The 987321-nt window shown below is 39.8% G+C and overlaps 1 protein-coding gene, 4 long non-coding RNA genes and 1 other non-coding gene across 18 annotated transcripts; 2 read left to right on the forward strand and 4 right to left on the reverse strand.

Annotated features, from left to right (window-relative positions):
* Positions 1 to 12740: 12740 nt before the first annotated feature.
* Positions 12741 to 17259, reverse strand: LOC140699781 (uncharacterized). The gene is made up of 3 exons (XR_012078019.1): positions 17158 to 17259; positions 13316 to 13597; positions 12741 to 13021 (listed from the first exon to the last, which is right to left on the reverse strand). It is a non-coding gene; the product is annotated as an uncharacterized lncRNA (long non-coding RNA).
* A 16499-nt stretch (positions 17260 to 33758) lies between these two features.
* NRG3 (neuregulin 3) lies at positions 33759 to 974289 on the reverse strand. 13 transcript variants are annotated; one of them, XM_072971203.1, is made up of 12 exons: positions 973323 to 974289; positions 554683 to 554812; positions 252141 to 252214; positions 144751 to 144777; positions 74929 to 75031; positions 68325 to 68451; positions 55478 to 55605; positions 50912 to 51085; positions 45003 to 45074; positions 44511 to 44760; positions 36124 to 36175; positions 33759 to 33897 (listed from the first exon to the last, which is right to left on the reverse strand). In XM_072971203.1, the coding sequence occupies exons 1-11, from the start codon at positions 974161 to 974163 to the stop codon at positions 36158 to 36160; spliced, it is 1944 nt and encodes a 647-aa protein (XP_072827304.1). In that variant the 5' UTR covers positions 974164 to 974289; the 3' UTR covers positions 33759 to 33897; positions 36124 to 36157. The 13 variants fall into 13 exon arrangements, with proteins under 13 accessions (XP_072827304.1, XP_072827295.1, XP_072827294.1 ...); XM_072971194.1 differs by lacking the exons at positions 33759 to 33897; positions 36124 to 36175 and adding an exon at positions 42754 to 43745 and having other exon boundaries at positions 44364 to 44760; positions 144751 to 144774; XM_072971193.1 differs by lacking the exons at positions 33759 to 33897; positions 36124 to 36175 and adding an exon at positions 42754 to 43745 and having other exon boundaries at positions 44364 to 44760; positions 50912 to 51082.
* LOC140699782 (uncharacterized) lies at positions 179029 to 180353 on the forward strand. Its single transcript, XR_012078020.1, has 2 exons — positions 179029 to 179286; positions 180138 to 180353. It is a non-coding gene; the product is annotated as an uncharacterized lncRNA (long non-coding RNA).
* On the forward strand, positions 676658 to 676732 carry TRNAA-GGC (transfer RNA alanine (anticodon GGC)). The gene has a single exon. It is a non-coding gene; the product is annotated as a tRNA-Ala (tRNA).
* On the reverse strand, positions 799532 to 860627 carry LOC140699295 (uncharacterized). The gene is made up of 4 exons (XR_012077343.1): positions 860408 to 860627; positions 859424 to 859561; positions 806140 to 806261; positions 799532 to 800112 (listed from the first exon to the last, which is right to left on the reverse strand). It is a non-coding gene; the product is annotated as an uncharacterized lncRNA (long non-coding RNA).
* LOC140699296 (uncharacterized) lies at positions 861485 to 874525 on the reverse strand. Its single transcript, XR_012077344.1, has 4 exons — positions 874437 to 874525; positions 863282 to 863331; positions 862723 to 862812; positions 861485 to 861782 (listed from the first exon to the last, which is right to left on the reverse strand). It is a non-coding gene; the product is annotated as an uncharacterized lncRNA (long non-coding RNA).
* Positions 974290 to 987321: the final 13032 nt, after the last annotated feature.

Raw genomic sequence — 987321 nt, forward strand, 5'->3', positions numbered from 1 at the left:
TTCAAATCCTGACTCTGCCGGTTATCAGCTCTGCCACCTTAGAGGAATTGCATACCCACCGGGTCCCTCAGTTTCCTCAACTGTAAATTCCATACATTGATAATACCTATCGCATAGGGTCTTGTAGAATTTGAATGGGTTAATACTGTGGACATATAACACTGCCTAGAGTCACGATGCAATAAACTTGTTGGTCACTCATATTATGGGCAAAGCCTGAAAATTTGAATCTTTTGCACATACAGCCCAAGCCTGTTACCAAACTTGAGAGGATTTTCCTTGGAATGCAAAACAATAATTTAAAAAATCAAATACATTAAAAACAACTATGAATAATAAGGATAAGCTATAAAAAATAGCCAGGTATGTCCATCGTTAGGAGATAGTAAGGGCAAAGTTAGATCAAATGATAAGATACTGAGAGTCTTAATAGAATTATAACCCTGGACCGTTCAGTAAGGATGCATTAAAATATTAGTCATACCAACTACGCTGGATTTAAGGCTTGATGCATGTTAGATGCTCCAGTAGGCTTTCAACCAGCAGACACCAACACAGTGAGGTAGGTGATCTGTTACTCTCTTGTCTTACAGGTGAGGGCACTGAAGAAAACAGGGGTGTTGCAAAACTTGTTAGTATCTGGGTCCTAACAAAGGCAAGAAAATATTACAAGTATGAAATAGTAAATGTCAATCATACATTAGACACTGTATTTTTTATATATTTTATTAAATGTTTGAAAAGTTATACAAATAAAACTCGACACCTCGTGAATCAGGCTGGGCCCAGAGTTTCAGTCCAGGAGCCAGTAAAGGCTTGTGGAACAGTATCAAGCTTCGTGCAGTTTTCTTTACGAGGCCTGTGAGCAGACCCACAGAGGAAAGTGGTCTTACTGAGTCTAAGCGATTACTGCTCACCACACGACAGGCCAGTAAATTGAGAGACAAGCTGCTGGGGGGAGGAATAGCAGCCTTGTTCAGAAAGCCAGCAGACCTGGAAGATGGCGGACTAACTTCCTGAAGGACCATCTTAGCTCGGGGTAGCATTGAGGCTTCTTTCGCGCTACGGGCAAAGGGGAAGAGGAGGGAAGGGAGTTTAAGATTAAAGGGTGAAGAGGGAGCACTGACTTCTTGGAGCCACCTGGCCTTCAAGGGAAGCGTAACATTTGTTTTTTCTCCTTCTGCTTGTTCACATAGGCTGGGTCCCAAGGCTGTGGAAAAAATTCAGGTTGTTCTATTTTCACTTTACCACTCTGATCTGTGCTTATTTGCAAGGTTCCTAGGCTGAAAGCAAACTTGTTACAAGAAGTAATAGCCGTAACTAACCCAGGGGTGGGATGGGAACTTAGTGAGTGATTCGGGCACAAGCAGCGTTTCTCTAGCGCTCCCCTCGTGACGTGCGTGGCTAAAGTAATAGAATTTATGGGCTAGGGAATGAGGTGGGCAGCTTCAACATGGTGTTACTTCTGTCCTTCCTCTGTTACAATAGTATAGAGGACACCTTAAGCCCCTCTTTCCCCGTTCCCCTCCTCCAGCTCATCTTTCTCCATCACACCCCACCCCACCCACCGCCACCTCCACACCATCTCCCATTGCCTCTCTTTTTCTCCCTGCCAGGACTGTGCTCCCCACATCCTCCACGTCTGGGAGACACACCTGATACCCCGATCTGATAGCATCTCTTGATATAATTAGCAACCCCTCCTTTCCTGTTTCCCCAAATTTCAACCACTAAGCTTTTTCATCAACACCAATTTCTTTTCATCACATACGTATTTAAATTCTCTCCCTCACTCTTTTTTGCATACAAACTTTAAACATATTTCAATGTCAGTGTATAATCATCTCTCACATAATATTTCAATGCCATAGTAATCTTCCATTATGTGAATATTTACTGTTGCCTCTAACCAGTTTTCAGTTGTTGAAAAATTTGGTGGTTTCAAATTTTTCACGACTACAAACAACTGTAAAACAAACAGCCTTGCAGTTAATTATATTAAAAGTTTGACCATATGCTTAATTATTTCCTTAGGATAAATTTCTAGTAATTGAATTTTTGGTTCATTGTTTATACATATTGTTAAGGCTTTTGATACACATAATCAAATTACCCTGCAGATAGTTTACACACATTAAAATTCACTCCAGCAGCGACTGGTGATACTAAAAAAGTATTTCATTGTGGTTTTAGTTTGCATTTCATGGTGAGGTGTGAACTTGTTTAATAACTTTACTTTTCCCCAAAATGTGGCCAGTTGTCTTCATAGCATTTGTTGATTTAACCAGTTGAAATTGAAACTATAACCACCCAGCATGGTACGCACACATATAAATACACCCAAAACACATTTCCTGCGCATTAAATAGACACATGTATTTGTGCATATTTCAGACCACTGACTGAACTCTTAGAGAATCAGAGAGTTTTTCCTAGAAACTGGTATTTACCTCATCAGTGTTTTTAAGTGTGTTTCCAAGCCTATGGGTGGTTCGTATAATAAATTTAGAGGCTCAGGAGAAGCATTTTCTCAGCCACCATAAAATAGAACAGAGGCAAAATATATGTGTATGTGTCTGTGTTTTCTTAGGAGCATGTAAAATGTGTTTCATATTGTGGGCTGAGGTTAAAAAAGTTAGAATGCCATTAATATATATACAATTTGAAAAAAATATATATATATATACAATTTGCAGAATTGGTAATGCATGTGGTGAGCCTTGTGTAATACTTGGCATACAATATGCACTCAGTACATATTTTTATAAGTATTATGATCATCACACACATATGTAACTGTGTTTATACCATAATCAGGAAAATGTAAGGCTTTTTAAATGACAGTGTGCCTTCGGATATTAATATAATAAACCTCTGCCAAGGACCTTCTGCCCTGTCTGCTCCTTCCAACAGGTGATCCCTCCTGAACTTAGAGCTTTACCACTACTCTGAAAAAGCTAGTTTCTATTTGCAGAGCTCTGCTTTACACTAACTAGGGTCTGTGAGGCTAAGCTGTTCATTCCAAAAGGAGCAACTGATCATAAATTGAAGCTGGCAGGTCTCTTTCGTACCATTGACTCTCCAGAGGGGACGTAACTATTCACAAAAGCCGAAGGAGAATCCTCAGTTCAGTCCAAGGCTTTGACCGTGTTCCTGGGAGGACGTTCTTAGCTTAAAGAGAGATACAAGAGCAGGTGTCTCCGTACATTCCTCACGACATTTGAATATATTATATGAAATGATAAATATTCCATATGCTTAAGTGAATTATTCTCAGATCTCAACTTATTTTCCTCGTGAATACTGCTCTTTAAAAATACCCTTTCTTAATCGATTTAGAAGGACTATTGTGAGCATTTTGCCCTTGAAAAGGATATGGCTTCCTATTAATATTCCTAATTTAGATTTAAATGAGACCATTCATTTTTCAATGATTTCACGCTAATAATCCTTTTTTTAAAAAAATCTAGGAATAGGCTTAAAACACATTAATTCTGCAGTCATAGCAGAAGCTTGAGCATCCATCAGATGATAAATGGATTATAAAACTTATGCTCATTAATCAAAGGCCCGTGGCATGACCGAAGCAGTAGTGATGGGCACATTGAGAAGCACTGGGAGAATGGCTCCCTGTTCCAATCCAGACCATCATCTTAACCAGAAGTGTGCTGCCCTGTGCGCCGGAGAATATACCTTAGAAAGCCCTGCGTGATCAGACCGCTCTGTACATCTGTCCGATTCTGGCATTTTACTCTCCTGTAATTCTGTTCTCATTCCTCTCTATGATGCTGAGTTTCTCAAATGTTTCTCTTTCTATCCTGTCTCTGGACCCTAACCTCTGGCTTCCTCTACGCCCAGGTCCACGTCTCTGTAGATGTGGAACACGTACCACCAGTGCTTTACGAAATCATCTTAGACAGATGCTCAAACATCTTTTTTTTTTTCCCAATTTTATTTTTTATTGAAGTGTAGTTGATTTACAACGTTAGTTTCAGGTGTACAGCAAAGCAATTCAGTTATACGGGTACATATATTTTTTAAGATTCTTTTCCATTGTATGTTATTACAGGAAATTGAATATAATTCCCTGTGCTCTACAGTAGGTCCTTGTTGCTTATCTATTTTATATATAGTAGTGTGTATCTGTTAATCCCAGACTCCTGATTTATCCCTCCCCTGCCCTTTCACCTTTGGTAACTATAGTTTGTTTTCTATGTCCATGAGTCTATTCTTGGTCAAACAGATCTTTGAATATCATTGTATCATTGTATAAGAAAAGTTATTTATCTTCTGACTAGATCACTTGGATGAAGAAGTCTCAGCCCCATACTAAGAGAATTGATTTGTTTGTTTGCTTAACACTGAGATTGCTGATACACCTTTTTACTGGGAGAGGCTCAGAAGTTTCTGCAGGAGGCAGTAATTAGCTAAGATTTACTTATATGCTTTGGGTCAATGTACTTACTTTCAGAGTTATCTTCTGCTTATACCACATGATTTTGATTTTTTTTTTAGCTTATACTACATGACTTTGATTTTCTTCTTATGGAAATGCTGTAAACATGTCTTTTAAAATAATTTTAAAGTTTAAAATGAATTGATCAAAAATATGTATCCAGTGAATGTTATTGGACTTACGTAAATATGACAAAAGTCATGAGGTTGGCATACAAGTAAAGTTTTGGAGATCCTGACATAGACTATTCTTCCCCACACTGTTTCTGTACCTTCAGTTCTCATTTGAAATATCACTTTTGTCAGAAAGACATCTTTGAGTCTCTCTAAAATCTGGTTTCATTAATTATTTTTTTCCTTAATTCCCTCTACTCACCTATCAAATGATGTATTCCTTTTTATAAAGTTGCCAATGTATTTGCCTTTGTCCCCTGTGTCACATTCTGTAAAGGCAGATGTCATTCAAAATGTCACGTGATAAATATTTGTTGAGTCAGTTGGTGTAGAACTTGAATGAACAAACACTTGGGCTCTTAAAAGAGTGGAATTATCATGATTAGTTCTCTAAAGTGTGGACTTGGGTTGTCGCCCTTTTGTTTTATTCAAGACTTGGCTTTTCCTTTTGAAAAATAAAATTCTTATCCTACTATTAATCACAAGGTAAAGGGGTTGTAACTCCAGACTCTCTCGACAATGGGCATAATAGGAGCAGGTTAATACCAGACTTGACTCACCCCTGGAAGGGGGTTCCCAACAGCCCATCAGCCTGAGAGGCCCCAGACCCCAGGTTTGGTGGAGCTGAGTCACAGAAAGCTTGCCATGCTGAGCATGTGGTTGGGACTGAGACAGAAAAATAACCACCCTGTTGACAGTTAGTCTCAGGGTGTCTGCAGTTGTTGGTGATTATCTAGTTGACAATCCAGGCAGGTTAGATGTCCATGAAAAGGAGCCTAATCCAGTGTGAATGTGATTGTGAACAGAAACTTGTAAACCGGGGCTTGGAATAGAAATGAATGGCAGGAACTTAAGATATCCCTAATTTACAAGGGAGTCTGATGGATGCTGAGAGAGTCAATGAGCATTGGCAGTTGCCTTCACAGAATATCTGTTATTGGAGAGATGACAACTTATCAGTTAGTCAGTAATTGAGAATTTGATTAGCCAATCAATAATTTACTACCTTAACTGTCTGTAAAATATTTCACTGTGAGATCTTAAATGGATTTTGAAATTACTCATGTTAATTAAATTTCTTTCTTAGGCTGTGCCTGTGAAATCATAATATTCTTTTATTACAGTGGGCTAAGAGCTATTTAAAGAGAAAGGCCACTGCACAAAGAAAAAAATGTGTTACATATTGTGTGCTTAATTTATGTAACATTGCACTATATAAATCAAATTGTTATTACATTTTGTGGCATAACATATCTCTTAATGAAGAAACAAATTATCCCCACAAACATGTTTTTTTTAATTCTCTGGGTATTTGAAGTTTGAAAAAGTTAGGGCATGGTTCTAACAAGCCTAATTTGTCACCCATGGTAACCACTGTATTATATGAACATACGAACATACTGAGTGTGCATTTCCTAAGACATTCATGGACACATTATCTAATCACAGGTATTAAAATAACACTTATCTCAAAAATAAAAACAGAATGGAGCAAGCATGCAAATGACATATAATCTCATATGATTTTAGAGATAGGCAGAGAAGGTTGTATTTTTTCATTCATTCAGTAAATATTGATCAGCATGTGTGTCATGCACTGTGCTGTATCATCACTGCCTCCTGGGAAGTTTCGTTCATTAATTTGTTTTTAATATGTTTTACTGGTGAGATTCAATTTTTTTTAAGCATTTTGGAAAATATGGGTTCTCAGGAGGTCACTGTGATGGACGGCTAGCTGCGCCTCTTCTCCTGGATTTCATTTCCCGTCCTCCCTTGCAGTTAGGTGTGGCCAAGTCACGGAGATCTGGACAGTGGAGGGTGAGTGACAGCGATTGTGCCTGGCCCGTGAAAACTTCCCGCTTGTGCTCCGTTGTGTTCTTTCCCCGCTACCAAGTGGAGGGAGATGATGAAAAGTCCTGGGAGATGAAGGGTACTGGATCTCTTAGCTGTGGAGAAATGGAAAGCATCTCCCCAACAAGAGGACCCTACCACCTTTGAAATATGGAGGAAGAGGCGACCTGATGGGCTCTCATCATTACACCTTTCGGAGCAGCTTAGACCTCCCTGTTTATCATCATCACACAGACTCAGACATAGATGCATGATTTGGACACTTAGTTTCTCCACTTACGCTTCTGTCACCGTGGACAGTTGTGTCATTTCTCTAGCCTAACTCACCTCATCAGAATATGAGGCTAACAATAGTAGCCGCCAGATACGGTTGTTGGAAGATGAAAGGGGTTGATGTGTGTACAGGGATTGAGTAAGTCCCTGGCAAATAGATAAAGAAGTTTGACTATTTTTAATCATTATTGCTCTGAGGATCCTTGAGAATCTGAGAAGAAAGCTAACGGGGACTCATGATGTTACCGGATGAGAAATGGAAGCTCCCATACTCTTGGGCTGGTTGGCTGGAGGAGGTGGGACCTTTAAGAGAGGTGTGGATCAGGAACGTGTACTCTGGGGACAAAGTTGACAGTCATACCAACCTCCTCACCAGATGCCAGAAAATTGTCTCTTCACTGAGAACCCCTGGATTTGAAAGATTGCCTGATATGATTATAAACCTTTCCGTGGGAAATAAACTCTCAACAGTACCTGGAGAGACACGGGCTGTTCTGAAGGAGGTAACACAAAGAGCAGCTGACATAAAAATGGGAGGGGTGGGGCAGAGCTCAAGAAGCAGAAGGGCAGCTGGCCTCACAGCAGAGAAGCCACACAGAGAAAACGTATGAAACCTGAAATCCCTGAGGGAAGGAAGAGAATTTGGAATCTTCAGGAGTTGCAGGAATCCAGAAGATGCGCTGTCAACAACCCATGGTTTGGCCCTCTGCCCTATCGGAGTAAAGGAACTGGAGATACAGCTGAGGAGGGGACCAACACACGTGAGCATTATTATAATACCCACTTTAACCATCAGAGAATTGTGCCTTCATGGAAGTGTGTCTAATATTATCCACTGTTGCCATGACAGGTATAATTATAAGGAAGGGGAACATTTAGCATCCACCATGAGAAAAATAGTAGACTGTCTTATCATAATTACATACATTTATTTAACACTTACTTCCTCAAAAGTAACCTTAGGTGCATAGGATGTAAATGTTCTCATTGTGCTTTGATTTGTTAATTTTTATATAAGAAAGCAAAGAACTTGAAGAAATTTTCTGTTAACCGCTTTGACAGCATTTATCTGAGTCATCCTGGTTCTGGGAAATCAAATGAAAGTTTTCTATTTCTCATTTTAATTTGACTGAAACCATACTAAGTGGTTCTGATGAATATCTGTCTGACTGTTTAGATCTTGCTATGATGGGTTTTCTTCGTAAGAACTGGGAATTTCCACAGATCCATGTTAGACCAGTGAGAAGTGGTGAGAAACTCTTGGATGGAAGAGAGGGGCTTCAGAGTCAGTGTTTTTTGTTTGATTTTTAATTTTGGGGGTGGGGCAGTAACTAGGTTTTTATTTGTTTATAATGGAGGTACTGGGGATTGAATCCAGGACCTCGTGCATGCTTTGCAGCATGCTCAGGACCACTGAGCTATACGCTCCCCTCCTGGGACTCAGTGTTTAGCTCTGCACTGACACATGTGGTTCAGGGTATTGCCTCACACACTGGCTTCAAAGTGCTCATTTTCAATGTCAGGGGAGCAGTGGATATGTTACTTTTTTATCCAAAAGCATTTTCCTCCTTTTGAAGTGCCGCTCTTCATTCATCTGATGGGGATCTCGGTCACATGAGATGAACATTTGACCTGCACGCAGCACATCAGAATCAGCCCTGGGGTTTTGTTTAAGCCGTTAGGATGAGGTCCTCCTTCTCTTCTAAGACATGTAGTAGTAATGACCGTATAAGGTCTGAGATGCTCCTGGAAATCTCTGCCTGAAGGTGAGTTCACCGCGGAGGCAAGCGGAGTCAAAAGTTGAATAAAGTGCCTCCGTGAAGCAGCCTGGCCTCCTGGAGCCAGCTGTTCTTGTATCTAAGTCATCTGCCAACCTTTTGGTTACATCAGGGGTTCTCAGACTGGCCCCTGAAGCACGAGCAGCTGCAGCAGTCCCTGGGAACGTGGCAGAAATGCAAATTCTCAGGCTCCAACCGGAAACCCATTGAATCAGACCCCCTGGAGCTTCAGCCCAGCAATGGGTATTTGACTAAGTCCTTCCTCTAGGGGATTCGGGTGCCTGCTAATGTTTGAGCACCCCTGCTGATGTGAATTCCTGTGCTTCATTTGCTCATTTACTCTTATGTATAACCAAAAACTATGTACTGATTACAGACAGGCTGTTCCTGATTTAACATGCTCTCCATTCATTCATCATCATTCATTCACTCTTTCATTCACCAGAATTGACTAAGCTCTTGGCACTTACAGTAGATCTCTAGATGCTGAGAATAAGAAATGAACGCAAAGTTTTCTAACTTTAAAGAACGTGCAGCATAAAATGTAGCTAGGAATAATGAATGCTTAAGCTGCCAGTCTTCAGCCCCCATGATGGTCACTTTTAAATAAAGGACTATGATAATCTTTCCCAATAAAGTACTTCAGCTCGGCAATACCAACCTAACAGGACGGGCTACAGATAATACATGAGCCGTCTCTGGGATTGAGAGAAAAATGAACAGTGTTTTATTTACTTTTAATACAGCATATAAATTATATTTTGATATAAAGTGGTTTGTGTCCCAGATATAAGGGATCTTTTCACTTTGAGTCAATCACTTTTGGTTAATCTTCTTGGAACAATACACTTTATATTATATAATTGTTAAATATATATTCACTATAGGACCATTATGTATGTTGTCATATATCATAAATATATACATTGCATATACGTATATTTACATGCACGTATTTTATTTACTTAAGTAACTTTTGGATGTGTTTCATATAGAATAAAATACCAGTTTTACAGATGTGGATATGATAAACCAAAGAGAATGCTTCTTTGCACCTGTGTCCTCTGCAGCCTCACTGCATTGCAGGTTACCAATGGCTATGCGATAGGATAAAAATTCTAATATAAATGCACTTAGAAGTACCAGAATGAGCATATAGATGGTCGGGACTTGTATTTCAGGTTAAGAAGACAGCCCATTGGGTACTTTTCAATGGGGGACATGGGTGGGACATAATGGATATAAAACATGATCCAACTGTATTTGGAAATGACCATTCTGGCGTAAATAGATTGAAAGACACCAGCGTCAAGGAGAGCAGTGTAGTGCCTCCAGCTGCTAGCTGAAGGAATAAACACGTAGTCAAATAAATGGATGAGTGAGTGAATAAAGGATGAAAGTGCTGTCTGCTTTTTGTTAGACTTTTTTGGGTGGAGGGGCTGGGGAATGAGCAGTTAGAGCTTTAATTTTTTTTTAATTGAGTTATAGTCAGTTTACAATGTTGTGTCAATTTCTGGTGTGCTAGAGCTTTAATTTTTAGGCCCATTAGCTTTACATTCTCTGTTCAGTGGACAGGATCAAGGTGGTGTCTTTGGAAGGTACTTTTGATTCGGTGGTTCTTGCAAAACCAGGATGAAGTCAAGGGTGATGAAGCAAGGACTCACCAATAGAGTAGTTAATGAAATCTCTTAGTTTCCTTCGTGATTTTCTAACCCAACTTCTCAGAACTTAAAGACAAGAGGAAAGGGGGGGGGGAGAGAAAGGAAGGAAGGACAGAAAGGGAGGCAGGGAGAGTAGGGGAGCTAGAGAGAGGAAGGAAGGAAGGAAGGAAGGAAAGAAAGAATGTAGGAAAGAAGGAAGGAAATTCCTGTCCAGGAACAAGGCTGTTTTCTAAGTCTTAGGTACCCAAGGAAGAATGGAAGGCAATGTAACATAGAAGCATTGGTATTATTAAAGAGGATGTTAAACAAGGGTCAATTACAAAGTGAAACTGGCATGCGGTTCCTCTGGAAACAATATGACATAGCATTGGTGGGATAATCTTATCTCAGATTGCTGGTCAACCTTTGGGCGTTCTGTGTGATCCTTGAGAGTTCTACCTCAGAATCATGTATCTCTTTTTTTGGTGTACTGACTCTGCTACAGAAAATACAAACAGAATTGGGGAGAAAAACATGGAGATAAAAAAGTCCATTAACAGTCATCTGATTTTTTTTTGTGACCTTGGATTTAGCAATAGTTTCTTGAATATGATACCAAAAGCATAATTTTTAAATAAGTAAATTGGAGATCACCAAAATGAAAAATGTTTGTGCATTAAAGAACATTGTCAAGGAAGCAGAGGGAAAAAAAAACCCACAGAATGGTAGAAAATAGATGCAAATCATATATCTGATAAGGTTTTAGCATCCAGAATATTAAAAATTCTAATTCAATAACAAAAAGACAGATAAACCAATAGAAACAAAAGGGCAAAGCGCGAATATCCACAAAGTGGGTATTTCTCCAAAGAATATATACAAATGGTCAAAAAGCACAGGAAAAGATGGTAATATCATTAGTCATTAGGGAAACGCAAATGAAAACCATGATGAGATGCTACTTCAAACCCACTAGGATGGCTATCATAACAGTTTTTAAAGTATTTAATAATAAGTGTTGGCCAGGACGTGGGGTAATTGGAAACCTCCTGAATTGCTGGCGGGAATGTAAAATGGTCCAGCTATTTAGAAAACAGTTTAGCAATTCCTACAAAAAGTTAAACATAGAATTATCGTATGACAGCAGTTCCACTCTTAAGTATTTACCTTCAAAATGGAAAAAAAAGAAAAAGAGGAGGTTTAAATGAAAACTTGTACACTGATGTTCACAGCAGGACCATTAACTAAAACTCAAAGGCTCAAAGGTAGAAACAACCCAAATGTCTGTCAGCTATATGAGTGAATATTCAAAATGCAGTATATTCAGACACTGAAATTATGTGACCATGAAAAGAAATGAAGTCCTCGTAAATGCAACAGCGTGGATAGACCTTGACGGCGTTATGCTAAGTGGACACAAAAGGCCACATCTTGTAGAATTCCACTTATATGAAATATCCAGAACAGACGAAACTGGAGAGACAGAAGTCAGGTTAGTGGTTGCCAGGGGTTACAGAGAGGCAGTAAGGGAGAGTGCTTAACGGGTACCAGGCTTGCTTTTGGGGTGACTAAAATGTTCTGGGACTAGACAGTGGTGATATTTGCATTCACACTGTTGAATGTACTAAATGTCACTAAATTGTACACTTTAAACGGTACACTTTTGGCATGTGTATTTTAACACACGTACACACACGAGATGTCCAGAGTAGGGAACAGAGCTTTATCCTTTGCACAGAGTAAATAAAATAATTGCCTGATGCCTCAGATCCCCATGAGAGGATGCAATGAGAGCCGCATGTCAGCTGAGCACACAGAGGGATTTGCATCGCAGGAGAAGAATTCCAAAGTTTAAAAACTCGGAGTGTGTATACCGAGCTGCTGGCATACCCGCCATTCGCCCCTCCTGAGATCAGGAGAGAAACTTTATCTTTTAAACTAGATGTAAACAGATCCTCTCTTGGGGAGGAGAGGAAGGTCTGTACCCCAGAGTGTAAGCAGTTGTGTCAAGGGAGAGAAAAAAAAAAAAAAGGCATCTGTAGACTCTGTAACCCTTAGAATGGAAGCGACATAGCTCCAAAGAAAAAGAGACAAGTGTCTCTGAGTTTATCCGCCTTAGGATGTGAGCAAATGGCTATTGGCCAGGAGAGATATGCTCTATGTCTATGTCTATATCCTGTGGATTTCCAGTATTCGCAGGGTCTGGACCACGCAGGGACACAGAGAAAACCAGTAAGAAGAGGATCGTCTTTCAGTGTTTTGTTTTGTTATTTAATCTATCTAATCTGAAGCATCATCTTGGTTTCTTTCTCACTGTGCGTCCCTCTTTTCTGTTTGAATACTTCCAAGGAATGCATCACCTTCTAGAGCCACTTACTTTATCTTTGAAATCAGTTTATCTTTAGACTGGTCTGTGCAGGGTTTTAGTTATAGACAGGTCATGGAAAGAACAGAGTCTATTACATACACAATATAGATAAATAATAGTATTTAATATAGAGATGAATAGTATTTAATTACTTCTAGTGTATAATATGTAGACAAAGAGTATTTAGTAGCCTGTGGGAATGAGTGCTGTAATATGACATTGAGTTAATTCCTAATGCTACGCATGCTTTTACATTGCTTCCTTGTTTCATTTCACCATGAATCTATGATTTAATGGACTGTAATAGTTAATTTTCTTCAAACTTTCATTTCCATGCTCCAAAGGTAACGCAAAGTCTTAACCAGTTGTGCTTTGAAGTCTGGCCAGTATATGTTTGGCTTTGAAAAGTCTGGCCCACAATGTAAGTTTTGCTGAGTTCTGACTTAATTAACCAGTTTTCAACTGTAAAGAGTGAAGAGTACCTAAAAGATAAAAACAACAAAGAAATAAAAGGATTTAGTAAGCAGACCGCTTGGATCGGAAGAATTTTTCATAATACAGTCACTTCTCTCTAATGCTCCATTAAAACGGAGTGACGTCTGCCTAAAAAGTTGAGATTAGGATTACAGGGCAGATGTGTAGAATTCAGAACTAGGACTCCAGACTGAAGATGATTTACAGAACCCTTGCTTGCCTCTATGCTACCTCCCTTACCCTAGAGGGGGAAATAGAAATGATTACGAGCCCGCTGAGCCAGAAGTGGGGACACCCGGTACCTTGGCACGGGCAGACACCTTGAATGATGGTGCTGCCTCTGCCTGAACCCCGTTTGTTCCATTCCAATCTTAGGCTTCTTCAACACGGGGAAGAGAGCGCGCTCTTTCCAGGATGCGAAACAACAAAGTACCATTAATTCAGCTCCAGATCCTGACCCAGGTGCTTCTCTTCTTTAAGTGAGTGGCCTGCCGTATCAATGGGATGGGAAAGGAGCAGAGATGGTCAGGAACGGAGCAGAGCTTGCGCCCGACATGACAGCAAACCAGTTAGAATGATTTAGCCTAGAGAGAAGAAGGTGATAAGGGCTTTGATTGAAATGTACAAAATCGTGGTATGCATAATAAGAACAGCTTCCACCCTCCGCTCTCTGGCCTGCAATCACAGAGTGATACAGTCTAGCCACTGTGACAGCAAAGTCATTTACTAGCTAGGTCATTTACTAGCTCTCCTCCTAATGTTAACCTTTTCCCTCTCTATAGGCATGAGAAATGACAGTAAATGTTCTCGTGATCTTCAGAATAAGAATGGACACGTGCAGTGGGAGGCAGAGTGGGACTGTTTTTATTTTCACTTATTATTTATTTATTTATTTATGTTTTGTGGGACTGTTTTTAGAGGGAGAAGATAACATATTAACTGAATACCTATTATATGATCAGTGGCCCAGGTTAAAGACTATATGATCATTTGGGGATTGAACCATTCTCCTTTGGTAAGTGAGGTACAGTCCATCTGGAAAGATTAAGAGGTAAACTGGTTTAGGATCTTATGTAAACAGGGCAAATGTTATGCCTCTAAATCCACCTCTGTCATGTGCCGGAATTCCTGAGGAAGGTATGCAGACTGCTTCAGGACCGAGAGACAATTGCCAAGGCTCTAGAATTAACATGTACTTACCCTCCACCCACACACACTCACAGCATTTTCGGAAGTTATCCTGTAAGCACTCTTGATTAAGTGAAAAGGGCCAGTCAAATATCAGCAGCATGGACACTAAATAAGATGCTGAGGTGGTGTAAATAGTGGCTAAACAGATGAACAGGAGTCAGCCAGCCTGGGTTCAATTCTTTTACTTCTGTTTCCTCATCTGTGGCATAATCATGCACACCTCAAAAGTTCGTTGCAAGGCTCCACACAAGATTGCACAGGAAGCTCTAAGCACAAGTATTACAAACACTGTCTATTCTTATGACAATTTAGAGATGAGGAGACAGTTAAGTAAGATGCTCAAGGTAATAGAACACTGATTAGAAAAACCCAAATACATATTTAGCTTTATTCTCCTGAAATATTCATGTATCATAGGTGATAACCCTAGGATCTATGATGACAGGGACAGTGAAATTACAGATCCAAAAATGAAAAACGTATTCAACAGATAGCTATTAAGTTTCCAATTTACAGATCAGAAGACAAAGTCTGAGTGGGATTGCAAACTGTCCCAGGGGAAATAGGAAATACATGGTGAAGGTCGGTCTTCTGCCACCCGGATCCAACATGAAGAGTTTTATTCTAAGTGCCCGAAAGCGAGCAGAGATTTTTGTATTAATGATCCCAGTATTTCCATTTGAACAAAAATATATTAATGTTCTTATAGTGAAGTCTATATGAGGTAGAGTCAGTTCATACATTAGATCATCAAAAATAAATAAGTGAACAAATATGAAGTTTAAATAGAATATTAGTCTAGAAGGAAATATTGTTTTGAATAAACTTTTAAAAGTTCCCATATTACAGAGATTGAATATCTTCTCTGTGTCAGGAACTGTGTGAGGCTCATGGGATATTCATACACTAATAAGATGTTTCATGCAATAAGATACCCCAACCTCTGCTTATTTCTCCGCCTCCCTGTTGCTGTTAGCACAGGTTATGAATGTGGGACTTTTCATAAAAATTCTCAAAATATCAATTCCAATGCAATAACTTTTAAAATGTAGTAGAGCGAACTGAAATTGCATAGGAATTTCAACCAAAATTTTCTACAGGTTATATGCCACTTTGAAGTTCCAAACTTTCAATTAAAATAGGCATTAAAAAGATGCCTGTTCCAACCAGTGGACACCAAGATGGAAGAAACTTTGACGGCCACTGAGTTCAGAGACCCTGCTGACAACGGGCTGCAGAAAGAATTCCTGTGGAAATGAAAAGAGCTCTGGATCTTATATAGATATGTATGTGTGTGTGTGGATTTGAATTCAACTTTGAACAGTTAACCAATTGACATTGGCTAATATAGTTAAACTCGAATTATTCACCTGCAAAATGGGCTAATTATACCTCGCTTTGCAGTCATTGCGTGGATGAAAAAAGAAAAGTGCCCAGGATAACAGATCGGTATTTTTTCCGCTCTCCTGACATAGATTGCTTTTCTCATGGCTACCTCTTCTCTTCCTATATATTTCGGCTTTAAAGCAACCCCTTAAAGCCTTAGAGAGAAAGGTAGTCCTATGAGTAATGTTTGTTTTATCCAACCTAAATGTCACTGAAAAAAAGAGTCATACTGAGTCCAAATTGGTTGTTTTATAAATAGCTGTTCCACTAGAAAAAAGGTTATAGAGAGCTTCCATATCAGTCAATATAATTAACTTATGGTCTCCATGTGTGGAACTGTGTCTCAAGAGGAGGTCAAAGCCTGTAATCTCGTTAGTCCCTTTCCCAGGGGGAGAGTCCTAGGGGAAGGAAGGAAAGACAGGCGACGCAGCCTGATATCCTTGACAGCACAATGTCCAGACCTGTGAGCAGACAGACTAATCGTATTTGCCAGGAAAGTGGTTCTTGTCTGTTGACTAAAGATGTCTCTTTAAAGGATTGCTTGTGATAGAAGAAAAGGAGGCAGAAGAGGAGTGAAAAAAGAGGAAGAGGAAGGAAAAGAATCAGCATTTATGGATTTATGAGGCGTGCCTCTATGGTTGATATTACCAAAGACAGGGTATTAAACAGGGGTGATTCACAGACTACATTCTTTCTACTCCTGTGTCTGACTTGGAGACCGCTTCTGCTCTGGGCCAGTACATGTGTGTAGAGCTCACGGGGAAAAAAAAAAAAGATCTGAGGAGTTGCCTTGATTTCCTAGACCTTGATCTGTTTCTTCTGAGCCTCTCAATTGTCTGAATTTTTGAAGGCACAAATGAAGCTTTTGATGGGGTAAGATGTCTCACTCTTAAATCTTGTTCGACAACTGGATGCTTTGTGTCACTTCACCATCTACGACCCTCTTCTACCAAAGCACATTCCAGCTAGAGGTTTCCATGTGAAATATTGACTCTGGCCAAAGAGATACTTAAGAAAGAAAGAAAGAAAGAAAGAAGGAAAGAAGGAAAGAAGGAAAGAAGGAAAGAAGGAAAGAAAGAAAGAAAGAAAGAAAGAAAGAAAGAAAGAAAGAAAGAAAGAAAGAAAGAAAGAAAGAAAGAAAGAAAGAAAGGAAAGAAAGGAAGGAAGGAAGGAAGGAAGGAAGAAAGGAAGAAAGGAAAAAGGACAACAACAGTAAAACACCTCTCTGGGTAAGAATTCCAAAAACATTTTGCTTTCCTAACAAAATGAGATCTACTACTTGGAAAGTATCTTTGCCTCTTGCCTTTTCCTCTTCCTGGAATGTGGATATGATCCCTATAGAAGCAGATGTTGTTTTGTAACCATAAGGACAGAAGAAAAATTAATAAAGTCCAAGGGTTTAAAATAAGCAGCAGGCTTGATATGTAGACACTACTGGAAAAACGTCACCAGCCACAAAGCTCTCGACTTAATATTTAAGACAAGCAAATCTCTGTTTATTTAAGTGACTGTAGCCATTTTCTGTTACTTGCAACCAGCAGAAAGGCGTTTTTAAATTACAGAGTACCTCTTGAAATGACTGGAATCATCTCAGTTAATTTTCTGGAAGGTCAAATAAGTCTCCAAGTGTTATAGACACAAACCCTCAATAAATCCGTGTGATTATTAGGAATCTGCAAGACAATCCAGATGTCTGTAGTAAAAGACGTACCCACATATGAAGCCGCGATCTCTTTAACTATGCATTTCAAACATCTTCATCCACTGAATAGCTTCTTAATCTACACAATCCCCTATGCATGAAACCTGTACCGTGTATCCCCTGTTCCGTATCAGTGTTGAGTTTCTGTGAGCTTTCCCGACAGGAAGGGGAAATCTCTCAGAGAGAGCTCTTATCAACTCTTGATGCTCACATTAATCATACTTCACAGGATGAGCCTGTCTTTCTAATTTAAAATTAACTTTTTTCCACAACCGCTTGAAAATCCCCGATTTCATCAGGTAACTGTTTTTTCTCTTTTTTTTCTCCCTTATTACCCCACTTCATTTCATTCAGAGGATTTGGAGGCAGAAAAACTGAATCTGATTCAGTGGTGATTTGACATGTTCTTTTATCTCTTGTGCTGTATTTACCTACATCTAAAATAGTGGACAGGATTCCTATCCCCCTGTTTGGTTGGTTTTTTTTTTTAATTAATAGAACCTATTTACAGAGTATCTTTTTCTTTTTTGTACTGGTGGAGATAAATGCAAAGTTGGTGACCAAACTCATGAATTTTGAACTGTGATTAGTGCTTTAACTTTTCCATCGCTTGCTCAAATGAAAAACGGGGAAAGGCTAAAGATCAGAGAAGCCTAGGTTGAACTTCATTGATTTCTAGGTAACTGAATCAAAAGGGAAACCTAAAGGACATCTCCAAACGACTTCATCATCACCTCCTTAGAGGTGCGGAAGTCACATTGTCCTTGGTCGTAGGCAGCACTTATGTGGAAATGAGAGAAGCTCAAGAAGCGAGAACAACTTTGCTTTATGCCTGAATGTACTGATCCGAGGATCTCTGTGTGGGGACCTCCATCACACGTGGCCATTGAAACTTCAGATGAGACCGCAGTTGTGTAATCATAGAGGTGGACTCAGGGGCTCTTACCTGGGGGTGATGATCACACACTGGGTGTATTCACATGCACTCAGAAATGCAATCTCACCACATAAGGGGATAGATTATAAAGAGCACTGTATACAGGGAGCCTATTCTCTAAAAGGCACTGAAAATGTTTTCTTGTTTTTTGAACACCTAGATTTATGGAAGGTTCAGGTGAGAAGAGATACTTGAAGTCATAACTTCAAAGCTCTTCATTTTACAGACGAAAAATAAAGAGTCCAATGAGGGGAAGTAATAACATGATCACAGCACTTACTGGTCAGCAGGAGAACCTCGGCATCCTAACTGCCAGCTCTCTACTGATTTCACTTTATTTTCTTATTGTGGTGTCACAATATTTTCCCTTTATAGGTGAGTGTTAAAACCGTGAATACATGCTATAGGCAAGAATGGGCCATCTATGCTTTTGGAGCAAATAAATAATGTTACAAATAGCATTACCTCTATGAGGTGACTTTGCTGGAAAGACAGAGAGTAAAGGACTTGAACTTTTTTAGATTATAAATGGAATATCATGTCTTTCAGTTGTAAGCTCCGAGGAATACAACTACTCACAGAGTGACGCCCTACTCACTCTTTTTGTGTTTTCTCGTGGTTTAGATTTCACTTTGATTTTCTGAGTCTGTCCCAGCTTACCTGCAGGGACATCAGTCCGCCTGATTGATCTGGGCACCAATCCTCATCTAGCCTTTTAGTCTTCACTCAGCATTTCTAGGCCTCTGGATGATCTCAATGATAAATTTCCAGAACCACCTAGAAATAATTAGCCCCACTCGACAGAACAGGAGCCCACTCTAGGTGGACCATATTCACAAAAATACATGAAGCTCACAACTCACCTAGATCAACCTCTAATTCATCAACATACATTAGACATTATAATTTGATCTATACCCTTCCCACAACTTGGACCTCCACTAGGGTACCCATTACTGATCTCTAGCCTAATTCTCTTCTCTCGTAAGTGTCGCTGAAGTCATACCATGGTCCACACACTCTAGGATGCCAAGTACTGATGATATGGTGTGGAATTTTGCAGCATCATAATAGCTTTATGATTCTTCCAAGTAAACTAATTTGTGCCAGTGGGTGGGAGGTAATTCCAACAACAATGAGTATCTCAGTCACGTTCTGTCCAGGTAGCAGCGTTGCATCACGTTTTACCTGTTCTTATGAAGGACTCCTGACGACAGCATGGGCTCTATTGCAACGATTGGTAGTTATTTCCCTCATATCTGGTTTTCTCTTGTTCCCTAAGATGAGGGCCCTGATTTATTAAAGACAGCAATGTGCCCACCTGAAAGATTACATCTTCTGGCCCCCACTGCATGTGGGCATACGCCACTGAGATATAAGAGCATACAGGGTGGTTCTGACTACAGAGATGCTCCTTGGATGATAGTAGACACGCATGATACATACATACACAAGGAAACCTCCAGAAGGCAAACACGCGGGATACAGGGACAATCAATTACACAGTTTATCCCAAGAGAGCAGAGTACCGGGCCACACTTTGGGCAAGCCCACGCAGTGTCTGCACAGTCCCCCATCAGGCTGTGATTAGTGGATGGCCCCTGACTAAGAAAGTTTCCCAATCTCTCTTTTTCTGAGGGCATTTTAAATATGGTAACTTCAGGCATCAGCCCCCTGTCATTGTATACTGGGTGCCCTGGGCAGAGATAATTCTGTCTTAACTTATAGGTCACTAGATCAAAAGACACCCTGTCTGGAACTAACAAAGAGGATTGCATAGATATTGATCAGAAATGTTGAGATTGTCTACATATGGAAGAAAGATTTTCATGAAGACACAGATCATGGCAAAGATTTCCATTAGTTACAATATGCATTACTTCCTGTTACCTTGTTAATTGAACTCTGATCGCTGACCACCTCAAACTTATCTGTCTTTACCAGGGCTGCCTCAAATTAGCCAATTTTTCATATGGAGGAGAAATGAAAGCCACTTTTAACTTTCTTTTCCGTTACTAGTAACTGCAGTTGTTTTCTTAGTGATATTAACCCTCTGTCTGGTGTTGTTTTAATGTAGAGCAAGTTCCTGTATTCAGTCATCCTCATAAGTCCATAAAATTAACAACCTAATGATCATAATTTCTGTGCATTTTCTCGTTTAACTTTAAGGTTTAACATTCAGGCATATATTTGTTCCTACCTTGATGAACATTGCCACAAAAATATTAATTAATCTGTTAAGTAATTAATCTATTAGTAAAGATGTGGATTTGCATATACTTAAAATAGAGAATGGACCAATAGATTTGACTGGTACAATGTTTTGCACATAACAATGACTCAGATTTTGATTTCATCCTCTGAAGAGCAGAGACTATCAAGTCAAGTCACTGATGTAATACAACTCTAGATCTTCATGTGATTTTTTTTTGTTTTTTAGTTTTGCTTTAGATCAAGTTAAAACTTTCATCATATAGAGAAGATGGCAAATTAATAAAACAGAAGATAATTATCAGTGATGGAGTACATGTCAGGTGCTAAATGCTCTTACTGTGTTAATACATCCTTATGTCTTAGATATTCTTTTCCTCACTAAATAGATTATTATACTGAGACTGTGAGGTCAGATCCCTTCTAAATTTCTACACACCTCACAATTTTGAAGCCTGACTGAGAAAACAATTTTATCTGATTTAAATTCTGTGTTCCTTCTCCTGCTTCAGATTTATTTTAGAGGAGATGGATTGCAACATATTGCTAAGACGAATGTTAGGCAATTTTGGAGAGGGGGCTGAGACCAAGAACTAGACCCCCCCACCCTGACATGGGGCAAGGACTGGGAGAACAGCTGCTGATGCTGCGAGGAAGGTGATGTTATCAGGCAGAGCCAAATACATGGGAGGTGCTACTGGAGGAAACCTAGCATGGTGGGCAAAGTTCTAAGGTGACCACCATGATCTTCACCCTCTGGCGTTATCCCCCAGATAACCCCCCTCCCCTGGAGTCTGGGCAGAACCTGTTACTGACTTCTAGCCAATAGAATATGGCAAGGATGATGGGATGCCACTAGGTTCAATTACATAGCATAGGTGAGGGGATGTCACTTCTATGATTATGCTGAATTACAGAAGACTGTCTTCTCAAACCGGAGCAAGAGACTCTCCTTCTTGCCTTGAAGAACTCACCTGCTGTGCTCTGAACTGCCTATGGAGAGGGCCATGAGACAGGCAAACATAGGTAGCTTCTAAGATCTGAAGGCCCTCATGCTATAGCCACAAGTAAATGAATTCTGCCTACAACCTCTGTGACCTTGGAAGGAGATATTTTTCCTGGTCAAGCCTTCAGGTGAGAACACAGCCCAGCTTACACCTTGATTGCAGCCTTGTAAAATCTGGAGCAGGACATCTAGCTACTTCATGCCCAGACTCCAGACCCAAGGAACCTGTGAGATAATAAACGTGGATTGACTGACTCCGCTAAGCTCGTGGCATCTTATTACATAGCAATGGGAAACTAATATAACGAGTGAAGCCATTGGCATCAGGGAGGCTCAGTTCCAGGGAAACGTGGTAGATGTAACCAGGAAGATGGTACCAGACAGAACTTTCCTCCTGGAAGGACGAGGGTGCTAGAAAGTATATAAATAAATGACCCAAGAACAATGTAGGGCTTGAGTTTTGTGCACAAGGACACAATACATGAGTTTGGATTAAGAGTAAAGCAGTTCCCTAAATCAGCTAAACATGTATTTGTTCATTCATTCAGAAATATTTACTGACGACAAAGCTGATAAGAGGAAAAATGAAGTAAATATGAAGGAATTACCCAGAATGAGGCAGAGAAAGAAAATAGAAAATAATGAAGAAAGGTGAAAATAAACTTCTTCCTCCAAACTCATGATTCAGAAACCGGGGTGGGAGGGTAGCAGTCTGCGTTTCACAAGCTCTCTGCGGGCTTCTGAGGTGCAGTAGCGTCTGGGAACCACCGATGAAGACTAAGGGAGGTCAAAGATGACATTTTGACTTTGAAAAGAGATAGGCTATTAAAAAACATGTCTTCATTTTACCATTTTCTTATTTTCTTGCAATAATAAAAATAAGAAAATAATGGATGTTCATTAAGTATATCATAGAAAATACAAGCATAACTAAAATTTTATGTTAAGAGTTGTTATGGACCAAATGTTTGTGTCCCTCCAAAATTTACAGGGCGAGGCCCTAATGTGATGGTATTTGGAGGTGGACCTTTGGGAGGTAATTAGGCCATGAGAGTAGCACCCTCATTATCGGATTAATGTCCTTATAAGACAGGGAGGAGAGCCCTTTCTCCAATTTCTGAGGATAAAACGAAAGGATAGCCATCCGTAAACCAGGAAGAGAGCCCTCACCAAAACCCCAACCTTGCTGCACTCTGAGCTTGGACTTCCCGCCTCTAGAACTATGAGAAATAAATGTTCATTGTTTGAATCACCAAGTCCATGGCGTTCTATTGTAGTAGTCGAAATTGACTAAGATAGAAGTAAAATAAATCACAAGGGAGGCAGTATGGGGAAATATTGAAATTTTTTCCTCTGCTTTAATGTCACATGGTCATAAAATAATTATAAAGCGACTGTTTTTCTTTTTATCTGCACAGAGTAAGGGGCATTTCATTTTATGATAAGTCTTTCTGTTTTAAAATATTGGGACCTGAAAATTTTCTTCTACGGCTTTTTATTTGACATTACAGTTAAAAAGCCGTATATTCTTTGACATATGCCAGAGTAACAATGGATTGAAAGCTTCCCAAACTGCAGGCATAATTAATGAATCCAACTGATACAATATGCAAAGTCAAAAGAGTAGTTTCTTCCTTCACACGTGCCCGTCCAACAAAATGTCAAATTCACTTTGTTTCAGTACTTGCTTAATATCAAAGATTGTAAGCATATGCCCTCTCAAGTAGCTTTTGAGTGCTGATTTTTACTTTTTTCAGAAGTTGAATACTTTTCACATTTTAAAGATAATCCGTTTGGCAAATACATTAAAATCCTGACATCGAGAAGCAAATACAGCAATAAAATTCATCAAATGTTAGAAAGTAAAAACTAGAAAAAAAATTTGCATCATCCAGTCCACAAAACTACTTTTATAAAATTCATATAATGTGAAAAATCTGAAGACCTGCATTTGGAGTTCTTTCTGTAGTAATGGTAGTTTAAATGTCAGAAACCTTGCTCTTCCTAAGTATTGCTTCATTCTGGAAAGCAAATATTTTATAGTTTCCTTACTATAGACTCCCTTTGAGAAAATAAAACTCTGAAATAGTTTTGTGATGCTGTGGACTGAATTGTATTCCTCCCCCAAGTTCGTATATTGACGGCTTCACCCCCACTCAGTATGGCTATATTTGGGGAAAGGACGTTTCAGGAGGCAGTAACAGTGGAGTGATGTCATGAGGATGGAGCCCTCATTCTATAGGTCTGCTGTCCTCATAAGAAGAAGAAGACATACCAGGGTTCACTCTCTTTCTGAAAACACGGAGTAAAGGCCAGGGAAGGACATAGCGAGAAGATGCCACCTACAGGTCCGGGAGCGAGGTCTCATGAGAAACAAACCCCTCGAACTCCTTGATCTTGGACTTACGTGTGGTAGTTTGTTATGGTAGCCCACGCCAAATAATACACATGGTCGGTCATTAGTGTATCTAAAATGATGCCTGGTACAACGAAGGTGCTAAAGAGATCATCGTAGAATAAAGGAATAATTGTAGAGAGTTTTCAACACTCAGTAGGACCATAGATGTCTCAACTCAAGGACATACCTATCATCTATAGAAACCCATCCATAAACATCTAATAAACACTATTTTATGCTGTTTTTGTAAACTGAGCATGCTTGGTTTTTCTAAGTGTGTAACTAGGGTTATAGAGCTATGAGAGTAAGTCCTTATAGTGCGAACTGTCTTGCATTCAAAGTATAAGTTAAAACAAGGGTGAAAAAAATCTCCCTTGACATGCATTGGGCTCTACACTCAGGGTCTCAGTGCAACGTTGTTCGAAGTACTGGAGCAGATAATTGATCTCTGCGGACAAACCCCTGTGTTGCCTGTGGGAACATAGGAACCGAACAACAAAGTGAATTATTATCCATTTAATGTCCTGGTTTTTATACCAGCAGGAATGTCGGTGACTTCCTCTCAGAGCCCATTAGGGCAGAACTAGATCTCGGGAACTGAACTGAAAGGAAGGTAGGAAATGTGTGGGAGCACCTGGATAGTAGTTGAACAGTAAATATATCTGCCACATAATCAATCTTAGGTTCCAAGTTTTTAGTGACTGTTTATTGAAGCTTTTCAGGGACCACATATTTCATCAATTAGCGTTTGCTCAGGAAAATATTTCAGGGATTCAGGACAAAAAATTAGGTACTTACAGTACATTTTTAAGGGGTGATGTTGTGAAGGTCAGAAAAAATCTTTGGGATTAACAGATAGAAATTACTATATATAAAATAGATAAACAACAGGTACCTACTATATAGCACAGGGAACTAGACTCAGTTTCTCATAATGAGCCATAATGGAAAAGAAACTGAAAAAATATACATGTATGTATGTATATACATAACTGAATCGCTTTGCCGTACACCTGAAACTAACATTGTAAATCGACTGCACTTCAAGAAAAAAAAAGGAAAAAGAAAAAAAATGCTGATCTCAAGGAAGCAAGAAGTTGTAGGAATCTGCAGGTATATCAGCTCCTGGAGTTCTAGAGCAGGCGATTGCCTGGGAGATTATGAGAAGCCGCCGCAAAGCCTCGGATGTGCAGACTGCCCAAATCCCACATCCGGCATGGTGTTACAGGGGTAATAAGGATTCTGCCTCTCTTCCTACTTTCAGAACTCATCGTGGTAACTCTCACTAGTGAGATGGAAACTGCAGAATTTACTGGCAATAAATTTAGGGAAATGTACTTTTCAGACTTTCGTAACAGTGCCTGAAACACACATAAGAGGACAGAGACAAGTGGAGGACATGCCTGGTTGTGAAATAGAAAACACATTTGTGCACACATGCAGGCACCTGTAACTGACTCTGTAACTGCCTGTGGGGCCATTTTGGCTTTTGCTCCCAGGGAGTTCAGAAATTTCCCTTCTTTATTTCTCAGTCTTGTCTCTCATGTTCTATGCGTATTGATAAAATCTACTGTACTTGGATGAGTAAACGAATTTGTAGTATTCAATTTCTTTCATATCTTAAGTGCTATGACTGCCATATTACATCCTTGTCTTTGTCAATATTTAAAATTCTCATCTGTGAAATGCGAAGATTCGATTTCGGTTCCAGTTTCACGATGAGTCTGCATTTACAAACTTCAGTATAAGGTAAAGAAAATTACTCCCATGTCAAGGCAAGTCCCGATGCCCATATCTCTGAAGTAAACGGTATAAAAACATAAATGGGAAATTAAATGCCCAACAAAATACTCAAAACATTTGAATTCAGCTTATATTACCCTTATTCTGAAGTTGCATTTGACTGTAGATTTCTACAACCCTATTTCTTATGGCCCCTGAATTTAAGATTTCATATCGGCAGACAAATAACAGCTACAATTTATTGCTATTTTTTATACATGAAACTAAAGTATCTTCCAAGCTTCTTAATGTGCAGGGCCATGTAAACAAGGTTATGTTTTAAGCACATTGACGTTGTGCTCAAGTAACGGTAGGTTCAAGGCAGTTCGTTGAGTCAGCCCACAGATGGTAAGTGTGATTAGCTCACACGAAACCAGGGCAAAGGCTCGCAGTTCCCTAAAAGTGCTGGTTTATCCTACGTCTGCACATCTGGGTGTACTGCTTCCCGAGTCTCAAAGGTGGTTCTTCCCCCTTGAATGAAGAGTGAATTCCTAAAAGTCCTTCAAAACTCAGAGATAAAGTCAGGAACCCCGCGGTCCCCACCTGCCCTCCACAGTTAAACCTCACGCCGCACCTCTCGTGGTTTGTGGAGCGTTGTGCTTACTGTTCTGTCACTTGTCTATTTCACTAGATGATGGTAGAATTGAAGTTGTGCATTCAAATACTTTGCTTATGAATTTTTCATCCAGTCACTGATGTAACAATTTAACACATGCTTATTGAACACGAATTACAGCGCAGAAAACGGAGAGCCTGGCTGTCCCATGATGAAGCTGGAGAAATAGACAGAAGTCTAATCGTGAAGGACCTTGTAGGTCCTGTCAAGGATGTGGGGTGCTTTTCCTCATCCAAAGTACAGTGAAAGGCACTGTGAAAGGACAGAACTATGAAACCATTGTTCGCTTTCTTGTACAACTTGAGTTCACAACATGAGGCTCAGCATGCCTTCTGAGCCCTGGGGGTTGGAGGGTGTGACTATCCAGCGACAACAATCATCATTATCACTACATCATCACCTAGGCAGCAGTATGAAAGAGGAAGTACTTGTGAAAGAGAAACGCTTGGGTGTTTGAAGTGACCTACCTTCTTGGTGAATAGAATGTGTGTAAACACTGAAGGAGTGAGCTCTTTAATGATATAGGAAACACAGTTGAGGGTGAGGACCCTGGGTTCAGTTTTCAATGCATTGATCCCTATGCCTCTCTGATTTCACCTCAATGTGTCTCTTTTGTTCCACTTCTTAATAGTAAGGCTAGGTTTTCGTGTTTGTTTTTGTTTTGTTTCTGGGATGTCCTGTCTTACATATGTTTTGTCTTTGTCCTTTGATTTTTTTTAATGTTTTATTTTGAAATAATTATATATTTGTAAAAGACCTGAATATAGAGAGACTTCTCATATTCTCTCCCCTTAGTTCCCCTGATATTAACATCTTCTATGTGAACATCTGGTACGTTTATCAAAATTAACATGTGCACAAAACTATTAACTAAATTACAAATTTTATTCAGATTTCTCCAGTTTTTTTACTCATGTGTTTTTAGTTCCAAAATCCAACCCAGAACACTTTGTGTCTTAATTTTCTAGGATTACCATAATGAAGTACCGTAGACTGAGTGACTTGAACAGCAGAAATCTGTTTTCTCACAGTTCTGGGGGCTAGGAGTCCAAGATTCAGGAGTCAACAGGGTTGACTGCATCTCTGGCTTCACTCCTTGACTTGTGGATGGACGTCTTCTCCCTCTGTCTCCACACAGTCTTTCCTCTGTGTTTATCTGTGTCATGATCTCTTCTCAGAAGGGCTCCAGTTCTCTTTTATTAGGTCCCATCTTAATGGCTTCATTCAATCTTAATTACCTCTTTAAAGATTCTGTCACCAAAACCAGTCACATTCTGAGGTACTAGGGGTTAGGATGTCAACATATGAATTTTGTGGGGACACAGTTCAACCCAAAGCACTATGTTTCATTTCATCAGTACAATTCCTTAGTCTCATCTAATGTGTGTCATTTTCTCAGTCTTTTTTTTTTTCCTTGAAACTTTTGAAGGCCACTGACCAAAATATATACTGTCTACAGACTCTCCTACATTTATGTGTGTTTGAGCTTTTCCCATAATCAGACTGGGGCTAATGGTGTCTGGAAGGACTATTACAGAGGTCTCAATTTGCCTGAGACTGAGGGATTTCTTGGGACGTGGGACTTTGATTCTAAAACTGAGACCATCATGGGCAAACTTACAGTCTGAGGGTTGCAGCGAGCAATTACAACACAGAGTAGAATGTAAATTTGCATTTAATTTCAGAGATCCTTGTTCTAAAAATGTATTAGCCATTTGCTGTACAGCAATGTTCTCAAGGGACTAAGAACCTTCTTTGATTCCCTTTCCCTTCACATACGGAGTCCCCTCTCCTGGTGTCCCACTTGCTCTGTCTCCTGGTTTTTCTCCCTCTGTCCCTCTCCCTCTCAAGTCTTCTCATATTTTCCTTCCTTTCTTTATGAAACTCTTCTCTTCCCTCCTAGGGTATCCCTTCAGAACTTAAAATTTTTGTTTCTGTAGTTTGCAGAAAAAGGTACCCCTCTCCTGTAAATGTTACTTTTTACACTCAAAAGAGAATATGTGGGCAAACTAAGACAGTTGATTGCAAAATGTATTGACTTGCCTTAAGAAAATATTAGAGATTTCCATGTTTGCATATGAATAAAGGGAGCTAAAGAAACACATCTATTGAGGAAGATTAAAGAGAAAAGAAGAGAGAGAATTACAGAAAGACAGGGAAAGAGTCATTCATATATAAAGCCCACTGCTATTTGTATATGTGTGTGTATGTTTTTCTATGGATATATTTGTACATGTATCTCCCTATATGTGTGTAGATATATTTAGAAGCAGGGAGAGGTAGAGAGAATGGTCTTAGTTTCCATCCTCACTTTGACACTTACATATATAATCTTTGGCAAGTCTTGAATTCGTTTTGAGCCTTGGTTTCCTTATCTGTATAGTGGGTACAATAACATGTTCTTTATAGGACTGTAATAAATATTTGGTATATGTATATATTAGCTATTAATTATATAGCACACATAAAGTATAAGAATTTTTTATAATATGTACTTTTTTTATTTTTAAAATACTTTGCTAAAAAGAAATACCGAAACCATCCCACATTGTCCCTTCCCAAGGTGAACGAAGAGTTCATCCACAGTAATTCTTCAGTGCTTTCCTCCCCTTGTTTGGATTATACATGAAATCTGCCATGGGTCTAATCTATGAAATCATGAGAAAGGTCCAGGCTTTGGTCATCTGAAATTACCCTTCCTTCCTGTTATGTGATTTCACATAGGATGTCATGTCAGATCCAGGAGTTCTCATAGCACTGACCCTCAACAAAGCATTCCCAGTGACCTTATTTGATGCACTGGACACCCCGGCTAGGAGCTGAACCCTCACAGACATCCGAGCAGCTCTCATCAGACTGAGATCCTGACTCAGGCGGGGTGCTCTGTGGCAGCCAAGGTACTCCGCTGCCTCTGTGGCTCCCACAAATTCCCACCCTCTTTCCGGTTTCAGAGAGCCTTTTCTCAAGTGCATCCCCGCCCTGTCCGCCAGCAAAGCTCTCAACTGTGGCCCACCCTCCCCTGGAAAGTCAACCTGATCTCTTCAGGGGCCAGATTTCTGAAAATTCTACTCAAGTGAAAAAGGAAGTCTGGAACTCAAAGACGAAATGCCCAATGTTCTCTTAACAGGTGGCTTCCACTTGCTATGAACACATATTTTGCTGATGGGTTTACAACAGCGCCCCCCAAAGTGACACAGATTAACTAGTTTATGAATAATTTACCCTCTACTTTTACTACTGTTATCAAGTAGGTATTTAATAAAATTTTAGTAGCTCTTTCTTCCCAATTCTTGCCCATAAAGGATATCTGGAACCATTCCTGTCTCCTCTGAGAGCTGACTAATGAGAAGCTACTTAAGAAAGAAAAAAATGCTCCTTACATATCCACTAATGTAAACAAGCTTTTAGTCACCTTAATGGTCCTGATGGCAGTAATTAATGCAGCCACTTAAGGTGTGACTTTGGTTACAAGACTTATCAATTCCTTTCAGATGCTCCACTCCTCCTAACATGGTATCCGAACAATTCTCCCGTTCGTTCGAGTATTCATCTCATTGTAAATAGTCACTGAATACTGGCTTCTTAACACTGTTAGTTCTCAGGTAGTTGAGATGCCATCAGAATTGGGATTTACGACAGGGATTCTACGGACAGGCTCTAGAAAATTCATCCCATCTCTACTCTGATCTGACTCCTGACTTCTCTTCAGAGAGTCACTTACCTGTTTGTCTGCAGCCTCATTGGCCTCCTTTCTCTTCCCTGAACTGCTGGAGCGCTCTCTTATCTATGAGACTTTATGTACGTAATCCTCCCCGGCCCTGAGCACTGCCCCCACTGCAGCTCACAGGACCGAAGCGTGTGTGGGATTAAATATGGCCTCCCAAGGGAGGCCCTTCATAACCATCTTCATAAGTGGGTGCCAGTCACCTCTGCTCTGTGCCATCATGGCTGATTCATATCCTTCATGACACTTGTCAACACACACATCTGTTTATTCCTTTTGTTGTCTCAGAAACTTAATATAGGCAGTGAAGATTGGGACCATTTCTGCTTTATTAACCAATGAATTACCAAATTGTTGAATGAATAAATGTCGGTCACAATTTAAAAGAGCACCATATAATGTTGGTAAAGCATCAATTGTTTAAAACAATAAGGGAAGGATCTTAAGTTTTGCTCCTCAATATTACTTTTATTACTCAGATCACAACAGTCAGCTGTCTTACATAGATTACCATCATTTTGGATTTATCCTGGCGCAGAAGCCAACCATGCATTCTAGCTCCAGGGTGTATGGGATTAAAAACACAATTTGAGCTGAAAATGAAAACCAACTAATTCCAATCTAAAAATTGATCTCCAGCATCTGAAAGAGCAAAAATATGTAATACTCACTGAGTAATTCTCTGAAATTAAAAATTTGAAAACAACATTTTAAAACGTATATAGTCTGGCATAGATATGGATGGTGCAATTCTGCTGTCAAACATATTATAATGATTTCAGAGAATGAAAAATTACTATTGAATTCCCCTAAGGTCATAAATGATTGAACTTTAGATTTTTAGTGTTGGAAGGAACTTTAAGATAAAGCATGAGAAATCCCACTGGAAATGGAAAATACTAAACAAGTCATCATTTTCCCCCCAATCTTTGTGTAAATGTCTTCATACAGCCCTGGTCCAGCCAACCGTCGTCCCTCACCTGTGTTACTCCATCAGCACCTCATCATGTTCTCTTTCATCCACTCTCACCACCCTGAAGCTGTTTTCTACACAGAAGCCAGAGTCATCTTTTTAAAGAAAGGCTGAACAGATCCTTCCTCTTTTTTAAGACTCCCTAATGAAACCTCATTGCACTTAAATTAAAACCAGAACTCCATGCCACGTCTTAGCAGACCCTATATGACCTGGCTTTTGCTAGCCTGTTCTCCAGGACCATCTCCTTGAGCTCATCCCAGCTAACTCTGTTGCAGACCCTCCTCCTCCTTTGCTGTTCCTTTGACCCGCGTTGTCCTTGCCCAGGTCTTTGACTGGGTGACTCCTTTTCAGTACTCAGTCCTGTTTGGACACATATGGTGGTTTTTCCAACTGCCTTCTCTAAAACAGCTCCCTCCCCTCCTTTCCCACTCAGCTACTCCCTGTTTCCTTAGGTTTGTCCAACACAAGCTGAAATTAGATTGTTAAATTGCTTCGTTGTTTTCTGTCTCCCGCACAGAACTCTAGCCCAAGGAAGGTAAGGGACCTGGTCCGTTTTGTCTGCCACTGTGTCGTCTGCTCTTAGAACTTGCTCTCGCACAGAGTAAACACTCGGTAGATGCTTAAGGAAGGGAGGGAGGGAAAGGAGGAAGAAAATACATGAGTATGTTTACATAGCATGGATGCATGTTTGGAGAATTTTCTCACCCACTGTGTCCACCCAATCTCTCTGCATAGGAAGTCACCACAGTTTTTAATGGAGAAGTGAACGGGCTCACAGGGTGAGGCACACAGACAACGCTGTGCTTAGCTGTACAATATTCTTTCTTTCATATCACATGAGCTCTGGTACTTGATGACTGACTCCCTCTCTGCCTCCTCTGTAATCAGACATCACGTTTTCAAAGGACATACATGCTTCACCTTTGCTTCGGGGAGCAGTAATTATTAATGCCATTTTATTGATGACAAATAGAATCCTGCACACCAGCTCCATGTCACATAAGGATTTTAAGGGATTTTTTTTGAGCCACCCCAAATCCATTCTGAGCTACTAGGATGTTGAAAGCTCATCGCGCTCTTTCCTTGCCAGAGGCCAGCAGTTTTCATGGATGGTTTGAGGCTGGGAGCTCTCTGTCAAGTATTAAATAAAGGAACAATATGCATCAGCTGCCTGAGTTGGAAAGTGACAGACAAGAAGGTTGCCATTTGCCCCTGGGTGTCAGGGAAATGAGAGAGAAATTGTTACAGCAACTTGGTGCTGTTGAGCAAATATGTCTAATCTCTGGAAAATAGGATGCCTCGGGGGAGACTATAATAATATTGTCCTGGTTTTTTAGCCTCCTCCACAGCAAACACTCAATTGCGATGCAGAGGAGTAGAACAGAAGCCCCAGTTAATCAAACCAAAGAGGCCTGCCAAAAACTAAAAGGCAAATCCCTTCAAAGAAAACACCATAAAACAATGTACTAATTAGGATTGTACGGATAGGAAGCAAAGCCATTACTTTTTACGAAATATTGGAATGGGTTCCATAAATTAGACTGTTGAAAATTATTTTTAACATCTTCTGAATATAAAAGTAAAACACATCCACCATAAAAAAAATAGAACATGTTGAAAATTGTATAAAATGCTCATCTTACCACACAGAAATAACCCCTGTTAATATTTTAGTATTTCCTTCCGATAGCTTATAGCGAGAACATTTTCTAAGGCAATCAATATTCTCCCAAAGCCTAGTATTTAAGAATTCAATACTGTATAATAATTCAATATTGTATCATAATTTAATTAAGCATTTCTCTGCAACTGCATTTTTGGGGTTATCTTTTGCTTGCTTTTATTAGGTTTGTTTTACTCATATATGTAATACATACTTACAGGGAAAAGATAGGAAGGAACAGATGGCATATAAATGTATTATTTATGTTATAAAATTCTACTTCAATTTTACCCTATATTCCAACTCACTGTCATACTGGGAAGAATATCTAAGAATATTTCAACTTTACAGGATTTGATAGAATTTCATCATTATGTAAAATAATCATGATTTGTTTAGCCATTTGACTTCATTTTATTTTTTCCTCTTATAAGTAAAGTTGTAGTAAATATTCTTATACATAAATCCTCATGTAATTTTCTGTACATAACTTCTTCTATGAAGCACTTCAGCCAGGAAAGATAGTGTCATATACAGACTGCCATTCCTTCTGTCTTTGATAAGACACTTGTTATTCAGAGGAGTATAAATATTCTTGTTTGCTTTTTTTAACATTTAACGTTTTTTTCCACTTGTTATTTTGTTTTCTAAGTTTTGAAACGAATAATGTATCCTAGGGAAAAAGACTAGGCAATTAGATGGCTTCATGAGGTTTTAACCCCAATCCTGTTGCGCCCTATTTTTACCTTGGTGGTCTTCCTGTTTACTAATTCTGACAGAATTCAGCTCTGCCTTATTTTTTTAACAATGTTTTTCTTGACTTTCTTCCTTATGTAAGGTGTTTCCTCCTTTACTGACTCTCAGCCACCACCCTTAGTCTTTTACATCATTTATGAGTGAAAATTTTCTTACCATTTTGAGATAAGAGCTGATCATTTCTAAGATGCCATGTCAGAGCAGATCTCATGTTGAAAAAGAGTCATGACCTCTATCTATTAAAAGCTATCTGTAGGCCTTTGTTTACCCCTGCACATTGCTTCACGATGCTCCTGCTGAGAAATGTTATGGTCTCTCTGCCTTGACCATGCAGCGGTTCCTCTAGGACACGTGTCTGCCAAATAATGGTGGGTGTGTGGGAGAGACTGAATGAGTCTTCTTTAGTTCTTCTATTAACCATGTGCACCTTAACCTAAGCCCCTTCTGGCTTTGGCCAGAACTGGGTTTAGGGGCGGGAGATGGAGGCACCCAAACTGGGACTTGTCTTATCTTGCATGTTGAATGGCATAAAAGACCTGGTAGGCAAAAATAAATTCATTAATTAAAAATCTATCTATATACACACACTTAAATTTATAATGGCATGTCAGCAGTGTGGTGCCTTGAAGTGAATGGACAGGAAAGTGTGGCCACACACGAACTCTTGCTCTGTTGAAGCAGGTGACCTGAGGATCAGCATTTTGTACCCATTCTTCACTTGATGAGAAGAGTGGGTGTAGCCATGGCCATGAGGATGGTCCTTCTGGCCTCCTTCCTGGCACTACAGCCTGTCATATTTGGGATAAGAAATAGCGATTTTGCTAAATGTCTGATCACTGCACATTGTGAGTGAGAATTTCAGATAACCCACAAAATTGGGTTCGTTCTATTCTCTGTTCTCATTTCCAGCACTGGTTATATCTCATCTGTGGGTTTGGTGAACTAGAGTCAGGATCATCCGCACTTAGCCTTAGAGAGTCTGCCCTGCCTTGGACACTGAACTATGATTATCCGAAATTCCCCAAGGAAGGTAATGATAGAGATTAGGAAACAAAGGGTAAGTCTTCAAGGACTCTGGTTTAAAATCCAGCCCCTTAAAATCTGTTATCTGCGACACCTCTGGCAAGTTTCTTAACTTCTCTGTGCCTTGGTTTCCTCATCTTTCAAAATGGGGCTCCTACTCTGATACCTCCTTCACAGGGTGGCTGTGAAAACTAAGTGAGTTAATGTATGTAAAGTACCGCCCAGTGCTGGGCGCATCCTCACTTCTTTATAATGGTTTGCTTTTATTTGATGTCACTCCTCCGGGGTACAAAGCTGTTGGCAGTTTTTAAATCACCATCTTCTCTAAGTCAGTTTTTTGCATGTCGACTGGGAGATGTGAATGTAGTCAGCTGTACAGAGCGTTCTCTTAGGGCTTATGTCCTTTTATCCAGCTGTCTACATTAGCAAACTATTATGGTTTTGATGGTCAAAATCCATCCAGGAAGTTGCTCCAAAAGACAAAATTAATCCTGTGAGAGAATCCAATATCTGTGTCTATCTATGCACAGAAATATGCGAATGCCAGAAAACATTAATGCACAGATGCATGCGTATAATATTGCAACACTGAAATGAGTCAAAGGTAAGTAAATATTTAAAACTCAAATAATATATGATAAATATTTAAAGAGCCCTTTGAAAATATGAATGTGTTTCATCCATATAATGGCTTGTGTAACCATTAAAAATGTTATGTGTAAAAATACTTTACTGAGGAAATTATATTAGAGTCCATATGTGAAGTTAATAAAGCAGGACAAAATGCTTTGAATAGTAGATGACTCCAACTTAAAATGACATATGGCATGTATATATTTATTCAATTAAAATATGGGAAGGAAATATATTCAACTATTAATAGTAGTTACCTCCTGGTAGTGATTTTTAATTTTCCTTTTAATATAGTCTATGTATAAACATGTGACTTTTTAAATTAGGCATTAAAATTAAGCTTCACTAAAATGATGCCTTTCTGATCAGATCTAAACCGATGACATTTTAACTACAAAGTGATACTGATATGCAAAATAAAAAAACCCACAAAATTCAAGTGATGTTAAAACTGTATATATTAGCCGCTCCCAGAAGTCAATTGAGTAATGTCTAAAACAAGTTTTCAAAGTGGCCATACTAACAGGTAGAACAATGGAGACAGTAAAAAGATCAGTGGTTGCTGGGGAGTTGGGGAGGAGGGAGGAATGACTAGGCAGAGAACAGAGGGGTTTCAGGGCAGTGGGAATACTCTGTATGATACCATGATGGGAAAGCCATGTCATTACACATTTGTTAAAACCCATAGAATGTACAGTAATGAGAGTGAACCATGATATCTGCTATGGAGGTTGGGTGATTATGATGTGTCTGTGTAAGTTCTTCAGTTGTAACAAATGTACCACTCTGGTGGGGGTGTTGATAATGGGGGAGACTATGTGTGGAGGCAAGTGGTATATGGGAAATCTTTGTACCTTCTTCTCCATTTTGCTGTGAACGTAAAACTACTCTTAGAAAAAAAGAAGAAAAAAACAGCAAGAAAAGTCATACTCATTGACCCAGCCATACAATCTCTTGTAACATGTAACCAAGAAATTATTTTAAAAAATTATTCTTAACCAATAAAGTTCACAGATCTCCTTACTAATCTTATAAAGTTTTTAGTGATAGACCTCCTCCCCCTACCAAAAAATGCACATACTAATCTACATACAAGCATTACTTACAATTCTGAGTGTGTACAGACCCTGTGATACTTGTTCATGGATATACAGCTTCCTTCCAAAAGAAAGAAAAAAAGAATAATGTGTATTTTACTATTAATTGTGAAATTACTTACAGAAGTGAATGAATCAAAGCAATTTAAATGCCAAATACTAAGAGAATGTCTAACTAAGTCATAAAATAAGAACAAATTGGAATTTATGTAACCTTTAAATTAAATGTTTACGAAGAATGTATTACCATGGTGAGGTATGATATACCATTTTTTTAAGTTATAATAAAACATAGTAGGAAAATAACTGAAATATGCATATATATGGGAGATGAAAAGAGAATACATAAAGATACTCCTTATTATAGTCTTGGCACAGTTGAATTCATGACTGCTTATTTTCTTATTTTTCACACTTTCAGTAACATTATATTTAAAAAGCAAAGCAAAAAAATTCATTACTTCAGTGTTTCCATCATTGCTCACGGCATCAGGTGCCTGGCTCCTTTTCACTGTAATGTTTATTCATTTTGCTTAGCTGAAATGGATAAAATCTGCAGGACAAATTCCCTTTTCTAATGGAAAGAATGTCCCCATTTCTCAAATTCTGTGCCATACAGTACTGTCAGCTTTATTTAGATCCAGGGAAGACGGCAACTCCTCATAACTATGTCAGGCATCTTAATTATTAAAATACATTTGCATCCGCCTCCATATTTGATTCAGTAGCTTCCTCTATGTTCAGCTTTAAATATGGGAGCATCCAGTGACAGGTGTCAATGAGGAAAAAAGGATGGGTTAATAGGTAATATTTTTATAATTCTGCTTGTTTTGTTCCATCCTATTTTTCCAGACTTTTCATAAACTTTGCATCAAATTAGAAGAAATGGCAAAGTAGAGATTTTAGTATTAATGCCAAGTAGAAATTCTAAAACATTAAATATCATTATGGAAAGAAGAGTGCAGTTTATGGAGAAAAATAATGAAAAAAAAACCTTATTATCCAAACCACTTGCCTAATATTTCTCCACATTATTTTAGCCTTAGATTAGATTCATACTCAGTATTTTATGTGAATCCTGTAAAAATATTGTCTCTTAAAAATGGAAAATATTGTTGTAAAAAACCGTAATTAGAGGGTTGAAAAGTTTGTTAACAATATTAGGAAAATTCAAGGGCCCTGGGGTAGGTCTGTACATGAGAAGATACCAGTTGAAGTCATGAACTTTAATATCACATTTGAAATGTTCCTAGCTTACCCCTCCACTAATACACCTCAAAAGAACAAAGCTATTTTTCTCTCCAAAATCACATTGATCTCTCATTTTAGCTGAAAATTCTCTGTGTAATGAAAGAGAAGTGAGACAAGAGGACCCTGCAGTGAGACTCCAGCCTAAGGGAGTCAGAGTGTCCCGCTGCATCAAGGCTATTGAAAAGGGACAGCAGGGAGGGGGTGGGCAAGGATCCCCCCACAGATGAAAACTTAGGTGAAGTCCAGATGACTATTAAATTGACTATTAAATTCACGTTTTAATTTTTAACAAGCACTATGATCTGTCTCCCCAAAAACAAAGTGCAGACATAATGGAACTAAACTTTACCAGGATGTCAAGAGACAGACAGCTAAGTATTAATTTCCATAGACTTCACATCCCACAGAGTAGTGGACATCACACTGCAACGATTTCTTGGAAGAAGTAGATACATATACGCTTCTTGAAAGATTATTATCACAGGCACGAAAGATTGGTTTTGAGTAAATTTATTTTAAATGACAACTAAAAATAGTCTGCTGATCATTTTGCATGTATTCTTTTCTGTGTGAGTTACATGCTATAAAATACGGTCATTGGTCAAATATATTCATTATTAAGAAGAAAAGAATTCATTTTTATTTAGAGTTAATGTGTACAATTGCATACCTGAAAAAATAAGAAAGAGCCAAGTAATGTCCCTCTAATTACCTTTAAAATATGTACATTGGCCACTGGAAAATATGTAGTGATTTTAAGTTGAGTTTTCCATTCTCCCATTTGTTTCCATTTGAACAAATGTATCTATCCTCCAGACTTTTATCAATAAAGGCAAAATTCAAGAGCAGGCTGTATAGAACAAACCTTAAAAGATAATCATTATATATTCTTGCCGCATTCATTTCCTAGGAAAAACATATCTGAATCCAAGTTCTTCGTGTCATAAGAGTTTGGAGTGTCACACGCTTGGGTGATCTGTAAAGGAAACATCTAAAGAGGAGGAGTCCAACATTGAGTTTTAACACATCATGTGCACTGTGCTCTGTGTGTGTGTGTGTGAGAGAGAGACAGAGAGAGATAGACAGAGACACAGGGACAGCGACAGAGAGAGAGAGAGAGATAAAGCCCTTACATTTAAATTTATTTCAGAAAGAAAAGTTATCAATGTAAAGTATTAACAAGGCTGTGTGAGTGGCTCACCAGACCTCTAAATACATCAAAAACAAGTGAAAAATGTGGATTTTTCCCCTCCTGTTTCAATTTTGCAAACAACTACATGGAATCCTTATAACATTAAAAACTAACACAATTTAAAGGGATGTCCTGTTTTTGATCGAAGTATTTCAACATTCTGTATTGCTTTATTGAAGACTAAGGAATTCAGACTCTGAGAGCTCAATAAAGATGAATTATGTGGAGAAGAATTCATGCTAGTCAGGATGCTCCTGGAAGAGCAAATAGACACTGATTTGTCAGAAAGAGCAATTACAACCAAAATTAAATAAGTGAACGCTGCATATTTTTTTTTTTGCCTATTGTGCCCCCCAGACAGGATTGTTTTCAACTATAATATAAAAGTGTCTTCAGAGAATTTATTCCCTATTAATTAAAAAATTATGTTAAGAAGTTTGAGATGCAAATAATTAAAAATATTAAAATTATTAAATTTAAAAATTAAAATTTAAAATTAAAAAAAATTATTAAAATGAAAAAATATGAAATGCAAATTAATAAAACTATCAGCCAATAGCCTGTGTGTCCAAGAAGCGTGTGTCATGGCTTCTGTGGGAGGAGAACATGTTCCAGGTCTCACACCTTCTCAGCAGGACCTTTTGCTCTGGCTTCGGTAAAGGTTCACAAATTGTGGTTTCTTTAAAAAAAAAAAAAAATCTACGGCAAATTCTGACCCAAAAAAATCTGGGGCAAAGTTTGATGCTCAAGCTTTGAAATTGGGTATTGCTTTGGCCATCCCTTCTTTATTACCTGTCCTAGGTAAATTGACTTTAAAAACAATTACAAACGAGATCCTGTCTATTTCTCCACGGAAATTAAATGGAATGCTGTCAATGTAAGTCTTACTCATAGATTGATATACAGATTCTAATAGTTTTTGTGTCTTAACAGCCATTAACTTTCCGAAGGTTTATGTTACTGGATGACAAATAACCAGGTAAAGTCTGAGTTAGAATGACTGGATAACATTCCATCCAGCTTGGAAGGGAAATCAAAGATGAACCAGATGGGGTCATGGAGCTACTAGTACTTAGACATAAATTAGACGCTTTCACAAAGACGACTTCCAATGTAAAGGTGTCCGACAATAAGAACTTGTTTGCTATCACACAGTTCTTTCATAGGCAACAATACACGTGCAGTCAATACAGGTATTTGTGACAAAAAAAGTTTGATCAGAGTGCCGGAAGCCTGGTACTTCTAGGTCTGGTGTTTTAACACTGTCACTGGGTATCCAGCACTAACCTATAGCTTCCTCACCACCACTCTGCCTTCACCACGGCTCCTCGCCAGAGTTCTGTGGGCACGAGACGCCAAAGACACCTGTTTAGGCACCTTTGGGAGAAGTTAGGATTAAATTTGTAAAAAACATACTTGAGATTATTATTATACACTATAGGGACAGTTATCCTATATGCCCATCGTTTCATCTTCATTTCTAAGAGAGAATCTAGCAGAGGTTTTTACTCCAGGGTCTTTTGAATTTTCCAACCCGAGGAGATTTCGGCTTACCTAAGAAAGAGAAAGGACTAGAAAAATGCCTGTATTAGCGAAACATCGCCAAGTTGGCTGATTTCTAAATGATTTTATTTCATTGGCATTCCATGAGGCAATCACTTTAATATTTCTCAAGGGAAGGAAAAAAATAAAGCTACCAAAACAAACACCTAAATGTAATATACATATGTATTTTATATATACATATATGCTTATATATGTATATGTATATGTGTGTGCATGTGTGTGTGTGTAGTCACAGTAGGAAACAGATATTCTAAGAGAACAATGTTGATATTAAGGATTGAATGAATTTCTTCCTTTACCCTCACTATTTCTTTAAAAGGGAAAGAAAGAATGAAAGAGGAAGAGATAAAGTTTATTTGAAGGCCTCATTTCCCATGACATACTGGGAGGCATTTAAAATTGAGAACAGCCCAGAAGTATTGTGCTGGTCTTTCCTGGATGAAGACTGAATTCCTGCAGACTAAAAAGTACAAACATAGTGTAGACATGCTATCATTGAATACACTGTACTGAATCTATACAATTGAATAATAATAAAAAAGTATTCTTTATATATAAAATGTTACCTGGATACCAAAAGAGCAAATAAAAACCCCACCCTCCTGCGGTGTTCCTAGGTGTACTGTATACTCATTTGGGAAATGTTTCACAGCACTTGTCTCAGGGCAATGTTTTCTGGTTTATGGGGCTGGAATCGAAGGAATCACCACCCCCACCTCGCCTGGGGAGTCGAGGTTTTCTATAGCACCATACTGCAGGATACGTGTGAGTGACTGCTGCGTACATCAGCCATATTCTGGTGGAGACCTGGTATTGAAAGCCTTAGCCACGGTCCCCAGGGGCCCCGCCCAAACTGTAGCTGTCATTCAAGCCAGAAGCCAGCGGTCATTCTCTTGAAAGCTGCTTGGCCCTTCTGTTCTCTTTTTGACAGGTCTGATATGGTATTATGATCAAAACAGATTAATTGTGAAGTCCTAAAAATAGCACTGTTTCTCCTCCAGAGGACCTTGCTATTTATTACTACTTGGAAATAATGTAAATCATAGGAGATTTGATCCATCAATAAATATTTAGTCCTTAACCCATTGCAAGGTAGATATTGGACAAGAGTGGAAAACACTGAGCACTTGGTGAACATAGGAAGATCAGGAAGAACATTTAGATGCCAGCTCTCCAATAGAATTTCCACTATTTCTCATTAGCATAAAATTGTTCATCTATTTTGAACAACAGCATTCTATATCAGTCACTGGCAAATTAGCATAACATACACTTTACAAAAAAAGACATCAGAAAATGATTGAGTGAAAAATAACGGATGACATTCATTCTCCGGTAAACAATGAATATGCAACTTACTTAATTACAAATCTCCAAATGTCTATTTACCTAATAATGACAGGGCAAATGAAGCAAAATCAAAAGTGTCTTGTAGAAATAACCACTTCTCTGTAGGCACATGAGCTTGAAGGACAAGGTACCGATGGCTCCAGGTGATGGCCACGTTAGATCAACTTTGAAAGCCTTGATGCTCTCAGCACTTGTCAGCTGGTGCCCAAAGAGGTGCTTTTTGAGTGTGGACCCTTTTCACAGGAGAGCTCCATATACTCCAAAAGGAGACAAATGATCACTGAAAATGACTGTTAATATTTGTTCTTTACGGAGGATTTCTATCAATCAATTTGGATGTAACTGGATTGTTAAACCTAAGGAGTATGATGTCCATGCTCTTTGGAATTCACAAGGCTGGTTATAATCACATAATATACGGCTCTACTGTACAAACATAGGGGTTGGATCAGGACTTAAGTCTGACTGACAAACTTTGATCTTCTCAGAGTAAATGATATATTAAAATAACTGCCGTGAGTCACAGAATATACAACCTCCTTGCTAGGTGGCTTCTGTGTGAATCCATTACATACGCACCAGGTAACATTTTCGTGAAAAACCCAAGACAGAGTTGACTTCAACAGACTTGTGAGGACTTCCAGTGAATGATAAATGTGATGAATATCAAGATAGTAACATTAAATATGCAACTTACAGGGTTTTTATATACCTGCTAATTAAGGGGTTCTTTCTAAAACTTTCCCAAAGATAGAATATTTTTAAATGAGAATTTAGATAATCAAGACATTAAAAATTTATAATAACCCCTCAAGAATCTAACAGTATTAACCTCTATATTCGAAACAACAGAACTATAATGAAACAGCTAATGCATACCACAAGCCTTTTGTTAAATATTAAGTGCATGTCTACCAAAACGTTTTCAACATTTGAGACTCTGAGTTTCCACTAAAGTGCTGATCAGAACACAATGTTCTCTCTTTCTCTGTACGACATTATGTCTATTATCAAAGAATGTTCTCAAAGAGCAATTTACAATGGATTTTAAACAGAAACAACGTGACTTCACATAAGAATTGTATATATTCAATATTTGATTCAGAAACAGTTCCATTCCGTTTCACTGGACTGCGACTCTTCCGCAAGGAAATTTTAATCAAGGTTTTCCCAAACTTCAGTAAAAGAAATCTTTTACATACTTTCAAATACTGTGCCTTTTTATTTAAAACAGTGTAAACATAACAACGCAACACCACCAATAATTGGAAAAAGACTGGTTATGGGAACACTAATTTCCTTGAATGCCCCATGAAAATAATAAGGGTAAATAAAACAGACAAACCTTTAGGAGAAGTTTCAGTTCACCTTAGCAGTGGTAAAAATATTGCTTTATTCCAAATGAACATACAACACAATTTACTGTTCTTTTGGGGGCTCCCTGTGAACTGAATAGTCTGGGCTTTGTGATTTCAACAATTTATTCTTTCCGTGTTAACCACAGAAGCCAGTGTCTTGGTCCACACATAGCAGACTTGCTACAAAATCAGTAAGAATGAGGATGATGAGAAAGCAAAGGGTAGCTCTCAATTTGATCCCTGGCCTGTGTAAATAATTTAAGGAGTACGCATGATTCAAATTAAGCACACATCCCCAGCTCGCCTTGTGATACTGATATCATTAATGAGCCAAGAATTAGTTGTTCCTCTCAAAAAAGTTCACATCAGAAAATGGTCTAGACATTGTCAACAGGTTTATAGGACCCCCGCCATGCAAGTGATCTTGATTTACTAACCGAACTTTATACTTTATGGAAAAATTGAAAGTGAACAGATCTAAGAGGGAAATTTGCCTTTTTTTCCTTAATCTTAGATTCCCTGATGTTTCAGAACAAATTTAAGCAAGCTTAATATGCACACACGTGCACACACATACACACAAGGAACACACGTGCATACGGCATACCAGTGCTCCAGGGAGCAGTCCCATACAGGTGTGTACACACACACACACACACACAGAGGCACACACATACACACTAAGAAATGCTCTTTCGGAGCCCTAAATGATCTCAAAGGAAAACATTTCTATTAGCATGATTTTTGTGACACGACATTGTGATGTTTTTGTCTCTTTTTCTGTAATAATTTTATACCTCCCTCCGAGATCCTGCGCCTTCAAATTTCAGAGGAAGCTGGCCTGTAAGAGTAGCTAAGATTGCCTCGTGACTCCCTCTGTCTCCTGTCCCTTTCCTTTCAGTCTTTGTGCCTTTCTGCGAAAAGTAAGTACAAAACACAACGTTTGTCGACATGACATAACCTGTGATGAGGCTGTCGAATGAACAGAAATTTAGGGGTTGGGCTTGGCAAGCTAAATGGCCAGGGCCTCCTGCTCACTGGTGCATCTGCCCTCGGGGTACAGCTCGTCTCTTTGAAACCGGGAGCCCACCAGTGCTTTTTTACGAGGACACTGGCGCTGTGGGGCTGAGGGTCTGAACTGCCCACGTCTACCGAGAGCCAAAGAGGACGGTGTTGGGACTAACCAAAATGGTATTCAGAATTCTACCCCAAAGCTTTAGTTGTAAGCTTTATCCCTCCTGAAACGCTTCTTTCCCTTTAAAAAAATATTTTGTTAAAAAACACTATGATATGAGGGCGATAGACTATTTGGTTTCTTCTAAGTAGATGCTCTTAAATTAATGCATATAAATAATCTGTATTTAATCTCCTCTCTTTCCTGTTGAGCAAAGCATAGAATGCACAGGTTCCTACACGTCAAGTCACTTGGTCAACGCAGGGTCTCTCTGTATTTCATTTCTTAAGACAAATTGTGCCTCTCGTTCTGATTTGGCCGTGGGACTCAGGGGGAGAAAGGCTGTGTTTTCACTCACACTGTCCTCGGTTTCTACGCTGGCCAGTTCGTAGTCTTCTGACCGCCTGGCATCAGTCAGAATTCGGATCTGCTCCTGGACAGTTTCGAGCAAGATTTTCACCTCTTGTTGTTCTGCTATAAGACAATCGCTGACTGGAATACTCACGTTGACAATATCAGCAGAGTAGGAGTTTTTGCACCATTTGATGCTTTTGACTTCAGAAATCCCTGGCATTTGCATGCAGGTTTCCTCTAGACCCACTGAAGGGATGATGGGCACAGAACTGGCCCTTGGGGATGAATATCCCATCAGGTCCTTTTGCTCCAAGCTATTAAAATAGGAGTTTGTCTCTCTTGAAGGCAGTTGCATATTTATTGATGCATTTTGTGGGGCTGTTAAACCACTGGATGAATACCTGGAAAAGAAACCCGGCGTTACACACTCTGCTCTCTGCGCGCTTCTCTGGAGCAATACTCAGTCAACAAAGCCCTTTCCACATGCACCATCTCACTGAATTCTCACAGCAACCCCATGAGACGGATACTATGTTCCCAGTTAAACAGAGAGGTAAACTGAAGCTCAGATAGGTGAAGTGACTTGCCCAAGGTCACACAGAAAGTAAGTGACAGACTGAGACTCAAACCCAGATCTTCTTACTTTAAGTCCACGGATCTTTCAACACACCACAGCTGTATAGGCAGGTGGGGTGTAGTCCTCCTGACCTCTATCCTAGAATACAAAGTAAATGGGGATTGAGCAGGTAAGTGTGGCCTTTCCGTCGTGACAAACAGGAAACCCATAAGGCATCACTCCACTCCATCCACCTGACCACCCTCTCAGCCCTGCTTCAGTCCAGGAGACTCCTTGTGGCCACCCTGGGCGGAGGCCATCGGGAAGCCCAATATTAAGCATCCAGGTACTACAGTTCTGAGTCCCTCTGCTTTAGACTCACTCTAGGGGGACCGAACCCAGTTTCCTATGGCCCTGTGCTCTGTAGGTGCTGCCTCACTGCTGGTTTGCTGAGCCTAAAAACATGAGAATGAGACGCATGCACTTCCTCCATCTGCCCAAGGACGAACAGGAAGTGAGCTCCACAGGGCCTCTACCAACCCAGTAACTCTCCTCACGTGGTTTCTGGAGCCAAGTGAGGTAGTTCATGGGTGTGTGGTGATGGCTTGTCGTGAATGCCAGCGTGTCATTCCAAGTCGTCTGAATAGGCCAGAACCTGGCTGGCCCCATCCTTGCCTGCCCAGACCTAGTGGATTTTCCACTACCTTCCTGGCACTTTCAAGGGATATCGGGCAGGGATATCATAGATTCACAGAAATGTAGTCTGGGGACTTGAACAATAATATTTATTCTGTTTCTCAGTAATATTTCCTTACTTTTAACCTTACATGTTAAAATTTAAGCATAATCTAAACATACTCCCCCTCTGTATCATAAATCTCATTCCCTGTGTCTTACATTATAATGTAAATAAAATTCACGTTTATACATGAAAAGAATAATTGCAATGACGTGTGTTGCATACTGAATAAAAGCGTTTGTTGTAAATGCATGATGGGAGCAATTTAGAGGTCTGTCTTTCCGCCAGACAGTGAGAAAAGATGAGAAAACAAATGGAGGTGTCTTTGTAGCACCACCCTCTCTTACTGTGCCTAGGACAGAGCTGGTGATCAATAAATTGTGATGGAACAGACCCATGACTACATGAACAGATCTTCAGGGTAAACACTCCCTTTATATCCCAGTTCACATAATAACAAGAGCTAACAACATTTGCATTGAGCTTTCAAAAAGCACTTTAACCTCTAATGACCTCATTGATTTAAAAAAAAAAAAACACTGTGTGGTTTTTTTTTATTATTATCACCACATGATGGATGAATGAACTGGACTAAGGGGTACCCAAATGACTTGTCCCGAATTATACCCTTGGTAAGCAGCAGAGGAAGAAGTTAAACCCACGTTGTCTTATTTTAATTGTTACTATCAAAGCCAGGAATGAGTGGGCATCTCAAGGTGCATCTCAGCCTTTCGGGAGGATGTATCATCTTCACTTGTGCAAATTGTGTAGCCACGTACAAGGGAATTCCCTTGGGGACCTTACTCCCTTCTCTGTAGTGCTGTATGACTGAAAATCTGAGCCTGAAGGTTCTGATCACGGAATCCATTTCAACAAGAAGGAAGGGGGCACATTTCAGGCTTTTGTGTTCTTAGCACCATTCTGCCAGCACCATTCATGTGCATGGAGATATAGAATGTCTGCTATCAGAGTCACCAGTGGCACAGAGCCAAGAAATAGAATGAGGATAAGATCGTGTTTCACATGGATGCCATCAAAGTGTACAAGTGGGTAGACTCTAACAGGTTGAAATGTCATGGGGATAGGTGTCAATTCTTAATACCTGGATCTAAACATTATTTGTAAAAAAATGTTGAATAAAGATATAAATATCTTAGAGGATTTAGTCAGCTGAAGCTTCAACAAGTCAACAATGTCATGAGTGACAAGTAATCAAAGGCAATTGACGCCAAACTTGGAGCAGTCTTCTGATACGTCTAAGTGCTGAATGAGGGACTCAGATGAGAAAGAAGCATTGCAGTGGACTTGTGTGCCACGTCACGAGCCAGGCATGGGTCCCATGCTGGCAATGACTGAAATCTAAAAGGCCGCCACACCATGAAGATGCTCTTTCAACAACGAGAAGTCTCCAAAAATGTGATTTTGCTTTGGATCAGCATGATTTCAAATCCCGGTGCCATTACATGCTCTGGAATCTTAAACACACAGCAGCCCCACCTTAATCTCCTCATCCATTAAACCCATCAGGTAGTAATACCGACCTGACCTGTGGGGGCTGCTCTGGGGACAAACTGAAATAACGCCTCAGAGGGACACTGGTGGTCCTTCCTTCCTTCCTAGAGTTGCCGTGAGTGTCTGAGCACTGGTCTTTGAGAAGAAGGTGACACTACTCTCCAGAAGTTTACGTGAGAGCTAAATTTCTAGATGTGATTCTAGATTAGAAGAGACTCAGAGTTCTGCATCCCTTCAGAGCCAGCTACTCTTTCACACATTTGATTCATGGGCTTGTCACTCATTGGCTGTAAAATACCAGTTCGGACCATTGGACCATCCTTCCTCCGATCCCTCAACAAAGTATCCACAAGTGCATTTCCTCTGTCACTCTGTGAGTCAAAGCATCCTTTTAAAGATGAAAGATGTCAGCAGTCATTTGGTTTGAGTCCCAGGAATTCAGGGGTCAGGTGAAGAAATCTGTGTTTCCCCAGGGGACTCCACTCCAAGACCAGTTCCTGGTATGAATGGCATTAGAATGAACTGATTAAATGGAAGGAACCCACCCTGCTATCTTTAGTGTGCTCTTCTATAAACTTCCTGAAGATAGCTGAATGTAAGTTGGTGAAGTTGCTATTTAAGTGAGGTAGACAGTCAGTATATTTCAGATCCCTTCTACTTTACAGGTAGCGATCTAACTTTTGTGATCCCATCTCTTTCTGTCTAGCATATGAATCCGTTTGTTCGATTTGCCTGACATAACGCAGTTCAAAGCTCTGTGAGCCAACACCATGGTTGTCACCAGTCCACTGATCAGGGGGAAAGCTCTTGAAGAAGCTCCTTTCCACCTGACCCCTTCCTCAGGCTTCGCTGAGTCAGGCGCTGGGTTCAAGCTGGGCTGAAGCTAGTGCCAAGGAGAGACATCACATATACTTGGAGTCTAACCAGCAGACAACACCCACATGCTTGAGAAACAAGCAACAGCTGACTGATGGCTCTTGCAGATTCATCCACTCCCCATCCAGGCGAGGGCCAGCTTTGAAGAGGGACTTTTTAGCTGTGAAATTCTATTACTAATCCCATTTCCAGTCTGGAGAGACAGTCAGTCCCCCAGGAGTGGAAAATAGCTGTTCTGGAGGACTGACGAGGAGATTGCTCTCTGAGATTCACTGTGCTGAGCACGCAGGGACTTAGCCTTCGAGTCCCCACTTATCAACATCGGGTGCGTATCACGCACAGGAAAAGGCGCGTGGCCAGCCAACTGGAGAGAGTGTTCCAAACCCAGTGATGATTGAACCAAAACACCACCACCACCATGCAGACAGTAAGTGTAAGTCTCCCAGGAGTTCAAAAACAAAGCAGTGCCTGAACATGCAATGGGAATCTCCGAGCCCCTGAAGATTCCTATAGGTACAGCTCAAGACTGTGCCTGGAGCAGGCTCAGAGCATCCTTACACTGGTACCTATGTAACCATGGCCGTAAGTGTCCGACAGACAGAGAGACAGCGTGGGCAGGGTTCTCTCCCCACTCACAAAATTTCTGAACTTGATATCACCTAACTCATTCTCACTCTAACATTCACCCCGGTGGGGGGGGGGAAATATATATATATATATATACACACACACACACACACACCCCTAAGTAATGGACATTATTAGTGACTTAAAAAGAAAGTAATTATGAAACATGATTCATTATAGGCTAAATACGAGCCTCCTTTTCCAGATAAGGCAAAGAGAAATGCAAACTGCTTCCTGACTTGCGTTAGACATTTAGGACAACTGAGCTGTTATACAGAATGTGCAAATCTCACCCCAGATCTGAACCAAATATATTTTACAGTCCATTTGGAATTGCTTCAAAATTACAAAACCCAGACACGGGCTATTTATTTCTTATCTTCTAGTCTTCCTCTTCCTACAGGAATCTGTTACTGAGTTTGTTAGACATACATATGTCTTGCTCAGAAGAAAAGCAAAGGTAAAAAGTCTGGGACGGACTTCAGACCTGCTTTGGCTTTCCGTGGGCTACAGACAGGATGGACAAATCACCCAGACCAAAGCAGAATAGAAGTCTGGCCTGGCTCATTCAGAGAGACAAAAACTAGATGCAACAAGAACCTGGCTTGAGTGAGAGGATGGGTTTCTGTAATAAACCTTGATTGCACTGCTCTTGAAGTCAATAATAATACCATTATAATCCCTATATCGGGTACCAGCTCTTGACACATAGGATTTCTTTTTAATCTGCCCAACAGCCCTCAGGAAAGCTGATGCAATACTGTTCAATTTATAGACAAGCAACCTTCAGCTCAGATGATAAAACTTTCTCAAATTCATATAAGGAGCAAGGGGCAAAGGGGAGATTTGAACTTTGGTCAGTTTCAGTAAAGGCTGCCATGTTTGGTCGAGCAGTTTCTGTCAGTTAGGTGAGTGGTGGTGGACATTCATTCTACAATCCACTCCCCATGCCCTGAGCCCTGCGAGGGTCTGTGTCCACTCAGAGGAAGGGACACTTTTTGCACCGCAAGGATGAGCAGCGGCCACGGAGTCCAAAGCCCATCTCTCCATCCCTGCCTCGTGAATGAAGCTGGAGATCTGAGTTCAGCTAGTTGGGCTTTGACAATATGCTGTCAACGCTGACTGAGACACGTTCAAGAATGCTCGATGGAGCAGATGCGATGTTTTGTTACAAGTTACTGTTTCTGGTGTTGTCCACAATAGTGATTAGAGAATTAAGTACTTTTTTCGAAACATAAGGGTGAAGGAGCACGTTAGTCCTCCTAAGATAGCTCTGGGGTTTTTTTTAATGAAAGAAACGTTTCTAGTAATTTTAGCAACTGTATAATAACATAGTGTCTAGATATCTATACACTTAACTTTCTTCCTAGTGTTATATTTACTTCCCAGCTAATATTTCCCTAATATCTTTTCCCACTGTATCTATTCTTTAAAGTTAGTTTTTTTTTCTTTTCCTTAATATACTATAGGGTAGTTAGGTGTGCCTAATACATAGACAGGGACAAAGTCGATGAGGGAAGCATCTATTGTGCAGGAAATTCACTGATCAGGATACCATGTTAAAAGTTCAGCATGTGATTAGACTGTGATTTTCTGTTCATACCTTCCTCTGTTCAGATAACAAGACAGAATTAGCAATAAGGATACGGATAGAAGAGAGTCCTCACGAGAAAGGGCCAATTCTAGTTGGCTAACCTTTGATTTTTTTTTTTTTTAACCTTCAATATCTTGTAATAACCTTTAATGAAAAAGAATATGGAAAGGAATATACGTACATATATGCATGACTGGGACATTATGCTGTACCCAGAAACTGACACACTGTAACTGACTGTATCAATGTAATTGATATAATATTAATAATTAATAATATTAATAATAATATGCCCCAATTTTTAAAAGTTGAAGTATAATCAGTAACTGTTGTTTTTCTACCAGACCCTGGCTTTCGCTTTTTATTATCAGGAAAGCTGCCTGTAGATTATTTTCTGTTAACTACAAATGGAAGTCATGAGCGTCATAATTCCTGACTTATCTTGTGGCTTCTTATGAACAAATAAAGACTCTAGTCAGTTAAAAAATGATAATAAAGTTAGTTTAGCTTTTGTGAAACAAAGATGGAAGCAAGCATAAATAGCCAATTAAGGATGAAATTATGAATAAAACCCCAAGGAACATAACTCAGCTTAAAGCTCTAGCATCCATGACGCCCTCCCTAAATTTCATTGCTTTTAAGACCTACCCTTGGCAAGGTATCGTATCCTGGTCTGGGATCCTTGATTCTTCAAGCTGCTGATACGCTGGTCCCACAATTCCACCCAGCCTACTTCGGGGCGACGGGGGTGTCCTTCTGAAGGCATTTCTGTGGAGCATACCACTGCGTTGCCCTGGACTGCAGCAAGAGGAGAGACTCCTGCTGGGGGGAGGAAAGCCAACAAACAATGGTCAGAGCAATAAGCTCGCACGTGGCTGCTCAAAATTTTCAAACACTGCATTTGCCGCACCCGCCACCCGCCCCTCCAACCAAGATCCTCGAAGTTCTAGGTCAGGCTCCGTCCATGCCTGTAAGATATCTGCTAGGGGGCATCAAAAGTTGCTGACTGCATTTTCTCTTTGGAGAGACTGAGAAAAAGAGAAGGTCCAATTCTTGTGTTTCTGGCTTCCCAGTTTGGAGCACAATGGACTTAAAATAATGGCCGCTTTGCAGCCGAAGATAAGAGGTGCGCTTTAGGAACTCTCCAGCTCCCGATTCCCAGCCTCCCTTGTTATCCAAGCTATGGTAGTGTCTCCCTAATAGAAATGAAAACAGCCTTGTTATTAAACACTGACAAGAACGAAACACAAGAAGCCCTGAAGGGATGTACAGGGGAAAATTCACTTTTGTTCGTGGTAGAATAAACAAACCTTATTTGAGGTGCCATTCTCTCCTTAATACATATGCTACTTTTCCAGTTCACCATCGCAAAAGTTTCCGAAATCCTGAGACCCTAAATGATTTTTCTTTTGAGGTTCTTTTTAGTAAACATCTGATCATATTATTTCACTTGACTCATACCTCCAAATACCCAAATACGTTATCAGATGCCATCAAAGGGCAAAAGGCATAAACGGGATGCACCTTAGGTCAGATCCCTACTTAGGGCATGTTCAACAAAGAACTAGACTCTTTACAGAAATCGGATGCTGATTTGACACATTTCCTACCCCATGTCCATGCTTCTCTCCACCCCACTGAACTCACATGCGGGGTGGAGTACCTAGCACATTCACATGGAGTACCACGTGAACGGTAAGGAGGACTTTGTTCCTGTGTGGACATGCCATGAGATGCCAATAAGCAAACTCAGAAATTTTATGTTGCATTCTCACTTAGCTCTGAAAATATCAATAAAACCATATGAAGAGTAAAATCATTTCAAAATTTCAATAAATTATCAAAGGAACCAGTTCCCCAAATGAATCTTACCCATATTACTATAACATTTGGCATTCTGTAACTTTTCCTTCACCAATATTACTATTGTTTCCACTTAATGAATACAAAACAAAGTATCTCAAATGCCGTATAAGGTCGTAATCCGAGAATCTGACATTTGAGTGCTGGCAGCCACCTTCCTGGTTTGGCAAGGTGACTCAGGCTTGATATTCCTCAAGCCTAGCATTAACTTCCCGAGTGTCTGCAAACTCCACATCATGCCTGGCAACATTATTACAACTTCATTCTTCATCATAACATTTCTAATGTGTTGAGTCCTAAAATGCCTAAAGACAAGGGACCTCTAGTTAGGTCACTAAGCCAACAAATTTAAGGAGCTCTATCATGGCTCATTGGCTTTCCTCCCTTCCAGCTTCTGTCTTTACCAACCAGGGGCAACTGTGGAGTCCTCGGGGTACTCAGGCTTGGATGCTAGAATTAGCTGCATCAGAGTGTGTATCTCAGGTCTGTATGTTACCAGCAGCATGATGCTTGTATCAGTCAGAGCCCTGGAGGAAAACAGACAGCACCCTAAACTGCTTCATTTGGGAAGATTTTGATATTTACAAAAGTGTCTTCAGTGCTTGAGGAAAAAAAAAAATACAGGATGCTACTGTACCTCAGGGCTGGTAACAGTGGGAAGCTGCTACCACCCCTGTGACTGAAGGGACCAGGGGAAGGAGCAGTTACCTGAATGAACAGAGAAGTGGGCTGTAAGAAGAGGACTGCCTGGCAGGTGCTGTGGCCCCGGGAAGAGGGATCTAGCCGAGGCAATCACGCAAGGAGGGAGGGGGCGGCCATGCTAGGACCTCACTGTCTCCCGCCCTTCCATCGCTTGCCTGTGCCTCACAATGAACCAACAGAAGCCCAAGGACAAAGGAGCCTGCTGCCCCCTTGGTGCACAGGGCAAGGCAGGAAAGAGTAAATACAGCCAAGACGTGGGTGGAAGGGATGCAAGATAAAGGCATTAGCATCACGCTTAGGTGTTTTCATAGGATTGCTATAGTGGTTAAAGGAGATAAAGTATGTTAAGTGTCTAACAGGGAGCCTGGCACATAGTAGGTGCTCAACACAATAAGTTCCTGATTCTTCTGCCACAGCTGACCACTCAGACTCATACTAATCACTGAAAACCCTGGACTTATTTCACTTTCAAAAACCTACCTATCTGCTGTCTATAAATGAGTTACGTTGCCAAAATATAATGCAATAAGTGGGACGTGACATAATAGATTTCTTCTTAAAAAAGGAAGGTTTTTTTTTTGGACTAAACATGAGAAATAATGGCTTGGAGTTAATGGCTTTGTTTCATAAATGAATTATCCAAATTAGTCATCTTTGTAGTGCACAAAAAGCAATTAATTATTCATAGCGAGCCCAAACAACCAAGCCTACCGGGATTTCCCAGTGACCCATCTTAAAGAGCAGTTCTGTGCCTATTGATCAGTCAGCTCTTCGAGCTTTCTCACCCAGTGGCATTCAGGAAGTTATGGGGCAGGATGTATAAGTCAGTAACCAGGTTATCAATCACGGAAACGTTTAAGTCTCCTGCATGTTCTACAAAACAAAAGCTATGATATATGAACTATAATTTACAGAGTTCTAAAAGCACTTTATAAATCAACCCTTGCCCATCAGGACCCAATGTATGGCAACAAATACTGCAATGTCACTGAACCAAACAAAAAAGGAGGCCTCTTGGAGACGTCCTTTATTTAATCTGTGAGCGATTCCTAGAAACCCAGAGCAGAAGCCAAATTTAGGAGGAAGAACTTCAATAGACAAAAGTAGAGGTCGGATATTTGCACCTCAAATACATTAGAAGCTGTAATTCTGTATTATATCCACTTTAAAACATGTGTGGCATAATATACTACTAAATAGTATCCTTAATTATTTTACTTGGCCAGATGGAATACCACTTTTATATGTGTTATAATCAGCAGAGGAAAATACTGTTTTGGAAAAAAAAAATCCATCTTCCAAAAGGCTGATAATTTTGAACTTATTTTTTATAAATTTAAGAACCTCCATTAGGTCCAATGAACTGAAATGCTCTTTTCACAGGGAAATATTTGTAAATGTCTCAGTTGATATAAACCAAAAATTGGAGTTCATAACAAAACTAATTATCCACTAGCCAAACATATTGTATCCTGTGTCGAAAATATTTAAACCGTTTTTTTTTTTTTTTGTCTTAAACTGAGCAAACCCTTGGCATCTCAGTCTCTACTCTTGTAGAGTAAGAATGGGCATCACCATCAAGTACTGAGGATTAGTATCCAGAGTGATGGAAAACCTCATAGTGAATGTGGCCAGCATCAAGAAAATCTTTCCTGGGGACTCACTGAGAGGTGCGGGAGAAAGTAGTTTCTTTGAATAATGCGTACTTCCGTCACAGTGGTTTTCAAAATGTTGCCTAGATATAGGAAAACCCAGGGTCAACAACATTTATCTTTCATTGAGGGGAACAACTGCTATTTTTTACCTTTTCCATTTAAAAAATTTTTAATATTCTCTCATAATTAAGAATTTTTAAAATACTGTCCTCTTTATGAAGGAAAGGAAGCTTACATCTTTGGATAACTGCCACCAAGACTGAGGACAGACTTTTGGATGCACAGAAATATAATGCCTGTTCTAGCAAGTCACACTTTGGCACTTTTGAGCACAGGCTTTCCAGCTTTGGAATTTCAGATTCCTTATGTATAAAATGCAACATGTGATCAGAAGCCCCAGAGAACTTGCTCAGCCTCAGAATGCCATGAAATTTATAACTTTTATGAGATTTCTTTATTTGTGGCTTTCTCCCCCAAAGAGTCCATTTTTATGGTTTGCTCGTTAAAAAAATTTAAAAGTGCCACTCCACTGATGATGGAAGATCTTATAAACCCGAGGAGAAGATCTGCCAGGCTCTGTCCCTCCCGGAAAGTTTTCCTTGTGTGAGAACCCTGTTGGAAGGCCTGGAGAGTGTCACGTCAACTGCCTCGGGAAGAATTAGCCATTAAATTTGCAGATGGTGATAAAGCAAACTAGGAAAAATCATGTTTTCAATTGTTTTTCAGAATGCTATTGTTTCATTCACCGGTCTGTGTCTGCAGCCTTGATGGGTGATGTTAATAGTTCCTTTAGGCTTCTTACAGGGGCATTGCTGCCTGCTGGTATCTTGGGTTCACCTGCTGTGAGCCGCTTGAGCTTCCTCTCCAAGAGGGACTACAGGAGGAACAGGAACAACCATCTCTCCTGAATAATGCTGCCACTCCTTGGCACGTGTCGTCTGGTGTCACACATAGTGTCAATGCGCCCATGCCCACCATGATTAGCTACCTGTACCTGTGGTGTCTGACAGTCTGGCTTCCTCTGTCGGGAGAAGGGACCTCTGGGAATGACTGGGGGCCGGTAAAACTTGATTCCATCATTTTCTCCAGTGCCATCACAGGATGCCTTTCCGCCTTTGAATACTGTGGAAATCACATGCACAGAGTTGAGCTGGAGGATACGTTATGAGAGGAGGGCCTCTGACACTACAGCTGGGTATCAAAAAGTTACTAGAACTTACCAGCACCTTTTCCACTGGACACCTGATCAGGAGAATGATAAAGATATCATTTTTATCCCATTTCTCACACGCTGAGTATGCTCTCCCCTTTGCCCCCCAAACTCTTTGTGATCAGATAAGGTCCATTCAACAGGGTTCTTCACTTTAGAATCCTACGTTGATCTTTTCATTTCAGTCTTTACCTATGGCATGCTATGCCTGACAGCCAAAATCATGAGTTTTTTTTTTTAACTGAAGTATAGTTGATATATAATATCATATAAGTTAACACAAATATTTTTTATTCAATGCTTATTTTACCAAAAAAAAAAAAAAGGAAGAATTAGTAGCTAGTCAACTAACAATAGGGATTCAATAAATGAACTTCACATTGTCAGAATTATGGAAGACTTCAACTTAGAGTATCTGCCCACCACTCTCCACTGTTCCCCTCTTTCAGCCTGTTACCAGGTGATTACCATGTCGCAGAAGAGAAGCGTGTGAACAATTTATTCCTCATAGTTATTAACCCTTGGTTTCTCCATTGACCATGAGACAACACGAAGCACAGGAGCCCAAAGAAAACCATACAGTGATGACATATTAAGAAAACTTTGCCCCAAGGGAACTGGCACCTGGCAACTCAATCAGGCAGCATTTGTCAAGTTTAACACGCCCTGGACACTTGTCACTCAATCAAGCAGCAAGGGGTAGGAGGTTTCGCTTCGAGAATCTCCAATAAAGACTATGCCAAGAAATGACATTTTTTGAATGCTAACCAAACCAGAGAGATTTTGAAGTCTGGCTATTTCACGTGCAACACATGAACAAGAATGTCACAGAAAAATAAAGACAGATATGCAGAATACATATGAGATGGTGTATAACTGCACTCATTAATAAGGAGATGAGGATCAGAATAGAGAAAATTAAATTCTAAGAGTATTTAATAGAGGCAAAGATTCAAGAGACAGAGTGGGTGCTAATTTGTTGGGGTACCAATTGGCACTATGTTCCAAAATGTTAAATATACATACTCTTTGCTCCAGAATACTATTTCTAGGGATTTCCATCATTAAGTGTAAAACTTCACACTGACATGATCACCAGAGTATGTCACTCGTATCATTTCTAATAACAAAGCAGAAAACAAACATAAAAGAGAAGCACTTGGAAACAATAGAAATGACCACAAATGAATATTTACAGCCATTGAAATCAAGGTATGAAAAAGTATGCATAATATGAATCCCCTTGTGCAAATAAGGAAAATGCAGTAAATAGATTTATATATATATATAAGTGTGTGTATGTGTGTATCTGCAAATATATTTAGCTTTGTGTGTGTATATATGTATAGATTTTGTGTGTAATTTACATGTAAATAGGTATATTTTCTTGTTTGCATGTGTGTGTGTGTGTGTTTCCTGTGCAACCACACAGGATGCAGATGAAAAAAAGAGTAAAGTATTAACTAGATGTTATCCTTGGGGAAAAAGTGTATAGTGGGTATGCGCTTTGGAGGGTAGGAAAATCGTCAAGGTTATGTAACCTTTAAGTTCAAAATCTCTAACTCAATGTTTTCTTTTTAAGTATTTTCAAAATGAACCACATAGTGTTAGTAATGACCGCATTTTTTAATCAGAATAAGAATTCTACAAAATGGACTTAATAGAAGCTATTAAGACTTCTTACAACATAGAGTGAACTGACATGGAACAAGAGGAAGATATGGAGGTAACTGGGGAAAGGCAGTTGTTCTTAACAACCCCAAATTACAAGATCCAAAAGATGATGGAAATAACCATGGGTACCTCTTTGTTGAGTAGTTAATGTTGTTTACCACAAACCATCCATGGAAAAAGTGAATTGAATCAATATGGGGTTGAAATGTAACAAACATCCTGAATTTCTGTCTGACTTCCAGGTTCTATAAAAGACCTACTAGGGTCCCCCCTTCCCAACTTCTAATAAACTGCTTTTGAAGACAGACTCGCGTGGCTGGAATGCTCAGCTATAGACACAGGTGAGACGAGAGACAGCTGTGGCAAACTGGAGGGGGTTATTCCGCTCTGCTCCTGCAGAGGGCGCGCGGTGGGCAACATCAGCCCAGGGTCTCCAGAGCACCCAGATTTCCTAGAGAAATCGCTGAATCATTAAAAAAAAAAAAATCAACATCCCATTCATTTTTCTAAAACAATGTATGTCCAAAAGCCTACTGATTTGGACTGTTTTGGACTGTTAGTTCAGAGTCTCTGCTTTGAATGAGACTTTTGATCATGAGAGCTAAAGGGCCTTGTTCAAAATCTGCGATAAAAATCTTGAACAGAATCAGCCTCTTACTTGTTCTGCTTATTCGCAGCCTTCATAGTAGACACTGTGCTCTACATCTCTTCTTCCAAACACTTAGATTACTGTTATACAGTTGCTTTCAATGGTGCTATTTTGGTCCATTAACACAAATCTGTTTCCAAAATTTATTATTTTGGATCTTTCTCCTTCCTCTCATAGCCTTGCTGAGAACTGTTTTCATTTCAGTGGCTGCATTGAACCTGAGATGCCGGTTTAAATTGCTGGTATCCCTATCCAGGGTTGGTTGACATATGGGAACACTAAAAAACTCAATAATTTGGCAACCCTTCAAACCAATACACCATACATGATGCCGCAAATGAATTTAGAGAGAGATTTCAGTTTTCAGTTCCGACAAATAAAGAGCTTAGAGATGGTCACTCCTGTCCTTATAATAAGAAAAAAGCTGAACACACTGAAAATCAACGACTATTCGTATATCCATCAGATGATTGAGGCTGTAGGGCAAAAGCAGGACTCAAGTCTGGAGAGACATATGAATGCAGAGAATCATAGTCAAGATCAGCTCACAGGAGGATCTGCCAGAAACATAAAGTGGTAGGAACACTTACGTGGTCATTTTAATAAGTTTTGGAATCTGTGTGTGAACTAGAGGGAAGGTAAAGGTATCTGAGGACTGCAGTCTAAGGGAGCGTTCTCACACTTTCATGAGTTTAACCTCCAGGACCACGGCAGATTCTCACAACAAAGAAAAAGAAAAAAAAATCATCTTGTGTCTCCGGTAAGAGAAGGAGGAAATGACCATGTTGAAATGCATGCAGAGTTTTCTTCATGACAACAATCTACTTTTCAGTGAAAATAGACTTTCCCAGAGCCTGAGCTCACCTGAGGGAAGAGCTCCGCCCTGGCTCCACCTTCCTGTAGCCTTCCTGTCTCATGTAAGAAGGGAAGACAGTGAAGCAACGTTTGTGACGGTCACAGCCCAGGAAGATAGGCCCACAGAGGGAGTGGAACCTCGTCATGTAGATGAGCTCCCCTCCACCACTCCTTCACGTCACATCCACAGGGTTCCACCATAATAATAGTAGATTATAGCTGAAAAGTTGTTAAGACACAGACTCTACTCGAAGGAGGTCAAGGAGTGGGGAGGGTACAGCTCAGCGGTAGAGCACCTGCTTAGCATGCACGAGGTCCTGGGTTCAATCCCCAGTACCTCCATTTAAAAAAAAAAAAAAAAGAAAGGACTAATTAGGGAAACCCAAAGATACAAATAGAGATTGAAAAAAAAAAAAAGAGAAACGAGAAGATTTTAAAGCCCTTGGCATCTACATCTACAGCAAACATTAAACAAAACCTTAGAATAAAGATCTATTTACCTCATAATTACCTAATATATTGTGTCCAACTGCTAACAAAATATACTAAAAGACCAAAAAAAAGTCTTAAGAGATTAAGTAAGTGCCAGAACCTGACTCAGATACAATAGAAATGAGGTAATTAGGTTTTTATTTATTTATCTGTTTATTTATTTTAATGGAGGTACTGGGGATTGAATCCAGGACCTTGTGCACGCTAAGCATGCACTTTACCACTGAGCTATATCCTCTCCCCGGCCCCACTGTCCTGTAAGAAATTTTAAGAGACATTCTTCAGGGAGAAACACTTGACCAGTACTAAAAACTATCAGGGTCATTAAAATAAGGAAAATCTGACAAAGTGTCACAAACCAAGGAGACATGCCCACTAAATGTAACGTTTCCAGCATGGGACCTTGGAACAGAAGAAGCAAGTCAGTGAAAACTAAGGACATCTGAATAAACCAGATTTGCATTAATAACAAGGCATCGATATGAGTTCATTCATTGTAACAACATTTATGCAGTTCGGTCCCTGGGGCGAGTTGAGGTCAGCACAATTTTATCTTATCCATCTGATAAAATCCCCGGTGAAGTTCAAGTGCTCAGACCAGCAGCGTGTCTGGCCCTCCCCACTGACGTTTCCATATGATACTACAAAGTATGCTGGCTGATTTCACGTTCTTCCCCTGCATTCACTCGGATCTTGACTTTCTGTGTTTGTACATGTTTAGGTAAAAACCTCATCTGGTGTAATGTGCAAAATGTCATTTTAATCGTGAATAAGGAGACGGCACAGACTATTCACTGGTCCTTTCAGCAAGAGCTCAGCCAATTTCCTTTCAAACACCCACACAGACTCTGGTCAATTCTGTTATTCACGGGAAAGCGCTCATCCCGTGTGGCTTCCCTGAAGGCCCTCCTTGGACAGGTGCTCTTTGGCGCTGAGGACATCCACTGCTGTCTTGCACCATCCCCTGCCTTGCTCCTCGCACACTGAGTGCTGCCCTGAAATCAGTAGACCTGTCAGATGAAGCAGGCGCGTGCTGGAAGTAGAGCAAGGTGTGCTGTTTCCAGTTCTGCCCCCTACACGCAGCGGGAGTCCAGAGGTTAAATGAAAAGCCGTGTCTGTGTTGGAAAGCAGTGCTGACAGCTGATAATCACCTGGTCTGGAACCCCAGGCAATAAAAACAGGAGGGAGGTTTAATTTTAAATGGTTTTAAAGTTTTAGAGGTCTCGTCCCCGTGTTGATCTCAGCTCACCTGTGTCTGGGTCAAAGAGTTCTTTATTTCAGGTCTGACTTAAGAGCCCAGGAGATGGTGAGACCGAGTAGTCAGGACGTGTTCTAGGGCGAGATTTCATCCAGATCTCTTACACAAATAATTAAAAACAACTTGACCGGTGTTGCTGTTTTGAGAATGTTTGCACCCTGTACCAGAGCAGGAAGAACTGTAACAATTGTCCGTCAAACTTTAACACGTTTCCATTGAAGAGAAATAATAGAGTGAGACACCCTTTCCAGACACCCATCACAGCAAGCATTCCTCACCCCCCCCCACGCCCCACCCCTCACCTCAGCCGGGTGCCCCTTGCAGCCAGTGGTAACTAAACGCAGGTTACTCCCTTTTCTCAGAGAGCTCTGAGCTATTCCTACTGTCAGGTTATCTCCCACACCTGCCTTCTAAAAGCTGTAACGGCAATGACCACTATTTTGGTGGCATTCTTTGATCAATATCTGTCACCTACAGGGCTCAGTGAGCTCCTTGAAAGTAGGAACACTGTCACTTTTGCTCACCATGATATCCCTGGTCCATACTAGATATTTAATATACATCCTTGAATAAAAAGATGACCGTATGAACCTATAGGGAATCTTTAAATCGGAATTTGGTATTTAAAGCAAGAGATCAGGTTTTAGACTAGAACTATTCCAAATTAGCTTTGATTCATGCTACAAAGGAATGTCCCCCATCTGATCAACCTCTGTCAAAGTACTTCACGAATTTCAACTCACTCTCAAGGCTCAGTGTAAACGTCACCTACTTCTGGGCGGCCTTCTTGGATTCGCCCAGCCGAGTTTAGATGCCCTTCTCCATGATCCGAGAGCACTTTGACTTAATGCATCTACAGTATGAAAAAAAGTTTTTTGCGCTAACATGTTTTTCTCTACCACTAGGCCTGGGATCTCCCCAAAGTCAGGATCCATCGCTTCTCTTTGTATTTTTTAAGCTCATCATGCAGTGTCCAACATAGAAAAAGTGTTCAAGAAGCATCACAGAATAAATGAATGCCTCTCTCTACCAATTATCAAGGCTGCGTTAGTCATTAAATTCTTACTATTCGCCTCTAGCATTCAAGTATTATCTTCCGAGTCTTTCTCATTGAATGTTTCTCTCCCAAACCTATCTTTCCTAAGATGGTTGTTGAAAAAAACTGTGGGAAAGAGTGTATGATTTTATTGCTTTACTTTTCACGTATGTGTATTTTCTCTTGATTCTAAGAGAGAAGAAGAGATCATCTCTCTTTTGATGACTTCTGTTTCCGATGATCCCTGAACTGGGTGCTGAGAAGTTTCTCTCCTTTGACTGGTCTGAAGGGAATAACTCTAGCCCCAACTCTCTCTCTCTCTCACCCAGGGCACAGGAAATGAGGTCAGTCCTAAACGCTTCACTTACAAATGATAGTAAGGGGCTAGATGCTTCTAAGACACTGCCAGGTCTAGTTCTGCAGGCTTGGTGTCAAGTGTTTCCAGAGTGTCATGTTGCTTCACTGGACTGGGTGGTTCACATCTTGTTAAATGACTGTAAAGTGAAACCTTTCCCCATGAATGTTTAATGAACTTAAGGGAATGCCAGACACAGACAATTCATTTGTTAAACATTGCAATTTGCTAAGAATTTCAAAGTAGTTAACCTGGGCTCCAAGATAAAAATAAAGACGAATTTGCCTGCTAAGGTAAGCAGAGGAGGACATTTTCCCTCCCTGGGATCATAGTGCACCTGGGTGACCTGTCTCCCTCCAGGTAGCAGAAATCCTATGTGCAGTGGGAAGGTTGGTGATAGAACTCCTGTGGCAGGTCTTCAGAATTTCCTAGTGGACACATTTTGCCTCTTGACCTTGGCCTCTGGACCTCCTCACCACTCTTGACATGTGGGAAGGGTCCTTTCCCGATGTAGGGGGCTCTCCCATGCATCCTAGGGTATTTACCAGCTCCCTCAACTCACAGGTGCCTGTGCACTTCCTACCCAAAGTGTTTCCAGACTTTGCCAAATGTTCCCTGGGGCAACACTGCCCCCTGTTGCAAACCACTGTGTTACAGGGATGTGGGCTTAGCCTAGCTGTCTGACAGAGGTTAACTTTCTCAATCTTTAAGCCCTATTTCCCTCTTCTGTACATCAGGGGTGTAATTAAGTCGTTGTTGTTAGGACTAAATAAGGCTGTGTATTTCTAGTATTTAGCAAGATTCTCCGTATGTACCTAGTACATGGTATTTGCTATTATTATTACTATCACTGTTTTATTGATCATTTTTGGCTATTATCATTGACATTGGTATTTAACCCTCACAGCTCTTGTCAGGAGGAGAAAAAAATACAGACCTACAAAAGAAAAAAAAATGCTTTTGCATATTTTCTTTAATGTATTTGCATTTTAATAGGCGTGCGGACATTTCCTGGCCACACAACAAATGACCACGTTCCATAAGACTACGTGTGCTACCTGGCCTCCAACCGCTCAGATGTCCTGTATGCATCTTATATAGCTTAAGCACAGCATTGTAGGAAAGCAAATGTTCTTAAACATTTCAGTTTCTTTTTTAAGGATTATCGATGTATATTGTCTATAACTATTTTCTCCCATAACGTGTGACGTGAAAAATTGCAGTCAAATTCTTCTTTGATGCTTATAATAAAATTACGAGTGAGGGTATCAACACGTAATTCACCAAAGCGGAAACTGAACTAGAAATATACAGAGATCCTCTTACCCTCTCTGATAGTGAAATGTCATTAAAGAAGACAATCTTCTCCTATTAAATTAGCCAAAGAAATGCTGACAAAGGGATAACGAGGCTGGCAGTGACCCACATTGCTTTCTAGCACTGAAACTGGTATGTGCCTTTGGGAAAGCAATGTGTTCATCGTAGCCTAGTCTTGTTAAAGGGGTCTGTTCAAGGAGTCCCTTGAGCCCCGCCGGCAACGCGTAGGATGCTACAGCTGGCGTGCAGATGTCTCCTCAATGCACCCTGCACTTTCTTCAGGATCCTTAAATGCCTTCCTCTCATATCCATTCTCTGCCTGAACCCCCCATTTCTGTGTAGCCCTTCAGAATGTCGATCCCTTGAAATGCGTTTTCCTAGCTGACCACCACCCCACAACTCAGAGACAAAATGTCCTATACTCTCTTCATCCAAAAATGGGATGAATAGAAAAAGACACTGTCCCACATCCTCTCTTTGGCCCTGGGGGAGTGGTCCAGTTCAGCCTCCGCGGTCCTGTGCCAACATACAAAATGTTGGGGAGGGGTGGGCTGAGGAGGGAAGAGGGAGAGAAAAAGAAAAGAAAATCAGAGGTAAACAAAGGTCTTTCAAGTGTTGCAGCCCCTACAGGTAATCGTTTCTTTCTTGCTGTCCAAATTCTAATAATTCCAATCAAATGAAGGGTGGGGGAAACCCATGAGTAAAGAGTTTATTTTAATACTGGTTTTAATAATTAAACAATAGGAAAGAACATTCATAGCTACTAGGAAGGAAGGAGGAAACTGTGAAGTGGCCTCTTTGTGGACCACTATGCCGTCTCCCAAATGAGTATGTGGAGATCGTAAAGCAAAGAAAGTGCTATTGGTCCTACAGTCGCCAGAAAGGAATACCAAACCGTGCGTGTGTTCTGGCTGCAACCCTGCTACATGCGTTAGCGGCTGACAAAGACTCTCTTCTTGAGCAAACTTCAGACAGGCTCCTCTGAGCCCTTTAATCGACGAGGCCTCAATTTCTGACCTTTAAAAACTGCAGATTCTCTGCCCAAATGATTTCATCCACTCACCCCCCCACACTAAAAGACTTGAGGAAACTCTATCATAGTTCTAACAGCTCAAGGCTGTAGGTTGACCCCTGTCCCTCTTAAAGCACCTGCCAAACACCAAAAAGGAAACCCAAAAAACTCAAAAGAATTTACCGTTTGTTTTAGCCAATGCCCGGGGATAAGCCCCAGACCTCTCTTTCTTAGAACACTTAATAAAAAGAGTTTAGGATTCTAAATCTTCCTTTGTCCCTTTGAGATGCGTGCGCATCTCCTACAACTGGGGAGTGTCTCTGTCCAGGACCTGAAAGCCATTTCTCTGGACCATAATGATTAGGGAGGAGGGGGCCTCCGTCTCCCAGTCTCCAGAGAAGGACAGGATGCGAAGTTCAGTAATGACCAGTTAACAGACACCGTTGGCCTTATGGCAGTTACACTGACCAACTCTGTGCAATTTTTCACTTCCCTGACTCTGTCAAGCTTCTACTGTTTCTCCTCCCCATTCCCTCAGTCTCCCTTTAAAACACCCAAGTCACCTCTGTATGAATGGAAATTGTGTTCCTTTCACACTGGATGGCTCTTCTGTAATGCAGCGTATGTCACTGATTAAAAATCTGTCCTTACTGCTTCTGCTGGAGCTTGGCTTTGTGTGTTTGACAGGTCCAGCTGCTAAGAAACTGAAGCCCTCCATCACTGCATTTGCGTTAGGGTGGTGCTGAGACAGGAGGGAAGAGGGCCTGGCACAGCCACTCAAGTAATGACAGCAGTTTAACACCAAAATGGTGGAAGATTCACCAAAATGGTGGAAGAGTCACCTCCTAGTTGGCCTTAAGGATTAAGAGGTTTAACTTCTAGTAGACCTTGAGCTTTATTATGTGCTCATTGTAACAGCGTGATAAATAACATGCCCGCAGGCGCCATGACAGCCTCAAGGCTAACCGCAAAAGGCCAAAGAATGGGCGGAGGCCCAGTCCCTGGGAACCCCAGCCCCTGCCCCAGGGCAGTCGGATTGATCCCACCTGTAGGCGTGTGAAGCTGCTGAGCCCATAAAAAGAGACAGCACCACGCCTAGTGGCCCTTTGCATTCTCTCTCCCCTTTGGAGACGGCCCGCACTCTGGCTGTGGAGTGTGTACCTACATTTACTTTTACCTAAGGACCCAATTCCCACACCTCTTTCCTTGCCTTTCTCTTGCCTTACAAACTATGCAGTATGTATCTCTCTAAATAAGTCTACCTTTACTCAGCGGTGGCTCGCACTTGAATTCTCTCCTGCGCAAAGCCAAGGACCCACACCTGGCGGGGCACGTCCCAGGGGCTCAGCGGAGGCCTGGGACTCGGCCCCCCTCACGCCCCACATCCACTTTCCTGCCTCAGTGGGATAATATTTATTAGAAATCATTAGCAAAAGCATTCCCTCTGTTTCAGAACAGAGCAATCCCTACGCACAGTTGTGATTACAAGTTTTAACGAAACTTTGTGGGGCAGCATTGCCGGTTTATGAATTCTGCCTTAAACATCTAAGTACATCCGTTTTGCACAGCGTAACGGTGACTTTTGAGGTAATGATTTCCTAGGCTCACAAATGATGTGTAAATTCCCAGCACTTTACACACTTGGAGGGCTGTGACTGTGTCCTGGGTGACTGTGTATTACACTCAAATACCAGGTTTATACTGTGGCCTTTGCTCTTTCGCTTCCTGCCTCAGGGTCCTGTGTAGGGGCAGAGAGAGCTGCTCCCCTGACAGGGCTCTTCCAGTTTGTCCCGTGGGGCCCTGCAGGGTACAAATCCCTTTCGTGTCCCTCGTTTGTTTCTCGTTTGTAGGAAATAGGCTTGATTCAGCCTCCTCGGTGTTCCCTGAGTTCCAAAGGGCAGATTCAAATAGTTGCTAATCAGGGAAGGGAGGGAATGCAGAAACAAGACAGACAGAGTGGAGAAACAATAGCGCAGCCCTGGGGCAGGGTCCTGGTTCCTCTTCTAGGAATATGAACAACAATCCCGCTGAGTTCTTCCCTGCAGGAACGTCGGCCCCCACCCAGGTGCAGGATGGCAACTGCAGGCTGAGCACGAGATTCCAGGAACACCGCCCCGTTACCTCACCACCGACCAATCAGAAGACAGTCTGCACACAGTGGAGGATAATGAGGACTCTGACCCCCTCCCCAGATGATGCTCCCTTTAAAACTTTCACGGTGGAGCAGAATCATCGGAGTTACACTCGTCTCAGATGGAGTATTGGCTTTTGAACGCCGAGCAGTCAAACCTGAGTTGGGTAACTTTTGCTTGTCTTTAATTTAGTGTTTTGCAATATATCTCATGTTGGGCCAACTGATGTCCTTCAGAGTCCGGACGCCCCCCATTTCCGGGCTCTCAGATGTCTGCCTGGGATCTCTCAACACACAGAGTGCCTTCTTTACTAGTACATTTGTTACGGAAACGACAGGCCAGTCAAGAAACAAGCACCACTCGGAGGGTTGGAGTACTCAGATGTATTACGCCGGCGGGCTCAGGGGGCTTCTGCTCCGAAGCTCTGAGCACCTCCAAGACGTGCGCATGAGGTTTTATAGGGTAAAGTACAAGCTTGGGGTATTCGGCCAATAGGCATGGAACAGCTTTAGCAGCATTATCATCACAAAAGTGGAGGTGGGGAGGCAGCAAACCAACATTTCAAAGCCAGATACGTATCTTTGAAAATCCAGTTGGCTAGCAAAAAACATGAACAGCAAACCAACACTAATTAACCTAGATTTACAAGTTAGTCTAGCAGAACTCAGATCAGTATTCCAATACTTAGATTTGTGAGTTACTTTGTTAGACCAGCCCAGCTTTTCCTTCACACATTCTTTCCCCTAACAAACTGGTAGCCCCAGGTAACGCCTACATTATCACAGCCAAAGCCCACCGCCCTTCATGGACCCTAAACCTCTTACCTCACCTACAGAGACTTTCGCACAAGCAGATCAGGCACCCTGTGACCCGGCCTTATAAAAGATCCCAGCCTCCGGCCCCTGGGGCTCTCACAGGCACCCCTCGTTGTGTGCCATGCAGTTGTCTATGACAGCCTTCCCTATTAACTCCTATTTCTATTAGACTTAACCGCTGGTCCATTCTTTTACCAACCCGCGGGTCACTGGCTCACCGATCGGCTGCCCCTTTGTGTCACACAACATTTCAGAAATTATTAAAACGACTTAAGAAAGAATGTAGGATTCAAAGAGTTTGCCTTGAACTTCAAGTTCTGGCATCTGTTTAAGGCCTGGTGTTAGGAAGTACCTCCTCTTGGACCAAACTCTCACTTCCCACCTTTCTGAACTTGGCATCTCTCACACCCCCTACCTCAGAGCTGCCCCAACATAGCATGTGTTCTTAGGATTCCATGGCTTTATTCTTTGTTTGTTCTAGTTTCTTCTTGTCCTTTGCTCTCTGCCGACCTGATGAACTTCTCATATTCTTCAAAATCCAATTCAAGCCTGGATTTTTTTTTTTTTTTTTTTTTTTTTTGCTGCCTCCACTTCTGTCCCCATCATCTCCCTTCAGTCTCTTCTCCCCTCTCTGTTACAATACCAACCATCTCATCCCACAAGCCTCCTCTGGGTGTCTGTATTTCTCACTTACATAAGTTTCCAAAGCGTAGGGAACATGGCATCCCCAGAGCCCAGCACAATTTCTGACACAAGTAAGGATTTAATAAGTGATTACAGATCAAAGAACTGAAGCTCTTTTCGCTTCCAGAGTTTAATTTATATTACAGGTTATAATCAAGAGGTGAGATTTAGTTTTTCTCTCTTTTATCTAGTATGCGTGTGCACACAGGAAAATGCAAGATGATTTCAAGAAAGATCTACGAAGCACTGAAAAAAAAAAAAACTGATGGGTCTGATCACAGGCTCCCCATCCCCTCTGGACCAGGAGCACCGAGATGGGCTGTGGGAAGGGATGTACAGACATGCCACTTACGTTTTGCAGCTGGACATGATTCTTCACCAAGTTCTCTGACTTTGCCAAAGTGCTGGACGCTTTGAGACTGTAGCTTTTAGCATGATGTGGCTCTTTCAGCTGCTCTTGAATTTGTTTCGCTTGTTTCCTGTAGGTTTAAACAAATCCATGGATAAATAGTTACATAAATTTTTTCTAGTCATTTTTTGAGGTGCATTCATTCTCAAGATCTGTATCTGTCATTTGCTAAAGTTAGATAAACTCAGTTAACCAAGAATCCTTCCCTCGTTTCCAACTCCACCGAGAAATACTGGCATCATCCGTTATCGTCCGGGGATGCACACCCAGTGGCGCTCCCAGGACAGGCACACGTGCAACACATGGTCCAGGCCCTACTGAACGCAAGCGGTTTCTTCCCCCTTGTGCTCAACTGCAAAGAATCAGAAATGCTCTGAAGTGACCAGCGGAAAAAATCTGAAGCTGGGACCTCGCAGTTACATATAACATACCTGTAAAGTTACATTTATATTTGTCCAATTCAAATTTGTGTAGCTTGCATATATACCATTTCATGTGTATATCTCTTGTTTTATAATAGTGAAATAGTTCATTTATTGTCATCATCAGCCCCGAATGTAGATTTTTACAACTTTTGTAAGTAAGAAACTTAGTTAACTCTTAAAGAGCACCTACTATATGCCAAGCATCATTTGAAGTATTTCACGTGTATCAACTCACTTATTCTTCACAGTAATTCTGTGTGATGAGGCATTAATCCTATGCCCATTTAATAGATGAAAGAAACCGAGGCACAGCGAAGTTAAAGGATTTGCCCAAAGTCACATAGCTAGTAAATGGTAGAGTGGGATTTGAACCTAGGAAGTCTGGCTGAGCACTCTGCACTTTGAGCCACCACCCACGACTGTCAAACCACTTGCCCACGTCATGCAGCTTGGCACTGGGAAGGCTGAGACAATTTTTAGTTTTTGGACTCCAAGTACTCCTGCCTGTCAACTGACTGTTGTTTTGAACTATTCTGTGGCTATCCCAGAAAGATCTGACACGTTAACTGTGTTATCAGCTGTTCTCTCAAGCACTTTATAGCAATTATCCATCAGCAGAAGACACAATACCCATAAAACCAGCTTTGCAGAATCCTCCTCCCCTAGACTTCGCCTCTTCCTCGGGTTCGTGTCAAGGAGGGTGTCTTGAGTGGAGGTTGTGCACATCTCTGGCAGCAAGCTTTCCCAGGCAGACAGCACTCTGTAGAGCCTGGGCTCTGGGATCAGAGTAACTGAGATTTGAATTCCAGAGCTGCCACCCATCAGCTTTGTTTTTGATTTCCACAATCAAAATGACTGATTCCCAAAGCTTCCCTGAGCCTCCGTTTCCTCGTCCGTCAGTGGAGTTTGTAAAAGCTATCTCCCACAAACACTGTGGCAATGAAGAGCGAGAACACACAAAGTGTTCATCTGTTCCACTCCTCACCACTTAGCAAGCTTAGTTGCATGGGCAGATGCTACAGAGGAATTAGAACCTTGGCTCAAAGATGAAAGAAGGGATCTTGTTAATTGCCTCTCTCACGAGCTGGTCGCAGCATTTGCTACAGGATTTGGAGGCTTTGAGCATCCTTATCTCTTTGGAATTTACACCACCAGTGTGATGTAGCTCTGTTTCTTTTATCTTTTCAATTATTTGGGGGGCTTTTATCTCCAGCACTCTTTGTTGCTTTCATGCAGTTGTAATAATCTATCTTCTTCCTAACAGCTAATCTGTAGCCTATTGTTGGAAACAAATCCATCATTTCAGCAGTTTAAGACGCACATTTAGCCACAAAATCCTATCAGGGATTCACTGATGACGCAAAGGAGAGATGAGGAAGTAAATCATCATGAAGCAGTTAAAGGGGGCTTGGCGCAGAGTAAGCATCTGGTTACTTTCCCAAGAGTTAGATAGTAGAAATACTAATGATCTTTTCAGCAATTCCATCATTCAGTGTCTGGGAAATGTAAACTTACAAAGGAATTTTCCTCATAAAAATGTCTGACTGCATTTCCTAAATCCTTTTTCTTTAAACATCTTTTTTTTTTTAAAAAAATACCCTATTTATTGCTGTATTATTTAACTATTTTATTTTGGCAGGGTGGAGGAGGTAACCAGGCTTGTTGACTTTTAGAGGAGGTACTGGGGATTGAACCCAGGACCTCATGCATGCTAAGCATGTGCTCTGCCACCTAAGCTATACGCTGCCCTCCTCCCTAAATCCTCTTTGTAATTTGCTTTCCTTTCCTCGCGTCCCACTCCAGTCCTAACTCATTAATATTTCTGAATATTAATGAGAAGCCTGCCTCCTTCTCTATCACCCCTCTCCTTCCCAAGCACACACATTTTTGGCTCTTTCCTCCTTTCCCCAGCAAATGACAACAAGGGAAACGAGAAATGTCCAGCTGCAATACCACGAGCTCTCTCCTGAGAGCAGTTGCTCTGGGGAAGACAAGGTACGGGCACTGCTCACTGGAACCCCTAATAGCCTATCAATGTTGCTGTGGAAATTCTGTAGTTCTTTGAGTTTTATTTCGCTACAGCCCAACTCAGCAGGAAGAAATGAGATGTAAATGGCAGAAGATCAGGCATCACCAGTCTACTGGGAGATGTCATTTGTCTCGTCGCAGGTTGGGTTCCTGGAACTGGAGGTAGCATGAGTGATTTTTATCAGAGACGGCCCTTTGGATTAACACCAATGGAAATGAAAGGAAGGAAGCAGGACTGGGCAGAAGGAGGCGCTGGAATGGGGTGCAGTCTCAGTGAAGACCTCAGCAAATCCCATGGGGAACTCTGAAACGAGCACGGCCTTCACCCCAAGTTGGGGCAAAGGTCTAGACCTTCAGAGCCTCACACTGACCTGCCATTGGATGCGGGGCATCTCAGGTCAGAGCCTGGGCTGGAGAAAGTCAACTCTTATCTCTACTCTATTCTAGTAACTGGGGGACTAAGACCTTCACAGCGAAGAGAATCATGGCATCATATCAGAACACCCATTGCCTGCCCCTAAGAGCCCTTCTTCATGATCTAAGATCCTGACTTCAGAGGGTGCTAACCTACAGTCAGGGCACTTTGTTATCACATCTGCCTTTTTACTGGTAGTACCAATGCTCCCTTCTCCTCCTGTATTTCTCCCAGTTGTGATCATTATTTGTCCCCGCTTCTGCTCCTGGAACATCTTGTCTCCTATTCCAGTTCCGTTTTTAGAGTTGAATCACGTCTTGCATTTCCAAAGCCCACTGAGGACTCCCACTGCCAGTCTTCCACGTCCCAGCCCCTGTGAGTTAAAAGTAAAAGGAAAACCTGGAAGAATTTATAGTTGCCACGCGAGCCATTTCAGCCTGATCTGAAAGGCTCAATCTGTAATTCTATTAACCACTTACGGGAATACTGGGCTTCTTGGGACCGATGGAAAGAGACTTTCTTTCACTGTTCCCTTTTAAGTGGTTGGGGTCCAATGAACTCGATCAGAAAGTCCTCTCAATTCCAGAAAGTGTTCCTCACTTCTACCTCTTCATGTTACCCACATTCAAACGTTCATGGGCTAACAATTCACTGTAATATTCCACTGGCTGAGGCCCTGCCATCCCAAGGGTGACAAATGAATGGAGGAAGGACCAGAGTGGCCAAATCTGAAGGGTTATGGGAAGTAAACCATAAATAACCAAGAATGTGAGCTTTGGGGTAAGTCCTGACTCTCTCTGGGCACTGTGCATTCTAGTATGTTGGATGGAAGTTCCAGTGAATGTATTTGGAAACCAATGACAGGTCCTAGAACCCTAGAAGACTTGGGACTTCCAAGATGAGGCCAAAAAAATTATACACATAGAACAGTCCTATAGTACGTGAGAAAGTAAAGAAAGGTCAAGGTAGAGTCTATTCGGTTGTCCCCAAGGTTTGGGGAGCTGAATTAGAATTCCAGGAGTGAAGGCAAAAAAAAACCCCCCAAAAACCAAAAAAAAAAACCCTTGTGCCAGGGTGTTATAAAAATGTACATTGCTTTCAGCTATATAAATTAGATGCCAGGTGTGGGGTGTGGCTCTTCTCTCAGGCAAAGAAAAATGAAGGCTGACCATGCTTGGAAGTTACAAGAAGGAAATATGCTCTAGGTCTCTGATGAGGAATACGACTCCAGTTGGAAAAGGCTTTAAATTTTATTATTACTGTATTATTTTTACACTAACTTATTTATTTTTAAATAAAAGTGTGTCCCGGCTGGGCAGGCAGAAAGACAGCAGCACCCCGATCCGCTCACTTCCATTGGCTCGGTCCTCTGAGTCTCCCAGGACGAATCTAGGGTCGCACAGTGTTTCTGTGAGAACCCCTGCCAGCTGGCGGAGCCCCAGGAGGACACACTGATGGCTGAGCCCGCTTGCCGTCCACACAGGGAGGGACTGACAGCTCTGAGGATGGACGTCCTCCTGCTCTCCAGCTGTTCTCTGTTCTCGTGACGGCCACAATCCGTCTTTCGTTTAAATGTGGTACAACTGCCAATTACCCTCCAAAAATAAGTGATGGACTACTTCTCCACAGTAATTTGCTTATTGTTAAGTATGCAATCTCTCTCCCCCTGACACAGCACTTTCCAGGAGCCCCTTCTAACACCCTGCTGAGTGTGACGACCCCTGCGTGTTCCAGGGGACAGGCTTCACTTTGCTGTCACCCAGCCTGTGAGTTCTGGTGTGGAAAACCGTAGGTGTTAACAATAACAAGCCCTCACTGAGTGCTTACTCACTGAAACAGTATGCTGTGCCCTTTACAGTATTTTCCGGCTAATCCTTACATTCTGTAAGGTAGATATTATTGGGGGCCAGATTTTAGCTATATTTTACCAAAAAGGAAACGGAAGCTAAGGGACTAGATGTAATTTGCCTAATAGTGCAGAATAAGCAGGTGGCAGACTGCAGATCTGAGCACAGGTATGGCTGATGCTTGTGAAACCCTGACCACCATGTCATGCAGCCTGGCTGAGAGCATAAAGAGCTACGGTCTGCGGTGGGAACCGACGCTCCCCAGTCACCCGAGCACTCACCGTCCAGCAGCGGGACTGTGTGAGCCAATATGGTAGCATGGTCCAGAGCACGCGATTTAAAGACCCATCTGCAAGTTCCTAGTTTGTAGCTTTGACAAATTAACGTTTTAAAATTAAATTCGGACATTATCTGAAAATTGAGCAATACGGATCATTCCAGTTGTTACGAGGGTTGGGATATAAGATATGAGAAGCCCAACATCCCTGATACAGAGTTAAGTGCTCAGAGATTGAACACTAACACCTGTCACGGCCAAGAGCTGCCTAGGAGACATGACAAGGAAATGCGATGTGGTTTCCTGGCTGGAGCCTTGGAACAAAAACAAATGCACATTAGGTAAAAACCAAGGAAATCTGAAAGCATGAACTGTCGTTAGTAACACTGTATCAACATGGTTCCACTGGTTGTCATAAAAGCAACATCCTAGTATGACATGAATCGTAGGGGAAACTGAGTCTGGGGAGCATTGGATGTGTCTGTACTATTTTCACAGCAATTCTGAGAACCTAAAGCTCTTCTGAAATAGTTTACTAAAAAATAATAGTCACTAATTCTGGATTCATACCTGATTTCTATTATTTTTTAAAATTCTAAGCATTGTTCTTTTAAAAGATTGACATAAACAACATGCAGACAGGTATCATGGACTATATCTGGAAATTGATCCATTTTTAGAAGAGCAAATGGGTAGGAAAAAATACAGGTCCAATGAAAAGCAATTATGTGTTGGCTTGGATTTCAGACAAGCTGTAGGAAAAGAATCTATGCCAGCTTCTTAATGCCTGCACACCTTACAAGAAACCAAGGAATTTAATATTTTCATCTGCATTTCTTAAGTGCAAGATTATGTCATTTACATAAATAAAGTACTACGAAATATATTTAGAGTAAATATATGTATATACACATACATACTTATATACATATATATGTATATTTTTTATTCTACTCTATTAGCCAAAAAAAAAGCACCTTTACCTGCAGAAGCTTTAGTTTCTTGGCAAGGTAAGCACAGAGCATATTCGAGATGTGCATACCAAAGTGGATTTTATAGTATTCATAGTTCATATTTGGCTACAACTTTTATGGGTATCAGGTGAAAAACATGATAAGAGGAAAAGTGTGTGTGTGTGTGTGTGTGTGTGTGTGTGTGTTTTCATAAAAAGCTAGATACTAGTTGATAATGTTCAGGTCTACAGCAGGGACTTCTCTGTTCAGAAGAGTTAACCCCTGAGTGACAGGCAGACGCTGAGCCTTTAATTCCTGGAGGCAATCAAAATGTGCAAAGGACTTAGAGTGTTGATGAGCACAGAGAGGAATGATTAGTATGTGTATCAAAGATAAACCACACACACACAAACACACACATGCACGTACACGCTAACACACACTCACCACAGGCTACAAAAGATTCTAAGTCATTTATGGATGTTTGATGGACCCATTTGTACAAGATCCCTCTGCCTGGAGCTCAGACTGAGAACGTAAAGAAAGACAAAGGTGCTTCTTCTGAGAAGTAACCTTTTAACACTAGAGAGAAATGGTCTTACTTGCTTTTGAAGTAGAACGCTGCACAGAACATGCCCACGATGACAATTCCAAAGATGATACATGAAATTGACAGCACCTGCCTTTGATACACTTCTTCACTCTCTGTGAATTTGAAAAAGAGAATTAGAAGGGATGGTTAGCAGGGCACAGCAGAGATCATCTCCATCCTCGTACTTTGAGCTGGTAGGAAGCATTTCAAACCAAAGTTTTTTGTTCCTGTCGTGAATAGGAAAACATGAGGAAGTTATTTGATTCAATTTCTTTGCAATGGTCTGTAGGATAGCTGTTTTTTTTTTTTTTTGTATATGCATGGTTAAATCAGAGCTCGTACACAGATATCACAGTTAAGAATCTGATTATCAAAAGATGGATCATGACTTTAGGACATACTAGGGACACACATTTTCAAAATTATGGTGGGGCCCAAAACAATCTGCTTTCAGAACTGTTCTATGCCAGTGATGACTTTCAACTGACATCATGTAAAACTTACATCACTGTATTTTCTGATTTGGTCCTTGGCTGTCAGTCTCCCATTCATCCCACCCACTACTATGACTGACATCCCCAATGAAAGAGAACTTCAATGTACATGTGAATATTTATTCACCCATTCCGTGAGTTCCTCAATACCAATGATCTGGCACAGTTATCTCAACCAAGGTCATATCTTATAGCTTCTTATTACAAAAAAAAAAAGAATTCAAAGCAAGCACTTCACTTTTCAGGTATTATCATGTACACTTCTAGCTCATTTTCTCAAATATGTCTACTGAGACAGTTCTTCCATCTCAAGACCTCTATCCTTATAGATCTCAGAGCTTTCTTTCTGTTAATTATCCTTCTCTTGTCTTCATTTCTCTCTTTATGCAGCACAGAGAACAGACACTATGGTCCATGGTTACAGTCATTCATTTTCTTGCAAATATCCTTAACTCCTATATCCCTTCCCCCTTCCCTATTATCCATTTGGCAAAATAACTGTATGTATCCAAGAACTGCCTTCTCCATATATCTACCTTGAGCAGCTCAGAATTGTGAAAGAAGATTACACAAATGGGAAGATGGACATCAGTAAAGGCTGAAGTCACATTGCTTAACAAGACGTCCAATAGTGACTAACAATCTCATCAGCCTGCTCCCCTATTTTCCTGTTGATTATTCATACCTTCTTGACTACTCAGTCTCATTACTTACCCTCTACTTCCTCACTCTCAGATTTTCCATATATGTTATAAAGAAAAGAAAGCCAGTATAGAAGAAATCATCTCTATTTATAACACAAAATATACAAAATTAACTGTATCTGTATCTTTTCCTTTTTGTTTCACTCTTACTAACAGTACAGTAGTTCTCAAACTTTAGTGTGCACTGGAGTCACTTTGAGGGCTACTGAGGGAGCAATTATCACCTACTTTCTCTCCTAGAGTTATTGATTTGGTTGCTATAAGGTGGGAACAGAACATTTGCATTTTTTAAAAGTTCCCAGGTGATTCTGATACTGCTGGTTTCTGAAACATCCTTGGAAAACCATTGACTAAAGAATCCTCAGACCACAGATCAACTATGAAAATTAACCTGGGGGAGGTTTGGTTTTCTTTGTTCGTGCTAACTATGGTATCCATTTAGGACCTTCTAAGCCAAAATCTTTATTTCAAAGAACATTTTCAGGTGTTTCTCATGCACACTGAAGGTAAAGAACGGGTCCGTTAGAGAAAGTGCTATCTTCTACCAAAGACGAATTTTTTGGGATACCACTGTCTTCTACCTTCTTGGGGTCTTCTCATCACTGAAAACTGATAGGAAGGGAAAAACATTCCAATTCATTATATGATGCCAGCATTTCCTTTATATCAAAACCAGACAAAGACATAAAAAGAAAATAAATTACAGACATATATCTCTCATTAGCATAGATGCAAATATTCATAACAAATTTTTAGGAAATCAAATCCAACAAGATGTTAAAAATAATACATCATGGCCGACTGGGTTTATACAAGGAATGCAAGGTTGGTTTAATATTTTAAAATTGATCAAAGTCAAGAAAAATTATTTAATTATCAGATTAGTGGGAAAAACTACTTAACAAGATCTAATATTCATTCCTAATTAAAACTCTCAGAAACTAAGACCAAAAGGAAACTTCCTCATCCTGACAAAGAGTATATAACAAAATTATACCTAATTGCAAAACATCACTTTTCTCCTGATACCGGGAATAAAGCAAGAATGTACGCTCTCACCACTTCTACTCAACATTGTACTACTGGTATATACAGTCAATGCAATAAGGCAAAAATAGGTATTAAGGCCATTCGAAGTTTGGGGGAAGAAGAAGAAAAGTCATCTTTGTTCTCAGACAACATAATCATCTCTGCAGAAAATCTAAGGGTCTCTACAAAGGACTAGAATAATTAATAAGCAAGCTTGGAAGATGTGAGGTTGCAGGATAGATAATACAAAAATTAAATGAGTGTCTATTTAATTCCAACAAATAATCAGAAATTGTAATAAAAGTATCATTTACAATACCATCAAAATATATAAAGTATGTAGCAATAAATTTGACAAAAGATACACAAGACCTGTGCACTGAAAATGGCCAAACTTTACTGAGAGAATTTAAAGAAGACCTAGGTAAATAGATACATCATATTTATGGGTTAAAGACTGAGTATTATTAAGACATCAATTCTCCTCAAGTTAAAAGAGATTGAGTGCAGTTCTATTGAAATCGCAGGAGGCATTTGGTTGTTGTTGTTGTATAGAAATAAACAAGCTGATTCTAAATGACTTATATGGCAATATAAAAGATCTAGATAAGTCAAAATAACTTTTTTGGTAGCCAAGAGAACAAAGTTGAAGGACTCAAAACTACTTTATTCCAAGACTTATTATAAAGCTCTAGTAATCAAGCCAACATGGTACTGAACTATTTATAAACAGATAAATCAATGGAATAGACGATAAATTTCAGAAACACATGCAAACATATGTGGCCAATTGATTTTTGAAAAAGATTCCAAGGCAGTTCAATGAGGAAAAGATCTTCTCAAAAACTGACGTTGTAACAACAGTAGAGCCGTAGCCACGAAAAAGAAACCTCAACTCTGACTTCATATCTTACTCAAATATAAACTCAAAGGATAATAGACATTAATGGAGAATTTAAAATTACAAAACTTTTCAAGAAAATACAGGAGAAAATCTTAACAATCATAAGTTTGACAAAGATTCCTTAACTACAACACAAAAGATAGGAACTATAACGTATTTTAAGTCAACAAAATGGACTTCACCAAAATTAGCAACGTTTTGCTCTTCAAAAGACACCACTATGAAAATGAAAAGGCAAGACACGCTTTGGGAAAAAATCTGCAAATATATAGCAAAAGTAGACTTGTATCTATAATATGTGAGGATCTCTTACTACTCAATAATAAAATGACAATTCACCAATTTAAAAATGGGCAAAAATTTTGAACGAACACTTCCCCAAAGATACATAAATGGCAAACAGGTATGTGGAAAAATACCCAACATCATTAGTCATTATGGAATTGAAAATTAAACTATAATGAGATAAATGGCATTCCTACTAGATTAGCTAAAATTGAAGGCTAACCATACCAAGGGTATGGAGCAATCTGAACTCTCACGTACTTCTGGTAGAAATATAAAATGGTATAACCACTTAAAAAATAGTTTCATAGAAAGTAAGGATACACCTACATTATGAGGCAGGCATTCCATTCCTAAGTATTTAGTCAAGACTATTAAAATTTATCTTCATTATGTATGTAAATATTCATTGCAGCTTTGTGATAGCAAAAAGCTGGAAAGAATCCAAATGCCCATATTTGACAGGTGAACAGATAAACAAACTGTGGTATATTCATACAATGGAATATGAATCAACAATAAAAAGAATTGAACTACTGATATAAGCAACAAAACACATAAATCTCAGAGTAATTATGCTGAGAGCATTAAGTCAGATTAAAAAAACAGGGCACATGTGTTATTCCAGTTATAAGAAATTCTGGAAAATGGAAACTAATCTATAGTAACAGAAAGCTTGTTGGTAGATACCTGGGGTCAAGAGTAGGGAGGGGCAGAGGAATGAGACTTTGGGGACTTACAGATGTGTTCATTGTCTCAAATATGATGAGGTGTTCATGGGTGAATATTTATGTCAAAATGCATCAAATGAAAAGTTTCAGAATAAGTGTTTTATTTTATATCAAGTATAGTTGTAAATATATTAATCCTGGGGAACAAAGGATTATAGGTAATATATAAAGAATATACATAATATAAAAGATACTCGCCCAATATGACACCATCCACTCACACTAACTACTCTTTTTCTCCACCACAAGCTTCCTTGGTGCCAGGGACCATGTTTTTGTTGATTTATTCATTTGGGTTACCGCTGTTTCTCCAGCATCTAGCGCAGTGCTTCTCCAGCATCTAGCGCAGTGCTTCTCATGAAACTGACACCATAAGATTGTGATCCCGGAATAAATAGCTATTTCTGCCTTTATAGATCTCCTGCTTTAAGCTGTGTGTGATACATCAACTCACTCAGGGTGCTCTTAAGGTTTAATATTCTCTGTTATTCACACCGCGTCCTCCCAGGGTTCACACAAGTCCTCCTTTCTGGGGTTGACCACCTGCCACAACCCCACGCATTCCTGAACTTGACATCAGCTCCTTTCATGGGGTTTTTCCCATTCAGATCTGGCCTCCTCCTTTGACTTTGTACTCACCACGTTCTTTTCAGCAGCAAAGAGTCATGAAGAAAATGGTGGGGCCGTTTGTCCCCAGGCCTCAGAAGATACTATAGCGTGATCTACCAACAGGTAGATGATCTCATTGTTCATCTTCTTTTCCACACCGTCTGTGGGCCAGGCCCTTGCTTTCTGGGTGATTTTCAGGGGGGCTGTTCAGGCCCCAGAAAGATGCTTGCTCTGTGTGTTGGATTTGTCTATTGTTGCGAACACTCCATGCTCGCCCTGGTGTACAACCTGGCTTTCTGTTCTGGCCAAGTCCCACCCGATGCTGATGCCAGTCCACAGCTGGAAAACCAGGGGGGGAGAGTTGGCTCATGGACGCAGAATTCCCTACACCATGACTTTGTGGAGTGCTTCTAAAATGTCCCAGAAGCTTCCAGGGCCAGCTGAAATGAGTCTATGACTTGTGATGTTCCTGTACCAGCCAGGTCAATTGCATACATCACCTTTAATTGGGCAAATGGGTATGAGACACAACAGAGCCGAATGAAAACTTATACATACAGAGCCTGATTCTTAGGATCTATTTCCTTCCTTCCTTCCTTCCTCCCTTCCTTCCTTTCCTTTCCTGAGATCATGCATTATATCCTGTCTTTAAAGACAATCACACATTTTAAAGTTTTTCCTGCAGCAGTATACTGGGAAACAATGTTTTAGAAGAACCATCCCTTCCTCTCTCCCCTCTTTGTCTTTATTTCCATTTTCAATGTCTTTATTCAGACTGGGGCATCCAAAGACAGAAAGTAAACCTAAGAGAAATATCACATTATCCATATTTTTGAATAAATGAAAAGGGGCATTCATGTGGCCCTGGCAAATCTTGGCTGACATTTTAAATTTGGAAAGATTCAAATTAAAGAGATTAAAAAAAATGTGTCACTGAGCCTTTGCTTGGGCATATTACCATCTTAAAGAATGCCATCCTTTCCACCTCTGCATTTGTAAGCTCATCAAATCTTCCAGTTGAACTTGGAAACAAGTAAATAGTTGTACCAACGATAAAGAATTCCGTTTCACTTCATTTCTATAAGCTGGTGACTATAATGGAAGAAGCATGACTTCCATATAATAATCTAACCCACCCTGCTTCTGCCAATGAAAAGAATTATGAAAATTGTGGATAACGATACCCATTAAAACAAACAAACAAACAAAAGACTATATCCACATAAAATCTGCATGGTGTTTTGTTCTTATGTGAAGCTCGTCAAACATAGCCTGGGGAAATGCACAAAATCCATTCTGAGTTTAAATCAAGAGTGAAATTAAAACTCCAAAGACTGTGAGTGACTTTACAGACCCAGGTGTCGTTGCCGTGATTGTCTCTCAGTGCCTTCGGTTCATCGAGTGCTGGGTGAGAACCAGCATGGTGAGGTGCAGAAAGCAAGGGGTGGGGAGTCTGGTTGTTCTGGATATGATTTTAACTTCAGCCACCTTTAATATGAATAACCACAGATATACTACTTTACCTTTATAAATTTCAATTTTCTATCTAAATAAAGGCAATGATATGAAATGCGGACTGTAATAAATGTTACGAGGAGGTATCTAATCCTACAAAAGACTATAACATGGAAAGTTGACCAATTCATAGAGACCAGAGATCAGAGATTTCAAGTATAAGGTAAGCAAGAGGAACAGGGATGGGGAGAGTGATCTGGAAAGAGAAGACAACTTGTGCAAAGGCCCCGTGGTAGGAGACAAAATGGCATATCCAGAGACCTGGAAGTTATGTGCCCTACCACAGGGCCTTTGCACAAGTTGTTTTCTATTCTTTAGCAGCTTAGCAGAGCAACACAGAGACAATGGGAATATGGTACACAGTGAACATGTCTTTACAATAGCAGGAAGGTATTGAAGGACTTGAAGGAAGAGGAGTGTGATATGATAATATTTATATTTATTTTTTCTGCAGTATGCAGAAAAAGATGAGAAGGGAGAAAGCAAATGCAGAGCCCTGTTAGAAGGCTATTATACCAGCTTAGACATGATAATAGTAATGACTATGGCGGGTGGTAAAGTAAACAGAAGGGAAAAGTAGGTTGAAAATACTGAAGAGCTTAGATGATGATGCTCTTACTTAAGCTGGAGTACACTGGAGGGGGGTCCGACGTGGAAGGGAAGATACCAACCTCAGTTTTGGACTGGATGAGTTTTTAAAAGCCTATGAGATACCCAAGTAGAGATGTAGGGTAGGCATTTAAATATGTATAGATCTAAGCTAAGAGGAGGTGACAGGGTTGTGGATGTAAATATTTAGAGATTATGCATATACTGAAAGTGGGCTGATAAGAGCCCCAGGAGAGGACAGAGAGTAATAAGAGAAGAATGCCTAAGACAGAGCCTTGAGAGACTCCAACATTTGGTGGAAGGGTAGACGAGGATCTTGCAGAGGAGATAAAGAGGTGAAGTAAAATAAAGCACTTTAATTTAGTGACGTCGAGGTCACTGGGAACCCTGTATGACCTCTTTGATGGAGTCATGAAGCTGGCCCCCATCACTCCCTTGGGCCCCTGTTCATGTATCTCCCATGTACTGCAAGGCAAACAAACGAAAAACTGGCCTTCAAAATACTCTGCTTCTCTAATGGAAAACTCAGCTCACCCACAGGCAGTCAGTGACTGGCTGCCTCTGGACCTCTCTGCCTGTGTCCTGAGATCTGTATTGAAGGAATTTATTTTTATGTCATTTTCTTTACTCACAGTTCCCAGTGCTTTTTTTTCTTGTTAACTGAATTTTTCAACTGGTAGTTCTGAATTTCCTACCCAGATGTTTTAGCGGATGAAGTGCAAGCCATCCTCCTTGGGGATGGCTCCGCCTTTCACAGTCTTCCCGACATGGACTCTTGGAGAAGAAAAGCATGCTCCTTGTCCCCAGAGACCCAGAATCCTTGGAAGACCTGTGAGTACCACACTGTTTGCTAAGCTGGACAGCTCACAGTGTGAGTCATAGTGTGCAAAGCTGCCTAAGGAGGACGCCTTTGGAAACTCCAACCGTCTTTAGAATTCTAATTCTCTCTGTGAAAACTTGTTAAACTCTACTACATTCGCTATCTTGATTGTGGTGGTGGTTTCATTGGTGTATATGCATCTATAAGAATTCATCAAATTGTAAAAAAAAAAAAAGATGCCAAAGGAAAATCAGAGTTGCAGTTCTTATACCATTTCCTGCTGGATATGTCTGCATGAAGGACGGAAGTGTGGGTGACCGTACCCCTGTACATGTGAGGGAATTGGAAATGTTCTTAAAGGCAGCTCCCCATCGCCTCCAAAGACGGAATCCTGGGATCCTACCTCCGTCCTGGGAATCTTTCCTTCGTACCATCAGTTTTAATTGAGTAGATAAGACACAAAACTGAAGCATGATTTCCCTAAATGTTCTGGCGTCCAAGTAATGTGAACCTTAAACACGGATACACACACACGCTCACGTGCGCACACATACACCTTAAGTCACAAGAGTGAAAGCTTTTCTGCCTGAGTCACCTCATATTCAACATATACAAATCAGACCCTATATGATGCCATCATTAGGTGTCAAATGAAAGCATGATTTCTCTGATAGCTCATCATAAAAGTCAAGCTAATAACATCACCAGGGCTCCTTTTATCCAACTTTCATCATCAGAGGTAGAGGTCCTGCGGCTAAAAACCTACGCAGAGAAGCAAAAGTCACTGTCAGACAACAAATTCACTAACGACCCCACCGTTCAGGAAATTAGTCTTCATTCCAGTATTCCTCCCTGCCTAATTCTAGCATTTATTCCTATTCATCAAGTCAACCTCATAATCCGGGTAGGTCAGTCTCTCTCTGATGGTAAGCCTGTGAATTTTTTTGTCGTCATTTTAACTGGATTAAGTTTAAGTCGATTTATTGCAGTTTTAATCATTCTTGGAACAAGAGCGCTTCCTCCCAATTTTGTTCTTAAACATCAACAAAAGCTGGGGATGGATTAAAATATTAGGAGCTTCCAAGGAACTGCAAATGAGCCGTGATCAGCAAAGAGAATGAAAGGAGAGTAATTTAGAATGTTAGAAACTGGCATTCACACTTTTTAACTTGAAGGCAAAAATGAACAAGAGTCAAATGGCCTGATTACTGCATTGTTAAGGAAAAAAAAATTCATTAAGGTAAAAGAGGTCCTGAAGGCAAAAGAACTGGGTCCTCACCTTGAGATCAATGAGATTAAACACACACTGGGAGGGAGGGGCAATGAAAGAGCCTGTAGTAGGAAGATCAAATGAGCAAGCGAGACCTGAGCCTTTCTGTAAGAACCCAAGAATGCTGCTTGGCTGGGGGTTGCGGGAGGGGGTCCAGCCCATCCATCTGAGTGCAGAGGAGCTGAGATGGTCAGGAGGTACTGAAACAGTGCCGTATCTTTAAGATGGTGTTATTTCTACCTGGAAGCCCCTTCCTCTTCCCTACCTGCAGAACTACCATTGTTATGGGTTGATTTGTATCCCCTCAAAGATGCTGAAGGTCTGATCACCACGCCTATAAATACAGTCTTCCCTGGATATAGGGAATAACCCTATATCCAGGTCATTAAGGTGGACCCTAGTTATTAAGGTGGACCCTAGTCCAAGATTTCTGTGTCCTTATGAAAAAGAGAAATTTGTATTTAGAGACAGACACGCACACACAGGAAGAATGCCAAGTGAAGATGGAGGCAGAGTTTGGGGTGATACATCCACAACTCAAGGAAGGCTAAAGATGGCCAGGAAACCACCAGAAGCCAGGAAGGAGGCAGGAACAGATGCTTCCTCACAGTCTTCAGAAGGAACCAGCCCTGCCCACACCTGGATCTCGTACTTCTAGGCTCCAGAACTGGGAGACAATACATTTCTGATGTTTAACCACCAGTTTGTGGTATTTTGTTATAGGCAGTCCTAAAAAATCAATATAGCCACTAATCTATAAATACCATCAGAATAAATACTATACAGAACAAACACTATCAGATCTGAAAAATTCTTCTCAAGACCTCTCTTGCATCCATTTTGCAGCTTTCCATAACTGTGTTGTCTTGTGCCAAAGATGCACATATCTCTTTCCCCAAAGCCCAGACCGAGAGCCCCTCAAAGGCAAGAGCATCTTCATTCCTGGACCCTTGTATCTGGCTTGTGTTTCCTCTGCACAAGGAAAGGTATTCAGTTGGCCTTTGTTGAACGCCACAGCTTCTGGGTTGGATGCCTAATGACATTTTACTGCTTGGGCCCTCTGCCTGGGGTGGGGTGGGGTAATAAAAAGAGGCGACATTTTCTTAGAGGGGGGGTCCTTTTACCCCGGGGATTCATTCCGTTGCTCTTTGCAGTCTGCTGTGAAAGGGCATCATTTGAATTACTTTGAAACAATAAAATAATTACTTCATTGTAAAATGTTGACACTCAAAATTATATTTTATCTTATTTCCATACAAAGTGCTTTTAGATATGCATTAAATATAAAGTTTGATATTTAAGGGGAAACAGTTTAAATTCATAAACACATTTATTCTCAACCTGTAATTTCCTTTTCTTCCCCCACGCTCCCTACCAAATATGAACCTTCTCTGTAATAATTCCTTATCTCTCTCCCTCCTTTCCCAAACAGTATAGCTCTGGCTCGCTATAGATAAGTGAATGCTATAAAATACACTTGGAAAAAAATAAAAAGCCCTGAGTCTTCTCATTGGTATGTCTACAATACAATGGCTTTCTAAATGCTATTCCTGCCACAAATAAATTATAAGTAAAAAGCAAATTGAATGAAAATAAATCTATTGGTTAGTATCAATTTTAAGGTAAAACCAGCCTTTGGCTTCTGACTTCACTATTAAAAGGTCTGAGAACTCCATTTTTCCTGAAGCTGTAATAACTGTCCCCCAATCCATACCCTTAACTCCAAGTTCTGTCACTTAGGATTCATCGTTCATTGGCAAAGTCACATTCTAAGAGCAAGACATGCAACTTGAAATGATAAAATGCTGTTTTCTTGGCAATGGGGGAGAATCTGATTTAGCGGTTTATAGGAACCGTCTAATGTTTGAGCTGTTTTGATGGAGTGAGAAATTTAATCCACTAAATCCATTTCGACCTGGCTTCACAGAAGAGCACTCAGGCCCAGAGCAACACCCAGCCCTTCCCAGACTGCTGTGCTGGATCTCCACCTCCTTCTGCCCAGTGAGATGTAAGTTAAAGGAATCTAACTCCTTTTGCTTTACATATTAGGGGTGACCTAACATGATCTACAAGCATCACCTACAAAGTCAGCCATCTGCACAGCTGCTCAGGTCCATGCACACTATTTGCACTTCTCAGGCCCACGTTGTAAGCATCCCATCAGGGGCAGTCCAGAGTCAAGCTGAGGACCAGACAGCAAAGCAGAGGCTTCTGGATTTCTAGGCAGTGGTTCTCTCCTCTGATTGTACATTAGAAATACCTGGGAAGCTTTTCGAACACACCTACAGCTGAGCCCCACCCACTCCAGGACAGGAGATCTGAATTTCCAAAACTGTGACTCTAGATTTGTATTTGTTCAAATCCGCCCAAGGCAGCGAAGACACAGTAAAAGAAGTGAAAAAAAACCAAACCAAACCAAACCAAATCAAAACAAAACAAAACCCCCCCAAAACGAACAAACAAACAAAAACAGAACAAAAAGGCAAAATTAACTTTAGTTATAAATTTTATTTCACCAAACATAGTGAAAATAATATCATTTCAACTTAGAATCTCCATAAAACTATTAATAAAATATTTTAATCTTTTTGGGTTCCAAGTCTTTGAAATCTAGTGTGTATTTCATATACATATATAGCTTATCCAATTTCAGGCTAGCCACCTTTCACATATTTCTATGTAGATTGCCATGGGTGGGAAGAAAATCTCTTTAAATATTAAACACATATAATCTGGAACAGAGATCCCTAAAGTGTATTGTACACACCCCAAGGGGCATGCTAGCTGATCACAGAATTTCAGTAATTGAGCACTTAAGTTATTACTTGTATTTATTTGACGATATTCCCTTAAAATTCTTAATTTCTATTTTTGTATATGTTATAATACGTGTAAAAATGTGTTTAGTGGCCACCATATTGAACAGTGTCTAACAAGAAGTTAAGACAACAACAGAGATTTGTTTCCAGGCTCCCTCCTTGACCATTTATGTGAATTTGGGCAATTTTACTGCAGCAGTCTCTGACTCAGTTTTTAACGTGAAAAAGTGACAATGATCATCATACCTCGCTCGCTGGATTACTGGATAAGGAAATGAAATGCTTTGTATAATGCATTTCCTGAGGACAGTATCCGGTTCACCGAAAGTGTTTATAAAATTTAAACAGTAGTTTCAATTGTTATTGTCGTTGTGATGATTGCAAGGAAGATCTATAAAGAAAGCTGGATTTGAGAAGTAGCATTTAAACCATTTGAAAACAAATAATTTCCAAGTCCTCATGAGAAAACAGAAAAGAAATAATTAAAACAGGCATTGTAGTCAAGCTCATTGGTTTCAGGTATAAAGATACACTGAAGGTCCTTGAATTAAGATAATAATAACGATAATGTGTATGCATGCTCCTCTACCAACATCGGTGCTAATACTATTCCACTGAACTCATTCTAAAGATGACTTGCGAAAAATTTATTGTAACCAGAGATACGTGCAAACCAGAGCAGAAATAAAATAGCAAGGCACTTTAGTGCCCCTGCCCCTTCACGGCCTGCTTTGGTCACCCATCATTACCAGTTGGCTTCCTCTATGTGCTCGTTTTTTCCTATTCCCTTAGAAATTTAGCTTGCTCATGCCCTTGGCTGGCCACCTCTCTTACACCATTTAAGAATGTGCTTTCACCTTCTGACCCTGTTGCTAAGTGACCTAGTCTTTTATTTTTGCAAAATTCAAATTCCTGTCTATTAAAATAAATTCATATCAAAATGTCACATGTAGGTAAAAATGCATAATTCATAAATTAACAGCATGAGACAATTCTACAAAATGAACGTGCATAGGTAATCAACACCCAGATCAAGAAATGAAACATGGTGGAGACATACCCAAGAAGGAGCTCATATACCTCCTTCTCATCACTAATCACCTTCTCTACAATATACCCACTAACCTGACTTCTAACACCAAAGATTAGTTGTGCCTGTGTTTGAAGTTTATATAAATAGAATCATATTGTATGCTTTTTTTTGGTCTAGCTTTTTTTCTTCCTCAGTGTTATGTTAGTGAGATTTAATCACGTATGTTTTATTTATTATTTCACTTCCTCCTTAAAATTTACACGAAAGTTAAAATCAAAGGCATTTTTGCATGTCAGTGTTTCTGCAGGTCTGTCTTGCCCTTTTAAGTGGCTGCATAGTATTCTCTATTATGGTGAAGTCATAGGGACATTTACATTCTTCTCAATTCTGCACTATTACAATCAGCCGTGTGTAGCCATCATAACTACGCTTCAAATGAAATATTGATCAACTGTATGGTGTGTAGAAAGGATCACAAGAAGTAACAGAAAGTCAGATAAAAGAAATGAAAGAAATGGAATGCCCGTGGATTCACTAGGGGATCTAGGGAGGGTGTTGTCCTTCCTCATTCTGATTCTTGGGGGTCTCTTGGCCTGACAGCTCTCCAACTCTCAATCCAATGTAAGTCTTGTCAATATGCCCACTTCACAAAAAAAGCTGGCCAGCTTTTGCAAGCAAAGGAGAGGTTTAACTGATAAACATATTGCTTTATCCAGTGGCAGCATATACCCCCAAGTGTCCTTGGTTCACAAATATGAATGGGAAATCCTGAGTCAACCAACTCTATGAAGCAAAATTACATAAAGTTCCCAGAGTGGACTATGAAGTGCTAACAGAAATAATGTGAGTAAGTCTCCAGGATGGACCTTAAAAGTACCCCTAAAAAACAAGCAAACGAAACACTGACCTGTTTTACAGACCCATGGTGATTTCCAGCATTTAATATTGGAAATTGTGGTGCACTAAAAAGCTCATTAAGCACTAATGTCAGAAAGACTTGGGTCAAGTAATCCTTCTGTCATTACAAAATGTGACTTTTGGGTCACATGTCTTTTCTCTAGACAAAGGGCAGCAGGGGGTAATTATCGATACACAATAATCTTAATGATGTAGTTATCCATTTCCTTCCTTCTCAGATAAGTTAAAGGAAACAAATTGTCATCCAGCAGAGAAAGAAATGTGTTTCCTACTCTGTAATGATACTAACGGGAGCTTGGTGACAAGTGTATCTCAGCAGGGAGTAAGTACAGGCTGCAAGAAGATGACAGGGTTCATACCAAGAGGGAAGAACAGAAATGGTTCGATGGAGGCAGAAGCAATAGAGGATACTTGTCATTTTAAGAATTCGTAAAAGCAAAGAGTCCTGGAAGATATATCCAGAAGCAAGATAAACCACACCCGATCCATAAGGGAAGTGATTCACCACGCATTTGGTTATAGATGAACTGAATAGTATTTTAAGATCTCTGGAGAATTTTCCAGTCTCTGTAGTGCTTATGCATATAATCACCAATAAAAATATGTGGAGTATTTAAGTTTCCTCCCTGTCCCACCCATATCGTAGCAATAATCTTTCTTGTCTTGTAAGAGCAGTTGGATCCAGATAGCTGCAAAGGCTGCTGCCTGGCCCACATGCCCATTCATGTGGAGAGAAAAATGAATCTCTTTTGGCAGCATAGGCTGTAATAACCCTGTCTTTTACTTTCTATCTCTGTTGCTTTGAGAGCTAGGCTTTGGCTGACCCTGAAGGAAGACAGCCCCTCCCAGAATAAACCAGTTCCTAGAGATAGTAAGTAACCAGCTTCTGAGTGTACTTTTCAAATACAAACCAGCCAATTCGGAGCTAACACTCCCAACACCAGCTTGTCAGGCTCTCACATGCTGGGCTACTGTCCATCTGCCCTAGTCACCCCAGGGTCAGGTGCCAGACAACTAAGGACAGTCTTCATGCTCCACAGCCTGCTGAAATTATCCCAACTCGCCAGTTCTAAGTCTGCTCCCTGTGGAGACTACAATTAGGGTTCTTGCCCACAGTTCCTTCTTCTCCTATGCCTATGGTGTGGCCCCTCTGCCCGGGATCAGTAAGTAACAAACTATCTTTTCAATGGTAGCTGTTTCATGCTCTGTTGGCCTGTTTCTCAAATTTTCTATTAATACACTATATTTTGGAACACAGGTTATTCAAATGAATATTTTTTAAAAATCATGTGTCAATGCTAAGAAATAGTAAATACTTTTGAAAATACTGAAAGTTTGCTTTTGTAAAGTGAAAAAGAGCTGCTTAGATCACTAAGGGAGTGACCACTAACCAATGGAACCAATTCTGAACAGGATTAAATTTTAAGATTAGCAGAAAGTTACCATTTATGTTTGTTAAAAGTCTCTCCTGCATCCCATTTCAGACACTGCTCTAGAGTTATACTTTGGCTGCAAAGATAAATAAGGTAGAATGCCAGAAATCCTATATCTAGCTGGTAAGATGGGCATGTAAAAATAGATATGAAACATTGTTTTACGTGTTTTAAGAGCCATAAGCAGAGTGATGTCAGCAAGTTGGGCAGTCCATACTACTGAAGATACAGTGCAATCCCTATCAAAATTCCAATGGCATTTTTTTACAGAACTAGAAAAACAATTCTAAAATTCATCTGAACCATAAAAGACATTGGGTAGCCAAAGAAATCCTGAAAGAACAAAGCTGAAGGCATCATACTTCCTGATTTCAAACTATAGTACAAAACTATAGTGATCAAAACAGCATGGTGTTGCATGAAAACAGACGCATAGACTGATGAAACAGAATCAAAACCTTCAAAATAAACCCTTGTACATGTGGTCATACGTGACAAGGGAGCCAAGAATACTAATGGGAAAAGGATAGCCTCTTCAATAAATGGTATTGGGAAAACTGTGTAATTTTATGAAGACAAATGGAAATGGACCTTTATCTTAAACCACTCACAAAAATTAACTTGAAATGGATTATAAACTTGGAACATAAGACCTGAAACCACAAAACTCCTAGAATAAAATATAGGATAAAAGCTCCCTGACATAATTCTTGCTAATGGATTTTTTTAGTATGACACCAAAAACACAAGTAACAAAAACAAAAATAAATAACTGGGATGACATCAAACTAAAAAGAGTCTGCACGGAAAAACAAAACAAAACAAAAAATAGTCAAAAGGCAGCATATGAAATGGGAAAAGTTACTTGCAAATCATGTACCTTACAAAGAGTTAATATCCGAAAAATGTAAAGAACACATACAACTCAATAGCAAGACATCAAATATATATAAATATCTTATTAAAGTTAGGCAGAGAAACTGAATAGACATTTTTCCAAAGACTTACAGATGGCCAACAGACACATGAAAAGGTGTTCAACATCACTAATTACCAGGGAAATATGCAAATCAAAACCACAGTGAGATATCACTTCACATCTGTTAGAACAGTTGTTATCAAAAAGACAACAATAATAATTGTTGGCCAAGATGTGGAGAAAAGGGACCCTTGCTCCTGTTAGTGGGAATGTAAATTGGAGCAGCCACTATGGAAAACAGCAGAGGTTCCTGAAAAGTTAAAAATAGAACTACTATATGATCAGCAATCCCACTTCTGTGTATGTACCCAAAAGAAATAATAACCTCGAAGAGATATCTGTCCTCCTACTCGCATTTTCACTGCAGCATTATTCACAATAGCTAAGATATAGAAACAACCTAAGTGTCTATCAATGGATCAGTAGAGAAAGAAAGTGAGACATATGATGGAATATTATTCAGCAATGAGAAAGAAGGAAATCCTACCGTTTGTGACAACATGAATGGATCTTGAGGACATTTCACTAAGTGAGATAAGCTGGAGAAAGGCAATACTGTATCCCACTTGTATGGAGAATGTAAAAAAGCCAAATTCATAGAAATGGAGAATACAGTGGTGATTCCTAGAGGCTGAGGAGAGGGAGATATGGCAAAGTTGATCAAAGGGTTCAATCTTCCACTTAGAAAATGAGTAAGTTCTGAGGATCTAATGCAAGCATGATGACTACAGTTCACAATACTGTATTATATACTTGAAGTTGCTAATCATCGAACCTTACATGTTCTGACCAAAAGAAAAAAAAAGGTAATTATCTGAGGTGATGGAGGCGTTACCTAATTCTACTGTAGTAATCTTTTTGCAACCTATAAAAGTATCAAATCATCTTGTTGTACACCTTGAACTTATACAATGTTTTATATCAATTATATCTTAATTGATATAATTAAAAAATATTTTCCATATTCTGAAGTTAAAAAAAGAGAAAGGAGTACAAATCAATTCATAATGAGATATAGCTCTGCATCCATTAGAATGGCTACAACTAGTAAGATAAACAATAAACGAGTGTTGGCAAGCACGTGGAGAATTTGGAACCTCCATACATTGCTGCTTGGAATGCAAAATGGTCTGGCCATTTTGGAAAACAGCATGGCAATTCCTCAAGCAGTTCAACATCAAGTTACCATACGACCCAGCAATTTCACCCCTAGGCATCTATGTAAGAGGAAGGAAAACATGTCCATACAAAACCTTCTACATGAATGTTCATAGCTGTATTATTCATAATAGTCAAAAAGTGATACACAACTCAAATGTCCATCAACTGATGAATGGAGAAGGATAATGTAGTGTGTTTCCGTGCCATGAAAAATTATTTGACAGTGAAATAGAATGAAGACTTGAAACATGTCACAATAGGGATGAACCTTGAAATATCATGCTAGCTGAAAGAAGACTGGCACAAAGACCACATGTTATATGATTCCATTTATATGAAATGTCCAGAATAAGCAAATCTATATAGACAAGGGGCTAGGTTCGGGGAGCCGCTCGTGACGGAGGGCTGCCGAGCACAAAACTTGGGCGTAAAACCCCAAAGTGCAGGGCGCCAGGCTCTGAGATTGAGGCTGCCGAGCACAAAGGTTGGGCCTAAACTCCCACAGTGCGGGGCGCCCGGCTCAAAGGTCAATTGAGTCAGAACAATCTCTGTCCCGCCACACCTTTTACTAAAGAATGCACCAGATGCGCCTATGCCTGAGGAAATACCCTTGAGCTACTAAGTCACAAAGGACCTTCAGAGGGAGAGATACAATCGGCACACAAATCAGTAATCTTTTTAGAGAACAATCACCTGAGCTAAATATACACGAGTCACGATGTTAGCCTAGAGGAACAATGTCTTAGCTTATCATCTTGGTTCCAGGAACTCTTAATCTTAGTTTTACAAGAACTGTAAACAATAATGATGTCTGTAACAATATACAAGTTAATGGTTTTAGTACACGCCTTAAAACAATACCTTTGCCTACAGGCAGGAATGTATGAGCTAATGGGTTAAAATCATATAAATTGACTGCAAGAAATAAACTCGTCGTCCACTCTTGACCTAGCGTCTTGCGGGCTAGAGTGAGACCCTCTCAACCCCAACTTGTCTTGTCTTGCTGTCTCTTTGTTACGTCTTTCCTTTTCTCAGTCCTGCAGCACAGATTTCTGGACCTGATCGATTGTCGGCTGGCTCCGACAGCTAGGTGGTCTGGAGAAAGGGGAGTGAGTACGAATGGGTACAGAGTGATAGGAATGTTCTAAAATGTACTGAGGTGATGGTTGTACAAACTTGTACACATACTAAAAAGCACTGGCTTTTATGGTATGTGAACTATATCTCAATAAATCTGTTATTCAAACAAAAGATCTACGAGCAAAGTAAAACATGAATGTGATGGGGTAGGAAAGAGAGAATAACCTGCCTGGGTATGAGACTGGGTTCGTGACAAAGAAGGCTCCAGAGAAAACGTTAGGAACAGTTGCCCAAGTGATTGTGCAAAGGAGGGACGACACACTTCTTTCTTCTTGTGACGATCACCTGAGGCAATGTAAGAAACCTAGGGTGTGCACTGCCTGGTAGACGCTTCCTCCCAAAAACTAGACATCGCTTCAGTCCCACTGTCTGTAGGAGTTTGCTGTGGCATGAGGTTCCCAAGCACCGGGCAGACGTGCTTAGACAGCTCCCTGGACAACAGTGCCATGAAGGTTCTCACTCTGCTCAGCTTTCGAGGAGCTCCAGATCTGAGAAAATGTCCTTCCATATTTGACTTAGCCAAGGTGGTTTTCCCATTTCAATCATGAACCACTTAGTATTCCTTGGAAAGAAGAGGAGAGAGAGAGAGAGAGAGAGAGAGGGAGAGAGAGAGAGAGACGAAGGAAGGAAGAGTGGAGAGAAAGGAAAGACCAAAGAAAAAGATGAAAAGGAACAGCCAGGAAGGGAGGAGGTAAGACTGGAAGGAAGGAGAAGGGGTAGAGAAGAGGAGGAAGAAACCATCATTCAGTGTCCATCCTTCTTCTTCTTGGGTCACCTTCTTCCTTGGAGATCACAGTATCTCTGGCTCAATGACCTTCTTTCCCTTGAGAACTGGGAGTCGCAGAGTTGCAAGGGGACTATGAAATGTGGTGTGGAGGGGTGAAGTCAGAATTGCAAAACAAGCAGGCTGTCCTACTAAATCATTAATTCCCAAAAGCATCTACAGAGGGGAAAACATGGTACTGGCCACAGAATGAAAATGATGGGAAAGAGAGGTAGGTGAAGGAATAAAGAGAAGGAGATGGAATCTGAAATGCTGCTGCAGGGCATGTGGGGACGTTCTTGTAGTCTTTCCTATGGACAGAATGGGAGTTTTGATTACAAACAGATTGAGGCAAATGTCCAGCTCTGATCCTGTGTAGGCAGGATAAAATGGGAGAACCTTGATCTTCATTTTGGAGATGAGGAAACTGAGGTTAATGTAACAACTTAACAGTAACAGACCTCATCCCCAAACACGCACCCTCACTTCAGATAGTTATGCATCCTTTGCATTTTCCTGGATCTCCCCTTTCCCCACTCATGAGGAAGCCAAAAGGGAAACCACACCTCCTTCCTCTGGTACCCAGAGGCCAACTGACTGAACAAGACTCGTGCAAACTAAAACCAAGCAAAAGCAGAAACATCAACCACAGAAGTATTTTATTAAAAAAAAAAAAAAGTAACATGTAGTCTAGGCTCACAAGGAGCTCAAAATCAAAGAGAAGAGACAACATACGTTTGAAAATGCAATAAAAGAAGTTTTGGAAGCAAAATGGAAGCTAGGATGAAAGCGAGGAGATAGATAGGAACTTCTGTTTCTTAATGTTTAATGACCCTGTGGCATGCTCTCTGAGGAACACATAATTAGAACACATAATAGCTTCTTTCTTTCTGCCCATGTTTGACGGTCCGGAGATCTCTAGGGAACTTCCCAAGGTTACACAGTTAGAAGGTGAGAGGTAGAACCAAGAAACCAACCCAATTGTGTGTGGCTCCAAAGTTCAAGCATGTCTTGCTTCATTATCTGCCTCATTAACATTTATTTAACTAAAGCCTTAAAGTCCTTAAATGGTAAGCATCTCAAAAATGTTTTATAAAATAAAGGATGGATGAATATGTAAGAGAAAATCACCAAGATTCCTATTCCTGCTGATGGAATGGGTGCGGGATATAATGGAACCTAGAAGATCAGGCAAGACTCCGAGATTTTTTAAGACTGAATTCAAACTGGATGGGATTGTCATTCCAGGAGGAGAGAGAACAAAGCAGTTGGTGGAGGGGATGTGAGTTCTCCACCCTCCCCCACCTCTGGGGAACTGTAACTTTTGTGCCTTCTGCCTGGGATGTTCTCTGCCTCTCTCAATTGCATCCCTCAAGCTAGAAGCGCATCATTTAGATCTAAGGTTTCCAGGGGGAGGAAGCTTTCCCTTATCTCCCACCCCATGACTCCCATGGTGAGGTTCCCATTTTATGTGCTCCTGAAGAACTCAATGGAATAATCTCCTTTGTATCACTTATCACACTGTGTTGCAGCCATTTGATTGGTTATTTATCTTCACTTTAATCTGCAGGTTCCTTGGAGCTTTGCTGACTGTTTTGTTCTCATTCTGTTCCTGTTTTGTTCCGTGTTGCTCCAGAAAATATAGAAAAACAACCTAATGTGAATGCACTCAGCTTGGACTCTGAACTGGCACATCCAGTAGACTGCCAGGACATCTGAGAAACTAGGACCCTGTGTTCTTGCACCTGTGGACAACATATACAGTCGAGGGAGGGACCCAGAAAAGGCAGATCACCCCTCCTGTCGCTGGGTTTGTTCAGATCCAAACACATACTCCTGTGTCTTTAGACTGAGGTCACCCTGGAATTCTCAATATTCCTGAATTTTAGCCTTAGAGGGATGATTCTGTCTATAATTTCCTGTTAATTAAACACTCCTTCTTGAACTTTACTAACATGGCTAACCATGGTCGGTGTGTCATGACATAGCATAGTCCTATGTAACAAATACAGCCAGAAACCCTGCAAGGAAATTGCTATAAAAGGGAAAATTGTGGAAGACAAAAAACCAAAAAAACCCTGGCATGCGGGTTCTAACAATAGTGCTGAAGGAATGTAAGGACACTCTCTTCTTTTCTCTCTCCCTCGATGTCCCCTGCTGCTCCCTCACATTATAACCTTCAGAAAAAAGTTCACACAGTGGCATTCCTGGATGAAATCAGCAATTATGAAAAATCTAAAACTACGGGGAAGCTCATACCCCCAAGAAAGAGATGCGCAGAAATTCTGGCTCTCCCGTTGCGTCTACGGGTCGAGACAGCTCGGGCGGGAGGTCCACGTGAGCTGAAATATGCCAAAATCTCCCTGTCCTGTCATACCCAGCAAAGGTTCATTTCTGTTGGAATCAAACATCACATTGATCACTTATGACAGATCGAAAGCCTACAGTAACCAAGGAGGAAAGACAAACTTGTAAAAGAACGATTGTTGGAAGACTTAGAATAAGTACCTCATAGTTGGAATAAAATTCATCTGGTAAACAAGCCCATAGGCACTGTTCGCAGACCTACCATCTGGGAAGAGAAATCTCATACCTGGGGACTGCTTTACAATTTGGTTTTTGAAAGGTAAAACAGTACTAGTATCCCCCAGGACATAGAAATGACAGCCAGGTTTTGGATAGAATGACTCAAAAAAAGAAAAAAAAAAACCCACAAAAACAAAACGACTTCATTTCAGAAGACAACAACAGAGTTAAGACAGTTGTCAACAGTAGAACGTATATTTCCGACCACCTCCCCCCTCCACCACTGTCATCGGAGCATCTCACGGGGTTGGCGGGAGAGGAAATTATCATTTTGATTTTCAGCAAAATGTCTGTGCCTAAGCAGAAATGCATGCTTTGTGTGACAGAAGTGCCACTCTCATCATTTCTAGCAGAAAACATTCCATTTTAGAATGCTAGAAATTTCCCCCCAATGCATTTGTTGGTGCTTCGGAGGCCTCCATTCTCTTTTAAAGTAATTCATGTTTTGTCTCCACTTAAGAGACCTTGAGTGGCTTCCCAGCAGCGGAACCCCCACGCGATACTGTGGGAGTAAGTCATCCTTGGCATTAGTGAGCTCTGCAGCAGGGCAACGAGGAGGGACAGAAGTGCAGAGCAAGTGTGGGGCGTGGGGGGATGTGAACACGGCACAAGTGCCCTCGTGCTGGGAAAAACCAGGGATCAGCAAGCACAGTCCACGGGCCGAGCGCAGCCAGATGGCCTGTTTTTGTAAATGACACTTTACCAGGGCAGAACCACATCATTTGCTTAAGTATTGTCCGTGGCTGCTTTTGTACATCAAGGCAGAGCTATACACAAAACCCAACTATTTACTACTTGGCCCTTTATAGGAACAATTTGCTAATCCTTGGGGTAGATAAAAAGAAATTCAATGGATAAATTACTTCGTCAGGAGAGGTACAAAAAAATTTAAAGAATGGCTCAAATTAATATTGTAAGATACTAAAAAAAAAAAAAACTAAAACAGCTCCTTAAATTGTCAGAAGAATAATTTGAGTTCCTTTACTGTGCTGGGTAAACATGGAGCATGCTGGCCTATGGAAGCTGCCTCCCTCTGCACTGGCCAGCAAAGGCCAGCGTGGCTTCTGTCCCTAGCGCCTGGGGACTCAGCTTTTAAGGCAAGAGCCTTGAGGTTCAGCGGGGAGCCCTGAGCAGATGTAGATGGAGGGTGGGGTTCTGGGAGCTGTGCAGGTACAAAGGTTCTCCTTAAGTGGTGAGGGTGCTGATGAGCTGGGTCCCCCACAAGGGTCTCCCCCAGAAAACTAAAGTGGAGGCCAGAAGGAGAGGTCAGTTAGAAAAGGGGGCAAAATAGGGAAGACAAATTAAATGAGGGCACAGAGAGACAAAGGGCAGTTGAGGCATGTTAAATGGGTACCAATTCAAAGGGGGATCCACCTAGAATTCTTCACAAGTCATGAGAGGAGCAATGTCTTCTGACTGGTGGAGCCATAATTTAACAGGATCCCAGCCTCTGAGAAAGGCCAGGCCTCCAGGTCAAAATCCTTCTTAATTTTCATTTTGTTTCCCTTACTTTTCCCTATTGCATTAATCAGCGTTCCCAGGACTTTTGTTTTGTCCACTTGTTTGTTTCAATGAAAAGTGCTTAAGATGCAGAGATTGAAATGGGAACAAGTTTCTGCCAGGAAATCATCACTGGACCTGACAAACTGTATGGAAGGCAAGGGGGCTCACTCTAAAAAATACGAAAGAAAGCAGAGAACTTCAGGGGTGCGATGCTTCGTGGGCACACAAGCAACTCTCACTTTTAACAAGCTTTTATTCCTATGGTCACCAGCACGTTCCCCGAGGTAGCTGGGGCCCGTGCAGCCCAGCTGTAAAGCTGGTCTGTGCACGTTATCACAAGATCGCCGGGAAATTTCGACTGGCCTTTCCTGAAGTTCACTGATTCTTTTCTTGATTGTGTGAAGTCTGCTGATGCGGCTTTCAAAGGCACTCTTCGATTCTGTTAGTGTTTTTATTTTCCAGTCTTTCCTTTTGATTCCTTCTTAGAATTCCCTCTCTCTGCCTGTACGACCTGTTTTTGCATGTTGTCTACTTTTGTCAGTTAGAGGCCTGAACGTTTTAATCATCGCGACTTTAAATTCCCTGTCAGGTGATTCCGACACTGTGTCACATCTGAGTCTGGTTCTAATGCTTGCTTTGTCTCTTGAGACAGTGGGGGTTTTTTTTTTTTCCTCCTTTTGGCATGTCTTATAATGTTTCTGAAAGCTAGGCATATTGTTAACATAAATTAGGAAACAGAAAGAGGTACCAAGATGGGGGAGTAGAGAGACTCACAGCGCGCCCTCTCCCACAAATACAACAAGAATTACGTCTACAAACCCACTGAATCACACAGAACACCGACTGAGCTCTGGCAGAGTGTCTCTTGTTTCAAAATACACGAGGATTCTCACAAAACCTGATAAACAAGTTTATACTGTACAGCACAGGGAACCACATTCGGTATCTCGTAGTAGCTTAACGGTGAAAAAGAATATGAAAACGGATATATGTATATTCATGTACGGCTAAAGCATTGTGCTGTACACCAGAAACTGACACAACTTTGTAAACAGACCATGCTTCAATTAAAACATTTTTTCAATTTAAAAAATAAAATAAAATGAATTAGGAAATACATAAACAGGCCTCCAGGGTGAGGATTTGTGTTAACCTGGCTAGGAATTGAGCTTTGTTTAATGTTTCCTTTATCTACAGGTGCCAGAGGATTCCAACGTCTCCACTGTCCTTTTTGGCTCCTCTCTTGATTATGGGTTTCCCTAAGCACATCTTGTCAACGGAATCCTTACCTTTCGGCGCTTTCAGCTGTAAGCCACAGGCATTCTCCTGGGGCCCTGTTTGCGAGGCAGTAAAGTGTAGAGTAAGAGACGTGTTCTCATCAAGTGATTAAATTTCAGTCTTTTAATGGGCCTGTATCTCTGTGACCATCACAAGAATTCTTTGTGTACAGATGCTTCCTTTCTCCCTCCTCACCCCGCTCCACTGTCCAGGCCAGACAAGCCAGAACAGGCTGGAGACAGAACTCAGCTAAAGCTTCTCCCCCTGGAGAGTGGGCCTGGGTTATGAAGACGGCGCTGAGTATAACCCCACAGTGATTACTTCTCTCCTTGCTCAAGCCGTGAGGAGATCTTTCTTGGATCTTCACCAGAAGAACCCGGTAAGGTTTCCAGAAGCCCAAGAAATTGTGCAGGGCCTCCGTAAGACTGCAGCTCCCAGGAGTTTCTCATTCTCATGTTAAGCCACACTCAGCCTCCAGCAACTGGTCAATTTTACAGTCTAAGCTATCCTCCCGGCGGTAGCTCTAGCGTCTCCTGTCCCGGGTAAGCACATCTCAGCCGGGGTTCTCTGGATTTACGGGTCTCTCCAGTTCTCTGTGTGGTAGTCAGCCCTGCAAACTCAGCTGGCTAGTGAATCCAAGGAAAATCACTGAGTGGCCGCCTGTCCAGTTTTCACGTATTATAAGGACAAGAGTGACAACGGCTAAGCTCTTTGCATGCTGAATCTGAAACTAGAAACTTCCCTATTTGCGTTTTCAAAGATGGTCCTACCCTCCATTCAGACCCATCTCTGGCACTGGTACCTATCCGCATATGTTTTTTTTTTTTCATTCTAATATCTCAAGACAGCAACTGCAGAAATTTGTGTTTGCATTCTGTTAACCTTAGAATTCCCCAGAAGTTAAGTTCATTTCCAACTGAGCAAACATCAAGAGACTCTCAACTAGCCGAAGTGTAGTCATATGTGCTAGAACGGGTCTTCATACACATTATGATATCCTGCACCTGATTTCAAAGTTGCAGACACTTCAGCACAAGTTGCAGACATTCAGAAAGAGATGCATCAGTCATGAAATATCCTGACGGTGCCTTTTTCTTTCCTATGTAGGAAGATTTCATAATGGCTTGTGCTTCCAGATATTTTTTTTCCCCCTAAAGATCATTCGAAAAATATATTTTAAAGTTGAGAGAGGCAGAGACATGATTTTTTTTTTTTCATATTACAGGGGCATCTCAATGACCGTGCCTGGGGAGATTAGTCTTTATCACGCCCACGTTTCCAATACGTATGTTCTTTGTTCCCTAAACACTATGTCATCGTTTGCTTATTTCACTTTGACGTCACTCAGTGCAAACATTCAGAAGAACATTAACAGGCAGCCAGCGGACTAGGTTAGATGGACTTGCTCTCCCGGAACCGGCCTTAGCTGATCGCCAGTCTCAGGATCAGCTGCAATCCGGCACGGGTAAGTATGATGTTAAGTGTGTATCACCTGAAGGCCAGTGGTAGGTTGTCACGTCAGTTAGATAGCTTTCCTGTTCTAAATGTCGATGCTACTTTAAGCCAATGGAGATGCCTTTTTCATTTCTCTCTCCTGTACAGGAAGAGACACACACACATACGTACACTCTATGAGGCTTGTCCACCAGCGAAAAAGCTTACGTGGGCCCAGTTGAGTGGCTGAATGACTTCATGCCTGCCTGGACACAGTGACTTCAGAGACTGAGGACAGACAGGGTTGCTGGATAAAATACAGGATGTCCAGTTAAATTTGAATTACGAATAAACACTGAATATCTTTTAGTGTTAGTGTGCTAAATCTGGGTGCCCACCTCTCCTTTAAAACAATTCCAGGGGCTAGTAGTTTCTTTAAGAATTCACCTTTCCTTGCTGTATCAAAAGATCAAATTACAATAATACCTTCATGGGAAGGAATCTCAGGAGTCAGAAAGCAATACCTGACGGATTACAGGGCTTCTTCTGAGGGCCACGAAGCCAGGGGGGTAGGTCTCTGTCGCAGTGGAAACTAGGCTTAGAGCCCTCTCCCAGAGCAGGTCACAAGGTTCACATCCGTTTATCAGCTTGCTTCATGAGTTGGCAGAATGTATCCGTCTTGCTATTGGCTGATTCTGGGTAGCGTTTTAGACATTCGGAAATAAAGATTCTCTTACTGAGAACTGACTATGAGCCACATGCTTAGCACTTAAATGACAGGGTTCCAATCAATTCTCACAGCAACCCAGTAGATGTGTATCCCTCTCCCCTTTTCCACCAGTGAAGCAAAGCTTTAGATCAGCCAAGGAAAGGCGCACAGTTACACGGCTCCGAGGCTGGAACGTTCCAGTTCACTTCCTTTCCAGAGTTCAGTCCTGTACCATCACTGACACACAGAGACCAAGGCCGGGGCTGTCAGTCAGAGCCCCCCTGTGGGTGAGGAGCCACCCGGGCAGGGAAGCCAGGCCCCATGAAGGCATCTGGAAAGAAAACGATAGCTCAGAAATCTCAGCGCCCCAGGTCTCACCAGCAATAGTCAGTTGTTAGGACCTCAGCGCTGTTGCCCAAGGCAAGTTCACGTGCCCTCCGCACTGTGAGGCCAAACAAACTCAAACGTCGGCGTTTGGAGCAGAGACAGGTTTATCGCAGGGCCAAGCAAGGAGGATGGGGTGGCTCATGACTAAGAAAACCCTGGACTCCCAGAAGGGTTCCATCAAAGCCTATTTAAAGTCCAGGTGAGGGAGTGGGGGTCACAGGGTACACGATCAGCTCGTGCACAATTCTCTGATTGATGCTGCGGGAACAGGGCGGTCAACAATATCAACCCCTGTGCACCAGAAGGGCTGGGGGCTTTGCGCTCTCATCACTAAGCAGTTAATTTCCTCTCTTTGAGGGTGATTGTAAGTGTCTGAAAAACTCAGAAAATATACATGAGATACTTCAGAGAGGAGCTACAGCAGAGGGTATGGGGGAGGTGCACAACCCTGGAAGGCCCCACAGGGTCTGGCTGGGTGACAACACCATTCCGCATGTGAAAGATCTCCAGAGTGTCCGGAATATCCATTCAGCAGAAAATAATTTACTTCCCCAGCAATCCTCATGTGTCAGGCACTGTCATAGATGGTGTTTATATGATATTTCACTTAACCTTCAAAAATAACCTTGTGGTTTGCAAATTTGTTGCACGCTTTACATGAACACAAGGCTCAGAAAGATCGAAACACTTGCTGACAGTCTTCTGGTGAGGAGGGTACTGAACTGGGATTCAAATTCAGGGCTGTGCTCTTTCCACATGCACCTCACCGCTCCTATGAATGTTTGCCACCCATAACATATGGAAATGAAAAGTTAAATATTTATGAAACTTGCTCTTGAGTGTGTAATCTTGCTAAGTTAAGTAGCTCAGCCATTTATTTTTAAATCTGTCACTGGTGATTAGAGTATATTTCAGGGAGGAAAAAATGTCAACTTTCAGTTTCTTAGTTTGCTGTATAATGCTTTAAAAAAAAACTCGAGGGGAAATATATGTATATATTCCTTAATTTCAACCCAATACAAAAGTGCTAAGCTGATCTCATGTCGAGGCTAAGACTCCAGGCTTCGTTGACAGCTACTCCAGAGTTATCAGCAGGGGATTGGTTTCGTGAAATTCAATCTGAGACAATATCAATTTTTGAATTTTGTTTAGAGAATTTTAGAGTTCAACTCCAACGCAGACTTCACCAATTGGGTTATTTGGGAAGTTAATCTGGGATATCCAAGATGCTGTGAAACATACCAGAAATATGGCCCGGCCATGACCCTAAGCACCATGAGAAAAGGTGAGGTTCCAAGACTGTCAGAGAAACTGGAGGTGAGGGAAAGGAGCAGGTGCCAGCATGAGCACAGTTAGATGGACCAGTGATACAGATGCACCACCTCACCTGCTGGGGATTAAACAGGCAATCAGCTATCCATCCATGATGCAGACCAGGCTCTGCACAGGGGTGGGAAAGTGTCTCCCCAATGAGAGCCTAGCCAGGGTGACTTTCCCTCTTGACACTGCCACTTCTATTTGATTTCTGTGCCTTCCTTGTGAAGCATTCTTCATAGCCACCTGTTTTGGTCAAGATGTCACACTCACAGTGGAGTTACTATGACCTCAGCCTGAGTTAGGAAATGATAGCTCTGTGAGCCGGTTCAGCCACTCTGGTACTATATTATGGAATCAGGAACTGCACAGTAATTATTTCACTTCTCCTTCAGTGGGCTAACATTAAGCCCACATTTAATTTTCTCCCACCTTATCAAATTCCTTACTGACAAAGTCCTTTAAAGCTCAATTAATTCACCAATATGATTACAGTCCCTGAAGAACATATATGAATCACTGCTCCATAGAAATGGAGGCTCTCCGTGCTCTAACTGTCAGAATGGATCCTTGAACTGGAGAAGTTCCAACTACAATTCAAAGGGAAGAATTTACAGCGGTGCAGTTCATCTTCTTGTTTTTGGTTTAATAGTCATTTTAAAAGATGTCACTGCTAAGATCCTTGCACTGTTCAGTCATGTTTACTAGGCACCTGTTTACTCGTATCTCTGAGTGGAGGAGAATCTTTCCTGACTACTAAGGTGGCTGACTTGAGGTAAGATCTGAGGGACATTGCCACAGTGCTGCACAGAAATTCTCATTTTTGTTCCATTAAAAGAAACGAGAATTTAAAAAATAAATTATAACAGAACTACTCAAATATTAAGGATGTTCTTTCATCCATTTTAAAGTCTTATAGAATTGGAACCGAGCCTGACTATATATTCTTCTGCTTCTTTATCTCTCTTTAAAAAAGGCGAGGTGGCACCAGATTTGTTTCTAAACTAGAAACAAATTTTTTCAGAGGATCTGCAATTTTGTGACTGCTTTTTACTAAAAATTTCTTTATTTCAGTACAATGACAGGTGTTTGTTGAATATACAAGATCACAGAAATTAAAAATATGAGAAAAACTGGAAATCCATTTATATATCCCCCAATATATTTTTATGATTAAAATGATCATCCTTCCATTTTAGGTTCAGTCAGTATCATTTAAGGTGTAGAAACAGCCTAAAAGGGTCTCTGTGAATTAACTGCCTAAAAATACTCAGATTTTCATATAGCATATTTACATATAGGTTTATCAGATTCGCCAAAATTCAACCAGGGAAATTTTGCAACTATTTTTTTTTCTCTGAAGTGCAGGAAAATTCACTCAACTGTATTACCATCCCAGGGATTATTAAATGCATGACATTATTTAAATCTTAAGAGAATATGCAAATATAACATCATTGTGTATTTGTTAAAAAGATAAAATTTGATTTAAAAAATTATTTTATTCATTTCAAATATGAAGTTTTGTGGATGGCATTTCACTTACTCATTGTCAAATTATTCATAATTTTTATCAGTTTATATTTGGTTATCAAAAACATGCCTATAGACCTTCCAGTTTCCTCTCTGGTATGTAAAGAACTTGGAAGGCATTACTCCCATCCTCACAACAAGAAAAAAGCTGGGCAAAATAAAAATGAACAACTCTTTTCAGAGCTGCCAGAGAATTGAGGTCGTAAGGCAAATTGTAGAGATAGGTGAATACAGAGAGCCACTGCTTACTAGGATCAAAAGCCACCTGCTGGAACCAGAAATGAGAAAGAACACTGAAATAGTAATTGACGTTGCTAGGGACTGAGTGTGGAGTCACCTGAGAGAGAAAAACTCCTGGGGGTACAGCCCTAGAGGGACCCCCCCAATAATTTTTGAGGATATATTCCGGGAGACCCTCCAGGTTTTCAAGGTGAAATTGTAGAAAAACCCTTTCATGTATCTGACAGAGGTAGAGGAAAAGTTACCATTTAAAATATTCCCAAGTTATCCTTAACCAAGAAGAACCCGCAGAGAAAACTATTATAACAGAGCCTTACAGACATAAGAAATAACTAACTCTAGTTCCCTCTAGCCTTCAGCCTGGAAAAAGGGAATTATCCAGTTATCGACCCCTCTCACATTCCTGTCTCACCAGATTTAGAACCAGATTTAGATATGACAGAGATTTTTGAATTATCAGGTCAGGAATTTAAATGGATTAATACGTTACAGGAATCTAATGAAAGAGTTGACAACATGCAAAAACAGATGGGTAATGTAGGCAGAAAAATGGAAACTCTAAGATAAAGAATCAAAAGGAAGTGTTGAAAAAAAAACAACCCACTGAAATAAAAATGAAAAAATGCCTTTGATGGACTTAACAGTTGGCTTGTTCAAGGACAGAATCAATAAGCCTGAAAATTGTCCATAGAAACTTTACCAACTGAAAAGCAAAGAGAAAAAGAATTTTAAAAATAGACTCTCCGAGAACTGGGGAGCAATTACCAAGGTGTAACACATACAATGATAATACCAGAAATAAAATGAACAAAGGAAGGTACAAAAAAATATTTGAAGTAATAATGACTGCGAATTTTCCAAAATTAACGAATGACACAAAGTCACAGATCCAGGAAGCTCAGAGAACATCATGCAAGAAAAAAATACAAAAAAATCTACATTACTTATATTCAATGTACACAAAATCAAAGACAAAGAGAAAGTCTTACAAGAAGTCTTGAGGGAGGGGAAACATTTTGCCTGTGGAAGGACAAGGAGAAGCATTGTAACCTTTTTCTCCCGAGAAACCATGAAAGTAAGAGGAGAATGGAGTACATATTTAAAATGTTGAAGAAAAACAAAACAAAACCCATCACCAAATAAGAATTCTGTATCCAGTGAAATTATTTCTCCCAAATGAAGTTGAAATACTTTCTCAAAGAAATACTAAGAGATTTTATTACCAGTAGGAGTGCCTTGCAAAAAAGGTTGGAAGTTATTCAGGAATAAGAACCTACAGAAAGAAAGGAAAGGGAGCACTCCAGAGAAAGAATAAAAGAAGATAAAATACATGTTTTTCTTATTCTTAATTGAACTAATGGATAGCTGCTCAAAAAATAGTAGCAACAATGTATTAAGTGATTATAGATGCCCGTAAGTAAACTGAGGAACAGCAATATTAGAAGGGACTGGAAGAGGAGTTGAGAATAGTTTAAGTTACCTGTAGTATTCACGAAGCAGTGAAATGTTACAGTTAACCCTTGAACAACACGAGGGTTAATCCACATGCAATTCATAGCTGGCTCTCCGTATCCACAGTTCCTCTGCATCTGTGGATTCAACCCACCACGGACTGTGTAGTACAGTTGCATTTACCACTGAAAAATGTCACCTTATGAGTGGACCTGGCAGTTCCCATCCTTGTTGTTTAAGGGCATAAAAAGATCTTAATTGTCCTTGGTCGCTGTCACCATAGCAAAAGTGCACCCATCTGTGTTGACCTCTCTTATCCATCCTAAATGGAAAATTCAACAGGCAAATCCACCCTCCTCTCCAAAGCATGATGATCACTGCTGTAAAAGGATTCACGTCTGCTGCCATGAATAGAAATTTTAAAGTCAGTCCATCTGCCCAGGAAAGGTTGAGACTCTGGCTGGTTGTCTTCCTCTTTCCCTCTGATAGAACAGCAAGGAAATCCAGCACTGGAGTGGCCATGGCATTGCAAAGACACTCACCAGTAAGCCTGCTGTTAACATTGTTCTTCTGAATGCCTATGTGGAAAGCTACCAGAGGCCATGATGTCAAAGTCAAGAACTCATTTCTGGGCACGAGAGACTGTCTCCAGTAGGCAACAATTGTGACAGGAACGACATGGAGATCTGTTCACCTGGTAGAGGGCTAGTGTGGCGTTGACAAACTAGCTGAAATGTCACGATACCCTGGCCATCTGATGCAGGAGGCAGGGTGTGAGCCTCGGTTTCCCGAGACTCAGTCAGGTGTGGGATCCAAGCAGGCCACTGGGCACACTGGGGACCCTGCTGGCATGGTGGAGGCGATTGTCCCTCAAGGCACAGCGCACCATGCTGCCTCTGTTGGCTCCATGACTCCCCTGACTGCCACGGTTCCTGTCCCTGAAAACAATCTGAGTATTCTGGGAGAGCATCCAAACACAACCCTCTTATCTCCTTGGGAACAGAGAGCGTCTAGGCTTGGAGCTGAGCTCCTTGGCCTGACAGGAGCCGCTGCGGCAGCCCAGCACGACCCAAAGCTTATCTCTGCACGGTGCACTCACCTGGCTTCCCTCCGTCTTTTTCTCCTTCCCCTGGAAAGGGAGGCAGGCAGAAAGGTTTGCAGGTAAACAGTAAGGGACCACTGAGAGTGATCTCACTTTAGCACACTGATTACCATTTTATTTCAGGGTTGAGCAGTAATTACTACTAATGAACAACACGATAATTTGCAGCCATAAATCACCAGTTCCTTGGCTTTGCCATTTAACACAGTGAATTAGAGCTTTGCGTGCCCGGAACTTGGCAGGTTTCTGTGTCTCTTCCTTTCAGGTCAAGGTGTGCTGCAATATACAGGGGACCCAGGGGGATTTCTTATTCAGGGAAAACATTCTGGATTCCTTGATACGAATCATGGGCAGGAAGACACCCTTGTGGACTTAACTGCCGGTGGCTTGGTCTTCACTGAGACCTCGTCCTGCACCATCTGGCAACTCCCGAGTGAGTTGTTAACAGCTTATACATCCCGGGCCAAATTAAGGCAGCCTTCTTACTTCTGCCTCTGGCCTTGCAAGGGAACGTGAATTGGATTTCCAGAGAAATATACAGACACCTGAAAATTTCTTGTGTGATTCTGTAGCAGAGTTGAGGAGAGAGACAGGTAACTCTGTTATTAAGAAGCTACTCAAACCCGGGTTCTACGTAGTCGCTTTACAACTACAATGCCTCTCTGAAGGGAGCTCTTCTCATGAGTCCATGGAAGATGAGAAATCTAGCTCCAGGAAGGGCTTTGGCTCAACAAAAGCACACGTCTAATAAATGTCAGATGTCAGGCTAAGAGTCAAAGCTGTAAGTATAACATTGCCTGCATTGTTTGATCAACACATTTTAAAACGGTTTCATAGTTTCTCAAATTTCCTCCGCACGTTAGACTCCCCACCCTCCAAAGCAAGGGCTATCATTCCCGTTGTATTTATAATCAGTTCCTGTGCATACATACAATCAGTGCTTAAACAGCATTTGTGGAACTAAACAGAAAACTTCCTGAATTGAAAAAAAAATTGTCTATAAATGCCTCACATCATATTATAGGTTGTGTTTTGTATAATACACATGACATATATTTCTTATTCAATAGTAGCTACAAAGGTTCCACAGACCCACTTTGTATTAAAATACAGACTTGGTTTAAGCAATAGAGCCATTTAAATAATTCATGATAAATTAATACCACTTTTATTCCATTAAGGCTTTTTCACTGCCTCCAGACAGACAACATCAACGTCATATATCCTGATTAATAAAAGATTTATCCTGATGTGAGCTGACTTCAGAAGGAGGAAACTACAATAGAATCTATGATCCTCAAAGGCGTTAAAAGTGGGATTTAATTAAACGTTCTAGAGTATTAAGAAATCAGAATGCAGCTCCAACTCCACAAAACATGAATTTTACATGAGGAAATCTTCCCAAGTCGTTGTGGTCAATGTAATATAAATACAGCCAGGTACTACTTCAAATTTTCAAAGAGATCCTCTGAAGGATTTACCCCCCAGCAGGCTGGCCCCCCAAGCAGACGACAGAGGAGCTCTGTGGTGCTGGACCTGCGAAGGGTGAACGGCGCCCCCGGGAGAACTCCGCGCTGCTCTCAGAAACGAGATCTAGAACGTTATCCCGGTTCTCGCGATAACTGAGAACAATGGAAGCGTTAGCCCAGATGACTTTGTATTGATCGCAGTTTACAGTTTTCTGTGTAGAGTGATGTTAGGACTCACCCATTTGCGTTATTTTCACCTCTATGACAGTTACTAATTAAGACATAATAAAGTCAATCTTTATTTCCCCACTTTTTTTTTGGCATGTGTATAATCACCATCATGTCTTCCAAAGGTTCTAGGAAAGAACACAGCACAAGAGGCAATAATTTCCCCAACTGATTTCTGCAGGCTTCTTTCTGAGGTCCTCTGATACACGGTGATTTTATATGCCTCACTCTTGCTAGAAGCGAGCCATTTAAGGATAAGGAAAAGCTTGGGCTTTATTCGATTACTGCATTTCCTTGTGTACAAAAATGTTAGAAAGCACATCAGATGAATGCTAATCATGCTCTCTAAGTAACAAAACCATGTTTTCTACTGAATGTGTTTTACTTAAAATTTCATGATTTCTTGGGGGTCTCAAAATTCTGGTTGGTAGTACAGAAACAAGCAGAATTTGGGACATATTTATTCTCCAAATGTTTAAAATCCTGATGCTACACTTACATCAAAATGTTCAGCTATTTTCAAATACATTAACATTTTGGATAAAGATGATCGAACAAAGGCCTAACACAAATCATATTCCTCAAAACCCATAGAACTTAGTATTTTAATAAAAGCTAGACCTTCACTGGCAGCAACAGAACAAAGAACAGGGCATAGTCTTATGCTGGAAGATTTTTTTAAAGTATCGCCACCAAGGAAAGAAATATAGATTATGGTATGATGTGTGTCACGCTTCAAACCCCATGTCCTTGCCTGAGAGTTAGGACTGATGAAAAAAGAAATAAAATCCTGAGAGGTTTTACTAGTTGCCTGACTCGATTTTTGAAGAGAACATCTTAGGAAATGCTCTCCTGAATAAAAGTCATGATGTCCTACCAGAGGGGCTCAACAGATAGCAAATGACCAGAGCAATACACTGAGTTAGAGGAATAGGGTGTAGCCCATGGGAGTAGGACTGGGTGATGCAAGCCATCTTTGAGAATTCTGATAAGGTTTTGGCCAAGAGAGTCCAGCCTTGACCCCCAACACGGACTACAAGAGACCACAGTTAAGCCATCCTTCTTCCCTCCATTCCATGGCCCTCAGGCTATCGGAACATGGATACAAGAAAATCAGCTGCATTTAGATGCAGCTCAGGGAAAATATAGAAACATTATTGATATCTTGGATATCCTCAGTGCATCTGGACAGACAGAAGTTTCAGACGGAGCTGCCCTTTAAATATGCAAATGAAAAGAAATAACTTGACAGCTGCTATAACAGAATGCTTGTGTTCCCCTCAAATTCATATGTTGAAATCCTAATCCCCAGTGGAATTTTAGTAGGTGGGACCTTTGGAAAGTGATTAGGTCATGAGGGTAGAGCCCTCAGGAATGGGGTTAGAGCCCTTATAAATGCAGGTCCAGAGAACTCCTTGTGCCTTCCACCCCATCAGGATACAGAGAGAAGACAGCCAGCTGTGAATCAGGAAGTGGGCTCCCACCAGATACCAAATCTGCTGGCACCTTGATCTTGGACTCCCTAGCCTCCACAACTGTGAGAAGTAAATTGCTTTTTAAGTCCTCCAGTCTACGGTATACGTGCTACAGCAGCTCAGATGGACTAAGACAACACCTCTTCAAATTCTACAGAGAAAGGAGAAAAAAAAAGAAAGGAAAGAGGGAGTGGCAGAAGATAGGAAATGAAAATTCATGAAGCAGGCAAAGCGAGAACCAATTCTGAAAGAAAGTAAAACAAAAAGAAGTAAACTTTCCCCAAGATATCTCCATTACGGAAGAACTGAAGAATAATAATTCAATAAAAACATACGACACTTGAAATAATGAAATAAAACAATACCTTCTTGTCTCTGGTGGCATTCCAAAGTTTGACGAGACTACTATTAAAGAGAATTCATGAGGAACTGCATTAGCCGTATCAATTGTAAAGTCTGATAGAAAAGTATTTTCCATGGAACAAGCTCAAGTGTGTCATTATAGATTTAAAAATCGTACACGCAGAAGCTTCACATTAGCTAAGGAATTAATGTCATCCTAATACTCCATATTTTATCATGACATCATAATTATATCATATAAAGATCATATAAAGAATGGAGCTGCAGAGCTTCATTCATAGTGCCTCAGGTAGCCTCCCTGAACACCTCACAAATATTATTTTCTATGTTGATATGAAAACATGACTGAGGAATACTGTTTCAATGTAGTTTCCTGCTTCTAAAATATCACTTTGATGCTTTTTGCATGAACTGTCTTCCCCCGCCTGCTCCCTTTTCTCTATGTTTAAATGCTACTTATCCTCTGCCCCAGTTCAGGGAGGGTAGGTGTCTTCTGTGTTGAATGACTGATGAACACCCACAACATGGTAAAGAGGAGCTGCGGTTACCATGCCACCATCTGTTCTACCATATCTGGAGCTTTAGAAATTCTACCTTGCGTGTTGAAAAGACCGTAGTAGACACAAGCCAACCACGTCAAACGACAAACTGGAGTGGGATGGATGGAGAGGCAGGATACGTGCAGAAACCACAGCTGACACATTTATAGGTACAGACGTCACTCCTTTTGTCTGAAATCTTGCTTGTCTTTATAACATGCATAGATACACACATATATAATATTCTACATGTAATAATGCAGGATAAAACAGAATTCATCTTTTGTAAACAATTGATCATATACATGAGATATAAAATGTATATTGGCTCACAGAAAAAAATGTTACTAGAAATGGCCTCACAGGTGTCTTTCAGATGCTTCTGTCTGTCTATATATTCACCTACCCAACTATGCATTTAGCTACATTAACAAATATGAGGACTTACAATAAAATGGAAAAGCTAATATAATGGGGTCTACTTTAAAACAAATTAAGGGCCAGCTTTACGACAATATCTCTAAATAAAAGTTATCATTTTTAAGACATGGTGATTTACTAAACTGACTATGAAATCACAAGTCTTCCAAACAGGAGGTAACTGAGTAACTTAATCTTGGATAATGTAAACGACAGCCAAGTTCCCTCAGATTGATAAACGACTTCCATGTAGAATTTCAGCCATCTGCTGCTCTGTTTCACCTTATCCCACTGTATCCTGTTCACTGCGGATGCTTAAGAAATTTTCACCTGTTCTATGGGTTCCATTCTGCTGCTAGTTAACTATCAGCTACTCGGAATCATAAACGGTCCATTATTTGTCTTGAATAACACGCCAAAAGCTTGCTGGGAGTGGAGGTGAGAGGTTCGTCATAGAGAGAGCAGGACTGGCATTTCTGAGAATGAGGGGGCCTCTGGGCACTTGTGTAGGAAGGATTCCAGGATCTTTTGTGAATTGTTCTTTTGGCTTCCATCCTTCTAGCCTTCCATCCTCCCATATCCTGGCCGTATTCTCCAGTATTCTGAGATCTAACAGAGTTGGATCAGTGGCCAATAAAAGGCACACACACACCCCCCCACAAAAGCTAGTGTTATATTCAGTTATGCTTTCCCAGCTCCATTCCAAAAAAATAAGATGAAGTGAGTCCCTGCTCTGAAAACCTGAACTGATTGCATGGTGTATGGCTGTCAGTAGTCACAGTGTGATAGTGAACTCATCTCTCATATATACACACACACACACACACACACACACACACACACATATGCACCACACAGTTTTTCAAAGCCTTTACAGAGGCATGTTAAACACAAAGAATTCAAATTTCCTGTAATTTTAAATATTTAAAACCTGTGTGAAAGATAAAGAATATAGCCCAATAAATGGGCTCTACTTTGTTGAGATTATAAATGACCTTTGACATATCAAAACACTCCAAAGTAAGCACCCACTGTGGAAGAGAATAAAAAAAAAATATTCATTTTAAATAAATTCAAAGAGACTTCATAATGAATGCTCACAGATAGTTTTACAGTAGTATTTATTGTTTGAAACATTTGTATTAACTAATTCCCATAAAATCTTGGAAAAACCTGTATTTTCTTCATTAGATTGATTTGGTGAATATAGAACTTTTAGTTTCCAACCTAAGGTCTGATTTTACGTTACCCTGGTCAGCAATACCAATTCACTAGCAATAAAAGCAAAACAAAGACAAAATCCGGGGGGAGGGAAACTTCAAACTAATCCAGTCATCAAAATGCTTGTAATCTCATAGAGTCGTATCATAATAAGGGCATTAGCCCTAAGGTTATGAGTAGATTTTCAGCCCTACCACTTATTATCTGAGTGGCTTTCCCAAATCACATAATGTCTCTGGGTCTCATTTTCTTCATTTGCAAAGTGGAAGATAATTATGCCAACCCTACAAGACCGTTGTGATTTAAAAATTAGGTCATGCACATAAAAAACTTACAAGTATCTGACACAACAGTATAAACTGACTATGCTTCATAAAAAATATATATATATATATATATATATACTCCCTCCCCCAAAAAAACCTTATGAGAATCTGATAGAGTACACATGCTATTTTTGACATGCTCAATAAAGATTGTTATTAATATTTAGCTAGGAATTAAGGCTTTCCTTCTCCCCATACCGACATCACATCATTTAGTTAAAGGAAGTCCATGTTTGCTTTCAAAGCGATTACAGCAAGAATTCTAAGATTAATAATCTTTAAGACATTTATAATACTTAACTTACCATAATGGCATGTTAAAGTGGGTAACATTTTAGAAAAAGTTGTCAGCTATAAAGTGTGCATGCATTTAATAACAGTAGTGCTGCTATTTTAATGAGTAGAAATTGCACTATAGATGTAATCGAGGTGCTTTTCATGTTTGCTATTAGCTTGAATTTCCTCTATCCTTCCTGTAACTTCAGGAATTTCTTCAACCCTAGGCCGTCCTTAACAGCAGTGACTTGTCTGTTAGGATTTGAGGGTAGCTCTGATTTATGCACTTCCTCTGATAAAAAAAAAATGTTTTTGTATGTACTTTGAAACATACAAAAATTTCTCTTAAAAAGACAACTCCCCAGACATTTTCCTCTATGCCTTTAAATAGTATTGTCAATGACCGAGTCTATCTTTTAGCATACAAGCATCATGCTAGTTTCTGAACGGTTACATATGGCTGTAAGAGTGACAATTTTGTTCTTGAATATTCTCCCACGCTCTCTCTGAATGTATTTTGACAAAACTATTGATGCTAAGATAAGCAGAGGTAGGAAAAAGGTAAAACCAAGGGAAAAATATCACCCGCATGTCTACAACGAAAGGAAAACCACTGTTTGTACGTTGATGTGTTTTCTTTGAAGTCCCTCTCCCTGGTCGTGTTTTTTGTTTTTGTTTTCATGGTTGTGTTCATATTGTAAGTACAATTTTTATCTGCATGATTTTCCCTAAATTATAAGAGCCGTGTTCCTTTGGACTCCGTGTTCTTTAAACCGAGAGCAAGAAGAGGCCCAGAGCAGGTGTCATGAGAATAGTAACTCATTCAGGGTGACCATTCAGAGTTTCTAGGCAGAAATTAAAGGAGAACTTTTAAGCGTCCCTTATGTGTGAGAGAATTGCTCTCGTAATGACTTTGACTGTAGGAACCTGTGATCTTGAAGGGACCTTAGAAGTAAATTTACGCAAGTCTCTCATTTCACACAAGAAGTAAAGACCAGGACAATGAGATCACCTGCCAATAATTCCCCACGTCTAACTTGTGACACCTGGAGAAACGCTCACAGCCTATGACCCTTAGTCAGGGCTCCATCCATTCATGCCCAAGGCTAAGGTTTGAGAATTCCAAGACAAGAGAGCAAACGAAGGTCCCAATCCCAGAGCCTGCCCCCTTTCTCTTCTCACCTTTATTCCTTCTCAACAAGAGTATGTATACATGTGTATGGACCATCAGTCTGCACATCCAAGCTCATTCCAAATTTCAGGGCTAGAGGTACGCATAATGGTACATTGACTGCTCTCAAGAGCCCATGGACCGAGAGACCTGAACAAGCCCCAGGAGCATCACAGGGCCATCCGAATAGGGAATTCTGGATCCCTGGCTCCTGGAGGGTGGTCTTGAAAGGGAGACATGAGGTCTGTTCTTCCCATCCTCTTGGCTCCATGTTTTACTTGGAATCTAAGAGTAGGATTTGAAAATTAATCCCAGAAGCACTGGGAGGGAATGCAGAAGTGAGAAAGGGAAAAGAAGAAACCAGCAGAGGGTGGGTTCCTAAGCCCTTGACTGCTGTGGACATGCAGGGCTGAACCCCAGCACAGACTCTCTAAGAGGCTGTGTGGACTGCATCTCAGGGTTGTCCCTCTGCAAGACAGGAAAGCGAGATGACACCAACTGTCATCTCTCATTGGTTCAGGGTCGTTCTTGGGGCTTTAACTACCTTAAGCTTTTGGCATCCCCCTGAGAAGGTTAAGCAAGTCTGCTATCCAAACTAAGAAGCCCCAAAATGTAGCGCCAGGGAAGGGGCTCTGGATGCGGGGCTGTAAGGCGTCTAGGGGTCTCCAACTTTACAGTAAGTGCTAAGCGATCATACTTCACACTATTTCATTACAGTATCATTGCGTGCGAAACATTTCTACCCTTACCTTATCCACTGACATCTTAATTACTTAAAAGCACCAGTTATTCAAGAAATCAAGTCATCGGAAACAAGATCTCAGTCTGCTTCTGTGACTTGCCAGTGAAATTCCAGATGGCTCTTTTGTGCAGCGCTGTGAATTCAGTCATGGAGACTTTTAACTGGGCATTTAACCTCGTATGCCGTTTAGCATTTACATTTACTTGTATCAAAAATTATTCGGTTCTCTCAAGTATTAGATGATGGTTTAAGATCATCTGATTGTTTCTCGAAAGCTATTTAACTCAAGTCTAATTTAAAATTCTGAAGCGAAGATTCAGAACTTCTAAATGCTGCTTCTTCCATAAGCACTTAACACATTCATACAAGTATACATTGACTCACATTTTAAAAAATTCTATTTTGCTGCATCTCAATCAAGTCCTTTTTCAGAGATGTAAACAGCACATTGTGATGGTAAAAAGCTGCCCAAGCTGGTGATCTTTGCATTTGCCCTTCACCAAAGCACATTTCATCTCACATGAGCAGATGGATGGAAACAGACCAAACTGAAGTCAGTGAAGGACCAGTGTGATTTCAGCTGATGACTGACTCCTGCTAATCATGAGTGTGGGACCTGGTGCCAAGAAGAATAAAGACTCCAGGTTTCTCTCAAAAGCAATTCCATTTGCTACTCCAAGGCAGGGACTCCATCCCTGCTCCCAGCAGGGATGGTTTCTTAACCGTAATGAATTTCATTCCTGCCACAATCCATGGGGAAGAAAGAGGCAACCTTCCATACTGATTACTACCCATAGAGTTTGTTGTAAAAACATGACATTAAATCTAGTTTGAGGTTGTCAGCAGACTTACAAACTTCATTTAGAGGTAGTCATTTTGATTTTTTGACAAGCAGCTGTTTTCAGTAACGTATTTTAAATACATCAAAGTTCACGTGTATTTCTACGTAGGAAATCAAAACATCATTCCTCTCATTAAAATCTACTCTTAGATGTCCTACAACTGTAAACAGGCATTTCATGGGAAATAAGATGCACAGTTGCAGACCCACTCACAACCCAGCTCCACAGCTACGTCCTTCTTTGCCAGATGGAGGAAAGGGTCTACAAATCCCTGACTCCTCTTGCCTCAGGCTGTCTCCTAAAGAGCTCTGAAATCACACTGGCTTGGAACCCGGTTCCACCAAACAGGTGCTTCACACTCTCTGAGGCTCAGTTTTCTTGTTTGTAAAATGGGGATGGTAGGACCTCACAAGGGGTTGGTTGTGAACATTAAATGGTAGAATGTCAGCAAGATGCCTGGTCAAGCAACTGACATGTTGAAGAGGTTCCATAAATACCAGCCTCGTTCCTTTCTTACCTTGTGTCACATAAACTGGACTTGCAAAGTCCCATACTGCGTCCTGTGCAAACAGCTCCATTTCTCAAGCCTTGCTTAAGCTCCAGCTCTTTACAGCCTGCTACTAACTTTCAAGCTTGGAAAAGTAATACCGATGGGGCATGAGAGAACTTTGACGTATCAGTCCCTGTGCTGAGCACTTCAAAGGCATTATTGAAAGCAGCTCTTTTGCCCATTTCTGTCCCCCTTTGCCCTTAAAAGTACCTAATTACAGGAATGTAATCACTAAGCAATTGACACTAACTCCTGACTTATGCTCTCCTGAATGCACACCATCCCTTGCCTAAACTGTTGACTCTTTTTCTAGATAAAAAGAAGTAAGAATGAAGAATTAAGCTTTTAAAGGATGATTAGCTCTCTACCCCTAATACTCCACCTTAGCAGTTCTACAGGCAGATCACAGAGGCAAGATAACATCTGGAGAGTCAGGTAGTCTGCACCCAATGGACGATGATGCAGACCCCAACCTCCTGCCTCGATGATTCACTCAGATTCTCTCTTCCCCACTGTTTTTCCCTTTACAAACTGTCATGGCTGAGCAGAAACTTCAGAGATGGCCTTTAGACACAAGTCCACTGTTTCCCCAGTTTGCCAGCTTTTCTGATTAAAGCACATTTCCTTCCTACTGACATAGTGACATTTGCCTCTCCGATGATTGGCTTTTTTTTTTTTTTGAAGACAATGTGAAAAATATGTCATTTTCAGTGTTGGCCTGAATTCATCCAATTTGACAGAGGCTTATGAGTAACATTGTTTGCAAAGTCTCAGAACTACAGAGAAGGGTAAGATGATTTCTGTTGTCATGGATTCACAATTTAACCCTGCACAGACAGAATTAACATATTGGTTTGGCCTAATTAAGGAAGGTTAATAAAAGAACATTACTCTCTCCTGTCTTCCTCCTCCCTTCTAGAGCTGTTGGGAACTTAACTTAAGGGGTAGTTAAGATCAAACATTTAATAACTCATATTATCCAGTGATTGGCTTTTGAGCAGTAAGCAGCCAAACCTGAGTTCAGTAACATTATCACGTTTAATCCTCCGAACAGCCCTATGGTATGGTGGAATAATTATCTATATTTACAGATAAGGAATTGGAATTCATGCTGCCAGCAAATAACAGAGCTGAGGTTCAAACCTTGGCTGTCACTCACCTTCTTCTCTAAACTGTCATACAGTTTTAAATTTTTGTCATTCATTTGCAAAATAAAATTTTACAGTGCTGAATTGCCTTTCATAGTTTTATCTCAAACTGTCTTAAGCTATTATTAAAAATCCCTTATTTAACTTTCCATGTTTATGCCATCTTACCATTAAGCTTATCAGGAATAAAGAAAGTATCTGCCTGTCCTCCTTCCCTCATTTGACAAAGGTATATTGGATGCCCACAGGGTATAAGGAAACAGTGCTTAGAACTGGCAGTCCGGAAGAAAATGATACAGCTCCCTGCCCTCAAAAGTTCATGGTCAGGTGAGAACATATCCACACATTAATAACAAGACCATGCAGATAATACAATATATCAGGACACAGTAGAGCCCGAGAGGAAGTTGTACCAGTCACGGGAAGGGATTCTTGGAAATTTTTTTCAGAGGAGGCAATGGATGAACTGAATCTTGAAGGAAAATAAAAATTACAGAAAAAGAGGTGAGAGGTGGCAGAGAACTTAAAGAGTTCTAAGTAGAACATAAAGGGAAAAAAATTCCAAAGGGGAATCATGACATATTAATCTTAGAGTCAAAATCAAATATTGCTAAACACAAAGATAACTAGAGATGTTGACACAAATAGGTATATATATATATTTAGCAGCTTTGAGTTTATCCTTGTAGAACTTTTTTCCCCATTTAGCTAAAAGGAATTGTGCAATATCTGGCACAATTTTGCCTCATTTTAATGTGCTTTTTTTTAAAAGTTATTTACAATTTTTATTGTAAAATGTGTTTTTATGTGAAGATATATAATAGATAAGCATATAGTTAATAGAATACGTAAAATTAACAAGTGCATTGCCCACCTTAAGAAATTTAACATCATCAGTCTCTTATTGGATACTGTCAGCTCCTGCCTGATCACACCGCCTTACCTTCCCTACAGAGATAACTGCTTTCTTGAAACTTATAAATCATAAGCCATGCCTATTTCAAATATTATTTTTCTTTGAAGCTAGTCCATGATGATTCATGTTTTTTGCAATTTTTCATTTTGGTTGCTGTACGATATTCTACTGAATGAGCGATTACACCAAAATCCATTTATCCATTCTATTAATTATAGCCATTTGGATTTTTTGACTGCTGTAAACAATACCATGAATATTCATGTACATTTCCTAAAGCACAAGTGCAAGGGTATTTTTATGGTATATGAGTTGGAATGTAATTACTCTGCCAGCAGTGAATGGAATTTCCTGTTGTTCCAAATCTAGCCAACACCAAATTGTACCCAAATTTCTATTCTATTCTAGTCTAGTCTAGTCCAGTTGAGTCAATTCAAGTTGACTGGAGCCTAGTAAAGTCTAGTCTATTCTGTCTTGCCTATCAGTTGGTTGTGAAATATCTCATTATGACTTTAAGCTGCATTTCTTAAACAAGAAATGATGCCGAACGTCTTTTCATATACTTATAGGCCATGCATGTTTTCTCTTCCTATCAATGCTCATTTTTCTCCTGGACTTTTTGCTGTTTTTGTATTGATCTCTAGAATACTAATCTGATATTTGTCATATGTCGTGAAAATGTCTTGTCTTAGTTTGCAACTTGTGTTTTTACTCTTACGTAAAAACATAATCTCATAAGACATAAGGTCTTAATTTCAATACAGTAATTTTTACTAGGCTCTCACTTAGTGGACAGAATTTTTATGTCCCACTTAACAATTTCTTACTCTAGGAACATAAAATTTTTTGTTTCTATGTTGCCTTTTAAAATTTCTGTAGGTTTGTTTTTCCTATTTAAGTATTCAATCCAAATATGAACTTATTTAGGGGTATGGAAAAGAATATCCAATTTAAATATTTTTCCATAAAAATTTCCAATTGTCTAATTATATTTTTCATAGCCCGTCCTTTGTCAACTGGTCCACAGTAGCATCTTGTCAGGATTCGAGTTTCCATATATATTAGAGTCAGCACTGATGTTTTTCCTTTGCTCCCTTGATCTATTTGTCTACCTATGTACTGATACGCTGTTGTACCTTCCGCAGCTTTATGTTAGCTCTTGAGACCCAGGAAGGTAAACGCCCTACCTTGTTCTTCTCCAAGGATGCTATGCCTATTTTTGTGTCGCTTGTCATTTCTCTCCTCAAAAAAAAAAAAGAAAAAAAAAAAAGCTGCATCTGTGCATCTTTTTACATCTTCTGTTAGGTTTATTGGTAGCATTTCATTTGCTTTTAGAGTAAATATCTGTTTCGTAAATTACATAAAAGTGTAATTGATTTTTAATGCTGATGTTTTAGACAAATAATTTTATTAAATTCTTTGTTAATTCTAATAATCATATGCAGATTCTTTTGGGTAATAGTATCATTGTCAACTAATGATAATTTTTTATCTTTCCTTGCCATTCATTTTGCTTGTTTTACTACACTGAAAATAAATTAACAATACAGTATTGAACAAGAATGGAAGTCATATGCACCTTGTCTTGTTTCTGACGCCTAAGGGACATCCTGCATGACTTATGAATTCTTCAGTGCCCTCTATCAAAGGAGAAAGTTTCATTTTTAGTTGCAAAGTGTCATGGTATATACTAGGCTTTTAAATTTTTTTGCTACTCTCAAAATCATCATTTTTTCCCTCCTTTATGCTTCTAATATGGTGCATTATACTAGGACATTTGCTACTATTAAAGCAAACTTACATTTCAGGAATAAACAAAAATTGGTCAAGTGATAGGACTTTTTGTATTCTTTGCTGGATGTAGGTTGTTCTTTCTTTACTTGGATTGTCTTTGTCAGGTTTTGGCTTTTAGGTTATGCCAGCCATGTAACATGAATTTTGAAGTATTTTCTCTTTTCAATTCTCTGGAAGAGGCTGAGTAAATTGAAATCACCTGTTACTGGTACAGTGCGAAGAACTTATTTCCAAAGTCAACCGAGCATGGAATTTTTTTTCTTTAGGATAAGTTTTAATAACCAACTTTTGGCTCTTCCAATCCTCTCTTTTGTGTAGTAATTTTTAAATTTAATTGATTTCTTCCATCCTTTATTGGTTACTTTTATTTTTTAAGATTTATTATGGCTTATTTTTTCTAGCTTCTCGTGGTGAAAAGTTTTGCTCAATACACAGCACCTCTGGATTTCTAACATAAGAGAGGTCAATATATTTACCTCTCGGCATGGCATTAGCTTTATCCTACACATTTTGATGTGAAGTACTTTTATTTTCTTCCTTGATCTAAAATTAGTTATGTGTGTGTTATAGTTCCTAATTATGAGAGGCATAAGTCATTTCTTTTTGTTACTTATTTTTACCTTTTTCGCACTGTGGATAGAAACTATAGTATGGGTAATATTAAATCTTGAAATTTGTTGAGAGTAGCCTCATGGGCTAGAATGCTGCCATTTTTATAAATGTTAGGTATGTTTTTGGAAAGAAGACGTGTTCTCCACGTGTTCAGAATAGTCATCATTATAGGCTCATTAAGTCAAGTTTGTTAATTGTACTCTTTATATTGTATATAAGCTTTCAGAGTTTCTGTTTCTTTGATCTAAGAAACAAAGGAGGTATGTTAAGATCTCTTTTTATGGTGTAAATATTTAAATTTGTCTTGCATACTATCAATATTACACATATATAGACATGCGCATATACACATTTTTACCTTTATGCATTTTGAGGCTGTATTATGATGTACATAAATTACAATTTTATACCTCCCTAGTTAAGTGAACATTGTATTATTAACTAGTCATAATCCTATCTCTAGTAAACTTTCTTCAAATTTTACATTATCTGATGTTAATAACACTTCATCATTAATATTCTAGTTAATATTTGCCTCATGTGTACATGTGTGCTTCCATTAACTATGATTATTTATATTTTTAAAATTTCTTTGTAACATTTTAGTGTGTTTTCTATTTGACTCTCTTTTGCTTTTTCTATTGATGTCTTTCTTTTGCTATTTCTCTTTCCTTTTTTATTCCTTCATTACTTTATTCTGGCAGGACTGAGAAATTTTTGTTTTTAGACCTAAAAAAGTCTATAATTAATTAATATCTCTCAATTTATTCAGAGTAAAATAAGGCCCAAAATACAATCATAAAATGAATAAGTGAAAAAAAGTCCTTAAAAATAGAATACATCCAGCAATATTCAAAAAAGATAATATATCACAACTAAGTTGCAAAACTGGTCTAACACTTGAAAACTAATCAGTTTAACTGATCACATTAATAAACTAAAGAATAATCATATAATGAGATCAATAGATTCAGAAAAAAAGCCTGGTTAAATTTGATACAAATTTATAATTAATAAACCTCTGCAAGCTAGAAGTGGAAAGGAATTTTCTTATTGTGATAGCAGATGGCGATAAAGCCATAAACAGACATAATTAATGGTAAAACATCAAAAGCTTCAACTCTGAGGTTGAGAATAAGGAAATGAAACTTAGTGTAACAATTTTTAATCAGTATTGTACAGGAAGGTTTAGCCAATATAGAAAGACAAGAAGAAGAAAAAAATTTACATTTTAAGGATTAAAAAATTATAGTATTCAGGTGATATGATTTCATAGACAATCCAAAATATCAATGGATAAATTATTAGAAAAAAATGATAGCAACATTGTGAGATATAAAGTCAATATATAAAAATCAATCAAATTTCTCTATAGCAACAAGAAAGAAAAATTTTAAAAATTGGTATTATTTATAATAGCATCAAAAATTTAAATATCAAGGAATAAATCTAACAAAGATGTGCAAAATCTCTGGGCAGAAATTTATAAGACATTATTGAGAAAAAGTTTAAAGAATATCTAAACAAATGAAAGGCTATTCTGTGATCATGAATCAGAAGATTTAATATTTAAATACATGAAAGTACTTTCCAAGCTGATCTGTAGATTTAGTGTAATTTCAATGGAAGTCAAAACAAATTAATTTTTTTCCTTTTTACAAGTTTGATTAGTTGATTGTACAATGTATATGGAAATACAAATAGCCAAAGATAACGAGGACACCCTGGAAGTATAAGTTGGACTTACCTGATCTATCAGAAATATAGACTTACTATAAAGCTACAAGTTACACCTTATATAAAGAATTACTCTAAATTCTTCACCAATACGTTATCGACATGTCAAATAAACATAAAAATGTGCTCAGACTTTCATTTGGGAAAGACAAACGAAGTACTACAACACATAAAGTAGAATGCCAAAATATTAAAACTAGGGACCATTTCAGATGTGAGAGAGAATACAGAGTAACAGACATTCTTACACAATTTAATTGAAATGTAAATTGGCCCAACCTCTTTGGGAAAATAAATTACCAAAAAAGAAACAAAATCACTACGACAAAAGAAGTTTGTGTTATCTATTAAATATGGAGATAAGCACACTCTATTGCCCAAGAATATTAAATAGAAATGAACATACATTTATACAAAGATGCTTACTGAAATATGCAAGGCAGAATTATTTATAATATTCTAAAGTTAGAAAAAAAACCAAAGCCCAATGAACAGTGGAATGGATAAATAATTACATATTCATACAATGAATACATACTCATACAATGAATACATATTCACATATGTAAATTAACATACAATTAATCAGGTTAAATTAAACTATAGTGTTCAGGTGGTAAAATGATAAACACAAGCAAGAAAATGGATACTATAATGGGATATTGATTGATTTTGTTTTGTTTTACTTTTTGAGAAGAAATGCTGTGTGATTTGGAAGGGCAAGGGATTGACTGGCTTCTAAAACAACCAGCAATATTTTTTTTCCCTTGCATTGGCTGGTTATATGGGCTTGCGCTTTATGATACATGTTTAAACTTCACATTTATGTTTTAGACACTTTATATGTTCACAATTAAAAAAAACATTTTTTTTCCTTACACACAGAAGCACTAAAGTTGTTTGGAAAAAAAACCAAAACTGCCTAGGGGGAAGATGGTGTATATTCCCTATATTTTCTATAAAGTTTCCATAGCAACCCAAGTAGCATTTGAATAGAGTCTATTAAATTCACTTAGAGTATTGGCTTTTCGGGCTGGCTGTCATCAGCCTCAAAATAGAAGTCGTTCAGACTGACACAGTGATGTCACAAGCTATCTTTATCAAAACAGAAGATCTATAGACCAGCAACAACTCCTCTCAGGCTGAATTAATTGAAGATGTTGAGAGCAGAGTGCTTCTCATCAGCAGGACTCTTAAGAAAAGCTCCTACAGAGATCCCTTCGGAGGAACTGTTGAGCCATCGCAAAGCACCCACCAACAACCACTGCTACGTTATGGTTAACTCCACCTTGTTGGAGGTAGTGATTTTGCAACCTCCCCACTCTCCTTTTTTCCTACTTTTCATTCATTTGTTTATTTCTGCCAGAAGCATGGTAGCACTAAGTTAGCTGATAGACTTTAAGTTTATGTTGAGGATTCTGTAAATTCGAATTGGCCCCTTATACCTAGAGCATTCTCATTTTGGAACTCCCATGTGTTCTATACAAATAATTTACCACCAGGTGACACTGACTACGTGTTTTAGTATTCCATCTGCTGAACCAACCTCTGTGTATGAGTATCTAAAAACCATCTCAAAATGACTACACCAATATTTTACCTTCCCTCTTCAAACGTCCTCCTCTCAAGGTCTTATCCGTTCTGATAAGTGGCACCAGCTTTCCATTGACTAAGTCTAAAACTCTGGAATTATCCTTGATTTCTCTTTCTAAAACCCATTTTGTGATTTATCAACCAATCCAGTACGTCTCTCCCTTCACTGCAGACCCAGAATCTGACTTCAGTTCCCCTACTCCCCTGCTGAAATCGTCATGCAGTTCACCATCATGCAACCACTGGGCCCTCAGAATAGCCTCCTAGTTGGTCTGTCTGCTTTCCCACTTGACAATTCCTAGATCTTCTTAAAAAAAATTAAGCCATAAGACCAATTTGGTGCTCAAAACTCCAAGGTTTCTCATTTCATTCATTATCAGCAAAGACCTACCTGTTCTGAGTCTCTATAATTTCTCTGACCTCATATCCCATGACTGTTCCCCTTGCTTCCTCTGCTGCAGATACACAGATCTTTTGTTCTCGAATTTGGGCTTTCCTCTGCCTGGAAAATTCCCCAGAAATCCATATAACTTGCTTCTTCATTTCAATCTTTAATGTTACTTTCTCAGTGAGGCTTTCCCTGCTACTCTGTTCAGAAAATCACCTCCATGTTCTGACACTCCCTACCCTCGTCTCCACTATTTTTTTCCCCTTAGGACTCATTAGAGTCCTACATGCTTATTTGTCTTTGTCTATCTGTCTCCATTACTAAAATATTAGCTCCACAAAGGCAGGGATCTTTGTCTGTTTCAATCATTCTGCACCCCAATGCCTAGTCAATGACTGACATTTAGTTTGTTGCCCAGACATTTCTGTTAAATAAATAAATAAACATTTCCCCAAATGTATCATCCTGAGCCCTCACGCTCCAAGAGTTAACAACTGTTCCTTGTAAAAGGATTTTTTTGTGATCTAAAAAGTTTGAGGACTTTAAAAATTCCATTTCACCCTTGGGATGTCACAAAGAATGTTTTCATATTAATGGACATGAGAATTTACCTAATTTAAAAGCAAATGTTTAATTTCTTTCTTAACACAGCACCTCCTCAGCATATTTGATTGGGGGATTCTCCTTTGTACATATGTAGCCATTTATTTACTTTTGAATTTTATATCATATAAATGTGTGCCTCTGTGTGAGTGTGCATGAACGTGTATATAAAATACCATTTAATGTCTCTAGAGAACACACCTTAGGAACTTCTATATTAGAATAAAGAATTGGATTTGTCTCCAAATTCGATTTTATTGAACCAGTTTATGCCTCTTCATAATTCCTAATCATCTGGCTCCATTTAGCCAAGGAAAATAGCACAAAAAGAGAGCTCTTACAGTCTTCGTTCACTGTACAATGATGCCATGATGTGTTAGTATTTCTTAAAAAATGGTCTGAAGATTTATCATTGCAAATTAAATTGTAACTTCAATAAATGTATATAAAAGTGTTCAAAATACCTCAATAATGCAAACTGCCCTTGTAAAAATAACTGAAGTGCCAGCCAGGTGAACTGAGTTTGCCTTCTGCCCCTAGCATAGATTATTTGGATATAAATTGTAATTATTTTGATTAGGTCCTGCGTATATTCAGCAAAGACAAGGCTATTTATTGAACCCCCTATATGCTCAGTTTTTTACATAGTCCAGCTCCTTATTTGTGAAATGGTGACAGTATTTGCATCAAAGATTAACTGAGACAGATTCTGCAGTCCCTGGCGTGGTGCCTCGCACATTGCAGTTGCTGGGAAAATACTAGACCCTTTACCTTCCCTTAATTGTCTGTTTCAATACAGTAAATTTGTCTTCACAAAATGAGCTATAAATATAAACCACACAGAATACGTTCAGATGAATATACCTGTGATTTATACGTGTCACGCTTTCACGCACATTTTTCTAATTACCTTAGAGCAAATTACAAAACAAAGCCCTTAGTTGAAGCTCAATTATGAATGCGGATTCTAACAATTTGCTCTATACAGCAGGAATTGGAAAACTTAATTCAGAGCCAAGTTCTGTCTAATTTTCCATGAACGCTTTCAACCGTACTTTTTGTTTAGTTTAGTTTTGTTTTGTTTTTCAACATGAACGAATTTTAAACATCATCTAGGTAAAAACAGAATAACACTTTCAGTGGAATAGCAGGTGATGCTAGGGTATGTAAAGGCATTAAAAGTTACCTACGGAAATCTAGTCTTCCAACATGTCGTAAGAACCTGCTACATCCTCATCCCTGAGTCGGACACAGGAGACACACAGACAAATGCAGCACAGACTCTCCATGAAAACAGCAATGCAATACGAACATCTTTGAGTAGGAACAACTGACTCTTTGCTGAACCATATCTTCAGCTGGTCAAAACAACGGACGCGAAGACATTTTCCAGGGACTGAATTTCCAAGAAATTTCAGAAGGGTAGAAACTGCTTCTGTACTAAAGCATTTTGGTGAATTAGAATGGTTTTACAGAGGTGTTATCAAACCTCAAGGCTGATTGTACAGAGTCCTCATTGAAGAAGGAAGACAGCTATCTAGCTATCTAGATGTAAATACCACTGGATTAAGAGAATGGAAAATCTGAATTGGCAGCCATGGAAAGATAAAAGCAATAAGGATGGAATTATGAGACTGCTCCTAGTACCAGGGAGTCAATAAATGCTTGCTGTTGAGTCTCAGCTTTGTCTCCAGCTACTGGAGTACAAGCAAGTCTTTTAACATCACTGGGCATCAGATCATAACAAAAGAGGAATTTGGACTTCAGACTCAAATGCCCCAAAGATCCCTTTGACCCACGATATTGTAACCCATCACAGAAATATTCTAAATACACTGATGATGCTGACAACACTGAACCTCAAAGCTCCTGAGTGTGTTGGTCCCACTATTGCTTCAATTCAGTAAGTCAGTTTGAAAAGATAATGTGATGTATTTAAAATGGTTTTCATTGCATTGAAAAAAACTCCAAACATATTGATCCAACTTAAACTTTAAAAAAAAGTTCAGTATTGTCAAAAGTATCACTTATATGTGGAATCTAAAAAAAAAATGATACAAATGAACTTATTTACAAGCCAGAAGTAGACTCACAGACATAGAAAAGAAATTATGATTACTAAAGGGGAAAGTAAGTGGGATGGGATAAATTAGGAGTTTGGGATTAACATATACACACTACTATATATAAAATAGATGAATAACAAAGACCTACTGTATAGCACAGAGAACTATATTCAATATGTTTTAATAACCTGTAATGTAAGATATCTGAAAAAGAATATGTATGTATATGTATAATTGAATCACATTGCTGTACACCTGAAACTAACACAATGTTGTAAATCAACTATACTTCAATTAAAAAAAAGTGCACACCTGTTCCTATAACAGGTCTTTCAGACTTATATATGTGAAAAGTGTTGCTGGTGAGAGTTGAGCTCTGAGAAAAAAAAATAAAGACTTATAAAAAAAAGATAAATGAGAAAGGAAATTGAGGGCATATGAAAAGAAGACAGATGATGATAGGAGAAAAAAATAATCCACTCTTTTATGAAACAATGTTGAAACCAAGGAAATGAAATCATCTTTATTTCATGAAAAAAATATCTGATAGAAAAATGCAAAAGAATAAAAAAGCTTTTATGGCATTTTCAATAATAGATGTTCATACATATGAGTTAGCATCTGTGTGTCACAGAATCTCAGACCAAACCAGATCTTAAACACCTTCAAAATTTAAAAGGGGTCCATTTCCAAGTGACAGCCAGTCAAATTTCCCCCAAGGATATTCTATAATTCCTGATTTCTTCAAAGTCTGGGTGTTAACAGTGATCATATTGCAATTGGCTTCCAATATCTATTTCGTTTAAAAAATATTTTGAAGTTCAGTATTGACCAATTATATAGTTCATATTTCATGCTATCACTTCATCTCAGTTTTACATAAATAGACGTTGTACAAACTATAGTAACTTAATAAACTGGCAGAAACTGCAATGTGTTTATAACATATTCAATAAATAGTAGTATTCATATGGTAACTTGACAGCAATATCAGACTCAGGATATTGAGTATAATAATGCAATCTCCCCCTGCACATTGTAGCCCTCAGAGGAAACTAGCTTTTCCAAGGATAAATCCTTTAATGCTCATAGTTCAGCTGGTAGAAAGTCATGCCTTTGCAACCTTTGTCATAATTCTGTTTGAAAACCCAGTGATTTCTTGGTAGTAAAACCTATACATGGCCACACGTAGGGAAGACAAAACTTTATTAAAAGTAACAGGTAAGAGTGGGGAGGGATATAACTCAATGGTAGAGCATGCGCTTAGCACGCAGGAGGACCTGGGTTCAATCCCCAGTGCCTCCGTTAAAAAATAATTTAAAAAACATAACAAAGTTATAGGTAAGAGATTATTCTTCTTGGATAGAAGACAGACTTTACCAAATCGAAGACGTTTTTTCTACCATAACATCAAGCCAAAGAAAGAAAACTTTGAAATCTGCAATTGTAGTTCTGAGATTGTGATCCCATTTTTACAGCTAACTGCAAACCTTGCAGAACACTCACACCTGTCTCAGTATGTCCTCACTTATCAGTGTGTGTAGCTAAAAAACAGAAGGATTGAAGGGGTCCAAGTATTACAAGGTACAATCAATACACACACACAAAATCTACATATTTTCTACCTACTGGGCAGAAAAAAAATGGGTTAAAACAAATGTGACAAATGACAGAAGTAAGTGTAAAGTCTTACATTTCGAAAGTAAATCTATTACATGAATAGAGGCTGGTAAAAGGCAGCCCTAGCCTAGTTCCCTAAAAGTGACACAAAGAGACTTCTGCTGACTAAAAACTGCATTGGAGAACTGCAGCTTTATAACACTGATGCCCTTTTTTTTTAATTTCAAGGAAATTTTGAATGATAGATATAGAATACTAGGCGTAAACCCATTACGTTTATATCTCTTATACGAATAGAATATAAAGCCAAAACAAATTACAAGATAAATCTAAACAAAATTTCCACACCAGTAAAACTCAGCTTAACAACATTAAAAAAAAAACAGGCTTGCACACTATAATCGCTTGCACACTATAATCTCTACCATGCAAAATGTGTGTATATATATATATATATATATATACACACAATGTGTGTGTGTGCGTGTGTGTATATATATATATAGAAATATATAGATATAGGAAAGTGGTTGGGAAAAAAAACTATAGCAAACTGCTTAAAGAAATGCCCCCTAGATGGAGATAAAACTAGCAAATGATATTATAAATTGAATGAGTAAAATTTCAGTGTGCAAAGAATGAAAGAGAAGATAAATTAAGATACTTTGGAGCATTTACTGCACATGGACTAAGTGTATGACATGCACTTCCTCATATAAATTTCAAAATACCGTGGGAAATTAGACTTCTGAAGAGATTCTTACAAGCCATAGTTTTTCCAGGAAAAGTGAGCAGGAAAGAAAGAATTGCAAATAATACCAGAACAAGCACTTTTGACCCTTGAACACCCGGAAGTTAGAGAGGTGCTGACCCATCACACAACAGAAAATAACTTATAGTTGGCCTTCCACATACATGGTTCACCTGCATCCAAGGTTCCTCCACATCCAGAGCTCCTCTGTATGCGGAGATTCAACCCATCAGGGCTCCCGCAGTCTTTAGCACTTACTAGTGAAAAAAATCGGTCTAAGTGGACCCTCGCAGTTCAAACCCATGTTGTTCAAGGTCGACTGTGTTGTTCAGGAGATAAGACTTAGGGAGAGGCCACGATAATTGTCGTGAGGTATCACATGGAATGTTACGCTAAGGAACAGTTTAGAGAGCAGAACAGAGGTTGATGGAGAAACCACTTTGGACCATTCCAAGAGTTGCTGGAATATATACAGTTATTATCTCTCTTTATACAAGAAAACTGCGGCCTAGGGAAGTTAATGTACCCAAAGTCACAACACTAGTAAGTAACAGAACGAAGGCGAGTCCCAGGAACCTGCGACTTGACGGCACCATGCTTCCCCTCAGTATGAAGAACTGACCAGCTAAAAGGGACAGGGTCAACCAGCTGACCTCCGAGGCCTCTTCCTAATTTATGGTTAATAATAAAACACCACTTGTTTGTAGAATAAATATTTGCCTGGCCAATTGCTGCAAAATATAAACATATTATGCTTGATGTTAATTAGAAAAAAAAGGTCTTCTTATAACCATATAATTTCCAAGAATATTGCTTTCGAATAAGACAAAAAAAACCAAAAAACCAAAAAAAACAACCCACATGTCTTCTTATATAACACATCCCAAATAAATCAACCTATCATTCAACTAGTTTTTAAGGTGCATCTTCTAGGTTCTGGAGCATCATAAAATTATAAAAGTAAGCATGACTGTAGGGGAAGGGCATGTCTGTTTTCTTCCAAATGCATCATCTTGTTTTAGTCTAACCACGCTGCTGTGAGATAGGTGTCAGTACTCCATTTTATAGGTGAATAACTCAGTCTTATTGACCCAAACTTGTCCACCCACATAGAGCTGGTCATTGGCAGCTGACCTGATTCTTGGTTTGTCAGATATTTAAACTTGAACTTTGCCCAGGGTCCTACCTCGTTGGTAGCAAGTGTTCCTCACTCCAAGGGCAGTATTGAGAAGCTGACATATAATGATGTGTGACACAGATCTTGGGAGCAGGTGGAATTTCTGCACAGACCGGCCAAAGGCTCTGGAAATGCGAAACTTGAGCTGATGCTGTAAGGGGATGATATTGGCCCTTGTGGATCTCACAATATTTACGGGAAAGGGAGACATAAACCACAGTGGCGCCCTGTCTACTGGGGTTTCAGTGTAACGCACAAGCACACTGAGGATGCGGATCTACACATGAGGATGCGTGGAGGATGGGCAGTGGGCCTTAGTTCCACGGCACAGAGAAAGAAATCACATCCAAAGAAAACAGAAAGACTGGGGTGTGTTCAGGGAAGCCAGTGTGAGTTTGAACGGTTGAGAATGGCATGAGCAGAGGAGATGAGGTTGAGAGGTGGCGAGTCAAGATGAGCATAAGATGCCCTGGCATTTGGTATGCTCTGGCATCCCAGGCTTCAAGAAGCTCCCATGGTGCAATCTGACAAAAAGATCAGGGAACAAGGTAAGTTTTCCTTAGACAACAGGGCTTCCACGATCCTGGCGATAACAGCACATACACAAACTCCTAGTCTCTCTATGCAGAAGATTAGTACTTTTCCTGGGCTGGGAGAGGCAGAAGGCTTGCTCCCATGTGGGGCTTAGGAGAGATGGAGGGCCACATCTGGGGTAGCTGCTGCCCGTGTCAACTGTATCTCCTCAGCAATGTCCTCAGAAGTCAACCAAGGAACCACGGAAGGGCAGGCTTAAGGAAATTGCTGGAGAGAACTGCCAAAGCAAACAGCTGGTACACGCTCTATTTTTGAGGGTTTATGAACACACACTCTCAGAGACACAGACAAGCAGATCGTAAACAAACAGGGCAAACACAACACAACGCATTAGGGAATGCAGACAAGGAGGAGAAAATTGAAGTGCCTAATATATGCCAAAAAATGTGTTCATCGTGTATTACATCATCCATCTTCATATTAATGAACCTTGAAGAAGAGATTTGTCTGCACACATGCAGATGGATAGATGGGTAGACAGAGATAGCCCATGTCCCACAGCATATAGAAGATGAAGTCAAAATTGGATGCTCTCTGCATGGCTTCGGAGCATCTATATTCTTTCCATCACACTGCTTGAATTTCATAGCATGTCTTTTTCTTAACACTATAGAAAAGTGGAATCATTGAACCACTACTGTGATTCCATGGTACAATTCCAGAAAACAGATACCTGAATTTTTTCTGATAGGAACAAAAAGCCCCTTATTCTCATAAAAAAAACATGTTTGTGATTGAAGTTAGCAGCCTGAATGTAATGGGGAAATGAATGGGTGGTGAACAGATAAAGACGCAGCTGGCATTGTTTCATTAATATTGCCTTGAACTGCATCTTTTCGTAAGTTAAATGCTACTCTCTTTCTCAAAAGCTGATTAAGTTATCATGTTACCATTTGTTTTCTAAAGGGTCTACATTTGAAGTGTTTAGCTGTTTCACTCATAGCAACAACATGGCTTTAAAATACTTCATCAATTTCTCTGACAGCAGGACCCGCCATGCACAGAACCAGTGAGTCCACAGGTTACATTTGCCATGTTAAACAATGATAGCTGCCCAAGGATGATTTGGAAGCAGCTTAGTATTATTTTTGCCTAATTCTCACCATGTAACAAGCAGAGTTATCCCTGGAGACACACACAGCACTCTTCCTCCAATTTCCCCTGCCATCTCCCCCATTAATTCTGCTTATCTTTCTGCACTCCTCATAACAACTTTAATTCCACCTTCATGGGGAGTGAAGTGTGAGACCGAAATGGGTCGGTAGGGGGCCACGCCTCACCAGGATCACAGCCCCAAAATTAGGGTTGTCAGATAAAATACTCAAAACCGAGCTGATGTGACTTTTATGCAAGCAACAGATGTTTTTATAGAGACGTGTCCCATGAAATTCATCAAACATATCTACACTAAACAGTTATTTGTTGTGTATATGAAATTTGAATTTAAGTGGGTGTCCTGCATTTTGTTTGCTAAGTCTGGCAACCCAATTGCAATGAACTTGCTATAGCTGAGGGCCTAGCTGAGGATACACACACCCTCAGCTCAGTACTCATGGAGCCCAGCACAGAGGAAGAGCACATGTTGTCTTCTATAACGCTGGTGGGCAGGGACCAAGGGAAGAGTTTGGGCTTGGCAGACATTTGATCTGGATTATAATTCACCTTTACTATTTATCACTTGGGCATATTGCCTTTACTTCCATCCACCTTGCTTCTCCATGTGTGCAGAGAGAAAAAAATGTCCTGGCCAGGCTTTTTAAGACTAACTTCCTTCATCCTCCCTCTCTGTCTTTGGTTTTCATGAATGGCAGCCTCACTGATGCACTAGTCCAGACATGGATGGATTCCTTGAATACAAACCAAGTAGCTCCTCAAAACTGGTATCTGCACAGGATACTAAAATGAATATAAGATCAATTTTTTTTTCCCCAGACCAAAAAGCCAGCCACTCAGATTGTGGTGACATTCTACATCACACGTGTCAGGTTCCTGATGACTCTGAGACATAAAGTGACGTAACTCATGTGAAATCGCCTACCATGCCCCAAAGTCATAATAGGCAGCAAAAGTTAATTCCCTTCCTTCTATTTTCATAAATGATTGTGAGCTTTATCAATACAAGGAGTTTAGAATCCATATAGTTTCAGCTGTTCTGCCTTCTGCATTAAGACTCATCCAAAGAAATAAAGTGAATGAAATCCCCTGAGAAGAATGAATGGGACACCCAACGGCTCAGCTTCACTGGACAAGTAACATTTACTTGATTTCCCTCACCTGTGTCTGATCCTGTCGGAAATATTAATAAAGGGGTGCAGCCATCCTGCATAACCAGGTTGAAGATATAAAGACATTTCTTTAGAACCAAATTCTAAAATGGGATGTCCAGACTTCATGGACATTGCTCTTCTGAGAGAACTGATCCTGAAACTTAGCTGGCATTCCCTGGAATGCCCTGGAGAACGGCTCCCATTCTACAAGATAATAATAAAAAAGTTCACTTTCCCCTTTCAAGAAGTATCAGAGTGATGGGAACAACCTACAGCGAAATCTCAGATAGAATTTGGGCCAGAAATCCACATCTCGGAAGTCACTTCCAGAAGGAGCAGTAGTTACAATAGCTCATTTGACTGAGAATTTAATACATGCCAAGCTTCGTGCTAAGCACGTTATATGCGTTATGTATTTTGATCTTTCCGACAATCCATGTGAGACTGATAATGCCATCATTCCACTTACACAGATTGGGAACTCCAAGATTAGAGGTGATAACTCTCTTGCCCTAGGTTATACATTTACAAAATGGTGGGGCTAGAAATTAAATCAAGTCTGCCTGCCCCTTTATGTCAAAATGTCTCACCCTGTAGACAGAGACCTCCTACCTCAAATGTTAAAAACTAAGAGCCTAGGGTCCATCCCAGAACGACTTAATCAGATATCTAAGGCTGAAAACAGGAATTGACATTTGTAACATGCCTCCCAGTGCCTGGGATGAAAGTTAATGTTGAAAGTTCTTGAATTCTATTGTTCTGACTACCTAGGTTATTCCATTATTCTCAGTTTCTCCAAGTGCGATGATGACACTACCAGAAAGCACAGAGCTGAGTGGTAACAACCAATTCCTGAGCTATTCTATGGCCAGTCAGGAGCTCTAGGACACTGGCCCCCTTCTAGGGCTGCACAGAACACCTGAATGAGCTGAAAGCCACACCTTTGAGAAGTCCTTGTATGTCACCCATCACTTAAACATGGGACATCTCCAGAAAGAATGCTGGTGACCGAGAGTTACTTATTTAGAACTAAACCACAGGACCTTGGATTTCATTGCTATTTTTACTTATCCCTTTTCTTTTTTAATCACTCAAGCAAATGAAGAATTCAAAGAAACAGCCAACATTTAAATTCGTGAATTTAACAAATATTTATTAAGCTCTTATAATTATGCTAAACATTAGGCTGGAGATGCAACAATAAGTTGCATCTCACAGAACTTACTTTCTAGTGGGGAGACTGATAAGGACAAGTGAATAAATCAATTAGACAGCAATGGATTCTATGCAAGAAACAAAAGAAATTAATATGAATGAGTTAGGAAATGCATAAAATAAAGTGGTCAGGGAAAGTCTCTTAGGAAGTATATTTGAAGTGAAGCCTTTCTGATGAATAGGAACCAAGCATGTCAGATGAGTAGGGTATCTAATACTGAAACAATGGCCAGTGCAAAGGTCCTGAGGTAGACAGAGGAATGAGGAGAAGACTGATGTGGCAGAAATACCATGAACTAGGAGGAGAGTGGTAGGAAGTGCAGTCAGGGAGGGAGGCAGTGCCAGGTCACGGAGGGCTTGGCAGGGCAACTTATAGCTGTATTTCATTCTGAATCCATTAGAAAGTTTCATGCAGAGGAATGACACAATTTGATTTACATTTCAAATAAAGTGTTATATATAATTTAAAGTCAAATGCAATTTTCCTTTGCAGATAAGAAAACAATATTTCCAGACACATTTGCCTCCTCCTGGTCCTGTTTATTCTAACCTCTTCATTATGATGTTTCCTCCTCTGCCCACAGAAATCCTCCCCTCCCTTCAAAGAGCACTATGGCCACGACTCTGCTCACTGCATGTCGTCCCCACGGCTCCCCCAGGTGTTCTGCCTTTGCCTCTTCATCTGTATAACCTTAACAGTGTTGTTCAAAGAGCAAACATTTGGTGAATATTTGAAGTAAAATCCCGAGCTTGGCCCATTAGCTGGGATTTTGCATGCAATGCCTTCAGGCAACCTCTACCCACAGCTACTGACAGAATAAGCTGTTTAAAGGAAATCTGATCACTCCCCTGCTTGAAACCTCTGAAGGCTTTCTTGCACAACAAGATAGAATTATACTTCTTTCCAGGGGCATCATAAGGTCGTCATAATCTGCTCTGACCTGATTGACCGACCACATCACTTACCACCCAGCCTTTCATGTTATTACTTTCTCCAATTACCCGGGACTTTTTGGCATTTCCTAGATCCGTTGTGCTCTTTCATCTTTTATTTTTACCAGTGTTCTTCCTTTTTCTTTCCCTCTTGTTTCCTACTGCCATCTCCCCACTGCAGGAACACTTTTTCTTCTTCCATGTAAAGATGTCCCCAACTGTTCTAATGAGACATGGGTGCTCCCTCCTCTCTGTTCCTTTCTCCCAGGATTTAGCAGAGTACAGTCCCTAAGACCCTAGTCCTATGAAACGTACTCTTCTGGAAAAATAATTCAGAAAATGTTGCCTACTATAATCTTCTCTTTGAGGTTTATGAACAGAGGGAAGCATACCAAAGGCTTTGTGAAATCGTGCAACAGAGGTACAGAACCTCGTATTTCCCACGTGTATGTGGACTCAAACTCTGTTTATGCGTGTGAATACAAACCACATATTAACATCTTGCAAATGACTGAGAAACCCCATCTTGCTTTTTGTAAAAGAGAAAATAAAAGAAACACCCAAACTTCAAGCTCGGGATTTTACCTTTTGGCACTGAGCTGCAAACACTGGTTTGCCAGTCTGTTGCACACACTGAATCGTGAACTTGTTGAGAGTCTGTTGTCCTTGCCTTTGTGTTGCTGTGTCTGGCACGGGGCTTGACCTTCTGAAGGGGCTCCACACATTCTGACTGGCTGAGCCATTAAGAGCCTATGAAGTGACTCTCCGTTTCTTGAGAAGAAGCAGTATTGCCTTCACTTTGTTGCATCTTTAGATATTCCAACCAACATCCGTTTTTTCCCTCCTATTGCACAGCTTCATCCTGGCTCCTCAAACAATGGCCATGGGGAATTGGACATCAAGGTCTATTTGTTATTTAACCTCTTTGGGATTTACTTTCCAATGACAATCTGAACGTCTTTGTTGCTCTCTTTTTCACATTCTTCTTTTTGCTAGTGCATTTCAGAAGATCTTTGGAAGCTACTCTCAACTAATGCACATTTTAGATAATTGACATATCAATGTAATTAACTTGATACTGGTAAAGATCTCAAATTCTGTTGACAATCCACAAAACCAGTCCTTTCTGTTAGATCTTAATTCAATCTGATAAAGTATAATCACCCTTCATAGAAAAAGTCGCACACACTGAATCGTGAACTTGTTGAGAGGCTGATGTCCTTCATAAAAAAGTTCAATAATTTTATAAGCGTCTAATTTATGTCTTTTTTCATTCCCTTAATAAAAATATTTCCATAGAAGCAGCCAGAAGCTCCACTCATGGATGACTTAATTCTCCATATCACATTTTATTGCCCCAAATCCACCTACCATTAAATTGATATAACCCATGTTTCACCATATTACAAAAGAAGTTGATGAGAATGTACGCAAGGTTTTGCTAAGGCTAGATATTCATTACCTACACAGAAGCTCCCAATTTAGACATTTAGCAGTTTAATGAAAATAACTGTAATATTAACGTAGCAAAAATATAGTGGTCCTATGTCAGCTTTCAGTGAACAATCCAGCTTTTTCTAACAGTTCACAACAAATACATTTCTCAGTGTCTACCTACAAAACTTCATTAACCAATTCTGGAATCCAGTCTACAAATGTATTTATAGAAATGTCAATTTTCCTCCTTTACATAAATCATAATTAATACAGCTGCATATTTTCCACCTCTTGCTTATTCCTCAAAGAAGGTCACTGAAATCTTTTACTCCTGCCTGAAAATTCTGTCAGAATTTAGTTTATTTGACTGAGTAGTCATGACTTTGTTTAGAGATTTTTACTTCTAACCACTGGAGGTACCAGTATCTGCTAATGTCCAATGTTAGATTAATCATATATGTAAAACCAAACACTATCCTTATACTTGTGGCTAAGGAGCCTTGGGAAAAACCAAACAAATCAAGATATCTCTTCATTAAAATAAAAGAGGAGAAAGTAAGAAAGAAAAGAAAGAAGGATGGGAGAGAGGGAAGGAGGGAAGGAAGAAGACTTAGAGATGCATGCGATAGAGAGAGCTAAATTATTAACTCTTGTACTGAGACTTATAAAAATTCATAGTGTAAAGAGAGGGAGTGGTCACATTGCTAAAGAGAAAAATAAGTGAGAAAACAAGATTACTGAAGAGTTCTTTAAGCAGCATTTTGGGAAATCATTGTGGAGATAGTTGACTCACTGCACCATCTGGCGCAGATCTCTCATCATAAGAGATGGATGTGTAAGGGTGTTATACCCCAATGGCATTCAACAGTAGAGGCACCCAACTAATGGTACCCAACAGTCTATAATCACCAAGAAACCTTCAAATGCAACACAATATCTATAGATTATTCTACATAAGAGGCTAAAATTACCAGTCAATGTGAGCCTTTTGGTACACATGGCAGTTAAAATTCTGAATGTAAAGCTATAGACTGGCATCTGGTTCATTTTAATATTTTTTAAAGCTTGGATAATGTGAGTTACCATCTAAGATTCTTAGGACCTCATGGTAGTTGGAAAAACATTACTTTTAAACCTTGGGACTAGATACAGAATTGCATTGCCACTTGAAACATTGCCAGATTGCCAGAGTACCATCTCCGTGGGTAATCATGAAGCCTCCACTGTCTTAGGTGCTCAGCAGCTGATTCCGCAGTAGAATCCAGCAGGTCTGGAGGAAGACAGACTTTGGTCCAAATCCAGTATTCGCCACTCCCTTGCTATTTGGAGGAGATAATTCATCTACTTAGACCTCAGTTCTGTCATTTGTAAGATAAGGATATAAACAGTTCCTACCTTATGCATTTTTTTGAGAGTTCAATGAAATAATATAGATTTGGTGGCGTATGTTAAGCATTAAATCATGTTAACTTATATTACTCTGACACATCTGATTTTTTATGTGGTTTAATATAAGAAAAACTAAACAAATACTCTTTTGAATTCATCTCCCTACAGAAACACACATACAAAGACATTTATTCATAAATTGCCATTTTATTTTATAAGAAAACACAATATATTCAAGTGAATAAAATATTTCTGTTCCAAATAAGTCTAATTCAGAGATTTCAGCCTAGAGAAGGGAGATCCTCACTTCCATAACCCTAATGCCATTTCACAAATCAGGGCATACACAACTCATTTGATTGACATATTGACATATGTTAGATTTAATTCATTCAGAATAAGCAGTGTAGCATTATGGAAAGTATCCTTACTTCATATCAACCAAACAGAATTAGAATCTGGTCATTTCTCATGAGATTATCTTCAGGGCTTACTAAAGTATTCTAAAACTATCTTTTTCCATGAGGAGATGAAAAGGTACTAAATATATGGTAAAGTTTAAATTATGAACTTTCTCAGTTCTGAATCTATACACATATTTTAGACCATAGATATTTCTAAGCCTTTTCTTCAAGAAAAAATATTTTTCTTTCTTCCCTTTCTCACTTCAAATTATAAAGGTTATTTTAAATATCTTTTTAAGATTTTAGTTAAAAATCTGACTTTTCCCAAGTTTTATAAAACTTGGGATTATATATGTTATATATCTTTTAATTTAAAAAAATTATACCAGATTTTACTCAGATTACATATATTATGCTATCTGAAACAGAACATCAAATCACAAACAAGACATCTAACTGACAGAGTTCATTTTATTTTTCCAGATGAGAATGAAAGAAATTTGCCTAAAATATCTCTTACACAGTCTTCAGTTCTCCCTGTGGTTTGCTAATATGTTTGCAAATGGCACTGCACCTGCTTTTACACAAACATCTTTCATACCTAAAGCATCAAATGCATCAGGGCATTGTCAAGAGACATAGCTGTGTAACAAATAGCTCAAGTGGATATAACGAGATATGCTCCATGATTGAGCACTTGACATAGTAGCGAGATGTTTCTCAGATGAGAAATCCCTCTTCATGATCAATGCACCTTCCAAACTTGGCCAGTCTGACATGCCCTTTGGCCATCTGTCTTGTCTGGTTGATTGGTTGATCTGGATTTCTCACACAACTCAATGAGTACTTGAGCTTACAAAGAAGTTTGTCTCTTCCATCGCCTGATTTAGCCACACTGTGAGGGGAAGTTTGAACACCTGACCTTAAAAAAATCTCAATTTTTCCTCATGTGTACATGAATGAGTAGGTTCAATTACAAATTCAAAAAATATTTTTTCATTATTGTTTTAGTATCAACTCTTTTATTTTAATTTTTTTCACAAACACAATTTTGTATTGTCATTCAACTTCAAATGTCAGTTAGCTGTATTTTTCAACTGGTATTGTATTTCAGAGCAGCATTTGTTGTTGAAATTTCCATTGGTCCAATCCAGTAGCATCATTAGGAAAAAATTCATGAATATACTTAAGGAAAAATCCATTTGAATGCTGGCAGTTTTATGGACATTAGGTTTGGCATGGTTTATTTATAGAATAATTATTCTTTAAAATTAATAAATCAACTCAGAAAAGCTTTTTGGTTAAGTGTCTTTACTGAAGTTGATGTCCTCTCTTCAGTTCTAAAGTAGTGACACTAGGGAGCTCAGAGACCTAGATAAAGAGACTGAAATAACAAGGCTCACACTAATGCGGAAGCAACGGGGGGCTAGTTTAGATTTGGACACGGGGTACAGTTTATCCACTTTGGCTGATACTCAGCTTAAATTTCTCCATCCCTGGGAAGATGTCTCTGAATTTCCCAAGCCCGTTTAGTGGTTTTTATTTTTAATTATTTCTTCTTTCATTGTATTTTGCCTACACTATTTTAATAGCACTTATTATGTCACCTCAGTTATGTGTAGCTTTCTCTATTTTTAGTTTCAGAGCCTTTGGCCATTAAAGGGATGTAGATTATATACCTACATATTCAATATTTTATACATTCAGCATATGTAAATATGGTAAATGTATGTTGATTAAACAATAGTAGGATTCTTGAAGCATATGATTTGGAATTCTCTGTTACAACTAAGAATTTGTTCAACTTTATGAGATTTTCAGGTTTTGGTCAATAGGAGTGCACATAGACATGGCCATTGGGAGTGCAAAGACTTGCGGGAAAGACACATGTGCTTCAGATCATCACCTCGTGATCTATATTCCGACTTGAGGGAGGATGAAGTTAACATTGCTCAAAACAAGAACGAAGAGATTTGAGAAGAAAGGTATTCTGAAATTCATTCAGATGGAACTAGCACTGATTACTTACAGGCACCCTAATAAACCACAATTAAATTTGTAGAAATTATGCCTGCATTTCTGCTTCCCAGCTTAATTTATACCTAGAGATGTCATATTATTGGGACAATATCATCGTCTATGGAACAAATTTTACTCATGTGGATTCTAAAATTACAAGTTAAATCTGAAAATATTTATTCCCAAATCAACAAACCGAACATATTCAGTTAAAGCAACCTGTGGAGGTAAACAGTGTCTAGAATTAGTGAGGTCAGTGATGGTTAATTTATTGTCTATAAACCTATTCACCATTCCAAATAATCCTTTAATCCTTCATTATTTCCCCTTATCGACATGCACACTAAGTAACCCCTTAACTTTGAGTTGTTGCCCAGCCTCTTCCCTGCAAGGCAATCTCTACTGCTGAAGCCAGACATTCACACAGTGAGAATTCATTTCCTGTGAGGCTTTCAGCTCTGATTTGACTCCAGCTTTTAAAAGACTCATCGTAACTTCAGTTAGTCTTGAGATTCATATAAATGAAGTACGCAATAACCTCTTACCTTTTCCCCTACCAGTAACTAATTATTTTAAATGTTTTAAAACAGACCTCTTCATAACGTATCTTGGTGTTATAGCAAATCATCATACTATAAGGTATCAGTGTCACCGAAAGTCCTCAGAGAAGAAGCCCCATAAGATGGTGACTTGTCCATTTCTTGACCTCTGGTGTAGCAATTTTAGTTTCTGGCTACACTCATGTGCTGTTTGAGGCGACTTCAGTGCCACCCACCACCGCACAGTGTTTCTTACATCTACAGTCATTCTACTACCTAACTTCTGGGGCCTCTGTTCTCTGAGCTTGCAATCACCACAGTTCAGTGGAGCAAATTTCTCTATTGACAAAGAGAAGTACCCTCTATCCTCAAATGACTGTTGATGCTCCAGTGTCCATGATGTTAATCTCCACCATCGTCAGGAAATGAGGAAAGTACAAACCACATATCCTTCTCAACAACTGACACTCTATTGCATGACCATGCTAATAATTTTCTGTAATCCCTGGCCCATGTGACTACCACGTCCCCTTCATGCGAACAGCTTGTCTGAGCATCCCCATAGTGACTACTCACTGATTCCATTCCGACAGCCATCCTTTCTTCACTTCCTTCCACATCTACCTTATATTCTACAGTGTGTCATTTCAATATGATCCTGAAATTCATTGCCCTTATGAGATTTCATCACCTCTATCTAGCAAAACCCCAAATCTGCAGGAATTGAGCTGTCTGTCTTTTTCTATGACCTAAAACCCAGGTACTAGAGCCCTCATGTATAATATCACACAATAGGAAGATCAATTTTAATATAAATATGCAATCACTAATGTCTAATTAACCCTCAAAAGTTCCAGCGATATGACTCCCAACTTGACACCGTCTCTCAGATACATCAAAAGCACCCAGAACTTGAAAGTTCCCAACCTAATCTGGAAACCATCTCCCATAAATCTGTTACTCTTCCAGTCTTCTTTTTCAGAAAATGAGCCCACGCTTTATATAAACATCAAAATTCTAAACTCTGGAGTCATCCTTCATAAGCTCCCTTTTTTGAACTTCAACATCAATTCCTCTCAAATATTTGTTGATATCACGTCCTAAATATCTTACCAACTTTTTCCACATCTTTCTTCCACTATCTCACTACTCCAAGCTAGTACTGTCTTGCCTGGGATAGGTATTAAGGAACTTGCAATTTTATATTTATCAGCTTTATCACCTGATTATCACCTGTGAACTTACTAGACTCTAAGCGCCACTGAACCAGGTTTTTGTCCATTTTTACCTACTATTTTATCTCTAGCATTTTGCCTTTTTTTTTTCTTAGAGTAAATAATTGATAAATACGTTCTGAATGAATAGGTGAATGAATAAATGAATACAAACAAATTTGTAAATATTATCACAGTAAACATATACCTGTATAAAGCAAAGTATTCATATCTATATCATATAAGAGAAAAATCTAAAGTTCAACAAAAGCCAATCAAAAAGAAACTATAAATTTAGATTCAAATTTGGATCTCAAGTTCATTCACTTTAACTCTTGAGCATCTTTCCATTTTAGCAACATGATGCCTAGCAACACTCTGGAATCTCCCCCCACCCCCCCATTTTACAATAATATAGACTCAGAAAAATGTCTGATTCTTCATGTAATTATCTATGAGTATAGAAAATAATTAGTGTGAAAGGAATTCTAATCCTTTTAATAAAACACCATTCACTCCAAAACGTTCAAAATAAATATTATAATTTTGTAAATGGAAATACTTATAGAACCCATATTGCAAAATTAAGATTGATACCAAAATGCATCCAAAGCCGTCATCATGCAGAAGGAAAAAAATTACAGCAGAAAGTAACAAAAACTGACATTTTTAAACCATCACCACTATTTTCCATCATTTATTGAGTGTGTGCCATCTTGCAGACATTGTGCTAAGCAATTCATGTGTGCAGTAAAATAGGAATTATTATTATCCCTATTTAAAGATAAGAAGATTGAGAATTAGAGCGAATAAGCAAAGCCAGGAGCTGCACTTAACATTAAATTGCCTTCCCAGTAAGCAGTTAAGTGTTTCCTTTTGAGTCATTACTTAGTGAAAAAATCAACAAAAACATTTTTTTACTACTATTAGCATCTGATAGTGAGACATTTCAATTATAATCAGATGGGGAAGGAAACACTATGTACATGATCAAACTTGGTTTTTTCCAGATATTTAAGGAGCAAATTGTATAGTCTTACCCATGAATTCAATCCCCAAGTGGTCTGCTACACCGAAGTCAGCATGTAAGAAAGGGAAACAGAAGAAGAGAGAAAGATTAGAAAAAATTCCACACAGAAATCAATGCTTACAAGATTGGCCTTTCAAGGCAAAAAAAAAAAAAAAAAAGAATCGTGTCTCAATTGTAACACCACATTTGCTTGCAAAAGATAATTTATCATTTGCCCACAATTAGGGGTGCTGTCAACACTGACTGGTATTTCCCAATAGCTTGGAATTATATTGCCAAGTATGCTAAGTATAAATGTAGCCCAAAAAGTAGGAAAGAAAGAAAAGAAAGGAAGGAAGGAAGGAAAGAAAGAGAGAGAGAAAGAAACAAACAAAGAGAGAAAGAAAGAAAGAGAAAGAAAGAGAGAGAGAGAGAAAGGAGGAAAGAGAGAAAGGAGGAAAGAAAGAAAAAAGAAAGAAAAAACCAACTATTCACGCAAAGAATATCTGGTACTAAACTTATTTTCAGAATGCATGATATACTATGTAGAATAATTACTTGTTCAACACAAGCTTATCTGAACCTCTACGTAGGTAATAATACGCAGGTAAAAAGAACTGCATGACAGGTCTTAACCAGGCACTCCTCCCCTTGACAAAAAAAAAAAGAAATGATTTTGGATTTTTTTCCCCTTTATTTTTTTAGGTGAGAAAATCATGCTTCAGTGAGACTAAAAATCTTACATGAGGCAGATCCAGGGCACAAATCCAGTCTATCTGACCCTTCAGTCCTACGACTGTTAAACTTGGTGGTGCTTCCTAGCAAAAGCAAAAGACAGATGTGCTCGTGTCTGTTCGCTGTTCCTGTGGCCAGCAGACCATTTTGACCAGCAAATGTCTGTCTGTGATGAGTGGAGGGAAAAACTGGGCCCTGCGATGTCCAGGCATTCAACCTGAGTTGCTTACTTCAGTGGTGCTTTCTTTTAATCCTTGTTATTCACTTACATCACTTTTAAAATTCGTTGCATTATTCAATGGTGGTTTCTGTTGTAGTAATGTTTCTTAAATGAGGATTAAAAGAAAAAAGAAAGTTTAAGTACAATTGTCGGTTTCCAGGACAAATTTCTGGACTTCCTCTTAAGAGTTCTCTATTTAGCAAGGATTTTCTTTTTAAAAAAAAAATACGTTTAGTTATCTTGAACATTTCAATGCCTTTCTTATTTGTAAATGACTCATTTTTAAATTTTATTCTATTCTATTCTATATACCATATATATATATATATATATATATAGCATAAAATCTGTTATTTTAATAATTTTAAGTGTGCAATTCAGTGGTATTAATTACATTCACAATGCTCTCTAACCATGACCCAGATATTTCCAAGGCTTTGCCATCACGCCTAAGAGAAAGCTTACCCACTAAGCGCTAATTTCCCATTATCCCCTCCCACCCAGGCTCTGGTAACCTCTAATCTATTTTATGTATCTATGAATCTGCCTGTAAATAGTTTATTTTTAAGTGACTAGGACCTATTTTAATTGAGAAATTTCTCTTATATAAAAAAGACAGTAACAACATTTTTAAAAAGTTGATGCCTTTCTTTCTTTTCATGGCATTTCTTTGACTGCTTAATATACAGTATGACAGATATCTAACACTTTCACGACAAGCAGGATTTTTGTTCTCAAGTAATTCAGAAGTCAGTGGGAGCCCACAGCAGAAAAAGCCCTGGAAACCCTTTGCGATAGTGCTGTAATGGAAAAGCAGGCAATGTGCATCGGATGGAGTGGCCAAGGACCTGTTAGCTTGCTCTTGGGAGGAAAAGAATGTGCTTTGGGAAAGAATGGAAACTTGATTGTAGAAAAGTAGGAAAGACAATGTTTGCCTTCCTGCGTGAATAAAAAGCTCCATGATTGTGTGCACGTAGGACACTGGAGAGAGATTAGCATTGTGGTATTTTAAAGCAGGGATGGGGGTGAGATTACCTTATCATGAGACTAAAGGAAGAACAATAACAACAAAAAAAAAAGACTGCGAATAAAAAAAGACTCTTGCATGCAGCCAGAACAGTCATTTGCCCTAGCCTCAGTGAACAAGACTTTCTAGTAGAGCTGCGATGGCTCAGAAATGGTTGGCTCTGCACAGTCTTTTTTGCTGCCAAGTATAACCCATGGTCACTCTTCATTCTTCCCACAGCCTTGGCTGGTCCACCTCTATGTGACAACGGAGAATTGGGCTCTGTGAGTCTGCAGGTTGCACCAAGAAATGAGTGGCACGCTTGATAAACTTGAGAGCAATCTGATTACTCTAAACCACGATGAATTCACAACCAGCACAAGAAACAGAAATCCGAATCTGAAAATTATTCAAACACCGAAAGGTGTGAAGTACACATCTTAAGAAAAAGGAAACCTGTCTACTCAACGCAGCAGAAGAGTTACATCTGATTATATGAGTTGTAATTCTCAGAAATACTATCAAGCAAGGTGGCATTCATAGTCTTAGATTTTGTAGGGAAATTATTTAATTTTTATAAAAACGTTCACGAAAACTGATAGCACTGAAACATACAAATAAAATGTCAGATCTTATTCAAATTTCCCTTTCTCTCTCTCTCCCCCCTCTCACCACACACACACGTTTCCATTCTTTTATTAAAATACTAAACACTGTGATCATTATTGCAGGTTTAAAGATACTGATAAGCTTTGTTAACAGACAAAAGGATCAGTGAAAATCCACGAAGAGCATGACACAAAGGCAATTAATTTTGTCAACTGAGTCACACACAGAATGTAAACCACAAGATTTCTCATAACCCTTCCCCAGCTGTTTCTTAAAGCAAACAGCTTTCCTGCAGATACTCAGGCCTGCGTGAAAACATCAAGAGAAATGTAGTGAGAATGAATCAATTCATGATTTACTTATTCATTCACTCAACAAACCTGGTGCCAAGAACTGCGCAGATACTGGGGTAAAAGAGGAGGCGCGTAGCTTAAGCCAAAGCAGTTTGCTTTTCCGTATGGCATGTATTCGAGTGTACACTCCCCACCTCTTTCACAGTTAGATTTACTTTAATCACAGTTCTTTTGGAATATTGCACCGTTTGATGATACAGCAGTGGCTAAGCTGTCCTGAGCGCTTGCGAGATGCCAGGAACTGCTTTAAGCGTTAACTCGTAGAAAATTACGAGCTCAGATTGGAATCATCCTCATTTGACAGGTGAGGACCAGAGGCACAGACAGGTGGACAACCTCTCCCACAACCCCATCGTTGGTAAGTGGTGGAAACCAACTGAGTCTCGCGGCTTGACTAAGCAGTCCCCAGTCATGCTCAAGAGTTTACTTGTGCCCTCCCGATGAAGAAAAAACTAATTCTTACAAGATCATCGGGTAATGAGACGTTCAGGGGGGAGTTACTTAATCCACGTGCGAGAACAAATTGTTTTCAAGTGTCCTCAGGCACTGCAGAAGCACCACTGATTTCCTTGCTCACCCTGAGCTGACTGATGAAGTCCCCAATATAAGCGAGGCAGAGCGGGGTACCTTCTCTCCAAGGAGCCAAACTGGCAAATTATGAATATCTTTTCATTGGTTCCTAGGGAGATTTCTTCATAACGAGCCTGGCTTAATTGAAGTCATTGGCTTGTACATACCACGAGGGATATACGGAGTTGTGTCTGAATGTGTACCAGACATTGAACCAAATAACCTTCAAATGCCAGCAGCTCTCCTGCAGACCTGCCTGAAACATGCTTAAGATTTTAGTGACTGGGGAGACAAACTTGATATTCCAGAAAGTCAAAGACTCCAGGAGATTCAAGGCCCACATCATGTTTTCAAATTGTCCATGATTCCTCGTATTTATATGCTGACATACAATTAGGGGCTACCGAGAGCTCCCTCAATCTGGGCAGAATGAGAAAGAGTAAGCAAAAAAAAAAAAAAAAAAAAAAAATCCTTGACTGGATTGCAGGCTCAGGGCGAGATGAGACACATCGCTGTCCAGCCTGTGATGAGGAACCCGTGCGATGCGGCTCCAGGACGATGCAGCGTGAATGTGGGTTTCAGTGCTGCTCCTATATTAAAAGTAACTGAGCCAGGCAATTGTATCAGGACTAGTCCCTAATGGGATGATTTATACCCTTGTTCCATGGGATGTGGAGAAACCTGTTACATGAAAATATTGTTCTGTGCTCTAAAAAGTTAAAAATATTGGCTTCGAGTTGAACAGGCTTCTCCTCCACAAAAATTCCTGAAGGACTTCATAAATGCGCCAAGACTCTCCTGTGGGGGATCTGGAGGCAGTCTTTTCCAACTTGATGTAACCGATCACCTTGTCATGAAGCATCCCGTGGAAGCAGTGATCTATGGCACCCGCCCTGGGAAATACATGTCAGGTAAGTGTGGAGGACACTAGTCATTCAGCCCTAAAATATGTCTGTTACAAATGGTTTATCTTAATAACTGAACTGAGTTCCGTCTCTCTGTAGATTCCATCCTCAGATCCTTGTCAGATGACTCTTCAGTGGTGACACCAGAGATGAGGTCCATCTCAACTAAGAGGACTCAGCTGGATTTATGAAGATGGTCAGTTGGGTCCTGAATGTTTGCTGGCCCCTAACCCCTGAGCTTATCATTCTCTAGTCGTTTCTGGAATCACTGTAAATGATGCATTGTCTCGGGCTTCAACAGTGGGTCCTGATATTCTGCTTGATCCCAGATAAGATCATGGACAAGGTGATGAGATGTCACACATCAAGATATTGTCACGTGCGTCTCACTGCATTATAACAAGACAGGCAAACTCGGAAAGGCTAAGGTAGAGTCAAAGCTTTCCGATTAGGAGGGCAAGGGCTGAGGGTGGGCCTGGCGGCGATGGCTGCAGGAAGCTGCTTCCAGGAGCAGCACATGGGCTCCACAGAGTATGTATCTTTCCAAAAAATTAGGGGGTTATAGGGTGGGGGAATACGGCTCCCCACAGGCTACCAGAGCATCTATCTGTGCATTAGAAGGACACGGCACTTGGCTGTCACTTAAATGTGACAACAGGGAACAGACAACAGCCAGACCCAAATCTCTCAGGCTTTCAGTCTGTCTGCAAGAGTGGCAGGAAAGGCCCTTTCTGAGCGCTGCGTGCAGCTCTATCACATTGCCCTAAAAGGAGAGGGATGTTAGCATCTGATCCTTTTCCCAGCTACTTAGTGCAAGAGTTTGGACACGAATGCAGGTTAGAGTCTAAAGTCCATGCTGCCTCCATTAAATTATGCTACCTTGTTAAACATACAATTTTATTTTTATCAGCACATGCATATTTGATCTTAAAATTTATACTTCTTCTTGAATAAAATTTGGACAGTCAAAAATCACATTAGTAAAAAGAAAATGATAGGTTTCTTTGTGCTTGTTTAAAAGAAATTACTGTTAAATTTTTATTCTAGTTCTTTCTAGTCCTCTCTCTGTTCACGCAAAATAAATTGGAAGTCAACTTTACCCCAAATCACCTTGCATCATGTGCCTAAGTCAGAGGACTCCCGTGGCCATTCTAGCTCTCTAATCCCAATTTCCCTCTTTCCTCTCTCACATGAGAACTGACAGCTTCTTCTACTGCTGAGAGTAAGCCCCGACTTAATTACTGTGCCCAGCCTCACAACAGACAGGTCATCAATCATGAAGAAACAAAATCGCTTTTCCAGGAAAGCACATAGCCCCATTCTCCCTTCCACGGGCCTCGTACTGACACATGACCTCTTAATTTTTCTTCTGAAAAGCTCTCTTACTGACTTCTGGTGAACAGCGACACCTCTATTTCACATTCTCCTCTCATCCTCTAAAGAAAGATACCCATTTGTATCAAAGGAGGAGAAGCAAGCTGGCATGAAGATTGTCCATAGGTTCATGCAATGCAAACTCAAGATGGGCATCTGGTTCCATAACATTAAATACCAAACTCAGAGTTACACTGAGGTTTGATGAGTGACTATTTGTTTCGGCTGCTCCTCATCGATGACTGTTGCCTAAATAGCTTGTAGAATTTCCCAATGAAAACATCTTGGAGCATTAGATTTAACTCTGATTTCATGCTCACTGTTGAAGAATTGAATAGAATTACTATTGCATAGAACAATTCCTCATTCAAAAATGCTGCTTTTTTGGTTCTATCATTAATGATAGTACAGTTGTACCAGTGGAGGCACTAGGGGTTCCTGCTCCTGAAACTCTCCAGCTTTTCTTATATTTTATCAACCTTCTCAGCTTCCCATGTTTTCTCAACGGGCACATCTCCACGCATTATTTCCTATAACTTTAAAAATCAGCCTGTAAAGTAGCTGAAGCCCATCTAGCAGCTGAAGAAAACAAGCCTCTGCGAGAAACTAAAAGCCATGTTTATAGATTCCTACATTCGGAGGATGGAAAAATGTCTTCAGTCCCAGGAGTGAAGTGTCATTTCTGTTGCTCACTGATATATCCCTCCAGACTATTAAAGTCTGACTTTTCATTGATGCTCAATAAATATTTATTGGATGAATGAAATGCCATCAAAGTCAGCCCCTTTGCTCACCATATGTGATATTTTGAATTCCTTTGGGGGCATATCTGGATGTTTTGATACTGAAAAAACAATACCCATAAATGTTTCTAGAATTATCCCCCTCAAATTTAAGTACTACATTTAATTACTTCTTAACATGAGTCTACAATTCTGGAGTCAAAAAAAAAAAGTCACCAGATTAGTATCTGAATGTGTCCAAATTATGCATCTCTTTGTCGCATTATTTTTGTATATAATTCAAGATTCACTTGAATAAATGGTCAATGATCAGGAAAAATATTAAATTTTCCATAGCAGTTAAAATATTATTACATATGCTCTTTAAGGATTTACTCCTTAATAATGTCAGATCATTTAAGGAGTCTTTGAAAGAGTTGTTCTGTAAACTTCTATGGGTTGTAACTTTTCAACTTCAATCCATTTTTGTATCAATGAAGACACACAGAAGAGATTAAGGTTAGGAGATGTGAGGATTTTAACAAAATAGAAGAAAGTCTAGTCAAAAAGGAAAGGAAAGAAAGAAGTATATGGCAGTCAGCATTATATGTATTTGCAGTTGGTATGCTAACTAATTAAAGCCTTTGTTAAATTGATTTACTACTATGCTTTTAATCATAATCCTAAATTCAAAATTGCAGTATCTTCATGATGAACACTAATTTAGAAAACGACGGACACATTTTAAGAAACACTGCTCTGAATTACACTCCCCTAAGCAAAGAGCAGAGACAACTAACTCCCATTTCCCAACCGACGACAGCTTTGGTAACACGGAGATCCCAAAGAGGTATCTTCAGCATCCCATCTGCCAAAGACAGAGAGACCAGACAGAACCAGTAACCAAGGGATGTGGATGAGGGAGAAGAGCCTTGGTCCTGGACCAACCACCCAAGGTATTTATCTGGAACGTACAAATGCACTGATGAAATGGAGCTGGCAAAAAGCCTCATGCATGATGAAGGAAGAAAAGAGCCAGTCCATGCCAAGAAAGCAGCAAAGATTCCAACTAGGAGGTAGGTAAGGTCATAACCAGGAAGAGGTAGTTTAAGGTTAGGACTTAGGAAAATGGATAGCTGGAGAGAAAGGGAAATTTATGATGGGCTTGGGTAAGTGTTTCAGAGCCAAGACCGAAAACAAGTGTGTGTAAGTGATGCTGGATGCCGTCAAGAAACGGCGTGGGACCAGACAAGACATTCTTGACACTTTTGTTCATTCCTTTTTGTCACCACTCCTTAGGGGAGGCCCATAATTTGTGATAGGCAGTTGTGGCCTCTGAATGACTGGTCTGTCCGTTGTTGATGCCTCTGACTTTGTTTGTTATATTTTGTTTTAGGCAAAAGTATTCATTTGCATGGAAAACTATTTGCATTACAAATAGTTCTTCAAATGCAGAAGGTAGCTGGCAATTTAAAGGTTTTCTCGAGAAAATCATTTAAAATACAAAAAAGAAATCACCCCTTTTCTCCAAACTCTCTAAACATTCTGCTCTGCCAGCACTTCCCCAAATAGGCCCATATCCACACATCTTGTGCTTTTATTCCAGCCATTACATTAGCCTTGAATGTCTTTCTTGATGGACTTCCAAGTTCCCTAGTCCTCATCCTACAAACTCATTCTTTCAAGGCTCAGTTCCCCCAAAGGCCATCTCTGAATGCCTGAAATGACCTGCTCCATTTTTCTATGAATGAAAACAGGATCTGTATTTAGGAGTAGCATTATTATGCACTGAATTATAACTCGCAGAGATACATCTATTTCATAACTAATTAGATAAAGTAGGACATTCTCCCTGTCCAGTCTTCACTTCCCTTTCTGCCTTTCAAATAGCAGATGACAAATAAATATTTGCTAAATCTTTTTTATAATCCCACCACTTTTCTCATTGATGATATATGGTCTATATGGTCGTGAGTTTTTTTTTAAGTAAATTGTATTTATAAACTATAATGTTTTCTCTCAGGCTGTCTTTGCCTCCTAGCCTTCCAGATTTTCCAGACATTTCCAACAGGTTTCCATTAAAACACACACACACACAAAGATGCACACACATACACACAAACTCTATATTTGTAGTTACATCGTTTATTCCTCACTGAATTGCGAATCACCTGCAGGGAATAAAAAAAAAAAAAAGAAAGACAGACAGAGGTAAAGTCTTTTTCTGTTCTACCACCTCAGTGACCTCAGGCATTCATACAAGTGACTACTTCCATAAGAAGTTCTTATTTTAATGTCTTTAAAAGCAGCAGCGCAGCAGCACTGGAAGCCACTAGGGTTGCAGAGAAAAGCCTCGACAAGGTTTTCATCTCTAGCCGTCCATGGCAGCCACGTTCACTGCTGCGCTCACCCACTGCCTCTGTTTGACAGACAAACTCAGCTCCACCCGCGGAATGAGAGAAAGGGCTTCAACACAACATGCTCTTTAGAGCCCCCGATCTTTGGAAGAACTGCTTCCTCTTGCTCATCTTTTCAGACCAGGTGCAGACAATTCTCCGAGAGGTGTTCTTTCCAGTAACACCTTGCCCTTTTCAATTCTATCTTGTGGTCATTTGTCAGGCCATCCCACCTCCTTCCTGACGACGTGCCCTATACATCAGGGAGTAAGTGTGCAAAGGATTTCTGTTGACTGAATCCACACATGGGTGGATAATGAGTATCTGAATAAACCGATCAATCTATTTGTTTAAATGCATATAGTCATAGTGCCTAATATTTGGTACTGTGCTCTGAAACCAACACATAAAATCAGGCAGCAGGGAAGAAAATGTGGCAACTCTTTGGTCTCTCTTGTTAATTACATGTCTTCGCTTCGTTCTGACAAGTTAACATGTTCCAATATTGGGGAACATCTTCACTTAATATTTAATGCTGTATTTTTTTTTTTTAAGAAAAAGCACTGGCCTGGGGATAGTTTCACAGCTCATGATCCTTATGCTGGATATTTCTATTACCAAGTTTTAAAGTCACATCAATTTGGACTTATAAAGCCCTGAACACCTGGGAATACGTGATAATGAGCACAGCAGACGACACACTTGGGCTCACTAATGGATTAATTTATTACTTTTGCAGACTTAAAATGTAGCAATAGGATGAAACTTTTCCCCCTAAATGCATAATCAGCTGAGGGTGTTATTTGTTCATTTAAATGCAAAGAACAATTCTTCTTTTGCTACCTGCTTCCTAAATCTACTAAGTAGTTAATAACATAAGCACTAATGTAAGCTTCCTTTATTTAATAGAAATAAGGAAATGGAAATTAAGCTGGTAGAGCCTTCTCCCAATAATGGCTTGCCCCAGAGTAGCTGCATTATTCTTTGTAGTGTAAAAAAACCAGAGAAAGCATCTTTGGTAAAAAAAAAAATGGAGGAAATTATTATCTAATTTTGTCCATAATTAGCTGGGAACTCAGTGCAATCCAGGTACTTTGAGTTCGGACCCTCATCTTCCCACTACCCGCTTCTATAGCCTTGATAACTTTCTCTGTAAGTTTCTTTGATATTTGAATAAAAGTAATCACACTGCTGGGTATTCAGTTAGTGATTAGAAAACCTCTTCAAAATGCTGTGCAGATGTCAAAGGCTGAGTACAGGTGAATTTTGAGAGTTCTAATTTTACATCACTTAGACATTAACAAGGCAAATGAATAGCATCTACACTATTATTCCTCGAAACTACCATCTACAAATGACATACTTGAGACTCTATACGATGTCCTGCTCACTCATCCTCACGGAATCCTTTCTAGGAATAATACGTTACAGACGAGGAAACTGAGGTTCTGAGAAGTGCACTAATTTGCTCATTTTATTTAAAGCATGCGGCTGTCACCCACAGAAGGTTTTCTACCTTGCCTAGCATGCCACGTAAATCAAACGTTAGTGTTCCGGCCCCAGCCTGCTTCTCCAGCCCTACCTCCACATTCCCTCCGTCTCCAATTCCAAAGCTTCACCTTGCTCATGCACCGCCTGGTGAATGTCATCCATTCATGAACTTCATTTATTCATAACAATGCACTTCAAATAAAACCAGCTCTGGAATGCACATCTTCATCCACATAATGTCTCCAATAGAAATAGTCCTTCACAGAATCTTTGTTATTCATGTACTCTAAGTTTTATCACGCTCTAACTGTTGTAGTTCAATGTTTACTTGCTCATCTTCCCCCAAATGACTATAAGCAACTTAACAAAAAAGCCTTGTTTCATGTGTCTTTATATTATCGATTCCAGGACAGTTTCTGGCACAGAGAGAGCATTTGACTAAATAAAGAAAAACTAAATAGCTATATTGATTTTTCAAGTTTTACTCAATGTGATGGTAGTTCCTTCTATCCTGTGTCCCTTCCTCCATTGCTTCCAGGGAGGGAGGTCTCAGCAATTAAAAAAAAAAGTTTTTGAGTTGAAAAATCTTAAGCCTAGAAGGAATTGAATTATAAAATGCTAGATTTGATGGTATAAAAAGCCAGACTCCCACTCGCTGATTAGTATGTTAAAGATTTTCCAGGGGAAGGGAAGGAATGGAGGAAAGCCAAATGGCCAGGGAGGTGACCTTCAGAAAGAAGCATGCATACTGTATGCAGACCCTACCGTGAACTTCTTACCATTCCCACTGCTACAACTAGAGGAAGTGAAACAGGTTCCCAAGCAGGGCTGCCTTGAGCTTGCTAAGTACAGTCCCTGGAAGCAACAAGACCACAGAGCACCCCATGCCCACTGCTCTCCCAACCTCGGCTTTACAGGAAAGGATGGAATGCGTAGCGGGTCCAGAGGGATGGCCTTCAGATATGTTAGGGTGGGAAGCAGCAAGGCAGGCCAATTTATTCGCCATGCACCTGAGGGGCACAATCACTGAGGGCCTGATCTAAATGAGCGAGGAGCTTGGGAAGACTACAGGATGCAGCGATGATCACTGTGGACTAGAAACAAGACAACAACTAGGATGTCTTGGCAGATGCCAGCATGGATAAGCAAGGACACAGAGGATTCACCCAACCTACAACCTCTTCCAGCTGCACCAATGCCTGGGAGCTGGATGAACTGTGCCTCTTTCCAGAACTTTCCTGCTATCTTCAGGGAACAGAAGTCAAGGATGCACTGTGACTACACATTTCTCTGACTCGCTCAAATGGAACTTGAAATAGAAAATAAGGAAATTTAAATAAATAAATTTAAATAACAAAATTAAAATAAGGAAATAGAAAATAAGGAATTTTAAATGTAAATAAATAGAAAATAAGGAAATTTAAATAACAAATTAAGATAATAATATAGTTTACATTTCTTGAGGGCTTAATCTAAGCAGTCACACCTCTACACATATTTCATGTCTTAATTCATTTAAAACCTACGGCAATTTTATGAAGTAGGTGCTACTTTTATTCCCATGTGTGAGATGAAACTGAGGCACACAGAGGTAAACTAGTTCCCTCCACTTGTGACCAACAGTTCTGGGAGTCACATCCAGGTTTCAAGTATTTACTCTTTGAACCTACTACACAAACGGCCTCTTACACACATCTACTCCGTATTTTGTAGACTGGGATTTGTTACTGGTACAAAATTAAGAGGGCTGATTAATTACCTTATATTGCAAACTTAGATACAGTTACACTGAACTCAATCTTTCCAAAGTTATCCTTAAATTTTACTTTAATTTTTTTCTATTTTAAATTGGCATTTCTTGCTCTTGCAAAAAAAATGGAATATAAAATAAGGTAATTTGATGACTAAACAAAATATCTAAGCAGCGAGGTGCAAAGAAATTTTTAACAAATTTTGTAGGGTTTCACGCTATTTAAGCACTTACTCTTGAATGGTTCTTGCTCTGGGGATTTGCTGTTATTAAACCAGACATTTTTACTCAGTTGATGGCAAATCAGCTTGAATTTTTGTTTTAAATAATTTTCCTTTTCTTTATGTTACTGGATGGATGTAAATCCTAGATAAAGGGTTCAAAGCCATAGGAGATTTAAATAATGACATCCTCCCCCCTTATTCAAACTGATCCTTCTCTGGGGAAAATGAAATTCATCTGCTCATTGCAGGGACTAAAGCATGACAAGAGCTCACTAGGGTCCAGAAATGTCATTCAAAGATACGAGTAAGAGGAATAACTTGTGGGATGGCTGATGACCCACTGCCCTGGATGGCTTCATGACTGCAGCAAGCCAAATTCTCCTGGACATGACTCCATCTCTTTGTTCTGGTACTAACATTCAATTCCCCCTCCCTGACTGTTTCTCCTAAGCAGAAGCTTCCTGCAGCATCCTTACTGGTCTCTGTTTCTCTGACAAGCTTTCCTTTGGATTTGTGATTCTTCACCTGATGCTTCACTTGCTCTTGTCCTCCACCATCTTTCTGCCTCAAGCCAGCTGCATCTCTCACCTGAAAAGTCTTACCTCCCTGTCGCCCCCTCCCTGATCTCCCTGCTTCCAACTCTGCCCCCACCTACTGTCTCTTCCCACGCAGCAGCCAGGGAGATCCTTTTAAATTTTAAGTCAGAGCACATTATTCCTTTGCTCAAAAAACTACGCCCCATGGCTTTCTATGTCACTCAGACTAGAAATCAAAGTTTTCATGAAAATGAAAAATGGACCTATACTATCTGTTCCTCCATTAATTCTCTGACTGTACAACTGTCATTCTCTCTCTCCTTTATTCTAATTGAACCATCCTGACCTCAGAGCAGCTCTCTAACCCAGAGCACTCTGTTTTTTTTTTCCAGGAGCGATAGACTGGCTGTTCCTTCTGCCCTTAATGCTTTTCCTCCAGATATTAGCACAACTCAGCCCCAACCTCCTTCCTCTTCTACTGGCATTTTATCAGCATGTCTTACCTCCTCACCCTACTTTTCTTTACTCCTTAGAATTTACTACCATTTGAAGTATTATCACACCTTCATTAATTTTCTATTTCCCTCCCTGCTCCAGACTAGACGGTAAAGTTCCCAGAGGGAGAGGCTTCACTTGTGTATTAGTTAATAGGGCTGCCGAAACAAAGTATCACCAACTGGGTGGTTTAAACAACAGAAATGTATTGGCTCACAATTCTGGAGACCAGAAGTCTGGGATCAAGGTGTCAGAAGGGTTGCTTCCTTCTCAGGGCTGTGAAGGAGAGTGTTCCATGCTTCCCTGTTAGCTTCCGGTGGTTTTCTGGCAGTCTTTGGCATTCCTTAGCCAAAGATGCATCACCTGGACTCTTGTCTTCATCTTCACGTGATGTTCTCTCTCTGTGGATGTCTGTGTCCAAATCTCCCCTTTTTATAAGGACATTAGTCATATGCCCACCCTAATGACCTCCTTTTAATTTCATTCCCTTTCTGCAGACTCCGTCTCCAAATTAGGTCACATTCTGAGGTGTGGGCTGTTAGGACTTCAATGTGTGAATCTTGGGGACACAATTCAACCCATAGCAATCTGATTACTGTTCTATTCATTGTATCTATAATGTTTAGAAAAATGGCTGGTACAAAATAGGTGGTCAACAAATATTTTTTGAATGAATGAATGAAATTCATTACCTTGAAACTCCAGTCAAGAGTCAATTTATCTATTAATATTTTCCCAGCTCTGTGTGCCACTGCAATCAAATGAACTCAATTCTAGTAGGCACTTCTCTTTTTAATTGCTATTTTCTTTACTCTTTATATATATTTCTTACATCCATATAAAATCACACTTTAATTATTTATTTAAACCTTTAGCAAATATTGGCTAAATGTGTACTCTGTAACATGTTCTATGAAGCCTTGTGTGGCTATAGGAAAAATTAAAAAAACTAAAAAAAAAAAACCCACTAAATACAAGCTGTTATGCCATATTATATGCATTTCTTCCAGTAAGTATTTATTGTTTCATCATCTTTATATTGTATATGTATTTGTATGTAGACACACATACCACCATGGCATTATTCTTATAATCTTTAATTCCTGCTGGTTAGGCTGCTTTTTCAAGGAGAGGATCTTCTACCCCTGAATTTTTAGCAGTCCTTCACGAATTAATGTTAAACAGACTCCCTCTTCCAATTCTGCTTGATACTGAAGAATAATTGTCATTCAAAAATCCTTCAAAGTGAGCTGTGTTTGTTCAATACAAATACATTTTAATAGATCTTTGGAAGACACTGGCATCATCTGCTGTTATAATTCCTGAAATTGCAGAATGCTGAAACTGAATATTTTCTTAGCATGGGGGGGCTGGATTATCTTCTCCTTCAGGGATGCTTCAAGTCTCTTTTCTTTGAACCTTGTGCCAAGTTTGCCTGTAATCTCTTTCTTGTAACCACGATCTATTGGTTAGAAAAAGTCTCATGAATATTCTGCTCAACAGAGATGCTCATTCAAATCTTAGTGCGTTCTGCTGCATAACTAAAAAGGTGATTTTCAATTCTCTAAGTTGTTCTGAATCTACGATCCCACCCAGGAACCAAGATGAAACTGTTAGGAGGGAATTCATCTCCCTAGTGGGTAATGATAAAGTATAGAATAACTAGAGTGTTCTCAACTGCGGACTATTGAACACCTATATTAGAATCAGCCAAAGTGCATGCTAAAAATGCAAATTCTGTAAGCTGCATTTTAAATAAACTCTCAGGGTTATTCTTCTGCACTTTAAGTTTGAGATCTATTAAATCCTCCGTGTGTGTGTGTGTGTGTGTGTGTGTGTGTGTGTGTGCATGTTCTGATGGTAACTTAAAGGTTAGATTGCATTAATATTCCTTCTCAGTACTTATTGTGGTTGACTCTCACGGAAACATTCAAGGTGGATAAAACAGAATACCTGCCATCTTCTGTCTTTCTTATTTCAAGTGTTTCTTTTTTTTTCTTTGGCTAAAATATTTACACACATCCATGTCAATTTTTCTCTCTTGCATATTTCAAAGACCTGAGACAAAAGTTACAATTCCTTATTCTTGTCTTGCTTCTTCCTCTTCCAAGTTTATCCATTCCCCCCCAATTCCTGTCCTTCTGTCAAATATTTATTGGGTTTTTTTTTCTTAATATCATGGCTCTCTTTTTGCCTGCCCAGGCATGTTTTAATCCCCCTTGTGCCTTACAGGTGTAAGCATGTTATTGACATTTTTCTTCCAGCATCATACCTTGTTTTGTGGATCAGCAATCCCTCATTTTCAATCATAATATATATGGGAGAAAGGAAACCATTTGGCCTCATCAGGAAGACTTGTATTGAGTTGGAAAATCCCAACGGACTATTGTCAGGATCTGTGGCAGCAAGAGCAATGATGTAGCTCCATCAATTTAATCTTACTCCCAGATATCAAAAGAAAGAAGATAGTTAATAAGTATTGATTACCCATTAAGCAAGCTCTGCATTAAGCCCTGCCACTGGTATATATACACAACTCAAAAAAAGTCTGCAACACTTGAAGCTCTTTAAATTTCTAGCCTATGTTTTGGAAATTTGATAAATGGAAGTGACGGAATCTGTTATTTTAACACTGCCTTAAGGAACCCCTCTTTGTTCTTTTGGGGGAAACAGTTCTTTTATTTTGCAGAAAGTATCTCAATTGGCCTTTTAATTCTCCTAACATAAATACACATCTTTATTTGAAATTGGGATTGCAGAGGACTTTTGGGTCCTAGAAGATAAACTATTTGTACTATTATGCAAAAGCTTTGGAAGTTATAGACAGAATCACATCTCTAGAGATTGTTTCTCATCTAGAGATGAGAACATGGAATCTCAATGAGGTTAAGCAAATTGCCTAAGATCGTATAACCAGCAAATAATAGTGTGAACAGGAACTCAAGTGACTCCAGATACGTACTGCATCTTTCAGAGGTGTTAAATTACTTTATCGAGGGCAAGGTCAGAACTCAAACCCAGTCTTTCGTCTCCAGAGAGAGCCCTTTTGCCAGCACGGAACCCTGACTCCCAAGAACTTCTTTACACCTGCGTGAATACGCTGTGTAGCAGTATTGTATCCACAGAGCCGAGATGCAGAGTTCATCATTGCGTATAATGAGATTTAATTAGAAAGAGACACGTAAGGAAATGTTTTTGAAGCAAACAAACGAGGTACATAAAAAGAGCCACCCACCAGAACGTATTAGCTAGCTAGCTTGCTTTTATAATTTCTGCCACTGTCAGTGAATTATTTTACTTCACTAGTATGTAAAAAAAGCACCTAAAGTCCCAGTCATTTATGGTCTTGCTGGCTTTTATTAATTTATCTGTATCCTGTGTATATTTCTCTACAGATGTCTTCAACTGTGACAAAATGTACATGGGAAGTTTCCGTTGTAATTATGTAATTGTATGTGTCTCAAATGCTTTTTTTTGTCTTATGTATTTTACTGTGTATATTTAGCTGCTATGCAGATGGATTTATATTGGTCTATGGCTGGTTGTTATCTTGATAAATTGTGCTTTTATCGTTACTTAATGTCCCTCTTTATCCTGATTCATCCCATTAACTTTACCTGGCACCTTGCCTCTCATTAATACAGAGACTCTGTTCTCACTTTATGCTTTCTGGCTTTTTTTTTTTTTTAATATATTTGAACAGCATCTCTCCCCATCCCTTTATTTTCTACCTTCAGTTATCATTAAAATGTGTTTCTTTTAAAAAGCACATAGCTATGCTTTGTCTTCTCACCCAATATCTATCCTTTAATGGGAGAATTCGGTTATTCAAATATATTTTAATTACTAATATGTTAAAGCTGAAACCTTTAGAATTTCTTACATTTACTATTCATTTTATATTAAGATTTTCTGTTTTTGTGTGCAGCCATTATGGAAAACATTATGGAGATTCCTCAAAAAACTAAAAATAGACTTACCATATGACCCATCATCCCACTCCTGGGCATACATTTGGAGGGAACTCTAATTGGAAAAGATACATGCATCCCAGTATTCATAGCAGCACTATGTACAATAGCCAAGACATAGAAGCAACTAAATGTCCATTGAAAGATGACTGGATAAAAAAACTGTAATATATTTATGCAATAGAATACTATTCAGCTATAAGAAAGAATAAAATAATGCCATTTGCAGCAACATGGTTGGACCTGGAGATCATCATTCTAAGTGAAGTAAGCCAGAAAGAGAAAGAAAAATATCATATGAGATTGCTCACATGTGGAATCTAAAAAAAGAAAAAAAAGAGGACACTAATGAACTCATCTACAAAACAGAAACAGACTCACAGACATAGTAAACAATCTTATGGTTACCATGGGAAACGGGGTGGGAAGGGATAAATTTTTGGTTATTACTTTGACAAATATGTTTCAGAGTCTTCTATTCTAGATGCTTGGGATCTATCAATGAACAGAGCAGGAAAAAAATCTCTATGGCGCAAATACAGGGGTTTTTGCTCATTCAAACCATCTCATTTTCCTCTTGGTCACACAGAAAGACTAAATTTCCCAGCCAGCCTTACAGTTAAGTGGAACCATATTGCTGAGTTCTACTCAGTGTAAGAAAAGGGATATATTCTAGTTTCTGGCCTGTTTGAAACAATTCTCTGACAGACCTGAAGGGAGAAACTGCTAGATGGGTTCTGAGATCCTAAATGTGTTCCTGATCTGCTCTGGGACCCTGTGGAGGCCAGCACTCTTCCCCATCCCAGCCAAGAAGCAGTATTTAACCATGATGAGAGAAACAAGGGTTTTCTGTGTGAAGCAGTCAATACTTTGAGTTTGTTACATGTGATAGTTTGTTATATGTGGTAAGTATCCACTTGAATAGGCTATAGTACCCAGTTATTTAATCCAACAGTAATCTAGGTGTTGCTATGAATGTGTCTTGTAGATGTGGTTAACATCTATAATCAGTTGACTTTAAGTAAAGACTATTATCCTCAATAAGGTGTATGGGCTTCCTCCCACAATTGGTTGAAGGCCTTAAGAGCAAAAACTGAGATTTCCTACAGAAGTAAAAGTTCTTTCTCAAGACTGTAGCATCAGTTTCTGCCTGAATTTCCCATCTGCCAGCCTACCCTACAGATTTCAGACATGCCAGCCCCTACAGTAACACGAGCCAGTTCCCTAAAATAAATCTCAAAAAAAAAGTATATATATATAGAGTAGAAATGATTAATTATATAAAAAAGCTACATATATGTATGCAATTATATTAATTATATAGAAACAGAAGAAACAGACAAACAGAACCAGTAGGAGATACATACATCCTCCTATTATTTCTACATATTTAGTCATCTTCAAATCTCACTTTTCAAGCTGCTGGAGACAGTGGCTCTAATACAGGGTGCTAAGCTCCTGAGTGGAATAATATATATTCTGTTTCTTTGTATATCTAGTGGTTCTGTTTCTCTGTAGAACCCTGGCTGATACAGATTTTGGTACCAGGAATGGGGTGTTAGTGTCTTAGGGCAGCGGTCACAAGTTAATATAAACTGGGTGGCTTAAAAGCATAGAGATTTATTTTTTCTCAGTTCTAGAGACTAGAAGTCCAAAATCAAGGTACTGACAGGACAATGCTCCCTCCAGAGGCTCCAGGAGAGACAGCTTCCTTGCCTTTCCTAGTTTCTGTTGCCAGCAATCTTTGGTGTCCCTTAGCTTATGGCTGCATAACTCTAATATGTGTCTCTTGTGTCACATGGACCTCTTGTCTGTGTCTCCTTTGTCTCTCCTTACGGGGTCACCAGCCATTGGACCTAGGCTCCATCCTAATCCTGTATGACTGCATCTTAATCTGATTACCTCCGCAAAGACCCTGTTTCTAAACAAGGTCACATTCACAGCCACCAGAGCTTCAACATGTCTCTTGGAGGGACACGACTCAACCCATAACCACAGAGCAAGTAGCATAACCTGATTAACTCAGACACAGACACCAGGCCGAAGTGATAAGCACTAATTTCAGGCTTGCTCCTATGTACTTAAGGGATCTTCACCCCTCATCATTTTCAGCTGGCTGGAGGCACAGGGTCCAAGAGAGGACACTTCAGGTGGGTGGGAAGGCATAAACGGGATTTCAAAATTGTAGAATAGATAAACAAGATTATACTGTATAGCACAGGGAAATATACGCAAGATCTTATGGTAGCTCACAAGAAAAAAATGTGACAATGAATATATATATGTTCAGGTAAAACTGAAAAATTGTGCTCTACACTGGAATTTGACACAACATTGTAAGATGAATATAAACCAATAAAAAATGTTAAAAAAAAAAAAAGGAAAGGAAAGAAAAGAAAAGAAAAAGATCAGAGAGTCCTTAATGGCACAAGAGAAAAATAAACCCTCGTGGTGTTAATCCTCTGAGGTTTGGGAGTTGTTTCCTTATAGCAGTTAGAATGTCCTCTTTAAGAACTCTGGCTTTGTGCCTTTCACATTCTAAAAGGGCAAAATAAAGAGTAAACAAAAGAAGAGAGTAAATCCTGTACCTTGCTTTGTCAAATCTAAAACACTCCTGATTGCAAATGATGCTGTAACTTAAGCCCCCAATTAAATGACCTGTTATAGATGGGAAGAAACAGTCACAGTTTAGAGATGCTTAAGTATATACTTAAAACCATGTGTGTGTGTAAACGTGTGTGTTAGAGCGAATGAACTGAATGTATATTACAATGTGATAAATACAAGGGGAAACAAAATAGGGAAAGAGGGATCAGGATGGCATGTGGTGTGGGGAGGGGTTATAACCTTAATATGCCTTGGAAGTGCCTCAGTGAAAGATAACCTTCTGAGCATGACTGGAAGGAAGGGAGGCAGGGAGACAGCTAGGCGGGCATCTGAGGGGAAACCTGGCCTTGGTCTTTTTTTTTCCCTGCCAGTTTCCTACAGTTACTTATTTGGTCCTATAGAGAAAAATTTGCCAACCTTGTTGGCACAAGTACTGTACTTCAGTTAGTAAATTTGTTTTTCATCAAGTTATGAGTAAACAATTCTGAAACTCTTTATGTACATATTAGAATTAAACAAATAAGGAAGTAAGTTGCAGGTAATGAAAGCTGTGTATTACATTGTTGGAGAAATAAGAATAAAGATGGGGGGTGGGGGGGTAGGCTAGAATGAATCCTAGGACCTTGGACTGGAATTGGAGAAATCGGTATGAACTCAAGACCTTTAATATATAAATATAGATAGGTATAAATAAGCAGAAAGTGGTGCTTAAAAGGTTGTTCACTTAATTTTTAAAATGTTTATTACTGAGTTGTAGGATTTGGAGTGCAATTTACTTCTTGTCTTTATACATATATACACAAATATACATTTCCATATACATATAATTTTACATATATTTGATTAAATTTCTTAATATCTATATGGCATTTTATAAAAGCAGTAAAGACATTTAAAATGTTAAACCTGTAATTTAACGTGGGAAGGTGACTTATACGACAATTTTGGAAAAGAAAAGCAATGATATCTATATTTTTAACACACACATACAGTAGGAAAAAAAAGACTGAAAAAAAATGCCTATTTCTTCCTCATCTCTGGGTGATGGGATGTAGATAATCTTTTTATGCTTGTCTTTATTTTTCAGGTTGTATACAACGAATGCATATTGAGATTAGAAAGCAGAAAGTGCTATGAAAATCTTCAGTCTGCATTTATCTTGGGGACTAATTGCAGTAGAAGTTTAACATATGACATCAAACTTCTCATCTATGGTAAAATGTCAGTGTATTAAAAACTCTATTTTCCTGACCTAACGAGTATTGTTACTGGTTGCACATTAAAATGTCTTCTTATTCCTATTCTAAGAAAAAAGGTAATCTTCTCAGACATCATGCTATAGATTTGACTAATTACAACTCAGACTTCACATATCTGTTAACATAAATCCTGATACAACTTTCACTCTGGATGAGCTCAGTGATTAGGCAGAATATGTAGAACATAAAGGGAAATCTTATTTTTGCCAAAACAGATTAAACGCGTTCAGTGCCAGGGTCTTAATGAAGTAAATATCCATAAATGTTTTATTCTATATACTTTAGTATTTTTTTCTTTTTAAAAAAATCTGTATGAAAAATTAATGATCGGATACACAGTAATACATTTTACATCTCACTTTTCCACTTTACACCAACTTCTCTACACTGGTAGAGCATGAATCTGTCATTATGAAATAAACGGAAGCTCCCTAACTCTCATTTCAATATAAAGAGATGGACAGCTATTGTCACACACTATGAGTTCTTGTAAAATGCCCACTTTGAACATCATCATGAATGCTGCCAATTCTCTTCTTTCTGGCTCTGTAGAACTTCCCTGAGGAAACACACAATTACTAGGTATATAATTTAATCTACTTGGACATTCCTGTGTATGTGAAATCTAGTCAGTCTCTGTCATCGTCTGGCTCCGTGAAGAGCAGAGTGAAGGAGAGAGACATCAGATCTCCATGGCTCTGTGATGCTGGGCAAAGTGCTTCATCATTCAGAGCCACGGCGTTCATCCAGGTCTTCTGACTCCAGGTTGGCACCCCCCCTTTTTTTTTTCAAATCTCCTCATTCCATTTCCTTAGATACCATTTGATGCTTAATAATCTTCTATACTCATTCAAAGCCTGCATTTTTAATAAGGAAGTTTAAAAAAAATGGAAGACAACCAACATTGCCATGGAGGATGTCATCCTGCAGTGTGCTGAGTCTTTTCAGAGACAATCCGAGTGTGTAAAATGTATAATCACCACTGCCTGGGAGCGCGGCTAGGGACTGAGCTGTTTGCTGAATATCTTTGCACAATCTTACATTGAGACAGTATTTCTGTTCTAATACAAGAGAGTGTATGAAATGTGGTTTCTAACTCTGACTGCCAAAGGTAGCCCCCAGGAAATCAGATGAAAATGACGCTGATGATGGCGAATCCACGTTTCAGAACAAGATGGATACCTGAAAAAAAGTGGCGGCCTCTTTCTTTCTCCCACTGAAAATCTTTCTTAGTAACATATCAGACTATTTTTTTAAATCCTTAATATCTCTTGAAACAAAGAAGGAACAGAATTGAAGGTGGAAATTGTAGCTCCAAACAACCAGAGGAGAGTTTCAAAACACGGGAGCGGTCCCAATGGTGTTTTTCACATGAGCAGTCTGATGCCGGCAGGGCCCAAGACAAAACAACATCACCAACAACGGGAGTGCTCTGTAGTAAAGTGGGACAGCTAGGAGGAGCTGAATGCCCAGCATCGCCTAACCGGCCCACCCACCCCCTCTGCTTGGCATTAGATAACAAGTGAGCTTCTTTTCAGGTAGAAGACGTGGGAGAGGGCATCTGGCCAGAGGAGCATGGCAGCACCTCGCGTGGCTGGGATATTCAGGAGTGAGGGCCACATACACTCAGAAGACTAGGCTGTTCATGACATTTCCTTGGCTCTCCTAACTTGTGCTTTTTTTTTTTTTTAAGTTCAGTGCCCTGCTTGTGCTTTTCATCAGATGCCAAACGATGCGTCACTGTCTTTATTTGCAATTCACTGTTACTCTACCTGTGACATTCACCAAGAGTGGTGGCCTGGGGTGGGGTGGGGGGCAGTTGTCTTCATGGGAGTACCCCTTGGGACCAAAGCCCGAGAAACGAAAAGGCCAATGATGCTCACCGGCAAACAACTTAGTAATTTAACTTCTTCCAGCTACAAAACTAAATTGCTATGTGTTCCAGGGCAAGGGCTAAAGACAGATGAAGAAATCATTGGCTCAGGTTTTAGGAACAGGCAGAGCTGAGACCAGCAAAGGAGGCACAGCCTGCGCGCCCAGGGCTCCCCTTCACGACAGCATAGCTCTCGCTCTGTGCAAGAGCAAATATACAAGGCTGTAATTGTACCTGATGATCTGGGCATGGTACACCCAGGGCGACAGAACTACCGATTTGTACTCGCTGATCTATGCTTTTTTTTTTCCCCCAAAGAGGCACAGTATATCACACAAAGGAACAGACGAAGTAATTGGCTTTATTATTTTTCACAACCTGGCTTCACCTCCGTTCTCCAGTGTGAAGTGGATTGAAGGACAGGAATATTAAACCAGTCGATTTTTTTTCTCTTGCCAGCCCTTAATCTTCACAAAATACAAATCACATCTCAGCTTATCACTCCTCCCAAATAACTTAACTTGGAGAAAAGGGAACAGCTGAGAGATCAATAAAAGGAACGTCCTGAAAAATCTTCCAACGTGTATGCCACGGCATGTCGTGTTTTAAGAACCCCCGGAGGGGGGCGGTGATGGCCGGGCTCGGCAGGTTCGCTGCAGTGATGCCTCAGCCGTGGGACTGGCGCTGATGGGAGGCTCTCCAGGAGGGCAGGTGGAAAACGGGTTCCAGCAAGTAGAGTGTTATCAGACAACTGGTGGGGGGCCAGGCAAGCAGTTGACCTCAGAGAAGCCCAAACAGGCGGGCAGATGGAATACAGCTAGAAGCAGCAATGTTTAGAGAGCCAGGCAGGCGGGCAATGCGAGTAGCATCTGTCAGTAGATGACAGCACCCTACTGGGGTACTGGGTCTGGGTCAGGATTAAGACTCCAACCCTTTGTAGGGTCAACAGGAACACAACAGCACCTCATGACTGAGTAGAATGCAACCTAGATGTGCTGAAGTTCCATATTAAAAAGAGAGAGAGAATAGCTAGGAATGACTAGAAGACATGGATGGAGGGTCTAGCAGGTGCCTATAAATTATTAGGTATTCCATACATTTTAGTATTCTTCCTGACTCCCTTACCTCAGTATTAGCACGCTAGATTCAAGGCCAAGCAAGATTTTAGAATGAAGAGCATCTCCTTCCTAATGTGGCATCCCTCATGTCCAAGCAATCCAGCTACCTGAGAGTTATTTTATTATTATTAATGGAGGTGCTAGGAATTGAACCCAGGACCTTGGGCATGCTAAGCACATGCTCTACCACTGAGCTATACCAACCCCCCAAAACCAGAGAGTTCTAATGAAATACAACCACAGGGGGTTCAGCGGAAAGAGCCTGGACAAGCAGGCCTGGGGAAGTGGAAAATGGTCTCCTTGGATTTGTGAGGTTATAAGGTTGTAAGGCCATGTAATGCGGACTTTGATGTGACCTCTGTGTATCTACAGGCTAAGGAGACCTGTGATCTTCAACACCCGCACACACACACAGAGTTACATACGTACATTTTTGTTTCTGTCTTGTCTCCACATCACGCCTTCAACCCTTTCTCGCATCATTAAATATATTTTTCAAATGCATAATTTTATCATGATAGAATAATATTCCATCATATGGCTACACATTTATTTATACAAACAATCCCCTCTCCTTGTATATTTTTGAAAGAGTTGCCGTAATAAATAACTGTGCAATGTTATTACACCCTTGCATATAAATCTTTGACCACATTTCCATTTCCCAGCCTGGGGATTACTGAATCATAAATACGGACTCCTTTAATATTGCCATATATTAACATGGCTTTATATTGCCCATTTGTTTTCCCAAAAAGTTATGCCACTAGGTACTCCTGCCACTGACAGCATCTAGAAGACAGTAAATTTCAGTTGGGTTTAAGGGAAACAGGATGCTTGGGCTGGTCGGCAATGAGGAGGAGGAGGGATATTTAGGCAGAAAGGATTTCAGCCATGAGTTTGAGACCTTGGCCCAAGATCCCAGCTGAGACGTTGCTAAGCGAGTCTCCATCTCCACAGACTAGCTCCTCCCAGGTTAGGCTGAGGGAGATTCAGAGCATCTGCATTTTGGGCAGGGACATTTCATAGCAGAATTTCATTTTTTAAAACTTTCCTAATGGTAGCAAGCAGAATTGAAACATTTCTACATAACGTTCCTTATAAAACTCTCCAGCACCTGCAATACTAATGTATTCTGCAGGGAGAGAACAGGGTCTATCAGGCAACACCGAGGAGGCAAGCATTCTTGGACATCAGATGGGAAATAAAACAATTTGGATGCACACAGGTGAAAATAGGTCCTCTCTATAAAGAAAACCACGGCTTTAGCGATCTCAGGGAGGTAAGGAGTATAGAGGACACATGAGGATTCTGAAGAGCAATGCTGATGCCAGTCCTGGTTACACCCCCTTCCATCTGCATGACCTTGGGCAAATCATTCTCTTGGAGACACAGGCTTCTCTTCATCAAATAATCTCTTAATAGGGTTACGTATGCATGCTAAAAAAAACCCTATATATTCTGTAAGATGCTATATGCATGAAGATGTCACTCATTATTATTTCTAATTAAATAACTATCTGGATATTGATCTGGATAGGCGGTTCACTTCAGGCAGAGGTGGATTCTGTTTTGTCATGTTTTCCTTATAAGCTGTGAATGAGAAGCCTTGAATACAGATCTCCCTCCTATCCGTTAAGCAGCCTTCTTGCTTGCCAGCACCGTTGTTGGACCCCTCGGCTCAGGGCTGCTTAGGGAGACCAGTCTCGGTCAGTTAAGACGCACTGCTTGAGTCTAGTCTCTTGATGGCCTCAGCGATCCTGGGAAGGACCAGTTCACCTCAGTGGCCAGGCTAACTAAGCACATGAGTAAAGTTAGCGACCTCCAAAGCTCCCACGGATGGGGCAGGGACATAAAGGTAAGTCTTGAGCTAGATGTAAGACAGAAAAAAATGAGCAGTGAGTTCTATGGCTAACACGGATGCATGCAAGTTCTACCTGCTTTGCAAACACTGTTCCAGTCAAATAGAATATCTCAGCAGGCAGAGTCAGCCCAGGGACCTGGCCATTGGCAATTTCTGCCAGGGATCTGAATGCAACTGTGGATTTGCTCTGTTACAGTCTTTTTTTCCAGACTCTTCCTGTCCCTTAATTTGAACCACACCACAGCTTTAGGGACCCAGTCTTCACATGACAGTTTGCTTAAGTGGGTCCCTTCACCTCTGTTTAAGGAATTACTTTAATTTTTGTAGCAACACAAACTAGAAGTACAAGCACATTTCAAAACAGAGTACAGCATCAAATGAGGCTTTGCAATTATAAAAGAACCTCATGTACGTTATCATCTTTTTGGATCATCATAACTCCTGTAGATGGAAGATGTTATATTTATAGGTGTGGAAACTACATTGAATAAAAAAAAAACACTATCTGTCTAACACGTGGCTTGTAACTCAGAACTTCTGACTCCAAATTTTCTACTACTTCTAAACTATCCTGTTGTCAATTGTCTATGCATCTTGAAATGCAGTTCATAAATAAGTTTAGATTTCTTCTGTGGCTTCCACTAAAGGTAAATATTGAGCTACAGCCCTAGAAGAGAAAATATTTTCTTAATTATTTTGGTTAAAGTTCAATAATCCTAGACTTAGTGGTTTTCTCCATTGTTTTGGACAGCTCTGGTTCTATTCGATGTTAATGGAAATTATAGGAGCAATGGGTTGCAGACAAAGAAGTTTAAGAAATCTGAGGGTTGATACAAACTTAGACAGTTTCTCACTATAGGACGATTCTGAGTTTCCAATGTTTTAATGTGAGGTATGACTCTCAAAATAAAAGAAGTTCTCATTTCTGTCTCATTTACAGCTCAAAAACAAATCATGGAATAAAACTGGGGAACATACCATGTTAACATTAATGCCACGTTCGCTTTGATCAAAGATCACCATCAGCTAATATGAAATGGAGCTGTCTGATGTGAAATGCAAGCACATTTGTGGGTTTGTGGATTTGAGACTTGGTTTAGGGGCCACCTGCTCTCACTGGTCCGCCAGTGATTTACCAGAGAGGAATCCCTAGTTGGCTGGGCACAGTGATCACTCCTTTCCTAGAACCTTGGCACAACCTCATCGACAAACCAACCAAAATGCAGATAATTTATTAACTTGTAAGTAGTCTGCTCTGGCAAAGTTATTAATTATAGTCTGTGTTGGCTGTAATTATGCAACCAAAGAACAACTTATGGACCTTGAGATATTAGTCTTTAGGTTACTCCCAGAGTCCAAAATATAATCAAAACCAAGTCCTCTCATCTGTCCACTGACCTGTCTTCCGGCAGTTGTTTCTCAACTTCTCAAACTATGGCTCAAATACCTCTAATGGTTCCCCTAGTCCTTACCAAGTCAACACCAGGTATTTTAGTGTGGCTTTAAGGCTCACCTTCATTTAACTTCAATTTCCCTGCTCAGCTACATAGTTTGCTGTGCCTCAAAATATCTCATCAGTCAGGCTGGTCTTACTGCGAAGCATCTTTAATGCTTTGATTTATGTTCCATCCCCAGCTTAGGATCCACTGTCTTCTCTCTAATCATATAAATCCCCAATTAAACTCATTTCTTACAGAAAACCATCTCTGACTATTCCAGACCTAGTATGGTGGCCAAGTAACCGGTGACCCAAAGAAGTTCAATTATTTGTCCAAGGTCAGAGACCAGACCCATGGCAAAGGCAGGGAGGGAAGCCAGGAATGCACAGCTCCAAAGTCCAGCTCTTTTCTTCTGCACTGTGTTTCTATCAGGTCCATCTTGTAAAAAGCCACTAGCGTTACAGTCAGGGAAAACTAGGTAAGACTTTCCAGACAATGCAGGGCATCAAAGAATTGCACATCAAAGGCAAGAAAAAAATTGAATCTCAAATCCAATTATCAGAGAAATCATGAGCACATGCTTAAAACCTAAAACTGTATAGCACACACCCTCAAACTTAAAAAAGAAAACCTTATAAAATTCACTAAAACAAATCTAATTTTCCCGATAAAACTATACCTCAAAGGCAAATTTTCATCTAGGGGTAACTGTTAATCAAATGTATCCCTTGCCGTGTTTTGCAGTGTCAGTGCCTTTCACTTTGCATCAAATGCTCAGCGTAGCAGCTGCAGGAGTGTCACCTGAACAGACAGGGAAGAACCGGGGTTATGTTGGTGTCTGATTTAATTTTATTCCTTTGCCAGTTAAATTTTGCATCCATTTTTCCTTTAGATAACTGCTCACAATCTTATTTTGTGGCCTCATACAAGCTTTCATGATTTGTAAAATTCACATTTCACTCAAGTGAGAAATCTCACCTGTGATTTAAAAAAAATGAGTAATGGCAAAATTCAAACTAGTATCTGTGAATATGAGAATATTCACATTCTTCTAATTGCCAAAATTATGGTAACCTTCTGTTTACTCTAGATCCTGAAAGCTAGATTTAAAAAATAAAATGAAATCTCTGTATCCACTCTAAGAACAGAGGTTAAAAGAGCATCCAGGAAGGCGGGTGAGGTCTGGACAATTTACCAGCCATGCAGCCTAGGACGTGTGACTTAATCTCTCTGGCCTGTCTCCTAATCCATTAAAAAATAATAATAAAAAATGGACTCAGAAAGGACCTACCATCTCAAGCTTCCTACTGCATTCTTCTCTCAGCCTATGATAGGCAGAGGCAGGAGTAAACAATGTCAGAAAATACTAATGCTTTTGTATCTCTCATTTGCTTTTGGATTTCTGGATGATAATGAACCTCGAACAATCCTAGTGGGATTTTTTTCATAATCAACAATATTTTATAAAAGCTTCCTTCTCTACTGTCATGCTTGCTCTGATGAAGGTTTGGCTAGGCTGGTCCCCCTCATGGCTGAACCAATGACCCTGGCCAACTGTGGTTGGTCTAGGAGCAACTTATGCAGAAAATAGCCAGTCTTCTCCTTATCAAGGGAGGACAGAATTCCAGGGGAGCTGTTTGGAAACCCTCCTTCACAGGGAGGCAGAGAGGTGTCTGATAGGACAGAATCCAAAACACCCTTTAAAAAAAATCCATGTGAAAAATCTTAGAAAGCTTAAAGAAAACACAGGACAATATTAACAGTAATTGTCATTGCACAGTGACACTGTTGGGAATATATTAAGTTTATAATGATATATTTAAATTCAGTGAAACAAAGGGGCTCCCATAAAATTATTTTTAATAGAAAAAAGTATGAACTACCTTATTTTTTATTTATTTTGTTTAAATTGAGTCCGGGAGATATTTTGCTGTTTGAACCAATGATATCTCTACTTCAAGTGAATTAACTATTGTTCTGGGTTTCAGGGCAAGGTCAAACTGGTTTATGAAAGCTATTTTGAGACTTTGTTTTGAAATCTTTCAAAGCATCAAAAATAGAATTATCACGGATAAGGACCATTAGTTACCATTAAAATTTAAAATCCACACTCTGCTTCAGAACAACGACTTCCTTTCATTTCTGCAATCACTAAAGTACCTCACATAATCTCTTCCTTGGGCTATTCCTCCAGATGGAGCTGAAGGATGGAGGGTAACCTGCTGCTCAAGCAGTGCTTGGAAATACGCCTTGCTAGGAGTTGCTCGGGGCCAGGTCCTTACTCAGTATGAGAAAGACTTGCCTCTGACTCCCAGGGCTTTACCGTCTGCAAAGGAGTGAGAGCTGAGGCATATTCATCTTTGTGTTGTTTTGTTGCTTTCTAAAACCTAGATGATGCTGCAACTTAATGGAAAGAGCTACAAGACCCTTTTCTCCTCTGCCCCGACTCACAAAGATCTTACAGAAACTCACACCCATTTCAACAGCCTAAAGTCACACTGGAAAACACTCAAGCAACTTATGGCAAGAACTAAGTCCCACGGCTGGGAGTGCTCAGGTTTGGATCCTAGAACAAGGTCTCGTTGCTAATTCACCTACAGCTTAGGTCCAATTACCACCCTCCTCTGAGACTCAGTTTCCTTTTAATGTTAAGTGAGAACCGAAGTTAGCTGATTACAGTATGCTTCATCTCAAACTGTCTATGAGTCCCTAACGCTCGAACAAAGCTTGGAATAGCTAATCAAACTTTAATTTCGATATATAAATGCAAAAATATTTCATTCCAGTAAAACTGTTGACCAAATCTTGTCCTCTCTTGCCCTTCTCCCTTCAGACTTTCTGAGCATAAAGCTTACTCCACGACTCAACACAATAAGCTAAAATATCTCCAAAGTGACAATCAGGCTGCAAACATCAAGACCATATAATGTATGCTAAATATACTAATTGGGTTTTCTTTATAAATAAATAAGCAGAAATCGACTCCATATTGCCTATTAGCATATAAGATATAGGAAGTAAGCAATTTTACAGCCTGGATCAAACATAATTGTATTTATTTTTCATATAATAGGCTCATCTTTATAACATTGAATTACATGTTACATAATAACAATTGCTATGGAATATGCATTTATCTTTCTCCGGCTGCAATACATAAATAAACAGATATGTAACTTGATCCAGTGACACGATTTGACTATTAACTTGCCTGTGCTGTGATCTCTGTGACTGCAAACTTCCTTCTACAGAATAGTGTAGACTTCAGAGCAAAGTGGGTGGCACAGACTGAACGTTTGTACCCCCCTAATTTACATACATTAAATTCTAACAACTAACTGTACTGGCATTAGGAGATGGGGCCCTGGGAGGTGATTCGGACACGAGGGTAGTGCCCTCCTAAAGGGGATGTCTTATAAGAGACATTAGAAAACTCCTTCTGTCATATGAGGACACCAAGAAAAGAAGGCTGTCTTTGACCCAGGGAGCAAGCTTTCATCAGACACGTTATCCTCTGGTGCCTTGATCTTGGACTTCCCAGCCTCTAGAACCATGAGAAATAAACTTCCCCACGTCTATGGTATTTTTTGTTATAACAATCTGAATGGACTAAGACAGTAGGGAAGGGAGAGGTCTTCCCTTGCCAGTCCATTAAGGAGCTCCTAGTCCACAGGCCTGTCTCCCCTTGGGAGGGACGCCCACCCTCAGAAATCTACCAGAGACGGCTGTGCTCATAGTTTCTGCAATGCCCCCAATCATCATATTTTATTTGCATATTCATGACTCAACTATCTGAATCCTGGCAAGCAAACTTGAGGTTTGTAGGAGATTTACGGGGGAGTGCACTTGGGAACTTGGGACCGATACCTGTAAGGGTTCGCACAAACAGAACTGGGTAGAGGCAGAAATAACCTCAAAATGGATTACAGATCTAAATGTAAAAAAAAAAAACACCCAAAAAAACTATAAAACTCTTAGAAAAAACATAAGAGCACATCTTCATGAGAGTAAATCTTGGGTTTGGCCATGGTTCTCATATACGACACCAAAAGCGTAAGGAAAAAAATTTTTTTAAGATCAAAATTTAAAATGTTCGCCCTTCAAACACATCATCAAGGGAGTGAAGAGACAAGTCACAGAATAGGAGAAAATATTTTTAAATTGTGTATCTGATAAGGGGTTTGTATACAGAATACATAAAGAACTCTTACAATTCAACAATAAACGAGTCCAATTAAAAGTATACAAAATATTTAAACAGACATTTCTCCATAGGATATACAGAAATGGAGATATACAGGAAGCACATGAAAAAAAAGCCTCAATATCTTTAGTTATTAGGGAAACCAAAACCAAAACCACAGCAGGACACTACTTCACACTTACTAGGATAGCTAGAATCAAAAAGACAGATAATAATAGCAAGTGCTGATGAAGATATGGAAAGCTGGAACCATCATACATCGCTGGTGAGAATGTAAAATGATGCAGCTCCTTGGAAAACATTGTAACAGTACCTCCAAGTGTCAAACATACAGCATATAACCCAGCAATTCCACTCCTGAGCCTACACGGGAGAGAATTGGAAACAAGCGTGCACACAAAAACTTGCACATGAATGCTCAAAGCAGCCATACGATTTATGACCGCCAAAAGTAAGAAACAATTCAAATATCCATCAACTGATAAGAAAGATAAAACATGGTACATTCATACAAGGAAAAATACTACCTGGCAATAAAAAAAAAATGGCACTACACATACAGTGTGGATGAAATTTGAAAACATTATGCTGAGAGAAAGAAGCCAGACACAAAAGGCCACGTATTGTAGAATTCATATATATTGAGTGCCCAGAATGGGCAAATCTATAGAGACAAGGAGTAGATTAGTGGTTGCCAGGGCCGGGGGGTAGGGGTGCACAGGGGGGCAACTGCTAAGGGGATGAGTTTGTTTTGTTTTGTTTTTTAAGGAGGGTGATGAAAATATTCTGGAATTAGATGGCGGTGAAAAACTGCATGACTCCGAATACGCTAAAAACCGTCACATTTTACATTTTAGAGGGGTGTATCATATGACATATTAATTACATGCCAATAAACAAATAAAACCAACTGAGCAGGAGGAGCGATTTAACTACAATGCAGTTGTCACCAAGACCCCCACCAAGCCCTGGGGCTGCTCTGAAGAGAGAATTGTTCCAAGGTGAGGGCCGGGGGCTGGGCCCCTGTGTCCATCGGCTGCAGGATGCTGGCTGACCGCTGTGGCAGTTCTCCTCGGCCAAAGGCAATTCTTAGAGACAGATTCAGCTGCCAGGCATCTGTGGACAAGCCTCCCAGTAGCTGGGAGAATGAGCCCCTCCGTCCTGGAGGGGGACGTGACGGTGCCCACGCTGCGCACGCAGCCTCCATCTCCCTCACTACTCTCTCTGCTCTGTTATCCCCAGAACCAAATCTGATGAAGTCACCGTAATACTCGAGGGTCTCGATAAACGTGTTAAATGAGCGTGTGATGCTTCTCTGGTTTGCTCCCACTTCAGAAGCCATATCCTGGGCCTGAAAACCTAACCCAGCTATATTCTGAGAGTTTCTCTAAGCAACAGGGACCTCAGCCTTACTCTCAAGGAGGTTTGGCTGTGCGGATGCTGACTTTTTCATTTCAGTGCTTTCACATCCCCAAACCTACCCATCCTCCAGGTGCCAGAGAAACACCATGTGCTCTCACCCTTTTGTCCGCAGCTGGGATTAACCTCCAGAGGGTTTTGCTATTCATGGCTCTCAGAGGATCAAAATAAATTGGAGTGACAGTTTATTATGTAAATACAAGCATTAGGAGAGTGGGCATAAAAACAAATATTCAGAGGCTCTCTACGGCAAAGGGAGGAAAAGCCAAAGGGAAATGAACAATATGAGGCTCGCACTATGCACCACACATACTGGGCATTGAAGCTGCCCAACCAACCTGTCAGCCCGGTTACTGAGTTGAGAGCACTGAGGATCTGGGAGCTTAAATGGTTTGTTCAACTTCACGTGGCTATTATGAAGCCCAAGGGCTTAGAACAAGGCAAAGAGGCTTTAGCAGCCACTGAGGTTAGGCTGCGATTTGCTGAGAAACAGGTTCCAAGAAGGGACTGCGGTCTAGTTGTAGTTGTCGGGCTTCCCTGTGACCCAGAGCCCTAATCAGGCTCTCCTGACCCCAGGTCAGGTTAGTCAGGGGACAGCTGCTGGGAATGACCTGCACAAACCCAGGCTGGGCGTGGTGAAGAGATGTGCAGAACACTAGCCTACTCACCACCCCGCAGGCTGGACTCCACGTGAGACCTCTGCTCACATCACCAGAGCACACGCCTCTCATTTCTAGGGCCAGATAGCCTGTACTCCACCCAAAACTGCCGCCACGGGTCACCTCCCCAATCTCACCTGCAGTCAGCCTACACATCAATGGTGCAGGGCAAGTTCTGACCCCACCGATCCTCTGAGGAGTCAAGATGAGCAGGGATCGGAGCACACTGTGGTACTAGAAAACATGAGGAATTTTGTAGCTGATCTAGGATGTTGACCCACTGTCTTCCCGCCTCCATCTCCCATGTGCTGCTGCTCAAGGAGCTGCTGACAGCCAGGTCCAACTGGTCCGCTCATCAGCTCTTGCCTTCCCTGTTCCTCAGCCCACCCCGCTTTGGACATGCTCGGCTCCCAGGAACTGCTCTGTGTCCTGGGTCTGTTTGGATTTAGATTGTTGGACTATGTTCAAGTTCTACCGTATCCTGGAAATAGAAGTTGGGGCGCTGAAGTGTGGTCCCTTATCATTCCCAGCACTGGTGTTCCTCCTGGACCCTTTTCTGAGCATGCCCCGATGGCTTTCCATTCTAAATTCAGACCATCTTAGTCTCCACGAGGCAGAGATGTTTCTACTCATTCTATGATTTCTCAGGGAACCCAGAAAGCCTTTAGATTTGGTCCTGCAGGTCTCCACTGACGCGTGTGTCTGCAGGGGTACCAAAGCCACAACCGTGTTTCTGGAATTCAAGTCTGCTTTTCACAAGCCTATTTGGTGAGAGCGGGAAAAAACAACACTCAGTCTTTTCACCAAGTTTCAGAAAATTCTGATCCATTGTTTGGATCAAAAAGGGAAGCAGAGGAACCTAGTGACTTAAGGAAGCTAAATGACTTTCCTAGTTCTCTGCAGATGTTAAATGCGCTGTTGCAGTTCTAACCTGGGATTCTCAGGCTCCCAGATTTCCAATCGGCAGGGCTAGATTTCTAAACCAACCTACTGAGAATCACCAGGAGTGCTTTCTAAGTATGCAGATTTCCAGGATCATTCCTCAAAACAGGTTCAGCGAGTCTTGGAGGGGGTCCAGGAATCCACAATGTCTTTTCCACATTAAGTGTGGGAACCACACCAAGATGCTGTCCCTTTCCTTACAGTTCAGGAATCGTCTCTAAATCTTAAAGCAGAGGCAAGATAATGCTGGGAGCAGCGTGCAGGATGACTTGGAGAAATGAGGGATCAGCAGCACCTTCAGATAATCTTTCTAGCGTGCAGCTGAGAGGAAATCAGGCCTTGCACTTAAGGGAAGTTGGTACGGCAGGGAAGGGGAAAGGTGGAGGGACATACAGTAGGGCAGATGGATGCCATGATGGGACAGACAGGGTAACTAGTCCATGTCTCCTTTGCTCAGGTGAGTTCTGGGACCATCAGGGCTGTGATGGTGCTTGGGATAAAATTAGGCCGTGACACACAAAAAAATGGAAAAGGAATCGGAAACAAGTGCTTTGCTTAAAGAAGCTAGTAGAACTGAAGTCATTTTAAAGATTTTCTCAGTCTCTGAAGGTATTAAAAATGTGTTTCTATTCTTAATGTGTTTTCTATGCATCAAAAAACTGTTTTTGATTTTGTAGCTGCAGAGAGCCGAAGCAAAACAGTAACACAAAGCCAAATTGAAGCAAGGGAAGACTCCTCTTATTTTATCATCTTGGTCTATTCTCTAATGAGAAACCACAGAACAAGATTAAAAGAAAGGTCACCTTTTATTTAGGATAAAGAAATGTATGCTGATACTTGATGTCCTGAACTACTTAATAAAATGAACTCAAATCTGGAACCATCAACATTCAGACATAGCTTGTTTCTTATAATGAGTAGAGAGCAGGCAATAGATGGTGAAGAACACTTAACTGGTAGTATTTCTTCTATACTGGGTATTATTCATATAATTCAAATGCTTTAAAGAACTTTGACTTCAGTGAAGAAGCAATTTTAATTGATTAGGGAAAAATTCAAGGGTATCAGTAAACTAAACCTGAACTTATTTGTATAGCTTGCTAGAGAACCTCTGAAGACAGTAATTTCAGGTCTCAGACTCTGTAGGAAGCAGATGGTATAATATATGAGACATTTAAGTTATAAAATGTGCAGGGAGACAAACATGACACATTTTTAACTCGAAGGGCAAAAGCCCCATTGCAACTATGAAGAGAAAGGGAAGTAGAAAAAATAGCTAAGGTTTATCAAGAATCTAATATATGCCAGACAGTGTGATGCATTTTATCTCATCTCGTCCTCATAGCAATGGCGAGAGACAGATACTCACCGATGGGGCAAATAAGCCTTAAATTTTGTAACTTGTCCATACCACAAAGTAGTAGCTGATAAATCAAGATTCTAAGACATTCGTCTGATGTTAAGTGACATCAGCTCTTCAAACAGAACCATTCCACTCTTCTCCCTGCTGTTCAGAACTCTCCTCAATGTCAGTTGTTAGCTCTGGCCCTCACCTCCATACTCTCAAAGCCACCTTCTAACTAGACTGAAGTCCTGAGTGCGTTCCTGGAATCGTCCCACATTTATCCATTGAATTCCTCCAACTTTTAAAGTTCGGTTCTATACATCCTTCCCTAAAACGTCCTCCCAGGGTGCTGCTGCCTTCACCAAGTGCCCCCTCCCCTTCATCCCTGGTCCGCCCTTTTCACTAATGACCTCATTTGCCAATTACAGTACATTCGCCAATGACCTCAGCCCAGGAATTCACTTACTATGCTAGTTTCTGTTTTCTAAATCTTGCCGTTGCTGGAGATGCTATGTGACAACAAACTCTGACATAGCTTTTTCCTTCCTAAAAAACTCAGTCCAGGACCCAGAGGGAAATATTTTCCATTGTTAGCACTAACAACAATAATTACAATCACTCATTCAGGATTTATAAGATGCTTCCATCTCTGTTGTCTCATCGATTTTAATACATCACTTCATTAAATACTCGTAAGAACCGTGGGTAAATATTACCAGAGTTCAATGTAAGTATTATAATGTAATATAATAGATATTATTTCCTTCTAGTACTCATATAGAAACAAAGAATTAGAGAGGTTATAAGAGAATAAGGTCACACTGTTGGGAAATTGTGCCTGTCTTTAGTGCCTCACTTAATGTTGACACTCACTATATGTTTGATGAATGAGTAAATGAACAAACTAGAATTCAAACGAGGCCTTTTAACTCCAAACTTTCTCCCACACCATTCAGAATGATTTACTTGACAGGGTATGTTTATTTATGTTTTCTTCCTAAAGTGTTATTCCAGCATGGTTTACACCGCTCTGGCTTGGCAACGTCTCACGTAGTAAGTTCCAATGAATACTAAACTCATTCGCTGAGTCAGAGAGAGAAAACAGTATCTACCCTAATTTTAATAGGACTAAATCCTCCATTAATGATAGTCAAAAGTTAATGGCAACTTCAAACAAGCCTGAGCTTGAAAATTTGGCAGTCCTAATCTGGCAGTCCTAAGAGTGATCCTAATTACAAAAGATTTCTTAATTATGTCTTTTTTTTAATGTTTCATAAGGGCATTATCATGATTACTTAGGATAGGAAAAAAATCATAGAAATATATTCACTTTCTTCAAAGTAAATCAATGACTTGTGGTTAGAACAGTTCAATAATGGCTTCTGTCCGAAGCAAAAACTGAATTTCAAGTTAAATTTGTATGGAAAATCAAATGTGTTTCATGTTTAGAGCACTGGGAGGGGGCCTGTTTTTGTAGAGGAGGTGGGGTCTGGACAAGGCAGGATGGGGTGAGGAAGGCTGGAGGAGAGTGGGAGTCATTCTACAGTTTCCCCTTCATTAGAATCAGAGGCATTCAGGTGGATTTATCCAGCCCGGAAACTTACATATAACAATGGCTAGACGATATTAATTTGAAGTTTTATGCCGAGACTGTAATTAAGGACTCCCTATAAAATACAGCATATATGTATAAAGATCCTTAAAAATAACAAGAAAGACGTAAATCAAGAGTCGTGTGTTAGATCTGATCTCGTTGTCCAGACCTTTCTTGGGAAGGAACTAGTAAAGAGCCATGACCCATGAGTCTAGTAGAAGATGACCGGGGCCATCGCGTCCGGATGGCTGGCACACTGAATCTCTAGCATAACATGCTGGCTTTCCTCCTTAGCAAGAACAGCTCTACTTTGAATTTCCAGTGTAACATCCCAGCTCTCCTCTTTAGCAAGAACAGCTCCATTTACCCAGTGTTATGGGACATACATCTTCATGCTTCCTGGAGACAAGTTCAGAGTTCTGTTTTAACTGAATCAAACATGTGCCACTTTGAGCACAACAGTCCAGGGATAGAGGTAATAAAAGAAAAAAGTCCACAGAAAGGACAAAAAGAATGAATAAGACAAGTGACAGAACATAGAGCACAGTGTGCTGAGAGAGGAGGTAAGGTTTATAGAGAATGAACACTGACATTTTTCCTAGTAAAGACCCTTACTTAGTCCTAGTGGGGTTTTAGACCAAGTTCAGACACCATTTGACTTTCAGCAAATTATGAAATATTGTGGGGCTTCTGTTATACCAGCTACTGAATGGGAATTGTTGCTATTGAAATGCGTATCCTAGGACAGATCCAGCGAGTGGAGAAGAGGCCGAAGGTGGTTCAGCGAGCAAGACGTTTCAAAGATCTCCATGCTCCAGGGGGAACAAGGACTTGGAAAGCTATTAGCGGAATTGCTGAACCAAAGGGATGGAGACAGAAGCACAAAATAAGATCTGAAGCTGGGGCATCCCCTTCATCAGCATGGAAAAGGGAAGAACAGTCCCTATTTGAAAACAAAACTTGAAACAATTCCTTCTACTCCACAGAGAAGTACATTTTCATTCAGGAAAACACTGTGTTACTTTCCACGAAAATACCTAGACAGTCGGCCTTACAAAACGAACACTCTCAGGACTGGTCTGCGAGGGCAAGAACTGCAGCAAAGAGATGACAGTTATCCACATGTTACAGGTAGAAGCATTTTAAGATTTCTAGGGCAAAGGGAATGGAGTGCAGATACTCAGGACATCAGAAGAGGGAAGAAAAGGGTTCTAGCTTCATGACAACAGGCAAGGAGCCCAAGGAAAAAGATCAGAGAAATTTCTGATGAGGTTAGGTAGTGGACCCTGCAAAACATTAAGAAGAAAAGTGCCAAATCTTTCAATATAAGTCTTGTTATAGTAAGCTGTTATGAAAACACCACATCCATCACCCCCCAACCTTTGCTATTCCTTTGGCAAATGGGGAGGAAATCAAAGAAAAGAGTAGGGAGCAACTGAACCAAAGAGTAGGGAACAGTCATTCAAGATAAGATGCAGGGGAGATCCTGAGTTCAACTGGATTAGGAAATAAAGCAAGAAGCACTGGGCATCTTATTAAAATTCTGGGGAAGGCAGGATACATTTCTTCAGGATGTCATGGCAACTACAAAAATTCAAAGGATGATTTGACTGAAGCCACTAGTTCATTTGCATGGCTTTTGTAAGACTCTTAATTAAACTAGGAGACGAGGGATGACCACAACATACCATCTTAGAGCAATGGTCACAAAGCACTTACCTTGAAGTAGATCAGTATGGTAGGGCTGGACTTTTATTCCAACATTTATTAGCTATGTGGATTTTCTGTGCCTTACTGCTTCTCTGTAAAATGGGAAAAGGCCTAGACCCCATACAGCAGAACCTGCGAGGGTTCACAGAAGTCACACGTGTGAAGTGCCCAGCAGACGACCAACCACATTAGCGCTGCTAAGTATTCACTGTGACCTAATCGGGCTTATTGCTAAGAATGAAGTGAAGTGATATACATGAAACTGCATTGTAAAGTTTCAGGAAATATACATGAGCTATTGTTGGTTATTACAATACAGAAATTAAAAAAAAATAAAAAAAATAAAATTTCTAAATTTTTGGTCCTAAAACTCAGAAAAATAATTCTCTCCTAGGATTTTACAGGGTGAGGTGCTTCCTCATGGGTTGGAAGCAGCTCTAAGTCCATCTGCTTCAGAAACATCCTGGCAGGACTAGAGAACTCTAAAATATTTAGCATAAGGATCAATAAAATTCCCCCGGCTCCCCAGCCCTCCTGACTAGAAGTGTTTTTGGAGAAGCCCAGACGGGCCCTGGGTTTTAGAATGTGCAATACCATGTACTAATAATGGTAGTAATTAATATTATTTATAAAATTAATCTTAGACAGATCTCTAAGTACTTTTCCAGCTCTACTCTTTAATATATTGTCATTTCATTTATTATTCTATTTAGTATGATTATAACTCATAGTATTCTATGAATTAGTATGTTTGCCCAAATTAACCCAATGATGTAAACAAATCATGGCCAATGAAGACATACTTGTAAAGCTATATATTGATGTCATTGAAAACCACTTGGTTATGAGTGCCTGAAATGAAATACTTTCATCTGCTACAGTTCAGTTACACCACAAATTGCATCAAAGGAGATCCAGATAAGCCTGTACAGACACCAATGAGCAATGATTTGTGATGAAATGAAGAGCATTCCTAGGAGTCAACAGTGCCACCTGCACAAAACACCCGTCACTTCCAGGCAGCAGCCCTGCCACTCCATGTATCTGGGAATGGGGAGTCACCCACCAAGCCAGCTATCACTTCTCATTTCCCTCTCAAGTTCCACGTCATGCCCCAAACACGGCTTTGAGCCCCATCATCCAAAATTGCTTCTGAAAATTAAATTTGGTTTAGAAATGACTGCCCCAATATAAAATCTCTAAATTGGCTTTGCTGGTGATTTCTACAGTTCCCTCTAATAAATTTCTCAACATGATCAGATCCAGGAGGCAAGACAATGGATTTCAATGAGATTATGCCACAAAAGACAACAGATTTAATTGCTAACAAATACTTTCAGAGCATACACCAGAGAAAACAGATGACGGTGTGCAAAAGTGAACAACGGTCTTTGCCCTCAAGATGATCAGGCTGTGGAGGAAAGGTCTCGGAAGAAAGTAACCATAAGACAATAGCACAAAGTACAATGATAACACAAAAGAGGTACGGATAACCTGTTTTGTGTTTTTATTTACTAACCTCTGTAATTTGACAAAACAGTCCAAAAAAGTACACATTTCAGATATGGGAGTTCATTCTGTGGTCTGCCTTTTGTGATGTGAGCGTAGGTTGGAGTAACGGGTCCTTGCTGATAAATATCTTGAGTCTTAGCAAGACCGAAAACGTGTTTTTGTTGCTATTACATTTAAGGACAACACACCAAGTTGTAAAACCTTGTTTTACATTTGATTTTTCTAATGGGTTTATAGATGTTTCTTTATTGCTTTCTGGTTTTGACTACTGCAGAAGAGAAATATGAATCTAGTCTGTTTTTTTTCTGAAAATGAACTCATTTGTATGTGGCAGCATTAAGCTCCTTATTTTTGCTTTGAGGTTTAAAAATCTTATCAGGGAATGTCTATGTGCTGGTTTCTGCTTAGCAGTTTTACCTGTGTGTGGTAAATCATGCCTTCCTTCAAGGGTCTTTATAGTTCTGGAAGACGTTCTTAGGTTAATAATTACTGATTTCAATTCATTCACCTCTTCCTGGGTCAGCTTTTGCAACATTTCCACGTTCTGAGTCACGTCATTCATGTACTCTTATGTTACCTTTATTTTCTGAGACGTCACTTCTGCATCCTGAGAATGTTTTTAAATCCCTCTTTTGGTCTTCTGATTTGAGTTCTAGCCATGTTGATTTTGCTTTTTTTCCTTATACATTAAAGATCTTGCTTTTATTTTGTGCACATTTTACTACAGCTTTAAGCACTATCAATTATTTTTCATCTAATCTAGGATTAAAAGAAAAAAATCTTAACCCTAATATTTTATTTTATTCCATATAAAAATGTATTTCAAAGTAGATTTCATTCTGCAATCAAGCATCCTCATTGTCTAGTTTGTTCCAACGATTTGTCTTTTAAAAAAACTTATCTTTAAATTGAGGTTGATAATATTCAGTATTTTTATCAGAAGTCTATGTTCCTTGCTTTTCAAGGTTCATGTACTAGGTTTGAGCTTGTAAGACATGCAAAATCTTAGACCCCACCAATCAAACCTATTGAATCAGAATCTATTTTTCAACAAATCTCCAGATCATGCATGTATATATTAACGTTTGGGGAAAAAAAAAAACTAGTCTAGACAAGCTATGTGCATGCTTGTTGGCAGTCACCTAAATCAGCTGTGGTATCAGAGTAGATACCAGCACCACAGCCAGGTGGCAGTTTTTTAAGATTCTGCCTCTAAGATGTGGAATGGGGGAAACATGCTTACCAAACTCTCATGTGACCAAAACTGCATCGTCTCCAGCCCACAAGTTGTTTTACATGTTTATTTAATCATCATCATGGTTTCTTCTCTAAAGCATGGCTTTAAACAGACAAGGCTCACGAAGTCTGAGCATTTCGAATCCAGTCCAGTGGAGGACTGTGGGGGACGCAGCTCTGAAGCAGCGGAGGGAGGGAGACTTGCCTCCGTCTAGGCAGGTGTTGAGATGCAGGCCAATTAAGATTCACAGTTTTGTTTTCTCTAAAAAGGTTCAGTTAATTTAGAGGCCGTTGCTTTTACTGCCAGTGCATAATAACGATGATGCATGGCTTAGCCAGGTAAGTGCAGGAAAACTGGGATGTTCCCAATGGCTCCTGCTCCTTGTCTTCTTCAATCTTAAGTTGCTTTATAAATGTTGTAACGAGATCTAAGCCATCTCACCAGAATTCTGCCATTGTAGGAAAAGTGAAAATGTGTTAAAATTCCAAAAACATTAGCTCTATAAAAGCCTCTCTTTAAAAAATAAAATATGCTGATGACATGTTACTATATATAGAAAACCCTAAAAGGTCCACACAAAAGCTACTAGAGCTGATTGAAGAATTCAGCAAGGTAGCAGGTTACAAGATTAACGTTCAAAAATCAGTTACATTTCTTTACACTAACGATAAATCAACAGAAAAAGAAAGCAAAGAAACAATCCCCTTTAAAATAGCACCCAAAGTAATAAAACATCTGGGAATAAATCTAACCAAGGAGGTGAAAGAATTATACACAGAAAACTATAAACCATTGATGAAGGAAATTAAAGAAGACTTTAAAAAATGGAAAGATATTCCATGCTTTTGGATTGGAAGAATCAATATTGTTAAAATGGTCACATTGCCCAAGGCAATCTACAGATTTAATGCAATCCCTATCCAATTACCCAGGACATATTTCACAGAACTAGAACAAATCATAATAAAATTTATATGGGACCATCAAAGACCTAGAATTGCCAAAGCATTACTGAAGAGAAAGAAAGAGGCTGGAGGAATAACTCTCCCAGACTTCAGACAATACTATAGAGCTACAGTCATCAAGACAGCATGGTATTGGTACCAAAACAGACATATAGACCAATGGAACAGAATAGAGAGCCCAGAAATGAACCCACAAACTTTTGGTCAACTCATCTTCGACAAAGGAGGCAAGAATATACAATGGAATAAAGACAGTCTCTTCAGCAAATGGTGTTGGGAAAACTGGACAGCAGCATGTAAAACAATGAAGCTAGAACACTCCCTTACACCATATACAAAAATCAACTCAAAATGGATCAAAGACTTAAACATAAGACAAGATACAATAAACCTCTTAGAGGAAAACGTAGGCAAAACATTATCTGACATACATTTCAAAAATTTTCTCCTAGAAGAAATAAAAGCAAGAATAAACAAATGGGACCTAATGAAACTTACAAGCTTCTGCACAGCAAAGGAAACCAGAAGTAAAACAAGAAGAAAACCTACGGAATGGGAGAAAATTTTTGCAAGTGAAGCCGACAAAGGCTTGATCTCCAGAATATATAAGCAGCTCATATGACTCAATAAGAAAAAAATAAACAACCCAATCCAAAAATGGGCAGAAAACCTAAAGAAGCAATTCTCCAAGGAAGACATACAAATGATCAAAAAGCACATGAAAAAATGCTCAATATCACTAATTATCAGAGAAATGCAAACCAAAACTACAATGAGGAATCACCTCACACCAGTCAGAATGGCCGTCATTCAAAAATCCACAAATGACAAATGCTGGAGAGGCTGTGGAGAAAGGGGAACCCTCCTTCACTGCTGGTGGGAATGCAGTTTGGTGCAGCCACTATGGAAAACAGTGTGGAGATTCCTCAAAAGACTAGGAATAGACTTACCATATGACCCAGGAATCTCACTCCTGGGCTTGTATCCAGAAGGAAATCTACTTCAGGATGACACCTGCACCCCAATGTTCATAGCAGCACTATTTACAATAGCCAAGACATGGAAACATCCTAAATGTCCATCAACAGGTGACTGGATAAAGAAGAGGTGGTATATTTATACAATGGAATACTACTCAGCCATAAAAACCGACAACATAATGCCATTTGCAGCAACATGGATGCTCCTAGAGAATGTCATTCTAAGTGAAGTAAGCCAGAAAGAGAAAGAAAAATACCATATGAGATTGCTCATATGTGGAATCTAAAAAACAAAAACAAAGACAAACAAAAACAAAGCATAAATACAGGACAGAAGTAGACTCACAGACAGAGAATACAGACTTGTGGTTACCAGGGGGGTCAAGGGTGGGAAGGGATAGACTGGGATTTCAAAATTGTAGACTAGATAAACAAGATTACACTGTATAGCACAGGGAAATATACACAAAATGTTATGATAACTCACAGAGAGAAAAATGTGACAGTGAGTGTGTATATGTCCATGAATGACTGAAAAATTGTGCTGAACACTGGAATTTGACACAACATTGTAAAATGATTATAAATCAATAAAAAATGTTAAAAAATAAAATAAAATAAAATAAAAGAGTACATTTCACTGGCCTAAAATTAATTTCTGCCCATTTGTGTATTCAATGACTATTTAACAGACACTGGCATAGAATGTGGCGATAGGGCAGTAACAAATGGATGGAGCTCTTCCCTCATAGAGTTTATAATCCAGTGGAAATACACAGACACAATAAAAATAACCACACCAAGATGGCCATAAGTCATAAGGAACTAGAGATTGCCAGGTATTTGTATGTGTCGATGCTCAGTAGAAAGGGCACTCAAAGGAGCCATCATTCAAAGAGTGAATTTCAGCAGAGATTTGAAGGATGTGAGGAGAGGAGACTTGCAAATGTTTTAAGAAAAATCACTGCAAGCAGAGGACACTCAAGGACACCACTCTGTAGGAGGGCAGTAAAATATTTCATTTTAAAAATTCATCAAAGAAAACTAAAGGCCAGAATGTTGATTATGCCCACTAAAATCAGATACCAAGGTCCTATTGTTTGTGGTTCCGAAATATCGTTTGTGTCTCCCTGTCTACCCTCCTGCCATTGTCCTAATTCGGACCCTCAGCATCTCTTGTTGGGACCATCGCATTAGCTTCATTTCTGGTTCTTTGTCTTAAGTCACATATTAACCAAGCAACTATCCTCAAGCAAAAATGGACACATGCAACATCTCTGCCCCAAGTTCTTTAAAAATGTCCATGTGCAGAAAAACAGCACTGGAGATACACCACACTCTCATTCACAAAAGTCAGTTCCAAATGGATTTGATGCTTAAACCTAAAAAGCATGAAACTTCTCAAAGAAAATAGAGCAGACTAGATCCATGACCCCAGGGTTCCTTGTCTTAAAACAAGACACAAAATACACAAAGAATAAAGACAGAGTCTGACAACTCTAACTACAGTACAATTACAAACTTATGTTTATCAAAAGCAATCAATAAAAGCCGCAAACTGGGAAAATAATTTGCAATACATGTTATTGACAAAAGAATAAGTATCCAGAATATGAAAAAGCCACCTTATAAATCGATAAGAACTTAAAAAGCTTGAGTGGGCTTTTCACAAAAGAAGAGGTATAAAAGTAAATACATTATAGGAGGAAAAAAAAAAACCCTGCCTAGTAATTGGATTATTGAAATGCCATTTACATCCCATTAGATTAGCCCAGACTTTTTTTTTTTTTTTAAAGTACTTAATGACAAGGTCATGGAAAATAGATTGCAAGGATGGCGCTGTAAATCAGTGAAATCAATTTGGAAAACTATTTAGCATTATCTTTTAAAATTAAATATGAACATTTAGTGCAACCCAGAAATAGCCTCCTAGATACAGTCAATACCGTAGAGGAACTTTTTGCACGGGTACGTGATGAGACGTAGATAACAATTTTATAGCAACACTGGCAATAGAAGCAAAGAGGTAGAAGAAACACATGGTCATCATAAGGCTAAAACAGAAAGGAATCGGGAAAGTAAATTCTCTACAGTTCCATTCATCAACAGAGATGAATCTCACAAATATAAGATTGAATTTTTAAAAGTCACCAAGATATGTTGCTCAGGATTATACTATTTTAATGCGTTTCTGAAACAGGGCATTGCTAGTTAACGAAGTTGAAGTCTCAGTTATGTAAGAGGGGTGCGTTCTGGACACCTGCTGTAGTCACTGCATCTGTACCCTTAAAAATAGGTTAAGAAGGTAAATCTCATGTTAAGTGTTCTTAGCACAGTAAAAGGTAATAAATGAATAAACAAACCATATTGGTGGAGACACATATACATATACAAATTTAAGAACATTATTTATCCCTTGAATGGTGTTTAGATCTCAGAGGGGCACAAAGGGAACCTCAATTGTGTTACTAATGTTCTGATTTGTTAAATTTGCTTTTTGTTATATTTTACATTATGTATATAATTTGTGTTCTTTGAATACACGATATATTTTATAGTTTAAAAAAAGGAGGAGTGAGTGTTAGAAACAGCGAATCTCGGGTTCAAGTCCCAGATGTTCTACTTTGTGTCATATACCGTGAGATTCCCCATTTCCCTCCCTCAAATGTAAAACTGAAATAGAGGATTAGAGACGATGTGTACAATCACTAGAACAATGCTTGGCAGATGGCACGTACTGAATAAATATTGAGTATTATGGGTGAAGGTTCTTCCATGACTCCTCATGGCCAGTTCCCTTCTTTGCATGATGTATGTGTTGTCTTGAACTGGCCTCAGCCAGCCTGTCCAGCCTCATGTCCCATTACTGCCTCTTCTCATGGCTGCTCTGAACAAATGCCATCATTCCATATTTCTTCGCCGCCAGTTTTAAGCCCATTTATCTGCCATTATCCCCCAAATCTCAAGACAAATCACACCTCTGCTGGGAAGCAGACATCACTGTAGACTGACTATCGTGTGGTAATTTACTGCTTGTATGTCTCCCTCACCATGGTATTGTCAACTACATGAGGACATGGATCTATTTTTCTCCATCTTTGTATCACAAGAAAAGCAACATGCAAAAAAAAAAAAAAGCAATCAATAAATATCTATTAATGGATAAAGACATAATTTTGAGATAACCTTAGTTTTCTAAATTTTGGGTTGCATTTGAAAATAATTAAGCATGTATAATTTTATGAATCATGAGCAGATGAAGGTTTTGTGGCAGAAAAACTAATGAAGAAGTATTTCTAAAAATAGAAAATATAGTTTAATTGTAAATATTTTCTTATTCTAAGGCTATATAAAAACATCCATAATAATCTATGAAAGAACATACACATCTATACCATCCTAAAAATATTATACAATTGAAACAAACAAAATATATATTTAATTATATAATGTCATGGTGGCCACTGGGGGGAAAAAAGTAAATTCATAATGACAAAATGGATTTACATCAATCTGGAAATTTCTTTTCTGGGATATTTAGTAATATGACTCAAAGGTAGTCTTGTATCATTCAGATTTAAGTTTGTGATATCCATTATAAATAGAAAGTATAATTTATAAGGTAGAACAACTAAAACAAAAAGAGAAACTCTAAGATATTTATTCAAAATAATGTCTTGATATTTATTGTGGGTTTTTTCTTCTCTTTTTTACTACAGATGCACAAATAATCATGCTCAAGGGGCATATATAAGAGCAATCACTCAAGATTCATGAAAAAATGCATTAGAAATATGTGCAGAATGTATGTATTAACCCATAAATGTTCTTTCTTCACAGTACAACCAGGGAAACACCAGATTCATTGCCACCTTATAGGAAAGGGATTCAATCTGCTGGAAAAAAATTATAATAGTTGTTAGGAGACGAAGAAGAAAAGGAATTGTCTGCGAGAGAAATAAAGAAAAAGAATTTGAATAGCACCATGAGATCCCAGACTGTTCCTACAAAAATTAGATGTGTTTTGTGGTGAAATTAAAAAAAAAAAAAACAGATTTGTTTAAAGTATGTCACATTTGTCTTTGCAGTTACAGAGAAGAAGAAATAGAAGTTAAAAAAAAGAAAAACAACAGCTTACTTCAGAGGCATGTTGTAGACACCAGTACTTCTCAGTCGTTAACATGTATAGGATTCAAAAGGGACTCTTGTTAAAGTAAAGATTCTGATGCAGTTTGGTCTGGGGTGGTACCCGAGAGTCTGCATCTCTAACAAGTTCCTGGGTGATGCTGATGTTGCCAGCCTGGACCACACTTTAAATTCCAAAGGCAGAGGAAAGTACATTATGGTCCCACGTTGTAGTCCCACAGTCCTACATTGCAGCCCCATTGCAGTCCCAGCTCTGCTGCATGTAATTACGTCGCCTGGATGCATGGCAGCCTCTGAGCCTTAGTTAGGCAGATATGGATAATAATACTTCGCTCATCCTGCTATTGTGAGGTGTTAAGATGATGTTAGTAAATCTCCAGGAACAAAGCAGGTTTCCAACGACTGTCAGTTCCCTTTACTGAGTGCCTCAAAAACCATTTGTTCAAACTGATGTTACAGAAAATGCAATTATTATATCTCAAGGGTAATGAAAATAAATAGGTCAGAATGTCACCTAAATAAGTCAAAAAGTAGATGTCGTTTTCATTTTTATAACATTTATCTTTTTATGTACTTTGACAGATGTCTCATTTATAAGCCGAACATGATGAGAAGGAGAGAAGTTGTTGGAAAGGTATTGCAAATATTTGGACAAGAAAAGAGGCTAAAACACATTTCGGGATGGTGACTTCCTCCCGTGGCATTTTCGTCTGACAACCAATTAGGGCCTTGGCGGCAAACAGTGTTCTGAAGAGCTGTAATTCCATCAAATTAAAGCAGGGAAGAGTTGAAGTAAAATGGGAGCTTGGGTCTCTTAAAGGTATGTGGAAAACGAGTAGAAACGTTTCAAAAACAAAATGATTAGCATCAGCCAAATAGGAACTGAAAATGTTATAAAAAAAATAGTGACTTGGAGGTTACCTCCATGGTGCATTAAACTTTTCTACAAGAGACTATCAGAAACACTTAGGATCAACTAAAGAGAAAGATGAGACTTGTCTAGTTTTGTGTCCTGGTTCCAGAAACCCCACCAGACTGCCATCTGCATCACTCGTGTCTAGGTTTCTGGTTCCCATTCCTTAATTGTTCTCTTTTCTCCTCCTGTTCGGCTAGTCTGAATTTATGTACCAATGACAAATGACAACTCAAAAAGGTATCCCAGAAATGTGAAACAACATGTTAAAATAAATATCTTTTCTAGAAAGGAGCACTGGGGAAAGTCTCTAATTATCAGCTTTGATTTAAGTAGGGTTTCTCTTGGCTGCATTTCTTAGTAGCAATTGTTGGGCCCTGAGAAGAAACCCCATTCACTGCCCACTACCTTGTCTATTCTCTGCTAATATGTGATGCGGGAATGAGTTCAGGATTTTTCTCTCTCTAGCATGAATTTTTACAGAAACAGCAGGAACTTAATAAAGATACAATTATCTAACTCAATCCTGCAAATAAAAGAAGTAGAAAGTAATGGTGTCATCCACATATTCAGACAACCTGGCATAACTCCAGACCTTGACTGTCATCACCATAGTTGAAAAATACTTGAAAGTCATGTTTATAAAAGAAGGTGGGAAGGAGAGCTCCTAAGGGCCTCCAACCTCTTTGAGCCTCATGCCTGCTTTAAGGCCACATCTGATGTCTTCCTGGGATGCCACCTGCCTTCCAAAGAATGTAACGGGACCCACCCACTCTCTCTGTGAAGCAAAATAAATAGTTCTCTAGCAATAGAACAGAATGAAGTTCTATTTTTAAAAAACATGTTTTTAAGAAGTCACCAAAGAAGCTGTTATTAAGACTACACAAAATCTCCCTAGAGCCACATTTCCCCCTCCCTCTCACTGGATATTCCAGGACAAATTTGAGCATAAAAATCTTTAGCAATAGCAGGAACATACTAAAACATTTTGATCTCAACTCAGAGGTCCTTGGAGCAGGCCTGTGTCCACTTGCCTGTGGTCCCACTGAATTCAGAGTCTTTAGTCTGAAAGGGAGCTTAAAGATGACAGGGCAGCTTCTGTCATTTTGCAGAGGAAGAACAGGAGGCTCAGAGAGCTTAACCAATTTTCCCAAGTCGTCATAAACTCATCAGATGCATCTCCATGGAGACCATGCGCTGGTTCAAGCCCACACCAACTTTTTTGTGCTCTAACCTGGTGCTTTTAAACTGGTGTGTCTACTTCTGTTCCCCAGACACCTCTCTACCTTCCAACAGATTTCACATCAGTGTCTGAAAGACCTACATAATCCAGCAATAGGAAATCTCTCCTTTAAGCCAATTTGCTTTTTACTGATCATCTTCCAAATATATTTGCTTTCAGTCCACTCCTAGGACAGGCAGGTGCAGGTGGAAGTTACTCCTTCTGCTACCACTTCCCCTGGGTTCTCCAAGTTGCTGGTCTTTCTCACGTTCGCATCTTAGCCTGCATTTCACTGCGCATAGGAGCCTTCGTTGCCACCCCCTTTCTTATCCCCTTCCACATTTTCTTGTTATCTTATCCATCGCACTATTGAATCTCAGTTACATTTTATCTGCCACCTATTAGTTTATCGCTTTTTCTCCACTAGAATGAAAATAACAACATTAGGACAAGGGTCTTGTCTTTTTTATTCTCCAAGGGCTCAGCTATCAGTGCTTAGCTTAGAACTCTGCAGTGGATCCTAATTCTCCACAAAACCTTATAGATGGGTGCTATTATATCCACCATCAATACCATCACTAATGTCATCTCTGCTGCCTATGGAAGAAGACAAAATGTTTGAACAAGATACTGTTAATGACTCCAAGATATAATAGCGGGCCATTAAGGGCTGCAAATGACCTTCCTCAATAAGTCTAACCACTTCAGTAAGTACACTGATTTTGGACTATCATGTTGGTAAACACAGGTTATCATATAAGTTGGGAATTAACCTCATGCCTGATACTGGATGGCTAACTGGTAGAGAATAGATGAGGTCCAAGCCTTCTTCGATAGGAAAACATATCTGAATAGTAAATTTATTATCATTCACTTGTTACTTGCACTTACAAATTCATGTGCTTCGTTAACATTAAAAGTAAGTTAATGTAAACACTAATTTGAGTTTTCACATAACTCAGAAGTGATCTTCTAAAGCCAAAGTTTAAAGGGAAAAAAGCAAACAACATTGATTATTTGTTTGGAAAGAAATGTATTTGCATACTAAGATGTTGACACAAGCATCCTGAAAAGATATCATTGCAAAGGAAATTTTATTGACATGATCTGCCCCAAAGTCTTTTTTTTTCACCCAATCATTAAAGTAGCTGTTTGTTGAAAGGTAAGAGATGTCACTAAAAATAATTAACCTGTCAAACGTACAAAGGTATAGCTTTTAAACAAAGGAGAAGCCATATCAGATGAAAATCTATCTAGAGAACCTCTGCTTTAGGGGATATGCTAAGTTGTGCCATTTGGACCAACTCCTTCACTGAAAATATTAGAATAAGTTATTAGTATGAAATTAAGTGGAATAAATTTTTTAAATCTTCTTAGAAGCGTTGTAGAGTGGAGATGACAACAAGGATTTATCATGCCAATATCTAGGTAAATAAGATTACATAAAGCGGTAAACAGAACACGGAAGTTACTTTTTTTGCCCTAATAAATTTCACCTATCACAGCAAATTTGATCTTTGGCTTAGATGGCCAGGGCCCAGCCAAGTTTAGGAGTGTAAGTGCAGTTTCTCTAGAAGGAAGCTAGACCTGAAAATAGCCACAAATTTGAGATACAGATTAAGCGGAAAAATAAAACTATCACTTCCCACCCCAAGGAAATAGATAGAAAATCTAGTGGTGCTGATTAGCAAAGAGGGAAATAAAAGTCCCTGTGAAGTTCGTAACCTCAAATCCTTTCCTTGTCTATATGTAGTTCAAATTCACCTGAGTGGTCCAAGGGATCTCAAGACATGCATTTAAGGACTTCCAGGCACCTAGGACTCCCAGGCACCCCAGACACTTTCTTAGGCATTAAGAATGCAAATAAAAAATTTTTTTTTAAAAAGCACTTTCTTTCTTGAGTCCTCAACTTAAGTCACAGGAGTAATTTCCAAGGAAGATCCCCAGCATTACAAAATAAAAAGCAGTGAGATACACAAGAAAACAAATCTCCATGAACAAGAACCAACAGTGAAAAAATAGAGTTTTCTATATCAGACAAGGTTTTTAATGAAGCTCACTATGTTTTAAGACAAAGAAAAAGTCAAGCTAGATACTATCTGTGTGTAGCATGGCATGGTAAAATATGACCTGGTAGTTTTGGAAGAAAAAAAAAGATAATTGCTTGAGTTAAAAAAAAAATCAAGATTTAAAAATTGGATGGAATTAACATCAGATTAGAAATAGCTTAAGACACATAGTAAACTGGAAATAAATAATAGGACTTACCCAGAATGCAGCAGATATCAAATAACATGGAAAAAAATGGAGGGAAAAGTAATTAAGAGACACAGAAGAAAGAGAAGCTCTAACATTCATACAAATTTTCCAAAAAAGAAGAAAAAGGGAATAAAATAGAGGTAACACTGGAGGACGTGTTGGATGAGAAATTCCAGGGAGGATGAAATATGCACAGATTCAAGAAGTCAAAGAACTCCAAGTAGAAAGTAAAGAAATGTGTGCACGGTTTATTACAGTGAAACTCTAGAACTTCAAAAACAAAAACAAAAAATTAAAATCCCTTAAAAACATCATTGATTACCTGCAAAGGAATAGCAGACTAAGAGCAACCATGGAAGTCATAAGAAAGTAGAATAATATCTTCGTTGTGCTAAAGAGAAAAGATACCTGGCTAGAATTTTATATCCGATGGAATTACCTTCTAAGTGTGAGGCAAATAAAGACATTTCAAGACAGACAAAGAGAAGAGAGAGATGGTCACCAGCAAAACTTCCCTAAAAAATCATAATCATTGCATTTCACTTAAAAATAAAGTTAAAATTAAAATACATAACAAAAATATGTCAGGAAATTGCACTCACTAAAAGAATATAAAGTAATAATGTAAAATTTATAAACTACCAGAAGAATCAAAATGCAATAGAATCAAGAATCTAAGAAGCTTTGCCTCTAGCCATGTTAAATTACCGGGGACTAAACTCCCCTTCCTGCTGTATACAACTAGAAAACAAATGTTTTCAGACCTCGGAAATCCGGCAGTGTAGAACTGTGCTCACTGACAGTGGAGACATGAGGGGAGTTTAATGAGGCGAGCCCTCTGATTGTCCTGGCTTTTCACCTGGAGGTGCTTTCTGGACCACAGCTGGGGTATCTCATGCGACACACACTGAATTGGGGAGACAGAAAAGTTCGGGAAGCTGAAGCAGCCCCAAACCATGGCTTCCTGTTGGCTTCCGGTCTGCTTTCTGTCCTTGTGAGTGTCAACTTGGCAGAGGCAGCTCCTCCCCATCGCAGTAGTTAAATATAGTGTTTCTGCACTCTTCTCACTCAGAGATACGGCTCCAGCTGGCCAGGGCCCCTCCTGCCAGCTCAGGGACATCAGAACTAACGGAGCAGCACCCCCGCCTCAGGAGCCTGAGTTTCAGCATTTGGGCCTCTTCCTCTACATTAATAAATATTAATCATGGCAATCTCTCCCTTTGTTTCCCCAGTTATACAGGGAAATATACATAGGGCAGCTGCTTCCTACAGTTGCTACCTCTGTGATCATTCAAGGTTCTTGGTTGTTTGTTTTGTCTTTCTAGACATAATTACCAGTTGGATGTAGTTAACATCTACTTAACACATCTTTATATCAAATTATTCTTAGAAAAACTGGTCGATCTCTGTCGCTTCATTGGGCCTGACTGGTACAACCAGCACAACAAGAAAATTCAGTTTAAGGTGGACTAAAGATCTAAATATGAAAGGCAAAAATGTAAAAGTTTTGGAAGTGAAAGAGTATATTTTCAGAAATTCAAGGTTGCAGTGGATCGCTTATACACGACACAAAAAAACATAAACTAAAAAAAAAAAAAGAAAAAAAAAGGAAAATATAGGTCAAATTTACATTCAAGTCCATAATTAACTTGTATTCACCAAAAGCATCAGAAACCAAATAAAAGTACAAATCATAGTATATTCCCGACATACACATACACACAGACTCACACAGACCAAATATTTTGAATGCATAAAGAAGTATTATTAATCAAAAAGAAAAAGCCTGGCAACCAAAGAGAAAACTGGGCTAAAGACTGGAAGAAGTAATCATAAAAAGGCAGGGGTAGGGAGGGTGGGGCGATCCAGATGGCCACAACACAGACGAAAATACAAACAAGACAAGATGCATTTAATATACAGCAAAGTGGCAAAATTGGAAAGTCCATAATACCACCTGTTGTGAAGGACACAAAGCAACTGAAATGCCAATTGCTGTGACCACTTTGCCCTTTGGTGGAAATTGTGGCATTGCCTAGCACGTCTGGGCATGCACGTCCCCCTTCAATTCAGCCAGTCCATTTCTAGTTATAGACTCAAGAGAAACACCACATGTGCGGCAGGTCTGGTTTTCCTCCCCTTCATTTCAAGTTCTTGGTTTTAACATGCAATAGCAGAAAATGACTCTCTCTTTCCTGTGCCTGTGGAGCCCAGGCGTGCAAGTGCTGTGTAAATTATTGAAAATAAGAGTCTGAAACCTCTGTAAATATACAGAAAATCAATGGACGATTCATTAAAGCACAGTATCCAAGGTAATCATAATTTATTTTCTACAGCATTCTGAGTAACAGGAAACTTTTCAATAATCTTTGCTGTGCTTAACATAATAATGCCATTAATTAGTTTCCTTGAGAGATTTCCTGGGCATTTGATAAACTATTTCTTTTCCACACTCCTGGGAAAGACGTCATCTCATGCATTGAAATTGCAATCAATGCAGGCGACTCTATGGAAAGTGACTGTCTTCTCCACTTGATGTGCTTCAATTATTTCATGTTCTTAATCCATTTATGTCCTCGGCAAAGAGCGAGACCCAAGGAGGGAGGGGACATCTCAGGCAAGTTCTTGGCCAGATGGGTCAGAGGGGATTTTAGCATAAACACAGCAGTGAAAATGAACACCAGACACAGCAGATGCTATATCCCAATTTGCAAATTAAGTCTGTTAGTAAATGGCTGACCTTGGAAATGCCGAATGCTCTCGGTCATAAAGCTGCTTAAATGGAAGAAGTGTTGCTCAAAGGAAGTCTTCTCGTGACTTAGTTCAAAAACATCTTTCAAGGGCCTGATATGTGAAATGTAAGATAATATGCAGTTATACATTTCATTTTTTATTGATTTAGACAGTCCTTATTCTATTAAGTTGAGAGTCCTAATAGTAACACTGGATGCTATGAGACCATAATAAAATAAATATAACAGTAACTCTTTCACTCTAAAATGGGAGGGGAAGAATTGCATTCTGATATATATTGATGTGACTGGAGGTAATTTTCAAACAATCCAATGATACTAAGAATGATAATAAACCATGATATTAATATTTATCGGCTAATCCTCAGGTCCTGGGGCTAAATGCAACACAGATGTTTTCTCATAGAATCCTCACAGCAGCCTTATAGAGGGAGGTGAAATATTTTAATTTTGATAGGTGAAGAAACTGAAGTCAAGAAAAGCTAAGCTACTTATAAAACTTTACATTGACGGCTGGGGAACAAGAATTCAAACCCAGGCCTGCCTGCCTCCAACAGGCGCTGCCTGTTCTCCTGTGTACCTTCAGCCTCCTACATTTTTTGAGTGTCTACTGTCTGCCAAGGTCGCATCAGATGCTGGGAACTGGGTCTGAAATTGTCTTGCGGTGCTCTATTATCATCAAGAATAAAACATAGAGAAAAAAGTTATGAAAGAAAAGGATAGTTGCTAAACTTAAGTATGTGCAACATGCCAAAGCAGCACAGTGAAGAAAAAAAGTGCGTTTTTTTTTTGGGAAGGAGATGAACCAGGGACAGTTCACAGAGGAGGAGAAATCTGAACTGCACCTGGAAGGATGAGTAGGAGTCTGCCAAGCTGAGAAGAGGGAAGGATACTAAAAAGAAAAACAAAAATAAAGATCAAAGATTGGTAGATACAAAAATAACCCATTTATTTGACGAACGGTTAGCATTTTTGCTTTAGTACCTTCACGTTTAAAGGGAAGGGTGTTGACATTACTATATATAAAATTGATAAAAAAAAAAAAGACTTGACGGTATATAGCACAGGGCTTTATATTCAATTTTGTGTAATAACATATAATGGAAAAGAATCTAAAAAATATATACGTACATATATGTATACATGAGTCACTTTGCTGTACACCTGAAACTAACATTGTAAATCACCTGCACTTCAATAAAACACAAAACTAACTAAAAAAAAAGGGGAAAGGTATTGAAAAATCTCAGTGAGGAGAACATATGTCTTGAAAGGAAGGTCTGCTAATATCTGTTAATCAAATATATCATCTTTATAGGGTATGGCCTCATTAACTAAACACCATCATTTCTAAGTCACTGGGATGCTCTCTAAGTGTGACCCTGCGGCATCCTTGTCACCTGGGGCCTTCAAAATTCAGAACTTTCGGCCTTGACCCAGACCTACTGAAACTGAAGCTTCATGTCCAAAAGGTCACCAGGGGATGTGTGTGCACATTACCCTTGAAGGGCACTGTCTAGATCAAAACAGCAAGTTCTAAGGGACGCTGATGTAAAGTTATATGACAGATGTCAATCTACCTGGGGTACTCTAACCCCCAATAAGGCAGTCCCCTTCCGATAGCAATTAGATATCTGATTGATATCTAATCAGACTAAAGGTAGGTCAGAGTTCCCTTGGTGACTCCTATGGTCAGGGAAGACAAATTTGAGAACATGTATCTTCCTAGAAAACTCATAGGCCACACTGAAATACCAGGGATCTGGAAATAGTGTCAGGTTGGACTGCCCACAACCCCAAGCCTAGCAAAAGATAGTCACTTGGCAACAAGATGGTATCTGGAAGAAAATGGACTGAGAAGAGTCATTCACATTTATTAAGGCTCTGTGCTGGGGTGAATACTTCACATATGCTTTCTCAATTTAGCCTCACTTTAAAAGAGAGGAATCTGAGACTTGGAGAGAATCAATAATTGTCCCCGGTGTGATGACAGCAGTAATAGTGATAGTAATTTTTTAGCTAGCATTTACTGTGCACTTATTATGTTCAAAATACTGGGCTAAATATTTTCGTTCCGTTATCTCGTCTAATGCTCACCACAACCCTGTGAAAAGATATGACTGCCTCTACTTTATAGCTTAAGAAAGGGAAGAATAGACAGTTTAAATGTCTTGCTCAAAGTCACACAACTAATAACTATTTATGCTTGAAGATTGGTGTATTTGACCCAAAAGCCCACACTCTCTCATCAGCACCGTAGTAACTCCAAAATCCATCCTTTGTTCATCTGCAAGTCTTTTTTAAATGGCATCAAAGAGATTCTCAATTATCTCTTAAATTTTCAAAGGAAGAAAAGAAAGAAAGAAGGAAGGAAGGAAAGAAAGAGAGAAAGAAAGAAAAATTTTTAAGGTGAATAATTATAAAGAGCAAGATTTCTAAGATTTACAAATGATATGATTGAACCAATGTTTGGTAAAAATGTGCCCTTTAGCAAGGACAAAGTAAGCACACTTTTGCTGCTGCAGTTGTCTTCACTGATTTATCAGGAGATGGATGGCTAATTGGATTTCCCTACCTATTCTGTCATGTCGAGTCTGACACAAGTGCGTGCAGAAATATTTACATGCAATTTACAAGACAGTAACCATGCATTTCCAAAACAAACTTCTCAACCAACCCTGGCATCCATATATCAACTTCTCTAATCCTCCAGTTACAATATAACAAAATCAATGGATGTGTCTGCACTCATCCAACACAGGTACCTTTCCTGCAGGGTAGAATGACTTAGAGGAAGTGAAAGGGTCTGCTTCTTCACAGAGCTCTCTTTGAATCCCAGATTCTCCACCTAAGAGTCACATGGCCTCAGACAAGTTCTTTAATGCTCTCTAAGTTATGATTTCCCCCACCTTTGTCTTCCTTCAGAGGATTGTTGTGAGAATTCAGCACAATCACTAAAACCTGGTGGATAACATTGCTTCGTGGATGGTCCTTCTCTTCCACGTTAACCCTGGCGTTTCACATAGTCAGGATTTGAAAGGTACATGTTTCCACCTTGAAATCAATGTATCTGAGCAAACATCATAAATTGACAAGGACAGGCAAGGCTCTGAGCAGTTACCATCATCTCTAGTTTTTTAGTTTTAGCCCATTAAATCTGAGTTTACCAATTTGATCACCTTGAATGGCACATTTGTTTGCACTGCAGTCAGAGCATGCAGAGAAGCCTCAGGCTGATTTATAAAGTATGAGCTGCATATGTTCAAACTCTTCTGTGCATCCATTTTCTGCTGCTGCACACCCTGACCCTGGCATGACTTTCAGACATTTACATTTATCTGAGATGCTACTCGCTTGTGGCAGCACATGGGAGCTTCCCCTCTCTCAGTCTCAACTGATCTCTATTCTCTCCCCTTTCCTAAGGCCTAATTAAATATTCTTTAAATATATCTGATATTAATGAAGTGTTAAAGGGAATTTGATTTTAAAAATTCATGATAAGTACAAGTAACTGCGAGTGGATTCTACCATTCTTTTACCCAGATCATTGTTATTTTTAACAGTCTGATAGCAAATCAAATCTAAATCTAATGGTGGAATTTTCCTAATTTGGGGTAAGAGATGCTTTCCTCATAGTCCTAAAATAAAAACTGGGTCAGTGCAGCTTACATATAAGAGATTTTGGTAATTTAAAGGAACTGGGAGAAAGAAGAGCACGTGATAGCGATGAATCATGTTGAGTGTTAAACTGAATGTGTCTATTGGAACAGATAATCTGAATTTACCATCACATCCCACGGACGTTATGTGGAGAAAACAAATGCCACAGGAACATGTGAGCATATCCATCCTCCAGAATAGTTCTTTCCCTGGAAATTCTGTGCACTCTTCAAACAGTGTCTTAAAAGATAAGCCATGTTTGTCCCAGGTAAACAGGCTTTTCACCAGCAATATATCTGTCATATTTGACTGGGCTGCCATTCAGGAGACCGGCAAAAGGCAGCTGAAAAATTACAATTTTCCATTTGCACAATGTCTAAAATTATGAACTCTGTGGACAACTTGAGGCCAGTAATTCATTGTGCAGCGCTTGGCAATCTGTTAATGGCCCTCATTCCACCTGGAATGTGTCAGCTCATTTTTTGAAGACAAAAAGGCAAAAAAAAAAAACCCCTACAGTTCTCTAACACTATCTTGCCAAAGCGTAAGGAACCTGAAAGAGTCACCACTTCAACTGAACGTTTTCACATATACTTCAATCTTATACTCTTAATTTCCAATGTGTACTGATCCCAACACCACAGATCTGTTTCTCTAAATTCCTGAAATCAAATATGGTGGCTGGACTACATTAAATGCTCTAAAATACATACTCTGGACAGTTGCCACATCTCTAATCAAGCACACTAGCTTCTACCTAATAGGAATATTCCAGCACACAGCATTCCAGGACTTGGTTTCCTGAAATATTTTTGTTATATTGATTTTAATTCACGATTTCTCCCTGTGAACAAAATGGCTATTTACCCTAATATCTTTGCCTTTCCCTGGCTCAAATCTTTCCCAGTTTCCCCAAATCTCTTCCCCTGTAAGCACAGTCACAAGATCTCTCATAGACACTGCCCCTCATTCCCCTGTGTCCCAGCTGCCCACACCACATCAAGACTAAGAAGCTGGGCTCTGTGCTCCATGTCACTCTTAACTCAGATAAGAACTCAATCTGGGAGACCCCTAATCACGCTTACAAATCTCTTTGATTGGCATTTCAGTCCTTTTGATCACCTTAGATTGTACTCTTAGTTTTGGTATGTCTTACTTGATGCTTTGTGATCTCGTTGTTAATCTCTTATAATTTCAAAATATTTTGACTCGGAAAATAAGACTTTCAGCAATGTTTATGCCACAAGAATCATTTTTGTCATGATTAACAGCAAGAGTGTTAATGTTTATCGAGCACTTGCTAAATGCAAGGCAATGACCTCGAGATGGGACATCCTGCCTCCTTCTCCACAAACTAGAGTGCAGCGACTTACCCAATATTGGAATTTGGTAATTGCTAAATGAATTAATGATACTCATTATTGGAATGCTTAACAGTGAAGCCGAGTCAATGTTAGTGATCAAGTAGGCTTCCATTTTCTGCCAACAGATAAAAGTTAGTTGATAACAATTTACCTAGGGTTCGTTCACTTCTTAAAACCAAAAGTCACAAGGGAGTCTCAGAAGAATTCTAACCAAATGTAAGATGTTTTTCCCCCAGGAAAGTAAATACAAAGAAACCCAGCAGAGGACCAGAAAAATTTTACTAGCGTTAGCTTGGTTCTCAAATAACTGTTGAGTACAGTTTTCTAGTTGTCAATAATGGGCTATAACACAGATATTCAGTGCAACGGTGGGGACAGAGAATCATATCCAAGGACAAGAGATCGGGGCAGCAGGACAGGATGCCGAAGGGGAAGCCAAGAGAATGAAAGGCAAGAAGCTCTAGGAAGCCACTGAGGTCAAAGGTCAAATACGAACCGATATCAGAAATCCATTTCAGACCTCTTCTCTGCTATGTCTGGGGCCACGAAGTCTGAGCATGTATCACAGCAGGGCCTCGCATCCCTGTCCTTGGGCATCAGTGTCTGCATGGAGCCAGGACCACGGCAAGAGATAAGGTCAAAGGCGCTCCTAGAAACCACTTTTCTGGTTGAACTATGGCCAGGAAATAAGAATACTGGTATTGCAGGGAGTGATCTTGAAGCAGCCAGCCAAAACAGCCCTCTTAGCTGGGAGTCCTGCGCGGAGACACTGCCTGCTACAGTTCTCATCTGGCCTCTGGGAGTAGCAGAAACCCCAAAGGCAACCAGTATACCACAAGCCTGGGGCAGGAATTCCCCTTTAGTACTGTCAGGCAGGGCTCCCTGGCCTTTGCTTGAATGTCTCAGAATACTATCTCCCATGTGGCACTCCAGCTTTTAGAAAGATTTCCTTTGCATTAGGCCCCAAATCTCTTTACCTCTCTTACTTTCTAGACCTCAGGGCTTTCAATATATCCTCAAGGACTAGGCCCCTGCCCCTTTTGTTAGATCTTTGATGCTGATTAACCCTGGCATTAGCACCTGCCTACTCTCTGGCATTCAGCAAGTTCTCAATGAATGATTGGCAGACTGCCCAACTAAATGTTTCCTGGGTGATCAGTGTCTCTGTTATTTAATTTCACTATCAGAATGATGACTGGCCTCAAATTACACCCAACCCTTTGGGTCTCCCCCCGTCACTTGCATGGCCTCTGTGTTACCTCCTACTCTGTGTTCTGACTGATCCCAGGCCAGCCAAGCCCTTCTCTATATCCTCAGGGGCACCGGGTTAAAATGTAGGAATGGGAAATGTAATTATGAGTGAAGTTGGGTACCAGATTATAAAAGACCTTAAATTCCACAGTTACAAACTTGACCAACCTGTGCAAGCCAATGATTCTACAATGCCACTTGCCGATGAGACAGAATGAAGTCAGAGAAGGCAAGTGAGTTACTGCAAGAGCCCACTTCTGAGAGGGGGAGGGAGCCGAGCAGTGGTGGTGGAGAGGGGAAGGAGGCAACAGACTTGAGAAAAACTTTGGAAGCAAAAATGAGCAGACAAGGACATTTGATTAAATGTCAAGAGTGAGAAAGAGAGCAGGACATATGCTTTCAGAGCTCTGAATCTGAGGGACTGAGAGGAAAGAAATACCATTTTTCAAGGTATAGAATTTTAGATGAGGTACAGGTTTAAGCACTACATAGATAACTTCAGACATGGTCCACCTGAGATGCCAGTGAGGCCCCCAAAAGGCAGCTGGTTCGTCACGGGGAGATCAGCTAGGAAAAGACTGGCATATTTGGAATGCAGGCACATTCACGTTGATTTAAACTTAAGAAGTTGCTGCAGCCACTGAGTAGAGTGAACTGAAAGGAGTGGGCAAGAGAGAGCCACGAAAAAATGTCCCTCTTCTGTGACAGCGATGAAGAAAAGTCCCTGAATCAGAGCAGAAAGAAGCTGCTGGAGGACAACAGGGAGGGCTGGCATCTACTGGAGGCCAGTGGAGCAGGGTTCCAGATCAACAGTGTTAGACGCAACAGAACAAAAAACAAAAAACAAACAAACAAACAAAAAGAACAGAAAAAACGACCGATAAAAATGCTTATTTTCTTTTGTAATTTGTTTTCCTGTTTTGATCTTAATTTTCCTAATCGCCTCAATTCAGAGTCCCCCTAACTGTAGCACGTGCTGTTCTTCCACAGCCTCTTTAATTTATTTAAACTATTTTAAAAAATACATGTATTAGGTTCAGTTTTCTGTTATGTGGGGAGCATCTTCCTGGCATCTTTTCACTGCCTGGACCATTCTGCTTGTATTGTCTTTTCCCAATAATAACTCACGGTAATGCTGTACTGAAACTGAGCATGATTAATTCTCCTCTTCTTCTGGTTCCCCCTCCCTTTTTCTCTCCTCTCTCCTCTCTTCCTTCTTTGGAGTTTCTCTGTACTTCTAGGAAGACTGATGGGTCAGGACAGTTTCCCTAACATTATGGCTCTAGAGCTCCCTCTCCTGTCATTTTTGCAAAGTATTGACAACAAAAAAATGACCTCCCACTTACTGATAAGGTAGCGTTTGTTCTTTTTCCCTGTTTTCTTTTAAAACCACTTCCCCCTTCGCTTCTATTGTGGCTATTTTGATAAATTTGGGCTTTCTTCCAGTCACTTATCATCACTGTGGGTCTTTGCCCCGGAGGGAAGCTATGTTTGATTAGCTTGGAGAATCCAGGGGCCCAGACCGCCCACCGCAGCCCTTTCAGACTTGCCTGCGGGACACGTGGTCTCATCCACAAAATGCTTAGGTTGCTGCTCCACGGTGGACCCAGCAGACTTCAGTGGGAGCTGTTTGGCAACCTGGGGGTACGGCTGGGCTTCGAAGATCTTATTTTAATATTAAGTTCATGAAGATTTATGCAGTGTATGCCATGATTTGTGTTTGTTTTAATAATAAAATAATGTTTTCAATGTCTTAATATTGAGTAAAATCCATACTACAGGAGAAAGGGCCATATATCACGACTTTCTATGAGCCTGAAAGTACACATATAACCCCCTTGGACCAGCTCTTACGTCTGTCATGTAAGTTTCATACAGTTGTGTGGATACAGGCCAGACTGCAGTGGGCAGTATCGTGCATCCTGCTTTTAAGGATACACATTGCTAAACATGAATCCTTTGGTAAAGAAAAGGATAGAGATGACACTTCAAAGAGAAACAGAATTGAGGGAAAAAAGGAATTTTTTTTAATGACAGAAACCTTAATATACGTATTTGAAACATGAGAAAGATTTGAGAGAAGTAAGATTAAAAAGGCAAATGTTGATTAAAGAATATAATCCAAAAGAATAAAATCCAAGATCATTAAGAAAGGCTTTTTATAAAAGGATTGGAACACACACACACACACACACACAGAATACCTCCTCTTCTGTGATACCAAATTATCACCAAACTTGGCTTGAAAATCTCCAGTAATGGAGAGCCAGTTATTCCAGATAGGACTCACTTACAGAGAGGATCCTTGTTTTATTAATTGGAGGACTTTTTATTTCCTGCATTTTTGAAGGTGAGTTTTAATTCCTCTTTCTCAGTGCCAGCCATAGAGAAGACATTAATTTCTGTCGACACGATGGTTTGCCTGTAGAAATGCGAGCTTTTGGTGGGGGAAAAGGTAGAGGTTAGTTTCCTTTTGTCCAGCACCAATGACGCATCTGGGTAAGAGGCCAGTATTCCACAGGTGGGATATATGCACTAGAGGAAGAAAGTATACAGGATGTAAAAGTTGATGGAAGGAGTGAGTGATAAGGCAGATTGGTGCTAAGCTGAGCTGAGCTCTGCTGATCCACTGCAGTAAAACAGGATATTATTCTGCCAATGTGTGTCTCTGAGCCCAAGATCCGTTTCGTGACAGCTGGAAGCCTAAGCGTGAGGGCAACATGGTTGGTTCTACCCAAGAGCCAACTGGTCTGCAGCCAAGTCCTGCTCTTAGGAATATGGCAGCAGGGCAGTGCCGACAATTAGTATTCTTTCTTCTGTTTATTAAGCACTGTATTCAGGCACAAAAGGCTTAGCCCTTAGGGAGTAAACAAATGAGCAACTAGGCTTTTATTAAACCAAAAATCGCATGGCTCCGCTGAATAAGCACCAATTTACACTTACTAAGGAGAAAACATTTCAAGCCAAGCTATACATTTCGGTTACATGAAAATTCTACTTGATTGATTAACACCAAGACTTTGGAAAATATTGAGATTCCATGTCGTACCTGTCTCGATGATGTGAGTTTTGTATTCCAAAAATAACACTGATCCTAAGAGATGGCTGGTGGGGAAGAGTGGAGATTTAATCATGGGTTTATGGAGTTCGATTTTTTTTCCCACCAAAAGAAAAAAAATGATGGATAACACTCTGAAGAAGACGGCACTGAATTTTTTATTTGAGGTATCTTCCTATTCTACAAACATACGTAGAGCAGTGAGACACAAAAGTGAAAAACAGAAAACTGGAAAGATAGTTGAGCTACAATCAAGAAACCAACTACATGAAGTAGAAATACAGAGTGATGTTTAAAGCCGAAGTTGTACTCAAGGCAGAGAGTGGTAGCTGAGAGTTAAGCTATTACAGGTAAAAAAGGTACAGAAAGAGAAGGTGGTATACTGTATCCTACTGTAACGTCAAACGCTCATTGACCCTCTGAGGGGAAGAATCTGCTTTATTGTGCTGTTGATGTTGGACTTGGCCTTGTGATTGGCTCAAGCCAATGAAATATGAGCAAAAGTGATGTAACTCCTTGTGGAAGATTTAGGAATCAGTGAGTGGTTTCTGCATGCCTTCTTGATTACGAAAGAGAAAAACCCCATCTTCCTGGGTCTCAGAATGATGACACTGAATCACAGCCAAGCACTCACAGCAGACATTAAGAATGAGTGAGACATCAAACTTCGTTGTTGTTTTTCATGCCATGGAGGTAATGGGGTCACTGGTCATTGCAATATAACCAACCTTATTCTGACTAATTCCTGGATCTGAGAAGGCTTAATGTTTAAACCTACCTTATTGGGACTAACGTCTGGACCTCAGAAGGATGATGATGGGGCAGAAAAGGGTTGTCCCTAAACACTTTCCAGAATTCTAGTTCCTGGATAGCTGCAGGCTTAGGAAGATGGCAGCCAGAGACTCACAATGAGACACCGGAACAAGATGCCTCGCGAGCGGATCTGTCATATCCCTAACACTACCTCAGCACAGACGTGTCCAATCACACCGCAGTGACTTTTTATGGACTGTGGACCAGGAAATCTTAGGCAGGAAAAAGTGAGCATAAACAGAAAAAATGTGAGAATGAAACAAAACAATATTCTACTGAAAATTGAGCCAGCAAATCCAAATCCCAAAATTCATGTTGAAGTCTAATGCTAAAATTACAACATCACATCCAACACAGAAGACAAACTGACTCCAGCAGATGGAATGACAAAATTTCCAAGAGCTATGTTTCAGGAAAAAAAGTTTTTTTTTATTAATAAAGTTCATTTTTCAAAAAAATCAAAGGATTATGAAACAAAAACAAAGAGAAGTGAAAACTTTGATTTTACAGGTAGAATTTAAAAAGAATTAATTAAATATACAGAAAAAATTTTCAATTATTATATATATATATATATATATATATATATATATAAAAATTAGTCATAGTATGAGAGAGGTAAGTGAATTGGAAGTCAGTGTTTAAAATTTCACTTAGAATGCAATAGTAAGGCCAAGGCCCAAAATATTTTAAATCATAACGTAGATGAAGAACAGATTAAAGACTCCAAATTGCAGCAAAATAAATTCTAGAAGTTTGAAACAAAAGGAAAGATAGAGAAGCAATGGTTGAAGGAATAACAGGCGAACAATTTTCAAAATTAAGAAAGATACAAATCAAATGTACAATGCCCTTTGAGTATCTAACAGGACAATGAGAGAGACAGTCACATCAAGATGTGTTTTACTAAAACTCTGGAAAGCTTTAAAGTCTATTGGAGAGAATTATTCCCAGAATGGTGGCATAAGGACCTCCGAAAATCCAATCCTCCATAAAATCTATGAAAACAGTTGTGAAAATTATAAAAATAAATTTTTCAGAACTCTGGAAATTAACCAAAGGCTTGTAACAATCCAAGGAGTATTTATTTAATAAAAAAGTCTGAATCTTGGTAAGAACGGTAAGCTTTATATCATTTTAACTAGCTCTATTTTCATCACTCTCTCCTTATTTCTGTGGGAGCCTTAAAAACGAACAATCTAGCAACTATGGAAGCTGTGAAAAACAGAAGCCTACCAGCCACTAGAAGGAGTGCAAAGGGTTCGGAGAGTCCTAAAGCGGAGAATTATTTCCCTTGTCCCGTACATAAGCTTTATCTTTATGTGATCTGACTCGGAGCCTGCTCAGTGTGGAAAGCCCTAACCCTAGGGAGTTTGTCAAATCAATCAGCAGAAATTGTTTAACCTTGATTGCTGTTCCTGAGGCAGCAACACAAGGTGGGGTAAAGAGGCTGGTCGAAAAAATTGAAAAAGAAAATGTGGGGAATAAGATGTACATAGTTGGGTTGAACAATCTCTAGCATATTCCTGGGGATTTAGGGGATTCCTGGGGATTTATGCTGGGTACATGTGTAGGGCTGAGAACAAGGAAAGATCTAAGAAGGCCCTAATCTCTCATCTCTGGGTGATACTGAGTCCTTGCAAAGCAAGAAATGAAGGCAAGTGCAGGGCTGTAAACTGCCGAAGCACTGAAGGCTTGCCCCCAACACACATACATACAGGAGTCTGGCAAAGGAAGGAAGACATTAGTTCAAGATTTTGTTTTAATTCTGTAAAAATTAGCTATTAAGTTAATGGAGAAGGGACTTCAGTGGTTGCACATGATAAATAATTCAGACTTTAAAGAATTATTCCAGGTAAGTCACCAAATAAACAAAAAATAGCAATAAGCAGCAGTAACTAAAATACTTTTGCAGGTGGAGGTGAATCTGATTTCTAGAGCTGCTACCTTATGTTATTTAAAATGTGCAGTTTTCACCAAATATTTATAAGATACACGAAAAAGCAAGAAAATATGGCCCATTAAAATAAAAAAGCCAAATGTCAACAGAAATCTCCCTGAGGGAGCTCAGATATTGGACTTAAAAAATTGTCAGTCAGGTATCGTACAGATGTTCAAAGAACTACGGGAAGCTATAACTAAAGAAATAAGGAATAATGTCTCACAAAATAGAGACTGTCAATAATGATGTAGACATTATAGAAAAGGTTGAAATAGAAAATATGCCACTGAAAGGTGCAACAACTGAAAGGATTTTCAGTAGGAAGAAGATTTCAGCAGGCAGAATTAAAAAAATAAAACAGGAAACTTGAAGCTAAATCAATTGAGACTATCTAGTTTGAGGAATAGAATACCTCATACCATAACGCATACTAACATGTGCATAATGAACATCCCGAAAGAAAAAACAAAGCAAAAGCTAAGTTTGAAGAAATAACAACAACAACAAAAATCCCCAAATTCACTGAAAAACATTAATTTACACATTGAATAAACTTACTGAATTCCAAGGAGGATAAACTCAAAGAGACTGTATTCTGGATACATTATTATCAAACTGTCAAAAGATAAAGACAAAGAAAGATTCTAGAAAACATCAAGAAAATAATGAGTCATCACATCGAAGATATCCTCAATAAGACTATAAGCAGACACCTCATCTGAAACCATCAAGGACAGGATGCAGCAAGATGATATACTCAAAATACTGAAGGAAAAAAAGACAGTCAACCAGAAGTCTATATTTTGCAGAAGTGTTCTTCAAAACCAAGGAAGAAATTAAGACATTTCTACACGAAAGAAAGAGAAAGAGGCAGTGTGAGAATTTGTCACAAGCAGAGCTGCCCTACAAGAAATGCTAGAAAAAAGTACTTAAGGCTGAAATCAAAGAACATCAGATAGTATCTCAAATCTACATGAAGAAATGAAGAGCAACAAGAAAGATAAATACATAGATAATTGTTAAATATAGTATAGATTTTTGTTACTCTTTTATTCTAATTTAAAAGACAAATAAAGTAATAAATATATACTTTATTGATGAGATTATGATGCATCAAGAAGTAGCTTGTATGATAGTCACACAAAGGGGGAGGAGAAAATGGAGCTACATATGAGCAAAATTTTGGTATATTATTGAAATTGAGTTGTCATTATTACAAACTAGATTGTTTTAATTAAAGAAGTTTATTGTAACATGCAGACTAAGAAAATAAACATTTTAAACATAGTTATGAGAAAACGGAATTAAAACGATACCCTAAACATACTTATTTAAAATAAAAGGCTGTGATGGGGGTGAGGGTAGGTAGGGTGCAGGCTGAGCATGCAAGAGGTGCTTGGTTTAAGTCCCAGTACCTCCATTTGAATTTAAAAAAAAGAAAAAGAAGGCTGTGATGGAAGACTAGAAAACACAAAAAAGACAATACATGAAAATAAATAATAGAGAGGCAGAATTAATTCTGCATTTTCAGTAATTACATTAAATGTATATGAGTTAAACATTTTGATTGAAGGACAGATATTAGTAGAATGGATTTTTAAAAAATGATGCAAGTCTATGTCATCTACAGGAAACACACTTTAGATTAAATGAATCAAACAGATTAAAAGTAAAAAGGGTAGAAAAAACTACTATGAAAACAACAACTAAAATAGAGTTTGAGTGATTATACTAATATCAGACAAAACCAGCCTTCAATAATGTGAAAAAAGATACACAGAATTAGAGAAAATATTTGCAAATCATATAATTAATAAGGGATTTGTACACAGAATAGATAAATAACTCTTACAATCCAACAATAAAAAAGCAAACAACTCAAATTAACAAATGGGCAGAGGATTTGAATAGACATTTCCCTGTATAAGATATATGAATGGCCATGAAACAAACAAAAAGATGCTCAAAATCATTACACATGAAAATGCACATCAAAACCACAGTAAGGTACCACTCTTTGTACTAAAAATAAAATAAAATTAAAAAGATGATAAAAAGTGTTGGCGAAGATGTGGAGAAATCTGAGCCTCATGTATTGCTGGTGGAAATGTAAAATATTGGGGCTGCTTTAGAAAATTCTTTGCAGGTATTCAAGATATTAAACATGGAGTTACCATATCATCCAGAAATTCTACTAGTATATATACAAAAGAAGTAAAAAATATGCACACATAAAAACTTGTACATGAATGGTCATGGCCACGTTATTTCATAAAAGCCTAAATTTGAAAACAACCCAAATATTTATTGATTGATGACATAAATAACAATATTTGTTACATCCATACAATGGGATATCACTTTGTAATAAGAAGAATGACACATGGGTGAATCTTAAATACATCATGCTAAATTCAGAAAGCTAGTATATTGTATGATTTCATGTATATAATATGTCCAGAATAGGCAAGTCCATAGAAACAGAAAGTTGTCAGGGGAAGAGAAAAGAATATTGGGAGCGACTTCTAATAGACAAGGGAATTCATATTTTTGGGTGATGGAAATATTCTAAAATGAGATAGTGGCGATGGGTTTCACGACTCTGTGTATATACTGAAAACAAGTGAATTGGACAGACTGAACTTACATACCATGTGTACATCATGGTATGTAAATTTTATCTCATTAAGGCTGTTATAAAAACATCATGGAGAAAATATAATTTTCTAAAAAAGGGGATAAAAATAGAATGATAGTGGAGTATTTCTTAGTCATGTTAAATTCTTGAACATAGTGGAACATATTTTTAAAGCACTAATTGAAAATAACTGTCATCCTAGAACTGCATACAAAACTATCCATCTAGATAACATAGAGACATTTTAAAGATTTTCAAAGACCGTAAGTTTACCAAATTTGAACTTTCACCAAAAAGTGCCTTTCAATAAGAGAAGAAAAAATGAACCTATGATGCTAGGATTTCAGCAAGGATGGTGGGTACAAAACTGACTTTAAAAAATCCTATATACCCAAAACAGTCTACTGGAAATGAATGCCATTCACAATAGCAACAATGTCACTCTGATGTAGTAGGAATTAAATTAAAAGATACACAAGGTTGTTGTAGAGAAAACAGAAAATAGACACAAATAGAGATTTATATATAAAAAAAAGAACCTAATGATGTAATAGATTCATGAGTGAGCAGACTCAATTTTGTGAAGATAAAAATGCCCCTTAAACTTATTAATAATTCCAATGAAAATTCCAGTAAGCTTTTTCATAAAACTTGACAAATGTATCAAAAAATGTGCATTGGAAGAGCAAAGATCAACATAAGTAATGCTGGTGGAGAAACCTGATATTAAGATACCTGATAAATCTCTAAGCATGATCACAATAGAAGTAAAATAAAATATAGCCCCAAAACAGAACAGATAGCTCACAAGTGGACACCCCTATATAGAACAGTGATTCACAATAAAGGTGGCAATAAGTAAAGCTTGAAAAAATATAGAATGACACCCTTGACTGTTAATCACCTAAAAAATCCACGTGAGAATAATAACCATGGGGAAAAAGCATCATGATTTTCTTGATAAAGGAAACAGCAGAATATAATAAGGAGCAGAAGCTTCAGATACAACCACCATTTTTGATTCTTTTAAATAATCCTTCGGAAGTAAATACGGTAAAATACTAACATGTGATAAACTTAGGTGGTGGGTGCACATGCGTGCTTCCAGTGAGTACAATGAGGCTCCTAAAGTCACTGGTTCAAACTAGGACCTTAACACAGATTATCTTTTCCTTTCTCTTTTCAAATGACAGAAACCTTATTCCCTTTTGGTAAGACAGTGTCACGGACGCTCCAGGAATTTCTAAGCTTTATATAGTTCTACTTGCTGACAGCGGTAACATAAGATCAACCGGAAACTTCGTCTAGTGATGACTTCAGTTTCTCTTACTCTCAAACAAGGAAGCAACAACAATGCTGGCGTCTCTCATTTTAACCAAGATGAAAACGGCAACAAACAGACACACAAAGCGTATAAAGCACAATCACTCTCGTTTGAGCGCCTTTCTAAACTCCTTTCACAGGAAATAGTCTTAAAACTCTTAAAAGGAGGTTTCCACCCTCCTTCTCTAGTTGTACGACTTAATCCCTGGCTGCATGGCATTAAGAACAAGGCCACTTTCCTTCAGCCTAGCTTTGTCATGCCTGGAGTGACCCTTGACAAGAAAACAGCGACACACCTAGTGGTTCTCCCCAGCACTGTAGCCTGTAAAATTGGGGCTCAGAATTCAAAGCAACCAGTGATGTGGAACGGTCTTGCCATTTGTATTTGAGTGTTGACATTCAGATATATTGATACTCATTCTTCATTTCTACACACGGAAAAGAGAGCAGTAACGAACAGGGCCGGGCTGTACCGTGTGGACTCCAGGGAGCTGCAAAATGCCAATTCCTCAGGACTGCAGGAGCAGCCTCAGCTTGGATTTGAGGCACAGATGGATAACGTCCATGGGGACAGAGGAACCTGTTCAGGCTCGTTTTAGGAGAAAAAAACCAAACCAAAATGAAACAGGTAGCATATCTATTATATTTGCCTGGCTCCCTGAAGTAACTTTCTACTGCCTGAAATGCCCTTCTTACATCCTAGGAAATTCCTACTCCTTTTTCCAAGGTACAGCTCCTACACAGACTACTTCCTGTTTGCCCTGACAGTATAATTACTCTATTCTTTATGCATTCTAGCATGGGATACTCACCTAGAGTCCTTGCAAATGGACTGCTCAAGAAGCACTTGGTTAGGTAATAAGGAGACAGTTGTGAAGGGCAATTTTCCCCCTACAAGTGGTGAGGGACACACTGCAGTAGGGCATAGCACATGCTGTGATGAAAGAAACAAAGGAGGGTGCAGAATTAATACGCATCACACAGTTTTGAGGGTGAGGGATAGTTGCGGACTGAGTCCTAGAATGAAAATAGAACAGTAAGAAGTAAATACAGTTCCAGGTTTGCAGATATTAACTAATATATATACGTATATATAATAGATAAGCAACAAGTTCATTCTGTATAGCACAGTATCTTATAGTAACTTATGGCAAAAAAGAATATGAAAACAAATATATGTATGTTCATGTACGACTGAAGCATTATGCTGTACACCAGAAGTTGACACAGCATTGTGAACTGACTATACTTCCATAAAAATATATATACACATTTAAAAAAAGAAGTAAATATACAAAAAAAAAAGTGTGCACGTGTGTGTGTGTTTAGAACAGATGGTGGAGGAACTGGGTGTTTCAAGCAAAGGAAGCAGAATGACCATAGTTTCAAAGATGGGGAAAGCATGGCATATCTAAAAATTCAAAAGCAATTCTGAATGGCTGGCTTGAGTTCAAGAAGACAGACCAGGAGGGCTGAAGCTAGCAAAGCAGGCAGGGTGAAGGTAAGGGCAGTACTTGAAAACCTCTGTAATGACATTTGCCGGGTTTCTTTCTTTTCTTTTTCTTTTTCTTTTCTTTTCTTTTTTTGGTAAGGCTGGGGGTCCTAATGCATCCATTCCTCTTTTCTTTAAGTAACAGAAACCTAACTTTTCTTTCCTTAAAATCTATGTGTCTCAGGAAAGACCGACTCTAACACACTCTCCAAAGAAGGGGAGTAAAAGGAAACCCTCTCTGACTTGGCCACAAACTCAGAGTTAACGTTTGGACAAAGTGCTCCAATCAGAATGAAATTCAGGGCTTTTAGACTTTTATCTTGGTGTTTGTGGGGATCGGGGAGGATATAAGCATATTGTCCGTGCCTTTGGGCATGAACCTGAATGTGCCCAAGAAAAACTGGCAACCACCTTACAAACACCATGAGAGAGCCAATCAGAAGCAAATTCAAGCGACTGGTTCTGGCCATGTGGTTGGAGCTTCGAATGGAGCCTTGCCCAATGACTCTGAACTTCGCAGTTATAAAAGCCAAAATACCAGCTTTATTGATTCTTGTTTGACTTTTGTTTTATGTTGCATGCTGTACAGAGTCCTAATTGATAAAGACCAAATAGGGGCACTGATTTCACCCAAAAGGAATGGGAATTAACTAAGGAATTTTAAGTGGAGTGTAACAAGAAAATTGCTTTAGAAGGATAGCCAGGACTTCTGGTGTGGATAAGATGGCATAGACTTATAATTTGTTATTCCTCTCCGCTAAGTACAACTGTAAACCCTGAAAATAACACAATGGGCTACCACAGGAGGACTCAGAAAGGTGGAAAGAGGAAGGCAGACTGTCTAGGGACAACAGGACTAGAGGACGAACACTGTGCCCCAACATCTTCCAGTTCGCTCCCTGTTCCCCATGACAGCGAACGATCCAGACCTGGCATCCCCTGTTTTCCAAACCAGAGGAGAAAACAGCTCAGGCAGAGCCCTTCTTTCCCTGGTTGAACCTGAGTCCTGCAAAAAAAAGAGGCCAAGGGAGGTACTCTCTGTCCCTGGGGGTTGGAGTCCCTCCCCTGTCTCTTCCTTCCAGGGACAATGGGCACCCAGGCAGCCCTGAAGCTCAGTTCAGGCAGGGATGAAGCAAGAGCCCGTAGACAGAGGCCAGGCAAAAAGCTCTCCCAAAGCCTAGAGAAGAAGGAGGTCTAGTCTGGGGAAGCAATGACTGTCTCACAGATGGCACCAGCAGGACCAGCAGAAGACCTGGTGGCATCAGGCAAACTAAGCAGATGAAAATAGCATCTCAAAGGCTCTGAAAATTAAGTTGTCATTAGAACCGTAGCTCAACAAAGTGGGTCAGTATCTGCAGGCTGCAAGTCATAAGAGTGACTACTAAAATAGAAAATTGATTAAGAATTCAGAGTCTTTCAACATAATAGCCAAAATATCCAGGTTAATTATAACTAAAAAGCACTTCTCGTATTAAGAAGCAAGGAAATCACACAGTTTGAATGAAAAAAAAAAAAAGACATTCAGATGACACAGATGTAGAGTCATTTGACAAGGATTTTAAGTAGCCGTTGTAAAAATTGCTTCAATGAGCCACTACAGAATCAATTCGAAATCAGATAATCTCATTAACAAATAGAAATACAAAGATAATCAAATTAAAATGATGGAACTGAAAAATGCAATAACCAAAATTTTGAAAAAGTCCCTGGAGAAGCTTGATAGCATAATGAACACAATGTAAGAATGTATCCGTTAATTGGAAGACAAAACAATATCCTTTTCTATGGCATAGAGGTTGTCAGCAAGACTAGAGGGGTTGGTCAGGATATTGTAGTAACAATCTAGTGAGACAGGATGGTGGTCTGAAATGAGGTGGTGGCCATGCAGAAAGAATTAGATTTTTGAGGTGGTTTGGATGGAGTATAAATAAAACTTCGCGATTTACTTGGACACAGGTGTAAGAAAGAGAGAAACTGAAGGGAATCCCAAACTGGCTGAGGCAACAGAGTGAAGGCTGGCGTAAAAGACAGGGAAAACAGAATAGGTTTGGGAGGGAAAAAAAAAATCATGAGTGTGGTTTTGGATATTTTTCATTTTTGGTGCTACTGAGCTGGATAGTATGCTATGTCGGCCACTTATAACATAGTCATTAATGATCTCTCAATTGAATCAGGGCAACCTAGCTGAGCACCTGGCATTTAGGAAGTATTAGTAAGTTCTGAAAATGATGGAATGAATAAAGGAATAAATTAATGTTCCTCTAAGCTCTAAGAACATTTCCCCCCCCCCAGCACAGATGAGCTTAGGCAGACAAGTTCCCACGACTGCCACGTTTCTAAAGATTAGCTAGCATGCTGGGGTATCAAGAGTCCTCTGGCAAATGAGATTGACCAGTTAATGGGGATGTTTTTGTATATCCCAAAATGGAACTCAAGCTCAGCCATTATAACATCTATCATTTAAATCCAGACACTACAGGCCATAGAATAAGATGTTGGCCTTATTTTTCACTTCTTTTAATTTTTTAACATGAGAAAGAATACTTCATACACATGAGCAAATTAACTCATTGGAGAAATTTCATCAACTACACATCATATCTTATGTCATATTATTTCTGTTTTCTCCAAGATTAGGAACTTGTTTGAGAAGAAGAATATTGAAACTTTGAGAAAAGTGTACCAGATTTTGGAGTGTTAATCCATCTGGCACCCCTTCCTCCATCCTAATTCACTTCAGTTAGATGTATCGAGACCCTTGCATGACCTTCCATTGCTATCCAGGAGCCAAGGATAAATCTTTGGATCATCCATTCAGGACAGTTTTCTGTACAAATCAGCAGGTTTTTGGTCCTTCTGCTAGATCGAGCTATCAGGGAGTCCATGCCAGTGTCTCACCTGATACCTTTAGGAGGCAGCCACCTAGGTCTTTTGCCCCTCATCCCTCCCACTGGGGAGACCCAGACGCCATTTCCCTAGAGGTCTTGAGTATTCTGTTCCTTCACTACAGCATCCAAAGGCGAGTTCTAATTTCCATTCCAGCTAGCCGCAGGAAGGACCAAGCGTTTCCTGTTAGCCCTTATCTCAAGACTGGTATTGATCTCAGCCTATATTCCCGCTGTATCTACTGTGCCCTTCAGCGATTAGCCTACTGGTGTCCATCCTGACAATGCTTGTCTGGAATACGTTCTAACTGCTAAAACACATCCCTCGTGTTTGTTTCTTTCCACCTCTGGTCTGAGGGCTTTTCAATCTTCCCTTGGCACTTTCTGTTTTAAAAATGTCCCTCTGCTCATCTGGCAAAGGACCCTAAGCCACCTCCTAAAAGAGACATATTGTAACACAAACCAGGGGTCCCGTTTGTATTGATCATTTTAAAAGATCATCATCATGCTAGGCCCTTACAGAAAATGTGTCCTAGGAACAGAGCCTAGAAGAAAAAATATGATTTTGTCCACATTAGGGTTTTGCAAAGAGCGGTCACCCCTAGGAATAGTGTTTTGTAAACTATGCTCAGATTCTTGACACACCCACCCATTTTTCTAAAGTACTTGAGCAGAAAGGAAGAAATGAAAAGTTCTGAAAGGCTTCTCTAAATCATTATAATCATTAAAATTTAAAACTTTCACATTTAAAATTTAATGTGGTTAAAATACCATACATATTCATGCTACTATTTGATTATCCTATTAAAAAAGAATGTAAATAAAACAAATGAGTATAACAGAATGACTCATTCTCATTCTATTCATTAAAGAACCAAAGAACATGGCTGCTTTATATAGATTTATACCCTATTCCAGGTGCAAAATATTTCAATTTTTTAAAATCTTAATGTTGCTAAATTACAATCTCAAGATTAAAGCTTCACAGAAATGAAGGCTGGGTCTGCATCAGGTTATAAATTAGCTATTTTATAATATCCAGCAAAGATTCATCAAAGGAATCTTACAGTTCTCCAGCACTGCATTGTTTACATGTGTATGAGTGCATTTACAAAAAATAATACATTTAGTTATATTCATGTAATTTAGAGAGCATTATATCAAGCCACACTTTTAAATGAGGAGAAAAGAGAGACAAGTTTTTTGACTTAATATTTAATAGTAATTTTCACACTTTGACTTTACGGAGCTGGGTCTTAAAATTCAGTCTTCTAATTCGAGTCTACTGCTCTATACCTCACTGTGACGAGTAAGTGTATGTCAAAATCAAAAATCCAACTCCGATGTATCCTAAATAAGTAACACTGTGGTAAGAACTGTTTTACCTTTAAATTGTATTTAAGGGAAAAAGTTCCAAAATATCTTTCCGTATGGCAATAATTTTTGTAGTTTTCCCAAATTCAGAAAATTAGATGAAATGACTTTAAAATCGACAGTGGCTATGGTTTGAATATTTATGTGTTCTCCACAAAATTCATAGTTTTGAAATCTTAATTCCTAAGGCGATGGTTTTAGGAAGTGGACCCTTTGGGAGGTTTTAAATCACGAAGGTGGAGTCTTCAAGAGTGGGAATTGTTTTATAAAAGAGCCCTTCCACTTTGCCAGGACAAAATAAGAAGTCTGCAACCAGGAAGAGGGCCCTCATTTAACCGTGCTAACACCCTCATCTCAAACTTCTAGTCTCCAGAACTGTGCGAAATAAATTTCTGTTGTTTACAAGCTACCCCATCTGCAGTGTTTTGTTATAGCAGCCCAAAGGGACTAAGAAAACAGTCACAGTTCAGTCCCGAATTCATTAGACTATACATTTGAAATTCAAGCCAAATGATTAAAGCTTTTTCAAGTATCCTTTTTCTCAGGTTATCAGTTAAGACTGGTGGGAAGTATCGAAGCCGGAATTTAGAATATATCAGAGAGCTCAGTTTCTACACCAGTGTTTGAGGTTTTCCAGGGTGAGAGCAGAATGAAAGATCATGCAAACTTTTAGAATCATCTCAAAAAAAAAAAAAACCCACCAACTCGACCATGTTTGTTAATGATCATCTTATCTCACAAGCTATTTCCATTTTTCTCTCTGTGTTAAAATACTCTGAATAATCTAGACACAATTTGGAACATTTCATCTTCAGTCCTCAAAACCTGACAAAGGTGATGATAAAAGATTCCCGTCATTTTTGATGGCTGAAATTGTCAATTTTATTAGTGGTTGCTTCTTTCAGCATAGGATCTTAAATACATATAAAGGCAACAGCAATACACATGTTTTATTTTGTTCCATGGTCAAACTGCTTGAGAGTTAAGTTCAAATTTGGGTGCAAACTTGAACTTCAGCAGTATAGGTACTCAACAGCAAATGCTATTTCTGATCATACAACATGGATCTTCTGTCCAAAGCTTGTGTCTTTGCTTCACATGCTTTAAGAATCTGGAAAAGCTCTTTTAATCACATGAAAGAGATACAATAAAATCCCACTTAAAACAAAGTAGAATATTTTATATCATTAAAATAGTCAATGGCATTCATTGTTATTAATGACAGAATCGTTTTTAGTAAACGTGTTGTCTGCATAAATTCAGAGACTGATGCTAGGCACTATGGGTGAAAGTAAAGAATATTTGACCTGGATGCTCAAGGAGATGGGAAGATCTCCAGTTACTTGGTGTTAGGTGAGTTATTTAAGATGGAGTTATAAATCTCCAGGATAATTTCTGCTTAGAGATGAGGGATTGACCATGTGCATACATTTTCTTTTCCTCTTGGGATCTAATGAAAATACAAGCATAAGAACCAACAACAAACGAGAGACTGGTAAAGAATTGTCAAGGCATAAGAAATTGCTATGAATTCTGGAAGGCAGCAAGTGCATGGAAGAGCAGTAACTCTTGCCCTCGGATGCAGGAAACGTCAGTGTAGGACGCAATTGAGAAGTGACTCAGTGTTTCCAGTAAAACTACAGAGAGACTTGAGACTGAAAAAGTGCCCAGCACACAGGGAGTGTGAGGAGGACCTGTGAATAAACACATGATGATGGAGAGAAACGGGGAAATACCATGTATGCCATTGGGAACATTCTCTAACCTGGTCCCCTACTCCTGACTCAGATGAGTCAGCAGCTAGGCCTCTGACCCTTAGACAGGCGACTGGAAGGCAATTCTGTGGAGAAATTGTGACTCCAATGACGTTCTGACCTTTAAGGGACCCCAGAATGACACCAGCTCAAGCCAAACATCCTAAAATGGAGAGCCCAGGTCAACCAGGAGTACACACTTACACAGAGCCCCAAATGAGCTTCTCATGCTTTGCTTTCAAGTGTAAACAGAGGATCACAGAGAGAGAGAGAGGATTCACAGAATCACAGAGGGGATTATAGGAAATAAGGAAATATCAAATTACCTGTAAAGAGATAAAAAAAATTATCTTTGTTCATTTAATGTGGTAAGATTCTTGGGGAAAGGAAAAAACTGGTGGACCCAAAAGAGCTCTTGGAGATGAAAATGGTGCTTAAAATAAAAAAGAATGAAGAGTAGGAAGGTAAAGAAATCTCTCAATAAATAAGGAAAATTGAGAAATACCTGGGAAAAGATGAAAGAAAACAGTGAGATCTAGAAAATCAACCCTCAGGAAATCCAATCACCAACAAAGAAAATTTTAGGAATGAGTGAACAGAAAACAAAAAACTGGGGAGATGGAAATTACCCAGAAAATAATAGCATATGTTTCCCAGAGCAGATAGATCTCAAACTCTAAATTAAAAGGGCCCATCAAAAGAACTTCAAAAAATAACTCAGTAGCATGAGCACAGAATAAGGACATATTCAGACACACTAGTGATTCTCAAGAAATGTACACTCTTTCTTTAGTCGAAGAAGGGAAAACAAAATTTTAAACAGGAAGACCAAAAAAAAAAAAAATCAGAAAGCAACATCTGCAACTTAAGATGATGACAGTAACTATAAGTCCCAGGAGAATAGCTGGGCGGCAGACTGAGAGGGGAACTGGGCAGGAGGGTGCTGGAGGCAGAGGGCTCCGGGGGAAAAGTGAAAATGATTGGCCACTAGGGAAGCCGGGGATGTGGGGATTAAGAGAGCTGTAAGCTACTCCAGAAAACCCCAAAGGTCTACAGAAAGTAAATACTCTACTTGGCTTTGAAGGAGACAATATATTAGCACAATAAGATTATTCTTCTCCATCAAGTAGCAGCCTTTAACATACACCCAGGAATAGGGTAAGGAAGGTAAGCTTATGACTACAGGACATTTTAGTGTTAAAATACATGGCATAAATGGGAAGACAGAAGAGCAGAGGAGGAGAGATTTCCCACTCCAAGGCATATATCAAGAAGGAACCTTAATTCAAAAAGGTACATGCAGCACCCCAATGTTCATAGCAGCACTATTTACAATAGACAAGATGTGGAAACAACCTAAATGTCCATCGACAGATGACTGGATAAAGAAGTTGTGGTATATTTGTACAATGGAATAGTACTCAGCCATAAAAATAATAAAATAATGTCATTTACAGCAACATGGATGGAACTGGAGAGAGAAATAAGCCAGAAAGAGAAAGAAAAATACCTTATGTTATCACTTATGTGTGGAATCTAAAAAACAAACAAACTTATTTAAAAACAGAACCAGACTCACAGACGTAGAAAACAAACTTATGGTTACCAAGGGGGAAAGGGGGTAGGACGGGATAAAATGGGGGTTCAAGATTTGCAGATACTAACTAATACATATAAAATAAACAACAAGTTTATACTGTATAGCACAGGGAACTATGTTCAATATCTTGTAGTAACTTATGGTGAAAAAGAATGTGAAAAAGAATGTATGTATGTTCATGTATGACTGAAGCATTATGCTGTACACCAGAAATTGACACAGCATTGTAAACTGACTGTATACTTCAATAAACATATATATATATATATATATATATAACAAGTATAAAAAAGATATTCAACTTGAGTTTAGAGTTTGTATTAAGCTTATAGTAGAATGAAAACAAAATGTTAGTCTGAATTACTTCAAAAAAAATAAACTGTAGGAAACTGGCTGTAACTTGTGAATAACCTAGAAATTATTATTCATAAGTGGATAATAAACAGACACATTTTTTAAAAAAAGGATAAGGCTGCTACTATCCTCATTTAATAAAGTGAGGAGTAAAACATGGTCTGAATGATCAACACATTTATTAATATTAATATGTACTTATATGTATCCATATATTTTTCCTTTTTCTGAGCTTTATTTAGGTAAAGTTGAAGACTAAATGTTTAAAGTGTACAACTTGCTATTTTGATATACTGTGAAATAATCACCATAATCAAGTTAATTAGCATATCCATCATTTCACATGGTTACCAATTTTTGTGATTGTATGTGTGATGAAAACACTTAAGATGATTAGGTTCTGGAGATCTAATGTATAGCAAGGTGACTATGGTTCATACCGTATTTTATACTTGAGATTTGCTAAGAGGGTCATATTAAATATTCTCACATGTTTTTCTTTAATTCATGAAGGTTATCGGTGAATTACTTGATACAGAAGACTTATTCTCAGAATAAGAAGTAATCGTTTCCTAAGAGCTGAACCACAAGAGAACTATATCCCCTCCCTCAACTCCACTGCCAAGATCACGTTACTGGTCTGGGATAAGGGAAAGAACGTCGCACCAGAACATTTAGACCTGTATTTAAATCAGCTACTACCCTTCCAACCAACCTCAAGCAAATTATAAAAATCCATCCTCATCCTCTTTAAACTAAACTACTTCTAAAGTTATGTTCCATTCCATATAAGCAAATCTGGAAGAAAGTGTATAATGTGTTGTTTCTCTAAATCTTTAACTAGTTGTTGTCATTTTGCTAATGTTTAGCCTGACCTTTACAAACTTCAGTATTCGCATTAAAAGTCAGCATCACAATAAAAAATGAGAAGGTCCACCAAAGAGTAAAAGGAAAACCTGGCAACAAAGATTTTTTTTCCTGCTGTGAAAAGTAGTTGTTGCCTGTTGTTTACTTTTGTACATTCACAATGCAAAAAAATTTTTAAAGCAAATTCTGGTTCATTGCCTATCAAGAAAATATCAACAAATGTATCAAAATAACTACTTTCAGCAATACTCCAAAGCCTTCATCACATTTTGCATTCAGAAGTAATTTCACTGGAACCATGGGCTCATATATCAAAAGAGCATTTAAAAGGAGATTTTTGTTCAAAGAAATAGGCACATCAAAGCAATTGAATAGGAAGTAATCATGTCTAACTTCTACAAAGCAATATTATCCTTTCCAAAATGAAAACCTTGAACACACAAAAGCTGAGTTGAAATCAAATCTGATATTAAATTTCATTACTTAGAGAAGACTTGCTATGTTGAGTAAGAGCTGACATTTCAAAATAATTCATAAAATCATGTTCAGATAGATGATATTTATTCATTTTGCAAACTAAAATTCAGTCTCCAAACCTTGCTCCACGTTACAAGAAAGTAAACTTCTATATGTGTATCATATTGTTAGCATTTCACCTCAAGATGTGTACTAAGCTCCTTCAGTATAATTTTCCTCCAAAGGGAAGCTGGCATTAAGGACAGAAGAATAAAATCAATTAATTAATTGATAGTCTGATGGGTTTTTTTGTTAACTTTACTGTCTTTTCCTTTCTAAAGTGCTATATTTGGTATTTGTTATTTCTCCCAGTAAAGAGTGATCATTTACAGAATGGTGGTTCATTTCAATTTCTGAGTAATTAGTATCCTTTAGTTTATCATCTTCCTCACTCGAGGTTGAACAACTTGTCTTATTTCATTTTCCATATATTTCTTTATAATCTTTTCCATTATAATTCCAACATTTGCATCATACTGAAATATGAATCCTTTACACCCAGATTATACTTTTAAATTATTTAGGTCACTTATATATTAATTTTTTGTTTTATCGTATGTAAAGCTTTCATCCCTTGAGATTTATTTTGTGAATATGGTGAGAAAAATTATCTAATTTTATTGTTTTGTTTGCACATGGATAGACAGCCCAATATTAAATCATGCATTCTTTTCTCACTAACTTACAGTATCATTTTTATCTTCTAATTTTCATATAGGTTTTGTTCTGGAAGAAGGGAAGAGAGTAATGATTCGTTTTCAAATTTATTAACTATTTCCTGACTTTTCTTATGTGTTTATTAGTTTAGTTTAGTTTTGTTTCTATTGAAATATAATTGACCTACAACACTATGTTAGGTCCAGATGCACACCACAGTGATTGATATTTCTGTGTATTACAAAATGATCATCACAGTAAGTTGTTACCATCTGTCACCATACAAAGTTATAACAATATTACTGACTTTCTTCCCCATGCTTTACATTTCATCCCCATGACTCATTTATTTTGTAATTGGAAGTTTGTGCCTCAATTTCTCTCATCTATTTTACTCATTCCTCCTTTCCCCTCCCCTCTGTCAACCACAAGTTTGTTCTCTGTATCTGAGTCTGTTTTTGTTTTGCTAGGTTTGTTCATTTGTTTTGTCTTTAAGATTTTAAATATAGGAAATCATACGGTATTTGTCTTCTCTGTCTGACTTATTTCACATAGTATGATACCCTCTAGGTCCATCATGTTGTCACAAATGGCAAGATTGCATTCTTTTTTATGGGCGAGTAATATTCCATTATATAAATAAATAAATACACACACACACACACACACACACACACACACACGCATGCACATGTGCATATATTCCACATCTTTACCCATTTATCTATGGATCATCGTTACCCATTTATCTATGGATGGACACTTAGGTTGCTTCTATTTCTTAACAATTATAAACAATGTTGCAATGAACATATAAGGGTGCATATATGTTTTCAAATTAGTATTTTTGTTTTCCTCAGAAAAATACCCAGAAGTAGAATTGCTGGATCTTATTGTAGCTCTATCTTCATTTTTTTGAGGAACCTCCATACTGTTTTCCATAGTAGGTATACCAATTTACATTCCTACCAACAATGCATGAGGGTTGCCTTTTTTCAACATCCTCACCAACACTTATTATATGCTGTCTTTTTGATAATAGCCATTTGTTGCTTTTCTCTTGCTAATTTTAATATTTTCTCTTCATCCTTAATTTTTGTCCGTTTGATCACTATGTGCCTTGGTGTGTTCCTCTTTGGGTTGATTCTGTGTGGTACTCTCTGCACTTCCTGGACTTGGGTGACTGCTTTCTTTCCCAAATTGGGGGAGTTTTTGATCATTATCTCTCCAAAAATTTTCTCAGGTCCTTTCTCTCTCTCTCTTCTTTCTGGGACTCCTATAATATGAATATTAGAGCGCTTCACATTGTCCGAGGGTTCCTTTAAACTCCTCATTTCCTTTCATTCTTTTTTCTGTTTTCTGTTCTGCAGTAGTGATTTCCACTAATCTGTCTTCTACCTCAGTGATCCATTCTTCTGCTTCATTTAGTCTATTCTTGGTTCCTTCTAGTGTATTATTCATTTCAGTGATTTTTATTCTTCAACTCTGTCTGAGTGTTTATATTTTCCAACTCTTTGCTATAAACTTCGCTCTGTGCATCTATACTTCTCTTAAGTTCTCTGAACATCTTCGCCATCATTACTTTAAACTCTATCTCAGATAAATTATCTATCTCCTCATCACATATTTCTTCTTCTGGGATTTTATCTTGTGCCTTGGCCTGGGAGATATTCCTCTGCCGCCTCATATTGTCTATCTTTCTATTTGTATTTTTAGGTAGGTTAGTTACATTTCTTGATCTTGGAGAGGTGGCCCTCTGTGGGAGACATCCTACGTGTCCCAGCAGTATGCTTCTCTCTTGTCACTCAAGGGCTAGCGTCCAGCTGGTCCTAATGTAGAGTCTGGCCTGTGTTTGTGGATTCCTTCCATAGGCTTTGGAATTGTTGTTTTCTTATTTCTGGTATCCGCCCCCTAGTGGATGAGGCTGGACTAGAGGCTTATGCAGGTTTCCGGGCAGGAGAAGCCAGTGTCTGCCCACTGCTGGGGGGAGCTTGGCCTTGACCTCTGGTGGGTACAAGCAATATTCTGTGATATGAGTGCTCTAGCACTTGATGGACTTTCCAAAGGTCTTGGTAAAGCACATTCATTCATGCTGTTGGTTAACAAGTTACTGTGGCTTGACAGGGGGTAGTAGAGTTGGTCTCTCACTGACACTCAACAGGACTTTTTTTATATTTACTGAATTAAATGGGTCAGCCCTTTGCCAAAACCAATCTCACCTGCTTATTATTTTATACATTTCTCTCTGTTTACAGAGTATGTGAAATACAGCTTTTTACTAGTCTTCCAAGCTGAGATGGAAGTGCCTCTGTTGCTCTGTTCTTTGCCACAGCACAGTGAATTCGGGAGGCAGTAAAGTGGACAGTTACTGATAGCTGACCTGGGTCTGCCTCAATGAGAAGGCGAGGGAGAGCCATCAGCCTCTGTTCAAAGCCTGAAATCTGGAGAATTTTTTTCTAGATTCTTAATGACGATAGAGAGGGGAAGTTGAGCCTTATCACACCTTGCAGTGGGTTGTCATACATTTATTCATATTTTTTATAGTTCCTTACTGAAAGGGAGAATTTGTATTCACTGAAGTATATCTCTTCTCTGCTTCTTTCCTCTTATACTTCATGACTCAGAGAAACTCTTCTATATATGCTGATCTGGTCATTTATAATTTGGAAAACTGTTTGACTTTGGGTTTTAATTCTTAAAACTCTCTTAAAAGTCTTGTTTTCAGACCAGATGTTCTGTAAACTTCCTCATCCGAAAGTGTCACCCAAGGCTACGCCTGACATTGAGCATTACAGACACTCGGAAAAACACAGATTCTGGAAGTTACTGGAGCATTAAGGTCAACCTCAAGTAAGACAATAAAAGCAAAACCAGGCTTGTAACCTTCAACAATCTCCCTTCCACCTCGGCTGTAGTAAATCAAAACTGCTTTGTCTCAACACGGGGATGACAAACCATTTGAGGTGAAATAATTTCAACTCACGTGGGACATTTTGTCCAAGTTGGCTGCACTGGTACTATCAGCAGAAAGAGGGACTGAGAACAAACTGTTTTGGAGAGATTCCAAGCTCCAGAGATAAAGATACTGACTAATATCATTTAAGCTGAAATCCCCGAATAAAATTACTTTGAAATTAAAACTCAATAGGAGCTAAATTTAATCGAGGCCAATTTGTTAAGAAATAAAATATATGCATTCCATTCAACTGACAATTCTACCTTTGTTCAGTGAATACTTACTGAGCCTTCCTCTATTCTCCTCCTCAGTTCTTCAAAGGCATCGAAACTCTTCCTGTGTGAGGACCTTGAACAAAACCATCTCTGTCACCCCACTCCTACCCTTGCTTCCAAATGCATCTTGCTAGGACACACTGCACATCTTTCCACTCTGCTCAAGCTTTACCTCCTTGGCAAGCCCACCACATCCTTACACATACTCTCTGCCTTCCTTCCTGTTACTACCGGGGATACATTCCTGCTTTCATCAAAGGGCAAAAGGGCACCAAATTCCATCCCTCTTGCCTTCTCAAGACCTTCACTTATGCAATTATTTTCTCTCTCTATATATTATTATTTTAATAAAGAAGCATGTTTTTCTTTAAAAATCATATGTATGTAATTTTATATATACGTATATATAAAATGTCTTACAGTCACATCCTCTGTCAACTACCACCTCACTTCTTGGTCCTATTCAGAGCTACATGTGTTATAATGAATTTCTGTAATGGCTGTGTTCCACTTCCTCATCTCATACTTCTCTCAACCAATTTCAACTGGCCTTACTCTCCCCATCAACCCTAAGACACTGCTCCTGTCAAGGTCATAAGTGCCTTCCGTGTTTCCAAATCTCATTTTCAAGTCTCTTTTCGTATTTTACTTCATGTCTTGGTGTTATTGAAGATAGTTGATCACCTTCTCTTCTTTTTGGCTTCCATGAGCCCAAATCATCCTGGAGTTCCTCACACCCCCATTGTGGTTTCACCTCAATCTATACCTTTGGCTTTTCTACTTTATTGTGTTTCACAAAGTCAGGGAATCCTGGGAGCTCCTTTTAATTTTTGTAATTGTTGTTATTACTATTATTATTATTATTATTACGCCTTTAAACTCTTCCTAGGGGATCACATCTTTCCCCTGATTTCAATCACTACCTAAATAATGATGATTCACAAATCTGTAAGCCCAGCCCTGATCTCTCTCTAGAATTCGAGCCTCCACACAAAGAGGCATCTCAAACCTACTTGCTAAAGCAGAATTATTGATTCTCCTCACTCTCCAGCTAAACCTGCTCAAGGTGTTATAGCTTCAGGATTGCAAATAGCATCTATCCTGTAGTCTAAGCTCAACTGGACGTTATTTCTGATTTCTGTTTCCCCCTTGTTCCCCACATCTTTTCCAATGTTTAGTTCTCTTGACTTTAGTTCCAAAAACACACTTCCCTCCACATCTGTTAATAACACTCTAGTTTAAAGCACTGAAATTCCTTGTCTTCCAACAGATCTCCACAATTCTGTCCCTGCCTCTCCCTCCTATATTTATCACACAGAATCCAAAGAGATCTTTTAAAACTGTAAGTGACTCGCATCGCTCTGGCTTTAAACACCTCCAAAGGCTTCACAACACAATTTGAATAAAAAACTCACCTTACATTAAAAATACCCACATGGTCTGCCTACACAGTATTGCTCATCTTCCCCGTCTAAAGCAGAGTCCTCAACTTCAGCACCATTGACACTTGGGGCCAAATAACTCTTTGTTGTGGGGTGTTGTCCTGCACATTGCAGGGTGCCTCTAGCTACGCAATGCTGAGCAACTTCCTCCCAAGTAGGGACAACCAAAAATGTCTCCAGATATTGTCAGATGTCGCCTAGGGGGGCAAAACTGCTTCCGGATGAGAAGCACTCATCTAAAATGATCGTAAGTGCAGAATTAGCCAGACAGTCCTGCATGCTGACTGCCTAGTTATTGGTACTCATAGCGTCTACTTTCACTCTTAAAGGGGTCCTGATTAGGAGCACAACTAATGGCCTCCTTAGTCTTCACGCTTCGTTTCAACATTCTGGTTGTTTGTCTGAGTAGGTTTTGTTTTGTTTTGAACACGTCAGATTTATCGCAGGCTTGGGGTCTTCATCTAAGATGTTTCCTTTTCCTAGAATGCACTTCCTTCAAAGGGTTTTTCTCTCTTGTTATTCAGATCTTAGTTTAAATGATATTCCTTTTCTGATCAAGCTCAAAATAAAATAGTAATCTAATCATTCTCTACTAAATTACCATCTCACTACCCGATAAGCTTTCTTTTTTATTTATTTATTGCTGCATTTATTTTGAATATTACTCTCATCAAACACATGGACAAAAACAGACGCTTTGCCTCCCCGCTTAGAATGGCTGTTGGTCCACAACCTTCCCCACAACTAGGTTCCGTTTCTGTGTTTTGTATCATTATTGCATTCTGGATGTTGACTTCATGGCCCTTTTCGCAAATATTAATTAACTACTTATTAGTGTAATTATTTATTCTTATAAGATCCATGCAGATAGGATCCATATCTTTCCTTCTCAACTCCGAGAGAGAGACTTTGTAGTCCTTTGTAAAATGCACTGCTTATATATTTTCTATGTGGACCATCAAATAAAGCAGTGAATCACAATTAGTGCCTAGGTCTACGGTGTGTAGGTGGGACATGATGAGAAAGCACATGATCTCATGGCAATGCTCAGCGTGAATTTTTCGAGATAAGCACATATTTATCCTCGAGAAGAATTTTATATACATTATTCTGTAAAATTCCAGTCATATGTGTGGTTGCCTTCATTTCCCAAATGATTTTATAAACATTCTAAGTCTTGGCTTCATCAATAATTACTAATGATGAAAACAGTGTGTCCTTACTCAGTTCCTTGTACTGAATTCCCCTTGCATATTTAATATAATGGTTTTCCATTCTCTGATATTACATGAGAAGTAGGGAAGAAGCTCAAGTTGGATTTGGACAGGCAACGACTAACACACTAGCCTCATGGAGAGGCTGGCTCCCCTCAGTGGCTTCTACTGACCGGTAAGTGGGCCCAGAAGCATCACACAGTACAATCAGCATCACACTTGCTTCTGAGCGACCCATTTCCACTCACCATCAGTTATTTTTCTCTCAGGTTTACTAAAACTAAGCTATACTATACGACACTAATGATAAAAGACAGTTGGCAGACACTGTAAATACAGGTTCTGAAACATGAAAATTTACATCTTAAAGAGAAAAGATGCAAAGACCAAAAGAAGGATTGTATTAGGTGGGGAGGAGTGTGGGAGAAAGGGTTTGGTATTCTAGGACAAGAGGAAAACCAGGAAAGGGTTTTCCTGCCATTTGAAGATGTCGGTACAGGCATACCTTGTTTTATTTCCCTTCACTTGATTGTGCTTAGGAGATACCGTGTTTTATTAAAAATTGAAGGTTTGTAGAAACCCTGTGTTGAGAAGGGCTATTGACATCATTCTTTCAACAGTATTTGCTAACTTCATGTTTCTATATCACATTTTGGTAATTCTCCCAATATTTGAAACTTTTTCATCATTATATATTTATGATGATCTATGATCAGTGATCTTAGATGTTACTACCACGACTCACTGAGGCTAGAAGATGGTTAGCATTATTCATCAATGATTTATTTTTAAATTAAGATATGGAGATTATTTTGTTTTTAGAGATAAGGCACACTTAACTAGACTACAGTAGAAAGGAGTGTAAACATTTTATATGCACTGGGAAGCCAAAACATTCATACGACTTGCTTGATCATGATATTCGTTTTATTGTGGTGGTCTGGAACCAAACTTACACTGTCTTTGAAGTATGGCTGTATAAAGTTATTTATGATTAAGACAAAATAAAATTAACCAGTGTGTGGAGGATGCCCATGTTTTCTATCAAGGAGAAGGAACTTTTGCAGAAAAGGCTAACTAGACATCGGAGAACAGCTGTTGAGGTGCAGAATGATGGATAAGAGAGCATTTAAGTACAAATGAGTTTTAGGGTCCCAGGCTGATTGGATTATATCCCAGCTCCTGAGAAAACTTTGAACTGAGATCTGACTTAACATCTGCTTTCTCAGAGGATTCCCTGCAAGACTGAAAACAACCAATATATTTTCACTTTTAGACAAGAAAGGAGTATACAGTAAGTCCCTGGACTATAAATCAGAGAGCATGCTAAGCACAGCAAAGTGCAAAGACACATTTACGAAACAGTACTAACAAGTGGAAGATGCTGGCATCACTGAGGGGCAACCTGGGTTTATAAAGAACAATCAAAGTCAAGTTCACTTACTTCCTTCTTTGATTGTAATACGAAACTGGAAGAGCAGAGAAACATGAAATAGATGGGACACCTAGACTCACCAGCAGATCCTTAAGGACAAGAAGAAATATATATATATCAAATTGTGTTCTGTGAAATAAAACTTGTGGTTGTTTGCATTAGAGTAAGTGGTTCATTAACAGTAGAAAGGTTTTCTCCATCTTTGCAGATATTTCTCTTTCCTAATCTGCCCTAAATTTCTTTTGGTTGAGGTAGTTTTCTCTTTTCTTTGAGGAATGTCCCCCTGTGGAAGCCAAGAATGTCAGAGACATCCCTTCCCTACGCCTCACATGGCCGGGAGTGAAGCTTAGTGTCTAAATAAACCTCACTTAAAACCATGACTCAGCATGTCACCTGCAAAATGGCAATAATAATATCAATCTCAGAGGCTTTTGGGGCAGAGAGACTGGGATGAAATGAAATGAAATGAAGTGTAGAAAAATAAGAAATATTAGGTGTCCAGTAAATGGGAGATCCCATCCCAGGCGGACCGTTTTGAGAGGAATATACAAACTGTTATGAGATTATGGAAGGGCACAAATAACTCCATCAATGTCAGGTGAAGTTATGACTACAAAAATAGTATAATAAAATCTACTTGTCTGGGACAAAAGAGGCTGGGTACATTTGACTACATAGCTGCTTCTGGGCACCACGCCAACTGGGGCACATGAAAAAGAGAGTGGCTTTCATATTCTCCTTTGCTGTTAATGCCCTGAAGATTGCCTGGAATCATGCTTGTTAGGAACGGAATAGGAAGAATCAAGTTACCCAAGAGATAGTCATGAGATATATCCTTCTGCCCCTGATCACTTTCCCAGGTAAGAGCAACCCGGAGTTCCTCCTCGAGATATCATTCGGTTCTACTCTGTCAGCACAAAGAATCTGCCAGTTTCAGCATTCCTTGTTGTGCTGAATCAAGCTGGATGTCGAACAGTTCAATTCCAAGATTATGAACAGCATAGTAGTCTGGAGTTGTGCAGTTGCTGGTGTGTTTCTTCAGTTCATGCTCATTACATAAAGTTATGAGTATCACTAATTTCTGGTATGATAATACAGACCAACAATGAGTCACCCCAATAATATAAATTTTTATGCTAAAGTAATATGTATTTTCTTTAGAAAACAAAGCATCCTAAAAAGGGCAAAGACGGAGGGATGCTATAAAGCAAATAACTCTGTCAATTCATGAGATTAGTCTCTGGACTGCAAGGTTGTTGCCAATTTACTGGAGTTAAGGTAAGTCCTTTGGAAATATCGGCACGTCTTCCTGGGACAAGACAGGAACTTGGGATGCCACTTTCAGAAGCAATCTTTTCCTCTCTCCCTATCTCCCTTATTTATTTTAATCTTTAACTTTGTACCTGGCTTCTTCTGTTTCATTATCTCATGGCCTGTTGTGACTACCATTCAATGTAACAATTAGCCCCTAAGTCTATGTTACTAATAGGTCATGGGCAGGGAATGAGTTAAAAAAATTCAAGTAGTCAAAAGATTTCGGGGGATGGATTTGGGTAGCTGAAAGAGAACCTGTCTTCCCCTATGTATTTTAATATATGTAGTAAAACCACAATAATTAAGATTACACTGAGGCACAAATAGATCAACAGAACAAAATTGGAAGATCAGAAATAGAACCGAATAAATATTTGATATTTAGTTATGCCTTTTATGTTTTATTTATTTATAAGTATACGATATTTAATATATAAATGCCATTTAATTCATGGATAGATATGCCATTAATAACCATACTACTAATTAAATCATCTTGGAGATTTGTGTCATCTTCTAGGAAAATAGAAACCTGTATCTTTTTCAAAATTTAAGCACAAAATAATAAAACTATCAAATTTAAATGGAAAAGTTATTGAATAAAATCAGGGTGAGAAAGATCTTTTCGAAGTATTGCACAAGAGCCAGCAGCCACAAAAGAAAATAACTGATTCATTCTAACATAGGAAGGAAGGGAGGGAGAAAGGAAGGGCTTCCTGCTTGGAACGAACTACTATAATCAAAGACGAAACGCAAATGTCAAAAGAAAAATAAACTATTTGAACTTGTATCACTGTAGCACTATAAAAGGCCTAAATTCCTTTATACATAAACAGCTCCCACCAACCATTAAGAAAATGACCAATTAACTGAATAGGAAACTTACCAAGGAGTATTAAGAGAGCTCACAGGAAAGGAAATACAAATAGCTCTTAAACATAGGAAAAGGTGCTCCATTTCACTCATCATAAAAGGAATTAAATTAAAAACCACACGAATAGCACACTTCTCTTCTAAATTTGAACAAAGACAGACTAGTTTGATGAAACAATACGTTATGTTGAAGAGACAGGAAAAACAGAAGGTTTGGAGAAAGTTTAAGGATTTTAAATGGATGCTACCCTGGGAATGACAATGAGGACAACCCCCAAATCTACAAAGGTACATATACTTGACGCACATGTATCCCACGTACTGTTTAAAACAGCATATTGTAAATAACAAACAACCTCAATGCCAATTCACAGATGAGACGTTAATTACATCATACTATGTTACATGCAATGAACGTAAAAAGAAACAGACTAGGCAATTGTAAGAAGAGTCAGAATGTTCTACGGGTGTCGAAATAAAATGATCTTAAAGATCCACTGCTAAGTGGGAAAGCAAGGTATGGAACAGTGTATACTGTCAGCTGTTACTTATATAAAAAAGAGGGAGTTTTTTTTGTTCATTTTGCTTTAGCAATAAATAACTTATATATATATATATATAAATACATTATTTATTTTCATTTATAAATATAACTCCAAAGATGTATAAGAAACCAAAAGCATTGATTGCCTGTGAGTAAAGAACTCGGTGAATGAGGAAGAGGGTAGAAGAGGTTTATTGCAAAATCTTTTTATGCTGTTTGGTATTGAACCCTGTGAATGCATTACTATCCTAAAATTAAATTAAGCTAAAAATAGTAGTTTGAAAATAAAACGTTGTGCTATATTAATTATCCATAACCTTTAGCAAAGTCACAGGCATTTAGCTGCTACTATATAACTTTCAAAGTGGATGGACTAAAATATATATTTAAAAATGAGAACTAAAAAAACATGTTACCCTGGACAAGTTTCTATTTCACTCATTCAACCAAAATACACTTGAATATCTGATATGATGGAAGCCTATTAGGTACTTGGGAAATCGCGGTAACCAAACGCAATACAGTCCCTGTTCTCCTGTGGAAACTGCTTTTGATTTTTCAACAAGCTGCTGATGGTTTCATTAAGTTTATTCATTCAGTTTTTGTGTTGAAACACAAAAAAATGCATAAACTAAGGAAAGCTCACATAAAGATTCAGGAAATAGTCGGAGGATTTTATTTGGAACTATAGTGAAATACATTCAAAGAACAAAAGCCTTTTACAAAATGTGTTCTGTATTGGATCACGCTCGCTCTCTCAATTTACACCTTCTTTTTCTACAATAAATCTCCGTAGTGTACTTCATCTAGGTATTGCCTTCTTAGTCTTGTTTGTATTGTTCAAAAATAAATGGAGATAGTATAAATATTTAATCTTGTACTTGTCAGAGTTAAATACAGAACATACACAATGTATGTGAATGTACCCGGCAAAGTTTCTTACATGAACTAGAATAGGTCCTTAATAAATGTTATTTGTATCTGAATCGGCTTATGTTATAGAAATGTTTGTTTGAGTTTTAAATTCCTCATTGTTCATTCTTAATTAAAGGACAGCATTCACAGATTACCCATGAAACACTCCTATTGGGTCTGGAAAGTGTTCCTGGACCACTGACATGGGTTATTTCAATATTTGGAAATTTCCTGCAGGTATAATCACAGAGCATTGCTGTGAAGACAAGAAATCAGGAAACACTGAAAAGTTGATAATCTCCTCATGGTTTAAAACACTGTGGGAATCAAGTGTTTATTTGCCAGATCAATTCCATACTAATTTTCCCATAGAACTTTCTTAAAAGGACTGAAGTTTTCAAGATTCCAAAGAGAACAGAAACAAGGGAAGTATCATCCAGTGTAACTGAAGAGTGAAAATCTATTTACAGGGAGACACTGAAAAACTAAGGGAGCCAGAAATTTAGAAGGTCCAGCGCTTGTTCTCAAAAGTTCATCCTCACATAAAACGAATCATCAAAAATTCATTTAACTGCTCACAATTTTATCAAGTGTCTGTTGTGTTTCAGGAACTAGACTATGCACCACCTTGCACTGTATTGCATGATACAACCATTCTATTCCACACTGTACTAATTATGCATCCACTTTTTTACCTATTTTTAGTTGAATTTTTAAAATCACACCACTAGCCATGATGGAGAATGCCCTGCCCTTAACTCTTCATGGAAAAAATCAATCAATCAATCAACCAAAGGACAGATAATCTATATAGATAAATAAACAGATGAGTAAAAAGGCTCTTATTGCAACAACTACTTTAACACCACCTTCTCTGTATTACTCTGTCTTTGAAATATCAGTCCCTTGGCTTAAAAATAAAAACGCATTTTATTGGTCCCTAACAGAAAGCACTTGAAAAGCTAAAGTGTAGAATCAGCAGATTGGAATTTACATTCTTGGAAACTGAGTGATTTTGATGGCTTAATTAATTTCTCTGCATCTCAGTTTCCTCAACTATAGGAGGACCATGAGTAATGGTGGGTAGTCAATGAGGAAGCAGAGATAAAGGCCTAGACAAAGTCTGTTACAAAGTTAAGTCCTCATTCCATGAAAACATCTGTTGGAATTAGAAATATGACCTTCGTATTAAGAGAAAACCCATGACCCAGTGTCTCTGATTACTGCCAACAATGTGGTCGATTTTTATACTTCTCTGTGCTCGCCTTTATAATCTACATTATGAGAGGCTATTTACAATTTGTGTGTCCAATTTTTTTAAAACTATATAAAAAAAGAAAGAGTGATGGTAGTACCACGTTAGACATGAGGTTGGTAATAGCTCAAATCATTCCATTTCATGTCAGTTATACAAGAGTGAAATTGCTCTGTCATGCTCTCTTAAAATAGCTCTCTCAAGGAGAGGCTGTGGAGAAAACGGAACCCTCCTTCACTGCTGGTGGGAATGCAGTTTGGTGCAGCCACTGTGGAAAACAGTGTGGAGATTCCTCAAAGGACTAGGAATAGACTTACCATATGACCCAGGAAGCCCAGTCCTGGGTGTGTATCCAGAAGGAACCCTACTTCAAGATGACACCTGCACCCCAATGTTCATAGCAGCACTATTTACAATAGCCAAGACATGGAAACAGCCTAAAAGTCCATCAATGGATGACTGGATAAAGAAGAGGTGGTATATTTATACAATGGAATACTACTCAGCCATAAAAATAGACAACTTAACGCCATTTGCAGCAACATGGATGCTCCTGGAGAATGTCATTCTAAGTGAAGTAAGCCAGAAAGAGAAAGAAAAATACCATATGAGATCGCTCATATGTGGAATCTAAAAAAAAACCAAAAAACACACAAAGCATAAATACAAAACAGAAATAGGCTCACAGACAAAGAATATAAACTTGTGGTTGCCAAAGGGGCAGAGGGTGGGAAGAGATAGACGGGATTTCAAAATTGTAGAATAGATAAACAATTTTATACTGTATAGCACAGGGAAATATATACAAGATCTTACAGTAGCTCACAGAGAAAAAAATGTGACAATGAATATATATATGTTCATGTATAACTGAAAAATTGTGCTCTACACTGGAATTTGACACAACATTGTAAAATGAGTATAAATCAATAAAAAATGTTAAAAAAAATAGCTCTCTCAAGGAAAGGAGGGTGGTGGGGGTGCAGCTTGGCACAGCACTGGTCATCTCTCAGCATCAGTCTCCTATAAACCACCTTCCAAAGAAACAATTCTGCTACTTGTTCTGCTATTTGTGCTACTGTGCACAGCTTCTGTGCACAGAATGTACAGAAGTAGATGCATTTAGGAAAGTTTTATTAACACAGGTGAAAATCGTTGCTTTCTTTCCCCTGTATTTTGTAGAAGGCATTGATAACTCTCTTGTTATTGTGTTATTAGATGTAATTGAAATTTACCCAAAATAGAGTATGAGGAGGAAGCACAAACAGCTACGAGCAAGGTAATCTCAGATGCCCTGTATACCCTTGAGTAAAGGCCAATGTAGTCTCGGGTTACTGTTTCTTAGCTTTTAATCTTCAGGTGCTTTTCGCAAAATTCTCCAACACCTTTCTTTCAATTCTTCCTTATACTCACTCACAGCGTACCATCTGGAAACTTTCAAATAAAAAAGGCCACTGGAATACTTACTAAAGGTTATCCCCTCATAGAGTTTCAATGAAAATGACAATAAATTATGGATATTTGAAGGAAGCTACAATAATGTATAAATCTGTGGTGTGGAGGTGCCATCCTTGTGCATGAGTAACAAGCCAACGACAAATAGAGAAATAAACTGCAAAATATTGTGTATATAAAATTAAACTGTACTGAAGAGTGAACAGAATCAGGATACCACAACTTATCTGAGTAGTAAGAATCCTATTAAGAGCCTCAAATCAGACAGGGTGGGGGAAGAGCAGCGGAGGGGGTGGAACCTCGGCAGCCATTCTGAGCTGAGGAATGGGGGAACGGGTAGCCCCGGTGCTTCTCAACTCCCCGCCCACACCCACCGCGGGTGCAGGTGCCCTGCAGGCAGAGAGGAGAGCACGGGTAGGATTTCCTGTTCAGGGAGTCAGGTGCGAGCCGAGTGGAAAGCAGCAAACTTGAAGCAGCAAACTCTTGATTATCACGGAGAACATACAGCATCACCGCAGGTCATGCTCACTCACCTCGTGGTGGGACTCCCTCACCTGCCTGGCTTTGAGGCTGCCCTGTCCTGCCAGGGGCTGAAGTGGCAACCGGAAAATAAAACTAGATAAAACCAGATTGGGTTCTCCCTCCTTCATCCCGGCCCACAATTATGTGCAGGGACCCATGCACAATGTCAGAAGACGCCTGAAATTCCAATACAGCAGAGAGTCTGAAAAGTCACGCAGAAAGATAATGATGCTCAAAGAAGGGGACCAACATGAGGAATCGTAATGATTATAACTCTGTAGGGAAGACTTACTGTCGGCATTTGAACTGTTTCTTCATTTTTCATATTTAGACTTCAAGACCCATGGGGTCCAAATTCCAGCCCTACCATTTACACAAAGAGTATCCTTAAGCAAACAATTTTATTTCTATTTGCCTCAATTTCTTCATCATTAAAATGAGATGCTTTATTGTACTTTCTTCACAGGACTGTATGAAGATGATCTGTAAAATGCTTAGAACAGTGCTAGGCACACAGGAAGCATCAAAATGGGTTTTTTTTTAAATTGTCATTCTTTAAACAATTACTATGTTAATAAATGTGTATTGTAGAAAATTAAGAAAATACAGAAAATACTGACAAGAAAAATTATGTGTAATCTTGCCACATTTTGCAACGCATGGCCTTTAAATTATTTTAAAATCACACATATTAAGTGTGAACATATAAATTTGGGTGACCATGTCGTCCTGCTTCACATTTTTTGGGGGGTTACTGTAATTATTCATATCTCTGCCTTTCACTCTCTAAGTATCCAGGGTTAGACGGTAAGTTATGTGGTCATCCTGTCCCCACTATATACACTGTTTTGAATCCTCCATTTTTAAAACATCACACACGGGCTGTTTTTCAAAACATTAGATGTTGTTCTTAAATAGTACGTGTAACAAGTTCTACACCGAACATGGCTGAACCATGTTTATTTAATCAAACCACTATTTTTTCTAAAAACAAGAAAAATATATGGAAATAACATTACCTAATATAAAATGTATTATAAATTTCTTATGATATCTCTATCTGTAGGTGGAAAGTCCACAAATAGCACTAAATATGAGTAATTATGGAACATATGATTTTTATATCAACGAAGAAACATCAGATTATTCAATATATTCTATTAGAATTATTCAACTCTTTTTTAAAAAAAATATTGTTCCTAATTTCAAACTATATACCATAACTATGCACGTATATATGATAATTCATAATAAATTAGATACACAATAAAAATTTTAATAGCTAAATTAGTAAAATATGTATTTCACTTTATGAAGAAGCCAAAGTATTAACACATTGAACTATTTTTTTAAATAACTGATAGATTTAATTACATAAAAGACAAAACTTCTTTATGCTTCAAAAAACACCATAAATTATAATAGATTAAGAGCAAACTGGAAAAATCACAACATATATGATAGTGCATAGTTTGTCATCCTCAAAATAACAAACTCCTTTGAAAGACAAAAATCACAAGATTTGAAAGTGAGCAAAAGAAAAGCATTAAAAATTCACAAAAGTAGAAATAAAATCAATCAATACCCAAATGAAAAAATACTCAATTTTGCTGGTAATCAAGAAATTTTATTTTAAGTATTGGCGAGATAAAATTTTCCCTATGAGATTAGCAACTAAAAATACTATTCCATTCTAGTGAAAGAAAAAGTAAAATCAACCCGTACGCTGTGCTCATGGAAATGTTAATTAATATAACTCTTCTGGAGGCAAAGTTATCATAGTGTCTTCAAAGTTTAGAGATTTATCCCTAAGGAATAAGCTGTACTTCAAGCTAGAGACGTACGCGTAATTCTTGTCAATCACTGTCATCGTGAAAAATTGGAAACACACTAAATGATCTAGCACAGATGCTTGGTAAAATAATTTATATTATGTGTCTATAATGTTATGCTCTTTAAAACAGTAGTTCAGCAGCATATAAGATTACAAAATGCTGTGGAAAAAGAGCCACGGTCTATTAAGTGGAGAAAAAAAGAGAAGGTTATAAAATATGTATACAATGATCATAACTTTGTAATGAGAACGAGTATGTTATGTAACAAGATGTTAGCATTTAGTTCTTCAAATCTTAGATTTAATTAAGGTGTCAACATCATGGATAATAGATAATGGAGTGGGAGACAAATCAGAATTTATAAGGGAAATAGATCATCTAGCACCATTCCGTAAAACTTGGATCTACCTCTTTGACTCTGAAAATACAAACTGGGCAGGAGAAGAAGCCATCTTGGTCCTAGAAGTCTGGTGACAAAGGTATCTGAACGGCGTGTTCTCCAGGCCGTGTTAGGACAACAGGTGGACTAGCAGGTCCTGTGGACCAGATGTGGGCTGCACACAAGAGAGGCTGGCCAGCGTCTGTCCTAAGACCAGCTCAAGAGGCCCCTGAGCAGACGAGAGGACAGCTCATCATCATCCCCAGGTGGACTGGGCCCCCAACAAGCCAGGGTTAATTTAGGGGAAGTATTCATTAACAGCCTGGGGAGACAGAGCACAGCAGGGCAGCTGTGGGAGGCAAAGACAGCGCCTCTCTGGCCCCCTAAGCTCTGCTTTCAATACAGTGGTTGATCCTGAATACATAATATATTCCACATAAAAATTTTAGAACAGTTAGAATGCTCTGACCTAAAATGATTATCAGTGGTTATCTCTGAGTGGTGTGATCATGAGCGATTTTTTCTTGCTTGTAAATATATTTGTCTATCTAGTGTTCCAGAAATGGTGTGTGTTTGCATATTTAATTGGAAGAAGTTAGGTGTTTGGCACAGGTTAAATGGATAAAAGATATTAGCAACTGATTGTTTTTAAAACACCATAGATCTGACAGAATTGATGGACTTTACAAGATTCATAGAGGCATTATCAAAATCTGATCATTCTGTTACTCCTCTTCCAAGGCCAGAAAAATGGTAATAAGAGTGGCAGAGTTTACATATTAGTCCATTCTGCTAACAATGTTTTTACAGCTAATGAAAAGGCAGAGTAATGTAGGAAACTTAAGTATTCGGAGCAAATTTCTGTGTGGAAGACACTCCCTCTTATCAGTAAGGATTAATGGACCAAGAGTAAGTGGTGATCAGTTTATGCTTTGTGCCCTCAAGAATCTTCTGTTTCTCCGTCTTATTTATTAACAGAAAAATTTCCCACCTGGAAACATGTAGCACACCTCGGTAGAGAGTCCTTCACACTCTAGTCTGAATGATACTTGTAAAGATGAGCAGTGTGCAGCCTGAGCAACAGTACACAGCCACAGTGCCTCATGTGAAGAGCTCACTGCAAAGCTCCTTCCTAGATAAGCCTTTCCAGAGCAACCCAGATCTCTCCAATTTATGTGAATTTTATTGTTCCTATTTTTATGACTGTTCCTTAAACTGTCTTGTCTTTTATGTGTGTTCTTATTTGTATTTGTTTGTACATTTTTTTCTTGCCTCTATGCAACTGGAGATATTTGAGGTCAGGTAACAGTCTCATGCAGTAACACCATGTAGTTATAAAGGCAATAATAACTGTCAATTTTTTTTAAAAAACAACAATAATGATAATAAGAGATAATAATTATTGAGCTTTCATGATGTGCCAAGCACAAAGTGCTGTGAATGGGTTATTTTATTTAATCCTAATGATAGCTGTATGCATTAGCGACAATTAACAGTTTACTTTATAAAGAAGAAGACCAGAACCCAGCAAGGTTAAGCAATTTGTCCCATGTCAAATTATTAGTAAGATTTTGAATGGATGAGTGAATGAAAAAAAAAAAACAAAAACATTTTTATGTCTTGCAAACAGCACACTCTTTGGAGCCTATAATTCCATTTAAGTAAATGCAGTTTAGTAGACTATGAGCTTATTGATGGCAGGATCCTTAATTATTGCTGTTTGAACCCACAGCATGGTGTACGTCATATGTGCTTAATTACTTAGGGCACAAATGAGTGAATGAATAAAAAGATAGATTATTTCAGCTGTGCATGTGACCCCACTTCTGAATGTTTTGCAGGGACAGCCTGCTCTGTACTGAGGGTGGTTTTCTTCTTTTGCCGGGTGACGAGGGTACCTGGGGAATTCTCCTACAGATAAAGAAACCGAGACTCAATTATACAGTGACTCCCCCAAGGCCACACTGCTAAGAGCAAGTGGTCACAGGATTAGAACCCAGATCTTCTAACTCCTAATTCAGAGCACCTTTTGTTACACGAATAGCCGACACACTTAACACATTTCTGTATACTACGTGAAATCAGGAAAGGCAAGTGGGCAGAGCATGGGTCTCTGAGAAATTCCCCGTTCATACTCTTTAAGGAAAGCTTCTGCATCTGCTCAGTCAACTCCTGGGCTTCCACGACCTGCACTGATTCTTGGAGGCTCTCCCCAGTTTCCGTCTCTCTCTCACGGTGCCATGAATGGCATGGGGCACCACTTTGCCCTGAGCTGACTCATTTGGGCCCTGGGTAAGTGATGGCCCAGCTAGTCGGCTTCCTGGTACCCAGGAAGGAGACCGATCACGCTCAGACCTGACGAGTTAGGTGTCCCTGCAAACTGTTCGGAAGTGGGATCTGTGGACTGGTTCACTGCCTGGTGTTCCCTCTGCGGCTCCAACCACATGTCACGGCAAATTTATTTTCTGGATTCACGAAGTGATTATTCCTGAAAGCTGGGGGTACACAAGCCTGGTTTGGAGTGATGGAAAGTCTAAAATCCCATATCACCTTTTCACGCTAGCCTTCCCCTGAACCACGTCCAGACATATTCCTGGCATCTTACAGGGCACTCTGAGAGCAAAGCCTGGTTTCTAGGATCCAAATAAACCGAAGTGTGAATGTGAGACAGTACGCTGAAAGTAACCAGGTGAAGCCCACGATGGAGTCACTCACGTTACGCCTCACATCAACAAACCCAAACCTACCTGAGTTTCTGTGCTCAGCTCTCCCAGAAATGAAAGGCTTAGGTTAACCAATCAGCTTGCCTGCTCAGCACAAGTTACCTGACTTTCCTTTGCTTCATATGAGTAGTGTGACGCTGCTTTAACCAATCAGCGAACACTCAGTATAACCTCCTTGTTCTTGTTCTCTTTGGCCTGAAAGAACCTTTCACCTTGTGCAGCTCTTCAGAGCTCCTTTCTATCTGCTGGATGGGATGCTGGCTGATTCATGAATTGCTGAACAGAAGTCTGCGAGGTCAGTAAACTGTCTGTGGAAAACTTTCTCTTAATGGTTTATACAGACTGGAACTAGAAGTTATCTTCCATCCTCCCACAGTGGAGGCTAAATGACTGAGAGTTTAAGCTGTACAAGCCCCACGCCAAACTCAGGCTTGCAGGTTTGTCACTTGTCCCCATCCCTGGGGATACTGGATGTTAGAGGCTGCTGTGGAGAGGAAGGCACAGTGAGGACCAGAAGTGAGGGGGGAAGAGGACCCTCACTGCAGAAGGGCATCCTCTCCACCCCGCGTTGTTCTTTGATTCTGCTCTGAATCCCTTCTCTGGAGCTGCTTTCTGTCTTCCACTGGCCAGTGATGAGACCAGATCTTGGTGATAACTCAGGTTGGCAGGTGCACCTAAGTTGGGAGACCCAGGACAGTATCTGTCGATACTTCGGCCCATTCACTGTTCTTCAGTTCCACTGAGCTCTGCTTCAAGGCTAGAGATGGTACACGGCCTGGGTGGGTACAGAAGATAAGAGAAAACAGGACAGGAGTCTATGGGAGACCCTGTGTTTGTGAGGAAAACGGACTGATTCCAAAGGAATTACATTAGAATTTATCAAAAAGATTGCGTGGCTTCCTGGGAGTTGACTGTAGCTGTCTCTGTGCTGGCAGCAGCAGGAGGCAGGGCGCAGGAATGCTGGCTCCTCTACAGAAGGTCACGTCCTCTCGGTCTTGACCAGTCTGTTCCTCTCACCCTCTTCCTTCTGAATCCCTGCTTCCTATTCATCCTGGTGATCAGAATGTGTCTTCCGTACATCAAGTCCACATGAGGCTTTGAGTAACCTGAACACGTGTTGTATTTTTTCGAAAACTGACATCAAGCCATTGCACAAGCTTGATTCCCATGTGTATTCAGGTCTTCCCGAGTGAAGTCAATTACAGGTTCTTGGTCAGTTTTTGAAATAACAGGTCTGAGGACCCAGCCTGGGGCCACAGTAAAGACACTAGTCCTACCAGCCTTTGAGCCTCTCACAGTGACATTCTGGCTTTTCCCTAAATGCATGTAATTTGAGGTTTTATTATTATCATTAGTTTAAATTAACTGACAAAGGTGCACATTTCTGATCAACTCTGCATGACCCAGGGGAGAATAAAACCGCAGAGCCTTCTATCCCCCATTCCTTGGGATTTCACGAAATACAGCATGCATTCGGGAAACGGGGAGAGAGGGAAGGCAGAAGGGAGAGAGAGAAGGAAAGAGAGGGAGGAGGGAAAGCAGGGGGAGCGTGTTGGCAGGAAGCTTATTTCCAGAGCAGAGAGTCATTCCAAGATATCATGAGCAGCAAATTAAACGATCCTTCAGCAAGAATTTTGACAAGGAAATTTCATTAGGGGTTTAAATCTCTACGGAAGCTCAAGTGGCTGCATTAAGATATGAAACTTGTGCAAATGTTGCTCCTTGGAATAATGTGTGCTGCAGGTCATTGAGTTCCTGTCAGCGAAATTTGGAGTGATAAATGTCATATTGAAAATAACCAGAGGAGGGAGGGGCCGAGGGAAGGAAGGGAAGAGCCCTGCTTTGGGGAGCTCAGGCCCTGGAGTCATTTGGATTGGAAGTTAGACTCCAGCATTAGCTAGCTGTGTGACCTTGAGCAAGTTTATGTCACATCTCTGAGGCCTGGATCTCCTCATCTATAAAATGCGGGCAACTGCTGGTCACTCAGCTAGACGATGATTGTGAGGGTATAAAGAGAAAACCCAAACCACAGGAAACTCTAAACGCATATTAGTACGATTATGATGGTGAGCGAAGGAAGTGAACCGATGTTTACCTGGCACTGACCTCTTGTCCATCTTGGTGATTGGTACCCATGGGTGTTAATATTACTGGCATTATTCAGGTGCAAAGTCTGCGGTTCAGGAGCCTCATATGTCTGCCAAGGTCACAGAGGAGTAAATATTTCCACCAGAATCACGCCCATGCTTTGGCGTCTACATGATTTTTCCCCTCATTGGCCTTGGGGGCCTCAGAACCTAAATCCTGCTTACACATCTTTGTACTAACAGAAGCTGATCAGTTAGATGGCCCTTGGTGGGTCCTCAGAAAACACCTGGGGAATGAATTAATGATTGCATAAGTAAATGGATGTATGTGTGGATGAATGGGGGATAAATGCTTTTCCCACTTAAACTGTGACTCAGGGACTCATCCATACGTTTCTCAATTTTTTTTTTAATTTCAAGGCCTTCTGGAATTTTGATTCATACAATGATTTGTCATTTTACAGAAAACAGGAGAAAAAGGAAAAAAATCCATAACCTCAAAACTTCAAGTCAACTTTTAGCATTTTAGTGCATGTTTATTTCCCACCTTTGGACCAAAGGATGTTCTTATTGTAGCCTTAAATGAAAATAACTTTCTATCTTGCTGTTTCACGTCAGAGGACTATTTCCTACAGCTATGATTATAATGAGAATTTACTAGAACGTGATAAGTATGCCATACGATGTTTCATTTAAACATAATCTCACGGTTTTTCATAATAAATATTGTTGCACTAGAAATTTTGATGGATGTTAAGACCAAGGTTTTCAGGGTTAGTGATTCTGATCACAGATTATTTTTCTTTGAGGAGCACACAGTCCTTATAGCAGGACTTGCCCTCAAATTTTGCAGTGATGGACTACTATATTCAGTCGAATGGCAAAGGTTGATTAGGTTGTATGAAGAGAGATTATTTTACCCATTTTGTACCATATGCAAGCTCTGCTCCAGGACCCCATACTGTATAGCTATTCCACAGCTACACGTGAAAGGAAAATGGAAGGAAGAAGGGAGGAAGAAAGGAAAAAAGGAAGGAAGGAAGAAATGAACAAATGAATGAATGAAAAAAGGAAGGGAGGAGAGAACTGGGGGAGGGTGGGAGGGAAGCATTAAAAAAAAGAAAATAATAAAAAGAGAGACAGAGGGACAATAAAAAGGAAGGAAAGAGAAGGACGAGAAAGAAAAGAAAAAAAAAGAAGGAAACTAAGTAAATCAAAGTGAATAAAAAGAAAAAGAAAAAGGAGAAAGAGAGAAATCAGCAAACCATTCTTCTACATAAGTTTCTAATATTCTAAATACATGTCCGTAGCTGCTAGAGCAGGCAGATAGCTAGATATGAGCAGAGAAAGGGGGACACAGACCAAAAGGCAGGAATTGGGCAGAAAGGAGGGGCACAGGCCAAATGCGGGAAACCACACATCATGTAAGCACCAGGGGTCCCTGCGCAGAGAAAGAAAAGCAGGAACCTTTGGGCTGATAAGGGATCACGCCTTTTGGGGTGATGAGTGGCCTGAAGAGGAACAAAGAAAGGTGAGAAAAGGCAGGAATTTCCAGTGTCCGAACGTAACCTTTTGCTCATTATGCCCTCATTTCAATAAAATTAGCCTTGCAGATCAGAAGTACCCATCATACATGGAAGCCATGACACTTCTGATCCAGACTAAATAAGGACAAAAATCCCTCCTCCCTTGGGGAAGGTGGAGCTGGGATGATAATCAGGGAATATGACCCCAATGAATATTCCGCTCATTCATTTTTACACACTGTATAACTAACTTGCCAAAGAAACTCAGGGCAGCCGCTCACCTGAGCCTGCCCACTCTCCCCTTGAGTGTACTATACATCCTTTAATAAATCCTCACTTTACTTTTTCTTAGCCACTGCGTCTTGTCTCTGAATTCTTTCTGGGACGGGACAAGAACCTGGGACAGCGGTTGCATCTACCAGCCACATAGCCACAGCCACACATTTTAGACACCAGCATAGCCAGTGGCCAAAATCACAAGATAAAAGAGACACAACACACTACAGTAACTGCCCCCTCTAGGGGTAAGTCCCAGTGACCAGTGCCTCACATTTCAGAGAACAGAGATCGTCCGTGTCTAGCTTGGCGGCTGGTTTTTAGGCAACCATCGCTTTTCTCAAGGAGGAAGAGCTAAATTTGCCAAGAAAAGAGTAGTTAATGCTGTGTGGTGGTTTGCCTTTCCAAGCTAAAACACAAGCAATTAAATCAAACACAAATTTTCCTTTTTTAAAAATGTCACATTTACTTAAAGAAATGTACCTAGAAATTCAGGGGGAAAATAAAACTAGGCATTTTGAAAAGATGTCGAAAGATGGCTCAACATGTTCATTACGCAGCTACACACACACTCACAGACAGGGCAACCTCTGGCTGTCATGAATACATGGTATTTTGCTCAGGTTTACATTTTGCATGTTTGGTACTCAGAAAACCGTGACAGTGCGTTTCTGATTTGGAAATGCCTGCCATTATTTTCACTGGACTAAACTGCTGATTCAATAAAAGTCCCCTCTCCTCAGTGGCGATTTGATCATAGCATCATTGAAAGAACGGATTATTTACAGATAAAGCAAAAATTTCACGTTTGACCAGAATTGAGCATACCGGTATAGAATATTACTTTGTTTTCCATATAGAGACAGAACCTAATGAGTGGCAATATTTCCTCATGGCAAATTGTCTTCTTCCATGAACAGAAAAAAATTTTGTCACTGGTACGGTAATCGCTGATACGCGAATAGTGTTGCTAAATGTGCGGTTTTCACAGTTTGTCTGAAAACGTTTTATGTAATTTTATATGCGTATTTCCTTACTTCAGTAAGGAAAAGTTGAATAAGTTTAATATTTTCACAAATTACCAACCAGAGGGTAAGAAGCAATAATGACACTGTAGTTTCCATAATGCTCTTTTTGGATAAACGATAAACTTTTCCGTGTCTATATCCTTGCTTTCATAACGGAGGGGTAGTGGCGGGAGACTGAAAAGTGAAGGGAGCAGGATTTCCTGGAGTTCCCAGTGGAAGGTAGTGGCGGAAATGAATCTGGACACCAGGCGCCATCACTGGAGATGACCTAGACCTCCACAGACAGGGTTCTCAGCAAACTTTGCACATGAGCATCTGTCCCCAGCTCCCACCCTTGGCAGCATTCAGAGACACAAAACTGAGATACAGCTGTCAGGGAGTCAGCGACTGTGGCTCGGAGTTTGCTACTGCGTTAGAGAGAGAAGAAAAATGCTTGACCTACTTGGATCCGATAAGATGGAATCAGTTTTCGGCAGAAATTGATCACAACGGACTCCTTGGTAGCCTTCTTTGCACCTGAGGAAAGGGGATAAACGACAAACATACGCATGTGGTTGTGAAAGATTCAAGGCTTCAACAAGCAACAAAATAGTCACCAATTACATCAACAGGACAACAGTACATTCATGCTTCTGCATTTCTTGGTTCAGTCTAACACTGACAGTTCGATTTTAGAGTCTGCATCTGTGCAAGAAAATAGCACCACTTTGCTTTTACAGTTTCATATGTAATATCTAAGGAGCAAATTGAATAGCAATTGAAGATGCCCCTCACAGCAATCTGAATTAACGGTTACCCTCATATTATAATTCTGGACTATTCTTTATGCAACCCACTGGCCTCTAAAAGGCTGCAAATGCCCTTTCAGAAGCATCATATTGCGAGGCTTATATTTCTAATAAAACTTGTTTTCTAATATAATGGATCAAATATTATCAGTAGATTCGGGCTATTGTTTATTTCCTTCACGTTTTATTAGTTTGTTCATTTGCTACTTTAACTGGGTGTTGTGGTTGTTGTTAACTTAGCTGCTGGGCCAGAAGTAACAGCATTTATTTCGGATCTGGCAAGATTTGAAAGGCATCTATCCCTATGTGCAAGGTCTCAATGCATTCTCTCTAAATTCACATTTTTTTTTTGCTCTCCCCATTTTTCTCTTTTCTATTCAGCCAACAGGTGCAAAGCGCAGGCCTTTCTGCGAGGCGTTGTACAAGGCAACTTTCCTGGGGCCGGCACAATTGGGAGGCGGGGAATTTGCCTGGAAGCCCCTGCAATGAGACCCAGTCCGCGGTCTTCGCCCAGCTCTCTCAGTCAGGGCAGCTTGGCCGCCTCGGACAGCATCAGCTCATCAGCTGGGAGTTCAAGGGACACCTACAGCTGAGGCCCCACACGCTTGCCTGGGAACAGCCTCTGTAAGGGGTGGTGGTGGCATTTAGTGTGTCTGCTGGAAGCTTAATCTGTCACGCTCGAGCTAAGCAGGGAAGCATCTATTGTTGCTTGTGGGATGAATCTGTCCTACTTACCGAGGAGGAAATTGTGCTGCTGGCATAAAAATCAGATTTAAAAACAAAAAAAAACAATCCGCTAGTTGTTAGAAATCTATGAAATCGACAAAGGAATTCAAAAAGACCATTCTGTCGGAGATGGGAGCTGTGGCGTCTTTCCTTAGAGCATGCTTTGTTTTCTGAGGATAATAAACTCTTAGATAAGGTCTATTGCAACAATGAAAGGCACCCAGGTAATTTCTCTCCCTTTCATTGTGAGCCAAATTGGAATTCAGGTAATAGGGCAGGCTCTCGTTAGCACCTTTTAAGCCTGGCACTCTGGAGCATATCTGGCAATTTTCCTCATAGACTGAGAAGAATGACTTCTGATATATGGGCACCCCAAATACCCAACAGGCTGTTGAGAGAATTTGTTTAAGCAGCCACATATTTTCATAATTTTTTTTTTAAATTCATTTATCGCACTTGAAATAAAGCAGGCATGTCACCGGTTCCATAATGGTACAAAGTCAGACAGTGCTTAAGACGGAAGCGCACTTGTGATGAAGCAATAAATCCTTGTTCTCTGAAAGCTGTCCTAATGTTGTTAGCTTGCCTTCATTCAGAACAACCTGAACCACAGTGTTTTGTTAGTTTTCATTCTCCCGTAACGATGTTGGGAGCTGGGTGTGTGCTATGGCACACGTTCACCTCTGAGGCTTTTATTTTCCAACCTGTGGGGGAGATTTTAAGCACACATCACTCTTTGTATCTTCATTTAATATGAAGATGGTATCCAAGGGAGATAACTGCTTTGAAAGGGAAGTGTTTTTGTTTTTGTTTTTTTAATTTTGTTTCGCTTTCTGAGGGGTTTTCATCACTTAAATGCATTATTCCGTTTGTGTGTGGAAAAGAAAAGAAGGAGAGATGTCTGAAATGTCTCTAGTCTTAAACTGATTTTCCGTGACTTGGAGCCCACTCTGAAGTGTTCAGGCCTCCTGGGGTACCAGGAAAATTGCACAGCAAGTGCCTCCATTCTGCCTTCGTACCTGTGTGCTGCAGATAATAAAGTGTGATGATGTTGGAGAAGGATTCCCCATTTCCAGCGAGGAAACCCGCCCAGGGCTACGTGACGGAATGGGCAGCACGACCCGCTCCTCGGTTCAGGTGGCGGTGTCTCTGCTAATTGACGCTGGGTTTTAAGAATGGCACATTAAAATTTCCGTTTAAAAAACCACACACGTCACCTCAGTAAGTTCAAACCCACCCAAATGTGAAGACAGAATGTGGCCAGCAGGTAAAGCCAATGAGATGGGTTGACTTCATGACGCTGCTAAAGACAGTAAAGAAAAAAAAGTCCCAGCATGCACTTCTATGGGCTGGATGGAGTTTGGCAGACTTTCTGACAGTGGGATAAGCCGCGCATCTTTTGGGAAATATCACTGCATGTTTGTTTTGGTTTTGGTTAGTTTGGGGGGCATTTTGAGACTGCTTTTGCTTGGTTTTTTAAGATTTTAAAATTTTAAAGATTTAAAATTCAGAATTTAAGATTTCAAAATTTGAAAAAAAGTTATGAACATATGTGGCTGCTTAAACAAATTCTCTTTGAGCTCATTTTTGAAAGATACAGATACAAGAAAAAGAGAATTCATATAATAGTTCTGTTTGTTCACTTTAATAAAGCATGACAGAATTAATAAAACTTTAGAAGTACATGTGTAGTCTTTAATGGTATGTCCATGGGTTAAAAAAAAGCATAAATCCTGCCTTGAACAGGTTAATATTCCATTCTTTTTCTACTCTTTATTGCTTTCAGAGCTCCTCTGAATTCGTCCACTGTCTTGTCTCAGTTTCTTTATTACCGAGAAGCCGTACATCACAGCAGTTTTATTAAAAATGTCATCGGTCCCTCCCTGGTGGTTTTATAGGTAAGTTTTGATTCTTCAACTAGGGGGTCAAAGAGCAGGGAGCAGGCTTAGAATTGGAAATACAACCAAGGTGAGTGAAGTTGTATTAAAAAAAAAAACAAAAATAGGAGAAGGGTTATCAGCAGTAGGGCAAGCACAAAGCAAACTCAGTCTGCAAGAGCTAAGAAATTTTATTTTGAAAAAAAAAATTAGTCTTCAATTCTCTGTATTCATCTACTCCGAGGGGAAGGCGTTGTCACTTCAGAAATCGGTAAATTCTTAATCATGTTGTTTGCTTTGTTTCCAAATGTGAAAGGCGGTGGGGAAGGAGGAGTTGAGGAGACAATGCCCGAAGCAGGGCAGGGCAGGAGGGGGCCGAGGCGAGGACTGTGGCGGGCAACCCTGAGTAACGGAGGTGGGACCCTGGCAGTGAAGAGGGGAGCAGAGGAACTGGAGACGCTGAGCCCAGGTGAAGTGTCAGGCAAGTGTCTCTCTTCTGGTGAGGCTCAGGGCCAAATCACAACCCGGGTCACTCCCTTTCTGCAGGGCCAGGGCCAGCTGTACAGTTTCAACTGCAGACCTCCCTCCCTCCCTCTCCTCCTTACGACCTTCCACCTTGGCCTTCACCACCCCCCTCCCTTGTTCAGCTGCACCTAAAATAACAAGGCATCCCTTCCATTCATTTTCTTCCCCTTCAATACTATCCTTGAAGAAAAGCCCCAATTTAGTGAAAGTTTTAAAAGGCAATCCTTGGGCAAAAGAGAATTTTGGCAAAGATGAGAAAACACAAAATGCATGATTGTCGGCTCAAAGCTAATACTGGATTTGTCTAGTGTGTTGAAGCATAAGGAGTGAACCTAGCACTCAGCCTGGATGGGGAGGACCCCAAGGAAGAAACTTTTTAAATGGTGGGCTCCTTTGCTGATGTTTCCATGGAAACACGCATGCTTTGGCCAGCTAAGAGTGACTGCCGTGGCCGCTAGCCCACACCACTAACTTCAGACCACTCATTTCCTCTCTTACAAATACTCATATGCCAGTTTATTTCTTTGAGCTCATTTTCTGAATAAATAGCAACTAAATTAGAGGTAATCATATTAATGACTTAGAGTGAAAAACGGAAGAACGCTCACTTCTGACCAACAGCCTCCCTACGTTCCCAGATTGTTCCTCCAATTCCCCCTCTTCCCCCTGCTAGGAGAGCACAGCAAAGCAAAACAAAGCAAACTAAAAAAACGCACAACAGACTAAAGTTGGCAACATAGTTCTGGAAGACAGAAGAAAAATTAGAGCCAGAGTTAGACATTTGGGAGTTGCATTTGAAGAGATAGAAGCTGAAGCTTGGAGGAGGAGAAATTAGATCACCTAGTGGAGAGCATACTTGGTTTTGAGGACCACGGAACATTGTTCTTCTGGAACAATCAAAAACCATCCCACTGGAGGAGCCTGTACTACCCATCCTCTTAGTTGTCATCCGTTGATTCCCAGGTCACTGACTCATTAATGGAAGGTGCGATCATTGCTTCACGTCCCTCTTCTCCATTCCTACTCTGTCTTCATTGTCACCATCTCCATTATCCACATGGATGGCCCACCTGACACCTGGTGTCTTACCACATGTCTTCCACGTCTATATCATCATGATTAACTGTGCTGAGTATATAACCTCCTTCTCCTCTTGTGTCCGCACGGGTGTACTTTTGGCAAGGCTTTTAACATCCCTGTTCCCCAGTTTCAACCCAAATAAAATGGAAATGGTACTGGGAAGGAGAAAAAAAAAAACAAGCAAGCATGGATGGTTGATATTATATCCATGCATGTTGGCCATTTTTGTGCCACAGGACCCTCTACCTAGCATGTTTGCAGAGATGTACTTTACATAATTGATGGAGAGAAATGTATGAAAGGATAGAAGAATGTTTAAATGTTTGCTTCAGTCCCTGTGTAGGGTCTGGTCTCTGCATACATTTTAGAGAAAGCATACATGCTTCCTTCTTGGAACTAGACTTTAGACATCAAATTTAAAGTAGCAGAAGTCAATTAACTTCACAAGAGAAATGGTGGCAACTCTGTATGGTTTGTTTCCTGACTGTGTCAACTTTTATTCATAGACAAAAAATGGCAATGAGTCTTTGATGTTACAGGAAAGGAGACACTTTGTCAGTGATACACAAGTCTGCCAATTTTTAAGGGGCCTATTAAAGGGTGATTTGATCAAAGAACAACCCTGCCAGGTATCCGTCTTTATCTCCTGCCAATTCTCCTCAGCCTCGGTGTCAGTCCTTGGTTGGGGAAAATGGGAAAATCATCAGGCACTTAACTACGTTTTAGAAGCAGGGTGGTTTGGAGCACAGCCTAGTTTTAAATCCCAGGTAGGTTTGTACCAGCAGCATAGCCTTCCTCTGCTTTCTTTCCTTCATCTGTAAGATGGAGATAATAATAGTAGCTCCCCCTGAGAGTTATTATTAGGAAAAAAATGGTATAAAACCTATTGTTCATGGTAAGCACTCAATAAATGTTAGTTGTTTTTTTTTTTTTAATATTCTTTGACTTTGGAATCCTCATCCCCGCTTTTCAAGTGAAGAAATGGTGGTTCAGAAAGGTTAAGGATCTTATTCCAAAATTACACAGCCAGTTAAGTATTTGAATTAGCTACGAACTCAGCTGGGGTTGACTTGCTTGATCTGCATCAAGATCAAGTCCTTGCTTGATCCATGGCATTCTTCTGGAATTCTTCTGGAATTTTTCTGACATTCTTCATGGAAATTCAGTACAGACTTCAATCACCATTCACCCAAGTACCCTCCCCAAGATGAGTATTTAAAACTATGGTCCAAATATCATGAACTGAAGCCATGATTCAGAGTAAGAATTAAAGACCTAGATTTATAAGTTATCATCCAATCTCAAAATGTTCTTAAGCAAATCACGTCACCGAGACTGGTCACTGATTTAAAGGCAAACTTCCTGAGCTTTCCGTTAATTTAAAAGGTAATCACCAACTATGAATAAGGATTGGAAGGTCCTTTAGGAGCACAATTAAAGAACGATAATGACATTTCTTGATTCCAGATCGTCCTCAGTGGGAAAAAAAAAATCGAAGCAAAACAAACAAAAACACAGAGGATACAGTTTCAGCAAGGTGAGTAACTTGCCCCTCATTGAAGAGATGGGCAGTACTGGAACCAGAATCCCAAACCATGTCTCTATCTGAAAGCAAATGTGTGCTGGATGGGCCAGAAACTTCTCTAAGCCTCTGCAGCTTAGTGTTATTGTCTTAAAAACTGTCAATGATGTTAGAACAAATTCCCTTCCCTACCACTCACTGCTGAAACTGAGATCCAGGTTCTGGTAGGGAGAATATGTGACAGTGATTAAATTGTTAGCTTTCTTTAGCTGAATATAGAATTTAATTAAGTGGCCTTATTTAAAAGGAGCACTAATTAAGACAGCAAGATCTTTAAGTTAACCAATTGGCATTAAATGTACCCATAGCCTGGCTATAGGTTCAATCTTTCTAAAATCCTTTGACCATAAAAGGAAGAATTTGGAATTGGATTACTATTTAATTTTTTTCTTGGGTGGAAGGAGGTAGTTAGGTTTATTTATTTATTTGTTTTGACGGAGGTCCTGGGGATTGAACCCAGGACCTTGTGCATGTTAAGCGCTCGCTCTACCACTGAGCTATACCCTCTTCCTGACTGGATTACTTTAAGTTGTGTAGTAACAGCTGCCTTTAAACTCACGAAGGTTCTCCAGTGTGTTATCAATAGCTTTCAAATATATCACAAATTCCATGGCTGAGGCAACTGTTCCTTATAATGTCACTCATCTTACAACTATGATTATTCTCCCTAATGAAGTTATATCTGTAATTTTCAGAAAACGTAAAGTTTTTTTTTTTTCAATCTCTCTTTAGCAAAGTTCGAATTCAAAAGTAGATGGAGGCCAGTTACTTCATCATGAGACTGGTATGATTTCAGAAGTGAATTTGAAAGCATCTGTCCAGATTCAGGAGGCATGCCGCATTCTGTTAATATTTGAGCCCTAAATACAAAAAGGGAAAGAATGATTTCAAGTCTGAGATGTTTAAAAAGAAGTAACAAGTGTGTGTTTACTCAGATGTAAGTTCTTCTCAACCACGGGCAGAATACTAGGGACCTGTGTCTGGCACTCACTCATACACTTTATTGGGCAATTTTAGTAACAGGGAGACAAGGATCTATTTATGTCACCATTTTATTCCCATCTATTGTACATTTACTTTTTGGCTAAGGAGTTCTCATGTCAGTTTGAATAAATGTTTTGGCCTTTATAGAAATTTCTGCCCCTATTTGGTCAAGAGCGTCACTTCAGCCTTACTACCTCATTAACAAAATTAAAACACGTCACATGGCGTGAAGGTACTACACAGCTTGGAGTAAATAGCAGTATTATCCAGAGCAGCAAGATGGGCAGAAAAAGCCATTTTATCTAATTTAGCTTTGATTTTTATTGCATCTAAAAGGAAAAAAAAAGAAGAATCTCTTTTTAGGCTAAGAAGGTAAATTAAGAAGTAATCTATTGGGCCTCTTGAGGGAAGACTTCCCAAATTCAGTATCACCTTAGAGGTAGTAAAATAATAATTGCCTTTATAAAGAACAAAAAGGTTAGGGGGGAACAATGACAAGTGGAGGATAGATGGGATTTTGCTTCATCCATTCAAATGGAGAAATGCTCTGTTATTAATTTCCTAGTATACACAAAATCTATCATGACAAATGTGACATTCTAGTTTTCAAGGGAGGCAGATGGTTATGGCGGAAAAAGCACGTCCTATGGATGGAGGATGACCCCATAATTCTGCCACTTAGAAGTGTGACAGAAGTCTGTGACTAACCACTCTGAGGTGTCCGTTGCTCATGTCTTAAGTGGGATCACCAAGTCCTGATTTAAAGTGTGCTGTGCACACACACAGACACATGGACACAGGCACACACTGCCCCGTTCCAAATAAATATGGAGATTTTAGGCAGACAATTTAGGTTCTAACATTAAAGTCACAGGAGAGTCATGCTCTCTGCCCCTACTTCCATAGTTAATTGGAAGTTCCCATGACTGTCTTTGATAATTTCCCAGCCAACAATGGCCCAGGATTTACTGTCACATCTACTCCCTATGATTCCTCTTTCTTAGTTTCACTTAAGATGGCACCAAGGTTGAGAAATTTAGCCAATCACAGACTTTCTCTGATGCTTTAACGTTCAACCATTAGCAGATTACTTCACTTCTCTCTCTCTGCTTGCTTAGAATTAGAAGAGTCATGAACTCACATCGAGACTGCTCGATGGAAGAAAAGTAACGACCACCCTCATCAGCTCAGAATCTAGCAAGAAATACACACCTGAGCCAGAATAAAACATTCTTAACCTACCCAATGAGGTGGCTTGGGCGGCCATAATGAAGTATAATAGACGGGGTGGCTTAAACCACAGAAAAGCATTTTCTCACAGTTCTGAAGCATAGAGATTCAAGATCAAGGTGTCAGCAAGGTCTGTGTCTGCTGAGGGCTCCCTTGGGCAGATGGCTGCCTTCTCGCTGTTACCTCACATAGTGGAGAGAGAGAGAGACTGATCTGGATTCCCCAATCCTATCAGAATGGGACCCACCCATATGGTCACATGTAACCTCAATTACCTCCTGAAGACCCTATCTCCAGATGCAGTCACACTGGAGGTTAATGCATGAACTCACGAGTTCTCCAGAGACACAATTCAGTCCACAATGGTTACCCAGCTGGGTAATTTATGTCTATAGAATAGCGAAGACCTGAATTTGGATTCTCCTGTGTTTAGAGTTTCCAGATAAAATACAGAACACCCAGTGGTATCTGAATTTCAAATAAACAACATTTTTTTTTTGCATCAGTGTGTCCCACATGTAATATCTGGGACATACTTATACTAAAATGTATAAATTATTTACCTGACATTTCAATTTAACTGGATGCCCTGTATTTCATTCTCTAGATCTGGCAATCGTGTTTCTATGAGAGTAAAAGCATCCGAACAGTCAGAGAAGTACGAACCATCCTCAGGTACACCTAGATTAAAGGTAATATATAATATCTTTGCCATCACGCTCTCCTGTTCTGTTAAATTTAGCCATCCCTTGTTTTAAGGATAAAGAGCCTGGGCACATTATATTTATTTCTGTCAACTATACAAGGGGTATAATGAGCTCACAGAGTCCAGAGGACGAGAATATGAATTCAATAGCCAGCTCTTCAATGGACAGAACACTGAAAGGCTACTTCCAGAATGTGGGGACGATCAAATGAAGTAATGTTGTTTATAAACATTAGGTGCAGATTTGTGACTTGATTTTGCGGATCTCTAGCTACGACTTTGCATGAATTCTGAATAAACTGTAAGAGCATCCTGGCCAGCAGCCCAAGCAAGACCAAAGAAAGAAAGAGAGCCCAGACTTCCTCCTTCATTAGGCAACTCATATGCTGTTGAATTTGAAAAGCAGGAAACGCAGATGTGCAACGTAGAGCAACGATAAGCTAAAATCAAAGACAAAACATAAGAAGAGACTCCTCTGGAGGACTGTGGTGTCCTTTCTGAAATTCACTGCTCTCAGAAAAAGACGGTGAGAGACTATGATATCGAAAAGGGATCAAAGAGGTCAGCCGTGTGGCTTGCTCAGGTGGTGTGGGAGATTCCCTGAAGCAAAGTGGTACACAGCTTGATGAGGAAGAGAGAAAAGAAAAGAAATCTGAGAGATAAATCTTAGTTTAAAGGCATCTTTATGATTGGCATTATAAAGGAGAGAGGGAGCTCATTAGCAAAGGAACTGATAAAACCACTCACAGCATGCTTCAAAAAGAAGTGGTAATAATTATTGCCTCTCTAAGAAAGGGGGCAAAATACCCACACAATGTCATTCACAAATCCGTTTGCAGACATCACAGAGCAGGCTGCAAAAAGTCCCATAGCTTTCAGATTTAATTAAGTGAAGAGAGCAAAAAAAAAAAAAAAAAAAAGACAGTTCACATGCCTGGATCATAGAAAATTCTACATGAAACATGATTTTTTAAAAGCCATTTTAGAAACCCCTAGAGTTTGCTGAACTCTCACTCAACAGCCTAATTTTCTCTGTTTCTTCCAGGATATTGTACAATCCACTAACAGGGTGCAGCATTTCTGCCAGCTGAAGGAAGTGGGCAGCTTTGATCAGAATTCACAATAATATATCTCCCTTGTGTGATAAATGATTTACTGCTGAGGATAAATGGATATAATCTTTCATTATGCATGACATTCATCAGCAACAAGGAAGCTTTGGGCTGAATGGAAAGTGATTTCATATTAAAAGCCTCCTGCAACTCAGACTGCGACGAAAGTGAGGCCTTGCCTTGAAAAAATAAATGGCACAGGCTTGTAAGTTTAAGCGGATGCTCAGTCAGATGTAATCATTACCGTAAATTGGAAAATCTGTTAGGAGGAAACCGGGGAAATATATGGCTAGATCAATCTCAATTTTGCACAAAAAGCCCCATTTTTAAACCATACTATCCTACTTACTGAAATGTGTCATTAAGTCCCAACTTTGAAAGCTGAAAGTAGTGATAGAACCAGGTGAGGGGAGAGAGCAGAGGTGGGGTGTTGTGTAAGTGACTGAAATCCCTGTCATTATAGAAAGTTATGCACAATGCACCATAACTAAAGTAGATAAATCAAAAAACAGAGGCTCCACGTGTTATTTAGAGATACGAAGTTAACAACCACGAAAATGCCCAACGAAAATGGTTCAGTAAGCATGTCTGTGTGTTTGGGGAGGGGATATGTGTTGGGGAAATGGGAGGTAGAGCACCGGTTCAGAAGGGCAAGACAAAGGTTGTGGCTTTTCATTGTAAGCACATTAATGTTTTTCACTTATTAAAATGTACACATTTAGATGATAAAGAAGTTTAAGTACCACAAATCATTTAATTTTAAAAATGACTCAGGTTTTTTGCTTCCTTGACTCTGTGACTCAGTTAATAATATCACATCTTCATTTGATTTTCAGTAATAAGAATTCCCCGATACTGTCGTATATCTCAGAAACAAACAAGATATAACATGAAAGACAATGTGAAGGGATGAGAAGGCAAGCCACAGACTGGGAGAAATATTTGTAGAAAGACACATCTGATAAATGAGTGTTATCCAAATCACACAAAGAACTCTTAATATTCAATAATAAGAAAATAAACAACCCAATTTAAAACAGAAACAACAGGTCATAGATCTTAACAGACAGTTCACCAAAGAAGATATACAGATGGCAGTTAATCATATGAAAAGATGCTCCACACTGTATATCATCAGAGAAATGCAAATTAAAGCCACAGTGAGACACCATTACACACCTGTTAGAATGACGGAAATCCAGAACACTGACAACACCAAATGCTGAAGAGGATGTGGAGCAACAGGAACTCTCATTCATCACTGGTGGGAACGCAAAAATGGTGCAGCCACTTTGGGAGATAGTTTGGCAGTTTCTTACAAAACTAAACAAATTCTTACCATGTGATCCAGCAATCACATTCCTTGGTGTTTACCCAAAGGAGCTGAAAACTTATGCCCACCCAACGACCTGCACACAGATGTTTATAGCAGCTTTAGTCATAATTGCCACAACTTGGAAGTAACCAAGATGTCCTCTGGTAGGTGAATAGATATATAAACTGTGGTACATCCAGACAATGATGTATTATTTCATGCTAAAAGAGAAATGAACTATTAAGCCATGAAAACACACAGAGGAACCTTAAATTCATATTACTAAGTGAAATAATTCAATCTGAAAAGGCTACATATTGTATGATTCTAACTATATAACACTATGGAAAAGGCAAAAACTTTACAGACTGTAAAGAGATTGGTAGTTGCCAGGGATCAAGGGTAGTAAGAGATCAGGCACACAGAGCACAAAGGATTTTTAGGGCAGTGAAAATACTCTGCATGATACCATAATGATGGACATACGTCATTATACATTTGTCCAAACCCATAGAATGAGCAACACCAAGAGTGAACCCTAATGTCAACTATGGACTCTGTATGATTATGATGCATCAATGTAGGTTCATCAACGTACCCCTCTGGTGGCAGACGTTGTCAGTGGAGGAGGCTATGCATGTGTGGGGCAGGGAGTATACAGGAAATATCTGTACCTTACCCGCATGTCACTAGCTTGGACAAGATCGGACAGCGAAACATGTTCTAAACCTGAATGTCGTATGGAAACTAGGGAAATCACACAAAAGCATGGGTAAGGATGGGTCGGCTAGAGAAGGCATGTGAAGGAGTATTCCTTCTAAGGGTGAGGCAAGTTAAGATTCTTGACCTTTCATTAAAACAAAGGAAAATGCAACCTGGTCCAGGTGAGTTGGCAAAAATTAAGTAACTCTCCATGGACAGCACATTCAAAATAGAGCCCAAAGGAATATTATTTAACTGGAGTCTTTGGTAAATTGAAACAGAAACTCAGTAGGTCAGTAGTGACTTGAAATCAATAAATATGATGATTATTTTCTAAAAAAAAAAAGAAGAAAGAAAGAAAGAGAGATTCAGTTCTCATAGGTGATATATTTGATATTCCTGTATGTATTTTACTTAGGAATAAATCAAGGAGAAAGGGCTCTCAGAAAGTGCACCTCCATCTCCGAGTGTAATAGATGAGCAATCTAGGCTCCCTGAAGACGTTCTCTACTCAAAGCAGGGTGCTGGGAGATTTACAAAGGTTAGACAAAGTAATCTTCATGAAACTGACAAAAAAGGAGATGGGGTTAACACTGTTTTATAGATGGGAAGATTGAGGTTTCAGAGAAATTAACTTCTATGTCCCAGGACACATGGAAAGCATGTGTTAGAACTTGGAACTGGACTTCAAGTTAAACCAACATTAAAGATGTTTATTGCTCTACCCTGTACTGTTTGACGGTTCAACTAGTGTTATATATACATTTAAAGTGCTCCATTTCATTAACTATCTTTCAAGGAAGGCAGGGCCTATCATTTTATACTTACTGTGCAGATAAAGATAAAAGTGAACTAAGAGTTTAATGATTTGCCCACAGTTACAGAAATGGTATAATTTAATTAATTTGAAAAAGCCTAAAAGAAAAAAATACCATGATATTTAATATGGCTTTAGACTCAATAAATATGTTATCACATTTTACCCTCTCACTTCACATGTTTAATCAAAATTAAATATATTGAGAAAAGAAAGAGTTGGTATATCTGAAAACAGAAACCTCTTTACATATTTGAAATGAGGAAATAAAATTTAGACAACTGACTGACCAAATGAAGAAAGGGTAAGAAACTAAATAAAGGACAATAAGGTCACATAAGGAACTGGCAATAGCCTGAAATCACTCTCCCCTCCGAGCTGGAGGGACAAAAGGATCAATCTGAGTCCAGGAAACTGGGATAAATCCAGTTGGTCTATCACACGGAAGCTAGAAACCTAAATGAATCTAGCTGCTGCTGGAAATAAACTAAGAAACAGAGAAAACAGAAAGCAGATAGAAAGAGAGAAACAGAGTCCTGCCTTCCAATTTAGTGCTTCCTCTTGGCCAACTTCACTCAGAAGCTGTTGGTCAAGACAGCCTGGGAAATGTGGTTTTGAGAGAAAAGAGGACAAAAGGGCGGGGTATGGATGTAAATCAACAGGTAGCTGATCAGTAGGGCTGGTTATACATGGTACATACTCCATACAGCTCACTGTAAGCTACCTGCCTATGTACCCATATCTTATAGCACAAACGCCCATGCACATTTTTAGAACACCAGCAGAAGTCCCTTGTCCCTAATCATTCTAGACAAGAGATCCTACTAAACTTGTAAAAACTGTACTAGTCGTAAGCCTTTGCATCCGTCTTCATTCAGAATCTTTACTATTCCTTCCAATCCATACGCACCTCTACCACCAACACTCGCGGACACCTAACTGCATGTGCACAGGGACAAGCCCTCACATTCACACCTTGCCCAGAGCATCTTGGGGGAAGCAATTTACCCCTCTGAGCACTCATTTCTTCCTCTGCCAACAGGGCTAATCGCCCTGGCCTGGTGCACAGAAAAGAACCGTGCCTACTAATTTACTTAAAGCTCATAAACTCTTTTGAAGATGAAAAGCTCTAGTTTTCTCATTCTGTTCCTTAGCTTCAAACTAAAAAGCTACATTATATAAAGGTTTCTGGGGGATTTATTACCAGACCTCCATCTGAAAAAAGTTGCACCACAATTAGAACTTTAATGACCTACTCTCAAACTTCCCAAGGCTACAACATAATTAGTTCATTTCATAATTAGTACTTAAAAAAATCATTTGTCAGAAGTAAATAAGAAGTGACTGGGGCCCCTGGAAGTAATCTACATTATTTGATGGAGAAAAGGGAGAAGTCATATTTATCAAGTACCTACAATTTTCCAGATTCTGTGCCAGACACTTTACATAACTACCTATGTATTCCACCCAGTACTGTTACGTTAGCATTGTTTTGTTTGTGGTTTGTAAAGGTGAAAAATAGAAGTTTGGGATGATTAAGTAAATTTGTCGCAAAGCTAGTCAGGTTTGAAGGCGTGATTTGCGTCCACGGCCAGTGACTCTTTGTGGTGGAACGCTGGAAAGCTTGTTAATTACTCTTCCTGTGCCCACAGCTGTCAACCCAGATATTAGAACCTTTAGTGTCAGGCGTAACTTTCGCTGTGAACAGGAAGTAGACACTGAACAATAAAGGAGAAATCATCAGAATCGAGAAGATTGTCCTGTTCCTGCTATAAAGAAACCACACCTAGGATAGGTTTACTTGTAGGTAGCACCCTTTAACAGGGACGTTGAAGATGAATTATTTAGAAGAACACGTAGATGAATGGCAGCAGTGGAGACAGCTCCTTTCGAGGGCAAGAGAGTGTGGTGTCGTCATCACATAGCTGATGGCTAGCCTGGGGCACTGGGTTTGGTCTTCTTTGGGGAGACTTTGATGGGGAGAACGACCGACTACTGGTGAGTGGCAGTGGAAGGGACTGCGATATTGGCTCACTACCAGCAGACGCTTTTTTTAAACAAATCTTTACAGAATCAGAATATTACTGCAGAAGCCTGAGAACCACTTGGCTGAAAAATTCAGTATTCCTGTATACTCAAATTACTCAAGATCTGCTCTGTTTGGGATTATGTAAGCGTTTTCTCTTATGCATAATTCAATATTTTTCTACAAACCAATGATACTGGATGAGTACACTGAAGAAGCAGATGATGCTAAAACATTTGATTATAGAGTATTCCATCTTTAACAATCACGAGAGCTGTTCTATAAGAGAAGCTATTTACATAATACAAGCTCATGGTTTAGGAAGAAGCATCAGATGGACCCAACTGTTTCTAGATGCAAAACTTAACTGAATTTCAATACACCTCTATATTTTAAGGTATTATTTTTTCCCTCTATTCTTGACTAGGATTTGGTCTTGAGTTTAGCACGTATTAACCAACAAAAGAAGTAATAAAAGACTAGTTCTAATTTTAAAAATATATGATTCCATATTCATAAACTATGATTTGAATACTCGTAAGGCATAAATATCCATAAATCGTCATTTTCATAAAATTATGATTAAGTAGAAACCATACTCAATAAAAATATTTTAAAAATATTTTCTTTAAAATTTCATAATTTTGAGCATCTATATTCTACTGAGCAAAACATTTAAATTTCCTATTATAGAATAAGTTATACTGCAGACCAGTCTGCTAGTTGCTCTCTGTGGATCCTTTAAATTATGTGCAAACACCTTTTCTAATCAGTGGTAATCAGTTTCCACCCTAATTTGCTTCTTAGGATGTTATTAGACTTGGAATAGATAAATAGTGTTTGAATCTCTAGATCCTGTAATTTCCTCTTGATGGCTTTCTTCAATAATTTTAAGTGCCTTTTGTGAAATGAATTAGCTTCAATTTCATTTGGATAAAGAAAAGTTCATTTTATCAGGTGCCCTTGAAGCTGACTTCAATTTTAGTTATTCTCAGCAGAAGCCTTTGGGGCCTCTATGCCTCTGCCTCTCTTAGGGGACTTCTACAGGGTGACCAGTCACCCAGAAATGGGTGTGTTCTGAGTCTCAGAACCAGTGCTTTTGTGAAGAAGGCTAAAAGTGACCTCTCTCTGTGAGGTTCTCATCTGCTTTAACAAATTACAGTTCTGAGATACATGGAGATAGATGTGTGTGTGTGAGAGAGAGACAGAGTGAGTGCACGCATGCATGCATGCTTGGGTGTAGGTGCAAACTTCTTTCCTGTGGAAGTGTATGTCGGTATACAATTATGTGTGTGTATTTATGACTGTTTTTCCATGGTGGTGTGGTTGGGGGGGAAGGTGCTGAGGCTGGAAGCAGGGAACCCAGACTGAGGTGACTGCAGTGGACCAGGCAGAACACGAGGCTGCATCATCACAGCTCCCCATCCACACTGGGAGCCAGACACAAGCAGATTCTTTCCCATCAGCTCTTTTTTTTGTTTTGTTTTTTTAAGTATGTATGTCACTTTATTTCAGTGTTATACAATTATGAGAAGATAGTATTTCCTCTTCAAATATATACATGCCTAATACTGCCTCCATTTACAAATTTACTTTTATGCTAAATATCAAAAATATTCTCTACTCACCATGAGTTGTTTCACCTGCAGTTGTTTCTATCTCATGATTCTGCCAGTTAATCAGATTCTTGTATTATTTCTACAGAACTGCATTTATACCGTAACAACCTCAAGTTCACTTTTTGTTCATTTAGGTCTTAACCTTCCAGTGATGTTGTCTCTCCTTTACGTCAAAGACTTGACATAATTCTTTAAATATAATAAGCATAACTAATATTAACTGAACATTTGGAATGTCAGTGACAATGAAACAGGAATCTTATACATAATATCTTTAAGCTTCTGTCCTGTGATGTTTCCATTTCAATTTTCATTCATTTGTTGAAGAAACTGAGGCTCAAATGTCTATACACGTATATGGAAGTAGCAGCCAAAAACAGCAAAGACACAATGCACCACTGTGAAAAACAATGGCACTTTCTGTCACTGTAATACTCAGGCAGAGGTGCGATGACAGCTTGTCAGGGATGCCACAGGAAGGAGACGAGATTCACACTCACGTCTTTAACCTCCTAAGATCGTCCTCTTTTCCCTAAATTCTACTCAAAACATGTAGTCTCACTATTTAGAAGCTAAAGAGTGGTGATGTTGGTTGGGGGAGGGGGTGGTGGGTTACAGAATAAGTTTCTCCATTCTATTTATTATTCAGACAATAAAAAGATAAGCACTTGCAGTGAAAGGGTTAAATCTGACTGTTCGTTTTGATGTTTAAGAATACACAGTCAGAAATACTATGAAATACAGTTCATAGATGTTCATAATCGAGAAAAGGGGACTTTTCTCAGCAGCATGTCAGCGAGCCACTGATTTGATGGGTTGGGAAAAGAATCATTTAAACGTACTTAAGAGAGAGTAATTTAAATAAGAACTCTCTCTCTCTCTCTCTCTCTCTCTCTCTCTCTATATATATATATATATATATATTGCTTATTAAAAATCTCTTCTCTGATATACCACAATGTTACTCCTATTAGACTATTTACAATAAACATTAATTCTTGTTTATACTGGGATTTTCTTATCTTGGGTGAAACCCTGATCTTTTAATTCGTTCCTGATCCATTCCATATCCAGAGGGAATCAAGGCCCATCTTAGCTAAACTGAAAAAGGCAAGGCACATTTTATATAAGATAAATAGTTGGTGTCAATCAGAAGGAAAAAATGTTTTGGGCTTTTTAGGAAGAACAAATGCAAAGAAAAATAATGACTAAAGAAGCAGGAGGCCTGGTAACTTCCACAATACGCTTTTCTTTGTCCCTGAAACAGAGCTGGTTCTGCAAATGCTTGCAGCGGGCATCTTAGTGTGGGGAGGAAAGTTCACTTTGCCAGAGGAGCATTCCATTTCCATTTTCAGGGGAAAAAAAGTGCGAGTTGAAATGACTGCTGTTTTTCAGAGGGAAGAATAAAGAGGCAGAATACTAAACAAATCTAAACCACTGAAAACCTTACTGTGGCTGCATTCACTTTAAGTTGGTTTTGTGGCAGCCCCAGCTTTAACACTAGCCAGTCTTGAAATACAGTTTACTTATTTTGTCCCTAGTGGTCCCCAGTCCTCTAATAACCCTTCATAAGAAAACACCAGGCCCCCAGTACAGGCTCCAAAAATTCTCTGCTTTAATATTCTTTCGGACCCCCTCAGCCCTTTTCATGTGTCACGTGAGGACCAGTGTGGTTTCTTTACATAAGCTTCCTCATTCGGGAGAAACCCTCATAGTCAGAGATGCTGCCCCCTTGAATGGGTCCAAAATCCTTTCCGGTTGCACAGGGAAGAGCTCCGGCAGCATCCATGCCCCGTCCCTCCTCCGACAGCCCTTATCCAAAGGCAAGAAAGGCTCAGGCTCTTCTGGGCACGGTGTGTAGATCCGACTGCTTCTCCCCACCACCACCGCTAAGCTCCATCTCTTCCCCGGATTCCTGAAACAGCCCCTGTCCTGGCCTCTATGCTTTTGTCCCAGCATGAAGATCAGCTCAGCCTTTTAAAATATGTCACATTATCTTACTCCTCAGAGCAACTCCACAAGTCATGAATGAAAGACAGAGTTCTCTGAATGATGAATGAGGTCCTCCTCTAAACTTATTTAAATTTTTTTTCATTTAAAAAAATCATTCTTAATTTCCTTTATCAATGTTTTATAGTTCTCAGTGTAGAAGTCTTTTTTTAAATATATTTTTATTGATGTACACAACCAGTGTACAATGTTGTGTCAATTGCTGGTGTACAGCACAGTGCTTCAGTACACAATACATACATACGTTCGTTCTCATCTTCTTCTTCACCACAGGTTACTACAAGATATTGAATATGGTTCCCTGTGCTCTACAGTATGAACTTGTTGTTTATCTATTTTATATGTGTTAGTTAGTACCTGCAAATCTCGAACCCCCCATTTATCCCTTCTCACCCCTTAGCTTGTTTGTGATAATTCTTCCCAGACCATGTCACTCTGGCCACAACAGCCTCCTTGAAGATTGTCAAACACATTGGGAACATTTTCAACCTCCCTCTGCCCGGGATGCTCTTGCCCACATCTCCATGACAAACTCCCTCAGGTCCTCAAGACTTGGTTCAGATGGCGCCTCCACAGTGAGCCCTCACCTGACCACTGGACCCTGCCTCCCACCCCTAGCCCCTAGCCTTTCCACACCTCCACCTAGGTTCTCAAAGTGTACTCTTCTGACCTGCGGTGACATCATCTCCTGAGAACTTGTCGTGCAACACAAATTCTCTGCACCCAGCCCAGATTTACTGATTCAGAAACTCTGGGGGTGGGGAATAGCAATCTGTGTTTTCACAAGCCCTCTCAGTGTTTCTGATGTATCCTAAGGTCCGAGATTCACTGTCCTCTAATAACAATGATACTTAATGGGAAAATGTTAGTAGCTTTCCCTTTCAGTTTACACATAACAAGGATGCCTGGCTCAACACTTCAATTAAACAGTTTCTTGGTGGTTTTATCCAGCAAAATGTAAACAGAAAAGTAAATACAGTTTAATGAACTATACCAATTTATTATTTTTCCAAGACGTTATAATCTTAATTAAAAATCTAACTCTTAAAATTAATAATGAATTTCATTAATCTCACTTGACAGAGCACAATATATAAAATCCTTACTTTTTATATCCTGTGATCAAATATTTAGAAAAAGACATCCCACTCAAAGAGGCAACTAAAACTATAAATGCCACAGAATAAACCTAACCAATGGTGCGTAAGATCCTTTTAGAGAAAATTATAAAATTTCATGAAGGATCTAAAAAATTATTTCTCTACATAGAGAAGTATGAAAGTATGTCATTTGCCTTAATGGAAAAAGCAACATTGTAAAACAGCAATTCTCTCAAATTTATCTAAAATTAAATACAGTTTCCCATGTCTGTGTGTTTATGTGTATGACTCAACAATTAAATAGAACACTAAAGTGTGCAAGTAGGAAGTTAGTAAATAAAATTTTGAAGACACATAGGTGAGGGGGGTTGCCGTACAAGATATAAAGACTAGTAATAAAGACAGTATGAAATTTGCCTTGTGATAAATTTAGACCAATGGTCAAGAATAACAGAGACTAGAAGCAGACCTACATATACTTAGACATATGTACGATACTTAAATAAAAATGGAGGAAGTCAGAGGGGAGAGGAAAAAAAATCATACAGAAAGGGTTGGAGAGCCACTGATCATACATATGAAAGAAAAATAGATTATGGTCTCACTATACATACATACACACACACAGACAGATAAATCCAGATGCATTACATTTTTACATTTTTAAATATGAAACAAATGTTTAAATATTTAGAAGAAAATACAGCAGAAAGATACCTTTATGCACATGGGCTAGGGAATAATTTATTGACTAAGACACACAAGAAACAATCATCATAATTAAAAATAAATACACTTGATGCCTTAATACAAAAATGAAAGACATTTCTGCACCATTAAAAATCACCAAAACACAGTTTCAAAAGAAAGGCTAAGGTAACAGGAAAATCATTGCAAAGCAGATGACCACAAGTTTTACTCTCACGAGCGTGTAAGTAACTTTTTAAAATCAGTAGGAAATGAAAAAATGCAAACATGTTAAAAGGATTTTAACATGTAAACAACAAAGAAAGAAACCTAAATGACACCCCCTCCCAAAACAAAACATAAAAACAACAATGGAACAAAAACATTTTACAGGATATTCTCTAAAAATTGGAGAAATGAAAATTTAAAAAAGATGTCATTTTACACTCAACATAGGTGCAAAAATGAATTCTAAGTCATGGTGTATTATGGGGAATAGTGTGCAAACCAGGGCAACAATTTTGCAGAACAACACAAAATCACATTAAATGTGAATGCTTCCTTTGACCCAGCAGTTTCGTCTCTCGCCTTGCTAAACGCCCACAAAGGAATTCTCACACTTGTGCAGAAGATATGTGCAAAAATGGTAATGGTAGCATTTATTTTAATTGTGCAAATCAGAAGCAGCCAAAATGGGCATAAAAAGGATATGTGTAAATAAACATAGATTGTTCAAAAATATAATGGAATATAAGCCTACGGTAAGTGACCCTACTTGTAGGTCAAGATGCACCAGAGTTCTTACTCTAGACATCCCTCTGCTTGAAATAATTATTTACACTCTTTAAAATATAAAAAGAAAAATCAAAAAGCAGCTTCTGGTCTGAATACCAGAAAAGGAACAGAAATCCACAGCATGAATGGTTCTGTAACCGTGGACTTGCCAGGTCTGGGAGTCTGGGCTTCAGCTCCTATAGGAAGAAAAGGGCTAAAAATGATGTCATGTCACAGGAGAACAGAGAGTCAGGCTCCCTGTTTGATATGAGGGGGCCAGGGTACGTGGCTTGCCCCCTCCAAAGAAAGTAGCTTAAAAAACTGCTGCTGAAAAAAAAAAAAAAAAAAAAAAGCCTGGGATTGTAACTCCAGGACAGCACCATCACACAGAACACTCTGCGATAATGGAAAAGACTGTCCATTAAGGTTCTCTTTGGACACAAATGACTAGTGCTATTGGGAGGCAGCATTTTAAATACTACTTAATTTAGTTGATTGGAAATTAAATTTAAATAGCCACAAGTGGCTAGTGGCTACCTGTTGGACCTGCGCTAAGTAACCAAAAGGCCTGGGGAGAAGAAAGAACGTAGGCATGGAATTCATGAGCTGAAGACAGACTTCTGCTGGTCTGGGGACTCAATCTGCTTCTCCCAAGTATCACAACATTACACAGCCCAGTTCTGGGTTGCCTGAACCCAGGGGGTCTGAGAGGCAACTGACAACAGCATTACAGAGATGAATGGGCATCAAGGAAAGTCAGCAGGGAGAGGAGAGGAAGAAGGCAGGAAGGCAGGAAAGAAAGAAAGAAAGAAAGGAACCACACACAATCCTCTCATTAAAATGAGACCCAAAGGAAATACTGAAAACCTACAAAGAAACGGAATCCTATAAAAGACAGTCAGTAAAATTCACTCCAGAAAAATTTAATTTTATGGAACTAACAAATGTTTTGAAAGATGCTGAAATGTTCAATGAGATAAATTAAATATCAACTCAAATTAAAATCAAGATAGCATGAAAGAAAATCACCCTCCTCGCCCCCCCCCCAAATAAAACTAAAACTCTTGTCTTAGGAAAAAGAATTAATTAGACAGCATAGGGAAAATATAATATAATATAAATATGCTATCATATAAATTAGAAAATTCATTCAATGGCTAAATGTTAACTGGATACAATTAAAACACAAATGAGTGAATTGAAAGACGGTTGTGGGAAACTCATCCCAAAAGAAACCCAGACGGATAAAGACAAATCATACAAAATACGTAGGACAGATGGGGAGACTGTGGCATATGCTCAAAAGCAATCCCACAAAAAAAAGAATAGAGGAAAAGCAATCTTTGAAAAATAGTATCTGAGGATTATCAGAATTGAAAAAAAGGAATTCTCTAATCCAAAAAAAAAAAACCACAAAAAAACCACACACACACACACACACACACACACACACACACAAAGTACCAAAATAGATACTTTCTAAAATAAAATAAATCAATCCAGAGCTAGATAGATTTTGGTAAAACTGAAGAAGATCAAGGGCTCGGAGAAATGTCTCAAACCAGGCAGAGCTTGTATTAAGAAAACAATTCACAGAATGTGAAATCCTAAATTTATCATAATGACTACCCTGAGAAAGGAATGAAACGTAAGGGCCATTTTTCAAAACGCTCTCCACTGTTTGCTGTTTCACCTCACAAGAAAAGCCTGCATTTAACTTGCAAATAATTACATGATGAAACTGAGTGGTGGGTGCAAAGATGTTCATTATGACTTTTAAAATAGGTTGTATCTTTCAGCATTTCAAATGTATACTTCTTTTTGATTGGGTTTTCAGAATAAAACATTCAGAATTAAATGAACTGGATATGTACATATATTTAAATAGTTAGATTTATAAAGCATGATGTTGTATGGAAAAAAATATATAAAGAAAGTAAGTTTGTATGGTGCCTGTCAGCTGAGCGCCAGCCCAGCAAAGGGGCAAAAATGTAAATACTTGTCCGGGATGAAGACTCAGAAGGAAGGAAAGTGGTTTACACAGTGAAGGAAGAAAATGTTCAACAGGATTTAGCTTTGGCTATCTTTTTTTTTTAATATAATAAGTTCCGAAGCAAATGTTATTGATGTTTATAAAGAATTACTCCATTCTGGAGACATAACCAAGAAGGGCATGGAAACATTATATAAAATGTTTTCAAATCAAAAAATGCAAATTAGGCAATCACCTTACAAGCTGTTCAAATTTCACATATCCTTCTCAAGACTCTAACGCATTATTTTGGGGAGGCAGCTTTCTGTTGCTCTGACCAGCCACTGGCAGCATTTAACATTGCTCCTCTAATAAGGTGTTGTAGCTGAAGAGATTGTCTCAAATGCTTAAGATACGCCTACTTGAGAATGTTGAGATCAACAGCTGCACACTGAGCAAAAAAGCATACAAAAGGACATCCAGATGGCCAATAGCACATGAAAATATGCTCAATATTGCTGATTATCAAATCAACACTACAATGAGGTATCACCTCACACCAGTAAGAATGGCCATCATTCAAAAATCCACAAATAATAAATGCTGGAGAGGGTATGGAGAAAAAGGAACCTCCCCTATGCTGTTGGTGGGAATGTAAATTGGTGCAGCCACTATGGAGGCTCCTTAAAAAATAAAAATAGAGTTACCATGTGGTCCAGCAATCCCACTTCTGAGCATATATCTGGAGGAAACTCTAATTTGAAAAGATATATGTATCCCAATGTTCCTAGCAGCACTATTTACAATAGCCAAGACACAGAATGTTCATCCCAGTCTAAACATCCATCACCAGATGAATGGATAAAGAAGAACAATGGAATACTACTCAGTCATAATAAACAATGAAATAATGCCATTTGACCAAGGATGGGCCTAGAGATTATTATATTAAGCAAAGTGAATCAGGCAGAAAAAAACAAATATCATATGACACATATGGAATCTAAAAAAAATTGATACAAATGAACTTACTTACAAACCAGAAATAGACTGACAGACATAGAAAACAAACTATGGTTACCAAAGGGAAAAGAGTCGGAGGGGAGGAATAAATTAGGAGTTTGGGATTAACATATGCCCACTACTATTTATAAAGCAGATAAACAACAAAGACCTACTGTATAGCACAGGGAACTATATTCAATACCTTGTAATAACCTATAATGGAAAAGAATCTGAAAAATAATATATATGTGTAAATATAACTGAATCACTTGGCTGTGTATGTGAAACTAACACAATTTTGTAAATCAACTACACTTCAAAAAAATGAAAAAAAATTTCTAATTTTGGGAAAAAAAAAAAAGGATATGAAGGCAGTGGGCCATTGCCGAGGGTGGGGGTGCTGGGATTGAGGGCCAGGCTGTCCCTGTGACTCCATATTCACATGTGGAACTCAACAATAATCCCAAATTCTAAATATGAACCTGGCCCCCCAGATCATTATCAACGTCAGAGGATAAACATTTGACTTAATCGCTTTCAGTTTGCATAATAAGATTCAAGTGTTTTAATACATGGTTGGATTTCAGGGTTGCCCTCAGCTGGTCCCTGAAAAAGTCAGGAGCAAAACTTGACACAGGCTCTGTATACACGGTGCTTTGGGTGTCCGCTGGCAGACTAATTCCAGGAAAGGGGAGTGGGAATTTCACAGGCAAGCCTGGGACTCTGCTCTACAAACGCCAAAAGAAGAAATTCTTCCACCCGGGATGGGTCACTTGAATAGATTTTCTCACTGAGCAGAGCTGCCTTTTCTTTTGTTCCCCTTTCTTGTAGACAATAGAGATCAAGGTTATCTCCACATTTGCTTTGTTCTACCTCAGATAACAAGTCAACACGGTAAGCCCCCCTCAGCAGCATTGATTCATTCCTTTCCAGAGGAGAGTTAGAGGAGGTTTTCATCTTGGGAGAAAATGCTTATAGAGCTTGCAGCTTGGAACAGAGGAGGGAACGGACGTGTTCGTAACGGGGAAGAATACAGACCAGCTGAACTCAATGCGCCTGTTCACTGAGATAACAGACGGTCTCATGTTTGAACTTGTGTATCAGTACTTCCCTCAGGGACTTGCTAAAACAGACTGCTGGGCACTCCAGAGAGCGTCCGATCCAGACCCTTGCTGCTCAGAGCCTCGGCATTGCTTGGAATGAAATGCAGACTCTTGGCCGCTAACCCAGATCTTCTAATCAGGCTTTGCATTTGAACAAGTTCCCCAGGTGACTCCGATGCAGGGAGAGGTTTCAGAAGCACAGTCCCAAAGGGCGTGTCACGTATTTATCGATTATGAAATTCAAATATCACAGAACCTGCCTCCCCCTTCACTACAGTTTTCTATATGTGAATTTCTCCAACAAACTAATTCAACCTGCATTTGATTTTCAGGATTTTCTGTCCAAGGATTGCCACTTCTACTTATTTGTGAGCACTATTATCAATTATTCTTCTTTTTGTCATTCAGGGATTTGGGTGGGATGGGGCAAGAGAGACGCCTTCTTGATGTAATATTCTGAGCATGTTATCTTATAAAGAAAAATGTGAGCAACTATGTATTTGAATTATGAGTCAAGTCAGGCCTCAAATATCTATATTTAAAAATACTTAGATGAATGATCTTTCACAAATGAACAAGTTAAGTTAGTAAATACCACCGAGAATAATTATAAAGTAACATTGGCAAAACCTTGGAAGATGAGAGAGCTTCCAAGAGACTGGAGGTGGCCACATACTCTTATTTTAAAGAAATGAAGACAGACTTGCATCAATTAAACCAGGAGGGCTCTCACATATAACTATAAATAATTATGACACAGTTCTCTCCTGGATTGGATTAATAGGACAAGCCAAACTAATATAACTTCCTCTTTTGGTAACATCATTAGAGGAGCAAACTTGAAGAAGGACATACAGAGTGCATCTTGATTTTTGGCAGAAAGCAGGATGCCCTTGAGGGCAAGACAGCAAGATGTGATACAGCCTGGACTGACAGACTTATAGGCAGAATAGTCATCAACTGTCCATCCTATGAGCTAATACCAAGTTGGACAGAAAAGCCTCAAGCAGCATGCTGCAGGCTTTGCCCTTGTGTTTGTCCTTCACCACTTTTATATTAGTGATTGGGATAAACACCTGGATGGGGTGTGTGTGTGTGTGAGGAAGAGCTAACATGATGGATGATGCCCTACTCAACTTTCAAATATATTCTCAGCAACAGAGTCTGAAGAGAAGGATCAAAGGATAGAAGTTGAAATTCCACAGGGATGATTTTCGCAATACCACACGAAATTGAGTAACTCAGTTATGCAAAGGTAGGTCAGAGGATTCTCTGGAGGGGGTAGAAATTTTGTATCAATAAAGTCTTGGGGTTCAGTTAGTGGCACATGACATATAAATCATGGAACACTTAAAATGATTTTTTAAAGACAACTTGGTTAGTATTAAGATATATGCTTCCCTGAATGATAATAGTAAGTGAATAAAGTCATTGTGAGTTGACTATCAGGCTGTTTGAGGCCTAAACAGAAATCTGCTCTTCAGGGCCACAGTGAAGGTCCCTCACAGTCCTGATTCCCTTACGATGACGCAGTGATAACTGTATTTTTCACCAGAACGATTAGGCATTGTTCACAGAGCATCCTTGCTTATGCAGCTGGGCTGATTGCCTCAGCCTGGAAACTTATGAATTTTGTAAGCAACATACCACAGCAAATCTCTTGATATGAAATAAACAACAAAAACCCTCTAGAAGTGCACACTGAACACGTCGAATCTGACCCATAAAAGGGTGCTTGTCACGTGGTACTTCCTTAATTATTATCCAAGACTCACAGGACTCAAAACGCTTGTTTACCAATGTGTGCAGTTAGTGGTGATGTGGTTCCTCCAGTGAATAAAGGGTTGAGATAAACTGTCTTTCTTCCTAGGAGTGATTTATAGAACACTAGTTCCTTGAGTTCTATTAATAATACCCAACCGAGTTAGGGTCAATGAGTATAAATTTGAAAAAACAAACAAAAAATACTGGGTCAAACAGAATTAAACAGCTTTCTTGAATTGCAAAATTTCTCAGAGTCTTTAATCTGTCAATGTATATTGTAAATTTCTAAGGAGAAATACAAAATGCCTTATTTCTCCCTTCTCACATAACCACGAAATTCCCCCTTAACAATATCTTGCGCAACTAATTTATTATAAAAAACACTTCAGAAAATACTTAACTAGAAATTTTCTAGGCTCCCTTTTATGCTGTTTCTCTATATAGTATCTTTCTACTCATTCAGATGCCTGTAGACAAATAAGCGAACAATGGAGGAAAGAGCAAATTACAACGAAAATTCACCAAGTCTGAGTCAGTGGCAGAAACGGAGTGGAATCTGAACATATCATTACGATACATATACCACTGTTCTTAATATTATGTCAGTTATTATGATTTCAGAATTTGGGTACATTCTAAACATGTTTACCACACATGTCTACATCTGATACAAAGTTTTTATCTCTCATTGTTTATCCACAAGATTCACTCCTGCAAAGATCCCCAGCTTAGTGTATCTTGATCCTTAAAGGGGTTATCACAGGGATTCATGCATTCTATTAGTGTTTAAGTCAGAGATGAGAAAGCAAAGCATATGTGCTGCCTGGAAGTCGCTGCTTTGGGATACTTTTAATACCTCATTCTATGCTGGAACTCTCAGGATCCATGTGATTCTGGGACGGGATCAGTTCTCACCCAATTCTCACTATACCTGCTTCATCGCACCCCCACCACCCCCATCATGACTCATCGTCCTGTCAAGTTCTTGGTTTTCAATCCCATGGTGGGGAGTGGGGTGGGGAAGGGGTGGTGCAATATTCCTAAAATAAATACTTCTATATGCACTTGGTATTAGTGGTTTGGTGGAAAGTACTATATTCAAGGGAACTGTAAAATTCCTTGGATCTTATTGTTGCCCTCAATTCCAAAATTAGTTCCTCTGGATTTTGAAATTATAGAGGGGAAACTTTCAAATAATTTGTTGCCAGAGACTGTTTTCAAATACTTTTTTTCTTCCACATTTTCAGCCAGTTGATTGTCTCCATCTGACCTGGTTTCATGAAGACAGTGCAACAGTCAGCACGTGAACAGAGGGACTGTGGGAAGCCATGGGGCATTTACCACATGACACATCACAACCTGGCAACTGCAGCACAGCACTGTTTTCTGTCTTAGAGCTCATTTCTTTCCCCTCTCTCCCCTCGGAGCCAGAATCAGTCTCACCTAGAGTAACTTAGGCTGTGAGCATAGCCAACAACCATGCTGGCCAAGAAGTCAGAGGACTCAGGTTCAAATCCTAGCTCCAACACTAATGGTTTTGTGAGATTAGCCAAGTACCTGAGCCTCAGTTTGCTATGTTTCTAAATGAAGACAATAACACATCCCAGCAGGTTGGACTTCTGTATGATTAAAAGAATGAGAATGCTCTGCATTTCACAGACACTCAGAATGTGTAGCTAGTATGAATCTTGTGTTGTTCTCTGCCGTATTTTTCAAGCTTTGTACCTGCAAATTAAGATGAAATGAGTGGAACTAACTATTGTGCAATAATGTTTTATTTAAAGCACTTAAAAGTGTATAAAGTGCTGTGTAAATATAAGCAAATAACATTAACACTGCTACTATTATTACCAAAACATTGTCCGACAAAACATGGCCTTCTTTTCCTTATGTGAATTGCATGCTTTTGAAATTTTTCATCATCCATAGTTGATTGAAACGTTTTAAGAACATTCAATTGTGCTTATAATTGGTTTTCCTTGTTTGATCACAGGGCTCTAGTCATATGTTCCTGAACTAATATTGATGCTCCTGGTCTTTTGATTGCTTCTGACCTATGAGTATAGTAGCCAGACTCTTGGGAGCTCAAATACAACCATGTAATTCCGATCAAGTTGAAGGCAGGAGTGTGACAGATCTGTGCTGTAAATTTAGGTTAAAGTGTAAGCTAAAAGAGAAATGAATCTGAATAATTATTTTATAATCATCAACCATAGTAGCTTGCAAAGGACTGACTATGCTTATGGATAAGGAGATGTAGGAAGAATCTATCAGGGAAGAGGAATTTTGCAAGTCACCAATGGTACAAAATTGTCATTAAATGACTAACAGCCTGCTTTCTAGTGGTCACTGTCTATCGCAATGATTAAAATGCATTCAACTGTCACTACTTTATTTCTTTTATATTTTAGAGTTTATAAAATGCTTTTATCTTCAATATAGTATTTATCATAATATGTGGTTTTTCCTGCATTGTCCCTTTATATTTGCACTATATTTAATCAACTCTTTACAAAACCTCCCATTTTTATTACTCCCATTTTTTAAACATTTTTTATTGATTTATAATCATTTTACAATGTTGTGTCAAATTCCAGTGTTCAGCACAATTTTTCAGTCATTCATGGACATATACACACTCATTGTCACATTTTTTTCTCTGTGCATTATCATAACATTTTGTGTATATTTCCCTGTGCTATATAGTGTAATCTTGTTTATCTAGTCTACAATTTTGAAATCCCAGTCTATCCCTTCCCACCCTCCACCCCCCTGGCAACCACAAGTCTGTATTCTCTGTCTCTGAGTCTATTTCTGTCCTGTATTTACGCTTTGTTTTTGTTTGTTTGTTTGTTTTTTAGATTCCACATATGAGCGATCTCATATGGTATTTTTCTTTCTCTTTCTGGCTTACTTCACTTAGAATGACATTCTCCAGGAACATCCATGTTGCTGCAAATGGCATTATGTTGTCAGTTTTTATGGCTGAGTAGTATTCCATTGTGTAAATATACCACCTCTTCTTTATCCAGTCACCTGTTGATGGACATTTAGGATGTTTCCATGTCTTGGCTATTGTAAATAGTGCTGCTATGAACATTGGGGTGCAGGTGTCATCCTGAAGTAGGGTTCCTTCTGGATACAAGCCCAGGACCGGGATTCCTGGGTCATATGGTAAGTCTATTCCTAGTCTTTTGAGGAATCTCCACACTGTTTTCCATAGTGGCTGCACCAAACTGCATTCCCACCAGCAGTGTAGGAGGGTTCCCCTTTCTCCACAGCCTCTCCAGGATTTGTCATTTGTGGATTTTTGAATGATGGCCATTCTGACTGGTATGAGGTGACACCTCATTGTAGTTTTGATTTGCATTTCTCTGATTATTACTCCCATTTTTTAAATAAGAAGGTTAAGGCTCAGGAGGCAATGTGATCCAAAGCTCACAATTTTGGGACTACAATTCCTTTTCCATAAGAAGGGCTGGAGCTAATGTGTTCTTCAGTGCCTGAGAATCACTGATTCTACAGAGAGATTTTCTCAATCAATTGATTTTTGCCTGTTTGCCAAGTATTTCCTTATTCATTCTGTTGCACTCCCTGTATCCTTCCCAGACAGGTTAAAACTACATTTCAGGACACAGGATGTAGAAACAAACAGAAGATAATGTTGAAAAAAAAGAACAAATGCTCTGCCTGCTTATGGCTTATAAAGAAACTTTTATGACAACACAGATGGTTTATAAAAAAGGAATGATTCTCAAGCCCAGCTGACACTATACTAATTAGATGATCAGAAGGCACCCACCAAAAGCAATCTGATCGTAATACCAACATTTATAAAACATCATGTTTGCCTCCACTTCCCAACAGCCTCTGTCAAAACCTAGCTGCAGCTCTTTTCTTCAAGTTGAAATTCTTTGTTCTTAAAATAAAGAACTGTGCCCTCTCTCCACCTCAGACTATCTGAGACATCCTCCCCTATGGGGAAAAAATAGAAATTCTTGGCTCATCAAAGTGATGCATTAATAATCTTGGCAACAGCTCAGTTTGGTATAGGTACTTTCCAAACTTCCACATCAGACTCTTTTCATTATATCTCAGTCTCCCGGAGTGACAAGTCTTATGTGATTTTCAAGCTGGTTTTCTCGGGTAGAAACTTCCAATGTGTTTCTCAGCCTACAATATAACCTAGATGAATCAATTTCCAGTGTGTGATCTAACTTGGGACTTTGATCAAAATGATTTTCACTTGCAATATCTGTCAAGTGCTGAAAGCAGGTTCACCTCAGCTACAGCCAGCTGGTACTCCACAGGCCAGATACCACGTCCCTGATTGTACTTGTCCTGCTGGATTTCTTCTCCATGATGGACAAAGCATGACGGAGTCATCACGTTCACCATGCATACCCTTCTGTCTCCTATACTGTCCTTTTGAATCTGAATTGGTGCATAGAACAAGACATACATTCTTAATGTATTTCTTAGAAACCACGCCATGTACTTCAAATACACACCACACCACCCATGGGCGCACACACACACACATCGTACAAATATGCATAAATGTTTAAAAAGTTAGCAAATATTTATTTGTATAGTATTTTGTGCTGGGGAAGAATATATGCACATCGCCTTCTTCCTGGGGCCACGGGGACAAGGGAGAAGGCATGTATAAAGCATTAAATACAAAAGACAATATAAGTGAACAGAGAAGCTCCCTCTACTTCAGGGAGTGGGGCATTGGCTCTGGACCATTAGACATGGATGCAAGTCCCTAGCTAAGTATTGGATACAAAACAAATTTCCAAGTGAAAAAGGGTTAGGAGGGAGGGACAGTGTCTTAATTCTATCTTGACAACGAAGCAAGGATGTTGCTACAAACTTAGGTGAAAGTAGGGGGCTAAAGATGATCTCTGGCTGCAGCTGGATTGAGGAGAACCTCAAAACAACTTGAGCAAGAAGAAGGTCCCTGAGGGTTACAATTAATACTTCATTTCTTGATTATACTGCCTGCCTACCTGTTTCCTTCCCCCGTTCCTTCCGAAAGCGTTAAGTGAGTGCACAACAGGGACTTGCCTGGGCTTAGACCCTCAATCATTTCAAGTTCAAGACATGTTTATCTTAATGACATTTCAGGATCTCAGCATGAAGCTTTCTCTGTCGCCCTGGTGCAGATACCCATAGCACAGCCATATTCCAGGCAACCTGATTTGCCCTTGACAAGCCCTCTTTCTCTTGGTAAGACAAGATGTTTATAAGGGTTGTATGGTCAAAATTTCGTGTGAGCCACCCATAGACAGAAATATCTACGAGACCGACATTTATTATTTTTTTTAGAATTTAAGTATTGTGCAATGGAGCTGTGATATAGTGGGGAAAGTACAGATCTTCTATCAAATGGGTTTGAGGAATACTGTGGAATTTGGAGCAGTATTTGAGTACTATTATAAGCAATACTAACAGCTGACACATTGTATCCTTACTATGAATTTGTTTCTCACAATCTTCCTATGACTTAGATATTTTATTTATTTATTTGTTTGTTTGTTTCCTGTTTTGCTCATGAAGACACTGAGACTTTGAGAGGTTTAGATTTGCTTGGGAACGGAACAAGAATGAGGTGGGATACCAGAAACTGACACATTGTAACTGACTATACTTCAATAATTTTTTAAAAAATGCTTAACACCAGGAAAAAAACAAAAAAGAATGAAGTGGAGCCAGGGCTTTAACCTGAGTCTATCTGATGCCCAAACTCATTTTTTTTAAATCACTACACTATGTCTCCACAAAAATAACATACATAATAGAATTTATGTAGATAAGTGAAAATGCTATTTCCTCCTACATTGGTACACTTAAAATATATATATATTTTTTGCAATTGTGAGTTGATTTTTTCTAATGGCATTATTTACAGTTTCCGAATTTTTTAAGGCATATGTTACAGAGTATACTTTTCCCCTATTAGATTCTGATGTGATACACATATCATCTTGGGTATCCTTAAGCACCCTTCTCACGTTAATCAGTCTTCCAATAAATAGCATCAAGTTACTTTTCTGTTTTCCATGATCAAGCCAGCAATTCATGTTTGTGGAGCTGGCTTTATCCTGGTGTTGTACAAATGGTGCATAAGGCAAAGTTTCCAAAGGGGGAAAAAAAGAAGAAGAAAAAAAAGGAAAAAGTTCAGCGGTGCTTTGAATCTGCATATTTTGCGGTTCTCCTTATTTACATGCTACGTTATAAGTGGGAAGTGGGAATAATACAGGAGGTTACTTGACAGTATTAAAAATAATAGCTACTGAAGTAGAGCTGAAAAATTGGTTATTCTTGATTAATCTGGCTGCTCACAATGTCAGATGGATTTTCCGGCCAGTCCTCTGCCTTTCACAAGGCAGGGCAGGCAGACTTCACTTCCAACCCGCTCAGCGCCAGGCTGCCTCAGCCTCACAAAATTGCACATTGATCCAAAACGGCAGATACTGTTCCCCGGAAACGCAGGCCAATTACAGAGCGACACATTCCTAATGAGTTTCTGAAATCGGATCTGAGGTCCCCTTTCTCTCTCTGTCCCCTCCCCAACAACCACCAAAGGTCCTCTTTTTCTACTTTGCACCTCCTTCCCCATTTTTATGCCGCCAAACCAATTCAAGACTCAGTAAAGACACGTTGAAAACAACATTTCCCTTGCTGTTGGCGTTCCCGTAAATGATGCAGTTTGTTGGTAATATGACATTTTATTCATCCAGTGTTCGAATAGTTGGGACAATATCGTAACATAAAACTGGGTGTGGTGTCTTTCTATACCCCCTCAGTTCTGGTAGTGAAAAATTAATTCTCAGGGGTCACAACAAGATGGCTAGCTGCCCGGGTTTTCCAGATGAGAATGGGATCATCTTGGGAACACATCTCTGTAAATTTTTATAAGACTTTTCTCTAGTCTGACAGCCTCTCCCACTCTGGTTCCCTACAGCAGTCTTTGGTTTGGTTTTCTGGACTTCCCTAACACTGTCTCCTACTGGATCATCCAACAATTTCAATCGTATTAAAACTGCATTAGGGTTGCCATTTCATGTCAACTGAATCTGAGAAAAAGAAGTTGCCTATTGTCAATATCTACCCTTAAAAATGAGAGTTACACGAGATTCAAAATATGAATAGTTTATTTGCTCATGGAGTCCACTTTTACTGAGTATTTACCACGAATCAGCACCTGATAACTGGACCATAGCCTTTGACGTTTTCAGCTCCGAAGAGGGAAAGCCACGTGAAGAAACAAGTAGAATGAGGTGTGCTGATGGGAAGCACCTAAGTTATGTAAGGAGACAGGGAAGGGAAGTTCATCGTAGATTAATCACGGGTCATGACCGTCAAGTAATCCATTTAATTTGCAGTGTGTCAGCAATCACACTGGACCAAGTGCATGCTATCGATTTTAACTGGAAATGGTAAAATTCACTGAGACAAAGCCAAGTCTCTCTGCTTGTGAGTTTTCTCTTTCCCTAGACAAAGTTGGACACATTCCTCTGAACACTCTCTCAAAGCTCCAGGCCATTTGCTTGGCTCCTGGCATTGTTTTCCCCCTTGATTGAAAGTCCCATAGGGTGGCCGGTATCTGGCCCTCTCCTGGCTGCCAGCACTTCACATTGTGCCTGTTGCTAAGAGTCTTAGAAAATGCTGATCAAATATTAGAAAAGGCATTTTTTTTTTTTTTAGTTTGAGCATGGCTAGCCCTAGGGAATTTGGGAATCAGTAAAAGAGGAATTTTTTTTCCCCCAAATGACTTTTCCCCATGCTCTTCATCCCTTCTAGGTTTGTTCCCAGCCCTCATCCTGTTTCCCAATTCATGTTGAATAATTTCCTTTTAAGCATAACTCATTTGAAGTAATTATGAATTACAAAGTCAAATGATATAACCATCTGAGGCATATATATTTTAAATGCATACAGGTACATTCTTATTATGAATTTATCAATGACTCCTCTCTGCACAATGGAGAAATTTTGCCACTGTGATGGTTTCTGGGCAAAAATACTTTGAGTCAAGAAGTCCAGCTATACAAAGTAGAGCACAGCCTGATCGTACTTCTTGGGAGCCCTATCCCTGTTAAAAAAATAATAATAATCATGCATGGAAATTCAGGAAAGATAGCTTTAACACTGGTGTATCTTTTTTAGGAAAGAAAAGTGATTCTCCGCTCTGTCTGAGAAAGCCTGCCCTCTGGAGAGGCAAGTAATGGATATGGTGTCAGCACACGAGGCAGGAGTTGATGATATAATGCAAACATACAACTGTCAAGGTGATTTAGTACATAGTTTCTCATCGTGGACCACAGATGGAGGTGCTGACTCAAAAAGGCTCTGGAGGAAGCTCGCAGGTAAAGGCTTAAAGGGAGACCTTCCCCTACAAATGTCGCATAATGCAGCACTTCAAAATGACATAAGTGGAGCCGTCGTTTCTTACATAAGACAAATGACAGCCACGTGATCCAGGAAGGGTCAGAAAACATTCACTTTGGGGAATTTAAGAAAATGTTTATTAAAAATTTTATCTATTTAATAAGGTATCTTTATCTTCCTCACTATAAAGACAAGCAACATCATATTAAAAAAATTTGAAAAATGACAAATAATAGAAAGAAAAATGGGAAAATTTATTCTCTAGAATTATTATTCAAGCCTATAGAAATTTTCTTCTAGCCTTTTATCTAGTAACAGATTTAAAAAATATATTTTGGAAATTATACGTATTATATATATACATATATGTGGGTGTATGTATACATGATACATGCTGTTTCCATACTAAGATTTTGAATCACTGCCTTATTATATTTAGGCTTTCCACAAATATTGTTCCTCTGTGCTATTTCAATTTTTTGGCCTTATATATCATGCTGAAATTTATATTTGAGTGCATTTTTTTCCTCCTTTCTTTATTTATTATTTTCTTAAACTATCAGAAATAAAATTACTCAACAGTTAAAAATTAGATGAGATACTAAATAATTGTGAATTATGAGGTCAGATTATAGAACCATCTTGAATATATATTTAAGACATATACATACATATTCTTATGTGTGTATGTATATTATAAACTAATATAAACTCCATGCAGGAAATTTGGAGAATACAGAAAGTATATGTAAGAAATAAAGTCATTTACACTTCTACCACTGAAGTATAATCCATGATAATATTTTGGTGTATATCCAGTGTACATATATGTTTTGTTTAGTGGGAATTAAAGTATATATACATTTGTATAACTTGTGTTTCCTAAATATTATAAAATGGTCCTATTTCATGAAGTTATTATTTGAGATGACAGTGCTTAATGGTTGCTTTAAAATCTTATTTCTGTGCCATGTATTTTCTGTATATGTCCCTATTTGGAATAATTTTGGGTTTTTTGGTCAGATTTTCAATATGTTAAATTAAGATTCTATGAACCTTCTTGGAGATATTTATCTTTATTTATAGTTTTGAGCATAACTACTTAAGTTTACAAAAATGAATTTATTCAGAGAATGTGTACATTTTAAGAAAATATGAATCTTTAAAATAAAACATGGCAACAAGAAAAATTAACTTTTAGTAAGCAGTTACTATCTGCCAGGATTATGAGAAATTCTTTACCTATATTCCTTTATTTACTCCTCGCCATAACCATATAACATTGGGATTATCTCCATTTTATAGTAAGAAAACTGAAATACAGAGTGATTTGATAACTTACTGATGATCACACAGCCGGTAAAAGATGGAGCCAAGTTGTGAACCAGGGCAGGCTGGCTCCCATCCCAACCCTCTTCAGGTAGGAATAATTATGGGATATTTAAAATAGGAATATTCCAATCCAGTGGAGTTGGAAAATTGGCAATATACAATGACTCCTTTGCCCTTTTTTCTAAAACACATAAAATTATCCTCAACAATCATTCATTAAAGACTTTTCCTTTTTTTTTTTTTTGAGTCTGTACATTTGGTTAAATATAGAATTTCCAATTGTAAATTTGATCATACTAGACACTATCCCTTTGGCTTAAAAACATGGACCACATTATTTACATTAGGGACAGTGAAAAAAAAAAAAACTACCCTAGCAGGATTTTGTATGTGGAGTACTAAGGAGGGAAAAAAAATGACGAAGTAGAATGTGATTAATTAGAAATTAGTAAGAAAGATCAAATAGGTTGATGATTAATTATGAAAAACTAGGACTCACAGGTGTTGGCTGAGACGACATTTTCCTTAGTGATGTCAGAGCAGTAAATGGCTTTGCTGACTAGATACTATTTCCCACTGAGACAGGATGGAAGAGGACAGGGCACAGCCACTCAAGGAATGACAGCAATTTAACACCAAAATGGTGGAAGATTCAACTCCCAGTTGGCCTTGAGGATTAAGCTGGTGGGAGGTTTGACTTCTAGTAGAACTTGAACTTCATTATATGCTCATCCATGCCCGCAGGCGCCAGGATAGCCCCAAGGCTAACCGCAAAAGGCCAAAGAATGGGCGGTGGCCCAGTTCCTGGGAATCCCAGCCCCTTCCCCAGGGCAGTTGGAATTGTCCCACCTGTAGGCGTGTGAAGCTACTGAGCCCATAAAATCTGGCAACACCATGCCTAGCGGCACTTTTCCGCTCCCTCCTCTTTGGAGACGGCCCGCACTCTGTCTATGGAGTGTGTACCTACTTTTACTTTAACCCGAGCACCCAATTCCCACAACTCTTTCCTTGCCTTTCTCTTGCCTTACACTCTATGCAGTGTGCATCTCTCTAAATAAATCTGCCTTTACTCAACTGTGGCTCACTCTTGAATTCTTTCCCGTGTGAAGCCAAGGACCCACACCTGGTGGTGCACGACCCACGGGCTCAACCGAGACCTGGGACTCGGCCCTCCTCACGCCCCACATCCGCTTTCCTGCATCGCCACCACATGTCCTTGCCCTCTGGTGACCAGCTTCCATGACCATGAGTATGGGAACTGTCTCGGTACAATACGGTGAGGGAACCAACTCTGCCTCACAGTCTCACAAAGTACTATGTATATATTTCCTCCTCGGTTCTACACAGCTGGGTATAACTTTTAAAATGCTAAACTAGGTCTGGTACTGGGTCTTCTTTCTGGTCCTAGGTTTGTTTTTTTTTAACCAAGAGATGCTAGACAAGCCATACACATTCTCTACAGTCCAGTTTTCTCATCTTTAAAAACAGAAGTAACCATTGTCACACTTATCCTTCCTTATCAGGATACGTGCATGTGGTTCAGGAAATGAAATGTACTGGATACATCTTATTTTAGGGGAGGCATCACAGAGCATGGGAAAGCGTGTAGGTGCAATAATGTGTCTAGACTGGAATCCCTGCTCCATCAGATGACTGCGTACCGTTGCAACTTAATTGATACCTCTGGACTTCGGATCCTCTTCAATAGAAGAGCATTGTAATACTTCTTATACAGGTTTGTGTGAGAATTAAATAGGACAGTGTATGTCCTGGGCCTGGAGCAGTGCTTGATCCTGATTATGAGAGCCTCGTAAGTGCTTTTATTAAGATGTTTCATATTTTAATATAAGTACTAAAGAGAGAAGAAAAAAATGAGGATATTGTCCTCCACACACACACACAGAAGAACTTCATGAGATTCTATTCTGTTTCCTTTTACATTTCTTGCCTGCTCTTACTATCCTAAAAAGGAGTCTTGGTCCCCTATAACTCTAGGCAGAGCCTGAATTTACAGTGAGATCTAACAGGTTGTCAGCAGCCAAGATTTAGAACTGAGACTCACCGCAAGTGTGTATTTAAGGGAGAAGGAGATGCTAGGATTTTTTGCGGGGGAGGGGGGGTGGTAATTAGGTCTACTTATTTATTTATTTTAAAATAGGAGTTAGTGGGACTTGAACCCAGAACCTCATGCATACCAAGCCTGGACTCTACTGCTTGAGCTATACCGTCCCCACTAAGGTGATGTTTACTTTTAGAACACAAGAACAGTATTTCAGTGAAGATAATTTCATCAGGTAAGAGGATCACAGCCAAGAGCCCATCGACTGAATTACTAATGACTAACCTTTCAATAGGCCTCCTGTGGTTAAGGGATTGTCCTAGGTGAGCACCTCAGGACAGGAGGAAGCCAGGGTACATTTGCATAGCTTTTAAAAGCCTGTACATTCCTTGAGGGCTGTTTAAAAACCAGCTTCTTTTTTTGTTTGTTTTTAAAGTTGATCATGCTTATTGTTTGCAGAAATTCAAGTGAATAATAAGCCAGTTTCAGGTAAAGGGAGGGAGAGCAGAAATAGGGAGGGGATGGAGGAAGGGGCGGGGAGAGAAGAAACGGGACACCCTGGAAGAGAGGGAGTGGGCAGGGACAGTGAGGGAGGCACCGGCACTGAGAGACTGTAACCGGGTTTTAAGAGATGAGCTCTATTTTCACATCATTTTTCAAGTAACTAAAGAAATAAGTAGAGAACATACAATAAAAATGGCAGATAATAAAATACTGAAGGTCAAGTCAGAAACTGGTGTTTCAGAGGTTTCAGAGGTTGAAAACTTTTTGGGCGGTACAATGAGACCAGAGACCAGAAGATCTGCTGTATAAACCTGGTGAGCTGGAATGCTGTCAGTCTCATTCTAGCCCAGATTCTGTACGTTTTCTGTTTTCATATATCGATGAAAGCTTTGTTCTGTTTATATTATGACAGAATAAGTAGAATTGTGACTTCTGCTATATAATATACAATGATGCTTCCTCTTGTATTGTTGATAGTAACACATTTGCAAAGTAGAACCAATACCCTCTCTGTCTGCATGCCAAAACATGCTGTCGATTTTCGAGGCTTATGTCTTTAGGGGAGCAGTTGGGGAGGCCATCCTCACCCATCCAGGTGGAGAGAATAGATGCCAATGGCTTTTGGAGTTAAGATTCCCTAATGTTGCTGTGAAATTAAAATTTTTTTTAAAAATGGCCAATACTCTCCAACACAATAGCTACTTTATGTGCAGAACGGAGTGATGGAAATAAAGTCAACTGAAGGGGCAAAATCCTGCCATGTGGACTCATCCCTGCTTGTGGTAAGAAGTTATCAGGAAAATGCTTGGTCTTTATGAAGAAGTTTCAAGGAAGGGCAAACTTTGGGCTTCAGACTTTCATCCTGGTTTTCCCCAGTTGGCAATATATCATAGGAAAATGTTGGCAAGCAAGAATGAAGAAATGTTAAATAAAACGTACAAAGGCTACTATAGTCTTGAAATCTCTAGTAGAGATAAATAGCTTTCACCCATATCTGATTTTCTTTTTTTTCTCCACTCATTGTATTTCCCTTTTCCCTTCCAATTAAGTCAGACCATAGTTCTAGCCAATGAAATGTGACTGGAAGTGACACGTGTCATTTCAGCTTGAAGCAATGAAAACCTGTCTAGACGCTCCAATATTCTCCTCTTGCAAAATCTGACCTGGAGTGTCACTCACCCACATCAGAATTTTAAGCATAACTTAAATGCTAATTGTGTTAGGCTGGTAGGACTGTGGGGGCTTTTTTTGTTCCTAAGCATAACCTACTCTGACTACTACAGGTGCTCAACTGAGGCTTTGATTATAATTCCTGAGCACCTGGTGGACTGTCATAGTCATCACTAATAGTAGTCCTAACCATACTTGAGTTTCCTCATTCTAAATGGGATCAGACTTACAGGCATTAACTGATTGATGGAAACCAGTCTAACTTTATTCTGCCACACTGTGTAGAGTGCAGGAGAATAACCCCTTGTTTTGCCAGATTGCAACTGTCGTTATGAACATACATTACATACTCAGTATAGCAACAGCCACATTCTAGTTCTCCCTTAGATATCATTTGCAATTACTTGATGATTTTAAGGTGGATCTTTTTCCTTCCAAAGTATCAAGCTGTAAATGTTAGAATGAATCAAATGAACGTGGCAACATTTGACCAGTTTTGATTAATAATTTTAGAAGGTGCCCCCTGATGTTTCTTTATTTTCAAAAATAAAGCGCTTAACGTTATCAAAGCAGGTTGGATTCCTTCCTAACAATTATAAACATTCTCTCTGCTGAAGGGAGAATGGAGAGGGTTTTAAAAGATTGGGGATTCAGACACACAAATTAGAATGTTGTATTTCAGGGGCTTTTTCTCTCTATCTGTAGAAAATTACATTGGTGCTTTTAAAATATGCTTAAACAACTTCAAAGTCTATCAGCAGCAGAAATCAATCTATAATATCCAACAACAAAAAGTGTATGGAAATTATATCTAAAATTATTGAGCCTATGTTTTCATTTCTCACCACAAAAGACTTATAGATTAGTTCTAGGTGAATGCCATTCTAAATCACTTGATTTATAAACCTGCTACTTAATAAAATTCTAATTTATATGCAGAGATTTGTTTATTTCTTGGGAAATAAATATTATTGTGATTCAGGAAACTGTATTAGCTCCTTAATTGGAAGTGTTCAGTAAATCCTTTCTAAGTGAATGACCAAGAAGCACAGGAGTGATTTTCTATAAATAATTTTGGCCCTAAGGATCTTCCAAAGTATTTGTTAACCAACCAAACCTTAAAGGCTGATTTAAAAAAAAATCTCCAGGAGAAAACATTAATTAAACAATAACCAGTCTGATTTATACCGACAACACCCAGGATTTCATAGTGTAGAAAATTGCTGTGATTCTCTAGTCAAAGCACTTGGACAGATATTGACTGAGCACCCACTATCTGCCAGGCACCATGAGAAATGTTAAGGGGAACATGAATGAATAAAAACTTCACTGAGCTCAGGTCTAAGTGGCAAGTTTGACGTGTAAGTACATAAATATAGTGTGCTACAGTAAAAGCTATAATACAGGTGTGCTCCAGGATCCTGGATCACATGGGGGGAGTGAACAATGATCCCTGGGGAAAGATGCAGACAGTGAGCTCTATTTTTTCTGTATCTTAAATATCGCGTAGGCGCCCATAAGTGCACTCAAGATATGGAAGATAGAGGCGAAGGCACAGGTAGTGATGTGGGGACTAAGTATATGCATGGTGAGTTCAGTGATTTACATGCTGTTGGGCGTGGCTGAAATAGAAGGTGTGTGGTTGGAGATGAATGATTGAAGATTAGTTTAGAAAAATCACTTGTGCTGGACCCTATTGAGTTGAAAATGGCAGGAGTAATAAATAACATGAAATTCAGCTGAAGGCACTGAAGACTCACGGAAAAATCCAGAGTAAAATAAAATTAAAAATACAAGAAAGATCACATTTGGAAAGGGAACCGTCTGTGGGAAGGCCAGTGAGATGAGTTTGAGTTAAAGGTGTGGAGTTTAGTTTATTCTAATGTCCATCTTTTTCTCTCACCTCTGCCCATGATATTACTCTCTTAATCCACTGGTGCACCCTCCACCCCACACACATCCACACACATTCACACACATCCACAGCACCCAACTGGATTCCTGCCTTCTTATGTTTGCTCTCAAAACTCCCCTTGCCTGCAGCACTCCTCAGTCTTTCCAAACCATGATCACTCTGCAAGATTTAGTCCAAATTCTATTTCTGTCCAAAGAGGGAACCCCCCCCCCACACACAGGAAGAACAGATTTATATTATGAAAGAACCATTTTATACTTCAAAAAATTGAATCTGATCATCTTGAAGCATAGAGAAGAGCTAAGTCAGAATTACTAAACGATTTGATGTATTCCTGATGGTCGAGGAAACAAAGATGACATAAAGAATAATTACAAGCAGGAACAGTGCCACGGAAGTGTTAATTGGGCATCTAGGAGCAGCCGCAAGGCTCTCCCTGTCTTGTAGAGAAAAATATAAAAGCTGACAGTCAAATGGCTGCCTGCTGAGTAAAAGCATAGAGCTTGGTAAGACTCGATGTGAACCAGGGCAAAGTACATTTTGAAGCCCATTAAGCCTCAGGAAGACTATAAATAAGACAGTCTTAAGATGAATCCAAAGTGGTTAATGAGGCCAAATGTCTCGATTGACCTAAGATGGCAGCTCCAGAGGGCATGATGGCTCACTTACTGAGAACGGAAGCTTGTCAGCGGGAATACTAAATTGATTCTACCTGTGTTTCTTTAGCATGAAGCCATCAGGACCCAAGTGCTTGGTTCTCTGGGAATCTAAGAATATGTCTCATGCTCCATCACCCATTCTTCACTGACACTTACATCTCCCAGCCAGGTTCATTTACTGTTCTCTTAGGGATCAAAATATTTACCCCTTTCATATACTCAGGACATACATGCATTGATCAGAGTTTAGGGGTTTTGCCAAACCAAGCTGAAAGGGCATCTTATTGTAAGGAAAAATCAATAAAGAGAAAATACATCAAAATGAAAAGCTATTAGGATTCAAATACAGGCATTTGACTGAGCTGACTGCATTGAGTCAAATGTACATATTACTAACCTCTCGTGTATGAATAATAAGAGTTAAAGGTTTTGGAAATTTCTCATGCGCTAAAGCTAGATGCTATACATTTTTAATTCTCTATTATTTAATTTTCACATGATCCTATGTGGTAGTCACCATCATTAATTGTCCCATGTTACACATAGCTGGATATAGTAGTAGTGTCTGTCTCAAAAGACTGTCATGAAGGGTAGGAGAAACAGGAGTCCACCTTGTCCAGCCATGCCTAACACAAAGTTAGTGTTGAGAAATACGAGTTGTTACTACAGTTGTGAGTGTTTCTATTTTCCAGGCATAGTGGCAGAGGTGCCTGCCTTCAGAACTCTCCTGGTTTGGAAGGGAACACAGACATGCACAGGGACACGTGCAAGCACATGTGGACACTGAGAGCCACGTGCAACTCAAGGCAGCATCACCAAGGAGGGCTGTCAGCCGAGGGGAGCAAAGTAAGACATTTGTTAAATACTTTGAATAATACCCGCTAGATAGCAGTGCCATCGTGAACGTGAGCTAGGGCCAGAGAGAGAGAGAAGACCATCTGATCTCACTTACATGTCAAATCAAGAAAAAAAGAAAAGAAAAAGGAATAAGGATACAAATGAACTAATTTACAAAACAGAGACAGATTCACAGACATAAGAAAACAAACTTATAGTTACTAAAGGGAAAAAGTGGGGGCTGGAGGGATATATTGGGAGCTTGGGATTTGCAGATATAAGCTACTATACATAAAATAGATAAACAACAAGGTCCTACTGTACAGCACAGGGAACTATAGTCAATGCCTTGTAATAGCCTATAATGAAAAAGAATAGGAAAAGGAATATATATATATACATATATATATATATATACACACATACATATATACACACACACATACACACAAAACTGAATCACTCTGTACACCAGAAATCAACACAACATTGTAAATCGACTATACTTAAACAAATTGAAAAAAAAATCAGGCCATGGGAGAAGAACAGCAATATATATATATATGTATGTATTTGAGCTAGAGTGGTATAAAAGGTCTGAGAGGAGAGGATCAAGGAAGACTTCCTGAGCAGTTGTTGAGCTAGTATCTGGTCAAGGGTGGCCAGATGATGAGATGAGGAAGGGCGATGAGCAGAAGAAACTACATGTACATGGTCCCCTTGAAAGGAGCAAGGCTCTCCGTTGACCTGGACTCAGCTGCAGGGCAGGAGAGGTCTGCAGGTGCCTAAGAATCCTGTACACCATGGAAAGGAGATCGAATGCAACTAGAGGACATGGAGAAAAGTCAGGCAAGGTTTTTAAGCAGGAGAAGTAGCAGAAATATTCTTGTGGAGCGGGTACTGGAGGAAGAGTATTCAGAGTCAAGAAGTAGAGAGCTGACCTGTATGGGGAATAGTGACTAGCCAGCAAGGTCATTTTTTTCCCCTTGTCCCTTTTGGCATCTCTGTCCTCCTGAGTTCCTGAGACCGTCTTCAAGCTTCCACACCACGAGGACCTGTTTCCTTTGCATTAAGCAGAACCGAGTGTGAACTCAACAGGAAACATTTGAGGCCATTTCCTTTCAGTCACTCCTTTCCCTCTATCCTACTGCAGTGTACTTTCTATAATTTATTCCTCCCGGGGTGCACTTACACAGAGCATCTGCTTCATCATTATTTTATTATTTCTTCTTGCTTTAAAGTTGCATGAGCCACTGAGCAGCAGAGATGATGAATAGGGAAAACAGGTGGGCTCTTGCTAGACGAGAATGGGGTTAGGGTTTGGGGGGCTTCCACTGACTCAGTCATCTATAGTCTTAGCCACTCATCTTTCATATTCCTTTGCTCATTTATCTTTCAATATTCAAAATTAAGGCCTTCTCATTTCTTTGATGGCTTCACTTCCCCTACTCACATTCATTTTTCCAAACCCACTGCCATCAAGTCACCCCTCTGCTGAAAAGTCCTGCAAATGTTCTGAAAAGTCTAACTCAAGGCCCTTAAGAATCTGCCCCAATTCTATTTCCTTGATACCTCCTACAATTCCAATTTAGTCAAATTGTTTCTGGAACAATTTACTGTAACTTTGCCACACTTTTTTTTTTTTTCTCATGCCCCCTCCTTCCTCTTTCTAAGGCAAGGCACAGATTTGACTTCACCTCCTTTATGGAACATCTCCTGTCCTCTTAAGTTCTTCTAGAACTTGTATCAAGACCACAGTGTCTTTCTCCATTAATTACTTCGAAGGAGTACTTGGAATATAGTCAAGACTTTTACTAACCTTTTCTTTGGCTTAGAGGGGCATCGTATATAATGGGAGTTAATTATCAAAGTGAGGAAAAGAAAAGCAGTAATACTGACCAAAATTTACTGTTTCCTCTGCTCCATTAATGATAATTAATTATTGGCTTACTTCTAGAGCTCAACTTGAAATTTGGTTTTTGATGGTAATGAAAGAGAGGTTTCTATTTAAAGATAGATCCCCTGAAGCATCAGCTAGCTTCATAGATACTTGCCTCTTGGTTCAGTTTTAAACATTTTTCAAAAATAAGGGATGGTGTAAAAAGACATGTTAAATTGACTTAGTTTGGAATCATGCAACCATCACTTTTGGGAGAAATGAAAATGCGAATTTCATCCATTGTGATGCAATAAAGGCTTCTAATTTATTTGCCTTTTTTTCCAAGAGAATGATTACATTACCCATTATCCCTGAGGGAATGGGCTGCTTCTTCAATTCTTCCGCTTTAATCTCTGTATCTGTACTTATTAAAATACATCCTTGTGTCTAAATGTAATAGGATTACCCAGCTTTGGGGAGCTAATGTTACTTTATTGCTTGGTGAGCTCTCTAGCCCAGTACTTAAAACAATGAACACAGGGGCATTCTGAATGTATACATAGAAGCAATTTTGCAGGAAGCATCCTGCTTGCAAAGATGTGAACTCAATTCAACAGTATGCAGACAAATTGTACCTTGGGGCTCTTGCCCATAAGTAGCATTTTCCTCAGTACCAATTCGCCTGCGCCTAGTGTAAGAAAAAGTAAAGAAAAATAAGGCAAGCAGGGAAGTTGGTATTCTGGCTCAATCCCCTTAACAGTCTTGCACTAAAAAAAATTATACCCCATTCTTTTCTGAGAGCTTAACAATCAAACAACCACAAAAACATAATTACTATGAAAAGTACATATGAGAACACATATTTCAGTAGAAGGGGCTGGGAAACTTAAACCAAACTTAAACCAGTGTTTTTAATCACTAGAAGGGTATGTAAAGGCTAAGTTGGATCAGTTACTTAGCGTTCTTTTATCTGTGGAACTTTGCTAAAAATCTCAATTAAGCCTCCTTAGCCATTTCTTTAATATTCATTTAAAGACACTGATTTACTTTGCATCTGTAGAAACATAATAATAATAAAAATAACAAAAACAAAAAACCTTAAAAACAAAATAATAAATCTAGTAATGGCAGTGTATGAAAATGACATTTTTAATTGAATGTTATAGGAGACTTTTTAATTCCTTATTAATTTAATTCCTCTATTTCATGAAGCTGTTATATACAAAGTGCGTTAGTGGGCATTGTGATCGAGGTGAAGAAAAGAGAAGGGGGAAGGGAAGAATGGAGGAAGGGAGGGAGGGAGAAAAAGAGAATTAAAACATGGTCGGTACCTTTACAGAGCTAACTATTTGGGAGTGGGAGTACCTTGAACATCTGTCAAATTCTGCCCACAGTATGTTTTACAAAGATTTATAGTTCTCATCCTAAATAAAGAACCTGAAATTAGAAATTACAGTTTATGTGTATAGATTATACTATGTATATAGTTTCTATAGGTATATAGTGATTTTTGCAAGATTTTTTCAATCAGCAAGTTGATACCCAAGAAGCAGCCTTAGATCTATGTCAAAAGATTGACAAGTAAATTTATATGTTTAAAATTAACATGAAACATTTAAGAGAGGTATGAATTTTCAGAGGCTTTTTTCTTTTTTTTCCTGTTTAATCTACTTCAAAAAAGAGACAATCATCAACCAGTGGGCAGTCCTCATCCATAAAGCGGGCATCTCTGCTAAATTGTACAAGATCACTGAACTAGAATATGCAAGAGCTAGTAATTTACCTGAAATCAGGCTGATTCTAAACTTCAAGACTTCCTATCACTAGATAAATTTAAAAACATCTTCTTTCTTCTCTTTCTTTCCTTCTTTCTCTTTCTCTTTCTCTCTGTCTTTCTCTTTCTTTCTTTCTTTCCTTCTTTCCTTCCTTCCTTCTTTCCTTCCTTCCTTCTTTCCTTCCTTCCTTCCTTTTCATCCATCCATCTTTCTCTATTTAAGTGAATATTATCTGATGTTCACAAACACACTGGAAGCTCCAGAAAGCAGGAAGTGACCGTGGGTCTGTGACAAGGACTGTGAGGACAGAGTCACGCTCAGTTTGGGATCCAGGTGTAGCTGACCAACCATAAATTATGGTGAGACGACATGATGCTTCAAAGAGAAGGGTGCTTCAAAGCTTTTGCTTCCCTCCTCCTACTGTAGTCATCTCTATAATCCTTTCATTCCCCAAATTTGCTTCCAAATGTACATCTCTCATCACTCTGGAGGGCTGTCAGCATCTCTGAAATCCCCATTCTCTTTCCCAGTGCTCTACACAGCAAGGAGCCGCCGAGGACTGAGGTCCTGCCCCAGCCCGTGCTGGGAACTGGGACAAGAGAAATAAAGGGGATTAGGATCCTGTTCTGAGGAGGTTAAGAAGCACTGGTGTATTACAGGAGATGCAAACAATGGGGGAGAGTTCTTCTCCGGAAGACAGTGGATTGTAAATCACCAAATATTTCTTTTGTGCCGGCTATGGGCCAGGAGGTTTTCTAGGCACTGCATCAGCCATGGAGGAGAAGATCTACCCAAGATTCATTCAGATTATATTAGTGGTTAACTCAGATCACTTTATGAACATATCATTAAACAGCAAGGAAACCAAAAGAGTAACCCCTTCATTTTTAGACTATGTCAATTTTACTGACAAATGTTAAGCATGCCATGTGTTGACTTATAAAATGATTTCGATAGATAATATTCACCGAGACTCACTTTTAGCACACTAGGCATTTCACACTGGGGACATCACACACACAGTATCACAATCTTATGAGGTAGGCACTATTATATTCCCTAGTTTACAAAGGAGGAAACTCGAGTCTCAGAGAGTCTAGTATATTGCCTGGCATCAGTCTGTTGTTTCATCAATAAGCGGCAGTGATAGGTTTCACACCAGGCAACTTAGCTCCAAACACCACACTCTCAATCACGGCCCTGTTGTGCTTGCTCAAAAGGCAGTTTTGTGCCCATGCTCTCTCTCATCGTAAGTAATGATTTCCCGACTATGTTTCAACATGTTAGTCTTCATTCAAATATAAATCTGGTAATATCTCACTTAAAGCCTGGGCTGCAAAGCTGTAGAGAATACAGCATGAACAATTTGGAAAGAAATACACTTGCCCCATGGCCAGGACTTTAAACTCTCGCCCAGAACAGCTCAAAGCTTCAACCCCAGCAGCGACCATGGTCACATGGCTAACACCCCTGGGTAAGGAGTATTCAGGCAGGGATTGGACAGTAACTGAAAGTGAGGCTGCTTGTAATTGTCGGCATAATACAGAGCTTTCAAGTTTAATTCTACTGACAATGCATCATGACACGAGGACATTTTTTACGTGTTTCTACTAAAAGAAATGGCTTAAGTAAAGCTTCGCCATATACATGGTTGTATTGAGCTATGTGGAGGACTCAGAGCAGTCATCAACTTTGTCAGCTCAAACCATGATACACGGCAATTCATAAACACTGGACACCACTGAGTATCTCAGTCTTAACTAAATAAACCCAGAGACTAAAGACTCAAATTATGACAAAGGAAGAAATAGCAATCTCCAAAGGAGCTGAGGTTTCAGAGGAGATCTTTGCTTTCCTTAGAATATCTTGTTTTAGCATTTTATAAGGAGCACACATCCCTGTATCTCTTAATACATAATGCATAAATAAAATTTTAATTTTTAAAAGATTCGATCTATTCATTGCATCATCAAATATTGATTGGCTATCCAGTATGTCAGGTAATCTGCCAGTCATAATTCAGCACTGGATAAGGTTTAAAAGGCTGACATAATTGATGTCCCTTATAGTCAAGAGAGGAGCAGAGAGGGGTACTTCAGATCCATCCCCCGGCACCAGTCTTCCTGGGTTAAAATTCCAGCCTTCAAAGTTATTAGGTGTGTGGCTTTGCCCAAGATACTTCTCTTCCAATTTCCTCCTCTAAAATATGATAGCAATATTTGCACCTACTTTGTAAAATGTTAGTGTAAAGTACAGGATGTTGGCATATATAAGGACCTTAAACTAGCCCTGTTTGGTACATGGTAAGTTCCATATAAGTTTTGGAACATGGGTAATACTTTCCATTAGCTCTTTTTCTACTTGGACAAACCAGGGCACTGAGAATCATGTAGGTGAAATACACAGCTAAAATGATTTTGAAACTGAAAGTTATCACATAAACAAAAAATAATGTTTTAAGTGGATAAAGGTACAGCCTCTGGACACAGGCTGCCTGGGTAGAATTCAGCTTTGCCACTTCCTATCACTGTAACTTTCAGTAAATTCACTTTTCCTTCTGTATCTCAATTTCATTACCTACAATCAAAAGATAGTATTTATCTCAATGGGTTTATGTGATGAGTGGAGCATGTGACCTGTGCAGTTATACGTGGTCCTGTGCTTTGAAGGGCCCTAAGCTTGGCTTAATGCTCTGATATCATTAAATTTATAAAATAATTTTTGAACAAGGGCTTTGCACTTTTATTCTGTAGTGAGCCTCATAAATTATGTAGCCAGTCATGGCCAATACTAAATAATGTTGATAGTATTAAACACGATACACCACCTGCTATGAAATGTCATTTTCATGAGGAATACGCGAGTTTTTTGACAGGCTTTGATTACAAAGCTCTTGCCCATGACAACATATCTGTCCAGAGCAAGATGGCGTGTGAAAGTGAGGGCGGGTCCTAGGAAGAAACAGTCTAACACTCACTGAGCATCTTCTATGTATAAAGCAGCAAGCACAACAGTCATCTCCTCCAATCCTTGCCATGTTCCTGCAAACTGAGGACCATCATCCTACTTTTGTAGGTGATGCAATTAAAGCTCAAGGAGTTCCATGTAACCCAGCCAGAATCACAAAAGCACGCATGTCAGGATTTACAGCCGGGTCACTCTGCTACAATTTCTGTATCTCCCTTTCTGTCCATCTTGCATAGTGAGTAAATGAATGGCATGTTTGTAAGCCTCTCATTTTATAATATATACAAACCATCATATGACTTTAAGAAGCAAAAGGAAAATGCTTTCAAAAGCAACTGGTTAAGAACCAGGAATGGCCCGATGTCCAGGAAAACACGTGATGGAGCTGTGTTCTGAAACAACATCTTCATCCCTTCCACAGCCTTCCGAGAAAAGGGACTTCGGAAGGTGCAACAGGCACTGGAGCCTGTGGTCCCAGAGGACATGCTAATGCCACGTGCATCACAAAACAAGAGTCATCTCTCAGACCAGAAGGCTGGGAGGCTGGGTGCTGCCGCTGTTGTTCTGTGACTCTAAGCAATGCTCAGCTCCATGAAAAGACATTCAGGGAGGAAAGCAGTAAGAGGAAGAAAGTGGGAGGAAAGGCAAGAGAAAGAAACAGAAGTCCATGCTCATGTCTCTTCACTTCCACGTGGAAAGTCTTACTGCACGTAAAGGTGTAGGTCACAGAAAGTGCAAAGCCAGACACTGACTCTGAAGGAAACAAAACACAAAAACACAAAACTGAACAAAACTCTCATGCAAGCTCAAATGAAAATGATCATGTAGAAATAAAGGAAAGATTTTTTTTCAAAAAAAAAAAAAGATTAAAAGAGACGTCAGCTAGAGACCTTCCTGAGCACAAACACTGCACAAATTGGAAGAGTTGGGAGATCTAAGAAAACAAAGAAGCCTGATCGAAGCTCCTCTGCCCCAGGATGACGCAGAGGCCAACCAGTGTATTAACTCTCCCTAAAAGCAGCTCCAAACTACAAAAGAAACACTGTTCAAAGACAAAAATCAAAATTCAGGGGCTTATGCTAGAGAACAACAAATGGAAATGGCAAAGAAAAGGATTTTTATCCCCTTCTGTGATCCAGGGACATGGCTGCGAGGGGTCCTCAGATGCCCGTCACCTTTAGAGCAACAAGGAATGCAAACATCCTTAGCAGGAAGGGAAACCAGGCTGGTCGTCTATCAGGCAGTCCAAATGGGTGCTTCAGTTTTCCATCAAAGCAGTACTTTGAATGCTGCAATTATTCATCCTCTAAATTGACTCATTCAATTTTGTTATTGCAATAATTTTTAAAATGCCCATAGACTGTCTAAAGAATTTTTTGCTATTGCTTTTAAGCAAAATAAAGATATGTAGATGCATCCTATTGAAAGATAATATACCTCCGTAATTCTTATGTTTCTTCTCTGAAAGTCTTGCCAACTCAGCTGGATGTGGAGTTCCAGAAGCTTTCATGGGAATGAAATTCAGAGTTTTACCACCCAGTTAGACTTGCCCAGGTATGTAGGCACATCAGATGAACCTGCCTGCCTGTTTACAAGGGACGTACGGTACATCACTAACAGAGTACAGACTCCCCATGGGAAGAACTGGACTTTGTCTGAGGTATCTGAGATTTTCCATTAAACACAAAATCAGCAAGATTATACCACATAGCACAGGGAAATACACACGAGATCTTGTGGTAGCTCACAGTGAAAGATAATGTGACAATGTGTATATATATATATATATATATGTTCATGTATAACTGAAAAATTATCCTCTACACTGGAATTTGACACAACATTGTAAAATGACTATAACTCAATAAAATTTTTTTTTAAAAAAAGCCCCAAATCGGCGCCTTCGATGAATATATTTCCCTCAGAACTGGCACTCTAAAGGCTGGCGGATGTCGGGAGACTGCTTGATGAACCAGCCTCTTAGTGGGTCTACATGAGTGGTAGAGAATGAGGACCATTCGTTGCTAAGGTCATGAAATTAAACCGCTTATTGAAAGCCTAGAGATGGTGATGTTTAAGACATACTTAGGTGTCATTGGAAAGGCAAGTATAACTCTCCAGGAGAACTAACAAGGAAGCAACAGACTAGAAAGAGAGGCCACAGGGACCAAGAAGAGGTTTGAATTCCAAGCTAAGGATTCTGAACATTATCCCAGACAACCGAGAGCCACTGAAATTCCCCTAAGCTGGAAAGTGGCAAAATGAAAAAAAAAAAAAAGACACAGTGTGGAAGTTCGATGCAGCATTACGCAGGAGGAGACTGAGGGGCAAGAACGCAGATTAGATGACGTTTTGTGGTTAATTCTGCACTCTAACATCTCTTGTCTCTCTGTTTTCCTGGCATGCAGATCTGCCACCATTCCAACCTGAGTGAACCCAACTACTTTCTTTCCCCGATTTGCAGCAGAGTCCCAGCTTACACATGCTTTCATTCTCAAACACTTCCCAGTTTGGACAGTCAGTCATCTGGCTGCCCTGATGGCCGCCAGGCGCTATGGAGCCGACTTCTACTTCCACTGATCAAACCATTCTACTGCACTTCCCTTTCACTGTTCCAGTCCCAAGGCTCAGTTTTGAGTCGTAGGCTCTCTCTCTTCTGACTCTGTATTCTTTCTCCCTGAGCAGTGGCATTCACGCCTCTGGCCGAAATTGTCACCAACTTGAAAGAGACTCGTGTGTTCCTGTTTTCAGTGAAGGCCTCTCCTTTGGGCCCCAGACCTAACTCTCTTGTTGGTATCTTCACAGAGACACCCAAAGTCACCTCAAACTCGACCCGTCTGAAAGCCAGAGGAGGATTCATGGTGGATGCTGCCTCCCCAGTTCCCGTCCCCCCAGCCCTCGCACTGTCCCCAGCGTGCCCCATCTCAGTGGGTCTCACCATCACTCACCCAGTTCCTACAGCAGAAACCCAGGAGTCTACCTTAACCCTTCGCTTTCCCTCACTCTCATCTCAGAAATCTCTGCCACTTCCAATCCCAAATATCTTCTTCCTGAAGCTCCTCACCTGACCAGGGGCTACTTCAAGTTCTCAGTGCTTCAGAGACAGTGTCTTGAACTTCCTGACTATGCCATTTCCCCATATTTTACAAATGCGTAGAATCCAGTTTTATCAGCAATATGCAAATGTGTAGCGTGGGGGAAAGGGCAGAAAGGACGTCACTACCCGGAGATCCAGGCTGAGGCCTCAGAGGTAGGCCTGAGCTAGGAATGCAAGTCTACAAGTACCACCAGTATTAGAGATGTGCTAGGAGAGGATCTACTAAAAGAAACAATAATTCAGGTCTGAAATCTGGGGAAGATACCCACTCAGATGTGGGACAGACAGAGAGAGAGAGGAGATTACAGGTAAGCAAAAAAGAAAAAGTCACACTTATTTGATTAAACTCATCAAAACTTTACCTATGATAAATAGGGCCAGGACCAGAGCTCAGATCTGTGCAGCCCGAACTACAATCCCTGAACCCCGTACAACAGAGCCCGCAGGGGACAGGACTCACTCAGCCCCTGCTCTTTGCACCGTCGGTGGTCTTCAGAGTACCAAAAATGACAAATTGATGTCAGGCCAAAAGCTGTCGAGGCAATCTGCTGCTGAATTAGCGGTCAAGGCAGCTCCCGAAAAAGACCTAATCTCTATTTTAATAAGAACCGGCTAGAATGCTCTGGCTTTTCGGGCCACGTTAAAATGCCACAACCAATGGGATCAACAGCACCCAGGGAAGGGACCCAGCCGGATGTTCGTTTTTCTATGACCACGGGGCTTACTGAGAGTGCAGTAACTGAGAGGGAGGGGCCGAGGTCCCACGGTGCAGATGTCGGAGGCGGCGCTGCACTGAAGCGAGATAGGTTTGCAAGGTGTTGATGAGGGCCTCAGGGCATGGGGTCCAGGGACTGGCAGGAAGCTGGTCTGACACACTGACAAGGGGGGCTGCGGCCCCAGACCCATTATCACACTCACTCTCCATCTAAGAAGGAAACTCGGAACTTGGGCGTGATCCCCCTGGAGGTGGATTGACCGTGCAGAGAAGGAAGCTTCAGGGCCCATCTCTGGCCTGATCCCCTGAGAAGGCTGGGAGTTGATGAGAAATACAGAGTGTTCTAGGTGGAGAGGAGAAGCCAGCTTGCCATCTGGAAACCTTCCAGATAAAGCACTGTTAATACATTTCTTAAACAGAGTGCAAAAAGATCTCCAAATCTCCAGTAACTTCTTGTGAATTCTCTTTATGATGAAAAGTGTATATTCTTTTCTTAAAGGGAGCCACAGAATCATGTAAGTTTAGGATCCACAGGGGAAAAATCCCTGTTTTGTGAGTCCTGGAGCTTATGACCCTAAGTTTCTCTTCAGTATCACATTAAATGTGCTCTTTAAATCTGTATCTAGACTAATAAGCTGAGGGAGAAAGATCGTGACTAAAGCCACTTAGTGGCAGTGGAGGGTCTTTCTATAGGTTTCAAGAAAAAGTAGGTATTTTGTCCCCAAACCTTTTCAACTAGGCTTGGACATTTGGGTACAGAAAAATGACATAGACCCAGACAGCAAGCATTACTGAGCTAAGAAATAATTACAAGTATTATTCGATCTCTAACAATTCGCTATGCAATCTGGGGAAAGTGAGTCTGTGTGTGTGCATGCCCACTTCTGTGGTGTGTACTCATGTTTCTCCTGTGTGTCTGTATTTCTGTGTGTCTGTCTGTACTCTGTGTACTGAAGTGGGGACTGAGAAGCATATTTATTGATTTGTGAAGGAAAGGCAGAGACAGAGAGACTTAAACAGAGATGTGAAAACCCCAGGTAAAGAGACAGAGAGAGAGAAATGGTGAATAATGAGAAATAAGAGTAAGAGGAAATGATGGATGGTTGGAGGATGGATGGAGGATGGATGGATCGGTGGATGGAGAGTGGATGGAGGATGGATGGATGAATGGATGGATGGATGGATGGATAGGTGGATGGAAGGATGGATGAATGGATGGATGGATGGATGGATGCAGGATGGATGGATAGGTGGATGGATGGATGGATGGATGGATGGATGAGTGGTTGGATGGATACACAGGTGGATGGATGGATGAATGGATGGATGGATGCAGGATGGATGGATAGGTGGATGGATGGATGAATGAATGGATGGATGGATGAATGGATGGATGGATGGATGAATGGTTGGATGGATGCAGGATGGATGGATAGGTGGATGGATGGATGAATGAATGGATGGATGGATGAATGGATGGATGAATGGATGGATGGATGGATAGGTGGATGGATGGATGAATGGATGAATGGATGGATGGATGGATGAATGGTTGGATGGATGCGGGATGGATGGATGCAGGATGGATGGATAGGTGGATGGATCGATGGATGGATGAATGGATGGATGGATGAATGAATGGATGGATGGATGAGGGAGGGAAGAAGGCAAGGAGGACAAGTAATTCAGATTTTTCTAATCACCAGAAGCAAGGTTATCTTGACATTTTTAGGAAATAAATATATTCATTAAAAATAAATCTTGTGATTCTGACAAAATGACCCACAGGAAAATAATCTTTAATTGGAAAAGTCTCCTCTTATCACCTGTGCTCCAAAAAGTGAAGGAAACATTTAAAAAAGCAAGAAGCCATATGTTACAACCCTTTCCTCCTCATTTCACATTTTTGATAAATGTGTCTCATACGGACCATTTCTGCCAACGGCAAACTTTCTTTATGCTTTGGAATTTGCCTTCTAGCAGTTCCATAAAATCTCAGCACTGCAAACTGTCAGGGAGTTCTGGAGCTCAGAAGGAAATAAACCATAATTGGTAAGGAGTTCGGGTGTCAACATCAAACTGGAGAACCAGGAAAATAAAGTATCAAAAGTTCACTCTTTGTTCAGCTCAAGAAAATGATGATCGTTAGAAAATTGTACATTGCCCCCAAAACAAGTAACACTTAGTTCTGGACTTGTCTCCAAATATCTTGACTTCATAATAACTTTGAGTTATTATTCCTGATTATTATTATTGTTATTGTCACAGTCATAAATGGCTGACTAGACCAAGTTATTTACCTTCATTTTTGGTTCATACTGAATCCCCGTAATTGCTCCTTCATATTTACATGCTGGGCTTTCAATTTGCAGCATTACATATTTTGATCAACAAGAGACCCTGCTGATTCTGGCAGCACCACTATCTGGCATTGTCATGGCAATGACCGATGCTGCTGCTGGTGCTGATGGAAGATAAAGAAGAGACATGGGAGCTCTGACCTATTTCTTGAGCGTCTGACTTAACAAGACGGGAAATAGCAAAGCTCAGGCTTAGACTCATGTCCTCTGGGTTCTGTGTCCCTCACCAGTAGCATGATGCTAAACTTCCACCGGATCAGAGTCTGTCTATGATGGAAAGGTAGACACGGATCTCAAATTCACATTCCCTGGTCTCCACTTATCAGGCCATCATTTTGGTTCACTCACCCTGAGGCCACCAGTGCCTCTGAGATCACCTGGCATGGGAAAGACACTCAGTACGCGTCTTCTGAATGAATTATTCAGTGGGTAGGAAGGCTTCTGATGGAGGCTTAGCACGTTACCAACCTCCATACAGAGCATAGGAGGTTGGTCTTAAATATCAACTCAGATATCTCCTCTTTGCTCTAGCTACTCCTCATAGAAGATACACCAAGATATTAAGATTATAATGCTTGAAATTTAAAAACTGGGGCAAATTTGGCTATGTACCTATCATGAAAATGTCCTATCTCGTGAGATGCAGTCTTGTGACTCGTAGGAGAAAATGCAGACTTGATTTATCCAGGCCAAATTCTCCCTTCTCTTGACAACTCACTGATTGCAAAATACCTAAACATGTCAGAAATCAAAGGATCTGAGAGTGTAAAATAGAACCAAACAAGGAAACACATTAGCCACAGCCAGGACCATTTAAGAATAGTTATTCTTGTCTCCTTCAAGTACCAAGGAGGCCAAATATATTAGAAACAATTTTGAGTTTCCAGACAAGCAAGCTGTTCTCAGCCATTCTGCAAAAGCTTAGTCACTTCCTTAGAGTGGTCTGCAAATGGGCAAATCTTAAAAGGAAGAAAGGAAGGAAGGAAGGAAAGAAGGAAAGAGGTTGGATTTTCCATTTCCTTAATTTTTAATGAAGAACTCACCGCAGTGATGAGCAAAACCCTAAAGTATAAATTTAGGTCCCATACTAATTTTATATTCCTATTTCCAGTGCCTAACAAGGATCTACAGTTAGTAGGTGCTCCATCAAAATTTGTGGAACGTCATGTCACCAGTTTTGTCTATAAAACTTCTTGCCCTTGTGGATGTGTGCGTGTGCGCATGTGCACATCTGTACACATACATGCTAAATTATCTGGGATGTTACAACTGCTATGCCTCTTGAGAGTCATTCCTGAGTGAGGACTTGTGAGTGGAAGCATGGAGCTGGCCAGTGATGCTCAGTCCTGTCTTCCTGAGGTCAGAGTGATGGGGGGGAAGAAAGTGCATCTGTTTCTCTGATGCCCTTTGCCAGGAGTGGGACCTGACACTGCCTGGCCCTTGGAGATTTACTTTCTCCTCCTCTCTCATGTCTCCACCTTCTTTTCTTCTTCTCCTTTTGAGATTCTCTCAGTCCTGTGAGTTAGACAAAAACAAGCCTTGCCTTCCGGCTAGTGGTGCTTAGAATGAAAGCATTTTGAGCCCCGTGCAAAAGAGCTACTTAGAGCCTGTGGACGCTGTGGGCTGAGCCCTCCACTGTGGGGAAAAGCTAAGTCACAGCTGGAAAGCAGCTTTGGCTTCAGATCCTCAGCCCTGCCCCTTCTGGAGAGGACACTGCTCTTCCTGTCAGCCCTGGATCTGAGCCATTAAAGCACCACTTCTGGGCAGTGTTTATACTCAAACTTGATACTGCCCGGGGGCTACTGAGTGTTTTTGAAGAAAGACAAAAATCTGTGTGCCACGTAGGGAGGAGCTGGCCAGGAGGGCCATCTCTCAAGCCTGCCAGCTTCCTTTGGGCCTCAGGCTATGCTTGGACCACTCCAGAGTTCACAGGACTGTGGTCCCTCATTTCCATGTCAGTGCTGGAACCCAAGGTGAGGACACTGGACAGAGAGGCAGGGACACTCTGCTGTAGACTCAAGGCAGAAGCACAGGATTCTCTTTTCACTTAAATTTGGTGCCGCTGAACCTCCTCGCAGTGAAAAAGATGTCTGTTTAGAATCACTGTGGCATAAAAGTTTTTATATGATTTGCAAGTGTCTCCTTAAAGCATACCTTTATTACATGCCAAGTATGTGTTAAGCCAATCCACCAAATATTTATTAGCATATCCAAGCAAAAGTAAGAACGCATACATGGCTACAGCGCTGAGAATACGTGCATAATTTGCCTCTGGAAAAGCCAGCTGAGTACATGGAAGCCACTGGTGGGTTCTCATGGGGGACAGTGAAAGGCAAAAGCCTGAGGTCCACGTCAGATATGCAGTTTGAAAAGAACGCTAGCTCCAGAGGAGGAAACATGAAAAGGATTAAACATATGGCAATGCCAGATTGGAAATGCTTCAGCATTTGTCCACAAAATTATAACTGGTAACTGTGACTACTAGTGTGCTGGAACCAAAGATGAAAGGAAATGGATGGATCTGACAGATCAGAAGTCAGCTTTTTAAAACGGTAAGTAGGGGTGAGAGCAGTGTCAAAGAGGAGGCCACTGCTAGCCTGCGATGTGAGTCCTGGAAAATAACCAGGTTAAGTGGGATCAGTGGGATTTCAGCTGTCAGCCAGTTGGACTTAACGTGCCGTGGAGACTCTTGCGGGAAGAAGTTATGAAAGTTTAGAGTTCACAGGAGAGTGTGAGCTCTAGACAAAGATTTGGAAGTCTTATGCCCATGGATGGTAAAAGGATGTTGCCAAGAAAGAGAGTAAGTTCAAAGTGATGATAGAAAAGGACCCGAGAGAGCACATGGGGGAACTCAACATTTTATGGCTGGGAAGCAGCAGCTGAATTTGCAAAGGTGACTGCAGAGATGTAGCCAGGGAATAGGAGGAATGCGAATGGTGTGCAATATGCCAGGGATGCCCAGAGGAAGAGAAAGCAATCGCAGAGAGGGTGGATTCAACAAGACATTGTTGAGATTTCAAGTGAGACGAGGGTGCAGAAATGTTCTTCACACTCTGATGAGGAGATGCACTGACGCTGTCATGCTGATGGGACAAGAGTCGTAGCAGGATAAGGAAGTGAAAACATTAGGACTGTGGGTCTTGTATACAAAAGGAGGGATCAAGAGACTAGAGATGCTTATCAAGTTAATAAAAGCAGACGGAGGCAGCTGACATTCAATGCCCATCAGGAGGAGATGAGGATTTCTGAGAGCAGAGCAACTGAATTAGCACAGAGGTGACAATTCTGTCTGAGGCATGACCATGGCAGGGGGTGGATATGACGGAGTGACAGAAGAAATGACTGGCGATGAGGCTGTCAAGGCCATGCTGTAGAACTGGAGTGAGGCCAACACCGTAATAAACGATGAGGTATGAAAAATTCTCTGGATGACAACAGTTGCGTTAGGATTACTTGTGTCATAATGTGTCTCAAAGAATAATATTCTGTTCTTCAAGAACTGAAGGAGTAAATGCTATCGGAAGGGCCGTGGGTAATCAGCAGGACCCCAAGCCCGATTTCAGACCACGGTGGGGGCAGAGGGAGTAACAGAAAAATCAGCTTTCCTCAGAGAAAGTGTGTCAACTGCGGGCAGGCAGGCTTCAGGGAGCAGGCTGGGTTGGGGAGCAGGAGGAGGGGGTGGGAGAAAACACTCAGAAATGGCTGATTATGGGAATAGAAGAATATCTGTTAAATACAGTGGCACAGTTCCAGATTGCACAGTTCATCACAGTGGCTGATTTCTTTGTGAGAAAGGAAAGGAAGTGGAAGTCAGGACTGACAGAAGGAAAGAGGCGAAGCAGCGCCTGGAGCATCCTGCAGTAAGAAATGAAAAGAGAAAGCTGGTTTCTTAGTCCAGGGATCTCTTCAACTCAGGGCTCCCCTGACGGTGGGTCTGACCCTCTTAATGACACAGGCCTGTGCCACCACGCAGTGACAGGAGGTACGTGTTGTGGGCCTGGGGTGACTGACCTCTGAGACTGTTGCTGGTACATGTCAATCATGCACCGTATTGAGAAGCAGAGAAAATGATGGACAGATGGTATCATATGGTATGAGTTCCTGGGCCTCCTAAAGACTTTCCATCCATAAACCCCAACTTCATTACCATGGACCACCTTATTAGGACTGGACCCCAAGCTGCTTAACTTTGTTGCTAATATGCTGACTTTAAATAGCTCCAGCCTAGTGGGCTTGGATAACATTCCCAGCAATAATTAATCTGGGTGAAACCAATCCTCCTTTCTATTAATTAAGAAGTGCCTTTTCCCCAATAATTGAAAGAAAATCTTCATTAGCAAATTGTTACTAATCCAACACTGATGAAAAAGCAAGTTTGGAGAGTGTATCTCAAATGTTTCACTGGTAGAATTGAAAAAATGGTATCTAGTACTAAAGGGGACCGATAGACACTGTGAAAGTACATGAAGGAGAGAGGGTGGTGCAGAGAATAATGACAAAGACTTCATGGTGTTATTTAGAGCACACGCTAGTTCAAAGACTGAAGCAGCTACAGTGCAACTGTCATCAGTGGTGGTCATAAAAAAACTCATTTAGAAGCATGGGGTTAAGAGCATAAGAGAGAAGGAGATTTGAGCACATGCAAATATCCAACCGTAAACCCGATGGCTTTCCCAGCTCCCCCCACATGCAAAGCATCCCCAGGGAGCGGGCATGTCATGCATTGGCACAAGGCTGACCAACTTGATAATTCAAGCTTTCAGTGAAACCTCATATGCAACTGAGGTCAGCGACTTAGCAGGTCAGTAGCCTTGGATGTGTTTCCTAGCCCTGGGAATACTTAGCACTGACTTTTCAAAGCCCAGGTGGGATGTGAGTCTGGAAGGCTTGCTACAAACATACTCATCGCTGGTGGCCAACCCGGAGCATGGGATAGAGCAACTGCAGCTTCAAGCATCTTCACGCAGACCCCATGTTTCTAATGCTCACGGTGACCGCCCCCCACCTTGGCAAGAACAGATCTCCCTAAAAGCTGCAAACCCTTGACAAGTTGCTAACATCCTTGAAGCTCTCAATGAGCTCAAGGTTTTTGTGAGTTCTCAAAAAAGCCAGTTAGATACCCTCTAACTCTTCCCTACTCCTTGTTCACAGTGGCCAACCAGATTAGCACTCATCCAATTCCTCTTCATCTTTTGTCAGCTCCCTTCATGACGTGGGGTTCAGTTGTGTGCTCATGGGGCTATTTTCAGGAAAAGATACCCCAGACAGGATATAGTTCTCCACATCCCCTTTCCACACAGCCCTCCTCATGTCCACAACTCTGCACACGCTGGCATTTTTAGTGCCTCCATCCAAACATTTCAATTCTAGCTCGCTCATGTAATTCAACCCCTCTTAACCCCAGTGGCAGATGAGTCCAAAAAAACCTCAGCCCCTCAGCCCCCTGCTGAGGCTCAAGCTCTGACCTTGGTGGTTCATGTACTTGCTGAGTTTCTTCAGGGAAAACTGTCACCGTTCTCTGCCTCAGTGATCATCTTGGTTCAGTTCATCATCTCTTTGAAACTCAGAGTTTAATTAGGGTGCTTATTCCTATCTGGTCAGAGATTGTTACTTGTCCATTCAACATCCTTGTCCCCTCTTATATGGTTAGAGAACATGATTTTTTATGTGATTGCAGCTAAGAAAAGATTAAGAAGTCACGAAATGGGGCTTCAAGAAGCTCTTTTCATCCTATCTCATCCTTTCATTATTTCTACCTGGGATGCAGTTATAAGAGCTGGAGCTCTAATAGCTATCTTGTGACCTTGAGGATGAAAGCCATGTGCTAGGGAGAGCAACACATAAAGTTAAAAGAAGCCTGAGACCCGACTGACTTTACGGAGCCTTCATATTTGCCTTGGGTTCTTACCAAGGATCCTATGTGAGAAAGAATTACAATTCTATCCTGTCTAATCATCTTTGGTCAAGTCATGAGATCTAAATGACATGCTCCTTCACAGTGATGGGATGAGGGTTCAGGTGAGCATGTATGTGAAAATGCAAAGGCAGTGGCCGGGATGCTGGCCCTCTGCACATGTCAGCTTCTTTGTCCCACAGCGTCAGCCTGGCTCTTCTGAAACATCACGTGGCCATTTGAGCCATGCTGACTCTGTCCCTGGCCACTGGGAGTTGAAGCTGATTCCTTGACTGGTTTTGAGACAAACTGCCTGGATAATTTCAAGGATTGGCTTTGTGTCTACGCATCTTTTAGAGGAAGGCTACCCCAGGCCTTCTATTAATTACAAACACAACCTGTGAAGTGGCTCATGTGTATTCATGATTTTTTTTTTAAAGTCTTTTAGAGCCTTGCTGGTGGCTTTGAAAGTTTTCTAAAGCAGAGTGTGTGATTATGTCTGATGGACAAACAACCTGCAGCCTACAGGGCACTCATCGCCAACTCCCACTCCCCTTCATGTGTTCCTTTGCATTCACACATCAAAGTCACTTCAAAAACATAACAAAAGAAATGGAAGGGAAGGAAGGAGACAGCCATGACAGCGCACAATGCACGTCTATTATTTTAGAAACAGGGCTATGTAGGTAGGGCAAACGTGACATCACATTGCCAGCAACATCAGTCACATTGGGCCAAGTGCTCCCTTTCCTAGCTTTGAAGAGTCTGTTTAAATAAGGATGTTGGGAGAAGGAGGTGCTTGTGCTCCAAATCCTCCATAAAACAGCCCCTCAGCAGACAGGAAACCTAGCTCCAGCTGCTGACGGGGCATCTGTATATGGGTGTTGGTTTAAAGGCATCTCGTGTTCATGACCCCAGGGTCTTTGTTTAACGCTCTTATTTGGATTATCTGTTCTTGCTTCCTACTGCAGACATTTGATTAGATACTGTGAGTTTTGTTTTGGATGGCAATGAATTTGTTTTCATACCCTCTCAACAGGCCACTATGATTCCCACAGACCTGCACACGTAAATGCACCCACACACAGTCCTAGCTCTGGTTAGAGAGTGGTTAGAATCATCGACCCCTTGCCCAACGCCACACACACACACACACACACACACACACACACACACACACGAAATCAGCTGTGTAAGTTCTTGAGGCCTCCTTCCTATAATTCCTATAGGTCTAAACAGAATTGGCAATTGAATGAAATGCAACAGTTTTTAAGTGAGCTGCTATTACTGCTTGTCAGTGAACACCCTGAGGTTCTCCACATAAATCAGCCACAGTCCCTGTTCTGAAGATGCTCGGAGTCCAATGAAGGCAAAACACCTGGGAAGACCGCAGCCCTGGGGAGCCACTCCCTTTACTAAGGCGGTGTGTTTTAAATGCTAGGTCAGGACCTGGCCTAAAATGCTGCTTCCTTTTCTTTTCAGCACTGAAAGGTTGAGCAATTTACATACTCTGTGATTCTCGGCTTTCCGGTTTGCAAAAAAAATTGCTAATCATGAAGATTAAATAAGAACACACACATGTATTTATCAGAAATGGATGTTGGATTTTGTCAAATAACTTTTCTTCATTCATCCTTTGATGTGGCTGTATTTTTAATGTCTTTTTTAGTTAGTGGATGTAACAAATTATGATTTTCAAATGTTCAACCAACTTTTCATCACTGTGGTAAATACCATTTAGTAGGAGGCAATATCATTTTTATATACAAGAAGCTTGGATTAAATTTTCTAAATTTTTTAAAAAGGATTTCCGCGTTTATGTTCATGGGAAATATTGGTCCGTGATTTCCTTTTCCTATAAAGTCTTAGTCTGGCTTTTGTATCAGGGTAATGCTGTCTCCATAGGATTGGTCAGAAAATGTTGCTTTCTTTTAAATATTCTGAAAGAGTTTGTATAGAATCAGCATTTTTTTCATTAAATGTTCAGTAGAATTCAATATGAACCATAGCCTGGAATGTTTGTTTGTTTTTTGGTTTGTTTTTATTTTTTGTAAGAGAATTACATATTCAATTACTTTATAGATATCGGAATATTCATGTTATCTGTGTTTTTCATGAATGAATTTGGTAATTTGTATTTTTCAAATATTTGTCCTTTTCATCTACATTGCCAAATTCCTTGGCATAAAGTTGTTCAAAAAATATTTCTTATTATCCTTTAATCACCTATAGCAATGTGTAGTATTTTCATATCTTTCATTTCTGATCTTGATAATTTGTTTTATTTTCTCTTTACAATCAGATCAGTTTTATTGATCTAAGAATAGCTTTTGCTTTCCTAGACTTTCTTTGTTTTTCTGTTTTTTCTCACTAAGTCCCACTCTGAACCTTATTATTTCCTTTCTTCTATTAATTTGCCTTTGATTTGCTCTTCTTTTTCCAGGTTTTTTTTTTTTAAGGATACAGGCTAAAGTCATTGATTTAAGATGTTTCTTCTCTTCTAATATAGCCATTTAGTGTTTTAAATGTCTAACTACTGTTTTAGGTACATCCCGCACATTTTGATACATTCCATTTTTGTCTTTATTAAGTACACAACACTCCCAATTTCTTTTTTAAGTTCTTCTTTAACACATGTACTACAAAAGACAATGTAATTTAGTTTCCAAATATTTAGAGATTTTCCAGAGACTCTTCTGTTATTGATTTATACTTTAATTCTATTGTGGTCAGAGCACATACTTTGTATGACTTAGATTATTTTAAATATATTGAAGCTTTTTTTTATAGCCCTAAAAATAGTCTACTTGATAACATACTCTGTGTGCACTTGAAGAGAATGTGAATTCTGCCGTTGCTAGGTGGAGTGTTTTATTAATAATTAGGTTAAGTCAAATGACAATGCAATTCAAATCTTCCATATCCTCACTGATTTTCTCTGTACTTGTTCCATAAATTTTTGAGATATGGTACCAAAATCCCTGACTTAATTGTGAATGTGTCTGTTTCACCTTGCAGTCCTATCAATTTTTGCTTCATGTATTTTAAAGCTCAGTCATTAGGTGCATAAATATTTACGATAGTCTGCCCTTTTAATGAGTTGACCCCTTTATCATCATGAAATTATCTTCTTATCCTTGGTAATAAGCTTTGATCTGCAATTTAGTCTGTTGAATATTAATACAGTCACTCCTGCTTTCTTTGGATCAGCATGTTATATCTTTTGTTTCATCTTTTTACTTCTAACCTTTTTGTGTCTTTACATTTGAATTGTATTTCTTATCTACTGTATATTGTTGGCTTTTGTATCCCTATACAATTTGATGATTTTTAAATTTAGGGCAGTAACTTAGAACATTTACATTTAACGAGGTTAAAGGCACAGTTTGGTTTAAATCATAATACGCTATCATAATATGCTATTTTCTATTTGTCTCATCTGGGAACTAGATATTTGATGCATAACGTGGCAGAGAAAGATGGGGGATTGTGTTAAATGTTTGTCATCCTCCTTCTCCTCCCCCATGACTGCTAAGGCAGGGGGGGGGGAATCATCTTTTCCTTACCCAGCAGGCTCGCAGGTCCTGGCTGGACAGACACCAGTGAGGGCTGAGCTGTGATGGCAGAGGACAACTCCTGGGCAGATGGCCCATGCAAGTTGTTGGAAGGAAAAGACAACAAGGGTGAAACATGGATTATGGGTTAATAGGGATTTGGAAATGGGGAAAAGAGGAGTGGGTTTTTAGGAAAAGAGATGGAGAAAAAAAGTTATCTTATTAAGTTTATTGTGTTCTGTTTGATATGATTTCCCTTTCTTAGGACATTTCAAGAAAACCTGAAGTGGGTATCTATATAATTTGTTAACACTTTTCTACTTCAGATTTGATTTTCTTCTGGATAAAACCATATTAAAAGTTGTTCACAGGAGTTACCATGGAGGGGAGGGGGTGGGAACCAAAAAATCACAAAGTTCTTACAGCTAGGTGATACATATTACACAATTTCCTTTTAGTATAATTTTCAATTTTCTTTATCTTTTAGTAATGTGTTTATCTATTTTGATTTTATGTTTTTTTTAACTTCAATCATGTTTTCAGCTGAGATGTAGTACGTGAACTTGTTTAAAAGTTGACAATTGTACCTGTCTTCTACAGTAGACTCTCTCTCTCTTCAGAGGCAAATGGCATTAGTAATTTCCTCAATATCCTTCAAGAAATGTCTTTTATACTTTGGGCTGAACTTTATGAAACTGCCATTTTTGTGAGTCAAATGTCAGTAATTTCACAGAGTTTAACTTAGTACAAGGGTCTATATACATCTTCTTACAAATGAAGAGAGAATTTTCTAAAGATATTCTGACATTTTGTATGTCTATCCATGTATCTTTGACATAATTCCAAATCACTATATATAGATTTACATCATATTTTTCTAACACTTGTTGAGCACTCTTCTTTATGGACATATGATAATTTAATGTGTTCCTGGTTGATGGACTTTTAGATTGCTTTCTAATTTTTGTTATTTCAATGTTGTAATGAGCATCATTGCTAAAAGCTTATGAGTACATATACAGGATAAATTCCTAGAAGTAAAATTGCTGGGTCAATTTTTTTTTTAGCTTTTACCAAATATCACTCAAAGATTTCACTCCCTCCCCCAGGGTGGATGAAGGCACTGTATTTCCGCATCCTTCCAGTCCTGTAAATGACCTTTGTTAACTGGATGAAGGAAAACTCACATCTAATTGTTTCAATGTTCAATTCCTTGAAAAAAGTATGTCCACTGGTCATTAGTGTTTGCATGTTTATGTGTTTCCTGTTTTGTACACTGTTTTGGTCCCGCTAGGGTGTAGCTCTTTTGATTTTTCATTTCAAACATATCTTTATGAATTAAGAAAACTAGTACTTATCTTATTTGTTGCCAAGATATTTACCCTAGTTTGCCAGGTTTCTTAATGCTATTTTAATATTGGAGAACATGAAACTTGATTTTATCTTTTTTTTTTTTTTGCCTCTTTCCCTTAGAAATATCTCCTTCAGTAAGAAAATATAAAACTACTGCAATTTTGTCTTAAAGTCCTTCCATGGTGCTTTGTTTTAAAACATGATTTAAATGCTTGATTCATGTGAAATATATTCTGGTATATAAGAAATCAGGCAGTATATAAGTCTGAACCTAAATAACTATACTTTATTGACTACATTTTATATAATAGTTGCAACAAACAAAGCTTTCTTAGTGAAATAAATTCCATACTGCCCACTTCGACAATAATCTGTTTTCAATCAACAGGTAGTTGTTTATACTATTTAGATAATTCAGAGATGGTCCCAGTGACATGTTGTTGGTGGTAAATACATAAAAATACTTTTTTTCCGTCTATAGCTGAAGATTTGGCCACCCAAGGAAGGTCTTCTAATGCAGAGGAGTTATTTCCCACTGTGTTTGTCTGTAACCTACCATTTATTACATTGCTTTGCACATTTTCCCTCACTACCTCCTTGACAGACTATAAACTCCTTGGGAAAATAACCACATTTTATTTACCTGAGTATCAACAGAAAAAGTCACACACTGCAATCAATCAATCAATGTATAATAAAAGAATTGATAAAAATTTCCAACAGACACATTGAACAGTATTTGTTCACTTATTTATTGGGCTCTGCCCACTTTCAGAAGAAATCTTAGATGACCATCTAATAATAAATTTTCTTTATACCATAAGCACATCTGTCTGTCTGGAGCGACTTTGTTTCTAAGGTTGCACCTTGCCTGCTGTTGGGACGGAACAACTGGTATTTGTGAATTCCTTTTAGCCCAGGGTTCAGCCAGCACCATATTCTTGCTTGTTTTATTAGAAAATGACACCAAGCTATATTGAGAAGCCCGCACACTACACAGTCATTGAGCATACGGACCCTATTTTAAAATGATTTGCATGGAGTCTTAACTACCTGCCAGAAAGCCTGCAATAAGAGATAAAATGCTCGAGAATAATAAAATGCATTTTTAAATCCTCTCACTCAATGCAGCTCCTCCAGCTTTTCTCTTAAGAGGAAAGGGAGTCATGTCCAGCCTGTCCCCATGATGTACTGTCACGTAAAATCACATCCCGTGAAATCCAGGGAAAAAGTGATATTTGCAGTTCTATTTCACAAGCCCTAAAAACTACACAAATAATGTAGTCCTCTTGCCTAACTGTTCAGTGCAGGTTGCTCTCCAGCTGTAAATTTTGGCTGCCCTAGGGTGTCTCTGAAAGATAAAAGTCCACAGTAGCACCTAATTGCTGGCACTGCATCCTCCTACCGTAGAAGTGTGTGTGTGTGTGTGTTGTATTTTTAAGGGCAGGAAATCTTGGTTTTCTTGTTTTCGTGATTGTGTGGTGTGGCTCCAAGAAAGCCTATCTATCCAAACAGAGTGGGGTCCTCACTGTTAGGACACGGTTCATTATCACCTTATATATTCTTTGTAGTGATCCCAAAACTTTTCCTCTCCCCTGTCACTTTCCTCTTCCAGTCCCAACATCTTCAATCTTGGTAGGATTATGGTGACCCTTTTTAATTTAATTAGTTCACTATTATTATTTTTCACCTGCACAGTCCATATGAGAATGGAATCTTCTTTCAATTACCTGTCTTATTAAGGTAACACCTTCCCATCGCTGGGGTCTTACAAGAAAAAATGTCTCCCCTACAGAATCAAGCCCTTCCATTTTCTATGGTTCATTTTGTTATTCAAATGCAAAATCTCCAGCTCCTAGAATCTGCACTTTGGTGAGCTAGCCATAGAATTTGTCTGCAATCACATCTGCAGAGTGTTGGCCAGATTCTGGACCTCTTCTCTCACTGGCATCTTCACTCTTGATTGAGCCCTCCACTAAAGTTTACAAAGATGTCAGCATCATCTCTAACATACCTTTCTTCGATCCTGCTGGCTTCTCCACTGAGCACCATCTCACCCCACTGCTCTCTGTCTGTGAATACACGACTTCCCTTTCTCTCCACCTACTGATTCTGTGTAATACGCTGAAGTCTCCTTCAGCCCCCTCATTTGTTCCTGAAAATCTTGACAGTCACCAGTACCTTTCTGCCAAGATCTTTTAAACATCCTAGTTTTAATTCTATCATACCGGGGTGATAACTAACTATCAGTAGTTGAGGTTTTGGTAAGTCTCAAACCATGCTAAAAAGCTCTACATGACTGCTGTTTCTGCTATTTGGCATTAATATGTTTTCATCTTCTTCCCATGCCTTTTATGCCCTCCAAATACCCCTAATGTTCCCAGCCTGAATCAGCTCTTTAAGATATACATGCCTGCCAGAGATATATTTGGGGTGCTGTATCTATTGCTGTATAACTACCCCAAACAAAGCAGTTTAAAACAATACATATTTATTAGCTTACAGACTTTCTGAGAGTAAGAAATCTAGAAGCAGCTTATCTGGGTGGTTCTGGCTCAGAGTCTATTGCAGGTCTGTTGTCAACAGGGCTACAGTCATCATCTGAAGGTTTGACTGGGACTAGAGCAGGTTTCTCAACCTTAGAACTGTTGATATTGGGGCTGGATAATCCCTTGTTGCTTGGTGGGTGTGGGTGGTTCTGCTGCATTATAAGATGTTTAGCAGCATCTATGGCTTCTGCTCACTAGATGCCAACAGTACCTCTACGCCCAACTGTGACAACCAAAACATGACCAGGCATTGGTAAGTCCCCTAGGAAGCAAAGCCACCCCTCATTGAAAACTACTGGGCCAGAAGCTCTGCTTCTAAGATGGTGCACAACAGCTTGTCGGCTGAAAGTCTCAGCCTCTTGTTGGCTCAGGTCAAGAAGACCTCTGCTCCTTGCCACGTGGGCTCCTCCATGGAGATGCTTGAGTGTTCTAGCTTTCCCTGGGGTGAATCATCCAAGAGAGAGCATGGAGGAAGCTGTCTTTTATGACCTAGTTTTGCAAGTCACACCCCTTCACTTCTAGAACATTGTGTTTTTTAGAAGTTAGTCATTAAATCAAGCCCAACCTCGAGGGAAGAGGAATTAAGCTCCATTTCTTGAAGGGAGATGTATCAAGGGATTTATGTGCAACGTGGCTGATTATCAGAGAAATGCAAATCAAAACTACAATGAGGGATTCACCATTCACTCACACCGTTCAGAATGGCCATCCTCAAAAAGTCTACAAATAATAAATGCTGGAGAGGGTAGAGATAAAAGAACCCTCTTACACTATTGGTGGGAATGTAAATTGGTGCAGCCATTATGGAGAAGACTATGGAGTTTCCTTAAAAAAACTAAAAACAGACTTACCACATGATCCAGCAATCCCACTCCTGGGCATATATCCAGAGGGAACTTTAATTCAAAAAGACACCTGCACCCCAATGTTCATCATAGCAGCACTATTCACAATAGCCAAGACATGGAAGCCACCTAAATGTCCATCGATAGATGACTGGATAAAGAAGCTGTGGTATATATAAACAATGGAATATCACTCAGCCATAAAGATGAGTTTCTGAAGATTTTTTTTTAAGCACCACAAGGCCCTCATAATATAAAATGTTCATGAACTTATCCTAAAATACCTAGTTTATCTCTCCCAGTCAATGTGTTACTCTTCCTTTTGTGTGTGTGATAGCTTTTATTTTGTCTACACTATGTGTCTTTATTTTGATATGTTTTTTTCTGTCCCCCTGTTATGAAATCTGCTACTCTCTGTTTAATCTGGAGATCTCCAAAGTCCTTTTCACGCAGACATTCAGTTGTTTCCAAGCCCATCTTCCTGTTCCAGACTTCCATAGCCCCTCTCCTAAACTCTCACCACCCTCACTTTATACTCTGTCTGTGTTGCCTTCTGGTAGACAATCTAAATCACAGAAGAAAATGAAATAAGGGCACTAGAGACGGTTGGCCTCATTTCCTTTCTCTTCCTCTTCCTTGTCTCCCTGGCCTCCTGTTATCTTCTGCCTTTCTCAACTACCAGACTAATTATATTCTTCTATCAGTTAGAGACATTTGTACGCAAACTTGAGCAAAAGCTTCTCTGGTTAGAAGTGGTAAAATGTCTGAAAGAGTTTTTTTCCCAGTGTGTGGACTTGAAATACCCGCATCAGAATCACTCGTTGCAATGTAGAAATTCAGGCTCTATCTGGACGGTCTGACCCTCTCAGCTATCTGGAGGTGGGGTGTCCACATCTGCTCCTTGTATAAAAGCTAAGTGGTCACTGAATCTGTTTTTCCTTTTTATAACAATCTCAAATAAACAACTGTACGATCATGGAGAGGTTTATCTGGAATTCTCAGAGGGAAAATCTACATCAGACTTTGCCTCTGAAAATGACTCGACCAGTTAATGACTGTTACATAAACTAAGGAGGATGCAGAGACCAGCAATTAACCTTCTGAACCCGACTTACAGTGTCCAGGATACTCAGAGTCAGAATCACTGGGGATGTGCCCAGCTATGAATCACTGTCTCACCAAAATTTGGACGTCGCTCTTTTACTTTCTTTTTTATTCGCTGGTGAGACAGAGATGAACCCTTCATGCTGATGTAGGAGAGGTCAAACAAGCAACATTAGGTGTTTTGCTGTTGTTGTTTTCAGTGAAATGCTATAAATTAAGAGGCAGCACATTAAGTACTGGAATGTTTTAAAGCAAATAATAGCTCTTCGGGAGTAGCTGGCAGCTCCAAGTATAGCCCAGGGTCAGTGTCCTAGTTAATGAACAGCAGCCTAAGCCAACGCCTAAGTCAAGATTGTTAAAGCAAGTACAAAATTCTAAGGGTGGGAAGTGCACCGCACAGTCTGAAAGGAGCACACACACACACACACAGACGCACACACACAGAGACACACATCATGAAGTTGGAGAAGTTTGGCATCTGGGGAAACTGGTCACACAACTTTTTTTTAAATTTTCTTGTCGAACTCCAAGTAATCTCAGGGTACGACCTGGCCCCGTGCTTATCTGGCTCAGCTGACTGAACCAGGTTAACTTTCTGGGAATTCTTGGATTTAGCCGAGCCTTTGAGAAGCTTACAGGGATGCAATCTGCTTCAGAGATGTTCTTTAACTGCAAATGTCCACCACTACCTCCATGAGGTCACCTAGGGGTTAGTCTAAAAAAGTATTTCTACTGAGAATTGCAAAATACATCTCAGCACATAACCAGTCTGTCCAACCCCCTGTACTATGAGGCTTGACCAAACTTTAGCATGACTTCTGCAGCTTCAGGTTGTGTCCCTGGGATGACCTGAGCCCCTCTTAACATGCCTGAGAAAGCTCAATGCTGCCAGGAGAATTTATAGTCTGTTCTAGCCAAAATGTGGGAGTAGGCTGATATGCCTCTGAATCCCGACTTAGAGCAGTTATTTGAGAAAGATTTGATTATAGAGACCTTCCTTGACTTAACGTTTACATCCTGTTAAGTCCATCATAAATTGAAAATATCATAAATCAAAAATGAATTTAATACAACTTTACTCACTGAACATCATAGCTTAGCCCCGCCTAGCTTAAACATGCTCAGAACACTTACTTACATTAGCTCACAGTTGTGCAAAATCATCTAACACAAAGCCTATTTTATAATACAGTACTGAATATCATGTGTAATTTGTTGAATGTTGTACCGAAATTAAAAACAAAACAAAACCAAAAAAAAGAAAGAAGAAAGGAAGGGGAGGGGAGGGGAGGGGAGGGGAAGGGAGGGAAGGGAAGGGAAGGGAAGGGAAGGGAAGGGAGGAAGAAAGGAAGGAAGAAAGGAAGCCCAGAATGGTTGTATGGGTACAGAATGGTTGCAAACATTTCAAATGTTTACCCTGTGAGTGTGTGTCTGCCTGGGAGTTGTGGCTTGCTGCCTCTGCCCAGCATCACAAGCGAGTATCCTATTGCATATTGCCAGCCCAGGAAAAACCAAAATTTAAAATCTGGAGTAAGGTTTCCCTTGAATACATAGCACTTTCACACCATCTTAAAGTCAAGGAATTGTAAGTCAAAACACTGTGAATCAGGGACCATCTGTAAGTCTCTTCTCTGCCCTTTGAGCTGTAAATCTCTACCAACTAAACTGTCTTCTCAAAGACTTGGGAGCCATCTCTCTCTTTGAAATGCAAACATTCAAGGAGTAGCTCTCTCTCCTTAATTTTTGGGGAAGGTCTGGGCCTATCTTTGGTGGACAGCTTACTTTAACTTGCACCACTGTTTCCTCTCTTAAAGACAGAAAGTTTGTTCTTTTCCAGTTAAATGCAATTAGCGTGTCCAGATGGCCTAGTCCCATGGACCAGTCCACCCGCTGCTTATTGCCCTTCAGCGCCTTTCCTTCAGAATACCCTAGCCTTTAAAAAGTTTCCTGCTTTTTCTGGTGAAGTTGAGCTCAGTTTCCAACGGGCCCTCCAGTATTGCAGTAGTTACAACCGAATAAAATCTGTCCTGACGGCCTTTAACCAGTGCCCATCTTTGTTTATCTTTGACAGTATGACTCCCTCTAATGGAAAGTTGAGTCACATCTGTCTTATGCTTGCAGGTCAGGGGCCATGTCATGATGTACTTCTAGAAAGAAGATGAATACACGCCGCATGTGAACAGTGAAGGTGCTGCCCTTCACGTGAGCTCTGTATTCCTACAGATGGGATGCAGTGAAGGTTGAGAACTCCCCGCTCTCCATTCTCTTTTGTTCCTAGAAGTGAGAAAATGACTAAGGGCACACGACCACCCTACTCTTCCAAGGTAAGACCCATGCCAAGATGACACATCTTTCCTCATTATTCCCGTAGACTTGTTGGTGATTCCGTTGTCTTCTGGCCTCCATAAAACCCTAGTCCCATTCATTTCTTTGAGGTGTTCCTCAAAGGGCACAGAAGAGTCAGTTGTAAGGCCTTCAGGTAGCTGGGATGGGAGGAGGAGAGGAACATCCATCCCAACCCCAGACAGCATTTCCTGGTTGGTTCCCCCCCCCCCCATTCTTCATTATGGACAATTGCTTTCATCTCAGTTGTATGTAAAAGTGCCATTATGAACACTGTTTTAATATTCTCCCAGCCTCCTTCCAATCAAACTGCTGATCATAAGTCCTGATTTTATAGAAAGTCTGGAGCCAGCATTGAAAATATGTTTAGGCTATATTTTGTTGCAAGATGACAGCTTTTATCTCCAGGGGCTACAGCTGGGGGAGAGGGAGTTGCTCCATGAGGCAGGAAACTTATCACAGAAGAAAGGGATTGGAGAAATGGAAGAGATTTTGAGGCAGGGCTCAACACTAAAGTCTTATTTGCCTTTTTTTTTTTTTTAATGCCTTCAACCATGAAGGACTGCAAACTTCTTTTGCAGCCTTAGTAGAAGACTCAAGGAGAGGACTGTAAAAAACATTAGCATGCAAAAAAAGTCTATATGTACATATTCTGTAAATCTTGCTTTGCCCTGAATTTGTGCACTGGCAATCAGAAATAGAAATAGCACAAGCAATAGAAATATATTTGTTCAGCTGACGATGGCTGAGGCAGAAAGAATTTACACACTGAAGAATAACTTTGGAGTAATTACAGATGAATAATTTCTGAAAGGAACTGGAACACTGACGGCAGCCAGGGCTGTAAAAATAGATGAGAAGGATGAGAGGACCATATAGGTAGGATGTTCAGGCAAATGATGGTTCTGATTGGGCCAGGGCAGTGACGCTGACCAGCTACTTCCGGAATGAAGAATTCACTGATCTGCTTCAAACAGTGTTTTGATCTGGTGCTCAGATGGAATGATGCCACACCTTGCAGAACGTGTTGGAAGAGGAACTGTGATGTGAGAGACCTTGGGTGAATTAAAGCCTTCAATTATAAGTGAAAAGATTTTCAATTATTGTTCAAATATTGGTAAAACTAAAGAGATGAGATCTATCTAGGAGTGTTTGGAATTGGATACTTTTAATTTAATCGTTTTGTTATGGCACCTCTGACTCATCAAAATACTAGGGAGAAAAAAGGAAAATATGAAAACACATGGCAGAAAAATGGAAGTCAGGTAATCTTTGTTATAAACTCAACAGGCTCTCCTAAAATTTTAAATTTGATTTTTTTTAATGTTTTATTTATTTATTTTGGTTGTGGGTGTTTTTGAGGAGGAGGCAATTAGGTTAATTTACTTATTTTAATAGAGGTGCTGGGGATTGAACCCAGGACCTCCTGCATGCTAGGCATGCACTCTACCATTGAGCTATACCCTCCTCTCCTTAAATTAAATTATTTTGGATTGAGAGGAAGACATACAGTTTCACGTCATCTAACAGAGCCCATCTGGAAAAAAAAAAAAAGGTGAAGTGTGGATAGATAAACTTGGTTGGTTGAAGTCATTCCTTCATTCTTGTTTAGGTCCAATCAGGGAAAAAAATTGTGTTTCAATGGAATATGATGCTTTTTTTTTTTTAAGCACATTTTTCTATGATACCTGATTCTGATTCTCGGGGATTTATTTAACAACTCTGTAAATCGCAGATAACTAATGACAATGCAAAATAATTCTTGTCTGTAGGCATGCCCATTCTGTCCTGTCTGGTAGAAGCTCCTTTTATTTTCCTCCCCTACTGTGCGAGAAACTAGCTTTGTCTCTACTTTCACCTTTAATATTCCTAATTATAAATATGTTCTTTGGTTCTTCTTTGAATTGGTTGTAAGGTCTCACTAGTTTCCTCATTAATAAGTTAAATAAAACCTTTAACATGCTGAGAGTCATGATTTTACCTTCTTTTACAAATTACATCTAACAGCTCAAAACCTAACTTAACATTTTTTAATGGGAAAAAAAGAGGCATGGGCTCTCAAGATTAAAAGAAAATAAGTAGAGATATGAACAGTGGCTTGAAGGCAGGAAAGTTTCTAGCTATACGTGATTTAGGAAATAAACACCTTAGAAACCTGATAACTATGCATATAGGAAGAGAAGCCAAAAAGGAACACGTCATCATTCCTAAGTGTGAATCCTGGAAAGGATCAGAAATGGAAGGAATCCATGTACCCTCTGAAGGTGAAGTGGAGCTGAAAGCATGGTGGCCTAAAGCTTGTAAACGGAGAATTAGAAAGCCCTATCCCCAGCCTGAAGGAAAGCTCTTCTGTTAGCTTCTGAGGAGCTGGCATCCAAGCACATAAGGCAGAAGACTGGAAGATTTATTTTGTAGAAATTGATCAGCCAAAGAGAAAAGATCTATTGCTGCCGGAGATCCCCAACTGACCCTGTATCCAGAGTATCCAATCAGCTTTTTTAATGCTTTTAAATATCAATAGTTAATTAAGGATCAGACATTTGAGAAATTCTCCAGTGAAACAGAGAGAGAGAGAGAACACAAGGAATTTAAAAAAACACAGGGGCTAAATCAGGGAGCCAACTGACAAGTAAGTGGAACCCAAGATTAGGTCAGGGACATATGGGAGAATGGAAACATACACAGTATTCTTGAATGTAACAACAGAGTCATTTCATCATAATGAAAAAAGGATAGCTTATTTATAATATTCAGAGTTTAGAAAACGGATAGCTTTGGGGGAAAATGCAACAAATTGGCACACAAACATTCTAAACGGATTCAAGTCTTGTCCAAGGTGACACAGCTTATAGGTCTTAGATCTCATGAGCCACGTTAAAGAGCATTTATAAATTATTTTTCATGTCACGGGATACTGTGGCAATTATATCTTCAAAGATTATTTTGTTATAAGGAAGAATAGTCAAGATCTGCACATATTTTTAAATATTTTTACATAAATTTTAAAAATATACAAAATTAGACAAAAGAGTATAATAAATCCTATCATCCATTTCAATAATGATTCACTTGTGACCAATTTGATCTCTCATCTTCTGCTCTCCAACTATTTTAAGTTAACCTCATACCATTTTGTCAACACATAGTTTTAGAATCTGCCTGTACATGACAAACATCCTTTTACATATATATACACATATATGAATACATATATCTATACAAACATCATAATCTCATGTAAAATTATTAATATTTTCCTAAATAGTCAAACATTCAGTTAGTGTTCACATTTCTAAGTGCCTCACAAATGTTAAATACAGTTTATACAGGGTTTTTTTTTTTTTGCTTTGAATTAGCCTTGAAATAAAGTCTCCTCATTGCAGCTGATTGAGATTTCTCTTAGGTTTCTTTTACCCCATAGATTTCTCTTTTATCCTGTTTCCCTTTAGTGAAACCGAACTTCTCTTCTCCACACAGATTTTCCCACAGTCTTATTTTTGCTAGTTTCAGCCACAGTGTTACCTAACATATTCCTCCATTTTCTGTATTTTCTGTAACTTAGTAGTTGGATCTAGAGATTTAATCAGAACCAGCTTGTATTTCATCTTGACCAATTCATAGGTCACGTACATTCCTCCATCATGACGTACAGGGTACTTGGCTGTCTCTCATTTGATTTCAGCAGCTGTTAATAACCGATGCCCAGGTCTGTTAATCCATTTGGATTTGCAAAACAGTGATATTTTATTAGTTCTTTCTCACTTGCCAGACAGAATTCTTAAAAGGAAAAATCTTCCTCAGTATGCTGTTTGATTACCCATTGATGGAGGATATACAAGAAAAAAACAAGATAAAAGCTTTGTCCTCTCTATTAACTAGTTCTTTTAAATAATGAGTTGGTTCACAAGCATCCTGCAACAGTAAACAATACATTTTGCTTTCTTTTGTATTATTGTGAATCCATGATTTTTAACAGGTTTGATTTGTTTTGATTGATTACGGTTTATTAACTTAATGCTCAAGTTGTCCAACATTCAGCCAGCTGAATTCTGACTCTGCTGGGGCTTTGGCTTGGAGTACTCTGAAGGGGTCCTTGTGGTTTCCTGCTTTCCTTACTAGAATGTTCCAGGCTCATCTTGTACAGCTGGGGTATGCTGAGACATCAGACCTAGAAATTAGTGACTTGTCCTAGAAACCCCGTTTTGTTTTGCTATTTGTTTTTTTAGTGGAAAAAAAAAAAGGCTGTAAGCAATGTGGGAAAGTTGTTCTACTTAATGTATTTAAGAGAATATGACATATAAGACATTATATAACATAACACTTCAACTTTCTGAAAAAAATACACACACACACACACAGAGTTCATAGATACGAGCCTGGAAGGCCAAATAAAAAATTCCAAAATGTTAACATAGATTTCCTCTGAGAGTTTAATGATTAACAATGCTTTTTGTTTTCATATTAATAGCTACCTATATTTTACAGTAAGCGTATGTTACTTCAAGGAAAGAAAAGTAGACTGAAAAATAAGAAGAGTTCAGATTTTGTAGGAAGGATTTCGTATTGTGGCAAATAAAATTACTGTAACAATTCCCGTTAAATCATGCAAGCTGTCCTTGAGAGAAGAGCAAACATGAATTAGTTGCTATTTGCAAGGCACTTTAAAAATAATAGGTCTGTGTGGCATTATTCCATTTAGTTTATGACATATTAATAATGCATTTTATTTATCTGGCATTTGAAATAGAGCTTAATGAATTAATAAACATAATATCCAATCATGTTCAATGAAGACCTTTCAAATGACTCATCCAAATGATTCTGCTATAATTTTATAATAATAATTATATTTATCACTTTTATTGCATTTGTTCCTTGAAAGTGTTTTGCAAATACCTAGTTTGTTAATACTCAATACATCCATCTTAAAATAAAGTGGATAAAAGGTATCCTTGCTCTATTTCTACTAATAGTCCAGTCTAGGCAAAAGATGACCTGAAACACCTGTGCTTGCCCAGCTCCTCGAGAAAAGTCCCTACTGTGTGATTCTGGATTTGAGTTCCATTAAAACAAGACTAAGGAGACAATTCTAAGAAATGTTACCATGGTGTCCAGTGTTTAACTTCTTTACAAATGAGGCCAAGTGGCCTAAGAGGCTTCAGTTCTAATGTTTCAGCAATCACAAGGGTTTCGCTGATGAGATAAAACAACCTGGGCTCTTTCAGTCATTGCTCTAAAATCCTTAGAGCTGAGAAATGTTTTAGAAACAAGAGAGGGAGCTTTGATTCAAATGGCAACATAAGGACAGCTTCTCTAGTTTTCCATGGGAGTGTTAAGAAGTCCAGAACTGCTGGCAGCTTTAAGCAGTTTCACCAAAAATGGAGACAGACGTATCCCCAGCTCTTCCAGCTAAATATCTCACCGGCTTTCTAGGTTGCAACTGGCCAAGTATTACGGTGACTGCCCTCACAATCACCAACCTGCTCTTTAGAGGTAAATGGCATAAAGAGACACTGAGCAGTGTATTTAATTTGCTCTTTTCATATGAAGACGACAGAATTCAAGGGAATGATTCCAGGTAAAAGATTTTATTTTGATGGGCTTATCAAGGTAATGGTTACATGATAAAGCTGGTTTGTTTTGTTTTGTTTTTTAATCTGATTTCAGGAATCCCTTTGAGTGTGCATTTTGGATATTCAGATCTCAGGTGTCTGGCAAGAAGTCACTCACAGTAATGGATAAAATCCAATCCTTGCCATGATGTGGGAACACCAGCTGGGGCATTAGTCACAATTCATTTCAGCCTCCAGGTCAGAGCCGGCAAACGCAAGCCTGTGTTAATAATAATGACCTTAAGTAGTGAGCATTTTAAAGATTCCCAAAGTATTTCCAAGGACACGGTGCAAGACAGTGTTTTACTTTTCATGAGAGTACTTAGCATTCAAAACAGAACCAAGTTCCAATATTAAGTCCATCTAACTGTTTCCCCCTTCGAGTAATTCCAAGTCTCCAATCTAGATGCAATGTCCATTGCATAATCAATTTCACCTTTGAACATGGTGTGGAAATAGGCGTGTTGCCACCGTTAACCTCCGATGAAGAAATTGCACCAGCAGCGTCTGTAGCAAGTGCATGTCCTTCAAGAAGAGCACTTACAATGTGGTGCATGCACTTAGTTCCGCATTGCCTCTTCCCCCCACTTCTTTAGTCTCGTTGCAAATATTAAAACAACTCTAAACTTACAGGAGAGTTGCCAGTACGGTACAAAGAATGATTTTTTTCCTGAAAATTTTGAGGGGAAGTTGCTGACGTGATGCTCCAGCATCCTCAAGTACATTACTGTGTATTTACAGACAAGGATGTTTATGAACATGGCCATGATACAACCAGAAAAATCAGCAAATGAACTTTGCTACGTTGTTGTCATTCTAATCCTCAGACGTTAGTCATTGTTTTTGCATTAATGTCCTTCGAAACGAAAAGAACTGAGTCAGTTACGTATTGGACTTAGCTGTCACACCTTTCTCGTTTTCTTCAGTCTGGGGCATGTCTCCAATTTTTCCTTAAGCTGCATGACTTTGATTGCTTTTGAACATTTCAGACCAGTTAGTTTGTGCAACATCTCTCAATATGAATTTCCTGATGTTCTGTCATGATTAGACTCAGCTTATACATTACAGAGGGACATCATATCCTGGTCCTCTGATTACGTGAACCATTTTGACTTGTCCCAATTGCTAATGATGTTCACATTGATTACTTGATTAAAACGGCATATGACAGGCTTCTCCACTGTAAATTGACTCCTTCCTTTTGTGATTAACCAGTGTTATGTGAAAAGGATCTCTGAAACCATGTAAATAGCCTGCTCCTCATCAAATATTTATATGTCAGTTATTTATAGCAGAATGGATTCATTTGCTCCTCTTTCATTCAATGAGCTGTTATCTATTACTATCATTATTTGTTATAATGTTCAATTTGCCCCAAATTTAGCCAAATTTGGGAGCTGATTTAACAATGTTTGTGTGTCTTTTTAATATACCCCATCGTTCTTTGAGAAGCTCCCTGCTTTCCTGTTTAAAAAGATATTCCAAGGTTTTCCTGTACTTTTCTGTCTCCAGTCCTACCCAGAATCAGCCATTTCTCCAGGCACTAGACCTTCTCTTGGAGGAGACTGGTTTTTAGAAGCTAAGATCTGGAGTGTCACTGCTCCTAGGCTCTCTCAGTTGACAGAACTGAAAATGTACCCACACACCCCCCCACACATGTGAAGACACGCACACCCACTTATACCATATATTTCTGTATCTCTCTCTATATATTGAAAATCATGAGTCCAGACCAAAAGCTCCCATTCCAATCCCACATCATATAGTTCACCCTACTTTTCTCCTTTCTCTTATCGGCAACTACCTTCCCCTGCCATCACCCTTGTTATATTTACTAACTGACCAATCTCCCTGTATATAATCAGTCTTCCATTGTTGCCCCCAGCTCCTTCCTGATGAAGATTCCCTCACCCTGCTTGAACTTTGACTCTCTGTGCCCAGCCACCCTCCATGTGGATACCTCCCCACCACCTTGGGCTCTGACACCCTATACTAGAAATGTCTCTTCCCGCTGCACAGGCTCTTTCTTCCCAAGTGTGCTCCAAAACCCAACCTTAGCCCACGGCAGTGCCCCCTCCCCCAGCCATCCTGGACATGGCCACATACTTTGTCCTGCTCCACCTTATGGCTTCAGGACAGAATTGTTTGAAAAAGGAAAGAAGAGAAATGTCTAGTTTTGTTTTTTCATACTCATACCTGTATGCTACAAGTGATACTAAGCAGGTCTAGTCCGTTGTTTCAAGGCAAGTTTTTATTCCTGGTGTTTGTGTGACATACGTGTACGGAACAACTCAGAGACTCTGAAGAAGGGTAACGCTCAGCCAAGAAGGGATATCTTCCCCACCAAACCCAGACCGTGAATCTTGCTCCAGCACAAAAGAAGCCTATTCTCTTTGAGTTTTTTACATGCCTCCAGCAGAACATTTCTTAGACAGGACCAGGCTCCTTCTCGGGGAATGGCCAACACCCCGACAACTCCAGCAAGCGCATGCATTTCTACTGAAGCCAAAAATAACAAAAGTAGCTAAAGCAGACAAAAGCTCTTGAGTTTTGGGTCACTGCAGCTTTAGAAATGGAGTCAAGTTGGATTCTTTTATTGATGAGAAGAGAAAACCTTTCAAATAGGAGTATGGGTTCTGACACAGAGGAAAAGTAAGATAGAACAAAACCAGGGGACAAAGGAGAAGACAAGGGACAAATGAACACCACAATCAGAGGCTCTAAAGAGGCTGAGGTTTGATGTGCAGTCCCAGCCTCCCTAAGAGTCATGTCTCTGAGTTGCTTGGGGTTTGTGGCATATGAAGCCATGTGAGTTCAGGGCTTTTCAAGTGATCTTATGATGACCTTCACACATTTCAAAGATACAATTCTGTCTTCCAATCTGGTCAAGAAGAAAATTCTAGACCAGTTCAAACCAACCCATACACCCAGTAGCCCACGTGAGCAGAACACGACTGACCCCAGCCTCTTCCCTCATCCCAGCCTACAATACAGAAAGCTGCCTCTGACCACTTCTCTAGTCTCCTAGCCTCTACGATTTATACCAATGTACCATTATGAAATGTAACGCTCCAATCTACCCTCATCTGCTCTGCACATTGAAGACAAGTGACTAATTAAAGATGTGTTGAGTAACAAATGTGAAATTTATACTGTTCTCATTTAGTGGTTCCCTAACACTTTCTCCAAAGTGCTCTGCACTGATCAGTGCCCGACCTTTCTTTTTAGAACAAAATATCAGGCTGATTTTTGCCATTCCTGAGTCTATTATTCTGAATAAGAGATTTTTCATGTGTTGGGGGGAAACTTTGAGTCTCTTCTGGGTCCATTTCATGAGGTCTCTAAAACTACTGAGGAAGTCTGTTTTATTTGAACTTTTTATATGCGGTCTGGGAAATACCGACCACTGTAAACTCCTCTTATGAAGTCACAGTGCGTGTTGGTACACTGACAAGTCCAAATGGCTCCTCTCCCAGCCTTGGCAGTAGCCTCCATTTTCCTAATAACATCTGTGGAAAGAATGGTCCATGAACATTTTGGGTGAGCTGGTTAAGAGTCCTACACTTTTGCAAACACCAGCATGCTGACATGTTCCTGATGCTTGGATATCTGAATGTTTCTGTTTCCAGATTTCTAGGCCATACTTCAAATCTTTGCTGGACCTCACTGATGCTACTTATTTCTATAAAATGCATCTGTCCCTGCTCTTCTCACTCACCAGGTGATGGTTAATGGTGCTACATTTGTTTGCTTTTTCACCCTCCCAATTGTATTAGAATATTTGGCTTCTGCGTTGGGCTCCTGCACTGAGCCACTGATTCATGACTGTCATACAAATTGACCTACAGAATAAAGTGGCCTTTCAATTCTGCTACTTCCAGACACTGTTTCTTACTAAGAGCTTATCCCTACCCTTCTTTGCCAATAGAAACTTGGTTGTGTTTATGATGATACTCGGCCCAGTTTAGATATGATTAATGATTGGTTTTAAAAAATCATGGACATTCTACTCTTCTATACCCCTTTGCCACTAAGTATGTTTATGTGACATCTTTTCAGTAAATGCACTGCTAAGAAGTCTTTTGTAAAATTTCTAGAAAACAGTTTTCTCCTAATAAGAAGAAACCCCCTTTATGCAGACCTCTTTCTTTCTTCTTTAAACATGATTATATAAAGATGTGATGCTTGGAGCCACAGTAGCTATCCTGTGACCATGAGTTGACAAGCTGGTGGATGGTAGAGTGAAAAGACAGAACATGTCTGAGAACTTGAGGAGATTAATGAGCCATTGCATTCAAGATGAAATCACCTATATTCAGATGTCTTAGCTACAGTTTTTTTTTTTGATATTGCAGCCCGAAGTATTCCTAACAGGTATCAGTTTCCACTCCAGCCACTGTCACAGCAGCTTGCAGAGAGTAACAGCTGAATTAATCGTATTAAATGTATCCAGTCATAATCACCAAGAAAAAGATCAAATAAAATAAATATTAACAATGTAAGTGGATAAGAGCAGATGACCTGCATGAGCATGATTCAAAAGCATGTTTGGGTACCTAAAATGTGATGCCCACTCTGCTAATTGCTAGATGTAAAGGAAAATAACACAATCCTGCACAGGCTCTCTCTTCTGAGATGCTCAGCACCTGACAGAAAGGAACACATTGGAGGGTGAGATAGCCATATGATATGAGTTGCTGCAAAGGAAATTTTTGCCAGGGAAAAACTCAGAGAAGGTCATAAAGATGTGATATTTGAGCTGATCCTTGAAACATGAGTCTTTTCCATAGGAACAACTGTGATATTAAGGAGTAGAAACTGAAAAGAACACTCCAGGTAGAGGAAAGCACACGGAGGCATAAAATGACTCATCCAGGAAAAACAGATACCTTAAAGAAAGTCTCTGGATGTCTTATCTTACTAAACGGGTGAAGCATATCTCCAGCTCCCTGAAACAGTAGCTGCAGGACATATTGTATGCTCAGAGGCCATTTTTCATCAAGGGACATCCATCTGGTTTTTAAGTTGATGCTTCATTGTGCACATTACTAGCATATGGGAGGAAACACACTGAAATATTTAGAGATAAAGGGTCATTGATGGATTGAAAAAAAATTATATATTGATCCAACTGATTGATGGATAGATTGCAAATGATAAGTCAGTGAGGTAAAATGCTATCAATAGCTAAGTCTAGGTAAGAGTATATGCATGGTCTTTGAACTGCTTTTATTCTTTGCACCTTTTCAGTGAAGTATTCCCAAAGCAAAAGTAGAAAATGACAATGACAGCAAGACAAAAACAAAACCAGAAACCCTGAACACTGTCAGTGCTGCATAGAGCTATCCTGTCTCATGAGAATATGAAATCTAAAAGGAGACCCTGAGCCAAGGTGGAACTGAGTGTTGATGGTCAGCTGTATCATCCATAACTCAAGAACAAGCTGAAGGCGTCTAGTGATGCCTCCAGTCCAGCGGGATTAAATGCTGAAGGGAAGTTAGATTCCCTCAGTTTGTGCAAATTCCATCATTGTGGAGATCGTGGAGAATTTATGCACAAAAAGTTTATGCCTGGGGTGAACACACTGGGCTGGAGGTGGAACCCTGAACTAGAACCAAGAGTTCTTGTGTGCTCATACAAGTGAAATGTTGGGCATGGCAGAGGCAGCAGCCCAGAATCTCCCAGGAAACCTCAAGAGCCAGCTGGACCATATTTAGAAGAAATCGAAATCTTCAGCAGGAGAGTCTCCTGCATCTATGGAGTTTGAATTGGTGCCTGTCACACAGATTAATGACATTTCTTAGCAAACACTGCAGCAGAGACATTCCTGGTTCCCCTCTCACTGGGGAGTTGGGAGGATTAATCAGCAGCTTTCTGCAAAGTGCTGTATGTTTGTTCTCTTTCTCAGGAGACAGATTAATGAACTAAGTTCCAGAACTTATCCTGAAGGGAAGGTTATCGTAACTACCAAAATCCTGCCTTAGAGAGGTGCTAAAAAGCCATGCACTGTATTTGCTTATCTGAATGCAATTGGAAAAACTCATTGTCACATTATACATCAAAACCTTGATTATAGCCACATCCAACAATTCCATTATTAGTAGTATAAATTAAGGAATTTTTTAAAAAAGCTTTGTGAACAAAAATGTAGTTTTTTTTTTCAATAGTAAATAATGGAAGCAAACCTCACTGTCCAACAACAGGAAGATGGGAGAATACACTAATGAATATCTATTTAAGGAATAATATATTAAATTAAAAATTTAAAGTTTATATTATAAAATTGTACTTTAAAGGGTTTATAATAACCAAGATAAATATTTTGGAATCATATGAAAATTAAACATAAAACTAGCCATTGAAATTATTTTTAACTAAAAATTCTTGCTTTAACAATAAATAGTGAGGGGGGGGGTAGGGCGGGGGAGGCGAATAGCCCAAGTATGAACAGTTCTCTGTTTGGATGACAGGGCTATAAATGACATATCCTGTTTCTACTTGTCTTTCTGATCCAAATATCTTAACGAGTTACCCTGACTATTTTTATTAAGGAAAGAAAACCAGGGCAATGTGAAAAACTGTCCATTTGGTCTCACACTGCCCACACAGTCTGGCTATGCCATCCTACGTTGAAAAAGTTTTCATATTGCTATTATTTCTTAAAACGTCCCTTTTATTTGCTTTTCTCTGACTTTTTACTTTCTGGCCCCTCCCATTTTCTTCATATTTCTTCTTTTTTAAAATTGAAGTATAGTCAGTTACAATGTGTCAGTTTCTAGTGTACAACACAATGTCCCCGTCACGCATATACACACATATATCTGTCTTCATATTTATTCTTACTCCTAATTAATTTGGGATTTGGTTTGATTATTACCAGCTGTCTCCCTGCCATTTCTTGCTGGTGAAGAGGGTGATCTGCGGGTTCCCTTTGGCATCACTTCCCCAGAACTATACAAAAGCATGTCCCCCACTGGGACATGTGCTTCAATATTTTTCACCCCATTTCTCTTCCCTGACCAAGAGGGAAAATTAGGTGGAAACTCCCTGGGAGACAAAGCCATTCTTGAGAAAACCGTTTTACCCTGTTTTCTGCCTGCATTGTCCAGACTCTCTTTGAGGAGTCCCTCAGTTTTAAATGTGATTAGTCACAGACACATCTCTACTTCTCCCAGATTTTTAAGTCCTGAAATATAATGGAATGAATCATGGTCCAGAGGAACTTTGAAAATCCACTTTTAGTTCAATTTCCTAATCTGAATGGGGGTGCTCTTTGTAACATCCTCACCCAAGGATTGCTCAACTGGTTTTTAACCAACTCCAGAGTGCATCCAGGGTGGGAAGCCCGTTACCTCATGAGGATGACCATTGGGGGCACCTTACTTGGAAAGTTCTGCTGTAGAGCAAAAGACTTCTCTGCCTATATCTTCTGCTCACTGGTGAATGTTTCACTGACGAAGTTACACACTTGAAACAGTTTCTTTCTCACTGAACAGATTGGTGTCTATTTTTTTTTAAGACTGTAACCATTCCTATAGGTGAAGAAATTCTCTCTAAAAGGTAACATTAAAATGAGAACGTTACTCAGTTTATTGTTACATTTCTATCTCCAGTTTCCTAAAATCTGGACCAAGGAAACGTATTCAATTCATTGTCATCATGGAAATCCTTAATAGGCTATAGGGAGAAATAGTAGATATTTTCATTTTTCATAAAGTTTTCATAAAGTTCAAATGTTGGAAGTAATTCCATAGGTTTATTGTCCTTTTGAGTCCCCATCTGACATTCCCAGGAAAAGACAGTGCGGTATAAATTAATCCCACGGGCACCCCTCCCTAACGTAAGTCTGAGTGCTAAATGCTTCCTCTGTCAGTATTTCTATTCTTCCCGACTATAAAACACGGATCTTATTATCCTCACGGAACATTTGAGGAAGTAAATTTCAGACAGGCTAAGGAGCTAAATCTCATGGGAAGGCAGCAGCAGGGCCAGGGTCCAAGCTCAGTATTGAGTGTTCTAAAAATCCCTGTGCTCTTTCCAGTATGCTCCGTGACCATGATATAGTCTTCATATCCAGCCAAATATATCTTTCTGTTGTTTCTCCTGCACACAGTAAGTCTAATCTTTATTTCATAAAGGAGCTGTTCAAGTCACTGAATTATAATGGTAAGTAATATCCCCAAAGATTCATTTGTACTCTCACTGACTTAACTGACCCCTGAAATGACAGAGCTTCCAGCCTCTTCTCTGCACTGGCTAATCACTTCTGAGTGCTGCCCAGAGGGTGCCCAGAACCCAACAAGATGTTAGACATGAGTTTGAAGCTGTGTATATGTGGAACCAATATTTTTCCTGCAATAAAGTCAACATCCAAACTTAGCTCAGGGCAGTGGCAACACCAGAGGGGTGGATGAGAAGCAACAAACAGGCGCCCCATCCTGTTTGGGCTAAGCTTATCCTTAGATAACCTAGATGCGAGTGTTGAGTCATGGTTTCAATGATGGACAAAATTTCCAGAGAGTCCTGGAGGAAGGAATGAGTATGAGCATTCATTTCGCACTTGTATTAGAATCATTTCAAGACCAGGACACAGTCTGTAAACTTTGTGAATGTTCTGGTAAAGAAACTTAAAAAAGATCCTTTCAGTATATAACAATTTGAGTATGTGATAAAGTTTGTCATTTTGATTCCAAGAAATTGCATGCCATCTTTCTTCAAACTGTGTGTTTTCCCCCAATGTATTACTTTTTTATTCTTTTATTTTTTTCCTAGAGCAAAAATCAGCCAATGTGATTTTTTTCCCCTGTTCTTCCTTTCACGTTGCTGACTGCATGCAGTCAAGATGCTAATTACAACCACCTAATTTAAATGCCAAGTTTGCCCTGAAATAGATTCCCAGTAATTTTGCAAAATTACTACTGAACATCAAGGATGCAAAAGATATGCTCAAATAACCGGTATTTTGCTTAAAGTGATTTAGATGGAGAACTCCGGCATTTTTAGCTTCCATGCCCAGCAAACTGCATTGAGAGTGTGCAGGAGGGTAACCACGGTTGGAAGTGCACTGATGGAGGCAACCCTCGGCTTTAATGGCAGAGTCTGGAAAACCTACTGGGGCTCCTCATTTTAATTTTTGGCATCTTTCCATAACCAGCCAGAACTTTGGTCAGGAGCAAATATAAGCACTGCAGAGTTATTAAAATCACAGTGAATAGCAGTATGATTAAAGAGTAGCTTAAACCAATCTATGAATGGTGTTCTGTTTTCCGCAAGGTAGCTGATAATACAAATCAAGGTCTGGGAAGGACCAGGACTGAGCAATATGAGGATATGCCAGACAGCTGGGAGAGCTGACATCAACCAGGTAGCTTTAAGTCTAACAGAGAACTTCCCAGTATTGGCAGAAACTGGCAGAAAAGATGTCTCAATGAATGGGAATGAGCAGGTCTCTGCTCTTGACTGTCATAACTCAAGAACTGCTAGATGTCAAGTCAACTGGATGATGTGAAATGCAATATTCTGGGAATAAATAGATTTAGAAGTTATTCTGTGGGGGGGGGGTGAGGTGGAGAGGTACCTCGAGTACTGGATGGAAGGAAGGGTCAGACTAAATTATTTCTAGTGTCCTTTATAGCTCTTTTAATCTATGATTTTTAAAGTCCATGCACTTTACTCAAGTGAATTCACTTTTAAAGTCCAAAGAAATCGTTTTTTAAATGACTTATGTGAGAGGGGATATTTCTTTATTTCTGCCTTTTTGCACACTCTCCCTGACAGTGATGGAGGCTGAGGTGACTGCAGAAGTACAGACAATTAATCAGTTTCAGGACGCTCTTCACGGTCAGTATGGAAGGCTCTCCTGGGCTCCAGCCTTTCCCAGGGCACACACAGATTTCTGTCATTCCCAGGGTCCATACAGTTGGTAGATTATACCCAGAGGTGTGTTTTAGTCCTTTTTCTTTTTCATGACTTCGTAGCTTGCATAGCCTCAAAAAGAAACCTGCTGGAGTCCATCAAAGATATCTAATCAACTCACAAATATCGATTCATCACGCACAGCTTGCAAGGATCTCCTTTTCACAGCATGATTCCACTCAGTGATGACGAGTCTGCGTGAACTGGTGACGATGAGGGGCCCCGAATGCAGGGCCCACCAGCCTCGGTGATGCCAATGCCCCATCTACACAGATCATCACAGACTCAGCTCTACCACCAAGACGGCATATTAGAGCCCTGTGAATGGCAGAACACAGAGTCCAATCCAGTTAGCTTTGCGATGGTGTTTATCACCTATCGGGAAGCCCATAACTTCCAATGCATGTTTGACAGCCTATACTTTCTCTTTCTTATCTCGTGGGCCCAAACAGAACACAATAAGGAAACTGGAAATGCACATGTGCACCGTCCACTTTTGCGTCAGAGTTGCTGTTACGGGGAGGACACATTTCACCACTGACACACACTGAGACCCTATTAACCAACATTCAGTACGCGTCCCTCTTTAATTTGAAAATGTTTTTGACATGCTGCACATCTGCCACCAACTCAGATAAGACAGGAGAGATGGTTGGATCAGTGGTGCATGAAATCTAATTGAATAGCTCAGAACTCTTCCATTTACTTCTGCTCTGCTTTGCAAAGACCAGACAGATAGACAACAAGGATGAAGGATGAAATACTCAGTCTCTGCAGTGCCCAAGCAAAACTGGGCCCTGTGTTAAAAAGAATCAGCTCATACTAAACGCGTGCTTCCCAGGATGCGAGGCCATGTTTTATAAAAATTAGTTTTAGACAGTGATCTTTTCTGCATTTCTATCTATGAAGGGCAGATCAGTTAGACTCTCGCATAAATTAACTTGGAAATAGAACAGTTATTTGTGTATTTAATTGAACCCTGGATGACAAAAGCATTGTTTGTTGTTACAAATGGTTATTAGAGATTTGGTATGAATTTTTTTTTAACTAAAAGGAGTATGAGAAATAGAAAAGTACACAGGCTAGGTTCCCGTATCATACAAGCCTCTTTCCATCACTTACTAGCAATGATAGGGGAAGTTGGCCTGGGAGGGTCACAGGCCCCTTATCCATACATCGGCACGTTAACACTTTTAACATGGGGTTTCTGGAGGATCAGAGGAGACCAAGACTGGGAAGCTCATGATCCAGGGTGTGCTGCAGGCACCCACAGATGCATTAGCATCAATTCTGCTCTGTCTAGACTGGGAAAGATCTCTAAGTTCCTTTGAAGCTCACTGATCGAGCAACTCCTTGATACGTATTCAGGCTCAAAAACGCTTTATCAAATGTGTATATTTTACATATTGCTCTTCCTTGAATGTAATGGGGGGGTGGTTTTGAGGTTCCCAAGTACTAAGTCAGACTAATATTCTATGAATTTATTAAGCAGCATATCATATTTATTGCTTATAAAAACTAAAAGAAAAGTCAAGCTGGTATATTATGGTTATTTGTTAATTAACCTTGTATTAAACACTTTACATATATAAAAAACCCTACATATATATGTATTTAACAGTAGAAATAATAGCAAATACAGACTTATAATTCCCTAGAATGAAAAGTCGTTAAAAACACTAAATTTTGAAAAATTGATTCAAACATTTTCATTGATAAATATTTTATTTTGTAATTTGTGTTCTCAGCTGCATAAGGCAGAGTTTAAAGTTAGTAGGCATTCCAGAGGTAGGGAGCTATTTCCCTGTGACTTAATTGCTCATGATTAAATATGGGCCTCACTAGGTTTTGCCACGAGGGAGGAATGAGATCTGAGAACGGTTAAGGAAAGAAAAAAGAGAAAGCGAGGGGAAATTTGGTAGTAATTGGGATGAGATAGAGGAAAAGAGAGTTTCTGTCTCAAATATTAAATCTTGCGGCTTCAAACATGAGCTGCATAGCAATTCGAGAAAACAGAAAATGTATGAGAGCAGGTGTTTTTTCTTGTTTTTAATAAAACCCAGAGTTGACTTTTTCCAAAGTCAGACTATATAAAGAAATAATATACATATTAAGTGCTGGAGGAATTGTCCCTGTGTTGTCTCATTTAAATGTTACAATAATGTTGTAAAGATGTGTCAATTACCCAGATACCCACTTAATATCAAAAAAGATGAAGCATGAAGTTGTTAACTAAAGTTATGAAGGTAGTAATAAATACCAGGTCTCTCTGTCTCAAAGCCTGTGATCGCCCAGTGCCTTCTATGGGAGTCCTGATGGGAGTGGTTAGGAGAGACCAGGTAGTGTGAAAATTCTGATGCGGCTGCAGGAAGCCTTCTGGGGTTCCTTCCCTGTCATCCTTGTCTCTGAAAAAAGATCACATGACTATGGGGGAGCCAAATGCAATAGTCCAGGCAGGGCCACAGTAATGAGTTGTTCTGGCTGGAGCTGGGACTTCTGTCCTTATGCACACGACAAAGCTGTGTCCCTAAATTACTGGGCAGATCATACGCTCAAAAATAGTTTTCATAATTATTGCCAAAGCCCATGGCCTATTTTAGAAGGCAAAGGGTTTACCCTGCAAATACCTGCCTCTTGCGCTTTCCTTCCTGTTTCGTAAGAGGGGGTGGGCCTTTCTGACTCGCTGTGACTGTGCTGTGATTTGGCTGAGAACTCCCGGAAGGCTGGATGGACCAAGGTCTGTTTATTGAGCCCTGTGTCTGTCCTCGAGGCCTCACACAGTGCCTGGCGCAAGGAAGATGCAAAAATGTGTGGGAAGGATGGATGAACAAGAAAGAAGTACAATTCTGAACAATCCCAGGGACCAGGAGGAGAACAAATCTGACTGAGAATCTACCCTGAAGTAGGGAAACGGACCAGGCAGATTCTGGAGTTGTCTAGGCAAACCCCCAAGGGCAGTCACACACAGAAGCACAGGCCTTTTATGAAATGCTGGGAAAGGAGCCTGGGGCTGAGGGACCAGTTTGGGCATTTCAGTGTGATCAACAGAGCTACAGAATGCTTAAGCCCTACCCTGAAAGCTTACAAGGAGGAATCCCCAAAACAAAAACCTTCCACATACTTCTTTATCTGCTGAAGGAGTATAAAGAAAAGAACAGAATATCTAGAACCCAGTTCATGTTATCACGATGCTAATTGGGACTCTGGGTGAACTGAGGTCTCAGTCAAATATGATGAGGAATTCCAAAGCCTTGGCAGAGATTATGGAATAAAAATATCATACAAGCTTGATTTTTCATTTTAGGTTTGAATCATCAAGAAAAGGGGGTGGAGATAATAGAATGAACATGGAATTTGTTTTGAGTAAACGATTTTTTTTATCAACTCCATTGTTACATTCTCTCTGTATCTTTCCCCCAAATCCAAAGACATGAATACCCTCCCCACCAGACCATGTTGTGATTTTCAGAAGGAATCAATTTCTTGTCTCAAGAAAGACAATTTACTTCCAAGTCAGAAGAGAAAGAACCATCATTGTATTGAAATGCTATTGCCTTTATGACAGATAGCAAAGCTAACTTCTCAGGTCCTTACTAGCTTTTTAAATGTGAAATTATACTTCAGCAAAAGGAAATGCCAGAGACAACATGTACATAGATCTGTCTCCGTACAGGGTACGCTCTGGAAGGATGTTAAGCGTGTTCAGCTGTCTCTCAGCCACAGCCATTCTTTGGCCATCTGCTGACCCAGATGGGAAAAGGAACTAGAAAGTCTGTGTTCCCTCCCACATCTTACAGTGACATGTGGACCGAGGTAGGAAGAATGGAGCCTGGCAAACTCTGGTTAAGGCTTGGGTTCTACTGCACCTTCCCTGGGTACAGGATCTGAGAAAACAAGACAGACATATGGATATACTGGGAGTTAACAGACTTGAATCAGTCTTTGGCTGCAGTGCCTCTGAAGGATACAGATGTTGGTGTCAGACACGCCTGAGCTTTCAACCTTACCACACTATCTAGTAGCTGTTTGACGCTGGAAATTTACCAAGCTTCAGTCCCATCATCTCTGAAAGTTGCTAAAGGTGGCTTCCTCTTAGGTTTTCCATGAAGATTAAATGAGATTTTTTACTACTTCACCCCAGTCTAAGCTGTTTCAAATTAATTGGATCAATTTGATTTTTTTAGTCAGTGAGAAAGTGTTAATGGCTTTTAGTGGGATCTCTGTCTTTTGGGAATATAACCAACCCTGTGCAATCTCAGTTAATACTAATAGTAGACATATACTATTTTATCTCTGTCAGCCACTCCGCTATATCATATGCATCCAATCATTTACTCCTCACTCCACGCAGTGTTACTATCCTTATTTTAAAAAGAAAAATTGAGGCTCAGGGAAATCATATCCCAAAACAGAGCTAGTCAGTTGTCAGAGCTGGAGTTTTCCCCAGGTCTGTTTGTCAACAAGGCTCCTGTATTAAGTTCTGTTGGGGGAAGACGAGACAGTCCCACAGACCCATTCCTCATCACCATCCGCGAGGTAAACTTCCAGCAGGTCTGACTTTACCCTGATCGATACGTCTTTAACTAGAGTGAAAGGGGAAGCACAAAGAGGCAATCATTTAAGTTCCCCAGTTCTTCAAGATCCCAACTCTCCTAATTTACAGGTGGGATAATAAAATCTTAAATGGAATTGTCATCTCAACACTGGGGCAACTAGTTCTCAGTGACACTGCGCAATTTAATTAAGCTTAGGTGCTCTAAAATCAAATTAAGAATCTCCACCTCACTGAGATGTTACGAATATTAAATAATAACATCTATGTAATGTCCTTGACATTGCTGATTGCAATGAGCATGTAAGGGACGAGTATTAACCTGCAGGCAACAGAGCAGTCAAAGGCCCTTGCAGAAGAGAATGAGGACTGGCATTTCCCTCTTGTAAAGCAGTGGTGAGCAGGATGACTTGCCGACTGTATTTGTTCTCCAGGCCTGCCACAGCAAACTACCGCAGGTTGGCTGGCTTAAACAACAGGAATTTATTTTCTCCCAGTCCTGGGGGCCGGAAGTCCAAGGTCAAGGTCTTCGCAGGTACGGTTTCTTCCAAGGCCGGTCTCCTCTGCCTGTTGCTGGGGTCTTATTCCAGAAACCCCATATGGTCTTCCTTCTGCACGTGTCTGTGTCTCAGTCTTTTCTTCTTATAATGACACCAGTTACACTGTTTTGGGGTCCACTTTAATGACTTCATTTTAACTTACTTGCCCCTTTAAGGACCCTGTCTCCAAATACAGTCACATTCTGAGGTCCTGGGGGTTAGGATCTCACCATATGAATTCAGGGGGTTCATCCAAGGAAGGGAGGAGACAAATTCGTAAGCTTTCGAGCACATGGAAGTCTGGCAGGTGGAGGAGTTTCACATTTTCTTCAGGCATTTTTGCCTTTTTAGAAGTTTGGGGGAGCTCCACTTTACATGCACAAATACCAGTCCCTGGTACTTGGGTAGCATCCATGGTCTCTCGGGACACGGAGCGGAAGCAATCTTGTTGCAGAACCTCTGTTTCAGAGTCTTGGTTCTTTGCTGAGCCACATACCTTTCTTGTTCTCCAGCTCGCCTGGGTTTCCCAGGCTCCACCCACTTCATCCCCTTTCAAGGAGCAGCTGGGAGTTAATGTGCTTCTGCCCCTTAAAACTCACATAATGACCCAGGACTTCCAAATCTCTGGAGCAGACATTTAAAAAATGTCCTCCTCCACATTTGTTTTTTCCTAAATATTAAACTGCCACTTCCTCTAACTTACATTGGTGGAGTTCCTACATTTTAGCCCTATAGTAAAATCCAAATGGAAATGATATCAGTAACTCTTTGGCCCAACATTGTAGATTAAAGTAAAAATCTGTGTCTCTTTAATGTTAACACCCAAAACTTCACTTAATCTTTGATCTGAACTAGAATTTTTTTGAACATTTTTTTCTAGTTATAAATGATTACCATTATTATTGTAGAAAATTAGAATACAGAGCATGCATTTAGAAATATTAAAAAAATAATAAAATAAAAATCATTCCTATTCTCTCTTCCCAGAGAGAAACACTTAAAATTATACACTATTCCAGAAAGATTTCAAACACGTACAGGGAAATTGTTACGCCATTAAGGGGTGCAAAATTGGCATTGTACCATTTAATATCATGCTTTGTAAATTCAATCTTATAATAATATAATTATAGCACTAAAATTCACCCAAACTGTGAATTTAATGAATAATTACCATTTCATGATATAAAAAGTTAAAAATAAAAAATATTAAAAAAAAACTATGAAAAAAAAGTTTCACTTATTTCACCATTTCTCTGAAGTCTGGCATTGAAAGTGTTCATATATTTGGGGTATTTTTGCATATTTTTTTCCATTGTGGGTGACATGCTCAGTCTTTTTGCTCATTCTTCTGTTATGTTTGGTGACAACACGTACATTCAAGCTGAGGAATGCATGCATTCATATCCTTAATGAAATATCACAGATTTTGTTCTAAAATGTTTCACTGGTTTCCTCAGTCAGGATAAGCAGTGTGAAACAGGTTCAAGGTGATGTAGGCATATTCCTTCCTAAAGCAATTAATAGAGACTATCTATCCGGCCATCACGAAGCAAGGCTACCAGTGCATTCATCTTGGCGTGGTCAACACTTGACTATTTCTTAACACACTGACTCAACTTTATGCATAAAGGACCTCTTTCTCCACCCCTCCCCTTGTCTGATCAGTCTCCCTGCCACAGCCCCTACACACACACTCACACACATGCAGTCTGGTTGGGCTGACTGTCATTTGGGCGACGTCTGGCACCACAGCTCCGGATGGCTGGCTGGAGATGATGACAAAGAGGCAAGCTTGCTGCCAAAGTCAAAGACAAATGTCACTCTGGTAATAAAACTCAATTATAGTCAAATTAATCACAGTAATGTTGTGGCCTGTTAGAGAAAATGGAGCAATTTGGAGGAAATCTGTCTGAAACATTGGGAGAGCCATAGACCACAGAAGTGCCAGCAGCCCCAACGGGCAGAAAAAAACAGATCACAGGTGGGCTTCTTGGCCAGGACACAGATCCTGTTGGAGGCATGAGAACTATTCTTCCCTCCCGCAACGATATTTTATTTTAGTTGACTATTTTATTAGAAGCAGTGAATGGTTGGAATTAAGCAACCTCACAGCACATTAGACACATTTGCCTGGTGGAGACATGAGCCCTAGCTCCTCGCATCCACAAATCCCCCAAACACAGCTGAGGACCCGAGGAAACACGCTGCGCAGAGGAAGAAGCTGATTTCCATGTCAATCAGCCTGCGGCTTAGGCGACGCCCCCGGACTTAGGAAACTCTCTCCCAGTGCCTCGTCTTGGCCTCCAGCCAAGCAGTACAGGGCGCTCACTTTGACATAGTTTCTTACAAGAAATCTCATTTCTCTTAGCAATTTGTGGTTCTCTTTTCAGACTTCATAGGCAGGTTCCATAGAGAGAGCAATCAAGAGGAGACTACACTACTGGGCATGATTTTACTAACTCCACGGGCAGACGTTTATGTCCCAGCCTTGCAGGCTCCCCGGAGGTCATGAGCCTCTTCTCTCCTCATGCGCTTGCTGGGGTCAGACTCTTCTCTCCTCTGGGCTTCATCCTCCTCCGTGACTGTCGGATGTCTCTGCGCACGTGTGTGTGTGTGTGTGTGTGTTTGCACGTGTGTGCACGTGTGTGTGCAGGCAGAGCATCGCCCCCTAAGCTCGCACAGGCACAGCCTCAGCCCATTACTGCCCTGGCAGAGGATGCCCCTCCACCAGGGCGCTCAGGAAAAACAGCGGGTTTCCAATCCCCCACTGCATATTCACAGAAATATGTTTTACATTCAATTTTATAACCCAAACCATTTACTTAGCCTCTCAGGGTTTCAATCTTTTCATATACAAAGTGAAAACAATTCATACCTTGTAAGACTCCAGCAGGGATTAAGAAAGATAACCTATGATACAAGTGAACTTATTTACAAAACAGAAACAGATGCACAGACACAGAAAACAAACTTACGGTTACCAAAGGGGAAACAGGAGAGGACGGATAAATTAGGAGTCTGGGATTAGCAAATACAAACTACTATACATAAAGTAGTTAAACAACAAGATGCTACTATAGCACAGGGAACTATATTCAATACCTTGTAATAACCTACAATGAAAAAGAAAATGAAAAATAATATATATATGTATGACTGAATCACTATGCTGCACACCAGAAACCAACATAACATTGTAAATCAACCATACTTCAATTAAAAAAATACAATTGTGATACACTGCAAGAAAAAAAGGAAGAAAGAAAGATAACGTATATATATGCCTTAAAGAGGGTTTGGGCCAGCAATGGAATTGGAAGAAAATCAGCATTCTTCCCTCCCAACTGATGAAAAAAGGGAGAGACATAAGACTACAGGAAACAGGAAACATTCAAGAAAAATACAAGCGATTGATGTCAGACATGGTATGCTAGGATATGGTTTGTAATGAATACATTATGAAAGTGATGCAAGAGAAAATGGAGAACACGCATGTAGAGTGGTAGAATGATTGATCAGGGAGGACTTCATGCAGGAGGAGGCACTTTGAACTGGACATGGGGAGGTTTTAGCACAAGGAGGTGAAGATAAGAACATTTAGTCTGAGACTTGATTTTAGGTAAGTTCCCTCATCTGTGGATGGCTGCGGTTAAGAAGGCAGGGAAAAGTGCTCACACCATTACCTCTGGATACAAGCAGCATTCAGCTTGCCTACACCATGAGCATATGGGTTTAAAAAAGGTTGGGCAAATGTAGGGAAAAAAACTTTGCACACAAGTGGATAATAGTAAAAATAAAAAACAAAAACAAAAACAAGTAACATTTCTTTTTGAATGAGTGAAATGTTTGGTACCCGTTCCTCAGTGTTTATACCCAAGGTCTTATCTCCTTTAGTGTGAAACAAGGGGTAAAACAATGAGTGCATCTAATTACATCCACGTGATAAAACAATAACATAATCAATATCCTGGACAGCAGGAGTAGGTTGTTTTAATTTTGGACACCAAGTGGCTTGTTTCAAGTTACTATGGTAATAATAGATGCTGGGAGATTATAGCAGATTTTTTAAAATGTGTTGAAGAGCATTGCCTTGGAGAAGTTATTCACTGCGTATTTGCACATGGGCACTTATGTCTGTGTGTGCACCTCTGTATGTACGTGCGATGTGACTGCATGGAGCATACATGTGCCCTGTTTAAAAGCAACAATCGTTGAGGCTAAGTACACTACTATCTAAAAATAACATCCAAAGCACATCCTTGGTATTCTCACAAGAATAGTTAGTAGAGAGGAAAGCTCAGGGAATCAGCATCAAGGAATTATTTCTGGTTTGCTTGTCTGTCTATTTAATGGTACATCTCACCAGTCTCCCTTTCCCTTTCTCATTTCCCTCTTCAAAGACTACATGGCTAACTTCTATCAGATTCTCCCCACACCCAGATTTTTGCTATCTCTTCCTGCAGTTGTGATAATAAGATGAGCTCTTAATGCTTGAAATTTATTAAGCAGATTCAGAAGTGAGGAATCCTGCCTGTCACAGAAGCACCACTTCTGATGGTATCTACTAAGGTCTTATGGCATGATGTTTTATACTAAAATAATTTTAAATATGCCTAGATAAAGTTTTAGTAAGCCACTTATTTATTTTTATGCGCTCCATTTGGGGATGTTAACTAAATATGTAAATAAACACTATAAGAAAGTGTTTATAGAAATAGGTCTACTTGAAAGGTGTAAAATAAAAAGGACAATATTGAAAACACTGTATACTGTGAATCGCCTATAGGTGAAGTAATTAAGAAGGAATGCACAATTAACCACAAGGAAACATATAAAGATACAAAAATGAAATTAGTTTGAGGATGTATTCTTGAGTGGAGTCCTTGCTTCTGTAGTGGGAGACTCCAGATATATTCATGGCCAGACAACTTCCATTATTTCTTTTCCTATAATCAGGTCATATATCAGCAAATTCTCTAGGATACTTTTCTAAATTCACAAATTAGGTCTAGACCGATTGAATAGCTCTCCGTAGCTACAGTAATGAACAATAAATTAATCAATTAGGGCTTTTATGTGATGGGTAATTAACGAGAGCTTTAAGAAGGGACCAGAATATTTAAACATCATCTTCAAACCAATGACATCTGGACTCACAGATTTCCAAATCCAGCTCAGCCAAAACAGGTGTAGAGAATAATAATAGATCCCTAATAATGGGTACCACCTGTTTATTGATAAACATTGCCGAGACTACACAGCAGTGATTTTCAAAGTGTGACAGTCCCCAGGTAGGTAGCGTTAAGATCACCTATGACTTGTTAAAAATATAAAACATCAGGACCCACCCACACTTACGGAATCAGAAACTCTGGGAGTGGGTGGGTGGGGGTCTAACAATCTGAGTTTTATGTAAAAAGCCTTCTAAGAGATTTGGATGCAGACTGAATTTTGAGAATCACTACTGTTAGGTAATGGGATAAAGGGCAACAGTGGGAAATGTGCAGTCTTATAGCAGGTGGGATAATGGTTAAGACTATGAGCTCTGAACATACACTGGATTCAAATCTTGCTTCCATCACAAATTTCTGAACTTCATGCAAGTTACTTATCTTTCCTCAATTTCAGTTTCCTTTCCTGTTTAAAAAAAAATCATAATAAAGCATTAACTGCACATAGTTAATGCTCAGTAAGTACTGATTATTTTATTAATGATTTTTCTAAGCCACAAAATTAGAGCTGGCAAATGCTTATTAAATTCAATTTGACTTTTTAAAAATCAATTTATTCACATTTTCCAATTTGTAAAAATTAATTCCGGCTATTGGCATAAAGCTCTAATATTTATACTTCTGTGCCCACAATTTGTGAAATAAACAAGATTAAAATGAGCAGCACACAAATATACCAAAGTCACTGGAAAACGCTGTTCTACACATCTGCACTAAGAGGAAGATTGTCAAACTTGGTTCCTGTGATGAAACCTGAGTGTTCCACAGTGACCCAAGGTGGTCTGCTGTTACACTAAAATAAGGGTGTCCCGTCTATATTTTTAAATGATTGAACATTCAAATATAACTAAACAAATGAACAATTCAACTTATTGATATGAGCTCCTAAAATATTATACGCATTATAGAAAGAAGTATATGCATATCATATAGAAATATTTCCTATAATATACGTATGTTTCTGACTATTTCACAAAATATATCCTGGAATGCAGTCTCTCAAAGACTGAGAAGTACTATTCTTAAACAGTATTCCTCTCTAATTGGATGCAAAAATGTTCTTGTCTCTAATCTACTAAGCAACAACAATGTCAACACCATGGATGCTAAATCTTACTTTTCAAATTACTGAACCCCAACTCTGTGATCTAAATAGCTATAGAAAGGTTTTGAGAACCTAGAATCACACTGACTTTAGAAAACAAACTCATCTTACATTCTAAGATATATTAGTAACGCTTCATGCTTCATGGCCACAAAACATCTCCTGCAGCACCCAGCATTGGTAAGCAGTACCTTTGGAGTCAGAAACATATTTTAGAACATTAGTACATATTTTCAGTGTCAAACTCTCCAGCCAAGACACATAGGCATATCAGCACCGTGTACAGTATTTCAAATGTACATTACAAAACTACGACAGTGTAAAAATCTTACAGCCCACCTAAGAGCAAAGTTCTTAAGGGACTTGGGAAATGCCAATAATTCATAAATAAAAGGGTGTATCTCACTGAGCATCAGATCTTTTTCAAAAGAAAGAAAAAGACGTTTTAAACTTCTGTGCACTGGACAATTTTCAGTAATACCAATTTTAAGAATTTTGAGAAATCTGTGCCATTATTTGTCCTGGTAAATTCATGCCACATCTTTTTTCTCACTAATCAAAAATATCTGTATATTACTATAATAGAGCCCATTAACAGTAATTGCTTCTATTGGGGGAGTCTAGATTGAGAAGTAAATTTACTCTTTATTTAATATCATTTTTCTTTTTTCTGTATATATATATATATATATATATTTTTTAACATGGTCCCACACTATCTTTTAAGTGAGAAATGAAAAAGAAGAGAGGAGAAAGAAGGGGAGAGAGGAAGAAATAAGAATGAACAAAAGAATGAAAGAAAAAAGGAAAGGAAGGGAGGAAGAAAGAAAATGTTAACAATTTTAAAAGAAGACAAATCCACTCCAGATGAAAACTCATTGAAAACAGATAAAGCTTTTTGACAAATGGTTGCTTAATAAGATATAAAATATCTTTAAACACCATTAGCCAGTCATATAATTAATGTGCATTCATCATTTATTCTGGGGAATGACAGAGTAAAACAGACATTATTGTCTAAGACTGATAGGAATTTAAAGTAGGAGATTCTTTCTGGGTAGCAATTTGACAATAAATATTCCTAATCGATAAAATATTTTGGTCCTAGTATTTCCCCTGCATAAGGGTGTATGTTTAAAACATTATTAAGTTGTACACAAATAAATATAATTATTTCAAAACTATAGATTTGGTTAATATATCTGTCCTTCCTCACGATGGACTACAACACAGTCATTAAAAACCATACCGTGTTTAGACCACAGCAAAACTTCTCAGTCCTTTTCTTGTCAAGATGTATACCCTGAACGACATTCAGGTAAGTCACGCATGGCTCCCAGAACAAGAGCTGTGTGAGTCCCTTCCCTCCCTCTCAAGAAAGCAAAAAGGAATATAAATGAGTAAGAGTGACTTTGTACCGCCAACCTTGAATCTGATAGAATTTTTAAGACGGTAAATCATTCTGAATTTATGTACTTTATGTATTATGGGTAGGAAATTAGACAGCACTCCTCACTCCTGACCAAAATATACCAGTGTGCTTGGGACAAAGGCCGATGATGAGGATTAAACAGATTACTTCAGAAACATGTAAAGATGCCACCCACATTGTTTAGCGAAGAAGTCAGTTACAAGGCATTCTGTTCTCGTTTTTCAGGAATTAGATGCTAATGCATGCATTTAATACAACAAAATCGAGGGACAGTAAAACGTGTTAATAGGCAGAATACTCCCCAAATACCTATTCCCTGGAACCTGTGAATGTTACCTTATGTGACATGAGGGAAATTTGGAGACAGAATTCATGGATTTTAAAGTAGAGAGATTACCCAAGTTGGCCCAACCAAGTCACTTACAAGTCTAATCACTTAACAGCAAGGAACTTTCTCACACTAGAGGCAGAAGCGATGGAGCAGCAGAAGTCAGAGTGGCTGAAGCCTGAGAAGGATCTGAAGCATCATTACTGGTTTGAAGACGCAGGGGGCAACACAGTAAGAAACACTGGAACATTACGGGGCTGACAGAGGCTCCAGCAGGCAGCCAGCAGGGATGCAGGGATCCAGGGACCTCAGCCCTACGGCCACAAAGGACCTGAATCTGCAACCACTTCAGAAAACCTGGAAGCAGCTTCTCCCCCAGAGCCTCTCAGTAAGAGCCCAGTCCAGAAGACACCTTGGTTCCAGCCTTGTGAGCTTCTAAGCAGAAGAGCCAGCCAAGGCCACCCAGATTTCTGACCTAAAGAACTACTAGATAATAATACATTGGTTTTATTTTAAGCTGCTGTTTGTGGTAATTTGTCACGGCATTAATAGAAAACTAATATTGTAGGTATGTTAGGGTTGTGAGATAAAGTTAATTTTAGTTTCTTCTGTAACCTCTTGACTTCTTCTAAATCCACAAAGAGAAGAAAAATAATTAAATTTTAACTTTGTTAACCCACATTGGCTTTCCATTGAGATAAGGTTTAGCGCATTTATGGAAATTCCATGACCAGATCGACTGCGATTGTCAGCACGTGAGTTTTTCAAATAAAGTTTCTGCAGTTTGCTCTTCTCTCTCTGAAAATACAATCCATTGACATAATACAACCCTTCGATGTTTAAGTCAAAGTAGTTTTGTAATTTTCCCCATTGATTTGTCACCATTATTCTGGCACAGAAAATAACACTTTTGCAGTTATAAAGGAGAAAAAGATAAACATTTCTTTCTGAATATATTGTGATCCTGAGTGACAGACGGTGCCAAGGATGCCCCTCAGATTTGCCTAGGAGAGTGAGTTATAGCACTCGGTACTGTGATGTCACACAGCAAATCAGTGCCAATCAAAGTCCGGGCCAGGGACTGGCACACTCCGAAAGGTACTGACTTCTTCCATGGGCAGAGTCCCATTCTTTTCCCATTTAATACAATTACAAAGGAAAAGCCAAGGAATTCATGAATCTCATTAGAGAGGCTTTTGAATGGGTCACGTTGATTCCTCAAACCTTATTTCCTGGCATATACCTTCAGAGTTGGTTTCTTTTTCCAATGTTGTTAATTTGCAAATAGCACAGGGTAACATCTTAGGACAAAAGAGATAATAAGATCCTGCCGTTTAAAAAAAAAAAAAGGAGGGAGACACTGTAATAGAGTAACATTTTTTTCTTATTAATTAAAATCAAGGGGACCAACAGGGTTGGAAACCTTAGGCTGTAATTGATGAATTGCTCAAGGTTCAGTGTGGACAAATCTGAGAACTACAGATATCAGGGAGACCCAGTCCTGGGGGTTCCACACTCCTGTCAGATCCTTACCAGGGAGTTCCTGCCAGCTTCCTATAGTGAAGACTGGAGAAAAATTTCTTGCTGCTTCTAGCAACTGAGAGAAGAAGATTAATCATTTCGAAATGTGCCTGGAGCATCCTGTTCTTAATAAGACCTGTTCTCAAGAGAAACTATTTTGCTGGAGCCTAACTGATCTTGGGGAAGGAAAATGCCCAACTCCAACCCAATTTAACCTTCTATGTGGGGTAAAGGAACTGAGGATTACTTGTGAAGTTCATAGTTCAGAGGCGCAGGTTCATTGAAAGACTGAGATCCAATAACAGGATTATAGACTTCTTCCCCTCTCCCCACACTTATTACCACATCAATGGGGGTAAATCTTGTACAACAGGGGAGACAACTCAGGGACACCTGAGGAAGCTGTAGCCTCAGACACCTGCAGTGACGGCAAGCAGTACAGTCATCTGAAAGAGGACTTGGATTCGTTGTAAATCTATACTGCAAACGCAAAGGCAACCACTTAAAAAGTCAAAAAAGGAAGTTTAATTGACAAACTAAAAGAGGAGGAAAAAATGAAATCATTTATGAGCACTAATACTCCTCAATTAAAACCTTCAGAGAAGGTAGAAAAAGAGTGGAAGAATAAAAATTTAAAAAAAAGAGAGAAAGAGTAAGGAATAGAAAATAGTAAAAATTTGGTAGATATTAATCCAACTGTATCAATAGTCACCTCATTTCCCCCAGCTTTGTTGAAGTATAATTGACAAATAAAAATTATATATATATGTGTGTGTGTGTGTGTACTTGAGGTGTACAATGTGATATCTTGATATAAGCATACATTATGAAATGGTGATCACAATTAAGCTAATTAATGTATCCATAAGTTCACATACTTATCTTATTTGTGCCTGCAGTGAGAACACTTGAAATCTAGTTTCTTAGCATGTTTCAAGTATACAATACAGTATTATTGCCTATGGTCACCATGCTGTGCATTAGATGTCCAGAACTTATTCACTCTGCATAACCCAAACTTTGTAGTCTTTGACCAACTTTCCCCATTTCCCTCTCTCTGCAGCCTCTGGCAACCATCATTTCACTCTCTGCTCCTATTAGCTAGACTTTTTCAGATTCCATACAATATATAAGTGAGATCATACAGTATTTGTCTTCCTGTTCCTGGTTTATTTACTTAGCATAGTGTCTTCCAGTTTCACTTGTGTCATTGCAACTCAAAATAGATTAAAGGTTTCAATGAAAAACCCAAAACTGTGTAACTACTAGAAGAAAACAAAGGGAAAAGTCTTCTTCACATTGGTCTGGGCAATGATTTTTTGGTTATGACCCCCAAAACATAGGCAACAACAGTAAAAAATAGACAAGTAGGATTGTATCAAACCCAAAAGAGTCTGCATAGCAAAGGAAACATTCAACAGAGTGAAGAGATAACCTATGGAATGGGAAAAAGTATTTGAAAATCATAAATATGATAAAGGATTAATACCCCAAACATATAAGGAACACAACTCAGTCACCAAAAAACAAATTACTTGGTTGAAAAAATTGGCCAGGGCCTGAATAGACATTTCTCAAGACATTCAAATGGTCAATGGGTGTATGAAAAAAATGGTCAGTGTCACTAATCACCAGGGAAACGCAAATCAAAGCCACAACGAGATATCACTTCACACCCGTTAGGGTGATTACTACCAAAAGAGACAAAAGATAAATGTTGGCAAGGTATGTTTCTTTGTCAGTGATTAGTTGATTTAATTTTTATGGGCCTAATTTTGAGCTATCCAGTCTATTTCATTGGTCTATTGCTTATTCTTTCTCCAATACCATACTGTTGTGATTACTACAGATTTACAGTAAGTCTTGAAGTCAGGCAGTGCCAGGATGATCCAACAATCACACTCCTCGGTACTTACCCAAATGTGTTAGAAACTATGTCCACGGAAGCCCACACATGGATGTTTGTAGCAGCTATATTTATACTTGTCAAAATGTGGAAGCAACCAAGATATTCTTCAATAGGTGAATGAATGAACAAACTCTGGTACATCCATAAAATGGAATATTATACAGTGAAAAAAAGAAATGGGCTATCAAGGCATGAAAGACATAGAAAACACTTAAATGTATATTATTACTTGAAAGAAGCCTATCTAAAAAAGGCTACATACTGTATGAGTCCAACCATATGACATTCTGGAAAATACAAAACTATAGTAAAAAGATCAGTAGCTGCCAAGTGTCCGGGGGAGGGACAGTGGGAACAAGTGGAGCACAGGGGATGTTCAGGGCCGTGAAACCATTCTGTATGATTGGATACACACAATTTGGCATTTGTCCAAACCCATAGACTGTTCAACACAAAGAATAAATTCTAATATGAGCTGTGGACATTAGTTAATAATAATGTTTTAATAAGGGCTCATAAATTGTAACAAATATACTACACTAATGCAAGATAAGAGAAAGTGCTAGGTGGTGCGGGTAGGTATCGTAACTTTCTGTACTTCCAGCTCAGTTTTTCCATAAACCTAAATCTATTCAAAAAATAAAGTGTATGAATAGATGGAAAGATAAATAGAGATGTGTCCTTTCTTCTCCAATATACCATTTATATGAGATCCAGTTCCAGGTGTACACAGAAACTTAGCAACTCTTCTGTCTTCATTCTGTACCCAGTTAATTTTATCCAATTATTATATGCAAATTAATTCTAAATAGAAAAACAGTTATTTCTAATAAAGTTCAGGTGACTAATAAAAACGTGTTATCTAAAATTAATGTCACCCTACACCCTTTTCCAGAAACAAATTTCATTACAGCATCAACTGCTTTCTCTTAAGTCCAGGCTTGAAGCTATAGGAAATGTGGATTTCTGGCTGGAATACAATTAAAGTTTACTACATATTGCCTCACAGTTATTTGCCATTCCATATAGAAAGTTTAAGTGATACTGAAAGATGCCCAGTTTGGATACACTTGCCTTTGTGATTTATACAAATTAGGAAATCTTTCCAGAACATAAAGGAAACAACTTTACCCATGATACAAAAGGATTTGAATAAAAAAGAATGACAAACTATTTTTATTTGGGTCAGCAAGGGAAATATTACTTATTCTGGACTCTTGTCCCTGATGACACATCACACTAGCCCACAAAGTGGGCTGATTCCCATTAAGCTTCCTAGAATTCCTGTACCAGTTCTCTTCCTTTGTTCCACTTATCATAGCCAAGATATACTAACACTGAAATATAGAAAGGGGAGAGCTGTTACATTTGCCCTGAAATTAATAGCATTCTCCTGTGACGTGATCAGAAATGTACCATATTCACTGATCCTTAGTCAGTCTTATCCAAGTATGGGATATAGAACATAATAGCAAGGATGAAGGTACAAAATCATTACTATACATCTCATTGCAAACTCAGCAGGCCAGAAAAGACGACATATTAGAGGGCAAATTTCAGAGAATGGATAGCAGACAGTGACTAGAAATTTAATCCTTGGTTAAGAGCAAAATGCCTAGAGAAAGAACTGCAGACGCTTAAATCAGGTACCATCTCTTATACTTTTTAAAACGCATCCCTTACAGTAGGAAGGTCAGCTAAAAGGGACTGAGACAAGGAAGAAATGAGTACCCTGTAGATTTAACATATATAATCAAATGTCCGATGCTCCTAGTAATGTAGTCAAATTGGATTCCAATAGATCGCCAATAGAGGTAAATTGGTACAACTTTCATAAAACAGTCTGACTAAATGCATTCAGAGAATGACAAGATTGATGCCATTTGATTTTTGTACTCCTACTTCTGAAAGAAAACTCTAACCAAATAATAATGCCAACATGAAAGAGTTCTATGCCTGAAAGTGTTAATTTTAGCATTTTGTGATAGCCACAAATTATAAAACTAATTATTTTCAAAATGATGACTATCAGAGTAGTAACTATTATATCTATGGACAAACTCAGAAAAGTATCGGTGACATAGTGTTAACTGAAGAAAACAGGATACTGATTTATTTATAAATTCAAAATGCTATAACTATAAAATAAAATATATTCACATAAGAAGACTTTAAGAATATAGTAAAACAATTCAATTGTTTTAAATATGGCAAGTGAATTGTAATTAAATGCCAAAGGCATTTAACAATAGAATATGCCTGGGTTTGCGCTGGGAATAAAGGAAACACGTGATCCCCACGTTAACAACTTCAAGGAATTTATACAAGATGCTTTGCAACCGATTCGATCATGCAAATATTAAGATGGTGTTCGTCAGAGGATACTTGCACATCTTTTCCCCCAAAGAACAGTAAATTAAGAAGGAATCAACAGAATTTACATATACTACTTGCATAGTTCTGAGCTGTTGAAGGAGTTGATGGGGATTCTGTTTGAACCAGCAGAGAATCCCTTTGTCACCACAGATCAATGGCTTTGGAAGCAGCTGCTGAAGGAGGTCTATGAGCATAGGCATCCGTACCAATTGGATGTTGGCAGATAAAGGGCCTCCCTCCTGACAAGCCAGCAGGGCTTAATCTAACACTGGGACAGGGTACCAGGAAAGCGACACTACCCTGGTGGGTAAAGAGAGAGGATGCTTTACCCAACTGTAAATTAGGTCTGAGAAACTGGTTTCTACCCCCAAAGATTTTTGGTTTTGTTTTTGTTTTTTAAGCCCTTGGAGGGGAAAAAAGGAGTGGAATTCCCATATGACACGCACAGTTCCAGTTTCCATCAAGCGACTAGACTACTGAACTGTTCCTGGGAGCATCCGTGGAGCAGGTACCTAGTTACTGTCTGACATGGGGCTTCTGACGGAATCCAAATGGACAGGCAGACTCGAGCATATACCCTTTGGATAAAATATCAGCCTGGATTCACCTTCCACCTTCCAACAAGAGTCAACAGAAATATTCTAATGTGGGGAACGTGAAAAGATTGTACTATATACAATTGTGTAGTAATTAGAACACTTCAAAGGGCTTGAGCATTTTTTTTTTGGTAAAAATTTGAAAAGTCTAATCTGCTCTAGAATTTGATATTTATAGCCTTTATAACTAAATTACAAACTCAAAACCACAATTTATTGAGTCAATGTATTTACAAGGATCCACGAACTTTCTATCCTAAAAGATAAGGGAATTGCTATACTTTCAATTTTCCCTGTCTTTTTCTTTCTCTTTCTCAACTGCACCCATCTGATTTTTCGCCCAAAGTTTTCTTGGGGAAAAATATAACTATAGAGAAGTATTAAAAAAAACCTTGCACAGTGTATACCTATAGACCACCTGGATTCTATGATTCATACATTATACATACATATATATCCCTTATCCATCTAAAACTTTTTTATTTTTAATGAATTTCAAAGTAAGTTGCCAATGTCAGTATATTTTACTCTTGCACACCCAGCATGAATATAATTAACTATAATTTAATATATACTTATATTTTAATGTAAAATTTAGCATACAGTAAACTACACATATCTTACATGTACCCTAAATTCTATTTTGGTATATTTTGTTTCTTTATAAATTTTCTAGGACTTAACTTTATGCTCATGTGGGATAATTTTCTCTCTCACTTGACAAAGTGTGATCCTTCACTATTAATGAAGAGAAAAATCTATTTGCTTACATTTTATCCTTTTTTCCTCTCAGCATCTTCATATCCTGATTTATGTTCGTTTTACTATTAGTTTGACATTATCGTGGTTTATTTTTGCTTCCAGTAACTATGGCTCTTACATTCATTTAGCTTCAGTCCTTCATTTAAAAGAAATCAACAGTATCATTCTTTAGATCATTGCTTTCCCTTTCATCTCTTGTTTGGCTTGATTATGTTTTTTGTATTCCTAATTCTGCAAATGTATGTCTACTGTCTTTGTACTTGATGTACTTTATACTCTGTGTGCACTGTTTGCTCTCAGAGATGACAACTGCATCACGCATCCTCTCTCTTCAAAACTCCAGCTGCTCCCAATCTCCTCCCTGCTGATGACCTTGTTGTAGCCATCACTGAGTCAGATGAGGATGAGCTCATCTTCCCACCACCCGCTCCACCAGCGGGCATGCTTCTGTCCCTGCAGACTTTACTTTTCAGCATACTAAATGAAAGAGTATGTGTGCGTCTTCTGAAGCCCCAAATTCCCTTTTGTTCTTCCACATGTTACATGGATGTATATATGGCCCCATCTCCTTCTCTAGCCATTACTCTACTTCTCAATTATCCTCAGAAAAATTCCTCAACTAATTTGAATTAATCACCTGCTGTACTTACTGCCCTTTGGTTTTCTTCTTACTGCTTCCCATTGGACTTTCAAGCTCACCACTCCACTATAATAGCTCTTATTAAAGCTACCAAAGACAGCATTTGCCAAAACAAATGGCCATCTATCTGTTTTCATCTTTTTTTTTTCTTTGCAGCACTTGATATAGGTGACTACTCCATCCATCTGTCAATCCACCTGTCCATCCAGCCACCCATCCATGTGAAACCATCTTCTCTTATTTGCTTCTATGACACTGCATTTGCCTGGCTCTCTTTCTATTTCATTGGCCATTTCATACCTTCTCTGGTTCCATGGCAGGCATTCTCTTCTCAACTAACCTTCTGAATGTCATGTACCCGAGAGATAGGAACTATTTAAGGAACCAAAAGATTTAGAGGAAACTTTACTTCCTTAGGCACAATCTGGGAACATATATTTTCCTTCTCCCATTTGTGGCTTATCTTTTTTCTTTCCCTATGAACCGTCCTCCGTGAAGAAAAGAATCAGGCACAATTCCGTGAAACTGCTTTCCATTAAACCTAGTTTGATTGCTCACCTGTAGACATTTACATTTATATTATCCCAAGATAACTGCATAGATTTATCTTCCCAAAAGAGAACTGGGATGTCTGCTAGCTGTCTTAGTCCAAGGACCGTTTTTAAAATAAGTTCTTTAATTTTAAGTAAAATTTCAAAAAAAAAATAGACACTGTCAAGTCACTCAGATCTGTCCATAACAATGATGAATTTAAATAATTCCCAGTCTTAATGACTCAGACCCCTGTAGTAACACAGCATGGCTCTTGGAGATTCATGTGCAAGAGTAGAAAGATCACAAATCACACTTCATCAAGATACATGCATTATAAAGTGAATTGTAAGGTCACCGTCATAGATTAAAGCAAGTCATTTTCAAGAGCACAAGACAGATTAAAAGCAAAAGGAGCAGTTTAGTAGCAAAGCACATGAAATAGATGACTAAAGTTATATTTTATAAACAAAACTGCCCCCACTGCTAACTCACCCAGGAACCCAGATGTTTATTTATATAATTTGCAATAATATAAATATGTAGATATTTTATAGATAAATTATGGCTATCCACTATCACTGTAAACACAGTATGTCAAGAGCAGAAATAATTCTTTTCTCTCCAATCTAGCACCCAGCACCACCATTTCCACAGTTGGCAATAGGTAACGATATAATTCCAGTCTCTCTCCACTCCCACCCACCGCTGGAAGTATTTCAGTTATTTTTGCCTTCTCCATCTTCCCCTATAGCCAAGCATTCTTCAAGTTCTTCTGCTTATTGCTGTGAAGTTTCTCTTAGACTTGATACCACTATTGCTTGTTTTTGTTTGGTTTGCCTCTTGCTGTCTGTCTCGTTCATTTGTTGGTACCTCTTCTTCTGTCCACACCTTAAACAGAGGCCTTCCCTGGTGTCGGGGCAGAACATTTTCTTTGTTCACTGTTTATTGTCTCTCCAGATGAGTTCATTCTTCCATATAGTTCTCAAAAATCATTGGCTCTTAAAATGATATCAGTAGAGACGATTATATATTCTGTGGATAGCTCCCTTCAACATGACTCAACATGAGCCCAATGGAACACATTATCTTCCCCACCAAACCTGTTCTTCTCTTAGTGACATGGATGGAACCAATATCCACCCAGTGGCCTCCCCAACAGACATCGGTATGTTGACTTTTCCTTTTTCATCACCCACATCTAATCAATAATGAAGCTATACTGATTCCATGGGATACCTAGCTCATACACCCAGCCTATCCTTTATTCTCTGTCAGCATTTTATCTCGCTGAGCAGCCCGCTCACTTGGAGGCTGCCTTTTATTTTTTCATTCTGACACTACCAGAGATTAAAGGTCAAGAGAAGAAGTTGGGTAAGCTGGGGATAGTGGGGGAACATGTCCTTGGAAGTAATTGCCAAGAGATTTTCCAAGCTGACTGATTTCTTCTGTAGGAACTTCCCTAACTTCTTTGGAGGTATTCTAGCTGAACCCTTTCTGCCCATTCTTTCATGATATGGAAATTTCTTCATCTGCAGCTGCTGCTTCTAATCTCCCCCAAACTTCTCCCTCTGGCATTCATTTCTTGGCATTTTACTTCTGGAATTCCCTTTGTTTTGCAACCTCTTTCTGGAGTAGGATTCCTTTTAAAATGCTCCTGAGCTGATCAGCCTACCCTGACTCTTATTTCTGTTATGATATTTGAATTCTCAACCTATCATCAGAATTGACCAGATACAGTGACTTTTCTACTTGGAATCAGCCCTGTATCCTGGGGTCAGGGTTTGTTTAGCTTTCTCAGGGGTGAGTCAGACAAAATTTCCTATGGCCCCTAACCACAGAGGACAAAAATCAGCCACGGACATTCAGAAAGTGGTCCTATTGAAACCCCTCTTTATGGTCTTAGGACAAAAGATAGGCAACCATTTCTTCCATAGCACAGCTTGCCTATCTATCTATCTATCTATCTATCTATCTATCTATCTATCTATCTATCTATCTATCTTACTTCATAAACCCCCTTTAAAAAGCTAATTCACATTCTCTTTAAATAATTGAAATGCATAAGGGTTTTAAGAGCCATGGGAAGGTTTTCCACAATCTCATCTATAAGTTTGCATTTGTTCTAACATGACTTGGAAATTGTTATCTACTATAAACTTAAATTTATCTTCTGCTCACACTAGCTTCATGTATATTGCCAAACCCTCCCTCCCCAAACCTCTCTAGACTTTTCTCACCTCTCCCTCACACACGCTTACATACTTCCAATTGTTTCTTCAGGGCTGCTGAAGATTCGGGTAAGATCCTTTTCATCTCTTTAAGATTCTGAACTCAATGCTGGAAATCAGTTTTGTTACAACCTATATGGTAGGGATGGGGAAGGAGAGAAAATCGTGCACAGAAACAAAGCCGAAAGTGTTGAAAGATGATGCTGTACCGATGTTAAAGAGCCATGGGAGGGAAGAATGCCTGGAGGTGTATAACACAAATTCAGTGGCAAGTAAAGGCACTAGAAAGCCTTCCTGAGGAATCAGAGGCAAATAATCGAAGGCAGCAAAAGGGACAGGGAGACAAAGGGATTTGAAATCACTGAATATATTTGTATTTTTACTTGTGCACTCTTTTCCCTTGGAGTGCTGCCACTGACTTCTCAGAGTAAGACGCACAGTCCGATTTGCACTGCAATAAACTGATCTGTGTTCTCTGATTGTCTTATATCCCTCAGTGAGGATATGTGTTTATGGGGAGAGATGGGAAGGAAGATATGTGGGCTGGATTTCTTTTAATAGATTAAAATCAAACCCTTAAAATCTTTTGCTTTGCTCCGTGTGAACTGCAGTTAAGTAAGCTGTCCAATTCATATCCTCCCCAGGGACGACTGAATGAATTGTCCCAGGGCTTCAATTTTTCATCCATCCAAGACTCCTCCTGACCAAAATGAGTCCAGTCATCAGGAAGCAGTCAAACCTTCCCCTCCCACCCCAAGGGACATAGAGCAACTACTCCACAGACACTGAAACACTCTACCTCACCTAAATCTTCATTCTTCTGCGTATTACCAACATTCTAAGATTAATCTTAAGTCTCCTTAATGCCTTGCTCCCATGCACCACACTCAATTCTAGTATGTGTTTTATTGTCACCTCAAGGGCAAAAAGTGTGACATTTCTGGACAAGGATCCTGTTCGATACCCTTCAATGCAAGACTGAGCAGACAACCACATAGAACCAGACTGCTGTTATTGTTGCTAGTAATCATGTGTTCCTAGAACTGAGACTCCGCCTAAGAAACAGTTTGAACAATTTATTCAGTATACGGTAGTGTTGTTGAGGATGAAGATGAGTCTGATTATATACCCATATTTCCAAAGACCACTTTTTCTTCCATGTTTTAAAAAGACTGAGCCAATCTTTCATGCACAAAGGCTCCAGTATATGTTCCTCACTTACATAATTTTAACTTGAAACTGCCTTACCACTGTTATCGAAAGAAAGAAAACAATTGTACCAAATGTGCATACATCTGTGCACATCACAGCTGCAAAGGCGGGCAGGGCAACATCAAGATCCAGAGCTCAGTTCTGGAGCCAGGTGTCCTGGGTTGACATTCCAGCACCAATGAAGTCACAAACTATAGAACCCACAATATTACCTTTGCTTCCTCGTCTATCAAATGAGATTAAATGCCATATAGCTCAGAGCGATATGGCAGTTAAACTAACACATTTGAAGAGATCATCAGAGTAGTTATACGTTATCTATTTTTGTAGTTGTAAGTCATAAACAATAGTATTGTGTATGAGAAATATAAAAAATAGCCATCAACAATAGAAATGTTTGAATATTTTTACTAGCTAGAGCTAATACATCAGCTGACTTTTTAATGAGAATTATTTAAAAAAAAGAATTATTTTTAAAAATGTGGGGCATAGGTAGTTAGGTCTGTTCGTTTGTTTATTTACTTATTGTAATGGAGACACTGGGATTGAACCCAGGACCTCGTGCCTGCTAGGCGTGCGCTCCACCACTAAGCTATACCTTCCCCCCATAGCTAAAATTTTAACGGTAACCTTTTTTTTTGGATGAATCCTCGTACTTGTACGCTAGTAACTGTAAGACGTGTTATGGAAACAATACTTTTCTCTACTGAGGAACACAAGGAACCTACTATTATGACACTACTTAGACTGTTCATAGTCTAATATTAAAACTAGCTTGGCTAGACATGGGCCACCCTGAATTTATGCAGAGATGGTGCTATCGTCTGACTTCACTTACATGCAGAAAGTTGATAAAGCACAGGCTCACATCTTACAATCTTACAAATCTTACAAATCCAAATTCACCTGAAGGAACCGTGTATCTCCTTTGTATCCTCAGTATATATTATGGCTATTATTCTGGCAATCCATCACTTTGGGTTCCTCAGTTGGAAAATCCGTTTGCCAAGAGTCATTTTTCCATCCAGCTGCGATTCTTTAAAGCCTCAGAAAACAACGTGAGCATAAATCAAAGGTGTACTGAGTCTGACATAAAACAAAAACCGGTTCTGGACTGAAAATCATCTATTCAGAGAAAACGGCTTTTCAAAAATCTTGAAAAATATAATTTTAAAAATCCAGTATGACTTGGAAACAAAAAGGTTTACAACTTTCAGAGCAGCATTAGCAGCAGCAGACACTTGGAGAGTTATGTAGTCCCATTCTAGTCCTATTTATTAAAACAAATATATGTATTATAAAATACTCAGTATATAATTCTGTATAATAGTTGGTGCCATCCAGTGATATACAGATTAATAAAAAACAAAAACAGAGGCTCTCTCTTGGAAGTATCAATCCATCTATTTTTTCAAATCATGGATAGTGAATAATAATAGTGATCATAATGGACTACGTTAAATGCTTTATATAAATCATCTCATTTTAATCTTAAATCAAGCCTGCCAGGTAGATATCATTTCTCACATTTTACAGATGGAAATTGAGCCCAGGAAGTGTGACCAGAGTAACCTGAGTCCAGTTGTGACTCTTAATGAAGTATTTCCACCACAGCATGTTTCTCTTTACAAAGAAAGGGAGCTACTATTATTAAATGCAAACACTGACTGTGACATTTCTACTATCTTAAGTGACGCATCTGATGTCATAAGCTCAGGTTATAAGCAATAAGGGGTTTGTCAGAATCAAGAGAAGACTCATCACATGACTGGCCAACAGGGATCTGTTCAATACGGTGAATAGAAGGCTTTTGGTCCACGCCCCCCTGGGCAACAGACTTTCACAGACCCTTCAGCGGAGTGCTTTCCTCATCGTGGTCTCGGGTCACCACTCTTCTACTCTATGTGACCAGTGTGATCTCTGTCACAACAGCAGAATCTTGAGTTTACAGACTGTGCAAATGACTCGGAGAGAAGAGACAGACTCGAAAGAAAACTAGGAGATGTGAGGGAATAAAAAAAGGAAGAAGGAACAGTAGAAAATTGAAATTTGATTTTGCCACTTTCTGTGTATACATCAGTCTGCCCCACTGATCCATGAGCTCTTCAAATGCCTAGAAGATATTAAGCAAGTATTTAAGTCTGAGCCAATGCTATTTGATCTTAGCATTGGATGGAAAGGATGATTTGGAGTACAGCTCGGAGCACATATTTATGCTTAAACCCTCCTCTTTTTGCCAACCTTCCTGCCAACATTTATACACTCAAATGGGTACCTAGGCAAAGGGTCTTCAGTAAAAAAACAGCAATGCAAATTCAAAGACCTGTTTCCTCCAACCTCCAAAAGCTCAGCTGAACATGGTGAAGGTTTTGCATAACTAGCTGCATGAGGCTCATCTTGTCATTGACACGGGGCATCACAGTCTTGCCCAGGTCACTGTCAGCAGTGGAAGTGGTCTTGTGGAAATGAGCAGTGTGAGTGGCTGCCTCTGCTAGGTTTTGGTACCACTGCTTCCAGTTAGGATATTGACAGTGTCACAGGGAATACCAGTCCATCAAAAATTCATTTCCTCCTCTTCCTGGGGACAGGGAAAACAATACTTCCTCGCCCGCCTAGCAATTTGGTTTGCTATGTGAGTAACTTCTAGTCAATAAAAAGTGGGAAGACACCATCCACACTATTTCCAGGCTGGACCCTGGAAAACACCCCATGTTTTCCAGCTCAGCCAATATTCACTTTTCGTTTCCTCCGGCTGTGCTGGTGATCCTCACAGACCTTAAAAATCTTATGTTAAAGATGGCAAAGCTGCCATTATCCAGAATCCCTAAATAATTGTGTTAACAAGAGTCTCTATTTTTCAGTCTCTTGGTTTACCTGGAATCTTTCTGAATTTTTATGAAGAAACAATCTTACATATAATTAAGCCATTACATAGATGGGTATATTAATTCCTGCAGCTTTGTCTCCCCTTATTTTTTTTTAACATTTTTATTGAGTTATAGTCATTTTACAATGTTGCGTCAAATTCCAGCGTAGAGCACAATTTTTCAGTTATACATGAACATACATATATTCATTGTCACATTTTTTTTCACTTGTGAGCTACCACAAGATCTTGTATATATTTCCCTGTGCTATACAGTATAATCTTGTTTATCTATTCTGCATATGCCTGTCAGTATCTACAAATTTTGAACTCCCAGTCTGTCCTTTTCCACCCTCCGCCCCCCTGGTAACCACAAGTTTGTGTTCTATGTCTATGAGTCTGTTTCTGATTTGTATTTATGTTCTATTTTTTTTTTTTTTTTAGATTCCACATATGAGCGATCTCATACGGTATTTTTCTCTCTCTTTCTGGTTTACTTCACTTAGAATGACATTCTCCAGGAGCATCCATGTTGCTGCAAATGGCGTTATGTTGTGGGTTTTTATGGCTGAATAGTATTCCATTGTATAAATATGCCACTTCTTCTTTATCCAGTCATCTGTTGATGGACATTTAGGCTGTTTCCATGTCCTGGCTATTGTAAATAGTGCTGCTATGAACACTGGGATGCAGGTGTCATCCTGAAGTAGGGTTCCTTCTGGATATATGCCAGGAGTGGGATTCCTGGGTCATACGGTAAGCCTATTCCTAGTCTTTTGAGGAATCTCCATACTGTTTTCCACAGTGGCTGCACTAAACTGCATTCCTACCAGAAGTGTGGGAGGGTTCCCTTTCCTCCACAGCCTCTCCAGCATTTGTCATTTGTGGTTTGTCTACCCTTATTAACTCACATGGTGACCACAGAAGATCAGAGCATAAAAGGAAGGAAATGGCATACAGTCCATAGTGGCAAATGGTATATAGTCACAAAGTGCAATGGACAAATCCTTTAATGCTTCCCAGAAATGCTTGGTTGGTATTGGAGGAAGACTAGAATTCTCTGTACAATGGGATCAAAGCTAGAGAAACATTGCTTTTGACTATTTTATCACTGTATTTTTATCTACAGCTTCCTAGGATCCGTAAGATATGAGCAATTGAATGAAATGACTAATGTAAAGAATGTTCCTGCTTCTAATACCTCACAAATGCCTTCATAGCAACATTCAAAATCCCCAGGAAATGGCAGAGTGTACTGGAAAACTGTCAGAAAATTTCTGAAAAAGCTGTGTTTTATTGAAGACTGTATGACCTTGGAAAAGTTACTTAACCTCTGTAAGCCTCGGTTTCATCATGAGGCTAAGAATACTGACCTCGCAGTGTTGGTGCAAGGGTCTAAGAAGATGATACAACCAAGGACAATCAATATGACTAAGACTTTGACAGAGTTAAAAGAAAAAAATAAATAAAAAGTAATTCCTGAAGGACACAATGAAGTATTTGAATTGCTCAGGATGTGACTTTGGATGGAATTGAGTTTACTGATTTCAGACTTTACTAACTTTTTGGTTGTTACCATAGTTTAGATCCTATTAAAATTATTAATGTTTATCATGGGCTCTGGGATCCAACTCTGACCACAATTTAAAGTATTTTGCACCATTCTGTCCGTCTGACTTATGAAAATGGCAGTGCAGGAAGCCTGTCCTCCACAAAGTGCTGTAACTCGGAGCTGCTGTGTATTGAGCTGAGTGAGCCTCGCTCCTCCACTTTAGGCTGAACAGGCTGGAGCTCGTGCCCTGGCCAGCTCAGCTGTCAAGACTCAGTGGAAACCCACCATCCAGCCTACAATTCCGGCAGAGCCTGAGAATCCCTTTCCTACCACTGCAGGGTTCTAGGATGTGGTCCTCAAGGCTGCAAGGTCATGTGTCTCAGGTGAACCCCAGGCATCCTCTAGCCCCCACCCATGCTATGTGGCTGTGGTCCAGAAGCCACTTTTATCTTGATGCCTTGATTCCTTTTTTTTTTTTAGGTTATCCAGTTCTTATAGCTGACTTACAATCTTGTGTGAGTTTCTGGTATATAGTACAGTGATTCAGATATACACATATATTTATATATGTATTCTTTTTCATATTCTTTTTCATTATAGGTTATTTCAAGATATTGAATATAGTTTCCTGTGCTGTACAATAGGACTTTGTTGTTTACCTATTTTATATATTATAATTTGAATCTGCTAATCCCAAACTCCTAATTTATCCCTCCCTCTACCCTTTCCCCTTTGGTAACCAAGTTTGTTTTCTATGTCTGTGAGTCTCTTTCTGTTTTGGAAGTAAAATCACCTATCATGGGCTGTGTCTCTGCCCTGAACCTCATTCTGGCAGACTAAAGCCTGGCAGGGTTCTTGGCCCTGGTATGGCCCCTACAGGTGTGGGATCCTTCTTCCTTTGACACTGACTCTCCTAACCCCTTGTCAATTCATCCGAACTGCGAGGTCCAAGTGGAACATCAGCCTGGCCCCTACCTGGCGCTGAGCATCAACAGTGCCAGAGTCCCAGCTGCCTCAGTTTTCATGCCAGCTGACAGCCAGCTGGTGCTCTGCTCCGGTCCAGACTGAGCACACTCGCATCATAATCCCTTGTTAACAGAGCTTTGAAGTGTGTATACAAACCACCCGGACAGATTGTTAAACTAACTCAGTAGGACTAGGGTGAGAACTGGCAGTCTACTTTTCTAACACGCTCTCAGTGGATGCCAGCACTGTAGGACCATGGACCACGGACCACATTTTGAGTAGCCAGCAATTCTCTTACTTCCCTCTTCAGTATCCATCAGGCTGCAGGATTAGTCCCTAAGCCTCACCTGGCGCCCTCTGAGCTTCCTCCAATGACTCACTCACTGTCATACAGCTTAAGTTCCAGCACATCTCATAAGAAGTTACACTCAAACACTGATGCACTCAGGTGTAGAAACAGGAACTCTTTCTACACACACGACCATTCAAGGGTCATAATTCATACTTACAAGATCCTTGATGACCTCTCTTAAGTTTTCCTAGAGCTAAAAATTAAATACCTCACCTATTTAGTATTCCTCCCATGGAGGCCAGGTTTCCCTCGCAGACCAGCCTGGACATCAATAGTTGGCATTCATTTGGATGGGAGACCCAGTAACACTCCTTGCAAAAGCTTCAGTTCTCATTACAGTATTGAAAAACAGCCTCCCATGTCACTAGCAATTAACACAGGTGGAAGGTTGGAATTATAAGCAAGAAAACAACCATTTTTCAGTGACTGTTCTGCAACTACATCTGGGTACAAACTGTTATGCTCTCTAAACATTTCTGGAAATAAGCCATTTCAGCGGCTGCAGAACAGAAATTTGATACTGATTATGTATTATGTTATAGTTAAAGAGAAAAACAGATTTTTTTTAAGTTAGCTCATCAGAATTGCCAATTACCCTAGTCAATGGGAAACTGCAAGCCTACAACATATGAAACAGTGAATCCTGTGGCAGTGGCAGTGGCAGGGCTGAAGGTGATCTTGTCTCAGCTACCTGGCCAACTGTGTTTCCAGGCTTTTGGAGCTGATATTACCTTCCATCTAAAGGGAGGAAAAATCAAAGCCCTTTGTCCACCTATTTAATGCGTTTTTATTTTTTCAGACTCAGAGGGGTGTCTTTGGCAGAAGCCTCTCATAGCAAGTTATATAAATATCTAAATCAAGTAGAATTGGCCCTCATTACCCGTCCTTTAGCAATGTGTTCTCACACCTGGAATGCTCCCCACCTGATATTTCAATACGTTCATTATGAGAATCATTACTGTAGAAATTCCCCTTCAGTAGCGACTCCATTGGCCTGAATGAACATCTGGCTGAGAACGCAGCTGGCGATGCCTCAATTCCTAATTGGGTGACGCACTTTCGATCCGTTAGTGCCGTGTCCTCAGGGTTTGGGTATGTATTTTGTTTTTCCCAAGCATCCTAACAAAGAGGTGTATCTGACCTCATAGTTCACGAATGTCATGTTGGGTCGGACTTTGTTCACCGTTTCTTATCCAAATTTTGGAAACTCACATATGGTTTCCAGACCCAGATTGACATGAAAGGCAGCAGTTTTCCAAGCGGTATGTGGGAGAGACGAGGGTGCTGGGTGCTGAGGAAAGCACGGGGGTGAGGCACACTGGAGGTGGGCCCCCTTTACAATACGAAGGCTGGAAATACCAAGTTGCAACGAGCAGAACCAAACATGCATCCAATTCCTGGCCAATACTGGTGACAAAAATAACTAAATATGAGGGAGCTTGAATGAGGAAATGGTTTTGGGGCGATCAGGCTGCCTCCGTGGAAATGGCTCCTTAATGATGTTAGAAAGTTTGGAAGGATGCGGCCATGGAGCTGGTTGATAGATACTTAGCACTGAGAGGTCTTGGGGAGACCTGTCTTTACTTGTACCTGTCTCCCAAAAGTCTAACCTAGTAGTCTCTCGATTCAAACAAAACTAACTCAGTTATCAAAATTGCACTGAACTGTCAAATGCATATAAACGTATATACATTAATTGTGAAAATATATAAAGACTTTGTAAAACAAAGCAAAACAAAAACCCCACATATATCAAAATGGAAATATTTTTAAACCTCTGAGTACCATCACAGGGACTATATAAACTTTCACGTCGCAGTTGATCTGCGCCTATACATTGTTTTAAATATGTATTGCTGGCTGCTTCCAAGTATCAGAACCTCTGGTTAGATAATGTCACTCCAATTCGTAGTATTTTCACTGTCTCTAGACAGATGGGTAGATGTGAGCCAGACCAATGGTTCCTGGTTCACGTCTACTCATCTGTTGCATCAATGGCTCTGGAACTGAAAGGAACACTACATACTCCCTTAGTCTAGACAGGGCGGGGCTGGATAGCACTGGATGTGGCTGGACCTGCATCTTGGCCACTCCAAGAAAGCACCTGCCCCAGACGAATTTCTAAGAGCTAGAGATAGGCTAATGCAGCAGTTCCCCAAATTGTTGGTCCTAAAAACCCTTTATGCTCTTAAAACTTATTGAGGCCTCCAAAAAGTTTTTGCTTAAGCCAGTCATGTCTATTAATAATTACTATCTTCAAAAATTAACATTTCGAAAATTTGAAATACAGTTGACCCCTGAACAACATGGATTTGGACTGAGTGGGTCCACTTATATGTGCATTTTTTTCCCCCAAGAAATACATACTACAGCACTACACATGTGGAACTGTGGATACAGAGGGCCACTGTAAAGTTATGCATGGATTTTCCACTGCACAGTCAACCCGTCTAACACTCACGTTGTTCAAGGCTCAACTGTATTTATTTGTTAATTCCATAAAATAGCAATTTAACCCATTATATGTTAACATAAGTAATATATACTTTTATAAAAATACATTTTCCAAAAACAAAACTAAATCAGTGAGAAGACTGGCATTGTTTTACAATTTAATGAATATCCTTAATGCCTGTTTTAATAGGAGGCACTTGGATTCCCAGATCTGTTTCTACAGTCAACTTTTGCAATGTCACAGACCATGTAGTCCCTGAAAACACAACTGTGCACTGGAAACACAGTGAGAATGAAGACAAATGACATCTAAGTATTACTATGAAATCAGTTTGACCTTATGAACTCTCTGAAATGGTCTTGGAGACCCAAGAGGTCCCTGGGTCACATTTTGAGAACCACTGGCCTAATGCATAGATTTCAGTATCACTTAAAGAACATTAACACCAAAACACAAAAATATAATTCACAATTGTCCCATTGATTCCCTAATTAAAGATCTTTTTTTCTGTTCTATCACATTCAAAATCATTAACAATTATTAACAATACAGTTAAAATTCAAAAGCCAGGGCTTTTGAATGATGACAAAAGTTAAAACAGATATGGGTTATACAGATATGATGGAATGCTACTAACATTTTTTACTTTTATTTCCAAAGCAAGCATAGAAAAACAAAATTAAGACAATGAATAGGAACTAGTTAATTCAACATCTTAAGAGATACATTTAATAAACACGTAACATGTCAAACACTGTTCTAAGCAGTATTTTTCACATTTACTCATCATAACAACCCACTTAGATTATCCCTATTTTATAACTGAGGAGACTAAATCACAGAGCAGATAAGTATTTGCCCCTAATTCCATGATAACTGGTAAAGACAGCATTTCAGCTCCAGCATTCTGGCCCCAGTCTCTGGGTAACCAATAGACCACGTTGTCCAACCCTGTGGTTATCACTGACTATCAATGCGGTTGCCTTCCAGGACCATTTTCTGGGGAGCTGCTCTTCAAATTGATGCAAACTTTGTTGTTTGTTGGAGCATCAAGCAGCCAATGCGCCCCCTCCATATTTTTTTCTAAGAATAATAAAAATATTTTCAAGTACTTTCCTTGGTTTTGAAGTTACTTTTCTTTGCACTCATGATCTACAGGTCAATATGTTCTTTAAAAACAAGAAATAGTCTTCTATAACCATGTGACAAGTTCCCTGATCTCTGTGTCTTAATGGTACAAACTTCTGGTTATAAAAGAAATAAGTTACGGGGATATATACTGCACAGCATAGTGACTACAGTTAATAATCCTGTACTGCATGTTTGAAAGTTGCTTCCCTGTTTTAGATACTTTAGTAAATCATTTCACTAGTTCTGAATTAACTATTTAAAGCACTGTTTTTCAAGTCCTCTTACTGCAATAGTTTGGATATGTTATGCCAATATCAGTAAGAGTAATACTAATATTACACCTATTATGATATGCCAATATTAATACTGTAATGTTAAATTGATAGAGCAGTTTAAAAAGTACTTTGGTTTATATCATGAACTGATACTGAGGCCCTAATGATAATCCGGGAAAATGAAACATACTCAGTACCCTATGAAAGCTAGAATTTGCAAAGTATAAGCTTAGGCTTTTCAAAGTATGGCTTTTATCATCAACTCAGAGTTTGAGGCCTAATTTAGACATGATCTTTATTGCCTAGAAAGGAATTTGGTCTCACTTTCCTGGCTAAAGGTAAAAAGGCAGTCACCAGATTTAAAGTGGGTAAGAGGAAGCATGGGCAAAAGGGAGATAAAAACGGCTTATTGTGTGTTTATCAAGAATCAGCCATTGTGTCTGGCTAGAGTCACATGACTTACAAGTGACTCAATGCTGGGCTCCAACCTCGGATTACTTCCTGCTGAGCCTGAATAGGGTACCAGCATCCCCTACATATTCCTCCAGCAACTATCTAGAGTTGGCTGCTGAGATCAAAACTGTTTTTCTCTTATCCTTGCTCGACTTTTTACATGTTTTATTGTATCTAATCACCATTATAGTCCTGTGGGGTAAACGGTTTTCATCCTCATTTTATTCATACGTAGAACATGCTCTTTAAGGCCAACTAGCTTGTCCAAGTTCACATGGCTATAACATCCAGGGAAGATTGAAACCTTGGTCTATTTGTCACTGAACGTTTGATTCCAACCTACCAGACCAGCTACATGATTAGTGAGGCCCACTGCAAAAATGGAAACATGCGGCTCTTGTTCAAAAATTATTAAGGACAGGAAAACAGTGACAGCAGAGCATTAAACCTAGTGCGAGGCCATTCTGAGCGTGAGGCCCGGTGTAGTGAATGAGTAGCATGGCGGTGAACCCAAAATAACCCCGCTCAGGAGTCACATGTTGGGGAAGAATGTTTCATTTCTTACAGGACACAGAGATTTTTTATAGAAATAACAAGCATGCCGTCTGAACCCAAACTGTAAGGCACTGGCTGACAAGCAGTTATGAGAATCATGGGACCTAATGCTTGAGATTCAAACAAATCCAGTCATGCACGGACACAGAATTAATGAGAACAAGGAATGAACTGTCGGCTTCTTTCCTCTCTTGCTGACACCCTACTCATCACCGTTAATCTTCAATGGTGAAAGCTGGTGTGCCCTCCTGGAGTGAAGTATTGATGGCACTGGCAGGGAAAATGCATTTGGGACTTAGATTGTTACTGAATCAGGATCCTTTTTTAATAGAGCAAGTCCTAAAGGAAAATGTTTTCATATCACTTTACTATTGACTGTTTTGTGGAACTGAAAAGGACAGATAACTTAGGCACTGACTTTTGATGAACAGCGATGTGCTTTTTCTTCTCAACCTACTTCTCCTCTCCCCAGTTTCCAGAATTTGGAGAATACATGCTTTTTAAACCCAAATTCCCATCAAACTCATTGAAACATTTCTTTCCCCAAACTGCCTAAGTTCAGAATTTGGTATGCGGTTCGTATTTCAATCCCTTATCTGTCAACTGATTTGCTGAACTCTCAGTCTGCGGGGCTAGATTTAATGGCTTCTTATCTGTCCTAGAGGAGAAAATGACTTGCCAGGTTAAAAAAAAATATGCTCAAATATTTGAATTCCCAACCTGGAAATAAATTTTTACTTTAATGTTAATTTAAAAGAGGGAGCTTCCTTCCCCTATGGGATTAAATAAATTTTTAAATGTAAAAGCACTGTGAGCTTGATGCTATATAAATGTAAGCTATTTTATCATAAATATACCTAAGATAGGAAAGAATATGCAACCATATATATAAATGTAGTTATTTCTCTTCAGCATCCCCTTATGGTCCAGATGCAGATACATACTGTAACTACTTTTAAAAACAGCACTATCTTTGATGAAGTTGTTAGAAACCTGGCCAAGTATTTCCCCCCAAAACATACGATTTTTAAACTGAGCAGGTGTCTGAAGACTATGTAACTGGGAGAACTTTAAGAATAATGCAAGAATGGAGTTATGCCTTTTGACATAAGCAGCCAAACAGAGGAGAGTGTACCTGTAGCCATATGCTTACTTAGCTCCCACAGCCTTGGGAAAGCAAGAAGTTACATGTGATACACTTGTCCCCTCCTGCAGCTGCTGTAATGTCGCTCTGTGTCCAGAACTTCCATTTGATTTCCCCATTTTTCTTCTGCTATGGAATCTGAATTATGAAGCCCCTCCATTTATGACCTCAAGTACTTTCACATACTCAAACCCATCTTGCTCATACTAGCCCAAGGAACTAAGACTGGGAAAGAAAAATTTTTGCTGACAAAATGGACAAACCCACCCAAACGAATGCCTTGGATAGTAAGTACCTAGAAATGAGGATATGGCAAAAAGACCTTTAAACATAGGTATTTGGTAGGCTTTTCAATTTGGAAATGTTGATTTGAAACTATAAATATCAATAAATGAAGTAGCAAATAAAAAGAATTTATGTTCTAGAAAAACTGGACCTCCACATGAAAAAAAAAATGAATCCGTATGCTGACCTTACACTTTTCATACAAATTAGGTCAAAGTATATCACATACCTAATATAAAGCATAAAACTATAAAACTTCAAGAAGATAACATAGAAGAAAATCTCAATGACCTTGTGCTTGGCAATGAACTTTTATATAACATACCAAAAGTACAATCCATGAAAGAAAAATGTGATTAATGGGGCTATCAATTTAGATTCAACTCAATTAAAATGTAAAACTTCAACTCCATGAAAGATACTGCTAAAGGAAAGAAAAGGCAAGCCACAGACTGGAGGGAAAATTGTAAAAGACACAGCTATCTGAAAAAGACCTTGAATCCAAAATATACAAACAGCCCTTAAAATTCAACAATGAGAAAACAATTAAAAAGTGGGAAAAGATCTAAACAGACACTTCACCAAAGAAGACTGGCAGATGGCAAATAAGGATGTGAAAAAATGTCAAACATCATAAGCCATTAGGGAAGTACAAATTAAAACAATGAGATACTACTACACACCTATTTGAATGGACAAAATCCCAATCACTGACAACATCAAATGCTGGCTATCAAGTGGAGCCACAGGAACTCTCATTCACTGATGGTGGAAATGCAAAAGGGTGCAGCCACTTTGGGAGACAGTTTGGCAATGTCTTACAGAGCTAAACATATTTTTTACCATATGATCCAGCACTCATGCTCTTAGGTGTTAACCCAAATGAGATGAAAACTGACATTCACCCAATAACCTGTACATGAATTGTTTCAGCTGTCTTCGCAGCTGTCAAAACTAGGAAGTATCCAAGACGTTCTTTAACAGATGAATTAAAAATAATAAATAAGCAACAATAAACGATAGGGGAGCAAAATATGCCACCCCAAAATGTTTTTTTCTTGGTATAAGGATTAATTTAGACTGACTAGTTTTAAGAAGCCGATGACTCAGGAAGTTATTCTTCTTACATCTCCCTTAACGGCCCAAAATAATTTAGATCAAAGGGCCTATTCCCAGAATGGAGTGATTCCCTAGAGATAGCTGCAAAAAATATGGGCTAGGTGAGGCGGGGGAGGCGGGGGAGCCTGGCGGGCCTCGAGATTAGTCTCCTCTGTGTCCACTGTCTTCAGGACCCAGTAAACACTTTTTACTGAACGTTTGCTTTTCCACTTCTGTGTGAATTGCCTTCTTCCCCTTTGACATTCCAAACCACTATCCCTGACACCCTTTTTTATTCGTCAGCTGGAGATTAGATTTAAGGCGAGGCTTCAATCATTTTGGCAAGTAACTCCGTTCTCCTGGGTCTCTCCCATGCATACAGGCTGTTAAACTTTTGTTTGATTTTCTCATGTCAATCTCCCATGGGAATTTCATTCTTAGACCAGCCAGAAGAATTTCAAAGAGTAGAGGAAAATTTATTCCTCCCTCACAAAACAGAGTGCACTACATCCTTATAATTGGATATTATTTAGTGATAAAAAGCAATGAGCTACCACGCCATAAGGCATGGAGGAGTTTTAGATGCATAAGTGAAAGAAGCAAGGCTGAAAAGGCTACATATGTATGGTATTTTAGAAAAGGCAAAATTACAGAGAGAACAAAAAGGACCAGTGGTTACCAAGAGCTGGGGAAAGGGGAAGGATGAATAGGTAGAACACAGGAGATTTTTTAGGGCAATAAAACTATTCTGAAACCATGCTGTATGATACTATAATGGTGGATATACAACATTATGCATTTTTCAAAGCCCATATAACTGTACAACACAAAGAGTGAACCCTAATGTAAACTATGGACTTTGGTTAATAATGATATGTCAATATTGGTTCATTCTTTGTAACAAATACTAGTAATAGGGGAAATTGTGTGTGTGTCCTGGGGGTAGACTATATGGAAACTATGTAATTTCTGCTCAATTTTTCTACAACCCTAAAACTTCTAAAAATGAAGTTTATTAATTCTAAAAAGTGGGAATCTATTTAGCATGCTTAAAAGTAAATATGACACCTATAGTCTATCTCTGATCTTAGCCTCATTTTCAGAGACAGCTTAACCCAGTATTTTGACTATTAATATGAAGTCAAGACAAATATGATTTTTTCCAGAATTATTATTATTCTAACCATATCCACTAATACAGAATGAACAGAGGCAGAAACTCAAAAAGACACTTATGTTGTTAAACTTAGTTTTGAAGTTGAAGTTGAAGATGAGTCAGCTGAGGTTGCCCGGGTAGTGATCAAAAAACATCCTACAAGTAAAGCTTAGAACTAGGACTCTGGGAAGAAAAGGCTCCTAACAGATGCTTTCTCTCCGTGAGGTAAAGTCCCAGTCTTTCCTAGACCCATGAAAGATGATGACGAGGAAAATCATTGTCACTAGAACATGGGGAAGAAGTAATAATTTAATACTTAAGGACCAAGCCCATGCTAAGAATTTGATCCACATTTTGCAGAACACAGGCACAGATATGTTCACACTCACAGGTGTGCATGCACACAAAACCCACGCGCTCTTGCACACAGACACACAAATACAAATGTGAAAGCCTGGCAGGTTTACTGAGCCCTTAGTTGAGAGAATCAAATCTGTGCGCCCAAATTTTAAACGAGGAATCAATGGAACGAGGGGCAGGAAAGATGAGGCGAGACTGTCAGTTACAGAATCTCCAGGACTTAACTGAATTATGTATGGTCAGATTCAATTCAACCATACTGCCATCTGCATTTTACCTTTACTCAAGGTAAGTACTTTTCTCCATGGCATGCTAATTTGAACGGGGTGTTTTTCACTCCAATAGAAAAAACAAGTCTTCTAGTATACAGTCTCCTTAATCTACAGATTAGTAATTACTCTCCTGTTGGCACTGGTTGTTATTTTTAAGGATGATTTTAATTAGAAATTCTAATTAACTGCACACCACAATCACCCTTTTTGCCTCTTCATGAAATTACTCCTCATAAAGCAGAGTAAATGGAAACCAAGTTACAATCAAAGTAAAACTGCAGATTAACATATAAGCATTGCAAATCTCGAAACATCCATCAGAATTCGGAGGTTGCCTAAGCAAGCATGGTCCTTTATGTGCTCGTGATGTCGCTGGGGTCACATTTAAAGAATGACTTTATTATTTCAGTCACTGGATTAAATGGAATAAGTTAATCTGAACAAAGATAGAGTTACCTTTTTGTTGACCTTAGAAAAATTTCTTAAGATTTCCCAGGTGTGGGTATCTCATTTGCAAACAGAGAATGCTAACTGTACCTCCCTCACTGGAATCTCATAAGGTAAATGAAGTAAGAGACACAGTTTAGTGCACTGCTGTTGCGTTGGGCACCATGTATGCTGGCTACTGTCATTAGATAAGTGTAGCGGTTAGAAGTCAGGCTTTAAAATGAGATAGACTGGGTTTGTGTTCTGATTCTGTCTCATCTTGGGCTTTTTAAATTCTTAGGATCTCCATTTGCTCATTCATTTGTAGAATGAATACTATCTTTACCTTATATTATTATTGTAAAAATTAAATTGAATGATAAGTGTACATTTCCAATGGCCTGAAAATGGGTTGGCAAACTATGGACTATGGGACAATTCTGGCTCATTGCCTGTTTTGTTCCCTCCTATCTTCTTCTTTTTTTGTATATATATATATATATATATATATTTATTGAAGTATAATCAGTTTACAATGCTGTGTCAGTTTCTGGTGTGCAGCATAATGCTTCAGTCATACATGAACATACATATATTTGTTTCCATATTCTTTTTCATCCTAAGTTACTACAAGATATTGAATGTAGATCCCTGTGCTATATGGTATGTATTTGTTTATTTATTTTATATATATTAGTTAGTATCTGCAAATCTCGAATTCCCAATTTATCCCTCCCCCTCCCCTCTCCCCCTGGTAACCATAAGTTTGTTTTCTATGTCTGTGAGTGTTTTGTGTTGTAAATAAGTTAATATGCCTTTTTTTTAGATTCCACATATAAGTGATATCATATGGTATTTTTCTTTCTCTTTCTGGCTCATTGCCTGTTTTTTAAATAAAGTTTTATTGTAACTGAACAACACCCATCTGTTTACTTACGATGAGTTGTCGCAACAAACACCATATGGTCTGTAACGCCTAAGACCATTACTATCTGGTCTTTTACAGAAAACACTTGCTGACTCCTGGAATAAAATGTCAATTAGAGTAACATGTAATATTTACTTATTTCTAAATCAATAACCAAGACGTTGTACAGTTTATACTTCTATTTTTTATACTGCATATACAAAAAATATGCTTGCATGAATCAATCAAATCTTTAATGAAGGACTATTGCAGCCCCGATCACCATTCCTGTAATAAATGTTTGTGCACTGATCCCTCACTGACCCTTGTCTGTTTTGGTAGTAGCTTTGGTTCTATCTCTTTATGAGAATATGTGTAAAGTATTATGGTTGCCATGAAAATAGAGCTTGTCACTAGAGTTTGCTGTGATCAATTTACTGCAACTGTTTTTAAAAAGCTTGGCAAATAAATTTTGTAATAAAACTACCTAATTTAATAAAACCATGAGAGAAAAGGCCCAAATAAAAAATAGTAGAGGAAAACAAAGTATAACTATGGTAAAGGCTCAGGTGAAAACTAACATTATCAGGGACTGCATATTTATCTTTTACTGTTGGGAACAATGGTACTTAAAGATGAGGTTTACGTGTCAAAGGGAAAGGATCCAAGGTCTTCCTTCTTCTACCCCGTTAACACTTAGATGGACAGCAACACCTTGAATATCCAGGAAAACCCTTAAGAAAGGCTCTTGAGAGGGAATACTTTCTATTTTCCAGTGTTCCCCAAGTTCAAAATTATAGAAAGCTTGTTTTTAAACTATCCTAACAAGTCCTAACAAGTCTCCTAAATATGAGGACGCTGCAGATATGATAAAGCTTGTCTTCACAAACAACTAATATCTAAGTATTAATATTACATGCAACTTTACTTTTGCTTCCATAGACTTTTTCTAAATTTTTCTGATGGACGTATTTGACTGTATAACCCTTAGATTAGCTTGTAATTTGTAATGACTTCTATGTCATTGGTTCTTATTCCTATGCGTGTACCAAGTTTTTGAATACAACTTCAGTTTGATTGAACACAATTTAACTACAATACATATTGAGGACTCCTACTGGACCCTAGAGGTAGAGGGCTGGGATAGAAAGCTTTCAACTGGTGCCCACCCTCAGGTAACCTAATGCAGAATTAGAACAAAGGACCTACCACTTTGAAACAAAGGGTGCTATTAGAGTCTAGCCATAGGAATAAAAACAGGTGATCTTGGTATAAGAATGATGTATTGCATTTGAAACTTGATGGTGATTCAGAGAAGAGTTCACCAAGAATGTAGCATTTAATCAGACTCTTGAATAATTGCAACCAGTAAAGTGGAAATCGGAAGGATAAAATAAGAGACATTTGGAAAGTCATTAAACAAAGCACAGAGCTAGGAAATACAAGGCACTCAGCCCATTGAACCAAAGATGCCAGCATGACTTGAGAAATGATTTCTCATTGGAGGGAAGGGGACTAAGAGTGAATCCAAGAGCAATGGCTCCAGCCTTCTGCTAAAATTAGTCATGAGTATGTGCTGAGAGACATTTGTTTGTTTATTAAGACACTTACTATGTTCCAATGTACTGGTGATACAAGTTTACAAGATAAAAATCTCAGGAAATTTGTCACATTCCAGAGGCTTAGAATTTGCATCAATGACAATATAGAAATGAGGACATAAGATGGCGGACTAAATACAAAAGACAGTTATCTCCCACACCAATTTCTTCAAATTAACATGGGAAACATCCAACTATGTTGTTTTTGAGAGCTCAATTTAATGCTTTTCCCTCTTTCTATATTTCCTAAGCTGTAGTCACTTGCATATTTTAACCTATATTTTCCTTTTCTTGGGGGCTTTTGACAGTAAGAAACTAAAAGTACCCAAGTAAGTGGTTCTGCTTGCCTTCTGCAAACACCCAAACCCCTTGTAAAGATTAAAGTACATGTCTAAGAGGTAAGAGCAGTGGGAATGATGTTTTTGAGGCACCAAAGAAGGAAATGATCAGTGGAACAGTAATAGAAGAAAAGCACTTGGGGTAGGAGAGAACCTTGTGAAGATCCTCAGTAAACAGCTGAATCTCCCATCTCGAGTTCAGGAGAAGTATCGAAATGAGAAATACAAACGTGGTAGCTGTACATTCACAGGAGAAAGGAGCGTGAAAAGGAGGAGCCCAAGAGCTGACTCCCTGGGGACTGGGACGTTTACAACATAGGAAGAGAAAAGTAATCCAGCAAAGAAGACTGAAGAAGAGTCCACGAAAACCAAGAAAATACAGCACTGGACAAGAACGTTCCTGAAAGCTGACTCATGGCTTCTCCTCTCCTGCTATACCTTCCCCAGACTCACACCGTTGGTTCAAATAATAATAATACTTTCCCTGAAGAGTGCAGCTGTCCACTAAGCATCACGTGTCTCTCTTCACACCACAACGATGGGCTCTTAGAGCAATTTTCAATAATCTTCACTTTAGTCAAAAGAACACAGAGGCTCAGAAAATCCATTCATTTACTCCACAAACATTAATTGAGAGTCACCTTTGCATGAAGAATTGTTCTAGGCTCTTGGCATACGTGGAACTTACACCCAACAGGAAAGGGGTGCATTGTCCAAAAATCATGGACCTCAAAACTGAGAGAACACAAAGGAAGACACAATTCTCCCGACTTCAAAAACTCCCTGTTATTTCAGTTAACCTGCTTTGCCGTTTTGATTTTGGCCCCATAGAGGGTGCTCACCTGAAGTTTTTATGGTGCAAACGCATAAAGCAACTGCTGAAGGAAAAATGCCATCAGAACAATTCTTCTACTTCAGAGATCTGATCATATCACTCTCGCTTAAAATTCTTCAAATGGCTCTCGGCTGCCTACAGAGTAGCATCTACTACATGGCACTTCTGGAGTTGGCACCTGACCACATGCACACTCTTCACATTTGTTCATTCTCACTGGGGCACCCTATCCTCTCAAGAAGCCATTTAATACTTGCTACCCTCCCCAATCTTCCAAGCCTGCCAGAGCTCAGAATCTTGATCCGTGCTTTGCCCTCTGATTGGAATGCCTACCCTTCCTCTCTTGTCAACTTCACAAGTGCACGAGCATCTTTCGAGTTTCACCACAAATGCCGCCTTCTCTCCCACACGCTCCAGCCCCTTCTCCCAGGGAGCCCTGTGTAATCCAAATCTCAGCAGTGCTTCCTTCCACTGTGTCTGGCATGAACGTCCCACGTGTGATAACCACGGAGCATCATAGGGCTGTGTTGTCTGTCCATTTTATCCTTTAGTGTTTGAGCTCCATAAAGTAAGGATGTTTACCTCTGGGTCCTTGTAACCTCTTCATCTCTTAAGCTCTACACAGTATGTGACAAATGGTAGGCCAAGAAAAGTATGTGCTGCATAAGCAGTTGAATCTGGAAATGGATATGTGAAATAATACAAAAGAGCGATCTACTATGGTGAGAGACGTAAACTGAGAAGAGGTTCCAAGTTAAATCCTCTCGAAATATTTAAAATGGTATTTTCTAAGTGAATTGCTGTGGAAAAATTCTAGCACAAGTGCCAAACGACATCTTCTCTGGGAATCTGAGATGAGGGAAAAGTTTTAGGAAAATTATTTAGATTGATTAACAAATCTATCTAAATTAGACTTTCAAAAATTAAAACCAGCAACATCTCAAAATTAAGCCAAGACTCCACTTGGAATAAAAGAATACTAGGTCCTTGGAGAGGCTGGTTTTAAAAGCACTGTGTCATCTTTGCCCCAATCTTGGGTCTCTAACAAAGGGGATGCAGTAGATTTAGGTAGCACACACAATTCTACTTTTCACTCAAGATTCATCGGTATATATCAAGATCAAAGATAAAGACAATTGCACGCCACATATTCACAGGTGCTTCCATCACCTGTGTCTGTCTGTTGTCCAGCTTCCTCGTCACAATCCCACGCCGTATTCCTTAATGCATCCGTGAATGGCAGCTGCCTGTCTGATAGGATCCTTCCTTCCCGCCTCCCACTCTGCTTGGGCAAGCTGCACCTTGGCATCAAATTGAATGCCAGATAAGCAGAATTCTTACATGTGCAATTAAGAGCCACTGGAATGGAGATAACAGCATCCCTTGGTTAGCTGAATAATTCATGGCAAAATGTTCTCTCTTTATTCATAGCTCCTCACACTGTTGACTTGTTAAGCAGCTAGCACTCACACTGAAGTGCTGGTTGCAGCTGAGACATTTCTTAAGCAACTCTTCTGATCAGGTATTTCACATTTTTTACGTGACCTTTAACCAGAATCTCTGGGCAAAATGAAAGAGAGAGAAAAATGAGGACAAAAATAAACAAACAAAAAAATAAGTAAAGAAGGCTAAGGAAACAGGGCAAACACAGATTCTGGTTTCCTTTTAAATGAGTGCTTTAAGCTCAAAGCACAGGCAACATCTCCCCGTGTTTAAACTGTTCATTTCTGATTGTTCATCCCTTGGTCACCTGTTCTTAATGCCGTGATCACAGTTTTACAACACTATGCTTCGTCTGAAGGTCAAGGGTAGGGGAAGAAATAAACGATGCTGAGTTCAAGGGAGGTAGAGATACATACTATTACTGCAGATAGCACACAAACATCACAATGAAAGATGAGTAGGGGCATTTACTTCTTTTTGGAGTCCAAAACTGAATTGCCTTTAAGTACCTCCAAAACCAAACCACCAACCTTGGAGAATATTATAATCCTTTCAAGAAAAGGGCTGCCTTCAATTTTAGGTGCACAATTCTAAAATATCAAGAACTTCCTGCCAGCAGAATTAACAATTTAATAAGGATGGGTTCAGTGTGTGAGAATACGGGAAGGAGTGAAAAAAATGCTGAGGGTATCAGTTCAAATAAAAGTGGAGAATCTCTGTAATATTAAAAATATATATATATATATATGATTAGGATCCATTTCTATAAAAGGAGAAAGAATTTTTAAAATCTTTAGTTTTAGAAGTTTTTCCTAGAAGGATGGGGATTAAAATAGTTTAATATCAGGGTTTTTTGTTATTTCTACAGAAAACATGACAGCAATATGTATGTACTTAGTAAGAAAATATTTAAACAGAACAAAGATAGCTACAAAGTGAGAAGGAATAAGTTATTCCTCCTTTACTTAACACCTCCACTTCTTCCCTTGACAGGTGGTCATTTTCAACGTATTTTTATAATGTATCCTTCAAGAAACACTGTTTCACATGCATTTTTACATAAATATGTAAATGCTCTTTTATTACTTACACAAAATAATCACAAGTTACTGACCGTGGGCGTCTCCTGTATTCCTATTTCTCAGTGATTTCTACGTGAACTCATACTTCCCATTACAATCATTTCAGTCGTTTGATCTTCTGTATGCTGGTTATTGACTGAGTCTGTATGACTTATCTACCCACATCTCTATTAATGCTTATTGAGAATTTTGCCAACATGTTTTATTTGATAACTCAGAGAGTGATAAAACAAAAATTCCTACAGAAGTATCTTGATGTGGCTTTTGAAAGCACATCTGCTGGGTAAATTCATAACCACAGAATGACTGGTACCAAGCCATTTGTACTTTTATATATTGACAGATATTTTTAAAGTATTCTTCAAAATTCTATACTAACTTGTAGTGTGAAGAAGGATGTAGAGTAGTAATATTTCTCAAAAACCTAAATAAAACATTTGTTTCCAACCCAAGGAGATGAGAAATCTCATGTGGTTTTGACTTGTATTTCTTTACTTATGAGTGAGATAAAACATTTTTTTCCTCTAGGATTATTTATTAATTATATTACTTTTTCTGTTTAATCCTTTGCCTAGTTTCTTGGCCTATTTGTATATTTTCTACTGAACAGTATAAATTCTAACAAGTTAAGGGAATTATCCCTTACATTAAATGTTTGCTAATTAAATAATAGTTTGGGGAAGGCTTTCTTAATAGAATTTGAAACCTGGAAGCCATAAAGAAAAGATTAATAGATTTGAGGAGATACATATACATGTATATGGCAACAATTATAATAGCCTGAGTCAAAGACCAAAGACAAGCTACATATAAAAAATTCAACACATAATGAGAAGATAAATCCAGACCCATCTAACTATCCATCCAAACACACATACACACATATACGTAGTTTTTATAAACCACTAAGAAGATAAAGCAATTTTAAAGTCTTTACTCTGTGCAAGGCAAGATGTCACACAACTTTCAAAAATTAATCATATTTCATCTTGACACTATTAATTATTATTTTTTTATTGTCCTTCCCTGACAGCCTAAATGATAAAGAGTTGATCAGCTATTATTATTTCTTAAGTTTTGTTATTTGAAATACATACTTTTCCTTAAATGAGAGCCTTGTCTGAAAATAATATTTAAAATGAATCAATGGATTATTGCTCTGGGTAGGGATAGGGATGGAGAGTTCCTCTTCAGTTTAAATCTTGGCAGTGGCACCTGAATGCGCTCAGATCCACAGAGTTCTTGGAATCAGTTTGAAAACCACCAAGCTGGAAAGTAATGAGCCAACTAGATCTTTATATAAAAGTGTAGACTAGCCGCTGGTAGAGTCAGAAGGTGGGGAAGTAGTAATGCTAACTGTATCCAAACAAAATACATGAACTAAAGTGCCAGTAAAAGTGGATGGCGATTTGTGTGGCTACATCAAATATCAGATAAGAGGGATGAACTTTTTGCAATTGATGCGGAGTACAGACTGATGAACTACGACCTATTTACTAGTCACATGACCTTGAGAAAGTCACTTAATCGAGTTTAGCCTTCATGTTCTCACTGCATAGTGTAAAGACTGAGTGACATTTAAAAATACTGAAAGGGAGGAACACAGTACTTGGTACACGTGAAACTACAAATAAAGAAAAAATTTGCATTACTTGTTGTGAACACAGAAAAAGGGAAATTGATGACTGAAAATATTTTGAATGTTCTAAAATTCTCAAGACATATATGAAGACTGAGACATACGAAGAAATGTTGGTCACTAAGAGAGAACTTGTCCCAGGGAGAGAAAGATGACAATAAAGAGCAGATATGAGCAGGCGGGAGGGTATAGCTCAGTTGTAGAGTGCATGCTTAGCATACACAAGGTCATGGGTTTGATCCTCAGTCCCTCCATTAAACTAATAATAATGATGATGATGATGATGATGATGATAATAGTAATAATAATATCTAATTATCTCCTGCCAAAACAAAATAAATTTTTTTTAAAAGGCAGATACGAGCAGATCACTCAAATTCCTGAAGGGCATGTTAAGTAACTTAACCCTAATCTGGAAGCAATGGGAACTGTTCTAAGTAAGCGTGTTAAGACTTACAGTTTAAAAGATGTGGTACAGGTAACAAATTGAGAAGGGACAGAAACCCGAGTCAGTGAAGTATGTCTGTGGAACCAATGAGACACAGAAGGCTTTCCGCTAGAATGCTGTTAATGGGGATAGTTACAGAAGGGTTTGTAGTATTTCAGTACTTGTTGATACTGTGGATGAGGAAGGCAACACAGATTTTGATGTTTAAAACTAAGTAGATGGTGGTATCTTCTGCTGAAAAAAAAAGTTCCAGAAAATAGCAAAGTTTATGAGGGCAAATGTGAATTAAGAGCATGGTTTTGGCAATGCTATGCTTGAGATATGTTGGCAAATCCAAGTGGAGATATCAAGTAGGCAGCTGAATTTAAGGATGTATCATGATATTTGTGAGTTATCTGTATATAGATGAACATTTATGTTATGAGTAAGAAATAATTCATCTAGCAAAAGTATATATAAAAAATGTGAAACAATAAGAGAGGGAGATGTAATGGTGGCTAAAGCCAGGCTTTGAGAAACTCCAAAATATAATAATAATAAAAAAAGGAGAGGTAGGCAGAAAACCAGGAGTATCAAATGTCATGAGACTCAAAGGCTTACAAAAAAGGTTTGTGAAGAGAAAAGGGTGGCAGGCAGAATTAAATACTGCTAAAGAATCAATCAATGGAAGACTTAAAATCAGAGTCCTGCTTTTGTATATCATATTGAGGACAATTTATACAAACTGCTTTCACATACTATGACCTCACATTTGTCCTCCTTTCCCAATAATATTCTAAGAAAAAAAAAGACCAAGCAGTTATAATTATCTTTATTTTGCAGACGTGGAAACTGAGGTTCCAACTGATGAAGCAACTTGCTCAAGGTAATATTTCTAATTAGTAACTAGGCAGCAACTAAATTTCAGAATTTCTTATCCCTGGTCTAATGTTCATTTTGATATAGTGACTGTCTCCTCAATTAATTAAACACTACTTATTGAACTGCTTTGAGTAAGATGCTCTTAAGAGGAGCTACACAGATGAATCAAGCATGAATCCTGCCTTCAGTGAGTTTTCAGGATACAATGGGACATAATCCTGTAATGTAATGTTGGAACTCATAGTGTTATCAAGGTTAACGGACTATAATTGTGACAGTTCACAGTGCGGATGGAAATTGAGAACATTTGAACAATTTCTCAATTTGAGAAACTGAACATTTGAAGAATGTTGGGTAGAATTGTGAGAAGGTGTATGGCATGTGAAAACTACGTAAAGGCATTTCAGTTGAAGTAATAGTAGAGACAAAGTTATAGAAAGAAGCATTGATCGATAGGAAAAGTAAATAAGTCAGCTTGGATTGACCAGAGGTAACGTGAAGAGATATAGTAGAAGATATAAAGAAAAACATAGTTAGGATTTACATCATGAAGTGTGTTAATGATAATAAGGAGTTATGGTATTATAAGGAAGGCAGAGCACATGCAATAAAATAATTTGAACAGAGAAATGGAATAAGAATATTCTTTAATAGTAACTAGAATAATTAACAATGTGCTAGATTATGTGTATATACATTACCATAGCCAACTGATATACTAACCCACCTCTTCTGAGCACACAAACAGACAGTACGTCTCCACCCTCCTGAAGATGGGTAGGGTCATGTAACCTGCTCTGGCCATTAAGCCACGTGCAGAAGCAATAGGTACCACCACCAGGGATAAGTTATTTAGAGCTGATGGAAAAATCTCCAGGCTCTCTTCCCCAGCCAAGTCCATCCTTCTGAGAATCTCTGGAGAGTCAACTGGAACTGTTCACAGACTTTACGCAGGTGAGAAATAACCTATTATTTTGTTAACATCTCGAGATTCAGGTTTATTTGCTACTGCAGGATCACCTAACCTAGGCTGGCGTACGGTGTGTTTAGTGTTTTCAATGAGTTAACTAAACTAAAGCTGATGTTCAGCTGGTAGGGAGCTTATACTAATATTAAAATATTGAACTGCTCCTCTACCATTGATGATTAACCATTGTCCAAACCCAATGCAACCTCCTCTATGCTTTTGCCTCCCTGGTCCATTCTCAGAACCTCCCATCCTGCCAGAACCTCCCATGACCCAGAAATTCAATTTTCTTAGCTGGTATATCAAATGTACACCTATAGCCTGAATCTGTTCTAATTCACTTGTGCCATGGTGCACTAGTTGTAAATTATTTCCATTATCACCCTGCTTTTAAGTCTGTGAGGTCTTGCTACCTCCCATTTAATGGATAATAAAACTAAGGATAAAGGTTAAGAAAATTATCCAAGGTTGTAGGTTGTCTCACTCCAGAGCTTGTATGCTTCACTCTAATGGTCTACTGCCTCCAGCTTTAAGTGGATGATCTTGGGAGCGGCACAAGAACAGATGCGAGAGGAAGGTTAACAACCATGAGTTTGTTAATTAGTTCAAAGGTGAAACAGGAGGTCCTTGATTAAGGAACAGGAAACTATTTGGAATCGCAAAGAACAGCAACACGTAAAGAAACATTTGGAAGCAGTATCGACAGGATTTAGGATTATCAATAAAGGGGAAAGGTGGTAAGTTCCCAGAGATGGCCAGGAGGGGTAGAAATCTGCATAGAAGAATGATTTTCCTACATTCGTCTCAACATATTATTTCCCTATCTCCTCCTGAACTATTAGAGCTCGCTTTGAGCAAGCAAGGCAAGATGTCCACTGTAACTACTTGTCTACACAGAGAAGAATTACAAGAGAAGCATCTTGCTGCTGATACACATCTGGGAACGCATGTCTGTGTGACAAAACGTGTGTTTTATATCAACCCAGACACTAAAGTTTAACTGTCTTTAGTGCAGAATTTTCCAATTTAAGCACCCTTATTGTGGGCACTGGTTAGGTATTCGTTAGGTAAATTTCATAAGCCACCATTATTAATCATTGGAACTGCTGACCCCAGATTTAGGTCTGCCCTTTGGTCCAAGCATTACATTTGATCCTCCCGTGGTCAAGAGGATGCTCTGTGTTCCCTTTGTCACAGGAAGACATTACTTCCAAGTCTTGCTTATAGGTAGGATGGGACCCTAACGATCAACCCTGGGAAACAGGAATGTGATGGCAAGCGATGTCTCATTTCCAGTAGGAGGTAGGAAGGACTAGTGAGCCTCCTCCATCTCCCTCTGCTTTGCAAAGGTGACCTGGAGGAGTTAGAGATGCAACAGCGTGGATCCTTCAGGAACTGCCTGGAGGATATTTGGCTTAAATGTGGTCTCCAGACCTGCAGCAACTCTACGTGAACAAGAAATAAACTGCCTCGCTGTTCGGCCACGAAAACGCTGGAATTTATTTGCTATCACAGCGGGTCAACACACGATCACGAGTGATTATCTTACATGGACCTAAACAACCTGCTGCTAACAATGTATTATGTTTTCAGGCGGCTTTTTTCTCCTCTACTTTGGAAAGTTCTTCATTTCTTGATTTAATATCTACCATTTAAGTTAATGCATCAGTCTTAGAGCTCTGGTGCAGTCAAAATACCACATCGTAATAAAGACAAAAAACTACAACATTCACTACCTGGTCTTTGCTTTTAAAACCTAAGTTGATCAGAGTATTTGAGGATAGAAACATCAGTCATTTCAAGTATTTTTTCTTCCTTTTTCACCCTCTACATGGGTAATTTATAACTTTGTAAACTAAATTACATGTTTGACACTTCCTCAAACCATTAGTTTCAGATTCTATAGCCAGATCTATTTTTTTTTCTTTTAATCAGAAATTTTCAAAATGTAGAGCATAAGCCGCCCCCTTCTCAGCCATTGCAACACCTAACCAACCATTCATATGCTATTCCGTGCTCCCCTGTAAACACACCATTCTTCTCCCTTTCTGAGAACTTACCACGTTGCATATATTACATACGTGTATGTCCCAAACAGAACAGTTAGCATTTAAACAACTCAAAACACAAAATACTATCCATTGAATGGTTAACAAACAAAAACCCAAACCAAACAAAAAAGCCCAAAGAAAACAGGCTCACGATCTTTTTCTAGGATCACAAACCAAGTCATGAGCATAAAAATAACGGTTACAGTTTATTAGGCGCTTATTAAGGACCGGGCACCATAAAAAGTAGTGTTTCATGTATTCTTTAGTCATAACAGCAACACTAACCTCATTTTATGGAAGGGAAAACGTCATCTGTTAAGGACCTTGCAGAATGTACTCTAGCTAATAAGTAGCAGAACAGGAGGAATTTCAACCCCGGTCCTGCTCTCAAGCCTGTGCTTTGAAAACTTACATCATAGTATCTCTCAGTAGAAGCTTGGCTTTTCCGGTTGCTTCTCTTTGCCCTGGATCTGGTCTGCCTTAATATTATAACAGAGCTCCCTACTTTCTCAGTCCTGGGAAACCCGAGTCCTGCGTCAGGAGCTAAGGGCACTGTCACCGTGGCTGGAGTCGAATCACCTGCAGGGAGCCAGGCCTAGGGTCTCCGGATTGAGGGAAGACACGTGCCCCCAGGTCTCCAGTCTACCATGCCTGAGACGACCACTACCCACCGAAGAAACAAACTCGGACAGGAAAAAGCGACAGGCTGATAGCTGTCTGCTACACTGTTTGCAGTGGAGCAACGGACATTGACTTCCGTGCCAGCATTCATCTTTCTGGGTGGGAGGTCACATGGTGACTGCGTAGCTCTGTGAGTTCTGTGGTCCACGCCTTCAGAAAACACAGCCTGGGAACAGATGCTGGGATAGTACTGCTCCCATAAAGATCAGGTGTGTTTTGTTTCTCTGTTTGTTTGTTTGTCTGTTTGTTCCTGGTGAGGAGTGGAGGACAGAGGCCAAGGCTCTTAACCACAGTTCCTAGGAGCTACGACCTGGCCCCCCAGGATGAACATCCTGACGAAGCCGCTTGCAGCTTGGCTCCCGTGAATGACTAATGCAGTTCAGAGGCTGAATCTGCTGGAACTGGAACAAAGGAAGTAATCTGCTGGCTGTCAACAGTCAAGTGAGAACCAATATTAGCCTTCCATGTACTTAGGGTAACACGCCTAGAAGACGAAAGATAAAAGGAAAGAGGAACAATGATTCTCTGTATTAAAGATCTGGCCACCTGTCCTGCTAATCTGATATTTCACCCACGACTTCACGCTCAGGACTTCCCCGTAATTTATGGTTTCCCATATGCTCATACTTTCCCATGTTGTTCCCACTCTTCCTAATGCCTCCTCTGTCTGGAACACCTGTCCACTTCTAACCCATCGGCTTTCTGTGAACCGTCTCCTAGTGACCCATTGGCTTACTGTGGACTCTTCTGGAACCTTGCTCCCAGCAGTGTTCCCTGTGTCCTCTCATCACATTGCATCAGTCACCTTAGCATATAGAGTGGGAGTTGCTCTTCTCTGCCTTTCCAGGATCTCACTAGAAGCTGGCACCAAGGAGGCACTCAACACGAGTCGAGAATGAAAGTAAGAAGGCACAAATGAAGAAAGTAGCTTTTGTCTTGCATTCCTCTATTCCTCTCAGGAAGATGGGGAGCGCTCGGAGGATGGCATCTCATGACAAAGAAACCATCCCTCCATGTTCCTCCTTTAGCAGTAACAGCTCTGGGGTGTCAGGATGTGCTCTGACACACTCAGCACAGGGGGATCCTACTGTGGAAAGCCGGCACTCATGTGTCGAGAGCCATTGGTAATCTTAAGAGCAACAAGCCGGAAGGAGTCAGAAGCTAAGAAGTTCCATTTCTGAATGTTCAAGACAGAAAGGCAGGCGGGACATCCGGTGAGAGAGTTTAGCAGCAGACTTGTCACTTGGCTGAAATTCCCCAGTGTTATTCTGGGACATCTTGAGCTTCAGAGGTTAGTTCTAGTTCATTCACTTTCAAAGTTCTCAATTTTAGAGCATTTGCCCGTTACAAGACTTTAACCCTCTCCCAACTGCAGATCAAAGAGCATAAACTCTATTCTATTAGTAGAGCTAACAGATGGTACAAGGATCAACGTAAGTGGAAAAATCCCGTCTCCCACCTTGTGTGATTCCTTTTTCTTATGAATGCCCTTGGGAAATGATGCATCAGAATGTCCAATCAAAGCAGAAATTCTGAAGCAAAATTTGAATTCTAATAGACTATAAAATGGAAGTTTTAATCAATTCAGGAGAAGCTCCATCCAAAGAAATATGGAAAATGAATCAACAGACAACATAATTATGCAAAATAATATTCACTGAAAGCCTCAGCTCAAGTGTTCACAAACACTTTTTCCTTCCTCCAAATGAATTTCTGATTGAAAAGATGAGACATCATCAATCAGTTGTTTATCCAAACAATGTGTGCCCGTGGAAAAGTGGTTAGTGAACTTTTATTCGTTACTCAAACTTTTTTAACTGCTACCGAAATGCCTGAGAAAATCAAATAAAATAAAATAACGGGTTTCTTTAAAAGTAACCTTTTTTTAATTATTTGTTTAGAGTTTCTAGAAGCAGGGGTACATTTTAATTTATTTATTATTGAAATATATGTCTAAAAAGTTTAGTAACATTACCATATTGTTTGATTTCTATTCAAAATGTCACCTTAATTAAGATACTCAAATCAGTAACACTTCGGTTATTAAATATACTTAAAATATTGAAATTGTCAAAATATTAACAGGACGATATAGCAAACAGAATTTTAGCACAATTCAAAAACTAGAAAAAAGACTCAGACAACTGATTGATATCGGAGTTAGAAATAGTGCTATCATACAAACTATTAAATATAATAAAAATCACCTAGATAATGATCCTTGTTGTAAAAAATTAGGCTCTTCACTAATTCAATCACATTGTATTTTCATTTATGAGAATACATATCATTTTAGTTAAGAATTCCCAGAGGAATCATGAGGGGAAAATAGGTCAACTGCATTCCATTAGTAAGCAAATATATATTTATTCCAGCTTTTTTCTCTCCTACATATGTGGATAAAAATGTAAAATGACTAGGAAGTACAATAATTTCTACTTAGTAAGTTTTCAATGAGGATGCAGTTCTTCCTGCTTAGTAAACCCAGAGATGCCTTCTTCCTGAACACACAGGAAGCCTGAGAGGAGTTATGAGAAGGCTGAAACACGCAGTGATATGTGGCCATGTGACGAAGATCTGACCACTGAACTGTGACTGGAATTGAAGGGTGCCATTTTGATGCTGAGGGAGTGAAGGGCCAGAGTGTCCTCTCCACACACTCTGTCCCTCATCCTTGTAGCTGGAGGTGAAAGAATCAAGAGGACAGAGTCACAGGATGAAAGGAGTGAATCCCCCCACCCAGGAGACGGATGGGAGTGGGAAGGGGGGTTTATTATGTTAAGCCATGGAATTGGTGGTTTATTTGTTATAGCAGCTAGTGACAGTTACCCTGACTAACAGAACGACTTTTAGAAGTAGATGTTATCTGCATATGACAGGGAGTCCGACTGTGTTTCAGAAAATGTAACAGCACATCTTACTTTCTTTATCCCTGTGAATACCATTTCATTCATCTTTTTTATAAGGAAAACTGAAATTACAACAATTAGAGGGCAGCATTTACAGCAGGCAAGACAGATACCTTTTAGCAAATATGCTTAACAGCAAAGCAAAACAAAACTAAAATTGAACAGTCCACATCAGTGGGTCACAGAACAGATCTTGAGTTCTGCCAGCCAGCTATGCTCTTATTTCTCTCCCCTATGAAGTCTGTAGGGGAAAAATCCCTGTGTCTCTTTAGCAAGCTCATGTTCACATGTCTCTAACATTAGGCAAACAGAAACAATGACAAGGATGAAAATGGTGATCACCATGATGATTGATCATACTGACCAATTCACTGAGTGTCCACTTACTGTGTACTAAGCACTTTACACGTATTTTTCATTTTATACTTTTAGATACCTCATGTGAAAACAAAGTTAGCATCCTCATTTTGAAGATGTGGAAACTGAGGCATAAAGTCATAAAGCTAATGAATGTAGAAAGGCTGTTCTAATTCCAAGACTTGTGCCCTTAACCACCACTTTAAGAGAAAACAATTAGATAATTTAAGTAAGTCAGTCTCATGAAGCAATTCTGTGCTTTATGTAATTCTGTGCCCTACCCCCACTGCCTTCATATGAAAGTCCAAATGGCATATATGTGTGTGAGAGAGACTGCGGTGGGGTTTGGGATTGGCTCATATAGCAAGACAAAAGAATTTGGCTTGGATCTAGCATGACACTTGAACTTCAAGTGCTGGGATGCATATTAGCAATGGCCTCTACCAAGGGCAGCACGGTTGTGAGGGAATCAAGAAAGAATAATTGTCCTCTTGTTTGCCTCTGGGTTTGGCCTACCTTTTGTTTCACTCTTAGCCCTACTTCATGCAGTCCTTAATCACATATCAGATCATGACCATCCGTGATTTCCAAATTACAGGTGTCCTTTTTTTTTTTAGTCTCCTGATGAAAGAGATTATGAATATAGCAATACATTTGAAAGAATAGAAGAATGACATACTGGAAATTCTAAAGCATGAAAATTACCAATGGGAAAGCAAAAAATATGAATGGCTAGTTACTATAGAAGATGCTGGCAAAATGATAGAAGATTCCACTCCTTTCTGTCCCAACAGGCACAAGGGCAAGATACATTTCTTGTGCCAGGTCTACGGTTCTTTTAAATAGCTTATAATTACAAAGATAATTAAAATTTTATAGACTCTAGGAAGAGACGGATACCACATCAATTCATTTTATAGAGCAGGAATGAAATGAACAATCCAAATAAAGACAGTATAAAGAAAGAAAATTATGGAGCAGGCATATTGATTTATTTAGAAATAGATGTATGCCTACACAGAGGCAGTCATCTTCAATAAAATCCTACCAGAGAGAATCCAATAATGATTTAGTAGGTAATATATGAGGGGCATAGAGGACTCAGATCACTGAAAAATTAAAGGAGAAAAGTCATACAAACATTTCAATACATGAAAAAATATTTACTAAAATGAAGTAGCCGTTTCTTACTTTAAAATAAAATTGTAGTGGCAGAGGAAATACTCTTTAAAACGAAGGCCATCTCTCACACAAACACTTGCGCACACACACAACTTTTTCAAAGCAAAATGTCACAACCTGAATAAGAAGGAGATGCTCACAGGTATTGTTATCATGTGAATTAAGATAAAAACATTTTTAATACATCCAGATAAAAATCAGAACAAAAATAAAACTGTATTTTTGCCAAATATATACTAATAAATCTGGGTTAAAACAAGGTATCAAATTTTAAAAATAATTAATTAATAGAAAAAGTAGTTAAGGTGGCTGGATATAACATAGATTTGCAAAATGAATAAATTCTGTCTATACTAGCAATAGCCAGGTATAAGTGGAAATGGGAAACACTTTGTACTCAAAAGTAACGAAACTATAACCGATTTAGGAATTAATTTAATGAGAATAGTTAGCACTTCCAAGGAGGACATTATTAAATCTTATTAAAAGACATAAGATAAGGTCTGTACTTAAGTAACGGGTATCTGATTCTTAGATGCAAAGACAACAGAATAAAAATAACAAAAATTACCCACCTGAAAATTAATTCATTTCTTAATATATAACTTCAAATAGAATATTAACTTTTTGAACTGGATAAATGAGTTAACAGTTCACATGTAAGAATAAATTATAAGGTATGATATATTAATACTTTTATTTCTATTTATTCCTCAAAACAAAAATGATAGTAAAGTTATTATAGATAGTAAAAAATATGAATCCATGAAGATAAAGATTAAATAGGAAAGATGATTATAATGAACAAAAGATGTCAACAAAATTTCAAAAGTCCATGGAAGACAGATGACTTTCAGACCCCATATCATGCCATAGATCAAAACACACTGTAGATGGATTAAGGCTTACATTTAAAAAAATACTATAATACATTTTTTTTTTCTGATAGAAATGTCTATCTCTGTCCTCGAAGCCCAGCTCAGTGCCGTGTAGGATAACACTGGAGAAAGCATATACACGGAGATAGATAAATCTGTAGAATTTTTTAAAAAATAATAATAAGACTGGGAAAAGGAAACATGGCCTTCAAATTATTTTGTGAAGCAATAGCCTGAGAAATAGGAAGGATCCAGAAAAGTAAGACGTAATTCAAGACTAGAGAGTGTTTTAAATAGGAGAAAGTCATCAAATGTGTCAAATGAAGCTGAGAGGTTAGACGATGAAGACAAATACAGGGCAATTGAATTTAGTGACCTCGACAAGAGCAGCTTTATGCAGCGGTTTGGATGAAATCCCAATTGCAAGAGTTGAAGGATGAGGAGAGGAGGTTAGTGACAGAATATATAAATGACTTCTTTAAGAAGAATTGGTGGAGGAAAAACAACAGGCAGAAGAAATGGGGTGGTAGCTGGAGAAGGATGAGAAGCAAATGAGTTTTTTCCCTTCTTTTTTTAAGAATGAGCAATTCTCAACTATGTTTATGAAATGTTATCAGTGACTATTTGAGAAAGTCGGATTTATGTTTTGGCAAAAAGAGGGGGCAATCAAATGACTGAATCCTTAAGAAAGCATGCAGCAAAAATCTGGAGAAGGAAGGGCTTGGCCATCGGTAGGAGGCAGGACAACGAATTAATTTAAACAGAAGGGCGATAAAGAGAAAACAGATGTTGAGGAAGTATATTTTTAGGTTTGCTGTTGAGAGAATAGGGAGTTTCCATCTGAAGTCTTCCATTTTCTCAATGAATTATAAAGCAAGTTCAACAACAAAGTGAGAAAGCCGAGGAAAGCCAGTGGCTGTTAAGGGAAAAGAGGATTTATGAATTAGTTATTTCGGGGAGTATGAGAACAAGCTTATTAGATAATTGTGGTAAGACTATTAGACAAGGTTGACTCATTTTGCATGTAAAGTAAAGCTAATCTGGTTTAAGAGGTTTTTGTTTTTTTTTTTTTTCCCCAGCAGTGCTCTGCCCCTTGAGTGTGAAAAACATAAACTGGACAGTTGGGTTCAATAGCGATGGAAAATCTGACACTCTAGAGCTAAAAAGGAAAGCAGTTTGTGTTTGAAAAGATATGATTATGGTGGTGGATATATTAGGATGTAACTAAGATAAACAAGATTAAAAATGGGAAGTGGGGTCTTGGTTCCAGTGCGAAATAGTGGTAGCAACAGGATGGAGAACTTCCCATGTCTCCTCTAAAGATGGACTGGCCATATCTCAATCAGCTTGTCAGATACCAAATATTTGGTGATAAGACAACGGAGTTTTTCAGGGAAGAGAACCAATATGGTGAGGGAATGAGGGAAGGCAGAACACTTGGGAGGCCAGATCACTGCTGGGAGGCAAATATAAAATACAACAGCATGCAGCAGATGGACAGTCTGCGTAAGAAGACAACTGAACTTGTATTCACACTATCCTTTAACCTTCCTTTTTGACATAAAGATACACATATCATGCATGTCTCAGCATGTCAATAAACACAGGTCTCCAGCATTGCTTTTAAGGGTTGCATAATATCCAACTATATGTATTAAATTCATCCTCTATGGGTAGATATTTTGTCTGATTCCACACTGGTAAATTACAACTAGAATTGTGAGGACCTCCCTTGTACATCCATATTGAAAGATAGTCTCATGCAACATTTCTGGGTGTGTCTGAGTTTCCTCAGCAGTCCTCGGATTATTCCTTTGTTATGACCATGAGAGCCTCTGAAGAAAGGAAACATGAAGGAAATGCCACAGCTTTCAGGAGAGGCTGTTCCAAGAGTGACAATGGGAACAGGGCCTCTGCACTCTTGCAGTTTAAGATTCTATCCCAATTATATACCGTGAGGTCATCACAGATGCTCCAGAGTCGCTAGTTTGATTTTTATAAGACTAATTTTCATTCCCAGGACAATTCCACTTAAAATGTACTGTGGAATCAAGAAGTTCCTCTACTTCGCAATTTTAATTCACCTTTATTTGTAAACTTATTTCCACACTCTGGGAAGTGTAGCTTTTTGATGCATATTTGGTGTACACCCTCTTTTCCAGCGCCCTGTGTAAAAGTGTGCTAACGTTTAACAGCTGATCCCAGGTCCGGGGGATTTTGAAATGCAGCCGACGTCGCTACTGGAGGCAATTAAGTCTGTAGATTTGCATTAAATTGAAATATCAAAACTGTCTTATGAGCTGTTGCTTTTTTTAGAGGTCTAATTAAATCCTGTAGATAAACAAACAGAAAATGTCTAGGCAGGTGTACATATATTTAAAGATCATGAGGTGAGGGGGAGGTAGATGTGCCTTTTCTGAATGTTAGAACTGGATGACTGTGAAAGAAACATCTATTACTTCAAATAAGTAACAAGAAATGTTATTTTTAGTAACAACACCCCACTCCCATTCAGACTTCTATGAGTCATTCTCTAAGGTGTAAAGGAGTCGCTCCGAGAATTAGAGAATGACCGAGGTATTCCCAGCCTGAGTTCCCAGCATACAGAATAAGCTTCCATGGATTCCTTGACATTCCACTATCTAGGCAGTTCTGGGCAGAACACTGAAGACTGTGTGCTTTTCCTTCCAACCTCACCAAAAATACCTCCAAAAATGCTGTCAACATTCCCATCTTAAATAACAGGTAACTGCAGAATTCAGCATTTAGTATTTCTCTCCAGCCAACACTTCTGGATATAAAGAAGGTCATGACTCAGGGGTCCACTATGAGTATAGACGTACTGTATGGTTAAAGGGCAGATGGAGAAGCTTCTGCACGATGGGAGAAAAGAGAAAAGTAGACATATGTGTGCTTTTCAAAATATATGTACCATCTTATTGGAAAGTATAAAGTGGCAGTGGTCGTGGGGGGAGGGTCTCACTAATTAGACAACCCACAACTATTTCTGTAGAAAAAGGGAGAAAATGATGCAACTTTGTAGGAAGTGCAATCATTAAGTCTATCATCCTCAAGGGGAAAATGAGGCATTGAGATACGATGGCAGCAAGTGGATGCTAAGCTGTGCAGAATCCCGTTTGTCTCTATTTTAGAAAGACTCCTGATTTGGCTTTTAGAGTTGCAACATTCTTGAAGTACTGTTGCTTTTTTGCAAAAGTGACCACTGTTCTCATCCCCAAAATGTAGATTCCCACCGTTTGCTTTCCTAAAACAGATTCACTATCTGGAAGTGGGGTCTGCGACATTCCGGGCACACGGAGGGAGGTCCACAGTCTCCCTTCCACTGCAGTGATCACACCTTGGAAAGGACAGATGGGCTTCAAAAGGCATCAGGCCCAAGGCTAGCATTTGGGCTTTGTCCCTTATGAAGCACAGGGACAATTCTGAATTAGTCACTTAATTTTTCTAAGTGTCAATTTCCTTGGTAAGATGGGGATAAAGTGAGATTTGCAAACTCACATAAATGTTTTGCTAAATGAGACAATGTCTAAACAACTAATTAGTAAACTTCTACCATAATGAATGCAGCCAAATGCTTAAATAATAAGATAACCTAGATTTTTATGGCAGTTTTATTGCTTCTAGCTGAAGGAACTTGGGCGAATTACTTAAAACTTTTTATGCCTCAGCTTTTTCATCTGTGAAAGGATACTTGAGATCATTATGTTGGATAACACATACAAAGCATTACACTCAAAACAGTCAGCAGTCAGTAAGCACCAGTCAACATTTTTTTCAATAAAAGATATCAGCCTCAAAGACGGGACAATTTTATCTTCTACAAGGTTAATACTTGCAATGGATTAAAATCCATCAAATCCATGAGTTCATAGCGCCATATTTTTTGTTTTTTGGGGTTTTTTTTTTTTTAGTAATCATCTTTACAGAATGATAGGGAAAAGGAGGTGGGAAGGGATAAATTGGGAGTTCGAGATGTGAAGATACTAACATATAAAATAAACAACAAGTTCATACTGTATAGCACAGGAACTATATTCAATATCTTGTAGTAACTTACAGTGAAAAAGAATATGAAAATAAATATATGTATGTTCATGCATGACTGAAGCATTACGCTGTACGTCAGAAACTGACAACACTGTAAACTAACTACACTTCAATATATATATATATACATATATATATATATATATATATATATATACATATATATATATATATATATATATATATATACACACACACACAAAAGAATGATAGGGGAAAATCGGTAATCTTGAAAACTAGTAAAGAAAAGTTATTAAACTTTTATCCTGTCATTCCCTTTATAAACTGTATCCTGGATAACCAAATAGAAGATGAATCAAGGATCTCGTTATTGAATTATTTCAACTAATAAGTAAAGAAATATAGAATTTGGATATTACCATTTTGAACTCTCAGTTACTCAATGGACATTGGCATTCAGCATCAATGGCTGCTAACATCCAAGAAGAACAAAACCAGTCTTTTTGCACCTCTTGAAAAAAAAACCCAACTGCAACTAGAGTCTCACTGAAGAGGTAAGAGGCTGAGCCAAATTCAGACGCTACAATCATAAATTCCACACTCTGAGAAATTGTGCAGGTCAGATGATCCAGGTCTCTCAACAAATAAATTTTATTTAGAAAAAGGATAAGGGCAAAAGAACCTGTAAATTAATTTTTTAAAATTATATAACCAATCAGGAAAAACCAGCAGGCTAAACAATCGTGTCTGGGAATGCACACTTAAATGATAAAACGAGAAGAGTACCAAAGAAGCAATGACACTGAAAGTCAGCATAGTTTGTTGGAGGAGAGTGATGAGTGTCTGGGATGAGGCATAAGGGACCAGGCTTCTGGGGTGGCTGGCATGGCTATTTCTTAAGAGGGTATTTGCCCTGAAACAATTAATTAGTCTACAACTTTGTTTGGGGTGGCTGCCTGTATCTGCTCTTTAACAAATAAATTACAACATTTTTAAATGAAAACAAACACAAAAACCTTGGTACTTTTAGTATCATCGTCTAATCCAATATACAACCAACTCAGGGAAAATCACAAAGAAAATTCTGCTTTCAACAACTATTACTAGTAGGATAACCTAATCTCACTTCGTATTACCACAGTCAGTGCTGTCTCCTTGAAATATTACAGACTTTTTTTTTTCCTGCTATAACAAAGGATTAGAGAAAGATTATGCAAGGTACTTCTTATCCACAAAAGTCAGATTTTTTTTTTACAAAAATACAGAATGCATGTAACAAATGCTAGAAAAAGTATCTGAGAAAGCAGATTTATTCCCGCATTTTTATTTCCATTACCTAAAATGGCATTTTAAATCCTTTCTATTTCTCTCTTTAGTAAGCATTCCAAGGCATCTCCATTTATCTCTATATACTAACTACTTTGCAAATACTGTATTTTAATCTCATGGGAGTCATTGCTTGTGGTCAGTTCAATTTGTGATTTAAACAATATGTAATGATATATTCTGTTTTGTGTTGTCTAAGGCAAATAATGTATCATGGGATATTTAATGAATCTTTAAAGAAAACAGCCTCCAGGGATTTTCAATAGCAACAAAAAGAATGTTTAAAAATGCAAGTTTTTTTTTTTTTATTTGAGGTACATCCCAGACTTGAGTTGAAACAAAGTTCTGATGCTAATAAGTCCTTGGTGGGGGATGCACTTCCTCTGTATTTCTATAGCATATGAGCGAAATGATTGTAACTAGGTCCTGGATTTTCTGGAGCAGAATGCTAGAATCCTGCAATGTTAATCCCGCCAAGTGTCTCCAAGATAACGCTGGTCCAATTGCTAGCTAATGGAGGTGATACTGACATAGGTATTATAGGGGGCTGACCCCTAACTGATGCTTCCAAACTTTAGGTCTGGCATAATTCCATGTTTTTTACATTTGCATTTCAGTTAATTTACATGAGTGCCCAAGGAAGTAAATATCGTTACAGCTGAGGACCTAAAACACAAAGGGAGCCTGCAGTGACAGAATTAAGTTAGAGAAGTGCAGCTGGGATTCAACACCAGGCAGCCACTTCCTTATAACCCATACTCTTTCCATTCCCTTTTGTCACTATCTTGTTTTCTTAGCAAAGCCCCTGGGTGGGTGCAAAGGAAAGAAATAGACCCAAGAAGGAAATGGGAATACCAGAGAGTTGAATCTCAATCAGAGGAGACAAGGAGCTGGCCAGAAGTAGCACAAAAGTGAAAGTTACTGGCCTCTGGTAGAGACAATTCAGACTCCTATTTTGAGGACCACTCTGGCTTCAGATGCCCTCTCATCGTCAGGTTGAAATATTCTGGAAATGAGTCTTCACCAGAGTTAAGATACTCAGGCAAATTATGCAGGGAAATAAACAAATACTAAATCGTCAGTAAAGTTGATTGTTTTATTTCTTGCTCCAGCCTTTCTAAAAAGACAAATAAAACATTTTTAAAGCTTTCTTTGTGCCAGGTGCTATGCTAGGTGCCCATACTATAAATGGAATTAGACACAGTCCCAGCCCAAAGGTGACTCACAGTCCACTGGAGGATTTCAGCACAGATCATTGCATTCTGGTTTGTCTTTGAGGAAATTTCTTTTGCTGAATGAAACTGTGTTTTGGAGCTTCCAGAAACACAATCCCTATTCTCCTCTTATTTGTTCCACACCTGCCTTCTTCCCTGGACCCTGTCTCTTCTAACCTATATTCTCTATGTTTCCCACTGAACTATCCAGGGGAAAAAAAAAAAAAAAAAAAAGGGCAGAAAATGCTGAGTCATCAACATTGAGAATTTCATTACATTGGAAAATGTCAAGCTTCTTTATTACTGGCACCCAGGCATCAACCCCATTGACCATTTGTAATTCCACTGATGTCATAAATGCTCCTGAGCCAGAAAACTAATTGTCCGACATTGATATGAAAGCAGGGGAGCATGTGGAATCCCCTTCTGGACTCTTTGAATAATTTTGCAGAATTAGGGAATTTGTTTGTATAATTTCTCCAGGGACACGCTCAATTATTCTGCATCAGCTTTGTAACAAATGGTTATAATGGCTATTTTAGAGTTTTATGTAACAGAAGCCCAGGCAGAGGAACAGGTGCAAAGGGGATTAAATTAAAAATCGTTCTCTTTAGAAAATCAGTCTTGCCTGTATTTCCTGTATGAGACTAACTGTTGTGTCTGGCTCCCTGCCCTCTGCATTCCTCACCTCCCTGTGTGAACCCAGGAGGACTTGAAACCATTTGGTATCTCACCTACTGTACACCAGAACCAGCTCTTTCTTCAACTCTGTAAGTATGGGCAAGAGGGACTTTAAGTAGTTTAAGGACGACACTGAGATTCACTAATACATTTCTTGCTGATCTTCTCTTAAACTCTCTCTTTCCTCGGTCTAATAAAAAAATAATACCATAAACACCCGTCATATGCCAAGCACTATACTGCGTGTTCTACATATACCACAGCATCTAATCTTCAAAGAACTAGAGAGCTGTTATTAACCCATTTCACAGATGATGAGGTTAAGTGGCTTACTCAGTCATACAACTAGTAAATGCTAGATGAAAATCTGAGCCCAGGAATGTCCAACCAACCCTCCCTGCACCCCCTCTGCCCCCTCCCCCCTCAAAAAAGAAAAAAAAAACTTCTTCAGGCTCTTCTGACACCAGAATATTTGCCCTCATTAGTCAAGGATGCTTCCCCTGGTGTGGCTAGAAGTCTGTAATAATCTTACAATAATCTCTTTTATTTAGGCCTGTTAAGATGTCCAAAAATTGATATAATTATTTGCTCCCGTGATAGAAAGTGAGAACTTGGTAAATTTTGCTAGACAGATAAATTTAACCTTAAATATACTCTATCGATCTATCAATCGATCTATTGATTGATCTAGATCCCAAATTATGAATCTTACAGCGTATGGTCTCATTACCATCTTCCAGAAGCCCCTCAGTGATTAGAAACCTCAGGCAGGACACATTCTCTGTCCTCCAGGCTCTAGATTATTCTCTGATCCTTTTCCCTGACCCATGCTCTTCACATCACAGGCCAACTCCTCTTTCCTTTTCCATTTACAGTTGCTCTTCCTACTTAATCAAACAGTCCAGTCTTTGAGTCTGAATTCCTAACTATTCACTCAAAGTGCTAATCCATTAATTTCTCAGTTTTAGCTCCTCTTGTTTCTATATTTACGTAACATAGCAAGAAATTCTCACTGCTCTGCGCAATAGTGACTCCGGCTCCTTATCCATCTTGATGGTACTAAATACGCATCCCCACTTTGGAGCTGAGGAAGACCTGGGGTCCACTTTGGACTTGGGTAGAGAAAAGCCAGCAAATATAGTCTACTGGCTTCTCTGGAAAGCTGGAAAAAATACATATATATACATACATGCATATATATATATATATATGAGTGTATATTGTATGTATATTTCTATACAGGAGCTCTAGAAGATCTTTATCTGAACATAATTGATATTTGGCCACTTAAAATAAACATGCAAAATAAGCAGCAAAATTTCATTTAAGGATAAAGAAAAATTAGAAGAATGACATTATGTAGGCAAATGTGTGTTTTCCCCTACATTTAATACAATCTAGGTTTTAATTGCCTCAAGCATGAATTCTACGAAGGAGCAAAGTATGGATCAAGTTCTAACATTTTTGGTGTACATTTTTCCTTACAAATTTTATGATTGCATGGTGTGTCATCTTCACTTCACATTGGCTTTGTTTAGCCTGATCTTAGAGAATCCATAACTCAAAGAAAGAAACAAAAAAACAATTAGTAGTCCCACAAGGTGCCACAGGGTTTGCTTAATCTTTCAGCATTTTTTTTGCAGTGCCAGAACTGTCCTTATCACTACTGTTTTCCCGCCCTGCCTTTCTTCCTCCCTCTCTCTCCCTTTCCCTTTTCCAATACTTGATTGTCAATAGTTTTGCATGTGATCTGACTAGTTTTCCAATATTAGTATCAAAAACCCATGAGATATTTTTGCAAGATCTGCAATTCCGTCTTGTGGCTGATTCACCTTGCATTTATACCGTATTGTACAATGGGACTACTGCACATCAGTTAGAGATGATTCACATGAACACAACGTATGAGTGGAAAAGTTACGTAGAGACAGATAATTGAGTGGCAGGTGGTTATAAAAGCATTAATAGATTACTGAATACTTCCATGTTATAAAGACTCACTACCATACATACGTTCCTAACGTTGGTAACTTGTGTAATGAGAAGCCCGTATATAACGTCACACCGTTAGAGTATAAATACTATTCTCTCTCACCGTCTTCACTCAATATGTGTCACAGACATTTTTTCCATATAATACAGAGAGGGCAGGCAAGGATCAGAGGTAAAGCAACATGGACAAATTCACATCGCTTGATGACAGAGCCAGACAGAGGCACCCCCGCTTTGTCCAGGCTTAGTTTAGTTTAGTTTTGTATTAGTAAGCCCATCTTTCACTTTCAATTTTTTAAAAATTTGAGTCAGTTAAAAAAATAAACTATCTTGGAATTTTTATATAAATTTCTTATTCCCCACCACTGCAATTGTTAATCAAGAATTGGTAGACAAAGAAATTTGGTGCAGTTCAAATTGTATGAGCAATTCTGTAGTTAGAAAGCAATTGCTAGGAAAGGAGTTTGGTCATAACACAAGCTTTAAAACCTATTCTCTTAAAACAAGGTTTCTTTACTTTCAAAAGGAGCACCACAGCATGTGTGATTCCACCTGCAATGTGGCTGTTCAAAACCCGTTACAGAGGAATGGGACTTAAAAGTTAATGTTACATTTTATACTCAAGGGAAAAACTCATCCATTTTGTTGCTAGAAAAGATAGCACTACCTAGAGGGTGCATGGGGATTTAAAAAATGCTTTTGGCAAAATTACTCCTAAAATTTGAAAGGGAGATTTACAACATCATTACTTATTATGATTACAGCAATAATTTATGGTATCATCTGACATCACTCATATGTGGAATCTAAAAAAGAGAAAAAAGAAAAAAAGAGGACACTAATGAACTCATCTGCAAAAGAGAAACAGATTCACACAATAAACAATCTTATGGTTGCTGGGGAAAGAGGGTGGGAAGGGATAAATTTGGGAGAGATTTGCAAATGTTAACCACTATATCTAAAAACAGATTTTAAAAAAACTGTTTCTTCTGTATAGCACAGGGAACTATATTCAATATTTTGTAATAACCTTTAATGAAAAAGAATATGAAAACAAATATATGTATGTATATGCATGACTGGGACATTGCGCTGTACACCAGAAACAGATTGTAACTGTACTTCAATAAAAAATAAAAATAAAATAAAACTCACATCAAAAAGCCCAAAAATGCTTAAGTGCATATATTATGAGAGGCAAATAGAACATTGTGAAAAATTATACTTAAAGGAGGTTAACAATTAAAAATCAAACGCCTTCCCCCAGCTACCCCAAAACAAAAGGAGCCCAGTTGCCAGAATCCCAAAGGAAAAGCTCTTACATGACTTTATTGTTCCCACCCACATGTAGAATTCACAGGCATGATGAGCTCTTTTTTATACTGAGCCCTAGAGATGTGTGCAACGGGATAAATTTCAAGTGGAAGTTCAATATTGAAGCTGCTGTATTTCCTAGTCTATTATTCCTGCAACATAGTCCCAAGTTGCTCTAGGTACAGGGGAATCTAACGCAATTGCTCAAAATGGAAGGGAGCAGATATAAAAGTAATTTTGAAGCCTCTGGTTTTATTATATAGTTATGCAAATTTTGCCTTTTACTTCATATTACATATATAAGCCTTAATACTGAAATGAAGTACCACGTAGGGGTTTTAAATAATAAGTGTTATTGAGCTCAGCTCTCTGTAACTGCGAGCTGGTCTTAACTGCTCTGGGGCACACTCCCATGGCTGGGGGGTCGGCTCCCTGTCAGTTCATCTAGGATGTCAACGACTGGGATGTCAAATTTGAGCACACTGGTCCCACTCCACATCTCTCATTCTCCTCCTGGAACCAGGTGCTCACCTGGGCACTTTCTTCTTATTTAGAGAAGAGAAAGAACACGTCAGAGCAAGTGAGTATCAGGAGATCATGGATGGATCCACCCATGAGGAAGCATTTATTCCTTTGCCCTAGTTTACACCCTAATTATAAAGACAAGTCATACCTGAATAAAAAGCATCACTATATTATGTCACTATGGCATGCTTACAGGTGTAAAACATTGTCAGTTCATCATCTCATGTGTTCTTTAAACCACTTAGTGCAACTATGGGCCAGGTGGTTGCACGCATTTTAGGGAAAGAGAAACTGGGTCTTTGAAAGGCTTGAGTCGTCACGAGGGAAAAAAAAATCTGATAAAATATAGATGACAAGTGTCATTTTTGAATGACCAACATTAGTCTCTTTCCACAGACATGTCTATGACTCCTGGGACAATTGCTCAGAAGTCACTGTTCAGTTCTCACATCTTCAGCACTGCAAAGAGTGTCTTACTCCTTGGCTGAAGTTGATCCCCTTGAGCTAGGTGAAGTCATCGTGATTTATCAGTAAGAACGCCAGGCTGCGAGAGACACTCAGTTCTGCACTCTGACATACAGAAGCTAAACAATTCAATGAACAAGTCCTCCAAACCTTCAGAGCCTCGTCTTGCTAACCTGTAATATGCAGATGCAAACATTTGCATCTTGGAAACGATACACATTTAAATACTGTAATATGGATGAAAATACTCATCACAGTGCCTGCAGCATAGCGGGACCTGGATTTTATCTCCTCTAACTCCCAGGCAACACCTCCACGAGCCCATAAATGCCAACATAACGATAAATCTGAGTCCAAGAGGAATGCTTGTGATTTTAATTTTTTAAAGGAGGATAGATAAAAAGATTGAGTAATGGATGAATAGAGCTGTTACTTTTTTTTTTTCATTTTGAAATGCTCCCATACTTGCAAGAAAGTTGCAAAAATAGTGCCAAAAGCCCCTATTTTTAAAATCTGAGCATTTTGAGAATAATATATTATATGATGTCCCATCACCCTAAATACTTTGATGCATTTTCTTTCAAAATGATATCCAAAGTAGGAAATCAGTATTGATACATTACTACTATGTAACCATCAGACTCTATTCAAGTTTTACCAATTGTCCCGATAAAGAGCTTTACAGTAAAGGGATCCAAATCAGAGTCATGCACTGCATTTTGTTGTCATGTTCCATGAGTCTCCTTCAATCTGTAAAACCTTGACGCCTTCAAAGATTGTCCACTGGTTATGTAACGGTATGTCTCTCAATCTGGGTTTGTCTAATGTTTCCTCAAGATTATATACATTTTTTGTAACTTTGGCAAGACTGTCACAAAAGTGATGTGGGTTTTTTTTTGTATTGTTTTATACTATGAAATATTACTTGATTTTGATTTGTTCCATTACCGATGATGTTAACTTTCAACACTTGATTAAGGTCATATTTGCCAAGCTTTCCCACAGTAAAGTCAGTTACTTCTGACTCCTTGTCATTCATAAATATTTTCTGGGGAGTTACTTTGAAATGATGTAAATATCTGATTCTTCCTCAACATTTGACTTGTTCACTAATTAAAATATATCAGTTTGGATTCAAGATGTTTCTTTTTATTCACTGGGTGGCAGTCGTAGAATTTGCCAGCAGGAACCTCAGTAAATTGACTCTTCTTTATCGTGCCCCTATCTTCTTCCTTTCTTTTTGGCAAAACAAAATGTTCCAACACACCTTGAACTTTCCCTGTCCCACACCAGTCACCAGCTATTTCTCCAAAAAGCCTAGTTCCTTTTAGGTAGGAATGGCATTTAGCAACCAAAGACTGGATGGATACTTAGAAACCAAGTTTTTCTCATTGGTTTTGGGGGCACTGTTGCTCCCAAGACCTCTTGGTAGACAGAGCTAGGCAATATAGATTCGTATATACTTGCACATTTATGTCTAAATGTATATCTACCCACATGTACATCCATTTTTACTTCCATATTTCTACCTAAATATCTGTATTAGTTTTCTGGGATTTTCCATAGCACAATAACACAGACTGAGTGGCTTAAACAATGGAAATTTATTTTCTCACAGTTCTGGAAGTTAGGCGTCCAAGTTCAAGGTGTTGGCAGGTTTGGTTTCTCCTGAGTCCTTCCTCCTGGCTTGCGGATGGCTTTTCCTCTGTGCATGTGCACCCCTGGTCTCTCTTCCTGTGCCCAAATTTCCTCTTATAAAGACACCAGTCAGACTGAATTAAAGTCCACCCATATGACTGTCATAGGGAAGAAGAAACCTGACTCCATACTGGATCTGTTTCTTTTACCTTAACCTTCATATTCTATCGCTTTTGCGACAAGTTGAGAATGTTGCCTGGGCTGAAGTACACAGGACAGCCCGTTCTCAAGCTCTGACCTTTAAAGGTGTAACACTTTCCCGTTCATATAGAGATGAAAAGCTTCAGAACAGAGAAGAACGTTTGTCTTGTTGCAGGTTAATAGGAACATCATGACCTGACCTATGTGGACGGCAGCAAGAACACAGGATTCTGACACCAAGAAGTTTGCAACAACCAACTGCACTCCCTCCCCTTTCAATTTAAAAGAAGCCTGAACTCTAACTTAGGTAAGACAGTTCTTCGGGACAATAATCCACCATCTTCTCGGTCTGCTGGCTTCCCAAATAAAGTTGCTATTCCTTGCCCCAACAACTTGTCTCTAAATTTACTGACATGTCATGCGGCGAGCAGTATGAGCTTGGACTTGGTAACATGACCTTTCGTAACCTTAGTTACCCTCTCCAGGCCCTTTCTCCAAATACAGTTGCTCTCTGAGGTACCAGGAGTTAGTCTTCAACATACGAATTTGGAGGAGACACCACTCATTCTGTAACACAATCTATCAGCTGAATTATGAATTTATACCACACCGGTACCATCAATTGCAAGACAAAACCACAAGGCTTATGTTACTTTATTTTTTTCTCTTCCATATATTGTAAAAGTTTTCTCCAGTAGTAAGAAATCTGATTCCAGTTATACTGGATATGTTTAAATATTGGATTAATCCTCCCAGTATATAATCGATCTCCTGCCTCATGATGCTAACAGCGAGCCCCCTCCACCCCCTGGGCTTCCCTGGGCAGCTGTCCCACTTACTCATCCAGACCCACACTTCAGGCTGTGTTCTACTGTCTTCCCATCACCGAGTGTGTGTACACACACACGCACGAGCACACACACGGACACACACAATACGTCAAATGTTTGACCCTGACAAATGTCTGCTGGACTGAGTCACTCCCAAAGGAGGGAGTTACAAGTGGGGAGGAAGGTAGAAAGCAAAAGGGTAAAGGAGGGAGGCGTGCACTGGAAGTGCAGTCTAGTTCTACAAGTAGATTAAAACCACTTTTCCCCTCAGTCTTCCTTATTTCCTATGTTAATATGGATAACCAACTAGGAGTTATTGACTAGAAGGATTAGGAATTACAGCAGGGATACGGACGTTATCAAGCCAAAAGTTACTGCGTGGAAACAACAATAAACTTCTCCGCTCCCGACTTCAAAATAAGGAAAATAAATTCATCTACTCAGAGCTAAAGTGTGAAATGAAAACAAAATAAATGAGAAGAGATATTTCCAAAGTCAATCTACAAAGGCCGGCTGGCTGCCTGACCTTTTCAAAAGTAGTTGATGGTCTTAATACGGAAAGGAAGATGAGCAATCAGAATGGGAGCTGGTTAACAAATGACCTTCGATTCAAATTCAGTAACAGTTACAGAGGCGTTTGTTTGCAGACCTCATTGAAGTACTATCCTCAGAGGTATGGGTGTCCTAACTTATGCGTACAAGTGCCTGGCCCGGTAGAAGGGGAAAAGGATGTATCTGGACATCATTAGCTGATGTCCCTACATGAGCCATCAATCAGACTTTTTAAGTCCATGTTTACAACATTAGGAATAGAGTTTTACTTTTATATAAACACCATTATTTGAAGAAGAAAACATATGATTATCATTGAAGATACACTTTCTATAAATCTAAAAATGTATTTTAGAATAATATTTAAATACTCACAGGCCTATGCAGAACAGATAAACAAGATTATAGTGTATAGCCCAGGGAAATATATACAAGATCTTGCAGTCGCTCACAGCGAAAAAAAATGTGATGAATATATGTATGTTCATGTATAACTGAAAAATTGTGCTCTACACTGGAATTTGACACAACATTGTAAAATGACTATAACTCAATAAAAAATGTTAAAAAAACAAAACAAACAAAAAACAAAATAAAATATAATCTGTAAAGAGCTGAAAAGTGTTTATTTTCCTACTTTGGGGCTATGTAATACTTCTATGTAATTTAAAATATATTTTGCCCAATAGTAGTCCAGAAGCCTCCTATCACACCTTTGGGATTCAAATTATTATTTATAATCCAACTCATTTTTATTAAACTCTATTAAAGGAACAAGGCAAGGCATGATACGAAGACAGGTAGTCAGGTAATTAAGAAAAGGGGTCCCAATTTACAATATAATAAAAAACAAAGTTGCAGAAGTTACTCACTTCTTTCAAGCTTCTAACTCGTCTATATAAAGGCTTGGCCATACTTACTGGTTTGTTTTTATTAGTGTTGCTGTGTAGAGCATCTTTATGTGTGCCCTGTCTATTCCGTGAAAAAAGTAGACCTCATTTCAGTGTCACAATTTGCAACTGGATATCTATGGACCTAAGAAAATTCTGCAAAGGGCAATAATGATAGTAATTTCAACAGTAACAATGGTGCCGTATATTGAACTGCCATGCATGTGGTTTGCAGATCACTTCTGGGTTCTGCATATCACTTAATTTTTACTAAAATCCTATGAAGTGATATTATGGAATGGACATTTATGTACCTTAAAAACTCGTATGTTGAGACCCTAACCCACAGTCTGATGGTAACAGGCCATGAGGATGGAGCCCCCATGAATAGGATTAGTGTTGTTTTAAAAGAGACCTCAGAGAGATCTCTTTCCACCTTTCCACCATGTGAGGACATCGGAAGAAGAGGACCATCTAAGGAAGCGGGTTCTCACCAGATGCTAAACCTGCCAGCATACTGATACTGATGTCCCACCCCCAGAATTGTGAGCAATCAATTTCTAATGTTTATAAAACACCCAGTCCATGGAATTTTTCTTATAGCAGCCAGAATGCACTAAGATAGATGGAGATTGCACGCATTCTACAAACGAGTAACCAGAGGTGCCGAGACGGTTTTCACAAGATTACAGTGCCAATCAGTGTAAGCTGATGCCTAGGTCTTCTGCTTCCAGGTTCAGAGGGCTTGCTTCTCTGTGACAACTGTCTTTTCTTTCTTTCTTTCTTTCTTTTTTTTTTTGGTCAGAGTATCTTTAATAATTCTTTAAAAATGAAACTTTAATCATTCTTCATTCTTTATAAATTCTCTAATAAGTACATTTGATAATTTAATAAAATACATGTATAATAAACTAGGTAAAAATTCTCATGGTAACTAAGGGCCCTTGGGGCCCAAATAATGTCCTGGATACTTTGGTGATGACCTCTGACTAATCAGCAAACCAGGCTAGACCTTGATGGACACTCAATGAATTACATAAATCAGGGTCTCCAGATTACAAAGTTTATACTCCAAGGACAGGGTGAACTATTCCATCCCAATTTCATAGCAGGAAATTGAGTAACGAGTCCATCACCTCTGGATGTAGGTAAGAGTAAAACTGGGTCCTCAACCAGATCGGCCAAATTGAAACTCTTGGAAAATAGCAAAGGGCAAAACAAAATTCACCATAACCTCCCAGGCACAAGTCAAAGCCATCCTCTGCTGCCGTCTCCCCAAACATATGTTCTTAAGTATAAAAATAAAAAGAAAAATGTGCTGTTTGGAGAATAAAGAAATCTCAATCCCTAACTCTATATGAGTGAAGCAAATTTATTTCTCATGAGAAAGAGAGCTCTAGTCTAAGTTAGCCTTGTCTAACGGAAAACAATTTCATCCCTGCCTTGTTTGTTTGTTTGTTTGTATTTTTCCCCCGTCCCCTGGCTAGTTCTAGTGAGTTGCCTTCCAGCTGCAATTTTTCATACTTCTGGTACTTTTCTCACGGGCAATTTTCTGTCCTCAAGTAGCCAACAAGTCATTTTGTTTGTCTTCTTGAATCCATCAAATCCTCAGTAGACCCACACTTCATGAAAACAGTGTTACAAAAATCTGCTGGAGTGGTATGTCTACTTTGTGAGAATCACAGAAAGGCTGATCAATTATTAGCTTGCGATTGATTGCTTAGCAAAATAAGCTCACAGAAGACGTGGAGACAGACCATACAGAGTGGCTAAAGCAAGCTGAGCCCGGGATCAACATTTACAGAGAAAGCACAATGCCATTTGTCCCATAGTTCAGATCAGCGGATTTCAAAGACAATTTAAGTCCAAACTGTACTTGCTAGTAATTCAAAAGTGCTTGAGCTGTGAATGTCAGTTTACAAAAAACAGATTTAAAAACAGATCTGCACGTTGGATTCTTGTAAGTTGTATTTGGGTTAAGCGCGGAGAGGTAGAATTCATTATCTAAAGGAAAACGTGCAGGTGCCTTGCAAAGCAATATATTAATCTTTCAGTACACATAATTACACCCAAATTATGTTTAGACATTTCAGTATTTTTCTATGGTGCCGAGCTCTATTTAAAGATCCAACTCCCTATAGATTTTTCTTTCTGGAATCTATCTTCCAGATGTAGCCTCTCACCAGGGCTCTCTCCATCCCTAATCGATATGACTGAATGTAAAACAATTCTAGTCCTTCCTTTACATTCCTCTCCCAACATTAGCAGTTTTTCCCTAACCGCAGTCATGGTGTCCAGTTTTAGTTGGGGAACTCAGAAATTCCACAGCCCTCCAATAAAAACCCCATACTCCATAAAATGCAAACTCTGATTTACATTCACTTACCAAAAATCCTTTAAAAGTTTCCTTCCATTCAGGGTGAAAGGTCCTTGGGAGCACTCTAGTCCCATGAGATGCTCCCTTAAAGAAAGCATTCAGTGCTAAAACCGGTAACACTGCATACAAGGATGTTGGAAGCCCTGGCAAGCTTGGCTAGAAAAAACAGAAGCAAGAACAAAGGCGAAACCTATCCTTTAAACCTTTATCACCAAGCATTGCCTATGCTCGTTTGACCACAGAACCATGATATTTTTTATTTCTACAACAAGGACGATTTATACCGTCTAGAACTAACGTTGTGACTTTGAGAAGAACACACTTTCCATGTGGAAAATACACAATTGGAAGCTGCTATCATGGTCCACAGCGCCCTCCAGGATGTGAACCGCTGTCTCCCCAGCCTCATCCACTAACGCCAAGTATATTGCACTAAATACAACTATGTTGTTGTACAACTCAGTTCCTTTTATTGACAGTCCCGTGTCTGGGAACGGCTGGAAGAACTTAAACACCACCTCATCCAGCACGTGTTCCCTAACTGGCCTCCCCTTTTCCTAGAACAGTTACTAATTCTGCCATCTGCATGACAGCCACACCTAGCACCGTGTTGAAACAGCATTTAGCACATGGTGATAAACTTATTTTTTGGAGATACATATTTTTATAGAGTGTGTGTACATAATTTTCTTCCAAAGATTGTTCTTTGAGAACAAGGGCCATATCTGATATTCCTAACTTTTGCAAAAGGCCTGGGACCTCCTGAACACACCGTGAAGCCATGGATGGTTTTTAATTTAATGACTTAATGAGGGAAGAAGCACTAGGAATTTGTTAATTAAGATTGAATGCAGAAGTGAAAACATAAGTTATTTCTTTAACTGTATTGTTTGTTGAGATTGTATGTGCTCCTGTGTGTGTACGTGAGTGTGTACACAGACCACTGTGCCATTATAATCATAGCTAGGGTGACTCCATGACTTAATATGCAAATTAAGGTATTTTTGAGTGTGATAGTGTGCCAAAAATAATGAAATTATATACTTTGTAATAATTACTTATCAACTAACAAATTGGTTTACTACGTTGGTATATATAAAATATTTCTATTCAAATAATTTGTTCAAGAGTAAAATTCTTTATAAAATATAAAAATAAGATATCTTCTCTTGTTATTTTATTTAGATTTTCAAAGTAACATCAAGATAATCATTCTTAGTACATACCCATATAAATTATTCAAATCTGTTTATAACTGTTTTCAAAACATGTCACTGGTATACTGAAGAACGTATCTTTAAAAAGATGTTATTATTCGTTAATTACCTTTTAGCACATATAGATTGCATTTTATGGATAATTGATTCCAAATTGCTGATACTTTCAATGCTCTTCTACAGACTTCACCATAATAACTTTAATTAAGAAAATACTTTCATTGAAGGCACTAGAGTAATTTCAGAGCCAATTCTTTTATGTACAGATTATTCTCAACTCTATTTTCCTTTTCATAATAAATGTTTCAGTCCAAATATTTTCACTAGTACATTTTTTTTTTGCTTCAATTTACAGTGCCTTTTTTGGTTAATTATTTTTAGAAGACATGATTAAACAAAAAAAATTGTGTCTTTTTTATCATTACTTTAGCTATTTCACTAAACTAAGATACAAAACTTTAAGCCTTCTTAAACTCATGCCATTATAGTATATATTATATAGTCATCCAATTAAAAACAAAATTCCATCAATTTTTTTACCTGACATCATGGTATTTCTAAAAACAAAAAAAAAACCTTATAAAATTCAATCCTATCTACCCTTTGGATTCTTGTTTAATTCTTTCAGTTTTTCCCTTGCTTTTGCAAGGATGCACATTCTTTTTTTGTCAACTGCAAGTGATTTTTTTCTTTTGTAGAAAACCCTTTAGGAGACATGTTTATTAAAGAAAGTACTGTATGATTGCAGGAGACTTAGGTTGATTTACAAAATATTTCTTTAAGAACTCAGTATTTGTAACAATGATTAATGATGAATATTGCAGAGACAGATCAAGATCATCAGGCTAAAATATATATTTGATAATAACCATTAGCTTTGTCTCCAAAGTTACTTTTATTAAACATAGTTGTAAATTTTGACTATAGCTTCTCTTTCTGTTAGTAGATTATTGAATATTATTTGGACCCAATTATGAATGATGTGCATATAACAGTCTATTTCTGCTTCATAGATTCCATAATTTAATAAGAACATGGCTTTACTATGATACAAGCCTCCTTTCAAAATTTCTATGTGTATTACCAGTGTCAAAAGAAACAAGTCATTTCGCTTCATTGTTCAATGTTGAACTTCACTAAACTGAATTTTTTATAGCTTTCAAATTACTATGAGATGATTTACCATGATTGAAAGGAATTTCCAAAACTTTTAGCTTGATTCCATGAATTGGATGAAATTCCATTTATTGGCTATAACTGACTTGCTCTTTAAAGCATCTGATAGAAAACTGTATCTTTCATCTGCTTGCAAATCATCTCTGTTGATAAAGCCAAGACACGTACAACTACTCTGGTTTCACGTTTTTTGTACATGCATAATAATACTTGCAATAGAAAATGAGAAAATTAATTTAGAATAACAATCATTTGACATAAAGAGTCATGCTTCAGAGCTAACCATGTTCATTTGGCGTCTTCCAAGCACAGTCTCAAAATAATTAGTCACTTTTCAAGTAGATACTGATGTTTCTTTAGCAGATTTGAATCTTCTGGCTTTTGTGCTGTCAGTGATATTACTACAACCCCAAAGGGGGATGAAAAACACAGACCAACATTCTGTACAAATTATATGTTTATCATTAACTTTTTTAGCAACTGGAATTTCCTTAAGCATGAACTTTTGGGCAATTGCTGCTACAGAGGCTAAAAAAGAACTACCAAACAATACACTAAATAAATAATTACAGGTTTATTCTGTGCAATAAATAACAAAACCACCATGCCAACAGCATTCATGCCATGTTTCATATATTCAACAAATGGAATGCTATCACTCCTATCTATTTCACAAACTCCTAAGCAATCATTTCCCGTTTCACTCTGAACCCTCTCATATTTATGACCTGCGCAGATGTAGCGCACCTCACAGAACTGCCTAATACTCCAAGTGTCCAGTGGGAGTAACTCCACCCAGTACTTCTCCCACAGACACCCGAAGCCAGACGAGTTAGCTGTCCCTGGCCACTGGTGTCCAGGAAGACTCTGTTATACCACCAAGCACCCTGCACTGTGCATCTTTATAAAGTAGGAGGTAGCTATGTTCCATTGGGAAAGACATTCACATTGCTATCTGGCACTATTAACATTTCTTTAAAAGTTAAAAAACCCAGAGCAAATTTGAAACCAAACGGGATGCCAAAAAGAAGGTAATCCAGGTCTTTCTTGGCTCATGTGGGACGTGTAGTCCCCCACCACAAAGAGGGGATATTTAAATCAAATGTGTATGGATGAAGGTAAGTGATGGTCCCTCTGCAGTTTCCTGGAATGGGCAAGACTTTCTTTTATACCTCCTGGAAAAAGCCAATCTTCTTTTCAAACTAAGTAACAATTGCATGGCTCAGAAATGTTGGAAAAATGAGAATGTATTTTCATTCGGCACTTGGTTTGAAGGCCACAAACAATCAGGCAACCACTGAAAGGTTCTTAGGAGCATGCTCATCTCCAAGAGCACAGAGAAAGATGCAGGCTTTTAACTAGCAATGGTCTCTGATGGTCTGTGAGCCGGCAATCCGGAGGTCATTCTCCTGGAAGTATAGAGGAGGACTTAGAAGCCAGAAACAAGATGCAATCTATGGATTAGGGACCCCCCTATTCACAATTCCTAATTATTCAGTGCAGTCTCTGCTCAGATACTAACCATGATGCGAGAACCCTATCTTATTCTATTTACAAATCATTCCAATCATTAGAAGTAAAAACATGTTTAAATTCTTTTGGTAATAGACCTGATCAAGACTTCCACCCCCTGCCACCATCTGGACCTTGCAGAAATGTGGAAACCTCCCCTCAGTGTGGCAGGCCTCTATATATTTAGTCACCACATCACAAGCCTTTTCTTCTCACACTTAAACTTGCATCTGTCTATACCGACCGAATATGCACTCATTTTTAAAACAAGCTGTTGTTGAGGACTTTGATCCCTAGCTCTAGGTCTGCTGTCCTAAAGATGGCAGTTTGGCTGCTGCCCCCAACAGGGAGACATTTTTGTTGTCACAACTGGGAAGAGGTGTGTACCATAGGCATGTATAGGTGGTAGAGACCAGAGATGCTGCTTGACATCGTCCAGTGTACGGGACAGCTCCCTTCCCTACACACACACACGCAACAATGTGAGCCAACAAGCCTGGAAGGAAGACAAAATGTCTCTTACAGAGAAAGATCTATTGCTTTGTTCGGAAAAACAGCTTCTAGGGCCTTTTGGGTCATATAAAGCTCATGCCTTTTGGTACAGAATTGAGAAATACAATTTAGCAATAAAAAGTACAGGCTGCCACCCACAGGATAGAAGAAATTTTTGCAAATCATATATCTGATAAGGGGCTTACATATATTATGTTCTATGTAGACACACACACACACACACACACACACACACAAAAAAAACTACTCAATAATAAAAAGATAAATAACCCAAGTATTGACAAAAGCAAAGGATCTGAATGGACATTTCTCAAAAATATATAGAAATGGCCAATGAGCATACGAAAAGATGACCATCATTAGTTATTAGGGAAACACAAATCACAATCATCATCACAAAAAGGGTCAATAAAAAGTACTGGAAAGGATGTGAAGACACTGGAACCCTCATGCCCTGCTGACGGGAACGTCCAGTGGTGCAGCCGTTTTGGAAAACAGCCCGGCTGTACCTCACACTGTTAAACACATATGATCCTTACCGTATGATCCTGCAGTTCCATGCCTAGGAACATACTCAAGAGAAATGAAAGCATATGTCCCCACAAAAACCTGTACACAAACGTTCACAGTAGCATTATTTACAGCAGCCAAAAAGTGAAAATAATTCAAACGTCTGTCAAGTGATGAACTGATAACTACAACGTAGTACATAAGGCAACAGGATTCCACAATGAAACAAAGAAAGTACTCACCCAAGTTATAACATAAGTGGACCTTGAAAATATTACGCTAAATGAAAGACCCTAGTCACAAAGATGCACATATTATATGATTCAACTGATGTGAAAGGTCCAAAATGGGCAAATCTGTAGAGAAAGAAAATAGAGTAGTGTTCTCCTAGGTCTGGAGATAATGGGAAGGATTGGGAGGAAGCAGTTAAGGGGTTCACGGTTTCTTTTTATTATTTTATTTTATTTTATTTTATTTTATTTTATTTTATTTTATTTTATTTTTTAGGGTTTCTTTCTGAAGTAATGAAGTGTCCTAAAATTGATAACTTATGTGCAAATCTGTAAATACACTTAAATCTGTTGAACTGTACATTTTAAATTTAAAAGGTAAATCTAATGGCATGCTAATCGTATCTCAATAAAATTGTTAAAAAGGGAAGACACCCTGTTAAATTTTAAATTCAGATAAGGAGTGAATAATTTTTCACCTACTTTGTAAGTGTATCTCATGCTAAAATCATATACAAAACTCACTTGCTGTTTATTGGAAATTGAAATTTAGTAAGAGTCTTGCATGTTAGCTGGGAATCCTAAATACAATAGGTAATACAGGTTAAGAGACAAAAAATTTAAAAAGTCTTCATAATCAGGTCAGAAAATTTTGGAGTTTATACCCTGAAACCAAAAGATTAGAACATGGAAAGAAGGTGGGGGGAACTTATTAAATAAAGAAGAGGTTTCTTGTATTTAATGGTAGTCTAAAGTAATTCACAATTTTTCAATACTTGGAAATGTCTAATGCGTATTGGGACTAACGTTGTCCAACATTCAGTTGCCATTTGCCTGTGTTACAATCACTTTCCTTTACCCAGTAAGATTCTGTGACAGTGTGTTGCACACAACAGCCTTGGGTTATGGCACTTGAGGCAATGAAGGAATCATCGGGGTGGGAGAATTTCGTTTGAAAGGGCGGTCAATCCAATAAGCCTGTGGCAGAGCCCAGAACCCAAATTCAGAGGCAAGTTGTAGGCAGAGACAGGCTGAGATGTGAGAAGCTGAGTGAGGTGAGAGAAAAGGGTTTGAGAAAAATCATCCTTTCACCCTCTCAGCAAAATTCTAGATAAAAAGATTCCTGAAGATTTTTGTTTGGTTGGTTTTCTTTCTTTTTTTTCCTTTTCTTTCTTTCTTTCTCCCTTTCCTTTTCCTTTCTCTTTTTTCTTTTAAGGAGAGAGAGAACTACAGAGACTTTTATTTCCTGAAATAGTGACATGTGTCATTTTACTGGGTAAAATTGGAGCCCCAGGACCGGGAGACTAGAGGATATGAACTCATTTGGATCAGAACACTAGAAAGGTTTTTAATGACCATTTATTTCCATGTAATAGCTTTGGCCAATGCATCTCATAGTGGATGAGAACAGAAAGCATTTTATTCTGCATACTCAACGTTTAAAGAAATCCTACTAGATACGAAGTCCGTAACTGGCTTTGGGAGATTTAGACGTGAATTAGGTAATCCACCTTCTCAAAGACCTTACAGACTAGTCCAGAAGATAGAATCGAAGAAACTCTCAAAACACAGTGAAAATAATTTACCATCATATTTATTTAAATGACTATTGTCTTAATTGAGGCCCTCATCATCTTCCTTCCAGACTTTCTATGGCCTCCCCTTAGTTCTAACTATCAATCTTTTGAAAACATAATTTTGCCAATGGCTTCACTTTGTTTAAAATTCTTCACTGACTGCACGTGGTCAACTGGATAAAGTTCTAATGCTTCACCACAGCCAGCTAATCCTTCCCCAGTTTGGTTCCACTCTACCTCTCCAGCCTCAACTCTTGGCTTTCTTCCCCACCTATCGCATGCACAAGGGCTTCTGCAATGTCAAACCAGTAACAAGGTTATTTAAAGCTATATAGTCCCTCTGACAAAGGGGATTGTGTTAAGCAAGGCTTTTTTTGCTCTGCAGAGCGTCTGGATGGGTTTAAGTACGTAAAAGAGGGCCCAGAAGAGAAATGGGCAGGACACCCGGTGCTAAGGACCCACGGAATGAAGCTGCTGTGGGATATTCCTCGTGGAGGGGTGAGCAAAGAAATGGAAAGAACAGTAAGGCTTTAAACAAAGGTGATAGCATTTATATTGTTACCATGTAAATTCTTCCTTTTGCTTCCACACCATTACCCGCCACATTGCTAAACCTTTAACACAATCTGCTACATTCAAGTGGCTTTTGGGGTTGTGGGAACTGGGGAAAGGTCAGGTTTCACTTCTGAATCAGTGCAATGAGGGACAGAGAAAGCGCTCACAGGGTGGCCTGGCAACTCGAATTTAGAGGAAGCTAAAGTTTGGAAGCAGAAGTGACCTTGATACTACAAACCTTCCTAAGAACCCTGCGGACACGTGGGAGTGCTTTGGACAATGAAGGAACACAGGCTGGGGAACGCGAGTCTATTTTATCAGGTCTGAAGGTGCAGAGGGACCTGGTGCACAAACTATGCCCAGTATACCCATAAACACTTTTACAGGGCCTCAAGTTAGTACCGCATTGTTCAGTAGGATTCCTATGAAAGTCACTGAGATCACATTGTAGCTGTACATGCCAGGAGCGAACATCTGGGGAAAAGCCGTAGGATTACGCTGATTCACAGGGGAGCCCACATAATATCATTTCCCCTTGACCTCTATTGAGCTGGCTTCATTATCAAATCTCCCGGTGTTATGGGAGGCATTAATTTCTGAACTGTTCAGGCTGGTGTGTGGATTTTCAGCATCAGGTGTCATCTATTATACCTCACAATGGGATTTTCTGAACGTGAGTCTCCTGATAAAATCAAGGATCAATCCAACAAATGGGAAATTGCCCATTCAGACCAGCCTTCCATCTCCCTCTCTCTGCAGAGCCTAATGGCTCTGTCACCAGTTGTCCTTGAAGATAAAACCCTACCAGGGTTAATTTGAGCTGTGTAAATTTTTTCATATATCATAGTAAAAATACAACCTTGACAGGTTTAAAAAAAAAAGTACTCCTATTTGCAAGTCTAAATAACTTCTTTAAAGGGAAAGTTAACAATGTTTATCATTTCAAACATTCACAAGTGAATAATATACGTGTGGGAGGGAAATAGTTCTTTCTAATGAAAATGCTACTTTGCCAGGTTGTGATTTCCTCATTAGTCACTTGATTGAAAGCTCTATGATGGCAGGGATCTCACCTGGTCTGTTGACTGGCACAGCCCCAGACAGACACACGGTAGAAAAACAGCATTTGCCAAATGAATGATTAAGCAAAGGATGTTAACATCAAAGTCACTCTGTTGGTCTTTCCTTTGTCACATGGAAACAATTTAACACTTCAAAGAACATGACCACAAAATCCAAAGATATCATTAAAAGCCATATTAGCTAGTGTTTATTCTTTCCTAGGTATATTTTTAGGTCTATGATCTCATTTCTTTTACTCCATTCATTTTACATATGAATAAAATTTAAGAAACGCATCCCAAGTCAAAGGCAAGTGGAAGAGTTTGAACGTGAATCTATGTATTTCTTATCCCAGAGCCACACTGAATTAACCTCTGTCCAAAGTGCCTCTCCATATATTTATATACAGATCTATCCCATGGGATGGAGTCCCTGGGAAATGAGATAGAAGTTGTCACCATGTAGTGAACGTCTTGATTAAGTCGGCTTCACACTTTTTTCTTTTCATTGCTCTGTATGGAACTTGTATAAAGTTCTGCATAAGAGGAGATAATTTGTTATGAGCCAACTTTATGAAATAGGTCAATGTGTGTCCTAGAATAATTGCCTCAAATTTGTTTTTCTAGCCATTACTTCTCAGTTTAAAACTGGCTTTATTCTTACCCCCTCCACACTCCTCCACTCACACACACTGATGAGGAATGAAGATTAGTGGTGCTTGAGAACACATAACCAAATCTTGCTTAAGAAGGTTTCTTGTTAACATTATGGACACTCACTTGTGCTACTGTATAGAAAAGATTGTGCATATTCCTGGACTACATCTAGCAGTGGTGATGACAGCAAATTTAGTTTAGGGATTACTGGATACTTAAGTAAGGCAACATCCTTTGGACAATGTTCAAACTGAACACTTACATTCAGTAAATCAAATGAATCATCATGATTACTTTCCTTAAATGACAGAGTAAAAGCGACAAGCTCATCTAACGCACACACATTTCCCCCTTATTTTTACATTTCACTCCCAACAATGACTCCCATGAAAAAATTCAAATGCAAAGAGAGTGTGTGTGGAAGCTGTTAGAATCTCATTAGGCCAGATGGCATCTATAAAAAGAAGAAATTTCCAAGGAGACCTAAGGAAAATAACTGGACAAAAATCACTCCAATGTTCTGTTGAAAGAATCTGTCAGATAGGAAGAATGTGAGGGTTCTGGGTTAGAACCAAAGGTTTTTCTCCCAAGTTAATTAGTATGGACTTCATTTGCATAGGCAGCATTGTAGATATCATGAGATTGTCAAGGAATTTACAAATTCATTTTAAAAAAAAGATGAAGAGTATTGCTTGAAATATGCATTATTGACATTTTTATTCTCATTTACATTTTTGCCTGTTTATAAGATTAGGCTCCAGAGATGAAGACCTTCTAATTTTTAGCATTTTTGACATTCTAATATTTAGCATTTAGTGGGTGGTGTTTGTGAAATATATCTTTCCTCTGAAATATCACTGTCCTCTTGGTCACTTGCAAAAAAGCATTTGAAAAGAACTTTTACTTCCCGATTATTTGAAAAATTCTAAAAATAGAAAGTGAAATTTGGACATGACCCTTATAATTTCTCAACCCCAAAAAAGTAAAGGAGTAAAGAATCACCTTGGTATAAAGGCAAATAAATTTGACTGACAAAGAAAAAGGGCATTGCTGGTTGAGGAGAATCTTTCATTGAAGACCATGAATGATACAAGAGGCATTGTTATGTGGGTTATTTTGTTATGCTTTTTTCGTTGTTGTTGTTGTTAAGTTGAGGTTTTACATTTTCATTCATTCTAATCTACCCATAAGGTCGTTATGTGTTCTTTGCATGTGTGGATAATAGATGTATTTTGAAATGCCTCCAATTTAGTTTATCACACTTAGCATATTGGAAGGTTGGGTTTCTCTGCCATCACTCCCCCCGCCATCGGTGCCTGGTCATGCATGAGGCTAGCCTTGGGAAGAAGCAAGGATGGAAAAGCCAGAGAGCTGCTCATTGTGACCTAAATGTATTGTGCTAAGTCCTGGACAGATGGGAAGAAAAGTAGAACAATATTAAAGTTATTCTGTTCTGGATTTTGCAAGGAAAAAAAGAAATGAGGGAGAGTGAGAGTCATGGACAAAACCCATTGCCTCCTTTCTTCTTATTCTACCTCCACACACACACACAGACACACACACACACACACACACACACACACACACACACACACACACACACACGATATTCAAAACATTTAACCGCTGGCATCAACCATTCAAACTGGACGCAAGCTCACAATGACTGGGTATTCATTTCTTATGCGTGTTGCTGTTGTTTGCTATATTTCGTCATTTATATTTTCTTTAGTTAAATTGCTTATTTTTCCCTTTGAAGTTAGACGCAACTGGAAACATAAACTTTACGCTTATGTTTATGGAAAATACAAATAACATCCCATGAAGATACCACTAAAACCCAACCAGACTGGTGAAAATAAAAATGTTTGACAATACCACTTATTGCCATATGTTAGCACATGTGAAACAATGGTTAACACTCATACCATGTTAGCCACAGTGTAAATTTGTATAATTACTTCGAAGACAATTCAGCATCAGCTAAGAAAAATACAGATACCCATTTCCTAGGATCCAGTGATCCTACTCAGTTTTCCCGTGCAAAAAAGAATAGCAACAGTAAAGCTAGGAACAATGCAAATACACACTAGTATAAATTAATACTTTGTGGCCTTTCCATAAAATGGAACACTATAAAATAGTGATAATGAAGAGATGCAACTGTTGGCATTGATACGAATGAAGTTCAAAACAAGCTATGTTGAATTAAAAAGACAAGGTCACAGAGGAATACGTAACAATTCCATTTAAAAGAAAGTAAAAAATAGGAAAAATTATACCATGAATGTACACATACGATGAAGCAAAAGGGAGAAGTAAGGGAAAAAGAAAAATCTATCAAAAATTCAGGCTGGAGGCAGTAAGTGGGGAATGCAATGAGGGAGGGCTGTCCGAGAATTGCAACTGACTGGGAGCGCCCTTTTGCAGTAGACTTTGGATATTTGGTAATTTTGTTACTTTCCTACAAAATATGCATATACGCCATATATTCATTTGAATGTTCCATCAATTTCATAATAAGCTCAGATATAAAAAACAAAGAACAGTAGTTAACTTCAGCCTTGCATACACATCCCAGCATCTACCTTATTATTTTCACTTTTATTTCATAGACATGTTACCAGAAGATTATCTTAGATATTCATTGGAGAATGGAGGCACACCAATCTAGGGAAGAGATTCTTTTTCTGATCTTAAAAATGAAACAACTGGGGAGATTTGGTTAACTGGTACAAGCTTGGAGTTAGAAGATGAAAAAGTCCTGGAGATCTTATGCACAGCCGAGTGAGTCTAGTCAACAATAAGGTATTATATATACACTTTCAAGTTGCTGAGAGACTAAGATCTTAAATGTTCTCACCAGAAAAAAAAAAAAAAAGATAATCATCTGATGTGATAGAGGTGCTAGCTAAAGCTACGTTGGTGATCATAGCCATTTGTAAATGTGTCAAATCAACCCACTGTACACCTTAAGCTTACACAATGTTATGTATTAATTATATTTCAATTTAAAGAAAAGAAACAATAAATGGCAACAAGAAGAATACAGTTCCTGAAGTCAGTCCCATTTGAAATTTGAATGTGGCTGCTGTAACTCCTAACAGTAGCCCAACTAAGAGTTGATAGAAATCTAATTTTGTTTCCTAAGCTGGGGGCTGAGTTAGACATGAGAAAACCTTGGGTGTCTGATAGAACCCTGGTGGCTTTGCTCATCAAGCTCCTCCCCCCACGTTGTTTACGACGGGGCAGAACAAGGACAGCTGAGCCCATGGGAACGATTTGTTCTGTCCTTTCTTTCCACTACACTGGTGTTTATGAACACAGCCCCTGGCTCGTTCCTGCTTCTCACTGACAGTATTATTTCCTGCATCTTTGAGGAGCAATAAAACGTCCAGTGTCTGTGCTATTTGGGCTCCACCCCTCCCCACCACATCTTTGTTGGACTTGTTCACCAGCCCCGTGACTTCTTCAACTGGACCCTCTTTCCTCAAGAAATTCCCAGCAGGGATGACGTGTAAGGAATGGCATCTTTCAAAGGGCATCATGCAGAGGGTACGCAGGCCAGGGTAAGAAAACAGGTCATTGATTTTAGGTGACAAGCTAGGATGAATATGAGCCGCCACAGACAAGTGTGCAAAAGTTAGGGATGCGAGGCAATCGGTCTTACCCTCTGGGGTTTGTTTTTGTTGTTGATTTTGCTTGTTTTGTTTTCTTTCTTTCCAATAAGAGGTAGAAGAGCTTTGACTATTTTATGCTTCCAGATGATCTGTATAGCAGAAAAATGTTTTACCTTGTGCTCCAAATTTTAGGTCAACCTTCTTCTGGCCATAAGAGAACAAAGTATCCAGTGTTATATTTTGGCAGCAGAGTTTTGGTTTTGCAACAGGCTAATTGGCAGAGGATGCTGGGAAAGAAAAGTCTTTGGAATAAGTGAATATCAGGAAACTTACAGCTACTTATATGCCTTCACTCATGTAATGAATGATTATTTCTTTTCCAGGTGTCCCAGCCCTGTTTGATGCGTCAGGCTTTCAAGGGGGAACAAGTCAGTCAAGGTCCCTTCTGTCAATCACGGCGCTTCATATCTGGCGTTAGCAACTGAAATTACCTGCTAAGCAGAGGCAGAAGGGGCAAAGCCTGGCTCACACCATGAAAAGGCACAGGCCATAAGGAGTGGAAGCCCTATCAAAACATCCTGGGTAAATCAGGGGCTCTGTCTCTGCGTTAGGTTTTCTCCATCTTCTCTTTACCTAGATTTATCCTCTGTTCTTTCCTGCCCTATTCTGTGTGCAGGAGGCTGACCTTAATGGGATGCATTACCCTGAGTTTCCTTCTACCCCGACTTTGGTTGCATCTGGCAAATGGGAGGCAGCAGAGCGATAGGAGGATCAGAGGACAGGCAGACAAAACAGAGGAGAAGAGGATGGCCTGGGTCTACATTATCTTCTACCTTCTCTTCTATGACTCCCGTTCTCAACTGGACCCCAGGTATCACTTTTTGCCTCTTGCCCCTTCCACCTACAGACATCACATTTCTTTTTGTTGCTGATTTTTGAAGTCTACCTACACTTGGGTAAATCACTAAATAATCCCCATGGAAAAGCCTCTCCAAAAGTCCCATTTGCAAGAACCATCTGTTTCCTGGCCAGACCTGACTGAAACCACCATTGAGGGAACATGCAGTGCAGGGTCTTCTAGCTAAATGCCTAAGCAGAGATAGACCGTGCTTCACCAACAGGGCCCTGCGTCAATGAAAGCCCACAGGCACTGGCTCTCAGCATCACACTTGTGAGACTCTGCAGTGTATTAAACGTACCCGGGTTGACATCCACTAGATGCATACTGGAGAAAATGATGCAACTAGTCTGATGCCCTCTGGGAGCTGACTGTCTGGGGATAGAGGGGGACACAGACTCAACTGGAGGACCATATGATGAGGGATGTAAAAGGGGTCTGTGCAGGGAATAATGGAAGCAAGGGATTAACCCTGCTGAGAGGGGGAAGGGCTTGGGGTAAAGGAATAATCAACTGGACATGGTCTACAGAAGCTGAGATTTGAAGAAGAAGAGTTCACTGCCTAAGAAGGAGCAGCTGGATTGGGGTGGATGCTTAGTGGGCAGGGCAGGGAGGGCAGTGAAGGAAGAATGAGCCACGTCTGCAAGGTAACGAGGGCAAGGAGGCCTGGGGAAAATGGGGCCTGTGGGAGGAAACGTACAGTAGAGGACAGCCAGGTCAGAGGAGAGTGTAAGGATGTGAGATGAGGAATTACAGAGCCTGACAGTGAAGCCTTCTATAGGCCATGGGGAGGATCTTTATTCTGTTGGCTCTGTAAATACATGTAACAATTTTTCAAGAGAGAATTAATTAAATAATCCAATGCACATTTTAAGAAATGTAAGTCAGCGGCATAGCCTGAAGGACCAGTTAGCATCCTGGTATCTTTCCTCTCCCCTAGTACCTCTCCTGGGCTGTAGGCCTTATCAGCTTCAAGGATAATACTTAGCTGTTATGCACCATGAGGGCTTACTGATTATCCATGTCCAGCCTCTACTGTAATTAGTTGTGGCATCTGTTCTGACTGCCTTGTGTCCATGTCTTACCCTTGAAAAGAATGTTGCAATATGGCTCCTTTTCCAGGACAAAATGATGGTGAGCTGGGATCACTGAAGGGGGCCTCTTACAACTCATAACAGAAAATACAGACCTACTTTTAGCATCACGACCATGTGAAAATACTCTAAGAAGCCATCACTCTTCACAACTGAAAGGTCTGATTTTCTTGTCATTTATTGCTTAGTGGAGTAGAAGGTGATAAGGAGAGGGGGAACTAGTTAGGAGACAAAGGCAGGGAAGGAGTTTGGGGGGATAAAGATAATGAGTTTGAGTTTAGAAGTGTTGGCCTGGAGCTACTGATGGAAAATTCTGGTAGGGTAACTAGAAAACCTGTGGGCTCAGAACTCAAGAGAGAGGAGAGGACTGAGCTCTATCCTTAGAGGTCGCTGGAAACAAGGCAGAGAGTTCCATGTGTTAAGTGTATTACTAGAGAAAAAAAAAAAAAAACGAATGCTTCCTTATTTCAATCTGCATTTCACATGGAAACTCTTCATTTGACAGGTGGCCCAAGGATAACCAGGGGTTCATCATTGCAGTGACCACTGCTTTGGTTTGCCTCCAGGTCATGCTTAGCATTCCAGCATTCTATCCGGTCCAGCATTTCACCTACACAAAAGCATCCAATTTGAACAGTACAATCTATGGTTTGAATTTTCGTGGGTAGAAAATTTAATGAGGGAGTGGTCAAGAGCACTAAATACAGGTCTGTGCAACCATCCCAGTTTACCAAGCTCTGAGCAGCCCGTACTTCTGGTCTACCTAAGAAGTACTCCTTGAGGTGAATCTCAAACATACTCCCTTTGGATTCATTTTCAATGATTTGTAATTATTACCTTGGACACTGATTGGCTCTTTGGAGTAATCCAACCTATTTAAATTTCTGGTACTTCAATGCTGTTTTCAGAGTATTAATTTTACTATAGCTGTTTTTAGGTGATGATGTTTTAACGTCCATCACTACATGTCCTTTTAGCTTTCACTTGTAAGTTGAGGTCCTTCATAGCTTTGGTGACAACAGAATAAAATTAATTTGATCAGGGGAGAGTTATATATCTGTCATATCTAATATATGCTAACTCCCCATAATTAATGGCCAATCTGAGACTCTGATCTTCGCGCCACATATGAAAACAATGCACCTACGCTAGGTTTACAGCTTATAACGTGTTAACATTTTAATTGACTGTATTTGAATGAATAGTACATTCCCACAGGTTTTAGGGAAATACTGATTTCTTGTGGGAAAATACTCAAACAACTAAATGCACATGAAAACCCCACAGGAACCCAATTTAAACCTTAGAACATTTAATTACAAAGCCTCCTGTTTAATTGGTTTCCAAAATAACATTGCTGAGAAAATATTTCATTAGAGAAAGGCTACTGGATAGGCGAAGGATGATACTTTGACAATGTCTTCTTTTAAAAATGCGTTATCACAATCTGAGTTGGCCTTATGAGACCTTATATTTTATTCGTTTCTGTTAGCAGGTGGTTGGAGGAAAGCACTCAAAGAAACTGCCACTTCTATATGTGTCTTCCTTTCTTTCATAATAGAGTTATTTTCTGCACAGAGGAAAAACGAGTATGTATCTGGAACACATAAGGAACACCTCAGAAGCCCAGTCCCAAATATTGCACCTGCAGTCACCGCTTGCTCTAGGCTGGCCTGGTGGTCATCTGGAGGCTCACAAGTGCCCAGGACAGGGACCTCGCTAGGCAAGCCAGTGCCTCCCTGCCCCCGCTGGTTTAGCAGAGTGAGGCGTGGCCCCTACAGAACCATCCCAGCTTCAGGCTTTGCTGTGCTCTTCTCACTAACTAGGCGTGGGCATCTCCCACCTGCTCCCTCCAAAACTGGAGGCTGCACCGGCACCAATCTTTTTTGACAGGGGATCTGTTACTCTTTTTCTCCTTCTCAGAATGAGGTTTTAATTTCCAAAGCCTCCCGCTCACGGCCAAGTCTGTCCACAGTCTCCCTTTCCCACAGCCGGACTCCCCCTTTATTGTGCTGCTCTGCATTAAGCCGTGCCCAGATCCCACCAACTCCCTCTCTGTGCTGTTCCCCCCGCCACAGGAGGAGCGCATCCCTACGACTCAGTTAGCTCTGCCAGCCTCAGAAGGGTGGTCCAAACTTAGTCCCTGTCCCCGCCCCTCAGCTCCCAGGGCCCAGCACAGCTTGAGCTCATTATACAAGGTTTTACGACAGCCACCTTTTTCCCTTTGATTCTCTTTTTTCCTTAATAGGCTTGGGACGGCATTGTTCTGAACACAATTTCCACCTCCCGATTACATTCTGACATGAACAGTGGTCTTCACGGTATCTCTCACCTGTACTGCTGTGTGTAACTCCACTGATAATCTCACAAAGGCAGTAAAATTGGTCAAGAGATGCTGGGTGGAAGCCCTGAGGCACGATCGCAGCTTGAATCAAGAAAATTACTTCGTCGGGAGCAGATGTTATTCAACCAGGTAAACCATTACAAGGAATGTGGGCTTTATCTAAGAGTTTATGTCTGTGCTTGTTTATTCTGGCTGCGTTGCCTGGTTTGCAGAGTCACATACACAGAATTGTTACCGATCATTTCCTCAGATCTGTCCCCCAAACATGAAAACTCCATGAAATTGGGCGGCAATTCCAGAGTTGATTTGTTTAGAAGACACATCATTGATTGATATCATGGATGAAAATAGAAAGACAGGAGACAGAGGAAGGAAGGGAGGGAGTGAAGGAGGAAGAAGAAGGAGGGGAAGGAAAGAAAGGAAGAGACTAAATTCCAATCAGATAGAGAAAAGACCATGCAGCAATATTTCTGTTTCTCTGAAAAAGACGGGGTCACTCCTCTGCAATGCAGCAATCAATGACTGTGTCAGTTAAGGTTTTGTGATTTCAGACAACAAAACCTACTCTCGCAGATCTAAGTGAATAAAGGAACTTGTTGGAAAGAACTGCTTGGAAAGCATAAAAGGAAAAAAAAAATCAAAATCTCATTTGATTTCAAAAAGAGAAATCAAGGCAGCGCTGGGATGTACGTTGTAAACTTTCTTGTGACAGGTTTATCCAAATAAATGAACTCCAACCATTAAATATCTTTGTGGTATTCTTCTGAAGAATAGAATTGCAAAGTGAGAGTGTAGCTTCGTCCTGGCTTGGGTTGCCTACACACATCTTGGCCACAGAAAGTAGGGCATCTCGATGCCCAGTGCCTCCAAGGATGCTCCAAAGTGAGAGTGGGAAAGGAATCCTGGATCAGCAAGATCAAAAGGTGCCCTTTACCGTTACCATGCCTTGTGCCAGCATCGTGCCATGCTTCGGACTTTGCATTGCAGCATCCCATGCAATTATCTAATCTTATCCTTCCATCAGCCAGTAGGCAGTAGCATCCTGCCATTACTAAGGAAAAGGAGGACCGGGGAGACTGACTTGCACAAAGTTAACATTTCGTGAGTGGTAGAGTCCAGACTGGATCTCGGCATGGCTTCTGCCTTCATCTAACACCATCACTTGCCTGAAAATTCCCATTTCCCAATTTGAGAGGAAAATAGAACCCAATGTTTTTGTTTGTTTGTTTTCTCTATTTGAGGCCGACGTGAGGTTAGTATGTACATTACAGCAATGCCGATTGTTTAAATATTGAAATACTTCCCATTCTGTTGGTAAATAGCCACAGGCTCTCTGGATGCCACATGGCCACCATTCTGGGCATTCTGGCCCTTTCTGTAGGTCCTGAGACCTCCCCCTTATCCAGCCACTAAAGAGTTCATGCCTGGCTCATCGGGGGGCTGCTAGGATTCTACAGCTGTATTATGGCTGGCATCCCCTCTGATTAGTTGCTATCAGTTTCATACAAAATACTTTGAATTTCACCTCCGTTTCTATTTAACTCTTGGGGAAGAAGATAGTAGGACTTTCAATAATGGGATCCACATCAGATTCCAAAACTACCTGTGCAATATTTATAATAAAAACAGTTAGGTCATTACTTTCACTATGGCCTTAAAGGAAAAAAAAAAACTAATAAAAGCAATTTACCTCTGGGCCCACAGAGATAGTGCTTCAGTAAATTTTCCATTTCAGTGCCCTTTCTTACTTAGCATTCTTCCTAATTTATTAGAAACATTAATCTCGTGGGAGTGTGTGTCCATGCCATAGTTTAAAAAAAAACAGGAAGAAGAAGAAGGCGAAGAAGTGTGATGTATGGTGGGGTAGATTTATCCTGTCCTCATTCACGGGGATCCAGGAGGGTCTAGAAGAGCCACTCACCAAGAAGACCATAAATCAGAGGCAAGAATCTCCCCAGAGGACTCCAAGATCCTGCACTTTGTTATCTTCCCAAACGTGAGGGTGCTTCCTTTGTATTCTGGCTCCACTTTTCCATGTTATAATACATTCATCTAAATGCAGACTTTGTTATCCTGCTTAACATCATCAGTCTATCAGACAAACACCTGTGGGGAAATACAAATTAACCTATCTCTGTACATCAGTGGGACGCACCCAGCTTGCCACAATTATCAATTTTGTCCTCAGGGTCACCTTTTCTTTATCTTTCATACATTAAGAATACTGTTTAGAATTGCATCATTATGCCTTGCTGTCCACAGTGCGGGCCTCTCATTAACAGGACAATGTTGGCTACACCACAGCATGAACGCTCCTCCATAAACTCAAGAAAAAAAATGTCACGCTGAGGGAAGGTACCATTTACAGATGTGCTGGTATCCGTGTGATACATCCCAGTGCGTGCCACCTCTCTATCTGGAAGGTTCTGGGATGGCTCTTCTGAGAGCGCAAGGACAGTGGGGCTGATAAGCCGGAGCGGAACTCAGTGAGAGGTCATTTGACTGTTCATTCATTCAGAGAGGTGGAAATGAGTCTTTTTTGAAAAGTGAACCAAGCAAATCCACAGATAAGAGCGTACACTAGTATTACGTTAAAGGACTAACTAACGTACAGAACTAACATTAAGAAGAACCAGCCTGGATTCTGTATTCTATAAACAGTATTTCAGTCCATATTTATAGCAAATTGGGAAGTAAGGATGACTTTTTCTCCATCGAACAGATGAGGTTCAGAGATTACATTATACATGCCTGTTGGCCATGCTGTCTGGTTCCTCTAAACTATGTCCCGCTACATTAATTCAAAACCAAGATGTGTCTGACAATGTACGAAAGCTTGACCACATGCCAGTGAATGTATTCCTCTCATCAGCAGTCCATCTGAAGAGAGAACACAGACCAAGGCTGAATAAACCCTGAAAGTTGAGATCTCCAGGTTTAAGTACTGGTTTGGCACAATATCTTTCCTGCAGCCCTCAAACTAGGGTTAGGTACCCTTACTGGCCAGTTCTAGCACATCCCACAGTCTTCTGCCATATACTCCATGCTGTGAAAAGTATTTGTCTGGAAATTGCTTTCCAAATAGACTGAGGGTTCCAGGAAAGTTTCTGCCACAATGTTTTGTTTGCCGAAGTCCTCACACTTAGTCTAGTGCACGACACTTAACAAAATACTGAATGAGTCGTCAACTCCCAAGTCAGTGCGGGGCAGAGGGAAACTGACAACCTGACACAAATACTTTGACCTAGTAGATGTGCTTCCAACAATACAGGTGGCTGCATCAGATGTCATAGCTCCACAGAACTGGTTTCTTCTTCTCACACTCTTGGCTCTGAATTCAAGTTACACAAGGAACCACCAATTTTTTTTTTTGGAACATTACATATATTACATATATGATGGAACATTACTCAGCCATAAAAAGAATGGAATACTGCCATTTGCAGCAACATGGATGGATCTTAATATTATATGAGTAAAATAAGTCCAACAGAGAAAGAAACATTATATGGTATCGCTTACAAGCGGAATCTAAAAATATGATACAAATGAACTTATTTACTAAACAGAAACAGACTCACAGACATAGAAAATAAACTTATGCTTCCCAAAGGGGGAAATGGGAGAGGAATAAATTAGGAGTTTGGTATTAACAGGTACACAGCACTGTATTTAAAATATATTTAAAAAAACAAGGATTTGCTGTATAGCACAAGAAACTATTTTCAATATTTTATAATAACCTATAATGGAAAAGAGTCTGAAGAAAATGTATGTATAAATAAATCACTTTGCTGTATACCTGAAACTAACACAAACTAACACCATATATCAACTATACTTCAATTTTTAAAAAGGTAGCTGACTAGGGATTTAAAATCAGGTTTTCTGACTTTGATTCTAGTGTTCCTGACAAAACACAGAACTATAATTACTTTTTACTATAACATTTTCATTGAGATATCATAAAGAACAAATATTTATTACAAAAATCAATTGATTTTCAGTGAACCCATCTTTCTTTACATGCTTAGCACCAGAGGGTATAAAAAGAAGGAAAGTACTTTGTCCCTGCAATAAAAAGCCTTTTACAATTTAGCTGAAGGACAACAGAAATGCCGAGAGAACCTGAAAAGTTGTGCTGTTAAACTGATTTCTTTTCACGGGTCTAGATTATCAGGGCAAGCAAAGGACACTGCTGACCTAAAGAGGTTCATGTAGTTCTGCCAGCCAGGTACCAACACTTAGTACATAAGAAACAGGATGCCAGAACATGGTAAGCCTACAGTTGAGCCTTTTAGGTAACTGACAAAACGGGGAAAATAAAATTGAGGAAAGCAAATCAATGTTATGTCAGCTCCAGCCAAGCTATTTTTGGACATGTCCTTTTTCTCCTCTGCCTATGACTTAAGATATTGGATCTCCCCAGATTTCATTCATTTATTTCTTCACTCAGTCCTTCAGTAACCATTTACTGATTATGCACCAGGCACTTTGGGATGTTGTGAACACAGCAGTGAAGACAAAAGACACAGCCCCTGTCCTCATCCAGCTTATAGTCTGATGGAGAGAGAGAGACAATCCACAAATAAATAATCCAATGTGCTTAATAAAAGGTAATACTAACTATGGAGTAACATAAAGCAAGAAATAAGGCCAGGGAGCCCCATTTTGGTAGATGGGGACTTGATATTTTTCAAAATGTGATCAAAACAAAAGCCTGGTGAAAAACTCAACATTTGAGCAAAGATCTGAAGAAGAAAACAGAGCAAGAGATGCTGTTTTCTAGGAAAGTAATATTCTAAGTAGAGGAAAGAGCCACTGCAAAGACTCTGGGGCAAGACTGCCCCTGGCTTGCTGGAGGGGAAAGCAAGGCAGATGATGCTCTGGGATGGAAGAGGCAGGGACTGTGAGAGGAGAGAAAGCACATGGGGTAGAAGCCAGTAGGTCACAAAGGACCTGAAGTACCTTGAAAGGACACTGGCTTTTGACTTTAGTAAAGTGGGCATCCCCTGAGATTTTCTGAGCAGGGGAGTAAAGTGATCTAGCTTACATTTTGCCTTGTTGCTGTGCTGGCAATGTACTAAAATAGGGCAAAAGTAGAAACAGCAAGGCCATAGCAGGAGGTAAAAGCAGAGTCCAGACAAGAGGCCATGGTTCTGTCCAAAGGTCTACCTCTTTCTCCCCCTCGGCTGTGCCTCAATGGTCCCATCCACTCCTCCTGGGTCCTCCACACATCACCCCACGTTCTGATCACTTCCAAATCTGTCTCCAATTTGGATCCCTCTCAATAGCTCCATATATTTTACAACAGCCTAGAACCAAGCCACTCTTTCTGGATAACCGATAGCTACCCCGAATCACAACATGTTGATGGGGAACTTATTAACTTCTTACCTTAAATAATTCAGAATGATTTGTTTCTTACCTTAGTTAAGAATATTGCACACCCAACTGGCTACTTCTAAATCTACATCATACTCTATTCTTACCCCTCAACAGAGAACCATCTGCCACTTCTATAGCTTCAAATCTGTTACCGTCTTATTATCCCTATTACCACTGCCCCAGTTTAGAACATCTCCATATTTTTCCAGAGGTCAAATATAAGGTTGTTACCAACTGCTCATAGATAGGATGGGTCCACTTAAATACACAGTTACGAAAGCTCAGCCTAGGCCCACAAAAGACCCAGTTATTCCTACCCAGGGTAGCATACTAATCATTTGGAACAGACACGTGCTTTCTCTACTGTTTCCTCTTTATTGCCAAGGGACACATACTCTGAAGACCCACTGGAAGGATTCTAGCAGATCAGATGCAAATTAGAAACCGCTATCTTCTGCTTATGTGAACAGTGCCCTGTAGTAGATCAAGGACACCAATTGAAACGGTTGAAATTATGCAAGCTGGAAAAGCGTACTTAACCATAGGCAGGGAAAGTTAATATGGAGAGAAATGGATGGATTCAATGCGTTTTAAAGCGATAGGTTCAGGTGGGTTTGCCAACCGTACATTATGGGGAAACTGAGCAAGAAAGAGGATGAATGATGAATTCTAGTTTTTAGTCTTTTATAAGGTTGTTATGGCTCAGTGGAATTTCCAGATCCTGCAACTCACTGGGGTCAAAACCCAGGAAATCTGCCCTCCAAGAAAACCAGGGAGTTTTTTGTTAAGACTTCAGAGTACCGGTCATTCTGAGCATCAGGTGGAGACTTTAGGACCCACTTGTTGACCTTCTTCCAAGTTCTAACTCATGGCCCTCCTTCCCCAGCGAGTCCCCATTGCTCTGACAGCTGCCTCTTTCTCTCATCCTTCTCCAGCGCTTCCAGCCTGGACTGACTCCTTACTCCTAATTTATATGTAGTTTTTGAGGTCATTTGTTTCAGCCTTATCATGTAGGGTTCTTGACATAGAGAGCTTTAAGCAAGTCATCTTCTGTCCTTTGTTTTATTCATTCTCGACAAGAACCCTTTGTTAGATGACCACCAGTTCCCAGCTGGGAAAGCTGTGGCCTGTACATCACAGAGTGAGAACTCACCTGCAGGTTTGTCAGATATCAAAAACCTGTGTGTGGGTCCCACACAGAATCTTAAAGGTAAAATAAGTTGAATTAAACTATCATGGGTGAATTTATTATTCATAAATGCCCAATAATTATTTCAAATATGTGCCATCCATTCACAAACTTATCACCTTATATAACTTCCTGGAATGGAAGGAAACAGAAGAAACAGAGATCTTTTCTATTCTCCTATTTCTTGTTTGGAGAACACTGGAGACAACGTTTACATTTAAGCAAGTGATGCTTCTAACAAAGAAATCAAATCATATTCTTTCTAAAAATAATCTGTAAAATGATAAGCCCTAAATAGCAAGGCAAGGTCAAGAACATGTGAAGAAATGAAGGAGCAGATTGCTAATTATCATTTTTATTATCTTCTAGGAAAGAAAAGGTTTGTCTGTAATTGCTTTGGTAGGCAGTCATAGCAAATGAACCTGAGAAATGCAATACTCCTTCTCCAGAATTGTTCATCGTCTCAATTTCCCCTTTGAAAGTATTAGCCAAGCCTCTTTTTAACTGTTTGTAAAAACAAAATCAAACTGAGTTACGGCTCGGCATTGTAGGGAGTTCATACCGTTGGCTCTTTGCCTCAGATGGTATGGGATTTGCCCAAGAAGAGAATCATTTTTTTCCAGCTGAGCTCAATGCTCTTGCTGTATGTACTGTGCTGAGAATATATTCATCTATTACTTCATTTAATCACCACTGGGTCAGGCCCTTCTCCCTCTCAGGGAGTCACTGTCTTTCCCTTGAGAACCACTACTGCCTACTGGCATTTCTACTTGCAGGGAGGCAAAATTTGCCGTACCAAAATGTGTCCCCTTGGCATGGGAAAGCAGCAGAAGACTCCGGATTTTTTTCCTTTTCACCTCCCCCTTAACTGCCTAAAAGTATTTAGATAGAGGGTCTAATCCAGGAAAGAAAAGTGTCACCAGAGACATCTTTAGTATAAAATGAACTAGATGTGGTTGTTAGGGGGGAATCTAACAAAATCTGGTAAAATTCCTCTTTGTGTCCCACTGGTCCTGTACGGCCCAGCAAACATGTGTTAACCACAAGTCTTTGCTCTTTTTTCATCTTTCTGTGAGGTGCCTTCCTTCCCTTTGAAGACCCAGACTCTTCCTCCTTCTTCTCAGTCCAGAGAAATAAATCTACCTCATTTTGATTGGCTGTCTTTGGAACTTCTCATGCTTATGTGGATTCCCCACATGTATATACTTAAATTTTTTTTTCCTGTTACTCTGTCTTATGTTATTTTAATTAGTCTACCAGCCAAAAGAACTTAGAGGGCTAGAACTGAGAACTGCTAAGAACTAGAGGACTGAGACCTAAGAGCTACTTCTATCCCCTCCCAAACACATTTCAAGTGGGCTTCCTTCCCCCCCGTTGCTCACTGTGTTCCCACTGCTGCCGGGCAACGGGGTGCTTTCATCATTCTTGCTGGTGCCAGGGAGCCTCATCAGGAGCCTTCAAGTTCCCCAAACTAAGTGGTAGACCAAGAAACGAACCACCCTCATCTTACAGTATAACATTCTGTGAACCTCTTCAACCTTAATGTCTTACAGGGTTTTACCGAAAGTTGTTCTTTAAGTTTTTGTTCGCATATACTTTTTCTCGAGGAGCCACATAAAGACTCAACGGACACCTCGGCTGAGACAACTGTGAGTGACAGGCAACAAGCAAATCTCTAAACTACTCCTCTGCATTGAGAGCAAACGCTTGATCCTGAGCCAAACCTCGGTGAGTGCCTCTCTCCCAGGAACATCTTTTTTGTCTCAGCCATTTGTCAATCCACGTTTAAGTGCCTCCCAGCGATAAGAGAATCACTGAATTTCAAAGGTGAAGGGCACTTTTCAAGTTCTGGAATTCACACACCCACCAATGGTAAACCCCCAGCACCATATATCGCTCCCAGGTGATCATTTGGTTTCTGATGGAGACACACTGTGACGGTCACACAACAGTGTTTGTTTTGAGCTAAAACAGGCCTCCTCTAACTTTCACATACTGTTCCTGCCCATGAGTTCAAACCAAAGGTGCCGTGAAAGATGTTATCTGTTTTGTTCTTCTTCTCAAGTTCCATTAGTGCTGCACAACCAAAAAGAAAAATCAACACGAACTGAGAAAAAGAATCACTCATTTATTTCATCCTCAGTAACAGAATTTTAAAAACTCATTCTGCTCAAATGTATGTACTACATCAAAATGTAATCAGGGAGAAATATTAAGCTCTTATAAAAGACTGTTATTTTGACTTTGTTGGTATTCATACATTGGATGTGATACTCATTCAACTGAATTAGGGGATAACTAGTCATTTCACTTAGAGTCACTGTGATTGGTCCCAATTTGCTAACTGGTCCTATAATTGAGACAGCAACTGTTAGCTAGAGCCTGAGAAAAAAATATCAAACTTAATGTAACAGAATCTTTCACAATCTCAGATTTTATATGTGAAAATCAATGCATCCCATTTGGTATGCTATGTGGCAGCTGGTACGAAAAAGCTTTAAAAACAAAAAGCAACAAAGACAGAAAAAAAAAAAAAGATTCAAACCATTGGAGTCTCTAATTCTGCTTTCGGGAATCTATCCTAAGAAGATAATTTGAAACAGAGAAACAGTTTATGTACAAAATATTCATTGCAGTGTATGTTTAATGGAGAAAATTTGGAATTAACCTAAATAGCCAATCATTGTAGGGAAAGGTAAGTAAATTTTGTTACTTGGTGTTTGGTATTTAATGTAAATATCTGCAAAACAAGTTATTTACAATGAGGTTATGTTCACATGGGGATATGGAAATAGAATAAAACAGGATAAAAATACATGGAGGATATGCTCTTAACTATGTGAAATAAATATCAGAAAGATAATAAAGACAGAAGAAAATAAATGCTGGTGCCGATTGCTGGGAATATGGGCAACAGTTCTGCAATTCTTTTCTTTTCTTTTCAAAATAAATACAATGAAGTTTCAAATGGAAAGGGAAGGATACCTTACATAAAGAAAAGCTGACTCTTTCAGAAACAGAATATCATTTCACATCCAAAGCAGCCGTGCAGATTACAGTGGTGCTATTACCGGGTTTATGAAATATGGATGCTGACCTTGTACTTGCCATGTACTGACATTGGGTGGTGTTTACTGGAAGCCAATTACTTTTTCTCTCCCCTTTCATTCTTCTCCAAATTTTATCACTAGCTACCCCTCTGTAAGCCTAAAATTGCTTGAATGAATCAATCTCCCTCTTAAAGTAACATCTTCTTTTGTCTCAGAATAATTCTGAATATAATACAAAAATTATAGGCATAATGTTAATGTCAACATTTTGTCCATGAGGGCATCTGGTCGGGGAGACCACATCTGAGTGTGTATCTAAGCAGCGTTCAGCTGCTTAATGAAATTCAATAAATACAAATTCCCTAATGAAGAAGGAAAATAAAACCTTAGCAATTGTCTTCTGGAGCCTTCAAAATAGCCCTGCATTCTTTAGGGAAGAACTCACTGAGATGCTTTTATTCTCACATCCCTCCAAGGGGAAGGGCAGAACCCAAGCACTTTGCATCTTCTCCTAGGAGCCGAAACAGAGAAAGGTAAACACAGCTGGCCAGAGGTGGTCAGAGCTTAAGGGCCCCCACTCACTTGGGGCTCCGTGGAAGATCCCTTATGTTTTGAATTTATCTTTTAAAGGCTCTTCAAATTGTGTACAATGGATGTCCCACACAATTTTGATCAACTCATGGACATGGCAAACTTTCCCAGATTACAATCAAGGGCACTTGGAGAGTAACACAGGTCTCTGTCTCTTCTGATACTGCCTTTGGAAATGAGACCTAGTTGGACATATGGAAGGAGGAAGACACGGGAGAGGAGGGCAGGAGAGAAACAGAGGGGACAAGGGGTGTGAGACAGAAAGGGATCATGTATGACAGAATGCTCTTTGTTGATCCTTAAGAGCTAAGATGAAAATCAAGTCTTGGTCTTTCCCCAACAAGAAAAACCTAGTTCTTATGATGTGTTGTGACCCCCAGGGAATCAATTCAGGGTCCATAGGAGGAGTGGCCTTAGGTCTAGAATTGTTCGAAACTCAGATTAAGAAAGAGCAGGGGTTAGCCTATCTCTGTGTCTGAGATGCTAAATAATGGCCAGTTCTTGGTTGCCAAGATCTCAGATGAATATGTTATTTTTGAAGCCCTTGGAAAACCATTCATAAAAATTCCATTTCAGAACATGGTGGGGGAACTTAGAGTTTAATAGCAGTCATCACAGAGACACTGATTATGAAAAGACAGTTTGACCAGCTAGTTCAATTCTTTCATTTACAGATGGAAATAGAGCCTAGAAAGGAGAAGTGGTGCCTGAGGTGATGGATTTAGTGGCAAAGTGGGGATACCGAAGCTTTTTCCATATAACTCATCTTTGCATATAGGATGATACCTTTTTTGTTTTTTTAGAAAAATCAGTTTTCTGATAAGTTAAGGGGAAAAAAAAGACCCTTAGTGTTAATATCTCATTCTCTGACACCCATGCACACATAAAAACACAGTGGAAGAAAATTATATTTTATCACATGCCCTATTATTTCAAAGTCCCATAATACAAGTTTTGGAAAGAGAGACTATATGAATTTTCTTCCTTCTGTGTGTCTTTGCTCTCATTTCGCTACTTGTAAATTGTGCAGAGAAGAGGTTGAAGTCAGAAGAAGATATAAAACGAATTCTCTGCTTAGAAATAACTTAATTTTAGGTGCTTTCTCATATCCCCACAGAGGTACGTGGAGACGCATTGAGCGTTTTATCCCAAGACTACACTTGAGCTCAAGGAATGCTGAAGTCACAGCAGTCCCACGCCCGGGGGTGACACCAAACTAACCCACAAAGGCTTTTTAGTGGGGAAAGAGTTACTCCAGTCTGAAACTGAATAAGAAATTCAATTTACTTTTACGTGGATGGATCCTGGGATTAACTGCACAAAAGGGATCAGTCGTGTCTGTGGGAATGGCAAGTTGGACCCTGGTGCTTAACTTCTGGGAGATCACTGACCTTGTTGATAAATTGCAATGGACACTGTCCTCAAAATGTTCTTCTGTAAATGCTCACTAATGGTGTCTGTGTAAAACTTCAGAGTCTTACTGGACTAAATCAAAGGGCACAGGCTCACAGTTCATCTGACCAACATGACAGAACATGAACTTGTATATTCATCTTCCATCTGTGGGCCTCAGTTTCATTATTTACAAACTCTGTCATGATTGGGCTTGCTAATATCTAAGGCTATTTCTAGACGCTTTCAGCCTCTATTAGGTTTCTATCCAATCTGTCCTGAAGAAATAAATTTATGTAACTACTCCAAGCCTAATGGGAAATTCAAGCTTAAGGTTTCTCAGAGGTTCACGATGACATTAGTAATTATGTTGATGATTTTTAAAAAATCACCACTGAGTGTTACCTAATTTTCATTTAAATGGAAGAAAGAATTATTCTGACAAGACAGGAAATATTTCTGAGATAGTTACCTAGTTCACTTTGGTTCTGCATGAGATTGAAGCCATTTAGCAGAAAATTAAATTAAAGTTTGCCAAGAAATTAAGATAAAATGTGAGGATCACCATGTAACGCCATTTGTCATTCTGGAAAGAATGGATGATCCATGTCAACCTTCAAACTCAGCTCCACGAGCAACTGGAAATTATCGAGAGTTTAAAAAGTGATGGACAAATGGAGTTTGCTATGGGTAAATGCCCGTCAATTCAAAGAGTGAAAGGACAACTGACTGTGACAGATAGATTCGTCGTCCATGAAGATCACATTAGTGAAATCCAGTGTTCAAAGAATCCTAGAAGGGTGAGACTCTGCTGTCACAGCCGAAGATTAATCTCAGGCCAATTACAGTAAACTTGAAGAAAATGCTTCAGAATGATTTTAATTCTTTCTGATACCTCAATGATTTAAAATTCTCTGTATTTTTGCAACTCAAGCAAAGAGAGTATAGATAGGCATCTGATGACATTCAAGGGAAAGAAGACGGCTCCTGAGTTTGCAGAAGCAAAGCCAAAGGCCATTCTTCCATTTATTTACAAGCCAGAAGGCACACAAGCAAAAGGTGATTCAGAGCCTTGACTGGAGTTGGTAACAGACCAGCCCCATGAAAAGGCAGCAAAGATCAATACCATTGAATTACCTGGTGATGTATATGCAGCCTGAAATACATTTGCATAAAACCATGACTAATACACAGGGAATGAGAGTCTAGTTAGATAGCTGAGATTGTGAGTATCTGAAAATGATAGGGAAAAGTGATTGCACCCTTAAACACTTCAGAGAACAACCCTAAATTTCTGCAAATATAACATGGGTACAAAAGGTCTGCTACGTACTTCCTTTCATTCGTATGTTCAACAAGAATTTTTAGAAACTACTATGTCTCAGGCACTATTCTAGGAGCTAGGAACACACCAGAGGAAAAAGGATCGAATCTCTGACATTACATTTTAGTGGAGAAGGTCATGCAATAAACAATCATCACGCTGAATAAGTAAGTTATCTAATGTTGGAAAGTACTACATGCTATGAATTTTTTTTTTTAATTAAGACAGGTCAGGAGCACTAGGCAGGGGGCAGGTTAAGTTGCAGCGTTAACAGACTGCTCAGGGTAGGAATCACTGAGAGTGTAAAACATAAGCGAGGACTTGAAAGAGATGAGGTAGTTAGTAATGCTGACATCTGAGGAAAGACTAATCTGACCAGAGGGAACTTCTAGAGCCCACAGTTGGAGTGCAATCGTGTGAGTGGAGCAGAGAAAGCCACAGGACAGAAGGAGAGAGGAGATAAGACGTAGACCATTGTAATAAACACTCCAACTTCTTCTCTGGATGAAAACGGTGAGCTGGATTTTATGCATAAGAATAATTATGATCTGACTTACGTTTTGGTCACTCTGGCTGCCATATTGAAAACAGACTATAGATGAACAAAGTTAGAAGCAGGAAAGCCTGTAAACATTTGTTTTTATTTATTATAAAAATAATCCAGACAAGAAATGCTAGTGGCTTAGGTAAGCATAACAGGGGTAGCAATGATGAGAAATGGGCAGATTTTGAGATGGGAAAGGTAGCTGGTGAGGCAGGTTTTGAGAAGAGGAATTGAGTACTGAAAGTGCTGAGTTTGAAGTATCTATTAGAAATCCAAACAGAGATATAAGGCACTTGTAGACTTTGGAAAGAGGGTCTGGGCTGAAGTTGTCAGTCTGGAGGCTGTCAAAATTGAAGTGGTACTTAAAGCCATGACACTGGAATAAATGCACCAGTCATGAGAATAGAGAGACAGACAGGCAGACAAGAGCATCGATGTGCTCCCATCCTTGGAGCTTGGAGAGAAGTAAGAATGAGTGACCAGTGAGGTGGGATCTAATTTTAGAAAGTTTATACTCAACAGGGCATGATGACCTTGCTGATAGATTACTGAGGACTAGAAAATGACCACTGTCCTGAGGGTCAGGGTCACCTCTGTGTGAGCTGAAAGGCAAATTGGAGAAAATTATGAGTCTGGAAGTAGGGGAATTGGCTGCCTGAGTACAGACACATCTTTGAAGAGTCTTGCAGCAAAGAGGAGCAAAGAAGGAGGGTGGTGGCTGGTGGGAAAGTTTGGTAAAGCGATGATTTTCTTTTCATGAGAATTAGTAACATGTTAATATGGAGGTGGAAATGATCTGCTAGGAAGAGTTTGAAATCAGAACTGGCTGTAAAACGGGGTTCTGTCACTTAATTGTTTTATGACCTCAGGCAAGTTACTCAGCTTCTCTGTACCTATCTTACCAAAAATGAGGCTGCATTTCCTTTAGGTAGCAATTTCCGGGGAGACAGCAATGATTGTGGAAAGACTCAGAAAGTTAAAAAAATTGATATTCCGGGTCTCTTACTTAGAAGCTGTAGGACCTTGGTAAAAATCTTCTTTTTGGATCCTTAGCATCTTCATCTGGAAATGGGATAATGGTTGTGCCACCGGGATTTAGTAAGAATTGAATAAACCTGTGCAAATGAATTGCCTGGAATAGCATCCGGCGCATTTCAGGTTCACAATAAATGTGATTTGCTTTCATTGCTTGCTTTATTGTGTCTCAGACGCACATCCAAATTCTCCGCATGGACATTTGCGTGGTCAACTTTAACCGTGCTCTTTACTTGATGACTCTGGTCTTCAGTCCATTTGTAAGAGCTGAGCTTGAGGCTCTCCTGGCACTATATATTCGGCTTAGATGGCTGCCTTTACTTCTAACGGTGACATTGCTCTTTGCCCTCTGCCCATCTTCCCATGACTCAGGCTCTGATTCCATGAGCTTCCAGCCACACAGGTCCTGCCCTACTGAGTTTGCTGCCAAAGCCAATGCCAGGCACAGGGAAGTAATTCAGAAAGCTGCCAACAGAAATGCCAAGCAGTCCTAAATTAAAGTTACACGAAATGTTCCCTGGTATAAATGTTTAGACCATTTTCTTAGAGATATGTCATATAAATACACCACGTGGGAATACATGGAGAAGTGTGGTAACAAATTAGAGTTGTTAGAGCACCTGTTTCTGACGCAACTAGATCTGTATTCAAATCCAATCTGAATCACAGGAGTTGCTAAACTTGGGCAAACTAATGAGCTTTCCTAAACCTCAGTTGTCTCATCTGTAGATGGGGTTTAAAACTTACCCCAGGTGATCTGTGTGAGTGAAAACTGAGATAATTTAAGCAAAAGCTCTTAGCAGAGCACCTGATGGGAGTAAATAATAGTAATGTTTATTATTGAGTAAACCCATCTATGTATTACTCGGACACGGAAGAGTTCTACACTGAAAATTCACAATTCAAGACAAGGATGATGGCATGAGGTTTTAATCCAAACATTTTTCTAAATCCCTGAGATGCTGTAGTATGAAGTTCTTCATGAAAAAAAAAAAAAAGGAAGAAATACAGAATATGGCACCAGACTCATTTATTCCCAACGTCATGTGTATTTGCCTGCCCAAGACAAACAGCTGATCACGTCATCCCCGGTGTTGGCCTCACAACCCTCAGAGTTGTCGTGTGCGTCCCACAGTGGGGGCAGCCCTCCCTTTGAAGGACAGTTTTACTTCACTTCCATGAGATACTTTTTTTGGAAAGAAATCCCTCAATAGTTATTGCATCTATTCAAACTAAAGTTAGAACTACCATTTTATACACACCATCATTTAAGGCAAAAAAATAATAATAATTCTACATGAGCTATGTGATAAAAAGAGTAAGGGATTTCCCCAATGTTTTCTAGGTTTAATGAAAAGCAATTCCTTTTGTACTTAAATATTATTTGGAGTTTGGGAGGTCTCATTCTAAGCTCAGCCCTACCACTAATTCGCGTAGCTGTTAGCAAGGTACAAGCCCTCGCTAGGTCTCTATGTCCACATTTGGAAATATCAGCATTTCTGCTGGACGACAGTTGTAAAGATGGAGTAAGACCGATGTGTGTCACGTCTGGCATGTATCAAGTGTTCGAGAATCGGAAGTTTTTCCACAGTATGATGTTTGCTTTCTTGCCCCTCGATAACTTCTAAGTAATCCTTATCTACCTTGGGCTCAAATTATCAAATGGCCAACCTCATCCTGCACAAAAAAATAAGAATAGGCTCATAATTATGCCCCCGATTCTCCTCACATTACATTTAAATGAATTCACACCATTTTAATTAAATTTTTTCATTGTCACTAGACTTGAAATAGATTCGATTCACACAGAGCACAATAGTTAGGACTTCATTAGCATACTTGAAAGTCTTGAGAATGAGCTGCTGAACAAATACTGTATTCTTGTGATAGTCCTTAATTACTGTGCACATCCAGGGGGCTGCCATCCACATACTGACCACAATATATAATATACTAAAACGTCATTCTGGGCTCCACAAATTGGACTTTGAAATTCAGGGTGTAAGATTTTCATGAGACACCCAGAGCAATGTGATAGGCAATGGTATTGCTTTGGCTCAATATTTTATCTGTTTCTCTTTTGTACAACTAACACAAGGAGATAAAGTGAATGCCTTTCCTTTCTGTAATAAATGGTTTATAAAAATTATAGTCTTGTCCATTTTCAAATAATCACACCTGGGTATGAAGCCTAAATAAAGATTTACATGAACAGTCAAATGAGCAATGGTCTTCTGAGATGCTTCACTTGGATTCTGAGGTCTGAAATGTATTCACCACAGTCCTATTTTTCAGCATGTATAAATCTCTCTCCGCAGGGTGGCTAAGTTGATCCAGCTGGCGCGCAGAACATGGGTTTGTGACGTCAGAGGCTTGCCTTCACATGCCAGCCCTACTCATTAGGAGCTGTCTGACTTTGGGAGTGTTACTTCAGGTCTCTGATCCTCCACTTATTTATCCATAAGAAGACCATCATGGTAGCATCACCCATGTTAACTTTGAGAATTGAAATACATAAACAAATGATGGAAGGCACGTAATAGATGCACACACTCCATCCAAAGTGGCCATAAATTAGTGACTGGAAACTAAATCCACAAATCCACTTTCTGAGGAGTTCACTTTAAAAACACTTGCATATTTACAGGAAGATAAAACTCCTGGCTTTTTCTCTGACTTACAAAATTATTTTTTTAAAAAAGCACTCAGGCTACGTGAATAAATGGGAAGAAAACAGAAGACAAAACAAACCAATGCCTCCCAGAATTAGTCCCACTACATCACTTTATGCTCATTTACCTTTCACTTGGGGTATCTTGCCCTCCCTCAGTTGCAGAATATTCCTTGTGAGACTTTCGGATGACTGTTACATTTTCAAGAAAGCCTAGATGCCCCCGTTTCTGATTAGATCACACTTCAAGAATCCTACTCCTCTGTGTTTATGTGCTTACCATACTAAGTGGCCTAATATCCCGAATTAGTCCAATTAATATTCAAAAGCACATGCTCTCTTGGCACCTGATGCTAAAAGCTATTGACATCCTGTTTCTTGAATTATTCAGATGTACATCGTTATCAATTTGTATAAGGGTGTTCTATAAATTATAAACAGGCAATTCATGTAAGATATGTTCTTTTTTTGTGTTTATCTAAAAATCAGCTCATCTGTGGGTTCAGTTAAGGTGTCAGAGGCCTGCGAGGCCATTCGGACAGAGCAGGGTTATACGGGAGGCTGTGGAGTTGAGTTCTTCCAGGCAACGCACCGGGGTCTTAAGGAACAAGCACGACAGTACCATTCAAGGGACACCCTGCCTATGCTTGCTGGAGGCAAGATGAACTGTGGAAGATGCTTTGACCACGTTATCTCATTTGTACTGCAGCACATCCTTTCAGCAGAATCATTCCCATTTTCTCCATGTGTAAACTGACGTCATTCCCGTTCTTCAGATGACTAAGGCTAAATGAGGTTGAGGTCGCTAGCAGAATTCTGGGGAAAACTGGCAGAGTCACGTACATCACGCCTGGATACAAAACCTCCTCAGAGAGCGCAGAGTCTGGGAGTCCCAAATCCGGCTCCTCTAACTCCAGCCTAGCCCAGGCCAACACTGTGGTTCTACCAGGAACGCAGCTTTCACGAGAGTTTCATAATAAACTCAGGCCTGGGGTGAGGAAATTTCACAAGGAAACCACTGACAAATGAGGCCCTGGATGCTCGAGAGCAGGGACTGTTGTGACTGGAAGCAAGGAAAATTGCATCAAGGGAAAATTGGGAGTCAGCGTATGGCAGTAACACCAAAGGTGAATACTTTAAGGGCTACGGATGCAAGAATTCAAACATTAATAACAGTAACTATAATAATAATAAATAGGTACAAGTTTTAAACTCACAGTAACAGTAATTACAACAAAAGTTAATGGTTATTAAGTGTTGATGTGTGTGTGCTAAACACCAGGCCAAATTCTTTGCATATATCACCATATTTCATCGTCCAAACAACCCTGAGACAGAGCTATTCTAATGCTCATTTTACACATAACAAAACTAATGCTCGGTGAAGTTGAACAACTGAGCCAAGGGCACGAAGCCAAAGGGTGGTGGTGCCTGGAGTCAGCAAGGCCTTAGATTGACTCTGAAATTCAATTTTTACCCACTAGGCTACACGGCTTGCTTTTGAAAGTCAGGAAGGGAAAACAGGCAGGTGAACCATTCACTGAATATCCAAACGGTACCCAAGATCCAAAGTGTCAATCCAGGTGGAAATGGACAAGCATGGGACCCTGTTCCAAATAACCGTAAAAGCCATTATAAATGACTAAGCCAGATGCTCACAGATTCAAATACAATAAAAAGAAAAAAAAAAAAAACTTCACTAGACTCTAGAAATTAGAATTGTAAAGTATAATTACATTTCCAGATGGTCTTCACATATGAAAAGCAAGTTAAAATCTAATGCATATCGTTTTTTTTTTTTTTTATTTTCTTAGAAATACTTACGGGAGTTAGAAGGTCCTCTCTCTAAATTCCGGAGCACTGTTTGTGCCTTAACACTAAGAGGTAAACCAAACACAGTGCACACAACACTCACATCCACCAGGCTGTTCAGGGGCTGGGTAGCAAGAGATGATTTGCCACAAACTGACCTTGAGCAATTTGGGCTGTTCACACATCACAACCCAAGATTCTAGGGAATGTCCATGAGGAACAAAGAAGGAAAGCTCTTTTAAAAAGGGAATGGGGCCTGAGTTTTTGTAAAAAGCTGCAGCTGCATTGTAATTGTCTGGGAAACCATCTACATTAAAAAAGGAAGCATCTACTTCCAGTAGCCTCTGTGCTCCATCATCACCATTATCTTTAACAATACCTTCAAAGATTCTCATTTAAGGGGCAGAGATGGTTGGCTCCACTTTGCAGAAGTCCATGGAGTTTGAGACAAGTAACCAATAAGCTGCCTCAAGTGCTCGGAGTCAGAAGTCACTGCATTCTTTCTGGGGCAGAGCGAAGAGCTGCCCTGCGCCTGGGAGACCCACTCACTACTGTCCTGCCTGCTACACTCCGACTCAGCTCATCGTGAATGTTCATCCTAATACTCCCGGTGCCTCATTATGTACCGCCATCCCCCACTTGCTCTCTACCTTCCCCAACGATGACATCTTCAGGAAGATTAACAAAACCTGTTGCCTAGGAAGAAGGTACTAGCCCCGTGCTCTCCAAACTCTAGTGAGCATATGCGTCACCAAGAGTGCTGGTCAAAACACAGCGGGCTGGACCCTGTCCCCAGAGGCTCTGCTTCAGCAGATCTGGGAGGGGACCAGGAATGTGCATTTCTACCAAGCTCTCTGGTGCCATAGGGACTGCCCGTCTGAGGACCACACTTTGTATAACTCTGACCAAGACCATTTCTCTGCATCTCTTGTCTCCCAGGTCCCTCTGCTGGAAGGTTAGTACCAGGATTAGAAACCCAGGACTTCAAAATCTTGGTGCTGTAACCACCAAATCCTCACAATTTCAGCTAAATGTTAATAGATGGGGCAGAGGAGGAAAGGAATAGCACCTTCTTTAAACACCAGAACAAAGCAGAAACTATGAACATACACAGGAGATTCAGAATTGCTCTAGGATCAGTCCTGGTATCAACTTATTCAGGAATAAGAACCTCAGCCCAGGATGCGGTGGCTGGGCTCAGGGTGGCTACCTTCCTACTAACCGGGATGACTACTTCTAAAGGCTCAGTGACAATTAAAAGCAACACCTTAAGAAATACATAATCATATAATTATATTTGCCCAATCCTTCTGCAGAATTCTGTATGTGGATTCTTTGTCAACAGGGGACTTCTGATTCTTTCCACACTAACTCTAAATATTTTCTTTTTTTTTTTTTTTTTACTTTAAAAATAGAGAGGAAACCACTGCCTTGAAGGGAGGCCTAAATTTTATTTATTCATCTTTGGTTGTGTTTTTGAGTTCTTCCCTTGGGAGCCATGCCATCGAAGACGTCAGGGAGAAAAGGATAGAAACACAACAGCAAACTGACTGCCAAGCATGGAAATTGTGATGCCCATCTCGCAAACAACAGAACACAGCAACCAATGAGGGAAGGTGCCAATATTAATTAATTAGCTCCTGATAGAGGAACAATCAATACTGAATAACTAATGTTTTAGGGCACTTGCATTCATCTACGGTAATCTATGGATAAAATAAAACTTCAGCTCTCTAGGCCAAAAGGATAACAAAGGTTAGCACACAGTAGTTTGGGAAGTGAACGTTTTCCATCATTTAAGTCTGCATTATCTTGTAAAATAAGGCGATCATTCATTTAACCAAACAGCACTCAGGAGTTCATAGAGAATATTTTAAGTCTGTGATGCATTTTGCTCATCACAGCATCCCAGGGAGGTCACATTATGTACCCGTTAAAAGCACAGTTAAATTACTCACCAAAAAAAAAAAAAAAAAAAAAAAAAACAAACCCAGTGGCAGTAAGGAGAAGAAACGTTCAGAAGCACAATATTAGGGAATAAAATTGATAGAATTGAATGTGAAAGATGAAAAAGAGAGGAAAAAAATCTATTTTAGGGTTAAGTCAGGAGACTGTCTAAGACAAAAATATAATTGATGGTAGTAAACACAGGAGGGGTGGCTCCTTTGGGGGGAGAAAGTACACAGACTTGCATGAAGCGCTAAGACTAATAAAAATAATAAAAGTTAGCATTTATTGGCAACTCACTATGTGTTAAACACTGTGATCATGCTTCATTTTCAGAAAGGATTGAGTCTTCACAACCGCCTGATGAGGCAGAGTACTGTTTATCAGGAAGAGTGGTAAGTTTGTAGTATTGAAACAGAGGATCAATCCTAGTCTTTTGGACAACAGAGTCCAAGTTCATAATCACCAAACTCCATCAATCCCCATAAGCACACAGTATATTAAAAGACATAAAAGAGGAAGAGGAACATGAGATCAAGGAAGTTGTGTCTTGGAGAAAGAGAAGAGTGAAGAGAACACGTGGCTTCTATTCACTGAGATCCTGGGTTCGACAGCCCAGAGCTGACATCGACAGAAAGAGACTAGAAATAAGAAGGGGAGGCCAGGTGCCAAGGCATGACTACACGGTTTACGGACGGCCGCAGGATTCCCCCTAAATAGCACAGAAGCAGGCAGGCTGCACTGTGCTGAAACTGGCGGTGGGCACTATGGGGACAGAAGGGCAGATGCATCAAGCTTTGCTCATCTGAAATGGGAGCATCATTATGATTGCTCAGAACAGGGTGTTACAGTCTACTCTCGTGACAGCTTTGACTTAAGCCTTAACCAGCATTGAATCATTGGTTTGGGCATACAAATGGCAGAACCTTGGGAGCTTTGGCCTGGCTGCTGAGGGGCTACTCTCAGAGAGGGTGAAAGGCGTGTTTAAAGAGCCTCACCTCAGCTCTGGAAGCCCCTGCAGCTGAATGTTCCTTCCTTTAATCAACTCACATGGTTTGTCACCCAAGTCTTGCTTCAATTAAAAGATTTTCTTACTTTCTCATATTGGCTACTGTTTTGCAACTTTCCATAAATGCTGGATTTTTCTTACATGAGAGGTCAACTTGCTAATGAGACAACTACAGTGCCAAAAATGGCCCCCAACACACACACACACACACGTGCGTGCGCACACACACACGTTACACAGACCTGGTAAGACAGGGAGCTCTGCCAACTACATTGGCATAACTTCGTATATTACTTAAGTTCTCAAATTCTCTATTTCCTTATTTTAAAGTGGAGGCTATACTGGTTACTTCATGGTGTTGTTAAAGGAATAAATAATAAAGTTGTACAAAGTGCCTGGCAGAGAAGTGAAGGACGCTTAGCCACACTACCCATCCTCTTCTCTTCTTTCCCTGATTAATGTGTAAATGTTATAAAATGTGTCCACAAATACTGATTCTTTATCAGCTTGATACTGGTTTCCTGAAAGCTTAAGCAAAGCTGTACCCCTAACTATAATGTCATATTTCCACTCTAGAGTTGTAGTTTATAATTTGCAAGCTACTTTTGGCTACAAAGGATGATACTTACGAATAGAATCATTAAACCCACGATTATTTTTAAATGTCTCAGAAAAAAATACTTTCTATTTCCATCCTATTTAAGAAAAGATCTGAGGAATTAACATGCAAAATGAATATGACTAAACATAGCAATCATTTTTGACCCTTAGTTGCTTTTTCCTCCCTAATCCAAGGATGTAGGTATGGGAGTCACATGATCAGAAGCAGAAACTGAAGACCTAGGACCACAAGAGATCAGCAGGGAGGGAGTGCAGGGAGAGAATGTGAAGTTTGGTAGGCAACAGGGGCTCAGACATTGTACATATTATAAGTTTACACTACAAATGTCACCACCACCAAAATAACTAATGGCTTAAGAAAATGTCTTTGGACTTGGCGATTAAGGCCACTGAAGTCTTAGAGCAGTTTCAATGGGTTGAGAGGGGTCAAAGACTTAAATTTGGTAAAAGTTAGTGACACTAACTAGTTGTGATTTTAAAGTCGGGAAGCATGAGGAACGGAAGGCATAAGGTGGGAACCAGACCTCTCGGCCGACTCTTAGAAGAGACTTTCATGGCAAGGGAGAAACAGACTTATACATTTGGAAATTTACCCTTGATTTAAACCAAGGAAAAGACCTCAGTGGGGAAAGAAGAAAACAAGATAAAACCTGGATGGTGGGAGAGTGGACGGGATGGAAGGCAATGATGGAAGGTTAAGCTCTCGTGAGGATGCTAGACAGGTCTTCCTCCAACGACGGGCGACTGTCTTATTGTCTTACTGACCGCAAGCATTCATGATCATCTCATTCCATGGGAGCTGTGCACGTTCCCCAGGGCTGACTACGTGAGTCAGTTTGGCCCACGATACGCGCGCAGCTGTGAAGCACACTCTATCTAAGCAGCTTTCTGAGCTAACAGCTTTGACTCAGTCTTCTCTGCCCCCGTGGCAGGAAAGTCAGCGTGTCCCATTACAGCAGTTGCTTCAAGAGTAAGAAGACACGTGGACCAGAGCTGAGCTGAGCTGAGCAGACCTCGCAGAGCAGACAGGGAACAAACAGATCTGGGTAGAAGCCAGCGTGCAATATAAATGAGAAAAAAAATGATAAGCCACTGTGATCTGAGGAGCAATTTATTAGCAAACAAAACTGACCAACACTCCAGCACAAAGACAGATACTTAGAAAGAAATCCAGGAGGTCCTGTCCCCTTTCCCCCTTCCCCTCAGCACAAATAAAATTTTCCAGTTTCCATGCGCAACAGATTATTTTCTTTAGGATATTAAGGTCAACATATAGAAATGCCTTTCACTTTAAATTTCTTTATTGAGATATGATTAAAATAAGACTTACCTGTTGAAAGTGTACAGTTCAATAGTTTTTAGTATATTTAACGAGTGGTACAACAATCACCATTATCCAACTTTAGAATATTTTTATCATCCCCCAAAGGAAACTTACGTTCAAAAACGGCCACTTGGAAACCTGCTTCCTAGTCCTAGGCAACCTCTAATCCACTAATCTATTTTTTGTCTCTGTGTATTTGCCTGTTCTTGACCTTTCATATGAATGGAATCATACAATAGGTGGTTTTTTGTGTCTGGCTTCTTCCATTTCTTCTAATAGATGAACCTCAAAAACATTAGGCATTTCTGTTTAGGACAAGACAGAAACACTTTTTTTGAATGGCAGGCTCTTTTTCATTATATGTCAAGCATACACACACACACACACACACACATATACTTATAGATATTTAAGAAATATAAATATACAGTTAAATATGTATTTAACTGGAGCCAGAGGTAGCATTGGTCCCATATTTCAGACAAAGAAACTGAGGCCCAGTGATTTAATTCAATCCCCAAAGTTGTATAGCTTTTAAGTGCTAGCACCAGTATTGAAAATCAAGTCAGTTTGACCCCAACTTCCCTGCTTTTTTTCTCTATCACTTTACCTCATATTGATTTCAAAAGACGATGTCTCTAAAAGTGTCAGTTATCTAAGGATATTAAATTGGATAGTGGATATCCTTCAACTTTATGCCATAAGCCTTTCTACGCTGTCTTGCACTGAAAAAGAAACACAAGAGAAGAGCACTGTGCTTTCGAACGAGGCAAGGCAATTTAAAAAGCAGATAAAAAGTCGAAAGTAATAACAAAAGGAGCCTGTCTGGATATTGAAACGTAATCCACTTCGCCCAATCAATTATCCCTTACATAAAAGAATACTAAAAAAGATTAGAAGGTTCTTGTCTATTGTTTTTAATTATTTCCAAGTTTACGCTGGTATGACACATAAAAAGACATAATAGGATAAGTCTAAAGAACCTCAAACTAATTTGCAGAAACACAAGCCAGCACTGGGTCTGATCTCAAATGGCTGGAGCAGCCCCGTGATTGCAGAACACCTAAAATCTCACCCAGTTAACAGAGGTCACTGTGTCCTATTAAAGGGCTTAGTGTACACGGTAGTACAGAGTATTTAGAATTTATGTCATTACTTTCAGATTAATTACGCATTTCAAAAATGTATTCTTCAAATCCCAAAGGAGATTTGATTGGGGATTTCTGCAATTAATTTTAACCAATTCAGAATAGTTCTTTATCACCCTGTACATCACTGAGTTCTTTAGACTCAACACAGTTTCAAATGCCCCAGAGTCTTTGTAAACTCCACGAGAGTTCTTGGTTCCCACTGCTAACTAGCAATTCAATTAAATCGATTCAACTTTCTCAGACCTTTCTGAATCATTCCACGCACTCTTTTCCTGTCTCCCCCTCTTAATTTTGGCCTTGCTCCTCTCTGCTCCCTAACAGTTCCCCTGCCTCGGCTTTCACTAACTTATTTCATATTTGTGTGGCCAAACTGTCTGACCAGAGCAATTTCTATTCTTCTCTCTTGCCTACTAAAAATGTTCAGGTTCCACAATGTCCTATAAATACCGCAGTTGGAAGGTCAGTCCTTTAAAACGCGACCTAAAAATGCCTCATGCTCTATATTGTACTCAGCTAATTTTCTCTCTGGCACCAGTGGTCAAGGGCTTGGACACAAGTTTTTGCCCTGAAATACTCATTCTGTAGACAAGGTATCCATGGAAAAAAGGGGGGAAATGATACAATCTAGCTAATGGGGCTCCATGCTCATATATGTTAAATCCTTAGTGCCATATGTTGGCATTATTATTATTAAAATTGTGCAGTTCAATAAAACTGTTCCTTATCTTAATGCCTTGATGATTTTTTTTTTCCAAGAACCCACTGTGTCCCATCTCTGTCCTTGAGACCCTGTTTGACATTTCCACCCTTGATTCCTTATATGGATTTAGTGTTCCCATGCCTCAGGCCACAACCATGGTTCATGGTTTCCCTCCTACACTCCTGGTGTGCTCAGAGCATCCTTTCCATCAGTGTCATGGGTCTCCATAGGAAAGCCCCACACAGGGGCCCTTTTTATTACTTCTACGGACCTTTATGAACATCTCCATGAACTTGGCTAGCACTGGCCCACGATGCTCACCTGTGTGGCTTTACATTCAGATTCTACTGTCCACTCTGGCCAAGGGGTGCCACCAGACTTGTCATCCATCCTCTCCAACAGAGCAAGACTGAACGAACTAACTTACCCATTTCTAAGGGCTCATCTCAAAGAACGGTGTAAGGTAAGGGTTTAACTTCATCCTTTTGCATGTGAATAACCAGTTTTCCCAGTATCACTGTTGAAATGACTGTCCATTCCTCACTGAATGGTCTTAGCAACTTTGTTGAAAATCATTTAATCATACATGTGAGAATGTCGGGAGGATTCTGATTACTCATTCAGTCTTCTGAGTAGTTTTATGTTTATTGAGAATGTTTTTATCTTCACTATTCATTGTTGGAAGGTTGTGACTTTCTAGGAACTCTTCCATTTCATCTAGTTCATCCAATTTGTAGATGTGTAACTGTTCAGAGTATTCTCATATATTCCTTGCCTTTCTATAAAATTGGTGGTAATATCCATTCTCTAATTGCTAAATTTAGTTATTTGAGCCTTCTTTTTTCTAAGTCAATCTAGTTAAAGATTTTACAATTTCGGTCTTTTCAAAGACCCAATTTCTTTTTCTATCACTTTTCTATTCTCTATTTTGTTTATTTATTTTAATCTTTATTATCCACTTCCTTCTGTTACTTTTCTCTTGATGTTCTCAAGATTCTCTTCAAGTCTTTGACTTTTGACAGTTTGATTACAATCTACCTCAGTTTGGATCTCTTTGGATTTATCACATTTGAAGTTCACTGAGCTTCTTATATCTGTATATCCATTTCTTTCCTCAAATTGTGAAGTTTTCAGCCATTATTTCTTATATAAGCTTTCTGACTCCTTTTTCTCTCTTTCCTTCTGGAAGGCCCATGATACATACATTAATCTTCTCAGTGGTGTTACTTAAGTCTCTTAGATTCTGTTCATTTGCCCATTCTTTTTTCTCCCGCTCCTCAGACTTGACCGTTTAAAATGATTTGTCATCAACGTTGGTGATTCTTTTTCCTGCCTGTGTGAGTCTGATATTGAACCCTTCTATTCAATTTTTCAATTCAGTTATTGTATTTTCACCTTCGTGATTTCTACTTGGTTCTTTCTAATAGTTTATGTCTCTTTGTTGATATCCTCATTTTGTCCACATATAATTTTCCTGATTTTAGTTCTTTGTCCACATCTTGCTGTAGCTCTTTGAGCATATTTATGACAGGTGATTTAAGGTCTTTAGTCAGTAAACACTAGACCCGTGTTTCTTTGGGGGCTGTTTCTGGGAGTTATTTTGTCCCTCTTAATGTGTCATGCATTCCTGTTTATCTACATGTCTCATAATGTTTTCCTGAAAATCAGGTACTTGAAAAAATAGTTACCTTTCCTAGTCTTTGCAGACCGGCTCTGTGCAGGGGAAGACATTCACTCATCAGCCTGATAGAAAAGCTTAAGTTCTTCTCTGGCCTTTTCTGGCTCTCCATATCCTTTGGCCTGCGTGTGTGTGTTTTTACAATTCCTCCAGATACACAACTATTTTCAAATGCCATACTTTCCTTAAAGACTCTCACCCTCTGCTGCTTCTTGGGGTTTTAGCCGTCTGCTATGTTCTTCAATCAGTAATTTCTTGTTCAGGAGTCTGCATGTCTGTAACTCCACTGAAATTTTCATGAGCCATGCCTGCTGCTTCCCATGGCTTCCTCTTTCCTGAGAACCAAGCTGCCTTTTTTTTTTGAACTATCTCAACTTCAGTGTAGGTGACACAGAGACCAATCCCTCAGGCAGTCCACAGGCAGATCACAATGCTGCAAATTCAGACCTCTCTGCTCTCTCTAGTTCACAGAAGGGAACTGGGGACTAACCCACCATTTTATCCAAACTGTGCTCTGCTGCACTGTGCTGAGAAGAGGGTGGGCAAGTTGGGTAACCCGGCCACAGAATTTCCTACCATTTCAAATGTGGCTTCTTCTTGGCTGGGTGTTCACGTGGTTGCTGCAGATCTTTGACTGAGTCCCAGGGCTCCTGTACAGTTTTTTAGTTAGTTTAGTTGTTGCTGTTTTTAATTCCATGGAGGAATCTTGTTGATGCCATTCAACCTCTTGATTCTTAAAGTTTTAATTTTGCTTAGCTTTATTTTTGTGGGAGAGGTAACTAGGTTTATTTATTTATTTTTAGAGGAGGTACTGGGGATTGAACCCAGGACCTTGTGCATGCTAAGCATGTGCTCTACCACTGAGCTATAACCCACCCCCTACCTCTTGATTGTTGTATACTGAAAAATACTTTTTTTTCCCCACCCTTACCACATCTAATGCATCCTTCCATGATACTGGCTACATTTTTGTCTTATAATTCACTTATCTTCTATTTTTCATATTACTCTTGTCACCCTCTAAACTCAAGAGCACAGAAAATGTCCTTCCTTCATACAACACATAGGTCAGTGCCTGGCTCTGAATACGCACTCGATTTCAGCTTGGTAAATTGAGCACTAGAGAAGAGCAAGCCTACGTGTGCAGACATCACATCATCCAGCACCGTGAGTATCACTGCCATCTTCCCCGGCTGTATGAGCGCAGCATCGCTCTAGGATGTGCGTCAGCAGTTGGGTATGTGCACAGAAGGCCCACACCGATTTTGCTGAAATTCTGTAGTTGGTATATTGTTCTGCTAGCAACTGTTTTTGGAAACTGCAGCAGGCACCGTGCACCGGCTCAGAAGGAAGATGAGCAGCAAGTCTCTCCAATGCCTGCGACCACACCCCTTCCCTCAGGGAAAAGCGGGTGTTTACTCAGAGAGAGAGGGAAGGCAGCTTTGCTCCTGTTGTTGATCTGGCTTACTCCAGAGATTCTAGAAGCAGCTCTAGCATTTTCAAGAATAAGGGGCAAAAAAATAAAAAACAGAAACAAACAAAAAAATCGCTAAGTATATGAGTCTCTCAAAGGCGCGTTTAAAGTAAAAGACTGTTGGATGCTAATTAATTCCTGTTATCTGAGATGATGGGGGGAGAAGGAAGAGAAGGGGAAAGCAAGCTTGGCTTCCATTACCACTCACAGGAGTCCTTCTGAAGGAAGACGTTCAATGTCTCCCCTGAGGTGTCTGTTGTCCTCCTAAATGAATCGGTCAAGTAGAAACGCACATTATTTGGACATGGTTATCCAAAGGGGAATTGCCATAAAGTCGAGATGTCTGATAGCCCATTAGAAAATATCGTATTAAGTAGCCTCTATCAGAAGGCAGTGTTTTTAAGGGAGAAGGCTTACCGAGAGTTAATATAAATTTTCTAAATCTCTCTCTTTCCAAAAACACAAACAACTGAACTGCTAATTCTCACTTATATACTTTGAATCTGTTTTTGGTTGTTTTTTTTTTTTTTGCAGAAAGTGAATCTCCCATCATTAAACCACTGTATTTTAAAAGTCTCCTGTGTTGTATATCCATCTTGTTAAGTACACATCTGTATGTGACAGGCACGTATCCAAAATAAATGTATTTTGAATAGCATGTTTTCAAAGTCCCAGGTTTCAGTTCCCAATTATCTATTTGATCTTTCTAATACTTAGCAGTTCTTTTTTCGTAGGTGGCAAAAACATATGAAGGATTTGGCCAAGGTTAATTTAAAGACATAAAGTACTATGATTACACAGAAGTGAGAGACTGTATTTTCTCTACTGTATATATATGCATTTATATATATAAAACTTCAAATATGATTTTATTTCCACCATTCACTCTTGTTAAGTAACTTACTCTACTTGGCACCTACACAGCCCCCCACATAGCAAATGCTTGGTAGTTATTTGCTAAATGAATCTACTATAACTTGGCTCCAAACTCTAAAAACCATGCAAAGCTCAATTATTAATAAAATCCTTTCAGTTTTAATTTTCCCTGAAGTTATGTTAGCAACTTTTCTTTGGGGAAGATTAGAATTATTGGTTATATATATATATATATACCCACACATATAATATGTATATACACATATACACACACATATATGACATTAGAGAAGTTAGCGTTCGAATTGGACCAGAGGAATAACATTAGGAAACACTTTCAGAATGTTCCATGCTCTCTCAATAGTTCTTGTGGTGTAGCCGGTCAGCAAACAGGTAGAGGACTTTTTAGCAAAGCTGAGCAGAGGGGCAGAAGGAAGAAAGTCGGAGTTCTGGTTCACAAAGGAGCCCGGGGCCTCTGGCAGCTCCTGAGCAGAGCGGCTTGGGGACTGGGGCAGAAGAAAGACAGCGGCAGACCCGGGGCCCTGGAAGACTGGGAACTGTGTGGGCAGCAAGCAGCCTTGGGAATGGGGCGGCCGGGCGATCCACACAGAGGCTCCTGATGCGCTGGGCAGGGCAGGAGGAGCCATGGGAGCAGCCTGGGACCTCTCACCTCGGCTAAGTCCTGGGAGGGCTGGCTGCAGAAGCTAAGGGGAGCCGCGGTGGCCACTGGGCCGACGGAGGAAGGTAGAATGTGAGCATGGCTACAGGACATGTGACATAGGGTTGCTGCCCCACCCAGCTGGGTCCTAGCACTGTTTGCACCTCCAGGAGATGATGAGTTTTCTTTGTAAAGTATGGTGCTCACAGGCCTCTGATAAAGTCTATCCTGTTGATGCAAAAGCCTTCTCGCCTTAACAAAGTACTGCTGAACCCTCCATTACGTCTGTGTCTGTCATGACCGCTATTAACTACTCATTCTCTTTTACTGAATAGATGTCATATGTTCTGCGAATCCTGTCTCATATTATTCTTTTAACATATTCTGGAGAGAGGAGAAAACTGAAGAGTCAAGGCGTTCAGCCACTTGTCTGAAGTTACCCAGGCCGTTAGTAGTGAAGCGAGAACCTTAACTCACGTCTAGCTGGCTCCAAGTCTTCAACGATTTCTACCAAGCTCCCTGGCTTTCCATTGGGCTATATCTTTACTGAAAAGATTAATAATTAATTAATTCTAAAAACATAAACAAAAAAAAAAAGTTTTTAGACGCGACCTCAGAAACCCGCGGGACTTCTTTCAGGCTGTGCCTTGTCGCAGCGTGGAATTCAAGGCTTGCATCACAGAAGCCGGCTACAAAGAAGCCAGAGGGAAGGTTCTCACCCAACAGCAGAATGCACACAGAAACCCCTTTTTCAACAGTCCGAAAGGGCAGAACCAGTTTTGTACAATGGACTAAACAGGATGGGATGAAAGCAATTAGTTTGCCATCTCACTGACTTCCTTAGTATGTGCATTCAAAGTAAACAGTCTTATGTTTAAGAGGGGAAGGGGGTGGGAAGGGATAAATTTGGGAGTTTGAGATTTGCAAATGTTAGCCACAATATATAAAAATAGACTTTTTTAAAAAGTTTCTTGTGTATAGCACAGGGAACTATATTCAATATCTTGTAATGACTTTTAATGAAAAAGAATATGATAACAAATATATGTATGTATATGCATGACTGGGACATTCTGTTGTACACTAGAATCTGACACACTGTACTTGTCTGTACTTCAATTAAAAAAAAAAGAAAAAGACCAAAACATGGAAACAGCCTAAATGTCCATCAACAGGTGACTGGATAAAGAAGATGTGGTATATTTATACAATGGAATACTACTCAGCCATAAAAACCAACAACATAATGCCATTTGCAGCAACATGGATGCTCCTAGAGAATGTCATTCTAAGTGAAGTAAGCCAGAAAGAGAAAGAAAAATACCATATGAGATCGCTCATATGTGGAATCTAAAAACCAAACAAACAAACAAAAACAAAGCATAAATACAGGACAGAAATAGACTCATGGACAGAGAATACAGACTTGTGGTTACCAGGGGGGTAGAGGGTGGGAAGGGATAGACTGGGATTTCAAAATTGTAGAATAGATAAACAAGATTACACTGTATAGCACAGGGAAATATACACAAAATGTTATGATAAATCACAGAGAAAAAAATGTGACAATGAGTGTGTATATGTCCATGAATGACTGAAAAATTGTGCTGAACACTGGAATTTGACACAACATTGTAAAATGATTATAAATCAATAAAAAATGTTAAAAAAGAAAAAGAAAAGAAAACTAGTAAGTTACAAAAAAAAAGTTCTAGTCATGGGGGAGGGTATAGGTCAGTGCTTAACAAGGACAAGATCCTGGGTTCAATCCCCAGTACCTCCATTAAAACAAACAAACAAACAAACAAATAAATAAATAAAAATTACCCTTCCCTCACAATAAATTAATTAATTAAAAAAAAAAAGCCAAAGATACAGAGGGCAAATGATCGCTTCTGGTTCTGTTTTGACCATAACCAAGAAAGTAACTAGGAAATTATAACAATACTGATTACACACAGCCTTTTCCACTTTCTAAGCCGCACCACTGCATCTTGTAGGTACACAGCTTGAATGCATGTGCCTCCAGACACACATGAGCACATGCCCCCATGCCAGCGCTGGCCATGCTTCTGGCACGCTCAGGAAGCTTCAACAAGACCTGCTGCCTGGAGGAGGCAGCCAGGCTCCTAAGGATTCAGAGACCACAATCTCCACACTTGCAACCAGCCCATGACACGTTGTGCACACTCACTCCTACTCTGACCATCATGACCTAGAAATGATCACGCCCTGAAGTTTATGTCCCTATCAGTTTGGTTATCCAGGTTCCTCACAGACAGTGTCCCATATTCCCCGCAGAAGAGACAGCATTTGCCTCTTGAAATGCTACTCATCGTTCAAGGTCTGTTTTAGATGCTTCTGAATCTGAAACTCTGGGTCCTTCTTAGCCACACTCTGTGGACCTGGGCTTCTTGACCTCAGAGCACATGGGCTCTTTGTGTCTGATAATTGCTGTATTTCTGGTACTTAGTGCGTGGTACACACAGGTGCTCAACAAATGTGCACAGCAGAGAAAGAAGGGAAAAAGGGAAGGAAAAACCCTGGGAAAAAGGCAGGCAGGAAGGTCTCCTTTCACCTAAGTACTGATTGCGAAAAGCAAAATGAATAAGAACTCAAGAGGGCGAGTGGATGACTAGTTGCTTTACGAACATTTAAGAATAGGTGAGGTGAGTTGCAGATGTGCTCATTCATTCCCCAAAGAACCTGAAGACTGGCTGACCTGCAGCTTGTCTTCCTGAGCTGTAAGAAATCTTTCTCACCTAGAGCAAGAGCTCGGGAACTTTGCTTGTCTTTACTCCCACCAACATTGGCATTAATTTTTAATACATAGGTGCTACCTCTCTCTTCCTCTCTCTCCCCCTCTCTGTCTCTCTCTCCCTCTGTCTCTCTCTCTGTGTCTCTCACCATCCATCCCTCCCTCCCCGTTCTCCACGCCCTTATAGTTCCACCAGAACAATGGTGATCAGAACAGCTACTTCTCCTAGCCATGCTGAAGTTTCAATTAGATGCAATAAATCTGAAGCTCCAGCCGACATTCAGCAAGGCATTTCCCAGTACCTGCAGCACCGCAGTCATTCTATTCCTGGCTCTAATTCAGCACCCTCCTCACATAATTCTCTGCCTAGGAGAAATCTGTCAGGTCTTTTTGTATCACTTGTCTCCTGTTGGACAATGCCAACCTCTCCACAGACGTCCCTTTCCCGATGCTGAGATTAAAAAAGGAGCGGGGAGGGTGATAACTGTTTTGCAAAGTAAAACGGGTCTAGGTGGTACTGACAATCTCTGAAATGTAACCACGCCCTCCTCCATGGCTCAGCCCTTCCGCCATGCTCTCTCTGAAAGTCTGACACTTCCCTATACGTTCAAGAGAACTATTTTATATCACAGCTCACGGTTATTAAACCTGCTACCACAGCCGCCAGCCCTTCCCACGCAAGGGGTGCGCACTGCTGCGTCTAACCAGGGTGACGTGGAGGAGGGAGGCCGGGCCTTGGAATCATACAACCTGGGTTCAAATCCCAGTTCTGATGCAACCACAAATCCCAGGGCAAGGTCGCTTCACCACTACTTAGCTCGGTTTTCTTATCTACACAAAGGGGACACTAATGCTTCATAAACTATTCTGAGGATTACATATGATTGCCTTAGGGACATGCTAGAACCAGGAGCAGCTTACAGCACTACTGGGAAAATGTTACCCATTTCCTTTAGGAGTTATGTGGTCACGGAACAATTATAAGAAACAAAGGTATGACATTCAAGATACACATGTACATATGCACAGTAAAGGTCATATTACTTGTTTCCTTGAAATCGACTCAACTTAAATTCCAAATATTCTTCACTGCCAAGGAGGGAAAAAGAATCGAACATACTCATGATTGAGGCTAAACTCCTTCCTCCGACAAGCCCCAAACCCCACAGCGGTGTAAGGCCCAGAGCTCCCTGGCAGCACGAGGCACTGGCTCTTAGGTCTCGTGGGTTACCAGTGAGTGTTTTACTGCCCCGGTCCTCCTGTTCCCGTCAGGCCAGCAGTCAGGGACCTGGGGCCCTTTCATGCAAACACGTCCCTCCCTGAAGGCAAACCACCTTCTAGGTACACTTCCAGGGGATGACACACAAGTTCCCCCTTCCACAGGACCTGCAGTCTTTCCTCCTCCTCCCAGGACTGCAAAACGCCTTTGGATCAAAGGAAAACATCTTGTATTTTTACTTGCTTCCCTCAGAGGTACTCTGCCTCTTAAATCTTCATCAAGAATTTGGCAGCTTGGAGAAGATAAAATTAGGAACAAAAGCATCTTGTAGGTCAGGAAGCCCAGAGCCTGTGACCTTCTGGAATAAGGAAAAGAGGACACTCAGAAACATAAATTATCTCAGGATTTCTCTTGCTATACTAATAATTGCAAATATTTGAATAGCTAACACTCAGTGAGCATCCATGATGAGCTAAAAAAAATACCAGCAGTTCTACAATTCATGACTAAACTTGTAAATAAAATGCAGTGCTTTTCTACTTGCAGGGCTCCTTCACACGCCGCCTCGTTGATCCTACCTTCTAGGAAGCAGGCAAAAATCGGATAAGTGTCTCTATTTTTTTTGATAAGTTTATGAAGTTTGCACGGGCTGTGGACTTGCCAGCCTGCACATCACTGGAGCTCTTGGCAGACACATCTCCACCTGGGTTTCCTCTGTGGTCAACTGCCCTGAGTCAGGGTACGAGAGTCCAGAATCCTGCAGCCCAGCATCACGGCCCTTCTGCTTCCCTGCCCCCACCTCCTCATTGTGTGCACTGCTCTGCTAAATCAGTTCTGTACCTACACTGAAACATCAACGCCCAGCTCAAGTCTCAACTCCTTCCGGGACTGAGGCCACACCATATTCCTCCCTGAGCCTCCTTGCGGAGCTAGTCTTCCAAACTCTGACCATCTTTCCAGAAGCACACTCCTGTCTGACATCTTGAGAATCTGCCTATGCCTCAATGCCATCTCCTGGTTTCCAGGTCTGGGATCCACTGACCCTCTCTGCCTGCTGGATTATTATTCATCCCCTGTCTTCTTCCAGCTTCCTGGCCTTCACTGCCTACCTGCTTCCCTCTTAGAAGCAATCTAGGTCCTGGCTTGCCTAGTCCAGTAATTCTTTGTTTCATTTAGACCTTGACTAGCTGGTCACAATCAGAGGAGTCTGCTTCCATTAGAAGGTAGATGTTGAGGCTGACTTCTTCCCAACAGAATCTATCAAGGAGCCAAAGAAAGGGACCAGGACATCACTTCAGGGATCCTAGCTCCCTACTCAAGGGCCCCTCATGATGCGTACCCTCTTCAGGGACGAAGGGCCTATGAGTTCTGTCTCTGAGCTCACGATATAAAGGACGGCGGTTGAGCTGGGAAGGGTGTTATTTCAAAGGCAGCCAGAGTTATCCTAAATGCAAGAGACAGAGGCTGGAGGAGAAGAGGAGGCTAGTCAGAGGATGTGAGGGCTTGTATTATGCATCAAACAGAGGCCCGAGGCAGGTACCTGGCCATGAAGGTCGAGGAACTCGAGTGGAAGGCCAAGCCAATGAAGTCAGGTAGGTTGGGACCTCGGTCTAAGTGGGGACATTTGGGCCTGGCTGTGTCATTTTATGTAAATGAGGTACATCTTGATGGACAGGATCAGCCCTTACAGAAGCTCCCCTAGACTAGACAGACTCAGAAGCAGGTCGTGGTCCTGGAGTTCTCACTGTGTGCACAGTGCTATGTGGCACACATGGTCTACCTCATCTAATCTGTATCACTCCTCTTAGAGGAAGAAACAATTATGCATGTTTTAAAGGTATTGAAAAGGACTCGGCAATATTAAATACAGCATCTCTACCCCCACAACTAATGGAAGGAAGAGGTTACATTTAATCCAAGGTCCACGCGATTCCAGTGCTGCCCCCTCTACTCCTGATTGGTCCTCTAGCCTCTCCACTCCCAGGTCCTCCTGGGTCTCAGGCTTGTCTTTGATCCTAACTCCTTTCTTAGCACCTTTAACATCTGCTGCAGAAACAGCCCAGGGGGCAACATCCAGCTGCCTTTCAGCCCTGGGCACCGGTACACGGCCCGCCTTCAGCCCCTGTCAGTGGGACAGAAGCCTTGGACATAGCTGCTCAGTCTCTGAAGTTCAACTATCAGTCAGGGACAATAAAGGAATCCTGTACTAATCTACTCTGTGGAGGCAGCCCTTGGGGAAGCAAGTCCTCTCTTCTCCTGAGAAATTGGCCCCCTCGGAACTCCCGGCTTGGGCATTTTTTGTTTGTTTGTTTGTTTTTTTTGAATCACATGGTGACTGACTTGAGACATCCCAGAGGGAAACTCTTAACTGGACACCTAATTAGTCAACCAGAAATCTCCCACGAATGTGTTCCTTCTCTGCTTCAGCCAGAGCCTAATTAAGACCCCGGAGTGGCTGTTACTTTGCGCCACTGCTGTTACTCAGTTAATGGCCCCATGATCGTTAGCCTTGCAGCCACTCCTGGGTGCCACTGCAGGCACACTCTTCAGCAAGATGGAACTGTTTTAAAAAGGCCCCCAGGGGAATCAACCACGAACCACACCGCAGCACACTCCCCACCACTGTCCCCAGCCCGCTGGGACTGAACGGGAACTGGAATCCGAGATTCACATCCCGGCTCCTCTAGCACCAGGACGTGTGGAAATTAGGGCTGGGCGCTTACGCTCTCCAAGCTGGGGAGAACACTTCTGCTTCTTAAGTGGTTGCGTTATGAGGGCCATGAACTCTGTAAACCCCAGAAACTTCGTATTATTAGTCTATTCTGAGCCCCACTTTCTGACGATTGATTGACGCAGCTCCTGCTTGCCTGATTTTCTCTCTCATTGTACACTGAATCTAATCTCATTTGCCAAGATTTTCCGTTTTACCCTAGAGAGGTGGAGTCTCTGGAAATCTCATTAGTGGCTGGGAGGCTGCCGCGAGGGCCGGCCTCTTGGCCGTTGCTGTGGTCTTGTCCTGGGCCAGGGCTCACACTGACCACCCTGGGGCCAAGCCCTCTGACCTGCAGTCTGTCTCCGCAGTGGCAGGGAAGGCTGGCTCCGTTAGCTCCCCGTGATATAAATAGCCTGGATTATCATGTGCGTGTGGATTCCTTCTCTTTTAATTGGTAGTTTGGATTCCGCTGCACAATCAGCCTTCCCTCCATAGAGTCAATTAGCTCCTGCAAATGCACTGGGTGCTTCTCTGGCTCTATAATTATCACTTAGTGTCAAAAATTGAAAAGTGGAAAGAAGCAAACGCTAACCATGTGACTCGGAGGTGAATGTCAGCCTCCAAGAAAAATGTTCCTGAGCCAGATTTCTCATATATGTTTGCTTCTGCTTGGATCTTATTTGGGAGGGAGCATATAAATCTAGTTTAAAATCTGATGATTGAAAAGCCACCTGATCCTCAATGGCCGTGGTACCTGCTAAGCCTCAATTTCCTCATCTGTAAAATGGCGCTAATACCCCTTTCCTCACCTAACTCACAAGACTCAGGTGAGTCAGGGTAGAGACTGACAGTTAATCCATATAATTACTTTAACTGCTAATGTCCACATCACATTACAGATACAAGACAGCATTATGACTTTCCTTGATAAAATATTTTTCATTAGCAGAACAGGGAATTCATTTGCAACATGTCACGTGGCAACTCCTCCTCTGTGTCACCCGTCAGGGGAACAACCCTTTTCAAGATGCGCACAGTGATAGGGTGATATCTTTTTTCTTTCACTGTCTAACTTGATTTGCCAAGCAAATCCACTCCAAGGGGATGCAGCTCAACTAACCTGGGCCCATGCATGAGCCCTACTTTAGGCAGATGAGGGGTTTTGCCTCTCGGCTTTGCCACGTGGTAGCTGTGTGATTTTGCCCAGCTATTTAACCTTGGGATGTTCTCAAGATCAAGTGAGATCATGTCGGTCAAGTGTCAAGCACATAGGAGGTCCTCATTTAATGTACTTTCTTTTTTTCTCTAAACCTTCACAGCATCGCTTAATCCACAATACTGCCTGAAACGATCAAGGAGCATCCCATAGGCAGGTCTTTGCTTCTAAGCCTGGTCTTCCTTCTGCTACTGGGTAGCTATTTCAAAAGAGAACTGGGAATGTGGCTGCTTCCAGTTCAGTCGTGTCCTTGGGCATTTGTGGAGAGAGAGTAAGCAGTCTGGATGCTGATCTTGACAGATACTTCAGCCACAATTAAATGTTGCTACTGTACTTAGGACAAAGGACAAGTGATCAAAGAAGACTAATTATAATGAATTACGATCCCTCTCTGAGTCTGTGCTCGGTGTTTCAGCTGCCATGTGAATAGATGACAAGGCTGAGGAAATAACAGCCTGCCATCTGTCTAAAAATTCAAAGCAGGAGCAAAAAGTGCTCCGAGGGCAAGCCAGTTAAGGATTAATTAAAATCCTAAAAGTAGTGAGTCAGTTTCTGAGTGTATTTAGTCCACGAGGCCAAGCCTGGCTGGGAGGCGTCAGGGCTGGGAAGGCTTGCCAAGAGGTGGACAGACAGAGAAGACATGAAAGAAGAGAGCAGACATGGGCCCAAGACCCAGCCCTGCCTCTTCCTGGCTTTTTTTTTTTTTTTCCATTCAGGTCATTCAGGCAACTTCCTCGAGTCATAACACTCATCTCGATCAAATAGGAAAATGAAACTAAAAGGAAGATAGTGCCCAGCCCATGTACCTTGCAAGGTCAGTTCCAAACTTATATGGTAATATTTCTCACTCAATATGCTCAAAATCAGATTCATCGTCTTTCTCCCCAGAGCTGTCCTTCCTAAAGACTCATATCAGACAATGGCACTGCTACCCACATGGTGCCCCAGTCATCTCCAGTCTGGGGGTGAAAGATCCATTCCGTCTTTCCAGCCCATCTCCTCTTCCAGCTCCCACCTCTGTGGCCCATGTTCGTAACTCAGCGTTCCTGGGTGTCATCTCTTTGGTCTTCCAGTTTCCAGCCTCGACCTCTCCATTCCACCACTCCTGCTTGCTGCTAGGGAACTGCTCAGAATCTACAAATCCCAACAGGGCATTCTCTAGCCTGAGATCCTTCAGTGGTGCCGCAACAGCTATTAAGGCAACTAAAAAAGTCCTTATATGCAGCGGAAACTTTTTTTTTTAATCTCTTTTTTTTTTTTGAGCGTCAATATATCAGACTAATAAAGGTAGAACAGCAACGGTAGAAGAAGGAAAAGTACCCTCTAGAGTGTTGCCTGCTCATCCCCCATGACTGCTCCCTGAGTAACTTCCAAGGGCTCAGGAAAATATTTCAATTTACGTGATGCAAAAATCTCATGTTGACTTCCCCTCTCTTCAACTCCAACTCCGCCTTTCAAGACAGGTCATATTTCAATGCTAAAATCCGTGATATGCGTGATTGTTCACAGCAGCAATCGCTTACGTTTGAGTAGGGCTTCTTGTCTACTAAACACTTTCATATGATACTATTCAAGTATCAGCCTTGCACTGTGCCCAGTATTGTCAAAATAGAGTAAAAGCTCTCCCTGCTCATTCTCTTGTTAACTATTGTTTTATAGGGCAGGTAGATAAATACTAGTTTGAATCATGTAAAACAATGAAATGGTCAAAAATGGTCAAATATTAGCAATTTCATAGGGTTCAATTGATGTGGCTGGCATTCCACAGGGTTTAATCCACAGTCACCCTTAGCGGGTATCACAAGTGCCATAAAGAAAATATGGGACCTCAGGGAGCACAGAGGAGGGAATTTGAGCAGGAGACTGGGAAAATGTCCGTGGGGGGAGGACACTTGACACCCAGTAGTGGTGGTGGTGAATGGTATAAGCCAGCAACCCAAAAGCATGCACACAAGCATGACTTAGAAGCAACTCAACGTGAAAAACAGCAGAGGCAGACAGCAGGTAATTCAAGTGACAAATGAAGAGGGGAACAACTCAAACATCCAGCACTGCTGAGAACTTCTCAAGGGATGGGCATATGGGAGGAGAGCAGGCCCCTTTCGGGGAGCAGTCCTGGCGCCCCTCATCCTGCAGTTCCTGTGGCATGGCTCCACCAGGGACACAGGGACTGCAGAATGTGACCAGGCCCCTGGCAGTGTGGATTTATTTTTCTTATGAAACTGTCTGCTCATCCAGAGACCCTGCCTACTCCCCAGAAGATTCTTGGCTCTGCCATGAGCCTGCAATATATGAATCCAGAACACAAATCCTGTCTCCAAATTGTGTGTCACCCTCAGCTCAGCCTTCACCTCTGCAGAAAAGAGCAGAAAGGCGTGAAGCAAAGAGAAGACAAAACAGAGCAAATAAAGTAGCACTTTTCGAGGTGAAGGGAAGAAGAGATGCAATAATATTCACCAGACGGTCAGCAGCTGGCATGTGTGTGTTCACTATTTAGTTACTATGTGTGAGACCCTGGGCCGTACATTTCACAGCCATGATGTATAAGTCGTTATTATAACTTTTAAAGTGGCTATTATTTTCCTTGTTTTACAGAAAACAAGCCCCAGAGAGGTTAGGGGATTTGCCTAAGATCACACAGAGCAAATGGTGAAGCCAGCATCCTAGTCTTCAAAGCTGGCGCCCTTAACCACTCTACTGTGAACAGGCTTCCATGATCCAATGTACCAAATTCAGCCTTTAAAACACACTTTCAGGTCAGTATGGCTACTCATCCTGTTTTAAAGATGAGAAAACTGGCAAGGGGGACAGAGAAAGAGAACGTTACGGAGGAGGGCTTGTAAAGGTGAGAATGCATGGGCATCACAAAGGGTGGAAGATGCCCCCTACCCTTGTGGGGGAGAAACAAGAAACAAATCCTCTAAAATGACGGAAATAATGACCTTGCCCGTCTTCAACTCCTCCAGCTCTTCTAAAGCCATCCCTTGTCTTTTCCATCCAGTGTTACACTCCTGACAACCACAGGAGTAAGCCAATGAAAGCAGAACTGTTTCTCTTTGATATGGTTAGGACCAAGGGGCTCTAAGAATGAGAAGTAACTTTTACTGATGTTTGCGATGGTCCAGGTCCCAAGCAAAATGGCTTACTTACCCAGAGAAGCATGATTGGCAGAAGCTGGGGTTGAGACCTCTGTTATTTTGAGGGGAGCATCACTCCCTCCACCTAACATCCTGTGGATGCTGTTGGGGGGTGTCAACAGTGGGAGCAGAGTCTAAATTTCAAGGGTGCTGCAGAGGTCTTGAGAAAGAAGTCAACATGGAACATAGGGAGGCTGCGTTATGCTCGCCTCCAGCCATGAAAATGGGAGAGAAGAGATATTTCTAGACCATAAACTTCCGGATGAGGACAGGGATTGGATCAGCTTTGTTCAGTATTGTTATCTCCATTGGAATGGTGCTCAGTGCACAGTAGGTGTTCAACAGATGTTTAGAATGAATGCATGCATGCACTTGTACTTGCTCACAAGCCAATCCTATCAGTCTGGAGATTCTGGTAACAACAATGACAGTGATTAGTAATTGTAGGAGCAGCAGCAATACCTAGAGACCAATGCAACCCTGTATGAGGAACTTGGAATCTAGAGCTGGAGCCAGCAGGGTCCAGAGCCCACAGAAATGCACAGTAAAGGCTCACAGCCATGCCCGAGTGACTGAACAGAGCAATGGCGATGTGGCTCAGCACAGCACACAGGTGACAAAGTCATGGCAGGAGAGAAGCAAGAGACTGGGGTTCCTCAGTGGCTCCAGCAACCCAAGGGTATGGCATGAGAGTATGGACCAGAGGGCATCCTGGTAGCAGCCTTGGCCATGGTATGAGCAATGATGCTTTGGCTACAGTGAGACAAGCAAACTATATCAATGTATGAGATGCTGTGGGTAAATGGAGAGACTCCATATGGGAGGCTGAGGGACTTCCATTTTCTCAGGTGGGAGTAATGCTGCTGAAAATGCGGGGCGTACATATTGGTAAGTCCACATTTCTACGCCCCTGGAGAACATTTATGTGAGTAGACTGATTCTTTTATCCCTACCAAAGTTTGTTGGGGCTTGTCCCTTCTAGTCTTCTGATGGACAATAACTCAAACGAATACATTTTAGAGTAAAGAGAGAGTACAGTTGTTCCACCAGGCAACTGGGCTCAGTTTATCAGATATCTATGCAGCTCCCACGGTGGTCCAGGCTGGGTACTAGATCCCGGAGACACGGCGATGAGAAAGATGCCTAACAGAAGAATTAGAGGCTCACTCGAGAAGCTGACGAGGAGAAGCAGACAGGTGAACAGATAATTACCATCTGGGGTGATGCGCTTTAATGGATGCACAGAAGCTACACAGAAGAAGTGATCACTTGGGGATGATTTCAAAGAGACCCTAATATCATCTAGGTTCTTGAAGAATAAATAGAATTGTAGGTACCCAAGATGGTCAAAGGTATTCTAGGGAGAAGAAATGATGTATTTCACAGCAGAGACTCCTGAAACAGCTGGCTGGAGGGGCAGGGGGTGACTGCAAAGAGATGCTGATGAGAATCGCACTCCAGAGGAAGCTTCACCAGCCTCCTGGGGGCGGCCAGACCCGAGAAAGCCCAAGTGCCGGGCCAGGAGGAACCACAGGCACCGAGGCTCCCCGAAGTATCTCTGATGGCATGTTTTAATTTTTTTCAATTATTATTTTTAGTATCATACTTTTGCTTTGTCATACTAAAATTTTGAGCTTTCTTTTATTCTAGCTAGGAAAAATACGTGAGCAGAAATTCCCAAATTATATAATCTGAAAGAAAATAGCTGCTTATTCTGAGAAACAAACAAAACAAAACATGCTATTCACTTTTTAGGGCTATGTTCTTAGTTGGGGAGGTCAAGTGTGAGGTGACGAGATGTCAGAGCTCAGTTTTCAAGGGTCCAAGTTCCAGTCCCTCCACTTGTTGGCTGAGTGATCTTGGAGCAAGTTACTAAGTCACTTAAAGTGTCTGGGTCTCAATTCCTGTATAAATGGAGATAATATCATTTACTTCACAGGAATATTGTGAAAATTAGATGAGGGGTGTGTTGCAACTGTTTCCCCCGGTTTTTTGTTTGCCTTTCAAGTTTTGTTCACTACATCTCTTGACGTACAGATTTCTTTTAACATTTAAGCTACCCAAATATACAATTTGCCTCTACAGTCCCTTTCGTTGCTTTTTTGTTCAGAATACCACTTTCCCTCTCTGAGACAAAGAGATATTTACCTGTGCTTTCTGCTTCCTCTATAGTTTTACTTTATTCACTTAAATGCTTAATCGGTCTGAAATTGTGTTTGCTGAATGGTGTGATATGAAAAAAAGAACTAACTTTTTTTTTTCCATTTGAATGGCTGTGCAGCATATATCAAGTGAGTGATTTTTCCTCATTGATTGGAAAAAATCACCTTAATAATACTTTATATTTTATACTTGAGGCTTTATATTTTTGTCTCCTTGATCTATTTTTTAAATTATCCTGGCATGGTTTTCATTTTTTTTTTTTAGCTTTTTGAATATTTGTATAGCATGAGCTCTCCTCGATTCTTTGTTTCCAAAATGTTCTTGTCTGTTCTGTTTTACTCTTCCTTATAATCAATTTTACAAAGGGAGATGTCTCATTATTCAAACTTCATAATCAGAAAAACAAACTAACTACTCAAAGTACATGAAAATAGACAATGCAGACGAAGGATGTCGCACGTAACTTTTTATGCATATCTATGAAATGAGATTTCCTTGATCTTCCCCCACTGAGTTTGTCTTTGAAGAGAAGGTCCCAGAAGAGCCATGGTCTCAGAGGGTGTGGAGCTGTCAAGGTTCCACTAGCATTGACAGAGTGCTCATAGCTAGACCCTGGATCACCAAGGGATGGAAATCCTACTGTCCTCTAGCAACTGACTTGGGCACTGACATGAAAGATAAAGGTAATTATTGGGATCTACTGAGCAATTACCATGAGCTAGGCAACCTGCCAAGCCCAGAGAGGCAATCAAATGCAGTGGTGATGAGAATGAGCTTTGGATTCAGATAGTCCTGGGTTCCAGTCCTAGTTTCATTACTAACCAGCTGTGTGACTTGAGAGGTCTGTAGCATTTCTGTGATGAGTAAGGCTATGGCAACAACTAGCACGCTGAGAAATGCCTACAGTGACCCTCCCTTGCTGCATTTTAGAAGCATCATCAAATCCAATGCTCAGCAAAACTATCTGAGTTTATAGCCTTCACTCTGGCAAATGAATGAGAAAGCAGAGGGCCAGACAGTTAACTTACTGAGATTCATGCAAATAGTTAACACAGAGCCAAGTTCAAACTAGGTTTCTCCAATCTCAGAGCCTTGTGCTTTTAACCTGTGCATTATCTTTCCTACATCCATTCTCATAGTACAGAAACCAGGTGCCATTTACATGCTACACATCGGTTTCATTTCACAGGAGCTATTGTTATTTGAGGCAATTTTGTGTGATGCTTAATTTAGGGCTTCTCTTTGGTTGGTAATTTTTTTTAACCACTGAATTAATGCAGTGATTACAGAAGATGATCCTAGGAAGAGATCAAAACTCATTTGTAGATATGGTGACCAGCCATCTTGGTTTGCCTAGACTCTTCCTTCCTACCTGTAATATTTGACTCTGTGAGATGTGCTGGCATACCCTGGGCACACATGAATGAAGCTCTCAAGAAAAGAGACAATTCTGAAAATAAAGACACTGTGCTCATCACATGGCTTAGCTCCTCTGCGCTCTCATCCTCTAGGCTAGGGTAAGATAATGAGTCTATTTTTACCGCAGCATCATTACTAATAACTATCATTATAACATTAAAATACTATAAAGCTCTGTACCATTTTACAGTTCATTTATTATTTTATGTCTATAATTCCATATAATGATAATCTTTCATTTTAAATATGAGAAACTGAGGCTCAGAGAGGGTCTCTAATAGCACACAGGGTAGTAGCGATGACTCTCCACAAAGATTCATACTCCTCTTTCACAGCACAGAAATTTTGCCTGAACATCCCTAAGCCAGGAACTACATCAGTGAGAACTCCTCTGGCAAATGGAATGCGGACACAAGAGGTGGGATATCCTCTCCAAAACCTGGCCCGTGTTTCCTTCTCCTCATTTGCCAATACATGCTGATACCCAGGGAGGCTTGAAAGATAAAGGATGAATACAGTAGAGCCAAAGATTGAAGGAATCTCGTTCTTCAGTCAAAACACTATCATAACTAAAACATGTGCTTATTACAAGGGATCTAGAACGTGAATTAGCAGCAGAAAAAATCACACACACACACAAAAGGACAGATGACCCTGAACACATTTTGATCCTGTTTTATGAAAAATGTGTTTTCTCAGTCTCTAACGGATAGATAAAACAGTTGTTTTGATTTCCCAATCTAAGGTGGAAAAATAAAAAGAAGGTTCTCACACACATATTATACCATGGCAAAAACAAATTGGAATTTCAACCTATAAAGCAAAATACAAGTCACAGATAACAGAAGCCATAAGGGATAAATTTAACTGAGAAAAATTAAATAAATTCTGTTCTAAACATTACAAGTCAAAGCCTATATGGATGTTCACTGAGAAGCCCACCGAGTTCCGCAAATGAGAATGTGGTATTCATGGCACAAACCCAGCTGATTCAGCAGACGTAGTAAATATATAATCTGTCATGTTCTGGATGGACAGCCTGACTTCATAGCCATAAACAGAATTATGTCTAACAGCCCAAGGCTAACGCTGCAAACAGTGAAACACACCATTACACATTTATAGAACAAGGCTTCGAATACTAATAATTACTTCCATCCTGGCTGGGCCACAAATAGGATTATGAAACGTCAGCAAGGATAACAGCTCTGATTTTGTGAAATACCTTAGATCTGGGGACACTCACAGGGCTGGTGGGAAAAATCCTACAAGATGCCACGCTGGATACTGAAGAAAGAAGGCGTGGACGGCCTTCCCCACTGTGACATTTCATAGCGGTAGTATTTTTTGGTTCTGAATTGTCAAACACACAGAACTCCTTTAAATTACTTAATTTTGTTTTTCAGTCCTGGATGGAATTTTTCAGACAATCACGCACGTAGGTCTAGGCTGTCATCACCTTGCAAGGCAATGTATAATTCAAGTGGTCGTTGCCTCCTGGGGCAGACTTTCAAAATGTCCAATGCATGTATTCCTGAAGCCCACTATAGCTCGGAACCCAGTGAGGAATCATGCATGTGGTATCTTGAAATAAAATAGACAAGCTGAGGCACACAGAGGAAGGCTGGTATATATATATATTAAGATTATTCAGTCTTTGTTATTGATTTTATTTACATTTGCTGTTATTCCTCTGAGAAGCTAAACAAACTGCCTGTTGAGACAAACACAAGGTTGGCTACTTGATTTTGTGAAATGGGAAATAAACACCCCAGCTCCCCACGCCATCGCTCTCGGGTTTTGCTAAATTGTTTGCGTTTATCAGGTAAATTTTCTAATGTTAATATTTATCCACATGAATTCACCCTACTTTTCACATTCACAGGTGATCCTTCATTTCTTTAAATATTTGACAGTCAAATAAATTGTGGTGGGGCCCTGGTGGGATCAAGTCTACACTAATTCAACCAAGACAAGTAATATTACGTAATTGTTAGGCATGTGCACTCTGGAGCAAGACTGCTTGAGTCCAAATCCAAGCTCCAGTCCTTGCTATGTGGGTCATCTGGGCAGGCTATTTAAACTCTCTGCATCTCAATTTCTCTTCTGTGAAATGGGGATAACAATGTCATCTCCCTATAGAGCTGTCCTGAGAATTGCATGAGCTAAATTGTTTACAGCATTTAGAACTCTGCCTGGCACACAGTAAATGGTATAAAACTGCTGGCTATCATATTGCTAGTCCTTTTGTTAAAGAAAGAACGAGCTCACCAGTAACTGTGCAGTTAATACGGCTGATAAGACGTATAATTTAAAAACAACTTTGATGCCAATTTAAAGATGATGTTGAGGTGAAAACTGGAATAAACACACATATAAACACAGAGTCACATTTCTCTAACAGAGTAACTGTGGAAAGCAATGCCCTCAGCTGTTGCAGGTCACCTGGTGAGGACTTTCTTAGGCTGCCATTATGTAACAATCTCTGGTGGACTGTACCAGATTTACCAAAAAAAGGTCAATGATACATAAAACTCGATAAATGATTTTGCATTGACCAGATTAAATCCACACTAATTAGTCAATCAATAATCCATTCAAAGTGCATTTTAAAAAAAATCTACCTAAGCAGAGCATGAAAAGAGTTTGACTCTACAGCAGTACCGGATCTTAATGGGTCAGGGTTCTAAGAAGACGTGTCAAGAAGAGACTTGCTGAATGCTTCCGTCTCTCCTCTGGAAGAGGGTGTGGGCAGATGCCTCCAGAAGGCCACGTCCAGGAGAGAAGTCGGAGTTTATACATTTTAGTTTAACATATAATGAACTGAGATTCCCATTAAGGAAAGGCTGGGTAGCCCACTGCCAAAGCCACCCTGTCGAGTCTTTAATTTGTTGGCTAACAGGACAACTGGACAAAATGGCAACTGATGCTGGTTCCGTCCTGGAGATGCTCTGACTTAGGCTGTACTGAAAGTCATTTCTGTTCCTACTATGCCTGTGATGTACCCTCAAAAACTAAGGAAAGACCTCTGGTTGATTCCGACCAGCATTCCCCAAAGAGAGATCCATGAGGGTGATTTAATCTGTAGGTTTATTTGCAGCAGGATTTCTGAGAACTTGCAGTGTGCTAAAAAATTTTTTTTAACTTACTAGAGAGGGATATAATTTTCAACGTTTCTCCAACTTATTTGCCTACAGACTCTTCCATCCTTGGTTGTGCAACCTTTTGCAGAGCTGTTGCTCTTAAAAAAACCAAACAAGCAACAATAATAAACACACAGAGAGAGAAACCAGTTTCATAGAGCTTCTTTCCAAACTCATCTCTAGCACCCAGTCCTGGAGATCAGACACTCAGTTCTGCTCTAACTGGTGTGAAGAGTTACTATTCTACGTATTATGCCTCCAGACAATTCTCCATTGGGTGCCCCCCTCTCCTTATAGTTTTTATAACCCTACCTTATTTACCATTTTTATCTCCACCCTTTACACAGTCTTTGATATAGAGAGAGTGCTCCAAAACGTATGTGAATGAACAAATAAACTGAGTGAGTGGCGCAGGCTTTACCCTGAAAAAATCTGGGTAAGGAAGGAGAGCCCGGGACCAGACCCATGTGTGATGTGGTCCAGTGTGAGGAGGTCTGGATGTGCTGAAAATGTGACTTCTTGAGATTGGGCCTCTTGGGGCCACTCAAGTCCCTCTTACCTGAGATGAATGCAAGAAGGCACAAGTGCCTTCACAGACTGACCCATCATGGACTTCCAGCTATTCACTCTTTGTTATTCACTGCATTTACCAATTTCCTCTTCTTCCTCAGTACCCACAGCAATCTGGGAAGCTAGACCAGCTCCAAGCTGGGGAAAGTGCAGGGATGACCTCATTTTGCAAAACGAGGCTTCTTTTTCATTCAGGCTTTCTTTCAGTCATTCACATGGCCAGCAGATAGGGAAGACTCACTGTGTGGTGGGCCCTGTGCCTGTTGCAGGGAAGCAGGGATAATAAAAACCCAGCCTCACTCAAGACCTCACAAGCTCTACTTCATACCTGTCAGCTCACTTCCTGTCCTTGCAAAATAACCACTGGGCAACCATTTCTCATGCTGTGGTCCCCAGTTCACAATGCATCTCCTCTGAGAAAGCTTTCTCTACTCCCAGTGCAGTTGGCTGCTTCTGGGCTCAGCTCACAACATCACCCGAGAGTGCTGCTCTGAACAGCTCCTCGTGGCCAAGATGGCTTGCCTCGGTCTCCTCCTGAGCTGCCCAGCCTCACGAAGGCTCTGCTCAGGAACAGTACAAATAGCCCGCTGGCTGCAGCATTCCCATGCTCCCCACTCTCTTGCTCTCTTGCTATTTTCCCTGTTGATTCAGGGTGAGAGGTAATTACACAGCGGATGACATAGCAGGGTGTGTATTACTCTTGGGAAACTGCAAAGCTAAGGCTTGACAGTTGACTTTCAGGGCACACACTGGAGTTTAATAGAGTTTTGGGTCCTCTGATGGTACAATTTAGGAAAAAAATTTATATATTTTTTGCTTCCAGTCAGTCATATGATGCAATACAATCTGAACAAAACTTTCAAAACTCATCATTAAAATGTTTTATGATATCATATATAGGTGACTATAAAACAGCTGAACTCATCAAAACACAGTAAAATAGTGGTTTCCCGGGACTGGCAGGTGGGGGAATTAGAGGGTATTGTTTAAGGGTTCAAACTTGCGACCAGTAGATAAATAAGTCCTAGAGATCTAACGTACAGTATGTTGATTACAGACAACAACACTGTATTATAAACATCAAATCGCTAAGAGACTAGATCTTAAATATTCCCACCACAAAAAGAAACGATTATGTGATCTGATAGAGGTGTTAGCTAAGGCTACAATGGCAATAATTTTGCAGTGTGTAAGTGTATCAAATCAACATGTTGCACACCTTAAACTTACACAATGTTATATGTCAATTACATCACAGTTAGAAAATATAAAGTTGTCATTAACAGGAGCCAGCAGGAAATCACTTTCGTGATATAGATGAATTCATTCTAATCCAGGGTAACTGGGAAAGGGAGAAGCCATCTCTAGGAGAGAAACAGGAATTGGGTGTCCTGAACACAAATTTTAAATGCCTTTATGTTTATTTTCTCTCAAAATTAAATTTAATTCATTTTTATTCTAGGAGGCCACCATCACCCTGATACCAAAATCAAACAATGATATCACACACCAAAAAGAAAATTATAGGCCAAAATCACTGATGAACATAGATGCAAAAATTCTCAACAAAATACTATCGAACCAACTCCAACAATAAATTAAAAGGATCATATACACAAAGATCACATGGGATTTATTCCAAGGATGAAAGGATTTTTCAGTACCCGCAAACCAAACAGTGTGATACACCACATTGGCAGACTGAACAATAAAAACCATATGGCTATCTCAATAGATAAAGAAAAAGCTTTTGATACAATTCAACGTCCATTTATGATAATAATAAAAAAAAAACTCTTCAGAGAGTGGGCATAGAGAAAACATATTTCAACATGATAAAGGCCATATATGGCAAACCCACAGCCAACATCATACTCAACGGTAAAAAATGGAAAGCATTTCCTCTAAGATCAGGCACAAGACAAGGATGCCCGCTCTGGCCATTTTTATTCAACATAGGTTTCGGAAGCCCTAGCCACAGCAATCAGAGGAGAAAAAGAAGTAGAAGGAATCCAAATTGGAAAAGAAGTGAAACTGTCACCTTTTGCAGATAACATGATACTATACATAGAAAATCCTAAAGATGCTGCCACAAAACTGCTAGTGTTTGTCAATGAATTTTGTAAGGTTGCTGGGTAGACAATTAATGTATGGAAATCTGTTGCATTTCTATACACTAATAACAAAATATTAGAAAGAGAAATTAAGGAGACATTCTCATTTACCATCACATCAAAAATAATAAAATACCTAGGAATAAACCTACCTAAGAAGGCAAAAAACCTATGCTCTGAAAACTATAAGACACTGATGAAAGAAACTGAAGATGATACAACAGGATAGAAAGATATACCACGTTCTTGGATCGGAAGAATCAATATTGGTCAAATGACCATGCTACCCAAGGCAATCTACAGACTCAATGTAATTCCTATCAAATTATAAATGGCATTGTCCACAGAACTAAAACAAAACAAAACAAACAAAAATTAAATTTGTGTGGAAACACGAAAGACCCCCAAATAACCAAAACAATCTCGAGAAAGAACAGAGCTGGCAGAATCACACTCTCTGACGTCCAGACTACACTACAAAGCTACAGTAATCAAAACTGTATGGTACCAGCACAAAAACAAACACAGATCAATAGAACAGGATAGGAAACCCAGAAATAAACCCACACAATTATGGTCAATTAATCTATGACAAAGGAGGCAAGAATATACAATGGAGAAAAGATAGTGTCTTCAATAAGTAGTGCTGGAAAAACTGGACAGATACATGTAAAAGAATGAAATCAGAGTATTCTCTAACACCAGATAAAAAAATAAACTCAAACTGGATTAAACCTAAATATAAGACCAGATACTCTGAAACTCCTAGAGGAAAAGATAGGCAGAATACTCTTTGCCACAAAACACAGCAATATTCTTTTGGATCCATCTCCTAGAGTAATGGAATTAAAGGCAAAAATAAACAAATGGGAACTAAGTAAACTTACAAGCTTTTGCACTGCAAAGGAGACCATAGACAAAATAAAACCTGCAGAATGGGAGAAAATATTTGCAAACAATGTGACTGACAAGGGATTAATTTCCAAAATTTACAAAAAGCTCATACAGCTTAAAAAAAAAAAAAAGAGGATCCAATAAAAAAAATGGGCAGAAGACCTAAATAGACATTTCTCCAAAAAAGATATCCAGATGGCCAACAGGTACATGAAAAGATGCTCATTGCTAATTATTAGAGAAACGTAAATCAAAACTACAAATGAGGTAGCACCTCACACTGGCCAGAATGGCCATTATTAAAAAGTCTACAAATAACAAATGCTAGACAAGGTGTGGAGTAAAGGGAAACCTCCTACACTGTTGGTGGGAATGTAAATTGGTGTGGCCACTAGAGGGAGCAGTAAGAGATTCCTTGAAAAACTAAAAATAGAGTCACCATAAGACCCAGCAACCCCACTTCTAGGCATATGTTCAGGAGAAATTCTAACTCAAAAAGACACAGCGCTCGTAGCAGCGCTATTTACAATGGCCAAGACATGGAAGCAGCCTAAATGTCCATCGACAGACGACTGGATAAAGATGATGTGGTATTTACATACAATGGGATATTACACAGTTGTAACAATGAATGAAATAATGCCATTTGCAGCAACATGAATGGACCTAGAGATTACCATATTAAATGAAGTCAGAGAGAGAAAGACAAATATCATATGATATCATGAATATGTGGAATCTAAAAAAAAATGATACAAATGAACTTATTTACAAAACAAATAGACTCACAGACATAGAAAACAAATTCACAGTTACCAGAGGGGAAAGAGGGAGGAGGGATAAACTAGGAGTTTGGGATGAACATATACACACTATTATATATAAAATAGATAAACAAGTACCTACTGTAGAGCACAGGAAACTATGTTCAATATGTTGTAATAACCTATAATGGAAAAGAAACTGAAAAAGAATATACATACACATATATATGTATAACTGAATCACTATGCCGTACACCAGAAATGAACACAATACTGTAAATTAACTATACTTCAATTTAAAAAAATGTTAAAAAAAACAACCCTCCCAATGCATGCACAATTCTGTAAAATACAAATAAATAGAATAAGTAAATAAATAAACACAAATTAAATTTTATTACAATCACCAAAGTATGTTAACATCTTTAGAAGATGTGAGTCCTTCAAAGACAAAGACCCTGTGTGACTACTCACTGGAGCACATTCAGTTACTGGCTCACAGAAAACACTCTAGAAGTATGTGAAGAACTGAATGTGCAGAATTAATAAAAAATATTTTAAAGATATGCATATCTTATAACCCATTCTAAATAGGATTTTTCCCCCCTCAGTGTTTTCTTCCTGGTTAATCTTCAGCTTTTCTAAGGGCTGCACAATAGGAGGCCGTATCTTGGAAAATACTGAATACTATGTCCCTCCCTAGGAAAACCACAGCGTACAACACATGGTTCACTTGTCAGATTTTAAAAATGTTTTCAGCAGTATATTATGATGCTATTGGCTGCGGATATCCCCAAATACTGACCAGAGTTCCTCAACAGCTCTAACTTTCTTACTGATGCAAATTTCATGGGGAAATTTCTCAGGGAAACCAGGGCATCTTTGAATGTTTCCTCTATTCTGGGCTCAAAGAAATGCTGTTATTAATACCATCCATACTTGATTCCTCAAATAAACATTATCTTATTATCCATCTGTGCTTTAAAGACATGACAGAATGATGTCTATCAACAGGCTAAGTCTTACACCAAGTGGGGATGTAGAGGACTGAGGGACAAGACCAGTCATTCATATTTTGCATAGCAGAAGGATGAGGAGTGTTCTGATACTCAGTGAACAATCCTCTGTTCACTAGGGGACCACACTTAGAGGGACCTTAAGCTCTCCTGACACACAGAGTCCCTAGACATCTTCAAAGTCCAGTTACAATTTTGCAATTTTTAACGCAACAACTATTTAGATAACAAAATGGCTTTGCTTACTGTTACAATATGAAAATGAGGCAAATTTTTGGATTTCAAAGAGTTCACTGTAATGTGCACACACGCACGTGTGTGTGAGAGTCTGGAGGTGAAAAGAGTGGGTACCCAGAACAAATACATTTAAATCTTGAAGCATAACTGACTTAGAAAAGTGACATTTAATAATGCTAGTGAAGCTTTGGGAATCCATCTGTATATCAATTCATTCATTCACTCCTTCATTCTGTAGATAATTATGAAACACTTTGTGCCAACACTGGGCTAGTTTTAAAATCCATAGTTGCTGCCCTGAGGAAAGAAAGTTCAGGGTCCTGTCAATGAGAAAGATAACTAAGCAGATAACTGTAGTTCAGTTGGGTAAATGTTAAGGTAGAATTATTAATAGGAGAGCATTTGGAGCACAAGGGAGAAGTGACTTTATCAGCCTGGGATGTGGAAGAAGTTTTCTCAGAGATGCTGACATTAAGCTGGTCGTGAACAAATGAGTAGAGGTAGCCAGGAGAAAGAAGGTAACGTTCCAGGCAAAAGGACAGTGACTGAAAACTCTTGGTATCAAAAATGAGAGCATAGTCTCAGGAATACTGATCATTTAGCAAGAATTTTAATCTCAGTTTAAGTGTCTAAATACTAATGGTTGAAAATGCACATTAGAGTTAAGAAGGTTGAAGCCAGATAGCAAAGTAGCTTAAATATTAAGCTAAGCATGAACTTGTTCTACACTTAGTGGAAAAATTCACCCATTGTAGTGACATGAGACTTTTTTTAGTAAGTTCATACGCAGGAGCATATGCAGAATGAATGGGGGAGACTCAAATTTATTACAGAAGTTCTGACATGATTTGATTGCACTCAGAGAGGACAGAGAGAAGAACCTAGCTCTCAGGTGTGTTTATGGAATAAAATCAGTAAGTCTTGGTGTTTGAGTCATATGGCAGATGGAAACATGAGATGCATCCAAAATATTTCCTACATTTTTAGCTGAAGAAACTATTTGGATGGTCACACCAATCACCAAGCCATAGACCATGGCAGGAGGAAGGTATCTAATGCAAAAAAATACTATTACTTCAAACACAGTGAGATCTCTAAAAAGGCATGCCCATCACACCCTTCTCTAGATGGATCTAGGATGGAAGTAACAGACTAAAATCCTGCTGCCAAGTAAAGCTCAAAACTATGTCTTATTTGTGCAGCACAGAAAAAACAAAAAGATAAGTAAATTAGAAAACTGGGAATGCCTGTAAGTGAGTGTATATATACACATGATTGTGACTTGCCACTGTCTCCTTCAAATATTTAGGTTCTTAAGGGCACCGGAGCTGGCACCCCTGGGTATGTCTAGAAGGCATACATAGAGTTTGGAAGTCATTTGTCAAGGCAGTTCAACAATGGGAGCTGATTATGTAACCAGAAGAGAATTTAGTGGGTGGCCAAGAAAATCGGCCACAGGAAACTTAGACCTTCCAAGTGTGTTGTATGTTGGAGTGAGATGATATTAACTACCTTCTCAACTGCCCCTGGAGTGTGGCTTTGGAGACCAAATTAAATCCTTTATTCTTCTTAAATATTTGACCAGCCTACATAGAATTTGCATGCATTCAGGTCACCGCTTATGCAAGTCCATCTTTTTAGTTTTGCATTAAGTAATTTTACAAAGATTCTGATAATAACATCAGTCAGGAATCTGACCTGCAGCCCTCTTCATTCTAAACCTTTGAAAGAGGAAAATGAACTAAGACCCAGGAAAACAGAGATGATCTTCTAAGTTCTCTTTTATTTCCTTTTGACAATATTGAAAATGTTTCTGCTTCCGTGTTCTGAACTTAACTTGGAGTTTTCACACCTTGTCTTTCCTCTTCCTTGGGAACTTTTTCAGTAGCTCTTTACATGGATGGAGACTTCTCATCGGTTCATTTTAATCAGAAAGGACTGCCCAGCACATCCTATCCAAGAAGTCTCTCTCCTTTCCCCTCTGCCACGCCCCGTTTATTATTTGCTATCAGTGTACCTTCTTTGCAGTGCTAGTTGTAAGTAAATTATATATTTATTGTTTGTCAATTGTATCATTCCCCCTTTAATAAGACTTCTTATTTCTTCAGTCACATCAGAATAGCTTTTTGAAGGAATGTACATGTTAATTTACTATGGAGTGACAAAACGGTGTTATTCTATTATTTGCTCTTTCATTAGGTAGAATACTTTCATATAGCTGAAGGTACACTGATGCTTGGTTCTTTCCTTTTACTCACCAGTTTTTAAGATAATGAATATGTCCCTTGTTATCTTACAAAGATGACCAGTTCACCCCTCCACTTCTTCATAAGGAAACCACCATGGATGGAATCTACATTCTTAACATCAGAGTAGGTTTCCAGGCGTTGAAGACAACGGGCTCAGATCAAGAACAATGAACCAGAGCTCAGACATCACCTCTTCCTTCCTGAAGCTTCTTCAGTTTTTTTTTTTCAGTCAGAATCACATAATCCTTCCCAGATGCTCCCTTAAATTTTTGCATATGCTTCTATTAATTATTTTCTTGAAATAATATGGAGTGATGGTTAGGAGTATGAGTTGGAGTAGAAAAGAAAAAGTTTAACCCTAGGCTCATCACCTATAAACTGTGGATTCTTTGTTACTTGAAGTTCTTGCAGTCTTGGTGATCCCATCTAAAAAATGGTTGTTAAAACGATGGATGAGATCATTGCTATTGTCACTTATCAAAGTGCATGATGCATTGTCTGTTCTTAAAAAGTGGCAATCAACACTATTGTAATTGCTCATGTGTCTAGAATTCCAATGGATTATGACTGCCTTCAAGGTAAGAGACGTATTTGCTTTCAACACCTAGAACAATATAACTATCCAAAAAATATTTATTACATAAATGACAACTCAATTTACCCAGGCTGGTAGCTTCACCCTAAGTTACTCAACACTGTTAATAGTTATATATCAAGTGAGATATCATGGTGGAGGGAAAATTCAAGTGCACCCACTGGATCCTAACATCACAGACGTTGTCCCAGGTGAGTTACTGTTACTTCTCCCTTCCCCTCCCTAGCACCCCCCGCCTCTCTCTCTTTCTCTCTCTCTCTGTCTCTGTCTCTGTCTCTCTCTCTCTCCCCTCCTCCTCTCCTCTCAGGTCTACAAACATGGTGTTTGAGGCTCACCCTAAGATCTGTAACCCTTATTTTTCTGAGTATCATATTCACATGTAAATGTCAGGGAGATGTGTAAAAGTCAAAGTGACCTCAACACGAGCTATTGAAAGCACCACAGCTGATTTATGATTCTGGTGACCTGTCTCCCTCTTGAGAAGGACCTACACTGAGCCAAACTGATAATCCACTTCTGGTTCAGCCTAGAACACCAAACACCAGCTGGCGGAACCAAGCTTGTTAGATATCGCTGTGAAACCACTGCTCTGCACGCCCCTCCTAAGTATGTCTTGTTTCGTGAGAAAGTCACATCGAAATAAGATCTTTGAAACTCGACGGTCCCCACCTGATGGCTTTACTCTCTGCTATAACGATTCCCTGCAACTAAGCTTCATAATCTGAAGCCTCTGACAATTATTTGCAACAGCCAACAGTGAGCTTTGAGGCTGCAGCAAATGCAAAGGGTGTGGAAACTGTGCAGCCTCACCTTCCCAACCCCTCTGTGCGCTCCGGCCACCCTGGGGGTTTCCACAGCAGCTCAAATTGACCACGACCCTTCCTGACTCTGGTCCTTTGCCCATGCTATTCCCTCTACCTGAAATCCCTCTCTCTTACTCCATGCCCAGCGTTTACCTAGTTACTTACTGACATCAGAGATCTGTTAAATGCCGTTTCTCTGTGAAGGCATCCTCAGCTCCTAATGCCAGGCCCTAGCATCTTCTCAGTCCTTCATAACCCACATTACAGTTTGTGATTATATTTATTCACATGATTGTTGGGTTCGTGTCTACCTTCCCTGTAAACGCCATACTTCCAGAACTAAGATTCTTGTTTCACATTGTAACACTTCGCACTGTCTCTGTCTCGGAGTCAGCCTCAGTATTTGTTGAATGAATGCCTGATGAAAATGTAACAAGCAGTCAGAGAAAGATAATTCACATGCATCAGTCATGTACCAATGCTGGTAATAGGTTAATGGATATAAACACATGATCTCATATCATTCTCACTTTGGCTAACAAGGAGGTGTCATCCGGAGGTTGCTACAAAAATGTGGAAATGGGAGCTCAAATAAGTGAGTCATTTGTCTACAACACTGCAGCCGACCCAGGACAAGAGGAATTAGGGCTAAATTCTCCCACCAGGAAAGAGAAGAGTATTGTAAGGACAAGAACTCTACTCTTACACCAGAACTCTTGACTCAGATTTGCAAATATCCTCAAAGTTTAGTAATGAGAACTTCACCGGGGTGTGTGGTCAGTCTTGGCTGTTGGTTGTGTGTGACCCCGACAAAATGGTGAAGTTTTCTTTTTCTGAGAAATAATAAAAAAAGTTAATTCCTTTTCTCATTTTCTTCTGATATGAGTATACCATATTTGGTTTTTCCCATCTAGGATTGAATTTCATCTCTTTCTTTTTTTCTTTCACTATTATTGATTTTTATTTTTAAAAATAAATAGGCTAGTTTTACACTTTAAATACTTATCGGCCTGCAAAATGATGGATTTTATGCTTTTCTCCCCTCCAGTTTTACTAAACTATCATTGGGAAATAAAATTATAGTCAAGTTGTACAATTCATGTTGGTATACATGTATCTGGTGAAATGAAATGATCAGCATAATCAAGCTATTTAACAGGTCAATTACCTCACATAATTTTTTTCTGTGATGAAAACACTTAGGACCTACCCTTTTAGCAAATGTCAAGACACAATTCAACACTGTTAACTGCAGTCATACTGCTGTACATTAGATCTACAGAACTAATTCATCTTGCATAACTGAAATTTTGTACCCCTTGACCAGCATCTCCCCATTTTCCTCAGCCCCTCAGCCACTGGCAACCACCATTCTACTCCTGCTTCTATGAGTCTAACGGTTTTAGATTCCACAAGTAAGTGAAATCGTGCAGTATCTGTCTATGCCTGGCTTATTTCACTTAGCATAATGTCCTCCAGGTGTATCTACATTGTTGCAAATATCAGCATTTTCTTCTTTTCTAAGGCTGAATATTATTCCATTATATGTATATTGTCATACATGTATTTTCTTTATCCATTCATTTGTTTGTTAACATATCTTAGCTATTGTGAATAATATTATGATGAACATGAGAGAAGATACTGCTTCAAGATCCTGTTTTCAATTAATTTGCTGTATACACAGAAGTGGCATCACTGGATCATACAGTAGCTCTGTTTTTAATTCTGGGGGAACTTCCATACTGTTTTCCAGAATAGCTGTACCCGTCACATTGCCTTATACAGTGTATAAGGATTTGCTTTTCTCTACATCCTCACCAACACTTAATGATTGTCTTTTTGATAACAGTCATTCTAATGTGTGAGATGATCTCTCGTTGTGGTTTTGATTTGCATTTCCTTAATGATTAGTGAGGCTGAGCACTTTTCCATACACCTCGTGGCCATTTGTATGTCTTTGTTTCTGAGAAATGTCTAAAGTCCTTCGTCTATTTTTTAATCATTTTAAAATCTTTTTTTGCTTGTTTTCTTGCTAATGTGTTGCGTGAGTCCCTTACATAGTTTGGATATTAACCCCTTATCAGACACAGGATTTGCAAATTTTTTCTCTCATTCCACAGGTTGCCATTTCACTCTGCTGACTGTTTCCTTTGCTGTGCAGAAGCTTTTTAGTTTGATACAATCCTACTTGTCTATTTTTTATTTTTTGCCTTTGCTGTCTGTGCATTTGTGTCATATGCAAAAAATCATTGCCAAGAACAATGTCAAGAATCTTTTCCCCATGACTTTTTTTTTCAAGTACAATCCATTGAAATCAGAAAGTGTGATGACTCTAGCGTTTTTTTCTTGCTCAAGATTGCTTTGACTATTCATGGCCTTTCGTGGTTCTATGTGAATTTTAGGATTGTTTTTCCTTATTCTGTATAGAATGGCATTGGAACTTTGATAGGACTTGCATTGAATATGCAACACTGAATTTAAAGTGTAACACTGAATATTCTAAGTGTAACATATTCAATGTTACACTTTGGGTAACAGTGTTAATTCTTCCAATCACCTCTTCTTAATAAAGACTTGCCAGGATTTTCCTTCAAACCCCATGGTACTATGATACCCTGTCTCAATGTGGTTAAGACCTGCTCAATTTCCCTAAAGAACCATGAATCAATGAACTGTCCCCAGACATTTATGAAACATTTTATAGCTGTGAAAATGGATGTTCCGAGAAGTTAGGTGACTATAAAGTTCACAGAAACAGCAAACAGAAATGTCAAACTACATTTGACACCAACTCAGGTATTGTTTCTACTGTGGTTCAGTTGACTAGCAAATCCTCCTCCTTCAGCGACAGGAATCTGCTACCAACATCATTTTCTCTGAAAACCTTCCCATGTACGTTAATAGTTTATTGCTTCTATCTGAATACAGATGTGCAAATGAAATTCATACTTTAATATGATAAACTTTATATAATTTTTTATTATTTTTTTTAAGTTCTCATCTATTTCTCTCCTTGATGCCAGCCAAGTATTCTTTTTTGTGATCCTTATTTCTTGGTCTCCAGCAAAATAATCAGTGTCTGAATAAAAATATCACTTCTGAGAGTCTACAAAATTGCTCCAGGTTAAACCTTGCTAAGGAAGAAAGATAAACTGCTCATCTTGCTGGGCCTGAGGAAATTCACAAATTTCCAAATCCAAAAGGATTTGTTCCACATGTACATGACCTGAAGCCATATTCCTTTCTGGGAAGAAATCCAGAATATGTGCGCATTTTCTATATTTAAGCTGAGTCAGCGAGCAATTTACTACAGTCAGCAATGACCACAGTAAACAATAAAGATGCCATTTTAATCACTCTCAAAATTTAAGATACATTTGCAACAGAGGCTTAATAGTTAGAGTGAGATAATATGGAACACCGAAGTGCCTACTGTAAGCTAATATATGCTCTCTTGTGTTAAGTGTTCAGCACGTTAATTTTATAACTGCAGATGCGATCATTGCAATCATTTGCCAAAAGATCTATCCTCCTGCAGCCACCTGGATTAAGGTAAGCTGACTCCATTGGTTCAAAGCTGATTCAAGCATTCAGGAAAAAGGCAGCATCTCTACAAGAGTTCCATAAAGTTATTTTTGAGCAAGTTTACAGATAAAGCTATTGGTCACACATAATTGCCTCTAAATCCTACTTATTTTAATGAACATGTTTTACTCTAAAACCCCTGAGACACATAAAGCATTAAAATAAACAAGAATAAAGCAGGAGGGAAAATTAAGGAAGGGGGAAAAAAACTACCATTAATGAAATAAAAAGCCAAGATTCTAGCACAAAATAAAATTAAAAGGGGAAAGCTTGAGAAAATAATGAAACAGGTAAACTTCTAGACAGATTGATTTTTTTTAATAAGAGAAGGAAAAATGTACAGGATATATGTTAAATGAGATGTAACAAGATGTATAGAGGAGATTTTTATGAAAATGACAAAAAATGGGTAAATCTTGTAGCATAAATTTGGAAACTCTAGACAAGAAGATGATGCTTAACAGGATACAATGTCCCAAAATTGACTGCCCAAAGGCAGAGAACCTAGAGTCCAATGATCATACGGTAAAGCTGAGAAAGACATTAAAGCACCTGCCACTGTAAAGTGGCCCAAGACCAGAAGGCTCCCCAGATGCAGTCTACTAACCTTAGCATAAGTGACTGTACTATTTCCGTAAGTAATACTAAACAGTTGAATAACATGCAAGGCTGTGAAGCTTAATTTATGAAACATTAAAATAAACCCTTCATATCTGAAACAAATAAACATAACACAAAAAGATCCATACACCGATTATTTACGTACATGGACACCAAACTCAAAATAAAATACTTGCAAAGTGAATCCAGTGGTGTATTAAAAGAATAAAACATCATGACCAAATAGATCTTATTCCAAGCACACAGAGTTGATTCAACTTTATAAAATCTAAAGCCAAAATTAACTCGGTAAACCTATTAAACAAGAACAACCACTGGGCAATTGATACAATCAGAAGTTATTCCTAATTAAAGCAGGATAAAACAGAAATTTAGTAAAATTCTAGTGCGTGACAAGCAGGGCAAGGATGCCCACTCTCAGCGAAAATTCAGTATTGTTTTAAGAATTTTAACTAATACAACAGGACAAGTAAATTTAAAAAGCATAAATATCCCATAAGAAGAGTAAAAGTAAATTTTATTTATAAATAATATAATTTATCAAAGAAACCCTAGAAATTACTAAACAGTTTAAAAAATTCCTAAGGGAATTTGATGAGTTGTGTAAATTTTATATATATATATATATTTATATACTTATATATATATATATATGAGAAATTTCATTTAAAATAGTAATCCTCCTCTCAAAAAATAAGAAGAAATTAATAAGAAAGTTGAACAACATAAATTTTAAATGATAAAATATATTGAAAACTATAAAAAAAGGGCAAATAGATAATATCCCATATTTCTGAAGATGACATCATTTTTCCACATTAATATGTAAATGTAATGCAATTTGAAACAAAATCCAAATATAAAAAGGAATCCAGCAAATGACTTTAGAATGTATATGGGAAAAAAAATACCTGAGAGCAGGCAAGAAAATTTTGAGAAAGAAGAAAAGTGAGAACATCTTTTCTTTTTGGATTTTAAAACATACAGCAAATGCAATCAAAATAGCATACTGACATAGAAATAGACTAGTAGCCCTGAAGAAACAAACAGAAATTTCAGAAATAAACACAAATGTATATTAGAATTTAATATACAAAAAGTAATGCTTCAATACAGCGGAAAATATTTAATAGATGTTGTTGGTATAACTGGCTGAGTATCTAAAAGGAAATAAAGCCAGAACCCCACTACAAACCACATACGAAAACTCTGAATATATAATATAATTTTACTTAGCAAAAAAATATTAACTATATAAGAAGCAAATGGATGAGATTTTTGTATTAACCTGGAATAAGTGTAAGAGTCTAAACTGGGATTGAAATTTGAGAAACCATAAGGGAAAGGAAGTAGTGACCCTGACCATGTTATATTTTTGGCATTTCTATAAATTAATACGGGAAAGGAAGCTAGTCAATAGTGAGTGAGTGTAAGAGATGAAAAGGTAAGGAAGATGAAGGCTGAAACAGAAATGTAAACTGTCCATGAAGAGAAGAATAAGAAAGTACTCATTCTTATTTTGAGGCAGGAAAAAATGTTATTTAAAAAAGGTGTAACATTTTCAGCATCATATTTATAGAAATGCATAAAACTGTAGATTCAGGAACTTTTCAGAGTATGAACTGGAAAACACACGTGATTCAAAAATCTCGCACTAATGAATCTTCCCCATAGGAATAAAAGCAGAAGTATGTAAATCTAGTTGCTGTTTTGTTTTTAGTGGTTTTAAAAGATTATTATAAATCTAGATATCTGGTTACAGGGGAAATGACAGATCCATCCTATGGAATTATGGGAGTGTTTAGAAGAATGACTTTGATGTGCAGATACATATATATAAATATTATTTATCCCCGGAGGACTGTCCATGATTTAATCGCCATGTAAAAAATTCAAGTTGCAAGGTATGATCTCTTTTTAAAAAGTACCCGTTACATTTTGGGCAGAAAGATAAAGGCCAGTATATTAACATGATTACCTCAGACAGGAAGAGACAGCATTAGTATTTTTTAAAAATATTTTAATTTAACTAAGATGTTTGCATCTAGGTCAAAAATTATTCCACTTTTATAAATGTAACTTGATTTCTGGTAATCAAGGTAATAAAATTTTAAAAGCACTTCCAGAATAAGTAAGGACATCTGAAAATAGGTTTCTTTTTTAAAGCTTTGAGAACACTTGCAAATTGACTTTTTCATAGCTCTAGAAATTAACTAATGGCTTGCAGAACTGCTAGGACAATTTATACAAAAAAAAAATGCTGGTGAGAACAGTGGACTGTGTGGTGTTTTAATTTACTCTATTGTCATTCCTCTCTCCTCAGCTACATGGCAGCCTTGTAGACAGATAGCCTTGTAGATAGCCATGTAGCCTTGAAGATAAACAGCCTCACAACCATGGTAACAGGGAAAACACCAACCTAAGAGACACTGGAAGGGGCTGAAGGAGCTTGAACTCCCTCAAAAGCTCCAAGCCCATAGAACTGTCACTATTTGACCTCTTTGGCTTTTCTTCATAGAAAAGTGCCCTTTATAAGGTTGGTCTTTACTTCCCCTGACTCAGAGTTTATATACTGAGAAACCCTGTTCATAGGATATCTGTTGAAAACAATCAGAAATAATAATTTAAAAGGCAGTTTCCTGAGATAGTGATACCAGTTGGAGCAAACAAGAAAGAGGCTAGCCAAAAACCTTAAAAATGGGGAAGCTCAGAGTGGCAGGCTGTGAAAACCTCTACCATATCCTTGGCTATTTAGATGTGCATGTACAGGGCTGGATATACATCCAGGAAAGATCTGAGAAAGCCATAATCTCTCACCTTGGCTGACTTTTTCGATCCTTCCCACAAATAAGAAGTAAAGGCTGAAGCAGGCTTGTAAACAGCCAACACAAACACAGAAATTTATGACAGAAGGTGGGAGATGTATTGGTTCCAGGCACGCAAGGAAATCAATAATTCAGTAATAATCTGACCAATGAATAATCCCAGCAAATAATTCAGGGGCCATACATGACAAAAAATACAGACTACACAGAAATATTCTATGAAAGCCACTGAAAAGCAAACACCACCACCAGCAGAAACAGTAAGGAAAAGCAGCAACAACAAAGGCTAGAGGGAAGGGAATGAGATTCACAGAACTGATGTAATGTTTAAAATGTGTAGGGGTTTTTTTTTAAGATACACACTAAAACAAGAAAATAAGGCTAACACATGCAGGGGTGGGGAAGTTCAATAGAAACTGTCCCTGAGGAAGACTAGACATTGGGATCGCTAAGACATTGAATTAAGGTGTCATAAATATGCTCCAAGAACTAAAGGAAATCACGTTTAAACAAATAAAGACCAGTATGAGAATACCCTCCGACTCAGAGGGTTTTGAGCTTCTGGAAATGTAAACTGATGTTTTCCATCAAATTTGAAAAGTTTCAGTTATTATGCCTTCAAGTATTCTTTCTGCTACATTCTCCGACTCCTCTGTTCCTAGAACCCCCATTTATTATGCATATAGTAATGTGCTTCACAGTGCCCCACTGGTCTCTGATGCTCTGCTCAGTTTGCTTTATTCTTTCCTTTCTTTTTCTCAGATTGGGTAATCACCAGTGAATGTATCTTCAAGTTCTTTGACTCTTTTCTTCGTACAGTTCAAATCAGCTGTTCCCCTCAAGTGAATTTTTCATTTCAGTTATTTAAATTTTTAAAGTCAGATTTATATTTGGTCCTTTTATAATTCATATTATAATATACTATTGATATGATTTTCAGCTTGGAGCTCAAAACCCTCCAAGTAGCATACATTCAAAGAGATTCCTACCTCTCAAGCCAGAGCCTGAGAGAATCTTGAATGCAAAAAGAAAAAAAAACCAAAGAATTGTCATTCACAAGGGATCCTCAATAAGATTAATAGTTAATTGATCAGGAGAAACATAAAGGGGATAGGGTAGATATACTCAGAGGGCTGAAAGAAAAACGCTGCCAACCTTAAGTTCTGTAACTATCCATATGGACATTCAAAAATTAAGAAGAAATTGACACATTCAAATAGAAAAAAAAAACTGAAGATATTATTGCTTATTGACCTGGTTTACAATAAATAAGGGGTATCTGATAGATAGACAGACAGACAGACAGACAGACAAAGTCCTTCAGCCTGAAAGAAAAGGACACTGAACAGAAACTCAAACTCACACAAAGAAATATGCAGTATTAGTTAAAATAAACTACATAGGTAAATATAAAAGACAGTGTACATGTACTTTAATTTGTTAATTCTTTTGTTCTCCTACACGGTTTAAGAGACAGCTGCATCAAACAATGATTATAGAACTGTGTTGATGGACTTATAATTTATAAAATATGTAATTTGCATGACAATAATAGCAAAAGGATGTGAGAGATTGAGCTTTGAAATTAAGTTTATATTAAAAAAAATACTAGGATACCAAATCTAGCCATATGTAACTAGGATTATACAGGGTGAGAAAGTTGTACATATCCCAGAAATTTAAATTTGGTCTAACATCCAAAATTAGTGTAATACATCACATTAATAAAAAGTGAAAAAAACACTTGATCATCTCAATAGCAATATAAAAAGCATTTGGTAAAATTTCAAACACACCCTTTCTTGTAGAAACTCTTAACAAACTAGGAATACAGGAAAACTTCTACAGCCTGACCAAGGGCAACCATGGAAAACCCACACCAGCATAATTTAATGGCAAAAGATAGAATACATTTCCCCTAAGATTAGAAATAAGCAGACAAGATGCCTGCCCTGTTTCTTCTATTCAACATTGCAGTATAGGTTCTAACTTGGGCAATTAGGCAAAAAACTAGTAAAAGATGTACAGTTTGGAAATAAAAAGGTGAAACTATCACTTTTTGAAGATGACACGATCATGTATATAGAAAATCCTAAAGAATCCACAAAAGCCTATTAGAATTAATAAAAGACTTCAGCAAATTTGCAGGAGGCAATGCTGATATAGGAGAACCAACTATATTTCTATACAGTCGCAGTGAACAATCTGAAAATGAAATCGAGTAAACTCACCGAAAGCCTCCATTAACCAGTCTAGGGTGTAGAGAGCTTAGACATCATCATCTGTCTCCTGTCCTTACAAGAAAAATGCTGAACAAACTGAGCACCAACAACTCTTCTCAGACCCATCAGAGAATAGAGGCCACAGAACAAACTGTCACCATAAAAACTGGAGAGACAATTAACACTGTAAATCAATTACCCTTCAATGATTTTTTTTTTTTGGTCTAAAAAACTGAGAGACAGTTGAACACAGAGAATCACAGTGTACTAGGAAGAGAGGAAGTCGCTGTTGGAGCCAGCAACCGTTAGGAACAGAGGGGAACTGACTCACTGCTGGAGACAAAGTTTGAACTAGACTGAGAATTAAAAACTTCTAATGGCTCAGCCTCCCATGGTTCCCTATCAGTTTCATGAGTTTTACCTTCAGGAGTCTCACCACAGTCTCAAGGTGAAGATGGGACGAAAATTCATTTGTGCTGTATTTCGAAATACAGTCAAATATATATAACAAAAGCCTGTCCTCAAGGAAAATGATTTTTACCAGAGCTTAAGCAACTTGAGTTTTACTGAAGCCTCACCAAATTTTGGGAAATGAAATACAACTCCATCCCACTCTAACCTTTCTGTCTAGTCTGAGAGAAAAGGGTTAAACTAAGAAGTATTTCTGAAGGTCACAGTCCACGTACATACGTTCACTAAAAGTCAGAGACCTAATAACAGGAGTATATAATGCTTCTCCACTTCCCATACCTTATCGCTCCATCAGTAAGTCTCTGGAATAATAATAGGAATTAGAGCTGAAACAATTTCAGACCCTAGTTTAAGAAGGATTCTCTAGGGAAACCTAAAACAACGCGAGAGACCAAAATAAGGACACCAGAGGACATTTTAGCCTCCAGCATCACAGACGCAGTTAACAGTAAACATAGCCTAATGCCTAGCCAGATGAACATAAGACACCAAGTACAGACCAATTTTCTCAGCTCTTCTCATCCATCATGCCTGACTTTAAACCAAAGATTTTAATACATGCTAAAAAGCAAAAAGTAAACAAACAAGCAAACAAAAAACAGTCTGAAGAGACAAACCAGGCATCAGAACTAGACTCAGATATGACAGAGATTTTGGAATTATCAGACCAGGAATTTAAAATAGCTCTAATTAATTTGCTAAGGCTTCTAATGGGAAAAGAAAAAGAACAACACAGAAGAATACACGTGTAATGTAAGCAGAGAGATGGGGACTCTAAGAAAATAATTACATTTAAAATAGCATTAAAAATAAAACACTTAGAAATAAATTTAACAAAAGAAGTACAAATCTTCTACTTTGCAACAGAACATGGCTGAAAAAAATGTAAGAGCTAAATAAGTGGGATGATATTCTATGTTTATGAATGAGAAGTTTTAATACTGTTACAATGACAAGAGTTCCCAGATTGATGTACAGATTTAGTGTGATCTCAATTAAATAGTGTTCAAGTAAAATAGCTGGACATTTTGCAGAAATTGACAAATTGGTCCTAAAATTCATATGGAAATGAAAGGAATTCAGAACAGACAAAACAATTTAAAAAAAAAGTTGGAGAATTCACAATTCCTGATTTCAAAACTTTTTACAAGGCTGCAGTAATCAACAGAATAATATTTCATTGTAAGCCCTCTGAGAAATCCATCATAAGTTGAAAATACCATAAATCAAAAATGCATTTAATGCACCTAACTTATCGAACATCATAGCTTAGCCTATCCTATCTTAAACATGCTCAGAGCATTTACATTAGCCTAGAGTTGGGCAAAATCATCTAACACTAAGCCTATTTTATAATGAAGTGTTGAATCTCTCATGTAACTTATTGAATACTGTACTGAAAGTGAAATACAAAATGGTTGTAAATATATAGGTTGTTCACTGGTGATCCTGTGGCTGACTGGGAGCTGCACCTCACTGCCACTGCCCAGAGTCACGAGAGTTATCAAACCTCAAATTGCTAGCCTGCAAAAAGATGAACATTCAAAACTCAACGTATAGTTTCTACAGAATGCATATTGCTTTCACACCACGGTAAGTTGAAAAACCATTAAGTCCAACCGTCCTAAATCAGGGACCATCTGTACATATAGCTAAGCTTTCTTTCAGTAATCATTCCACATATGTAATTATAATGATATAATGTAAAAAATAATTTTAAGCGAACATGCTAATTGTCTAAAGAACTCTAATGGTTTACTAATAAATTTATATTTTCCTAAGAGTTTAAATTCACAATTATATTACATTAAATACAGTGCTGCACTGACACTGAGTTCATATGTGTGTTTTAGACATCAGGAAAACAATACTTAAATGATAAGATGACATCTCTTTCTAGAAATTGATTCTTTGTGATCTCTTTTACTTGAACACTATTCTAATGATGTGCACGATCTTTGCCTAGAATTAAAAATTAACTCATTCATGTCTTTTTCTTTTTTAGATTCCACATGTAAGTGATATATGGCATTTTCCTTTCTCTTTCCAGCCCACATCACTTACTTACAATGACTATCTCTAGGTCCATCCATGTTGGTGCAAATGGCATTATTTATTCTTTTTATGGCTGAGTAGTATTCCATTATATACATAAATCACATCTTCTTTATGTGTAAGCACATTTGACTGTCCTTTATGATTGGATTACCACACTTGGCTGATTTTTATTTTGTGGTTGGCCTTATTCCTTTGATAACTATATGTAAGCTTAAAAAGCTAAAGCTATAATCTGTTCTTAAAAACAGTGATCAGTACATATATATATAACAAAAAAAGTGTAGTATATTGTATATATGTATTTACTTGCAATATAATGTATATATGCAGTCAAACTGTAATAATTCTACCTAATAAAACTGAAAAAGGAAAAAAATTAACTCCATCAAAAAGCTCCTATATATCTGACACAATGTATCCCAAATACATGGGATAAGTAACAGGAAAAAACCCTGCATTTACAGAAAGAAAACTGTATTTACATATTTATATTACAAATTTCTAAAATCCCATATATAATTGATATGATTCATATATTCAGCTTAGTTAGGGCAGGAAACATACTTATGCAGTGTACATGCCATTCTCACCAAATTCTGACTGCAAATCTGCCATTTTTAATTGACAGTTTCTATCCAAGCATAGAAAATAATTTACCACATAGCCAAGCTGCCTTAATTATCCAGTTCTTTCAAAAATTAAAACAAATTGGTGTCTATACTATATCCAGAATTCTACCATACTCTTGGGACTATCACTGGCGCTGCTAAATTCCAGTTTGAAAACAGTAATTCTGAAATACAAGGCTGTATGTTACCAGCAGCTTGGCAAACAGCACTTCAGTCACTGTCTGCAATTTCCCTGGCTCTAAGGCGATATGCAGCATGGTTGATAGTAATCAATACTAAATATTTAGGACATGAAAGATGATCTTTTTTGCTATCATCCAAGCAAGCATTTCACAAAGCACGTAGGGCAGAAACCTAGGATCATAAAGTTGTCCGGGAAAAATGATCAGTGGCTTCCACAGTCAGAGAGGTTTGGGAACTCACACCCATTAGACTCCATCCTCACAAGGTCATAGTGTATATATGCACATTACAAGTTTTCAGTCTTCACCCTGCGAGGACTACTGTTTAAGTCTGCTTAATCCAGATTTTATCAAACATATTTGATACCAACATTTCTCTCGTGTTCTTTATTTTTCCCAATCTCCTTCTCCAAAACATGCACACACAGCATCTCTGAATATCTTAAGTTACAGCTGATTTAGGACAGGCAAAAGTAAATGATTGTTGATCGAATGAACAACCTTTCCACAATGCTTAAACAAGTGCCTTGAAATCACAGGTGCCTAATTAAAAGATGAGTCCAAGCTGAAGACTGTCTGTAGCACTGTTTAGCCCAAGAGTCAAGCATAACCTGAAAATTATAGCCTCAAAAGCAAATGTGGCTGAAATTCCTTCTGGTGCTCAGGCTAGCAATACAGACACTGCTTGATGGAATGATTTAATTAATATTTTCCTTGGACAAGTTTGAAGTTAAACCGACAGCAGTCAACAATGGCATACTCAGAAGGAACTCAGTTTGCATGAGAACACGACATGCTCTCTTCCAGGAAGTTTAAAGGTGCTCCAAAGGGAGAAGGAGGTCCTGTTTGAAAGTCACGCTAATGCCACAAAGCATTACTCACGGGTACTTGGGGACGAGTATGGAACGGGCATGTTCTTTCTAATTCAAAGGAGCACGTGAACACAGAACTAAGGTGCAACACTGCTCTTGATCCTATCCTCATTTCTGGCCATGAAAAGAAATGAAAAATAAGTGGAATGATAAAACCTCACTAAGTAGAGCTGAATAAGCACTATAGAAGCATTTGGGAAATTCAATTTTTACAGGTGGACAGCATCCAACAATTCAGTCCTGTATCTTCTAGGTGATCCAGATCTCTTACATAATGGTCTCTCTCTCTCGCTCGCTCATTTTTTTGGCAACTAAGTGCAAAGACCTTAATAATTTTCCATTTAGGCCAGTCCCATGAGCCTCTGTATGTCACTCAAAGATTACATCATTGTTGCCACATAGCATTCTCTGTCCCTTGTGTGCAACACTTAACAGGATAAATGTTAAAGTATCCTGACACAGTATCTGAGTTGATTTTCTCCTTCTTTGAGTTGCTCCCCAAGTCTTTGCGATGTGTCACGTAAAAACGAAAAGCACCATTTAATTGGAAAATGAAGCATGATATCACGCTAGGTTTCAGAGCTTTGGGAAGTGTTAACAGATAAGAGTTTCAGGTGTTCTTAGATACTTTATTTGCATGTGATAGAACAAGTGAAAGTCTGTTCACTGATAACTTGGATTTTCGTTTTTACATCCAGTAATATTCACTTTTTTGGTGTACAGTTGTATGAGTTTTAATAAATGCAAAGATCTCTGTAGCCACCGCCACAACAAGCATCCCAAAACCACAAAGAATTCCCCCATGCTGCCCCTTTAATGACCACTGCCAACCACTCGCACCCCGACACCTCTGTTAGCGATCTTTGATCCATCTTTTGCACTTTCAGAATGTCATAAATGAAATCGCAAAGTATTTAATCTGGCTACTGTCACTTAGAATAATGCCTAGGAGATTCATCCAGACTAGACATATCAATCATTTGTTCCTTTTTATTGTCGAATAGCATTCTATTGTATGTATACACCACAGTTTTTATCCATCTACCCACTGAAGGACATTTGGGTTTTTTTCTGAATTTGGGGCAACTGTACTGCTATAAATATTATTGTGCAGGTTTATATATTGAATATAAACTTCATTTCTTGAATTTCCTTGAAGTGGGCTTGTGAGGTCATAGGCAATTTAACTTTTCACTTCATAATAAACTGGCAAGCTCTTTTCCAGAGTGGCTGACCCTTTTTGTATCATTTGAATTTGAACAAACAGGCAAAGCTGTAGTGTTGGGAGTTTATGATTTTTTTCATAGGTAGCTTATGTAAGAGAGAATGATATTATTTTAACAGCAAAGGATGACGAAGTACCTACTAAATAAATCCAGCTCTGTGTATCTTAAATCCAACTTACTTGGTTCATTTGTTCCTTGAAGGTAAATATGGTATAAAATAAAAATTGATGGACGCTAAAATGTAGTTACGTGTCATGCAACTACAGTTTAGAGTGAAATAATTGCACTCCTAATTATGACGTCTGTTTTTCTAGGAACAGCTGGTATGGCTGAATGTTTTAAACTGTGCAACAAACTCAGCAAGACAGGATCACTGGGAATCTGTTCCGCCCATTTCCAGGACACAGTGGCAGAGAGGACCCAAGTCAGGCAGAAAACAAACGCACAGATCAAGTCAGAAACCAAGACTGACCCGTAAGTCAGCTGCAGCTAGTTATTTCTGTAGGTAAATTCTCCGCTGAGTTGTTCAGGGAGAGAGGGGAAATGGGAAACAGGTTTACAAACCATTTGCTTAGAGAGGGAGAAAAAACAGGGAAAGAAACTGAGTTCTTGGTGACTTCTTTGGAGTTGCTGGATCAAAGTCCGTCAGAAGAACAACGAGATCCAGCAGTGCCTGTAAACACCTTAGTCTGTTTGAGCTGGATTTCTGCCACTTGCCATACAAACTATCCTCAAGCAGATGTTAGACTACAGTCTTCAAACAAACCTAAAATAGGACAAAACACAGTGGAAAAGAAGAAGTTGGGGCAAACATATAAAAGGCTGGAAACAAAGTAAAATATGGTGTAACTGTGTTTGGATAGTAGAACTATATGGATATTTTCTTCTGCTTTAAAAACAAAATCTTTCCACATTGTGTTTGATGAAAGAGTATTTCTTTCACTGAAGAGACACATAAATAAAAAATATGTTATTTCAAAATGTATGTGTTTCCATGAAAGGAATGTACTTTTTTAAGAACATATAATTCCACAAAGAAGGGGTACTAAGTTAACAACCACTCAAAACTTACTGAATGCTAATGCCTTTCTGTGCAGAAGAAAAAAATTAAAACCAAATTATTTAACTGAAATAATGTTGACTTTAGTAACTTGTATGAGTACCGAAAGTTATTTAGTTTTTCTGAGCCTGTGTCCATATCTAAAATATGGGGGTGGTCTTTGTAGTTCTCTGTTCCTACTTTATGTATGTGGTCAAAGAAAACACATTATTCCCAAATCCAACCAAGCAAGCTCAACATTTGAAAATGCAGTTACATGTTTCTGGAATGTTTAAACTCTAATTCAACTATTTAAAGGTGCTCTCTTTGACTTCTTGGGGGCCTGGCTTGCCTTAAAATTAGAAAAACAAAATATTAAAAGTCTATGGGTCATTTCTGAAATTATAATGGAAAACCAGTGGATTTCCATTTTTTCAAAGCAGATTATTTCATTAAATTCCGGGCAGTCCAAAAATGGAAAATAGTCTAGTTCAAAACATAATACTTGTGCTTCCCTTTAAACATCAGTGATGTTCTCAGTTTATCCCTATAGTGTCCAGGTCAGTGTATTTGGTGGCCTAATTATATCTATAAAAATGCACAACTTATTGCTTTGGTTTTCCAGAGACCATTGATTACAAAAACTCTTTTTCATCTGGGACAAAAGCTCAGTAAACCTCTGGAGGAAGTTTGTTAGGCTTAAACATCCAACTGCCTTAAAAAGGTCTTTACGGTTGAGCTTTATTCAAAAGTATCATAAATTAAAGACAGGGGCACAAGCATAAACCATGTTGTCAGCCCTGTAACCTCTTCCATCAGCAACGTTAATTTGCAAAACACAAATGTTTCTAATAAATGATGCAGGCATAGCTTATTGCATCCTCTTCTGACCTGCATAAATTAATCACTTTCTGTTTTTATGTCCACTACATCTTTGGAATATAAAGTCAGATTTTCCGTATTAACGCAAAACTTTTCAGATATCTAGCATGGGGGTGACTTGATCTTACTTGCTCCCTTGCAGCGGCTAATTAAGCCTAAAAGATTCTCCGTAAATCTTGTTGTTCAGAACATCAATCAGACCCCACCTGGAGATAAGGTGAGGTACCTTTTCCTTTAATCCCGTATTTTAAACCCACATGCTGCAGGTGCTGGCCGTTATTCCCCCGCAAGAGTTCCTTCCTTAACGGTGTGGCATGGCATAGTTGACCCTGAAATGTCGCAATCACTAAAATGACAGATTCTGATAGCAATTTAAAACCTTCTTTCCACTTGAAAGCCTTCACTTCAAGGCATTCTGATTAAGTTAGAATTTACTTTCACAAAGCCATGTCCTCCAACTCTCCTGGTCTAAACTACCAGCATCCCTCATTTCGGCTTCTGCATTCAGCCACCTAACGGGTCCACCAGTGTCGATGGCCTCTTTCCAAGGGTTCTCCACTCAGCAGCCAGACTGGAACCCGATCGTGTTAGTTTGCATCCGGTCTCCACAACTTACTGAATATAAACATAATGAGAGTTACTTTAATCTATTGTTGCCGCAGTTTTCCCTCCTGAAAAAAAATTTTTTTTTCAGTTTAAAAACTTAATGTATAGGAAAGGACTGGAAGTTGTCATTGCAATTGTAACTCGGCATTTATTACAAATAAATCAAACCTTGTGTAGTAAATCAAATAAATTATCTCCAAGTAAATCATCAGATTCAAACTGTTGATCTTGCATGAATAACATTTAGCTTAGAACTTAGCCGTACTTCCTTAGATACAGAAACAGAACCATAGCATTCGCCGCAGAGGGCGACTGACAGTTGTGTAAGTTAATATATTGAAGGCGGGTGTTTCCCACATAAGAAGTACCCATCAGTATCACTTTGAGAGTGAAAACAAACACTATGCAACGCGCCCCGTAAGGCCACATCCACACTTCAGCCGATGTCCTCAGCTCAGCCTTATTTCAATGACTTCTTTTCACTGTATTTCTTCTTTGAATATTTTCCCTGCAAGGTATTCCCATGTATTTTTCCTAGGATACTGTTCTCTTCTTCCTTTGCCACTATTCAATCCTTGGCTCTCGATTGAAGCATCACTTTCTTAGGGCCACTCTCTTTGATGGAACCAGCTCCACATGGGGGCGCTGCATCCTTATAAACCTCCTTTACCTACACCCTCAGAGAACCAGAAAATGTTGGTATTTTAATTTTGGAGAAATCCGTAGAGAGATATTTACAATGTAACAAAGTGTATAAAATATTTATAATGGGATTTTAATGGAACGGAGGGGAAAGAATGAATCACTCTAAAGGCTAAAGCAGAGGATGATTGAGCTGGTCTTAAAAAAGGTGAATTGGAAGCTACCCCAAAAAGTCAAAAATGGGGCTACAAGTCATTGGTGATCAAAATGTCGAGGATGATGATGGGGGCCACGAGGGTAATATTTCACACAAACATTCTAAGAACCCTCCACGTTAAGTGCTACTTTCTCCACTTTAGATGTGAGAAATCTGAGGTTGAATAATGTGCGTAAGATTCCACATTCTACCACAGACAGGGTCTGGAGGTGAATTAAGACCTGACTTCCCTACATCACCTTCGCACTGAAGGCATCCTTCCATATGTAATGGCACGTAGGGTTAAAGGAAGATTGACTCAGAAAGCACTGGCGGACAGGGTATGTGGAGACAGGTTAGAAGTGGCTTGGCAAACGAGGCTGAGAAGACAGATCAAGACTAACATGTGAAGCGCTTTATAGGTTTCCCAGTGAGAGAAAAAAGAATTTCATTAAAGCGAGTCCAGCCAAGGGTAAGTAGGTGTCTTACCAGTCGGGCCCAGCTGGAGGCGGGTCCCCTTTCTCTGGGAACCCAGATGGCCCTTTCCTTCCTCCTCTCTCCACTCTCTGGACAACCTTGTCTTCCTTGCCCATGAACTGACATGTGCGCCAGCCCTCACAAGTTGGCATCCTACACAGACGGACTGCCGTTTCTTGGTCTCACAGTTAGAAGTATTGGTAGAGGAAATCTGGTGGCTCTCCTTGCTACGCTAGAGGGTGCAGAATCCCATGGTACACAGAAGATGCAGAAGTTATGGTGGTGCCATCTCTCCTCGGCTCTCACTGCTACGCTAGAGGGTGCAGAATCTCACGGTACACAGAAGATGCAGAAGTTAATTTCCCTGTCGGGGGCTTTGAGTTAGAAGAGCCATTCCTCAACAGGTCGACTAGACATGCCGCACTAGAGAGAGCTTGAACTGTATCCTGAAAGCTATGTTTAACAGTTCCTAAAATAATACTGAACATTGACTGCGGATAGATTTATGCAAATTAACCACCTTCAGGAGTCAATGAAATATACTTTGAACCCTTGGAAGATGCGCCTTGATTAAATATTGACTGTCTCTGGCTGAAAATTTGCAAGAAACCGTCTAACACTGAAAGTGGGAGGTAAAGACCACGTTTGTGGTCTTTTAATAGAACACTTTTATTAGTGTATTGACAATTATCTGAATAAACCATTGTGTACACCAAAAATGAGAGCTGCAAGCATTTCTATATTTAAGATAATACATAAGCCCCCAAATTAACTGAATACGATGCCTACATCACATATACTTCAGTTTGCACGAAAATACCTCAGTAATTTTTTAGTTATGATCAAGAGGAAAAAAGGACATAATTAATTGCCCTTTCTTGTTCTAATGATTCCACAGACTTTGTCACAAAGCCAAAACAGGTATTCTCTTGACTAAAAAGATACAACTTTATAAAGATATCACCTTCTTTCAAGCAAATTCAAATGTGCTCGAATAATTAAGGAAAAATAATAGTGCAGTCTCTCTACAATCGTTCCTACATTAAACTCTGTACGTCAAAATCAAAAATCCTTTTAGGCATGATGGGCAGTTTCCCACTAACAATTTTCTAAATTGCCTAATAATTTTATGTAGCATAATTACAAGGCTCCTGCTTATGTGTTTTTCCTTCTCTTTGCTTTCATCTGAATATAAATTTAAAATAATCACTAGCAAACCTTTATGGTAGATACTCACAATGAAATGCGGCAACAGAGCTATGTAAAATGAACCCAACAGGAAATCTCTTGAAATACTTCCTCCCTTAACAATAGGACGTGCAACTTTACGAAGGAAAATTTCCAAATGGAGTGATTTTCTGGGAGAAAAAAAAGTGAGTGAATATGTGAAGGCAGATCAATGGCTTGTAAATCACTTTCATTTCTAAAACTCTGCAGAACATCCCTACCTTATGACTTATCAGTACATGCAATTCAGCATTTGTAAGTCCAAATCCTATGATTGTTTCTCACTGTGATGGTTCATTACAGAGTCAAGCTGACTGGGCTATAGTGGCCAGTTGTTTGGTCAAATGCTAGCCTGGTGTTGCTGGAAAGGTTTTTCCTAGCTGTGATTAGTATTTAAAATCAATTGACTTAAATAAAGGAGATTACTCTTGATAATGTGGGTCGGCCTCAATCCAATCAGGCAAAGGTCCTAAGAGCAAGAATTAAACTTTCCCCAAAAGAAAGAATTCTGCCTTAAGACTAATGCAGAAATCCTGCCCCAGCTTCCAGCCTACTGGCCTGCTTTATGGATTTTGGACTTGCCAGCCCCCATAATCACATGAGCTACTTACTTAAAATGTATCTCTTTATATAGAGACACACACACACACACACACACTATCGGTTCTGTTCCTCTAGAGAATACTTACTGATATAGCCACGTTTTATGCTTTCCTCCTTTTATGATCTTGGCCATATATACCTATTATTAACATGATGTCTTTCCTTAAACTGAGTTTAAAATAACTCCCTATTTCTATTCGACTGGTCGTAAGGAACATAACCAGAAGGTCACAAATTTGATGTATCAGGGTATCAGACAACTACTGACACTTGATGGTGGTCATCCATATGAAACCTGAAACCATGGTGGTGGCTCCTGAACCACTTCAGGAAACTATACCCTGTACTCACTTCTCTTCTTCACTTCACTTTGATTAACAGAATAAAACTTTTCCTATTATGTGAATCAAACTATCTACTATTTCACCTCTATTTATTTTTGCCACATATTTAACTTCTGTTTTTTTTTATCTGTCCCACCAGAACTTAGGTCTTTATTCCATAAAAAAATTAAAATACAGAATTTCTGGTGGTCCAAGGCCCTACCTTCAGTTCCCTCTGTTCATATGAACCAAATACCCACCTAGCCAAACAGTGATCAGAACTCAAAGATGCAAAGACGTATAGCCTTTTTCTTGTCCTGGAACATCTTCCAATTTATTGAAGGATTCACTCCTACTTACTCACTTAGAACTCAAAGGAAATGCTCAAGTGGCTGAGAGCTTAAAAGATGCCAGCGTTTAATAAGAGGTGCTCAGGGTCTAAAGATCAGGGAGGCGTTTTCTCTGGGAAGGACATAGAGTGGAGAAAGTAAAGACCAGTCTGGTCTGGGCTTTTGCAGCTGCTGATCCCCTCACTTGATGTTTGGGGACCACAGAGGCTCAGAGACATGCCCAAGGGCACTCAGCCTCAGTCCTGCTCAGGCCAGTGGTACTAACTGATCACAGCATCCTCAGCCTCCTTCCCTCCCAAGAAAAGCTGGTTTTGAATTAAGGGAGCAGAAACAAACAGACTTCATTTAGTAAAATCATTTCCTCCTTCCACCCTCCCTCCCTTCTTTCCTTCTTCTCCCCTACCTCTTCCCTCCCTTCCTTCCATTCCCCCTATAAACACTGGATACCAAACATTGATTTGATCACTGGCCTTCAGACCTCAAACAGAATCCACTTCCAAACCTCACTAACCTCAGACTCCTCCCGGGTGCGTGCCTGGCGGAGCTCACCTCCGTCCACGATGCTCAGCTCAGCTGCCTTGCCCAGGCCTGCAGCCACCTACACAGGCCTGTGCCTTCCAATTGTGTTTCTGAAGCACATCACAGCCTATCTGGCTTATGCAAACCAAACCGTCAAAGCCCTCAAAAATGTCAGCTTGCTGTAGCCAGATCAGGGCTATAAAGGTTAATTCCTTCTGTCTTTCCACTCAGATCAAGCTGTGAGCAATTCCTGAACATGGTCATGTGCATATTGTCTTATTCATTACCATATTCTAAACTTACATAAGGAGGGTAGAACTGATAATGAAGACCACAAGAGTACACAGATACATGCTACAATGTGAATGAACCTTCAAACATCATGGTAAGTGAAAAAAGCCAGACAGAAAAGGCCACATATTATATGAGTCAATTTATACGGAACTTCAGAAAAGACAAATCCATACAGACAGAAAGTAGATTAGTGGTTGTTCGGGGCTGGAAGGAGAGGGAAATGGGGAGTGAATGGTACAGTGATGAGTATAGGTTTTGGGGGGTTGAGGGTGACAAAAATATTCTGGAATTAGGTAGCTTTGATGGTTGTACAATCTTGTGACTATACTAAAGCCACTGAATTGTATACTTTAAAAGGGTCAATTGTATGTAAGTGAATTATATCTCAATAAAAAGAAAAAGGAGTGCACAGATATTTTTTTTGAAACTTACTAATATTGTTTCATCGACTCTAAAATATCTTTATATAAATGAGTGCCATGGAATTAGTCTCAGAATAGGTGTGTGCGCTTGTTTTCCCTCTTGGTGGTAAACAAAATAATACCGCGTCATAAAATTGATTGCATTTCAGCATCAATGAAATAGGGTGTATTTCTGATTTTACTTACCACTATATACAAAGAAGCTATCAATATTTCTGTATTTCAGAGAACTTTCACTGGAAATAAATTAATTGTTGGTGTTTTACTTCAAAATATTTAAACTAAATCTACTCAGTACGTAGCCAGGTTTTGTTTGGTAAACATGAGGACTGTGGCAGGTTTTTAAACTGCCAGAAATTCTTTAATTGCTTCTCAATAGAAACGGAGCTTTAAATGCCCTCTCTGATGTGTGAGGTGGCTGTAACTGCTTCCATCAAGAGAGTAGGAAGGTGATCACAGGAAGGTGAATCCCGAAGTCCCAGAAGACCATGCTGCTACCCCCTGGTTCTCTTGGGGTGCCTGCTCAGGAGGGAGCCAAGCACCATCTAGGAAGTCTGACTATTTTAAGAGTACTAAGCTGAAGGGGCCACAGGTGTTTGGTTGACAGGGCCAGCTAACAGCCAGCATCCGCTGGCAGGCACCTGAGCAAGCCTCCTGGACGTGCAGCCCAACCAGACTCTCAGACAACGGCAGCCTGGACCACATCTCACCGCCCCCGCGTGGGGCATCCCAGGCGAGAACTCCCACTCGGGCCCTTCCAGAGCTCACGATCCACAAAATCACAAGTGGTTGTTTCCCACCCTCGGTGGTGGAGCGATCAGTTACGTAGCAATAGTAACTAGAACCAGGACACAGTGAAGGAGATCATTGCCTCCCCTACCAGTGACCCATCCAGACGACTCAGCAGCTGGCACAGACCCAGGATGCGTTTTTATTACCCGTTCTTCACAACAGAATGTTGACGTCTCTATTCTAATTGGCTCGGACTTGCTTTTTAATCCAGTTTCAGCCCTTCGTTTATCCGGGCTCTGGTCCTTTCCTGCACCCGCCGTCAAAACACGCTCTTATGTATTGTTAATGGAGTGCTAATTTATTATTTATGAATATGTTTGAGAACATAAATGCAAGCGTTTTCTCAACCACCATTGGTTTCTTTCCACTGCTGTATGCTTATATGCCGCTATTAAATAAATTGTAAGCCTGCCATGTGTTTGATATGTACTTAATGAAGTGTGATTCAGTGCAAATAAAAAGGACTTATCTACTTTGGAAACGCTTTACTTTGGACCTAATTATTGCAGTAATTGGTAGACAATCTTATTACTCTGAACATTTTCTTTCCGACAACAAACATTCCACAGTTTTTAGACTGAATTCTCATTATCCATAAAAATGCCTAAATTTATTTTCTTGGTATACAAGGTCCCCTCTTGCATGGTGCCAGCTTAGTTTTCCCATTTCCTATTATGCCCCTCCAGATACACTGCATGCCAGCTGAAGTAAAAACTTGGCAGATGGTGTCATACAGAATCACTTACTCCCATTTCCAAACTTCGAAGTTCCATGTGTGGAAAAGTGTCTTCACCATATCTGCATGACTAAGGTTTTACCGGCTTTCAGATTTTCTACTCTGTAAAGCTTCCTATAAATTCTGTTATAAAACAAAATCTTCCACCTTGGGAATAGAGTAACAGTCCATACCACGCCTAGTGCACGACTTTTTTCTTCTGTATTATTTCTATCACCATATCCTACATAAATATTTCCCCCAAAAGCTTAGCAAATGCCACTGAACAAAACCACAAAAGAATAAATAAATGTAGGAGGGTATAAATCAATGAAATATTGAATTGAGTTTTGTTTTCTGCCTTAAGAGTAGTCAACATGTTCCTGAAATTTTCATCAATAAATGAATGAAATTTTATAATATATATACAATAAATCTGTAATAGTAAAAAAAATTATAAATGTATCTGTCTTTGTATAAAAAGACATCTCTTGTGCTAAATTGATCCATTTCATGAACTAGTTAAAAGATCGTGTCTGCCAAAAGCACATCCATTACCCTTTTGAAGAGGATTGGCTTATAACCACGAACTCTTTGAGAAAACATCAGTCTTAAGTAAACCCGTATGAGTTTTAGACAACAAGGAAAATACTTATGTAGCTTTTACCATTAGGCTTTTAGAAAAAGACCATCTTGTCCCAGAGCAATGGTTCTTATCTGCCTGTATACTATTTTTCATCAATTACTAGACTGAAAAATCAAGGTCCTTCCACTGTGGAAAAATAACTCTGAGAAGAGCAGTTAAGGTTTTACAAACTTTCCATTACTTTATTCATTCTCGTTGAGTTTCAAGGATTAAATCTCTTCCACCGAACTCATCAAATGGTGCACAACATATATGTACAGTTCGCTGTGTATCAGTTACATCTCAATAAAGTTTTTAAGAAATACCCTCTAGTGCTGGGAATAAGTTGTTCATATAACACATGAAAGGCATTTTTTCATGGATGGAGGAACTGATGATCATGGGAAGGACCCCATGCCATATATGGCCACAAATCACACATGGCTAAGGCCTGGCCCACCACACTTGGAGTTTCTATGGAGACTGAGGGAGACAGGACTTCTCGCCGTATCTCAGAGACCTTGCATGGGCTATGCCCCCTGTGGAACAGCCTTGCCTACGATCTCTGATCACTCGACTTGTACTCTTTTCGGGGTTTGTCTCAAACATCCTCTAAGAAGGCCGACTTCTCTGTAACTATCTGTGCTTTCTACCCTCTATAAGGGTACCCTATTTTTTTTCCTTCCCAGCCTTTCAAAATTCCGTATTATTTTGCTCGATTTTCTCTATCTTGTCCTCCCCACTACTATACAAGCTTCCTGAGGCGCTCTCCTTGTGGAACCCACTGCTGAACAGACAGCTTCATTCAGGTTGCCTCTCAGAGAGTAAGCACCTAAGTATCTACAAATGGTCCCCAACTTACCACGGTTTGACTTAGGATTTTCTGACTTTGCAAGAATGTGGAAGCCATACACATTCAGTAGAAACCAAACTTTAAGATTTTAATTTGGATCTTCTCCTAGGTTAGCGATATGTGATAAGGAACTCTCTGGCGATGCTGGGAGCAGCACTAACCACAGCTCATTCTCAAACCTAGTTTTGTACATTGACCTTACAGGATCCAATGATTTACAGCAGCCTTTAGTAGTTCTTCAAAACAGTGAAGGCTGAGATCAAAGCTAGGCAAATCCCTTATGCTTTCAAAACATGAGGAGTTTTAAAACTCCTCCCCCTCCTCACTGTGTTCCAGCCACCGCGGCCACCATTCAGGTTCTCAGATAAGCCATATCACTCCCAGCTCTGGGCCTTTGCACAAGCTGCTCTGCCTGGGACGCTCCTCCCCTGCTGTCCACACAACCTTCAAGTTTCTTCTCATCCTTCATGTTTCACCTTCATGTACTGTATTACTGACTTGCCAAGAGAGGCCTCTTTGGACCACTTCTCTGAGGACTTGCCCAATGTGCTTTCTGCCATCCTGCCTCCATTTCTATATAAGCAAAGAATTCTGTGCCCTCTTAAGTGTCCTAAGTCCTAGAAATATCCCCAATGGCAAGAGTCCTGCAAAAACTTATGATTTATGTAAACTGCTATCTTCCTTTCAAATTATATTTTCATATCTATTAAAAGCTCATGTTTTAAATAATGTGCATTCAAATTCATATCATTGGGGAAAATGTTTAAATTTCAAGATTCAAAAGTGATTCTAAAATATGTATGCCCTTTTCCAGCTGAGGGGGAAAAGTGACATATAATCTATAAATTATAATGGAATCTTGTTAATTCTAATGAGTACCTGTTAGGGCCGCTGCCAATTCATGAATCTTGCAAACAATTAAATGACCCAAAATGTTGGCTAAAGGGCAGTTTTTCTGGATGGGGGAGGGTATGTTCTTTCTGCTGCCTATGACAGTCTGGAGACTCCAAACAGACTGTGAAGGGATTTACAGAGCTTGATTGATGGCAGGCTCAAATGAATAGAGTTTTCACTGGGAAAAAAGGGTCAATATTTCATCATTAAGTCAATGGTTTTATGAAGTCCCATGGAAACTGCTCTGAAAATAATTACCTAACATGAACGCCTCCTCGTGTCTTCATGTGTTTCAGAGGAGAGGGTTTGTCAGACCTTTTTCGTGTTTGCATTACTATTTCTTGGCCTCAAGCTGGGAAGATGATTTCTGTCAAAGATCACATGGAACCCTTTAAATTACAATAATAGATGTGGACGGCATTTACTTGGAGCCAGGTATTTTTTTAAAAAGAGTGAAAAACTGAATTATTGAGATACAGTTCAACTGTCATCTTTGTCAAAATCAAAAGCAAAAATGAGAGACAGGATCTCAGCGAAAACAGCCTGGGACCAAAACCTATAAAAACACAGTGATCAGTTTTCTGGGTAATGACTTATTCAGTATATGCCATTCCTGGCGCACACACACACACCCAACACACACACACACACACAGAGCCACATTTGAACTTTATACTAAATGTCAAATAATGATGGAACGTTTCATCGATTCATTTTCCGTTGTAGGTAGAGGAGGGTATGCACAATAGACTTCAGGTTAATGATGTTGAAAGAAGTTTTGCACTGCACAGTTCACCGGCAGTGCCTGGAAAGATAAGGAGAGAAATAAATGAATAAAAATTTTCCTTGCTTAGAAAGCATCACTTAAACTGTCAAGATCATGCGATCTGGCCTGTTTATAAGTTGGGACAGTTTTGCCTGGAGGGCCTGCCTGGGAAACAACTAAAAGTAAACAAAACATACAAAGGAACAGAAGCCATCTGTTCAGTCAGAAAAGGAGAAATGAGAAATGCTCATTTCTCCTCCAAAACTGACCTTCTTACAATAACTAAGTGAGCACAGTTCTATAGACAATTTTATTTTCTTCTTGGTCTTAAATTCCAGGAAATTCATGGCGAAATACACAGGTGAATTAAAGTGATTCAGGGGAATAATAACCACCAACAATCCTTACTTCTATGACTACTTATTCTTTAATGCGCATCTTCACAATTGCTTTAAAAAAAAGATACGCAACATACTCATTAATACCTAAAAATCGCTTAAAAGGAAGAGTTATCTATAATATCTATAATCAGAAGATTTCAAATACACTCTCAAAAAGTGCCAACACGAATATATATCATCATGACTTCATCAGGAGATTTTTATCCTAGAAATCTAATTTATTAAGTCAATTCCTGATAGTTCTCAGTATCAACTATATGAGTTTTTAACTTGTTGCGTATGAGCATTGTTTTAAATAACTGAATAAAGCCAAAATATAAATAGAACCTCATCTCACACACTTTCTCTCTCACCTATATTTTCTTTTCCATGATTTTAAATGGCATCTAATACCTGCTTTTCCAAACTGGATGCAAAATAAAAACTTAACAAACCTTCAGGAAATCAGGCTGAACTATCTAGAGGCAAATATAAAAAGGAACTTAATCCAAATAAAACAGAAAATAGGAACATCAAACAATTCAAATAAATTATGTTTGTAAATTGACTAGATTTAGGGGTCCTACTATTCTAAGAGCAAGCGCTTTGAGGCTTCTAGTAGACTTCTTACAAATAAGAAAAGAAACACGTTGAAAGCAGATCAATGAGCCACTCCAGTTGTCTGACATCCAGGGAACCCTCATGTAAGAAAAGAGGAGTGAAAATGTTCTGTGATCTACAGAGCCAGTGATCAGTCAAAACATCAAGTTGTCCCCATCCTGCTTTGTATTGTGTGGAATCTGCGCCCACCACTCCCTCTGCATAGAAGTAAGACAGGTAGGTAGGTAGGTAGGTAGGTAGATAGATAGATAGATTAGATAGATAGAAAGAAAGATAGATAATATCTTACATTATATGTAATCTCATATTGTAAATTATATATACACATATATCACTTGTCTTCTAGGTCTAGCTCATATGCCCCCTCTTTCCAGGAACCACCCTGATTTACCCTGTTGAAATAACTCACTGATATCCTTCTTTCTCCAGGAAACACCTGGTGCTGAGGACCGTGATGGGATTCCTCTCCGCCCCTGTCTGAGAGGTACAGAGATTAGTACCTGCTCTCATACTTAGCCTCGTGCACATCTTCCCCTCCCTCTAGCTCAGAGCTGCAGGAGAGTAAGCACAGGTGAGACAGGCACTGGGCGTGCTAGGCAGACAAACCTCAGCTGGAACTTTTCTCCACTGAGCATCAACCTCGTGCACTTGACCGAGTTATCCAAGCTCTCAGGTCTGGCTGCTCTAAGTGTTGCTCGCGGACAAGCAGCACCAGTACGCCTGGAATTTGTTAGCAGTGCAGAACCTCAGGCCCCACTCAGGCTAGGTGAGTCAGAAGCTGCATTTTAACCAGATGGACTTTTGATTTGTACGCAGATTAAATTGTGAGAAGTACTGTTCACGGGAACCTTCCATTTCCACGTCTACAAAATTTAGGTAAGTGTACCTGAAGCCCAGGGAGACTCAGGATCGAATGTATGCAAAATGCTTAGCCCGATACCTGACATGTGGCCTGATGAGTGGTAATTTTACTTTTTTTTATTAATATTACTGACAGTGCTATGTGTTATGATTAGATCACTTTATCGCTTGAATTCGCTGATGCATCCCTAAAACTGAGATAAATATATAAGGTATCTATGATTTGTTTTCTTTTCCTGAGGATTAAATTATTTAATATCTGTAAACAGTCATGGTGTGTGATGTTCATTATCCTTCCCCAATCCTCCCCCTTAAGGGGCAGACACCAATGTGAAGCCTCTTTGCACATCCTCAGTGGATTTCGGGGAGCAGGCATTTGATGAGTGGCACAGAAACACACTGGGGGTGTTTTAGATGCCTCCATATTCATGTTTCTACAGGCGGACCTACCCATTCCCAAATGCCAAATAAATGGAGGAAACAATTAACAGACATCTATGTGCACAAAGCAAAATCTGATGACTTCTCATGGATGTTTCTTTAGCTCATGTAAGTCCTTAGCCTTGGTTCCTTCACCATTAATGCTCATAGCATAGGGAATAAAAAAGCTTCTTTTGTTGAGTTCCACAATTGCTAAATTTTCCTTCAATGTTGTAAGAAAAGCATTTTGTATTATACTTCTATTTATTTACATATGCTCTGGATTTGAACTCGTATAAGACTACTCTATTTGGTATGTTTAGGGGAAAAAAATTTTTACCCTGCTGTTCAACACAGCCATAGTCATTTCGGTCTTTTATTTTTATTGTTTACCTATTAGCTGAATGCATTTTTCAATTAAATGGATTTGTTAAAGACTGTGACTCCCATTGAACTAAAAAAGAAGCCATGAACTCCAGACAGCGAGATGAATAATTTGTGCTGAGAACAAATAGGATGCGCACACAGGCAGCGGTGTCAAAGTTAACGACCACTTGTCACAATCTCAGAAATTGCAGCAGGTTGTTTAAGCAGATTCCAACGGCAGTCTTGCGTTACCTCCCTTGGCAATGCTGCATTGAACTGGTTGGTCCTGTTTCCTTCAGAATCTAAGGGGCAGGCGTGAAATTTGCAGTGGGAGGAGCACCTTTGTCAAGTGAGAAATCAGCTCTAGTCAAAGAAGGTTCCTCCTGCCTCATTTCCAAGGTGTTCTGACAGGTCCCAGAGCGAGCACCAGCAGGACTTCACAGTGTCTCTCTTGGATATCCTTGCTTCTCTATTTTACTTGCTCACGCCACGTTCTCCCTTGCTTTGCAGTAAAAATGCATATGTCCTGGGCCTTTCAGGAGATGACATTTTTCCCCTTTCTGAAATCTAAAGTCCATTTTTAAATGTTGGTTTTATTACTAACCATGCCTAAGTTCAATCCTTTTTTTTTTTAAGTGCTTGTTATTCTCTTAGTGAATTCACAGTTATGGCAAAAAATAAAAATAAAATAAATAAGCCAGAATTACTGGTAGGTCCCAACTGGCGCCAAAGCTGTTTGATGTGGGCTCACTTGTTCAGATTAGCTTAGTCCCCTTCTCCACTCCTTTCAGAAGTCAGGGGAGGCCATGGTGACCCAACAAAAGGTACTGAAAAGAGGCTCTTCCTTTTCAGGGACTTTCTCTAGACTTTAAGCTTCTCTCCTAATTCCCAAACCACTCTCTGTCTCCCACTAGCTCCCATTCTGTTCCTCTCCCCTCGCCCCGCTGTCTCACGGGGGCGCTGCTGGGCCTGATCTTGGCTTCCCCACCTCCCTTGGTTCTGTTGGTCCTGAGGCCCAAGGGCCACCCCAGCCAGCTCTGCAAGTCCTGCCACGCCCTGGGTTTCCACAGGGCACCCTGCCTATTGCATGGATGCAGAGAGAACGCTGGTCAGAACTGGGCTCCTCTCCTTCCAGACACTGTACGTGCCGGAAGGCAGACTGCCCTCGGGGGGTACGGATCATAGCAGGGTCTTCCAAAGCTGGCAGCGGGAGGTCCTGCTTGGCCTTTCTCGGCCCCTCCATCAGAAGGCAGCTGGTATTCGCCTTTTCCTCTCTGGGATAAGACGGTTCTCATTAACTGTCTGAAAGCTAGTGTGGAGGGGACATCAGCTAGTCTTTTTTGTGAAGAGGGATGTTATCTACCTTAGAAAGAAAAATACTGGTTTAGCCTCCTTACCACATATTTCTTAAAAGAGAATGGTATTTTTGCCCTTTTGCATTACACAGTGTCCTTATAAAAATAAGGGAGCAGATTCATTTTTGACAGGCATTTTAAAACCGTGGCATTTAGGAGCTGGCCAGTGGTTTTTGCTTTGCCTCTGAAGAACAAATGTCTGAAAGATACTTAACAGGACAAGCTGAGACTGCCATGACGGAACCTTGTCAGGACAATACATATGCAGGTCGTTTCTTCCTAATTGGCTCACTGTCTTTAATTTTATTTCTTGCTTAGACAAAAAGACTTTGGGACCCTGAGCTCACTATGAAATTCAAATATATTTCCCTTCATTACAAGAGGATTTTGTTTTTTAATGAATACATTTTGTGCTCTAAATGCCAATTCAACTTCAAGAATCAACATGCGCTTAAGCCACATGACTTGGGAGCACCTTTTTCTTCCCAGTGAGTATTCTTAGCGCAACATGAGATGTGTTAAACCAGATTAAACAGCTTAACACATTCAGGCAATGAAGGTGGTAGCTGTAGGAGTGTAGAAATTGACAGGGAGAGAACAGCCACCTGAGCGTATCACGGAGGCAAAGGCAGTCATCACCTCCCAGGGGGAGCAAATAACCGTCGGACCACGACCAAGAGGGACAAAAAGTGATGCAACTGGGTTAGAGGAATGACAGACACAGGAGGAGGCACAAACATGATATGAGAGGCAACGCTCCTTTGTCTTCGGGGACTCACAGAGAGACGAGAATGAGACAAGTCTGAGGGTCTGCAATTTGGCAAGCAAGGGCTATAGATTTTGAAAGGCTAATAGCAAATTCAAGTGACTAAATCTAGCATCATCTATGAAGTCTACAGCCTAGGCTACATCCCCGTTACATTCACAGGAGCAAAGAAGCCTTAGATATTCATGGTTTAAGTGCACACAAACACACACACACACACACACGGTCAGTCCTCATTTGCAGGACCCTGATATTGCATAGATTTCACTTACTATATTTTTAGTTAAATAACACCAGTTCCCCAACAGCAGGGTTCAAATTTCAGTTGCCCCAGTACATTAATGGGGAGTAACTGCATATACTACAGATTTCCCTGTTAGCTCTTCAGTCCACTAAATCACCATGTGAATAACAAACACTTGGTGATCAGTGATGAGTCATGTCAGTCTTTTCAAGGTCCGTCAGTGATTGGTCACTGATGTGAACAGACAGCAGAGTGTGGCTGTGCTGCCTCCCTGTCATCCCGTGAGAAACCCAAGTGGCATTTTTTTAATGGATAATCAGGACAGGAAATTGGCTAATAAAGATGAATGTGCAACAAGGAAACAAAGGTAATACAGCTGGAAGTGCAATTCAAATGGAGCGTAAACAAAGGGAGCAGAGCAGTCGCTGACCACGGGAACACTGACCCCTCTGCCACTGGAGAGATGCTGTTGCACAGCTGGAGGAACTTAACGAAGACAAAACTGTTGACATAAATACGGAAAGTGCTTGTGATGAAAGGGATGTAGATGTCCCAAAGGAAGTGAGTCTAGGAAAAAAAATTCTTCACATTAACAGAACTCTTGGAGATATTTCACACCATTGAAAATTCAAAGGATACAATGTTAGCTCATCCAAACATAGAAAGCAGCACGTCAATTTGCCAAGGCACAGAAAAGCCCTTCGTTCCATACTGTAAGTTAAAATAAGTAGGAGGAAAGCTCTGTCCAACTACCTCTGATAAGATTTGAACAAAGAAATGCAACCCTGACATGCCTAAAGTTTTAAGTTAAAATATATTAAACAAACATCAGCCTCATGATTTTTTCATATCCCTATACATGTACACCTACTTTTTAATTGGTGTTTTTTGACAAAAAAATTTAAAGGGCACAGGGAAGTAATAATTTATCTCATTCATTATTAAGATCAGTTTGCACAGTTTCAGCTTACATTGTCGTTCTATAGTCCCACACGACTGTGAAAAGAAAGGACTGCCTGGATGGATGGATGAATGAAAAGAATGGATGCATGGATGTGTGGATAGATAGATGGAAAAAATGGATGGATGGATGGATGGATAAAAAATGGATGGATGGATGAAAAGAATGGATGGATGGATGGATAGATGAAAAGAATGGATGGATGGATAGAAGAAAAAATGGATGGATGGATGAAAAGAATGAATGGATGGATGGATGGATAGATAAAAAATGGATGGATGGATGAAAAGGATGGATGGATGGATAGATGAATAGAATGGATGGACGGATAGAAGAAAAAATGGATGGATGATGAAAAGAATGGATGGATGGATGGATGAAAAGAAGGATGAATAGATACAGACTGTCTATAATTTATTTATAAAAACAACCCAGTGGAGCTGGGGCTCAGCTGATCCTATGCTTCATGGGACTCACTCTGGGGTCTCATATTGCTGAAGGGATAGTAACTACCTGGAAGATATTCTCCACAAATTGATGGCAGATGCCAAGAAAGCAGCCCCAACCTCGCAAGTCCATTTTAAGCCTCTGCTTCCAATAACCTGCAAACAACCCACTGAGCAAAGCAAGGCATGTGTCCAAACCTCAAATCAAAAGTGGGGAAGTACTCCACCCACAACAGAGCCACGGCAAGGTTGTATCTGTAACTATATTAGCACAAGGAAGAGAAGAATTGGGACCAGTCACTCACCCTACCACAGCATGGGAGAGTTCACGCTAAGATTTATTTCCATTGTAACACAGCACCTGGCAGCAGGTAGGTTTGGGGAGAGGAGACCTCAGACGCTCACCTACCACTATGCAGGTTACTAGTCAATTATGACTAGCCACATTGACTTATGTCAGTTTCCACCAATGGTTTGAGCTCTTTAATTCTGAAAACAGATAATCTCTGTATTTTCCTAATGGCTCTAATACGATACTGCTGGCATGAGAATTAAATGAAAAGAAAACTCTGCCTGGGGGTATGCAGCCAAGTGCCCGTTCAGAGGCTCTGTTGCTTCCCCCTAGCTCTGAGCGCACAGTTGTGCTTGACAAACCACATCTCAGAAGAAAGGAGGGCTGGAGAGGGGCGCCCACTTCACACCCTGCTCACCACCCCAGACTGTCAATGTCTCACTCTGTGAGTGGGAATCGGGCCCACGGAGGGTCTCGCATCCTGATACGCTCCTCCTGTGTGGTCCCAGCGTCTCACCCAGCTACTGCACGGGGGCGGGGCGGGCGGCGGTTCGCTGGCTTCAGCTGCCTTCAGCCGCCTGCCCGCGGAGGAGGATGGGCACACCGAGGGCCTCGTGGGTGTCTGCTCGTCGCAAGCCGTCCTTGTAAATATGCTCCTGCATCTGTTCCTTAGAGGACTGAGAGCTTGCCAAGCAGAGTGTGACATGAGAGAGGAAGGGGCCCCTCCCTCTCAACCCAAGAGGAAGTGCTCAGTCGGGGCTTCCTGTTGGCGCTCTGTGTCTGCAGAGGTGACATCAGCCAGCACACACAGAAGACATGCCACATGCCATGAAGGAGGACCTGGGTTCAAAGAAGAGGCCGGAGAGAAGGCAATCTTTCAACAGCAGCGCACAATTTATAGACTGTACCGGGAATCGCGAGGGGGCGTGTGGGTGCAATTTAGAAACAGGATAAAGGTATGTGGAACAGTGGTGACTAGGAATTGTTTGGCACGAACATGGCAGAGGCATTATTGACTTCAGAATCTGTGAGATCTGAGGTCACCAAGGAGAATTTCTAACCCCTCAAAACATCCTCTGCAAACAAGAAAGAAAAAAATTCCAGATACAAAGTACCAGAGAAGTGGCAGGTAGAGGCAGTGCAGTTTAAAGTGTACCCCTCACAGGGAGGTTAGCTTTTTGATTAACTTTATCCCTTCAACAAGCCTTTATGAGAACTGACCAGATGCTACATCCCTGCCAGGAGCAGGGGTCCAGTTAGCACACATCTGCATCTCCTCTTGGCCCTATTCTTGGCAGCAGGAGTGAGTCTAGCAGCCAATTTATGTTCCTAGTGATACAGCAGCTCTGATTTTCCCTTCTAGGTAACATGCATTCTTCAGGGACTGGACAAAGACACGTTCAATCATCATTCTCTAGTCCTCAACGTGACTAATGCCTCCCTACCTTACAGATTTTTTTCCAACTTTATTGAGACATAAATGACCTCTAATAGTGTGAGTTGAAGGTGTACAATGTGATGATTGGATAGAGTATACACTACAAAATGTTTACCACTTGCCTTCTCTCAAGGACTTCCTCTGCACCCTTTCCAGGACCCTGCCCCTTACTTTCTGTCAATCAGCCAATGCCAATCAGTCACGGTGGAACAGCCCGGATGCCACCTGTGTACAGGAATTTGATTCTCTCCCATCGGGCTCTGCCCTAGATGCCACACAAATTGGATGACAGAGATTCCTCCTGGGTCTTGGGAGGCAAGAAGACAAAGTCCCAAGGGATCCTAGTCTTAGCAGAATCCAGTCAAGACTCCTGCCTCACAGCACGGTCTGCCCTTGCTACCTACAGCTACGCCGCTGGTATCAGCACTGAAACTCCCAGTCACCAGAGGAGTCCCGTGGGGGTTCTTCCACCAGACAGGTCTGGAGCTGTAGATAAACTCTGCTTAAGAAGGCAGAGCATTTCACTTGCATTCCATTTTAACCCATTCCGTACAGAAAAATGAGCTCCCCCCAAAGTCGAAGAACAACCCTCCAGACATTCCTCAACTACCAACTTCCTTAATCTTGCAGATTCCAGAGAGGGTCATAACTGTCGCCACAATCAAATAAAGCCTGCAAAAGAAGAACTCCGACCTCTCCCCAAGCGATAACATGGTTTGGACAAAACCTGCAGCCTGCAGGTAACACCCCTTCCCGCTTGGAGTCCATTCAGCACGGCCCCTCTTTTTCGTGGTTAGATCAATATCACGCTGATACATGTTCTGCCAGCCAAGTTATAACGCCGCATTCTTCCAGGGCTCGGTAATATAAAGTGATTTAGGGCCTTCAGCTCGAAAGATATTGCAATGAACACTGTGATTTATAAAACAAATGGGCTATTGTCCTAAATAAGTTTAAAATTATATAGACCTGAGGAAATAGAGTTAACCAAAGTTTTAATGCTCTTAGCCTACTTTCTGCTTAGCAGTTTATACAGACCCATAAACAATTCAACTCAGAAAAAAATGCAACGGAAATTTATAACCGGAATCCTCCATACATAATTTCCTTAACGGGGTGGCATTTATTAGTCTACAAAGTCAACTTCCCACATAGCCTTCTTATATCCAGGAAACTGTCTATATATTTACTGGACTCATAAATCACTATATTCCAAACACTTGATCTATCAGAAAAATATGCTAATTGTAGAGGACAGCATATCCTATACTGAATGCTACTGGCATTTCAGAATATTATTTCTCGCTTTATCACAGGAGCGTGGTAGGAAATAGAAATGACGGGAGCACCAGAAGCCAGAGGAAGCTAGGCAGCACATTGAAAGGCTGCCATCTCTTATTCTCAGCTCACATTGGGGAAGACAGCAGAGTGTGATAACAGTAGATGAGATATTTTCATTTAATCTTTTAAATGTATTGGCTTAGAAATGTGAGTGGAATTCACATGGGGCGACTCTAATGCTTTTCCTAGCTTCATCTTTCGCACGTTCTTGAAACAAGAATTCAGCGTTGGCAGCGCTATTGATGAGAATTTTTGCAACTGAGAAAGAGAAAGGAGGCAAACTGGATGAGAATTTAAAGAACATCTTGGTCACAACCTGAGGATTTTGTGGCTGTTCTTGCAGAAGACTGTGGGCACCTGGAAACAGTATGCATTCGGTGAGGTGTCATTCGCTGTCAGCTGTTCTAATAAGGAGGTCCCCAAATACAGTGATTTTTATTAAAAGAAGTTTATTTCCTTTATATATAACAATCCTTGGATGCATGATCTGGGTTGATGAGGGGACCCAGTTCTGTTCCAGATGCTCACCCCTTAGGCACTGTTCTCATCTTCACGATTGGAAGGTCATGGCCATTTCTGGGCTCCAATGTGCAGGAAGAGGAAAGATAAAGAGATTCCAAGGCAAGGGGCTTTTCTTTTATGTGGAAGGTGCTCCCAAACTACACATGTCACTCCCGCTCAAGTCCCGTTGGGTCTAATTTGGTCACACATCTTGACCAGGCTACAACAGAGGACAAGCAATGTGACCTGCAGCTGGGCGGCCAGGCACCCAGCTTCACCTCTGCCTGTTGATACTTCGCTGACATTTGAAGGGTATTTCCAGACTGATTGTTTACTTTCAAACATCGTTCCAGGTTCCATTTAACCTCTTTCACCCATTGTGTGCTCTTTTCTCTTCTGGGTCCTTCATGGAAGGATGATGGAAGTAGCGGTAAATTCCTTCTCAGACAGAGAAGACTGTAGGAGAAACCTCTCAAAATTCTAACTCATACCCAAGCCAGGCATCTCAGACATCACTTTGAAATACTCGATAAACAGATGTATTGGATCACTGAGCATACTGCAAGTAGCAATGTTGCCCTACATACGTGATTAGATTTCAGGATGGCAGAATGTTTTTTGGGGGGAAAATAATTGTCACCATGATGAAGCATTCTGGAAAAAAAATAGCCTTGTTTAGTAATTACACATATACAGAATGTTCAAAATTGTATTTCCCCAATAGTGCATTTGTTACCCAGAAGCCGAAGACCACCCAGCTATCTCATCTTTACCCTGAATCCATCCTCCCCAGAACAGAACCCTCCAGCCCCTGCCCCATCAAAGCCACAGCGTCCGAGAACCAGCAGACTCAAGTCCCATGCTTCCTTCTGCCCTGGGCTCTTGTGACCTTGACTGTACTCTCTGTTGGCCCAACTACTACCTAAATGCAAAAGTACGCTTTTTGCCATCCATCTTCTGTAGGCAGATGGACGACTCTATCCTTTCTGTCTTTTAGAGAGTTACCTTTCTTTTCCCTGAACTCTTGCTACCAGCCAAACTCCAGGTCCTGAGAAACTGTGTGTGCAGTAAGGTGGCTCATATGCCTGGTCCCAACTATATGCTTTTGAAAGTGACAAAGACACTGTTCATAATTATGTAAGTGTAAACTGGGGACTTGGGGCAAATCAGATGTATGGTTTCTCTTCCTATAAAGCGCTTTACATAAAAAGACTTGTGAGGAATAGAATTCTACTTTAGGATTCATTTAAATTGCCATTCTGAGAATATTCTTTAACCTAAAAGCTTATGCTGGAGAATTTTAACCAATTATAATGAAAAAGCCTTAAAAACTAAATCCAGTTCAAATAAAATATGAGCTCCCCTGAAGTCACTTCACCCAACCAGTGACACAGGGAAATGTCATCACAGGTAATAGAGGCAAAACCTTCTCAGTGGCCTTCTGAAAGGACAAAGGAACGGGAATGAAGGTACAACATATCACTGGGGATAGACAGTTTCATACGCATTCTAGGTTTTTTTTTTAACCTTTGTAACATCACAATAAAGTAGGTATCATATAAAGTACATATCATATATCATATAAAAATCCCTATTTTACAGAAAAGAAATTGAACTTCAGTGTGGTTAAGGGATTTGATTGGCAGGGCAGAGAGTCAAATCCAAATCTATGTGACTGGACACAGACAGTCCAAAGGACACTGAACGGCCCAAGCGGCCCTTCCAATACACCTGCCAGACAGAATTCCTGACAGTTGTACCTCTGACAACCGAGAATTATGGTTACTTTTCAAAGTCAGTGATTTCAGAAAAGTCACACTCTAAATCCGTTTTCATCTCCATGAGGCCAGCTCTTCACCAGTACCTAGCGGAAACTTTTCTGAACCCCTTTACTGTCCAGAAATCACCCATGTATATGTGAGTGAATGTATTTCTGTGCAGAAAACTATTTATTGGACATTGTCCATAATTTTGTGTTTCAATAGACACTTGCATTTTATTCATTCAGAATATCAGTTGGCATACTCACCAGCTACTTTAGTTTATCTGCTGCTATACAGAAGTATCAATGGTTTTTATTGTCCCTCCCTATTACGGATAGCTAGCCGGCCATCGGGAGTATATGTGGGGTACTGGTCATGTAACTTAATCTGAGCAGAATGTTCTCTGAGGGATAAATCAGAGCGATGCATAAAGATACGAGAACGTAAAGTAAAACATGAAAATCTCTTGTTAGACAAATTTTTGATCTCCAGGGACGTGCAGGTGGTGACAGTGTGGCCCTCCACCATGAAGCAATCATTATTGAGGCTTTGATTCTACAAAACTACACTAACAATTATTTCTCTCTCCTGTCAGCTTGGAAGAAGCACAAATTTGTCAGTTCGATTCTGATTTGCACTCACTTGTTCTATCACCTGGGGCAATTCACTGAGACACAAAGATTCAGTCTACCTGTCCTCTAAAAGGAAGTTTTAATGCCAACCTGGCTATGTGGTTGGGGGTGAATGCACATAGAGGTGTGTAAAACCTGTCATATGCTAGGCAGTTAAAAAATATTTTTTTACATTTTCTCCTCTCTAGTCCCCTGCCCTTATACCAGGGGTTTTAGAATTTTGGTTTAAGAATAACCCTAGGATCTTCTGCGAAATGCAGATTTCTAAGCCCCGTCCCCAGTCCATCCACTTAGCAAGTATGGGATGGAGCTCCAATATATTTATTTAAAGGTGCTCCAGCAAGAGGTTAGATGCAGGCAATCTGTGGAGCATGCTTTCTGAGACGCTACCTTACAACATGCCTCTCAGTCAGCATTTGGTGGGGATGCTGGAAAGATGACACCACCTTGGAGGTGTGAGGACAGGGGTATATTACTGCCCATTTAAGTAAATTCAACTCTTGCCCCTCTATCAGGCTAGGTTTCCAGATTCTCTGAGACAGAGTCAGGGACTAATTACATCGTTCCTGTTAATATGATCTCTACCATTTCTTATCATACTTAGAGACCAAAGTGTTACAAATGTACGTTGTACAGACTTTACTGATTTTTAAAGAAATATCAGGTCTCCAAAATATTTGCTTTACTACATGCTTTTTTAAATTAATTTTATTAATATTTCAAAGGTTATCCAAGGGTATATAGCAAATCTGCCTCATACTTTGATTCTATCCTCTATTTTCCTGCCCCACTAGTCACCACTACTTCTAGCTTCTTGTAAATAATTCTAGAGATATAATTCTTCCATATAACTTTATGCATATACCAATACCCTCTATTTTTATATATATAATTATATACCTTTGTTTACCTTGGTTTTCTTTTTGATTACACAATATCTTAGAATACGTTCCACTTTTGTTCCCTAAAAAGTTTCTCTGTTCTATTTTTGACACATTAGTTTAGCATTGATGAGGGTCCCATAATATATTTAATGATTCTTCTGCTGAGCAACATTTATTTCCAATCTTTTCTTGGAATTGGAACAATTCTGTTTCCAAAACAAACTTTTTGTTTCAATGAAGCGATGACTATGTTTATTGGAAAATTACTTTTCATTTTTCTAGGATATCTGTAGGGTCGAAACCTAGAAAGGGAAGTGCTGGATCAAAGGATGGGCACGTTTCTAATTCAGAAACACACTGCCCTCTGTTGTCGCAATTTACACGTCCACACACACACCTCTGCTGATTTTCCTACCTGTTCATCAACATATTATCAAACTCCGTTCTCTGCCATAATGATGGGTTAAAATTTGGTATCTCGGTATAAAATGAGCAAGACTGCTTTCTTTCTGAAGCAAACACAGCCTTCCTTCCCGCAAACAAAAACATCATTTCTGGCTTTATATTAATGCTATGATCATTGTTTTCTCTTATTATGATGTAATTATGGATCTGCTTTTAAATGAGAACTCTTTCCAGAAGAAAAATGATGGGACTATTAAAAGCCACAAAAGTTGATGATGATCAGGAGTTTCTATGTTCAAAACTAACTTTCCCACCCTGATTGATTTTGTAGGAACAGGCAATACGTAGGCAAACGTGAAGTTTCATCTATTAAAACTATCAAATTTGGAAATATTTGCAAGCTAAAAGAACTTTCAAAACGTTCAGTCTGACCTCTCCTTGTTTGTTAGAGTACAGTCATTTCCTTGCACTTGACCTTGTGAGAACAGCAGCTGGAGGGCAGGGGACACTGTCCATCCAACGTCAGCCACTCAGTCACATTACATGAACAAGTGGAAATAGGAATGGCAGTCGAAGCAGCTGTGTCTAATCTTTCTGGAAACTACAAATTCTAACACAATAAAGAGATTGGAATGATGAGCATATTTATATTTTTGTTTTATGAGAAAATATCAAATTGTTTAAAACAAAGTCAATACTTACACAAAAGTAAAAAAAAATATGGTTTTTATTTCCTATGAACAAAGACAAAAAGGTTATTTTATATACGCGCGTGTGTGTGTGTGTGTGTGTGTGTGTGTGTGTGTGTGTGTGTGTATGTAACTGGTAAACTAACGGGGGGAAATGAAATACAATCTGGCATATTGGGGAAAAAACTGCCAAGACTGAACTAACTCTTGTATTTGGAACAACAGCTTCAAAGAAGTGATTTTATAAGACATATTGCTGGATAGTTTGTCTAATGTGACATCGAAAAAGTGAATCAGAGCATAAAGGAAAACAGTGTCAGTAACACTCTTGTGACCTTTGCAATTAAACATTTTCGAAGAATTCTTCAGCTAAAAAAGGAAAAAAGTTTGAGGAAAAAAGAAATTGCAAATGCATCTATGAAGACTTTGGCTCTATTTTAAGCCAAAATTGAGAATTTATGACGACATGATGAGACTTAGGCTGAATATTTCCCTCTCAAGCTCAACACATCCTCATCTGTGACATTAGACAAATACAGACTGAACACGTTAATATCCAAATACATTCATGCCATTTTATTGTTAATGTCTGCATTCCTTATCTCCTGGCATAAAAAGACCATTAATAATAAGTCATACTAAAAATAATGGTACGTAGATCCAAACACCAAAGGACTATTTCTTTGCCTGAGGATTTAGATAACTGAAGTTTTGCTGTTTACAAACAGTTATTAATAAAAACCTTCTCTTTTTCATCTAAATATTCATGACCTTTTTAAAAAGTCCCAAAATGTTAGATTTATTGTTCTACAACAGAAAGGGCAGATTGATGGGGAATAAAAGTAAAAAAAAAAAAAAAGGTGTCTAAACGATACAACAATTTATATCTGATGTAAAAGCCTTGTAAAAAATGATTTTACTGACAGAATTTCTTTCTCCAGTGTACTCACAATCTGCTAGTTATTGCTCATATAGATCCAAAATTCAGATTAGGTAGTTTTAAAATAAAATACTTCTGATTGCAAAAAATAATGGATGCTCAGTGAAAGGCTATTTGACAAGCAGAAATATAGTTTAATATACAGAACATAATTTTTGTTTTTTCTTTCTCTTTTCCTTTTTTTTCCTTCCTTCCTTCCTCCCTCTCCTCCTCCCTTCTTTCTTCCTTTCCTTCTTTTTTACCTACAGCTCTTACATCTTTACCATTTCCATTAGGACAATTCACTTTATAAAACACATCTCATTAAGCGTTTTAAAATTTATCTTTGTATCTTCAAATCCTATCAACTTAAACTTTAGAGCTACGATCTCCATTAGTAGTGAAGTATTATGATTTACTTGCCTATGAAACATTGCCCCTCCTTCTTTGTATGAATTCTCTCCATTTTAATTATGCTTAGTATGACTCAGCTCCAGTGACAGGGGGAAGCTCTGAGCAGTGTTTTGGAAAAGGGGAAGAAGCTTCGTCCATCTGGTTTCTGAGATGTTGCCTATCAGTGAATCTCATTCCATTCACTTCAGTAGTAGCCACAATGTCCTTATTCCAGAATTATTTTTTATATCTTTTCCCCAAGAGAAACTATTATTAGAACATCATTATTACTGATGGTCTTGATTGACTGAGAAGAAAATAGGTGTGAGAAGCACACAGAATACACCTAAATAGACACAAAGTTTATTAAAACAAAACAGAATTCCACTATGAGTCATGTATAAAGAAAAACCTAAAAACCAGAAATGGTGGGGAAAAGACCAAATATGGATAAAATTAAATAAGCCTGTCAATATTAATATAATAGAATTAAGGTGTTGAGTAAATTAATGGTGGCAGCTTATAGTGATAAAATTATATTCAAAATTAACAATGTCAAAAAGGTTTTATTTGGAATGAGTAGCAGATGAATGTTCAGCTTTGCCGTAAACTCATTTTTTAAATACAGGAGAGATAAATGATCATAAACACATCCGACTGGTAAAAATAAAGGCATAAAGGATGTGAACACTGTCATTAACCAGGGTAATTAAATAGAAAGATTTTGAGTGTTGCATCTTTGAGTTCATAAATTGCCTTTTTAATGAAAAACTTAGAAAAAAATGCTATTTATCTGCCCCTGATGAAAATCCTTACTCATTCCAAAATCAGGATATTTAACCATTTAGATGTGTAAATATGGTCTGCGTGTTTATAGATCACTGTCTCAGGCAACAGTGACAAACTTCTGAAACATAATTTTGAACAATATTCTCTTATTTTATATTTTTAATCTTTTTACCAAATAACAATTAGGTCAAAGAGGAAACCAGAGGCACAGTAATATCCTATTTAAAAAATATGACATGTAACTCACCAAAAAAAAAAAAAAAGGCATGGTGGGAAGTACTTTTATTACTAGAAAGAGAAAGAAAATAAGGCTTTTAACTATTTTGACCAAAACTATACAAAAATGAGGTCAAAGAACATGTTTTTAAAAAGAAAAAAAACATAAGTACTTTGAATAAGCAAATAAATACAGCTAACATTCATTGAAATTCTAAGAATATATTTATGGCCTGGGAAACTCACTCAATTGGGAAAAAACTTAAACATTTAGAGACGAGAGAAATAGAAGTATATTTCAATTATATGATAAAATAGTGAAATAAATGGACAACAATCTCCTGAGTTTTAGAAGAGAGAAAGACAGCGACAAGACTGGATAAGTTTTCACGACACTGTGCTACCGAAAGGGACCGTGGTCCTTTCACTTATTAGTGACTTCATTTAAAACACAAGGCAGCCTTAAGCCAGCCGCTACACAGACTACTCTGAAGTTTGGGGAATAAACGGAGCATTTTTAAGGTATTCTGTGACATAAAAGTAAACTATATCTAATGTAATAGAACTTTAATAAAAAATTAAGCCAGGCCAATTTCACTAATGAATATTAAATTAAAGTCTCCAGTGCATTATTAGTGACTGCAATTAAGCGGTAGGATTAAGCTTATCCTCTGAACACGAGGGAGCTTCTATAAAGGCGGCACTATTGGTTTAAAACACCGCATGGGCAGCCGAATGGGGATAAAGCACTCCATGTGGTGGGCTTTGATTAAAAGGTCTACACGTAAACTTCCATCCACACCAAATAAAATATTACACTGTCCATTAAAATGAATGGACTAATTCCTAATACCCTGATACAACATAAAGATAGTTTATCTCATTTAATATTGCTTTGGACTGCTGGATCAATACGATAATATTTTAAAAAATAAGAAAACAATCATGGAAGTCTATAAAGCCTAAAGATGAATTATTTTCAGATTGCATGATTTTGAGCCTGCAAAAGGCAACTCAAATTAAATGTAACAACACAAATGTTTAATTACTAGGTATCTAGATATAAGATAAAAATATAACATTTAGTACCTTCCCTATATCATTTAAAAATATATATATATAAATGGGCTACCATATACTACTAGTTAAGTAATAAAAAATAAGGTTAAAATATTCAACAAGGACTATGGATAAGGATATAAATAAAACTGTCAAGTATTACAGAAACACTAGAATAAATGAACAGAAATACCATTTATGTGGAGGAGAAAACGTAATATTATAAAAATGAACATCTCTAGCCAAGACTGTAAGCCTACATGCAAAAATATTAAAAGCACTTCTCCCTGGAGGTTGTTACTGCAAGTGCCTTTTTTTTCCTTTTAATCTGTGTTCTATAAATATAATGAAATGGGCTTGTCTTTCTATAAAAGTAATATAAATAAAACAAATACAAAACTTACGAAATGTTTTTTTTAATCATTTAAGGATATCAAAGTATATTCAGATAAAATAGAACAGTGAAGAAAAAATAAATTGCACTACCAGGAATTCAAACCCACTCAAAAGAAAGCTAATTAGAGCAGTGTGGAAAGGCATGTAAGAGGAAATATTAGTTCAACTACATTCAAGAGGAAGCTCATATATTTATACATACACACACACCCCCAGACCCATGTGGTACGGAGCGCATTAACACAAGAAAGGAAAGGATTCGTCAATAATGACTTGGTTGTTCGATGATTTTTTTCGAGATGCAAAAGGACCGTGTGTTCTGGCAAGTCCAGGATAGCTCAGATTTAATCCTCAAGTCAGTTCTACCGAGCAGGGACTGTTATTATCACACCCATTGTACAGATGAGAAAACTGACTAGAGAAAAGTTAAATGAATTTTCCTCTTCTTAAAGCTAGGAAGTGATGAAGTGATATTTTTGTTCTCATGGGTTGGTTTGTTTTGGTTTGTTTTGGTTTGGGTTTCTGCTAGTTCAGTGAATGCTACTGCCCAAACCAGAAATTCGTCAGACCCTTTGAGTCTTCTCTTTCCCTCTTAGCTTTCTTCCTTCATTAGCAAATAAATCTTGTGGTTCACCTCCTTCAAATCTACCTGGTATTTCGTCTTTAAATTCTGACTACCAGTGTTTCTTCAGATCATCGTCTCAGCTTCCTTCCTTAGTCTAAAGGCTTTCTCTAACTCATGCTCTTTAAAGATAGCACTGCTCCTCGGTCACCCATTAGACATGTGAAGCTCATTTTCCCCCAAGGGTGGACAAAGTCTAGACATTCTCAGACCTGCAGATCTCCAAGAATTAGAACAGGGGTAAATGAACTCGAAGTGAGAATCCCAAGTGCCAGGTATCCACAGTTAATTTCAGTCCCTTCTACAAAGTCATATCTCAGGCCCAAGTTTCGTCCTCAGTCCTCCAATGGGGAAGCATCCTTAGGAAGAACCACTCTCTTCAGTGTGACCCATCAATCTTGGGGGTTTGGAGAAAGAAAGATGAGGGAATGACTGCCTCTGCCTAATGAGTCCTCACCTGTGTTCCTCCTGTCCCCCAGCCACGTGCCATGCCCCGATTTTATTGGTGGCCTCAGCTTTACAGCTCAAGCCACCCTGGTATGAACACCAGTACAGGAGGCCAGGCCACAGATGGGGAAAATCAAGAACAAAAGTCCAGCAGCTCCCTTCCCGGATTACCCGCCAGCCACACCAGCTGCCTCCCACTCCAGCCTTTCGACTGCACGTACTGGCAAGTTTAAAACCGTCTCTCTCTCCCGCAGTGGTTTTTCACAGGGGTTGCTCATAATGTTTTCCCAGTGCTGATGCTGTCTCTCCAGAGCTCCTCCAGGCTGATGGTAGGGAAGTTAGAGGAAGTTTAACATCTACAAGGGAATTCCTCCTTCCATTATGTTTCTCCCTTGCAACTAAAGGGATCGTTCTGAACAAACCAGAAAAACCAACAAAATAATCTTCCATAAACAGTTAATAGAAAGTTCTCAAGCACTCAACTACTATTAGTGGCTGAAAGCCTGAAATTTTCCCTTTCATTCTCGTATCTTTTCCCTAACCCCTGCTGCTTAGTCCAAACTCTATCAGCTACGGGTGTTGTTACTGCAGCTTCTTGCCACAAGGTGGCAACATTGAGGAAAGTGGTAACCCTCCAAAAGGATCCAATCCAACAAGATCTGGAAGCTTTGTTTGCAAAAATCCCAGCCCAGGGGGGAAGATGAGTGGGGTTAGTCGCCCAGTTTCCCAAGATTACAGGACCTTTTTATACTCCCACTCAAAACCCCCAAGTAGAGAAGCCGGGAGAGAATGTTCCACCTCCACCGTGTGACAATACCAAATCAGCTTCATCTCTAGGCTGCAAACGGAGCCCGAGTCACCACTCTCCTCTGCCACTTTCTCCTTGGAGCCCACCTTTGGCGCTCTCGGTGCCCCTTCCTGCCGTGCATCTTAGTAAGATCAGTCTGTTCTGCCCAGACAGGTCCCCTTCACTTTGAATTTGGAGAAGCATGATCCAGTTCTTAATCTCTTCTCTCCTCAAAGGGCTTAAATTCCCTGTTACATGAAGTGCTTATTCTTCTCTAGGATTCTGCTTTCCAAGAGGTCTGGGGAGGGGATGACTACCGAACGAACACACATACATACACACACACACACACACACACACACACACACACGATTTCAACCCTCATCTTACCAGATTGTCTCACTGTCCCATATTCGCAAACCTCAGATAGTCTGCTTAAATAAAAGAATGTTTGCTACAAAGCAATTTACTGTGCCTGCCCATATAGAGAATGAGCCGGCAGCTTCTACAGACCAAGGAATGAAATACATACATAAAATGAACATGCTACTCACTTGCTTAATATTAATTCACGGTTAGCCATTGCCTTCAAAAAATCCATTTGTTAAGTAAAAATAAAATACAAATTCACATCCTACCCACATAAAGGATGTAAAGTGTTTATTAATCAAAGATGCAGACATTAGATCATCATGAGGGGTAAGCCTGCACATTTTAAATTAGTAACCAGAAGCCTAACTACCCAAGGCAGGCAAGATATTCCTGGGCCCAGAGCCATGAAAATGTCCATGAGCCAAGCACTTTTCACTTCTAGGTTTCAAATCCAAAGCAGCAGCACAAGAGTTCTCCACCAAGTTCCAAGTTCTCTATGCACAAGGTTCACCAGAGCACCTAGCACAGGCTCGGCAGGGAGCGAGCGCTCAGGCAGTGTGTACGGAAGGCGGGATGAAGGAGAAAGAATGAAGAGAGAGAGGATGAGAGGGAGAGGAGGATAATCAGGAAGTTCAAAACACGCCTCCTCCACGGAGCACTCTGCTAAATGCGGGTGTGGTGACTGCTGGTACAACAAAGGCCCCTTGATGGTGGCACCTGCAGAGGCCCATATGGCCATACGGAAATATGCCCACAAGTGGCGGTGGTGCTGGGGCACAGGGAGCAGAACACAGCGCCGGCCTGCTTTATAGGGACTTGCACAGAATTCTGAGGATACAGGCACAGACTGGAATGCGCTCTGTCTGATGCACAGCGTCACCTCTTGGCAGGGTCAGTTAGATCTATTGGTAATGGTAGAAGTGAGGATAAAATAGCTGTTTTGGATTCTACCAACATTGTGATAAAAGTGTTTTTTAACAAAAGCCAAAGTTGTCCGGGGATCAGGAAGCCAAGGAGGAGGCTTACAGCGACAGTAATAATCAGTGATCCTCAGTGTTGGCTGCCCATTGGAGTTACCTGGACAGCTTTGAAAATACCGATGTCTAAGCGCCACCTACAGAAACCCAGATGCGTGTGCTCCGTGTGTGGCCTGGGCATGTGAATGCCGAATCTCCCTAGCTGACTCTATTACGCAGCTAAGGTTGAAGCACACGGGCACCTAGAGCTTTGCTACCCAAAGCTGGGTCCACAACCAGGAACACCATGGCACCCAGAGGCTTCTTAGACATGCAGAATTTCAGCATCGCCCTTGACCAACTGAATCAGAATCTGAATCAGTTAACAACTCTCCAGGCGAGTACTTGGACACGCCAGTCTGGAAAGCACTGGTACGAACGAGTGCTAGGGTTGCTTTAGTGCTGCCTTTTCTGTGACAGTCATGCCCTTCTTAATTCAGAATTTTCATCTTTTGTACTTCAAAAGACAGAACAGCTATGTTGTCTATGGAAATAGTTGATCTTTCCGAAGTCCCTCTGTTTTTCTTTGATAGAAATTCAGAAGAATGCCTAGTATTTACAGACAGAGGTGAAAATCCAAGAGATCACTCAGTTTCATCACCCGATTTTAAAACTGGAAGTGACCCTAGGAATTATCCCCAATCACACTGTGTCACAATGAAGCAATGAAGGTCCACAGAAGCTAGGATATTACCGAATGTCACATGGCTAAGAAGCAGCAGAGCCTAGACTTAGAACATCCTCATTTTTGCTAAATCAGAGCCACCCTTTTGACAACGTAGTCTTCCATTGTAAAATTTGCTTAGGATTTTGTCATGTTTACACATGATGGCTTTCTTAGTTGGAAAACAGTATCTTTTTTTAAAGCCTCAGATGAATTAGCTTGGTTGAAGTAAATCCCCGGGGAGACGTGACTGTTGTCAGCTTTTAACAAGTGCTGTGTCCGTTTCTCTGAATGCTGCAGAGGACATTTTCTCCCAACGTGAATGTGCTGCTCCTTGGGGATTGTCTATTTCATGTCTACAAATTGCAGGTGTGAAATATAAAATCCCCCAACAGAACAGGAACCTGAGGAGGCAATGGGCTTATAAAATCGTTGTGGATGGGATGGGCACAGGACAAAGACATGTTGTAGGTGCCCAGGCATCCTTATTTGACAGGTATGTGAAAAAGTAGGGTAACTAGTAGAGATTAATAAGCATGTCCAGAAGCGTCACAAGAGCCTCATGTGCGTGCAGGAAATCTTGCTCAGACATGACTACTGAGCTTTCATATGAGTGGAGGATGTATTGTAGTGGTGGAATTAGGGCAAGGCTCCTGGGATGAGGAAGAGGGTCGCATCGTGTGCTAGGCACCAGGACTGATTTGGTTCCTCGCTTCTCCAAGTATGGCCCACGGGCCAGCAGTATGGGCATCACCTGGGACATTATTAGAAATACAGAATCTCAACTCACCCCAGACCTACTCTACAGGAATCTTCAATTGAACAAAATCCCCAGAGGACTCACACACTCATCAAAGTTTGAGAAACACTAGTGTCATTCACTGTGTCCCAAATTTGTCTCTATCATGGTATCGGCTGAATGCATGATTGATGGTAGGGTCCCGTCTCAAGACCTGAGTCAGAAGCTTCAGAGGAGGAGCCTGAGAACCCAGACTTTTAACCTTCAACCTCGATGATTTTACAATAATGTAAGTTGGACAAGGTTGGAAGATCAAGAGGCCGAGAGTTCAACAGAACCGAGCTTGGTGCTCAATCCTGCCACCTACTGGCTGGATGTCCCTGCAGACGCTACTTTCCCTCTCCAAGGTTCCTTCTTGACATCAAATGAGGATACACATCCTTTTGCAGATTTAATACGAGGCCAAGGCATGCAATCGGGAAGCAATGTATAAAGGCTTGAAACTTCCGCCTGGCACTTGGTAAGTGTGATGGCTATTAGCAATTATGTTGTCTCCCTTCCAACACCTCCCATTTGTCCTCTGCAAAATGCAGGTGGCAGGTATTGTCTAGGGTTCTTTTCATTCATACCTTTTATTTTGACTGAGTAGGTGGCAGGTTCCAGAAGCAAAGATGAACGCACAGCCTAGTGGGAGAGTCAGGCAGGTGACCGGGACTCTTATAACAGAAACAGAAGTTTTGTTCCCAAATGAATCATTTCATACATCCAGATAATGTTTTGGTTAGCTTGTGGGGGGAAGAGATCAAAGCTACTATTTAATATCATTAAAATAATCATTATTTCTTTCACACATGCTAACCCAGGCAGAAAAGAGCTTTTCCAGAGCGCTGAAAATAAAGCCCTGTCACAGAGACTAAGGCTTCCAAGTGACTTCAATTGTGGCTGCAAATTAGCCCAGAAGAACACCCCAAACCGCAGCGAAATTATGACCTGATTCAAAACAGATGCTTTATCAGCTCATCCTTTCTGCCAATTCTTTCCAGCCTAGTGTTTTTCACTCTCCGTTGTCCTATTGTTGGCCTCTGTTTTATAACTGCCGGAGAACGGTTTTCCTCCAGCACTGGAGACACCCATCCACACGCACAGCTCTCCTTCCTGAGGCTCAGAGCTGAGAGTTCCCTAATTGAATTTCTGCCCTTCAGGCGCACAGGGTCATTGGGATCAATGTGCTGTCAGAGGACTCCAGGGAGGCCAGGCTCAGGGCATGCTGGCCTCTTGGCACAATTTCAGTCTCCCCACCCTCCCCTCTTAGAGCACCACCCGTCTGCCTCGAAGCCTGGGGTCTGTTTGCTTAATGAAGTCTGCTGTTGGAATGATAACTCCTTTCCCTGATGTGAGCTGAAACTGCATTTATGATGTGTTTAAATGAGAAACTAGTCTTTGGCAAACTAGAAAGTCGCCCTGTTTTAGGAACCCCTACCACTTTGCTGTCCCTGGTTTCTGCTGCGTCTCAGTGTCACTGTTTATGCCCTGTATGGTTACCTTCCTTTGCTTTGACCTTGTGTAAGCTTCATAGCAGTTCTGCTGGAGGAAGAAAAAAATACTTCTTTTTAATTGGGAAAATGTAAGGCTAAACTGCAAAATCTTGAACACGCCAGTAAGTACCTTTAAATGTAGCTCCTTTATATTCTCCCTGAATAATTCAACAAAGATCAATGGTCAAGATATCCCTGAATGGGGATGTTTAATGTGTAAGGAAAATTTCAGTGCTAGAAAATCATTTCTTATATCTAGGGTATTAATAAATTAATTTTTAGATTGTGGCTATTAAATAGCCTTTGCAAATGTTTCATATAGGTAGATAGAAAACAAAGTACTTATGAATAAAGAAAATGCATCTTGATTCCGTAATTTAATCAGTGTGACACTAGGTTTGGAAAACTATACTCTTGTCTGCTCTTTTCACTCACCGTAAAAATTCAGAGTTTGAGGGAATGGAATTAAAAATGTCACTGTGCCTTGATTATGTTTTTGAGAACAATCTGGACACAAGAGAGGAAATAATTGAAGGAAATAATTCAGAAAAGATGTGACCGGTTGCATGAAGAATTTATGATATAAAACTGATTATTCTTAATTGCATCTAAAATAATTTTGAAATTTCCTGCCTGAGGTTTGAAGGGAATCTTCCCCAACAGCAGCTCAACTCTCCATGCCTTGGTTGGCAAGCAAGGGCAGGCTTCAAAACAGGAAATGAGTAGGCTCTTAGCTTTCCAAGTGCAAATTCGTATGTTACTTTCTCTCAGAAGCTCTTCCTGGCTCCAGGACCTTCGGGTTTTAGATTCTCCCATGCAGAGCTGAGCTATGCACATAGAATTCATATAGACTGGATGATACGGATCACAGAACTTCTCACATTGAGCTAGAAAATGCCCTTCCCAACCCTTCCCTTATGAGTTTTTCTGAGAATATTCCTTACCAATATTCCTACCAACTTCCATTGGACCTGGAACATTGAATACGCTTAACAAATACTGGTGGGGTGATGGCAATAATGTATAAAATCACCATTCTATTTGTGTATGCAGGATAGGACTAAACATACATTTTATACCACTCACATACGACATATATATCTATAAACACATTCTGTATCACTCAAAGATGAGGTCTCCAAGCCAAACACTCCCTGAGCCATGTTGAATGCTTTCATTTCTTTCTCCTGTTCCTTTTTAAAATATTACCTTCAATTTCTCATTTTCAAACGCTTACAAGGGGTGTTGTATGTAAATATACTTGATGAAGACATTTCCTCCAAGTTAACCAATCTGGTAAGGATTTCCTTCCCAGCCCAAGTGTGAGCGTTGCTGCTTAGGTATTGTCGGTGTTTGTCCCTCCTGGGACACCAGACTGTGTTGACTTCTTGATGCTCCAACTAACAGCGAGTGCTGTAAAGGAAGGAGCCTTTTTCTTTTCTCGTTTGCTACTGAATCTCAGTGCTCTGCTTTGATGCTGAATACCTAGTGAGCATAGCATATATGTATGTGTGTGTGTGTGCACCTGGGTGTATACAGGATTGATTTTGCTTCAAGCCGCTTTCCTGATTTTCATAAACCCACCAGGATATCTGTCATCATAAGAAAAAAATTACACAGAGTTGTAGAGGTGTGCTTCAAGATAAACTTCAGAAACAACGCCGTCTATACACAAGGAGGTCTTGGCTTTCCCATCACGTTTTTTAGTTTTCACAAATAAAAGCTCAGTATATTAGTAACTAAAGAGAACACTGATTGAATGTCAGCGTGTACTTCCCCAGATTTGGGGTACAGCGGAGAGGCCCTGCTCTGCCTTCTTGTCCAGACCCTGCCAGTCCCCAGTGACTCAGGGAACTCTCAGCTGACTTGGGGAATGCCAATGCAGAGGTTGCACAATATTGTGAAATTTATATTAAGAAAAACACAGTATATATTATAGCAAATGGTGGTCTGCTTTTCTATGAAACTGAGTTTTGCCTGAATTAAAATTAGGGCAACCGTAGGTCCTATCTGGCTCAGGGCATTCTTATTTTATACTTACACTTATTTTACAGAAGAAATTATTAAAACTGCCCATTGCACCTCAGATTTTTTGGATTTGGATGACAATCCATATGGTCACTCAAATTATTGTATGTTGGGGAATTTAAATATGTATATATCACTTCCACATAATTATACATACATATGTATAGATTTACTTCATATTGAGATATCTTAAAAGATAGCCAGAGTTTAAATGTTTTTATTTTTAAGCAGTTCGGATTGTAGGATTCCTGGACCTCAAGCAATTTTAAAGGAGAGGCGCCAGTGGGGAGGTTAAGGGTGCAGATCCTGGAGTCAGCCTGCCTAGTCTGAGTCCCGGCCCCAGTGCTGTCTAACCTGAGAAATGCCCTTGGCCTCAGTCGCTGCCACCGCCCTGCAGAGCTGCGATGGGTGCCTGACGCACAGGAATCACCATGCACACCCCCCCCGGACTTCTTTCACCTAGACTGGCTGACGCTCTTCAGTCTGGGGAGCGTAACTTACCTGAGTATACAAAGGCTGACATTTTGGTACGTGCACAGACTATGTGATTTGGTCCTTAAATCGTCTTTTATATTTTTTAAAAGATTCTCAGACCCCAGTTAATTGGAAAGAAACATCATCCTCAGAAAGGTGAAATGCAGCTCCATGCTCTAAAACTTAGGCAAGAGCCAGAGTCCTTCCAGTGGCAGACAGACAGACTGCGGAAGAGGGTGGCCAGTTCCCTCAGTGCCCCAGGAGGCCAGGCGGGGCACCCAGCCAACACAGCCCTGATCTGGGAAGGTTTCACTGGAATGCTCGCCTGATGGAGCCTGCACCACAGGGGGCTGTGTTTCCGTGGTTACCCTTGCTCACATCTGTATGGACAGACCATCACTAGCTAAACTGGTTAGTTAGGGATAAATGTTCTTAATTTTTAAAATCAACTTGGTGAGTCTGTTTCTCCCAGGGTGCGGGGAGTGGGGTAAGAAGGGATAAATTGTGAATTTGAGATTTGCAAATATTAACTACTATATATAAATATAGATAAAAGATAAATTTATACTATATAACACAGGGAACTATATTCAGTATCTTGTAGTAACCCACAATGAAAAAGAATATGAAAATGAATATATGTGTGTATATGATGGAAATATTATGCTGTACACCAGAAATTGACACACTGTAAACTGACTATACCTCAGTCAAAAATAAGACAAAATAACACTAAACTTGGTGAAATCCTCTCTTCTCCACTTAAACGGCGGTGTATGCGGTCACATCATTCTGACTCTGCGTGGGAGCTCCCAGACTGTTCCGACCCTAACAGGACCCTGAGCCCCGAGGAAGCAGGTGCCTGGGGAGGAGGGTCCAGGGGTCGCTGTGGAGGAGACAGATGAAGGGTCCTCAGCCTGAATGCTAGAAAAGTAAGAGGGGAGGAGAGTTTTCCACAGATTCCGCTAGTCAGGAATGGTCAATAGGGGGGATTCCCCTAACAAACGGTGGCCTCTCCTTCCTGCTTTTCCCTTAAGTTTGCTGCTTGAATAGCCTTGATTCTGGGAAGTGTCCTTGCCCGTGATCAGGTACTGCTGTGCTTTTACATCATTCTCTGGGTCAGTTTTCTTTAACTTCCACTGGTGGGTCTGGGAGACTGAGTGCCCACCGGGCAGCCCCGGCACAGGTCGACCCTTTTAAACCTAAGTCTCCTCGTAATGAAATAGGCAGATGATACCCACTCAGTCTCTCTCACCGGATTCCAGCAAACAGGTTTTTGTTTGGTTTCAATATGAGCAGAAGGGAGGAAGAAGAAATAACTATGATACATAGTGTCTCCTATACATTGAGTTTGTATGTTGCTGCTTTTAATTCTCACATCAACCTTTTGAGGCAGGAATTAGCGTGTGTGTGTGTGTGTGTGTGTGTGTGTGTGTGTCTATCTGTCTCACTGTTTCTTTTTTAATAAAAGATGGAAGTTTCTGGTTAAATGACTTGCCCAAAAACGAGCGCAGCTGCTATAAAGCCAAGCAGAACTTTTCACTCAAGTCTCTTCATCGGAACACCCATCCTTGCCCTACGTACCTCTCACCACACATCATAGAAGGAAACTACTTAAAAACACAAATTTATATCAATTCTTTGACATAACAAAAAACCAAATCATAATCACCTCAAGAAACAACGTTTCTCATGCATCAAAAGAGAGCTGCCTATCAAGTCAGAAAAGATTAAAATAAAAATCTTTGGTCATTAACTAAACTAGAAGATGTGTTATTATTCTGTATCAAATGTGCTTTTCTGGTCTTCTGCATGATATTTCAGTAGCCCTTTGAGAACATGAGCTCAGGTCAAATGCAGACAGTTTAAACCAGAAGTTTAAGGGTCACGAAGTTGCAAAATTACGTTCACTGTGTTGTTCTTGGTCTGTTTGCTTTCTGAGTTAATGAGACTATTTTGACAAACATCATTCACAGAGAAGAAGAAGACAAATGTTTACCACACGGCACACTTCTCCTTGTCAAGGGCGACCAGTAGACCACTTGGTATGAACATGGCTATTGCTAATTACTCAAATTACGTCTGGGCTGCAGCAAACATTCTCGTGCACTTGAAAACTCTTCCAAGGCCCTTCCCCCAGTTACTCAGTTCCACTCTGCAGGGCCTCTGCCACTCGGCTTGGATTTATAGACACTTCAGCCTCCATCCTTTCCTGTCAATGGAGTTCAGGGACGGGTGCCAAAACTCCATTTCCATTCCGACTTGCTTCAGCCACAGGGAATCATTAGTGGCCTCTCTCAGAGCACTTACTGGGGAACCTTTTGATAAGGAGGACCCTCCCAGGATGGACGAGCTAATGGACCTCCAAAGCGACGGACCAAAGCACTGACGGGGATGGTCCTATAATTGTATACAGTGTATCACAGGGATATCGTTTCATGGTGCTCAGTCAGTTCTCTTAAAAACGGAAGCTTTGATTTCAAAACCTACTGAAGCAGAACCGGACACGGTGAAGAGAAGCATCCTCCAGGGGCTCTCCTTCCCTTTCAAATGCCGCCTCCCCACCCACAACTCACCGACTCCTACGAGCACTGCACCCAGCTCGCTGCACAGCCCATCAGCCCCTTTATGGAACCCTTGCCTCGGGCAGTGGTTGCTACTGGATTGCTTGCCTCTTTCCAGCAGTTTCATATTTCAAGTGATTCAAGCATCTTCAAATGAATGGCTTGATAGATTTCCAAAATGATCACTACAGGTCAAATTCAGCTCAAATGCTATCCTTTCCAAAAGTTTTGAAAATCCATTTTTGCAGCAAGGCCGGTGCAACATTTAACGAACTTCAATTCAGAAGAGACACATCCCTTTTAACTTGAATTTGGTCTCAGAAACATGTTTGGCCCATTCAGATGACTAGCAGTCTTTTCAGTTACAATGGCTACCTTGTGCACTTTCGTGAAATAAGTTACAGAGAGCACCATTTCTCAAGTTCTTAAAATTTCTAGAAATGACATGTGAATAAACGTATTCGAGAATGCCCTGCTTTTGTTCAGGATATTTTGATTCAAGGGGTTTCTAGTGACTTGCTTTCCTGCTCTACTGAGCTTCATTTACGTACGATGTACCTTCCTGTTGCTCAATCCAATTTTGTTCTATGTTTCAAAACACATGAATTCAGCATGGAAAAGAATTATTACACAGAGCATAAAAGAATTACTAACAAAAGGGGCAGACACATTCCAATAGACTTGGTAGTGTTAAACCTGGAACGGTTTAATTGAAAGTTCTCTTACCAGCCTAATAATAGTGAATTATTGTGACCTTGATTTAACAGAGAAAGACACTATCTGTCTTTCTTAGTGGAAAGATGAGAAGCAGGGGTCAGGTGCCTTAACTAGATGTTACATAAATGAAATACACCTGCAATGTACAGATCTTGGAAAACTCGTAAGGTTCAAAAAATAGAGTAGCTGTAAATTTATTAGCTTTTTTATTTAGTTCTTTTTCAGAATTGGATTGCTATTGTATGTTCAACTTCACAGTTTTATCTCCTGATTTTCATACATAACATGATATAATGAGTGTTTTCATATCCTTAAAACATTTTGAAAATTCTAGCTATGTTGAATTCATCCAAGGTATAAATAGATTCTAATTTACATGGATGTCTAAATTCAGGTATTTTTGTTTCTTTGTTTTGCTATTACAAATCTTGTGGTGAACATCCTTAAAAATAAATCTACATATACATTTCTCTAAGCTGGACTCTTAGCTAAAATGTAAAAATACTTAAACACACTGAAACATTACCCACAGAAGACATTTAACAAAGTACACTCCGTCAATGGGATGAAGTTTTCTCACTGCACTTTCAAAAAATGATTTGCGTTTAAAAATCATTAAATACATGATAGGCAAACGAAACAGTTAATTTGCATTGCTTTGCGAGGCTGAGAATCTTTCATACTTAGTGTTTATTTGGATTCCTTTTCAAAGGAAGAGGATGCTTCTCTTGTTTGCCCATTTTCCTGGAGACTGAATTTTAGTGTTACTTTTATTGATCTATGTGATTTCTTCAGACTGTTCATTCTTTGCCACGTTTGTTGTATAGGGTACTGATACTTTATCGGTCTTTTAATTTTGTTTCTTTTTGTTTTTTTTTGTAATTTTTTTAGCCTTCCCTGACTTGGCCAGTTTCTTTATTATTAAAAGCACAATATTTCCCCTTACATTTTTTTTTTTGATACTCAGATTTTTTTTAAATGTTGCATCAAGGCTGTTAATTTTTCCTTTCATTGCTTTTTGCTCAAAAGTTCGTTTCAGTGGCTGACCTAAACAAATATGTCATTTTATGTACTGTTTTCTTTAATACTTTATTTGTCCACATTAACTTCTGAATTCATTCAGAGTAACTTTTGGTATGTAAGAAGGAAGGAAAAATCCAACTTTGATTTGTCTTATCTGATAGTCAACCAAATGTACTGAATAGCCAGGCTCTCATTTTTCCTTTGACTTACGAGTCTCTCCTCACTCCACACTCAGTGCCACAATATACCAGGTTCTGTTTTCACTAATCAGTCTGCCAACGATCTATGACTTGTATTTTAAATTCAGCAGCACCAAGTTTGCCTGTGTATTTATTGCTCTTTGAAATCCCTCTGTCAAATTGTCTTTAGAATCTTGGTATTCCCTTTAACTTTTCATTAGTTTGCACTATAATTTATAATCATACCCACCACAAATAGTTCTTTGAAAGATCTGAAGATACACTAAAAAGTGAGAAACTAACAAATTGGAAACCCTGAAACCTCCCTTACCCCGAGACTCGCAGTTCTAACATTTCCGGGCACACACTTTCAGGGTCTCTACCAGGGAGGAGCTAAGTAGCTTTGCTACCATTCTTCCCTGGTGAGGAAACATAAAAGTGTCAGAGTAGGATGAGTTTTTCACAATCTAGAAAAAGTATCTTGATTCAGTTCATAATTGGATTGCAATGTATTTTTAAAATACCAAAGATATATATAATCTTAATTTCTCTTGGATTTGAATGTTTAATCTTTGGAGACACATAAAAAGCAAACTAATGAGCCAGACTCAGGTACACCCCTTAATCTTGCTGCTCTGATCCATTAAGCTGGGTTTTATTTCACTTGCAACATAATCCAGTTAGTAATGCATCATAAAGATGCCCCCGGTAGCCTGCCAGTCACACACAAGTCGCTTCCCTTGTTTTCCTCATTTCCCAGCGATGATTCACTTACTCCAAGTGCACTGCAAAGTGCAATGCCATTTAATTCCTGGCTCATTTCTGTATGTGTTTATTCAGCGGTATCTTAGTCATAGGAGATGCTCAATAAACCTCCGTCCGACGGAGGAGAATGAAATGAAATGTACCACTTGAAGAGAGTGCTGTACAAAACCGGCACGTTATTAATAACTACATCAGAATTCCTAGAAGCGGCTGATGCAGGGACACGTGTAAGCCCTCTCCTCACAGCCAAGCCTGGGAGATGAATAGCTGACACGTCAGACGTGTGATTTATTCACATGCACTAGTAGGAGATTTATAGGCATCTATTAACCTACTCGAGTTCCAGTTCTGTCTCAGGCTGGTCTTTTGTCATGATTAGCTATGTTGTGACTCCATGTTAAATAATAGGTTGTCTGTGCGGAAATATGCAAGAAATATGAAGACAGAAGCCCAAAATTATTATACATGGACATCGTTCCAGCCAAACCACAGATACATCTCTGCCTGTGTATGTTAAAAAAAATTAGACATGTACATATGTGCAAAAGAAAAGGACTTTTTCCTGGACCTGAGACCCACCGTCACAGGCTGGATTATGTCTCTCAAATAACTCATACATTGAAGTGCTAACTTATAAAGGCCAGTACGTGGAATGTGACCATATCTGGAGAAGGAGTCTTTATAAAGGTAACCAGGTTAAAATAGGGTTATTAAAGTAGACTTTAACTCACTATGACTGGTGTCCTTTTAAGAAAAGGAAACTTGGATAAAGACACACACAGAGGAGAGAAAATGAAAAGACACAGGGAGAAGACAGCCATCTACAAGCCAAGGAGAGCGGCTTGGAAGGGACCCTTCCCTCATGGCCCTCGACGGAAACAACCCTGCTGACACCGCGATCCCAGACTTCTAGCCTCCAGAACTGTGATAAAACATACTTCTGCTGTTTAAACCAGCCAATCTGTAGCAGCTTGTTACAGCAGCTGTAGCAAACTCATACGCCCATGAACTTAACTGAGAATACAGTCGGGCTGTCTGTTAATAAAAGAATAGGAATTTGTTTGTTTTTTTCCAACACTCTCAGTTTTGGAAAAGATGAATCAGACCTGCCGGCATACAGTGGTGGGCCCTGAGCCGAGGCTTCCTTGGGGTAAAACAGCATCACACAAGACCCTGCTTTGGGGAGACTTCTCATTCATCCTTTCACCCATCAATCAGAAATGCAAGCTTACTTGATTGCATTGCCCACCTCCACACGATGACCCCACTGGATTGGCAGAGGTTAATTTTAACAGGTAACTGAATACCCATAAGAGCGTGGATGCACTTCGTGCTTTGAAAGGGTAGCTCATTCTTGGCTTTTCCCTTGAGGTCTTCAAGTCACCTGCGTGCTTCCTACCTGTGTCTGCCCTGATGTAATACATACAGCAAGAGAAGAAGAACATGGGGAGAAACTGTTTCCACTCCCCCCAGCCCCAAATCAGGTTCGCAGAGGACAGAAATGGGTTGTAAATTTTGTAAATGAGGTCAACGTAACGGCGGTGCCCGAGTCACACGAAAGCCATCATGTCGAGGGTGAAAAAAGATGATAATTCAGCTTGTCCTGACACGGGATACAGGTTGACTCTTACAGAGATCGGCCGCGATCATTGATAAGCTCTTCCAAACCCGTGTCACTGCCCACAAAGCCAGCTCACCTTCCCATGGGCTGAGGTGGCCTGCGGAGCCAGGCAGGACTAGAAGACCCATTTCTCTGTGCCACCTTAATACCACAACATGGAATAAAGTTTTATAACAGCAAGAGAGAGAGAGAAGAAAGTCATAATTTTCCATGCTTCAAGATTCAGAATAATTAATTTAATAACTGTGTCATATGAGAAGAGTAAATAAAGGGAAGGAAAGGGGTGTGGATATATACGATCACTGAAGCATATATGATTGCGAGCGAAAACAAATTACCAGGGTAGCGCTGGAAATAATAGCTCGGTGGGAAATATTTAGGGAATGCTAATTTGATTATTCTACGGAGCCTTAAAGCTGCAGTGTCTACAAGTGCACGATTTGTCTCCACTTGTTTTTATTTTTAGCAATTAGATAAACTTCTTGATCTCCACCGGGAATTTTCCCCGAGTCGTTCTCCACCCAAACTGCAACGGGACTATGATTTCATTTACAACATCTTGCTGGAGAGTATTTCATCATCAGAAGTGTTAACACTATTGAAAGGAATAAACAATGGGCAGAATCAAAATAAGATGCAGTCTTCCCCTGGACACAGTTACACTCTCTGGGGTTTGGTTCATAATAAACACTGAGGCTCTCGAGCCCAGATGAGCAGTTTGCTTTGTCATGCCACAATCTGGAGGTGGGCAGGAAGAGACTGTTTTTGAGTGTGACCATATGTGCCTAAATCCCACACCAGAAATCCAGGCTTCTAACATGAGCAAATGACTATTCCTGTTAAGTTGGTACCATAGCAAAGCAGATCTCCCTTTACTTGATCAAGTAAAACTCAAATCTTGTCTACTTTAATTCAGTTTTCACTTCCTCAAATACTAAAGGATCGCAGCCTTGTTCCTTCCCATTTTAAGGCTGTTGATTCTGTCATTCACACACTGGACTGCACGCATCACATCGTACACTCCTGGAGTGTAGCACCCCTGTCACGCCCAGGCATCTCTGGGGACTTGCCCTCAGTGCCAGCTGCCACAGTGGCTTACCGACAGTGTTTATGGGATCCGGTCAAGGTTTCGATCACAAAGCACTCGCCATCATTGAGACAGTAGGCAAGGTCCTTGTCTCGGCAGGGTTTGAAGTGCTCAGATCGCTCCGTGGAATATGTTGTCGTATCTGCAGAGAGAAGCACACGGAGACATGCCATCAGCAGTGCATTTGGACACCCCCCGCTCCTGTCATTGGCCTGGATCTGCACACTGAGGCCATCTCATGGCCACGTACCTTAGGAACTCTAGACAGACAGGATGGACCCTTACTGCACTGAAGAAAACAAAGTGCAGCTGGAGAGGACCATTTTATAGACTGAATGTGTCCCCCCACAATTCATATATTGAAACCTAACCTCCAATGTGATGGTATTAGGCGGTAGGGCCTTTGGGAGGCGATTAGGTTGTGAACATCATTTATGCCCTAAGTGACTCTGGAGAGCTCCCTCGTCCACTCCAGTCATGTGAAGGCGCAGCAAGTAACTTGCCGCCTGTGAACTAGGAAGTCCTCGCCGACACTGAACCCACAGGCACCTGGATCTTGGACTCCCCAGCCTCTGGAACTGTGAGAAGTAAATTTCTGTTGTTTATAAGCCACCAGGTCCCTGGCTTCTGTTACAGTAGCTCGGACTGACTAAGACAACCCCTGAATTCAGCTGTCTTATTTCCCCACTAGATTCTAACAACTGGAATCACTCTAGAAAAGTCCCAGCGGAGGACACGTCAACAGCCAAAGGTCAATGCTCTTACATTCAAATACCTCAAATTCACTTTCATTAATTTCAGTTTTTAACAAACATGCATAAAAGATTGGAAGAAACATTCCCTTTTCCCTTTATTTTTGCCAAATGTCATCAAATAACTGATCAGCATGCATCTATTGTGACTGTTCTATGGAAACCAATGTCAGCTTCTGTGTCTGTGTGTGTTTTGTTTTGTGCTTTTTTTTTTGTTACAGCTGTAATTCGCTAATAGCTAAGCCAATTATTCTTTCACTTCTTCTTTTATTATGTAATTAAAATGCAAATGTTCCAAATTCTGAAATGGAATCTCAAATGTGAAGCAAGTTCCTGGTAAATATTTAACAGGACTAAATTACTGTCATTTTTTTTTTTAGCATTATCTTACACACATATTTTTAAAATCAAAATCACTTACGTTTTTAAAATTAAGCTATATGTGTATATCAGCTTCCCAGATACAAAACTAATCATAAGCATGTGCTCTACACTGGACGAAGAACCAGTTATGCAGACATTCTAGGCTCAGGGTTTCAAGCAACTGGAGTATTGGCACCAATCTCACTGCAACATTCAGGGAAAAAACATCTATTTAAAAAGTCAAAGATGAATACATGATGCAGCACGTAAGCTCCTTTGATTTCCTTTTCACAGATATGGATTAATAATGATGTTCAGCAGCATGGGTTACTGTACCAGCAGTACAGTACCTGGAGGTCACAAGGAGCCCCCTCCTGCCTGTCATCCAAGCTGAGTGATGCTCCAGAAGGGAAATCCACTCATGTTCTCCTTACACCTGAAAATCCTCAGTGGTCCCCAGCCCCAAAGGAATAACTCCAAATGCCTTAGGAGAGCAAAGAAGGACACAGCCATGTGGAATTTCACCTCTCTAGCCCCATCTTCTTGTGTCCTAAAACACACAATTTCATTTCCAACTATTTTCCTATTTCCCCAATATCAGGAACCGTTACACTGAATCCTTCTTCCTGGACCATCTTTTTATTTGCTGGAAGACATCCAGACATTCTTCAGCCCTGATGTCATCTTTCCCTGGTGTCCCCCAGCAGCTTTTATCGCTTGCATCACTGCATTCAACTCTGCCAGCAACCATCCGTTTACATGTTTATCTGTATCTTTAGTCTGTGTGTTCCTTGAGGTCAGAGGTTGAGCCTCAGTCAGAATTGGTGCTTAGTGAAAATGTCTCCAATAATCTGATAACTTTAACATCACTAAAGTTTAAATGCCACTGATGAACGATAGGATCATCAAAGATGTCATCGCCGTCAGATAAAAAGCTAATAACATATTTCACAACAAAAAGCTAGATATAATTTCACGTTAATGTTATCATTTTAGTATACTAGTTTTTTAATACGGATCAATATTGCAAAAATAAATACTGCCTTCAGATTCACACAGACTCTCACTCATACACTACTCATACACTGTAAGCATGGAAAAACCCATTTTTTAAAATTGATTTATGTATTTATTTTACAATATCATATTTTTAAAATTGAAGTACAGTTGATGCATGATGTTATATGTTACAGGTGTACAATATAGTAATTCACAATTTTTAGAGGTTACACTCCATTTATAATTTTTATAAAATATTGACTGTATTCCCCATGTTGCGCAATACATCCTTGTAGGTTATTTTATACCTGATCGTTGGTACCTCTTAATCCTCCACCTCCATCTTGCCCCTTCCCCTTCCCTCTCCCCACTGGTGGCCACCAGTTCCTTCTCCACATCTGTGAGTCTGTTTCTTTTCTGTTGTATTCACTAGTTTGGTGTATTTGTTCAGACTCCACATGTAAGTGATATCTTATAGTATTTGTCTTTCTCTGTCTGACTTACTTCACTTGGCATAATGCCCTCCAAGTCCATCCATGCTGCACACCAGAAACGCATACGACATTTTAAATCAACTGTACTTCGATTAAAAAGCAAACACCCAGCCGACTCATTTAAACGATGGGCAGAAGAACTGAACAGACATTTTTCCAAAAGAGGAAAAATCCACTTCTAATCTTGTCTTTCATGGTGGTGTAGTGAGAACTTCAGAACGTTTTCCACTTCACAGTACGTGCCTGGTAAGACTTTGGCATGGAACGAAGGCTCTGCAAAAGACACTTTTTGTTTGTTTGTTTGTTTGTCTGTTTTCCAGATTTCCTCCACAGGGGAGGTTTGTTATTCAAGACAGTATGTGATAAACAGTTACACAGAATCAATCTCTCTTCCCATGGGAAATACTTAAAATTCAAGAGCTCCCAGCCAAAAATTCAATATGAGCCACCACACAGCTGACTTGCTGCTCTGACTGCTGAAGTATATTAATTCGCGATCAGTTAAAGTTTTTCTTTAATTTCTTATTATCCATTTATTGATATTCGCTGATCATTCCTCCAAGAACAGCTTTTCATTAACACAACCTGCCGCATAAGAAGTGGGATCCTTATTTTATCATCATTGGTTTTAACAAGCTCAGGCTTCCAAGAGCAATACAATGGCAAAGCAATTACAATCAATTAGTTTCCATCCGACAACGACGGTCTCTCGTGGTCACTGCCCTCTTCTACCCACCGCTCTCCCCATCACGTGCCCATCTCTGAGCACAACACACAGGATCGGAACCAAGTAAAACGCCTCTGCAAAAGTCCACGGTGGGACAGTGCAGAGACGTCACGTCAAACATGCGCCCGCCTTGTCTATTTCCATAGCCTAGCGAATCCCCAGATTGATTTAAAATACACAGGCTTATCCCTCACGATGAACTTGACTGACTCAAGGGAAGCATTATTAAGTATTAAAACTAACTTAATTTAATACACAATAATAGAATGGTGGGTGTGGGCCTTCTATAGGTAAATAAAATGCAGTCATCAATACATTTGAAATCTTAAGAACCTATCCAGGCATTTCACTAGATAGTGTCCATACGGCAATACTCACTTAAAATCACGGAGGCTGCTAAGGCATCATGCCACACACGTGGATGGAAAGATAGAAAACACCTTAATTCACTAGGCAGCTATACTAAGACCACCCTTGAGTGAAATAAATCAGAAGCGCACTGTGTCCAAGTCACTGTTAGACTTTCTATGACTTATGACCAAACACAGCCCAACAAAGACAGTAATCATTTTGGAAGACATCCTGCATATTTGAATATCTGCTTATAAGTACACGTATGTATATATTTGTTTAAATCTTTAGCATATAAAACATATTACAAACACATAAAATGCAGCATGCATAAAAATGAGATAAAAATAAAATCGGAGGTATAATTCCTTCTTTTCTTTCTGTGCGCTAAGGTGCCACAGTGTGCTGTAACAGAGATCCAGCTGAGTGGTTTGTTCTGAAGGGGAGACACAGGACGTTTGTGGGAATGAGATAACAGAGAAGATCCAACTCCAAACTATCAAAGCTACGGCCCTAAATAACTTTGGGGCACCTTAACAATCAGACATAGAGCTCTCAGCTATGACTGTATCCAACATGTCCAACATGAACCTGTTTATGTTTTAAAACTGCCACGTTTAAGATAGTCTAACACACTAAGGTGGCTACAGCATTGGTACTATGTTGTCATGCATTTAAAATTCAAAGAGCACCGTCTGTTTCTAGGCATGAAATTGGGTACATAAAATTGTTACAGAGCTCTTTATTGCCTTCAAAACATTACACGGATAAAGGTCCAGGAAAGTAAACTAGAATGGGCCTCAGAGTCCCAAGAATTTGGATTTGTCTTCCAAGCTCTCCCTTCTTTTTAAGTACCTCACCATCAGACATCAGTTTCTGACCACATCCACTCATGAAGCTGCTGTTTCATTGGACTGTGAGCTTGGGGGGGAAGAACAGGTCTTCACATCTCTGATCCACAGCCTGACACAGAGGTGCACGCAATTGATACTTATAAAAGAATGATCTTTTTGTACATGAGTGTTATTCTAAACATTCTGTATTGTCAAGTAGGCATACTTTGTTCTCATCATCAAAGAAAAACTCTATACAAATAAATGTTTAGAAGTTAGTACATGAGAAGAGTTCCAGAAGCAATTTACGTAAAGGGTATAGAATTTAATAGGAAGAGCAGAAAATCTGCTCCACAGAATGGAGGCAAAGGGAGGAGCGAAAAAAAATATACAAGTCATTAGGGAAAGTATTCTGGAAGAGATGGCATGAAGGATAAAGGAATGTCAGACTTCAGGTGAACAGAGACAGTGCTAAGAATGGCCCTTCCAAGCACCATGACCAAAGTTCAAGGTCTCAGGTCAAGGAAGTGTAGCTGCCGGCACGAGGAACAGTGCCCATTCACTTGGGACCACGGTGGCTGTGCAATTATCCACACCACTCATCTGGCACTTGTTATGTTTAGTTTCATATGTTTTCTTATATTTTTCTGATTTTTTGGTCTCTTTCCCCAGGGAGGTCAGGAAGAGTGCTTTGCTTTTAAGTTCTGTATTCTTTCCACATCACGTAGCATACATAGTAAGCAATCAGTACAGTAATTAAACGCACAGTGGGAGCTGATGGTGGTTAATTCATTAAAGGCAAAATGGGAAGAAAATATAAGGCCGAAAGACAGAAATCCCTGCAGATTTTGCAATGAAAGTTAATTTATTAATGAATTAAAACAGTGACTGGTTTTTTCCCCCTTAAGTACTGACTTGAACCTGAATATTACTTACTGAGGTTTTTCTCCGTTGCCAGCTCAACACACTGCACACTGTGGGAACACAGATTTTGTTGCAGGAACAAGACTGCTAAATAGGCTATTACAGATAATAACTGCAGTAGATAATCAGAGAAAAGGAGAGCTTAATTCAGGCTACAGTCATCTCGAAAGGCTTCCCAAAGGATTGGTTGGCATTGGAGCTAGGTCTGGAGCGGGCATGATTTAATTGGCACAGGAGAAGGAATTCTAGGCAGGAAGAGCAGAAATACCAAAGGAAGGAAAGTGAGGATGCACGGCGCAGACCCTAAATCCATCTTCACACGTCTGGCTTGCAAATGTCAGATTCATGAAGCAGTTTTTTCCCTCCCCCATTGAGTTCATGACATGACAATTCTGTAATAAGAGTTAAGAGTATGGTGATGCAATCTACAAGCTTTCAGGATTAGCAAAATAGCTCTACAGGCTAGGAGCCATTTAAATACGGTTGTGGATGCCAGCAGGATCTTCCATGGGAGCGGTGTAAATGAAACTTGCTACCATACATTAAAATTCCCTGTTGAATCTGCCACTTATTGGGCACCCAGGAAGGTACGCTGGCATGAGGCAGTTATAAAATATTTAATGGTCAAGGAAAATTGCAAGAAGAATGCCGTGGTGTTTGAAAGGGAAACAAACCATCTCTCAGCTGGCAAGAAGCAAAGATAGCTTTCTCCCCGCTGCCAGGGATCAGACAATTGTTCATTTTGCTGGCGTGGGAGAAATGGGGAATGTTGGGCAAGGAATTTAAAAGTTCAATTGAGTCACGGGGCTGCTGTGAGAACTGACAGCTCCTGGGGTATCCCAGAGCCATCAATTCTTGAAACAATTGTAGAAAGGACCCTTATTAAACCTGCATGACATACCTGTGCCAACTTCCAGTTTGAAATCTTGCTTTTAGAAACCACATCAGCTTAAGTACACCTGCACAGGACACAGCTTGCTCAATGGAAATGCATTTGCTGGGGAGCTGCAGAGTTTATCCTAAAGCTGAATATATTCCCTTCTACCTGCACACACACACACACACACACACAGGCCTACCTACACAAACTGCTGTCAATTACAATAGTTACAATACCCGTGACTGTCACCGGAACACCACCTCTGCTCCCCACATCACTCTATGTCACTAGCTATCTCTAAGTCCAATGGTGTTTAAATATTTTTTTCTCATCTTGTCAGAACTCTCAGAAGCATCTAACTCGTAGCCACTCCTACCTTCATGAAAACCCTTTAACTGGCTCCCACTATCACAGTGTCGATTTTTGTTTTTTGCCACCTGTCTCATCTAACTTCTATTTAAAACCAGATAACCTAAGGACTAGTCTCCAAGCAGCTCCTAGTGTATATTCAGCACTGTGCTAATTAAGTATTTCCCTTTAGCTAATTTTGGTCTTAAAACAATACTATGAATTGACGCTACTATTTACTATCCTTCTTTTACAAATGGAGAAACTGAGCCTCAGAGACGGACATCACTGGCCCAAGGTCACGTGGCTCTTAGCTGGTTGCTTCTGGACTCAAACTAACACAGTCTGACTTGTTCCACTACGTGCTTCCCACAGATCAGTTTTTTTTCTGTTTCCTCTCCCCCCCCCGCCACTTTTATTTATTTCCTACCTGAGGTCTACTCCAGGTGTGGTCCTCAGACCAGCAGTTTCAGGATTATCTGGGAGAACACGAGAAATGATCATTCATGGGCCCCACCCCAGACCTACTGCGTCAGAAACTCGGGATGTGAGCGGCAGCATGCCGTTTTAACAAGCTCCCAGGGAACCCTCAAGCCCACTAAACTCTGAGAACCAGCTGCGTTGGGTGATCCCCTCTGACATCCACGTGTCAGTAACTCTCAGAGTTCCACCTCCAGCCTCCAGGGGTTTCTGAGCTCAGTCGGCCCACCCCTCCCCTTCTGATGGATAACCTAAAGCCACTTAAAAATTAACTTGTAGAACGCTGAACTCTCGCTCTTCCTCCACAAGCTTCGTCTTCCTTCAAGATTCTCCATCTCAGCTAGTGTCACACGGTTGAGACCCCTGTGCAGGCCCGACGCCCAGAAGCCATCCTCCTCCTCACCCTCCAAGTGAATCACCGAATACAGGTGATTCTACTTTCTAAATCTCTCTGGAACCCACCACTTCTCTCCATCTTATCTCACCTGGAATGCTCATTCGAGACCTGCCCACCCGCATGCTTGTCACTCTAAAATGAATCATCCACATCACAACCCGTTTGCACCATATGGGCAAAAACACACAATGATTGTCAACTTCCTTCTAGAAGATCATTTAGGAGCTCTTATAAAGAAGGACTAAAATCCTCCCGGGCCCCTGTCTGTCTCTGTCCTCAGCTCATATTCAACGCCTGCTCTCCCCACCCCACTGTCAGTGCATTGGCCACAACTGTTCAAACGGTCCCTGTCCACATCCCCTGAAGCCTCTGCACACGCTCCTCTCTGCAGGGGGCCACCCTGCACCCCACGCGCCCTCACAGTAATCTACAGAATTTCATCCAGAGAGCGTATCATGAGACAGCGAAACAGTCAGCAAAAAAAAAAAAAAAAAGTCCCCACTAAGTAGTTCTCCAAAATCCCTCGGGTTGAGCCGCCAAGTGCAGGGCTCTTCTCCTGGGTCCTCCCCCATTAAGGTCAAGGCCCTGCTCCCCTCACTGTCCCTTCTTTGTTCTTCATTATTTCAAGCAGAGGCAGCTTGACTGCTACTCACGGTCTGGAGCCACAGACGACACACAGGCCTGAGAAGCCCAGACTTTGAGCTGATTTATCAAAGTCTAACAAAAAATGAATCTCCCCCTAGGGGAAATGTTCGGATCGGCTGCTAGAAATAATAACCTTCATTATTTTCATCTGTTTGTCCCATAAGCTGTAAGCCTCTGGAAGACAGGAATATAGTTTTTTGTGTATTTGCGGGTGTGTGGGTGTGTGGGTGTGTGTGTGTGTGTGTGTGTGTGTGTGGGTGGGTGGGTGGGTGGGGGGTGGTGGTGGTGGTGGTGGTTGCTCTGATGAATGTGATTAGTGCTTATAAAAGAGGCCCCTCCTCCCTTCCACCTGGTGAGGACACAAGATGATGGCTGCCTATGAACCAGGAAGCCCGCAGCAGACATCAAACCTCTTGGTACCTTGATCTGGGAATTTCCAGCCTCCAGAATAAGGAGAAATAAATTTTCTGTTGTTTATAAGCCACCCAGTCTATGGGATTCTATTACAGCGGCCCAAATCGACTAGGACAACATCCTTACACCAACCCCGAATTATAAACTTTTACATCCAAGACGAGGTTTTATAAATCTCCACGGAGACTTAATTCCTTCTAGTAAAACAGCCCTGCTGGGGGGTCTGCACTGAGTTAACCCTCAGGAGAGCAGGGGCACATCACCGTGCACGAGGAGCTTGAAAGTCCAGGGGGGCTTGTCGTGGACTCAGAAGCAGCAGTCACTCACCCACGTCGGCCAGAAGACGGGCTACGCAGACGGTATCTGCAGAGGGACCCTGCGTCTGCCAGGTGCCCAGCAAAATCACAGAGGAGCTCGCGGGAACGTCACGGGCGCTCACTGGGAGCCACCAGGGTCTGGCTGCCAGCAGGACCGCTCCCCACTTTGTCAGGAGTCCCTGTGCTCACACACGAGCAACAAGCACGTCCAGAGAAATTCCAGTAGCATCAGCCAAGGAAGGGACGTGGCTCTTTGTAGGTGTCGAGCCAGTCTTGATTTCCAAAAGGGAGGAGAGCACTGAGGCTGCGTCTGTGGGGCTTTCAAGCTTTACAGCACTTTGCCCGGAAGAGACCTCGGCTGACAGGCTTCAGGTGTGCGCCGCTCTTCCAAGTCAGGTGCACCGAGGAATTTTAAGGAGGTGCCGTTTTAGAACCCAGCCACCCAGCTCTCCCTCCCATACCCCACTCCCTAAACGTCCTTCTAACTGGGATTTGACTTCCCACGGAAGAATGCCTTTCAAATGGGGATGCGTTCCATTCTCCGTGACACCTTTATGTGCCGTACGGTGGCTGGAAGCCCCTTGTGCAGCTAGCAAGAGCCTCCCGTCTGGGCTCCCTGGGCTCCACTGAGAGTCTTCTGCTCTGTCAACAGTGGAGCACCCACCGTGCTGGCCCACCTGAGCTGCCTAAACTTCCATCGTGTCCTCATTGCGCAAGACTAACAAACACCTGCTCATCCTTCTGCAGCTCCCCCCCCCACACAAACCAAGCAGGAGACGCTCCCTGGGGCTTCACTTTCCTGTGCCCCCTCGCATCCAATGGGCTCCAGTAACACTGGAGAAAAATCAGGCGGTTTATGACTTTGTGACTTTATACACGCGATTCCTTTGATTTACACACGGACGGTAGGTCTCTGCTTGGTCACACATTTCTGTTTAACGTGAAATGTGAGCTCCTGCCAAAGCCGTCTCCAGATCCTCAGGCTAGAAGCACCTGTCAGTACTTGAAGCTCCAATCAGACTCCATTCCTCCCTCTAATAGCGGGAGAATCACTCTGAATTGCAATTTAACTGTTTACAGGTCTGCTCTCCACCCATTTCCCAAGCCGGACTCTGAGCTCCTGTGGGTCTGGCAATGTCATCTCTCTAGTCCCATAATTTATCCCAGGGCCTGACATGTAGTAGACACTTAATGCATGCTTTCAGAGTAAGTAAGTATTACAATGGTTATAAGAGTGATGCTTATACCAGCATCATAGGTGCACACCTGCCTGCAGCATAAGGTAAACGCCACCTTGTAACTCCACACCATCATCATGTTCTTGGAGCTAAATGATGAAAAACGTATCTGTGCTTACATGAATGCATCTGAGGCCAGCTGCTAATAATCAGGGTTTTTAAAAGATGTTCATTGGTTTCAAGTGGAAAATAAGCAGTTTAACATTTTTGGAGAAACATTTACGTTTGTTTACTCAAGAACGTTCTCCTAGTTTCAAATTTCTTGCCTGTCGAGTATGGAAAGGTGGTTATTTCAAATATTTAAAAAGTGATCTGGAAATGACAAGACTAATCACAATAAGTCAAGTCCAGAGCTGGAGCAAGTCCTGGAGGTAACCTCGTGGGGCCAGCCCTTAACTCTCTGCTTTCTGGATTAATCCTGAGGACATTTAGGAACCCTAATGCGGGGCATCCTGGAAGTCATGGTGAGACTTCATTCAGGGGGATGTGAGCAGTGGTTACTTACCAACTAGAATAAGACCACTGCACTACCTTAACAGCCAGTACCATTAATGAGCTGCACTGCTATACATCACACCTTCTCGTGGTACAAATCTGTCCTTAGCCGTTTTCGTTGTAGCAGCTGAAACCAATCTCAGGACAAAAGAGACCTTAGGATAAACCTAGTGATCAGATATAAACATTGTGCAAAAGAGAAACTGAAGCACAAAGGGGGACCAGGCAACATTCTTAGGACTTCACAGCCAGTAAACGGAAAGGCAGGAATAAAACCCCGAGAAGCCCGGCTCCACAATGGTCAGCCTTCAGCCCTCTGCGGGTCCACCTGCTCTGAGTCCTGGGCTCCGTCAGGGTGTGTCTGTTCAAGCCTCTCCCTGCCAAATGCTATTTAGTCACTCCATTATGAGTCAATGTAAGAGCAACTAGGAAGCAGTGTTTTTCAGGAATCCATCCATCTTCTCACCCAGCCACCCCACACCCGTTTTTCTGAGCACATACTGCTGGGAGAAGGTAGGTGGGTACAAGAAAATAAGACAGTGCTTGAAACTGGGCATTTCTACCACTGTCTTTCAAATTTTCTTTTCCCTGCTATTATGGCTTTGGAATAATGTCTAAACATTGACACGGTTCTCCAAAGTCCTTCATAAAAAGGACTATCACTCACTTGAGTTATTTCAAATCTTATTTTCCTCCTAATAACCCTAACTCCTGTTTGGATCCTCTTTGTTGGTGTTCAGAAATCCAAGCACTTCCCTGTCTAGATGGGTCATGGAGAAGGCAGGCACTGCTGGCCTAGCTTTGAATCCCTGCTGATGCATTTGCTGAAGTCAAGTGTCATGGGAGAAGCAGAAAAAAACACGACCTAAGAGAGTTCAGAGAGAGGGTAGCAGTGGCTCGGCGCCCCACACATCCCCGTATAAGAAGGGCTTGGAGAGTGGGCTGCGTGGGAACTAGACTGACCATAACGCTGCCTCTGCACAGGGTACGTGCTGTTACTGCTGCCGTGTGCACTGGGATCCTTTGAGAGATGGAGATTATAACCACTGTTTTTCTTTTTTGCTTTTACTCCTTTATTTTTATTTTTTTAAACTGAAGTAGAATCAGTTACAACGTGTCGATTTCTGGTGTACAGCATAGTGATTCAGTTATACACACATATATATTCCTTTTCACATTCTTTTTCATTATAGGTTATTATAAGATATTGAATATAGTTCCCTGTGCTATACAATAGGACCTTATTGTTTATCTATTTTATATTTAGTAGTTAGTATCTGCAATTCTCAACCCTCAATTTATCCCTTCCCCCCACTTTTTCCCTCAGTAACCGTAAGTTTATTTACTATGCCTAGGAGTCTGTATAATTACCATTCTACTCTCTGTTTCTTTAAGTTTTTTTTATTTTCTTTTTTGTGGGGGCAAGTAATTAGGTTTACTTATTTATTTTTTTGATGGAGGTAATGGGGATTGAACCCAGGACCTTGTGCATGCTAAGCATGTGCTCTACCACTGAGCTATACCCTCCCCTCTGTTTCTTTAAGTTTTAATTTTTTTAATTGTAGTTGATTTACAATGTTGTGTTAATTTCTGGTGTACAGCATAGTGATTCATTTATATGTATATATATATTTATTCCTTTTCATGTTATTTTTCAATATAGGCCATTACAAGGTACTGAATATAGTTCCCTGCGCTAGCTATGCAGTAGGATCTTAAGTTTCGATTTTAAATTCCACATATAAATGATACATACAGTATCTGTTTTTCTCTGTCTGATTTTTTTCACTTAGCATGACACCCTCCACCCTGACCCCCACCCTAGCCACCACCTCCATCCCTTGGTATCATGTCTATAATTCTGGGTGTGAAAAAAAGTCAGTCAAGAGAATTTTCCCAAAGAAACTATCAGAGACTTTAGGGAGTACTCACTCTGGCTGATTGCAAAAATGATGAAAATTGTATTAACAGACTGTAAAAGACTAACTGATACTTGTTCAAGTGCCAGGTCTATGTCTTCAGGCTGCCTGGCGTCTCCAGCCCCCACTCTCGCTAGCATATTGCTAGATGCACAAGAGACAGTAAGGGAATGCTAAATCACATGGAACAGCTACAATTTCTCAGAAAGTGTGGCAATGAGAAGTTCAAACAAGGAGGAGAGGAGATGTAGACATGCAACCCAAGTAACCAGGACCAAGAAGACATGAAAGGTCAACAGAAATACACTGAAAGTCAAGAGAGTCCTTGGAAACCGAAGGCACTTGAATTTCAACGTGTCCAAACTTAACGAAAAAAAAAAAAGTTAAAGAAAAAAGACAGAACAATTGCTAACTAAAAACACAGGCCTCAGTAACGCTGAGTTAATCCCTAAAGTGCCACATTCGTTCAAAACAGACAACCTAGAATTCATAGAATTCATTCAGCCACTAAGTCATTTATCATTTGACAACCTCCAGGTCTGAGGGATATGCCATCAGATTACAAAACAATCACATTTTCCCCAAATCTCCTATACGTCATTAATTTTGCTTCTTCAAGAAGTCGTATCCTCTGCACCCTTGTTTATCTTCTTCATAACAGTGTGGGAAGCGTCCCGAGCAAAAAGGGGAAAAAGGCTTGGTTCTTTCTGCCATATTGGAACTTTGTGCTTTTGGCCGCGGTGTGTGGGATTAAGTGTGCCTAGCCGTAAGTATCTAACAATGTTTAAAATGTACCTTTGGAAATCTGAGTTGAAATTCCAACTCTGCTACTTATTGGCATTTCGAGTAAACTGACTATATGCAAATGTCTAACTCGTGGGGTTCCACGAGACCTGAATGAGAGGAAGGAACAATGCTCGGTAGTGGGTCTCGTAGGACGGAGCACCAAGCACTTCTTTCCCTCCTTTGCCTTTCACTAAGTCAATGGACATTAATGAAACACCAACATATCTAATTCTACAATGACTCTGCATATGATGCCAATTAAAACCATTTACGTATTTAACAATCTATGGGCACCTCCCATAAGATTCTTGAGTATATACTAGATCCTGGGGTGGAAGAGAGGAACTCAGGTCTAGGTCATTAGGCACTTGACTGCCTCCTGGCATGTGTGACTGTGAGGCGCCCGGTCTCTGCGAAGTGCCAGGCAGGGGAGAGGGGCAGCAAGCGTATTCATAACACCCAGAGTTTGCCGACTTCTTAGCACTTGTTTGGAGACTGGATATGGCTACAGAATTTCAAATATTAAAATGTTCCTCACAGGGAGGTTCAGAGATTTCTCATTTGCTACTAAAAAGACTAGATTAATGAGAGAGACGTCGCCACCAATCACTGGACCCTACGGTGTCACAAGTGCACAGCCAGCAACTCTACTATGGTGCGGTTCTCAGGAAAGGAATTAAGACTTTTCTGCATTACTCCTCGCAAGTTTTTATTTGCTTCTTTTGGGCCAGAGAAGAGAGGGGTTCAATGTCTCATTCAATCATGATTGTCTTAACTAGTGTGTGAACATGTAGACAAGAGATAAATGGTTAAAATACACATAGCACAAAGGAAGTCTTATTTGACTCTTGGCCCAACCATGTCCACTTGCTTTTCAGCCAGTTCTTACATTTTCTAATTTTCTTTATGTACAAAAAATGATTATATTATTTACTATTCATTTTTATGACTTAAAAAGGCCCAATGCATTACTGATTACTAGCAAATATTAATTTCATCTTGTGAATTTTCTCCTTGAAAACTTTTACTTTCCATTTGGTTAGAAATTTCTCCAAAGAATATATACATATGTCCCAATAAATATAGGAAAAGATGTTTAACATCATTAGTTATAAAAATGAACATCAAAACCACAGTTAAATATACTACCTCACACTCAGCAGAATGGACAATGACAAGTGTTGGCAAAAAGAATTTGGAGAAACTGGAAACACATCCTGCTGGTGGGAAAGAAAAATGATGCAGCTGCTTTGAAAGATAGTTTGGCAATTCCTCGAAATATTAAACAGAGTTACCATAGGAACCAGTAACCCCACTTCTAGGTGGATACCCAAGAGAATTGAAAACAAATGTTCATGCAAAACAAACATTCATACTTGCACATGAACGTTCACAGAAGAACTATTCATAGACCCCAAACAGAAGCACAGAGGGATGAATGGATAAAAATATGTGGCGTATCCAGACAATGGAATATTATTCACCAATAAAAGTACTGACATATATCACAGCATGGATGAACCTTAAAAGTGTTTTACTTAGTGAAGGAAGCTAGACACAAGCTGTGTTGTATGATTTCATTTATACGAAATGTCTAGGTTAAGCAAATCCACAAAGATAATGTAGATCTGTGGGTGCGCAGGAGGAGTGAAAACTTTCTTTTCATATCTTTCCACCTTGGTTCTTTACATACTCTTTTATATTTTTAGTTTATAAATAGGTTAAAGGAGACAAATCTTGTTGAATATTTCAGCTACTGCACAAAAATGACAGTCGATTTCATGCTATGCTTTTGAAAGGGAACCCACGTTGTAAACAATTTGAGAAAGAAGACAAACCCATTATGCACCTCCCCAAATCTCGTCGCATCATTGATAGAACTTTACTCTCAGACCTCTGTTTCAGGACAAATATTGTTTTGAGAAAATTGGTCCATTCTCTGTGCCTGCTGGAAAGCAATTAAAGCTGAAATCAAATAGCTATAATCATCTGTTCACTTCCGACCCTTATCTCCATTTGCAGAAAGAGCTGCTAAGTATTAAAATGTTTGTGGATCCTTCAATAATTCAAGTATTAGAGAAAATGGTGGGTTTTGAAAGCAGGGCTGAGACAATTTGGAATTTTTAGCAGAAATTCCAAATAAAGTACAGATAGGAGGCTAGCAACCCTCCACATTCTGCTTCTCTTATGGTGGAAGTCAGGAGATTCTCCTCCCTTCACACTGGCTGAAGCTGTTCCCCAATCAGCACCGCAAAGCAGAAACATAATCACCCTCTTGGGCATCTAAGTTTTGGCAAAGGGGGAGATTCTTTGTCCTCCCCACCCTGGGACTCCATGTCTCCCCCTGTTTCTGCTGTGACTTTTTCTTACACACACCTAGCTGGTAACATCCCCTTTTATACACCCTAGTCGGTGAGCCTTAATCAAGAATCGGATTTAGTTCATAAAGAACAGGGGTCAGGGAACTGTGACTCTTGGGCCAAGTCTGGGCCATCACCTATTTTTGTAAATAACATTGCACTGGAATACACCTGAACTCATTTGTTTGTATGTTGTCTGTGTCTGCTTTTGAGCTTAATAGTTGGTTAAATAGTTGAGTCAGAGACCACAAGGCCGATAAAGCCTAAAATTTTGACTTATCTGGCCCTTTACAGAGAAGGTTTGCTAATTCCTAATGAAAGAAGGAAGATGGTAGCTTTCCTACAGGGTATATATTTGATAGAGCTGAACTATTAGAAATTAGAAACACTGATTTAAGTGCTTTCAAATAAATATACACATACAGGAGAAGCTAAGCAATGGAGTTTGGAGTGAGACGGCTGAATTTGATCCTGGTTCTGATATTTAACTAGTTGTTTGATCTTGGATAGGTTACTTCTTTAACTTTCCGTTACTTTCATCTGCACATCAGGGATGAGAGTCCCTACCTATGGCAATTAGAGCGATTTAGGCTGAGAGTAAGAAAAACTCAATTCAAAATGGCTTAACTCAGAAGGAAAATAGCATTATCCCACTGGCTCCTGGGTTGTGTAACTCAGTGACTTAATGTGATCATTAAGGACCCAGGAGTCATTGGGCTCAGCCATCTCTGGCTTTATCATTCAGCGAGGCTCCCTCATCACAGGCAGCTGCCATGACTGTGGACATCACATCTAGACACAATCTTGCCTAGAACCACATCACCTGCCCACTTCTTAGCCAGTCTCCAGTACAGGGTCTGGCATTCACCTGAGTGGCTTGGTAAAGCACACGGCCAGGTGGAGAGTAGACTCATTATCGGAACAAAACTGGGATTTAGTTAGAAGGAGAGACCATAGAAGAGAAAACGCAAGTAGGTGGCCAACAATGTCAGATAAATTTTTATGAGAATCCACTAAACTCATGCATGCAGAGCACACAGTATGTGTTCAATAAATGTTGGCTCTTCCTTCTTCAATTAATGTTGGCTGTCATACCTTTCTGTTGGATTTGCTGGTAGCGTCCTTCCAGAATGTATACCTTAATATAAAGTAGGCTTGAGTTAATTGTTATGGAGAGTTTTAGAAGAAATGCCTATTATTCCATTGGATGACTGAAGAACTTCCAGGCCCGAGTGAGACTGGGTGGACGTCATTCCTCAAACACAGACCTCTCTGTATCTCTGCTGCAGTACACGCTCCTGTATCAGCGTTATCCGTGGCCATCTCATATGAAGTGGGTATCAAACATTTATACATCCCCAAGGTCATCCAGTATAATTAACTGCAGAGTAAACTTAATTAAAGCAAATGAATCTGCTATTTTCTTTACAAAATCACTCACTGAATGCCCATAATTAATCAAAAGAAGCCCCCCTCCTTAACCGCCCTAATTCCTGCTTGGCTCAGGCATCATCTTCTCAAGCTATTATTTGCAGCCTCTCTTATCTGCCCTCAAAGACACAGCTTTCCACATTCCCTTTGTCATAGTCCTTATCGCACCGCATTGTAAGTGCTAGTTAACATGTTTCTCTCCCCTTCACCACACTGTGGACTTTGAAAGGCAAGTCCTGATACACAGCATGTCCTTCTTCCACTGTCTGGGAGGGGGAAAGAGCGAAGGAATATGAACACCCGCTGAGAATTCCCATATCAGGAGACCACTGTCCTGATTTACACACCGGGCCGTGGAGGAACTCTTGTCTGCACTCCCGGACTGAAATTCTCATCTTTCCTCTCCCCGTTCCTTCTAGTGTTTCCAGCAAGGCAGGTGGACTGGACCATTCAACAGTCTGTCATTGTTTTCCTTTTCCCCTCCCTGTCCCGGGCAACACACTGTTCCACAAAGGCAAAGAAGAGACAGAGTGAGACTCTACCCCAAATTCAGAGTCCATGCATGGGGTGAATATGAACCAGGAGGGATTACCTGTAAATATTCTGAGCAGGTGGGGGAAGAGCCCAGGGACTCAAATTGCAAAGTTATGAGCTGTTTATTTAAAACTGTCCTACCAAATAAAATAAGCACGCAAACCCCTCAAACCTTAGGTCTGGATATGGAGATCAGGCATATTTTAACTCGGGAAGATGTCCTTGGAGACACTGACCGCAGAGATGGGAATGCTCACCACTCCCGTGCTGAGTGATGTTTGAGGAAGATGCCTCCACGCTGCAGCGCTCTCCCATTAAGAGCTGCCTTTTGAAATCCTATCCAGTTCCCCCCACACAACTCAGAGTCGGAGCTGTGCACTCTTCCCCAGCCCCCCCCCAGGCATTAACCTTGACCGCCTCCCCACTTCCTCAGCATTCGGCTGCTTGCTTTATTATAACATGCATCCCTCTCTGGCTTGGGTGCCATCCCTGTTTGCCGGAGTTTGTCATTCCTGCTCTCCGCCAGGGAGACTGTGAGCTCCTTGAAGACAGGGGCCATGATTCCCTCATTCTCCCTCCTCCGTCACCACAGACCATCTAGCCCACACAGGAGGCAAAGGCAGGGCTAGATCACATCGACGAACATGTCTGAGTGTGCTCTTCTCATGTTTTACGGCAAAACTGAAAGCTTCTTTGTAAACAGACTGCTTCCCTTAATTTCAAAAAATAAAAAAAAATTATGCTAAAGAATCTGACTGTTGATTCTTTCTCTATGATTGCCTATATAAGAAGAAACACATTCTTCTTTTTTTTTTTTTTCGGTTAAGGTGAGGATATTGCACCAAATATAAATGCCTCTGTTTGCCTAATCCTGTTTCTTGCAAAGATATCCTTCTAATTTAAAACTGCCTAAAGGGACTGGGTTTTGGCAGATAGTGTTAGATCACGAAAGTCAGTTTTTCTCTATATATGGCCTTCCCAAGCATCCAAGATCAAAATATCACATATTGATCACATCAGAGCCATCAAAGATAAGAAAAGTAACTGTCTCTGTGATATTGATCTCCTGCCAGTACAGAGATAAGGCAACATGGAATCTGCCTTTTTCGGCATAGCCAGGAAAGGAAAAATTCCACAAAGCCTGGATGTGGTTCAAAATATACCACTGGGCTGCCTTCTCAGGCAGTGGACTCCTCACCACTGCAGGTACGCTGTGCACTCAGCAAGCACAGGGGATGCTGACCACGGACCACGGGTGTTTGAAGGGATTTCTTCCACTGGGCAGAGGGTTGGACTAGACAGCCAACGATGCCCCTTCCAGACACCAGCTTGTGAAAGATCACCCCTGGATCTAAGCTGCAAAGGAAGAGCCATGGGGCAGCAGAACAGAAACCGTCGGCGTCCCAGCCCGCTCGCTCCCGGCAGCATCTGACAGGCAGGTGGTAGGCGTCCAGGCTCCAACGCAGCGTGTACCGAACACACGGACACAGAGTCCTAGTCAAAAATTAGAGCTGTGAAAGCTGATTAATTTTGCACCCAAGTGAAATTCTGTTTCACTCAAAGCCATTCCCCAGCTGTGAAAGGATGAGCACTCTGGCTCCAAAGAAATCAATGATCCCTCTCTAGTACTGAAAGCATCCTTAGGAGTCCCTCTGGGTGACGGACAACTTTATAGGAACATTGTTCTGATAAATCAAACCTCAAGCAGTCCTACCTGTGGGTAAACAATTGCCAACAAAACACATGCACCTCTCAACCTTGGGTACTCACTGGCTCTGTGCCAGCAGAGCAGCACGGGGGGCAGGGGCCCAGGGCTCTGTCTGTTGGGCCCATGCACCCTCCCTGAGTCTGGCTCACTCACTTCTGCACTGAAATCAGCCAGGACTGCACGGAGAGCATACTGTCCAAATGTTTGAAGGGCCTGATAGCGCTGAACAGAGACAAACACACATTCCAGCTCCAATCGTGGGGAACATTTATTTTCATCCACATCCATAAACAGCTTGAACGATCAAAGTAGCTTTTTCCAAAAAAGGGTTTTAAGAAGAAATTACTCTAGGGATAGTTATAAAAAAAAAAAAGAAGAGAGAAACAAAAAACAAAAAACAAAAAAACAAAAACAGGTCTCCAGTGGAGAAGGACTAGGTTAAAAGGTTTTCTCCCCTTCTGATGTCTCCAGCGCTTTAAATATGGTAACGTGAACGCAAATCTTCAAGAGGGGGATTTCAGAAGCACATTTCACAGTTTATTTGACCATGGGAACGTTTATTCCTGGCTTCCATTGAAATTTGAGTCTCACAGAAACGTGGTTAAGGAAATGCTGAGTTAAAATCGGACCAATCAGTCTACAGCATATAGAATGTTAATAGTGTGGTCCAGAAAGTATCAGAGAACCAAAGCCTTTTACACAATTCAGAGGCTGGTGAAAATAGCATTCAACCTAGAAATGGTCCCCTTTTCATGAAAAGCTTGGGGAGGCTTTAAAATCACCTCTGCTTGTGTAAGTACCAAGCCAAGAGTAAGAGATGGGACCAAGGGAAAGGAGGGCAGGGGTGTCGGAGACCAAAGCATGAATAAAGAGTGACCATGTCCAGCCCGTGTTCCTGGGCACCAGCAGTGCCCTTATCGGTATCAGGACAGAGCTGTTTGAGAGCGACTTAAGAATACAGTTCATTCTAATTTAATTTCTTTTTTACTTTTAAATTTTTGGGGGGAGGGAGGTAATTAAATTTATTTATTTATTTTTATTTGTTTTTTAATGGAGGTACTGGGGACTGAACCCAGGACCTTGTGCATGTTAAGCATGTGCTCTGCCACTGAGCTATACCCTCTCCCCGAGAATACAGTTCATTCTGTTGTGCAAGTCTAACCGCTGCAGGCAGTGAGACTGCTCTGCAGTAAATACAGAAGCCAGGAGACAACGGAGACAAGCTTGGGATTCTGTTCAGTAAGGAACACTGACTGGACTGGGGCGTGGCCAGAGCCCGGACCTTAAGTGGAGGCGTGGGCCATACATCATTCCCTCAGTCACGTCTGCTGAAAGTTATCAACAATGCCATTTTAGGAGAAACGCACATTATGCTAAGCACCCTCATGTATACTTCAGATATGATGTTGGTGTATATTTATGTTGATGACTTAGGAAGCCAGACGGATCAAACTTGCAACTGTGATCAAGGACTTGGTGTCTGTGATTGGACAACAGATTAGAAAAGCATTAGTTATCAAAAGGCTTCAAAATGTTTCTGATTTTTGACTTAGTAATCCTACATGGAATTTGCCTAGAGAAAATTATCCTAAAAATGGGAAAATGTTTTATCCAAAGATATGTATTGCTCTATTATCTGTATGAGTGGAAATGTTAAAACCACACACATTTCTACTAACAGAATTGTTAAATAAATTATATTGGAGTCATGCAGTGGGATTTGAGGCAGTTACGGTAAGTGATATTTATGAAGTATCTGTTAACCCAATTATAATATAATGTTGGATATATTAAAAATAAAAATAGCAGTGTGTTATGTATTTATGACCAAGAAAAAATTAAGGTAAATGTGGCAAAAATGACTGAAAAATACAGCTGAACACTAACAACAGTGCAAGAATTATATTACTAAACATGACTCTACAAGACCCTTCTTCTTCAATTTTTTTTTCTGGATTTTCATTCTTTTCTTTTACAGGTAGCACTTACTCTTATGAAAGAAAATATAAAATATGTTAGTCTTGGAAAGTATCGTCTTTAAAGAATGAATAGTGCCAGAACTGGGCTTTCCTATTAAGTTGTTCCTCAGCTACAGATGCGTATTTAGGAAACACTGCCATATGTGGAAAATAATTATAGCCCCCAAACTTCATAGCTGTACAGGAATGTCAACAGGGAAGTGGAGAAAGAGAACAAATGAACACTGAGGAAAATGGGCCTCAGGTACACTCTGGGGGCCGGGTGTGGCGCAGGACAAAAACTGGTTGGTGGAGGCCTTGGTCCACAGCTGGGGGTGCCCAAGACATATGCGGCCAGAAGCCAAGAACAGATCTGCAGTCTCCTATGGTGGGTGCCCAGAGTGAGGCTTCCATGGCCAGCAAGCTTGGCTTCCAGAAGTCTATTCTGCCTGAAGCATGTCAGGAAAGATTTGGAAGGGGGTCTAAGTGGCACTGCCAAAGTGAAGGCACATTAGACACTGGGTGTTGGAGTCACAGATGTCATGGATGTGAGGGGTTGCTGTAAAAGCATAAGAGAGATTATCCATTGTGATCAATAAATTCAGTCTTGTTTCTTTAGAGTCCCTCCTGATATGACAAGAGATCTAAAAATGGCCTTGCCTTTGCCTTAGAAATATGTATGATAAATTCTCTATCTCCTGTTCAAGTTGTCTTCTGTTTCCATCTGTCCCAAACTAATAATGTACTCCTAAAATGTAACTTCAAGTCATTGAAAAAAAAAATTCTAAGCAATCACTTACCTTTACTGTAGGCGATGGAGACAACAGAAAGAAAAACATTTGCAAAAGAAACGTTAAATAATTAAACTCCCAGAAATGGCAAGACTTTCATAACAGAGGATGATGGATATACAATTTACATAGATTCTTCTCTGATGGGAATAACTGTTTTTTTTTTAAATAGTTTTATTTTTCAATAGAATGCAGCTCCACAATAATAAAGCAGCACCCTGGTACTAGCCAAGGGGAAAAGAAGCCACACTAAAAATACCTCCTTAAAAATGGAAAAGAGCTGACATTTCCTTCCACGCTCCTACAACAGCCATCTCTGGGACTGCCTGGCCCTCAGCTGTCCAATCGTTTCATCCTTCATTCTGCTTTACATCTATGCTTCTTGGGGCAGGGAAAGTGTGCAGAAAATGACTCCAATTTTCAGTCTGCATGAACTTTCTTTCACTTCTTAAAACAGATTGGTTACCAAAAAAGTACTACAAACAAATGAATCTATAGAATTTCAAAAATAAGTGGTGATAAAGCAATCTGCAGCAATAAATAAATTCAAACTTTAAATTCCCAGCTCATCCACCTCTAGGATGCACCCACACAGTCTCCTCTGGGCGTGGGCACTGGAATCAGTGTCATCTGTTCTTTCATTTATTCAAATGATTTTTATTGAGCAATGACGTGCAGGTACCATGGAAGATCTATGTGAGAAGGAGAGATGACCGGACACAGTGCAGCCTCCTAAGATCACTCCAAGGCAGTTACAGGTCCTCTAACCCTATGTCCATGGTGAAGCCAACAGAAATTGAACAATCCTTGCTCAGTCCATTCACAGACTTGATGACAGCCCACAGGAGTGGTGGTCTGCAAACGACCTCCCTCTGCATTTTTGGATGGGAGAGATGTTGGCCAATCTAACAGTAAAAAACATGAACTTAACTCCTGAATCTAGCACATTACTCTTGCTACTGAGGGCTGTGGCTGAAGGTCTCACCCCTTGAGGATACACACATAAGAAAACATCCAAACAAAATCCTAGTCTAAAATACTACTGAAAAAAACAACCTTTCTCCATCTAGCAAATGTTTTTTTCATTAACGTCTGAGCCAGAGTGCTGACTCCCCTATAAAAAACCAATATGGGATCTTTGTTTAGAAAACAGAAGCTGTTCTTTAACAAGTCCTATTCCTTATACTACGTTATGCACTGAATTGTGCCATCCCCACCCTCCTGCCCCACCAATTCATAGATTGAAACTATTTGCAAGTAGAGAGTGAAAGTTAAACATATATACTACAAACCACAAAATACCGGCAAAACCATGAAAATAATGATACAAGGAGCTAAAGGTAATAGGACAACAAAGAAAATGCAAATACAAATTACAAGGCGGAGGTTTTCAGATTGGATAAAAAAAGCAAGACCCAACTGCATGCTGTCTATAAGGAGCTCACTTTAGATATAAAATTTATAAAGAGGTTAAAAGTAAATGAGCAAAAACAGACAGGTCACACGAACAATAACCAGAAGGAAACTGGAGTCAGTGTATTAAATTCAGACAGCTTAACTTCATAACCACAGAAATTTGAGGCATAAAGAGGAATGTTACAGAATAATACCAAAATTGGCGGGTCAATTCTCCAGGGATCCATAACAATTGTAAATGTATATGCAACTAATTAGATAGCCTCAAAATGCATAAAGCAAAAGCTGATAGAACTGTAAGGAGAAATCGACAAATCCACAATTATAATGTTTTATACTCCTTATCGTCAATAATTGATAGATCAAGTAGACAGAAATAATTAAGGACATACAAGACTTGAACAACAGTATCGACCAACTTCACAGAATTGACAGTTATGAAACACTCCACCCAACACACAAGAGCAGATAAGCATTCTTTCCTAGTGTGCATGGGATATATACCAGGATAGACCACCTTTCAGTTCATAAAACAAGTCTCAATATATTTAAAAGGACCTAGATTATACAATTTATGTTATCTAACCACAGCGGAATTAAGTTAGAAATTAAAACAACAAAATGACAGGTAGGAAATGCTCAAATATTTGAAACTAAATGTACATGCTTCTAAATAAACAAGGCAGCAAAAGAAAAAAACATAAATTAGAAAGAATATTAAACTGAATAAAAATGAAAGAGAGCATATAAACATTTGTGGATGTAGTTAAAGCACACTTTGAGGGAAATTTATAGCACTGGAAACTTGTATTAGAAAAGAATAAAGTCCTCATGTTAATGATCTTAGTTTCCATATTAAGAAATAAGAAAAACAAAATAAAACAAAATTTAAAATAAACAGGTAAAAAAGATAATGATGTGATCACATATCAATAAAGTCAAAAAAAAGGGAAAAAAAGAAAGAAAAAGCAATGAAACCAAAACTTGGTTCTTTAAGAAAATCAATACATTTTACTAAGTTCTACCTAGCGTGATTAGGAGGGAAAAGATGAAAGAAAATGCAAATTACTAATATCAGAAATGAGAGAGGTGACATCATTACAGATTCTAGAGATATAAGAAGAAAAACTTTTTAAAAATATTATAAACTTTAGGCCAATAAAATCAAAATACTTTGATAAAATTAATGAATTCATTGAAAGATAAAAACTATTAAACTTGTTTAAGAAATATATAACTTTAATTACCCTGTAGATAACTAATTATTGAGTTATCTATATTAATAAATTGAATTGCGGTTGAAACTTTCCCACAGAGTTCTTCACGGCAGATTACATCACTAGGCAATTCTACCAAACATTTAAGTTAGAAATAGGATCAATTCTACACAAACATGTCCAGAAAATTAGGGAGAAGGGAACATTCTCCAACTTATTTTGTGAAGCCAACATTCCCCTAATATGAAAACTAGGCAAAGATATTACAAAAATATACATGCCAGTATTCTTCATAAACATAGAAGCAAAAAACACCTAACACAATTCTAGCAAATTTAATCCAATAATATATAAAAAGTATAAAAACATGAGTGAGGTTTATCCCAGGTATGCAAGGTTTGTTTAACATTCCAAAAATCCATCCGTGTAAGTAACCATATTAACATATTAAAAAGGAGAACCATATATGATGATCTCCAATTACGCTTGTTGAACCATGACTAAGCCCCATGTTGGCTGACACTACCGAAGTCCTAGCCTATCCTGCATCTGAGCCCTCCTGATTTGAGCCAGTTTGATTTATGAAAAAGCATCAGGACACGAAATACACGATTTGTATCATAATATGATAAAAGGTGACTACGCCAATTGTGTATACATGTTTGGATGTATGATGTTAAATAGAGGACATTTGGAATCATAGACCATTAAATGTTAAAAGCAACATTATCATAATTTAGAATTGAGAGTAAAATAAACTCTTAGAATATGCAGAAAATATTTCCCAAAATGATTCTTTTATTTTAATTATGAAGACACAACATTTCTCCTTTTTTTACCTTCTGCTTCTTTTTATCCACATCACTATCATAAGAACCAGAAGGCTCTGAATAAAAGTGTTCCTGAAAGAGCTGTTTTAAATTGAATTAAAAGAAGAGACATTTAAAAAATTTTTTGATCTCTACAATTCTATAAACACTACATTGCAAATGTCATCATATCAAATAGTACCAAATGACTGTGTACAATATAACTTTCTGACATAAAAGTAAAGAAATATAATCAACACCTCTCTTTCTTCTACGTACTGCAGTTCAGCAAAGATCTGCCTTCTTTACTGAGCCATAGGAACCCATGCTTTCATAAATAAAGCACAAGGATTCTTAAAGATTAATAACTCATCTACATTTTACCTGAATGTCTTGAATTTATAAATTCACAAAAAGCCACAAAGAAAATCAATGAAAGTTATAAATACCAAGGAATATCAGAAGCATCTAAATTTAAATGTCTGCAAAGCAAATGAAAATGCCAATATGGGACCCAATCTCTTGAATAAAATCTAATGAAAACCTTCAGAAAGCCAGAACTAAGAAAGCAAGATAGATTCTGTATACAAATCTCCCCGACTTCTTTCCAGGAGGTTTTGTTTCATCTCAGATTGTTTGAACTTTACTGAAATCACAACACCTGCTTACACATTCTCCACCATCCTGGGCTCAACCACATATCCGTCCCAATGTCAAGCTCAACTATGATAAGGGGGGAAATATTCTCACTTTTAGTTCTAGTATTTTCATCACTAATGTAAACTCATTCAATGTCTGACACATCATAGGCACTGAATACATAACTACATCTTCTGATTTCATAAGTGATTTTTTGCAAACCATTCCAATTTGGATTATGACTATACGCACTCGATTATTATAATAAGGTGGTTTCAATTTACAACCCACGTTCCTAGAAGAGTGAAAGTGGTTTCCTAGTATGCTAGGAGAATATAGATTACTAAAATATTCTAAGATGATTGAATTCTTTATCTTTTTGAAATTTTCTTGCCACTGTAGCAACATATCACTGTCATAGCTGTCACTGGCGTTGTCATGCCATTAATCTCTAACTCAGAGAGCACTTGGATACCCTGGGAGATCTGGCAACAGGAACACATCTTAGTGACGGCCCCAACAAGGAAATAACTGCCAGTCTTGGGACAAGAAAGGAAGGGCCATGTTAACCAGATGGAGAAAAACTTTTACATCGTCAGTCAGCAGAAATATCTTCTGTTGTCTTTTAAACGCTGTCTTTTGGTGCAATTTGCCATCTCTGCATTAATTAGTGTTTGTGGATGAGCCATGCACATATGCTTTCTTCCTAGCATGACAAACCATGCCTCTATTTTAGGGTCTCCTAATAACACACAACTATGAAAGAGTCAAGGAGGTAGCAGGTGGATTCCTATCTTCTCAAGGCCTAAACTTTGGGAACACTAGTAGGCAAGTCGGATGATACAGAGGTCGAAAGAAGCAGAACTCAACATGCAGGTCCACCATTCAAATTACAGCTCCCCCATTTCTCACCTGAGGGAGTGAAAGCAAGTTAATTAATTTCCCCAACCACGGGAGAGGGGAAATAATAACCACTTCATAGATGGTTTTAAGGAGTAACAAAGGCAATGCATTTAAGGAGCTCAGTGTAGTTCCTGTGGCATTGTAAGAACTCAAAGAATGAGAGCTGACTTGGAGGCTGTGAGGAGCTTGGATCTCTCACTGCCTGGGATATGGTACCCCATCTTCTGGCTAATACAAACATCCCAATCAGCTATAAAATAATCACAGTTACCTTGTTTAGAGGACAAATTAAAGATTTCCTGAATGTCAGATTTGAAGGAGATATCAATAAATGATCAAGTCCAATGTTTTTATTTTAAAGTGAAGCAGTCACTTGGCTCAAGCTCACCCAGCTAAATAGTCAATGAATTCTAACCCCAGTCCTGATCTAAAAATTGATCTGAAATTGATCGCCAATTTTCCCGCTGAGCTAACATGTCTTCTCTCTGTCTAGCCTCTCCTTTTCTCTTTCTCTCCCACTCCCTCTCTCTCTCTCCTCTTTGGTTTCTAGTTGAGAGTGGAAATGATTGACGTAATTTACTGAGCATCACAAAGGAAATTTCCAGTCACCCGTGAACTGACCTGGTCACCAAATACCAAAATTATCCAAGAGGGTTGTAATGCCAACATACTGGCAAGTCTTTCTATCTCCAAGGTTTATTTTAGTAAAATGAAAATATGCTACTTGGAAGAAATCACTTCTGAAGAGCTAGAATTTCTTAACACATAAGCCTCTAGGTACTGTCTGCAAAATCGACACGGCCTATCAGATGATAAATGAAATATTAGCAGACAATTGGCAGGTTGTTCTCCTGAGCCTTCTACCCATTTACCTATAGCTCTACTTTCAAAGGCTTTGAAAGATGGAATGGTACCCATGTCAATGCAGCCACCTTCTCCAGCCCAGAGAAGAGCAAAGCAGTCTGTCACTGTAAGATTCAGCCGAGATGCCAAATTCTTTGTGAGGCAACTCAGACAGACAGTTCTCTAACCGTCTGTCTCCAAACAGATTGACAGATCGGAGTTGTGAAGTCAGCCACGGAGAATCAGCACCACCCACTCTGGACAGAGGCAGGCTCAGCTGGTCCTAACCCTCTCCAGGAGGCTGGCGGCAGGCAAAGGAGCTGATGCGTGATCAAGACTGCCTGTGGGTGCTGGGGCTAGGTTTTGCCAAACCAGAAATTATGCACTGGTCAAAGCAGGCACTGCGGGGGTTTCTGAAACCACCGTTAGGCAGGGAGACCGTGGTAATCTGGTAACAGCCTCTGAAACGGGCATTCAAAGAACAAAGGAAAATAATTTAAAAAGAAAAGCAACACCGTGCCAGGGACAATAGACGGGAGGAGGGCTTAAAATCCCAATGCAAATTGCATGCCTCTAGGTACCAATTTGCCTAGCAGCAGAATTTAGGCTTCCTAAAGTTAAATTATGCATACAACAGCTTCATTATCCACAGTGGTATTTTCATATAAAGATCTGAAGACAAAATGTAAGCTTGCCTCTCGGAGTCTTTAGAAAAAACGATTGACTAACCCACATACGGAACAGCTCTGGTTCCACCTGCTGCCGCCTATACAGATGGGAAAGATGTGACAGAGAGGACTCCCTGCAGCAGCCAGCACCAGAGGCTCAGCACCGCATGCACCACAGTCCCAGGCCTCTCTTTCAGATGCTTCGATTTTACATAACATTTAAAGCATAATTCTAAAGTTGCAATGTACACAGCTGGGTTGCAGTGAGAAATGTTTCCTACCACAATATTTGGTGGATTTTTTGGTTCTCACTAACGTATCCTTTCTGGTATTAAACCAAAATAAACATGTTTGGGAGGTCTGTTTTTCCTCGCAAGAAAAAGCAGAGTATTTATAATTTATAAAGGCATCTTTTATAAGTTACTTTCCTCAAGAGGAATGACATTGTTGCTAGACAAATTTTTCACTCATTCAGCAAACAGTACTGAGCTGCCACTCGGCTGAAAGCTGGAGTTGAAAGACAAACTGGATATTGCCCAGCTTTCAAGATGTTCACTTTCTATTGTGAAATAAACAGGCCAATTCTGTTACAATACAACATATTCTTTGCCATGGGCACTAAGCAGAAGCAGTAGTGGGAAGGATAGTGACATTTGAGCTGGGTCTTCAAAGAATAGGGACCTTGGCAGAAAGGCCGAGAAGGCACAGCACAACATGTGCAAAGGTATGAAGGTTGAGCAGGACCTTCGTGTGTGAGAAGCTGCGTGAGACTCAAAGGCGGTCAGATGCAAGGGAGTCGTGCCATGAACAACCCTTCATGCCATACTGAGTGTAGATTTCATATGGAGCATCACAGGGCATTATTAATAAATATACAGAGAAATGAAAAACGACATTTATGGCATTTACATATATAAATCTAAGGAATGGAGGAAAATAAACTGTAAGAACAAAAACCACCTGCGACCACAAGCATGACCACGTGTGCATGTTAAGTCGAGCATTCTGGAATCAGTGTGGAGAGTCTACTGAGCAGAAGAAGCTGGGATTAAAGACAGGGGGAAATTGTGATAATATAAAGCAAGAGATAAGAAATAGTAAAGGACAGAATCAGGTGAGCAGCAGTGAAGACTAAGAGGATGGAAGGGGTTGCTGGATAACGAGAAAGGCAACCACTCAGACAATTCTTGGTCACTGGATGTCACTCATTCTCCATGATCTAGAATATTCATTTATTCATTAACTCACCAAATATTTAATGCCAATCATGTGCCAGATACTTTCGTAGGTGTGGAGGACAGAACTAAAAAAAATTCTGGATCTGACTTTTAGGTGAGCAAAATAAAAGCTTCCAAACCTCTGGTTTGGCAAATTGGATTATTCCTGACACAGGAAATTCATGCGTGTTGCAGGAAAAAAAAAATCTGTTCTACCTTAGATACACTGAACTTGAAATCTGCCTCTTCTATAAGCTTACATGAGGGTTATGCAACCTACAGGATATGAAAAGAAGACACTGCACATTCTGTATCTTTCTGGAAAGCATAGGAAAGATATCTCAGAAGCCAAACATTTCAATTTTCAGGAGCTGGTGACAATGAATGGTCACAACCAGCTAATGAGGAAGGTAAGCTAACTAGCAAAAATAACCTCATGTCCCGCACAGGAGTGAGTCATAGTGACAATGACTTCTGCCTGACCATGCTGAGCAAGCAGCCTAGAATCTGCTCCATGCATTTATCTGGACTAGGTTCTCTTATTCACCATGGAAACGGCCTCCGTGGGTAAACTCAGCTCTGCTTTGGCCGCAAGTATAGAACACTGGACTGACAACTCTGCCTGAAAAAAGATGAGAGCGCCACCTTCTCCCTAGGGAGACAAGGACATGAGTGAAATTGGGCAGAGGTTGTCAATCTTTCCCTTCTGAGAAGTAAAAACTTCTAATGAAATGAAATCTTCCCCCACTTACGTCAAATAAAACAAAGCAGACAAGGAAGGGGGGCTGGGGAGGGGGGCTGTACTTATAACGCAGGCTATGTCAGGGGCCCAGGGTGAACCATGACTTAAAGTAGCTCCTAGTCCAACCCCTTCAGTTCATCAGTAAGAAAAAGAAAAAGGTCCATTGAGACAAAAATATCTGTTAGTCTAAAAGCAGCTGAGTTGGATTTAGAATCCAGGTCAGCTCCCTTTTTTACTTCCCACTTGGATTTTCTACAGAATCGGCTTTCAGATCTCCTCGCAAAACGCACTGGGAGACAAAACACATTATGTACTTAATTTTATGATGGCCAATACAGTCATTTCCATTATAAAAGACCCTCATATTGCTTTGGTTTTAAAAAAACAGCAAATAAATCTCTGTAGCCTTATGATCATTACAGAAGTGTCTTGAACATTCTTCTAAGTTCTTAGTTTTAAAGAATTCCCCCTCGTCCTTCTTCAGAGTAAAACTGCAGTGTGTTCTTATTGGGCCTGAGATGTCTTAACCTAGATGGAGAGAGAAGGGAGGGGCCCGTGGCAGGGGAAGCCCCTCAGTGTGTGTCCCCACAATGGCTCCAGGTTCTCAAATCATGACCTGGGGTCACTGCTGAATTTCCTTTGGAAGGTCATACATTTTCTATACCGAAGTCTCCCTCCCTCCTCCTACCACAGTGAGGGACCCAATGGTAAAAGCCACATATACAATTGCTTTGTTGTTGACACGGAGAGATGGATTATAAGGAAAGTAAGTCACAGGTGTTCAGCAGAAGCCATTCATGTATCCCAAATCTTGTCACTCTTCAAAGGTGTCAGCCTGAGGGGCACTATCCCTTCAGGGGCAGCCACGGCCTTCCCATTTCCTGCCAACCTCAAGGTATGACCAGATAGGAAAAGCAAATCATATTAACCGCTAGGCACAGCTAGCCTTTGACGAAATGTGGTTTGGCCCGTGTGGACTGCCACGCTCACTTTACTTCAGGCCGCTCTGAAGACTCAAACCACCCCTCAGAGATGAAGATCAGCTCAGGTGCTCACTGACCAGCACGTGACCAGGGCGCCCCAGGCTCCACCAGGGCTCAGAAAGGAAGTTTCAGAAGTGCTCGGAGCAGTGCGTGCTCACCAGGTATTTACTTCTAACAGACCTCACACGTTGCGAATAACAGACTTCACACTGCTTTTATTTTTAATGGTCTCTATTGTATTAAAACTTCGTATGTCTACACGTATCGTTTTAAATAGTGACCATATATACAGCATGGAAATTCCATTGTGCTATCTCCAAATGGATGGAGAAACAAAAACCCGTGGGCAACTGCTCCTTCAGTCTGGATGAATCCAAACACACGCAGACATATTCAGCTAGAGAGGGTCAAATCCAAATTCACAGCTTCGTAGCTGAGGAAATTAAATCCCGGAAAGTCGAGACTGATACATCCAATGACACAAACTTTGGACAGAACCAAAGAGCCTGGGTCGCTCACCTCCCACAAGCCCTGTATTTTACTGTTTTCCGTCTCTCTTTGATGTCAGGATCAGAATGCTGAGAACAAACGGGTAGGTCATTTTTCCTGCCTTAGCACTGATCTCCCCACCTAAAACTGCGAGGGTTGGAGGAGTTGATCTCTGGGGTCCCCCGCATCTAAAACTCTGCCATCTGGCCATTCTAGAAGGCTGGGCAGACAGAGGCAATGAATGAAAAGTCTTGCATGTCATGAGACGATGAGGAAATGTGATTGTAATTTTTAAAGGACATCAGTCCACAACACTTGCTTCTTAAATGACATCGACTCATATAGATTAAAGTAACATTCTGCTGTCAATTTAATGAGAAAAAGTAGGCGATAAAACTCCTCTTTATAAATAAAAGTTACACAAGCGATAGCATTCATTATTATATATGAGCTAATGACTTTACTAAGATTATTTCATTCTCTCTAAAACCCTGAGAGGTAGGTTCTGTTGTTACCCTCTGCTTTACCAATGAACTTAGTGAGGGTTCGAGAGCTTCAGTAACCTGCCCAAGCCCGTCTGGCTGGTTAGTAAGCAGCAGAGCTCCTATTTCCAACCAGTTACATCTGGCTCTTTGTTCATCAGAAGAAAAGTTAGAACAAGGGGGTGGGAAAAATGAATCAGAATCAGAGTTCATGCTCAAGCAGACAGAACTGCCCCGTTTTATAGACACAGCACTGAGCACTGTCTGTGTAGCCGTTCCTACATTTTCCTATAAGCCTTCAGTTGCCAGAGAGAGGGTGAAACGGATGTACAGTCAGTCCTGTAAAGGCCTCCCAGCTGCTGGCTAGGAATACATATGCTCGTATCAGCTTAACCTGACACAGCTGGGAACCATGGCACATGCTCATGGGATCCGGCCTTAACTGGCCTGGGGACGGGGTCCCTTCCAATCCCACGTCCATCACATGAGGTATTACCCCTGCTTCCTGAGAACACCTCCATGGAAAGTCAGAGGTCCTTTCAGAGGCCAGGGCTGGTCATGCTTACTGCTCCATGGTGACCTGAGTAAGGTCATTCGAGAGACAGCAACTGAGACCTGAGGTGATCAGGCAGCACAAACCAGACCCTGCCTTAAAGGACAGGATTCAGGACACTCCATTCAGGACTGGCTCAACTAAAAGACGGTATAATAATCATAATAATAATCATAATGATAATAGCAAAAATTCCCCTTGTGTAGTGCTTTTCAGTTATCAGTCCACTTTCATGAACATCAGTTAATTCAGCATAGTCTTTTGATTGAACAGGAATGATTATCCTGGTACACAGGTAAGAAAACCAAAGCTCAAAGAGGAGGTAAAATTGCCTAAGCTCCGTGAGCTAGTGATGTGGTGCACAATCTCCTTGTCTTGTCATCCTTTGCCCCTACCTTGGCAATCATCCCTTTTACACAGTGGGTGCCATCTTGCAACACCCCCTAAACCAAGTTCAAGACCACAACAAATGTCAGGAAAGAATGGAATCCCATCATTTAGGGCTTAGTGCAAATACAATCATTTTGGGTGCTTGCCTTTCCGGTACTTGTGGGTTCTGAACTTCCAGCACAGGCTCTAGGAGCAGGGGAGGTGGCAGATGCAGGGAAAGAGGTTGCAAAGGGCACCACAGAGTCTTCACCTCCTATCCGTTTGCATTCCATAGCTTCTGCCAATCTTCTTGTTATACATGAGTTTTTCTACGGATAGCTCTGGCTGCCTATTTAGAATAGTTTTCTCAAATTATTTCTCAAATTTCTCAGAAATCTCAATTATTTGCTAAAATTCTAGCCGCCACGATATGGACTTAGATATACAGTGCGCCTTCAACAGCATTCTTCAGAAGAGACAACTTGCAAAAAATATTCTGTAAATCAAGCCTTCCCACTCTCTAATTCTTCCTTTCTTACTGATAATTTACTCTATGAGAGGCCCTGTGTTCCCTATCGACAATAGGGAATAAACAAGAAGGTACCATTGCTTATGACTATTCAGGGGAAAGGGAATCACCACTGGGAGAGAATGAATATTTGATGGATACCAAGCCAGCATCTTATTTCTGTCCTGGTTACATTTTATACATGTTGCATCACTGACTCCTCTCAGAGCTATATCATATGTGTTTTACTATCCTATTTAACCTACAGAGGTTAAATAATTTGTTCCAAGTAATACAGTCAGAATGCCCTGTAATCACAATGAGGTGGCTGGGAGAGCACTTGTAAAATTGAGTGCAGATTATCAGGGTGATTTTGATCAGAGGCAATACATCCCACATTCACCATTTACTACTTGAATGACTGTGGACATGATGGTGAATTTCTCCATGCCTCAGTTTCTTGTCTATAAAATATGAGAGCAGGTGGAAATGCCTGTACCTCCGTCATAGATTTGGTGTGAGTATTAAATGAGATAACACAGGGGGGTATACCCAGGACCGGGCACACGGAAATGGTTGGTAAATTGCTGATAACTATCAAGTAGCAGCAAGTCCACACTTGCTCATCTACTTCCCTGACTTGTTCATCTACTTCCCTGGTTCTACTTGGCCTTGCATGTCCATAACTTCCAGTTTTGTTTGTTTGTTTCTTTTAACTGTAATAAAAAATAACGTCCCCATTTTTCTGCACAGACAATGGTACATAACAATGGTACATAAATCATGAAAACATTCATTTCACAGATACTTATCTGGTCTGTCTCCTCTCTATACGTGTGGAGAAGAGAACCAGCCAAGAGATCCCTTCATCATGTTTCATGGGAGCAGTTACAAGTACGGGTATCTGATGAGCCTAAAAAGCAACAACTGTCTCAAATGATGAGGTCTCACTTAAAATTCACTTAATAAAAATGCCAGATGATCTGACTTCCTTGAAGATAACTCACTGTTTTCTACGAGGCATCTCAGAGAATAACATCTGATCAGAAATCGGGGGAGGAGCTGGAAAGAAAGGTCACCCTTCCTTCGCCCATCTTTAGAGGGAGCAACACAGAAGTGGTCCCACGTTTGCTACATTGTCTAGCTAACATTTAGTGCTGATGTTTGTCTGAGGTGTGAGCTCTCCTTAAGTGAATCGCTTCTTACCTAGATCCTAAGACAGGGATGGGTGCACAATGAGAGAGAGAGAAAATGTTTTGTTGTTGGCCAAAGAATGAACATCTGTCTCTCCAGTTTCTGAATCCTGCCTCTGCCAGAAGTGTAGCCCTCCCTGGATACACTTCTCACAGTATTTTGCAAATGGGAAAAATGATTGAAAGAAATTACTGGCACATTCAACTCAGCTACCCTTAAGGCCCTTTCACAGACAATAACTTCAAGTGGTTGATGTGTATATTTTGGAAAGTACAATGTTATTCTTTTGTGCTCAGTTGTCTCAACGTTATTCATTTTCTTTCAATTTCATTTGAATGAAAGTTGAAATCTCCAGACCACTTTGATAGTTGTATAAAAATAGTTTTCTGTTGTAGAGAATTCTTCTATCCCCATGGCATAAAAGCACACTAACATTTTGGGGGTATTCATTATTTGCAGGGTAACAGACATAAACCCAGGAATAAACAGCATTCAATCTAGGTCCGCCTGGTAGAAAAAATCCATAATTCACCTCTTCAACTTACTCAGCAAACAGCACAAGTAACATCAGCTTTTTGGTGCCTGTGCTAGCCTCCTACACACGAAATAGAAAGTGAAGAATGAAGGAAATGAACCACAGGGCAGCAATGCCACACTCGGAATCAGAGGTCATACAACTTATAATAATAATAATAACCCAATCCAAAAATGGGCAGAAGACCTAAATAAGCAATTCTCCAATGAAGACATACAAATGGCTAGTAGGCATATGAAAAAATGTTCAATATCACTAATTATCAGAGAAATGCAAAACAAAACTACAATGCACTATTACCTCACACCAGCCAGAATGGCTATTATTAAAAAGTCCACAAATGATAAATGCTGAAGAGGCTGTGGAGTAAAGGGAGCCCTCCTACATTGCATGGGAATGCCACCATGATGGAAAACATCATGGAAATTCCTCAAAAAACTAAAAAGAGACTTAATATATGACACAGCAATCCCACTCCTTGGCATATACCCAGAGGAAACTCTAATTTGAAAAGACACATGCACCCCAGTGTTCATAGCAGCACTATTTACAATAGCCAAGACATGGAAACAACCGAAATGTCCATTGAAAGACGACTGGATAAAGAAGTTGTGCTATATTTATACAATGGAATACTACTGAGCCGAGCCATAAAAAAGAATAAAATAATGCCATTTGCAGCAACAGGGATGGACCTAGAGATCATCATTCTAAGTGAAGTAAGTCAGAAAGAGAAAGAAAAATACCATATGATATCATTTATATGTGGAATCTAAAAAAAGACAAATGAACTTATTTATGAAACAGAAATAGTCTCACAGACAATAGTAAACTTATGGTTACTGGTAGGGGAGGGGGTGGTAAGGGATAAATTGGGAGTCTGATATTTGCAAATACTAATTACTGTAAATAAAATAGATAAATGACAACTTTCTACTGTATAGCACAGGGAACTATATTCAATATCTTGTAGTAACCTATAATGAAAAAGAATATGAAAAGGAATATATGCATGTATATATATGACTGAACTATTTTGCTGTACACCAAAAATTGATAAAACATTGTAAACTGACTGTACTTCAATTTAAAAACAAGGAAAAAAATAGAAAAGATTACTCGACAGCAGTGAGAAGGGACGGACCTGAAGGAGAGATGAGAGGCTTCCAAAGATGCCGGTTAAAGGGCAGTGGTAATTGGCCAGGGGACAAGATGAAAGACTGGGGAGGAAGTGTAGCAAGAAGGGGAGAGGGTGTGACTGGAGAAATAATTTGGAGATGGAACGTCTGTACACTGGTTAAGAGAACTGGAGGAGAAGGAGGGGCAGAGGCTGGTGTAAACATTATAAATAAATAAATAAATAAATAAATAAATAAATAAATAAATAGATGTGATAATAACAATTAAGGAAAGAGCAGAATTAAGAGAAACCATTTGTTCTGAAAAGTGTTGCCATTATGGACTAGCTTAGGACACCCTCCAATATACCTGTTCAACGCTCCACCCTTGATATTTAACTGCCTACCACTTTTAATCAACGTTGCCATGTTTCTACTCCTAATGAGTGCCGCTCGCTTGCCTCTTTGTTTTGGTGAATTATTTAGCCTCCCTTTTCTCACTAGACCTCCCTTGGCCCATGACTTGAAATACAGATGATTCCTCTGGAAGTCAGACTGTTGCCTACCTTCTCTCTCCGCAGCAGGACAGCTTGCGTATAGAAATTGGAGTTCTCCCAGATGCTCAGACTTGGACCGTACAGGGCATCAGAAACCACTAGCCCATCAGGGGCGGCCTCTTCAAGGACTTCTCATTTTTTTTTTTTAATGCAAAGCAATTTGTGAAATGAAGCACCGTCACCTTCAGTTCAACAAAGAGACCTTGAAATACAGCAAGTGGCAATGTGGGCGGTGTTTTCTTTTAAAGTTTTATCCTTGGTAATTTATAAATATAAAGAGGTATGTTAAACCCTTGTACCAATTTATTCTTCCCTAGTTCTGTAATCTCACAGAAATGCATACGAAACCCATCCAAGGCCAATACTGGATAGGATGGGAGATGGGGGCTTCAACGCATCTGCGCTCTTCTTTACCCCCAGAGACCACCCAGACAACATATGGAAGGTGCTGGTGAAGCTCAGACACTGCCAAGGGTTACGAAATGTGTGGCTAGCACAGCAGTTTCTTCTGCTCTGAGCCTGATGAGCTCTTGGGAGGATCCAGGGGAGGAACAGTAGTGGTGGATCCTGGCAAGTACAAGACCTGCAGAAAACGAGGGGTCCTAGGAAAAGGGGGTCACATCAGTCCACAGGAGTGGACCTGACTTCTCTGGCTCCCAGTCAGCCAAGGGACAGATGAACCAGGAGGGAGTCCTGTCTATACCAAAGGCTGGAATATCTGGAAGAGAAGGAAAGAGGCTACCCTGGATTTTTAGTAGAGTTGAGGCCATGTTCCTGCTACACCCTTGGGCCACGGTAGAAGAGACCACAGCACTTCCTACCATTCATGGTATGGCTCCAAATTCATGTACTACAGAGCGCTACCTGAGTCCCAGGGAGCAGATAAAGGAAACTTTTAACACACATAAGAAATTCTGCAGCCAGAGAAAATAAGCACAAATGAAATAATCAGGAGAGGGCCTAATAAATTATAACTTCTGAGAGTCACAGATTAATACATGAACTAAAAGTGAAGAGGAAGAAACCTTGGTATGAATATGGCCGTATATGTCAGAATTTTTCCTCTCGTTCTTCTTGTAATCATAAGCTCCATTTTCAGGGACATTCGATGACAGTCTTCATAAGTCAGGGCTTGCGTAAGTGGCTGAGGTCCAGTAGAAGCCACAAAAGAGACACATCAAAGAGCCCCAAAGCAGAAAAATCTACAAGACCCCAACAAAAATTCTCTTCTTGAAAGTAAGAGTCTCTCTCAAAGTTCAAAACTATAGTCCTTGTTTGGAATAGGAGATGAGAATGTGGGGAAGTGGCCCTCTTAAGCCACCTTGAGTTTTAGGCATAATAAGGAAAAAAAATCTCAAAATATAGCAACAGAATGTATCTACTCACAAGAGAGAACTATTGCTCTGAAACAGAAGAAAATACGATCAAATACTTAGCTAGGAGTTTAAAATGAATTAATGAAGTAATCACACTTACGAAGGCACAACTGCAAAGCATAAATGTGAAAACGTGTGAAAGAGATGGGGTAAACACAGAAAAAGATGAAATATAAACATGAGCTGGCAAAGGTTAGGGAAGAAATAGAAGATTTTTAAAAATTATGACAGCGAAAAGATTAAATGAGGTTACATTTGGTAGTAAATTTGAAAAAAGTTATTGCAAGTAGGAAAATAAAAATGAAGAGAAGCAGAAATAGTGGGGAAAAAATTTTAATGGCTTAGAGAGAAAATGAGAAATGCAAAATACCAGCTAAGGAGATTCAATATATGTACTTCAAGCCCCTGAAGAAAAATCCTAAACAGGGAGACAGAACAAATATTACAGACATTTTGAATACAGTAAATACTACAGATATATTTTTAAATATGTAAAATAAAGAAATGACCCAAAATTGAAGAAGTTTTAAGTATCAGAGCGAACTGGTTCATACGGTCACACTGTGAAACATCCTGATAAAAAGTACTGGAATTTTTAATGATTTAATAGTTTTTTTTAAATTTTTTTTGCCTCAATGCTGAAAATATATTTTTCTTAATTTTTAAAAGGGAAATTATCAAACTAGCCTTAGACTTCTTCACATACAACAACCTAGAGTTTACTACAAGAAAAAAAAAAAGGATGCGTTAATGGTTTCCTCTCTCTCACTTAATTATAAAAGTACACAAGTTTGAACAGGAAAGACCCAAGTTAATATTATTATTGTGAATATTGTCACTATTCAGTGATAACAGATTTTAATTCATCTCTCACAGATGACAACGATCAAGAGAACAAAAGTAATTAAAATATAGAATAATTATTTAATAATTATATTAAATATAGAATATAGAATATAATATAAATATAGAATATATAGAATATAAAATATAGAATAGATAACATAATTAATAAGATAGTTCTTATGAATATATAATGTGTATATATATATACTTATGGGCATATACATGTGTGTCTTGTATTTGTATCATAACATTTGTCCTATAATAATACAATTTTACTGTGTACCCATGGGACAGCCATAATAGCCTAACAGCACACAAATATATAAATAAGTGAACAAAGAATTCTTCAATTAAAAAAATACAATGCAAGAAATTGATGACTAAATGGGAAGAGAAAGAATTCTCTCACCTAGGAATTTTTTTCTTTTTTTAATTCCTAACTTTGTGTCAGAAAAAAAGGGGCAAATTGAAATCACAACATTTTTTAAAGGATAATATTGAAAAATCAGAACTTCCACACAGGTCAAGCTGTGTAACATGAATAACAGTCTAAGAAAAACATACTTTACTAAAATCATTAAAGCAAGGTTCAAAATCTAAATGGACGAAATAGATGAAACTGGCAAAGAACATCCCCTCCTTAATCAAAAACGCAAGAGGCTCAGGTATTTTCATGGGAGACTTCTAAATCAGACCTTTAGAGCACATAATTCTAACAGTATTCAAATTCTACTACAATGAAAAATCAAAGAGTATTTTTCAAATGAATTTTAAAGAAGAGTGTATAATAGTCATTCCAGAGCCCAATCAAGAGAGCACAGAAAATAATATTACACATCAACATCAATTACAAATAGTACTGTAAAAGCCACACACAAAATATCAAGAAGTTGAACGCAGCAACATGTTAAGGGAACAATCCGTCATGATCGAGTGACGTTAACCCCAGGAATATTAGAACGGTTCAATTTTAGATCACCTTATATGAACGGTCATATTAGTAAGTCCAAGGAGAAAATTCTATTCTATTCATCTCAATTGGTGCTAAAAAGTACACTGACAGAATTCAACAATTATTTATTTAAAAAAACAATAAAAGAATAATCAATGTTAACTAAACTTACTGTGGTAATTATCTTGCAATATATACATGTATCAATCATTATGTTGTACATCTTAACCTAATACAATGTTTATATGGCAATTATAGTCAATAAAACCGAAAAAAAAAACTAATGGATGGATATTAGCTTTCCCTAGAGAACTATATGTCAGCCTAAAGTGATATTATGCTCAATGTGAAATATTACAGGCATGCCCACTATAGTGACTATAACAAAATGATGTCCCCTGTCATTAATATTCCTGAAACTCATATTTCATTTAATTAGAAATCAAATAGTCACACTGTCAGTTAGAAAAATGAAAGAAAGAGGATGTACAAAATAAAACAATCACTATTTACAGAAGTTAGAATTATACATGTGCAAGTTCTAAAAATCAACCCCAAATTACTGTATAAATAAGTTCATATACTAAAATCAGTAGCTTGCATATAATATTAACTACTACAAGATATATTAGTAAAAGATTCCATTTATAATTAGAACAAAAAGATAAAATAACTTAAGCCCAATAAGATACATATAAGAACTATAATGGGAAAACATTAAAACACCATTAATTGAAACTGAAGTCCTGAACAAATGAAAAGTCATAATATGTCATGAACAGGAAACCTCATCACCACTTACATGCCACTCTTCCACAAGTTAACTTACATATTATCATTGTCCTCATAAAATTCTCTACAGGTTTCTCTTTTTTAATAAGGTAAGCTTATTCTAAAGTCAATATGGAAATTATATCAAATAAATACAAACCAGTAAAGCTCTTGAAAAAAAGAGCAATGAGAGATAGTTGGTCCTACCAGACAGTAAAGTGTATCATAATCTTATTTTTTAAAACTGGTGAGTTAATAGACATGTGAACCAGGAGATGAAGAGAGAAATCCCAAGGAGAGCTACGGTAGGTGGAATGCTAAAATGGCCCCCCAGATTCTCTGTGCAACCCCTTCCCCTTGGGGGCCCTGTGTGGGACCTGTGAATATGGGGAATGACACGCCAGGATTAGATTAGATTATGTGGCAAACGTGAAGGCTTTTGCAGATGTAGTGATGGTCCCTGATCAGCTGGTTTTCAGTTAATCAAAGGGATAGGGGAGGGAAGAACAAGGCCTTCCTAGGGGCTCAGAGGAGCTCAGACTGACAACCAGTAAGAAAGCAGGGACTTCAGCCTTAGGACTAAAAGGGACTGAATTCTACCAACAACCATGTGAACTAGGAATAGCAAATCCTTACCTATCCCAATGGGTGCCATGCCTCAAAATCCAGATAATCCAGAAGCAAAAAAAAAAAAAAATCAACTACAAAAATATATTTTTAATGTTCTGTGGGAAAAGAACTCACTAATATCAAAGACATATTACAAACTGGAAAAATAATTTGTATTTGTAAGTTACTCCAAAAAAGAACTCTGCTTTCTTATATGTAAAGTGCTCCTAGAAAACAAGAATAAAAGCAACGAAGACAATGAGCAGAGAGAGAAGACATGGGTGAAGAAACAGCCAATTATGAAAGGGGAATTGCAAAAAAGATCGGTCATACTCAGAATAAGGGAAATAAGTTGAAACTACACAGTGGTACAATTTTTCACCTATCAGACTGACCAGAAAAAAAAAATCCCTAATTCCAAAATTTTGACAACGCAGTCTATTGGTACAGCTGCAGGAAGATGGGCATTTCCATACGTTTCTGGTAGGAGGGTTGATGGGTGGTAGAAAACCTTGGAAAACAATTTGGCATTATCCAACTACATACACAAAGACACACTCTTGATATTACAATTCTACTTCTGGGAATGCATCATAGACATGCTTGATGACACGAGACACGACAATGTTAATCACCACTGCATTGCTTGTACCAGCAAAATTTATAACAACCTAAGTATCTATAAAGGGGGACAGAGTACATTTGTATCCCTCTCCTATTGAAGAATGTTGAAGTGTTTTTCTAATTTTGCTATTACAAAGAACATTGATTGCACTGACATAAAAAAATTATGTCATATGCCCCATCTGATGACAATTCAAGGTATCATGTGAGTCTCCAAATAAATTATAATAGAGTCCTCAGATGCATTGGAAAGGATAAGGGGGACAGTGCATGTGTATGTGTGTGTGGAAAGGAATATTAAAATTATTCCAGGGGTTAGTTTTTTGAGTGGGAGGGACAACAGTAGTACTTTAATCATGTCCTGGTGAAGAAAATAGAGTAAGTGAAATAAAATTTCAAGTCTCCAAATTACTTAATTCAACCTCAGATAAAATTCTGGTTGAACCTGAAGGCCACAAGTTTCACTGAAAGTTAATGAACAACCTTAAAAAAATAGAAAGACTGTTGACAGAAGTGCTTTGAGAAAGAATACATTGTGTTAAGCCAGCCAATACAACCCATTATTGAAATAATGGTAAAAGCTTCAGACTATTTACAAGTCAGATATCTTAAGGACATTAAGTCTCTATACATTAGGCACATTGGGATGAAGGTCCTTTCTTGTCAGATTTAAACTTATTCGAAATCTTGCCATCATGAAATTGAATCTTGGCCGGTTTGTTTGCAAAAAGCTCTCCTGGGACATCCTGACTTAACTAAAACGATTTATTGTTAAATAACCTTTCACTTAAGATACTCATGTTATTTTAACTGGCTGGTGATGTGAAATTGTATTCCTCTTTTTATGTTTGTATTAGGAAATTGAACTTACTTATCAATCTTTAATATTTAGCCTAACAATGACCTCTTCAGTCTTACTATGTATATAACCCAAAATGTAGGTAAGTAGTATGTGAAGTATGTACGTAGTAAATAAACCATTTCAGTCCAGTAGAATTTTCTCCAATGATGGAAATGTTCTCTAAATGTGCACTATCCACTGTGGTAGCCACTAGCCAAATACGACTCTAGATAAACTGAAATGTGACTAGCAGGACGGAAAGACGGAGTTTCTAATTTTAATCTAAATAGCCACATGTGACTATGAGTATGCTATATGTTTTCTTAGAATAACTTTTTATTTCTTCTTTATATAAAAATTCATAAAATAAATGTAGGTTATAATAAAATTATCACTTAAAATATCACATGGGCTTTTTATTCTGAAGAAGGTAAATCTTTAATGGAGTTACAAAATAGAATTCCCAAATGATCAAGCGGGAAAAGGAAGCAAATAATAACTTGATCAAATTTCTTCAAAAAGGAAAAAGGAGAAAAAGAAAGAAAGATAAATAATAAACATAAAGATGGAAAGAATAAAACGACATATATTGTCACGCTCAGTGTAAATGGAGTCAATTTTCATATCAAAAGATAGTGAATTATATGGGTTTATATAAGAGACTCAAGCCATATGCTATTTACACACACCAAAAGCAAAACAGCCAAAAAAAGCCTTGAAGCAAAGTCATCATCGATAGCTGGCAGATAAAAGAAGACTGGGCAACAAGATAGGCAAAAGCAAACCCCAAAATTTAATAAAAATAATAATAATAATAATAATAATAATAATAATAATAATAAATACCAACAATATCAGTGTCAGACAAGGTGAGACTGAAGCTTTAAACTACCCATCAGGATAAAACAGTTCACTGTTAGAAATAAAGGCAATTACTACTACTTCTACTACTAGTAAAAATAGAAAATAAATGTAGTAGAATTCAAAAATAAAATTGCAAGAAGATTGGGACAAAATACGTAATTACAGGAGGGCATTTTAATTTGTCTCTTTCAGAATGGGTTAGAATTAATTCAAAAATATGTTAAACTGTAGATGACCTGAGTGCAACAGCAGCGGTTTGATTTTAAGACTCTATAGAATTAACACTGGTAAGATCGGGGCTCTGCTTTGTTTTTGGTCCTTCTCTCATGCCTGCAGTACAGCCTGGAGACTGGCATCAATAAGTATTCAAAGCATAAATGACTGGCTATGTAGAGAACCTCATTTCCTTCAAATAGAAAAATGCAGATTATATATTTTAAAATATTAGAAATATTAGCACAGGGAAATATACACAAGATCTTACGGTAGCTCACAGAGAAAAAAAAATGTGACAATGAATATATGTATGTTCATGTATAACTGAAAAATTGTGCTCTACACTGGAATTTGACACAATGTTGTAAAATGATTATAAATCAATAAAAAATGTAAAAAAATATTAAATGTGTGAAAATTAAGAAGGCACTGATGTATCTGATTTTGGGATCAAACTGGAAATCAAAATGGAAATCATAGTCGCAGGGATGGATTGGTGGAGAAGCATATAAAAAACATTGTTCTCTGATCTTTGTCAGAATTGTCAGTTTGATTGACATACTAGAACCTTGTTTATAACAGGTGTTAGATATCATTGTTAAAACACAGCACAAACACTGATGAAATGCAGTATTCAAATTAATTGCTGCAAGAGGTATTTTATATATATTTTACCTCTAACCTTTTCAATAATGGGGAAATTTCTTCAAAAGGGGCTTTTAAACTCAGGGTGTATCTGCCTCCCTTCCAGAGGGTCTGACGTGAAGCCCAAGCATTTTCATCATCTATCCACTCTGGGAAAATAAGAGACTCCAGGAGGAAACTGTGAAATCATTTGTGGCTCTGTGGTTGGGAGCTCTCCTGTGCTAGGCACCACCACCCTCATACTTCAGTTCATGCTGGCAGTGATGGCAAGTAAGACAAAACAAAGGTGTCAAATAACCTGTAATTGCCCAACAGGTGTCCTGCCCTCTTTGTCTCATGTATGCGTGCAGCCAATTCATCAATTCTTTTCTGATAGGACAAAGAAAATAAGGGACGAATGTCATGAGAAGTATATAATGAAGATACTAGGTTTCCTGCAATCAGTTCATCAGAAAATATGGGAACTGCCTTCATAATTTACATAGTAATTTCTAAACTTTTGATTATAGACATTTTCAAACACATGAAAGTAAAAATAATGGTGTAAGAAACTACAATACATTAATCATTTAGCCTCAACAATTACCATTAATCTGGCTATATTTTTCACCATACTCCATGCATTTGAAAGTATTTTTCTGTAGCTTTTTAAGGTAAGTAGAAAACAGTATGTCATTTTACCCATAAGTACTTAGTAGGCATCTTGGAAAAAAAAAAGACTTTTCGTTAACATAAAACCTAAATAGTAGCTTCTAATATCTATTAATTCCCTGAATCAATGTGTTTGCACTTCTTTATTTGTATGTAACTACCTGGCATTCTTCCAGGACCCCTGACTAAATGTCTAATCTGGTTGATAATTGACAGCTTAGGCCAAGCCAATAATTAAAATAGTGTTTTCGGGTAGTAGAGGGTTGTTCTTTGGTAAAATGCTCCTTTATGCTTTTTCAGCTAAAAAGGTACCTAGATACTCATGAAAGACTTGGGCATTTTTTTCATCCGCATATACTTGGGGGATTTCCTTGGATCTGTGGCATTCCTTGGATGCCTTTGGATACCTTTTGGAGTTTTAGATACCTCTTATCTACTACAGGGGTTGGCAAACTTTCTTCTGCTAAGGGCCAGACAGCAAATAATTCAGGTCTTAAGGTTCTGTGGTCTCGGTCATAACTACTCAGCTCTGATGGTGTTACATCAAAGCAGCCACTGACAGTACAGAAATGAATGAGCATAACTGTGTTCCAATAAAATATTTACAAAAAACAGTTAGAGAGCCAGACGTGGGGCCCTGATCCACTTGGCCATTTTAAACCACGCCAGCCTCCGTGCTGTAGCCCCTGGACGACTTGTTCATGGAGAGTGGACACAGCACAGTCTACGAACCAGACTGCCCACATCAAGTCCTGGCTCTCCATTTATTAGCAAGGTAATGCTGAGAAAATTCTTCACCCTTTCTGTGCTCACTTTTCTCATCTGTAAACTGGAGACTCTATGAGTAACTACTTCACAGGTATTATGTGAATAAGGACTAAGTCACTAACCACATGTAAAGCACTTGGTGAATATCAGCTGTTACTTCTATTATTATGATGCTAGAGCGTGTCAGCCCTTTGGTCCTCAAGGATTCAGCGTTCATTTAAATCTTATGCGACTGCAGGGTTCTGAGTTTTTGCCACATCACTTATCTAGAAACTGGCCCATTGGTTTAAACCCAGTCTCCCCAGTGGGGCTGCTGCCATCTTTAGGCCATAAGGCGTGCCGCTGGGTGTCAACTCACCTCAAGGCTCAAAAGAACCAAGAAACCCCCCTCTCTGCATGACCGTGATCGCTCTGATCCACTGGGGCATCTCTGAGCTGACGGTGCCCAGGTAATTCTGGGAAGTCTGCTGTGCAGTCTCCTTGAGAAGTCCACCTCAGCCCTTTCTTATCTAAAGCCTCTCCCGCCGCCCCAAAGGATGTCTGGGTATGAGAAGACAGAACCCACGTTTCTCTTACTCTCTCTCTGTATCTACTTCTCACAACATCCTAAAACTAGACAGATTATTTTTTTACTTACGCTAGACAATAACCTTAGAGTTAGCCTCGCTGCCCTTTGTAGATGGGGCATTCTGTCTACACCACTGAAGGAAGTACTCTGTGGTTTTGGTACCTTAGGAGGAAAGACAAAGGAGTCTCAGCAGTGGAGTCGGAAGGACACTGATCATAGATCCCGGCTGACAAAGTTTATCATCCTTTTGCATAATTTAATGATGAGTGTCAAAAGCTAAATACAAACTTGAGATTTTTCTCTGTATATTTCTTCTTAATGAATCTTATCCTCATTCTAAAAATGTTGCCAAGGTTAGACAAAGATGAGCATTTAAGATGGAGCTTAGCAAAATTATAAATATTAAATGCATTACAGGTAAGAACAAATTCATATTCAATAGACTCTAAAAGCCATCTATTAACATGATAATGATCCATTTGGACTTTAAAAAACAAGCATCAACCCACTAATTCCCCATTTTTAGATAGCTAAGAAATAAATTTAGCAAACAGATTCCAGATTTTTTTCTCAGTATTGGTATGTATATTGTCTCAATACTTGCCAGACTATGACCTCCTTAAAGGAAAGAAAGAAAATAATACATAACAATAAATGCAGTAACACAAATATTAATATATAAAATGTAATAAATAGCATATGTATACTATAACAGATGTTATAACTACATATTTATACAATGCAATCCAATACATATGTATGTATACATATACACATGTCTATTACAAAGAGTTTTCACCTGCATTATTACTTCAGTAAACTGAAATGTCAGAAAGGTTTGGGGACTTTCTTATGGACAACTTTAGTCAGAATAAGGGGAGCTACTCTTGGTCAGCCTACATCCACTTCTCTACTAAGCAGAGAGACTTGTCAAAAAACCTTATTGTGTTACAAATATTATCTTCCTCTCTACTAGCTGATATTCATATTCTAAACAATATTGACATTCACCTTCTGCCCTGATGCTGATCAACAGCTTCCTTAAATCTCAGTCTTCAAGTTCTGCTAAAGTTATCTTCCAATGATAGCTCATATCATCTGCTTTCCTCCACCACCACCAGCCCAGCTATGAACACATCTCATCTAGACTAGTTTAGCACCTTCGAGCTGGTCTACCTGCAGCCACTGAGAAAGCCCTCCAAGCCAGTCTCCACACAGGAGGCAGGATGGTCTTTTCCAACACAAACCAGATCACATTTCCTCACCCATACTCAAACCTGCCTAATAAACCTAGATGGCTTCTCATTGCTTTGAGGATAAACTCTTATGTGCCCACAATGCTAGGCACCACATCTGTTCATCACTATGTATCCAGCCTCCTTCTTCCTTTCTCAACTCCAGCCACAGTGACTTTCCATTGACCCTTCTCCTTGCCAAACACAGGACCTACGTGCATGTCATTTCCTCCACTTGGGATGCCTCTCGTCCCACCTTTTGCCAAGTTAAGTAGCCTCATCCGATAGAGACCAGGTAAACAGTTATTCCCTCAGGAGAGCCTGGTGCACCTCCATGATTAGGCAAAAGCCACCATTCTGTGCATCGATCGCACCAAGACCTCTTCTTCATAGCAGTTACTATAGTGATAATTTCACACTTACCTATGTCATTACTTGAGGTAATTACTTAAACTCCCTAAAGGCAGGTGGGTTTTTTCCCCCAAAACTGTGTTCACTTTTGGGTTCTCAGAGCTTAGCACTGAACCTGTCACATAGGAAATTCAATAAATATGTGTTGAATTAGTGAATACATTTGGAGAGAAAAACAAATTCCAAGATAGTCTACCAACCAGTAGAAGATGCTGAGAAAATATTGATAATATAAATATGAGAACAAACCTCTGCAAACTAAGGTAAGAGGTTAAAAATAACATACTAAGTCCTCCTAAATAAAATCACTGTGTGTGATAGCTAGAGAAGGCTGAAAGGTTTCAGAGGAAGAAGAGTTTTTCTGTATTTCCCCTCTAACAGATATTTTTAGAGTGTCCATTTCGGGAACTAGGTTGCACTTGCGCATGGCCTACCTCCCAGGGTGCAAAAGACAGCTCGACCAGTGGGACTCCTTAAGATTCCGTTCGCAAAATTTGTCTGACTCTTCTCCACTCTACCCAGGACCCCAGTGGTCTCATCTGTTAAAAATGTACCCTTGATAACAAATAACAGCCTTCATCGAGGTCACACAGAAGTTTTGACACTGAGCTCATTGTTCACTCCACTACAATACACCTGACACTCCTGTATGACGCCTACAGCTGGGCCACCAGCCAATTCTATTACAGCACAACCATCGATATTTGTTCTCTTCCATAGAGTCCCATCTCCATTTTTAAATGAAACTAGTCGTATTTGGTTTTGTTTTAGGAATTCAGCTGTTGATAGTCAACACTGCATTAGTTCAACTCTCATAAGTTTGGGAAGGATTAGTCATATTCTTAGTGAAACAAAATAGACCAAGGTCATGTCTATTGAAAAAAAAAATAAGATCTAACAGTAGTCACAGGCAGGTTGAACATGGCAACATGTTTTTGTGTTAAGGCAGTAGATAGCACATGTTCACATTTTATCATCTAAATTTCAGCTTTGAGCTTCTTGATCTATTTGTACACATTACTTAAACTGATCAGAAATGTATATCTCCATTTTTCACTGTTTCTTAAAAACCTGTGGCTATGGATTGCCATTTTCTGGAAATGCTTTAAAAAAAAAAAAAGAATAAAAAGCCAAAAGCTACAAGGGAACAAATAGAACCACTGATTCTATTGATCGATATCGATTGGTTTGTAGCTACTATTCTCAAGTATTTACATTCCTCAAGTGCAAATTCAGATATTCTAAAGTGGAAAATAAAAAATATAAGTAGACGAGGAAAAACACAGAAGAACCCAAGGAAATGTGTAAGCGTCAGTTTGAGGGAAAATCAGGCTGTGAAACAGGAGCCTAGACCAGAGAAGGCATATTGATACAGCTTTCAAATTTTCACGGTCTTTATAAATTTCTTCAAGGATGACTGAAGAAATCCTGCAGTGCAATGTGGATGTGACACAGGCACGGACGTGAAACACCACGCCTGCAACTATACCAGCACTCCGTGAGGAGAGCGATGTTAGGGCCAAGTGTCTTAGTCACACAATACACTTTTATTAAAAATATTTGATATTTCCTAGTCACTCTAGAAGTGGCCCTAGAGAAGACAGACTCAATAGCTTCCATTCATCAAAAACATGCCTTATCCATCCAAGGTTAATTTCATTTGGAGTCAAATAAATTGTCCATTTAGAGGAGGAATGAAGATGTGAACTGAGTTTAGCGAGGGACTGGAATGGTCAAAGAGTGGTTTCCATTAGAGGAAACAGACTCAAGTCACACTGGATTGCGCGTCAGGGCCTTGGTGCCTTTTCTCTTTTTGGGATGAATTCTGAGGAGCTGAAGGAGAGCCTAGGAGGTGGAAACTTTTTCTCCTTGGTGAGAAGTGAAGTAGAACATATGCTGGGAGGATGTCAAAGGCCAGAACCAGGGTAGCACGTTCCATCTAGCCCATCCATCAGAGGGCTAGGAAGAGAAAGGAGGTCAAAGACGGGAGTAAAGCGATCTGCCAGACTAAGCTTCACGAGGGTAAGTTGGGGGGGCGCCTAGAGAAATTCTGGAAATAGAGGAGGGTTTTCCAATGGTTTTTACCATTGGGATGCAGTGGGAAATACAATCTGAAAACTGGTGCTGTCAAAGCTTAATCCAAGTTTGACAGCAAAAAGTCAATAATTAGGCAAAGTAATTGTAACATGGTGGCTTCAAAGTGACTGTTGGCTATTTATCAGAGCAGTGAAATGGGCTGCATGCAAAAACTACTCTCTTAAAACGCTGAGACGAAAACCATGCATACAATAGAAATGCAGTAAGAGGAGGAACAGTAGGAATGTTCGAATGTCAGGGGGTTAGGACCCCTTTTAAGGCAAAGGGCAACCTAAAGTCATTTCAGATGCTGCTGCTGCTGAAGCAAGGATGCAGGTGTCACAGTTGGCAGAAGGGAGGAAAGGTGAGTTTGTAGTCAAGGAGATTAAAAGTGGAGTGATAATTGAGGCAAATCCATTTTGAGTGATCATTTATTCAACAGATGCCATATACTTATTGGAAAATGTCAAAATATAGTCAAAATTAGAAAGGCATAAATAGAACCTTCAAAGGAAACAGGGCCACAGGGAGCTGGGTGATGCTTGCTGCTCTAACAATGCTTGCAGGCAGACGCCAAGTGGAGCAGTGGTTATTAAAGCCATTACTTCTTTTGCAATTGCTAAATGAACTTTCCACTTTGCAAAAATATATGTACACATTAACTGAGGAATCATTCTTTTGAGAACTCTGGTTTGAAAAAAATATTGAGGCAAAAAAAAGTTTGTGTTTAGTGCTTTCACATATCTGGAAAAGACAAAAAGACATAAAGGTATATATTATGTGAAACCTCATGACAAAAAAATAGTAAGCTGGAGGAAATTCATATTATTTTCATATGTAACAAACTCCCACGGACACAGCCTGCGTTATTGCAATTCCAGTAAACTAATCCTTTATCCCAACTCAAGAAAGCAAATTTAAATGTGCAGGAGAATTCTGTTATTATAAAGATAACCCTGAATCTACTCTACTACCACTTTTTTTCCTCAATAAATCTTTCACAGAGATTGGAATTCATGTTCCTGTTTGTATAATGAGTTTTCTACAGTGCAATCAGTTGGCTCTTTTTCCAAACAGATCATAATATAACTAGTTAACTGTTGGCCTTCTCTAGTGTCTCTTGTAGCTGAAGGAAGAAGGAAGAAGTTTTTCTTGGGGAGGAGGAGTGGGGGATGGGAAGATCAATGCTACTCACCCCTCTGCACACCCCAACCGCCCTGCTCTGTTGGTCTCTAGTGTTGATGGAGTGAAGGGTAGATTCAGAAAGTGACATTGCCGAAGTCCAGGTTGATAGACACCGAGCTGGAGAAAGAGTCACTGCCTCAGTGTCCCCGGCACCTCAGGCCACAGAGAAGCTGAGAAGTACAGGGACCAGCATGAAATCAGGAGGGTCCCCTGCTCCTGGAAAGACTTCCTAAGGGAAGAAGTAACAGCACTTTTCCTAAAGAAACACATGCCTATGAATCACAGCCTGGGATGGGACGAGGTGCCCAGGTCTAGCGGTCATTACCAGTGTAGCCTGTTAATGCTGATGGGACCAAATATGGGCTTCCCAGCTGGTGAGGAGGTCTGCTCCATTGGAAAGTGACAAGTGACTTGTGCCCTGACTCATAACTGTGCTTCACAACACTTTGTGTGGGGAGACAAGCCAGCATGTCCAGTGTGTCATCCATCAAAGGGAATGTAAAACGCCTCAACAGTGAAAGGTCCAGGTAGGCTTGCAAATGACTGAGTCAGCGTCACCGCCCCATGACAGCCCCCATTCCACTGGAACTGCGCTCCAGACGGCAGAGAATTCCTTTTGTACGGTTTCAACCGCGGTACTTGGAATAGCGCCTGCCTGGCATGTGGTAGGCACTTAACTCATCTGAGTTGACTGAAGGAACACATCCTGCACAGCACGGCATTTGGGTCTGGACAGCTGCTGCCTCCTCCTTCCTTCCCAACTCCTACTGCAAGGGCACCAGGGACTGCACCCCTGGCCATTGACAGACAGACCAGCAAAAACAAGGTCTCTTCCGTACACGCTTCTGAGCTCTGAGCCCTTTCCACTTACGAAGACAATGACACCAGGTAAATTACTTAACCTCTCTGATCCTCAGATTCTTCAGAAATGAAATAGGAATGATACCAGAAACTCAAGAGTGTTGAGAATATTAGACGAACTAACTAATGTAAGTGAAATGGGAAGTGCACAGCAGTGTCTCAATAAACAGAAGTAAAACTCCATTTCACCATTCAATAAATGCACAGGTAATTCATTTGAATGGAATCAGGTTCTTCAAAGAAGACTGTAAGAAAATTTCAGAGCACCAAAGAGAACTGTATCTCCCAATTTTTCAAGAAACCATGAGGCAATGAATGGGACCCCACTGGGGCTTCCCTTACACAGAATCGCAAACATGTTTTGTGTCCACAGAAATGGACCAGAATGAAGTCCTGAGTATCGACCGTGAATTGGGAAAACTTGCCATGTAAACCCTGCTGGCCTGGAACTTAGCCCCAGTGACCATGACCAACTTACATCATGGCTGCTGGTTCAACCCCAGGAGGGCTGGGCCAAAGTGTCAAGAAACCAGAAGACACGGGACCCTCCTCAGGTTGCTCATAATACACCAACCAACAGCCAGCCGTCCCTCCAGCTCTGGCCTCTCCTCCATCAGCTTCAGTGTTCATCTAAACCAGCCCAAGTCCAGAGTACAGTCCAGATGTGAGTCCCCCAGAATTAGTCTTTTTATTAAAAAAAAAGATTTTGAACAATAAAAAATAAAGATATTTTAGAAATCTCAGAGAAGTGTTCCCTCTTCTCCCCCAAGGTGCCCCCTACCCCACTCTGCCCGCCCACCATGCCCAGAAGTCCCCCTCTTGTTTGACCCTCTTTCTCCAGGCCCTGTTAGCCAGCGCAGTCCCCTCCTTCTTCCCAGACTGTCACATTCTCCCGCTATTACAGGAATTCAATGAGCTCTTCCCCTCTGCTCCCTCCGTGCCAGATCAGTGAGCCCCAGGAGCTCAGGACTTCCCTAGAGTGGGTCTTTCAAAGTATTCCTCAAGAAATAATCCTCCAATAAATGTTTACAAAAGGGGATGAAAAATTAAATTATCTTTGCATTGCTATATTAGTTAGGGATACTAGGTATGTAGATTAAAAAGTGAACATTTAGACAGAATTTTTATGTGAATTTTCCCTCTGTCCTTTGTGTACAATGTTAAAACCTGTGGTCAGAACACTCCCATCTTAAATACACTCACACCCACACACACACACCCCACTACTACCACCACTCTCATCAGATGTTAAATGCAGCTAACCATCTATAACTGCTGTCTTTTCTTTATCTTCATTTGAAACTTACCCAAACTAAGGTCTTTCAGGATAAGTTCTTTGGCCAAATCATTTTGAAACCAAAAGCTCATGAGTCTCTAACGCAACTTTTTAGACCCTTACCCTCCCACCCTGTCCCCCACACTGGGAATACGAAGGCCATAAAGATATAAAACCTGAACACTGGTGGGCTTAGCTCTTTGTAGGTAGGATAAATCCATAACAGACACCCTTTGCTCGGCAGAGCCATCCCATTTTGAAAATTAGAACTGTCTACCACCAGGAAATCGGCACTTGGTTACCTGTCCCGCTCTCAGAAACTTCAAGGATAGTTCCCAATTATTCTGCTCACAAGAGCAGAATTGCTTCTTCCATGAAAATAAACCCAGGAATCTGGGGGAATAATGAAGCCCTATCCTGAAGGTGGGGCCGTATAGACCTGTGGTTGGAAAGCTACGTGAAGAGAAGGTGAGTGATTCTGCAGGAAGTCCCTGGGGACGCCAGGATTCGGAGGCAGACACGCTAGCTTCGTCGAGCAGGAAGCACGGTAGTGAGCAGAGGGTGACATACTGGCTCTAACCCCTGGAGTTTCCCTCCCTTCCTTCCGGCCACCAGCCTTGGCCTGTGTCCTGGGTCAGGTCCTGTCCTTTCATTTGGCACAAAATTATTGATAAACTCTTTGCTCTGGCCAAACAGTATCTATCACTTTCGTGCCTAGATAATGGATTGTAATGGACTGTAAAGTCCATCAATTTATTAATTAGGTCACTCTATCCTGGGGAATTGGTTACAAGACTAAATAAATAAATAAATAAATAAATAAATAAATAAATAAAATAAGGGCATCTTAAAAGTCAGCTGGAAAAGTGAGCTGCATTTTTTTTTTTTATCATGAGTTGGGTCAACGGGTAGCTGCAAGCTTTAGAATGTAGGTCATATGAAGAAGAGATGGGATTCATCTGTGAAGCAAAGTACCCAAATGTACTGATTCCTGCTTCTCAAAGTCAGAAGATCTATTTTGTCTTATAACAACTTAATCATTCAAGTTTCCACCCCCAGACGCAGGCGCTCTTTTTCTTAACTTTGTGACCATAAGCTGTTCTCTTCCTCTGACAGCCGCATCCACTGACTGAATGGGAGCCGGGAGGAACTGTTTCCTGCTGAGGGCTAAGCACTGGCTTTTCAAGGCTGAGTGGAAGGGAACAACATCTAAGTCCTTTTCAGAACAAAGGGATGGTATCAACCAGCCAACTTGTAAGTTAGCAACGACAGTTTTGCCACCATCTATTTCTTAAATAGTCTCCTAGGGGATTTTTCAGACAGAGCTAAAATATTAATTTAAAGCCAAATGGATCTTAAACATAATGTGTTTTCCTGTATAATTGCAAGTGCCAATTAAGAAAGAAAAATGCATACACTGTAGAACCGGGGAACGATACATTCCTAGGATTTAAATGAAAAGAAAACCTGCTATCAGAAGGAAGTTCGCATCTTTGAGATGGTCAATACATCTTAAGCTGAAGTAGCAGGTGAATAATTTTTTTAAAGAAATGAAAAGAAAAGAAAAAAAAACTGTCCACTCATGGACCCTGAATTTTCAATGCCATACCTTTTAGGGGTGTTAAAATTAAACTGACATCTAGAAAACAGTCGGGGAAAATACTAGAGAAAAGAAAGGACATCTAAATAGAGAAGAAAGTACAGAAATATAGTAAGAAAACAATAGAAGACAGAGAATTTTTTTGGTAGAAAAGTTGACCTTTTCAAAGAAAGAGATTAAATGGAAAAGAGGTTGATCTGAATGCGAAGTCTGATAAACACCATCACTTGTTAATGAAGTGTCTACTCTGCAGGGCAAAAAGATACTCCAACCTCAGCCATGGGGATGAGCCCAGTGTCTTTCATGCTCACCCTTGTGTCTGTGTGAGTCCTGCTAAACCCTCAAAGCCTGCTATGAATTTAAATCTATGACAGCCCATGTTTCTGGTTGATTAAACCAAGCTGTTTATGGTGTCTGTGGCATGAATGCAACTCAAGAACAATTAAACTATCCATCTCTGGAGCAAGGGGCTCCCTGGCATAGGCGTCTGAGCATTCATCACTTGCCAGGCACTTTTCCACTGTCATCTCTGCAGCTCCGTGATACGCAGATACTGGCTCCAGTCCTGAAGTGGCTTCACTTGTCACTACCGTCAGATGGCACACAGTGAGTGCCAGTTTCTTCAAGGTTCTGGGCGTGTATTTCGTGTTGGAACAATTCATAATGAAAGTCCATGTTAGGAACGACAATGGCGCTTGCTCACTCTCTCTCTCTCTCTCTGTCTCTCTCTCCCCTCTTGTTTTTTTCCCTCCTATGCAAACTGTAAACAAACTATAAGCCTCTCCAACGTCTAATCCTAACCCCAGTTTCATTTATGCACTCATTCAGGAACCCTGTCCTCAGCACCACTATGAGACTTGGCACGTTCTGGGCTGTCAAAAAGTCAAAGATGAAACAGTCATACTCTCAAAGCTAAAGAGTTTTATGACGGAGAGCCGCACTGAAAGGACGTCCTGTGTTGGGCACCAGGGTGTGGAGGCACAACAGGTGATTCCTGTGACCCACTGTGAGGCTGGGCATCAGGGCACCTTCCAGATCCAGGGCAACAGGAAAACCACATTTCTTGGCCTGAGAAATTCACAAGCATCGATGTATTTAGCATAATCATCATAGATACTGTTGCATCTCCATTATTGAAAGCCTGCTGCTGTGTGTGAGTTTCCCCAGGCTCCGGTACAGTGTTGCATACCAGCCGAGCCAGAGATTTCTTTCTCCCACATCTTTGTTCCTGACTATTTATAGGTTGAACTATTCTTGGTAAAAAAAATGAATCAAGGTTTCATATAGAAAACTTAAATTGTTGAGTTATAATAGCTATTTTCCAATGAAAGCTTGACTTTGTGTACTGCCAGAAAGCATCACATGTTAATATGACTATTAATTTTCTCAAAAAATAACGCAGCCTGAATTCAGGCTGTTCAATTCTATTTGTGCAAAGAAATATGAGAAGCCATGGATACACTCCTGAACGGCAACGCGGAACAAACAAATTTACCAGAGGTCAACACAAGAAATGAACTAAGCCCACAGAGGACCCAATCTTCACCCTTGGAATCCCACGTTCTTCCTTTCTGTTTCCTTAGGAGTATGTCCCAAGTTTGGTAGTGGGACTGTCACTAGATTGAGGCCGGGGGGACAGGAGAACTCAGGGTTCTGGAGTATGTGTAATGTGCCACGAGCTGTACTGGAGACGTTGGCTCCTCGCAGCGCAAGGTATGCTTGTGAACATTAGGAAAACAAAGAGATTGAGATGAAGATGGAGGAGGACAAGAGGTCAAAGCCACACAGCTGGTAAATAGAAGAGCCAGACTTTGAGCCCAAGGACCAAGCTCTCTCCACGCTACAAGTGGTTCCCCCCACGGGGAAGGAGCAGAGTGACCTGGGAAGTACGCTGCAAACCCAGATACCTAGGTCCTACCCTTGTACCCTTGGAATCAGGAAACTTGTTGGCATGTTGGTGGAAAAGCATCCCAGGGGCCTGGACACAGCTGGTCCCCAGGCTGTCACTCGGGGGCCACTGTGTCCCGCCATACTTCCTCGTCCCTAATGGCGAAAGCAAATACTTCTGCCATTAAGGTGTATTCGCTAATTTAATCATCTGACACCCTTATGAAGCACATGCTTTTATTTTCCACATTCTGTAAAAGAGGAAACTGAGGCTAGAATTGATAAGGGACTTGCATGAGGTCCGGCGGGCTGGCACTGAGGTGTCCTTTGAACCTCTGCATTACACAGCTTTTCCGTTCTGCTACCCCACATCCGATGCAGCATCCTGGCTGCTAGAGGACTGGCCACTAGTGGGTCTATGCTAGTGACAAGGAAGCGACTTTTTTAAACATGAAACCATAACTTTCATCGGCTCCCGATCACGTACTCCAGAGCAGGTGAATTGGTGGCTTACAAACCAGCTATGTCATCCAAGGTTTTATTCTAATTAAAATTTGCGACTAAAAATCCAGTCATCTGCCAGGTATATAACCATTCCTGGGAAAACAATGTCGGAAGCAGCACCAGGTACTTTCATTGGACGAGGTACGCATTCTCCTGCTCATCCCAGTCCTGCCTGCCCTGTGCTCCTCACTTACATTTCTACCTGCCCCCTGTGGGTGTTTCAGCCTGAGATCCACAGCCATCTAAGCACAGGCTTGGAATATAGTAGCTGTGATAAGGGGAAAAAAATGCCAACTCTGCTTGCTACCAAAAGACTTTAGGAAAAATGTAGAATGAAGTCAACCAACTAATATGACTTCTGGAACAGCCAGCCTATGGAAAACCTATCTTCTAGGTTTATTTCTTCCTATTGGAATAAATATTTCCAATAGATGATATGAATCAAAATTAAAAACTAATACAAAACAAATACAAGAGAAACCTAACGTCCAGTGCTCATCAGATGTGAGCTGCCCTCCCTGGGTCCTCACATCTGACCACATCAGGGAAAGCACCTAGCACCTCATCCACACTCTCTTGGCAGAAGATGGAGTTTGGAATCACTTTTAGGACTTGGTTCCTGGATCCTCTCGAGTGTCCCAACTCTCCCTCCTGCAAACTGCATGTCAGGTTAAGTGCCTGGTGGTAACCCGCGCCCTCGTGGTCAGCTCGACCCCCACCCCTGCATCTCCCCACCCTCTCCGACCACTGCAGCTCAGTTTGGCACCCGAAATCTTCTTCCGTTGTTTCCGCCTGTCTAATGCGTCATACCTAGAACTCTTAAGTTTTCTCCGAATAGTTCCACTTAATCACAACAGGGAGTCCGGTCACCCTAGTGAGTTCCTTGGAAATCTCCTCCCTAGGGCTCAATCCCGTTTTCCCTCCCGCACGCCACTCAGCAGTCATGCTCTCTCCATCTGGGCTGATGACTGGATGTCTTGCTGCCCGCCCTCCATCCCAGACGGAGGCCAGCTCAGGAGCCCACACTATGACAATGCAAGTAGTTGAGGGAAAAAGTAAGCCGTGTGACCTTTCTCCACCGAAAACGCCGAGGGAAATCCAACCTAGAAAACGAAAGTGAGGTGGGAGTGAGAAAGGCCCTCCCCTGTTTCTAGGCCTGCTCCCCAGAGGGGTCTCAGCACAGAGTGTGTGCAGGGCTCATGATGCACCGAGGCTCTGAAGGCCGGGGGGGCTACAGCATTGTGCGCAGCGCCCTCGACCACTCTTACTGGCGCCGACACATGCACACACATGGCTCCTCCATTCTCTCCCCGCAACTTGGTAAGAGCACTAGGATGCCACTCCAAGGTTTCCAGTTCATAAAAGCACCAACTTAAACTCATAATTATTTCCACAGTTTACTGTCTCAGAAAGTTTCCATACAAGAGACATCTTACACAAAAAAAGAGAAAAGAGAATAAAAATAAGATCTATCTAATCAGACTACAATTACGAAACAACACTAGTCATTTTCAGTGTTTCTGCTTCTGGGTCCAAGGGTTTCTCCCCAGCAAGCAGGCATGAGTCGGCTGTGGGTGGCCACGCTGGCACAGGATGGATGGTCACTGGAGGCCTGTAAAAACTGCGACTTCCCGCTTCTTAATTGCCCATGTCTCATGCAGAGGCGTGCTTAGAGTACTCCTTGCTAATACAAAGATAAATAATTGCCTTATTGGGAGCCTTACTGGGAGCAGAGGTTTGCAGGAGGAGTGAGCACAGAGGCCATTTTGTTACAGTGCAGTCCGCAGGTAGGTCAGAGATCTTGCTAAAAGAAGGCTTTGCAGAGTTTTCAAAGTCAAACCTCCCAAATGCCTCCAATCACCCTTAAAAGCACAAGAGCTGGGGTTGGATGACTGTAAAACTTTCAGGGTAGTGCTTTTGGTCATCTTCCAAAGCCCTTCATCAAGCTTTACACAGACCAGGAAAAGCAAATCATTGTTTGATATCTGACGGCTAATGTTGTTGGGTGCAGTGAGGAAACATTTGGGACAAAGTCTTCCCGGAGCGGGGTTTTCCTAGGCTAGATTAATTGCATCACATTGTCAAAGGCAGCACCCAGAAGACTCTGCCCCTTGACATGCTGAGCCAAAGGGAACCCAACTATTAAATGATCTATATTTCTTGCCCTGATTTAATATCATGTAAAATTCAGTGTCGATGCATGCTGTAGCATCATCATGAATATGCATTTAGAAAATAAAGTTGCTTTTCTCAGCTTTTCCCTTTGGATGGAGAAGTTCTGAGACACTAGCTCTCTCCCTCTCCCTCCCTTTCCCTTACTTTGTTTTAATTATGCACTCATCTCGACTGTTAATCAGCACTGCCCCCAATCCCTACTCCAATCCTCAGCTCCTGAGGGAACTGCGCTTAGATCAGCCTGGAGACTCCCCTCATTCAAGGAAAGTTATTTCAATCCCATTGACCTCTCATTTACTTTAATATGTCGATTCGGCAGCAAAGTATTTGTTCACTATATTTTGAGAACTCTTCCAGGGAAAGGCCATTACCTGCGGCAGCAAGCTGAGGATGGAAGCGGTTTTACTGTCTCTCAGGATAACTAATTTCGATTGATCTAGTTACACGGTAAAACATGTTGCCAGGGTTAATTATAATTCATCAATCACACCAACACATGGCGTTCACTGATGGAGACAGCCCCACCTATTTGTTTGAGGTGTGCAAACAACACCATGAGTGATCAGTTTTAATAATCTTTCCCTCCATGTTCATTGTCAGGAAAACGTGATTTAAGGGAAATCATTTACTCATCCCTCAAAGTATTAATGCAAAACAACTTTGCCTTTTTTTTTAATTCTTTATGAAGAAAATCAACACAGCCAACAGAAATCAGTTGACAAGTACAAAAGGTTTTCAGTCAGTTTAATCTCCGTGAAGTGCTTATTGATGTGGTGTGAAGCCGAAACATTATTTAGATAAATGCTTTTATTGTCTATGTGGATTCTGGAGAAAGAATGGGATGGATTTCTTTATGGCTTCTTTCTAGGTAAACTTTTTAAAAGGATTGCTAACAAGTCAGCGGCAGCTTCAGTTTGATGGTTCTTTTCAGCAGGTGCTGCCACTGATAAAAACCTGGAGACTTGGATTCAAAATGAGAGTCATCTGCCAAGGCCAGGGGCTATTTCTCTCAGCACAACTGAGTCCAATGACCAGCAAGTGCACTGCTCCTGAAAGACTTTATTTGCTACTGACCGACCTCTCCAGAAAGAGAATCCATTCACTCATTCACTGTGCAATGACTGTTCACGAGGTCTTCTGCACAGAGCATCGAGCTAGGTTCCGTCAGACCAGCAATACACAAGCCTGGCACGGTCTCTGTCGCCACACAGCTGGCAGTCTCATCAGAAAGACAACACTTTAAACAAAGTGCGCTGTGAATCATCCTAGCAAAAGCAGAGGGCACAATGCGAGGGGACTGAAGCAGACACTTAACTCATCTAGGAAGGAAGCAAGAAGTCCTGGTGGCAGTATTTTTAAGTTTGTCTCTAAAGATAATTCATAAGCTGTCAAGGCCAAGGGGATAGAGGACAACTCCAATCAGAGATGGAAGAATGTCTCACATTTTTTCTTAGCCATGAGACTTGCAGCCAAATAAATTGTCACTCTATGCATGGAATCAGGAGCAATGAAAATAATCAGGGACTTGGGGCTCAGTCAGAAAAAAAGAGGAACCAAACCAAGAACTAAACACCATTCTCTTCCAGTCACTTAAGAACATGCTTCATATTTCACACAGGTCCAGTATCAGTCCTTAAATCAGTTTGTTAAACAAACCAGCATAACGCTGCCTGCTCACTCAGCTTATGTTGACTCTGCTTGCACGAGAGAAAACTGCCATCAGAGGAACCAAGGGTCCTGCCAGAGGACACCTCAGTGAAGGAGAGGGAGCAGGGAAGAAAGCATGGAAAAGTCATCAGGGTCTGGTCTCCAGGCACCACTAAGACCCCAAGATAACCTTTCTCTATCTAAATCCATGACTTCCCTTCAGCACCACCTACTACAGAAGTAGAAAAGAATTCTTATCTGGAAGAAATGCTAATTTGAAAAGATACATGCACCCCAATGTTCACAGCAGCACTATTTACAATAGCCAAGACACGGAAACAACCTAAATGTCCACTGACAGATGACTAGATAAAGAAGTTGTGCTATATTTATACCATGGAATACTACTCAGCCATAAAAAAGAACAAAATAATGCCATTTGCAGCAACATGGATGGACCAAGAAATCATTAGTAAAGTGAAGTAAGCCAGAAAGGGAAAGAAAAAAAAAAACAGATGATATCACTCATATATGGAATCTAAAAAAAAAAAATGACATAAATGAACTTATTTACAAAATAGAGACAGACTCACAGACATAGAAAACAAACTTATAGTTACCGGGGTTAAGGTGTGGATGGAGGGATAAACTGGGAGTTTGGGATTTGCAGATACCAACTACTATGTATAAAACAGATAAACAACAAAGTCCTACTGTATAGCACAGGGAACTGTATTCAGTATCTTGTAATAGCCTATATTGAAAAAGAATATGAAAAAGAATATATGCATCTGCTCTGGAGCACCTGAAATTTAAATTATCTAAAGTGTGTAGTAACTTCATCTTCATTAATGAGGGAGAAAAATTTTATTAAGAATCAAACACATTATTGTCTTTGTAATTTTTAAAGTGTGTAAGACACTTCAGGAAAAAAAAATTTTTTTTAAAGTTTAGCCTAATTCTACCAAAGAAAATGCACCATCTTCTCTGACATGCTTTAAGGATTTTTAAATTATAGTTTTGTGCTATACATATACAAAGTTCAGTTCAAAATTATTTATGAGTGCTTATTATGTGCTGAACATTGAAGATATAAAGATAAGTATGCCATTGTTTCCACCCTCAAAGATCTCATAGAATAATATTTATCTACCTGCCTACCAAGCCAATTCACAAAATTATACTGAACAAGTTACATATTATCATCTATGCAGTTAAGAAAAAAATACAATATTTATTTCTACTTATAGGTTAGCTTTTTTGAACTCTTTACTGCAAAAATTTAAAACATTGGTTTGGGTTATTCAGTATAATCCTGTGTTACATTTCTTTGTGACAAAACAAAGCAGAATCACGTGAAAATGTTCTGATGAGTTTCCTTGACGCCTTTCTCAAGGAAAGGATTTACAAAAACATCAGCCAAGTATATAAGATAACCTACGGAAATAGAAAAATTCCTTTCCCGTCAGTATTGAGTATTTCATGAACCAGATTTTGACCTGAGAATAAGAAATACATTTTAGAATCAGTTTATTCAAATCTTGTAGCATGGCATTTCATCTAAATTAAATGCAACATACACTAATGTTTTAAGCAAAAGTGGCCATCCTTGAGCAGATATTTGAGGTGTGTTTCTTGTTTACATTACCACCTTGAGTTAGTGGATTTACATGTGAATTGGGCCAAATTACCTATTTATGACTATTGTGTTCAAATAATATTTTGCCCTGATGTGTGTTTTGAAAAACAAATTCTGGATGAAAAAAAAATGAACTTCTTGTTGCCATCAAATAAACAGTTCATCATCTCAGTCAAAATTGGTTTTTCTTTGCACGGTATGCATAAACATATTTCATTCTTCGAGGACTGTTGTATATCTTTACTTACTTTTGCAAAATATTTGGATATTCAAGTCTTTATAACATCACCTATTGGTGATCATTTTCTCTTCTGAGATGTATGTGGTTAATAGCATCAGTGGAAAGATGAGTTATATTTGGATGTTGTTCCTAAATTCAAAGTCAAGGTACAATCATGTCTAGCACACTACAGTCTAGCACTCAACATTACTGTTTCTTCATATCTAATGAATGAATATAATTATATCTTCTGCGATTTTTCAAACAAATTTTGAAAATACGTGAAGGGGGTGGTAAATAAATGCAGCTACAAGAGCCAGCATTTTTGTTGTTGTTGTTGTCGTTTACTTAAAAAGAATTCTCCACCCAAGTCTGAAACAGACAGCTCTCAGACTCTGGAGACCCTGAGCGCCACCGTCTCTCTCTACTGAAAGTCACACGAATCCAGCCCTCAGTATCTTTCACTGGCCTTTAGCCTTCAGGGGGAAGCTAGACTCTCATTAAGAAGCAGAGTCCAACTTCTCAGGTCATGTCAGTGCTTGACTCTTGTAGAAAATTCATATTTCAATATCCTACTAATAAAATAAAATTCCTTCTGCTGCAATTTCAGTCTATGGAGCTGCAGAGTAAGGTAAAACTTTAAGTTTCCTAACTCTATGCACATGTCAGCTCTGGGAAGAGTTCACCAAGAAAGAAACCCTTGACTTTCAATAGAAGATTGTGGATTCAGCACTCATGAAACTTACACTGAATAATGAGGATAAACTGAGGAACAGATGTGCAGGTGCGCTTTTTACACCACAAAAAGAAATTTTAACAAAAGTTCTGTCTGGGATGTTGGATTCATAGCTGTGGTGGAGCACTGAAACTTTACTTTCATTGTTTGACCTATTTGAAATTTTTTTAACCATATGAATATGCTACATTTTTTATTTAAATAAAATACTATTTTTTAAAATAGAGCATAGCAGTATCTACTTGCTCTCAAATAATAAAAGAACGGAAAGGGACACTGAAAAATCATCTGGTCTACCCAGCCTCCTATCAGCTGGCAGGTGATTGTTCAGATATTTCTTGATAATGGAGATGACTGAAAAAGTTCAGACACATTGAAATGAGATATGAGTTAGACAAAGTGGAGGCTTTCCAACTGAGCCAGTTAAAAGCTTTAAAAGAGAACGAAACACCCATCTTCCATAAGCATCGCAACAGTCTAGATGGAGCCAGAGAAAACATTCCATGCAGGAGACAAGATGGGAGTGTAGGAACACTTGATTTAAGTTCAGAAAGAGAGAGCAGAGGCTAGTCTAAGTGTAAAGCATGGAGTCTGGGATTGGACAGGCTTGGCTTTCTAAAGAGCTGCTATGCTTTCTAGCTGGGGGCTCTGGGTAAGAGGTTTACTCTTCTTTCGTATCTGATCAAATGAGCAATAAACATAAACTATAGCACAGAACTGACTGTTGGGCAGATCAAACAAGCCTACGAAATGCTCACCATTATGGCTTACAAACAATAACAACAGTAAAATAAACACACCTAAATAATTTAAACCTTTAGTTCTTAACATTTTTACTAAGTACCAGGTTAAAGTTGGTTTTAGTTCCCTAACAGTGCCAAGGACTTTCATACTAGCAGATTCTGTTAGAAAGTATTTCAAAGAAATGACATGACTGAAATGCTTCTTAATTTTTACATTAGTCTCTTTGTAACCTGTACTTTCTCATCATGTTCATATTCTTGTCCCTAGTGAAAGAATCAAACTCAGATATTACAATAGTCATGTTCATTCACGTTTGTTCCTAGATGAAGAGCTTGAAGCAAAAGCTTCGAGAAGAAAGGCATCAATAAAAATAACATTATTTCCGAAAATTAATTCTTCCCTTAATACGGGGATTCAGACTTAGAAAAAAGGTTGTAGACTTTTTGTTTTTTTCAGTTCACTTACTCTTCCAGCAAGCCTTGACCTTTCAGGGAAAGAAACTTCTGTGATTTGGGGAAGAGAATTTTCCAGACCCTTCATCTTTTTTGCTATCCTAAAATTCTTACACACACAATTAGAGACCATTTTTCAGTGTTCTCTTTTTATAACTCCAGAAGTTTATCTTATATTCACTGACAACATTTCAGAAGTTATATGTGTATTTTTTAATTTCAAAATTAACATGAAGTTTCTGAGAAATTGGCTAAGCAGGGTCAGGCCTGGTTAGTGCTTGGATGGGAGAATCTTCACCTAGATGATAAAGGCAGAGGACTGAATTGCTCCCCTCAAGCTCTCAAACTGACTCACAACCTTAAACAGGCCAACAGTCCTAAGGTCACAGCAGATCTTATAAAGGAAAACCAAGGTGACCCAAAATAAGAAAGGCAATTTATCAAAAATTCTATATTAGCCTCATCTCAGGTTCATAAAAGACAGAACTACAAAGAGGGCACAGGATAGCTTCAAGGAAGAGAAAGAAAGAAATAATTGGGCAGATCATGGCCACACTGAAAATGCTGTCAGGATAAGGGGAGCCTGTGAAGGGATACTTTGGAAGCCAACTCAAAGGTCTTTTAATTCAGGAATGAAAAAGTAGAAGGTAAATCCTGCATTTTGATTTCTAAACAAAACAAAACAAAAAATCTGAATCTAGAAAACAGATAAATCACAAATGATTATCTACTTTATCATCATATTTAACCATCAAATTCCTTACATGGTTAGATCTACAAGGATTCAATGTTTACATACAACTACAAATAAAATCCCGTCTTCTCACTACCATGTTTATAAACTCTAGTGGCTCCCCATTGTATCAAATAAAATCCAAGCTCCTCACCCCATATACAAGGCCCTCTATGATTGCCCCACCAGCCTCTCCATCATCTTTTTTTTTTTTCTTCCAAGCACTTAGCACCAAGCACTGCTGGACCCTTCTTTCTGTCATTTGCTAAGTTGAGTCGTTTGCTTTTCTCTCCGCTTGGAGAACTTGGAACCCATTTTCACCTGGCTCATTCTTCATCACCCTTCAAGTGTCAGTTCAAATGTGGCCACAGCCTTCCCCACAATCCAAAAATGGTCACTCACAACTCACCCTCATCACCTCTACTCTCTCATCTTATCTTCCTCATGGAAGATACCAACGTCTAACATTAGAGCTTCTTGGTTGGTTGCTGCCTGGCTCACTTTTTTTTTTTTTTCCCCATTTCCAGAAGATAATCTCGGTAAGAATAATGGGTTCATCATTTTCATAAGCTGTGGTGGCTCTGTGTCTGGAACAAACCTCAGCCCCTCAAAACACACAAATATTTATTGAATGAAGAAGGGACAGTGTTCCTAAGTAACGTAAATTTCAAGGCATTTAATAACACTGTCAGGAGAGGAATAAGACAACCCAAATACCTAAAGTGTAAACCACGCTGGTCTACCCACACTCTTCCACTTTTAAATTTGATGCTGTAAATACAACAGAAGCACCGAGGCTCTGTTCTCACAGCGTCAGTGCATCCTAGTTGGTGGGGAGCAACGGTAAATCAGCGGGATTGCTTACACGACTCCAATCAATTAGAGTTAATTAGCTAGTAGTTGTGGTGTTATATAAACATTTAGCCGGGGGTAGGGGGGTCACTTCACCATCTCATGTATTTGTAAGTGACAGTGAAGATAGAAATTAGGAGTAAGAGGCAAAGGAGTTGTAACAGCTTTGAAGGGATTGTCTTGATTGCTATTCCATACAATATTCATAAGAACAGCTACGATGTGCTGAACCAAATACTATACTAAGTCTTCCACATACACATTTTCCTTTAATTTTTACAACAGCCCTGAGAGGCAGCACTGTGATCTCTGTTTTTAAGAGAATAAAGCCGAAGCTCAAAGAGGTTAATTAGTGGCCTAAATTACACAGCTAGTTGGTGGTGGAGCTGGGATTTAAGCATCCTTTATCTGCCTCGCACAGATTAAACCTAGAGCTCTCCATGTGTGTCCTCAAGAGTCCTGTGTTTTTCTGGGTCTTGTGGGAGAAATCCCCCTCATCCTTTCATCTGGCCCCTTTACTTCAAAATCCAAAAACTCACCACCCCCAGCCTGCAGCTACTGGTATGGACTATAGATTATTTCCCCTGATCCAGACATTACATTCTCAAGTCCAAGTGGTGGAGGCTTGTCTTCATTCCTGCTCTGTTTTTCTGCCTGTCAATATCATTCTCTGAGGTCAGGTTTGGCTTCCATCTTGGAATGAGGAAGGGGAAAATGGCTATTATAATCAGAATAAAGCTAAAGCTGACGGCCGGAGGTATGTGTATTTATTTTGAATTTTCCCTAAGGCATCGGACACCTACAGTGTAAAATACAGTGCGTGGCAAGGGAGACAAGACTTGATACGAATGTTTCCATGCACTCAACCTGGGTCCGTGGCAGATGCTGCTCACCAACCATGACATCACTCCCTATTAAATCCAGGTAGATCTTGGCCTCAGGATCCTTATAATCTCCCTAAGAAGCTACTATCAACCAGTCAGCATTGTCATGAGGAATGAAACCAATTTGCTGTACCTTGGGATGGGGAAACAAAAGTTAAGCAGGCTTTGAAAAATGAATTAGATTCTGCCTTGTGGTAACGAAGGAAAGGATACACCAGATGAAATGAATTTTATAGAAGAAAGCACAGAATCAGAAAAGCAAAGAGCTCAGAAAAACGTAGACTTCGTACCATAAATGCTGTGTATGGGGTAGTGAGAGGAAAGACTGAACAGTCAAGGTGCCAAGGTAGGTGCTCAGTGCCCTGTCACTGTGTTCAAAAATGTGCTTTTCGATCAAGACAGGGGCCTATTTACAATGGGTGCTTTAAAGGAATTAAGGTAGAACCTGGCAACAGGAGGAAGTATGGGGAACAGAGATAGAGAAAGAGAGACAGCATTAACCAGGTAAATGGTGCTGATCTGAATGACAAGGCAATTGTGCACTTGATCCCAGCCACGGCAATAATGAAAAGGAAACAGATGTATTCCAAAGCCCAGATTGTTGGAACATGGGAGGTAACCAGTCACAGAGAGTGAGGAAAAGGAAAGAGGAGTAAACGTCGCTCAGTTACAGCAAACACTTTTTAAGGGTCTGCCCAAAACCAGTGTGGGCACTCTACTCACAGTATTAACTCGTTTAGTCTTCACCAGAATTCTGTCAGGTAGATACCTTAGTTACCATCACTTTATAGAATAGGAATCAGAAACATGGAGACATCAGGTAAATTCTCCAGGATTCACACATGATGTATGTGATTGATAAAAAAAAATTTAAGTTTAACTCAATCTGGCTGCAGACTCCAGTACTGAACAGGTTCCTGGGGCAGTGGCCTCAGCATCACCTGAGACCTGTCAGGAATGCAAATTCTCAGGTCCCAGCCCAGCCCTGCAGAATCAGAAGCTCTCAGAGAAGGGCTCACCCAATGGGTGCCTTCACACAAGAGGTTTTGCTCTCAGTTAAGTTTGAGTTATCACTGCACTAAACCACTTACACATATTATTTTTCTCCACCCCCCCCAGCATTACTGAGATATAATACATTCATGACCATGTATAAGTTTAAGCTGCACAATGTGTTTTGTTGATTTGATATATTTATAAATTGCAAAATGGTTACCACCATAGACTGCTCTCTGTATTTCATAGCTGGTTTCATCTGAGATGGGATGCCTGGATGATGAAGAGCTTGGACAGGCTATAAAGAGTTCAAAGTAGATACTGTTTTGAGAAGAGAGGATGGCCAGCATCCCTGCTGAGTCTCGGACACCAGAGGGCTTTCCCACTGAAGATGCTCAGTGAGGGGGGATGGGCAATGAAAGGCCAGAACTTGAAAGAGCATGAGGCGAGAAAGGAAGATAAGCTCTATCTATGTCCACATGGTGTGTTAGCTGACACCCGGAAGCGGATGAACCCTCCGAAGCCTTTTCCAGAAAAAGTCCAAGCCCAGCACACTAAGGTTGATTTCACTTATGGGACTAGAACAGAAAAAATTCCCGGAACTGGAAAGATGGAGACGCTCAGGAAGAATCAGCTGTCAGCATGCGTGCCACCCAGGCTCTGCCGGACACTGATTACAGGCTTAAAGTGAAACTGGAAAAAAAATAAATAAATAAGGGAGAAGAGATTTCTAGAAAGAGCTAATCAAACAGTGACTAGCACCAGATGAGAAAAACAAAGAAAAGACCATCGAACTTGTAAATATTTTCAGTGAATCTCTTAGAGAAGATAATATCAGAAAAATGGAGAGGGAGGGAGTGTTCGGAAGGATTGTCATGAAAGTGTGCTGAAGGAAGCAGGAGTGGCAAATACAGACAATGGTTTGGAGAACTTTTGTAGTGAAAGGAAATCATTAATAGGGGAACAGTGACAGCAGAACAAAGGAAGATGAGCTAAATCTGCAAAAGGACTGCCAGCTGTACAGCTTCAGGGGCGCCATTCACAAGGCACATCATACGGTGTCACCCATGACAATGGCATTGGTCATCTTCCACCGGGAAGGTCTTGATTACAGGACTGCCATTTATCACCCCCATTCCGCTGCCCAAAAGGAACACTAAAATCAGTCCTTGATATCACTAGCTGAGCTGTGCATGGGGGTGACAGACAGGAAATAAATCAAAATGTAACTAAGCAGCTCAATCTTTAGTTTGGCCGTTCTAAAATGGAAGAAAAGAGACACGTTTAGTAAGAGAGAAAACTGACTCAATCTTGCAAGATAATATTACATTTGCTCAGTGAGGCTCGGACCTATTGTTTTAACCATACAGCCGGAATCCAGGAAAGGAAGCTTAACAAACTCTATAAAAGGGGGAGAAGACAGATTTTAAAAAGAAGATACTGTGATTTTCACATAAGGGAAACTGAGTATTTCAGAATGGGGTGGGATGGTTCAGACACGTAAAGGGTATAGATTTCACTAGGGTGAGAAAAACTGTTCTTGATACAGTGTAAGAAGGAAACACGGAAGATTCAGACCAACCACTTGGGGTCTGAGTCTCTGTGTGCTGTTTACTGTAAGCAATGACCTGTCTCAGAAGCATTACCACAAAGATTAAATGAGGGCTTACTCCAGGAAGGAAACAGGTGTGATTGCATTTCCACTTCTCACCTTCCATTCTATGAGCTCAGGAAGAAAGCAGCAGGTAGTGTGAAGAATTTGGTTTCAGGGGATTGGACTCTAGGGGAAATTTGGTTCCAGGAGAAAAAGTAGTTAATGAATAAAAGAGAACTCACTAACATCCATGTAACAGTTTTGGTTGTCATATTACACCTTTTCTCCAAAATCTGCATTTTATAAGTGCAATGCTTTTTACCCTTTTGTCAGAGCCCACAGCCAGTCTGCTATGGGGTTTTAAAAAGAGACGGGTGCCTCTTCAATCAGCGTTATCTTGATGACTTTCTGCAGGAGGATGTGCTACCCACCACGACTGCAGTGAGAGAATGCACCTTCTGTCCAGAGAGAATCCAAATCGTCCCACACACCCCTCTACTGTGCAGAGCTGAGGGACAGGTTTCCACTAGGACACAAACGTAATGACCTCATCCAGTACAGAACTAATTCAATTAAACACGTCAGTGGTAAAGACTGAAGAGCTGGGCAAAGCATGGCTTATTTTTGAATGGACAAGCACCATCTGTGGTCATCTCATCTGTGGATTTTCTCAAGTGTGAAGAACGTGTCTGTGGAGGCTTAGAAGCAAGCAGCCAGAGCAGAAGAAAGGAGGCTGCCCGCAGGTGGCGTTTACCTATATTGTGTAACTGAAGTCTTCACCATCAATGAACACTTCTTAGTTTTGTTACTGATAGTCTTCCAATGGCCTCCTCCCATTCATCGATGATACTGGTCCCTGACATTGATTTGATAAGTAAGGTCACTGCCATCATCGTTGGTGATACTGGTACACATGTAGATCATCCAATCACCATAATGGTTTTTCGGTTTGTTAACCAACTCCTCTCTCATTTTCATGTTCTGTATTTAAAGTAGTCACACCTTAGACACGTCGCTGTATCACTCCTAAAACCACATTATAGGCATTGCAGTCTGGTTACTCCTTTGTAACCTTCAGGCTCTCTTACTCTTGTTACCTTCGCTGCTACTTTTCTCATTCCCTGACATCTCAGGACGACCTCCAGTAAACCGACCTTACCCCATCTGCATGGCCCACAGTCTTCCTTAGGCGCTCATCCTCCTTCTCTGCTGATTGAGATTTCGCTGTCTGTCATTGTAACACCTCACACGAATCCACTTCCATATCCTTGGCCTCATCTCCTTCCACTGTCAAAATCCCAAGTTGATTTTAAGCAAATCTGTCACCTCCATACATGAACATGATGTAGATAAAAAAAAATAAAAATAATCAACTGTGTTGAAGAGTCTTACTTTAAGTTTATAACCACAGCCTTCAAATAAGATCTCAGCACTGGCAGCCCCAGCATTCTGCTAGCTAATCTGGTCTCTCACTCTCCAGGAATCCTGCTTCACACCTTTTCTTTCCCTCTCACAACTTCAGCATACCTCATTCTCAGTTAACTTGCTGAGGCACTGTCCTTCACCTCCCACCACCAAGCCAACTAACTTATCTTCATGTGGGAGGGAACTCTCCACCTTCCCTCCTGACCCAGTGTGGAAGGCGGGTGCAGAATTCTTTGTAAGACTCGTCTGCACCTGCTGACTCACCGCCCCACCTCCTCGCTCTTAGACCCATTTCAGTCAGCCTTTAATTTTCACAATTCTGGACGGCATTCTTGTCGAGTGCCCCATGGGCAATTCCCAGTTCTCATTTTACCCGACCTCTCAGTAGCTGTTGCCATGACTGATCACGCCTTTGTTCTGGAAACATTTCTCCCCCTTGGCCATCAGGATATCATCACGCCCTGACTGCTCTCACAGCTCACTGGCTGCCCCTTCACTGTCACCGTTGCTGGACCCTCTTCTTGATTCCCAAAGCTGGCACATCTCAAAGTTCAGTCCTTCTTCCTTTGCTCTTCCCCAAGGAGACACACTCCCTTGGTGAGCTCGTCCAGTCCCCTGGCTTCACAAAACATTTCTGCACTGACACTCTCAATTCTGCATCTCTAGTTCCTACTTCTCTCTGGAGTTCCGGACTTACATATCCAGTGCCTTTGTGGCATCCTCTCTTGGTTACCCAGCAGGCACCTAAAGCCATCCCATCTGGGAAAATGACACACCCAGTTGCCCAGGGGGAAAAAAATCAACCTTTAAGAAAGCTTGGACCTTTTTTATTCTCTTACTCCTTACACGCAAGTCATCAGCATATCCGGTCAACGTTAACGTCAAACTAGAGTTCAAATACACCACTGCTTTGAAAACAACAACAGTTGGAATAGTTGGGTCATCACTATTCAGGAGACTGTTCAGTGTCACCTGTATCTGGCTTGTGGATAATAAAACTGATCTTTAAATTCCTTATTGGAATATATGGGTCACATGTGTTGTATTGGAGAAGGAAAGGTAAAATTATACACCCTGGCTAGTTATGGAAGAAATTCCTACAATTTCAGGTAAAGAAGTAAAGCCTGGAAAGCAGGTGTAAGTGTGCATGTGTGTGTTTGAGTGTGCGTATGTTATAAGAAGGAAAGATTATAGGTTACACTTGAGTAGTCAGACTAAAATGCTCTGCCAATGTTATTTTGAACATTTTTACTATATCGGTTCAGCAAAATTAATGCTTATAAATGCTGGGAGCATAACTGAGAGAGAAACCCATTAGCTATAGGCTATAATCTTAGCCCACTGGAAGGAAATGATTTGGAGGATTAAAATGTTCAACACAGAACTTGAAATAAAAGCTTTTAAAATGCCCAGAACCTCATTCAGAGTGCAGAGAGTTTGTGGGTCCAGAGACAAAAATCCCAAACTGGTCCATCTTCTCCTTCCCCTCCCATCAGTGACTCGAGCCTCAATGTCGCTTTGTGACCATGTCTATCTTGTAGGCTCATTTTTTCTTTTCCCTTCTAATTTTTCGTCTCTTAGCCATCCCTGTCTTTCCCTTCCCAACACCTCCCACTGATTTACACCTACTTCCTGTTACTGCTATTGCAAAAGCTTCTTAGTTGCTTTGATAAATCCCCAAACTTATCCTTCTAGAAAGAATCTTATGCACTTCACTGAGACGAATCTGGCTCTACTGTCACTTTTATCAAAATACTCCCAACCCCTGATTCATGACTCTGTATTTTTTAAAAACAAATAAAACTATTTTGGTTTCTCTTTTAGATGTTTCTAATGATGCCACCACCTTCCTCTAGCATAAAGTATGTCCCTCATTCCTTTCCAAACTCACTTCCTACTCCAAATAGCCCCTATGTCCTGGTCCCAACTAAGAAAGCAGAAGGTCTAGCAGAAGTTCTACCAGGGAGGCAGGGCCAAGGAAGAAGTTCACAGAGGCTACATGCGGCTGACAGGAGGACAGTCTGCCCTCTAGATCTGTGGGTTCCACGTTGTTGATTCAACTGGCTGTGAATCAAAATCTATTTTTTTAATTCCAGGAAGTTCCTAAAAGCAAAACTTGAATTGGCTGCAAGCCAGCATCTTTTTACATCGCACTTACATTGTACTTACAACTATTTACATAGTATTTACATTGTATTACGTATTAATCTAGAGATGACTGAAAAGATAGGGGTGTATGTGCATAGGTTATATGCAAATACTACACTATTTTATATAAGAGACTTGAGCACCTGCAGATTTTGGTCCTGGACCCAATCCTCCTCGGATACTGAGGGATGCCTGTATTGCCTAATGCATTGTTTGGGAGCAACCCTGAGCCCTGGGAGCTGGATGTTGGCAGTGACTGAATTTTGCATTAACTCAGATAGAATCAGCTCCTGCACGTAGGAATTGAAAGGAGACAGTGAGAACAAACTGAAAGGAGCTACATGTGGATAAATAAAGAGCTAGAACTAGAACTCTTCAGATAACACCCAGCAGACAGAACAGTCCCTTTTTACTGGATGCAGCCACTGATGTTAGGGTGGTGCTGAATACTGCAAGGTTCCAAATCAAGGCAGAGATCGTGGGCAAACCAGAACTGTTTTCTCCTGGGACCCACTGAGCAGTTCGTGTCTATGATGCAACATGTGCTGCCCCCGACCCCTATTTTAACAGTCAACTCAAATGTCACTTTCACTTTGCTGTTTCCAGCCCTCACTGCTCATCTGCTTCTCAGGATTCCATTAGCACATGAAGGGGGTACAACATCACGCAGCACCTAAATGCGTACTGTTTATAACAGCCATTTCCTAATTCTCCAACTCGGCTGAGGCCATTTCTTTTACATTCACTATCTTTCTAATGCCATTGGTGAAATAAAGAGAATTAAATGGTCTCTCTGCCAACAGTCACTACCTTTCTAGATCGTCCTCCTTCTGCTTTCATGATAACCATGAAACCAGAAATTTGATTCTGACATATTCCCGCTGAAAATACAATCGCTTAGAAGGTAAATATCAAAGATCTTGGATGCATACTTGTTGTCTTCACCCAATCTATCTTTGCAATGTTATTTCCCAGCATCTACTTCAAGATATAACTACGTTGCCTACTTGAGATTTCCTGAACAGGTAAGAGAATTTGAGGTCTCAGGCCTCTGCTCAATCCAGTGGGCATGTCACCTGTACAAATTCCCTCCTGATGCTCCAAGAAAGACTTGAATTCCTCCTAACTATTCTCATAATGCTTTGCTTCCATCTCCAGGTTCTCTTGGCACTGTAAATAGTTTCCACGTGCTAACAGTTCCATCACCAGATGCTCCACCAAAGCTAGGGCACTGGGTACAAGTGTCAGACTCAGTGATTGTCCTAAGTTGTTTGGGACACACACACTTAGGATGAATTATGAAGGCTTCTAGGCCAACAAGACAGCACTGCCTGGGGGAGGAGGGTGGATTACACGTGTAGAATATGGCTAAATATCTTCCTTCCTTCCTTCCTTTCTTCCTTCCTTCCTTCCTTCCTTCCTTCCCTCCTTCCCTCCTTCCTTCTTCCCTCTCTTTCTTTCTGCTATAACCAAAAGGAAGAGAAATGAGTTCCTGAATCCATGCCGAGCAGTCACCTTCTCAGTCTGGGAAATGTGTGTGTATGCTGTGAGACAAGAAGGGAAAGGAGGCATTAGAGCAACAGAACATACTTTGCTGTAGCCCAACTGACTCCCATAGTGAGGTCAGCATTTACAGCCTCAGTCTGTCTAGCTCTTCTGCTCCCATTTTATGCTGATTTTTGTACTCATTCCTTTCTCTATGTCTGTCCGTTATCGTGGTTCACAACAACGCCTCTCTTATAATTAATACAGAACAGTGTCGTTCTTAAATTTTCCTAGGAGTCCTGAATCTAAGGTTACCACGCAGAGACCGGGAATCAGGTGTCTCTGGGTCTTCTTAGATTGGGAAACCCAGGAATTCTTTCTGTTAACAACCCTATCATAAGCAGTACTGATTTTTCAAACATGAGTCAAGTATTTTGGCAGCAAAAAGTAGTGTCTAACTCCAAGGACACAAAAAGACCCTGAGATGGACTGATTTTCAGTTTTATACAGAAAGTAAAATTAAGTGACAAGGAAGAGTTAATTGTTCCTTGGAATCAAACGCTGGGATTGGTGTTCGTCAGCAGGTGAGTCCTGTGTCTGAAATTCACCTGTGGTGATGCAAAGGCTCCCTTCCATCCTGGGCGACGTGAATTTCCTAAGACCACAGAATAGGCCTGAGCTCTAGAACGATTCCCCCAGTGGTCATGAGGCCCAGCATCCAGCTTTTATCTCACATTTTATAAATAATTTCCTGGGAGCACTGTTTTCAGGCACAATTGTCATCCTCTAATTCGCAGCTGCTTTTGTTTCTAATTTCCCAAGTTCCAAGAGAAGTGAAATATATGTTATTCTTAGGATAGAAGACAGATTGTTTCTTGTCACTGGTGTGAATATACCCTTTAAATCCTGGATCAATCACAAGGGAACTATGTGGCCTTGAGAACGGGGTTTCACACCTCCAGGACGCCACGTCCTCCTCTAAACTGAGGACCACTCCTCTCCTAGTTTGCTGTTAACTGGGAAGTGAGGCCATAGATACGTGTCTGCCTAACACGCAGCCCAACTGAAAGCAGGCTCTCGGTGCATCCTTTGCCTCTAATGCAACACTGGGAACATTTCGCCTCATTTGGCAAAGCACTTAATTAATATCAAGGCTCACCACTTACCCCGCTGCACTGGCCTTTTCTGTAATGATTACTATTTAGTTGGTGTCATGAAAGTCCACTCCTCAACTACATACTTAGCATATCACATACACAAATTCCATTTATATGTCACATCTCTCTCAGGCTGCCACAGACAAATAATAGACTCTAATATGAAAAATAAAATGATCAAATACAGAAATGTTGAATCCCAGTTATGAGTCACACAATGGAAGAGGATGCTTTAAGACGGTAAGTCATAACGGAACACACCTGTTACTACTATCTATTCCCCCCCAGGAGCGTTCTGTCTTCCTTCCACCCGCAGTGCGATTGAGATTATAAATCAGCGAGGCCGGAATCATTTTCAACTGCTGCACTTTCTTCTGGTACAGCGCCTAGAACTCCGCCACATCTGGACAACTACTAAACAGCAAAGCCATTAAGAAGAGGGATGGTTCCTAAAGGTCGCTGTCTCTTAAAGGCTATCTTAGGCTCTAGCTAGGAACGGGGGCTGTCGAAGTATGGAGTTAGCGCCTGTTTGTAGCCAGGGACTTCCGCAAGCTGCGGAAACTGAGGTGAAGGGAGTTAACCATTTATGCAAGGTCATGTAGTCTGGTGGTTTTAGGGCTAGAGTTTCCATTTAGATTTACCTAACAGTGGGGACGGGAGCGTGTAACTCAGTGGTAGAGTGCGTGCTTAGCATCCATGAGGTCCTGGGTTCAATCCCCAGTACTGCCACTTAAAAATAAATAAACATTCTAATTGCGTGGTTACATTTGTTTTTGCTTTTGAACTGTACATAAATGGAATAATACAGAAAAGAAGAATATAGAGATAGATATGTAAAACTGAATCATTTTGCTGAACACCTGAAACTAACACAATATTGTAAATCAACTGTACTTCAATAAAAAAGATATAACAAAATAAAAAAATTAAAAATTAAAATAAATAAGCAAATAAATCTAATTACCCCCAAAAAATGATTAAGATGGTAAATTTCATGTTATTAAAAAAAAAAAGTTACCTAATTTACCTAAACTCCAAGATGTTCACTCCATGGTAATACTCTGCTTTCCATCATGAGGTACAGAAAATATAGTGATTTGATTTCGTTAGATAGACTTCCTAGGAAAAATTAGAATTCTTACTGACTTTTTTTCTCAATCTTTATAAATGTTTGTTAATTACTCCAAAAGACACTAAAACGATTTAAAATGTGTCCCTTTATTCAATCAATGAACGTGAATTTCAGGCCTTTTATGAGGGGTATAATAAAGCATCGGGATGTTAATGCAGTCTGGACTCAACTGCAGCTGGATTCTCGAAAGAAAGAAACGAGTTTTCTCCAGTCTCCCTTCTCCTCCCTCCCTGCTGGTCCTCTCTCTCTACAGTCCTAACCTGCCAGAAAGGGAGGCGGTTGCCTTTAGACTGAATCGGTCTCGCCAACAGCACTTTGTGGCATCCAGAGTGTTTTAAAAATCAGAAAATTTCACATAGAATCTAGCACTGTAGCTCCTTTTGAGGATTTAAGACTACCTGGCAATGGGGCCCACCGCTGGAGCTAAATTCTATGTTACAGAACAAGAGGAAATGGCACGAGAAGTCGCACTGGTTATAAACCACGTCGTCTACACATTGTCAACTGAGAGAAACAGCAATTCCACGCACCACGACCTCTGATTTATCTGGCCACCCTTTGCAGAAAGCCATTTCCTAGAGAGTGGGAAAACGTGCCTTTCACTGGAGATAGAGACGTAAAGCTCTCTGCTTCTCTTTCTTGGTTAAGAATTCGGCTCTTGGTTCTGCTGGGATTGTTGGCCCTCTCTGTTTCACTGCTGAAAGGCCTCCAAACTCATTCTCTTACTTGACCTTAAACATTCCTTGTCAATCCAAGAGAATATATTTGTTTTGCAAAGTTAGAAAACTGAAAGAGAGTTGATATTTACTGGTGCAAAATGCTACACAGAGTATTGAAAAAGGAGATCAGACCTTAATTCTCATTTTCATCTGACCAGAAGAGGCAGAGGAGACCAGATCAGAGACCTCCAGCAACCACTACATGCCAAGAAGCGAATCTCAGCTCACCACACTCAACGCGTGCGGATTTTACAACCTTCGGGTGTTCCAAGCAATACAAAAAATAAAACAAAACAAAAAACCCACATTGACCGGGGAAAAGAAAGCTGATGCATCTGAAAATACTTAAGATGGAAGCAGTATGTGATAATAAAGGTGATACCATTTATATGTGGAATCTAAAAAAATGAGACAAATGAACTTATTTACAAAACAGAAACAGACTCACAGACATAGAGAACAAACTTACACTTACGGGGCAGAGGGGGTGGGAAAGGATAAATTGGGAGTTCGAGGTTTGCAGACACTAACTAATTTACATAAAACAGATGAACAACAAGTTTATGCTGTACAGCATAAGGAACTATGTTCAATATCTTGTAGTAACTTATGGTGAAAAATAATACGAAAACAAATAGTATGTTCCTATATGACTGAACTACTGTGCTGAACTCCAGAAATTGACACAACACTTTAAACGGACTACACTGCCATAAAAATATACAAAAAAAAGATGATGATGATAATGATGCACAGTATGTTTTAAGAGACTTTTTTTTAAGTTTTAGATTTAGAGAAACATTGAGAAGCTAGTACAGAGGGTCCCCTTATACTTCCATATATCCAGTGTCCATTATTATTTCCTCTATACTATCAGCTCTACTTACATCTTACATTATATAGTACATTAGCCATAATGAATGACCCGATACTGATACATTATTATTAACTAAAGTCTTTAGCTTATTCAGACATCCTTAATATTGACCCCATGTCCATCTTCTGATCCAAAACTCCATCCAAGACTGGTCAGGTAGTTTCTAGGATGTCCTATTACTGGAATTTGGCTGATGTTTTTCTCAAGAATCAGACTGGGCTTTTGGGTTTGGGGAAGGAAGGTAATGCCATTTTCATCACCTCCTATCAAGGGCATAAAAGACCAGCATGACTTATGACTGCTGATGTTGACCTTTGTCACCCGGCTAAGACAGTGTTGCCAGGTTTTTCTATTGTACATTCATTATTTTTCTCCTGGAAACCACCCCTCCTCATTCCCACGTACTCCTTGGGAAGGAAGTCAGTATGTGCAGCCTTTATGTGGAGTTATGCTCTCCCTTCTTGAGGGTGAAATATTTACATTGATGACCCGGAATGCATCTGCAGGGAAGATTTGTCTCTTCCCTTCCACTTACATGTTTACTCAACAATTTAGTTATATCAATACAGTCATGTGGATGTCTATTTTATATGTTGGGTATAATCCAATACTACTTTATTCTGTTGCACAAGTTTTTCCAGCTTTGGCATTTGGGATTTTGTTTTGTTTTATCTGATGTTCAGCACTTTCCGGAACCTGACACTACAAGATGCTCTAGGCTCAGCTTCTCCGTCCTCTACCTCAGCTCTAGAATCTGCCATTTCCCCAGGAAGCCCTGGTTCCTTTTGCTGGAGAAGGGTGTTAGAAACTGAGATCTGGGAGCCAGATGGGTTTGTGGCCACTGGGTCATCAGCTCTGTTTTCCACATGACATTTTAGAATTGCCAAAACGTATTTGCCACCCATAGTCAAGTTGACTTCATGATGGTCCTCTAAGGAGTATTGTGCTCCTATTGTGTCACTCAGGAAATTGTCTCTTGAGAGGCTAAGGCACCAAGTTCAAGGCCTCAATTCAAGTTTATGGGAAAATGTTTATCAAACATCCTGTATTTCAGGCACTGCCCTAAGACCTAGGTGACAGTACTTAAGTAAGCAGGTCTGGAAATTTCCTTTTTTAATCTTACAATTTAATTTCAGAGATACACTTTAAATATGTAAGTACATAAATTAATATTTAATCTAGTCATGAATGATCTTTTAAAGGAAAAGGACACAATGCGGGTACTGTAAGAGTGAGTAAAGGGAGCAGTCAGCCACAATGAAGAGGGAAGGAGGAAGGTTCATGATGCGTTGAGAATGTGATATTTAAGCCGAGCTCTTGAAAGAGTGACAGCCTCGTAATGAACAAGGGATGGCTTCCAAAGAGAGGAAAAAGCATAAGCAAAATGTCCTGAATTGAAAAGAAGTCTGACACGTCCACAAAGCTAAAACGAGATCATGAGAGTAGAGAACAATAAGTAAGGCTGGATTTCTACGTGTAAGAATGGAGAGATTTAGACACAGCAAAAATCATGCAAGGCTTGTAAGTAAGATAAGAAGTTTTTAAAATTTTATTTTATGAGCAATGGGCTGTCACAAAAATATTCGAAAGCAAAGGAAGGAAGTGATAAAATATATGATCTAAATGATAAAATATATGATCTAATTACTTTGATTCTGTGATGAGATGAAGTGGAAAGGAGGCCAGACGAAATTCAGGGAGACCAATTAGGAAAATATTTCAGCATTCAAGTAAGGTGAGGGTACCCCAGTCTGCAATGTTTGAAGTGAGGATGAAAAGAAATGATAGGATTAGAGAGCTATTTATGTGACAGACTAATTAAAAACTGAATAGAAAAACGTAGTGAGATTGACAGGCAGTGCTAGCAGTTAATGATATATACTCTGTATATAAATATCAAACAATACAAGATAGCTCCACAACTGTGTGATTATCTCCAACGTTTTGGTTGTCAACATGAAGAAGATTGACAGGGAGGTTAGCCTGGAGAGGGAGGAGTGTCACTGACATTGGGTCATTGGACCCAAGCAGGAGAGTAAGAAAGGTGGTGTTCATACGAAGCCAAGTGTTAGGGGAAATGCTGAGTCCAGTGGTGTGTAAGAATTTCAGAGGTGTTGGCAAAAGACTAAAAACAGACTTACCATATCGTATGATCCAGCAATCCCACTCCTGGGCATATAACCAGAGGGACCTTTAATTTGAAAAGATACATGCACCCCAATGTTCATAGCAACACTATTTATAAGATATGGAAACAACCTAAATGTCCATCAACAGATGACTGGATAAAGAAGTTCTGGTTTGTTTATACAATGAAATACTACTCAGGCATGAAAAATAATGAAAAATGCTATTTGCTGCAACATGGATAGACCTGGAGATTGTCATTTTAAGTGAAGTAAGCCAGAAAGAGAAAGAAAAATACCGTATGCTATCACTTACATGTGGACTCTGAAAAAAAAAAAAAGACAAATGAACTTATCTACAAAACAGAAACAGACTCACAGACATAGAAAACAAACATGGTTACCAGGGAGGGGAAGAGGGTGAGAAGGGATAAATTGGAAGTTCGAGATTTGCAGATACTAACTACTGTCTATAAAACAGGTAAACAACAAGTTTATACTGTATAGCACAGGGAACTCTATTCAATATCTTGTAGTAACCTATAATGAAGAAGAATATGGAAACAAATATATGTACACATATATATGACTGAACTATTATGCTGTACACCAGACACTGACACAACATTGTACACGGACTATACTTCAATTAAAAAAAATATCATGAACTGAAAAAAAAAAAAAAGAATTTCGGAGGTATTGAAACTAGCCAGATTATGAGAGAGAGGGTCGGACGTGTGAATGGCGCATTTTAACACATGACGTTCGATGTGATACAGTCTTGGTGATGATGAATTCCCAGATGTGATGATGAATGATGAAATGAGTGACTCTGATGAACAGGAGACGAGATGAAGGGATAGAGAGAGGGTGTTGGATGAAGTGGCTCTCAGGATGCTGACGCCTCCTATGCCAACAATGATGGCTGCAGTAGAGAAGAAGGCTTAGGCTAGGCTCCAGTCTTCAGTGAATGAGGGGGATCATGAGAGGCTGGTTGTTGGGAGAAACCAGGAGGAAGAAAACGGCACAGCTAAATCTGAATATCGATAGAGCCAGGTGGAGCCAGAGGCATTCCTCTGTCCTCACTGTTTCAAGATCATTGATAGTACTTGGTGCTTATCATGCTCTCCATTCCAAGAACCTTGGGCAGAATACTTGAGGGCCCACAGGCACATCTTAAGACAGAATTTTAAATCCCTCACCCTGGGCGGCCCAGCTATTCTATACCATAAAACTCTGGAAACAGAAAGAAGTGAATCCAAATCCTCCTTTTCATCACTTACAGTAGCATCATCCCAGACACGTCCTGCGAATTTCAGAATCTCAGTGTCCTCATTTGTTCTGTGGAGCTAAAAATGTCCATCGCACAGAGCGTTTTTACGAGAGTCACACGGAAGCGTGCGTGAAAAATTCCTGGCACAGAGCACAACGCTTCAACTGCCTGTTTTCTCATCTTTAAACAGGGTTAGTAACAGTACTCACCTCACAGAGATCTTGTAACGACTGACTGAGTCGGTATGAGTAAAGTTCTTAGAACAGTGTTTGGTACACGTGGGAGGTTACAGAAGAACTGGCGATTATGATTATGGTTATGATTATGATTATTATTACTAAAAGAAGCACAAGGTAAGACACCTGGCCCCCAAGTGAGCAATGTTTGTGTTGACATCATTTGTCTTCATTCATTCATTTATTTATATAACTTTTCTAGAAAAAGGAGTCAGTGATTTTCCTTTCAAATCTGTTTGTTATATGGATGGTAAAACAGGGCCTTGAGAGTTTGAATCTCTGTTCTGGCCCTTCAGCCAGCTGGGGGCCCCAGGAGACCCCAGTCTCTCAGCCCTGCTTCTCTGTCCACAGTGCCTACTGGGCAGTGCCCTCCAGGGAGGGGCTGCAAGCCAGTGAGGGCAGAGGCAGGACCCACCTCCCCACTGGCCCATGGCTCAGGGGCCATCTGGGGAGCCATCCTCCTCGCCTCTGCCAGAAGGATGCCTGGAAAGCCCTTCCTCTCAAGGGGGCCAAACTGCCAGGAAGCACCCAGGCCACAGTGATTGGAGTTGATTGGCCTTTATTTAATGTCAGGGCTGCTCTGACACACCTCGTTAACCCTGGTGACCACATGGTGCGTTTTCATGAAGACCCTAACTTGCCCAATTCTCAATTTACACAAAGGCACCTTTGAAGATCTCTAAATCCCACACTGATCAATTTCTACTCAGGGAAAAATCAAACACTGCTCTGCTGGGTGGTCAAGAGCAGCACCAGGACCTGCCACCTCCCTGCTTCTCAGGCCACAGCAGGTGGCAAGCCTGGGGTCAGGCCTGAGGAACAGCCCCAAGACAAAGCAGGGTGCAGGGCTGAAGCCCTGTATGCCGGTGAGGAAATCCCGACCACGGCCGTTCCCACAAGGCACCAGCGCTGCACGGAAAGGCCCTTGTGGGCCTGCAGGTGTCCTGCAGGTGTGGAGAGACCTGATGTTCTGCAGGATGGTGACGTGGAAAAGCACCTTCTTAGGAAGCGCCACGGATGCTCCTTCCCTATTTAAAGAGAGTCAGTAGGAGGAGGGGGAGAAAAGGCTTGGAGTCAGCCCTCTCCAGGGATAAATGCAAAGGAAGGTATTTGCAGCTCAGTGGAACACATTCTGATTCCTGCAGGCCACCTGGGTCAGAAAGAGGTGGGAACTAGTGAATTTTAAGTGGAGGGCCTGGGGTAGACTGGAGAAATCCTTCAACCAGGGGCAGCCATTAAATTGTGCTCAAGGTTTGTGTAGCAATATAGGGTCGGTATCCTCAGATCTCCAGTTATTTCAAGAGAAGCAGGAATTCTGGATTTCTGATTGGTACATGTGTGAAACCTCTCAGTGTGTAAATGTTAGGGATTACTATCTGGTTGTTCTTCAAAACTTTGGCGCCAAAAACTTTTTCAGTGAAACATGTAAGATTGTGGGTCATATGCAGCCTGTAAACTGTCCAATTGCAGCTCTGAACTACAGCGTCAGAGCTGGAGCAATCAATGGCTATGTCTTTCGATACAGCATCCCACAAACATGGAGACTAAAGCACCCATTTGGGGGCAGACGCTGGGCAAGTTCTGCCTTCAATGTGTCTTGTAATACAAATGGGGGGTAAGGACAACAAAATTAGCAATCACTGCTCTGTAATATGTCCTGTGCAGGCAAATACAAGGTCTTAAGGGCCAGTATTACATTCAGTCGTGGACAGTCAGGCAAGGCTTCCTGGAAAACAGTGGCCAAGACAAACACAGTCTTGTTATCTCAGTAAAAACCATAATTCTTATTTTCATCCTGTCTTCTGACTGGTAGGTCAACACGTGCTGAAATGTTTAGCTGGATGCACACAGACTGCCTAACTTCGTATTCTTGGCCTCATCCCCATTTCACCCAGTAGGGCTACCAGGAATCGCAGATTAATACACTAAAGGCTGAAAAATCACAATGATTTCCCCATATTCCTAAATACACCCCCAAGTAAATGCAAGCAAAAAATAAACAGTAGCAAAGACAAAGAAAAGCTCTGATAGGACCACATTAACCCTCAGTTCTTGCGACTTATTTTAATTGCCCCTTTTGTTAATAATCTTTTCAACTCCCAACTTTGTATTTCTGGGGTTGCCTCTGCAAAGGAGCAAAAGTCACAAGATGACTCCACTCCGTGGACAGGAGTTTTGCTTCTGTCACTCTTGAGGCTCCAGAGGGGTGCTTAGAAGGTGAGGACGCAGCCCAGGACCTCTGGACAGGAGGAACCGGCTGTCCTGTCCCGGCAGGTCACCTGACAGCACCTTCCCTGCTCATCCCTGAGGAGTTTCCACACAAGTTCATATTTATATTCAGCTTGTAGGGGCTCCACTCATTCTTACAGCAAGGTGTTTTTGTTTGTTTGGTTGGTTGGTTGTTTCTGGATTTTTCTGGCTCAATTACACTGTTCACGTTGTTACCACACTGACACCAATGAAGTAAATGGTTTAGTGATTTGAGTCTTAAGCAAAGCTTACTGCAGTACAGAAACAAGGCTGACTTTGAAAACATCAAAGAATGTATTGCAAAAGCCAGCGTTTTGATAGATTTGTCCAGCGTGCTCTGTAAACCAAAGTGTGCCCCTCAAACCTGAGCCTCGGTCTGTGTTTTCTACATCATTCAGAAGCAAGTGTGGGTGCATGTTTGCCTCCAAAAATGTCTCCTTACTTTCCATTGCTGGGACAGGGTGTGGATCCTTCACTATTTACTTTTTAAAATTTTTTCATCTCAGCAAATGTTTACTATTTATTTTTTTCTTTTTTTTAATGTTTACTATTTATTTTCCCTATTATTCAATAGCTATTTACTACAATGAGCCAAGTACTGTACTTTTCAGCTTATTACCCAACTCTAAAACCCAAAAGATGAGGGAAAAACAGAGAATCTCCATAAGCCTCCTCCATTTATCAAAGCCAACAGGCAAACGCAGCCAGACAGGAAGTGAACATCCACTCTGCTCTGACGCTGAAATCCACAGGAGTCCCAGGGTTTGGGGAGAGGGAGGGAGGAATGAATAGGTGGAGCACAAGGGAATTTTTAGGGCAATGAAATTATTCTGTATGATACCATAGTGGTGGCTACATGTCATTATGCATTTGTCAAAGGCAATAGAATGTACAGTTATCAAGAGTGAGCCCTAATGTAAACAATAGACTTTCGCTGATAATAATGTGCCCATGTTGATTCATCGATTGTATCAAATAAGCCACACTGATGAGGGGTGTTGAGGGGAGGGGAGTATATACGTGTGGGTGGGAAGGGCTATGTGCGAACTCTGTATTTTCTGCTCAATTCTGTTGTGAACCTGAAACCACTCTAAAAGAATAAATTCTATTAAAAAAAAAAAAAAAAGGAAATCCACATGAATTCAACAGCCCTTCACTGAATGTTACTGGGTGTGATGTCCTGTGCTGGGAGCTGAAAGTCTGCAGAAGCTCTTTCCCAAGATGTTTATCATCATCCAGGAGGAAAGACAACAACATATACGTGAGTAACTGTAGTATCAGATGGAGAGACACAGGGCCACGAGGGGCCTGAAAAATAAAGAGCTTTGCTTAAGGGCTTCAGAGAGGACACACGGGTTCTTGATCTAGAGGATTACAAAAGGCAACAAGGGACTGGTAGCCTTTGTTCTGAATCTTATGAATGGCAGGTAGGATTTCAAATGCACGGAGGGAGAAGGAAAGAAAAGAAAGCACCATGGAGAAGGGAGACTCCAGGAGTGAATGTTACCCTCTGAGCTTTGAAGGGGAAGGCTAGCATGACAAACCAGCACCACTGGGGGGGTCTGGATTAACAGACTGCAGCTGATTAAAGCTGTTAGACAGTATTAAATATAAACATTACATGTAAATATAAAACAGCTTAACAACATTGACTAAGTTTTGTTTTAGGGTGATTTGGCTGCCCTGTGCGGAACATACTGGGAGCAAGGGATCCACTGGCAGAAGAAACTATTTGAAATAATGATGATAATAACTAATGTGAAAACAGTAACAGTAATTGCACCACTTACCACTCATCACGGGCGAGAAATTACTTTAGCCTTTGTGCATATTGTAACATATTGATCCCTCTCAACCACCCCATACAACAGCTATCATTATTACCCCCACTATACTGTTAAGAAAGCTAAAACTGACTTCATGTGCACATGGTCACCCAGCTTGGAAGGGCGGAGAGAGAGGTCGTGGACCAGGAAGGCAGACACCAGACTCTCCCTTAACCTCTGCATTCTGCTCCGGTGCAGAGACGCCAGCTCACCATCTAGGTGAGAAATGACCAGAGCCTCAAATGGAGGAGCCGCAGTGGGGACGAAGGGAGAGAAATTACACTCAGGGTGGGAGGTGTAGACACAGGAGACCACCAAGCAGTGCTCAGAAAGGCGGGAGAGGTTACAGACACCAAGGCAGGGAGGATTTCAAAAAGACAGGAGCTGTTGCAGAGAGTCAGAAAAGCCAAACCAGGATTAGGATTCTGAAGGAGGAAGTGGACTGAGTCACCATGGGGTGCTTTCCAGGGCAGCAGTTTTAATGCCAGGGTTGAAGAGTAGATTGCAAGGAGTTAAGAGATAATGAGTATTAAGGAAGAAGCACTGAATAGAGATGCTGCTGCTAACAATTCCACAGTAAAATAAATCCCCAAATCAGAAAGAATAGAGTGTGGAACAAGGACGAAGCTAAACAAGTGGTAGCTTTGCTATTACTATTATCACTAATACCCTTCCCGCTACCACTCAAGGGGAAGAATCTTTGCTGAGAAGGTTGGCAAAGAGAAAATCAGCAGTAAGTAATGATGAAAAAGAAGACACATTGAGATTATTTGAATTCAGTTCAAGTACCAGGGTACACCTGAATGAACAGTTTCAAATTTAATCGTTATAAATTAGTATAAATATCCAAGTATTAACAGAGACCAGCATTTACATTCTGGTCTGAATGTCCCAGAATTCAAGTGAAGGTTTGTTTCAGGTATAGTAAGTTTCTATATGTTTCCTCATTAGAGTGAGACAGGTGCCTGGGATTCTAATGTTTCTCTGGACGTAGTTGTATCAAATGTGAGATTTTGGAAGCTTGGGGATCATGAAGCAACGTGGACCCTTCATTGCATGTGATACACAAGGCGAATGCTACAAAATGTTCACTGAATCAAGCAGATGCAGAAGAGCAGATTTTCTGAGAGATAACAATATAACCAAGGATATTTCCCTCCACTTCTGAGGGCATCAGACCTTCCCCAGCCTCTTCCTAATCCCCAGCAGCTGGCACTGCAGCCGAATGGCAAACAGCATTTATCATAGTTTCTGACATTTCCTAGCACATTACAGTTTACAACAGACCTCCTTGGATGTGATTTTGGTATACCTTGTAACAGTTCTCCGAGGTAGCCAAGGCAGGGGATGTGATCCTGTCCTAGAGATGAGGACAACTAGGCTGAGTGATGTAATGGGTATCTTGCTCAGGGTCACGCAGTAGGTGGGGTCCTCATTCACAACTAGATACTCCGAACCCTTCGTTCTTCAACAAAAATCCTTGTCGATACCACTTCCCTCTTTCCAGAAAAAGCAAAACATGGCGTGTCATGATGTGGACTAGGATAATTTTCCTTTCATTGTTGCTTTTTTTTTTCCTCTTTTCTGCTATAACAGTGTTTGACCTCTTTCGGTCAGACATCAATTATTGAGATTTATTTTCAATTTTTCATACCAAAGCATCAGCACATCCCAGCTTCCCTGGTAACCAGGGAAGCAATCATTATACTGTTTGCCCTTGTCATCCATCTCGAGGGAAAAAAAAAAGTTTGTTTAGACTTCTCATCCCTTGTGTTTGCTCTTTAATAAATAGTTATCCGGCTAAATTATTCATCACAGAGTGCTTCCTGGAGAAAACAAATTCAAAAACAGGTTGTAACACCCTCCAGAAATGCATGTTAAAACCTGAGTGATGACTAAGGCACACAAGTGGGGCACATGAGAAGCAAAACAGTGCAGCCCGAGAATGGGCAGATAGCGGTCTCCAGAAAAGGGCCACCTTCCTTCCTTTCAAAATAACCCAGTCAGCCCAGGGACTGCCTTTAAAGTTACAACTGCAGACTCCACAGAATTACGTGGTCATATGTGAAAATCACAAGCATATAAGGCCACCGCCACCACCAACAACAAAAAATTCCCTGTCACAAGGACTGTCCTGTAGTTCTTATTCACATGTCATGCTTTCCTCAGGGATAAATATTTGAGTGATTCACAGTCTATGCTGACATTACGATCTCTGGTATTTGCACAGATTCTTCAAAATGTGAATAATGTGAATCAGAGTAGATAAATATATTCTAACTTTCTATGACTGCAAAGCAAATCAGGGAATGCTGGAAATAAACAGTAGATCAAAGGAGAATTTCATTAATAATTTTTCAGTATGGTTCAGATGTTCCCCGTTCTTTACCTTTCCCAAAGGAGATTCCCTGTGTGATTAAATTCGCACTCCAGTTCTTAAGTTAGAAAACATCCCACGAGTAACAGCTGCCATTCACTGAATGTTTTCATTATGCCGAGCACTTTATATGTAGGACCAGCGATCTTAATTATCAAAGACTAAGTACCATGTTCCCCTTTGTATAGCCGTGGAAGCTAAATCTCAGAAGACCAGAATGATCCAGCCCAGACCATACAGCTCCTGAGAAGCAGATCCAAGATTTAAATCCAAATATGTGGGATTTTTCCTGTGTCTCCTGTTTTCACAAGGCTTATAAAACTATAAGCCCTTGACATCCCTATACATATACAGGGCCCCACGAAAGCAAAATACATGGGAATCCAAAGTCTGGAAGAAGAGTCACAGAAGCAAAGGAATTTAGATCGAGTCATGCACATTAAAGACCAACTACTCCACTGCTTTTATTTTTCCAATTAGGTGACGGCCACTCCAAAGGGATACATGCAAAGACAGTGCTACAACCTGGGTCCTCAGGCTTCTAATCCAGTGCTCTCTTCACTCATTGCCCCTTCTTTCTAAACTCCCCAGATCTCTCTTACAATCTGCAGAGTTGATACTACAGATCTCCTAAGTGCATTGAAGACTTTAGCAGACAGATTAAGGTAATAATCTTCTTAAAGAGCTTTGAGATTATCTGAGCTTCAGATAAAAAGCCATAATTAGGTTCCCTGCCAGTTTAACAGCAAGCATGCTATTGTCACTGTCCAAGCCCTGAGAAAGTATTACAGGACAAAAGGAAAAAATTCACAATTGGTGTTCTCTCTGCTTTTAGGTAAAATGCCTAAATGATGATGAAAAGACCAGGAGATTCTAGCTTCACTCCATCAGATTGAATAGGAAAGTAGCTGTACACCTTCTTTCTTATCTATTCACTTCATTCAGCAAATTCAGCAAAAATACAGCATCATAATTAACATTAAAAATCCGCCAACTTAATGTGAACTTTCAGGCATATCTTTATCTGAAATTGAAGCTGCTCCTATTCAATGTTATCTTGGAAAATATGATTGAGCCTCGCACAACAATTTCTCTCCCTGTCCATCAATAGCACAGCTACTATATGCACAAGAAAAAATACATATATAAATTTTACCCACAATTGCAGTTCAGTTAGTAGTTTCTTCAAAGTCAAAAACTTAAGCAGTAGCCTGGATAAAGATCTAAACTTCAAAAAAAAAAAAAAGTCAACTTCAGGCAAGTAAGAATAACTTACCCACTTTAACCCTTGTGTGATAGTGACAGTTCCAACTGAGGGCTGTTTTCCTTCAGAATTGGAATGCACTGCTACCATTTCTTTTACTTTCCAGATCTCTGCTGAAAAGTCTAAAGTCATTCTGGGCGCCGATCACTTAGGATGTGACTCTTATCAATCCTTTGAGAAAATTTTGTGGTTTTCTTTTAACCCTAGTATTGCAAAGCTTCACCAAAACTTAGCTTGGATATGGCTTTATTTTGAATTGTGCTGGAACACTTAGCTGTAAATTGGGGGGAAATTTTCTCTTATTATTTATTTGATTATGTCTCCTCTGATTTCTCCTTCTCTCTTTTCTGCTATCTTACAGATGTCACTAAAGTTATCACTGATGACCACCTGTGACCAATATATTGATTTTTCTAGGAGTCTGCTTTATTTTTCACACACTTTCGTTTTAATATTGGTTTGATTTTATGCTCTGCAAATATGCCACTTTAACTTTAAAGAGGGTCACTCCAATGCGCAGCAAAAGCTGAACAAAGAATGCGTGTAACACCTCATAAAAACCCTGTATCATGATGGACGAAGAAGTGCTGTAGAAGGAAAAATGCACTCACAGGTCATCTTCCTTTTGTGAGTTTCTTCTTGGTTTTTGTCTGTTTATTTTTCTTGAGGATCAAGCATATTCAGCCAAAGGCTTAAGCACAAGTGCTAACGAGAGATCTTTAACATCTCCTGCTCAGAAAGCTCGAGCACAGATAACAACTTAGGGAAGGAATGTCAGTGAGGAACAGTCTCTGCATTTGTCAGGAGAGCCCCTTTCCAGGAAAACCAGAACTTGTAAATAAGGTAGAAATGGCCAGGGAGGTGGAGGGAGGTGGGGAATGGGAGCCCTGGCTGAGATGTGTAGAAACTGAGTATCTGGACAAGAATTTGCTCCAATTTCCCTTTCTCACCCCGACTCGTGCCCTCACACTCTTATCCTCTCTTTGCATCTAACCCCCTCCACAAGAACTCCAAAGGCATTCTCTGTTATGCAAATACTCAGTTCTTTCCAGACCTGTTCCCAGATTTGAATATACACGCTTGTCCATGTTCTTGGTGGAATGAGACGTTCAGGATCTATACTCCCTAGAAAGAAGCTGTATGTATAATAACATTTTCTTGTTATCTTCTTTTATAAATAAATCATTTTTAATTCACATTATTTCACTTAGTCCTTGGAAATTGCTCAAAAGGAAAATAAAGCCCCACATAGGGGCCAAAATTCTTGTCTGTCCATAGAAATGTTCTTAGCACCTAGTATACTTTCTGGTGCATGACGAATACTCAATAAACATTTCTGGAACAGGTTTCTCATTTCCCTGTGTCCTTCCTGAAATATCACCTGTATTTCATGGGTTCTAATTTGTCCTATCTCATTGTTTAAGAGTGACTTGGAACAATGATTTAAGAGAATATCATTCATACTATAAATGTACTTTTTTCTGCCCAGGTGAAACTGGTTTTCCTAATTGAAAAAGAAATTATTTTTTTTTGTTTCTTTGAAGAAATATAGGAATACAAATTTTATTAACCAGGTCTGTGCTGTGAATTTACAGAAGTAAACTTCAATTTTATGATTCTCTAACTTGTCTGAAAGCAGCAATGGTGACAGAGATCCTTCTATTCCATTCAGCAAACTGCTGTAGAGGGGCTGTCTGTTTTTTCACACAGATGGTAATTCACAAATATGTACATCGTGGAGACTTCACGATGCACTTCTAAAAGAACAACCATTCTGTAATGCTTACAAAATATCCACTCTTCTACAGTAAATCACTGGGGGAATTCAACTTCCATTACTTAAGACAATTAGTTTGACACTGATACAATTAGCAACCAGCACAAAAGAACAAAGATACAAGATCAATGTAAATAAAAGCAAATTATTTCACTTCTTTAAAGAAAGATGGGCTTTCCCCTCCTGCCATTAGTCAAAGGCAGACAATTAAAAACGTATTAAATGCTAATCCAGCTAAAATAAACAATGTGTCTTGCTATGGTTAAAGTTCAGATTAGTTGTTATAATCTAAGAATCTGGGAATGGGGGTGGGAAAGAGAAAGAAAAGAAAACCGAAGCCCACTTGGGCTAGGTACAAAAGATATCCCCTAGCTCGATGTCAAATATGGACATTTTACTGATAAGGGCAAAAGCTTAGAGTTGTAACTTGACTAAGCCCTCAAAATAGAAATGTCAGAGTTGTGATCTGATCTTCCATGCATCAAACTCTTCTCCACATTACTACGCCCACTAAATCTCAAATTAGGACAGAGAATTTATCTTTTCAAGGGATATATTTAAATATTTTGATAATTTGGATTTCATCCATAATTCAAATGCAATATTGCCTTTTTTACAAGCTTTTTTTTGCACCTACCTCTTAGAGTAGATCATTTGTGACACTTCCGTAACATTTAGAGAAAGTATGAATTATTCTAGCTCAGAAAATCAGACCTCATATCTTCTACCAAAAATTCAAAGTATGTTATCTCCAAAAATGTGTGCATCTTTAACAAAACCTTTCCTATTGCAATTTCCTTCTCCTGTGCTCAAGAAAGTCACAAACTTTCAAGAGTGAAACATAATGTTTCATTATGAAATTCAATGAATACACTTGCCCATCTCATAATGTTGTCAAAAATCAGATGATCTCCACAAAATTGGAGCACTGAGCAAATGATACAGAAGGAAACTCCACCAATAAGCAGTAACTGATAGAAGCCCTCTCTGAACACACTTCTATCAACATTAATACAGGGAGATGAAATGCCATCCCGTTTGACCAAAATTCAAATCTATTGAATTTTCAAAGTAAATAGCCTATTTATTCTTGAATGAACTACATAATCAGCTAAATGCTTCCCTCTGGTCCGTCTCCTTCCACTACATTATCCCCTGAAATCGTGTCAGAGATCTCTGCTGACTAAAAGGTCTGTTTCCCCTAATGGAATTAGGAACACATTTCAAACTCTTCATCTCCCCTCTGTCCTAGCTCATGCTTCAAAAATTTCAGTTTTAGCAGTCATCCTGTAGGGAAAAAGAAATCTATTAAATTCATGGAATGCTACTACAAAACTTTTATTTTAATCTTAAATCTACATTCTCATCCTTGTGTTCAGAGATGAAATAAAGGCCTGTGAATGATTACCATTTGTTTCAAATGCATATAATTTACCAATTCAAATAAATTATCCTTAATCAATGAGAATTTCCCTTTAATTTTAGTTTCTCATTTAAACTGACATAATCATGGAAAATTATATTGATAATGGTATGTTAATTGCTGGAAACAAAGACGAGGTTTTTTTTTTTTTTGAAATATTCAACTTAAAATCCCATGTCAGTTCCACTGAGAACTCTAGTCTAAAGTAGGAGGACCAAAAGGGAAATGTGCCTTTACAGACTCATACACATACGAAAAGCATTCTTCACTAGATCAAAAACAGGCATAAAATGTGATTTGCATCCATAAAGGAAAAATGTTGATTGAATTTCTATTGTGGGAAAGGCATTTTGATATTAAAGACTTTTTTTCCTTTCTCCAGATGTAAAAATAGGTCTTTTCATAAACAAACCTGAAAATATGCTAGATATTTATGTTGTTTACTAGATGGTATTAGAAACACTGGTTCATTCTACAGCAAAAATAAAACTAGCACCACAAAATAAGCTGGCACCCACATACAAAGGTGGATTAAAAATCTGAATATAAGATGTAAAACTATAGTTATTAGGAAAAAGTATAGGAGGAGATTTGGGGGGGAAACAGAAGACTTTTAAAACAAAAGCACCCCAAATAATAAGCTAAAAATTTAACAGATGACAAAATGAGAGGTAACATTTGTAATATTTAAGACTGACAAGCAACTCTTACAAATCAACAAGAAAAAGAGAACAGCCAAAACAGAAAACTAGGTGACAGTGTGATCAGGGCCTTTACAGAAGAGGAAACCCTGATGCTAATAAGCAACAAAAAGATGCTTAAGTGTATCAGTGTTCAGATAAATTAGAACAACAAGAAAATCTCACTGTATACCATTCACATGGCAAAAACTGGTATAAGACACAGGAAAACCATCAGGTAGGATAACGTGACCCAGGACTAGTGAGCCAAGTGAAGCGACATATGCCTAGCCATGAAGGAAATTTATTCCTGGAAACATATCCCAAAGAAATAGTCAGATAACTATATGAAAATATGTATGTTAGCTACGAAGTCATTTATGACGGCAGGGAATTGGAAGGAAACTGGCTTTCCATTCCTGGGAAAAAGAATCAGTAAAATGTGTCAGATGCATACCAAGAAAGTCTCCTGCAGTAAAGAGATGCAAAGCCTTAGATGCTCAGAGAGAGGAAGGCTCAGATGGAGGAACCTTTAAAAACAGTGTTCAATCCAGAAGAGCAAGAAATAGCACTAAGTAAATAAAAAAATGCACACATACAAAAGAATACACACAAATCAAAATATGCACATTGTGCCTCCAGGAGACAGGGTAAATGGAATGGCAAATGGGATCAAGTATACACAATAGTGGGGGTGAACAGAGAGAAAAAAGACAAGACTGGGTGATGAAAAACTCAGAGAGCAATCAGCAATGGAAGGAATATTGTCGTGAAGCATAAGGAATCTGAGTCCAAATGCCAAGAGCCACATATTACCAGTGTGACTTCAAGCAAGGTCCCTTCCTGTCAGACTCTCTCCTCACTGGCAAACCTGGGATAATACTTGCCACTCCATGATGCAAAAATTAGTATGTTACATACTCAATAAGGAATTTTTTTTCTCTTTCTCAGCTTTGTATATGTGCCTCTTCTATAGAAGTGTTAGTGTCCTCAGTGATAGTTAAAATTTAGTCTGAATTCAAGTTTATTTTGCTTGACTCTGACATGGGAAAACAACACTACAAAGAGAATATTCATGAGTTGTGCAAAGTGCCGGCTTTATAAAATCATTTCGTGATTCCACTGAAAATCAAAACCCTTGTTTTTTTTTTTAATCATTCTGAGATATGCAGCTAAAATAGTCTTAGCTTTATGACTTCCAATATTTTAAAATTGATATCTTCATGTTTAAGGTTCCAGAGCATACATTGTGAGACTGCCAAAGATATTTTTAAATGCTCCTTATCCATTGAAACCTGGAACAAATACTACATTTTATTACACTTTGCGGTGCACTAAACCTCAAAGAGAATTCTCCACGCTCTTAGAAAATTAAAATGCTGAAGAGCAAAGCAACAAAATGCATTCATTATTTTCTTGTTCCAAGATTTGAGAAAAGTGTCATCTGGAAAGGGACTAAGAGTAAAAGTCATGTAAGGACTCCCATTCATTTTTCAACTCACTGGCAAACTCTCAACCTTCTTAAAAAAGATACATTTCAATACACCGGGCAGCCTCTCAGCCAGCCATTAATATTCAGAGGAAAACATACTGGAGAGAGGTAAATCCACCTAAAGTCATTGTTCATTCATTCATTCACTCAAGAATATTTTATTAAGCACTGCTGGGGCTGGGCATCTAGCAACGACACTAGCAGGCCTGGGGCAGGCCCTCCTGGAGTATACAAAGGAGAAGGGTCACCAAGCCAACACAGAAATAAATATTTGCCATATATAAGATTACAGATTGTGATAAGAATCAGTTAAAAAAATTGTAAGAAAAGAAATACCAGGAAGCCCAGGGTCCTCAGAGGCTTCGGACAATAAAGGTGTGACTGAGTCCTGATGGGAATAAAGAGTGACCCGTGCAGAAAAAGGAGGTAGAAAGGTGGATGGGCAGAAAGGTGCAAAGGTGCTGAGGCAGGAAAAGGTTTGGTTTCCAGAGTCACGGACATCAGTCCAAGGGGCCTTGGGCCTGGTCCACTATGAAAAATCTCCAGGATGTGAGATTAAGTCAGGGGCACCGTCATGAGGGCTCTGTAGACCATGGCATGGGGATGTGAGCTCATGGCAATCATCATGGGAGATGATTAGCAGTTTCTGAGGAGACACTGCCTGATACCAGTGTTTAAAAGAATCATGGGGCTTTTCATCTGCAGGACCCATAGGAAGGTTTTTCTACCAGAACAGGGAAAAGAAAAGAATGGTTTTGGCTACACAGATGACTGAGAAGCTGGTGAGAAATGGACAGATTAAAGATATCTTTAGGGAGGTTTACCGATGGAGGAAATAGCAATGATGACTCAGATTTTTGGCTTCAGCGGCGTGGCAGCTGGTGACACAATGTGCTATGTGGGAAAGACTGAATGAGGAGTGGGAATGTACACGGACCAGGAAATTGACCTGCAGTTAAGAACAGTGGCTCCCACACCCCAGAAGACTGTAAGTCCGTGGGGGCACGTGGCTGGGAAGCAAGGCTTCCCTTGGTGGCTTGGTGTGGAAGTCACAGGACTTCGGGACACAGCTGACCTCTACTGGCCACTTATGGTGAGCTGGAGGCTATTTAGGGCTCAGATGATACCATTTACTTCCTACTACAGGTCTGGGAGGTGACTATGATTAGCTGTACTTGAAAGATGATGACATCAAACATCCTATTTTGTTTCTCATTCAAAGTGACTTGATAAATGATAGAACTGGAATTCAAACCTATGTCAATGTAAGTACAGTGCCCCAAATCTACCTTCAAGTTCCTAAAGTGTGTGTGTGTGTGTGTGTGTGTGTGCGTATGCTGGTGAGGGATGGGGATGTATGTCCTGGGGTGGGGGACGCTGAGTAATGCTTGGTTTCGACCGAGTTCTAGCAGCATCAATAGAAAGCAAGCAGGCAAGTCCTTATTAATATAGAGGGGCAATTCAGACTCTTCCATGCATCATAAAATACCTACCACGTGGCAGGCACTGGGCAAGTTTCTGTATCAGGAAGAGGCACAATCCCTACTATTATGCAGCTCAAAGCCTAACAATCTGTCATGCTCAAAACACAACTTTCTTTACATAATGCCACACCAGCAGGCCAGTAGCCACGCACACACACGATTCACATACAAAGTCAAAATGCTGCGTGCCACAGGAGATGAAGCACCGTGAGCCACAGCACGATGGGAGAGAAAGTGCTCTATGAGGTAAAAACCTCATGGGCGTTGAAAGCAGCAGGAGATTACTTGGGATGGGAAGGTCACAGAAAGCTTCATTTATCGATTAAGTAAATGCCTGGAACATCACAGGGTCTGAACTAGGTGATGTTAGAAGGTATAAAGCAAATCTGATTTTCCCTCTATTAATTATTAATACATAAATGGAGATATCAAAAAGTAGTTAAACTCTTCTAAAGCTGTATCGAAGGCTCAGAATAAAGGGGATTGTGTCCTAGTTCAGGGATTAGCCAGATTTTCCTGTACAGGGACAGACAGTAAATATTCTGGGCCCTGGACCACGGAATCTCAGCAACACCTGCTCCACGATGCTGTTCTAGCCATAAAGCAGCCACAGGCAACACAGAAATGAAAGGGTGTGGCCGTGTTCCAATGACATTTTATTTACAAAAATGGGCTGGATTTGGCCTGCAGACCACTGTTTGCTAATCCCCGCCCTGGTCTCGTATTGCTCCCCCAAATCTGACAGAATTACTGTCACTCAAGTAGCTGAGAATTCAAGGAAGAAACTGAGCCTGAATAGGGTGTAGCAGGAAAAAAATATTGGAAAGAATCAATATAAGGTGAGACTGAAGCAAATTCCTTTCACTGGAGGGTTTTTTGCTGGGAGAGGAAATACACACAAATTCCAATTACAGAGCATCAGGACATGGAAAGCCACGGGAAGGAGGCTGCGCGTAGAGAGCCAGGGCACGGCATGGTCATACCCACGGGGTGAGGTGGCCAGAGCGCAGGGCGGGCCACCTGGTCACCGTCAGCCTTCTCAGCCCTGTCTCTCTGGCCTCCCTTGACTTGCTTCAGTGGAAAGAACTCGGTCAGTTGAAGCCACTAATTAAAACCCAAATCCCAGTGGAATTTTACAGGGCCTTCCATGCTCTGTTCTTCTCTCTTTCCCCATTTTTCTTTTCCTGTTCTGTTACTAACGCCTGATTTCTAATAAAAGTTTTAACCAAATAGAACTTAAATCATCTATTCAACATTTAAGTATTGGGCACCTACTACGTGCCTACTCTCGAGGGCCTACTGTGTTACTACACTGCGCTGGGAGCTGGAGCTAAGACAGTGAGAAAGACAGTCACATTGTCCTTACCCTCCTGGAGTGTATATTCCAGGAGAGGGGACCCAAAACAAGGTCACAAATAAACACATCGGCAGCCTCGGGTTAGCTGCTTTGAAGGAAATGAACAAGCTGACCAGCTGAAGGAGCCCTCGGGGAGGCATTAACTTAAGGTAGACAGAGGAAGTTTTTCTATGGAGACCTTTATTTAATTAAATTTATTTTAAATAGAGACCAGAAATACTTTCAGAAACTGTTTTAAAAAAAACCATTGTATTTGATCATAGTGGGGCAGTGGGGGTGGGGAAGAGGAAGAAAAGTGAAAAATTAGATTGGAAAAACCAGAGGAGAGACCGCGTTATGTTGAGACGGCCCTTGGACCTTTGTAAGGTTTGGGTGTTTCCGCCCGAATGTGGCTAGAAACCAGCAAGAATGGTTTTGCACTAGAGAGTGATGTGCTTTGTTTCATGAAGATCAATCAAACTGCCTTTGAAGAAGGGTTTGTGGAGGTGGAGGCGGGTGGGGATCCCTGAGACAGACTAGAGGTGAAATGATGGTTTGCTTGATACAGGTAGCGGTAGAGGAAACAGAGAGGAGTTGCCAGATTTGAGGTTTGTTTTAGAGGAACAACAAACAAGTTTCATGGGTGGGTTAAAAGGCTTGTAGGTGTGGGTGAGTAGGTGGTGGTGACACAGGCAGGGAAGGAACATGGAGGAATTGAGAGGAACCACAGGGTTTCTGGTGTGACCTCCAGACTGGATGATGGTGCCATTTACCATGAACAGGAAGAATGGGGGTCGGGGGAGTGAGTGTGGGGAGGAGACCAAAGAGCTATGTGCTGGACATATTTGAAAATCACCTGCTAAAGACAACGAGGCAGTGTCATACACAAACCTGAATCTCAAGAGAGTCCTTAGACTAGAGATGGCATTAAACCAATGGAATGACTGACATCTTAGGGAGGACGCACAGAGAGAAGGAAAGTTTTCTGAGAAATCATGTTTACAGATTTAATGAAAGTGAAAAACCAACAAAAGTCTGCATGTTATAAGCGGAAAAAGGGTCATAAGGCAGAGGTTCCTGAGCGAAGACAAGAAAAAAATGGGGTCTGGAATGTGAGCAGGTGTCCCTTAGCAGAAGACCCATCTCAACTATTAACAGAGGCAACAGGGATGTCAGAGGGGTGTCCCAAGGAGAGGATATAGACTTTTATCACAACTTTGTTTACAAGATCACAGAAAAGTACTTATTCACACCCATCATTATCTGACCTTGCTCTCTGATAAGTGAATCATCCAACCCATGTTGCATCCTAAGTCTTCACCAATGTTTTTATAGGATTCTTTTGGCTGCTGCCACCAAAGTTCCCCTCCCCGACACACACTGGGACTTATCTTGAGTATTCAGTTTGTTATCATATAAAATACTGTGTTTTCTCCACTGGACTGGAGGTTTTGCAACAAACGATTCTACTGTCCCTTTCTCTGTCCATCCAACTGAGCATCTAATTATTTACATAATTGAGAGAATTATTACTATTACAATGTTTATTCTGATAATTATCAATTACTACTAGAGTAATCCACCAGTCTTTTTGCCATAGTTCCTCCATTCATTTTTGCTGGAAGAACAAGTTTAAAGGAATCAGGAAACTGAATTCCCAGAACCACTACATGTCAGAAAATGTTTGTCAGCTGCCTTTACTTTGAACAGTGTTGGCCAAGTTGAGGAAGCTGGGTCACACTGTCTTCCCTAAAGACAAAGGAGCATCGATCTGCTGTTCCCTAATGCAGAATATTGCTGCGGGGAATTCGGAGGTCACTCCTTACATGGGACTTGATCTTACTTCAAGCTTCCCAAAGGCTTCTTTTCATTTCAGAAGTCAAGCCAATTAGGATATGGATGGTGACCTTAGTGTACCAATTTTTCCAGAGTGTTGGCTTTCAAACCACATATTCAAGTAAAAACTTTTATTCTCAGAATTTCTTCATATCTGGAAAAATAATTTTAAATATTTTTTTTCTCCACATGCTCATTTCTCCTTTTCAGGGACACCACTTAGGCATGTAGAAACTTTTCACTTAGTTTTTTGGGGGTTTTTTTGTCTTCCAGATAAGTTACTTTCTTCTAATCTTACAATCATTTTAACTCATTGTTTAATGTTTTTGTTTCCCTTTTTCAGTTTCCATGTCCTTTATGATATGATACTTGAGCAGTTTCTATTCTCCTATGCTAATGTTCTTTCCAGTGCAACTTTCATTTCTTTGTTAATTTTAATACTATTTTCTACTCTTTTCCTTGCTTTATCTGCTTATATGCCATCTCTTTCTTTTGTTTTTCGGGTTTTTTTGGTTTGTTTTGCTGTGCTTTTTCCTGAATTTCTGTGTTCTGTTTCTCTGCTTTGAGACTCTGAAGAGGTTATTGCTTTCATAAGGCGTATTGCTGAATTATGGTAATGTATGTGGCCATTAGTTTCATTTTCTCTACAGCAAATTTTTTCCTGCTGAATGTTTTTCATCTATTGTTTATTCCATCATACTTATTATTATTGTTTTAGTACTTTTGTATTTATCCTATAATGGTTCCCTCTTTTTCACCACCTTTAAACTGGGTGAGTCTTCCTAGACTTTATGCAGGAGGTTTCTCTGAATATGGTACGGACCTGAAATTCATATTGGGAAGGGTCAGGGTGGGGCCCATACAAAAGCAATTGTCCCTCATTGACCCTGAAATGCATCACAATGAGCTTCTGTGTTTAAGTTTGTTTCGCCTTTATTTCTCTCCAGTCAAGAGGGATCAGCTACTCAAGACTGCTCCCGGGGGCTTTCCTCCTCCAGCCAGGCACACCCCAGACTCCTTCCAGCAAGGTGATGGGGTCTCAATGAGTCCTGTTTCAGCCATAAGTCTTCCTGCCACTCCCTCATGTTCTGTGGCTTACAGGGACAATCCAACTTGTTCTTATTGTTCCAGATAAGAGATCGCTTGCTCAGACGGGTATACCATATACTTTGGAAACTGCATACTAGAATCTGGAGCCTTTTCTCATATAGTTGACTGAGGGTTAGTTTCACTAAAGGTGTCTCTTAAAGTTAATTTTCACAAGAAGGACCTGTATTATCTTTGCCACTTAAAACTCAAGTCTTCTTCATTTCAAAAATATTGTATATCTACAAACTCATTTGCACTTTAACCCTATCCAATTATATGTAATTTGGTAAGCAATACTATCCACAAAAAGAAAAAGAAAAATTAAAGAAAATGAACTTCAGGGAAATTGTGTAATTTATCTATGGCCACACAGCAAATTAATACCATATTTGAATGAAAAATCATTTGCTTTTGCTTCTAGGTTAATTTTTCTTTCCATTAAGAACATTTTCACTTCATTTCGTCATCTTCCCCCTGGAAATTCATCGCAGTGTTGGGCCCAGGGCACAACACAATGGTGACTTAATCTGTGCCTCACACTTATAAAAAGCCCCAAGTTTGCACTTATGTTCAAACACACTATGCACATTACATTTTATACATTTATAAATATCTTTACTGTCTTGTTTAACACTCAGGTATATTGTATTCTGTCAAAAAATCATTTTTAAATCCTTTTTTAAATGCACTCATAAATTAAAAATGTGCCAGTACCCTCTGAAACTCTATAGGGTCTGGTCTGCCCTTGTTGTAGAGTTATGAGAAGAAGGTCTTACTGAAGTCTCATTTGCATACCCACCACGGACCTCTGGAACTTCAGGGACCATCACCAGGTATCCTATTATACAGGTGGTCTCTGGTCCAAAAAGAGAAGTAACGAGTTGCATTTGGGGGCTGACAGTCAGACTCAAGGATAACTTAAGTCACAAGTCCTTTAAACTGAAATGAAATTGAAGGCCGTCCCCAGTACCAAGACTCAAGGGTAGGGATTAATAAAGGAACGTAGTGAGATGACCCAGAAAGGCAAGGAGTTACATAGAAATGGAAAGAATAAAAGGTCCAACAGTCTCTCGTGGAGTAAAGTTTCTTACAAGGTCATCTGCCAATGCCATGTTCTTTATATTCAAGAGGGGTATTTATTTAAGAACCTTTTATTGAATCCTCTCCACTTCAACATACCCTTTCATTATAAAAATCACTCCCGGAGTCCGTCAACATCATTTATTGAGTGCTTCTAATCAAAACAGTGAAAAAGCAATATTCAGAAGGAAACATCAGTGTACTGTCTCAAACACAATTTCATCTCTTCTTTGTCATGGGATGAAATTAGATATACGGTATAGGAGTTATCAAGATGAGAAAGGAAAACCCTTCAAGCTTATTTTCCTTAATCTAATCCAGTACTGAAGCATTCCTCAGAAGCCTTGTAAGAACTTCACTGAGTGCTCACTGCGCTCTCAGTTACCACTGTCATTTATGATTGAGCTTCAGGATTCCAATGGCATAATAATTTTAACATTCATTTCTATACTAGTGTAGTTACAGACCAACCAGCAAAATGGCAGAATAAACAGAATCTCAGGTCACCACCTTCTGACTGATCAGCAGTTGAAAAAAAAAATGTGAGAAAACAAAGAATAACTAGATTCGATAAGCAAGCATCAAGTTCAAAATCAATATGTGAAGCAATGAAAAATAATGACCCCGTCGCCAAATACAAGGGTGAGTCAGTTGGCAAGAATCACCCTTGCAGTGTGTCTCCATAAAGCACGGAAAAAAACCAGAAACAGCTAAGGCAGGAATGGATGGTTCAATTTAAAGTCACTGACTCAAGATCCAGCATTTGGAAAAAAAACAAGAAGTAGCAGTGATGATAGACTGAGGCAACTCTTGCACTTGCCAAGACACTGAAAGTCCAGGTGGAGGTTGCAGAGGGTAGAATTGATGGAGAGGAACAAGAAAAGATGGCATTCTCATGTCTGAACCATGAGACAGGTGGCAAAGGTGACAGATAGGCAAGTATCATATGTACCTCCAATATCTGGCTCTCAACGGATTCACAGGAATGCAAGTAATAGGTTATAGCATATTTACAGAAAATAAAAGAAGAGTTACTTATTGTTAAAAGAGACTTGGCTCCATGAGTGTCAACTGAGAGTTTCTGGAAAAATGTGTTTCAAAGTTTTCCTATTAAGAGCTAACTATTATCGATCCCTGAATAATAAGTGAGCCCCAGTCTGCAAATATGGACACCAAGGGTCCAATAGATGAGGGTTTGAATCTGGATCAACTAACTGGGTCTTTGGGCAAATTATGTGAGTATTTTGAGCCTCAGTTTTCTATCTATACATGGAGAGAAAATAACTATACAATGGAATGGTTAGCAATAAATTAAAAAATTGATTCTAATAGACCGTATTCACAATATTTCAAGTGTGTCAAGAACCCAGTGATTGGTTGCTGTCATTATGACTTGCTAGTTATCCTCACAAGAAGTCTAGGATGTAAGTACTAAGATGATTACTTTTTTAGAAAAATAAAAGCGTGGGGTTCATAGTGATTTAGTACCTTGCAAATGGTCACATAGCATTGGACAATGCTTTTCTGCAATTGTGTGCCTCTGAAGACGGCTTTAGCTCCAGCTGCTTTTCTGGGATGCAGTTCACAACAGAGAGAAGTCCTACACGTGACCAAATGTCACCAACTTCCAGAAATGGTAATAAACTAAGAAATCCTCGCCACGCAATGAATAAGTGGTCCCTGGTGAGGAAGACTGGGCTCAGAGAGGAGACACACGATCGGTTACTACCCCAGGAGTAATTATTTCCCTTCCTGGGAAAACTGGATGCTGGAGAAGTGGGTTTACTTCCTTGATCCTATTCAGTTTGAAAGTTTTCCCCTTTTTAAATTATTTGAGTCATACATGGATAGACTATTGTGATAAAAATGGATGAAAATTAGAAATGCTATCGTACTTGGAGATACGAACAAGACCCTACCGAAAGGCCTCAAGTTACATAACCAACAAAAATATAATTACAAATCTCAACAAGACAACAACGTGTTAAGTGACAGGGATATGGAGAGCTCAGAAAACGACACGTGGCAGGAGGGACATGCCACATGCCCTCAACAGACTTCAACAGAAGAGAAGTAAATACTAAAATAGACTTCAATGACAAACAACACTGAAGACACATACAAACTCACGTTCAAACATTTCATCTTTAACATTACACACTGATGATACAAGTGGGAATGTGGATGAGAGGAGATTTCAAGTCTAAGGAATATCCTAGGGACCACATTCAACGTTTTGCACTTAGTCAGTATTGTATCTATAATCATATAATCATATCACATATAATCACATGTTTATGTGTATGTGTGGGGCATTAAGGATTGAAAACACTCGGAATGATACTGACTTACACACGCTTGGGTTTTTGCCTGTCATTTGCAGTTACTGCAGTCAAAATATAGGTTTCTTGGACAAGAAATGGTTGCCATCCCTATGCTCAATTTATTATTTTTTTAAATGTTTTCTTTAGGGAGTATCTATTTCCGAACATGGAAGAAATTCGCCAGGGATCACGTTTCGGCAGGTTATCGTCATGAGGGATCGCTTTCCCTAATTCTCCCTGTGTCACTCATCACTGTCCTTTGTCATTTTTGCTGTTAACATTTTGGAAGGCATTTCTTCCCATTCTTATGACCAGCATATTGATAATGACTCTGATCTTAATTATTTGGATTAAAATGTGTATGTCTGAGCATCTAGCTTGCGTGTACGCTCCTCTGGTGTTATACTGCTATTTGTGTTTCCTCGGCCCTGATGTCATAGTGCGAAATGCCCCTAAGTCAGGTATCAAACCAGGTGACGCGGCTTAGTGTATCTACTCTACCTGCTGAGCCATATGCTCGCCCTGCTTCTCACTGGGAAAAAAAGAGACACAATTCAAGGTGTGATGTGCATGAGAAATAATTTATGCTTAGATTTTATCCTACCAGATATCAATGTCTAACTAATGCAAATAGTAGCTTTCTTTTTTTTTTTAATGTTATCCATTTCATTTTTTTGCAAATTACAGTCAATTGATTTTAAGTGTTAATGCTGTAGTTATAGTTTGTCATTTTTTTTCACTTGCTGATTTTTGGTCTCCTATATTCCCACATTAGCATTTAGTGTATTATTTTTACGAACCTTTAGGTTTTTCAGTCATGATCCTAAACAACGCTATTTCTTTTTCTCTCCAGGAGACACATTTAAAATAGCAATGTTTTACCTGCTAATTTACCCTTAGTATCACCCAAATAGCATACTAAAGACTTTGAGATCTAGTATTTACATTTTCAACATTATTTTTCTTTATTACTAAAAACTTAAATCATGTTAGTAGCAATGGTGAGGTTAAGTCATGTCTGTTTCATTCCTGGTTGTTCTAGAATGTCTCTTGTATTTCTACATTAAAGGTAATGCTTGAGGAAACACATACTTTTGCCTTGTGGAAAACACATCATTTCTTCCTATTTCTTTTGGTATATTTAAGTCAAATAGCTGTTGATTTTTTATCAGATATTTTCTTGGCAATTGAGCTAATTACATAGATTCTAACAATGTCTTCTTTTGATGTGTTCTGTTAAGTTAATTTTCCTGGTGTGATTTGAGCTCAGCATCCTAGGGTTAAGCCCTGTGGTTTCAGTAAAAAAGGCTTTTAATATCTTACATCCTATTTGCTAATATTATTGTGGATGTTTTCATTCATTTGTTTCTTCAACCAAATAATTAGCAAGCAAACACTTACTGAAAAAGACTGTGCTGGGATCTGCAGAGGTTCAAAGATGAATAAAAAAGGAACAACAGTCAGGAAACTCAGTCTACTGGAGGGGACAGACATGAACACAGCCATAATTCTAGGCATCCGGCTTTAATGTACCTTAAAATTACACTTTTATTCATGGGCAAATATTTATTGATCTTCTTTATGTCTACACTGTACTTGTGACAGAGGATACCCTGACAAAGAAAACAGCCTGGCACTGCCTTCAGGGAACTCTTAGTGTAGGTGAATACAGCCAATAATCATATAACCACACTAATTAAATATTTGACAAGATGTATATTAGTTGCCTCCTAGACTTGAGGCTTTAAGTGTTGAGACAATGGCAATTAACAGAACAGCCTAAACTCTGCCGTTCAGGTCCTCACATTCTCACCGTACGTAAATAAGTGTATAAGTACCCCTGCACTGAGGCCACAACAATATAGAATAACTGGGACCCTTGACCCTACTTGGAAATCTTGCCTGGGATGCTGACACCACTGGTATTTCAAAGAATGTTAACGACTGCAAGGCCAAAATGTGGCAAAATGAAATAGCATCAGAAAAAAGTTGAAAAACTAGAGCCCAGAGAACAAGAGAGCAAAGGGGTCTGAGGTGAAGATGTGGAAAATTCAGCTGGGGCTTGTAGGGGTGTATAGGCCATGCAAGCTGAGAATTTAAATTTTTACCTTAAAGCAAAGGGAACCACAGAAGAATTTTGTTAAATGTGTGGAGTAAAATGATCAGCTGTAGGTATAATTATTATTTCCTTCCAGTTCACTAATTTCTTCTTTAACCATTGCTGTATTTTTCATATCCAAGATCTTTAATTGATTCACTTGCTAATTACCTTTCTTATACCAATTCACATGCCTTTGCTCCATTATTGGTAGCAAATGTTTTAGCAGTATATATCTTCATTCATCTCTTTGGATATCCTAGGCACATTTAGCTTAAATTATCAGAATATTCTATAAAATCTTCCATCTGGAGAGATTTTATTTATTGACTGTCTTAATACATTTCTTCCTGTATTTTGGAATATCAGGATACAGGCTCATGGTATGCATGCATTGTTATGGGTGTGGGTTTGAGTGATCCTCCATCTACTGTGGACATATGCCATTCGTACTTTTTCACACCTGGTTTGTTGAGCACCCAGTAGTGAACCAGTTCTTAAAATGACATTGAGATCTCCTTTTCCACTGTGATTTCAAGACTATCACAAATTCAGTCGTAGAGTCCATTGTCAATTTGAGACAGTTTGCATGGTCAGAAGAATTGGTTGAAGGCATTTAGATTCTGGGATCAAAAAGCTGCATTTTAGGGGGACTGGAAAGCTGTGCCTTGGTGACCCTATTTGAAAGCTGTTGAGAAATACAGAAGAAGAAAGTAAAATCTGAGAGAATACATAAAACACAAGTTTGGAACAATTGCTTTTGACTTTTATACTTTGTGACCTAATTTTTTTTTCTTCTTTGTCTTGACAACTTACTTTTTTTTTTTTTTGGCCGTAAGTGGAATTTGACTTGAAATATATGCCTAGAAAAAAAAACCTGAGTTCCAAATCAATTCCATAATCAAGAGTGCTAACCATTTTATAAATATTAAAGACATTGCAAAGTGAAAACATCCTCTCTTGGAATTGCTGCAGTATTTTTCACCCCACCATGTGTGCAGGACAGAGAAGGAAGCAGAAGCACCAGAGGAAAATTTCTACTTTGGACTTTTTCCCCCTGTGAGCTTTACATATTTTAAAACCACAACTTATGAAAAAAACATGGATTAAGTACATTCCTAAAGATCTTGAAAAATTATCATTTAAAAGTAGTAGTAAAACAAAATAAAACTTAGGAATCAAATATGGATGCATGGCACATCCTAAGCATCTGGTATTGAGAAATAAGTGTGATATTTAGGAACTTTTTTAGATCAGGAAGCTTTTTTTTTTACTTTATTTATTTTGGAGGGGGGTAATTAGGTTTACTTATTCATTTACTTAATTTTTAGAGGCAGTATTGAGTATTGAACCCAGGATCTTGTGCATGCTAAGCTTGTACTCTACCACTTGGGCGATACCTTCCCCCCAGAAGCATATTTCTAATAAAAGCCTTACATACTCCCCTCAACTCCCATCCTCAGCTAAATGCCACCCCCACTCCCAACTCAAGGAAGATCTTCTGGATCTTCTTCTTCCAGAAGATCCTTAATGCAGCAACACTTGATTTTAATTGTCTACCATAAATATAACCTTGAAGGTTTCTTGAAGCTCTTGCTCCCTCTACATCTGTATTTATGAGAAATCTACCTCCAGCAGCAATTCCCCAGCTTGGGTTTGAACTCACCTTCCTAAAAACCTCTTCACATACTATAGCCCTGAAAATAAACCCCATATAGTTAGGAGCTTTATAAAATATATATCACTATATCCTGAGCAAGGGAAGCTATTCAAATGCCTTCAGCAGATTTAGGGACATGTATCCAGTAAGATCAGAAATACACATGGATGTGCACGTGACTGAAGCATCATAAGATCTTCCCACTCTTGTATTTTTCTCCTGTCTTAATAGTCAAATGATTATCTCATTGCATCTTGTATGTATTTGTTGTAGGGTAGGTCTGTTTCTTCTCTACGCATATCTTCTAGTTGTCTTTGATCATCATGACTTTCTTGTTATGATCTTTATGCGTTCATACATTATTCTACTTGGTTTTTCATCCTCATTGAGTTAAATTTGTGTATGTGGTGTTTTTGTGTGTATCTGTTGTGTTTCTAATCTTTCCTCCGGTTTAATGATACAGTATTGTCCCCTTCTTTCTTTAAATTCACAGCATTGAGGTGAAATTTGGCAAGGGAGATGTTTTTATTCATGTGATATCATTAAAAGGTAAGGCATTTTAATTCATTACAATCCTGTGTACCCATTAATATCAAGACAATTAAGGTTTTAGAACTAATTTCCTATGGTAAACTGTGCTAGATAAAAGCATCTGGAACATTTAAGAAAATAAAAATAACAGATTTATATACAGAGGGCCCCAAAAGTAATCATTTGGAAAGGAACACAAAATTAGGTCAAAATTGCTGAAGTTTAATGGATGTTTGTATAGGGTTAAGCAGGTATTGAAATGAATCCTGGAGATTGTCATTCTAAGAGAAGTAAGCCAAAAAGAGAAAGAAAAATACTATATGGGATCACTAATATGTGGAATCTAAAAAAAGAAAAAAGAAAAAAAGAGGACACTAATGAACTCATCTACAAAAAGACAGAAACATACTCACAGGCATAGTAAACAATTTTATGGTTCCCAGGAGAAATGGGGATGGGCAAGGATACATTTGGGAGTTTGAGATTTGCAAAGGGTAACCACTATATATAAAAATAGATTTAAAAAATTTCTTCTGTAACACAGGGAACTATATTCAACATCTTGTAACAACCTTTAATGAAAAAATATGAAAATGAATATACATATATATGTGTACATATATATGAGTATACATATATATATTATATGCATGACTGGTACATTGTGCTGTATACCAGAAATTGACACATTACAACTGACTATACTTCAATTAAAAAGAAACCCATTTTTCACAGTTATGTAAGTAAAGCAGTAGGATAATATAATAGATCAAGAATTGAATTTCTTCACCAAAAATGTTTACAGTCTGGATAAGTGAATTGCAATTTAGGATGATTTTGACAATGTCTGCAGACAATATTGATTGCCACGGTTTGATGGAGGGGAGGGGCATGTCTCTACTGGCATGCAGTATGTAGAGCCGGGATGCTGCCTACAACACACAGGGCGGCCCGATGCTACAACAAAGAATTATCCAACCCCAAGTTTTCATAGTGCAGATGTTAAGAAACCTGTGTCTAAATTAATACAATTCTACTAAGGACATATTTGGTTACTGATTGCTCAAGATGAGAAGTTCTTTGATGTAGCACATTTCATTAATATGTGTGCAGGACAATTTGTAAGTTTTTCTCAAAAATCTCAAACATTCCTTTAATCATTTCAAGAAGCACTTAGAATTCTAACAATGGACAAACTCAGGTATTCAAGCTGAACAGTTTTTTTTTAAAGCCCTACCAATGAGGTTCTTCTCTTAGCCATTCTTTGCAAGTCCAGCTACTGACTTCCCTAGAGGCAATCAACCCATCAATCAACTAGACCTCCATTTCTAGCCCTTTATTTCTAATCCCAGTGCCCACAAGACAAGGCCTCAGGAAACATTTTTATTAAACTCAGATTAAAATCCAGAAAATAGAGGAGAGTATGGGAGTGACTCAGAAAAGCCAGAGGATGGCTTTCTAGGTAAGGAAGACAGCATAAGGAAAGATGCACATGCATCTAGATGGGAAAATCATCAGAGTGTGATCCACAGCAAAGAAGTCAGGTACAGAGAGAGAGCCAGATACAGAGGCTAGAGGTGCTAGACTGCGGAGGGACTTGAGTGAGGAAGGCAGGGGAGCGAGCTGGAGACAAAAGCCCTCTGAGGGAGGGAGTATGCCGGAGATGCTGTATTTTCCACCACAGTGTGGAGCGCAGTGTGTCCTCCATGACTGAACTAAGCTGGACCCCAAATCTCCCTGCAAATACATCTGATATTATAAAATTCTGCCTCATAGATAACAACCATATTCAAACATTAGCTCCATATTCCAACTCTGAATTGAATTTTTGCAGTGAATTTCTATGCAGTTGGTAAAAAGAATAAATTAAGAAAGTGTTTATACCAAGAAGATCCCTAATACAATTGTATCTTATTAAAATGTATGACATAACCTAAACGCTGATAGAAAATGGCATTTATTTCATTATTATTAATGACCACGTTATATTTACTTCCCATTTGCATGACAGAGAAAAGGTGATATCTTGCTTATATATTAAACACAGGATACTCATTCATATTCATTAACTTGAGCCCATCAGTCTTTCCAAAAGTGTATTTTCTTTGGGTGTTTGATATTATGCACTATTAGAATATTGAAAAGATGTTCAAGGAAATATCCAGACCAAAAAGAAAATGAAAAAAGTAGAAATGAAGATGAGAGCCAAGGAAAAAAAAAGTATTTGTACTGAAAAAAATGAATTTCATTTAGAAGTTAAAATAAGACAGGCATTTAAAGAATACAAAACTAATGAAAAACATTGTGAAATTAAATTTTAATAACATTTCACTTTTTAAAAGGTGTATTCCTGTTGAGGATTTGCAGCCTTAGTTTCTGTAGGGACTGACTTCAGAAAGAAATGCGATATTAAACTCTGGTTTCCAAATGTTCTTAGATGTTGAAGCACATAAAAGCCATGTATACTTGCTCTGTGTGTTTAGAGATTACTCACTACATGGCAGGGATTTTTGCAGAAATCACTATGTGATTTTCTTTAATTATTGCAAAAACCCTATGAGATAAACACTGCTATTATCCACATTTACAACTGGAGAAAATTGAAGCACAAAGATATTAAATAAAGTGTGCACTTCAGGACCTAGGACAGCGGTTCTCAAGCATTAGGCAACATCAGAATCACCTGGAGGGCCATCAAAGACCTAGAATTGCCAAAGCATTACTGAAGAGAAAGAAAGAGGCTGGAGGAATAACTCTCCCAGACTTCAGACAATACTATAGAGCTACAGTCATCAAGACAGCATGGTATTGGTACAAAAACAGACTTATAGACCAATGGAACAGAATAGAGAGCCCAGAAATGAACCCACAAACTTTTGGTCAACTCATCTTCGACAAAGGAGGCAAGAATATACAATGGAATAAAGACAGTCTCTTCAGCAAATGGTGTTGGGAAAACTGGACAGCAGCATGTAAAGCAATGAAGCTAGAACACACCCTTACACCATATACAAAAATCAACTCAAAATGGATTAAAGACTTAAAGACAAGACAAGATACAATAAACCTCCTAGAGGAAAACATAGGCAAAACATTATCTGACATACATTTCAAAAATTTTCTCCTAGAAGAAATAAAAGCAAGAATAAACAAATGGGACCTAATGAAACTTACAAGCTTCTGCACAGCAAAGGAAACCAGAAGTAAAACAAGAAGAAAACCTACGGAATGGGAGAAAATTTTTGCAAGTGAAACCGACAAAGGCTTGATCTCCAGAATATATAAGCAGCTCATATGACTCAATAAGAAAAAAATAAACAACCCAATCCAAAAATGGGCAGAAGACCTAAACAAGCAATTCTCCAAGGAAGACATACAAATGATCAAAAGGCACATGAAAAAATGCTCAGTATCACTAATTATCAGAGAAATGCAAATCAAAACTACAATGAGGTATCACCTCACACCAGTCAGAATGGCCGTCATTCAAAAATCCACAAATGACAAATGCTGGAGAGGCTGTGGAGAAAGGGGAACCCTCCTACACTGCTGGTGGGAATGCAGTTTGGTGCAGCCACTATGGAAAACAGTGTGGAGATTCCTCAAAAGACTAGGAGTAGACTTACCATATGACCCAGGAATCCCACTCCTGGGCTTGTATCCAGAAGGAAATCTACTTCAGGATGACACCTGCACTCCAATGTTCATAGCAGCACTATTTACAATAGCCAAAACATGGAAACAGCCTAAATGTCCATCAACAGGTGACTGGATAAAGAAGAGGTGGTATATTTATACAATGGAATACTACTCAACCATAAAAACCGACAACATAATGCCATTTGCAGCAACATGGATGCTCCTGGAGAATGTCATTCTAAGTGAAGTAAGCCAGAAAAAGAAAAATACCATATGAGATCGCTCATATGTGGAATCTAAAAAACAAAAACAAAAACAAACACACAAACAAAAACAAAGTATAAATACAGGACAGAAACAGACTCACAGACAGAGAATACAGACTTGTGGTTACCAGGGGGGTGGAGGGTGGGAAGGGATAGACTGGGATTTCAAAATTGTAGAATAGATAAACAAGATTACACTGTAATCTTGGGAAATATACACAAAATGTTACGATAACTCACAGAAAAAAAGATGTGACAATGAGTGTGTATATGTCCATGAATGACTGAAAAATTGTGCTGAACACTGGAATTTGACATAACATTGTAAAATGATTATAAATCAATAAAAAACGTTTAAAAAAAACAGGATCACCTGGAGGGCATGTAAAAATGTAGATTCTGGGCTCCACCCACAGAGGATTCAATTTAGTAGGTCTGGACTGGGGCCCGAGAATTTGCATCTGTAGCAAGTTCCTGGGTGGTCCTGATGCTGCTGGTCCAGGAATGACACTTTAGATCATCTAAGCTAGGATTTGGCTAAGAGTGATGGAGACCAGGCAGTCAGGCTGCACAGTCCACGGTCTTAACCGCATTAGGAGCCACTGGAAATGTGGCCATATTACCAGTGTGACAAAGGTCACCACCCCTGTAGACACTCTCACCAAAACCCTATCACATGGAGTGAAGCTGCAGTTTCCAAGTTTTACTTTTGCCTCATCCTAGGCCTTCCTGGAAGATGAACAATTTCAGGAAAGGAATTTAATAAAGACTAGCTTTAATTGAAAAAGTCATACCCATTAATTTCTTGCTTTGAATTGTGAAAAGACTATCTTAATTCAAGATCAGCAGAATAATTGCTTTGTCTGGATTTGCTCAGTATGCATGATCTGCAGAAACGCAATATTAGAATCCTTTTTATGCTAAACGGTAGACTGGACAAAGACTAGAAAATCTGATTTCTGAGGGCTGGTTTTGATTAATTTTCTAGTGAAAAAAAAAAGCATGTCACTCTCTGTATCTTTAATCATTAAGCTGATACACAACTTTTGAGTCCAAAAAAACAATAATGTTGGTTAAAACATTTTGAAAGACAGTGTTAAAAATATGCGAAAAACTTTTCTCTAAACCACCACTGATATTTCAGACTATGCTCCAGAGTAGATATCAAATCACAAGGTAATTGATTTTCAACACTTTCTAAGTGCTCCTTTTCCTTGATGCTAAAGGAAATCATCTGGCCTTGTCCAGGAACATAAAATATACAAAAATACCCAAGGATTTTCCTTACAAACCATACACCAAGTCAGATAGTTTGCAGTAAGGAATTGGCACATTTTCCATAAGTGATTATGTATTATTTTAATTGTTTACAAAGCATCTAATCTGGATAATTATCAAATTTTTTAGAACTACAAAGACACACTGCCTAAAAAATTAAGTCCATAGAATATTAGAAATACCACACTTTTTAAACTATAAATACAAAATAGAGTTTTAAAGTACCACATATAAGTCTGATGGCATCACTCCAAGTCTGTCTGCCTGGCATAAGTTAAGGTGTATGAAAACAAATTGTTGAAAAACAAATGCTTGCTTCAGCCATGAATGACAATTTATTCAGAACACTTTGGCTTGTCATGGTAATGGCTTGAAAAACAGTAACTGAAGATGATTCTGCATAAAACTATCTTAAAATTTGTGCAACACACACACACATCCACACATACATCCACAATCATATTAACCATAGTGGTAGTAGTGATGATTCCTGACAAAATATAAATAGACTTGGAATTGGAGATGAACAAACAGTCGCTGGAAGTGAGACCTCTAACATACGAAGTTTAAAAGAATGCTGGGGAAAAAAAGCAAGAAGTGAAACTAGAAAAATGAATCCTGAATATTTTAAATGATCTGAAGTCAAAATATTACCTGTAAGCCATATTGTCCCATTTGTTATTACCTGAGAAGTCCTGCAATTCAATTCGATTTATAGTCATTTTGCTCATCTGACCTATTATTAAATGCATCTGTTCCAGAAATTCAGCCAATTACTTCTCGTAAGTCTTCCCATGTCTTATTATAAGAGGTAAAAGCTTTTGGCTTAATGAAATTTCACTGGACTTGAAAAATTAATTTCTTCTCACTGTAATGATAAGTGTCAGAGACGCACATGTTCTTAATTAACTTCACATTAATAAAAGAGGACTTCCCTAGATATAAGTACTTAACTGCTATTTGCCATGGAGGGGGGTCATGAGTAAGAACCCAAAAATTTCAGTAAGATGAATGAGAAGAACGGAGTGACACCCTAGCTGGAGAAAATAGAAAGTTTGCATTTTCACTTCCTTATTTCTATTAGTATCTGAAGAAAATTGTGGAGAAGTCATTGTGAAATACAGGTCAAAAATAAAAATAAAAAAGCATGATAGTACACGATCAGATACCTGCCTTGCTCACACATCGGGTGGTCCCACATCCCAGGAGAGATACTGGAGCCCCTGTGAGGACAAGCATCAAGCCATGGACAGGCTAGTGAAGGAAGCACTGTGGTCGGCTGATGACCCAGTCGATGGCCAGACCATTTCCCTCTTGATCATAAAATTCCTTCGCTTTAAGGGAGGCTTGGTTCTTCCTCCTACCCTAAGCTAAAGAAATCCCACCAGGATCATTGCTCTTGTCCTAGACTGGTGAAAGAATGGATTTGTGTCATAACACCAGCCACTGAACCCATGGACACTGTCATCTTCGCTGCTGCTTAGAACTGTGGCAGCATCTTGGGAACTGAAGAGATCCAGCCAAAGAGAGTCAACTGTTCAAAAAAGCCCCGTGGATCCATTAGAAAGAACGTGGGTCCTTTCCAACGGCTTTGAGCTATGAAATTAACCAATTCTGGAGTTGTTGTTTATCTCTGGATTCTTATTGTGTGAAATGAAACAAACAAACAGAACACCAAAAAGCCTTGCTCTGAAAATATATTTTTACTTGTTTTCTGTTTCTGGAAACATTCTTAGTGACATAGCAAGATAATGTGTTCTTTCCTTTCTGACTCATTTACTCAACAAACCTATACAGTGTTGCCTACGTTACCCAAGATGCTGGTGTAGACAACAAAGATAAGCACACTGATAATGTCTCGTATTTTATAATATAGATTGGAAAGTACTTTCCATATAATACTGCATTATTTTATTATCCCAAAATAAACCCATATTTAGGAAATTGAAGCTGAAGGAGCTTGCACCTTGCACAAAGTCCGAGTGTTAGGTGACAAGACCTTTGACTCCAAGTAAGGCTGTCAACACGTAACTGCTTCCTCTCCTATGAGTCACATGTTCAAGTTCTACCTTCACTAAGTTCAAAAGCCATTCTGACCTGATGACAATTCCCAAAGGTTTCTCTGTCTTGGGGGCCATCTGGAGGGACTGGGAGTCACAGGACATACAAATCTACCAGCATCTCCATTTAAGCAGCTATAATATAACTGTGCAGTCTTTTGGGACACAGGGAAAAAATATTAGAACTTGTAAATATTTATTTCAAATTTTTCTTTAGAAGTTTTGATGGTATGTGTATTTCATAATGTACACAAGGTGTTACTTCTGTCATGCATAGACAATTTCTAGAAACAAATCACACGTGTATTGATGTTTCATGCTCGTAGCATTGTTACACATAGCATCGCGTGATCAAAGTATTTGAAGATCACTGATCTAATTGGTTCTGATTGCCAGACTGGAAAGTAACATGCCTATGTGACTGCTTTGCTTCCCACGCTGAATGTTTCACCAATCCTGAGATATTAGCCTTCAGTTATGACCATACACTATACATGGCCGTGTGCAAGATCTCACTACCCACCTGTACAACCCAGCTCAAGTCACAACTTCTACGCAATATCCATCTCCTTATCATTGGGTTGTTATAGAAAGCAATATGCTAATTTATGTGAAAGCACTTTCTAAGTTGTAAAACACTACAGAAGTGTTAAGTTCAAAACAGTGGCTGGAATTAAAGTGCTTGGAATCACACTGAAGGGAACTGATTTTTATCACATGCTACTATTTGCTTTTCAGATATTATCTCATTGAGTCTCCACAAATTGTTAACTATAGCAGGACAAGTATACAATTTGCATTTCTGTGATTATGCACGAGGTGTTTTTCACCTGACCCTCAGAACAAGTCTCAGGAACACGAATTATTTTGAATCATAAGAACTTGGTGTTTGCCAAAGTCAGTCAAGTATCAGCAATTTTCATATGGTTCCAACTAGCAGGAAGATGATCATTTTACATATGAGAAAATGAAAGCTAGGCCAATGGAAGTGATTTGCCCAAGAACAAAGAACTAGCAAGTGGAGGACCTAGAATTAGAACCCAGATCTTCTACCTGTTGACACAGCCCCTTCCTGCATCCTGACCCACGCGGCAACCTTGCAAATGCAGGGACCTTAAACGGAGACAGCAAGCATCCTGACAGAGCCAGCACTCTGTCCCCTGAAACATAAGCCCTTCAGATGGTCGTATGCTCCGTGCAGCTGGCCGGCTGTCCTGTCTCCAAACTCCATATTCAGTAAGATAAACTGAATGTGTCCTACCAGGTGCCACAGCAAAAGCCCAATGCATTTGGGAGGGCTAGGCACGCTCAGCTGAATTTTACACTGAATTGCTGATGGCCGCCTAGATCTAGTTAACTATTATTTCCAGCCAGTCCTGAAGAAGGATGTCTCATCAGCTCCACACCAGAGTGCAAACCACGAAGGAAAAGCCCTCATCTCTGCCAGAAGGTGATTTTTAGAAATCCTGCTCTGGCTTGGGAGACGCTCTTGGCTACCTACGAGCACGCGGGGCACACACTCTTACTCAGCCACTCAAGGGATGGCCTCTTTTCTGCCAGGGACGCCCTTCCACTCCCTGGAGCCGAATCTGGCTTTTCCTTAGAAAACAAAACAAACGAAATGAGAGGAGAGGAGCAAGACTTCACCTCAAACATCTTCATTATCTTAGCATCCTGTGTTCACCTGCTGAGAAGCTGCTTAAACTCTTTAAAGAAAAGGAAATGAAGGATCACGTTTCTAAATTTGGTTATACTTGAGCAGAAACGTCTATAGTTTATAGCTTGGTTGATGGCTTAAAATTGAATCAGTGGTTTGTCTTTAGAAATACTCATAATTCCTTCTAATCATTAAAAAAAAATAAGAATCAAGTATACAGGTGTTAGTAAGAATGCCTAAGGTTGTATTTCAGAAGTACTCTTATTTAATTCCATTTACGAAGGAAACTGGAAGGAAAGCCATCTGGATTTTAGGAATCCAATAAATATTAACATTTATCAAGTTTCATATTTATGGCAGCTTTGTTAATTAACTCTAAAGGTCAGTTCTGGCATCCATGTGATTTTGTAAGTACCAAATGATGATGGATCCCTTATACTATATACCAAGACGTGCAGTGTGTTTTCACCAAGTGCCAATGAAAAACACGAATGCTTATTTCCTCACTGGAAGTCTCTGCGATAATACCAAGGAGCTATTTTTGAAGATAATTATAAAATATTTACCTGTTATTGCATTCCAATCAGTATGTGCACAAACACGAATACTCAACTCTAGGTAAGGTTTCAAATGTGCATGCACGTGTTCTGACAACACTCGCAGCCCTAGACAAGCTGTCCTTTTGATATTGTGCTGATTCTGGGTGTTTTTTCCCCTTCCATTTAGCTTCCTCCTTGATTTTTGGTCTCACTGCCTGGCTTTTGGCACAGTGAGAAAGCAATTTTCTCCAGAGTCAAAATTAGTCCTGCATCATGAATTATTCAGTTCGCAACACATCGCTTCTTGCCTCACCCGGTCTCTTCCAGCCCCCAAGTTTGAAGTCTTCCCTTTCGCACATCCCAGTCTCCACTCGGCCCCCTGCCCTTCACCTCTCCCTCCTCCCAGTACGGCCGTCCAGCAGGCTGGCACCCTGGCCCCTGACTGAATTTGCTTTATATTTAAATTTCGAGTCACACAGCCGCCTTCTAGCTGGAGTGCTTCAGAGTGCAATCACATGAGGCGGGCTGTTGCCACACAGAACGACTTCAAATAATTTCTGTGAGATGGGAGCCAGCCTGTAATAACTTCACCTTAAAATAGACTCATTGAGAACAGCCTGACTGAGCCTCAGAGGCCTAAATAAATGTAATATTAACTCGATTTTTCAAATCTTTACAGTCAGCAAATGTAATGTTCTCTTTTTCGCTATACAAAGCCTCTTGTCTGGATATAGCGTCGTCATATTCCAGTTTGCTTCCTGTACTTCTCAGTTTATTTATTTTCTCAGGAAACTTTCATTTACATGTACATAAATATCTATATCCGTATCAATATGGATACATCCTAATCTAAGTCGTCCTTGAAGTAATCCAAATTTTAAGTAAAAAGAATACACAGATATTTTATCTATTTTAAGCACATGCCCTTGCTTTTTTCATTAATTACATTTACTTACAAAATGGTTACAAAGCCACACTTTTCAAATGACCCAGGGTTGGCTCTGCATGGGGGAAGGTTTGGGGCAGTATCTGACCCAGATGCACGGTATCATGTGAGACCGAAAGGATTTTAGAGCAAATTAAAATGAAAGAACACAAACATAATCGTGATAAAATAATACCTCCTTTAAAAGTTTTCCAAATAAACAAAAACAATGCATTCCTAAGAGCCCTACCGAACTGTGTGGAAAATGTACTCCTGAGATCATGTTTCCATTAGAAAGACGGTCCAAAATGCAAAGTACTGACCTATTATTTTACTGTTCCTACTAATAGCCAGGCCTTATCCTGTGCCGTTAGAGTTATTCCAGAATTTAATGGTAATATCATTGGGTGAAAAAAAGGTTCTGATCACTCAATTCCAGGGAGCAGGGATGCTTATTAAATAAGCATAATCCTTAAAGTACATAATTCTACTCACACATAAATGATCACCGAAAGATGTGGTTAGCTCTACAGTTTTCTATTCAAACAGATTTAATTGGGACAAGACAGGCCTCTTTACATTAGAAAATATATCATATTCCTTTTGAGAGAGATGGCTTAATATGTATGTAAACTTCAGGATTTCAAACATTGAAAATACGTTCAAAGGAATGTTGATTTTGATAAATAGATGGCATTCGACTCATTTATGTGGGCCAGTAGCATGCTATCTGCAGCATTTTACTGCGGTTACTGAAATGATTAATTTAACTGTGTGCCAAGATCCAGAATTTGTATTCTGGAGACTTCCGATGTTGCAGTGTTCAACTTGTATCTTAACAGATTCCTTGAAGATGTTAACTCTGTGATTCTTGATTTACACTTCCAAGTGCGATTTTACGGTTCGAGTAATCAATGTTCCTCTTCCCACCGCTCTTTCCCCCCCTTATCTTCTCTCCATCTCTCCTCTCAATGTCATGGAGCAGTGAGAAGAGGGATTCTGGTGCAATCCCCAGGGGTTAGCTGATGCGCACGGACCATATGTTCCTGACTTTCTTCAGAGATGATGGTGTGTACTACGCTGACAAACCAACTCCCCAGAATAACTCTGGATAACTTTATATTACACAAACAGCTTGCTAACGAGTCGTGGTGGCGGCTGCCATATTTTAGTAATATTTATTAAATTGTTATGAGGCATGAAACTGTTGCTTTATCTCTGTGATGAATTAGCTAAAAGCTAGATGGTTTTGTTTTTGAAAATAATCTTTCTTACTTAACTCTCCTGTAGGTTTTTTTTTTTTTTCTCTCACATGTGTCTTAAATAGTTTTCCTCCTATCCACTGACACTGGTTCAGGGAAGACCGAAGAATAAAGATCACCAAACGGATGTTCTGAATGTTCTTTTACCTAATGGACAAAACGAAGAGCAAGGTGGGAGAGCATTACGGCTAAGGGTGCGGCATATCCTTCTGCGTTCCAGGCTCTTCCAGTTTTAGGTGAGACAATGAAAGTGCCTCATAATAAAAACTCACTGCAAGATCTACTCTCGTTACTGATGATTTTGTTCATGACGGTGACTTATCGAGGCAGATAATTTTAAATGTCTGATTATAGTAGAGATGGAATACAGGTGCAATTCTAAGATGCTATTCCCGAATGCATTTAAAAGGCTTCCAATTTTATTTTTTGAGGGGAGGGTATATAGCTCAGTGGTAGAGTGTGTGCTTGGCATGCATAAGGTCCTGGGTTCAATCCCCAGTACCTCCATTAAAAAAAATAAAAGTAAAACGCTTCTAATTTTATTTAATCATTGTTTAATCTAAGATAGACCAGAAAGGCTAAGTATATTATTTAGAACTATTGCCTCTCTCCAAACCTGTTTGATTCTTTCTTATGTAATTTATATCTACAAGACTGAAGTTAAATAACTTCCTTGTGCCTCAGTTTCCTCACCTATTAAACGATAATAATAATTGTTACTATCTGATAGTTTGGGTTAAATGAGCTAGTCCCTACAAAATATTTCTCAAAAATTCATGGTCAAATACTATAAGCAACTTTAATAAATCAATTGATGCTAATCATTTTTTTAATGACAAATTCCTTACACAGCTTTTCTATTTTTACACAAAATAAAGCCAGCTGGTGTCTATTGAGAACTCACTGTCTGCCAGGCACCGTTCTAAGCACTTTACATGTGTACTGTCACAGAAATTCTACAGGTAGGTATGTTATTCACTCCATGTTATGAATAAGGGGCTGCGGGGCAGAAAGGAGCTGTGTTGCTCACCCAGAAGTAAGCTGCCCGTGCTCTTTACTACCGAGCTCTAAGTGCAAGTGAATATACATTTCCCTTGGAGGCCTTGGGATGGAAGATACTAAAAAATGACGGCTGAAAAGAAGAATTGAGTCAGCCAGCGGCTCTCTCACTCAGCCAGGACAGTTACATTGACTGTCCAGCACTGCCGCACTAAATCAGGAGAGAACCAGAGACATCCAGCCTGGAACAAACCTTCAAGGGCATTTAGTCCAGCAACTCATCTGGAAAGCCTATTGCTCCTCCAGCATGTTCCTGCTTCCTTTTGTCAAAAGCAATTAGGAAAGCAGAAATGCAGACCAAGGGACTTAGCATCCAAGCATGGTAACTGCAAAGCACCAGAGCCCACTAGTCAAGGCCCCGAGTCTCTCCCGGCTACAGTTTCCTTATCTGCAACACGGTATTCATGATGTCAACCTCACTGTTTGGTTTGAGGCCTAAATTACACAGAGTATGGGAACGTACCTCGCAAGTGTGCCATGTGATCAGTTTGCAAATGCACTATTCCTCCTACTTGGGGGATAAAGATGAGGATGAATTTACAGACAGAGAAGAAATTTAGAATACGTTTAAAAATTGACCACAATATTTTAATATGTAGCTTTGTGTAAAGGTCACAGAGCTTCCTACAAAACACAGCATACCTTCAAAGCATCTAGACATTGGAAAGCAGGCAATGACTTCTGCCAGCCCAAAGGGAAAGCCAAACAGAAAGCAATGAACAGTCCCCAAGGGTGGTTCAGTCTGTACACAGTAACCCTGGTATCGGGGAGATTAGAAAAGATGGGGGATCCTACCCCAGGAGACAGGACGATTCCTGCAACATGTTCATCCCTAGACACGCTGCCCATGGATTAGCAAGGCCTCCCGTTCTAGCCATACCTCCTGCCCGCCACTGTCCATTTCTGCAGCTTATTAGCGATTCCAGCAGAGGGTCAGCTGGGGAAAATGAGAAGAATTGGCTATTACACCAATGATAACAATCATTTGTTTAGCAAACTGCCAGGCTCTGGTGGGGAAGGGACCAAATGTGTTGTTCAAAGGTGGTCATGGAGATTTCTAATTATTTGTTCTAACTCTGTTCTTAATTCCTGAACAATAATGGAAAAATGAATCTTTGAAGACGCAAATTAAATAGGAGACGTCCAGGTGATTTTGGGGATGAGAAGAGGGTGAACAGCAACATACTCCTTAGAAAGAAAGGGCTCCACTTTCTTCGATCTACAAAGGAGTCAAAGAAGCGAAGAGGTTTTAGGCAGAAGGAAGAGAAGCAGAGCTTCACTGAATGGTGTGTGCGTGGTTAACAGAGCATCTGCCATCGGAAGAGAAAATCAGTAAGAATCAAAGTCCTATGGAGTAATGATTGGGGCCCAACTGCGGTTAAAACGCACAAATAAGGTATGATTCAAAAACAGAAAGGAGGAAGTAGTTATTTCTGGAGTTGAAAAATAGATGTGGTAGAAGGTAAAGAAGAAAGTGAGACCTTTGGGGAAGGAACAAGGTAAACTGTCGTGCTGAGGTTGGAAAGGAAGCCAGCATGACAGCGACAGGAAGGCAGGCACTCAAGGCTCTGAAACTCCCTCCTCGTCAGAGCGGCTGTGCAGGGTCACCTCCCGGTCCCCGGGTCCAGGCCAGCGTTGGTGGAAACGTGAGCGTGAACACCCAAACTTCCTCTCTATGTGTCCCCTCACGTCTGCCCGAAGTTGTCACCTTTGAGTCTGCCCCTCTTCTTAGACTTCACTGCCTTTCATGATTTTGTGCCAATTCTTAAACCTCTCACTGAGCCTTCTTGCTCTCCCTTAATGGCATCTCTTTTTGCTTCCGTGTTTGTGGACACAGCTGACAGTCTGCCGTTTGCTGTCTTCTTTCCACAGAATCTCTCTCCAACGATTCTCACTCATTTGTACAGCTTCCCCTAGCACATCGAACCAGCCCACTGTTTATTAAAATGGAAAGGAACAGGTGGGACTCAGAAGAACCAGAGGACTGAAATCTGTAGGACTAGGCCTAACAATCTATAAACAGAGGAAGAGGGAGAATCCAAAATGATACTGAAGGTCAGAGCCTGGGGAAGCTGGAGAAGGACAGTGCTACCTGTGAATGTCAGGACATCTGGGTGAGAGGTGGGGAGATGCACCGGGCTGAGTTCGGCATTATGGTAAGCATCCTCCAAGCTTCTCCCGTATGTCTTTAATATCATCCTTCTGAGTTCATTTTAACATTTGCACCTACCTACCATTCACCTCCACTTGTGACACAGACAGTGCTGTGCTCAGCAAATCCCATTTTTTTCCCACCCTTTGAATCCACAAGAAGACTTCATTTCAGTTATGCTGGGGCCATGGAACTAGGTTCCGGTCAATGAGATGTGGGCAGCAGTATCTGCATGTACAGGGCTGGCCACAAAACCCTGTTGAAGTGTCCACAGTCTGCCTCTTCTCCTGCAACAACCTCAGCGTTCACGTGTCTAAGATGGTAGCATCACAAGATGGAAGGAGCTGGAATCCCCAGACCACTGCTTTGAGAATGTATATGAGTCCTAGTAAATACCATGTGACTCACACAGACTGAGAAATTGAAGAGGATGCAAAGGAACAAGTTACATAGGTGAGGACAAGTTTTACTGATAGCAGTGAAGAACGATGCAGTGCCCCAGGGTTCCCAACAATGGGGAGACAGTCCCCCTCCTAGACCTGAAGAGGCAAATGAAGCAAGCAGATTTCAGAAGCCAGAGAGGGAGAGTTGTAAGAAGAACGCCACTTGACTGGAGCATTTTCCTTTGAAAGAAGCAAGCTGCCTGCAGAGAGTGCACAAAAGAAGTAAGGACTCCAACCTATTCTGTCCTCCTGTTCTCAGTCAACCTTCTGTGGTTGTCCTCCACTGGCCAAACACAACAGAAACAGACAGCAGAGGAACCCAGCGGTGAAATCTAACGAGGACAGCCTCTGGGGCACACACCAAGGTAGAGAGTGGGAGAGAAGGTGGAGGGTCTAAGAGAAGATACCCGGCACAGAGGAGATACTCCCAGACCGCCGTCAGACTATGATATGAACAAGAAAGACACTTTTCTTGTATCAAGACACTGAGCTGCTTACTACAAACTAACTACACAATAACAGCAGTTATCCTGACCAATACATAGCTTGTATAACCTGTCAGCCCCTCAGATTCTATAAGGTCCTGTTAACGCGTGGGTTATACAGTGAGTGAGGTGGACTTCAAAATGTAAGCTCGTTACATTCTGAACTGAATTAAACAGTCCACTTCAGTGAATCAAAGAAGAGACACACGACGTTTCCTTAATGAGTTAGAAAATTTCTCACTCTAAAAAGAGCTTACTGTAACCTCATTGGTGCATTTTTATTTAATGTAAGAAAATAATCAAAGTTTAAATAAGGAAGAAAAAAAAAAAAGTCAGAGACAAAATTTCAGTTGCCATCCAAACCTGACCTAGTGTAACAGACTGCATTCCAAAATGCTAGATATTCTAGTGCCCTGTGAGAGGCACTATTCCGTCCTCACTCATCCCTGCCTGGTTGAACTCAGGGAGGATATAAAATTTGCTTCATCTAATGGAGTATGGGCTAAAGAGAGATACATCCTTTGCAGCAACTTGAAGAGCAGTTCAACACGTCTCTTTTCTCTCTACCATGACAACCAGCAGTGATCTGGACAGAGGCTGCTCCATCACTCTAATAACGAAGTAACTATATCATGGATCAGACAGAGAGCCAGAGTGCAATGAACATGTAGCTTGAGCAACAAAGAACCATCTGCATTTTAAGTCATTAAGATTTTGGACTCACTTATTATCATGGCAAAACTCAGCCTGTCCTGACCAATGCAGGAAAACAGAGACTTGCTGAGAGATTTTAATTGCTTGCCATACGGGCAGGGCCATTTCTGTGGGCAGATGAATGCACCCCACCGTTGTTAAATATCTGACCCATTCAACTTTCATTGCTTGGATTCCTTGTCCACCAAGGAACATTCTGCTTTTGCTTCTCATGATTTGGTTTTCCATGGTGGAATAATCTAAAGGAAGAAAGGGGACTAAACCTATCCATACTAAGACAGCCTATTTTATTTTGTATTATAATTTATTAATTTTACCTGCTGATTGTATGTATCTCTTATGATCTTTGTTAATGTTAGACCACCTGTGAAAGATGGATACGTTCTTGCTTGACAAAGTCATATTTCCAAGCAATGCTACCATGTAAAGTATCTCTAAAGATCTTGCACAGTGACTATATCTTGCCATTACTCTTCAGAAGAGAGTAAGGTACTTTCATCTTTAAATCTAAGTGTCCATCAATAGATGAATGGATAAAGATGTCACACACACACACACCCCCACACAATGGAACACTACTCAGCCATAAAAAAGAATGAAATTTTGCCATCTGCAACAACACAGATGGACTTGGAGGGTGTTATGCTAAGTGAAATAACTCAGACATTGTGTGATATCACTTACACGTGGAATCAAAAAAATACAATAAATGAGTGAATATAACAAAAAAGAAACAGACTCACAGATACAGAGAATAAATTAGTAGTTACCAGTGAGGGAGAGGGACAGGGGAAGGGGATTAAGAGGTACAAACTATTTTATATAAAATGAACTACAAAGGTATGTTGTACAGCACAGGGAATATAGCCAATATTTTATAATAACTCTAAATAGAGTGTAACCTTTAAAAATTGTGACTCACTATACTGTACACCCATAACAAATAATTTTGTATATCAACTATACTTCAATAAAAACAAGTGAATAAATAAATAAAATGTTAATTACTATATCCAAACACAAACCAAGCGGAATTACTAAAGCTCAAATACTGACAGGCAGTGTTGATGGTTTCTTCTGCCTTACCAGCTCCTTCCAACCTGCTGCGCCCTTCTGTGGAAACAGAATCCCCATTAGAATCCAAATTCAGCTCTTCTTCCATTACAACTGACTTAACCTGAAGTTCTCCTAGCTCTGCTTGAACTTTTCCAACAGCCTTCTGGCTGGTGCCTCTGTCCTCACTCTCCTCTTTACAATCCATCCTACATATGACTCACAGATGTTCTTTCTAAAGCACAGCTGCAATTATTATTTTCTCTCCCCCAAATAACCAAATTACCCCGTTAGTCCAACTCCTCCATCTTGACATTCATGTCCTCCCCACCATGCCTTTATCTAATCTAAAAACATCACCCTGTGTGTAGATCCCACATCAATCAACATGAAAAGCTTGTTGCCCACAAATGTGCTTTCGGCTAAAGGACTTTTGAGGATGAGAGTTTATATTGTCTAACAGCATTCAGTCATTTTTCTGACATGTGTTTTTCTTCTAGTCAGATCAGTCCATGTCCATCCCTCTTGTAAGACCATGGCTTCTTCACTTACTAAGGGGGCTTCAGTAAAAGACAGGAACCTATCAGCCCCTTTGGTAGAGACCTTGACATTTAAACCATTGATCTTGATTTAACAAATTATACATGTGGATTCAATCAGGGCACCCTGACCAGAGGAGAGGTGAGCTTCATCTACACATATGTAGATAATATGATTTCCAAGGAATTATGATATGACTTGTATAATATTCACTCAATAGCAACTGTTCGTTGACGGAAGGAGGTATATGGAAGTGTTCTCTCAAAAGCGGTCAGTGAACTCTGTGCTAACTTTGATATGTGGATGTGTTTTCCTTCAGTTTCTCAAATGCTAGTCACTCCGGGGAAACTGATCAAGAGCCACATACCCCTGGGTTATGGGTTCATTTATTCCTCCACTCCCTCCTTCATTCACCCTTTGTCCTCTAGGGTGAATTTACAGAATATCAGTTGGATGTAAGGTCTTGATTCTAACTGTAATGTAGCTCCAACAAACTGCCAGTCTGGAATGACCACAGTCTAAAATTCCATTTGTCATAACTCTGTCTCCAAAGCATACACTGAATGCTACCTCTTCCTTAAAGACCTGACACCTCAGCCCGTACCTCCAAATAACTGTCTTATGTGAGTCAAGTGGTTTAGTGGATGCAGTTCTGGCTTTGGAATGAGTCAGAATTGAATCTGCCTCTTATCTCTGAACCAATACCTGTGTGAACTTGGGCAAACTGTACAACCCATCTAAGCTGCTGTTTCTTCCTCTTTAAAATAAAAACAATTACACACACCTGATAGGTGACACAGGAGGGCTTCAGGAAATACTTGATTTTACCTTTCATTGCCGCTATACTCGTGATTGTATGTTTATTATTTCCATCTGTAAGTTTTACGTTCTTATGAAAGATGACTTATATCTCACTCTAAATTTTTAGCAGAACTGAATATCATTTCTTATACAGAAGACACTGAATTAATTCATTATTGTTGACTTTACGTGAAGTAAAATGTACTTTGCATCTCCTTAAGACACTTAGTACGTGTCACAGAAAAAGCTCCTGAAAGGGGTTCTACAGCTTCCCCGTCACAATAGTTACCTTTCAAAGGTAACCCGACTGATTATTTTATGTTTCCTACTCACATTACTCTTTCTTCTAAGGGCACCTCCTTTACCAGTTCCCTGCTGAAAAAGCCAACTTTTTTTTTTGTCCTAATTAAAGGTTTGCTCCTCAATAACCACTATTTAAAGGCTTCCCATCAAAATAGCCACTATTCTTTAACAAGGCAGTTGATCTCCTTAAGTAGATTTCACCAAGATCTTTCTTTTTAATCTCAAGTATAGACCCAGAAATCGTGGAGAGCTGATTAAAACACCGCAAGAGAGAGTGGACAGTTCATGACAGAAGTGATTTCAGATAACTCGTGACTTAACTCCTTATGAGAAATCAAAACCATTCTAAACAACAAGGATAGCACCGACAGCTTTAGGCTAAAGTCCTCCAAAATCCTGTTTGTTAAACTCCTTCCCACAAGAGGAAGCAGTGGAGGTTTTCTGCCCAGAGTCTAGGTCTTTCTGCAGGCCATTCTGGATCCAACAGTTGCAACTGCAACCATATCTAGATACTGCCAAGCTCAAGCTGCCCGCCCTGGACCTCAGCCCTGCGGTTCAGCCTGCCTCTTTTGTTTAACTGAAACTGAACTTGGCTCAGTTCAATTTAATGCCCCCTTTCCTTCTTCAGTGGCAATAGGACACGGATATTGCACACTCTTTCTCTGAAGCTTTCAACTCTAAACTCTTGAGCGTTAACTTAACCTAAAAGAAGTTCTCAGCTTTACCTGGGGGTATAAGGAAAGAGAGAGGACTTTGGAGACCAACAGGCCCGATCCTATGTCTAAATCCACCACCGTACTAGCTGTGTGACCCTGGGAAAGCCACTTCAGCCTCTCTGTTCCTATGTCCTCATAAGACTTATGAGAAGCTAGGATCAGATCACACAGTGGACATATTTGCCAGATAATGTTAGCAATCTCCCCCGCTCCTCTCCTCCTCCTTTCCTATCTTTCCAGTCCTTGTGAGAAATACGAAGGATGAGTAATCCCATCGTGATAGCCTGAGTTCTCTTTCTGCCTGTCTTTCTTCCAGTTGTCAATTACAAAATCATGTAGACACAGTCAGTGTTTCCACCCGGTAAGTATCTACATTGCTGCTGCGTGTTAGGTACTGGGTGGGCAGGCACCGGTTACCAGAAGTGGACGTCGGTGTGTCTGGAAATATCCAGGCTGGTACAAGGGTCAGTAGTGACTGATCTGCTGCTGTCACCGCTGCTACTGATGCTTTACTAGTAGTGGTGTTACTACTACTATTACTAGTAGTAGTACTAGGATTACTACCACCACCGCACTGTAGCCATATAACTAGTATCACTACCAGCCCCCAAAACAGCACCAATTGTCCCACCTGGGGGTGCACCGTAGCAGCGGAGTGCTCGGAATGCATATATTCATCATTTATGCAATCTTTTTCCTTGTTCACTATTGTATTTCCAATACCTACAAGACTTCCCGACATTTTTGCAGGTAAGGAAATCAAGGTGTCGACAGGACTGTGTTCCTTCTGGAGGCTCTGGGACTCATCCATTTTCTTGCCTTTTCCAACTCCTAGCCCTATTTTGCACATAAGGAAACAAAGGCTTAGGGAACCTTCCATCAGAATAATTCCCGAAGTTTCACGACAGGAGTGTGTTTCATTATTCTACTTCTCCACACTCATGCGCGCACGCGCGCACACACACACACACACACACACACACACACACACACACGTTCAAAAACCAAGATTCTGGGCACTGATTTTTGAAAGGGGGAAAAAAAGTATATTTTGGGGACTAGATTAATACAGCAGAACTTGTAACGTTGTAGACAGTATGCATGGATTTCTTCCTCGGCCCCCATCTAAAAATCCTAGTTTTATAAGCAGTGGTCCTAACAGTACACAACAGACAGCACCCTGCTGTGTGAGAACCCACTATCCGGCTGTCTGGCATTCTATACGTTAATGCACGTGCAGATAGATGAGAAAATCAAGGTTTTACATAAAATGCCAAAAACTACTTCTAATCTAAGATAACTGATTTTAAGGGCTTCAAATACATATCTGTATTACAATTTTGATGTGTGAGAAGACAGACTGGTTTATCTGATGACTTACATTTTCATTTGAGAGAATTTCCCAACCTCTGTACTCAGACCATGAACTATGTGTTCAGTGAATCAGCTCCCAGAACCCATCTTATCGTGAAGAGTTAAGCAGAGCTGCAACCAACATCCCATATTAGGCTCTGGGGAAGGAAGACTTCAGGAAGTCCCACAAATTTGCTCCATAGTTTTGGTTTAGGGTTAAGAAGCTTGGCAGCGTACAATCTGCTAGGCTTTATGGAACAAATGAACAAGTGAATAGATTAAATAACTAGTATATACCCTTACTTATCCTTTCTTGAGTTATTTAAAATACATTACAGTTGGATTCAAGATCTTACATCCAACTGATATTCTGTAAATTCAAACTAGAGGAAAGGGTGAATGAATGAGTGAGTAAACAAATAAATGAACACACACTTCTTTCAAACTCAGATAAAAATATAGCCTTTCCCCAAATTAAAGTATGTTGATAAGTTCCGATTGCGTAGGAAGTTCGGGGTTTTCGAATCTCCTTTGCTTACTGGAACTGCGTACTGGAATTATACCCACTCAAACAGTCAGCATGTGTAGTGTTGTTATCCATATGTCAAGAATTTTTCTAGTTTCTTACTAATAAGACAGCCAAGAATTACAAATGTTATTCTTTCCTTCTAAACCATCTTTTATTTTGTCTTTCCTCCTAGGAGCGATTGCAAAGATAAAATCTGCCCCCCCCTTTTTTTGATCACTACCCAGGGAAATAGTGTTTCTATATTTTTTTCTTCCATCTAGCATCTGAAAAAATCATGAAAGTAGCCAGATAAGCTATGTGTTTCCTGAAGCAAGGGTTTCAGTATTTCTTTTCCATATTTTCAGTGAATATGAAGTAATAGCGAAGGGATAGCTTATTGAAGCTGAGTGATTAGAAGCAGAGGCTTTTAAGGGAACAAGAATGTTTTTATTTTTATAAGGTAACATTGGTATTGTGGACAAAATATCCATTGACTTCCAAACTCTAGCTGCTTGGCACATTTGTAATTAAATGTCCTCTCTTTTGATCAGACTATGTCAGTGTAATATTATAAAGAATCCCCTAAGACTTGAAGAGCAATTTAAACAAAGCAGCTGTATCAATGAACAATTTAGTTATTGCTTCTGTTTTGTTTACAATAATTACATATTTCGGGAGTAAAGAATTAAAGACAAATTCTTCTAGAAAGGGAAACAGTTTATCAGAATTGCTTACATCCTAGGACAGCATTATTATCTTAGCTAAAAAGTACAGGGACTCCATGTACCCTTTTGCCCTCTGAGGCTATTTATCTAGGATAATATGGCTTCCTTCCGACTATAGGCAACAGCATTACCTTTTAGGGGTAAAAAGATGGGACAACATTCAGAGCGTGAGTTTACAGTAAAATTATCAATCAGAATATAAATAAGCCCACACCAGATCACCAAGAATAATAAAAACAGCAAATGCATTGTAGTGATCATGCTCTGTGCACTACTCCAAGCAGTGTATACATAACCAAATTTTATGCACTTTCTGTCTTTACAGAACAATTTTTGGTCTGTGTAGGAGGCTTGTGTGCCTGACATACAGGCTACACAGAAAGCACCCTGGAGCCCTCATTTCGTAGAAATGGAAACTCAGAGAACTGAGCTGACCCACGGAATTCATCTAGTTCCTTGATAACGAACACCTCCTTGAAATTCCTCCACCCACTGAGTATTTACGAGGGAACTGATGCCATGCAAACTTTTGCAGGAGGAATAATCAGTGAGGTTCCTGCCTCCCAGAAGCTGTGATGAGGGCTCCTGGCTGCTCTCACCTTAGCTGCTGTCACATGGCGTCACCCTGACTTTGGAACTCATGGCCCCCTTCCAAGATGGATAGACTTTTCTTAAATGCTTAAGATGCATTGTTGGACAATCAAGAACCTTGGACTTCTATTTCTACTTACTAGAAAGCTCAGAGAACTGTGTTTGGAACCCTGGGCAACAGAACTGAATGAGGCACGGCTACAATGTTCCCAGGAATCTATCTGACTATGGAAGAGTGACTTGTAAGCACCTTTCTTCCAAGGACTGCTGAGGCTGCCTGAGAACCTGCGCAACTCAGCCCAGAGAGGGCCTGGTCTCCCGGACACAGTGCCTGGAAAAAGGCCTGCTGATTATACAGACAATTCCACACGTGCCCTCTACCCCCTTCCTTATCACCCACTCACAGCAGCTCTGTTAGAAAAGAATAACATTTGACCGTAAATGATCATAAAGAGTCTGAATTGTAGACAGTGTCTTACTGACCAAGAATAAGGCCGAGTCACAGTGATATTTAACACCACAAATAATTATCTACATACACACTGCTTTCCTGGTGTATAAAGTACACGTGCTTTTATCATTATCTCTTAGCATCGATGAGTAGGACTTTATATCTATATTTTACTGATGAGAAAACCAAGTCTCCAGAAATGGGCTGTGTGAGGTCACAGAGGCTGGAGCTGAGACCTGAACCCTGTTCTTCTGACTTTCAGGCTAGCATACTTTCTGACACTCCATACAAGCTTGTTAAAATTATCCCAGAGATTTTGAGGGGAAGATTAGCATTTACAAAACCATTTCAAGTACATCCTCTTATTTATATCTCCTCCACAGCATATGAACTTGTTACCACCCCAACCGCCAAGCTGAAGAAATTGAGTCTCAGATCCAGTAAATTTTAAAACTGCCTTGCGTCCAGGATCGCCTTATTGGAAGGGCACTGTTAGACAGGACGGCGCCCGGTACATGGCTCCTGCCGGTACATGGCTCCTGCGTGTTTTCACCTTGTTACCAATTTAGACTCTGTTACCATGTATGGGCTCTGGGTGGAGTTTCAGATTCAGGCATGGAGGTCCTTCACACTGAGCACTGCTTTCCTATTGTTACTGAAACAAGTCACCACAAACTTGGTAGTTAAAAACACACAAATTTTTCACCTTACATTCAAGTCTGAAACAGGTTCACGGAGTTAAAATCAAGGTGTGGGCAGAACTGAGTTCCTTCTGGAGGCTCCAGGGACATACCCAGTGTCTTGTCTTTTTCGGGTTCTCGGGGCTGCCCACATCCCTTGGGTGGGGGCTGCCTTCCCGCTTCAAAGCCAGCAATGCAGTCAAGTCCTTTTCCGGTACATCCCTCTGATGCAGACTTTCCTGTTTCCCTCTTTTACTTCTAAGGACCCTTATGCTTACCTTGGTCCCAACCAGCTAATCTAGAAAAATGTCTCCATTTCTGTGTCAGGATATTAGCAAGCACCCTTCATGACCCCTTGCTCACAGGATCCAGGGATTTGGGTGTGGACATTCGGTTGTGTGGGGCAGGATTACTCTGACACCACTTTCAGATAAAGAGCTGTAGCCTTTCTCTATAATTCATCTTTCTCTGTAGTTGAGGACTTTTTTTAGGGCTGTGAGGGAGAAAAACCTGCTGTGTTGCACGTTCCTACCAGAGACCACACTCATAAAGAAAGCCCCATCCTTGGGCTGTGGAGATGGTGCTGACAGGACTTGAGTTCCACCCAAAATGGTCTATCCTTGGCAATCGAGTGGGATTTCTGACCCATCAACTGAGGGTTTTGCTTGTGATTCTTAATTGCTCGTTTCATCATAAGCAGAAAGATGGTCTTTGACCAAAGTCAAGTGCAAGGCTAGACCTACCACACATGTACATGGAGACAGGAACAAGGGATTCCTCCAAGACTGCCAGCACTGTCCTGTTCCCGCAGCCTTCCCTCCAGCACTCTGCAGCTCAGACGCTCTGGGGCTGCTCCCACCATGGGCACCTCTCTCTCAAGCCATGCGGCTCAGACCAGTGCCCATCTGAACACATCCACAAAATAGGAACCCTTATCCCTGCCCCACCTACATACACGAAGGATCTAACCCAAATCGGTAAGGAGGCTGCGGGATGGATTGGGAAGGGCTTCTGGAGGCGCTGACACTTCAACTGAGCCTTGAAAGATACATAAAAATTAGGCAAAGGAAAAGGAGAAAGGGAGTTTTAAGAGAACGGGGCATTTGAAAGGCACGGATGCCTGAGATGGGATGGACTCTTTGGGGAAAGGGAACATTTCTAGGAACAAAAGATCAACCTGTGTCTTCCTCAATAAAAAAAAGTTTTATCAGGAGATTTTCTAGAGAAAATGCACTACAACTTGTTGATGTATGAGTCTGAAAATAGTGTAATGATATGTCTTCTTAAAGGCCCAAGTCAAATGCCGCCTCCTCTGTCAAACTTTGGAGGAGCATTCCTCCCACCGCTGCCCTCCCACAGAGCCTGCTTCCTTCTGCTCAGACCACTGTCTGACTCATGTAGGGAGATGTGCACGACGTGGCTCTCCCTGATCACGAACTACTGGGAGGCAGCAACAGTCCTCCCACCGCCACATGGACTGACCTTCCTGAATCTGGGCCTACACTCTCGCCTTCCTTCGTCGCAAGGGAAGACAAGCCTCTGTTCTTTTTTTTTTTTTTTAACAGTTTTTATTGATTTATAAACATTTTACAATGTTGTGTCAAACTCCAGTGTAGGGCACTATTTTTCAGTTATACATGAACATATATATATTCATTGTCACATGTTTTTCTCTGTGAGCTACCCCAAGATCTTGTGTATATTTCCCTGTGCTATACACTATAATCTTGTTTATCTATTCTACAATTTTGAAATCCTGTCTATCCCTTCTCACTCTCCGATAAGCCTCTGTTCTTGTCGGAGACAGTCCCTCCACTTACATTCTGGATGTCACATCTCGTCTACCTCGTCTACTCAAGGACTTTGCTCCTACAGAAATCGACCTCCCTCCTTGCAGCACTCATGCCTCATCCTCCATACCTTCCTGCCTACAAAAATACCCAGTCATCTTTCTTTGACCCCTGTGCGCCTCCACCTACAGCTGGGCTCCCTGCTCTGTGTCACTGCACTCCCCCGAAGTCATCTGTGCATGCTGTCTGCACGTCCGCCATGCACATCGTATCTTCAGCCTACACGTACGCTTGCATCCCGATCACTCAGTTACAACTGTTCTGACAAGGTCAGCGGCAGCCTCCACATTGCCAAATCCAAAGACCACATCTTTGCTTTCAACTCAGTCTCTGGGAGACATTTCACATTGTTAAGCCCCCTCTTCCTCTACACGCTCTCTTGGATGGGGTGGCATCCAGAGCTCCCCAGCCTCCCTTCGTCCTCCCTGGCAGCTCCTTCTGAATCATCTTTGCTGACTCTTTCCCACCATGAGACCCCTGATGTTCAACCTCACCCTGGTCTATGAGTTATTTAATCTCAATACCACTGAGTCTCACGTTTATGTCTGCAGTCATGATTGCTCCCTTTCAGATATTTAGACAACTGTTTACCTGGGGCTCTCATGGCATTTTGAATGGAACAAGATTTGTTTTCCTATTCTTAAAACCGTTCTCCCCACCCCCAGACTTCCAAGTGTAAAGCCTAGAGCCATTGGAGAGCTCCATCTTTGTCTCACCACTTACATCAACTCCATCAGCAGGCAATGGTGGCTCTACCTTCCTTTTTAAACCCTGCTTTCTTTGTTTATGCACTGGCACCATCACAGGTCCAGCAACCAGGACTCCTACCTGGAATTTCCCCCATCTGGTCTTCTTCAGTCTTTGCTCCTCTAACAGTTTCTCTTGTATGTATCAGGTAGAATGGGCTTTTAAGCTGTAAATCAAGTTATGTCACTCCCCTGGAGGAAATCCTCCTCCACCTGCCTCAAAGACCCTCTCAACTCTTAAAGACTTGAAGACCCTCTAAAATTGAAACCCCTTTCTACTAACCTCTTCTAGTGCACCTCACATATTCTCTCTCCCCTTCTTCCCCTCCCTCTCTTTCTCTCCTCCTTCCCTCTCTCTCTCATCCTCACCCCCTGAGTATTCTAGGCTTGCTCCTAATCTCGTTCCCTTCAAGGGCATCTGCCTTTGCCACGACCTCTGCCTTAACAGCCTGCATCATCATTAGCATCTCAAGTCAACGCCAGGTCTTGGACAGGCCTCCCCACCCACCCAACCCAAACACGTTTTTATATAACAGTAGTTTTTCTTCTTAGCACACAGCACCACAAATTTCTTATCTCTTGGTTTGTGTTTTGTGGAGTCGGCTTTTATCCACTAGATTCTCAGCTTCACGCCTCTCTTGCTCTCTAAACATCTCCTGCACAAAGAACAATACCTGGCACATACACAGTACTCAGTAAGTACTTGTGAAACGCATGAATGAATGCATTTGCCTAGCAAGACAAAGAATAGGCACAATGAGGTACCAGACGTCAAGAGGGAGGACTGGCAAAGCAGTGTATCTCAGGGACTCAGGGCATCCTTGACCTGGAGTTTATACCCAAAGTGCCCACAGGCCAGCTTGACTCTGGGCCACTCAGTGGGCTGTGTGGGGTCCTCAGGCAATTCCAGCCAAGAATGAGTCACAATGGCCCCTCTCAAGAGCCATACCCTGTGCCTACTCCTGCCAATTACTCAGCTTCAGCTCTGAGCGCAGTACTGTAATTACACCTGTTACTAATTAAAGGGCAAAATAAATGTGAAGTGCCAGTGAAATACTGCACAGGAGTAAAGCAGCAATTATATTTATTGTATAATTTCCATTTGGCAATTATATTGATTGTACAATTGAACATACTGCATAATGGTGATAATTACAATTGTTAACATTTTCTGCTGGGAAGAATCCAAGTGGGTAAACAGGTTGCTTTGAGTTCCTGACAATCGGAAGGCGGGGGTAGTCTGGAGTTTGTCTTTAATTCTCACACATATTGATCAGAGATATTTCCTTAGGTAATACTGAAGTTTGAAAAATAGACCTTTCATGTTGTGAGAAGGAAAATCAATTTGAACCTTTCGGTATTTTGCATTGATGGAAGCAGACAAATGCAAAGGGAAATCAAACCTGGGGGGGTAAAAAAAAAAGAGGGAGAGGAGCCTTCCTGTAGTAGAACTGAACTGGCAGGGAGCCTGACCCACGGCACTGGAGGCAGCGAGGAGCAATTCCCAGGGCACAAGAAAGTGGGCACAGGCTGAGGCCTGAGGACAAACCGGCCCTTCTTAGTGGATCACGTTGGCATAAAAGATCTCACCCCAGAGCGGCCTGAGCAACAGATCAGAACAGTGTTTGGAAAGAGAGCATGCATGCCACCCCATAAGCCCTCTGAGCTCTCCTTTCTCACTCAGAGGGAAGGAATGTGTACTAAGCAATCTTACAACATATGATGAACGCGCCTCTTGTTGAATCCCCTTGATAAGATGAATCTTGGCAGTGTATGTACACTCGACATTGTACTTTTTCCTACATTATTAATGGCTCCTGGCAGGCCTGTCAAGGAAGGAAGGGGATTAAAAGTTATCTAGTTTGTGCTTTTCATCGTTACGTGGATTTGGAAGGTGACTATTATGGAGATCAGTGCAGTCAGCGAAGCAGAGCTATGGCAAGGAGTAAATGACGAACTCTGGTGGGTCCCGGGTGAACAGTGGAGAAGCAGGTGAAGGGGAGACTAGAATTATATTCAGACATAATTGGTAAAGGGGGCTTCGACTCATCATGGAAGCACTGCTGTCCATTTGAGAGCTGTGGGCCTGCCTATAAGCACATGTGCTGATGTCATTTCCTTTACTCTAAAAAAAATCCTGTGACTTAGAATTGGTATTTCCCGCGTTTTACAGGATAAAGAAATTAAGGTTTCAGCAGATATTGTGCATTGTGACCCAAGTCCATTAAATCCTGCACAAAACTGTATCCACGTGTCCAGCCTTCAGAGAAGAGGCCACCATCCCCAGCTCGAGGGTCAATCTGGGTTCGTCCAACCAACCAGAGGAGCTCACTCAGCTTTAATCAATCAGAGCATCTTACTACTCTTAAGAGTGATTGACAGAGGTGATATGGGACCAGTCATGACCAATGTCAAGTCAAGGAGATCCTGGGGGTGAGGACTTGTGGGAAAGAGCTTCTCAGTCTTATGAAGAACACGTTGGAAAAGACATGCCCGCGCTCCTTCCAGCAGAGCTGGTTATGTCTGTGTGCAATGTCTGGTCTTACAGAGCCAACATGTGTGTGTGAGGGGGAAAAGATGAGAACAAAATTGAGATGCTGAGAATGCAAGGATAGATGGTTAGGGAGAAGAGCCACTGAATTAATCAGCCCTGGAACTACTCTGCCTCTGGTGTGTTACTGTTGAAGACATTTTCAGGAGTTTTTATTCTACTTAGCAATTAAAAGCTCCCTCCCTGGTTCAGAGGCACCAAGAGGTAAACTGATTCATTCTAGGTCACAGAGCAAGTAGGAAATTTTGTCCCTTAACAGTGACATCAATAATCCCAACTTTCCATTTCTTCAACTTCGGGGAAAAAATGAGTGAGTGGTGTTTGGATACTTATAGAAGCAAGAATCATATCTTTTTACCTGTATTTCTATCAAAATATGGCTACTTTGGGTGATTACACTGAACCATTATCAACTTTGTATACAGGAAAATACCATACACTTCACCAAATGCTTACAAGAAAGAGCTTAATTTAACTGTTTTAATTAAAAACTAGTGACTGTTACTTTATTTTGTAAATTTTTTAATCTCCTGAGAACATACTGAATTTGGTTTTGTTTTTCTGCCTGAGAAGCAATAAATGTATTAACGATAATACGAAAGTTGAACATCATTTTGTGACAGACAACGTGCTAAGCTCTTGAGGATTATGGTCTAACGTGACCGACCCTCTCAGCAGCATCTAAGGTAGGTATTATCACTATTTCCTTTTATTAACATTACTGGGTTTTGTCCAAGGAAGCCATCCTGCAATCACCAGTCAGAGCCTTTATTCCAAACCCCTTGCTCTCAGCTGCATGCTATATTGTTTCCCATTTTGGAATCTTCTATATTATTTTAAAAAATTTTAAACACATGTTTAACACATATGACCACATTAAGGAAACTTCAGAAAATAGACAAATTTCAAAAGTTCAGAATTATAACTTTTTATTGTTATTATTACTTTGGAATAATTTCTTCAATATTTTCGCATGAACAGGGCCATTCACAACTATTATATTCATATAAAATGTAGTCATTTTCAAAATACGCCCTTTCATTACGGGCACCGATAGTTTATTTGACTGTCGCACTACTTTTGAAATTGAGCATGATCTCCTGAAATAGCTTTTTTAATGAAGTTTGGTCTTCAAAATAATCTCTGAAAATGTACATTCAGAACTGCCATCTACGTAAAGCATTGTCAGTGATGGAATATGATTCTTCTGATAAAATTTAGTTTATTGCAGAGTTAAACAGCCACGCAGCCACCTTCATAGCGGGCTTCCTCAGACATCTGGTCAGCCTCAATGCTGATGCTCGCAAACATAAGAAAACCCACAAGGAAGGAAGCTCCCTCTAGCTCCTAGAAAAACCCAGCACCACAGTTTGTGGTTTGAAAATGATGGTAACGAATCCTGGCTTTCATCATTCTCATTCTAAATCAAACTTCTATTTCCTCAAACAACAAACACTGAAAGCTTTTATATTACATCATACGGTTTCAGGACACAGGTGATTAATAGCAAAACATGAATTTTGGGAATATCTTTAACTGCGTTTCATCAAGAAAATTTAAAAGCCTTTAGAAATTAATAACTACCATAAATACAGTTTCCAAATTCACGATATAAATACCCAGAGGTGAGGATGACTTCATGACATATAAGAAGCCAATTAAAACTGTCTCTCCTCAAGAGGACAGAAAGAAGAGCCTTAGGAATATTAAGCCATTTTTTTTTTCTTCATTTCACCATCTCTACTCACAGCCTTAGAAATATGTCAGCCCATATGTGTTTTCTAGTTCCATCGCATGCATACTAAGGAAGGCTTAACATCTGGGGTCTAAAAAAAAAAAAAATCACATCTTGAATACTCTATATTATTTATTAATGTATATTTTGCACTGAGCTGAAATACATACATGAAAATAAACTGAATTACAGTAAGTACCTACTAAAAGGTCTCCTTTGGTTGTTGGATGAAGGCCTAAACTGGACCCTGATCTACAGGAAATAGGATCAGGTAAAATATTTATGATGCTTATGACATAAGGGTAAAGCGGGTCTTGGCAAAATGATTACCATTTACCCCATGCGTCTTCATAAATGGGTTTGCCTGTGTTATAACTGAGTCTACCATGTGAAGAGAAACAACAATTTCCCCATGTCAGAAGCCTCAGAATTTCCTACAAGAAGGATCTGAATATTTGTTCTGTTCTACAGTATGTTATATGTATAAATAGTATAACATAAATATCATAGATATTATTATATCTCTATATATCCACAGGTATATATGATAATGCACAGATACATAAGTCCATCAATGTTTGTCTAAATATGCACCACTCTGTGACTTCTAAAAAAACCCATTCAACACTAATAAAGTAGAAAGGGCTTAAATGTGACCTGAACCGATGTTAGATCATCACACGCCGGTGTTTCCACCCTGCTCTTGAATTCTGGTTGCGTATACAACAGATATGTGCACACACGCCACGTGGATTTTGGGGGTTCAGGTTAAAACTCTGAGGCATTAGTGGAAGTGGACCCCAGAGGGTCCCAGCCTGACTAACTCCTCCTGTCAGTGGCCAGGACTGGCTCCTGTAGGCAGGAGCTTCTTAAGGTGATCCCAGGCCCTGGTCATGACCAAGGAAAGGTTAACGATCACTTCAGCGAGGGCAGCAAAGAATGCTTCTCTGAGTCCCGTCGGATGCCTCTCTGTTGGTGAGGACTGAAGGAGGTGTGTGGGGACATGTGGGAAAGAGAAATGAGATATGGTCTGTTGCTTAACGATTCTCTATGACTTATAATCAGTTTGGGGCTCTGCGTGCTTCTGCTAAAGAAATTATCTTCTTTTTAAGCAATGAATTCTTGAGTCAGTTATTCACTAAGGTGATTCCCAGCAATTCCATACCCACACAGACATTTAGACATGAAGTGATGCGATTTTGCAGCTGCCTAGTGACCGGGAACTGGAGATATGCAATACAGCTGATACAGCTGTGAGGAAACTCACCTTTTCAAAGACTGTCTTAAAAATAAAGACCCACGGTGCCAGTTAGAGCCTGGGTGATAATACAGGGTAATAAACCAGATGAAACCTTATGGATGGGGTGACGAATCTGTACCTGATCTTATTTCAGTCTTTCTTAAAAATAAAACCAATAATGAGATGTAAAGATGTGATAATGCAGCCTTTGAGCCTTTCTTGAAATGATTTTGAAAGCTCCTTGAGCCAACACTCACACTTGGTACCTAGGCAGTCAGCTTGCCTGTCGCACAGGGTTTTGTTTCTGCATTAACCCATGAAAGACATCCCAGTAAGATCTTCCCCAGTGTAGGCCAGTGAAGTAACAAGGAGATCGTCCATGTGTGTGCGAATAAATGTTTATTCCTACATAATCTATTCCCAGTCCAATCAGCTGGGAGATGCAAGGAGTAAGATAATGCATTTTATTTTCAAAAACTTGGTTTCGATTCAGAATTCTTTTCACCATTCACCCAAACTTAACTAACCTCTGCAGAGATTAACTGCACACGGCTGATCTGCCTGCAGAGAAAGGTTCAAGGAGTCTCCGAGATAGAAAAACCGGAAGGAGAGCAGGGTGAGTTAAGGGCTGGCAGAGGCAAAGCCAATTCCCTAACTCCCAAACAACACTAGTCCTTAAAAACCACAGTGCTTTAATGGGCACCAACAAAGGGCAGACGCTTTCATGTCTTACATTTCTTCTGTCATTTCCCAGCACGTGTCTGGCCATGCAGTGAATGTTCAGTAAGAGGTTTTTGGTTTGGTTTGGTTTTTTTAGGTTTTGGTTTGGTTTGGGTTTTTTTTTCCTTTCTTTTCATTAACTCTTTCTCAAGAAAGGGCCTGATGAAAAAGCTGTAAGACCCTGAGCTAGAGGTGGTCTTGAGTCTGGATCTCCCTGAGGCTGGCCCCTTATTTTCATTTGTAACAAACTCTGTTTCCAGCCTCTTAAATAGTTATTTACTCATCTCTCCCAAAGGGTCACAGGCAATAGGCTCAAGATGCTGCTGCCTTTTCCTCGCACTGTGTAAAGTACTCGAAGATACCCTGTCAATTAATTAGCAGCTTAATTGGAATGAAATTATGTAACTAAGCATCTCATTTCAAATTAGCTATCAACGTTTACCAGCTCACAGGAATGAGACTTTCAAGGGGCCTTCATCCAGACCTTGTACACTTTGACAGGAAGTCAATGTCTCCCCCTCCTTCTTCTAGTTAGAAATGCAGGATTTTAATGAAGCCCAAAGATAAGTTCCATAAACCAGTCAGATATCAATTTACTTACGTTTTGTAGGAGCTGCTGACCTCCCGAAAAGACACATTCTTCCTTTGGGCAAGTCTATTTACTAGGCCCCCAAGGAATTAATTTGGCTCCAGAAAGTGAATGGCAAAATAGAGTTTTATCAATTCAATGTTTGCAAAACATCACAAGGATTATGTCTGTTCCTTATATATTAAAAATCTATTGCCATTATACATAAATAGGAAGTTTAAGTTGTTCTGTAGTTAAAGACCTCTGGCTTCTTTCACCACCCTTCCAAGTGTTTTAAATTATTTCCATATCTTGGTAGATATTGCTAATTTTCCCCAGTAATCCTTTTAAAAGGAACCCCTTCTTCCATGAAAAAGTCTTAACCTGGCCATGTGGTCAAGTTCTGGCCAGTGGAACAAAGGTACCTAGAAAGATGTGTGCAACTTTCACATCATTCTCTAAAGAGCCACTTGCTTGCCCTCAACTTTTTTATCTTTGACCCTTGCAGAAACGAGATGTTGTTCATTGAGCAAGGACTGCCTCTGTGGATGAAGAAAATTCATAGGGGAGCAACAGGACAATTAGATAGAAGGAAACTGAACCCTTAACCTTGTAGAGCATACACCCATCTTCCGAGCCTGCCCTCCTATCTTCAGATCAGAGTTTCTGAACTCTGGCACTATTGTCATTTGGGCCAAATAATTCTTTATTGTGGGAGAGTGCCCCAGGCATCGTAGGAAGTTTAGCAGCATCCCTGGATACCAGTGATGCCCCTCTCCCTAGTCGTGGTAACCAACAATGTCTCCAGTTATTGCCAAATATCAGGGGGCCAAATTTGTGCCCAGATGAGAACCACTGTACTAAACAGTTCAATGAGTGAATAACCTTTTATCTCACTCAATTCTCTGTATTCTTGGGTATATTTGTTACAGCAGCTTGAACTAACAGTTCTCAACATGTGGTCTGCAGAGAATCCTCTAGGTTCAAACTATTCCCATAATAATCCCAAGATTTTTGTTTTCCTTTTCACTGTATTGACTTTTGCACTGATAATGCAAAAGCCATGCTTGATAACAATGCTGGCTGCACATCAAGGCAGCAGCACCCATTTGTACTAATATTAATCAGATTCTTTAATGCAATGCATGTACTTTCCGAGGGGAGAAATGCCATTTCCATTTAAGAATGTTGCAGATGTAAGAGCAAAAAAAAATTAATTTTATCAAATCTCAACTCATGAGGATAAATCTTTTAAGTATTCTATGTACTGAAACGAAAGGTACACACAAAACACCTCTAATACACACGGAATTGTGATTGTTCTCTCAAAAGTACTTGTGTGACTGAGTTGCAAGCTGAACTAGCTACTTTTTTCATGGGACCCAATTTATTTGACAGAATGATGGACACAATAAGGTTTTTCCAACTAGGATATCTGACAGATATTTTCTCAAGAAATAAGGAAGACTGAACAATGTCATTTCAAGCAAAGCAACTGAGAGTATGTTGATCATTAGTGTTGCTGATGATAAATTCAAGTAATCAAGTAAAAATCAGAATTTTGGAAAACTTGTATTCACCACCATGAGTTTGGCAGCATAAGACATTTCTGACGTGATTGGTGGTCAGATCAACAAAAAAAATTTTATATAATAGTATATAATCATGAGTCAACATTTAGAAGATCTACTTAACTCAACAAAACAGTATTTTCCAAATGACCAATATATGACGTTACAAAATGATATACAGGTAAAAGATTCATTCACAGTAGCATATTGATCAATGGATTTTATAATATCACAGATTATGAAAGTTTATATCCTTTCAGATTTCACATTGCCACTAATGTTTAAGAACTATTACCTTTTGAGTTAAGGTGTATAATCAAAAAATGTAAAATTATTTGATTTGGCTACAAACATAATCCTTTTTCCAACCAGTGTTTATGAGGTCAGTTTCCTCACATACTTGCATCATGTCAACATAAGGCAAGGGGGGGATCACAGAAGCAGGTATAAGAATCTGACTGTCCTTTACTAAGGCTGACATTAAAGAGATTTGGAAACATATAAAGCGATACCATAGCGGGTCAGCAAGATGGTAGAATAGGAAGCCCCAGATCTTCCTCCCTCCCACAGAGATACTGATTCAAAAACAATACACAGACTATATTCGTGGTGAGACAACCAGAAAACTGTAAAGAAGCTCCTGCACCCCAGAGGGCATAAAACCAGCTGCAATGAAACGAATAGGAAAATCTGTGGCACTCTCTCGCCACAGTCCCCTTCCCTGGCATAGTATCACGTGACTCGGAGGAAATTCCCGACTCCTGGCTTCTCCCTGGGGAGGGAAAGAGAAGACTAGACTATGTCCAATATTCTGACTTCCATGGATGCGGGGCAGGGCAGCAGCCTGCCTGAGGGAGTGGCTTCTATCTCACCTGACTTACAGCACAGATGGGACTCTAGATTCCTAGGGGCTGCTGAGAACTTCAAAGAGCTGAGCAGTGCTGCTGACTCAGAGGACCCACTGTACAGCAGACAGACACCACAGGGAGCCCCTGAAATAAGAAACCAGCAAATCCATCTAATTAGGAATCTACATACGCAAATCCAGAGAAGATACATCCACAGAGAAGGCTTGGAAAGTTCTCAGAATCTCCAGGCAGGCTGATTGGTGAAGATCTTTCCCTGTGAAAAGCCAGTACATAAAGGAAGAGAAGTGGCTGTTTTTTCAAATGTGCAGATACCAGCCCAAAGTTACAAAGAACATAAAGAAGCAAGGGAAAAACGGCCCAGGCAAAGGAACAAATCAACTTAGAGAAATTGATCCTATAAAAAATAAGGTATATGAATTACCTGACAAAGAATTCAAAAATAATATTCATAAAGATGCTCACTGAGTTCAGGAAAATAATGAACAAACAAAATGATCACTCCAACAGAGAGACAGAACGTATTTTAAAAGAACCAAACAGAAACTGAGGATTGCAGTAACTGAACTGAAAAATTAACTAGAGGAGTTCACCAGCAGACTTGAGCAAAGAGAAGAAAGAATCAGAGAACTCAAAAATAAGTCATTTGAAATTATCCAGAGGAGAAAAATAAAATAAAAAAGAGTGAATGAAGCCTGAATCCGATAAGGACTCGATAGCGTTTATTAGTTTGTATGGTCAACTTCCATAAGGAAAAGATAAAAGAGAGAGAGGTGCAGAAAGTTTATTTAAATAATGGCTGGATTCTTCCCAAATCTGGGAAGGAAATAGACAGCCAGATTCCAGAAGCCTAAAAAAATCTCAATTAGGATCCAAAAAAAGTCCACACTGAGACAATTTACAAATTGCCAAATGTCAAAAACAGAGAATTTCAAAAGTAGCACAAGAAAAGGCATTTGTCATGTATAAGGGAACCACATAAGACTATCAGAGGATTTCTCAGCAGAAATCTTCAGGCCAGAAGGATGTAGGATGATATCTTCAAAATGCTAAAAGAAAAAGAAAAAGAAAAAAAAAAAAAAACCTGCCAACTGAGAATACCATATCTGGCCCAAAAAAAGAAAGAAAAGCGGGAGGTACTTTCCAAGATAAATAAAAGCTGAGGGAGTTCATCACGACTAGACCTACTTTATAAGAGTGCTAAGAGAGCTTTTCAAGTTAAAATGAAGAACACAAACAGCAATTCGAAAGCATATATGAGAGTATAAAGTTTGCCAGTAAATTTAAATATAAAGACAAATACAAAATATTGTAATACTGTAAAGGTGATGCATAAATTACTTTTAATTCTGGTATAGACGTTAAGAGACAAAAGATAAAATAACTATAACTATTGAAATATGTTAACGAATACACAATGTAAAAAAAGGTAATTGGTGACATCAATAACAGGGGTGTGTACAGAGGAAAGTAAAACTATAGCCTTTTTGAACGCAACGCAATTTAAGTTGTTTTCGGCTTATTATGCGTTGTTATAACAGTAAGATTCTTTACGAAAACCCCATGGCAACTGAAAAGAAAATCCCTACAGAAGATACACAAAGGAAAATGAGAAGAGAATCAAAGGATGTCACTGCAAAAAATTGAAGAAAAGCAACAAAAGCAAAAATAAACAAGTGGGACAACATCCAGCTAAAAGTTTCTGCAAAGCAAAGGATATCATCAACAAATTGAAAAGGCAGCCTACCAAATGGGAGAAAATATTTGTAAATCATGTATCTGCTAAGGGGTTAATATCCAAAATACATAAATAACTCATGCCATTTAATAGCAAGCAAACCGTTCCATTAAAACATGGGCAGATCTGAATAGACATGTTTCCTAAGAAGACATACAGATGGCCAGCAGATACGTGAAAAGATGCTCAAAATCATTAATCATCAGGGAAATGTAAATCAGAACCACTATGGGAAATTGCCTCATGCCTGTTAGAATGGCTATTATTAAAAAGACAAGAAATAACAGGTGATGGTGAGGATGTGGAAAAAAGGAATCCCTTGAACACTGTCGGTGGAATGTAAATTGGCTCTGCCACAATGGAATGCAGTATGGCTATTCCTCAAAAAATTAAAAAAGGACCTAACATATGACCCATAAATTCCACTTTCTCTGAAGAAAATCAAAATATTAGCTCAAAAGATACATGTTCCCTGCTATTTACAATAGCCAAAGTATGAAAACAATCTAAAGAAAATGTGAAATCTTGCCATTTATGACAACATAGATGAAATTTGAGGGCATTATGCTAAGGGAAACACGTCAGAGTAGCACAAATACCACATAATCTCACTTGTAAGTGGAATTCTAAAATAAATAAATGACTAATTAAAAAAAAACAAGCTCACGGATACAGAGAACAGATTGGTGCTTGTCAGAGGTGGGAGGCAGGGGTGAGAAAAATGGATAAAGGTGGTCAAAACAAACAAACATCCAGTTATAAAATAAATAAGTGATAGCATTGCAATGTACAGCATCAGAACTATAGTTAATGACACTGTATTGCATATTTGAAATTTGCTAAGAGGCTAGATCTTGAAAGTTCTCATCACAAGACAAATTTTCCGTAACTATGTAAGGTGACAAATGGTAAACAGATTTACAGTGGTAATCATTCACAATGTATATGAATATTGAATCATTGTGCTGTATACCTCAAACTAACATAATGTTACAGTTAAACTACACCTCAATAAAAAAAAATAATGAAACACAAAGAAAAGGAAGAAAGGAAAAGAGGGAAAGAGAGACAAAATAGCTATAAGACAGAGAGAAAACAACTAAATAGCAATAGAAATTCCTTCCCTAACAATAATTACTTTAAGCGTAAATGGATTGATCTCCCTAATAAAAAGATACAGAGTGGCTGAATGGATAAACAAAAAAGAACAAGATCCAATTCTACGCTGTTTACAAGAGACTCATTTTAAACTTAAGGATATGTAAACATTTAAAGTAAAAAAAAAAATGGAAAAAGATATTCCATGTAAACAGTATCCAAAAGAGAGCAGAGGTCTCCATACGTGTATCAGACAAAGCAAACTTTAAGTCATCAATGGTCACAAGAACAAAGGAACATTATATAATTATAAAAGATTCAAGTCACAAGGATAAAATAACAATTACAAATATATATGCATCCCAGGAGAGCACCTAGATATATGACAAAGACATTAACGGAATTGAAGGTAGGATTAGACAACAACAACAAAAAAAAATAGGGGATTTCAATACCCTGCTTTCAATAATGTACAGAACATTCAGACAGAAAATCAAAAAGGAAACTGATGATTTGACTAACATCATAGACCAAACAGATATACACTAAACATCCTACCCAATAGCAGCAGACTACAGGTCCTTCTCAAGCACACACAGAATATTGCCCAGGATACATCATACGTTAATCTTAACAAATTTAATAAGATTAAAACCTTTAAAAATGTAATAAGATTAAAATCATGCCAAGTATCTTTTACAAACACATGGAATGAAACTAAAAATAAGAACAGAAAGAAAAATGGAAAATTCACAAATATGTGAAAATTAAACAACACACTCTTAAACAACTAATAGGTCAAAAAGTAATTAAAAAATGAAATTAAAAAATATACCTTGAGACAAAAGAAAATTGAAACACCACCTGAAACTTATGAGATGCAGCAAAATCAGTACCAAGTGAAGATTTTGGAGCAATAACATCTACTATGAAGAATAAGGTCCAGATAAACAACCTAACTCTACATCTCAAGGAACTAGGAGAAAATAGGAAGCCAAGCTCAAGGTATAATAAAGATTAGAGTAGAGCATACATAGAGAATAGAAAATAAATTAATGAAACTAATAGTGTTTTTTAAAAAGATTAAGATAGAGAAGACTCAAACAAATAAAATCAGAAATGAAAGAATGGACACTACAACTGATTCCACAGAAATAAAAGGATTATAAGAGACTATTATAAACAATCACACACTAACAAATTAGATAAACCAGAAGAAAAATTTAAATTTCTAGAAAAATACAACCTACCATGACTGGATCATGAAGGAAAAAATATCTGAGCAGACCTATAACTAGCAAGAATATTGAATCAGTAATAAAAGAATCTTAAGAAAGAAAAACTCAAAACCAGATGGCTTCACTGGTGAATGCTACTAAATATTTAAAGAAAAATTAATGCCAAATCCTCTTCAAAATCTTACAGAAAACTGAAGAGGAAGGAACACTTCCAAATTCATTTTTGTAAGACCAGCATTACCCTGATACCAAAGCCAAAAAAAAAAAAAAAAGAGACACTACAACAAAAGAAAACTGCAATCCAATATCTCTAATGAATATAAATGCAAAAAAAAAAAACCTCAACAAAATTCTAGTAACCTGAATTCAATAAGACATTAAAAGGATCACACACCATGACCAAGTGGGATTTAGCCCCTTGGTACAAGGATGGTACAACATAAAATTAATCAATAGAAAATTCCACATCACAATTACAAATGATAAAAATCACATAGTCATCTCCATAGATGCATAAGAAGTAACTGACAAAATTCAACACCCTTTCATGAGAAAAAACACTCAACAAACTAGGAATGGAAGGGAATTACTCAACATACTAAAGGCCATATATGACAAGCCCACAGCTAACATCAAACTCACAGTAAAAAGCTGAAATCTTTTCCCCTAGGCAAGGATGTCCACTCTCACTGCTTCTGTTCAACCCAGCACTTCAAGCTCCTGTCAGAGCAATTAGGCAAGGAAAAGAAATAAAAGGTATCCAAATCAGAAAGGAAGGAGTAAAATTATCTGTTTGCAGATGACATGATCTTATATGTAGAAAACTCTGCAGTGTCCACACAAAACAGTTAAAACTAATAAACAAATTCAGCAAAGTTTCAGAATATATAATCAACATACAAAAATTAAACATGTTTCTCTACATTAATAATGACCAACCTGAAAAGTAAATTAGGGAAACAATCCCACTTACAAAACATCAAAAAGAACGAAATACTCAGGAATAAATTTAACCGTAACGTAAAAGACTTCTACACTAGAAACTACAAAACACTGCTAAAAGAAATTAAAGAAGGATTTTGGCATCTAAGTTCATCAGTGATATTGGTCTGTAATTCTCTTTTTTGGTAGTGTCTTTGCCTGTTTCGGTATCAGGGTGACGGTGGCTTCATAGAATGAGTTTGGGAGTATTCCCTCTTTTTCAGTCTTCTGGAAGAATTTGAGAAGGACTGGTATGAGTTCTTCATTGTATGTTTGGTAGAATTCCCTGGTGAAGCGGTCCAGTCCTGGACTTTAATTTGTAGGCAGGTTTTTTATTGCTAATTCGATTTCACTTCTAGTGATCGGTTTGTTCAAGTGGTCAGTTTCTTCTTGATTCAGTCTTGGTGGACTGTATATTTCCAGAAATTTGTCCATCTCCTCAAGGTTATCCATTTTGGTTCCATATAGTTTTTCACAATATTCTCATATGATATTCTGTATTTCTGTTTTATTTGTTGTAATTTATCCATTTTCCTTTCTTATTTTGCTTATTTGTGCTCTCTCTTTTTTCTTCTTTGTTGAGTTTGGCTAGAGGTTTGTTGACTTTATTTACTTTTTCAAATAACCAGCTTTTGGTTTGATTGATTTTTCTATTTTTTTTTAATCTCTATTTTATTTATTTCCTCCTGATCATTATTATTTCTTTCCCTCTGCTTACTTTTGGGTGTTTTTGCTCTTCATTTTCTAATTCTTTTAGCTGGTGGGTTAGATTACTTATTTGAGATTGTTCTTTATTAAGGAAGGCCTGTATCACTATAAACTTCCCTCTTAGCACTGCCGTTGCTGCGACCCATAAATTTTGTGTGGTTGTGTTTTTATTTTCATCTGTCTCAAGGTATTTTTTAATTTCAACTTTGATTTCATCATTGACCCATTGATTTTATAATAGCATGTTGTTTAATCTCCATGCTTTCCTTTTTCTCTCCTTTGTTTCTCTGTAGTTGATTTCTAGTTTCATGGCATTGTGGTCAGTAAGATGCCTGAGATAATTTCTATCTTCTTAAAATTGTTGAGGCTTCTTTTGTGCCCAAGTACATGATCAATCCTAGAAAATGTCCTATGTGCACTTGAAAAGAATGTATATCCTATTTTTGGGGGGTGTAATGCTCTGAAAATATCCACCAAATCTAACTTTTCTATTGTATCATTTAATTTCTCTGTTGTTATTTATTTTCTGTCTGGAAGATCTGTCTAGTGATATTAATGAGGTGTTAAAATCTCTGAAAATGATTGTATTCACATCAATTTCCCCCTTTATCTTAAGTGGAAAGATATTCCATGTTCACAAATTGGAAGACAATATTGTTAAAATGTCCATAACTACCAAAACAATCTACAGATTCCATGCACTCTCTATCAAAACCTAATGGCAATCTTTATATGGATAGGAAAAAAAATCCTAAAATTCCTATGGAACGACAAAGGACCACAAATAACCAAAACAATCTTGAGAAAGAAGAATAAAGCTGGAGACCTTTACTTCCTGATTTCAAAATATTTTACAAAGCTACAGTCATCAAAATAATATGGGTACTGGCACAAAGACAAATATAGAAATCAACAGAACAGAATAGTGAATCCAGAAATAAACCCACACATGTATAGGCAACTGATCTTCAACATGGGCACCAAGAATACATGATGGGAAAAGGATAGTCTCTTCACTAAAAGGTGGTGGAAAAACTGTGTATCTACATGCAAAAGAATGAAACTAGACCCCTACTGTACACCACTCACAAATATGGACTCAAAATGGATTAAAGACTTAAATGTAAGACCTGAAACTGTAGAATCTATACAATAAAATAAGGGAAAAGATTGATGACATTGGTTTTGATAATGATTTCTTGAATATGACTTCAAAACAATAGGCAATAAAAGGAAAAACAGACAAGTGGGACTATGTCAAACTAAAAAGCTTCTGCACAGCAAAGGAAAGAATTAGAGTAAAAGGGCAAACCATCGAATGGGAGAAAATATTTCAAACCATATATCTGATGAGAGATTAATATTCATAATATATAAGAAATATTTCAACTCAGTAGTAAAAAAACAAGCAAACTAAAAAATGAGCAAATGACTTGAATAGACATTTCTACAAAGAAGATTTACAAATGGCCAATGAGTATATTAAAAGATGCTCAACATCACTAATTATCAGGTAAATACAATTCAAAAACATGAGATATCACTTCACACCTGTTAGGATGGCCATTATAAAACAAAAATAGAAATAAACAAACAGACAAAAAAGAAAAAACAAAAAATAAATAAACCCAGAAAATAACAAATGTGCTGATGAGTGTGTGGAGATATTAGAAGCTTTATACACTGTTGGTGTTGGTGGGAATGTAAAATGGTGCAGCCGCTATGGAAAACAGCATGGAGGTTCCTCAAAAAATTAAAAACTGAACTATCATAAGATCCAGCAATCCCACCTTTGGGTATATATCCAAAAGAATGGAACAAAATCTTAGAGATATTTGCACTCCCATGTACATTGCATCATTATTCATAATAGCAAAAAAGTCTAAACACTCTAAATGTCTGTTGACAGATGACTGAATAAAGAAACTGTGGCATATGCATATATGGAATATTATTCAGCAATAAAAAGAAATAAGATCCTGTCACATACTACAACGTGGATGGACCTTCGAGGACACTATGCTAACTGAAATCAGTCAGTCATGGAAAGAAATACTACATGATTACACTTATACGAGGTATCTGCAGTAGTCAAACTCATTGAAGTAGAAAATAGAATGCTTGGTGGAGGGTGGGGACATAGGAAGTCACTGCTCAATGGTATAAAATTTCATTTACACAAGACGAAAAAAATCTAGAATTCTGCTGTGTAATATTGTGCTTATAGTTAATGATACTGCTCTGTACCCTTAAAACTTTGTTAAGAAGGTAGATCTCATGTTATGTGTTTTTTACTGTAATAAATTTATGAATATAAGGCAATGCCATTTTACTCACTTTTTTGTTTTGGAAAATAATTTATTTTTCATTAAGATTATAACTTGGAGTAGCATTCATTGGTTTTATTTTTATTTCCAAAACTAATCAATAAAACAGTTTTAAGTTTTCTCATTTTAATTTTTAATATCACCAATATTTATAGGTATGGCTCACGGAAGACTCTTGGGAAGACTTCAATAATTTTTATGAATGTAAAGGATTCCTGTGACCAAAAAATTTGAGATCCACTAGCTTACTTAAATTATACCCTCAATAGTACACACACCCGAAACACCTAAAATATCTTGTTTCAAATCTTGTTGGTTGCACTTACTCACCATGTAAGCTTTTAAACTTAGGTGCTAATGGATTTATCTAAAATTCAGTTTCTTTATCTACAAGAAGTGTTTTTTCTAAATTTTTTAGAAATAAAATGTTGCCTATCATCAGTAACCTTTTATTATGTTTCTGATTTATTTTCCAAGAATTACTAATTCTTTGTAAAAAGGATCAATAGATTATTCTTTTATTGTCTCCCTTGATTAAAAAATAATAAAGCTATCTGGCCTTGAAAGTTATTTTGTGAGAAAGCAAAAGAAAGTAAAAGTAATATGTAAAACAACAAGAGACAAAATTGAAAAATACTAGTAATATAAACAGAGCAAACAGTAAATGACTTCTGCTATTTTTCAGGCACTGATCTTGTTTAATCCTACAAAAGCCTTGTGAGGTAGATGTTATCATTGTGCAAATAAGGAAAGGTGAAGCTATGGTGTTTAGTAACTTGTCCAAATTAGCAAGTGGCAGAGTGGGATTTGGAGTCCTGGAGCCAGGATCAGAACTGAGGCCTCTCTGACTTCAGAGCTGGTGTGTGTGCGTGGGTGTGTGTGTGTTTTAAAGGGATGGAGGTTTTGTGTTGTCAAATACACGCATCCTCTGAGCTGCTATGTCGTTTGAGCTAAGGAGAGCAAATCCAGGTCAGCAGCAACGCCACCAGCTGTGAAACAGGTCAAGAGAAACAGGAATCATTGAGCCAAGGAAATTACCAGGGGGCTCAGGGAATGCCGGGTTGCTGCTCTCAGCTGGAGACAAAAATAAATAAACTTGTCCTGTAAAGTGCAGAAGGTGCAGGCAACGCCATCGCCCTCAACCCAGACCAAACACAACCAGAAAGGAGAGATGAAGACAGGCTGTGACAAGGAGGATGGAGTTCAGTTGGCCAATCCAAGCATCTTCTTCCTTTGCCCATGTTTTGTGTGAGGGGTAGCCTGTGTGCCCAGGCGTGGACAGAAATAAGTAGGGAACATCGAGGACATGTTTCTCTCTCTCTCCTCTATGCTGCTAACAGAGGCACATGACAGAGAGTGATGCCCCGGGGATTCTGGGAATTGATACGCCAGCCACTTCTGCCCGACCTCGGTACAACAGAATGAGTAGTTGCATTCGGGATACATGTACTCTCTTGAAAGAGAGCTGAGAAAGAGAAGTGCTCCCCAAAACACTAAGAACACCAGAAACTAGCTAAAGACAGCATTTGGCATAACAGTGCATTTCCCCAAGAACATTCTGCATGGGAGACTTGTGAAGGAATTCTGAGGTCAAACAGATCTGGGAAGCACTGTGTGGTACAGTCAAAGCTGGAGAATCATGTTAAGGTATTAACGGCTTCGAGAACAAGTGCCAATTTATGTTGGCTTAACCAAGTCTTCCAAGTTGTATGCAGAGATAATGATTAGGAACCCATTTTGTACCAGTGAGATGAAAGAGAATGGGGGCTCTGGGCTAAAAGGAAGTAAATGGAAAATCCTCAATTTCTCCAGACCTCAGTTTTCTCACTGGGAAAATGGGTATAATCACACTTACATCATAGAGTTGCTGTAAGAATTAAATGGAACAATACGTATACATCAAATGTAGCATTTACGTTAGGGATGTATAAATGGTATCCCTCCGCTCAAACACGTGCTGAAGACGGTGGTGCCGTCTTTTCTTCGCATGGTGACTACAAAAGCAATGATCCGAGTAACCGAGCAACTGCCTTCGCTGAGTGCTGAACACTTCACTGAGGAGATGATGGATAAGCAGCTGCTCTTTGAGGACTCACAGTGCGATTAAAGACATATGAACAGCTAACCATGGGATGAGGGCTCTCCTAGAAGTTTGCACAAAGTACTATAGGAATATTTAATTTTCCCAGGGCAAGTCTTAGAAGGCTTCAGAATTGAGTCTTTAAGGATAGACGGTAGTTTCCCAGGCAGAACAGTAAATGCATCTAAGCAAAGGGAAAATTGCTAAATGATGCTCAGAGATGTGATATATTCAGCACTTGTAGGGATATGAAGCCATCTGGATAGAAAGAGAGGAAGAGACCAGACCACTCAACTGAGAGGGTCGGTGGAGACCACGTTGTAAAAGACGTTACCTGCAAAAGGAGTTTGGACTTTATCTTATGGCACTCCTGAACCACTGAAGATTTTTTAAGAGGAATGACAAGACCAGAGTTGTGTTTCAGAATGATGGTTCCTGTATCAATAGGGAGGTCCATGAGGGGAGTCAGAGCAGAAGCAAGAGAGTAGCTAGAAGCCAGTCCTCACTTGCCTGCCCTCAGGCTGTGGAGGGCACGGACCAGAGTGGTCAGCGGGAGAGAAGAGCAGGCAGTGACAGACAGCAAGGCAACACAAGGTAAACGCTGGGGATAGGAAAGTAAAGCTAATGACCGGCATGCTAACTCGGATGACTGGGTGCACGGCAGGACAATTAACCACAGTCAGAAAAAAAAAAATAAATAAAGGGGGAATGGGGTTTTAGGGACAGATAATGGGAAGAGATAGTCCCGTTTAGAGTTTGCATGCTGAAATTATAGTATTCAAGTATTATTAAATTAAACGTACAAGTCTGGAGTTTGGAATCTCAGCTGGGGCTGAAGATGTAGTATTGAGAGTGACCAGCTGGAGAGGTCCGGACCCTGAATGAGGGTGAGGAGTCCTCCAAAGCCTACCGGAGTAAGCTGGAGGTTGGAATATGCACAGAAAGGCTAAGAATAAAGTGGAAATTAGGCTGTCTTCAGAAGGATTATAATTTAGCCAGGGAAATGAAACTGATATGTTGTAAAGGAATGAAAGAAAAATTTAAGGGCTAAGCTCTGTGCTACTTACTATAGCTTCAGGAGTATACAGACTAGTAATTAAGCCATGAAACGGAAACAAATGAGACGTCCAAGGACAGGTGGGATTTTCTAAGGGGAAATGGAAGAAACGGAATTTCACGGTCAAGGGCAAAGGGCCAGCCAGATATTCATACCGCATTATTAAAGGAGGCTAGAATGAGGAACGATGGGTGTAATGATGGGCAAAACTACAGAGACAGAGAAAAACACATACTTAAGGAGGAACCAGGGCAAAGGTAAATGGCTGGAAAGATACTAGGATAAAGGAAGAATAGAGAAATGACTCAAGATTGAAAAGAGGGAGGTGGAATTGACGTGGTTGCCGCAATGTGATTACAGATATTATAACACAACAGATAGGAGGACCTCGATAAACCTTCTGTTTTTCTTTGGTTTTAGAAGCAGCTCTTGTCTTCAATCATGATGTATATCACACACAGTAATTGTGAATGACCTGAAGAGGGCAGGATGGGTGCCAGGGAAGCAAGGCAGGTGCTATAATATTTTAGATGAAACATGAGAATCTGAGTTAAGTTAATTAAACCTAAAAAAATATAATTTGGAAGGAAACCTAAAAAAAACATAATTTGGAAGTAGTCCTAATAGATAAAGGAGAAGGAGGAGTCAACGAAGATGTCAGGCATACAGAAACAGGTTCACCCCATCCAACACAAAATGGAAACATTGCTAACCAGAGGGACAGAGGCCGCAGCTGTCCACACGTCAGTGTGGCCGTATGTTTTTGAGCATCAGGCTCACGCTGGGTTACACTGCGGTCCGTGTACCTAAATGTTCATCTCTGTGTGCCTGTCTGCCTTTGTCTCCAGGTCTCTCTTTGTACGTTTTCCTTTGTGTGTGTACACGCATGTGTTTGCACACAAGTAGACTTGTGTCTCTATACGTTTACTCAAGTGTTTCCAGGTCTCTGGGCTCCTCTATGCAGGAGCCTTCATGCTTTTGTGGGACCCTACAACTGGCACTCTTGGCTGTGTCATCGGATCATTTGGTACATGTCCTCCTATCCGTGAGTGCATGTCTTTGCTAGGTGACTGTGTCTGCGTTCACATGCTTGAATAGGCGCCCATGTGCATGACAGATGTTTTTGGCGCCCACATCTACGGTTCTGCACTGTGTCAGTGTGTATGTGTTTGTGACCGTGTGCACAACTTCTAAAGCTTTACGGCAGCACACTAGGTTTGATGCTTTCCGCAGCTAATGTAAAACTGTCAAACAGACCTGAATGATAAATGGGAAAAGCCCCCGCTGTATCCGGCTACACTGGCCTTTTTCCTTTTAATAGAAAATTGATCTTATCTTTTACAGCCGATTTCACTACACATCCACGTGCAGATGCAAATATTTCCATGCCACTAACATTAAGCCCTGTATCAACTCGAGGTGATCTTTTGTGTAAACTGAATCCGAAATTATTTTCTTTGCCTTATAATGGTGGTGAAAACCAAGCAAAGCATTTCTTGAGCCATAAAATTTAATTTAGCTCAAAAGTCACCCCAGCTTGTAGACCTTCCAGCACGGAGACTTTCATTTTAGAGGCCTGTGGTGGCGACTCCCTGTTGATTTTTGTAAATTCTAGAAGCACTAGAGAGAGATGGAATTTCATTTTTTTTAACCCAACTATTAGTAAAATCACTGTGATGAATCACTGTTGTTGGGGCTGATGCCAAAGAAAGGAAGAGGCAAAGGCATGTGCCAAGCTCAGTGCCACAGAGGTGCATGGTGTCACACTATGGGTCAAGTGAGAAGAGCTGAGCTGGCATTTGTATCTTGCAGGAAGCCTGAATTAGAAGGCCGTGAAATTTGCATAATGGCACAATGGGCCCTGTGGCTGATAAGACTGAAGGCGATCTCTATTTTTAGATAAAATCAAGCTGAATTCCACTCAATACTAGCAGCAGCCCCAGGATCACCATGCGGGATCTTGGAGTTGTGAAGCTGAGATTCAAACCCAGATTTCTTTGTTACATCCTCCAGCTGAGGACGTCACCTCCCAAAGGAAAGTTAAATAAGAGCTTGCTAAAGCCGCTTCTTCATGTCTGGGGTTCACTGGCCATGTTAAAAACAGATCAAAGATAGAAATGCAACCTTCCTTGGGTACACATTTTCAAGACAAGCTCTAATACCTGTCAGAGAAAACTTCCCCACACGTAAAGCTTTTTCAGTCAATATGATTAGCCACGTGGGCAGATTTGGATTTTAAGTTCTTTGTGCTATGGTGTTTCCCAATTTCACACCAAAATGTTGCTTATTAATAAAAATAGAGCCATCAGCACAGGAGTCTTGGAAGTCCATTCAGGAACTGTAATTCAGAAGGACTGCAGCAGAGAGCAACAGGCCTGGGTTTCACCGCCCCACCCAGAAACTCCAGGCCAGGTGTGTAGAGCATCCTTGGCACTTCCATCACCGCCTGCCCATTGAGGTGAGACAAAGTACTTCAACCTCAAACACTAGGAATGAGAAAAAATATGAAAACTCATAACACTACAAGAAATAAAGGCTAGAAATCTAATGAGAATCTTGGCAATGCTGACCCTATTTCTAATGCTAGTAATTAACATTTAATGAATGTGTATCCAATACCTACATTATACTACACATTTCATAGACATTATCTCATTCAGTCCTCGTAACAAACCTCTGAGACAGGAGGTATTTTTTTCCCCATTCTAAAAATGAGAGACTTGAGTTTTAGTGAGACCTTGACCAAGGTCAAACAGCTAATAAATGAAATGCTGAGTCTCAGATTCAGGTGTCTGATTGTGAACCATATGGACATTCATGGAGAAAATAAAAACACAGGCTTGGCAAGCAGCATATTAAGTGTGATGTGATTACACAGATACTGCCTAAAAAATGCGGGGCTTTGATTTTAGTTTTACCTACTTACCAGTCACTGACTCCAAAGTCAAGGGACTGCTAATCTGAAAACCTGCCCATGTGCCCTCTCTGTCCTCTCAAATACACGCTGTGAGCTGAACAGTGTGTTACACCTTCCCCCTCTATGTCATTTTTTCCTGCACAGAATGAAAGGTAGTCTATTTCAGAAACAATAGGCCAGAAGCAGGTAGAGCTATACTGGGGCAGTCTATTCCACTGTGAAGTCATCTCTGGTAATGTGCTGAGTGCAGAATTTGGATACAGAAGTATAAGCCAGAAACCACTCCTATAATAGTTCAGAGAATTTGACTACAAATCAGAGGAGACACAAGTAAGTCTAGCTGTAGCAGAAGTGGTCCATCGGAAAAACATCCGGTAAATTTAAGACTTAAAATCTGAGCTGAGAAGGTAATTTCTTCACACACAAGTAGGCAGAGGGTAGAACCTATATCAAGCCAATCATCTGCCAGGTAAGGAGATCCTACCTAATTTAAGCATGAGAAAGAAGAGAGAGAGAGAGAGGCTGAAAAACAAGATAAAGAGAAAAGTACTTGGAAACCTCAGAAGAAAAACATAATTACAAAAATGAGCTTCGGAAGAAAAATTCAAGGAGCAAAACAGAATCTGCAATAAAGAACAAAACTACATACATTATAAAAGAAACGGAGAAGTACTCAAGAGAGAGGACGGTGAAATGTAAAACCAAATGGATAAAATGATAAGCAAGGTAAATAAGAAAAGGAAATATATTAAGCAAGCTACAAATCCTAGAATTAAAATTCACACTAGTGGAAGCAGAAGAAAGTCGAATGAAATCTACAGAAATGTAAATCAGCTGTTATTAGAGATAAAAGCTTGAGATACACTTTCAGAAAGCAAGAGGAAAGCGAAAAACAAAGGAGAGACAATCATAAAACAAATGTCGATATGGTAAAGAACAATGAGTATGGAACCCTGAAATACAGATAATCATTTTTCCTCAGCACAAGAACAGATTTAAATAAACTGGCAAAATAATTAAGATACCCTAAAAGAAAACCACTTTTGAAAAAAAAAAACCAGGATTTATTTTCACAAATTGAAAGAGTTCTTAATATTCCAAACAAATAACAATGCAAACCTAAGTACTGCTTGCTGACATTTTAGAATTAGAAGCATAAAAGAACGCTACAGGTATGCATGAAGATACAAACATTAAGCTGACATAAGTTTACACACATGGATGCTGGAGGAAGACATCTGCAGATATGCAAGTATTAAGATGGCAGGCTGAACTTAGCACTGAGCTCTGCTTCATCATGAAACTCCTAAAAATTATCTCCAGTAAAGGAATTTCAAGAAGGCAAGAATTCACATAAACAGAGGGAATGGGAATCAACAAAAGCAACAAAATTTTGGATGCTGGAAAACTGAGGGAGTAATGTAACTGACTCAGCCAGCCAGAGAAAGATGAATCATTAATTTAGGAGCTAGAAAAACTGGTAAGAAACTCGATCTACATTCAGAACCTCCCCAGACCTGGAGAAACAGCAGAACTGGAACCTCTGGAATTGGGATATAAAAAGCAAATTAAAAGCTGGAGGACTTGTTGAAAATCTGGTTAAGATACATATAGACCCCCTCTCTCACTGTAGGGCCCTCCACAGAGCGGGGCCACTCGCCTTGCACAACTATGGGAGCAGATTCGAGGCTGAATCCCCAGAATGTAAAATAAACTCTCAAGACCACATCACTCACTGATGAAGACTGGACATGTCAGCTATGGTCATCATTCCACATAATCTGAGTCAGGCTGACACAGAATTCTGAAAACGGAATGCTGAAAACTAAGGAACTGAATGCAGGTTACATACTGGCACTCTCACCATTCTTCCCTCACCTTTATCTCCATGTTGCCACAATCAAGTACATTCCACCTGCATAGGAGAGTGGAAGGTTTTATTTTCCCCTGGGAATCTGACAACCTCCACAAGCCATGAATGATTTGCTGGTGAGATCTTCCAGAAGAAGACAAAGTGGACAGTTCACACCCACTCACAGAGAGCCTCCAAACAGGCTTCGGGCATGCCGGGCCCACAGGAGCAGATAAGCAAGAACTGGAAAACATTTTAAAAAATCGATTTTACATGAAAACAGGGACTAATAAAGAGACGGGAAAAAACTGGAGGAATCTTCAGCTATGCAAGGAGAATTTTTTAAAATGAGTGTTTAGTATGGCTGTTAGCATAACTGACTCCATCTTGTGCCTACTCATTTCCTCCACTGACCCTGCACAGGGCTGTACTGTATAGTAAATCTCGTCTCTGTCACCAGGTGCTTCGTACTGCTAGATACTGTTTAGTGATCATTAGGACCAGGTGGCCTCTATGCTCAGTCTCCAAACAACGATGAAAGCCTTTCCTGGCATATTCCTGGTACTCACGAGAGTAGTTACTCATTCATAAATCTTGACCGAGGAATGCACTTCCTGATTGCAAGTACATACCCTAAATTGTCCCAGTGGCCCCTCAGCAGTGCAGAGTGCAGCTGTGAATGCTTCCAGACCACCATCCACCTAATCCTACCCCGTGAGTAAGTTGCCCTGTAATAAACTGATAAAATGATTATATGGGGTTGCCTGCCTCATTTTTCAGTCTCAAGATGCCTTCTCAGTTCCGTGGGTACTTTTCGTTCCTACAACTAATGCTAATATCCTCTGAAGAAAGTTTAAAACAACGTTAAACCTCTCAGAACTTACTCTAGAAACAAACACAAGTGGCTCAGACATGCGTCAGGAGATGACTGTGTAACTGGGAGTTGTCGGAACCAACCCCCATAAAAATACAAAGTAGAACAAGCAATAAAAATGGACCAATTTGAAGCTCATCTCTATTTTATTAAAATTTGGTAGCAAACACAGCAGTTATTATTAAATTCTCTACAAGGCGGACCCCTCCCACTGCCGTTCTCTTTGGATGCCACAGCCACTAAGTCACGTTCAGGGTTAAATTAACAGTCACTTGTTTATTCTTAGGAGAGTCACGTTTCGGGAGTGGTGAATAATTAGCCCTAGACTGAACACTTGTTAGGCTCCAATTCAGCCTAACAAGTCATAAAACAAGAACTAAAAAGATCAAATACTTTCCAAGTCAATGAACCGCATCCCAGAATGAAGCTAAAAATTATTTACAGGGATGAAAAAATATCCAGCACCTAATAAGCACAATTCACAATGTTTGCCGTCCAATAATAAATAACCAGGAATGTAAAAACAAAGCAAAACAAAACAAAACAAAACAAAACAAAACAAAACTGGGAAACATGACTCATGATGAAGAGAAAAATCAATGAACAGAATTAGAGACATACTTGAAAAAACAATGGCCGAAAAGTTCCCTAATTTGATAAAATTATACACTCACATATCTAAGACACTCAAAGAATCCCAGCACAAAAATAAATAAGTAAAGACAGCTATACCAAGGAACAGCATACTAAAATTTCTTAAAATTGATGATGAGGAGAAAATCTGAAAAGCAGCAAGAGTGAAAAGATACATGACATAGACAGGAATGAAGGTAAGGAAAGCAAATTTCTGATCAAAAACAGTGCAAGCAAGAAATCAGCCAAGGAACATCTTTAAAGTCCTGTGAGGTGGGCGGGGGTGTGGAACTTCTGAGCAAAAATATCTTTCAACAATGAAGGTGAAATAAGACTTTTTCAGACATACAGAAACTCATCACCCCTAGACCCGCACAACTAGAAATATTAAAGCAAGTCCTTCAGGCAGAAGGAAACTAGTACAGATAAAATCATGTATGTAAACAGACCAATGAAGGCCAAAAATGGTAACTCATGAGTAAATACATACTTTTTAATTAATATTTAAATATTTCTAAAGACACTTGATTGTTTAAACGAAAATAATGATGCAGTGCGGAGCATAATATATGTAAAATTTAAATGTACGTCCACAGTAGCGTAAACACCAGAAGGGAAGAAATGGAGGACAGCGCCGTAAGGTGGTCACACTGCGAGCAGTCAAGTACCACTAACAGGTAGACTGATGAGTTAAAGGTGTAGCCATAAGCCCTAAAGTAATTGCTAAAATAACAAAGCATACATTTATACCTAATAAGCTGGCAAAGGAGATAATAAGGAACCATAAAAATACTCAGTTAATTCAAAAGAAGGTAGAAAAAAGAGAAAAAGAGGACAAAGAACAGATGGGACAAACAGAAAACGAATAGCAAGGGAACAAATGGCAAGCCTGATTTGTCATTTTAAAATGTTGACTGGATGTACTTAGGTTTGCATAGTTATTTACTTGCATTTGTCTGGAATGTTGAAATCCCTTTCAATTTGCAAAAATAAGCCTTGCTTTTTCAGTGGTTATTTTCCTTTAGAATATCTTAAGACAGTCTAGTTCAGCAACATAAAATATCAAATCTCTTCGGCATGCTCCATCCACACCCACGCTCAAAAAAGAAGAAACACATAAATGCAACTGAAGTAAATAACAAATTGGAAAGGAAAATATTTGAGAAATATTTTAATATCCTTTAAATACCAAGAGTTTTACAACGAGAAAAAGAAAATTGATCCCCAACAGAAAAATGAGCAGCAAATATGAGTGAATATTTGCAAAGGGACAGCAAACACCTGAAGGAAGTATGAAAAATATCAACCGTTTCCTAATTTTACAAATGCAAATTCAGATAAGCTATTCTGCCTACAAACTGACATCATTATAAACTGCACTCTACTGTTTTGCCAAAGCAAAGGGGAAAAGTCACCTTCATACAATTCTAGAGAGACTGTAATCAGCCTGCGAAGACGTAATTACTGAGTAGCTATTAGTTTTAGGTGTCAGACATGAAGTGCAAATTGTATCTTTTATCAAAATTCTTAAAATCACTCATGCCTCTTCTCCCAGTACTTCTGCTGATTGAGATAAATTGATAACTTTTAGCTTGTTGAGGGGAGTCAGGGTAGCAGCTGGTGCCCCCACTCTGCTAGAACCCCCAGCTCAGTAGCAATATATGGCTTGAAAATCAGTATTACATGGAAATAATAAATGAAAACAATTGTATATACACAGATACCTACATACGCATATAATGTTAAAAATAAATAAGTTATATAGAGTATAAAGAGGTATTAAAAGGTAAAATTTTTTGAAAAAATATATTAAATCTAATATGAAAAGACTAGAAGAGTAAATATTAATGACACCAATAGCTTCTACTTCAAGATGTGTCTCTATTTCTAATCTTGTTAAGTCTTGGATTCCGGCTTTTCCCTTGAACTCCAAACTGCTATACCCAGGTTCAAGTTAAAATATCCAAAAATAGAACTCTTTTTCTCTCCTTCTTTGCCCCCTCTTGCCCAAACTCGCTCCTCCCCTCGTCTTCCCGTTATGAGTAAGCAAAAATGTTGTTTCTCTGGACTCTCTTATATTTTTCTCTCTCACTACTGGTCTTCAGCCAAGTCCTGTCATCCCTGCCTCCAAATCATATTCCTAATATGACATTTTATCTTCCCCACCACTACTTGCTCCCTTGCTCTCTACAATCCATTCCACATACAGCAGCCTGAGTTAGTCTTTAAAACCATAGATCCAATCATATAGGCCCCTTGCTTGAAACTGACCTATAACGTCCCACTACACTTAAAATAAAATCCATACTCTTTACCATGGCATCAAAGCCTCCATACTCTGGTCTCTGCCTACCTTAAATTGATCCAAGATCTACCACTGCTCATCCTGCCCATTAACCTGAAGACTCTAGCCTCAGTCAAGCCAAGAGTCTTGCTTTGGCTCTTCCTAGACTGTTCCTTCTCAGTACTTCTGTCTTTCTTCTCTAACCCTTTCTAAATGAGCACTCCCTTTCCAGCCTTCGCCTAACCCTACACACTGATATGTCACGGATTTCCCATCATTTATGGCCCTATCTGAATTCGTATTTCTCATCTGCCTGCTGATTTATTGAGTGGCAGTGACGTCTAATCTAAAATCTAAGTCCTTAACAACTCTGTTGCTTAAATATTAGTAACATTACAGTTGTATTTGGATGATGGCTTTTATGTTCTTCTTTGGGCTTGTCCACATTATCCAAACATTTGGTTTAAAGCCAGAATAAAAAACTCACACACACACAACTTCAAATAACAACGGCAGAGCTTAAGGTGCACAAGAAGGGAGGCATTTTCCTTGAGAATTAGATTAAGTTATTTCTCCAGTTGTGGGCAGTTTTCAAGATCATCTCTGAGTGGATGGTCAAATGAGAAATCTATTATAAAGAAGACAGATTGTATAAGACAAGAAAATCATATGAAAGAGCTGTTGGCAAACTGGGAAGAAACTGTGCAGGCTAAATAGACCTGAGAAGAGGCAGGGAAAAACAGGAGAAGTGGCCTCTTTTGCTGGTGTGAATGATCTGCAGACCTTAAGCCAGAAGGCGGGAGGGAGGACGAGCACAATAAGCAGTTAACTGAAGATCAACAGTGTTTGGTCCAAACTCCATTCTCTGTTGCCCTGCCAAGGGGCTCCCACTGGGGTAATTCCACTTTAAAAAGTACCCAGTAACTAGAGGTGGGGCTTCATATGGTCTAGCTAACTTTGTTTTAGGTAAGCGACCAGGGAGAGGTTTGGAGAGCTTTATCACACGAATCAAGTAATGAAAGGAAGACTTTATGTATAAAAGGGCAAAACTGAGTTTAGATGCTGGAAAGAGATCCTGGCTTTCTAATCCTCCGGAAAGGAATAAATCCCACAGTTATATACCCTACATGGCTGTCTTGGTTTTACCTACTGGCTTCTCTGCCTCAGTAACAAGAATCACAGATGAAGAAAAAGTGGACGCTCACATGAAATCTCAATGCATTCTCCTGGGTTCAGGGAGAGTGGGCAGGCAGAAACTTGATGCTTTCTCCTTGCCCTTACCTTAAGGATGGTTTACTCTGCCCAAAAGGGGATGAGGAGTAGAACTAGGCGATGACAACGTTAAATGCCAGTGACTGACTTTTGCAATGAGAACAGTGTCCTCAACATATAAAATGATCAACAAAATGATGACACCTCTTCAGACAGAGCAGGACACTTGGGACTAATGCAGCCTGCCCTGCAATGCCCACCTCGCCGGCAATTCCCCACAAAAGAGGAAACTTTGGTGAATGTTGTTGAGTCACTTGACACGTTTCCATGTGTAACTTTAAGCTCACAAGTACGCAGGTATAATGGCTAGCCACCTCTTCTTTATAAAGTTTGAGCTCCTGAGCCTGTTCTGGAAGTCAATCTTTACTTGAACTAAACTCAAATTTAACAGATAACTGCAGAAGTCATGGAGAGTACGAACTGACCATTGAAAAACTGATATATTTTCTTTTCCCTTTAAGAAAAAAATCCATTCTAGTTAAATCAAGTTTTCTTTCCCATTCCATTCGGGAAGTTTTCCCTCTCTCTATAAGCATGTTTGTGCAGTTCATTGGAGAGTCACTGGTAGGGGGAATGAGCAAGAGTGATGGGTCACTTTGCCATATCAAGCCATTAAATACATTTACGTAAGAATCAATACATTGCAGTATATGAATCTAAGAAGAATGTAAAGAACCAGCTTCCCCACAACTGACCTGTCCCTGGCAACCATAATTATTTCACTGACACTCAGAGTAAGCCAGGATTTCCGTCCATCAAATAGGACCAATTGCAGCTGATACCTTTCTTTCCTAGAGGGATGTTGCGGTCATGATTCAGAGAGTCTGGGTCAAGAAGCTAAGGCTTTAGTGACAACAAGCCCTTTATTGAAAAGTAGTGAGTGAAGATGGTTGAAAGGAGAACAGACTTTTTAAACATGAGACAGACCAGAGTCTGACGCCCAATAATTCCATTTACTAACAGTGAACATATAAAATGCACTTATCAGTAAAACGGGGGAAAAACTACCTACCTTGGGCAAATCCATGGGAAGACTGTAGCCGACAGATGCAAAGAGCTGTCCACTAAAAATACAGAGTGAAATGAAGCGATTGTTTTATGTATTCTGTGGATCACTTATCCCGTAGCAAGTGCTTCTATGTAAAAGCCATTTAAAATGAGATTATGTGCCCCCTTCAAGCTGGGACCCACGGTGTGCATTACTGTATGATCCACATGGATCCTGAGAACGGTGCGTTCCACATAACAGACATCTAGTCGACAGCTGTGAAATGAGTGACTGATGACTGAGGTCCCATAGCTTCACATACTTTTTCTACGCTGGTGACCCTCCATTCTTCCAGCTTGAATTCCTTCCTGGAATTCCAAATTCCAATACTAGTGGTCCGCTCCCCACCTGAATTTCTGATATCTTTAAGGACACACAACAGAGAACTACAGAATTCATTATTTCTTCATTCTTCCCTGTATTCTGTCCCCTTACCAGTCTTCCTCTTTTAGCAGATAACATGACAGTTCAGCTTGAGCTCTAGGAAGGTTTACCAATGTCTAAACTCACTAACAATGTAGTATATAGTATATATTGTCCCACACCCTTCAGGATTCCAGATGTTACCCATATTTTTAAATTTTGCCAAATTTGTATTTGCTCTAATTTATACTTCCCCGATTGATAGTTAATTTTCTCACCAACCATTTAGACGTTTTCCAATCCATTCAGATACCAGTGTCCAGATCAGAAGCTGAAATTGTTTCCAATGATACCACCTGCACTGACCAAGGACTGATTGAATTTTGGTTTCTATCCTTAAAACATTCTTCCCAATAGTTCACAGTTTAGAAACACCTTGCATTTAGAGCCAAATACTTTGCTGTTCCCTGGGTTATTTAAATTGATAACAGTGTTTTTCTCACTTCTGGTCCCGTTTCTTGTTGTTACTTTGGGGAAGGACACACAACAGTGAACTACACTGTAAAAATATCTTGCATAGCCCCTATTACAGTACATTCTGTTTACAGCAGCTTTCAATTTTTTGAAGCCCTGACAAAGCATTCATTATTCTCTAAATTTACCCAGGAAACTTCAGAATTTCACATCTCTGTAATTTCCCCCCCTTTTTTTTTTGCCCTCAAACTGAGTTTACCTCCTCTCCCAAGCCATCTGCACACCAGGGACTCAAAGCCTCACTGGGGAACAGGGCAGGCGAGAGAGTACATTATCTTCTTTCAGATAATCACTCAGCATGAGACACTTATATGATTCTGTGGTATTTAGGTGGTGAAATATGATTTGCTTTTTTATTAATTTTTTGAAAAGGCTAATTAGATTCATGCTTGTCAACCTCTGTGGAAATACAGAGCTTAAATTCCTGCAGGCTCTGTGAGCTCAATAAATGTCCAATCAAGAAAAACAATAACAAACAATAAACAACCTCTTTTTGGAACCTCTAGCCTCAGTTCAAAAGCTTTTTTACTTACGAAGTCTTTCCACCACCTCTCAGTAAAACAAATTTTGGATTTCATCTTCCCCTCAATTCCTACGACCCTCCCCAAGTGACTTCCTGATGGACTCACGCATAGTTTTACATGTGAATTAATCATGCATTTTTCCTTTCTAGTTCATTTGGAAACGTGACCTGTTTTTACTTGTATTTCTAGCTCTCTTCCCAGAAAACGTAGGACAATAGCCTGCAAATGTTAAATAATTCCATTTTCCACCACCTTCCACTCTGCATCCCATCTTGCAAATTATCTTCAGTCAGCATTTATGATGCACCTACTGTGTGCTAGGGATGGTGCCAGATGCTGTGAAGCTTGAAACCCAAATAAGGCATCTATTCCTTAGGCTCTTTCCACTTAATCATAGAAGCAGAAAAATAAAACATGCTTAAAATACTCTGTGAAAAGAACTACAGCTGGAGTGAGCTCAGAGTACCATGGGAGTAAAGAGGGATCCAGTCGTCTAGGTAACCCAGAGGGGGATGGCGGAGAAATAAAATGGTACTGGAACTAAATCTTGAAGGATGAGTCCAACAGATGGGGCAACAGAAAAGGGGCAGACATCTACAGAGGGGACAAACAAAGGACAGACATCTACAGAGACATGAGAATCAGCAACGCGTTCAGGAACCTACAAGAAGGTAGGGGCATTAGGGGCACTGAGAGAGTGGGGGGAATATGAAGTTGGAGTGGCAGTTAGGAGCTGGATCATGAATGGCTTTAAATGCCAGACTAATTTCCTGAGTGTGGTGGAGAACCAATACAAGTGTGATCTGTCACATCATGTCCGTCACTGAGCCTAGCTTCCTAGGCTACGCCCAACCAGCAATGTTACTTTCACGTGACACACCTACTTGTATCTTACCACCTTTACAGAAGTCTTTGCTTTGTTAGATTAAATCAAATCATGGTTTAAAAAAAAAAATAGCTGGCCTTCCTATTGTTCTACCTTTTTGCCCTGTTTTTGTTTTTTTTTTTCCCTCTCCCAATTCTCAGAGAAAATAAGATCTGAAGCACAGAAAAAAAAAATCATGAACTACATACTCTCATTTTTGTCTTGTTCCTCATTTCTCATGCCCCATTTGAATAAAATTTTTGTCATGTATTTTTCACACCTTCATCTGAATGGAAAGCTTGAGTGTGTATACTAATCTCCATGAGAGATTTCATTTCCAGTCTGCAAATAATCAGATTGAAAAAGGGGGAAAAAAACCCTCTTATTTTAATCAAATGAGAGTGGTTGAGAGAGAGAGAGATCCCCATAAAAATAATACGGTGCATCTCTCAGGATTTCAAGAGCAACCATTTGTGGCATTTTATTTACATGCGAAGAAACAGTGCACAAGCCCAAAGGAATGATCTCAAAACAATCTAAGAGGAGAGCTGATTGGACAGTAAATTTGCAAAGCTTCCACTCACCATCGGCATCAGCCGTAGCCTCGTTAAACTCAACAGTTGGACCATTTAGAGAAGAACATACATCCAGTTGATACAAACAGATGCACTTTATAAAGACCTGAGATTTTTAACTCCATAAACACCTCCCTTAAAGGGCCTCATCTTTCCATTCTCTTAAATACAATACACGCATACACACACACACGGGCGCACATGTGCAGTCTCTAACGGATATCATACACGTTTACAGGAGACTAATTAAAAACCAAGGCCGACCTGTGTTATTCAAACATTTAAATGGCAAATTTAGGATTGTTCTTGAGAAAATATAAACTCTTCCCTTACTGAAAAATTATTTCTTTAATGGACTAACAGTCTATTAGCCAAGTTCCCTTATAAAATGAATAGGGGATAAAATGTTAATCTCTAAATATAACTGGGATGCATTTTTTTTCATTCATTTCAGCATATTCTCTTTACCGTAGTTCAGTTACCATCCCAGCAGGACAGAGTATTCTCTTTCTACTAAATGGAGATCGTACTTTCTAAACTGCCTAAGCAAGAGCAGGTCATTGCAACGAAAGTCATGACTAGGCACAAAGGCAGGAGACTGAGCTGAACAACCCCACAGGGCTCCCAGTCCTAATCACATGATTTTATCCTCCCAGGAGTAACAGTACCAGGAGCATGGCTTTCTCCTCCGCCCTAAACATCACTCACTAATGCTTGGATTGGATTCTGAAAACACTTAAAACATACATTAAAACTGAAAGGTCTGTGTTCCATTTCCTAGAAGACAGACTTCTGCTCAAATTCCATACCCGGCAAGGACTTTTCTGTACATCCTTCACCCTCATATACACCTTACTCCCCAGTCATACCACCCATATTCTTTGCTGTTTTATCTCGCATTCCTTGCCTCTCCTCTGTTTGGATTCTCCTCATGCTCTGCAGTTAATATTACATTGCTCCCTAACAGACCTCCCTGACCTGCTAAAATTGGTGTGTTCACATCTGCTGAGCTGATGCCACAGTATTTTAAATGGTTCAGGGTTAGTTTATGAATTGCCATATTTTGCAAAGTAGATTTCCTAAGACACAGACCTCTAACCTGCTATCAGTGTGACCTTGACATGAGGCAAGAGATTTAAAAGGAAAAAAATTCTGAGATACTGGTTATTTCCTTTAAGAAACCAACAGCCTGTTTCTTTGGCTCATTTTTGTATTACAGATTGAACAGTCTTTCTGGGATAAGATCTGTAGCTATTAAATGGCTTTTTTATACTTTTAAATGACTGTTTGGTTAAATGCAAAAGCAATATTCTTTCTTCAAGAGCAGGACAGCCATTAGTCAGCTCACACTTGAGTTACATTTGGCCTTAAATTTTGAGTGGCAATGTTCACCATTATTACTGGATAATAAATTGCAATAAGAAAACATACTTCTCTTCCCTATAAACTCTATCTATTTGAAATGAGTTTGGCCGTGCTTAATAGTACATCCAAAGATACCCAAAGTCAATGTCCCCTGAAGCAAATCACAAGAATGTTGGATGACTTCATAATGACCATTAAATCACTGTCATTAATACAGGCAGGATTTCCTACCGAGGCAGTGGCAAAGTAGTTTAAAGGAAATTAGGGGATAACGTAAAAAAAGTTAGCTCCAACTGTTGCCATGGTAACCCCATGTATAAACTACTATGAAATTCTAAAATGGTTCCTCCCCATGAGATATTAATGACAATCGATACTTCCAACTTTGCTTGTACTGCAGTTTCGTGGTGACGACCATACTTGTATTAACAGCCACTAAAAATGGAACAAAATATAAAAATATTAGGCAGCTCAAGCACACCAATTCTTCTTCCAAACCACTTCGAGAGGAAGACACCATAGGAGCCAAAGTTCGTGAGGGAATAAATTCTGTAAATCTTAACTTCTGTAATTTCATTGGAAGTTTCTTCTTTATAGAGATCTTTATGGAAATGTTTACCCAGGGGTATTTATATTAATAATAGAACACTTTCCCAAATATAATGGCAGCATTAATAGATGATCTTGATGCTACCTGAGGGGGAGAGAAGCTGGCTGATTGTTACCAAGTACTGACTATTCCCAGGCATTTCATATAGGCTCACATTATCTTAGGAGGTAACCTGTGTTCTACAGATTTCAGATGAGGAAGCTGAGGCTTAAGGGAAGCATGTTACTTGGACCCAGCTGATGAACAGAGCTGACGCTGGGGTCCAAATATATCTGACTTTGAAGTAGACCTAAAGTAGAGGGGTGCACAATGAATATTTGTGGGAAAAATAAATGAAAACTTTGTAAACACTTAATCTATTGAAGGATAAGGAATTAATATTGATCTTTCTTTGTGAGAATCCAGAAAGTCAAATGTTGTCTAAAAAAAGTTTCATGTCTCCATTAATCAAAAAGACAAACTGAGAAAAAGCCTCTTTAGCTCCACAAAAACGGAAATTGCCAAATCTTATGAACAAAGGAAACTCTCTGCCTCAACACTGAGCTTTATCATTTTCCCCGTATTTCTGTATTTAAGAGTATTTTTTTATTAAACAGCTTTTACCATGTAAATCAGAAGAAAACACTCAGTTTTATAGTAAAAAAAAAAAGACAGGCGTAAGTGTGAAGACATGCTAGCAGCTGAGGTTAGGAGGGAGGATTCTGCTGCCTTGTTTATTTCTATTCTCCACTCTATATCGAATTTTATTATTTTTATAAATGGGTGAAATATGAAGTATGGAAGTGAAATGCTTATGCTTACACATATACTAAATTAGGCTGCATGGTCTTGGGTCACCAGTCAACACTGATGTAATGAAATTAACAGCTGTATAACTAACTTGAAACAAATCCACAGCCTGCCTCAGCCAACAAAGTAGAGGACGTTGCTTTTATTGAACAGTCTGTGTCTTCCACTGCCTTTGATTATATGCCTCACTCCACCATCATAAATAAGATACCAAATTAGCAGGTACGTGTGCGCATTAGCCATTCCCTCTTTATTATGATACGTTCATAATTAGCATTTATACAACAGCCATATGAGAGCTGGTGAAGCCTGAGGCCCAATGGAGAGTGCTTATGGCATTTCCTTATGTCTCATTCATAATTACAGCTATATCCAGCACAGCAGACAGAAGATAGGGATACTTCATCACTGCAATAACTACCTTCTCCAAAAGCAGTTACTGTTCTCTATAATATATTATACCTATTTTTAAAAGGTAATTGGACGGTGTCATCAGGAAGGTGGCTGAATAATACACCCCACATTATATCCCCCCCAACAATAATGATTCAGCTATGATCCACAAAAAAGTGCCTTCGTTGGAGCTGTGAAATCCAAAACCATATGCCAAGGGACCTGTGCATTGGGTTATAGGCTCACAGACCTTGGTCCTAGCCACGGACCCTGCAGTGGTCCAGCTTCGGCCCCTCTCAGCCACATTCCAGGAGCCCCTGGAGAACACTGTCTTAGATAATCACCCACAGATGAAAGAGACTCTGTGGAAGTCCAAGTGTTCAGCAAAGAAGTTCCAGTACACCACTGGAGTGAAAAAAAAAAGTTTGGATGTATTGGGAAGTTCAGATGCATATGAAGAACAATGTAACTTTACCTACATCACCTTTTGCACAAGACAGCGCAGCTCAGTGCCAAGAGAGATCTTTCTCAGCCTATACTTCCTCTTGTTGAAGAAAGTGAGAGCATGTGAGTGAGTGCCTGGCTTCCGCAGCTGTGTAGGACACTGCCAAAGTGGCCCATATCACTCTCAGCTCATCCACAGCATCGTGTCATGAGCTACATGACAGGAGGCACAGGGAGAGGCTGGAAGAGCAGCAGACAGGGCATGAAAGGGATGGCTATCCTATCAACAGCACTGCAGGCTCCATCAAGAAGCCTGTCTAAGAGCCACTAGACACACCTTGCCCATGGATCCCACCAGCTGGCCCACAGGCACCCCCAGCACACTGCATGCCTCACCCAGACACATCCCCACCTTGTGGCCAGTTCCCTGTACATACTCCTGACAGTGATAGTGGTGAGCTTTGACAGACAGCTAGTGCGTATGCACAGAAAACCAGCCCAAAACTCTGGGTCAGGGAGAGATCACAAATTTGAGCTTTAGCACTTTCTTCAGGAAAGCAAAATGGAGTTTGTCAGCACCAACGTACTGCACTGCAAGATCAAGGGAAGGCGTGCAAGGGTAAGAATTCTGCCACAAGCCGGAGCAAGAAGTATAAGCAAGGATAGCCACAGGTCACTAGCATGACTGACCAAAGAGATTTCTCCCCTAAAATCAGTCATTAGAGGCTGGAGGAGGTGACTGCCACTTCAAAAGTGAAGACAGCAATGCAAGACATTAAGGAACATGAAAACTCAAGGAAAGTGACACTAACAAAGGATCATGGTAATTTTCGAGGAACTTACCCCAAACACATGGAGATCTGCAATTTACCTGGGTGACGAATTCAAAATAGCTATTCCAACGAAGGTCAAAGAGCTACAAAAACAAAAACACAACAAAACCAAACCACAGAAGGACAACTCAACCAAATCAGGAACACAACACATGACTAAAAGGAAAGCATACAAAGATATAGAAACTATAAAAAAATAATAATAACCAATGAGAAATTCTGGAGCAGCAGAACAAAAGAAATAAAATGCAAAATGTAATATAGAGCATCAACAGAAGACTGCTTCAAGAAGACAGAATCTGTGAATTAGAAGGAGAATAAACAAAAAAGGAATAAAAAGAGAAAGGAAATCCTGCATGATCTATGGGACACCATCAAAAAGAAACAATCTATGAATTATTAGATTCCTGAAAGGAGAAGAGAGGGAGAAGGGGAGAGAAAAATTATTTCTGATACTGGCTGAGAACTTCCCAAATCTGGAGAGAGACTGGACATTCAAGTTCATGAACCTCATAGGTCTCTAAACAAACTCAACTAAAAGCCTTCTTAATCCAATGGCGTATTATACTAATAACAATAAAAACAAACTGTCAAACATCAAATACAAAGAGAATCTTTAAACATAATGTATTTAAAGTGTTAAAAAAATGCCAACCAAGAATACGCTATCCTACAAAGCTGTCTTGCACAAATGGAGATATAAACTTTCCCAAACAATCAAGAGCTGAGGGAGATCACCACCAGTAGACCTGCTTTACAAGAACTGCTGAAATGACTACTTTAAGCTGAAATGAAAGAATGCTAATTAGTAACATAAAAATATACGGCATACCAGTAAAGGTAAGTACATAGTTCAATTCAGATCATTCTAATACTATGATATGAGGTTCAGCTCACCCACTTCATCCATGAAGACCAGAGAGGATGAGACTTTATAAAAGTCAAAATCTAATCTAAATGCCACTTACAAACAACAGACAACCTTCCAACAGAGTTAACATCAGCGAGTCTCATGGAGATCAGGGAGAAAAAGACACAAACAGGAAATCAGAAAAGGAGAGTAGGGAGAGGTTCTGGTTGAAGAAGGAGCTGTGATCCCAGCCTCCCGTCAGATCTTTTTCATCCCCGGGTGTCTCGCTAGCCTTTCCTCTGTGTAAGATTCCAATGACGAGAAGTAGGCAGCCTTTCTTTCACTTACTGAAACATAATAATAAAATAAAATAAAACGTTTCCAGTCATCTATACCTGGAGACCTTTTCTCGTTGACCCTTGGTCATGCATTATTTCAGTTCAAATACACAGTGACGTCCATGTGCTAGGTACTGTGACAGATACTTACAAGGCCGAGCAAGAACCAGCTTGTGCAAGATTCCAGCTTCCTGACCCCCTTACCTCAGCCTCTTTTATATGCCTCTCTGGCTCGGCCCCTTTGCTAAGCTTGGTGTGTGCATTTGGTTTTTGTTTTGGTTTGGTTTTTTGAGCACTGCCTACTTCTGATCCTTAGCATACATTTTTTGCTGCGTTTTGTACAAGGTGATTGAAAATCCCATCTAGGCTTTCTGCAAATTATTGCTTTGTCATTTTGCTTTTTTTTTTTTCCTAACAAGGCTCAGGTTTTGTCGAGATTCTGTTTTCTAAAATAGAACAATTTCAAAACATAAGTAGTTTTTTTTTCAATCTTTTTCTTTCTGTATCATTATTTTGATATACACAATGATAAAAAATCGAGACAGAAAAGGTCCTAGGCTTAGAAAAAGTCTATTCTATGAAATTTGGCATGTTGCTCTTGAAGACTTAAAACTCTGGCATCGACAGCCTTGGTCAGCATTAGAAACAGATGAAAGGCAGGTATTTTACTGTTTCATGAAGTGATCTGAGCGCCCAGGTGCCCTCTGCTCTGCAGTATGTGACGTCCGTCCTTGTCAGCTCATAGAGGCTTCGTTTGTTGGTTGGTTGGTTGGTCTGTTTTAGGCTGCAGGGTCTGGTTCTTGCTTTAATGAGCAAGTTTTTGAAAATCCAGAGACGTCAAAAAACAAACAAAAAACCCTCTAGTCTCTGAGGGCCTCTTCAGAGATCAGAGAACAGGCCGCCCCAGTGTGGCCACAAAAGGAGCGGGCAGCGCCGGGGCAGGAGCGCCCCACCAGCCACACTCACACATCTGCATCCCTTGCTGGCCTCTGGCTACTTTCAAGTCTTCATCTCCTGCCACGGGATGATATCTAAAATATTTACCAACCCGCAGTGGCTGGGCCACTGGCCCATCTGAATAGACCTGAAAAAGGGTTCTGGAAGGTTGCAGCTGTGGTGCGTGTTAACCCTTTAGCTGGTGGACCATATGGCAGTGCGAGGGTCCCCAGAGGAGGGGTCAGATTGATGGGAGCAGCAGGGAGTACAGAGAGACAGGTGCTCTGTGAGCTAAAAATCAGCCCTGCCTATACCGATACCGCCGCAGACTTGCATCCTCTCAGCTGATCGAGAGTGGATTTTGCCTCACTTGAGGACTATAGTTAAAGATCTGCTGGTTCTGTTCCGTTCTGCATCCACCCTAGGACAACGGAAAACGAGCTGGAGACAAGGTAAAATTCAGGGGAGGGCCAGAACTGGACTATGGACCAGAGTTTGTCCATATCGGCACAAAAACAGTGTGTATTATGTGCAACAGAAACCCTGACATTATTAAGCTGACATTCCCCTAAGAATCTCAAGGAAAAAAAATCAGTTTTCTAAATTCCCAGCGTACACTATAAGGCTGTTAATATCTTACACAGAAAGCATTAGATTCAACTCCCAGGCCACATATTTCCATGGAGGAACTTTCTGGGAAAACACAGACAAAAATCTGGTTATGTTTCAAAAATATTTGCTCCATTTTAATTGATTTTTCCTATGTCCAAGAAACATAAAAAGTCCATTTCATAAATGACAGAAATTGCTTATGGGCAATAAAGTACATGATAAAATGTCTGAAATCAACATCTGGAAACATAATGTAACAATTAAATTTTAAACAGTGGCCCAAAAAAGAGAAAAGAGTAAGAAAAACAAGTTAGGGTGGCCCAGCTAATCAACTGTATTTGCTTTTTCACTCTCTTCTTTATCTCAGGGCTGTGTCAATATGAGATACATATTGATCTCATAATTAGGGAGATGGATAGCTCCTTAATCAGACAGCTATTTCTAATGTTGGGGAAAGTTATTTTTAGAATCGGTTTCATGTAAAAGAAAATCAAACAACTGTGAGTAGTAACTTGATTCTCAGACTTAATGCATCACTCTCTGGTCTCAAGCTCCATTTTAATTACTGTGCCCTCAGGCTCCAATCTATTATCCCCTGGGGTCAAATTCAGCTGGGAAGCAAATTTTATTAAGCAGGTTTGGCGCTTGAAAAAAATGACATGAGAATGCTTTAGGTGGGGCCTGCTCAGTTGCGTGAAAAGTCAGCAGTTCTAACTCATTTATGTTGTCTGCTTGGCCCCCTGAAGTCCAGTGACTGATAGGCAAATGAAGGCAAGGGCATGGTGACATGGTTTAGAAGCCATGGACTCAAAAGAAGGAACTGGGGTTAACAGAAGGAATCCTGGCTAGGAGGGGAAAAGGCATCTTCTCAGGTTTTGAAAGGTTGAGTAAACTTGAGTAAGTTTAAGGGTTTTGAAAGATGAAGACAAATTCTAGATCAGAGATTCTCAAATTGAGAACCGGTATCATCAGCATAGCCCAGGCATGTGTTAGAAATGCAGTGTTTCCAGTCTCTCCTCAGATTTGTGGAAAATCAGAAATTCTACGGTGGAGCCCAGTAATCTGTGTTTTACCCTCCTGGTGATTCTGATGCACATTCAGGTCTGAGAACCACTTTCCTAGATGCAAAGAGAACAGCCAGGAAAAAATAGGTAGAAACTGCAAGGCAAGATATTGCAGTTTAAGGTAAAGACCTTTCAGTCAAAATCTTTTAAACATCCCCGATTAAATGGCAGATGGGGGAGAATTGGAAGTAAATTCCCCGACAATGAAAGTGTCAACCAGAGGTCAGAAAAGATTCAAACATCAGTGATATTTTGAACTGAATGAATTCAAAAAAACCTTTCTAACGAGAATAGTCAACAATTCCAGGATCCTAAATTTTCAAAGCTCTGACTTCCAGCACAGGAGAAAATCCGAACACAACACAGTGTAAGGAATTGTTAACCGTACAATCGGTAAGGAAGCCAACAAAGATGAATACACTGGAAGACACCTGCTAGTGATGCCAACAGCTTGTTAATTCCAGAGCCTCAGGAAACTTCTTTTAAAATTATTTTCCTTTTCCTAGACTATAGTGTCAGAGAACCCATTAAAAAACATGACTATTGGCAAAGCCTGTTTGGGTAAAAGAGAGAGAAAACGGAGAATGTAACTACAGGGAGGAATTCTGAAGGTTGAGTTAATGAAGTCTGCAGCCACCATCTTACGGAGCTATTTGGGGGGAAATCGAGCATTCATAGAAATAAATGAGTAAAATCTCTAAACAGAGGTTGATATCTTTTATATGCATGATTACTGGTGAGTACTATGAATTCAGAAATGGGCCTCCCTGCACAAAAGATCTGGGCCACAGCTAATACCTGACCCAGGCTGGGGCAAGTTCCCCTCAGTTCATTGGTTTTAATCAGAAGGACCTAAAGGTATTGCCATTAGTATAATATTTCCGGTTGCAGTATATATTCCTGTTAAAGTTAGCAGGGTAGTAAACCATTATTCTCAGTAGAAGGATGGAATTGAGTCTTCTCAATTGATCTGGGTTTGTCTCTTTAAGAAGCTGAACCAAAGAATGCCACAGATAACTTGACAGGTAAATGGCTTGGCCATGTTTCTCTGCTGTGTCTCTTAGAGTCAAGCTCCTGGTGTCCAGAGGGCAACCTAAGCTAAGGCAACTAGGTAAGCAGCCACCTTACAGACTTTCAGATTCCCTTGTTTATCACGTTACAGAAGCAGGCGTACCAAGCCTGAATCTGGGGTTTAAGGATCCCAGGGGAAATCAAATGTGAGCTCAGATACAAGCTGCACCACTTACAGCTATGGTCGGAGACGAATCACAGATTCTGCACCTATAACATGAGGATGATGATGATACCTGTTCTGTCTGACTGCTGGGGGAGAACGGTCAGGATTCAGTATATGATAGTTATTTGTAAGTGGTTCTTGCTGCCTGCTTACTCCAGTTCGATCCGATACAAATACTGATGACCTTCCACCTGCAAACTGGCCCTGCCCAGTTCCTAAAGAATTCCGAGAAAATCTGGAAAGGCAGATCAGGCACTTAGGAGAGTGGTCTGGCTCCCCTGTGGGTGAATGTCCAGGTCCTAGAACTCCCACTAAGCTGTAACTGTCACTCTGTTCTTTCCTTCTGTAACTGGCTGGGGCCCAGTCTCCTCGGACTTTGGTCAGCTCCTGCCACCAGGCTTCAGTCTTCAACAGAGAAGCCCCTACTCTCTTGGTCAACTGTCTAAACCACATCCCAGAGCCCTGTGATGGGGAAAAAAGCAACTGTCTTTGTAAGCAGCCTGGGGTTACCCATCAATCAGGTCATAAGAGGCTTAAGCCAAGTAGGTGATGGGCAACTCTCTCCCCTTTCTTTCCCTCCCACCTCCTCCTCCATCCCAAGCACCAAAGTTGAAGTAACTACTGCCGTGTGTTTGCATGCATTAGCGAGGCATGTTACGGTCAGTATTATTATTGGACTTCCCCGTAACCCACTGAGGAATTTTAAGAACCGAGATACATGAAGCGTACCTGCATCTCCCCATAAAGCATGAACGCACAAGCTCCTGAGGAAAGTCATACGGCAAATGATTGCTCTATAGGTCTTTAGGCAGGAAACAGGCCTTTACAGTTTGTCACCCAAATGGTACGTGAGGTCTGAATTTCAGCAGACCACACTTCTGGAATGGCTAAGTCCTGTGGAGCTCCTGCGTCATGCACACCAACCGGCTCACTTACTAGAGGTGATACATCAGAACTCAGGAGCCGAGACAAGGAACACAGAGAGCACTAGCAATGTATTTCCAGGATAAAATTCCAGACCCGTTGACTGATATCTGAAGTAATACAAATACTAAAATACTGAAATACGCAATGTTTATCAACAATTCTCTAGCCCTGTAGTTGGATTTTAGTAGCATCTGCAAAGAAGCGGGTTCTGTGACCCTGCTTCACAGTCTCTGCCCCTGCCTTCTCTTTGGTAGAAACAGAACCAGATTTTACATATTTGCCTTGATGGTTAATGTTGAAAAAGTACTTTCCTGGACTGGGGGCTATCATAAATAGCTGGATACATGTCTTATGTCAAGATTTGAGGGGTTTAACTCAGTCATGAAATAGTTCCTGGTGGCCACTTGAAACAAATATTTTAACATGCTGTCCACCCCAGTGACAAGGCACTGGCTAGTCACATGTGTGTCCTGCATGGTTCACTGACCTTCAAGGTTACCTAACACTTTACCCTTGTTCTTCTTGATCTGTTTCAGTGGCCTCTGGAGAGGCATGAATGACCACTAAAGAATATAAAAAAGATACCTCTTGATGTGTGTTCAGCAGAGCCATGTTCTGGGATTTTTCCAAGTTTGCTCTAGACGTTTCCCTCTTATCCATGAAAGGCTTCCTATGCTAAGCTGAACAAGACTGCATGTGCCAAATCATTTCAGCTACAGTTTACTATGGGACCAGAGCAGTAGTAACAAAGTGATTGGCTCACAGCACGTATCAAACTAGTAATAGATCTTTTCAAGATACACATAAAGTGGATGCCAAAGGGAAAAAAAAAATCCTATGTGATACAAGATGAATAACACCAATATTAAAATCCCAGTGTTCTAACGTGCTGCTACAGCCATCATACAAGCACCTGTGGCTCCTTCTCATGTACATTGTCCATTTGCTTCTCACAAAATTCTTGAGAACACGTGAGCTTCAACATTCCCAGTTTACAGCTGAGTACTCTGGAGAATACTCAGGCTTCAAGAGGAAGTCAATATGCTACACATGCACACTAAAGTATGTCTCTTGTTGATATTTACCAGTCAGATACTAGGCAAATATTTGGTTCTTCCCTTTGCTTATGAATGCAAGCATGATTTTTCCATTCAGAGCTAGCAAACATGGCATTTCAGCTTACCAAGTCCTTGTGGCCTGAGGTCTGGGGAAACACACCACATCCAGCTCTAGCCCATGCAGGGAGCCAGGCACACCAAGGGGAATGGTTTCACTTCGGCAACAGATTTTAATAGCAGTGCACACAGCAGCATCAGGGCCACGCAAAACAGTGCACACACCATCGCTTCCCTTCTGAAGCCACATCCCTTCACTAGCTATTGGGTTGCTGTCCCATATGCACAGCAGTAGTTTAAAAAATGAAGTGAGGTAAGAAAGATAGAAATGTTACTTCCATAAAAGAAATGCACTCAATTCTCAAAAGGCAGGAGGAAAGAGAGGAGAGACGGGCATTTATTGTATTATTGTATGCCAGCTCTGTCTTGGGTGCATTACAATTATTATCCCATTCAGCCCTTTCAGAAACCAGTTAGAAGTGTTCTCTACCCCCTCCTCACCCACAGGGAAACAAAAGATCAGAAGTCACTGTTCAGCTTTAGGTCACAAATGCCACACAGATCTTCAGTGGTAGAAACAGGAGTCACACAGATGATCTGAACCCAGGTGCCAAGCTTTCTCTACCTTTCCACTTCCTTTCAAGAAAGTGATGTGTGTCCGTGCAGGAGGGGCTGGGCACTGCTCTCCTAGGTTTACTTTTCTCAAAATGACTGATAGAGAGTTGACTTGTTTCCCCGGAGTTTTATGACAGGTCTTCACTTTCCTAATTAGCCTGTGAAACTACTCTTCTTGAACTAAAGACCATCCTAGAATAGTTGCTAATTGTCACAAATGTTAAGTGAGGCCATTCCTTACCAAAGGGGAGGCTGGCCAGGGGTCCTGGGTGGTGTTGCCCATATCAGGACACAGGTCACAAGTCTCGGGACAAGTGGCCACGGGGGACATCAGAAGCAGGTACTTTCCTGACCCAAGGGACCAAGTCCCATGAAGGATGCTTCAAAGACCACTCAATGTAAGAGAGATGTGGCCAGGGTAGAAACATGGTGTGGAATAGAGGGACGCTTGCTTTACATACCTTAAATCAACCACACAGTGGCTGACAAGGTCATCAAACAAAAGTGCCAAGTGAAGAAGTCAAATTTCATGAAGGCAGAGACTATTAGAGCTTAAAAGGAGAACGCAGTATTTTCTGAACACAGAGAGTATTTCTAAGTCTGGTGCAAACTGCTCTTTCATTTAACCCTTACAAGGCACACATAAATTGTCCCATTTATACAGACACTAGACTACGTGACAGTAAACGAAGATCCCAGGACTACCTCACTCCAGATTCCCTGTTTTTCCTCTAAATCACAGTGACTCCAACACGCAAGCAGATGACCAACTACTGACGCAAATGGATGTACCTGCCTAGAACAAATTAAACACAAGAGATAACTTTTAAACAAGAACGTAGGCAGAAACTTTCAATATAGGTACCCCTTTGCTTACTACACCAACCATTGGATTGAACTGCACATTATGTAATCACGGTAATCCACTGAAAAGCAGCGCAGTTAATCATGCTCAGAAAGGCTAATAGCTTTGGCCCACCTTGAGGCACTCAGACCCACTCATTTATATTCTATTTCAAACCCTATGCGTGAGTAAGTGACAGTCCGAATTCTCAGTAATAGCCCATGCACATCCTTACTGTCCTCATTTCATGTGTATGTGGTCTGCTCTCCCTGCTTCCTGGATTCCTGGCTCTGTGCCTCAACCCCAGAACCTGCCTTTGGCTTCTTGGTCTTTGCAGCCCTTGGAAATTAGTCTGTATCTTCAACTACTGCCTTGCCTAAGTTTACATCATTCATTACTCTTCTGCTGTTGGAGCTTCTTGGTCTTTGTGGTCTTAAAAACAGGAATCACACACAGTTTTCCTGACTCTGGAACCTCTCCCAGTAGGCCAGCCCCTAGCACCTCCCGGAAAGAGACAACATTTTTGTCAAAGAACTTTCTACTGTTAATGTCTTCTTCCTTATGGTCCCTAATGCCTTGTCATGTTTACTGATCCTTCCCTGAACTTAGCTGAACACAGAATAATAGATGCCCAATGGGACCCTACTTCTGTACAACCTAAGTCCTGTATAAATGTAGAAATTCACATGCAAAAGAGAGGCAGCAACTGGAAGCACATGTCCCCACTGTTCCCAACGTACACCCATGTTCACCCTCTCTCTGGGTCCATGACCACAGTCTGAACCCCAGAATTCTCAGGACCAGTTCTGCCTTCCTTGGGGGTGCCTGGCACTGTCCTGTCTGACTGCCTACTATTTCAACCAATTCTCCTCTGTGTGTGTGTGTGTGTGTGTGTGCGTGCGTGTGTGCGTGTGTTTGCTTGTTTTCCCCAAGAGGATAAGACATTAGACAGCCGACTAAGTACCGCTACATCTAAAAGGATCAACTAACGCAATAACCGTCAGCATTCACAACCACTTCATGCCAGGAATACAAAGCTTTGGGGTAAGTAATCCTGAAGCCACATTTTTTCCCCAGTGTTCCACAACAGAATATTGCTAGATGAATTAGGTAAGAACAACCAGTAAAGCTTGATAAAATGCAGGTTCTTGGCCTCACCCTGTAACAACAGATTCAGGGTACATATGGGTGGGGTCTGACAGTAAGCTTTTTAAATATGCTCTTTGCTTTTCTTTTCAAGCAGCATAGAAGTGTGAGAACCTCTGGTTGGGTCAATAAATGCTAAAAAGGCAGCAGCAATTGGGAAACCACACACAGAAAAGCATGCCCCTTTGGAAGAGGAGACAAAGAATAGCTGAAGTGCATCAGGGTAGCACCCTCTGAGCTGCCCACTCAGGGTGTTCACGTATCTGGTTAGTGGCATAGCTTAAGGACGCAAATGTTTATTGGGGAAAAGATCAGTTACTCACTAATGCTGCTTTTTAAATTTCAGCAGTACTTATTTACAACAAAAGCGACTGGAAGGAATTTCAGCATCCATGATGATTTGGCAGAGTTTATGCAACTTGTAAAAACCTAGAATCACTCTGTGTGTGTGTGTGTGTGAGAGAGAGAAATGCTGTGACAGGTTTGGGGGGGTCAACACTCTAAAACTACTTCCCAGGAGACAACAGTTCAGTGATGGTGAACATGTTGATTCACCATCACTGAGTCAAAAAATCAGGCCTGTGAGGTGGGGCTCAAAGGGAAAAGATGTGATCAGCAGAGTGTTTGCCAAATGATGATTTCCTTCAGCCTTCTTTCTCAGAAATCCAACTCCACAGTCCTCAGGTACAGAAGGGCAAAGTAAATGGGCCCCATGTGGCAGGAGACTCCCAATCTGACCTTCCAGTCTGCAGGTCGCAGGAATAAAACAGCTCCTTCAGCCCGGCAGAAAATGATGGCCCAAATACCTGGGAAGTGTGTAGTTCCAATGAGTCATCTAAAAAGCACATGTGCCATGGGAGAAATCTGTAGCAATCCCTCCTCCGCATCACTGAAAGAACAGAGAGGAAGTCTATGAATTTTAACCACAAATTGGATTATGCTCGCATATAATCCTATGATAGTGAGAGAGTAATGCCTACCTGTTGGAGGCTTAATCCTTTTTTATTCTCCATGCTTCACTCCAGTAAATGCCGCTTTTCAGGAAGATTGTTCTCTCTCTCTTCTTGAAAAGACAGAGATGTCCTTCACCTGGGTCCACAATACTGCCATACTGCCTTATATAAAGCATACACACACACACACACACACACACATATATACGCATATATCCACATGTATGTGCATATGCATACACACGGGCGCAGATATTTCCAGATAATGAAAACTGACAAGTCAAAGAAATTACAGAACTGACATGCACCCATTTACACACAATGAAAATAAACCTAGGCAAGGCTAACATGGCCAGTGCTCTATATTTGAAGGTCTTTTTTAAACTACACTTATAGAGATTTTATTAGTATAAAATGATACCCATTTGATGGAAGTGTGGAGTCTGGTGTGCCAAGAGACAGACTGAAACTAGAAGAAGTCATAAATCATTCTTGTGTCTTAATTTTTATTTATTTCTGCTGAAACTAGAAGAAGTCGTAAATTATTCTTGCGTCTTACTTTTTGGAAAGCAGCTTAATAAAATGAATTAATAAATAAAATGCCACTGTCAAACAAAACTGTATCAGCCGATTTAAAGACAATTTGTCCAAGTTCCAACAAATTGACAGTTCAAAGAGTGCACTCTTCAGCGTGTTTGGGTTTGCGCATATAATTACTGATTGGGAAGCCACTGTCAAATGGGACCTCGGCCTTGGAAATGCTTAGAGCATTCTCTAACAGCTAAGAAAGATACAAAATGAGTTTAAATTCAGATAAAGAGTGAGAATTTCTATAGATCTGAAATGAGTGACCAATCAAGAAAATAATGAGTGAATGGAGGTGTGTAGATGGTTAACTAGGGAGTTTGAATCCTAACAGAAATAACGGAGTTCACTATTAAAAATTAACATATATACTAGAAATAATTTTTATCAATTCCACTATAAAGCCTGTTGATCTGTTACGCTGATGAACACATTTCTTATTAGCTTAGCCAAAAGTACTGACCTCTACCCCAAAACTTGGCAGAAAAATAGGGTATGCAGTTTTTGATTCAGGTGCGAGATCATATTTGAGCAAGAACTAAAAATCTCATGAAACCTTAGTGACACTACAAAAAATGTTCAGAGATTAGCTCATACATCTGGTGATTTCATCTAAACATCAATATTTAGAATACTGTTCTTATAATTGCACACTGCCTTAATGTTCATCTAACCTTCTAATATAAAGGATTTTAAACTAAAGATGAAGCAAAATATGATTTGGGGATGGGGGTATTTTTGAGTTCAGTGCTCCCCCTCTCTTCTAATAAATGGAATCATCGAAGGAAAAAATCATACTTCTTTGTGTGCGCTGTACTACTCACTTTGGCTAAGAGTTAGTCCCTTCCAGAATGTTATTCCAGAATGTTATTTGCATATTTATTCTCTCCTTAAAGACTTCAACAATAGTGTAACTGTCATAATATTGAGAACGCTCGCTCGATGCCTCCAAATGAAAAACAAAAATAAAACAAGAATAACAGCAATATCGTTTAGAGTCAGGACAGTGAGAATGTAACTGCAAGCTTCAGGAATAACCTACTTGTATCTAGTTCGTCCAGTACAATTAAGGCAACAAACACTGCCGCAGTCCTAGCATTCTCACGTTGTCAGTTACATCAAGTACAAGGAAGTCAGACTCTTTCATGCGATATGATGTCATTAAACACAAATATACTGAAGCATGATGGTGTCATTTATAAACTGTTCCATGTTTTCCATGTTGGTTCAGTCAGTTAAAGACGCGGACGCATCTTAAACGCAAATTAATAACCAGAAACAGTAAGGTATTGCTGAAACCGCAGTTACGCATGGAATGACCATTTTGCTCAACGAGGAACCGTATCTCAGAAGCTTGCTAATTAGAAGCAGTGTCCACGACACAGCGCCACTGCTTCCTAAGCAGAAAACACCGGCGTCACCAGGAAACAAATTTCCACTTCACCTTGGATTTTCCCGATACGGAGTTCGGTATTATTTACCAGTAGGTTTCAGGTCCACAATAAAGCGTGCTGTATTATCATTCTAGGAACAGCGCGAGTGGGGGCCAAGGAGACAGCACCAGTCGGTCTTGTCTGCTTTACTGCAAAGAGATGTCTCTTTATAAGTAAACCAGTATCGTAAGTTGATTTGAGAAGTGAACGCCTACACTGGTTATTAATTATGTCTTTCATATTGAATACGCGTGTCTTACCTTGTGGGCATTTTGTGTTTTCTAAAGAAGTTTTTTTCCCCCTAAAAATTGTTTCAAGTAAGTATGGGGGGTGGATAAGTAAAGCAACACCACACACACACACACACACACACACTTCAGTTCAATTGGAAAACATTTATTTGGATAAAAGAGAAGTCTAGATAATTTAGTTCTGCTTAGAGGCAATCTAGAAAATTATCATTTGCTACAGAGGCCAGTGAAAACTGAACTTCAGGGGACAAAAAAAAAACCAGAAAGCCAATTATTATTTTGTTTTCTTTTGACCTCTTTATCCATTTTTAAATGATAAGAAAATATCAGAAGTCTAAATTTGAAATTTTAACTGTACTTAACCAAGGTAGGAATAGGGATCATTCTGAGTTAGAGGAGAAAGCATCGACGGAATGATAAATTTGGTTGATACGTGAAACAGATGCTGGTTAACTTAACCCCATTATATTATAAAGCTTCAACGTCACTGATCTGTGACTTTCCATTCCTATGACCACAATGCCCAAGCCCCAGGCACACAGTGGGTGTGTAATAAATGCTTACTGCTCTTTACCTAAGTTGTTATGTTGGCACAAATGATCCTGAAAAAGGACATGAATTCTGTTATTTCAGTCTCACAAATGACCATTTTCTCCAATCAATTAGCTCTAAGGGGCAATGACCTGAATTGTGTATTACTGTGTCTAAATAATTGATCAGACAAGGCCACCGAACAGTTATTTCTGCCCCGAAAGCAGCTGCAGAACTTCCAACAATTCCTGCACAAACCTCCTTATTCATCATAATTTTTGCTCAAACACAGGAAATGTGCTAGCAGGAGCTGCATTTGCATGTATGCCTGAAATCAGTTAAAATAATCCAAAGTGGAAAGCAGTTACATTTCATGCATCTGGTTAATACTCTGGTGCTAGGTGCTCAGTGTGAATTCAAATATCACATTTTTATCTTCTTACAACATACAGCTCAGAGCAGGCTGTTGGTTCTAAAATCCCACTACTGACTGGGGATCTCAAGAGTCTTATCTGCCACCCCCTTTCTTCTTCACATCTTCACATACACATACAGAATGATCTCACAAGGTCTGAAATTCGAAATCCAGAGTGGAGACAAGGGACCCAAGATGAGGGGAGTTCTAAAACTAACTTTAAACTCACCATGTGTATGATAAACAATCAGAAATGTTGCTGGAAACTAAGATGTAATGAGCCCTCTGACCATGCAGTCTCTGGCTTTGCAGGAATACTGTGCACTGAGAACATCATGTCGAATTTTCAGGGTACTGAAGTCTTCAGCAAATTAAGAAGACAGCATATGCATGGTGTGCTTTTATCATCAACATGCTTGCAACTGGCTGGATCGTTCTGGTCCCTAATTGTAAACTCAAGGTGGAAAAGCTAATCTGTTTATTCCGATTCCTTGGAGGAATGCAGTGAAGAAATTGGAAATTTAAATAAGCTCTTAAAAATGTTTCTGAGTACATTTTGAGTTAGAGGTATAAAAGGTATTTTTAATCAACAACCCATGACTCAAAGGTTATCAAAATGATGATCATCAGAAATGTCAAGGTGAAGGATTTTAATGCTCTCTGTAAATTTGTTCCATGTAGAACTGAAGATCTAAATCTTTCATTCATTCCACAATGAATGCAAAAGGCATTTCCTTATCATAATCTAACCTAGAAATGGTTTTCTGTGGTATATGGAAGGCACTGACTGGGAAGGAACACTGGAAGTGAGTTTTAATCTAAGGAATTCATATGTCATTTTCTAACAACTACTAAAAAGCATCTCTTGTTTTTCAAGCCACAAATTGAGTTTCTGAAGACACATTTTTAAGTTGAGATCCCAAAGACATGCATAGCCATCTATGATAAAGTTCTTAGAAAAAAATGAAATAGCACTGAAATATTAATAATGATCAATAAAGGAAATAAACACAATGCCATTATGTACATACCCTTAAATGATGGTGCATTATTAATAAGGATGATTGTCTGGAAGTGGATACAGCCCAGCACATATTTATATACTGCCTAGAAGGAAGGCCACTGGCTAGTGAGCAGACATGAACACAAGTCCGGCTCCATCATTAGTCAACACTTTGACCCTGGCCAAGACACATTTCATTTATGGGCTTCAATTTTCTCATCCATACATTCCCAGTATTTGAATTGATTTTTGAGGCTTTTTCTAGCTAACCCACTCCATGATTTGAGAACGAAGAACTTATTTACACTGCGTCTGATGAAGAGGACAGAATGTCCTTTATCTTGTCTCTGGAGTTGAGCCCCAAGCACCCACGGGGACAGGAGACAGGAAGTGTGGAACAGGGTGGGGACGTGGGGATGCCTGTCTGTGTCTCTGGAGAGCTGGTGATCGGTGGCTGTGCTGACAGTGCAGGCTGGGGAGTCCTTCCCCGGGGGCAGGCGGAGACAGGCTGGGACAGGCGGAGACGGGCTGGGGCAGGCGGAGACTTCAGGAAAGGCTGATTTTTGCAAGAAGTTCTGGTACCAGTTAACAAGGAGGCAAGGGTGCCACTTGCCCCTTCTACCCAGACTTATGGTGCAAGTTCACAAGTAAGTTCCCAAAACTCCTGAGTCCAAAATGTTATCTGAGTTTGGATATCACATCTCTGGCCATAACATGAGAGTGTCAGAGCAGAGCCTGTCCATTCAGGAAGAGCGTGAGCAGGAGAGATGGAGGTTACACACAGATGGTGTCTCAGGAGAATGAAAGGCTGAGATCGTACCAGAGCACAGGCAAGCAGCACAGGACAGTGCAGAATGTAAGCCGTGGTTCTGCTTATTTTCCACATCCTAAAAGTTATAAATTTTTCATCAAGGGAGAGAGCAACCAACAAACCAAGCAGTAAGAAAACTAGGTGTGCCTTCTAAAGAGAAGGGCGCCACTCCTGGGTTCAAGTCTCAGGTCTGTCCTCGTCTACGTCCCGAGTCTGCCGCCGATCGCACGCACTTCACCAAACGGAGAGCTCTGCAGCCATCTCCTCACGCAGCTGAAGCCACATGGCCCTCCAGTCTCCTCCAAGGGTCAGGGCCCTGGCATGGAAACTTCTGGAAAGGCTTGATTCTGCTCAGAGATTGAAAAGCAATTCCAAACAACTTCCCCACCACAGTGGTGCCCGTGCAGGATCTGAAATTTCACTCAAACTTTTGACCACATGCTACAGAGGAAGACTGAAGCCAAGCCTGGGCTCTACTTCATCACAAAACCAGGACACTCTCCTTACAGCCGCCTGTGGACTCCAGCCAAGGCTTGCAAGAACAGGCAAAATAAGGCCCTCTTTTGCTCTGGGTACCATAACACTTACGGTAACATCTAAGATCGGCAAAAAACTCACGCATATATTATCCCATTAAACCTTCCTGACATCCCATGAAGTAATAAGCAGCAACACCGTCATCCTCTCCTTTAAACAGAAGAACCGTGAAGGTACAGACGGGTTAAAATGCTCCTTCGCAAGGCAGTCAAAGCAGATTTACTCTTCAGTCCTTCTAACTTCAAAGAATACTAATGTGAAAATTTCCATAAAGGGGCGAAAAATAAAGAGCACTAATCAGACTAGATAAGGTATTAATTTAAATTAAATCTCTGCATACTCTCTGTGCCTTGTCATCAAAAACTTGAGTTTCTGGCCAGGATATCCAGTGGACAGATTTCCTATAGTAATCTGACTTCTAACCTCCCAGTTTTTGTTTCATGTGTTTTTGCATCTTCTGTGAAGTGTAACCTTTGACCTCAAAGTTATAATCATTGCAAGCTTGTTCCACATGTCTGTGGAAGGAACTGCATTTACTCAGTATATATGCACTACAGGGAAGAGTGGCTGTTAAAAGAAATTGGATTGATTTTCCTGAGTGATACTGTATGTGATAGAACTGTGGACATTTAATTCATTATCTAAGGCTTCATGACCTTTACTAAGTCCACATTTTCATTAGTGGCATCAATTTTATTTCTAGTAAAAAATATTAAAATCTGGGCGACTATCTTTCCAGTTTGCCTGAGACCAACCTGTTTTATGGCCATAGTCTTGAAATAATTATTAATAGCTCCCCCTTCCACTCGAGTGTCCTTGACTTGGAAAATAAATTTTATAGTTACCATAATTAAGATCTTGTATCTTGTTTTTCTCTCGACAGTCCTTTTGAGAAAAACAATCTTGTGACACTAACAGATTATTTTGTAAATATAGAGAACAATAATTCTTCTTCCACCAGGGCCTGAAGTCCAGAGACCTGACAGTGACTTGACCTGAATTAGCTGCAGGGAAGACAAAGAAAAGGGGACATTTCTGGACAATATTCCAAATGTATAAATTTGTGCCCCTGGATAGACGTTGTCAGGGGAGAAGAATGAGCACCATGTGTTTGCATGAACAAGTGAGTAGTATTTATTTGAAATAAAAAGTTTAAAATATTAAATGATGGAAGAGTAGGAAAAGAAATGTCATTAGCATATTTTCTTTATCATTTAAGTAAATGATTTCTTCACTTGAAATGTTGTATGATTTTTTAAATCTAGAAATTAAGAAGGAAAAAAAAAAGTCAGGCAGCTAGAGGAGAGAGCGGTAGGTCTAGCAAAGGCTGTAGTTGTTTGTCTATTTTAACTGGTCAGACTGGTCAGGAAGAGAGGGAGAGGTCAAAGACCCAGGGGAGAGTGGGGCTGATAGTTCTGGGAAGGAAAGAACACAAAGAATCTAGAACTAGGTGTGACAGAAAGAAGGAAAGTGTGGGCAAAGCACACTTCCTCTGTTAGAAAAAACTGAGGAGACAAAGAAGGTCAGGGATGGGGCAACAGGGGTGCCTTTACAGGCTAGATACCTAGCAATCCCGGGTTGTGGAGGGAGCACCCACCTGCTAGCTTCTATGAACTATCTCTTTACAAACAAGAACAATAGTTACTCTTCACCTATTGGAAGAACTTTTAAAGGAATGAAAGTCATATTAAATGCAGAGTCATGATTTGTGTTAGTTAAATTAAATCTGCTTAAAATCAGCACAGACGTAATTTCAGGTTTGCCGATTGCTGACTTCAAATAATGCCCTCAGGATATAATAAGCAGCAGTTTGGTGAAGATCATTTAGTTTCAGAGTTGTCTATAAAGCGCTCCTCAGGAAACTAAGTGTGGAGGATGGCAGGCAAACACACACACATACACACACGTACATGTACATAAGAAAACATATAGACATTGCTTAAATTTACGGCAAGGGATATGCCTCTGTCACTTGAACGAAAGTGATGACAGTAAAGGACATTTCAATTGTTTCATAAGCCTATGATCGTATTTCTCTCACCTTTGTCAGATTATTAAATAAATAAAGTAAGGCGATTTGACAGCAAACGGCTAAGAGCAGGTAAAAGGGTCATGAATACCGAGACTATGAGGGAGTCGGTAAGTGTGGCAGAGTTCAGCGTGACAAGAAAAATATTGCATTTTGATGTCATTTCTGAGTAAAATGCGTTTGTCAAATGGGGGTGCTGACTGGTCTACTGAGAAGCTGAAAACCGAGCCATTATTGGATGATACGATGTTTTGCTGCGTCAAGTCAATAGTCTGTGATGAATGACACACGACGGAAAAGAAGCAAGAGATTACACCAGGTCCTTTTTGCCTTAGAAAACATTTATTTGGCATCCAAAATTGTTAAAGATTTCTATCCATTCTAATTAGGGTTGGAAGTATATATTCTTTGGGGACTTTGTGTGTGTCAGGCGAGGATTATGTGTGGATTTCTACAAAACACATTGAATCTAATTGGATTTAACCAGCACAACACCCCTATTAATCCCATTTTGCAAATGGGGATGTAAGTCTCTTGTCCAAGATGCTGGATTCCAAACCTAGGATTCATGATTCAAAAGCTAACTCGCTACAATCCTGCCCTGTTCAGACTGTTATCTCAATGAGGTCACTGAGATGAAGAAATGGATGGATACTGAAAACGGCACCTAAATAGTTTTAGCAAAGGTCTGGGGAAAGGATCCAGTCTTTCCTTAACATCCAGTTAACATGCAAGACTAAAGTGCTGAGACTGGTGTACAGCGCTGAGTATCAGATGTCAAAACTGGTTTCTCCCTGTGGATGCAGGGAGTCCTGGAGATCATAACAAGGAAGAAGGTAATATCCATAGCCACCTTCCAGTTTATAAAAGCCAGATGTTCCAGCCACACTCCCGACGGGTGAGAACCAGAGCTCCAGCAGTAGGACCCAGGCACCCACATTTCCCAAATCTTCCAGCCGGTTGCAGTTTAGAGCCCAGGTTAAGAAAGACGGTTACAATCCCAGGGCCTAGATCTGATAAGACGTAGACTTGCCTAAGGAACTAACAGGACGAGCAGGTGCAAGAACAGAATGTTGGGTGAAATGAACTCCTAAATCCTAGTTTCAGATTCCTGTATTTTTCCAAGAGGGTTGTTTGAGGGCAAACATTAGGAACATAGGAGGAGGTATCGGAAGAGGATGCTGGTACCCATCATTAGCAGGGTGATCACTCTGATGGCGAAAGGTGCAGTCCTAACAATAAAGCTGTGCTCACAGTGAAAGTCAGGCACGCTGAGGAAAGGTGGGCTTCAGCATCCTCTGTGTTTTCAACCCCTCCACCTAAATGCACAAAACTCAAGACTGGCTCTTGGTACTGGGAGCAGCAACAGTGAAAGGATTAAACAAAAAGTGAGTAGCAATGGCAAGGCATTCTCTTTTGGGGGTGAAATGAGTGTCTCTGGAGCTCAGGGAAGGGAACAAAATGCTACTGTTGATAACTGTTGATATTCCAAGTACTATAATTGTCTCCAAATAATTCTAATAATACCTTTTAATGACTGAGCCATGTTTATATGTAAAGGGTCATGATACAGGCTTTATATACTCTGTTTATTCAGCCCTATAAGTAGTTCTCCGTGGAAGGAGACCGAAGTACATTAATACACAGGTAAGCAAGTCTGGCACCAAGGTTTGAACATAATTCCATGTGACTCCATTGGACCAGATTTCCATTTCACCCTCAAAGTGATCTTGGGCCCAGGACCTATTCTGTTCTAGAGAAATCTGAGCTGGTAACATGGAGTAGATTCTGGGGATATAAATTCAAGAGGAGGGGGTGGGGAGAGAAAGTCACAATGGCAGTGGACACCAAGTAGTGGAAAGAGGCTGGGTGTTTTGGAGGCAGAAATATGAGTTTGTATTTCAGGGACTTAATGAGAATGAAAAGAACTCATGGAAAAGGAAGATGACACATGTACTACAGGACATGCTCTCTTTCTGTAAAATAATTCTATATACTGGAGACTGTCAGGCTTCCTCCTGTTTCAACCAGGTCAGGATACCAGGAGCAGAAAGGTGACAAGTATTCAGGGAGGACAGTGTCCAGGAATAACAATCATATAATTGGCTCCAGACGCAAGCCATTGCCTGCAGTTGCCCTTGTGCAATGTCACTCGAGAATCTGAGGTAGGAGAGAGAAAGGTAAGCAGCTCAACCCTCATTACTGAGACAAGAGATAAGATACAGGAGACAAAGTGAGCACCAAACTGCAAAGGCCAAGTTGTGCGAAGGGCAAGTAATGAGCAAAACACACCAACAAATTGGCCCCTGAGTCGTGCTAACTTATGTGTCTGTGCCACAAGCAAAAGCAAGCAAAGCAAATACTGCGCCACAAGCAAACTCCAAATGCCAGGGGGAAAGCTCAGCTAAATTGGCCTAAGAGATGGTTCTCTCTGACTGCTAGGAAGAAAACCTATGTCCCAGCTGTGGGAGAAGTCTGAGGTAAGAAACCATGAAGGACCAAGGTTTTTAAAAATAATAACCAGTTATTATTAAACATAATAGGGATAATGGAGCACATACATAATGTCAGGCACTATTCTAAGTATTTTATGTGTGAGAATTCATCTGATTCTCCCAACAGCACAAGAGGCCATTAGCCTCATTTTCCAGATGTGGAAAAACTGAAGCACAGGGAAGTTAAGTGACTTACTCAAGGTTATACTGCTAGTAAGAGAGAGCTCAGGGGTGACAAGGCAGGCGGTTTGTGCCCAGAATCCAAGATTTTACCTATCTTGCTCTACCACCTCTATGATGAAATTCTATGCAATAAATGTTTATTAAACACCTATGACATAATGGATTTGCAGTAGGTCAGAGATGTGAAACACATATTCATATTTCTGCCAGTGGAGTTTATAGAATGGTCAAACAAAATCAGCCCCAAGACCCAAAAGACTTTCATCTGTTCTATAAGCTCTACATAACACAACACAGTTTTCTGGAAATACTAGAAGACATATAAATTCATGAGGAAAGCTGGAGTGTGTTAGGAAGGAAACAGGGATCCACCCTTCATTCACGGCTGACTCCGTGCAGAGCATTTCAGGTAGAGTATATCCCCGAGTCTTCTCTTGGAGGGAACTGTTGCCCCCAAGTTTACAATGGAAGAAACCAAGACACTTACAGGAACAGCAGCAGAACCTGCACGTGCCCCTCAGTCTATTTCCAGAGTCCCTGCCCCTTCCCCACCTCATACACATTCTGTGAAAATTTCTGTGAGGCAGGTGGCACTGGACACCGATGTCAGAAGATAATCATGGGTGTGATGGGGAACAAATGAGGGACAAGAAGAAAAATGTCTTGCAGCCATACTAAGCAAACTGGTGGAATCTGGGCTTTCTTGGAGGGACACAGAGCAGGTGGGTCAATTTCAAGGAAGCATGAGATGCCCGTAAGCGTATTGGTCAGAACTATTGGTAGCGAAATTGGAATGATGGAGATAAGTGTTCCTACCTGGCAGTCGGGGTGCTGTTGGTGCTTTGGCACAGATTTTGATCCACATGGTATCACAGCTAGGTAGGTTAAGCTGGTGGCATCCACTACTGCAGTGACAGAAAAAAGAGGAAGTAGAAGAAGAAAGAAGTGGATGGATGGGTTAGGAGGCATGTGCAGGAAAACAGACAAGCCAGTCATGAGCCTCTCCAAAGGCAGGCAAGGGGTGGTGGGGAGCACACTGATGGCCTTAAATCCATGGCTCTTGACAACTGATTCCATGACTCAATATTAATGCACAGGAATATCCATCAAACATTTTTACATTTGATAGGCAAAACATTTTCTGACATAAATCTTAGCAATGTTCTCCTAGGACAGTCTATCCAGGCAATAGAAATAAAAGCAAAAATTAACAAACGGTACCTAATTAAACTTATAAGCTTTTGCACAGCAAAGGAAACCATAAGCAAAACAAAACAATGATCTACAGAGCGAGAGAAGATATTTGCAAATCATGCGACTGACAAGGGCTTAATTTCCAGAATTTATAAACAGTTCACAGAACTTAACAACGAAAAAGTAAACAACTCAATCCAAAAGTGGGCAGAAGACCTAAAGAAGTAATTCTCCAATGAAGAATACAAATGGCCAATAGGCACATGAAAAAAATGCTCAATATCACTAATTATCAGAGAAATGCAAATCAAAACTACAATGAGATACCACCTCGCACCAGTTAGAATGGCCATCATTAAAAAGGATAGATGCAGGAGAGGGTGTGGAGAAAAAGGAACCTTCCTACACTGTTGGTAGGAATTCAGTTTGGTACAGCCATTATGGAAAACAGTATGGAGATTCCTCAAAAAAACTAAAAATAGACTTACCATATGATACAGCAATCCTACTCCTGGGCATATATCTGGAGGGAACTCTAATTTGAAAAGATAAAAGCACCTCAATGATCATAGCAGCACTATATACAATAGCCAAGGCATGGAAACAACCCAAATGTCCATCAACAGATGACTAGATTAAGAAGCTGTGGTATATTTATACAATGGAATACAACTCAGCCATAAAAAAGAATAAAATAATACCATTTGCAGCAGCATGGATGGATCTGGAGATTGTCATTCTATAGTAAAGTAAGCCAGAAAGACAAAGAAAAATACTGTATGATATCACTTATATGTGGAATCAAAAAAATGACACAAATTAACTTATTTAAAACAGAAACAGACTCACAGACATAGTAAACAAATTTATGGTTACCAGAGGGGAAAGGGGGAGAGAAGGGATAAATTGGCAGTTGGAGATTTGCAAATATTAACTACTATATATAAAATAGATACACAAGAAGTTTCTTCTGTACAGCAGAGGGAACTATATTCAATATCTTGTAGTAATCTATAATGAAATTTAATACGAAAATGAATAAATATATGTATATGTATGATTGAAATACTATGCTGTGCCCCAGAAATTGACACACTGTAAACGGACTATATTTCAGTTAAAGAAAGAAACTTTTATATGTTTGTATGAATAGCTGGACTTCTTGTCCTGTTTTTGTGCAACTTAGTCCTTAAAAGTGATAAACTCAATTTTGGCTGCTAAAAGTGTTACATATCTCTTCCCAACTTGAACATAAATGTATAAAGGCAAGTTTAATACCTGACCTGACTTACATAATTCTCTGAGTGAAGAGCTAAACAGAAGCCAACAAGGCATCATGTACCGTATAATGCATACAGTTTCTGGGCTCTCTGATGAACCCCAGGTTAAAAAGCTCATTTGTGACTCATGGGATATCCCCGAACTTATTTTTTAAAAGATATGTTTCTTTTTTATAAGATGCAGTTTAAATATTACTATTGATTTTAAATGGCCTAAAACTTTAAAAGAACTCCAGAAATTTAGGCCAAATCCAGAAAAAGAAACCGTTTTCATGGGTCTCCAGTCGTTACTAGGCTGAGTCATCCCTTTCCATCATTGCCTATACAGTTGGAGAGGACCTGGGTGTATATATAGCACTTTTACTGGGTCACTTACTAGAGAAGACACGGCTCGGACTTTCTGTGGAGGAGCCATTCCATATATATCACTGCCTCTTGAACAGGGTGATTAATTTTAGGCAAAATGTTACTTTCCAACAGAACCATCAAAATTCATCTCAATTTAAAATAATACTTTCATTTGCATTAAAAGCATCCACTTATTTTAGGAAGTAATTATGCCATCTTTCCTCCCAGCACTATCCTCGTGCTGCCAGGTTGGGAACAGCAGAGGTGGAGTCCTTAACAAAGAGCACGGGGTTCTTCCTCCATCACTCGCAATCTGCAGCCACATCATTTCTGTCCCAGAACTGCAGAAAGGAGGAAGACAGGTGCTCATATTTTTAGAAATGTCACCCCAATTTTTGGAAATACTGGTGACCCATGAAACTTTTCCGCCCCGACTCAGCAAGATACTGCTTTATCCATATGTTAAGTTGGTAACGACACGCAAACAGATAAAAAAAACCCGTCACATAACTGCATGAATGAGCTGGTCACGTTCCAAATGGCTGGGTTTTGACAGCTACGTATCATTTGGCAAAAATCGCACAAATTTAGGACAAAGGTTTTGCAGTGGTTCTGGGTAATGAGCAGTCGAGGACACTAACTCCCCAGGGTAAGAAGGACCCAGCTCCACATCCACCACTTCCCCACTTGTTCGCTGTGAAACTGGGCAAATAATTTACAGTCTTTACACTACAGTGTCTTTCTCTGCAGCATGAGGGTAATGATGCCTATCTAACATGACTGTTGTGTAGATCAAGTAAAGCCTTCTATCCTTTTTATAGCCTGCGTATAACTCTGCATTAAGACTCAGCAAAAAAAATTCAGGTAGGTAGGTAGGTGGATAGGTGGATAGATAGATAGAGGTACACATGTCAAAACACCCACTCAATTTGTCTTTGAGCAAGCGATTAAATCGAGAACTTTGCCTAACGGCCAATGCAAGTATGGTCCAGAGAGATGCTAGCCTATTAGAAGGGCCAGCCATGGCACAGCTGTGAATCTGGACATGATTAGGTCACAGAATTTCATGACTATGGAGAAGTCTGCTCTAACACATTTGGATAAGCTAAGGTGCTATTTAAAAAAAAAATCGTGCCTACTGCAAAGAAAAAAATCTTTTTTCTATTTTCAGCATTAAAAATACACACGATTCCCCCAGCCCCAAAAGGCAAGAGAGAGAGAGTGCAAGAGAGAAAATGCAGAGAAAAGAAGGTCACCCAGTCTCTCACTTTCGTTTTACATCCTAAAGATAAATGTGGAGGTCTGGGAAGAGGCTGGCTCTCTCCTTTTCTCGACTTGGCTGAAATAAATGTTTAAGTAGTTCCATTTCAAACCTGTGGCTGCATTTCTCACACTATTAAAAAAGAAAAAGATCCACAGTCATTTTCAGTCCAAACCCCATTCTAAATAAAGCGTTTCGTCTTTTTCTTCACTTTGATTCCTAATTTAACACAATCTCACCTCTCTTTCTTTATCCAAAAATCACTTTTCTGGGAACTTTGACTATTCTTAACAGAGGCACGAATCAGAAAAGAAAAAAAAAGGCCCCTGGATGGCGAAGGCACAGACTAAAAATACATATGCACCAAAGCCCACATAGATTTTTTTTAGTTCTTCAAAAAAGAATTCCTTACTAAGAGCCCAATCACTCCGCCTTTACACTTATTACAATCAACCGGGCTGATGCAGTTTTACAGCTATTGGAAGGTCAATGGAGCCAATCCCAAGACAGGGGCAGGGAGTCAGGAAGTGAGGATTAGCAGCCACACAGTCACCCTAACAGCAGTAACAGCTGGCGAGCATGCATCCGTCCCCGGTGATGCTCCTGGTCCTGGTCCCAACACTTCCTCCATACCAACTCACTTAATCTTCACAACCCCGTTTTTACAGTTCAGGACACAGAGGAACTGAAAGATTGAATGATCAAGGAATGGAGTTGGAGTCTGAATGCAAGCAGTGTGGCTTCAGGATGACAATACAAAAAAAAAAAAAGTGACACACATGCAAAGTGCAGACCTGAAGACAAAAGAGCTACAATTCAAAAGCTCGGGGCCATCCAGCAGTGGAGAACAGAGGGGTGGGCTACAAAACTCCACAAGGCTCAGGAGTTCCCGCTAGCTCTGAGCTCTGACAGCAGCGCTTCCCCCAAGCTCCGGCACAAGACCCTCTGGGCAGCGCCACACACCAGGTCCTGGCCTGTGAAAGGAGGGGAGTCTCCTGGGGGTGGGGGCGGTTCTTGTCAGCTGGCAGAAGAATATGTGGAGGGCAGTGTGTGGCATGCACCCCACCCCACCACACACACACACACACATAATGACTCTCCAAGCTTAATCTCATCACTCAGGAAATAATTCGACACAAATTAAATCACATAACGCAAATTTGACAAGAGCTAAATAAAAAGCACAAGGGAAACTCATATGAGAGGGAGTCAAAGTGAAGGAGCAATGTAGTCTTTAGAGTATTCTCTTTGTCCATCAGTTAAACGTCCCCCTAGAGAGCTGCTAGGGACACACCCAGACATGGGGCAAGCAAAGATGCGTGGGATACAATCCTTGAGCGGACAGGGAGAGTCAGGGCAGACAGATGTACACTCAAACTACGAAGAAACCATGGCCAGAGGCTGAGAGGAGAACACGCAGAGAACACTGGGAGTACAATGCAAGGCAGAGCCATTTCTCCCTGGGGGAGCTAAGAAGTTTCCTGGGAGAAATCACCCTTCAAGTGAGCCATGAGAGAGGAAGAGAGGTGGCTGCCCTCCTCCACCCAAGGCGGACCAGAAGAGAAAGGAATCTCTAATAGTGGTAGGAGACACAGAACAGCTGGGGTGGTGTAAAACCATGGGGCTGGATTCAGGAGCAAACAACGCCTTGAAGCTGGATCCCAGAGGCAAGGCTGACTGTAAGAGCCTGTGCCAGCAGAGGGCTGCTCTAATGAAAGCAAACCTCCAGGCCACTGGAATTCTGGAAGGGGAAAAGTGGTGTGGAAGTCTCAGAACAGTGAATTGGAAGTAACTATGCAATTTGCAGGAAGTCAAAAGCCCCCACCTCCCCCCACTGCCTTCTGTAAATGGGGTGGGTGAAGAGGGCAGACTGTGAACTAGAGTTCTCTCCAAATGTAACTTTCCCAGACACCAAGATTCATGTGGGCACCATGCCATGAGTCATTAAGAAGAGTTATATGTATATTAACCACTTCTGTTTACAAAGGGAAATGATTGTACAATTTTATTTTAGAAAGATTTACTTCGGAAACACTGGGAAACAGAAAATACACACTCTTAAATGGGCAAGATTTGGTTATTTGAAAATGCACTTATACGAGATCCTCATCCTCTAATTACGCCCCAAAAAAGTAAACGTCACTGAAATCACCCTCACTCCAAGTAAAAACATTTAAAATGGCATATCTGAAAGCATTCATTGTTTCTAAATTAAATGTTGATACATAGCATTTCCTATTCCTGTAAAGTCTAAAAAAAGGTATTTAAGAGCTAAATAGTGCTTTGCTAGCTACTCAGGAAACCAGAAGGCTGTTTAAGAATTAATATCTGAGTTGCCTTTAATTTTAAACTTGGCTATAAAGATTCTCTCTTTCCCTCTTTTTGGGGTTTTCTTCTTGTGGTAAGTGAATAAAAGGATACTGCCTATCAACATGTAAAGAAAAATTCACCTGGACCTAAGCAGGTAAACTTTTAGGACAGCATGGTCACCACTGTTTCATTTCTGGATGCAAAAAAATCCATTTTGTTGAGGTTAAACAGCGATGAGTTGTTAAAATGCCTGCTGTTCATTGTTGTTAAATTGTCTGAAATCTGATTTATAAGAATTCATAACTGTAGCTTGGTAGATAGAGGTGCTTGGTGGGAAAGCATTCTATTGACTTCAGTCAAAAAAAATTAGAGTTTCCCAGGAATTAGAGTTCTGGGAAACCCATAGACTTTCTCTGCAAGACAGCAAAACAGTGCGGCTCTCCATCCATCGCAGAGAGTCAGCAGGCACTTGTTTGCGGCGGGACACCTCCTAAGCACACCTGTGCGTCTGCCCATCAGCAGCATTTACTGAGCCGTCTTCTAGTACTTGGGAGTCCACCAGGTTAGATAAGGCACCAAGAAAACGCCAGAAAAAGAATTCTTGTAAATGGACCAAACACCTGGTAACCACTCTTGAATCTGGTAGAATTCTAGCATAAATTTTTTCTTTCCCTTTTAGGGCATGAACTCCACTTCTGGGCTGATGGTCTTTTGAGATCTGCTTGACGTTTACGCTTCCCTGAGCTGGTCGCATTACAAGTGTTGAACAACCAAACCCCTGAGGGAATCAAAGATCTCAGTTCCAAGGGAGCTGGAATGACCAGGGCAGGGTCAACCTGGAGGGAGAGAATATGTTCCCTCAAACAGGATCCAGAAAACAGGCTGCTGCAAAGTTCAGACATCTCTCAGAGAGCCTTTCAAATCAGTTGCATTAAAAATAACACAAAGGTCAAACTCAGAATTATTCGATGTCTTGGGCTCTTTCATTCCAGCCTCAATCAGGTGTAGTGTCCTTATTTGATTATATAATTTGATTCTGCTCCACAATCAAAGTGTCACGCAATTGAGGAGTTGTGGTTATATCTGGGGTGCCTCTTGAAGACTCCCTTCCATTTGCACAGTGTTCATGGAGATTTGTGGAAGCTCTGGGTAAAACAGGGAGAAAGCTTGCTTGGAGAAAGCTCAGACTACCTTCTGAGGGAGCAGGCCTCCTAGAGGGTCAGCCAGGGCTGGGGAACAAGCTCAGAAGAGACAGAGGAAGAAGCCACAGGATGGCTCTGAGCCTCCATGTCCTCACATACGCAGCAAGCGATGCTTATGATGACCAGGTCTTGACTCACTTTTGCTATTAAAGGCAGGACTATTGGGAGGGTACATAATTAATGGATTGCTCCGGAGTTTGCCCTTTTCCAAGAGAAAACGGGCAATTATGAAAATTAACAAATCCTCCAAAGAGGAAGGTGCTATTTTTCAACGATCTCAATTCAGCAGTTTAGCAAAACACACCCAGGGCACCCGGGGGAAGCAGCTCTGCTAGAAGAAGGGAGACCTACAACTTGGCCCTCTGGGCACGTGTCCTCCTACCCACAGCTAACACCCTGATGATTCATGAGGGAGGAGACATGTTCCCAGGGAAAATTCTGATTTTTAGGAATAGCCAGAAATCATTTTGATTAAGCACAGCCACGAATCAGGGGCAAATAAGGTTATACACTGTCGATATTTCTAGCGTGGCTTATAAACGTCAACTAAAAGAGATTCCTAAAGAGGATTTGCCCCGTTTCCTGAGCAATTTCAATGCTATGAGAAGGTTTGTGTTTCTTTTCCAGATGGCTTCTTGGAAGGGGACATTTTTGGCTGAATGCTTACACAAGCATGTATATGAATGTGGGTAAGTTTAAAAACTTATTTTTTTTTGTAGGCAGTTTATCTCTAAAGGATACTCATAAAATGAGACTCACTAAGGCAGCGAGCACTAAAAATTATTCGAAACTTTCAGCATGCTGAGGTTCTTTTAGCCCTTCTCTTTTAGAATCTTTCCTTAGGTCAAGTTAGCAATAACTGAACTAAAACCAAGCACACATTCAAGAAAAAAGAAGACATTTGCCCACACAGAAACTTGTCCGGTGATGTTTACAGCTGTGTTATTCACACTAACCAAAAGGTGGAAACAGCCCAAATAGCCATCAATTGATAAATGGATAAGCATGATGGGGTATATCTGTACAAAGGAATATTCTCTGGCCATAAAAAGGAATGAAATGCTGATACTTACAACAGGGATGAACCTTAAAAACATCACTCCAAGTGAAGGAAGCCACTCACAAAAGACTACACAGGTTAGGATTCCATTTATACGAAGCATCCAGAACAGGGAAACACACATGAGACCGAAAGCAGCAGTGGTTGCCTGGGGCTGGGGAGTGGGGAGAAGGCTGGCAGAAGGGGCTGATGGCTAAAGCACACAGGGCTTCATGTGGGGCGGCAAAATGTTCTAAAAGTGACTGTGGTGATGGTTGTACCTTTCTGTAAACACACTAAAAGCCACTGAATTATACATTTTAAATGGGTGAACTATATTTCGATAAAGTTGTCACAATTAAAGAAAAAGCAGACATAAGCCAGCACAAGAGCAGCATGGCAATGGCCCCCTTTAACTTTGCAGGTATGTCTGTATCCCGTTCCAGTTTAACACTATCCTTAAGCCCAGCCACAAACTCCTTCATATGCGAAGGAAGACTCTAATAACACACACTGGTCTCTCCTTCCTCAAAAGCCAGCGTGCTGCTCTGCCTCTGATAGCTCAGCTGGTAAAGGCAGGACTTTGGGTGCCAAGGTCTCCGTCAGCGTCGCAGGGTTCTGTGAACACACCTGGACCAACTCCTTCCCAGAATCTTCATGCTGATCCAAAGGGAACCAAGAGTTTCAGCATGAATGACTTGGTGCTGAGGGTCTCCATTTCCGAACCGCAGATAAAACACCTCCTGTCCCTACCCCTAGCTTCACTTGTAAAAGACAGGGTCTTCCTCGTTTTCTTGCTCTAATTATAATGCTTATAAGACATCTATAGTCTCTCTCTTATTTGGGGAGATAACCTCGGAAGTGGAGACCTGAACTGATGACATGGAGTGCATGTTAAAAGTATTACCATTTTCTTTAAACACCTTTATTGTGGTACAGTTTCTGCACAGTAAACTACACACATTCCAGATGTTCACTCTGATAAATCTCAAGAGATGTGCACACAGTGAAACCACTGCCACGCTCAAGATAGCTAACATTTCCATCACTCTGCGAGAGGTGCAGTTTTCGAATTCCCAATTTCTCCCACTTTTTATCAGCCACGTATTCGTTTGTTTAAAAAAAAATCACCAGTTTACTTTGTGACACTGCCTGGAGCCCAAGGAAGACTTGGAAACAGTCCTCGCCTTGAAAAGATCACCCTAGTGTTAGGGCCACAAACTTGTAAACAAATAAATATATCCTGAATAACAAGTGCTGGAGGAGAGCTAAATCTGAATCTAGTTCTGGAGGACAAGGAGGAAAGAGGATAATGTTTCTAGCATTATACAGAAAGGAATTTGGTAATTACTAAAAAAAATTCCATATAAAAAATGAAATCACCATTTTTTAACTTTAAAAATTTAATACAATTTTATTTTGTAATAATTCTAGATTTATGGGAAAACTGCACATACACTACAAAGAGTTCTCACACGTCCTTCATACTGTTTCCTCTAGAGTTAACAGCTTACATAGTACAATTACCAAAATCAAGAAATTCACATTTGTGCAATACTGTTAAGCTACGGACCTCATTCAGACGTAGCCAGAATTCTCATTATGTCCTTTTTCTGTTCTAGGATTCAATCTATGATACCATGCTGCAGTTAGTCAGTGTGTCTCCCCAATCTCCTCCAACCAATGTCATTTTGTCAGTCTTCCTCTGTTTTTCCTAACCCAAATCACCATTATTTTTATATGAAAATAGGTAAACATCAGCAGTATCAACCTAACGGTATTAAAGTTGCCAGAAGTCACAACGGTCTGTGTGCCACCTCCGTGAATGGGTGGTCACCATTCACGTTCAGCATGACATCCGTCGGTAGGTAGCAGCGTGGCAGCCCAAGGCAGGGTCAAGAGCACAGGCTGCGTGGCCACATGGCCAGGATTCACATCCCAGGCTCATCAAGGTCAGATCCATGACTTCGGGCAACTTCATGAACATCTCTCCCTCTTAGCGTTTTATCTGAAACACAGTCCTCACCTCCACTGGATTATTGTGAGGAGGTGTGGCTGAACCCCCCCGACTCATTCTGTCAGCTCCATCTTAGGCCCGCAGTCCCACCATCTCCCCCCTGCACGACTGAGCGTCAGCCTCTCACAGAGAATGTGCCCAAGCCGGGTAAGTTCCCTACCAACTCTTACCCTTGCCTTTGTCTGATACGAAAACTGCAAGAATGCCTTCTGCTGACACAATGGGCAGTGGTCCTGAGACGACCACGCTCCTCCCCAGGGCAGGAAAAACCCTCGGTTCCTTTGGTGCGGACTGGCGTCCCACTTGGTAGTCAGAGTCTGTTACTAGTTTTGGCCCCTTTCAATTGCCCTGCACCCCTTTTGGCGGCACAGAAGGCAGCTGCGAACGCCCCTGTGTTGTCCGGAAGCCTGACCCTTCCTGCCCAGTTGTAAGTTTCCCACAACGAACTTCATAATTGCACTTCATGGTGTCACCCCTTCATTTTTTGGTCTCAAAATCCCTTCTCCATTCGGAGGACACTATTCAGTATCTCTGCCTTCCAACAGGGAATTAAATGAGATAATTTATGGAAAGCACTTTGCTCATAAACGAATTTTCTGCGGCTATGCCTCTTCCTGGGCGCCTCGCGTTCTCTCTATTACTGTTATCCCAAGTCCTTCCCATTCTCATTCACTCCATGAGACTCTGGATAAACATCAGCAAAGCAGGTAGTGATTTGTGATTCATAAAGGACACCCGGAGGGTAACGTACCGGAAGAAAAAGACCCGTCTGAGGAGATAAAAATGGGCTAGGCACATTATTCCACCAACCGTCACTAGGCATCGCAACCTAGGATTACACAGAATCACCATTAAAGCCTGTCTGAGCAATGCCCCGTCTCTGATGAGACTGGGACCTATCACTGGGAGACACGTCCATTGCGAACAGAGCACTGGCTGTGGCCTGGCAAATTTCAGATTACCCCAGCTTACCGCTGGTGACACGGTGGAGCTTCCTCCACAAGCTCACTTGAGATGTTAAACCCCAGGGTGACCTTCAGAATGCCACCTAAATTTATAAGCCCCATAAATAATAGATGTGTCCTAATTCATTAGCAGTTGGTAGCAAGCTGTAGCCCTCACTAATGAAGAGGCACAACTTAACAAAGACACATGAAAATCATCAACTGCTTGAGAAAATACTTGATGAACATCTTCACCAAATTACATCTAATTTTGCCATTTAAGCTGCCTCCTGTGGAGTTTAACTACACCATCAAAAACAGCGACTGCCTATAAAATCTGAAAGAAAGACGGTAACATTTTCTGCTTGATTCCTATGGAGACTGTTTGCTCATTTTCCCACAAAAGAAATGGCCCCTGAGTCTGGATATTTCTTAAGGTTTGCCTCTATGGTTGGTCTGAAACTCTCTTCTCATTAAAAAGTAATAATAATAAATAAACAAATGCAGAAAGGGTAGGCTACACATTCTTATCTTTGCATAAATTTGATGAGGATTTCTAAAAAGATGATTTGTGAGTACATAGTAACAAAAGGCATTGATCACCAGGAGCCAGCAGAAGTTCATTACAAATTAGTGTGCGCTGGTAGATTGAGGAATATTATAGTCAGATATTCTATTGATTTCACTGAGGAATTTAATAGAGAACCTTATTATATATTTATGATAAAAAGAATAGATATGGGTGATGGGATAGTTGGGGTCGGTAGATTGACAGCTGGATGAAAGCAAGAAGAGTTCATAGATGGATCTTTGTCAACCAACAGGGTGAGGACAAAGGACTGCCCTTGACCTTGTCCAGTGACCTACAAGATGACAGAGTTTTGGGGAGCCTCAGATAATGGCGCAAAGAGCATGCTAATGGAATTGTGGATGACGTGACACACTTAAAGGCAGGGCCAGTGCTCTGGTTTGTACTAATAACAAATCTGAACAAGAATATTTATTAGGGATAACATCTAATCTAGCTTTGTAATTGTCAAAAGTAAATCAACTTTTCAAAGATACAATAAGGGAGACCTGGTTTAAGAAATGCTAAACGGACAGTGATCTTATAAGACGATCAGAATATGCCTTGAGATTCAGTCGACCATAAACCTAGTGTGAGCTAATTAGGGGGACAAAATTCAAGAAGGTAATTCAAGTCTAGGCTTCCTGAATAAAGTCTCCTGTTCCAGCCAAGAGAGGTAAAGGTCCCGTTTCCTTCTGAAGAAATCAGATTCCATTCAAAGTAGTATGTCTACATTTGGGGATGTATTTTTACATTTTTGACTTTCAATTAATTTTAGGCTTACAGAAACGTTGCAAAGTAGTATGAAGAATTACCACAAACCTCTTCCTCCATCTCCCCTTATGTTAATATCTTATATCACCGTCAAACAATTATCAAAACTAAATATTTAACATTGGTAAAACTCTATTAACCAAACTAAAGATGCTTTTTTTCTTTTCCCAGAGAATTCACTGCTTTTCCACTAATCTCCTTTTTCTGGGGAACAACATTTTAAGAACAAGACTAGTCAATCAGGACACATTCATAATAGGGCCATCAAGAAGGCAAGGGAGTTAGGGACCAGGTACATGTAGAATATTGGCAGCAGCGAGCACTGTCTCTCCTTTTCTCTATCTAAACTTACTCCTCTGGTGATCCTGGTCTAACAGTTTTCAAGTCAACTAAATTCTGATAACTCCAGCGTTTACATCTCCATCCCAGTCTTCTTCCCTGAATTCCAAATACCTATACACAGTTACCCTTCTGCCATCCCCACCAGGATGTCTAATAGACATCTCCAACTAAAGGTATCTGACAAAACTCCTCACCTCTCCACACTGTTCTCTCTCACTCCTCTCTCTCTCTCTCTCTCTCTTCCTGAGTCCATATCCAATTCATGGGAGAGTCTTGTTTATTTCCTCTAAAACATAAAAAAATCTGCCCACTTGCCACCTTTATACATTTACCACTTTGATCCAACCATCATCTCATGGAATAGCCTCCTTTCTGGTTTCTGTGTTCATTCTTGCCTCTCTCCACTCTGTTTTCAACACAGCATCCACTGCAACCATGAAATATTCTCATTCCTGGAACTGAACTCTCCAATGACTTCTGATCTAAGTAAAAGCCAAAATCTTCCAATGACTTGCAAAGTTTATGCAATCTAGCCTCCTGCTATCTCTGCCAACACCTCCTAGCACCCTCCTCGTGTTCACTTCACACAACAGTACCGTTTCCCTGCTACTGCTCATTAGGGAGAATCCCACCTCAAGGACTTTTCATTTGCTTTTCCCTCTGCCCAAATTCCTACCCCAGATATTTGTACAGCTGACTCAGTCAGACACTCTGGTCCTGGCAAAGTGAGGTCATTCCTGGATCTGGTACCAAACTGTAACCTCCCTTATCCCCTCCCCAACTTTGTCTCGGCAGCATGTCCGAGCATCAGTCAGATACACTTGACCTGTTTTGTTCATGTTTTCGGAGCGGAGAACTGGACTATTTTGTTCATTGCTGTGTCTCCAGCATCTAGTGTACGCTCAACAAAAATCAGCTAAGTGAAGGAATCAAAGAATCAGTATGATTAGGGGTATGGGATTCAGAGATACAACTATTGTGTTTAAAACAGGTAACTGTTTACAAGGCTATATTATATAGCACAGGAAATTATAGCCATTATCTTGTAATAGCTTTTAATGGAGTATAATCTGTAAAAATACTGAATCACTATGCTGCACACCTGAAATGAATATACTATTGTAAATAAAGTATACTTCAATAAAAGTAATAATAAAAAAGAACACTTATTGTAGAATTGGAGTTCGAGTGTCAGTTTGATTACTTTTGAGCTGCTGATCTTGGCAAAATTGCTCAACTTTTCCTGTGTCTCAGTTTCTGCATCTGGTATATGGGGAGGCTAGTAATACAGAACTTGTAGACGAGTTGTTAAGGGGACTATAATTGTTGTCAAGTAAGTGTGACAATTCATGGAAATGATATAACATAGTGTTTGAAACTATTACATGCTCACTAAGTATTATCATTAATTCATTAGTAAGCAAGAAGCAACAGAAATATTGCCATAAAATGCCTCACCAGTGAGTCGGTATGAGAGATCGGGACTTTGGAATCATTTGACCTGAGTACAAATCTTAGTTCTGTTATTCTCTAGCTTTGTTTCCCTGGGCAACACAACCTCTATAAATCCTGGAATCCCTAACTACAAATTGGAATAATAATCTCGCTTCATCTACGTGCTGGGAAGGCGAAGTAAGACAGTACAGGATGCTTAGCACTATTCTTGGCATCTACTAAAGGGTTGGCTAAATAAATGTCATGATTGCTATAAAATCTGGATCTTCATTTATCCAGGTCACTGTCTGTTTTGCCTTTCCCATGGCCTTTTCCAATTACTGACCATATCCCTGTCGCTCAAGCTCGCTCTTTGAGACAGAAGAGCCCTGTGCCTTGAACCCCTACCTATTCCTTGAAACTAGATTCTCAGGGAAGTGACAATGTGAAATCAATTGACCATGTTATAATTGTTTTAATATTAGTGGCTGGTACGATTGGGTCATTTATTCCAGAAACGGTTACTAATCTCATCTGTGTGCCAGGCTCTGTGCTGGGTGTGTACCAGGCATATCGTGGTGACTAAAACCCAGTCTCTGCCCAGTGTCTTCCATCGAGTTGGGGGGTAACAGTGCGGTGAGTTAGCCCTCCCAAGGCTTGTTATTAAAGGAGAGCGTTGCATAAACTGACTGCAGACAGCGAGATCTGGACAGAGGCCACTCTGGGTAACGACATCTGTATCATACGCAGGCTTTCGTACAGATGGTTCTTCTACCCTGACCTCCATTCCTCATTAAGCAACTATTCCATAATGAGCACCAGAGAGCTATCTCCTACTCAGGAGTCATGCCCAGCTGGTACCATCACTGTTACTACTGTTTCTCTTGCTGCTCCTACGATAATTACTTCTACTACTACAAATACTATTATCGTCAATGTTTTTTCAGTTACCTACCTAGCTTTTCCTTTATGATATTAACATAAGTGGCCTCCAACCTCTTTCTTTAGGGTAATAAATCCTATGCTCCAAAATTGTCAGTGTTTATATTAAAAATGTCAAATACAGGGAGGCCAACTGTATTAGCAAATCTAGGAAATATTTATGTTCAAATTGTCAAATATAGGAAGGTCAATTTTATTAGCAAAGGAAATAATTAGGAAAAAGCAAATAAAGACGAGCAGACAGACAGGCAGCCATGCATCGTGGTGACATTTCCATTTATCTCTAGCTCCTCACAGACCTCTAGCACAGTGGCATTCAGTCAGCACTCACTTGTTCAATCTGGGGCACTGGAGGGCTGAGCAATAATGCTAATTACCAGCTTTCCTTACAATCAACCAAATGAGTAGATACAGGAAAACTGTTGGTATATTAGCAAATGTATCCATAACAGCTTGCCAAATAGAGTTGAAGAAGACTGACGTTAACATGGCAGGTTAGTACAAATCAACTGTAAGAGCCAGATATTTCCTTTATTGTGCATTGCAATTATAAACTTATTTGATTACTCCATCCATGTTCTTTAGATAGACAGAGGAAGTGACCTGATGCCACATTAAATGGTGAGACTGTGTAGTACAGAGCCAACATCAGGCAAGAAGCACGTGTGAAAAAGATGATCTCTAAAAAGCTAATTGACGAAGTAAGAGTTAACAGATGGCTGGGGTCCACAGTGGCATCTGAAAAGCTAACCATAACCCTAATTCATAAGTACCCTTGATATTTGCATTGTTCAGCTTTTCTCATTCACCCTGCTGGTATGGAAATTTTCATCATTTCAGAAAGAAATAAGCAAACCATTCAAGCTGAACAGTTCACTCATTTCGGTTTTTGGTCATATTTTGTTTTCTCTTTTTTGACTCTCTCTCTTTCATTTCCCACAGTGATTATCACCCCAATTCAACAACAAACGGCAGATGGAGGTACGGATGGAGAGAGAGTTATTAAACACCTACTAAATGGCTGGCCCTGAGCAACGAAAGTGGAAAGAGCACAGGGTTTATCCCCTGCAAGTCACCAGACGGAACTTGCTCCAGCTCTGCACCCAGTCTCAGTGCTGGTGCACCACTGAAGCTGCACACTGGCAACGTTAATGTCTCTTCTTAGCTTTTCCATCTGTTAAAGTTTAAAGAATAAATGACATACTCTACGCAAAGCATTTAGAAGTTGGCATATAATACATGCTTACTAAATGACATGAGCTGTTATGCAAAAGTTTATTCTTTTGATGTCTCACGGTCCTGATCAACGGCCTCTTCATCTGATGGTCTTCCCAACTAGATTTTAATGGTCTCTCCTTCGAATTCTTTAACATGGCACATTCTTCTGTTCAGTCTGGTATCACTGTTTTGTACGGCCTTGAGTGATGTGTCAGGTGTGGTTCACCTTGGCACCCGCGGCCATGCCCTGGACCTCACCGAGCACAGAGGCAGGATTTCAACACGAGGAAATGAATTTCTGCATCAAGGAGGACCACACTGAATTCTAAACATGTAACATTTTGCCAAAAGATTATTTTCCTTTATAGCAGAGCACATCTTCTCAAAAACACTGCTGTAGACCCTTGTATTATAAAAATGTTTCCTTAGGGGGTTGCATGATAAAGGTCCAGAGTTAAAGAACTTAAAAAAACAGCCCAACCTTATAGATGCGGATGATCAGGATTCTGAAGGAACCTTGGGCATGTATATCGAAATTGTACTTGGGGGTCCACAACTAGCTGAAACTGGGCTGTGGGCCTGGTGCGCAAACCCTCCTTACTCTTACTTCGAGCTCCCACACCCTTGGCTTAGCATCACTGACTATAGACTCTTGGTTTCTCTGCTGTTTTTCCAACCCCAGGCCGGGAGCTTGAGCCTGACTTCTTCCAAGGCTGCTCATCTGGCTCAGTGCTGGGTACTCGGCTTCTGCCTGACTGTACCACACCCTTGTGGCACCAGAGGCCAGGCTCCTCTGTTTAACACCTGGTCGCCCTAGGTAACCTTGATAATGAGGCTGACATGTTGGTCTTTGTATCAAACTCAACAGGTCTAACCTGTCAGTGTAAGGCCAGTGGAAAGTAATGGGTCTAGATGTGCTTACTAAATCATATGCCTAAATGTGCGAACCCCAGGAAGGCTGACCTTTGCTGTAATGGACATCCTTCAGGTCACAGCTGCATGGAATTAGTCACCATTATTCAACTGAAAAGCCATTAAATATGACATAAAGCTTTGTGTACCAGGCAGTATGTCTTGAACTTTACTGTGTTGTTTGTGTAGTGCTCAGAAATTCTGGACGTCACTACTCCTTCCCAAATGGCAATGTTGTTGACAACGTCCTCCCTAAAATTTCAATGGTCTTGATTGTAATTATTTAGGTATGTCTAGTTTCATGTTGACATGTAATTTATTGATAATGCCTCGAATTATCTGTAAGATGATGTGGTATACGGACATGATAGAAAGATGATAGATAGATAGATAGATAGACAGACAGACAGACAGACAGACATATCAGTAAATAGATGAGCAATAGATCAGTACATGTACTCTTTATAGATGTCCCACATCTTTTATAGGATAATACAGGGCATAAACCAACAAACAGCTGTCATGTACCGCACAAAAGAACCTCCTCTACACATAAGCAAATCATGTACTGTCACATTTGGTGCAAAAACTTACTCCAGCACAATCACTAATCCAGCAATGCCAGCCAGGCTCTCCCCTACAAGAACCCGAAGCCACAGGAAGCATGCCATCTGTGCACTCACGCGCCCTCCGGCACGGCATAAACTCAGCTTACGGGGAAATGTACAACCCCTGATGTCACTGAACACAATGCATTAGTCACCTGAGTGCTTACTGTTTCCATGCATCCTGATTGGTGTACAGGATGCAAACCCGTAATGCGGAAAGCCCTGAGCAACCTTGGTTACGTCAGAACTACGATGTGCTTGAGCCTGCCAGGTCTAAAATGAGAAACCATGACTTGATCATAGCCTGTGATACATGATTGTTGAATATTTCCAGTATTTTTCCTAATGATAAAAAAATCAATTTCTACTAAATTCGCCTTTTTTTCTAGCGAAATATTATCTATACTCTCACAGAGAATGTAAGTTTTATATTCTTAAATGCCCCTGTATTATAATCCTAAATTGCTAATTTTTCCATCTGAAACCCCTCATGTTTATAGATGAAGTATAAGATTTAAATGAGTCCTTGAAAACAAGACATAACGCCACCAGTTCAAATACAGATACAGAGTTAATTGATATTAAAGTATTTATTAATCTCAAAATCAGTCAATTAAAATTAATTTCAAATAGGCATCTTAAATTCATAGCCCTTTACTTCTCATCAGCAACAACTAAGCATCCGTTCTGACACGTCTGTGTATGTGGACGTGTATATATCCACAAAGATGCATTTTAGTCGGTACGTTTGTAAAAACGTTGTATAAAATTGTCACGGTAAAGCATGCTAGTTTTAATAAGCAATGCCAAGATTTCTGCTACTTATATTCTCTTTCGCAGCCGTAATAACCACAGTTGTTTATTTCACATTTCTTTATTTATGTACTCAGTGCTCAGTACATATTTCACAGGGTGCATTTCCACAGCATTTCAGGGTTTTAATATTATTTCATCTTGTCTAAGAGCAGTTTTACTCCAAACAGATTAGAGCACAAATTTTCTCGAATTTTTAAAAAATATATTTCAAATGTCTGTCCACTTCCTCAATAACAGCTTGGCTAAATATACATTATTCTGTATCCTGCTCTCTATTCCTCAGGTGTGTGGAGCTATTTTTATACACATTTTGAGAAGAATATGTTGAAATGGAGATGTGTGAGGCTAGCTCAGTTTTTCTCTGATCAAGTGGCTAGTATTTCATGCCTGGATAGCTAAACCTTCTTTAATTTGTAAATTTAGTATGCTAATCGAGACTCCCGGTGGTGGCCGATTCTTTCTGCGCTACTATGACAATTTCCCTCACTGAGTACAACTAAAATCTCTGGACGGAGATGCAAAGGCAGATACTTCTGAAATGACACGATGACAGGCAGGGACACAGACAGACAAAAAGCTGCAGAATAAGCAGGACAGGGGAGAGTTTACTGTTTTCTTTTTCCCCTTTTAGTTTTTGCAATGAGGGAAAGCTGAACTGAAAACCTGTGCAGCAGGTACAGACAGGAAGAGGGAAAAAAAAATGGAGAAAACCTCTCTTCTAGTGATATGACTGCAAAAGGGGCCTTTGGGAGCCAGAGTGTACAGAAATCCTTTTCTTTTCTTTCCTTCCTTCCTTCCTTCCCTTCCTTCCTTCCTTCTTTTTTCTTTTTCTTCCTTCCTTCATGTATTTATTTACTTGTTTGTTTATTTTTTTCTCTTTCTTCTCTCCTGGTCCTATCCAGTGGGAAAAATGCCCTTTTGTAATGATGCTAGTGACAGTACAGGCATCTAAAGCCAAAGAGAAAATATACCTTCCTGGCCTAAAAAATTGGGAGGGGCCCTTGTGAGCTACTGAGTGTCAGGGATGTTTGCGTGGAGGACAGAGTTACAGATGGGGATCCCTTCATTCTGTGTATGAACTGACAAACTTCTGGGCTCACTGCTAAGCGAAACAGGCATGTAACAGACCCAAGGAAACACAGTAAAAGCTTTAAAAACACAACTATGACATAAATACCACCCATATCCCAGAAAAACCCGTGAGTAGTGTACTTACAGGGCAGATAAAAACAGCATAACAGTATCTTTTGAAAAAAAAAAACAGACATCAGATCCGTGGCCCACAAAAGACAAGACCAAACTTACCATCTGAATCTATAAGTTGATTACCTACTTACAACAACAATAACAACAAAAAGTTGTTGAGCATGACCCAGAGTCACACAATACAAGAATCAGAAAAGTTCAGGACAAAATCCAAAAATTACTTGAGAGACAAAGAAATACTGGAATAAAATTGCTGAAAACCAAAGATACAGAAAAATCTTGCAGGTAGTCACAAAAAATTAACATACTAAATACAGGGGAAGAATAAATCACAACTATGAGTTTGTCATCAGAAACCAGTGGAGCTGTGTCTTTAAAGTGCTGAAAAAAGGCATCAGTTCTAGAATTCTACAGCTAATAAAATAGCCTTTAAAGAAGGAAGAGAAAATATATTCTCAGATGAAGGAAACCTGAGAGAAGACTTCAAGACTAAATCTGTTCTGAAAGAAATGTCAAAAGAAGTACTTCACTCTGAAGAAAAGTGGTACCAGAGAAAAGGCTGGAATTTCTAAAATGAATGGAGAACAACGGGAACGGTAAATATCAGAATAAATTTCTTAGAATAATTTTCTCTGATTTTTAAAGTGTGCATTAATGTTGAAAGTAAGAATTAAAAGACATATGCTGGAATTATCAATGTATATAGAAATATAATACATATTACAACTATATCAATAATTACAGCATACAAATGTCTAAACACAACAAGTGAAATAAATGGATTGTCAGTTTTCATTTTAAAAAAAGAAAGGACCCAATTATATGATGATAGAATACTACTTTAACTAAAGTAACATAAATAGGTTAAAAGTAAAATAATGGGAAATTTATACCATGTAAACATAAATGAAAAGAAAGCTGGAATGGCAATATTAATATCAGAAACATTTCATTTTAGAACAAGAAAATTATTAGGGATATATAGGGCCATTACATGATAATAAAAGGGTCAATTAACCAAGATGACACTATAATTCTAAACGTACATACCTTAAAATAGAGCTTCAAAATAAACAGAGCAAAACTTGATATAACTGAAAGGAGAAATAGACATGTCTCCAATTACTCTTGAAGACTTCAGAACTTCTCTCTTAGTAATCAATAAAATGAATAGACGAAAATCAGCAAAGATATGGGAGACGTGAACAATAGTATCAATCAAACTGTACTAAATGACATTGACAAAACCACCCCAAAATAACAGACTACACGTAATTTTCTAGCATCCATGGAATATCTGCATAGATAATCCATATCCTAGGCTATAAAACAAACCCTAACACATTTTTAAAAGTTGAAGTCATTCAAAGAATGTTCTCTTAACATAACAGAATTGAGCTAGGAATCAATTACAAAAAGATCTTTGGTCAATCCACAAATACACAGAAACTATCACATCTCTAAATAACCCACGGGCCAAGTAAGAAATCTGAAAGGGAACTAGAAAACATTTTGACTTGAATCAAAATGGAAACAGAATCTATCAAAATGAGTGGCATGCAGCTAAATTAGTGTTCAGAACAAATTTATAGCAGTGAGTTTTTATATTGGAGAAGAAATCTTCCAAATCAATAATCTAAGCTATAACCACAAAAATGTAGAGCAAATTAAACCCAAAGCAAGAATAAAAGAAATAGTAAAGACGTCAATGGTGTCAATTATAAAATGTCAGTATTAATGAAATACAAAACTGAAAGACAAAAGACAAAATTAAATCAAAAGCTGGGTTAATTATAAAATAATAAAAATTAAATAATAATTATATGTAAAAGTAATAATTCTAAATTACAAATAGTAAAATTGATGGAACTCTAGTAAGACTGACCAAGAAAAGAAGGGAGATGTCACAAATACCAACATTAAGCACACACAGGGAATATCACAAGAGACACCACCAACATTAAAAGGACAACAAGGAAATACTAAAAGTCACTCTAAGCCCATAGATAAAATGTGCCCATTCCTTGAAAGACACAAAGGAACAAAACTCACTCAAGAACAGATAACCCAAAGAGTCCTAAATCTACTAAAGAAATTGAATTTGTGTTAAAACTTTCCAACAAACAAAACTCCAGACCCCAATAATTTCACCGGAAGATGGTACCACAAAACGTACAAGAACAAAAAATACAATTCTATACATTCTCTTCCAGAGCGCTTCTCAGTTCGTTTTTGGAAGCCAGTAAAACCCTGATAACAAAATCAGACAAGGGCATCATAATAAGAGAAAATGACAGACCAATACCCCTCATGAACACAGACAAAAAAATGCACAAAAAATGTTAGAAAATCAAAAACAGCAATAAATATGAGGGTGATACTTCACAATCAAGTGTCACATATACTGGAAGCTCACATATGATTTAACAATCTAAAACCAATCAACGTATTTCACCACAGTAAGAGACTAAATAAAATCAAGATCACAGTAACGTGCCAGAAGAAAACTTTGACATCTATTCATATTAATCTTTCAGAAAACGAAAATTAAGAAGAGGATCTCCTTGATAATGGAAATCCCACCAACATACAGCAAAAACTAAGGCTACCGTCATATTTAAACATGAAAGACTGGAAACTTTTCCTCTAAGTTCAAGAGCAAAGAGAGGAATTCCATTCTCATCACTTCTATTAAGCATCATAAATGGAGTCCTGGCCAATGCAGTAAGACAGGACAAAAGAGGGGGAAAACAACATCAAGATTAGAAAGAAAGCAATTTCTCTCGTTCCTGAAAGACAAGAGTGTCTATGTAAGAAGTTCCATAGACTCTATTTTTAAAAGCGCCTCGAACTCATTTGTGAGTGAAAGAGGGTTATAGGGTTTTTAAAAATTCATATTTCTACATATTAGCAGTAAAAAATGGAAATAAAAATATTTGGTAACATTTACCAAAGCCCTCAAAAATGAAGTTCTTAGGTATCCAACTGAAAAAAAAATCTGCAAGATCTGTATGCTGACAATTACAAAATGTCAGTGACAGAAATCATAGAAGACATAAATAAATGGAGATATCCCATGTTCATGGACCAGGAGATAGTATCAACAAGATGCCAACTGTCCTAAAAATTGATCTATATTCTACACACAATACCAATCAAAATGCCAGAGGGTTTGTTGTAGATATCAACAAGTTTATTCTAAAATTGTGATGGAAATTTCAAATAAATGAAAATAGCCAAAACAATTTTGAAAACAAAGTGGGAGGACTCACAATACCTGATTTCAAGACTGCTATAAAGCTATCATAGAAAGGGTATAATATAAGCAAAAGTATAGATGTATAGATCAATGGAACTGAAAAGAGTTCAGACATAAACCCATGTGTATATAGTCTATGATTTTTTTTTCTGCAAGGGCATTTAGCAAATTATGTTGGACCAGTCATTGAAAAAAATGAATCTTGACCAAAACGTATACAAAAATTAACTCAAACTCATCATACATCTAAATGTAAAACATACAGTTATAAAACTTAAGAGGAAAACAAGAGAGTATCTTTATGCTCTGAAGGCAAAGAGCTCTTAGACATGACACCAAAACTATGATTCATGAAAGACTTCATCAAATTAAAAACTTTTTCTTTGCCAAAGATATGAGAAAGAAAGAAAGAAAAAGGAAGGAAGGAAGGAAATAGGGAAGAAAGGAGGAAAGGAAGGAAGGAAGGAAGAAGGAAGGGAAAGAGAGAGGGAGGGAGAGAAGGAAAGAAAGAGAGAAAGAGAAGAAGGAAGGAAGGAAGGCAGGAAAGAAGGAGGGAAGAAAGGCAGATAAGGCACACACAGGGAGAAATATTTGCAAATTACATACCTGACAAAGGACTTTTATATATAATTGTTAGGAGACAATACTCCCTGAATATGTTTACATTTCTATTTATTCCAGGCTTCCTGAGCAAGGGTCATGTTTGAATAGCAAAGGCCTAGGAAGCTAGAGATGAGAGTGTCTCATCCTGTGAAGATTTAGATACATATTTGCCAGGAGTCATTTGCTTACATCCCAGGGTAGGTCATGAAGTGACATGGCTAGAGACCTTTCCCTTCCCTCTTTAGAGAGGATCTGCTTAAATTCAGGAGTAAAGACATCTCTTTGTCTCTCAATCTCTCTGTCAATATCTCCTTGCTCTTGTTCTCACTCTTTCTCTCCACAGGAGAGGACGGCCTCACGTGCCAGGAGCCCCTGTATAAGTTCCGAGTCTCATAATTTTGAAGTTCCCTGCCTGGGACGCCCTCTCCCTGTCCACACTGCATGTACAGGCTAACATCTGATTCTCACATCACTCTTCAACGGCTCAAGGAGCCTATGCTGAAATGATGCTCTAGCTCTCTTCACCAAGAGTAACAACGGTCTGATTCTCTGATCCAGAAAGCCTCATGTCTCTTATTGGAATCTGTACATACATTCTGTTGCAGACTAACTTCAGGACTTACACAAAGGGTAAGATCTCACAGTTTCAGACTTAACAATAGAGAACTCTCAAACCTAAGCGATAAGGAAACAAATGGCTCAGTTTTTTTAATGAGCCAAAAAAAAAAACAAAACAGACACTTCAAAAGAAGATATACTGATGGTAAATAAGCACAAGAAAGTATGTTCAACATCATTAGTCATTAGGGACATGCAAATTAAAAGCAAAACAAGATACAACTACAAACCTACTGGAATGAATACAATTAAACAAATAAACAAAAACATCTGATAATACCAAATGCTGTCAAAAATGTGGAACAATAAGAACTTTCATACATTGATGGTGATAATGCAAAATAGTAAACAGAAAACAGTTCAGCAGTTTCTTGTAAAGTTAAACATACATGCACCATATGATCCAGTGACCCCACTTCTAAATATTTAACCATGATAAATAAAAATGTATGCTCACACAAAATCCTAATGTGTATAGGAGTGTGTGGGTCTGTGGAGTGTATAATGTGTGTGGTGTGTTTGTGTGTGTGTGTGTGTGTATAAATTTCTAGAAACTAGAAATAATCTAAATATCATTCAGCAACGAGGAAATGGATACACAGATGATGGAACAAAGATACAATTAAAAACTATTCAGCAATAAAAATAGAGAAATATTTATAAAGTACAGATACATTTCAAATGCACAGTGTTAAGTGAATGAAACCAGACTCAAAAGATTATATATGATGTGCTTTCATTTATACGGTATTCTGAGAAAGTCAAAACTACAGGGGCAGATAAGATATCAGAGTTGCTAGAGATTAAGAAAGGGGTAGGAATTGATTACAAAAGGGCAGCGCTAGAAAAATTTGAGGGGTAAGAAAACTGTTTTGTGTTTTAATTGTGATGGTTACATGATTCCATTCATTTGTCAAAAGTCATAGATCTGCACATCAAAAAGTGTACTTTATTGTATGTAAATTTAAAATTAAATTTTACAAAGCTTCCCAAGAAATAACCGAATCAGGCATTATCTTGATATAAATCAGGGCTTATTCTACTATATTTTAATCTATTTTAAAATTTCATGTGTAGGCTCTTCTATTTCACAGATTACAGATTCCTTATACTGGCTCACCTTTCCATGTCCTAAAAATCTACCATCTTCTCTCTCTGCCTTATATTTTTGTCCTTTCACTCACTGTGATTATATCTGCCTACCTTCTATGTACATAAATCAGTTTTCAGTCCTGTCATTCAGCTTGTCATTTTCACTTTATTTCTTTTGAAATGGTATTGTCTTGCTCCTGAATATTTCGTTTTCTAGATTCTCCCCTCCCTTTTTTTCCCCATCTCTTTCTCTCTCTCTCTCTCTTTTTTTTTTTTTTTTGTTATCTTTTTTGGTGGATGAGAAGAGGCTCTTATTTAATTGAGAAGAGCTTTCTTCTCTTCCTTGGGTTACATTTTCATCCAGATTCCATGCTATGTTTCATCAGTGATTTTTCCTATCCACCCACCTACTGGCCTGAATTATGATTACAAGTTTCCATTCTGTTCCTTCTCATCTTGCCAATACTGTGCAGACTTCCTACTTTATGATATTATGTAGGGAGCTTCTGTTTGCCTCTTTATTTGTATATGAGGCATATCTTTTTTTCCCTATTAACTGTATTTTGAGGACTGAACATTTCTTGAGGGTTCCCCACATCGAAGTGCTCAGTTTAGGGTGAATTCATTCCTGGCTAGAACACCCCGGCTCTTCTCCCTTGCTGGGAGGAGTTCAAGGTGAGCACCAATCCCCTTGATTCTGTAAGCCCTGGAAAAATGGTCTTTCAGAATTACCCTCTGGTTTTTGTTTCCCATTTCACTGGTCTTTTCACAGCAGTTTGCTCAAGTCAGACTGGAATACCACTCACGCCATTTCAAATTTAGGAATACTGGTGAGAATGCTCAGACTTTAGTGACTTCAGGAGCAAAAGGGTGAGGAACAGGACTGATGTCACACAGTGTCACAACCTTCTGTCTGCTCCCTTGGTCTGCAGTTTGTGAAGTTTATAGCATTGTTTTGTGCCACCCCCACCCCGCAACCCCTGGACTTTTTAACGTTGAGTTTAAATGGAGTTCTAGATTTCTTGTGTTTACTTTATTAATGATTGGCTGAAAAGGATTTTGTGATCTGGCTTCCCTAACACCATCTTTATCCAAAAAAAAAAAAATGCTCCTTAAAAAAATATTCCAATGTCAGTTAGAAAAATGACACAACTCAGTATAAGATATCACAGACATACAAACCTCATAAAAAGAAAATATCCTTCTAATTTCATGCTTTTATTTTGCAGACATATTAAATCAAAGGATGTCTCTGCAATATCCATTAACGACTCTCAAAGTCTATTTCCATATGAATGGAAGAGACCAAGCAAAATGTTTCACTGTCAATCAATCCCAGGCGTAATACTTCATATTTGTGTAGCAATTTGCAAGGAGTTTACAAAGCAGAAGGTTAATGTCTCTTTGTTAACGAAGGAAATGATTTAAATTCTAAGTAATATTGGGTTTTCCCAGAATTTCAAAGGCATTGAAGTAATTTCCACACTTGGTAGCCTCAAACCAAGGCCAGTCTAGCAGAGAGGTTAGGGTATACTAGCAGTCGGTGCCAAGAAATATTGGTTCCCCACCCCCAAATGTCTCCCCTGATACGTTGTATCATATGGAGGCTGTCACTGAAGGTTCATATTTCACCAACCAGTTACTTGTCTAAACACTTTATTTCCTCATCTGAATCATGAGGATGATGATATGAAATCACGTATAAAGCATGGTATCTGGTATGCAGGGAAAGCAATTAATAAATGCTAAAACTTGTTATGAAGAGTAAAGGTTCTGGGATTTTTATGTCACTTGTAATCTAACAGGTTAGCCTGCCACAGTTTCCTGAATCCAGGCAGAAGACACAAGACCTTGGGACTTTGTAAGTCCCAAGCAAGTGGAATGAGCTGTAAATTTACACTGGTTCCCCTCACCTCTCTAGGTCCCACAGGGGCAACCCCAAGCAACCGAGGTGGATGCTGCACAGACAGTGTGTTTGTGTCAGAGAGGAGGAACTCCAATCTTGGGGAGCCTGACTCCTTTAAACTAGGCTGCAAGCAAATCTGCCTGACCTCTGCCCTAGGGGGGAGATCTTACCTTTAATACACTGGACACTAAACAAGCCTGCCTTCTGCTCTGAAGGGAGACAAGTCTCTCATCCAAGGTAACTTGTTCCACAAAGATCTTTGAAAATACATCCTAGAGCAAAAGTGGTCAATGCTTCTCATCACTAAACATGCAGAAGTACAGGACACCCACGTAGAGTTATCTCCCAACAGACCTAATTAACATGTGTTTCTTGGTGTAAATAAATTTAGGGAATCCTATCCAAATTACACTGTAAAAGAAACAGGATAACGAATGGCCAAACATTGGGAAGGGGTGGGGTGCTCAACTTTGTCATTTTATGCTAGGATGGAGCTGATGTCTGAAAATAAAGGAATATGTGTGTGTGTGTGTGTGTGCGCGCGTGTGTGTTTGGTTGGCTAGAAATGAGGGAGGGTGGATTATTACCATGTGTTGACAGTCTATTAGGTAAACAGGCGCTGCACTAGGCAATTTGGTATAGCAATTAAGATCCAAAGACTTTGAAGTCAGACCTACTTGGTTTGCTTCAGCCCTCTGCCACTTATTAGCTGTGTAACAGCAGGCAAGATATTTGATAACTCTGAGATTCCATGTCTCTAGGTGAACAAGGGAAATCACAATGAAGCCTCCTCCACAGTGTGAGCGTGAGCGTTAAATGAGATCATGCGTAGAGTAAGTGCCAAAGAGATGTTAACTCTTGTGATCATTTATTTTTCTCTACTAACTTCTCTGACAATCCTCATTATTGCCATTTTTCATCCCTGAAAACCATCTCTCAGCAGAAACTAGTCTTAGGTTATACAGCTATAAACGACGAAGTTCAGATGTTTATGCAGGTCTGCGTCTAAAACCCTTTTTTCTGAAACTCTCTGCACTGGACTACTGTTCCCCCTGCTAAGAGGCAAAGGCAGGGACCTTTGCAACTAAGCACGAAGCATTCCTTTTTCTTGTCTTTCCTATTTCAACATGTAATGTAAATAAATAAGTAAAATTAATAAGTACATCAACATAAATCCTTAGATACACTCTGGGCTGCTTTTAAATCTCAAACCAAATGTTATTTCTGCCAGGTTATTGGATTCCCGCTTCAGATATACATTGAATTCAAATGGTAACAAGCCCTGTTTTGCCCTGATTTAACATGATTAGATATTCATTTCAGCTCTGTGGTATGTGCTCTTGAGATGGTTTAAAAGCCCTTTCAGGCAGTCGGCTGGTCCACCCCCTATTTAGCTACGACAGCACCGTGCGGCAAACACCTTGCTAGTACACTGCATTGTAATCCCAACAGGATGCCTGGCGCTTCGTTAAATACAATGGAATTCACCTGTTTTTCAGTTTTAGCTGTTGGCTTCTATGTTTCCCCCATACTTCTTTCTACTTTTCTCAAATTCGGTAAAATTTGAAAATGTATTCCTAATCCACAGACTTGCATCCCAACAAATCAAATAAAATGCAGCAAGTGGAGAGGTGCCATGGAAGTTTTCATACTCTCTCCACAAGTGAACTTTCTGAACACCAAACAAAAATAAAGGATACATAATAAGTATATAACAATGACATATAATAAACAATGAAATGGTATGGTCTAATTCAAGATATTTTCTCAGCTACTAACCCAGTCCGACTGTCACTATGTATTCATTTCACACCTTACACACTCTGTTAATGTTCTCAACAACAGTAACAACACAACACAGGACCCTTGGAAGCCACGGCCAGTTAAGCATCCAGGACCACCGAGCAGTCCACACAGCACTGCCGCATGTCTGCAGACGCCTGCAGCAGGACCGCAGTGCAATACACCACAGGATGTCAAAACAGGAGGCCCACCTGTGGTTTAGGTAAAGCTGGCCCTTTGTGGATCTGTGGGATCTACCACCGCAGATTTGAACAACCACGGATTTTGAACTCCCATCTGCGGCTGGTTGAATCCAAGGATGCAGAAAGCATGGATACTTAGGGCTGACTCTGCTACCCCACTTTATACATAAGGGATGTGAGCATCCTCTGATTTTGGTGTCCTCGGGGGGTCCTGGAACCAGTTCCCAGCAGAAACCAGGGAACAATTGTATTTAGTCGGAGTTCTTTAAAGCCAAAAGGGAAATGTGACTCTGTCCATTTCAAGCCCACTGTGCAATGGGTGAGGTTACAAAAGGCCTCGGAAGGGAATGGCTTGCCCGTGATCACAGAGCTGAGGAAGGGCCCCTGCTGAGGCAGGAACCTAGCCGCCTTGACCAACTTCACCTTAACTGTAATGCTTATTTTGGTAAAGGCCCTAAAAGGATTGCTCACATTCTCTCCTACTGGGGAGAAATTCTTTTAAAAGGAGAGCTCCAAAGCTCAAATCCATGTATCTTCAGCTTTGCATAATACCTTTTTCCAAAGGCTGAATCAATAAGGCGTGGAATCAATTTGCAGCTTGATCGTCTCAAAGAAATTCAGACACTGAAAACAAACAAACAAAAACCTTAACAAATATTCAACTGGTTTATTAGAGAACTAATAGGAGGTCACTAGATGGAGAGTTGCCATGACAACCTGTAGGCAAGACTGAAGGAACGGTTGCTCCTAGCATCTCTTTGAGCTGTGAATTAGGCACAGGGCTTCAGCCAGCCTACTTTCCCCTTCTCTGGCTCCCACTTCCTTCCCCTGACGTCCAGATCCATCTTCGAGTCATGCAAAGGAAGAACCTCTGCTGGAGAGAAGGTAGGGGAAGCACAGGCTGCCTTATTCCAGCAGTTACAATCAATATAAATACTCAAGTGAAACAACGTGCCACTGCTCGGTGCGGCTCAAAGAGGGGAAGAGTGAAGCCATAGTATAAATATAAGAAAGCCTCTGTTTTAATGGAAAGTATGTCTGTCCTTTACATACGCATTGGTGGCTTAGCATTAGCATTAACGTAATACAGTAACATGAAAGTCTTTTTTTTCCAGCATTAAGTTTTTTGCCAATTGCCCACTAAAAATTCTAAAACTCTCACTTTGACCTGCTGTGTCTGGATTTAAAAGAAGTCCCTGGAAATAAAAATCCAGGATCCCAATCTGAATCATATAATTTCCATCATTTGACATTATATTCTCATACTTCATTGATTCCTTTTAAAAAATTTCTCTTCTAGTTTTTAAATTGAACACGCACTAGGAAAGGATAGTAATTAGCTCTGAGTCTGGCTGATTATGGCAAAGGTGTAATGATTTTAAGGGCATGTTACAAAGAAAAATGCTGACATTGTGATTCAAACTCATATCAAGCTAAAAAGTCAATTCACAACGAAGATTAAAACAATCACATCGTGTCTGTGAGGACAGCGTAGATAGCAAGTGAATAACTGTATCGGGGAGAAGTCAAGTATGGCCAGTCGCAGCTTCCCACTTCCGTCTCCATCTCCACTAAACACCAAGCTGAGTGAGATAAAGTTTCTAAACTTCAGACAGCCACACACAAAGGAAATTTACTCTTCCCCGGTCTGATTCTCATCCCCTCTGCTAGTCACACTGCCCATGCATTCAAAATCAGCAGAAACTCCTTTGCACTTGGAGAGAAATGCCAAATTACTTACATAAACAGAGCGCTCATGTTATGCACGAAGGATTTTCAATTCTCACAACCCAGACAAATGTATCTCTACAAATCTGGACATCACTTAGAAAATAGAAGACGCTGCGCTTGTATCAATGGTTTGCTGCCGGGCTGTGGACACATTAATTTGTCAAAATAGCAACACATGAATAAAGTACAAGTGTGTTACTGAAGCAAAGAGAAACAGGATGATCTCAAGTGGGTTATCGATTAGGGTTCTCAGTGGCAATTGAAAGACATCACAGCCCAAGCGGGCTTGAGGCAAAATAAATAAATAAATGAAAGGAGATGGAAAAGGGGAATGAGCAGGAGAAGCAGCAGGAGGATGAGAAGTGGGAAGGGAAAGGAGCAGAGAGGAAGGAGAAGGTGGAGGAAGAGAATATACCCAATCATGTAACTCGGGAAACAGGGAATGAAGTGGCTTTGAAAGGCAAGGCTGAAGGCAGGTACCAAGCAATCAGCCTCAACCCGCTTCTCTCCATCACTTCACCATGTTTCCATCACAGCCACTTCAGGAGAGCAAGTCAAGGACAGACTCTCCAGTTACCACCTGCTCAGAGGGTTTGGCTCTGCTGGGAAATTTGAGAACCTTTTTCTCAGACATCCCAAGAAACATTTCACTCCTCATTACTTCCGACTGAGCTCTGTACCTAGCTCTAAGCCAGCCAATATGGCCAGAGGAATACAACGTACTAATTGGCTTAGGTCTGGAGTGGAACCTAACTTGGGGAAATTCTGAAGGTTATCTGGAATCGCTGGGACTACAAATGATCTCTGAGAGGTAAGAAACTGTTCAAATTGAGAAAGAAACTTCCCAAAGTTTAACTATGACATACGTATTTCATACCCTATTTCATAATTTCCCTAGTGAAGTTATTCTGTCAGATTCAGCTATCATGTGTTGAACACCAGCATGAGCCCTGCAGAGCGCTCTGGGCAAAGGGCAGGGGGATGGATGATAAGTAAGGCACAGCTAATGTCGAGGTGGAGGCTGGGCAGGGGGCAAACATACAAGATTCTGAGTCTACCTGCACCGTTGGGGTGGGGGCTAATCCATGTAAATGGAGTCTACAAACAACAAAGAAGTCTGGGAGGGGGACAAGTTTTTACAGAATGCACTTAGTGTGTGATTCCTCAGTAAATGTGCCTTTAGTTCAGAGATGAGAGAAGATGCTAAATCCGCAGATACCACTAGGGTCAGGGAAGCATCACACAGAGGCAGGGCTTGGCAAGGCAGGTAGGTAGCTAACCGCCCCCAACCCCCCCCCCAAAAAAAAGGGATGGCAAGACCAAGAATCAAGCTGACACAGAGCCTCTGGGAACCATCTATATAACTCTGATTTAGGTCTTTTGTCCACAATGTCTTAATAGGACTGTCAAATGGATTCATTACTTTCTCATAAAACCACAAACCTGTCCTTCTGCCTTAAAGATTAAGTACATTTAACAGAACTGCTCTTTGCAAAGCCATGATGATTATTGCCTAAGTAGCCTTTTTTGCTTCAAGGAACCCTCTGTGCTCAAATGAGGATGAGAAATAGCCACCTTGTGAAGAGTATCCTTGCTTACAGACCGAAGACCCAAATTGATAGCCCTGCCTTTCACCCAAGCTCTGCCTTTCACCCAAGCCCTGCCTTACACATCATTCCAGATTCTCCAACCTCCTCTTACTAATGTAAATTTCAAGACTGATACAGAATCTGAGAGGAAGAACATTGGAAGGCAGTGATAACACCAGATGTGTGTACCCAAATCTGCCAGACTCTGAGAGGACTGATGATTCAACAGCGTCAGCCGTGAGCAAGCCACTCCCAAATATTTATCCTACTTTCATTAGGTGACGGTAGGATTCAGTACTGTTTTTTTCTGTCCATGATCCAATGCATAATTCAGAGAACCAGGAAGCCATAGCCACCTGAGAAATGTATTAAGTCCACACAGTTTCCTCTCTATCTTTAGAACCACCAAGATGATGGTTCTTTCAATTGCGTGAATCAGAAATTATACCGGTTCAAGACCTAGATCAATATGAAGTGCATCTGATTTCATCACCACTGAAAACCAGGTTGGGTTGAAGGAGCAGAGAGAAAATAAAAATCAATTTGTGCTCAGCTTTACTGGCTTTGCAGGGGCTTCAGCAGAGGAGAGGAGTGGAGAGGAGTGAACTTTCTAAAAAAGTTGGATTGCAGTCTGATTTTCATAATTTCAAATAGTGAAGAAGGTGGGATCTGATACTCAGAAATATGAAAATGCCTTCTCCTTTCAGCCAGTCTTTGAGGTTCTCTAGAAAATATGGATTCCTTACTTTAAATGCCAGGGAGAGACAGTTCAAAAAGAAAAGCTCAAAGTACCCACATATGAACTCATATTAAATATCCATCTACTTAGGTTCCAATTCTGTTACTATGAGTCTTTTTGACTATGGTAACCAACTTATTCTAAAACCCTCTACGGTTAGGTTACGTTTTGTGACTCTGTAACAATTACACAACTCTTCTGTGGTCTCGGTGTGCATCTGTCAATGAAAACTAGATTACAGTGCCACTGCTGCCCTGCATGGCCAGCTGCATCCCCTCAGGGCATGCATCTAAGACTGACAGATTCCAATTTTGGAGTATTGTGGTGTCCTCCAATGTGCCACATGTGTGGACATAATGCATCCTGAGAAAGCATGTATTTTCCAAAAAAAAGGAAGTTGGAGGTTAGCCCTAAGGAATTTTGAAGAAGCAGTAATTTTTTCAGAGAGAGCAGAGATAATTCAAAGCAGCAAGGATCAGGGCTGAGGTACACAGGGTCCCCTGGGTAATAGGTAGGATTTTGTTTTGACCATAGTAAAAGCTGTACATAATGAATTTATTTAAATATTTGCTCCTTATGGTAATCATTTCCTGATGCTACCATTTGTCCAACACAACTGGACATGTCCTTCAGTCTGTGTGGCGACTTGAGGCCCGCCTCACACTCAAACTTCCACAGAGTCTCAAGCAGCAGTTGCACTATCGTACAGGGAGGAGCTGCAGCCTGGGCTCTGGGCAGAGACCTACCCTGATCTGTATGAGTGGAGGCACTCAGTAGAACTGGCAGGCTTGCTGAGAAGCCATGAACTCCTGGAGCTAACTCAGAGGGGAAGGTGAGAAAAAGCGAAATGCCCTTGACCATGTGGGCTTGGCCTGGGAATGACTGGACACTGACATCTGAGGGATACACCAGTCCAGGATTGCAAAACGTTCAGGGAGATATGGACAATTACAATGAGGAGGATATAGCCTCCTACATCTTGACCAGAGCATTTCATACCAGGGAAATAATGCAATAGAAGCACTGAGGATAAAGAAAGCAGTGTGATTATGCAGAGTTATCTATCGTTGCAAAAGCAAACCAAAAAAAAAAAATAGCTCATACAGGTCCAAAATTAGAAGACTAGCTAACTAAATTATGGTTCTGAAGACTACAAAATTATTATAAAGCCATTGAAACTGGTATCGCATTGTTAACACAAGTACATTTTGATGATGCCATCCTGAACTCCCAAAAAAGCATAATACAGAAGAGCATGAATTTTAAGATTTCAATAAATGAATATGAAACGCTATGTGCAAAAATGAAAATTGCGTGAGATGATGTTTCTAATATTGAATGTGTCATTATTATAAATTTGTCTTTAAATTATACAAATGGTGCAGACAAGCGGTAGTAAGGGAGAAAACAAGTTTGCTAAAGATTGCATGTATCAAACATACACTAAAGTAACTTTGCCCAATACTTAGATAAATGGCAGCTTTCAGAGCATGGAAGGAAAATCTCATTTCCCTCCCCAGGTATGAAAAATTGACAATTGTAAGGAAGGATGTAAGCTTACAGAGGCACACAATCAGGTTGGCAACAAGCAAACACATCTTCCCTAAATTAGCTCTCAGGGCTCCCTTACAATGAACATAATATTACAGCACTTGAGTGTATGCCTTATAAATATACAAATAAATATATACCATAAGGATGGACCTTAACATTTCTTTGACTCACTAGCTGGGTAATTGACCACACCTCAAGAGAGCTTTAATCTCATTTGTAAAACGGTGAGTTTGAACTACAAGCTCTTTCTCATTAAATACCAGACATTATGATGCAAAGGAAAAGCATGACCCAGTATTTTAGGGAAGTGGAGCTATGCTCCATGATTTTTGAGATATTTCAAATTCCTTAATTTTGCAACACTGTAATCTAGACTAGTGCGATGTTTTTCTTACGACAACAAAGAAGAAAGCAAATCAAGCAGATCTCATTTCTCTCAAGTGGCTAAGCAAATTTTCTGTTAAGCATTTTAAATGGAGGATCCAAGCTAAGGATTAAATGAAACAAGACACATTTGAGTTTAACAAAGGAGATTTTTGTGTTATACATCACAAACCAAACCGAAATGGGATTTTTTTGGTGGTTGCTGCAGTTTTAACAAGTGAACTCGGTCAGCTCAAAGCAGTAAAGACCCTCACCTGAGGGACTGATGTCTCAAGTGTTAACAGACCAAGACCAAAGTCAGAACAAATCATGCTGCCCATCTGCCCAAGTGCTCCAAAGGCCTGGATTCATGCTGCAGTTTGGTTAGAAGCATACCCAAGAGTCATTTATAGATGGCCAGGGGTCTCCTTCCAGACAAACGGGCTTAGATATGCTGTGTGCAGTGACTTTTGAAATTGGATCTGGGCATATACGGTAAAGAGAGCCTGAATTGCTATTTGGCATGGTTTAGGTGCTGGGATGCAGAGGAGAGAGCAAGCAGAGAGAGGGGTCAGGGGGGCTGGTGATGCTGGCGCTGAGTGCACATGATCCTTGATGTAACTGAACATGTTTGATGCAAAGTGGAAGAAACTGAGGTGCATGGAGACGTGACAATTTCATAGAGAGCTGTGGCAAAACAAGGACCAAATTCCAGAATGCTAACTGCATCCTAAGAATCTTCAGGCACTGCCCTAAATATATAGTCGTTTCCTCTAAAGCTCAGAACTCACATAGCTCAGAGCAAGAAGTTCCCCAAGAGATGGCATAGGGGTCACCCAGGCTGGACTTGGACTTGGAGAGAAGAGGAAGAATGGAAGTGAGGAGCAGCCATGGAAGAAGAAAGCAGGGACTTGGCCACATCCTTAGGTGTAGGAGGAGAGCCAGAGGAACTGGGGTGAGAGGACCTCAGAAAGCCATGCAACAAGATGACCTGATCAGTGGGCTTTTGGTTTCTGTAATCTAGAGCCACACCCTCAATCTCCTCCCCTACCCCCCCAAAATAATAAATCTTAGCAATACAAACTGAAGAGATAAAAGAAAAAATTATGTACCAGGAACACTGGGATGTCTGAAGCAAAGCCAAAAACCTTAAAATGACACTCCATCCTTTTGGTTCCCATCCCTCTAGGGGATGTAAACTCTTAATGTTTATAGAAAACAGAAGACAATGTGAAGAGCCAAGCTGGGGCGGGACGGGTGCTCTGGGATGGGGGTGCAGCGAGCACAAAACTCAGGCCTCACCCAAAGGCTACAGCCTCTCCTCAGCTCCATCTGCCCACTGCTTTGGAGACTTCCCAGTACTGACTGATCTTTCGTTGTCTGCTAATGAAGCCAGGCATACAGATTATTTATGTGAAATCTTCAGGTATTTTTAAATTTGAAAATAAAACATAACTTTCTTGACTTCTTGATTGATAGCAGCTTCATTCATAATTGTATCAAGGTTTACTCATAATTGAATTCTCATCTGCCAGACTTGGAAGCAATGAAGATGTCCTTCAGCAGGTGAACGGATAAATAAACTGTGGTCCATCCAGACAAGGGAATGTTATTCTGCACTAAGAAGAGATGAGCCATCACGCCAAGAAAAGTCATGCAGGACCCTTAAACTCATATTACCAAGTGAAAGAAGCCATTCGGAAAAGGCTATCCACTGCACGATGCCGACTGTATGACATCTCAGGAAAGGCAGAACTATGGAGACATTGAAAAGATCAGCCATGGGTTGGGAAGGAGGGAGGGAGAGATGGACAGGCAGAGCACAGAGAGTCATCAGGGCAGTGAAGCTACTCTGTATGATACTATACTAGTGGTTACATGTCATCGCACATTTGTCTAAACCCACAGAATGTACGAAACCAAGAGTGAACCCTAGCATCTGCTATGAACGTTGGGTGATAATGACGCGTCAATGTAGGTTCACCAGTTGAAACAAAGAACCACGTTGCTAGGGAATGTCGATAATGAGGAAAGGCTATTCGTGTGTGAGCAATGAGGATCTATGGAAACCATCCTTTCAGCCTTCCTGTGAACCCAAAACTGCTCTAAAAACAGCTATTATAGAACTGCACACATAGGTCTATACATAAACACTTTATCTCAAAACAGACACACACACTTGCAGTTAAAATTTGGTAAGCAGACCACTATTTGCAAAACCTGGGCAAATCAGAGGAAGTCACTAAGGCCTTCGCTCCTTGTCCTTCCACCCGCCAAGCGAATCACCCACCGATGGTGCGCACAGGAAATGCCTGAAACACTCCGGCACACCATTAGATGGCATTTGTTTTTTTACTATAAATTTTATCTCACTTTAAATTTTAGCAATTTTTTTACTATAAAATAATTTTTATCTCATTTAAATTTTAGCATTTAAAGAGGCACTATGTCTTTAGGGGAAATAATCGTCATGGTTTTGATGACAGACCCTCACCTCCTTCTCATTTTCCGTCACAGCACTGAATAAGGCTGAGAGCAGCCTGTAGGAAACAGTCGGTGTTCATCCACCTGTCATCAGGAGACCCAGCTTCTTCTCTTCTTATTTCTCATTCTCACTAGACAAGTAATTTCAACTCTGAAAATAAAAAAAAAAAACTAGAAAACGACTTGCTCTGTTTCCGAGTTGTAATCTCTTCTGTATTTATTTATTCAGATGTAGTCGATCTTGAGTCAGTTCCTTGCGAATCCAGCTTGGGTCACTACCGTTTTTGAGGTGGGGGCTGGTCCGCTGACTTTAGATAAGGAGAGTTTGGTCTGTATGTCCAGAAAATTAAGAAAATGAGAGACCTTCTGGGTGGTGACAATAACATTCAAGTTCTTATGATGTGTATGTCAGGAGACTTCACTGAATTTTTCAGGTTTCTTCTCACACAATAAGAAGGTGTGAAGTGGAAACAAGGGGCAAAGTATCACACCACCCGCTCATTTGGTTTCAAAGGGACGTGGGTCATTGTCCTCCATCAATCAGGCCCAGAGGGAACACAAGGAGTGGAGCACGTACCCCACCCCCACATCAACAACAGGCAAACAGAGTCACTGAGAAACAAGTTAAGAAATACATTTATTTTCGTATTTGAAAAATAAAAGAAACAGTATACAGATCAGTTACTAATTAGGTTCTTGACTGCTGTGCCTTACCCCACGGGCCCAACTGGTGATTGTTAGGATTTCTCAAAAGATAGGCTCAGAGAGAGCTGGGAAGAGAAAGGACAGAGAGAAGCTGCCTAAAGGCAGCCTCGTGCCTCCAACCACCCCTAGCACTCGACCCTCTGTGCTCGGAGGGAGACGGGCACTAGATGCCACACTTCTTAGAACCTGGATAATTCCTTCCGTTGGGTCATTTCTAATGTCATTTCTCCACTCTAAATACATGGTCGTTATAAACAAAAGCATGTAAAATCCATTATGACATCTAATAAAAAAGTTATGTTGGGAATAAAACCCATTATCCATCATCCAATGCTCCCTATATAAAGATATTTATGGGATTTTTTTTAACTCCAATATGTTTGCTCATCCTTAAGAATTGGTCAGATTCCTTCTTTCAAATATTGATAACACTCCCACAATACACACACCTGCTAGTCTTCCAGAAAGCAAAAGCCAAGCCTACAGCTCGAACAGCACTTACAAATAATTACAAGAGACAGAGGCACGTTTAACTTTTTCCAAGGGATATGAAATCAGCAGTTATTTAAAACACCTAAAATCATACCTTGCATAAAGTTAGCCTTAATAAATATTTGTTAAATCGAGCAGAATTTATCCATCTTCCTGCAATTATGAAATAAGCACTTAGAAATGGAAATTCCACCATGTAAAATGAATGTAATTAAGGGTAATTAATAACTTAATTCAAATATATAATGACACTGAGACAAATTAAACGTCAAAGAGGGCTGATGATTTATTTTGCTTGAATCTCAAAAAACTAAGGTGTGATGAGCACTATTTTCTATACAACCAATAAATGTAGAATTTAATTTTATTATATTAGAGAAACATTGGCTGGCATGTGTCCCTCTGTTTCTAAAATCATATTATCATGCTCTGACTCAATAAATGATGATTTGTTCAGGGTTTCCATTCTAAATGGCTCTGTTACTTGCTCCTATTGCCAAATTTTTTTTTATCCTTTGATTGTGACCTGTCTTAAGAATCATAAAGTCATAGGAACAAAAAGATAAGGGGAATTCATACCCTTATGATCATCCATCAGGTAAGTCAAGTATCAAAATGCCTTTTTCCGGACGAGATAATCAAAGATACCTAAGATCTACGGTTCTGGAGACAACTCAATGCAGGTTTATCCCTGAGTCTCCCTACAAATACTCTTTCAACCTTTTCACAAAGTAATCACCCAAGGAGAAGTCAAATGGCTAATGAAAACCAAAAGAATCGTTGTGAAACATGAGGAAGGTAGTTAGAACAAGAGCTGGATGATCTAGGGCAAGACCTTTCACCAGTTTGGTCATCTTCAAAATAAGAGAGCTGGACTACAGTCACGTGAGACACAGTTCATCTCCGAGCACCAACACTGGCAGATTATCCTGGGCTGAGAAGGCTCAGTGAGGAGGGGAAAGAGCACTGGGATTGATTAGTGATGTCTATGGCAGAATGCATGACACGAACTGTCACTCAGAATAGATTCGCAGTACTAGTGGTCCAGGAAACAGACAATTCTTATCTGGCCTCGACGTGATACAATGTCTCACTCCATCACTTCATTTAGAGTTCCCTTCCATCCCCTGCTGCCAACTCCTTTTGCCAACTTCCTGCCTTCCTTCAAATGTTCAGTGTCTCACCATTTTTACCACTCCTTTTCCCTCTCATTGCATCCTGACTTTCAGAATTTGCATCCTTTCTCTATAATTTCAAAGCAGACCACCTAATTCTGCTCTTCTGTTCAAGTACGGACATCCTTTCATTTCAGATTTTCTTAAGGGGACATTTTGGCATGTATTACTCCATACTGGTGTCGTTTCCTTCTGAATTCAAGACAATTTAATGTCTTATTACACACACACATACACAGACATGCACACATAATATACACTTATAGTAGAAAAATGGAAATTACACGAAGTCCGAAAAAAGAAAAATCATCCATGCCTCTATCTATATGGTAGTCCTTAATCTCAAATAAAATTACGGTCATGCTTCATACACTAATACCTCCATTCTCCCTCTGCCATATCTTTTGTTTTTTCTTTTCACTTTACATGCTGACATGCATCTGGGGATGCAGTCAATTCTCCAGTGAAAATGGCATACTGGTGAGATTCAGGGAACTTGTTACATATCCTTACAGAAATCTCCTAAACATGCTAAACCTTCATTTTTCTATGTGTAAACCCACTTAAATGGGCAAATAGAATAAAGGCTCCTGACTTCCCCAAAATGGGCAGAAAACCCAAAACATACAAATCTTTATGTATGTCAGTCTAAAACTTCACTACAATCAAAACCATAGAAGCTTAAAAAGAAAAAAATATACTGCCATGTATATGATACGTAACAGAGAAATAATATCTGGAAAATGTAAAGAACTCTTACATATTCATAAGAGGAAGAAAGCAATCCAATACCACAGGGAACAAAGGGTACGAACAGGCACTTCATGAATAAATGCAAATTTCTAATAGACATGAAAAGATCCTTAAGTTCAACTGATGCAAATTAAAGCAACAAAGAGCTTAGCTTGCTAGCATCAGAAAGGTAACATTGAAATTCATTCATTAATTCAAGAGATAGTTATCAAATACCAACTCCATGCCAGGAATGAGGCCCAGCACAAAGTCAAAACTCACTGCTTTAGGGGCTTTGGGAAGAGACTCTCATATATGGCTGGCAAAAGGGAGGCTTGGAGAAGTCATATTGGAAAAGATTTCAGCGATTTTAAATCATAAAAGATTTTAAATCATCCTTGATTCCTCAGTTGCTCTCACATACCAAGTCCAGTCATCTGGCAAATCCTAGATCCTTTCCACCCTCAAATGTCAATCCCATTTGACACCTTCTCACTACATTTCCAGAACAATTACTACTCCTAAAACAATTACCTACTATTATAGGTAATCTCCACAGGGATTCCAGCTTCTAATATTGCTGCCCCAAAGTCTATTTTTTTACAAAGCAACCACATTCATATTTTAAATGTAAATTAAGTCATCATTTATCTGCTCAAAACAATATAATGGATTCCCAACACTTCAGCAATAAAATCCCAAATCCCCAGTGTTCCACTGTCTTCTCCACTGGTATCTCCTACCAGCCTCCAGCTCCCTCTCCCCTAAACCGGTTCCCCTGCTCATTCTACCCCAGGCACACTTTGTGTCCCTCCTCAGACACTTCCAGGATGCTTCTGCCTCAGGGTCTGACATGGACCCCCCACAGCCCCCCCCCCCAATTCAGATTCTATCAAACCTTTTCCCATTGGCTTCAGTCCTTTGGCCCATTTCCTGCTCTCCTAAAGGATGCTTTTAACAGTTTACCTTAACTCTGATAGCACCCCTGTTGCACTCTATGCCCAAATCCTGCTCTATTTTCCTTCAGAGCACTTATCACTCCTTGACATTATGCTGCTACACTTTTTTTTTTGATATTTTATATTCATACATTCTCACACGTATATTCTCATTCATTTGTTGTCTGTCTTTGCCACCAGAACGTAAACTGCTAACATACAGGAACTGTGTTTATTTTGCTCGGGACTCTGTCTCTAATCCTAGAACCACGCCTGACACAGGAGCAAATGTGCCATAAGTTTTCATTTCATAAATGAATGGATGAATGAATTTACAATATATATATAACCTTTCATTCAGCAATTCCAATATGAGCAAAAGCAAAAGGAGGTGCATGCTCTAGTACCCTTTATAGCAACATCTGTAAGAGTAAGAAATGAGGAAAAAACTAAATGTTCAGCAATATGGGAGTCACCAGACAAATTACAGCACACCCACCTTATATAACATAAATGGTATTAAAAAAAAAAAAAGAATGAGGTAGACCTGTATGACCCAGTAGACAAAGAAGAGCCCCAGGGCATACTGTTAAATAAAACAACAATGTAGGTCATTGGCACAACTGTCTTTTTGAAAACCTGATTATGGACAAAAGGTGTCATATTTTACATGGGGAATGTCAAAACAGCACCATATATAAAAGAAATCAGCAAGAACATCTCACAGATTTTGTGACGGATGTTCTATGTCCGCACCCTGATTAATACCCTGACAGGCCCATGAATGCGATCAAATGAAAGGAATCCTTCATTGCTGTGTCATTTCCTGGCTGCCCCGAAATCATGCATCTCAGAGGTGGAAACTTTCTAATATTTCCAGGTAGAATGCTCCAGGGTTTGTAGTGCCGCTGCGTTCTTCATTGTCAGTTGTACACATTATCTTTTGTTCTGTTCTTTGCCAAGGTAGGAAAAAAGATTGCTTCCCTTATTTCTTTGTCTTTTTTTCCCTAATTTTATAAATGATGTACTTATTACAGACAAATTAGAAAAGACATAAAGTCCTAAAGCAAAATAAGCATGTCATCTATAAGCCTAAAACCAAGAGAAAACCACTGTTACAATTCTTACATAAGCACTTTCACCAAATTTCCAAGGTGTAGATACCCACACACTCTTCCCCAAATGTGGAGCCATCTCTGTAAGCAGAGCTGAATATTTCATTCCACCAAACACCCTATAGGCCTTTCCTCCCAAATTAAATACATATGAAAACAAATTTCCTCTTGCTATCTGTATTCTATTTGAGTTTACGAATGCAACATTTATTCAGTCAGTCAGTGGATACAGAGCTCCGATTATATCCTGGTCACTACACAAGACACTGGCCATCTGGCTGTCCTTATATGTCAGAGAAGACAGATGTGGAACAAGCAATTACCCTAAAAGCAACTCACTTCCTCCAGTTGCCTAGAGCCATCCTTCATGTTTCTCTGTCTCTCATACCCTGGATCCAATCTTTCAAAAAATTCTTTTAGCTCTACATTCAAAATATAACCAGATACTTCTAGTTAAAAAAAAGCAAGGTGCAATATTGTGTATTTCATATGCAAATACATGGTAAGAAAAGAGGATACGAATTAGTATAATCTGCTGTATGCCTTCCTTTATGTACATACATATAGACACACATACACAGATACATGCATTTGTATAGAAACACTGAAAGATGATTCAAAGAATAAATACAAAACTAATGAAATGGAAAGCTAATAAATACAAATCTAATAAAAGGAGGAGTGTATTCTGACTTCCCGTATACACCTTTTTAAATAGTTTTGACTTCAGAATCATGTAAACCTATTTCTCATTAAATATAAAATTGAGATATTCAAACAATACGAATACATTTATAAATACCAAAACCCAACCCTTCCCCACTGCCTCTACCTTTGACCCATAGACCCACATCCCCAACACCTCTTTCCTTCATTGTTGCAACTGTTAAATGGTCTCCTTAATGGTCTTCAATGGTCTCGTAAATGGTCTCCTTGGCTCCACGATGTCACACTTGAGCCTGTTCACAACAGAGCAGCCGGGGTGATGTACTGCCATGCAAGTGAAATCATGTGGTTTCTCTGGTCCTCCCTTCCAATGGCTTCCCATCCCTCTCTAAGTAAAAAGCCTGCATCCTCATGATGGCCTGTGAGGCGCCCTGCACTCCCATCAACTTTTTGTCCTGTTCTGCCTGTGGTTCTCTCTGCTCAGTGACAGTGGCAGGGACTCGACCGCATCCAGCACGCTCTCCCCTAAAGGCCTTCATTTTGCTCTTCCTCTGTCTAGAAACCTCCTCTCTCCATTCCTCTCCTGCAGCAGGTCTGGAATCACTTGTCACCTCGTCCTTGAGGTCTTCCCTTAACACTCAATTTAAAATCACAGTTACGTTGTCCCCTCCCCCACCATCCTCCATCAATACCCCCACCATGCTCACTACTTTTAATAGCGCTTAACTGCCATCCAACATATAACATGCTCTACTCGTTTGCTGCTCTTTTGCTTAACCATTTGTTTCTACAGTATGTTAAGAATATATCTCTACCTTGTTCACTGCTTTATCCCCAGTGTCTTTAAGGGTAGCTGGCACACACAGTAAGCATTCAGTGAGTATTTAGTTACTGAATAAATAAATGAGAATAATTAATACAAATCTTACAAGAATTATAAGGTGGGATTACAGAGCACTCTAGGGACAGAGTGCACAAATGAAGGAACAAATCTCCTTTTGATGGGCATTTCATTTATTTAAAATATTTCAGTATTATAAATAATTCTGTAATAAAAAAATCTGTATACAAAAAACACAGCAGACATATCTTACAATTTCCTTAAAATTTTTCCAAGAAAGATTTAGCCACTTGAACAATGGGTATTACCTAGTAAAAATATATTAACTTAACAGGCAAGTGTATTGTTTCAATCTGCTTGGCTTTGAAGACCAGTTAGTTATGAAATGTGTTTCATTTGTTTCTGGTAACTTTTATTTCTTCTTTTGTGATGTGCTTGGTCATGTTATTTACCTTTTTTTCTATCGTCTGTCTTTTTTTCTCATTAAATTATGAGTTTTTATTTATCAAATGTATTTACACTTTCTATAACATGTCACTATTATTTTTCCAGTTCGTTGTTCGTATTTCATTGTGTTTATCTTCATTTGGCACAGTGACATTTTAAATTTTTGTTTCATTAAATTTATCCATATTTCTTGTCGTAGCTTTTATACTTTATGTCCATGATTTGGAAGGATTCATCAGGTCAAGAAGAGATAAAATCCACTCATATTTCCTTCAATTTTTTTTCTTTCCAATTTTACTGAATTTAACTTAAGCCTCTCCTCCCTCCACTTCTTCCTTGAAAGTATTAGCTCCCATTTTGTGTGTGTGCAACTGGCAAATTTCCCCCTGGTGTCCCTAAAAGTCCTTTTCCACGTAAAGCCGGTCCGTCACTCAAACTGTCCGGCGTAGCAGGACAGATTTGAAAGCAGCTGTTTTAAGTCAGACTTCAGCTCAACCCATGTACTTTCGTCTTGATTCGATCAACGTATTTCTTGACACATGTAAAGCGTGCTTAAGATCTGAGTCGTTATTTTCTCGGATAATGAGGATCTCTCCAGATGGTGTTTAATCAAATATATTCATCCAGGAGAAGAATCTTTGAGTTATCACATGACTTTCCTTGGTATTGACAGAGTAATATTAATAAGCAAGGAGAATCCCTTCTTTCTCTGTGCCAACACCGCGTTGGAAAAAGACAGTGGAAGTTGCTATTTTTCTGACAAACGAGTTACATTAATCGTCCTATGTTTAGCATTAATTTGTACCCAGCAATTCACTGTAGCAGTTTTTAAAACTTATTTCAGTAGAAATTTCTCTATCACGACTAGACGGTTTTTTTACATGCTTTATAAGTTTTCTACAATTAAGACTTCACTATTTCTTTGTTTTACACCACTCCCTTCAAAAATAAGCACAAACATCAATACCAATTTTAAAGCAGCGAAGCACACACGCTGAGACAGATCTGAACTCAGAGGCAGCAGATGTGGATCTGGATCTTGTTCCCACTACCTGCGCCCTTCAGCATTCATACTTAAATTCACTAATCTTCATTTTTCTTTTATATGTATCCTCATTTTTAGTAAATGAGAAAAATGAAGATTAGAGAATTTAAGTATTAACGTGCAAGGTCAAATGTATATATATTTAAGTATTAAAGCTCAAAGTTTTGTGTGTGTGTGTGTGTTTTCACTGGAAAATAACTTCATCGAGATTCCACCAGCTATACAATCTGTTCCGACATCAGGCCCCTTCCTCCTTGGCAATTAGGTCTTTCTTAAGGGGTCCCGTGAATGCTTTCTTCTCTTCCATGGTCTGGAAGCGGCCATGGCCAAATTTGGAGACGGTGTCAACAAACTTGAGGTCAGTCTTCTCCATGGCCAGCCACTTGGTCTGCACCAGCAAGGACTTGAGCAGGGTGAGCACTCACTTCTTGGTTCCCACCAAGTCATTAGTCACTTCACAGTGGTGGACAAAGCCACCCAGAGGGCTGATGCTCTTGTCAGTAGAGGCACTGTTTTTGATCAGTTTGCCATCCTTGATGAGGTAGCCCTGGCCAATCTCATAGAGCTTCTTGTTGATCTTGGTGCAGTGATGGTAGCCTTTCTGCCCAGCCCAAGCCACAAAGAAGGCCACCCAGGCAGGATGCCGTGTGTGTGTGTGTGTGTGTGTGTGTGTGTGTGTGTGTGTGTAGAGAGAGAGAGAGAGATCTCATACGGCTACTGATAAGTTAAATATGCTCACACATGCCCAGTGCCTCACCCATCACAATAGCAGCTGCATGTTAACCCTCCTAGTGGCATCTCTGACTTGAGTTCCCTGAAGGGGCAGATTCACAGCAGCAGAACTTCCACTCGCCTCCCTAGGTAGTATTCTTCTTTATGACAACTTTGTCTTAGTTTTCTAATCTCTTTAGTCCAACAGGAGCCCCCGCCTATTTCACAGTGGAGATGCTTCTTTAGCAGACTGCAGTTTGGGGGTAGACGGAAGGCGATGACAGCATGAGGTTCTCATCCTGACTCCTGGAGCGGCGTGAGGGATGGAGGCTGCTGGGCTGAGCACAGGTGCTTCTCCATGCAACCTTCATCCCTCTGTCTCTCACAGGTAATACGTGACTGCAGGAGGACAAATCCAGGACCTTTCAGTGAACTGTCCAGAGAAAACCTAGATCCTAGCAATAGTTAAAACCGCATAAGAACATAACTACCACCCAGGACTGCTGTGAAGAAAGGCTCCAAGTCAGGAAACTCCTTGGTACAAAACTACGTACCACCTCACGAGTCTTGACAGTTGGTACCTACTAGTTCTCTTTGTCTCCCTTTGCCTCGTTTCACGCACCTGGGTTCTCATGCAGTGCTGTCCTCTGAGGTCCAGCTGTTCTGCCAATGTGCGATGAAGCCAATTTCCAACCGGCTCTAATGCAATCTGACCCCTACCCAATACGGCTGTACCCTGGTAGCACAGCCATTGAAACTGCTACTTAATAACATGCTCTGTGGTCCTGAAGACAGTCACAAGAGGAATGGGTTTCTCTTTGGGCACAGAAAATACCACCCCAGTATCGTAAATTGTCTGAAGCAATGTGTGCATCTGCTTATAACGTTCAAAACTGTAACCCAATTGAACTCTTCTGTGGACACACTGTAACTCAAATAACACTTCTTGTTTGGTTGGTCGACTTATTTTAAATATTTATAAGATTCCATTATGATTTAGTGAAAACAGCACTCAATCTTATCATATTTTTATGGCAACCAGAGTGATTTTTAAATACACAGGTCTGATTATTTCCTTTCATACTTTATGGTCTGAGGACAAAGACCAGGATGTATAAGTTGAATAAAGCATGACCCAGCGTGGCCACTTCATCTGCCTCATTTCTCGCCACTGTCCCCCTGGCATTGCTAGAACACTCTCTCCCTTTCCGCGTCTGCTCCCCACGGCGTCACCCTTTTCATCTAAGCAGTTTATCTTCATCATGTAAATCTCAATTCTAAGATTACCCCAGGGACGCCTTTGTTGAAAATCCCTCTTTGTGTGCTCGCACAGCAACCTGTACTTCGTCAGAGCAGCAACATCACCGCTTATCATCATAAATTTATTTGTGAGTTTCTGTGATCAGTAGATTTCTCCCCGACCAAGCTGCAAGCTTCTCGAGGGCAGGGGACAATGTCTGTTCGCACGTCAGTGCCTGATACAGACATCGTTCACACTTAGATAAGTTTTATTGAATGAAGGAAGGAAATAGGGAATGGATGAGTTTCTGTTAAGCTGCAGATTTGTGACCTTCTTTTACACATTTAAAAAAAAGTTTGTATGCACGCTATTGGCATCAGTAACTGATGGATCACGCATGTTGTATTTTCTGTATCTCCTACTGGCACCAGAAACTGAGCGAGACATTAAACACGAATTGTTCAAAGGCGCTGTAAACAGCTAAGCTTTACGATGGCATTAGTTGTTGTTGTCATTACCTCAAAGGTACAAGAAGGAAGATTGGTTTCTCGTCGTTAAATTAGTCCTGAAATCCCAGTATTTATAAACCGGAATACTATGGTTCTACACTGGCCCAGTGAACGATTCTTCCATTCATGAAATATTTATCAGTTGCACACTGTTCTAAGAAGATCACTCCTTACAGGCAGTTCTAGGGGAGGATGTAAATCTGAAGGGGAAAGAGAAACATACTTATTTGTTTTTTATGATATTCACACAAATGCTACAAAAATAGAAATTATCAATTTGATTTCCCTTTAGATTGCCCAGCAATGCCTACATCCCTGAAGGCCATTGCCATATGTCAAGTGAAAGTGACAATGTGCTGTTCAAAAGAAGTGACAAAGATTGTTTCGGCAGCATTAAGACAATAATGTAAAGCTTCTTAAATAGCTCTCTTGCACCACTGTGTGTTAAAAACGATTGTTTAGGGTCTAACAGCTCTGATCTGGTGCTGCCTCTCTGAATGACGCTATACCAACCCGATGAGTCAGCCAAGTGTAGCTATCAGAAAAGAAACAATAAATGCGATAAAAGAAAAAAAAAGGTGAGAATATTTATTAAAATGGAGACAGTAATTAATGCAAATTGAATAAATTTAAAAGAACATAAAATTGAGACCTACTCCCTGGAGTTCTAAAACCTGAGTTACAATAATTATCTTTAAGAAGAAATTTTCCTAGATAACTAAAATGGAAAAAATTCCACTAGCTTCAAATTTTTAGGAGACAGTTTGCAGCCTTGTGTTCACAATGAAATAGAAACGCTCCACCGTTTGCAGGTTTGTTATACTTGTTATTTTTAATTTTTAAGTTAAGAAAAATTAAAGACAAGTGAGAAGTAAAATTTGCAGTCATAGTCTCTACTATCTTTTTTATACATTTAGAACTTAGTTATTTTATTTAGATTTTCAATAGCTAAAAGCGGCTGACCATTCTCGGTTGGTATTTGGGAGGGGATACTGAAATTTCTTCTATTATCTTGACTCATACTAATATTTGAAAATTGTCTTAATGAGTTTACAGACAGGAATATCTATAAATTGGATCCAAGGAATTTTGAGAGCCAATAAATGAGGGTTATTGCTCATGTCCTGGAAGAGGGAAAGACAAAAGAAGAAAGAGAGAAAATGAGGGAGGAGGGAAGGAAGGAAGGGAGGGAGGGAGGAAGGAAGGGGGAGGGAAGGAAGGAGGGAAGGAAGGAAGGGGGACAGAAGGAAGGAAGGAGGGAAGGAAGGAAGGAAAGAAAGGAAGGAAGGGAGGGAAGGAAGGAAGGGAGAGGGAGAGGGGAGGAAGAATCTAAGCATCTTGGGTGGAGAACTGGCTGGTGTCTTCCTAAGCCACTGAGGTGGTTGACATCAATTTCTCTTGATCCTAAGAACATTACATTCACTGTCATAGAGAGACTAGAGACATAGAGACATGTTGCATTTGTTTCAGGTCCTATCTATGTGAGTGAAGCACACAGATAGAGAACTTTGAAAGTGGTGTGACTGTAAGATTTCCGATAGTCCAGAAAGTTTAGTATGTGTAGTCCAGGTTGTAGAAAGCACATATTGCAAAGGCCACAAGTGAGGAATCAGGACAAGGACCCCTAGCCTCTGCTTCCCTGCATCATTCAACCATGAGTGAAGCAGAAAGTATTCACAATGAGAGATGACTTCACGAAATTCCAAATTTCGTGTGCATGTTGACAAATTTAATGTTAGATAGATTATATATGTATATAAAACACATGTACATTAAAGTAAAGTAATAATGCATATATAATAAAATGAATATATATGGATAGATGTGTGGGTGTTTATTTTTATTCTTTGTTAGGTAAATCATAAATGTATTCTTATATCAGGAATATCTGCAAGATGACTGGACAAGACAATGTTTCATGTGGCAAGTATTCTTAGATATTGAGTAAAATATACAAAACCCAAAATAACACTTAGAAAACTAATATCTCTATTAATTATGGAAGGCATGTTTAAACGAAGAAAGAAAATAAATACATTTTAGCTCAGATTCATTTCTAATCACCATACTTCAAAAATGAACAATTTTTTTATAACATAAAAAGACTGACAATAACAAAAATGACCAAAGCAATGCAAAACGAATCTTTGAACAATTTATAAATTGGATTGTGAATTATTTTTGTCATAGAGAAAACAGTTTAGGTAGCAACCTGATTTATAATTTTTAACTATAAAAAGAGTTGGAATAAGGAAACTCCTGACCAGATAGTCAGGGTTTTCAGAGCTGGGAAAAAAGCTTTCTGGTTATGACATCTCAAATCCACTTAAAGAATGAAGCAGCTTAGCAAAACTCCTGAAAATTCCCTCTTTCTACAGGGATACACTTCGATACAGAGAATATACCGCCTCACACTTTCTGTAACGTCTGTAATTATTAAGAAGGCTTGACTTTATTGAGATAACTCTTTAATGATAACCTCTATACACTGGTCTGTAGTCTCTTTTGGTCAGTAATTTAACAAACATTTATTGAACACATACTATACACAAGGGACCAGAGTCCAATAAAATTCAACAGAATTACTAAGTCACACACCATGGTGAATAAGGCATCCTTTACAGTGATACAAACGGACACAAAGTGGGTATCTTTCCCTCCATGCACTCTCACTCTACAAATGCGTGCTGTGCACAGAGACCTGCGACAATTTTTACCCAAAAGGCGCTGTCAAATCTAAACTCTACTATCAAATCTACTGACATACATCAGCGAAAATGCTTAATTTCAAGTCAGACCCGGGAAGAGAAAGCAGAGGATGCTGCTACAATTGTCCATGAGCTGTTTTTCTAATGACAAGTGTCTCCTGCTTCTGCTTTTTAAATGGATTTTTTGTTATCACTATCAATTACCTCCACAGTTTTAAAGTGAGTAAGTTTCCTACAGAAGTAGAAATGCCTTTGGAGACAGTCAGTGACTCTAACAGGTCTTGAAAACCCAGTATTTCACAAGAAAAAGTTGGAATGATAAGGTATATTGAGATAGAAGATTGCTATACTATGAAGCTGGAATTTGTATATGATACTGCTCAGTTTCTGCACACAAAAATCTCAACAAATAAGGCCACTGTTCAGTAATGGAGCAACGGGTGTGTTGAATTATTTGTCTGCATGAATACTTGGTAGATCGTTACATGGGTATTTAAGAGTATTTCAGTCATGCTGAGGACTCTGGCTGGGGTTTTTGATTAAGATGGAAACACATAATTCTATTTCCATTTAAAGTGCAGAAATACAGGTTCTTGCAATCCCCAAATTCCCAGTACTCTGCTAACTTTCAGAGAGGATAACAACCAGCGAATGGGGATGTCTAAACTTCAGGTGGAGGCTGAGGACCAGCCGTTCAGTTAACACGCTCCAGGACACTGCTAGTGGGGCACACTCTTAGCTCAGATTTGCCTTGCAGTATTTGGGGGTTTTTGTTTGTCTGTTTGCTTTTTCAGGAGTTTAAGAATACACTTAAAAGTTAAAAGCATATGAATTAAAAAGTTCTATTCTTACATCTGTCTTCCATTCCATATCCCATGTTTTTTAAACTTCTTTTTAGGTTTGTCTTGCAGTATTTGAACACTAAGAACTCTCTGTGCATCAAGCCATCCTATCTTCATCTCGTCATTCTTAAACCTCAGTCTATGGCTTTATATATATATCCACCAAAGATGATATTTAATTTGGTTAGCTATTCAAGACTAGTCACATTTTGGTCCTTTTTTTAAAGAATCTAGAGCATCTTTCCCAACCACCACCTCCTACACTCATATTTCCCCTATGTTTGTTCAGCAAATGGCAATTTAAAATGTATACTTAACAGTGGTGAGTTCATGGGCACTGTATTATTAAGCTTTTTAACAAATACATTATTTTTAAATGTATTTGGTATGTCCTAGTAAAAATGATTACAAGATCATAATGGTAGATTTGTGAGTGTACGTATTTTTTCATCTTATTTCATTTGAATGGATTCCCAGGAAAGCCTTGTGAGGATGACTGAGCAAATCTGCATTTAACTAGTGTGACTAGATCTTAGATGAATTTCCTGCCATCATAGAGCTACCAGCTGTGTAGGGTGGGACCACAGAGATATCTTGACTCTTTCTAATGATTTTTCCTTAAGCCAGCCCTCAATTCACTGATGAACTTCTAAACCACAAAATGTCAACTTACCTTCCTTATCTATAAAAGTCTGATTGAGAAAAACCCTGTCTCATGTGGACAGGAGGAACCATTTTTTCACTATCATCATGACAGAAATACAAGACTGGATCCAAACAGGAGGAAGGAGGTTCCTGCCCGGAAACCATGAGGCCAATAAACCCTCTTTGAATTTCAACCCTTTTTGAGGGAGGATTCCTTTACTCTCCCAGCTATGCTGTAAAATGGAAATGAAACTTCCATGATCTAAGCCAGTAGGCAAGTCACACTTGAACGATCAAAGAAAGTTGGGAGAACCTTGTTCTCCCTTTGACGACGCCATTTTTTTTCTTTAGTTCCCAAAGCATTAGCTTATAAACTTATCTCTACTAATAATTCTATATCGAGACAAAAGGATTGAGGGGTTTATAAAGGGCCCTAAATGACTGTTCTTAGAAGTAAAGTTCTCATATGACCAAAAAAAAAATCATTCCTTGCCTCCAAAACATATATTGATTGTCTCCACACAAACAGAGCAGAAATTGCTCATAAGTAGAACAGGATAGTTTTTGTTTGAAATACGTTTACACCTTCTCACCTCATGTTTCTTCTAGTTACTTTTCCTCTGACATTCTGAGCTAAGACACTTGTAATACTTTATTTTTTCCCGTCTGTATCTCACTATAAAATAAAGAAAAACCAGGAACCTGAGATTGCAAAATGATAATAAACCTAAAACGCATTTTGAGTGATAGTTAGCAACATAAAACTGTCAAAGCGGACATAGATATTTTCACCCCAAGAATCGTAAGAATAAGTATAGAACCACGGACAAACTGAACTGTTTGAGGTGGAGGGGACCTTTGGGATTAGCTGAGGCAGAGTTAGGTCCCCAACACAAATGGTATATCAGGTTGACAGACAGACAGACAGACAGACTCCAGCTCCTTTGAGTGGCTGAACGGCAACATTCACCCTCAAACGAGGCAGCTGCACACGGCCCAGACCTCTGTCATCAGAAGCCCAGTTTCAGAAGCCGCAGCACAGGGCCAACTGCACACACAGCAGAAGAGGAGACGGGTCCTTTTCCAAAGAACAGACTCAGCTTTCGTTTTTCTTCTCCAGCATCTTTTCCTGCATTTTTGGTTTCCCTTCTGCGTTCTGAAAATGCTACTTCCTCCCAGAGACATCACCAACAGGAGGAAATAAACACACAGCCTCTCCACGTTTGCCCCTAGGCTCTCCTTCACCCACGTGCCTGGAGCTTCCCCTCATTCTCAACCATTCCATCAGTCTACTTCCCCAGCAATCACACTGGCCTGCTCTTGGCATCCAGGTGAGAGCGGAGCCTGGGGCAGAAACAGGAATGCGCCACGCTGGGCTCTCAGAGAGAGGGCCCACTGGGGGCACCTGGTCAGAGAGGAGAACCCTAAAGACAGACGAAGAGCTTTATGTCCCAGGCCGCCTGATCACACCACCCACCCAGGCCCTGCTGACACGTCGTGCCCAGAGTCCGGAGAGCTGCAGCCAAAGCTATCTTTGGATAGCTAGTCTGTGGTTACCAAAAGCAAAGAAAAGGAAAGACATATAAATTTGCACCAAGCAGTCTGCTGATTTCTATTCGTAGCTGCTTTCAAATATTTGCAAATCAACAGGTCAACTGATAGAGTTTATCATCCCTGTAAAAGATGTATGCTGTGTGTGTGTGTGTACGTGTGACTGTGTGTGCACGTGGATATGGACACGTATATGTGTGAGTATGAGAGACAGAGAGGAGGGGAGGAAAGCCAGAGGGGAGTCAGAACACCCCTACAACACTCTCAGGTGGGTGGATCCTACGAAAGAGAGGGCCCTTTGTGCTGCAAACAACCTTGATACTTTGGATGTGTGAGTATGACAATGGGAGCCAGAGAAGATGGAATATTCTGCACAGTAGAGGAGTTATGGTTTGGAGCTCCTGGGGGGCAGTTTTGGAACAACTAGGCTCGACACAAAAATGAGAGAAGTGGGAGAAAAGCAGCCCAGGCAAAGGCTCACCAACACGCTATCCCCTTGCAATACCGCAGTGTTCACTCTGTTCATCGCCACAGGCAGGCACACGCCTAGGTTTCATGTTCTGAAGTGGGGTCAAACAGTAGCAGTAACCAGGTGCACAGGAGCTGGAGGGAGACGGGAGCAGGAGAAGATGTAACACAGAAATTTTGTAAGAGTTTTAGAATTCCACAGACCTTGGAACTGTAAGAACACTACGCATTCAATTAGATCTCCAAGGAGCAAACAGGGACCCGGCTGCATTACCCAACCTGGTAATGCACTGTCTTAAAACTTTAACACACACACACACACACACACACACACAACAAAACAACAACTTCGGCTCAAAGAATATATAGAATAATTTCAAGACTACAAATGGAGGAAAAATAGCAGCAATCAAACTGGACTTTAGAAGGGCCCGATCTCAACTTAACTCTTTCCACATACAAGCGTCCCCCAAACTGGCGTGAAGGAGACGACAAGAGTTAAGAAGAGCTAGACCCACCACCTTGCTCATTCACCGTGTTCATCCCAGGGAGAAGGAGGCTGAGGATGCTCCCCCCTTCGTGGAGGAAATCGACAAGTCTCCCCTCATCCTCAGCAGAGCCAGGTGCCTGCCACAGGTTGATCGGCCCAGGCATCTTTCGATCCAAAGGCCACCTTGTCCTCTAAAAAAGGACAAGGCCAGTGTTCCATCAAGACATCGGGGACCCCAGGTGGACATGATTCCCATTAGAAATTATTATACTCATTTGTGCTGGAATAAATATTCACAAGGCTGAAACAAAAACCAAACTGCTAATCAGATGATATTCAACAAAAATTAAAGCACGTTCTTGAAATCATTGTGTACAACACCACTTAACATGTTCCCTACTGCAACTTTGATTTATGCATAATGACCAAAATTACCACGCACGGGGAGAAGAGGACTGTTGAACGCGTTCAATATCATTGTTGTTCCGACTGGAAGAATTTCGGGTAGAAGAGAGTTCTTGACAGCATTTTACAGCACACGGTAGGAACCACATCAGCTTAAGCAACCAGAGTTCTATCCTTCATAGCGACCCCCATGCTGTAAACATTTACTCTTGCAAACATTTACTGTACTGTGTACTGACACTATGCTTGTCTTGGTTAATTACTGTGAGCACCACAGAGAAAATGCCCTTGATCGCACAGAATGAGATGCACACACAGGTGACAACAATGCCAACAGACGATGAGAACTGGTTTTGGAAGCGTGATATTAGTCATCATTACCATTTGTTAAATACCGGCTGGGGGTCAGATACTGCGGCAACTTGAAGCCTTAGCTGTCACAATAAAGCAAGGGTTTTGTTCTTCTGCCCACTCAACAAAAAGGAGGAACCAGAAGTCGAGAGCAGCTGAGGTGCTCACTAGCAAGGACGCTGTCAGCGGCAGAAGTGGGTTTGTCTGTGTCCAATGCCCACGACTTCTATACTAAGTTACAACGTATCTAAATAAAATGACAATCATCAAGGCAAGATATGAGAGCCTGTTGGTCGTACTTAGGGTGAAGGTGTCCTTATAGATTGGCTTTATCAGATAAGTTGGGGGGCAGTAATTAGGCTTATTTATTCATTTATTTTAATGGAGGTGCTGGGGATTGGACCCAGGACATTGCACATGCTAGGCATGCACTCTACCGCTGAGCTATATCCTCCCCACCTAGAGATTCTTGTTATTTTGGGCTTTTTTGGGGGGAGGGGAGGCTTTTTGTGAAGGGGAGGTAATTAGGTTTATTTATTTATTTATTTATTTAAATGGAGGTACTGGGGATTGAACCCAAGACCTTGCGTATGCTAAGCACGTGCTCTACAACTGAGCTATACCCTCTCCCTATATGTATTAAAAAGAAAAAAAACAGATTAGTAGGCAGAGGGTCTTCGTAGGGCAGGGAAGAGACGGAACAAAGCCACAAACATGGAAAGTCCTAGGATGGGGTGCATGGCTTAGATGGACTCTGGAGCAGGGAAGATGAGTTGGGGCTCAATAACATAGCACTGCTGATGAATAAAAACAACTTGAGTTAGAATCTAGGCGAAATTTGGAATGGAAATGAGAGGATGAGGTACATTTTCACTTGGGTTATTTAACAGAAAACTAGTGCAAAAAGCCTCTGTCAAATGTATTCATTTCCCCCTAGAAACAGCACATGTTTCTTCCCATCAGCTGTCTCAGAAAACGGCAACTCCATCAACCAGATGCTCGAGAAGGAAGCTCAAGGGACATGCGTGATTCTTCCCTTTCTCTCACTCCTACCGTCTCACAATCATGGAATCTACCCATCTGCCTCTGAAATCTCCAGTGAACCCTTGTCCTTCCACGTTAGGCCATGATCATTTCTCAGCTACCTTATAGCAATACTTTCTTAATCAAACTCTCTCTCCAGGCTTTGCCTCTTTCTACCTAGTATGGAAAAGGCTTCAGTCCCAACGTTTTGACAAGCAAATTTGGTCACATTACTCCCTACTTTCAAACCTTTCAAGGAATCCCATTGTCCACTGTTCTCAGGAGAACAGCACAGTTTTTGGCAGGGCCCTTTTTCTCTGTCCAGCTTGATTCTGCTGCACTTGTACATCACTATCTAGACTCCTCCCCAGGCTGAACTTTTTTTCTTTTTTCAGTCTCTCAAATAAGCCATGCTTTCTCTCACCAGAAACATCACACATGTTGCCTCGGCTTGGCTCTCTCTCTCCTGATCTCTGTTCTTCACCAACATCTCCAGTGAACATACACTGAAAATAAAGAATTCAAATCACCTCTTTCAGGAAGCCTTCCCTGATTTCACTGTCTAGATTAGACTCACTTATCATAAAGGTTTCCATGTCAAATATTTTTCATTAAAGAATATATCACACTCAATCACAACTGGCTGCTCACTTGTCTGTTGTACCTAGATTTAGCATTTTGGGATGCAAGACTTTTTTCATTTTTGTATCTTCAAGGCTTGAAGAAAAGTAGACTGATACTCAATATTTCCTTAAAAACAAACACTAATGAACAAATGAAGAAAGGAAAAAGAAAAAATCAAAATCAAAGACTTGTCATTGAACACAATATGTCCTAAATTAAATTCTTTTTTTTTACTGCATAGGTATATTTTAAAGATAGATTTTAATTGAATATGAAGACAGTTTTAAAACATATACATGTTAAAAATATATATATATATATAAACATATATATGTATATATCACTATTTAATACAACATAAAAAGTCATTTATATTCTATGAAGGAAATGAGTTTTTGAAAAACTAAATTCCAAGAAGAACTAGAAGAAATAACTAGTGAGCAGTTGTCATAATATTGATGGAGAAGAATTTCTAGGCATAACATCAAAGGCAGAGAACATAAAAAGAAAGATCAATATATTTGATTACATAAAAATTTAAAAGGTCTGTATCAGAAAGAAAAACATGCACCATTAACAAAGTTAAAACCAGAAACAGCAAACTAGGAAAAAAACAATTTGCACTAAATGCCAAAAATCGCTATCCTTACTGTATCAAGAGTTCTTGGGTGGGGAAAGAAAGACTTGACCCCTCTTCCAACGGGACACATGATTCTTATTATAAATTTGATCAAATGTTCCTGGAACATACCACCCTTTTACTCCTACTGTAGCACAAACTGAAATGTAATATATCAAAGTATCATTTTTAATGCACAACTATATTAGCAGGAAGTAAAGGAATTCTTCAGAAGATTTAAGAAAGGAAAAAAAAAATTTAGAATCCACATGAGTAAGCAAGCAATGTAATGGAAAGGCTTCCTGAATTCATACGCTAATCACCGGTAGCCTAGGATGTGAGTTGTAGTGAGCCATACAAGTAAGAAACTCAAGGTGGATGATCAGATTATAGACTCTCTGTGGGACTCTTGTTGATGGGAATGTAAATTGGTGCAGCCACTGTGGAAAACAGTATAGAAGTTTCTCAAAAAACTAAAAATAAAAGTACTATATGATCCAGCAATTCCATTCCTTGGTAGATATCCCAAAAACCCAAAAACACTAACTCAGAAAGATGCATGTACTCCAATGTTCACAGTAGCATTATTTACAATTGCCAAGATATGGAAACAACCTAAGTGTCTATCAACAGATGAATGGGTAAAAAGAAGATGTGCATGTATACATATATATATACACACACACATACATACAATGGAATATATATATAATATATATATTTTATATATATACACACACACATACATATATACATACAATGGAATACTACTTAGCCATAAAAAAGAACAAAATTCTGCCATTTGCAGCAACATGGATAGACTTGGAGGGCATCATGCTAAGTGAAATAAGACAGACAGAGAAGGACAAATATTGTATGATATCACTTATATGTGGAATCTAAAAAACAAAGCTAGTGAATATAATAGAAAAGAAGCAAACTCACAGATACAGAGAACAAATTGGTGGTTACCAGGAGTAACGGAAGGGCAACATAAGTACAAACTACTGGGTGAAAGATAGGCTCGAGGATGCACTGTACAACAGGGGGAATACAGTCAATATTTTCTAGTAACTGTAAATGGAAAGTAACCTTCAAAAATTGTATAAAATTTTAAAAAAAGTTTTTAAGACTCTGTGGGAATCTGGGCTTCCTGACACATAACAGCCCATTAGGAATGCAGTTTTCAGCTCTGACTTTTGGTAAAGAATTTTAAAAAAGAAAAGACTCTCTTGATAAATTTTTAAACAAAAATTTATGGTCATATTTGAAAATAGAATTTATACCTTTCTGCCTTTCTCCCTCAAAAGATACAACCCAGATACTAACTACTATGTATAAAATAGATAAACAACAAGATCCTACTGTACAGTACAGGGAAATCTATTCAATACCATGCAATAGCCCATAATGAAAAAGACTATGAAAATGAATATATATAAAAATATATAACTGAATCACTATGTTGCACACCAGAAATTAACATAACATTGTAAACCGACCATGTTTCAATAAAATAATAAATAAATAAATAAATAAATAAATAAATAAAATGTTCCTGGGGTGCTAAGACCCTGTTATATGAAAGCAGCATATGAGAATCTTCTCTGAAGAAAATTTAAATTCAGCCTCAAGAATTACCCTAATAATATCAAAGCATCAAAGATTAAAGGAATTTGAACTCATAATTTAAAAATCATTTTATATATATATATATATATATAAAGAAATAAGTTGTCATGAGAAACTGTTAGTGCCATAAAGCACAGGAAAAAACCCTCAATGATGGCGGATATCAGGTTTATTAGATAGAAATTATAAGTCAAGCACATTAAATATATTTAAAGAAATGATATAGGAGATAGACCGTAAAGTGAAAAAAAAAAAAGACCAACAAAACTGATAGATATATTTGATAAATAACCAAATAAACCTAAAGGAATAAAAAATATAAGAGCTAAAAAGATTGTTAGACAGCTGAAAAGAAAACCAGCACGTTGAAAAATAAATCTGAGAAAAATACAGGGAATAAGTGCAGATGCATGAAATGACAGGAAATAGGAAAGAGAAATTTTAAGAAAATGATAATCGAGTGAGAAAGGTCAACACGGGGTAATTAGAGTTCAAAGAGCTAACAGAAGACGCGAGAAGACAATGAGTATTTGAAGAGACAATGCACCGGAATTGTCCAGAACTGATGAAAGATACCAATCTTCAGAATCAGAAAGTCATGAATCCCACACCCTAGATAAATTCTAGTGAAACTGATGAACACGAAAAATAAAGTTTTGAGCAGCTTTTAAGGAAAAAAAAAAGTTACCCACAGTAAACAGTAGGTTTGTCAACTTACTGGCTTCTCAATAGCAAACACGAAAGTCAGAGGGCAATAGAACAATATTCTCAAGATGGTAAGAGAACATAGTATCAACTTAGAATTCTATAGCCATAGAAGCATTTTTGAAAAATGAGGTCAAAATGAAAACATTTTCACTTCAACAGAAACTCAGAGATTACCCCACCTAGACTGTCAAAAAAAAAAGAAATTTTAACTGATACGTTGGCAAAATCCCAGAGGGAAGGTCATAGCGGTAAGATATTAGTTCCTGACTCAATGGCATGTTATCTAACACTGTCCATGTCAAAATTCTCTGGATTTAAACCCGTGGGATGACCCTTCCAGTCCCTCAGCCTCTCCATCTTTTGATCTCTCCTAAAATGACTTTGTCTCGCATCAACCCTTCGCTCCTCTTTTTTTATTAGACTGTACCAGACTTTTCATTAACAGTAATTGTCGCCACTCCATCCTCACAACTTCAAGAATTCCATTCTCTGAAGACCAACTCCATTGTTTCTAGGGCATTCGTTTTAATAATATAACAATAAAAAATCCTCAACTACACTGATCCTGCCACCTTTTTTTTTTTTACTGTCCTACTCAACTCTTCAAGCTATCACTCCCACCTCACCCAGTTTAGAGTCTACAGTATGCAATTGTAATCACTCTCTTGCTCATACAGTAAACTCTCTTAACCCTCTCTCACGCCACTGCCATTGCACTCACCAAGAAAAACTGCCAACTCATTGAACAAAATTCTCCACATATGCCATCGCTACACATGCAGGTAATATGACTAGATAAAAACACACTACGATGTTGAATGGGTATGTGTGTGTGTATTTGTGTGTGTGTGTGTGTGTGTGTGTGTGTGTGTGTTACCACTAACTTCAAGTAGATTCCTTGAAACGGCCTGGGAAGATTTCCCATTTCCATTCACTGATCCCTTCTCCAAAGTGATGATTTCCCATCTTCTTCTCTTTCTTCCGAATCACCTTGTCCCTATTTCCCTGAGAATTCAAAGGGAACTCCCCCAAGCCCACTATGCATGTGCCCCACCACCCTGCACTATGACAGATAAATGATATGAGCTCCTTTCTATGTCCAGCCTCTTCACTAGCACACCTGATCCAGTTTTCCTATCATGATGGTTTCTTATTCATCCCCTCTCTTTTGCTTACCTCGTAATTTTCCCTAGTCTTTTTACAAATGCACAGTTCGTTACCTTTCCCACTGAGAAAAGCCCTTTCTTATCCTCACTTCCTACTCTAATTACCACCCCATTTCATTGCTCCCCTTTATAGAAGAAAACCCTCAAAATAATCAAATAAGCCCATCGCCACAAATTGTTTTTTTCTCATTTCCTCTTTTTCTCACTCCAAGCACAGTTTCTCTATCACGACACTAAAGCTGCTTTTGTCAAGATCACCAATGGACCTCCCAATTCAGACTCTTCACAACTAAAATCCCAGGCAATTTCCAGCTCTCTTTTTATGTGACCAGCAGCTGCTGAGACCATGGCGCATTCTTTTTTTCTTAAAAGATTTCTCTTATTTGGCTTCCTTGACACTAGACTCTTCCTGATTGTCTTTCTCTGGACACTCCTGTTCATTCTCTTGCATTGATTTCTCACAATTTCTCCAATCTCTAAATGTTAGAGTCCCTCCCCACTCAATGTTTGGACCTATTCCTTATATAAGTCCTCTCTCCTGCCTCCCTGAGTACCAGAGTCATATCTAATGATGCCTACCCATCATGTCAACTTAGATATCTAAAAGCCACCCCAAATCAAGCTCCTGATACACTCCACCCCCACTTCAACGAGATCCTCCTGTAATCTACCCCACCCAAATTAATGAAAACGCTACCCTTCCAATCTTAGAGGCATCCTTGGCTTCTCCCTCCACACTTCACCACCAACCCATCAGCAAATCATGCTGGCTCTACCTTCAAAATACATCCAGAATTCAACCACTTCTCAATACCTCTGGTCCGCGACACCATCATTTCTCACCTCAATTACTGAAAAAGCTTTCTGACCATCTCCCTGCTTCTATCCTTACTGCACCACAGTCTATTTTCAGCACAGAAACGAGAGTAATCTTTTAAAAACATAAATCAAGTCATTACTCCTCTGCTAAAAACCTCCTAATGACTTCCTCAGTATCTCAGAATAAAAGCCCCAAATCCTCACATTCGCACATACGGCCTCTGCGTCCTTAGGTCCCTGTTACTTCTCTGACCTCATCTCCTGCCAGTCTCTCCTTTGCTCAGTTTGCTCCCACTCTGTTAGGCACTTTCTTGCTACTTACTCTCACCAGGCACCACATCACCCTGTGGGCTTTGCACCTGCAACTCCATTGCTTCAGGTGCTTTCCCATCAGATTCCACCTGGTTCACACCCTTACCTCATTCAAACAGTTGCTCAAATACCTCTTGTTTATAAAGGTCTTTCCAGACAACCTATTTAAAACTGCATGTCCAGCACTCCCTGCCCTTCTTCCTGGCTTTATTTAGCTCCATAATGTTAACTCCTTCTGACAAAGTATTTATTTTACTTATCATTTTATTTTATTATTATCAGTTTCCTCCAGGTAGACATACACTCTAAGAAGGTCTCTTTTGATCAGCTACCTGTCCATTAAAAAATCATGCTCCCCTTCAAAGTACAGAGATGCCCCTAGGATAGAAGCTACATTTTCCAATCCCCTTTGCATCCAAATGGTGACACTTAGTGAATTCTCGGCTATTAAAATGGGTGAAAGTAATCTGCATCTCTTCTGAGCTAATGTGTTTAAGAAGGAGTTATTTCTCCCCCAACTTTTTTTTGTCCCTATAGTCTTGTTTTTTTTTTTTTTTTTGGAGGGGGAAGTAATTGGGTTTGTTTATTTTTTTTTATTTCTGGAGGAGGTACTGGGGATTGAACCCAGGACCTTGTGCACGCTAAGCATGCGCTCTACCACTTGAGCTATACCCTCGCCCTGTGCCTATAGTCTTGCTGGATGTTGAAGACTAGAATGAACTTAAGGGTCTCCGTCAGTCTGGATCTCTAAGCGATTCCATGGATCTGGTCCTTCCAACCATCTACTCCCCTGATCTAACCCTCACCTTCCTGTCCATAAGAAACACTTCTTTGGGATCTTGTCTGAGTGGGAACTAAAAGTGTATTGTGTGAAGCTACTGAAATTTCAGGTTATTTATCACAGACACTAGTATTGCGCTAAATAATATGTTATTGTCTGTGTCTCCCAATTCTCAAAACACTGAAAAGCTCAAGAAATATTTGTTAAATAAATGAATGGACAGAATGAATGAAGATATGGGAGCAAAGACAACATTAAATATGTAAGTTACCTAGAAACATTTGGTGAATTAGTGAATTAAAGAATGAACCCACTGTTGGTAAATTTCTTGCTGTCAGTTTCCTTGTTCCACATTTTTTTGCGTAGTGACAATGCTTCCCTATCATGTAACTCCATATTTTCTTTCTAGAGGCTTTTTTTTTTCTTGTGTCCATTTTGAATTTCTCTTTCATAAGTACTTTGCATTGTTCTTAGTTAACTTTAGTTGAATCACAGTAAACAATGCTCCTCCTTCCTATATTTATTTTTCAAGTATTTATATATCATTATCCTGAGCTCCACTTTCTATTGCTAAGCTAAGCTATATATTACTAGTTTTTTGTTGAAAGAGCTCTCCATCCTCTTAGTCACTTTCTTCCTCTTGCTTGAACTCTTTACTTTGTCTACACTTTCACCTTTACACAGATCAGGGAACAAATCTGGACTAGCTCAGTAGCTACTAAGAACAATGTGGCCAAAAATCCACATTGTTTTGGTTCTTGAGATGCCCAGATGCATTCAGAGGCTATGTGAGCACTGGAGGCACAGAAATGATGGCCCATTCCTCCTGCACTTCTTATGATTATTGAAGTTTTTGGAATATGGTTGCATGTCAATATAAGTCTCATGCATTAACAATAAATGTATTACTAGATTAACTGGACCCCATGGATTGTTGTTCTTCCCTGTAGCCTTGTTTGCAGTCATCTGAATGAGTATTCTTGATGCTGGTGCAGTTATTTTCAAGAAACACTAAAGGAGACTTTTGGTCTCTGGACAAGGAGACCAACAAATTCATGGTCACAACTACATGTGTTTCCATTTTTTGTTGCAATGACCCTAAACCAATGTAGCATAAGTAGGACTGCAGTTGCCTAACTTGAACATTGCTCATCAGCAGAAGATGATTCTGCTTGTCATAAATTTCTAGACAATGAGGAGTCATTACCTTACAAAAACCCCTAAGTGTAATATTTGGCTCCCAGCAGTAGCCCAATGTTATACATATGCCAGTGCTGTGACCCACTTTAAGATGGATGAAGAAGAAATCTGCTAAGGGGATTTATAATGTTTTAAAAGACCACTGAATCTCTTAAGTAAAAGAAGTGCATTATTCCCAATACAACGGTCATATAGACTTGACAAGGATCATTTTCTGAAAGGCAAACTTTTGGCATATATGCCAATGATTTTGTGAAATTCACTTCTACCATCTTTTATGTATTCTTCATTCTCAGACAGTGGCTGAGATTCAGCCTTCTCTCTCCTTCCCCCTCACATAGACCTAGAAGAGAATGTTAAATTACTGACTGTATCACCTACATAAAAATGAATGTCAGATTTTTAATCTTTCTTTAACATAGGAAGCTAAACTCAATAGGAATGCTATCTAATGGATTCAAAATTAGGATACGAATATGAAAGCAAACTACACAGTATCACATCAACCTTGGACACTATTGCAATCACCTTGATTTTAATCTAATATTGTACAAATTTAGATTTTATGAATTTTTAAAAGTTTCCCAGACTATTAAAAGATGTGTAACTCAAAGAAAATAATTGGTTCAAAAGAAAGTAGTACATGTACAGTAATTAAGGGCAAATAATATGAAGCTATAATAGATTAAATAAGGATGAACCTTACAAAGGTAATAAATAGATTATGCAGAAACTCAAATGGATGAAACAATTGTGCTCTGGATAAATTCCCACAGAACTCAGTGCATAAAGGCAAATAATGAAGATATAAGATGCTTAACATTTCCAGACTCTTAATCTACTGATCATTGTATTTGAACAAGAGAACAAAACAGATACGGAAATAATTGAAGAAATTATTGAAAAAACTCCTCAAAGCTGAAAAACACCAAAAAACCTTACAATACCACACAAAACTATTTTTGAAAAAAGACATATACTGCTGGTGTGATAGTACAAGACAGCCATACACACATACACTCTCACACACACGCACACCACACACCACCAGCTGACAGGCATCACTAGCCACTGAAGAAGCTGAAGTTGAAGTAAGCCATGCCATCTAAAAAAGCTAGCATAAGATAATTTTTATCTATAATAAAATACTGACATGTGAAGCCTAATTTACTGAGTCCTGAGTGGAACAGTAACAGCAATAGCAACATTTATTAAACATTTGCCTTGTTTCAGGTATTGTGCAAATAGTATATGTAATAACTTATTCAATCAACACCATCATGAAGTAGGTAACAATTATCCAACGTAGCTAGTAAGCAGAGCCAGTATTCAAACATACGCAGCTTTCTTCTCTCGGTTCTCATTCATAGCTCCACTGTTGTAATTCACCCTATACTTACAATAGTTAAATTAACATATATGTACTGAAGTCACTCAACAGTTAAGTTTGTATTATAAGGGCTCTTGAAGAACATCCCAAAAAAGCAAAATACTGAGATCTTGGATTTCAAGAGGTTGCAACCATAATGCCACAGTAATGAAGACAGTGTGGCACTGATGAAAGGACATAATAGATCAATGAACAAAATAGAGAATCCAGAAATAGACTCATGTAAATACAGTCAACTGATCTTTCATCAAGGAATAAAGGCAACATAACAGAGAAAATATTTTTTTTCAACAAATAATGCTGGAACAACTGGACATCCACATGCCAAAAATTAATCCAGGCACATATCATATAACCTCCACAAAAATTAATTCAAAATGGGTCACAGAATTAAATGTCTATAATACTCCTATGAGATAACACTGGAGAAAATCTAGATAACCTTGGGTTTGGCAATGACATTTTAGATGTAACACCAAATGCCTGATCCATGAAAGAAATAACTGAATAGCTGGACTTCATTAAAATTAAAAATTTCTGTTCTATGAAAGACACTTTTAAAAGGAAGAAGACAAGCCACAAACTGGGAAAAATAAATGCAAAAGAAATATCTGCTCTCAGATTGTGATTCAAAATATACAAAGACTCAACAAGAAAACAAAACAAAGACCTTAACAGATCCCTACCAAATAACGTAAATAGATGGCAGATAAGCATCTGAAAAGATGCTCCACATTGTATGTCATCAGGAAAATGCAAATTAAGACAACAATGACATAGCACTACATACCTTTTAGAATGACCAAAATCCGGAACACTGCCAACATCAAATGCTGGAGAGGATATGGAACAAAGGAACTCTCATTCATTGCTACCAGGAATGCAAAAACGTTACAACCACTTTGGAATACAGTTTGGCCGTTTCTTACAAAACTGAACATACCCTTACTATATGATCCAGCAATAGCAGTGCTTGGTATTTACCCAAAGGAACTGAAAACTTATGCCCACACAAAAACCTGTACACAGATGTTTATAGCAGTTTTATTCACAGTTGCCAAAACTTGGAGGCAACCAAGATGTCCTTCAGTAAATAAATGGATAAATGCACTGCAATGCATTCAGGCAACGGAATATTATTCAGTGTTAAAAAGAAATGAGCCATCAAGCCATGGAGAGATATGGAGGAAACTTAAGTAACTTAAGTAGCTTCATGTTACTAAATGGAAAAAGCCAATTTGAACGAGCGACTGTATGATTCCAACTATATGACATTCTGGAAAAGAAAAAAAATCTGTGGAGACTGTAAAAACATGGGTGGTTGCCAGGGATGGGTAGGCAGAGTGTAGAGGATTTTTAGGGCAGTGACACCATTCTGTATGATTCTATAATGGTGGATACATGTCATTACACATTTGTCCCAACTTACAGAATGTACAACATCAAGAGCGAACCCTGATGTCAAGTATGGACTTTAGGTGATAATGATGTGTCAATGTAGATTCATCAGCTGCAACAATGTACCACCCTGGTTGGGAATGTTCATAATGCGGGAGGCTGTGCATGAGTGGGGCTGGGGGCATATGGGAAATCTCTGTACCTTGCTCTCATTTTTGCTGTGAATATAAACCTCCTCAAAAAATAAAGTTTACTAAAAGAGAGAGAGTGATTGCCACCTACTGAGGGTGAACAGATACTTATACACATAGTTTCTAAGTGCAGGTCAGAGCGAGTCTAAGGACTAACAAAGGCAAGAAGCTTTGGTTGAGTTGTGGAGGGTTTAAAGCATTTTGTGGAATGACAACAAGGGATTTAAGAACATGGGTTGAGGGCTCCAAAGAATAAGAAGGATTCAGAGAAGAAATAAAAAGAGGGATACCAGGTGGATGTCAAAGCATAAATAGTGGGGGTGGGGGATGGGTTAGTAAACATGTACAAACTTTGCTACACAATGAATTAGGTCTGCGGATCCAATGTACAATATGGTGACTATTGTTGATCAATTGACTGTATAATTGAAATTTGCTACGAGTAGAACTTAAGTGTTCTCATCAAAAACAAAAATAAACAAATAAACATGTGAGGTGATATGCCAATTAACTCGATTAGAGGGGAGAATCCTCTCATACTACACAGTGTAAACATGTATCAAACCATCATGTTGTACACCTTAAACATCTTACAACTTCATTTGTCAAGTGTATATAAATAAAGCTAAAAGGAAAAAGTATACATATGGGTATAAAAAGTGGCAAAGAATGTGTTAATGGAATGAGTCCAGCCCGAGTGGAGAATAATGTCTGTGGCGGGTCACAGAGCGGACCGGCAGGGGAGGGCCAGTATTGCCTTCGTGTGGGTGAGAGTGTTGACTTCACTTTGACCTTAGTTCAGTACTTCCCAAGTAAAGGAACCGCAGGGAGTTGGAAGATTATACTTCATGTCACTGTGGAAGAGATCATAAGGATGACCTTTTAATTAAGGTAAACAACAAAACCCAAACAGTTCAGCTGATACCAACACCACTGTTGAAGTTACTTCAAAACTGAATTGCTTATTTTTTCATCCTTGATGCAAAAGATGATTAAAATGTGCTGCGTCCATCAGTGGCTAAACCCATTCTTCATAAAGCAAGTACTGAACTCATGCTTACCAATGTTAAGTTAGGAATGACGTCCATAATTAGAAAAGCATCAACAGTCAGTGCTTGGATGATGAGCTGAGCATCCCTGGTGATGCTCGGCCAGTGTGGGGACACTCAGGGACGTGTGGGTGCCAGGTGGGAGCACTGATGCATCAGGAGAGTCAATTTCACAGGACTGGAGGTTCTTCGTAGAAGAAGGTGATGGAAAATTTGGTCATTTTAAAGTTAAAGTCCATGAAGACCCCCAAGGAGGGGTTCACACAATGTAAGCGGCAGAGTCAGAGCTAGTCCTCAGAGTTCCCGCGTTCCACCCAACTGCTCTTCTCACCACCCTAATTGAATAATGCATTTTCTGATTGAGTGACCTCTTAAAAATTAATATCCTTTTATCTGTAGCTTCTGAAATAGGAAGCTAAAAATCAATTACTATCTGTAGTTTTCTGGTAGTAAAAGTTATATCTCTATTAAAATAGCTAAGGATGGATGGAAATAGATAAATATCAATTTGAAGAATTCTGGATAGACTGATTCACCCATTTTTACTTCCATTAAATGTCCCCCAGATTGATCACAGCCTACCATCTCTCGTCTGTTTCGAGAAAACTGCAGATATGAAAATATAAATTCCCTCCAAAGGTAAAGAACTATGTTCTATATTTGACAGAGCAGGATAGAGACAGTGGGGTAGGCACGAGGATGCGGCTAAGGAAATGACCAGAGCAAAAGTGAAGAGTGGAAGGAGGAATTTTAAGCAAGACCAAGCATAGTTGGAGAGAGAGAACAGAGGGTAGGGACAGTTTGAGAGGAAGCAGGAGGCAGAGGAGAAGAGGCAGCAAGACAGCATCAGTCTTGGTGGTTAAAACAGTATCTCGTTGGCAGCCTGTGACACGGGCTCTCACTGCTTTCCATTGAAACACCTAGGACGGCAGAGAAAACCTGGCAGCAGACAGGAAGACCTTCCACCCCCCACCCCACATGGTGCCTTGCAGACCAACAGCACAGATCCCATACCAATAAGAATCCTAAACAACAATCCATCCATTCACCCAACAATATTTGTTGAGGATATATTATGTGCTGTGGTTTATAATAAATAATTCCACAGGATAACTTCTGAGACTAACATACGAAGAAAACTGAAAACGAAGGATAAGCTTGGGATGACTGAGGATAGGGAAGCCTCTATGAGGTCACACTATTGAGCGTAAGAGCTTGAACACTCCAGTGCATGGACACCAGGTGTAGTCAAGACCCCGTTCTCCCTCAGTCTCACCACCATCTCTGCATATCTGCTCAGCGCTGGAATCTCAGAGAGAAGAACTAGAAAGGAAGGCTGTGTGTTGCTGATGAGTACACGGGGTGGAGAGACGGCAGAGGAAGTGAGAAGATACTCCATTCTACAGTGTATCATTCCTGCAAATCAAGCACTGCAGGCACAGCAAGGGGGAACATGTAGATTCCGAAGGGCTATGATTATTGGAATTTTGATTTTATGGGTTTTATGGATTCAGAATATCAGACATCCAGATGGTCAAAGGAGAAAACTCGGTCTCAAACCAGCAGGGTCACACTAGATGGATGTCAGGGTGGGGCTCTGAATTGGGCGGGGGGTAATTGTATCTGTCTCCTAGTTCGCTATTGATCTGAGAGGGGAATCCAGCCAGCATTCAAATGGATGCAGAAGGGTCATGGGCTCTCCATAGACTCTGTATCTTGGGGAACATGTGGTCTGGAAACAGCATTTCTCCTTGCAATCTGAATATGCAGAAAATCTCACACAAAATCTATAAACTCAGAAAATGAGAGAAAAAGGAGAAACAGCACAGAGGCTCTGTGGAATACTGGTCTTTGAAAATAATTTTCAACAGTTACTAAAAGAAAACTAGAAAGCTTTTTGGCAGCCCCCTTATCATAAAAAGGAATGCAATATTGAAGAATTTAAGGAAGCGATAATGGCAGGAGCAGAAAAAAATAATACCCTTCGGAAGCATTAAGGAACAGAAATTATCTAGTGCAAAATGTAAGGAGTGATGTGGAGAGCACACTGGAGCCATCCAAAAAGCACAGGATGAAAGTAAGAAAGGTTCCTCTTATGATTGATGTTGAAGGCAGATAACAGAGATCAAAACCTAAGGATTGCAGGCCTTCCTAGGGAATAAAGCAGAAATTTTAGAAGAGAAGTTAATCGAAGTCTTACTTGAAAAAGTTCGCTAACCTGGGGAAAAACCTGAGCATATCAGTAGAAGTAGGCAGAATCCACTAGCAACGCTGTGTTCTAACCCTAATTTTTAATTTACTGTTACATTACAAATATTAGATAGTCGAAATATTTAATGTAAGGCAAAGCAACTGACTGAGAACACATTGATATATTATCCCTAGATGTGCTGTTTCAGGCGTGAGGGTAACAGGATGACACTCTGAGATGTGCAGAAATTAAGGCGAGACGTACTCTACCCAAATGAGAAATTAACCAAAAATAAGAATTTAAGGAATGAGATTACATGATAAAAAGAATTACATATTTTATTCTTCTAGCCTAAAAGAAGAGCTTGAAACCAAAGATATTTATCACTAAATAATATCATCAAACTACAGAAAAACAAGTACAATAAAGGGTCAACTTAAGTTTTTTTCTTTTCTCTTCAATATTTCATTCTGAGGAGAATAATATTTGACTGAGGTCAGGAATAAGACTTAGGTATAAATACACCTACCAGCTCAGGGACTTGAGCTTGCTTATTTGTTTTCTTTTCCCTCAGGTACTATCAACAGAATGTAGATTTTTACCAAAGAACCATCACACAACACTTGAATTAAGTACTCAAAGAATCATTAACATTTTCTGCCATGCGCTGTGCTCTCTTAAAGTTAATAATTCTGGGTTTGAGAAGCTCAAAGCCCTAATGTTATTTTAATGACATCATTTATTTCCCAGGGACCAATGACACTGCCACAGATTCTCATACATTTTAAATGAGAAAACATGGAACTGTCTACATATCTAACAATCAATATAGAAGAATAAAAATAACACCCAAATTTCAGATCCTTTTAGGGGGAAAAAAAAGGGCTCTAATAAAATGTTTTCCAAAGGTTGCTATGTGTCAGTTGGCATTCTGCTATATCATTATGATTCAAAGTGATACCTGCCTATAATTGTATTCAAGATAGTTTGACCTGGCATTCACTTTCCCTTGATATTAAAACAAATAAAAACTAAATGACAAAAATACCACAAGAAATGTCCAGCACAGATAGCTCAAATGGCCTAATAAAATAGTTGTTTAAAAATTGAGAGCATTTTTCATTTGAAAACAGGAGGCTAAGTCTCTCACGTATTACTGATGCTAATGAATTCCTAACCACAGTAAACTTTCCTGTGAGAAGCCAAGCTTCCATTGATAATTCTAAATGTATTCTGTGTTTATAAATGCACACACTTTATCCCTCACATGAGTCCATTAAGTTTAAGAGTTAGAGAAGTAAACAGTGGGAAAATACAGTATGATGAACTTCAAAGTATTTGCAATTTTTTTGGTACAATTTGGATAAAACATTGAACACTAATTCTAAAACATAACATTTTAAAAACCTCTTAACTTTCTCCAGACATTTTAGACATTTCTCGTTTAATCCTTTGAAAACATAGTTGACAATCTATGTTTATGCACGGATGTCTGTGAAGATTAAAGCTACATAAGAAAGCTACTCTCTGACAATACTATGAAATTTATCATCAGAAATGAATGCAAGAGCAGTGTCACTTCTCAGTCTCATTCACAATAAAGTAAATATACTTGGATTGTTTTAAATTGTCGCTCTTTATAATAGTGTTATCATATTCAAAATTTGTAAGTATAGTCCCCCAGACTGCCTTCAACTGAGTTTTCTTGGTTGTTGGGCAAAAATCCTTCTGAAGTTCTATATTCCACCTGTGCCTGATGGAGCATATAAAAACAGCACCTCAAGGTAAACTGTACTTGAATTCAAAGGATGTGGGTTTAAGCCCCAGTTGTGAGACTGTGTGACTTAACTGAGTGATTTCACCTCTCTGGGCCTCGGGTTTTCTTAACTGTAAAAGAAGGGAATCGGACAACATGGTCCTCAACTCTGACTTGCCGCGGTGGGAAGATCACGATGTCATTCACTGAAATACATACATCAGCGGACCAGTGTCACCCTCTCGCATGGAAACACCACCACCAGTGACAACAACAACACATACACGGACTGTCACAGACCCAGCTCTCTGCCCAGGAATACTCTGTAACTTAGCAGCTAACAGATTTTGAGGAATGCCGTCCCAGACCAAAACAAAAATAACCTCTGTTTATGAGGGAAAGGTTGTGTTTTTGGAACAGCTGTCGCTTACAAATGAATGTATTCGCTCTTCCTTACAGACAGTCCCCCAAAGTGGCTTTGGCCAGTATGCAAGCAATTAGGTTCAGAGCTGGATCCAGGGGAATGAAGCAGATTTAGAGGCAACACTGAGAGAAAGGCATCTGCCTCAGGAAGTAAGTATAATATTGGCTGCCTTCCTCTTTGGAGAAAAAAATGTGCTGGCCTTTTGTAGTGAGATCTACACATAATCGAGGATTAAGGTATTTGAAGGACGAAGTGATGGCTTATACACATCCCTAACAGAAGCCCTGTGAACCCACACTGCTCAGTTCCCTGCTTAGGGGAAGAATTCCATCAAGGCACCCAAAAGCCACAAGGACTCCTCAGGAAACAGGGCAAACTCACAAATTCTTAAAACAGCAAAAGGCCTTAGGAATGCGCTTATTTATAAAGAATCTGCTAAAAGCATTTTCTAAGTAGGCAGAGACATAGGTTAAGTACTAGTGACAGCCCACTTTGGCAAGCAAGCAGCGTTCCCGGAAGACATATGCAGGACGTTTGGTCCTTCCTAAAATCAGCTGGGAGGCAATGTTTTACCTGTTAACTCTACGCGATGCACCAAAACACCGAGTTTTCCAGCAAATTTGTCCATTACCGGGTACATCTGAGGGCCACGCTTCCCTATTTAGAAAGGCTTTCAGAACTGTTGACAAGCATGAGCCTCTGCTTTCATCCAAATATACCCCAAAATGCTGAGATATGCTGAGGCAGGGGGAGGAAAATTTTAAAGCTGGCATTTCCTTTTTCTGACAGTAGTATGTTAATGCAGTGAACAGAATGTGGGCTTTGGAGCCAGCCAAACGTGGACTGAGGGCCTAGCCTGACCCTTCCTGGTGTGTGACAACAGCCAAACTGTTTTACTCTCTCCATGCATCTCTGTTGGGTTCGTCTCTCTTATTCTTTGGAGAGCCATCACTGCACTTTTTACCTGCTATACGTTCTGCTCTCAACTTGCACTGACTTGAAGAATGTATGCATTGGTACACAGCTTGCCAACCAGGGTAAAGATGGACATTTATGTAGGTACCTAGGGAAAGACTTTTAATTAGGTAAAATCCAGTCCCCACAGATCACAAAGAAAGAGATCATGAAAGATTTTATATCTGTGTATATAAATGTACATACATATGTGTGTATGTGTGTATATTATATCTTTGTGTTGTGTGCACGCATGTGTGCGTGTACAGGTGTATGTACATTTGTGTACCTCGTATATGGAGACATACACGTGTGTGTGTATGCATAGTTGAAAATACTGGAAGTTCCTATGTCAGAACTGAATTGTGGGAAAATGGTGGTGAAACTTAGAGCTGCCTATTTTAAAAATATAAGTATCCAGAGACATTTAAGTAGAAATATCTATGGCAGATTAATATATTCACTTAAAACCTTATTAGCTTTTATTTCTTTAGTGGGGAAAATGTAAAGGACAGGTATTTTGAGAACAGAAAGGGTGTGAATCCTGCCTTTTATCCTCATTATCTTTGTACTGGGGGGTAGCATTTAATCTTCATGGGCCTAATCAGTAAACACCTACTTCCAAAAAAAATTGTATCTGGGTTACTTCACACAATTTGTGGCACTACTGGGCACTCGGTGAATACTGGCTTTCCATTTCCCTAAAGAGGGATTGGGAAGCATGGAGAGGGGTTGGTCAGGTGAGCTGGAGGGTGAGGTTATTAGCAGAGGCCAATAGGAGAAAAGACGGGAACTCAGAGGTGAGCTTGCTGGAAGGATGAACTCTTGGTGGTGTCCAGCCTTCCCGAAGGCAGGAACACCTCCCTCCATAAATTAAGGCTAATTCCATGGCTAGGATTTCTGATCCTGGCTCAAGGCAGCTGATGGAAAAGATCAGTGAAACAGAACAGAAATTCATGACAGGTTCACCATTCTGCAAAACCCTGGGTTCTCAAGAGAATAAAGAGGAAATATCATGCCTCAGAAATTAATGACTGCATTCTGCATTCTGTTAATCACCAGCCAAACTTGCTACTGAAATTATAAAATGCCACATTTCCCTAGAGCTGGAGCTCTGTACCCCAGTGCCGTTTCCATAATATTTAACGCTATCCCCAATGAGGGACTGTAAATTCCACCCACATTTATTTGGCTCCCATTTGATAAGTGAATAGTCCCTGATACTGGAATCAAATTTCATGGCTAATAGGCTCTCTGATTACTAAAAATTGTTAGTATTTAATTAAAAAAATGTTGCTTAGCCAAGATGATCATTATTTTCTAATGGAAGTTGGATCGTTTCACGACATCTTTTCCTGCCACTGCTGGGGCGTTGGCAGCATTAATCATTATTCACAAATGGGTTGCCTTGCCCTGGAATTTGGTTGTACAAGTAATGAGAGCTTTTTCCAGGAGTTTTAAGCTGCATAATACATTATCCTCTTCATAAAATATATACTGTGTGTCTTTTGGGATTAGATAGCTTTGGGGCCTTGGAAAACATGATCAGAATACATTACAGAAACATACAACTGGGCATTGTTTCCACAGATTTGCTCAGCATGCTCTTCTGAGTTCGGGAGGATTTAGTTTCTTCATTAAACCACGTGACAATAGAATATGGGCCAGTATTGACCAAGAAGGAGGAGTGGGAGGCTTGGGGAGTGGCAATACGGAAAAGAGGGTGCCAGAAACCAGACTGATCAGCTGGGAGAGACAGGAGATGGATACATGTCAAGTTTCAAGGTGAAGGGCAGAAGGAAAGACCAAGGGGGAAAAAAAGCTCAGATGGTGGTCACAGAAGCAAATGGATGAGGGGGAGAGAATGGGTCACTGTGGTCAACACCAACCACCTGGCCAGAAGTTCCTTTTATGCGGTGCCTGGAGCTCTCGGTGAAGGCCAAATAGTGCCACTAAAGCTCCCTGTAGGTTTGGCACATGAAACTGTGCGTGGCTCCTGGAACCAAATACTAGCCAAAAGTCATGGGCTCTGGGTTCCAGTAGTCTGAACTTGATCCCTCACTCTGTTGCTGTGAACACTGTCATTTTTGTTGAGTTATGTAACTTCTCCAAGCATCCTCATCTGCAGAATGGATATAACCATCACACCTACCATCAGAGGGCCACTGGTAGGATTAAATGAGAGGACATATGATTAAGAGTTAACATTCTGCCTGGCAAAACATTAATTATATGCAGTATTATCATACGAAATTATATATGGACAATATAAGAATATGATAAGGAAAAGGTGATTCAAAGATAATCATTATAAAATAAGCTTGGACTACATTTTTCAAAAGAAAGTTCCCAAAAGTAACTAATTCAGAACATACAGGACTCTGAATACTAGGTATGGTTTCAGTTTATCAAAAAAATTTTTAAGCAATTAATGAACAGTTAAATCCCTTGGACATCCTGTAAGGAACAAGATCAATATTTTAAGGTTTTATGAGGTATTAGATTGCTAATTATGGAAGAGTGTTTGAGATTTTTCTTCGTTTTAGTTTCTTTCTCTCTCTCTCTCCCCTTCTGTCCCCACTAAGATTCCTTTCCATGATTTCAGAGGCACTTGTGAGCACATCTGTGAACCATAAAGACCCAACCCTGCTTGAGTTGACTCGCCTAAGAGCATTCACAATATGCGATATGCACGTCATATCTACAGTTTGCCAAATCCCTGCACATTCACTTTCCCCATTCATTCTCACAACAACTCTGTAAAATACCTGTGATGCAGACGCCATTAATATTCCAATAAAAAGAAGAGGAAACTGAGCTTCACCAAACTTCAGTGCTATGCGGAAACTTATACAGAGAACCCGGTCCAGAGCCAGACAGCTCCCGAGTGCCCTCCAGTACTACAGTGTTCATAAAAGGTCATGCCATAGCTACCAGGCCTGTCTGAAAGGCTCATGTGCTTAAGTAGAAAAATCTGTATCACAGCACTTTGATAATTGGTTAAATAATGTAAATGAAGAAAGGAGAAAGGAGAGAATGTTTCTCCTGCCTCGGGTCAGGGGCAAGGTAAGCTTCTCCTACAGGATCTGTTAGGTGAAGTGTATCATGTGCATACAGCTGAGACAATGCAGGTGCCTGTGGATTATTGTAGCTCAAGCCTGTGGCCCTGATGCCATGAAGACCAGACTCCAATCTGCTGTGCTCCACGTTCTGCCCGGATGGAGCTGGGCGTGGTGCCCAGTGAAAGTACAGAGGATCCTTTATGCCCTGACTTTTTGGCTTGCCCCTGTGCCAGGGGGCTGTCTGGCAGTGCTGGACCCACCGATCGTTCTCTGGAGTGGCGCCAAGGCTGGCGAGGCAGTCTGACTCCATCCAGAGGCTTGTCTACCAGACGGAGGAGTGTTGTCTGTGATCTGCCACGGCGGGGTTCTCAAGTAAGTGTGACTAAAAATACATCCTGTCTGACTCAGAGGGGCACTGTCAACTTGGATCTCAAAGTAAAGGAAGAGTCTGTGGCCTCGGTGAAACAGAAGCCGTGCTGATGATTATAAGTTGTAATCTAATTTCATCTCGCATTGATTAGTAAAACAGCTTGTTAATAATCTGATCATCTTCACAGTTAATCTGGCTGTTGACATGGGGTAGCTACAGCAAGTCACTACCCCAAGGTCTGTTGGCTAAACAATGACATTGAGCTCATCATTGATGTGACACTTCTTCCCTCTCTATCCAAAAACAAAAACAAAAAGCAAACACACATTGCAGGGAGGAGAAAGAGGGAATCAGAATATAGTTATAGATGTGAAAACGTATGGGCGGTTGCTGTTCACTGGGCACAGAATTTCAGTCATGAAGGATGAAAAAGTTCTAGAAATCTAGTGCACAACATTGTGCCTATAGTTAACAATACCAAACTGGACGCTTAAACATTTTTTAAGATGGTAGATCTCATTTTATGTGTTATTTACCACAATAAAAAAATGGCGGATGATCGCCTATAGGAAAGAAAGGTATGTTGATTTTAGCATCGTATGTAATAAATCATGGGCCTTCAGTCATAAAAGTTTAGCTTTGAATGCCAGCTCAGCCCCTTACAACTAAAAACTTATTTCATCTCTCAGAGCTTGGTTTCCTCATCTATGACATGGGGATAATAATCCATGCCTTTCGAGGCTTTTACAAAGAATAAATGAGACAGTAATTAGGAAAGCACACAGCTTAACACTTGGTCCAGAACAAGCATCCTTCAAGTTTACTGTTCTCCCCTTCATCACCATAGCTTTATGTTTGCATGTTTCTCTGTTTTAAAGTGAAGGATAGCTCTGAGGTGATGGCCTGCAGTACCAGTCAACCTTTTAACTTAAATGCAGTTCTTGCCAGAAATTCCCTCCTGGTAATTACCTCCTCTTATTTCTTAAAAGCCCTTGTGAGTGGACCCAGATCCCTCCAAGGTCCATTCCTACCCATGATTCTACTGCTGAGAATCAAAATAACAGATGAACAACAAGGAACAGCCCCAGACTCCATGCAGAAACATCAAGTGCATATTGTTGCTCTTTACATATGTGCAACTCATAAGCAGCTTTGGAATACAGATTGTTGTCTCAGCAAGATATACTGTAAAATCTCAATTTCATGTAGAAGAATTCAGGTCACTCAATGCATGTGTCCAGAAGTCTTCTATCCATGACACATGGTAATTAATAGCACAACTGCCAATCGCTTTATTCAGCACAGTAAGTTTTGCACTATGGAAAGTCACCTTAAAGATATCATAAATTATTGTAAGCATAGTATGAAAGGAATAATTGCCCCTTCACCTGTCCACAGAGAGAATTCAGAAGAACACTTGACAACTTTTGCCCCCAACATCTAAGTACCAATTTTAACTTATTCCTTAAATAAATGAGAACTATCTTTCCTACAACTGATAGGAAATATTTAAATAGATAACTCATACATGGTGACATATTTTCAGAAAGGCAGTAATGCCACTGTATTAAAGAGAATGAAAATTCAAATCCTGAATTGATTTTAATAAGACGCCTGGGCTACAGTTTAGCATAGCAACAGTGCTAAAAATAAGCAATGAGGATACAATTTTTTTCACTTTCATTAGAGAAAACACACTGCATGCCCAAAGATGCTCACAAGGAATAAATACACTGTGAAGGTAAAATAAGAGCAAAGAAACCACAGGGTTTGAATTTTATATCTGTGCCTTCCGGCTCAGAATATAGGGAATTAAAATAAGTCTATATTTTAATATGTTGTCTTGAACACCACAGGCATTGATACACATCTGTTCATTCCTCTAACATCAATTTAGTAATAGAGTAGGTGGATGCATTTGACCCCAGGTCAGTCCTCACTTTCTGTGACCCTGAAGCTGCAGTAAATTCAGGAAATCTTGCTGCGTGAGTCTGGCTGGAAAACATAAGTACAAGCTGTTCAAACTACAGGACAGCATGAGAAAGAAAATCAAACCCACTGTATATAATACAAACTCTATTCAGGACCATGGACAGCACTTATTAAAATTAAATTCCGTTTTAAGTCTGCACTTTAGAGACAATTTCTTTGGGTTCTAAAGAATACAGGTAAAAATGAATTGCCTCCTCTGAGAAAGGTGGTGTAGACAGAGGGCTCCTGTACTGAATTTTAGTCCCTTGGGCTTGGGCAGTATGCCGGATCCTTGCGAGGTGCTCTGGAGGCTCCCAACAAGACAGGCCAGGGCCTCTGCTGCCACTGAACTCACAGTCTAGTTGGTAGAGACAAGGAAGCCAAAAGAACAAGGTAGTAAGAAATGAGCTTTATGCTAAATCGTGAAGGATTTAAAGAGGGTGGAGATGGCAGAGGAGGTTAGGTAGAAAGTAAGAAAGAGTGGGGAGCAAATCAGGTAAGAGGAAGATGTGCTCCAGAGAAGGGCGGGGAACTAACATTTTCCACAGTTGCTTCCACAAGTCAGCTGCACTCGTTGTCTCCCTTGTCCTCACCTTAGCTCTGTGAAATATGGGTTATTATTCTTATTTTAGGCAAAGGAAAATAAAATTGAAGTACACTAAGTAGTGTGCTTCAGATCATGCAAGCGGAAAGTGACACAACTCAATTTCTATCTCATTCAAAGGTCAAGGCTCTCTCTATTGCCCTCTCCTCCTTTGTATCTTGTGGATTCCAGGATACGTCTATAGTTCTGAACATAACATATGCAAATATGTATATTAAAATAGGAACCCAGTGAAATAAGGATTCTGGAGACCCACAATTTTGTGTGTATATTTCTGAGATTTAAGGATATTTAAACATAGGCACTACGGAGATAGTTTCTGCTTATTCATTCTAGACTCAGTGCTCTGTTAATTAAAAAGAAGTACTAACAAATTACAGATTCAGCTAATAAACGATCAATTCCTCATATGCATGAGAAATTTGCAAAAGATTACAAGAGCAGAGTAAGAAGTCCAAGAGAAGGAACCAGCTCTTGCCTCATTGCTTTTGCTACATGGACATAAATACAAAAAGAGTACAGGTTCCCTGACCACCCACCTCAGATCACTTCTAATGTAGTCCTAGATCACTGCTTTTTCTTCTACAAAATTTTCTACTTTTGCAAATGTATGACTATAACATTAAAAGACTTACGATTTAAATAAAAATCTCTGACATGTAGTGAAGCAATAATAATGAGAATACATTTTACAAATATAAATTGAGGGTCAAAAGACATAAAGGACTTTCCTGAGATCAAAGAGTAAGCATAAAGTTTAATTTAATGATAATAGGAGATGCACTGTGCTCAAAGGGAAGTCTAGAGATGATGGACCTTACTCAAACCCCTGGTGTGTTGGAGAGGGTGATAAATGCTTGCTTATCACACATGCGCTCTTGTACTCTCCACTCAAGCATATATCCATCAGCCCTTCATTTCACTGACTCATTCATTCATTCATTCTGTAAACATCTTAAAAACTATGTCTAAGTTTCACATCCTGTGAAAATAAAAAATAAGACTTCCAGTCTTAAAGATGAGAAACAGAGAGACAATAAATACTGAACTATAACGATATATAGTAAACACACTATTTGTTTTTCACAAGATATTTTGAGAGGTAGAGTGAAAATTAAAACCAAGTAGAAGGCACCAGGGAAGGCTTCCTAAGGTACATGCTTGAGATGAATCTTAATAAATAAATACTAGTTATCCAAGGAAAGAGTGGATAAACTATTGTGGGAAAAGTCTGTGCTTCAGAGGAAAACTGTACTGTTTATAGCATGTACTTCCAGGTTATCTCATTCTAACCTTGCATCAGGCTGTCTCACAACTCTAAATTGTAGACAACTAATAGCAATGCAAAACAACTTCTGCCTGTAGACGTGCAACATTCTGTTTCAGGGCGTTGCAATTGACTTCCTTCTCCCACTATGGAAGAAGTCAGTTTTGCCTCCATTCACGCCTCTTTTCAATACTCCAGATCTACAATTATGTCTGTTCTTTGGATTCTCTTTGGAACTCATTTATAATGTCTTACCGGTTCCCTCACTAATGAGTTAAATTAAATTTGTAATATGGGCTCATTTTATATGTTCATGAAGAGTCCTGATTTTGTCTGTTTTTGAAAATGATTCTTTAACAGTATATCCCACAGTGAAGATATTACTAGAACAAATGAGTGTCTATAAGGAGCATCGTGCACTCGGAGAACTACAATGACAGGTTTGGGAGGATAAAAGATTATCCTGGTCATATGACTGAAATTTTATTCTCCACAGCAAACCAGTGTAGTCTCCAAACTGCCAAAGAAAGAGATATCAGAGTTAAGGCACCATGTGCTGTTACTGTTTACAAATGTATTCTATTACCCTTTTTTTCCTTACTTACGAAATAAGAACTATAAGGACACAGTCCTCCTAGAACTCAGGAACTGCCAGTGTCAAAAGTGATTTCAACATGTTTCAATCTGTTTAAACTGTCTTTATTTCAAGCCAGTGGGAATATAGTCCTCAAATATTGAAAATTCTGAGCATCCACAGTAAGAACTTTCTACTCTTAGGAAGAACAGAGATTTAGCTGTTCTTCCCACTGGATTTACAAAAAAATACAGAGCAACACAAGACATGACCAACTGGAGCAGCATTAGAAAAAATGGGAACCAAGAAGAGGCAAGGAAAAACACTCCTTTATAATTTGAAATATTTTTAATCTATCTATTCTAGTTAGAGTATCAAAGTTTTCTTCAATATTCTGAAAACAACATGGGAGGCTTTGTTTCTTAGGAATGGTAATAACTTCTGATTGGTAGCCCATAATGAATGGAGCTTGCAGATCCATCAACAGAATAGTAATATCCATTTCTTAAGTAGTGACATAAAACACATTTTTTTTTCAAAACTGTGGTTGGAAATATGAAAGAGTAAAATGAGATGAAAGTCAAAATAGCCCAGTCTTTCAACCCCAGGATCAGAGCCAATATTGCTGTGATTCCATGTCAATGATGGGGTCATAGATGCCTACCTCTCCCATCCAGGAACGGCAACCTACCCACCGTGGAACAGTTCATATGAGGGTGGTGCCCAAGGGATGAATTTGCACATGAAAAGACTATTGGCGTGTTTTAAGTTCCTGAGAATTAAAGGCTAAAGTCTTTTCCGAATGCTCCATCCTCAGGGATGGCCAAAGTCTACATGAGGGGAAGGCAACCACAAGGTCACATGCTTAAATGAAACGGACTTGAGATGGTCAAGCAGCTTACTGTGAGAAATGTACAAGGACTACAGCTCAGTGCCTGAAGAGGGCCAAAGAAATGGCAAAGATCAAGACATTTGTTTATTTGAGCCAAGAGTACTGTCACTGCTATTATTGAGAACTGAGTTTAGTTACACGTGTGCCAAGCATGACACATTTCCAACCACAGGATAGCATGGGTTTTTCAATTTCTCTTAGGAAAAAAAGAGGTAATTTTTAAAAAATGCAATAATATGTTAGTAATGCTTACTTATAAAACATGTATATACAGTGAAATTGCATCCTATTTCTTTGATATGTGCAGTCACTTGGATAATCAAGTAATTTATATCTGTATTACCTTGAAATTATTAGCAGTAACTAAGAATAAAGAGTTAGAATATTATAATTAAAGGTTGAAAGAGGCATGGCTAACTTGTAAAATATTAACCCTGACAGATGCTTCCTAGAGAGTATCTACTGTACAACACCCATTCAGGTATTTAATTAAAATCCCTGGTCCACCTAACACGGGTCCATGGGAATAACAGTGCATTATTCAATACGATTCAACACTAATAGATGTGTGCACTCAGTTGAAACAACTTTACCTAAAATAACATGGCATAAAGAGGGCTGATGAAATTGTGTATTTAAATGGGACAGGTCTGCCACAATGGACACTTAGAAATGTTTTAGGGATAATGAATGTGGCTGGGAAAATAAAACTAGCTTCTTCACATAGGTGGAGATCCATGTTTTTCAGATTCTTTAAAAGTCATGTTTGAACATCTATACTGATCAGCCACAAAAAGAATAAAATAATGTCATTTGCAGCAACATGGATGGACCTGGAGATTGTCACACTAAGTGAAGTAAGCCAGAAACAGAAAGAAAAATACCATTTGATATCACTTATGTGTGGAATCTTAAAAAATGAGATGAACTTATTTAAAAAAACAGAAACAGACTCACAGACATAGAAAACAAAATTGTGGTTAATAGGAGGGGTAGGGTTGGGGAGGTGGAGGAATAAATTGGGAGTTTGGGATTTGCAGATATTAACTACTATATATAAAATAGATAAATAGCAAGGTTCTACTGTATAGCACAGGGAACTATATTCAATATCTTGTAATAACCCAGAATGAAAAAGAATATGAAAAAGAACATATTTATATGTATAACTGAATCACTATGTTGTACACCAGAAATTAACACAACATTGCAAAGCGACTATACTTACATACATATACTTATATTTAAAAAAAGGATATTTCATTTTGTAATCAGGTATTGTTGAGGGTGTCCCAAATTTCAAGAATTAATTTCTGCTTTCGCTTAAAATATAGCCTACTTCTAATCATGTTACCACCTCCCTGCTTAAAAGCCCTCAAGAACCCCCACTCCTGCCACACCCTGCAGACACCATTCATGATGAGTTGGGCTCAGAAACCTAAAAGTTCTAAACCTTCTTGGCTCTTGCACAAACCTATTTTTGCAAACTTGTCTTCCACTTATTTTATATTCATTTTGTCCATCCCTGCTCCCATTCCTCTAACCTGGCAAGTGGAGATTCTCCAAACCCTACCTCATCCCGCTTAAACTGCATATTTCACCTCATAGTTTTTCCACGCCCTTCAGCCAGATGCAAAAGTTCCATAACTCTGGCCCTCCTAACACCTAAAGATAATATGAGTAGTACTTGTTTTCATTTTTGTTATCAAATTAGTATTATTACTGCTTCACCTGAAATGCATATTAACATGAGTATTGTTTCTCTTTTTTTAAAGTTGCTTAATTCCAAAAAAAGAAAGTCAAATCCTAACTATGTCCTGCATTAAAGGGGCAAGTAGCTTTCTTCCAGAACAAGGTTTTGGTACAGACGAAGTTTTCTTTCACATGTATGTCTGAATTTACTTTTTAGTCTCCTTTCACTTGTTAGACTTTCATCTACATGTTTTCCTTGAAACTATGACATCACCTAGGCACCGTGCTCTTCCCCTCACTTGGCTATAAATCATAAAATCCAGAGCTCCATAAGCTATGACCTAGACGTTTGTATGGATCGTTGGTGTCACGTCTGTTTCCTGAACACTCTCCCTACTGCCATCATTCATTGAACTCAATTCTAACTATTGTTAACATGATTGCCACTTCCATTCTGTGATATTTCCTGATTAAGGAAACAAGCAAAGGTCCAGTGGAGCCAAACAGCCTCATCCTATCTCGTTGGTTGAGGCTCTCTCGTAATCTTTTTCTAAGGGACACCTTTGGCTGCCCTTCCAGAGACATCTTTCTTCCTGGAGAATAATCAGCCTCAAGGCAAGGATTTGAGTAAAGAGCTGTTCTCACTCTGTTCTGATTCCTGAAAATATTCATGCTAATCAAGAAAGAGCAACTAGTATATTAGGAACTGTGTCAGAGTCCCCACTATGATTTTAACCCAGGGTTTATATCTGAGGGCTGTTTTTTCAAAGGGACCATTCATCTGAGAGGTTATCTGCCAACATGGGCAATGCTCTATTGTTTGTTTATTATTTTTTTTGAGGTGGTTCTCTAGTTCCCAAAGGCCAATTAAAATACCTCTTGAGATAGTAAAAGCCTCCTTCAGATAATTAAACCATTAAAAGTGCCAGAATGCCCCCAAAGTTTAAATTACCTCTTTACACAGGAACGTTAATTAATCATTTTGTAGAGTCTTAGGTGAAGGTCACCATCTTCACTGCAGGGTTCCTGGGAACCCTCAGAGTGAGAGAGCATCAGTCCACAAATCAGAACGTTCTCAACAACACCCATCAAAAAAACCATCGTGCGTTTAGCTCCCAACAAGTGTGCTAGAAGATGTCTTTAATTGTGTTTCTTTAATTAAAAATCACTCTATTAATTACACACAATGAAATCTCTGAAGCTGGCCACCTTTGGAGGCTCCAACAGACAATACAGCAAGGCTCATAGAGATCACAGGAAAATTAGGATTGACAGCTCTGAATGGGTCACAGTGATTAATCAGAAGCATCTCAAGGAAGAGATAAGGCTATCATACACCAGAACTATTTTTCTAAAAAAATGAGAGATGGGTGCAAGCTGACTTATTATCACTCTTTTTTTGTTCTGACACAATTACATCTTCCAATCATCATACTGCAGGATGACTACAACCATTAATATAAAAGCTATAATTTATTAAAATTCCTTACTACATGCCAAACACTTTATATACATATATCATTTAATTTAGTTTCAGCTACTCCGAGAAACAGGCAATTTTTTACCTCTGTTTTACAAAGAAAGGAATGCTTGCTCAGAAGAGTTACCAAGTTTCTCAACTTCACACAGCCAGCCGTGACAGCAATGGGTTTCAAACATAATTCTGTTTGGCTCTAATGGCCTCTCCTTCAACCATCAAACCAAGCTGTCTCCAAGCAGGTCTGAGCACACTGCAGTTGAAATCCACATAAATCCTTATCTGGGCAACATACATATCAGTTATTTTGTGCTTTTAAGAAGTGTAGTCAAAGTTCATACTATACTATCAGAAACTCAAACCTCCCTTTTTTTCCCCATCAGAAAAGGCATCCAAACATAGAAACAACACTAAGCACAAGGGCAAGGGCTTGTATATGGAGAGATGGATGCTGATCTCAGGACAGAATGTGGGCTGTGGAAGAGCCAGATCAGAGAACTCCAAAAGGTTTCCATCACTACAACCGTACAGGGTTTTCCCATCCTTCACATCCTCAACAAGCGACTATTAAGTACCTCACATTCGGGGATCATCCTGGCGAAGCAGGTTGGAAATTTCAGGTTTTAAGAAGTGTTGGAATGAGAACTTCAATTGTATATACATTTTTTCCTCCCCCCGTTAATGGGAGTGAGATTATTAGAGAATAAAAGACAAATGCCACTGTCACCTGAGATGGCAAAGCTTATAATGAGAAATGCATTTGGATGCAGGTAGCAGAAATTTTGACTCCAAATCCGGGTTTGTTTTTTCTCATATGACCAGAAGTCGGGAGGTAGGCAGAAACTTGGTGAAGACTGGGCATAATATGGTCTTTTTTTCATGTTCACAAGATGACCCCTGAACAACTGCAATTCTAGACACTGCATCAGGATTTAAGACAAGAAGAAAAAAAAAATGGGGAGGAGGCAGTAGTACAGATTCCCATTTACCAAATTCCATTAACCTAATGACAAACCCTACTGTAATGAAAATGGAGAAAAATCTTTCCAAACTGTTAGGATAGAAGCCAGCCCAAAAGAGTGAGGTTGACAGTGGACACTGGATTGGACAACAGAGCCCTTCCACAACCCTAGTCTCAGCGTCTGGAGTCTGAGTGAAGTCTCTGAATAAGCTGTTTCCTTCCTTCCTTCCTCCTGCCTCCTGACTGCTCCTCTCTCCTTCTTTCGTCTGTGTCTCTCCTTTGGAAGCTTTCTTTCGGTTCTCTGCCATGTAGGTGGGCGCAGCTGCTTGGCTGGGGGCTCTGTAAGTCTACCTATTTCCAAAACCTTACATCAAAGACAGACTGCAACCTCCGCCCGCCCCCCGCCACCCCCGCACCTATAAACTCCAAAGCAGCACGTCAGCTCCATCAGCTCAAGTTCAACCTGAGGGAGACACCTGATGCTGGGATATGGAGTTGATTCTAATTCTGGACTGAAAACCACTTAAAAAAAAAAAAAACAGTAAGGGAGTGCCAATATTCAAGCAGCATTTAAATACAGTGATACAGCTCATACTTTCCTTGTAGTATTCTTTAATGCACAGAGAGAAAATGATCTGATTTGACAGAAACATCATGCCTAAATTTTTAAGGCAGAGTTAATAATCTTTAAATTCATCCTTTCAAACATGGTTTAAAATTACTTCCCTGGAGAGGAAAAACCCCAAATGCCATAATGGGCTAAAGTACGCAATGCAAAGAGCTCTCCCTAAAGTTGTGCAGGACACAGATGAACACTCATCTCCAAAACGCTGGGGTAGCTGAAGCCCATAGTTTGAATCAAGGAACATTAATAAATACTAGGCGTTCAGTAATATACCTTTTACTTTATACTTTGCTCAGTTTTCTAAAGCATGTTTCTATCTAAAATGCTGAATTGTATATAAGGAGATAGCATTTAGGTAAATTCAACTGCTTGTATTAATTTTTATTGCATCTTCCAGGACCATACCATTAAACACCAAAAAAAGGTACCATAAAGCTGAATGGATATTTACAAAGGAGTCTTACGTTCTTCACTTATTCTTGTGAAAAGCAGCTTATTTAAAACCACTAACTGCTCAGTGAATGAACAGAAATAGTGTCACAGAAGAAGAGACTGATGCCTGGATCAGAGAAATACCTCATTAAATAAAGCAAACAAATTAAAAACGGGAATGCCACAGAACAATACAGATGAGTTCTACCTTTTTACTTGGGAGTAGAAACTCTTTTGCTGAGGAACAGATTTGAAAAAAAACGCATGTTTAATGCATTCTGGTTTTTTTGTAGCCACCCTTAAAATCATTATGAAAATAATGATAATATTCTTTACTATACTTGTAAAAATTGTTCTCAATCATAGACCTTGCTCTTTCCCAGAAATACTCCCCTAGAGATCAATTAGTTTATTTTTATTTATACCTGACCTCTCCCCTCAAAAGGACTTGTTGTTGTTGCCTTTGGACAGGCCAAAAACCAAAATAAACACAAAAGCAAAACATGAAAATCTGGGGTTCACACACAAAGTTTAACCACTCATGAAATAAGAAATTATAGGTAAAAGCATAAAATTAAAACTAAATAATTGGAGCACATACAAGTTCCAAAATAGTCAATACTATCACTGTGATTAAGCTTCAAATTTGGCTGCGTTTTCAAGCACCCAAGCAAAATTTGCAACATGCGCAGTAAAATGTATCAGAAAAAAATGAATCAAAAGAGCACTTTAACTTTTTCCAGCACTTAATTTTCAAAAATGCATCTATCATATATTGGAATGTCAGGGTTATAAGAAAAAGGCCATAGCAATATTTTCACGACGGATACATTATAATATTTCACATGACTCTTTTTTGTAACTGCCTTATAACAACAGCTCAATGGAGGTGATTTTGTAAGGGGACACACCCATGTGGTTCACGTAAGTAACCTGTGGTAACTCAAAGGACGCCGAGGATTCTTGTTTGTAGCAGAGATCTTAACACAGGTAGTATCTCCACGAGGCTTTTTCATCTGCTTTGCAAAATTGAAAACAAACAAAAAAAAAGGACACAATCAACTGCTCCAATAAAGACTCCAACAGAAGGACCACATGGGGTTAAAGTCTCTTCATCCTCTTACAAGGACTGGGTCAATTCCTGGAGCACATGTTATGCTGTAGACAGCAGTGGCTTTCCCCTGTTGTGTGTGTGTCTCTGTACAGCTGACCAACAAAGGAACTGGATGGTTGAGAAGGGCTGTCTGACCAAACAGGGCTTGATGCCAAAGCAGGGAAGAAAGACCTTGATGGCTCTATATGATCCAAACCAGCTCATCAGTCGAAAAGTTAAACTATCTCAAATAAGTAAGCAGACTAAATAACCCCCGGGAATAAACTATCAAAAGAAGAATTAGAAACTGCCAATATGTTCATTACAGAATTTCTGATCCTCCAAGCAATCCAAGAAATACAAACCGCCCCCCCAAAACAAAAACAATTTTTCACCTATCAATCTAAACAAGACTTAAAATCTTAATTTCAGTATTGTTGAGTTTTCAGGGAACAGGCAAGCTTCTACCCTGCCAATAGAAACATAATCTGAAAATACAAACTTTCTGGAAGGAAAAATTTTAATAAATACAAAAAGTCTTAAAATATGCATGTCTTATGGCATCTGTCTATTAAGAAATGATTCTGAATAAATCATTATGGGCACATACACAAATAAGTATATAAATACATATTTTATTCATAGAAATATATTATTTATAAGAATAAAACGTTCTAAATTACTCATATATCCCAAAGTAGAATTTTGGCTGAAAATCTTCAAAATACAATAGATACCTTATATTTAATACAAGTACATGGAGAAAAATCAGATGAGGTTCAAGAATTTTTTACATTTTGTGTATGAAGCGCTTTGCATGTGCTACCTTTGGTAATGAACAAGTATTATTATTCCTAGTATCAGAAAAGTTTCTTGAAATTAAATTTTAAAAGAAAACTATGGAGTAAAGTTAGAAATAGCTTTTCCAATGTTAATTTTAAAAATAAGGACCTTTTTCATTGAGTTAACCTATTTGAAATGACAGAGCAAAAACTACTGGACTAAAAATGATTGACTTTCAGACACATCTGGATTTTTTTCAAAGAGTGCTGGAAATTTCCTTGCAAAACATCTTTGTCAGATGCTTATAAATCACAACATGTTCAGTCGTTTCACTCAGCACTGAACAGATTGAAAGACGCTGTGCTCCAGCCTCAGGCTGCTCAAAGAAGCTCCAAATTACAGTAATTACAAATTTAACCTCTCTTAAATAAATTAAGAATTGGAATGATGAAGACTGTTTCATTTAATAGGCTTTGAGGGGAGACTGGAAGGGTTACAAATAAGATTCAGTCTTACACTCCTGAAGAGCACTGAACAGCTGGATCCAATGTAAGAAGGGACTGAGAGTTCATTCACATTTGAATCTTTCCCATATTGATCAGAGGAGAAAACCTTAGACCCGACAGGAAAGGTGGACAACCACCCGGAGAATGAAGGTCAGAGCTGAGACTGAACCCACCCTCCGGACGGCAGTCTAGAGCTCACTGCACAAACCTGGATTCAGCTTCCTTACCTGGGTTAATCCTCTTATACTTAATCCTTACAACAACAGTTCCAAAAGCACTTCCCAGGAGAAATATAATGAGAGCCACTTATGTAATTTTAAATTTTCTAGAAGTCATGTTACAAAAAGGAAAAAGACATAGGTGAAATCAATTTTAATAATATATTTTATTTCACCCAATATATAAAAGTATTATCATCTCAAACTGAATTCAATATAAAAATGAAATGAAGAAGTTTTACAACCTTTTTTTTTGGAAGGGTACCAAGTCTTTGAATGTCAGCCTGGCTTTGACACTTACAGTGTGTCTCAATTTGCATTAGCAAATTTCAAGTGCTCAATGGCCAGTGGCTGGCGGCTCAAACACTGGATGATGCAGTCCTAAGGCATAGTTAATTTTATGACTTCCCTCCACAAAAGGCCAGGCCCAGGAATACTTTAGGTTTGTAGGTAAAGACGAGAAGCTTTATAAGGAGATCATTAGAAGAAGCTACACCAATAATGAAGACACACCACAAATACTGAGGTGTAGTATGGAATAGGTAATGCCTTTCTTGCATTGGCTGATAGCTTGAAGAATTAAAATATTCTCTTTACATGAAATAGTGCTGATTCATTTGGGAAGTATACTAAAAGCACAGCTAGAAAAACAGAGACCTATGATTGACAGGTTGTGGTCATTCCCCCCTTGGTATTACCTACTTATCTAAAACATACAGACTTCCCCTCCATTAAGATTTCCAGGTGTCTTCTGCCAGAGAGGACTATTCCATCCTTCTCAGTTGAGAGATACTTTCATCTTCATATGCTAATTAGACTGTAACCCCCAGTCTCTCTAACCAGATCATAAGCACTTTGATAAACCTGGATCACAATTTGCTTACCTAACTTTCCAATCACTGGGAAGTAGCACAGTAAGCAGGCACGTAATAGGTGCTAAAAAAATCTTTTACCGGATGGATAAACCTATCAATGATGTCTATTCGGGAGTCCTTGCTGCCTTTTGGAAAATACTATAAGGAATTAAAGTAGGCAGGGTTAAAAGCACCCAACGTAAACCTTCTGGATTTCTAACTGATTTCTAAGATTTCTAAGACAAGGATCTAGGGAAAAGCCATAGATAAGTAGTCAGGTGGCCATTCTGACCAAACGCATTATCTAAAATTATTCCTTCAGATCAGGAAGACTTAACCCTAAATCAGGGGAAACACACACACACACACACACACACACACACCCCCCAAGCCCAGGAAGCTAATTAGAGTTTTAGTAGACAACCCCAACAGGCTGATTTAAAATTATCTTCCTGACCAACAAGTTACTGCTTCAACGCTTGGTAATCAGAGTAGCAGAACTCTTGAGAACTCAGTAAGTGAATTAGAGATTCTTTCTTATTCCTGAACAAAGTTATATTAGGCTTTACACATAGTTCTAGAAGGCTGGGACTACCGAGGTGCATTTTGATTGAAGTTCTGCTAGGCCAGTGCTAAAAGCTACAAAGATCATCCCTGCTAAACATTTCTGCCTAATTTCTGTTCATTGCTAGGATAATAAGTAGCCTATAAGTAAATTTCTCTACTTGATTTTCCCAGGAAAAATTAGTTTATATCTGGACTATGTGAAAATTTTATTCCAGCCTTTAATATTTAGGCTTTTTGTCCTCTGGGATCATCTGTGGCAACTGACTTAACCGCAAGCCCAGGAGTTCAGAAACATGGTAAAAGCATTTAAAAAATCAACAGAGTTTCCATGCCCCTCGGTCCCAGGCAGCCCTGCTTACCATATTGTGAGAGCGCATCAGCACCTTGGTTACACTTGCTGTACTTCTAAATCGACTGCAATGCCTTGACCCAAAGGTCAGATGGTAGTGTGTAAATATAAAGGCTGTTTCACCATAGAGCTCAAGGCTCCCCACTGCAGGAAGTCAAGGCCATTTCAAAGGCATTGGTCCGTGTCCTACAATAAGAGGTCTAACCATCCTCTTAGGAATGGCACACATTTCCACTTCCTCCAGATGATCAAAGAAATGCAACTGGAGCTCCTCCAGATCGTTCCCCTGCAACAAAGACACAGGAGCAGGGTCTTCCTAAAGTGGCTTTAGAACCACCAGGATTGGAAATTTCAGTGTTTTAAAAGCTATAAGAAATTAAAGTCAATCTAGCCATATTATAAAATTCATTAATTGTTGCATCCTGTTAGGAAGTGACATTTACAATAAGAATTTTGAATGATCTATAAAATCGTAGGACAATGGATCATTCTTTAGAGGAGGAGGACATAACAGAATGGATGCTGAGAAGTAACATGGATGGCACTGCATCTAGTGCACAAATCCAGGGCTCAAAGACTCAGGCTGTCACTTTATTCTGGGGACGTTGGGCAGGTCAATTAACTTCTGTGATGCTCCATTTCTTGAAGACCATGGCTCTTCACCAGTTTAGGATCACAGCTTTGAAAATCTGATTAAAAAATCTCTTCTTGGGAATATTTTATGTAAACTTTACCAGGATCATAGACACCTCCCTATTCTAAAACCATTCCCTGAATTCAAGTTAAGAATTCGTATTACAGATACTTAAACTCCAGGACCTATCCCTACAATGGATGCTCTGTGACAGCAGGGTGTTTCAGAGCCTCAGACACTTCCTCATACTCAGTGTGCTTCAACGGTACTTGCTGGATGTCAGTAAATAAAAGAATGGTGAAATTGTGAAAGATTAAATATAGTTTATATGAAGAAGACTCGCAAATTGCAAAATAATCTACAACTATGTTATTGCATTAAAGTAACTGCAATCCACATCTAAACAAAAAGATAGCCTAAGGAATGGGAGAAAACATTTGCAAACAACATGACTGTTGAGGGCTTAATTTCCAGAATAGATAAACAGTTCATACAACTGAAAAACGAAAAAAAAAACAAACAACCCAATCCGAAACTGGGCAGAAGACCTTAAGCTCTATTCTAATGGATATAGTAAAATATGTAATCACAATTTTTATTATTTCACAAAGCACGTTTTTCTATAAATGTGGGATTTGTTTAATTGATAATCTTTGTGCTCTAATACAAATTTGTTCTTTTGAAAATCTTTATAAATATCAGTAAATTAATGAACATCAGAATCCCCCTTAAGAAAGCTTGCTCTTCACCTTATCTGTCCAACTGGATTCTAATGATGTCATTAGTATTTGCCAAATTTGGACATTTGTCAAAATGTCAAAGTTGGACATACAATTCATCCTTTTAAGGGGCATAAACTCTTCAGTTAAAAAATGAATGAGTAATGGAGATGAAATGTACAGTGTGGGGGAAAATAGTTAATATAAAGTAATATGGTGACAGATGGTAACCAGATTTATCGTGGTGATCATTTTGAAAGGTATAGAAATATCAAATCACTATGCTGTGCACCAGCAACGAACATAATGTTGTATGTCAATTATAATAAACAAACAAATTCATAGAAAAAGAGATCAGATTTATGGTTATCAGAGGCTGGGGCAAGTGGAGGAGAGATTAAGGTGGTCAAAAGACACAAATTTCCAGTTATAAGTAAGTATTAGGGAGGTAATGTACAAGATGATAAAGATAATTAACACGACTGCATGTTATATATGAAAATTGTTAAAAGAGTAAATCCTAAGATTACTCATCACAAGGAAAAAATACTGTTCTTTTGTATTTTGTGTCTTTATGAGATGATAGATATTCACTAGAATTATTGTGTTATTCATTTCCTGATCTGTGTAAGTCAAATCATTACACTGCACACCTTAAACTTGTACAGTGCTATATGTCAATTATATCTCAATAAAAGTGGAAGAAGAAAAAAATTTTTCACATTCAGTCAACAAATTCAAATGCTTGTACTTAGCAAAATTCTCTCACCTGAGTTCCCCATCACCATTTACCTTCCATGACTATGCCTCTCCTTGGTCTTCATTATCTTTCACTTAAAACATAAAAGTGTTCCTCACACCCATTAGGATGGTTACAATCACAGAAACAGAAAATAACAAGTGTTCACAAGGATGTGGAACCCTTATGCACTGTTGGTGGAAATGCAAAATGGTAGAGCCACTGTGGAAAACAGTATAGCAGCTCCTCAAAAAATTAAAAATAGAATTACCGTATGATCCAGCAATTCCACTTCTGTGTACACACCTAAAAGAACTGACAGCAGGATTTCTGAAGAGATATTTGTATACCCGTGTTCATAATAGCACTATTCACAAGCGCTGAAACACAAAAGCAACCCAAGTGTCCATCAATGAATGAATAGGCAAAATGTGGTATACCCTTACACTGAAATATTATCCAACCTTAAATAGCAAGGAAATTCTGACACATGCTACAACATGGATGAACCTTGAGGATACTATACAAACTGAAATAAGTCAGTCACAAAAAGACAATTACTATAAGATTCCATTTATATGAGGTATGCAGCATAGTCAAACTCAAAAAGACAGAAAGTAGAATGGTGATCGTTAGGGGCCGAGGGTAGGAAAGAATAAGGAGGTATTGTTTAATTGGCATAGAGTTTCAGTTTTATAAGATAAAAAGCATTATAGAGATAGCTGATAATGGCTGCAAAGCATTATGAATATATTTAATAGCACTGAACTGAATGCTTAAAAAGATTAAGATGATAAATGCGATATTATGTATATTTTACCACATTTAACGAAAAAAAGATATGAACAGACACTTCATCAGAAAATACATGATTAGCAAATAACTTTTGGAAAAATTATTCAGGAATATGAAAAAAATAAAAAGTATCCTCCATGTTTTCTCCCTCTAGTCTACTCTCTGCATCATTTCTACTCATCTTTCAAATATGATTAGGTGGCTTTCCTGCTTAAAAAGACACTAGCTCTGTGTGTACATTTCAGGGAAAAACCTTGAAATATGGCAAATGATGCCCTTCCCCCTCTGGCCTTAACCCACTCACCTGGCCTCACCCACCTTACACGTCACACTCCATTCACAGTGGACATTTCTCACGCCCAGCACATGCCACATTCTTTATATGCTGCTGGGCGGAGGGGAGAGGGGCCGGGGCTGCTTGCAGTGTTCTTGGCCCCTTATCTGCCCGGTATAGTCTTCTACTCATCCTTCTAGACTTGCTTCAACGATCACTTTCCTGCCCACTCCCCCACTCAGCCAGCCCTATTGAAAAAGCACCTCCTTTGTGCTTCCATACTGTACACACTTGATTATAACACTCACCCTGCTTTAAGATTATTCATTTGTGCGGTTCTTCATACTTGTCTGTAAGCTTCCTCAGGGCAGTCCGGGTACTTCGCACGTAATACATAGGGTAGGTCAGTGACGAGATAAAATTCATATACTGCCATTGCTAATGGTGACATGAACTCCCATGTAAGTTGTAGACCATCTCATACTTCTATTAAAGGTATCTAGTTTGCCTGTATCAAATCCATAGATAAATGGCTCTGTAGGGGGAGCACAGTGGTGATGAGGATGATCATGACACACAATTATGAGTGCTTTCATTTGCCAGGCTCCAGGTTAATCACATCACATGTGTTATTTGTACTTAATTCCCAAGCTTCTCTAGAAGGCCCAGGTATTATTATCTCATTTCACAGACAACAAAACTGAGGCTCAGAGAAATTAAATCATTTACTCAGTATCACACAGCTGTTAAATGGTGAAGACAGGATTTCTTCCCAGGATATACACATATATTTTTTTTTGGCACACAGTATTATTCTCAAAATTTTTGTTGAACTAACAATAATCAATTCAGAAAGATCTTTCCTGAGAAAACCTAAAAAGGCTGTTAAGAGACATGACAGACTCCAAAGCACTGCCTTCAAATTCCAGTGACAGATTAATCTGGTGATACATTAATCAATTATCCATTCTCTCTCACACAGAATCCAAGTGAGAATTTTTACGTGTTCATTTCTCACATTTTAAGGCAGTACTAACGACAGCATTGTTATCCCACCTGGAAGAGAGTATCTCAAAAGATACGATGATACAAATGAGGACTCTGAGAGGGAGACACTCAAGACACTGTACTGAGTAACAGACTTGATTTAAAGAAATGAGACCAGTTCTCACATTCCTCTCTGTGGATTAGAGCTGGCCCAAAGCATGCAGCAGAATCCATTTTCTTCCCTGTGATGCAGACCTCACACTGGCCTTCCTCTCCCATTCTTCATCTACTCCTTACTGATCAGTCTAGACAGTCTGCCTTCGAGTGGCTCTCCCCACACTCTCCCCTTCTTCTCCCTCTGGCCCACTGTTTCTAGACTCCTGTTCATAAATCTCAGGTTTCATACTGCTGTGCCTTTGGTCAGAAAGTGACCTTGTGCCCTGGAGTGGGGCTCCTCCCTGCCTGAACTTGACACCTTCATTCTCCTTCTGTCAGGTCATAGGAGATCAGCTCCATCCAAACATGGTCATGTCTCACCCCCAGCACTTATCAGCATTCAGCCCATTCTTCAATCACAGTCTAATTTTTCCCTGCCCACATTATGGTCGTAGGCAGGGCATTTAACTCTCTGTGGTTCATAGGAGAGTTATGTGAGAATTAAGTGAGATGTGTGAAAAGTTACTTAGCATAATGCCTGGCCCATCAAAGTTCAATCAACACTGCTGTTAGGTTTAGCTATTTTATCAGGCTTGTCTTTTAAAGAGGCACATGCAACCATTTCAGAGAGAACAGAGACGGTTTAAAAGCACCAGCTCTGAAGAATATACAATGGGGGAAGGACAGGCTGTTTAAGAAAGATGCTGGGAAAACTGGACAGCTACTTGCAAAAGAATAAAACTGGACCCCTATCCTACGTCATACACAAAAACAAACTCAAAACGAACGACAGGCTTGAATGTAAGACCTGAAACCACAAACCTCCCAGAAGAAAACATAGGTAATAAGCTCCTTGACAGAGGTCTTGGTGATGATTTCTTGGATTTGACATCACAAAGGCAACAAAAGCAAAAATAAACAAATGGGACTACATCAAATGTTTCTGCACAGAAAGGAAACCATTAACGAAATGAAAAGACAACCTAACAAATGGGAGAAAGCATTTCCAAAGTATGTATCTGACAAGGCGCTGATACCTAAAATACATAAAGAATTCATACAACTCGGTAATCAAGAAACAATCTGATTAAAAAATAGGCAGAGGATCTGAATAGACATTTTCCCAAAGAAGACATACACACGGCCAACAGGAAAGAGGTACTCAACATCACTAATCATTAGGGAAATACAAATCAAAACCCCAATGAAATATCACCTTACACCGTCAGGATAGTTGTTAGTGTGTTTTTACACAGGAAACAACAAGTGTTGGCCAGGATGTAGGAAAAAGGGAACCCTCATGCACAGTTGGTGGGAATGTAAATTGGCGCAGTCACTATGGCAAACAGCATGGAGGTTCCTCAGAAACTTAAAAATAAAACTACCATGTGATCCAACAGTTCCACTTCTTGGTATTTATCTGAAGGAAACAAAAACACTAACTTGAAAAGATAGGTGCACCCCATGTTCACTGCATCATTATTTACCACAGCCAAGATATGGAAACAACCTAAGTGTCCATTGATAGATAAGTGGGTAAAGAAGATATGGTGCATATATATAATGGAATATTACTTGGCCACAAAAAGAATGAAGTCTTGGCATTTGCAACAACACAGATGGAACTTGACGGCCTTATGCTAAGTAAAATAAATCAGAGAAAGACAAATAACCATATGATCTCACTTATATGTGGAATAACAATGAACTTATAAAAAACAAAAACAAAACAATTAACTTATAGATACAGATTGGTGGTTGCCAGAGATGGAGGATTAGGGGTGGATGAAATGGATGAAGGTGGTCCAAAGATATAAACTTCCAGTAATACAACATATAAGTCATGGGAATGTAACGGACAGCATGGTGACTATAGTTAACAATACTGTATTGTATATTTGAAAGTTGCTAAGAGAATAGATCTTAAAAGATCTCATCATAAGAAATAAATTCGTAACTATATATGATGATGATCTTAACTACGCTTATTGTGGTGATCATTTCACAGTACATACAAATATTGAATGATTATGCTGTACATCTGAAACTAACATAATGTCTATGTTAATTATATCTCAATTAAAAAAAAAAAACACAGCTCTGCATCAGTGAGACCTGACCTTGCCACTCAGGCTCAGGATGGGACCTTGGGCATGTCACTGAATTTGGCTTCAGTGTCTTCTTCTATTAAAGGGATATCCCATAATACCTGTATCAGAAGGATGCTGGGAGGTTCACATGGAATACTGAGTGCAACGCACTTGCCCTTGGGCCTAGCATCCAGGAACTGCCCAATCTACGAACTAAGGAGCTCTTGCCACAACCCAGCCCCAAAAGACTGTGCCCTTTCTGAAGTCCTAAAGAACCTTTTCTCACACTGGATGGCCTATTTCTGTCTGACTATTTCAGTTATGGTAGTTGTTCCCGTCCAGCTCCATGTGACCTCCCCCAGCACATTCACCATGTTTTACATTTCTTGTGAACCACCCCCTACTCCCAAGCAAATAGGAAAGTGTTGGGAGCCTAGGAACCACTGATCAGTCAGAGTTGAGATCATCAATACATGCCATTAAAATGAATATGGTTTATTTATATGACTTTCATCTGTTTGAGTTCATAACCAAAACAAATCAATAAGAAACTATCATTATCTTGTCCTTTTTAGGGTCATAGAGAATTGAATAGATTTTAATAGCAAATTTATATAACTCAACATAGAGAACATTAAAAACATGCAACTGCATGTAGGATAACTGAGTAAGAACATTAGAGCCAACATACATAACATACTGTATAAAAATTCTGTAAACACATTTATTGTCAATAAAAAAATCCTTGTTTTAAAAAAATTCTATTATCTGACCTTGCACAGGAATAAAAATGCAATATACAAAGTTAAATTTCTGAAACTTGTTCACTGAAACATTTTGACTAGAACAAATATTTGAATTCTCTGAATTCATATAAAAATTCATACACAACTGAATGAAGAAAATAAAACTTGTCAATACCTGCTCTCTATTTTCCTACTGAATATTATCTATATAACCTCTTACTCCATGATGAAAAGAAACGTTGAGAACCACCAATGACAGGAAAAAGCTCACACCACTTCACTTTGAGATGAAGACAGAAGTTTCCTACCTTCGCCATTTAAGTACAATTCTGTGTGTGTGAAGTGGGCTGGCTGGGAGTACTTCCGTCAAAGGGTCACCTGTTCAGCACAGATAAAACACAATCTGAGTCCCCAAATAGAACAAGCTCACTAGATGCCCTGTGGAAGCCAAGTTCTGTTCTGAAATCCTAAGAAGTAACTTAGAACACCAGAGAAAGACAAAGGGTCAGAAGAAGGGTTTACCATCTGAGATGGAGAGGCTTCTCTGTTCATCAGTGAGGTTCCATAACTCTTCCAGGAGAGGCAGACCCCTCTAGGGCCTTGAGTGTTGAGCTGCTTCCAGAGTACCTCCTGGGTCCTCTGACTTGTAAGGGAGGACTCTGAGTGAGCTATGGGGTAGGGGTCTCTGAATCCCCCCAGTAGAGCAAGACGGGTAGGGCTGGCCAGCAAAGCATCTGCTCCAACAAACCGCCACCTCTTCTTTATACCTCTGGAAAAGGTAGCACCAAGAAGCAAGTTTGCGCTGATGAAGCCACTTCTGGAACTTTTCCCGCTATGGTAAAGGATGAGGTGGCACCGATAAGCAAGGTTTTCGTTGATAAAGGCACTTCTGAAATTTTTCTTACTCACGGAAAGGGTATTTTCAGTAGCAGATGATCTGCAAACCAGAGCACTGGAGGAACAGGAACTGCCCTACAGAGCAATGGCTGTGACTGGTCCACCACCCAGCAAGTGCTCCCAGGAGGCACAAGTGAGGCTGGAAAGCAGGACCCCAGCACATTGGTCAAACTTCTCACCCCACTGCCCTTGGTCAGTGCACGTTATGTTCCCGAGAAAGATGGATTTCCCCTCTCCAAACACCCCTTGAGAGATGCTCTTAGGAGAGCTTGCTCTCCCTTTTCCTGTGAACTGCTGTATCCTGTCTAACCCTGACCAGGCTTCCTCCAGTGGGAGGTAATTACACCTGCCCAAGCCTGAACGAGGAGGGGGCTTGGAAGGCAGATGCTCCAAATGAAGAGATGTCAGAATAGGACCCTAAGTCTCTCTCTGAGTGTGGAGCTTTGCAGAGCACTGAGCCTCTCTCTGTTCACACACCAAATACATGTGCTTGGTAAAATGTTGGACTTCTTGAAGTCCCTAAGGACCTTAAAATCCTGCACCCGATTTGGAGGGGAAATAAGAGGAGGGTAGAACCTAGTCTTCTACCTCAGTGGCGGGATACAAAGCAAGAACCCTAGCTTGTGCAGGCTTGTCATTCTGAGTTTACTTACGCTTACAGAAGCAATAATACCTCTCATGTTACACCTCAGAAGTTTCTATACGACTTTTTGCCATATGACTAAATATATATTAACATTTTATTACCACCTTCTATTCAAGTATCATTGGTGGATAAAGGCAAAACAGTAATACTGCTTTTAAAGAAAATGTGTATTTGATACATCTATGTAATTAGCTGGGAGTGGTAGCACATCTTAACAAAACTGCAGTTAAATTTTAAAATCAACTTCACACTTGAAACAGAATAAGGGAAATTCAGGCTGCAGGATTTCATTTCATGGGGCTGACAAAACAGAGCTCTCCAGCTAGGCCTCTGCTTTTCCAGAACACAAGGTCTATGAAAGCATATGCCTTGCATTGAAAACTGGTTGAAAGACTATATTGAAACAATAAGCTACAAGGATAAATTGTACAGCACAGAGAAATATTGTCATTATTTTAGAATAACTTAAAATAGACTATAATCTATGAAAATACTGAATCACTTTATTGCACATCTGAAACTAACATAGTATTGTAAATCAACTATACTTCAATTAAAAAAAAAAATCAACCCAGGCTTGCCAAAATGCCTGCAGCCAATATTGCCTTGGAATTTTCTTGATCATGCTAGTGTATCCAATAAAACTATTTTATGTTTTTGTATTTGGTGTGGCTGTCTAACATTCATACTAAATAACTTTCCATTGAACTCTTTTTAGAACTTCTCTTTGGAGTACTTTGCATACTCAGGGTCTCACATTTATCTGTCTAATCACACTCTGCATCTGGATCCAATTCAAATGTCTTTTTCACCTAACATACATATTAGCAGCATCCCTGCCTGGTCTCTTAGAGTGTTCTGACAACATGCTGAAACGTATGCTTCAGAGCAGCCACTAAATTATAAGGAAATCACCGCTGTGTAACTGTCTGTGCAATGCCTGCCTCTCTTGCTAATTCAGAAGCCTCATGAGGACAGCAACAGTGTTAGCCTTCTTCACCCTGGAATCCCCCAGAACCGCAAATGGTGAACAAGCAATAAATATCTCTCAAATCAAATAAGGAATTACAGGATATGGGCAAACAGTAGAGTGCCTCTAATTGAGAGAGAAAGAAAGAAGGAAAGCCAGAGTCAATGTCATATTTCTTTTACAACTTATTAGGAAAATGCTTAGAACTCAACAGCTGTAAGGTTTCAATTGTAAATATCAATCATCGTTCAAGATGACTAGAGGTGAGAAGCTGAGCATCTAAGCTGACTTTCTTCTGTGTGAATAGGCCCACGAGGTTGCCATCCTGCTTGCACTGTACCTATTTTTCATTCTATTAAAAATGTTTACCAGAGTAAAATAATACAAAAATATTTTAAAAGTCAAGGATTAAAAGAATAAAGGAAAAATATGATTTATCCACAGATATAAAAATATGCAAGAAAACCAATAAATAAATCAGTATAATTAATAAGATTATTCAGCAAAATTACTAGATATAAAATCAATATGTAAAAAATCGTATTCTTTTATATCAGCAACAAATTATTAGAAAATCTGATTTTGGAATAATCACATTTATACAAGGATAAATAATAACAGAGATATGACTAAATCTAATAAACAGATGAGAATTTAGAATAAAATACTAAAACCATATTGAATATCAGAAAACATACATAAATGAGATATGTATTATGTTCATAGACCCGAAGGGCCTAAAGGCAACTCTTATACATTAATCTATAAAATCAAAGCAATTTCAATCAAAATCATAGTGTTCTTGACAGAATGTGGCAACTTTATGCAAAAATAAATGTGGATGAATTACAGATCAGTATCTGTCAAGGCAATTTTGAAGAAGAAGAGAGGACTTAGCTTAACTGCTATCAGACTTCACTCTAAAACTGAAGAGATTAAACAATGTGTATAGTTGAAGGCATAGAAGGTAACAGAATTAGTGGTTTTAAAATAAACTTCATGTATCTATGAGAGCCTCTGATTGAACAAGCTACAACTCTGTGAGCAAAAGACACTTTTGAGCAAAGTGCAGGAAGAACTGGCTCTCCAGGTGGAGAGGAAACATTCAGATCTCTACTTCTCTCCAAGCAAACAAACAAGATGAATTTCTGATGGATTAATAACTTAGATCAGATCAACAAACACATAAATATTCAGACTATAACAGAGAATACATTGCTGAAATCAAGAAAGGGACACACAAAGAAAGACAAGCAAGATAAAATTAACATATTTGAACACATTAACACTGAAAATTTTTATAAGGTAAAACTTACCACAAGCAAAGTGAAAAGAAAGTTACAGGTGGGAAGAAAATAAATCAATCCATACAAAAAGGAACATTATACAATGAACTAAAACAAAATGTAAAAACTGACTTGTAAGAAAAGAAGACAAACAAATGAAAAATAGGCAAATTATATGAACAGGCAACTGAAGGAAGAAGAAACTTATAAAAACCCATAAACACACAAAACACATGCTATACTTCTAACCATATAAAACATAGTCAATCAGTAATAATCAGGGAATCACTAATTACAATAATCAGCTATCATTTTATGCTTATTAGATTGTCAAAAATCAATCTGACTGATTTTAAAATATGGGGAAACAGGATCAAATACATAATAGAGGAGAGTAAACTGAAGCTCTATTTAACATTTCACAGTTGAAGACAGACAAAATTTACAACCCAGTAATTTGATCTTCAGGTTGCTACTCTAGAAAAACTCTAATATATTTCCATAAGGTGACATACAGAAGGACATTCATTACAATGACGCACGATTCTCGCACACACTCACACTTCCTCTTCAATAACTTGTGAATTTTTTGAGATCATGTCTTACTCACCAGTGTAAGAGTAACAATGCTCTCTTGATAAATGTTTATAAAAAAAACAAACGAATGAATGAATGAACACAACATGCTAAGTACACTGCAGACCCTAAAATGTCTTTCAAAGCATTTGCTTATTATAGGACCTCACATTAAGAAATTTAAAAGTCAAGTCAAACATGCAGCTTTAAAAAAGGACCCTAAAAGCATTGTAGAAAGATGAAAAGTAGCTTTACTGGGGTCACTCACTTGTGGTGTTTTTATCATGAAACCAAAGGAACAAACGATTATAATATTATTGAGATATTCCCTAGTAGTTGTTCTGAGAACTATAATAGGTTATAAAGAAATTTTTTTTAAAAAATCAACTGTCTTCTTTGCCATGCATTGGTCCAGTTTTATCATGTCTCACTGAGAAGCTAAACATAAAAATGTCTGTTGAGCTGTGTAATTTCACAGACTACTTTACAGTGATGATTTTTAAATGTTAATATATGTAATCTCTGGGATTTCTGAAGTTTTTAAATGTTTAATCTTATTTCATAAAATACCAGAATTTATATTTGCAGAGACGTGTGGCTTCTGGTCCTAATAAACGGACCAGCATAAATTCGTATCTACCGCTGTAGGCATAGGATGACCAAAAAGCCTTTCGCATTGGAAAAATCTCCGGGCAAGGATTTATAAAACTTCATTTTCTACTTATTAGATATTTGCATCCCCAGCCTTGGTGAGTCATGTCTTATCTTTACATCTCAGTTCTCATCTATCACAGACATCCATGATCCTGCTTTTTCCCACCTAAGAGTGTCGTAATGGCCAGAGGAGACCAAAGCAGATGACAGGCATCACTCCAGTCGGCTAGGGCCACCATAACAAAACACTGGGAGGCATAAATCACAAAAATCTATTTTCTCAGTGGTCTTCTTTCTGCGTCTGAGTCCAAACTTTGTCATCTTTTAAGGACATCAGTCATATTGGATTAGGGCCCACCTCAATGACCTAATTCCAACTGAATTACCTCTGTAGAAATCCTACCTCCAAAGGCAGTCACACTCTGAAGTATTGGGAGCTATAGAATCTCAACATATGAATTGGGGGGGAACAAGTCTATAACACAGTGCCTATGACAAATCTTTACTGTTGACAAAAGAATAGCTCTTTAAACTCCACCATACAAACCTGAAAAAATATGGGATTTGCTCATTACTGGTTAGGTTAATGATGACTACTGCTGGAAGTCGTAAGTGGATGAGAGATACGAGAGAAAAAAGATAAAGAATTAAGTGAAGAGTTCATCACTCCTACTCCTTTGGTTTGCCCTGTCTCCTATATCATCAGTCTCTTTCTCTCTACTAGCTTATCCCTGTCACCATGCAAATACTCCCTAGTATGGTAGCTTTCAAAGTTTTTAAACTATGATCCATATGAGGAAATGTATGTTATATTATGATCCAATATACACCTATACATGTGGGAAAATATTTAACTATATGTAAATATTTCATAATAATATATGACATAAAAATAAAATTCTTACCTTTACCACATGAGATGTACCCTGATTTTTTTGTTTTATTTTAGTTATTTTTTAAAATGATGATCAAAACCCACCAAAATTATTTTAAGACTACACATGGTTCACAAACTTCAGTTTGATAGATACTGCTCTAGGATATCACTTTTTCAAGGCAAAACAAAACCTTCCTTTACTGCATATGCCCTCCATCAACCGCCATTTTTCTTTGCTGCCCTCTCAACCAAACTTCTCTAAAAAGATGTCAACAAACACTCTCTCCACTTTTTCACTTTCTGTTAAGCAACTCAGATCACTCACACCTGGCCTCTACCCCAGCCACTCCATAGATCTTCTCTTGGGATGGTCACCAGCAATCCCTCATGTTGTCAAATCCAATGGACACATTCCAATCACCTTTCTCAACCTCTAATAATAGCCATCCATACAACTGGCCATTCTGTCACTCTTAAAATACACTGATCTTTTGGCTTCTGACACAGAAGTTTCCTGGTTTTCTCAAAACTTCATTGTGTAAGTCTCAATCACTTTTTCCTACCTCGCCCTCCTTTACTTCACCGTAGCAGATAATTATCAGGGCCCCATCCTGGAACCTATCCTCCTTCCAATCTATCTATCCTAGACGCTGTCAAAACTAAGTTAAATATCATGTATAGAGTTCCCAGTGTTTATCTCTTCCAGAATTCTTTATGATCAAGGCTCATCCATTCGGTTGCCTATTTGGCATTTCAACTTGTATACCTTATATGAGACTCAAATATATTTCCAAATTCATAATTTTATCCATAAACCCACTGATCTTCCAGTGTTTCTGACTAATTACAAGACCACCTACCCAGATACTCTTGTCAGAAACCACAGTTTCCTTTTCTTTCCCTCTCTCTTCTACAAATTCAGTTCACCGGCATAAACTGTCTCTTCTCATTTCAAACTACATCTCAAGTTTCTTTCTTGGACTATAATGATTCCCTTCTAGCTGGTCACTCACTGTTTCATATGTCTCCACATATCAGCACTCCCAACCACACACTCATCATTTTCCACAAAGCAACCAAAGTGATCTTTTAAAAATGTAAATTATATAATACCATTGCTTTCCTCCTCTCCCAAGCATACATTCATAATGTCTGGCACTTACTAAGCACTCAACATTTTTGAAGAATGAACAAAAAATGCACTTGCCATTCAGCCTTGGGAGAGACAAAGAAGCTGAAACAAAATGTATTCCAACTGTTTTCTTGTATATGTGGTCAGGGAAAAGAAGAGAAGAAAAGCAAGGATTTGTACAAAAGAGCCATTTCTGGAATGTTTCGATGTGATTCAGTGAAGTCAACACCATATATCCTTTCAAATTATTTAGAGCATAAAAAAGATTGAAATTATCAGGCTATGCGTGTACAAGCCTACAAACCTTCAACTATTCAATAGAAATGTAATGAATAAAGTTGGCATGTATGTTCATCCCCATGTTTCTGGGATCAGAATGGGAAAATTTAGAAGGTGTATATTAATAGTTGTATAATAGTATGGGTTACCACTTACTATAAACATTCCATATTTCACTGAATCCTCACACCAAAAAAAAAATAGAATTTTAAAGATAATCATCACCACTAATTAAATAAGGAAACTAGAGTTTGTAAATATTAAACAACATACCCAAGAAGTTTTCTCAATTCCTGCTTAACTCCTGCACTGTACTGCCTACCTCTGAGAGCGGAGAACTTTAATAACTACCAGAATATCCAAAAACCATCCATACCTGACATGTAGGATGTATATGAGCTCTTCCAAAAATCAAGTCTATTTTCCAAAATGCATAAAGCAGGACTTAAAACATCATGGTAACTATGTGGTCCCTGGAGTCCCTGGAGTAAAGCTGTCTTAATTGAGTTGATAAAGACATAAGGGGAACACACTGAGTGTCAGAGTTCTTATATCATTGTTGGTAACAGTATAGAATGAAGCCTTCAAACACAATACAGTCATCGTATTGCTTAGGGACACCTGTAAGCAAAGCAAGGTAATGACAGATATGAAATTCAAGATATCAATAGCTTCTTCTGAGCTTTGGGAGGAAAGATGTGACTGGGAAAGTGCACCTGGGACCTTCAGTTAAGAGAAACTGTCGAAATTCTCATAGTTGAAACCTGCTGGCGTTTGGATTGGACCCAGGTTTTCTGACTTTCAGAATGGTGCTCTTTTCACTGTTGTACACTAATGGCCCCAATAACATTCAATCCACGTGAAAATGCGTCAGTGTAGACGGGTGGGAAAAACCCTAAAGATTTGGGTTTGGAGGGGAGAGTATAGCTCAGTGGTAGAGCACATGCTTAGCACGCACGAGGTCCTGGGTTCAATCCCCAGTACCTCCATTAAAAAAAAAAAAAAATATATATATATATATATATATATTCATAAAAAAAAGATTTGGGTTTGAATTTACCTCTTAATATTTCATAAGCATGCCAAGTTCTTTATTCTCTGGGCTTCTGTTTTCTAATTTATAAAATGAAGAGTTTAAAACTGGAGAAAGTGTCTAGCACATACTCAGAATATTGCAGGTCTCCATTCGCCAAATTTACTGAAAAAACAAGACAGACCCTTCAGTCTGGATTTGAAATGAAAGAGAAGGGGATATATGATGATTCTAGTCAGCCTGGGATAAAGTAGGATGGCATGTTTGTCACACGCACCAATTTAAACACTAACTGCATCATACATCATTTAGAAAGTAAGAACAGACATAACTATACTCAACATCGGTCTTCACCCCCAGATAATTCTAAATAGCTCCTTAACTAGGTAAGATTTCCTCTGCACCGAATAGTGCTCTCTCTTCTGTTCCAATCTGGGAGGAATGTAAAGGGTTTAAGACGTGAACAACTAGTGTATTCTATGTCTACTCTGCCCATTTAAGCGTTTGACATTTTACGGAGGGTAAGATTGGCATTTCAATGTGCAGACCAAACGCAGCAAAAATGGAAATAGTTGAATAGAGTTTATTTCTAAGGAAAATGACTGGTTTCTTAGCTCCAGTGATGGTCACATGCAATGGAGTAGCTCAGGTTTGAAACATAGGTTTAAATGACCCCAAATGCCTCTTGAGGGTCTGTGGTGATGAAGAGCCAAGCTCTGAGGCAATGGATGTGTTTCTATTTTTAAAAATGTTACAAATAAGAACAACTACTCAGGTAATTTGGTTCGTGGCATGATTTCCACAACTGACCTGTTGGGTCATGTGACTTGGGAGGTTTCTCCTGCCATCAAGATTCCATGTCATAGATTTGTTTCTTACTTCAAAAATCTTAGCTCTCAACCTGGGTTTTGCTGTTATCACTTTCCAAATGTCCCAAATCTGACTCTCTATGCACAACTGTGTATTTTAAGTGATCAATCCCTTGGATACGTAGCAGAGATATACAAATACCTGGAATCATGACCTTCTCCTCAGCAGGGTGCCTTTGTGGACCACCGTGGCACAGCCAAGAGAGAGTCCCTTTCATTCTAATCTAGGGCGCAGGGGAGGAACATGTCTTCAAGAGGCACACTCTAGTGGCATGAACTGAAGATGCAGAGAGCCCCAAAGTCTGACCACCAGCCCGAGATGCAACCCGCGTTTCCATTAAAAGAAGCATGAGTGACACGTTTTACCCAATGCAAAAGAGCACACAGTTACTACAAAAAACTGCACGGGCACTGAATTACAGTTGTCCTCTCATTTAAATAAATAAAATAGTTATATTTTTATGCTCCATTTAGTTTGCCCAGCCTTCATAGATTTGGATACAAAATAGTAGGATTCATTAAAGTTGGATAGGACGGGAATTAAAAGGTGAGACAAATATTGAACAGGGATGGAAAGCCTCTGAAGGCCCAAAGACAAGGTGATTCCGCTTTTTAGAGAAACCCGAGGTGCGCCAGGCCTGAGGTAATGAGGTCCCCAGGGTCACTGTTTACAGACACAAAGACAAAAACGTATTTAGCAACTGTAGACGTGATCTGGAGTTTTGTTAGTCACAGTTCTCCTTATTTAATATAGTAACGGACAAGTGATACAGTGAGAGGAAAGTATAGGTGGCCACGATTGCAAGATGAGTGACTTTGTCCAAAAAAGAGATTTTCAAGTTTGCAAACATTACATTACACGTATTTGTGCAATTTAATTAAAAAAAAAAAAAGGTTGTTTAAAGGGCTCCAATAAAGGAAAATGATTGCCTGAAGTTACTAAATGCATCACAATGCTGTTGTCATAATCCCCTCCTAAACCCAGAGGGAGGAATTTTATTAGGTCCCAAACCCACACATAACCCAAGAACATGTGCATGTATTTCTATGAATACAGATATTACAATATGAAACAGCTGGTCAACTTGACATTTTAGGAACTGGAAGTGCCTTTTCCTCTTAGTCTTTCAATTCAGGTAGCAGGATTTTTTTGAAATCAGAAAAGAAAAATCAATACAAGAAGAGATCATTTTGTTTTTCTGAGTTTAGAAAGTCAGCCTAAAAATTTGCTAGCTTTATTATGGGTGGAAAACAGGGCACTTGGGGAATAACATACAAGTTCCTTTATCTTTTTCTGCCCTCTCTTTCCCTCTCTCTCCATTCCCCGTCTTTTCTTTTCCTTTTCTTCTTTCTTTTTCTCTTTTCTTTTGCTTTTCTCTTTTATCCATTCCTTTTTTAAATGTATGAGTCTGAATGACAGTACAGGAAGCTTTTTTCAAACAGCAACAAAAAAACGTTGTAGAACATGATCTTTATCTTCATTATAATTGGAATTTATTCACGGAGATTGTTTTTGACTCAGAGCAGAAAGAAAAAGAAACAGGACAATGTTTGTTTAGTTTTAGTTTAGAATCTCTATGTAACATTGTTAGGATATTACATTAAAAATCTAAACAAATTCACGAACTGAATGAAATTATTTTAAAAGACGAAAAGGACAGAATAGCAGCTATGTTCTTGGAAGACCACTTAAGAACAAGAATCAATTTGAGTAATTTTGCAACAGAAATTATCATATTGCAATGAATTGCATTAATTCGAGATTTTCTTTCAAGTTGCTTATTAACCAAATATACTCAGCTCTTAGTGCTTGCTACAGATGTAAAATTTGTAAGTTAATATATTCATTTTTGGAGATTTTGCTGAATAAATTATTCTAACACTAGTTCCTATGCTATTCATCTTTTACTCTAGAATAATTATAAGAAGGAACCTACTGAAGAGGCTTTCAGGTTGCAAATATTAATCATTTAATGGCTTTCTTTTATTTATTTCGATGGTATTTTATAATATTTCCTCTGATAAATTAATCGTCTCTTTTCCTATTTGCATTTACGACTCTTCATGCCCATTATCAACCACAGAGATGTTAACATCAATATGAATTGATAAGGAAGCCACAGTTTCTGAACTGACCTCTGCCTTTGACATCAAAGAAAATAAACATAGTAAAGTATACAGGGAAGGATTCTACCTGAACTGAAAATCTCAGCGGCCCACATTGCCTGAGCTGGAGCATATGACTTTTTATGGATTATTAGACGTTCCCCTCCCTCTTAGGATTACTAAAAAATGGATGAAAGCACTAATTCAAGCTTCAGATTTTAAAAGCCATCCTACATTTTCACACAGTTCTCCAAACAATACATGTCTAGTTATCTTACAGGCTTCTCTCAACTTTCAGTTCATTTATTCATTAAGCAAATACTTGTTGAGAATATACTTTATGCCACTTACTGTTTTAGGTGTTTGGAATACATGAGAGAGCCAAACAGGTAAAGGTTCCCATCCTCATAAAATTCACATTGTCATAGGGGGAGGCAGACACTAAACAATACACAAAATAACTAAGTAAACTGCATAGTTTGTTAGAAGGTGGCTAGTACTACAGAATAAAGAAAAAGGAAATCAGCATAAGGAAAATCAGAAGCAGGGGAGGCAATGAGCCACAATTAAAATAGTGTGCTTACTTCTCACTGAGAAGATGACACTTCATTAGAGATTTGAGGAAGTGAGGGCATTGCTCATGTGGGTCCCCACCCAGGCTATTTCAAGCAGAAGGGAAAGCTTGAGGTGAGAGTTTGACTAGACCCAGGCAGCACAAGCAGCAGTCCTGGCAAGCAGTTGGCTTCTTGACAGGTGCCGAAATTACAGCTAATGGTTTTGCAGGTGCACGGGATGTGAGCAAAGACAGAACGGTGGAAGCCAAGGATGACAAAGGTCTCCGCTTCCAATCCTGGATCCCATGAGTCCACCATTCACATCTCTCCCAGAGGAATCTGTCTAAACTACAAACCTGATCATTTCCCTCTATGACTTAACTTCTCTTCGAGGACATTCTGTAGCCTAGAGGGAAAAAACGGAAGCTGTATATATGCACTTTGTATGTCACTTAACTTTCCTGAATGTCACAGTTGTTTTCTGTCCAAATGGCATAGGAATGACTATTTCATAAGATTTAGGGCAAGCGCAAATGCACAAATATTTATGAAAACTTTTCTCTGCCGCATACAACTGATTGATTAATAGAAGTATGTGTATTTTAAAAGTATAGGTAAACTAAGTTCCAATGGGTTATTATAAATAATTTTTAAAACACATAGAAAAACAAACTTAATGCATTAAAACTAACAGAGAGAAATTTTAATTTCTTTTCATCTAGCATCTTTCCAAACAATTTTTAAGCTGATAAATTTGGATACAGTCTCACCACTGGATTAGGCGTGATTATGTTCCAACAAAAATATGTTTAGAATAGACATCAGCAAAGAAGTTAAAACTGTCAAGCAAAGATCATGAGATAAGATATCCACCTAACTATGCCTGACTGAAGCAAGAATCACTGTATTCAATTTGTAATCTCCACGTATCCAGCGCCCCGCTAAATTGGACTCACATACATCTCTGTGTTATCTACACATAATAAATTAGCAATATAAGTAGATTCAAGACATGGATGAAGCATCATTTATTAAAGTTATCACCAATACTTTCATGCACAACCATAGTTTTATTCAATTTTATTCTTGTCTGCTAGTTGTTAAAGGCATAAATGAAATTTATTTTATATGAGCATATATGAGTCTATTTGGTAATGAAGAACTCACTTCTTCAGATTGTGTTATGACTCCCAAAGAGAAAAACGTAAGAGGTCTAAGTAGTCTCATTACAAACTTGAACATTTTTATAAGATGCCCTGACCTTTCCAAGGGAAAACTGTTTCTCAAACAATAAATTTTCATTTCAACTTAATAAAATATGATAGAATTATCCTAAGTATGTGGTATTAATTTTAACTACCCATTGGGCCAAGGAAGTGTCCAATTTAAAAAAAGAAAAACACACTTTTTTCCAGAGATTTTAGAAAACCTAAGCATGAATTTGTTCATAATTATTCATCACAGTGGAACAATCCCAGAAAAATCTGATTCAGAATTAGTAGTGCTCAGAAGATTGAATCTTAGGTGTTTTAAAATGCATATAAACATATAATACATATATGATAAAATATGTTATCACAATAAAGACAGCAATTTTACTCTTAAGAAGGTCATGCTCACATATTATTGCTACTTAAAATACAACTTTTGATTTTCAAAAGAACTACTACTAATAGTTGAGACTGTCCCAATTATTTAAAATCACATAGTAGGAAACATTGATGCATTTCTTTCAATAGTTTTGGTATGAGTTTTGGAAATTGTTCTATTTGTATTTCAACATTTTCCTCAAACTCTGTCACTTTTAGAAAAGAAACTTGTTAGTTGAGCCTTGAGGTTTCAAAAATACATTTTCTAAAGAAAGGTACAAGTTTTATCCTTCACATAAATGAAACCTTTTGACTGTCAATAGTCACTATAGTAGTAAATATCCTTGAAATCTGAAAATGTGTTTCTCCTTAAAAACAGATTGCCATGCTATGGGTTCTTTTTAAAGTGGAGATGTTTAAAAGAAAACGGGTAGCACTATTTGAGATTTATGCTTTTTGACTAGGCTTATTTCTCATGACAGTGTAGGTGTGAGAAAGGGGGGGGAGGCATGGAAAAAAGAATTAATATTCATTGCATCCTTTCTCTGCGGCACACACTGTTCTAGCACAGAACACCTTTTGTGTCTTTCATTCCTTACAATAGTCCTAGAGGTAAACAACACTAACATCATTTCCCCAGAGAAGGAAACTGTGACTCAGAAAGAGTCAACAACATTGACAAGTCACACAGAATCAGTGGTAATATCCAGACTATAGTCCAGATTGTCTGACTCCAAAAACCCGCTCCCACAAGGCTTAAGGGTATGAAGAACTGAAGACACCAGCACAACACAAAGATCATCTATTCGGAATGGCCAGCGTAGAAGGCAAGATTCTACAGGGTAGATTTCCAGCCATGGGAGACAGTTTCCAGAGTCACGCAGAGAAGCATCGCTAACTAGACCGAGCCAACATTGACTAGGACTCAAGTGAATAAACGTTACATATTTCAGCTCTCTAGACTTAAAAGTTTACCACAAGGAATATTTGCTTGATAACGAGTACACACAGGCTTAATCACAGTCCACACATCTTATTTCTTAAGCCCAGACATGCCCCTCATCACACTGAAAATATCCTTGCAACTATCAAGCTCACTGAGAGGAGTGGGCTCCGAAGCCCAGCTTGTCTCTGCAGGAAGGAGACCAGAAGTAGCTGCCAAAAAAAAAAAAAAAAGACCGCTGAATTAGAGACCACGCACCATGACAAAGAAAGACGCACAAACCATTCCGTCCGGCTCAGGTCAGATGTGATGGAAGAAACTGAGCTGAGATGACATTATCATCTGACTGTTAAAAGATAAAGATGTAATTTGGTGCATATGTGAGGTAAGAGACTGTGCTAAGCCCTTTGAGGATACAAAGACAAACCTGGTTCAGGTTCTTCCCCCAAAGAGTCCCAGGCTAGGAAGAGATTATGCATGAATAAATGACAACGATGTTCCATACGAATCACTGATGGTGCTTATTTGACATCTATGATGGCCCAAGCACTGAACTCTTTATGACTCAGGTATCATCTTAATTCTCCCAAACCCCGTAACATACACATTATCACTTCTACTTCACAAAAGAGGAAACTGAGGCTTGGAGATACTAGTCATCATACCAAAGACCAAGACAGCATAACCAGTATGTACTAATTGGAGCCCAGAGCCCTCCAAATACTTGGCCAGAGCTCCACATTTCACTGTGGCAGAGATGGAGAGAACGGATTCAGGCAGGTCCCAGGGGAAAGGGACAATTCTCTTGTCTCAGCGATCACTGTGCTTGGAGGAGAAAACATGTGAGCTGAGTGCTGAAAGACGGACAATGTTTACACGTAGGAGGGTGGAAGAGAGGGACATTCCACAGCGATCCCGCACAAGCGTGGGGGAAGGAAAGCAAGGAGCCAGAACGCAGAACAGAAAGAGGCCTGGCATAGCTGGAGCATAGTGTCAGAGAGGCAGGTGGGCCCCCGGGAGACTCCGAAAGCTGGAATGAGGTGGCTCCCTGTACCCCGTGGACACTGTGGAACCCAGAAGATCTCAGCAGATAAGGGAGCTGACCAGATACAATACAGGGAGGTTAATCTGGTAGCAGTATGCAAAAGTGAGGAAATTCATAAGACTCTTTCAGATTCCTAACTTCAAGCAACCTTATCTAGACCATTCACAGAAGCCTTATCCAGTCGATTAAAGGATTTAAATATGTGATTTTGAGGAAGAATAATAAATAAAAATTATTTATTATTATGCTTTTGTTTCAAGCCATACCTATGAGAAGACGTTTATGCCAAGTACTACTTTCCATATACCCGGAATCAGTTTCACTAAGTCACAGCATTGCACTACTTGGAAATGTTCCCAAATGATGATCTAGAGAATTCAGACTTACAAAATTATGCACCTATGCAGCATACACAGCGGCTCACCCACACAGCAATCACTCTCTCTCCTTTCTCTCTGCTCTTCCTCTCCCCCTCACTCTTTTTCTCTTCCCTCCTCTCTCCCTCTGCCCCTCTCTCTCATCCTTCTCCCTCTCATCCTCTCTGTAAGCACAAAGGTTCAGCAGTATCACTAAATAATCACAAACATTAGCAGAAAACGCCCTCTCATTTTCTAAATATGCACTCATTATGGGTATGTGAGATATAAGGTGACGACCAATTGGCAGCAACATGTAAATCTCTTATCCTAGTCCAAATACAGCACCTTGCACCATTACATCATATTGCAATGCTATTAATTTTTCATTAAGCATATGCTTCAATAAATAGTAATATTCTGACTTACTGTATTGTGACAGAAGGCGGAGTGTGGAGGAAGCAGAGATCCATGAGCCATTTGGTTATCTCATTTCAAACAATGACACTGGCAACATTTTCCTGGAATTCAGCTAAATGACAACATTTTAAGGGATACACTATAGACTTCAGATATGCATAATGCAGCATTTCCATGCCTTGTGTAAATATTATGAAATGCCACCAATGCCTTTAAACAATAGACAGGAAGCTCTGACAAATATTCTCCTCCTAACGGCCAGGAGATGCATTATCTACCTGTCACAAATAAGCCAACAGAACTGTATGATACTTTCAAATTTTCCCATCATGTTCATACTCAGACAGCTGTCCTCTTTCTATTATTGAAACTTGAAAGCAGAATCCTTTTTAGAAAAGCCAGACATTATGCCTTAGAAAGAAAGGAAAGAACAATTCCCAAAGATGGGTGTAAAGGATCACGTACAGATTGGCCAAGGTTGCCCGCTGAGAGGGCCACGTGGAAACAATTAAAGCCACTGCACCCGCTTTTTCATGGGGATGGTCAAGGTAATATCAAACCGACATCAGGGCCGGTATCTAGATCAGGCACTGGGGAAGCATTAGAAATTACAAGAAAAGGTGGTCTCTCTCTCTCTTCCTACATCCTCAACCGCTTCCCATTTCGAAACAATCGTAGGAAGTAAGTGAAATTATGTGCTAACATTCCATGACAACTCTGAACAGAAAGACAGAAACCAGCGTGCAGCCAACATAGCCAGTTCAAATCACAAGAGAGAGCTCTCCACTCGTAGGCAGTCACAAGGTACGGAAAGCACAATGCCTTTCCTGAAGTCCACCCCAACCCGCCCCCAGGCAGACAGCCACAACAGCACAGAGGCTGCAAGGAGAGGCCCTGGAGCCGATACCACACACCTTGGAGATTCCTTCCAAAGCAATCAGCTACGCATGCACGGAAAACAAGCTGGCAAACAGGAAAAACCAGCAAACCTACTAGAAGATGTTCTAGGAAAGATGGGACGACCAAGAGAACAGAAGAAATGCCCCTCTGTGAAACAGACCTTCTATATGACATGTGAGACTGCTGGAGGAAAGTCCTAGTGGAGTTACTTTCTTTTATCTCATTTACTTGCATCGTGTAATAACATAATATGATTTGAGATTCACTACATCATTATACTGTTTCCATAAAATACCAAAAGTGAGCACAAAGGAAGAATGGCTGTGTTAGATGGAACACACAATGGGTGAAATCAGAGATACTGGATTAAATATTAGAAAAATCGAATGTCGGGGAAAACAAGGGATTCAAATGAGCTCAGTGCAGAATGATTAAGACATAAAAATGTTGACAGAATGGGACATAGGGAAGACATGTTCAAAAGACCAAATTTACACACATGCACACACACACACACACACAAATCTGAGAAAGAGAGTAAACGCTGTTATAACAATACAATTTTTCTTAGCTAAAGAAAGATTTGAGGTTCCAAGATAGGACTCAAGAGCTACATAAAAATAAATTTATTAAAATAAAACCCTAAATCTCATTAAAATCAAGGCCTTACTTTTTATTTCCAAGATTTAAAAATCCTACAGGTATACAAAAAGAAGGCAATTTTAAAAGAATTAAACTAGATCAGCTTCAGATTTGACTTTCTTTCAACCAGATACCAGAAAACAATGAAACAAAACATACTCCACTCTTCTGAGAGAAAACAAACAATGACCCAAGAACTAAACACCCAGCATGTGCTTAATTAATTGACAATAGATAAGAGCAGTGGAAAGCTATTCTCTTGTATGCAAATTCTTTCAAAGTATTCAACATTTTATCCTTTCTGCAGAGAAATATAATAATTAAAGGCATGTTTTACCTAACCAAGAGAATAAATTAAAAACAATTAGAATGAAAAGAAGAGGAAATAAACTGGGAAATGTGATAAAGAGTTCATTCTCGATTTTTCTTGAATATTATCTTTAAGCTTAATGCAATGCCCAAAAGTAAATCTTTAGCTATTTTATATAATAATGGCCATTAAAGTTACAGACATAAAAATGCAATATTGTCAACAGAAATGGAAATATTATAGAGAAACCTAAGAGGAATAAAAAGCATATTAAATTACTATTTGACATAGTACACGAAAGAAAAAAATCTCAGAATTCAGGACAATGTAGGGTTATTTTGCTTTGTTTGTAAGAAAAAGACCCCCTCATATACGACTGATAAACTCTAAAGAGCACAGTCTGGCAAGGCGGAACAAAACTCTTAGAAAGAGTGATACCCTTTGTAACAACAGTTATATATATATTTTATAATGTGCAGTAAAACACAGTTTAAAATAGCACAAGTTTTGAAACAATAGGAAATTGGCTAAACGAGGATGGGGCTCTAGGAAGGTAAGCATAGCAATGGGGAAATCTTCACACTGTATTAAATAGTGAAAAGGGGGGATTCAGCATGCTGTATGCATAAATGTACCAAAAAATTCAGATTGACAGGTTCCATTATATGGTACTATATTTTCTACATGAGTAACAGGGAAAATGTATGACTTACAGAGACAGAAAAATTAATATTACAAATAAATCATTTATAAAAGCTGTGGGTTCCATCCAGAGTGCTCTAAGTGTGCACCTCTCGTAGTGGAAACTTGATCTTGCGGATTTGACAGTAAATTTGGAACTGGGAGATGGGAATCCGAATCACAATCTCAACTACTCTTAAGTAAGTTGCGTTTGCTTAGTCAAGTAATATCCCCTCTCTAGGCCTCAGTTTCCTGAACTGTAAAATAACAATAATATACTTCACTTTTCCTAGGTTCTTTTGTTGAATTCATTAAATGCACAGAGTAACAAAACCCTAGTCCAAATCACCTCTAAGGTCTTTTCTAACATTTTTTTGTAAAATGCACCAAATGATAAAAATTAAGCATACAACTTGGGTCTAAGTTACCTCTTCCAAGTGAGAAGAGACAGAATTACTGTTTTTCTAACAGTAACATGGCATTTCATAAAGTGTAAGGGCTTCATGGTAAGACAATTTGGGAAAAATAGAGATTAATAACAGGTTTCTTTTACTGCTAGGTTCAGAGATCCTTTAATATATGGAAGGAATTCTGACACTCCAAGGAGGTCAAACTTTTGAGCATACATCTCCATTATCCTTTGGGCCTCTTTCACGGCTCATGTTCTGCAGACATGCTATAGGAGCTGCTGTCATACAGAGAATGCCTGGATTTCATCACAGCACAGCACGGTGGCAATAGGGTGAGATAAAGACCCTCTCGGAATGAGAACCCCAAAGTAAATGGGAAGGCAGAAAAGCAAGGAGATGACAAGGAGAGCCACTCCGTCTCACTCACAGCTTTAGAAAAGGGACTTAAAATAATTATTGTTGAAATATGTAGTAAGTGGCTGTAATAATGGAAAGAAACCACTCCTTATGGTAGAAATATTAGTTTATGAAAAGTCATCATGGTTTGTGAGCTCAACTGAACACACTGCTTACGTGCAATTACATCTATTCATATGTAAGTTTCTCATGCCCAGAAAAGTGAGACCTAGCCAATGTTCTTCCACTTTTCCGAGTCACGCAAAATGGGAGATGAGAAAGAGGACAGATCTATTTCAAAGACAGTGGAGAGTTATTCTCAGCTATAACTAGCAGGTCTCAGGGGCACTCACAGCAACTTCCACTATGTTGTAAAGGCAAGTGTGTCTAAAAGAAAATGTGTTTCTCAATTAGAAACCAACATGCTTTCCATATGCAATCCTTTAGTGAGCTCTGATAAGTGAAATATATAACCAAAGAATAAAATAATTTTATTTTATTCTATCCAGAACTGCTAGTTTGTTCATAGTTTCAGTTTTCAACCAGCTTATCTTAATGAAAGAAAGAATAGTTTTTGCTTATATTAATGATAGGAAAGAACCCAACTTAAAATGGGATTTTGTTTTCATTACTTGAAAATAATAATAGAATAGGTATTCTTTTAATAAGAGAGTTCTTGGCAGGATAAGTCAAAAATTAAGCATGATATTTTGTCTCAATCTAATTTTACAAATTTTTCCATGATTATGCTAGAAATTATAACATAGTATATTATTTGCTTATCAAAAATCATGGAAATTATTGGTCCTTGGGAATTTATATAGTTCACTCTGAGACGAAACGTTAAAAATGTTTAAGATATTTTTAATATTTAAAAATATTAAAGGTTAATAGATACTATTTTGCTTCAGATGTAAGTAACAGCAAAAATGCAGACTAAATTAACTTTTCTTCAGAGATAATTATTTCTGGTATCACTAAATACCATCAAACAGTAGTCCAGAGAAACTAAAACAGGTTTTGGTTTGGTTTGTTTTTATCTTATGATATAACAAGTAAACAGAATTTTATATGAAAAACTCCTCTAACTTCCAATTTCTGTTTTCTGAGTTAAGTAAGGTTGATTGATCGTAATGTCCACAATGACCTGGTGTCTTCAGGGGCCCACACAGTGTTTACACTCCAGATTATTTCCACATTAATATTCTATCATAGCACCATGTATTAACAAACCACAGTGGTTTTGCACTCTACGAAACCAACGAATCCCGTTCTCATTAGCATCCTTTGAGCGTGTACTTTGAGCTAGAGTGTTCACTACATGCCAAGTTCTGGGCTCAGCAATTTATATTTTTTGTTATATGACTTTTCACAAATCTTATGATTCTGAGGTCACGAGAACCATTTTCTAAACAAAAAAAAGGGTCAGAGAAATTAGCAAAATATCATTAATGAGTCTATTTTTAAAGCAAAATACCATTCAAGGGAACAATTTATATACTGAAAACACTCATCAGTATTGAAATACCAGTTTAAACAGACTGTCAGTCAGCTTTCTCAGGTCCAGCCCTTCCTGGTTCTAAGCCCAGAACATGGCACCACAGACATGCCCTGCTCTTGCATAAATCAGTACTCTACCAGAGGGGAACAGGCAATACAGAGTTCTCAAGTTTTTTACTCAACTTCTTCTCTTCCACCTTCTGGCTCCAAAGATATTGAAACAACCAATCTAACACTTGGAGAGCAAAGTGTAGTAAAACAGAAATCTAGGTTTACATTCTAGGTTTGTATTCTACCAGTAGTGGGAAAGTACTACATATATTTTCCTTAAGTTTTTAGCAATGAGATTTTCCTTAAAAAATATGTTAACAAATATAATTTAGCTAATTTCTACTCAAATATTGAAGGTAACATAAAAGGTATTTCAGCATTAATAACAGTAACACTCATAGTAACAGTTATTAATATGGCTGCTTTAATCTCTTTTCTGAGAATTTCATCAGGAACCTTCCAGCACCACAGGATAGTGAAAAATATGGTAGTTAACATATGTCAGAAATGGGTACGTTTTCACGATACTTACTGCTGTTAGTGAATTTCACGGACTAAATTTTCCCTACTGCATCAGAAGCTATGGTTAATTGGCAAAAGCAGTGAAAATAAGATTAAAACAATAAAAGCAATGTGAATATGTTGCAGTCTCAACTTCTAAAAAGTTATAGCTTCTACAAGAGGGTAAGTAATCTACAGAACCAATGAAACTGGTTTTCTCATATAAAACAATACAGATGCCTTCATAAATGAACCATAAAAACATTCCCTTGGAGAAAATAGACTTAAATATCTTTTAGATTCATCTTCAGATTTTCCACATTTAATATGAGAATACACACCCTCAGGTTACATCTCCCTTCTTCTTCACGACTTAATAGCACGGACATGACTAACAGTAATAAATCTGTAGGATATTCAAGTCAGAAGGAAGCTTGGAAACAACCCAGACCTACACCGCTGTTCTCCAGAAGAGACTGAGATCTAAAGAGTGAAGACAGGGACAGAGGCTTTTGGGAACAAAAACTCCATCACAAACACCTTCTCCATAACCATGCCCCACACATTTTTCACTGTATATTTTGGATCTTCAATCTTGCTCCAGCATCATTTCTCTAATGGTCTATAATTTCCCTTCTGCAAAAAATGTGCCCTTGACCAATTAGCCTCCTTCAAAAATAACTCCATTTCTTTGTTGTTGTTCTTCATAACCAACCTCCTGGAGAGACTTTTTCTATATGCTTTTCTCCACTTTCTCACCTTCTGTCCATCTCTCTACCTACTACAGCTTAGGTCCTGTTGACACCTCTTTAGAAGGACATTTTTTTTTCAAGGTCATCAATATCAACTTCAAGGTGACCTGTATGTCACCATGGGGCAAAAGACTCAGTTATCTTTCTACTCCAACCTCTCAGCTGTATCAGCACAGTTGACACATCCTTTTTCATTAAACAGCTTCACCTCTGGACTTCTCTGACCTCCATCTCTGGTTCCATCCCTGTCTCACGTCACTCTCAGGCTTCTTGGCTGTTTCTTCACTCTCTGTCCAATTTCTAAATGTTGATTATTTTGAGGCTTGATCTCTGAGTCCTCTTTTTTTGCACCATCTATACTCTTCTCCTACTTGGGCTCAGCACATGTCTACATGCTGATAACTCTGACCATCTTTATGCTGATACCTCTCACGCTTATACCTGCAACTCTAGACAGCCTTGCTGAACTGCGTACTTAGCTTCACTCGGGTTTCCAATGGGCATCTCTAACAGAACTCCTAATGTGCCACCATCCAAAGACTGCTCCCACTCTCAGTCTTCCCGGTTTTGTCAACAGCCCCATCATCTACCTACTCCAATAGCCACAAACATAAGGATTATCCTTGATTTCTCCTTTTTCCCTCACTCCCCCGTCCGAGGTATCCAGAAGGGCAACTTGATTCATTCTACCTCTACAATATGCACTAAAACAACTGCATAATCATTTCTGCTCCCAACACCCTAGTCCAAGCCACCACAATGTCTTACCTGCATGACTCCAACAGTCTCTTGACTTGTCTCCCCTCCTAAATCTTGTTCTCCTACTCATCCATTCTTTATGTAAAGGCAAAGGCATTTCTTTTATTTATTACTAAGTATGTCCTGGTTTGGAAAGCCATCAGTGGTTTGTCATCACACTTAAGCAGACCCCACATTCCTTGCCACAGGTTGTAAGTCTGCACATCATTAGCCCTTTTCTAGTCCTCTAACCACTAACCTCATCTTCCATACTCACCTCTAGGTTCCGGCCACATTGGCCTTCTTTCACATCACCAATCAGATCACTCATTTTGCCGTTTCGGGACCCTATCCCTCCACCCTTCCTTCCCCTGGAAATGTTCTTTCCTCCATTGTTGGCAAGGCTTCTTTTCTGCTTCCTTTCAATATCAGCCTAATTGTGACTTCATAAAGGAGGCTTTTGCTGGCCACTCCTTAAAGCAGATTCTCCACTGTTTTTTTTTTTCTATCACCTGTAGTCTTCGTTTCATTTCTTACTGTTTGTAGTTATTTTATTCATTTTTTTTGACCTACCAATTTTTTTCCTAGATAGTTCCTTCCTAGCTAGAATAGAATTTTTAGGAAAACAAGTACTTATGTCTACTTACTTTTCTAGCCTACATTTGCATACACTTATCTGAGGAGAGACAAAGTTCTTCTCTGAACTCGGGATCCAAAAGACTAACACAGGTTCCATTACAGCACTCTGTCACTCCTGGCACAGCAAATATTATCTAGACATCCTGAATTCATATATGAGAAGATCCTGTTTCCCCCACGGCATTTATTTCAGAAGGATGAGACGAAGGTTCCAGATTCCTTTGACAGGGGAAACAGACAGGTATTAACAATAAGAGTAGTAACAATCACGACAGTCACCACCATCACCACCACTGACGGCTTTCCATTCCTTCAGCCTGGAAAAGAAAATATCAAATTTTGCTACACTTGGTGGCAACATCTTGGTTTCCTCTTGTTTCTTCCACCCTGGAAGAGAAGGGAGGTTACTGAGTGGCACTAGCGTACCTTTCAGAGTCCTAATGACCTGGGTTCATATCTTAACTCCACCACTTAACTAGCCCCATGAAGCTGGGCTAATTCTCACTACTTCACTGAACATTCTACTCAAGGAAACAGGGATGGCAGTAATTGGTTCAGAGCATTTCTGTGAATTAAACAACAAAACACTATACTATATATCACCCTTGTATATGCTTGATACACTGAAATCTTCTGTTTTATCCCTGTTGTTTTTCTAGTTTATTAACTGCACCATTTTACTCCATATATTATCTTAGAAATTATTTACCATGAGACTATTCTTCAATAACAACCAAAAAAAGTCAGTATTATACCTTGATTCATATATTTGATTGTAATGACAATCAAAGAGTCAGTGCAATACAGTATATGAATATGAACGGGGCAGCTCTAATCTCTTAACAAAAAGCATAAAAAGTACTTCAGTGAGTTTTCTCTAAAAAAATAAACATTTTTTCACTGAATTTCTCAATACACCCACAACACACAGTTAAATATCTTTTGATACCAAAGCTTTGAGGTGAATTTAACAAGTGATTTTGAAAAGCTCACTACTAGTAGCTTCTGATAATTTTCTAGTCATAGTTACTGCTCTCTCCCTTGTAATTCACATATAATTTTTCCAGTGCCATTTATATGAATCAGCAATGTTCTTACCCAATTCTAAAATACATTTAATCAAAGTTTAGCTATATTACAAGTCATACATATCTGACATTAACTAGAAGCTCTGCATGTTTTGCAATAGGAGTTCTCTCATCAGGTTGTACTGCATATGTATTCTGGACTGTGTCCCCGGACAGCTCTCATTGCTTCTAAAAGTCACATGATGGAATATTGTGCTAATGATATAAGATAAAGCTTTTTATTTGCATCAGATAATTTATCATTAAAAAATATACCATGGTATCCACACAGGCTTAAAAGTATTTTCAGTATATGCCATTTCTCATCTGCCTCACAATAAAAAACTACAATAATATGAATTTCTCATAAACAGCTGTGTGAAACAAGAAATCAACAACAGAGAAACAAAGGAGAAAAAAAGGGAAGTATGGAGATTAAACAATATGCTATTAAAAAACCAATGGGTCAATGAGGAAATCAAAGCTGAAATTCAAAAATACCTTGAGACAAATGAAAATGAAAGCACAACCACACAAAATTTATGGGACACAGCAAAGGCAGTGCTAAGAGGGAAGTTTATAGCGATACAGGCCTTCCTCAAAAAAGAAGAACAATCTCAAATAAACAATTTAACACACCAGCTGAAAGAATTAGAAAAAGAAGAACAAAAAACCCCAAAAGGCAGCAGAAGGAAGGAAATAACAACAATCAGGGAGGATATAAATAAAATAGAGATTAAAAAAAAACATAGAAAAAAATCAATCAAACTAAAAGCTGGTTTTTTGAAAAAGTAAATAAAATCAACAAACCTCTGGCCAAACTCACAAAGAAGAAAAAAGAGAGAGCACAAATTAGCAAAATAAGAAAGGAAAATGGGAAATTACAACAAATAAAATAGAAATACAGAATATCATAAGAGAATAACATGAAAAACTATATGGAACCAAACTAGATGACCTAGAGGAGGTGGACAAGTTTCTGGAAACATACAGTCCAACAAGACTGAATCAAGAAGAAACTGACCACTTGAACAAACCAATCACTAGAAATGAAATCGAAACAGCAATAAAAACTTCCCTACAAATAAAAGTCCAGGACCAGACGGCTTCACCGGGGAATTCTACCAAACATACAAAGAAGAATTCATACCACTCCTTCTCAAACTCTTCTAGAAGATTGAAAAAGAGAGAATACTCCCAAACTCATTCTATGAAGCCACCATCACCCTGATACCAAAACCAGGCGAAGACACTACCAAAAAAGAGAATTATAGGTCAATATCACTGATGAACATAAATGCCAAAATCCTCACCAAAATATTAGGAAATAGAATCCAACAGCACATAAAAAACATCATACGTCATGACCAAGTTGGGTTCATCCCAGGGACACAAGGGTGGTTCAACATATGCAAATCAATCAATGTAATACATCACATCAACAAGAGAAAGGACAAAAACCACATGAGCATCTCAATAGATGCAGAAAAAGAATTTGATAAAATTCAACACCCATTTATGATAAAAACTCTCGCCAAAGTAGGTATAGAGGGAACATACCTCAACATCATAAAAACTACGTATGACAAACCTACAGCCAGCATAGTACTCAACGGTGAAAAACTCAAAAGCTTCCCACTAACATCTGGGACAAGACAAGGATGCCCACTATCACCCCTCCTATTCAACACAGTCTTGGAAGTCCTAGCCACAGCAATCAGGCAAGAGAGAGAAATAAAAGGGATCCAAATTGTAAAAGAAGAGGTAAAAGTGTCACTATATGTTGACGACATGTTACTGTATATAGAAAACCCTGAAAGGTCCACACAAAAGCTACTAGAGCTGATTGAAGAATTCAGCAAGGTAGCAGGTTACAAGATTAACGTTCAAAAATCAGTTGCATTTCTTTACATTAATGATGAATCAACAGAAAAAGAAAGTAAAGAAACAATCCCCTTTAAAATAGCACCCAAAGTAATAAAATACCTAGGAATAAATCTAACCAAGGAGGTGAAAGAATTATATACAGAAAACTATCAACCATTGATGAAGGAAATTAAAGAAGACTTTAAAAAATGGAAAGATATTCCATGCTCTTGGATTGGAAGAATCAATATTGTTAAAATGGTCACTGCCCAAGGCAATCTACAGATTTAATGCAATCCCTATCAAATTACCCAGGACATATTTCACAGAACTAGAACAAATCATAATAAAGTGTATACGGAACCATCAAAGACCTAGAATTGCCAAAGCATTACTGAAGAGAAAGAAAGAGGCTGGAAGAATAACTCTCCCAGACTTCAGACAATAGAGCTACAGTTATCAAGACAGCATGGTATTGGTACCAAAACAGACATATAGACCAATGGAACAGAACAGAGAGCCCAGAAATGAACCCACAAACTTTTGGTCAACTCATCTTCGACAAAGGAGGCAAGAATATACAATGGAATAAAGACAGTCCCTTCAGCAAATGGTGTTGGGAAAACTGGACAGCAGCATGTAAAGCAATGAAGTTAGAACACTCCCTTACACCATATACAAAAATCAACTCAAAATGGATCAAAGACTTAAACATAAGACAAGATACTAAACCTCCTAGAAGAAAATATAGGCAAAACATTATCTGACATACATCTCAAAAATGTTCTCTTAGAACAGTCTACCCAAGTAATAGAAATAAAAGCAAGAATAAACAAATGGGACCTAATGAAACTTACAAGCTTCTGCAGAGCAAAGGAAACTAGAAGTAAAACAAAAAGACAACCTATGGAATGGGAAAAAAGTTTTGCAAATGAAACCGACAAACGCTTGATCTCCAGATTATATAAGCAGCTCATACAACTTAATAAGAAAAAAACAAACAACTCAAACCAAAAATGGGCCAAAGACCTAAACAAGCAATTCTCCAAGGAAGACATACAAATGATCAATAGGCACATGAAAAAAAATGCCCAATATCACTAATTATCAGAGAAATGCAAATCAAAACTACAATGAGGTATCACCTCACACCAGTCAGAATGGCCGTCATTCAAAAATCCACAAATGACAAATGCTGGAGAGGCTGTGGAGAAAGGGGAACCCTCCAAAACACTGCTGGTGGGAATGCAGTTTGGTGCAGCCACTGTGGAAAACAGTATGAAGATTCCTCAAAAGACTAGGAATAGACTTACTATATGACCCAGGAATCCCACTCCTGGGCATATATCCAGAAGGAACCCTACTTCAGGATGATACCTGCACCCCAATGTTCATAGTAGCACTATTTACAATAGCCAAGACATGGAAACAGCCTAAATGTCCATCCACATATGACTGGATAAAGAAGAAGTGGTATATTTACACGATGGAATACTACTCAGCCATAAAAACCGACAACATAACATCATTTGCAGCAACATGGATGCTCCTGGAGAATGTCATTCTAAGTGAAGTAAGCCAGAAACAGAAAGAAAAATACCATATGAGATCGCTCATAGCTGGAAGCTAAAAAAAAAAAAAAACATAAATACAAAACAGAAATAGACTCACAGGTATAGAATACCCCCTTGCCAAGGGGGCGGAGGGTGGGAAGGAATAGACTGGGATTTTGAAATTGTAGAATAGATAAACAAGATTATACTGTATAGCACAGGGAAATATATATAAGATCTTATGGTCGCTCACAGAGAAAAAAATGTGACAATGAATATATATATATATATATGTTCATGTATCACTGAAAAATTGTGCTCTACTCTGGAATTTGACACAACATTGTAAAATGATTATAAATCAATAAAAAATGTTTTAAAAAATAAAAAAATAAACAGCTGTGGAATAAATAAGACATTGTGACAATGATTTTATATGTTTTTCTTTTCCTTGAAATAATTAAAAGACATTAAGTGGAGTAAGCATTGTTTCTAAGAATCATTTTAATTCTTAAAGTTGTAAGCCTTTATTTTCAAAACTATCATTTCAAAATACATAGAAATGTGTCATTTCATTTTAATTGGATTTTGTATATTTGATTAAAAGAACTATTTTAGAGTATCTTAATTTTCATAACTTGTAGGAAATTTATTCTTTCAAACTTTTGCTTCAAATTGAAGTGTTCCTCAGTAGTCAATATTTTTATCAATATTTTACCATTTACATTTCTAAAACCTGTAGTTGAAATTGAGTATAACTCTATATTTTTAATTCATCATTCTTTCTTCATAACAATAAATCAATCCATTTTAAGTGCAATCGTGTTACATTTACTAAAATGTTGCAGCTGTTGCAAATTCAATAATGCTCTTTCTGAAAAACACTCAAATTTTGTAGCCCAAAATGACTAAAAATCTCAACACTTTAAGTCACAACAGAAAAACAACGGCTAGCTTTGTCTCACAATTAACTACCAATTACATTAATACAAAAATGAATTTACTCTCTTAACAGTGATGATCAAATTGACTCTCACAGGCCAGAAAATCAAATGAGAAGTTAATGAAAAAAAAAAAAGATAAAAGCAATCCACTTCCACCCAGTAGGTACATGCAGTACACTCTCTCTACTAATTGGCTCTCTCTTTGTGACTTGCAATTTGTTGCAGTAATTTTTGTCAAGTGTGCAATTCCTGGTAACAGATTTATGCAAATATTTCTACGTCATGCTGTACTATATTCTACTGTCCTGATCCACTAGATTCTACTTTTTCTTTTCCTTTTTAAAATGCAGATTGAAATCTACAAGATTGATTTTATTACCTACTTGTGGGTCACAACCAGCACTCTCAAAAACACTGATTCATGCTACACAACACATCGTATGATGAAGGAAAGCATCAAAAATTCAACGTGGGCTTATCACACTGAGAGCATCTGTCTCGAACACAACTGGTCTCTGGCACTACTCCACCTGCCTTCTACCTGCCTCCTACTCCCTTCCCAATCTCCCTGGAGGTAATCTCTGAGCTCTCTCCCTGAAGTAATGGTCACTCATGAGGCTGGGGCTCTTTACAATGAGAACAGTCACAGTTCTCTAAAACTTATTGGGATGTGTTACAAATAATAGCGACAGTGATTATACAGATTTCAGTGGTTGTAAATTTGAAATAGATGATAGTTACAGGTAGGACTTGGGAGCTGAAAAATAAGGACCATCCAGTACAAACTCAGAAGGTGAGCCTGGGCTGCGCAAGTTATCAGGCTTGGCCCAGGGTCCCTTCAGGACAGCCCACACAGTGACCACGCAGAGCATTCCAGCTGACACAGCGGAGTGTGCGGGGTACGAGGATGGGCTCTGGAAACAGACTTTCTGGGTTCACATCTCCTCCTACCTAAGTCAGCTCTGTGTTCACCTCCTCTAACTGTAAAAACAGATAACAGTATCTGCCTTGCAGGGTTGTTCACAGAATTAACAAGCGCTAAACACAAAAAACGCTTAGAACAGTACTGGCACATGGTAAACACGCGTGGATGTTAATAAATGCTGCATTTATTCTCTCATCCTTTGATCCCTTCATTGGTATGTCTACATATGGATACAAATGTCTGCACACTTTCTCCCTTAGTACTTTCTAGGCATTGTAAAAAATTCCCTCTAAAGCCTCTGCTGTTAATGAGAAACATATTTTGAAGATATTCTGCTGTATTTTTTACTTTCTTTTCTCCTACTATTAGCGTATATCTTACAATGCCACCTGCAGAAGAACTTTGCATTTATTACAGTCCATCGCCATTCTTTTGAGCCCCATTTGTTCATGGATAATAATAAAACAGATGTGATGCTAAGTCCTGGAATGATACGGTCCCTGTTATGAAAGGAGCTGATGACCTGGTAGGGAGAAATGAACACACAAAGAAATAACTATAAATATATATATATATTTTTACAAATTACATATATACATTTATATGTAATATATAATAATATATAATGTTTATAATATAAATTTTACAAATTACAAATATACACATAATTACATATATAATTACAAATATATATATATAGCAAGGGTTATTAAGGGAATTAGATTTCAAGATCCTTTGGAAATACAGGATAATACAAATATTCATGTCTGTGGAAAGAGTCACAGAAAAGAGGATATTTAAATTGCCTTTTAAGGCATACATAAGTTTGGCAAATGAGAAAGATGTTCAAGAGGCATCACAGAATTTTAAGGAGAAGAAGAGTTCATATTTGGCTTTTATAGGACAACATTAGAAAAAGTTTGGAGGATAGTTTGGGAGGAGTGAGGTTAAAAACAAAGATACCATTTGGAAAACAACAGTAATATTCAGGAGAAAGATGATCAAGTTTCTAAACGAAGACAGTAAGGGTGGGAAGAAAACAGGGCAGGAAGAATTAACAATTAAGGAACATGAAGTAACAGGAGTTAGTGGTGACTGTACATGAAGCCGATGGCAAAGAGGAATAATGCAGGGCAAATTGTAAGATTTTGAACTTGACTGGTGATTGATAATGTGATTGTCTTAGTTTCCTATTGTTACTATGACAAATCGCTGCAAACTTAGTGGCTTAAATCAACATAAATTTATTCTCTGACTATTGTCTGGAGGTCAGATGTTCAAAATCAGACTCCCTGAGCAAAGTCAAGTTGTCAGCAGGGCTGGCTCCTTTTGGGACCTCAGAGGGGAAAGCCTGTCCCCCTGCCTTTTGTCAGCCAGCTTATTCTGGTGGCCGCCTGTATTCCTTGGCTTGTGGCCCCCTCCTTCTCCTTCAAACTGCACCACTCATTCTCCACTGCGGTCACCACCCTGCTTTCTTCTCTTCTGATGACACTTCTTGAATTCCTCCTCTAAAATCCATTGTGATTATATTAGGTCCACCTGGATAATTCTCCCATTTCAAAATCGTTAACTTAATCACACCTTCAAAGTCCTTTTAGCCTCATCAGGAAACATTCTCAGGTTCTGGAGATTAAAGATGGGCACATATTTGGGGGCCATATTCAGCCTACCACAGTAATAAACTGAAATTAAGTAAAGGAAGGGAGACTGAGCTTATCTGAGTTCTGCCATACGTTAGGTGCCTTTATGATTCTATTAAAGGCATTTTAGGTGCCTTTATGTCTTTATTGGCATTTTAGGTACCAGTATGACTTCATCACTACATGAATAGCATCTCGTATGGGACATGGAACACAACTGCTTGTCTTATAAGAAATGTAAAATAATAGAATCAGTACATCATTATTAGTCTTCAGAAAGTTAATGCAATAGGAGTAGCTGTCGATCGCCTCACACCAAATACAATTTCAAAAAAGTCTGAAAACTAAAAGAACACAAGAATAAAAATGAGTTTTTTGCATATTCGTGTTATTAAAGTGCACAAGTCTGAGAAAGTATGCCCAGTGAAGAGAAAGGCAGATACAGCTTCAAGGGCAACCAACATCTAAAGAAACCTACCATTCTGTGGGTTCTGGATGTTCTAGGACAATTCTAACTACTCACTTTTATTGTCTGATGTTTCTAGCCCAATTTTTGGTTCAGTTGATACAATCACAGACTCTCTTCATTTGTTTCCAGGCGTGGCTACACTGTTGGAGTGCCAGTGAATTCACAGGTAATTTAGCACTTTCCCCTGCTGTGGCCCATCTGTATCCAACAGGCCGGAGAGCCAAAACCCCATCAGCATCTCCACCTACCATGGCGACAGCCCACATGGCCCTCTGACCCACTGCCCAGGAATCAAGGAGGCAAGATTTTAAAATCATTAAGATGCTGGCTCCTCCTTTGTGGTTTTAGTACAGCAGGGAGGTGTAAGCTAGGCCTACACTTCTTCCTAAGTCATCATTCCCCAACTTTACCATTTTATTAAACCTAAATTGTTCATTTAATAGCATTACAGACTGAACTATGTCCCCCGTCAAATTCATATACTGAAACCCTAAGTCCCAGGACCTCAGGATGTGGCTGTATTTGAAAATAGGACCTTTAAAGAGCTGATTAAGCTCAAGTGAGGTCTTGAGATTGGGCTCTAGTGCAATTTGCACCCCTTGGGGAGTGATGGAAATGTTAGCTGTCTTGATTGTGGTGGTGGTTTCACTGGTGTGTACATCTATCAAAATTCATCAAATCGTACATCTGAAATATGTGTAATTTACTGCACAGGAATCCTGCCACAATAAAGGTGTTAAAAAAAAAACCGAAGAGGAAATTTGGACACACATAAACGTCAGGGGTAGACGTGAAAAGAGGAGAGACCACATGAAAACACAGCAAGAAGGCAGCCGCCTGCAGGCCAAGGAGAGGAGCCTCAGAAGAAACAAACCTGCCAACACCTTGATCTTGTACTTGCAGCCTCCAGAGCTGTGAGAAATTAAACCTCTGCTGCGTAAGCCGCCCAGCCTGCGGTTTTGCTATGGAAACCCTTCCAAATGAAGACAACCAGCTTGCACTTGAGTGAGCAAGTGAAAATTCGGAGAAACATGGGGGACAGGCTGCATTTCCTATATGTACGGTGCTTATACCTGCTCATGGCAAATGACCACCTTACCACTCTCTTTACAAAAAAAAAATTATCACTTTCTTCAGTCTTAAAATATTGCACACCTCAAAGCCACTGTTTAAATATGAATGTTGGGAGTAGTTGAAAAATCATCATCACTTTTGGTATTTGTTCAGCTTATGAGGTGTTTTTACTCATATTACCTGACTCTTCCAATAGCCACATGAGACAGAAGACAGGGCAGATATAATAATGCGTTCATTAACTGCTGAGAAGGGTCTGTCAAACGTTAACTAACTTGCCCAAGTTTACAAACCGAACAGTTGGCAGAATAAAATCACAGACCCCAGTTTTCAACAGCGGTCCATTTAACTTCAAGAATTCATAGTAAAAAAAAAAAAATTTCCCCAACTCCTGCTAGAACAAAGCTCAGATTCTTTATCAAGATACATTTACAGACTGAAAAAAAAAAAGATAGAATGCTTTATATTCAAACAGAACAGAAAATTGACTAAAATCAGATCCTTACTTATTTAGACACAAAATTCGTCTAACACTGGGAAAGATGACAGGGTGATGGAGTAAAATAACGGTGTCACCTTTCTAGCAAAGGTGGACCAAGGTATACATGTGACCTAGTCTTTCTTGCCTTTCTCGTGTTTACTCTGAACTTGGCTAGTCTCTGTGCAACGCACAGGCAAATGTGGACTGACTGTAACCTGAGTTAAACCATCAATTAATTTATTCAGCCTTTCACTTTGGATCTTGTAAAATGCATTATAGCTGTCTTGAACGGAACATGGGTAGTTTTTGTGAATCCATAATGTGGTTCCAAAGATGGCTCCTGTGTCTTTATACAGATTCTCTGGGGATGGTCAGGCTGTGTTTCCTTTCACTCCGCTATCACAACATTCTGATGGAAGCTCTTCTTATCAACCACATTACTACCTGCATTTGCCATATGCAAAAATAAAAACCAACAGCAAACTAAACAAAAAGAAGATTAAGTGGGACAAATGACAGGGCAGAGGGCTGTTATCGACTACACACAGCTTTGCAAGGTATACACACATTAAATGAATAGCGTCCCTGCAAGGAAGTGAGTAAGAAGTACACATCTTAAGGCTCTTACAGGAGCACAGGGGAGGAAACACCTTGCTCTGTCCAGAGGGTCACGTGAGGCTGCAAGTGCGCACTCCTTCAAATTTGTATGTCCAAGACTGTTTTTAAGGGCACACACACACACACACAAACCCCCACTGTGCTAGCATCTACTGCTCACTTCAGTTCCACTATAACACTCTCATTTCCATATTTATACTAAAGTTCTAGGTACTCTGGGAACACCCAGAAACCGGGATTGTGAGTCAAGTGCAAGCAGGGTCGCTATGTCCTCGTCCGTCAATTCTATTATCTATGTCAGTTCTGCACTGATGTTAATGGAACTTCTGCCTCATTATGGATTATATATTCCTGCTTCTTGGCACACTTGGTAGGTTTTATTGGACAGCAGATGCTGTGAATTCTCCTTTGCTGGATGTGGGTATTTACTTTTGTATTCCTATTAATATTCTCATGCTTTTTTTCAAGGATGGACTTAAGTTACTTGGAAGTGTTCTATATATTTCCAATCTTGTTGTAAGATTTCTTAGGTGGGACTTGAGCAGCGTTTAGTCTAGGGATAATTAATCCTCACTGATGAGACAAGACCCCTCCGAGTACTCCATCCAATGTCCTGAGAATTAGACCTCCCAGGCTGGCTGGCGGCTGGGGCAGGCACTACTCCTGCGCCAGTGTGAGTGTCTGGTACTATTTCTACTAACTACGGCCCCTACTCTTTCGAGTAGCTCTTTCCTGGCATTGGTGCTTTCCTCACACACATGCACTGACCAACACTACTGAATACTCAAGGGGACAGATCTTTGGGGTCCTCCTGCAGTACTCTGTCCTGTGCCTTCCAGCTACCATCGTCTCCCAGACTCTGCTCCATCTCCCACTCCAGGAGACCACTGGGCCCTGCCTGGTTGTCTTTCCTGTGCTACACCTTGTAAACTGTCTTACACCAACAAGCTGCAGCAACCACATGACTCTCCTCATTAATTTCCTGTCTCTCAGGATCACTGTCCTGCATTGCCAGAATTCCAGTCCCTTGAAAACTTTCGCTTCATCTATGCTGTCTATTTTTGTTTTTGTTTTTGTTTTTGTTTTTGTTTTTTTCAGGTGGGAGGTCCCTATTACTCCAATGTGGCCAGAAGTAGAAGTCCCTGTCACCAGAATTCACTTTTTTCCCATTACATATTAAATAACAGGTAAGTTCACCCTATTTTCTAAATCATAGTACTGTACTGCAAATCTCAGTGGTAAGCAATATCTTTAATCTTAACTCTCAAAAATGCCCCACTCAGGTCTCCGCACCTCCTACACTCCCCCACATACAAAAACCTCTACTCACCTTAACATGCTATTACATACTAGTACGCCCCCTAAAGGCAAGTCTCAGGTCTGACCTGATACATAAAGAGGCATATTGACCATGAAGCTCATGAGGCTTAATTAAACCTCAGGGCCCTTCACTTGCATAAGCCCTATAATTAATGCTGCATTTCTAATTTTACATTCTTTTCCTTTTTTAACCATCTTTTTAAAAATTGAAGTATAGTTAATTTACAGTGTTGTGTTAGTTTCAGGTGCACAGCAAAGTGATTCAGCCATATATATATATATAAAATTTTTCAGATTCTTTTCCATAATAGGTTATTACCAGACACTGAATATAGTTCCCTGTGCTATACTATAAGTCCTTGTTCATCCATTTTATATACAGTAGTATGTGTATGCTAATCCAAAACCCCTAATTTATCCCTCCCCAACCCTTTCTCCTTTGGTAACCATGAATTTGTTTTCTATGTCTGTGAGTCTATTTCTGTTTTGTAAATAAATTCATCTGTATCATTTTTTTAGATTCCATGTATAAGTTATAGCCTATGATATTTGTCCTTCTCTCTTTGACTTATTTGACTTAGTATGATAATCTCTAGGCCCATCCATGTTGCTGCAAATGGCATTGTGAAAAAGAATGAAATAATGCCATTTGCATTCTTTTTTGTGTATATATTTTATTGAAGTATAGTCAGTTTACAGTGTTGTGTCAATTTCTTGTGTTCAACATCATTCTTCAGTCATAGATGAACACACATACTCTTTTCTTAAAGTGGCTTTCCCAAATCATACGAAGTTTGGGCCCCACAAAACCTAAATGTGTCCCTGGCTATAAGAATTCTCCTCAGAGGAGGCACACTGTTTAGATATCTGACACAGTCTTCTTCCCATCTCTGGATTTGCCACATCTTTGCTCTGCATATCACTCAGCACATGGTAGATCTTCAATATTTAATTTACCCAAATATGCTAATCCATGGCCTTAAATATCTATCATAATTAAATTTGCAATCTGGGAATGAGAAATTGAGAGTTAAGCTGCGACTTACCTTCTTCACCACTGTGAAACTGCAGACTCAATCAAAACTGCTAATGTTCAAGTTCAGAGAAAAAAAAAATCTTCTACTCTCTAAGCCTAGTTGAAATGAGTCACAGACCTTGTTGTTACTGCAATTATTTTGCACTTCACTACCTTTAACACTGATTATATCTAGAGGGGTAATTACTCACAGAGTACGTAACAAACAGCATCTCTCTGACATGTTGACTTTCCAGTAATTGCCAGTTCCACACACAGTCACATCGACTATGTTATGTGCACAAAGATAAAAGTACTTCCTTCCTCATTGCCTGTTTTATATGTTCTGTTGCTATAAAATGTTGCACAAGTATTAGCTGATAATCTAGGAAAGTTACTTTTAAAGTACCTTCAAACTGGGTCTTGGAAGATGAATGGATAGAAGTGTTATCATTAACATAAATACAGGATACATTAGGCCTTTTTTGAATATCTATTCCATGTCTATCAGTAGAACAGAAGCAAAGGGTAAAAAACTGTATTTCAGTCCTCTCTAAGAAATCTCCTAAAAGACGAAGCACAGAGTTTTTAAAAAGTAGAACAGTATTTTATGATAAATGCTGGAGTGGAAGTGACAAACTGCTAGGAAGAGACTGAACTAAAACAGTCAGTAGAACATAAGCTTTCACTCTTATAAACAGATGCACCCCCCCACACACATCCCCCATACTTGAAATCTTTAGACATGAGAGAACATAATAGGTGTAATTAAGTAGCCTCAATTTAGCAATAGGCAAGCATGGAATGATCTGTTTTTTCTAATAACTGATACTGCATTTGCTTTCTGAATTCCCAGCATCTGGAGAATTGCTACAGGAAAGAAAACTTAATTCTGTCAAATACAAGTATCTCAAGCTTGTCTCATAATACTTTCTGGTCATAATAAAACAAACTTTTCTTTTGTCCTTTTCTGTTTTAAAACGTGGTCACAATCGAGTGGTCAGTTGAGGCTGGAAACCTCCCGGGCAGCCTGCGCCGTCCCTCCCTCACCGCTCTCCCCTGTGCTCCCCTTCTGCCTGCACCCAGTACAGAAGGACCAGAGGTGTCTGTGCGAGTCAGGGGAAGGGGGCTCTGTGTACTTCAGGGTTAACAGATGTTGACTTGCATTTGCAGCTTCATTACTCTCACTGCTTTGTTCTCTAATGCAAGTTGGTTATTGGTGCCCTCTGTTTCGTAGGCCTCCAAAAGCAGCTCCCAGAGGACACACTGCTTGTCCTCTGGTGCTTTGCAGGGGCTGGAAGGGGAGCTAGGGAACCTTTGTTCAGGTGCCTGGCACCGGGGGTCCAGCCGAAGAACAGCACTTCCTGCCTGGAGCCCCTAGTAATGTGCTCACTCCACAGCGGCACTGCCTCCGAGGGAGGAGCCTCCCCTTTACTGACACTCTGCGGTTCTTAGTCAAAATGGGGGAAATTGCTCAGAAAATAAGACTAAATCCAAGAGTTGATGCTGGCAGACAATAAGGCTTCATGCTTCATCTTGTTACAAATTACAGTTGACCCTTGAACTTGAACCACGTGGGGGTTAGGGGGGCTAATACTCCAGAGTTGAAAATTCAAGTATAATGTCACAGTCGGCCCTCTTTATCTGAGGTTCCACAGCCATGGATTCAACCAAGCACAGTGTAAGTGCTCACTGAAAAAATATCCACTTATAAGTGGACCCCAGGAGTTCAAACTTGTGTTGAGGGTCAACTGTATATTTATATGCTTGTTCATAAATGTGCTTATAATAAAGAAGCAGGGCTGGCAAGAGAAGGTCTACATCCACTGGTAAACATAATACAGTGGATGGCTCAACTCTCCTAACCCAAGCCGGAGGCCTTCTGATTGGAAATGTAAGCATCTAGTCATACGCAGTCAAAACAGGCACATAGAGCAAAATGCTCAGAACTACAGAACTCACAGGAAATACAGATAAAGTAATTCCACTTAAACAAAAGGAGAAAATACACCTGAATGCTGCAAAGATGTGAATATATACAACTGAAAACTTAACTTTCAAACATACAAAGGGGGGAAAGTCAAGAATATAAAAAGAAATAGATACAATCACTTTCAAAGTTGGATAATTTAATATAAGCTAAAAAACTGACAGATCACATGAGCAAAAATTTGTAAGATTATAGAGAATACAGTTGACCCTTGAATTGCAAGGATCGACTTATACTTGGAACTTTATCAATAAATACCAGAGGACTACACAACCCGTGGTTAGTTGAATGTGGCCATGGGACTCAAGTATCCATGGTTTGGGGTATCAGAGTGGGTCATGGAACCAATCCCCCTCAGATACTGAGGGACAACTGTACATGGAAAGCATAACTTTATGTGTAATTAGGTCTAATATATATAGGGCTTTTCACCCAACAAATAGAAAATACGCATTTAAAAAAAATACATCTCAAACATTTCCCAAATTGACCATGTAGTAGAACATAAAGGAATTTCCAATATATCCCAAAAGCTAAAACCAAAAAAAGTCCCATTTATGATAATCATGTAATAAAAGTCAACACTCCCAAACGATGAAAGAAAGAAAATCTATTTGGAAAGTAATATATGAAAAAAAAGAAAAAAACTCCTAAAATTAAGTTTTGATTAAAAATTTGGTTTGAATAAATACTATCAGGGAAATTACAAATTATTTCTGCAAAGCAATAATCAGAGCAGCAAGTCTTAACAATTGTGAGTTACAGACAATACAGTAATGAGAAAGCAGCAAATACATGATGTGAAATGAATACTGCGGAACTCCAAAAACATAAAGTTAGAAATACTTAGTAAAGATAAAAGCACATATAAAATAGGAAAGTTTTTAAAACAGTGTTCTTGTAAAGATAGAACATACACAATTCCACAGCTTATCTCATATTAAAAGCAAGAGAGAAAAGGACATAATATAAAGAGCATGTAAAAGGACATGACTATGTATGATGCAAAATGTTTGTATAATTTTAAAAAATTAATTTCACTGTGGATAATTTCAAACAAATACAACAGAGAATCAGGAACGCAGGAGTAATTTTCTAGGAAAATGTCCATGACCAAAATTTGTTCAAGGAGAATTATCTAAATGGAATAAAGTAGCAACCAATGAGGAAATTGATAAGCTAACTGGATTACTTCTAAAGAAGACATCAAGACATGCATCATTGTACAGGTAGATTCTATCAGACTTCGGGTCTTGATAATTCTTATATTAGGAAACGTACTTTCAAGAATAGAAAATATGGGAAAAATTAACTCATTTGACAAAACCAGCTTAATCCTGACACTAAAACCAGGAAAGGATAGAAGAAGACTAGACCATTTTCACCTATTATAAAAAGATGACATATGTATAAAATAAGGGATTAACAAAAAATTCAATAGTATATGAAAAGAACATATTATACCCAGATAGAGATTTTTAGAAGAAATACCAAGATGGATGGTTCAACATTTACAGTATATTAACGTAATTCACATGATTAATTGATATAAATTTTTTAAAAATCTTACCATAATCTCCAAAGTTGCTGAAAAACATTTGTGTCATTCAAAACCAGTTCTTGATTAAAAATTCTTAACTGACTAGAAATAGGGCAAAACTATTTAAATTGATAAATATTATCTATCATTAAGGTAAAGTAGCTAAATGTTGAGAAAGAATTCAGCATTTCTGTCAATGTTCAAAACAGCACAAGGCATTCCTCTTACCTCAGATATTCAATATCATAATAAATATCTAAATAAAATAATAATAAAGTAAGAAAAAGAAATGAGTTACAAATATTAGAAAGGAAGAAACAAAACCCTATTTTTATCTCAGAATGTCCAAGACAACTGACAAACTATTAGAACAAAAAAGACAAATTCAGCAAAATATCCAGATTCCAGACCAATATACAAAAAAACACATTCCCTATTTATTACACTGAAGAGGAATCACATGATAGTATAAAGATCCCATTCAGATCAACACCAAATTACAAAATACCTGGGGATACATTTAACAATTAATGAGCATGACAGAATTATGTAAAGGACATAAAAGCAGAAATGATTTAACGAAGCCCAACTAAGGTACTAAATGGGAAGATTTAATCTTATACAGATGTCCAATAAATTATTAAATACCCAACCTTGTCTATCAAAACCCCAAAAGATTTTTCTAGACAAATACCAAAAATTTAAATTTTATTTTAAATATATGAACAAAAGAGCATAAAATATAAAGCCGCACCAGATGACCTAGGTTCAAATTACAGATCTGCTACTTACTCCATGTGTGGCCCTAGCCAAATTCCTCAATTTCTCTGTGGCTCAGTTTCTTCGTATATAAAATGGGATAATAAGAGTAGAGTACCTGTCTAATGGGGATGTCAGGACAGAAAAGAGGTAATATTCATAAAGCACTTAAACTAGTGTGTGATACACAGGAAGCACTGTGTAGGTGGTTATTAGCTAAATGGATGGAGGAACATATGGACTGATGAATGATAAATTATAAGATAGATGAACAGATCTTTCTGCTGAATTTCCTCAGGAACACAGTTTACTGTCTATTTGGTTTACTCCCATATTTGTAATGCTTGATGCTGAGTGATGTTTGCCACGTAGTTTTGTAAATATGAAACAGGTGAATGCATACGTTAAAATACAAATACATTCACATGTACATATAATGTATGCCGGCATATACATGTATTTATATAATTTTATGCACTATAGGAATTAAACTGTGTTATTGGCCCAAGAATAGGAATAAAATTAGCAATGGAAGAAAACTAAGATGATCCAGGGAAACACATACACCTGTGTATGGGATCTATAACAAAATGGGCAAAACACATTCACAGAAGAGGAGACACTAATGCTCAATGCACGAGAGCTCACCAGGAAGATGTGACACCTCACTAACAATCCGGAAAATGGAAAGAAAACCGAGAGATATATCTATTTTTCCCATTCAATATGCAAAACTTCAAAAATAATTAACAATAGCCAGAGTTGATGAGGGTGTGTGAGCCACTCTCCAGGAAACAGCCTTTCTGGAAGGACTTTTGCTAAGACCTGGTCACATGCTCACCCCGCTGCACAAAAAGCTTTGTCAGAAATGTTTCCTTGGACACTACTGTATTCATTGGAAACCTGGAAACAGCCCGCGTCCATCCAGAGGTGGGAATGGTTCAGTTCACTGCTGGATGGTCATACAAAGGGACTCTCTGCAGCTGTTTAAGAGGGTAAAGTTGATCTACATAGAACCCTCTCCAAGTCAATATGGTTAAGTGAATAAATGAACTCATAATCCAGTATGTAGACTTTGCATCCTTCTGAGTAAATTATACATACACACATGCATGTGTGTTGATGCAGGGAAAATATCTGGAGGGCTGCATACAAAACTGGTAAGATTGCTTATCTCTGGGAAGGGATTGGGGTAGGAAAAGGGGATGCAGATGAACAGAATTTATTTTATTTTTATTGTTTGAAATTTTTATAAACAGAAAGTATTCATGGTTTTCTTGCATGATCAAAATAAATTAATCAGCAAGAAACAATAATGCAATAATCCAAATGCTATGAAAATACAGATGAGAGAGTGACTAACACTTCCTGCGTTGGAGGTGGAGTGGAATACAAAATTTCTCTGCTATTTCACGAGTTAACGCCACACACAACTGAGGGAGCACAAACGAAGAAATGAAAATGGTACTTCTCTCAACAACAGAGCCTGTAACTACCATGGAGCTGGAAGGTTACATGCCCTGAGGGCTGTGGCTTTCAACCTGACAAAGCAACATTTAGCAATGCCTTGTGCACTGTGGACGCGTGTTCCGTCCTGTAAGACAAAGTCCAAGCAGGGGCTTGATGGATGGAGGGATGACAGTCCACTCTTACACAAGCAACTTAATTGACTCAACTCTTGAATTTAATGGCTAAGGATTAAAAGGCAGAATTTAGATAACAAATATAATTTAAATATATGTGCATGCATTTAAACATGATGGCTAGATTCAACTTATTTTAAGCATTTTCGGTCATAGTTGTATGCTAGGGAACAAGGCACTACCCACTCTCAGCGCCCCGTGAGGTGGACTGTGATTTCCAAAGATGGGCAGAACCAGATCTCCCATTGTGTGTCCTCTGGCACTGTGACTTGCCACTCGTCAGACATCAAGATGTGGAATCTCTTTCTCCTCTCCCTTGACTACAGGCAGCCTCTGGGACTGCTCTGAACCATTTAATACACGGGGAAGATATTCCAGTTCTGCACAAAGGCTTTAGCTGCCTGGCCGCTTCCGCTCCCTACCCACTAAAAGCCCATCACTGCGCAAGAAGCGCATCTTTCCTGAGACCACCGTGCTCCGGGGATCCCAAGCCAAGCAGACGGACCCTGGGCGGCGAGACGCTGTATGGAGAACGAGGCCAAGCAGCACTGAGGCTGAATGTGTAACCGAAGAGCCTTCTTGGAGGGGCTCCTCCAGTCCCAGACACCCCAAGTGAGGCCACACGGATCAGAGATGAACCCCCTAGCCAAGCTTTTCCTGAATTTCTGACCAGCAAACTCGTGAGCAAAATAATTGGCTGTTTTAGCTACGAAGTTTGCAGCAACAGATACCTGGAACATCCCTGAGTCACCTGGCCGTTACCAGGACTGCTACTTTAGGAAGATGAGAGCACACATTTCTGTCTGGGATTTCTGAACTAAAATATACAAAGTGAGGTTTTTTTTTTTTTTTTGGTCAGAAAAGTGCCAAGTCCAAAGGTCAGGGTCTAGAAAATATGTATTATATGTAATAATACATCTAACAGGATTAAAAATTATGATTTCTAATTTAGATGCCATAGGGTGATGGAGGCAATAGGAAGGGAGAAAGACAATCCTACATGTGTTCACTCGCTTCTAGCGGCAGATCCAGTGTGACTTTTTTTTACAGTTCATTTAACAAAGCAAGGAAGTAAGTATCACGGTATCACTTATATGTAGAACCTTAAAAAGTCAAACTTACAGAAACAAAAACTAGAATGGTGATTACCAGGGGCTGGGGGCTGGGAGGAAGATCAGATGTTGGACAAAGAGTACAAACTTTCAGACGTAAGATGAATGATTTCAGAGGATCTAATGCATAGCACAGTGATTACAGTTAACAATACTGTACATATACTTGAAAGTTGCTAAGAGAGTAGATCTTACATATTCTCAACACAAAAAAGAAAAGGGACAGGCTGGTATTTCAAAATGTAGAATAGATAAACAAGATTATACTGTATAGCACAGGGAAATATGTACAAGATCTTATGGTAGCTCACAGCGAAAAAATATGTGACAATGAATATATACATGTTCGTGTATAACTGAAAAAATGTACTCTACACTGGAATTTGAAACAACACTGTAAAATGACTATAACTCAATTTTAAGTTTTAAACAATTTTTAAAAAATGGTAATTACGTGACTCGATGGAGGTGTTAGCTAGTGTTAAGGGTGGTAATCATTTTGCGATATGTAAGTGGATCAAATCAACAGAATGAATAAACTTACAGAATGTTCTCTGGCAATTATAGCTCAATAAAGCTGGTGAGGGGAAAGACGTATCAATCTCCACAATTTATAGATGAAGAAACCAAGGCTCAAATTCTTAAATGACGTGGTTGAAATCACACAATTAATACATGGCATATTTTATTACAATTAAAATTTTTTTTTAATATTTAGAAATTCCAGTCCAGATCTGGCCGATTCAGTAACGTGCAGGTTCTCAATCTCTAGCATTCATCAGAATCACATGGTAGACTTGTTAAAACACAAACTTAAAGGTTTTAATTTAGTAGGTCTGGAGTGCAGTCCGGAATGTGTACTTCAAACAGCCCTCCAGGTGAGGATCCACAGCTTCCACCTCGTAGAGCCTTGCACCAGACCACGCTGCCTTTCCCTGACTGACAAAGACCTTCTCTGAGCAGGAACTTGGAGAAAATATAAAACAAGTTTTGCTTTTGCTGTCTGAGAAGCCAGCACTTCTTGTGGGATGGGTTCGTACAAAACAAACGCCCTGTATGCCAACAGGAGCAAAAATCAGCAACTAACACTAGTACCTAATTAATACAAAATTTGCTGAATCATGTCCAATTTCATCCCAGACCTTACAAGCAAAGAACAGCTGCCCAAAAGTGACACAGTTAAGTCTGTTTCCCTTCTGATTTTTCCCCTGCATCCTGCTAATGGCGAAGTGCCACTGCAGAGGATGTGAAAAGTGGTGTGTCAATATTGTTATCTGAAGCTTACACCGTATGGCTTAAGAGATAAATATAAAAATAAAGCAAATTGAGATAGAAGTGTGAAATGCAAAGTAGTCTTCATTCAACCATTCATTCATTCACTTAGCAAACACCCAGTGTGAAAGTGCAGTGACAGCACCTTTGGAGGTACAGAGATGAAGCCCACTCAGAAGCTGCCCCTGTCCTCAAGGGGTTTACATTGTAATACAGGAGGCTGGGATGCCCAGAAATAGCTACTGTAAATCATGAAAGTGTATCCTCAAAACCAGAGTATCAAACTTCAGTATTTACTGTATGCAGTAGACAGGGAAGACGAAATAAACCTTATCCTCTTCTTAGACAATAAACTCAAACTTGCAATTCTTCATTATTCATGATGTGTACTTAAATTATACATGTTAACTCATGTATGGATAATTTGCCACCACGTTTCCAAACTCAAGTCATGCCTCCTTCGTTACAGCATGCTGAAGAGAGACTTCAAGGAGTTGAAATTTTAGTTTATTAAGTGAGACAGTACTGCTAGTTTAGAAGGAGCAGGCAAGCCAACAGTGAGCCCCCTAGCTCCCCACTAGCATTGCCAGGAAGCCTAAGGCTGAATTTCGAGCACCGAGTCGTGGTCCTGCAAAGCAGAAGGATCAGAACAAGGATAGCGTTGGAGGCAATTCTTCTGATTAGAAGTCCTCATAGAGAGGTTCTTCTCTAAGGCCAGGAACTAGCAGCGGGTGTCACCACTTTGAGGCAGTAAGTGTTGTACTCCACCAAGTCTGAAATCAGGTGATGGGGGACGCACCTGTGGGTTGCCTTCCCTGTTCTAAGCAGAGAGGAGATCTAGCAACTACAGCAAAGGAAGTCCTGGCTGCAAGGAGGGTACAGAGTGAATCTTGCACATCTCTGTATCCTCAAAGCCTAGTATAATGCTTGATGCCAGAATCAGTTTGTTCTAATCACTGAAACATTCCGTAGCGTTCACTGCACTGAATGGAAGAGACTACTTCTAGTCCCCATTACTGCTCCTGCCCTGCTGGATGACATAAAGTCAATCATATGATTTGCTGAGTTTCAGCCTCACTTCTGAAGATGAGCATTATAATGTCAAACATTTCATATGACTCCTTTGAGGAAGAAATCAGAAAATGAAAACAAACACTGTAAATTATAATGTGCCACACAGATAGGTGGAGGGGTGAAGGGTAAGAAGGTTGCTTTTAAGTTACTTCCTAAAGAGGCTTAGGTAGAACATTTTTTTTTTTTGGCTAAAGAAATAATCTGTTCAACTTACAGTCATCAATGCAATTACATAAAGTCTTAAATAAGAATATCCACACTTCTTCCTGCTCACCCAGCCAGCCCCAGAACTCAATAAAAAAAACTATTTTCATTTTGAATTAAAACACACCATAGTGAGAACAAATTTAATGAAAACTGTGGAAAGGGATCATGGATGGAAAAGGTGCTCTAGCCATATCATGAAACAGACAAAGAAATCAGAGTAATTAATAGAAGGGTAATATAGGCACAAGAAAATGCAGAGGTACAAACGTAATGAGCTAGATAATCTAGAAACAAATCCTTGCATATATACTAACTTGGTGTATGAAACTGAGAATTCTAAATCAATAAGAGAAAGAAAGGAGAATTCAATAAACAGCGATGTGGAAATGAGGTATTGATTTAGGAAAAAAATGAATTAAGTTACATGTATACACACACCCACAAATATACATAAACTCTACACAGCTTAAGCCATAAAAAGTAAACCTATGAAATTACCAAAAGAGATTAGTAGAAACTATTTATAATATTCGATTGGGAAGGTCTTTCTAATAGCCGACTAATAAACTCTCCAATTAAAAAAAATCACTGAAGTTAAATGCAAAGCGGAAGACTTAAAAAATGCATTTGCAATATATTTAACAAATAAGAACCACGTGAGGGAAAATAAAAATCTCCAAAAGCAAGAAAGGTAACACAACCAATCCAAAGGAGAAACGAACAACACAAGTGAACACACAACTTGTATTAAAATACAAATAAAATTTAATATAAATATATTAAAATACAAAACATACGACAAGATGGTTAAGCTCACTGGCTATCAGTGATTAAATGCACACTATCTTTAACCCAGAAAATACAGTTCCAAGAATTTTTCTGAAGGAAATTTCATATATGAACACATAAATGCATACAAGAATGTCAACTGAAATAGGATGCTTTCAGACTTTTGGTTGTAAGTAGTAGAAAACATGACTCAGATTGGTTCAGACAATGGGGAAACACATCCTTTCAGGTGCTGGGAAGTCCTGAGGTAGGGTCTATTTCATGGTTAGTGTCTCAGTAGCACAGTGATAACACACAGGGGTTAGGTTTCTCCATGTCCCTACTCTGACATCTACAACCCTGGCTTCACTCTCAGGCTGGGTCCCCTTGTGGTCATCGGATGGCTACCAGAAATGACTGTGGAACATTCTTCCTTATTCATATTCAATGGAAGAGAAAGTAACTGGGTTCTCCATTCCAGAATCCCTGACCAGAATTCTCCTTGTTCCCCTTTGGCCCCAAATGGCTTTCCCTTGCCCATTCCTAAAAAAACCCATGGCTAGAGGATAGAAATGCTCTTCCATCATTCAGGTCCACTCCTGAAGCCTAGGTGATATCAGGTTCCTGGGAGGCCCACGACGGCACAGGGAAGTGGTGGACAACAGGTTAAAATGAGACATCTTAGAAAGGACAAGAGGATGAAGAGAGTGTACGACAGACAATGTCTATTAATTAACACAACAGGCACAAAATGTCCACCAGCAGGGTAATGCCTAAAGTATGGGCCATCTGTTTTACAGAATGCAAAACCTGCCAAAAATTTGGGGAAGACCTAAGTGAAACAGAATTTGTTTAAAGTTACATAAAAGATAAACAGTTATTTCTCTAATGATTATAAAAGTCAGCAATAAAAATATGGATATATACATATTGTATGAAGATACATAAAGGGGGACTTGAGGGAAAAATTAAACATGTGTTTTATAAACCATTATTTTCATTATCACAGTCCTAAGTATCCTTTTCCAGATACATATTTCCTAATCACTCTCCTATGATATCCCCTCTTCCCATGAAATTTTAATGCCACAGATATACTGTATATCTAATTACATATTGTATGTACATCTATATTTTACACATAAAGTGAGTAAAAGAAATTTCACGTCTCCAAAAAACAAATCTTTGCCCCCTTGTGGGTGATATCACCTCCTCTGGATACTCACCCACTAAATTACTGAACAGTTCCAACTTTGCCTGGAACAGAAAATGAAAGATGTAAAAAGAGAATGTCATGTTTCCCCAGTATTTCCGGTATTACAAGGAAATTCACATGTTTTATTCATTTTTTTAAATTAGGAAACAAAATAACAATGGCTTATAAACTTTTTTTTTTTCTGAATTGGCCTCTCTGTAAAAAATTCTATTTGCTTCCTGGAGATCCGAATAAACAAAGACTTGTCATACACACACCTCCGTCTCCCCCAAATTGTGAACTCATGATCCACGTAGAAATTAATAATAGTAGAACTTGCACAGCACCATCAGAATAGAATGTGGCCACTCCAACAGAGCATTTAGAGATAGTGTGACAGTCACACTTGCCAGGGCTATAGAATCTCCTGCGTTAGTACGTGCCACAATAGCCAGCTAACAAACCCTCGGTTTTAACCGTGTAAACGGCTCTTAGTGGCTGACTACTCCAATCCAGAAAGACCACACGAGATTTATGCCAAATACGTCAGTTTCCTCAGCTGTTTAAGATTTAGAAATGCTGAGGTTCACAATTATTCCCCCCTAACTTTTCATGAAATAAGAACAAAGTAAAGAAAGGAGAGCACACATTTATTTGTAAAGCCACCAAGAGTTCAGCAGGTCACATACATATTTTGTTTAGTTATACAGCTATTCCATGAAATAGATATTATCTTTGACAGTTGTGGGAACTAAGGCCAAAAAAGTTGGAAGATTAACTGAGTGGTGCTAACTTAATTATTAAGGACTCTGATTCCCAACCTTTCATTCCTGTCCCTTGATTATTTGATGTGACTTCCTCCCAACCATTCATTCTACAAGGATTTGCAGAGCATTGACTCCATGCCAGGAACCACACCACGTAGGTGCTGGGGATAAAGTGACAAAAAGACAGATGAGGCCCCTGCTGTTCTGAAGCTTAGAGTCTAGTAGGGACAAAGTCAAACACAGTATATAAGTAAGGTTTCAGATCGTGGTGGGTACTACAGAGCAAATAAAGCAGGGTAAGAGTATAGAAGGTGCACCTGGACTGGGGAACAGGGTACTAACAGGTGTGAGGAAGGGATGAGTCCTCCAGGCAGAGAGAGTAGCATGTATAGAGGCCATGAAGAAGGAACATTGAACATCATAGGGAAATACCGGCTACTACAATGAATAAACCCGAACATTTCAGTCACCTAACACAGTAAGTTTCACTCACAGTAACAGCCCGATACAGGTGTTCCTGGTTGGTAGACAGCTTTCTTCCACATGGTGATTCGGGAACCCAGGCTCCTTCCCCCTTACGGTTTTGCCATTGTCGAGGACTATCGAGTGCTGCGTGTCTGGAGAGTGAAGGCAGCACACTTGTTTTCTAAAAAGTATCTGCAAAGTACCATGACATTGGTGAAAACAACCACACGGGTGCAAAGCAACCTGGACATCAGAGACTCAGGAGCAATCCCACAACTACGGAAGGACAGGTATGCGTTCTGCTGCTAGCTATCTCTGGCTCAGAAATGGGTGTTTTAAGGAAGAGAAAGAGGTTAGCACGGCTTGAGCACTGTGAGTCTGGAGAAGACTGGTAGCAGAGGACTCAGAGAAAAAGTCAGGCAGCACGTAACTCAGGGCCTTGATAGGGGATGGCCAGGTGTTCGGTAGTAATGTCATAGGGAGACACTGGCAGTTTCAAGCAAGAGATGTGATCTCATTCACATTTCTAAAAGATCAATCTGGCTTCCACCTGGAAAACAGAACCTCTAGTAGGGCAAGAACAGAGAAACTAGTTAGGGAACATCCTCAGTAGAGAAAGCAATAGGTCATGCTGTTCAGAACCAGCCCAGGGAGAGTTAAGTAGTGGTCAACGTGCAGGCTGTATTTTGAAAGCAGAGTTACAGGATGTAGTGATGTGAGTGGTCAGTGACTGAGAGGAATCAGGATGCACGTAGCATTTCTGGCAATGGAAAAATTACAGTGGTTGTAATTAGAGGAGCAAAAGCTGCCACTCCAAAACCGTCTCTTAGGCGTGTGGATTAATTCAAGCTGAAAACAATCAAGGCCCAAACGACTCAGGAAGAAACATTGACCTTCCCTCTAACTGCCTGAAAGAATTCACATAGAGGGGCTGTTCCCAAAATTGAGCTATCACCAGGGACATCTGCGAAGAACATGGGCTAAGTGTGGTGGGGAGACTTAGCAGGGCCTAGAGATCAGAGTCCACCCTGCCTCATTGTCCCCACAGGGTCCAGCAAACGTTCGCTTTTCCATGTCCATGTGAATTGACTTCCTCCCCTCTGAATTCCCAAACCACTACCTCAAAATCCTCTTCTGCCTTTAGCTGAAGACGATACTAAAGGTGAGGGTTTCAGCCGTGGGTGAGGTAGTCAGTCTTCCTGGGTCTCTCCCAGGTACACACGTTATTAAACTTTTGTCTGATTTTCTCCTATTAATCTGTCTCATGTCAACTTAATTCTTAGCTGTGCCAGAAGAACCCAGATGGGCAAAAGAAAATGTCTTCCTCCCTGAGAACCGTGTAACAAATTACCCAAAGTTGAGTGGTGTGTCTCTGCCTCAGAGAATCTGGGCTCTCGGCTACATGACTCAGAAGCTGGGGACAGGAAGTACCTGAAGCCTTATTCTTTCACATCTATGGTAAAGAATGGCTGGAGTTGGGGGCCTCAATGACTCTCCACGTCAGCCTCTCTGTGTGGTCCCTCCCTGTGGACTAATTTGGGCTTCCTTGCATCATGGTACATGGCTTGCCAACCCCAGACCAAATGCCCCCCGAGAGAGAGCCAGATGGAGGCTGTTTTACTTTCTGTCCTAGCCTTGGAAGTCACCAAACCTCACATCCACTAGACGCTATTGGTGGGGACAGTCACAAGTCTCCCATTAAGTTTTAAGGAAAGAGAAGGCAGACCCCACCTCTCATGGGAGGAGAGTAAAAGTCACATTGTAAGAAAAGCATGTGGAATGAAAAAAATCCTTGCCGTAGTCACTAAGAAATACCGTCTGTCACATTTAAGCAACAGGAGAAAGAGGAATCATTAATTAAGATGCGGAAGACTGGGTGACGATCAGATTTTGGAGGGCAAAGGACTCAAAATTCTACCCTGGATATGCAAAGCTTAAAAGGTGCCTATTAGACATCTAACTGGAAATACCTGTGAGCAGTCAGATGAATGAGTTTGGGGTTTATTGGAGAAGTGAGAGCCAGAGAAACATAGTTTGATATTATCAGCATGAAGAGGATATTAAAGTCATGAATCTCTTGAGACGGCCCAGAGGAAAGTTTAGCTGGAAAAGAGGAAGGGGCTTAGTACTGAGCTCAGGAGCAATCAGCTCCCCCAAAGTGTGAACTTTCACTTTGTGATTTTGACATTTCAGCCTGTTCTTCAGTTACCAAATAAGCATTTAAATATATTTAAAGAATAAGATACTGGCAATGAAACATAGCTAAAATGACTTAAACCTATTTTGTCAACAGGTCAAGATCTACAGGATCTATATTGAATTCTTACAATCTTATCAGTTCTCATCAGACTCATTCACAGAACAATGAAACTCAGATGGCCATTTATTTCATTTCTGGAGAAGTGATGCTCAGCTCATCCTCCCCAGAGAAACATCAGCTCTTCCTGCCTGACGGGCTTCAAATTGGGGACATTGGCTCCTTCTGTCTCTGCGGCAACTTCCTGCCTTCAGACTCGAACTGGGACACTGGCTCTGCCAATTTGGGGCTTGCCAGCCTCTATAATTGTGTGAGCCAATTTCTTGTAATAATCAAGCTCTGGAATGGATGGATGGATGGACGGACATCCTATTGTTTCTCTTTCTCTGGAGAACTTTCAAACAGATTTTAGTTAAATTAGCACAACCCGTTCTAGCTCAGGAATCTGAATCCTTATAAAAAATAATATGTGAAATCAGATAAAGCCAATCGGTACCATGCAAAACCCTGGGTGAAAGTTAGGCACTTTAGGGAACTGGTTTTAGCACAGTAGTGGATGGATACCATTTGGCAAAGTGATATAAATATGTTTGCTTTTGAAATGTCTTTCCCCCTTTCCTGGATGTTGGCACATAATGCTGATTTTTAACAATCTACCTGGAACAAATGCCCACAATGTCTACACCCCTTTAAGAACGCCCTTATTCACACTCCTCTTTTTGTGAATGCAGATCTTTTTATTTTTTTATTCCCAGCGTACAAAATGGTTGTTTTAGCACTAGATTAATCTGAAGCTGATCCTCAGACACAGCAAGAAATTGTGGGGTTCAAAAGGGAAAAAAAAAAGGGACAAAGTGCTTAAGCTTAGCTTGTTTTCTTGTGATTTCTTGTTTATTCTGATAGACTCCAGGGAATCTGTTTGGCAAATGGGTGTGTTAATATAATGGCTGAATGACTTGAGGGTGATTTTTACAAGTACCCATTGCATGCATATAATCAAAGGAAGAAAACATTTAAATTCCATAAGATACAAAGAAAGAGGACATTTACCATCAAGTATAAATTTTCCTAAGTGCCATGCCTGGAGGTATTCAAAGGGCTTGAGATTATAAACAAAAAGAAAATGTCTGTCAGCCACAGCACAGAAAAATAGTCAGACATCAGCAGCAAATCCACAAGTGGGCTGCTTCCTAAATTAACTCTGCTCCCATGACTTCAGCTCTTCTCAACCCCCTCATTCCACACTGAATATTTATCCAAAATGTTCCATATAACATCTTTTTAAAAACACATTTAAAAAGACAGGGAATGCCCTGACTCTTCTATATTTGCCGAATTATTTTAAAAGACGCAAAAGAAGAAGAAAATATATATTGATGTAGGATTTCATAATTTTCAGGTTGATCTGAAAATGCATTAAAGAATTAACCAATTTCAAGTCTAATTCAATACATCTGACTTCCCAGATACTCAGATTAAAAAGTTGAAAAGCACTTTATAGTTTTACCAAAAATGTTAAGGTTTTAATGAGTCAGCCTCTTCCTGCTTGGATAACATAAGCCATAAACAAGGACAGGAAGAAAAACAGCCTGCTTTCATTTAGGGAAAAAAAATCAAAGAAATTCAAAATTCGAGACTGAGAGAGAATAGAAAACTCTGTAATACGTTTTATTCTCAGTTCCTCACCACCACTAGAGCAGAATGAAACTGTGCCATTTTATGTTTGTTATAAACTGTGTCATAATATCAGAAAGGCAATGACTCACATTCTGGGAAGCAGGGCAATGCACTCTATGGCACTGACTATTTAAATGTTCTGTAACTTGATACTTTATCAATCCCCTATTTTATTGGGTTACAAGCCAACAAAGGAAAAGAGACAGAGTTGGTGATTCACAAGAGTGTATCGGAAGATACAGATTAAAGTCTCTTCTGACCCCTAGATATCGCTGAATGACAGAAATTACAGTAAAAACAGACCTCTACTGAGAACCAGGCTGTGAGATTCCCTGGTTGGAGTGAGGCTTCATGCCCTGGGAGGCAACAGCCATTAAACATACTGCAGGACTAAGAGACAAAGGAATCCACTTGTAGGAAGTATGTCCCTCTCCCTAAGTTTCACACCCCTAGGGAAAGGATGGAATGCTCAAGACAGAGACTTGTAAAGTTTGGGAGGGTCTTCAAGAACAGATAAGAAACGCTAGTTCTGTTGTGAATATCCATTTAGCCACAGGCTTGTAGACTTTCCCCACTGCTCCTAGAATAAAAAAGGAGCATTGGAGAGAGACTGTTTGCAGTGCAGCAAGAGGAGAGAAGAAAATAAATGTGAGTTCACAAATCCCATACCCAGGTCCCGAAACCAGGGCTGTGGAGAGCGGATGAAATTGCAGGCAGCCAGATGGCTGTGGCTTCTGCCCATGGAGCTAAAGAGGCAAGCCAATCATAGCAACAGTAGCCTGGCCAACCAGAAGTCACAACCACGTGTCTACTGACACCAGCTAAACCCCTCAGGACTAAACCACTCATCAGTGAGACCAACTGAGGTGCGGAGGCTGAGCAAACCTCAAATGAGCAGTCACAGAAAGAGATGCCTGTTGTCTTCTATATCCTCCTGACTCTACGGAAGTAAAAGAGGTGGAGGTCCCTTGCCTCCCCATCTCTGGATGTCCCTCTCCGTGTGTCTGTGCCTGTGTTTTTCTCTCTTTCTCTCTCTCTCCCCACCCTCCACCCCATAACATACACACACACAGAGTACTATAATACACCAAGTGATATCACTACAAATTAAGCCAGCAAAGGGAAAGGAGAAGGAAGAACTCAACTCTGGGTGTAAGTTTTAAGGTCCAGGACTAAAGCAGAATAACTAGCATGACTCCATTTAAATAATCAAATGTAAATTAAAAGCTACAAAATGTGTCTGAGATGTCTCAAAAGGATCTTACTGCCCAATTTCAGGGAGGTGAGATGTCAGCAGTAGACAGCAGCAGATCCATGTCATTCTTGTAACTGTGAAAATTAATAAAGGGAAACCCCATTTAAAAGGGAGCCAGGAAGCCCTGAAGGGAGTGCTCTCACATGCTACCACTCATGCTGTCTGGAAGAGACATACTTTGCACTTCCAACAAGAAGAAGGTTACTACTTTACTACCCTAGCAGGAGACAGGAAGATTTTCTCTTTGCCCAGCAACAGCCCCAGCCAATGAGAAACCATCACCACCATGAACTCTTATTTCCTCCAATGGACTTTTGTTCAAAGCAGCCCCTCCCAATTTCCTCCTTTTTCTCTATAAAGTAATGTTCCTCCCCTTTATATGGCACACGTGCCTATGGTTTTGCCATAGCTTGCACTTCCCAAATTGCAATTCATCTATTATTCCCGAATAAACTCATTTTGCTGGTAAAATAACTGGCTGTTTTAGTTTAAAGGTTGACATACCCCTACCAGATTGGGGCTCCTCTGTGAGCAGTTTACAATTGAATAAGATAATTCAAATCTAGTTATTACAGGAGCAGTTGAATTCTCCAGGTGTCTGTGGGGGTGTAGGACGCACTGGAGATGAAAAGTCCCCACGTATGTACAAGGCACAGCAGTAGGAGTTTCCAGGATGTGAAACACTAATTACAAAGATTATTTTTAAACTCTCAATAAGCAGGAGGTGTTTCATTCCTGATACACATCTAATTTGTTTCTATTTTTCTGTCTCCAGTCTGGGGGAAGGGAGAAGACTGAAAAGCAGGAACTGTATTACAGGGAGAAGAGAGGACAGACAACAGCTGTTGAACCATGGCAGCTTCTCTCAGTTCTGCCCGAGAAAACCATTCTGAAAGAGGAGAAGGAAATTCCCCTGGCCCTTCCCAATCAATGCTAATTTGAATGGTGGCACAAGTCTCCTATTTACAGAGATGAAAAACGTTGGCTTACGGGAAAAGTTCAGGAGCCACATGACTGACTGCATATGAATCAGTCATATGTCAGCTGATATTCTGACCCTCTAAACCCTCCCCAATGATCAATTTCAGATACCCAATTGCTTAGAGGGAGGCACATCCTGATTAGTACCAGCAAGCACTAAACAGCATTTTTTTTTATTGAAGTATAGTCAGTTCACAATGTTGTGTCAGTTTCTGGTGTACAGCATAATAGTTCAGCCATACATAGACATACATTCGTTTTCACATTCTTTTTCATGATAGGTTATTATAAGATATTGAATACAGTTCCCTGTGCTATAAGTAGGTCCTTATTTTTTAGCTATTTTATATATAGTAGTTAGTATCTGCAAATCTTGAAGTCTCAATTTATCCCTTCCCACCCCTATCTCCCCCATAACCATAAGTTTGTTTTCTATGTCTGTGAGTCTGCTTCTGTTTTATAAATAAATTCATTTCTTTTTTTTTAGATTCCACATATAAGTGATATCAAATGGTATTTTTATTTCTTTTTCTGACTTACTTCACTCAGAATGACAATCTCCAGGTCCATCCATGTTGCTGCAAATGGCATTTTTTAGTTCCGTATTTTTCTTTCAAAGGCAAGACAGTGATTTTAAAAATTCAAACACAAAAGTTATCAGTTTACGGTTAAATTCCCTAATAGTATATATTCGAATAAAAGCACATAGAAACCAGAGACATGTTCACAAAAGAGGAATACTGATTTTTGAGTTAATCAGTCTTTCTACGAAGCATTTCCTTTTATAGTTGTGTTGGAAGACAGCAAAGAAGAAAATTTAATAACAGTCTCTTGCCATTTTATCCACTAGGAACGTGCCAGTGAATAAAACAAAATACTTTCAGCTGAAACAGAAATGCTGAGCAACGATGATACCCATAAATATATAAAGTCAAGCTGAAGACGCAGTTCCCTTCCCGCAGAATGGTGCTTTCCTGGGTTTGATGCACTCTGACCAGTCCACTTGTCAGCAGAGGCAACACTGAGATGCAGAGAATTTCTGCAGCACAAGGAGTAGGGAGAACAGAGACCTCAATGCAAACAGATCCTTGTTCTTCCACTTAACCTTGTTTGGCCCTCAGTGATTCTCTTGCACTCTCTGAGCCTGAATTTCCTCATTGTGAGTGGGGACCCTGACAGCATCCTGGGAGATAAAATGCCTTGCTCGCAGGGTGCCTGGCACACAGTAGGTGTTCCAACACAATGGTAGCTCTCATCCCTTTTCCGTCAAGCTATCTCCCCTTCATCCAAGGTTTGACTTAACTGAGACTAACTTTTACAGCCTATGTTCTGAGTGTTAGATACGAACGCAGCCTTGGCAAGGACGGGAGGATAAAAGCTGAAAGGCCCAGTTTCATCGAATAAAAGGGGTGGGACCCAACCAAACAAGAACATTTAGAATATTAATCATCTGAATGGTTCCCAGAAGCTTCCAAGGGAACTTGGCATAATAGAACCTCTTTGCAAACTACATACGTCAAAAGATTTGGGCCTGAAAAAGGGCTTCGACTTAATTTCTGAGTCCCCCAGGAAATTAGGGCACCAGTGATATGGCCTTCAAGGTTGCCCTGCCTGGGTTTGCTGGGGTTTGAGTTGAATCAGAAAAATCTTCTGACCAAACTGGGTGCAATTAACGCTGAGCTCACAGGAAACGTGGAAGCAAGATTTTCTGCAAGGATGCTTTCAGTTTCCGTGGATTTTTTTTTTTCACATGAAGACCAAGGGCTTTAATGTTTCCGAATAGTTCCACAAATGAAACAGAATATTAATTCATCCTGCTGGCACCCTGGGGACGTAGGTAACTGTCACTTAATAAATATCAATTTCTCCAGGCCTGAATGTGAGGATTCTAACATCCACATACATCTCATATATTGCCCCCGCTTTGAATCTAAACACTAAATGCAGAAAATAATGTCATACAATAATTAACAGGTGCTCATCTGCCAGATATAACTTGCCTTCTGAGCCAGCCCTAAACCCTGGGACACATCACACAACAGAGCACCAGCATGCCACCACGGCAATCTGGCCTAATAAAAAAAAAAAAAAAAAAACCCAGCAGAGGCTGGAAAGGCACTTAAGAGCTGGCCTGACAGTTCATAAACAAGGCAACAGGGGCCATGCCCTCGGGCAGGGCTCTGTATTTACAACACTGTAGATCATAAAGACTAGAAGGCCTCCTAAGGGTTACTCCATCGTTCTGGAGACTGCAGTCAAGGATTTAACCTTGCCCAAAGCAGGATCTGGCTTTAGCCCTCTCATCTCCCGAGTAACCTCTAAGCTCTTGGAATGACATGCCTAAAAGGGGTGTCTTTGTTTTCCCAGGGGCCTCAGTCACACTTGACAGCCTAACATCGAGGCTTGGAGTAAGGGTCACATGGCTTCAGCTCAGCTTCCTGACATAAAGCACAGGCAGAGTTAACCACGTCTACATGATGGAGTCCCCTCCCCATAAAGCTCTGGACACCAAAGCTCTAGTGAACTTCCCTGGTTGGTGACACTCCAGGCATACGTCACACATCATTGCCAGGGCAGTACTGTGTCCACACTCCGTAGGAGAGGGACGCCCGGAAGCTCCGTGATGGCACTCTCCTGGACTCTGCCCCACGAGCCTCTTCCCTTGGCTGATTTTAATCGATATCCTTTCCCTGAAATAAACCATAACTATGAGTAAGACAGTTTTAAGTGACTTCTGGGAGTCCCTCTAATGCAATACTGAACCTGAGAGTGGTCTCTGGAACCCCTGAATTTGCAATTGGTGTCAGACCCCCAAACCTGCAACTGGTGATAGGAGAGAGGATGGCCTTGTAAATGCCCCCAACCTCACACCTTGAGAAAACTGAGGTTGACAACGGTGACGTCACTTGCCTAATGAATGCTGGCATCAGGATTCACACCCAGGCCTTGGCTTCCCACCTCCAGTGTCTTCCCACAGTGCAGCACAGCCTGCTCAAAACAGGTAGCATGTGGCCCAGTCCAGAAAAACACAGAATGTTTCTGCAGAAAGGGCTGAATGGCAAACAAGGGTCCCTGGTTCTAGTGTGAATGAGATCACCTCCAAACTGACTAGGAATGACAAAAGCCTCTGGTAGCCAGGATCACTGGCACGAGAAGGAACGGCATAATCTCAAGAAAAATGAACTCTCCGCTTCTTTCCTCCTTGCAAAAGCTGCGCATGTCTTCCTGGAATCGGAGGGTTTCAGGAGCACCGAAAAACAAGCAACAAAAACATCAACTTTCCGGTGCCCTGTGGTGTCAGAGGCGAAGGAAAGAACCCAGCACACATAACGTTAGCAGGCTGGTGTCAACGTGGGTCTGAGGGTGGGGTTCGCAGGTGCGGTGACTCGGAGCTAGAGCACGCTGCTCACACCGCAGGAGCACTTCCTACGCGTCAAACACTCTGCTCTGCAAGGGACGCATTAGCAAGCCTACTTTTGAAATGAAAACACTCCGAAGTGAAATAAATTTCCGTGTGTCATCAATCAAATGTGACACAGACGTGGGGTTCAATTCCACAATCCTCAAATTTGGGATGCCCAAGTTTCTCCCTGAGGTGTCAACTTTGTCCAACCTCATGGGCTGTCCCTGAGATGACTGAGTGCCCCCATCCCTGCCAGTATTTCCAACATATTAGCCACTGTTTCCATGGCCAGGATTAGACCAGGCCATCTCCTTCAGGTGTGCAAGGATTCAAAAACTTTTAAATACTGCTGCAGTGGGCTCTGCCAATCTGGGAGAACTACCTACTAAGAAAAAATAGCATATTCTTAAAACACATCTACTCAGGGGCCCTCGGGGGAAACAGGAGAGCAAAGAGGTTCTATAAATCATGAGACTATCAGAATGCCACCCTGAAGCAATGGGGTCAAGGCCAGTGGGGACAATGATGCCCTGCTGTTTGCTGTGCCTGCAACAGCACCCATTCATGGAACTTCTGTCAACTGAGAGACAACCTGGGCCCCTGCCTGAAAAGTGCCTGGTTAGCGTTGAGTTGAACTGTGGTTCCCGAAAAAGGGAAGCTGAAGTCTTAACCCCTGTCCAGAATCTCAGAATGTTCCCTTATTTGCAAATAGGGTCTTCAGAGAGCTAACAGATTTAAAATGAGGTTATTAAGGTGGGCCGAATCCAGTATGACTGGTGTCCTTATAAAAGGGGAAATCTGGACACAGGGAGGGTCATGCACAGCGGGAAGATGTAAAGAGACAGGGAGCACGCCGCGTGAGGACAGGGACGGGACCAAGATGATGCTGCCAAAAACCAAGGAACGTCTATTAGAAACTGGAAGAGCCAAGGGAGAGTCCTCCTCCTGCTCCTTTCAGATAACTTGCTGATCCCTTGGTCTTGAATTTCTGGCCTCCAGGTCTGTGAGACGATACATTTCTGTTGTTCTAAGCCACCTGTATTGCTACGCTGTTCCAGCAGCACCAGGAAACCAGCAAAAATGGCAACACTAAGAGACCAAAGCCCACTGCTAAGCAAGAGCCGAAGTTTCATTTTCAGCCTATTGAGCTGCAAAAATCTTCTCCAAGCATAACTCCAAGTTCATAAAGAGGTTTGCTCTGAGCCTGAGAGCACCATGGTACTTAGCAGATTCAAGGACGTGATGGAGAACTCCTCTATTCACAAAATATTTTCTTCTTTACAAGTGTGTTAGCCAGTGAGCATAATCCTTGGTTTTAGCTGTATATGCCATTCTTTGTTAAACACACACCCCTACACACACACACACACACACACACACACACACAATTTCTTTCTTATAATCACTTTACAGAAAACCAAAAGCTGACTGCCAGGGTGTAGAACACCCCTCCCTCCCAGTCTGGGTGTTTGGGATGTTAGATCTCACGAGCTGCCAAGAGTCCTCCAGGGCAATTAAATGCAGACAGCGCACCTTTCCTGCCTGGGTTTCACTTAGTGGCTTAACTTACAAAGAAAGAACAGTTACAGCTGACCCTCGAACAACACAGGTTTGGACTACGCGGGTCCACTTACAGGTGGTTGGTTTTTAACAGTAAATACTGCAGTTCTACAGGAGCTGCAGTTGGTTGCTTCTGGGGGTGCAGAACCATGGATCCGGACAGCAGACTATAAAACTACAGGTGGACTGTCCACTGTGGGGGGGGGTGCCCCCAACCCCCTCATTGTTCAAGGTCAACTGTTCTCTAACGTAAGCACACAGACAAACAAATGCCTTTCCCTCTTTCAAAATTAGATCTGTATTAGTTCAGCAGGGTTATGGCAGCAAAGTGCCATAGACAGGGGAGCTTACACAACATAAAGTGACCATCTCACAGTTCTGGAGGTAGGACAGCTGAGATCGAGGTGTTGGCAGCGTTGGGTCCTTCCCAGGACTGTGAAGGAGAACCTCACAGATTCTCCAGGGTCCATGCCTCTCCCCTCGCTTCTGGGGGTCTGTGGGCCATCTGGGGTGTTACTTGGTTTGCCGATACATGAACCTGATCTCTGCCTTCATCTTCCCGTGGCGTTCTCTCTATGTCCCTATGTGTGTCAAATTTCCCCTTTTATTAGGACACCAGTCACGCCAGAGGAGGGGTCCACTGTACTTCAGCATGACCTTATCTTAAGTTAACTAATTACATTTGCAATAACCTAATTCCCAAATAAGGTCACATTCTGAGGTTAGAGCTTCAGCTGACGAATTGCCAGAGGAGGTAGGGGAAACAGCACAAAGCAGCCCGGAACACCATCCCGTACACTACCACCATGTAAAGGTTTGCCTTACTGAATCACAGTTATATAAAGACTTTGAAGTACAAGATTATGACTGTTTTCAGAGCAAAAATATTATGTGTTCTATAAAACACCAGTGGTCCAATTCCCAGAACACGTTTATGGGGGAAAAAATCACAGATGAGAACATGGAGATGAAGATAAAATGTAACTCAGCTAAAGGGTCTTACTGTCTTTATTTTTGTTCATTCAGTGAACCAAGAGATTACTATTGGCCAAGAGCTTGGAGATTATTTTTCTTAATTAAAATTAAAACAGGAAGGATAAAAATGATGCCATCCACGCCTTTCAGAAATTAAAGTCAATTTATGGAGACAAAACAAAGGAATTAAAAGGAAACAATTTAAGGCCCGGTCCAGCTGTTTCCAATGAGATATTCAGACAGTGACCAGAGGGTTGAGTCAGGAGGAGAAAGATCAGTGAGACGTGGCTGAGGGGAGGTGCCAAGACGGCGGAGTAGACAGACTCACAGCGTGCCCTCTCCCACAAATACACCAAGAATTACATCTACAGACCCACTGAGTTGCACAGAACACCTACTGAACTCTGGCACTGTCTCTCACTTCGAAACACTGGAGGATTCCCACAAAATCCAGTAAGAGGGAAAAAAGAGAGAGAGAGAGAGAAGTGGCTGAGCCACAGATGAGCTCTCTGAAGAGGATGTGCTTGAACAGGCGATAAGTCTAGGTGGCCTGGGCGGGAGGGAGACATCAGATCATCCTAGAGGTGGGTCTGACTGAAGGCCAAGGGCAGAGGGATCTGGATGCAGGGCTGGTGCTGGGAAGTGGTGGGTGAGGCTTAGAAGGGCAGAGGAAGTCAGAAGCCTCTGAGATATGGATCACACCAGACTGAGGGCTCTGCTTTTATATCACAGTGTTTCTAGTAAATATACTCTTAAAAGTTTTGAAAACTTGCCCTGAGTGCTTTAATAGAATGGGTAATTTCCATCTGTGATTTACAGCTCAAGATGTGTAGAAGCTTCCTTCATCACATTATTCAAATTGACTCCCTTTGATTCACCGTCACCTTTCTTTTTCAGTCTCAGCAAGTCCAACATGAAATTGTGTCTTTTGATTCCTGCCATGAAAGACGAGGGACATTGAAGCCTTGCTTGGCCTTCCCTTCCCCAGACCCCTACCCACTGCTACGAATCATTCAGTTTTGTAACCACATTTCCAATCCTCATCGTTAAGTTCAACAGTTTTCAAACAACGTCTTCCTTACATTTATAGTAACATTTCTCAGTCTGGGGCACTTTTTATTCATCACTTTTTTCATGAAGTCAAATAAGTTTTCTTTCAATTCTTTCAAGAAGGGGGTATGGTGGTGTATTTCTTGACACTTTGCATACTATTACGTAAATTTTTAAAAAATTCTCTTACAGCTATATAATTACTTATTTTCATTTATCCCAAGTGCATCAGAAGTATACTCTTCCTTTAAGTATGTACGTTGCTTGCTCTCTGCAGGCCTTTGCATGTTACAGGTCGGTCCCATGTCGTCGTACCCAGCGTTTGCTCTTACGCATGGCATGTGGATTACTTTATCTCTACTTGTTTCCATTCTTCCATTGGAGGGGCTGTTAAAACCCCTTCTCCTATCTGAAGTTAAAAACAGGTGGACACACAAGCTGTGCCAGGTGAGCACACGGCACGCACCCACTGTGGTCCTGCTGGGCTAAGAAGGAAGCACCTCCCTCCCTCTGCTGTCTCTGGCTCTTGGAACAGGAGCAAGGGAGTCTTGGCACACCCACTCTTGCACCCAGGTTCTTCCTGTCTTAGCCCCGATCTGTGGAGACTGCACTGGCCACAATGCACAAAGTCACCATCAGTTTCCATTTCTCTTCAGGGCACCCTACTTGTGTCAGGGAGGAGCAATCGTGAGTGAAGGTAAGGGAAAAGAATCATCAGCGACAGACTCCCATGGAAAGTCACAGCGAAAGTAACTTGTTTGTAACAGAAAGATGCTCTGTTTTCTGGCCGGTGAAGCTTCCGGCTTCTGAACCAGGCATTAAATGATAAGAGGGGCTTGAAATGTTTTCTTCCTTTTTCAGAGTAGTCCCCTTGTCCATATCAAAACTTTCTGGTTTCTTCCAATCACTTCTGTCTTACTCTCAAACTAGATAGGCTATCTTTACAGCCACCCCTTTCAGATCCAGGCAGTGGGCTGCCTGCTGGTGTGAGATGGAAACAGGACGGCAGTTGTAACTGTTCCTCTTTCTCCTGAGTCTTTTTTCATGGGCATTTTAGTGGGAAATTGGAAGAGGCTGTTTTAAGAGGTGCTTTCCAGAAGCATGGATAAATGAGAAGCTAGAGTTTTTGTAAGGAGGGCACACGCTAGCCAAACCTTGAATGCAACTAATTGTGTAATCAATGAAATAAAAGGTAGGAAGTAGGAAAAAAATCCATGTGATACAGGTAATGATGTCATATAAAAATGGATGTTATGGGGTGGGGGGGGAGACCGGCAAATAGAAAACCATTCTTACTTATTAGAAGAATCTAATTGTAATATTCTAAAACCTGATGTGACTGATGTTAACGTCTGCAGAGTCTTATTAATCCTCAAAAGACTCATCACAAAACCATGTGTATTATTTATATTTGATAATTATATCATAATGAATTCACCGTGCTTTGACTGTCTGGATATAGCTACTGCTGGCCTCCAGGTTTTTAGATGCTGGTATATGAGAAGGGTTCACTTGCTGTGTATCTATAAAGTCCTCCAGTGGAATTAACCTGGTACTGACTCAGTAGTGAATCTAGAAACTTGAGGGAGTCTTGCCTTCCCAACTTAAACATCTGCTTAGTTTAAGATATATCCTAGGTTTAATAAGAAAAATGGAATTTTCAAGGAAAATGTCACTAATCCGGGACAGATAAGAGTTGCATTCTCCACCTAATTACAGAGGAGATGTATTACTTTGGAAGCAACTTTATGTTTGTTTAAAACTTAAGGAGAGAGATGGTGTAATAAGTCTTATTTGCAGCAAACACTGAGGACTACACATCTTTTTGGAAAAGGATAGCATCTGAAGTCTATAATGTGCCTTTTCTGCCGGTTCATGCATTTCACTTCTTTTTTTCCAAGACTGTGTTCACAATGAAGCACTGAAACCCAACCATATTTCTGATATGTAAAGGAAACAGCACAAACATCTCTGATGCCCTAGAAATTTCAATCCTGGGTCAGAGTCTTCACTTTGTAAACTAATCTCACGGAAATTCTACCCTCTGAATTATTCATTTGTACAAAGATAAATCTTCCACCACTAAGCATATATTTTAAAGTACAGGAATAAATCATGAAATTTTGGATCTGCAAAGAGGTGGCAGAGAGGAGAGGAATGAAAAAGAGCTCAACTTTGATGAAATGACTTCTGAAATGTGGTCTTCTGTTGGAGGAAAGTTAAACGCAGCATAATTTAGTGCAGCAGTCTCTCTGGCCTCAGAACCACTTTTTTTTCTTCCCCAAGGAAAAGCTAATACAGGAACCCAATACACATAAAAATATCAAGTCCAAACTCTTGGCTGAAGGAGGTTGGTTATCCAGGAGCCTGGCCCCCAGAAAGTCTGTTTACCTCTCTTTTCAAACCCTAGGAACACATCCTGTGTTAATCCTGTAAGGGTTTCTCCAGAATGCTCCAGAACTGCAAAGTATACTCTGAAAAAACTGGACACACTGGTAGGAAAAGCAGTTATCAGTTATCAGTTAACAGCAGTTATCACTCCCTGTTGTAACTTCTAATTTCTCTAAAGCTCATTTTTTCTCTCTTCTTGAAATTATACCAAATTTCACAGAATTGGTGTGAATAAATACGATCATTTCAAAATGACCCCATAGCCAAGTATAAGAAAGATCTAATTTCGTTTTTATTCCCGTCCTGCAATGGTGCAGTCAGAACCACCTCATACACTTATAGTTTTCATTCCTAGCATTTTCTCTAAAATTAATTTATGAACATATAGACAGAAATATAAGTTGTCCTAAATCATTACCCCTCCCCAAATCAAAAATGCAAATCTCAAGTCAGGCACCAAAGTATAAAATTATCTTATTAAAATTTATTTTAATTTTAGCGGTCATCAATTTTTGGTGATGGAGAAATGATTAATAAGTACAATTTTCAGTGGTGAGATTCAATGACATAGATGCATAATGTCTCCCAAGAGACTAACTTCCTATTTCATATTCTCTGGTAGTCACAAGTAATAGTTATGACACGGGGTGGTAACACCTAGAAATAGAATTGTCTCTTGTGCATGCTGCTAATAGGCTATGTAACAACATGGGTGGAAGTAATTTGGCATTGTATATCTTTTTCATCTTGGATTCCCTGCAGTATCATTTTAAACTTTTAAAGCTTCGTTTTATTTTTACTGTGCTTCTTAGAGAATACCTAATAAGGTAAGAATTATATATCTATTGTAACTTCATAAATGAGAAAGTAAAAGCTCATAAATCAGACACACCAGGGAGGGCTTCAGAGCTTCCTTCATTAATAGAATGAGAAGCCTCATAAGAATTAAGATGTGATAGGACATAGATTCAGTACCCTAAAAATACTAGATTTTGATCTAATATTTTAGACAGCCCTGGTATATGTCCCCCAATATCCACTGTCCAATTTTATCACAGTAATCTACTCTTCACTTTTATGTATGCACATAGACAGCCAGAACTGACGACCTTTCACGCCTCTTCGCAGCTAGACATGACCTAGGAGAGCCAAAGAGAACAGATCAGCGTACTGTAAGCAGCTTCTGGGAACTTTCTTTAAAAGAAAATTCAAAAATGATCAAACAGATGAATAAGAAAACAGAAGATTTAAGCAACACTATAGATCAATTAGACCTAAAAGGATAGATACACAGAACGCTCCATCCAACAAGATCAGAATAGGCAGTCTTCTCAAATGAACTTGGAACATCCTCCAGGATAAATCACATGGTCAATTACAAAATAAATCTTACAACATTTAAGAAGACTGAAATACCAAGTATCTTTTCTAAGCACGATGGAATGGAACCAGAAATCAATAGCAAAAAGAAAACTGGAAAATTCACAAATATGTGGGATCTAAACCACATACTCTTGAACTCCCAATAGGTCAAAAAAAAAAATCACATGGGAAATTAGAAAACATCTTTATGAGATAAATGAAAATGAAAATGGGACACAACAGGAACAGTCCCAGAGGAAAGCTAACAGCAGTGAATGCCTCCATTAAAACAGAAGAAGGGTCTCAAGTCAACAGCCTAACTTCATACCTCAAGGAACTAGCAAAAAAAAAAAAAAAAAAAAAGAATAAACTAGACCCGAAGTTAGTACTAAACACTTAAGTTTAGTTTTGCTGTCCTGCCTCCCTCCATCTCTTTTCTGCCTTCTCTCCTTCTCTCGTTTGTCTTTTTTTCCACTCCTTCTTTCTCTTTTTCTTTCTTTTCCTATTTTTGCTACAGGCTGCCACATCTGCAATTCTGTCACAGGCTGAAATTATATAAACTGATGGTGAAGAGTGGTTAACCATTGGGGGAAAACAATGAATTATTGCACAATATATGCAGTTAGGAAATAAAATAATGAGTGGGGAGACTGAGGACTAAAAAGTATATCCTTTTAGGTAAAAATGTGGGATTTGGGTGACTTTTAGAAGTGTAGCATACGGTTTCATTTATTTTCAGGACATCAGTACTTCATGGATGTTTATGATAATGCCTCTGATCAAAACAAGGTCTTTTCATTAAAAATTCTAGTTTATGTAAAAATCTATTTCTTGAATAAGCAAGACGTTAAGAATAATTCCAACGCTCTTATGCAGTTAATCCTTCTATTAAGAATGTATCAAAAAGAAAAACAAAGATAGGGAGGGGATGATTTCACCAACAGATTCTTTGTTTCCCTGAAATAGACCACAGATGACAAACAAGCTGCTTTAGCCATGATACCAAGTATGGCAGTTAAATCCACCTAACTGTATGCTAATTCTAAAGGCTCTCAGCTTATACAACCTATCTTTTGCTAACTCAGTTTTCATTCTAACACAATAGACATGTTTTGCAAATTTAAAAAAAAGTTATCATTTGGTGACTTCTGATATTGCTTAGGGAATTAGTCATCACAAATTATTCACATAATGAATAAAACTCCATTGAGTTATTTTTCCCCAAAATGACATATTAATACTTAAGGGAAGCAGGGGAGTACCCCGCCTAACTAACTCCTGTTTACAGATGATTATACTCAGATCCAAAGGAGCCCACGCTTTGTAAGGAAAACATACAGCAGCTAACTCCCCATTTGTTTAGAAATTTGTTTCCTCTACGCTTTAAACCGAAGCACACTTGGCAATTTCAACAGCAGTCTCTGGGAATCTCTTCCTCTGCCGAATTCCAAAGTGTTAGTAAGTGAATAAAAGAGAGCATAATATAATAAACAGCCATGGTTTAACACTTTGGGTGAAATAAAAGGTACTTCCATTCATTGCATCATTTCTTCTAGAATCCAGTTTTGGAATAAGACGCCTCACAGAGTTAGCACCTAACTGAGGCTTGGCCTGGAAAAATATGAATAGCACATTGTCACAATCTGTTAACAGGCTACCAAAGGCAACACCGAAGAATCACATACGTTAACATTTCAGTAACTTAGTGGTTGAATTCAACAAGGAGACAGAGCATTATTTTTCACTACTTATAACACAAAGTCTATAAAGGTGGGAACAAAATTAAAAGAAAAAAGGGAAAAAAAAAGAGTGACCTAAAATCAATTGGAGCAAAAAACTGCAAATCCCAATCCCAATTCATTTACAATTTTACTCTTAATTTACAGAAAAGTAGCGCGGTGCTTTATTATCCAAAAAAAAAAAAAAAAAACCTCTGTCTATTATAATCTGATTGGATGAGTCATCTTCTGCAGATTTACCATCCTCAAAAGAATAGTCTCTCCAAATAAAGTGAGCTCAAGGAGAAGAGACATTTCCATTGTCATAAGACAGAAGCTCTATGTGTGTCACTGCAATTACCTCAGGGGGAGTGTCCGATGCTCAAGAAGAATGACAGACTAGAAGGAAATGCAAAACTCAAGCACAGATGAAGTGATGGCAAAGAAAGAACCACCACGGTGTTTAATGAACAATGCTGCAACTAGTCATTACGCCTCTTCTCCAGCTGATCATTAAGCTTTCAGCGCTGTTTATGCAACAGAAAAGGAAATGTTGACTCAAGATTTCATACATTTACTATTCACACAATGAAGAAACCATGAAGAGTATAATCTGCAATTACAGTACCTGCTGAAAACTGGATCACTGTCAGCGAACCTGGTTATTAGTTGTTGTAAGTGCTGTCAAACGCACTACAGCTTCTGAATTTGGGATCTGCCTGGCACCATCATGCGAGATACAAACTTGAAAGCTCATGAAATTTTAAATAAATAAATAAATAAATAAAATCAGTTAAATAAGACAAGTCAAACCAGGGTGTCCTCACAGTGGCTTTAAACCTCTAAGACCTAGCCGTAAAAGAAATCATTCTTTTTATTTCATGATTTGGATCTCAACAGGTCAAATTCGTCTGTCACAACTTTTAACTGTCTCTTCACGTGCAGTATTATAGAACAAGGGGATTCGGTGTTTGTTGAATGGACAAAATGATGAGTGTAATCCGTGTATGCCGATCTCATTTCTATCAGTGGTTTGGCCCTTAGAAGCTACTCAGTAAAAATGCACCGAATGAATGAACCTAATCGCTTACCTTTAGTAACCTGCTGAGAATATACTCTGATCCTGTATTAATGGGAACAACATTTTTCAAACTTACAAACTGAGAACTGAGTAGTCGCTAAGTGAATGTTGTGTAGAGTACTTTAGAAACAATTACCCATACGGCATGGTGGAAGGAAGCTGAGTCATCAAAATAATTAAACTGTGTCAACCACTCATCACCTCATTAATTAGTGAACAGAACATCTCCTTAAAATTCAATTTTCTAATCTATAAAATTAGGGTAAAAGTATCTACCTAGAAGGGCTGCCATGAGAATGAATTAAATGTGATTTTAAAAATCATGAATCTGAAAACTTCTAGTATGAAGCCTGTCCTGGTCATGTAGCAAATTTATCATTGTATCACTTTCCATCCTTTATACCCTCTTGGAGGATTAATTCTCTTTCATTATGTCCAGAGTCACAATAAAAGAAAGATCAGAAACACCATGACCTTTTGGATGGTAACTTAAAGCAATCAAATACCCATGACTTTAAAAAACAACATTAAAAAATAAGTAGAAATGGGTCAATGTGATTCATTCTGAGTAATGAGTAATGCTTTCTTGCATTCTTTTTGCCTAAAGGCAACTGAAATACTGAAGACAGAAAGATCGTATAATCTTCAGAATACACTTCAAAAGGATGATACATGGGTAAATATCACATTAGCACTAACTCAACACAATGTACTGTGCCAAATAACTTTATTCTGAAAGTAAATTCAGAACTCGTTTTTGAAAGATTTTGAAGAATCCTTTACCACCTGTGTCAAGCAGTAGTTTACACGCTTTTTCCTGAACTGTTAGGAGTTTGACTCTTTTAAAGAGAGATGTAAAGGCTTTCTTTTTATTCATTATCTTTCTTGAAGAATGAAATGTAAAAGCGTTAGCTCCCTGACCTTCTGGAAGTGTGGTCCCTCTAGGAGGGTACTGTCTATCAGTCCATCTAGGAATCTCCTGAAATTCCATCTCCAATTCTAGGATTAGTGGGCAATTAAGTTCTACAGGGGAAGAAGAAAGAGGGAGTTTTTGTTATTGTGTTTTGCCTGGTTTAGGTATTTAGGGCTTTAAGAATTGAAAAAAAAGGATGTGGGGGTGGAAACGCAAGAGAGAGCAGAGTCAGCAATAAATCTCAAGACGGAAGGGGAAGATAGGAGAAACTGGAAGATGGAAGACTAATTCTTGGGACAGTTTCCAAGAAAAGATAGGGACCACAAGCCAAGGTGGGCGAACCAAGGGAGGACCACCATTGCTCAGGAACCCAAGGACTTCAGGAAGACTTACTGTTGTATAATAAAGAAATTGACTGGTCTTTGTCCCTGGTTCCTGGGAAGGAGAATCTACATCCTAGGAATTTCCCAAGTGACATAAGTGTCCTTGTTATTTAGAGCCCCTTGGATCACATCTGAGTTTATGAGATCAGATGACTCAGGATGGAGCTAGTCAACAGAAAAACCAAACATGTGATTAGAGGGTTGGGGCACTGAAACAGCCAAACTCCAGGGAGAAGTGGGTGGGGGGTTAGAGATTAAGTTCCATCATGGGGGTCTACATTCAATCAATCTTGTGTATGTAATGAAACCCCAATTTAAAAGACTCTAGACATCAAAGTTTGTTGGTGCTTCCTGGTTGGTGAACACATGGATGTGCCAGGAGAGTGATGGGCCCTGATTCCACAAGAAGAGGGTACAGACGTTCTATGTTTAGGATGCTCAAAGACCTTGCTATATATGTCTCTTCATTTGGCTATTCCTGCAGTGTCTCTTTTATAGATAAAGATTATGCTGGATAGCACAGGGAAATATATACAAGATCTTGTGGTAGCTCACAGAGAAAAAAATGTGACAATGAATATATACGTATGTTCATGTATAATTGAAAAATTGTGCTCTCTACTGGAATTTGACACAACATTGTAAAATGACTACAATGCAACAAAAAATGTTTTAAAAAAAGTGAAACTATAAGTACAAGTACAGCACCTTCCTGAGTTCTGTAAGTCATTCTAGTGAATTATCCAGCCTAAACAGGGTCACGGGAGCCCCCAGATGTATAGCCACTTGGTCTAGGATGCGAGCAATCTGATTGGCGACCACGCCCTGGCAGCGGTCTTGCATACAGCACTGCTGAGTCCTAGCTGTAACAGCACAACAGGCAACAATGATGCTGACGAGTACCACACCACGGGCTCGTTTCAGCTGCACCACCCCATACAGAACAATGCTACAAAGCTCCAAGACAACAATAAGGCTCAGTGGACTGGAGCTGGGGGCAGCGGGGGCGGGAAGAGTAGGAGCAGGGAGACCCTGAGGGCAGGTGCAGAAGACTTTCACCTGTACATGGGCTCATCCAAAAAAACTTGAAACCTCGACCTGGTTCTTTTACAGATATTTAGTACTTAGCTAAAACTTCTACCGTATTCCTGAAATAGACCCAGTTAAACACATAGCTCTCGGTCCTGACCACACAGTAGAATCACCTGGTGGGCTTTGATAAACTAGCAACATGTGGCCGGATCAGTCCAACCATAAACTCTGGGGAATCATCTTAGGTGATTCTACTGTGCAGGGGGTTGAGAACCACTGGATAGAGTACAACGAGAGCGAAAATACCTTTGGAGCCTGGAGCGCCACTGAGCTCCTCAACGTGGCTTTGTTCACGCAAAGAGGCATGCTATGGGAACACATTACGGTCAATTTCTTCCTAGGCTTGGGAAAGAGAAGTGTGATAAGGGAGCTGGTGAATGGCTTCATTATTCCACAGAAGGGAAAAATGTGTCTCAAGGATTCTACCTATTAAGAAGAGCTTGGGGTCCAGAGCCCTGTGACACCACATAAAATGGTCTCTGAGTATCTGGGAATGGAACTGAACCCAAGCATTCTGTGGAAGCCACAAATCCCCTTCTCACACTACTCTATAACTGGATATACTGCAGCTTTCAGACAGTTCTCAAAAGATTATGGCGTTTAATTCCTAGGCACATGACCAAGGTCGATCTGGGAGGAATCCAACTTTTGTTCAGATCAGTACTGCAGGGATTTTGGAAACGTTGAGGAGCTGAGCAGATGGGGAGTGAAGGCGTCTGTACACAAAACTAAATATTTATTAGGATGTTAGCCACAATTGGTTAAATTTTTCCTCGACTGTTACAATGCAGTACACTCTGCTTCATAGAAATGTCATTTTAACAAATACATATATATATACATATATATACATACATATATATATATGTATATATACACACATACACATGACTGGGACATTGTGCTCTGTACACCAGAAATTGACACATTATAACTGACCATACTTCAATTCTGAAAAAGTCATATTAAAAAAAAAGTAATGGAAATGCCAAGGGTTTGGGGAGCTTGTCTCATTTTCTTTTTAAGTTTCAAATATAGTAACAGTTGATTCTAAATACTAAAAATCAAAAAATAAGAACTGTTGGTTAAATTAAAAGTTCTCCCTCATTCCCCAAACCCATTCTCCAGATGTAGTCATTGCGAACCATTTAGTGAATATCTTCTCAGACCTTTTTCCAAAATATGAAGACCCACACATACAGAAAGAAGATTTTTTAAACTGTTTACAGTGGGTGGAAGTGAGTGTATTTTTATAAAAACAGCATCATAGGTTGGGGGGGAGGGTATAGCTCAAGTGGTAGAGCACGTGCTTAGCAGGCACGAGGTCCTGGCTTCAATCCCCAGTACCTCCTCTAAAAATAAATAAATAAGTAAGCCTAATTACCTCCTCCACCAAAATAGCATCATAGGTTAAAAATTGTCCTTTAACTTGTTTCTGTTGTTTACATATTGGATAATCGATATAATTCATCCCAGTACAAATGGATATACTTATTTAAAATGTTTAAATACAGTGGTCCATACAGTGAGTACACCTGATGCCTATTCAGTCCCCTCTTGGTAGACATTTAGGATATTTATGTATTTTTGCTACTGCGGGTAATGCTGCAATGAAAATCTATTTCTGCTGGGTTAATTTTTAGATATAGATTTCTGGGCAAAAGGGTATGTGAATTTTAAATGTGAATTCCTAACTGCCATCCATAAAAAGGGACATCAGTTTACACACGGCCTCACCCCTCTGGACCACTCATGGAGAGATGTGGTACCTTTTTAGCACGTCAGCAGTCCTCAGCCACTGTTCTTATCGAGCTTTCGGTGGAGTAGGAGGAGGAGAGGGGAATTATACCATTGCCATATTCTGCCTCATGCTTTTATCATCTGAGAACTACTCACACGATGCCTGAATAGCTGTGAGCTCTGATGCTTTAAAGCACAGTATGAAATTCTTTACAATGTATTTTTATATAGTTATTTCTTCCAACGAGTTTATTTGAGTATCTCTTGACTAAAATCAATATTGAGTTTTTTTAATCCCCTAACATTGTTGGTCTCAACCCTGGCTTTGCATTGGAAGCATCTGGGAACTTAGAGAACTACCTGGAAATGGGGTGGGGGTGGGGTGGGATGGGGTGACAGGCTGAACTTTAAATGTTCAGAATCTCTACGGGCAAGCACTGGCACTGGGGATTCTGCAAAACGCTCTCCAAGTGATGCTACCATACAATGAGAGTTCCACTCCAGATACAATTAAATGGTGGATGTTCTGTAATTGGTCACATCCTTTAAATACAGCTAACAGAATTTGTTTTACAAAGTGGTTAGGCTAAAATAAGTGCATTTTGGCCTATTATGAGGTCAATATTTTAAAGATTTACATTTGAATCCATTTGAATGCAAGGTGTGATTTACTTGTGAAGATTTATTGACTTGGAAACAACTGTGACTCTAAATGTAGACACCAATCTATCACTATTTGTAATAAACGTATATGATATTTACTATTGATTGTTAAGAAGGTAATGGCCCTGTTAGCAATGGTGTCTCTTGTCCCAGAAATTATCCCTAAGGGTGTTTACTTTTCGTTGTTGTGATTTGTTAGTTTAATCCTTCCACAAATATTTACTGAGCACCCACTACATGCCTCCGACTGCTCTAAGGGCTTGGGAACCAGCAGTAATCAAAGTTGAACTCTGTGCCTTCATGGCACTTACACTATACTTTACTGGAAAAGTAAAATTAATTAATAATTAATAGATCATGTCTAATTAAACAAATGGCTAAAATCCAAGACACTGATGACGCCAAATGCTGGTGAGTATGTGGAGCAACAGGAGCTCTCAGTCGTTACTGGTGGGAATGCAAAACAGCACATCCACCTTGGAACACAGTTGGGCAATTCATTACAAAACTAAACGTACTCTTGCCATATGAACCTACAGTCACGCTCCTTGGTATTTACCCAAGTGAGCTGAAGACTTATGGCCACAAGAAAACCTGCACACGAATGTTCATAGCAGCTTTACTCATAGTTGCTATTAGAAGCAACTAAGATATCCGAATAGACAAGCTACAGTACATCCATACAGTGGAATCTTACCCAGTGTTAAAAAGAAGTAAGTTATAAAGCCATGAAAAGACATGGAGGAAAGTCACAAACATACTGCCAGTCTGAAATGCTTGCATACTATATGATTCCAACCATATGGCATTCTGGAAAAGGCAAAACTGCAGCAAAAATAAAAAGATCAGTGGCTGCTGGGGTTGGAGGAAGAGGGGGAGGGACTGACAGCTGGAGCACAGGGGCATTTTAGGGCAGTGACACTACTCTGCCTGATGTTGTAATGGCAGATAGGTTACACTATGTATTCCTTAAAAATCATAGAATTATACAACACAGAGTAAATTCTAATGTAAACTATGGCCCTCAGTTAATAATAATGTATCAATACTGGCTCATCAGTTCTAAGAAGCATATCACACGAATGAAAGACGTTAATTAGGGAAAACTGAGGGCAGAGGTGAGAGGAAATTTGGGGGGAGCTTTTTGTATTTTCTGATCACTTTTTTCTGTAAACCTAAAAGTGCTCTGAAACATAAAGTCTATTGATTTAAATACACAAATATAGACTAACTAAATATGTATATATGTATTGTCAGGTTGTGACTTCTTGTTGTGTTCCTAAACTTACATTATTTTACTTCACATTAATTAATAAACAAGTCAAATAGCTCATTTGCAGCATATTAAGCTGATCCCCAAATAGTTAATATTCACTTTTAAGAGGTGGAATTAGACATCTTATCAAGGATGTATTCATTTTAGGAGAACACTTGACCCAACGCTAACTTCGGGTAGTTAGAGATTTAGCCTATGATCATCCTCCTTTATGTGAAAAATGAAAACTGGAGGAGATAGGATATTAAAAATTCAGTTCATGAACACAAGCAAGAAAAAAGAGAGACAGGATAAATTAGCATTCAGCACTTCTTGATGGGCTCTGAAGTGTGTTTTGGGCCAAGCCCAGAGTAAATAAATAGTATATGGTCATGTAATAAAAAGAACTGCAAATGACCCAAAATTTTTCTAGTAATTTATTTGTATCTCTGGCTAAGAGTAATAATGATTCAATCATCAATATAATCTCTTCGGTTGGTTTTATTTTGAAGCCTTTACAATATTGTTGCCACAAGCAGGGCTATAAAATCCAAAGCACATTAGGCACTTTGTGTACTTTCTCTGATTAAATCCCCACAATCCCTGTCGGGTAAATATTTTTATATCATTTATATTTTTACTGAGATTCAGAGCAGTTAAAACCTTGCCCAAGGCCACAGTGGCAGAGCCAGGCTACATCTGAAGATTAAACCTGAGGTTCTTATCATTTCTGGGACTTCAGTCTCTCAGATTCTCAGCCTTGCTCATAAGCCAGCTTTGTTAGTTTGTTTATAAATTGAATTCGATCATTGATTTGGGGAGACAGCATTAATAAACAGAACTGCCACAACAAAAAATTTAGAGGCAAACTTAGTAAATGCAGAACAAGGTGAGTTGTTCAATTCGGACAAACACTTAAATCTCTTTTATTTGATAAAATTAGCAGGATCTTTAAATAAAAATCTATTTTACTTTATAAAAAGTTCCCAATTATATAGGTCAAGACTCTACAGCAATATAAAAAACTAACCTGATATTCTCTCCTCTAAAGTATCGTTACAACTCTTTTTTCTACAGACTTGTGTCTGAAGTATTCATAAAATAGGGGCAAATGGCATTTGCATTCCAATCTTTCCACTGTCTATGCCGGGGTTGATTTTTCCCGGAGCTGAATGTGGTCCTTCAGCAGACACCTCTCCTGGAGTCATTGTAATTTTGGCCTCTTCACCATTCAGGAAAGCTATACAAAAGAACCATCCCCTCACCCTGATGTTTAATCAGAGCTCAGCATGCTAAGGCCCTTTTATGAAAGCTCCCTGGCAGGAAATCAAAGCCCCTTTCTCCAAAAACAATAAAACATGAAATAGAGGGATCCATCTGTCAATCAAGAAAGATTTCTCTTTCAAAAGAAAAAACAGACTCTCAAAGAATAAAAAGCTTTCACACTAATTAATAGTCATTAAAGCTCCCACCAGTTTAAAGGCTTGAGCAAAGTCAAGAATATCCAGCTAATTCAAATCCAGAAGGTGCTTTTGCATCACTCATCTGGATTGACAAGAGAAAGTACTTCCCCAAAAAGGACTAGGATAATTAATTCCAATTTGCACTTCATATTTGCAAGCACAACCTCAGTATGTCAGCCTTTACAAATTTCCTTGGAGTATGACATTGTAATCAATTATTCAGAATCAGATCTAATTCCGTACACATCTATTGTTTACCCACATAATACCATGCACTGTTAGGTTCTGGAAACAGAGAAATGCTTAATTCATTCTCTTGCCTTTGAACAGTCTTGAGTGGACTGGAATTCTGCTTCTTGAACAGCTTTCCTATATCCTATACTTTTTATACATATGAAAGACAGTCAGACTAGACCAAAGTTACCTTGTATCTTGTGCCTGAATTCTCTGTACATCGTAACTCCCAAGTACTTACGCAGTCCATACTGCATACTTCTCAAGAGAGTCTGTTGTATCTTTGGACAGCTCTAATGATTTCAATAGTTGCCAATGTAACTGGTGATAAAAACTACATCCAATTTATTTGAGAAGCTCTCTGGGGCCGACAGAACAGTGGGGGAGAAATCTTACAGTAGTCAAATACTAAATTTATCTACTTAAATAGCTATGCACAAAGCACTAGATTAGAAGAAAGCTTAGCAATCTAAAACCAATTTGGTATTTTTCCCCCTTAAGGCTCTTATTTTCTCTGTCACCTGCAAATATGTAGTATGCAAATGTCACATCTATCCTTCCTCCTTCACCCTCAACATACATCCAAGAACTATAGAATAATAACTATTAAACAGATAATCCACTCAATTAAAGAACAGATTGCTAGGAATTCTGGCCATCTTCCTCCAACAACAGACCTTCTTTCCTCTAAATGATACCAGCAAACCAAGAGGCAAATGAGCAAACTATTAAATAAAAAAAAAGGCCCAAAGCCTTGACTAAAATATCACTCTTGAACTACAATCAGAAGCCTAAAAAGACTCTATGATGGAAAAACTGCACTCCCTATCTGCACGGGTTGATGGCCAACATAACCAGACCACTTGGAATGGGTCATTACTGGATTTCCTTCCACCCAAATATGTCCATTGATGTAGTTCATGCCTACAAGAAATCTGAATAACTCTACAAGGGAACCTGTGAAATAGCCCTGATCTTCAGGGAAAGACCACACTCGGCTCACCAAAAGCAAGGGAGAAAAAGTACAGTCTGCCAAATGTTCCATCTGAACAGCTTTGGCGTTCAGACAACTGTCTCCCTAAATTCTTTTTATAGTCATTTTGATGGAACTACACTAAAGTATATGATGAGGACGTGCTTTAGATATGATGAGGATGTGTTTTAGAGACATATTGTTGCTACCTTAACACCAACATCATTTCTTGTACATTATGAGTTGGAAAAGATACACATTTCCGTGGTAACCACCAAAGAGCACCAGCTTATCTCCTCCAAACAGCCCATGTACATGTAGTTTGCCTCTGTACTCACTCCCACTCATAGATGGTGAGTGACGAGGTCCCAAAGCTATCTCCTGCTTCTTCTCTCCGCTAATCCAGTGGGGGTCCGGCCCCACAGGGCTCCTGTTGCCCTGAGGGTAGCATGCCCACCCCACTCACTCAGCGTGCACCCAGCAACCATTTAAGAACATGACTTCTGCTCAGTGCTGGGGACATACAAGGAGACTGCTGGCCTAAGACACACACACAGCCCTGTACATAGCATATATCCATCCTGTGAATATTCTGCCCTTGCCCCAGGTGCCAGGGCCTCCTTCAGCTGAGTGGGTGGAGGAAAGAACAAGGTAAGTTTCTCAGTATGCAAACCTAAAATGCAGGGTAGTAAAGGCCACGCCACAGTCTGAGCAAAGTGTTATAGGACTCAGACAAGAGACAGGAGACCTTGTGGGAGGTTTAAAAGAAGTGACATTCTACGGGGGCTTGGAGAACAGGTAGGGTGATTTTAGGCTGACAGCGCTCCAGGCAGAGGAGACAGAATGTTCCAAATGTCCCTTGGGAGTGTGGGGAAACAGGAGAGGAAACAAGGCTGGTGCTGTGGTTTGAGAGGCAGACTGGGGTCAGTACTGAAGGCTTCACTGCCTGCCGACCAAGAAATTCTAAATTTGACCAAGGAAGTTCAGGGGCTGCATACAGATATGGGTGATAAGGTCAGGATAACTTAGAGAGATGATTTTTAAAGAGTCAACTTCTAATCTAAAAAGATAAAATAGAAATGGACTATGTTAGATGTGGGAAACTTAAAACCACACAGTTAAGAATATGAAAATCTCATGCTATTTCCTAACAAACTAAATTACCAAAACAACCAGAGACATTAGAAAACCTAAATAAGCTAGTAATCACTGGAAGCATTTTTTCAGGCTATTTAATTGTTAGATACTTTTTATTAGGAAATATGTCAAAAAGGTATAAAAGTGAAAAAAATATATAGTGAACCAACTGCCATGTACTCAAAAGTTTCGTATTCCTCCTACAGACTCGCCCTCCACACTGTCCCTGTGATTATTTTTAAGCACAACCAAGACATTCTATAATTTTGCCAGTAAGTAATTGGGGCATATAAAAATTTTTCTAAGGACTACCACTTTAAAACCAGCTCATGGGTGAATTTTTTCAAATTTTTTACCTTCTAAAGCGCTGAAAAGAATGGAATGGTTTGCAAATTGGGCAAGAATCCAGCATACACTAAAGCCAAAGTCTGAACCCCCTCAAAAGATAGAAAAACAAAATGGAGGACTAGAGGTGAATTTTTTCATGTGAATATAAACACAAAATCCTAAACATTATTAAATCAATAAGGATCTTGTAATATACAAAATATTATAATATGATTTGTTCCAAAAATGCAAGTAAGTATCAATACAACATATTCCAAATTTAATCTGTAATATAACTAAGTCAAAAGCCAGGGGGGGAGAAATCCCACTAGATGACAAAAAAAGCCTTAGAAATATTTTAACATTTATTTCTAGTTAAAAACGGCTTGGATGGACACGTGTATTTGGGAAGAAAAGTTTGAAAACTAAAAGCTCACAGCAAATTAACGTTCTAAAACATTTATTTTTAAAAAATGGGTAATGATGTTTATTAAGCTTGGGTGGCCCTATGGTCAGCAGTTGGGAGGAATAAACTGGAAGGAGAGGCACTAGTAGTAGGGAGGGTGGGATGAGGGGAGGCTGTGCAGCAAAGCTTCAGGAGTAAATGCCAGAGATTCTTCAGAAATTAAATCAGCTGAAGTGAGTGTCTCTTCCCATTTTCTTTCTGTTGCAGGCTGCTGGAATTGAGGAGAGGTGACTAAGATTTCCAGTCTGGCCAAGCAAGTGGCAGGGGACACAGTGGACAAGTTAAGATGCCATCTCCCTCACCACCCTCGTTTTTCCCAGAATACTCCACATAATTTTTCAGAAGCCGAGTCCAGGCTTCCTTTTTCATACTGGTGTCCTTCATATCTCAGGCCATCAGGCCCCTGTGTCCTCTGGAGCTCAGCACAATTCATCCCACCATCACTGAGCACTTGATAGTCACTCTGTTTTAAGGCACGTCCTAGAACGTTACTTTTATTGTCACTTAATTTGTCTTACATTAGTGTCTTTGGTGTGGCCGGCAGTAGAGGTAAAGGAGAAGCAAACTGAGAAGGAAACCTTCAAAGAATGCCCTGTCCAGAGAGGAACACAGCTCACTGCATGTCCCCCTGGGCTGCCCCACACGCCCCTGGTGGCTGCCATCTGCTCCCAACTCTGCTCCTCAGACCAAGCTCTGTGATGCACCTCCAGACGTCCACGCGAGCCTCCCTTCCCGCCCAGCTCCACAGTCTTCTACTTCCCTTGGTTCTGGTAACCCTAGATTCTTCCTAATACTCAACCTCAGCTTCCCGCAGGTCTTGGGAGGTGTTGATCATTTGCCATGTTGGAAAGGAAATGAATACTTCATCAGAATTCGACCCCATCTCCAATAATAAACACAGACGCGATCTTATCTTCCCCAACCACACTGTAAGGTTTCTGAAGCAATGGGTCACAGTTGATGATGATCGTGACAGTGATGAAGAAAATAACACCCTGGCCAACATTATTTATGAATTCCTAAAATATGCTATGCACCTCACATGTTACTGCAATTCTGATGCGCCTTCAGATTAAGTACTACCATTCTGCCTTCAGAGAATAGGCACACTCAAAGAGGTTAAAGAGACAGATTCAGTGTCAATGCCTGGTTCTGAGGTAAACGCACCTCCTGCTCTCAAAGCTCCCGCACACTCCTGCATCCTCTGCTGACTCCACACTTTCTTCATCCCTGCAACCCACTCCATAGCCCAGCAAGTGCCAGGGGCCCTGGCACATGACGCTCGAGGCCAAGCCCCTTCTATAAAACTCCCGGCTGACCCTAGCAGGGATTCAGTAGGTAGCTACTGAATGAAGAATGGATTATTTCTTCCATTTACTGCCCAAAAATAAACTAAGGGAAAAGGAGGTCTGTGTAGTATAACTGAACTAGAGCAGCATTTTTTTTTTAGTTATGATGTCATAATAGTTAATGGGGTGAAATAAATAAAAAAGCAACGGGTTGTTAAGTACCAGATGCATTCCAAAACTCGCTTGACAGGAACATGCAATGATTCCATTCACTGCTCTCGGTCAGTTAGACATGTGTGTGGAAAATACAGTGGGGTGAACAGCGTCATGGAAACCACTGGCAACAGGTAAAATTACTAGCGACAAATTAACAGCACTTTAGGAGTAACATAAAAGAATACAGCTCTCTATTACCAAGCCCTTGTTTTCCTTAAGCACCTTCTTTTGACTGAATTTATGATAATTTTCCAATGATATCAATGAAAAGAGATGTCACAGTTGCCAAGTAATACATTCATTAAAATGGTTTATCTTCATGTGTCATTACTAACTGCAAAACAGAGTATCTGAAAAACCATTTATAAACAGAAAAATGCAGTAAAAAGGGTAACAAGAAAAAATGGTCTTGCATTTCTTTTGTAGGCAATCGAAAGTAGGTAATTAAGTGTCTGATCTGAGAGATCCAACATGCTGTCATAAATTTATATCTGTGTTTTACTCTGCCCAAATACTACAGAAAAAAGAAAAAAAAAACCTCAAAGATCCATACCATAACTGAATTCGAGTCTGAATCAAAGGACAGCAGTTCCTTAAATCAATGTATCGGGAAACTCTCACCCTTGACCTATAAAGAAACAGTCCAAATATAATACATGTATGGGCCTGTTTAAACCCCTTCTGGAATAAGATGGGGGATATATACTAGATAAATAGTATATGAATGAATGAATTAATTAATTGACTTTGGAGGGGGGAGCAACACGGTTACAAGGCTAATCCCTAAAGATTGATTCCAAATGGTGGCCAAAGTACTTTTCCCTATGATAGAGTGATTTCTTTTCCACTCAGGCCACACTCACTTCTGTTTCCTGAGTACGGCATATGCACTTGGATGACAAAGCTGACGGACAATCCAACAAAGGTTCTTCAAGATCAGCTCAAGGTCTTCTATGGTGCTAAAGCTCATCCCTGTAAGATTTTTCTCTGAAAAGTGTGGAAAGGGTAAAACGGGGCCATGTCCCCTGAAAACTACCAGCCGAGGAAACAGATTTTCCTGGTGATAGCTCACAATAGTTTCTGCAGTCGTCCAGGGCTCCCGGTGTTCTCCCTGCCGAGGTACAGCTTGGAGAGGAGTCGGGGAAAAGACGTTTTCTAAAACCCGTGAAGCCAGCTCTGTGAAGTCAACGACAAATTGCCTGTATATGGTAGTTAATAAAACCAGTGCATGCATTACATGCATCCTTAATATTTCAAGCACATGATTATTTGAGCTGTTAAAAAACAGGTGCCCTTATAACAGTTATGTTACAAATATCATCACAATCAAAGGGTTTTACCCAAAACCTACTCTGAAGGTAATTTATACAAAATAGTTCTCTTATTTTGAAGGTGGCAGGAACGTTTTCATTTATTCATTTATTAATTAACTTATTCACTCATGTATCTGTCCATCGGGTCATTCAGCTCATCCACTTGACACATATTTTGTTACAAGACACACGTAGCGGCTACAGAGGAAAGGCAGGTAAAACGTGCTCATCTGTAACAACAATCAAAGGAGAAGGTTACTGTGCACCATGAGATGTGCAAATTGTTTGGGGAGATCAGAGGCAGGAGAGATGAATTCCAAATGAGGGGCTTGAAGCAGGGCTCTTGATAGAAAGCGGCATCTGAATTGGCTCTTGAATAAGTTAAATGATTTAAGTGCACTTAATAATTTAATTTCAATCTAACCTAGCTAAAATCATACAACATGTAATCAAGCTTCTCCATTAATACAGACGTGTTTATAATCTGTGACTAGTTATTGATATTTTGAGTCATAGTGTTGTATAATTTGGGGAACAGTGCAGGCTAGAAATGTAAGTTGTAGGGTTGCATAGAACTGAGGCAAAATCTTGGTTCCTCCACTTGATGTCCATGTGATCTCTGGCCCGTTTCCTAACGTCATCATATTTCAATTTCCTCATCCATTAAATGGATACGGTAACAGTGCCTCTTTGGTGACATTTTTTTGTGAAAATTAAGTTTTAACAAGGATATAAAACCCTTAGAATGTTGACTCACATAAGTAAGCACTTTCTAAAATGGCAGTACTATTATTTTGCATTGCTAGGACGCTTTCTTCACATAACTCAGGAGATGCCTAAGAAAGGTGCACCTCAAATACAATTTTTTTAACATTTTTTTTTCAAATACAAATTGATGTCTGTAATTGGCAATGCCTGCTACCATCACACTGGCGTTTGTGCTGACAGCCATCCTCATTAATAAAATTTTTCTCTGTCTAACATCTAGCAGTATACTACATCTCTTCAATGGCATCTTTTTTGGGTTGATTTCACCTGCTTTTGGAAAATGACTGCCTCACACTATGTGATGCTACCCAGAGCCCCCCAGAGCCCATGCCTAACATGCCTTATAGCCTATAATTTTAACTCAGATGATCCCAAGCTATCCTTCAAGTTTTTGAAACCTCACATCCAACACTCTGTTTGATGTAATTAACAGACATTCAGAAACTTTTCATTTTATTTAGATTACTCATTATGTATTATCTTTTTCAGAATTTGAGTCATTAATTGAAATTCAAGTTTGGTGGTCCCTTAACCAAAACATACTAAATAGTATAAATATTAGATGCCCAATAAATAGTCCTTTATTGAGGGGAAAAGATTGTTACATGGAAATGGCATTTTCTACTACTCTGGGCCAAGCTGGTAAGGAATAAACTGCATCTGCATCATGCAATGTGGTAGCTACTTGCCACCTGTGGCTAGTGAGCACTTGATATGTGACTAATCGGACTGAAATGCACTATCAGTATAAATTACACACCAGATTTTGAGTCCTTAGTACACAAAATAGTGTATAAAATAGTCAACTCATAATTTTTGTAGTGATCACATGTTGAGATGACATTTTAGATATACTGACTTAAATTGGATACATTATTAAAATTAATTTCATGTGTTTCTTTTTACTTTTCTACCAAGGCTACCAAAACATTTTAAATCACACAGATGGCTCATATTATATTTCTGCTGGGCAGCACTAGACTGGAGGGAACCTCTCATTGTAATGGAAAGACAAGAGCCTGTCCTAAGAGAAATAAGCATTTCCTGAAACCTCAAAGCTCCCCTGACGTCCCAGATGTCCAGAAGACAGAGCAAGTACCACACTTCTCTCCAGTCTGCTTGGCAGGTAGGAGGAATAGCCATGTGCTCATCTGGGAGGCTGTCAGGAATATCACAGAGGTGCTAGATAAACTCCAGGTATTACCAGTATGGGGCTGGGGACAGAGGCTGTCCTAGCAGGTAGCTAACTCAGGAGCCCCTCCTGACTCATTTACTGGGGGTGACAAACCAACACTCCATATTTAACAGTGTCAAGTAGCTCCTTATTACTCACTTATTCAAAAATATCCAGAGCTGAGCACCAAAGATAATTTTAAACATCACTTGATGCTGTGTGTTTTGGTGAAAGATGAAATTAAGTATCGAGAAGCTGGTTGGACTGTTGATTTCTAAAAAACTTGAAGAAGCTAATTCCTAGCTGCTCAACACCCATCTCATTCCCTTTTGGGTCCCCTAAGAAGACCCAGTATTTTTCCATAATTTTGTCAGGGTGAAGAACCCAGGCTCTCCAAGCCAGCTGACCAACCAAGAGCAGAGGAAACACTTCCATACTCAACACTGAGCATCAGGCAAAGGCTAACCTAAAAATGAGCAATTTCTGGCCAGAGCACAGAAAAGCCAAGATCTCCAGGTCTGATTAATGCTTAAAATACAAAAAATATCTCTTTATATGAGCAGTGCAGCTCACATCCCAGTGTTGTCACAAAAATCGTAAATTTTAATGTCTAATTTCCAAAGAGAATAGTCCATTAATGAAGAGGCAACTGTTTAAATAATTCACAAATCACCCCAGTGTAAAATATTTGCCCAAGTGATCTGAGATAAAAATAAAACCTGGAGCTCTATAGGATAAGACAGCAGCGAATCATAACAAAAAATAGCAGCTGGTGTTTATGTGGATGGCTTAAAATTACTTTCATATCTAATTTGAATCATCAGATAATCTATAAATTGCAGAAGGGAAGCACTGTTTTCCCAACTCTGCAAATGATGAAACCCACGAGCTAATTCCTAGTAAATGACCAAAGTAAAAATCAAAACTCATGTCTCTTTGAGACCAAATTGCATATTTGTAAAATGACCCATCAGGTACCCTACTGAACCATGTCAGTGCTAAGATCTCAGTTTTTGGAAGACCCAGAGGATTTTATTTTTTAAATTCTAAAACACACCTGGGCATGGTCCAGAGAGTTGGAAATGTCGGAGACACAACCGTGAAGTTGTGTGAAAAAGAAAAAACTGAAGGATGTTATTTCTGAATTGCTTTCCATTTTATTTTTCTCATTATAAGGGTGATATGTGTTCGTTATAGAAATAAAAACAAGAATATTCCAATACTTTAAATTTTACAAACCAGGGAATATCGCCACTAATACATCAATATGGATGCCACACGCAGAGGCGATCTTCGATCTGTTTGGTAGCCGACGTGGCACCTCAGAGTAAGAGGGCAGTCGTGATGATGCCACCGCAGACAGTCTGCAGAGCTGTCCCAGCAGGTACCCGTGCCACCGCTGCTCTGGATGTATGTGATGCTTCCATGGAATCATATACTCTTGCAGGTTTTCAACCTCCTTTTTAGAAGTCACCGTGTATTTTAGACATGTTATAAAGCCTAATTCATTTTTTTCTATACACATAAAGTCTTCTCTGGGACAAAAGTGGTCTCCCTTCTAGAAAAGGAAAGGTTGAGGTTCATGGTGGATGTGATTGCTTCTCATGCATTCCACAGGGATTCATCGACCACCTTCCACTTCAAAAGTGCTGAGCAAGGTGCTAGGTGAGAAACAGTAGGAAATGCCAAGGTTTTGCCCTGAATGTCTTAAAAGCCAGTAACAACAGCCCTTGGCTCTGCATGAGGACACCAGCCAATGGAGCACCTCGGTTCTTCATTCCAAAGGTGGTAACGAAGACAACTGCTGGTTTCAATGCTTTATTATTTGAAGCTCCACTATACCTTCTGCTAAACAACCTTCCTTCGGCAAGCCTTGGTTACTCCAGCAATGTACCTTGAATAAATTCAGCCATAAAACTGATTAAGGGTGGTGCCAGGCTTTTCACAGCTTCATACATATTATCTGACTTTTCCTCCCAACGACCCCATCAGGTAATGGCTATAACCACCTCCATTTTAAAGATTTGGAAATTCAGCCTTAGAGACATTAATTAGCTTGACTACGTTTACACATTAGATTTATCTAATGCCAATGGCCAGGCTTTTAACACCACCCTCTACCGCCTTTAGAATATTGACCACAGAAAGACAGTCACAATATATCAAGTGAAATAAGCATGGCCTAGAAGGTTCCCGGATGGTCGGATCCCTGCCAAATTTTTATCTTGTTATTCCAGTTTCCTCTGTGCTTCAGCACCATGGTTCTTTCAGATGTAAGAGTAAGATGAGCTCTCTCCCCACAGGAAGACCTCAGTCATTATCACCTCTCCCCACAATGCTCTGCTCTGTATTCTTAGCATCAATGGATCTCAAGCTTAACATCTCACCATAAAGGTCACTCATCAGAAAGGATTTCCCTGACCATCCATTCTAGCAATAATCTCTCTGATAGAACTGTTTCCCCTCCCCCTCCTTTAAAATGTGAATGAAGCAGGTCTTAGAGCAGTCAGTACAAAATACTACACTAGATGTGAAAACACACTAGTATGGCCCCAGATACACTCATGGATACATACACTCCAACTAAAGCCTTGAATAAAATGCAAAATGGAAAAGAAAAAGAAAAAAGACAAGTAAGGAAAAAGAAAAATATCTGGAAAACATTATCCCGAGATTTTAACAATGATTTTTTTTTTCTGGTGAAGAAGATTTTTGAGATTTTCTATGTGTTTATACTTCCCTGCACTGTCTAATCTCTGGTGATAAACACTGATTACTCTCACAGGACATTTCAAAAGCATAATGGCAACTCTAACATAAGCAATAACAATCTTTCCCTCTTTTATTTTTATTTTTCGGTAAGAAAACACATTTTACTTGAGCAGATGCTGTTCTTGCTCAGGTTTCTCTATTAGGTATCCAAAGTCAAGGCAAGTCATCCAGGGTTTAACTGTGTGGCCTTTGTCCTTTATAGAATCTTCTTCAGAGGACAGGGGACGGCCGGAAGTGGAAGTGATGGTTTTTAACAAATGATAACAATAACAGGGGCAGTTGAGGAAGAAATGTCCTATCTCATATTTTCATTAAAAAAAAAAAGTCTGTATTAAAGCTTAAAGACACATGCAAACCGACAGCTCAATCAAGAGCAGCCAGTGAGACCCTGCCCCGCCCAACCTCCCCACGCCCCCAGCCCACAGAGCGGCGACTCTGATGAGAAGGCTGTTCCGTGGCAGCTGCAGAAGCCTCTCCCAGGCAACAGCTGAGGACAGAGGAAAGCAACGTCCTGGGAGACTGATTCCTGAGGATGGAGGGACGGCAGGGACTGCTCTTGGTGAACTCCCAAGACTTGCAGAGCAGCAAGCTTTTAATCTGTGTTAGTGCTTTGACCTGAAAATCCCACTTTAAAAATCTGTTATTAGCTCAAAAAATAAATGAATTCTCCAGTTGAATAATTGGGACAATCTGCAATTATTTGGTCAAATGCCAAAATACCTCTGCAGCTTTGCTGATACAGACGCGGCAGCGAGGCTCGCAAAGGACACATTTGGCATGAATCAAATTGATGGGGAAGAAATGGCTATCATAACACTGGCAACCAAATAAAAAGGGCTTTTTAAATATCTGCTGGCACAAATTTTCATTTATTCTAAGGATAAATTCCACTGAGTAACTTGGCTTGACTTGAAGGAGAAATCTTAGAGAAAAAAACATGTATCACTTTTAAGAAGGAGTGTATCAGAACAATTGTACTCACCAGCTCTCACTTCCCAGAGAGAACTGAGCATGTGTGGCACTCAGGCCAGCACAGTGGTGTAGCTCAGTGCCACCAGGACTGGGTGAGAAATGTGCCCCAGATAACAGGCAACACCGGAGATTTGTAAGAATTTTTATCACAATGTCGAAAAAAATATGCAAAGTGGAACACTTTGTGGTTTTCCATATAATATGTTGAATGCATGTTGTTTAATTTAGGTTATAAATTAGGGTTGATACAATGTTCTTAAGGGCTTTTTCTTTAAACACTATTGAACACTCCAGACTCTAGCCTTCAAGTGCTTGGTTTCATGTTCCCACTGTTGAAGGGATTTGGGATTTTGTGTCCTTTTCCAAACATAATCTCGCCTTGGGTGGGTTTTTTCCTTTGCCCTTTGCTGCAGGCTGGAGCTGGGCACCATTAGAAGGGTACTTCACTTGGTGTCTAGGGGGTGAACAGCAAGAAGAACTGACTACAGAGCGGCAAAGATGGTGATTCACAGCTTACTGCCAGCCACAACCATCAAATGTCCTCCTGCAGGATTTGAGAGCAAGTTGTGACACTAAAAATGCTAAATGAGAAAACCATCTAGCCAGAAAAATTCTCCATTAACTCAACCAAATAGCTGTTTAGATATTTTGTAAAATTCCAGAAACAGGGCTTTTTAGTGCACAGTATCATGAAGATCACTCTTACAAGATAAATTTTAGAGCAAGGGGAAAAACAGACACAATTTTAGGGCTACTGAACAATGCAATGAACATGTAAAATGTCTTGAAAGAAATAACAGAAAGACACAAAAACACTAACTCAAAAAGGTATCTGCACCCCTGTGTTCACTGCAGTATTATTCCTCAACAGTCAAGATATGGAAGCAGCCTAAGTGTCCACTGGTGGATGAATGGATAGATAAAATATGGTATCTATGCGATGGAATATTATTCAACAATAAAAAAGAAGGAAATCTTGACAATTGTTCATATGGATGGACTTTGAGGGCATTATGCTAAGTGAAATAAGTCAGAGAAGGGCATATCATACGATCAGCTTTTATGTAGAATAAAAAAAAAAAGAATTCACAAGTACAGAGATCAGCTTAGTGGTTGCCAGAGATTGGGGTGGAGGGTTAGTGGTGGATGAAATGGGTAAAGCTAGTCAAAGGTACAAACTTCCAGTTACAAAATAAATAAGACCTGGGGACGTGTGTACAGCATGGTGACTATAGTTAAGAATGCTGTACTGTATATCTGAAATCTGCTAAGAGAGTAGATCTTAAAAGTTCTCATCACAAGAAGAAAAATTTTGTCTATGTATGGTGGTAGGCTTATCATGGTGATCATTTCACAGTACATACAAATATCCAATCATTATGTTATACACCCAAAGCTAATACGTCAATTATATCCAAATTTTTAAAAAATAGAACTAGGAGAAAAAAGACCTCAAACATGGAACACAGAAGCATCATGTATATTTTCTTTAAAGATTTTATTATCTCTTTTCTATTTTTATTAGAAGTTATGTGCCTTATATTCAAACCTTACTGCTCTCTAAGAAACTGAAACTGCTTTGTAGACATAAACCTTGCTTTATTCCTAGAGAGAAGCATCTGCACTGGTGTCCTGTGGATACAACTAACTCCTCCCTCCCATCACCTCTCGAAGAGCCTTTAAGGCATTGCCAACAGGCCATTCTTTCTTACTCTGTAATAACTCGTGTGCCAAGAACTGTTCCCAGGTTTGCAGCCAAACTTGGATCAATGTGCAATAAGCATTTTTGCTACATCTGAGTGCATATCCTGTGAGATGGAAACCCAGGCTGAATAGCTCAAATGGAGCAGGTAAAACATCCTCCAATTTCAGGGTATGGCAGAGCCAGAGCCTTGTTCTGTGGATGCAAGAGAACTCCGCCTCGTGAGTCTGGGTGGGAGTGAGCCAAGGCAACAGACCATCCACCTCAAGATGCAATCAAGTGAATGATGCTACTCGGTAGAGAAGTGTGGATCTCAGATGCTCTCCTTTAGGGTGTGGTCATGATTGCTTGTAATTATCTCTTACTTATTTTGTGTTAAACATATCAATCTTTTAAAATCCTCCCCCCAAATTTCTAGTACTTGCAAACATTCTTTAAGAGCTCATAATTGAAAACAACAGTGCTAACCATACTTGAGTGGCCCAGCATCCCTTTTCTATGCCAGTGTTCTCTAAATCACCTCATCTCAAGGCAGAGGGAAGGCTTTGGGAGAGTCTATAAAGAACCAGACCTTCTCCAGTTCACTCTGGTCATGGGAATATGCTAGGGAATACTTGTCTACAGTGAGGCAACCCCAAACGCTATTATGCCTGATTTTCAGGTAGTCAACTTGCCTTAGCACTCAAAACCACCAGCACCTCACCACACACCACCATGGGCATGGGCATCACTGCCATCATTCCATCTCCACTACCACCACCATGACAATCGCCCAAGATGAGGTCATCAGGGTGAGGTCACAGTGGATTAGGGTGGGCCCTAACTCCAAAATGACTGGTATCCTTACAAGAAGAGGGAAATTTGGGCGTAGAAACAGATACACAAGGGAGACGCCATGTGAAGAAGGAGACAGGGACTGGAGTGACAAATCTACAAGCTAAGGGATGCTAAGGATTGCTGGCAACCATCAGAATCTAGAAGAGGCATAAAAAGATTCTTCTCTAGAGCCTTCAGATGGAGCATGGACCTGCCAAGACCTTGGCATCGGACTTCAAGGCTCCAGTGCTTGAGAGAACAGCCTTCTGTTGCTTGAAGTCATCCAGCTTGTGGCACATGCTCTATTTATGACAGCCCGAGAAAATCAACAAAACTCCTATCACCTGCACCAACCCCATTGCTCCCACCACTGTCAGCGCCACCTCCCTCCTTAGCACCACTGCTATGAAAACACTGCAAAAGATATCTCAGATAACTTCCTTTCAGGCCAACGCTGGGACTTAGTTTTAGTGGTCAGCAGCTGACACCGCAAGATGAACTCATGTTAGTGTCTTACCGACAAGTGGTCTGACCCCTGCTTCTGGGCTTACAGATCAAGTATCTCTCCCTTTTTATCCCCAAACGTCAAGTTTGGGATTGGCATGCCCACTTATTCCTATTCCCACACAAAGAAGAACAAAGATGGTTTGACATGAAAGAGACATCAAAGATGTTTCACTTCAACCCCATAATCTGATTCAAGCACTGGGAAATATGGTCTCTAGAAAGGTGAAGTAACTTGTATAAAATCAAAGAATCAGCTGCTAGCAGAATCAGATCCAGATTTCCTGACTCAATCAACTCCTTCAGACTGCTTGCCACAAAAGCGGGAGCAGTATCTTTAATACCTAGTACTGAATGTTAGGGAGCAATATATGAAAAGCATGAATCCCCCACGCTACGATCAACTCATTGGCTCATTTAAATCTCATTTAACCTTACCAGAAGAATGTGTGGACCAGGCCCAGAGATAACATTACTTACACATTCACTATAATGTCAGTGGGGGGATCACATGATGACAGTTAAGGAAGATGTTTTCTAATATTAGCAATACATAATTGAAATGTTTCCACTACTAAGGGGGCTATCCCCAGTATTAATCTTATATACCTATTACAATAGAAATAACTTGAAGGTCTTCTCAAAACACATCTGAGCTAGAATTCTTTTCAAGCCATCAGGAAGAAACTTTGGAATCATGAGAGCACTGATCGGTATGTAAATAAAGATGATCTACACCATGTATCAAAGCAGCAACAAAAGAGGGCACCTAGGAAAAACAAAAACGTAATGATAAACACAATTAGGTTTATTGATTCCTTTTGTTCTTTGAAAGTCATCTCTTGTACTCACTTTCAAATCAGTGTCTTAAAGTGCAGTCTCCAATACTGAAATGACACTTTTCTAAGCCCCAACTTCTAAGAACTTTCAAAGAAAGGTATCAAGGTTATTCTGATGTAAAAACTGAGAGGCCCCAATATTTAAAAAAAAAAAAAACCTGCTAAGATTAGTTTCTCAAAGATGTAGTTCCGTATAATCAAACTCCATATTTACAGTCAAAAAGAGTTCATCTGCAGTTATGAAGTTAACTGAAATACTCTAAGCTAAATAGATTTAAAAATCAGTTTCCTTAATATCAGTTCCTTTAGAGACTGTTTCATTAGAAATCTCCTTTCTCTTCTTTTACCAAGCTAATACTGTCATAATGTAATTAAGATAATACTTCTCTCACTTTTAGAAACGATTATATGAATGAACTAACAAAAACACACATATATTTTAAAAATCAGTAAGGTACGTGCTGGTATTATTTTCTGAGATTTTGAATTACTGAACATTTATAATCTGAAATTACCATCATCATCCACTCTTTCAGTCTCTACCAGAGAAGTCACCACTATATATACTGATGAATTTTTTTTCTCTTAAAGTATAAAAATAGAGATTCAAGCTTCTAATTAGCATGTATATTTGGAAGCTACTGTGTTTTCTTTTAAGTAGTCGATGTAGGTCTTTTATACTTCTCAGAAGAAGCAAATAAGAATTCTAAAGCCAAATCTAGTGCTTGTTTTGTGTAAATGTTTTATTTCTCCCTTAAATCATTTATTTCCTCCCCAAAATAGGTCACTTATGACACAGGAGGTCAATGGAAGCTAATCCAACTGCCAACTTCCCCCTCCAAACCTCTTCTGCTCCTGTGGTCTTAGTAATACTACCATTCACCCAGTTCGCATAGATTAAACAGAAAAAACACTCTTTCTTCATCCTTGATTTCTGTCTAATCCCTTTGCCCATGCCTCTCCATACAAATCTTTATTGTACACACCACTTTTAAAATATCTTTCAAACCAAAAGACCGATACCCACCCTTCTGCTCCTCCTGCAGTTCAGGTCTAAACAGTATCTTTCACAAAGAACAGGGAGAGAACTTTCCAACCGTCCGCCCTGCTTCCTCTCACACTGCTCTACTGTTGTCTATTTTCTACACCTGCCAACTCCACTCCCACTAGCCAGCTCCCAACCACTTTCCATCTCTCACAGAATAAACGCAAAGTTCTTGTTGTCATCTACCCCTGACTGGCTCTCAGACCTCACGTGCTGCTCTGTTCCCACCCCTTCCACTCCATGACAAGTCTTGCTGGACACCCTGCTGCTTTTGGACAGGACAGACAGACTTCCATGTCAAGATCTTGGCACATGCCCTTCTCCCTGCCTAGATATGTTTTCTGCAGATATTTCCTTGGCTTTTTCAGAACTCTCCCAAATGCTACTTCCTCGGGGTCTGTCTCCAAACACCCTATATAAAATCGTACCCCCAACGATATCAATCCAACAAAGGATGAGCTCTTCACTGAAACAGCAATTGTGACTGACGGCGATCTCATTGGAGGGCATCTGGAACCGGAACATGAGGCTGCGTATGGTGTGGTGTGGAAGAACAGGGTCTAATTTTTCTTTGAAAATGAAATTTTCTTTTCCAATGACAATGATGATGATGATGATGATGATGGTGATAGTGATGACAACAGCAACAGTAGCCAACAGTTACTGAACGTATGCCCAGTATTGTTCTGAGTGCTTCGTAATACCCAGTTATGGGTGAATTACGAAATCCATTTAAGTCCTACAACTCTTGAGGTTATTACATTATTATCCTCTTTTGAAAGACGAAGTAACTCAGACAGAGAATATAAGAGTTTGCTTACCCCCCAAAATAGTTTAATTCAATCAAGAAGGCTTTTTAAAAGAAACATGAACAAACAGAATTATAAAATGTAAGGCTATGGAAATATTTAATGTCTACTTATGTTTGTACAGGGCTGCTTCCTCTAATAAAGGAAAGATGGCCCAAGAGGTTTGGAAGACTCTCAAAAGGCAAATTCCAATTATGCAATCACAAACAATCCCAATGTAGAACAGAACAGAATAAAATGCATTCGAAGCACCAATCCAGCCATAGTGTAAGGGATGATTTTTTAAAAGACGTGAAAAAAACACGAAAATTGAATACAGGGCAACCCAATTAACCAGTGATGGCCTGTAAGAACCAAATGGGGAAAAAGCACTTCTGGAAAGAGTTGTTAATTGTGATGAAAGTATAACGGTAACCAAAGGAGTTCCTTAAGTTATGTTCTGTTGGATCTAACAAGGACATTTTTCTGTCTCCTGATGTGAAAGAGAAGATTGTTTTTCAAATCTTCTCTGATTCCATGTTCTGTGGGGAGGCCCGAAGGTAGTCTGGTAATACAGAACAGCACACTTCAATCCTCTAAAACTCAGGTCTGTGGTCCAAGAAATAACACACAGGTAGCCAGAGAATGGGCAGGTAAGAGCATGCTCCACAAACCTGGAGGGGTCTGGAGAAAGGGAACCGTGCCAAAGGAGTTATTAAGATAATTAAATACAGTGTGATCTGCAATAGAGGGAAGAGGTCAGAATCCAGGATCTAGGGAAAAAAGGAAGAGTGATTTGTGAGTGCATAAAAAACAGAAACGGTGATCACTATGGCCCATGTGGAGTCGTGAAGAACAAATCAGGCCAAAAGAATGCCTGTTCCTTTTTTTGCTGCAGTTAGACAATGGTGCATGATGCCAAATTCATGGATGACATTAAAGCTGGGAGGAACAGCTCATACACTGCATGAAAGGGTCAGGATGGCCCTGGACTGGAGGCCTGCTATTCAGTCCAGGGCTTAACAATTAAGAGAAACTGACAAAAACAATAGCTATCATTTTTAACCACTATTTGCCAGGCACTGACTGTGCTTTTGCAGGCATCATCTTCTCCTGTAGCAGGTGCTATGATGTCCTGATCCTAAAGATGAAGAAGCTGGGCCTCTGAGAGATGATGACCTGCCAAAGATCACAGGGAGGTGGCTTGAGAGTTTAGGGTAAACGACTGCGCTCCCAAAGACAGCACCCAGGATGCTGTGGGGATGCGAAGCCCTGCCGTACGGAAAAAAATAAAAAAGGTGAAATTATGGATTTATCTTAGAGACAAAAAGGTCTACTGAAAGTAAGATTGTAGTCTTCACACATGCAAAAGCCTACCAGATGGATCAGGACAGAATCATTCTTTTGGCTCCAGAGAGTAGATTTAGGAACATGGGTAAGAAGGTGGAATCTGACTAAGCATGAGGTAGCACTTCCAATGATGAGCATTATCTGGTAATAGAAGGGAAAGTGGAAGACTGTGCGCCTGTCACCGAAGGGGTCCAAGCAGAGACTGCGCAGCCACTCCTGTCAGGGGAGAGTCAAGAGATTCAAACAAGAGATGACAATTAGACTGGAAGCCAAGCCAATTCCCTCCAAATTCTGAGATTCCGTGAAGATACAAATTTGTATTATTACCAAGATCTATTCTGAAGTCTCAAAGGCAGGCACCTTCATGTTTCTCACCTTGGTCGTAAGATGCCCTTTCTTAACATTTCCAAAGAAGCGTGGATAACTGATGCAATTTCCTGGGCTCCGCTGGAATCACTGAATAATTCTGCATCCACGTTTGGATTTTTAACATGGAAAAAATAAACAGTGGGGCGTGTTTGCCTTCTCTCGCTCTGCACCATCGCCCTGGAACAACAGTGATTTGTACTGTTGCTTGGGCCGGGCCTTTCAGAGAAAGCTAATGAGGTTGCCGGGCCCTGGTGGATGAAACCCTCCAGATGGGTTCACTCGAGTGTTGGAGACGGTGCAAGGCTGACCATGTGATATACTGGTTCTCGGCACACTGTTATCTCTCAACCAGTACTAAGCACAATTAGCCAAAAAGAAGTACCAGAGACGGCAAGTTGGCTGGCACCGACATCTCCACGCAACGTTTATCTCCCTTCTGGAAGTCAGTTGTGCTATGTTTACACCAGCTTATTTAATTTTGTTTTCTTTTTATCACATTAACCCACGGCTCGGGTTTTCACGAGTGAGAGTAGAGGAAAACCTCATACATGACTTGTGCCTAATCTTTTATGAGAAACACAGCTGGTCCTATTGCTGTTTCCAGCGTATCTGGAAATGATTTTGAGATACAATTACATGCCGTGCACCTGTGGGTCAGATGGTGACTGGGATGAAACCACACATTTTAGGCGGACAGGGGCTCTTGAGTCTGGAAGAAAACAAACAGAACACACACACAAAAAATCCATTTCCTTACATGTCATATTATGTATAATACAAACATCTTTTGAGCTACGTTAAAGTCGAAGTGCACGGTTCATGGGGAACAATGGAAAAGAGATCTTTCAATCACAATCCCAGTTACAAAACCACACCCCTCATACCATCAGCAGAGAGAATGCGGGGCAATGACTCCACTATACTTCCAGTTCCTTTTCAGTGACATGGAGGTAATAATAATGCCTGCCCCATCAAACTGTACTGAGAGGTAAGGGACAGGTTGTCTATAGTCCACGATAACTACTTAGGAATTTATTGCTGACATGATTATATTTTCATTGGTTTCCTTTAGGAAGCTGGAAGGTAAATTCACTCCAGTGCTGAAGACTGTAAAGCTGGAGAGGTAGTGGTTGCAACCACTTCACACACAAACGCATCCTGCCTCCGACGCCACCTGTAAAACACCTGCCGTACCCCGGCCTCGCTCAAGGCTCCTCACTCCGCAGGCCAGGGCTGCCTGAGTATCAGGCAGATCTGTAATCGCTTTTCCCCTTCTCCCAGCTCTTGTCCGTGACTTCAGGACAGTCTCTTTGTCCCTCTTCTTTATTTAGAAAGGAAATCCTGATTTCAGGACTTCAGCTTGAGAATCACGTCTGGGACGTCCTTCTATAAAGAAAACTGCCTTTGTGAGATCAGCCACGGATGGATCTGGGAGAACGCTCACAAAATACAGAGACCCCCTCATTGTTAGGTTAAGTAAATGCATCCATGAAGTGAACAGCCCTGAGTGTGCCCACGCAGGTAACCATCATGTGTGTATCGCTGGTCTTCTTTCTGTAAAAATAATGCAATTTCATACTAACCTTCCCCCCACCTCCAACAGTCTCTCCTCGAAATCTGAGAGTTGCTTATTCCAGTTTGTCAAAGACCCCATTAACTTAAAGACCTAGTACATTGGCATTTTACACTCCGATGGTGAATATTTCAGATACATAAAGTATGTATTTTGAGACAAACCCAACACTCCCTGTAAGAAGTTGCAGAAGTTGACCACAGTTGTCCTTTCTGGAACCGGTATCACCTGCTCCCTTGGCTCTCAATGCTGGAAGCCCATGGGGGTCCCAGCTGCAAACCTGCTTCCTCCCACTTCACCAGGGGTGGAGACTACAGGTTGGACACAGCCTCGTAGCCCCGACTCCAGACCACGTCTGCAAAATCACTACAATCACGTGACTGCTTAAGGAGCCCAAGACTGTCTGTATTATTATTATGATGTGCTGTGCCCACATCCATCAGGGACTTCTTGATCTGGGGATCCCTACCTCACCAAGGAGAAAGAGAGAGGGTAGGGAACTGTCTTTAAATACCAACAAACATCTCATTTTTCATCGAAACTTTAAATTTCATCAGTATATTACCTGCATTCATTATATGACTGGTTTGTATTCCTTACTAAAAACAAATTAAAAGCTTACATAATCCTGAGGGGAAAAAAAATATTCCAGTAAAGCCTCTCCTAAAATTCTTCACTTGCTGTTATTACTATTTCTAACTAAAAATAAACCCGTATTTCAGTTGTATTTCTGAATAATAACACAGGCCCTGAATCTTTTCATGTTTACACAGCACTTTCTCAAATTACCCAGGGAAATCTAGTTTTCATTTGTAACATTTGCTCCCTGGGGCAGCAAAATTTGCTCTAAATTACACATATAAAACATACAAACAAATTTTAGGGTAGCCTAATTTTAACTCTACATTTCTGCATTATCAGAATGTAAATATCTGAAACATTTGATGGAAATCCAGCTAAGAGAAATTTTCAGGGACTGTGGCCATCAGTGTGCCCTTTTAAAATCTCAGCATAATCAGGAGAAGCCACACCCGTGTGCTAGCTACACTTTAGGACATAACATTTGATACGAAGTGATGCAGGGTTGTAATTCGCAATGCATTTGTTTCAGATGCTCAGACTCTCCCAAATTCACTGGACCCGATTTCTGGAGTAACTGAGAGCAGTACATTTGCATGAACACTAAAATAATTTCACCAAGTTAGCTAAGCATTAACAGGAAGAAAAAAATGTGTTAAAAGGAAAAAAAGTCTGACATTATATACACTTAAAGTAAGTCGACACAGAGGTTTTTTCCCCTCACGTTTCTCTTTGTTTTAGAGAACCAGTTATCATCAAATTCCACAGGTGGCGTCAAGGGCAATGCTGCTGGCTGCGTATGACAAACCTTTGACCATCAGAGGCCTAGAGACTAACTGTTAAGACTGTTAACTCAGCCAGGTGCCCAAAGGTGGGCAAACTCTGATCGCTTTGGCAGCTCCCTGGAGTCTTCAGGGGCCAGGCCTTCGTCTCCAGGCCCTACAGTTCCACGACCCCAGTACGGATGCAGCAACTCCAGGCATCACAATCCCACTGAAAGTCAGCAAGTTTAGGTCCGAACACACATGCTCTCCGGTGGCTTTCCCTCCTTCAATTCGGATAAGAAACTCCTTCCCTGCTGCCTCCAGCACAGTCCCCTCTCCCTCTCCATGGCCAGAAGGATGCCACCCCTAAACCAATCACTGGCAAAGAGCAATGGCATCACCAGAGATGGATCACCCAATCCCCCGTCATCCCTCTGGGGCGCCAGTGTCCACCAACGGCCAGCATTATCAGTCAGCACAGGTGACGAAACCATCTTACATCCATTTTACCATTTCGCCTAAACCAATAGGCTGTTAGGTGAAAAACAGTACTTCCGTGTCCTGCTGTTACACGGAACTGTGGTAAGTTCACTGTTCACCGTGAGAAGTGGAGGCGGTGGTGCATCGATAGTGAAGGGATTCGAACACGTAGCAGGGATTTTACAGCGTGCTTCCACACTGGTTATCCTACCGAAGCTCTCGTCACAGCTTTGAGTGCCAGCAATGGTTACTCCAAATTTAGAAAATCTGGCAATAAAACTCATAAAATCAGGTAAAATTAAGAACTTATTTATCGATCTCTTTTAAAATACCATTTCAACTCTGTTCTTATTAAAATCCTAGGACATCTGAACTGCACACAAAAAATAAGTAAATTTAAAATGAGATAAAATGGAATTTAAGTTAAAAATTTTAAGAAAATCAAAACTGACCATAATCTCACCACTCAATAAGAGTTGTTTTTTTTTACAATTTTGCATCTTATTAACCAATGCTTATTTTCTAAGATATTCATGTGTAATTAGTTATATATGGTTTTTAAGCCTGCTTTTCATACTTCACACTATATGGAAATGTTTTTCCATGCTATGATTTTAAAGACATGATGTGTAATGCCTACATCAGTGAAAATTTGTTAGCAAATCTTTGCAAGTATGTATTTGTGTGATGAACTCCCTCACATAAAATCCATGAACAATTTCTCCCTTCCTTCCTTCCTTCCTTCCTTTCTTCCTTCCTTCCTTCCCTCCCTCCTTCACTTCCTCTTCCCCTCCTTCCCTTCCTTCAGATAGAGGTCTGGAAGAATTATTGGGCAAAGGTAAGGGTACCTATTGAAATATTTCACATCAATGATACTACCATCCATTTCATTCTGCCTTTAATAATGCTGGTATTATAATAGAAATTATGGCCAAATTGTTAGAGACAAGAAAGTTCAGATTTTCTATAACTAGTTCTGCTCAGATGATATTCAGTCACCCCTAAAGATGGAGAGGGAACCTAAGTCTGAGCATCGCCACAGGAGCCCTGCCTTGGGCTGAAGTGTTTGCAGTGCTCGGCCTAACAGGGAGGAGTTCTGTGGGAAACACAGAAATCTATCCTCTTCCTCTTCCCTCACTGCTGCCCTCTTCAGGGGCCATGTCCTGTTCTTCCCAGACCTAGCCAACCACAAGGAACAAAGAGCCTTGGATGGCTTTGGTTTCCAGCCGTTGGTGCCAAGAGGGATCATGTGATTCTCATCCCTAATCTTGCAACACTTGGCCTTCCCTCATTTCCATTCATTTTCTTCTCCAAAGGATACAGGCTGTAGGTTCTGCTGAGGTGCTTCCACTTCCTAGTCACAGAGCCACTTCCCTAACGGAATTAGCAGGTCATCCCTTCCTTTCAATCTAGCTGCCCATACAAGCCTGGCAACACATCAGAATCATCTGGGAATTACCTAGTTTTATAAAAGCTACTGACGTCTACCACTCTCCTCCCCCACTCCAAAAATGGATTCTGATTGCCCTAGGGTGGGGTCTGAACATGGGTATATATGTTTTTATAGTTCTTCCACGGGATGCAAAATGCAAGCAGGTGGAGAACTAGTGAGAACACGCTCACTGCCCTGCAACAACAATAGATCCCTCCCGGTTTACACCGTGTGGGCATTGCCCTCCCTGCCTCTCAGTGCTGATGCAGGTGATGGTATCAACTCCCCTGCAACCACCACGCTTCTTAATACGGTTTGCTCTTGCAGTGGGCATCTACTCCCCTCCATTCCACTCTCTACCCAATTACCTTCTCAACATATCCACTTGCACATCTAACAAGAATGGAGAACACAGGATGCTTCAAACAACTTTCATTCCCACCCTCCACCCCCAGATCCCGCTCCTCTCTCAGACCTCCGCGTCTCAGCTAATGATGCTGCCACCCCCTCTCCCACTCAGGACAGAAACCCAGGGAGGAGTCTTGATTCATTTCTTCCTGCCTTTTTTTCACAAGAGTCCTTCTTCCAATCTGTAGGGCACATCCAATCTGACAGGCATCATACCCACCACACTTGCCCCCACTCTAGTCTAAGCTGACAGCATTTCTTGGCTGGAACACTGCGATGGCCTTCTCCCCTGTCTCCCTGTCTCCAGTTGGAGCCCCTAGAATGGAGCTCCACACAGCATCCAGGGGGGCATGAACATAACACATTTTAGAACCTTCCCCCAGCTAAATCCCCCATGGTTTTCCACCACAATAAAAGACAAGTCTAAGTTCCTTAACTTTGTCTACCTCTCCCACTTTACCTGCTACCACTCTTAGACAGACTCACTGTGTTCGGGCACCCTGGCCATGTTTCTGTCCCTCAAGGCCTTTGAACTTTGTTTTTTCTCTTTCTGAGACATTTCTGTCCAGGTATTACCCAACGGGCCCCTTCTCATATTTGGGACTCAGTTCAACTACCGTGACCCCAGGGAAGGCCTCCCTGAACACCTATGTAAATTCAAGCTTCCTATCTTATTCTCCTGTTCAGCGTTTCTCACTGGTAGAAACTGTCTTACTTATGCCCGTGTTCCAGTAGGAATCCGCCACCCCGAGAATGCTCCGGGGGGAGGGGGCAGTGTTTGAGTAGGTCTTCATCCTTACGGCTGCCCTGGAGCCAAGCGCCTAAAACAGCATCTGGCAAACAGTAGGTGCTTAATAAATCATGGAAAAACAAAGGATCTTGATCTCATGTCACTAGCTTATGTGATCCATTCCCAGATTCATTCCCCCTTAAGCCATGATAGACATTTTTCTTCCTGCTGTTTCAATATAAACAGAAGAAAACAAGGCCCTAAGGTCTCATCCTCTGGAAATTAAATCTATTACTACACTTGGATTTTTAAAAAAATATTTATATGGAAAAGAGGAAATGAGAAGAAATAGGAGGAAGTCAATGAGGTGAGCTTTCTCCAGAAACTTAAACCAACTTATTTTATCTCAACAAATGAAATCCTGCTTTACAGTTTGCAGAATCTATTGAGATATCCTTTGGAAGAAATGCTCGGGAAAGTGTTCTTAACTCAGCCCTAAGAATCGGTTCTTGAGAACAATCAACCTGAAGAGAAGTGGCGTTGAGACAGGAGAGTGTGAAAATGAGAGCGGGTTCTTCACCCTTCAGCAGCGTATTTCCTTGCTGGCTCGTGTTGAGTGTGTCAGAAATTGAGACGTCAGGGACTGACACGAAGCTCAGTTTCAAACAGAGCATCCCACATTTCTGGGGCTATCATACCAAAAGGGCATGCTGGTTGAGTCTGCCTTTCTGAAAGGCTGAGAAATTCATGTCCAGCTGCCTGGAAACTGATATTTTTCTAGTCAACACTGTTGTGGGATTTAAATTTTCACAGCATCATTCTCTTCCTCTCTACAGTGCCGTCCAGCTAGACTTTTTTTTTTTTTTCAAACTATCAGTTCCTAAGCACAGGATGAAATATCCCAAAAAGAAAGCATTACCTCAAGACATAAATAATGTTCAGTCTCTCATAATAATTTGTTTGCCCCAACTCTCACAGATCCAAACACGCCTTGGCTTTCAATATTTAAGTTGTCAATCTGTCTGCACCTTGGTTTACAGCAGCTTTATGTGCTAAGAAGTAACCATTATCTCAGCTTTTGAAGATGAAGAAATTGAGGCGTGTGGAGACAGACTCCATCAAGCTCAGGTATCCAGTAAGAGGCAAAACCTGGATTCAATCTAATCTTCCACACCTGACATCCATCCACTGCTATTTCTACAGTGCACACACTCACACATGCACACGCACACAGACTACAAATCCCATCATTAAGAGTGTAACTGTGATCCAAAAAAAAATAACAACTATTACATGCATTCCAATTCTAAGTGCTGGTTTTCAACCTAATTAAACGGTAGTAGCATCTGACGATGAAAAACAAAACAAAAAGTAACGTCCATATTAACTGGAATCGGGAAAGCAGTCCAGATTAAATTGACAGAGGTTCCCTTTGGGCAGCTGAGGTTGACTGCTGAGGGTACTTGGACTAGTAACCTGAATATGCAGTCTGTCAGTTTGGAGGTGTCATTAGAATTTACAGATCTGTGATACAACATTTTTGAGGGGTTTTTTAATGTTAAAAAAAAGAACATGTCAACATCATAGATGCTAAGGCAACGTGCCTTCATCTTAAAGCTATAAAGCTCAAAGGACAGATCTGTCAATGATCCGCAAAGCCGCAATATATTCATATTTTTTAATCCAAGTCAAATTCATCGACTTCTGGTTTGAGTGCTAGTGATATGCCAGGGAAGGGACATCTCAGCTTGACCAATCGATGCAGAAAATTGGAGCAGGGTCTCCCTGCTCCTCATGGAGAAGACTTAGCCAAAGGGAAGCAGATGCCAAGAAAAAAGCAGGGGGCTACGGGATGCTGGCCTGGCCCTGCTCGTTCTCAGGTGCTTCTACTTTCATAGTGTGACGTTCAAAACTCTCGTGTCACTTCGTGACATGCTGTTCACCTACCTCTCTGCCGCCCTTGGAGCCCACTGGGTTTCCATGGCACTTATTCACGGGAACAGCAGTAGGCCTGTGGCTGCTGGAGGCAGCCGGCTGTCACAAGGCCCAGGTGCAGAGCAGATGACGCCACTCTTCCCTGGAAGCTGAGACTCATCCAGCTCAACATTCACACCACAGAGCAGAACAAGGGAAAGGAAACATCTCTGAGCAGAACGCTGAGGATGGCCTGGGCAGGACAGGGACGGAAGAGGTGGGGACGCTCCCCGGGCATTGTCTATATTCATGGAGAAAGCTGCAATTTAAGCCCTCAGGACCATCAGAGATTATTATTTTTTTTTTCTGATCTCTGCGTATGTGTGTGTTCAGTCTTGTGTTCTTTGTCAGCTATGTAAGTATAAGTTAACATTTAGCATAAGTTAACATTTGGCCAAATAACCCAAGGTGCTACAGCCCCTAAGGTCATTTAGTCAACAACAGTTGCACCTTATTCCTTAATTGCTGAGTCCTCCTAACAATGACCTTGACCTACCTTCTATCGCAACACTATTTTCGGGTTTTAAGGGGAAAAACCTTTGTTATTAAATTACACCCCGCAGCTTTAGTACTTCTGGTCCTCAGCTCTTCCCTGCAGCATCACCCACTGGGATGGAGCAGTGGATGATGCAGAGAGGCACCCAGCCACACCATGCACGCAGGCCAGAGAGACCCGGGAACCACCCCCACGAAATCCACCTTTCATTTCAGTGACTCTCTAAAATGCTTGCTCTCATTGTAACTGGAAAGACGCAAGACAGAACACCAACGAAATACTTCTTTAAAACTATCTGGTTGGCAAAGGGTTTTTTCTTGTTGGTTTCTTTTGTTGCTCTTGATATGTAACACCCACAACAGTGGGGGCAGGGCTAATGGGAAGAAAGGGCATTCTGACACTAAAAAAGCCAAGGAAGTGAACGGCTCAATCTTTCTGGATAAGAATTTAGGAATTCAGGTTAAAAACATAAGAATTTCTGCACATATATCGGTCAAAAGTTCCCAATCCATATTTTGAACGTTTCAGGTGGAATTTTATACCACAATGTCCAAATTGGAACAAACTAAATTCTCAATAGGCGATAAGCTCACATTGTATTTTAGTATGTCCATACACTTCAGCACAGAGCCATGACAGACAGGGTTTTATGTATTTTGATGTACAAATATTTTTACATGAAATGCAAAAGACAGCTAGAAGGGTATTAGAGTATAACTTCATTTTTGAAAAAAAATACATATTCATAGAGGAAAAACTGGTCTAATAGTCAACAAAGAGATAGTCTCTCGATGGTAGAACTACAGTTGACTTGCACTTTCTTCTTATTGCTCGTATTTTCTAGTTTCCTGTACTGAACATGCCTCATTTAAGAATGAGAAAGGTGCTCTAACAAAGAGAGAAAATATTAACACTCGCCACCTCAAGTGTGAATTGCATGTCACTCTGACTCTGTCACAGCTCAGAGCTGTGCTCTAATGCCACGGATGCAACCACATTCTGATGTCAAAATCCCCTCTCCAACCAATGTGCCAGCAAAACATGCTCACAGTTAGTTAGACACATTTCTAACAGCGTCTTACAAATACCATTTCTTAGTCCTGTGTTCCTCCTGTAATAGCCTGGAAAATTCAGCAAGCAGCAATTCTGTTCAACTCAGGGAGAAAGATATTGTGATTATATCTAGAACTGGATGAATTTATTTATACTTCCAAACGACATACTCTGTGTGTGCCAGTAACTCCTCCAGGCCTCCTCATACCTCTATTTTTGGCATCCATTTACTTTTATATGTATGTCTATATATACTTTGCAATAACAGACCTACAGCTGATTACTAAACTCCACATTTGTCAGGGGAAGAATAAGGAATTCTTTTTTAAAGTTGTAAGCAGGCAAAGTTCCTGGGACTTTAGGACGTAATCAAGTCACACCTATGGAACACACTGAAACCTGGGGGGGTTACTAAATGCTGAATTACAAAATCTCCCACCAAAAAAAAACGCAAAAAACTGTGTGTGCATGTATGTGTCTGTATGTGTATGAGAAAGAGAGGCAGAGAGGATGGGCGGGCGGGGGAGCCAGCAGAATTGGTAACTCAAAAATTCCACTAATATCTGATTCTCAAATTTAGAACTTGGCCTTGGGGAATCTTGGCCAGGAGGAGACTCAGGCAATGTCTTGTCCAACAGCCTCATTTACAGAAGAACCTGAGATTTCAGATCTGGAGGAGTCTACCCTGAGGTCTCAAACAACTGAGAGACGGCGGTAGACCTGCATTCCGGAACCAGGTCCAGTGGCCTTCCCACTGTGCCTTAATTACTTTTCTCCCATTAAAAACCACTCTTCTAATTATCTGATTTCCAATTTTCTTTGGAAGCAAAGGGGAAAAAATGTAACAATTAACGAACTTATGCAAAGGAACATAAACTTCCTTAGGGGAAGGCTCCCCAGCCTCTCCCCAGGCTCCAAGGAAATCACCTCCTGTTCATCAGATTCTTTCGTTCACAGTTTACAACATGGTGGGGCATCACCGTGGAAGCGGCAGACAAGGCATATGGAGATTTTAAAAAGCCTGGATAATCTATAAACTTCGGAGTCCTTGCTCAGATGCCTAAAATGGGCTGTCCTGCTAATGCCACACTGCTACCCACACCAAACCTCAGACGGTAGATGGTCAGGATGCTCAGCCACAGAGTCTAGGCATCAAACAGCTTCTGAGAACAGCTTTCCTTCTTTGAATCTCTCTTTCCCATGGCACAGGGCAATAGCTCTTTTTCATCAAAAGCAAAAATACTCTAGAATATTCAAACAGCCCTATTTTCCCAGCATGAAAGCATCTCTATTTGGGGAAGGTCCAGAGGTTCACTTGATTGCATGTAACTGATAACTGAAGATTAAAGTGGACTTCCCAGCACAGCAGTGATGAGCCACTGACAGAACAGCCAGGGGACACTTCCCAAAATGTAACATGTGTAAACTATTTTTTATGCAATTCATTTCCTATCTTGTAGCTGATATCTGGAAGAAAGAAAGCAGTTCTAATAGAGGGAGCAGATGACTTCATTTGGCAAAGTAATAATGTCTGGAGAAATGTGAGAAAATTCTGCAGCAAACTTCAGCAAAGTGTTTGAGTTTAGAAGTATCGGTGGCCAAAGCTCACCCTTCTCTACGGTTTGCTCACAAAGAGACTCTCCTGCCAGTATAAAGACTGGCAACTTATAAAGACTCCCTGGCTGGCAATTAAATTCAATTCTCACAGTGGGAAATAATACATAAAGACTTTCTGTACCTGGCAATTAGACTCTTCAAACCTTAATACTCAGATACGCAGGTATTTTATGGCATCCAAGATGAGATCACACATACTCACCGTGGACAACATTTTCAGTCGTATCACTGCACTGTGGAAGATGAGAAAGCTGCGAGTTGCGAGCTGGATATATGTTTGATATGTCTTTATTTTTGCAAATGTGGATAAAAGAGAGAGAATGCAAACACTGTGATGAGTTAATTTTTTAAATCTATATAATTTTGAAAAAAGTGTCTATAAAGCATTGTTCCAATGAAATCATTCTAATGTTTGCTCTTTAATATCTATTTTCAATACCTGTGCTCAAATGAAATATTTTAAACAATTGCAGCCTAGCATTAAAGTCCTTACTACTGGTAATACCATTTTAAAAAGTTAACTGAAGATTTCAAATTGTGAACAAATTTTGCAAGTCCCTCCCTTCCCCTCCTCCAAATAAATGAATCACTATGGCTCCAAGCCCACCCAACTAGCTGAAAGGCATAAACCTCTCCTTGCCATTCTAGGAGATGATTGTCCAGACGCCAGTCCCTGCAGAGCTCAGACACACAAAGCCTATCAAAAGGGAGCAAGAAGGAAGAAATTGTGCTTCGCAAGCAGCAAGTCCTACCGGACCTTTTTTCTTCAGGGTTAACATTTTTGTGTTATCCACTCATTTACAAGTAATAGAGCTCTTTAGATTTTTATAACACTCAGCCATTTGCAGTGCATTGTAGGAAACAGCATTTCATTATTTACCATAAATTACTCAGAGCTGCTCACGATGAAAGATGAGCATCAGTGTGGTACCCCAGAAGGTCACTCAGCAGCTTACAAAACCGAATGATGAAGGGGAAACGCAGACTTGATACTGACTTTGTTAAAAAGCCCATCTACAGCTTTGCTGCCTTCCTTTCAAAAATATCTTCCGATCAAATACACAAAGACCCAAACAACTGAAAAAAAAAAACTTCATCTAAGTCAAAAAAATAAACTGAACACATTCCAAGCAAATAACACTAGTATGTGTCAGCTGGCTTATTATAAACGTTGACATCAGTGAAAATTATCCGATCAGTGAGAAATATAGAAGGAGAGACGCCGTTGGCTCTTAATTCTCACTTAACATTTGCACTTACACAGTGTTAGAGCCCCTCTGTCTGGTAACAAGGAGCAACCAAGGCAGCCGGCGAGAGTGATGAATCTGATTGTGAACTGAAGGTTCTCTCTGGCGAACAAAGTGGGGTGACACCTAATTTCAGCTGTCGGTATGTAAATGAGCACGTGCAGCTTTGGAGTCTAGGACGGGAGCTCTCTGGCAGGCCGAACGGGAGCCTCATTTCATAGACATCCATCCTCAGAACTCCTGGGGCAGCAGCACCTTTCCCCCTCATTCCTCACCATGTGATGAATGCAACCAGGGAATCAGCCGTTCCTTTGGCTTCTGAATGCCATGCAATGTCTGCACTCAATTCCAAAAGGTGCTGAGGGCCTTCTGGAAAGAGGACCTCCGATGGAACCAGAGAGGTGACGGGGCAATCAATTCATAAAATAGCTTTCCTGCCTCTGAAAAAAATCTGAAGTCACAGTTTAATTTAGGGGAAGCAGTAAAATCAAGAATGTCTTCTTGTTATTCTCCTTGTGTCTCCACTTGCAAATTTTTAGAGATCGGAAAGCTACTATTTTGGGTTAAATCTAGGGCTGTGTTGATGTGACTATGGAAAAAACTTAACATTTTAAAACACACCAGTTCTTCTGCTTCTTGCAGCGCTTTCAAATGAAGAGGCGCTGGGATGAAGTCAATGCTTAAAGAGACGCAGCGCAAGTCAGAGACCGTATCTCTAAATGAAGTGGGACAAATTAGCCCTGGGGAATCTTTACAATCTGACGCTCGTTCCTCCACATCATCCTGGAGACCTGGCATTCTGTGACAACAGCAGATACTCTGCAGATTCGTTGCACCAACCCTGACTGGCGTTTCCCACAGAGGCGTAGCTAAGTCCTCCAAAACCCTCCCTCCTGAACCAGGCCCTGCCCTACGGAAAAGGTGAGGCCCCTTCATTCATTCCAACAGACCCTCTCTGCCCACCAGGCCAGGCACACAGGTGAGAACCACCTGTTACTTCCCTTAGACATAGTAACCTGTTAATTCTACCCTTGCGTTCATGATCTTTTAGTCCCCTGGCCTCACCTGGCCTTTCCTCTGCCTAAACAAATTCTCCCTTGAAACGACCTATGTCTGCTCTGATCACTGCCTTTCTGAAAGGGCCTAATATACTTTTCAGATGAAATCACACACTTCAGCACTTAATTACTCGCTGGAACGTAAGCTCTGGCCTTCTTGACAAAACGATAGACGCAGATGATGAATTCGCTTTCCCGCCTATCTTGCACTCTGCTACTTGCAGAACCGTGATAAAGTCACTCCTGGATACAATATGGATTACACGTGAAGATGTGTGGAAAGTGTGGTACCTTATGCTGCATAAGAAACACACCTGATACGGGTGAAGGAAAATTTTATGTAACACAAACACAAGGTATCCACTCAGAAAGGCTTAAATTGAACAGGAGCGAAGGGATCTGCATGGAATTTCACGATGCCAGGATTCCGGAGGACAAAGGAAGCCGCCGAAGTCAGGAAGACCCCCCGCCCTTGTTAGACTGTGAGGCGTGAACAACGAACACTGAGAGTGACAACCCAGGGTCTGTAAATGGAACCATTCATACAGTCAGGCCACCACCCTGGGAGCATGACGTGTAAGACAAACGAACGTTTTGAAAGATTTCTTTTACACACTTAAGACTGTATTGATGTATACAGACGGTGCACCAATCATAAGTCCACAGCTTGATGAATTCTGACAAACAGAACTCACCCATGTAATTACGATCCAGATCCCTTGTATGTCACCAATACCCGCAAGCCCCATTTCTTGGGTCTCCTTCCAGTGACCACTTGCCTCCCTCCCAAAGTTAATCACTGTCTTGATTTCTAATGTTTAATATCATATACACAGAGCTGTATTTTTAACTGAAGTATAGTTGATTTACAACGTTGTGTTAGTTTCTGGTATATAGCATAGTGATTCAGCTATACATACATTCTTTCCCATATCTCTTTCCATTATTGATTATAAGCTATTGAACTATATAGTTCCCTGTGCTATACAGCAGGACCTTGTTGTCCATCTATTTTATTTTTATCTATTTTATATACAGCATTTTGTATCTGCTAATCCCAAACTTCTAATTTATCTCTCCCCTCCTTTCCCCTTCGGTAACCATAAATTTGCTTTTATGTCTGTGAGGCCTTTTCTGTTTTGTAGGTAAGTTCACTTGAGTCATTTTTTTCAGATTCCATATATCAGTGATATCATACGCTATTTGTCTTTCTCTTTCTGGCTTACTTCACTTAGTGTGATCATCTCTACGTCCATCCATGTTGTTGCAAATGGCATTATTCCATTTTTTAGGCTGAGTAGTATTCCACTGATCAAAGTTTCTTTGTATCATTTTTTTAGATTCCACATATAAGTGGTGTCATATGATACTGTCTTTCTGACTTTTTTCACTTAGAATGACAACCTCTGAGTCCACCCATGTCACTGTAAATGGCATTATTTCATTCATTTTTATGGTTGAGCAGTATCTGTGTGTGTGTGTGTGTGTGTGTGTATACACATCTATATCCAATCATCTGTACATGGACATTTAGGTTGTGTCCATGTTTTGGCTATTGGAAACAGAGCTGCTATGAACATTGGAGTGCATGCATCTTTTCAAGTTAGAGTTTCCTCTGGATATATACCCAGAAGTGGAATTGCTGGATCATATGGTAAATCGATTTTTAGTTTTTTAACAAATCTTCACACTGTTTTCCATAGTGGCTGCAACCAAACTACATTCCCACCAACAGTGTAGGAGGGTTCCCCTTTCTCCACAGCCTCTCCAGCATTTGTCATTTGTGGACTTTTGAATGACAGCCATTCTGACTGGTGTGAGGTGATACCTCATTGTAGTTTTGATTTGCATTTTTCTGATAATTAGTGATATTGAGCATCTTTTCATATGTCTTCCTTGGAGAAGTGTCTGTTTAGGTCTTCTGTCCATTTTTTGATTGGGTTGTTTGGTGGTGGTGTTGTTATTGAATTGTATGAGCTGTTTGTATATTCTGGAAGTTAAGTCCTTGTCAGTCACATCATTTGCAAATATTTTCTCCCTGTCCGTAGGTTGTCGTTTCGTTTTATGGTTTCTTTTGCTGTGCAAAAGTTTTTAAGCTTGATTAGGCCCCATTTGTTTATTTTTGCTTTAATTTCTACTGCCTTGGGAGACTAACCTAGGAAAAACATTGCTACAATTTATGTCAGAGAATGTTTTGCCTGCGTTCTCTTCTAGGAGATTTATGGTGTCCTATGTTTAAATCTTAAAGCCATTTTGGGTTTCTTTTTGTGTATGGTGTGAGGGAGTGTTCTAACTTCACTGACTTACAAGGCTATCTAGCTTTCCCAACATGACTTGCCTTTCAGAATTATACTTTCGTTCTCTTTTTGTTCACCAATGTATTTGTGAGCTACCCTAAAAGACTCTGAGCACCACCCATGAACAAATTAAGGGCTATGTGCCCTACAAATCACCACTTTCCATTGGCCTATGGAATTTATCTATTTGTCGTCCAACTACCTAACTTTATTATGTCAATAAACACATATGGATTCTTTGAGAGGCTTACAACATCTAGTAATCTTTGAATTGATCACCCCACCTATTCGTATGTGAGCTAAGCCCTCCCTTATAAGACCCAGCACTACAAATTAGCCTTTGCCTTTGCATTTTCCTGCCATTTGATCCTTAAAATAGGCCAGGCAATTGGTTACTACCCCCATAATTGATTGATTTCTGTTGGCTCTATACATCCTTAGCACTGCTACTAAAGACTGCCCATCTTTTGCTGACTTGGAAGAGCCATTTAGTAACTCAGTAAACTACCATCTTTTTTATACCCTTATAAAATTAAGGCTAACAATCCAAGGCCCAGGGTAAGGCACCTCTGGCTTCAATAAGGCATTATTTCCCATGAGCAAATGAAATGCGTTTGTATTTCTCCACATCTGCCTTTCACAGCAGGAGCCCAACTCAGTCAACATTTTAATGCTGAAACCACTGATTAAGACACAAACTCTTAGACTAAAAAAAAAAATTCACAGAACCAAAGCCAATAACTCAACTGATTCATGGATCTAATTTACTTTTTCAAAAGTGTAATAACTTCTAATTAGAGAGATAATTCATGACCATTAAATAAAACTTAGAAACTACAGCAAATGGCATTCCTATGCCACAATCTAGAATCATCACCATTAACAATTTTGCAAACTTTGACTATAGTCACATTTATTAAATCTATTCATTGACATCGCTTTATGTAATTGGCATCTTAGATAATTTTCTCCCAAAAAGTTTTAGAAAATTACATAGCGAACATTTTCTAATATATTTTAAATTATTAAAAATAAAAGGTAATGGCTTTGTAAATCTATCACATAGGTAAAGTAAAACTTATTTTATTTGTTATTTATTTTATTTGAACCTAAAAACATGCAGATGCAATTCACTTGCCAAATATTTGGCTAGAGTATTCAAGGCTTTTCAATGAGTAAATTTCTGTTATCTTTCTCGTGAAAAACCATACCCAAAATGTATGCTGTGATTTTTCAGTTTCTGCTTGTTTACTGAGGAATGAGAACTTAAAGCCACATATGAAACAATCCAAGTGCAGATTTCTTACAGATACTTACCTATATTTTCTCTTAAATTTGCCCACAACTTCTTCAACAAGAATTTTTTAAGTGACTTAACTTTATGGAGTATATCCAAAGCAGTCAACTTATGTCTAATAGAAACTACAATTCATTCACGGGCTTGAATATTATTTAAACACATTACCTAATTACAGTAACAGGGACAACCGGCATTAACAGGTTTGGGAGCTAGCACAACGAACTCCTGGTAAACACACCTTCCATTTGCTCGAGGCAGAAGCCCTACCTGCTGTGGCTGCTCAGCATGAAGGGGGCATCTGCCCGTTTTTCAAGGCTGAAAAGAGAGTCTCATCCTGAAAAGTCAGTTAAACGGGAGTCAGTCAAGACAGTGTTTAACGGAAACGTCTCTGTATCCCACTTTCACTTTTTTTATTCCTAGACTCTCTAGATTTTGCCATCTTACTGACAAAAAACTTGTTTCACAATAAATTTGGGCAAGCAATCTCCTCTCCTCTTTTCTTTATGAGGACAGCTGTTATTCTCAGTTGATGGGACTCAGAGTGTCCTGGGATTCTGACACCACAGGCTTCCTGACACTACAGCAGACCTCCCCTTCAGCATGGCTATGCAAAGACTATGGAACCTGATCTCAGGATTTGACCTATTTCTGTTTTCTTTTCAGGAGTTTGCAAAAGTAGAAATCCCCATCATCCTTTATTTTAACCAACAGACCATTTTTTTCTCAGGGATCCTTGCTACACAACGAAGTCAAACAATAAAAGCAATGACTGGGTCCAGTTAGCGGTGTCCTTGGCAGACCATCAGGGTCTCACCAGAGTTCCTCTTCTTAGGACCGCTGGCCAGTCAGTGGTGGGTACCTTGCAGCACGGGTCCAAGAGGGAATTCAGATGCTCGGTGGGAAGCACTGCGTATGCGCGACACCCAACATTTACTTGGTAGGCGTGGTATTTGGGTCTCAGCAGAACGGCAAGGCTATTACCCCAAATGCTCCCTGACACATTTCCATGGACCACTCTCAGCATATGATGCAGTAACGACTGCAATCAAAAGCAAGCTGAGAATGAGCAGAGAAGACAATTTTGGCTAGATTTCAGGAAGCAGAAAACTAAAGTCTGTAACTGTTTTCTGTCATTGTTCTATTGAATTACCTACAAGCAGCCACAAGACTAAATAGAGACTTAAGATCAAGGAACGAAAATTTAGAGGAACACATTCTTTATTTTTTATTGAAATATCGCCTAAATCTCCCCTTGGACTGAACATCAGGGCAATTTCTCTGATTAAAAAGTCTCCCTTTATAATAGCAAAGAACAATTATGAGCAGATACGCCATTTATGGAGTTTATAATGGCAAACGCCACCGTCTATGAGCCAAAGGCTTAAAAGAGGCGATGTACACAGATATTTCGACACTGTATCAATGGGTTAGGATTTGGGTTGGGGAGAGAGAACCTGTGTAAAGTGATCTTCTCATCTGCCTGATCCTTCAAACTATGCCACTTACACATGCTCAAGGCAAACTATTTAACCAACTGAAGCCCAGCTGGATTATCTGCGTAATTTGGATGATCAGACTAGGTTACAGGCCTAGCCGACTGTCTTTCAATGTCTGTTTCAATCAACAAACGAGACAACGTGTGTAAAGTGCAGGCCCTCTGAGCACACAATAAAACCACACAAATGGCAGTTCTAATTGTTATTAGAACTCAAGCCCCTTCCAAGACTGAGATTCTGTGAAGAATTCTCCCCCATTTCTGAGAGTAGAATTCAAGTCAGAGTTTGATCCCAAAATGATGATGAGGGTATGGTGTTCTCTTAATGAATTGCAAGTCACAGGAAGATCAGGGCCAGGCTCATATGCAGTCATGGGAAAGGTGTCCTAGAAAGTAGGCTGATCTGTCCAAGAATTTTTATCAAATGCCCAGCATAAAAATCCTCTTCTCAGAGCCCTGACTGTAACAGATCACTGTTGAAGTTGTTGCATGGATTCAGAAGCCCTTATTTTCTTGCTCTTACAGCCTGTACCGCATCCATGACACACACTATCACTTCTAGGAAAAGTCCTCAAAGGCAAAGTCTTATCACTGGAAGCCGCTTAACTTCTATTATTAAAGTTAATTCTGAATTCAGTTTGTAGGTTTGTTTCTGACAAGCCTCTCTTTAGGCCTGGGAATGACAATCTATGATTTATGTACAATCAGCAAACTGTCTTGAACAATAAAAGCTTATATCAAAAGGAAGTAGTATTTCAAAATATAATACGGATGAAGTTTCCAACAAACACAGACTTGAAGCAAGATGTTTTCAAAACAAGAGTATGAAAGTTCCCTGAAGTACAAAGGCACACCTCTAAAAGAGCTCTTGGATGGTGCAAGCAACCTGGTAACCCCCTGGAACTGAAACTACAGTAACTCCTAAAATAAGAGGGGAAGAGAACTCAATGTAGCCACTGCCTACTTCACTACAGTTCCCTCCAAACTCCACAGACTCAATGACAATAAGACAGGGTGGAAATGGAACAAAAGGAAGCCATGGGGGCATTCCTTCAGTAAGGATTTTCCGCTTTTCAGCTTTTTATAAATTTCAGATTTGTAGATAATTCAAACATCTTACTCATTTTCTCCCAAATTTCAGTTCCTCTCTTTGATAAACATATGTGCAAAACAGACTTTATAAGACCGTCTACCAAGCAAAGGATGAGAAACGGTGGGTTTTAGTTCGTGACTAAACTTCCAAGGTGACTGGAGGTGGATTTCCACACCACAGTCTACTGTGTGTGCCGGGGCATCAGAGAGGAAAAGAGGGGAGACCCGCCGGCACCAAGAGCAATCATCCCTCACTGTGAGGGAAGATCCCTCCAACTAGGGAGCAAACCAGCTCCAGTATTTCCACTGAATTCAATGGGCTGACGTGTTTTTGGATGAAAATATCTAGTCTCTCCACTTCCCGTTTCTCTTGACATAAAAACATATTTGCAAAAAGAACGCTTGCAGCTTATAAGCTCTTCTAGAAATGGTATACGAAGCAGGTTATTACCATCACCCCTTCATTACCCCAGAGGAGAGATTAAACTGGTTCTTTGAGGTTGCAGTTATCATTTGATATAAGTTTTTGGGTTTGGTTTTTTTGGTTTTTTCCCTATACTAATCTTTGTCACCTTCCCCCAAAACTTTCTAAAGTATACGGTCATCATGGACTTACATTTTCAGTACTATGACCACCAAAGGAATCACTTTCCTAACCCTGAGCCAGCTGGCTGTCACCACCCCTCCAGTGTGACAAACACTGTCAGGCCCACTGCACCATGAGGTCACAGCCACCAGAACAACCTGAAGGAAACGCACACACATTCGCAACCTCCTTTCAGATTGCGTGCTTCCAACACTTAGCGGGGGTAACAAACCTGCTTAGGCCAGTTGTTCTTATTGTAATTATGTAATTGAGTTAAATTTTATGTAAGCCAATGATACATGATTGTGGCAATGAAAGACAATTGTGGTTTCTAAACTAAAACATAGTTGAATGCTTTGAAGAAACTCCAAATGGTGAGTTGTTATTTAAAAAAAAAAAAAGAAGAAGAAGAAGAAGAAAATTACTTTGAATTACATGGCAAGAAAACTAAAAGACTCCCAGGGCAGGGGGGATAGTATAGTATCTATGAAGAAGCTGGGTTCAGATTCCTTCACCAGTGTCCTTGAAGAAGAAACAAGAAATTAGAGGTGTAGTTTATGGGAAAAAAATAATAAGACACTAAGCTCAAATTGACAGACAAACACTCAAAAAAATTCCTCAGCCCTACATCAAGATATGGGAGAATGAATGCTTGTATATATTTGAAGTTTTATTTTAATTTTCTGCTTTATAAACCATTACTTTTATAGACTTTTTAAAATTAATCAATGAACTACCAGCATCGTAATGCCCCAAATCAATGTTTAATAAATATTCATTAAAATGAATTAAAAAATCAAAAGATATTATGAAAACAACATAATTATATGAATGGATATAACAGTGTATGTTCAACTGTAGACTGTTTTATGGAATCAGATAAGAAGTACTGTCAAAATTAGTATGGTTTGTAAACTGATCTATTGGGACAATAAATGGCCATATGTCTTCCACCAAGTTCTTGGAATTTTCAAAACAAATTGTTTTAATTAAAACAAATGAAACACCAAGACAGTTTAATAACAACTGCATAAATGGGCAGAACTTTTTCTTTCTAAACTTTCTACATCAACTTAGTCTAACAGGTCTTAACAAAAGGGTTGACTTTTAAAACAACTTGAAACAACACAGCAACATTAAGACTATGAAAGAAAAATTCTTTTAATGACTACTGCTTATACTATAAACTAAGAAATAAAGGGCTAAAATAAAACAACCCAAAGTCTGTAAGGGGCCTTCAGACAGAGCCACAATCCAATTCCACAGAAGACTGGATTAGACAGAAGTACATGAAGTCCTGAGAGAAAGGGTGGTAAAAATGAAACACCAAACTAATCATGCGTCCTAAGACTTTCAGTAACAGTCACACGAATGGATTTAGGTACATTTTCATCCTGATGTTATAAAGCTTTAAATTAAGTCTATTCCTCCCTCCTGCCTCCAACATACACATGGTTTGGGAGGAAACATTTTTGAGTGTAGACAAGGAACATTTCTAGGATCCAAAAATGTCTCAGTGGTATTTGCTAACGCAGTACCAGCTCTGTGCCTCACCCAACACAAAAGTCTAAAGATAAAAACAGATTCAAAGGGAGAAAAATGAATTTCAGTTCTATTCACAAGCAATTCAAATGCATTTCACAGGCTTAGATTTATGGCTCTGTCCTTGCTCTTATATATTTCAGGGCCAACTTTCATATTTCATTTTCAACACCTCAGATAGAATATTGAGATATGTTTGGCACTGGAGATGAGAGGTTATGAGGGAAGAATTTCTACAAAAGAAGGGAGCTGAAAATCACCCTTCTTCTCATTGTGCCATGCAGAGGAGGAAGGGCTGGGAAGGCATGCCGAGGGCCGAGAGACAGTGTTCCTCTCCACGCCGGACCTCCTGGGACAGCACTGCTCTCAGTCTGCACCAGCACTCCTGCTTATGGCTTACCCTGGATTTAGAGAAGTTGGTTTCTTTAGTAGCACAGAGAAGTTGCCACAAACCAGCTTTTTTGTTTGCCTGTTTTTCTTTCTGACAAGCTTGTGGATCAACATTGTGTTTTTAAAAAAAAAGCCTACCTGGGAAACAGCACAGATACAAAGGTAGCTGGACTCACCAATCAAACATGCAAAAGGGAACTGAGTGAGCATCACCAACCCCTCACATCTCAGTCACGAGGGGCGGAGGAGGAAGGCTTAAACCACAGCCTCAAGGCACTGAGAACAAACCAAAAACGGTCCTAAAAAGAGCCTTGCCAATTCTATGCCCACACCTCTCCCCCTCTTTTTCTGTTAGGACCATGAAGCACCACCTAAGTATCTGAAGAGTAAAATGTACAGTATAATTGACTAAAACAGAAAAGTCTTGTAATTCTGTATTAAGGCCAAAGGAACACAAAACATACTCAGGTTGCAGCGTGTGCTCATAAAAAAGCTGTCAGGTGGATTTCATAAGAAATGTTGATCTCGATCTCTGAATCCTCTCACATTGGCTATCACTCATGATTGGGGTCAGTACCTTCTATGCTGGAATTCCTTTGAATTCACGCAGATAAAAGATAACATAGGAGTAACTGTATTTAAACAAATTATATCTGAGGCTGCTTACAAAGTAACTAAGAGTACTCTTACCGGAAGACTGAAGATGTTTAAAAAGAATAGATAGAAAAGTAGTTAGCGTTATCAATGGCTCTCTTCAAAAGAACAACAGGTTTGACCAGATAAAGTTTTACTTCAATAGACTTGGTTGCACCAAAGTTATCACCATACCATGTTACACATCCATGATACACTCTACATTTAATTCTTAACTAGATCCGCTATTCAAGACTTGTGATCTTACTAGAATTAGTTACACACCCTCCAAATACGACCCAAAGAATAATCCACTAAAAGTGGCTCTTTGTCTTTATTACTGGAATTTAGCCAAAGACTCTAGTCTTCTACCTGTTAAACAGTGCTTTGTGCTGAGTAAAATAACAATCCACATTTGCACTGACAACATTTTGGCCTGTTTCAAGTCTGAAAATACAACTCAATGTGCTCTAAAAGGATGTGTATACACTGGTCAAAAATCACTGCTCCTCTACTGTCTGCAGGAAATCCCCCTTCAGACTGAAAAATTTGTAAACTAACCACATACTGCCAGTTGCAAAATGCTTCAAAGAGGTTTCTGGTGACATAATCTCTTAAAGGCAGTATGTTCAAGATATTTGTTTTTAAAGCATCTACAGGAAAGACAAGTCCTGGGCAACTCACTGGGAATCCAAAAGATCTCAGCAACATAGAAGAAAGTTTTGGTGTGGCTCATGTTCTAAAGATTGGACGATAAGAAGAATCACCTTCCAAGTCCTTCTCCTCCTCCTGGCCTTTCAAGTTCAATTTTCCTCTGCCTTTGATCCTACAGAAAATTAGACACAGCCTCCCAAACTGGGCCTTCCCACAGCAAGCACAGCTTTTGCTTACAAAAATCCTATTACCTATCAGCAAGTGTGTTTATTCTAGAGTGAACCAGCCTCTCGCACTTCAAAGAGCTGTGCTGCCTTACAGACAAGATCCTTCTGACTGACCTAAGATGAACACAAAGACATTCATTCTGTAAGCCTTGTGTTCAGTTCAAAAGCAAAGACCCCTGGCAATTAAAGAAACTGTAAGTTAATTTTAAAAAAAAAAAGCATCATTCTTAGCTGTCCTCAGGTGCTTCAACACAATCTATGCCTTTCATAAAAAAAAAAAAAAGCAAGAAAAAAAGAAAAAAAAGAAAAAAAAATCTATTGAAGTCTTGAGGTAGGAGCTAGAAAAAAAGGGGAATTTCTCCCCTGGGAACTTTGGTGACATAATCGAACAAGTGAAAAATATAAATGCAAGCTATTCAAGCCATTCTTCAGCAGTGCTGATGATCCCGCAAATGAAATCTATATTTCCTTTTGTTAATCATCCTGCAACCTTGGGCCAAAAAGAATAATGAAACTATCCTTTTTCTTTAAATTACCATACAATCTACCTATTTAAACTCATCTTTTATGGAAGCTACATAATCTTCCTTTCATTAAAATTTCCCTTGTTGATATGGGCAAACCAGGTCAGTTTCTGCTGGATTTGCAGACTTGCATTTTTATCCCTTAATTCAACTCCTTGTTGAAGGTTTAAAAAAAAGAGCAGGAGCTGAACCTCAGATACACATAAAACAAATACTGCTTATATGTCTAAGTGAACACTGACACCATTTACAGAGTCTCCCCCCCTTTTCCTTGGGGCTGAGAGCCCTGTCAATAATCATTACTTATTAAACAGGCTGCCATTCCCTTCTACAGAATGTAGGAAGGGAGCATGGAGGGGTAGAAGTCATTACCTTGGGCTTTTCTTTAAAGACCTCCGGAATGGAAAGCAAGGAAACCAACTGAGAAAGAACAGGAAATACCCCCCCACACACAATAGACAAGCCCCCCACCACCACACACGCAACAAGGCTGGGAAATGTACCCACATTCCATGTATTCGTATCAACTGTATCAACAGAAAAGATGAAAAACCTGGGGTCTTCAGGATAGACGCATACAGATTTTCAATTCAGTGACTGTGTTCACACCTGACACTTGCACATCCTTTATCTATCCACAAAACTCAAGCAGCTAGATTTTTGTTGAGAGGAGCCTCTATACACCTCCTGAGAAAATGTGCTCTCAAAAATGACTGCTTCAGCCAAAGGAGAGAGAGGCAGTAAGTTACCGGTTTGACTGCCATTCTGCTTTGTGGCAGATTCCTTCTCTTCCTCTCTTCTCCCTGCCTCCCAATTTATCTTTTAGCCTACGTTTTCCCCCAAAGCAGAGTCAAAAGGAATGTCTCTCTCGGACTATAATCACAAATACAATAAATACACACACACACACACACACACACAGAAGTTTCAAGGGTTAAATCACACTCCAGGTAAGACCACAGGTCAGGGAAATGAAAAATTCCCAGACGAGTGAAGAGCTTCCCGGGTATTCCTACTCAACAGTTAATGATGAGCACTCTTCCTTCCCCTCCAGATGTTATGGCTCAAAACAGAAACACAACATAAAGGAAGCACAGCCAGGCAGTTTTTGGAGACAAGCCTTGCACAGAACTTGAACTGGCAGGCAAGGGGTTTGTCCTGAATAACCTTCACAGGTTGCACAAACTGTTCTTAGAATCCTGATCAATAGTCAGATTAAGAAGCTCCCTAAGATTCCTTACAATAAGAAGACAGGTGGGTGGTGGGAGGGTGGTGGAAGGTCAGTCAGTCATCGGAAACATTTATAAAGATGTAGAGAAAATATACACCTCCTGGACAAATAGAAAGATACCACGCTCGGGGTAAACTGGCCGGTACTGGCAGCAACTGAGCCAAGGTTGAAGAAGCTACATTCAAAGAGTGACCTGTTTCCAAAGGGCTGGATTTCCTCACCCTTGAGTGCAGGGAACTTTGTCCCATTTCGCCTATATTTTTCAGGCATTGAGGGAGGGGAGATGAGGTTCACATCCCACCTTTGGGAAACGAACAAAGCAAATGCTTGGTAGAGCTGAAAAAAACTCCTCTGTCAGGACCCTAGAGGCAGCAGCTCTGCAGGGCTTCCTTCATATTCCCCCTAAATCCACAAAATCCTTCCACACCTTGGAATGGCCGTGGGCAGGCTGAGGGGTGATCAGCTGAGCCCTTCGCCAGGGAGCGCCTCCTTTCCCTACCTCCCACAATGGCTTCTAATTAACCCTTCCTGGTCCCTGCCCGGGTCAGGACTGCTGGAAGTGTCTACAGCTTCACTGTACCAATCTTTCCATCAAATTATCACCGCTCCCCCGCCCCCAGTCCACCCCCACATGGACACAATTTCCCTTCCTCGTTTAACGTCGGTCAATTTGCATGTGCTTTTCTTTCTCTCCTTCCCACGGGCCGGGAAAGGGCTCAGTGTGTTTGGAAGGCCCTCCCTCCGCAGCTCTCAACAGGAGCCGGATCCCGGAGCTCGCCAGCAGGTCTGCAGTGAGAAGGAATCACACTCGCTTTAACCCCTTGAAGGGAGTTAGCGCTCATCTGGGACCCAGTGAAGTAGGGCCCATGGAGCTTGACTGACAAGCTCCCTCTGCTTCACACCACCCCTACCCCACACACGGAAAAAAAGCCGGCACCTTTTTCCTCCCTTGAGGCCAGTTTTAATTCTCTCACTCCGTGTTCCAAACCTGGAATGGGGGGAAGGGGTAGGTGAAGGATGCCAGAAGACAGGCGGCAAGAAAAAAGACAGCAGGAGGGCAAAAAGGTAACTCAGGAGTAAATCAGAGTTCACAGTGTTTACTTACGAAATCTGGGGCTGGTGCTAGTTTCCGGCGTGGTGGTGGTAGTGGAGGAGGAAGATGAGGAGGAGGAAGAGGAGGCAGCATCCTGAAAGGGAGACAGGGTCCAGGAGGGAGTAGAATCATGAAGGTAGGAGGAGGTAGCGTATGCCGCAGTGGGCCAGGAGGGCATGGCCTGGGTACTGGGGGTTCCTGGCACCGGGGGTCGGGAGCCCAGAGTGCTGCTAGTGAAGAAAGGGGTTGTCGTGGGCAAGACCGTCGGGGGGGCCGCAGTGTTCCGTGCCGTGGTGGAGCGCGGGCTGGCCCGAATGGGTACCCGGTGCCCGGGAAAGCGAGTGGGTGCCCGCGTGATGGTGGTCAGGCGGGTGCTAATCCGGTTGGGCGTCCTGGAAGAGGCTGCGCCGCCGGCGGAGGGGGTGGCGGGAGACGCGGTGGAAGTGGTCGCGGTGGTGGTCTCCATAGCCTTGGGGAAGGAACTGGGCTTGGAGAGGAAGAAAGGGTCCTGGCCCATCCCCTTGGAGTCCACCAGGTCGGTGGGCACGTATTCCTTGACGGAGCCCACCACGATCCATTTGAGGAGCATGAGGCTGAGCCCCAGGCCGATGAAGCCGATGAACAGAGGCACCACGCACAGCCACGTCTGCTGCCGGTTCCACACGATGCAGTCGCTACAGCGTAACTCCCGGGGGGGCTCGGCCGCCCCTTCGCCGCCGCCGTCCGGGCCCCCGCCCGCCGCCGCCGCCGCCGCCGCCGCCGCCGCCGCAGCCGCCGCGGTGCCCTCCTCGGCCGAGGCGGCGGCTGCCGAAGCGGCTCCAGGTGGCGAGGCAGCGGCCGCCCCTTCACTCATCCTAGGAGCCGGTCTTCACCTTCGCCCCCCCGAGGGCCGCGCCAGAGGCATGGGGCCGCGCGGGCCGGGCGCGGGCTCCGGCGGCGGCGGCGGGCTCGGGCGCAGGCAGCGGCCGCGGCGGCCGCATGCAAATCGGCTCCCTGCCCCCACGCCCCTCCCCCCGAGAGGCGGGCGGCGGGCGGGGAGCAGAGGAGCGGGGGAGGGGACGCGGGCCGGGGAGGGGGCGGCGAGGAGCGCGGAAGAGGGGCGAGACGGGCCCCCGGCGCCGCCGGCCGGTCAGGGAGCGGCGGGGCGCGTCTGCAGCCCGCCAAACGGCCTCCCGCGCGCCAGGGTCCCTCGTCTGCTGCTGCTGCTGCCGCTGCTGCCGCTGCCGCCGCTCGCCGCCTGTATGCGCTCCAGCCGCGCCGGCATCCTCGGGGCGCCGCGCCCGGCCGGTTCCCCGGGGCTCCCGCCTGAGCCGCCACTGGGCCTCGCGCCGCCTTCAGGGGCTGAGCCGGCCGGCGGCTGAACGCCGGGAGCCGGAGAGCCGCATTCCGACACAGGGGGCCGGCCTGCCCGCCGCCGCTCGCCCGGCTCGCCGCGCCGCGATCCTCGGCGGCTGCTCCGCGAGTCCGGGCGGCAAGGTGCACCTGTTCTTCAGCCGGCCCGCAGCCAACCCTCGGCCAGCACTGTCTGGGAGAGACCAATCCGAGCGCAGCGCGGAGGGCGAGCGGCCGGGCTCGCCTCGCTCCCGCCGCCTGCGGCTCCGCGCCGGCGCCGCCGCCCGAGAGTCAAACTCCAGCGAGCTGCGCCGCCGCCGCGAGCCCGGAGCTGGGGATGCACGGGGCGCCCGTGGCGGGTGCTGTCCGACCCGTGGCGGAGGGAACCCCGCAACCCGCAGAAGATTGGAAAGCACCGCCCGGCGCCCCTGCCCGGTCCTGCTAGGGCGGGGAGGGGTCGGGGGCAAGTAAAACGAGAGACCGCGTCGGGGATCCCGGGGAGCAGGGACCCCGAGCCGGAGGCGGCTCGAGGAGGGCGCTGGCAGCTGGGCGGGTGCGGTGGGCGCGGAGCCGCCGCGGACGGGCTGGGCTTCAGGCGGAGTAGCGCCTCCCACCAACACCTAACGGTGGTTTCTTAATGCGTACAAGATAAATAAATGAGCCAAGCAAACCCCCGCTTGGAAGTGTGTGGCAAAAGCAGCTCCCGACCCACAGATTGTGAGCCCGGCTGCTGTGCGGATCCAGTGGGTCAGAGACTGGCGCTGCCGGGCGAGGGAGCGGGGGCGTGTGCGCGTGGGAGGGTGTCTGTGTGTTCCCGGGCCTGACCGCTGGCGCCGCTGAACCGAGAGCCCTCTGACCTCGGCTTCCTGAGAGAGATGCTGGTGAAGCAGACCTTTTTGTGCATTTAGACCTGGCAGATACCTCGAAGCCTATTTGTGATAACCTACCTTTAGAAAAGTATTGTCTTAAAATGTAGATGTACGCACAGGTGCACGTCACAAGGAAACTGATTGTGAGAGGTAAAATGTAAAACACGATTTGGGTTGGTGTCCAAAATTTCGTTGCTGGTTTCTTCCTTTGGGTAGAGAGGCACCTGTGAATCTGTATCTCCGGTGCAGTGTGGAACTTGCCTAGAAGACTGGAGGGACAGGGCAAAGAAGAAAGGATGAAGGGGCCAAGAGCCAGCATCAGCATGGTTTATGCTGATGGTTCAAAACCTCGCCTGTCAACTCTTCCCAGATTTCCCGGTCTAAAGCAGAAACCGGAAAGATGTTTTATTTACAAGCTCCAAGACAGAGAGGTTGAGGGTGGCAGCCTCCTAATACACCACTCCAGCACTGTATGATTGGCGCTGATGTTGGAACCAGCGTTCTCTTGTACCCCAAAGGGGGATGGGTCTCCCCAGACATTACGTTTTTGAGGTATTTATTCACAGGTGGAGAGCAGAGCCGAGCGGTACATTGAAAAGACAGCAGAGAGCATGGGATGCATTCAAACTGGAAACCCCTGGGGTTTGGTGCCTACCAGAGTATTTTGCACAGACTTAGTTAATAAATTACTTTTGATGGCAGTAATGTGGCTGTCACCTCTTTCAGCTATAACATTGAGACATTCCCCATAGGAAAGCTTTAGATTTTCAGTCTGACAGAACGTGCCCTAATCCAGTTAGTGCTGAATTATGGGTTCCAGAAATTGCAGGTGAAAAAATTACCACAAACCCTTGAGTCTCTCTCTATTCCTTCAGCTTTCTAGTGCAAGGCGCAGTCCTCGCAAATAGAAATTGACCCAGTCTCCACCTTCTGTGGGTGCCGGGCTGTTTGTTACTGGCCAACCTGACCTGTATGGCAAATCAAAGCTAGCTTTCTCACAAAATATTGTGAAATTACAGCAGGTGCTGCTGTCAGCTATAAGAGACAGAAAATTACTTTGCCAAAACACTCCTGATTCATCACATACACACCCCCCGTTATTCCTGTGGCCCCGCCCTTCTTCCTTCCCCCTTGAAATAAATCCAGTGTAGAAAAAGGGGTGCAGTAATCCTGCAGCTGGGCAACTGCTCCCCTGAAACTGTACTCACACAGAATTCACCCCGTGTTGTCTCAGTGCTCCCCAACGGCTTCTTCATCTGCCTCTCCAAATTCCCTCCGCTTCTCATTTCCACTTGGCTTTAACAGTTTATTCATGGTTCCCTGTTCAGCTCATTCTCTCCCACATCCCAAGCGCCTGCACTTGACTACCCATTAGCTGCTCTCACAGTGAACATCATCGCTAGAGGAGGGGAAAAAAAAAAAGAGAGCGAGAGAGAACCCATTGCTTTGATAGCCTTGTATGGGGGAGCGAGATGTATCAGCCCATCCAAGAAAGTTTGGCTGGTACAATCATCATTAACTTGCAGTTTTGCTGTGAGGCTCCCTGGTAGCAGGTGGTAGGCAGTGGAACTGGAATTGGGGGCGGTGGGGGAGGTCTACATCTGAGTCAAGCACAAGTGGTCAAGGTTTTCACTGCCAGTGAGCAGGCAGCTGATCAGTCCCATGGTAAGGTGGAGTCTCAGTCTGGCGACTCACAGCTCCCTGAAGCAGAACACTGGAGAAAGCTTCACAGCCGGGCTCTGAGGGCAACAGTTCCAGTCTGAGCTCCTTATAAGCAATAAAGTCACTCTGGGCCTCTGTTTCCTCATCTGGGAAGTGAAACTATAACCCTACGTTCTACATAATTAATATAAAATCATATAGCCAAAGGAACTGTTCACCTGTGGCATATTTTAAGCACAATTTTTAAATAGATTTAAAGCCATTCAGTTTCATTAATTAACGTATATTGAGTTATCACATTGTCTAAATAAAGCCTTTCAAAATCTACTATATGATCGTGTATATAGTACAGAAAGCTTTCAAGGAACATTCTTGTTCTTCTGATACAATGATCTGAGAATTGTGTTTTCTATGGTTTTCAATACTAAGGATTATTATTTAATAGAGATGGACGCACATGATCTTTTAGGGAAAAGTTACCCATACTTTTCATGGGTATCTCTACCTTCTATAGAGAGGGGTGTGGATTTTTCTAACAAATGGGCATGAGATAATTCAGCCTCTCTTGAGCTCCATATCTGCCCAAATATAATCACCTTCTGGATGTCTCCTGGGTGATCCACTAACATATTAAACTCAAAATTTCTTACCATTATGTAAAGTTTGCCTACAAACCAGTAATTCAGTTGAACTACATTTTTTCCCTTCAGTGGCACCAGTATCTCCAGGCTGGGAGACCCCATGCCATCTCTGACTCCTTCCCACTTAAACCCTAAGTTCAGTTAGTTGTCATCATTAACAATACACTATGACTGCTCTCGGTTCCCCGCCACTGAAAATTCTTTGTCAAAGGCCCGTCCATAGAACTACAAGGCTGGAAGTGCAAGTGAACTTGGTGGCCAAACACGTCCAATGTGTCATCCCCAAACACATCCTGGGCCAGTAGCCACCTGGACTTAGCTGGAGCTCTAGAGAGGGCATCACTTCCTGGTGAAGACCACACAGGCTGCAGACAGCATACAGGACATAACGTAACTTTAAAAGTCTGTGTTGAGTCAAAAATCTGCCTTCCCAAACTTTCACCCTTTCTTCTTAGCTCGTTCCTTCTATAAACCTTTCAGGAACTAGGTGCCAGCCATGGAGGCTACAAGAGAAAACCAAAGTTTCCTGCCTTCATGGAACCTATATTTTCATGGAAGAGACTGACAATAAACAAACAGACAAAATAGGTAAATTATACAGTCTATCAGGAAATGAGAAGTACTGTTTGGGGCTGCAAAGAACATATCGGGTTGCTGGAATTATACAGAACATCCCAATACCATCAATCAATCTACCATCCTCTCAGGCCATGAGAAGTTTATACTCCAAGGAGTAACAGGGTGTTCTTCTATTAGTTGTGGGTTCGTCACATAAATATAGTTACTACCAAAACCACTCGGGCCTGTAGAATCATAATACTCTTCACAATATCCACAGGAATCATGCGTCTAGGCAATGTGATATCTCAAAACATTTCACAAAGTAAACACTATACACAGGGTTAATGTGGCTAACCTTCCTGTGGTTGCATGTTCCTTATTCTCGCTTGCTTTAGTTTACTCTTGTTATTATAACGATACGCATTTTGTAGTACATTATTGTGGCCTTTTTTTTTTAAGAGAAGCAGATTGTGTTCTTCCTAGTTCTCAACAAAAAAACCTTATTTATTTCTGATGGATGCTTTATGTCTTATACATAGGGCTCATTCAAAATGTACTGGAAAAATCCCCTGGTGGATCTGCTATTTCACAACATCTTGACTCCAAGGATTTGTGCATTATATTCCACTGTCATAAATAAACGAACACAAAAATACAGAAATTCTACAGAGCAAAAAGCGCAAAGTGGAAAGGTGAAAAATTCCAGCCACAACTATAGCCCAGTCACAAAAGAAAAGATCAGAACAATGTTCAGACTTAAGGTATTTAGATTTCCCCCTAATTATCCTCTCATAAACTAGGAAATACTGAATGTTGTATAACAGGATATGAAATTAGAAGGTTTTTTTTTTATTTTTGGGGGGAGGGAAGAGGTAATAAGGTTTCTGTTCATTTATTTTTAATGAAGGTACTGGGGATTGAACCCAGGACCTTGTACATTCTAGGGACACAGTCTACTACTGAGCTATACCCTTCTCTTGAAATTAGAAGTTTTGAAGGAGGCACTAAGATATAATAAACATGAAATTTTAGTGGGAGTTGCTAGAGGACAATGCTAAAATTTCAAAATAGGTTAACTAAGAACTGAGTAGATGGCACAACACATTGGAGATCAAGGGAGGACTTGGGGGAGGAAGATTTCTTTGGCAGAAGCTGTGCTCCGAGTTCACAAGTGGAAGAACACAAGTCCAGAGACTTTCTGCACCAAGTATAGTCAGAAGGGTCTCAAAGGCATCCTGGAGAGCTCATTGTAAGACCCCTAGCATTTGGCCAGGCCTCACTGGATTGGAATAGACACACAAGCCTCAGGAATCTCAAGTCAGGAGACAACTAAAATGGACTGTGGCAGCAGAGGGCACTTTAAGCCTCTGCCGTGCCAGGAAGTCATGAAGCCATCCTACAGCAGTTGGAATGAACAGTGAGTGTAGAGGAGGAGTAGCAGAAATAGACAATGGAGACACTGGAGATTCAGTGTTGAAGGAGCCGAGTGTCATCGTGAGCTATTTAGGAAAATTTTTGCATTGAATTCAAAACTGTCTGTACTTCAGGGTACCAGCGTGGGTACTTTATTCTTGGCACTCCAAGTTGCCCTTGGTGTTTGTCTTATTTAGGTTTTCATCTCTTTGTCAATAGTTTTGCCTTTTCTCCCTGCTGTCTTTCCCAAACATTGATGGGTATATCTTTCTTAGATCCCTTCACCGTACAACTGTAGTCTTTTGAAATTTTAAGAGATCTGAAATTGGAGGACTGGTGGATGAAAGTTCGCCTTGACACCTCACTGATCAAGCAGCCACAGAGGGCACGGTGCCAAGGACGGGACTTCTCAGCGTGGTTCACGTTCTCTCTCCCTTTCTCCAGACTGCAAACAGGATTCCAGTTAGCAGTTCACAAGCTTCTCACCACGCAGGTTGAGTATAAGTGAACAGCAAGTATAGAAGAGATACAATGTAGAAAGCCACCTCCCAGAAATACCTTCTCATAACTGGGGAAGAAACATCTCTTGTCTCAAACTTCATTATTCCTAAGAAAGGAAACTTAATAGAGCTGCATACAGAAAGAGTTGATGTGAGTTCATGTTTGTATAAATAACACTTTGACTTCATCGCACCTTGTTTCTAGAAGTCAACGTTCTGCTCCCTTAGATTTGGGGATGAAACATTTGTAACACCCTATAGGGAGAAAGCGATCAGATAATTCCCTGGTCTTCTTTCTGTCTGCACCATAAGGATGCCCTGTCGAGCTGTTCAAGAAGCCTAAGAACAGACAGTCTTGGCATCCACCCTTGTGCGCTTCAGTCCCAGTAGTATTTGTGCCCCGATTGGATCTAACTTCTTGCTTTACCTAACGTATTAAGACAAGAGTATGAATTAAGCATTATTTTCCCCTCACAACCTCTTCCAAGGATCATTGGTAGTCTAGGAAGGTTTCCAGGTGCTCTACAATCTTCTTACTTTCTGTAGCAGATTCAGAAATGTATTCTTGACCTAGATTAATCATCAGTAAAGGGGAGAGTAGAGGTTTTGGAGTCAAACAGACTTGAAGCTGACTTTCAGGAAGTTGATGTGCAGCTGGAAAATGTCACGTGGGTGTTGTGCCTGGCGCTAAGGCTGGCATGTAGTAACGCAGCTCGGAAATCGTATCGAGTATTCTTATTGAATGAAAATCCACATTGCCTCTATGGAGCATTATTTCAGGAGCCTGCCTTTCCCAACAAGTTTTGCAAAGGATTTTTATAGGAGTTTGGCACTGTGTTGTTGCCATTAACAAGCTGACCTTGCAGGGGTGTGTCAACCTCAGGACCACCAAGGAGGCTCCTGGAGAAGCTCTGACCTCACAGCCCCAGGTGATGAATTTACACTTATTCCTTCCTTTGTATGACCCCAGCTCACACACCACACTGCCTCCCCGAAGGAAACCCAAAGAATTACCAAGGAATAAGTAGTAATAGCTCAGAGCAGATTTGGCCCATCTCTTTTGTGTCAAAAAAAAAAAAAAGATATGTCAAGCGGACAAAGCTTGCTTGGTGCTTATAAATTGAGAAAGACAGAAGGAAAAATGCCACCTAGTTTATTCTGGAAAAAAACATCAACTAAAACCAAAAGGCTAACAGTGCTTACCCCTTACAAAATAGATACTCCAAGAGGCTTTGAAGACTTGGAAAAGCTACCGTTTATCCTGCCTTTGAGACTTTACATTTGGTGAAGGATGAGTCCCAGTTTTAAACAATGGTCCAAATGCATGTGTATACCTTCTATGGCCATGCCTGTGTGCGGTGCTAAAGCTGAATGCAGATAGTCAAGGGAAGGAAGATCATTCAAGGACTGCTTGGTGATGAACTTAGCAGCTGGGTCCAGAGTTTTGTTTGAAGTTATGGGACTGGAGTTGCAGTTTCGTCCACCATCACTGGTCATAATAAGGAAAGCACCCCCAGACCCAAAAATCAGGTCTCAACATGGTGCTGTGACCTTGACTCTCATAGGGAGGAACCAAGAGTGATTTATAGTTGGAGCTGTTTTGGTATTAGATGAAATCTCAGTCACTGCGCTGAGTAGGAAATGTTTATTATCTCTGTGTCTTTCTAGTTTCAGGGAGACACACCTAATCTTAGCTAATCATCTGTGAGATAAAGAAGAAGACAGTAGAAGGTCTATGCCTGCCACTTACAGCATGTTCAGGAAGAAGGAGAAAGGTCTGCATTTGGCCTCAACACAGGTGAACAAGGGGGAATCAGCTGTGGCTCTCACGGGAGTCATGAGAGTTTGCAGGGAGTGTCATCTGAGTCACAGGGGAAGCATGGTTCTTGGTGGTAAGCCATTTCCTGGGACACAGAAGGGTAGACAGAGTTCTGAAAACCCAAATGTGGAGATGGTTTCCTTAACTGCTGCCAATTCTCGGGAGCACCGGGGCCGGGGAAAATTCAACACTGACATTGACATACATTGATAGCTCTCTTTTTAGCATTTTAAGAATGTGTATGTTAATAATTGTTAGTCAAAATAAGCGTGGTAACATGTTTGATAGATTTATGCTTCTTTGGGATATATGAAATAAAATTATGCACCAAATTTTAGTACCTGTGAAAAACAGGGAAAAACGCAGAGGAAGTCCACAGGGATGAGTCAAAAAGTATATTGGAATTTGACAAAATATTCTTCATATTCTATTAGCTTAGCGGAGGGTATTTTAGAATTTAGAAGCCATAAAACTGTATCACAGTAAATCCATTAAACCATGGAAAATTTATAAAACACATGAATTATATTAAGGTATTAGTTGTCTTTCTTGGGAGTGTGGCTAACATACTTCTTTTTTTTTTTCCACTTGGAATATAAGAATATGAGAATGTCTTCTCTTTTGAGTATAGATTTCTTGAGACATTTGACTAACAGAGTTGACCAATAATTGTGTTTGTGCATATGTATGCTTGTGCTTAGGGGTGTGTGTGTACGTGTGTGCATACGTACTGATATATGTAAAGAAGGAAGGGAGGGTGTAGAAGCAGATTTTAAAATAAGTATCTAGGGAATAAGGTGGCAAAGGAATGGGATTATATGTATGAATTTGATAAAACTGTATGCTAAATGGTGACGATTAGTTTCCAAACGCAAGTGATGGAAAGTAAAAACAGATAACTATTCCGGCTTGTTTACCCAAAGGAATTTCTCAGAGTTGGGAAATGCAAAGTTCAGCCCCCGAGAGACTAATGAGGGCAACTTGCTCCCACTGCACTTTGGCAGGAGAGCCAACTTTGCTTCTGGAGCAGACAAGAGTTTAGAATGGCAGCCAGCTGCAGTACTGATGGTTGCTTATATGGAAAACTCTAGACCAGGGACCAGAGTAAGACGACCCACAAAACTCTGACCTCCCCCGAATCACTGTAAATGGAAACAGTTTATAGTCCCTACGATACTGAGTAAGGTTAAAAACAAAAATGACACTATTTATGGTTCATGATTTAAGTATTAAAGAAAACATTAGGCAAAAATCTCAGAATCATCACTTTGGAAATGATGTAATGCTAAAAATAATCTCCTTGGGAAATATTCAATTACCTGGGAAGTACCCCCCTGGCAAGTGGACCTAATAGGAAATGTTGGTCCTCTCTTGCTTCAAGACAGATTTGCAAATAATCATACACTATTTGCTACCCCACACACAGCTCTGCCTGTTGTCCTTTGTCTCTCTGGAAATTCTAAAGATGTAAATTCACTAGGAGCGTTCCTCTTGGTATTCCAGCACACATATGTGACTTCTCTGGACAACCGGCAGAGAGCAACATAGCTCTTACACAAGGTATGATTTGTTTTCAGAGTTTGAACTCCAAATGCTCCTTACTTCTCTGATCACTGAGGTGAAAAAAAATACATATCTTTAAGCAAGAGGAGAGACTCCTAGTCTAACCACCAGAGATTCCATCGAGGCTTGAAGAATGGCAGAAGATACTTCATGTCCTATATGGGAATTGACAAGAGGGACTCCGAAAGATTTAGAAGTTACACTAAATTTAGAAACTTGGTGAACACTAAAAGTTGTAGCTATCTACAAGTGTGCTGAAGGAAGGCCCTGGAGGGAGCTACACCTCCTTCACAAAAACCTTTCAAGCAGTCTTTCCTGGGAGCTGTATTCCAGTGACCCTTTGAAGTAGCAAGGCACACTCAGGATCTCATCATCCCACAGGGCTAATGGGTAAAAAGTGACACCTTGCATCTTTCAAGCTTTTAGACAAACTTTACATCTTTCAAATTCTCCAAGGAATTCCTCTTCCCTTTGGAAAAAATGGCCGATTTCTTCTTTCTTTCTTTTTAATTAAAAAAAAAAATTTGTATGTGTGCATGAGAGAGCAGATGGAATATCATGGGGTGGTTCCCTCTTTCGTCTCCAGGCATGGTGTCCGAAGTGTTATCCTGGAGAAAGAGAACTCTGCATATCAAAGTTGGTCTGTCATGCTGTGCTTTCAGAGGAGACTTAAACTGAGTTGCAAATACTTTGGTTAAGCAAAGCCAAGGGTCACATATCATTTCTGAAAACACGGGTATCAAATACTTGATGAATTTGGAAAGTGTATGTCCATAAAGCATATACAGAGCTGATACTATGACTAGTAACTTCTTGATTCATCGTATAATTAAGGATATGAGCAGTGAGGGATGCATTGAACAAATAGTTAGGAAACCCAGGCTTCATTCCTTGCTGCTTCAACAATTTTATGAGACTTTGAGTCTCAGTTATATTGTCTATAAAATTTGGGTAACACTGCCTAACTCCAAGACTATTACAATCTTAAAAAATGAAACACAAATGTGAAATACTTTGCAAATTTTAAAACACTGTGTATATGTTAAAAAACGTTGTGGTACTATCAACTAATGTGATTAATGAAAAGTTACCATTTCCAATTGTAGCTGTATGTTGAACGATAAGGGAAATGTATGGCCCTCACTGTTTTAAAGAAATCTCAAACTAAAACGTAGAACAATTTTTCCCCCAATTTTAATAATATGTATCAGGCTTCTTTCTTTCTTCCCATATAGGTACTTCTCTCCTATCAGCAGACAAATGCTTTGCAATGGATACACACCCAAAACGCAGGGGCTAAGCCATCCTTTAAAAATTGCTGCTTTGGACAAGTTTATAACCAGAAAGAAGAAATACTATGTCCAGTGTTAGGGTTTGCAGGGAGGAATTGGGGCAGAAGTAAGAAGACTGATTTGGATCCTCTCTTTGACTTAGTTGTCCTCGTCTGGCCCCAAATACTTTTCTTTTGGATCTTTTGTATAATCCTTTTCACTCCTCTCAGTACTTCAGGGGCCAGGAATTTTAAGCTCATATTTTTTTGTAGAAAGCTGGCTTTTTTCCCCCCCAAAGTGACAAGCTGATCCTAAAATTAATATGGAAATTTTAGGAATATGGAATAGCCAAAACAATCTTGAGGAAAAAAGAACAAAGTTGGGGTATTCACACTTCCTGGTTTCAAAACTTACCAGAAAGCTACATTAATTGTGACTATTAGTTACATAAGGATAGACAGGTAGGTCAATGGAATACAATTGAGAATCCAGAAATATACCCAATATTTATAGTAGATGATTTTCTATAAGCATGCAAGCCAATACAGTCTTTTCAACAAATGGTGCTATGAAAACTCGATAACCACATGCAAAAGAATGAAGTGGACCTCTTCATTCCGTCATGTACAAAAAGTAACTAAAAATGGATCAAGGACCTAAATGTCAGAGCTAAAACTATTCAACTCTTTGAGAAGACAAATGTATAAATCTTTGTTACCTTGGAATAAGCAACCAAAGAAAAAGCAGACAAATTGCTGTCCATCATAATTTTAAAACTTTGTTTTAAGGGACACTATAAAGAAGTAAAACAAACAACCCACAGAATGCAGAAAATATTTGAAAACCATGTATTTAATAGGGTTTAGTAATCAGATATATAAAGAATTCTTACAACATAACAATAAAAAAATAACCCATTTATAAAATGGGCAGAGATTTTGAATAGACATTTCTTCAGAAAAAAAAAAGGAAGAAATATTTACGGGTGACCAGGAAGCACATGAAAGTCTTCTCAGTAGTCATTAGGGAAATGCAAATTATAACCACAATGATACAACATTTTATGCCTATTAGGATGGCTAATTATTAACAACAAAAAAGGACAACAATTCTTGGCAAGGATTTGGAGAAACAAGAACCCTCATGGTGAGAATATTAAGTTGTGCAGCTGCTTTGGAAAATAGTTTGACAGTTCCTCAAAAGTTAAATATGGAATTATCTTATGGTCTAGCAATTCTACTCACAGGTATATATCCAAGAGAAATGAAAACAAATGTCTACACAAAAATTTGTACATGGAGATGTGGACAATATGCTGGAGTAGGAAGACCCTAAGCTTACCTCCCACAGGCACACCAAGATTATAACCATTTACAGAGCAGCTGTCTATGAGGGCAACCTGAAGACCAACAGAGAAGATTTCCCACAACTGAAGATATAAAGAAGGAACCACAGGAGACAGGCAGGAGGGGCAGAGATGTGATATACTCAAGACTCATATCCCTGGGGAGGCAACCCACAAATAGAAGAATAATCACAAATTGCAGATGTGCTTCCCAAGGAGCAACGGGTCTGAGCCCCACATCAGGATTCCTAGCCTGGGCTCTGGCATTGGGAAGACAAGCCCCCAGAGCACCTGGCTTTGAAGAGCAGTGGGGCTTATGTACAGGAGAGCTGAAGGGCTGTAGGAAGCAGAGACTCTGTTCTTAAATGATGCAAGAAATCTCACATGCTCTGGGTCTCAGCAGAGGCAGTAATCCGAAAGGAGCCTGGTCAGACTCACTTGCTGATCTTGGAGATCCTTCTGGAGATTCAAGAGACAACTGGGACAACCCTGGGGACAAAGACCCTGATGGCAGCACTTTTTGGAGCTGATTCTGCCAGCTCTGGTGACCAGAGAAGAGTATGCTGCTTGAGCCCCACAGGATGTCTCCGACATAAGGCCACTTCTCCAAGATCAGGAAACAGAACCAGCTTACCTAATACATAGAAATGAAAGCAGAATTAGGCAAAATGAGGTGAGAGAGGAATATGTTCTAAACAAAGGAACAAGAGAAAACACCAGAAGTAGAATTAAGTGAAATGGAGATAAACAATCTATCTGATAAAGCATTTAAAGAAATGATAATAAAAATGCTCACTGAACTCAGGTGAAGAATGGATCAACAGAGTGAAAATTTCAACAAAGAGTTAAAAGATATAAAGAAGAACCAAACAAAGCTGAAGAATACAATAAATGAAATTTAAAAATACACTAGAAGGACTCAATCTGGAGAGAATTCTAATTCAAAAAGCAATGTTCATAGCAGCACTATACACAATAGCCAAGACATGGAAGCAACCTAAATGTCCATTGACAGAGGACTGGATAAAGACATTG

The sequence above is a fragment of the Vicugna pacos genome, chromosome 11 (assembly GCF_048564905.1).
Source record: "Vicugna pacos chromosome 11, VicPac4, whole genome shotgun sequence".
NCBI classification, from domain to species: Eukaryota; Metazoa; Chordata; class Mammalia; order Artiodactyla; family Camelidae; genus Vicugna; species Vicugna pacos.

What these genes read in the sequence shown, in the direction of transcription:
- NRG3 (XM_072971192.1), bottom strand. Translation starts at nt 974,163, where the DNA reads ATGAGTGAAGGGGCGGCCGCTGCCTCGCCACCTGGAGCCGCTTCGGCA. An exon ending in GCGTTCTACTTCAAAAGCAA is followed by an intron (nt 68,452 to 74,928) that starts GTAAGACCATTT and finishes TTAAACCTACAG; the next exon opens with GAAACAAGCGAAACAAATTC. An exon ending in GAAAGATCCGTGGACTTAAA is followed by an intron (nt 44,761 to 45,002) that starts GTAAGAAGATCT and finishes TTTCTTTTCCAG; the next exon opens with GTATTCATCCAGTGGTTTAA.